Source organism: Jaculus jaculus, chromosome 4 (assembly GCF_020740685.1).
Source record: "Jaculus jaculus isolate mJacJac1 chromosome 4, mJacJac1.mat.Y.cur, whole genome shotgun sequence".
NCBI classification, from domain to species: Eukaryota; Metazoa; Chordata; class Mammalia; order Rodentia; family Dipodidae; genus Jaculus; species Jaculus jaculus.
Window position 1 is genome coordinate 80,787,027 of NC_059105.1, and position 1,123,359 is coordinate 81,910,385.

Here is a 1,123,359-nt window from a genome sequence, read left to right on the forward strand (position 1 = left end):
TAGTAGGTGCCATTTGCCAAGATGTATTTTTTTTCTACTGTTTTAGTGTTAAAAGACGAAAGTTTGTGGTATATATCCTATGCTAGTGTACCTTTGTTTCATGCAGACTAATGTATGATTTTTTTATTTTTATTTTTTATCAAAGAGAGAGAGGGAATTGGCTCACCAGGGCCTCTGGCCACTGCAGTTGAACTCCAAATACATGCATCATCTCGTGCGCATGTGCAACCTTGTGCACTTGTGTCACCTTGTGCATCTGGCTTACATGGGACCTAGAGAGTCAAACATGAGTCCTTAGGCTTCACAAGCAAGTGCCTTAACAGCTAAGCCATCTCTCAAGCTCTGTTGTTTTTTTTGTTTTTTGTGTTTTTTTTAGTTTTGAGGTACTTTCTCACTGTAACTCACGCTGACCTGGGTGGCCCTGAACTCACAACAATCCTCCTACCTCTGCCTCCTGAGTGCTTGGATTAAAGGCTTGTACCACCATGCCCAGCTAAAAGTTCTTTTTTAAAAAAAAAAATATTTATTTACTTTAAAGAGACAGATAGACAGGGTATAAGTGCTTCAGGACCCCCTGCCACTGCAAACAAACTCATGTGCCACTTCATGTATCTGGCTTTACGTGGGCACTGGGGAACTGAACCCAGGCCATCAGGCTTTGCAAGGAAGCACCTTAATTGCTGAACAATCTCTCCAGCCCTGAAAATTCTTAATTACATAATATATTCATATAGAGGAAATGTCTAATTTTAAAAGTTCTTTCTACATTGTTTGCAAGTGTTTTGTCCATCTTATTAACACGGTTAGTTATGGATCCTTTTCTTCCTGTGAAATAGCGTGGATAAACGCTAGTGACATTATGAAATACTTTTGTAAGACTAAATAGTAAACAACTGCTCTTAGTCTAGCCATGGTGGCGCACACCTGACTTACCAACACTTGAAAGGCTGGGGCCAACTTGGGACTTTTAACTGCAAAGCTGGGCGCAGTGGCCTACACATAGAATCCTAGCACTGTGGAGGCTAAGGTAGGAGTTGGTGTTTCAGTTCCACTTGGAACTATGCAGGAAAAGCTTGTCAAGAAAGAAAAGGGAAAGGAAGGCAGAATACAGAAAGGAGGGGGAGGGAGGGATGCAGGGAGGAAGGGAGGTGTTGCAGTCAGGTTCGCATTGCTGGCAGAAATCACCTGACCAAGAGCAGCTTTTGGGGAAAAAGGGTTTATTTTGGCTAACAGGCTCAAGGGGAAGCTCCATTATGGCAGGGGAAAACGATGCGTGAGCAGAGGGTGGACATCACCCCCTGGCCCACATAAGGTGGACAAGAACAACAGGAGAGTGTGGCAAACACTGGCAAGGGGACACTGACTATAATACCCATAAGTCCGCCCCCAACAATGCACTGTCTTCAGGAGGCTTTAATTTCCGATTGCCATCAGTTGGGGAACCTAGCACTCAGAACACGTAAGTTTATGGAGGACACCTGAATCAAACCACCACAGGAAGGGACAAATATGCCAAAATGGAAATTTTAGTTTAATGATCAATTTATACTTCTGCCTTAAAAATCTTACAACCCAATTCAGAAATGTAAGACAGCTGCTGGTATTAATGATGAAAACAAGACTCAATTTGATAGAACAGGCAGTAGAACTTCCAAAGTAAATTGTATGGAAAACAGGATTCATGTACTTAGAAAACAATAGATTTTTAATGATTAATAATTATTTAACATAAAGTATAAAATAATTTTAATAATTAACAATTAGAAATTTTCTCTATCCAACCATCTATTAGAAATCTGAATATTTTAGCCTTTTTTGTAAACCCTAAATGTCCATTTATTTATTTATTTATTTATTTGAGAGAGAGAGATATGCAGGTACAGAGAGACAGCGAGTGAATGGGCCTCCAACCACTGCAAACTAACTCCAGACATATGGACCACCTTGTGCATCTGGCTTTATGTAGGTACTGGGGAACTGAACCTGGGTCCTTTGGATTTGCTGGCAAGTGCCTTGACCACTAAGGCACCTCTTCAGTCCATATTTATTTTTTTGTGAGACAGAGAAAGGATGAATTTGAGTGTGCCAAGGCCTCTTGCCACTGCAAACAAACTCAAGATTCATGTACCACTTTGTGCATCTGGCTTTACATGAATATTGGGGAATTGAACCCAGACCAGTAGGCTTTGCAAGCAAATGCCTTTAACTGCTGAGCCATTTTTCCAGCCCAACATCTTCAAATTGGTATAGAAACTCCTGAAATATAAAATCTATTGTACCTTCCCTGTGTGTGTCATTTCTGTTTCAATGGCTATAGCAGGAGTGATGCCTGCCTAAGAGAAAATAGGGCACTATGTAATTATCAGGAGAAATTAAGCTATCAGGCTTCATTAGAGAAGCCACTCCTTACCTAGAGCATTTGCTCTAAAAACCAGCTACTTAGTAAAGATTGATTGGACTGCTAAGCTGTGTTAAAGCGTGTTACTTTTCAATGATTTCCAAACTTTTCCTAAACCTCCTTTGGCTTTCATAGCTAATCTACACTTCTTGCTCTTCATGGTTTTCAGTGGCTTTGAAAAGACTATCTGAAGGGGAAGAGATTACTGACACAATTACAATAGAAACAGGTTAAAACAAGATGTCAGGAACCCAAAATAAGACAGCAATCACTGAAGGTTAAAATTAGATGAGTTCCTCTCTGTCTCTTCACCTTCTTTCTAATTCTCCACGCTCTGCACTGCCCTCCCGCTCACAGGAGTCTATTGGGATATGAGAGGCCTAGGTCTTGTTGGACAAAGAATCTATATAGCAATCAGGGGAAGACCGATATTTAGGGAATATGGGAAGCCATATTTAAGGTATTATTCAAAAATCAGGTGACATGCATAGAAATTAGATCACTCATGCATTGCTGGCAGGAATATAAAATGATATCATCTCTCTGAAAAGCAGTTTGAAAGTTTCTTAAAAATAAACAATTATGAGCCAGGCGTGGTGGCACATGCCTTTAATCCCAGCACTTGGGAGGCAGAGGTAGGAGGATCGCCGTGAGTTCGAGGCCACCCTGAGACTACATAGTGAATTCCAGGTCAGCCTGGGCTAGAGTGAGACCCTACCTCAAGAAAACAAAACAAAACAAAATTAAATTATGTATGTCACTACCATATGATCAAACAGTTGTACTCCTGGAATTTATCCCAGAGAAAATGAGGTTTGAGTTTATATGAAAACCTATACCCAAAATGCTTGTAACAGTTTTATTCATAATAACCAACTAGAAACAACCTATGTCCCTCAAGAGATGATGGTCAAACAAGCTGTGATACATGCAGCACTACTCAATGCTGTGGGGCACAACTTGTATTTACCTCCAGGGAATTATGCTGAATGAATCCTAGCACTCCAGAGGCCGAAGCAGGAGGATGGCTGTGATTTTGAGGCCAGCCTGAAACAACATAATGAATACCAGTTCAGCCTGGGCTAAAGTGAGACCCTGAATTTGGCAACTCATGCCTGCAATCCTACAAGTAGGAAGACTGAGCAGGAAGGTCAAGCACACTGGGTGACATGAGCTACATAGTGAGTTCAAGACCAATCTGGGTTAAGTATTGAGATGCTGTCTGGAAAAAAAAAAAAAAAAAAAAAAAAAAAAAAAAACACTAAGAAAGAAAAAAGGAGAGAAAGGAAGGAAGGAAGGGACGGAGGGAGGCAGGGAGAGAGGGAGATAAAGTGAAAGAAAGAAAAGGCGGAAGGGAGGGAGGGGAAGAAAGAAGAGAGGGAAGAAAGGAAGGAAAGAGAGGGCGGAAGGAAGGAAAGAAAGAAGGAAGGAAGAGAAAGGGGAGGGAGAGAAGGTAAAAGGGAGGGAGGAAGGAAGGAGAGAGAAAGTGAAAGGGAGGAAGGCGAGGGAGGGAGGCCAGTTCCACAAAGGTAAAAATTATAGGATCCATGTAAATAACCTTCTTGAGATTAAAATCACGGAAACAGACTGGTGACCAGGGACTGTAAGGCAGTTCTAAAAGGGCAATAGGATCCTGGCAGGGTAGTATGACTGCCAATATTCTTATGGTAGCATACATTTATTAAGATGTTATTATTTGGCATAAGGTAAGTGAAGGGTATAGGAGATCTCTATATTATTACATACAACTGCGTATGTATTGATAATCTTAAAGACGTTTTGCATGTGTGTATGTGTGGTATGGTTGGCATGTAAATGAGGGTGCATGTGTTTGTGTGTTTGCGTGTGTGCGCATGTGAGACTTTTCTAACCCAGCTAAGCTGTGAGCCCTTCAGAATTCCTGCCTATGTCTCCCCAGTGCTGGGAGGGCCACACCACCATACTTGGCATTTACAGTAGGTTCTGGAGATACAAACTGAGATCCTTACACTTTCACAGCAGACACTTTACTGACTGAACCACCTCCCTAACTCCCAGAATAAGAAGCTTAATGTAAAAAAAAAATCACATGGCTGGGCTAGGGATATAACCAACACACCCCACAGAGAAAAATCAGAATATAAAAACTGTGAGAGTACAAGAAAGGCCACTGGGCATGGTGGTGCACACCTTTGATCCCAGCACTCGGGAGGCTGAGATAAGAGGACCACCATGAGTTTTTAGGCCAGCTTGAGACTAATCCCAGGTCAGCCTGGGCTAGAGGAAGACCCTACCTCAAAAAACAACAAAAAAAAGAGTCCAATGTATCTTCACTTAAAATGACAAATGTTATTAATCAAAAGCCAAGACTGTCTTGAAATGTTGATTATAGCATCCAAGTTCAGCATGGCACTGCACATCTGTAATCTCAGCACTTAGGGACCCTTGAACCAGAAGGATGGTCATAAATTTGACACACCAGCCTGGTCTACAAAGTAAAACTTTGTCTCAAATAAGACAAAGCAAAACATAATATTTCAGTGTCCAAAAGAAGCATAGTCTAGGGCTGGAAAGATGGCTTAGCAGTTAAGTGTTTGCCTCTGAAACCTAAGGACCCCGGTTCGAGGCTTGATTCCCCAGGACCCACATAAGCCAGATGGACAAGGCGGCACACGTGTCTGGAGTTCATTTGCAGTGGTTGGAGGCACTAGTGCACCCATTCTCTCTCTATTTGACTCTTTCTCTCTGTCTTTCCTCTCAAATAAATAAAATTAAACAAAAAAAAATGCACACAGAAGCATAGTCTAGCTGGGCATGGTGGCAGATGCCTTTAATCGCAGCACTTGGGAGACAGAGGTAGAAGGATTGCCATGAGTTCAGGGCCATCCTGAAACTACATAGTGAATTCCAGGTCAGTCTAGGCTAGAATGAGACCCTACCTCAAAAAAAGAAAAAAAAAAAAAAGCATAGTCTATAGAATAAATCATGCTGATGAGTAGATGAGTAGCTGAAAAATTGGCCATAGAGTGCTGGAGAGAGGGCAGAGCGGTTAAGGTCCTTGCCAGCAAAGCCAAGAATCCATGTTCAACTCCCCAGATCCCACACACACCAGATGTCCAAAGGCAAGACAAGTTCAAGGTCGCCCATGCCTGGTAGGCAGCACACAAGTCTGGACTTTTATTACAGTGGCTGGAGGCCCTGGAGCACCAATTCTTTCTCTCTCACTCTCACTTTTTCACATAAAAATTGGAGGGGGCCAGTCTTCTAGGCTTGCCAAAAAAAAAAAAAAAAAAAAAAAAAAAAAAAAAAAAAAAAAAAAGACCATAGAGGGCTGGAGAAATGACTTAACGGTTAAGGCGCTTGCCTGCAAAGCCAAAGGACCCAGGTTTGATTCCCCAGGATCCACATGCACAAGGTGACCCATGCATCTAAAGTTCATTTGCAGTGGCTGGAGGCCCTGGTGTACCCATTCATTCTCTCTCTCTCTCCCTCTCTCAAATAAATAAGTAAAAATAAAATATATTTTTAATTGGCCATAGAAGTCAGACATCTTTTTCCATTAGAATATGCACTCCACAAGAGTAAGGAACATGTTGCCTGACTGAATAAATACAAGTTGTGAGGGCTGGTTGTACCTCAGTTGGTAGAGTGCTCACCTAGAACTCACAAAGTCCTGTATAAAATCAGGAGTGAGAGAATTACCCCTGCAATCCCAGGGCAGGAGAATCAGGAGTTTACAGGTATATACTGAGTTCAAGACGAGCCAGCCATACACAAGCCCCTGACACTTATAACTAACTAAATAAACAGTGTGTTTCATCTCAGTTACATGCTGCTCATGAGCCATCCCAAACTCAGTGGCACCATATGATGCTGATTATTTTGTGCACAAATTTGGAGTTTGGATGGGTTCAGCAAGGTAGGACTCACTCAGGGTTTTTGGCAAAGTTGTCCCCAGAACCTGGCTGGGGTAGGGAAGGGAAGACTCACACAGCTAGGAACAGGGGAGTTAGAGATCCTGAGAACCTCTAGCTGTCACCATATGTTTTCTCCATGTGACAGTCCCCATAGTGGCAGAAAGTTCCCTGAGTGAGTTCCCAAGAACAAGATCAAGGGCTGCCTGACTTTCTAACCTAGACTCAGAAGTCACACGGCATTATTCACTGCTCCTGTTGAGAACTGTCATGATGTTATAAAAAGATCTTGGACTTTAAAAAACAGGCTGAATTCATAGCCCAGTTATCCCTTTCAAATTAGGAGCCCCTGGCAAAGTGACTTAACCTCTTCTGCATCCTGAGGTGAAATGGTTACCTTGGTAGCTAGCACCAGAATGCCTCCTTGTAAGGTAAGTGTCTTTGCTGGGCAAACATTTATTGGTGTAGGAGGTGAGACCTGAGTCCTATGTCATGAGTTGAGTGGTAAGGCATTAGAGACAACAGCCAAGCTGCTCTGCGTGTGACAAATGAGAGGAATCTACAGAGAGAGGAATCTGTGTTTTCCTCTGAGAAGAGGCTATAATAGTAAAAGATGAAGGCTATGTCTATAAAGGAACTTTCTCTCCCCCAGGAAGTCCCCTGAAGTGGTGCAGCTGAACACTTGACACATGAAAGCACCCACTAGTTAATGGCAGGTTGTTTCTGGTAACCTGTTGCTTCTGTGTTTGTGTGGGCCTATGCCTTTCTCAGTCTCTGAGATATCTTGACAACGATTTCAACGTCATTGCAATGTGATGGCATATAGTAGATAATAAATGGTGATCATTATTGACCAAAAGGTCAACCTTACATATCTTAATAAAAAATGACTAATTTTTGCTTGATATACCAGTTAGGGGGAAAAGCAGAGAAAATTCAGCTCAAATGGATTTAACCAATAACAGAGTGCTCCTAAGGTAAAGCAAGCTTAAGTATTAGGTGATCCAGGACTGGAGAGATGGCTCAGTGGTAAAAAATGTATTTACTTGCAAAGCCTGTTAGCCTGGGCTTGATTCTCCAGTACCCACCTAAAACCAGATGCATAAAGTGGCCCATGCATCTGGAGTTCAATTTTTAGGGGCAAAAGACCCTGGCATACCTTTACTCCACCCCCAGTTTCCTTGCAAATAAATAAACAAATATTTTTTTTAAAAAGGAATTAGGTGATCCAGTGATCCAGCAACATAAGAAGGTCTTTTTTTTTTTGTCTTTCAAGGTAGGGTCTCGCTCTAGCCCAACTGACCTGGAATTCACTCTGTAGTCTCAGGGTGGCCTCGAACTCTCAACAACCCTCCATCCTCGGCCTCCCTTTTCATCCTTTGCTCAATTACACACAATGTTAAGTTCATCCTGACACTGGTTCACCTGTGAATGCAATTGGCAACTGGTCAATGAGTTGTGTAAGACAACATCACATTTCTATGCCAAACTCTAAAAGTCCTGAAATTCACTTTGATTGGACTGTGACCCATGTCTACTTTTAAAACAGCAACAATGGACAGGGTGGGTCCACGGGAAAGATGGTATTTGGCTTGTCTGTCCTGGCTTATTGCTGGCATCAGTGGAGGACTTGGTTGGTTTGCCCTGGGGGATGTGGGTATACCAGGATAAGGAAAGTTCTCAAGGGACTATCTGATATGATAGTCTAACAGATTATCTACCACAATTGGAAAATGTAGGCAACAGACGGAAATTCTTCAGTCTGAATGACATATGGCAGGAGAGGCAGAAATAATCAAAGAAAGCTTTGATAATTCATTTTCTAGACCACAATTCAAAGACATAAATTGTCAAACATTGATGTGAAAGAAAGAGAAAGAAAGAGAGCAGGTTAATAGGTGGATTTAAAATTTTAAATGAGAAAGACTGCAGAGGCTTTTAGGAGCACTGCCAACCTGGGTAACAAAGTGAGTTCCAGGCCAGCTAGAACTAAGGCTAGATATTTCTAAGAGATGACATCTGGTATAGGAAACTGCATTGTTGAGAGAGCTGAGATGTCATACAGTGAGAGGCAGCTAGACCTGAGATTGATAAGGAAAGAAAGACAGGAAGCGGCCAGCGAAACAGAACTGAGGACCCACACTCCTGTCTACCACACCCGGAGTGCCTAACAGGATGCTGGGAATATCAGGGAGAAGGTATCCAAAACTGCAGTCACATCTGGAAATATTGCCAAAAGTGAAGAAAGAAAACTGTGGAATTCCCACTCTTGCTACGTCCTAATTTTTTTTGCTGGCACCTTCTATTGGCAGTACTTAGCATGGAGCCAGCCAGAAACACTGCCCCAGAAATGTCATTTGCAGGATCCTAGCTCTGGAAGTATGAGGTAGCACAGAGTAGGGTCAGTGTGGCACTAGGAGACACGTCTATTGACATATCCAATGACGGAGGAACAAGCATTTCTACACTGCTGGTGACATTAAGTCAGAACACAGCAAGAGATAAGTAACTCCAAACACATTGGATAAATCATGTTACTTCAGGGAACATCATCCTAACAAATAACCTAAAAGCCAAAAAGAAAGAATTCATACAAAAATGCTAGAAGTGGCATCATTCACAAGAATGAAACTATGAGAACAGTCCATATTCCCAACAAGCAGGAGATGATTATGCAAACCATGGCAGATAATGTAACAGAATGCTCCACAGCTTAAGAAAAACCCAAAAAACATATGTTTCAAATAAATCTAAAATGTACATATGAAATAAGGTTAAGTGAAAGAAGTTGAACTGAGAATTGTACATCTATGATACTAATTACACCTGCATAAAAATGCACCAATGCATAGGGGCAAAAATCTGGGGAGACCTGGAGTGATGTCAGGGCTTGGAATGTCACGTAAGTTAGGTTTCTTGTCTTCTGTAAGTTTACTTAAGTTCTTCATTAAAGGAGAAAAGTAAATGAGTCTTTAATTTTAGTTTTAGACACCAAGACAACTGAAAATTATGTGTTTCATATTTAAGCTACTTTAAGGGGGAAAAAAACCCAACACACACACAGTGCAACCTGATTAACCATTCCCACATAGCACTTTTTACAACTCTGGCATTAATCACTGCCATGGCTTAAAGCCAGTGTCCGATTGGTCTGGAGATTTTATTTTACAACCTGAGAACCCTGGCTGGCTCCCAGTGCCTCTGCTCTCCTGCCCCGAGCCAAGCCTTTCTTTTTGTTGCGATACTTCATGTCTTTTTACTACAGGTCCAGGAGCTGTTAAAGTCAACTAAAACAATGAATAAAGATAACATAGTGAATACAAACACCCCATGCATTGTGATGACTAATTGAATTTTCGTACATGTTTATTCATTGCTGCAACATATGCTTCTCTCCTTGAGCCTGGTGTGTTCTATCTAAAACACACCCTGCACCCAGAAGGCAGAAAGGCTGTACCTTTGACCCGCCCTTCCCCCATCCTGGTTGCTTCCCATGCCTTTGATGTGCCAAGCTTTCTGGACTCATGAACTCTGCCTCACTGGTAAGCTGGCCCAGATGCCTGCTGGAGTGTGTGGCTACAGCAGGGAAGGAGTGACAGCGTAACTGTCTGCCACAGGGGCCTGCTGGCCGACTTCCAAAGAGACCTTGGCTATGCCCTGGGCTGGCTGGCTGTCAATGGATTAGACAGTCAAGAGGACTTACAGGAGAAGCAGTCTTCGAACTTGACTGACTCTCCCTCTTTGCCTTTTGTGGTTACTGCAGAATAATCTTCCAAAGGGAGCCTATCAATTCCTGCGTCACCACATGTCACCTATATGACTGAGGTAAATTATGCAAACCCTCTGTGCCTCTGATATTCTTTTCTTAAAATGTACAAAATGGGTAGATGACACTAAACACTTCTAGTTTTGGTGCAAAAAAATCTGAGATCAGCTGGGTGTGATGGCGCACACCTTTGATACCAGCACTCAGGAGGCAGAGGTAGGAGGATCGCTGTGAGTTTGAGGCCAGCTTGAGACTACATAGTGAATTCCAGATCAGCCTGGGCTAGAGTGAGACCCCTGCCTTGAAAAAACCAACCAACCACCAAACAAACAAAACTCCAAGCTCAATGCAATTGACGTCACTGGAGGATATTGATAATTGTCTACCCAGTGAACATTTCACCCTTCCTTTTTATTAACAGAAATAGGACTTTGTGGCAGGAACGTGTCCACCTGAAAACGATACCCCCTAAGGAAGAAGAACAACAACAACAATGAAAAGCTTAGTGCCTAGCATGGTGGCTGATAATTCTGTCCTTGGGGAGGTGGAAACAGGGTATCCCTGAGGCTTCCTGGCCAGCTAGTCTTGCATACTTAGTGAGGTCCAAGTGAATGAGAAAATCTGTCTTCAAAAAAAGACTAGACAGGATTCCTGAGGAATAACCGTTGAGGTTGTCCTTTGGCTTTCACATGCATGTATACCCATGCACGTGTATGCTTACAGACTTGTGCACAAATACGCATTTAAAAAAAGGACTCCCCCTCTGGGCATCCCTGGTGTGGTGACCTTATAGGTAATGTAGAAAATGTAGGCAACAGACAGAAACAAGCAGGGAGAGGTTTGCAGAGGAGTAAACACAGAAAACAAAGGCCACAGTACAGATATTTCACTCTTTGCCCTTTCAGACTTCCATCTTTCTAGTTGTTTCTCTGAAACAGGGTCTCTCTGTCACCCAAGCTGGCTTGGCATTCTCCATCTTTCTGTCTCAACCTCTCAAGTCCTGAAATTACAGGTATGCTCCACCACACCCAGCTTCCCAGACTTGAAATAAATGAACTCTAGCTAGCTAAGCCATTGCGGCTGGCTTCTGTGACACGTGGCTGAGGGAAACCGTGATCTGAGCACAACTTTAGCAGTATCTGAGTAAAGAGTACCTTTATATTGCAGTGATGTCTTGAAAGCCATCTGTCCTTTATGTGAGCACAAGAAAGGTTCTGTTATTATTCTGCAATTTAGTTACGGTAAATATTGCCAAAAGTTACTAACCGTGGCAGGTCAACATTCTCATTATTCTGAGACATTAACTGTAAACATTCTTTGAAAAGGGATTGAACATTATCAGGGCACGGTGGCACATGATTGTAATCTCATCACTTGGGAGGTAGAGAAGAAAGATCAGAAGTTCAAAGTCAGCCTCAGCTATATGGTGAGTTCAAAGCTAGTCTGGGCTACATGAGACTGTCCCACAACCTCCCCTCTCCCCTCCAAAAAAGAAATAGAACAGGACACTATGAGGGGAAAGGAAATAGAGCATTTAAATATTTTAGCTAACATAATATTTATTCTGAAAATTAAAGTTTAAGGAAAAGCAATGTTCATTCCCAAGCGATGTTTTCTTTATTTTATTTATGAATATTAATAAGTTGGTTTCTCTAGTATTGAGGAACATTTTAATGCATTCTGACATGGGTGCTGGGGTTGGGAGAACAGAATATCATCACTTCACCCAAGTACAAAAAAAAAAAAACACTGAGAATGTTTTCCCAAGGGTTAGTGGCACCATGAGTCGCATACTTTTGTGTCCCTCTGCCACCTAAGAGGCTCTGCTTGGGGGAAGACACAGATCCTATCCCCAACACCAGAAAAGCTTTTTCTTTTTTCTTTTCTTCCTTTCTTTTCTTTCTTTCTTTTCTTTCTTTCCTTCCTTCCTTCCTTCCTTCCTTCCTTCCTTCCTTCTTTTCTTCCTTCCTTCTTTCTTTCTTTTTTCGAGGTAGGGTCTCACTCTAGCCCAGGCTGACATGGAATTCACTCTGTATTCTCAGGGTGTAGCCTCGAACTCATGGCGATCCTCCCACCTCTGCCTCCTGAGTGCTGGGATGAAAGGCGTGCACCACCACGCCCCGCTCAGAAAAGCTTTTTCTAGCTTCAGTCCAGAAATGTGACTCCACCGTCTCTGCAGATGAAGTACAGGGTCCTGCTAGCGGTCTCTGTGTGCTAGCGAAACGACGGTTCCCTCCGCTCCTGCCTTTCACCAGGGAGGTCAGCAGAAGAAAGCCGCAGGCTGGCGTAGTGATGCCGCAGGAAGAACAGAACCAAAATCTCAGAGGCTACAAATAAAGTTTGTTTCTTGTTCATTCCATCTGTGCATCACAGGGCAGCTGGGACCCATGCCACTTGGTAACTTCTGAACTCCACCTTGAACCCTGCCTGGCCCAAGGTGGTAAGGAAAACATCTCTGCCCTGGCGGCTTACATATGCGTTGTTGTGACTCTCCTGGTTAGCTCAAGCCAGTCCCCTGGCACGAGCAACCCAAAGCGGGCCATGAAGTGAAATCTTCCCATGTGGCAGGAAGGTGGCCCTGGAGAGAGCTAGTAGGTGACCCTAATGACTGTCAGGGAAATAGCATTACTGAATGCCACTGTGTGTCCTAGCACTTACACTATTCAGTTCTCCCAACAAATTCTCAGATTGTTTCACTTTGATTTTCAGGTGAGCAGGTCAAACAATCTCAAGGAAAGCCCCATCTAATCTGTAAATTTGGTTTCAGCTTTGTCAGATTCCCAAACTCCATGCTGCTTCCATTATTTCCCTGGCCTAGTATAATTTGTTTAGTTGTCCACAACCTTGGGTATAGGGTGCAGTAGGGGAATGAAGAGTGGGGGAAAGGGCTTATTAAATCAAAAATCTAGGCTTTTGGACACACTGTCCCCTGTAGCTGCTTGCTGTCAGCCATGGTCAACCCACCCTGTCCTTCAGTATTGCCATGGGTGATAAGCTCTGGGGCCGTGTCTCCTTCCAGCTGTTTGCAGACAAAGTTCCAAAGACCGCAGAAAACTTTCACGCTCTGAGCACCGAGGAGAAGGGAATCAGTTACAAGCGTTCTTAATTTCACAGAGTTCTTCCAGGATTCATGTGTCGGGGTGATGACGTCACAAGCTGTAACGGTGCTGGTGGCAATATATCAGTGGAGGAAAGTTTGAGCAGGAGAACTTCATCCGAAAGCATACAGCTCCTGGCATTATGTCCACAGCAGATTCTGGACCAAACACAAAAGGTTCCCAGTCTTTCATCCGCACTGCCAAGGCTGAGCGGTTGGGTGGCAAGCATGTGGTCTCTGGGAAGGTGAAAGACGGCACCAGCAATGTGAAAGCCATGGAGCACTTTGGTCCAGGAAAGAGAAGACGAGCAAGAAGATAACCGCTGCTGATTGCGGACAACTCTAACACACGTGACTTGTGCGCATTTTATCCAGCAGACCTTTCCTTCCGTGGCTCAGGAGGGCACCCCATCACTCCATCTGCTCTCTGTATCCTGCAGTCTTGTGCTATTGCTGCAGTTCTTTGGGTTCCATGTTTTCCTATTCCCCTCCAAGTCTAGCTGGATTTGCAGAGCTAAATTTATGATTATGAATACAAACTAAATATCAAAAAATAATAAGAAATCCAAACCAGGCGTGGTGGCACACACGTGTAATCTCAGTAGTTGGGAGGTAGAGGCAGGACTTCAAGACCAGTCTCAGCTATGTATCAAGTTCTAGATCAGCCAGGGCTACATGAGACTCAGTTTTGAAAGCAAAACAAAAAGGGAGAAAGGGCCCGGTGTTATGGAGCATGCCTTTAGTCCCAGTACTGAGGAGGCAGAGGTAGGAGAATGGCTGTGAGTTCAAGGTCATCCTGAGACTACATAGTGAATTTCAGGTCAGCCTAGGTTAGAGCAAGACCTTACCTTGAAAAACTAAAACAAATAAATAAGAAAAAGAAAGAAACAAAAAGTGGGGAAGGTTGAAAAGGAGGGAAGGAGCAAAAGAGAAAAGGAAAGAAATCCTTCTCCCCACACAACCCAAAGGGCCTCACTTTCCTTGGCCTCATTAGTACACTTGGTCAAGTGAACTAACCTGGTCAGCCATCCAAAACTGATTACAAGACGAGAAATAAAAATGACAAAATCCGGGTTGTGCACAGAGACACTAGGATGCCAAGTGGATGAGACAGACAGCACCATGAAATTGAGAGGCAGCGCCACTCTCTTTCTGCTCCTCAAAAGCCTTAAAGTGATCACTTCAGAAGTCTCCCATTACATAATCCGGGCTGCTGCCCAATTGCTCTAGAGAGCTCCCTTGGCTGTCCTGTGACTCTTACTTCTTATTCAGAAAGAGAGTCTGCAATGTTGAGCAGTTTATTAAAAGTATTATATACATGGTTTTTATTATTTCTCTCGCTATACTAATGCTAATGGAACTTACATTTTGACATGAAGTAGGCCCAGAAGCACACCAGAGGCTGATTGGGAACTACTGACCTGCTTCTACCATGGACGTAATTTTTACTGAGGAAAGGACTGATCCTTTGAGCTTTTAAAATGGGTTTTATACCCTGACTTATTTCTATTGCATAGTTAACATAGACTTTAAGTATTCAAGTAAAGTAGAAGGTATTGATATACCTAGATTTGGCCTTCTCTAAGTATATTTGAAAACAAATTAAAAACCTGAAGGATTATAATGCTGTCTTTAAAGAAAACTGTACCTAAGGATTCTCCTTTGAAGTTACATGTAGAGAAGGCATTCTACGGGCTCTCCTACAACACTGATTCCTGTACACACCAGCTTCAGGGTGTCACCAGGACTGCATATGGGTGGGTCACATTGACCCCTCTCAGCTCTGACTAAGTCTCTTTTAATAGTATTTGTGTGAGTTATAGAGTATAGATTATGAGTGGCTTGCCCTCTGATATTCAATTTTTCTTTTATAATTCCCTTATTATTATACATACATATAATCATATAGATATGATACATATACACACATATATGTATACATATATATGTATATGTATATGTATATGTATATGTATATGTATATGTATATGTATGCAGAGCATTGAACTAAGGACCTCAAACATGCTAAGCATGCACCCTACCGCTGAGCTACACCCCAAGCTTCTATAATAAATTATTCTTTAAACCCCCAAAGAGCATTTGCAATATGTTCAAGTGTTTCAGATTATATGCTTTTATGTGCCTGTAGACTTTTTAAATAAAAATCTTTGTGAAGATAAAGTATCAAAGACTCAGATAATATTCTTAAAATAATCAGTTGGGCACAGAAGTCAAAACTCAATTGTAAGAGAACTATTCTAGCATTGAGGATCAACCCCTTCTTTTAATAGCTAAAATTTAAGTCACCTGAATAAACAGAGACAAGAGAAGGAAGGGGCAATTTGAACTCCACAGCTTTCATATTTAAAAGAAGAAATCAGAGAGGTAATTCCAATTGACCCCATGTGTTTTCCTGGTTTTGCATCTCTGGGAAGGTTAAGATGACAGCCCATTCTAAACCCATGTCCATTTATATTAGCAACCTCTGCTATGGGTGATTTAAGTATATATTTGAAACATTCCAACAGAGAATCAACAACACAAAGACATCAAAGGGTCAAATAAATCCACACAAGCATGAGAATTTCAGAGCCATCTATTTGGACTTTATCTCACTCTATTTGCTCACTACAATCCAAAAGAGACTGTAAAATGGTCCATAACCTAAAAACCCCCTCTTTTCCATAGTCAGAACAGCACAGATCTGAGCTACCGTCTGGGAAAGCTACAGTGGATACTTTGTGTTAATAAAGGGTAGTAGAGGAGGAGGATATCGGGAGAATTGTTTTACTAATGCATTTAAAGTGTGTCAGATAGGTGTTAGGTTCCTGTCTGAAGCTAGATGCTAAAAGGGAAGAAGAACGGGTTGCCAGCAGCTTTTATAGGACTTGGGTGGTTAGCTTGAATGACTCTGACTAGAATGGCCCAGAGCACCCCAACTTGGTTGATGACATAATTCAAGGAGAATAACTTAACTTTTCAGACAGCTGGTCTCTGTCTACATTCCTATGACTTAACAGACTCTTTTTAATGATTTTTCCCTCCTTCTCTTATACTCCATCCTTCCCTGATGGTATCATTACATATAGAGTATTGCAGATGTTTAGTTTATGTAACAGCCAAGATTAATATTCACTTACAACAAAATCTGACCCATGGACAAAACCCATATAACAGTGCATATAATACTCAAAGAAATCTGGGGCTTTTAACTTAAGTAAGAGCTAAAGAATGTTTTTAAGTGGGGAGGAAGAAATGATGGGAATGTTTGCTACAGGATGTAGACATCAGTCCCCTGGTACCATTAGCTCAACAGGAATTAAATGTAACTATGAGCAGGGGAAGTCATTAAGCTAGTGGCATTTTTCTCGGAAGTCCTTACCATTCACCCTGGTTCGATGGAGTTGTTGAATTTGCTCAAGGAGTAAAGAGATAAAACAATTGGGAAAAACAGAAGAAATGGTATGAAAAGCAAACACTGAAGCTCTAGCAGGGATGTCCAACCTCTTGACATTGTGACACGACATTGTCATCTACAAGTGTTGGGTGACATTCCCAGCTATCCTGGGACACAAGAAGCCTGCATGGGACATGCCTGATGGGTGCAATCCAGAGGGAAGCTATGGAGCCTGTGAGAAAGAAGCACATGTTAAATCCTTCACTTCAACTGGAGTCATAGCCAGTGGCAATGCCAGCGATCAGCATACACGTTGAATTGCTGATCCTCTAAGGAAAACAAATCAGAAAGAGGTCGTTTCTCTTTGTGAACATATCTGCAGACATTTGTGCAACAGAGAGAAATGCCCTTCTGTAGTTTCCATCTCTATAAGTCAGGGATGCCTGAGCAATATTCAGCCAGAAAAAGGTAATAGTAATCAACGACTGACAATATATTGTGTTTGATATCACAAGGAGCAGATGTAGATATTTTGGGCTGTTTATATATATTGTCTCCACTACTAGAGATAGGCTTCTTTTCCCCTCCTTCCTTCTCTCTCTCTTTCCCTCCATCTGTCTTCCTCCCCCCACCCTTTTGTTGGAGTCAGTCTCACTATGCAGCCTAGGTTTGGGACAGGTCCCACCTCTGACAAAATCAGCCACCATGGTGGAGGGGGGGGTAGGTAGCAGGAGAACAAGACAAACTGTGATGAACCCATTCAGGACAATCTCCTTGCCAAAAATCTACGGGGATATCCAACATTCAGACTTCTGGCCGGCTCTTTACAGTGACTTTATTTTTTCTAAAGTTTTGCTTTGTCTTGTTTTTCGGGGTAGGGTCGTGCTGTACCCAAGCTGACCTAGAATTCACTGTGTAGTCTCAGGGTGGCCTACTGTACTCACAGTCATCCTCCTGCCTCCTGCTCAGCATGTGCCACCTCAACAGGCTAAGGTGTTTTTTTTTTTATTTGTTTATTTTTATTTATTTATTTGAGAGCAACAGACAGAGAGAGAAAGAGGTAGAGAGAGAGAGAAAGAGAAAGAATGAGCGTGCCAGGGCCTCCAGCCACTGCAAATGAACTCCAGACTCATGTGCCCCCTTGTGCACCTGGCTAACGTGGGTCCTGGGGAATCGAGCCTCGAACCAGGGTCCTTAGGTTTCACAGGCAAGCACTTAACCGCTAAGCCATCTCTCCAGCCCCAGGCTAAGGTTTTTTAATTTGTTTATTTATTTGAGAGAGGCAAGAGAAAGAGGCAGACAGAGAGAGTGAATATGGGCATGCTAGGGCTTCTTGTCACTACAAACAAACTCCAGATACATGGGCCAATTACATCTGGCTTACAGTAACGTTAGACAACGTTGGACCTTAGGAACTTTAATAAAAAAGCCTCTGGAAAGTAGATATAGGGTCCCAGAGATAGCTCAGTAATTAAAGGCCCTTTCCTGCCAAGCCTGCCAACACAGGCTCAATTCCCTAGTACCCACATAAAGCCAGATGTAAAAAGTGGCACACGTGTCTGACATTCATTTGCAGTGGCCCTAGTGCCTGGTGTAGATATAGGTATGCACACACGTGCTCTGTGTCTCTCACACACACATAAATAAATTCACATTTAAAAAAGAGGACTGGAAGGATGGAGGGATGGCTTAGCAGTTAAGGCATTTGCCTGCAAAGCCAAAGCAGGACCCACGTAACCCAGATGCACAAAGGGGCTCAAGCATCTGGAGTTTGTTTGCAGGGGCTGGAGGCCCTGGCATGCCCATTCATTCTCTCTATCTCCCTCCCTATTTCTCTGTCAAATAAATTAATTAAAATTAAAATATTAAAAAAAAAAGAGGACTGGAGAAATGGCTTAGTGGCTAAGGCATTTGTCTATGAAGCCTAAGGACCCAAGTTCAATTACCCAGATCCCACGTAACCCAATGCACAAGATGGCACATGTATCTGGAGTTCATTTTCAGTGGCTAGAGACCCTGGCATGCCCATTCTCTCTCTCTTTCTTCTCCTTCTCTCTAAAAAATAAATTAAAAAATATTTTTTAAAAATTCAGAAATATGACTGGGGAGATTTCTCAGTGGTTAAAGCCACTTGCTTTCAAAGACTGCCAGCCAGATTCAATTCCTTAACACGTATATAAAGCCATATGCAAAGTGGTACATGCATCTGTGATTTCAACAGCCTATGACAATGGGAGGTAGAGCTAGGAAAATCCAAAGCTCACAGTTGCAGCAATAACAGGCCTTGTCCCAAAGAAGAAGGCATACAGACACCCCAAGGTTGTCCTTTAACCTCCACATGCATGCTGTGACCTCAGACACACACGTGCACACACATGCATACAAAACAAATAAAAAGAAAGAAAAATGAAAATAATTACTTTTTCCATCTATTTCATCAGATTGCTACACAAAAGAAACAATATTACAAATTATAAAACATTGGACAATGTGTGCTAAACCATGATCAAAGTCCCTGGCATATGGTAGACGCTCCATCCACAGTGGCATATCAGGATGTTGTTGGGTCAGAACAAAAATGAATGATTAAGTACCTTGCTGAGAAGGAAAGCACCAAGCATCACACATTCTTAGTAAGAGGTGTTGCCAGAGTAACATCAAAGAAAGTCACTGAGTGACTCCAGGGGGCTGGAGTGTGAAATGGGAGGCGTGGCTTCAGGAGAGCTCTTCTCTGCCTGTGGACTAAAAACAAATGTCCTGGGCTGGAGAGATGGCTTAGTGGTTAAGCGCTTGCCTGTGAAGCCTAAGGACCCTGGTTCGAGGCTCAATTTCCCCAGGACCCATGTTAGCCAGATGCACAAGGGGGTGCACACATCTGGAGTTCATTTGCAGTGGCTGGAGGCCCTGGCGCGCCCATTCTCTCTCTCTCTCTCTCTCTCTCTCTCTCTCTCTGTTGCTCTCAAGTAAATAAAAATAAATAACAACGACAAAAAAACAACAAATGTCCTGTGTGTTCTTACTGATAAACTGTCTAGTATGCTCTCTTCACGTATGGAGTGTTAACTTAAGATTTGGAGGCTTGTTCTATCTTCTCCATTCTTTAGCATCAAATTGCCAGAAGAGCTTCTGAGCGTGCCTATCAGAAGAGCCAGCAAGCCTATCATATGCATGTTAAGAGGTGGGAACCTCGTGGAGGGATGGTGAGGACCTGGTCTCTTGATAGAGGTTGTCTCCTGGCTTCCTTCTCTTCAACCTGGCAAGAGGAATGAAGGTAGTCCTCTTCCGAAGTGTTGGGGAGTGTGCATCACTCCTGCTCCACTGAGTCCGGGGCCTGTGACAGGCTCTAGTATGAATCCTGCCAATGGTGGGACCAGCAGAGGTCCTGCTGATACCCTGATATTCCGTCTGGAGGAAGGCATGAGAGGGAGATGATGAACTGAGAAGGAACAGATGGTCCTCTTTTCAAAATACTCTCTAAAGCTAAAATTATTTATTTATGAGAGAGAGAGAGGGAGAGAAAGGGAGGGTGCAAGAGAATAGACATGCCAGGGTCTCCAGTGCTGCAAACGAACTCCAGATGCATGCGCCACCTTGAGTATCTGGCTTACTTGGGTCCTGGGGAATCAGACCTGGGTCCTTTGGCTTTGGAGGCAAGCACCTTAGCTGCTAAGCTGTCTCTCTAGCCCCTAAAGCTAAAAATTTTAATTCAAAAGTCTATTTGTTTCCTGTTTTAAAGCCCCTTTTATTGAGATGTGGGGGAAGAAGCTTAATGAATTATAAAGCTGATGTTGATATAGCTACCATGAAGGTTAATGAAGAAAATGTCATCTGCTCTCCAGCATCCTCTACCTGTGTCCCTTCACAGTTAAACACACCCCTTGTGGTCTAAAAGGTAACCACAGTTCAGCCTGCTAATAATTACTTCCTTGCTCCTTTAGTATTTTCCTCTAAACAAATGCCCACTAAAGTATTGTAGCATTGCTTGTGTAGGGACTGTGCAAATGAAATCACATGATACAACTATTTGTGAGTTTATCTGTTTGCACAATTGATGGACATTTGCTATGACTTCTTTAAATTAACTTTTAAATGTTTTATTTATTTGAGAGAGAGAGAGAGAGAGGAAAAGAGAAAGAATGGACACATCAGTGCCTCTAGTCAATGCAAACTAACTCCAGATACATGTGCCACCTTGTGCATCTGGCTCACGTGGGATCTGGGGGATAGAGCCTAGGTCCTTAGGCTTCACAGTCAAGCACCCCAACTGCTAAGCAATCTCTCCAGCCCTGCTATAAACATTCTTGCATATGGCTCTTGCACATGGTGTGCATATATACAATTTTAGAGTATATAAATAGTATGTTGGATGATGTGTGAAAATATGTTGGGTAATATGTGAATCCTTAAGTTGTTTACAGAGTGGTTCCCAAGTAGAGTCCATATATAAATTTCCACCACAAGTTTAGGAGCATTCTTCTTGCTTTTCATCTAAAACAAGAATTTTTGACTGGGTAGAGTAGTATGCATGTATAGTTCCAGCTACTGGGGAGGCTAAGGCAGTAGAATCTCTTGAGCCAGGAGTTTGAGGCCAGCCTGAACAACAGTATGACTCCATCTTCTGAAAAATGAAATAATGATTCTTCACTATAATGTTAACGTACTTTTGTAGGAACAAAAAACTTCAAAAGAACTGAAAAAACCTGGGTGTGGTGGTATAATTCTAGCACTTGGTAAACAGAGGTAGGATGGTGTTAAATTTGAAATTATCCTGGACTACATAGTGAGTGATCTCATCTCAAAAAAATTTAAAGGGAGAGAACATGCCTTTAATCTCGGCATTTGGAAGGCTGGGGCAGAAGGATTACAGTAGGTCTGAGGCCACTGGCCTGGACTATACAAAGATTTTCAGGTCAGTCCTGGCTAGACCTGCCTTGGAAGGAAAGGAGGGAGGGAGGGGGGGGGAGGAAGGAACCCATGACAGAATTAACCTGAAATTCTATGGGACTATAACATCTTAAATGCTGGAAACCACTGTTCCATACATGATATATTGTCCCTTCTTTTTTTTTTTTTTTCCTTTTGCATGCACTTGTGTGTGGCATCCATGCATCTGTATGCACATGTGTATGTATGTGGGAGCTTGTGTATGCACAGACTACGGTCTTCATGCACACACAGTGGACACTTTACTCTCTGATCACTCTCTCTCAACAGGGTCTGATGTAGTCCGGGTGGACCTTAAACTTGCTATACAGCCAAGGCTGGTCTTGAACTCCCATTCTCCTGTCTCTATTTCCTAAGTGCTTAGATTATAGACATGTGCCACCAGTTCCAGCTCTAAACCTCTAAGTATTCATGTGTTCATGTGAAGTTTTCACATATTGGCTCACTGCATAAATCCAAAACTAGAACTGTTGCAGGAAACCTTTTTCCCTGTGATGAAACAAACATGAATACATGACCTCTTCACCCCAGATAGGGTACAGACAACAACATCCAAATGGTAACTTATGCCAAAACCAGTTTGAGTGAACCAATGAGTTGCAGGCAAGTGTCTTAACCACTGAGCGATCTCTCCAGTCCATGGTGAACCAATGAGTTTACTGGAGTTACTTGCAGAGCAGGGTGAGGGGTTGCCTACAGATGCAACGGATGTCTCATAGGCTCATCACAGAAAAGCTCATCCTGGGTAGGTGGGGACTCACAGAAACTGTCTCCAGAGCGCCCTGTGCAACCTGTAGGAAGTTGGGATGACCTAGCGTCAGGCACACTACAACACTTGCAGGCAGCTCAATCTGGGTCTCCTCTCCAAGCAATGGTTTCCTCTTTCTATAGCCTTGGGTCAGGAGCCTTTCCCAAGCTTGTTGACTTCCCAAGTCTCCAGAACTTTCCAGGCTGCATTATTATTCCCCCCCCCCCAGGAAGGAATGTTTCCATTTCTAATTAAACCCTGGGGAGTGGATGTGTGACCTTTAAGTTTCAGGTCTCCCTGACTTGACTTCCTGAATTGGAGCCTCCTCAGGAGAGAATATTTCAGTGGGGGCAGAATCTGCTACACTATGACATAAAAAGACCCTGTTGCTTTAGCATTGGTCCTTGAGATCCGAAGCTCTGTGGGAAGTCAGCCACCATGTGGTGAGGATTCTCAAACAGCCTAATGAACAGGTCAATATGGAAGAACAGCCATCACCAGCGTGCTAGCAGAATATGGGCCATGGTGGTCATAGAACCTTTGGACTCAGTCAAATAGCCAGATGATTAGAGTCCCCCAGTCTTTTCCTGGTAAGACTCCCAGAAACCTGAGACACAAGCCCATCCATCTGTCTGTGCCCTGGCCCAGTTCCTGACTCTCAGAAACGATACTCGATAATGATAGTGTGGTCTCAAGCCACCACCAAATTTGCTGATGAGTTGTCATGCAGCAAGAGTTGTTCATTTATACAAAAGTATGACTGCCTAGAAAGTATTCTTGCCAATGATTTGAATTTTTATTTATTTATTATTAATATTTTGGTTTTTTGTGGTTTGATGTTGCTCAGCCCAGACTGACCTAGCATTCACTATGTGGTCTCAGGGTGGCCTGGAACTCACAGAGAAATCCTCCTACCTCAGTCTCCGAAATGCTGGGATTAGAGGTGCACACCACCACACCCAGCTTCAATTTGAGTTTTTTGAACAACACTGCATGGCACAACCACAACCTAGAAGTTCCACTGAGGCCCTAATTTCTGAATCTGATTAGACCCAGATTTAATTATAACCTGGAAGCAGAAGTGATAGAGGAGCATGTTAAACAAATACCATAGACCCACAAGTAGAAATATCTAGAACAGAAGACATCCTATAGCCCAAATAATTCAATTTCTTTAGTTAGTAAATCAGAAGGAAAAGAAAAGATGAGAGGAGCAACCTATAAATTAAAGAGTCCTAAGATATATGACAGGTTGTGTCATTCTTAGTATTGGTCACCTTCTCCTATGGGGCAATCATACTTTCGGTCTCGGTTGACCTGCCTTCAGGTCAGCCGAGTGATTGGCTTTGACCAAGGAATGTGAGCAGGTATGATGGGCCCTACATCTGAACAGAAGCTGTGACAGACATGGTATATTTCTACTGTTCCTCATTCCCATCTGCCAGGAAGTGGGTGCATCCCAAACAGGGACTGTTTCTTTAGCTGGTGGCCAGGAGTGAAGAGGATATGGGGTGACTCACAGTGTAAATTCACGTGAGCAGGAAGTCACCCCAGGCTGTTGTAGCACTGATTTTAGTGTTTTCTGCCACCCTAGCATAACATAATGTACCCTGAGTCATACAAGTTATGCCTCAAATTCAATACGTGAACCTTACTAAGATCCTGACTTAGGAGATAGTTGGAGAAACTGGATATTAGATGGCAATGAAGAAATTGTTATATTTTTGTTTGTTTGTTTTTGTCATAGTAGGGTCTCCCTCTAGCCCAGGCTGACCTGGATCTCACTATGTAGCCTTAGGCTGGCCTTGAACTCACAGTGATCCTCCTACCTCTGCCTCCTGAGTGCTAAAATTAAAGGCATGTGCCACCATGCCCAGCTTGTTAGATATTTTTAAGGTGTGTTATGTAAATTTACTTCACTGTTTATTTTCTCTTTTGTGGCCTCATGCAAGCTAGGCAAGCACTCTACCACTGAGCTATATCCTGAGCTTTTGAGGCAAGCTCATGGTAATGCAGCCAGGTTTAAAACACCTAAAGGAATTCATCTACTTTAAAATCTGCGGTGCAAAGAAAAAGGAGTGGGTGGGGACATAGACAAAAGAAGACTGGCCGTGAGTTGATTACTGTTGTGCTGGGCAGTATATGTGTATTTCTCATACTTGTCTACTTTTGTTGATGTTTGGAAATCTCCAGAATGAAAGGTGAAAAAAATAATCTGTGGAGTTGAATCTCAGAATTGTCCCTTGATTCCCAAAGGCATACAGAAAGTAAGGGAGCTGGGGAGATGTTGCTGACCAATTTAGTGAGTGTGAGAAAGCAAGAGGGGATCTGGTTCAAGTTTCAGGATGAAGACATGGAAACAAGATTGTCTTCAGTGAGAGAGAAAAAAAAAAGTTTCCTCAGGAGCATTAGAACGAGTCAGAGCTACATCAAGGAAAGTCACTCCAGGGGGCTGGAGTGTGAAATGGGAGGCGTGGCTTCAGGAGAGCTCTTCTCTACCTCTGGGCTAAAAACATGTCCTGTCTGTTCTTACTGATCAAGTGTGTGTAGTGTGTTCTTTTCATGTAAGGGGCAATAAATTAATATTTGGGGGCTGGTTCTATCTTCTCCGTGCCTTAGCATCAAATTGCAGTGCTTCCAGGCCTGGTGCTGTCCTCTTGCCTTGATAAAAGATTGTTTTCTGGGCTGGAGAGATGGCTTAGCGGTTAAGTGCTTGCCTGTGAAGCCTAAGGACCCTGGTTCGAGGCTCAGTTCCCCAGGACCCACGTTAGCCAGATGCAGAAGGGGGCGCATGCGTCTGGAGTTCGTTTGCAGAGGCTGGAGGCCCTGGCGAGCCCATTCTCTCTCTCTCTCTCTCCCTCTTTGTCTGTCACTCTCAAATGAATGAATAATAAACAAAAAATAAATAAATAAAAAAAAGATCGTTTTCTGTTGTTCCCCTCCTCTGCCGCAAACTGCTGGAATTCACGGCTGATGGAGCTCCTTCACATTGCAAGGCTCGAGTTTCCCATAAATGGAGTAGACAAAGTAGCTGGGCCGGTGCCATCCTGCCAGTACTATGTCCAACAGAGCGATGGACAAGAGGGCTGCTGGGGCAGGAGGTAACGTGTGCGCACGGGGAAGCTGAGCCTGAGCTGGACGCTACAGCCAGCCGGGCTCCCTGACAGGATGAGTGACACCGGAAGCCAAAGCATGAGCAGCTACGGAAAGAAGAGGAAGGTTTGCTGGAGTTACTGGGTAGTAGCGACCCAGACCGCAGCGGTCACCGTCCCCCCTGTCTAGAGAAATCAAGTGAAGAGAGCCTGCCTCGCTTTCATTCTGTCCTCCACACCTAGGGTGGTCCTCCGGGAGGAAAGCAGACGCGGACACACGAGAGCCCGCACCCTCGCCCCCAGCAGCATGATGGGATTGGGCAGAGCGCATGGACGCTTTGGACACTGATGCTTTGTCTTTGAATTTTAAACCTCACTAGAAAGATCCTGGAGTAGAGGTGCATGCCAGTACCCAGAATTAAGGAGGCAGAAGGTTCTTTCTTGATTTCTAGACCAGCCCAAGCTAGAGCAAGACTGTGTCTCCAAATTAAACAAATACATAGATAAATAAATCATAAAAACCAAGGGAATCCATAGCAAATCAGGAATTCCACGGGAAGAGGAGGGGAGAAAAAAAATTAAGCTTTATGTTTATATTTCAAATAATTGCAATTCCTTAATAATCACAAGATGTCATTTCCCTAACATTATAATAAAAAAATAAAAACAAAAGTCTTTGGCTCAGATTTTTACTGACACACTATCCATTTCAAACTAGTCAAAGGCTGTTTTTACTTCTTTCTTTCTTTTTTTAGTTTTGGCTTTTCGAGGTAGGGTCTCACTGTAGCCCAGGCTGACCTGGAATTCACTATGGAGTCTCAGGGTGGCCTGGAACTCATGGATCCTCCTACTTCTGCTTCCTGAGTGCTGGGATTAAAGGTGTGCACCACCACGCCCAGCTGTCTTTACTTCTTTACTTCTTACTCTGTCTTCCCTTTTGCCTTCTCTTCCTTTCTCCCCACCCTCCTGCAATTAACTAGAGCCAAATTCATGTACCATTAAGGACACTAAAAATAAATATCTATATTTTCTTCTAATATTTTGCCTGCTGTGACCTACTTTTAGTTCATTTTCAAAAGCAAAGAAGTGAGGTATGTCCTAAATAAACAGGCCTATAAGCTCTTTTAGTGTTGAACACACAGATGTCGTACCAAATCCAAGGATGTATTTTTTCTAACGAGCAATTAATGGATTTCTTATACCAATATATTGATATTTCATTTCTGAAATTCCATTTGTTTCATCAGCAATGAACTCCTTTGAGGACTGCTTCCTACATATAATCCTGGTATAGAAGGGCTGTGGTAATGCCTCCTCTGGTATGCCTGAATCACATGCAGAATTACTTCCAACTACCCACGCATCTGAAAACACATTTGCAATGATTATTAAATCAAGAGCTGTGAAAGTTCCTTGCAAACAGCATTTTATCAGCTGATGTTTTAATTAGTCATGTTAAATGGAGGCCTATGAATGTCTTTTAAAAGTTGGGGTCAAAACTGAGCATGGTGGCACACGCTTTTAATCCCAGCAGACGCAGGAGGTTCACCATGAGTTCGAGGCCATCCTGAGACTACATAGTGACATCCAGGTCAGCCTGAACTCTACCCTGAAAAACAAAACAAACAAACAAACAAAAAAGTTGGAGTCAATAAGTAGTCTGTCACTTAAAAATAAAGAAAATCTGAGCAGGGCATGGTGGTGCACACCTTTAATCCCAGCACTTGGGAGACAGAGATAGGAGGATCACTGTGAGTTGGAGGCCACTCCCCTGAGGCTACATAGTAAATTTCAGGTCAGCCTGGGATAGAGGGAAACCCAACTTCTAAAAAACAAACAACAAAAAAAAAAAAAAAAAGAAAAAAAAAGAAAGAAAAATTAAGTTCTGGTTTGAGTATTTCATCAGTGTTAGGTGCTTATTGTCATAATTTAATTACTCTGTATAGACAGCAAGATGTGCGTGTGTGTGTGGTTTAAAAGTTGGTTTTAGGGCTGGGGATGTAACTCAGTTGGTAGAGTGCTTGTGTAGCATGCACGATGCACTGGTGTCTAGTCTGAGTGAATATTTCATGCAAGACTCTAGTCAGAGTCACATGCTCCCAGACCTTACAAGGATGATTGACCAGACTTGTTTGTTAATTGTGTGATTGGGGGCAAGAATAACTTTCATGGAATCATGAATCATGGCCACACCCTTGGAATGGGCCCAAGGACCCAGGCTTGAACAATTTGAATTATCAGAGGTCCTGGCACTGTAAACTGTGCCTCACCAAGTTGGCTTGAGTCAATTGACACCTGGTCTACAAATAGTTGCCATGAAGCATATTTAATGAATGAATAAATAAGTTAAATAAAATAGAGAGCCAGGCGTGGTGGCACGCACCTTTAATCCCAGCACTTGGGAGGCAAAGGGAGGAGGATCACCGTGAGTTTGTAGCCACCCTGAGATTACATAGTAAATACCAAGTCAGCCTGGGCTAGAGTGAAACCCTATCTTGAACCCCCCCAAAATAATAATAATAATAATAAAATAATAAATAAATAGAAAAGGGAAAGAGAATCAAAAAAGGGTGAAGGGCTTGAGTGATGGTTTAGTGGTTATGGCACTTGATTGCAAAGCCTAAGGACCCATGTTTGACTCTCCAGACCCCAGGTAAGCCAGGTGCATAAAGGTGACGTAAGCACAAGGTTACACTTGCCCACTAGGTGGTGAAAGCATTTGGAGTTCAATTTCAGTGGCTGAGGACCTGGCATGCCAATTCTCTTTCTTGCTGAAAAACATTTTTTTAAAAAAGAAGGGGGAAACCCTACATAGCATATTGAAGATTCAAGACAAATTCTTAGAAAAAAGTAGGTTCTTATCAATATAGTAATAGTAGTCTAAAAATTATCTAGGGCTTACTGCTCAAAACCACATCCCTACATATTATCTTGATCTTATTGATGAGGAAATTGAGGCACAGATGAAGTAATTTGGGCAGCAATGACTTGAATCCAGGTGGTCTGATTCTGGGGTCCAGCCTTGCATGTGTTTTAGAACCCAAGGTTTTCTTCCTGGAAAGCGTCAGTGGAATGTGACTAAAAATCACCACTGGAGTGCACAGAGTTAAAGCAAACTGAACTTGCTGTGAAAGCCCAGGGGAAAATGAAGGAATGCTGAGGTTTTCCTTGGCTTATGAAAAGGCTCTTACCAACAAGAGATTTTTCTGTCAAGCATCATTTGGGCAGCAAGGCTTCTGTGATGAATTAAAAATAAAGACCTGTCACTCAGTTGATGATGTGTATAACAGTTTTCTTAGATGCAGCAAAGCTGCCGAGTTTCAGGAAGCTTTAAAGAGAAAGACTGGCAACTTGCCTCTTTCTTTTCCATTTTGACTTTCCCTAATTTCTCCCTAAAATGCCCTGTGCTAGAACACATAAAAACGTATGACTAAGCCAAAGCAAAAATTCACGTTTTTCTCTGTTCCTCTCAGACCCTCTGCCAGGAAATTAATTGCAGTACTGTTACTGTTAGCACAGTTCATTGTGAATTCTTCACCTGAAGTCATACATCTCTTTGTGGGTGTCCCTCTTTCTATGTCCCCTCCCCACTCCATACTAGGGATCACACCTGGGGCTGCATGCATGCTAGGCAAACCCTAAGCTATAGCCCAACCCTTTTAAATTTCTACTTTATTTTATATTTTATTGATTGATTTGCAAGGAGAGAGACAGAGAGAGAGAGAGAGAGAGAGAGAGAGAGAGAGAGAAAATGGGTGCACTAAGGCCTCTAGTCCTTGCCAACCAACTCCAGATGTACGCACTACTTTGTGATTCTGGCTTTACGTGGGTTCCAGGGAATCGAACTTGGGTCGTTAGGCATTGCAGCCAAGTGCTTTAACTGCAAAGCCATCTCTCCAGCCCTCTTCACTTTTTATTTTGAGATAAGGTCTTAGTAAGTTTCCCAGACCAGTCATGAACTTGCCTCAGCCTACCAAATAGCTGGACTCATAGACCTCTACCACCTAGGCTAGACTAGAACTCCTTATATAGCTGAGGATGACCTTGAACTTCTGATCCTCCTGTTTCTATCTCCAAAGTTCTGGAATTATAGGCCTGGGACCACCACATCCAGTTTATATGGTGCTAGGGATTCATCTCAAGGTTTTGTGCTTGCTAGGCAGGCACTCTATCTTCCAAGCTATATTCCCAGGCCCCATTGCTCTCTTTACTTTTTAAATAATTTTGTTTATTTATTTATTTGAAAGAGAAATACAGAAAGAGGAAGAGGGAGGGAGAGAGAATGTGTGCACCAGGGCCTGTAGCCACTGCCAACCAACTCTAGACACATATACCACCTTGTGCATCTAGCTTATGTGGATTCTGGAGAATCAAACCTGGGTCCTTTGGCTTTTCAGGCGAGCGCCTTAACTGCTAAACTATCTCTCCAGCCCTCTTTATTTTTTATTTTGAGATAAGGTCTTAGTAAGTTTCCCAGACCAGTCATGAGCTTACCATTGTCCTGCCTCAGCCTCCCAAGTAGCTGGACTCATAGACCTCCACCACCAGGCCTGGCTTTGGCTTTGGCATGGTTGTTAAAGGGAATACAAACCTCGGCCTCATACCCCTCATTCTGTGTGTCCTTCATCCATACACTCATTTTAATCCTGGAACAGAATCATACTCACATATAGTACAGCAAGCATTTAGAGTTGTACTTAGTCTCCTCTGATTTTCCTGTCACTCAGGTAACATGGTGTCCATCAATGACAGTTTTGTTTTTCAACCTACCTTAGTGTATATGCATCTCACATACAGTAAGAACTCTCTATGAACAGAACACTAACAAAATGGTTTTGGGGGCTGTTAGATCCCACAAATAAAGGGTCTAATATTTTAGAGGTTCTCATAACTTAGTTATTTAACAAGTTTCCAACTCCTTAAAAAAATCTCAATTTTGCACAGATGATTACTTTTCAAAAATATTTTATTTGAGAGAGAGAAAGGGGAGACAGATAGAAAGAGAGAGAGAGAATGAGTGCACTGGGACCTCTAGCCACTGCAAATGCACTTCAGATGCATGTGCCACCTTGTGCATCTAGCTTTACGTGGGTGCTGGGGAATTGAACCTGTGTCCTTAGGCTCCTCAGGCAAATACCTTAACCACAAGCCATCTCTCCAGCCCTCCTTCTATACTGAAATATAGTATATTACTCAAATTTGTTGAGTACAATCATTTAGTGCTTAATCACAGGGGCACATACTGAGAAATGTGCTGTTAGGGAGTGCTGTCATTGTGTAAACACAGAGTACTACACAAACTGACATAGCTATGATATCATCAGGCCATGCCATCTTCAGGGACCACTGCCACACAAGTGATTCATCCTTGACCAGCATATTGTTATGGAAGGTATCCCTGGAAATTCGGCAGGACTCAGACATGGACCCTGATGATTTTGTTGGGGTTGATTTGTTTGTATGTGTTAGCAACCTGACTTAAAATGGCTTTGTTGACTTGTGTAACTTAAATATTAGTGTGTAAATTACTTGAAGTTGTTAGACGGTCCTGCTTAAATCATTCTTTTTTTCTTTTGTTTTGGGTGCTGAAGATTGGAAGCAGGGCTGTGCACATACTGAACATACTAAGCTACACTCCAGCCCCTAGAGTCCCTTAGATTCATGTTTAGAGCTCAAAAGAGTATGAGAATAGAGACCATCTCTCCATTCAAGAATCCACTTACCCAAAATCAAGGAAGAAGGCCGGGGAGGAGACTCACTGGGTAATGTGCTTGCCTCACAAGCATGAGAACCTGGTTCAGATCCTCAAAAACACATGTAAAATGCCCATCATGGTGCACATGTGCAATCCCAGTACTGGGGAGGCAGGGATAGGGTCTCCCTGGGGTTCACTGGCCAGCTAGTCTAGACAAATCAGTGAATTCTAGGTTCAGCAAGAGACCCTGTCTCAAAGAATAAGGTAGAGAGCGACTGAAGAAGATCCCAACGTTGACTTTTGGCCTTATGTAAATGTACACACACATACATGTGCACCCATACACATACAAACATGCCTAAGACATGTGTACCTGTATACATACAAACATGCATATACACATACACAAAAAGTCAAGGTTGTTTTTTAGATTTTTTTTAATAATTTTTTGTTCACTTTTATTTATTTATTTGAAAGTGACAAAGAGAGAAAGAGGCAGACACAGAGAGAGCAAATGGGCACGCCAGGGCCTCCAGCCACTGTAAATGAACTCCAGACATGTGTGCCCCCTTGTGCATCTGGCTAACGTGGGTCCTGGGGAATCAAGCCTTGAACCCGGGTCCGTAGGCTTCACAGGCAAGCGCTTAACCCCTAAGCCATCTCTCCAGCCCTAGGTTTTTTTTTTTTTTCTTAGAGGTAGGATCTTACTCTAGCCCAAGCTGACCTGGAATTCAATCTGTTGTCTCAGGGTAGCCTCGAACTCACAGTGATCCTCCCGAGTGTTGGGATTAAAGGTGTGCGCCACCACCCCTTGCCCAAGGAAGATTTTCTTTTTTTTCTTTTTTTTTTTTTTGAGGTAGGGTCTCACTCTGGTCCAGGCTGACCTGGAATTCACTATGTTCATTATGTAGTTTCAGGGTGGCCTTGAACTCATGGTGATCCTCCTACCTCTGCCTCCCGAGTGCTGGGATTAAAGGCAAGCACCACCAAGCCTTGCTCAAGGAAGATTTGCAATGGTCATTTTTTTTCCATGTGTGTGTAGTATGTGTGGTGTGATGGCTGCTTGTGTGTGTATAGATGCAGGTACCCCATGAGCATGTGTGTGGAGGCCAGAAGAGAATGTCAGGTGTCCTTCATGGCCGTACTTAGCTCTTTGTGTGGGTACTGAGGATTTGAACCAAGTTCTCTCAGGCCCTCACACTTGCACAGCATGGCCTCTTACGTGCTAAGCCATCTCTCCAGCCCCCTCAAGTGGCCGTTCTTGATCACCCGTCCATTTGATTTGAACGGCTCCGTGCTAAGGGTGCATTTAGACTGGTCAGGCTGAGATTACCTGCTTCCTCATAGACAAGGAAAATTTATTTCCAGCTGTATAACATGAAGAATGTTTCCCACATAGGGAGAAGATCAAAAGGTAGACAAAAAGAACAATTTGTTGGGATGGGCTGAAGAGGTGGTTTAGTGATTAAGGCACTCACCTGCAAAGCCACTTCAATTCCCCCATACCCATGTAAGCCAGATACACAAGGTAGCACAAGCATCTGGAGCTCATTTGCGGGGGCTAGAGGCCCTGGTACACCCATTTCTCTCTCTCTCTCTCTTTCTCTTAAATAAATAAAATAACATAAAATAAAAAATTAGAGAAAATTTGTTGTGATAGCCTCCAAAATGGCACTAAATGATCCTCACCTCTAGACATTTACATCTATTTTTACAATAATTTTTATTTATTTACTTGACAAAGAATGAGGATAGGGTCTCATGTTGCTGTAAACAAACACTAGACTCATGCACTACTTTGTTCATTTGGTGCTGGGGAATTGAACCCTGGACGGCAGTGTTTGCAAGCAAGGGCCTTTAACTTCTGAGCCATCTCCCCAGCCCTGACATTTACATCCTGTGGACATTAGCTTGAGTTACACTGAATCATGGCTGCTTGACCTTATGCTTCAGGACTGGGCTGTGAACGACATTCAAGCTTTCATGATCTTCTCTCTTGTATTACTTCCCCTGGTGGAAGTCAACCACCATGTTTGAAGATGTAAAGTGTCTCTTTGAAGAGAGCCACATGAGACAGAAATGGGGCTTCTGCTAGCCGTGTATATCAACTTTCCCAGCCACTTTGAAAGTGGACTTTCTAGTCTGTCAAACCTTCAGAGGACACAGAGTTGATCTATGTTGCTTTGTATGCAAGATAGTATCCTAGGCTGGCCTCAAACGCATGATCCTCCTGCCTCTACCACCCACATTCTACATGTGGCAACATACCTGGGAATGATCGACATTTTGACTAGAACTTCATGGGAGATTTTGAACCCAAACCATTTAGCTAAGCTGTACTCCTGAACCATAGAAGCTATGGTTTAATAAATAGTTGTTATTTAAAAATAATGCATTGCTCAGTATTGTAGTCAGCTTCTCATCGCTGGGATGAAGATTTAAGCAGACACAGTTTATGGGGGGAAGGGGATTTATTTCAGGCTTGCAGAGTCCAGAGGAACACCACCAATGGTGGAAGAAGCTGGCTCCTTTTCATAAACCCAAGCAGAGAGACATCACCAACAGCTAGCACCCCAAAACTCAAACAGCCAGAGCTCAGACTACTCTGCACACATCTTCTGGCTAAATTCAGATCTGCTCCCAGACACATTTTAGGGCTGGTCTCCCTCCAGGATCTGCCCCCAGTGACACCTCCGCCAGCTGGCAGCTAAAGACCCTAGTAACAAGCTCAATTTTTTATAAAACAACTGAGTCTATGGGGCCATACATTCAAATTACCATATTCAAATTACCACACTCAGTCATATACACAACACCATACATCCAGTACAGTTGCTGTCAGGTCACCTAGACTTAGGCTAGCTCTTCTTCCAGAGTCGGGTGAGAAAACATGCAGGGTAGAAGAAAAGGCTTTCTGAAGGTAGAGGAGACCACCTTTGGGCAGCGCTCTTAGGATGAACATGAGGAGAAATGGAAATCTAAGAAAAGGAAAAGACAAAACCAAAGGTTGTGAAGCTTGAAAGGGAAAAAGTGTGTTCAGAGACATGTAGCTAGAATAGTGTGCTTCAGGTGGAAGGTCTGAAGCAGGGCTTTAAAAGTCCACTCGGGGGCTGGAGAGATGGCTTAGCGGTTAAGCGCTTGCCTGTGAAGCCTAAGGACCCCGGTTCGAGGCTCGGTTCCCCAGGTCCCACATTAGCCAGATGCACAAGGGGGCGCACGCGTCTGGAGTTCGTTTGCAGAGGCTGGAAGCCCTGGCGCGCCCATTCTCTCTCTCCCCCTCTATCTGTCTTTCTCTCTGTGTCTGTTGCTCTCAAATAAATAAATAAATAAAAATTAAAAAAAACCAAAAAGTCCACTCGGGCCCATTGCCACTGAATCTTAGGATTAGGAAACACTAGTTGGCATTTCCTAAGTTTTCTGGTGGGTTTGCTGTTGGTTAGCAGGCTGCTGTGATGTGTGTGTCTGCAGCATGCCTTTCAGTATGGTCTCTGGACCATATGCTACCAAAGGCAGGAAGTATCAGATTCTTGGGCCCAATGAAAGCCTAGTGAAGTAGGATCTTTATGAGGGATTAGTCATTTGCATTTTAACAAGTGATTTAGAGAACTTTTCTATAAATGAGTGTAGCACTCACTTTCTATAGAGCAGATTTAATCAATGAAGCGTAGGGTCCACTCTTGTGTTTTGAAGTTCGTGGGTCAAGTAAACAGGGGAAAGCTCATAGTATGAAAAAAAGGAGAGTCTCAAGATGAAGATAGTAAATGCATTCATGTCATAAAGATGTAAGAATCTACTTAACTATAAAAGCTAGCAGGAACCATACCAAAATAGCCTTGATTGTGTTATTGTGTGGCATTGTGGATGATGGTTTTTAGAATGTGTAGTGTAGGTACATTATTCTATAATTTAAAAATATAATTTTTGAGGGCTGGAGAGATGGCTTAGCACTTAAGCACTTGCCTGTGAAGCCTAAGGACCCCAGTTTGAAGTTTGATTCCCAGGATCCACGTAAGCCAGATGCACAAGGTGGCGCATGCATCTGGAGTTCATTTGCAATGGTGCACCCATTCTCTCCCCCATCTGCCTCTTCTCTCTCTGTCGCTCTCAAATAAATAAAAAATAATAATTTTTAATCTGACTGTGGTGGTGCATGCCTTTAATCTCAGCACTCTGGAGGCAGACGTAGAAAGATTGCCATGAGTTGAGGCCAGATTAGGGCTATAGAGTTCCAGGTCAGCCTGGGCTAAAGTGAAACCCCATCTTGAAAAAGAAAAACAAAGAATAATAATTTTCAAGAGTTTTTCAGTCAAGTTTGTATAAGCATTAAAAAGAGAGCTTTGACTTTGGCAGGGGAGAGGCTGGTTACAGGAAAGCTTTGGATGGAGGTGGGGGCTGGGCAGAAGCCAATTACAATGGTTTGATTCTAGTACAGGTCACTACTTCAAGGAGTTTGGCAGCATAAACAAAATTTAAAATTATTCTTGTTTATACTGATCATAAAACCATGGCCGTTTGACATACATATTGAGCATTACAATATTAATAAAAATAAAAACAAAAGTTGTGCACAATCTTACCATCTAAAGCCAAACTGTGCTGTTTGGTATATTTGTCAGATGAACATTTTCTTTTACTACAATGCTTTGGGGCGAGGTGTATAGGTCAAAGTCACCCACATTATTCGCAGGCAAGGAATCCAAGACTCAGAATGGTTAAGGGACTCTCCTGAGGACAAAAGCCAGGCCACCACACAGCCTGTGCTTTGTTTAACGTTTCCTGGTTGCTCTTCCTCACCACCTTGGCTTGGATTTTCGTTTCTCCTCCTTACAGTGCAGCTCAAACGTGGTCTTCTTCAGCATTTTCTACCGGGTGTCCTCTCACCCGATTCACTAAGTAGAACTAAAAGTGACCAGTTTAGGGCTTTCCTATGCCCCATCATGTCCTAAACAGGTTTCAGCAATGGTGTCTTTTAAATATTTTTTTTTTTGGTTCGTTATTTATTTATTTATTTATTTGAAAGTGACAGAGAGAGAGGGAGACAAAGAGACAGATAGAGAGGGAATGAGCACGCCAGGGCCTCCAGCCACTGCAAACAAACTCCAGATGCGTGCGCCCCTTGTGCATCTGGCTACCGTGGGTCCTGGGAAAACGAGCCTCGAACCGGGGTCCTTAGGCTTCACAGGCAAGCAGTTAACCGCTAAACCATCTCTCCAGCCCAGCAATGGTGTCTTTTAACGTCGTTGTACTTACAGTACTCCTTACACCTGCTGTAATACCTACATTTCATTCCTCTTGTCACTCAGCTCTCAGCACCACACTTGATATCAAATTATACTGAAGAATGTATTTGCAGGAAGATGGGTAATAGGCAATGTTTGGATATAGTCCTGATGCAGTTTCTCATCTCTATTTCCAGTTTTTCTGTAGTTATTTTTCCAGATTCTGGAAGCAGGTCGGGTGTTTTATGCCCCAACTGCTTTCTCTTAAGGATAACAGGACTACCAAAGTGAAACCTTATTTGACTTTCAAAAGCTCAGGTGAGGTTCAAACAGCAAGTTTAGAAGACAAGCTGAAAAGTTGTGGTACCCACCCACTGTTAAGAAAGGAAAGAGTGAGAGACACATGCCTGTTCCCAACAATGGAGGCTGGACCCCCACCCTGCTGAGCCATTCAGAACTTGTCTCATTGAAAAACATGGGAATTCCCCAGCCTCAGCAGTAGTAGTCAAGAAGTACTCAGAAGTAGTCAAGAAATGGCTACACAGAAAGTCCAGACCAGTACATGGCTTATTAGATATACAATTTGAACCATTCATATAATTCATATAATTCCTAGTGTTCTGGTGGACAAAGGTAAGAAGGAAGTGAAATTAATGTTCCCTTTAATTTTTAAAAATTTTTATTAATGTAAAAAGAACGAGCTCTTGTTATAGTGTTTTTCAACACATTTTGTTTTGTTTCCCATCTCCCCTTCCCCCCATTCTCCCTCCGCCTTGTGCCCTCCCCCATCATAGCCTCTTTTCTACTTTCATGCTGCTTCTTTTGCCCTCCTCCCTCAACTTTCTCTTCACCTCTTCTCCCTTGTGGTCTCCTATCTCATTCATAGTTTACCTCTACTGTCTGGTCCCTTTATTCACATAAATACAAACATTAATAGTTAGCATCTGAGGCTGGAGAGATGGCACAGTGGTTAAGGCATTTGCCTGCAACACCTAAAGACCTAAGTTCAGTTCCCCAGTACCTACATAAAGCCAGGTGCACAAAGTAGCACATGTGTCTGGGGTTTGTTTGCAGTGGCTAAAGGCCCGGGTGTGCCATTCTCTCTCTGTATCTGCCCCTTTCTCTCTCTTACATAAATAAATAAACAAATAAATATTTTTAAAGAGGATCTGCATATGAAAGAGAATATGTGATTTCTAAATTTAATTTTAATAATACATTTTACATAACCAAAATATCATTTTAACATGTAATAATCATAAAAATTACTAATGGCATACTTAGCTTTATTTTGAGATAGGGTCTTGCTATGTAACACTGGCTGGCCTCTAACTCAAGATTCTCCTGCCCCTGCCTCCCAAATGCTGGGAATCACAGGTCTGTACCTACCACCATGTTTGGCCTTTACTTTGCATTCACTTAAAATCTGGAATGTATTTCATAGCTAGGACATGTTTGTTCATTTATTTGTTTTTCCAGATGTCGTACAGTATTTTATAACAGAGAGCTGCTGACAAAACTACATGCTAGCACAGACAATATGATATACAAGAGAGAGCATGTCATCAGGGAAACAGCGCCAAGGCCACAGACTTAGACCATCAAAGCAGGTTTTAATCTGGGCTAGCCATATTTTGCCAAACATATTCAGTAGGCATTTATAGTAAGAGGCCACATTACACCATAGGTATTGACAGAATGAAAACAATATCATGGAATTTCTAAACTCACAGCTGTAAACTAGAGCCACAGTATATTTCTTATACATTCAAGGGTATTACAGACAAGGAAAGAGTGTTCATGTGCATGGGCAGAATAGGAAAAGGCATACAGATGTCTCAGTGGATACCATGGAGAGGTGGCAATATGGAAACCCATGGACTATCTCACTGCACACATTCACACTCTGTAAACCCCTGGGAATGGGGACATCATTGGGGAAAGAACTTGAAACCCCAATCCAATCATTATTAGAAGAAAAAGACTAGGAGTTCATTTTTGGAAAGGAAAAATACAGTTGCACTTATTTTGTGTGCTGATGTTTAAGCACATTGCAAACTAACGAATAGATATGGAGATAATTGTAAGTCCAGTAGCCTGGTTGGCTTTGTTGTTCTTTTTTTTTTTCCCATGACTGCCAGCATATGTGTGGCTTCTCAAAAAGTGTTGGGAGCAGGGGATGTAGCTCATTATGCCTAGTATACACAAGGACCTAGGTTCAAACTCTAGCACAAAATACAAGTAATCTTTTCCAGGTGAAAAAGGAGATGTTAAAATGGTATCCTTTTACTTAAAAGACTCAAAAGACATGCAATGTAACTAATTGCATTACATTGATTGGATCTTGATCTGAATAAGCTGTACAAGACATTTTAAAGAAAATTTCCATCTTAGTTGAGTTATAAGATGGTTATTAATTTGTATGGTATTGTGGGAAAATATCTTTTCTTCTTAAAATGAATATTAAAAAATGTTAGTACTTACTAAAGCCAGATGTACAAAATGGCACATGCATCTGGAGCTTGTTTACAGCAGATAGAGGCCCTAGAGTGCCAGTTTTCTCTCTCTCTCTTTCTGCTTGCAAACACATAAATAAAAAATATTTATTTTAAAAAATGTTAGTCCTTTGTGCTGAAGAGACCACATAATTTGGTTGTAGAACATTGAGAAATCAAGCTGGCATTGAGTTGGGAGCCTCCTACATCCGGGCTAGCTGTCACAGTGCTGGAAAATGCTGTGCAAACTGATGAAAGAGAAAAGTCAAGTCTTAACCAGAAGAGGATCCTGTGAGCTGTACAACTGACCAGCCAGGCAAGATGTGCCCACTGGTGCAACAGTGGCATGCCTATTATAGGTATAACCAACTGCTTTCTGATCAAATTTGAGGCCTGTTCCATGGGAGGAAACCATGCCTGGTACTGAAAACCTAGTAAAAGCCTATGTGGCTGGCAAAGGCCATAGTCCCTAGGGTGGAAGCTTCTACTGTTGTTTGACTACATGGATATCTTGTATTCATCAAATTACCTTCTAAATATTTATGTTTATGCCCACACGTTAGTGATGCTTTCACTTTTGTAGCTAGTGGTGACTACTGGGAAGACTCAAAAATCATCAAAGTGGCCAGGCATGGTAGTACATGCCTTCAAACTATTTCATTTAATTAATTAATTAATTTGACAGAGGAAGAGGGAGGGAGAGAGAGAGAATGGGCATGCCAGGGCCTCTAGCCACTGCAAACAAACTCCAGACGCGTGTGCCCCCTTGTGCATTTCACAGAAGGCTCACTCACAAAGCACTGTGTCCCCAGGCACTGCTGTGAGTTTTCCTGCAGGAGCTCTACAAGGTCCTCTTGGTGGGCACCAGAGAAAAATCCCTAGATGTAGATGGAAGATAGAATATCAAATGCTCATTTCAAACTACAAAAGACAGGAATTAAGTAAAAGAGTGACCAGTAGATAACAAACATGACAGATATTAACACACATGTTTCAATTCTCATCTTAAATTTAAGCCCATCATCTATATACATTAATTAAGAGATGATGAGAATAGGCTCAAAAATATAAGACTTAGCTATATGTTGTCTAAAAAAAAATCTTACTTTAAATATGCAGACACATATAGATTAAAAACAGGTGGAGAAACACATACCATAAGAAAGTGGAAACAGTTATATTAATTTCAGACAAAGCAGACTTCAGATCAAGGGAGATAATGAGGGAGACAGAGCAAGCGCATGAGGAGAAAGGGCTAGGTTCTTAGACAAATGAAACAATCTTTTTTTAAAAATTTTATTTATTTATTTATTTGAGAGCAACAGACACAGAGAGAAAGACAGATAGAGGGAGAGAGAGAATGGGCGCGCCAGGGTTTCCAGCCTCTGCAAATGAACTCCAGATGTGTGCGCCCTCTTGTGCATCTGGCTAACGTGGGACCTGGGGAACCGAGCCTCGAACCTGGGTCCTTAGGCTTCCCAGGCAAGCGCTTTACCACTAAGCCATCTCTCTAGCCCCAGATGAAACAATCTTTAATGAATGAGCTCAACAACAGGGCATCAAAGTACTCGAAAGGAACTTAGATCAAACTGCATGGATAAGTAGACAAATGCATTATTGCAGTTGAAACTTTGCAGTCTCTCTAGTCAGAACTGAACAGATCTAGCCGGCAGAAAGTCAGCACAAGCAGCGTGAGCTGAGCTCAGCAGCACCGTCAGTGAGCAGAGTATCACTGTCACCTACTGACTACCTCGTCCCCTGACAGCCGTTACACAACCTTTTCAAGGTCACCTATGGACCATTAACCACAGTAGGCCACATTCTGGGCCCCAAGACACACTTGTACAACTTTATCTTATTTGTTTACTTATTTTTGAGATAACTTCTTTCACTATAGCCCAGGCTGGCCTAGAGTTCATGGCAATTCTCCTGCCTCAGCCTGACTAGAGCTGGGATTACAGGGACGAGTCATCATACCTGGTTTGCAAGTTTAAAGGAATCTAGATCATACATGTATATTTATAGTAACTTTATCCATAACTGCCAAAACATGGAGGCAGTCATGACACCCTTTAGCCAGAGAAAGGATAAATTAACTGTGTGTTATATTCAGATAACAAGACATTATTCACTGTTAAAAAGTAGCGGGGTTGGGGGTGGGGGGAGGTAGCAGAGTATGGTGGCATGTGTCTGTAGTCTCAGATGTTCAGGAGACAGAGGATGGGTTCAGCCCAGCCTGGGCAACATAGTGAACCTGGCAATAATAATAATAATAATAATAATAATAATAATAATAATAAAACTGTCAAGTCATGAAAGGACATAGCAGAAACCTGAATGCATACTAAGTATGAAAAAGCAACGGACTATATGACACATGCTGGAAAAGTCAAGTATGGAAACGGTGAAAAGACTAATCATTGCCAAGGGTGGGGGAGAGGGAGGGATGAAGAAGTGATTGCTGTGGGAATCCTAAATTATGAGGTAGAGACTTTGGGTAACAATGATGTATTGGAGAGATTCTCTGAGTGCAGTGTAGCGCTGTGTGCAGGACGCCGTTGGTCGGGTGGTTGTGTGTATGCAGGGTGGTTGTGGGGTACTCTCCTCACTGCTTAACTTTGCTGTGAGCCAGAAGTTGCTCTCAAAAGTAAAATGTTCATTTCTTTAAGGAGGGTGGTGGTTCCAGTGTAACATCTATGACCTGAAGCATTCATGGAGAAGGCATATCTCCTTGCTATTGCTAATCACAAATTAAAATACAGAAAAAGAGGAACTTTGTTTCTTTGGGGGATTCCTGTGGTATCAGGGACTACCTGAGGTCTAGTATATAGCCCAGTTCCACTGCTTTTGATAGGCGGTCTGGGGAGCAGTCAGGTAATCCATGGAGACCTCTGGTTCATGATCAATAGAAATAATCCCTACCTCTTCCAGTCACAGGGCCCTGCAGGACAGAATAACCAAAAAGAAATTCAGAGAACAGAGGTAGGGGGAGGAAGGAGGAAGTAGTTATCCAAGTATAAGAAAACTTAACAGAAACGAAAGATCAGAAAAGAGATTACTTTATAGAAATATCTTCAAATACTCCAACTCTCAGAACCACTAAAATAAATATTCCTAATACTTCTCAAAACCATGTTTGATAGTGGGGGTGGTGGCATGCTCCTGTAACTCCTTCACTTGGGAGGTAAAAGCAAGAAGGTCAGAACCTCAAGGTCATCATCAGCTACATAGGGAGTTTGAAGCCAGCCTGGGATACATGAGATACCTGTGGGAAAAAAAATTAAGAAACCCGTTTTTTAAAATATTTTATTCATTTCTTTGCAAGCAGAGTGAGACAGAGAGGGGGACAGATGGACAAACCCAGCAAGAGAGAGAGAGAGAGAGAGAGAGAGAGAGAGAGAGAGGGAATGGGCACACAAATAAACTTCAGACACATGTACCACTTGGTGCATTTTGCTTTACGTGGGTGCTGGGTAATCGAACCCTGGTTGTTAGACTTTGCAGGCAAGTATCTTAACTGCCAAGCCATCTCTCTAGCCATGAAATTTTTAAAAATTGTTTTCAATATTAATACCATTAATTATTTCCACACTTGTAATCATGAAAGCCAATAGCTGTACAGGGCTTACTTACTATGTTCATTACTTTACTTTCCGTATAATTGCCTCATTGAATGCTCATTATAATCTCCATTTTACAGCTGAGACAATTCAAAGGCGGGGGCAGGAAGGGATCGGGACAGAGAAGGAGAGGGGAGAGAGACAGAGACACCCAGAGAGAACTGCTAAGGGGCCGAGCCAAGCCCTGCTCTTCACCTGACTGCCTCTCAGTGAAACAAAAAGGTTGTTTCCTTCCCAGAGGCGACTGACTACTGGGGATCTTTCCAGAAGATAGATAATTCAAGGCTCATTCAAGCCAAGGTTTCAATCAACAGTTGAGAGAAAGGATTCAGATTCCTTTTCCCATTCACATGGCTGGTTCTGAGTCGTAAACTGTGAAGTCCCCCAGGCGCCTGCAGAGAGGCACAGCCTGTTACATTGCCACCTGTAAGTCCGCACACTCGCAAACAAGGGGCCTCTGATTTACTAGGCTTTCCCTGCTGGTCCACAGAGCAGTTAATCTTCTGCCCTGGGGCAGAATTTGACAGCTCCCAAAGGTCCTGTGAAGTACTCTTTTCAAAGTAAAATTCTCAATCAAATAAATTTGAAACAGACTTGGTCCTAATCCAGGTACAGATTCCCTAGGCTTCCCCCAGCCCCAGGAAGCAGTTGGCTACACTTCACTTCCTGGGTTTCTTTGAGCCCTCTGGTGCAGACTTAGTTTTTCTTCAATAAAACAGTGATTTAAAACACTCACTCTTCCTGCTGTAAGCCTGTGCCAAGACATAATCATTCTGTCTTCACCAAGGAGCACACAAACTTCAACTTGGGCTGTGTACAGCCCGCAGGGTGGCTTATCAGAGTCCCTGTACTTAACCATCTGTCTGCTGTTTGTGAAGACTCCTATCGCATCCAGTTAGAACGATGTTTCATTCCTCTGTATTTCTTCACTGGAGTCTTATTACAATGTTAAGTATTCCGTTTTCCCCGACGCCTTTGTTGTTACTCCTTTGTTTAGTGGCAGGTGCTTCTCCCCTCCACCCTTGCCTCAGTGGAGTCCCGATGCTGATAGGAGCAAGAAGAGTTTCCTTTCTGTACACCTGGGTCAGTGAGCGTGGGAGGGGTGGGGGTGGCCATCCCCTCTTCCCTTGTCCATTTCCCTGCTGGGTGTGTTGATGTCAGTGCTGTTCCCTCTGCACTCCCTTGCTCCTTTCCAAGTGCCATGGTGTGATTTGCTTTGGCCAAATGGAATGTGTGGTGGTTTGATGCAGGTGTCCAGTGTAGGTGTTCTGAATACTAGGTTCCCAGCTGATGGAGATTTGGGAATTAACACCTCTAGGAGGCAGTGTATTGTTGGTAGTGGGCTTATGGGTGTTAGAGTCAGCTTCCTCTTGCTAGTGTTTGGCACACTCTCCTGTTGCTGTTGTCCGCCTTATGTTGGCCAGGGGGTGATGTCCACCCTCTGCTCATGCCTTCGTTTTCCCTGCCAGTGTGGAGCTTCCCCTTGAGGCTGCAAGCCAAACTTTTTTTTTCTCCCAAAACTGCTCTTGGTTGGGTGATTTCTGCCAGCAATGAGAACCTGACTGCGACAGAATGTAAAGCTTTACCAACCAGTACATGTTTCCTGCAGCTGTGGTAGCTGTGGAAGTAAACGTTGAACCCGCCTGGCTGGTTGAGTGACAGTGAGTTCAAGGCCAGCGTGTGCTACATAGTAAGACCCTGTCTCAAACAAACAAACCAACCAACCAACCAACCAACCAACCAACCAACCAACCAACCAACCAAGCTGGGCATGGTAGCACACACCTTTAATCTCAGCATTAAGGAGGTAGTAGTAGGAGGATTGCTGTGAGTTCAAGGCCAGCTTGAGACTACATAGTGATTCCAGGTCAGCCTGAGCTAGAGTGAGGCCCTACCTCAAAAAACAAAAAGGCTCGGTTCTCCAGGTCCCACGTTAGCCAGATGCACAAGGGGGCGCACGCGTCTGGAGTTCATTTGCAGAGGCTGGAAGCCCTGGCGCGCCCATTCTCTCTCTCCCTCTATCTGTCTTTCTCTCTATGTCCGTCGCTCTCTAATAAGTAAATAAAAAAAAAAAATAAAACACCCCACAAAAACCAAAAGCACTGCTGGTGACAAAACTGTATTTGATTATTATGACTATTTAAAAAATTATTCATTTTATTTGCAAGAAGAGAAAGAGAAAGTGCATGGGTGTGCTAGGGCCTCTACCCACTGCAAACAAACTCCAGATAAATGTACCAGTTTGTGTATTTGGCTTTATGAGTGTACTGGAAAATAGAACCCAGGTCCTGAGGCTTTGTAGGCAAGTGCCTTAATGGTGGAGCTCTCTCTCCAGCCCAGGATTAATTTTTACTAGACACTAAATTCCAGATAATTCAAAATAGCCCAAATTATTAAGTAACTAGGATTCTGAACAGATTGCTTTTATTACAATATTACATTGCCTTGGAGAACTTTCCATCTGTAAAATTGTTAAAAGATAGTGTTCCAAAAGAGGTTATATCATGACTCTCATGTGGATATAACATGAGCGCTATGTCAACGTTTTTACTTCATTCATTATTTAATGCAGAAACTAGAAATACAAGTAGTTCAAAGGAGAATCCAGATGAACCACAATTGTATTTAGAGTGAAGAGTTGCTAAAATAAATTTACAAATGAATACAAAATAGGATTTTTAAGTTGAGATAAGGAGTTGGGGAGGAGTTCAAATGAAACCATCACATCACAATTTCATCACAGAATTGATTTGCAAGATAGTAAATAATCATTTTGAAGTGCTATCAGTTATAGCAAATTCTAGATTTTTAATTTACAAAACACAGGGCTATAAAGTAGCCCAAAGTGAGTGAAAGACTAGACTGAGATAAGAACAAACGTATGTTCTAGCCAATATAGTAGCTCTTTTCCATTGTAGATATCCAGGTGGAATCTCATTTACTTATTTCCTTACACTGGGCTCACACTGTGAGCTCCCCTAAGCTCCCTGCTCCGTATGGTCTCTGTCAAAAGAACTCAGACAAGGCACACGGAACGCAGTGTAGAAGATGGGTAGTGTCTATTACAGAGTAAAGTGAAGGCCTCGCAAGGTGAGTGGGCAATGGGCAAAGAGACAGTGTGCTGGCGCAGAAGAAAAAGCTTTCTCTGAGGGGGTGTTCTCTTGTTCAGGTGATTGACAGGCCCATTTGGCTAACTCTTGTCTTTGTTACTTACCAGGAAGCCTCTGGCTAGATTGTAATCTTATAAAGTTTAGAATAATGTTTGACCTTTCAGGCAGTTCCAATTGTCTTGCCTTCATTCAGAATCAGAGACAACTTTTGACCAGTGATAAGATCTTAATATTTCAGTTTCTGAGTTTATAGCTGCTGATCACAAGGATGGAGTCCATCCCCAATATATTCAAACAGGCTTATATTTAACTTGTGGTCTAGCTAGCAGAGTGAATCTCCTGAATAAATTTGAAAAGAAAGAAAGAAAAGATGAATAATGTTGTTAGATCCGTGTTTTTTCATTACTGGGTAATGTGCTGTGAGGCCTTTGCATACATTATTAGTAGAGCAACAGTATTATTATAATTTCATGGATAAGGAAACAGAAACTAATTTATCTAATATCCCAATATTCAAGTGAAAGTCTGACTTTTAACACTTAAAAATATTTACCCACCAGATATGGTGGCACATGCCTTTAATCCCAGTACTCAGGAGGCAGAGGTAGGAGGATCGCTGTGACTTCCAGGGCAACCTGAGACTACATGGTGATTCCAGACCAGCCTGGGCTACCCTGAGACCCTACCACAAAAAACAAAACAAGACAAAAACAACAACAAAAAAACAAATAATAAAAATTTAAAAGAACAAAATTTTATAAGAAGTAACATATTGTTCCTTTGTTTTACTGAAAACATGTTAATACCATTGGGCATAACCAATTACTCTTTGATATTGTAATGTCAATTAATTGATTTTGTGCGTGCATGCGTGCGTGCGTGCGTGCATGTGTGTGTGTGTGTGTGTGTGCATGCATGCACTTGCGCACGCTACTAGAGATCAAACCCACTGCTTCATGTCTAGAAAGCATGTGCTTTACCACTGAACTGTTATCTCTAGACTTATTTTATTTTATTTTTTTTAACTGTCATGATTCTTCATAGAAAATTCAAAAGAAGCATTTTAGGGTTTTGGACCATTATTCATGTCACTGCATGATTATTACTAGAAATGATTCTGTCACATATTGAGGGATTGTTAAGAATGATCCATCGCAGGCGTTAGATGTGCTGTGTAGCTCACTGTTGGAAACCAGATGCTTAGACTTCTCCAGATACCAGGAAAGGAACAGTAGGTTTTTCTTAAAGTGACTTCAAACTCTCAGCCTCTGAGCCAAATGGCAGAAATTTAATCATAGTTGTTTTTTCTTCTTTAGTACTTTTTCCAAAAGCATATTTCTTAATAAAAGGATGACATGTTAAACCTCTAAAAAATATCATGCTGTGGTAGTAAATAGAGGAACTGTGGAAATGAGAGAGATCAAATTCAAATTAAAACAACTTTTTAGAGGAAAAGAATTTTTACAAACCTATAAAAATCTCAGTACTTCCTCTGGTCTCTTCTTTTCCCAACCAATTAGATTTATTACTTTAAGGCAAGGATTTCTATACACACCATACCTCCAATTTGTGTCTACTTGCTTATAAATTTAAATGTTTTACTGTTAAAGTAGATTACTGCTTTGCAATTAATGGAATACAGATCCGTCATATTGATTTGTAGAGGCTCTGTCTCTTTAGCAACCCCATCCATTGCTGCTTTATGCATTGTTTCTCAGAGGTCCATATTTATTATAGACACAGGGATGGGTCCCAGTCCTTGCTGGAGTTACTCCTCTGGCATTCTCTGGTCAGTTTAGCCTCTAATCATGCCAATACCCAGGTTATGCAGGAGCAGCATTCCATTCAGCTTCTGATAGCATGTCTTATTTGCAGAATCCTGCAAGAGTAAAGAAGCTAAATACTGCAGGTTTCATGGCATGTGTGTCATCTCAGCACTTGGGAGGCAGAGGCAGGAGAATTGCTGAAAGTTCAAGTCCAAGTTGGTCAACACAGCAAAGCCCAGGCCAGCCATAGCTATATAGTGAGACCTTCTTTCAAAGAATAAACACTTGCTGGGTGTGGTGGTGCACATCTTTAATCCCAGCACTTGGATGCAGAGGTAGGAGAAGTGCCATGAGTTTGAGGCCTACCTGAGACTACATAGTGAATTCCAGGTCAGCCTGGGCTAGAGTGAGACCCTACCTCAAAAAAGCCAGAAGGGCTGGAGAAATGGTTTAGCAGTTAAAGTGCTTGCCTGCAAAGCCCGAGGACCCAGGTTCAATTCCCTAGTACTCATGTAAGCCAGATGTACTAGGTAGCTTATCAGTCTAGAATTTGTTTGCAGTGACTGGAGGTCCTGGTGTGCCCATGCTCTCTCTCTCAAATAAATAACTAAAATATGTTTTAAAAAACCAGAAAAACAAAACAAAACCAGAAAAAAAAAAACAATAAGCTAATTGTTAATGAGTAGCAGCAAGGACTGTTTTTCTCTTCAATCTACCTTTGGGCTGGCTCACTTAACGTGCAACCTCTTCTTTTTAAAATTGTCTAGGTTTATTGAACAGCTGAAAAACACTGGAAACAGGGAAGATGTGCCTAGACCATGTTTCAGTTTAATTTATTTTTATTTTGTTTTATTTGAGACAGAAAGAAGGAGAAGAGAGCGAGAGAGCATGGGTACACCAGGGGCCTCTAGCCACCGCAAATAAACTCCAGACGCACGCACCACGTTGTGCAGCTATTAGGGAATTGAACCTGGGTCCTTAGGCTTCACAGGCAAGTGCCTTAACCTCTAAACCATCTCTCCAGCTCCGCACAATCTCTTCTTTATGGAATAAGAGTCATAAACCCAAGTGTGGACAATTTCTGGAGCTGACTTTACCAGTTCACTACGAGGACTGAGTAAGTGCATCATGTGTAGTTCTTGGTGACTGGCCTTTCTCTGAGGTCCACAGACATAGCTATTAATGAACACTGATGTATCTCCTTTTGTAAGAGGAATATTCTCCATTTGTTCTTCCAGGCTGACTTCAGCTTTTGCACCTGAGGTTGTCAGGCTCAGCAAATAAAAATACCAAGTAGGCATGTCTCTCCATCCCCTTCCCTGAAGGTTGGCTGTGACCCTCTACAAAAGCCTCGGCTCCCACAGGCAGCTCCTCTCAGAGCCTGTCACTCTCTGCCACTAGCGATGATCATGTCCTGGCACTCTGGGCTTGGGGCCATAATGGCGTCCCTCTGGGCAATTCTATGGTGTTTCTCCTTTCCTTTAACCCCTAAGAAAGTACTGAAAAATGGTCTCATCATTAAGTTCTCCTCAATACCCCATTTGGAAGTGCCATCTGTTTCCTGACAGGTCTTTAACGGACACATAGCAGTTCTGACTAATGATGAGTACATCGTGTTTTATAAAAATACAAATTGTACCTGAACTATAGAGTTTTCAATTTGTAGAGTTCCATGCCTGTGGGTTTGTATAACTTCAAGGAAGCTTTAGCTTAATTTATAAATTAGATGAATCCTATTATTTCTAGTTTTGGAGGCTTTAGAAATGTTTTACTCATTCACTTGTAGATATCATTCTACAATGGATTTTTTGTTATATATATATGTATATATATATATGTATATATTCCTTTTCCTTTTTTAAAAGAAATAGTCTTTCAGCCAGCATGGTGGTACACACCTTTAATCCTAGCACTCAGGAGGCGTAGGTAGGAGGATCGCCGTGAGTTTGAGGCCACCCTGAGACTAAATAACTACATAGTGGATTCCAGGTCAGCCTGGACTAGAATGAGACTCTACCTCGAAAAACCAACAATGAAAAAAAAGAAACAGAGCCTTCTTTGTTGTCCTATCTGGCTGCAATTCTGTATGTAGACCAAGCTGACCATGCAGGTTGGTAATCCCCCTGCCTTTGCCTCCTGGGTGCTGGGATTACAGTCATGTACCACCAAGCTTATTTTTTTTTTTAATAACACTGAAGATGTCTATGCATCTAACATCATCTTTATCTTCCTTATATATATATAATTGTTTGATATTCATGACATTTAAATCATTACTTTACTGACCTTTCAAAATAATATATATGTGGCACATGCCTTTAATCCCAGCACTCAGGAGGCAGAGGTAGGAGGATTGCCTTGAGTTCAAGGCCACCCTGAGACTACATAGTGAATTCCAGGTTAGCTTGGGCTAGAGCAAGACCCTACCTCAAAAAACCAAAAAATAAACATAAAAAATGGTATATATGTGTACATGATCTTGGGCATACATATATATATATGTGTGTGTGTGTGTATTTTCAAATTGTAAAAGAGAAATACAATGTTTAAATCAGTCATGACAAAATCATGTGATCACAAGTCATTAAAAAGAGTAAGATAGGTCTACATGTGCTTCTGTGAAAGTTGTTCCAAGACAATTTGTCATTTCAAAACCAAGACCAGACAGAAAAACACAGAATCAGATGCTCTGTGAAGGTGTGATAGTATTGTATCCAGGAGTGGCCTGGGAGTGCCAAGAAAAAAGAGGAAGATGACAATAGCAGGTTAACAGCAACAAATTTCTAGAAGGTTAATATGGAAACTGCATCATGAAAGTCACAAAGTGAAGAGGCAGATGCCAATAAGAGCAAACATTCACCCACATTGCAAGGGCATTCTACTTTACTTGATCTCCCAATTCCTATGTTAGTGCCATTTAGAAACACCCTTACAGACATACCTCAGAATAATGTTGAACCCAATATCTGGGTACCCCAGGGTCTAGTGAAGTTGACACATAAAATTGAACATGACACTTAGTGCTGCTCTCACTTCTGGGCAGAGAAGCTTCTTTTTGAAGATGGTGGAAACTACTGGGGAGACTCAAAACTCAACTAAATGCTCAGCCTTAAATGAGACATCCCTATCACCCCTCCAAGGAACACTGAAGAAGGAGGGTAGGAAGAATCTGAGAGCCAGAGATCAGGGAAGAGTGTTTTGGAGTGCTGTTTCCCAAGCACACAATAGCTCTTGCATTCATGACTGACAGCAGCTGTCCTGATCTGCACAAGACCTGTCCAATATGGACCCATGAGCATTTCGTCATGAATGATGGAGGAGGGCAGGAAAGCAAAACCAAAACCAAAACAAAACAAAGTAGAAGGATTAGTTGGAAAAAAGAAGGGGTTGAGTCAAAGGGGAAGAAAAGGTAATTGGAGAGGATTATGATTAAAATATATTATATACATGTGTGAAAATTATCAGTGAAAAAGTTAAAAAAAAAAACCATCATGGATAGGATATAGTAACATTTATAGGATGAAGGATGTGACTTTCTTTAAGTGAAAGACCCCATTGAGAAAAAGAAAAAAACAAAAGGAAAATGACTTCTACCAAACAACATTATTGTAAAATATCTTTCTATTAGGAACAAAACTTCAAAATTTTCCAGACTGTAGAAATGGTTTAGTGGTCAAGGCACTTGCCTGCAAAGCCCAAAGACCCAGGTTTGATTCTCCAGTACCCATGTAAAGCCAGATGCACAAGGTGGCACATGTGTCTGGAGTTCATTTGCAGTGGCTAGACACCCTGGTGTGCCCAGTCTCTTTTCCTCTATCTCTCCCCACCTCAAATAAGTAAATAAAATATTTTAAAAAATTTAAAAAAATCCAAAGTGGAAAAAATTAAGTCATCAGAAAATAGATTGGGATAGGCCACTCAATACTAGTAGTTGTGAGATAGTGGAATAATAAACTGAGCATGTATCTTAGTGGTAGAGCGTTTTCCTAGCATGTGTGAAGCTCTGGGTTGAATCCCTGTGAATCCTCAGTACTATAGAAGGTGAAGAAAATGTTAAAAATTCTGAGATAAAATCTTTCCAATATAATTATCTACCATTCAAACTGTCAGAAATAAGGATAACAAAAAGTTGCTTTCTTTTTTTTGGTTTTTCGAGGTAGGGTCTCACTCTGGTCCAGGCTGACCTGGAATTAACTCTGTCATCTCAGGGTGGCCTTGAACTCATGGCAATCCTCCTACCTCTGCCTCCCGAGTGCTGGGATTAAAGGCATTCGCCACCACGCCCGGCAAAAGTTGCTTTTAAATAAACAAAAATTTCCAAAAAAAATTTCAAAAAATACTTTCTTTGCTTTTTGTGTTTTGAGTCAAGATCTCAGTATGTTGTCCAGGCTGGTCTCAGATTCCCCCACTCAGGCAGTCCTCCTGCCTCAGCATGTGCCACTTTGTGCATCTGGCTTTGCATGGGTACTGGGGGATTGAACCAGGGTTGTCAGGCTTTGCAAGCAAGTGCCTTAACTGCTGTTCCATCTTTGTAGTCTCACTATTTAATTTTCTGTTATAAGGTTACTGTATCTAAAATCACTGTGACTTTAAGATGGTTCTTGTCATATTCATGCTGGTTCTGCTGGATGGTTATCACTAAGGTTATCATCTACGTCTTATAAAATGTGATTTAGTCATTGTAAGAAAACTCCCCATGTCCTAGGAAAACCTGCTGTTTACAAATAATGTTGTTATAGTTTGTCTAAACTTCATATACTCTAAACAGTCTTACATATTGCTTTATGTTAAGTTAAAAAAACGACTCAAGGGGCTGGAGAGATGGCTTAGCAGTTAAGCACTTGCCTGTGAAGCCTAAGGACCATGGTTTAAGGCTTGATTCTCCAGGACCCACGTTAGCCAGATGCACAAGGGGGCACACACGTCTGGAGTTCGTCTGCAGTGGCTGCAAGCCCTAGCACACCCATTCTCCCTCTCTCTCTCTCTCTGCCTCCTTTTGCCTGTCTGTCACTGTCAAATAAATAAATAAAAATAAACAAAAAAAACACAAAAATGACTCAATAGTTAAAGATACTTACAGAATTACTTTATACCTATCAAAATGTCTTTAATGTATATTAAAATCTGTCTGGTTTAGTTCAACGATGACCAGGTTTTGCTCACTTCTTATGCTGTGTGTAATAAAACAGTCTCAGTCAAGTTTTTACTTAAATAATTATTTCATTCTAGTATCTTAAGTTCATTGATACTCAAAACATGTTCAAAACATGCTCTATAATACAACTTTTTGTTCAAATGATCTTCACTAAAGAAAAACGATCTTAAACTGCTATGCTCTGCTTCCAGATTTTGGGGGGTAACTGGTACCTACATAGGTATACTAGCCAAAGATGTTTTCAAACACAGATGCCAAGATTTTATACTGTATTGTCTTTTCCTGACGTACAGTTTTTAGATCAAATCAAATGATTTAAAGTTGTTGGTAAAATATTGTTTGTACTGACAGATACTTAAAGGATAAAATGTGTCTGCTTTTTATGTTCCAGATATGGCTTACACTGTCACCTGACAACTAAACTTAAATGTTAAATGATTTTAAACTGAGTCATTTTCTAACCAGATCTTCTTTGTTAACCAGCTATGTTCCATACTGCAGCTGTTTTTTGTTTTTGTTTTTATTTTTGCTAATCAGATACGTACTACAGCCTCTCTGAGTGATTAATAACCATATGTAAAAGCCAAACCCAATTAAAAACACCAGTGTGAAAAAGGACAACCAATATTTTGATTCCTGCTCCCAAGTCAAAAAGCCACAGGAGACAATGGGACACTTCTAGCTCCTTGCCTCTGAGAAGTAACCTGTCTTCTTGACCAAGGAGGACATGGAGACCTGAAGATGGACTGAGTCAGTATATCAACCAAAATAGAGTCACAACAAGTGCTTCCAAAGGAAACCACATGGTCAGCATGGCCTTGATGTGTCCTAAAAGATGACACAACGCTGAGAGTCATAGAGCTCTTCCCAAGCCCCTAAGAGTCTCTCCTATAGAGCCATTACTGACCTCTACAATATAATACATCATTAATTTTGAGTGCATAATAGGCTTCCCTGTCTGATGCTGGCTTACAATACTAAGCTCTTACATTAACTCATGCCATCTTCTGCCTCTGCCTGGCCTTGATTGGTCAGCCACTGTTTGCCTTTAAATCAAAAATCCAGAAATTGTCCTCGCTGGTTATGTTTATCTGATGGTTATTGAATTGTATTGGTCCAATCTCTCCTTGTTATGCCTTATTACAATAAAAATGTTTACTCTGTGCCTATATGTGTTAAAAATATGTAACTTAGGTGGCGAGATTGCTTAATGGTTAAGGCAATTTCCTGCAAAGCCAAAGGACCCAGGTTCAATTCCCCAGGGCCCACATAAGCCAGATGCAGAAGGTGGTACATGTGTCTAGAGTTCATTTGCCGTGGCTGGAAGTCCTGGCACCCATTCTCTCTCTCTGCTCTTTTGTTCTTTCTCAAGTAAATAAACATTTAAAAAAAAAAGTAACTTATTTTGACTTCACAAGACTTATAGTTATCAGACGGTTCTAAATCTCAGATAAGACTTGAGATTTTAAAATAATCTTAAAGTTAATAAAGGTTGTGGGGCCCTTTGAAGTTAGATCAAATACAATTTATATTATAATATGTTCATAAGTCTATGGGGGCCAAAGACACATTGTAATGATTTAAATATGTGACCCCATAAAATCAGGCTTAAATCTTAAGTCTCCAATAGATCAAAGCTCTATCAAGAAAGAGGTATATCACTAGGGACAGATCTTAGAGTCCAACCCTAAGGTGTGTCTGGGACAAATCTGGAGTCCAGTCCTAAGATGTAAAAACAATTTAAAACTCTGGTTGTTCATGCTTGCTGATGTTGATGGTGCTGGTTATATGGTGTCTCTTTGCTTAACTTTATAAAAGTGAGCCAGATTCTTCTGCAGTTGATGGTTTCCCCTTAAAATTTGTAACACAAGGGGACCCACATACTTATAGGGAATATACATATTCATTGCACTAAAGTCAAGAGGATAGTATCCTCAGCCAATTGTGACAGCTAACTGGTCACCAGGGACCTAGAGGGTCCTCTTAAGATAGAGCTCCAGAGGACACCTGCCCCTGACAAAAAGACTATGATCCCACTCCAGTCACCCTGGAAGCTGACTAGTCTAAACATAGCAGAAGCCTGAAGACTCTACAGCCCTGGTCCAGTCACAATCCTAAAAGCTGACTGGTCCATGCATGGCAGAAGCCAAAAAAAATTGACATAGGATCCTGGGGAAAATGAACATAATGTCTGCAAGTCCTACTGGTGTTTGCTTTGTCTGGTTAAAAAACTCTATCTGTCTTTTGCCAGGCATGGTGGCACAAGCCTTTAATTCCAACACTTGGGAGGCAGAGGTAGGAGGATCACTGTGAGTTTGAAGCCAGCCTGAGACTCCATAGAGAATTCCAGGTCAGCCTGGGCTAGAGCGAGACCCTACCTCAAAAAAAAAAAAAAAAAAAAAAAAAAAAAAAAAAAGAATAGAAAAGAAAAGAAAATTATCTACTTCTTACAGCTTGTGCCCAATTAAGCTCTATAAGCCAGAGATAGTCAGACACCTGGTAAGGATGCTGGCTTCTTCCATTTGTTATCTCCCTCCTAATACTCTTCAGAATCCTTCTGTTTGACCCTTATATTCTCAATACGTTAGCCAAGTTTGTTTCCTCTAAATTAAAATCTGTAAAATTCCAAATACTCCTCCAGGGATATTAAAGGGTTAACATATATGGTGATATTAAATACATGATGTATCTTTATAATATCCATAGAAGACATCAAAAGGGGGGAATGTGGTGGAGATTTCAATTAAAATAAAGCCCCTCACCCCTTTTCTGTGCTTTTCCAAACACCTCAGGTTCTAAGCCGAAAAATAAAAATGTAAACAACCTTGTCCTACTTTTATCATAACCCAGCACAACTGGGCCACTGAGTCCCATCTGGGGTCAGTCAGATATCTTATAAGATCAAACCATGGGTAAAAGCACCCCTGAACAAACAGCTTTCTGTTCTACATTTGTACTTCCTTATCACTGGTTTATTGCTAAGGAACTTTCTGTTTCTTCCCCCGCAAAATCATGTAGTCTTAGAAACTTGTAACCCACCTATAGTGTAAAGAATTTAAGGTGAAGCCAGGTGTGGTGACACATACCTTTAATCCCAGCAGTCGGGAGGCAGAGGTAGGAGGATCACTATGAGTTCAAGGCCACCCTGAGACTACATAGTGAATTCCAGGTCAGCCTGAACTAGAGTGAGACCCTACCTTGAAAAAAAAAAAAAAAAAAGAAAAGAAAAGAAAAGAAAGGAAAATAAAATTTAAGGTGATGTTAGACTACCTGTTATATTTGTCTATAAAACCTTTGAGCTCAGTATTCAGGCTTTGGAAAGTTATTCCCCTGAGTCTATGTCGATGTGAATAAATTTTCTGATTCTCCACTCTATCTATGCTGTCATCTCTGTATGACTCAGTTTCCAGTAACAGTAAACATTCATTTATTGTAATGTCTGACAACCAGTAAATAGTGCAAACTTATTTTTGAAAAATAGTGAAGTGTATGATGGAGAATGGAATTTCAAAGGGGAAAGTGGGGGGAGGGAGGGAATTACCATAGGATTTTTTTTATAATCATGGAAAATACTAATAAAAATTTAAAAAAAAGAAAAATAGTGAAGTGTAAAGGGGAAAATAATTACTCAGATTAAAAGATTCTGTTCTCTTTGGAGAGTCTACACCCAGGCACAGGTACTGCTGCTTTTCATTTTTGTTTGTTATCATAAATTTTGCAGCATTAATTAGCTATTCAAGGGCTGGAAAGATAGCTCAGTGGTTAAAGGAGCTTGCTTGCAAAGCCTACGCTTATGAGTTCAGTTCCTCAGTACCCACATAAAGCTACATGCAGAGACTGGTGCCTGTGTCTGGAGTTCATGTGCTGTGGCAAGAGTACCTAGTGTGCTCAAACACACACACACTCTCTCTATTCCCCTCTTTAATAAATAAAAAAATTAATTAACCATTCAAAATATGTTTGACTACCCCAGATATTTTCACAACCAGAAGAAATTGTGTATAGGGAGATATAAAGCACATTCATGGCTGGGTGAGGTGGCACATGCCTTTAATCCCAGCACTTGGGATGCATAGGTAGGACAATCACTGGGAGTTTGAGTCCAGTCTGTGAGTATAGAGTGAGCTCCAGGTCAGTCTGGGCTAGAGTGAGAGCCTACCCCTAAAAAACCCAAAATAAATAAATAAAATACATTCATGATGAAGGTTTCCTTAATTTTTCTTTAATAAGATAGGGCCTAAACAAATCTTTTAATAATTACCTCCTGACTGTTAATTAATAGTTTTCCTTAATTCAAATGGCTAGTAACACTAAAGAGTATGCTCTATTGTATTATTTAGGAAGAATTTCTATGAGAACAAAATATTTTATCATAAATATAGCTTTTTGAAATACTGTCGTTAAGAAATAGTTTACAGAGATAATTTTATGCTTTTATTTTCAAAATATTATTAAGAAATACTTTACAGAATCACATAATTCTGTAACATTATTTTGTTGATTTACATGAAATATCAATCACATTCTCTTAATAACTACCCAAGGAAATAGCCCTAGATTAGTACTTTAAAAGTTAATGAGTCATTTGAACATATCCTTTAGAAGTATTTAAATATATCTTTCATATAATTTCCTCTGCCTAATCACAGTTGGTTTTAATATCCTCTCTCTCTCTTTCTCTGTTGTCTTGATTTTTTAAAAATTACCTTTCCATGAGCAATGTTCTTAAAATGAACATGTAGTTATACAGAAAATAATCAGGAGGAATACAGAACAAAAAGCTGGCAGGGGCTCTCTAGAAAATGGGATTAAAGAGCTTTTTCTCAAGAGAGAGTTTAAAATAAATATTTTTATTTATTTGCAGGCAGAGAGAGATAGAGAAGAGAGACAGAGAGAGATAACTGGGTCATTGGGCTTTGCAGGCAAGTGTCTTAATGCTGAGCCATGTCTCCAGCCCTTGTTTTGTTTTGGTTTAATTTTTTTTTAATTATTTATTTATTTATTTGAGAGCGACAGACACTGAGAGAAAGACAGATAGAGGGAGAGAGAGAGAATGGGCGCGCCAGGGCTTCCAGCCTCTGCAAACGAACTCCAGACACGTGCGCCCCCTTGTGCATCTGGCTAACGTGGGACCTGGGGAACCGAGCCTTGAACAGGGGTCCTTAGGCTTCACAGGCAAGCGCTTAACTGCTAAGCCATCTCTCCAGCCCTAGTTTTTGGTTTTTTTTGAGAAAGGGTCTCACTTTAGCTCAGTCTGACCTGGAATTCATTATGTAGTCTCAGGACGGCCTTGTACTGATGGTGCTCTTCTTACCTCTACTTCCTAAATGCTGAGATTAAAGTCATGTGTCACTATGCCCAGATTGATTTTTTTTTTTTTTTTTTGAGACAAGACCTTGCTATGTATACCGGGCTATCCCTCAAACTCATGACCCTTCCACTTTAGCCTCTGAGTGCTGGTATCCCAGGCATGGGCCGCCACACCAGGCTCACTGAAGTATTTTTATAGGGCTTGAGAGACGCCTCAGCAATTAAGGTGCTTGCCTGCAAAACTTAACAACCTGAGTTCCCCAGTGCCCACATAAAGCCAGATGCACAAAGTGATGCATGCATCTGGAGTCTGCAGCAGCTAGAGACCCTGGCATGCTCAAATTCTCCCTCCCTCCCTCCCTCCCTCCCTCCCTCCCTCCCTCCCTTCCTCTCTCTTTCTCTCTATCTCTCTGACTACAAGTAAATGAAAATATTTTACATGTTTCATAACAGCCTTTGATTATTATTATTTTTTTAATCTTTTCACAATTTTTTTTTAATAGGTGAAATAATGAGAGCTTACATTTATTTAAAAGAGATGGAAAGAGTTACAAGGTAGCCTTATCCTTGGGTCAGCTTTTTGCTAGCAGGATGAAGAGACTCTAAATGGGAGATGAGGCACAGCTGCAAATATCCTCCCATTCTGTTCATTATCCACCACCGAGACATTGGAAGACTTCTTACTACAGTTTCAAAACGAGTATTTTCGCTGGACGTGGTGGTGCACGCCTTTAATCCCAGGACATGGGATACAGAGGTAGGAGGATCACCATGAGTTCAAGGCCACCCTAGAGCTACAGTGAGACCCTGCCACCAAAAACAAAACAAAAAACCCCACAAACGAGCATTTTGCTTGATAAAAATATATACTCGTATGCTTTTCACAATTTTTATTAACATTTTCCATGATTATAAAAATTATCCCATGGTAATACCCTCCCACCCCCGCACTTTCCCCTTTGAAATTCCATTCTCCATCATGACTATTATTTTTATAATCAGAATATATGTATGACATATATGCATGTATATATGATGATGATGAAAGAAGGGTCCATATATAGAAGATTGAGCTCTATTATTACAGGGTTCCCTGAAATGTTTTCGGTGCTGGGGATTGACCATGGGTCTAAGGGCTCAGCACAGCCTCTCCTCTGCACCCCAGCTCACCCCTGTCACTGCAGTTCCTTATGGACCTCGCCTTAATCACAAAACAGGGGCACAGGCATATAACCCCTAAAGAATTTCCTATTGGATTTCACATGACATTCCAAGATTGAATTTAACCATTTTGACCAAATGATCCTGGACTGAGGTGACCAAAAGTAATTGCCCTACTCTAGACTGTTCATATCCAAGCCAGGGGAAGTGTGGTAATAGTGTGGCCAGGAATGTCTGACCTACTAGGCTAATGGACAATCACTTGTCAGTCCATGACTAGCCTAGGTAAATGTAAGACCAGCAAGCAAAACAAATAAACTATAACAGCTTATTAACTGATTAGTAGGATGTCCTTCAGCCATTTGTTCGCTCCTGTTTCTTTATCAGGCTGTTTTATGTTGGCAAAATATACACGTGACAGAGCTTCATCAGTCTGCTGTTACCCTGTGTGCCGGAAGAAGCGCTGTCATTCAGCACAGCCCTTCTCTCTTGACGTCTGGACTGGATTCATGTTTTGGTTTATAGGACAAATAACATGCTGACTTTCTACCTGATACTCTCTTTATTTGTCAATTAAAAAATTAACTATTTTATTTATTTGCAAAACAGAGAAAGAGGCATATGTAGATAGATAAATAGATGATATAGATTTAGATATATAGAGAGAACGGGCATGCCAGGGCCTCTAGCCATTGCAAACAAACTTCAGACCCATGTGCCACCTTGTGCAGCTGACTTACATGGGTACTGGGGAATTGAACCTGTGTCCTTAGACTTCACAGTCAAGCATCTTAATTGCTAAGTCCTCTCTCTAGCCCTAAATGTCTTTTTTTTTTAAATTTATTTATTTATTTATTCGAGAGCGACAGACACAGAGAGAAAGACAGAGAGAGGGAGAGAGAGAGAATGGGTGTGCCAGGGCTTCCAGCCTCTGTAAACGAACTCCAGACGCGTGCGCCCCCTTGTGCATCTGGCTAACATGGGACCTGGGGAACCGAGCCTCGAACCAGGGTCCTTAGGCTTCACAGGCAAGTGCTTAACCGCTAAGCCATCTCTCCAGCCCCCTAAATGTCTTTTTAAAAATTTATTTATAATTTATTTGCAAGCAGAGAGAGAGAGAGAGACAGAGAGAGAGAGAGAGAGAGAGAGAGAAGGGAGGGAGGGAGGGAGAGAGAGAGAGAGAATATGGGTGTTTAAGGGCCTCTTTGCCATTGCAAATGAACTCCAGGTGCATGCACCCCTTTGTGCATCTGGCTTTAGGTGGGTACTAGGATTTGAACCTGGGCTTCCAGGCTTTGCAAGTAAAGCTGAGCCATCTCTCCAGCCCCTGTTGTATTTTTGTTGTTTTGTTGTCAAAGTTGGGTCTCTGTAGTTCCACGCTGGCCTCAAACTCACAGCAATCCTCCTACCTCTGCCTTTCAAGAGCTGGGATTAAAGGTGTGTGCCACTGTGTCTGGCTTTTTTATTTTTCTTTGATTTTTATTACTATTCCAATCTGTTTCACATACTGTGAAAGTTGCTGCTAATGTGTGCATGTTAATTCTGCAGGAAATAAATGTTCTGCAAGTAATTCATAGCAGAATCAGGATAGACTATTGATCGTGACTCTTACTTGCCTCAAATGGCACAAGATTAAAAAAAAAAATTCTTGAGGTCTCCTTGGACAACTGTAGATCTATCCTGGTTTACAGCAAGCCCATTAGCAAGTCTCTTACTCACAGTTGCCTTCCATATCTATGATCCACATTTGTGGATGAAACCAACTTAAGATAAAACATTGTGTCTATATTAAACCACAGGCAGACATTTTTTTCTTATATTATTGCTGAGTAAGTACTATTTCTACAGCCTTTACATGGCGTTAGATATCATAAGTTACCTAGAGATGATTAAAGTATATGGACAGGATGAATGTAGACTATAGGCAAATAATAAGCCATTCTGTATGAGACTTGGGCATCTATGGATTTGGGAATACATGGGGGTTTCTGGAACCAATAGCCCTCAGGCATTGAGACAGATTTGTCATTTGAAAGGTCTTATCAAAGGAGCTATCTTTTCCTTCTCCCTTACCACCTTGGGCCAGCTATTTGGGGACACGGCTGGTCAGGACTACTGTAAGAGCTCCAAAACCACTGCTGCTCATGCCTCCTCCAGTCCTCTTGCCATCAAGCAACCAAAGTTACCTTCCAAACAGCTATTTATTATCACTTTTATTTTATTTTATTTATTGATTTATGAGAGAGAGACAGATAGAAAGAGAGAATGGACACACCAGGGCCTCTAGCCACTGCATATGAGCTCCAGACACATGTGCCTCCTTGTGCATCTGGCTTACATGGGCCCTGGGGAATTGAACCCCAGATCTTAGGCTTCACAGGCAAATGCCATACCCACTAAGCCATTTCCCCAGTCCCTTATTATTGCTTTTTTTGTTTATTTTTATTTATTTATTTGAGAGAGACAGACAGAGAGGGAAAGAGGTAGAGAGAGAGAGAGAGCAAGCTAATGGGTGCACCAGGGCCTCCAGCCACTGCAAATAAGCTGCAGAGGCGTGCGCCCTCTTGTGCATCTGGCTAATGTGGGTCCTGGGGAATCAAGCCTCGAATCGGGGTCCTTCGGCTTCACAGGCAAGCGCTTAACTGCTACGCCATCTCTCCAGCCCCTATTATTGATATTTTAAGAGTCAAGTGTGCCAGGCATGGTGGCGCACTCCTTTAATCCCAGCACGTGGGAGACAGAGGTAGGAGGATTTTTTTTGACAACTGTGATGACAGCTGCTACACAGACTTGGATACAGGCCTTTTTATTATTTAATTTAATTTTTAATTTATTTAAAAAAATTGTGTGGGACTGGAGAGATTTCTTAGTAGTTAAGGCACCTGCCTGTGAAGCCTAAGGACCCATGTTGGACTCTCCAGATCCCATGTAAGCCAGATGCATAAAGGTGAGGCAAATGCAAAGTTGCACATGCCCACTAGGTGGTGCAAGCATCTGGAGTTCCCATGCTGTGGCTGAGGCTCTGGGGCACTAATTCTCTCTCCTCTCTCTCTGTGTCTGTCTCTCACTGTCTTTAAAATTAAAATGAAACAAAAATTGTTTGTGGTGTTTATGTAGTGCATTCATGCTTTTGTGTGCAGATAAACGTGCTCCAAGTGCATGCATACAGAGTACATAGATTCTGGAGTCCTCCTCCATTACCTTCCTGCTTTGTTTCCATGACAGGGTGTCTGTCACTGACACTGGAACTATAGTTTCTGATCAGATTGTCTGGTGAGTGAGCCCCAGCAATTTTCCTGTCTCCGCATCCCTCAGGACTGGGCCTGTAGGGGTGTGCCTAGCTTTTTATGTGGTTGTTGGGGATCAAACTCAGGCCCTCATGGGCCTTTGTGTTCACACAGCGAGTGCTCTTACTAAGCCATCTCCCCAGCTCCAGGTTGGTTTATTTTTACCTTTATTTATCTATCTTTATTTGTGTGTGTGCAGGCATGCAGAATGTACGTGCGTTTGTGTGTGGGGGGGGTGGGGGCCAGAGGACAACTTCAGGCGTTGTTCCTTGTGCGCTGTCCGACCTTGTGTGTGGGTAGGTGTGATGGTATGCATGGGTAGTGTGTGCATGTGGTGTATACGCGTGTTTCTGCACGTGTTGCACACCATGAGCAGAGGCTAGAGTAAAACATCAGTTGTTCCTTGACATTGCTCATCTGCTGGTTTCCTCGAGACAGTCTCTTCACTGATCCTACAAGCTGATGTTCTGTGAGCCCCACTGATTGTCAGGCCCCTCTGGCCCATATTTTTGAGCCAGAAATGCTCTTACATACTGAGCCAGTATCTCTCCAGGCCAATTCACATTTCTTTTTCTTTTCTTTTTTTTCTGAGACAAGGTTTCTCACTCCCTGGAACTCACCTAATTAGATTAGATTAGACTGGCAGGCCAGTGAAACCCAGAGATCTCCCTGTCCCTTGCTCTGCAGATCTGGGATTATGGTGTATGCCACCATGCCTGACATCTTCGTGAGCATTCTAGGGATGAATTCAGGCTCTCCTGCTTCCAAGGCAAGCACTCTACCAACTGAGCTATCTCCCCAGACCCCACACCCCTTAGATTTTTTTTCAAGGTAGCATCTCACTCTAGCCCAGGCTGACCTGGAACTCTGTATTCCCAGGTTGGCCTTGAACTCATAGTAATCCTTCTACCTCTGCCTGCTGAGTAGAGTGATTAAAAGTGTGTTCCACACACCCGGGCCAACATGCTTTTCTGTGGGAGTGTTCTACAAGGCACATCTTCATTTCTCTTGGTTGAATACATAGGCATAAGACTTCTGGGTAACTGGTACAACAGACCTTACCAGAACCTGAGGCTGCTGCCCACAGTGGCTGTACTAAGTTCCTGCTGCTACCACCTCGTTTACTTTCTGCAGTGGTGGGGATTGAATCCAATCATTTTTTTTTTTTTTAACTAACAACACTATATTGAATAATTATCTTGGACAGAGAGCTTTACATCTGCGGTTACATATGTAAGATGTAGTCCAGAAGTGATTTTTCATCTCTATTCCCTAAAACAAAGCCTTCTTAACACATATATAAAATTCCTCGGCTCATTTTAACTCTGCTCAAGGGGTGTGTATAAAACCCTACTTGTGAAAAAGAAAGTTGGTGTGTGTGGAAAGGAGGGGATGAGGGTGGGTAACTTCAAATCCAGGACCCTTCATAATTCAGGCTCTACCTGCCGAGAAAGATACACAAAGGAGGCTCTCAGGAACGTCCAGGCTTTGAGAAGTTCTGTGCAGAAGGTGACATTCCTCACCCCTCTCCAGGTCTTCCTGTTTCTGTTTTCCTTCTATTTATTTTATAGTCAATGTCTTCTGTTGGGTCCGTGCCTTTTGCTTCTGATCTTTATCCAACTAAAGATTTTTCTTGTGATCTGTGTTTCAGCCTCACCAGCAATTTACGAGTTAGCTCTTCATAAGCTTTTCTTTTGATCATCGTTCACCCCCAGTTAGCTCACTCGCGTGAAGAGCAAAGTCTCAGGAGGAGATTAGCAAGAAGGATCACATGTAGCGCTATCAAATGAAGTGTTTCTGAATTTGATCATTCACTTCTCACTCAAGGGGACATGGGGGATGTAGCAGTAACCTCTTTGATATTTAACCATCTCATTATTCTCAGTTATTGATGTCATAAGGACCATACTGACTTTACTGATTGTGTTTTTAAACTCTATTCAAATGTTAAGGCAAATGAAGTGAAAGCTGAAATTAAGACTGTCTCCTGAAATGTAACCTCGTCTCATCTTTGGTTTTGATGCAGGATTTTGGTGTTCACGAAGGGCTGATGAACTCCCAACTTTTAGGCTCGTGTCTATTTTAACAAAGTATTGAGAAAACGGACTCTGAGAAGGATCAATTATAAATTATTTGTATTTATTTGGGGAAAAATTATGAACTATGAGGCTTATTTAGGGAAAATTGAAATCCATGGAGGAGGCTAGCTGACTCAGGCCAGAAGGGAATTCTCCTGGCCGGGTGGTGGAGGGAACCACACGGGAGTCAAAATGTGAGACCCCCCCAGGCTTACAGATTCGGAAGAATCACACACATAGGAAGCAGGACAAGGGAATGCAAGCTTGGTGCCCACATACATGAAAGGCAAAATATTGGATCCTGGACCGAGGACTTAGGAGGAACGTGTGGACAGGCATGTGCAAGCCAGGTGTAAGCAGTGGGGACTCAAGGAAAGATGACAGAGGGAGAAGGCACTGAGGGGGGGACATGGAAATTCACAGGCCAAGAGAATAAGTAGCCAAGAAACTCGGGGGTGTTACTGTACCCACACTGGACACCGAGTTTAGAGGAAATCACACACTATGACAAAGTGAAAAGGCATTGGGAAACAAAATAGAAAAGCACACAGGCAAGCAACAAGAGCCCGTCCCTCTCTCTAGCCAGGCTGCGAGAGGGAGAAACTTATACACTAGTATTCAAGTGAAAGAACCACAGGTCAGTCTGGGCCACCAAAATGGAAGAAAGAACATAGTTCCTCAGCCAGCCTGGGCCAGAGGGAAGAACAGGGACCAAAAGTGTGTGACAAGCCCTCTATAGTTAATTAGGATGGTTTCAGGGGGCTGACCCAGGGCTAGCCTGCCTAGGTGGTATGCTAGATTGAGGAGGCAATCGGGGCATTGTGGCTGTCGTGGGTGAGACTGGATCAGCTGTGAGTTCTAGTTCTAGTTCTGCCAAGGCAAGTTCTCTCGTTGGACCTCTGTTCCTAATGAAACTGCATATATATATATGTTCCTGTTCCTCCTTCAGTATGAGAGACGACATATTTTTGCATGCCCTTGAGTGTATATGTGTGTGTGTATAGGTAAGAGGTCAACATCAGGACTTCCCCTCAGTAACACTTCACCTTATTTTCCAAGACAGCTTTTACAGAACTCCAAGCTCATTGATTCAAATCTGTCTCCCCAGCGATAGGATTACAGGTGTACGCCGCCAGGCGTGGAAGTTTGATGTATGGGAGATTCGAACTCATGTTGAACTTGTGAGACAAGCTTTTTACTCACTAAGGCATTTGCCTAGGCCCTTAAAGATCTTTCATTTTCAACTTTGAAAATCTATGCACAGGGTTGGGGTAATAGCTCAGTGATAAAACAGTTGTTTCACATGAGTAAAGCCCTGGTTTTGATCCCAAACGCCAGCAAAAGAGCAAACGAAACAAAAAACAACCCATGCTCACGTTGGTAACTTATGAGTTAATTGCTTTTGGGAGGAAATGACTGGAAAAATGGGCCTGGAGTTCCTGGGGCAAATGCCATTGGTTCATCTCTTGCACAGGTTATATTCAGATGTGCGGCACATACAGCCCATAATATTTTTCTTTCACACTGTTTATGTAAAGAGACATGGGAACCATCATGAAGATTCATGAGCCCACGATGTAAACTCTGCGGGCCTGCTTTGTTTGACTTAATGAAGACATGATTCTGCGGACACCTCTTCCCTCAGGCCTCACCTCTGCCCTGGGAAATGGTAAACCCTGAAATTTATAGGGACTCTGACCTCCAGGGTCCGGAAGTGCACAGGACTGGAAAAGGAGGGTAGGAAGAAGGCTGGGCCCAGATGGTGTGCCTTGAGCATGACAGAAAACACAGCTGAGCTCTTCCTGAAATGAACTTAGGCATGCAGATGGATGTCTTTTCACTTACATGGCTTCCCTGTAATTTTGACTTCAAAAACAAAAACTTGACACAATCAGAAACTTCCCAGTTAAAAATCATAATACAAGCTACACATACATGGTTAAAACAAAATTATAGGGGAAAAAAGGACTCCTTTTATGTTGAAATTTTATTTAGAAAAATTTTTACTGAGAAAAATTTTAATTCAAAAGATCTTTCTTACCCCATTGCTATTGAGCAACAAGGACAAGGCTGAAAGAAGCCTTAGAGTGCATTAGAAAAGCTCTGGATTAAAAAATATTTTTTAAATAGTCTCATTGAGAAATTTTTTTCAAATGAGGGTCACCCTTGAATGATTGAATGAGTGCTATATCAAGTTATCCAGAGACAAAGAAGAGAGGCCCTTCTGCCAGAACGAATGCAGCCTGCTCTGTTCGGAGACAAACCCTTCCTGCAAGCCTGGTTGGAAATGCCACTTTCAAGTCAAAGAGAGTTGTGTTCAGATAAGAGGGGGATGCAAGACCCTATTATATCCACTAGGATGTAATGTTTTGCTACTGAATAGTTTCTACAGTGCATGAAAATTCCCATTTCGGGGGGTGGGGTGGGGAGTTCTCTTTAATGTCCAAAACTGTTTTCAGGTTTTACAAAGTGCTTCAGTTTCCACATTTAAAGGGCAGACATGACCACACTGGGACACCAGCTACAGAACTTTTAACTTTTTAGACAAGTCTTTTGAACTCTTTACATGGTGAAAACATGACTGGCAAAACAGATTCCTTGGCTCACTTGGGTACTTGTCTTCTGGAAGATATCCAGGGCTCACAGTAGCCCCACTCAGCTGTTTTCTCTGACTTTTGGTGATAACACTCGCTGGAACTCTGTTCTGAATGGTGCTGATGTGAGCAATGATGGTGTCTAGAAGAACAGGCCATTCAGAGGTGAGGTAAGGGGCTAGATGTAACTTGGCAAAGTGCTGGCCTCACATGCAGGAGGCACTGGGTTGATGCCCAGGTTGGTGGCACAAGCCTAGAATCCAGAGGCTGAGTTAGGAGGATGAGAAGTTCAAGGTAGCCAGTATACTGGGCTACATGAAATTCATTTTCAGAACTAAATGAAACCCAAAAAAGACAGAAAAGAAAAGACGAAGAACAAAAGATTAGTGATGAGATGGAGCAGAACTGATGAGGAAATTATCTGTTGCCAAGAAATGACCTGATTAGCTGGTAGCTATGGGGTTTGTGGGGCAGCTCCCCTAGGCTCATCATGGAAGATTCTACAGTTCCCCCAAAGTGTCAGTAAGTTCCTGATATCAGTTTGCATTGCTGAGACTATATAGCTGGGCATGGTGGGGCACACCTTTAATCCCAGCACTCGGTAGGAGGGTCACTGTGAGTTTGAGACCAGCCTGAGATTCATATAGTGAATTCAAGGTCAGCCTGGGCTACAGTAAGACACTACTTCAAAAACAAAAGCAAGCCAGGCATGGTGGCCCACGCCTTTAAACCCAGCCCCTGGGAGGCAAAGGTAGGAGGATCACCATGAGTTCAAGGCCACCCTGTGACTACTGAATGAATTCTAGGTCAGTCTGGGCTAGAGTGAGACCCTATCTCAAAAAACCACACACACACATACACACACACACACACACACACACACACACACACACACAAAAGTGGAGACTACATCCTGAGCAATGGCTCAACGCTATCTATTAATTTACTTGGAAGAGAAAGAGGAAAAAAAAAGAGGCAGATATATAGAGAGAGACAGAGAATGGGCACAGCAGGGCCTACAGCCACTGCAATTGAACTCTAGATGCGTGCACCATCTTGTGCATCTGGCTTATGTAGGTACTGGGGAATCAAACCTGGGCACTTAGGCTTTGTAGGCAAATGCCTTAACTACTAAACCATCTCTCCAGCCCTGGTTCAGCCCTGTTCATCTACCCTGGTAAACACAATAAAACCAACTGACTGGTGCTGTTTTTATATTAAGTAGGTGTAACGTTTTAAAGGAGCAGCTCTTGTACACACAGAGAGAGGATGGAAGCCGGTGCTGAGCCATGTTGACTCAATGGCAACAGAGATCAGCTTAGGGAAAGAGCAGGTACTTGCTTTGGAATGTGAAAGTCTACTCAGAAATAAATAATGGATGACACCTAGAACAAGCCTTTCACAAAGACCCAAAGCCTTTTAGTAATCTGCCTGGAAGAGCTACTTCCAAAAAAGGAAGCATGCTTTATTCATTTTTATTTATTTATTTGAGAGTGACAGAGAGAGAAAGAGGTAGAGAGAGAGAGAGAGAGAGAGAGAGAGAGGGAGAGAATGGGTGTGCCAGGGCTTCCAGCCACTGCAAATGAACTCCAGATGCATGTGCCCCCTTGTGCATCTGGCTAATGTGGATCCTGGGGAATGGAGCCTTGCACCGGGATCCTTAGGTTTCACAGGCAAGCATTTAACCGCTAAGCCATCTCTCCAGCCCAGGAAGCACGCTTTAAAGGAACATGAGGTGTATACATTGTCTGGTGACAAATAGAAAACTCTCCACCTAATTCTATAACTTTCCATTTTGGTAAACATGGTGGGCAGTCAGACTACCACAAAGTCAGTACTGAGAACCACCAAAAGTATTCCATGCTGTGATTTCTCAAATATGTCTTCAGGTAAACAATAGGAGCAGAAATTCTAGTTGTCCGATTTTCATTACAAATCTAATAACAATATCATCAGTGATTGTAAAATAGGGGGCTTGCCTAAATTGATCATGCTAATAAAGAGGCTGATATTTCTTCATTAGATGGTCTCAAATATGCTCAGCCTGCTGGGTGGTTGAGCTTTATACTGGTCTCTACTGCCCTCTAATGGCTAGTAGAAAATTGAGAAAATGTTTTTATGACTGCCAGAGGACTACTTTTAAACCTGAAGTATGTGACAGAATTGGTGTTCTTAGTAGCTTTTAGCTGAGAAAAATACGTGAAGACTAAAAGCTACCACAGATTTAGCAGCTATTAGATGAATATGTATTTTTACTAATCTCAATAGTATCCTTGTTTACATAGAAAACAAGTCTATGTGTGTATCTATACATACATGTTCACACACACTTATATGAGAACTCATGTAAACCAGTGTATGTGCCTATCTGCTTAGCTGTAGACAATATTTGCAGGTACATTCATGGATTTTGAAGCATCCACATTAGACTTCACTACAAGTTCCTTAGCTAGATGTTCAAAAAATATCCATGTGGAACCAATCATTGGTAAGGAAAAATTAATTAATTCAAAGTCTTCAATTACCTAGCATATCTTCCCACTTAATTCAATGGTATTCTTCCCTAATAAGTGGAAACTAGAAGAAAATTCAGAAGTCCGGCCATAGGAGTCACGGTCTTCCCCATCTCTGTTTCCCACTTGTGTCCTGGCCAGGCTTAGGATGTGGCTGCCTGGTGACAGTGGCAGTTGGTAATAGTCTCCTCATGTATGATAAGGGTTGCATTGTTGGAGAAATTTAAAGATGAGTAAAACCAGCAAAAAGGGGCCAGCTTTTTAATGTGCCTGTCAGTCAACAATTCTGAGCAGCAAAATAATAAAATCATTTTCCTGGATTAAAAAAAAAACCAAAACTGTTTTGTCAGGCTGGAGAGACTGCTTAGTGGTTAAGGCATTGCCTGTGAAGCCTAAGGACCCAAGTTTGATTCCTCAGTACCCACGTATAGCCAAATGCACAAGGTGGTGCATGTGTCTAGAGTTCATTGGCAGCGGTGGAGGCCCTCTGTCTCTCATTCTCACAAATAAGTAAATAATTAAAAAGTGTTTTGTCTAAGTTTTAGAAATAAATATGCTTTCTTTCTTGTTTTGTAATATATATGTTTTCAAATGGCATATCTGCCATGCTTCTCCTTTCATAAAGATGGTGTTCTATGTCAAAGAGGTTGTTATAAAACAGGCTCAGCAACAGGTGTTTGTTTCAGGATTAAGTTCCTCATATGCTGGAATGGTGACAGCCCCGTTTGGGCATATTTCTGCCACTGACTCCTGAGTGTCTAGTGTAGATTCAAAACAAACAAGAATACTGCAGTGATTGTAACAGCAAAAAATGCAGCTGAAGTACCTTCCATTCTGTCATTTTAGGTTGACTCTGTTTATAAATATGTTTGTGTGATCAACTAGAAATCTTGGAGACCACCATTAAATCTGTGAGAACAAAGCACAAAGAAATGGACATTTCAAAGAAATTTCTAGGAGAAGCAACAAAAGACACTGGTCTTACATTACCAGAAGAAATCAATATAACAATGTTTTAATGCCTGGATATTCATTCTAAAGAAAAAAGTCAGATAAAGACAGGACTCACTATCACTTTAACCATTTTCTTTGGTTTTTGCAAAAGAAAACTTTGGGAAGTTTTAATGAAATAACAAAGGAATCTGTGATATCTTCCTAAAGCAGATACTTGAGGGGATTTTCTTTTTGACAGCTGAGACGTTTGAAGCTCCTGCAGTTCATCTTGAAGATGACACAATGTCACAATCTCCAATTATTGTGAGATGGGATTTTTATGAATCTGCCAATCTCATCCTGATGCTTAAATTTTCCTTTACTGTTTTCATTTTTGTTAGTTTTATTTTTGGAAAACTTCATTTTAAAATTAATTAAAACATGCTGTTTAATGTAAGTAAAGAAAACTGTACTGTCTACTAATCACATAAAGGTTGATTTTTGATAATTCTTGACAAATTTGCCAATATTAAATCTTTTTAATTTTTGTAAAAATATTTTATTTTGATTTATTTATTTGAGAGAGAGATACAGAAATAAGCAGGGGAAGAGAAAGAGAGAGAGAGAGAGTGGGAGGTAGGGAGAGAATGGGTGTGCCAGGGCCTCCAGCCACTGCCAATGAATTCCAGATGCATGTGCCCCCTTGTGCATCTGGCTTACGTGGGTCCTGGGCAATTGAACCTGGATCCTTTGGCTTTGCAGGCAAGCACCCTAACTGTTAAGCCATTTCTCTAGCCCTAATTTTTAATTTTTTTAAATTCTAGGGAGAGGAAGAGAGAGAGAGAGAAAGAGAATTGGCACAGCCAGGCTTCAGCCACTACAATCAAACTCCAGACACTTGTGCCACCTAGTGGGCAAGACCATGCTGGCCTCACTCTTGTGCATCTGGCTTATGTGGGATCTGGAGAGTTGAACATGGGTCCTTAGGCATTGCAGGAAAATGCTTTAACTACTAAGCCATCTCTCCAGCTCTATCATCTTTTTCTCCTGTTATGAAAGTCTTATATAGGTAGTGCCAGGTCAAGAAAGTACGAAACCCCATAAACCCTATCATGACAGGAATGAAATTGAACATGATAGTTATAACCTTAAATACTAACAGGGTAGATCAGAAAAATAGACCCTTCTCTCTGCTGTCTTCAAGAAACCCACTCACCACTAAAGATAGACACCTCCTTGGGGCTGGAGAGATGGCTTAGTGGTTAAGCACTTGCCTGTGAAGCCTAAGGACCCTGGTTCGAGGCTCAATTCCCCAGGACCCATGTTAGCCAGATGCACAAGGGGCATACACATCTGGAGTTCGTTGGCAGTGGCTGGAAGCCCTGATGCACCCATTATGTCTCTATCTGCCTCTTTCTCTCCCTCTCTCTCTCTCTCTCTCTGTCACTCATAAATAAATAAATAAAAATGAACAAAAAAATTTAAAAAAAGATAGATACCTCCACAGGGTAAAAGGGTAAAAATTACATTCCAGGCAAATGGAAATAAGAAACAAGCATGTATTGCTATATTAATATCTGATAAAATAGACTTTAAACCAAAAGTAATCAAACAGGCCAAAGAAAGGCCATTCATATTCATCGAGGGAACAATCCAACATGAGGACATTACAATCATAAATCAACACACACCAAACACAGGTGTACCACAATTTATAAAACAAAACCTACTTGATAAGAAAACAAAAATAAACACCAATACTATTATAGCTGGGAACTTCAATACTCCATTATCATTAATAGACAGATCATCCAAACAGAAATCCTGGAAATAATAGAGCTCAACAACACCATAGATCAACTAGACCTAATGGACATCTACGGGACATTCCACCCCAATTCTACAGAATACACATTCTTCTCAGCATCCCATGGAACCTTCTCCGAAATAGATCATATATTAGGCCATATAGCATGCCTACATAAGTTCAGGCAAATTCCTGCATCATATCAGATCATAATGCATTAAAGCTAGAAATTCACAAAAGACACATCAGCAGGAATTTCAGCAGCACCTGGGGACTGAACAACACACTTTTAAACAATGAGTGGGTTGTTAAAGAAATTGTAAAATTTCTAGAATTGAATGATAATGAAAACACAACTTACCAAAACTTATAGCACACAATGAAGGCAGTGCTAAGGGGAAAATCCACTGTGCTAAATGCCTTCATAACAAAGACAGAAAGATCTCAAATTAATAACTTAACCATCCACCTAGAGACATTGGAAAGACAAGAAGAATTCAACCCTAAGAGCTCCAGATGGAAAGAAATCATCAATATCAAAGCAGAAATTAATGAATTGGAAATTAAGAAAACAATTAAGAAAATGAAATGAAGAGCTGGTTCTTTGAAAAAATAAACAAGATTGATAAACCCTTGGGCAATTTGACCAAACGAAAAAAAGAGAAGTTTCAAATTAACAAAATCAGGAATAAAAAGGGAGTGGTCACAACAGACATCAATGAAATTGGAAGAATCATCAGGATATACTTCCAAAACCTCTGCTCCACAAAATTGGATAATCTGTTGAAATGGATGAATTCCTAGCCACATACCACCTACAAAAAATTAACTTAGAGCAGATTAATCTCCTAAACAAATCTATCCCAGCCATTGAGATCTAAAAGATAACCAAAAACCTCCCTAAAAAGAAAAGTCCAGGGTGGATGGCTTCTCTGTTGACTTCTATCTAATCTTCACTAAAGAACTGAAACCAATTTTTTTCAAACTGTTTCACATAATGAGAAAACAGGGAATACTCCCCAACTCCTTTTATGAAGCCAGCACCACCCTAATACCAAAACCTGACAGAGATACAAGAAAGGAAAACTATCAAGTTATATCTCTAATATACTTAGATGCAAAAATGCTGAACAAAATACTCACTAACTGAATTCAACAACATATCAAAAGCATTATTGGCCTTAATCAAGCAGGATTCATCCCAGGGATGCAGGGATGGTTCAACATATGGAAATTGGTCAACGTAATGTATCACATAAATAAACTTAACCATAAGAACTACATGATCATCTCAATAGATGCAGAGTAGACCTTCAAAAAAAAATACAACATCACTTCATCATCAAAACACTAGAAAGAATAGGCATGGAGGGTTTTTATGTCAACACAATACAGGTTATATATAAAGCACCTAAAGGCCAAATAATTCTTAATGGGAAAAGACTCAAGGAGCTCCCACTGAGACTGGGAACAAGACAGGGTGCCCAGTGTCACTACTGATCTTCAACATAGTACTAGAAGTACTAGCCCAAGCAATGAGACAGGAGAAAGAAATAAAAGGGATACAAATCTGAAAGGATAAAATCAAATTAGTCCTGTTTGCAGATGAAAAGATCCTATTCATAAGTGACCTAAAAGACTCCACCTCAAAATTTTTAAAGGTGATTAATTCCTTCAGCAAAGTGGCAGAACTTAACCATCCACCTAAAGACATTGGAAAAACAAGAAGAATTCAACCCTAAGAGCTCCAGATGGAAATAAATCATCAATATCAAAGCAGAAATTAATGAATTGGAAATTAAGAAAACAATTAAGAAAATTAAGAAAAAGCAAAGGAAAAATATACAGAAAGAAATCTGTGAAGCTGCCCCATTTTCAATAGCCACACACACAAAATATCAAATACCTTGGAATAACATTTAACCAAGGATATGGAAGACCTATATAATGAAAACATAAAAACACTCAACAAAGAAACTGAGGAGAACATGAGAAGGAAAGACCTCCCAAGCTCCTTGATAGATAGAATTAATATTATGCAAATGGCAGTTCTACCAAAAGCAATATATAGCTTTAATGTAATACCAATAAAAATTCTGGCATCATTCTTCATAGAGATAGAAAAAGAATGATCTCAAAATTCATATGGAATGACAGCAGGCCTCAGATATCTAAACATATCCTCAGCAAAAGAAACACCTCTGGAGGTATCATCATTCCTGATCTAAAACTATACTACAAAGCCATTGTAACAAAAGCAGCATGGCATTGACATAAAAATATACACATAGACCACTGGAACAGAAGTGAAGACCTGGCTTTTGGGTCAAGTAACTTCAGCAACTAGGTCTTTAACAAAAGTGCCAATAATGTAGAATGGAGACAAAATAAGATCTTCAAGAATGGTGCTGGACAAATTGGATAATCACATTTTGAAAAATGAAACTTTACCCACTCACTCATCTCACTATACACAAAAATCAACTCCAAATGGATTAAAGGCCTCAATATAAGATTTGAAACTCTTCAACTGCTTGAAGAAAAAATAGAAGGAAATCTCCATGATATAAGAGTGGGAAAGGACTTTCTGAACAATATCCCAGTAGCTCAGGAAATGAAACAATGACTCAACCAATAGGATCTCATGAAGCTAAAAATCTTTTGCACAAACATACCATAAGCAGAGCCAATAGATTACCCACAGAATGGGAGAAATTTTTTTCCAGCTATACCACTGATAGAGGCCTAATATCTAGATCTACAAAGGACTCAAAAAGCTAAACAATAAAAACAATCAAGCAACCGACTCATAAAAATGGGATAGAGAACTGAATAGGGAGTTCTCAGGAAGAACTACAACTGGCTAATACACACTTAAGAAGAAAAATTTCAACATCCCTAACTCTCAGGAAATGTAAATTAAAACAACTATGAGATTCCACCTTATTCCAGTAAAGATGGAAATCATGAAAAAAAAAATCAAGCAACAATAAATATTGGTAAGGATGTAGGGAAAGAGGAACCCTCATTCACCGTTGGTGGGAATGCAAACTTGTACATCCACTATGAAAGTCAGTATGAAGATTTCTGGAAAAAAAATGAGTGTAGAACTACCAACAGACCCAGCTATCCCCTTACTAAGCATTTACCCGAAATGCTCCATGTTTCACTACAGGGATATTGCTCAACCATGTTTATAGCTGCTCAATTCATAATAACTAAGAACTAGAATCAACCCAGATGCCCATCATTGGACAAATGAATAATGAAGTTGTGGTACATATACACAATGGAATTCTATTCAGAAGTATGAAAAAAATGACACAGTGAAATTTGGAGGAGAATAGATGGATTTAGGACAGATCATTCTCAGCCAACTCACACAATTCCAGAAAGAGAAGTGCTGAATGTTCTCACTCATTTGTGGTTCCTAACCTGGATCAGCCTGAGTTTTGGCATACCTGATAGGCAACTTGAGGTCCAGACAATAGGGAAGGAAGGGTTTGGGGGAGACAAAAGGGAGGTTGGGGGAAAATAAACAAAACAAAACCCCAAATTAGCAGGTATCTCAGGAACCTTTCTTCTTAAAGATAGACTGAAAGATTTAACCCTCAACAGGAACATCTGAAAATAAGGGCCCTGGTGAGAGTGGGATGAAGCCTAAACCTTAAAAACTTTTGGCTATGACCTGTAACTCCCAGTGCTGGAAATTGGTGCTACTCACATTGAGCTATTGATTGGAGAGACCTACGAGCTCTCCAAGACAAGACAGGCTTCTGAGGTAAAAGGTGAGACCCTACTGCTGACACAGATCTGGAATCTAGAAGAGAGCCAGTCCCCAGACAGTTAGCCCTTCTAGTGCTGGAAAGTGCTATATGAGAGCTACTGAGGGAAAGTGGCCCACAACAGTGTGAGCAAGCAGGGGTCTAAGCTACTCAGAAGCTGCCAGCCTGACATTATTTATTTATTAAAGTGGGAGAGAGAGAGAGAGAGAGAGAGAGCACACCAGGGCATCTAGCTACTGTAAACGAACTCCAGACACATGCGCCACCTTGTGCATCTGGCTTATGTGGGGTGGGTCCTGGGGAATTGAACCTAGGTCCTTTGGCTTTACAAGCAAATGCATTAACTACCTAGCCATCTCTCCAGCCCACCAATGGCTTTCTGATTAGCTAAGAGATCTTCTCAGTGTAAAGAAACCCATAACTGGAACTGGGAACCATGTCAGAATCCTAGGAAGACAAAGATTATGCTCTCCAATGTCAAGCTTCCACTAGTCTTTGGCTAAAAGAAGGGCTACATCCTCAAGTTCTCCCTAAGTTAATAACTCTTATCCTATTTAACCTATGCTGACTTTAATCTCTGGTGGAGAATCTGTTTTTGTTTTTCAGAAGGTAGCAAGACTTGAGGAGATAAACCAGCCCTCACATTTTAGCCAAGGTTCAGATGAAACCACAGAGGAATTGGGCTGCTTCCATGGTGAGCCTGACAATCAGCAGCAGGTTCAACAAGACAGATGCTGAGGATAGTCAACACATAACAAAGCAGAAATCTAGAGGCTCCTCAGAGCTCATCATTGAAGTAGACTTAAAACATCCCCACCAAGGCTCAGGAAATTTTTCAGAAGAGGGGGCAGAAATATTGTAAGAGTCACAGGTTGGGACATCATGCCCAGAGGCATTACCCCCGCCCCCTGCCGGTTACTGACTGCTGCTCCCAGAACACATGCCCACAACCCCATGGGGAATACCAGCAACCACAGTGAGGAGGGCTCACAGTGGAATGGGGGCATGGAGGAGGGAAAAGACGATACCAACACACCATGTTTCCATACAAATTATGCTCTTAATAAGAACATAAAATTTTTAAAAAGTTCTTGCATAATATATGCATTTAGTCAGAAAACAGCAGGTATTACTCCCTAAGGCTCATGACCTCCTTGCCATAAGCTTTTTACTAGGTTTTCAGTACCAGGCATATATTCCCTCCCATGGAGTGGGCCTCCATTCCAATTAGAGAGCACTTGGTTCCCCCATAACAGACATGGCACTATTGTGCCAGTTGGTACATCTGACCTGGCTGGCGAATTTTAAAGTTTGCAATGTCCGCTGCTGTTCACCACCACTGATGACCTCTCACCCAAAGGGCTGCAGGCAGCTGGCCCACAGGGAGAATGTTTTCAACTCAGCTCCAGCTTTGTTTCTCAGTGACCTTCAGCCTAAGCATGTGTTTTCTTCAGCAATAGGGCCTTATCATCTAGTTCTGGTGGGAAAACCAAGAGCCTTGGCAACGGCCTGTAATGTTTTAGGGGCATCAGGGAACTCCCTAGGCAACAACTCACTGGAAGGTAACAAAATTGGGATTTTTAAAGTGAGTCTTTAAAAATTACACTGTTGGGCTAGGGATATAGCTCAGGGGTAGAGTGCTTGCTTAACATGAGCCAGACTCTAGTTTCCATATCCAGCACTGAAAAACAAAATAGAACTCCCAAATAAGCAGTCATCTGATAACTGCAGTTGTGTTTTTATTGCTTTAGGAAGATGCCCTTTACCCAGGATTATGGTCCGAATGTGTGTTCTCTCCAAACACGTGTGTTAAAGTTCTATTCCTCTATAAAAAGAACTCACAAAACTAAACAATAAGAATTCAAACAACCCAATCAAAAAACAAAGTATGGCCGGTCATGGTAGTGCATGTCTTTAATCCCAGCACTTGGCAGGCAGAGGTAGGAGGATCACTGTGAGTTCAAGGCCACCCTGAGAACAGAGTGAATTCCAGGTTAGCCTAGACTATAGTGAAACCCTACCTCAGAACAAACAAACAAACAAAAAATATGGAACTGATAAAAATGGCCAAGAAGTATTTTTTAAAATGTTCAGCCTCTTTAGCCATCAGGGAAATTCAAATTAAATCCATCTCCAGTCAGAACGACTATTCTTGCAGTTACTGTCTTGTTGCTGGCACAAAACACTGAACCAGAAGGAGATGACTGGAGGAAAGTGTTTATTTTGGCTTAAAGTCTGAAGAGGAAGTTTCATCGTGGAAGGGAAAGCATTGCAGAGCAGAGGCTGGGCATCACATACTGTCACATTAGCTGGGAGGTAACAGCAAGAGTGTGGTAGCTAGCTAGCACCAAGTATGGCTGCCCCCAGTGACACACCTCCTCCAGCCAGGCTCTACCTCCCATAGGTCCCATCAGCTGGGGATTGAGTGTGAGGCGTAATCACACGTACATAACTGGGAGGACTATGGTGGTTTCAATGTAAGTAAATGTTCCCTATAACCTGAGGAATTTCTGATCAAGGTAAAACTTAAGTCTTCAAAAGGTAGAGCAGGAGCAGATATTGAATCAGCCCTCCTACAGGTGTTGAGAGCTAGTTTTGAACTTTGGCTGTTTGTGCTTGCTGCTGTTGGTTTTTTTTTTCTCTCTCTCTCTCTGCTGTGGATGCTGAAATAAGCCAGCTTCTTTGGCCATGATGAAGCATCCACTGGAATCTGTAAGCCAGAAATAAACCCTTTCCTACCGTAACCTCCTTTTGGTTGAGTGTTTATCCCAGCAACAAGAAATTAACTGCAATAGAAAACTGGTACGGAGAAGTGTGGTCATTGCTGCAATGAATCTGACCATATGAGTTTTGGTCTTTTGGAGAGTTTGTGGGAGGAATATGAAGTATTTGATACCTTGGACTAGAAAAGCCTTGTAGTGCTGTAAACAGAGCTTGGTGAGAGTTTGAGAATTATATATGCAGAGAGAATTATGGACTGTGAAGGCTGGGCTTAAAAAAATTTCTAAGGGGAATGAGAGAACTTTGTTGGAACTGAGATACTGGCTGTGTACCTACCCATGCCCTGAGAATTTGATGACAATTGAGTTTAAAAATAATGGACTGGTATGCTTGGAAGAAATATAGAGCAGAAAGATATGAATGATGTATAGTTTATAATAGGAAAAATTAAAGCAAGTTTGAAGTAGAGACACAGTGACTCGTTTTAGGTCACTTAAGCTGCAATGTTAAGCATATTACCACCATCAAGAGTGGGCCAACGGCTTACATTGGGACAATGGAAAAGATGCCTGAAGGTTAAACCCACCCACTGAAGGCTCAACCTAAGAGGAATGCAAATTGGTGTGCAAAGAGGAGGCTTGAACGAAGAATTTTAAAGAAGTGTCCTGTGCTTCAAGGTTAAGAGTTATTCCCTCCCCATCACCACAAGATTTACACATTTGGCTATTGCTTCCACCTGTTACTAGTTTTGGACACATGAAAAATGCAGAGAAAGAGGGTCTTGAGGTACACACAATTCCAGTAGCTGTTGAAATATGGCAATATGAACCAAGGTTGTAATCCCTGAATGGTATCCCAGTAAGGCCATTGTATGAAGCTGAGTCAGTTCCAAGAGCCACTTAGGTGCAGTAATGTGAAGCAGATTTGAAATTTCTGTGTGGAGGCCCAGTAGGGCATTGGGTGAAGATGAACTGGTTTCTGGAGCTGCTGAAATGTAATGTGGCAATGTGAAGCAGGGTTGATATCCCTGTGTATAACCCCAGTAAGGCCATTGTTTGGAGCTATGAAGATGAATCATGTTTGCAGTGTAGATTGAAAGATATTTTGGATATACTAGGACTGTGAAATGGCTGCAATGGAGAACTTCTGGTTTGGGATGGAATAGTTCAGGCTGTGAATAGTCCAGCTAAAGGGGCAGAATTAGAAACCCAGAGACTTCTTGGCCATTGGTTATGTATGTTGAACTTGGAACTGCAGATATTTGATGTTTACCTGCTGGCTATTGACTTTGCATCGGTCCAGTCATGCTCCCCTTGTTAAGCGTTTTTGCAGTGGCAGTGTTTACTCTGCGACATCATGGGTTAGAAGTACATAACTTGTGCTTTGAGTTTACAGGGCTCACAGTTAAGAGACAGTCTTGAATCTCACATGAGACTTTGGTCTTTGGAACAATGTTAAAGTTGGTAAAGACTATGGGGACCTTTGAATTTAGACTAACTACAATTTGAATTATAAGGTCATCACGATTCTGTGAGGGCTAGGGGCAGAATGTGGTGGTTTGAAGGTAAACGTATGTCCCCCATAACCTCAAAATTAAAAAATATATTTTATTTATTTGAGAGAAATGTGGGAGAGAGAGAGAGGGAGAAAGAAGAGAGAGAATGGGCATGCCACGGCCTCTAGCCACTGCAAATGAACCCCAGGTGCATGTGCCACCTTGTGCATCTGGCTTTATGTGGGTCTTGGGGATTAAACCTGGGTCCTTCGGCTTTGCAGGCAAATGCCTTAACTGCTAAGCCATCTCTCCAGCCCAACCTCAGGGATTTTGGTCAAGGACACTTCACATTTAAACCACCATATTCTGCCCCCTACCCCTATAGACTCATAACCATCTCATCAACATATGTTTAGTCCAAATTTAAAAAAAAAAACACATAATTTTTACCAATCCCAACACTGTTCAAAAGCCCAAAGCCCAAAGTCCAAGCTGGGTTCAAGATAGTCTCTTATGGTGAGCCCTGTAAAAACAGCAGAATAAAAAAGTCCAAAAAACAAGTAAAATACTTCCAAGACATAATAGCACAGAGTAAACATTCCCACTTTCTGCCTCCACCCCCAAGGGCATGACATTAAATATTGAACCAGTGCAAAATATAAAACCAATAGGATGTGGGCTGGAGAAATGGCTTAGCATTTAAGGCACTTCCCTGCAAAGCCTAAGGACCCATGTTTGACTGTCCAGATCTGATGTAAGGCAGATGCACTAAAGGGGAGGCAAGCTGAAGGTGGCACATGCCCACTAGGTGGCACAAGCATCTGGAATTCAATTGCAGTGGCTGAGGCCCTGGTACACCAATTCGCTTTCTCTAAAAATTAAAAAAATAAAAATAGAACATATATTAAATTCTGACACTTCATGTCCAGCATCTAGGGCATATGAAAAGCTCCCCTGAGCTCCAATCTGCCCACCCAGCTGTGATGTCGGCGTACATGAAGATCTACCAAAGTCAGAGAGAACAGCTTTCTTTGGCTGCTATCCCATGGTCTGGTATGTCTAAAACCATCGTGTCTCCACTGCAACCCAAAGTTGCATGTTATCTTCACAGCTCTGTGCAGAGAAGCTGGCCCCATCTCAATGTTGGTAAACTCTTAAACAATTGCAGCTAAAGTAAATGTGGTCTCTGGGTCCTGAAAACCATTCCCAGTTTTCCTGCACCAAACTTTACATTTTTCATATCCTTCTGCTCTGTGCTTTTCCTCTACCAAACACATCAGCTCATTACCTTTAAATTCAACTTTGCCCAAGTTCTCAGCTTTTAGCTCAGTTCCCAGCAAAGTCCTCCTTCCTTTCTGAAACATAAGCCAGGGCTCCACTCTCCATAGTACTCTCTTCATTTAGATCTTTCAAACTCCACCAAAATTGTCTGTCAAGCTTTGTTTATAGCACTGCAAGTTAGTACAGTTCCAATTCCTAGTACCAAGTTATAATTCCTCCCCAAACGAGTTCCAAAAGGCTAAAAACCATACAGTCAGGTTTATCTATAGAAACAGACTCATTTCTTGATATTAATTTACTGCTGCAGTTACCTTCTTGTTGTTGGGACAAAATGCTTAACCAGAACTAGCTGAAGGCAAGATAGGATTTATTTTGGCTCAAGTCTCTAGTGGAAGTTTTATCACAGCAGGGAAAACATGGCAGAGCAGAGGACATCACATCTTGTCACATCATCTGAGAGGTAGATAACACCCAGTATTCCTAGACTCATAAATCTTAAGGTCTGCCCCCAGAGACACATCTCTGCCAGCAAAGGTCCACCTATCAAAGATTCCCATCACCCGGGGATTGAGTATGATGCTTAATCACAAACATATGAGTCTCTGGGGGATGTTTTACATTCAAATTACCACAAATATCATCTAGAAAGCAAACGACTAGTAATTGTCAATGTATGTATTGGGAAAGAAAAACTCATATTCACTGTTGGTAGAAGTGTTAATTGGTGTAGCCATTGTGGTGATCAGTGTAGGGACTTCTCAAAAAGCTAAAAGTATATCTACCATATGACCCAGCTGTACCCCTCTTGGGCATATGTTCTGAGGACTCTACAATTTCCTTTAAGTGACACTTGCTCATGCATGTTTATTTCTGCTGTATTCATAATAGCTAGGAAAATGAATCAGCCTAGGTGCCCATCAACTGAAGAAGTGATAGTGAAGATGTGGTACATATGCAAAATGGAGATTTTTTATTCAGCTGTCAATAAAAATGGCATTCCCTGGAAAATGAATGGACCTGGAGAGATGATTCTAAGTAAGGTAACCTAGACTCAGAAAGACAAATGCTACATGTTCTTTATTGTATGTTGGTCCTAGCTTGAAATTTTAGATTTGTATATAAGTTGGTATAAGAATCAGTCGCAGCTGGGCGTGGTGGTGCATGCCTTTAATCCCAGTTCTTGGGAGGCAGAGGTAGGAGTATTGCTGTGATTTTGAGGCCACCCTGAGACTACATAGTGAATTCCAGGTCAGCCTGGGCCAGAGTGAGACCCTACCTCGAAAAAAAAAAAAAAGGATCAGTAGAGATCAGGAAGTCATGTGGGGGGGATGGCATAAGGTGAGGGATAGTAGACTTGTACGTAGAGAGGCAGAAGTGGAGTGCAAAGGTTCAAGTAGGTTTGGGGAGGAAGATGGAAGAGAGGAAAAGATGAAGGGAAGGTTAACTAAATCTAAAGACAGTATAAAAAAGTGATATAGGAGCCTACTTCTGTGTTAGATAATTAAAACATATAATTTAGAGCTGAGCATGGTGGTGCATGCCTTTAATCCCAGCACTCAGGATGCTGAGGTAGGAGGATCATCATGAGTTCAAGGCCAGCCTGGGGCTACAGAATGAGTTTCAGGTCAGCCTGAGCTAGAGTGAGACCTGAAACACACACACACACACACACACACACAATGTTGTGTGTGTGTTTTAAAGAGAGAGTTTGTATAGAAGTATCCTGAGGGAATGGATAATGCTGTATCTAGAAGCCATAGGTTGCTATAGAAAAACCCATGAATAGGAAACCTCCCAGTGATTTGTTGGCTCACGTAGGCCCCTTAAATAATACAGACTACTGTCAATGCTCTTGGTTGTGAAGATGGTAGGACATCATTTGTGAAGATACTACATGCTTTTATTGAAATATCCTAAGAAATCCATCCTGAGCTGAGTTAGACGCCTCCTGTCTGCTGACTAGCTGGAAGGAGTTATGCAAGGCTGCTGGAGAAGAAGTCATCAACCATTTCCCCAGCTATGGACCCATAGCTGGGAAATGTGTACCTAGGAAAAATGTGCCTACTGGTATAATTGTGGTATTACTGTTATGGGGAGTAATCACTGCTCTCTAATTGGGTTTGAAGTGTGCTCCACAGGAGGGAATTAATGCCTGGTACTTAATACCTAGTCAAAAACCCATGTTCTGGCAATGTCATAGGCCCTAGAGGGGAGGCTTCTGCTGTTTTTTGGCTAAATGAATATACTGTACCCATCAAATTGCCATCTAACTATTTATGTTTGCACCCGTGGATTAGTGCTGCTTTCACCTTTGGTCAGAGGAGTTTGCTTTTGCAGATGATAATGACTACTGGGAAGACTCAAAAAACTTGTAAAATTGCTAAGAATAAGTGACTATTGAATGCTCAGCTTTAAATGAGACAAGTACAACACCCACTTCAAGGCTCAAGGAACAGCCAGAAAGAGGGGTCAGAAAGAGCCTAAGAGTCAGAGGATGGGGTGGTCTTTGCCACAGCTTTGTCTTCTGGACATGATGTGGTCACTGCCTTCACGATCTCACAGTGGCTGTTTTTGCCTGCACAAGACATGCACAGTTATGAGCCCCGCAGGATTCTGTCATCTATGATGGTGGAGAGCAAAAATTAAGAAAAAAAGATAAAAAGACTTCAAAATAGATGAGGGGCTGGAGAGATGGATTAACAATTAAGGCATTTGCCTGTGAAGCCTAAGGACCCAGGTTCACTTCTCCAGTACCCATGTAAGCAAGATGCACAAGGTAGTGCATGCATCTGGTGTGTGTTTGCTGTGGCTGGAGGCCCTGGCACACCCATTCTATCTCTCCTGCTCTCCTCATTTCTCTTTCTCATAAATAAATAAATAAATAAATAAATAAATAAATAAATAAATATTTTAAAAAATAGATGGACAAGTTGGAAAGGAGTTAAGTAGAAGGGGCACAGGAAAGGGTGTAGGAAACAAGGTAATTAGGGGAGATTATGATCAAAATCCATTATGAATTAAATTGTCAATAAAACAGCTTTTTTTTTTTTTTTACATTCTAAACCCCAAGGTGATGGCATTTGGAGATGGGCCTTTCAAAGACATTAGGCACAGATGAAGTAATGTGGTGGGTCCACCAGGTGAGTATCAGTGTGTCCAGATAAGACTAGACACTGGGGCCTCCTCTCCTTTCGGAAGTGCTCATCCAGGAAAGGCCATTTGAGGTGCCAGTGAGATGGACAGGAAGAAGGTCCATAGCAGGTATGGGGTCTGGCACTTGCCGGACTCTAGGATGGTGAGAGAATGAGCCTGCTGTCTAAGCCACCCAGTATTCTGCATTTCGCCATAGTGTCTCCAGGTGACTGACACCCTGTTGTTGAGGGCAACATTGAGAGCCTATTCTTTGGACAAATCTATTTTTCAAGAAATCCAACTTTATCTTCCTAATTGAGCATTTTCTAAAGAAGTAAAGTCACATTAACCTAGATGGTAAGCTCTGTGGCTATAGACAGTGTCCGATGTCAACATACCTGAAGTTCAATAAAAAATGATCCCTGAGCCCTGTTTGTTCCTTTTCAAGTCATAATTATTTTCAGGAAATAGTATTATTGTACAGATTTAGCTTGGCTACCTTTTATTATAGAAAGGACTCCTAGACGATTCATAGAAAGGAAACAAGCTATGTGAGGGGAAGCAACAGGGTCACATGGTCCTGGCCTCCACCCCACAAAGGGGAATAAGACTTAAGAAACAACCTCACTGGCATTCTGAATGACCCAAAAGGGCCTCAGATGCTGTGCAATATGCCTGTGACCCCAGTTATTTGAGAAACTGAAACTGGAGGGTCACTTGAACCCAGGAGTTCAAGGTCAGCCCAGACTACACAGTGAGACTCCCATTTCAAAAACAAAACCATATTAGCAACAATAAAACAAAAAAAAAATAAAATAAATGTTTTTGTTGTGTTTTAAATAATATTAAATATTTTAGGCTTGGTGTGGTTCCTGAGGCTGTTGCTAGGCTATGCTACATGTAACACCCTTTCTTACAAACTTTAATGTGTACACCCACATTCCTACCAGCGTTATTTTTGTTTTATTCTTATGTATTTATTTGAGAGTGACAGACAGAGAGAAAGAGGCAGATAGATAGAGAATGGGTGCACCAGGGTCTCCAGCCACTGCAAACAAACTCCAGCTGCAAGTACCACCTTGTGCTTCTAGCTTATGTGGGTCCTGGAGAATCGAGCCTCGAACTGGGGTCCTTAGGCTTCACAGGCAAGCACTTAACCGCTAAACCATCTCTCCAGCCCCCAGCACTATTTATAATAGCCCAAAGGTAGAATAATCACAGGTACTCATCGAGATGTAAATGGATAAACAAAATGTGGTATATAGATACAATGCAACATTATTTGTCTTTAGAAAGGGAAGAAATTCTGACAAATACTATGGTAGGCAGGAGCCTTCAGAATATGATGTTAAGTGCATTATGTTAGTCACAAGAAAACAAATTCTGTCAGATAGCTATAGTAGTCAAAGTCATATTAGGTTTAAAGTGGGATGGTGGCTGCCAGGAGTAGGCAGAAAGGGAGAATGAGGAGTTATTGTTAGTAGGATGGAGTTTCAGTGTTGCAAGAAGAAACATTCTGGAGATCGTTTGCAAAGCAATGGAAATGGAGTACTGAAGTGTTAAAATGATTAACACAGCAAATGTTACATTATGCGTACTTTATGAAAATCAAAATCATATTAACATGTTACATGGAAACACTGAGGATCCACCAGTGTTTGCATAACCCTATATACATAGCTTCCTTTTAAACAGCCTACAGCTAACCTCCATTGTACGTTTGTGTAATAACAATAACAAAGTGTGTTCATTTCTGCCATGTGCCAGGAAGTTATCTCAATGTGTGTTCAGGTTCACAGTGACCCTGGCTGGTGGGTGCCCCCTAGAGTTCTGTGATGCAGAATTTTTACACTGTGGGTACTAGAATCTCTAACAGGGAGCCATGCAATATGTTCTTGACTTGGCCTGTCTACCTCTGGGTGGCCTTGGAAACAGTCCAGACAGAGTGTGAGTGATGGCCAAGAAATAGGAGAAAAGCAGTTTTGATCTGGGGAGTTTGGGTTATAGAGGATGAGGCAGTTGAGTAAGATTCCTGCATCAAAGCCAATGCACCAAAACCACAGTCTCCCGAGGGACCCAGCTGGTGGCTCAGAAGGGAGTGCTGAGTCAGAAGTGGTAGGAGGAGATGTTTCAGGAAGGAGAGACATGGCCACGTTCCCAGATAAATGAGTTTATATCACACAGGCACTGGAGACCCCCCTGCTCAAAAATCATTTTCCTATTGGTTGTGAATGCCTGGATTTCTACTAACTTCTTTAATGACTTGGAGATGACTGTTACTATAGAGGGTCTGTGGAACCACTGCGTTCCACTCTCTCATTTCTCAGAGGAGATGCTACCGTCTCTAGGTAGAGAGGATTCACAAAGAATGGAAAGGCATCTAAAAGGGCAGGCAGCAGATTTCAGAGGCAGGAGGGCCCACTTTGCTGTGTATATGATTTCTTCTTTGTCACAAACCTCATATCCCAGGAAGGGCTAGTGGGAAGAAAAAGGAGGGAGGCATCAGAATACTGATAACATTGAGCAATATATTAAAGCTTAAGAAGAAACTATAACTATCATGGGTAGGTTTTTTTTTACTCATTTATTCACTACATTATTGAGTATAGACTTCTGACAGGAACTATGTACTTGAGGAACTTGTAGTCTAGAAGAGAAAGATATAGAAACAAACAGATTAAGTGAAACCTGCAATATGAGATGCTAGACTTGTGAACCTAGTGCTGAGGAGGGCCCAGCATCTTCTATGGAGGCTTTGGGGAAATCTTTCCAGAGGAAAGGATAGTAGAGCGGGTCTTGAAGGGTGAATGAGAGTTTGGCAGTTAAGAAGTTATACAAAAAGTTCTAGGAATTCTGACCGGGAGTAATCTCCTGCCCTAGGGCAGTGTCTGGAGAGAATGCTAATTTTAGGACCAACAGGAGGTGGCCCAGGCCAAGTTAAGGAGTTGACATTTCATCCTGTAATTAACCAAGTCAACCAAGCTGGGTAAGCAGCCCTGCTTGGCAAGATTCTTTGTGAAAGGGGACCATGCTTAGAGATGATTGGCACTGGTAGAGAGTGGAGGTGGGGGATCAGCGAGGTAGGGTAGGTGGCTGTTGCAATCCCCAGGCTGTGCTACATCAGTGAAGGAACTTGCCAGGACAAGCCAGGCAGGGGGTGGAGAGCACTGGGCCTCGCTCCCTTACAGCCATCTGTTCCTCTGGGCTCACAGTATACTTCCTCCTACTCAGAGCCAACAGAACTTCTGCTCTGACATTTGTGATGGTGGTGAAGGCTCAGAAAGAAACGGGGCCTGTGGAGAGTGCCCTCAACTCCAACCTGGGCTTGGGTCTGAGTCTGTGCCATGTATATGGCATCCCTGTTGAGTACACTCTAGCAGGGAAGGAGTAGACAACGAATGGCCTCAAATTCTGAGAAAAATAGCAGAAGCTGAGAATCTGGGTATGAAGCAAGGAAGAGCTCTAGTAGAAGAGAAAAGAGCTTCCATTTGGTAGCTGTTGGTGTGCCAAACACAGTGGGTTCACATTTTGGAGTGTGCAAATCCAAAACAAGCCCAGCAGTGCAGAGGTCAAGGAACAGAGAAAGGTCTTGATGGGCAGCGGGTTAGAAGAGCAAAGCATCTCCCTCCTAGATGGAAGGAACCTGGGGGACTTATATTCAACTACACATATTTACAAGGGGTGTGACCAGCCCTTAGCATGCTTAGTTTAAGGTTGTAAGTTTAACATAGCTTTTAAAAAAATTTTTATTTATGAGAGAGAGAGAGAAAGAGAGAGAGAGAGAGGGAGAGAGGGAGAGAATGGGTGTGCCAGGGTTTCTAGCCACTGCAAATGAACTCCAGACGCATGCACCACCTTGTACATCTGGCTTACGTAGGTACTGGAGAAGCAAACCTGAGGTCTTAGGTTTTGCAGGCAAATGCCTTAACTGCTAAGCCATCTCTCCAGCCCTAAGGTTATCATTTTAGAAGGAAAGATAGAAAACACCTTTTTGGATATGCTTAGTTCAAGGTCATGGAGCATATGGTTTAAAGGTTAAAATGTGGGTAGGAATGATTCTGGGTATATTCAGTTTTCATCATAAAGTTTTAGCTAAGAGAGATAACTAGGCACTTTCAGGGTGCATAAACACAAGAGTTTGCCTCTACAGATACTCACTTCACTTAGTAGTGGTTAACACTGGAAGTATGCTAAGGTAAGCTAAGGTTGACTCTTCCTGACTTCTTTAGTCACAGGCACAGAGCACGTGGCCAGAGAATCAATTCAATGCTGTAGACCAAGCTGACATGCTGTGCCCTTGGCATTTGGTCTAATGGACAGCAGCTTCAGCCAACTGAGGATGTGAGAGTTCCTTCGTTCAGTGCCCCAACTTGGCACAATGCTGAGCTCATGAAAGATTATTAAATAGAATCAAATTCAAGTGACCAACCTATTGAAATTCACATAAACTACTAAGATCCTTCACTTTCTTCTATTTTGTTGTGTGTGCCTATGTGTTTGTGTGTGTGAATGCAAATGAACACATGCTGTGGCACATGTATGGAGTTCAGAGGGGACAACTTTAGGTGACAAAGGTCTCACCTTCCACCTTGTTTGAGGCAGCCTCTCTAGTAGTTCACCATTGCATCCTCCAGGCTAGCTGGCCTGAAAGGTTCTGCATAGTTCTCAGTCTCCGCCTCTTTCTCTGTGTACGTGTTCTGGAATTACGATTGCTCACACTACATCATTGCCACATTTATGTGGGATCCAAACTCAGGTGCTCACGCTTGTGCATCAAGCACTTTATTCACTGAGTCATATTCCTAGCCCTTTTCATTTCATTTTTGTTTGTAATTTTTCATGTTCTTTTTTTTTACTTCAAAACATTCCAGGCTGACCTGGAATTTACTATGTACTCTCTGGCTGGCCTTGAACTCATGGCTATCCTCCTACTTCTGCCTCTCCTTCTGATTGGGAAGGGATATGATTTCCTGAGTTACTGGAGTCATTTTCACAAAGTCTTTACCTATGACTATATCTTAAAGTGTTTTGATTATGATTCTTTATGGTCACTTCAAAGTTTCAGGTCTTATATTGAGCTTTTCGTCCATTTCAAATTGATTTTTGTACAGGGTAAGAGATAGGGATCTAGTTTCATGCTATCTCTGGACATCTAATTTTCTTAGCACCATTTGTTGAGGAGACTGCCTTTTCTCCCAAGTGTGTTTTTGGCATCTTTATGGAAAATTAGCTGGCTGTAGCAATGTGATTGTATTTTTTGAGACTTCTATTCAGTTCATTGTCATGGGTGTTTGTTATTATGCAACTGCCCTGGTACTTTCAATACTGATTGTATAGTATAATTTTAAATTAAGTATTGTGATACTTTCAGAATTCTTCTTTTTGTTTTAGATTGCCTTGGCTACTATGTATTTTGTGTTTCCATGTGGATTTTAGAATTTTTTTTCTAGCTCTGTGAGGCATGTCTTTGGAATTTTGATTGGGATTGCATCTGTAGGTTGATTTTGGTACTATGGCCATTTTCACAATATTACTTATGCTGATACACAAACATGGGGTATCTTTCTATCTTCTAGTGCTTCCTTTTAAAACTTGTTTTTGGAAACAATGTCTCATGTAGCTCAGGCTGGCTGAAATTTGCTATGTTGCTGAGGATGACCTTGAATTTTCAATCCTATTTCCTCTGTCTCCCTGCTGCTGGGATTACAGACATGAACCACCACACCCAGTTCTATGTGGTATTGGGGACTGAATTCAGAGCCTCTTGCATCCCCACAGAGCTCTTAAAATTTTTACCAAAAATATTAGCATGGAAATCAATGTGTTACAATGTGACATCTTCATTTTTAAAAAGCAATTTATTTAAAAGAGAGACAGAGAGAGTGAGTGTGGATAGGCTAGGGCCTCCAGCCACTGCAAACGAACTCCAGACACATGTACCACTTTGTGCATCTGGCTGAACCTAGGCTGTAGTAGACAGCTTCAGGTCACTGAGACGAACTTCCAGACCAGGCACAGTTATGGAAAGAAGGGATTTATTGAAGCTTACAGATCCAGGGGAAGTTCCATAATGGCAGAAGAAGCTGGCCTGCTTTCTGAGGTCCAAGCAAAGAGAGAAAAAGCCAAAAGCCACACAACACACTTCAGGAACTCCAGGTGGAACTAAGCATTTTGCATATCTTTAGATTGGAATTTCAAACCCACCACCACACCTTAAGATCTGCTCAGTGCCACTTCTTCCAGCCAGGTGGCTGCAGATCCAAGCTACAAATTAATAAAGCACTGACTATATTGAGGGCCATCTATTCAAACTACCACACAGGCCATTAGGCTTTGCAAATAAGCACCTTTAGCAGATGAGCCATCTCCCAAGTCCCCATTTTATTTTTTGTTTTTTCTCTTTTCCTTTCTTTATTTCTTTCTTTCTTTCCTTTTCTTTTTCTTTTTCTTTTTTTTTTGAGATAGGGTCTCACTCTAGCCCAGGCTGTCCTGAAATTCACTCTGCATTCTCAGGGTGGCCTCAGACTCATAGCGATCCTCTTACCTCTGCCTCCTGAGTGCTGGGATTAAAGGCGTGCACCACCACACCTGGATTCATTTTTATACATATATGTCATTATATTTTGTTCTTATGTGCTTCCTTACTACCTTCTCCATCCTCCCTGCCCTCTTACAGGTAATTCCTCTGCAAAAATAGTCCCTCCTTGTGCTTTCATGACATGACTTGGCAATGGGAGACAGAGCCAGAAGAATCCAGAAGCTTGTGTACATACCACCACACAACACTGTATTTTTTTTTGTATGTGTGTGTGGTGTGTACACATGTGTGCAAATGCAACACCACATATGTATGTAGAGGCCACAGGAGAATGTTGGTTGTTCCCATCCATTGCTCATCCATCATTGTTTTTCCTTATGATAGAACCTCTTAGTGAGTCCAGAGCTTGCTGTCTTTTTGTGAGCCCCTGCCATTCTTTAAGTCTCTAGGTCTTGCTCTCCACAGGACTGGAGTTATAGCTGTGCTTGGCCATACCCAGCTATTATCTTGGTTCCAGCTTTCATGCTTGCACAGGAAGTGCGCTTAAGTAGTGAAGCACTGAGCAATCTCTCCAGCCCTTAGGGAATATATATATATAGTGCCAGCCACGGTATGGATTTATCAGTTTCATTTCACTTAATCTGAAGATCTTTCAGATAGAATCCTCTCAGGGCAGTGCCAGCCAGCCTTTCCCACTTTGTGTACTATTGTATGGGTAACAACATTATTGCTGATAAATACTCATTCTTGCTTGTACCCAGTGAAACATTTCTGGACTTGCATCATATTATTCTTTGCTGCATCTCAATGATTTAATACTGCCTTGATGGCAGGGACATTTGAATGTACAGAGACAACAAAGATCCTGAATTACGGAGTGATGCTCTAGTACAGGAGCTATAGAATTTGGTCATGTAAAGGGCTGGGGACATCCTGTCTGTGGGGCACAGTAGAACTCTGCATGCAGGAAAAGGGGTGGACAGACGAGCCTAAAACTATAATAATCAGAGAACTCATGAATAGATGGCTCTGCCTAGCACGAGGTCCACAGAGGAAGAAGTTGTTTAACGTATAGTTGACACGGGGCAAAGGGAGGGCTCTGGAAATGTTTATAAGAAGGCAAAAGCCAAAAGCCACACAACACACTTCAGGAACTCCAGGTGGAACTAAGCATTTTGCATATCTTTAGATTGGGAGCTCTGGGCTCCCAATGAGCCATACAGAGACCAGGTGATGTGTTTGTCTCACTTGAAATGACTCCCTGTTTATCTTGGCTTGATTGGTCCCAAAGCACTCATTTTACAAAGACGTGTGATGCCTTGTACTGCTATTTCTTCACATTCTTGTTTCCTTTCACTCCCCCTTAAAATGCCAGTACTGGGAACCATAAAAGTCTACTCTTTTTAACCATCTGGCCTCCGCTGCCATTTAAACTCAATACAACAGAAATAAAAACATCACCAGTTCTTCTTTTCTCCCCCAGCATAAGGTGAATATCACAGCATGTTGTGAGTAACTGATCAACTCTAGTTCAGGAGAGAAAGCTAAGAACATGTCTGGAAAAATAACCTGCATCTTGAAGGCATACTTACTCAGCAGTGTGACTTCCAGTAGGGTCCAGAGCCTTGCTGAGCCTTAGCTTTCTGAGATGATAACAGTACCTCCCCTAAATACTCATTTTGAACCTTAAGCGGGACAAAGCATGGCTTTGAAAAAAATCACCCTTGGCATTGAATAGAGACTCAGGAACTCGGAGTGACCTTTAGAGTGATGGAACTTTTCTCAACTCTTGGTGGGGCTGAAACTAAGGAGTGAAGCTGCCATAAGCTCACAGCCACACGAAACCTTCCATTGAGTCAGTCTCCTCAAGATTCTTGTCTTAAGAATTTCAACAAGTGGAATCTACAGACAAAGAGGGTGAAATTTAGAAAGATTTCATTATAGAGTTTGCAGAGCTTAAGAGAATAAAAGCTTCTGCCCAGGAGGGGGTTCACAGAAATGGGAAAGCCTACCTAGAGACCATGAGTGTAGTGTTTAGTGGGAATATGCTGGAAGCCTTGAGTGGGTCAGTCCAGTTCTCATACCAGGTGTTCAGGTTTTGCTAGATTTCTAGGAATGGGAATAAATGCTTTCATTCCAAGGGAAGGGATTTATCTTTCTTGGAAGGGAGTGATCTTCCCAGAAAGAAAGCAATAAAGGAAACCATATTACCCCCTTACATTTCTGGCTTCTAGTAAGGTGGAGGCTGTAAGGACTCTTTTAGGAAAAAAGAGATACAGAAAAACCAAGATTGCCACCCCTCACAGGCTTGAGAACATTTCTCTTCCTATAGGCTCAAGGACATTTCTTACCTTTAGACACTTTCAGTTTACTTTAGGAGGCTTTGTTACCCCAAACTTCCTCAACAGGGCTGCAAAGTTTGAGAATAATGAGCCTGATTTCTACCCAATGGGCTTGACTTGAGTGGCTAAGGTGCTTCCAATTCAATGGTGCTCAGGCTACTTTGAGTCCGTGGTTCTCTAGTTTGGGTGGCATACCAAAGACACATTAAATAATGAGAACAAGGAAGGAAGAGGGACAAAATTAGGTTGAAAATTTTTATTTTTCTATTTGCAAGCAGACACACAGACACACACACACACACACAGAGAGAGAGAGAGAGACTGAGCATGAGAATGAATGGGAATGCCAGGACCTTCAGCCACTGCAAACAAATTCCAGATGCATGCATCACTTTGTGTATCTGACTTTACGTGGGTACTGGAAATAGAATCCACGATGTTAGGCTTTGCAGGCAGCTCCTTAACCACTGAGCCATCTCTCCAGCCCCAAATTAGGCTTTATTAAAGGAAACATAAAGACTCCCAAAAGAAATATAAAATAGAATAAAAAAGACTCCCGATGGGGGAGGTCCTCAAAAAGAGAGGATTTTTTTTCCTAGACCAGATGCTTGAGGCTGGGAACATAAAAGTAGAAAAGCCAGTATACAAAAAAAAGAAAGAAAAAAAAGAAAGAAAGTGAAGCCGTGCCTTTTGCGTTAGAACTCAGAAAATCAGGCAGGTTCTGCTATGAGACTCTGAGCAGCCTGTCCCAAGACAGAGGTCTCTTGAGGGCTGTAGCAGACAGCTTCACATTGCTGGAAGGAATATCCAGATTAGCTACAGTTGTGGGAGGATGGGAATTAATTTAAAGCTCGCAGATCCAGGGGAAGTTCCATCATGGTGGAAGAAGCTGGCCCCTTTCACAGGTCCACGCAGAGAGAGAAAAGCAACCACTACCAATATAGGCAAGCACACCCAGGAACACAGGCAGAGCTCAAGCACTCTGCATATCTTAGGCTGGAATTCAGATCTGCCATGTTATTATTAGGGCTAGGTTTAAATCCTAGAAGAGACCCCCCTCCCAGAAGGGTCCAAAGTTGTTTGTAGAGAAACAAATCTAGGTAAGAGATAAGAAGTCAGATCCGGATTTGATCTCTAGCAAAGTGGAGACTGCAAAGATAGGCCCAAAGACATTCCTAATTTTTTACTTTCTGGGTCCTAGTCACCCTAACTGCCTAAAAGCACTACCTGACACCTGACTCCCTCTTAAAACTACCACATTCTGCCCCCTGGCTTCCAATAGATTTATAACCATCTCACATTGTATATTGTTTTCAGTCCAAGTTCAAAGTTTCCATAGTCATTACCAACTTAAAATAGTTCCAAAGTCCCAAGTCCCATCTGAGATTTAAGACTGCCTCTTACCTGTGAGTACTGTAAAATCAAAACAAGTTATGTACTTTCAGCATATAAAGGCACAGAACAAACATTTACAACTTCTAAAAGGTATAACAAGGAGAGATTGAAACAATGCAAACTCAACAAACATCAAGCAAGCATCAAATATCTATAGTTCAAGTTTGACATGATAACCAGTGACTGAAAATCTCCAGAACTCCAATTCTGCCCCTCCAGCTGGGGCTGAAGAGCCAGGGAAAACTACTGTCCCAGGCCAACAACATTCCATGGTAGCCCTTGCACAGTCCTGGTATATCCAAAACATCTCCTGGTCTTCATTCAAACCACAGTCCATCTTCCAAAGGCCTCACTGGTCTCTGAGGGTCATCATGCCCTGCATCACTTGCTGCATCTCACAGCAGTTCCTGAAACCACGTTCCCCTCATGACCCACTCCACGCATCTTTCATGCTTCTGAAACCAATACCAGGTATGCAGGGCACAGCCATATTGTTACTTTAGGGCCAAATAAAGCAGTGCCTTTGAAGAGCAAGTTCCTTTCTTACAAAAGACTTTGAATTTCTACCATTTTCTCTTTCCTGGGTGGAATCACCTCAGGCATCCTTTACATTGTTTCAGTGTAAAGTAGTTGGGCCACCTTCCTTCCAAATGCTAATATATTTGATAATAGCAGCTTCAGCAACCAATCTTGGTAGCCCTAATTTTAAATTTGCTTGAGTTTTTCCAACCCTAAATCTCTCAGTTACATATCTTTAGCCAAGCTCATCGGTCCATTACAAATATAACCTTGATCAAGCTCTCTGGGCGTCGGCAGCAGAATGCAGCTAGCCCCTATGCCAGTAGCCCAGTTCTAATGAAGTATTCTGCAGTCTTTCCTTTCCCTTAGAAAGTTCAGAAGCAAAGCCTTCAAATACAATTCTCTCTGCACTTTGCATTTCCAAACTTTCACAAGAATAGTTCATAAACCTTGGCTTACAGCTATGGAAGGCATCTTCAGTTGCAAGTACCAAGCCCATGCCCATTCCTCCAAAACAAAAGTTCCAAAAGACCAAAATCCACATAGTCAGATTCATCTCCACAATTCTACTCCATTCCTTGGTACCAGTTCTGTAGCAGACACCTTCAGGTTGCTGGGATAAATCTCCAGACCAGACATAGTTGTGCTAGGATGGGAATTTATTTGCAGCTTACAGATCCAAGGGAAGTTCCATTATGGTGGGAGAAGTTGGCCTTTCACAGGTCCATGCAAAGAGAGAAAAGCACCACCAACATAAGCAAGCATACCCAGGGACTCAGGCAGAGCTCAAGTACTCTGCATACTTTAGGCTGGAATTCAGATCTGTCTCCAGTAACAAACACCATAGGTCTGGACCCCAGGATCTGCCCATTGATACCTCTTCCATCCAGGTAGCTAGAAATCAAGAAGCTTTAATAAAACTCCTGGGCTGGATAAATTGCTTACTGGTTAAGGCACTTGTCTTTGAAGCCTAAGGATCCAGATTCAATTCTCTACTACCTATGTAGGCCAGAGGCACAAGGTGGTGTTTATGTCTGGAGTTCATTTGCAGTGGCTGGATGCTCTGGCATGTCTATTCTCTCTCTCAAATAAATAAACTCCTGAATCTACTTGGGAACATCCATTCAAACTACCACAGGAACATAGTGTATCATCTCACTAAGGCGGTAACTATTCTTCCGACCTCTTTGACGTGTGTAGGTGAGGAGCAGGCTCTTGACTGGGTGGCTGATGGCCTCCACCCAGGACTGTCCTTTGCTCAGGAGGAGGTGGCTCTTCTGTATGGAGGGGCAATTGAAATGCTTCCCTTTCTAATGTTCCCAGGGAAACAGAGGTGGGGGTCCATCCTTTAGTGACCTCTAAGCCCTCTGTTTACAACAATAGCGCCACTAAATGTTTTCTCTCTTCCTTTCATGTCTTGGCTTCACTTCACCTGAAAGGAAAGTTTGTCTCATGGCTGCCTCAGAGAGCTCAAAGGAGAAAATATAATGCAGACATTTTGTAAGCTGTGAAGTGCTATGTGTAGTAGCTATTGTGAATCAGGTTGTCATATTTTCACTGCATCTGAGTTAGTTACTCCTGTGTTCCTGACATTCCCTGAAGCCAAAACACAGCATGAGTGATGACCTGTGGGCCCCAGACCACCATTTTGTAGGGAGTGGACTAAGTATCATGATCGGACCTTAAAGATTTAGTAGCAAAGGGAAAAACAGTTTTGTTTTGTTATTTTAATTCATGTACGCGCGCGTGTGTCTGTGTGTGTGTGTGTGTGCGTGTGCATGTGTGTCTGTGTGTGTGCATATGTGTGTGTGTGTGTGTGCACGCATGCATACATGTGTGCACATGTATGCCAAGCACACATCACTTTTGCATCCAGCTATATGTGGGTGCTGGGGAATCGAACCCAGGATGACGGGCTTTGCAAGCAAGCACCTTGAACTGCTCAGCCACCTCCCTAGCCAGTTTTTATTTTTGACACAGGCTTTTGCTATGTAGTCCAAACTCGCCTTGAAGTTGTGATCCTCCTGCCTCAGCCTCCTGAGTACTGTGATGATAGGAATGCACTAACAGTATTGAAGTTGTTAGGGTCAGAGCCTGGCCTGTCACAGCTCAAGCAAGCTAAGCTTGGCCACCCATCTTCCATGGGACAATTAAACAGAAAAGTCATACTGAAAAGCAGAGAAAGCAGACCTACTCCCTGTGGAGACATTGTGAGAAGGAATATTAAAAAGGCGCTAATGTGAGGCTAAGTGTAAATAGAGGACAAGAAGTATGCACAACTGAGGTCGAGGCGGGGTCACTCCATCATGGATGGAGCACTATCTCAGCTTCAGGCTTCTTTCAAGGTGTCAGAACTGTGTGAAGTCCTTGTTGGGAGACAAGTTCCTCCTCTGGCTGGTAAACAGGCTTTAGTTTTTTCTTGTTCCCATGTTGAGATTCTTGGGGGAATTCCAGTCCCTTAGGGATCATTGTTTCAATAGTCTGAGGGCTAAAGGAAGGGGCACAGTATCTTCATTTCTACCCAGATGGTTACATTATCTTGTGTGGCTCCCCAGGGTTTTAATCAGAAGAGAACATCCTAGCCAACCTCTGTTCCAAGAGAAAAGGACATTTGAAGTACTAGGTACAACACTCAACTTGAAAAGATATTAAATCATAAAAACATAGGAAAAGTGGATGCGCTTGTCAGTGTGGAAACTCAAGAACCCAGAGGTTCTCAGCCACTGAAGAACCAGCTCCATGTTATTGGCTCTGGAACTGTTATCTTAATTCTTATCTACATGGGGCTACAGGAAGGAAGTCTCTGTTAAGTCCTGAGCTGCAACACCAGTGACATCCCAAAGTGAGGCTCTGGATCCCATGTACAGAACACAGAAGTTCTCTGATGGGTGTCCTCCTCACCGTGGAAGGGAGGGATGGCCCTCCGTGTGTGACTACACACATTTACCTGAGTGCACATGTGTGGTTACTAAAGAAGCAGGAGTGCAGAGGTGTGACTCTTATTTCCTGAAAGTTGTGCAAGAGAGTCCCATGGTAGAAGCTCTGTAAAACCTATCAAAATCTCCCACAGAAGAAAAACTCAGTTATGATCAAGTGTCTCAGTCACGTTTTGTTGCCAAAACAAAATACCAGAGACTGAGTAATGTATAAAGAAGAGAAGTGCATACAGCTCATGGCTCTGCAAGCAACCAGATCTGGCAAAGACCTGATACTGCATCAGAGCCTCAGAGCTCCCTACCCACCTCCTACTCTCCCTCTCACCACCCAGCCACAACTCAACATGGTACCTTGCCAACCTGGCTCTTTCCCTGAACATTAGCCCACACTGCTACAAGCCCTTCCCTTCCCCTGGGTGGCGTTCACTCTCTCTTGCCTTCCCTGCAGCAAGGTGTGTAATTTCTCTATACTAGACTACTTTATATCTGTCTATATATTGCCTCTCACCTGCTTTCCTTTTTACATAGGCACCTTTCTTTCTCTGTGTCTTTCCTCTCTCCCTCCACCTCCTGACCTCCCCACGCCTGTCTTTCCTTAATTCTGCTACAGGTTTTGGGAACATCTGGGTTCTCTGGCAGCAAGCCCTGCAGTGGCAGCTCACTGATGCTTCTGGCCACGTCTGAGCTGTCTCCCATGTTCCTTCCCTCCCTGGCACCAGCAATCAGGCAGTCAGTGGACTTCCTTCTCCTGCCTTTCCTGCCCCGCCCCCTCCCTCTCCTCTTAAACCACGCTGCTCTGAGCCAATAATAAACTATTCCTGGACCAGTATATTGGTCTCAGAACCTCTACTAACAACATGGCAGAATTGTGCAGGACAAGTGGAAAAGTGGAAGCTTACAGAAGAGTCAGAACACAGGAGATACATCCACTTTATAACAATATGCTCTCTCAGCAAAATGAACCCGTCCTGCCAGAGGGGCTTTAATCCTCCTCAGTATCTGTCACCGTCCAGGATCACCACAGCACAAATTTCCTACATGAGATTCACAGCAGATAAGCTCTATTCAAGATGTAGTGTTATAGGCAGCCAGACATTAGGCTAAGAGATCACTGAAGGAAGGATCCTACCTCCTGTTTCCCTGGCAACATTAAAAAGGGAAGACCCACTTCCTCCTGACCAAGGGAACAACATCTGCTGGACCTAGGAGCCTGCTGATCACTCGGCTGGTCAAGAGACCACCCCTCACCTACAGACGAGCGAGAGTTGAATACTTAATGAATACTATACCCGCAAGGAGTACCCCCACAATAACACTGCTCACAGTCCCTCCCTGCTTTCCTGAGTTCTAATTCATAAAGTGTAACTTTATTTCCCCCCTTTTTCTTCTTTAACTTTCTTATTGACAACCTCCATACATTGAGACAATGTGCTATTTTCATAATCCCCTCCCACAACCCTCACTTTTTCTCCTTCCAAATCTCCCCCTTCACCCTCCACTGAACCCCTTATTCTTTCCAACTCATCTTCCTTCTGCTTTGATGTCATCATCCTTTTCCTCCTGTTATGCAGGTCTTGTGGAGGTGGCATCAGCCACTGTGAGGCCATGGATTCCAAGGCCACTGTGTGTCCAGAAGACACTGTTGTAAAGCACTCCTTCCCTTCTTTTGGTTTTTACATTCTTTCTCTTCTATAGTGGGTCCCTGAGCCTTGGAGGATGTGATAGAGATAGTTCACTTAGTGCTGAACTTGTCACTGTCACTTCTTCTCAGCACTTTGATGAGTTTTGAGTCTCCCCAGTGGTCACCACCATCTTAAAAGAGAAGCTTCTCTAAGCGAAAGTGAGAGAAGCATTAATATATGGGCCTAAACCTAAGTGGTTAAAGGGCAGTTTTAGAGGGCATAATATATCCATGTAGCCAGACAACAGTAGTAGTTTCCTTAGAACTTAGGACCCCCCCCAGCCACAGGCTTTTGATTAGGTTTTCAGTGCCAGGCAGGAATTCCCTCCCATGGAGTGGTCCTTAAATCCAGTCAGAGAACAATTGGTTTTCCCATAACTGATATGCCACCATTGCACTACAGGGCACATCTGGCCTGGCTGGCCAGCGGTATACCCCATAGGGTCCACGGCTGATGACGAGTGTTGATTGCTTTTCTTCCCCAACCGACTGCATAGCTCTTTCCAGCATCATGCCAGCTGCTCCACAGGGAGGAGACTTCCAGCCCAGCCCTGCTTGCTTTCTCAGTGTCCTCGAGCCGGATCATGTGTCATCCTCAGCAACAGGGTCTTTCCATCTAGCTATGGTGCACAGACAGCTCTCTTTCTTTTCCTTGGATGCCAGCAGAAATCCTAAGCATGAATTCCCTCATCCTTCAGGGTTTTTTTCACAGCCCAATTGTGGGGCACAGTGGAATGGGCTGGCTGCTTTCCTAGAAGAGCCTAAGGGAAAGGAAATTAACACTTGGTGTCATTTAAACCCAGGTTGAACCTGTTGTTTTTGCTATTGCCACTGCTCTGCTGTTTCTATGGCTGTAGCTTGTGCTGACAGGACTCGGTGTTTTTATTGGGCAGTAAAAAAGTAGTAATACATGAAGAATTAGAATTACATGGGCAAAGGACAGGCAACACATGAGTGAAAGGCAAGGAACTTTTGGCTTTTAGCAATCCTTAAACATTTGTTAAAAGAAGGGATTTAGGGGTATGACCAGTTCGCATTGCTGGTAGAAATCACCCAACTAAGAGCAGCTTGTGGGAATAAAGAGGTTTATTTTGGCTTACAGGCTTGAGGGGAAGCTCCACAATGGCAGGGGAAAATGGTGGCATGAGCAGAGGATGGACATCACCCCCTGGCCAACATAAGGTGGACCATAGCAACAGGAGACTGTGCCAAACACTGGCAAGGGCAAACTGACTATAACAGCCATAAGCCTGCCCCCAACAACACACTGCCTCCAGGAGGCTTTAATTTCCAACTGCCATCAGCTGAGGAGACTAGCATTCAGAATACCTAAGTTTATGGAGGACACCTGAGTCAAACCACCACAGACCTGTTGGACTCTGCTGGTCCAAAATATACACACGTTCTGTTCAGAAATAAATTCACATTAAGACCACCTGTTATCTTCCACAGCTCTGTGGCAGTCTGTGGCCAATTTATCACTGACCTGGTTGTCGTCAATGCCATGGCCAGCACTTCTCGAACATGCACACTTATTCTGGGTCAAGAGTGCAACCAAGTCACTAAGAAATTTGGGCAAAGACCATAGCTTACAATCAGTCAGCACCTCTAATCATTCCTTGTCAATATTGGTCATCTGTGCTGTGCAGGCCGAAGGTACACCAATGCAGAGGAAGCCATGTCACATTGCTTTAAGCAGGGGATTACATGGCTATAAGATTAACTTCAGGGCAAGTTACAAATAAGGAATTTATCAAATAAAGCATCTCATAGAAAAGTTATTTGTAAGGTCTGTGAAAAATATTCCCACATTTCTTTCCCATAGTTTATTCTCATTTTTCATTTTTTTTTTTTGAGGGAGGGTCTCACTCTAGCCCAGGCTGAAATGGAAATTGCTATATAGCTTCAGGGTGGCCTCTAACTCACAGTGATCCTCCTACCTCTGCCTCCCAAGTGCTGGGATTAGAGACATGTGCCACTATACCTGGATTTCATATTTTATTCTTATAGTTCATTCCCAGCCCAAAGCCCCCGATCCTGCAACCCCTCTGTCTTTCTTATGGACAATCTTCCCACTCTTAGGCGTTTTCTTCTATCTACTTTCTAATAATAATAATAAAATCTATTTCACTCTATTAGTTCCTTGTCCACATTCCTTAATTTTTCTCTGGCATGACCAAACTCGAGAACCTTAGCCACTCAAGCCCAGCCCACCTTGGCTGAGAAAGGCCCCATCGCTCTCAGAATCTGCAACAGTGACGTGAACCACCAACAAGAAGCTTCACTTCTGCTTCTCTTGTTTGAATCAGGGTCTCAGGTAACACAGGCAGGCCTCAAGTTCACCATGTAACTGAGAATGACCTTGAGCTGATCCTCCTGCCTCCACCTCCCCAGTGTGATTATGCAAGCTGGTCATATGGAGGGAGGGGTTGCAGAGGTTGGCAATCCCTTCCTCACCACAGGTCCCTAGAGTTGTCCTATCCCTTGAGTTTGAGTTTTACAGCTGAGCAGACGTTCTTTGTGTCTGAAGGGAGTGTATGCATGTGACCAACAGAATTAAAGCAGTCACTCCCTGAGGAAGATAAGCGCGGGCCTGCTTGCTTTCTGGCCCAGCTCCCTAAGTAGGGGTCATTAGGAAATGGGTGGGAGTGTGTTTTGATTGTCACAGTGGTTTGTGGGGAGGATGCACCAGGCATTTATCGAGCAAAGGGCTGGGATGCCAAACATCCTAGCATTCCCAGCATTGTTCTGCATGAGCCCAGCACAGCCCCACCCCCCGGAGACACACTCTTGGAGGCGGGAGCAGGGTTACCGCTTCCTCCGTCAAGCTTTGAAAAGACAACGGCAAGCCAAAATGAAGGTACGTGCTGATTATGTCACTCATACCTATTTACCTCGTCCTTGACATCGGGGCTGAAATTCCTCTGCGGACGTGGTGCTCTTGTGCTGAGGATGAAGTAGATCAGTGACCAGAGCAAGTGGTACAGGCGGCTGCCGAAGCCCCGAGTTCTAACAGCCCAGGTGGGGCTTATGCTTGAGGTGATGACTGAACTCCAGAGTCGTCCCTGGCTTTGAGAACGCCTGCCTTGGTCCTGGCGTGGGAGGCTGAAACCCACCTGGGTCCTAGTCCCCAAAGCCCTGCAGCTTGCTTGCCACCTACCTCACATAACCAGAGGGACTTGCCAGTGGGATTAAGATCTTCGGATGATTATTTGATCATCTCGATTCAGTGTGTTCACAAAGGCCCTTATAAAAGAGAGTCCAGAACAGGAGATTTAATGTCAGAAAATGGAGAGACGGGTTTTAAAGATACAGGGATGCACATTGCTTCTAGAAGGTAGTCCGCTTCCAAAGCCTTTAGAAAGGAAAACAGATCTGTGAACACCTCGATTTTAGCTTGTGAGGCCCATTTGTGGACCTCTGGTCTCCAGAAGTTTAAGATAGTGGATCTCATGTGTGCGTGCACATGCACGTGCTTTTGGCTACTAAGTCTGTGGTAACTGGTTATAGTAGCAATAAGGAAGTCGGTAGACAGCATACCTGGTTTAGTGTTGGAGCCTTCCTGCTCAGCACATGCTACATGGTGTCAATGTATGCCTGCAGGACCAGGATTCGTGGCTTTCTCATGACATACCATCCCCCTCTCTGCACAGCCCATTAAGCCTGAGTCACTTACACCAACTGCTGGTTTTCTAAGGGCTTCCCCACCTTACATACTCCTGGACTTGATCTAAGGCAGCCTCCATCTTGTAGACGGCCTCATGAGCAAAGCAAAGTGAAAATTATTAAAACGAGTGACCCTCCTTCACTCTAGAGCGTTGGTAAAGTAGTAACTCTTATCACCATCTTCAATAGCACCTGAGGCATTTACCTCAACCAGTACTGCCTTTCCGCCTTTCCTCATACTCTGCATAAATATTTAGCTGTCAAGTGCAACACAGAATAAAGCCAGGCCTTTCAGTTTATTTGAAAGGAAAGCTTCGTACCAGATACTTAGATCATTAAGAAGAAAGGGCAGCCGAGTAGGCTGTAAAACTAAAGATTAACTAGGAGTCAACATGGGTGCTCTCAGAGCCTGGTTTTCCTCCCCTCACTAAAGAAAATGTTAACTCAGAAAATGTCACTCAGAATTTGATACCTTGAGCCCTGAGTCTGGCTCTCTGGAAAGGTCTGTTTTCTCTCAGGAATACTTAGTTTGGCACAGGGAAAATGAAAACAAGCTTTAAAAAATCATTCCTGGGTTCATTTTCTCAGGAGATTAAAGAGGAAAAGACATTTATGTTGAAAAAAAAAAAAAAAGCTGTCTCTGCAATCTCACTGCATGTCAGGCAAAAAACTCAATATAGGCAGCCCAGTGGCCCCTTCCTACCTCCAACTGCCCAGAAACAAAACCTCCCAAGATTGCTGACTTTCCTTGTCAGCTGAAGGACTGGGAGGGAGACATTTCATAGGTTGTGTGTTGGACAGGAAACAGAGTGGTGCAGAGGTAACACTGTACATGTGGGTTCCAGTTTTGCTGCAGTGAGACACATGGGAGGAAAATAGCTAATGTGTGTTGTTTATGCACACTTTACAGGCTCCTACTTTAAGAACCCTAAACTCATAGCTCAATGCAACCTTACCTATAGGGCTACATGGGACGACCGTCCAGCTGTGTGGTGTGTGCCCATCAGCGAATTGCGTGCATGAAGTGCCTGCCCAGTGTCTGAAGACCCTCTGGCTTCATTCAAGACTTTGGCGCCTGATTGGCCCCATCCTATGTGTGACCCACTGTATTCTTGTCCTTGGTGACTTGTGCAACAACCTTGTGCCCTTCTCCTTGTTTTGGCTTTTGTAAAATATTTCAGCTTTATTTATTTGCACACGAGTGTATGAGTGGTTTGAAAACAAATGCCAGACACAGACACATGTGACACTTTTTGCATCTGGCTTTACGTGGGTGCTGCGGAACTGAACCTGCAGGAGCTGGCTTTGCAAACATGCACCTTTAATCACTGAATCATCGCCTTAGCCTTGCTTTAAGGTTTTATAGAGGGAGAGGAAGAAGGTCTTACCTTTTAAGGGTTTGGGTATGCTTTATCTGCCAATTAAGAGGCAGAAAGTATTTTATTTATTTTAAATATTTTTATTTATTTATCTAAGGCAGAGAGAGGAAGGGAGGGAGGAGGAGAGAGAGAGGGAGAGAGAGAGAGGAAGAGGCAGATAGAGAATGGGTGTGCCAGGGCCTCAGCCAGTCACTGGAAGTGAACTCCAGATGCATGCACCACCATCTGACTTACATGGGTCCCGGGGAATGGAACCTAGGTCCTTAGGCTTCATGGGCAAGTGCCTTAACCACTAAGCATCTCTCCAGTCCCAGGAAAGGATTTTGAAAGAATAAGGTTTATTTTAGAGTAAGAGGAAAAGAAAAGGGAAAGAAAGCAAAGCAAGCTCCTCACGGGGAAGGGGGTGTTGGGGTGTGAGTTGGGGGGGCACTTCCAGAGCTGGAAAACCCGACAATTTCCATGGGAACTGAACCTTTATTGACAGGGGCAAGTCTGCCTGGCTGGAGTATGTGATTGGTCGGCTTGAGTGAAAGTGAGAGGCACTGACTGGTTTATGGTGATACAATGCTGCAAGGCTCTCAGGAAGTTTGTCAAGCTTTCACACCAAAGCTACCTGGTGGGAAAATTCCTCCAGTCCAGGGAAAAGGAGAAATCACTGCCCCCCTTCACCATCTTGTATGACCAAGGCCCCCTTCCCTGATCTGCTGTCTCTTACCATGTTTCTGAGGGAGCAGAAGAATACACCTTAATTTTGGGGTGCCCTTTATTGCACATACCCCATGTGAGTTTAGTTTGTTCTCTGAGTAGCTGAAATGCACACACACACACACACACACACACACACACACACACACACGTTTATATGTTGAGACAAGGGCTCATGTGTCTCAGGCTGATCACAAACTTGCTATGTTGCTCTCCTGTCTCTTAACTCCCAAGTACTGGGATTATTGGCGTGGGCCACCGCATCCAGTTCTTTCACACCGGTCCTCATTGACCCGGTCCTCCCCACAAGCCAGGCAAAAGCTAGCACGGGTTCAGTCGTGCTGCAATCTCAATAGGCCTCGGAATCACCTGCGGTGCCTGTTCTCACTGCTTGGCCGGTCGCCCTGGGGTCACAGTAAGGAGATTGAGGAGAAAGCTAGCTTCTTTTAGGCAGTTTCAGCTAGGGACAGGGGCCCAAAGAGACCCAGTCTTTGGCAGGAATGGCAATCAGGTCTGATATAGTTTTAGCCATAAGAGCTGCAGCGCCCCCTGCTGCCTCCACAGGGCAGCACACTACCTAGGTGGGCTGGCCTTTGGGGGTCAACCCTTTGAATCTGCAAACCAATCAGGTCTTCCCCTTACATACCAGAGCTGGACAAAAGAATACATTTTATGGGTGTAATTCTCTTGACTACCCGCTTCTCACCTGCATCGCCTGGTCTGTTTTGGAACTCTCTCCTCTTCTTTAATCATCACCGCTTGCTCTTAACTATCTTCCATGGGAGACTCAAGATGGATGCTGTGGCTTCCACACGAATGTGCGTTTCTCCTAAATCTCTCTACATAGATCCTATTATCTTCCACCTGCTTGTGGCTCTGTTCCAGCCTCTTCCTAGGCGCGCATTTCTCTTAAATGAACCTCGTGAACTATGCTGTGGCTTCCCCACCAGTGTGTTTCCTGTCTTCCATGTGCTTATGACTCTGTCCAGCCACTTCCTAGACCCCAGGTTCCCTTAAATAAATCCTACAGTTTTTCCCCAAGTTAACTCAATAATTCATAATTTATCCTTCTTGAGTTCATTTTTATCAATTCTTTTTTTAAAAAGGATAAGGACCCCAAATTGGGGTTCATAAGTCTGGGAGACCCCTCCTGAAACCCCGAATCCCGCATCAACAGGCTGCCACAGCCCACATATCCCCGCAGACTTCCCCGAGGTCTTCTGTGACATCTAGCAGCGCCAGCCACAGGGCCACTGAGGCCCTCACCATGGCGGCTTACTGGACTGTCCTTTCAGCTCACGCCCATCTTCTCTGAGACCCCTGGAATCCTCTAGACCTCTCAAGAGCCAGAGAAACCTGTGAGAGGAGAGGCTGGTCCAGGCCATCTTTCTGCTGAGACTGTCCCATTAAAGTTGGTACTTAATGCAGATGCTGGCAAGGTCATAAACGAGGCTGGCCATGAACCCCACTTCCAGCCACTCTCCTTTAGTACCCTTTCGTCTTCTCAGATTGCCCCTTCCAATCCATTGCTCAAACTCTTCTTATTTGGCAGAATATCTTTCCTTACAGGATCTGAGAGAGCTGGCTACTATTTAAGAAATTTTTAGAATTCAAACGACTCTTTATCTCTCAAGAACCTCTCTTGCTGTTGAAAGCTTGCATTTCAAAACGACTGCTTTCTGCTTTGTTCTCTTTAAAAGGCTTATTTCATGCATCACATCCAATCGATGTATATATGTATATATATATTTTTTCTTGTTCTAAACCATGTAACACCTCCCTCAAACAAGGTTCAGTGAGTTAAAAGATGGCTGGCCATAAAAATTGGAGGCATAGTGCAACATGGTGACACACACCTATAATCCAAGCACCCCGAGGTTGAGGTCACAAGTGTGAGGCCAGCCTGGGCTCATAGGGAGACCCTGTCAAAAAAGAAGTTATAAATTTCTCTTGAGTTATACAGTAGTTTTAGGAGAAAAGAATTAATATGTGTATTCCCTTCTACCTCCCTTACTTGTCACCCCAGCCGTGGTTGCCAGATTTGATATGGGCAGTGTGTGAAAGACTATGTTACTGGCTGCTAGTTATTTTACTGGGGAAATTTTATTTAAAAAGCTATTTGTGTGTCATTGAAGCTTGGTGACACTGGGATGTCGCAATGATCCACATTGGATAATCCACTCCCCAGCTTGCTGGCGCCCCCTGCTGACAATTTTATGCATTGCTGCCTTGTTCAGACCTGAGGGAACCCAGGAACACTTGACGTTCAGTTCCAAAGGCTGTCTTTTGTTTTTCCACGTACAAGCTATTCCTGACTTTGTTCCTTGAACTCTCTACCCCCTGTGACACTCATTTCCTAGATTTTCACCAGATGATAATTCTTGCCTCAATTTCAGAGGATAGGATAGGACTCCTCCTTGTGGTTAAAGCAATCACTTCAGTCACACTGTTTTAAAACTTTATTGTTTATTTATGAGAGAGACAGAGAGAAAGAGGCAGAGACCGAGGGAATGAACATGGCCATGCTAGGGCCTACTGCCTCTGCAAATAAACTCCAGACATGTGCCACCTTGTGCATCTGGTATTACATGGGTCCTGGGGACTCAAACCCAAGCCATCAGGCTTTGCAAACAAATGCTTAACTGTTGATCAATCTCTTCAGATCTTAAAAGTTTTAAAAAAATATAATTACAGAAATGATATGTTTCAAGCTATTTAACAAACTCCTCTACAAACCCAAACTGAAACCACTGCTTGAAAGCCAATACACCAGCCCCATTACATTACTGTTAAATATTTCATAGACATCTTCTTGACCTATTGTTACGCAGATACACCCCCAAACACACACACACACACACACACACACACACACACACACACACACACACACCTGTATTGTGTTTTCCTAAAACTGGGATTGCATGTTGCTATACTATTTATCATTTTCTACTGAACAGTGCTTTAAAATGCTTTTGAACATAGTGAATTCCAGGTCAGCCTGGGATGGAGCAAGACCCTACCTCAAACAACAACAACAACAACAAAAGAGCTTTTTGTGTTAATATTTATGGATCAATTCTCTTTTACTGGCTTACAAGTATTCCATGATTAAGTATTCTATTTATTAAAAATCAAAAAATTCTAATTTATTTACTGGACTGGGGAGATGATTCAGAAGTTAAAGGCACTTGCTTATAAAGCCTGTTGGCCAGAGGTCAATTCCCTAGTACCCACATCAAGTGAGACATACAGGATGGTGCATGTGTCTTAAGTTTGTTTGCAGTAGCAGGAAACCTTGGTGTACCATTATCTCTGTCTCTCTCTCAAATATATTAATAAAAATTTTAAACAATGTTTATTTATGTGTGTATATATATGTATGTAATGTATGTGTATGTATGTGTGTGTCTATATATACACATATATATATACATATATATGTATGTATGTGTGTGTGTGTATGTATATATATATATATATATATATATATATATATATATATATATATATATGTGGGGGCATTCACTATTACATGCAGGTGGAGGTCAGAAGAGCTGTTTGGGTTTCACCATCTTTGAGAGGCAGCATCTCTTGATGTTGCAAGTGAGTCTGGCCCATGAATGGCTTTACATGGTGCTGGGGAATTGAACCTGGGCCACAAGGCTTTGCAAGCAAGTGTCTTTAACTACTAAGCCATTTCTCTAGTGCCAAGTGTGCTGATTTTTTTTTTTTTTTTGCGGGGGGAGGGGTGTGGAGACAGAGTCTTGCTCTAGCCCAAACTCACTGGTAACTTACTTTGTAGACTAGGCTGGCCTTAAACTCATAGCAATCCTCCTACCTTAGCTTCCCATGTGCTAAGATTAAAGGTGTGATTCACCATGCTGGGCTTAATAAAACTTTTTAAAATTGCTGTGCTGAGTAAAAATAAGTATACAGTATGAAAAATTCTCCCTTTATAGTCCTATGCCCATCTTTGAAGGATCCATCCTTGTTTTGCTTTTGAAATGTAGTCTCACCATGTAGTCCAGGCTGGCCTGGAACTAGTGGTCCTTTGGCCGTTGCCTCCCGAGTGCTGGGATATGCAGGCAGGCACCACCACACTCAGTTTCCACTCCAGAATTTGAAATCATTTTCAAATCCATAGCTTGCTGATAAAAATAAAAAGTTATTTTAACATTTCTCTACCATAAGCAATACTGCCTTGAACACTTGTCCACATGTTTCCTTGTCTTTGAATAATCTTGTACATTTTTTCTTTCCATATGAACATTCTGTAAGGTTTTCTTTGTCTCATGGTTAACTGTCAACTTGACTGGATTCAGAATCACCATGGAAGCACATCTTTCAGCGTGTCTATGAGGGTGATTCCTCAAAAGGGTCCTGTATATCCAAGCCAGAAGGAACCTTCCAGAAGTCAAAGCTGATCAAATTCCTTCCTGCAGCCGCTTCTCAGAGGAAGCTAAGTTCCCCGGCAGGCCACGCAGGGCTGTCCCCTCCATCACCACGTCTTCCACTGTTTCCTTACTGGAACTCTCTCCCCACGGAGCGGCCTGGTGTTTCCTCGCTCCTGCTGGGGGGTGGGAGATGGCGCATCACCTTCCCTTCAGTGCTGCTCTCCTTTTCTTTTCTGCTCAGGTGGCTGCTCTGTTTGCCTTGGCTCCTTTTCTTCAATGAAGAACAGTGAGCCCCTGCCTTTGTACTCTTGTAATATTTTGCTCCTGCTTGGGTAACCATAGCAATCCACCTTGAGAGATGTATTTGTGAACACCCAGAGATTAGGACCAGTGTCCATCCATTTTTGTTTTGCTTTTCATGGTAGGGTCTCACTCTGGCCCAGGCTGACCTGGAATTCACTATGGAGTCTCAGGGTGGCCTCGAAGTCACGGCGATCCTCCTACCTCTGCCTCCCCAGTGCTGGGGTTAAAGGTGTGCGCCACCACACCTGGCCTCATTCACTTTTTAAAACTCAGCAGTTTGCACAAGGCCTAATGAATACCTATGGAATTGAGTGTGATTGCACGGCAGGCAGCAAAATATTTTGTTTTCATTTGGTTATAATGATCTCAGCATTTAGAAAGCTTTCTTTAGTAATCTAATCTCCTGTGGCAGCACTGGGCCAGAGTCATGTACAACAAAGCGCAGGGACTCACCACACGTGCTGTCTAAAGGGGCAGGAAGAACTAATGGCAATGTAAGTCCATCCAGCTTCTCAGTCTACTTTCAAGAAAAATATTTGAAGTTTTAGGTTCCCTTTATGTTAAAAATCAGTTGGAATATTTTAAAACCTTTCTAGACCTTTGGATTTGACCTTTGACAACCCTAGACGTTGACTTTTCTAGTCATGTGTGAAGTGCAGTTTATTTAATCCATTGCCAATTCTCAGGGTCACTGTCCTTTCTGTGTAAACAGAGAGGAGCAGCTAGTGTGAGCATCTCTTCCTGGGCGGTGATGGCATCCAACAGTGATGGCAGAGTGACAGGAGCCACAGAATGCAGTCCTGGGTGGCAAAGCCTCTTACGGAATGGCATGGTCAGCAGGTGCCATTGCTCTAAGAAAAGGAAGGGTGATATATTCATATGTGCACAGGTAATCCCTGGAGAGAAACATCAGCAAGGAATACATACAGTTATCTGTAGCATGTGAGGAAGTCCAGAGGGATGGGGATAAGTGACGCTTCTCACTCAGTCTCTTCCTTTTTATAGTATTTGGATTTTGAGTCATGAAAATATATTATCAGCTAAAGTGACAATGAGAAAATGAAGTTATCGGAGGTGTGTGGTAATTTGAGTGTATGTCTCCTCAAAATTCAGATTTTATTTTTTGTACTTTTTATGAGAGAGAGAGAGAGAACTGGTATGTCAGGGTCGCTAGCCATTCCACTTGAACTGCAGACACATGTGGCACTTTGTGCGCATATTCAACCTTGCACACTTGCATCACTTTGTGTGTCTGGCTTATGTGGGACCTGGAGAGTCAAACATGGGTCCTTGGGCTTCACAGGCAATGCCTTAACCCCTGAGCCATCTCTCCAGCCCTCAGGTGTTTTTTAAATATTTTATTTTACTTTTATTCATTTGACAGAGAAAGAGGGAGGGAAGGAGGGAGAAAGAGAGAGAGAATGGGTGTGCCAGGGCCTCTGGCCACTGCAAACAAACTCCAGACATGTGTGCCCCCTTGTGCATCTGGCTAACATGGGTTCTGGGGAATCAAATCTGGGTTCTTTGGCTTGGCAGGCAAGTGCCTTAACCGCTAAGCCATCCTCCAGCCAAGCCCTCTCTGCTTGGAAATATGGAAGCAGCTTCTTCCCCCATCTATGGAACTTTCCCTTGAAATAAATCTTAGGCTCCCGTAAGCTGTGTCTGGCTTGGATGTTCATCCCAGCAGTGTGAAGCTGACTACAACAAGGTGTAAGCCAGTAATACTCCTAATGTGCTGTCTACTGTTTGAGAAGTTACTGTATTCTTACTTTCTGGCCTGGAGAATCTGTATTTTAAAATATTAAGTAATTGAGAGAGTGAAAGGAAGAGACAGAGAGCACTCTAGGGCTTCCTACCACTGCAAAGAAACTCCATTCGGCTTTATGTGGGTACTGGGGAATTGTACCGAGGCTGTCGGGCTTTATAGGCAAGCACCTTTGACTGCTGAGCCATCTGTGCAGCCTGAGAAGCTGTTTTTCCACACTTGATTTTTAAATGATTTCAATTTTTTTGTTTGCGTGAATATGTATGTGTGCTCACATGTGTGTGGGTGCATGAGTGTGTGTGAAGTGCAGGTGCATGTGGAAGCCAGAGGTTAATTTCAGGTGTCTTCTTTGCCTGTTCTCCACCTTACTTATTGAGTTGAGCCCAGAGCTGTCTGAGTCAGCCAGTTTCGCTAGCCAGGTTGGCGGGAGGAGCTGCAGGCTGACATACCCACCTGTTGGGGGTTCAAACTCCCATCCTCACACTTATGTGGCAAGCATTTTATCAAATGAGCCACTTCCCTAGCCCTAAATTTCAATTATTTATAGTGCTAAACAAGGGCTGGAGAGTTAAGGCGCTTGCCTGAAAAGCCTAATGACCCGGGTTAGATTCCCTAGGACCCATGTAAAGCCAGCTGCACAAAGTAGTGCATGCACCTGGAGTTCATTTGCAGTGGCTAGAGTCCCTGACACACCCTTTCTCTCTGTCTGTCTCTCTTCTCTTTGTCTCTGCATGCAAATAAATAAATTAAAATATCTTTAAACAACTATACAAGTAAAAGTAGCACAAAGGCCCAAATGTTTTCTTTCCCTCATGAATGCACTTCTTGGTAACATTTTACCTCTTTCAAGATCACCTATCTCTCTCTCTCTTTCTTTTTATAACCAATTTCATGTCAGCGCCATCTGAGATCTTGTCATCCTAGCTCCAAAAATTTTAGTATATATTTTTTTAAAGAATAGAACCATTGTACAGCTATCAACTTCAGAATTTATAGTGATACAATGTAAATACAATATTTCCTGGACATAAGACCTTCTTAATTTGCACACTGTACAAAATGGCCATTGTACAATCTACCATCATCACTGAGGAGATCAACTAAGTGCGCTGTGTGGAGCTTATTAAACACTTTTATGTCGCCCATTAGTCAGTTTCCAGTAGATTTGTTTCTCTTTCCTGTGGCACACACTGAGCTATTCATCTCCCAAAGCCAGCAGCTCCCCGCAAGTTCTACATGAGGAAGTCAGTTGTACAGATTTCTATTATAGTTCTGCAGTGGAGTTTGGAGAAGATTCTTCAATTACACCTTGTCTAAAAGTAATTTAAAAACATAAATAGCACCTTGTTGCAATCCACTTGTTTGCTTCCATCAGCAGCTGTGCTAAATACAGTTGGGTCTGGACCAGCTGCTTGCTTTGCCTCTAGCTGAAAGAGAAAGGTAGCGCCAGTAGCCATGGCAAAGACTCTGAGCCTCACCGCTGCCTTGCCTGCTTTGAGACAGTGCTGTGCAATTCCACATCTAGTATTTATAAAAAGTATGTCAAAGCAGGCATGGTGGTGCACACCTTGAATCCCAGCACTTGCAAGGCAGAGATAGGAGGTTCACCCTGAGTTTGAGGCCAGCCTGGGACTACAGAGTGAGTTACAGGTCGGCCTGGGCTAGAGTGAGTACTTGCCTTGAAAACAAAACAAAAAAGTATTTCAGGGGGCCTGGGGAGATGGCTCAGCACTTAAAGGTACTTGCAAAGTCTGCCTGCCTGGGTTCAATTCCCCAGTCACTCACATAAAGCCAGGCAAGCATTGGATTGCAGTAACCAGAGACCCTGGCATATCCACATATTCTAGGCAAGCATTCAACCACTAAACCACACACACCTCCACAGCTCCTCCCTTTAAAATAACTTTTTTTTTTTTTTACACACTCATTCTGTAGTCTCAGGCTGGCCTCAGACTCACAGAGATGCTCCTGCCTCTGCCTCCCAAGTGCTAGGATAAAGGTGTGCACAACCATGTCTGGCTGCAATAACTTTTTTTTGTTGTTTTTTTGAGGTAGGGTCTCACTGTAGCTCAGGCTGACCTGGAATTCACTTTGTAGTCTCAGGGTGGCCTCGAACTCGTGGTGATCCTCCTACCTCTGCCTCCTGAATGCTGGGGTTCAAGACGTGCACCACCATGCCAGGCTGAAATAACTTTTGATATATCTTGCTAAATTATCTTCCAGAAAGCTCTGGTTAACAGTTGGTGAAAGAGTGGATGAATACCATACTTAGAATGTACCATACCAATCATATGAGTATTGCAATTCGTGGTAATACTGCGTGGGAGCATGGGGTCCATTGTTAAGAGTCATGTGACCTTGAGAGGAGGCTTGTTGTGAAAAGTCTTAGCTGTGCCATTTGGGTTTGCACACTGGCTCTGCCACAAATATTATTTAGTAAGATGTCATCACCATATGCATTTTCTCATTCTACCACTGGGGATGACAATTATACCCTTCTCATGACTGCCTTGGAAATGCGTGATGCTGTATGTGATGTGCTCAAGTTATTCTTGTGAAGTATGACGCCTTCTAGCTGGGGCCCAGGCCTTAGGAATACCTTTGCAGCTGCCTATTTAGCCTAAGGCTAGAGGCAGAGCCTGGCTGCAGTGCCCAGGGTATCAGCCCTGGAGATTTGCCTTCAGTTTGGGTGGTGAGGAAGCTGGGATATATAAAATCAGTGCCAAGCCTTACTATCTTCCGTGTGTATTTAGTGAACACATGACTCATGTTTCAAAAGCCATTGTCTCTGTAGCTTTGTTTTATAATGGCTTTACTGAGAAAATTGATATCTGATGTAATTTCAGCTATTTAAGAGCATGATCCAATGATTTTTAGTGTTTTCTCAGAGCTGTACAACCAGAAGTCTCATCAATTTGAGAACATGTTCGTCATCCTCAAAGATGCCCTAAACTATTTAGTTTTAAAAATGACACCATTAGCTTCTGCCATGCTCTCCAGGCGACCACCACTTCACTGACCAGCTCTGTAGATGTGCCTCTCCAGGACTTAAAAAAAATGTAGTTATTAGCAAGGAGAGAGAGAGAGAGAATAAATATGGGTGCATCAGGGTCTCCAGCCACTGCAAACAAACTCCAAATGCACGTACGATTTTGTGCATCTGGCTTTATGTGGGTACTAGGGAATTGAACTTGGGTGCCTCAACCACTGAGCCATCTCTCCAATTCTTTTATGGGACTTCTCATATGAATGCAACAATATATGGTCCTTTGTTTCTGGCTTCCTGCACTTGACAGAATGTTCTCAACACTCATCCACATTATGGTAGGTATCAGTACACTCATTTGTTTGTGTTTTTGGTGCTGGGACTCCAACCCAGGGCCATAGGCACACTAAGCACACTCTATCACTGGGCTATGCCCCAAGCACTTTCATTTGCTTTCATTGTCAAGGAATATTCTAGGCACAGACACTGTAGCTTATTTACACACTCATCACTTGCTAGGTACAGGAAAGGTTTCCAATTTGGGATGATTATGAAGAATGCTTCTATGAACTTTTGTGTAACAGTTTTTGTATGAACACAAGTTTTCACTTTCTGAGTGGAATTCTTGTTCACTTACTAGCTTTAACATATTATACATAATATTACTGTGAATATCTTGACCACAAAAGAGTAGTAGAAAGATTTCTGGTCACAAGAAAAGAATATAAATAAAAACCCAGGGCATGGGTGGTGGGTCTTAACTTCTGTGAACAAGCCTTTCATGTTTGTAAAATGGGCTGCTGGAAGAATTAGATAGATGGACAGTCTCTGGCATATAGGAAATTCTCAATAAATGATAGCTATTATTTTACACTTTCTCAACCTTGAAGTTAAACTCCTTGTAGGCCTCGCCTTATGCTCTAGCCATACCATCAATATTAGCAGATTTCCTGCTATTGGTGCCTAGTAACTTGTGTGCAGTTCTGTCAGTCCTGGAGTAAGCCTTCTAGTAACTGCCAGATGGAACCTTCCAGAGGAATCCGAACAGGGCTGCTGCCTAAAGCCGGTTATTCTCTTTCATTGTTGTAGCCTTGTTAGTTTCTTCCCTAGACCTCCTCTGCTGGAACTTAGGTTCATGTGTACAAAATGGTGGCCCGTGCGCCAAATCGAATACGTGGGCATGTAGACTTGAGTTATTTCTCTAGTGCTGGGGGAATAGTTCAGCAGCTGCAGACACTGGTTTGCAGAGCCTGCTAGCCCAGGTTTGCTTCCCCAGTGTATTCATAAAACAGGATACAAAATGGTCCATGCATCTGGAGTTTGTTTGCAGTGTCAAGATACTACGGTTGGCATACACACACATACACGCACATAAATAGATGAAAAACAAATAAGTAGAATTGCTTGGTCCACACAGTACACAGTTATAAAAAATAACAAAAGACAAAAAGTTAGAGCTGGGTAGGAGAGATTGCCTAGTGGTTAATGCACTTGCCTGTGAAGCCCAAGTACCCAGGTTCAATTCCTCAGTACCCATGTAAACCCGATGCCCAAGGTGATGCATGTATCTAGAGTTTGTTCGCAGTAGCGACAATCCCTGGCGTGCTCATTCTCTCTCTCTATCTGCCATTTCTTGCCCCCTCGCCAATAAATAAAATATTTTTTAAAGTTAGATCTGAGGCCATAACTCAGTGATACAACACTTACAATGCTTGCCTAGCATGCATGAGGTCTCATGTTCAATCATGATCACTGCAAAATGAAGCTGATGGCCAGGTGTCACATGCTTGTAATCCCAGCATTTGGGAGGCAGAGGATGGAGAACTGTGAGTTCAAGTCCAGCCTGGACTACATAGTGAGTTTCAGTTTAACTGGAGGTCTCGTTAACTTCCAGTAAGTGAGACCCTGTTTCAATATTCTTCCTACCAAAAAAATGTTGAGCCAATATATTAAAATCAGGAGGTTTCACTGAAATTCTCTATATTTCAGATTGCTTTTGCACAGACTCTGACGATGTGGCAATACTGAGCCTTCTTCATTCTGGTACAGTAAAACAGACTGATTTCTGCCATCCTCATTCTTTCTGTGATGTGTTTGTTTGGGTTATGGGCACAATGGAGCATAGCAAAGATAAATAAATAAATGTGTCTGTAAGCATATATGTATTTTTATTTTTATTATTTTTATGTTTTAAAAGTTTATTTGTTTATTTATTTATTTGAGAATGACAGACAGAGAGAGAAAGAGGCAGATAGAGAAAGAGAGAGAGAATGGGTGTGCCAGGGCCTCCAGCCATTGCAAATGAACTCCAGATACGTGCGCCCCCTTGTGCATCTGACTAACGTGGGTCCTGGGGAATTGAGCCTCGAACCGGCGTCCTTAGGCTTCACAGGCAAGCGCTCAACCGCTAAGCCATATCTCCAGCCCTTATTTTTATTTTAGAGAGAGTGAAAGAGACAAAAAGAGAGAATTGTCACGCCAGGGCTTCAGCCGCTGCTATCGAATGCCAGATGCTTGCGCCACCTAGTGGGCATATGTGACCTTGCGCTTGCCTCACCTTTGCTTCTGCCTTATGAGGCGAGTTGAACATGGGTCCTTAGGCTTCACAGGCAAGGGCCTTATCTGCTAAACCATCTCTCCAACCTTCATGTATATTTTTCAACAAATTCCTATGTGGCCACAGCACCACCCTCCTCTCCATCTCCCACTTCCATTGTCCTTTTCCTCTGCTAAACATTATATCGATCTATCTATCCATCCATCCATCCATCCATCCATCCATCCATCCATCTATCTCATTGCACATCAGCCCCAGATAACTTATTTACTTGCTTTTATCTTGTCTAGAATTCTGTTATTGTGGGAAATCTACAGACGACTCCCAGTGCATGCTTATAAAGATAGGGCTGTCTAGCACTTGATGGCTACTTTTTTGGGGAGGGAGGGAGGGAGGTATTGCAGCCAGCTTTATGTGCCACTAGACAGGACACTTCAACTTGCTCCTGATTGTCTGCTATTGGAAACAGGTATTTGCTCACACTTAAAAGCCTGGAACAACTAAACAGCCCGTCTGCCAGATCCAGGAGTGCTTTCCTGCTTCAAGGTTCAGCTCAAGAAGAGCCACTTGACCCAGGATGCCGGCTGTCTGATTGCTATTTCTTGGTCTACCCATATCCAAGATAACTGCTCAGTCTTCTTTGCACTTGACTACATGTAGCTCTCTTCACATGCCTCCTTGTTTTGCCCATTTTAATCTTCTAACAATACCCTCTCTTCCTGGACCTCAGCTGGCAGAAGGAAGCATTTTGTTCTCATGTGACCCTTTTCTGCCCTCATTCTCCCATTCTGTTTCATGTGTTCTTTGATTTCTCTCTATCTGCCCCAGGGTCTTCACCTTTGTTTTATTTGTCTGTGCATGTGTTCCCTGAAATGTTTCTGCAGCGATATCTGTTTTATTCTTGAAAGCCTCTGGCTATTTCTTTGGAAAGCTCTTCAAAGATCTTTCATTATTCTGAAATCTTTAAAGAGGAGCAGGACTTCTGTCCTCTATTTCTTTGCCTGATTTCCTATGCTTTCTGAAATTAGTTTCAGTCCTTGCTATTATATGAATAGAAATGACACAACCATTCACTTTATATTTTATGACCTCTGGCATTTTTGCTCATGATCCTCTTGATCCTGGTGTATTCAAGTGGCTATATTTATAAATGCCTAAGTAACCTTCACTCTCAAATGCTTTCCCTTTTTGTTATTTATTTATTTATTTATTGAGAAAAGTCTTGGCTATGTAGCCTAGGCTGGCCTTGCTTGCCACCCTCCTGCCTTAGCCTTCAGGATGCTGGGATTACAAGTGGGCACCACACCACACCTGAATTGTTTTGCTGGTGTTCCTTACATTGGAATAACTAATGAACCATCTGTTTTGCAGGTACATGTGTGTGTATGTTTGCATGTGTGTGGGCACGTGTGCTGGTGCACATGTACATGTATGGTCATCCTTGTTGAGCTTAGAGGTTGACATGAAGTGTCTCCCTCTATCACTTTTCACCTTATGCATTAAGACAGGGTGTCTCACTGAACCTAGAGCTCACCCCATTCAGCTACTCTAGTGAGCCAATGAACACTAGATATCCACTATCTCTGCCTCCCAGTTGGTGGAATGACAGGTGGGCTGCCATAGTCAGCATTTACATGAGTTCTCACCATCTGAACTCAGGTCCTCATATTTGCATGGCAAGTGCTTTGCCAACCAAGCCATCTTCCCAAGCCCACTGATGGATCCTCTTCAAAGAAAAATTTCTCCTGGCTCCACTATAATTGATCCAAATTATTTTGTTTATAATAAGTAGCTGTTTTAACATAGATATGATTCTGGCTGATGCAGGTTTCTTGACTTTAGAGAGCTTCTGATGATGCAGGTCTCATTTTTCTTTTCACGAAAAGACTTGTGGAATTTGTTCATGAGGAAGATCTGCATGTTAAGTCTTCTCTCTTCTTTATCCATCAGTTTTTGATCATTACAGTGGTGGCATTGTTCACCCTGGTGGGACTGAAAATATCAGTGCAAACTTGTACCTGAGGTTCCGTGGCATGCTGGATCCTAAGGTGGCATGCTTCTGTCTAGTAATTAATTTGGAAAGTCCTTGTAAAAGATATTCAGAGCTGTCATTGCACCTTCCAGTGTGATGATGAACCTTTGTGCAGAGGCCACCCATTACTGTTCATTCCTGTCCCAGTCCCTTCCTATCTCGTGCCCTTTGCTGGACACCAGGAAGGCATCCTAGGCAAAACTCCCCTTTATTTTTCATTGTCCTTTTGAGGCCCAGTGTCAGTGCATTGGATCTGTTCTTCCAACTCCCTTCACTTTCATCACATTGCAAACTCTCACATTGTGTCTTTTAAACAAAATTCTGGGGCTGGGGAGATGGATCAGAGGATAATGTGCTTGCCTCTCAAGCCCAGATATCCAAGTTTAGATCCCCAGACTCATTGGAAGAGTCAGAAGCGGTGACAGGCTTCTGTAATCCCAGTACTTGATGAGAGAAAAGAGGTGGAGAAGGGAGAATTCGCTGAAGCTTGAGGACGGGCTAGCCTACAGCGAGCAGTGAACAAAGGCAACAACGAGAACAAGAGACCCTGCTTCAAACAAGGTGGAAGGTGAGAAGTGACTCTCAAAAGCTGTCATCTGACCTCCACACACACTGTGGCACGTGTGCATCTACAGTCACGTGAACACACACACACATAAAAAAAAAAAAAACTTTTCTGAAAGTTTGGTTATTCTCAAACCAGTAGTTTCTTTCTTCCAATTCAGTCAGATTTCTTTTCTTAAAAGATATTTTATTTGGACTAGAGAGATGGCTTAGCAGTTAAGGTGCTTGCCTGCAAAGCCTAAGTACCATGTTTGATTCTCAAGATCCCACATTAGTCAGACGCACAAAGGTGAGGCAAGCACAAGGTCATACATGCCCAGTAGGTGGCATAAGTGTCTGGAGTTTGATGGCGGTGGCTGAGGCCCTGGAGTGCCAATTCTCTATCTCTCCTCTCTCTGTCTCTTTCTCTTTGCATATATGTGTGTGTGTGTGTGTGTATACACACATATACATATGTACATGTATATATGTGTGCGTATGTGCGTATGTGTATGTATGTATGTATATAGATTTTATTTACTTGAGAGAGACACAGAGGGAGACACACACACACATACACAGAGAGAGAGAGAGAAAAAGAGAGAGAATGTATGCACCAGGACCTCTTGCTACTACAAACAAACTCCAGATGTGTGCACCACTTTGAGCATTTGGCTTTACACTGGCACTGGAGAATCAAACCCAGGCTGTAAGGTTTTGCAAGCAAGCATCTTTAACCACGAAGCCATCTCCCCAGGCCCAGTTGTGTTTCTTAAGTCAGAATTACATCCAGCGCGTCTCTGCTCAGGGATTTCTAAGCCTCCTTGACCCACAAGAACAAGGAAGCAGGGGCACCCTGGGGTTCATCAGAAGACATCTGGGACATGCTCCTCCACTTAAGCTCATGGAATGAATCTCTTACCCTTGTAGGGGCTCACTTTACTGCCTGTAAACTTGGATGGTAGCTAACATTGTCCAGGATTCTTGTGAACTGTTCCTAAAATTTAATCTAGGAAGCCACACTGAAGGCCCACCCATGTTGTGTTTAGTTGAAGTGCTGCATGCTCAATTTCTAAATGTGTTTTTCTTTCAGGCCTTCAATAATTTCTATATATTTGCTTCTTTTTCCTTTAGCTTCTCATTTTTTTAAAACAGCTCAGATTGTCACTTCACTTTTTCTAATTCATCCATTTATCCTAATATCAACATCTGCACAGTGGATGTTAGACTTGTTGGGGCTGGGGAGGCCAGTTTGGGGGTAGAGTGACTCCCTGAAGATATGGTTTTCCTGGAGTACAGTCAACCAGAGAAATAGTGAAATGGCTGATTAAGCTGAAGAGAAGGGTAGGAAAAGAGCCAAGGCAAGGAAGAAGGAGGGACAGGCATTGTGGAATGAGCAGTGAATGCTCAGGAAGAAATGAATGAATTGGTTGGAAATTAGAGAAGTAAGACAATGGACCCTCTAGAAATTCCAGGCCATCTTGTGGAGGCGCTGAGCATCCACTGGGGCTGGGACCGGGATTTGGGCTGATCTTCTCTGTGCAGAAGCGGGTGGTGACTCTAATTGACACCTAGACATCGATTTCAGAGCATACCATGTGCCAAGTGCAAGCCTTGGGGTTGGATTCCTTCTGAAGAAATCTTTTCACACAGAAAGAGTCTTGCAAGTATTTATTGAATAAATAATTTTATCTGCTATTAATTCATTTATCTTTTTTGTTTGTTTGTTTTGGTTTTTCAAGTTAGGGTCTCACTCTAGCCCAGGCCAACCTGACCTGGAATTCACTATGTAGTCTCAGAGTGGCCTCAAACTCAGAGCAATCCTCCTGCCTCTCTCTGCCTCCTGAGTGCTAGGATTAAAGGTGTTTGCCACCACATCTGACTTTTTTCCAAAATATTTTATCTTTTTATTGGAGAGCGAGAAAGAGAGGGAGGGAGAGAGAGAGACAGGCAGATAGAGAGACTGGATGTGCCAGGGCCTCCAGCTACTGAAAACAAAGTCCAGACACATGTGCTAAATTGTGCATCTGGCTTACCTGAATCCTGGGGAATCAAATCTGGTTCCTTAGGTTTTGCAGGCAAGTAAGTGCCTTAACCACTAAGTCATCTCTTCAGCCCTAATCACATTTTTTGTTTTATTGACTGCACATGACCCTCAGTGATTTTTTTTTTTTTTCGAGGTAGGGCCTTACTCTGGCTCAGGCTGACCTGAAATTCAATATGTAGTCTCAGGGTGGCCTCGAACTCTCGGCTATCCTCCTACCTCTGCCTCCCGAGTGCTGGGATTAAAGGCATGTGCCACCACGCCTCAGTGATTTCTTGAGACGAATTTACAGCTCTCCCCAAAACATGTCTGTACCCTTTCTTGCTATTGATTTATTGGCATACCCTTGTCCCTTTTTTAAAGAGATCCTGGTGGCAGGGCCAGTATCTACTCATCTTTGTACCTCAGTATCTCCGTATTGAGCTGAAATGAGCTGAGGCAAGGTATCTTCCAGAGGATCCCCAGCCCATAGCAACTATTGCCCATTGTCTTGACTCTTTCAGGAATTGAGATTTGACATTAAAACCCTGAGTGCAGTAACAGCGCATCGAGGCAGCATTTTACTCCTGGGTGGGAGGAAGGCAGCTCCTTCAGGCTCTTTGCCTACACGGCTATATCACGATAGAATTCAGGCTTTCTGCATGCACGGCTCTGTCAGGACAGAATTCTCTCATGGGTCTGCTTCTTGTTTTCTGATAATTCCAATTTCCTTTCAGATCTGAAGATCACACCAGGGGACTTGCTTCCTGTGATTTGGTGATACTGACTCAGTTGTGGATCTAAGCTGGGTCTTCTCTGAGCAACCTCTTCTTCCTCACAATGCATCCATCTTTCATCTCTGGGCAGAGAGGCCGGTGCTCTTCTCACAGCCTCTGGGTGGCTGGCCCCCATCTCATTCTCTTGAAACTAGAAGAGCCTCCCTCTTCTCATTTCTCTCACCTCCCAGTGTTTCCTGCCTGCTTCCCCAGCCCTGCCCCAGTCTGTGGCATCCGACTGCACTCCCCACGCTAACCTCCGCTTCTCCCACCTCTTGCCCTCCATCTCATAGTAATCTCATTCTGGCAGCTTCTACCTTGCTCTCACCACTCAGCTTTAAATAGCTTTTCTGAATCACAGGAGTAATTGTGTTTTCTTTGTAGTGTGTAACAAGGTTTATCAGGGAAGCCATGTGTGACTGTGCCATTTGACAAGGACCAGAAGGGATGAGTGGCTTAAGTTTCAGAACTTAAGGGTAGAAGTGGAACCTTTCCTCCTAAATTGGAGGATTCTCCCCACCCCCATAATAGCTCCAGAGTTCTGGAAACTGAGCTACACCAAGGTGGGGTAGCTAGGGCTGTTTTCTGATTCATGCTGGCATTTCCTGCAAGCTTGGTATTGTCTCAAATGTTTCTTATTCCTGAGAAAAATTCAAATAATGCAGACGAGGAAATAGGTTGAATTCTTGGCACCAATGAGTCTTACCAGGTGCCTTAAGATTTCCAGAATTGGGCAGGGAAACCTCAACAAATCTTCTGCTAAAACTATCTTAGACAGAGAATATTAATTCTCTTAATTAATTAATTAATTAATTAACCTCTCATCTTTGAATCCATCAAAAGAAAGGAATGTTCACAATCCATTTAATTATTTTCATTTTGCCTTCCCAAACCTTTCAAAGCAAACTCTTTTTATGTAGGAAACTAAGAAAGACCTTTCAAGTCAAGTACAAACTTGACTATCAATGACAAATGGAGAAGTGGTCCTCCTTATGTGTGTATGGAAGTTTAGTTTCTAGAGAGGATTGTCTAACCTTTGTCTGGAGAACAGAGAATGCATGGGCTAGCAGGGGTCAGCACCTTGCTGAAGAGCAGTGACCCATGGTGGAGGGTCACCTTTAGGTGTCTGGGTTCTCACTCCACAGAATTGTATACGTAAGTGGCATTCTAATATGTACCCCACCCTAAAAAGAAAGAACAGAAAAAGGGACAAGAACATAATAGACTTACCAGTTTTGGAAGCTTTATTATCTAAAGTCAAAAGGGAGGATACAAAAGTGGTTTTCTTTACCAAGCATATGCAGAAGACCTACAGAAAGAGTTGGAGGTTTTTGTTAAGCTGTCAGAGGTTTGAGGACACTGGTCAGGTATCTGTGACTTGTCTTGGCTTAGCATTTTCGAGGTTGCTGAATAATGTAGATCCTTTTCAGAGGAGCGACCTTCTCAAGAGCTGGTGTAGGTTTTTGATGTGCCATGTGTACTGTTGCTGGGAATTTATGGTTGAGCTAAAGGTCAGAAGAGAAGAAGAAATAAAAATATTGAATCATTTTTTGGTCATGAAATATTCGAATAGTAAAAGCAATATACTTGGTCAGGGGATTTTGCCATTTTCTTTATTTCTTTGATAATACTTCTTTGTCCGAAACCATTTCTAGGGCTATAAGTGTATGTGTTCATTGGTGTTTATTTCTCTCATTAATATATTATTTATTTACTTATTTAACTTAGCCCAGGTTGACCTGGAAGTCCTCCTGTAGGCCAGGTTGGCCTTGATCTCATAACAATCCTCTTACTTCAGCTTCTTGAGTGCTAGGGTTAAAGGTATGAGCTGCCACACCTGACTGTCTTTACTTTTTAAAATTATAAAAACATACTGGGCGTGGTGGCACATGCCTTTAATCCCAGCACCTGGGAGGCAGAGGTAGGAGGATTACCATGAGTTCAAGGCCACCCTGAGAATACAGAGTGAATTCCAGGTCAGCCTGGGCTAGAGTGAGACCCTACCTCAAAAAGCCAAAAAATAAAAAATAAATAAGTAAAATAAGAAAAAAACATGTGATATGTATGATGGCATAGATATATACTACATGTGCATTTATAGGTGTGAGGTTTTCTCCTATTTATGTTTTTTAAAAAACACTTTTATTTATTTGCACATATGAGTGGGTTTTTTTTTTGTGTGTGTATGCATGTATGTATGTTTATATGTATATATGTCAGGGCCTCTTGCCACTGCAGAGAAATGCCAGATGCTTGCACTGCTGTTTGCGTCTGGGTTTACATGGGTGCTAGGGAACAGAACCCTAGGCCAGCAGGCTTTGCAAGCCAGCACCTTTAATCCCTGAGCCATCTCCCAGCCACCCCTGCAAGTTCTTACCAAATAGCCAATGCTGGCCTTGAATAACTCCTGCTCCTTCGCCTTCTGAGGGCTGGGATGACTGCACATGCCACCATACCCAGCTTCTCACTAGTTTTGAAGTAACATTGTAAGAAGTAGTGGAGTTAATTACACCTGCTACCTGCGCTCTGTAACAGAATCACTTGTTCTGGTGGTGCTGTGCACCAGGTGGGCCAGTATATTCTAGGAAGGATTCGGGGACAGTGGAAAAAGTTCTACAGAGGGCAAAACCCTTTAATTACCAAAAACTGTCCAAATTAAAGAGCCTTTGACAGAAATTAGGAAGAGTCGGGTTATTCATTAGGCCAGAGCATTTGGAATTGCAGTGCTCAGTGAAAGGTGGCATGATGCTCACCATCCCACGTGGCTCAGTCTACAGCCAGTTGCAGAGCACTGAAGAAGGACTGACCAGCGTAGGGAACTGAAGTCCTCAGTAGTCACCTGTGAGGACACAGGGTCAAGTGCATTTACAAGAACACAGACTGAGACTCTGAGAGTAAGAGGAAATTCCTGTGGGCCAAGAGATTATGCAGAATTTACATTCAAGGCAGCTTCAGATGGAGAGTGCACCAAAGCCGCCCACTGCTGTTCGCATAGTTTTCCCAAGAACAGTTTGGACTCAGGAACTTTGTCGTTTCCTTGCCCATCAATTTTGCCTAAAAGTACCTCAGAACACGTCCTTTAGCCAGCAAGGAAGTGGTGCCTCATCTCACGAGGCATTTAACTTATCACCACTGAACTTAGATGTCCTTGCTTTGACAGTGGAATTAAACAAAAGGGGACATAAACAGATACTGACTCCAAGTACCACATGGTTTAGGATTTGTTTGGGCTCCTCTCCATCAGGGAAAACACATGTGCCTTATATCTCTTCTCAAATATCCTTACCCAAGCCAACAGCACTGAGCAGACCCTTTCATGTGAAACTTGACTCTAAAAGGTCTTTCTTCTCAGTCTTAAAAATTTAAACACACTGGAGGAATATACAGTGCTGTGTTAATAATGCTTATCTCTGGGGGATAGAACCATGGACAATCCCTGACCCTGTTTTACTTAGTAGTATTTATCCATTTTTTAAATAATGATCAGTATTTATCTATCTGGCTTTGTCTTTTGCAACAAGTAAGTACAAGTTATATACTAATTAACCCCCAGGTCGGGCCAACTGATAGGCCAGCAGAGTGGAACAATATAATTTAAACATTGCTTATAATTGTTGTTTCAGAGTGTGCAGAGGAGCTGGGAACTTTTTCTGTCAGAGAATTATCATCAGTGTACATGATTGTGCATTTTCCAGGGTGCTAAGGGAGAGTATTTTGTTTTTGTTTTTCTTTTAACATTAGAAGCAAGGGAAATTTAAGGGGTCACTGACTTCAGTAGTTTGCTTCCAGACCAAGTGTTTTTAGTCTCATCTAAAACAGATGGCTTACTTCAGGTTAGCTTTAAATCACATTAAAAAAAAATTACAAGTGGGAAGAATAATCTGGCAAATTACTTAAGGTCAAATGTGAGGTAAAAGAGTGGTGAGAAAGGAAATAAACAAAGAACTCTGATATAGCAGACATCTGGGCAATTAGCCAAGATAAGAAGGGGCAGGACGAGCTGAGGTGGGAAAGCCACAGGTTGGGCGTTGTGAGTGGTTACGGGTGGAGACAGGAAGGCAAAGGGGAAAGGGGAAAAGGGAGGTACTGGAGCACACGCATTTACCCCAATACTGATGTGTTACTCGGTCATGTCTCAAAACAGTTTCACAAACTTAGGGCTCCATTTTTCCTTTTTCACTTAAATATTGTGGCAAGCTATGGCATAAAATCAACCACTTTAATCATTTGGGGGGGGTATATTATACTTCAATGACATTAAATACATTCACATTGCTGTACCACCAACCACCACTACTACCCATGTCTGTCACTGTAATGTTTTAAATTGAAACTTGGTGCCCGTAAACAAGAGCTCCCCATTTCTTCCCCTAAAAATCGTCAGCCATGGTTCTTTCTATCTTTAAGAATCTGTCTGTTCTAGATATATAACTGGAGTTCAGACAACATCTGGCTTTTGTGTGTGTCTTACTTACCTAGCATAATATGTTCAGGTTCATTTGTGTTATATTGTATGCTAGAATTTACTTTCCTTTCAAGGTGAATATTTCATTGTGTGTACATATCACATTTTGTTTACCTACTCATTCACAGACATGCTAGGGGTTGTTTCCACTTTTTGGTGGTTATAAAATGATGCTACAATGAGCATTGGTACACAAGTAATACCTCTCTCTCTCTCTCTCTCTCTCTCTCTCTCTCTATATATATATATATATATATATATATATATATATATATATATATATATATATAAAATCTATATATATATATCCCTACTTGGAATTTTATTTGTTTTTTACTATTGATTGATTTTGTGTCTGTATGAGTATGTGCATGTGCTCACACAAGTGTGCACATGCATGTGGAGACCAGAGGATAATCTCAGATGCCATTTCTCAAGGGCCACCTGCTTTTTTTTTTTTTTTTTTTTTTTTTTGTGACAGGGTCTCCCATTGGCCGGGGACTCATCAATTTGGCTGGACTAGCTGGCCCATAGCTCCAGGGATCCATCTGTCTTTGCCTTCTCAGCACTGGGATTACAAACACATGCTGCCACATTCCTATTTTTAATGTGGGCTCTGGGGATAAAATTCATGCTTACAAGGCAAGCAATTTACTGATTGAATTATCTCCCAGCTCCCCAGTTTCTTTCTTTCTTTTTTTTTTTTTTTTTTGGTGTATACCAATAAATAGAGTTGTAAAGCATATGCAATTCTTTAATTATTTGAGGAACTATTATATTGCTTTCCATGGTGGCTGTACTATTTTATATACCTACCAGAAATGCACAGGCTTAGAGATTTTATTTTAACTAAGCTTTTAAGTAGAGCTATTAAAAAATAAAACAAACTACCACTCAACTGCTTCTTAGGAGGCCAGTGCTGCAGATTAGAGTCATTGGAAGACTAAGGCATCCAGGGATCTATGACAATCTGTAAATTAGTCTGGGAAATTTGGTGGGCGGGAGTAGGGGAGAAAAATCTAAGATTGAGAAGAAAATGGAAATAAATCTGGCAAAGATTAAAAAAAAAAACTCAGAAAAAATCTGCCCATAATTGTAAAAATACGAGGGTACAGATTTGGAAGGTCAGTAGCAGAGTTTCATACTAACTCTTAAACATGTGCTGACAGGGGCTGGGGTGATGGCTCAGTGGTTAAAGGTACTTGTTTGCAGTTTGTAAGCTCCAGTTCAATTCTCCAGCCACCATGCAGAGCCACAACTGACTAAGTCACAACTAAGTAAAGTGAGAACAGAAGAGCTATTCACCTTTTCACATCTCATTCAGGTCAGTCAGGAACATTGAGGTTGTAGGTGGGGATTCTATGAAGAGTGTTCATTCTGGTCTGGCATTATCAAATACAATTTGGTTTTGTTGATGCCAGAATGAATGATACTTAAATCTCTGTATGATGACTAAATTTTATATATATATATATATATATATATATATATATATATATATATATATATATATACACACACATACATATATATATATATTTATATATTTATACACACACACACACACACACACACACACACACACACACACACACATATATATATATATATATATATATATATATATAAAATCTGAGAGAGAGTGAGTCTTCCATTCAGTGCTGGTGGCACACACCTGCAATCCCAACACTTACTAGTCTGAAGGAACAGAAGTCCAAGGCTAGTCTGGGCTCCATAAGACTAAATAAAATGGTTTGCTTTCAAGTATATTAATTCTTTGTTATAGATTTGATATTAGTGGAGATACTATGATGTTAGTTTCAGATCTGAACTGGAAATAAGTAGAAATAGCTTCTCAGACTATAGCCTACAACCGTCTGTGGGAAGGTTTATATTGATTATCAACTTGGCAGGACCTAGGATAACATGTGGGGATTATTAAAACCAGGTTAGTTTCTGGGCATGCTTGTGAGAGATTATCTTGGTTAGGCTAATTGAGGTGAGAAGATCCACCTTGACTGTGGGTAGGGCAGCATTCCCTGGGATGGGCCCTAGACCATACAGAAAGTAGAGAGCTGGCTGAGCATTCATTACTCTGCTTTCTCACTGGAGACTGAATGGGACCAGCTGCCTCAAGCCTTTCATGATGGAGTGTAACCTTAAAGAGCACATCAAAGTGAACCTTTCCTCCTCTCTTAAACTGATTTTTGTCAGGTATTTTGTACTAGCAGTGAGAGAGGTGACCATCTGTGTTTTAGTATGATGTCTTAACTTTGGGGAAGTGCTGGAATTTTCTTCATTAGTTTTTGTAGAATGATTTTTCTTGCCTGATTCATTAAGGTAAGAACATCTAAGAGCACATCCTAGGAGGAAGAATTCAAGGCTGGAAAAAAATATTTGTATGTTCTGTTTTGCTGTGGATTCATCACAAGGGTAACAAACTAAACTTAAAAAGAAGATTAAGAGAAACCCCCACATTAGATATTTATCTTCATTGTGGATCCCTGTCCACTCTGAACCTATATTTTTAGCTTTGGGGGGAAAAATAGACAGATGTCTGATAATGGTCTTTATGACCAGAGCTCTGACAGAGATTCTAGGTAGAAGAAAATCCATAGCAGGTTTTGTTTTAGAGCCTGAAGTTGGGTAGCATGAACCATGACAGCTCTTCCCTTCATCTTTCCAGGGTGTTGACTTCCAACTCCCATGTTGGCACTTAAATTTCCACACCCTGTTAAGCAAAGTGTTTAAAACAAAACATGCAGTTCACATCAGTGGAACTAAAGGACACTCCTATGGAGATATTAATTTGTAGAACAAGAGGAACCATTTTAAATTTCTAGATACCTGTGACAGTTTTCTCTTCCAGGATCCTCTTTCACAAGAGGCTCACTGACTTTGGCCAATGGTACAAGTGGCCCAAACTTTAATCACACTTTTAACATTCCACCTCCACATAATCCAACTGCATTATTAATATTTAAACTGAATCCTTTTGTGTGCTGAAAAAATCACACTTATTTCAAATTTAACTTCCATGACTATTCAAAGAATCAATATATGTAGCAATATTATTCTTTTCCACTTTTATTTAAAGTGCATGAACAGCCACAAACCATCTCAAAATATGAAATAACCTTCAAGTTGTCAGTGAAACAGTCTAAGACCAGGTCTCCCAAAGTAGTTGAGGGAGCTTTCAGGTTACACATCTTTTCTGTAGGAATATCATGCCACACGTCCATCCACTGGACAACACGAATTCTCTATTTATGGGTGGGGAGGTGGGAAGAACTGGCTGGAAAGGCAGAGAGTAAAGGAAAAGGAAAATGGGGAAGAAGAAAGACATCTACATGGAAGAAATAGTGGGAGGTGAATGTTCAGGCTGCTCTTATGTTTGTACAATCTTAACCCCATGGGGATTGTTCACAGTCTCTCAAATCTTAAACCCTATGTTGATTTTAAAGTAAGCTATCCAGAGATCAGTAGCAAACAAGAAGAAACTTCTTGCCATGACTGAAAGGTTGATGAGACCATATGGAATCTTAGACTCTTAACATTCTTAAAATCAGTTATCAGAAATATCAAAGGTTCATGGGACTAAACATAGCTGTAACTGAGAGTGAGAATAAATGCTACTGAATGAGAAACTAGAGAAAGATAGCTTTTTATAGGCAGTCAGCCAGGGACAGGCCCAAGAAGAACATGAATGTCACTTTACCTGGACGTGAACACTCCCTGGCAGCAACTTCCTGTTTCTTCCTCAGTTTAGCACATGCAGGTGAGCTTGCCTCTCCTAAGTCAGCCCTGTGAGTCTGCCACCCAATCAGGTCTCTTCTTTACACACTAAGTCTGCCGGCAAAGCTCAACCTAATTTAATATTTAACCCATATAAATGGGCCTGTCATGTGTGTGTAATTCTCTCTTGGCTCTTCATTCTCCCTACATCTAAATCTTCTGGTCCTTGTTTTGGTAAGCCCTCCCCCTTCCAAAGCAGGGGCCATGGGATTCTTTCCTGTCCAGACACTTTCTTGCCTTATTTTGGGGGGCCTTCTCACTTTGATATATATGTAGTATCTTTCTTTTTCTTTACCTTGTTATATGCCCTATGATTCCTGCTGAACACAAGTAAGTCTCTCTCCCCTTCCTGGCTTGGCTGGGAAGAGAGGGTGACAATTCCTTTTGCCTGGGTATTTTATAGTTTGCTTTCTACATGTATTTTGTTTCTGGATGGAGAAATTGGTACCAGAAGTGGGGTGAGATGAATCTCACCATGTAGATTTTCACCTTTTGGAATTTTTGTTTTGGAGTAATCACCATGAACTTGGTGCTTGCAACTGAAGATGACTTCTGGAGTGGTAAGCCAAGTATTATGGACTATTATGATGACAGCTTGAGAACGCTTACTACAAAGAGAGTTATATACTTGGCTTATGAACTTTCTAAGGGAAAGGAAAGACTGCAGAGGACTTTGTTGGAACTGGGTTACTAGCATAAGGGCTGGCTGCATTCTGCCGCCCAGGCTTAGAGAGTTTGATCAAAGTTAAATTTATAATGGACTTATGTGTTTGGCTAAAGATATTGGACTGAGAGATTTAAGATTTTAAGTCGGAAAACCTCAAACAAGTTAAAATTATAGGCACTAAGACTGATTTTAGTTTACTGAAGCTGGAAGATGTCCCAACTGCTTTACATTAAAACAATGGGGTGGATGCCTGAGGGAAGACTATGATAGAAATGCAAACTCTTGAAAAGAGTTGACTGGAAAAGGAATCTGCTTTTCAAGGTCATGATTTACTTAGTCTCTAAATTAAGAATATGGCTGTGTCCTGTATACCTGGTATTGATTTTAAAAGCATGAAACATGGGTGGAATGGTCATAAAGTACACATGGTTACAGGAGTTGCTGCTGAGATCTGAAATGAGGCAGGGAGTGATGACCCTGATAGGCTGGCAAAGCCATTGGAAGATGGCCCATGGTTTACATGGAGACCTGAAGATGGTTTGGATATACCAGGACTATGTAAGGGCTACCATGGAGGCTGTTAGCTAAGGATGGAAGTTTTCCCTGGCTACTCAGCCCAGCTGGATAGATGGAATTGAAAATCCAAAGACAGTTACTGGTCTTGATTGAATCTGAAGTACAAAAGTTTGATGTTTGCTTGATGGTGGTTGATTTTATATTGTTCTAGTCTCTCCTTACTATGCCTTATATCAGTTTAAAATGTTTAATCTGTTGTTAAAAGTATATAACTTGCTGGGTGTGGTGGCATACACCTTTAACCCCAGCACTCGAGAGGCAGAGGTAGAAGGATCATCGTGAGTTCAAGACCACCCTGAAGCTACATAGTAAATTCCAGGTCAGCCTGGGTTAGAGTAAAACCCTACCTTGAAACCCCTCACCCCACAAAAAAAAGATATAACTTGTTTGATTTTACATGACTCACAGCTAAGAGATTGGAATTTTGGGACTATCTAAAGTTGGTAGTAAAGACTGTGGGGACCTTTGAAATTGGACTAAGTACAATTTATAATGTGTAATGGTTTTGAATCTATTGTGGGCCAGGGGTAGAATGTGGTAGTTTAAATAAATGGCCCCAATATATTCAATGTTTTATTAGTTTGTAGTTTGTATCTGCAGCCACCTGACTGTGGGAAGTGTCACTAGGCTGAATCCATCCCTAAGGTGTGGTGGTGGATTTAAAACTCCAATCTAAAGATATGCAAAGTGTATCTAGCTAGAGTTCCTGAAGTGTGTTATATTATGTGGCTTTTGGCTTGTGGCTTCTCTCTTTGCTTGGACCTGTGAAAGCAGGGCCAGTGTCTTCTGCCATTATGGAACTTCCCATGGATCTGTAAGCTTCAATAACTATCCCTTCCTCCATAACTGTGCCTGGTCTGGAAGTTCATCTCAATGACCTGAAGCTGTCTGCTACAGATGCCTTCATGCTTTCTTATATACATGATCTCCCTTTAAGCTCTGAGACCTTTACTATCCTATTTCTTAGCCTTTTCTGACCACCTATGTGAAGCTGAAGGACTTGCTTTGTGTGTGTGTGTGTGTGTGTGTGTGTGTGTGTGTGTGTGTGTGGTGTGTGGTGTGTGTGTGTGTGTGTGCATGCATCTTCTCCAGAGGATTCTTCCCAGATTTCTCTGAGAAGGAGATTCCCTCCACTCCCCTCTTACTTTCCAGCTGAGCAAGGGGAGGAATTCTCTTCTGACTTGAATCATTGAGCTAACCTTCTCCTTAGATCCTAATTTTCCCAAAAATAAGCCTCATAATTCATAATTTGCTCTTCTAGGAGAGTGTTATTTTTTTTTTTCCAATTCTTTGCTAAAATGGATAAGGATCCAAAAGTTGGAATTCACAGGCCTGGGATCTCCTGCATCTTTATAGAATCCCTCCCTGGACACAAAATCCTGCATCAATAACAAGTGCAGAGGATATTGTCCTCAATTGTCTTACTGTATCTCTTTTGACCAACTGCATATTATTAGGTCTTCATGATGAATACAATATGGGTGGAGAATTGCTGTAACACAAGGGGAACTTATTTATGTCTCTAAATCTTCTGTCTTTTGCACTTTGTATAGTATTTTAAAAAATCAATTTGTAGAAAATTGAAAGCGTTTCCTTTGAAATCAGGAATGAGACAAGGGTGCCAACTCTCTCTATGCTTATTAACTATAATACCCGAAGTCTTGACCAGTGCAATAAAGCAAGAGAAAGAAATAATAGGTATACAGACAGGAAAGAGAGAAGTCAAATTATTTCTATTTGAAGATGATGTGATCCTACACTTGGTGGTGCCAAATGTGTCCACTAGACAAGTCTTAGTGGCAGGACAGACACCAAATAAGCATACACAAATCAGTAGCTTTTCTATATAACAATAATGAACTTGCATAGAAAACAAAACAGGGAGTAAATCCTATTCATCATAGCTTAAAAAATACATACAAATAAATCTATCCAAGGAGGCAAAAGATCCACATATTGAAAACACTGAGGTAAAATATGCTGAAGACACTAGATGTTGGAAAATCCTCCCATGCTCATGGATGAGCAGGAATTGATCTACAGATTTAGATCAATCCTCAACAAAATCCCAATAGTATTCATAGAACTAGGAAAAAAAATTCTAAAATTTATATGGCAATACGAAAGACCCCATATAGTCTAAGCAACCCTACAACACAAAGAACAATGTTAGAAATATTACATAGTTTTAAGTTATACTACATACAGAGCCATAGTGACAGAAATAGTATGGTGTTGGCATAAAAACAGACATGTAGATCAATGCAATAGAATAGAGGACACAGAAATAAACCCTCAGCCATCTAATTTTGACAAAGATGTTGAAAAGTACACTAGTGAAAACATATACTCTTCAACAAATGATGTAGAAAAATGAGACCTATCTCTGTATCTTTCCTGATGTAAGAACCAATTCAAAATGGACTCCAAACCTTAATATAAGACCTGAAACTTGGAAACTGGCATGGAAACACTTCAAGATATAGATTTTAGCAATAACTTTATTAAAATGTTATAATGGCTCAGAAAAAATAATTGTGATAACTGAAAAATAGGATTGAATAAGATTAAAAGGTTTCTACACAGAAATGGAATAATCATCTGAGTAATGTGACCCTAAAGAATGAGAGAAAGTCTTTGTCAATTACATATCTGACAGGGGATTAATATCCAAAATCTATAAAGAGCTAAGATCAGGGCTGGAGAAATGGCTCAGCAGTTAAGGCACTTGCCTGCCAATCCTAACAGCCTGAGTTCAATTCCTTAGTACCCATTTAAGCCAGATACACAGAATGCTTCATGCATCTGGAGTTCATTTTCAGTGGCTGGAGACCCTAGCATGCTCATACATTATCTATCTATCTATCTATCTATCTATCTATCTATCTATCTATCATCTCTCTGCTTGCAAATAAACAAGAACTAAAAACAGTAAACACTAAGAAAATCATCCAGTCAATAAGTGAGCAAATGAATTGATCAGATAGTTTCAAAAGGAGAAATATAAATGACATATATGTATAAATGAAAAAAATATTTCACATCTTTGACCAATCAGGTAAATGCAAATTAAAACCTAAATTGAGATTCTATCTCACCCCATCAGAATGACTATCACCAAGAAAGCAAATACATGCTGGCAAAGATGTGGGTGAGTTAAAAGAACCTTTATACATATGTTGGTGGAAATGTAAATAGTGTATCCATCCACTAGGGAAATCAGTATGGGAGTTCCTAAAAACACAAACAAACAAACACATGAGCCAGGCATACCACTCCTAAGTACATACCTAAAGAAATCTAAGTCAATATATTACTGAGAAACTTCCACATCTATGTTTATGCATTATTCACAGCTTAGATGTCAACCAGCAGTTTAGTGGATAGAGGAAATGTTTATGTACACAATGGAGTTGTGTTCAACCTTAAAGAAGAATAAAATTATGTCATTTGTAGAAAAATGGATGGAACTGGTCACCATGTTAAGCAAAACAAGCCAGACGGAGAAAAGACAAATATCCCAGGTTTTTCCTCTACACAGAATAAGATATCTGTATGTAGATATATGCTATGAGGTAAAATGGGGATTATGTGCAGCGGGAAGAAAGGGTCTAAAGGGAGGAGGAGGCGAATCAGATAGGATAATGGGTGGGGAGAAGTTTAAATATTTCATAGTCTCCATCATATGAAGAACCTAGATTCAAATGTTCACACAAGCAAGCATACATCCCCCCCAGCCCCCTGCACATGAAATGAAGGCAGAGGAGAATTATTTGGGGGCAGAAAGAGGACCAAAGGGAGGCCGAAGGAGAGAAGAGTGGAGGGGGGCAAATCTGAGCAAACCACCATGTATGAAATACACAATATGTATGAAAATTTCTTAATGAAATCCATTATTTTGTATGCTTACTAAAATTTTTAATTAAAAAAGGTAAAATTTATATGTAGAATAATTTACTTTGTTTAGTGTATTACACTATAGATTTTGATGAGTGAGTACAGTCTATGATCCTACCATGCAGGAATCCATTACCCCAACATGCCCGCTGTCCATGTTGGTTCCCTCCCCCGCCAGCCTCAGCACTTGATAAACCACTACTCTCAGCAGATCTACAGGCCAGTGGGTCTCAATCCCAGGCTGACCTTGACTGTGTAATGTGGCTATTGTTCAGGTTGAAATCCAAATTTGAGGAAGATTTTTCTTTCTTTTCTTAACACAGCCCCTTCCACATTTGAGACAGTCACCCATGGTAATCTGGGAGCTTGCTTCTGTTGCTAGTTTCTTGTCTTTTTCCTGAAATTCCAAAGGACGGCAGGCTGGATGTGAGTCTGGGGATAGAAGCCGGCACTTATTGAGGACTATGGAAAGAAATATTGTGCACATGCTATACAACTTTCATTCTCACGGTGTGCTCGTGTGGTGGATGCTGTGAATCAGTCACATTCCCATGTCCAGGCGAGGACACAGAAGCACAGAAAAGTGAAGAAAGCTGCCGAGAACACACTGCTCCTGGCAGGCAGCGTCCGAGCTGTGATCTATGCAGGGTCAGCTATAATCTTGCTCTAATAAGCACAGGCTGGGTGGAAGGCTTTTTTTTTTTTAATAGGTAGAGTTTCTGTAAAAATATTTATAATAGTGTACCATCTCATGAGAACACAATTTTATTATTATTACTGTTGTTACTAGCTGTAGAGAAATTATTCTTTTTAGTTTTGAAATAAAGAAGCAATGCTTTTGTGAGGGAGGGGAGAAAGTGAAATAGAGTTTCACTACATAGTCCGGGCTGGCCTTAAACTATTGACAATTCTGATGCTTCAGTCTCTAAGTGCTAGAATTATAGGCATGTGCCACAATGCTCAGCAAGAAGCAGTGCTTTTATGGAAAGAGAAAGAATACTCTATGTTATCGACGTGAGCATATATGTTTATAACAATGACATAAATATAGATATCAGAGCTGTTATTCAACATGGTCAGCCTTCATTGACAGCTACTTTTAGGCAGCTTGAGTTAACATATAATCTAGGAATGTATCTATTTTATCTGGTTGTGCTTATAATCATGAGTGCTGTGCTACCCTGAGGGCGAGGTGTCCACTGGACAGGAGCAAGGCTGGGAGATGCAGGAGTAGCAGCCTCTGTCACCCTGGCAGGTTGTGATCCATCAGCCTTGCTTCTGAATCCAGGAAGACAGTCACTGACAATCGCATCGCAAACCTGCATGAGTGGGAGACCCACACCCTCCCGTCCGACCACAGCTGTCGCTCATTGTTGTGAGCTGGCTCTGCCCAGTCTGCTCCATAGCATCATGCACTTCAGACATGTTCCTTTCACTTCCATGGACCCAGTGCTCCTAATACCCACAGCGAGCTCGGGGAGGACACTCGGTCTAGCACTGTCCTGAGAACTTGGTGTCTGTGAACTCACGCAACAACCCTGTGAGCTAGGTAGCCCTATTTTTCAAGTGAGGAAACAGAGGCACTGGGTAGGCAACTTGCCCAATGCCCTGCAATTAGAAGGTGGTGGACGGTGCCAAACGGGAACTTCAGAGGCCAGCAGCACAGTTTCTGCTCTGTCCTTTTCCTGAGACGGAGCTGACAGTTGACAAGTAGCTCAAAGCGTGGCTATGTGGGCAGTGCACTGAACGAGCCTGGGAGCTGGAGAGTGTGGAGGGGCTTCTGCTGCAGGTCCCCCAGAAGGAGCTGGAACCCCTTCCCCAGATATTTATCTCCTAGAAAACTGATGACTACAATCGACACACAGCAAAAGCTCCAGGGGACTTTGTCATGATTTTATCACCTGCTCTTTAGGCCACCCTTCTTCCCCAAAATGCTTTATTCTCCCTCAACTGCTCACCTTTTTTTACTGTTCCTTCTCTGAAGTCTTGAGTTATCAAGTACCCACTCTTCTTTCTTGTGATGCCCTGACTATGCAATTAACTTATAAGTCTTTTCTCCTGCTAATCTGTTGACCTGTTTACTTCAGATTAAGTGGTCAATTCTCAGAATTGTGGGGGAAAACTTGGAAACTCCCCTACAACAGCAAGTCCTCTTTACACAGAGACAGCCCTATACCGCTCCTTCAGTGAGTGTAGGAGTACTAGAAAGAGTGGTCCACAAGTATTCAGAATATAATGTATCTGGGCTGGCAAGATGGCTCAGTAGTTAAAGGTGCTTACTTGCAAAGCCTGATGGCCTGGGTTCAATTCCCCAGTAGCCATATAAAGCTAGACACACAAAGAAGTGTATATGTCTGGAGTTTGTTTGCAGTGGTAGGAGGTCCTGGTATGACCATACTCTCTCAAATAAATTAAAAAGAAATAGAATGTGTTTGTGTCCTACATATAGAATATGCCTTCTCACTTTGCTTACCTACAAAAGGCATTGAAACAAAAAGCCAAACTGGGTGGGAGATCAGGGAAAAGGAGGGTGGGGAGCAGAACTACACAAAGCCAAAGACAAGGCAGTCAACAGAATAGGAACCCTCCTTCTGGGAAGTAGTATATGAGATAGAACCCCCAATTAAGGGTGGTGGATAGACTAGACTGAAATGCTCAGTACAAGGTGGGGAAACCTTAATCCTTAAACCATGGGCTCTGGCTTGTGGATCTCAGGGTCAGATTTGGGTTAACCCCCATAGTGAGCAGTTGACCAGGGTGATTCACAAGATCCCCCAAAACAATGCAGGCCATTGCCAAACACTCAGTTACCTAACAGAGCTAAAAGATAATACCCTATTGCTGAATATACCCCAGGCTGCTATCTTAAAATACTGAGAGAGGGCTGGAGAGATGGCTTAGTGGTTAAGCGCTTGCCTGTGAAGCCTAAGGACCCTGGTTTGAGGCTCGATTCCCCAGAACCCACGTTAGCCAGATGCACAAGGGAGCGCACATGTCTGGAGTTCGTTTGCAGTGGCTGGAAGCCCTGGCATGCTCATTCTCTCTCTCTCTCTCTCTCTCTCTCTCTCTCTCTCTCTCTCTCTCTCCTCTTTCTCTCTCTGTTGCTCTCAAATAAATAAACCAAAAAAAAAATTAAAAAAAAAAACACTGAGAGACAACGTGGGAAATGAGAAGAAAGCCAGTTCTCACCTGGCAAACTCTGATAGCACTGCAAAGTGCTATAGGAGCTGCTGAGCGACAATGGTCACTAAGAGCATGAATAAGCAGCAGACCCTGCAAGCCACACAATGCACCAGCCAGATAAGAACTACACACATGTGCAATAGTGGCACCAACTGCCCTCCTCTGATTACACATGAGGCCCACTCAGTGGGAGAGAACTCATAACTGGTGCTGGGAACCAAGTCAGCACCCCTTGGTCAGGACAATCACATTGCCCAGAGAGAAGCCCCCACTGTTTCCTGTACAAGTCAAGTGGGTGGCCTCATCAAAATGTCTCTCAAGCTACTAGATATAACTCCTTTAATCAAAACTGCTTCAATCCTTGGTCAGAGCATCTGTTTTATTTTACAGAGGGCAGCGAATACTGTGGAGATCCAAGATCCATCCACACAAGAGAAGACAGCTGAATGCCCACCACGAGATGCGAGTTGTGCCATCTCTACCATGTCTACTGGGGTCCAGAAGAAATTGGGAAGGAAGCAGGGATGTGAATATTGCTCTCAATACTAGTCTCACATCCACATCCAGGAAAATATCATCAAGCACTATGGTAAATCTAAACATCTCATAACAGAAATACAGAGGCTACAGAGAAGTTAATGGTAACTGGTCACACCTGCTAAGGCTCAGGACCTATTGTGGAAGAGGGGGCAGGTAGATTGTAAGAGCCACAAGGTGGTAGAAACAATCTTAGGCATGGCTCCCCTCCAGAGGCAGAGGCTCTAATTACCCCACCATGAACACCAAACACCCTACTGAAGAGGGCCCAAAGGGAAATGAGGACCAGGGCAGGGGTCATATTACAACTTATGCTAAAAATTAATTAATTTATTAAATTAAACAAAACCAAACTCTTTTGGGCTGTTTGAGTTACTTAGAAGCAATTCCAGTTCTAGTAGTAAAAATAGCTATGGTCAACTATCTTTATAAACAAGCAGCGCTGGATAAGCCTAGCTGATGCCCAGTCTACCTCCAGCCCCAAACCACATAGCCCTCTGTCACCCACCATTGCTTCAGATGAAATATTTCCCATGGGAATACTGAGAGAGGGAGCAAAGTCAAAAACTGCTGAAGTCTCAAGGCACAGTCTGCCTTTTGTAAAATCATGCTAGTGTTTCTGAGAAATATTTCAAAGAACAAAGTAAAGTTTGGCAAGTTAAGCATCATGATTTCACTGTCTCTCCTGTCTTAATTTTGGGATGATTTATTTAGTGGACATGAGGAATTTAGGAGAAACAAGTCATCCCACTCTCACCATGCTATGTTTCTCTGACAGAGAACACATTTTATTTTCCACAAGGACATCACACCTGTAGGCCAGGTGAATCCCCGTGGCCATGTGCTTGTTCATGTGAGCAACTTGATCCATAGGCCACTGAGTTAGAGTATCGTGAGAGTCACCTCATGCATGGCTCACCTTGTCCAGTGTGTCGTTCAGGGCATCCAGCATCTGTATTTTGGCGACATTTGCAATTGTACTGTGAAGATGAAAAGACACTTCAAATAAGTCTCAGAAACTTTCCAACTGGAGTGGCTAAACAGAGCCTGTAGTAGGCTGTTTCCTCTTCCTCCTCCTTCTTTTCTTTTTCAAGACAAGGTCTCACTCTAGCCTAGACAGACTGAATTCACTATATAGTCTCAGGGTGGCCTCAAACTCACAGTGATCCATCTACTCTGCCTCCCTAGTGCTGTGATGAAATCAGGTTCACATTGCTGGCAGAAATCACCCAACCAAGAGCAGGGTTTATTTTGGCTTACAGACTCAAGAGGATGCTCCATGATGGAAGGGGAAAACGATGGCATGAGCAGGGGGTGGACATCACCTCTTGCCCAACATAGGTGGACAATAGCAACAGGAGAGTGTGCCAAACACTACCAAGGGGAAACTGGCTATAATACCCATAAGCCTGTCCCCAACAATACACCACTTCCAAGAGGCATTAATTCCCAAATCTCTATCAGCTGGCAACCTAGCCTTCAAACACCTAAGTTTATGGGGGACACCTGAACCAAACCACCACATGTTAGGATGAAAAGGGTGTGCCACCATGCCCGACCTCTTCTTTTTTGAGTGTGTGTGTTCCTGTGTTTGGGTGTGGGTGCATGCATGCTACAGTGCACATGTGGAGGTTGGAGGACGATGCCTGGCTGTCAACCTCATCTTTTGTTTGAGGCAACGTCTCTCATTGTTCACTACTCCTTTGGCCAGGCTGGCTGGCCTTTGTGTTTCTGGGAGATCCTCTTGTCTCTGCCTCCCTCCTCACCACAGATGTGCTGGGGTTATAGACACAGGCTACACTGTCTGGATTTACATGGGTGTTGAAGATCTACACTCAGATTCTCATGCTTGCATAGCAACCACTTTATCCACTGAGCCCTCTCTCAGGCCTCCTCCTTCCCCTGCTATTTTCTTTTCTTTTCTTTTTTCCTGCTCTTTTCTTGACATTCTGGCTTTCGCTTGCTTGAAAATACCCTAGAATATAAGGTTCTGACTCTGTGAACCTGTGTGCTACAACAAGCAATGTAGACCAGTTGTTTTTTTTTCTTTCTATAAACTATAGGTCTTCTATGATCTGAATCAGAATCAGTTCCTGACATTAGTAGAGAACTTTCTTTCTGTTTATGTTCTGTACTGGTCCAACTTTCACCTTGTAATGACTACAGTTGAGTTTTCAAAGAAAATTCTAGGTTTAGGATATAGCTTAGTGGGTAAAGTACTTGACTTGAAAGCATTAGGACTTGAGTGGGTGTGGTGGAGTCAACCAGATGTCCTTCATAAATCACATGTTTTGAATACTTGGTCCTCAGCTGGTGGCAGTTTGAGAGGTGGAGCCTTGCTGGAGGAGGTGTGTTGTCGGAGGTAGGCTTAGGGGTGTGACTGCTAGCTTCCCCTTGCTAGAATTTGTCTCACTCTCCTGCTGCTGTTTTCCACCTGCTGTGGCAGAGGTGATGTCCAGCCTCTGCTCATGCCATGCCATCCCCTGCCATCAAGAAGCTTCTTCTTGAATCTGTAAGCTAAAATAGATAGTTTCTTCCATTAGCTGTTTTTGGTCTGGTGGTTTGTCCCAGCAATGAGAAAGCAACTATACCAGTTTGTTCCCCAGAACCCATGGAACATGCTTAGCATGATGATGTATGCTTGTCATTCCAGCACTGGGGGGACAGACAGGAAGATCTTTGGGATACACTGGCCAGCTAGTCTGGTCCTTTCAGATAGGAGGTGGACAGCATTCCTGAGGATGACCTCCTATGTTGTCCTCTGGCTTCCTCATGCACATGCACACACATACACTTACACCTACACACACATGTACATACATAAAAATAATATTAAAAATAAAAGTTCTAGTCATCACTTTGTTACTCTCTCATCAATACTGCCCACATTATTCAGCTGTGGTTAGAGTTAACAGAAACTTCCCTTGTTCTGAGACTGCCTGCTAGAGTCCTTTCCAAGCTGGGATTCTCTAGTATCTGAGCTTCTGTCCCAGGCATGGTACTGGGGTCATAATAATTTTGGGCTTTAACCAGCTCATGACTAAACAAGAGTCTGATACCATTTATAGTATGTGTTCACTATCCAAAGAACTACTCTAGATGTTCAGCAAGAAGATAAATAATGTGTGGCTCTCGCTTTTGAGACCTTGTGGTTTCTCCTTCATCATGAGATTGCTATTTTCAGAGGAAGCAAGTGACTTGCTATTCATGGGGTTGGGAAATAGTTTGTCAGTATTTCATTTGTGTGTGTGTGTGTGTGTGTGTGTGTGTATAATATGTGATGGGACATCCTTTAAAAAAAAAAAAAAACCTTCCAGAGATGGGGAAGAAAACTTGAAAAGGCATTTAAAAGTAATTTTATATGAAAGAGCCAAAGGAATCAAAGTTCATTTCCCTCTACATTCATTGCCTTTGTGAGACTTGAGGAAGCACCACAAACAGTGGTTCATCAACAACCTTTGATTACTCCCATGCTTTGAGAGCCATCTTAAAATGTGTAGTCTCCGAAGCACCCTTCACCAAGCCATTCGGAGGAACCAGGCCAGTATGTTAATTTTATGTTAAAACACACTCCTGAGGTGAGGCTTGAGTGGCTGTTCTGTTTGCAGGCCTCATCACTGTTTGGTGGAGGGACTTGGACAGTGTCAAGGCCATGGTGGAAGGTGCAGGGAGAAACCAGGCTCAGTATCTGTGCCTTCCAGCAATGCCAAATGTTGTGGCCATTAGTTTCTTAAGTAATTGAGTGGTGATGTCAGAATAAAAAAGGCATTTATTTTTACTTCAGGAGATTTGCTTTAGCAGGAAGCATGATGACAGCTAAGGGATAAAGGGGTGTGTTTTAGGTTCACATGCATCTAGGATCATGTGTTCTCAGTAGGAGGCAGCGGGGTGGCTACAGAGAAGAGAAGGGTGGAGATGGGATGGTGGGGAGCAGAGAACCCTCCCTCCCTCCCTCCCGGTCATCACCCAGCTTGACACTCCCAAGCCCTCCCCACATGGCTCCTCCCTCCAAATGCATGGGGCCTTGGTCTGTCCTGAAATAGCTTCTAGAAGCAGAACCATGGACAATCCCTACCTTGTTTTCTCTAATCCTGTTTTTTTGGCATGTCTCTCCAAAATGCCCATTTCTTGCTTTTTGGAAATTCGCATTCCTCCAGCTTTTACTACAAATAAAATAGCACAAATATGTAGTTAGTCTTCTGGATGTGACTTCAGGTTTGACAAGATTTTTGAGAAATCTAAAGTTTTATCTAAGACAACACAATAAAAAGAAAAACCAAGGGAAACTTGTTTCTAGGGAAACAAGGTAGGAACCCAAGAAGGACTGAGACCAATTTGTAGAAGTAGAACCAAGACTGAAAACAAACAAACAAGGGTTACACCTTAGATTTGGGGAGCAGAATAACAACAGATTCCTTCAGGCATTTCACTGAACAACTTTTTTTTCCACCTTATTATTAAACCAATTATATTCTTCAAGATAGATACCTACAATTGCAATGTGACCTAGGTTAAACTTTTTGCATGGTTTGCATTTTTTTTTCCACCCAAAGCTTTCAAAATCCAGATTCTGAGAGATGAGCCAAAAGTCAGGGAGTGATAACAGACATTAAGTTCAACAGAAGTATTTCAAATTCCTCTGGATGGTTGCCATCCAGCCTGGACCCCAAATCTCCTTGTTGGCTGAGCTCAAAGGTTCTAATGAGTAATTAAACAGCATTAATAGTTCTGCCATTCAAGAGATCAATTAGTGTTAATTAGGCTACAGATGACCTAACAGCCATTCAAGTGTTTAACAATGTCAAATGAAATCAACTTTACAAAAGGAATAGCCCATTTCAGATTGCAAGGCAAAGCAAATAGTTTCTTCTGTTCCCAGGAAACTTGCACATCTAAATCTGACAAGCTCAAATGAGAAACAGCTAAATGGACATTGATTTGTTTGAACCTGTTAATTCTTTTTATGGAAATACTACACAGGTAATTTTCCAATAAAGTGAAAAGAAAAATAAAGAAAACCTATTAGATTTCTCTATGCCTCTGTAATGGACTACCATTGTACTTATAAATATTAATATTTAATATTTTTGATTATGTAATACATGCAGAAGGTTCACAATTCAAAAAGCATAATAAGGTTTGCCAGTTGCTTCCCACCATTCTTTCCTAGCCTCCCAGATCATCTCTCCAGATACCAGTAATGTTACAAGTTTCCTCTTGAGTCTTCAGCCACTGATAGTCTCTCTATATATAGATATATTTTAAATGATACATAAGATACATGCTGTTGTGCATTTGGCTTATTTTTTTCATTTCGCCATATATTTTGAGGAATGAATATATGTATTCTTTTATCTTAATATTTTCTTTACAATTCCATTATAGAAACATTACAGTTTATTTAATCAGTTTGCTAATGTTGGAAATCTCACATCTCTAATTCATTGCTATAACAATATTGCAATATATGACTTTTTGAGAGAGATTGTTAAATTGTGCTTAATTGGCTTTTACAGAGGTCATACTAGTTACAATCTTACCAGCTACCAGACCTCTTATATGGAAGAGTAGAGTGACAAATATAGAAGAAGGGGAAATAATTTTAGGATGGTGACACAAAAACATGATCTCAGACAGAGTTTGTAACTGAGCAAACTCACAGGAAAAACTTAACTGGAGAAGAACACAGATGAAAGGGGAGTTTGCCTTTTGTTAGGGAAAGTTTACTGTCAAGGCTATAGGTAAAAAGTTCAAGTAGTAGGTAACTAAGGAACTTAAAAGAGAGAGCACATCTGGTGATTGTCTCTACAGGATAATCATCATAGAAGTTTACACTTTGATGGAGGGTATGGATTTACCCTTTCTAAAAAGTACCAGGGAGAAATTGAAAAGAATTCTGCTTGTATTGCATGCAGAGGAGGCACAGAAAAAATATGACCAGTGCATCAGTCTTTTAAAAAACAGAACAGCACAGAAATATATGAAGATAGCATATACAAGATTAATGAGCTGAATTTACTGTTGGGGATTGGCACCATGCCAGCAAGGCAGGTGCAAAGTGGGTTAAAAATTCAACTTTGACTCCTAACACCCTTGGAACAATGAGAAATACAAAATGTTTGGTTTTATCAACCAACAGGCTATTTCTAAACAAGTTAAAAATAAAAGCATCCTAATCCATCAGGGAAATGCAAATTAAAACTACTTTGAGATTCCATCTCACCCCTATCAGAATGGATATCATCAAGAAAACAAATGACAATAAATGCTAGCAAGGATGCAGAAAAAGAGGAACCCTTCTACACTGTTGTTTATGGTATAGCCATTGTGGAAATCAGTGTGGAGGTTCCTGAGACAGTTAAAAATAGATTTACCATATGATTCGGCTATCACACTCCTAGTCATAAATCCTAAGAACTCTTTTCATTACCTTAGAGATGCTTGTCGACCATGCTTACTGCTGCTCTATTCACAATAGCTAGGAAATGGAACCAGTCTAGATGTCCCTCAACTGATGAATGGGTAATGAAGATGTTGTATCTTTATACAATGGAGTTATATTCAGGGGTAAAGAAAAATAAAAATAGGAAGTTTGCAGGGAAATAGGTGGATCTGAAAAGGATTATACTAAGTGAGGTAGCCCAGACCCAGAAAGCCAAATGCTACATGTTCTCTCTCATATGTGGATCCTAGCTACAAATGTCTAGACTTATATGTGAGTTGGAGTAATAATCAGTAGCAGAGGCCAGTAAGCTATAAAGGGGCTATAAAGGAGGGAGGAGGGGGGAAACCTTAATGAGATGGTATTGTATGTATGTAAGTAGATGAACAGATTACTGGGGTGCAATGGCCTAAGTGAAGTTAGAGGAAGAGATTGAGTAAAAGAACAGTGGAGGAGATTTAAGCAAAATTTAAGATACTATAAATAAGCCATATGGAAACTTACTTTTTTGGATAATGGTTCACCCAGTAGCCATAGACTTTTACTAGAAAAATTTCAGTGCCAGGGATGGGATACCTTCCAGTGAGTTACTGACCAGGGAGGTCCCTGATACTCCCAAAACATTACAAGCCATTGCAAAGGCTCTTGGTTTCCCACCAGACATAGATGGTAAGACCCTATTGCTGGACACTCCACATACTTTGGCTGCAGGGTCACTGAGAAATCAAGCTGGAGCTGAGCAGAAAACCTCCTCCTTGTAAACAGCTGACAGAAAGCTGGAAAAAGCTACACTGCATGCAGCTCTATGGGAAAGAGAAGTAATCAGCAGTGATAAACAACAGTGAACACTGCAAGCCTTAAGTTTGACCAGCCAGGCCAAATGAGCCAACAGGTGCAATAGTGGCATGTCTATTATGGGAGAAAACAACTGCTCACTAATTGGACTGGAGACCCACTCCATGGGAAGGAATACATGCCTCATACTAAAAACCTAGTCAAAAACTAAGCAGTCATGAACCCCAGTGAAGTAACACCTGTTCTTGTCTGGCTATATGCTTATATTATGCTTATCAAAAAGCCCTGTAAACACTTTTCTTAATGTTCATACTCATATATTAATGCTACTCTTACTTTTGGTTAGAGAAGCTTCTCTTTTCAGATGCTGATGACTTCTGGGATGACTCAAAAGGCACTATAGTGCTGAGAAGAAATGACAGAGGTGGATTCAGCATTGAAATATCTCTATCACACCCTCCAAGGCATAGGGGCCCATTGCAGAAGAGGTGGCAAAAAGAAAATAAGAGCCAAAGAAAGGGTAGGACTGCTTACAATGCAATCTTCCAGACACAATTTGGCCTGGATATCCATGACCTCCCAGTCCCTAGTACTACCTACACAAGACCTTCATAACAGGAGGAAAAGATGATTACATCAAAATAAAAGAGAGTCCAATTGAGAGTGGGAAGGGATATGATGGATAGTGGATTTGTGAAGGGGAAAGTGGGGAAGGGGAGAGAATTATCATGGTTTATTGTCTATAATTATGGAAGCTGTCAATAACATATTTTTAATTAAAAAATAAATAATAAAAGCATTCCAGCAGGCACTGAAAATTACCTGTTTTTGCTAAAAAGTACTGAGTCCTCACATGGGCCCATGGGGTCTCTAGCATGAAAATAGGATGAAACCCTGGTATCTCCACTTTCATTTTGCACATATTGCCTCTATTCTGGTCACATCCTTCCCTCTATACAGAGGCACATCAATCATTCAGGGTGTACCTATCTAAAATAAATAATACCTAACCTGTCTCTTTTGCCTTCAAAGCTGAAGGTAAAATAATATGAGTAACTGAAGTATCTTACAGTCAACCTTTTACAATGTTTATTTCAGGTCCTGAAAAGGCACCTGAAGTTCTGTAGCCATTTTCCTAAGCCTGCAGTTCTCTTGGATTCAGGAACCACAGACCTTCTACAGCATAGACCATCCTACACATGTGAAATTACCCAGGAGGGTAAGACTGCACCCTGGAGCATAAGTAATCCTCTCCTGAGAGCAAGCTTGTCCCTTTAAGCAATAAGGACTTCTCTAGACCAGTTCTGCAGAGAGCCAGAACTGAGTCAGTGATCAAGGAGACCAAATCCTGACTGGGTCTGGTCATATCTCTTGCCACCACCCCAATTCCTCCTTTTATTTAAGTCTAAAGCTCATGCTAGTACCCTGAAGATCAGCTTGAGGTCCCTGGACCCCTTTATCTGTCTTCCCAAACCTCATTGATCATATCTCACTGTCTGCTTTGTCACGATAGGTGGTCTCTATTTGGCATTGTTAGGTCAAGTGGCCAAAATTAGCCTTGTTTGGGCTGGCACCACCAGAACATTTGCCATGAAACTCTGGTTACAATATATCATTGTTTAATTTACATTCCTACTTATTGAAGGTTAAGCTTTTTCTTGAAATGTTCAAAATCTTCCCTATTGGATTATTTGGGCTTTTTTCTTCTCCTTACTGATGTTTAGGAGCTATTTGCGAGACGCATTGTAAATACAAAATATTTAAATTCTACCAGTAAATTTGTTTACATAATTCTTTTTTAAATACATATTTTATTTACTTATTTGAGAAAGAGAGAGACAGAGAAGAGACAGAGAGAGAGAGAGAGAGAGAAAGAGAGGGAATGGGCATGCATGGCCTCTAGCCATTGCAAATGAACCCTGGGTGCATGCTCCACCTTATGCATCTGACTTACCTGGGCCTGGGGAATCAAACTTGGGTCCTTAGGCTTTGTAGGAAAGCACCTTAACTACTGAATTATCTCTCCAGCCCTTTCCATAATTCTTGTACATTTAGGTTTATTCTCCAAACACTTTATCTTTGTTGGTGCTGCCATTGTAAATAGGATCTATTCTTTCATTATGACAAATTGAAATTGAACAACCTTATTTATACTTAATATTTAGTGAATATTTTTACTGCTTATTTTAGCTTTTGCAGATTCTCTTAGATTTTCAATTTAAAAATAATATACTATTCAAAGAATACTATTGTCTCCATTAAGTAGTTAGGTAGTAGTAACTGTGGACATCTTTGCTTTTCTAATTCTTAAGGAATGTTTTTTTCTTTAAACATTTTATATAGTGGCTGTATTTATCCATTTTTCTCACATTTATGAAATATACTTCCATAATTATTCTATTAGCTTAATTATGAGTAGATATTGAATTTCATCAGATGACTTTCATTACTCATGGATATGATCATATGAGTTTTATATTAGAAGATGTCTTACTATTGAGCTATTCTTGCAGTCAATTATTTAAACTAATAAAGTGTTTTGTTTGTTTGTATGGTGCTGGGGATCAAACCTAGAGCCTTGTGCATGTTAGGGTACTCTGCCACTGAGCTACATCTTCAGTCCTAATACCATGGTTTTAATAATACCACGTTTTTAAAGTCAATTATATAAGAAGCCTCTCAGTGGAATTTCAAAATGTTAGATTCATCTAGGAAAGACAATGCTATTTTCGCACGTGATCTGCTTTAAATTATATTTATGACATACAAAATGAATTAAGTGGAGTCACCTTCTGAATGGCCCAGGAAAGCAGGTGAGATTAAAGCAAGAGATAGGTTTCCCAGGAAGGAAGTTTGAGGAATATGTGCCTGTCTCTGAGTTAGGTGACTCTTCATAGCACCATTGTCTATTTTTCTAAGAAGAATCAAATAAGAGTTTGGGCTTCCATATACCTCCCAACAGTATTCTCTATTCTCCATATGACAAGTGTTTTTCAAATATGGTGTGCTATAATTATTTTCTTATTAGTATTCATTTCTTTTTCTTGATACTATTGTATCTACATATTTTCTTCTGAGATAATTATTATCACCAACTATAGAATAGATATTGTCATAGCTAAAATAAGTACTCTTTAAAAACGGGAAGCCCTTGGCAATGCTGAGTTCATTTGGAAGGAATGTGAAAGTCTCCTGAGGAGACTGGCCAGAGGGAAGGGAGCCAGGTCATGGGAGCACCTGAGTCTGGTTAGATCATTTGTGAAGACACAGTGATTGGAGGCAGCTAAGGGTACCATCTCCAGAGTTCTGATGGGCTGTGTTTCATGTGGGGGGGCAGCAGAGTCCTGGTGAGAAAGTTTAGCAGTGTAGGATAGCTTCTCCCAGGCCTTGTGAGTGCTGTGGTCTGCTCATGATCTGAGTTTGTCTTCCAAGTGTTCACACTTTGGGAAACTGGTCTTTAGTGTGGCAATACTGAAAGGTGGGACTATTCATAGGTGGGGACAAGTGAGAGAGCATTATGTCAGATGGATGTGTGCCTTTGGGAGGGCGTGTGGGATTCCCTAGTCAGTCTTCTTGTAATGTGATCTTGCCCTCTAGCACCAGCTCCTGCATTCTGACTTAAGTTCCTGACCAGGCTGGAGCTGCTGCCTGTGTCACACACCAGAATCTCTGGAACTGTGAGCTAAGTAAGCCTCTTATTTATAATGTCAGTTTGATTGAGGCATTCTGTTACACTAATGAAAACCAGACTAAATCAGTAACCACAGAGGAATTGGGAAGGCGGGCAAGAGTGCTTGCTGCTTCCATGGTGAACCTGACAATCAGCGCCAGGGTGAAGGAGACAGATGCTGAGGATACTCAACACCTACCAAAGCAGAGATCCAGAGGATCTCTTAGTAAAGAGCTCATCACTGAAGTAGACTTAAAACTCACCCACCACGGTTCAGGGAATTTGGAAGAAGAGGGGGCATAAAGATTTTTTTTTAATTTAATTTATTAGTTTTCTTTTCAGTGAATACAGGCAGTTTGGTACCATTATTTAGGCTCATCTGTGATCTACCCCCTCCCATTAGACCCTCCTTGTTAATGAAAATGGGTCATGCATTGTGGAGTTAGCCCCCAGTTATTGGTATGATAAATGTCTCTGGAAAAGGGGGCATAAAGATTTTAAGAGCTACAGGTTAAGGTGTTTGCCTGTGAAGCCAAAGGACCCAGGTTTGAATCTCCAGGACCAAAGTAAGCCAGATGCACAAGGGGCCCATGCATCTGGAGTTCATTTGCAGTGGCTAGAGGCCCTGGAATGCCCAGTCTCTCTCTGTCTGTCTCTTCTCTCTCTCTCTCTGCTTGCAAATAAATAAAATAAAATAAAATCTTACAAAAAATTGTTTAAGTTAGCATACAAAATACTAGGTTTCATCACAGCGTTTTCATACACATAGGTCATGTTACTTTGTTCTTTGCACCCCTCCCTCACTGTCTTACCCCGTCCTTCTTGTGTTTGTTTTAAATGACACTCGTCCTTGTACAGTGATGGTCACTTCTTAGCTCCGTCATTAGTTTCTTACTTAATGGAACCTCTTCCCCACAGTCTTCCTTCTTGTCTGGGGAATCCAAGGTGATCCTCCTGATAGTTCTGATTTAAAAAGTGCAGGGAATCTAGAAAACCTGAAAAGCTGAATACTAGCTTCCCTGGACCTCCTTCTAGTCACATCATTTGGTACTGTTGTTCATGTGATGGAGCTCTTATAAAAATAAGAAAGAGGTAAATTAAGAATAGCAAGAGAGTCGGGCATGGTGGTGCACTCGGGAGAAAAGGTAGGAGGATCTGTGAGTTTGAGGCCACCCTAAGGATACATAGTGAATTCCAGGTAAGCCTGAACTAATGTGAGACCTTACCTCAAAAAAAAAAAAGAATGAAGAGCAGGAAACTCAAAGCTATGCTTCTTAAGGCTGAGGGACGTTATGGTTGATATAATCTTGTTTTAGGCATAAGTGTATAACCAGAGCTAACAGAGGTGCAATCTGCTAACCGATATACATGAAAAGAAAAATGCATGGCACTACACATGGATGTGGGAGAATTGCAGCTGTCTGGCTTCTCAGTGTTTTCTTTTTAACTACAGTGGGCAGGCTCAAGCATCTTTTCCATTGTGGTTTCTTTCTGCCTCCACCATTGCGGTAGTGCCTGGTGCAGCTCTTACATGAGGAAGTCTTGGACATGGGGCAGGACTGTTCTGCCGACTGCTGTGGGTTTTGCTAGGACTGCATTTTAAAAGGCCTAAGTGTCCATGTACCTGGTACTTTACACAAATTGCCACTTCTCATCCTCACCAGAACCATATCAGATTGATGTTATTTATCATCCCCTTTCCAGAAATAAGAAAACCGAGGCTTACAGATATGGAACAGAGATGAAGTCCAAGCCCCATTCTGTCAAAATCCAAAAGCCACGGCAGACCATCCCATCATAGTACATTAGCTGCTTGATTTGAGAGATTTGTATTTTACTTCTAAATACCAGCGGAACATTTAATAGAATTTTTGGCACCTTATTAGTTTTGTTCCACAAATAAAATTTTATATCATCACAAACTGGTTCAGGTTTAAAAATACAATTAGACCCACTAGGAAGGATAAGGCCTCTTTGTTCTTTTGAGCTCGGTGGGGAGGCAAAAGTCTGCCTTCATCTCCATTCTAATTATCCAAAACCTCTTATCTACAGTGTCACAGTTCATAATAATTAATTGTCATGCCAGAGGCATTGTGACATGCTTGATGGAGTCCTGGTGTGCTATGTACACAGAGTAATTAGCAATCATTAGTGATGGGGACAGAAAGTTCCTGGTGTTTCATGCAAACCTTCATTTGGTTAAGTTTATCTCTGTGTTCTTTGCACATGAATGTATTTTAGCAAATCAACTGCTTTATGAGGGGCTGAAGTAGAGGCATCAGGATGAGAACAGTGTCTTTCTTCTTTTCTACTTGGGTAATGAGCTTCTCTTCTAATAATTTGCACATAGAACTCCTCCTGACCATTAGTTTGTATCATTACCTTTAAATATAAATAATGTTAAGTATTGCTGAATTCAGTTACAGATATATAGTGTCAGGAGCCTGAATGTCTGGAAGTAGAAACCCAGAAAGAGCAGGAAGAACTTGACTGTAGGTGTGCTGCCCTCCAGAGTGCCCTGGACCTGTCAGATTCTGACCCTTTGCAAAGGTTGTGCCTGCCATTCCCATCCCTGTCTGCAGCCGCGACAATTGAACTGACTTGCACTTTAGAGGTGACAGAGACTGACCTATGCTTAGAGATGACAAAGACTAGGTCAATAATGGAATTTTTTAAATGGAAAAAAGACAAGCACAAAGAAGCTCAACTTTTGAGATCTTTCCTCAGAAAAAGAAGAAGGCAAGCAGTTGCAAGAACATCTGACTATTTAAAATAGCCTGTTCATTTCAGCCAATCTGTAGGAGTGTATGGTTAATTTCATGAGCATTATTTTCTATGTGCCAGAGAGCTGATAGGAATCACATAGCTTTAGAAAGACAGATCCCATGGGCGTCAGTGTACCTCTAGTCCTCAGTGCTTATTAAAATGTGCATCTCAATAAGGCTAGGCGTGGTGGTGCACACCTTTACTTCCAGCACGGAGGTGGCAGAGGTGGGAGAATGGCTGTGAGTTTGAGACCAGCCAGGGACAACACAGTGAGCTCCAAGTCAGCCTAGGCTAGAATAAGACCCTACCTCAAAAACAAAACAAAACAAAAAAGTGCATCTCAGCTTATTTGAGGGGCAGGTTGATAACACGGGCCAATCCCACCCCAAAACCTGAGGAGGAGACAGTGAGTTGAGGCACTGTCTTCTGTGTGAAAGTTGGCATGAAGTCAGACAAGCCATAGGCATCTTGGGGAAACTGAGTCTGATCACTGGAATCTGGGGGGAGTCCTCATGGCAGTGAACTCCCCCTCTCCAGATATGGATATCCTAGTTAATCCACAGCCGAGAAGGGAATGGGCAATCTCTACTGTCCCTTTCCTCAGCATGCCCACACCCCACTGGATTTCCATTCCACAGGACCCTGGCCATCCCTGCATAGGGTTATGCACAAATGAAGGAGGATTAAAGACATAGGAGGGATTCGGGCATCCGGAAGTTAAAGAAATAGTGGTGGGTTGAGAGCCTCTACTCTGATGGGGTGCTCCTTGAGCACCGATGGGAGGCAGGAAGCAGCCGCAGGACAGAAGGCTTGGGGACCTACCTGCTGCAGGATGCCCCCCTTTCAGTGGGGATGGCAGGACTTGCACTTCATTGGCCATAGCTCCTGTGTGCCAGTGCTCTGCTCTGGAGTGCCAGCTGTGGCTGCCCCACCTCACTCTGGCTTTATATTGGCAGGGGTGGGGCCCCTTGAGGGCATTGCTGAGCAGCAACACAGGGCTTGTCACAACTCCCCACAAGCCTGCATCTCCTTGACAAATTTTCTCTCTAAAGAAAACTTTCTTTTTTCTTTTCTCCTTCATCTGGGAAGGCAAAGTAGATGTCTCCAGGACGGAGAAAGTTCACACTTTCTTGTCCAAGGAGAAGTGAAAGGATAATCTGGTGGATTTCTTTTTAATGTCAACTATTCTTCCTTCCAATAAATGTGTGCACAGTGAGACCACCTCTTGCTTGAAGACAACTGTGGTAATTCTAGAGAGACTATTACAAGTGGGCACTCTTGTTCCAGGTTGTGCAATTATAAGCATTTACACTAAAAAGTAATCTTATACATTGTTGCAGATAATGCAGAAAAGTAAAGGCACTTTAGAAGTTAGTTTAGTAGTTTCTAATAAAATTCAACATACACTTAATATATATAGTATGACTAATTATCTGATTGCTGGGAATTTTCCCAAGAGAAGTAAATTTGTACGCATAAAGCCTTCATGCATGATTTCCTTGTAAGGATGATGATGGTCATATATTTCTTTTGTTTTCTCCTTTCCTTTCTTCTTTCTCCTTTTCTTTCTTGTTTCCTTCTTTCTTCCTTTGCTTCTTTCTCTTTCTTTCATCTTGGTTGTTAATGGACTAAACATTAAACATTCCAAAATGCAGAGGTTTGGGCTGGAGAGATGGCTTAGTGGTTTAGGCACTTGCCTGTGAAGCCTAAGGACCCAGGTACAATTCCCCAGTACCCATGTAAAGTCACATGCACAAAGTGGCACGTGTCTCTATCTGCCACTCTCTCCCTCTCTCATAAATAAATAAATAATATATAAAAAAATCTCCCAAAGAAATCAAGACAATTTACAAGTAGGGACACAGTACAAAATACAATTCTTAGGAAGTCTAGCATGTAGAATATATAAATAGTTCTTACAACACAATTCAGAGTGCAGAGAAGCACCTCACATGATGGTCAACATCACTGGTCATCAGGAAAGTGCAAGTTAAAACTATGATGAGAGGCGAGGGAGATGGCTCAGAGGGTAAGAGTGCCTGTTGTGCAGGCATGAGGACCCGAGTCCCATTCCTGGCACACACATAGAAAGCCAGGCAGGCCATGCAGGCCTGTGCCTCCCATACTGAGGGGCAGCAGAGACAGGGGGCTCACTAGTCATCCAATCTAACTGAAAAATGGCAAGCTCCAGGTTCAATGAGAGATTCTTTCTCAGGGAAGTAAGGAGGAAGAGGGATCAAAGATAACCTGACGTTTTTGGACCTCTGCATGTGTGCAAATGGAGCGTGCATCCACAGACATGTACACATAGCACACACACGCAGAGACACAACCCGCCATAACATATTACACATAGAACACCCCCCACAAAAAAGGAAATAAACAAACAAGCAAGGACTATGGTGAAGGCTGGAGATGTAGCTCAGTCAATGAAGTACTTAGCTAGCGTGCACAAAGCCCATGCCCATCCCTGGCACCACATACAGCCAGGTGTAGTGGGCGCAGGCCTATAATCCCAATGCTCAGGCGGTGGAGGCAACAGGATCATAGTTCATCTTCAGCTACATAGTGAGTTTGAGGCCAACCTGGGATAATTGAAAACCCTGTCTCAAAAAGCTATGATAAATTATGACTACATATGTATTAGAATGCTTCAACCAAAAAAAAAAAATGAAAATACAGGGCTGGAGAGATGGCTTAGTGGTTAAGCCCTTGCCTGTGAAGCCTGAGGACCCCGGTTCGGGGCTCGATTCCCCAGGACCCATGTTAGCCAGATGCACAAGGGGGTGCATGCATCTGGAGTGCGTTTAGAGTGGCTGAAGGCCCTGGCACACCCATTCTTTCTCTTTCTCTGCCTCTTTCTCTCTCTGTCACTCTCAAATAAATAAAAATTTAAAAAATGTTAAAAAAATGAAAATACAAAATATTAGTGAACTCTCGTACATCATTGCAGAGAATGCAAGAAAGTAAAGCCACTTTAGAAGTCAGTTTCTGATAAAATTCAACATATACTTAGTATATGTAGTTTGGCTAGTAATCCAATTACTAGGAATTTTCTCAAGAGAAACATTTGGTGATAACTGCGCAGATACTCAAAACTCATTAAGGTGCTGCGAGTAAGTCACTGTTGAGTGCTCAGCACTAAGCAGCTCATCTATGTCACCCCCTTTCAATGCTCAGGGAACACTGAGGGACAGAGCAGAAAGAAGACAAGAGTCTGGGGGTGAGGAGTGCTGTGGAATGTGGTCTTCCAGACAGGGCATGGCCACTGCATTCACAACTTCTCTGCAACTATGGCTAGCTGCACAGCATTGCCATCAATCTTCTGTCGTAGAGGGTGGAGGAGGGCGTGACGTCCCCATCCTCCCTTCAGGAGTTATTGGCAGTTAATGGCTGCTGGGGTAGGGGGAGATGTTTTTCTTTAATAATGTAGCCATTGGCAATTTGCCCATGCTCCTGAAAAACAACAAAACAAACAAACAAACAAGAAAACATTCATGCTCATGCAAGCAGCCCTAAACTCAGTGGGTCAGTGGGTCTCTCTCTCTCTCTCTTTCTCTCTCTCTCTCTCTCTCACACACACACACACATACGCAGAGAGAGAGAGAGAGAAAGAAAGAAATCACAGTGGAGAATACCTTGCTGGGAGTAATCAGGGGTGCAGTGGGGAAAAAAGAGGAAAAAGAGAAAGTAATGGAATGTGATTATAATCAAAATATTAAATGTTATATACATGTATAAAATTGTCAATAAAAACCTGTGTACAAATGCTTATAATAGCTCTATAAATGTCAAAAGTCAGAAACAGGGGCTGGAGACATTGCTCAGTGGCTAAAGTGTTTGCTTGTAAAGCCTAATGACTTGAGTTCAATTCCCCAGTACCCACATAAAGACAGTGCACAGTGGCACATGCATCTGGAGTTTGTTTGCAGAGGCTGGAGGCCCTGGTGCACCTATATTCTCTATTTCTCTGTCTCTCTGCTTGCAAATAAATAAAAGTATTTATTTTTAAAAGTTTAAAGCAACTCAAAAGCCCATCAATTGTTGGATGGATGAGCAGATTGTGGTGTGCACATAGTAAAACATAACTCAGCAGTAGAAAAGAAGAAATGTGGGACTCTCAAGAGCATCACGCCAAGTGAAATACCTCAGAATATAAACAACAGAAAAAAACAAAACACAAGCTACTTGGTGTGTGATTTCATATACAGGCTGGTTATGGTGGTCCGTACCTCCCAGCATGAAGGAGGCCGAGGCAGGAGGACTGATGAAACAATTCAGTAGGACCCTATCCCAAGAGAAAAAAATAAAGAGAGCTGGGATATAGCTCAGTGGTAGAGAAATTGTACTTTTACACTGCCTAGTAGGTGGAAGGCCCTGCGTTCAATCAATAGTATGGTGGGGAAAAAAGGAGGGGAAGATGAAATTATAGGAATAAAAATCTAATCAGTGACTCCTAACAAGGGAAAAGAGAGAGAGGTTCAGCCGCAAAGGAGCAGGAAGGACTTTTGGGGATGATGAAACTGTGCTGTGTCTTGATTGTAGTGGTGATTATATGACTGACAGATCATATATGCATTATATGTGTGGATTAGATTGCTCACAAAAGTATATCTCAAACTGCTTATTAAATAAATTAATGAAAATAGTGTACTCTAAATATTGAGGACTTGTTTATAGGTAGGTATATTACCTGTTAGTTTAAAAAATCTTCTTTCAGAAATTCTGTATTAACTTTTTGGGGAGGGGTCATAGGATGTATTTATTTATTTATTTATTTATTTATTTATTTATGAGAGAGAGAGAGAGAGAAAGAGAAAGAATGGGCACCTCAGGGCTTCTAGCCACTGCAAATGAACTCTAGACGTACATGCCACCATGTGCATCTGGCTGATATGGGCTCTGGGGAGTAGAACCTAGGTCCTTAGCCTTCATAGGCAAGAGTGTTAAGTGCTAAGCCATTTCTCTAGTCCTGAGTTAACTTTTTAAAAAAACAAAACCTATTACAATGGGTTTTTAAAAACATGTTAAAATTTAAAACAGATAGGTTCATGCTATGGGAGCAAAGAGAAGAGAACATCCATTTCACCCAGCAAACAAGTAACTTAGTGAGTGACTCTTCCTGAACAGCTCAGTTTTAGGAGCCATTGTCTAGGGGTGACACAGCCCATCCTTACAGTAAGAGAATCTCATCCTCCCAAGGGGGACATAAGATAAGGTGAGGTGGCTAAGAAGATCCTGCTATGGCTGACATAGTTTACTGTGCTATTGTCCAAAGGAAGTTTCTATGTGATGGAAATAGTAGTGTCTGGTTTGACTCATAGGGCACCTTCAAGCCACATATTGACTTGAGCTTTTGAAATATGAGTGGATCAACTAACTGAAGTTTTAAAAATATTTTTATTTATTTACTTATTTGCAAGCAGAGAGAGATAGAAGAGAGACAGACAGAGAGAATGGGAATACCAGGGCCTCCAGCTGCTGCAAATGGACTCCAGATGTATGTGCTACTTTGTGCATGTGGCTTTACATGGGTCCTGGGAAATTGAGCTCAGGTTGTTAGGCTTTGCAGACAAGTGCCTTAACTGCTGAGATATCTCTTTAGCCCTGAATAACTAAATTTTTAATTTTACTTATAGTTTAAATACCCATGATCAACTTACAGTGGGGTTAAATTTTGACAAAATCATAAGTTGAAAATATCAAGTGAAAATGCATTTCTGAACACCGTAGCTTAGCTGAGCTTACCTTAAAGGTGCTCAGAATGGGGCTGGAGAGATGGCCTAACCATTAAGGCATTTGCCTGCAAAGCCAAAGGATCCCAGTTCGATTCTCCAGAACCCACATTATCCAGATGCACAGGGGATGCATGTGTCTAGAATTTATTTGCAGTGGCTGAAGCCCTGGTCCACCACCCCTCCAGCCTCTTTCTCTCAAATAAATAAATAAATAAAATATATATTTTTTAAAGTGCTCAGATATTTACATTGGGCAAAATCATTGAACACATATGATCTTCTATCATAAAATGTTGAATGTCTCATGTAATTCATTGAAAACAGAATTGAATGGGCATATGCTTATACTTTGTAAAGTTGAGAAGTTGTAAGTTGAACCATTGTAAATTGACTATTGTAGTACTGATTGAATTAAACATAATTATATATAGATATATGTAGGTTGGGGCTACGGCTTTGACTGGCATAGGCCTGGGCCTGTAGTATGAAACCTAAATGTGTGACTGGTGTTGCCCTCTCTGTCTGCAGTTTGCAGAAGATAAGGAGAAAACCCAACAGCAGCTGCCCCTTAGGAGAGTCTGTTACTAGGACAGCCAATTGATGAGGAGGAATGAGCATTTGAAACAGAACATAGCACATGTCTAAGCAAAGAAGGCTTCTTCAGAGCAGATGCTTGTAGATTTGACCATGAAACAATGTTAAACTAGCTTCCTTTTCACATTCACAAGCAGTCCTCAATACACGGATGGATGCTGTGAGCCTGCGAATCTACTAGGTGACACTTCCTGAACTTTTCTCCATCGTGGAAACCCTTGCTCCCATGGCCCTGAATTAACAACCCCTAGAATGCATGCTCTGGAAATCCCAGTTGGAAGACTTATCTGAGGTTAAGGGAGAGATGGTGTTTGGGAGACAACGGTAAAGAAAAGGAGCAAAGGCAACATGGAGGGTACAAAGAAAAGACACCCGCGGGACATCCTCCATCTTCCCCAACTCTGCCCCGAGACATTTGCCACGGCCATCGCGGACTGCAGGTGAGGCATCCCTAATCTGAAAATCTGAAACCTGAAATGCTTCAAATCTTAAATGTTTTTAAGGCTAATGTGGCCCACATGGAAAATCCCACATCCTGACTGCTGATGGTTGAGCAGATTCAGACTTTGTTTCACGTACAAAATTGTAAAATGCTGTATAAGGTGAACTTGACTATTTTTATAAGGTATATATGAAACACAAATGGGTTTCATGTTTAGACTCCGATCTCATTGCAAAGAAATCTCATTATCTATACATAAATATCCCATAATATTAAAAGTCATGAAATAAACATCTTTGGTCTGTAATAGGTAACACAACCACTTGATTTTCTCTTTCTCTCCAAATGGAAAATATCTAAAAGCTTATATCAGGACTATAAAAAGGGAGTTATAAAAGCGTGTCATAACCTACATAGAGACAAACCGCCTGTCTGACTGTAAAACCATGACAGAATGGATAAAAGCGAAAACGAGGCCGCCGAGTCTTGCTTTCTGGGTGGCCTCTTTCTCCTCTCTTCCCCGTTCTGCCACTGCCTCTTCCCCTGCGGAGGGAGGAGGACCTGCCTCCACCCTGGTTCTAATTACCTTGCGCGTGATTAGGACCAGGAGGCAGCGTCCTCACCGTGGACGGTTCTCCCTTGCGCTCCCTTTATATTCGTCATCAAAAACCAGGCCGACTTTGCAGTCTGTGAGTTAAATGGAGCCTGCATTATTTACTTTGGAGATGGACTAGAACTTCCATCAGGATGAAAGTCTGCCCGAAGAAAGGCAGCATGTTATTACCCTTTGAATGGACTTATAAACCTCCCTTTAAAAGAGGCTCTGGTCTAGTTAACTCCAGTGGGAGACTCGTCCTGTTAAGTCTGAAGAATTTGGAATTGTGCTTTGTAATGCTAAAAGCCTGGTAGTAAAGTACTTTCTCACGATCCTGAGGATGGCAGACAACTTTCTGACGTTTAAATGAGAGGATGATTAAAGATTAACGATGTGAATCATGCTTCACTTTCATCGCAGGACTTCCTTCTTTTGTGCGGGTAGTGACTTCTCCGTTCTCATGTGCTCATACGTTTGCAGTGTGCATCTCATTTTTATGGTTTGCTTTTTTATGACATTAGTTACAAATTCTGAAAGTGTGAGAAATTAGTGTCAGAAATTGCAGGCAGAAAACCACCCAAGCGGGCAGTGCCTGTCCTGTGTGTGAGTGTTGGAAGGGAAGCCCCTTGTACGTACCACCCTTGCTTCGTGAGATGCCTGGGCTTCCAGGGTCTGTCTGTTTTTATTTATTATCATTTTAAAGTATATTATTTATTGATTGATTTGCAAGGAGAGAGAGAGAAAGAGAATGAATAGGCACACCAGGGTCTCTTGATGCTATAACCGAATTCCAGGTGCATGTGTCACTCTATGCATCTTGTTTTATACGGGTATTGGGGAATGGAACCACAACCAACCCAGGCCAGAAGGCTTTGCAAGCAAATGCCTTTAACTACTGAGCCATCTCCCCAGTCCTGTTTGTTTTTAGATGCCATTTTTCTCCCCTAAACTTTGGGATTTTCCTTTCTTCCAAAGACATTTTTAATTTTCAGTATTATCTTTGTTTGCTGTTTGGATTTTGTGTTTATTTGTGAGGAAGGGTCTCGCTCTAACCAAGGCTGACCTGAAACTCACTCTGTAGGGAAGCCTGGCCTTGAATTCTTGGCATCTATCCTACCTCAGCCTCTTGCGTGCTGAAATCACAGGCTTGTGCCACTACTCCATGTTCTCAATAGTCTTAGTTCAAAAGTTTCGTTATCTTCTCTCTCTGTTTGCTGGGCCTGAGCAAAGAGTCTGTTAGTAATTTGGATGCATATGTGAGGATCTTCCCTCTCAGTTATCACATGGAAGACACCTTTGCATACTGGGGATTTCCCAGCAAGAAAACTAGTCTCAATCCTGTGTGCAGGAATGGCATATAAACATAGTTTTGAAGTTAGCCAATCTTGATAAGGTAAGCAGTCAGGAGTATATATTTTTTCTTGTCTTGGGGCCTTAAAGTTTTAGTGGTGGTGTAAAAGTCAAGATGCAAGTAATTTTAAGTAGAGGATAACAATAGTTTGCTTGTTTATAGAAATTATCTTGAGAAGATAGGTAAAAGTACAAATTTCTGCAATCCTTTACTTGTCCATCCCCTCCCTATAAAGACTTTATAGGTGGGTAAAGGCCGTAAGATGGGATGTAGAAAAACAAGTTATTGTAAAACAAAACAGGATGGCAGGGAGATGATTAGAGCTGGAATTAGTTCATCGTTGGTCCACTTTTCATTCCTGTCCAGGAGCTTGAGACATCCATCAAGCATTTGAAAAGTCATGCTAGGGATGTGCAAAACACACCATTACCAGAACCGCCAGAGAGCAGCACACTGAGTGGTGGATGACAATACTTACTTCTATGTGGACCAGAGACAGCACGCCTTTCCCATGGGTTAAAAAGGCTCAGGTACCAAAGACTGAAAGGTCCAGTGGTAGACTGACTGGGGAGAAGAGAGAGTAAGGAGACAGGGGGAGAAGAGAGAAGGGAGGGAGAGGCTGCCAGATACTGTCTTTTTGTAGGCCAGTATCTGATGCACCTTTGGCTTCCTCCTCCTACCTTCTTTCTCTGTTAAAGGGAAAAGTAGAGGGCTAGAGAAATGGCCTAGCAGTTAAGGTGCTTGCCTTCGAAGCCTAAGGATCCAGGTTTGACTCCCCAGAACTCAAGTAAGCCAGTTGTACAAGTGGCACATGCATCTGGAGTTCGTTTGCAGTGGCTGGAGGCCCTGGCGTGCCCATTCTCTTTATCTCTGTCTAATAAGTGAATAAAAATTTTTAAAAAAACTCTTAGAGCTGGAAATTGACATGAAGACATTCTTTGTGAATATTTTCACCTAATGTTTGCTGGTTTTTGTCCATATCTGTTTGCGTAACTGCTTTGATTTTAGACTTTGTTCTTTATTTTCCTTGTTGTTTTTCTATCACATGTGCTTTTGGTGGGCTATGAGGAATGGTGGTAAGATTATGGTGTAACTTCATGGAGAAAACATTCCTTAGTGCTTGGGCTTAACAGACATGTAGATTTGGGGCTGAGGAGATGGCTTAGTGGCTAAAAGTGCTCGCCACTTAAGAATGAGAGCCTGGAAAGCTCCACCTGCCCCCAATTCACATAAGAAGCTGGGCATGGCTGGGAGTGGTGGCTTACCTCTGTCTTCCCCACACTCCGGAGGCTCAGGTAAAAGATTACTGTGAATTCCATGGCAGCCTGGGCTAGAGCAAGACCCTGCCTCAACCAGACAAAAAGACAAAACAAAACCAGACAAAACAAAAGCTGGGTATGGCCTCACAGTTTGTAAACCCAATCAGCACTAGGTGACAGGGGTAGGGAGGTGGGAGAAGTGGGGTGGAAATAGATTAGAGAATCACTAGGGCTTGCTGACCATGCAATAGCAGTTCAGATCGAGGGAGAAATCCTGTCTCAAGGAAGTTTGTGGATGACAAATAGACAAAGGCACCCAAAGTTTTCTTCTGGTCTCCACATGCACATGTATGATATGTGTGTATTTGTACACACAATTGCATACACCACACATAATACACCAGAACATACATCCTACCCACACACACATGAGAGAGAGAGAGAGAGAGAGAGAGAGAGAGAGAGAGTGAGAGAGAGAGAGAGAGCCAAATGTGGAAGCTTTCTTGGTGTTTTGGGAGCCAGGTGGATTTGTGAGTCTGGGGATCCAGCTCATGAATAGGCCACTGCGGTCATGACGTGGAAAGTCCTGCTCCTCTGAAGTCCTGCTCTGCTGCTGGGGAAACCTTCCCATTCACTCACCTTTTTCAAATACCTATTGTGTATCTCTTTATTGGGAAAACCCTGTGTTAAGTCTCCCACTAATTAATCATCTAATCTAACTTCTCTGAAGATTTTTACATATTAATTTTTTAAAACATTTTTGAAATTTATTTTGATTTTAGACAGAAAGGGAGAGAGAAAAAGAGAGGGAGAGAATGGGTTTGCCAGGGCCTCTAGCCACTGAACATGGACTCCAGATGCATGTGTCACCTTGTGCATCTGGCTTATGTGGGACCTGGGGAATTGACCCTAGACCCCTAGGCTTCACAGGCAAGCACCTTAACCACTAAGTCATCTCTCCAGCCCCAATGTTAATTTGTTAACCATGGAATGCATTCATATAATTCAAAACTCAAAAAGTGAAGAAAGGGTTTAGAGTGAAAGATTATGTGCCTCTCTCTACCTCCAGATTCCCCCCTCTGAGTACAATTATTACTTTACCTAACATATTTCATACACTCAGGAGAAACTTTTACGTTTTCCTGTGGTTACAACGCATTTGGTAATTGTACATTCATTTCGAGTACCTAACTTTTGTCCACCCATAGATTATCTTGAAGATAGTTCTGACATGAGACAATGGTTTTGCTTTTAGTGTATGGAGCAGATTTTACTAGTGCCTATCTCATGAAGAATTAAGTGGGCTTTTTTTTTTTAAACCATTTTCTATTCCAAAAAAAACAAAAAATAGTTGCAGTGATTAAGTCTGTATTGTGCCCATTGCTGTGCCATGTTACCTGTAAGAAGTCCTAGAAGTAGACTGCTGGATCAAGAGGTGTGTGCCTTATGTTAACGTTGCCAAGTTGCTTTCCACAGGCCAGAAACAAATGCGTGCCTTTGCCTCTACAGCTTTGCCTATATGTCACCTTTTGCTTTCTTTCAGTTGATATGTGAACAATATGCAATAAGTTTAATGTTTTGATTTAATTTCTCACTATGAGGTTCAACATCTTTTTTTTTTTTTTGAGGCAAGCCCAAAAGACTGGCTTTTTTTTTTTTTTTATGAGAGAGAGAGAGACATAGAGAGAGAGGACTGGCCGTAATCAAACTCCAAATGTATGTGCCATTTTGTGCACATGTGCGACCTTGTGTGCTTTTGTCACCTTGTGGTCTGGGTTACGTAAGACCTAGAAAGTCAAACATGAGTCCATAGGCTTCTCAGGCAAGCAGCCTTAACCGCCCAATCATCTCTCCAGCTCACGGCTGAACATCTTTTATTTTTTAATTTTTAAAATTTTATTTATGTATTTATTTGATAGCAGCAGACAGAGAGAAAGAGGGGGAGAGAGAGACAGAGAATGGGCATGCCAGGGCTTCCAGCCACTGCAAACCAACTCCAGATGCATGCACCCCCTTGTCCATCTGGCTAACGTGGCTCCTGGGGAATCCAGCCTCAAACCTGGGTCCTTAGGCTTCACAGGCAAGCACTTAACCGCTAAGTCATCTCTCCAGCCCAAGGCTGACCATCTTTTAATGTTGAAGAGTCACTTGTATTTCTGTGTTATAAATTACTTACTCATGATCAATGTTAATTCAGCTATTGTTTTATTAATATTTTGGTCATTTCATCATCATCATCATTTAAAAGTATTTTTATGCTGGGTATGGTGGAGCATGCCTTTAATCCCAGCACTCGGGAGGCAGAGGTTGGAGGATCACCATGAATTCGAGGCCATCCTGAGACTACATAGTGAATTCCAGGTCAGCCTGAGCTAGAGTGAAACCCTACCTCAGAAAAACAAAAAAAGTACTTTCATTTCTTTAGTTGGGGTGGGGGGCAGACACAGAGCAAGAGTGAGTGCATGAGGGAGCACCAGAGCTTCCTGCCACTGCAAATGAACTCCAGACCCCTGAGTCACTGTGTATCTGGCTTTATGTGGGTACTGGGAATTGCACCAAGGCATCAGGCTTTGCAAGCAAGCATCTTTAAGCACTGAGCCATCTCTCCAGCCATGATCATCATCTTGAGGCAGAATCTCATGCAGTTCAGGCTGGCTTAAAACTTGCTATGTAGCTGAGGGTGACTTTGAACTTCTGATCCTCTTACCTCCAGCTCCCCAGTTCTGGGATCACAGGCATGTGACATGTTGCCTGGTTTATGCAGAGCTGGGGACTGAACTGAGAACTTTGTGCATGCTGGGTAAGCACTACCAACAGAGCTACATCACTAACCCTACAAACAACCATCTTAATAGTTTTATGTGTGCATCAGAAAATAGATATAAATTATTAATATACATGCCAAAAGCCTTCTCTAGAAAAGATATGGTTGTTTTAAATGTTGTTGCTCTCAGTAAAGAAAACATTTTTATTTATTTATTTATTTGACAGAGAGAGAGTGGGAGAGAGAGAGAGGGAGAATGGGCGCGTCAGGACCCACAGCCACTGCTGATGAACTCCAGACACATGCGCCCCCTTGTACATCTGGTTAACGTGGGTCTTGGGGAATTGAACTTCAGTCCTTTGGCTTTGTAGGCAAATGCCTTAAATCACTAAGCCATCCCTCCAGCCTGAAAACATGTTCATTATTGCTAATTGCAAATATGCTCAAGTGGAAAGAAACCATAACAAGTTCCTGTGTGCTCACTTCCCACCTTCAGCAACGATGAACACATCAGCATTTTATTACCTACAGCCTTCTTCTTGTGGCACTTCGAAACCCCTCACAATTTTTCTTCTACCTTTGTCGCAAAATATCTATGATATTTATATCATTTCATATTAATGTTTTCTTTTTTTTTGAGGTAGGGTCTCAATCTAGCCCAGGCTAACCTGGTTTTCACTATGGAGTCTGGGCTGGTTTTGAACTCAGTGATCCTCCTACCTCTGACTCCAGAGTTCTGGGATTAAAGATGTGTGCCACCATGTCTGGCCTTCATTTCTATTATTTTAAACTTTTTTTAAAAAAGTATTTATTTGAGAGAGAGAAAGAGAGAGAGAGAGAGAGAAAGAAAGAAAGAAAACGGGGCACCAGGGCCTCCAGCCACTGCAAACAAGCTCCAGATACCTGTGCCACCTTGTGCATCTGGTTTATGTGGGTCCTGGGGAATCGAACTGGGGTCCTTTGGCTTTGCAGGCAAACACCTTAACCACTAAGCCATCTTTCCAGCTCCATTTCTCTTATTTTAAAATATTCACTTTTATAAAAATTAGCATTCATTCTTTAATATCACCAAATATTGATGATTTAAATTTCTCTGATTATTTCTTTTTAAAATATATTTATTTATTTATTTATTTATTTTTGAGAGAGAGAGAGGAAGAGCAGTTAGAGAGAGAGAATGGGTGCACTATGGCCTCCAGCTACTGCAAATGAACTCCAAATGCATGTGCCACCTTTTGCATTTGGCTTACTTGGGTACTAGGGAATTGAACCTGGGTCCTTAGGCTTTGCAGGCAGCACCCTAACCACTAAGCTATCTTTCCAGCCCCTGATTATTTTTTATGCTTCTGATTACAGATGGTTTGTTCATACCAGAATCCAAACAAATGTTTACAATACATTTGGTTTATCAGTCCATGAATTCTTTTTGTTTGATTGATTGTTTTGGGTATTGGAGATTGAACTCAGGGCATTGGGAATGTTAGCACTCAGTCAACACCCCCAGCCTTTGTTGGGTCATCTTAAAATCTATAGGTGTCCTTTATGTGCTTTTTCTTTTTTCTTTTTTGTGATTATTCACTGAGGGCACTGTGTCTTTAATACAGTAAACTTGCCACATGTAGATCTTGATGGATTTGTTATGTTTCATGAACATGGTTTCCTGTTCCATTTCCTGCAAACTGGTGTTTAGATCTAGAGGCTGGCTCAGTTTCATGCTTGATTTATTTTCTTTGGCAAGTGTTATTGTGCACTTCCCGTTGAATCACATCAAGAGGCACATGGAGTCTGGCTATCTTTGTGGATGTTTCGATTGATCTGTCATTTGTAACTGACATTCTGGTTTTTAAAGAATCCTGTTAGATACAGAAAACTGTATTTGTCTCTATGGAAAGTGAAGTGCCAAAGGAGAAACCTACAGGTTCATTTTGGGAGGAGTGCACACACAATGTGGGGAGCAGACTTTCATATTAACACAGCAGCTAAGACCCACAGGACAAAACTATGTTCTTCTGGTCGCATTCCCTTTTGTCCCCAGTTGAGCATTTTGTAGTCAGGTGTTCTGGGAACAGATTTGCTGGCTCACTAAGACAAAATGTGCTTAGATTTCAGCCACGTTTCTTCCTTCTTTTGCTTTTCATTTGGTTTTGAATGAGATTGCTTTTCATTTTGCTTATTATGCTTCACTTTTAAAAAATGTTTCTGCCTGGGGCTGGAGATATGGTTCAGGGTAACTAAAGTCACTTGCTTGCAAAAGCTACAGCCTGGTTTTGATTCCCCAACACCCACATAAAGCCGTTCATGAAAAGTTGTGTGAGTATCTAGTGTTCATTTGAAGCAAGCAGCAAGACACACACACACACACACACACACACACATACACAAACACAGTTTTAAAAAGACACTTTTCTTCCCGCTGCCTTTCACATGTGAGTTTAGGGGACTTGGAAGGTCTCTTTATAGCAGGTCTCCATGCCTGAGGTCTTGGCTGTGTGCCTCGGAGTTCCATCAACTCTGGTTCCTCTTTTGTCTCCGCATCTGAACTTTGCTTTCCTCTTCCCTCCATCCCCTAGAGCTGGTTGAACCTAGCCTTTTGTCCTCCCTACTCTCTTTCCCCTACTCTTCCAATTCATGATGCTTTGGGGGCTGATGAACTCACAGAACTTGGGATTTGACCCAACCTGTGTGTCTTCAAGAAGCTCTTGTTTAAAAGGAATCAAGTTTCCTTGTTTTGAAAGACGAGCAGCCCAACTGGTTTCTCAATGGAAATTGCTTTCCGAAGCCAGTATATTATCTCTGATTGCTTGTAGAGACAGTTTTATGTTTAAGTAGAACAAAAATAGCTTCGTGGACTCTTGGGTAAGAGATAATTTTCTGTTTTTCAAATACAGGAGAAGTATAACTGTGGATAATTATGTTTTATAAATGGTTTTGAAAAGTCTGTCAATCTTATTAGTTATTCCTGTTTTAAAGCATGTTCTTCCACACTTTAGGTAAGATTTAAGGTACAAACTGATGAAATTAGGAAATCTTTTCCTTGCTAGCCATGGTAATTTGAGGCTAGCCTGAGACTACATAGTGAATTCCAGGTCAGCCTAGGCTAGAGTGAGACCCTACTTAAAAAAAAAAAAAAGAAGAAGAAGAAGAAGAAAGAAAAAGAAAAATACTCTTCTTGAAAGGTTTCTACTGGTGTGCTGTTCTCTCTTGGATGCTATTTTGCAGGGACACACATAGATGCTGGCTGGGGTATTTTAGCAGTGGGGAAATAAATGAAAATCTGAAGATGCAGACAGGTCTTTGAGAATCTGTGCTGCTATAGAGAATTTGTGAGAGAACATCTGCTTTCTCAAAACAATCTGTACATCAATAACACTGCTTGCAGATTTTAAAAAATGGTACACATACGCACTTGAAGTTTTTCCACATACCATCTCACTACGTAGCCTATGTAGACCTCAAACTCAAGACTCTCCTTTTTCCCGAAGGTTTGCATTACAGGTGTTCATTGTCATGCTTAAGCTTACAGTTTTATATTAATTTAGTGGAGTAGCTCATCCAAGAATCTGATTTCTGAAAGAAATGCCTTCCCAGTGTAGATAATGATAAAACAATTCTTCCTTCCCAATATGATCATGACCACAACTTATGCAGAGATTTGAGAGAATAGTTCTTTTATTCTAGTTACTTTACTTAAAGTGCTGGGTTATGTGCCACGCACGTGTGTGTGTGTGTGTGTGTGTGTGTGTGTGTGTGTGTGTGTGTCTCTATAGGTAGAAATAGGAAGCTATGGGTTGTAAAATACAGACCAATCAGAATAAGAGCTTTGACTTGTCTCTGTCTCTTCAGCCTCTTGGCAGACTTTAGCACTGGATAACTTGTAATATCAGTATTTCTATCTCGGCATACATTTCTGTCCTCTAGGGGTGGGGATTCTAAGAGTCGGATCTGCTTGTCATTACTGTGAGGTCTGGGTCAGGTGGCATGTGGTTGGTGTGAAGTACATGCATTGACAGTGCTGAGCATATCAAGATGGACAGTGGTGGGAGGCATCTCTGTCTTGACTGTATGGTACAAGGAGTGGTCCGCGGGAAGGCTGCTGCACCCCCTACTAGAATTCCACTTCAGATAGGGAGGGTCTACCCTTGCTGGTCACCGAGAAGTCTTACTGATGCTTCTGGAGTACAAAATGGCAAACAGTTGTGACCAGCAGTGGCTTGAAGGGTTCTCCTTTGCTCTCAGTATATGTTTCATGAGAAAAATGCCAAGAAAATGAATTTTTAAGCCTCTGGACTATGCAATAGGTCACACTGATGATAACAGGCAAAGATAGAAATGTCACTATTTGGATGGGAGAGAAGAAAGTAAAAAAAAAAGAGAGAGATGTAAAGAACACGTGTATAAAATGAAAATTTGATGGACTAGGTTTGGGGAGGAGAGCTAATTTCAAGAGCAAACTACACAGAGACCTGGGTCTTTTTTAAATGCCAGCATTCTATGTTTCCAAGCCAGCAGGGCATGCCTTTCCGAGGCAGCCATCTCCTTTGCTGAAGCCCACTCAATTTAAAGCAAAAATGTCAACAGGCTGTGTGTCTGGATGCCCAAGCCAGGGGATCTTCATGCTTTGTATTGGACAGTAGAAAACAGAGCCTTTCTGTCTCAAAAAAAAAAAAAAAAAAAAAAATCTTTTTGAGGAAAAAAAAAAAGCTACAGAAAGTCAACTTTTGTTGAGTTGTTGTTGTTGTTGTTGTTGTTAATTTTTTTCACATGTTCCAAATATGTTCTGGTTTTCCTCTTAGCATGCCAGATCCTGAATCCTGAATTTGGAGAGAAACAACTCCATGTTAAGCATCCTTTCTGTGGTCTTCTATCCTGTAGAGTCCGCATTTGAAAGATTTTGCCAGCCGGGCTTCAGTTGTAAGCAATTCATATTTCCACTTTTCCTAATCAGAGAGTTGGATGGGGTTGTTCTTATTGCCAATGTGTGAGATGGGCTAGGAAATTGGAATTGTGATTCAGTTTGCTGGCTGCCCCAAATCACAGTCTATTTGGGCAGTTTTGCTAAAACTGAGGTTGACTATCTTTGCTTGTGAAAGGTCACATGTTCTCTATGGAGTGACTGTTTCTTCATGGTTGGAGATGCTTGATCTGGCTCAAACAGTGTCTGATAGGAGGGAAAGTGTATCATTTCCATGAACTCTGTGTGTGTGTGTGTGCGTGTGTGTGTGTGTGGTGGGCACGTGGTATGTGGTGTGTGTACATGTGTGTGTGTGAGTGTGGGCAGGTCATAGCATGGTATAACTTCAGGTGTTGGTCCTCCCCATCCACCTTGTTTGAGGCAGGATCTCTTATTCTTGTTTACCACTATGTTCACTGAGATAGCTGTCCTGCTAACTTCTGGGTGCCCGGGGGTTACAGATGCCCATTACAGTGTTCAGCTTTTATTTGGGTATTGGAGATCCAGACCCAGGTACATATGCTTGGGTGGTAAGTTCTTTATCCACCGATGCATCTCCCCAGCCTCTCCACTAACCTTCTTAACAAACTGGAAACAGGTCTACTCTTTATAGCACCTGAGCAGCCTCGATTCAGAATGAGGTCCACCGTGGATCACCAAGGCTATGGAAGTCGCTTCTGTCTAGAGCAGTTAGGTCTGAAGGGCATCTTAATTTCCATTGACTCTAAAGGAAGGGCTGCTTGTCTGCTTTTCCTTCCATGCCTTGTCAACTGTTGTGTACTTGTTGGCTACAATGTCCTCAAGCTTTCACCCCAGCAATATAGAAACTTGTTAGTGCACATCTTTTTGTTTTCTCTTTTTTTTTTTTTAAATTTGTGTCTCCAGTTCATCTTCTTTTGATCTTTGAGAGCAGCAGATAGAAGAATCAGGCCCTCCTAGCAAGGAAATTAAAATAATCTTTCAATAGCATGCTGAAATATCTGTCCCTGATAACATCTCTTGTTAAGCAACAACAACAAAAAAAAAAAAAAAAAAAAAGGAAATTTGATCTGAATATTTCAGAGAAAAAAAGCTTTAAACTCAGCCCAGAAAGTCACACCTGTTTGATGCTTTGGTCAACATTGTGTAAAATAATGAAAGTTTGTGGAAAATAAGTTCTTATCCTATAATCTTAGTTGCATTTTTAAAAAGAAAATGATGCAAAATGTTTTTTTAAATTTCCCTGATATTAAAATGTACCTCTCAGCTTTTTTTTTTTCTGGAATTATGCCTGGACTAAAAAATGAGACAGAAGAGTTGGGTGTGTACCCAGAGGTTCAGTGCTTACCTAGCATGCATAGTTGCATGCATCTCTAGAACTGAAAAAACAAAACAAATATGACAATAAACATTTTGTGTAATGTATTTGTGTTACTTTCTTGTTGCTGTGACATAGAAAAATTCATAGATTTTGCCTTTTTGTATGATGCAATTCATAAAGAACATGAGGGTGTCCCTCTGTGGCCTGAGTCAAAAATCCTCCAACAGCCTCATGTATTCTAGTGGTTTCTGTATATAGTAAGGAAACTCTATCTACCAATATAATGACATAAGCATATACATTTATTTTTTAGTCTTATTGTTTATTTCTATAGAAGGAAAATTACCACTTTGGCTTTGGAGGCAAGGTCTCACTCTTGCCCAGCTCGGCCTTGAACTCATGATGATCCTCTTACCTCAGTTTCCTGAGTGCTGGGATTATACTGTGAGTTACCACATGTGTTGGGCACCATTTTAACATTTTTTTTTTAGTATTTATTTTTATTTATTTGAGACAGAGAGAGTGAGAATGGGCATACCAGGGCCTCTAGGCACTGCAAACAAACTCCAGATGCATCTGCCACCTTATGCATCTGGCTTACGTGGGACCTGGGGAATTGAACCTGGATCCTTAGGCTTTGCAGGCAAGCACCTTAACCACTAAGCAATCTCTCCAGCCCATTTCTAACATATTTTTAATGCAGCTGTCCTGGTCTTTCTCCATCTCTTAATGGTTCATCCCTGTTGGCTCTGATCACGGTTCCTAACCCTAATCCTTATGTTCAGATATTGCCCCTTACATTCTGTAGGCCCAAGCTCCATAGTTTTGTCTTATGCTTGGATATTGCTGATTAGCGAGGTGCCTGCTGATTGCTCTCTCTGCACCCTTAGAGCCCAGAGCCCCTGATTACCTTTGGTGTTTGGGCACCCTTCGCCTTCCTCACAGCTTTGCAGGCCTAAAGACTTGCTCTTTATTGCCTCAGCTATGAGGTTTCCATAGCCTCAAGAGTCAACGCTGGTGACCTCTGTTGAATCCTGAACTTGTGGACACAGTCATGTCTGGTAGGGCTGCCTTCTGCTGGAACCTATTGTTAGCCCTTATATTATTTTTCTGGAGCTATTGTAACAAGTGTCACAAATTGGGTGGTTTAAACCATAGAAATTTGTTGTCTCCCAATTCAAGAGGCCAGAAATCTGAAATCAGCATGTCAGTGGGGAGATACTTTCTCTGAAGACGATAGACAATAATCTGTTGCCTGCTGTCTCTGGGCTTTTGGGAGCATCACAAATTCTTGGCCATCTTCTCCTTTGGCCTCTTCAGCTCACTGTCTACTGTGTGCGTCTGGTTTTGTGTCTAAATTTCCCTTTGTTTAAGGACACAGCAACATGGATTAAGACTCATTCTAATGATCATATCTTAACCTGACCATCAGCAAGCTCCATCTCCAAATAAGGTCACATGAATAGGCACTGGGGTTAAGACTTCAACTTCTTTGGGAGAGGATACAGTCTAACCTATAATAGTTCCATTGTCTTTATATTTTCACACTCTGCTTTCAGGGAGGGATCAGAAAAGCTGACCAAGAAACTGATCTGAGGCTTAGGCTAAAGAATAAGCCTGAGCAACTGACTCGGGGCAATGGAGGCTAAAGTCTAAGTGGGACTGACAGCATGCCACAGGCCTTGAGTCACCTCCTTTTGTCAGGTTTCAGCACCTAAAAGGTGCTATGAAAAAATTTCATTCATGCATATGATGTATTTTGATAATATTCACATATTCTTATCCCACTAAACCCTTTCTTTTCTTTTCTTCTCTTTTTCTCTCTTTTTGTTTTGCAAGATAGGGTCTCCCTGTAGCCCAGGCTGATCTGGAATTCACTATGTGGTCTCAGGCTGGCCTCAAACTCACAATTATCCTCCTACCTCTGCCTCTTGAGTGATGTAAACCCTTTTTCTTACCAATTTGTCTCCTTCTCACGTTCATATCATTAAAAAAAAATATTCTATTTACTTGAGAAAGAGAAAATGATAGTGAGCAAGACAGAGAGAGAATGGACATGCCAGGGTACTAGCTATTGCAAATGAACTCCAGATGCATCTCCCACCATGTGCATCTACCTTACGTGGGTACTGGGGAATCGAGCCTGGGTCCTTAGGCTTCGCAGGCAAGCACCTTGACTGCTAAGCCATCTCTCCAGCCCCTTTCATATCTTCCCCCCTTGTGACCCACTGGCTTTAATTAGGCTTGCTTGCATGAGCATGGTGAGCACGGGCAGTGTGCTAGCGGCTACACCACTAAAGGGCATCAGTCACTCTCTTTCCCCAGCATCTTATCCTCCTTCTTCCTTTCTTTCTCTCTTCTTTGCTCTCTCTCTTTCTTTCTTTCTCATTTGCATCAAAATATCCTACAGGCCAGCTGAGGTCCTATGAGGTCAACCTCTGATTTATGCACGGATATTCAGAGATTGTTTTGTCTAATACAATCATTTTGTACTTGGATTCATGTATAAGTTACTGTTTATTTGCTTTAAGAATATGCTTAGCCTTTGTTTTAGCAGAAATAGTCCTGCTCTAATTGTTTTTGTGAACAGTCCAAAAGTTATTTTTCTGTAAAAGTTCAAGGTTCAGGAGAAATATGCATAACAGACCTACACTGCATGTTGGATGGATTAAGACTCAGATAGGTGCACCAGCTTGGCTTTCTGCCTTCCCTTTTATTCTGGTTTCACAGGTCTATCACCAGGTACAAAGGAGAAAATCTACAAGAAACAATTGTTGCTATTTTCTCCCAGCATCCAATTATGAAACCAAAATTGAAATCTGGGCTTGTTTATCATCTGCAAAATCTTAAATACAATTGCGCTAGTAGTTTGTAATTAAAACAGAAAATCCCATCCACCACAGTGAAAACTTCCTCTCCCAATGTGTGCTAGCGGAAGCATTTGAATCCCTTTCAAATCTAGTCATTGTCCGTTATGTTCGTGGGACAACAAGAGCCCAGGCTCAGCTTTCTAATTCTGGCATTTGGCAAACGCGGACAGTATCTCAGTGGTTCACTGGGGATGGCGTTGCCAGATTCAGTGAGAACAGCCTGAACAGCAACTGCCACTCTATTTAATGCTGACTTGGCTCAGTCTTCCCATGGATTTATTTGCCTGGGCGTCTTTGCCAAGCCAACAGGGTAAATCTGAATGGAAGGGGAGACCATGTTTCTCTGCCCACAACTTCTCCAGGGAGCTCAGCACTCTGAGATAATGACCTGCTGATTTAGCAAGGTCAGTGGCTAATGAGTAAAGCCAAGGTTGTGACTGTCCTGAGGACTGGACAATGTCTGTAAAAATAAAAACAATCACCAAATAAATCATGAAGAAGCCAGAGTATATCAGAGTCTCCTGTGGTGATAGCTTTCGTGGTGATGATTTTTTTTTTTTAATATGCACTACTTTTCTAAACAAAATCTGAGCATGTGTCTTCTAATATTTTTAGATTAAGCAGAAGATTTTTACATTACTTTTTTCTCCTTTATCTCTAGTGATGGTTTATAGCCTCATAGAAGAGACTTGGGCTCATTTACTTAAACATTGATAGAAATATTGGAATAGAGTGTTCCTAGATGGCTAAACCATAGACCCTGGAACTCCAGTGTGAATGGTGGATGAGGATTGAGGCAAGCCAAGTCAAAGTGGATATTTAAGCTATTAACATGGCCTTGGGAAGGGGCAGCCCAGGAGCTTCCCTTTGGAACTGACCTGGGCATTGGACAGCCCTCTCAGGGCCAGTAGAGACTAGAGCATCACCAATGCACAGTCCACAGTCAAGGACTGTTGGGGGATGGAGGGAGAGCTCAGGGACACAGCTAAGCTTCTTCCTCTGCTCAGCCCCTCCCCAGTCCTAGAAGTCGAGTCTTGGAGCGCGGCTGTCCAGATCTCCTGGGAAATTTTGGATGAACATTCCCTCATCCTTTATGTAAGTTTCCTTTTCTGTTAAAATCAGCTACAGAGGTGCATGTATCTGTAGTTTTTGCAGTGGCTATATACCCTGATGTGCCCATTCTCTCTGTCTGCCTCTCTTTCTCTCTAAAAAAATAAAATACTTATTTTAAAAAACCAGCTATAGTCTATTTATGCTATTTGGAGCTAAGTTCCTAATTAATTGGAATACTCTTGGAAGGAAGAACGAACTTAAACCCCGGGCTGTTGGAGTATATAACATATATATATTTAAGCCAGAGTCACAAGCTGGCCTTGAATTTGCTATATATCTGTAAAAGACCTTGGACTTCTGATCCTCCTGCCCTTATCTCCTGAGTGCTAGGATTGTAGCTGTGTGCCACCACACCACACATTTCACAATGCTTGGGATCAATCTCAACTTCATGTATGACAGGCAGACACTGCACACGAGCTGTATCTGTGGCCTCAGAACCCACATTCTTAAGCCCTTACAGGTACCACCTGTGGAACATCATTGTAACCATGGAGATTATTGCCCCAAATGGATACCTACTGAGAAAAATAGAAAAGACTTCTGTTTATAATTATGCCACTGTCATGGTGAAATGAAGTCTTTGTCCTGCCTTTATGCCCCATGGAGGAATTATGTCTTCTTCCTTCTGCTGCTAATGTTAAATGGGTTCTTTGGGAAATTGTGTGTATACTTGAAGGCCTAGAGCTGAGGGTCAGGCTCACTTGATCTATTTCAACTGTAAATGTTCAGTTGGCTGAATTGAAGGGTATCTATATACCTGGTAAACATTTGTTCTAGGTGTGTCTTGTTAAGGTGCCTCTGGAAAAGATGATCATTTGAGTAATCTGAGTAAAGTTTTGCCCTTTCTAAGGTAGACAACATCATCTAATTATATGGGGACCTGAATGGAACAGAGAAGTAGAGAAGGCTAAATTTTCTTTCCCTTTGTGAGCTGGTGCATGCATTTTTTTTTTCCTGCCTTAGGTCTTGGGGTTCCTAGTTCTTGGTCCTTCAAACTCTGGAGCTCACAGCACTGTGGCCCCTCCTCACACTGCCCACAGATCCTTAGGCCTTCATCCTCAGACTGAATTCCACCACCAAATTTCCTGGTTCTCCAGTTTGGGTATGGCAGTTTGAGGGACTTGCAGGGTTTTGTGATTGTGTGAGCCATTTCTCATAACATAACTATTACACATGCATACACACCATATTGGTGCTGTTACATACCATATTGGAAGGCAAAAAAGAAAGATATTAAATAAAAGAGGGATTGGGTAGTGGAAATGGGGGAGCATGAAAGGAGGTGAGGGACTTCTAAGCTCATGGTACCAGTGCCATGGTGGCTTTTCCATCATGGCATAGAGATGGTGGGGCCTGCAGTAGGCCTTGAGTCTGGTGGTCCACAAGGGGGACCTTGAGCTCAGGGGTGTTGGCCACCCTGCAGAGCCCATGCATCTCAAAGCCTGAGCCTATTTCCTGGAGTAGTTAACAGTCACATTAGTCATTGGAGGAGCTTTATTGCCTGGAATGAAGTACTCCAACAAAGAAAAGTAACCCAGTTCTGATCCCGAGATTCACCAGCCAGACTGGCCAAGGTTCAGGGAACATTGTGGAAGAGGGTATCGGGAAGACTATAAGAGCGGCAGGGGCAGGGGAGTATAGAAACTTCCTGAAACACAGCTCCCCCCCTCACAGAGATTGACAGAGGCCTTACTTACCTCACACTGAATACCAACCAATAACCCCACTGAGGAGAACCCTCAGGGACGGTGGGTCCAAGGGAGAGGGGACATAAGACTATAAACATTGTAAAATAAATGAATGAATTATAAAAAAAATAGAGAGAGAAATGAAAGAGGAGCTGGAGAAGGAATGGCAGTGAAGCATAAGAAAGCCTTTACTTGGGGGACCATTTTCCCTCACAGCACACATTTGAGAGCCCCAAACCAACAAGGACTACATGGGTCAGTGGGCATTGATTTATCTTAGCTTCACTCCTTGCCTTAATGTCTGTCCAGAAGAACTAGAAAATATGGTTCAAGTTGTGGATGAGAAATAATATTCCATCTCTGCGAAATTTAACTTCACTCTTCATCACCATTGACCCAGAAAGGGACACAAAGAAAACTACTGTGAATCATGGAAAAGACTTTTCTCCCAAACTGGTTGATTTTACTGGTACAAAAGAAGAGATTGCCCAAGTGTCCATCTATACAGCCATGGGCCTAAGGATGAAGATGAGGACACAGAATTCTCTTGCAAAAGAGGAAGGAAGGAGAACTTGTCTCCCTTAGGAGCCAGTATATAATGCAACCCAGAATGCTTCATATCTCGAGAACATCTATGCAGAAAGGATGCTACCCTTGTGTTCCCCCAAGATTTGGGACTGTGATAATTATAACCCAAAGTCTGCTGAATGAATCCAAAGGACCAGGGTAAGTGGAGCCAGCAGAGAACAGGCCTCACAGCAGGAACAGCAGGGAGAGTGTACCAGTGCATCCTTGGGGATCAGCCCTCCGAGCAGCAACACTGCCTCACCGGTGTCTTGGACCTTGCTCACACAGATTAGGACTAAATTGTACAGAAAAGAATGTAACTTCTCCTATTCCTCTTGCTGTTTTCATCTTGAGTGCTTGGTGGTTGGTGGTCATGATAGGGTCTGTGCCATTCAAGGTTATTAAATTTTGCACTTAAAGGCAAAATATAGTCTTCCTTGTAAATGAACACCACTGTTGCATTTCCATCCCAGGTAACAGATGCTCTTTGACTACTGAAGAGGATTGTTCAGGGCTAACTGTTAGATCAATTGCTGCAGAGATCTTGTATTTTTAAAAGTTAAACAGCTAGACGATTTTACAGTTATTCTATGATACACCAAGTGAAAAGAAGGGGAGATTGATCATGAGTATGGTATTTTTCTTTTCATGTCAGTAAGATTATACTGAACATAAAATACATGTGTAGTCAGTTTTGTTTAAAAAAAAAAAGTGTCCAAATGGATTAAAGACCTTAACATCAGACCGGAAACTCTGAAACTGCTAGAGGAAAAAGTAGGGGAAACCCTTCAACATATTGGTCTTGGCAAAGACTTTCTGAATACAATCCCAATTGCTCAGGCAATAAAACCGCAGATTAACCACTGGGACCTAATGAAATTACAAAGATTTTGCACCGCAAAGGATACAGTGAAAAAAGCAAAGAGGCAACCTACAGAATGGGAAAAAATCTTCGCCAGCTATATATCTGATAGAGGATTAATATCTAGGATATACAAAGAACTCAAAAAGTTAAATAATAAGGAATCAAACAAGCCAATCAAAAAATGGGCTATGGAGCTAAATAGAGAGTTCTCAAAGGAAGAAATACGAATGGCATATAAGCATCTAAAAAAATGTTCTATGTCACTAGTCATCAGGGAAATGCAGATTAAAACTACATTGAGATTCCATCTCACTCCTGTCAGATTGGCCACCATCATGAAAACAAATGATCATAAATGTTGGCAGAGATGTGGAAAAAAAGGAACCCTTCTGCACTGCTGGTGGGAATGCAATCTGGTCCAGCCATTGTGGAAAACAGTGTGGAGGTTCCTAAAGCAGCTAGAGATTGATCTACCATATGACCCAGCTATAGCACTCCTAGGCATATATCCAAAGGACTCATCTCATTTCCTTAGAAGTATGTGTTCAACCAGGTTTATTGCTGCTCAATTTATAATAGGTGGGAAATGGAACCAGCCTAGATGTCCCTCAACAGATGAGTGGATAATGAAGATGTGGCACATTTATACAATGGAGTTCTACTCAGTGGTAAAGAAAAATGAAGTTATGAAATTTGCAGAAAAATGGATGGACCTGGAAAGTATTATACTAAGTGAGGTAACCCAGGCCCAGAAAGCCAAGCGCCACATGTTCTCTCTCATATGTGGATCCTAGCTACAGATGATTGGGCTTCTGCGTGAGAATGAAAATACTTAGTAGCAGAGGCCAGTAAGTTAAAAAGGAGACATAAAGGGTAGAGAAAGGAAGGGAGGAGGATACTTAATACGTTGATATTGTACATATGTAATTACAATGAACATAATGGGGAGGTAATATGATGGAGAATGGAATTTCAAATGGGAAAGTGTGGGGGTGGGGAGGGAGGGAATTACCATGGGATATATTTTATAATCATGGAAAATGTTAATAAAAATTAAAAAATAAAAATAAAAATAAAAAAATAAATAAACCAAAAATAAAAAAAAAAAGTGTATGGAGCTGGGTGTGGTGGGGCATGCCTGTAATCGCAGCACTTGGGAGGCAGAGGTAGGATTGCTGTGAGTTCAAGGCCTGAAACTCTCACTTTCACCTAGAAAATTTTCTCTTTTCAGTTGATGCTGACCACTGGGGAGACTCAAAATTCATCCAAGTGCTGAGAATAAGTGACAATTAACGTTCAGCACAGAGTGAACATGTCTAGCACACCCTCCAAGGCTCAGGGACCATTATGGAAGAGGTGGCTGAAAGCATGTAAGGGCCAAGGGAAGGGGAAGGATGCTTTGCAATACAGTCTTCCCAGCACAAAGGACTGCGGTATTCATGACTTCACAGTGGCTGATGCTACCTCCTCAAGACCTGCATGACAGGAAGGAAACATAATGACATCAAAATAAAACTGGGACTACATGGAAAGAAAGAGGGACCCAGTGGAGGGAGGATAGGGAAGGGGGCAAGAAGGATGGTGGGAGGGGATTACGGTCATGGTATATTGTGAATGTGTATGGAGGTGGTCAATAAAAAGTTTTATACATGTGCTTAGGGCTGGAGAGATGACTTAGTGGTTAAGGCACTTGCCAGCAGAGCCAAAAGAACCAGGTTCAATTCTCCACTACCCACATAAAGCCAGATGCATATATGTATATATGCATATATATACATCTTTCTTAAATAAATAAAAAATTAATAAGATATTTTTTAAAGCATGCTTATTTCAAATCGCAGCAGGAAATCCGGAGAGATATGGAGGAAGGGAATATCAGTGAAGTAAGGAGACCATAATTCTGGGGCAAAGTTGACATGAATGAAATGAGCAGTAGTGTAGAGGAAGAAGAAAGGAGTTAGAGTTCCTCAGAGAATTCTGCCAATACTCCAGCTCCAGTACACAGTATGCCAAGCATGTCAAGGAAAGGACAGGTGTGTAGCTACCCCTGCATTTTAGCCAGGCTCTATGTGACCAAACTGCCCAAGATAATCTGTTTAAAAAGAAATTATATATTGTAGCTCAAGGTTTCTATTTCCAGGCTTTTCTTTTGATGGTGCTAGGGATTGGACCTAAGTCTTTGTGCACACTAGGCCAGTGTTCTCCCACTGAACCATACCCTGCTTCTATGTTTCGGTTTAGAGGTCACCACAGTGTGTATTTACTGTTTGTTATTTTCCAAGATAGAAGTCTATCTAACATTTCCACATCTAAAGAAGTGGATGAAAGGAAGAAGAAATGTAAAGACACTCATTTCTTAAGGAAACTCTTGGAAACTTCTCTGTAAATTGTTCTTCATCTACCCTGTGGTGGTTTGATTCAAGTGTCCCCCATAAACTTAAGTGTTCTGAATGCTAGGTTCCCAGCTGATGGAGATTTGGGAATTAATGCCTCCTGGAGGCAGTGTATTGTTGGAGGTGAGCTTATGGGTATTACAGCCAGTGTTTGGCACACTCTCCTGTGCTATTGTCCACCTTATGTTGGCCAGGGGATGATGTCTACCCTTTGCTCATGTCGACATTTTCCACTGCCATCATGGAGCTTCCCCTTGAGCCTTTAAGTCAAAATAAACCCCTTTTTCCCACAAGCTGCTCTTGTTAAGTGTTTTCTGGCAGCAATGTGAACCTGACTACAACAGTATAGTTGGTACTGAGAAGTGGTGTCATTTGCTGCTAGACACCTGACTGTGTGGCTTTGGCCTTTTGGAGCTGATTTTCAAGAGGAATGTGGAAGGCTTTGAAACCTTGGCCTAAGAAATGCCTTGCAATGCTGTAAGTACAGCTTGATGGACCATTCTGGTCAGAGTTGAAAGACCTGAATGTAATAATAATTACAGATTGTGAGGTTTGGCTTCTGAGGGTGAGAAAGAGCTTTGCCTGGACTGGGCTAGAAGCAGTTTGTGTGAGAGCTTGCTGTTATGCCTGTGTCCTGAGAAGTTGTTCAGGGTTTCTTTGCATAGAAATGGACTGGTGTGAGCAGAATGATATGGCACAGAAATGAAATATTTGGGCTGAAACTTTTGCCTGTTCAGCTGCAATTATATGATAGATTATAACCTTTGAGTTTGGGTCAGTTGACCTGTATTTGGGCAACAGGAAAAATGTACTCTCTTTTGAAGGGGCCTGAGTGCTAAAGAAGTGTCCTGGTCTTCAAAGCCTGCTTTATTCCCCTTTGGATTAACAAATTGGCATCCCACCTTGTACTATGGTATATAAGAAATGCAGGAAAGAGAAAGGGTCATTGAGTTTGCACATGGTCTTGTGTTTTAGAAATGGCCATGAACAGTGTGAAGCAGGTTTGCTGGGTGCCTGTATGGAGACCCAATGGAGTGGTGAGAATGGACCATGGGTTTCAGTGGAGACCCAGAGGAGATGCCAGGACCACAAGATGGCTGCTAAAGAAAGCTGCTGGCCCCAGATGAAGTTTTCTAGGACTGTGAGTAGCCTAGCTGGAAGGGCAGAATTGAAACTCCAGAGACTTGTTGCTTGTTAGAATTATTGGACTTGGACTTGGAAACTTTTCACTGACTAGAGTTGTTGGACTTGGAGCCACAGAGTTTGATGTTTTCCCTGTTTAAATATTGTATTGGTTGAATATTTCTTTGCAATGCCCAGTGCCATCTTTTGCAGTGTGAATGTGTATTCTGTGCCATTATGGGTTTGGGGGGGGGGGATATTTTTTTGGTATTATGGCCCAGTTAAAAGACCTTGGATTTTGAGGATGTTTGAATATCATTACTATTGATAAAGAATATGGGGACTTTTAAAGTTGGACTGAATGCATTGCTTTTACATCATGGATGGTTATCAGTTTATGGAAGCCAGGAGTGGAATGTGGTGGTTTGATTCAGCTGTCACCCATAAACTTAGGTGTTCTGAATCTAAGTTCCCAGCTGATGGAAATTTGGGAATTAACACCTCCTGGAGGCAGTGTATTGTTGGGGTGGGCTTATGGGTATTATAGCCAGTTTCCCCTTGCCAGTGTTTGGCATACTCTCCTATTGCTATTGTCCACCGTATGTTGGCCAGGGGGTGATGTCCACCCTCTGCTCATACCATTGTTTTCCCCTGCCATCATGGAGCTTCCCCTGTAGCCTGTAAGCCAAAATAAACCCTCCCTCCCTCCCCCAAGCTGCTCTTGGTCACTTGTTTTCTGGCAGCAATGCGAACTTGACTGCAACATACCCCAATGGCCAGAACTTTGTTGCATGTCTGTGTCTAGCTGCAAGGGACACTGGGAAATGTAGTCTTTATTTGCTGCTATTGTATATAAACCATGGACACTCTAGAAGGGCAAATGTCTATTGGAAGTCAAAGCACTTTCTGCCCCAATAGATGTGTGTGATTTGCCAATAGTCACATCTCAAATTAGTGCAGAGTCAGGACTAGAGAGAACTCAATTCACTTAGGTTTCCTGGTATCATTTTTATTAAAGCTCCTTTTCTTAGATGTCCATTCATTTTTCTCTGGTGTCTTACTAGCTTTTCTTAAATTTTCATTTTACTTTCAGTGTGAACCATTCTGGTGGTATATGGTGCTGCATGTGAGTCCTCTTGCCATACTTAATACCATGTAGAAGATTATTCTCAAGTCATAACAGGTGACAGAGACTTGGCTTATTCCCCTGGCACCCAAGAAAGTGCACAGAAAGGCAGGAGGTGAAAAGAATTTGTGGCAGCTCACGGAGGAATTCACATGATTACCAGGAGAAGCTGTGCTGGCAGACTGAGATGGGGCCCATGAGTAGGTAAGAGGGTGAAAGATGTGAATAGTAAAGGAAGTCTTTGTGCCTGGGAGATATCTTATGCAGCCTAGTTTCAGGAGGTGAAAAAATATTTATGAATTAGTATGTGGTTGTTGTTCACAGCTCAAGATGGGAGTTTATCATCCAAATAGAACATAATAACCACAGATTCCATTTTCCTTTCCCTGTGCACTGTTATAAACTAGTAAGTAAAACTGTGACATCAACACTTGCAGAAAAATGGCACCCTGCTTAACACTATCTTTGAAAATGGAAAAGGACTAGTTACCTAGTTTGCTTTTTCTTTTCTTTTGTTTTTTTTTTTTTTTGAGTCAGGGTCACATTATATAGTCCAGGCTGTCCTCAAACTCACTATGTAGTTCAGATTGGCTTTCAATTTATGGCAATTCTCAGGCTGGGGAGATGGCTCAGCAGCTGTTTAAGGCAAGTCTTAGCCTCCTGACTGGGGGGATTACAAATGTGTGCCATATACTCAGCTTTAAAGGAGCAATTTAAAAAGTAATGATGCTCAGCCCTTTTGTAAATCCAGGCCATCTCTTTTTGTATCAAAATGGAGGACATACATGGACTGTTGCCCTAAATGTTGGTGAGAATCATTACTGGGTATTGAGCTCATCTCTGAATGCCTTTATTCAGGAACCAGAAGTGTGGAGACACACATGTCAGTTATTAGGCACTAAGAAATCAAGCTGGTTCTGAGCTAGAAGCTTCTTCTTGCCAGCTGAGTGCTGGCAGGTGCTATCTAGACTGCTGGAGGAGAAAATGCTTCATCTTAACCAACAGTGGATGCTACAAACTATTCAGCCAGCCAGCTAGACAAATATGCCCACTGGTGCTATAGTGGCCTGACTGTCACAGGGGTAACCACTGCTCTCTAATTGGATTTGAAGCTCACTCTACAGTAGGGATTTCGTACTGGTACTGGGAACCTAGTCAAAGCTTATAGCTTAGAAGGTCATAGACTCTAGGGGAAGCTATTAGTGTTGTTTGGTAAAATGGGTATGTTGCGTCCATCAAATTTCCCCTTTAAATACTAATGTTCATGCCCATATAGTAGTGATGTTCTCACTTTTGATCAGAGAAGCTTCTTTTCACAGGTGGCAGTGATAACTAGGGAGACTCAAAACTCAACAAGAAGTGACAGTTAAACACTCGGTATTAAAAGAGACATCTCCATCACACCTACCAAGGCTCAGGGAACACTGCAGGAGAGGTGGCAGACAGAATGTAAGAGCCGGAGGATGTGGAGGAGAGCTATGGAAAGTTGTCATCCAGACACGAGGTGGACATTGCATTTATGTCCTCACAGTGGCTATGATTACCTGCACAATATTGAGCCCATAAACATATCACTGTGGGTGACGAAGGAAGGCTAACAAGAGAGATATCAAAATAATAGAGGGACTGGCTGGGGAAGGACTTTAGTAGGAGGAGTATGAGTAATAAGGGATGAGAGTGATGGGAGGGGATTATGATCAAAATACATTATGTACATATATAAAATTTGTCAGTAAAGTTATTTTAAAAGTATGGAGTCAAACCAGGTGTGGTAGAGCACACCTTAATCTCAGTACTTGGGAGGCAGAGGAAGGAGGGTTACCATGAATTCAAGGTCACCCTGAGACTGTATAGTGAATTACGGGTCAGCCTGGGCTAGAGTGAGACCCTACCTCTAAAAACAAAATAAGACAAAAAAGGTATGGAGCCAACTCTTGACTCTAGTGTGGATTTTCTCTGACTACTTCCAACCTGGTGAGGCAAGGAATCAGTCAGGGTTTAGTCAGGGAAATGGGATTACCAGGAATAATGGAGGAAAGGATTCACCTACAACTGTGAGAGAAACTGAGGGAGTAAGGGCTTGAAAGAAGGGATTCCAAGATCAGACCTACCCTTAGGGTAGGTAATTTGGAACTCACCACGAGTCTAAGAAAGGAGATCATCCTGTTGTCAGAGTAGGGCTGCGAGGGGAAGCTGACTGGATGATGCCACCTAGTGTATCAGTTGCTTCCAAAGGCCTGTGACCAAGCATCCCCTCTTGGGCTATGGGATGCTGCTGGCCAGTAGTTCAGGTGTCTAGAGAAAGCTGAACACACAGGAGAAAGTGGGAGGAGCTGGAAGCTGTCTGCCTGTTACCTCTAGAGAATAATGGCAGGTGTTTGATTCCTGCTTTTCACCTCTTGTGTAAGTCCCCCCCACCCCGCCCTTTTGGCCAACTCTATTTCAGAACCATAAGGAAAGTTCTGGCGAATGCAGTTCAAGTTAATGTAAGTTGATCCACTACGTACTCCCACAGTGAAATAGCAAAAAGGGAAAATCATAGCTTGTACATTTAATAATATTCTAATACTCATGAGTCCCCAATTTACACATTCACTAAACCAAACAAGATGGTCAGAGGGTTGACTAGTTATAAACTACTAAATGATGGTTTTTATTTTCTAGGTATGGAGAAGTTGTGAACTTTTATTCTTAAACATTCGATAAGACTAAGGGTGTAGCTCAATAAAAGAGCACTTGCCTGGCGTGCATGAAGTCTGAGTTCAATTCCCAGCACTGAAAGATAGATACATAGACAGACAGATAAACAAATCACATTTGATTTCTAGTAGCTACAGGAGGGGGCAAGTACAATGTCCAGAATTAGTCGAAGCACTGAATTCTTTCCTGGGTTCGACAAAGTAAAGAACAGAGGGCTGCTTCTTAGCATGTCAAAGCATCTGTATTAGTCAGGGTTTCTAGAGGAACAGAACTGCTAGAATGTACTATATTAAAAAGGGAATTTATTGGATTAGCTTTTGGTCTAATAGCAGTTGCAGGCCCAAGAATCAAGGAACCCGGTAGCTGCTCAGTCCACATGGCCAGATGTTTCAGCGGTCCCGATCCAGCACTGAAGGCCTGGAGGCTTCCTGGGGAGCTGCTGATCTTCAATCCACACAGGTCTTCAGTCGCGCTGATCTTCATCCCACGCTGGAATGCAGCAAGCAGCCCAAGTAGCCAAGTAGAAGGAAGGAAAGAAGGGCTCTTTTCACCCTGAGCTTCCTTACATAAAGTTCCCACCTGAGAGTGGCCTCCCGCTCGGGAGAAGGGCTTCCTCCTGCAGTTAACCCTTCCTGGAAGCAATCTCAGAGACCCACCCGAAAGGGATTTTTGTGGATTACTAAATAGATCAAGTTGACAACACCTTAACCATCACAGCATCCCACATTTCCTAAGATTACTTATCGTGGGCACAGTCTCACTAATAGCTTCACAGTTGGTGCTTATTAATGCTCATTACAGGTTATATCCCTTAGTCCATCAAGCTTTGATCTCTGCTGTTTTGGGCACATTAACAATATGGAAGACTACTGAAGGAAAGCTAGTAACAGATTTAATTTTATGTAAAATCTAATTTGGTTAGTGGATTGAATGGATTGGAAAACTGAGGTATAGCCCTGTTCTTGAGTTCAGAAGATTCTGAGGCAAGGCAGGGGGGTGGGCAGGGGAAGGTTGTGGCTGGAGAGGTGCGTCAGTGGTTAAGTACACTTCCTATGCAAGTACGACAGAGTGACAGGGCCTGGGACCTCCTAAATTCAGAGCTCTAGTACCCATGTAAACAGCTAGGTGTGGCCTTGCATGTCTGTAACCCCAATCCTATGGAAAGCTGAGACTGGAGAATCAATGGGGCTTGCAAATGGAAAGCTCTGGAATCAGTAAGGACTCTGCTGCAAGGAAGGACAGAAAGGTGAGTGATGGAGGGGACACCTGGCATTCCTTTCTGGACCCTGGGGACAAGCTCACATGGTGCCACATAGCACTATACCATACTATACACACTATACCATGCATACTATGTAAATGCAATGCAATAAAATAAAATAAAAAGACAATCTCAGGGGGTCTGCAGATCTCAAGCATGGATCTTCTTCCTTCTTCCTCTTCCTCTTTTTCTTTTTCTTTTTCTTTTTCTTCTTCTTCTTCTCCTTCTCCTCTTCCTCCTCCTCCTTTTCCTCCTCTTCCTCCTCCTCCTCCTCCTCCTCCTCTTCCTCCTCCTCCTTCTTCTTTAATAGTGTAATCCAAGTTGGCCTCAAACTCACTTGCTACGTCCATGGCGACCTCGCCTGTGTAGCAAGCAGAAATGCTTCTGCACTGGAAGAGAGCTGAAGACAGAGGGCCAGCACTCCTCGGAGGGATGCCCCCGGTGACCCCTTGGCAGTCAGTTACTGTAATGGTTCCTGCTGCCCAAGAAGTCACAAAGACCCGATTGCTGGCGCCAATGTGCTGTTTTCTGTGCTCTGTTTCTTTCCTGCTTTCTTCTAGCTGTTTGTCTAAGAACAGCTAATTCAACACTTATTAGTAATCATGCACGCAATCAGAGTACAAGAAACAATCTAAGCATTGAATGTGCCCCTCCTATGATTAGGGCAATGGAGAGAATGTATAACTCTACTAGGAATAAAAAATTAACTCTAGAACAGTTTTTAGATGGTGTAAAGTAAAAACAGCTTATGATGTTTAAGAACGATACTGAGCCTGAGAATATGAAAGTAGAAATGTTGATCGGTAGTGTTCATAAGAAACATGACAGTTCTGCAGAAAAGGAGTTACAAAACTTAGGCATTCCCACCAGGAAACTTCCTGGGGGATATGTTCAGTACTTGATCAAGGGCAGATGGTGGACTCCTAGAGCTGGAATCTACTTAGTTCCACTCCCCTATGAGGGAGGATATGATGAATTCGGTAATAGATGGGTAAATTATGAAGAAAAAAGGAGGCTATGGCATTCTCTTCCATTTATGGGAACGCTTAACAAGGAAGCGTAAGCCTTGGTGTTTATACAGTCCTTGGGGTATAAGAAATAAGTAACCTGTTATTCACCTTACACCTAGTTTCTGTTTGTATAATGTTGTGGTCAATGATACAAGACGCCCTTCTTAAAAAATGGGTACAGTTCCTGCCTGATCAACATTACATGTATGCTTACAATAGAACAATACTCAAGATTGTTTAGATTAATGATTTCTGAGATCACTTGTTGGCTTGCTAAGTTTCTCTGTTCAATCTGTATAAAATCTTCATGAAACCTTCAGTAAATTGCAGCAGCATATTCTACCTAGAGTGTGTCTGTCTGTCATTTCCTCGCCGAATCCCGAGTTCTCCCTGAGCCTTCGCCCTTGTTCTCCCTCGGTCCTGATCTCCCCGAGAGTCAGTCCGCGGCACTCACTGATCCTCTTACCTCCACTTCCCTAGTGCCCGGATTATGGTTATGTCTGAGCTGTGTTCTCAGCCCTGTGGACAGCGTTGTCCTTTCTGCAGAGTAACAGCCTCACAGGAGCATGAGGTTGAGAACTCTAAGAAGGGGATTCTTTGGTCCTGTTGTTCAGGGAATTCAGATAACTTTGGAGACTATATGGAAGACTTCCAGCCATGTCACTCAGGCTTAGACCAGGCTCAGGTTGGAAGCACCCAGAGGTAGCATCCCTTCTGTTACAGGTTTCCAGTCACTGTAATCATGGCTGGTCCCAGGTGAAACCAAGACAGAGGCTCACACCTCTGCTGCCTCTCCTGTCTTCTGTTCTCTGTTCTCTTTGGTGCTAGCTGTCCTCATAAACATTTGGTTGCCTAAGGCCAGTCAGTGTCTTAGGCCATCTGTGGCTAAGGTTTGGGCTTTAGACTTTACATTTTCTCTGCCCCATATAGATGCTCCTTTCCACTGTCGCTCTGACACATTTCTTCAGCTAATAGTACAATATTGCTAATGGGCCCCAAAATACCCAGTCAGCAAAGCCTCTTTAATGGTGGCAATTGAGTGAGTCTGGCTTCTCTGATTTCTCTGCTGATTCCCAATTGGACGTTGTGATAGGAAGATGCTTTAGGCAAGCCTCTGGCAAGTTCCACTGGCCACCTACTCCACCTACACGTAGGCTAAATCACAGATGCAAACGCCTATTTTGTTAATTATTAATGTGATTGATGGTTACCGATTGCTCAAACTCAAAGGTCATAAATGGTTTGCATCTATGGGTGCTTAATAAATACTTGTCACCTTAAATAATATTTAAATAGTCTTTGCCCAAGGATTTTAATGTGCATGTTACAGAGCCAGGTGGGCACTAGTATTCTTTTTAAATTTATTTTTTTATTTTATTAGTTTTGTATTCAGCAAATACAGGCAGTTTGGTACCATTATTAGGCTCATCTGTGACCTCCTACCCCCTCCCCATTGGCCCCTCCTTGTTGAGGTATATGGGTTGTGCATTGTGGAGTTAGCCCACAGTTATGGGTAAGATTAATGTCTCTGCATATTCTGACCCAACATGTGGCTCTGACATTCTTTCTGCCCCCTCTTCCGCAAAATTTCCCTGAGCGATGTTGGGTTGATTTTTGGTCTGCTTCAGTGATGAGGTGTTGGGGGCCTCTGAGGCTCTGTCTTTCTGATTTGGTAGGAGTTGATTTTTCTCTGTGTTGGTCTCCTAAGCTGCGGGGAGGAGGAGTAATTATGGAGGATAAGGCCAGGTGTGTGATCAGGTGGGCAAAGGGCACAGCTCCTTCACCTGGGGCTCTAAGCCAGGTCTGTCAGTGAACCCAAGTTTGTGGCAAGACTTGGACAATATGATGAGTCACTGTTAAGAGTCTATCATGGGAAAGGGTGGAGAAGGTCCCTGTGAAGACAATGTTTGACCAAAACAAACTGATGAAAGCCAGCTTAGCCAGTGCCCGGAAGGGGTTCAGAATCACTGAAGAGCACATTTTTCTGGAATGTCTCAGATGTTTTAAATTCCTTTCACAGGTCCCATCTGGGTCTCAGTGATATAAGTCTCATATCCCACCTCATGTCCTAGAAAGCATGGGAAACTCTGCAAGACTTACAGACTCAGGGCAGGTTTGCTGTTTGGCATAAGCTACTCCATATTGAATACATTGTCCTTTTCACCTGCATGAGGTTCAGGGACTAAACTGGTGCCATAGGGTCAGGCCAGGGTCCCATGTACAGTTGAAGAGTTACAACACAGAAGGACAAGGTTAGCCACACCTGATGGTCACCATGCTTGTCATGGGGCAGTTGCCCAGCTGTCCTTTGGGAGCCCAGGAGAGGTACCAGCTGTTGAGAGGAGGGCAAGGAGAGACTTGGAATGCAAAGTTATGAGTGTTGATATCATTATGAGAAAAATAGACCAACCTCAAGCAGAGAATCTAATTGAATGAGGATGAATGTGTATGGGACTTAGTGTTGCTTTTTGTGGCTGACTAATGTATTTTTTAAATTTTAATTTTAAGTATTTTTATTATTGACAACTTCCATAATTATAGACAATAAACCATAATTCCCTCCCTTTACTTTCTCCTTCACAACTCCACACTCCATCATATCCCATCCCCCTCTCAATCAGCCTTTGTTTTATTTTGATGTTAACATCTTTTCCTCCTATTATGATGGACTTATATAGGTAGGCACTGCAAGATCACAGATATCTAGGCCATTTTGTGTCTAGAGGAGCACATTTTAATGTGTCCTACCCCTCCTTTTGCTCTTGCATTCTTTCCGCCACCTCTTCAATGGACCCTAAGCCTCGGGAGGTGTGATAGAGATGTTTCAGTGCTGAGCACTCCTCTGTCACTTCTCAGCACTATGATGCCTTTCGAGTCATCCCAAGATCACCGCCATCTGAAAAGAGAAGCTCCTCTAAACAAAAGTGAGAGTTGAATTAATAAATGGTATGAACATTCTGAGAAGTGCTCACTGGGCAGTTTGGTGAGCATAATTTATTCATTTATCCAGACAGCAGCAGGCATTACACAGCTAGAGCTCATGACTTCCCCTGTCATAAGTTTTCAGTATTGGGCGTGTATCCCCTTCTGTGGAGCTGGCCTCTTTCCAATTAGAGAGCAGTTGGTTTCCCCCATAACAGTCATGCCACTATTGCACTTGTTGGCTCATTTGGCCTGGCTGGCCCAACTTAAGGCTTGCAATGTCCATTGTTGTTTACCTCCACTGATGACTTCTCTTTCTCCCATGGAGCTGCATGCAGCATAGCTTTTTCCAGCTATTCATACTGTTATATTTTAACTAACCCTCCCCCAACCCTTCCTTTACTCAGTCTCTTATGTTTTAACATTATTATGTCAAACTATAACAGAAAGCTTACCACTTTAGCCACTTTAGGTGGGGCATTAAGTACATTCACACTACTGTATAACTGTCACCAATATCTATCTTCAGATCTTTCAAATGTTCTCAGATAGAAACTGTACCCATTAAATACTCTGCCCCTCCTCCCTCTTGCCAAACCTTAGAAACCAATCCCACTTTGAACCCCATGAATCTGAGTCCTCTAGGTACCTCCAGTAAGCAGAATCATGTGGCTTTTGTCTTTTTTGATAAGATTATTTTTTTTAATATTTAATTTATTTATTTACTGGACGGATATGGGCATGCCAAGGCAAAAGAATTCCAGGTACTTGTACCACTTTGTGCATTTGGTTTTACATGGGGTACTGGGGAATTGAACCCAGGTCGTTAGGCTTTAGAGGCAAGCACCTTAACTGCTGAGCCATATCTCCAGCTTCACTTTTGTCCTTTTAAATTTTATTTATTTATTTGCAAGCAGAGATATACAGACAGAGACAGAGTATGGGCACACCAGTGCCTCTAGCCACTTCAAGCAAACGCCAGATGCCTGTATCACTGTGCATCTGGCTTCACATGGGTACTAGGGAATCAAACCTGGGTTATTAAGCTTTGCAGGCAAGCAACTTAATTGCTGAGCCATCTCTCCAGTCCCAGCTTTTATCTTTTTAGGACTTAATTATTTAACTTAGCAGAATATTTTCACATTTTATTCATTGCTATAGCAGGTATCAGAGTTTTGTTTCAAATCCAAATAATATTCCATTGAATATGCACGCCACATTTTATTCACCTACTCATTCATCAGTGCACACTTGGAATTTTAGGCTATTGTGAATAATCCTTCTATAAAATTAGTGTGCAGGACTGGAGGGATGGTTTAGAGGTTAAGATGCTTGCCTGCAAAGCCTAAGGACCAATTCCCCAGTACCCATATAAGCCAGATGCACAAGGTAGTGCATGTGTCTGGAGTTCCTTTGCAGTAGTTAGAGGCCCTGACATGCCCATTCTCTCTCTCTCTCTCTTTCTCAAATAAATAATAAAACATTTTTAAAAATTAGTGTGCAGAAACTGTTTGCACCTTACTTTGAGGTACATATCCAGAAGTGGAGCTGCTGTTTCATGTGACAATTCTAAGTCCCTCCCCGTGAATTTGCATATTTCTACCATGACTGTGCTGTTCTACATTCCATCGAGAAATGTGCAAGGAATTCAGGTTCTCCACATCTTTTTTTAAATTTTATTTTTATGAGAGAAAGAGAGAGAGAATTGTAGTTCTAGGGCCTCTAGCAACTACAATTGAACTCCAGATGCGTGTGCCACCTTGTGCACATGCATTACCTTGTACATGTGGGTTCTGGGGAGTTGAATGTGGGTCCTTAGGTTTAACAGACAAGTGCCTTAACCGCTGAGCCATCTCTCCAGCCCCGCTCCACATCTTTGATAGCAGTCCCTCTTGATGGTGCTGGCTTACCTGATAGTGATCCTACTCACAGCCATCCTCCTGCCTCAGCCTTCCATGTAGAGGGATTACAGATGTGAGTCACCATGTTCAGCTAGTGATCCCACTTTTACAGCACATGTATCTTACACAGACTTTGTAAATTTACCTTTGATTGATTTAAATTGTGGTATCTGTGGGCAGGTGGGTTGGTCTTGCTTCTAGATGCCTGGTCTCTGGTTTTAGAAACCTGTAGGACTAGGCCCCATCTCGACCAGCTCTGCTGCCTAGGGCAGGTCGGTTCTCAGAGTTACTGGCAGCTCAATGTCACAGGATGCGTAGGAGCCACGTCTTTTGTGTGGGCTTCCTACCACTGACAAGTGCATGCTCTATTCCCAGATGTTTAAAAAGCATCCCACTTGTGATATGGAGTATGTTGTTTCATACATTGACTTTTACTTCTCTTTAATTCTTCTTACATTCTTGATAAAATTCCCTAAATGTGAATAGCTCCACCTTTCCAAAGTGGTGCTCAAGCTAGTTCTTTCTGATTCTTCATGGGGTGGGTGGGCAGTGGGGGGGGGGGGTCATCTTCCATCCTTTCCTGAGGGGCCCTCAGGACTTCTGCTCCTAATGGCCTTTTCTTCAGGCTGACAGAGAAACCTTGTAATCCACTTCTCACCAGGACAAGGAAGCCAGTCAGAACATGCATCTGCCTGCCTTCGTGGAGGAACAAGCCAGCTTTACATTTAATCACCGGCCTGATTGTCAATTTCAGGCAAGCTGAGATGGACTCTGATAAACTTGGGTTAGTCTGGAAAAACAGTGTCAAATTTCCTAGGAACTTGGGATGAGTAATTTGGGTTGGGTCTTGTTTCACAGATGTCTTTGCAGCCCTTGGTTCCCATATTTACCTTGAAGTGACTCCCTTCTATATACATTCTGTGGACAAGTTCCTGCCTGACCTGGGTGGATGGAAGGGAGGCTGACAGAGAGAGACTCTGGAGCCAGAAGGCTTCCTTCTTGTTTAGCCAGTCCTTGGGAACTTGTCCTGACTTGGTAGAGAGGCACCTATTTGGAACCATGATGTTCGTGATACATTTTGGCACCCAGACCTTAAAATTCTGTTCGGTATGGGGCTGTTTTTCTATGATTGATTAACCTGTGCTTTTGGGGAGAAAAAAAAATCCCTTGAAAATTAACAAGTTTCTTGTTTAGAAAAAAGCAAAATACACAGAAAGTCAAAAGTAAAAGCTTTCCCTCCTTCACCAGCTGCCAGTGTTAGAAATGTATCCTTTCAGATATTTCCTACACACACACACACACACACGCACACAGCTACATGCATTTTTAATGGTAAAGTCCCAAATAGGTCATGTTAAGTACATACTTATGCTTTTGGCACTTATATCAAATATCTTTTCATGTTAATTCAGTGTTGTTTGTTTTTGTTCTTGAGATGAGGTCTCACTATATTGCCCTTGTTGGTGTAGTATTCACTTTGAAACCCAGGTTGCCCTTGAAGTTGTGCCACTCCTCTTGCCTCAGCCTCCCAAGGGCCAGGATTGCAGGTGTGACAAGCAAAGTCATCAGCCTTCTGATAGGTGCCCACTCAAAGTTGTCCCTCAGTGGAGTCCGAGCCCAGCTGAAACTCCAGTGGAACAGCTGCTGGGTCATGGCTCTTTGGACAGTGTTGTCGGTGCCCTCCCCGTCCTGTGGAGGCCTGCTACAGGGACTGTGGCATCTCACCAGCTGACGGGAGATGCAGGCATGGGTTTCCAGCAGGGGAAGCACAGTGTGCAGCCAGTCCAGCAAGGCCACGGAAAGCTTGGGAGGCCCCTGGCACTGTGACCGCTGTCTGGTTTGGCAGGCACCCATGGTGCTGCTCCTTGGGGAGGGTCCCACACTGCTGCCAGGCAGAATCCCCGGAGCTTATCATGCTAATGGGGTCAAATTGCTGGCGTCTTTAGCTTTAGCATCACCAGTACAGTGTAGGCATTTGGCCACCCTTATTTTGAGGTGTGGAAGGTATGAGGAAGGGAGCTTTATGCAGAGGCCAAATCATCACCGTTACCCAGCAACACAGGGGAGTGCTAGCTTCACATCTTTGCAAATGCTTGTCACCTAAAGCTTGGTGGAGGGATAGAAGCATTTTTCTACTCATTTTCTGTTGATTATTAAGAGGTACATTGGTCCTTTGTCCAAACTTACCCATCAAATACAGGAAACATATAAGGTATGGTCATTTGGACAAGTGGAAAGTCTGCTTTAATTAATTTAGCCAACTAAAAAGGGATCAACTGGGCTGGAGAGATGGCTTAGCAGTTAAGCACTTGCCTGTGAAGCGGAGGACCCCAGTTTGAGGCTCGATTCCCCAGGACCCGCATTAGCCAGAAGCACAAGGGGGCGCACCCGTCTGGAGTTCGTTTGCAGTGGCTGGAGGCCGTGGCGTGCCCATTCTCTCTCTCTCTCTCTATCTGCCTCTTTCTCTCCCCGTCTATTGCTCTCAAATAAATATAAATAAATAGATATAAATAAATAAAAATAAAAAGGGATCAACTACTGTTTTCCAGTTATTTCACTTATTACAACTTACACTGAAGCTTTTCCTATTAAACACTTTAAAAGTTTCCTTGGGCTGGAGAGATGGCTTAGCAGTTAAGGCGCTTGCCTACAAAGCCAACATACCCAGGTTCAATTCCCCAGGACCCTTGTAAACCAGTTGTACAAAGTGGTGCATGCATCTGGAGTTCATTTGCAGTGGCTAGAGGCCCTGGAGCACCTATTCTGTCTTGCTTTCGCTCTCTCTCCCCCCCCCCCAACAAATAAATATTAAACTAAAAGTTTCCTTGTATGTCTGACCACACAACCACACCTGTCCTCCCCCTGCAGAGTACTCTAATTATGACAATGTATTGAAATGCTGACTTCTCTCTCTGTTGTTAGGGATGGCCATTCCAAGCTAGCATTTCTTGTGGGCACAGATGTGCTGGTACCTGTAGAGCTAGTCTTGGACACATAGTATGTGAGCAGTTGCTATTTGTTATGGGAATGAGTAACTAGAAGGGTGCATGTGCTCCCCTTTGTGGTGAGGAGGAACAGATCCACATATGCAGTCACCTCTGGTAGTGACACCAGCAAAACCTCATAGGGATGAATCAAAGACAAATGAGACTCAGGGTGGGCAAGCATGTCGAGCTATTTGGATAAAAGAGGCTGTGTAGATCTAAGCCTGTCTTTCTTCCTCTCTTTCTTTCTTTCTTTCTTTCTTTCTTTCTTTCTTTCTTTCTTTCTTTCTTTCTTTCTTTCTTTCTTGTTTTTTGAGGTAGGTTCTCACTCTAGACCAGGCTGATCTGGAATTCACTATGTAGTTTTGGGCTGGCCTCAAACTCATGGTGATCCTCCTACCTCTGCTTCCCAAGTGCTGAGACTAAAGGTATGTACCACTATGCCTGGCTTAAGCCTTTCTTTTACTGAAACAAACAAACAACAAAAACAAGGCAAATGACTACAAATTGTTGTATTCAGTTTATCACGCTTGGAGACAAAGAAGTGTGGATAGTGGAAATGACACCTGATGTCATCTGAATGAACCAGTGTGTAACAAATGCTGGGCTTCTGGGTAAAGTGTGCCTGTGATGTAGAGATGTATGTCCTTGAATGATGTTGCCTGTTCTCCTCATTGATGCCTCTTGCTGTGAGAATGAAAGAGCATAGATTATTCTTCCTGCTGCCCACTTAAGGACCTTCACTTGTGTCCCAGTTACCAGGAGGTGCCAAGGAGGTTCAGGGTCCTAGCAAGGCAAAGATGAATGAAGCCTCACCTGGCTCTCAATATGCCCATGTGTCAGGCTATGCAGCTTCGGAAGCCTCATACCTGCTGGTTTTTAGAGAAAGAAACCTCAGTGGTAGGGAATATGAAATTTGCTCTCAGTCATGCATGAAAGATACTGGGAAGAGCTGCTGCATGCTCATTATTTGGGTTTTATTTGGTCATTTGGGTCCCATCCTCAGACAAACAACTAAGTATTTTTCAGATGTGTTGACAGCTTTAGGCTGTTATAATACTAGCTTTCCTGGCACCAGTGGGTAGGCAGTAGAGGAGGTCAGAGAGAAGCATTTGCATGTGAGCTTTTTTCAATTCCTCATACAAAAGGAGACAGCGTAGAATAGAAGAATGTGCAATTTAGCCAGGCATGGTTGTGCACGCCTTTAATCCCAGGGAGACAGAGGCAGGAGGAGCACTGTGAGCTCAAGGTCACCGTGAGACTACAGAGTGCATTTCAGGCCAGCCTGGGCTAAATTGAGACCCTACCTTGAAAAATAAAAAATTAAAAAAGAAAAAGAAAAAAAGAAAGATGTGCAATGTACAATGAAAGACTCGGGTGTGAGTCTTAGGTCTGCTACTTTTGCCCTCTACCTTTCCTCCTTACCCATGGCAAGTTTCAATAACGAGACCTAAGGAATATCCGCAGCTTGCTGTACCGTTTTAAGATCACAATGCTGTCCCTGAACCTGAACAGTCTCCATTTTGGAGTCAGTATGTTGTATTGTTAAGGTTTCTTTTGTTGTTGTTGTTTTAACCCTATCATATTGCTTTATCCCCGGGTAAGATGGCTGCATGAGAATCACACTCGTCCAGCCTAGGGAGGGATTTGAGCAAAATCACAGCAAAATACACTCTTCATCTGTCTGAAGAGTGAGGGTTGTATAGGTTTTTATCCACCACAGTGGAGAAGCAGGAGAAACTAATATCTACCAGAGAGGAGGAAATCCGCCAGAATCCCACCGAGGAGCTTGCGAACCCCAAGCTGGCTAGCACCCAGCTGCAGGGGCCGAGACCACACAAGGGGATTTTCCAACCGCACATTGTTTTATCCTTATTATCTTGTCTTAGGATCACAACTCTGTCCTTGAACCAGAATAGTCTCCATTTTGGAGTCGGTATGTTGTATTGTTAAGGTTTCTTTTTTGTTGTTGTCTTAGCCCTGTCATATTACTTTACCCTTGTTATCTTGTTTTAAGATCACAACTCTGTCCTTGAACCCTAGCAGCTTCCCTTTGGGACTTGGCTGGTTGTATTATTAAGGTTTCTTCTTGTTGTTTCATTTCTAGTATCAGCACTCATTCGAGAGTGGCTGTTTCAGTCTAGGCTTAAACATTTATTATTATTAGGGGTTTTTTGTTTGTTTGTTCATTTTTTGTTTTTTGAGGTAGGGTCTCACTCTGGTCCAGACTGACCTGGAATTCACTATGTAGTCTCAGGGTGGCCCTGAACTCATGGTGATCCACCTGCCTCTGCCTCCTGGGTGCTGGGATTAAAGGCCTGCGCCACCACTCCCATCTCCATGTATTATTTTTTTTTGAAGTGCTGGGATGGAAACCAGGGCTTTACAGTATGCATATACTATATAAGCACGCAATCTCCCCCTGAGCTGCACTGCAACCCTAAACATCATTTTCAGCCATGTTTATGGATATATAACTTTGGCAGAGATCTGATTAAATTTGGCTTGACCAAGTTAAGGTCCATGCCTTTTCATGACCTGTGAGTACCCAGGCCTGCTTCCTTGTACACCTCTAGGCCTCCCTCCTGTGTGTTCTTCAGCCTTATATCAATCCTGAAGCAGAGCTCTGCTCCTCTGTTAGGAGCTCCTGACCCCTCCACCCCCAGCAGGGCTGGTCTGTGGGGACTGAACCGAAGCCCTGGGCTGGAGGTGGGGTGGGAGAGCTCACAGATGGAGGATCGACAGCCCTCCCACATTTTCCTTTCTCACTAATTCTTTCATCCTCTTCCCTTTCTAAGGGTGTAATAAAAAAACAAATCTAGCCAGACTATTCTCTCTGCATAGGTCTTGATTTCTTGTGAAATCATTCCCCATTGGAAACAGCCTTTTCTTCCCAGGAGGGACCAAGCGAATGGATTTTCTCCAGCTCAGCACCCTTGCTTTGGGATCCCAGCCAAGGCTTAGGAGCTCCGCGCTGGGAGGCTAAGCTCAGGGCAGCTTCAATAAAACCTGCCAGGATTTGTGAGGAGCACACACGTCCATTTTTACACTCATGACCTATATCTAGTATTTTCAATAAAGTCCTAAAGCAGGTGGCTTTCCACTGTGAACGCTTATTTAAGTATTCTCAGGCATTCTGTGCTTGTCACCTATTCTTTCTGTCTTCTGTTTCTTCCCTACTGTTTTCTGGGAACATGACAATCTTGTTGGGACTTCCTACCTAGGACCACTAGAGGGCGCATGGTTTCCAGCTCACGAGGTACTTTCTATAGCAGATTTCTGGGGCTTTGCTGCACAAAAGGGTGTGTGTGTGTGTGTGTGTGTGTGTTTCCCTCCGAAGTAGGAGGAAAGCATTTAAAATTCTCTGGATGTAGCTAAGACATTTTCTACAGCATTCATCTGTGAGATGCTGGCTGCAAGCAGCAGACATTGTGGTGGGTGGAAAAAGGCCTGACTGTTCTCTGTAACCATCTCTATTTCCACCAATGGGAAGAGAAAAAGAGCTACAGAAATCTGCACTGACGGGTTCTTTCTAGGATTGCTAAAGAATATACTTGTAGGCTACATGTGTCTATTTAGGACTTCCAGTATGTATGGTAGTTAATAATACCAATGACTTTTTCCCCATGCGAGGGTTTCCTGTCAAGATGGTAAGCTGGCACACATTACTGGTGCCCTCCTCCAAGTCAACCCTGAAAACCCTAAAAGGTGAACTTGATGGGAAGGGGTGGGATAAGGAGACCAAGTGACCGGGGAGTATCCTTTGGGTAGGGTTCCTTGGAAAGCTTGATCTCCAAAGTAAGGGGGCACAGTGTGGGTGCTGTATCTTACTCAGGAAAAGACAACACTGAGAAGTTATTAAGGAGAATAAACATGAGTATGGGTCAAAAATTAGGAATGGCCAGATGTGGTGGCATAATCCTTTGATCCCAGAGGAGGATCACTGAGGAGGCAGAGGTAGGAGGATTGCTTTGAGTTTGGGGCCAGACTGGGACTACAGAGTGAATTCCAGGTCAGCCTGGGCTAGAGTGAGGCTCTATCTTGAAGGATCAAAAATAAACAAAAAAAAAAAATAGGAATGGCTAAAGTAAGGTCAAAATTAAAATGTTTGGCCTTTAAGCTAGCAAATGAACATTCAATGGGAGGACTGAGGGGTGCAGCTCAGTGACCTAGCCTTGTGTAGCATTCATAAGGCCCTAACTTCAGTCCCCATCACTGGGGGACAAAGCTCAATGTGAAGCAGAAATGAAACAGAAGAGGCCTAGAAAAAATGCCCTGTGCTATGAATGAAAAGTCTAAACCAAGACTAAAGGCATGCAGTGGTTGATTCCACGGTAATTCAATATTGCTTCACTCCAGGACGAACGAATTCCCTGGCCTTGGATGGGATACACAATCTTCTCTGAGGTTCAGTTATTTCTAACAGGTGCAGTTTCTATGGCCTTGGTGTGCTGTGAATATTTCTTAGGATGATGTACATCAGAGAGTTTTCCTGTGCCTGGCTCCTATTCGCTCTTCCTTCTTACTATGTTTAGCCTGCAGGACTTTTACCTGCTCAAAAATATTTCCCAAGTGCCTCTATTCATTACATATGTGCAGTTACAAGAGACAAAAGCCTTTATGTAAATAAATAAGGAAAATAATATTATCTCTGGAGCTAGATACTATTACTGTGAGGTGAGCACATTGTCCTGATGCAGGTAGCATCTCATCCGAGTGTAGCGGGGATGGTGCCAGGTCCTTGATGAAGTCCTAGAAAATCACAGGGACTCAGGCTCACTCCATACTTTGACTTGACCCATCTCACAAGGATGGCCTTTTTTAAAGTCTGTGTATAGTATGTGGTGTGTGTGTGCACAAATGTGTGCATGTGTGGTGTATGCACATATGTGAGCAGAAGGGCATCCCCCAGGCACACGCATATGCAGGCCAGAGACAGCCATTTGGGATCCTCCTTTATCACTCTCTCGCCTTAGTTTCTTGAGACAGAACCTGCCAATGAAGCTGAAACTTGCTTGTTCTTTGGTTTGTTGGGTTGGCCAGTGAGTCCCAGTGATGCTCTTTGTCTCCACCCTGCTTAGTGCTGGGTTTCCAGGAGTGTATGGCCTGGCCTGGATTTTTCCATGGGTGCTGGGGATGGAACTTAGATCCTTATACTTATGTAGCAAGTGCTCTTACCCACTGAGACATCTCCCCAGCCTTCAGGCTGACCTTTATCCCAGAGCCTTTCTGTGCTAAAACTCTCGACTTTTCCTGCTGCTGTTCTAGCAGACTTCCCCTCATGTGAGTCACCCACCCATCCCCACACCAGCCCTTTGGAAAGTGGATGAGTATCCATGATTGATGGTATACCCTAAGCCGTCTGTCCTTTAGTCTTCTGGAGTTACTGGTATCAGAAGAAAAATTCCCAGAGTTCACTTACATAAAGCAAAAGGAAGAAGTGGCTCTTAAACAGGCAGCCAAGAGAGTTTTCCAGGCCCTGTTAGTTGGTGTTGCAGAGAAGCACAATCACTCCTGACTGCTGATCAGGATCAGAGAAAACTAACAGGAAGAGGTACTTTCTGGATTAGACCTGAAGAATAAGCCATGTTTTCTAGGCAGTTGGGGTCAAAATAGCACAGGAGCATGAATGAAGCATGCATGTGTGTTTATGATATTCTCAGGTAACTGAAAGTTCATGGCAGGAAGTGGGCCTGGAGCAGAGATGGATGGAGATGTTAGCAGGACCAATCATGAAGGCCTTGGGAATGCTGGTGAAGTTCTGTTGTGCCTGGAATGGATAAGACATATCTAGCACAATGTACTTGTTGCATTTAGCCCCATGTAGCTAGGATGAACTTCTGAACCAGACACAGTTATGGAGGAAGGTATTTATTGAAACTTATGGATAGAGAACTTCCATAATGGTAGAAGAAGCTGGCCCCCTTTCACAGGTCCAAGCAGAAAGAGAAAAGCAGCCACTACCAGGATAAGCAAACACACCCAAGAACTCAGGCAGAGCTCAAGCACTTTGCATATCCTTAGCTAGAAATCACAGATCCACCCCCAAAACCTTAGGGCTGGACCTAGGATCCACCCACAATGACACCAAGTTACAAGCTGAAATAAAACTCATGTATCTTTTGGGAGACATCCACATTCTACCCCTGGCACACAATAGATTCATAACCATCTTAAATTGTTTATTGTGTTCACTCAAAATTCAAAGGTCCCCACAGTTTTTACCTACCTAAAATATTCTAAAGTCCCAAGTCTCATTTTAGATAGTCTCTTAGCTGTGAATCCTCTAAAAATCAAAACAAGTTATTATACTTTTAACATGTAAAGGCACAGAGTAAACATTTTCAGCTGCTATAAGACCTAGCAAGGAGAGACTAGAACAATGAAAACTCAACATCAAGCAAACATCAAACTTCTGTAGTTCAACTCTGATATCATAACCAGTGACTTACATTCTTCAGATTTTCCAATTTGCCCCTCCAGCTTGGCCGAATAGCCAGAGAAAACTTCCATCCCAAGCTAACAGCACTCCATGGTAGCCCTTGTACAGTCCTGGTATATCCAAAATATCTTCAGGTCTCCATACAAACCATGGTCCATCTTCCAATGGCTTCACCATCTTCCTCAAGGTCATCATGTCCCGCCTTATGCTGCATCTCAGCAGCAGTTCCTGGAACCATGTGCATTTCATGACCTACTCTATAGATTTCATGCTCATAGACACAACCTCTAAATAAAATTCTCTCTGCACTTAGCCTTCCAAACTTTCATCAGAATAGTCCATAAAACTTTGCTTAACACTCTGGAAGACATATTTAGTGGCAAACACCAAGTCCATGCCTGTTCCTTCAAAACAAAATTTCCAAAAGACCAAAATCCACATGGTCACATTCATTGCTCAGTCATACTCCCACTCTGTGGTGCCAATTCTGTAGTAGACAGCTTCAGGTTGTTGGGATGAACCTCCAAACTAGGCACAGTTATGGGAAGAAGGGATTTATTGAAGCTTACAGATCCAGGGGAAGTTCCATAATGGCAGAAGAAGCTGGCTCCCTTTCACAAGTCCACACAGAGAGAAAAATAAAACAACCACCACCTGCATAAGCAAGCACACTCCAGGAACTACAGACAAAGCTCCGGCACTTTCTGTATCTTTAGCTGAAAATTACCCATCCACCCCCACACCTTAGAGCTGGACCCTTGGATTCACCCATAGTGACACCTCCTCTAGCCAAGCAGCTGAAAATATAAATTACAAGATTTAATAAACTTCTCAATCTATCCGGAGACATCCATTCAAACTACCATAGTCCTTTAAGAGGAGAAGTCAATATGGTACCTCAGAACCATCATCTCAAAATACAGGAAAAATTGACAAATTCTTAAGAGACAATGACTATCTCTAAGACTCTGGTGAGCTTTATCTGTTCATCAATATACCACTCACAATCCTCAGAGGCTGGTACTATTGATACCTCTGCTTTGCAGATGAGGAAACTGAAGCACTTACCCAAGGTCTCTGTTGTAGTTTAAACTGTGTCCCTCTAAAAATGGTATCTTGCGGGATGGAGATATGGCTCAGAGGTTGCCTAAAAAGCCTAACGACCCAGGTTCAATTCCCCAGTACCCACATAAAGCCAGATGCACAAAGTTGCACATGTGTCTGGAGTTTGTTTGGTTTGCAGTGGCTGGAGGCCCTGGTGTGCCTATTCTTTCTCTCTCTCTCGCTCTCCTTGCAAATAAATAGATAAAAGTGGTATGCTGAGGTCCTCAGTCCCTCAGAATGTAGTCATACATGAGAGCGGGTCACTACAGGTGTAGTTAGAACAACTGGCATTCATACAAGAGGGCTGTGAAGACAGAATCCCTGGGAGCAGAGCATAGTAAGATAGGTGGACTCAGCTACAAGCTTAGGAGCATCATTGGTTATCTAGAATAAATATTCAATGGGGGTTTCATGAATATTTATTGGGTGAATACTACGTTCCTGCAGAGAGGAACATGAATGACTACTGACTGCAGCACCAAACCCTTCTCCACAGGTCCCTGATGACTCCTCCCGCAGAGTCCTTTCCACCTCGGCTGCCTTTCCTTTTTGTTGCAGACCAGAGGAGCAGGCAAGTAGTGTGGCCTCTGTGGAAGCACAGCCCTCTCCACCAAAGAGCTTAGCAGTGCTCACAGCTATGGGGAGGCATGTGACATTTGTGGATGTCCTGAGCTCTGTTCCACAGAAGAGATTATAGCAGTGTGCACAAAGCTCTGTCTGCTAAGACCCTGGCTCTGTCTCAAAGCAACAGACAGAAATAAACATAGTCTGGGCTAAAGGTAAATCCCTGGAGCATCCGTGGTCCAGTGAAAACACTGGAAATTCCCTTCTCATTCTGACTGTCCTTGCCTTCAGTATTAGTAAGCGGATTTAATCCTCCGTAGGCCTCTGCCTAGCCAGGCTGTGAGAATGGAAGGTTGTTACTCCCAGATGCATCAAAAATGACATAGTTGCCACTGGAATTTTGTTCTCGGGGACATGGTCACTGCATTTTGTGATGCAAGAGAAGTCTAAGTGGGGTGACCTACTGTCTCAATCTGCCCTAGAAGGCCTCAGTTTTGAAGTTCTTAGCATGGTAACTTTAGCATGCTCCCCTGCCCTCCCAGGCAATGGATTGTAAGCAAAACCCAGGCTGGCTGCATCTGAATTTTTTAAAAAATATTTTGTTTATTTGAGTGAGAGAGGCATGTGTACACACATGTGCACACATGCATGCACAGCACACACACACACACATGCACACTCCAGACACATGCACCACCTTGTACATCTGGCTTATGTGGGTACTGGAGAATTGAACCTGGGTCCTTAAGCTTCACAGGCAAGCACCTTAGCTACTAAGCAATTTCTCCAGACCTGCATTTGGATTTTTTATCTGGGCATTTACTAATGGTAACTTATTCCACCTAACCATATTTCAGTTTCCTCATCTGTAAAACAGGGGTAATAAGAGTATCACTTGGGGCGAATTTTTTCATTTGATTTTAGTTTTGACAATTTCATACATGTGTATAATATATCTTAGTCATATTCATTTCCTATTGCCCTTCCTTATCCCCCTCCCATTCCCAATAAACCCCTTCTTCCCAACTAATTCCCAGTCTACATTCATGGCCGTGTGTGTATGGGGAGGGGATTGGGGTTCTTTGCCTGAACATGGCGGAATTGTTTACTTGAGTATGGGTAGCTTCCCAGTGGCCACACCACAAAAGAACATGGCCTCCATCCTCCAGCAATCATTAGCTGCTAAAAGCTACCCTGGGAGGAGGAGGGGTCTCAAGAGCTTGGGGGGTGGGCAGTGTCTCTGGAATTGTGGACTTGAGTCAAATTGGCAAGGAGAACTCATCCCTGGGGAGTGGGTGTGGAAGGGGAAGTGGAGCTTAATGGAGGAAATGCACCATGGAAGGGAGGCAGCTAGAACTCCAATCCAGGAAGCACAACTGGGAATATGACATGGCGTTTGTTAGTATAAGCCTCATCTGCAGGGACCAGAAAACCCCAATCACAGTGGTTTACATACTGGAAAGGCTGGTTTACTTCTGGAGGGATGTAGTCCAAGGGCAGGCACACTGGTTCACAGTTGTGAAAAACTACACTTCCACCTTCCTGTGGGTATGTATGTAGAGGCCAGAGGTTGATGTCAATGTGTTTCCTCATTTGTTCCCCAGCTTACTTTTTTGAGACAGGTTCTCTGACTGAACCCAGAGCTCACCACTTTGGTTAGGCCAGAATACCTCGCCAGGCTAATCCCTGGGATCCTTGTGTCTCCGCCTCCCCTGCCCTGGGGCTTCAGGCATGTGCCACGCCACCTCTCCTGAGTTTTACCTGGGCGCTGTCTAGCACTTGACTGACTGTGCTGTCTCCGTGACACTTATAGCAGAGTTCTCTTAGCAAGCCTTCCCTGAAGCTGCATTTGCCAACTTCCACTTCACTGGATGTGCCTCGCTCAAGGACAGGCTGGGGAAAATAGACTAGGCTTGCAAGAATGGTATGGGAGGATGGTGCAACTGGAAATGTTATCCTGTGTTGAGGAAGACTTGTGATTAAGCAGAGTCCATAAAACCAGATTGTTGGGGTTGACATCAGGGGTGCACAGCCTACTTGAGACAAGCTCAGTGATAAGGTGGTGGGTCAGACGCTTCTTCCTCATCTCTAAAGCATGGAAAGTACTTGAAACTTTGTTAAGGTCTCTCAAGTGTCAAATATAGAGTGCTTGCTGTGGTGTTGAGCTCAGAGTAAACAGCTCAAAGAGGAGCTTCTGCCATGATTCTGACTTAAGGGCTTGGAAAGCAAAGTTTTGCCACATGATAGAAATTAAACTTCATTCAAATAAACATGCATTCCAACAGCATGATGGAGGGCTTTCTAAAAGTATGGTGGCAGCTGCTTGTGAGTCTCCCTGGTTGATATGATGATATGAGTCCTTTATTTCCACATGGGTGAGTGGGTTTGACTAGTTTGGAAGACCCCTGTGAACTTGGGGCTGTGCTCTTTCCCCAACCCCCTTGCTCAAGTGGATGGAAGATCCGCTGCTGTCCATTCCACTCAAACACACTGTTTGCTATGGGGAGCTTCACCCCAAATCCACTCCAGGTCACCCCTTACTCCATGTATCTCCTTTTCTGGGCTTGAGACCTTCCTACCTATCTAGCTCTTGAGCCACCTTGACCTCTTTGGAAAGCTGTTTCCTTGTTTTATTCTTTTTCTTTTTTGTGGCTCTGTACTCTCCTGGGCCCAGGGTTCCAACCCACACCACATCTACATCTTCTCTGTCTGCACTTCTCAAACTGTGTCCAAAGAAACACTAGTCTCAAACATCATTCTGTTAACAAGTATGTCTGAGAAATACGATATAGTTCTCTTTTTGGGAAGTCACAATGCAATTAGCATATCTGAGAAGTACTACAAAGGAATAAGTTCATATTAATCAGTAAGTGCTTCCCACTTATTAAGAAACCCTGGGGACTTCTGGCCAAGATGGCGACCGCCTAGCTGCACTGCAAATCCCGGGGAAAGAAAGAAAGATGCAGATCCTAAGGAGAGAGCCACCCCATCATATCTCAAAAGGGTCCCGGCTGAAACTAAGGAAAATTGGTGAAACAAGCAAGGGTGCTGTTTTCTTGGTGAACCGGATACCAGCACAAGGGGGAAGGAGACCAACACAGAGAAAAATCAACGCCTACCAAATCAGAGAGCCAGAGCCCCAGAGACCCCAAACACCTCATTACTGAAGCAGACCAAAAATGAACCCAACATGGCTCAGGGAAATTTTGTGGAAGAGGGGGTGGAAAGAATGTCAGAGCCACATGTTGGGTCATAATATGCAGAGACATTTATTGTACCAATAACTGTGGGCTAACTCCATAATGCACAACCCATTTACCTCAACAAGGAGGGGCCAATGGGGGGGGTAGGTCACGGATGAGCCTAATAATAGTACCAAACTGCCTGTATTTGCTGAATAGAAAACTAAAAAAATAAAATAAAATAAAGAAACCCTGGGCTAGGGAGATTAGCTCAGTGGATAAAGGGTTTGCCATGCAATTGTAAGTACCTGAGTTTGGGTTCCCCAAAACCCATGTAAAAGCCAGCCATTGTAACACTGGCATTGTAATTCTAACATGTTTAGGGCCCGAAGACAGGCCTAGACAGGATAATGGCCTGGAATTTCTCAAGCCAGCTATCTTGCTATAGCAGGTAGCTTCTCATTGCTGGACAAAACACCCAACAGGAAGCTGCTTATGGGAGGACAGGGTTTATTTCAGGCTTACAATCTCAAGGGAAAGTTTCATCAGAGCACACAAAAAAAGTATGACACCTGACTCACAATGTCACATTGTCCTCAGCGGAGAGAGAGAGCAGTCTGAACTGCTAGCTCTGGACACACAGTGGGCTGGACTTATAACCTCAGGTGTGCCCCCAGAAACGTATGTGCTCCCGCAAGGCTCCACCTCCCAAAGGTTCCACTAGCTGGGGCCCAAGCAGCAGGCTTAATCACAAACACCTAAGGCTATGGGGACATTTTACATTCAAACCACACCCAGTGAATGGGAGTCCTGAACAGTGAGAGACACGGCCTCAAACCAGGTGGAAAGCAAGGACCAGCACACTAGACGTTGTTGTTTGACCTCTACACACGCAGCGTGGCAAATGCACATCTGCACTCATAGACATGGGCATGCATGTGCGCACACTGCACTCATAGACATGGGCATGCATGTGCACACACTGCACTCATAGACATGGGCATGCATGTGCGCACACTGCACTCATAGACATGGGCATGCATGTGCGCACACTGCACTCATAGACATGGGCATGCATGTGCGCACACTGCACTCATAGACATGGGCATGCATGTGCGCACACTGCACTCATAGACATGGGCATGCATGTGCGCACACTGCACTCATAGACATGGGCATGCATGTGCGCACACTGCACTCATAGACATGGGCATGCATGTGCGCACACTGCACTCATAGACATGGGCATGCATGTGCGCACACTGCACTCATAGACATGGGCATGCATGTGCGCACACTGCACTCATAGACATGGGCATGCATGTGCGCACACTGCACTCATAGACATGGGCATGCATGTGCGCACACTGCACTCATAGACATGGGCATGCATGTGCGCACACTGCACTCATAGACATGGGCATGCATGTGTGCACACTGCACTCATAGACATGGGCATGCATGTGCGCACACACACCATGGAAACAAAAATGATAATGACAATGACAAAAAAAAAAATCTCATCTTGGTGTAAAGGTCAGTGTTAGCACCCTGGATGGCACACATCTCCAATTTCCTGTAAATTCTGGTCAAAATTTACTTTTCTTGATGTGAAAGACGCTTACTGAGTGCGTCTTTCTGTTAAGATATTTCAGGTTTGAATCCCACTTGCAGATCTGAGAAAACAATATGTTCTTGAAACCAGCAAATGACACATCTTTTCCTAATGCCACTTGTAAGCCCTCCCTTCCTCTGTTCTCTGGGATGAAAATCGGCAAGGCTGATGTGTATTATAGTGACTTCTTTCCCATTTCTCCTTCAGAGAAAGCCAAAAAAGAAAGTCAGGCCTATATCGCTGAAGTGATTTGGTCATAGCCAAAACTGCTTGGCTAAAGAAACCCTAAAGCAACGCAAACTGTTATTCCACTCACATGAAGTACCTAGAACGGGCAATTCACAGAGACAGCCAGTAGAACAGAGGTCGCTGGGGACTGGGGAGGAACAGGCAATGAGCATTAGTCTTTCATGGGGTAGTTATTGGTGGAATGAGAGGAAAAGTCTGGTTATGGCTGGCAGTCTTGGCCGCATAGCAGTGTGGCTGATCTAAATTTCTTTGAATTGCACATCTGAAGATGTTCAAATTGGCCAAACTATATATATATATATATATATATATATATATATATATATATATATATATATATATATATGTATATATAATTTGTGTTGTGTGTTTTCATGGCTTCGCCTCTCATTTCATTATCAGCTGGCTGGGATGACAGAAGGCCAGATGGCTTCCAGCTTTTCACGTGGGACCTGAAAATCAAACTCCAGTACTCTAGCTTGAGCACCGAATTCCTTATCCACTGAGCCATCTCCCCAGCCCAAACTTTTATATAATGTTTAATTCGCCACCAGAAAGCAGGCCAAGCAACACAAGGTGACAAGGGAGCATTCGGTGTGCATGCTGGAATAGTGCCGCTTGCTGAGGGGCAGCCCTTACTCGGTGCGGAGGTCAGGCCTGGCTGGGATCGAGGGTGGGCGGGTGTGCTCCGCTCGGTGCACTTGTTCCCCGCAGTGTGGAGTCTGCGTTTCAGGCAGCGGCCTCTAGGTGGTGCACAGACGTAATAAATAACCGAAAAGGAGCCGCTTTCATTCGCAGGAGGAGCCTCGAGGCTCGGTTCAGAAGCAGGGATTTCATAATCTGCTGCTCCCCACTCAACCATCAGCCGTGGTCCTCCAGGCTCCCCCCGCACCCACTCCCAGCCCCGCAAACCCAGGCCAGGACAGACTTCACTGTGGCCAGGACAATTCAGCAAGCCACTTTAGGTGAGAGCAAAGCAATCACGCTCCAGTTTTTCCACCGCACCGTGAAGCTGCCGGGGCTCCGCACCCCCATTCAGGAGTCTGAAAATACCACCGCTTAGTTGGTCCAGATGCCTTCGTGGACGACCCTGGAAGGCTGAGCGAGGCCTTGGCTGTGGTGCCTTCAGAAAGATAAAATCTACAGGGTTACCTCGGGCTATTAAAATTTCAATTAAAAGTGATTCAAAGCAACAATTTAACCTTTAAATTTTAGTTGCCACATTTCAAGGGCTCACTAGGCCCATGGGCCCAGTAGCTACCATATATAAGTTTCTATCCTTGAAGACTGGACAGAACCGTGGTGTGGTGAACACCTATCAAGATGGTATACAGAACTGGCAAATAGGGCTGATAGGGGTTAAGGCGCTTGCCTACAAAGCCAAAGGACTCAGGTTCGATTCCCCAGGACCCACGTTAGCCAGATGCACAAGGGGGCGCACGCATCTGGAGTTTGTTAGCAGTGGCTGGAGGCCCTGGTATGCCCATTCTCTCTCTCTCTTCCTCCCTCCATCCCTCCCTCTTTCTCTGTCAAATAAACAAATAAAAATAAAATATTTTAAAAAACAACTGGCAAATAACTAAGGAATGGAAGGACGGGAAGACTTAGATGAGCTGTGTCTTGCTTAGAAACATGACGATATGTGCACTGCTATACCCCGAGTGTTCCTAAGGGGGCGGTGTGGTGGTGTTTTGGGATAGAGTTTAAAATTTTAGGAGCACATTTCCTTAACTGTAGCCCCTAGAGGTGTGATAGCCCCGTTTCTAGATTCACTTCACATGTGGTTTTTCTCTTCCCATCCTCTCACCGTTAACGTTTCTGTTACCGAGCCTTGCTGTGTGTGTGGCCACTCACTTCTTACTGGATTCTCCCCCCTCAGCTGGGGACTTGTGGATTCTGCCTGCCCGAGCAGCAGATCTACATCACGCCCCACATATTAATCCTGCCATGACATCTTTGGGCCGATAGTAAATAAAAGGAAGTTGCTAAGGGCTTCTGCGAAAGAAGTTTGCCTTCTCTTGAATGAGTGCCTGGAAGAGATGGTCTCTCTTTGTCCCAGCCTTGTTGGGTATGGGGATAAGGCTTGGAACCCAAACAGGGCAGAGAGCCAAGACAGTCACAGAGAAAGGGAGCTGGAGGGTCCAAGGTGGGCTGCTGGGCTCAGTGACCCTGGCCAGGCAGCTTTGATCATGGGGCTCCTGTGATCTGCAGCCCAAAGAATCTCACAGGATTATCTCCTGCTGATAGTAAATCTCGATTAGGAGAACTCACCTAAGTAGCATAATGCAGAGCCAGACCATAAATATTTTGACCCTAAACACATGCTTTTTTTGGTTTGTTTGTTTCTACCATGCTGTTCTTTCCCATATAAACAGTGCCATCAGCTCAAAGGAACAGAGGGAGAGACCACAAGGCAAAACCCAAAAACTGATGCCTTTGGGCCACAAGCGCAGTATTTTGTCTTGGCTGCTACCAGAAGATGCTTCGATAGCCTGGCATTTGCAGGCATGTGCCAACTACATGCAGACTTTAAAACTTCGCAGCAGCAGCCTTCTGTGGTCCTCTTTATTTCTTGCTTTTTCTTGGGGCTCTTAGAACATGTTTCCTGGATTTGGGCCTTTTTCTTTCTTTTCCTTTCTCCTCTTTTTTAAGAATGGCTGGGAAAGTCCAGAGAGAACTGATGAAGGCCCTGCTTTTCCGCAAGTGGATTAAATTAAGTGGCGTGGTCCCAGGCAGCCGGCTCTCACCTTTGTTTACTGAGTACAGGGGGCTCTGGTGATTAGCAGGTGAAGGAATGCCTTTCAATATCAGGAAGCCGTGGACCTTACCCTAGAGAGCCTTTCAATCTTTCTGGTCTCAGTTCACACCCTTGGGGCGAGGCTGTAATCCTGTACCTTCTTCTTTCAGCTCTGTATTTTCTCTGTGCTCCCTCCCCCAACAGTCTATCTGACCTTACCAGTTAATGAAGGTCACCCTCCCGGCAAATACCACATTATACACACCAGGCACTGATCAACTGAGAGCTTTCCTAGCAGAAAGGTCACAGCTTAGAGGCGTCATCCCGTTCCATTGGCAAGCACCAGAGGAGAAGCCTAGGAAAGTGGTTAACTCCCACAAGGTAAAGCCTGTTGGTACATGTGGGATTGTGCTGCTGCTCTCCTGCTATACACTAACCAGGACCACCTACTCAGAACATCCTCAGAACTTTTATCTTGTCCTGGTGGAAGGGGGAGCTCACATCCAGAGTCAACACTTGGCAAAAAAAAAAAAAAAAAAAAAAATTGCCTTAATTATTTACTTGAGAGAGACACACACACACAGAAAGAGGTAAATAGAGAGAATGGGCACAAGAGGGCCTTTAGCCACTGCAAACAAATTCCAGACACATGTGCCACCTTGTGCATCTGGCTTACATCAAACCTGGGTCATTTCGCTCTGCAGGCAACTGTCTTAACTAGTAAGCCATCTCTCCAGCCTAAAACTTGCTTTTTTTTGTTCATAATATTCATCCATTCCACTTACTAGGCAGAGGTCAAAATTGAGTGTTTTCTTCAATTGCTCCCCACCTTCTGTTTTGAGATAAGAATTTCACTGAATCTGGAGCTCACTGAATTGCCTACAATAGCTAGCCAGCAAGGCCCCAGGAGCCTCTGCTCTCCACCTCCCCAGTGCTGAGTTTACTGCCATGCCCAGTTTTGTATGGGCACTGGAGATCTGAACTCAGGTCCTTGTGCTTGTACATGCAGCAGTTTATCAGCTGAGACATCTCTCCAATCACAAAATTGCTTTTTTTTTTTTGAATGCTTGGTTTAGTGGCCTGATTGTTAGACATGGAAACACTCACAGTACTGTTCTCTCTCCATATTTGCTGTCACGGCCACATTTGCTGATGAGTGAGACACCACATGAGTTTGAATTTTCTCCAAATACAAGGGCAAGGGTTGCTAATCCATGATCTAGTTGATTATGACTCACTGGCATCTTCTGAACAGGATCAACTGTAGTTTGAGACCTAAAGTAGGTGAGTGTCCATGTACTGGGTCCTCTCCCCCACCACAGACGGAAGGTAGGAGATGCGGTCTGCAAGCCACAGACACCTTCAGGCTTCAGTGCCTTCCTTAGACTTTTGAGTCAATACTACTGGGTTGCTTGGTGTTTCGCTGGGCTTCTGTCTCCCACTACAAAGTGACTTTGATGAATCTGAGGGAAAGAATTGGAAAGAGATTTTGAATGGAACCTAAATAACCAATCTGCAATAAAGAGAGATGCTTTAAGTACTGTTAAATAAACAAGAGTTAAACAATGAGGCTCACTTTGAGTGTGGTTCAAACTGGAGCACTGTTTTCCCACCAAGAAGACCTCACTGACCATCCTGGGACTGAGATAGTCCAGGCCTCCTTCCTAGGCATAGTTAGCAGGAGGCCACCAAGAACAGTGCGGGAGACTTGGATGGGGTCCTGCCTGGTCCCTTAGTTAGTGAATGATCATTGAAGATGCTAACTGGCTTTGCAGTTCTGTCCATCAGCAGGAGCCTCACTGATCCCAAACTCACAGGAGTAAAAAGTTCAGGACAGGGCTGGAGAGATGGCTTAGCGGTTAAGCGCTTGCCTGTGAAACCTAAGGACCCCGGTTCGAGGCTCGGTTCCCCAGGTCCCACGTTAGCCAGATGCACAAGGGGGCGCACGCGTCTGGAGTTCGTTTGCAGAGGCTGGAAGCCCTGGCACGCCCATTCTCTCTCTCTCCCCCTCTATCTGTCTTTCTCTCTGTGTCTGTCGCTCTCAAATAAATAAATAAATAAAAATTAAAAAAAAAAAAAAGTTCAGGACAAGCAGCCTCAGGGAACTTCACACAGGGAATAGAGTTTACCACTTATGAAGACCCAGGCCTGGTGATCCCAGGAACTCAGAGACTGAGGAAGGAGGATTTCAAGTTCAAGGCTACCTTGGGCAACTTAGTGAGATTTTATGTCAAAATATTTTTCAGTGGTAGAGCACTTGCCTAGCACATGACAGGTCCCAGGTTCAGTTCCTAGGACTGCAAATGAAATGAGCTCGTCACTGTGTATGCATGTGGGGAGAGGCGATGCTCAGCTGGCCACGTGCAAATAGTCAGTGTTTGTGTTGGGTTAACACCAAGGTCACCCCTCCCCAGCCTCCACCTGGCGTGGGCCTCTTACCTTTTCCAACTCAGGAGTGTTTGTGCAGCCCAGGACTGCTCTTCCTGGGAGCTGTTTACCCCAGTTCTGGATTCCTGATTCAGTCAGCCGCGTCCACCTAATTCCATCCCAGGTCCTTCACGCTCTGATTCACAGTGAACCTATTCTCCACTTGGCATCCTCTCACAGGTCAGGCTGCCCTTTACCAACTGCTCTAAGGCCACCAAAAGGAGCAGCTGCACTCCCAACTTGTCAGCCTCAGGGCAGGGTGAACCTCCCCCATCTCCACTCTCCAAAGACCCTTCCAACCCTGCCTCCATTTGTCCTCTCCTAGCTTCCTTCTGCCTTTACCCATAAGCCTCTGCTTGTCAGTTTGAACAGAATCGTTCAATGTCTCCTATTCTCTCACTTGCTAAGGCAGGAGCAGTGACTTCTAAGAATGCCTTTAACTAAATCCCCTCCCTAAGTTCTCTGCATGGGAGGACTCATGAACTGGCACACACAGGAAGGGGTGGCTTTTCTCTCACCACTAGGACAAGCTTATGATTACATATAGATATTGCCAACTATAGTCATACCAGGCAGCTCTGTTCCTCCGTAGCTCCAATGCCAGGCACAGAAAAAGGGCCCTGGAGGTTGACTGCTGCCCAAATGCCTAGACCCTTGGCAAGGGTGGGGGGCCACTAATGCCATCCCAGCAGGCCTGGACAGGAACAGGAGCTGGCTGGAGGGCATGGAGCTGTGTCCTGGCCTGTCTGGCCTGCTACTAAAACTCTCCATGGGAAGCCAAAGCTAACATCCTCCCAAACCCTTCAGGCATGTTTGGCCGAGCTGCCTTCCCTCTCTGCTTCACTAGCCACACTTGTCTAGAAATCCCAGCGGTGCTTGGAGGTCACCCAATCACATGTTTTAGTCAGTCACAAAAGCCTTGGAAGTGAGTGTCCACTTCATCCCTTCCCTAACAAACATTCCTATTAGACAGGTGGGCCCTTATAACAACTTTCCTCCAACTGTTAAGGGTCTCTGGGCACTGACCTGTCAGAAGTGCAGGCGCACTGGTGACCTGTTCTCATAGCCAAGCTATGAAGAACTTTGGAAGCAAGCCACAGCTCTCACTTCCCAGTTGTGCTCATCACCTCATCTCAGACAAGTTACTTGACCTCTCTTAGACATATGTAAGGTGGGCATTTATTTATATTTTTGAGGCAGGGTCTTACTCTGTAGGCCAGGCTTGCCTTAAACTCATGGTGATCCTTCTGCCTCAGCCTCCCAAGTGGTGGGATTCAAGGTGTGTGTGACCAGGTCTGGCTAAGTGGGCATCAGTTTATTGTCCACATGGTAAGTCTTCCTGAGGATTAAGAAATGAATATTCCACTGTGTTCTGAAAAGCATTAGCACTCGACAATTGTGGTGGTTTGAATCAGATGTTCCTCATAAACTCATGTGTTTTGACTATTTGGTCCCCAGCTGGTGGCAGTTTGGGAGGTGAAACATGGCTGGAGGTGTGTCAGTGGAGGCGAACCTCAGTATTTACTAGCCTCCCTGATTCTGATGCACTCACCTGCTTGAAGACTAGGAATCACTGGAATTTTCTGACCCTTAGCAGACTGGATGGAACCAGATGATCATTTAGTACAAGCCTAATGGGGCTGTCAGACACTGACTGGCATGTCTTTGTCCAAAGTGTTTGTGTGAGAACTGCCCAGGGAAGTCAACACCTGGATACAGATGAAAACTGTTATCTCAGCTTTCCTGGTTGAAGTCAAACTCCATGCTGGGTAGCTTCCTTAGCTCCATTCTTCAGGGCTATCTGGGGGTACTTCGCAGGCCTGGGTTGCAGAATGCAGGGCATCCTAGTGCTGGGAAGCGGATCTGGGGATCCCATGGCCTGGCAAAGAGGCACACAAGTCATTAGCCCAGACTAGAAAAGATTCCCACTTGGTTCTTTTTTAAAAAATATAATTATTTATTTGCAAGGAGAGAGAGAGAGAAGAGAGACAGGCAGAGAGAGAATGGGTGTGTTGCGGCCTCCAGCTACTGCAAACAAACTTCAGATGTTTATGCATCTTGCTTTACAAGGGTACTAGGGAATCAAACCCAAGTCATTAGGCTTTGCAGGCAAGCGTCTTAATTGCTAAGCATCTCTCCAGTCCCCACCCCCCACAGCAGGGTTTTAAACACAGCATCAAGGGCATACCGAGTCACCTTCCAGGGCTTCCACCGCGTACTAAGGTCTGGGGCTTGGCAGGGTAGTCTCGTCTCCTCTGGACACCCCCACATCCTTCAGCACGCTAGTCAGTTTGGCATCCCTGACCAGAAGTTAGAAAACATGGCTGACCCATTTCCCTGCAGTCTTATACTTGAGAACAGTCATGTGGGTAGCCATCACAGGGTCCCTAGAAAGACCATGAGCCCAAGAAGTCGACTCAGAACTCCCCTAGTGTGAGCCCAGCCCTGAGGAATAGAGCTGGTGGTTGCGGTGTGGGGAGGGAGCTTAGGCTGGAGACCAACCCAGCAAAGTTCTCCTCGGTGGACACAGATGCAGAACTTGAAGGTCAAAGCCCAGACCCTTGCTGCTCTTCACATCACCAGGTGCCCTGTTGCCACCTTGTTGCCCACGGCCAGTGGACAGCAAGGACTGAACCTCTGCAGACAAACAGCAGAGGGCTGCATTGTGAGCATCCTGGGCTCTGACAGCCGTGTCAGCTGACGAGGCTGGTTCCTGTCAGTTCCTCAGGCTGGTAAACATCTGGTGCCATTGTGTGCCATGTTTCTTCTTGACTTGCTCAGAAAAGGCTTGTAATAGTTATTTGCAAAAGCAGGTGGAGTGCTTTGAAGAAAAGCCCTGTGTAAACAGATGGGACACAAACAGCAGGTTCCTCTGCCTGTAGGCTAATCCAATTCCACCCCACCCAGGCCCAGGCATGTCAGCAAGGCTGTGACTTCGTTTAGAGAAGGGCTCTTTCAGGCAGGGGAACAGAGAATGTGAAAGCAACACGAGGGTCAGACCTGATCTAATGTGACTCTTCCTGTTCCATCACTCAACTTTTCCTCCAGCCTTATTCTGTCATCTGAGAGACCCAGGCAGGCAGAGCCGTGTTCATTATGTATCAGGATTAACTAGACACTGCTGAAGAAATGGATGGGGCTTTTGTGAGAACTAGTGGTGATGGATGCGGCTGGACACAATGTAAGAACGTTCTACTACTTCCAGAATTTGTAGTTTCCTGCAGTATTTCTCCTTGGCGCAATATGTTCAGCACCATTAGGTTTTTGTTTTTTTTTTTTCTGAGTTGGGGACTGTATCTCCAATTTATTTCCCTTCCCTCAAGGCCTAAAGTCAGTTGAAGGATTTTTTAGAAATAATATAGTCCAACTTCCTTTATATATAATAACACTGAAGTTAGACTGTTCTGGGTTTATTCAAAGTCCCCCAGCTAATGAGAGTTGGCACCAAGGTATGGTTCCCTGAGCCCTGGTGTGTTGGCTTTGGTCACAAAGGAAAGGCTGTGTCCATGCTGCCAAGAACTGACGGGCAGCAGAAGGGGCTTAGCCTCCTGGTTGCCGCCAACATCCCCCACGTGAACTGAGCGGTGGCTCCCCCGCCCGACCACATATGTACCCCTGTGTTGCTCCACGCAGAACCCTGTAGTTGTCCTGGTGTCCTACCAGCATTTGTCCACAATATGAATATGGCAAGTGTCCAGGCCATAAAAAGCAGGAAACACCAGGGGACAACTGTATTTCCATTACTCTTTAGAGACTGCATTGAAAGAATAGACTTGCTGTTCCTGAAAGAAGAGCTGCCCGTGGACGGTCACTGTAAAGCAGGCCGGACGGGGAGCCGCAGGCCTGCAGTCCGTAAAGTGAGCTGCCCAGGCTGCACGCAGGAGCAGAGCCAGTCTGCGTAGAGCAGCCGGGAAGAAGACTGCCCAGAACCCTCCTCCACTTCTCAGTGCTGACACTATGCCAGGCTCCCTGTGGCAGAGGGAGCCCAGGACCCTTGCTTCTTCACTCACGGCACAGCACGGTGCCGGATACCCAAGATGAATCAATACACCTCCCTGAAAGACAAGGCCAGAGTGGGCACATTCTGGGCAATGGCACGTGTCCCTCGGTGACCTGGGTTACCTGGGATCATGGGCAGTTCTCATCATGAACACTGTTGTTTCTCTCTCCCTCTCTGTGGTTCTAATTGTAATCTAATAAAAATAACCCAGCTTGTCTTCTTCAGTAACCGCAGTGGTCAGGTGCCATCCTCACAGAGACCAGTGGGAGTGGTTAGTGGGTTTAATCATGAAAATGGCCAGGCTGTCCTCTCCAAAGAGGGCACAAATGATGCCTGGGACAGCTTTCCTTCCTTGCCCAGACATGCATCTTCATTCTGGTGGTGAGCCAGCTGACTGTGCAGGGACACCATCTCTCAGTGTCTGTATGTTCCGGGAGACAGTGGGGGCGGGGAGACTGTGAGATTCGAAAGGTGTGCAAAGCACCAGGCACAGAAGAGCAGTGGTGAGCATGGGAGCTGGCACGTGCACGCAAACACACAGAGAGAAAGACACAGGGAGAGAAAGATTGATGGATCCCATTTCTTTTGGGCTGAATACAGAAATAGAAGTGGCTGACCAGTGCACAACACTGGTGGTGGGGGATGGGGCGCTGGGGTGGAGGCTGAGCTTTAGTTTAAGGAAAATGCTGAATGAAGATGCTGGGTCTGACTGGAAGCTTCGTTCTGACTATAAGAGAGGAACTCATATGGGGGACTTGGGACACACGAGGGACTGGGACATGGTATTACCATGGTTGTACCCAGGCTGTGAACTTGGGGATAATGCTGCCCATGGCTTTGTGGGAAAGTCCCTGTGAGTGCCCAGGAGGCTTCAGCTGATGCACCCCCCCCCCGCCCCCCAGATCCTGTGAACTAGAGAAGGTTCTAATCCTGTACTGAACTCTCCCTCTTGTCATTCCACCCCTCTAAGACAACGTGGCTCCTGAACCTCCTCCCTGCACCTCAACCCTCACCTCCAGCACGGTGCCGAGTCTTCATAGCCACTGGAGCGAACCCGAACGGCTTCCGCTGTACACTGCGCTCTCTTTGTGTCTTTAAGTCTTCCTTTCTTCTTGGCAAGGTGGAAAACACAGTCAGGTGAAGGCTGGCTTGCATTGTCTCTTGTCCCTCGTTTTCCCATCTGTCCTCCATTCCCAGTGAGCACTGTTTGAAGCAACACAACTCCTGCTCCCAAGCCCATGCATGCTGGGCGAGGCTGCCCGCCTTCTCCCTCACCCGCAGACTGTGCACACCTGCGGGAAACAGACAGAGTTTTCTGACAACGCTGCACTCAACATTTCCAGCATCCAGAAAGTGTATGTACACACGTGTGTGTGTGCTGGCCAATTTTTGCTCACTTTAAAATAAATTATGTCTGATTTTTTTTAAAAACCCAAGACCTTGTGTTTATCAAGCAAGTACTCTATCACTGAGCTAACTTCCCAATTCCTCACCCAAAATCACTTTTACGATTTCCACTTGTATCACCGTGGGACCTGCAGATGCCACGCTGAGGTCTCGCCCTAACAGGCATTCAGCCTTGATTATAGAGTATAACTGGAATGTCCAAAGGGAATGCCACACCAGCCCCAAGCGCAGAGGCATCTCTTGGGAGGAAAGCAGTTGCTGTCATTTTAGTACCACGTGTGGGACACATGTGCAACACAAAAAATGTCAATTGTCTTTCTCTGGTAACCACTCACATCAGAGGGGTCTTGTGGCCCTCCCCTCACAGCTCAGTTTAATTACAGGCACGATGCCCACTGTGGGTAGGAGCCAACTGGGAACCTTGGATTTCAGTAAAGCCCAAACTGCTTTGAAATCCAAATACAGCCAACCTTCAATTATCCACGCTGAGGAAAGGGAGCATGGATAATCCTGAACAGCAGATGATTAAAAAATCATTTCTTTTGGCTTTTGGGAGGTACCATATGCTGTTTGCAACAGAGCAGCAAAATTTCCTCTCCAGTTGTGTTTTGCTCCGATTAATACTGCAGTGAGCTTGCATTTCTCCTCACGCGCCTGCTGATGGCAGAGGGACTTGAACAGAGTGCTGTCCCGAAGCACGCTGAGGGAAAATGATGTGGTGTGGAGAAACCACAGACTTGCCTCCTCTCTCTAAACCTGAAAGGAGAGAAGGGGGAAGAGAAAGAAGGTAAACCAGCAAGTTAAACTCCAAACACAAGGCCCACGTAGCAGATATTCTGAGGCATTGCCTTGCTCTGGTCCAACTCTCCAAGTACCTCCTGTCTGATCTGTTACCCCAAGCATCATTTTGGACACCGGGACGACCATGTCTGTGGCACATGACTGTTGCTCATCTTGTCCCACCCACATCATATGCCTTGTGCAAATGTGATCCATCTTTTCAGACCTAGTACATTTCCATCCTTCTTCATAAAGCCCTCTCTTTCCTTTTTTTCTCTCTCCTGACTGTCCACAGCATTCTCTCATTTAACCTTTATGGAGTACAATCTCTTTTTGGGGACAAGGAGAAGGCACTGTATCAGACTCTGTAACACTAGACTGTTTGCTGCACATGGTACCCCATATGTGAAGACAGACCAGAAGGCTTAATCCCACAAGAAGGTGTGAACTCAGTGTTGAGTGGCCTCAGGCTATCCTGGGGGATTTGAAGAAAGTCTAGAGAAGGGCCTCCAGAGACGCTGCCTCAGAGGCTGGGCGGACACTGAAAGCTTCATCCCCTATGTTCCATTCACAGAAGGGAAGCCAAAGGCTAAAGACAGACACTGAGAAATACATTGGAGTTATTACTGGGTTTTGAATCTTCTTAAATAAATTTTAAAAAATAACCTTGTAAGAAGCAGAGGCTAACAGCATTTTGCTACGATCCTCCATCTTGTCTCGACACGAAGCTGCACGTTACTGACTTCTGAGAGTCTCTGACGTGGGTGCAGCTTGCAAGGGTGCTACAGGTGGCACCGAGGTGCAGCAGCGGTGCGAATCACTAACCTTGCCCCTGCTCTGTACTTGTTCAACATGTCAGTGAATCCTGTGCTTTATGGTACATTGAATTTCATTGCTATTTAAGTGATTTCTTAAAATTATACTCGGATTTGCCATTGAAATAAAAGCAAATTTCTTCAAATATGAACAAGCATGGAAACAGAGGAGCAGGGAAAATTTTGATATTAGTAAAACAAATATTTGTTGAAGGAATCATCACACTCATTTTTTTTCTTGCCAGGAAGCAATCTGTCACATCAATTGTGTTATAGCTTTGCCATCTAAGCTGTGGTTCTGGGACGAGCAGTGATAGCCTCATCTGGGAGTTTTTGAGGACGGTGGAATTTCAGATTCTAGCCCAGACCTATCCTAGATTAACAAGATCCCCAGGTGATTTGTATGAACATGACGTTTGAAAAGCCTAGTCTTAGAAGACTCAAGAAGGGAAGATATCCCAAATAGATAAAACTAAGTTACGTTTTATTACCAAAATAAGCACAAAACCATTGTTTGTCACACAACAGGGGAAAAGGTCATGAGTGGAAACAGCAGCATCTCAGAAGAAAATATGGGAGATAATAAGCAAGTATCCCACGAATGTACTTGAAAGCCCAGAGGGCTTTGCTGTGTGAGGAAACACTGGGAGTGATGACTAAGAAGGGATGCAGATGAGTGAGAATGTGAAAACGTTTGGAACACCTCAACAATGCATTTTAGCCATTCTCCTTCTTAAAAATACAAAAGATTGGGCTGGAGAGATGGCTTAGCGGTTAAGCGCTTGCCTGTGAAGCCTAAGGACCCCGGTTCGAGGCTCGGTTCCCCAGGTCCCACGTTAGCCAGATGAACAAGGGGGCGCACGCGTCTGGAGTTCGTTTTCAGAGGCTGGAAGCCCTGGCACGCCCATTCTCTCTCTCCCTCTATCTGTCTTTCTCTCTGTGTCTGTCGCTCTCAAATAAATAAATAAATAATTTTAAAAAAATACAAAAGATTAAAACATGGCAACAATCAATGTTTAAATAACATTGAGTTTAATAAGAAAAAAAACTATATGAGAAAGGTGTCACAGTTAATGAGAAGCATTTGTTTTCCCTAATGTTATAGAAAATAATTGTGTCTCACTAAGGCATTTTAGATTTAATGAAATATAAGTAAAAGCCCTAAATACTTGTCTACAATTGCCTTTTGCCTTAGAGCTTAAATTTCAATTAAGTGTTTACATTTTAATAATTACTAATATCAAAATATTTTATATAAAAAATAAAGTTTTGAGCTTTGACTTTGCTTTATTTTTATTTATTTGAGAGTGACAGAGAGAAAGAGGCAGAAGGAGAGAGAAAGAGAGAAAAAATAGGTGCACCAGGGCCTTCATCCACTGCAAACAAACTCCAGATGCACGTGCCTCCTTGTGAATCTGGCTTACGTGTGTCCTGGGGAATTGAGCCTCCAACCAGGGTCCTTAGGCTTCACAGGCAAGTGCTTAACCTTTAAGCCATCTCTCCAGCCCCTTGCTTTTTTTAAAAAAAAAATATTTTATTTATGTGTGTATTTATTTGAGAGAAAGGGAGGGAGAGAGAAAGCAGGAGATAATGGGCCTGCTATGGCCTCTAGCCACTACAAATGATCTAGACACACGCACCACCTTGTGTATCTAGCTTGACATGGGTACTGGGGAATCAAACCTGGATCCTTTGGCTTTGCAGGCAAGTGCCTTAACCTCTAGCCCTGATTTTGGTTTTCAAAGTCTGCCTACCCTTTTCTATCAATCTACTGAGAAGAGAACAATTTTTCTAGCTTCCTTAGAGTTGAGAAGGTTAAGAAGAGAGAAATATGAGATGAAGGATGGAAAGGGCAGGGAAACTTGGGTACAGACTTTGAGTATAGTGTTGCTTGTTTGTTTTTGCCATGTTGGCGAGCAAAGTCAAGGCCTTATTTCTGTTAGTCAGGCATTTGCCACTGAACCATACTTCCTACCCCCAGGCTGACTTTAATAGCTGCATGTTGCCTCTTCCTATTTCAAACAATGGCAAACTCAAAACAGTTCAAAACCCATAAGGGAGTGGGAAGATGGTTCAGTGGTTAAAGGCACTTGCTTAGAAAGCCTGCTGGCCAGGGTTCAACCTACAATGTGATGCAAAAAGTGCATGAGTGTCTGGCTTGTGTTTGCAGTGACAAGAGTTGCCGTCCTGGTGTTGCCTTGTGCTGACTAAGGCCCAAGGACGGGAGGACCGCTGACCTCTGCAGGCAGAGACATGCTCTTGATGGTGGAGCAGTCTTCAGGTTTCTTGCAGAGTTTTGCATTGTTTTTCTCTTAGGAGGTCAGCTTATTTCACCAGGCTGTCACTTAAGAGCATACTGTGTGACTGACCCTATGCTCAACCTTGGGGTACCATCTTGTTGGCCTCTGACCTCACATGCCTCATGGCTCACCAAGATAACCCTCTCCCTAGACTCACTCTTTTCTAAGTCAACTCAGAAAGCTAGCTTAAGAGGTTCGCCCTCTTACTTTTCATAATCACATGAAAAGTGCTTTTCTAGCTTTGCTGACACTAGAATCACCTGGAGAGTATTAAATAAGGCTCAGGCCACGCCTCCTGCCAATTGGATCATAGTCTCTGGAGTAGGCTCCAGGCCAGTATATTTTGAATGTTGCAAGTGGTTCCAATATGCATATGTGAGACCATACATCATGTTACTCACCTCCTTTGACTCCTTTCCAGGAAACTTCACTTGAAGTTAAAAGTCCTTCAATAATCTCACACCTATATAACCACTTAAAAATAAAACTTGAACCTCCCGGACTGGGTTCATTTCCCTAGCTACCCACGTGAAGGTGAATACACAACGTGGCGCAAGCGTCTGGAATTCATTTGCAGCATGTGTTCTCCCCCACCCCTGCAACGTGTGCAAATAAGTAAATTAAAGCTAAAAAGTAACTTCGGCTTTATTACAGAAACGCCAATCCTTACTGGACAATCTCCAGTCTTCTAAATACAGCCAAGCGGAGAGAAGCTACGGCCACCGGTGATGCACGGCCAGCGCTGACTACTGTACGGGTTCTTGGGGATGCCTTGAGGGCCTTGCCCGTGTCTGTATCCCGTGATGTGTGGCCTCTCTTCTCACCCGAGCAGTCTTGACTGAAGTTCTCAGCCTTTTGCTTTTTGTTCTCTGTCCTAACCTCCGAATTTTTTATAAGTTTTTCTTGGGCCTTTCAACTTGACCTTCTCTATGAATTCTGAAGCTTCCTTTCCTAGTAATGGCTCCTTCAGTGCAGAGGTACCGAGCATGCTCCTTCTGGAGTCCCAAATGGCTCTACCGTCTGGCTGTCCAACTGTTCAAGTCAGATGTACCTGAGGTCACCTTGGGTTCCTCGAGCATCTGACAACTTGTGTCTAAGCAACTATCAAAGCACGTCCATCATGTCTCACATAATGTTTGAACCCATGCCCATCTCTCCATTCTTGGTTGCAGCTCCTACCTGGTCTCTTTGCATCCACAGCATCTGGGTGACGTCATAAAGTCACTGTCATTGCATTTAAAGTAAAGTCCGCTATCCTTACCAAGGCTGGCAAAATTTGTGTGATCAGCACCTGCTTAAGCAATGCCTTCTCTACTGTCCCCCTGGCACCTCTGCCTGGTTCACCATGCTTCAGGAACCCTGCTCACCTCTTTGTTCTGCCTAAAGCATGCTCCTCAGTCCTTCTGGTGGATGTCTGATCATTGTGCACGTAGGTCTCACTTGGTTTCCTGGGAAGTCTTTCTTGACTCCCAGAACTGGATCAGGTGCTCCTTTGTGATTCCCTGAACCTCCCTACCTCAACTACAAGGCACGTTACACTGAACTGCACTGGCCATTGTGCCTGGCTGCCTTTGCTCTAAACTGGAACTCAGTGCCCAAGTCTGTTTTGTCCTCTTGGTGTTCCAGCCTAGCATCACATACTGAGAAGGTGCTGAATGAACAGAGTGGCCGAATCTTCTCAGACACACCATGGAATCGTTCCTCAAAGGTCTGCTCTGTATTGTGGTCAGTTGTTACATGGGACAGTAACAAGGGTTGTGTGCACAGGACCCAAAAGATGAAGGGATTTTTTTTTTTTAACCCTATAGGTCAGTCTCCCAGTCTTTGCCTCATAGTTTTTTTACTCTCCTCTTCTTGGCTTTGCAGCATTCAATTCAAATCAGCTAAGATGAATTTTGTATGAGCTTAGTTTTATTTTTCACAGTAGAAACTGCTTATCTCTTCATTAATAATAGACACCATTGTAACCTGAAACTCTGCAGCTTTTCAAGTAGAATCATGTTAATGAGTATCTGGTGCTATCTTGTGATTGTTACCAACATCCCTACCACGTTAATATTAGTTTAAAAAAACAGGAATTGGTAAAGAATAAAGAAATATGATAGTTTCTAGTCTCTTTTCCAAGGAATTTTGTGTCTTTCAAAATGTACATCTTTTGTGCCTTCCAACGAATCGGAGAAAATTTTCTGTACATAGATCAAGTTTTACAGCCTTTGGCATATGTAATTTTGAGGGAGCTTTAACAAAAAGTACAAAATTATAAACATACTACTTGTACAAGCAAGCCCCGCTGGATATTAACGGTTGAGAGTTCTGTTCTTTATCTCCTGTCTGAATTTTTTTTTGGCGAGGGGGTTTTGAGGTAGGGTCTCACTCTAGCCCAGGCTGACCTGGAATTCACTATGGAGTCTCAGGCTGGCCTCAAACTCATGGCGACCCTCCTACCTCTGCCTCCCGAGTGCTGGGATTAAAGGCATGCACCACCACACCTGGCTAAATTTTTTGCATTTGGAAAAAATGAAGCCCAGAGTAATGGGTCCACATTGAGTCAGATTGGGGGCTATTGGCTGACCTCTGGTTCCTCATGATGGGACCCACAGCCCATTATGGAACTGGATGAGTGAAAGAACTTGCGACATTCTCAGTTCCTAGTTTCATTCACAGAGACCAAATAAGGAAGGGACACCAGATATCTTTCTTTAAAAAAAAGGTCCATTTATTTATTCATTTTGATATTTTCATATAATTTCCACATAATGTATTTTTATCTCATTTCCCCTATTTCCCCTAATTACCCTCTCTTATCCCTTCCCATTAATATCCATCCTCCTTCCTCACTAATACCATCTTACTTTCATGCCTTTTCCCCATAAGTTAAATTAGGGTTGCTTGGGTGATCATGGGGGAGAGGTTATTTACCATGGAATGGACAATTTACCAGTGACTATCCCTCTGATGAACCTGACTTCCCTCTCCTAGCAACCATTAGATGCCATTAGCTACTCCAGGAAATGATGTATTGACAGGCTTCATCTTGTGTGGGAAACCATAGCTGCTGAAAACACATGCTTTAATATATATATATATATATATATATATATATATATATATATATATATATTTTTTTTTTTTTTTTTTTTAGGGGCTGGAGAGATGGCTTAGCAGTTAAGGTGCTTGCCTGCAAAGCCAAACGACCTCAGTTCAAATTCCCAGGATCCACCTAAACCAGATGCACAAGGTGGCACATGCATCTGGAATTTGTTTGCAGTGTCTGGAAGCCCTGGAGTGCCCATTCTCTATCACTCTGCCTTTTTTTCTCTCTCTCTCCAATAAATAAATAAAAATAAAAATGAAATATATTTTAAAAAGTATTTTTCAGTGCTGGAGAGATGGTTTAATAGTTAAAGTGCTTCCTACAAAGCCTAATGGCCTGGGTTCAATTCCCCAGTACCCACATAAAGCCAGATACACAAAGTGGTGCATGTGTCTGGAGTTCGTTTGCAGCAGCAAGAGGCCCTAGTGTGCACCCTTTCTCTCTGTCTCCCTGAAAATTCAATAAAAGCATTTATTTATTTATTTGATGTAGGGTCTCACTCTAGCCCAGCCTGACCTGGAATTCACTATGTATTCTCAGGATAGCCTTGAACGCACAGTGATCCTTCTACCTCTGCCTCCTGAGTGGTGGGATTAAAGGTGTGCGCCACCATGCCCGGCTTCTAAAAACGTATTTTTTCAAAGTATTTTTCAGATAAGTCTAACTGGGAGAAGAGCCCTTGGGGATTTGAGGGAAGAGATCTTGTTCACACTATAGAACTGCAAAAAGAATCCAGCTGATGCCGAGTTTTGAAGCTGATTAATCTTGAGCCACATAACAAGTCTCTACTTCATGTTAATAGATGCAAAATCCAGAACCAATTCAGTGGATCTGAAAATTTACATAGCTCTCTGGTTTCATATGGGGGAAGTAATATATATGCATGTATGGAAATAGCAAAATGAAACCCATTATTTTGTGTAATTTATATGCCCTAATGAAAATAAAGGAAGAAAAAATTAACCTAGGGAAACCAAATCATGGCACCACTTAGCAACGTTGATGGCTGCAGCCTTATAGGAATGTGGGGACATAGCATCTCTTTCAGAACCCCAGTGCCACCCCTGGCCTCACCTCTGCCTTCTCCCTCACCTCTTTGGAGACTCGGGTCAGTCGTTGACTCTCTGTGACTGCTGCTTTGCCTCCTGACTCTCTTCCTGGATCTCCTCTGCTCAGCCAAAGCCCTTGAGTCACTTCTGCAAAATCCATGCAAAGTGGGGCGTGTGCCTAGAGTTCATTTGCAGTAGCAAGAGGCCCTGCCGCACCGTCCCCTCCCTGCCATCTCTCTAAAATATTTTTTTTTTAAATCCACTTGTCAAGCCAGGTATGGTGGCGCACGCCTTTAATCCCAGCACTCAGGAAGCAGAAGTAGGAGGACTGCTGTGAGTTCAAAGCCACCCTGAGACTACATAGTGAATTCCAGGCCAGCCTGAGGTAGAGTGAGACCCTACCTCAAAAAAAAATTCCACTTGTCCAGGGCGGAAAAGATAGCTCAGTGGTCAAGTTGTTTGCCTGCAAAGCCTAAGGACCTGGGTTTAATTCCCTAGTATCCACATAAAGCCAGATGCATAAGGTGGTGCATGCATGTGGAGTTTGTTTGCAATGGATAGAGGCCCTGGTGTGCCCATTCTCTGTCTCTCTGTTTCTATCTCTCTCTCTCCTCTCCTTCTCTCTCTCAAAAAGTAAATAAATAAAATTTTAAAAAGCCTACTTGTCCAGGATGAAGGTGGAGATCCTTGTTGAAGGAGAATCCTTCTGATAAGACTCCAGTTTGGCACCTTGTCACGGAGCTTGTCATCCTGTGCACAGGAATGAAAGTGTGTCATGAATGCATGCATGGGATGTTGGCACCATTGAAAACTCGAGTTCTAGCTGTGTATCTTGGAAGGTGTCCTTTCTCCAATTTCCTAATTTATCAAATGCGTTGACTTCACAGGCTGACAGCCCCCTTTGCAGCTAACACTCCGCAGGTACTAAGTTTTAATGGGAATAATGGAAGGTAGCCAGGTGTGGTGGAGCCCCCCTGTGATCCCACTTTCTCAGGACTAGGATGTAGGAGGACCATGAGCCAGCCTGGGATGTAGAGCAAGACCGCTAACCTAACTTCTCAAACCTCAAATAAAAAGAACCGAACCAAAACAAAACACTCCCCTCAAAAACAAAACAAACAAATAACAAACAACCAGAACCCAAAACAACAACAAAATCAACACGGGAACTTTGCCTGCTTATCTCAAGTTTTTTTTTTCTTCTTTCTTTCTTTTTGTTATTTTGGTTCTGACACACGGGTGGCATGCCATGACCCCGGTATGAGCTCTGGGCCCATGTACACTGGCTGCTGACGCGTGGGTCAGGATTGTAGATGCAGGAAAAGTGCTTGGCATGGCATGATCTGGGAGGTGGGCACCTGGGAGCCTGGGCCCACCACAGTGCCCTCTCTGAGGGCCAGTAGAGGAGCAGCACAAGCTATGGGATTCAGGGCAGGAACAATGATACCAGGTGAGGGCAGGCAGGCTGGTCTTGATGAGGAGGATACTCACTTAGGACACAGTGAACAGGGCCTTGGGGCATACTGTAGGGCATTTCTACAGGGCACTAGAATCCCTAGTTTTTTGAGGAAGTGTGAGGCTCCCCACTCCCCCATCCACCACTGCTAGGCCTTGGGCGCCTAGGACCACAATGGTTTTTTTGTGGACACCCCGGTCTTGTGACTTCCAGAGTCAATGTTAGTCAGGCGATTGTCTGTTGGGTTTTCCAAAGCTCTTTAAACAAACTGCACGGTCTCAGGCCTGCCCAGCAACTGGCTTCACAGCTTTGAAAGGCTCTCTTGTCCGAGAAGAGCCCTCTAGAAGGCGGAGGCCATGGATGGGGTCACCCTTGCTTTATGTGGTCTGGCTGCCAGCCCCATAGTGGCAGCTGACACTAGCTGGGAGGCTGGGCATGCTGGGAGGCTGGAAGGAAGCTGAACAACAGTCTCTGATGCCCACTGAGACTCAAGTGGCAGTGGGGGGACAGATGAGGAAGCCCTGGGGCTGCCTTGGCTCTGCTTTGCTGAGAGTTAATGGCGGGTTACCTAGGGAGGGAAAGGACAAGGACTAAGAGTCCAAGTGTTTAAACTCACGAGTTCCTCTGTGTAGAAACCCCATCTAAGCAGGGCAGCGTAGTGGCCACAGACCACAGCCACGCGGAAGCTGGCACTCTCACCAACCGGGGAGGAGGAGCTGGGTGGGTCAGGCGTAGCTCGTGCATCTGGGCAGGGCTGGGAATGTCAGTGGTAGTTACCCGGGTGTTTTGATGCCAGTCATCATGCTCAACACTCAGCTTCACAGTTACCTGTGAGATGGACAGCGGGGCTGGAGAGGAGATGCGGCAAGCTGGTGTCCAAGGCCATGTGGTCGGTAAAGGCCGGGCTGTGACTATGTTTAACAGAGGTTGGCAGCGAGGCAGTCTTCTTCTACAGGCAGTTTAGGGACACAGGCCCATAGATGTGGACCTGCCATGGCGAGGCTAGAAGGAACTCCAGTCTAGGTCAGTATGGCCACCAGGAGCCGCTTCCTGGTTCTTACACCTTAATTCTTTGCAGGCTTCCCCACCCATCTGCAGGGTCCACCAACCAGCTCAGGTCCTCCATATACATTTGAACTTGACAACAATGAATCTCGTCCCAGCTGGATGCTCGATTCACATCTCCAGGATGATCAAGAAACCAAATCCAAGCTGCCATGCGGTGACTGGCTCGGGACCCCTCTCTGCTTCGCGGCTTAGGAGCCTTTCTGCTTTACTTACACAGTCTGTTAAAATTAACGTGTCATTATCTATCCTTCTTTGTGTCTACACTTGTCAGTTCTTTGCTAGTTTTAAGACAAAAACTTGAAAGCCCCTGGCTTGGGGAATTCTACTCCCATCCAGAGCCCAAATAGGGCTGGGTTGCTCTCAACACCCCTAACACCTTTACTGAAGTCTCCTCAACAGTCTTGGCTAAAAGTAGACACCCACCTTGGGTCTCTTCTGTCCCACTTCAGACTTAGGGTGCTGCCAGTGGGGCTCACATGCATACGAATGGAGACCTAGTTCCTTCCTGCTTTCCCTTCATCGTCAGAGCGCAGGGCAATGATGTGTCTGGGTTCCCCACAGGTCAGCCCTGGAAGGTCGGTGAGCCCGTGCAGTTCAGTAATTTTATAATACGTATAGTTTTTAAAAAAAATTTTATTAGCATTTTCCATGATTATAAAAAAAATCCCGTGTTAATTCCCTCCCTCCCCACCCCCACAATACGTATAGTTTTATTAAAGCGTCTAACTTGGACTGCCAGCCACCTGATTGGAAGAGGTGTCACTGGGGGGACAGATCCTGGGGTCCAGCCCAAAGGTGTGTTTGGGGGCGGATCTGAATTCCAGCCTAAGGTATGGACAGGGAGCTCTGTCTGGGTCCCTATTGTTTGGCCAGATTTTGTTCTTGCTTGTGGTACTGCTGGTGGGTTTTCTCTCTGTGTGGATCTGTGAAAGGGAGCCAGCTTCTTCCACCATTGATGGAACTTCCCTTGCATCTGTAAGCATGAAATAAATCCCATTCCTCCCATAAACTGTGTCTGTTTGGAAGTTCATTCCAACAACGTGGATCCGACTACAACAGAGACATCATCTTGGATGTATCCTGCGTAACCCTTCCCTAACAAGTGGCTGCACCTTGAACTTGATGTTCCTGTGGGTTGTTGGAGAAACCCTGATGGCAGGAAGCTGCAGAGAGAGGCCCTCACCCACTCTGGTCTGCTGTTACGTTCCTGGGCCGCCCACACATGGCCTCAGTCCCCACTCTTGATCTTCTCTAGCTCTCCTCATTCCACTCTGGCCTCAATCCCTGGGACTCCTGACAGATGGTGAGATGGGCTGCACAGTGGTCCCCCGCACATATGCACACCTTGTTCCCTGGAACCTCTACATGGCACCTTGTGTGGTGAAAAAGGGCTTTGCAGGTGTGATTAAATGAAGGATTAAGATGGGGTTCATTATCCTGGATTATCCAGTGGGCTCTATTTGCCATCCTAAGTGTCCTTTAGGAGGGAGGTAGCATACAGAAAAGAGACGAGATGTGAAGGTAGGGCAGGGAAATGAGATGACCACAAGCTAGGGATGCTGGCAGCCACCAGGGATTATGGAGGCAAGGAAGGACTCACCCCAGAGCCTCTGGGCAGGCTGTGCCTCATTGACACCCTGATTGGTGACACTATAGAACTGCGAGAGACTAATTATCAGGGGTTGGTGTAAAAACCGCATTAGTGCATAACACAAATGTATCATAGTAACCATTTTTGTAGTTATGGCTATAAATACATGGTGTCAATATCACCACCAACATCTTTAAACTTTTTCATCATCCTCAAATTCAGCCCTGTATACAATAAAGGATAATTCCTCCATCTTCTCTTCTCTACAAGTGGTAATCTGAATTTTACTTTTTATCTCATCTGGATGCTCTAGGTACCTCGTATAAGTGATCATTCATTATTTGTCATTATTTGGACTTTTACCCCCTTTGGTCCACAAGGTTCATCCATGCCATAGCATCTATTCAAAGTTCCTTCCTCCTTAAGGTTGAATAATATTTCAGTGTCTAGATCTTCCCCAGTTGTTATCCATTTGATGAACACTTGTCTTACACCATGTGGACAACGTGGATAAGGCTGCACATTTGTGGTCGCTTATTACAGTAACCATAGGATTCCAACAGAGATGGTACTCTGGCCCAAGACCTCCCTGCATTCATTGCCAGAGCTCATATAGAAAGAGAGCTTTCTCAGAGTCGGGGCAACCTGGGGGAGCACTGGAGGAGACACTTTAAAAAAACATTCCTAGATTTTACATAGGCCTTAAGAATCAGCTTGTCAGGATACACTGTATTTTTGACATATGCAGCAGATTTTCCTATAATTAAAGTTTAAGGATTAGTGAGCTGGTTGTTCTCCAAGTGAAGTGTTGGCGATGCCTCTGAGTCTGGTCCCTGCATCCACAGGGACGGCCTGACAGGTGTGCCAGGCATGAGTGGACAGGCGATAGACACATCTGCTACTTCACGGGTTCAGTGCACTGCTTTCTGTTGTGCTGGAAGGAAGAACTGTTCTTAGTTGAAGCACTGCAGTCTTGCTTGGAAAACAAAATGACAGGAGCCTCTGCTGCGGAGAGGTGAGGTCCCCAGGACAGGTAAGGACAAGAGAAGGCCAACTTGCTCTTGGAAGGAAGACGTGTTGAGGTTTCATTGGCATCCAGCAGAGGGAAGAGCTGAGTGCCAGAAGGTCAGAGCAGCAGGAGATGGCAGCCTGGCAGGGGTGTGGAGAAGACTATGAGGCTCAGCAAGGCACAGGGCAGAGCCTACGGAAGAGAGGCGGGGAGCAGACAGGCAGCACTAAGAGCCTGGCTATGTAGACCGCAAAACGTGCGACGTGCGACAATCCTGACCCTGTCTAAGCCTGTGCCTGTTAAACAAGCCCTGCTCCATGGCTGTGACTGTCCCCTTCTTCCACAAATGTTCAAGTCAACTTCTCACGTGTGGCTCACACACAGGGGACTTGCAGGAAGGTTCTGGGCTTCAGCAGGCCGTCTGAAGAAAGGGGAGTGGTGTGACTTCGAGATGGGGGCAGCAAGAAGCAAGCTGGGATGGGAAGCCCCTTGGTACGTTGAGGGTGCTGCGCCTTTGGTCAGTGCTGAGGTCATTTTGTATGAGTTGATGGTAAGTGACCTTGGAGGAAGGAGAGTCTGTGGAACAGTCTATCTAGGGAACGGCTCCATGAGGACACCTGCCTTCACACATGTGGCTTTGCCACACCTTTTTTTTGTTGTTAGTGAGTCCCACCCCCACTCATCCCTGAATTGCTTTTTCTGAGATCACAGCTGGAGAATCCTTAGTGACAGTGGCAAAAGATGTGCGTGCGTGTGTGCATGCATGAATGTGTGTGTGTAGCAGACGCTTCCTCAAATCATTGAAAGGCTAATACAATGTATTTTGGAGATGGTAATTGATAAAAAACACGACTTTTCTTTTCAATATTTTTTGTGCTTTCTCCTAAGCCAAATCCTCAAGCATGTGGAATTTAAATAATTGTTTTTAAGTCAAATCAATTTTGAAACAGAGCGAGTTAGAGGTTTATAGACTCCTCCGGTCGTCAGCGGATTGCTGATTAATGGCGCCGGAATCTGTAATTATCCTGCTGTCAGGAGGCCGTGAGTCCTCTATAAATCCAGGCTTGTCTGCCTTCCCAAGGCTTCGGAGGGGAGTGTCTCGATGTATCCCACAATTGGCACATATTCTCTTTACTGTACCTTAGAGAATGCTCAACTACTTAATGGTTTGAGAGGTCAATTTTCATATGGCTTGTATTGAGCAGCCTAGACTAGCATCCTTGCCCGTGACCATGAGGATGGACAGCAGCTTGCCTTCTTCTTGCCCTTGCTGTTCACTTCTTTCTCCCTAATTGGTTTCATTAAAACCTTGGAGTGGTAGATTGTAAAACTGGCCACAATCTCATCCTTTCTAAATCTATGCCCTTTAAAATATGTCCTCCTCTCAGGATAAGGAGTCTTTCTTCTGTTCAGTGAATCTGAGCTGGCCTTGTAACTTGCTGTAGCCAACAATGCAGGGCGAGCTACAATAAGGCACTTTCAAGACTAACCATAAGGTGCCTTTGCTCTTTCCCTCTACATAAGGACCCTGCTAGACTTGGGCTTTGGTGGTCTAGCCCGTGGCTGATCAGAGAGAGACACATAGCCTGTTCCTCATCCCTGTGTCCACCTCTGGACCTGAACCTACAAGTCCTGCAGCTGAGATCAGCACATAACAAAAGAACCACCCAGCAGAGCTTGGCTTAAACAGCTGACATGCTGAATCATACATTAAACAAATGATTGTGTTAAGTTTGGTTCACTGTGCAACCTTACTAGGACAATGAGTAAATGATACTCTGCCCACCTACTATATGCCATCGATGTTCCAGAGACAGAGGGCACAGAAAATCAGAGACAGATAAGGCATAGTTTTAGCCCTTGAGAACTTGAAGTCTCCTGAAGCACACAGCCTAATAAATGTGTAATTCCAATGGGAAATATGGAAACTTTTGACCACCGTCTATGTACCAGACATGATGTTAGACATTTTATCTACTTACCTCACTTAAACTTAGCTATATGTCTATGAGGTCAATGCTAATATTGCCCATTTATAGGTAAGGACATTGAGCCTAGTGGAAGGAAGCTGTCACTGACTCCAACCAGCCCATGGTTTCTGCCAGCCTGGTGCCCTCTGTAACATGTGCAAAGCATTAAAGAATCAGAGAAAGTGACGTGTGGCCAATTGAAGTGACTTGGAGCCACCAAATCTGTGTGGGATGAGTGAGTTACTGTAATCAGGAGCTGGAGGGTGCATTTGGGTGAGGACCTCCTGGGGAGCTTGAGAATACTACTGGCTCTTTTTTTTTTTTTTTTTAAATGAAGCTAGAGGAAAGCTGGACATAACTGGGGCAGCAGAGGTGCATGGAGGAATTTTGCTTGCTTTCTCAGACAGGAAACATTTCTCCAGCACAGAGTATTCAATGTCAACAATGTCTTGTAGGGAATCTTTGCATGCATTGGATTAAAACACCATGTTGTTATTAATAGGAAGTTCACTTTTTCCTGTTGCCTTTTTGCAATGTCCTTCTAAGATGTTTGTTTTCAGGTTGCTCAGCTTCCTTCTGAGGATCTGGCTGGCTGAAGGGAGGCACGCTGTGATGTCCGCAGACCTGAGTGACTCCTGACCCACTCTCTGCTCTAACCAATATCTCTTCTCTCTAAATGCCCACACAGAGACAGAACTAACAGCACGTGGGTCTCGGCATCTGCAGGAACTGAGTTTCATCTGTGAGCTCCTTGAAGGCAGCACTCAGGGCTGCTAGACTTACTGTTCTCTTTCTATAAGGTGAGGTCAGATGCAATCAAAACAGAGAGTGGGCAGAGCACCACGTCCAGGCACTGTGTCTCTCTGCGTTAATATAGAAGAGTGCAGACATGACCATTGTCTTAGTTTTGTGGATGAGGAACAGGCAGGAGGAGGCAGCTGCAGGCAAGGCCTCATGGGAGGAAAGGAACAGACAGTGGATTTGAACCCCTTCCTTTGGTTCAGGGGTCTGTGATCTTAAACTCTCAGTTTTGATAGCCTAAGAATGAAACAGAGACTCCTGGACCTGCTGTTTAGACACGGTGAGTGGTTTTCTGACATTCCTCCCTATTGAGTCTGCCCTCAGTCCACATCAGGTTCTTTAAGTTCACCTGTCCAATCTGTAAAAATGAACTCAAGCTCAGGAACACGCAGCGGACACCGTTTTCCCTCTTGCAGGTTACGGCCAGATTTTCAAAGCAGCCATCGTGATTTTTATGGCTGTGGCAGCAGCCAGGCCTGGAGCGTGGGGAGCATATTGACGAAGACAACGCCTCAGTGAAGGCCTCAGCAAGAAGAGTCGCCGAGGAGGAAGGAAGAACTCCTTCCCGGGCTACAGTGAATTTCAGATCAGTGATGTCAACCACAAAATTCCTCGGTGTCTCTCATCTCTTCCCTTTCTGAAGAATTGCTCGCCTGTCTGCCATTTGCAGAGAAAAGAGGGGTTGTGACACAACCATGCGGCAGTAAATAACATCTTTCAGACGTATGCTCTTTTAGGAACAAACATCTCATTTTTACCATGATTGGCCTCTTCTGTGGTGGCGACTTTGTCCTCATGCTGAACCGTCCTCAGATTAAGAGTGGTCACTTCCACCTTGGATTCCCTGAAGCGATATGAGAGACAAGTCTCTATTGTGCACTTCAGAGGGTGGGGGCATGTTGCTTTTGCCTTCCCAGTAAATCCACGTTTTGAGGTCCCAGCCACTTCCTCTCCTGACTTGCACAGTGGGCTGTGGTGGTCAAAGAGGAAGTGAGGGTCAGGGAGCAATTTTGATCCTCATCCTGTATTTAGGACTTGAGTTTCCCCTCAGCTCCCTGGAGGTCTTGTTCGGAAAACAGTGCTTGTTTTCCACAGAACAAAGGTTTCTGGAAAGCAGGAAGGCCATTTTAGCTGAGCCCTATGTAGGAAAGCCATCAGGAAACAATGATCTCAAAGCCTGTTGGGGACTTTTTTTTATTTAAATTTTTTATTTTTGGCTAGGGAGGCTCAGGAAGGATTCAGGATACAGGATCCTGGAAGATATGCCCAGAAGGTCAGGCTACACCCAGTCCTGGAGTGACAGAGGTCCAGCTTGGAATTGTGTGGACACAATCATGAAGTCCTTTGTGGTCAAAGGCTACAGTTCTTGATCTGGCTATTCTAGGAATAGTCTTCCTTTTTTCTTTTTGGACCATGTCACCTGCAAAATGAAGAAATCTTTTTGCTTGTTCCTTATAGGGTGGGCACAGATTTTCTTCCCTTCTAGGGTAGGAACAGATTCTCAGCCCTTTGGAGGGGTGGGGAGTATGGCTGCTTTATAAAGCAGATAATGATGCAGAAGTAATGGAGTTGGGAAATGCAAAGAATTCCTCTGCTACATTTGTTCCACTAAGACAGAATGTCTACCCACCCTTTTGGAATTGTAGTAAGAAGCCCGTCCTCTCCCCAGCAGAGGTTGGGCCTTGAGATCATCACTGAGTTATGTGGCTCAATATTTCCAAAGGATAACTAATGAAGATTATTATTAGTTATCCTAGAAAGTAATGTTTCCTGATGGTTTAATTTGTGAAACACTAGATTACAAAGTTGAGCATTCTCATATTGCAGATATTCTCAGAACATTTCATGTGCTGATTTACTTGAGCGTATGTTAAATGTGAGGATCAAATGCAACTTTTCTGACACATTTTTGGTCCAAGAAGAATGTTTTTCTCATGGCACAACCATGATTGTCTCATAACAAAGTAGAAAATGCTGATGTTTATTCATAGGCCTTTCACTAAACAAAGAATTTATTGTCTTTACTGATTTTCACTAAACAAAATTTTGCTATTCTTATCAAATGCATTAAAAGTATTCCTCAGCTAGAGAAGCTCAGGAAGGTATGTCTCCTCCTTTCTCCCTTTGGGAACTAATTTGCAGTTAATTTTCTTCAGTGATGGTGTGGCCACTGGTAAGTTGCCCATGCTCTGGTAATAATCTCTCACCCGTGGTCATGAAAGCAACCTAATTACACTGATTGCACCAAAACAAAAATTGAAGTAGAAAGGAACTAAAAACACCACATTCCTCAGTTAAAATCTATTCTTTCAGGCTTCAACTTCTAGCATGATGGCGTTAAGACATACTTTCCCATGGAAAACACAAACTTTGGGCTGGAGAGATTGCACAATGGTTAAGGCACTTGCCTATGAAGTCTGAGGACGCAGGTTTGATTCCCCAGTACCCACATAAGCCAGATGCACATGGTAGTACATGTGTCTGGAGTTTGTTCGTAGTGGCTGGAGGCTCTGGCATGCCCATTCTCTCTCTCTGTGATAAATACATAAAAAGTAAAAATAAGCACAAACTTTGAGGACAATGGAGTAAGACATATTTTTCTCTGCTCACCCTACAATCTAAATCCATGGACATCATGACCTGTTGTGCAGTTATTTCCTCCAAATGGAAACATTGTCTCCTATAAGGAGAAAAGAGGCTCCTAAGACTTAGGAAACTGACCAAACAGCACAATCATGAACCTTATAGCACACTCAGGATGCTCAGAAAGTTACAAGATTCATGAGGTCCCTCTCTGAGGTTAAGCAGTTAGCAAGTTGGGCAGGGAGTTCCAGAGATGTAGCCTTCTTGAGTCACTACCTATGCTGTGGTGGGATTATCAGAGATGTAGTTGCTTGTTACCCATCTTCCTGTGAGTAACCCATGCTTCTGAAGTTAACACCAGTAAACTTATTGGCTGAACTTGAATAGAATCTTTTCTTTGGTCTTGCCCTGTCTACATTGAACTGACATTTTTTTTCTACATCTGCTCAGGAAAAGTCAGGGAACAATATTTAATATAGATATGAGGAGGCTCTGAAGAGTGAAGAGAAGATAGATGGGTTAAGGACTCAATCCTGAGGTGTGGTGGATTCCCTGGGTATTGCTTGTGCTTTGCATATCCAGAGTCAATGGAAGCAACAAGAAGCACAGATGGGGAAAACAAACAAACAAACAAACGTCTACTCCCTGTGGCCAAAGGATGGGGTAAGGTCAGCTTCGCAGATGGAAACTTAGACCATAAGCAAGTGTATTCCTGACAGACAGCACAGAAAAACCTGTGGCCCTTCTACACCCTTGGTAGCAAAGGCCAACCAGGGAGCCCAGACCTCTGCTCTCACCATGCCAGGGAGCCCAGCACCTCCACCTAGTGCTGTCAGCCAGGCAGGAAGCCGAGACGTTTGCCCTTGCTGGCTGGCAGTGGTGCACCCCTTTCCCTCACAATGTCAGTGGAAACTGCACAGGAAGTTTGGACTTTGACCCATCCCAGAGTGATGACGTGCTCTATCTATCCCTAGCTGCACTAAATGGAGAGTCAGGACAGTCACCACTGATGAGGAGTAATGTGAGAAATGGAAGGGGAAATCAAGCAGCTCCTAGAGGAAGGGAAATTTAAAGAATTTATTGCATGTAGCTGTGGCTAGAGGAAGTTTTCTTCATTAAAGGGTTCTCGTTTTAGTAAAAGGAAGGAATTTTAGAAAATCCAAAAGGAAGAAAGGACATGTTGGATTAAAATATAGATAATTACAACAGGTTTTCTAAATTATGTTTGGTGGATGAAACAACCTACAACATGGTCTAATATGATTCAGAATGCTTGTGTAAAAGCAAACATGAAAGAGAAAGAGGGAGAGAGATTAACTAAAAAGGCAGATTGAGCCATGTGTGGTGGCCCACGGCTTTAATCCCAGCATTTAGGAGGTGGAGGTGGGAAGATCACTGTGAGTTCAAGTTCAGCCTAAGACAACAGAATAAATTCTAGGTCAGCCTGGACTAGAGTGACACCCTATGTAAAAAACAAACAAACAGAAACAACAACAAAAACCCATAAACTGAATGGAGAGAAACACTGAGACAAATTTTGTTTTTGAAACAACAGGTTTATTAGATATGGTTTAGCTCACCATGAAACAGCATGGCAGGGTTCTGAAGCAAGGTTTCATGTCTGAGGAAACAAACAGGGGTATCCCTTCTATGGGTTTTTAGGGGAAGGGAGAAAGTTTCACACCATGTGCTAAAAACAGCAGAGGCACTAGATGGACCCAAGATCATGAATTAGGTGGCTTTTGGTTTCCCTGGCAAGAGGGGCTGCATATTTCTTTCTCCCTGGGGAAACAAGGGACTCTTAAAGTGATTGTATTGTCCTAAAAATATGGAGAACAAATAGTTAAGGTAGGAAAAATTTAAAAATAGGAATGTAAAAAAAATGTAAAGGAGCATAAGGTTTCTAAACTTTACTCACACTGCTAAAATGATCCCAGTAGACTGTAATGTTATGAGGTGCTTTACAAAGAGAGATTTTTACTACAAAATATGTAAATATAACCCGAGGTCTATAAAATGATTGAGTAATCCAATAGGAGGTGGAAAAAAGACAAAAAATTATAAACAAAAATAAAATGAGGCTAGAGAGATGGCTTAGTGGGTGAGGCACTTGCCTGCCAAGTCAGAGGACCCAAGTTTGATTCCCTAGTATCCACATAAGCCAGATGCTCAAAGTCGTGCATGTGTCAGGAGTTTCTTTGCAGCGGCTGGAGGTTCTGGTGTACCCAATCTCTCTATCTGCCTCTTTCTCAAATTAATAAAAATAAAGAATGTAATATGATAAAATGACATTTAATCTTTACAAATGAATACTTTAGCTGTATGTGATCTAAAATACCAATTAAGAGGTAGGGATTAGCCAGGTGTGGTGATGCATACCTTTTATCCCAGCACTCAGGAGGTAGAGGTACAAGGACCACTATGAGTTTGAGGCCAGCCTGGGACTACAGAGTGAGTTCCAGGTCAGCCTGGGCTAGAGTGAGACCCTACCTCAAAACGAAACAAGACAAACTGAAACAAACACACAAAAACTCTAAAATAAAAGGCAGAGATTAGATGAGTGAATGAAAAATATGACCAACTATATTCTATGTATAAAATCTGCACTTAAAATACAGATAGAGGGCTGGTGAGATGGCTCAGCAGTTAAGGTTCTTGCCTGAGAAGCATAAGGACCCAGCTTTGATTCCCCAGTACCAACAAGGCAGCATGTGCATCTGGAGTTTGTTCACAGTAGCTAGAGACCCTGACATGCCCATTCTCTCTGTCTCTCTCTCTCAAATAAAAAAAAAAAAAAGATACAGGTAAAAATAAAGGCAGGTTAAACGTAAAAGGATAGGGGCTGGAGAGATCGCTTAGTGGTTAGGGTGCTTGCAAGTCTGACAGCCCACGATCAAGTCCCCAGTACCCGTGTGAAGCTGCACTCACACAAAGTGAGTGCATCTGGAGGTCACGCGCAGTGGCAAGAGGCTCTGGCCCGTTCTTTCTCTCTTTCTTCTTGCAAATAATAAATAAATTTATTTTAAAAAATTTTTTGTTGGGCTGGAGAGATGGCTTAGCGGTTAAGCGCTTGCCTGTGAAGCCTAAGGACCCCGGTTCGAGGCTCGGTTCCCCAGGTCCCATGTTAGCCAGATGCACAAGGGGGCGCATGTATCTGGAGTTCGTTTGCAGAGGCTGGAAGCCCTGGCGCGCCCAATTCCCTCTCTCTCCATCTGTCTTTCTCTCTGTGTCTGTCGCTCTCAAATAAATAAATTTAAAAAAAAAATTTTTTTTGTTTAGTGGGACCTTGAACAGTTATTTATAAACCCATGCCCCAGCAGCATTATTTCCAACAGAAAGAGGTAGATAGATGCAGCCCATTTCTTCATCAAGGGATGAAGGTATAAGCAAAACGCAATACAGAGCGCACATAGCACACACACACACACACACACACACACAGAGAATTCAACCTTAAAAAGGAAGAAATTCTGATCTGTACTGCATGGATAAAACTTGAGGACAGGGCTGGAGAGATGGTTCAGTGGTTAAGGCATTTGCCAGCAAAAGCCTAAGGATTGGCGTCTGATTTCCAGTACCCACATAAAGCCAGATGCACAAGGTGGCAATGTGTCTGGAGTTCCTTTGCCATGGCTAGAGGCCCTGGCATATCCATTCTCTTTCTCTTTCTCACTCTCTCTCAATAAACAAATAAATAAAATATTAAAAAAACTTGAGTACAGGAGGCTAAATCAAATATGCCAGTTACAAAAAGAAACACATTATATTATCTCACTTATATGATGTACCTACAATAGTGAAACACACATAGCGTGATAAGCAGGGCAATTTGCTAATAGAGCATGGTCATTCTCACTGTGTATGCACTACACAGAGCTGGAAAATATGTACAGCTATCACCAACAGGAGAGAAATAGGAAACCCACAAGTAGAGCTGGAGACAAGACATCCCTCTGAATAAATTTATTTAAACAACTAGACAGAAAACTAGCAAGGATATAAAAACACAGCCACCTCAATCAACAGTATCTTCTTGCATTATGGAAAACTACCCTCAACGAGAGCAGAATACCTATTGCTTTCAAATGCTCACAGATCTTACACCAAGATAGACCACATTCTGGGCTGAAAACAAACCTTAACAAATGTAAAAGAATTGAAATCACTGAGTATGACCACAGTGGAATCAAGCTAGAAATCAGTAACAGAAAGACAACAGAAAAATCTCTGAACACTTAGTAATTAAGTCACACTTTTCAAAATAACATTGGGGTCAAAGAAGGCTCAAGGGAAAGAAAAAAACAAAAATCCCAGAGTAAAAAATTGTGAAAATACCACATACCAACAGATAAAGCCTTGCTGACAAGGAAGTCTGTAACACTAATGCATACATTAGAAATGAAGAAAAGCCAAATCAATAACCTAAACTTCTGAAGAAACACAAAAACTTGTTTAAAAATGCTTATAGTCACTTGTTTGGTGATAGCTTCCAGATTGGAAACAATCCAGATGCACAGTGGGTGATGACTAAGCAATCTGAGGTATATGTATTCCATGGAAACTACTCAGCAATAAAAGGGAATAAACTACTGATATGGGAATGACTTGGATTATGTCCAGGCAATGAAGATGAATAGGAAAAAAAAAAATCTCAAAAAGTTACATATGGGCTAGCGAGATGGCTTAGTGGTTAAAGTGTTTGCCTGTGAAGCCTAAGGACCCAGGTTTGATTCCACAGAATCCATGTAAGCCAGGTGCACATGGTGCATGTGTCTGGAATTTGTTTACAGTGGCTAGAGGCCCTGGCATGCCTACTCTCTCTCTCAAATACATAAATAAATAAATAATAAATAAAGGTTATATTCTTAGGGATTCCATTTTTATGAAATGATATAACTATGGAAATAGAAAATAGACTATTTGTGTGTCTGTATTAAAAAGAGGGTGAGAGGTGCCTCCTGGTACAATAGTGGTATGACTGATTTGGGGGTAACTGATTACTTGATCTCTCATTGGCCTTCACTCCACAGGAATGTAATGCCTGGTATTGAAAACCTCGTCAAAATCCTGTGGTTGGGAAAGTCATAGTCCCTCAAGGGGAAGTTGCTACTGTTGTTTGGCTAAATAGATACCCATCAAATTTCCCTCTAAATATTTGTGCTCTGCCTATAGGTTAGGGTTTCTCTCACCTTTGGTCAGAGAAGCTTCTTTTTGCAGTTAGCAGTGACTACTGGGGAGACCCAAAACTCGTTAAAGTGCTAAAAAATAAATGACTACTGAGTGCTCAGCAGTACTTCCTCCAAAGCTCAGAGAACACTGTGGAAGGGAGCAGTGGAGAGTGGAAGAGCAGGGGATGGAGGAAAATGCTTCAGAATGCTGCCTTCTGGACATGAAGGGCTATTGCGTTCATGACTTCACAACTGCTCTCATTACCTGCCCCAAACCTGCACAATATTGGCCTGTCAACATTTTGTTATGGATGACAAAAAAAAAAAAAAAAAACATCAAAATAATAGAGGGATTAGTTGGAAGAAGAGCCATGGTGGTGCCCTGAGCCTGGGGTTTTCAATTTTCATACTTGTTCACCTCAAGCCTTCCTTAACCCATCAATCACATCTATTTATTTATTTATTTATTTATTTATTTATTTATTTATTTATTTATTTATTTATTTGAGAGCGACAGACACAGAGAGAAAGACAGATAGAGGGAGAGAGAGAGAATGGGCGCGCCAGGGCTTCCAGCCTCTGCAAACGAACTCCAGACGCGTGCTCCCCCTTGTGCATCTGGCTAACGTGGGACCTGGGGAAGCGAGCCTCGAACCGGGGTCCTTAGGCTTCACAGGCCAGCGCTTAACCACTAAGCCATCTCTCCAGCCCATTAACCCATCAATCACATCTTACTGCTTTCTACCCCATTCCTGGTTCCCTGGGAAGTTTTGGCTGGTGACTTTCTGCTGGCATAAGCTGTGAATCCCTGTCTCTGCTGCTCACCCCTCTTATATGTCTGACTTCTCACTCCAGGGCGGCCACAGAGAGTTATTTTCTCTCAGTTAAACATCAAAGTTTCTCATGTGGCAGGCAGAGAAGTCCAAAGAGTTGTTCCAGACAAAGATAAAGTTGTTTCTTCGACTTTCAGTTTTATAAGCCACAAGCTACTTTTATTTTCCTCCTGGACAAATTGCTACCAGAGGATTGGAGCAGAAAACTCCAGGAGGCACAGACCTCTTTGGAAGGACAGTTTTGTAAGGCCAGCAGCCATCATGTTTATTTTCTGCCCAGGAAACCCACAGCCTTCATGCTGCCAGCCTTCTTCCCCCAGAGGGTAGTCTTGGGAATAGGACTCTGTTGGTTGCAAACTCGTTCACTGTCAAGGAGAATATTTGCTTTGAGCTTAAAAAGAAATTAACCACCCAGAGCCAGATGAATACTGTGGCGTCTTGGGAGAAGCATGCCCAGGGATGTTTTGATATGCTTAAGCCTGCCTGAGTTGCCACATCCCTTCCAATAGTGCTTTAATTTTGTTTTCTCAAGAACATAAATTGCAGAAAATTTAATTTATATGAAGACAGTCTAGGTGGTAGCTCAGGGCAGGCTGTGCTCGGAGGCAAGACGGCGCAGAGGCTGAGAGTGAGGGCTGCCGTTCAAACCAGCCGGCTTCCAGGCCAGGGCCATTTAACTTTATGAGACAGGCTTTCCTCATCCCTAAGGGAAGAGAAAAACCGCCACTTCCCTGGGCGATCGTGAGGATAGATGGTGGTGCTGAGGACGTGGAAGGGGATGAATAAATAAAAACTGGTATGAGTTTCTTTTCGTTCTGTGGGGCTGTTTGTAAGTATGATGGTGAGGAGCACCAAGACTTGAAGATCAAGCTGGCAACAGCTCGGTTCTTTCCTGTTGTGTGACCAGCTACCCAGGCTCTCACTGTAAGCTGGCAACCATCCCACGATTGCCACGCGCCGGGAATTTAGCATGACAAGGGCAGGTTTGCCTGGTCCCTGTTCTGTGATGCTGCGGGGCCTGTGGAGGTGGCGCTACTTGCATGACTGGTACCTACACGGAAATTATTTTAATGTGAGGGGCAAGAGGATCTCTCCCACAAGTCTCTTCACCATGGTGACCTCAGGACAGTTAGACTCTGTATCCCAGGGAATGATGCAGAACACCGTTTGTAACCATTGTGAGAGCCGCTGTCATACTCGTTGGCAGGCGTGGACATTAGCTCACCCAGATACAAGGGGAGGAGACATGGGCTGCGCCTTCCAACGGGCGGCGGGCGTGCGGGATGCTTCAAAACCGCCCCCGAGGGGGATGCTACGGCTCAACCTGCCATCCCGCATGGGGAAGGCTGAGGCTAGAAGAAGGTGAGTTCAAGGCCGTGACGCAAAACAACAACATCCGAACAAACAAACACAAACCAGTGAAACAATGGCATCATCAAGAAAAACAAACAAACAAAAAAGCCATGTCACAGATCCATGGACTCCATAAGGGCCCTGGTGTTCCTCTAGGTTTCATTTTCTGTGCTATTCTGTGGAGGGAAACCTTTTTTATTTTATTATTATTTTCGAAGTAGGGTCCCGCTGTAACCTGGAATTCACTTTGGAGTCTCAGAATGGCCTGGAACTCATGGCGTCCTACCTCTGCCTCCCGTGCTGGGATTAAAGGCGAGCGCCACCACACTGATATCCAAAACCATTAGTAGAGAGATGGCAAGTGGCAGGTTCACAGTTTCCACATCTCTGCAGCTGCTCTTGGGATATTTAGGAGTTAGGAGCGGACATTAGACTTTGTATTTCAAAATGTCCACTGCCACCACTCCCAGCTGAAAAGTCATTCCTTCCTAGGGTGGGGTGGGTTGAAAATTCATCTCTACCAGAACTTCAGAATGGTTTTGTATTTGCTACAAAGTTTTTGCAGAATCAATTAGTTAAGGATCTTGACATGAAATCACTATGGATTCAAGGTTGTCCCACATCTGTTAATGGGCTCTTACAAAAACAGGTGACAGGTGAGACAGAGAGTTAGGGGTGACTCGTGGAAGAGCGCTTGCCTAGCATGTGGGAGGCACTAGACCATTTTCCCCCAACCTCCCCCCCCCACACACACTGGGGAAAGGGTAGGGGCAGATACTGATTTTAAACTCCACAAGCCAAGGAAAGCCTAGAGCTATTAGAGACTCTAAGAGGCAAGACAGGAACCTGGCCTGGACCATTGAAGGCAGCATGGACTGCTGGGACATTTGTCCTGCATTGTTAGCCTCTGGAACTCTAAGAGAGAGAGAGAGAGAGAGAGAGATTGATTGAGAGAGAGAGTGGGGAAGGGAGGGAGGGAGGGAGGGAGAGAGAGAAGAGAGATATTTCTGTCTCAAGTAAGCAAATCTTTCTCTCTCTCTCTCTCTCTCTCTCTCTTTTTTTTTTTCTCAAAGTAGGCTGACCTGGAATTCAAAGGGCGGCCTTGAACTCACAGCGATCCTCCTACCTCTGCCTCCCAAGTGCTGGGATTAAAGGTGTGCGCCACTATGCACAGCGTAAGCAAGTCTTTTGACAGCCCTGGGAGGCTGGTATACTGGGCACATGGGCCAATCTTCCTGATGCAAACTGTGGACCCCAGATACATTATAGAGTGAGGTTTGTCACTGTGGCAGGATGATTCTTTCTGTGGAAAGGGCTAGCCTGGGCATGGTGGGATGTTCAATAATATCCCCTGCTTCTTCTCTTTAGATGCCAGTAGCACCCCAGCCCAAGTTGTAATACTACAAACTTATCAAATACCCCCGGGGTGGCAGCACAGCGCCCTGGTGGAGAACCAGTGTGCGAGGCAGACCAGCGGTGACCATGGAGAAACAGTGCTCCGAAGAAGCAGATGCGGAGTAAACGCGCCTTTCTGCCTTCTGGGCCTCTCGGGAGGGGGGCAGGAGACAGGTCAAAACTGACCTAATGATGTCTGGTGGTCCCTTCTCCTGCTGACCATCTCTCTGTGTCTCTCTTTATAACTCTGTCTCTTTTTTTGTCTCTCTCCCCCCTCTCTCTGTCTCTCGCCTGCACACATTCCGTAGCTCATCTCCCAGAAGAGGACAGGTTCGTTGGAGAGAGAGAGAGTGGGCAGGAAAGAGCTAGCATGGGGTTGCCAACCTATCACAGCCCTTTACTGTGATACTATCAGGGGTTGTCCTAAGGGGACATTGGTAATTGGCCCTGGGGCTGCAAGCTCCTCTGGCTGAAGTTTCTGTGTATGGGACAGGGAGCCATACTCCCTGGGCCTAATTTGGCTCTTGGGGATGCTTGTGGCACACAGGGAGATGGGCCAGAGAAAGCTCAGTGCAGGTCTAGCCCAATTCCTTGGGTCCCAGAGTACTTGGTGTATGGGAGGAAGAGAGCTGGGTTAAAGCAGGATTACACAGCCATTGATTTCTTTTCCCCTTTAATCTTGACATCACTTAGCATTCTTTCCTAAAGAGTCAACTCATTAATCACTAGGTGCAATCGATTTTTTTTTTATTAGTAGTGACAGGAGTCAGGAGTAGCGTTTGGAAACCATAGGTACACTCCTGTCCACGGGAGTCCCTTGCTATGGCTATAACATTTCAATAGGGGCAGCCCAAACACAGACGTCAAGGAGAAAGAAGCAGACACCTGGGAGAGCCACAAAAATAACAGGATCGGAGGGAACAGAGCTATTTGTTTTGCTTTCCCCCTATGCCATGGTTATTTGGGGTGGGGAAGCTGTTCACGCACATGAATCAGCAGGGTGTGACAGCACATCCCAGCCCCACCCCGTTGCCTGGCAGAGTTCAGTGATCTCTGCCATTCCTCCAGGTTCGGCGTCCAGGCAACAGGGCAGAGCCTGGGCCAGAGACAGCTTCGGTGCAGGGAAAGGACACTAGTGAAAGCACTCAGAGAAGAGTTTGGCAAGGCCACCCACGTCCATAGCAGGAGTGCAGAAGATGGCAGCATTGGGGTAGGAGCCCCTCTGTGAGCTGGAGGCCAGCCTGGAACTGCAGAGTGAGTTCCAGGTCAGCCTGGGCTACAGTAAGACCCTGCCCCGGGGGAAAAATAAAAGCATCAGATCCAGCTATGACATGCCCCAAATTCTCCACTGCTTGATCTCTTTATGGTTTTCATTTCAGTTTCTGTTGGGCAGGTTTGTACTTTGCTCTAGAGTGATTGTGACAGTATAATGGAAGCATGATTTTTTAAAAAATTATTTACTTATTTATGTACTGGCAAGGGGGACATGCTAGAACCTCTTCCTGTTGGTAGTTGGGGAATTGAACCCAGACCAGAAGGTTTTGCACGCAAGCACCATTAACCACTGAGGTCCACAAATACGGATTTTGAAAGGTGGTAGTAAAGAGAATTCTCACAAATATGGGTTGCACACATTTAATGAGAAAAGAGATGGCCTAAAATACAGATCTATCCCATGTTTGCCTTAATTTTGGGTCACTTTCTAGTAACCCTTGCTAGTCTTACATACTTTTTTTGGGGGGGGGTCTCTGGAGGTAGGGTCTCACTCTAGCCCAGGCTGACCTGGAACTCATTATGTCTCAGGCTATCTTTGAACTCACAATGATCCTTCTCCTCCCACTGCCTCCTGTGTGCCAGGATTAAAGATGTGTGCCACTGCTCCTGGCCACATACATTCTGAAATTCTTTTGTTTCTGTAAGGACATTAAAAGCTTATTTAGAATTTTTATCTGATATTGGCATCAGATGCTTTTTTTGTTTTGTTTTTGGTTTAGGTGTAGTCATGCCTCTTAGGAATCAGAATCCTATTTTATTTTATTTTGTTTTATGAGAGAGAGAGAGAATTGGCACACTAGGGCCTCTAGCCACTGCAATAGAACTCCAGACGCATGTACTACCTTGTGCATCCGGCTTACATGGGTTCTAGGGAGTTGAACCTGGGTTCTTAGGCAAACGCCTTAACCACTAAACTGTCTCTCCAGCCCTCAGATGCTTCTTAACATCTGGTTTTCTTCACTATCTAGTGAAACAAAATTCATTCATATTTTATCTCTTTGAACTTTCTCTGGGCTGTGTCCTGGGTAATTTTGTTAGAAATACTATCCAGTTCACTAATTCTTATCTCATTTGACTGTTTTATTTTAATGGTTTTAATTTTTGCATCTAAAAATTCATTTGGGTTTTTTGTTTTTTACATTAAAAGGCTTTATTTGCAGGGGAGCAGGACTTTAATCAAACAAGCCAAATCCCATATCATCATCCAACTCCTCATTCTCTTCCTTCTTCTCGTCCTTCTTTTCCTCTGCTGCAGCAGGGCCAGAATGAGAATGGGCGTGCCAGGACTTCCAGCCACTGCAAACAAACTCCAGACACATGCGCCACCTTGTGCATCTGACTAATGTGGGTCCAGGGAAATCGAACCTGGGTCCTTTGGCTTTGCAGGCAAAGGCCTTAATGACTAAGCCATCCCTCCAGCCCAATTTGCTAGTATTTTGTTGAGGATTTTTGTACCTATGTTCATCCAAAAAAAAAAATATATATATACATATACATATACATATACATATACATATACATATACATATATATATATATATATATATATATATATATATATATATATCCTGTAGTTTCCTTTTTTTTTTGGTTTCTCGAAGTAGGGTCTCACTCCAGCCCAGGCTGACCTAGAATTCACTCTGTATTCTCAGGGTAATCTTGAACTCATGACGATCCTCCTACCTCTGCCTCCCAAGTGCTGGGATTAAAGGTGCGTGCCATCATACCTGGCTTTATTTTTTTTGTTGTTTATTTATTTATTGGTATTTCCTTAACTGATTTTGGCATCAAAGTCTGGCCTCGAAAAATGGAGGTGGAGCAATTTCTTCTTCTTTTGGAATAATTTACTGGTATTAAGTCTTTCAATTTAGCAATGAGGCCATGAGCGATGGGCTTTTTTTTTTTTTATTTTTTTTTAAATTTATTTATTTATTTATTTGAGAGTGACAGACACAGAGAGAAAGACAGAGGGAGAGAGAGAGAATGGGCGCGCCAGGGCTTCCAGCCTCTGCAAACGAACTCCAGACGCGTGCGCCCCCTTGTGCATCTGGCTAACGTGGGACCTGGGGAACCGAGCCTCGAACCGGGGTCCTTAGGCTTCACAGGCAAGCGCTTAACCGCTAAGCCATCTCTCCAGCCCCGATGGGCTTTTTTTTGATGGGAGTTTTGCTCTTTCTTTTTTGAGTGTTAATGCCTGTTCGTATATATGTGTGGTGCCCAGCTTTTATATGGTTTCATGGAATCTGAATTTAGGTCCTCATGCTTTCAGGGCAAGTACTTTACCACATGACCTATCTCCCCAACCCTGAATGGGAGGATTTTATAACTGACTCAATATTAGTATTTGCTGGTGTCTTCCTCCCTTCCTTCCCATTTATTTTGTGTGGTTTTCTTTTTGAAACAGGATCTCATCATGTAGTCCAGGATGGCCTTAGTTCACAGTCCTCTTGCCTCAGCCTCAAAAGTGCTGGGATTACAGGCCTGGAGAGCCCTCTCTGACCCAGGTTTTCTATTTCTTTGTGATACAGTTTTTGCGAAGTGTGTCTAGGAACTTATTTTCACATAGTTGTTTATAATAATCTCTAATGACCTTTGTATATTTTTTAAAAACTTTAAAAGTTTTATTTAATATATATTAAAACAGGTTATACTCTTTTATCCCCTCATCCCTGCTCCTGTTACCCTGGGGACCCTACTCACTGGGGTTAGGGTATTCACTGTGGGGTTATGAAGCCTCAGTCAGTCCCTGTGGGAAGCGGGCTGGTAGCACGCCTCAGGGAATTCCGACTTACTCTGTGGTTCTTACAGCCTTTTTGCCCCCTCTTCTATAGTGTTCCCTGAGCCATGGAAGACCTGTTGGCAGTCTGATTTAGTGTTGAGTTCTCTGAAGCCTCTGGATTTCCACTTTGAGAGGTTTTGATTGATGTCTGTCTATTCCCATCACCCTGGAGCTGGTTGTCAGGCTAGCAGTCAGAGCAGTCTTCATGTTGCCTCTTCCTCTGTAATTTCTCCTTGATTTTTTTTTTACCTCATTTTTTGAGACATGAGCTGATTTTTCCCCCTTTTGGGATAATGTCTGTCTATATATACAATAGTAGCTGTGCATGAACTTGTAATCTTGATGCCTCATTCTCCAAGTGCTGGAATTTCAGGTCTGTGCCACCATGCTTGGCATTTTGTGTTATTTTTTTTTTTTAAGTTTCCATTTGTTGTTATTTTTTTTTAACCATTTAGTACTTCATCTTTATTTACTTTTTCCTTCTACTAATTTTGGGTTTGGCTTGTTCTTATTTTTGAATTGAGTTATGGTGATAATGCTTATGTGAGCCCAATCTACTTTTTGGAAATAGGTACTGACTGCTATACATTTCCCCATAGATTGTGGCATGTTTGTCTTCAGTTTCATTTGTCTTGAGAAATTTTTAAATTTTTTCTTGATTTCATCCTTGATATGTTAGTTATTGAACAGAAAATTGTTTAATTTCCATGTGTTTGAAGTTTCCAAGTTTTTTCTGGATACCTTTCTATTTGTATTGTATTATGGACAGAAAAGATACTTGGTGTGATTTCAGTTTTTTAAAAAATACGTTGAGACTTGTTTTGAAGCCTAGCCTATTATCTGTCCTGGAGAATGTGCCATTGCTGATGAGAAAAAGCATGGTTTTGGCAGCTTTTGGATGGAATATCCTGTAGCTATGTTAGTTTGGTCCATTTTGTAAAGGGGACAATGTAACTCTGTAGTTTCTTAGTCCATCTCTGAAAGTGTGATCTCAAAGTCCAACCATTCATGTGTTGCAGTCTGTTGCTCCCTATGAGGCACATTAATATTTGCTTCATATGCTTGGGTGTCTTGATACTGGGCGAATACCTATCTAGAATCATATTGCCTCTTGCTGAATTGGCCTCTTTCTCTTTATGTCATGGCTTTCTTTGGCTCCTTTCACTGCTTTTGATATTAAGTGTGTTTTATTTGGTTAGAGTGGCCACTCCCGGTTTCTTCTGGATTCCATTTGCATGTAACGTCTCATCCCATTTCTTACTAACAGTCTATGGTGCCCTTAGAGGTGAAGTGAGTTTCTTGTACTCACTCAGCATGCAACACAAATAAGGCTGTCTTTTTAGCCTTTCAGTCACTGTCTCTTTTTTCTTTTTCTTTCTCTCTCTCTCCTTTTAAGTTATGTACTTTTATTTTATTTTACTATTTCCTGTCATTGTCTTTTTTCTTTTTATTTTTTAAAATTTTTATTAGCATTTTCCATGATTATAAAAAAATATCCCATGGTAATTCCCTCCCCCCCCCACACTTTCCCCTTTGAGATTCCATTCTCCATCATATTACCTCCTCATTAAGTTATGTACTTTTTAATGTGTGTGTGTGTGTGTATACACGTGTTTGGGTGGAAACCAAAGGACATTTTGAGTGTTGTCCCCCAGGAATGTTTTCTTTTGTTTTTGAGACAAGTCTCTCATTGGCCAAGAGCTCACTAAATGGGTGAGATTGGTCTATCAGCCTTACCTCCTCCCCAGTGCTGGGATTACAAGCGTGTGCCACTGTGCCTGGTTGGGTTCTGGAGATCAAAGTCATGTCTTCCTGCTTACAAGGCAAGCACTTTACTGACTGACCTATCTTCCCAGTATACCTCTCTCTTTCTCACTCTCTCTCTCTCTCTCTCTCTCTGTGCCCATCTTTTCTCCCTCCTCCCTCCCTCCCTCCCTCCCTCCCTCCCTCCCTCCCTCCCTCCCTCCCTCCCTCCCTTCCTTCCTTCCTTCCTTCCTTCTTTCCTTCCTTCCTTGTTTTCTCCCTTTCTTTCAGGCAGGGTCTAACTATATAGACCAGACTGACCTCAAGCTCACTCATGGTTCATATGCCATGCTTATAGTATTAGAGTATTATAATTTACCTGCACAGTTACTCAGAGTTTTACAACTTCCCATATTTTTCTTTTTACTCATTGACACCCTTTTATTTCAGTTTCAAGAACTTTATTTAGCATTTCCTGTAGAACAAGTCTGGTGGATATACATTTTTGAAAAATTTAAATCAGGGAATGTCTTCCCCTCTTTCCTTCTCTGCCCTCTCTTTTCTTCCTTCCTTCCTTCTCCTCCTTTTTATTTTTATTTTCTTTTTTGAGATAGGGTTTCATGTATCCCAAGCTGATCTCTAACTCACTATGTAGTTCAGGATCACTTTGACTTCGGATCCTCTTGCTTGTAGTTCCTAAGTGCTGAGATTATAGGTGTGTGCTACCTTGACACTTTATGTGATTCAGGAGAATGAACCCAGGGCCTCAGGCATGCAAGGCAAACACTCTTCCAACTGAGCTACATCACTAGCCTTCTATTTATGTATATTTATTTTTTATTTTTGTTTTTTTAATTTTTATTAACATTTTCCATGATTATAAAATATATCCCATGGTAATTCCCTCCCTCCCCACTCCCACACTTTCCCATTTGAAATTCCATTCTCCATCGTATTACCTCCCCATTACAATCATTGTAATTACATATATACAATATCAACCCATTAAGTACCCTCCTCCCTTTCTCTTCCCTTTATGTCTCCTTTTTAACTTACTGGCCTCTGCTACTAAGTATTTTCATTCTCACGCAGAAGCCCAGTCATCTGTAGCTAGGGTATGTTTATTTTTGAGAAAGCGCCACGTTATGTAGCTCTGGCTGGCTTCAAGCTTGTGGCACTCTTTCCACCTCAGCGTCCAAGTGCTGAGACTAGGTGTGTGCCACTATGCCTGGCACTCTTTTCCTGCATTCTAAAGGATAGCTTGCTGCACATGGGATTCTCAGTTGATAGTTTCTTCTTTACATGTGAAAGTCCCATGCCACTGTCTGTTAATTTCCGAAGCTTCTGCTGAGAGGTTCTCTGCCAGGTAAACTGGGACACCCCAGGGTGTTATTTCTTCTCTCTTGCAGCCCTGGTAACCCTCTCTTTATCTCTCATTTTTAAGAGCTTGATTATAAGATGTTTTAGGGTAGACTGATTTGACTTAAAATAAAGATGACCATTGACCTTTGTATTTGTATTTGTGTTGTTTGTGTTTGGGAAGTTTGCTGTTCTTACTTCTTTGAGTAAGTTTTTATCTGCTCTGACATTCTATAGTTCTTATTGATCCCCAATAACCCTAAATATTTCCTCTTTCAAGGCTATTTACAGTTTCCTATAAAATTTCTTCACTTTTTATTGTTTCCTTTTTTTCTCATTATTGTGCTCACCAATTTTTCTTTGATTTGATGCCTTCTATCAAATTTTAAATTCACTGAGTAGATTATGTTAGCTCAAAAATTTTTATTTTTTTCATTGTGTGCATCTATTTCTTAAAATTTTCAATTAGAGTATTGCTATGTGTTTTCTTCAAGGTTACAGAGTTACCTTGAACAGCTGCTTTAAATGTTCTGAGATTTATTCTGGTCAGTTTCTCACATGTTGTTAAGGGTTGAGGTCAAAGTTCCCTGGAAACTTTTCATGGGGTGTCATGTGAGCATCAAAATGATTAGGTATTTGCAAATGCATGCTGGATACTAGGAAAGTATGTAGGCACGGTGGCATCTGTAAGCCATGCCAGCACCCAGGAGGTTGAGGCAAGGTGATCATGAGTCTGAGGCTAGTCTAGATACATAGTGTACTTCAGAGCAGTCCGAGCTACATAATGTGGCTCTGCTCAAACCCCGCTTCCAAGGGGGAGAGGAAGAAACGGGAGAATGCCTGAGCAATGTAATTTGTTCCCACTAGCATCTTCCTGGGTTCATGATAGCTCAAGGTGCCTCATTCACAAGTACAGGTCAGACATTGCAGGATTCCGCCTAGGACTGGGTAGTTGCCATGGATGGATGAGACTGAGCGTTTGTGTCACACCTGTGTCCTGCCATGCTACTAAGCTGGGTTGTACACTAAGAAGCCATAGCCTGCCAAGACCAGCACAACACTGATGTAGCAGTCACCTTCTCGTTTCTGTGACAAAACACCTCACCCAAGGCAGCGGATGGGAGGAATGGTTTATCTCAGCTTGGGGAAGCGTTATCATGGCAGGGGAAGCATGGCAGAGCAGGTAGCCCGAGTGAGTCAAGGTCTACCCTCAGTGACACGCCTCCTCCGGCAAGACTCCGCCGGCTGGGAACTGAGCATGAGGCTTAATCATAAACACACAGGGCTGTGGGGGACCCTTGTGAGAATAGTTTGGTATGTGTCTGTGGGAGGATCTGACTCAGCTATTGTCTTGCTCTGTCAGTATTTCTTTCATGAAAACTGTCAACCTGTCTTTTAAAGTCACTGTACTATTTTCCATTTCCACCAGCAGTGGGTGAGAGCTGCCGAGGTTCCGTATCCCCAGTAGCATTCGATGCTGTCCATGGTTTGGATTTTGGCTACTCTTAATAGTCGGGTAGTCATGTCTTGTTGCTGTTTTACTTTGCAATTCCCGAAGAACATGAGGTTGGCATCTTTTCATATGCTTCTCTTTCATCTCTATTTCTTTGTTGATGAGGTGTATAGAAATTTTGCCCTAATTTTATTGCTCTTTTCTTATTGTAGAATTGGAAGGATTCTTTGGATCACAGTTTTTTGCTTCACTTCTTCTTTTTTTTTGAGGTAGGGTCTCATTCTAGCCAAGTGTGATCTGGAATTCACTCTTAGCCCACCATGAGTGGCCATGAACTCACTGTGATCTTCTTACCTCACAGTGCTGGGACTAAAGACGCACATCACTACACCAGGTGGGATAATAGTTGTTAATCACACGAGTCATTGTTAATATTTTCTTTCAATTTGTGGCTGGTCTTCTGGTTTTGTTCATATGCTCTTTTGTAGAACACAGTTAATAATTATAGGGAAATGCATAGTATGTCAGCAAATTCTCCAGTCACTCATAGTGCAGATCACGAAGCTGAGACTTGCACCAGTCATGTCCTTTGCTAGACACTGATCGACAGTCAGGTTCTATACTCTATTCACATGACTCCAGAAACCCAGCCTTCATCTGAGCCTCACAATCACAAGGTCTGGCAGTGGAATCAGGCTCCTTAGTGATTCTTTTTCTCTCATTTTGGTCAAGGGAAAAAAAGTGCCACTTGTGCCTGAGAGACCTGAAGTCTTTCCACCCATATCCTGTTCCTTCAGACCCATCTCTCAGGGGGTCTTAGGAAGCTAGCCCAAGGGAAGGTGCTCTGCATGGGGGACAGGCAGCATGTGGCCTTTACACTCAGATCTGCCTGAGCTGATATCTTCCTTTGGCTCCATTCCACTTCCCTTTTGTGTCTGGGTTTCTAACCTCCCTGGTGCAAAGATGAAAGGTTGTTTCATCTCCTCCTATGTGTGAAGAAGAACAAAAGAGAGATCTTCTTGGCTACCTCATATCACGAACCCACAGAAACCCTGCAGGAGAACAGAGCATGGATAATAGATAAAGCTTAAATCCAGTTTTTGCAGGAATTAGGTGGCTTACAAATGAAAGCAATATCTGTGTTTGGACAATGACTATCTTGGGGCCCTTACGGCTTTAATGAAATTCTATACATCAAAAATCTTTAAAATCCTCTGAGGCAAGAACACACAAGCCGACTTCTGCTTTACTGGAACTATACTGGGCAGTGTTAAGAGGGGAGAGGAAGGGGCCAGAGGCTTGATAGGCTGACCTCTAGGTAGCTCCACCCCCAAGACTCCCATGAGGTTGATCCCCTCAGGGTCTTGGGTCTATTAATTTCAGAAGTGGGAAGACACATCCTGGCTTATATACTTTTCATGTAGGAAGTAGGAAGGAAATGGGTCAGTCATCTGAAGTAATGGTACTTGAAGCGTACAAAAAAACCATTTCAGGGAGTCCACAGGCTCAAATTATTATCATTATAATGCTAACTTGTCATTTTCCCTTTTCAGTCATTGTTTCATAAGGATACAGTAGTGTGGTGTCAAGGCTACATGACATGTGACATCACAACAGGTTGAGGAAGCAGGTGAGAGAGTCCAGTTGTCTTCTGTTAAGCCAGACACAAAAGAGATTTGCCAATCTATGAAACAAAGCAAATTTTCTTACTGATATTTTGAAAATAGTTATTTTTCCATAAAATAAGTGATTTATAATGGCATATACTGGACTTAGTTTTTAAATGAATTAGTATCTTTAAAATTTTAACTTTAGTGCCTCATTTCCTTCCTCCCTCCTTAACTTCCTTCACCTCTTCCTTCTCCCTTCTTTCCCTCTTTCTTTTGAGATTAATCCCAAGGACTTGCATATGCTGGGCAACCAATCTATCATGGAGACACATACCTGTTCCCAAAGCTTTAATTTCTAGTATTATAAATATCACCAGAGGAACCCCCATACGTAAAAGTTCTCTGTGGTTCTCAGTATTACTTGGGAGTTTAAAGGAGTCCTGAGCACTACTGAAGTAACTGAGTTCACGGGGTGCCCACATCAACAGCATTGGTGCTTCTGGGCTCCATTCCATGCTACTCTTGATTTCTTAAAAACTAAATACATGGGTTCTGATTTTAGTATTTCAAATTTAAGGAGAACTTAGAATCAAATAGAAACATTTTAATTATAAGTTTAGATTTTTAAAAATTATCTTGTTCATTTTTATTTATTTATTTTTGAATGTGACAGAGAGAGAAAGAGACAGAGAGAGAGAGAGAATGGGCGCACCAGGGCTTCCAGCCACTGCTAACGAACTCCAGATGCATGCGCCCCATTGTGCATCTGGATAACTTGGGTCCTGGGGAATCCAGCCTCCAACTAGGGTCCTTAGGCTTCACAGGCAAGTGCTTAACCGCTAAGCCATCTCTCCAGCCCAGGTTTATATTTTTAAAAGCAAATATCTCTCATTTATGTAAATGTCAGGGTGGCCTGGAACTCATGGTGATCCTCCTATCTCTGCCTTCCAAGTGCTGGGCTTAAAGGCGTGCACCACCATGTCCAGCTAGAACTCTCATTCATGAGTGGGGGAAATAACATGTATTCATATTTCAAAAATACTAAATTTCTGAATCCAATCTTTATTGCAAGTGTTCTCAGAGTCTTTAATATGAACTTTAAAGGTATTGTGAATCTCTGCAAGAAATACACTATGTTGCATTTTCTGGACTTATTTGGCCATAAACTCTGTTAGGGGTAACTTCTAGAGAAAATGGACCAAGGAACACACTTTGAGAAAACACTATACTCAGCAGAAGTATGAACTGGTCTCAGAAGTTCACTTTCTTGTTCTAGCAAGGGCCTAGGGGTGACTACATGCAAGATGGTGAGCAATGAGGTAGCTAGGGTGGGGGCAGAGAGGTTATGAGGCCCTGAGAGGAGAAGCAGGAACTAAGGCTTCTAGCTCTGGCTGGAGACACAGGGTCCTGTGGATGGTGGGGCGGAGCCATATGGGGTGGCACGTGACTCGGTGAGTGCTGGGAAGCTCAATGCAGGTCTGACCCATTACAGTACAGGGGGCTGAGGTTTCAGACTCCACCTTGGTTCAGAGGATGAAGCAACCTACAGCCGCTGCATGGACCCCGTCCTCCTTCCCTGGACTCTAGCTGCTCATCAGATAGGCAACAGCCTAACACTGGGGTTAGGTCTTCAGCTCCGCTTACTGGGCTATTCTACCTCTAAATGGAGTCAAGACAGCACAACTTTTTTCTGAACCTAATCCTAAGAAAATCCATGGGTTGATTTTGCTGTGAGCTTAGAACACAAGCATGGACAACAGCTTTATCATGATTTCTTGTGGGTCACTGAGCTACAGGGTGGTCCACACTCTCAGATTTTGTTTCCATGCAGAAGTGCATGAATGGGCTGACCCTGTCTCTCCAGTGTCTCTCCCAGCCTCTGGTTGGGGGCTGTGGGCTGAGATTTGTATTGTGGATTTGGTTGTTTCAGATCCATGTAGGGATGTGGGAAATCCAACCTAGAGTTCAGGTTCACACATACTCTAAATGAGTGCTTTGAAAGCTGTGTTTCTTGGTGTCACCCAGGTTAACAAGATGGGATTTTCTCCCTCCGTATATGCTAGCCCAGAGGAACTGGAGATACCTGATATCTTCTTATCTATTCCCAAAAGGGGGACCATTTTCCTCCTTGAGATTCATTTTGTTCTCTGTGAAACAGGGTACAGGTTTGGGTGTGCTGGACTTTCTGAAGGTTCAGGCACCAACTTTTTTTCTCTAAAATGGAGGAGTATGCAGGAGTTTCATATGTACTGAAAACATGTGTCAGCTTTCTCAGTTGTAATGTGGATTGGGAATGGCACATTAAACAGGCTTCCATAGATACCAAGGTGAGCCAAACTAAGCCTGATGAGATGTCATGACAACCTGTGGATCACACTTCAAGAGGAATGTTGGAGACTCTGGCCCTTACCTGGTCTCCTGAACTCCATGAGCTTCCTTTGTCTTCCTTCCCTTATCGGATGATCCCTCCTGACATGATCTGATATGAAATGTCTCCTGCAGTCTAATGCATTGAGTGCCTGGTCCCTGGCTGGAGGGTGATGGAAACTTTGGAAGGTGTGGCGTAGTTGGAGGAAGTGGATCACTGGTTATATTGGCCCATAGTTTCACATTCTGTCTCCTGTCCACCATGAAGTGAGGAACTTCCTCTGCCACTGCCAAGTGCACAGGGTCAAGGGCCAATGGACTGAAACCTCTGAAACTGCAAGCTAAGTAAGAAATCCCCCCTCACAAGGTTGCTCTGTAAGGAATTTGTTCACAGCAACAAAAAGTCTGACTAATATATCGCCTTTGCCCTTGAAGTGCTGTGAGGAGTAATGAATCTATGAGGAGAATGAGAAAATGTTTCCATATGGATGGTCTTTCTCTAAGCAAGCTATGCAGGCTAACTAAACTCCCCCCAGTGGAGGCTGGCAGCCCCCTTTCCAGGTTGGCATGCTTGGTCTCTTGTCTGATCAACTATCCCCAGGTGAACTGCTCCTAGAAGCTGGGCTGGGTGCAGTGGGATTGGTCTAGACAGGGAACTTGGGCCTCATTTTTGGAAGTCTTTTGCTGCAAATTTATCTGGCCTCAGAGTCTACTTTGTGAACAAGTCATGATAATTTTTTCTGTTTCTGTTATGTGAAATATGGTGGCAGTGGTGACAGTGTATGTGTGTTTATGGTACAGCATCCCACATACTTGCCTGTGGCAGGGCCATTCACCTACAGTGGTCTGGAGAGGCACAGAGGGTGTCCTGCTGCTCCATTGCTCTTCCACCTGGTCTTATCTTTATTTATTTATTTATTTTTTGGGTTTTCAAGGTAGGGTTTCACTCTAGTCCAGGCTGACCTGGAATTCATTGTGTAGTCTCAGGGTGGCCTCAAACTCACAGTGATCCTCCTACCTCTGCCTCCAGAGGGCTGGATTAGAGGCATGTGCCACCACACTCGCTTCACCTGGTCTTATTTTTGAGCCATAGTTTCTACTGATTTAGGAGCTTGCAGTTCCCTGATGATTCTAGGGTCTCTGCTCCCCTGACTGGGGTCACAGGCATACATGAATCTGCCCAGATGGTTACACTGGATCTGGAAATTCATTCTGGCAGGTTTTGCCCCCTCAGGCCCTTATGCTTGTGTAGGAAGCATATTTAACCACTGAGCCATCTATTCAGTCTCATAATTTTCTTTTAAAATATATTAACTGCTGACTTCAGCAAATATGGGTGTTTTCCTAGTTATCTTTCTTAGTTATCATTTTATCTATGACAAACATCAAAACTGGCTTGCATTCTTCAAGTCTAATTAAACTGGGAGGCTAGAGGGGGATTCCTGGCTGGAGCCCGATTGCAACAAGCTTGCTTTAGCATTAACAGAGAATACATAAGAGTCAAAGGTAACTGCTATTTGGCTTTTTCAGGGAAGCGCTAGTAACTCAGAAGATCTTGGTTTCAATCTTCAATTGATGTGACCTGAGCCACTCATATCACATTTATGAGGACAATTTTCTCTTGTCCTTTGTTGGGATTTTGTGAAGATTGAATGAGATGATGTGGTTATGCAATATGGTACAGTCCTTGACACCTAATATCCTCATAAGCTCTCAGTAAGTGGATGCCATTTTATTATCATTATTACTAGAGATCTGATGCCTGGCTATTTCTGTCATCATGCAAAACCAATGGAAGGAACTCATTGTTGCTTTTTTTTTTTTTTTTTTCTCGAGGTAGGGTTTCACTCTAGCCCAGGCTGACCTGGAATTCACTATGTAGTCTCAGGGTGTCCTTCTACCTCTGCCTCCTGAGTGCTGGGATTAAAGGCATGCACCACCATGCCTGGCTCACTGTTGCTTTTCTTAATATTTTATTTTTATTTATTTATTTATCTGACAGAGAAAGAGGAAGATGGAGAGGGAGAGAGAGAGGGAGGATAAGAATGGGCGTGCCAGGGCCTCCAGCCGATGCAAATGAACTCCAGATGAGTGCGCCCCCTCGTACATCTGGCTAACATGGGACCTGGGGAATCGAACCTAGGTCCTTTGGCTTTGCAGGCAAACGCCTTAACTGCAAAGCCATCCTCCAGCCCACTTTTTTCTGCTTCTCATACTTGCTCTTCTTGTCCTCAATTATCTGGGTTCCTCCTTAGTCTGGCCCTGACATTCTCATGTATTTCCTGGTGCTTTGCTTAAAATAAACCCTAAGTTTAGGCACCCTTTGAGGGACTTTCTCTAAGGCTTTCCTTAACAGCTCAACCCAGACTGCACTGATGGTCAGGATTCATACATTCTTGGGACAAAGGTAGAACCATGAGCTCCTTGTTCTTTATGGTGTCTAGAACATGGTATGGGGATGCACCAGAGGCAAAGTTGAGTGACTGTCACCCATCTGGCTGAGGATGGTGGCTGCCTTTCCAGTCAGGAATAGCCAAAACCACAGACCTCAGGAAGCTACTCATACATAATTTCTCACTTCTTTTGTTTCCACCTATAGAACCTTTGCTAAGATAATCTCATGAGGGCACAGGATGTAGAAAGCCATGCATGGCACAGTAGATGATGAGACTAGAACTCATGACTTGGACCCTTACACTTCTGCGAATTCCCCATGGCTCTGTTCCTTGGGGAGCAGAAGCCCCCACAAAGGTGGGGTTTGTAATCACAGTGTAAGATTCCCAGAATTGTCTACCCATCTCCCCAGCCACATGCTCTAGCTGGGCCAGGGATTCTGGAACTACTTCCTGTCACGGTAACTGTTGCAGTCCGGTTCGCATTGCTGGTAGAAATCACCCAACAAGAGTAGCTTCTGGGAAAAAGAGATTTATTTTGGCATACAGGCTCGAGGGGAAGCTTCATGATGGCAGGGGAAAATAATGGCATGAGCAGAGGGTGGACATCACCCCCTGGCCAATATAAGATGGACCACAGCAACAGGAGGGTGTGCCAAACACTGGCATGGGGAAACTGGCTATAAAGCCCATAAGCCCACCCCCAACAATACACTCCCTGCAGGAGGCATTAATTCCCAAATATCCATCAGCTGGGAACCTAGCATTCAGAACACCTAAGTTTATGGGGGACACCTGAATCAAACCACCACAGTAACTGAGAGTCCACAGACAGTTGTCTCCTTATACCTCACGTACAGATTAGGTCTGAGATCTTAGGAACCCTAACTACTGCTACTATTATTTTTTTGGTTTTTCAAGGTAGGGTCTCATTCTGGTCCAGGCTGACCTGGAATTAACTCTGTAGTCTCAGGGTGGCCTTGAACTCATGGCGATCTTCCTACCTCTGCCTCCCGAGTGTTGGGATTAAAGGCGTGTGGCACCACACCTGGCTCCTAACTACTATTATTACTTCAACTCAGCTTCACACAAAGTCTTAGGGCATGGACAAAATGTAGACATCTTTACCAGAATGTATCCTGACTGACTTATAGTCCAAGTCCTGATGGAGTCCCGCTCCCATGTGAAACATCACGAGCAGGTTTTACTGTCCACATCCTTATGGCATGCTTACTGAATTTTAGGCTTTTGTCAGCTTGTTTTTCCAAATGTTTCTAAACCAGTTTGAAAGGCTTCTGAATTATATTGTCATATGTACTCACAGCAGTGACTCCCCTTCTTGTCATCAATTGTTTTATTAGTTTTATATTGCTGTAACAAATACTTGGGGTAAGTCCATACATATACAGGGAGCTTTTAGTTACTTTATCACTGTGACAAATACCCAAGAAAAACAACTTAAATGAAGGAATTATGCTGGCTCACAGTTTCAGATGTTTCAGTCTATGGCTCTGGGTTGCATTTATTCTGGACCTGTGGTGAGGCAGCACATCACGACAGAGGAAGCAGGTGGCAGTGGCTACCCACCTCATCAGGGATAGGAAGGAGGAGCGAGTTAAAGATATTTTCATTTAAGGGCATGCTTTAGGGCTGGGGGGATGGCTTAGTGGTTAAGGCATTTGCCTGCAAAGCAAAGGACACAGGTTCGATTCCCCAGGACACATGTTAGCCACATGCACAAGGGGGCATACATGTCTGGAGTTCATCTGCAGTGGCTGGAGGTCCTGGCATGCCCATTCTCTTTCTCTCCCTCTTTCTCTGTCAAAATAAATAAATAAAAAAATAAAATATTAAAAAATACTTTTAAAAGCATGCTTTATACTAGACCCCATCTCTATCTCTCAATATTGCCACTTGCTGGTGACCAAGCCTTTAGTATATATGCCTTTTGGGATCATGTTAGATCCAAACCATTATACTACCAACCAACTAAGATGTTATACAACCACTGCATTGATAAATTTCAATATCACCCCACCTTCATTTCCATTGAAATAATAGGTATCAATAAAATAATTAAAAAGAACATCTAGAGATGGGAGGAAAATGAAGAAGGAACCTCATTATTTGCAACTAAACAGAATATGTTGTTTTATCATAGTTGAGATGAAAATTGTGGTCACTGTGATCAGCCATAATTGCCAGGATTTTGGTGGACATATATGAATTTATGACATTTAGCTATAGAAAGTAGCTCTTGGCTTACATTCATAACTTTAAAAAATATTTTTTGTTTATTTTTATTTATCTATTTGAGAATGCTTGACAGAAAGAGGTAGATACAGAATGCACGCGCCAGGGGCTCTAGCCACTGCAAACGAACTCCAGATGCATGCGTGCCACCTTGTACATCTGGCTTATGAGGGTTCTGGGGAATACAGCCTTGAACCAGGATCCTTAGGCTTTTCAGGCAAGTGCTTAACTGCTAAGCTATCTCTCCAGCCCATTCATAACTATTTTTATGAAGGCTTGAAATGCATTCCTTCATGGGAAATCCACCCTACAATGACCCCATTTCCTTTTAGGATTATTGTTTCCAATAATCTGGAATGCAATGATTCCTCCTATCCTCGAATCCCCAGAAAGGTGGGCACACCTCAGAATACCCATTCTCAATTGTGGAAAGGAATGGGGGCTCCCTGGGATTGGGTTTGCAGAGCTCTTGAGGCCCAAGAAGCCTAAACAGAGACCCTAGAAGGCTTCGTCCTCCCCGAAGTCAGTTTATTAGATTAGCACTCAGTGGATGGCAGCCTATGAAGGCACTGGAAGCCAAGCACATTACATTTCATTGCCAACACATAAAGACACATTTCAGGGGTGTTGCCTTCTGGGGAGTAAATTAACAGTTCTGAGAGGCTAGTGAAGGAAGAATTGGATATTTTCCCATTGATCTCAGAATTACACCTTTGACCCAGTGTGATTCATTTTGTTTTCTGAGATAGTGCATTGGTCAGCTCTATCATTGGGACATAGAGGGCAAAATAGTCATCACATCATTAAGTCTTTATCAAAATTCCCCCAACTGTTGGATGGGAGTTTAATATTGAAAGAGCTAGTTATAGCTTATGCAAATGATTATGACAGCACAAAATGCTTTTTAGTGATTTCAACTTAGAATTAGGCAATAGCAATAGGCACAAACAGCCACTTAGGGGACATGCCAGCTGCTTCTAGAGAAGCTGCTGACATAAAAACATGGAAAGGCACTGAAACAGACACAATTCAAGTCATAATTTGCTTGCTAAAATTTCCCTTTTTGTGTCTGCAGCCATTATGCAGTGTCCTGAATCAGGGCATTTGCAAAGTCAGCAAGTCAGATTAAGCCACTTTGGGAGTGAACAGGGTGAGAAAGGCTGCAGACAAAACCAAGATCCAGAGGAGACATAATGGACAAGCTCAGTTGAGCTGTAGTCTTTGTGGCTCTGAATGCCCAGCCCAGATCTTGGCATAAGGCAGCCACGAAAGAACGGCTGAGTACTGTGGTAGAGCTGCCCCAGGAATCCTCTACCCTTTTACCTCCTGCGTTCTCATCTAATCCCTTCCCAGTTACACACTAATTAACTGTAAGACTGTTTGTTTCCTTTCCAACAAGGGTGTCATTGACCTGCAGCAAAGTTCCCCCTTGATTTCAAAGTCTAGCCTGCATCTGTAAGTTCAAAAAACCCCATCAGCTGTTCCGTCTCTTATCCCACTGACCTGTGTGTTTTCTGCCAACACCTCCTGGAACTCTGCTGAAAGGACTTGGCTCCCACATGCCTTCCCTCAGCGTGGGGGCTCTGAGGTGGATGAAGTGTTTATTTACACATCTCTTTGGATCATTCCGTAAAAGGGGTGCACACTTCTCTCTCCTGGCAATGCGTTTAAACATGAGTCTGTTTTACTTCTTAAATTACTCTGTCAAGATACACATAAATCTGTACACTGATAGCCCATCCAAAAAAGTTCCCACGTAGTACTTTACAAATAATTTCCAGAATGGTTGAAACTTACCTTGTAAAGCAGTCAACTTTTCTTTCTTTTCTTCCTCCCTCCATTCCTATTAATCTTTTTTTTTTAGGAAAGCCCAACAGACTGGCCTTTTATTATGGTGGGGGGAGGGAGAAACTTGGTGAGCCATGGCCTCCAGCCACTGCAATCGAACTCCAGATGTGTGAGCCCCCTTGTGTGCATGTGTAATATTGCATGCTTGTGTCACTGTGCATCTGACTTACGTGGGACCGGGAGAGTCTGTCATGAGTCCTTAGGCTTTGCAGGGAGTACCTTAAATGCTAAGCCATCTCTCCAGCCCAGCAGTCACATTTTCAATGGGCTTGTAGGTGTCACTACCAGGGAAATTTCTACTAAAACCTTTTATATGGGAAACTAAAGTGACTGTTTTGTTAAGGTTTGAAATAAATTGTATTTCTTTCAACTCAGAAGGGACAAATAATCATAACTTTTATGATGCTAGGTCTCAGACATCATATATTTCTTTATTGACTTTTGAAGCATGAGTCAATTTACTGGAGTCAATTTTACACACAGTGAAATGAAGATCTTAGATGTCTTATTTTGATACATGTATATACCTGCAAAATTGCTACCCCAATCAGGACGGAGAACATTCCCAGCATTCTAAATAAGTCACTAGCCAGCCTAATTTTTGTCACCCCAGGGGAGGTTTTCCTTTTTTGAAGTAGGATCTTGCTATAGCCCAGACTGACCCTGGAATTCACTCTGTAGTTTCAGGGTGGCCTCAAACTCATAGCAATCCTTCTACCTCTGCTTCCTGAGTGCTGGGATTAAAGGCGTGTGCCTCCACACCTGTTGATTTTCCTGTTCTTGAATGAAAATCACTCAATATCTGTGCTCTGCCAATTCCTCCCCTTTAGCATGTTTCAGAATCTGTCGGGCCATTGTATCATTATTACATTTTTTGGTTTTTCAAGGTAGGGTCTCAATCTAGCCCAGGCTGACCTGGAATTCATCATGTAGTCTCAGGCTGGCTGCAAACTCAAGGTGATCCTCCTACCTCTACCTCCTGAGTGCTGGGATTTAAGGTGTGCACCACCACACCCAGCTTCGGCCATTGTATTTGTGGCTATTTTTTCTTATTGAGTAATATTCCATTACATGAATGTATCATAATTTTATCCATTCTTAATCTTCTTGTTTACCCATTCTTCTGTTGGAGACTTATGCTGTTTCCAGTTTCGGGGTATTAGGACTAATGCTATTAAAAACAGTGCTATTCCAAAGCTTAATAAATGAATAATAATGGTCAAGTTTTCAGTCTGTTTTCTTGGTCAGTTTGATCACAGAAACAACAATCTTATACACTGACATGACTGTTGCTTCAAGGATGTTGGTAAGGCCTCAATATGAGAGAATCACCTGAGGCAGATTTTGTTTTAATGAACCTATAGCAAAAGACACATCTTGCAGGGGAGTTCTCAGCCTAATCAAAACTTTCATGACAGAGTGATCAGGCCTTGAGCTTCTCACAGTGAGGATTTGGTGGCACCGATGGTGACGACAAGATGAACTTCAGTGGTGGACATGCACATTTTTATTTTTAATCGCTATACATACGCTTCTGTGGTTACTTTTTATTTGTGGCTGGTGATAGTTTCCTTCGGTTTAAGACAGTAATAAAACAATGTTTAGTAGTTTGGACCATCGGGCTAATCCTGCCTTGGCTACTCACTGGCTACAAGTTATTTGCCTGCTTGCTTTGGGATCTGTTAACTGGGAAATCACACATCTGTGGTGAGAGTGAAATGACTAGATACAGAACTCTTGGCACACGAACTGTGGGTATTTCTGTGCAACCATCAGCAACCAGCCAGATGCACAAAGGCCAGAGATTAGTAGAATTATGGGCCTGTGTGATTATCATTTCTAATACTTAGGTGTCCATGGCCTTCAAAGTATGCAACCTTAAACAACTGTGCATAGGCAAAGGACAAGCTCCTGCAGATGGAAGAGCCTCATAGGGAGCACTCCAACCCCATCCCAAAGGGCTTTGACTGCAGGCCAGATGGTAATGAGCATGAGGCCCTGAGGGGTCTTTGTGTTCCCACAGGGAACTCTTTTCAGGTATTGTGGACTGGAGGTAGAACTCTGTGGAAGTTGCCCAGGTGCTTCCAAGGTCCAGTCAGGGTGAATAAGCACCAGTCTCATTCCCTGATGTAGGCCCTGGGCAGCCCTTCCCCCACGATGGGAGGACGAAGCCCTACTCTGGCTCCAGACAGCAGCCTTCTTGCTGAGGGCTGACTTCTGCGTGCTCCAGGGGGACTTCAGTGCAGTGAGTGTTAGTAACGAATGTAAAGGTAGTGCTTCCTATCTTTCTAACCAATGGCACAGGTTGTCTTTCTTTTCTCTAGTCACAAGTTAGACGCAGGGCTTTACATCTCTTGTCTGGTTCTCATCCACAGGCTTCTTTCTGGCTCCATTAGGATGAGGCCCAAGTGAGTTTTTTAAAACTCAAGTCTGGATTAGTTGAAATACTGCTAGTCACAATAGGATCACTTTTGAGAGTTACTGTCAATCAGCTTAGAAGGCTGCTCTTTGTTTTTCTGACTCCTCCAGGGAAGAGTCCTCACTTAAACCCAGACACCAGAACATTAGTTTCTGCGAACTCTGTTGCTTCAAGGATTGAATAGATATGATGATGTCCCAAGACCCTGGTGCTAGTTCCTTGGGAAAATCTAGAGGCTTCTGCCACCTACAAGGCTGTTTCCCGGATTCCGTCAGCGCATAAAGTCGCCATGGCACAGGCAGCAGGGCAGCATGACTTTGCCAGCTGCCCTTTGGAAAGCCTGTGGCTCAAATCTCACCATTTGCAGACTCAGCCGTCTTCCTGCTTATGCTTGGACCCATTTTGCTTTGAATCTTAACCTTGTTATGCTGCCCACCCCCAAAAAATCACTTTTTCCCTTTGGGCCTCTTTCTACATACTTAGAAATGTTTTAGTACATGATTTGTGATGCTTGTGGAATGCACTAAGCTCAGTGAACACCTCTGGGTTTGGCCAGCCAGATGGCTTATTTCCTAGTTTTCCAAGAAAAACCAGGCATCTAAGGCTCAAGAATGGAACATGCAAAACCTAGGAAAGCATTAGCCTTGGATCTTCATTGTCTCCACAGATGGGGACAAACTCACAAGCCATGTTGCACCGTATTGCTTTACACCACCTCTAATCTGGGAATTACCGTTTCTCAGGGGATTACTCAGCAAAATAATTTGGCTTACTGCATTGTTGCCAACCAACCAAATGGCAAACCACTGTACTTATGTAATGACTGAATTCCTAAAACTGATGCCAGACAAAGTCTTTTCCAATTCAGTTAGGGCCAGGCTGCTAGATGTAATTTCTCTCAGGTCAAAGTTAAATACATATAGAAGGCTCAAAACCAAAACAAAACATGATAAAACTGTAGAATGTATCAGAATCAAAGCAGACCCTAATAAACAAATAAATATACAAAGAGAAAAGGAACTTTACAACTTCCTTCTTCAGTGTGGTCCATTTCACAAAGCACTTGTTAAATCTGTTTGCCCATGGCACATCTAGAAAAGAAAAAGAACAGAAGACGTCTCCAAGGATGAAATCTCCACATTTATTTTCTTTCGTGTGCATAGAAAATGGCAGTGATGTGTCTTATGAAAGAGGCAGGGAATGGGCATGGCGCTGCTTAACCAAACTGGACTTTGTGCTTCCAAAGTACACTATTCATTGTGAAAACAAAGGATGTCATAATTTGAAATTTGTTTTTAACTGTTACTAGTTCCTTGGGTTTCCCGCTGTCAGTTTTTCGACTCTCTTTTCAAATGACACACTGCATTACAAATGATGGCACTTGACCAATGTGGCATTTCCATATTTACACCAACAGAAGAAATTTACAAGACATAATAGCATACAATCTTGACATTTAGTAATAGCAATAAACATGAAGGGCATCCATTTTATTTTTTTTTTTCTGTACAAACTATCAGAACATAACTTTATTCACATTAAAAAAATCATCTGTAATTTGATTTGACTTACATATACCCCACCTCATTTCACCCATTTCTCAAACCTCTCATCACATCACCCACGCCTTCACCAGACTATAGAATCTACAAGGAATTAGATCTAACACCTAAATAGAGCTTAGAAAGTCCTCTCCCAAGGGTTTCCTCACTTCCCTGAAAATTCCTCAAAAAAGAAAAAAAAAAGCTCTTCACTCATTCCTTCCATTTCACTTTCACATTTCATCATCAAATCAGCAAGACGGACTTTTCACTCAATCCAAACAAGGTTAGAAAGAAAGAGTTCCTCTGAAAGCATCTGGATGCTACACCCACGAGTCTGGGGACCCTGGGTACTGTTCTGCTCTATAAGAAGGTCGTTTAGTGGAATAAAAGTCTACATAATTTGTGGTGGATTTCAGTCCATACTGTGTCGAGTAATCAGTAGAAGTTGGAAAGTGAACTCGGTCATCAAAATAAGGATCTTCATAGCTATGAGGAGACTGCAAATACAACCTGTATGCATCAAAGTTCTTTCGGGAAGCGTCATCTTGACTATAATAAAGCTGTTGATGCTGTTGGCAAAACAAAAAGGCAAATAAATGAAAGCAAGTGTAAAAATACACACTTAAAGAACATTGATGTGGGCCAAAGGTTAGAAGTTGTCTCAGGTGCATGCCGTGTGTTCACTTGTGGGCTGGGAGGATTTAAAGTGGCGTTTTCAAGGAGGCTGGTTTAGTTTGCTCAAGTCCCGTCCCAAGGCCTCAGGAGAGCCTGGGATCTCAGCAGCAGGCAGCGCTGCAGAGGAAGTCATATTTTGTTTGGGCCAAAAGAGAGGGTGGCTTTAAGTTTTTCTTTCTCACAGGGAACTTGAGCACATCATACATTAGAGAAGCATGATGAATGAGAATCCCTAGGGATTAAAATTTGAATTTATTACTCAACTTTAAAAGACATGCAGTTTGATGAACAATACTCTCCTTTGGAAACTCTGCTGTTTGTTGTATTATTAAAGGAATGAGCATTCTCAAGCCTGGAGGATAGTAAAATTAGCAGAAATACGTGAGCAAGTAAAAGTCTAAAGGAAAAGACTTCTGCAAGCCAGGGCTAATAAATCCGTCTGCAGAAAGCAAGGCCGTGCACACATGAGCATCCCTGTGGGGTGCCCACGCCCCATGACCTTCTGTGCTGTCACAGCCATGCCCAACCATGTTGTCTTCAAATTATCCTGGTTGTTATGTCTTTCTTTCTTGTCATGACCACATCAGTAAGATGTAACCCATCTACCATATAGGCTATGAGCATCATAATCATTGTAACATTTTAGGGCTTTGAAAGTGAAAATACATCCCACAGGGTATATAAGGCATAGTTATGATCCTGAGGCTATTTTTCTGGACTAAGAAAACTTTGAGCATAAGTTCAATGTGTGGTGCCTATATTCCTGGCTACTTCGAAGGCTGAAGATGGAGGATTACTTAAGTTCCTAAATTTAGGATTAATTAGCATGGGCAACAGTGAGTCCCAAACACACAACAAAGTAAAACAAATTAAGCCAAAAAGCCAAACAACTTCAAAAGACTACAGCATAACTTATGAGTAATGTGGGAAGTTCTTTTTCTTCCATGTTTATAGAAAAAGATGATGGGCTGGGGAGGAGTTTTAGACTATCCTTATGGAAGGACAGAATACAATCTCTTCCCAATCATGAACCCTGGCTATTTTGCTGCTGGCAGCTATGAAGGGAGATCACATGGTCCTGGTGAACCATAGCCTCTGGAAGGTCAGAAACTTGATGTCAGGCTTTCCTGAATGCAGAGCCTGGGGTGCTGAGTCAGAGCACTCCTCATTTGGATGGGCTGCAGACTCAGGGTTTTTAAATCATGGAGGTTGGATAAGGAGGAAGTCATGAATACGGAGTGTACAAAAATTAAAAAAAAAAAAAAAAGAGAACAATGAGACGAGAGGGAAATGTGCTTACCAACTTTTCCTTGCCCACAGGATAGAGTTTATAGCTTAACAGAAAAAAAAAAACCAACAAAAAACCCAACAACCAACCAAAACAAACAAACAAAAAACAAAAGAAAAGGAGAGTAGAGTAGCAAAGGGAAATTGTTGGGCAAAGAACATGCACTAGAGACTTCTTGGCATTGCTGTGGGTGGCACATGTCTCAGAAGCACCAATGAGACTTCTTGGCATTGCTGTGGGTGGCACATGTCTCAGAGCACCAATAAGGACATCTGGGAATAGAAGGCTACCACAAAAGTGCTTTGTCTAAGTTCAAATCATGAGTGTGTATCTGAGGAGTGGCGACCCCCGGGGAAAGGCCCAGCTCTGGGAAGTCAACACTGTGAAACCCTTACTGTGTGACTGTTAATCAATCGGCCTTCTGTACAAATGATATTGTAAATTCACCTGTAGCCGTCTATTTTGTTCTCTTGCTGGTGAGGAATAGGAACTGATGTAAATTGGTGAAGGTTTGCTGGAGCCTGTAAGAAAATATTTTATGAAATTAAAACTAGTGTTTATTACTCTAGTCCATTCAGGCCGTGAGGGGCTAGTGCTGTCCCCAATGGGCCTGCCTTCCCCAGTGCCAGCGCAGCAGAGGGGCAGCAACCCAGGCTCCCTGGATGAGACCTACTGCTGCCCATCTCAGAGTTGGTAGGGCCCACAGCAAAAATAGGCTTTGTGCTCTTTGGCAAAAAGCACAATCATCCAGAAAGGGGGGAGAGTGTCCGTCTCAACCTTTGCTTAGACTTGGGGGCTTTTCTAGTTGGTTTTAAACAGCAGCATGGCTCTGAGCCACAGTGTGTTCAGAGAGAAGGGAAATACAGAATTAGAATGAGCCCAGGACTTTAGAACAACCATGATTCCAAATAACCACTTCTGGGAAGGACATGCATGTTCTAAGTGGGGCCACACGGAGGTACAGCCTTTTGTCTGTCATAGTTCAGTATGTTATAAATGGAAAATAACTTAGTAATAACATGATTGTCTTCAAGAGTTCATGGCAGACTCGTGATGACACTACCAGTCACCCTTCTATTATTGCTAAAGCCAGCAAAGACTTCTTAGTTTTTTAAATGAGGAACTGAAGCATACTCCAAGCAAATGAGTTTATTGAAGCAAGCAAAGGACACAGAGGGGAGCATGCTCGGGAGCGGCCTTTAAGAGACAGCAGGCTGCTGCCAGTCTGAGGCACCCTGCACTTCAGCTTGTATGCGCATTTCCTCCGCAGAGCCTGGTATTTGAAATGTAGCATCTGCAATTTTCTGAGCTATTAATTGCCATGGTAACAACAGTCGATTAGTAAATAGTCCTGTGAAGTCACGATTGCAAAGACAACAGCACAACTGAGACTTTTCCCCCAGCAGTAGTTCAGTTGCCACCAGCTTTTATTTATTTTTTAATAAATAGATACACACATTCATATTTTTTGAGAAAAGAATACTTTTTTGTGGTAGCTTACAATAACTTCTTTGAGAATGGACACAATATGCAATCTTGGGTACCCTTTAGGTAATCAACCTTGAAATATTTTTTATGTATATCTTCTGAGTAGGATATAAAAATATTAATACTAGGTAACATTATTTTTGTTATTCTTAAAAAATAATCCTTCAGGAGAATCAGATACTCTACCATTCATTCAAACTCTTCCATGAAAATGTAAATGGAATTGATTGCAGTTCTTGGTTTTGAATTTAGCAATGAGACCGTCTAGAAGACGGAGCTTAGGTTCTGGGACGTAAGGGATGTGCCCTCCAGCAGGGGAGGACTGAAGTAAAGGGACTACCGCTTGCGGCAGTCAGAAGTCATTTCTCATTGGAGCCAGCTTTCTTTTTGATTTGTGGCCATCACACAACTGTATTAGCTTGATTTACTTAAAATAAGCAGAAAAGGCAATGATCCCAGAAGCAGGATAGAAGGGATAGAAATATTGTTTGCTGCTGGGGGACCATCTCAATACAAGCACAAGCTACTTCCCAGGACACTGGCTGAGTGCCCAGAAATGCGGATTCATGAGGTACTGCTTTGCACACCCAACTGGCATCTTACCAGGGTACAGGCCTTTATGTGTGGCATCCCCTTGGCTATTGTAATACTGCATAGGTGGCTGGGTCCTATCATATTCAGAGCGAGGGTCTCTGATTCCTAACAGTGCTGGTGAGGAAGAGGTGCTGCCGACTGAAAGGAGAGGAGAAGTGAAGGGAAAGGGGAAGGAGAAAAAGAGAGAAATCAGTCTGTCAGTGAGCCTGGAAGGTCTCCCCAGAAAAACAAAGGTCAGCCATTAGAAATGCCATACAGATGATGTTACAAGTTGGCACCTGGAGGTGCTGGGGGTTGACCAGGTATATGCTGTGCAAGCTCGCCACTGTGCACTGTACGGCGGCGATATCGGGCCCACTGAAGCTGCGCGGTGAGCTGGCAGCAGACCAGCAGAAGGCATGGCATGCAGGCAGGAGGGTGGCTCAGGGACTTTCCAACTCTTGGAAATTGAGTGGAGTAACTTGACCCCCATGTGAGAGTTTAGTTGCTTACAAAAAGTTCATCTGTTATCCTTTATGTATTATTGCACAGTAGATAGGTTTTATGGCTTGTTTTGATTCCTGATTATTTTAAAAAAATATCTGCATCTCTCGTGTTTGATTAACAGTGCCCAGTCCATAAAATTCATAGTTCTCTTTATGGTGATCCATTGTCAGAAAATGAGCAAGCTCAGTATGTCTGGCTCAGCAAGAAGCTCATGGTGTGAAGATCAGAAGTCTCCTAATTCCAGCTTGGGCCAATATCTAATAATGACCTTCTACCTACCCCCAAGTCTCTTTTGCACTTTTGCCTAAAATGAAGTGAAACATATATATATTTAATTTTGCTCATTAAAAGTCTGGCTTGTGTACCCAGTGGTTTGGCATCCAGCTGAACCTTCAGAGGGTTACCCCTGGTGACAGTAGTGCCCCTCCCCTGCCCCAGTGGTTTGGTATCTAGCTGTGGTGGTTTGAGTCAGGTGTCCCCCATAAACTTAGGTGTTCTGAATGCTAGGTTCCCAGCTGGTGGATATTTGGGAACTAATGCCTCCTGGAGGGAGTGTATTGTTGGGGGTGGGCTTATGGGCTTTATAGCCAGTTTCCCCATGCCAGTGTTTGGCACACCCTCCTGTTGCTGTGGTCCGCCTTATGTTGGCCAGGGGGTGATGTCCACCCTCTGCTCATACCATCGTTTCCCCTGCCATCGTGGAGCTTCCCTTTGAGTGTGTAAGCCAAAATAAACCTCTTTTTCCCAGAAGCTGCTCTTGGTTGGGTGATTTCTACCGGCAATGAGAACCGGACTGCAACACCAGCCCTGTCTTCAGAGAATGCCCGTGGTGAAGTACTTCTGTGTACTCACTTCACTGACAGAGGGCTGCCCCTGGGGAACTGAGGTGAGCATGCATGGCTATGTCTCCATGTTACACCTCACTTTCTGGAAGGCTGCAGGATGGAACACACCAGCTTGCCCTCCACCAGCACACTGGCAAGTCAACATTACTTCATAGAGAGATCCTACACTATCCAAGTTAAGGGGTGGTCAGCCTTTAGAGTAACAGCAGAGAAGAGCAATGTACAGCTCATCTCTGAACAGAATCCAAAAGCTACCTAGGAGCTGGGATGGGGACTAGTCAATACTTCCGTGTGTTGTTTTTAGAGGAACACCAAACAAATTTACTGCTTAAAAGCTATGCGCTAATCTATCGGAAATGATTCTTGTCTTCTACTAAGCCACTTGTTTGGCAGCCACCCCCTTGGCTCTCTCAGCATCCCTATTCCTAAGTCCTTGGGGGAAGCTGAGGCTTTTCATGAATGAACATAGCCCAGGACTCAGCAAAGATGTTCAAAAACCAGGCAAAATTCCCTCCGAAGAAAACAATTCACAACTTTAAAACCAAGACAGAAATATCCACCATACACAGTAGGTATGAAGAATGTTGAGGGAAAAACCCAAAACACCTTTCAGTACAACTGGACACATCCAGTTATGTGTCAGCAGCAGTGCAGGTCACTATAACAGACAATATATATGTGTCAGGACCTGGGATTGAAAGCCAAATAAAAATAAGAAATATTTTTTCCTATTGCATTTAGTTAAAAGTTAAATTTATAGGAGTGATTTGGTTTGGTGGCAATGTTTCCTTACATATTAAAAGATTTCATCTGGATTACAAAACATTCTTTTCACTAAGTGAAACACTACAAATAGGTAGATGGGACAGTTGCCAGAAGTTCTACTTCAAGATCAAAGGGATTTTCTACAAACTACCTGCACCCTGAGGTCCCATGTGGGTACAGGGGGCCTACAAAACAGCCATGGGAGTGTGGGATGTCACTGGAAAGGAGACAGCGCTCCAGGTTGCCAGTCTAAAGATCTAACTTCAAAGATCCTGTTCCTACGAGATTTCACCAAGGCAACTAAAAAAAAATCATTTTGGAAGACAGGACAGTCCTCTGTTGGTATCAGCCAGTGTCCAAGAGTAGACACCCCTGCCTCTTACATAGGGTTACTCATCCAGCTGGCCAAATGCAGATGCCAGGACCACTTCTCAAAGCTGGTGATATAGAATCTGAGTATGGAAAGAGGCCATGGGATTCTTTCATGCATCACAGCTGATGCATACTATTATCTTTTCAAATGGAAGAAGGTGGTTTTATTGCTTGTAGCAGTGTGTAATTCCCAAAGAAGGCTTTCAAGTTGATGGGCAGTGTTGGAAGTGACAAGATTAATCAGCTCATACTCAGGCTTCTCTAGTAGCAGAACAACTGTACATACAATGCAAATACTCTCATAAAGGAGTGATGTTTGCCCACTGACCTGACTGAATGATGGGTGACATCTGTTGGTTGGTGGTGGACAAGGAAGGATGTGACTTGAATCGGTCTCGCTCTAGTGTGGACACAGGTGTAATAAAATGGTTCTGATTCCACCCATCCTGGAGAGTTAAAAGAGAAGAAACCTCTTAAAATGAATAATGACATTTCATTACAATAAGTGATTAGGAATGTGTGCTCTGAGGAATGCTAATCATGCCAGAGCTATTCTTGGTGGTTACCTTTTTGTAAATGCTCCGGAGATCCCGATATTGCCATAATGTATTCAAGACCTGGGCTGCCGCCTTCACCACTTTCAGAGAGGATCTAGGGAGAGAATAGGGGTGTTAATGAAGGAGAATGGCATGGCTTCAGGCTTCAGGCCCACTTTGAGATGTAGGCTGCAAACCAGTGTCCAAGAGGCCCTTGGGATCACCAGAACAGAGGCTGATGCTGGAAACCACCATGAGGCAATTAGGTGCAAATGGAGTCAAGCACATTCAGGACTGGCCAGAGGTGACAAGAACCAAAGCAAGGTTCTCAGGATGTTAGCTCTGTATGAGAAGCTGAGGTTGGTTGGACCTCAGCGAAGGGCTTCTTCATGAGTCAGCCCACCTTCCCTCTCTATCTCTACCCAGGGCTGCTGCCTCTCCAGTCTTCCTGGAGCTTGGCAGCAATGTGATCATAACCACACATCTGAGCTGCAATGTTCCCAAAGTAATTTGTTCTCCTTTGTTATTAGGCTGTCATTTACCTGCTTGCACTGTCTTGTCACTAAGCACTGCTGACCATGAGTCCTGGGACTTACCCTTTGAGGCGGTGCTCTACATAAATGGCTTCATGGGTAGGAACAAGGGGAGAGTGGCTTCCTGACTTCACTAAGGCCTTTGGGTCATCATGGTGAAGTATATACTTAGGGCCAGTACTTGCCCTAAGAATTACCTAGTACCTTTGGCTTTAGAATTCATTCTACCACTGGAAATTTGACTTCAATGTGCACATCAGATATAAATTCTGATGTCTTCTCCTCATCTTCCTGATTAAACTACTGAAGTGGAGGGAGAAGATACAGGTACAGATGGTATAAGCTACCTGTTTTGTACTAAATACCACAACACAGCTGCCGAAGGTCTGAGGTCTATGGTAAGGCAAAATACGAGTAAAGTGAGGAGCTTCGTGGGCTGTTCCTGCTGCTGGTGCGTGACTGCATTCACCTCCATCCTGCCACCACCTGAGACACATTCTTCTTAGTGCTTCCAACTAGTCAAGAGCAAACCTCATCAGTTTAAAGCTTTGTATTTCCAAAAGGGGCCACCAGACAAAGTCATACTTCAATACCTCAAAGAAATGAATAGATTTCATCCACCCTATTCTCAACTGGGTCTAGCTGTGGCTGCTGTTTCTCCAGGTGTCAGGCAACCAGGACAGAGTCTGAAGGGCAGAACACACCTTTGCCCATGAGAATAACAGCTGAAGCTTGCTTTAGATCATATTACACAGTGACTAGATATTTTCATGCAGATTTCTTTTCTCTCTTCTCCTGTGCAGTACAGTGTAGGTCCCTGAAAATTCCAGAGTCACAGTCCTAATTTCCCTATCTCCATCTTCTCTTAAACACACACCCTCAATGGCATATGAGCTGATGTTTGGCTGGGCCTGAATCTTGTGCTGTCTGGCTGAAGAGAGTATCTGGCTGATGCTCACCTCTCAACCCTTCCTTCACTTGGCTCCCAAGATACCACCCAAGTTCCTGGTCTTCTTTGTAATGTTCTGGCTACTCTTTCTATACTCATTTACTGGGTCTTCATTTTCTTGGCCTCTATGTATAGTAGAAAGAAAGCTACTTGACCATGGGGTGGGTGTCTGCCAGCAGGCTGCTTTGAGAAGGTATTGAGCAATGGTATTTGCCATTTCACTGATCAGATATTAAGGCCAGTTTATAGTTACAGATGCATGACGAGAACCCTCCTTTTCTGCCACTGATCCACCGCTCCCTTCCTGTGCTCCTTTATCTGTCAGTCTTATCCAGAAGCACAGGGAGATGTGTGATCAAGCCAGAGCATACCCTGGGGCCACAGGGTAGACTCAGCAGAATGGTGCTTTCCCCAATTTCTGGGCACCTAGCAGTAGAATCAATCACAGAACTGAGGCTTTAAGAGATGTTCTTGCAGAACAGGCTCCAGGCTTGGAGCAGGGCCCACAACACAGGTGAAGTGGTATCTCCAGATGTCAGTATTCTGGCATTTCTGCTTCTTCTAATAGCTGACATGAACAAATGTGGCTTCAGAAACTGCTGTGGGCTGGATGTTTCTATATTCAAGTCCTAATTCTAAGTATGGTGATGTTGGAAGGTAGAGTCTTCTGAGCATGGAAAGACATGATCTGAAGAGACTCTCTTCCCTCTGCCATGTGAGGACACAGCTAAAGGGGCCTCATCAGATACCACATCTACTGGAACCTTGATGCTGGACTTCTCAGCCTCCACATCATGAGAAATACATTTCTGTTGTTCACAAGCTCCTCAGATCATGGCAGTTTGTTCCAGCCACCTGACCATAATACAACAGGCAGAAAGCAGCAGAGGAGTAAGGGGCATTGCAATGAAGAAAAAATCAGGGGAAGAAACCTCATGACAAGCAGCACTGATGTCTCTCTCAACATTATGGGCTTTAACAGGTGGAGACTGCTTAGTTTATCAACATGTAAAAAAATGCAGTATTGAATAGATTCTCTATAATCCCACAACCCCACCCTGCAGACGATCCCAGGACCTCCAGGAGCACCCTGCTTGGCCTTGCAGGACTGCAGACTTGCCTGTCTCCTCGGCCTTTGGTTATGTTCACCAGCTTCTCTATGCCTCCTGAGTCAGCCAGGGCTTTGGCATTCTCCATATTCTTGCTGGTGACTTCATGCAGAGCACAGCAGATGGCTGCCACAGTCTCGTCAGACAATATGCTGGGGCTGTTGCCACCAGGAAGCCGGTTGACCAGGTCTCGCATGGCGTATTTACCTGCCACACACAGAAGACTAGATTCTACTTTCTGCTTTCAAAAACACAGCCTCAGTGGGTAACCAGAAGCTTTCTGATTGGCTAAGAGGTCCGCTAAGTGTAAGGGAATCCATATCTGGGAATTGGGAACCAGATCAGAATCCTATGGAGACAAGGATTATGTTTTCCAGTGTCAAGCTGTCACTAGTCTTTGGCTAAAAGAGGGGTTACATAGGTCAAATTCTCTCTAAATTAACAATGCATATTCCATTTAAACTATGTTGAATTCACTCTCCACTGGAGAATCTGTTCTTCTTTTTCAGAAGGTAGCAAGACCTGAGGAGATAAACTACCCCTCTTACTTCAGCCAAGCCACAACTGAATCACAGAGAAATTGGGGAGATGAGAAAGAGTGCTGCTTCCATGGTGAACCTGACAATCAGTGCCAGGGTACAGGAGACAGACATTGACGACACTAAACATCAACCAAAGCAGAGCTCCAGAGGCTCCTAAGAGCTCATCACTGAAGTAGACTTAAAACTCACCCACCACAGTTCAGGGAAGTTAATGGAAGAGGGCGGAAAAATTGTATGAGCCACAGTATAAGACATCATGCCCAGAGGTACTCTCCCCCTCAAATAACTGACTATTGCTCCCACAATGCATAAACCATAACCCCATGGTAATCCCACTGAGGAGCATCCCCAACAGAATGAGGGAAGGGATGAGGGAAAAAGAGGTATCAACACATGATGTATCCATATGAAACATGTTGTTAACAATAATAATAAAAACAACAACAACAATAAAAAAAAAGCATTTAAAAAAAGGAGCCTGGCTTTTGTTATAGTTGCTGAAAATGATAGTAAGCATGCTCTTAAGACATAAAAGAGATATTAACTGGAAAAACAAAATGCGAGTGAGAGAAAAACACAACCCAGAGCAACGAAGAAAAACACATGATTGTAAGGGAAAAGTTAACATTTACCACCATGCCATCTGAAGAAATGACTGGTTTATAAAACATTACTGATAGCCACTGAAAGAAATATAAATCATTGCATAAAAGTGTGTAGACTAACCCGGTCGTAGTGCAATTATTTTCAGTAACTGTGGAATGAAGGAATCAGGATATTAAATGATATGGAATTTTATTCTCGATTTAATTAGAGTGCATCAAAATACCTCAATTTCCCTTTACAGCTTTTAAAAATTCATTTTTGAATCGGGACCAAGTAAGACAGCCAAACAACACTTTTCATTAAGTCTTTCTAGGTCTAGTTTGGGTAACTCAACTGAGAATAGTTACAATTTTACAGCCAAAGGTTTACGTCAGCTAATCTGACATTTGTAGCAACGTGTTGCTGAAAAGACACTAGTAAAATCATAGATATATTCTCTCCTAGAAGCACAAGACCAAGAGAGTCTCAGCCATGGAGATGAGTCTCCACAAATCCCAAACATCTCCATTCCCTTCCAAATAGAGATTATCCCTAGCCTTTTCATTTTCAATTACCAACTGACAAACGGGGATAAATGCACTACAAACAAAAGAAATTAACTAAAGCTCCAGTAAATATTTTCTTAGGGTTTTCTACCCCCCCCCATGCTAATAACTTAGTGGATGCTAAATGAGGTTTTCACCAAAGACCTATTTATAACTGCGGTAAGCAGCAGCAGACAGGCCCAAGTGCGTGCTGCATAATTTCCTGTGTCAGAGGCAGGGCTCTGGCTCACTCGCAGCAAGCGTTGTTATGAAGAGTGGGAAAACAGCAGTGACACGGGAAGACTGGAAGATAAATGTGGTATGTGAACGTGGATGATAAGGTGGCACTGGTGATTTTAAATACTTAAAAATAACCAAAGGATACATGGCATGTAATTTGTCATTTGTCTAAGGTGTTAGTTTAAATTACAATCCCTAGGCCTGGCTCTCTTTACCTGTGACTGAGCTCAGTAGGCCCCTCAGCACCAGCAACTTTAGACACAGAGTCAGGTCCAAGTCAGTTGAGTGTGTTTGGTTTATATCAGTGTGAAATGGCCCTGACAAGAAAGTCTATCGCTAGTTCTGGGGAAGGAAATGAAGAGAGTGATTTGGGGGAGGGATAGTTCTTGGGACCAGAAGCTGGATCAAACAGCCCCAAACTCAATCCAGGAGATGCTTGGATCTTGTAAGGAAGGACTCTTTTTTCATGGATATAAGAAAAAGTGACCAGTGGAATAGTTCAAGTGCTCAAGTTGGGTCAACCAAACACACAACCTCGACTTAGCATTGGATGGTGAAATGCAAATGAAGTGTGATGGGTTATTCACGGTAAGCACAGGGATGTCCTGAGAGATGGCCAGTAGCCCTGGATTGCTTTTTCCTCAGAGGTAGAAACTTCCAGCACTCAGTGACACTGGCTCATTGCCTCTCGTGTGCTTGGTCTTTTTACATGTGTGGAAGATAACAGGTTCAAAGGTGTACGCCACCACACCTGGCTTCATTACCCTTGTCTTGGAGTGGCCTTGGAGTGGGCAATGGTTCTGCTCTGGGGTGAGTATTTGCACAGATTTGGGAAGGAAAAGCTATATAACATTCATCAGTTATTTTATTTAGAAGGTGCTAATGCTAGCAGATTATCAGCACAAATACTGGGAAAAGAGAATGAAAATGTTTTTGCTCTTGCTGAGGATGTAGACTTCTGGGAAGTAGAGATACCACACCTATCAAACGCTGGTATAATGTACAACAGAAATTGCTTGCTTTTCTGGAAGTTTACCTTCTCAGATCAATGTTTAATTAACAAACCTGCCTCTGGCCATAAAGGAATGGCCACAAAGTAGGGGATCCAAATATGCCAAGAAGCCTGTGACTACAGTTTAGGGCTCAGTTGAAAGTAATTTTAAATGCGATGCATATATAAATCAAGACTTTCAAGAGTACTGGAGCTGCTCTACTCTGTAGCTTAACTTTGTCACTACAACATACCTATGAGTTCCTTGTTGCGAACATCTAGTGCCATGTTCCTCAAGGCAGTGGCCACAGAAGAGACGACTCTGTCGTTGTCCATCCTTAGAAGCTCGACAAGGATGGGGAGCCCTTTTTCCTTTCGGACAGCTGCCCGGATGTATGCGGCAAACTAGTGAGCAAAATAAGGTATCAACAATATTAACACAGGGTTCTTCTCTCATATGTTACTGCCATCTAAAAATGCTATTTCCAGGACAAGAGCTAATGAATTAAATGTTTTCTTTCCAATTGAGATGAAATCAGTAGTGTTATGGTCTGGGAGACATATAGGCTGGAATGACTGATTTAAAAAGAAATCCCAAAGCCTGAAGATCTCAAATCACCATCTGTCAGATATTTTTTGTATAGAACAGAGAAGGAAGTGATTACTTTCTATCTCAGATACAGGAACATGATTAAAGGAGGGCAGTCTGTTTTCCTCACAGTTGGCCCCACGCCAGGTCCAGAGGCTATAAATAGGATAACAGCCATAGTAACCCTTCAGTACACAGTAAAGAGGAGTCTGCCTCCTTGAGTTATTTATTTACTTTTCTGTATTCCCTGCAACAAATATTTAGAGTTCAGTAACCTGTCAAATAAATTGCTTGGAAAAATCCCTCGTCACAGAAGAAAGGGAATTCTCCAGAAACATAAAGCATCATAATTCATACATACCAGCAACAAGTATATAGTCACTTCTTGTGCATCATATGGACTGGACATGGATGCTCAGTTATCAGTGAAGCAACCACCACCACATCAAAAGTAACATTAGAAAACTGGATCTTTAATTGTGTTTTGAGCTTTAGCTGACATTTTTACCAATGCAAATCACCCCTTAAAATCAAGACCATTAAAGCCGGGTGTGGTGGCACACGCCTTTAATCCCAGCACTCGGGAGGCAGAGGTAGGAGGATTACAGTGAGTTCAAGGCCACTCTGAGACTACAGAGTTAATTCCAGGTCAGCCTGGACCAGAGTGAGGCCCTACCTCGAAAAACAAAACAAAACAAAACAAAAAAAAAAAATCAAGACCATTAAAAGACATTGCTTATGGGACATCTAAAATTTTCTGCAGTGCCCAGGACATGAGTACAAAGATCTACCAGCCCTTTGAACTGCTGTGAACATTGTGATCATGCGATTGACTACTTTGGCTCTTAAATTCTAACAGAATAGATCACTTTAATAATATATGTAAGAGGAAAGGATGCCTTTCAAAGATCTGATTAACATTTTTTATAAGAAACAATACTCTTATTTTCCAAATCAAATGAAATCCACAGAGGGGAAATCGAGTGCATGGTTTGCTACTAGAGAAACCACTCAGGGAGTCTGACGACTTTCTGAACCTGCAGGACTAATTCCTTCCTTGCGGTCCTTCCAGCTCAGCTTCTCCGCCAACAGTCCCCACTATAGCCTTGATCATCTTGCTTTCTTAATGAGGGTCTAATATTTGACTCGCGCCTTTCAATACTTTGAAATCTCTTAAATATAATATTTATATTTTCTTTTATCTTTGTATTTTTTTGGTGTGTATAGGAAAATTGTGAATTATTGGTCCTCACTTTGCACCTGTTTGAGGCAGGTCTCTTGTTCACTGCTGTGTTTGTCAGGCTTGCTGGCCCAGTCCTAGGGTGTTTTCCTGCTTTGGCTTCCCATATTGCCTCAGGCCATTACAGAGTAATTCAGGTACTTATGCTTGTACCATCCCACTGTTTACATGTTAAACAAGCTTGTCAGGTGACTCTCAGTCACTGAATGATCCCAGAAATGAAATTCTCAAAAACCCAAATTACACCAATTTTAAGTTAGTGCCATTTTAATCATCTAATATCCCTAGTCCTCCCAACCACCTTAATATTAACTGCACAGCAACAGATGAAAACTGAAGACAAGGTTCCTAGAGCTCAGCTTACAAGTGGAGGGCAAGGATTGAGACCCAGCACTTAGCACTCAGTTACTTTTCTTTGGAACAACAAAATACCAGAGTCAATATGGCTGTCACCTATAGGAAACAACCACACCCAGGCCTGTTGGCAGTGTCCACAGTCACAGATACTAGTGTCCAAAAGATCCTCATTTTGGTGGTGGTGGTAGGGCAAATAGCCATGAACAAGCACCACAACAACTCTTCTAAAATAACTTTATAAGAAAGTTTCTTGTGACGTTTCAGACAGGACTGCCTTTGAAGCTACAAGATGACACTTAAAATTCGAGAACAGGTAAAAAAGAAACCTTGGTAACAACAGGAAACTACTTTTAATCAAGTTCTCACATGGATAAAGAGGACACATGTCCTGTGTTCTCTAAGGGTCTGAGAGGAGCAGAGAGCTGTCATCTCCTTTCCCCACAAACTGAGCCACATCTACTCAAACCACGATCCCATCATCCCTGGCTTCCACACGGAGCCCCAGGCTTTACTTTTCCTTGATTCCTCTTTCGGTATGGCCCCAGAGTATCCACACCCGCTTGTCTCTGTCAATCATGTGCTGAAACCTTTTGGTTCTACCTTGTCCATGGATGTCTAAGCTTGAATATGATGGCCAGCTCCAGCCCAGCCACTTCTTTGGTCTTCTGCCTTGGTGTCCAGCCTGCAGATTGGACCCTCATATCAGACCTGTCTCCTGCTGGCCCTTTTATCTGCATCGTCTGCTCTCTACCTCCACCCTCTGACCTTGCTGGCATAGCTTGGTTCTTTCTTACACAAACTGTCCATCACTGCTCCATTCCACTTCCCTCCCCACTCTCTCCTTGCCAGGCTGTTGTCGACATCCTCTCATAGCACATATCCTGTGGACATGGTCCTGTACTCCAGGGTCTGTTTGCTCACTCCCCTTCAGATTCTCATGGGAAGGCCTGAGTGTGTGTCAGACATGGCAAGAATGCAGGTACACATGTGCCATGGCATAAGCATGGAGGTCAGAAGGCAACCTTGAGTGTTATTTGTCATCTTTCACTTCATTTTTCTTAAGGCAAGGTCTCTCGTTTTGCAACTGTGTTCACCAGGCTAGCTGCTGCCTCAGCTTGTAGGGATTCTCCTGTCTCCATCTCTCATCTCACTGCAGGCGCTCTGGGATTACAGACACTTAATGCTACAATGTCCGACTTTATGTGGCTGGGTGCTGGGGATCTGATCTCGGGTGCTCACACTTTCGAGATAAGCATTTATTCACTAAGCCATCTTCCAGAGTTGATCCCCTGTGTGACACCATGTTTCCTTTCTCTTCATTGCCTCCCATGTACAAACACTGCAAACTAGTGTATCTCCTTTTCACCCACCATGGCTCATTTGGCCCAAATGGTAGAAGTGTCAACAAAAGGAAGACAACCCACCTTCCAGTTACCAGCGGAGAGGTTCTGAAGAGATCCGGCAGAGCCTTCCAATGTGGCTGGGTTGGAACTTTCTGCTAGAAGAGTCAGATATGGTTTTACCACTGATGGGTGCCACAGCATCTCAACCCCTTTGGGGGACTTTGACAGTCCTGGAATAGGTCCAACTCCATCCCACTGAAAGACAAACAGAGCAAACTCAGTGAAAACAAAATGAGCAAGATCTCCCGCCCTAGGACCATTTATCTCTGCTGGATGCTGGATGCTATGTAGAATGTTTACTTGCCAAATACGTTATTTCTTACTCCCAGAGAAATAAAACTATACAGAGTTTCATTTGAAATAAAATGCTAACTTGATCCTCTTGTGGAGTCCTCTTTTTCTTTTTCTTCTTCTTCCCCCAGCAGCTTGGTTCAGAGTCTTTGCTGGGAGACTCTTTTCCCAGCAAGTCATCTAGCTCATTCAGTCCCAGCAGCCGGGCCTGAGGGACTTCCAGCTCCAGCCGATACGACAGGTTCCTCAGGGTGCAAACACAATTCTCCACTGTCTGAAACGCAGCATAGCATATGATTAAAATCAGCATGCAAAATGCTTCTGCACCACATGCACCAGCAGGAAGTAAACGAAGAACATGAAGGTATTGCTTATTTATTTATGGAATCTGGAATAATCCACAGAAAGAACTGTGGTTCTGGAATTTTTGTGGGATACTCAAACGACAGGGCGCAGAGCTGTCCTCAGTACAACCAAGATTCTGGGTTTGTGAGTAAGATGTGGGAGGCTCTGGCCCAAAGTCTGCATCAGGCCTGCTGTAGAGACTACACTGAACACAGAATGGCCGGGTCTCACCCTACCCACTACCACAGATCCTCAGAAGGACAAGAGGACCATTGTCTGGGACCAGCCCTGCCTGTAATTCCCTCCTCAATTTCCCATCCCCCCTTCCCTCAGGAATACACTGACTTTTTTTTTCTGTTGACACTTTTCCTGTCTACATTACACGCTCTTTTGCCCCCACCCCCACCAGGTAGGGTCTCATTCTAGCCCAGGTTGACTTGGAACTCACTATGCAGTCTCAGGCTGTCCTCAAACTTACAGCACTCCTCCTACCTCTGCCTTCCAAGTACTGGGATTAAAAGTGTGGGCCACTATGTTCAGGACAAAGGGAGGGAGGGAGGGAGAGAGAGAATGGGTGTACCAGGGCTGCTAGCTGCTGCAAACGCACTCTAGACACATGCGCCATGTTATGCATCTGGCATTATATGGGTACTGAACTTGGGTTATTAGACCTTATAGGCAAGTGCTTTTGCCTTAACCGCTGAGCAATGTCTCCAGCCCCTACTGTGTTCTTTAAAGTCTGTTATCTATCACACAGTTAACTTAGAAGAGGGCATCATCCAACTGTTACTTCAATTTGGAGTGTCAAAAACCAAGTTTAACTTTTGCTTACCTAGCAAATACCCCCTTCCCAACTTGTTTCCTTTGCTCAGTTTCAGTTACAGGCAGGTCTTTTGGTTCAATGGGGCTTAAATAAAATTTTAGCTCTCACCTGGACCCCCTTTCACACTTTCTTCCCAACCCAGCTACTCATCATCCTTTTCTCTATGAGACTCTTCTTTGTGATCCAACATCTACCAATGGCTTCTTCTTGTCTAGCCCTTCCTGGCATCATGGACTAGGCCCACCTTTGAGCTCTATCTTCCTACCTTCCTTAGTCCCTGAGGCAGACTGTGTTTGGTTGTCACAGTGGGTGAAGAATGGAAGATGCCCTAAGCTCAGAAGGGATGAAGGAGGCAGGAGGGCTTGTTTTGGTTAAGGGGTTCATGCTGGAAGGAAGACATGGAGAAGTTGTATTAAAAGTGGAAGGGCTGAGGCCAGGGGTTACAGTGCCTTGAGTGGAATGGCCACATGTAGGATGATCTGGGTCTAGAAGTAATGGAAGCAGCAATGAAAAAACCGTGTAGAGGATATCACCTGGAAAAAGAGCCTCTAGGAACCACAGAGAAAGCCTGGCCTGGGCTAGGTCCTCATCACATGGAGACTCTGTTTTCACAGGTTTGGAGCTATTTTTTTTTTCTTTAAAGTTGCTGTGTCCCTATCAACCTATAATTATTTAGACTGACTCATCCATTGATTCTGAGGGTAGCCTCAGGATTTCAGTGTGTGTACAGCATGCACTAGGCACCTGCTATCACCTGCTACTGTGTCCTCATGTGGCTAAGAAGGCACTGACCTTGCTGTCGTACTCAGATGTGTTCACGCATGTGTGGATCACATACAACAGTGAGTCAACCAGTCCCTCACAGGATCGCATCTGCTTCCGTGCTTCCTCTCCTGCAGAACTCAGGTTCCTGAATGACCAGAGACACATGAGAGCTGATGAAATCAACCACTTACTCATTAGCCCCGAAGCTTGACATCGATGATCCTGAAGAATGGTGGCTGAGAGCAGCCACTTCAAATGGCTTGTGAGGCTCTGGAGCCAAGCTCTCAACTGTGGCCAGCTCTCCATTATCCACACAAGCAGAAGAGAACTGAACTGAACTGTGTTCTTCTCATGACAAGCCATGGTTAGTCCTCTACAGTCATGATTTAGCAGCTAACTACCTTAGGGCTTTGATGAGGAAAAAATGAGTTGTAAATTAAGGCAAACAAACAAGTGTCTGTCACATAGAAGGCACAATGCATGTCACCCATGGTGGTTCAGTGTGTGTTCCATGTGAGGCCACCAGATCCCTGCAGCCCTGGACCTGTTCTACCTACCACAATGTTTTGCATGCAGCAGCTGAACAGAGGAAACTTTTCACTTCCTGCACAAAAAATGTCAAGTTAAATACAGATGCTGATGTTAAAACTTTTTCATAAGTCAGCATGGTTGCAAACACCAGTAAACTCAGCACTTGGAAGACAGAGGCAAGGAGGATAAGGAGTTCAAGCTGGCCTTAGCTACATAGTGAGTTTAAGGCCAGCCTGGGCAATATGAGACTTTGCCTCAAAATATTTACCAACCAACAAATCTCCTCCCCCTACAACTTTTTTTTTTCTTTTTTTTTTTTTTCCTGAGGCAGGATCTCACTCTAGTCCAGGCTGACCTGGAATTCACTTTGTAGTCTCAAGGTGAACTTGAACTCATGGCAATCCACCTACTTCTGCCTCCCGAGTGCTGGAATTAAAGACGTAAGCTACCACGCCCAGCTCCCCTACAAGTTTTAAGTATTAGAAAAAACCGAGAAATAATTTCGGGTATCATTCATACCTAATTTTTGATATCAATTTGCCCTCCAAAATTGTTGTCAAATTATAAGGGTCCACTTTATGTTCCATTAACAAGGATTTTAGGATAACACTAAAATTATACAAATTGAGAATTTATAAACTTGGACTAACGCAGAATATTTGTTCATGATTCATTTTACTTTCTTTTTCTGTAACCAAACAGACAATGCATCCTGTGGTCCTTCCTGTGTTTCTATCTTGCTTCCTCTTGGTAGCTCTCTCATGTAATAGCGGACCTTTTCCTTTTCACTGTGCGCTATGGCTCTCCATCTTAACCTCTTGACAGTATGTGTCCCTGGCTTCAACTTTCATCCCTTCTTCCATCTTTGCATGGTGGTTTTGCTATATCCTATGGCCTGGACTACTAGGCATCTCTTTGGCCCTGACCTGCTTTAACTCCAGGCACATGTACCTAACTGCTTTAGCCAATATGGTTTCTCACAAAGAACATGGTAAAAAAAAAACCTCTTAGCTGCTCAGGGCCCACCTTTGTTCTCCCCTCTTCTGGTAGCACCTCCACTCAGCAGATCGGACAAAGACTCTGATGTTCCCTTTGTTTCCATCTTCTCCCCATTCTTTATATTCAACCCATCAGCAAGTCCTATTAGGCCTTCCTCAACAAGACAACACAAATCTGCCTATTTCTCTGCAGCTCCTGAACCAGGCACTTGTGTCATTTGTCTGGATCATTTAACAGTCTTACTTGCCCATACTCCATCTTCCACATAGTAGGAACACTTGTTCCTGTGAATTCTTGCTTAAAATTGTGTCATGGCTTCTCATGGCACTCAGAATAAAGTGAAAAGTTCCAATCAACAAAATCTGGTGTGATATGTAGCCACTGTGCCCTTGACTAACTTAAGTTACACTACAAGCTCATTCTTACCATGGGGCCCTTACATTAATCACTTGCTTGGCTTGGGACACTTGTGTCCCTAACCCCCAGCCCTCAGAAGAGTGGCAGCTTTTGTGGTATTTCAGATATAGGTTTAAATTTCACATTGGTAACCACCATAGTAGCCATCAATAACCCTTACATCATCCTTTTAGGTTTTTATGGCTCCTCCTGTCATTTTCTTGTTCCCTATTTGTGTCATCCTCGCTAGACAGTGGCTCCCTCACAGCTGGTGTCCAATCTGCCTTGTTGCTCCCTGGTATCATCCAGGTGACATTCAACAAGAGTTACATGGAGCCATGTGGGGGCCAAGGTCATGCCCTGGCAGGTTGGCCGAGGAGGGGTGGCACCTCTCTGGATCCAGGGTGGAAGAGGATGAGCTGTTGTTGCCTTCTGATGGACAGGCGACAGGGCCCATCTTGGTGCGGACATGTGAGTCAGGAGGAGCTAGATTCTTCATGTCGGTTTTCTGGGCTCTTCACCTTGACATGTTCTGTGACATGAATGGGCTGGGGCCCCAGTAGCCCTCTGTTACAGTGTGGGGACACTTGGGATCAGCAGCACTGGCTCTCTCCCTCATGAAGCTCTCTGCTGAGATGTTTCAATATCATTTTTTTTTCAGGGCTGGGGACTAAACCCAGGACCCTGTGCACAGGGTACTGGCCACCTGTATTCTATAGATGAGGAATTGAAGGCTCACAGTAGGGCTGGAAGCTGAGAGTTCCAGGTCACCCTGTCACTTTACACCTCAGGACTTCTGCATCAAGTGCCTGGAGCCATATGACACTGAGAAATAAGGTCACATGTGAGTGGATAAGCATTATTAGCAAATGGTGAGCTACATCACACACATGTGGAAGAGAACTACAGATTTTAAATGCTAAAGGAAACCACCAAAATAGCAGCATCTGAGTTTTTTGTTTATAAAACTCAAAACCAATGGCTGTTTACATTAATTATATAGCTCTTACATACCTTTAAAAGCAATCAGAACAATCTTTTCTAAAAACCCACAAATATACATTTAATAATCACATTTTGAGTTTAAACAAAAATAAGGTCATATATCAGCAATAAGAATGAGATAATCAGAAAATAGTGGAAAGCACTGGAATTTTGGTACTGAATTTAGACTGCAAGACCTTCCTGCTAACTCACAGTAGCATCATGAGATGGCCTCTGTGTGACCCCATGCCTATGCACACAAGGCTTTTCTCACAAAGTGAGGAAGTCCAGTGGTTCATGGTAAATGGTGAGCTGTATCACATATATGCAAAAGAGAATTATAGGTTTTAAATGCCACAGGGAACAACTACAAAATGATACTACAACCTCAGGAAGATGCTAATCAAAGGAAGTCTTATTATACAGCCACCTAACCTATGCCACACATTCTTTAATTACATAATTAACTGGAAAGAAACAACTTACCTCAGGCAACCTGTTGTATTCCGCAGAACTAGTGAAGTCTGAAATTTAATTTTATGATCATCATCAAAAGAAGAATTATTCCACCCAGAGTGGGGGACGATCACAGTGTTTGTGAGGGTGGAGAGGGCATCTCGGATGATTGTCATCTTTACTGCATCGCAGGAGGATAAATTCCAAAGAACTCCTGAAACAATGAGATGTCAAATATCACACCATTAGAGAGTCCACACAGCTTTAGAAAGAGATAAACTTATAGCCCATACTGAGATGAGGTCACCCTGTTTCGAATCCAATCTGACTTATATTTGCAGTAGTCTGGAGTGGGCCTGCTGGCAGTGCTGAATGTGTGTATGGATAGGAAGTACACTGTGGCTTCTGTGGGACTCTGTCCATCAGGAGAGGTAACTGTGAGTTCTGCAAAGCGAATTAAAAGTCAGGACTGGGATGGGGGTGGGGGATGTGAACAGACCAAGTAAGAGTCATGAATACACACATTTGCCATTCTTGTAAACTTGATTCCACTGCACTGTCTCTTCTCAATGGCTGTGATAAACATCTAGAGTGCAAGACTTGGAAAAACAGCTTTTTCTCAAAAGACTGGCATAGTTCTCTTTAGCAACCTTATTATTTTCTATTTTTATTTATTTACCTCTGTGGTTGCCAGGAAGCTCATGGTCTTTCAGTAACTTCACTATCATGGAGGTCGTTAAATTTGCTTTACTTCTTCTCATCAGATAAAGTGTAACTACTATTATCTTCCCTTTAAGACTTTTATTTCCATGTGCTTTAAGACTCTACATTGTCATTCCTTTTTAGATACAGGTAAAACTAGTAATAAATTAGAAATCATCCAGATTGTATTTCATGTTAGGACATCTAGGACAATGAAGCCTCTAGTATAATTTACCTCTAGAATAATTTACCTCACTAACCCTACTTAATTTCTGGGTAATTATGACTTACTCTTACAGCACATGCTTTTGAGTATTAGGAAACATCTGAGGTGGCATTTTCCTGAGTAAAGAGGAAAAGAGGTAGGGAGATGGTACAACTGTTTTTCAGGGTTCTACGCTCCTACTGTATGCTGGGCAAGCAGCTCGAGTCTTCACAGAGCTATCAGCACGTGGGCCCTGTGGACAGGGAGGAGCTGGAAAAATCTGCCCATGTCCATGAGCATGGTGTGCCTGTGAACATTGACTGATCAAGAGTCGGGCCAGAAACAACACTGAAAACTGCTGCTCTGGCGTGTCATGACCCAATGAGTTAGCCCAGAACCTGCCAGCTCATCTCGATTTGAGTGAGTAGTAGAGGAAGGAGAAGGGAGCACCTTTTCTCTTTAAGGGGGAAGGAAAGATTAATACAAAGGGCCAGAACTGAAGAACACAAAACATCAGCTTTCCCTGGTGCCTCATGCTGAGGAGGCAATACAATCCGTAATGGCTGATGCTGTGCTCCATCCCAGCCCTGTGTTCTGCTTTGCACCTGTGCCCACTCCTCTCTGATTTCTGAATCGCATCAGTTTGGTATCCCTACCTTCATTCTCTAAGGACTTTTGCCCTTTCTCTTCCCACCCCACCATAATCATAGCCGCTCAATGCCTTAGCTTCTGTGGTGGCGCATCTAGTTGGGCCCAGGGTATGTCATCCCCAGAGGGAGGGAATGGGATGGAAGAGGGACTTAGATAGGTCACAGTTAGGAAAAGTAAAGGCCTTTCTTTGTTTCCAAAGGCTTGTTCTGCTCACCATGATAGACCCTGGCTTATGTAAGTGTTTCATGACTCATACGCAGGGTCCCACTAAGAAGGTTGCATGTATACTCATGTGAGCTTAAGAGAACTTAATTTCTATCTCTGTGGAGGCTTAAAATTCATAATATTGTGATAGAAAGTGTTTGGGTACAATGACTGTGTTCTGGTGGTTTGACAGGATTTTCATAGGGGCATCTGAAACAGAACTGATAGCAGGGGTCTAGACTCTACCCAAGTGGCTCCAACATCATCCTTTTTATCTGTGCTCCACACTGGTCCTCACTATCTGTTCCTGTTTCAAGAACAGGTTTCCCATGTAGAAAACACTTGCTAAGTATCGTCTTAGGGAGAAGCACTGGAAAGCCCTGACCACAGACAGAACTGAAGAGCTCAGAAACAAGAAACAACTCTTTGCTGGTCTGTCCTGACAAGGTAACAGGAGAAGGGAGGGGAGGCAGAGACTGGGTCAAGGAGTAGCGGGGTGATATAACAGATGCTGCCACACGCATGGCTTTTATGTTTCCTGCTAACAAAGCAAGCCAGCCATACTCAACCCAGGGTGCCAGGAGGACTCCCTGGGTGCCTGAGCCAGCTATAGTGGCAGTGTGCAGGCCACAAGCCACTGATGGGTAATATGTTATTTCCTTACCTCCCTGCTGATACTTTTGTGACATGTGGTTTCTAATACTACTGGTATAATTCTCTTTCTGTCAAAGCCTTTCACGTTTCTCTCTTCAGAAAATTCAACTCTTGGAGGAGAGCTTCCTATTCTGGGAAGCCCCTTTCTTCTTCAGAATAAACGCATTACAGTCAAGTTAATGGTAAGGCATGGCTTCGGCGAAGCCCAGCCCTTTAGAGGCTATGGTACGTATCCAGTCATAGCCGCCCCTTAGTATCTGTGGTAGTTAGAATGGATGCCCCCCAACAGATTCTTATTTCCAGCCTTCTGGCTGGAGGAGGTATTACTGCGGGTGGATCTGTTCCCAGCTTAAGATATGCTGGGTGCTTGAGCTCTGCTTGACGTTCCTGGGGCGTGCCTGCTTCTGGTGCTGGTGGTGGTATTTTTCTCCCTGTGGTCCTATGAGAGGGGGCCAGCTTCTTCCGCCATGATGGAACTTCCCCTGGATCTGTAAGCTTTAATAAATCCCATTTTTCCCACAGCGGTATCATGTTTGGAAGTTCATCCAAGCAATGGATCCATGGATTGACTGGTTTAAGGTCCTCCACCACCCCAAGTTCCTGAAAGGTGCAGATGCTTATGTCCCTTTCAAAAATGGCAAGTACAGTGCTTGCTTCAGCAGCACATATACTAAAATTGGAATGATACAGAGAAGATTAGCATGGCCCCTGCGCAAGGATGACATGCAAATTCGTGAAGCGTTCCATATTTTTTTTTTAAAATGGCAAGTACAATACTTGTATATCTAGATTACATAATAACTGATACACTATAAATTTTGTATAAATAGTTACAGTGCATTTTTCATTTGCATTTTTACTGTTGTAGCCTGTTTGCTTTCTTGAATACCTTTGGTCCACTAATGGTTGATTTGTATATGTAGAATCTGCAGATATGGATGGCCATGTGTTCATCTGTACAAAAAATCATCGACTGGACTGGAGGGATGATGTGGTGGTTATGGCACTTTCTTGCAAGCCTCACGGCCCAGATTCAAATCCTCAGCACCCACATAAAGCCAGGTGCACAAAGTGGCGAATGCATCTGGTGTTTGTTTCCAGGGGCTGGAGGCCCCGGTGTGACCATTCTCTCTCCCTGCCTGCTTGCAAAAAATAAAAAAAAAAAAATTTAAAAGCTTAAAAGAATCAGAAACTGAGCTGAGGAGATGGTTTAGCAGATAAAGTGCTTTGGTACATAAGCATGTATACCTGAGTTTGGAGCTCCAGAACTCACATGAGAAAGCTGGATGCTATAGTGGGCATTTGCAATCCCAGCACACCTATGGTGAATGGGAGTTGGAGATATGAGAATCTCCTGAAAGCTTGTGGGGCCAGCTTTCCTGGAAAATACAGCTATGGTCAGAGATCCTGCCTCACACCAGGTGGAAAGTGAGGACAGACATCAAGGCTGTCCTTTTACATCCACAACATGTGCCATGGCATGTGTGTGCATATACAGACATAGCTCAAAAACATTAAAAACTAAAACGTTTTATTTTAACTTTAAAAAGTTTAAAAGCCCTTTACCTCTTAAACAATTAAGCAACAAGTATCATAAATTTTTGATGAAATCACAACTAAGAAGAGAGGTGGTTTTTCTGGATGAAAAATTCTTGAATGCCCCTGGAAAGCATGGTCTTGCAGTTTTTGCCTTCATTCCTGGCTACTTCTGAGTCCTACCTCTGGCAAGAGGATATTTTGCAAATTTGAGGATTCCCTTGGTTTGCTGAGCTACTACTAGAATTTTATCCCATTTTTTTTTTCCTTATTCTTCCCAGGCATTCAGAATGGCCAGGAGAGTCGTATGTCATTCTATAGTTTACTGTTAGCTAATTTGGGACTGAACATAGTATCAGTGGCCACAAATTATGAACAAAAGCAATGTCACCATTTGTGGTGGCTTTATTCTGGGTTGTGCCTTGTGTACTCAAGAGGCAAGAAGTCCCAAGTGAATTATCTTTCCCACCTGATCACTTCCCCTTGTGTTGCTTCTTGAAATAGTTTTCAAAAGCATCTTTAAGGTCTGTAACTGCAGATAGAAGGCCAGAACAATGTTCTAGATCTTTAGCAGAATCTGACAGTATATATTTGCTTTCCTTTCACACTGACATTATCATCTTAGCATGGGAATGGTAGGATCTTGTTGCTGCTCCAGCTCCCGGAATCAGAAGAGTTATACCAACACACCAGAAATCTCACCCCTCAGACTGTGAGGCAAAGGAGCAGTGATGCCGAAATATAAAATGGACAATTGTTTAAAAAACATGTTCTCTTCAGTAGACAAGCTGACTATGGTATTCTGAAATGATTTATTGATTATAAAACAAATCTACATTTGAAATTCAGGCTTTCATTTCTGCAATTAGGAAATAGGATTCTATTTTTGCTATGTATGTGGAGTTTGAGGGACCGAAACACAGGCACTTTTATGATCCCAGTGAAGGCTCTACATATTAGCCCCCTCACTCTGCACTTGACATGTCACACAGAATGACATTTACTGGGATTGAACTAGCTATTTCTCAACACTGAAGTAAATCTTAGGACACTAGTTTTTCTTTCCTACTTCATAATTCCCAAAGTACAGTCATGAAAAGTCAAAATAGCCAGTTCTGATCAACAAATACTGGATGAAAAATTAAATTTAAAAGCATTAGATATGGGATGATTAATTAGGCTTTTCTACTCAAAGCAAAAAGCATAATACTTTAGGCTGGCTAATAATATCTGTGCATGTTTCACCTTGCTGAGGTAGTAATACAACTATGCTCTCTCCACAGTCTGTCTAGGGCTTCCTTTAACAGGTCAGAAAGAATCTTGCAAGGGCCATAAGTAATGAACAGAAAATACACTGCCTCCCAGATAGATATAGCAAGAGTGATGAGAAAATGAAGAACTGTAAGACGGACATTCTTCACCAGCATGGTAATCCTCTAGCTCTGATACTTGAATGCAGAAAGTGACCCATACTTACATAGTGGCATATTCTATTATGTCCTTGTTCCCAAAGAAAAGTAAAAACTAGGATATTATTTGTTTTAGGAAGCTGGAGGGCTTATTTATCTTACTTTTTATTTTTAGAGAGAGCAAGACAGAGTGAGCAAGAGCATGCGCATGTGAAAGAGAGAATTGACATGCCAGGGCCTTAGCCACTGCAAGCAAAGTCAGACGCTGGTGCCACCTTGTGGGTATGTGCAACCTTGTGCTTTCCTCACCTTTGTGTGTCTGGCGAATGTGGGATTTGGAGAGTGGAACATGGGTCCTTAGGCTTTGCAGGCAAGCACTTTAACTGCTGAGCCATCTCTCCAGCCCTGGAGGCTTTATTTACTTTAAAGCAATTAGCTATTTATTGTGAGGACTAAGAATATACATATAAAAACTAATTTAGAAAATATTAGGAATCTTCATGCATATTACATAGAAAATGCTACTTATTCTCTACCACATAAAAAAGAGCACATAATTATGAGTAACCAGTAAGCAAAATGAAATACTGTCACGAGAGATGAAAGTTCATTTTCCCCACAGGGAATGAATAAAGTAATTAAAATACAATTCCACATAAATCCTATGCTGTAGAATTTTGAAAGCACTCATTTAAACTAGCTGTATAGCTATTCTAATAGCCAACTGATAATTTTATAGTCACATTAGAAACTGATTTTACTGATTAATTAAAATAATAGCAACTATTTGAAAAGTGTATTTTTTTTTTTTTTAAAGAACATTAAAAACCAACCAAATTACATTTGGAGCGTTTTTACTAGTAGCATAAATACACAACAGCCTACATACTTGTTTTTCTTTGATATAAAAGATAATATTAAACCATTAATTTCTGTATAGCATTCATGTTATGCCCTGCATCTTAATTAACAAAATTTAATTGTTTGTAGATATCATGCAAAGAAAAACTAATAGCCTAGAAAGCACCATGGCTCTTTAAACATCACTAGTTGCACCTTGGCATGTTGTCTTATGCGTCCCCTCACTCAGGGTCTGCTCTTGCTGTCCTTGCTTTAGTCATGTTCTTTCTCAGGAAGTGACAAAGTACAGAAAACTACTCCTGGCTTGGTGGTAGTTCAAGAATGTTAGAGGAGGCAAGAAAAGATGAGGAAGTGTCCTCTGTGTCCGGGGTCAGAGCCAGTGTCACGACACATAAGCTTTCTGAGGTCATGAACACTACCCAGTAGTGGCAGTCCACCAGTCCTGAGAATTCTGCACCCATGGGCTTGTTGGAATACGCTGGCGGCAATGTTGTAGTACAAATTCAATAGCCTGAGGGCTGCGTGTAAGGGTAAGGATAGGTGAGGGTTACATTTTGTTGATAACTAGGTAGGAAGGTAGGCCTCTAATCCAAGGGACTGGCCTGCTCCTAGCATGTCTCCATTGTTATTTCACAGCCAGCCTATAGCTGCAGTACTCAATACCTAGTGAAAACACACCTCTACACCTTTTCTGCAGTGGCTCCTCAAGTTCTCCCTTTATCTTCAGTGGGATTTCCATAAACTCCTATGGCTTTTGTTGGGTAACAGGTAATATCAATATGCCACTGTAACTACATCTTGCCACAATATGGCCACTCACTATCACCTGTTCATCTTAAATCTACGTATCTCATCTCTTGAAAATCTGCATTATTCCTGCCCAACCATACACAGTAACTGCAATGTGAAAATCCAAAATCTGACTGCTTCAAAACTTTGATTTCAGATGTTTTTGTTTGGGGATGCTTAATCAGTAAATTCCACGTAAATGGTCCAAAAATCTGAAAAGTCCTGAAATCACTTCTGATGTCAAGCATGTCAGGTAAAGGGATATTGGACTTGTATATAGAGCTGTGCTGTTTGTATGGCTATTAAGCAGTTGAAATGTGGTTAATCCAAATTGAGTTGTATAAAATATACATGATACTATGAATACTTGTAAAAAATCAATGTTATATATCTCATAATAAATTTTCCTATTGATTAAAAGCTGCCATATTCTCTAAATATTAGTTCAAATAAAATACATTATTAAGTTTCATTGCTGTTGGCCTTTTAAAAAATTATTTTTATTTTTTATCAGAGAAAGGGGGAGAGAGAGAATGAGCACGCCACAACCTCTAGCCACTGTAAACCAATTCCAGATGTGTGCACCCCCTTATGCATCTGGCTAATGTGAATCTTGGGGAATTGAACCTACGTCCTTTGGCTTTGCAGGCAAATACATTAACCACTAAACCATCCCTCCAGCTCGCTTTTGGCTTTTCTTTTTTTAAATTTATTTTTATTTTGATTTTTATTAGCATTTTCCATGATTATAAAAAAATATCCCATGGTAATTCCCTCCCCCACCCACACTTTCCCCTTTGAAATTCCATTCTCCATCATATTACCTCCCCATCTCAATCACTGTACTTACATATATACAATATCAACCTATTAAGTACCCTCCTCCCTAGCTTTTGGCCTTTCTTAATATGACTACTAGGCAACTCTGAATTCTACGTAGAGCTCAGATTATACTTCTGTTTTGTGGTGCTAGCAGAGATGTTCAATTGACATCAACCTCCTAGAAAGTTGCACAGGTGGCTGCTTGCTCTCACAAGGTCTTATGAAAAGGTTACAACACAGTTATGAAGGTAGTTTTGACATAGACAGGAAGGACAACGAGACTACTTGCATGCCTCATGTGCCAGGTTCTCCTCACCCCCTCGCAAGACCACAAAGCACGAGCACCCCATAGAGATCATTTGCTTGGGGTTGTGAAGCTGGATGGAAAACGACTGTGTACTCACCCAATACAGTGCCCCCTGTCTGGACAGTTTTGAAAATATTGCAGCTTCTGTTTAGTAGGACCGGAGACTACCACACTGGGCTATAGTGTGAAGGGCAAAGGCCAGTGAGAAGGTGCTGGGGGTGGTGGTCTCTGCTCATAGACTAGCTCTGAGGGAGGAGTCAGAGTGAGGAGGCTTGAGGCTGGGCTGGCTGGGAAGTTGGGCAGAGACCGCAGACCACTAGGTAGGGAGGTTTGAGATGTCAGCACAGCTGTTTATCACAGTGACGATGGTGAGGTAGATGAGCCAGGCACCATAGAGCTGATGTCCTGGGACAGTTGGTTTGGAGTAAGGAGTTGATGGGAAGGGCCTAAGTGGGGAGGGGAGACTGTTTATGATGATAATCTAGGGCTGGTACAAGCTGGAGGTTGATTACATGTAAAAACAGGGTGCTGTTAACAGAAATGACAACATTAAAGGGACAGTACGAGACAGCACTGTTGTCAAAAACACCTGCATTAGTGACTTCAGGCAAATCATCCAAGCTCTTTACCAGGACTGTGGTACCATAAGCAAATCATAAAACTAAAATTCCAATGGGGAAGCAAGTATTGAGTGTGACAAAAATACGGGCTTCTATTATAGAAAAATGTCTTCCTGTGGATAAATTCTGAGGAAGATCATGGGGCTGTATAATCATTCTTGGGGTTCTTTAGGAGCCACACCTACAGGCCAGTGGCCCCCAGAGCAGCAGAATAGCACTGTTCCTGGCCTAAAGTCACAGGGCATGGCTATCTTCCTCCTGGCTAGATTGGCCTTCTGGGAGAGGGCCTTTCTCGAGACTCAGCCAGCAGGGTTGGTCTCTCTGCCTGAGTCCTATCAGTACCCTCTGGGATTTCTTTTTTTTTTTTTTTTAATATTTTTTTGTTCATTTTTTATTTATTTATTTGAGAGTGACAGACACAGGGAGAAAGACAGATAGAGGGAGAGAGAGAGGATGGGCGCGCCAGGGCTTCCAGCCACTGCAAACGAACTCCAGATGTGTGCGCCCCCTTGTGCATCTGGCTAACGTGGGACCTGGGGAACCGAGCCTCGAACCGGGGTCTTTAGGCTTCATAGGCAAGCGCTTAACCGCCAAGCCATCTCTCCAGCCCCCCTCTGGGATTTCTTGCACAAAGCACATGCCTAATCCTGCTCAGGCATGGGAGAGCTCCCTCTGGTTGGCTGTGCTGGAACGGGTGGGGGGGGGGAGGGAGAGGGGCTCTTAGCAAAGGAAGCTTCATAGAAGGGAGATGTGTGGAACTGAACATGGGTCTAATGGCAGTAGTTGTCCCTGGTGAGGGCCCCACCTATACATTCAATATGAAAGAGAGGGCTCCTGTTACTGAAATTTCTTCACACATGGAGGACCTGAGGGCTTGGCCTACAGTGCCTTTCAAAAACCCAAGTACTGGACTGGTTTTCTGATTCTGTAGGTTCTAAGGTAGACCACAGCACCTTCGAAAAGATCTAGCAACTTCTAGAGATACACTTATAAAATCACATTTGCATCACAACATGTTCTCTATTCTAGGAAATTTTAACTCTTCACGGGTATTTTGATGAATGGCACAAAACAGTTATATAGCACAATGTTTCCTGGCAAGGCATCTCTATAGGAAATATAAGCTTACAATTCTGGATTGCTGACTAAGAATTGCCCATGAGGGACATAAAGTACAGTTTCTTCTGTTAGAGGAGTTGGCATAAAGGAACAGGTTACATAAAAAGTGTGGCAGTTTGAATAGATGATCCCCAAAACATTTAACATTTTATTAGTCTGTAGTTTGGATCTGCAGCCACCTAGCTAGGTGTCACTGAGCAGATTTTAAGGTGTGGTGGTGGCTTTGAAATTCCAATCTAAAGATAAGCAAAGTGCCTAGGTCCACCTGGAGTTCCTGAACTTTGCTGTGTGGTGTGGTTTTTGGCTTGTGGCTTCTCTCTCTGTGCTTGGACCTGTGAAAACAGGCCAGCTTCTGCCATTATGGAACTTCCCCTGGATCTGTACGCTTTAATAAACATCCCTTCCTCCATAACTGTGCCTGGTCTAAAAGTTCATCTCAGCAAACCTAAAGCTGTCTGCTGCTACAAAAAGGAATCAGAGAATGGTTCTGAGGCAGGAACAACAGTGAGGGCAGTGGCTCCTAACCTGCCACCCTTGTTCTACCAGTAAAGCTTCAGAACCTGACAAAGAATTAGGTAATTTACACAACCAAGGGGATTTACCCCAAAGGTCACAAAGGTATACATTCCAGAGTTGACTTGTGTGGGAACACGTTTACTTAACTGCACTCTATCTTCAACTTGTCTGGTGCCAGCAGTTTATAGAGATGAAAGTGGTTCAAGCCCTGAGATCAGGAGTGGCACAGACAAGCACACAGGAATCTGGTATGGTCTCTCCTGTACACCTCTGCTTTAGATTTTCTCCATGTGCCCCCTCCTTCCTCACATTTATAGGCTATTTATATTACTGGGTACACCATCACAGGCTTCTCTTTGGCTGGGACATTCCACTCTGGCTGATATTGGCCAAGTTCTCCATGTGACTTCAGCCTCTCTTCCTGAATGCCTTGTTTTACACAGCACTCAGAGGTCTACACTCAATATAAAATAACTAGAGTTCACTTACTTACAGGGTGTGTATCAGACTTTGACTGTAACTTTGAAAGATGCACTTCAGTGAACCAAATCAGTACCTTTTACCTGGTCACTACTCTGATGTAGCTGTACTAGTGGTAAGGTTCAAGGACAGATCACCACAATGCTCGACAAGTCAGTTAAGGCTATTGCAATTCCCCCCCACCCCCTTTTTTGTGTGCTACCCAAAGGAACGAGGGAAATGACATTTGATGTCCAGATTTGCTTTTGTTCAGCATCTCTTAGTGGCCTGGTAGTGGGGAGGGGGCAGAATTTCTGCCTGCTGGTCAGGAACTCAACCTGGAGACTCGTCTGACTTAACCTCTCTGGATGCGAGTTTCCCATGTCTAACTGGGTAGGGTGGAGGGTGTGCTTGTGTGGAACAGATACTTTTTCTTTTTCTTTCTTTTTTGCTCTAACCCAGGCTGACCTGGAATTCAATACATACTCTTAGACTGGCACCAAATGAACACTTATTCTCCTATCTCAGCCTCCCAAGTGCTGAGATTAAAGGTGTAAGCCACCATGCCTGGCTGAAGAGGAGGCTTCTTGAGGGTCCTTTTCCAGTTCTAAGTTCTCTTTGGATTAAGCATTGGAACATGTATAATAAACTAGGGATTATTATCAATTAAACTTTAAAATTTCTTATCATTTTGCCTGGAAAGTGGGAGGGCTATTATTAGATTTTGAAAAGGAACCCACAAAACTCCCAACAGCTCATATGGTTCATGAAATCAGTCAGAAAGTAGTGGACCCCTCTTGTCTAGACCAGGTAACAAATAGCTATTTTGAGGGCACACAAATTAGGTCAAGGGGACATGTATAATACACTGTTTCATCCTGCACTATGTCCACCTTGCCAGGACCTACTATTTGCTAAACTGCTGTCTACCTCATCTACTTTTGCTTATTGAATGAAAATCATTTTCATATTAATTTATCATTTAATTAGAAACAGAGAGCCAATGATGAGAGAGAGAATATGCCTGGTTTCATTTCTGAATGGTGTCAGGAAAGCATTGCTAGCATCTAAAACTTATAAAATTGACAGTGTAGACATACTTTATTTAGCCATATGGGTGGATAATCACTTGCTAACTTGGAAGGAGAGAATATAGAAGCTATACAAGTGAAGTCTATTATTACTGAGAAACAAAAGCTACTTTTTGGTATTTAACATTAACAGAAAAAAGAAAAACAGTAGTGTGGCAGTTTTGGGACATCAGGGGAATTAAAAGGCAGGCCTCCAGATTCTTGCAGTATCTTCAATTTCTACAGTTTAAAGGATGTGTTTTCTGAATGTCCAGTAACTTGAAACTCATATTTCCTAGCTTAGAAACATTATGTAATAATCTTGCACAAATGAGTCAAATATCTTTTTTAGTGACAAGATATTTCTACTTTGAATCCATACTTTGAGGCCCAGAAGATATTAGTTTTATGACCTAGCTTTCAAGTTTGAGCACAATAATGGTAAAAAGTCCCTTTGCAGGGGAGGATCACTGAATGCAACCACACATATCAGCAATTACTAGAGGAGATGCCCATTAGGTTTTACCCTGGACTATGTTCAACACAATGAAGCAAACACAGGAATCATGTTACATGTTAGAGGACCATTTTAATTAGCAACGACAGCCATATTGTCCTGGGAAAATAAACTTGGCAAAAAGTATTGCTTTTCTCCTTGAAAATGAAGATGTAGCCAAAAACATGGGCCCTGGGCAGTTATTACATTTCCAGCCAAGACAAGATGTCTTTTTTAAGAAGAATAGCTAAAATTTCTTCACTAAGTATAGTAAAAATTGCCAAACTGAAACCAAGAGGACAAAGAAAAAGATTAGATTTAATACCTGGGTTGAATTACTTTATAAATAATATTATGAACTTTCAAGGGAACAGTAGTTTCTTTGAATTATTTAACATTTTAAAAATATTTTATTTATTTGAGAGAATGACAGAGAGAAGGTGGGGGGATTGGTGTACCAGGGCCACTAGTCACTGCAAAAAACCCCCTGCAGATGCATGCACCACCTTGTGCATCTGGCTTTATATGGGTATTGGGGAAATCAAACTCTGTTCCTTAGGCTTTACAGGCAAGCACCTTAACTGCTGACCCATCTCTCTAGCCCCTTATTTGACATTTTGAATGTAACAGTTGATTGCCCTTAAATATGCCCTTATTAAAAAAAAAACTTATGATTCTAAGTTGACTACGTTTTCACAGAATTTTTAGGCCATACCTGCAAAGAACAAATGCTATGGCAGGGTGGCCAGGGCCACTGTACTTGTGCATGTCATTGGCCACAACACTGAAATTTGGACAGATACTATGCAGGTTTTAGGGAGGCTTTTACAGGATGTGGGCAGCTGATACGGACTGTTGGGTGCCACAGTCACCTAGCACAGGGCTACCTTGAGTGAGTATGGCTTAGCTTGGAGCATTATCCTGGTTACGGGGTGGGCATGTGGCTGGTCTAGGGCTGAACTGGTCTTCTCATAGGGTTGCTCTTAGACAATAGGAACTCCCGTAGGCTTGTGTGGTTGCCTTTTCAAATCACAGCAAATGTTGGTGTTTGGACAAACCTGATGGTCAGGCATGTCAAGTGCAACAATGGGTGCGCATGGAAGGGATACAGGGACCTGTGTATTGGATGGCTAATGGGACAAAATGAATTTTAAGATCCCTTATGACTCCTATGTCTGTAAATCTACAATTTAAAGAGCTTATTTTTTATATATGTGTAGGGGTATGTGGACATGTTGGTGCACTTTTGTGCAATTGGAGGTGAGTGACTAACCTCTGGTGTTGTTCCTTAGGAATACTGTCTACCTTTTTATTATTTGTTTATTTATTTATTTATTTATTTATTTATTTTTTGTATTTTGAGACAGTGTCTCTCATTGGAGCTTACCAATTATGCTGGCTAGTCAGTAAGGCTCAACTATCCATCTGTCTCCACCTCCCCTACGAAATACTGGGATAACAAAGACATACTACTAAACCCAGCATATTTGCATGGGTTCTGGGGACTGAACTCACATGCTTTTGCTTGCAAGGCAAGCACTTTTGTAATTGAGCTATCTCCCAAGCCAAGCTAGTGAATATTGATTTCGGTGTTAATGAAAGAAGGCCTTCAAGGTCTGGAGAGATAGCTTAGTGGTTAAGATATTTGGCTGCAAAGCCTAGGAATGCATGTTTGAATCTCCAGGTCCCATGTAGCCAGATGTAGTGATGCAAGTGCGCAATGTCACAAATGCCCACAAGGCGGTGCACATATCTGGAGTGCCTTCAGAGGCTGAAAGGCCATGATGTGCCCATTCTTCCTCTCTCTCTCTCTCTTTCTCTCTAATAAAAGTAAAAAAGGGGGGGCTTCAAAACTTCTTTGTAATCTGAGAGAGAGAGAGAGAGGGCACGAGAGTGCAAGTGAGCGCAGAACAGAGAATGTGAGAATGAATTAAAGGGGGCACCAGGGCCTCCAGCCACTTTAAACTCCAGATGCAGGTTCCACTTTGTGCATCTGGCTTTTATTGAGGAATTGAACACAGGCCATCAGACTTTGCAAATAAGCACCTTTAACCACTGAGCCATCTCTATAGCCCAATGTTTTAAGACATATCAGGAATTGCTTATTCTTAAGATATTATAGAACATCAGTTAAGAATAGCACTGGGGCTGAAAATATGGCTCCACTACTAAGGGTGCTTGTTTGCAAGGCCTAATGGTCTGAATTTGATCCCCCAGTCCTTATGTAAAGCCAGATGCACAGAATGGCACATGCATGAGTCTAGAGTTTGTTTGCAGTGGCAGGAGGCCCTGACATATCCATATTCACTTTCTATCTCTCTCTTTCAAAGAAGAAAATAAAAAAATATTTTAAAAATTAGCACTACCAAATTTTAGGATTGGGAAGTATGAACAATGTTTACAAGTTCAAAAATCTTGAATTGTAAGTGAAAATACACATATACTATGCATGCAGAACAGAAGCAATCTAGATTATATTGTGAATGTGACTTGGTTGTTGCACATTTGTTAAACACCGTTTACACAGAAATGAAGCTGAGAGTAGAAGTGTTCAGGAACTGGAAATGTGCTCTGAAGTCCTCTGGTCTAACTCCTTTACATATGGTACCTGAGTGAACCACTTGCATACTGACCACTCCCATGTCAATGTCATTTTAAAAGACCACCTCATAAATAGTCTACTTACCAAAATAAATTCTTAGCAGTAATAGTATAGTGTTACAGAGCAATTCTTAATTTCCTTTACTGTTTAAGCTTGGCCAAAAAATCCTTCTTAAAGTCTAAAAACTCCTGGCAGATGGTTCCACAAGAGAAATATCAGAGGTTGTTTCATATTGGAAGTGATCCCATCCATTGAGGAAATAGCTGATTTTAATTAAAAGCACTCATGTCCCTCTCTTCAAGACCAGTGCTCGTATCTTAAAATACCACGTGCTCTTCATAAGTAGTAGTGTGCACTCACATAAGTGACAACATAAGGAGCACCTAATGAGAACTCCTGCCAGAGGGTGGCCCAGGTGAGTGAGGACACAAGCCTTTCCAAGCGCAGACTTGTTCAACTTTAAACAAATGTGACTTACTGTTAGAGGGGGTAAAAAGAAAATTACCACGTTTTCAATACACCTTTCTCCCTGTTTATCACTAAATCTTACAAATTTGTTGAGGTGAGCTCAGGAAAGATGGTTTAACAGTTTCTCAAAAGAAAAATCTCAGAAACAAAAATGAAGAAAGGTTGTATTTCTTCTGTGAGAAGAGCAGGATGAAAGCAGCACGAGAGGGGTGTAGGATCCTGCCACGAATCATCTGGCTGGGTAACCAGGAGAAGAAAGTAACTGCCTGTGTACTCCCAAAGCCAGGCTGGCGCTGGTGCAATGCCGGGGTCTGCAATAACATCATACTGCAGCTTTGCTGGGGGAAGGAACCTGACATTACACATTGTTATGGTTGATCTTGAGTACCAACTTTATGGGATTTAGAATCACAATGGAAACACACTCTGGATGAATACATGAGGATGTTCCCCTACCAGAAAATTTAAGTGAGGACGGAAGACCCATCTTGAATGTGGGAGGCAGCATCTCAGGGGTTGGGGTTATGGACTGAGTAAGAAAAAGCAAGCAGGCTGAGCACCAACATTCACATCTCTGCTTCCTGACTGTGGATGTGACTAGTCAGCTTATGCTGTCTACTGCTGCCATACTTTCTCCACTATGATGGAATGTACCCTCAGAATGTGAATAAAAAGAAACTCCTTAAGCTTCTTTTGTCAGGCATGTTGTCTCAATAAGAAGAAAAGTAACTTAGCCACATACAAAGTTCAAATGGTGGGAAGGTAAACATCAAATAAGGAGGGTACTTAGATACTGAATGGAAGCCTGTCTCCTTTGCTCATTACAAATATAAAGCTTGTGGTTAATATTTGGGCATAAACACAATGGTGGTGTCGATGCTTATAATGAACAAAATTGTGTTATTTTTTCTGAATTCAGTATTACCTACTTTAATTTTCTTTTAACAATATTTTATTTATCTGAGACAGAGACACACAGAGAGGGAGAGAGAGGGAGGGAGAGAAAGAATGAGAATGAATGAATATGGGTGTGCCAGGACCTTCTGCCACTGCTAATGAACTCCAGATACATGTGTCTTGTACATTTGGCTTTATTTGGGTACTGGGAAATTGAGCTTAGGTCCTTTGGCATTGCAGGCAAGTGTCTTACTGGTTAAGCCATCTTACCAGCCCTCCTACTTTAATTTTCATTGTATATACACACAAATGTATTATTTATGCTGTGTAAATACATCAAAATCTTTTACAATGTGGGAATATATACTAATAAAAACATTTGTAATATAGAAGTGTCCAGCATTAATCCTCACAATACATAAAGAAATGTATTTAACTTTTAATATGTAAATATCATACCTTATTTGGAGTGCAAGAGATTATTAATATTCTTTTTTTGAAGATTTATAGCAGTGATTCACATTAGATACTAAATGTATGACAGCCTGCTACATTCTCAAGTGTCACTGAATTATTTCTGACAAAAATTACTCTGATTTCATAGTGGAAGCCAGTGGGGAATGGGTTTAATTTGAAGAAATATTGTTAAAAACGTGAAAAGGCTGCACTGTATGCAGCCTTATGGGAGACAGAAGTCATCAGCAGTGAAAACAGTGGACACTGGAAGTCTCAAGTTTGGCCAGACAGTTCAAATGTTTGAACGAGTGCAATAGTGGAATGTCTGCTCTGGGGGAAACTAACTGCTCTCTAATTGGACTGAAGGCCCACTCTATGGGAAGGAATACATGCCTGGTACTGAAAAACCTAATCAAAAGCCTATGGCAGGGGAGGTCATGAGCCTTGGGGGTATAAAGCCTGCTCTTATCTGGATAAATGCATACATTATTCTCACCAAATTGTCCTGAAAGCACTACACTTAATTTCATACTCATATATTAATGTGAATCTCACTTCTGGTTAGAGAAGCTTCTCTTTTCAAATGGTGATGACCATTGGGATGACCCAAAAGGCACCATAGTGCTGAAAAGAAGGGACGGAGTAGTGTCCAACACTGAAATATCTCACACCCTCTAAAGCTCAGGGTCCAATGCGGAAGAGATGGCAGAAAGAATGTACGAGCCAAAGGAAGGGTATCACTCCTTATATACAACTGTCTGGACAGAAACTAGCCTCCATATCCAAGACCTCGCAGTGCCTAGCAATTCCAACATAAGACCCTCATAATAGGAGAAAAAGATGATGAGATCAAATTAAAAGAGAGACTAACTGAGAGAAGGAGGGGATATGACAGACAGTGGAGTTATGAAGGGGAAAGCTGGGGAAGGGAGGGAAATATGGTTTGTTGTCTGTAAGTACAGAAGTTGTCAATAAAAAATACATATATATAAAACAAAACAAAACAAAAAAATGTGAAATACCTCAAGCATGAAAACCAGTAATAGTAAATATGAAACAAACACTCAGGTATCCATCCTGTAGCTTTGCTGAACATTTTACCTTATAAATTTCTGCAACAAGCAGAGCTGGAATACATTACCCCATCCCATTTTTTCATCCCTCCCTTACAGAGGTAAATACTTTCCTGAATCTAATTTTATCATTCCAATTAAGATTTTAACTTTGTCACATATGCCTGGATCCAAAAATAACTTACAGTCTCAATCTACATATTGAAAAACCTTACACAAACAGTATCATGCAGCAGCTACCCTTCTGCAAAGGTTTCTCAAACCATGTTGCTATACACAGTTTTACTGCACGCATTTTACTCCTGATGTGGTGTCACTGTGTGAAGGCACTGGCTCTGAGCTAACCATATTCTTGCCAACGAATACCTGTCTATTATAAGTACAATGTTCACCTGTAGATTCACTTCTTCATTTCCACCTCAAGTCTTCTGGAACACAGCTACTGGCCTTGGATGGGCCAGTCTTCCCGGACAAAGCATCATCCATGTCTTCACGTTTCTTCCTCTCCATATCTGACTATCACACTTGGACAATCAAATATCTTCTGACTATTCCCTCTTCACCCCACCTTTCCCCCTTACTTGTGCTACTTCAAATAAACTACCACCAGACTAATGACTGACTCATAGTCCTCGCAGAGGCCAGGCTTGTCTCCTGACAGACCAATGTCCTTGCATGTGTAACACAATTAAGTACCTTGAGAGGATTTTCTAAACATTGTCTACATCTCTCTCTAGCCTTGTTTTCCTCCATTAAGTTTTTGGACACAGCAGCCTCCTCCTGCTGAAGTAGAAAAAGCCAGACCTGTGCTGGTTCTGAGCCTCTACTGTAAAAGAAATTATCTATCATCAAACTTCCAATGTGGTCCCTGTACTGAGTCTGGGCACTTGCTACACTCCTCTGACATTCACACAGAGAGCCCTGTGATACTCTCTAGGCAGAGTGTACTAGTGCACAGACCTGGACCTTCTTCACCTTTCTAGTTCTGGGGCCTAGTAAAGTGCATGGGAAACCAACAGGTACCCAGACTGGCTGGACTGAGGAGGGAGGTGAGGAGGGTGGCCAATTCATTAAATATATTTTATTTTTAGAACAAAGGAGAGCTAGTATATTTAGAGCAAGTTGACTGTGAACTACATAATAAAATTTATGCTGGTATTTATGCATAAAAACATTAACTGATACCAACAGCTCTTCAGATAATTTCTGAATTATTACATTAAATATGTATGCTGTTCTTCACAGTTGTGAGCTACAGCTAATCTTATCTAACAATCTAATCCCAATTTAATCCTAATCTAATCTATTATAGCTGTCAATGCCTTCACATCAATATGTACGGGGCATAGTCTAGAATGCTTTCAGTATTTATTCTAGGACAAGATCATAATCTCGCCTCACCTGTAACAAGCTCCCTTACTTCTGCATCAATAGATTTTCTCAACAGTCGTAACAAGGCAGGTATCCCACCAACATTCTTCATTGCTATTTTATTTTCATCTGTAGACTTGCCAAAAACAAGGTTTCGGAGGGCACCACAAGCATTCTTCTGAACTTCCAACACTCTGTGGTCCAAAAGGTCAACCAGATGCTTGATTCCCCCTAGCCTATATACCTGGAATGAAAAAGTATTAGGTACCAGGTCTTAGTGATAACCGATTAATCAATGACCAAGCAGAAGTCTGTTAAGGAGAGATAATGTGATGTGGCTAATTCCAGATACTTTCTGAAGGTTACTTGTTATTCCAAATAACACATGTGCTGTAAATTCTACACATATTCTCTATGATAGTGCTATTTTCCCATGTACATGGCCTAGTAAGAGATGAGAGACTTGGGGGGGGGGATCAGCATTCATGTGGCTGCACGGTTGGTCCCCAAGCTTTCTGCTCACATGTTGGGACTGATACCTTCATTCTAGTGTCAGCACAGAGACTGCAGGGGAGGAGGGAGGCATGACTAAAGTCATTTCCTTTCTAGAACTGGTTCTCTAGGCTCCTGCCTTATACTCTCTTTCATTTGCTAATTCATTAGTTCATTGCACACTTCTTCACTGCGTCTATCTTTAGGTTTTGGTTACTTGCTTTGCATATTGTAATGATTTACAAAAACACTACTTCTACGTGTCATTGCAGGGGGAAAGCTTGAAATATTAAAGGAATATGTATGCTATAAAACTCTTTAAAAACCAGTAACTTGGGATTTTCAGCTCTGGAATTCCTTCCTCATGTGAGGAATCAATCTGTTTCTTTCCATCTCTCTTATTTTCTCTTTAAATAAATTTTGCTCTGCTTTACCTTACAAGAACAAACAGTTACTCACCAAGTTTCTACAAATACCAAAAAACATTTGTCTTGACTAGATCTCATGAAATACATTGGCCCACTACTTTACTGAATCTGATAGTTTTTATCTAGTAGTCTTCAAACATATTTCTAAAGCTCAAGTTACACCGATTCTTGCTTCATGTTTTATAAATAAGCTAGTGAAGTGGACATATGATTTGATAAAGCTGAAAGCACTTAAGGAAATATACTGCACCTAGTTTTCCCCGACAGGGATGGGAATGCATAGTTAAGAAGTAAACAAGTATTTGGAATCAAAACATCTTGGCAAAAAGAAACCTGGTAATCTCTTTCCCTCCCTTTCTTTTTGGTAGTGCTGGTCCTTGAAAGCACACACCACTGTGTGACCTCCTCAGACCGTAGTCATTTCTAAGCAAGGCACAGGTGGTACCTCCATCTTCACTTTGTTGTCCCCGAAGCACAGGTGCTGCAGGTAGGCCGCTGCGTTCGCCTGCACAGACGGGAATTGGTGCTGCAGCATGTGGATAACTTCTGGCAATTCAGGATCACGCCAGGCAAACTCCCTGAATGACAGAGATATGGCTTCAGCGAGGAAGGCTGGGGCCCAGGCCCACCCAGGCCCAGGCAGCAATGATACTTTGAGCAACACATTCGCTTTAAGAAAATGAATTTGTTTAGGAAAAAAAAAAAAAAAACTCAGCTGAGACAGAAATTGGAGGGGACAGAATCCCTAGAATACATATGTAAATAGCTTTTCCCCCTGAAGAACATAAGCACAGACCCAAAAGCTTATGATCTTAAAGAAATCATGACACAAGATGCAGAGGAAAAGATTTAGGAGAAACAAAGAAATTTCATAATATGGGTAGCTTTCCATTCTAATGTTCTTCCTTCTGATTCTAATATTATGTCTTTCTACCCATGTCAGAATTCCGCAGGTATGAGGCACAGGTAAACAAGTGCACTATGGCTAAGTAAGATGTCACACTGTAGGAGAGGAATGCCTGATGGGAAAGGACAGAGCTGGAACCAGCCTACTAATCTCAGATAAGGGTCTCACTCTGGCTAAGGCTGACCTGGAATTCACTATGTAGTCTCAGGGTGGCCTTGAAGACTCGGTGATCCTCCTACCTCTGCCTCCCCAGTGGTGGGATTAAAGGCGTGCACCACCACGCCCGGCTACTTTTCCTTCTTTTACCAGGAACTCTACAGGCACAGAAAACCATTGCTGACATTCCTTGGTATATATGGGTATGTAGTATTTTTTTCTAAAGCTGGATTATCATTATGTAGCACTAAATATATCAAAAACACATATTATGTGTGAAGTACTTTTCTAGGTGCTTGGTCTGTCTCCTCTCCTCACTACATATATGAATATGTATATTTTTATTTGTTCATATAGAAACCTCCTAGATTTGGAAGTAAGGCAGAGAGGCCAGGGGGTTGGCCACACAGCTAGTGAATAGCACAGCAACACTGGCTGTTAGTCTGCACTTTCCACTCAGCATTGCCATTTTTTTTTGGGGGGGGAATAATGATTATATACTCATACTATGTATAGACTCTTTAAAATATACTTAAAAATTTAATTGTAATTATTTATTTGAGAGAGGAATATATATATGTATGTAGAGATAGATACATACATATATGTATATATGCATATACATATGTACATATATGTGTAAATATATATATGGAGGGGGGGGAGGGAGGGAGGGGGGAGGGAGGGAGGGAGAGAGAGAGAGGGAATATGAATGGATTGCCAGAGGCAGAGAAAGAGAGAGAGAGAATGGGCACACCAGGGCCTCTAGCCACTGCTAATGAACTCCAGATGCATAGACACATGTGCCACCTCCTTGTGCACCTGGCTACATGGGTAACGAGGAACTGAACCTGAGTCCTTTGGCTTTGCAGGCAATCACTTTAATCTCTAAGCCATCTCTCCAGCCCTATGTATGGATTCTTTAAAATTACTTTTAAAATTAATAAATAATTGAGACTTCAATTGGCTAGTTTTTTTTTCTTACATGCAAGTTCATAAAAACTGTATTCATATTAGTCTGTTTGGAAATGTCACAAATGTCCATCAAAGGTTAATAAATAAACTGATGTAGTTTCACAATGGAATAGTATACACTTTTTTTTTTTTTTTTTTTAAGAAAAAGAAGCCAAATAAGTACTACAGCACATATGTGGTAAGGTTCCATTTAAATCATGTTCAGGAGCAAGCAAAGTTAATCTGTAGCAAGAGGAATCTGAGAGTAACTGCCTCTAGCATAAGGAATGGGGTGGGGTGACTGGGAATAGTCAGGAGGAAATCATTTGATCAAATATTTGTGAGTCCTTACTTTGTGTAAGACACCAACATGAATGCTGAAGGTATAAATTCTGAGTAAGACATGGCCTTATAAACAGAGCCTCATAAGCCAAGTAACAAGGTTGCCTTTCATAGCAACCATGGGAGTTACCACTCCTTGATTTTACTTGTATTAAGTATAGTGTCAAGAACTTTATATTTATTATCTCACTTACTTTTGCTGTTGCCCACTGACGTAAGGACTATGAAATATTGTCAGGTAAGATAAGGAACTTGGAATTAGTGTTTAGTTATGTTTTTTTATTTATTTTAGGCAAGGTATCACTCTAGTCCCACCTGGCCTGGAACTCACCCTATAGCTCAGCCTGACACTAAACTCACAGAAATCTTCCTATCTCAGCCTCCCAAGTGCCAGAGTTTCAGATTTGAGAAACCACACCAGGGCCCCTAATGGAGGTTTTGAAGCAGGAGAATGTGACAAGGCCACATTTATATAAAAGATCACACTCTGGTAGTAAAAAATAGAATGTGCCAGAAATTAGAAAGACTGGTAGCAAGGCTAACCACTATCTATACAGTTGCTAAAAACAGAGAGAGAGATATCCTTAAGTTCTCTCTTTCCCTTCCATCTTCAACCAGTTCAGTAGTGGCTCAGCTCTCCTTTCTTTCCATCTTTCCTAAGCTGTTCAAGTCTCCTGTACGTTCTCTGGGCTTCAAATCTCACCCCTTCCCCATTCATTATTTCTCCCACAGCCAGATGATCTAAAAATTGAAGACAAAGGAAAGCTAGAGATTTCTGGCCTGAGGGACAGGCTGGACTACCATCAACATTATGAATACAGAAAGTGTTAAGAGGTAGGGTAACAGCAGAGAAGACATAGAATTTGGAGTTAGATTTCTTGGCTCAAGTTTTGGGTTCTTCATTAACTTTGTTCTTTAGAAAAGCAGTTATTTAGAATGGCACTTCTATCATCTGTAAAATAGGAACAATAAAACCGCTACCTCTGCCTTCTTTATATGTTGGTAATGATGATTAAATGTCACAATGTATATTAAGTTATTTTATTCTTTTTAAAAAAATTTTATTTATTTATTCGAGAGTGACAGACAGACAGAAAGAGGCAGAGAGAGAGAGAGAGAGAGAGAGAGAGAGAGAGAGAGAGAGTGTGTGGGAGTGAGAGAATGGCACACCAGGGCCTCCAGCTACTGCAAATGAACTCTAGACACATGCACCCCCTTCTGCATCTGGCTAATGTGGGTCCTAGGGAATCAAGCCTTGAACCGGGGTCCTTAGGCTTCACAGGCAAGTGCTTAACTGCTAAGCCATCTCTCCAGCCCAAGTTATTTTATTCTTAGGATTATGGAACAGATTTTTTTTTTTAAAAAAGTATTCACCACTGAAAAATGAGCTTTTCTACTTAGGGATATTCCCTATAATTGCTCCATTTTTATACACTAAGCTACATTAACCATTTCTTATGAAAATCTGTCTATGTCTATTATAGAAATCTATGTTGGAATTCAGAGTGCCAGGCATGTAATTTAATCTTTCCCTGAGGATGTATAGTCGTTACAAACACAAATAGTTGTCCTATTTAAATGGCTCAGTGATAGTTAAGATTCCCTGACATCTACACGTGCTGGGGACCAGATAACAGAATGGAAGCCTCCTTCTGGAGCTGGGCCACAGGTGGTATCAACATTGACCTTGACTTCAGCTCAGCACAAGTTTACCTTGGATGTCATCAATGCCTGCTGGATCTGCTTCATTCAAACTTTGGCCATGACAGAGTAACTGGTACTGCCATAAACTATAAGCCCAAGGTAACTTTTCATAAGGCCCAGATAATTGTAAACAGAGGAATGAAATCCTCAAGAAGAAGGGAACACTGAAGGGTCCCTGTATCCATGGGCTTTCTGCTGAGGGGCACTTTCTGGATCATGATGCAAGAGGCCTAAGTAGTACATGAAGGATGGGTGAGCCAGGCTATGGGGAGTGGAATTTGGTGGGGCCAAGGTAGTTAGAAGGGGCAGGGCAGGGATCTGTAGGAAAGAGCTAGTGAAAGTGAGTCCACATGTCTGTGTGGAGATTACCCACAAGTCCTTAATTAAGCAGGGCCTATGCAGGAGCAGAGACCATACACAGGACTGGGGTAAGTCTGACACCCAGACAAATAGTAGGCAATGTGCCCCCAGATTTGTTAAGACTGCAGACCATGTGGGTGCCTCAGAAATTAAGTCATAACTCCACAAAGGCCATGTCTGAGTATCAAGGACCATGCCATAGAATAAGGGTTATATTTTAGGGTTAAAATGAATCTGAAATAGACTTTACAGAGAACAAAACCAATGCAGAATCAAAAGATCTCTCAGCAATCTCCTTATCTGCCACAAGCAAATTCAGCACTCTAGCAGGAGATAATATAATCTAGCTTTTCAACAGTGTCTCACCCATAGCCGTCTGCAGATAACCAGAATCTCAGCGATGACATGAATGAGTGAAGCACTAGAAACAGACCCAGAGGCAATCATGATATCACTCTTTAAAGAAAGAATTTAACATGCTATTACAGATGTGCTTAAAGAATGGAAAAGAAAAAAAAAAAAAAAAGACTGGGCATGGTAGCATGTACTTATAATCCTAGCACTCAGGTGGCTGATATAGGAAGATTGAGGGTTTAAGGCTAGTTTGGGCTATACAGAGATTTTCAAGACAACTGGACTATAGAATGAGAGGCCCTGTCACAAAATCCAACCAACCAGCCAATAAAAAGAAAAGTGCAATGAATGAATAACTAAATGGGGAATCACATCAGAGAAACAGAAACTACAGAAAAATAACAAAGGCATAAAGAAACCAAAATCAAGTATTTGAAATTAAAAAAAAATCATTAGGCTAAATAGACTTCAGGCTATAGAAGAAAGCATAATAAATTTGAAGATAAATCAATAAAAGATATTCAGTAAGAAGAAAATAGAGAAAAATACAGCACAGAAGAGGTTTTTTTTTTAACCTTGTGACATAATAATGTGGTTGCATATATATACCTGGAGGGAGAGAGTTTGAGGCAGAAAAGAATTTAAAGAAACAAAGACTGAAAATTATCTCATTTTGATAAAATCATCATTCTAAGAATCTCAGTGAGCCTCAAGCAGGTCAAACACAAAGAAAACTGTATTTAAGCTCATTCCAGTAAAACTGCTAAAAGCTAGATAGAAAAATCTTAAAGGAAGCTAGAAAGAAAGCACATTATACAATGAGACACAAATAATATCCAATTTCTCACCAAAGAACAACAGAGGTCTGAAGATAATGAATAACACCGTTTAAAGTACTGAAAGAAAAAAAAAATCCACACTTGTAAATGCTGAATTTTATAGCTAGTGAAATACCCTTAAAAGTGAGACAACCATATTCAGAAAGACTGAAGTTTAGATTTCTTTTTGTACATAAATCTGCAACACAAGGAATACTAAACAAAATTCTTTTTAATTTTTAAACAAAATTCTTAAGGCTGAAGGGATGAGATAAGATGGAAACCTGAATTGACAGGAAGAAGAGAACTTAAAATGGGAAGCTGATCAGTGAATATTTAAAAATCCTGATGGTTAGTTCTCTTCATTTCTTTAAAAGTGACTAATTTTAGACAAAAGAGAATTATCTATTAAGGGTTATAAAATGCATATGGAAATAAACAATCTGATGTTAGCATTAAAGTCAGAAGATGGTAAGTGGAACTATTCTGCTGAACATCATAGACTGGGCCTGCATCAAAAGGACTGCCTTTAGATTCTTAACTTTAAGTCTCATTCTTTAAGTCACTGCACTTTCTACATGCAATACTCCTATGCAGTTCTTTCCTTTTTTTTTTTTTTTAAAAATATTTGTACAACTAATAAATCTGGCTTCCAAGTTGAGGGTAAGAAAGAAATCTTACAGCCAGGGTTGGTGGTATGTACACCTGTAATCCCAGCATCAGGAAGGAATCAGAGGCTTGGGAATCACTGGTTCTAGGTCCTGTGTCAAAAGACTGAAAACTAGCCAAACACAATCACAAAAAGTAAACAAACCACAACCCTTGGCTTCGCTTTATATAGTGAATAGCAATAGCATTCAGTCTCATAGATATTTTTAGGCTAATTGTGTAGCAAGAATTGGAAAGAAAAGTTAGATATGAATAGAAATATTAAAATTGCTGTTTTCACAATGGAAGAGTAACAGTTGTCATGAAATTATGACTTTGCTTTAATATTCAGACTTCAAATTCACCTGGATTGCAGTGTCATCTGGAGTGAGTGTACCTATTATAGGAAGCTAATCTTCTCATCTTATGAAATGCATTATCAGTACCGTTTCACATAATCAAAGCTAGCCCTAACAGTTTTATGCATTAGACTATGAAATTATCATAGCATGAATAGCTAAAGCATTATTACCATATATGAAATTCTTGTTTATAGTGCACAATTCATATTAGAGGTCAAAACTGAAGACTTCAGGGCATATATTAAAGTCACAACTCTAATCATGCTTCATTGCTTTAAACGGCAGCTAATAATTTCTCTGCAAGTCTAGCTTAGGAATGATCTAATTCAGGTAGAATTCAAAATACTACAATTTGTCACCTTTGAAGTCTTAAAAGAATGAAATAATGTAACGATATTTTTGACAATTATATAGAAGGTGCTGTTAGTCAAATTCTTTTAAAAAATTCTTAAGATAACAAAATGTGGCAAATGTCTACATAAACCTTGAATTTTAGGTATAAAGTAAAAGTAGAAGAAGGGGCTTTGATAATGTAGTCAACTTCCCATTCAGGCCCAAAGTACCTTTACTTACTTTTTGAAGTAGGGTCTCACTCTAGCCCAGGCTGACCTGCAATTCACTATGTAGTGTCAGGGTGGCCATGAACTCACAGTGATCCTCCTACCTCTGCCTCCCGAGTACTAGGATTAAAGGCGTGCGCCACCACAACCAGCTGTACTTACTGTGTGTGTTTTTTTTTCCGAGGTATGGTCTCACTCTAGCCCAGGCTGACCTGGAATTTACTATGAAGTCTCAGGGTGGCCTCGAACTCATGGTGATCCTCCTACCTCTGCCTCCTGAGTGCTGGGATTAAAGGCATGTGCCACCACGCCCGGCTCACTTACTGTGTTTTAATGACCAGAAACTCACTGATTTTAATTTATAGTCATTAGAAGAGCTTGCTAAAAATGAACTGATATTAACAATTTTCCAGTGAAACAAGTATTTATGGGAGAAGGAATGAAATATTGCTAATAATCCTTTTTTAAATAACACCAATATTGCTTAAAACTTTGCAACAATTTCACTTTTTCAGAAATGAAAATTCTTTTAGTTTTGAAACACATTTTGTCCCCTGAATATTTTTTTTGTTTTATATTTATTTTATTTTATTTTTTTATCTCTTCACAATTTTTAGTAACATTTTCCATGATTATAAAAAATATCCTATGGTAACACCCCGCCCCACTTTCCCCTTTGAAATTCCAATCTCCATCATATTACCTCCCCATCTCAATCATTCTACTTACATGCATACAATACCAACCTATTAAGTACCCTCCTCCCTTCCTTTCTGTTCCCTTTATATCTCCTTTTTAACTTACTGGTCTCTGCTACTAAGTATTTTCCTTCTCATGCAGAAGCCCAATCATCTGTAGCTAGGATCCACATATGAGGGAGAACATGTAGTGCTTGGCTTTCTGGGCCTGGGTTACCCCTGAATGTTTTTAAGTGATTTTCATTACAAATTAGGCCAGTTTTTAAAGATCAATCAAGCATTAAATAAATGACTCATGGTTACTTAAGAAAGTGTTGTCTATGTGGCCAAACGAAATAAAAAAGAGGAAACATCTTTTCTTTGCCAATCATGTTTTGCTTATGAGACATGAATTACTTATAAGCTATATTTTAAATGCCACAAAGTCTTCAAAGGGCCTAGTTAATAAAAAGCTTTACCTCTCAATGACCAATAGGATTTCAAATGTACATACACTCACTTTTCCTAATTTAGAATTAATATATGAATTTTCTCAGTCAGGCAGGCAAAGTGGGGAAATGAGCCTTCAAAGTCTTTTTAATTCTGACTACAAGACTCTCTAAGGTAGTTGCCTGAGTAAAATACCTAAATGATGAATACCCCAGGTGTCCCCACAGACCTGTGCATTCTTCAAATTGTAATTAAAGCATGGAAGAAGAATCTATCTTTTAAATAAACAAAATTAGCTTCAATGACCTGAACAGCTGGGATACAACTGGACAAATAATAGGAAAGGAATTACTGGTATTACAAAAGTGAGAATAGCAGAAGTGGCAAGTTAATACCGAAGCATCTTGGAGACTCCCTCTTGGTACTGACCTGGGGTCCTTCTGAATGCTGTCTATTGATGGGGATCTTGTGGTGCCATCGTCAGTTGGCCCTGCATGCTGAATCCTGTTGTAATTGCACTCTTGTACTCGGTATGGTATTGGCCTATAGGGCTCGGCATAGGTAGCTGTTGTGTTGAGAGCATAATTATTTCTTTGGTATGTGAGAGTACTTCGTTGGCTGGATGTCCTTTGTAGATTTCCAACACCTACCATGAAGTGAACATTTTGAGAAAGATTAGTGTGTTCTCCAAAGTCACTTTTAAAAGGTACATTTTTTTTAATTTTAAGAAAGATTATAATCTTTGACAATTATATAAACTGTTTCCTTATAGAGTTCATAAACCTAATCTAGTTCACAAGTGCTAAAAAAGGTACTTAGGTTTTTAGTGTAAACATAATATATCAGTTTCATTAGCAGGAAAGAGCAAAAATGAAACTATAAATCTGCTTATATGATAGGTCATAATATATTTATTAAGATTCAGAGCTTAAAACTCCAAGAAAAATATAAGATATTAATCTTATAAATAAGCAATGGCATAGTTTCATAATTTTATGCTAGTGATAAAAACATCTTTATTCAGACTAAGTAATTATAGCCATCAAATTTTTAAACATTTAATGTGTAGAACTTACTTCCTTTGACATATACTTTGTTTCTATACCCATGGATCTTGGTAACACTGGAAAATTTACTTCAAAAGAAAGACCAATTTTGTTCTATGGCTTCTTCTGGAAATTATCTACTGTCAACTGTATTTAACACTTCTATCCTAATTATCACTGCAGTTATCTTTCCAGTGGTTGTATTCACAGTCTTTCTGCAACTAAAAAGATTATACATTACCTTTTCTTACAGAAATTCCTACTATAGGATATTAGAACAAGTGAGCATATCTTCACTAACATCTATTAAAAATTGGTGCATTCCTTTCTCTCTTTTTATCTTTCTGTCTCTGCCTCTTTCTCTCTCAAATAAATAAAAAAACCATTGGTATATTCTATTAAAAGGGAAATTCTTCAGTGGACCAAACTGTAAATTTCCCATAAATAACCAATTAAAAACTCTTTGGTGATGCACTGGGAGACATACCTCCTTGAGGTATGTGTTTGAGGGGTTAGCATGGAATAGTAATAAATCTAGGATTTTATTCCTTTGAGAATAAAAGGTGCCTCTTGAGACTGAGAGCAGCCCTATAACGCCACCTCATAGTGCATAACATCAATCGGCTACAGCTTCCTGTGTTGTTAAAACATATGAGGGTTGGAGTGCAAAGCTGTGATGGCCCAGCCCCTTGTTTTGATACAACTACTGCATTCAGTCCTGGTTTGATGCTACAGGGATATCTCTGGCACAATCTGCACAGAAGTAGCCAGAGGAAGCCTCAATCCCTAAAAAAAGAGTACTGCCAAAAACACTTGGGCTCCATATGTGCTAAATCAAAGACAAGTCAGTCAATCATATGGACTCTCTTAATACTTGGTTCAGGCAACAAAAATTAGAAAGAAATGCTTCAGCCAATGTTTTCTTTTTGCTATCTGCTATACCCCTAGCCTAAGGAGACCCAGATTTACAGTTCCACAAACTTGTTCCTAAATCAACAGCAGTCACTACTTTCATTGATTAGATCACACTAAGGTAAAAATGTATTACCCATAAATATGTGCTAAATGAACTTCTTTTTTATTGTTTATTGATTAGCTGTCAGAGCTGCTTATATGACAAGTAAATGGGAAACATGATTTCCTTCTAATGGGGAGCCCAATATCAATAAAATCCTTCTGCTGCTGGGCCAGGGAAATCAAGAAAGCAGCAAACAGAGCCTACCTGAGCCTGTGCGATACAGTGCTGTCTGCGACCCCTGGAGCTCCACGGTTCCGTGGTTTGGGCTGCGGTACACGGGACTGTAATAGGTCCTCCCTTCGTATATAGGAGTGATGTGCAAGTCAGGAGACACAGTTGAACGAAGGTCTTGCCCAAGCTGACTGTGCTGACTGGCGTAGGAACTCCGTAAGCCTAAAGGCAGGAACATGGCATCAGTAAGAACTGAGAGTCATGATGAAGCTAAAAGTTAAAGCCCCAACCAAGAGGGTTAAGTGTTGAGCCTACACACCCAGACTAATTATGTTTTATAAGTAGGTGTGTTAGGTAGGAAAAGGCCTCCATATACTGCACATTTTAAAAATAAAATTTTCTTGGCAGCAAAAGAAAAACAAATTTTTAAATGGTTTGATTTGCTGAAATTCATTCCTCAAATGTAGGCTACTTTATTGTGGCAACCAAATAGAGGATGCTCCCCTTCTATTATATGATTAGCATTAAAAAGATGACACAAGCTGGGTGTGGTGGACCATGCCTTTAATCCCAGGGCTTGGGAGGCAGAGGTAGGAGGCTCCCTGTGAGTTTGAGGCCACCCTAAGACTATGTAGTGAATTCCAGATCAGTCTGAGCTAGAATAAGACCCTAACCTGAAAAACCAAGGGGAAAAAAACACGACACACACTTGGGTGTTGCATAATGACATGGTAATCAAGGATGGACCACATATACCACAATGCTCCCATGATAGTGACATCTTATTGTCTGTAAAAATACTCTATGATGTCTGCACAAAAACAAAATACATTGATGATCTCTCAAGAGCATATGCTGGTGTCAAGTGAGCCATGGCTGCACCAACAGCGGTTCTGGCCCCTCTTCTGTTGCCCTGCAGACTGCCCCATCTCACTTGTAAGTAAGGCTCACCAAGTCTTGCACCTCCAAATTCCAATGCTTGAGACTTTGCTTATTCAGTATGCTTATCAGCAAAGGTTGATGATGAAGAACTGTTTGAAATATTTCTATTAATTTACATTTGTTTTATAGAAAAATACCAGGAACAATGTTATAAATCTTAAATATTATCAGAAAAATTAACTAATAATAGTTATTATTTTACTATAGTGTTACTAGATTTTTACTTCCATTAAAAAAAAAACAACAAAGAAACAATGCCCAAACTGTTGTTTATACATAAATCCACATACCAGATTCTTGTTTACCTTTTTTCTAAAGTAAAAATACAAAGTTAGTAGTTCATTAACATTACGTAATTTAAAATATTGATTCAAACTGATGAATAAAATTTACACATGGGATTCATGATAAAAGGGAGATGTGAAATAAGACATTTTATTTTCAAAAAAGACAATGAGTATATCTTATATAATGATGCTCAGAAGTTTGTGATTTGACACTATTATTAACTGGAACAGAGTATCAACAAGCATGGGAAGGTGCAAACATCTGAAGTTAGTCAGCAGATATTTGCTTTTAAGAAGAGTGAAAACAACAACATAACTAATTATAAAAAGGTAAGATTGTCCCCATCCTTTTAGTTCAGTTAATCAAATCACAACCAAAAACAAATGGGCCTGAATATAAGTGACAATTATATAGTGTTTAGTGAGGAGTGGCAAGACAATTAAGTATTTCAAGCTTCTAAAGTGAATGATTATTGCCTACTCTAGAAGCTACCAGAAATGGGAAGAAACAAAATGAATCAATGTGGGCCTCAGTACTGTTTCTCACTTGCTAAAATGAAAAGCACAGGTTCATACAATCTTTCAACTGGGCTATAAGTTAGTCAAGCCTGCTCATTTCAAAACTGAGAGTCCAAAGGGAAATGTGATTTGCTCCCATTAGAGAGCTATTTCCTGGAAGGGCTGGAGGAAACCACAGGTCAGAGTTCTGTCATTATATGTATAACAATGGATATAGCCAGGCCTTAAGGACTAAAACCATGAACTCCACAGTGCCTTCCACAAATATCAGGATAAAGAGTGAGGCTAGTCTTCCATGGAAGGGCCCAGGGAATCTCTAATTCTTAAGCTCTGAAGATGACATTATGATTGTCACTGTAAACTCTCTCTGGGGGGTGCAAGTTTTCATTTACTGATCTGTAATGATCTGGTGGGATTCTCCATTAGAATCCATGTAAGGTGAAAACTGTTGCAAACATTCCATGGGAGGGGGAGCAAATTGAGCTCTTTACCACTTAAAAATGTAAGACACAGTCTGCAGATATTCTTGCATTAGTATATTGAAATTATAATGTGACAGGATGTTATGAGAAATAAAAGGCTAGAACTGTAGAAACATACAGCACTTTCTCTTTTAAATTTTTTATTTGTGAGAGAGAGAGAAAGGGGGGGGGCACTCTAGGGTCTCCAGCCACTGCAAACGAACTCCAGATGCATGTGCTCCCTTGTGCATCTGGCTAACGTGGGTCCTGGGGAATTGAGCCTCCAACCGGGGTCCTTAGACTTCACAGGTAAGCGCTTGATAGTAAAATCATTCTGAGTAAATTGACTACTATTTTCGTTTCAGGTTCCTGGCTTTACACACCCTCAGTTCTTCACATAAGCATTTACAAAGTTACATACCAACTCTGGATTGAACAAAGTAAGTATGTACAGTTAACCCTTATGATGTAGCATTACTGAAATTGGGACATAAATAATTATATTCTACAATTTGCTTTAGAAATAATTTTCCAGAAGCATTTTCACAGATTAACTTTTAATAACACTATTTCTCTCTCTAAATAAATGAAAGCACAGATATTCCACAATATCATTCAATCAATCAAAAATACCTCTTTGCATTCCCACAAATACATCCTAGTTTACCTATTATGGTGATGTATTCTATGTAATTCAAAACTTTTATTTTAGAACATTAAACAAATATATCTTCTGAACATCAATTATTTCTTCAAAAATTTTCCAGACATGATAAAATTATACTGAAATGAGCCAAATTTAAGGCCATATATATTTTTCTATGGCAGGAAGCAAGGCTATACATATACTGTATCATCACATAAATTACAATGAACAAATATTAAAGTTTTTGAGTTTATTAAAAAATACTGCTCTAGGTATATCAATATCAAGTTATTAATTTCTTTGAAATCAATAAACGGCTATAAATAACCCAGGCGTGGTGGCGCATACATTTAATTCCAGCACTCAGGAGGCAGAGGTAGGAGGATCACTATGAGTTTAAGGCCATCCTGAGACAAGATAGTGACTTCTAGCTCAGCCTAAGCTACAGTGAGACCCTAGCTTGAAATACACACACACACACACACACACACACACACGAATATATGATTTTTTCCCTTTGTTTGAAAGATAAAATTTGATCACTACCTGTCGTAAGAAATGGCATTTTTAGATATGAGTCCCCTTAGTGTTAAGAATGGAGTCCTGGCTTCTTTTCTTGGGTCTCTATATCCTATCCTAGAATCTGGGATTTCTGCATAGTTGTTCTGTATAAGCTCAGTGGGACAAGAGAAACTTTCAGAACTATTTATTTTTCAAGCTTCCCACAGCAGGGAGCATTTCATAAATGATTTCTACATGGCTTTGTTGCTCACATTAAGAAAATATCTAAGCCAACTACATTCTCTGAGAGCAGACTTGTTTGAAAAGAGGCAATTTTACAACTAGGAATTTTTTGAGCTCAAATTCAGGTTCAATATAAATTGTTCATGAGAAATTACACATCAATGGGTAAGAGAAAGCCTGCCTCAAACAAGGTGGAAAATGAGACCCAATACTTGGGGGTGTCCTCTAACCTCCATGTGCAAGTCATGGCACATGTGTTTCTGCACTCACAAACACGAGACACATATATGAACACAATAAAAAACATTCATTTTATCATACAAAATAATTAGAATATTTAATAAACCTAAAAGAGTATCTGAGAAGTGGATTATAAGGACTTAATTTATTTCCAGTATAAAAATACCTTCATGCATTAAAAAAGATGAGACCTGAACCAGTGGTCTAAAGATAAAATTGCTGACAAACAAGTGGATTCTTCAGTCTCAGTCATTACCTAATAAAGGCTTTTTTTTTTTTTTTTTTGAGAGAGAGAGAGAGAGAGAGAGAGAGAGACAGACATGGAGAGAGAGAGAATTGGTGTGCCAGGGCCTCAGCCACTGCAATAGAATGCCAGAGCTTGCACTACCTAGTGGGCAAGTGTGACCTTGCGCTTGCCTCACCTTTGTGCGTCTGGCTTACTTGGGATCTGTAGAGTAGAACATGGGTCCTTAGGCTTCACAGGCAAGTGCCTTAACTACTATGCCATCTCTCCAGCCCAAAACTGTTTTAAATAATGAAGTCCAGGTGCTTACTAAGCAGACTGGCAAAGATGAGAAACCTGGACCATATGCAATACCAGTGAAAGTGAAGGTAGCTAGGTACACACAAATTACAGATGAACATACAAGTGCATACAACCATTTTGGAGGGCAAGGTGAAAATAAGTGCATATTTTAATGTACAAATTCTACTTTAAGAAATTCATACCACAGCCAATACAATGCTTATAGAAGAATGTGTATTTCATTGCCTCTAGCAGCCAAAAATTACAAAGGACCTAAGTGCCTATTAGTGGCAGAAATGAGAGAAACAAATCATGAATTTAACACATGAATAAAAAAGAGTTCTATGTATCTTTGAAGAAAGAGTGTAAGCTGTCAGACACAGGAGTTAAAAAGAACAAGGCATTGAAGATATACAGAACAGAATCTCATCAGGGTAGAAAACCCACCCACAATGTATGCATATACTCCTGTATGTCAGCATCCGATGAGACACATAACTGGTTCAAGTGATTGAAGGCAGGACAAGGGGAGCTAGGGATTCACGCTCCTCATCTCAGAGCTTACTGTATAGTTGTCATTTTCACCATCCTGTGCACACATCTTCTTTTTCAATAATGCTTAGGCCTTGCACATGGCTACCACCACGCTATATTACATCTTCAGCCCTGTATACATTCCTTTAAAGACAAATTTCCTTTTTACTAAAAAGAATACAGACTTAGCCAGGTGTGGTGGTCGATTCCTTTAATCCCAGAATTGGGAGGCAAAGGTAAGAAGATCGCTGTGAGTTCAAGCCCAGCCTGAGAGTACACAGTGAGTTCCAGGTCAGCTTGGGCTACAGTGAGACCTTAATTTAATCTAAATGGCATTTAAAGGGAATTCCTAAGAACTCAATGTGTTTGCCATTGGGATGCCAAAATCAAGTAAAACAGCAAGGAGTGAGATTCATATTTTAGTCCTTACTACTAAAGCATTCTAAAAAATATTTAAATAGGTAATCTGGTACCATTTTAGTAACTTGAAGACAAGACGGGTTACCTAAAATCTTTTATTAGAACAAACTATCAAAAATGGCACAGAATTCTAAACAATTATTCTAAAATGCCACATAAGTACACACACATATGTACACTATTTTGAAAGAAAAAAATCTATTTATAAGAGTTCCGCAGAGGTCAATGTATATAATTATAACACACATGAAAGGATTAGAGCCTGAAATTGACCTGAAGTTTATAGTGTCAATTTTCAGAGGAAACCACGAGCCCTCTCCCAATTCTTAACATTTCAGTTACAGACTGGCCCCCTGACTTTCCATAGCACTCTCAGCTCTACTCACCCGTCAGGCTGTCTGGCCGAGGTGGAACCATCCTCTCATAAATGTCATACTGCTGCTGTCCAAATTGCTCCATGTCATGAACAGTCCTTTGCAGTGAAGGTCCCAGATGCTGTGGTACAGCAGTCATCCCTGAGCGTTTAGGGGATGACGACCCCACCTGGCCTTGTGATGGGGAAGCTACTTGAGTCTGGGCATCTGTCAGGGTCAGTGGAGACCCCACCCTGGTGGTGGTTTGGTACTGAGGGGCTGGTCCGTTGGGATTGCAGGTCTGTCGGGAGTGCACTGACCCAATCCGCCGCACAGCTGTGGGGGAGGCGGGTCTCTGTGAGTATGGAGAGGCTGCCCGCTGAGCAGGTAACGTGGTGGACGAATATGCACTGGGGTTCAGAGGTAGGGAGTCGGTCACTGATGGAGAGCCAAATCCACTACCCAGAGAAGTTCTCAGTGACCCCCTTGAAGGAGACACGCCTGTGCTGACAACATAAGAAGGAGACTGTGCTCTAGATGGAACTGAACTAACTCTTCTCATGGCCCGATTGGCTACTGATGGCTGATGAGAGGGGGAGAAAAAGAGAATGGTTTATCCAGGGTTTTATATTCATTGTCATTTCAAAAAAAAAGAACATAGTCCACACAAGATTATGAATTCCCTACTTCAGGCATCCGAGCTTCACTTCTGTATGCTTTAGAACTAAATCTTAATTTTTCTACATTGTGCTTTTCCTCTACCTTTTTTTTTGATTATTTAATCTAAATATTAAAATCAGCCAATAAAGGAAATTTGAAGACATTTACTATTCTTTTTTGGTCTTTACAATTTTATCCCTTTGCTTATCTATTTTTCTCAACACATAAAATATTCCAAGTAATATTACAAAGAACTCACCACGTAAAGCACCACTGGAGTGGTGCAGTTATATTATTCCCTACAAGCCAAACCTTGACCAAGGTAATGCATTCTTGAAGCATGTGAAAGTTTTTTAATCTCTTTGTTTAAATGTAACTAGGACTACTGATAAATGATCAGTCTGTGTGGGTTGGCTCCATTAAGGAGAGGTAAGTATTTTGTTAGTGCGGAGCACATGAGTGTCTCAATAGAGCCTGGATCCAGATCTCTAAGTTCAGTTCAAGGAACAGGGGGGCCACACAGGTACCATAGTCAAATTTGTTTATTCTTTAGCTCGACTTTCTTATGAGCTCCTCTGATGAATGAGTTCTTAACTTCAGCGGGAGGGGTTAGAGATAGATGTAAGAGAGGTACCCTGAAGTCTGTTGAGAAGAAGGACTGTTTCAGTCTGTTGGATTTTTGACCTTAGCTAGCCAGAAAAGACCAGAATGGAAAATAAACACTTCTACCTGGAATATTCTATGAATCTGCAGCCTTCTACAAACACAAGTATCAGATACCTTTCTTGATGGTGTGCAACAATGAAGAAGATGGGCTGGAGAAGTGGCTGAGGGGAGCAGGCATGGGAAAACACAAGGCCGAGAAATGCAAACAGACCTTAGGGCTCCAAATGACAGGCCCTGCTCAGATATCTCCTGTGTAGTTGTTAAGAGTCCAGTTAGTATCCATCTGCACCCACTCTTAGTTATGGTGATAAGGTAGGGAAGAGGTGTGGACTTTGTGCAGCCTTGCATGTCATAAGAGGTCTACTTTGACGGCAGGTGTCACAAGCAACCTGGCTGGCAGAAACAGCTGCATTGAGATCTCAAGTGTGCTTAAATTCAGTAATTTTGGGATGGTGATGGTGGATATGAAGAGATGTGGGGAGGGAAGAGAATGATAAACAATAAGGCACTAAGACATGCTTTAAAAATTAGTGCATGTGGCCTAGATGGCTAGAAACCATGATGTTAAGACTACAAGAAAATTAAGTCATAGAGAGACACACTTTGTTTCAGCTTTTGGAACAAAATCAAATTAATGTAAGATTAAAATTTTTTTGTTTATTATTTTTATTTATTTATTTGAGAGTGACAGACTGAGAGAGAAAGAGGCAGATAGAGAGAGAATGGGCACTCCAGGGCCTCTTCACTGCAGATAAACTCCAGGTGCGTGTGCCCCCTTGTGCATCTGGCTAACGTGGGTCCTGGGGAATTGAGTCTTGAACCAGGGTCCTTAGGCTTCACAGGCAAGTGCTTAACTGCTAAGCCATCTCTCCAGCCCAAGACTTTCTTTTTAAGAGCAATGATTTGCTACTAAGGGAAAAGTATTTCTATAGTTAAGGCAATGACTGTAGAAAAGTGAGACTTCAGACCTGCTGGTACAGAAATACAGAAATGCTGTGGCATTCAGACTCCACATCCGTGATCTTTTCTAAAAGAGCACACAACAATTTCAGGGACTGAGAGCGCAGCTGAAGGTAGTTGGCTACAAGAAGATTTTGATTCCCCCTTTGTGCTTAAAAGTTATGAGTTTAATATTTTTCCAAAATCAGTAAGTAAAAGTGCCAATGTTGTATTATTGCTTCTTCTTGGCACTGGGAGCCCTGGCCCTCTGCTGTAGGTACTTCTTGGGCTGTATTATGATGAAGATAGTATATGCCTAATTTTTCTGATCATTGTACTATTTTTTAGCAATGGAAGGATCTCTGGGGTACTGGGACAGACAGCTAGCCTCACTGGCTACTGTTACACTGGACTGCTCTTTTTTTAGGGTATTTTGAAATACCCTAGTGGGATGATGTGACACAAGCAGCAATGAGGAAGGAAAGAGTTTTTATTACCACACATGTAACATTCTAATTCTGCCCATCAAGAGAGGCCTAATGTAACAGAATGGGAATGCTTCTGTACAATTACTCTCTACAAGGTTATCAATACTCTAGTAAAAGAAAAGGTTTTCAGTGACCAATTTTTGTGATGAAGGTAAAATCTTTTGGCTAGAATGGACTAAATCCTATACTCTGATAGTGTGGGAATGGTACTGTGTTCTCCAAAACTTTGACTCCTTGGTTTTAGGAACTCATCATCCCTCAGGAATTACAACAATCTATGCATTCTCATGCCTAACTTGTTTCCTAAACAATTATTCTATTGTGTCTAGGATTTGATCAAGATTCATTAATAGGAGTGAATTAATGGAAGCAAACATATTTTTAATCTTTAGTCCTAAAATCTCTTCACAATTGTACCTCATCTAATATGATTTTTTGCTATGTTATTTCACATATTCAAAATTGTACATATTGGCTTTAGTTTTAATGAGGAATACCTATAACAGTTATTCAACTAAGAGGATATTCTTTATAATGATCGTAATGTGCCTGGCTTACCTGAACCAGTGTTTGACCTTCAGCTCTTGAATTCCTCACCAAATGGTTAGTTGTTGATCCTATGAATGAATGCTGTTGTCTATTATCTGCCTTTGTCACGTTCTGATTGTTGTGGAAACTACTTGCTTCCTGGTATCCACTGTCAGAATAAGAATTCATTTGCGTTGAACTTCTGGAGTTACCCAATGATCCTGCAAGAAGGAAACCAACAGGGAATAGACCTTTATTACATACTTCTGATGTTCACTTTCAAATTGAAAATATTGAAAGAAATTCTAATATTTAAAATCTAATACAACAGACCCTCACTTTCATGGAGAGATGTCTGTTCTGGTGAATACAGAGTCCCTTGTTCTGGCTCTGTCCTGATGAGATAGTTGTTGGGATGGACAGTGTCAGAAACTCTAGGTTTGCTTACACCAGTATTTGGCACATCTGTAAGAAGATAAATTGAGAGTTAAATCTAATGACAACATTACACAATACTTTCTTAAATAAGGTTCAGATATCTGTCAGCATCTTTAAGCAAATATTTTATTTATTTATTTATGTCCTAGTGCTAACTTACTCTCCGTTGGAGAATCTGCTTCTCTGTTTCAGATAGATGCAGATCCTAAGGAGAGAGTCACCTATCATACCTCAAAAGGGCCCCGGCTGAAACTAAGGAAAATTGGTGAAGCAAGCAAGGGTGCTGTTTTCCTGATGAACTGGATACCAGCACAAGGGGGAAGGAAACCAACACAGAGAAAAAGCAACTCCTACCAAATCAGAGAGCCAGAGCCTCAGAGTCCCCCCAACACCTCAGCACTGAAGCAGACCAAAAATGAACCCAACATGGCTCAGGGAAATTTTGCGGAAGAGGGGGCTGAAAGAATGTCAGAGCCACATGTTGGGTCATGATATTCAGAGACATTTATCGTACCAATAACTGTGGGCTAACTCCACAATGCACGACCCATATACCTCAACAAGGAGGGGCCAATGGGGAGGGTGTAGGCCACAGATGAGCCTAATAATGGTTCCAAACTGCCTGTATTTGCTGAATACAAAACTAATAAAAAATATTTTATTTATTTATTTATTTATTTATTAGAGAGAGAGAGAGAGAAAGGAAGTAAGTAAGCATGCCAGGGCCTCTAGCTACTGCACACAAGCTAACAAGGTCCTGATGCATGTGCCACCTTGTGCATTTGGTTTGTGGGTACTGGGGAATCAAACTTGGGTCCTTAGGCTTCACAGCAAGTGCCTTAACCACTCAGCCATCTCTTCATGGCTGCATTTTTACCTTAAATCACACAGCTATTTTAATTTTTACCCATGTGAGTATGTTTCCTTTATCTATTTTATTATTGTATTTGCTCAATTTCATAAGTGGTATTTGTTCTGATCATAAGCCCCAAATTAACTTAATCATTATATTAAGTCAAAATCTGAAAACTTCTTGGAAAACTTCTTAGCAACATTAGCAGACAAAATAAATATTAAGATAAGAAGGTCCTCCAAATTCCAAATGGCTAAAATGAAGACATATAGTATTGATGATGCTGAACTTGGTGATGAAATCTCTGGGGATAAAATAGGCACCCACAATCAAAGGAACTCTACAAAGTTTCAGAGATGTAAATAATGCAAACTTAAGCTTTCTGCCCATCTGCTTATTTATCCCTTTGTCTTTTCCAGATGAACACAGCAAGTCTAACCTGATCATCTTTCCCTGAGCCAAACCTGTCCCTCCCATTATTTTGTTTTATTTTCAATTATACCATTTGCCATCTTGAACTTGAAAAGCAACAACAGCCAAACCCAATTTATCTGCTTTTCCATTCCAACATCTGTTTTGCAGCTCTAAAGTTAGGTGGCATTGTTCATGCTGTCTTTTCCTGGCTACATCCGAATATCCATGTCCAAAGCCTACATTTCATCATGTTTTGAATATTTTAACTATAGCTCTGCCTTCATTCAGACTTAACCTCCCTAAGGCTGATTTTCGCAGGAACGCTGTGTCAATCTTACATCTAAAATTTAGCTAATTTGCCATCAAATTCAAAATACAACTGTAAAGATTTCAATGTCATTAGGCTTTCTTTCCTATGGATCTATAAAATGCCAGTCTAGGAATACAGCCATGAGAGAAGGTATTTTTTTTCTTTTTTGGGGAGGGAGGGAGTCTGGGGAAAAGGGATGTTGAAAAAATTTCCTAGCAGCAGTAACTTCTAAGCAGTATCCACTTGTCAGAAGGAGCCAACTATTCCCTTTGGTAAACACATATCATTATCCCTGACTATTAGACTATAAACTCAAGGAAGGCAGACTTTTGTCTAGGACAGTGCACTAAACTCAGCAGGTACTCAGGCAATATTTGGTGAGCACACATATACCCACTACCAGTAGCAGCTGTCCACTGTCCTTTATTGGTTACTTATTAATATACAGCACTTTATTATTTATATATGTATTTGAGAGGAAGAGAAAGGGCATATCAGGGCCTATAGCCACTACAAATGACCTCTAGATGCATGTGCCACCTTGTACACCTGGCTTACGTGGGTACTGGGGAATCGAACCTGGATTATTAGGCTTTGCAGGCAAGTGCCTTAGCTGTTAAGCTCTCTCTCCAGTTCAGTTCTATTTGTATTGTATGAAATAAAACTTGGCTATATAAGCAAAGTAAAAATTTTAGGCCCTGCTGGTCAGGCTGGATGTGGTTAAAAGAGAACTGGGAGATCCACTGCATTCTAAACCTTTAACTTGATGTAAAATTCAAACTACAGTTTTGTTTCCTAGCCTGTGGGAAGAGATACTGACATTCTTCATGTGGGTTTCCATCAACCTGTGTCCCTGTATCATTTCACTACAGTTCTGTGACGGTTCTGAATTCTCAATGGAGATTTCAGTTTGTGTGCAGTTTCTCTGGTATAGGCTGAAACATGACCTGAAGCACCCCTAGCTGCTAATACTAGAAAGTGACCTATTTCATCTGTAAATTTATCGTGACTTTCCAGATATACACATGTTCTTTTACAGCAATGCTTGAAGGAGTTTACTAAGGATCAGGTAAAATACACAGCACATGCTAGGCTACAAGGGCTCTGGGCACTGGGATGGCTAGAGTAGCTGTAGAGAAGCTACTGCTCCCAGGAAATAACAATGGAAAGCAAAGGGAAGCAGCAATAAGTCAGTTATGGAGCTGGTGAGTCTAGGACTTCATAAACATGGAAACAGGCCCCATCTTTAAAAGAAAATGACTCTCAAATACTGTTTAGTTTTAGCGTAGTAGGGAATGACCTCAGGACTCCTGCACATGTAGGCTAAGGACTCTATCATTGGGCTACATCATCCCTAGCACTAGTCTTAATTTTAATACAAAGAAAATCTGGAAAACCAATGTATCAAGAGGTTAGGGTTAGAGCTACCAGGTAACAAGCAGTGTCACCAAGAGAAAAACTATGACCAGTGAAAGCCCCAAAACACTGGAAGTGTGTACGTGCTTTCCTTAGAAAACAATCTCCCAGCTATTCAGTTATTGGACAGAAAAGAACCTGAAAAGCCTGTTCTGAACAACTGTATTTTCAACCAATGGGATATTTTCTCAAAACCATGTAACAAGCAATTATACTCACTTAACTCCTGTTTAAAAGGAATTATGTAAAAGTAAGGAGTGAGTCTTTTTTTAAATTAATTAATTTCTGAGAGCAAGTGAGCGAAAGAGAGAGAGAATGAGAATGGGCCTACCGGGGCCTTCACCCACTGTAAGCAAACTCCAGACACATGCACCACCTTGTGTATCTGGCTTACGTGGGTCCTGTGGAATCAAACCTGGGTCCTTTGGCTTTGTAGGCAGGCGCCTTAACCACTAAGCCATCTCTACAGCCTGAGTCTTTTTTTGTTAAACACTGATCACAGTAATTAAATACAACTGGGATCATAAAAAGAATATCACCCTAAAATCAATATAGCTGTGTATCCTTTAAGTGCTATAACCTGACTTTGTTTCATATATTTCTAAATGCAATACCACAGGAACCAAAATAAAGAAGAGGACCCTGCCAAGGTGACTAGTTCACTAAAAGACCATATCCCATAGTTGAAATTTGATTTGAAGATTTAAGTAACTGGGTTTAGAGAAGAAGGTTTTGTATCCTATCTTTAAGAAAACAGACAAGATAGACTTGTACCAAGGTAGTAAGATGTATTTAATATGAACATATGAAAATCAACCAGCTTTTGTAGTACGTATGAGGACTTCAGTCATTTTGCTATTTGGATTTGCTGTGTGCATAGCATGCACGTGTGTGTGCGTGTGTATCTGTGTAGATGCTTGCACCCCAGAGGCCAGAGAACACTGACTGGGTGATCTCTTTTGCTCACATGTATTTCCTTGAGGGGGACCCTCTCCCTCAACCTGGAGCTGCCGTTTTCCACTAACAAGCAATTCTCTGGTCTCCCCCACACCAGCAGGACTGGGGTTACAGACCTGTGTGGCCACACCAGAATTTTCGGTGGGTGCTGGGAAAGTCAAGCTCGAGCAGTGTCGGACTTTCATGCTCGAGCAGCAAGCGCTCTAACTCTGTGCCGTCTGCCCAGCCTCATCTTTCCATTTCTGTGAAGTCCAACAATAAAATGTCTGTTAATACAATAAGGCCTGAAAACTTCTGCATCATTCAAAGAAATGTGGTTTTCAATAAGTTTCAGTATTTACTTACTTTGCTCCTTTGAACACCTATTAATTGATGTATATAAATGTGTGTGCACACAGCCTCCATCTCAAACAGCACCCCACTTCCTAATTACTTGGCAAAATATATGTGATTATAGAATTGGTAAGGGTTGTATTTTCAGTTACATATTACTTATAAAATCTTACTTCAAGCTGGGCGTGGTGGCGCACGCCTTTAATCCCAGCACTAAGGAGGCAGAGGTAGGAGGATCACTGTGAGTTTGAGGCCTCCCTGAGACTCCATAGTAAATTCCAGGTCAGCCTGGGCTACAGTGAAACCCTACCTTGAAAAACAAAACAAAACAAATCTTACTTCAAGATGTACTTTAAAGTACCTGCTTTATGGAATGGAAATTCATCTGAGAAAGCAGACATATGAGGTGTAAGATTAACCATTTCATGATTGATGCTATAATCTGTAATTAAGTAGTTGGCATACTGTACTTTTGTTTTGTCAAAACAAGAAATTAAAAGATATTTAATATGTAAAAAGTAAAATATAGCACGTGAATGCTACTTCTTTAATTTGCATACCAAAGAACATGGTACTTTAAGAAGAAAAAAAAAATCACAAAGGTGTTTTCTCAAACACCAAAAATGTACTATGGGCTATTCTCAAACATCAATTCGCATCTTTCATGAAAATGTATATCTAAAAATACAGTGCTTAAAGAACACTCCCCAAGGTACAATGAAACCTCCATCTGTGTGGAACATTGGAAGATTATTTCGAGCATGGCCCTTGCCTTTGTATTCCATCTGAATGTTCTAATGCTTTTTCAAGATGATTAATTAGAAAGAGTAAGTTTCATCTGTGAAAAATAATAGTGGGTAAAGGGCAATATTGCTGTAGGGCTATGAAAATCTGTAAGTAGTAAAGGATGAAATACAAGGATTATCTTTTTTGGTGATGTACATTTCCAAACATACAACTGTGCATAAATACAGACTTAGAGAAAAGTCTTCACTGAAGAATTTGAAATTATTAAGATGGCTGTGCTTTGTTAAGCTACGTGTCATGCTGTTATCTTGTAGGAAACAAGGGAGGTCTGTACTGTGTAAATCACCATGGAAACAGGGACCTGGAGATCAGTAAAGCGATTTTTAGAATGTACAACTCTGTAACTAGTCTTTCACAGTCCAGTATGATATAACCACATGCTGGGTTCTCCCTGTTTGTACCTATTCTGAGTTGCTATGGTGTTTAGGAGTGGCCCTTATGGAAAGACAGTGAGGTGGGGGTCTTGGCTGAGCTCTTGTACCAGCACATAATGTAAAGTCAGAGTTACAGACTCTTTGACAGTTCCTTAAAACTCTTTGGCCTGTGTATTAAGGTTGGGTTGCCATACCCAGGAAGCAACATTTCAAGAAAATGTCTTGCTTGACCATAAGACTCTCAGGTCCTAGAGTGAGAGCTTACCTCAGCTTCAAAAGGAATTCTTTGCACAGGCCTCTTAAGGCTCAGAAATAAAACTCTGGGGTAAACTCTGAGAGGGGGCCTGGGCCTGGTATCAAAATGGTTTCTTTTCTTCAGTACTTTGTGATACATGAGATGTGTGTCAGTAATGTAGTACAGAGGGACTGAGGGCATCTGGAAACATTGCTTTAGAGTGAAAGTCCAACTAAGAGATGGAAACATGAAACAAAGAAATGCTCTTTGAGAATAGGAGAGAAGGGTGTTGACCATCTACAAATTATTCAACATCAAGTACAAGAGCTAGGTGTTCCTAAATAGACATAAGGTTCTTTCGTATAAGGAAGGTAAGAAAGAAAGTTAAGGAGCTAGGAAAAGATAAAGCATACCTATAATCCTAGCATTTTAATTTTTTTTATTTTTCTTTATTTATTTGAGAAGAGAGTCAGAATGAGCAAGAGAGAGGCAGACATCCCCTAACCCCCTCCCCCCACAGTGAATGGGAGCATCAGGGCCTCCAGCCATCGCAAACAAACTCCACATGCATGTGCCACCTTGTGCATCTAGCTTACGAGAGTACTAGGGAATTGAACCAGGATTCTTAAGCTTCTCAGGCAGGTACCTTAACCAGTAAGCCATCTCTCCAGCCCAATCCTAGCATTTTTGAAACTGAGGTAGGATGATCACTATTTTGAGGCTAGGCTGGGGTACACCCCCCACCCAAATCACTCAAAAAAGGGAAGAGGGCCGGGTGTGGTGGTGCACAACTTTAATACCATCACTCAGGAGGCAGAGGTAGGAGAATCATTGTGAGTTTGAGGCCACCCTGAGACTACATAGTGAATTCCAGGTCTGCCTGGGCCAGAGTGAAAACCTACCTTGAAAAAAAAAAAAAGGTAAGGGATTCATCATTACATAAAATGTCACTTATCCATGGGGAAACAGGCACTGTTAGTGGTCAAAAGTTACCAGGAAATACAGACAGCTTTTTATTTCTTTTGGAGAATAAAAAAGTCACCAAGTATAGAAATGGGAATGTTGATGATACAAGATATAAGACTGCATATTTCTTTTGTTTAAAAGCAAAATCAGGCAGGCTTGGTGGTACATCTTAATACCAGCACTTGGGAGGTAAAGCTAGGAATTAAGAAATTCAAGGTCATCCTCAGCTACAGAGAGTTCAAGACCAGCCTGGGGTATATGAGACTCTACCATAAAACAACCAACCAACAGGCTGTCTTAAACTACTCTACATGAACCTATAAAGGGTGATATTCCCTATCAAAAATAAATAAATAAATAAATATATGGTTCTTTTGGAATAAAGAAGCATTTTACACTTGTCTCCTGATTCTCCAGCCTATGGATAAGCTTTATCAACATAAAATAAGGTGTGGACTAACTGAGGCAAAAGAACAAAATGTGGAATTATAGATGGAAGTCTTTCTAGTATCTGAAAGAGACAGTATAAATTGAGGAAATCTGAGGAAATAAGACCCTATACTGAGGGAGTGGTACAGGAAAAAGGAATTTTCAGACCTGTCAATTTCTTCTGAGGTTTAGTTAATAGAACATTTCACATATCATCAAAAATATGAGGAAATTTAAATATTTATTTGACAAGACTGTATCAAACATAAAATGTGGAAATATATTAGATATTTAATTTTCTTTTTATGCCTTTGGGGGGTGTACACTTATCATACATAAGTGGCTTAGGAACAGTCAGATGCATGTTTACTGAAGCAAAATTCTAGTATTTCTATGTACTATTGCCACAAGCACATACACAGTGACAAGTTCACTGGACTAAAGTAGACAGGCTGACCCCCACTGCTATCTAGTTCTCTTGGTATATAGGATCCAAGGGGAAATTACCCCATGGTGTGGCCCAAGGTAAAAATCTATGGATGCTTCAGTCCATTATATAAATAGTACAGCATCTGCATCTCTATACATCTACTCATACTCTGCTTTTTTAGATAACTTATATTACCTAATACCATGTAAATTATATGTTAATCTTTACTCATTTAAAGAACAGTGATAAGAAAACCAGTCTACAAATGCTCAGTACAGACACAACCATTACTGGCCTAAAAATACACATTCCTAACAGAACTTTTTATTAAAGAATATTTTCTACCTGGAGTTAGTTAATTCTGTGAATACAAGGGTATACAGTACAAGTTGTTTTGCCTAATAAAAATTTATTTCAAAATAACAAATATATGAAAAGGACAAATTAAATAATATCTACTTGTTAGAAACACCATGTCACCCATTTCAGAGGAACTTACTTTGTACTACTTATGTCTGGAGTAACCTTTCAGGATACGGCCAGCCCTCTGGTAGGCCATTTTAACTGCAATATTTACAATTCAAATGGTTTTCACACTTTAGAAGTGGAAGTCTTAGCTATTCTTTAGACTTAGCGGTTAGCAACATTATGCCATACAATTTACATTCCACTTAACCCCTTTCTCTTTCTTTGTTACAGAATGGTAGTGCTTCTCATAGCAGAACAATTCAACTTCAACTATGTCCATATGCAACTCCATAAAATAAGGATAGCATAAAACCAAAGTCACTTCATAATGCCATGAGTTCATATTCAAATTTTCCTGATATTTCAGAAATATTTGTTCAGATGTCATATACTAGGCCAGGATGAAATGAGGTTCTTGGACTGTGTTTGAGCATAACTATCACTAAGGCCCTTAATCAAGACAGGGCTCTCATTCCTTCCCTTTCATGTCCTGTCTTTCTGAGGGAATCCTAACAATAAGTTTGTAGGCTGCTTTATATTCTGAATTTTTCTGCTGTTTTTGTTTTTCCTAGTGCCTTTTATATATTCATCTAACTTAATACTATAAGCAGAAGTCTTAAGTCAGAAGCCTTAGGGATGATGCTTTGTGCTTCATATCAAAACTGCCAGGCTTGGTAAGACCAGTCAGCCCAATGCCTCCGCTGTCAAGTTCATCTTCAGCCTTCCTCTTGACATAGGTTCTCTACTTTGGTTGTCCTTGACAATCACATGGATTGAAAGGTGGGTGTAATATAAAAACAACTGTTGCTCAAGTTCCCACCCAGACATTTCAGTTCAGTAGGGCTAAAATGTAGCCTGAAAAATGGGATAAAAACAAAAACAAGGGGCTGGAGAGATAGCCCCTGCCTGCGAAGCCTACAAACCCAGGTTTGTTTCTCTAGTACCCACATAAGCCAGATGCAAGAGGTGGTACATGTGTCTGGAGTTCATCTGCAGTGGCTAGAGGCCCTGATGTGCCCATTCTCTTTTTGTCAACCTCTTATTCTTTCTTAAATAAATAAATGGAAATTAAAAACAAAAACCCTCTTGAAGTGATTGAAATGCATAGCTACAATTGAGAACCTGCAGATTTAAGCATACATTGACAATTTCTGGTTGAATGAATTACTTCATTATGAACTGAAAATTTGTGATTTTTCTAATTTAATACTCTTCCAACACTTATCAATAGCAGTTTTTGTGGATATTTTAAATAACAGTAACTATGGTTATTTGGTTAACTAGAAATATATTTGATTACCTAGTCATTGCAGGACAGGCATTTCAATTCATTTTCTTATTGATTAGCTTTTAGAATAAAACTGTTCTCAAAATTTCTGCACTCAAACACCTGGGGACAAAACAGTACAGATACATGGTTCCTACCTGAAGCTTCTGAATTTACTTGTGCGGTGAAGCCTGAGCATCCAGAGTGAAACAGAAAAGCTCTACAGGTGATTTTCATGTGCAGAAAAGACTAAGACTCTCTGGACTGAGGTGTGGAACCCTAATTACCTCCATTGGTGGTAGATAAAGTTTGTCTTCTGCTTTTTTTTGGAGGTAGGGTCTTCTAGAAAAGGCTGAACTGGAATTCACGATGTAGTCTCAGGCTGGCCTCTAACTCACGGTGATCCTCCTACTCCTACTATTGCCTCCTGAGTGCTTGCTCAAACAAAGCGAGTGAGAGTGTACATGCCAGGTTCCCCTGCCACTGCATGTGAACTCCAGATGCATGTGCCACTTAGTGTATAAGGCTTTATGTGGGTACTGGGGAATCAAACCCATGCCATCAGGCTTTGCAAACAAGCACCATTAACAGATGAGCAATTTTTCCATCCCCTTCTTCTTGTTTTGTTGTTCTTTTTTTGTTTGTTTTTGAGGCAGGGTCTCACTCTAGCCTAGGCTGACGTCTATTACCTTTTTAACAGAAAAATATGTGGGATATTTTGACCCAGATATGATGATAGAAGCAAACTGGCAAGAAAATAATAATAATTTTATTAAATTCTAAGAACAGGGTAATTTCTGGTCTGTCTCTATAAGAACTAATCAAATAATTATGTTATGTTGAGTTATTATGTAATGAATATTTAATAAATTCATGAAATGATTTTACTGTTTCATGTGTCCACAATCCTAATGAAATGAGCAAATTTGAAACAAATGATTTCTAAAAAGCTTAACAATTTATTAAATATTTATTCATCTTGATTTCCATTCCGCTACTCTGGTCAAATTGTAAGTACAGCTGGGAATACCAGTTGGTATCTGCAGCACTACAGAGCGTAAGTATTTTTTTGTGGACAATATGAAATGTTTACTATTTTAAAAAGTAGAGGCCATGCCTGTCCAGATATTTCCACTTCTGGGAATCTATTTGACAGAGATATTCAGATAGACAGAAGAAAAAAAATCTTCACCACTGTTTGTTCACGTGTATACTCCTAAAGGATTGGGTGTATATAAAATGTTCAAACAACATATACTATTCAGCCATTAAAAATAAGAAAGCATGGGCTGGAGAAATGGCTTAGTGGTTAAGGCATTGCAGTGGCTAGAGGCCCTGGTGGACCAATTCTCTTTCTCTCTCTCTCTCTCTCACACACACACCCCTGCCCCTCTCTCAAATAAATAAATAAACAAAAAATAAAAATTGAAACAAAGGAAGCATAACTATATCGAGACATGGACACGTGAGTTTATTGTGTTTAAAAAGAAGAAAAAAGAAGGGCTGGTGAGATGGTTCATCAGTTAAAGGTGCTTGCTTGCAAAGCCTGCCTGCCCTGGTTCGATTTCCCAGTACCCATATAGTCAGATGCACAAAATTGCACAGGTGTCTGGAGTTTGTTTAGGAGGTCAGGAGGTCATGGGGTGCCCATAGCCAAAACAGGGCTATTATTAAAAAAACAAAAAACAAGGGCTGGAGAGATGGCATAGTGGTCAATGCACTTGCCTGTGAAGTCCAAGGACTCAGGTTCCATCTGTCCCCAGTTCCCATGTAAGCCAGACACACCGTCACACATGCCCACTAGGTGGCGGAAACATCTGGCGTTCAATTGCAATGGCTGAGGCTCTGGCACACCAATTCTTTCTCTAAAAAATAAGGAAGTGTGGGACATAGGCAGGGCCCTGGCTTAAAGCAAACCGAAGCTGCCTGGCATGAAGGCCCTGGGCTATGGAAAGGTCACAGCAGCCTGAACCGCTGGTCATATCTCTGTGACTAGACCACCAGGGGAGCTCCTCCCTGCATTGTCAGGGGCTGCAGTGAGCCAGGATCCTCCCCGCCAATTATTGGGGGTCGCAGTGAACCTGAACCTCTGGACAAAATCTCTGACCTAGACTGGCAGGAAGTAAGGCCATACCCTCTCAAATAATGGGATACCTGGACATTCAGACAAGACTCAGCCTTGGCCCATAACCCTGTGACCTTTGGCCAAATGCCTAGGAAACTCCTTATATGGTATCGGCCAGCAACCTTTGCATAGCCCATTCCCCTGTACCCTTTACCTTCCCTTGGCCATTACTTACTTGCTGGAATGTACGTCCCCATGTGCTAATTAGGCATCAGCAAGGAACCTTGTAAATCCAATCCCCTTAGGACCCTCTTCCCAACCAGACAATAAACAGAGCTGTTCACAGAGACTGTCTCCCAAGAGTGATTCTTTCCTGCGCTCACCATGGTTGCCTGGGCACCTTCGGGGGAACCATGGCCTGCCTGAGGAACCCAGACTCCACATGGAAGGGCTGCAGAGATGGCTCAGTGGTTAAAAGAGCTTGATTGTAAAGCCTGACAACAGGGTTCCATTTTCCCAGTACCCATAAAACCAGATGCACAAAGTGGTGCAGGCATCTGGGGTTCATTTGCAGTGGTTAGAGGCCCTGTTGCACCCCTTCTCCCTCTCTCTTCCCTGCTTGAAAATAAAAATAAATACTTTTTTTAAAGAGAGTTTAAAAAACGTGGACCCTTGGGTTGGAGAGATGGCTTAGTGGTTAAGGCATTTGCCTGCAAAGCCAAAGGACCTCAGGACCCACATAATCCAGATGCAAAAAGTGGCATATGCATCTGGAGTTTGTTTGCAGTGGCTGGAGGTCCTGGTATTCCCATTCTCCATCCCCCTCCCTGTTTCTTTCTCGCTCTCTCAAATAAATAAAAAGAAAATTGACCAAAAAAAAAAAAAAAGAAAAAAGAAAAAAAAAAACACTTGGACCCCAAGTTTATTTTGTTTTAAGTTCTTATCTCCTTGGTATTTAGAAGAGAAATAGGTGAGAATACATGTCATATTTTAAAATTTGCTTATAGACATAATAAATCACACCATTCAAGATCTTAAAAACAGAGTATTCCTTTATACATGACTGCAGGTCTAATACTTTGTTTATGAATACATATGATACAATGTCACTATCTACTGAATCATTTTTGTAAGTTCAGTACATGGCTACTGAGAAAGAACATCCTCCTATTTAAGTTCATGTCTTATCTCATGATAAGTTGATGATTTTTGTCATGAAAATTACTTGCTCCAGATGGAGAAAGAAAGATAAATTGACTTAAGGCTAGTCTCTCATTTATCTTTTTTCAGTATGTGTGTATGTAGTCAAGCTCATCTTGGTAGAAATTTAAATCCACACATTGTAGAAATTAAATTTACACATATAAACAAAATACAAAATTTACCCAATAGCCTTAAATTTAGCAGAACAACTGCTAATGTCACCCAGCAATGATTTAAATAGACATGTCAATGCACAACATTCTAAAAATTTGATACACAGAGCACAGAATATAGTATTGTGAAGGTAAGTGATTTAATTGGTTCAAAGTTTCATAAAGTTACTAACATTCTCTCCCTCCCATATTTACTGTCAAATCCCAACAGTTCATACTGCATAGAACTGTTAATGTTTTCTCCCCTGCTCATCTAAATCAATTATGCACCAGACATCTCCCCATTTTCATTATTCTGTGTCTCTTGCTAACTTATAGCTCTGTGGAGGGTTCTAATCATTTCTGATCTCTTGAACTTTTTTCCTGAGTGCCAATGCCCCATCATTTACTTAATGTTCATTAATTTCTTGAACACTTTCTCCTAGGAACCATGTCAGTGTTAGAACGGGCCTGGCAGTGCAGGCCTGTAAACCCAGCTACTTGGAAGGGTGAGGTAGGAGGATCCCAAAGTTCAGTCCTGCCTATGCTAGAGAGTGAACTTTAGGCCAGTTTGATTAATTCTATGGGACCCTGTCGTGAAAAGGAAAAAGAGGTTAGGATTATAACTTAGTGATAAGAGTTTCTGTCTAGCATGAACAAGGCTTTAGGGTCAATCTCCAGTACCACAAAATAAAGAAATATGTCCCCTCCTGGGCATGACTACTGGGCATGTGGCAAGGTAGGATGTTCCTGTCATCATAGGAAGTGGGCCAGTTGTTTGAGACTATTCTCCTTTCCCTGAGTTTACAAAGAAAACACTCAAATGGGCAACCAACCTCCTAGAAAAACTGAAATTGTGATGTGTAGTTACTTGCATTTCACAAGACGTGGCTGGAGGAATTAAGAAAAAAACCAGTGACCACTGACAAAAAACCTCATCTTTGGCTGCAGTGGATACAACAGAAACCCAAGGGAGCCGAGGAGGACATTCTCTCTGCACTTGTGTTACAGCAGGATATACAGGGTTACTAGAAATGGGAGGCCAAGGAAGACAAAGCTGAGATACAAAACAATACACCTTCTTCTTCATAACTTACAAAAAAATATGTGGACTTATGTTATAGAAAACTAATATGCGACACCAGTAAGCTAGAAAATGTAGAGCAATGGAGAGAGAGGTTGCACAAGGCAAGGTAACAAGCCCAATGAACTTCGAAACAACTTCATTACTTGTAGGCTAGCAGTACAGACCTGGGAGGATGCAAATGTTTTGTAGTCTGCCCAACCCCACTTACCCCTTTTGGAAGTGTCTCAGTCCTAGGACAGGTTAACCATCAACCATCCAACCCACCCAAACTAAGCAAGTTACAGTCTCCTGAGCTGCACCATATAGAAATGGAAATTTGTTGGCCTAGGGCATCCTGAGTTCCTCCCTAAATAATGATATAGTACTTGAGCTATTTAAAAACAAACTTAATAGGTTGGTATTGTATAAATGTAAGTAGAAGAATAGATTAACGGGGGTGAAAAGGTCCAAAGTGAGGTCAGGGGAAGAGATTGAGTAAAGGAAAGGTGGAGGGAGGGCTAATCAAAATCTAAGAGGATGCAAATAAATCATATGGAATCCTCTGGTTTCAGACAATGGAACACTCAGGAGCCATATATTGTTGGTAGAAAATTTTCAGTGCCAGGGATGGGATACCTCCAGTGAGTTGTTGGCCAGGGAGGTCCCTGATGCTCCCAAAACACTATAGGCCATTGCCGAGGCCCTTAGTTTCCCACCAGGAATAGATGCTAAGACCCTATTGCTGAAGACTCCACATACTTGGGCAGCAAGGCCACTGAGAAATCCTGCTGGAACTGAGATGATAACCTCCCCATGTAGACCAGTTGACAGAGAGCTGGAAGAAGCCATTCTAATGTAGTTCAATGGGAGAAAGAGATATCACCAGTGAAGATACTCAACAGTGGACTCTGCAAGCCTTATAATTGGCCAGCCAGGCCAAATGAACCAATGGGTGCAATAGTGGCATGTCTGTCATGGTGGAAACCAACTGCCTTTCAACTGGACTGGAGGCCTGCTCCATGGGGGGGAAACACATCCCTGATACTGAAAACTTAAAACAGGGGTAGTCATGAGCCCTAGGGGTGTAACATCTGCTGATGTCTGGAAAAATGTATATACTATGCTTATCAAATTGAGCAGTAAGCACTTCTCTTAATATTTATACCCTTATGTTAACACTACTCTCACTTTGGGTAGAGAATCGTCTCTTTTCACATGGCAGTGACTTTGAGATGACTCAGAAGGTATCATAGTGCTAGAAAGAAGTGACTAGAGTACTGAGTAACATCTCGATCACACCTTCCAAGGCTCAGGGTCTAATGCAGAAGAGGTGGGGGAAGAATATAAGAGCCAGAGGAAAGGTTGGACTCCGTACAATGTGCTCCCTCCAGACATAAAATGGCCTTGATATCTATGACCTCATAGTGCCTGACACTACCTACACAAGACCATCATAAGAGGAGGAAAAGACCATGACATCAAAATAAAAGAGAGAATGATTGAGATGGGAAGGGGATATGATGGAGAATGGAATTTCAAAGGGGAAAGTGGGGGGGGGGGAGGGAGGGTATTACCATGGGATACTTTTTATAATCATGGAAATGTTAATAAAAATTGAGAAAAAAATTCAGCAGCTGAGCTCAGTTTTGGCATTTTAACAGAAAGTATCCTGAGACACCTCAGTAGGCAGGGAACATTTCTCCCAGGCATCAAAGCTGTGTCTAGCTAACCATCCACCTTCTTACTGAAAGACTTTTAAAGGACTGAGCTTTTCAAATCAAATATGTAAAACTTTCAAAAAGGAGGGAAAAAAAAGCAGAAAAACTGTTAGCAAATAAATATTCAAAATATAAACAAAAATAAGAGTAAAAGACCTTCAATCCCAATTCCTTTCCTGTAGTCCTTTCTTAGAAAAAAATACAGCCTTTCTTTTAAGACCAAGGCAGAGACAGAGCAGACTGAAGACCTTTTAATTATTTTTCACATTTTAATGCCACCCCTGGCTTAGTCTGGGTAGAATTACTTTCAAACTAAGGTAATTTTCATACTACAGTCTAGATTTCTGCATGTGCAAAGAAGCACAATCAACTTCACTCGAAGAAGTAACAGGAAAGCATTCATTTTTAAAAAATTTTTAATTTATTTATTTGAGAGCGACAGACACAGAGAGAAAGACAGATAGAGGGAGAGAGAGAGAATGGGTGCACCAGAGCTTCCAGCCTCTGCAAACGAACTCCAGACGCGTGCGCCCCCTTGTGCATCTGGCTAACGTGGGACCTGGGGAACTGAGCCTTGAATCGGGCTCCTTAGGCTTCACAGGCAAGCGCTTAACCGCTAAGCCATCTCTCCAGCCCAGGAAAGCATTCATTTTATCCCAACTATTCACTTATACTTAAGCTTGGAAGAGGCATCAATATTGACTAGAAAAAAATATGCAAGAAATAAAATCAGTTTTTGATTTTCTTTCTCTACTGTAGCTTATTGTCATGGTTACAATTTAGAGGCCTAAACGTTGCTGAAAGGCAGACAATCCTGGCAAGGGTTCTGTTTTCCCAACCAAACCCTGACTGAGAGACATAGCTAATATTGTTGGACTACAAAGAACTGACTCATCAAACACTAAGCCTCTAACAGGAAAGAAAAGGGCCTTTTATAGTTTCTAGATAATTAGAAATACAAATAACATTAGGGAGGACTAAGAAAGAATCAATTTCATATATTTGGAAAGAGGCAAATTCAATATAAAATTTTAGGGAAACAACCTGTTGACATATAGCAAAAGCCTTAACAGTATTCACATACCTTATATACTATTCTTTCTGAAAAGTCTAGCAGATAGAATTTTATATACAGGGATATTGTGATAGTTAATCTTGACTGTCAACTTGACAGGATTCAGAATCACCATGGAAACAAATTTCTGGGCATGTCTGTGAGGGATTTTCTAGATTAGGTTAACTGAGGTGGGAAGAACCTTCACTGTGTGCAGCATCATTTCACTGGTGGCTGGAGTCCTGGACTGAAAATGAAGGAGACAGCTCCCTGAGCACAAGCATTCCTCTCTTCCTCTCTCTTCCCCTCTCTCTCTCTCCCTCCCTCTCTCTCCTTCCTGCTTTCCCCATCAATATGGACTGTATTCTCTTGAACTTTAAGCCCAAATAATCCCTTCCTTCTTCAAGTACCTATATTAATTACCTGTTTTTGTAAGGTATTTGTTATAGCAATGAGAAAATTCACTAATACACATGTTACTATAGTTATTTACACTAGTAAAGAATTGGAAACCATTTTAATATCCAACAACACATACATATATAAATATGGTACATATCTGATCCCAGCATTTGGGAAGTAGAGACAAGAGGATCAGAAGTTCAAGGCCAGGCTCAATAAGTCTGAGGCCAACCTGACATAAATTAAGTAAGTAAGACTGTCTATAAACAAAAAACTAAAAAAAACAATATAGCTAACTAACTTCTAGAACCAGAACTATTTTCCATTCATGAGTAGATACTTATTATATATGAAAAAGCAACAAAAATAGCTATATACAATTTTGTGCAAAGGGGAAAGTATGTATAACATACATTCATATACACACTAAATGATGAGATTGATTAAAGGTAATTATTTTTATATCTTCTGATGATATACACATCAATTATTTAGAATTAGGAAACTTAAAATCACCATCCACTTTTAGTTATATACTTAAGGGATGTGAAGACAGTCATCTAGAATTTATTCCTGGTTGTTCATAGTAAGTTTATTTGTAATACCAAAAGGAGAAGCAACTTAAATGCCTACCATCTCATAAATGGGTAAGAAAAGGTGTTTTACTAACCCAGTGGAATATTATTTATCCAAAGAAAGGAATGGGATACTGATATGTGCTACAACAGAAGTAAACTTTGCTACTAAGGAAAGAAGCCAGTCAGGAAGAGCCACAGGTTATATTATTCCATTAACTGAATGATCTAGGATAGGCGAAGTCACAAGAGAGAATTGTGGGTGCCCAAAGATTGGTACTTTGCTAACTGGTATGTAGTTCCTTTTAAGAGGAATGAAAATCCTCTGAAATTGACTATGGTGATAGATGCACAACTCTGTGAATATGTTAAAAATACTGAAGTGTGTGCTTTAAATGGTATATTGAATGGTAAGTGAATTATATTTCAATGAAGTGGTTACACTGCATGGGAGAAAAGCTTTAAGGGAAACAGAATTAGTTTCATTTGACATGTATTCAATTTATAATAAAGTAAGTCCTGCAAAAGCTAGGGAATACATGCCTGTATTCCCAGTGCTGGGGAGGCTTTAGCAGGAGGGTTATAAACTCCAGGACACCCTGGGATATACAGTGAATTTCAGGACAGTGTGGGAAAGGGGAGGGAGGAAGGAGGAAGAAGAGGAGGAGGAGAAAGAAAAAGGGGAGTAAGAGGGGGAGGAATAAGAAGAAAAGAGGGGGAAAGGGAGGAAGAAGAGGAGGAGGAAGAAAAGAAAATGTCCTGTTAGGTTAAACATATTTACCCCACTTCCACACAGATGTAATTTTACTATTTGCTAAGTACTGTGCATTTTCTAGGCACTGAGGCAGAGAGTAAGAAGAACATTTTCACAGCTGAGATTTAGCTCTGAAGCTAAGGTACATGCACTCAGATAGTCCCCTGACAGGGTCAAGCAGCATTTATTATTGGTTCATGTATATGCATGGATTCATCCATCAGGTGAAGCACCTAGGGCCCACCATCCACAGGGTTCTCAGAATACACTGGGAAGCACAGCAGACATGGTTCCTGCCGTTTGTAATGACCTTACATACTGTGACAAAGTGGGGAAGTAACACTGTCTCAGCTGACTCCCTTCCTGCCAGGCTCTGTCAGTTTTCATATCATTCTCTCATTACCACCCAAGAACACTGAGTAGCCGGCACCCTTCTCTACACTTAGACCACTCCCTGGAGTTTTATCCTGGCTCTCTCACTCAGCTGGCTCTGGCCACAGCATGCTGGTCCACGTCTGCACCCCTTAATAAAGTATGATTTTGCATGGTCCTATTAGTTGCATAAAAATGTTTGCCTTCACAGTTTATTAGCACTTTCTTTTATGTTATTTATACAGATACTGAATGTCTTCATTTGCTTTCCTTTCACTATCTTTTTAGAAAAATATTTTAAATATTTTTTAAAATTATTTTTATTTATTTGAGAGCAATAGAGAGAAAGAGGGAGACACAGAGAGAGAATGGGCGCACCAGGGCCTCCAGCCACTGCAAACAAAATCCAGACACGTGCATCCCTTTGTGCATCTGGCTAACATGGGTCCTGGGGAGTTGAGCCTCAAACCGGGGTCCTCAGGCTCCACAGGCAAGTGCTTAACTGCTAAGCCATCTCTTCAGCCCCACTCCTTCTTTCTTGAATACAGCTTCTCCAACACTCTGTCAGAGCACCCCTCAGAATCTTTCATTCTAACCTTCCCAATTTTCAATGGACTCCCCCTTCCTCCCACACTCAGGACTTAGGTTTTCATTGTTTCCCATGCACACAGGAAACCAGCCTCTAAATTGTAGGAATCAACTTGTCCAGATGTTCTCACAGACACAGTTCTGTAATAAGCGTCCAACTCATCTTTCTGGGCCCCTCTTTTATCATCCCTCTGTAATTTCTCCCAAGGATGCAGAAATTAGTGACTTTTCTTACGGATTTTCAGTGCCTTCTGAGAGAGTCAAAGTCTTTTGTACTTACAAAACTTCTGTTTGACCCAATTCAGCCCTCTCCCCTCTGCACATCATCCTCCATCCCAAATGTTTCAAGTAGTCCCACAAGATACCACCTTTCCTCTCTTCTAATGTCTAATGATAGTGCCTTGTGCACACCAAAGCCACTTGAAAGCCAGGTGGGTTCCTGACCCATCTTCTTTGCAGAAGTGTCTCAGAAGTGGCCTGGAATGATGTCCCCCACATAATACTGATTTGGTAGTTGGTCACTTATTTCATGGCATCTTTTTCCTTGCACTAAGCTGCCAGGTGTTTTCTCATGTCTTTGTTGAATCAACAGTTTGAATAAATACTACATTTAAAAGGAATTGCTTCCTTGTAAAACAGTAGAATGCCTTGTACTATACATACTATGAACACTACCTTCCTGTGACCAAAATAGAGATAAACTTAAGATGTGGGCATTAGATGGTCTAAATGTCCTTCAGTTGAAAATTTCTTTGAAAAAATGCCTGAGTATTTAGCTATGAGGGCCTACCAGAGCACTTAGAACACTGTTGGTGCTGTTTACATTACAGGCCACATACGTGCTTGGCAGGGGGAGGGAAGATGCATGCCCAGCTGTCACTGTCTGCTAATGCTAAGTAGGGGGCACAGCACTCAGCGGGGGACCTGGGTGCTCAATAATTATTTAGTACATGAGTACTGAATATGACGACTGCAAATATTTGTGACAGCAGTAGGTGCTTTCCTTAATTCATCCTTCATGTGGGGCTTTTAGGGTCTTTTTACAGACGAGTACTGGGCTGTATTAGACACGGTTTTGAGTACCAGATATTCTACAGGTGGGTATTCAAAGAAAACGAGCATTTCCAGCAATCCTTCTGAGCATGAGAGATGTTGAAAGAGTAGACTTATATAAATGAGTGGACAGTTTAAAATAACCTCTCCTGAGGTAATCCCTCTAGTTTCTTATCATGAAAAAGCCCAATACTGATACTGCCAAAGGGTTTGCTTATCTTCACTAAGAGATAGTAAAATAGAAAGTTAAAGGGTTAGGGATTTGGCTCAGTGGTGGAGTGCTTGCCTTGGGTGTACCAACAAGGCCCTGGGCTCATTCCGAGCACCAGAAAATGAGGAATAAGTAAGCTAACAAGCTGCTTTTTCTGTGTGTATGTAAAATAGGAACATGTCCTATATGAATAAAAAAAAAAAATCATACCTGTTGATCGCCAAGGAAATGACTTCTCAGTTGAGCTAGGAAAAAGGAGGGAAAAATTATTTGTTTTGTCATAAGATTTAATTGTGGACTTGTTTTACATATAACCATTTTAATTTTCACATTCAATTATAAAAAGTATAAAACATTCAAATCAAATTTAAAATTATCCTTCTAAGTAAGTTTATTTTTTAATACTTTGAAAAATATTTAATCAATCTATTTGAGAGAAAGAGGCACAGAGAGAGCCAGAGAGAGAACAGGCACAACAGGGCCTCTAGCCACATAAACTCCAGACACATGTGCCGCTTTATGTGAGTACTGGGAAATGGAACCTGGGTCCTTTGTTTTTGTAGGCAAGCGCCTTAACCATTAAGCCATCTCTCCAACCTGTAAGTTAATTTTTAAACAGGGCTAAATGTTCCACAATAGTTTGCAATAAAAACTTAGTTTCCACCTGGAAATTAAGAAAATAGTAAGGTGAACATAAAGTAGACCTTGAATAGGAAAAGTGGCACCACTAAGTATGACACTCATGGTACTTATAAGGTCTCTGTGACAGTATGACAACTACATATGCAACAAACACATTTAAGAAGACCCAAAGTTCATGGAAGTTCATTTTTTTGAACACAGCCTCTCGAGGATTGATTAAACGTGTGTACTACCACATCTGGTCGCATTTATTTTATTTTCAAATAAATAGACATGAAAGTTAATGAGGTCACTGTTAAGTTGAATACTGAATACTGCCTTATAGACATAAACATTTCAATCACATTTATAGACTACATAGAATTATTATATCTTATAAGCTGGAATAGCACTTTATCTTGGTTTCTAATAGTGTATATATTACACACAACTGTGCATGAAAACACAGCTGTGTGCCTCTCTGCCCCAGTTCATGTGGGATAGCATGGCATTAGGGGGATGGTATGCTACAATATACACTGGATGACTAAGCATATGTTAAAAGCTGGACTGACACACTTCAACTGTGTGTGCCCATCTCATGCATGTTATCTTCATATATTTTTCATATGAATTTCAGATAAAACACACATTGGCAACTAGAAATGCTGGGATCAAACCCAGAATAGGATGGTCTATTCCAAAGTGAGTCAGTGCTCCTGAACAATGGCCTTATTGACAGCACAGTTGTAATTCTACCCATGTAACTAACACACACACACACATGGCCTAGACAGAAGTCATCTAGAAAATTAAAAAGCAAAGTTACTTTTATTTCATGCATATGAACATGATTGTTTTTTCTTTTTTGACATTTGTACCTATCTTCTAAAAAAAAAAACTTGCTTTTTGGGAGTAATTAGTAAATTTATGAAAAAGACACATAATCAGGCTTTGAGAAATACTGTAAGATAAAGGATTTGGAGAAAGTGAAAAGTGTGAGAGCTCTAAGGTTTGAAGTTCTTGTTAACCCTTCGATGTCTTCTGCAAGTCACTAAAGTGTTAGTGAACTCTTGCTCTGTGACCACAGATTCCATTACAAAGTCTGTTTTGGGTGGGAGAGATGGCTTAGTGGTCAAAGGTGTTTGCCTGTGAAACCAAAGAACCCAGGTTTGATTCCCCAGGACCCATGTAAGTCAGATACACAAGGGGTACATGCGTCTGGAGTTTCTTTGCAGTGGCTACAGGCCCTGGCATGCCCATTCTTTGTCTCTCTTTTTTTTTTTTTAATTTTGGTTATTTTTATTTTTATTTATTTGAAAGTGACTGACAGAGAAAGAGGGGGGGAGGGAGAGAGAGAGAGAGTGAGGGAGGGAGAGAGAGAGAGAGAATGGGCGTGTCAGGGCTTCCAGCCACTGCAAATGAACTCTAGACACGTACGCCACCTTGTACATCTAGCTAATGTGGGTCCTGGGGCAACGAGCCTCGAACTGGGCTCCTTAGGCTTCACAGGCAAGCGCTTAACCGCTAAGCCATCTCTCCAGCCCTGTCTCTCTTCTATCTCTCTTTCTGCTTGTGAAAAAAAAAAGTCAGTTTTGTGTGCAATTTGACATTTTTCAACATAGGCCCAGTAGTTCCTGGAACCTTGAACTAGCTGTAGGCATGGAACATGGTCGTATTGAATGGAGCAAACTGGCTAATGCTAATCTTGCCTAGAGTTCTGCTGGTCTTCTTTATATCTAATACTCTTTTTCTAAAAAAAAAATTATTTATTTATTTATTTATTTATTTGAGAGTGACAGACACAGAGAGAAAGACAGATAGGGAGAGAGAGAGAATGGGCACGCCAGGGCTACCAGCCTCTGCAAACGAACTCCAGATGCGTGCGCCCCCTTGTGCATCTGACTAACGTGGGACCTGGGGAGCCGAGCCTCGAACCGGGGTCCTTAGCTTCACAGGCAAGCGCTGAACTGCTAAGCCATCTCTCCAGTCCTAATATACTCTTAACTGATTTCAAAAGGGACTGATGGAAGGTAGGTGAAAATTTGGTCAAATTCAGTAATGTTATATTTATCTTGCTCCTGAGGGCAGGACACCATTGCTTTGGGGCTTCAAAATGGTTTCCTATACTAAATGTCATTGTCTATGAATTTTTTTTTTTTGTTTTGAGGTAGGGTTGACTCTAGCTCAGGCAGAGCTGGAATTCACTATATAGTCTCAGGGTGGCCTTGAAATCATGCAATCCTCCTACCTCTGCCTCCCAAATGCTGGGATTAAAGGCGTGCATCACCATGCCTAGCTCTGTCCTTGAATTTTTGTAAGCAATTCTATCATCTAAATTAGTTTTCCAACACTAGGGCTGATAATACCTCACTGTGTAACTGTCAAAACAATAACATTTTATGTCATTATTAAAATATATGGTAAACCAAACTTCCATTCAGAAATATTTAATACATCTTGACTTTCCTGGGACTATCATGAAAGTTTATTAACTTTTGAGTATGAAGCTTACATGGCTAATGAAATACTTTATAAGATTTCTTAGCTTTGAAACTATAAAACATAGATGGCAACTCTAGGTAACCGTTCAGCACAGGTAGGAGCTGTGACTATTGGCTCCTCTGAGTCAGAGGTCTTGCATACTGCCTGGTATACAGGATTCACGTCACATATACTGTTACAATGCAAATCAAGTTCTTCACCATTCTGGATAATCATCATCAGTTATATATCATCAGTACATCATCAGTTATATCTTTGTTCAAGAAGGTCAAGTAATTTCTCCCACTATGCTTAGGAGGCTCTTTTTTTTTGTGAACCATCAGGCAAATAGCACTTTTGCAGCTAAAAAGGCCTCAGGAGGTCACCAAAATACCACTGGGCCATCCCACATGAAACCAATAGGAAGCTTCCATTAAAAATCAATGTTGCTAGGTGGGGTGACTCATGTCTTTAGTCCTAGCACTTGGGAGATAGAGCTTGGAGGATCTCCATAAGTTCAAGGCCAGCCTGAGAGACTACATAGCGAATTTCAGGTCATCCTGGGGTACAGCAAGACCCTACTTCGAAAAACCAATAATAATGAAAATAAAAATAAAATAGTTAATGTCTTTCTCCACTTAAGGCAAGATATAATTCACTAGGAAAATAAGAGAATAACCAGGATTAAAATAAGCCAACTTTCCATGGCATATTTAGAAGACCATATATTCTGCCCAATTGGCTTCAAAAGAAATCCTACAATGCTGATTATACATTCTTCAGAACTTGAAATGATTCACAAATTAAACACTGTTCCATGACTCAGGAGTTGGAGAACAAGAACATGAAATTCTGAAATGCTGCTTGAGTCCCTGAAGGCAACTGTTTCAGAGCACAGTCAAGAGGCAGATACTAGAGGCAGCCTCAAGCTAGGAGAGGCTTCTTTCCTGCTTTGTTCTCCTTTCTTCTCTCTCCACCATCTATTCCTAGAAACACTTCCCAACTCTCCTGGATGCCACCCATGTGTCTGCAGGCAACATGCCCGTGAGACTCTACCCTGGCTCCCTTTCACTTCTGTTCTGAAGATGCCAAGCAGCTTGTGTTCCAGGAGCTTCCATTGGAATGTGAAACACTGAAAATACATGAACGGAATTATCCACGACAGCTCTGTTTCAACATGAAGATATTCACAATTCAAATAAGTTGATCAACAACCTTCAGAATAAAGCCTAGGCATGTTTGGGACTGTCTCATCAAAGAACAAATGCAAGCAAGTTCAATGGCAAATGAATAAATCAAAGCATTTCATTTTAATGTACACTACTAGTCTTGTTTAAAGGCAGACACTATGGATTTTCAGAGTACATAAAAATATGTAGGAAATCACTGTAAAATTCTATAAACTTGAGAAATTCTTTTCTCACTCACATATATAAATTGATGGTTACTCTGTCAACCTGACAGAATCACCATGGAGACAAACCTCTGGGCAGAATTAAGACAGACTTATGGGCATGCTCATGAGACTCTCCAGGCTGGGTTGAGGAAAGAGACCACCCTAAATACATCCAGCCCCAGGCCTAGGGCAAAGGTGCCAGAATAAATGAAAAGGAGAGAGCAAGCTGAGCACTGGCATTCACTGTTCTCTGCTTCCTGACTGCAAACAATGTGTGACCAGCTGTTTCTGCTGCCGTGCCTTCCCTGACGTGGCTGACTGCACCCTCAGCCCAGGAGTCAAAATAAACCCTTCCTCCCTCCCTTCAGTTGCTTTTGTCATAGCAATGGGAAAAGTAACTAATACACAAATTGTCTCTTAGAGCTATTCAACATGTTTGAAAGCCCTGGTTATTTTGGTATTTCATCATATTGACAAAGACTCAGGAGTAGCTGCTTTCAGTTAGGGACAGGAACACAAGGAGGAAACCAGAAGATGGCCCCCTACCTGGACAGGACTGGAGCTTGTGTCTGGTCCAGTTTCTTCCACAATGACTACAGGACCACCTGCCTCCATAATCTAGCACACTACCTAGGTGGGCTGGCCCACCTTGTATCTGCGAACCAGTCAGGTCTTTCCCTTATGTACCAGAATCTGACAAAATACCGTTTCAGTTGACTATAAAGGCTTACCCGTGCTGATGTCTGCCCTGTGATCTCTGTGTGGACACATGTAAGCCTGGATCTTCCCTAGCCAGTCTGGGAAAGGGAGAGAGTTGTTTCTTATCCTGGATAGTTTTCTGCTTTCCTTCTTCTATGTGTCTTATGTTTTGAGATAACTTCTCACTTTAGTAACATGTATGATTTTTCTCTAATCTTTGAGCCTACCACGTATGTATTTCCTTTACACTCTAGATCTACCATGTGTAATTTCTCCAAACTCAGAGTAACCATGGGTGTAACACTCTCACTACCCTTTTCTCATCAGAATTTCCTGGACTATGCTTTGGTACTTTCTCCTATTCTTAAGCCATCACCATTTACTCTTAAGTTTCTTCCAAGGGAGGCTCAAGGTGGATATTCCACACGAGTGAGTTTTTCTTCTAAATCTCTCTACATAAGTTCTGAGATCTTATCTTCCATGTGCTTGTGGCTCTGCTCCAGCCTCTTCCTAGACTTCTATTTCTCGTAAGTGGACCTCATGAACTATGCTGCACCTTCCACACGAGTATGTTTCTTCTAAATCCCTCTATATATGCTCCTAGTCCTATTTTCCACATGCCTGTGATTCTGCTCAAGTCTATTCCTAGACCCCAATTTCCCTTAAATAAACCCCATAATTTATGAGTTCTCACTAAAACTCAATAATTCACAATTTCTCCTTTTTGAGCCTTTAAAAAAAAATTTGGTCACTTCCTTGGTAAAAATAGAATAAGGGCCCAAAATTGGGGTTTATAAGGTTGGGAGATCCCTCCTGAACCCCAAAATCCTGCTCCTGAAGCCCAAGGACAGGCCAGTGAGCAAGGGTTTACAGGAAGCCATGTGAGAGAAGGTTTGTTTTGCGCTCTTGTGTGCAAAGTGGTGGCAGTAGGCACTGTTCCTAACATCAAGATTGGGTCTGGCTCATGGGCCTTCCGTTAGATTCAGTAAAATGACACTCATAGTTTTAATTATCCCCCTTTCTGCCATCCAGAGAGGAAACTGTTGCTGGTAACTAAACTAAGATCAGGTCTTGTGAAATAAACCCAGTATTTCCATACGAGCTACATAACACACTTTATACCCAACATGTTATAATCCTTTTCCTGAAACTGTCTCTGTTCTAGTTGGCACCATTGGGCCGCTCAACCTGAAGAAGTGGAGTGATTTTAGTGCTTGCTCCCTCACGAGGACACCCCAGTCTTCTTTGCTCACACATGTGCTGCAGAAGCAAGGGCAAGCAGTATCGGACTCATGGCTACCACTACCACAGAAATGGATAGGGCCTCCACCCTCTCATCCCAGAGCATTCTTTCAGTCTTTTCCCTCACTAGTCATGCTGGCTTTGAGTTCTCAACTTTTCAGTCTCTCTTCCCTGCTGCCCAGTGACTTTTCAAATATACACTGGATATCTTCTACTGCTAATGCACAACAGATCTGCAGAAAACAAAATACAAACATGTCAGGGTGGCAGAGATTCAAATATCTGATGACAGCACAGAAGGGCCTTGCCACCTGGCTCCTCTGACTTTGCCCTTTCCCACACAAACCTACATTTGAGGCACTTGTAAGTACTTGCAGCTGCCTCACACACCAAGCTGTTCACACTTTCAAGGCTATTTTGGGAGAAGAATGTGCAGGAACATAGTTTGGAAGTTCTTCTATAATTGTTCAAAGTCCAGAATAGCTCATTCAGGTACTATATAACTATATGGTATATATGCATATATCTGTTTATATTTAGTATATAGATGAAATTGGACACTAATGAAGCTTAATTTTACTTGCAATAAAAAAACAAGAATATTCTCAGAAAATGTTCGACTTAATTAAGGTGCTCCTGATTTTTCTGCTTGATGGGAGCCACTCTGCTTGGCTATCACTTGGAAACATTAGGGGAGGAGGCAGTGGAGGAATGGGCAGAACCACACAGAAGCTCCTTTGCTCATTCTTGTCAAGCATATATAGAACTGTTCTATCACAGGGACACACAGGTCACTGATGCTAGTCTCCCGCAAGACACAATAAATTGATACAGAATACAAAATTAATTTTTTAGATTAGAATATGGTCAGCCTACTGTTGTGAATTTTAAACACACTATTTATGTAAAGAACTTGCAGTAGCCAAAACCAATAACTAATTAAACTTCGCTTAGCATTACTGGGGGAGGGGTGGGGGAGCACTCAACTGAATCATTCCAAAAAAACTGTTTTAATTGCAAATAGAGCCTAGGTAGGTCCCACTGTGTAGATAAGTGCCCATGACCGCTATCACGCTCTAAGAATTAATTGGATGAGAGTTGACTCATGCCTCTCTGTCAAGAACATATCCAATCACTCATGACAACTACAGTATTTGTTACTTATCTGTTTTCATTATCATACTGTCTTTTCTAGGGTCAAAAAGTGTACCTTAATTCTACCTGCATCTAACTGGAGTTGGCATTGAACAGGATGATGGAATGCTTGCTGACCCTAACTGTTTAGGATTTTTGTTTTAAAAATATATCCTAAGTAATTTTAGAAATGATCAATCTTCCCAGAAAGGAGGAAAGCCTCCTTTCAATGTCTGTTGTTGGCTTTCTTGAATGATCTTGACTTCCTGCTAAGGATAGTACCTTTTGATCACAAGGCTTGGAGAAACCCTAGGCTTCAATGCATCTACCCCATGGCTGGTGAAATTTCTTCTTACCCCTGACTCTTAGTAAGAATGCTATAGGCTCATTTTATACTAATATTTGGCATGGTGTGGAGTAGGTTCTCTCTAATGCTATAAACCTCCACTGATGTTCCAAGAACTCATTACCACTTGCCAACAGTTAACTGTCAGGTTCTACTAATTTTGTTTTTCCTGTGCTTGGGAGACAAGAGCCTCAACTGTTGCTTTTGGTTAGATAAGGATTGACTCAGAAATAAAGCCTTTATATTAAGGGCTTAGTGTCAGAACACCTAGAAGAGTTAGATAAAACTAAACAATAAATCATAATTATTCTTCCCAAGACAAGCATGGGTAGCTCTTCATTCATCCAGTAGGGTATTTAAGTCAAAAACAGGAAAGCCAATACATAAAACAGATAATGAACGAGAGTTGCTTTGCCTGGTTGAGAAAAAGGGGAGCAGGAAGGGAAACAGCTACCAGCCCCTAAAGGGCTCAGAGGACCTTAACAATTCCTTAGCCTAGACAGAAGGATTTCTTGGAAACAATACTCTGAAAGCCATCTCTCTCGGGTCTTTAACTCCATTTTGGGGAACTTCTTCCAAAGTTACTTAGTGCCCATCCATAATCTCAAAGCAAAAAAAGAACTCTCTTCATCTAAATTAATGGTTTCTCACTTGCTGAGGCATCTACTTTCAAACCATGTTCCTTGTAACTGGGCAAATACCTAAAGGTCTTTCATAGTGAGAAAGGACCACATATACATTCTTCCTAGCTTTTCATATGGGTTGCCATTAGTAATCTCTTCCAAAGGTCACTCCAAGGTTTTAGCAAGGAGGAAGAGAAAGTGACAACAAAGCAGACCCTAGGTTTTTGATCTTTTAGTGACAACACAGGTTAGTTATTTCTGTATACCTTATGATTTTGTCCCAGTGAACAATACATGTCTGTCTATAGCTTACAAGGTATAACCATGAGGCAGGGCTATTCATAATTATTTATATATCAAAGTGATGTGGAGGTTACAGGGAAGAGAGAACAATGGTCTTCACAGAGGACACAGCAGCTCCACTTCAGACCTATCAGCCAAAGACAGAACAGGAGCCCTGAGCTGCCTGCCACTCAGATATGGATTTCCGTTGGTCCATCTCTGCTCTGAATCCAACCATTAGTGAGAACAACAGAGTAGCTAGAAGGTGGCCAAGGAAACAGACTTGATACCTCATGGACTGTACAAAGCCCAAAAGTCTAGAGTTTACTCGTGTAATTCCTTTCTAATGGCACTTTACTTGTTAAACTTGGCCATGCTTTCAGAATGTTCTTTAGCCGTTCTATTCTCAGAGCTGGGGAGATTGCTCAGTGGGCAAAGTGCCTGCTCTGCAAACGTGATGATTCAAGTTCCGATTCCCAGACGTGCAGTCTATAGTCTGTAATCCCAAAGCTCACTAGCCAGCTAGCTTGGCAAATGTGTGCTACACAGAGACCCCATTTCAAAAACAGGGTAGAGGGTGAGGACTAATACTAGAGAAGCAGTCCTTTGACCTTCACATGTGCATTGTGGCACACAGACTCCCCCCACCCACCACACACCATACACACACAATAAAAAAAAAATCACAGCAACAAGGATTGCAAAGTGAGGTACAAAAGTATAGACATAGTTTTTGTTGGCTGAGTCAACTGCATGACCATCTACTGTGATGAACACTTTTGTCTCATCCCATACCTGTTTTTTTTTAAATTATTTATTTATTTATGTGAGAGACAGGATGGGTGAGGGAGAATGGATGTGCCAGAGCCTTAAGCCACTGCAAACCAACCCCAGCCCAGATGCATGTGCTGCCTTGTACAACTGGCTTGTGTGGGTACTGGGGAATTGAACCTAGGTCCTTTGGCCTTGCAGGCAAGTGTCAGTGTCATAGCTGCTAAGCTATCTCTCCAACCCTTTTCTCAGTTTTTAATTATATCTGTTCTTCTTGCTTCTTACTCTTGCATATTTTTGGATTTTCCTATAATAGCTCTCTAACATGCACTCTAATAAAAGGTAAGATATAAATAAATAATCTTATGACAAGTCTCCCAAAGAGAAAATTATTTTTTGATGCACAGAGAAAACATTTAGAGAACAGGAAATACACTGAATCACCTTCATGGAGACTAGAGGTGAGCATATTTTAAAAGATGTTTAATATTCTTTGATAAAAGTATTTTGTGTTAGTGCTTTGGATCTATGAATAAAAGATTCAGAAGGCCATATGGGAAGTGAAGATCAAAGAGGATGTAGAACTAGACAAAAATGAAACAAACAGTCGCCCCTGGCATCCCTGTAAATTACACAGGAAGCATGATTTTTGCTGAGGCCTACCTCACAACAGGTGTCCTGACTCATCAATGCAGAAATCAGAATAGAAGGGTGTCTAACGTTTCAGATGGCATTTGAAAGAGTGAAAGCAACTGAAAAGAGCAAAATGGATAACACTGTACCAGACTCTCTTCCTATGCATTCTGTCATAGCTTAGGCTTTTATTCAGACAAAGAGGCAGCCAGGGAATCAAGGCTAGGTGGGAATTATCTGTGTCTACAGAATACTGTTGTTCCTCAATTCTTTTCTTCCCCAAACTCTCCAATGGCAAAATAACAAAAAGATAAAATGTTATCATGTGTTTAGTATGATGTCCTATGTGCTCACCTGCGGCAGGGGCACTTGAATAAGTGGCCAGGGAAGAGCATCGGGTGTCCTGTTCCATTGCCCTTCTGCCTGATTTTGTTTGTATTTAGTTATTTGCAAGCAGAGAGAGAGTGCATGTAAGTGCAAGAAGACAGATAGAGAGAAGGGGTGCACGAAGGCCTCCAGCTCATTTCTACTCCATCCCCATATTCATACCCCACCTTGTTGCTTTCTCTATTTACTCCCTTACTTCCAAACTTGTTGGATTTCTAAACTATTACTAAAGGGAATAAAACAGAAAAAGGCCAAGATAGAATGAGAAGGAATAGTAATCATGATCAAAGAAAAACCTGATAAAGTCTGTCTCTCAGACAGAATGTTTGATACCTAAGAGGGTAACACTGTCCAGTGGCACACAGGTCCCCTCAATAGCACACAGGCATTTTTCATGTCAATGATCAGTGTTCCTTTGAAAAATGAGTCCAGGAAGGGACAAGAGTTAACAACATGACAGAGAAGGTAGCTGACAAGTTTAATCTTTCCCTCCCAACATTATTGATGGGAAGGGCAATATGAAGAATGTAACACATTGTGTGAATTACAGCCTATAAAATGTAAAATTTAGGGGTAATAAGTAGGCATTACACAAACATTTTGAAAAGAATACTCACCAAATTTAAGATACCTTAAGACTTTTCAGAAATCCCATTTGATTTAATAAATATATTTTTATAAAAATGCAATAAATTGTAGAGAATTTTAAAAACACAATAAATACAATAAGAAGTTACTATGATGAAGTACTTATATAATTTTTACCCAGCTTCGACCAACTGTAAGTGATGAAACTTACTATATATGAATATCCATGATTTCTCCTACATTACTGGATTGTTTTGAAGCAAACTCAGTCACATCAGTAATAAATATTTTAGGTGGCTCTCTAAATACAGATACTTTAGAAAGAGCAAAACAACAATAATATCACACCAAAAATCTAACCATAAAATTCTCATCACTAACAAATACCTACTCAGCACTCCAATTCCATTTCAATTTTAAAAATGGTTTCTTTGAATTAGCAACAAAACTAAGGCCCACCTACCAATATATCTCTAAGAAATCTCTTGGTTTTATCCTCTTCCTTTCATTCACTCTGTATAACTCCTCACAACCTGAATCTAAGCCATAAGCACAGTGGCATCTATGTCTCTGCCTACTGTATTTCCCATAAAAAGGCACTGACATCTAGATGCTTGTGCCACTGATGGCAAGAATACGCCATAGGTGATCCTTACATACTTCCCACTGTTTCACATTAGGAAGCCATCAATTTTAGAGTTTTGGTATCTTCCTGTGGATGCCAACCTAACCTAGAAAATTGGGTCCAGGTGCCATCATCCTAATACTTTTGTCACCCTTTCAGCTGACAGCTTTGGCAGCCATTGATGACTTATTACTCTGCTAGTCACTGAAAAGAATCCCCAAAGATCTTAACATGTAGACGGTTCCAAATGTATCTCTTCTCAACAATATAATCTCTAACTTTATGTTTACATTCACAATGTGCAGTGTAGTACTGTTTCACTTACTATATAAAATAAGTCTTTCCTTAGAAGAATTATTTGTCAGCGCTCCTTGGAAAACAAATGCATGCTTGCTTGTTTCTGCTAACTACCAGGGCTTGTGACCAGTTCCAAGTTGATTCTAAGCACGATGCACCAAGCCATGTGAAGTGTATTTCAGAAATTCTGGAATGCAACCCTGGAAAGTATCACCACAAATGTACTTTCTGCTGTTCACTACGTTAGGGAGAAAAGTTAAACATTCCTTTTCATGGTAATTTTACTTGAATTTTCTCTATGGCTCACCATATCATGACAGACAGCAGAACTAAAGTTGGGAGCAGATCAGCCAATCACTGATGTGGACTGAAGCAAAGATCTTGAGACCCTAAAGTAACTGGACAGCATTCATTCTCTAATATGCCCTAAGGGTATTTTTTGTTGGATTTTAAGCAGTTCATTAATGAAAACCAAATGCTGTACCAAAATTATTTGGTAGAAGTTAAAATGCGTAATTTGTTAATACAATAATTTTTTTAGCTGTGAAAAATCTATAGCCTAAGGGCTTTTCTCTTCTTCTGTTTTAGAGCTTTTTTCCTCCTCATTTAATTGTAGAGTAACACAATGGCAAAAGAAAAAAAATCCATGCAAAAACAGATTAGATTGATTTGTTATTAAACAGATTGCGAAGCCTTCGGGAGGAGAGCTGTAATAGCAATTCAGACACTACAAAGCCTGACAAACTCTTCCTTTTGCCCAAGGCAGGCACGCCGTGGTTGTGTTAAGTAAGCTGACTGACTGCTGAAAATGCCCTCTCTTTGGGGCCGATAATCACATCTCCAGTTTTTTTTCCCATGAACCGCTAAGTAGTTCTTCAAAGGGTTAAGGAAACGTCACAGCATACACCCTCTGCTCTGAATCTGCCAGTCTTCTGAAGATGAAAGTGATTAAATGAAGAAAAGAATCTTTTCTCCCTAAAATAATGAACAGCAGAAAGTAGATTTACAGTGATGCCTTGCAAGGTGGCTTTTCAGAATTTCTGAATTAATTTTTACATGGCTTCTTCCATCATGTTTGGGATTAACCTGGAATAGACACCCTAGCCTCTGTAGTTTCCATCCAGGTGGGAGGGCAAGCAGTGGCATGGTGTGGGGCTGGAGGCAGGTTTTAGGCTTTCTTCATAGAGCCAGCACTTCTTCAGCTGGCAGGAGGCACAGGAAGCTTGGTAACTCACCTGAAAAGGCTATGGAAAAATACTATTGTTTAGGGGGAAATGGCATCCTAATGTCAGTCAGGTTTCTAATGGTAATTAGAACTATATCAAGCCAAGGGCTGGGGAGATGGCTTGGTGGGTAAGGGTGCTTACTATGCAAGTAGGAGAACCTGAGTTTGATCCTTAGTAAACATGTAAAAGGTGGGTGTGGCCAGGTATGACTGCAAACCCAGTTCTTGGGGGGCTGGACAGAGATAGACTAGCTCACTCCAGTTTAAGTGAAAATAGCAGCTCCAGGTTCAGTGAGAGACTATGGCTCAAGGAAAAAAAGCAGAGGGGTGACAGAGGAGCACATTAGACATTTTACTCTCTGCCCTTTACCTGTGTACACCTGGGGAGCGCACATCTCCACACACACATACCACACCACACCACACTACACCACCACATCACATACAAACACATTCCCCCCACAAATAAAAAATATTCAATTAAACTAGAACCATTGTTTTTATAAAAGGGGCTCCATGGCTATTCTTTCCCATCACAAAACAAACATTTTAACCAAGGGTATGACAAGAAAAGATAATACCAGGGCAACCTGGTCACCACAATGCAGACACATAGTTTACACAACTATGAAGGAACTACTTCATCTGCTTAGTGTTCATTGGTGATTCCTCTTGCTCAAATGGAAATTTCTAGAAGATGATAAAAAATACAAGTAATACAAAATGACAGCCATTAAAAAAATACACAATTTAAGAGCAGCGTTATGGTTTTGCTATGATAAAAGTAATAATTCCTACATAGCAGTAAAGGTAAATTTCTTTCAAGGAGTACCTTGAAATATCATACAGACCACTTAAGTATTTGACATACTTTAACAATCCATACATTTGATTTTACAGGACACTAATAATTAAAAGTGAAGGCTAGGAGGCTAGAGAGTTGGCTTGGTAGGTAAAGTGGTTGCCACTCAAGTATGAGGGCCTGAGTTTGGATCCCCAGCATCTGTGTAAAAGTTGTTATCCTAGTGTTAGTGAACCAGAGACAGGAAGAGGCTAGCTAGTATAACCTAATCAGTGAGGGATATGATCTGTGCAAGACACCTGACATGGGCCTCAGGCCTCCACATGCATGCGTCCATACCCACAAGAGCACTCATACATATCCACTTGCATTTTTTTAAAGATGAAGAGTGATTGCTAGTACTATAATTCTTATTTCAACTCAATAATGAATGTCAAGTATTTTAGAAATAGTAATTATAAAATATAAACTATAGAAAATTAAAATTTTTTTTTTTTTTTGGTTTTTTGAGGTAGGGTCTCACTCTAGCCCAGGCTGACCTGGAATTCACTATGGAGTCTCAGGGTGGCCTCGAACTCATGGCAATCCTCCTACCTCTGCCTCCCGAGTACTGGGATTAAAGGCGTGCACCACCATGCCCGGCTAAAAAAGTTATTTTTTAAAAAAATTTTTATTTATTTATTTATTTGAGAGTGACAGACACAGAGAGAAAGACAGAGAGAGGGAGAGAGAGAATGGGCGCGCCAGGGCCTCCAGCCACTGCAAACGAACTCCAGACGCATGCGCCCCCTTGTGCATCTGGCTAACGTGGGACCTGGGGAACTGAGCCTCGAACCGGGGTCCTTAGGCTTCACAGGCAAGCACTTAACCGCTAAGCCATCTCTCCAGCCCCTAAAAAAGTTATTTTAATTAAAGTGGTTTTTAAAAAGATATATAAATAATGGCATGGCACATAAGTTTTTGAGGCATGGGGTTCTTAAATTTTATCAGGTATTTTCTTCTTCATTAATTAGAAAAACTAATACAGCTGGGATGCTTCCATATTTCATCAAATTCATTACAATAGTCTTATAATACACTGAAACGTTGGTGCTAACTATAAACTTGATCTTTTTGATTCCTCCCAGGCACATCACCAACTTAACATTTTAAAATCCTGAACGGGAGGCACAGCAAATTCATTTTGGAGTATATTCACTATGAATAAATAGCTTTGTTATTCAATACTCTTGGATCATAAAAGATTCTGTTTTCATGAAAATCATTTAGTTTAAAATATTACATGACCATATTCCTAGTGTAAAATAAGTTAGTCTACAGGAATATCACTGAGTTACCTTGAGTTTGCATGTCCTATAGAAGTCTCAACTATACAAGTCAAATCAAATATGTGGAAACAGTTGTCACTTGGTATGTGTGTCCCAGATAAAACTGGCCTGTGAGTTGAATGACAATGAGAAGTAGCAATTAAAAGAGCCTTCTGGAAAAGCTGTGTGGTGAAAACTGCTCCAGATAACTAAGTGCTATAGTGCTAAGGTCAGTCGGATGGTCCTTCAGATGTGAGCTCTTCCTTTTAGTACCAGGAGTTGTATTATAAAAATTCAGTGTTACTAAATTCACTCCTAAAGAGCATCTATGGAAACATTTGCTGTGGAGATCCCAAAGAGTGCTTCTGATGATCACGTTCAAATGTTAGAGTTTAATTCTTTGTGTAGTCTGGATTAGAAATAAAGTCAGGGATCTCCATGCTTGAGCAGTAAGTCACCAGTACCTAACTAAGCATACTGCTATACAAGATGTATTGTGGTGAATATCATGGTACTCTGAAGTGGCTTTGTGTACTACTTTAGTACTCTTAAAGGTAAACCTGCACAGATGACTAGCTTAGGTATCAACAAAGATTTGCTAGCAATGAAAGGAGAGGGGAAGAAAGCAAGTCCTTGTGAGGCAACATGAATGGGCAGGCCACAGGAATCTCCCTTCACTCTCCATTCTCCCAAGCTAAGAATGGCTGGGGCAATATCCTTGTGCTCTTCCTCTCTTAAAATTCAAACACAATAGCACTTCACAATGGTCACTGATAAGTAACATGGCAAATGTGGTATAGACACATAATAGAATATTATTTGGAAAAAACCAGGCATGCTACAAAGTGGGATAAACTTAAGTATATGAAGTACAAGGTACTAAAGACCATAAACTGTGAAATACCATACATAAGAAAATGTCTGGAATAGAAAAACATAGCAACAGAAAGAAATTAAACAGTTCCCAGCATTTGTGAGGAAGAAAGGAAAGGGGTAAGAACGATAATGAGTAAAAGGTTTCTTTCTAGATGATGGAAATGGTATAAAACTCAACAGAAATAACCAGAGAACCATTTTATACAGTATATATTAAAAAACACTGAACTCTATGCAAAAGTAGGAGTTTTATATGAAGTATCTCATTAAAACTATCATCTAACAGGAAAAGAACTCACAGGTTTTAGCTGGTGAGAGCAGTGAAGGTCAAAGGGACAGAACTATATCAAGCATCTGCCAGAAGTAGTAAATGAAGTACGTTAATACACTGTCAAGAGAGAGACAGTATACTCAGACTTTATTTTTTTTAAATGTATTACTTGAGGCACTTTATTTCACAATAACTTCAAAATATTCATCAAAGAAAAGATCTCAACCATGAAACAGCCTATTCTGCTATCAGTCCTAAAACGCTTCTAGAATTTTTGGTGGTACCAATGGAAGCTGGATGGGCACCCGTAGATGACCCTATAAAGTGTAAAACAAAATAAAACACCTGTATGGCCATGGTGATTCAAATCATTTCATTGAAAACTAAGTTTTTTTTTTTAAGTGGTAGCATGAAGATTATTTGTCAAGATTATAATACCTTTTTAGAAACTATAAGGAATTCTAATTTAGCAAAGTTTTAAAAATAACTCAGAAAGGCGAGCAAATCTCAGGGAGAATGTGTCCACATTGGTATTCCACTTTCTCTGTCATACAGTTGATACAGACAAGGTCTTTCTCTGTGCCTATAGTAGCTTCAAGATAGCAGCAGCAGCAGCAGCAGATAGTAAGAGACAATGTGCTTCAACAGGTTATGACATCTGAAAATTAAAACACTAATATATTCTACAACTATTAAAAGTCCAGTTTTATTTATCTTTTTGACTTCAATATAAATGCAGATTTAGTGTTTCATCATAATAAGTTAAAATGCTGTGATTGGCAAGATAGATAAAATGTAAGGAACAAATTTATGCCTGCAAAGAAACTTTCACCATTCGAAACTTATCTAGACATAACTCAGAAACAGGGAGTGAAAACTAAGATGAGTTTCTGGGCAGTGGTTAAGCTTGCAAGTCTCTTAGCAAGAACATTTTTCAAATTCTGTCCAAACATTTTGAGAGCCTTAGCAATTCTATGCTGATCATATTGTTTTTACTTACTGAATCTTCCATGCCAACCACATTCTCCCACTCTTCTCTAGTTTTGTCACTCAGCAGGTTAAACCACTAGTGTAATTTCTTCACTTGAATGAGATGTGAACACAGGCTGTATGTTGTACATCAGAAGACTGATTTACCTCACAATATTTTTCCTGGCTATGTCCTCACCCACTGTGCACTTGCCATGGGAAAGGGGCAAGAATCTCTAGCTGCTGACAAATTAGCATCCCTACCTTCCAAACTATTTCTGCTCTGGGAATCTGTCAGGCAAATAAGAACCATTAAAAGTTAACTTATGCACTGGAAAGATGCCTCAGCAGTTACAGCGCTTGCCTGCACAGCCTGATGGCCTCAGTGCCCACATAAAGCCAGATGCATGAAGTGGAGCATGCATACGAGGTTCATCTGCAGGGGCTCGAAGCCCCGGTGCGCTCATTCTCTGTGCCTGTTGCTCTTCTTGCAAATAAAAATGATTACACTTTTTTTTAAAAGGTAACTTTAAAAGAGATAGCCCAGTGGATAAGAGCCCATGCTGGAACAAGCATAAGGACCCAAGAGGCCCTAATTTGTCGAGAATTGGATTCCCCAGCACCCACATAAAAAGCTGGGGTGAGCTATATATACCCTTTGATCTCCAGCCCTATGAAGAGCTGCTGGGGCTTGATGGTCAGTAAGTGCAATTGAAACAAGGGCCGTTCCCATGATCAGTGAGAGACGGCATCTTAAAAAAATGTGCAGACAGCATCTTAAAAAAAATGTGCAGATAAGTGAAAAGAGGAAGGACTCCCAGAGATCTCTGTCTGGGGCAGGCAATCTGCATGTATATGTGTACTCACCACATTGCACATGCTACACACATGCAAGTATTTTAACCCATTGGCTTAGCATATCAGACTGGAGCTTGAAAATTTAGTAATAGAGAGCTATTCTTAGTAAAGAATAATTGAAGAGAAAGAAACATAGTAAAGTTTTAAAAGAGGTAGTCTCATTTTGGAGGATCATGAAAATGTTCTGTTGACTGTGGCAGCCATGTAAGTGAATGCCACCTGTGCTAGTCAAAAGTTGTACAACAGGCCAGGCGTGGTGGCGCACGCCTTTAATCCCAGCACTCAGGAGGCAGAGGTAGGAGGATCGTGGTGAGTTCAAGGCCACCCTGAGACTACAAAGTGAATTCCAGGTCAGCCTGAGCTAGACTGAGACCCTACCTCGAAAAACTAAAAAAAAAAAAAAAATGTTGTTCAGCTATGCTACAAAGTGGATTTTATTGTAACTTATATTTCAATAAGTCTGGCTTTAAAACATAGTGTTATCTCTGAGTAGCAAAATCATGGACTTTTCCCTTTATATTTTCCTGAACTTTACAAATTCTCTAAGCCGATCATTATTTATTTAACTCCACAGTCAATACAATACAGACCAAAGGTATGATCTTAGCAACTCACTTCCTCTTTCCATATCCCTGGGAACATGGGAGGGCAGAAGTGAGCAGATGGACATGAGTCTAGGTTGTTTTCTTGTCATGGGCACTGCATCCCTCACTGTCAGCTCATCTGGTGAAATCTAAACTCAACTAATACTGGATCAATACCCCACTGGTGGACACAGCAGGAAGGAAAACATGAAGTTTGTATTTATCAAAATCTGGAATGACCCCTGTGCTCTGAGATCTTCCTGAAGTGTGTTGCAAATCCTATGGTGGCCCTGGGAATTATTTTTGATGAAAAACTGCTCTTACCACACACCTGCACAGTGAACTGCAACACAGAACACCCCACATCTTGACACCTGCTGCCATCTAAGACTCCCAAAAGTTCTGAAGAAAGAAATCATGGCTGGATGCCTGCATAGAGAATCCAAAACTGATCCATCTATCTACATATGCTAAGCATCACCCTAAGCCATGCCAGCTGTCAGAACTGTCCCCCTGAGGAGTTACTTTTAGCAAAAGTTCTATTCCATTTATATTCCACTTAGCAATGAGAAGCATCCCTGTGAGTCTGTTTTGTAATTAATTGTTAAGTGACTGGTAAAGGCATTTCTTGCTTCAAAGAGTGCTTTCTTCATTGGAGACACCCAAAAGAAACCACAGCAGTCTTAGCTCCAGGAAGTGGGGATCCTCCTGAAAAACCTGATCAGGTATTCATGTCTGTCTTTAGCATGACTGCAAGGACACTTGAAGCAGAAGTAGCTCTTTTCCTTAGCAGAGGCACACATGTTACAAAAAATATTTTTTTAAAAACACACCTTAAATCTTATTTTTTATGTGAGTGTGTGTATATCTGCATGTGTGTGTGTGTGTGTGTGTGTGTCACAGTGTGTATATGGAAGTGAGAGGATTGTCTGTATTCTAACTCTTTAAGGCAGTGTCTCTTGCGGCTTCACCTTTATACAGGTGCTGGGGAATTGAACCTGGACTGGTTGGCTTTGCAGGCAAGCACCTTTCACAATTGAACCATCTCCCCAGCCTCACCATTTTATTTTGTTTAATCTCCCTTTTCTCCTAATTCCTTTATCCTAATCACTGTTAGACGAGGAGGAACATAAACACAGACACCTGCAGTGTGTCCAGAACAAACGTCAACGCACAACAAATATCTACCCACTTTCAGGCTCATGCATCATCTTTGCATATAGTCACCACCAACCAACTCCAGGCTAAGGGTCACTATAATGATACTGACAGTCCCCCACCCCCACCCCAAGTAAGGTCTTGCTCTAGTCCAGGCTAAGGTGGAATTCACCATGTAATCTCAGGTTGGCCTCAAAGTCACAGTGGTCCTCCTATCTCTGCCTCCCAAGTGCTGGGATTCAAGGCATGTACCACCATGTCCAGCTTGATATTGGTTGTTTTTAAATGTTTCTTTTTGCAGAAATAAAAAAAAAATGTAAAATCAACTAAGAAATTAGCTTTCCACTACTTTGTTTAGAATGCTACTACTCCAAAAGAGTTAAAAAAAAAAAAAAAAGGTAAGCAATTTCAGTTTAACCATATTTGACGTTCTCAGCAGAGCATACTACAGGTCCCCTGCAGATGACAGGGAGCCAACCTGCCTACATTTAGAACCACAAACACATCATTTGGCACAACATGAATTGGGTCCCGTATCTGACCTCACTCTACCACCTTGTTCCTATTTAGCATGAAGCCAATGATGGCAAAAACTTCAAACAACAGAAAAGTGAATGAAAATGCACCTTTTGTTTTCCTGTGAATCACTGTCACCTTTGCAGCAGGAAAAGTAGACCATCTTAGAGATCATTTTACTACTGAAGACACAAAAATCATAACCAAGTGATATAAAATATAATGTAGTTATAAAATCCTTCATTTTCTGACTAAACTCACTTTACATAAGAGTGAACAAATACCAATAAGAAATAGCTTGCTTCGTGGTCATAAGCACCTAGTGTACTTAAAAGTTGCTAGGAAAGGGCATCTGCCTCTCTGAAAATCTGTTTACATCCTTATATTTGGTTGGTAAGATGGGCAGTCAGAGGAGCTGAAAGACAAATGGGGGATGGGTATCTCTCAAGTGACATTAACAAAGCACTTTTGTGCTGTTTACTCATCTACTGTTTCTAATGCTTCCTTGCCAGTGTGTAGATCTATTGGTCAAATAGCAGCACAAATGTACCCACTGTCTTCTTAGGTCCTCTGGAAAGCACCCTGAAGGCATGAGAATCCAGTGCAATGTGACAGTAAGGCCTATCAATTACCATTCCAACTAGAGTTAAGTAAATAAAGAAATCAACATGCCCTGCTCATAACTCTGAAGACAACATAATTTATCCTTGTTTGGCTGCCTGGCTTCTCTCCATTCTGTTTTACACAACAACATCGCCATCACCAGACACAATCCTTTACAGATCAATTTAAGTTCTCCATAACCAAATACCAGCTTTACCTTTTATATCATTAAACCTCAGCAGCACACTAGTTATGACACTATGCACCAGGCATGAAGCATACACAAGACCATGGACTATGATTTTTCTATTGTAGGTAACTACTGCCCACAATATATATTATATAGACTTTTAACAAATCAATGGACTTAGATAAAGCACTATATAGCTTTAAATTTATTTAAAATTTTCAAAGTATAGAAAATAACTTACTAGTCATGAAATGTCAACTACCATCAGCATTTTGTAATGTTTGCTCCAGATGACTCTCTTAAAGAAAAATTTATACATTCAGCCAAATCTTCCTCTGCAGAGGTATTGCTATCTTAAACTGATTATCCCAAAATAGTGTTTTTACATCAGATGCATTCACTGATAAATAATAACTTCACATTAACTATTATATAGTATTAATACATACATTTAAAAATGTTTATAGATAAAATCTTCCTCTATCTCTTCCTAAAGAAGAGATACAGTTTTGAAAACACACCCATGTTGATATATGTATATACTTCATTTAACTATTATACAGCTTACCTACCTACAGCATATATACTATTTCCATACAGATGGATAATTAATTAGTACCAGTATTACTATATAGAGCTTTCAGAATTTTATCATTGGTATCTATTTCTTCCATGAAATTATACTCTTTCTTCCAATCTAATGATTTTTATTCATTTTCAAGGTTTTTGAAGATAAATATTTTAATGCCATTCCTTATCAAATCATAACAAATACAATACATAATGTAAACCTATCCTTTTTGTGCTCTTTAGTGCATCTCTTATTTTGTGCTACACTCAGGTGCAGGCACTTCTCATTTGGGTTTCCAAGGTCTTGTGAAGGTAATTCCACATGTGGATAGCTGTTTAAAGAGATGTTCGTGTGAATGGACATACGCTGGGAAGAATCGTTCTGTCATCTTATTTATATCACTCTTGGGGCCTTTTGATTTGTACTTTAAAATATCTGATTGGGCTTCAAACCCACACACAACATGAACTTGGGTTTTGCCAAGTGTTCAGCCCTTTAAAAGACATAGCTTAATGTAGCGATCAACACATTCAAATGTCTAAACTTGTATATATCCCAAACCTCATTCCTTGGTCTCTGCATTGGCATTACACCTAACTCTAGTATTCATCTCAAGGTTTGACAAGAGCCTTAGGCTTCCTGCAAAGACAGCTCAAAAACTCAGTAGCTAGGGATTTCCTCTCTTGCCATTTCTCCTAGGTACTGGCTATAATTGTTGATCTAGCAAGTACTTCTTTATTACCAAGATAATAATATCTTCCTTGTGCTAGTAATATTGCCAGAATGATGAATTAATTTTCCTATTAATATAAATTCTATTTTTCCATACCAGTTTGTCTATACTTTTTTTAAATTTATAGCATCATATTACTGACTTTGTATACCTTTCAAAAAATAATTCCTTGGTAAATTATTTCATTGGTACCAAAAGGTATAATTAGAAATTCATCATTGTATATCCTGCTTATAATTTTTCTTACTAAAAAAGACTATTTGGATAATTAAACAATGATTACTTATTTTTGTAATTTTAAAAAAAGTTTTATTGACTACCTTTATATGCTTTACTGTCTTAATACACATACCAGTATACACACCTGTCAACGGCCAGGGATGAGAGTTCATTTGAATTTAAGTGACTAATAGTTTGAAAAACATATCAAAAATCAGCTAGAAGAGAAAATCCAGATAGCATTCTATTCAGCAAAGAGTAGTTTTTCTCCTATGAGCTAGAAAGATGCTGAGGAGAACAATTATGTGGCCTGAAATAACTGACACAACTCTTCGTAAGTTTACCACCTGTGATAAACAAACCAAACTTAAGAATGCAAGCAATGCAAGTATTCATAGTACGCTGTTAGAATATGAAGTTACTAGGAAATAAATCCATAGATAAGCAGTGATTTAGCATTTGGAGTATATGGTAGTAATTTACACAATAATGATATTTTAAACAGTAAAAGAGGCCATTTAAATAAAAAATAACAATTGTGATTTTTCAATTACATGCTCATTTTGTAATTACTACACTTGAATACATTAAGCTCATTTTGTATTTACCATATTCAAATACTTTAGATTTCAGAGCAATTAGTTTGTGTAACAGCTTCATAAATTTAAATAAAAACAAAATAAACTGAAGGTACTACTAAAAGTCAACTAAACTTTACCATTTACCATATTTTCCTAGTTTAAAAAAATCCATACCATGTTTTCAGAGAGCCAGCCAAAAAGCTACCCAAATAAACTAGCTTTACCAAATAGTTAACAACTAACTGTGACATTTCCATCACCTGTATCTACATACAACAGCTCAAGCTGCTGAAGGCAGCAGAGTTTCTTCTGCTACAGAAACTTACCAACATACTAATACACGCAACGCGAGGGTGCATAAAGATAGAGCCATGGCCCTGTACCTGGTGCTGGCGATGCTTGGCGATTCTGCTCCAAGCCTACATCTTTCTAGCTGACTGGCAACAATCTGCCTTTCCACTTCCAGTTCTCGGGTGAGTCGTTGAAACTGAAGCTCCTGTGATTCAAGGAAATAAAGGCAGATAAGGCGACTACGTTTGCTGCTAGGGCAGGTATTATGAATGAATGTATGCCACAGGAAACACAGGGACAGATCCATAACATGAAGTTACAGTGGGGCATGGGAGTCAGGTTCTGGTGATAGAAACAATTACCTGCTTGTTTCTGACTGTTTGAAGCTTCAGCACACTAACATACCAGCTTGTTTGGAATTAGAAACACATAGATGTTTATGCCGTTTTTGTTTTTTTAAAATGCTAATTAGGTTTTTGAACTATATTTTAGCACAGTGCCACATTCAACTTAAAATGTACACAGACCTTACTTGTGTTTACATGTAAGTATATGAACCACAGTAAGCTCTTCATTCTCAATGGGTAATTTTTATATTCCTCCTCCTGTACTGTATATCTAGACAGCAATAAAGTCAGTCAGTTTCCATGATGAAAATCACTATACCATGTTTGCTATACAGCCATTTCACTATATAAATTGCCATTCCCAACCCAAAGAAAAAGTGTGGCTAGATCTACCTACAATATAATTGACAAAAAATGTGCTAGCAAGTGCATTCATGTTGTCACTATGTGAAAGGAGTGAAAAAATGAAAAAGAATGAAGCTGAAAAGATGTCTAAAGAAGTTATGTTCTTCAATCTTTGCTGTATCATGAAGGCAAACAAGTTCTTTTCTAACAGAACCAGTGAACTTTATTATTACTTCTTTTATACTTAGTCTGATAGGAATTTAATAAATAAAAAGCATGTTGTGCTATGAAACATCTCAAATCCATTTAAATGTATAACTTTTGATTTTATTTTCAAGTCACAAATAACATCACCAAGAATATCTCAAGATCCTTTGTGCCATTATTTACTTACAAATCTATTCAAAGCAAATGCCAAATAGTAAGTAGTTTAATTTGAGAATGATTGGAGGTTTGATGGTAGGATGTGAACACTACAACTCCAGTAACTATACATTAATATTTATCATAAAAGTTTAATTGAGATTAACTCCCTGTGCAATTAGGCACATGCACAATTACTGATAGAATTAGCTTTGTAAATGCCACAGCTTTTCTTAGAATATTTGTTTAGAAACTATCCCTGAACTCTCTCACTTTCTGACACTGAATCTTTACCCAATGAACCGAGTTGGTGTGTGCACACTGGGCCCTAGCTCAACAGCACTTTACAATATGGCGATGATAAGGAAGTGGGATGATGCCTGTTTCTGCCTGACAATTCCCACATTATTATTATTAGTACCAGGGACAGATCATCTTAGGAAACAGAATTTTGCAGCCTTATACCATTTCTTTGCTCTTAAACCAAATCATATTTTTTTGTGTGTGAAAACTGTCCATGCTTTCATTTATTTTACTTATTAGATTTCTCCTTCCACAGCACTTGACTATCTGTATCAAGCTGGGCCCAGGATGGACCCTAACAAACCCTCCTCCCCCCGCCCCTGGACCATCCTCTTACTTTTAGTGGCAAGTAGGGGTTAAGGGCTGGCTAAATTTTCCTTTTCAGATAGCCAAAAAATTACCTTACCAGGGCAGGATTAAGGTATATTTCAAATAAGAACACAGAAAGAAATATACTCATAGAAAAAAAATTCCATTTGTGACTGCCCATACGACCTTTGAAGCAACCTTGTGAGGGAATGGTTGGTTGGTTGAGGAAATTCCTGGTTGAGGACATAGTTTCCAATAATTCTTTTCTTCAGAGCCAGAAACAAGTGACTTTGCCCGGCCTAGACTGTGACTCAAGATGCCAACACTGACTCCAGAAAACAGGAAGTTCTTTGTCTCCCTTGTAGCCTTCTTATGGCATTACATGAACCAGGTTTCCAGGTCAAGCTCCTCACACACAAACTCCCTCCGTGCTAGCTGTAAACAGCATACTGCATAATCTTTTGCACACTGCTTTAGTGTAAGATTCTGGGTTATCAATACCAGTACATGTAGATATAGCTTATTTACTCACACTGCTTTGTGGCAATATCATTAGTTTCTGGACCTGACCAAGTATGTGACACAATGTTGCAAACTGTTCTGAGAAGCTTAGTCCTAAGCCTTGTTATCAGTTCTTGCAATGAGTGTGAAAATAAAAATTCATTAATCACTACTGGGTGTCTTTCCTGCTTAATCAATCATGCTGGCCTCTGTTTCTTGACACCAGGTACCTGATTGAAGAACCCAGAGAAATCTAAGAAAGTCTGTGCCCATGGTGGAGCTATGGTTCCTATTTACAAATTCAAGATTCACTTCAGGATTCTTATAAGTGGAGTAGAGTCCGTATTATACTCCTATTGGTCAAAGCCCATAGAAACTGAACACTGACTACCTTTATCAAAACCAACTGGCTTAATGTATGCCCACGCTTCTGACCAGTGCCAGAGGGAGGGTATCATCAGGAAGCTAGAAAGCAGGGGACTTAGAAGTAAAATATATGTATGCTTTGTTGCAAAATAATAACTATTACCTCTACAGAACATGAGTTGAACACTGTATGTGATGGTTCCAAGATGTGATGAGGAGGATGTAACCACTGTTCCTACTGTCTCCTTCAACTAACTGATGAGGAAGGCAAGATCATACCATACAGTCATATAGTAACACACTTAAAAATCCCCCCAAAACACTCATTAAGATGATTATGCAGAGATACGCTCTACAAATTTAACATTTTATGTTATTTTCTCCAAACATAAGGCTATGAAGACTGGTCTTTAAATCAGTATCTATAACTGGGCATCTAAATTGCAAGGGGATATACTTCTTTTGAGAAAAGCAAATAAATTAACATTAAGACAGCTTGCCAATTATTTACCATGTGACAATTTCCTCATAGTCTGGCCGAAAAACAAAACAAAATAACCACCCCCCAAAAACAAAACACCAAAAAACCCCAAAAAACAAAAAAACCCAAAATGAACACCCTCACAAACAATTTTTAAAGAAACTGAAGGCTACCAGTATGTTCTAAAATGTAATCTGGTAATTTGTATGATAAAGCTCTGTGCGTTGACCTCATGTCACTCAGGCAAATATGAACGTTCTCTGAGAATGTGCTGAGGAAACAGAGGAAAGCTCCACTTTGACAATGGTTGGTAGAGGACAGAGTTGCAAGGCCCAAGGATGCCCAAGGAAGCACTTTGCTCCAGCTGTCGGTTGAACCTCCCCTTGCTCATGGACGGGCCTCATACAGTGGCTGTTTAAGGTGGCAACAGAAAGACCAGGCCCAAGGCCCCAATTTGCGCAGGGTTCCTTTTGGTCTTGGCTAACGAGGCTTTGCCAGTCTCCTGGCATTTGACATTCTTGCTCTCCAGTCTTGGTCTTCCACCTTCTCCTCCACAGTATAGCTCCATGAAAAATACACTGTATACAAAATTCTACAGTCTTGGGGTAGCTTCTTTTTCCACAGCCATAGAATTTGCTCTCCCTTGTAGCTTTTACATATTGTGAGATAATTTGCAAACACATAAAAGGTATGGACAATCAAACAATGAACCCCTGTGAAACTGAGCAACAAGCCAACTATCACAGGTCTTATGGTTGTGCTACATTTGCTTCAGGTTTATTGAGAACTAAAATGTCACAATTTTATTCACAAACACAATAAAATCCCTCTGGTTTCTTTCTCTCAGCTCCTACTCTCTTCTTTCCTCAGCCAAAGAAATCATTACCCTGCTTTTGGTATACATCTTCTCATGAATATTTTATGTTACTGATTCTGCATATTTATAGTTCCATAAATGATATGTGCTACTTGTTATATCTGCACAATTTATGTAAATAGCATACTGTATAGTTTTTTTGCAGTCTGCTTTTACTGAAATAAGATTTTTGAATTATCAGTACCAGTGCAGGTAGATCTAGCTCATTTACTTTCATTGCTTAATAGTAAAGGACAGTAACACAGGTATTTTATGTTCTCATCATGAGGTACCCTTGAATTGTTTCTTTGCTTATGCAGTTATAAGCTTTCTATATAACATTCATTTTTATTAGTTTTTAAAAATATTTTTTATTTCTTTGCAAGCAGAAAGATAGAAGAGAGGAAGAATAGGCATGCCAGAGCCTTTAGTTACTGCAAATAAAATCCAGATGCATGCACCACTTTGTGCATCTAGCTTTATATGGGTACTGAGGATCGAACTGGGGTAGTTAGGCTTTGCAGGTAAACACCTTAACTGCTGAGCCATCTCTCCAGCCCCATAACAAATATTTTGTATAAACCCTCTTGTGCACATGAGCGTGACTTCTCCAAAGTAGAGGTGAGAGGGTAAATTTCTGGGCTCAAAGATATTCACATCATCAGTTTTGCTTGATAATACTATGGGGATACTTGTCAAAGTAGTTGAACCAACTAACGTTTCAGTTAGAAGTACAGGGGAGTTCTAATTTCTCCGCATTCTCATTTTCCTTAATATCAGTTTGCATTTGATGATTAACCCTATTTTTTGTCCTTTATTGTACTTATGCTTTATTTTGCATTTACTTGATTACCAACCTCTTGTCTTAGGTTTCCTGACTATTTTAGGTTTTTGAATTTCATGACTATCAGAATCTCGGGGAGAAATTTCTTCTTACTGCTACCACTCAGGCCTGTCCTCTTCAATAAGACAGGTTTCTTATTATCCTATATGAATAGCAGAGTTCTCCAACGTCCTAGCCCTGGACCATACTTTCCATTCTGGGCAGCCCCTATCTGTCAGCATATATCTGTGACCAAAAATGTAAAAGGAGAGAATATTTATTTGGCTCATAGTTTCAGGTGGGAGTTCATCATGGCAATGAGAGCATGGAAGAACAGAGCATGCCCTATCAGGGCAGGAAGGGGACCTGGAAGAGTGCCACCAAGGACTCTAGTGATCTACTTATTCCAGTTAGGTCCCAGTTGCTCACGTTTCCAGATTCTCCCTGCTAGGAGCCAAGCCCTCAGCATATGGACATGTGTGTATGGGGTGGGTGTTCATCCTCAAAGCACAGCAATCACCTAGCTCTGACAGTCACTTCACGGGCAGATGTGCTTTACTGCTTACTTAGTTGAAGTCTCTTTGATTTTAGTGAATTCCTTCCTTTCTTTCCAATTTAAGTCTGCTTTCAAACACAGAAAGTAAAAATGCTTCTCAGGTGAAGAACAGCTTAGGATACTGGCTCTAAAGTATAGCATTTTCTCTCTCGATTTTTTTCTGAGACAAATCTTGGGTAATTCTTTTGTATTCCTATTAGAAGTGTTCTGTTTAGGTTTTATTTCATATAGTAAGTTTTCCCCAAAGAAAAAGTTTTCCATTTCTGAGATCTATGGTTGGGTCTTTTGTTATCCACCTGTACCTGCATGTACATGTAGAGCGAAATATCTTTTCTCTCCTTGTTTCCCCTTCTTACATGGGTTTACCTTTTCTGAAAATCTCAGGTTCCTCAATCTTAAATGAGTGACTCCAGTGCTTCCTTGAAACAGAAATACTAAGGTCTGCAAATCTATGTACAAGGCTACGGTGCCCTTCCTCTCTCTGGCTTCAAGAAGCCTTCAGTATTAGGCACTTCACTCCCATTTCCTCTGATAGCAGGAGCAACCCCACTCCAGTTTTTGACCTCAAAGACCCTGAGGCTGGTATTAAAACTAGGGCCCACTTTACCCTCTTGTGGTTGAATTGCCTCTGTCACCCTCATGACATCCTCACTGATGGCAATACTGCCACATCTCCTGAGGATTTCTAACTATACCCTATGGAAGTTTCATTCTAGTTTACAAATGCTTCTTTTACCCAGAATATTCTCCAGCTCTGAGTTGCTAACAATTCTCTCCAGCCTTTAACTGCAATGTAGTTTTTTTTAAAGATATTTATTTTTCAGACAACTGTTTTAGGAGTGAACTACATTGCTTATAGAAGGGAGTTGGAGTTCTGCTGGCTGCACACTGGCTCAACTTATGAGCATGAAGTGTGTATAATATTCCTCACTGTCGGTATGTTATGCAGTTGTCCTCACTTCAGCAAAACTGGTAATTACATACCTTCTTACGTTCCCGGCATTAGTCATGTTCTTTTTTATCTTCCTACTGGTAAAGACCATTGTTTCCCCAAATACGTGCAAAGATTCACTAAGCTTTGAGGTAAAAACCCTACAGCTACACATTTGCATCTCTGCCATATGTGTACTTCATGTTGTCTGACTCATTACTGTAGGAGAAACTATAATGGTTACTACAACTACGATGCTGACACTTAAAATAGATCAGAAGGCACTCCTAACTACTAGGCCATTCTCATGGCTTTTTGTCCCCACAGCCACAAGTTCTCTTCCAAGTTTAGTGGAAGGAATACTCTCTTTTCCTTTATTTTTTATTTTTTACTTACTTATTAGAGGGGGGGAGGAGAGGGGGAGAGAATGGGCATGCTTGCCTGCAATGCCTAACAACCTGAGTTTGATTCCTTAGTAACCACATAATGCCAGATTCACAAAGCGGTGTGTGCTAGAGGCCCTGGTAAACTCATATTCAACCCCCCACCCACAAATAAATAATAATAATAATTGAAATACATTCCCATGCCAATAATCCCAGCAGGAAAATACTAAGTATGTTTCATACCAAAAGAAGAAAACTAACATGGCCATTACATGATATAACCAGCAATTCAAAAACACTGTTACTGGAACCATTGCTGATTTTATTTTTTAAATTTTTTTTGTTTATTTTATTTATTTGAGAGTGACAGAGAGACAGTGAGAGAGAAAGAGGCAGATAGATAGAGAGAGAATGGGCATGCCAGGGCCTCCAGCCGCTGAAAACAAACTCCAGACATGTGCGCACCCTTGTGCATCTGGCTAATGTGGGTCCTGGGGAATCAAGCCTCGAACCAGGGTCCTTAGGCTTCAGAGGCAAGCGCTTAACCGCTAAGCCATTTCTCCAGCCCCCATTGCTGATTTTAAAAAAATGATATACTTTTCTTTCTTGGTAAATTAGGAGTTTTACATATGTGTTATTTTTAAGGTAAAGAACACTGGTCAGGATATGCCCCATTCCAGTGGCATGTTATGGCATTTGACCTTCTTTCTCATATTACAAAAAATGAATAAATGATTATCATGATCATATCTTTGAGGGTCTTGAACCAGACAATTATTTTAATTAATTAATTAATTTGAGAACGACAGACACAGAAAGACAGATAGAGGGAGAGAGAGAGAGAATGGGCGCGCCAGGGCTTCCAGCCTCTGCAAACGAACTCCAGACGCGTGCGCCCCCTTGTGCATCTGGCTAACGTGGGACCTGGGGAACCGAGCCTCGAACCGGGGTCCTTAGGCTTCACAGGCAAGCGCTTAACCACTAAGCCATCTCTCCAGCCCAAGACAATTATTTTAAAAATGAGCTGATACTAAAGCCCACTGGCATGCAGGATGTCCGAAGCTTAATGCTAAGCACCACTCCCTGTACTCTCCCCCAAAATCTAAATCTAAATTTTGGCTTCTTTCTTTAATCTATGTTGGTATTAAAACCAAAGCATCCATATTTACAAGGGTCCTTCACTTACTCTGCTTTAAGATGTCAGTTAGTAGCAAAGAGGTGACTTACTGTTTTCACCATCTTTCACAATTTAATAACATCTATGATACATAATTACAGAAATAAGTAGGAACATAAGGTCTGTCTTCTGTACTAATGAGTTGCTTTTGTCAAAAGGAAATAAACATCAAAGAGACTTGAAAAACTGATGTTGCCTTTCTCAAATCAAGAACATCCCTGTGTCTGAATATACTAAAAGGAGATATTCCTCTGGGAGTGAAGGTTAGACTTGGGAAATGCTGCCTACAGGATTCTTTATATTGGTAATTCAGTGATCCTGGCATATTATAAGTTTGATTAGTCTACCAGTAGGAATCTAGTTTGTTTCTGTTCCACACAGCACTTCTTTGATTCACTGAAATTAGTTATACTTTCTCCATGGTCACAGGAAAACTTAGGTCCCTTTTGTTAACTATCTCTGTTTCACTACTCAGACGTGATATGTATTGATACCCTTCTTTGTGGTTGGTGTAACTTTTTTTGAGAAGTATATGTAGAAGTCAAAGCCAACTGGAATCACTGGAGCTAAAAAGGAGAACCATTATTTTGGCTCCTGCTCCCAGACCACAGGAGAGATAGATGACAGGCAGGATTTCTAGCATGTTTTATAGTGACCCTCTGGTAAGCCACCTATCTTCTTGATCAGGAAGGACATGAGACTGGACGAAAACTGGTGTACAAATTACAAGAGGAGAGTCAAAACAGAGAAAAATGGTCTTCCAGGCTTCCCAGAAAGCCACTTGGTCAGGCCAGCCCTGATTCATCCTAACAGACAGCACCAATACAGAGTACCATAGAGCTCCTCTCAGTTCCTTAGAGTCTCTTGGAGAGCCACTATTGACCTTTAAAAATACATATTTGCTTATCTTACTCCTGTCAGAATGGCTATTATTAAGAAAACAAATGACAACAAATGCTAGCGAGGATGCAAAAAAAGGGTAACCGTTCTACACTCTTGGTGGGAATGTAGTTTGGTACAGCCATTGTGAAAAGCAGTGTGGAGGCTACTGAGATAGCTACAAGTAGATTTACCATATGACCCAGCTATAACACTCCTAGGCATATATCCTAAGGACTCTTCCCACTACCTTAGAGATACTTGCACAACCATGTTCACTGTAGCTAGGAAATGGAGCCAGCACAGATGTGCCTCCTCAGGTGAATGGATAATAAAGATGTGGTACATTTACACAATGGAGTTCTATTCAGGGTAAAGAAAAATGAAATTATGAAATTTGTAGGAAAATGGACAGACCTGGAAAGGGTTATATTTAGTGAGGTAACCCAGGTCCAGAAAGCCAAACATCACACATTCTCTCTGATGCGTGGATCCTAGCTACAAATGTTTAGACTTGTGTGTGAGTTGGAACCAAAAATCGGTAGCAGAGGCTAGAAAGCTAGAAAAAGGCTGTAAGGGAGTGAGCAGGAGGAAGGACTTAAGGGGATGGTATTGTATACATGTAAGTAAAAGAACAGATTACAGGGAGTGGAATGGCCTAAGTGAAGGCCAGGGGAAGAGACCGAGTAAAAGAAGGGGCACTGTGCTATTATCTCTCCTTCTCCCAGTGCATTTACCTGCCTCCAATTGTCTAATTTCCAGATCTCCTCAGCATGGTACCTGTCAAAAATTAGGAGTTTCCCAGACTTGGAAAGCTAGTTTTGAGAAGCTATTTAACAGTCTAATAATATTTTCAAGTGTTAAGCTAGCAATGTCTTCTCGCTTTCATTTAGCTTTCTTCCTAAAAAGTCAAATGTATATAAGTGCTACATAAAAAAATGGGATTACAGGTATCTCAGAAGGATAACTCTTCTGCTAGTTGAGATTTGCAGAACATATTACATACAATGCTTTATACTGAGGAGTCCTACTAGTCAAGTGCTGAGGAAAAGGGATGCAATGATGCAAGTTAAGTACTTGGAGCCAGTGTCAGTTGTCAGTGGTAACTGTTGCTATTAATTACCAACAAGGAAGTCATTTGGTAGAAATCATGTCAAAATTGTTATTCTTTTTATTAAAATGCAATGCTTTGGACATTTGGTTAGTTATTACTCTAAATTTCACAAAGAAATTAAGAGTAATAGAAATTACAACAATAACATTTCAACTGATTTCCTAGTATATGTGTATTTTAAAGCTACTAAGACCAATGCATGTTGCCTAATGTTGGCTGATTATTTGAGGGTTAATTGACTACATAGCATGTGATAATAATGTGCATCAATCATCATTTGCTGAAATGGAAAATTAAGAAGAACAAATGGCTCGCTTCTCATTTTCTCTATGTAGACTCTTATGGCACACCCAATAAAAATATAAAACAGTAAGTGAAACTAGTCTAATTCTAACCTTTCTTCAGTACACCTAGCAAATAGTACCAGGGGATGGGAGGCCAGTATTAAAAATGATTAATTTAACATTTGGTTTGTAACTTAATGAAATATATCGGGGAAGGAAACAAACACCATCAATCTCAGGTGGATGCTTTTTTATGTCTATGCTTGGTTTACTTTTAAAATTGTTCCTTCAGCTCTGCAGGTAGTTTAGAACTAAAGTATGTAAGGGGAGGGAGGGAAGATAAGAATTGGAATGTGAATTTCTTTTGTTTTCTTTTTTTTAAATTAATTATTTATTTATTTGAGAGCGACAGACACAGGGAGAAAGACAGATAGAGGGAGAGAGAGAATGGGCGCGCCAGGGCTTCCAGCCTCTGCAAACGAACTCCAGACGCGTGCGCCCCCTTGTGCATCTGGCTAATGTGGGACCTGGGGAACTGAGCCTTGAACTAGGGTCCTTAGGCTTCACAGGCAAGCGCTTAACCGCTAAGCCATCTCTCCAGCCCAGAATGTGAATTTCTTACCTGTGAACTAACCAATTAAAATGTCCCTTGAAAAGGCTGGTTACCTGGCTAAAGCAATTACAGAAATGATTTGTTGTTTTTTTAATCATTGTAGTTTTTCTTTTTATACATAAATGTGTAATATTCATACATGTATATGCTTATATGCATATGCACGTGGAGGCCACAATTATACATTGGGTGTTTTCCTTAGTAAAGGCCTACCTTATCCATTGAGACAGAGTGTTTCACTGAACTGGGAGCTCACTGATTTGACTAGTTCGCTGGCTAGTAAGCCCTGGGACCCTTCTGGATCTGGGTTCCCAGCAGTGGGATTACAGGCACATGCCACATACCTCAGCACTTTACTTGACTGATCTATCTCCCCAGCCCACACATATCAGTCTTGAATTGAGCAACTGTTGGGTGCAAGAGGCCAAATAACTGACTTGCTCAAAGTCACATAATGAGGAAGAAAATACTGGATCAGGATTCTAAATTCTTGCTCTACTATAGGAAGCTGAAACATTATAAAGTTTCATTTTCTGGTCCTGGAGGTTATATTTAGGACTAAAATTGACTTTACTATTTCAAAGCCCTTTTCCAGTGAAATAAAGCCCTAGAATATAAAAAGAAGTAAATAGTCAGGTACAAATACACAGGGTAACTTGCTGATGACCAAAGGGGGAATGGAATTTATGGGAAAAGAACTGCTGGGTTAACTGGTGAAGATCGAGCTAGTTCATTGCCTTTAAACACACACACACACACACACACACTCTCTCTCTCTCTCTCTCTCTCTCTCTCTCTCTCTCTCTCTCTCTCTCAAAACCATGAAAGAATCCAAGCCAAACCCTGCATGAAGGAGATCACATAAAGAAAGTTAAACAATGTGAGGGCCTGGCAGGTATGAATGAGGTTCATGAATGAGGTTCTAGGTTCCATGTCCACACTGCAGAAAAAAGTCCAATGACATAATAAAGAAAGGAGGAAGAGTTACATGGTTCAAATCAGAAAAAAGTGTCAGCAAGCAGACCACCAAAGTGTAAATGCTAATTAATGTTGGGAAAAGCTACTCATTAGTAAAGAAAAATAAAATAACAATCTGGTATTTTACATGATATTGGTAAACACTAAAAAATATGGTGCCATCCAGGGCAGTAGAGGTGCCAGGGATCTGGGCACCTGCACAACCTGGTAATGAGAATGTGATTTGCTCTAAAGCTTTGGGAAATCAATCTCATAATAGCTATTAAAAGAAAATGCACATATTCCCTATGATACTGTCATTTTAGTTTGGGTTCCTAGTCTAGAGAGATTATTAAATTGTGTCACTGTAATAATTTGAATATACATCTACAGGGTGGCATCCTAACAAACTGGATCTCCACACTAGAGTATAGTATGTAATAATTAAACATAATGGGTTTAATTGCTGTATTTTGCTTCAGAAGGACCATTATACTTGATTAAGTGAAAAAGCCAATGAAGCCCAACATATATTTCTCTTAAAGCTGGGCATGGTGGCATATACCTTTAATCCCAGCACTCCAGAGGCAGAGGTCGGTGGATCACTGTGAGTTCGAGGAGGCCACCCTGATACTTCATTATGTATTATTCTAGCTCAGCCTGGGCTAGAGTGAAACCATACCTCAAAAAACTAAGCAAACAAACAAACAAACAAAAAAAAACCCCAAAACCCTGTATGGATTTGTTTGAGTGTGGAGGTAACTGTGAGAAGAGACACTGTGGGTCAGCAAGCCTGGTAAGCTTGAAGGTGGGATTGAGAAAGAGTGTTAGAGATTATTTTAATGTTTTTTAAAAAAAACTTTTTGTTCTTTTTTATTAATTTATTTGAGTGTGACAGATAGAAAGAGAAAGAAAAAGATAGAGAAAGAGAGAGAGAGAGAAAATGGGCACACCAGAGCCTCCAGCCACTGCGAATGAACTCTGGACACATATGCCCCTTTGTGCATCGGGCTAACGTGGATCCTGGGGAATTGAGCCTCGAACCAGGGTCCTTAGACTTCACAGACAAGTGCTTAACCGCTAAGCCATCTCTCCAGCCCTATTTTTATGTCTATACTATCATGCTGGTATTTGGCTTCTTTCATTAAATCTTATTTAGGAGCTGGAGAGAGATGGCTTAGCAATGGAGGCACTTGCCTGTGAAGCTGAAGGACCCATATTCAACTCTCCAGGTTCCATGTAAGCCAGACGCATGAGAAGCTGCACCTGGAGTTCGGTTACAGTGGCTGGTGGCCCTGGTATGCCAGTTCTCACACTCTCACATTAAAAAGAAAAAGCCAGGCATGATGGTGCATGCCTTTAATCCCAGCACTCAGGAGGCAGAAGTAGGAGGATCACCGTGAGTTGGAGGCCACCCTGAGACTACATAGAGAATTCCAGTTCAGCCTGAGCTAAAGTGAGACTCTACCTAAAAAAAAAAAAAAAAAAAAAAAAAAAAGACAATCTGTTAGGCTTAACTCAAAAGGAAAAAGCTTATTTAGAAAATTAAGAACAACAAAGAATGAAAGAGCTAAAGAAATAAGAAGTATTATTTGCATCTAGCATCTACCAGAACAGATTCTATCAGGAGCCAGGTGCTAGTTCCAGAAAAACAGTATTCTGATTGACAGTACCAGTGATATTTTTGTTTTGCTTTGCTTTTTTCTAAAACCCTTAGAGTATACTCATTGAATTTTCATAATATTCTAATAACAAGTAACCATACTGGTAAGATATAACAATGTATTACATTGGTTAGGAGTATGGAGAAATGTTGCTGTGGTGATGTAAGTTGGTGAAGCTTTGGAAGGCAATTGAATCAATCCCCAAATACACATACAACCCCATCAGTTTCAATGCTGAAGCTGTTATATGTATTTGAAAGTGTACACAAACCTAGTCATATAAAGCTGAAAATAACCATGAAGCCATCAATTAGGGACTGATTACACACTGCACAAATATATGACAGTACTATATGCAATTGTTAGAAATGTGTTGATTGGAAAGGACTTCCAAAATTACTACAGAAAATGCAACCAGTAAACTTATTAATATTTTTAAAGAAATTTTATCTATGGTTGAATATGCAGAAAACTTTTTTTTTTTCTTTTGGTTTTTCAAGGTATGGTCTCACTCTAGCTCAGGCTGACCTGAAATTAACTCTATATTCTCACCGTGGCCTCAAACTCATGGCAATCCTCCTACTGCTTCCCGAGTGCTGGGATTAAAGGTGTGCGCCACCACACCCAGCTGCAGAAAACATTTTTGATGTATTTGCAAGAAACTTAATTTTAAAGATGGTTTTAAATTTGGGGACAAAGGACTGGATGTTTCTAGGGTTATTTATTTTTACTCTACAGTTTGCTGTGAATATTTTATTCTTCTTGCCTTAGATATTTATTTGTTATTAATTTTCATAAGAAAAAGCAATGACAAGATCAGCTAGACAAACTTGTGTGACTGCCAAAAATTTTTATACAAATAGCAAAGTAGGACCTTAGATAGTCAAATAGGAAAAATAAAGTCTTTCCTGGAAGGACTGGTGAGTCTGGGGATCTTCTCTTCCCAGAAAGTGACCAGAGCCATGCTTAAAGACAGAGAACCTCTGAAAATTGGCACTGCACTCTCAGGACTGGACATTATAAAGAGGAAAAGAAAAGAACAAAGGATGACAAAAGTTGTGGGTGGTAACCACAAAGGGAAGAGACACTGGGACAAAGTCTTCTCTACAGTGGAGACCACTATCTTCAAAACTGGAGCACAGCTAAAAAGGCACATTTTTAAAAGACCTGGTATGGTGGTTTGATTCAGGTGTCCTCCATAAACTTAGGTGTATTCCCAGCTGATGGAGATTTGGGAATTAACACCTCCAGGAAGCAGTGTATTGTTGGGGTGGGCTTATGGGTATTATAGCCAGTTTCCCCATACCAGTGTTTGCCACACTCTCCTGTTGCTATGGTCCACCTTATGTTGGCCAGGGGGTGATGTCCACCCCTCTGTTCATGCCATCATTCTCCCCTGCCATCGTGGAGCTTCCTCTCGAGCCAGTAAGCCAAAATAAAAAAATAAACCTCTTTTTCCTACAAGGTGCTCTTGGTTGGGTGATTGCTACCAGCAATGCTACCCTGACTGCAATACCTGGGTTGATTCAGCAGGTTGGTGACTCCAAACCCTCTGTGAGCCACACTCTTGGGTAACTCAGAGCAAGTGCCACTGGACTATAGCTGAAACCAGGGCAGCAGAAGAAACTTTGAATGAGAACTGGGTAGTATTCAGTGAGGTGGGGCCTGTTGGAGATAAAGTCTGCTGGGGAAGTTATCCATAGTTTCTAAGTAGTATACCCAGAATCTGGATGGGAAGCCCAGATGTGGGAGCAGCATTCCCAAGTGGACACCTAAAGGTCTGCCCATATGTCTGAGAAGCATCTGACATCCAATCCATAAAGGACCACTGAGGGGAGGGACACCAAGGCATAACCAATGACGCAAGGTTGCATTCAGACTCAGCTTTGTGTTGCTTTGTTCTCTTCCTCTCCCTTCCCTGCTCAATCTCTTATAACCACAGGCACATAAGAAGAATTTGATGCTGAAGGCATTCTCCCAAATCTAGGGAAAGACATGCCCATTCAAGTACAGGAGGCATCTAGAACACCAAACAAAGTCAGATGAACGTTCTCATGTCAGTCAGCACACTAAACATAGAGAACAAGAAAATACATTGCAAGAAACAAACACTAAGAAACACATGAAGGCAGGCCCATCAGAATAACCACAACATCTCAACAAAAAATTTTAAAAGCCAAAGGACTGGGAATGATATGTTTAAGCTCTGAAAGATAACAATTGCAATCTCAGACTACTATACCCAGCAAATCCATCCATTAAAACAACTGGAAACTCAGACTGCTATACTCAGCAAATCCACCCATTAACACTGAGAGACAGAAAAAAAACAAACAAACAAACAAACAAAATGGCCCATGATAAAACAAAAACAAAAAACAGGCTAATGAATTCAGGACCGTTCAAACAACACTATAGAAGGTACATGAAGAAATCCACTGTATGGAAGGGAAAGATACACACATCCATGAAGCCACAGGAAAGATTAAAGCAAACTAGGACCTGAGTTAGGTAGATGAGTAAGAGGAAACCACCAAACAAAATGAACAAACTGACAGGAGTTAACTAACATGTACCTTTCAATAACAACTCTGAATTTCAATGATTCCACAACTAAAGGACATAGACTAACAGCCTGGGGGAAAAAAAAAAGCAGGAGCCATATATTTGTTGCCCCCCCCCCCGAAATGTATGTAGCCATCAATGACAGATGTAACCTAAGGTATTCTAAGCAAATGGAGTCAACAAGCAATCAGGCAGCACTATTTTCACATTTGTCAAAATAGACTCCAAACCAAAATTAGAAGACATAAAGGAGGTCATTTCATACTAAGGGAGGAAGAGGGAGTAGAGACCGAGGGGCACTGGGTATCTGAGCTCCATCATCCAAAAGAATGTAATTGTGTAACCTGGGATGTCTACTTGGGACTTCCAGGGGCAAAGTGGCCCACAACTGATAGCGAAACAAACTGAGGAAATCTCTCAAAATGCAGAGAACTAAATAAAAATAGCAAACCAGAAAGGTCAAAACATAGCTCCATTTTAAGATGCTGAGTAAAACTAGCTCCCTAGAAAGCCAGTGAGCACGAAAATCTGCAGGTGCTGATGAGACTACAGAGCTTGTCACCTACTTCCTGGTTGGTATAAGACAAATGACAAATGCCTCACTGGCTTGAAACCTTCTAAGACCTAATTAATTGCATGAAAGCTGTACTGGAATTGCACAAAAGCTATATTGGACTTTTAAGTCTCATTCAAAGCTTCTAATCATAGATTCTAGTTCTAATATCCTTGAGTAGGAGTTGGCATTTTTTTTTTTTCTATAAAAAGCAGATAAACAGTAAATACTTTAGGCCTTGTGGACCACAGACAGGTCTCTGTCACAGCTAGTTACCTTTATTCTGGGAGTAGGAAAGTAGAAAGAGTCACATAAGTGAATGGCCATGGGTGGGCTACAGTAAGACTTAATTTATTGATGCTGAAATTAGACTCTCATTAATGCCTCTAGTGTTGCCAAAAATTATTTATCTTTTAATTATTTTCAGCCATTAAACAAATCTACAAAATATTTTTCTCCTGCAGCCTGAAAACAGCAGGTGGAAAGTCAGATATGGCCTGTGGACCATGGTTTTCCAGTTCTTGTTCTAGGAATAAATGCATATAAGCCTAATTCACACTTGGCAAGCATATAATTTCGAGACTAGAACAAAAATTGATGGATGATAAGATCTGGGGACCAAACTGCATCAGAATCTAAGTGGTGCCACCTACTAGTTGTACAATTATTGACAAGTCAATTCAACCTGTCAACCTGAGCTGAGTTTTCTGTAAAATCGGGACAGCACCCACATTCCTAAGTTGGTCTGATAAAGTGCAAAGTTCTATAAAGTAAAAAAAAAAAAAAAGTGCTAGGAAGATGATGCTCACTGTTCAGGATTGAGTATTCAAGTTTGGTTTTCCCCAAAGTAAAAACCATACATTTTATGATGTAGTGCTGGAGATAGAACCTAGGTCCTTGCACATGTTAGGGCAAGCACCTTCACTGAGTTAAATCCTCAGCTCATCAATTAGTTTTTCAGGCTTCTCCCCTAAGAGGATCATTGCCCAAAAATTTGAGGAGAGATGTTAATTCTAAGGAAAAAAATAAATAAATAAAGTAACTTGTACCATGAAAGGATGCCTTGTGCTCTATTTTTACTAAGCTCAGCACTGTACAATGTAATTACACCACTACTCAATAATTTGCCTGTTTTATCTTCTGATTATATTGTTTTCAATGACCCTACTTTGTCATGCTTTGGTCTCTCCTCTTAACCCCCCTGTAAAGACGGTTCTACTGTATCATGAAATCACAAGGACAGATGACTAAGATAGGGGTGGTGCTCCCTTCCATGATGCTCCACTTCCTCCACAGCTACAGAAATTAGGGGCTCTCACGACCCTCACAAAACTAAAACTAAAGATTTCTTGATAGAGTTAGCCTGAAGATATCCAAGTGTTAATGCCAAAGAGCAGGAAAGGGATGCTAGGTAAAGGTGAAAGTTCATTTATTACTCAGGCAACCCAAAGACATTGCTATTTCACATTATACTATTCTATTAAGAAATTCCTTATGTCTGCTTACAAAAATATTAAACAAAACTTCTGTATTTGCTTTGTGAAATTACTCTAGCCAATATTTTCATGCTGATAATTCCAATCTGAAGCTAACAGACAGGAGAAAAGCATGCTGACTTCCTTCACTGTCCTCTCTCCTGGAAGCAGAAGGTCACTAGACAAGAGAATGCTACCTTTGAATGGAATGCTTGCTATATAGGATCATAGAGTATTAGGTATAGCAAGACACCAGGATGATGTAAACAAAGGGCAACATAGCAGCTGAAACTGTCCTCAGAGGTAGCATCAGCCTCAGTACCTGGGAACAGGTCTACCTTCATGTATTAACATGGATAAGAACTGAATGCCTTTTCAAAGAAAGGACAACACAATTTACAATGGACACACTTAACCTTTTGCAAAGTGAAGAAAAGGGCATAGAGGGCTAGAGAGATGGCTCAGTAGTTAAAAGCACTTATTAAGCCTGATGGCTTGGGTTCAATTCCCTAGTACCTATGTAGAGCCAAATGCAGCAGAGGTCCTGGTATGCCCACATTCTTTTCTCACTCTCTTTCAAATAACTAAATAAAAATATTTTCTTTAAAAAGGTGGCTTAAAAAATAAAATTAAGGGCTGGAGAATAGCTTAGTGGCTAAGGTGCTTGCCTGTGAAGCCTAAGGACCCTAGTTTGATTCCCCAGAACCCATGTAAGCCAGATGTACAAGGTAGTGCATCCAACTGGAGTTTGCAGTGACTGGAGGCCCTGGTGCACACATTCTATCTGCCTCTCTCTCAAATAAATAAATATTTTAAAAAATTAAAAAGGGGACATAGAAAGGATTACCACAGAGAGGGATATGAGGTAACCCTAATTCTCTTGGGCCTTGAGGGCATACATAAATTGACTAAAGAACTGTAAATGGGTTAGACCCTTACCAGGCAGTGCTTACTCTTCCTAAGAAATATCTCAGGAATCCTGCAATTCACACTGGAGCCCGAAATCTACAACTAAGACAAGACATTCCATTCATGGGATCTGTATCATTTTGTATCAGGTCATCAGCATACCAAGAGAAAATGTGCCCAGAAGTTCCACCAATGTAGTTATGCTGACCTCCTTCCAAAGTCTTCCCATTTACTGAGGAGCAGCTGCATTTTCCAGAGATAGAATTCCTTCTATTGAAGCTCTGACCCTCTCTTGCTGGGGACCTTCTGAACTGCTTGTAACTCCCTCATCCTTCCCTGGCATCTACCTCCCTATACCCCTGACCTTCTAAACTACGTATGCCTCCCCCAGCCTGCACTGGCGCCCACCTCCCTGTACCCCTGACCTTCTAAACTGCTCATGACTCCCTCAGCATGCACTGGCATCTACCTCCCTGTACCCCTGACCTTCTAAACTGCTCATACCTCCCTCTGCATGCACTAGTGTCCACCTCCCTGTACCCCTGACCTAAACTGCTCATGATGCCCTCAGCTTGCAGTGGCATCCACCTCCCTGTACTCCTGATACTTTCTTTTGCATTTGTCCACATTCAGCTCACTCATCACCTCACTCTTGACAGAGGCCCAATTTCTCAGCCTTTTTACTTCAAGTAGAATTGTCTTGCTTCTCTTCCCAGACATACTTCTTGAAATGGCTCTCAACTTAATTAGGTCTCACTTCCTATTCAACTCTTTGCCATATGTTTGTTGCTATAACCTCCCCACAAACTGTTCTGCCCACCATTGTCAATGTTCTTTTCTTAGCGCCTAAATCAAATGGGCACTATTTGGTTCTCCATCTTACTTGACCTTGCATCCTTCAGTATCACTCTTTCGTTCTTGACATTCTCTCACCTCCTGTGGGCTCACAGATACATCTAGATCCCCCTATTGTTCTGTGGTTATACTTTGTTTTCTTCATAGTATGGTTTCTTCCCAACTTCTTGCAAACAGCAGCTTCTAGTATTCTTTCACATTAGAAACTTTCCATTGGTAATTTCATCAATAGTAACACTACCAGCTGGCATTTATTAAGCAAATATGTGTCTATACCTTTACATCTCACCTATAAGGAAAGCAGTAGCCTCTCAGTGACTATACCTCTAAGGTAGAGAGTGTTACATTCATCATTCAAGACATAGGCTTTAGGGTTAGGTAATTTGTCCCTGGTCACAGGGCGCACAGGGAAAGACTGGGGCTGAATTTTCTAGGGTTCATCTAAATGACTATGCCCTTCATGCCTCTTGCTGTGTGGCTTCATGTGTAACTACAAGGCTGTAAAGTCCACATAGAAAATGGTCAGCCTTGACCAAGTCCAAGTATCCTGCTACCTAAAGAACTTTTCATAGGGGCATGGCCCAAACCATCTCAGTTAAACACCTCCAGAATATAAATTATGAATTTATTCTTACAAACTCTAACAACCAGCAGTTATTTCCTTCACACCTAAGTGCCATTTTAGATAATTCCACATCTTATTATCATTCCCCCCAGATCAAGGTAAATGAGTCCTATTCTAGTTCTTATTGTCCTTGAATATAAGCCTAAATCCTTACTTTACATAGACATCTGTGACATTTGTCTTTTAAAATAAACAAATGTGTTATGAGTAAAGCAAATTAATTTAATAATGTTGTTATGAATGTTACAAATATCAGATGGCCTTTTTTCAACAGCACAAAGCTATTCTGAATATTAGACTTGTCATGTACTTGGGCTGGACTTAAGAATGGCACCATTTTCAGTGCAGTGGTTGGTTACTTGATTGACAACTCTAGTGTAGAAACCTTGCAGGTACATGCTTACAGGCAGTATATGAAATGACTTGAATGCTTTCTGACTTATTATCCCATCTCATTCATATGACTAATTCTTTTGTTTGTTTGTTTGTTTGTTTGTTCGAGGCAGAGTCTCACTCTAGCCCAGGCTGAACTAGGACTCATTCTGTAGTCCCAGGCTGGACTCAAATTCATGACGATCTTCCTACCTCTGTGTCCTGAGTGCACTAAAAGGTGTGCACTACCATATTTGGCTAACTAATGTATTTTATTATAAAATAAGCCAAAATTCAAATATTCTCTATGTGTCTTCTTATACTTTCAATGCATCTGTATCTCACATTAATTTCATTTAAAGATCATGGTTAGCTACTGGGTGTTATTATTCCTGTCTTTTCCACAGTATCCTGTTAGATAAACAGCACCTTATAAGAGATCCAGCTTACTTAAAGGCATGACAGTGATATCCGCAGGAAATCTTTAGACTCTTGGGATCACAAATAAGAATTCATAAGATCAAGTGAAAAAGAAGAGCCACATGGCTTCATTTATCTATCTGGATTTCTCCATTCTGAGTTTTCTAAGTTCTGTTTTGAAGTTCATTATTGTCAATATATCTGATTGAGAAAGAAGCTAAGCAGGTCCCAGGTGAGACTGCTCCCTAGCAACAAGCTTGCCATGAATTCTTTGGAGAACAAGATTTCACAGAATCATTTGATTGCCTATTCACACACTTGATTACAACACACCAAGCTGTTAAACTAAATTGTAAGTCATTAGTGTATTGCAGGAACTTAAAAAACAAAGTACCTGTGTGAAGATATTTTCATACATACAGTCATATGGAGATGTGTTTAATTGTTTGTACACCTATTTCTCTTTTATCTAGAAAACAAGGGGAAATCTCTAAACTATTTCAGAACTTGCTAATGTCTTAGTGTCATAATGTGATAAATACAATACTATTTTTCATCACTGGTAAATATTAAATCTTTGCTTCAGCTTATAACTATCTTGTTAACCTCCCACTTTGACATACACAAATGTAACTCTTCTTAGAATTTGATCAGGATTTAATAGCATTTTGAGTTAGATCAACAGTGCTGAATAAGATGTCAAAAAACCCCAACCTTAGTCTCATTATACTGAGACCTTGTCCATTGGTTCAATTGGGATAGTATGTTGAGAACAAATAAACAGAGAATAAGTAGACTACAAGAAAGAATACTTTCTGTCTATTGAGTAACAAAGCACTGTCATCTGTCCCAGAAATTCTATCACAACCAAGAGTGAGGTCATTGAAGAATACAGATGGCATGCACACTGTAATGGTATGATGGTTAATACTGATTGCCCATTTGACAGGATTTACGATCACCTAGGAGACAAGCTACTGGCTTTGTGTGAGGAAGTTTCTACACTGGGTTAACTGAATGGGAAGAACAGTTCTAACTTTGTGGGCAGTGCTGGTCCATGGGCTGAGATCCTTGGCTGATTAAAAAGGAGAGAGCAAGCTGACCAAAAGCATTCAACTTTTACTGCTTTTGACTTCAATGCAGTATAAGTAGCTGCCTCAAGCTTCTGCTGCCATGCCCTCCCTACCTGTCATGCTGGACTGTGAGCTAAAATAAACCCTTTCTTCCTAATTTGTGTTTTGGTATTTGATCATAGCAACGAGATCAGTAGCTCAAAAAAGTCGGTCATGGCTGGGTGTGGTGGTGCATGCCTTTAATGCCAGCATTCAGGAGGCAGAGGCAGAGGTAGGAGGATCACTGAGAGTTTGAGGCCACCCTGAGAATACAGAGTAAATTCCAGGTCAGCCTGGGCTAGAGTGATACCCTACCTCAAAAAACAAACAGACAAAAGGATTATACTAAGTGAGGTAACCCAGGCCCAGAAAGCCAAGCGCCACATGTTCTCTCTCATATGTGCAGCCTAGCTACAGATGATTGGGCTTCTGCGTGAGAAGGAAAATACTTGGTAGCAGAGGCCAGTAAGTTAAAAAGGAGACATAAAGGGAAGAGAAAGGAAGGGAGGAGGATACTTAACAGGTTGATATTGTATATATGTAAGTACAATGATTGTAATGGGGAGGTAATATGATGGAGAATAGAATTTCAAAGGGGAAAGTGTGGGGGTGGGGAGGGAGGGAATTACCATGGGATTTTTTTTTACAATCATAGAAAATGTTAATAAAAAATAAAAAATTTAAAAAAAAGGAAAAAGAAAAAAGAAAAAAAGTACTGAACAACAACAACAACAAAACCAGACAAATAAACAACAACAAAAAGCTGGGCATGACGATACATGTCTTTTTTGTTGTTGTTTGTTTGTTTCTCAAGGTAGGATTTCATGCTAGCCCAGGCTGTCCTGGAATTCACTACGGAGTCTCAGGGTGGCCTCAAACTCACAGTGATCCTCCTACCTCTGCCTCCCGATTGTTGGATTAAAGGCATGCACCACCATACCTGGCATGCCTTTAATACCAGAACTCGGGAGGCAGAGGTAAGAGAATCACTATGACTCTGAGGCCAATCTGAGACTACATAGTGAATTTCAGGTCAATCCGGGCTACAATAAGACCCTACCTGGTGGCAGAAAGAATGTAAGACCCAAAGGAAGGGTAAGACTCCTTATAATGTACTCTTCCAGACACAAAATGGCCTGGATATCCATGACCTCAGTGCCTGACACTAAATACAAAAGACCCTCATAATAGGAGGAAAAGATGATGACATCAAAATAAAAGAGACTGATTGAGAGGGGGTAGGGATATGAAGAACAGTTGAATTGTGAAGGGGAAAGTGAGAGGGGAGGGAATTATCATGGTTTATTGTCTATAATTATGGATGTTGTCAATAAAAATATATAAAAATAAAAAATGAAGTAGGGCTAGATAGATGGCTTGGTGGTTAAGGTGCTTGCCTGCAAAGCCAAAGGATATTGGTTTGATTCCCCAGGACCCATGTAAGCCAGATGTACAAGGTGGCACGTACATGTGGAGTTCATTTGTGATGGCTAGAAGCCCTGACACACCCAGTCTCAGTCTCTCTCTCTCTCAAATAAAAATATTAAAAAATAAGAAATTCATACAGATAAGTTTACATCAAAATTGGCAGAATGTTAACTCAAGGCAGATAGAGATGAGTGTGAATTATTGTTACTACCCTTTTTCATTTAACCAAAATTTCTGACATTTGTCTACAAATACTGTTGGAGATAAGAGTGAACAATTTGCAAACATTTAAATCAAAGAACAACAAATAAATTATTTGGTTTTTATGCAACCAATTTTCAGTCATTTATGCTAATAAAGATACCCAGTGGTGCAAATCTAATCCAAATTATTTACATTTGGATTTGTAATGCCTGGTATAGCATTTCTGTGGCAGATTTCCCCTCCTAATTATATTCCGCTTTGTTATTAAAGTCAGTTTACATTTCCTTAATGTACACATGCTATACGAAAACCTGCTGGGCAAGATGGCAGCTGATTCACAACTTAAAACCCACCAAAGACTTTCTCCAGAGAAGAAAAAAAAATACACTAAGAAATCTCAACTTTTACTTGCTTTGTAAACATGTCAAATTTACATATGATTGGTATGGGTCAGTCACTTGGTGTAAGCATAGGCAATTCTTACTGACACTGACTTGGCCTTAACAGCACAGGAATCTTTAAAACTTATTTATGACTCAGTAAGTTTTATTTCACTAAATAAAATATTAAAAAAATATGTTTTATACAAGAAAATAGCCAGTTACCATAATTCAATAAAAAAGTGAAATGTTTCTAGTATTGTGACACACAGGTGTTACATTTGCCACGTAGCATCATGTTACAGTTCTCTTATATCATGCGGTCTGATTTTTCTCTGGGAAAACCTACTCTTCCTATTCTGAGTAGGCAACTTAGTATTGAGAATATAATTGACCAAGTTATACACAATGGCAAGACCAATAGATAGGAATCCTTGATTAAGGTGAAAAACTACTTGTGGGCAGGTAGTACCAAGAAGTTCAATGTAATATCAGGAGCTTATTACCTAAGAATATGTTTAAATTGTGCACTAACATTTCCAGAAAGAAGCTGTACCTGTACTAAGAATTCAAGACTAATTAAAATTTCAGTGATTATGGGAAGATGGACAGCTGCAGGTCTCGAGCCAAGTTATCTTGGTCTACTGCAGTCCTGTATGTGGCCATTTATCGCATGCCTCTGTGCTTCACTGTTTGTCCTCACATCTCAAGACCATTAAGTAAAAACTTTGGAATATAGTTTCTACCAACTCAAAAGCAAAAATTGTCATCATATAACATCTGAAGTGTACAGCAAATATTTCCCTGCATTTTTGAAACCCACCTATCAGATGGTTCCACTAATGTATTTGAAAAGTGCTTTGATTTATGACTTTTTCATTCTGTTACTATAAAAATTCATGAACTTGTTAACTTATTAGAACACAGTAAGTTTGTGTTTCTGGGCTATGGTCACTCAGATTTGTCTCTAGAATAATCTATTTTTTATCCCCTTTGAGGTAAGATCTGGTTTTTTAATTTTTTTCTTTGTTTCTTGTGTGTGAGAATGTTGAGCTGGGATGTAGCTCAGTGGCAAAAGACTTCACTACAGTGCATGATGTTTGGGTTCAATCCTCAGTACCACATTCCACATGAAACTAGACCCGAGGACTGGGGACATGTCTCACTGATCAAGAATGGTTGTGGGTTAGGCATGGAGGCCTCTTACACCAGAGACCATCAAGTTCAATTCCCCAGGATTTAGGTAAAAAGCTGAGCATGGCCACATGTCTGTACTCTAGTCTTGGCATGGGGGTGAGAGAAAGAAACGGGACAGGAGAATCACTGGGGCTTGCTGATGTAAAGTAGCTCTAGACTGACAAAGAGACATGGTCTCAAAGACCGAAATACTGACTGTGATCCTTCTACCTCTACTTCCTGAGTGCTGGGATTATAGGTGTGTGCCATCATGCTTGGCTAGCTTTTTGCTTTTTATGTGAGGTCTGAGGACTGAACTATGGCTTGAGTGGCTAGTGCTTTCTCCACTGAGCCACTGCCCCAGCCCATTTATAAACGTTTTGAGACTCCTAAAAATAACACAGGATTCCTGGAAATCAAATGAAATAGAAAATACAACAAACATTTACTAAGGTTAAATGTAAATATCACTTTATTGTAACATAAAAGGTCACTCTAATTATGACCACTGGAAATACTGCCATAGAATGGCTCAAAAAAAAAAAAAAACAAACCTTTATTAAGTCACAGTTCTAAGAATCAAAAATCCAAAATCAATTTCACTGGGCAAAAATCCAGATGGTGGAAGGGCCACCTTGTCTCTGTCAGCTGTTGGTGGCTAAAGCATTGCTCAGTGGCCTCCCCACACATCTTTGTCTGCATCCTCACATTGCCTTTTCTGTATGTGTTGGATCTCTGCTTCTCTCCTATAATGAACAGTTCTCACAGCATTTATAACTCATCTTAATAATTCAGGTTAATTTCCCAGTATCAAGATTGCTTTTTAAAATAATGTGCAAATGCCTCATGGGATAGGAATCTAGTATCTTTGGTGGTGGGGAGGAGGAACTGGAGTCTACTCTGCCTACCACTGTCCATTTGTTGTGCTCCAAGGATTCAATTCTATTCCATGTGCAAAATATTGCAACCAACCGCCCCCTCCCCCAAATCTCCACATACTACAGCATCAGCTAGGAGTGCTAAAGATCATCAGCTCAAACTCCCAAGTATAATCACTTCAACATCTGAGTCCCAGCTGGGGGATGACTTTATGATGGAGACTTAGGCAAATACTTTCCATCAACTGATCTATGAAACTGAAAGGTAAAATTTTTGTTCCAAAATACAATGTTGGGATGGGTATGGAGAGACGTTATGATGGCATCCTTTTAGCAGAAAGATAATAGGAGGAAGAAAGGTGCCGCTCATCCCAAGGAATTTTAAAATCCAACAGGGAAAGGTTTGAAGCCTGGGATATTCTGAGCCTGGGAGTCTTTGTTGTTGTTGTTGTTCTTTTTCATGTTTGTGTCCAACTATTTTTTAATAAGCCTGTAGGATTGTGGAAGTCCAGTAGGCTTTCACTATCTCTGTATCCCTGTCAGTGCAAAGTAGTAGTGTTTCTGATATGATACAATACTCAACAACCTTGTAGGTCTCCTGTGAATGTATGCTATTAAATGAGATGGTCCTCCACAGATGTTTCCTGGATAATTACAGCTCTGGCATCAATCTTCTACTCAATGTCTGGCTTGGGGCATAGCTATGCAGCATGCTCTCCCCGCAGGATGCTTGCCTCACAGCAAGTCTCCTAGTATTAGTGTCTTTGGCAAATGGACAGATTGAGATTTTTCCAAATTAAGTGGTGGGGCATTTTTGCTTTAACTTTCCTCTCAATAAATGTGTACCTTTTATATTTTATTGTAGGTATCATGAAGAAACCAGGCAACACTTTCAGTGCTTTGCCTGGAACCCTCTTCAGCTAAGTATCGATGTGGACCTCATACATGCTTACTTACGACTGTAGAAGATGCTTCAGCTAAGTGTGACACCATCACATGAAAAGATGATCTTTCCTCCAGTTTCCAGTTACATACTATTATGTTTGTGTCCTAACCAGACTCATCTTTAATATCTACATTTCAGTCAATCTTTTATTTAAAAGCAAATTAGGCTTTCTTATGTAGGTGAAAAGTCTTTGTGCCTTTCATCAAGTGCAAAGCCAATCTCACATTTTTAGGTATTTGTAATAGTAGCATATGACTTCCTGGTTCTAGAGACTAGAAATTTGAAATCATTTCCATTGGGTTCAAACCAAAGTTTAAGTTGGGCTACATTCATTTCAGAGGCTGTAGTTAAAAAATATTTTCTTTACACCTTGACAAGTTCTAGTGACTCTGTTATCTTGTGGCTCCTGACCTCATCACTCCAATTTGTGTCTCCCCCTTCATAGCGCCTTCTCCTATGTGCATGACAAATCCCCCTTGACCTCTCTCATTTTATACATGCTTGTGGCAGCATTTACTACACACTTGGGTAATCCAGGATAATTTCTACATCTTAAAAGTACTTAACTTTAATTACATCCATAAAGATGCCTCTGAGAATATTTATAAGCCCTGGATTGCCACCCACAAGAGCATTATTCTCTCTACTAGCAGAGGCACAGCATATTCATTACTATAAGCCTAGCACAACTGTAAACAGATGCTGATAGTGATATCTCAGAGTGACCATTTGGTACTTAAAACTGCAATGAAACACTGAAAAATTACTTTCATGTTAATATGAAATGTTGTTCTTGATTTCTCTAGCTACAAATAAGTATAATTAACTGTAAACACAATTTTGAAATGAGGGTGACAGTACACTAACTTCAGTAAGATCTAGTAAATTAGCAAAACAGATGTAGCTTCAAAGATTTAAAGCAGTCTGTAAATAGTAAAGAGATTTTAGGGTATACCTTTGTACAATAAGACTTCTTTGGGGTAAGGGAAATCAAATTCCAAAGGGTGGAGAATACTGGCTGAGATTGTTTTGGTAGAATGACTGGCAAATAAGTCCCAGAAAATATGATCAACTGCCCTGGAAATGGATGCACAGCCCCTCTCCAAAAATCCCCCCCCCCCCCGCTGCCCTCATTTTCATTGTTTACTACCAGAAAGAAAGGCAGATTCAGAGAGACACTGTTAATGCTGAACAAAGCAATGTGTTTTTTCTAACAACCCTGAAGAAAGCAAGTTGGGATTCTCTGTTGACAGCCAAATGAAACTGTGCCATTGTTACTTGCTTTAATTGACTTTCCAAAGCTGACCCAGAGACTACAGCTCTACTGAGAATCTTACTGCTAGGATAGGCAATTGTTTTCCCCATTTAATTCTAGAAAGCAAGCCAGCATAACCTTACAGAATGTGCCATATGACATCAATACTGAGTACTGGAAATGAAAAACTAACTGTAAAATCTTATTCTACACACAGGTGACATATACCTATTATTTTGATCATACAGTCACACTTTTACATGTAAAGTTGTCAGTGAGCAACAAGATGACACAATCTGTTTTCTGTTATGTAGATTTTCAGAAGTCTAAGCTCAGCCTATTTGAATTTCCTGAAAGTACTCCATTTGTTCCCTATAAGTATCTGTTTTATTCTCTCAAAAGTATGTATTTTGCAAATCTGAACTATCAAAGGGACAACAAATGAGAAGTATCTAAAAATGTCCAACTTGCATAAACTGAACGGCAGGGAGAGAACTTTAGTGGCAATATCAATCAAGTTTGAACAGTCTCTTACTGGAAGAGACTGAGTTACAGGAGTTTTTCAGCTTGGCCTGTGAAGTAAAGTGACTTCTTGAGTGCACAAGATTGGGAAGAGATCCCAAACTGCCACCCTTGCCAACTGCAGCCCAGTTCAGGATCAGAGCTCACCCCAGCTGTCAACCTTGACAGCACAAGTTTGTCTAGGGCTCCACAACCAATTTTTGAAAAATTATATACAGAACATTTTCTGGAGTGATGGGGATGTTGTGTATCTTTATTTTAAACCTATCTCCATTATTTATATATTTTTTTACTTTTTATCCTCCAGTTACTGTTTATATATTCTTAACCAGACTACCATAGATTTATTCACCAAACCACTGTTGCACATATTACAAAATGAGCATGTTTGAAGCAACATTTTTCCACATTAAGAGACTAGTTTACCAGCTGGGTGTGGTGGTGCACGCTTTTAATCCCAGCACTTGGGAGGCAGAGGGAGGGGATCACTGTGAGATCAAAGCCACCCTGAGACTACATAGTGAATTCCAGGTCAGCCTGGACTAGAGTGAAACCCTACCTCAAAAAACGAGAGAGGGGGGGGAGGGGTGGTGGGAGGGGAAGAGACACAAATTTACATTGTCCTTGGCAGAATAAACCTTTATTTCCTTGAGCAATCTCTTATTTGTGCTGTTCCTTATTTAGTGCAGAGCACATAAGAAGGTTTGGGCTGGTATACATGATGCTAAACAGAACCATTCCATCAGCGATGGTACTTTGAAGTAAAACTCAACCTCATCTAAATGAAGTTGAATATTCTTAATGATTTTAAATTCACATTTATGGATTTATCTATTTGTACATGTTTGTATATGTATGGGCATACCAGGTCTCTTTCCTATGCAAGTGAACAGTAGACACATGTACCATTTTTCCTCCAACTCCACATAACCCATGATTTTTTTTTTTACTTTGTAATTTTATATTTTTTTTTGTTCATTTTTTATTTATTTATTTGAGAGCGACAGACACAGGGAGAAAGACAGATAGAGGGAGAGAGATAGGATGGGCGCGCCAGGGCTTCCAGCCACTGCAAACGAACTCCAGACGCGTGCGCCCCCTTGTGCATCTGGCTAACGTGGGACCTGGGGAACCGAGCCTCGAACCGGGGTCCTTAGGCTTCACAGGCAAGCGCTTAACCGCTAAGCCATCTCTCCAGCCCATAACCCATGATTTTTATATTATGTCTAATCTTCAATACTTTTTGCAGCTTAGTTGTTCTCATTCTCTTAGTCCAGACTGTTAGCAACAATGGAAAGAAAATGTATTTTTATCACAGTAGGCTTCTATGACTTCAATAAACTTAAGGAAAATTAAAATCAAAGAAAACTTTAAAATGCAAAATGAGTGCTGGAATATGAGTGACCTTTTACAAATTGGCCAACATGAACATTAAAATACAGGCTTGTGCAGTTAAATCAAATTCTGCCTCCTCTCTGTTGATTGATATATTACAAATGAAGGGCAAGAGTTGCCTGTTCATGATTGCAAATTTTCCTCCTTCATATAAATTCAAATGAAAATGAAACATCTAAAGCGGAATGGTTTCTGAGGTCTCTGACTGTTCTACGAACACAGTACATATGCAAGACCAGCCATGAAGTGCACAAGGACACTAACAAAGTAAATGGCTTTGAAATTGCAACTGACCACTGGATCACAGAAAGCACTAATGTCAGCAAAGCAAACACAGTGAGTCAATGGCTTAGGTGTTGGTGATGACCACTATGCTCTGAGAGACAAAGATCTTATGGAAACACAAGGCAGTTAGTTGCAAGAGACACTGTGTGGGCCTGTGTGTGTACTTTTGGAGTGATTGTGTTTAAGAGTACCATCTGCAAACAAAAAAGTTACACTAGTCAAAACACTAACAGTTCTTATTTACACAGAGACAAACACCTAGGCAAATTGCCTACTTCAATGAGATCAAAGGTGTCTGGTATAAGGAAGGTGTAAAAATATCGTAGTAAGAAAGGGGTGAAATATGTCCGCATACGGAACAGGCTGAAAGCAACTAAAGTGTTTCCTCATATGGGAAATTAGGGTCCAGAAATCCTGAGTAGGGCATGCATAAGCAGAAAAAGGCCAGAGGAAATGAATTCATACCTAAATTTCATATTCCAATTTGTTTCTTAAGCTGATGAGGAAAGGAGAAGGTACATGATGCTGACATGTCTTTTTGCTATTCATTTAACTTTTATAACTTGGTTTAGCAACTGTAAAGCCAGCAGTTCTTCCCTTTTGGGCTGAAAATACCTGTTGGGAAGAACTCACACTATTCAAGCAGATAAGTATCCAGCTTCTCATCATACTCATTATTTGTAGCATCCACTCACTGTGATTCTGCCTAAAAGAACTGCCATTGCAGTGACTCTCAATGGCTCCCCCTCACTGCCCAATTCCATTATTTTAGATTGTTTACAATTGGCAAGCTGGATGATACTGAGGGAGTCAACCTAACAGCTATACTACATGCCATCATTTGCTTGTTACCTAAGCATAAGAATCTAGAGAAAGATTAGACTAACTTTATTGAGATCCTCTACCAGGTGGAAACAGTATGCCAAGCACCATGTTTAGTAAGCCCACAGTCATCCACTGACAAAATAGGGAAACAGGAGGTAAATGAGTGGGTAGGAGTGGGCTCCTCTTGTCTTCCAAGATATGCCAACATTATGTGATGAGGCTATTATTAGAAAGAATAACAATGCACACCATAGCTTAATCGTGTCTGTCAATGCCCCTTAGACTATCTCAAAAATCTCATTTTTTACATAAAGTGCTCCACAGTTAGTTGTCTGAAGCCTTACCTGCCATGCAAGTCACAGTGAATTACATTACCTACATTCCTCTCAAAAAAAAAATAAATAAAATAAATAAATAAATAAATAAATAAATAAATAAATAAATAAATAAATGGTAGGTCTGAAGAGATGGTTTATGGGTAAAGGGCTTGCTATTAGTTCATAGTCCCATTACCAATGTAAAACTTGGGCACTGTGCTATGTCTCTGCAATCACAGTGTTGGGGAGGCAGACACTGGAGGATTCCTAAGAATTGCTGGCTAGTTAGTCTAGCTAGAACCACTGAGTTTCAGATTCAGTTCAAGACCTGTCTCAAAAAATAAGATAGGAAGTGACTAAGGAAGGGAGCTGAGGCTGATGTCCGGCTTTTGCATACACACCTGTGCATATACAAATATGACTACACATGCATATATGAACAAAAAGAAAATACATGCTAAATGGAGCAAATATACTACAAACATTTCATATTCAGCAATTTCATCTTACTGACTGAACCTACTGGAGTATTGTTCCTGTGTCCCCTGCTGACTATGCTGTTTTTGTTTGTTTTCTTTTGAAAGCATATTGCTCAGTGGGATTGACCTCTTCCTATTGGGTTCAAGTACTAGTTCTGCCTCAGCCTCCTGAGTAGTGGGCCAACAGTGCTGGTTGGCAGGGTAATCTATGTTTAACTTAACATGAAATTACTGAACTCTTCCAACATGACTACACACGTTTATACTCTAACTAAAGGAAAAGAGAGGAAAATCACCCAAATACATGTGGCAGAGGATTTGAGGGGTGGGGTGGAGGGCAGTGTGCTGCCTCTGCTTTGTTCTCTACATAAGGAAGGTTTCATTTTCCTTTAAAATCAGTGTGTTTTACCCCTCTTTCTCTGTCTTACTGCACTGGCTGAAGTCTTAAAGGGAAAGTAGATAGTCTTCAACTCCAGTATCTGCTGCAGAATTTTCATAGTTAATTTTTGTCCTAACTTCCTATGAAATTTCAGTATGAATGGGTATTGAATTTTATTAAACACAAACTTTTTTTTTATTCTACTGAGACAATTTTTAAAATGGTAAGCTAAACTTACATTTTTGGACTATAAAAATTGTTCATTTTACATATTTTCATAAAAGTTTTTTGTGCTTATAGGTACAAATGGTATTGATTTTGATTTTTCCCCTTGCAATATCTGATTTTTAAAAGTAATTTACATTTACTTAGTATATTAAGATATAGTTCAGTGTTATATTTTCCTCTATACTGATTTTCTATAACAAAATATTCAAAAGAAAATAAATTTCTATTTTGCAGGTAATTCTCTTGGGAATGTTACTGCACAGGTGCTGTATGGTGCTACTCAAATTTACTATTGCTTACCATTTAAGCATGAGTTCAAAGTTCAACCCAGACAAGTCAAGACTTGAAAAGCCATTCTTAAACAGCCTGGCTGTGAGGGCCAGTGTTTGCTAGGGAGTCTAAACTCAGCATTCAGCAAGACAATGAACACTTAAAGAAAAGAGCCATTTGACTTACCTCTGCACCCTGATGTATGGCACTTCAGCCACCTTTGCAAAGCCCTTGTCTGTTGTGTGTGTGTGTGTTTCACAGCTCTTATCCACACCTGAACCTTGGGTGCTGTCCAAGCTGCTTTCCTATGCTTGTCTTCTAGACAGAGCTGCACAGTCTCAGAGGAAATTTTAATCTCAAATGTGAAATTTGCTTGAATCTGACACCTCACTTGAGCTGTCTACTGCTACATTTCTTGGCTCATGCTCTGTACTGCTACTTTTCCAAGCCAAAATTTCAGTTTTCTTTCTTGTACATTGAGAAGGACAGCCAAATCTAATATCCTGTGGCAACTTTCAAAAGGAAGAGCACAAAAGCCTTGGTTTTCGGGATCTATCATATTTGCTACCTAAGCCTCTTTACCTGAGCAATTCCTGTTCATTGGCTTCCCCAAGTGCAGTTACATAAAACAAGGTTCATGTCTTTCCAAAAAGAATGATGCAAAAATCTGGCAAAAAATGATGCTTGACCTAAAGAAAACTGTATGACAAACTGAACTGAAAAAATAAACTCATTGAGCCAAGGTATCAGAAAATATTATGTGATACTTTTCTTACTCCTTTTATTTAAGAGCACTCAAAATATACTATAAACCATGCATGGAAACTCATGCCTAAAGACCTTAGTAATCAGAAGGCTGAGGCAGAGCGATTACTTGAGCCTGGCAGGAATAGACCAATCCCCAATGAGCAACATGGAGATACCTTGTCTCAAAACTACAAATACAAACAAAATATATTATATGGAATTCTCTACTTAAAATTAAATTTGAATAAAATGGAATAGTGAAATAGGTCATTTCAAGCATTTAAAGATAATCTGACAGTCTAATGTATATCTAATGTTTAATGGTTAGTATCACAAATGTCAATGCATATTTTAGGTATAATTTGCTAAAGAGATATCAAATTAATTTAAATTTAACTTCATATTTTCTCAAGATTCAAATCACTAAGAGTGGCAGTAATCTACCTCAACCAAAAATATGACTCAGACTTTGCAGTACTGTCAAAGGTACCACAAATAAACTTTCTTTGGCTAATTATGAGAAATGAAATGAAGCATGTGCAGTAGAAACCCACGTCCTGGGAATTAGATGAGAAAGCAATCATAGTTCTTGGCATTTATGTGGGGATTCTGCCTTCAAAGAATTTCCATAACCATTAAACTAATTAAATTATGCAATGCACTTGTGGCATCTCATCATAAGTTTACAATTAGGAAAATGTATGGTATCAGGCCTGAGCTGAAGCATGACCCTGGAGGATAAATATGCACATATAAATGTATGTATATATGAATGACTATAATTATTCATGGAAATGATTAAAATTATGGGAAATCCTAACTTCTACAACAACTTAGATCTAATGATTATTATATACAAAGCATTCAGCTCATGAGATTTTCTTAATCTCTAAACTACTTAACAACTACTTAATGAAACTACTTAATTGCCCTCCAGCAGTTAATAATGTTAAAGAACATACTTATCCATATCTTACATTTTAAAACTCTTCTCCACCTCCCTTTCTCTGACAAAACAATACAAGATAATGCTGTTGGTGGGGATGGTTACAAGCAGAGCAAAGGGGACAGTTGAAAGATCAGAAAAAGGAACAGCATCGGGCTTCAAAGGGAAAGAGGAGGTCTAGCCTCTACAGGAAGAAGCAATGAAAGTTTCCCTCTTTTTTTCTTTAGGTAAAATATTTTATTTATTCATTTGTAAGCAGACAGGTACAGACAGACAGACAGACATACACATGGAGAGAGGGGGGAGGGAATAAATAGGCATTCCAGGGACTCTAGCTACTGCAAATGAATTACTGATGCACGCTCCATTTCATGCATCTGGTTTTTGTGGGTACTGGGGAGTCAAACCTGGGTCATTAGACTTTGCAGGCAAGTACCTTAACTGCTGAGCTACCTCTTTAGCCCCAAAACTTTCCCTCTTTATCTAACTAAAGCTGATCAGAAGTAATGTCCAACTGGCTTGGGTTCATTGGCTTCAAAATAAATGTGGAAGACAGGCTAAGTGGACTCAGGACTGCCAGTGATGAACCTCTAGGTGCACAATGGTACAGTGCATCATGAGTGAAGGACAGATCAGATCCTGGACCTGTGAATAAAAGGCCAGAGAGGAAAGGCTCTGATTCGAACAGCAGAGTTTGTTTATTCAGGTCCAGCTTCCCCCCGAAGGCACTGCACTTCTATTGGTCATCATTTTCACCCACAAGTCAGGAGGGCTATCTAGACATGGCCTCTTTAATTTCCCAAAGTCTCAACAGGCTATGAACATCCAACCCCAGTTCTGTATAGGTAACAGCTGAGTTAGAGTAGTGGCAGATAAACTTTCTGCATATACATATTTGAATGAAGGACTGAGAATTCAGGATCTTCTGGCTTCTAGTGACATGTTCAATTTATAGTACTCAGTAAGCACATTCATTATCTTCCAAGTCTTCTTCATGTAGCCTACAGCTAAGGAGAATGAAACAAATATCATATTATTGCTGAAGGTAGGTGGCAAGAGAGATAATCTTTATGTTGGAGAGAACCAAATTGACCTATCTAATTCAAAAATATTTGAGGCCTAAATTATTGTAATCCTTTTTTCTTAGTGTAGAATGCTGTAAAGCCCCCAAAATGGAAATAGTTTCTTTTTTTTTTATTTTGCTTATAGGAGCATAACAATGCCTCATGTAAAAATCATTTTTATTGGGCTGCAGAGATGGCTTAGTGGCTAAGGCGCTTGCCTGTGAAGCCTAAGGACCCATGTTTGATTCTCCAGGTCCCATGTAAGCCAAATGCGTGTGTCTGGAGTTTGACTGCAGTGGCTGGAGGCCTTGGCATACCAATTGTCCACCCCCCTCATAAAAAAAAAAAAACTACAAAAATTTCATGAGATATTTCTGGATATCTAAGTACTTTAATTCCTATGAGTCTTACAATGACCCTCTGTAATCAATAGTTGATTACTCTTTTCCTTCTTGTCCAACACAGACAGGCTTGGAAATGCTACATGGCTGGCCTTGAATCACACAGCCAATAAGGACTTTTATTCCAATTCAGCATGGTCCTAGTGAGCAGTGTTTCTCCAACTGGTGGTGGGAACAGAACTAGACCCTAGTTGTTTAATTCTGTGACAGCTACTTAATCCACTTATATCCCAGTTCTCTAATTTAAAAATGAGATAGTACTCATAACCCTGAAATTGCAGGGTGTTGGCGAACCAGGATACACAAGCCATCCCAGCGCAGCTGCTCTACATGGGGACTAAGCAACTGATCCTGGGTCTTCAGTCTTTACAGGGAAGCACTTTGACTGTTGAACCATTTCCCCAGCCCATGGCTGAAAATTTTAAATGCCAAACGTTTATCCTTCAAATGTCAATTTGTTTTGTAATTTGAAATAACACTGAAGGGTTATACTTTTTTTGACCAATTAAACAGACTACATGGAGCATATGGGCTTTTCAAGATGACAAAGTACCACTATGAACATGCATACTCATGTGGCGGAACCACTGGTCCCTGGGTCTGATTTCACAGGTTCTGTCGTGGTTCCAGACACAAAACCTCTTCTAAGCTGCTCACCTCCTTGCCCTCTCTCTCCTGCCTTTGCTGCTGCTTTTCCTCACTGCTCTCTCTCTCTCTCTCTCTCTCTCTCTCTCTCTCTCTCTCTCTCACACACACACACACACACACACACACACACACACACACACAAGTCTAGCACATCTCACAAAACACAGACAAAATCAGGTATTTTAAGCTACGGTAAATATAACTTAGTAACAGCCTAAATGGAAAAATACTGGATCTTTGTACTTATTCGGAGACATTTCCAGTGTAACTTTACTTTGCTTCAAAAAGCTGAAATTTCCAATAGCATGATAGCTACATGGATCCATTCCTTTGTGAATACAAACACACAAATAGTATGTTTCAACACATGTATGAATGCTGCATGTGAATGTGTGGACGATTTGGGAACAGTTACTATAGTCAAGATAATTAAAGTATTTGACTATTTTGAACATAAGGAGTAAACCTGGACAATTTTTAAATTTAAAAATTTAAGTATAATTTAGTCAACAAATATTTGAGTAATGTACTTCTCCCATACGAGGTATACCGAAAACAAAAAGCCGAAGAACATAATTTTCCTACTCTTATAGATCAAAATGTTTGTGGTTCAAAAGCTGTCTCACAGGGGAAAAGATGCAATGATTTAATTGAGATTATACTTTAAAAAATTTCACATTTCTGCAAATAAATAAATACATTTGCTCATTTCTGCAACACAAAGAATTTTCAAGCAATGAGGGAAAATGTGTTTACAAATGAGACCTGAATTTCTGGTCACTTGGGAGAGAAACCTGATGTCCTTATAAAAATAAATTCAAGAGGTGAAGAGAAGGCTTAGCCCTTAAGGCACTTGTCTGCAAATCCTAAGAACACCTGTTCGAATCTCCAGGTCCCATGTAAGCTAGGCGCAGAGACACAGCACACAATGTCACACATGAGAACAAGGGGGCTCATGCATCTGGAGTTTGTTCATAGCAGTTGATGTCCCTAGCATGCCCATTTTCTTCTCTGTCTGTGGCTCTTTCTCTCTCCCTCTCTCACAAAATTAAATTAATTTTTAATTAGAAAAAAATTAAACTGAAAGCCATAAAGTAGCACAAGAATTCTTCTAAATCCAAAAATTGAGAAGTAAAAAATAGAAAGAAAACATTTAGAATAACAGAGCAACATTGCTCATACTAGACATATTTAATAATTTCCATTATTTTACAAGATGGCAAGAGCATAAAAAGTTCAATATGAAGATTGTGAAATTTAATAAATATTTATAGGATTCTAAAAATTGTTTTATCTTTTTTCTCTGTATTGACCATTTTCATACATGCACATAATGTCATAATCATAACCTACCTCTCTCTTCTCTCTCCCTATCACTGAACCTCCCCTTCTTTCCAACTAGTCCTTCTTGTACTTTGATGCCTTTTTTTTGGGGGGGGGTGGTCCTCCTCCATCATCCATGACAGCACGTTGTTGGGCCTAACAGTATTTTAAGCCTATAAGGAAAAGAGAACTTAAAAAAGTGATTTAAGATGAGTTTATTGGGAAAACACATACACACACACACACACACAAACAGATTTTGTTCTATTCTCTCTAGTATGTCTTTATTATAAATGTGACATAAAGAAGGAAAACCACATCCCAAGGTAAAATAAGGATCCATGTCACAATTCTGGTTTGGGTCTTTATGGACCACCAACATAACCTTGAGACCAGCCCAGACCAAACCAAAAGTATGGCACAGTAAAGCAGGAATGAATGAGAGCAGAGAAACAAGGCTCAGGTGCCAGGGCATCATCTTCTAGAACAGACGGTGGCTGGATTGCTGGCTGTCTCTGGTTTGTTCATCAGGGCCATGCTAGAAGCCCGTTCTCTTCCTAAGGAATGTGTGTGCTGTGCCATAGGTCTAATCCCTACCTGCTGGATAAGCCCAGTGAATACTGGGAGCTGCTTTAGCCCTGAGGATGGCAAAGACATAAGCAACGCTACACAGGGGCTTATTGGGACCACTGCTCTATGGTATATATTTCTATATTGCTTAAACCATAGTGTTTGGATGTCTCACTGCTAACAGATGTGCAACCTGACAGGTTTACAGCAGAGCTGACTGTTTTAGTGCCTGGAGGCCTCAATTCATATCTCAACTCAGAACAACCTGCTAAGAGACACTCAAAGCATATTTGGGCACCTTCACTAGAGGGCCTCCGCACTATTTTCTTCTTGGAACCTGTCTACCAGAGGACTGCCTGCCAGAGGGGATTAGCAGGCAATGGAAGTTTATAAACTGTGGGCTATCGGGTCACATAGCCTCCTGTTATAGTCAATTCCATGTTGCTGGGATAAACATCAAACCAGACACAGTTTATTGGAGGAAAGGGGTTTACTTCAGGCTTATAGAGTCCAGAGAAACACCATCAAAGGCAAAAGAAGCTGGGTCCCTTTCATAGATCCAAGCAGAGAGAAACAACCACAGCAATCGAATACCAACACCAGCAAGCACCAACTGCCAGGAATCAAACTGCTCTCTCCATGTCTTTGGGCAGGTCTCAGATCTGCTCCCAAACAAACATTAGGAGTGGACTCCAAGATTCGACCCCCTGCCCCATACAGATCTGTCCACTAGGAGCTCAGGTTGCAAGCTCAATTTCAAGGAAACACCTGAGTCTATGGGGCCATACTTTTAAACTATCACATTCAAACTACTATACCACCCTACCCCAACTGAAGTCCTTGGCAATGCCTGGATTTTAATCAGATATAAAAGACTAATGATTTAACAAATACTAAGTGTATGTTATGAAGTATGGGCTGTGTATGTGATTTAAATTCTGGTAGACTTAAGTTTCACTAGTCTCTAAGGTTTGGCTTCCTCATCCACAAAATGGGTAGAATAACAGCAACAAGATTGTAAAATGAGGGTGAGGTTAAAGTGAGGCAATGCATACAAAGGGATCAGAGCCACACAGACCAGCTTTCAATGGATATAAAGGTAAGTAAGAACTGGCAATTAATCTGCGCTTTGTGCAGACATTTTAAAACCCAAGCACAGGGCTAGGGAGATGGCTCAACTGCTAAGGATGCTTGGTTGGTTACCCAGTACTCATATAAAGCTAGATGCAAAAAACCAAAAAGGTACAAGCATCTGCATTCTTTATTTTATTAACTTGGTGGGAGGGAGGGGCAGAGAGAGAGGGAATGGGCGTGTCAGGGCTTTCAGGGCCTTCATTTACTTCAGTAAATGAACTCTAGACATGTATGGCCCCTTGGGCACATGTGTGACAGACACTGCATACTTGCATCACTATGAGTATGGCTGATGTGGGACTTGGAGATCTGAGTATGAGTTCTTAGACTTCGCAGGCAAACGCTTTCACCGCTAAGCCCTCCCTCCAGCTCTGCATTCTTTTGTAGCAGCAAGAGACTCTGGTGTTCTCTCTCTCTCTCTCTCTCTCTAAATAAATAAATAAATAAATAAATGAAAAAAGTTAGAGCCAGAGCAGGGTGTGGTGGTGCATGCCTCTAATTCCAACTACTTGATAAAGTAAGCCAGGAGGATTAAGAATACAGTGCAAGCTGGGTGGTGGCGCACGCCTTTAATCCCAGCACTCGGGAGGCAGAAGTAAGAGGATCGCCGAGAGTTCGAGGTCACCCTGAGATTACATAGTGAATTACAGGTCAGCCTGAGCCAGAGTGAGACCCTAGCTCGAAAAACCAAAAAAAAAAAAAAAAAAAAAAAAAAAGAATACAGTGCAAACTATTCTCTCTTATATGTGGATCTTACCTACAAATGTATAGACTAGTATATGAACTGGAATGAAAAATCAGTAGCAGAGGCCCATAAGCTAGAAAAAGGCTATCAAGGAAGGAAGAGAGGGAAGGTCTTAAAAGAGGTTGGTATTGTGTATATGTAAGTAGAGGAACAGATTACAGGGAGGGGAAAGGCCTAAACTAGGTCAGGGGAAGAGATTGTATAAAAGAAGGGTGGGGGGGGGGGTCAATCAAAAAAAATTGAAGATATTCTGAATAAGACACATGAAAATCTGCTTTCTTACATAACGGCACATCCAGAAACCATAGATTGTTACTAGAAAATTTTCAATGCCAGGGATGGGATACCTTCAAGTGAGTCATTGGCCAGGGAGGTCCCAGTTGCCTCCAAAACATTACAGGCTATTGCCTGTAGTCCAGTCAACTGAAAGCTGGAAAACGTTGCACTGTATGCAGTCTTATGGGAGACAGACATCATCAGCGGTGAACACAGTGGACACTGGAAGCCTCAAGTTTGGCCAGACAGGTCAAATGACTGAATAAGTACACTTGTGGCATGTCTGCGCTGGGGGAAACCAAGTGCTCTCTAATTGGACTGAAGGCCCACTCTGTGGGAGGGAATATGTACCTAATCAAAAGCCTATGGTGGGGGAGGTCATGAGCCTTGGGGGTAGAAAGACTGCTCTTGTCTGGATAAATGCATATATTACTCTCACCAAATTGCCCTGAAAGCACTACACTCAATGTTCATACCCATATATTAATGCTACTCTCACTTCTGGTTAGAGAAGCTGCTCTTTTCAGATGGTGATGACCATTGGGATGACCCAAAAGGCAACACAGTGATGAGAAGAAGGAATGGAAGAGTGTCCAGCACTGAAACGCCTCACACCCACCAAGGCTCACAGTCCATTGTGTAAGAGGTGGCGTAAAGAATGTAAGAGCCAAAGGAAGGGTGCCACTCCTTACATACAACTGTCGGGACAGAATTTGGCCTCAATATCCAAGACCTCACAGTGCCTAGCAATACCCACACAAGATGCTCATAATAGGAGAAAAAGATGATGACATCAAGTTAAAAGAGAGATTAATGGAGAGAGGGAGGGGACATGACAGAGAGCAGAGTTCTGAAGGAGAAAGTGGGGGAGGGGAAGGGAAGGGAGGGAAATACCATGGTTTGTTGTCTGTAAGTACAGAAGTTGTCAATAAAAAATATATATATTAAAAAATACAGTGCAGTCTAAGCACTTTAAGGAGACTCCCTTCTAAAGAGAATTCAAACAAAAATTAAAGCAATAAATAAATGGAAAGTTGCAATGCCCATACTAAATAAAAATAAGTCAGAAATTGCCATGTCCAATCAGTTTGGTATTCATTTGTAATGCCTTTCTATGAAACTCAGGCTAATTAAGCCTCATGATCCTCCTGCCTCAGCTTTTTCAGTCCCAGTGTTACAGGCCTGTGTCACTATAGCTAGGCTACATTCTTTTCTTGCCACTACAGTTTATATACAGGAATTCTAAACATATCTTCCAGGAAATGAGGAATTCTTGAATATAACATGTTACAGAGCATTTTGGGGTTAATATTACGACTGAAAATATTAAAACTCCTCAAGAAATAATTCCCAGTGAATGACATTTTCTGCAGTGGTGTAGTCACTGGTAAACTGCACATGATCTGATAAAAAAGTCTTCCACCCCTGCATACCCAGGCAACCCTAATTAAAATCAGTGGGCCACGCAAACACACAAGGGAAAAATAGTAGAAGAGGGACTAGTTGGAAAGAGGGGGCTTGGTGAAAAAGGGATGAGGAGGAAGCCTAGAGAAGGTAATGGGAGGAGATTATGTATAAGATTGTTGACAAAAGCAAAAATTTAAAAAGGAAATGATTCCTTTCTGTAAACTCAAGTTAGGGAAGAAATTCTTTTCAGTAGAACTGGTTGGGAATGTTTACAGAGTTCAAAGTATATATCCCCTACTTCTGTGTGAGGCTTTCAGTACATGCAGCATAATGACTGCTTAAGCACATCACCCCAAACTGACCAAAATGACCCCTACACTTGACTATAGCTCACACTGGCAAAAACAATTAATGGCTTCTTAGGTACCAACATTAGGTGGTTTTATATTGCAAATTATTTGCACACAGTTCTGGTGAGAAAGTGTCCTGGGACAGATTCTGAGAGTTTATAAAAAAAAAAGCATGAGGGTTGTTTTAACTCACAAAACTAACTTGGAAGACTGGAAATGGAATATCTCTGGTAGATGAAGATGGAAATAAAACTTAGTGTTCAACATGAAATAAAGAAAAACAGAGTAAACAGTATTCCACACAGAGTGGGTGGCTTCATTCTGCTATAGTAAGTTTAAGGATAATTAGATTTCAGTGTCAGCTTTATCAATAAAGCCCCCAAAGACAGACAAAACTTTGATAATCATGAAACACCAAATAATGTGATAGCTCTGCTCCTGAATATGGACTTGACCACTTATTAAATACCAAGCACTTTATTAGCATTTTAAGTAGAGGATCTGATTGAACTGGGCATTACTATAGTTAGTTTTATAGAATTGGAGTCAGGCTCTGAGAGATTAAGGGGCTTAGCCAGTATCACAAAGTTATTTGCAGGGAGTCTGCATTTTATTCCAGGTCTTTCTGACACCAATGCCTGCATTTTCCCCCACTATACCAAAATTTGTTAAATATTTTATTAAGTTCTTTAGGAAAGGACAGTGAAACACTGCAAGAGTTTAATGATAGGTCAGGGCTATCAGATTATCACTGCAAATAATAAGGAATGTAGAGAGTCACTACGGTGCAATGACGCACAAGGATATACTAAAGCTCCCAGGGATCTTTGAAGGTTGTGGGTTGATCAGCTACTCATAAGCACCCAAGTATCCAGCTAGCAGGCCCTGGAAGGGGGCTTCTGCCTTGCTGGTAGTCTCTTTTGCTTCACTGCCAAGCAGCAATCTGACATGGAGCTGAGTTATGGTGGTTGTTGTTTATCCTTCCAACTTGCCTTTTTTTTCCTCTCTCTGGTCCAGGCTGACGTAAACTTCACTATGTAGTCTCAGGGTGGCCTCAAACTCATGGTGATCCTCCTACCTCTGCCTCCCAAGTGCTGGGATTAAAGGAGTGCGCCACCACGCCCGGCCCAACTTGTCATTTTTAATCCACTACTGAAATCAAAACCATGTGACTTCTCAAGGTATTTAAGAGCTTTATTTAGGGATATTTGGTGGCACTAAAGCTATGAGCTAAAACAACTGAACAGCAAAGAAGATCTTGTATTATGCACTGTCTTGTGTCCTATCTGCTTTACTCCTTTGTGTACTTCTAGTCTTCTGGTCAAAACAAACCACTGAGAAGACTTTTCCTAAAATAGAAGAGCGGTATTAGAAGTAGCTCCATATTTTTTACATAGTACTAGTCATAAAATAAGGCAGTCCTAATTACTACATTTCTCTTCTTCTGTGTAGGAATATATCACAAGGGAACATTTAGAGTTTACCAGTGTGAGCTCTGCCAGGTCTGATAAATCAGTCCGAGTGATTACACTTGGTGTTGGATTACATCCAGGTTACAGAAGGCAAGAACAGATTAGGGGTACGTGCCATCACAGCAGTGATAAACTCTCGCCTTCTTTGTAAAAGCACCAGTATTTCTTCAGGCTTAGGCTTGACTCAGTAAGGCTATATTTTCAATGAAATATTACTAGAAGCATTTAAAAGATAGAAAATATAATCCTGTCAGTACACATGCCTTCTCCCCAGGAAAAAGTGACATCATTTCAACATCTATCAGTGTATGTCCAGCCTGTTGAGTTGAATGGGCCAATCAATGTCTGAACAAGGAAAAAGAAGCCTTTAGCATGGCCCATACTAAAGGAAAAGGACCACGACTTCACTTAAGATATTTAAAAAAGAGCTAGTGAACTGGAGAGATGGCTTAGCTGTTAAAGTGTTTCCCTGCAAAGCTAAAGGGCTCAGGTTCAATTCCCCAAGACCCCAGCCAGATGCACAATGCGGCTCATGTATCTGGAGTTCATTTGCAGCAGCTGGAGGCCCTGGTATACACAATCATTCTCTCTCTCTCTAATACATAAATAAAAATATTTTTAAAGGATCTAGGTTTTTCATTGCATTTATTTATTTTTGGTGTTATTTTTTTGAGACCAAACATGCATTCTGTAGTCCAGAATGGCCTTAAACTTGTAATCCTCCCAACTCAGCCTCCCAAATCCCCTGATTAAGATGCATGAACCATCAAACCCAGAAAAAGATGTGTTTGAACAAAAGTCTTCTGATGTTAATTTTGTGGAAAATGACTTTTTTAGCAGCAAGGGAAAAAGGAAGCATCAAGTGTAAGCTACCAAACAGTATGTCTTAAGGTAACTTTTTTTTTTTTTTTTTTTGGTGTTTTCAAGGTAGGGTCTCACTCTGGCTCAGGCTGACCTGGAATTCACTATGTAGTCTCAGGGTGGCCTCGAACTCTCGGCGACCCTCCTACCTCTGCCTCCCGAGTGCTGGGATTAAAGGCGTGCACCACCACGCCCGGCTTTTAAGGTAACTTTTAAAAGTGAATATTTTTGCAAACTAGCACCATATAACAACCCAACCTCGGGAATATGGTAGATGGTCTCTTTGGAGTTGACAGCTGGGCTGCAAACTTTTCTGTATCTTCCTCTCTTAATGATACTTTGTATAATTTCTTCTAATGCCACTGGTAGATATATCTGAGGAAGCTCTTAATGAGATTTCTGAATATGTCAATGTTTGGAAAGAGCTGATTTGTAGAGTCAGTTTATAATTCTTATATAACCCTTACCTCTCAGGTCCCAGCAGGCACTCATACTTCCCATCAATCTGTGAGCTACCTTGATGACATAAACCCTACTTGGCATGAGTCCAAGCCTCTTCATCATGCTGTCAAAACTCCTTACAGATCCAACCCAGCTAGGCCCCTGCCTCGGAGTGTCCTTCTTCATTGCATAAAACTGCTGTATCAGACAGCTTCTCATTGCTGAAGCAAAATATGCGAGCAGAAACAGCTTAGGTAAAGAAAGAATTTATTTTGGCTTACAGTTTCGAGGGATGTCTATCACAGTGGGGGAAGCATGGCAGAAACAGGCAGGTGGCATCACATCAGCAGGGATGAAGTGGATGTTTAGCTAGCTTTCTCCTTTCTATAAGGTCTAGGAAATCAGACCACGAGATGGTGGGTCTTCCCACTAAATCCAGAAAATTACTCACTGACTTGACCAATGATTTGTTTCCGGGGCTATTCTAAATCCTGTTAGCTTGGCAATCAGTGCTTTAACCATCACAAGTCATCACAACTACAACATGCTATTTTCACTGCTTCTCTACATCTCACTGTTATTCACTGTCATATATGGCTTAGGCTGACCTTAAATTCCCTATGGAAGAGGATGACTTTCAACTTCATACCCTCTTGCCTCCAGTTCCCAGGTGCTAAGATTACAGGCTGTCACCACTCATTTTAATTACATGTCATCATAAGACTAACCAGCAGAGAATGTATATTGAATGCTTACTGATTTTAGGATGGGAACTCTATGGACTGAGTAACTTGCTCAAGGTCATATAGCTTAGCAGGCTAGAGGCAGAAACTCTGGCTTTTAACCACTGTGTCAGAACTCCCTTCCACAATCTAAGGTCTACTGTCAGTCAAACACAAGAAAGCTTCTCAACCACAATTCATCTAACAAATTCTCCCACCTGATTACCTACATAAATTTATCTTATCTGCCACTCTTAGCCTAATTATTACTATTAATCACGATTCTTTTCTTTCTTTTTTGTTTGAAGCAGCGTTCATCCCTAGCCTAAGTTGACCTGGAACTCATTCTGTAACCAAAGTTGGCCTCAAAATCACAATGATCCTCCTACCTCTGCCTCCTGAGTGCTGCATTAAAGGTATGCACCACCAGGCCCAGGTTTATTACTCTAATTTTTAAATTTTTATTTTATTAATTGGAAGAGAGAGAGGAAGAGTGAGATAGAAACAATGGGCATACCAGAGCCTCCAGATACTGCAAGTGCACTCTCGAAACATGTGCCACCTTGTGCATCTGGCTAACATGGGTACTGGGGAAAAAAACCTTGGTCCTGAGGCTTCACAGGCAAGAGCCTTAACAGCTAAGCCATCTCCCCATCCCCTATTATTCTAATTTTAGTGAAGGCTTTTCCCACTACTAGACATTTTATTTTGTAGCTTTAGATTTTATTTAAAACATTTTGTAAGAAACCTGGAAAATACTGGGGGTAGTAAGCTTGTGAAGATATCTACTTACCATTTAAGAAGTCTTCTTGTGTTTTGTTCATGAATGCTTGTGGAAGCTATATTTATGAATACATATTTCTGTAGGAAAAGTGCTCATTTCATACTCAGATTTCTTTTTATTTGCATTTATCTGTCCCATGGCATTAAAAATCCTTACAAAGGTGCAGCCAGTCACCTTTACCCATTTCTGTACTCAGCTCAAATTTGCTTAATGAAAGCATTCTGTTCAGTATTTAAAGCTAGACAAATACCTAGGTTCACACTATTACCTACAGACCTTCAAATCAACAGTTTAGAATGAAGCCAACAGCAGCAATAAGATATTTTTTCACATAATAAGAATTAATTTTTTCATTATTTTTGCTAACTGAAATTAAAGAAGAATCAAGATCCTGCTGTTAAGAGTGTGTGTTAAGAGTACGTGTGTATAAAACACATATTTAGTTTTAAAAATGGTGCAATGAGAAAACTCAAGCTCTATCTCCAAATAGTTTAAAAGCAAGAGATACATGAGGCACTTGTGATCTGGTATGTGACAATAAGGAATATGCTAATTTAATCCACACTTGAATAAAAAGGCTTATAATTTTTTTTAAAGAGGCAATCTATGGCAAATGTTTTGAAAATATGTCAACTCTGTGAGGAAAAGGCATTTATAAAGGAAGGGAATGAAAAAAGCATTGAACTAGACCTGTCAAGAGTAGACAATGCCAATGAGCATCACTAGCTCACTCTATAGGAAGTTTTATATGGAAAACTACAAGTGAAAGTACTAGTTTAATAGTCTGAACATTGAAATAATGTCAACTATAATATTAGTGGAAAATTGGACTTTCAAGAGCCAAAGAGTTTATTAGTAAGAATACTCATTTCTTATGATATTTATTTTCATATACAAGATAATTATATCATGTGTATTTGCTTTTGCTTCAACAAAGTTTTTTTTCCCTCAGTTTGTTATATCTGGTTCCTGCTACCCATCAACTTTTAAGGTTTAAGTGTATTAAACTACTTCAGATTTTATAAAGACTACATTTTATTTATTTATTTATTTTGTTTTTTTGATGTATAGTCTCAGGGTGGCCTTGAACTCTCAGCGATCCTCCTACCTCTGCCTCCTGAGTGCTGGGATTAAAGATGTGCGCCACCATGCCCGGCAAGGCTGCATTTTAAATGATTTTTCTTAGGAAAGCTTGAGACAATATAATCAAACCCTAAATTGCTTTGCTGAGACAGAAGCAGCTCTGATCAGTTTGAAAAACAATATATTTAGGAAACATAAACAAATGAACTATATGGATCTATTTCTGGCAACTAACAAAAATTGCCATTTGGAAACTGAGAACACTGAAGCATGAAGAGAGACACCATGAAATCCATGCTCTGTGACAGCAAGGGAGTAGTGTCAGGGTTTCAGCTTAAGGAAAAGAAACACTTCTGAAATATTTCACTCCAGAAGTGATTCTAAAAACAAAAATGATCATGCAGAATACAGTTTAATGCTGAATGAACTTGTCATCCATTTGCTCTCACTGACTCAGCAGTCATGTCCAATTTAACAGCATGAAGTTTTCATGCACAGGGGAAAAAATATTCCAGATATTAGTAAGAACTCTGAACAGAAATTGTGAATTGGGTTATTCAACTGAAAAGGAAATTATAATTTTAAACATGAAATGTCAGGGTTGGCTTTAAATTTTAACAAATGAAAAAATATTATATTACTTTTAAATGTTAATGAAATGTAATTCAATGATAAAAATTAAAGTTAAGAATATCTAAGTTTTAGTAAATTTGCATACAACTGACATAGCATGTATGTGGTAGCCTGCTTAAATATAAAGAGGGCAAAAACAAACAGGCTCATGGATCTTGTGGCTCCATTAATGTATATTCATAATATGTCAATCATTCCACATTGAAATATACACTATTGCTTATGCCCATGTATTCTGAGTATAGAACTATATAAAGCACATTATTTTCATAATCCCTTTCCCAGATTCTGCCTTTCCTTGACAAAGTGCTTTACTCAAAGTAGGCCTACAGTACATATTTAATAACTATGAGCAAGATAAAGCTAGTATAGAGGATAGTATATATGCTTACATTTTTGATTCATGTACCAGTAAGTATTTTCAGACACCTACCAGGTAGCATGTATGATGAAACTACGTGTGGGGAGCCAGATGAAGTCTGTTCAAATTGCTAAAGTTAGTGCCCCCACCCCGCCGAAAAACCCTACAATGTCAACATATCTAAAAAGATGTTTCCTAATCATATAGAACAAATATTCAGTTAAATGTAACTCTGGTCAGGTTAAGACTGGCAGACTGCATTAGAGGGTCTAGCTGATTGCTCCCCAGATAATGAGTAAAATGTACTTGCTGGGGACTAACAGCAGTGCATGTTTGATCACTGCCTCACCAGCATACACAATGTGAAATTTTACACATTTACATATAACCTAGGAGGACAAGGAACATTTGAATATAAGCCAAATAACATCACAGAAGACCCACTATTTGCTCTCTTTTTAAGTCTGTTTCTACAATACTAAGGAAACAACATTCATCCCAAAGCTCACTAAGAAGAGAAGATCCATCCTTACCTCATAGTTCATGATGCAGATCACACAACTGCCAGGAAAATTTAGTTACCAGTAGAAAACAACTAAGCCACTAATAGGAAAGATAAAAAATTCAGATATTGTACTTACAGTATAGTGCTTTTAGCTTTATCATAAACTATGCTTGTTTACAGCTGAAATCAAACGTTTGCCTTCTGCATAAGGCCGAATTGTGTCAGAGAGGACTACTTCAATATAAACAAACCCAGGGGCCTGAAGAAAAGGAAGTTGCAAAGGCAGGTGCGTAATAGTTGAGTTGTTTCAGTTTCAGAGGAATAAAGTAAATAATTATACTGGAATTTGTTCAGATCTGGGCATTCTGCCATACAGGAAGGGTGGATAATTACCAAAGATATCCATGTAAAAATGAAGTAATATCAATAGGCCACAGTTGATCTCCAAATTTCCTTGTTTTATCTTCAAAAGTTAAGGATTCCAAGCTTTCATTTCACTCTTTGAAATTTAACTATCATTTAAATTTATGTAGGTATGAAGACCATACAATTGAAATTTCCACAAGTTAGAAAATATCTTTAAAGGCAGTATTTTCTTTGAGAATGTCCTTATAGTATGAACACTGTAATTTTCACTCATATTAGAAAACAGAAGAAGTATCCACAGTATCTGATTCTGGACCTTACCAGAAGAAAAATACCAAAATATATCTACCCTTTGCCTTCCATTTCATATAATCTGAACTGGCCTCAACCTTAAGGCTGGATTCCAAGTTTCTTAAATCATCAACAAACAATAAAAGAATGCGGTTTATGGGAAGACAATACAATCAAAGTTAAGAATACCACAGAAGGTTGGCCAAGTTCAAGCAAGTATCTCATTTATTTAAGAAATATTACAATTAGATGAGAGTCTAATCATTATTACATGAATCATTCTACAAAAGTCATCTTGTACCCTATACAAAACTTTGAAATATACTTGTTAATCCTACCCATGTTCCGCCATATGGTTCTATTTTGAAAAACACATCTAAAGCCAAGCAATCATAACCTATCTAATGCAAAAGTGCAATGTATACTCTGCAGCTGATAGATAATGCCATGCACACAACCTTGGCTCATTGCTTCTCTGTGCCTGTGAAGTGCACACTGGAACACATCAAATTTGCAGAGGGCAAGAGTAAGGCTTTGAGCATCCAAATTCAATTCCTATGCAGCCAAAGTAGTGCTGTGCATTTCAGGGATACATCAATCATTCCAGTCTATGGTTTTCACAGAAGACCAAGCCCTTTAGAGGTACTGCGTTCTGCCACATTTCTTCATATGACTATCACATATAAGACATTAATCTAGTTATTCAGCATTAATAAATTTTTCAGAGATCTGAAAACGGTCAGGATCTAAAATACCTTTCCTGACCCATCTCTGAGTTCATCCTGGACTTCCAGGTTCTTATTAGGAGTTGAGTTAAACAACAGAATCTGCCAAGTGATGGTCCTGTTTACAGGCAACTGATGGCTGTAACCCAACTGACACTTCCTGCAATTTCAGGTTCAAGTCCTAGGATCCCATTACCATTATATGATCATATAGGTTACTTTTGTGTTCTTCATAAAGCACAATCAAAATAACTTTGTCAGCCACCCATATCATCCATGATGGTAGATGTCATCAAGATAAACTTCATCCTTTATTCACTACACTTAACTGTCCTCTAATATGGACAGATGGGAGATGAAAGTTATATTTATTATATTTAATTAGCAGTATACAACAAGCTGTTACTCAGTTACTTTTGGAGAGTGAATTTAATTCTCAGGTCAGTCTGGATAAAGGGTAATTTAAACTGTATACTGGAGTAACAAGCTGTCTAGGTGCTGAAAGATTTTCTTTTCCTCAAAGCAGCAAGGTAGGTGCAAAGACAGTCAAATAGTATTATCAATCAACTTAAACCATCATTTACTAATAGGATGAAGGTGCTGGGGAGGAGAAACCATAGCACATGTATAAAACAAGGCTTTGGTGCTGGAGATGGCTTAGCAGTTAAGGCGCTTCCCTAAAAAGCCAAAGGACCTAGGTTTGATTCCTCAGGACCCATGTAAGCCAGACACACAAGATGGTGCATGCATCTGGAGTTCATCTGCAGTGGCTGGAGGACTTGACCTACCCATTCATTGCCTCTTTCTCTCTCTCTCGAATAAATAATAAAATATTTTTAAAGTGAATGTTGAACATTAAAAAAAAAAAAGATTTGCCAATTATGCAGGTCCTTGGAACACAGGATGAAGAGCCACTAAGGACTGTGATGTGCTAGACGAAAGGCTATGATATGCTAGACGGAGGTCTGTAACATGTTAGGTCTAGGGCTGTAACATGCTAGACAGGGCTGTGAAGTGTTAGACCTACAGCTGTGACATGCTAGACTGATGGCTGTGACGTGCTAGATCAAGGGCTCTGAAGTGCTAGAGACAGAGAACTATGATGTGCTAGACCTACAGCTGTGACATGCTAAGCCAAGGGCTGTGAAGTGCTAGGCAGAGGCCTGTGACATGCGAGACCGAGGACTGTGACGTGCTAGCAACCAAATGAGACTCAAGCCAGGGTGGGTATGGCCTCATGAAAAAACTAGCCTAGAAAAGAACAGAACAGAAGAGAATGGTCTTTCTTATGTGCCAGAGTGAGGGCTCCTTCTATACCTGTGTCTGATATCACTGTAAAAAGTTCTCACTTCCTAAAAGGAGATGTGAATTCCAACATTAAGGGAAGGAGCAGGAACATCATCTATCACTGGAGGGCCCTAGGGAAAGCATAGTCACTGGAGGATATGTCTTTTTTTTTATGACACCTGAAAGCTAATTCCAGATAGTTAATAGAGTGGTGGTTTATTAAGAAAACTGCTACTGGTTGCTTGCCATTTCCCTCCTTCCCACTGCCTATGAATTTTCCAGAGGGATGATATGTGAGGTATTTTAGTAGCTTTGAATTTACTCAATGAAGAATCCACACTTTTCTTCTTACAATGTACATAAGTATTAAAAAGATCTTTAAAAAAATTTTTTTTGTGGTTTATTTATTTGAGAGTGACAGAGAGAAAGAGTGAGTGAGAGGTGAGAAAGAGAGAGAGAGAGAGAGGGAGGGAGAGAATGGGCACGGCAGGACCTCCAGCCACTGCAAACGAACTCAAGATGTGTGTGCCCCCTTGTGCATCTGGCTGACATGAGTCCTGGGGAACTGAGCCTTGAACCGGGGTCCTTAGGCTTCACAGGCAAGTACTTAGCCGCTAAGCCATCTCTCCAGCCCTATTAAAAAGATCTTATTTTGCAATCCTTTAATCTATGACTTGACAGTATGTTTAAGGTTGCAATATATCAGCATGTTAATAAAATTTACTTTCACCTGCTCTATTTCACATAATATATACACATAAAACTGTTCCAGTGCAGGAGATAAACATGGTAATGCTCAGAAAAGCCTTTTGTCTTCTGATATCAATGTCCAGAAGAAAGCTCACTAAAGCCCTAAATGGCTCCTCCTAAGAACCTTTTCCTATGTGGAGATGGTGGTGACATGGTTAACATCAGCCTTATAGGGTGCCAAATACTGTTGTAAAACATTTACATGTGTTACTATTTTCTGTTACTGTTACTATCCCTATTTTACAAAAGGCAACTGAGGCACAAAGAGGATTAAAAAAAATACTCAATGACTCACTGTAAGCAAAGAAGTTAGGATGGAAACCCACTGTTAAGATCAGCCATATGGAAGGGTCCCTTCCTCCTATGTACCAGTGTAACACCTTTCTTGAGATGCTGCTGCTGCTGCTGCTACCCAATGCTTTAAGATCAGGAGAGCTGATACTATGGTCCATGGCTAGGCAGTGAGGCAGTAAGACTTATTTAAAAAAAAATAATTATGCAACCAATCTAAGAATATTACTTTTTTATACATGATATTACGAACCTTAATCATTCCATTAGAGTTGAACATATAGATTAAGAATGATACTGTAGCTAGTATTTTAACATAAACATAAAAGGTAAAAAGTAATTAGCTATTAACTCATAGCTAGCTTGCCTCCCCATTGGGTAGATGCTATATTTTAGGAGAGTCTCAGGAAGTTTTCAGTCCAACTGAAGACTATCTGGTGCTACAAAACCTCTGGTGGAAATTATAGTTAGCAATTTTTTTGTATTCATTTATTTATTAGAGATAGAAAAAGGGAGGAGAGAGAGAGATTGAGAGACAGAGAGATAAATAATGGGTGCACCAGGGACTCTAGCCACTGCAAATGAACTCCAGACGCACTTGTCACCTTGTGCATCTGAGTTACGTGGGACCTGGAGAATAGAACCTGGGTCCTTAGGCTGGGCAGGCAAGTGCCCTAACTGCTAATCTATCTCTCCAGCCCCTATAGTTAGCCATTTTAAACCATGCACGTATATGAGTACAAGAGACAGTCATGGTGTTCTGAGTTGACTGATGGAAGACCTAAGTGCTATTCCTCAACCATTTTTTAAAGCAATTAAGTATAGAAACTGTAAATGCATATTAATGAACTTAAATTCCTCAAAGAAGAGAAAAAGAAGCAAACAAAATTATGACAAGTAGGATATATGATAATTCTTTTAATAAATAATCTGTACTGCTTTGCTTCCTTGAGAAAATGGAATCTTTTTGCTTTCTCAACTATTCATTCAGACATAATTTATTGCCAAATGATAAAATTGTAAGGACCTCAGAGGTGACCAAGGAATTTTCTAGTGCCAAAATATCATGATGGGTCTTTGTATTTGATTCAACAGGTGGGATATCTGATCTCAAAGTACAAATGTAGTCTATACTACTATGTTTACTGTACATAGGTTGCAAATTTTAAATCAGTTTTGGAAATTTTGATCAATTTATCATTATACCTCATTAGAACCTGGTGATACTAAAAGCCCTAAGGAAATCAGAGCTCTCTCATCTCACAGCTTGAATGTGATAGGAGTATTATTTTTCTCTCCCTTGATGGTCACAGAAGTTTTGATATTGTGGAGTGTGATGAAAAATGAAAAAGAATCACTGACTATAATTTTATTGTGTGTTAAATACCTATTTTGTAGAATGGTTAAACTTCAAGTTTTAGGAGGAAGTGGAAAATGTTTTGGCATCTTTTTACTAGAGTAATTTGTAAAATTGTTTTCTTAAAGGCTCTGCTAGTATCAGATACCCATCACGCAAAGAGGACTCTTTCATCTTTAAGCTATGGCATATAGTAAAGCAATTCTTTATTGTCATTAGTCATATGAGCTACTGATACTGAGTTTTTTAAGAATACCCTAGAAAAATGTCTAATGTTTAGTTTATTACTTACTCTTTAGAAACACATCCAGTTGTTGAGTCATCAGACTTTTTAAAAGAATTAATATTATATTGTCTGAGCAGATTAACTTTCATGGAGGGCATGCAAATTCTTTTGGAGGGTGGGGGCAGAAAACTATACCTAGACATTTAGATTTATATTTACCATATTATTAAGTTTTTAAACCTTAAGAATTAAAATCCAGATTCTGAAATATTTCTCCAAGCACTATAGACAAGACCTAAATTAGCAGACTACTTGGGTAAATGGACAAAGTATTAGTGCCTTAAAAAATAAACATGAACATGACACTGAAGCAAACTGGCACAGTGTGACAGGTTTTAGAACATTAGCTCACAAAATGAATTACTTGGATTCAGACAGACATACAAATGTAGCTTTTATTTAAAGACCACAGAGACAGCCCTCTACTATGTTTAAATGCTCGTACAGGCCTCAGTTGCCAGACTCCTGAGGGGAGAGACGGCCCAGTGAAACACGCTGTACACAGCTCTGCGCGCATGCACACACTCGGCACTGTGAAAGACAGACACCGGTCACCATCAAGATTGTCCTTACTTGCAGACGCACAAGTATCCTGCATGTTCCGATTCTGACCGGCACCTGGAGCGGCTCTACCTGCCAGTCATCCCAATGTACTCAGGGATGTAAACACCTTATAATTAGAAAACGCGAAGGCATCAAGGACGTTAGACAAATTGAAAACACATCCAAAGATTAATTTTTAAAGGCATTGAAGAAACAAGTAATTGCAAATTTCAATAGAAGGCTGTACCTGCTCCTTCACGGAAGCTAGAATAGTAGTGGCTGTGGTCTCGGGTTCCATGCCTGGGCCAGTGGAGACAGCTTCCTGGTGTGTCTGTGGCTGGCCTTCCTCCACCAATGAGGCCTGCTCAGGAGCGGGCATTCCTCCTGCAATCAAGCAGGCAAAGGTTAACACCTTCTCCTGGTGCCTCAGGCACTGTGGATTTGCTGATGCTGAGGGTTCCTAAGAATTACAGTGGTCTATAGCACTGAACTGAAAAGAAAGAAATTAATAATATGTAGATAATATTTAAACATCATAGTAAGAAGTGACATGAAAAGGGTTGGGAGGCACATACGTCATTAAAAAATATACTAGCCAGAGCTGAGTGTGGTGGTGCACACCTTTAATCTCATCACTTTGGAGTCAGAGGTAGGAGAATCACTGTGTGTAAAATGTTACCTTGAGACTACATAGTGAATTCCAGGTCAGACTGAGCTAGAATGAAACTCTACCTTGAAAAATCTGTATCTATCTATCTATCATCCACCCACATACACACACATACATACACACACACTAGCCAGGCATGGTGGCTCAAGCCTTTAATCTCAACACTTGGAAGGTTGGGGTAGGAGGATCACCATGAGTTCAAGGCCAGTCTGGGTTACAGAGTCAATTCCTGGTCAGCCTGGGAGACAGAACTGCCTCCAAAGACAAAAGAGCAAACCAAAGAAAATAATGGAAAAGAAGTAAATTTTCAGAATATGTTTAAATGACTGAGTTTTCAGGACAGAGAACTCATAAGTAGATATGATTGACTTATCAGGAAACTAAGCAACCAACACTCCAGGAGGTCACTATAAGAGTCAATTTTCTAAAACTGTCAAACATCACAATTGACTAAAGTCCCGTACAAATATGCATTGACAGAAGAAAATTTATCATTTAGGGTAAAGGCTCATGCAATAGGGAATAGAGGGTGTAAAATGTTCGGGTAAGATGCTATGAACTTTTATGAACCTGTTTGCATGTTGACCTCTATGACTGTTTCCTTGAGAGCACATTCTCTGTACATAAGACAATACTAATGATTAGTGCTCAGTTAGTCTCTGCTGAATAAATGAACATAGGAATGAGAGATGATATCTTTTCACTATCTCATTCCAGCCATTAGACAAATCCCACCAAATCCTAGATTGTCCAGAAGACCATAACTATTTAAACATATTATTCCATATACTGTAACAGTATTGAACATCATAAATATTTTCAATATTCTTCAAAGTTTTTCCTAAATATTACTCTGCAGTTTTATTTTAATTTCTAAGCAGTTAACTTCCATGGAATTCATTTTGGGAACTTAGTCTCCACAACCTTTACTTTCAGTATCAGCTTTTCCAACCCATATTCCATAAGTCAAGGATGCAATACCTAAGCACCCATCTTATCCAGGTCTGCTGTGGATGCTTTATTCATGCCATATTCATAGGCACACATGGACAATAGGTCTTATAAGTATGTACATTTTAGCAAGATGGTCCACCCTCATGAAGCCTTCTCATATCTGCTCTGGCAGGTGAGTTTTTGGAAGGCTTCAGGGCTGGTAAGTAGCAGGTGGGTCTTAATCTGCCAGGTGAATTTTCTCAATAGCACTGGTAAAAGGAGCTTGATTCCTAGATTCTCAGGAACAATATCAGGTATCCTGGGCCAATAGTCACTCACTTACTTCACTGATTAAAAAAAAAAAAAAAGGACTTGCTAAATTTTACATAACACAACTTGATGATTTTATACTAATCTTTCTTTCTTTCTTTTTTTTTTTTTTTTTTTTTTTTACTTTTTAAATCATTTTATTTTTAAGAGAAGGCGGAGAGAGAGGGAATGAGCACACCAGGGTCTTTCTGCTGCTCTGAACAAACTCCAGATGTGTGTGCCCCCTTGTGCGCATGTGCGACATTGCAATGTTTGCATCACTTTGTGTGCAGTTATGTGGGACCTGGAGATTACAACATGCATTCTTAGTCCTTACAGGCAAGCACCTTAACCACGAAGCCATCTCTCCAGCCCCCAATCTTTATTTTTTTTAGTATACCATGTATGTTTGTTAAGATGTAAAGCATATTTAAAATTTCTATTGGACAAAATTCTATGTTTATCAAATGCTCACTAAAAATAACATATTCAGCCAGTGTGGTGATGCACACCTTATAATCCCAGCACTTGGGAGGCAGAGGTAGAAGGATCACAATGAGTTCAAGGCCACCTTGAGACTACATAGTGAACTCTAGGTCTGCCTGGACTACAGCAAGACCCTACCTCAAAAAACCACACCAATAACAACATATAGGTACTATGAAGATAATAATGGTCATATAGACATTCTAGACTAGCAGCCAAAGCAAATAAAGATATGGAAATAATCTATGACATTGAAAAAATTACACACCTTGAAATTAGCAGATGGTTGTAAAGAACAAAAATGTTACTATGCAACAGTGAAACAAATAATGCCAAAAACCAAAAAAATTAAATGTCAACAGTATAATACAAAAAAGCAATGTGTCAGAAGGAAAAGACAAGAAAAAAGTCAGTGAACAAACAGAATTTATAAAAGGAGAAACAGAATCATCTTTGAAAAATTATTTATTTTTATTATAAATAGAAGATGTTCACTGCCTACCAGGGAGATGGCTCAACAGTTAAATGCACTTGTTTGCAAAGCCTTATGGCCTGGGTTCAATTCCCCAGTACCCATGTAAAGCAAAGTGGTGCATGTGTCTGCAGTTTGTCTGCAGTGTCAAGAGGCCTGGTGCATTGACACTTTCTCTCAAATAAATAAATAATTTTTTTCAACAAAACAGTTATAGAACCATGATATTGTATTACACTTAATTTTTTAAATATATTTTATTTGCAAGCAGAGAGATACAGACAGAGACAAAGAGAGAATGGGTGTGCCACGGTCTCTAGCTGCTGCAAATGGACTTGCCATACATGTGTCACTTTATGCATATGGCTTATGTGGATACTGGGAATTGAACTTAGTTCCTTAAGTTTTGTAGGCAAGTGCCTTAACTGCTAAGCCATCTCCCCAGCCTTCATATGTAATTTTAAAAGGTTAATTTGGAGACTCCGACTGCACAGTCTCAATGAAAGGACATGAGCATTTTGAGCACTATGGAGGGTAGCAGGGGAGCAAGAGGGAGGCTGTCGTGGTCGTCATCTCACTGATACAGCAGAGCATGAATCAGATCAAGGCAAAGTACAGCAGCGGCGTGTGAGGGTACAGCACCTAAGTCAACAGGAAAGCTCTCAAAGAGCACATTTGTGGAGGAAACTCCTCGAATGCTAAATTTGGCAAGAAGAAATTGGCATAGGCCAGACTGCTGAGTCCTCAGTAACTGGGGATGTACTGCAAGTCAATCACAGGAGGAAGATGAAGGCACCAGTAATCATGTGATACTGGGGTAAGACCCTCAATCTCATCTCTAGAATGGGCTCCCAGTACTATAACCAAATGAAACAGTTATAAAGGTAGTAAGGTATTCTGTCCATTTTCTTGTAGTCCTTACAACCAGAACTTAATCAATCAGTTGGAAATCAAGCTGTGTAAATCAAAAGACAGAGGTTGCATCTTCTTTTTGCCAAGCCCAGAGGTGAATAATATTCAGAATGACTAGAGTCACAGAATGATGTTACTCTTCCCACTGGCAAGGGAAAAGACAATGAATACTCATACATCTAAGAGATGGTGAGAAACCAAGATGTTTTACCTCAGCCATTGCTACTTGCCTGATTTGAGTGATTATCGCATTTTGAAGACCTGAGAAAACTGAACTATTTTGGAAGGGCTTTCCAAAGAATCAAAAAGCATGAAACATGTGCCATAAAAAAAATGGAGGGAGGAAATGCCATGACTGTATTTAGAAAAAGAGAAGGTAGATTCCTCACATTACAAATTTACAGAGCTAGACAAGATCTTGGGTGACATTCTTAAAAGGATGTTATCCAAAAGTGACTGTGAGAACTAAAAAGAGGCACACCAGAGGAAAGTCATGTTAAACTGGTCTAATTTCCATCTTTGGCAATGTAACCATGGAAATGCAGTGTCTAAATTCTAGTGAGGCATGTACGATATTAGTAGTCCCCCATGATACTATAATTAACATGGAAATGGAGCTGAAATAGGGCAAGTGCTGACTTGAATAATCTATAAATATCTAAATGAAATATATCAACCAATAATGCCAGAGTTCTACTCTTGACCCAATCCTAACCAAAATTTTAGCCCTGATATAAATAATGACACAAAACAGTTTCAAAGTTCTCAATAGCTAAGAATATTCCATTTACCAAATGATAAAATTAAAATACCAAAAATATTGCTATACTGGAGTAATGAGCTGCTAATATAATAAATGAAGGTTAGTTCAGTAGCAATATTGGGCAAAAAGTGTGGGTACTGTAAGTTCAAGTGATAAGAATGAACCACTGCCCAAAAGCTAAGGGGACCTTATGCTATGTTGATCAAGTTTTTAAGACGATTGGAGGGGAGCAAAGGATGGCATGATAATCTTTCAGACTCCTTGAGACACATCTCCTTCCAGCTATAGGCAGCACATTCACTCAAGGATGAATGAGGTATTGAAGGGATTCAGTCATCACTTCCAGGCAAAAGAACAGCCGTGTGATGGATGACACAGCTTTTGTTCTTTATGAGCTCACAGACTGACAGGAGACACAGGATGGATGCTTGGTAGAAGAAGTAGTCTGACCTGAAGAAGACTAAGTCTGGGTGGACAAGCAGATTTGATTAGCTTCTGAAGGACTGACATGAGCAAGCAAGGTTAAAATCTCTGGTTACAATCTCTAGAGGCAAACTAAAAATAAATAGCTTTGTAACAAAAGTATATTATCTTACACTATCTTTATACTTTGTATCAAATTTGGCAACTGCTATGTTACCATGAGTTAAATGTTGAAGCCTCAAGGGAACTCAGGAGATCTTTGCTTTTGAAACTAAAACTCAAATGTGCAAAATTTCAAGAAGAAATTGCCCCTGGAGGTAACTAGCACTTGCCTATCATGCGAGGTCTGAATTTAAATGTGGATGACTGTGTTTCAGAGGTGTACAAGGGGTGCTTCACTGTGGCAGAAGCAGGAACCTTTAAAATTTCTTCATCTAAAAATGACACTAAAATCATTTCTATGTTCTGAATTGCTATAAACATCCCTTGGTAGTCTTCAGGATGCTGTCTACTACATTACAAAAATCTTTCAACACCAGGGAACGAGGAAGCTAGGTTTTCACTGAGGAAATAAACTATAGCACTGGTTTTGTTTCCTTCTGGTGCACAAACCTTAGAAATGAATTTGAGCTTAACTCTTACATATGAATATCCATATCTATATCTTCATTTTACTTTTGCACTTCTTCTTTGCTCAGCAATCAATCTGCTGTTGTTGTTTCATATGGTCTTGCTATGTTGCCAAGGTTGCTGTAGATCTCTGGAGCTCCAGTGGTCCCTCTGCCTCCTAAGTGCTGAGATTAAGGAGCATGTGCCACCACACAGCCTGCAGTTTCTATATTTATTATATTGTTGAAATGGATTCTTTTGATCTTCCTAAAACACTTTTTGAGGGTGGCTGCCTAAGAATAGTGTATGTTTTATTGATAAGTGTTCCTTTTATTATCTTTTAAAATTAATATGTGTGTGTGTATCTGTATGTATGGTGGGGAAGTATATACCATGGTGAACATGTAGAGGTCTGAGGACAACCTTAGGGTATTGGTTCCCTCCCTCCACCCTGCTTGAGGCAGGCTCTCACTTATTATCTTGTTTCTGCTGCTTCATTATTTGTATACCAGTCTAGCTGGCCTGTGAGCTTCCAGGTTCTCCTGGCTCTACTTACCATGGCCATAGGTGCCTTACGGTCATGGAAGCATGCAACACTTGCCTCTGACTTTATGTGGGTTCTGGGACTTCAAACTTGGGCTGGCAGCCTTGCAAGCAGGCACCTTGAACTACCGAGCCATCTTCCCACCACCCAGGGCTCTTACTGACCACAAAGAAGCACTCAAGCCAGGCATGTTTGCTCACACTTATAATCTCAGCACTTAAGAGGCTGAGGTACAAGGATCACCATAAGTTTGACACCAGCCTGAGCTACAAAGTGAGCTCCAGGTCAGTCTGGGCTTGAGTGAGACCCTTTCTTAAAAGGGGGGGGGGGGCTGGGCTTTAATGTCAAACTATTGGCATAATGTGTTTGTGTGCATGTGCTCATGCATGTTTGTGCTCATATGTGGTACACAGCAGTGAAATATCTGACTGCTTTTAAAACATTCAGGTAAATATTGTGTTGACCCAAATCACAATTTGAAAATCTGTAAGATAAAATTATGATGTTTTAAGAACAAATTGAGCAAAAATAAAGGAAAAAATGTGAACATTTAAATATAAAGATATTAGTAACATACAGTAATAAATTTGAGCATTAGGATGAAGAAATATTTTATAGTACAAGCGGGACAAATTACTAAAAGTATCAATATGTAATTTTAAAAAAAAGTTTCTCTTTGCTGTACTTATGATGGAGCTTGAATAGATATTCCAGAAGAGAAAAATGAAATACCAGGAAACTAGGAATGCACCTAAACACACATCTTCAGGGCCATATGGAATCTGCTTTAGAGTCTAAAAGGAGCACTATGTAAACTGTTCAGTTATATTTTAAATAAATTCTGGAAATAGAAATAGAAGTAAAACCTCCCAAGATGGATTAAAATTACCCAAATACTAACCTAATCATGCAGTTCATCCAAAAATATGTATTTATTGCCAAGAATCTGTATAGAACAGAGATAAATGCCAAGTAGTATCATGATACTTGAGAATAATCTATATGCATGAAGTGTTTTGGTTTATAGATTTAATTTTATAATCAAAAGATCACTGCAATGTAATTTGGTATTTAAAAAAGCAAAAGTTTTGAATAAGGCCTTTAAAAATATAATAGTCAAATGATGAGATGCTTCCATTAGTAAGTAGAACAAAATACCCATTAATATTGCATTATATCAATGCACAACTACCAGAGCAGCAAAATATTTAGCTTCAAGTGTTGGCAAGGAAGCAGAGAAGGTTGCTATCAGAGGCTGTTGATGAGTATGTCAATGGGACCACCACTTTGAGATACTTGGACATTAGCAGGAGAACTGTCTATTCACCCATACCACACTCTGATTATACCGTTCCGAATTAGATGCAGATGCTCTTGACTATGAGAACCTGCATGATGAGACTAGCATGTTCATAGTAGTACACTTTATAAAATTAATAAATTACAAACAACTAGGTGAGCATATGCACAGGTAGCAAGAAAACAGCCTCCAGCAATGTCACAGTGGGGTCTCTTTCTGTGGGGATGGGGAACTGGTGATTTCCGGGGCATGTGGGGAGCTTCTGTTCTGCTAGCCTGGCATGGGTGTACCTACTTTTTAAATAGCTTTTTAATTGCAATTAGAGTCTACACACTTCTACAGCTTCTTACCAAAAATGGTAAAGATTAAGAGTAGGGGGCTGGAGGGGTGGCTTAGCAGTTAAGAGCTTTGCTGTGAAGCCTAAGGATTCCAGTTTGAGGCTCGATTCCCCAGGACCCACGTTAGCCAGTTGCACAAGGGGGCGCACGTGTTTGGAGTATGTTTGCAGTGGCTGGAGGTCCTGGTGCACCCATTCTCTCTCTCTCTGCCTCCTTCTGTCTGTTGCTCTCAAATAAATAAATAAAAATAAACAAAAATATGCATAAGATTAAGAGCAGGTTTTATGTTATGAATTGTGGCTCAAATAGAATGAAAGAATATTCATGAATTTATATACAATGCAATGATATTTCATAGTTTACATGTAGCCATTATAAGAAAAATTAACTATTTCTATGTTTGAAAGTAAATATCATCTTATGTCTCATAAATGCCTATAAAGAATACACTTCAGCTGGGCGTGGTGGCTCATATGTTTAATCCCAGCACTTGGGAGACAGAGGTAGGAGGATTACTGTGAGTTCGAGGTCACCCTGAATCAGCCCAGGTTACAGTGAGACCCTACCTTGACCCCCCCCAAAAAAAAAAACACTTCAATAAAAATATATCTGTCACAAATATCATGCAGTCAATCCTCTATATCATTTAAAAATAATTTCTGAAAATAAAAAGTTGCTCTCTAATATTGGAATCAGACTGCTCATACTCTTAAGAGCCATTCATGTTGTGCCCAATGTGAATGGTGTTTCCTGGGGTTAATTGGAGTTGACAAAGACCTATACTCATAGGGCAACACTACTACTGTTAGCAAAGTAGAAACTCTATTTTGATAGACATGGATTGCACTTAGGTATCTTTAACTTTTCTTCAAAACACTATTGCAAAGTACTACACAGGGCTTTTGCTTTTTGCTTTAAAGGACATGGATCTTTCATAGCAAACAGGTGCTCCGATGATGAAACAGGAACCAAAACCAAGCCAGAACTAACTGTGCCTGGAAACAGGGAACCAACAGATGGGTTAGTCTTTAACTACCACTATGGCGGGAATGGCCATACAAAGGCAAGAGGAGCACAGAGCACAACCTTCCCTACTTACAACTCAATGAAATAACAATGGGCATTTGTTTTCCTCCCTTTTAAGATAAGACACCTAGTCTGTTTAGAAATGTTAACAATGCCATCAGTGCCAAAATGACAGAAAGGTAAATGGCTGCAGGCCTGTGGCAGAATCACCAGACCAGCCCTAACAGAACACAGGCAGGGGCTCTGCAGGCTGGTGGCCCACCACCGGGCAGGCACCAGACCCCGGAGGCCAGAACCAGATGTGCAGGAAAGGTGCAGAGAGTTGGCCAGCCCCTGCTCAGGAAGTGCCCAAGCACTCTTCACAGACAAAAGGAACAAATCAAATACAACAGGCCTCTTCCAGTTACTGAGGCACAGAGGGACCACATTCCCTAGGTAAAACAGGACAGGATGGCCTAATATCCTCAATGTTCAGATTTTTTAGAAAGTATGCAGAAAAGAGGAGCGACCAAAGATGTTGAAGGAGAACAAAACAATACAGATTATAAAATAATCTCAATTGATGGGATGAATAGCAAAATAAAGTCCTGAGTATTTCATTAGTCACTGAAATTCCCAGATGCCAAGGATAAAGAAAGGTTGTAAATGTTATTTCAGAGGTTAAAAAAAAGAGCATCAGCAACAGATTTATTTATAATTGTAGCAAATGTAGTAAAAACTTATAAATACTGATCAAATATCTAAAGGTTTACAAAGGCTCTTTTCTTTTTTTAAACCACTGAGCCATCTCTCCAGCCCTAAGGCTTTTTTATTTTTAGGTTGGCTTCAACCTTGACTTGTGATGCTATCTCGATATTACAGATGTGCACCATTATACCTTGCTAAAATGAGGGCAATTTTAGGAATATCAGAACTTAAAATTTGTTTGAATAATCTTTAAACAAAGTTCTGGCCATCAAATCACAAACATAACAGAGGATGATTTAGGACAAATGAAATACTAAGCTAAATGAAGTACTAAGCTAATTCATTCAGGAAAACTGACAATGGCATACATCTCTGTAGGGCCCACTTTTGTGATAGTGGGATCAACATAAGAGGAACAAGACGACAAAGGTAAATTTGTGCCACTGTCCTTACTTATCTTGGGTAAGAGTCACTGGGTTACGGTGACTTTGATGATCCTCTGAGAAGAGGCAGTCCTCACTCAATGCTCTTTGCAATGGGGGCTAATCATCATGCTTTGGCAGATAGGATCTTGTGAATCTAAGAGGTCGGGCAGTTGCTTCTTTTTGATTTTTTTATACTTTTTATTGATAACTTCCACAAATATGAGGAGGACGAGTGCTCATTTACTTATTATGACAGTCTAAAGTAGGTATTATTTAAAGTATAGAGATGGGGAAAGAAAGAAGTAGCTAAGATTTAACAGTGAGTGAGGGCAGAAGGTGGCTTCGATCCCTGTGGATGTGTTTGCTTTCATGAGCACGGGATGAACTACCTGTTGCACGGACACAGAATGTCTTTGCGAATCACCAGGACCCTCTGGTGCTGATGGCATCAGTCTCACTATAATCCTGATGGCTGGGTGGTTACTGAAATGATTGTGCTCTTGCTGAGACCGCCTAAACCAACAGGATCCACTCTAACCTGGAAACCCATCATTCCTCATAATGGACAGGCTCTGCCCATTCCTCCTGTAGACTGATACGGAAAGCAAAGAGAGCTAACACCTGACAGACCAACATCTCAAGATGACAGTGCTTTTAATTCTGCTAGAACTATTTTTCCTTTTGCATGTGCAATATGGGATGGTATTGTTTTGGAGCTCCTAAAAACATCAATGCAAAGTTACTTTTTTCAGAAAACATTTATATTTATTTGTGAGAGGGAGGGGAGGAGGGGAGAGATGAGACAGAGAGAAAGAGAGAGAGCACGTGTGAGCATGAGCATGGGCATGCCAGGGTCTCCCGCCACTGCAAGCAAACTCTAGACACATGTACCACTTTGTGCATCTGGCTTTACATGGATACTGGGGAATGGAACTAGGACCATCAGGCTTTACAAGCAAATGTCTTTACCCACTGAGCCATTTCTCCAGCCCCAAACTTACTTTTATTTCTTGTGTTGCCACTAGTATTATCTACAGTATATTCAAGTAAACAATTAAATTAAAAAGTTTCATGGGGGGGGGGTGCTGGAGAGATGGCTTAGCCATTAAGCACTTGCCTGTTAAGCCTAAGGAGCCTGATTCAAGGCTCAATTCCCTAGAACCCATGTTAGCCAGATGCACAGGGGGTACACACGTCTGGAGTTCCTTTGCAGTGGCTGGAGGCCCTGGCGTGCCCATTCTTTCTCCCTTTCTCTCTCTCTCTCTCTCTCTCTCTCTCTCTCTCGTGTGTGTGTGTGTGTGTGTGTGTGTGTGTCTTTCTCTCTGTGTGTCTGTCGCTATCAAATAAATAAACAACAAAAAAAAATAAATTCAAGGCATGCACTTGTTTAAAAAAAAAGTTTCATGGGGGCTGGAGAGAGATAGGTTAGTGGTTAAAGTACTTGCCTGTGAGGCTGAAGGACCCAGGTTTAATTCCCTAGTGCCCACGTAAGCAAGATGCGTAAGGTGGCACATGTATCTGGAGTTTGTTTGCAGTGGCTGGAGGCCCTGTCACACTCATTCATATTCATTGTCTCTCTCTCTCTCTCAAGTAAATAATAAAGTTAAAAAAATTATAAAACATTACATGGGGGTTGACCTAGATATTTCACTTATTCTGTAAGTATGATCATAATTTTTGCAGTGGTTTCTGGCATAATTGATGGAAATTTGAGATTTCTGCCTTTAAATATTTTAAATAGTTTTGATGGGGTTTAAGTTTTTTCACAGGGTATTTCTAAAACTATTTAGGGTTATCTGAGCTTGTTGAGAGACAGAACTACACTGTACTTCCATTATCTTAACAGCTTTATTTGTGGAGTGAGTTTTCTCTAGTTTTTGGGACTATGGCAGCATTTAGAATATTTTATAAGTCATATCTGAAATTTGTGTCACTAATTACAACTAACATATCTAGAATAGAAAAGATGAAATGGTTATTTGCTAGTTTTATTGGTCCTATTAAAAATAAGACTCAGGGAATTTTGTGTTAGAGGGGCAGAAAGAATGTAAGAGCCACAGGCTGGGAAGGAATATCCTGAAACATAAACCTCCCACAATGACAGACTGCTGCTCTCTCAACTCATAACCTACAGTTACATGTTGAATACCAACAATTCCACTAAGGACAGCCCTCAGTAGAGTGGGGGCAAGGAGGAGGGAAATGATGATACCAACACATGATGTGCCCATACAAAGTTTCTCCTTAATAAAATAATAATAATAAGCCAGGCGTGGTGGCACATGCCTTTAATCCCAGTACTGGGGGGGGGGGGGAAGGAGGGGGATCATTATGAGTTCAAGGCCACCTGGAGACTACATAGTGAATTCCAGGTCAGTTTGAGCTAGACTGATACCCTATCTCAAAAAACAAAAATAATAATAGTAAAGCTAATGAAAGTGAAAAATCAATATATTGTTGGAGTTTTAGTATTATTTTGTTGAATATAAATAGTGTTTTCAATAAAAATCTAAACCATTCATGGAAAAACACATACATAATTTGTTAATGTAAAAGTAAAGTAAATAAATAAAAAAATAAATAAGACCCTAACTACCAGTCCAATTCCCAGACTAAAAGGCAAGATAGGACAAATGCACACACTATACTAGAATGCAGCTTGCACACATAGTGGGACTAAAAGCCTGCTGCACAGAGAGCTGGTGCTCCAAGAAGCACTCCACAGGCGTGTACTAAAAAGCAACTCCAGAGCCGGGCGTGGTGGTGCACGCCTTTAATCCCAGCACTCGGGAGGCAGAGGTAGGAGGATCACCGTGAGTTCGAGGCCACCCTGAGAATACATAGAGAATTCCAGGTCAGCCTGAGCTAACGTGAGACCCTACTTTGAAAAACAAAAACAAAAAAAAAAAAAAAAAAAAAGGAACTCCACTCCCAGGGCCACCATAGCATCCAAATGGGGAAAACCCACCTATAATGTTCTAATTTTATTAAACTTTTTGACTTAAAAATTTGTTTTAGGCCAGCTGTGGCCTTTAATCCCAGCACTTGGGAGGCAAGGGTAGAAAGATCGCTGTGAGTTGAGGCCACATTGAGACTACACAGTGATTTGCAGATCAGCATGAGTTAGAATGGGCAGAGGAAGGAGGATTGTTGTGAGTTTGAGGCCACACTGAGACTACACAGTGAATTGCAGGTCAGCCTGGGCTAGAGACACTACCTCGAAAAACCAAAAAAAAAAAAAAAATTGTTTTAGGTTTAATAAATTTCTTTAAAAGAAAAAACAACTCTCTGGACTGCTAGGTTATATGACTTGCAATTAAGGGTATGATAAGCCATATCAAAACCTAATCTGTTCAAACAAAGATTGTTTTCATCGTCAGTTTCTCCTATCATGCTAGTGTGAATAAGGATTACAGTCTAATGAAGTCACTGGTACAAGCATGTATGAGGTCACAGAAATAGGGAAACTGACAGGTGAACTGCTAAAGGCAATAAAAAAGGAAATTTGTTTTGTTTGGGACTTGAGCATTTAATGTTATTTATAAAGCCTACTAAATGTAAGAAAAGTATATAATCTACCAACACCTTAATCTCTTATGTCTTCTTAGCATGTGACACTGGCTCTTCTTCCTTGATGGTCTAGCTGAATGATTTTTCAGTGTCCTAAAATTGCTGTATGGCCAATCATAGCTAATAACTTCTACAGTGAATTTCTATTTAAGTTATAAATCAGTTCTTATATGCTTTAAGGATTCAATTTAGATTTCCTCGAGTCAAGGTAAATATGAGTTTGGGTTTTTTACAAGCAAAAACTCTGATTTTGTATAATAACTGCTATCAAGTTTCCATTACTTTTCTCTTGGGAGAACAGAGATCCTATAAAAAAAAAAAAGTCAGCCCCTTGTGAAAGAAAGTAGAGAATCTTTACAGGGTTGGGCTGGTCTGGCAATAGATGAGAATGAGGGGAAGAAAAATTTCTAAGTGTGATGAGTGGATCATTTCTTGCACTGCAGAAAGAAGTTTCTATGTATAGTAAGTCCGGGAAGCACTGTGGAAGATTTCTAAACATCCTGTTATTCAAGGTGTGATCTGAATACCACTCCTTGGAATGTAAAAAGTGTTAAATTTCAGACCTGTCCCACAGTCATGCACATTTCATGCATGTTCATGTGGAATTAAAGGAGGTGAACAATATGCATCAGTATTAGCTTGGGCAGGTCAACTCCCCATCTGGAGTACGTAACAATCTGCCTTAAGCATGTCGAATGCAGAACAGAGATTAAGGCGCTTTATTAAATGTATAGGCAAAACAAAACATTATTTGTATGCATGTTTAATGTCTCTTTTAACAATAATGTTTTAAGTAATGACTCATTTAATGATTTTCAACTTTTAAAGTAGTCCTTTGGAGTAACAGAAAACTCTAGAAGCAAAAGGCACTGAAAGTTAATAATTGTAATAATGTCCCTCCTTTCTGTCTTCAGCAAATTAAATTTAGAGGAAGTATAGTTATATTTCAGTATATTTATTCAGTTTTCTCTTCTTTTTTTTGCGGGGTTGTTGAGGAAGGGTCTCTCTAGCCCAGGCTGACCTAGAATTCACTCTGTATTCTCAGAGTGGCCTTGAACTCAGTGATCCTCCTACCTCTGCCTCCCGCATGCTAGGATTAAAGGTGTGCACCACCATGACCGGCTCAAAGAGCACCAGAGAAAACATCCACCATTTTGATGGAGCTTGGGCCCTTCTGATGCTCACAAGCACAGCAAGCAACGGACATAGCCGTAACTTCCTATATACTTTTGGCATTCCCTCACTGTGCACCGCAGGTCAGCGAGGGTAAGAAGTGTGATCTGCAAGCATCACTGCGTTCTTATCACCTGGGTGAGAGCCTGAAACATAGCAGGTGTTCACTAGGTACCTGTCCAACTAGAACATAATTAATGGAGGGAAGAATGACAACATATCCATTTTTGCATTAAAAAGTGTTAAGATTTCATGACCATGAGATGCTGAAGAGCCTGTTGTCTAGCAGGAAGCAGAAAAATAATAATGATGTAAGAAATGCAATGGCAAAAATGCATAAACACACAATAGAAGTGAGATGAGAACAGGGTCACATAGGGAAGGAAGACCATCAGAAAATAAGAGACCATAAAAGCACAGAGGCATAAAACCTTCTATTGTGCTGTATTCAGAGACTGCCAAGTCTAAAACTGGGGTTGAGGAGAGTTAAAAAAAAATAGGAAGACACCTCTGGAGAGGAGATGATGAAGACAGCATAGAGATGAACTAGCTATACAGCCTTCAAAGACAATGGTAAATGCTGAAGCAAAGAGTTAAATGAAACAATGCCACAACCTGTGGGCATGTGATAATGCAACCTGGAATTAGGTAACATCGATAAAGAGGAGTCAGAAGAGAAAGCTAGATAATATCATCTCAGGAGAGTACTTGAGAAATGCCTGGACAGCAGCTGTGGGTGAAATAAGATGGAAAGAGAACGGGAAGGGAAGCCCGGAATCTATGCCAGAAAACTTGTTACAACCATACCACCCTAAACACACCCAGTCTCATCCATGACAGCACACACTCATTCTGGTGCCCACCTGTGTCAAGTCCTTGGGTGCACTGGAGGACTATAATCCTAGGAAACCTCATCTTCTATTGTACGAGACCATTTCATCATGTACTCAGGTTTCCCTACCCTGTTGTTCCAATGTCCTCTTAAATAGCATCCTGGCAGGAGAAGGCTGCCAGAGGAAAATCAGAAAAGCAATAAAACAAGGGTAAACTTGGATGTGGGTGGAAACAAACTGGGAATTAGTAAATATATCACCCACCAGAGCCCATAAAAGCATAATAAAGGAATTATATCATCAAACCAGAATCAGAATTTAACTTGTCCATCATGCCTGATTGTCATCAGAATTTGATAAGGGGGTGGCACAGCGGATGTGGGCCACTCTAAACCTCAAGAAAGAAATCCTGGATTTCCATCCTGTTTTTTTTTTAAAAAAGAGGGGGGTGACAAGAAAGCTCTTCATGCTTAGATGTACAGGTGGTGCTCAGCTTTCTCTTAGAACTCTCTCTTCCTCTTTGGTAAGATTCCAGGTTCATCAAAAACCCTGGCTCCCAAGAAGCCAGTTTAGCAACAGTAGTGTGGTGACTGAGTTAAGAAATTAGACTGTAGTTTATATATTACTCCTGTTTCTTAAAATTGTAAAGCAAAGAACAGCATTTGGACAAGGGCCTGGAAAGCTTTGTGACATGATCTCAGGGAGGCCTTACTGCTACCACTAGTTGTGCTCAAGGCATCAGTAAAGAAATTCCTTATCCCAATTCAGAAATTTACAGAAGAGTTAACAGGAAACCTTTGCATATGAAAAGGTTGGCCATGAGCAACACATGAGCAACCATGAGCAGCACATCTATTAGCCACTCTAGAGCATGCTGAAACCAGATGCATACATATTCAAACACACATAAGCTACATCTGATAGAGTAAGTGCTCTGTGCACAGGGACACAACAAAGCTTGTCTGTCAGTCAGAATCTGCTCCACAGAATAGAGTTGCCCAGGAATAATCAATCTACAGGCCACCTTTTCCATGAGCCCTGACCTCTGCCCTATAAAGGCTGTGCTACTGCACACTTCTGGCACCACAAGCACATTAATTAAATTCTACTCTTCTAAATTCACCTTTTAGTTTAAATCATCTTTTCTGTGGAATGATGTCGTAGGACATCACTATATCTAGCAATGTGTAACCTCTGTCCTCATAAAACAGTTTATTTAATTTTCATGAAAGTGCAAACAATTTTAAAACCAAGGTCCAAAATAATGCACTTCAGTATTTCACACAGAGCATCCAGAGACTGTCTACTGTGTATAGTATCTCTCTTTTGTACATTTTAAAGTAATGATTATCTTCATTAAAACAGTCTTTTGTGTATGCTGAGTCTTGTGACTTTCAAAAGTATACATGCATGAAAATGTACATATAATAAGTGTAGAATTGGGCTGGAGACATGGCTTAGCGGTTAAGCGCTTGCCTGTGAAGCCTAAGGACCCCGGTTCGAGGCTCGGTTCCCCAGGTCCCATGTTAGCCAGATGCACAAGGGGGCGCACGCGTCTGGAGTTCATTTTCAGAGGCTGGAAGCCCTGGCGTGCCCATTCTCTCTCTCCCCCTCTATCTGTCTTTCTCTCTGTGTCTGTCGCTCTCAAATAAATAAATAAATGAAAATTAAAAAAAAATAATAAGTGTAGAATTGTCTCCAGATCTGCACTTAGTAACCAGATAACCTTTTCTCTAGACAAAGTGTATCATAATAGTCTTTAAAATTCAGTTATAAAAAATAGCCGGGCGTGGTGGCGCATGCCTTTAATCCCAGCACTCCGTAGGTAGAGGTAGGAGGATTGCTGTGAGTTCATGGCCACCTGGAGACTCCATAGTGTATTCCAGGTCAGGTTGCACTAAAGTGAGACCGTACCTCGAAAAACCAAAAATAAATAAAATTGAAAAAAATAAAAAAAATTAAGAATACACTTTGTCTAGAGAAAAGGTTGAGTTTAGCAGGGCGTGGTAGCACACGCCTTTAATCCACGCACTAGGAGGCAAAGATAGGACGATCGTTTTGTTTGAGACCAGCCTGAGACACCATAGTGAATTCCAGGTTAGCATGGGCAGCAGCAAAACTCTAACTCAAAAAACCAAAATAAATAAATCAAGAGTCATAATTTATGTCATACCATTTTACTGGCTTTATAATGCTACCTAATTTTTATGACAACACATGCTTGACTGAGGATTTACCTTTCTTAAACAGCCAAAGTAACTGATTCTGAACAAGATGGATATGTTTCATGTACTTAATGCCTAAATATGTCATAGCCAGAAAAAAGGTAAATGTTTTCTGTACAAAATCTTGTATGAAGCTAAAACTACAAAACAAAATATCTCCCTTTAGAACTATCTTCATAACTTGGTTGGTTCATCCTAGTGTCTTTCTGTCTGTCTCTGACAAATGCATGTGTGTCAGGTGGCACAGTTAACTGAGCAAATGTAATTCATCCATTAAATAATACATTAGACTTCTTGAAGTTCTAGTGACTTATAGAATTCATATAAAATTGTGAGTCTTGGGCTGGAGAGATAGATGGCTTAGAGATTAAGGCATTTGCCTGCAAAGGCAATGGATCCTGGTTTGATTCTCAAAGACCCATGTAAGCCAGATGCACAAGGGGGCACATGCACCTGCAGTTGATTTACAGTGGCTAGATGTGTGTGTATTGTGTGCCTATTCTCTCTCAAATAAATAAAATATATGTACTTTTTAAATTGTGAATTTGAAATTAACCTAAAAGAACCCTTAACACTTTGTGCTCTTTTGGAACACAGTTATTCAGTTGAACTTTGACGAGTGAGGAATGGTTGAGTGAGGGCTGAAGTGTACCTCAGAAGAGTGCATGTTTAAATCATTGAAAGGCCTTGGGTTTGATCCCTCATACCATAGACAGGAAAGGACATAGACAGGACTGGAGGAAGGAGAATGGCAAGAGTAATGGAGTATGGATGGCAGTAGAGAGATAACTAAAGAAATCAGAGGCAAAACATAGGTGGCAGTTTAGAAAGTGTCCCTCTGTAATATGATGGAGAATGGAATTTCAAAGGAGAAAGTGTGTGGGGGGGGGGAGGGAATTAACATGGGATTTTTTTATATAATCATGGAAAATGCTAATAAAAATTAAAAAAAAAAAAAGAAAGTGTCCCTGTGATCCACTTATCTCCAAGTGAAGGTGTTTTTTCCAGCGCCACTTGCCTCTCAACATGGCTACTTAACACAGAACTCTTCTCATAGTCTGGAGACAGCTGCTTAAGGCTGGGGTACATATGACCCTTTTACCCCATATGACCCTGTGAATCAGAGCTATACTTGTAGCTACAATCTCATGCTCACAGGAGTTAATCCAAATTGATCATCACCCATATCACCAAGCCTGGTTTTCCTTCCACAGGTACATTTGTAAGTCCCTCACGCTTATGGAGGAGTTCCTCTGGGCACTGGGAAGCGCCTTTATGCCTCACCTCTAACCCAGTCAATGTTACCACTGCTCTAACATATAGTGCTCATTTTGACCAACTTGTATTTACTCTTTACAATAGTCCCCCATCTACTCAACTTCAACTTCAACTTACTGAGACCAGGATCCCTGTCTCCTAGATCTGTGCCTAACACATGCACAATATTTAATAAAATTCCTGCTGACAGAACTGGTTTTACCACTGGAGATTTTGAAAATAGAAACTGGCACTATATTGTCACACTTACGGGAAAATGTTTAATATATTAGATTGCTCACATTCAGATGCACAGAGCAACTAAACAACCCGCTTCCTTCAAGAAGTCCTTTGTTCATTAGTTGGCGCTAAAAATGCCAAAAAAGAGTCAGATTTCATCTTAATCTTTCTAGTTGGGTGACTTGTTTCTTTTAGGTGAAGGTTTTGAGTTTCTTAAAGGAAGACTTTAGTAAAATAACCACAAGTCAAGGAAGCAACATTCCATTACTATGAGATAATGCAATGCACAGAAAACAAAGAGCACCACACTAGTACTGCTCAACTTTCACCTGAACACTTCAGTGAGACCCTAAGAATCAGAGCTAAAATGCTAGGAATAATCTGGAAAGCTGTAATCGAAGTCTTGAAACTACCTGACCAGAGCAAATGAGTAGGAAAACAAAATGAATGAATTCTTCATACTTTAAAGATATTTTAATTGCTGCTAATAAAAATACAGGTATCTGACAAGACTTAATAGACACACATAAAGCAGCATTTGATTAGTCTATGTATATAGTAGAATATTTCAAAGACGTAATCATGTTTAGATCTCTTATAATTTAAAAGAATTTTTAAATTTACATGTAAAGTTTTACTTAATATCTTCATGTACTGCATACAGAGAAAACATCAATCTCTCAAACTTGAACTTATTACAAATGAATGATTAGAATCAAAATTAATGTGACATAATTAAATCTCAAAAACTGGTATTTTGAGTTTAACATTGTGAAGTTCCCTAACATATTTTTGTGCCATTTTAATTTTTGGAGAGGAGGTGCTTATTAATCTGAAAATCATGAACTACAATTTGAAGTTCACTGATAGGTATTTTTCCTAAATATTGAAGAAAACATATTAATGCCCTCTGGAAGGTGGGACATACACCAATAAAGCATGGCATTACAGTATATGAATAAATAATGGTTGATAAATATTTAGAACTCTGGCAGTGGAAAGAAAGAGAACACATATTTGATGACTTTCCAAGCCACCTCAGAATCTCTCTCTACAGTTAAGGTAATGGTACAAATATAAAATTTTGATGCCCAATCAGCCTCCTAGTATTATAGAGACTGTGTCAAAAGTACCATCTGTCCACATGGAAATATGTATGCTCACAACTCATAAGAATTATAGCAACATATAGAACATCAGAGGTACCATGATAAATAAGGCATTTAATTTACATTTGGTGAAAATGGAGCAAGCTGGCACTTACATGGGGCAGGAAAAAAAAACTGAAAGGCAATCTGTTCACTTTAGAGCCCAACAACTTTCTCTTCTGAGTCACTACTACTACTGAGAGCAGCTGGATTTTCTACCTACACATCAATTATAAGCTCTTACAAACTCCATGCAAGAATTTTCCACAGGGATTTGTAATTGCCTAGAACATGTAGCAGTTTTCACTCTGACTCACTGGCATCTTCATCTCTATTTTAACATCTTAAACACCTTACATACTGTGATGGTCAACACTGAATGTTAACTTGACAGGATCTACAATAAACTAGAGGGGTTTTTCTAGACTAGGTTAACTGAGACGAGAAGACCTATCCTAGCTATCACCAATACCAGTCCATGAGCTGGCGTCTTGGACTAAATAAAAAAGACAGCAAGGTGAGCCCCAGCATTCATCTGTTTCTTGACTACAGACTAAATATGACCTTCATGCTACTTCATGTTCTTGCTGCCATCTCTTGCCGTGCTGATACACTATATACCCTTGAGCTGTAAGCCAAAATAAACCCTTCTTGCCTTATGTTGCTTCTTGTTAGGTATTTGACCAGAGCAACAAAGAATATAACCAATACACATATAAGATACTCTTTGGGTCGGGAAAATTGAAGATACCTATTAAGGGAAAAAAGCCACAGCTGGCTTGTGGCAGAGTGTTTGATGCTGGCCAGGGAAATTATTCTCACCTGATTTGTTATATAATGGCATAGTGCTCTGCAAAAGTGATGATAGATGTATTCTTAAAGGAGTACAGCCATGAAGAGTAACCATATAAGTGATATAATAAGTATAGGTGAAGCAAGTCTACTACAGGGAATAGATCTAAAAATATTTCCAATATGCATAGATGTGTCTCAGAGAGCTCATACAACTTTGCATGAAAGTAGTAACAAAGGTTTAGAGAGCTTTTCGTACATAGCCTCCTACATTCAAGAAAGGTCTATGGATTCCAAAGACTGCTTAAAACAATGCACTTCCCTTGCTCCTATGCTATCTGGGACAGAAACAAAATAAATTTGAGCAAGACATCAATGTTAACATTATGTGATTTAATAACCACAATAAAACTGAAAACCCCTAAACTAAGATACCAAATCCTATGCCACAGTCAAGACCTACAATTCATTTCCCAGGAAGTGGGGTTCTTCAAAGTGAGGAATGTTCAGCAAAGGAGGGAGCTAGGAGAGTGTCAACTGACACCCATCAGAGAGGGAGCTGGGATAGCTTCATGTGGCCATGGCTGAGTACCAGTTTTCTGGTATTTGATTGACCTTCACCACTGTGATATCTAAACCATCTGGTTTTACCTTCGACTAACAGCTGCCATAAGCAGCTACTGAAATTACATCTTAACAGAGCCACCTCATTTCCAGAATAAAGCCATCTTCAAACCTTCAGAGTGGTCAGGCTTGAAGACAAAAACATCGAGAATAGTCCGGTCTCTGCACAGTCTTTTATTTTATTTAACATTTTTTGTTTTATTTTTACGTATTTATTTGAGAGAGAAAGAGGCAGAAAGAGAGAGAGAGGGAGGGGGGGGGGGGAATGGGCACACCAGGACCTCTAACCACTGCAAACAAACTACAGATGCATGTGCCACCTTGTGCAACTGGATTACAGGGGTAACTGGGGAATTGAGTCTTAAACTGGGGTCCTTAGGCTTCACAGGCAAGCACTTAACCATTAAGCTATCTCTCCAGCCCTCTGCAAGTCTTAAATTTATGTTTCTTGATTTGTGTGTAATACCAATCATCTATGGATCAATATACTGCACCACTGAGATAAAGGGAGCAAGACCAATGAACAGATGGCAAAAAATGCAAAAGTGATAAACATGTGACTTTGGCTTTCAAAACAAAAGAAAGAACAGTAAGTAACTAGACAGAACAAATTTGATGTTGGCCAGGGAAATTCTCACCTTCTTTGTTATATAAGGTCATAGCACTCCACAGAAGTGGTGGTAGATGTATTCTTAAAGGAGTACAACCATGAACAGTGACCATAAAATAAATGATTCTTTTTAGAAAACACTTTGTTCTGTTTGTATCCACTTGTGATGAGCCAAATTCCCAAATGTGAATATTTGAAAATACTCAAATATTTTAACCAGTAGTTGGCTAGCTCATTTACTCTAAAAGTATGCAAGGTAAGATTACATCTATGCAAACTTCTTGGCAAAATTCATGGAAACACTTTAGATAGAGGGAATGAAGAAAAGTTGCACTCTACCCATCAACATTTTGACATGGATGATGGAAGAGGGCAAAACAATACATCAGAAAGGAGAGAGACCAGTGGGAAAGAAGATGGGACTCAGTGGACTAGAATTGGGGACAAAAGAAGGCAATGGGGGAGGATTATGATCAACTACAGCATGTTCATGTAAGAAAATTTTCAAAAACGTTCCATTGTAAATTTTCTTGAATATAGAATGTTAGACTATTCTGATTTATAAAACATTACTGTAAGTCTAAAATTAAATAGACATAAACACAAAATTTGAAAAATTGTGTTCCTTCTTGATTAGATCTCAAAACCAGCCCAGAAAATAGTATTTACATATAGTAGAAACTGTATTAGCAAAGAAACCCTGGTAGCAAATACAAATGTGGTCAGGGAGAGAACTACGGAGATGGCTCAGTGGGTAAAGTGTCTGCTGCAAAAGCATGAGGACCTGAGTTCAGATCCCTAGCACCAATGTAAAATGCTGGACATTGTAGCACATGCCTGTAATACCAGTACCAGGGAAACAGAGACCAAGATCTCCAGGGTTTGTTGTTAGCTAGACCATGCACACTTGCACATGCACATTTCCATACACATATGAACATGAGTACACCAATGCACAAAACACCACACATGCACATATACAAAACAAAAACAAGAGTATCCAAGAAGTTCTGAGGTCACAGGTATATTTCTAAACATTTTTGATGTTAAATTATAGGTACCAACATATACTTAGAAACCAGCAAATACAGTCACTTCAAAAATAACTAGAAAAAACCCCTAGAAATGGAAAATACTTTGAAGAATATCTAACTGAATGATTTTCTACACTCCTTATTCTCATAACACCTTTTAAAAGGAACACTGAGAAGAATATATACACAAATCCTCCAGGGCCATCTTCTGCCTGCTTAGCCACACCAGCATTGTAGCGGTTTGATTCAGTGTCCCCCATCAACTAGTGTGTGCTGAATGCTTAGGTCCCTAGCTGGTGACAATTTGGGAAATGGAGCCTCCTGGAGGCAGGGTATTTTGGGGGGTGGACTCACAGGTGTTATAGCCAGCTTCACCTTGTCAATGTTTGGTACACTCTCCAGCTGCTATTGTTGTCTACTTGATGTTGGCCAGGAGGTGATATCCACCCTCTGCTCACCCCTGCCATCATGGAGCTTTCACTCGGGTCCGTAGGCCAAAATAAACCCTTTCCTCCCACAAGCTGTTCCTGGTCAGGTGTTTTCTGTTAGCAACATGACGCAGACTACAACAAACTCAGAGTACCCCAAGGCTTAGCTAGGGCAGCATGGAGGAAGGCTACTCAAGGTCATTCTAGCACAAGGTGATGAGGCTCAGAGCATGAACATGGCCTATATAGAGGATTCCCTGTGGTCTGCCGGCTCATAAGGCAGGGCTTCTCTCTATTACAGTGGGTAACAAAGGTAAGACTATACTGAAATAGTACTAAGAAAAAAAATTTTTAAAAGATCAGTCTGTTCCCACCTAATTCAAAAGTATCACACAACCAACTTCAAAAGGCAAATTTTATAGCATAGCTTAGAGGAAAAAGCTCAAGCTTTATTATTTTCTAAGTGTTTTACTTAATGCTTGGAAATGAGAGCTGCCAGAGCTCTCACAGTTGAAGCATGTGCCACTGAAATATTTGTTAGGTCTTTCTGGTGGAAAAGCTGAGTGGTAGATGCTCAGGCCCAGTCTCTTCCATACCTATACTTCCACGAAGAGCAGTGTTCTGCCCCTCTCCTGAATGCATTTGCTCTGGGTGTTCAAAGCCCTGGCACATCCGTCCCCAGCTCTTTGTCCTTTCCCCCATTCTGCTTAGCCATCTCACCTGAGACCTTCCTAAGGCCTCACTCCTTTTCCTCTCATCTTGCTTTTCTTCACCCTAACACACTTATCACCTTGTAATATGATATGACTGTGTGTAGTAGACAGTTCACATTGCTGGGATGAACATCCAAACCAGCGTTATGGAAGAAAGGAATTTATTTCAAGTTCACATATCCAGAGGAAATTCCATTTTGGTGGAAGAAGATGGCTCCTATTCATAAATCCAAGGAGAGACAGGGAGAGAGAAACTACCAGCAGCAGCAAATGCCAAAAAGTAGCAAGTAGCCAGGACCTTGCCAGAGCACAAACCTTTTTGCATACCTTTGGGGTGAACCCCAGGATCCTCCCCCAGTGACATCCTCTACTAGGCAGCTGGAGATCCAAGTCACAAGCTTAATAAAACACCTGAGTCTATGGGGGACATGTAAACTGCCACACTGTGCTACCCCTTCAGCTAGAACATAAGCTACCTGAATAAACAGAAGAGTTTGTTCACTGGTTTTCCAGATGCACCAGCTGCTGCAGGAAGCATGGTAGAGAAGAACAACTTGTCCAGATGACTGGAGTTCAGTGTTTTGATTCCTACTGCCCCAAAGTTCCAGGAGTTCCTAAGGGTTGTTTGGGGGATGGGGTGGAATTGTAAGGCTGTGATGATACTTCTGGTTACTCTAAAGATCTAACTCTGGAGCTCTGAGGTTGGTTTTCATTTTCATGTCTCCTATACATCAACAGTGTGTCCTCCCAAATACTCAAACTCAGCTTTATGGTCCTTTTAAACCTATCTGTATCTTTCTTATAGGGGTCTTAAGTCATCTAGCTCACTTTTCACAATATCCTTATGAAGAAAGCAGAGCAGTCTAGATCTATTTTATAAACTAGAGTCCATGGCATAATGCTGGTCACAACAGGACAGGATTAGAGCTTTCTCTTAATTTCCACCTAAAAACACTTGTAAGTTCTGTTCGCTCTTGTAGAAGCAGCAACTTTATGAATCCCACAGAAACAGGTAATTTGAGAATCTATAGGAACTCTTGTCTATTGTAATCAATACACCAGCCACCAAAAGTAATGCTAAGAGAACACTGAATTTGTGTGGGGGTGAGGGATGGAGTATTCAATTCAAGAACTTTCACAGTATGAAGTGAAATAGCTGGATAAACTAACAGTACAAAGCTATTCATTTATTTTGGAACTCTCACAATAGACTGTTAGAAGAAGAAATAATTGGAAATTCTTGATAATTTGTAAGAAGGATGTCAAAGTGATAGCTACATTGCTACCACCTATATTCCATACAAGGGGGTAAAGCTTTATCTTTGCATGCATGACGTTTGTGTGAAGTGTGTGTGCTGTGATATACAAACGTGTACATGTACAGATGCATGCACTCTCTGTGCGAGGCGGCCAGAGGAGAACTTCAGGAACCTTTCTATTGTTCAACTGCATACTTCCTTGAGAGGGGAACCTCTTCCTCAACTGAAAGTTGCCTATCTTTGTTTTTGGTCAGCAAGGTCCAGAAATTCTCCAACAACATTACCCCTCACCCAGGACTGGGGTTATGGACATGCATGCCATGGCCAGATTTTTCATGGTGTTGCTCCTTGTCTTCTACCATGTTTGAAATGGGGTCTCTCTTGTTTGCCACTTGGGAATGTCACACTAGCTGCCCTGAGAGCTTTGGGATTCTTCTGGCTCTGCCTGCCATTGCCATAGGTATGCTGGGATTACAGTGTGCACTATGTGTGATGGCTTTATATGAGTTCTGAGCATTGTTTTAACTTCTATTCTCGGGCCCACTGTTGGCTTGCACAACAAACTCTTATCCACCAAACTACCTCCTCAGCCCACCAGGCCATGTACTTTATAGGAAGCTGGTTATATCAACTTCCTTTTTCTTTTGAGACAAGCCCAACAAACTGGCTTTTATTATTATTATTATTATTATTATTATTATTATTATTATTATTATTTTATGCAAGGAAGGGAGGGGAGGAGGGAGAGAGAGAGAGAATACTGACACACCAGGGCCTCCAGCCATTGCAACTGAACTCCAGATGTCTGTGCCCCTTGTGCGACCTTACATGCTTGCATCACTGTAAGTCTGGCTTATGTGGGACCTGGAGAGTTGAACGAGTCCTTACATTTCATAGGCAAGTGCTTTAACCACTAAGCCATTTTCTAGCCCTTGTTTGTTGTGAGGCAGGATCTTACTCTAACCCAGACTGACATGGAATTCACTCTGTAGCCCCAGGCTGGCCATGAACTCACAGCAATCCACATATCTCAGCTATACTAGTGCTGGGACTAAAAGTTTATTTTTGCCACCACATCCAGCTAACTCCCTAATTTTAATGCCACATTCATAGTATAAGCCATTGGTGATGTCCTACCTCTCAAATTAAAGAAGTAGCAAATATGTATGAGGTAAAATGCTTTATTCTGAGAACAGCAAGAAAGGTAATATATATATATATTTTTAAAAAGCAACTGATGGGCTAGTGAGATGGCTTAGTGGTTAAGGCATTTGCCTGTGAAGCCTAAGGACCCAGGTTTGATTCCTCAGTACCCACGTAAGCCAGATGTACAAAATGGTGCATGCACCTGGAGTAATGGCTAGAGACCCTGGTGTACCCATTCTCTTTCTCTCATCTGCCTTTCTACCCCCCCACTCTGAAATAAATAAATGAAATATTTTTTAAAAAAGCACCTGATATATGGAAAACCTTTCCTTTATTTGCTTATGTCTCAAACTTGTAATATTTGAAAAATACAATAAATCATTATTTACCTGAAAATTCTAAGTCAGTGATTCTCAAAATGCAATCCTGCAGAAAGGACAGCCCAGATCTACTGCATCAGAAACTCTAAGTGCATAGCCCAGCAATCTCTAACTATGATATACACTAAACTAAGAACCATTGTCCTAAAATAAAAATCATGAGGAAATATGATAAAGTGCTTTAAGAACTGTATATATAAAAAATAATGTACAATGTAGGCTTATGTTTATAAAAGCTTCTATAATAAAAATATTATGGGTAATATCTTTCTCTTTTTGAGGCCAAGCTGTCTTGAATTCACTATGTAGACCAGGTTATCCTTGAACTCATGGTGATCCAATCCATCTGCCTCAGCCTACCAAGAGATGGCATTATAGGAGTAAGCTACCATATCTACTTTGATAATTTCTTAACTGCAGAAATAATGCTGTACTTCTACACCCATAATTTAAAAGTATTTGCCGGGTGTGGTGGTGCATGCCTTTAATCCCAGCACTCGGGAGGCAGAGGTGGGAGGATTGTGAGTTCGAGGCCACCCTGAGACTCCATAGTGAATTCCAGGTCAGCCTGGGCTACAGTGAGACCCTACCTCAAAAAACCAAAAAAAAAAAAAAAAAAAAAGTATTTAATTTACTGACCTTGGGATTAAAAACAGTTCTAAGAAAATGAGTAAGATAACCTTTTCCCAGCTGCAAAATTTTTCAATTAAAAATAAAAGATGTGAAACACTCGGAAGTCCAAAATTTTAATGTAAAATTTCAATGGGAGACCTTACCTGTTTAAGTCCAACTTAGAAATTACAAGCAGTAATGCTGTATTTAGAAAATATTAATTTATCTAAATTAGAATTTCATTTAAACAAAAATATACTTTGCCTATACAATAATGTATGGGATTCACCTCTCATACTAAGTTCCATTGATCAGGTAGTATTTAAATGTTCTGAAAACATTTCAAATCCTCAGAGGAGGAGGAAATTAGAGGCAAAGACAAGGGAATCTACACAGCTGACGTATTGGTCAACCACCAATTAAATATTAAACAAAGAGAAAGCATTCTGAAATCTTGATACACAGCTTCTACACGAGTTGACATGCATTTGTGAAATAGAATAGCATAGCAAGTACAGTGACCAACTTGAATGCTATTTCCATCATCTGACACATGTCACTTCCAGGAGCTGTTCCAATTCCTTCACATGTGTTATGGCTCAAACTTTTAATTACGCTGAAGAATTCCTACAAGGGGAGGTTCTAACTAGATTTATGCAAAGCAGATGTGGACAGCCAAGCTAAGCAAGTCAGAATATAGGTTTAAAGACTTTAGCACTCCTTACTAAGAATTCCCATAGCATTCTAAGACATAAATAGAAGACCACAGAGCTGAGAGTCTTGAGGAGTTGTGCCAAAGGTTTAATTTATTTTGAAATAAAGGGAGCTTACTAGTCTATACTTTCATGAATGTCTACTTTTAATCATATAAAACCATCACTAGCATACTGTAGAGGCTGTATGAAATGTAAGCAAGCATTCTACATCACCACCAGCTCCCGTCAGCATGGAGTTGGCAGAACCCTGTGATACGTTGGATGTCCATCTGTATCAAGTGAACCTGATGTTTCCCTGAAGCATGAGATTATGTGTTTTATAGAAGGCTAATTGGGCTACAGGACTGGAACAATGCTAGGCACTGGAAGAAATCAATACAAATAAATGCAGTGACCCACATGGAATGGGACCTGGAGAAGGAGAGGGGTGAGCTAAAGACTCTTCACTTAGACAGGGAGGTGTCAGAAAAGGCATAGAGACATTCTGTTATTGAATTTGAAAACTCAAAGGACTTAAGAGACATTCTAATTAAGCTTTCCAATCAGGGCAACAGTATGGGAATGGGAACTCTGGATTTTGAGGCAACTTTCTCCTTTGAAGAAAAGGAAGGTAGTCTGTGAAGAACCAGGGATCTTACAGAATTTAAGCTATGCAACAGAAATTCAGGAGATAATGAAGTGTCTGGTACCTAGTTTCCAGGGACCATCATCAATGTCTCAGTTAAGCTTATATTATCAACCATGCTGGGTTATACCAGTGCCTAAAATACAACTACTCATTTACATTCAGTAAGAGTTTAAAGTGTCATGATCATGGTCTTTTTAGTCCAAGTGCATGTTCTATTCTTCACCACAAATCCAGCAAAGTGAAATAAATGGCTTTTATTTTACTTTATTGTTTGAGTTAAGTGCTTCCAACTCTCAGAATCCTCCAATAAGAATGTAAGCAGCACTGAACATGCTTCATAAATCTCATGAAACCACTACCCAGCAAACAGAGTCTGGAGGTACATACTGGGTGAAACCCCTGAGGGATCACAAGTGATCCTGCATCCCTAATCCTTGATGATACTAAGTACTGCAAAGTGGGTAGGAAAACCAAGGTAACAAGTTGTCTTACACAAGAAAGTCTTACCTAGGTGAACATATACATGATGACACTGCATTTGCTAAGAAAAACAGTATATAAACAAATCAAAACAGGCACGTTAGACTGAAATAACATAATCATGTACCCTTCACAAAGCCATAAAAGTTAGTTCTGCCTTCACATAAGTGTTTAAATCTCCCTCAACAAAACACTCACCATCAGATGGCAAGATAGAAGTGACAGAATCCTAGAGCACAGCCCTGCAGCCACACTGCTTGGGGCTCAGGGTGCAGGGCGCAGGGTTGGGCATGTGCACGAATGCCTGTCAGCAGGGAAGCAAGCAGCTGCTACATGAGATGCTCGAGCAGGGGGCTGTGTAGGACAGGAAGGAGAAATCTGTGAAGATGAACTATAGCCCAGCATTGAGCAATGTGGCATCTGTGGAATGCTGAGAAACAGAAGCACATAAAGCAACTTGGCATGTAGCTATTAGTGACGTCAGTGGATACCCAGAGAGGCGACAAAGGCAGAGCTGGAAGGCAGCAAGAAATGTTGGAGTTGTTATTTTGTTTTTATTAAGTGGAGGGTTTTTATTGGTAATGTTAGTCTTTTGGTAATACATCTCAGAAGTCAAGTAGCCCACTGGAGCCACAGCTCAGGGACTAATAAGACCTGGTGCAGCAAATAGTGTAGGCTGCCCAAGGGAGTGCAGTGTGCGCAGAGCACTGCTGAGCTGGACCCTTCCTTAGGGAGTTTCCAGGATGCTTTGCTGTCCTTGCCAAGTGCAGTCTAAAAATCCATCTGTGCCCAGGGCTGGCAGCCACAAGAAACTTCCCCAGGTTCCTGAGGTCTCAGCTAAAGCAACTGTTGTGCTAAGGGCTCCCAGGATTAAGCAACAGAGCTGAACAATGAAACCCTTACCATCAGCTGGCAAGGTAGGAGTGATCAAGCCCTAGGGCGCAGCAGCTCACTGGCCCTGTAGCCACACTCTGCTCAGGGCTCACGACTTGGAACTAGATGGCCCAACTGTCACAGGAGCTCCTTCCCATGGGTCTACATGCTCTCCTAGGCACTGCTTCTCTCTGAATTTTTTCCTATGATCAAGGCCAGACATGGGCCTCTACAGAAGTAGCTCTACAACTCTGGGTGAACTATGTGGGAAAGAAGTCACTGGTCCATTGTGACCAAGTCATGGGCTCTGGTTTGGAATGGAGGCCATTACCATTTGCAGGTTACAATTTCTATGGGTATTGCTTTAAGTTAAACAAACACTGTATTTTTGGTTGCTCAGGGAAACAAAATATCTATAAACACCAAAAGCTTGTGTGCTTCTTCTTTATAGAACTTGAGGTTTTTAAAAATACTTTATTTATCTGAGAAAAAGAGAAAGAGAGAATGGGCACGCCAGGGCCTCCAGCCACTGCAAATGAACTCCAGACACGTGAGCCCCTTGTGCATCTGACTTACATGGGTTCTTGGGAAAACTGAACCTGACTCATTTGGTTTTGCAGGCAAGTGCCTTAACTGCTAAGCCATCTCTCCAGCCCCAGAACCTGTGTTTTAAGGAGGATGCATTACCTTAGTTTTTGCTATTGTGCATGTTTAGCAAAGAACAAAAACAGATTTGTATGGCGAAGTTGAAACTTTCTGCATGCTTAATAATGGGCCTTGGCAGGTATCATCAAAGGGGCTGTTGTCACTGGCATGACTGGTGACTCTCTCTGCAGAATCAATGAACTGACTGGGGCCTTCACATTTGCTACTGTTGTGTAAGTGTGCGTGCTGCACTGTGGTTAGGATGCTCTAGCTCCTCACAGTAGGAAGAGAAATGATGGCAGTGCTAAAAATATAGCAATTAGGAAACAAACACACAAGATTAGCCTGCCCTGATTATTCATGGCTGTAAAATACACTAAATTACCTTATACAATGTCCATAAAAGTGCCAACAGCTTACCATTGATGATGACATTCATGACGACTTTCTCAAGTGTTAGTACACTAATTAGAACTTCCTAACATCTCTGGGAAATTACCATCTCACCTTCTGATACACTGCTGTGCAAGAAAACACAGGTTGCAAATTCAAGTCTAGAGAATGAGACTATGCTTAATTCAGGTCTTTCTCTCTCTCTCAACTCCATACAGCTCCCACACCTTCTTTACTCAGCAAGTCCAAGACTAATCTAAACAGGGACACTTCTTGCTTGATCCAAATATTACCATTTTTTTCCCTTTCCAGAAATAAGTGACCTCATTTTTAACTGAATGGATAAAGAAAACTGCTACTATGTAGAACACATTGTCAAAAGCCAAACCACCATGCTTCCAAACTATAGGAAGGTCAGATCATCTCTGGCCACCCACACAGACATGGGGGCTCACCAGGCAGTGCATCAGGGTCCTGTATCTTTTAAGACCATCAGAACACTGATCTTGGTTGTTCTGGTTCAAGTGCTGTATATGTATTAGATATTATCTGGTCAAAACTCAGCAGTATTACGATTTCTCTGTCGATGGAAATAGAACCAGAGTGACAAGCTACCTTCTGTGAACGAGCAGGAAAAGTGGGCAGGCAGAGCCACTGCCAGCTCTGCACTGACAGAAAGGGCCAGGCAGCAGGCTTGCACCTTGAGTAGGGGACACCACTGTGACTACCTGGGTTGTCTGATATGCATACACCTCAGAGTGCTCATACCCACTGTGGTGTAAAATGAGTCAGCTTTTTCTACCTAAAATAGATGCCAGGGCTGGACAGATGGCTCAGTGGTTAAAGTCGCTTGCTTATAAGGCCTAGTGGCCTGGATCTAAGTATTCCCCAGTACCCAAGGAAATACAGATACATAAAGTGGCACATGTGTAGGGAGTTCATTTGCAATGGCAGAAAGCCCTGATGCAACTGTGCTTATCATGGGTCCCTAGGTCCCTAGAAGAAACATCCTGATCAACATGAGCATAGTCAACTACCTTCCTCCTAAACGAACACCAAAAAGAAGAAATGATACCAGATACACATGACACACAATAGCACCCTTTCAGATAATTACATAAACTAATTATTCATATTTATTTAAAAAGGTATAAAAACCCACACAACTTAGAGTCCTTCCTCATCATTACCTCATAACCATCAGCTGCTCATCATTTATATTTTTTGCTTCATAAAGAGCAAGGAAGGGCCTCCTTAATACCTCTCTTTCACTCTACCACATTCCAAATCTTCTGAGTTCCACCCTACCCTTCAGTTTTATTAACTTTGTGTATTGTGTATGGTGTATTTGTGTGGGGGGGGGGGAAGAGAGAGATTTTGAGTGTACATTTGAATAGGCGAAGTTCACTATGTTGCCACAGCATTCAAAAGTGGGATGCCTGGCCCTACCTTCATCTCCGGAAGTTAAGGATGTAACAGCAACATGAGCAGCTCTCTACTGAATGCTTCACATGAGTCAGGCCAGTGCTGAGCCCTTCACCACTTTTATTGCTTAATCTTCAAGGCAAAATTCAGTTCACATGATCTTTGTTTCACAGTTGAGAAAACTGAACCAGGAAAGTTAAATAACTTGCCTAAGGTTATATAGCTAGTAAGTGACAGTCGGGAGCCAGGCACATGTCCTCTTGGCTACTGAACTCTTCACCCCATCCTGGTAGTCTCTAGGAGACTAACAGGCAATTTTTTAAAAGCCCCCCCACCACATACAAAAACTGAAAAAAAAAATAGAAAAAATTTTAAGGGAATCTAACTCCTGAGTCATTATTTATTTTCTGTATGTGATTTATGATTTGTATCTAGTACTGGACAAGAAGAAATAAAAGAACTAAAAAATGAATATGGAAAGAAGAAAAGAGGAAAGGGAACTTGGAGATGCAAGCCAGGCAAAGACCAGGGTCAAAGGAAGGCCACTCACAATGTCTTAATGCAAACACGGAATGCAGTGCAATTAGAACATCACTGTAGCCATCTAAAAAGTTAGTGGGGTCCTGGGGTCAGGGTTTGTGCTGATAAACTCAGTTCTCACAATACTTAGACAGGAGGACTGCCAGAAGATTGAGGTCAGCCCTGAGCTACACAGCGAGTACCAGGCTAACCAAGGTATATAGCAAGGTTGTTTAGGCCAAGGGCTGGGGAGACAGGTTCAGCCATTTATGGTACTTATCAGCAAAGCCTACTGGCCCAAATTCAATTCCTCAGTACCCACATAAAGCAAGATGCAAAAAGTAGTGCATGTATCTGAAGTTTGTTTGCAGTGGCAAGAGGCCCTGGTGTGTCCAATCTCTCTCTTCCCCCCTCTCTCATATCCCCCCTTTCTCAACCTCTCTGCTTTCTGCTTGCAAATAAATAAAAAATATTTTTAAATGACCAAAAAAAAAAGAGAATGAAAATGGCTTAGTGGTACAGCACATGTTTAGCATACACAATAACCTGGATTTGATTCCTGGGACCCACCTCCCCCAAAATATTAAGTGTGTTTAGACTAACACCAATTTACTACAATGAAACATTATAAATAACTGCATATGTACATTCCCTTGGTGGTTTGAAAGTAATGCCCCCAACAGGCTCATGCATTGTTAACACTTAATCCCCAGCAAAATAGCACAATTTGTGAAGGTTGTAGAACATTTAGGAGGTAAAGCCTTGCTAAACAAAGTGTGTCACTGGGGGCAGTGCTTGAGGTGTTATAGCCCAGCCCAGTTTGCTGTTGGTTAACTCTCTGTCTCTCCCCTCCAATGTGAAGATGTGACTCTGGCTTCTAGCTCAGGCCTGCCATGCCTTCCTCACCATGACAGACACTGAAACTATGAAATATAAGATGCTTCTGGTCAGGCATTTGTTCACAGCAATAAGAAGGTAACTGATAGACCTCTCCACTTTTTAAAACACAGGACTATGATTAATAGCTACACTGAAGTCCACTGGAGTTGTAGTTTGGAACACTATAAACAATGCAGCAGAAAACAATCTTTGTCTGCTTGAGTGAACATGGCCTTGCAGGACATTGGGAGTCATGAGCCAAATGATTACACTGGCTTCCTTAAGGCTACTGATACATAGTGTTAACCTCCTGCAAGAGCTATAGCAACATGAGTCCAACTCACCTGCATGAACTCTTTCCAGGCTTGTCAGTCTCATCTGTGAAACCCAGCATCATTGTTCAGTTTTCTTTGACTACTATTAAGGCAAAACTTTAAAATTGCCCCCCCCCTTTTTTTTTTCTATTTCACTGAATATTTGGAAAAATCCTGCATAGGTAGAAATTATCCTTATTTTATTGATTAAAAAAATAAAGGGCTAGAAAGATGGCTTACCAGTTAAGGCATTTGCCTTGGGAGCCTAAGGACCCAGGATCAATTTTCCAGTACCCACATAAGCCAGATGCACAAGGTAGCATATGTGCCTGGAGTTTATTTTCAGTGGTTGGAGGCTCTGGAGCACCTATTCCCTCTATCTGCTTCTCTTTTTCTCTCAAATAAATAAATGAAATGAAAAATAAAAATAAAGTAAGAAGATGGGATGGAGAAAAGGCTATGAAGTTAAGGCACTTCCATATGTAGTCTAATGATCCAAGGTTCAACTCTCTAGAACCCACGTAAGCCAGATGCACATGGTGGCACATGCATCTGGAATTCATCTTCAGTGGTTGGAGGCCCTGAGGTATCCGTATCTTCCCTCTCTCCCAATAAGTAGGAAAAAAATTTAAAAATTAAAACCATAAAAACAAATGAAGAAAGAAGAGAGAGGAAAGAAACGGTTCAAAGCATTTTTAAATACCTGTCTGAAGTTACTTATCAAATAGCAAAACAAATACCTTTGTTTTTTAACTATTTACAAAAAGATTTTGAATGCATTTTATTTATAATGAGAATGTTTAGCACTTTGAAATGGTTTTGCAGTTGGCTTAGAAAATTTCCTATTAAAAAATCTAAATAAAAAGAAACTGGAAGCCCTGGCGTGCCCATTCTCTCTCTCTCCCTCTACCTGTCTTTCTCTCTGTGTCTGTCGCTCTCAAATAAATAAATAAAAAATTTAAAAAAAAAAGAAAGAAACTGAATAATAAACAGGATCTATTACCATATTTAAAGTGTTTTCACTACCTGTGATTGCCTAGTTCATATATTTTACTGCAAAACAAATCATCCTTAATGCTATTAATCACCACTTCAGATATATTGGGTGCATAATCTGCTCATTTACCTTCAAATAATTAAGATATATTTTAAATTACTTATTCATGATTATGACAAATAAATTTCTAATTTATATTGCCTTTTGGTACAGTTGATATTTCAACTAGACTTTAGGTAAGACTTATAAAGGTCCCATTTTATAGTAGAAATAAATCTTTCTGGTTTTATTCAGAACATGGTCCTTCCTCTATGACTTAAAAAAAAAGTAACACTGAGGAGGAATGATTTTTGAATACACATAATGAAAATGTATGCTCTGTCATCTTCAGGGGTTGGAAACAGCAAAATGCCTAAAGTAATGTAAAGGATGGGCATCTCCATTGAAGTATAATGAAAAATATTCTAAGTGCAAACAGTTTTCCCTCTTCATTGGGGAATCATGTAAAACACCTAAGATTTTAAAAAGAAAGTGACCCAGTTTTAAAAACAAGTTAACAGCCTGCCTACTTTCTGATAAGTTTGAATATGTCACCTTCCTTTTAAAATGCATTTTTGTGCCCTTCAATTCTATTGCTTTCTCGCCCTAAAGACAAAGAAATATTGGCAGTTATCAATAATCTCACTAGGGAATCCAAGAAGAAGGAGTCTACCTGGGGTGGGACACAGTAAAGCAAGAGAAGAAGAAAACAACAGCCAGATCTTGGCTAGCAGAAAGTGCTCAGCACTCCTGAAACATCAGAGAAACTGGTTTGCCAACTAGCACTCAGAAGGCCCAACCTAATCACTGCCACCATGCAGTAAGTGCTAAATATCTGTGGGAACTAGAAGCCATCCTGAGACCTTCTTGAATCCCAAATCTGTTAACATCACTGAATGCCTGGCTTTTCCTAACATGTAGAAAGGCGCCAGAAACCTTCAGTGTTGGTGAGGGTTACCTACGTACCATAACACTGTGCAGCAGGCCTGGAGAGCCACTGGTACAGGCTGAAGCAGGAAAGCAGAGGGCTGGCTCCAAGGTATGAGTCAAAAGGAAAATATGAACCTCTCTGAATATTGGCTATGCTGACCACATGGAAACTGGTTCTGAAGGACGAAGAAAGATAGAGGAAGACTTGGTCATGGAACAAAACAAAATGAAGGACATATGAAATTGAGACAAGCATTTCTATTGATCTTGAACTTTAACAAAAAGACAAGATTATGTGGCTTATTAAAGAATTAGACATCAATAGTCAAAACAATATGGACACTGGGTGTTGTGGCACATACCTTTAATTCCAGCACTTGGGATGCAGAGGTAGGAGGATCACTGTGAGTTTGAGGCTAGCCTGAAACTGCACAGTGAATTCCAGGTTAGCCTGGGCTAGAGTGAAAGAGTGAAATTCTACCTCAAAAAACAAAACTAAAATAATAATATATTAGTATTAGGAAACTGAGAAGAAGGGAATAGCTGCAAAGCTGAAATTCTTGTCTGTGTAATAAAAAGAAAATACTCAATATTGAGCTCGGTGTGGTGGCACTTGCCTTTAAACCCAGCTCCCAGGAGGCAAAGGTGGGAGGACAGCCATGAGTTCAATGCCACCCTGAGACTACATACTGAAATCCAAGTCAGCCTGAGCTAGAGTGAGACCTTACCTCAAAAAAAAAAAATAAAATAAAATAAAAAATAAATAAATAAATAAAACCACAGTATCTAAAACTAGAAATTCAATAAATGGTATAACTATATGATTGGGAAATAAGGAAATGATTATGAGAAGACATAAAATAATTCAAAATGTGTACCATTTGCACAGACAGAGTGAATGAGAGAGAGAGAGAAGAGGTTCAAATGATGTTCACTAATAATCTTTTGGTATTAATTATACTTATTAAAAACAAAACTAAAAACTGAAACAGTAGCCAGTATTAAACATGAGAATTTAGAAAAAATATAAGCTATGTTAAAATACTGTCTATGCAGCTAATTTCATTTTCATAAACAAACAAAATGAAAATGCTATTTTTAAGTAGTAAGGAAGTCTATCTTTTTCTCTTTCCTACTGTAAGCAAATATGACATTATATAAGCAAAATGTAAAGTAAGAAAGCAAGCAGAAGAAAAGGGGTACACTAGAACCATAACGTAAGAATCAGAAAAATAACAGGAGACAGAAAATCACAGTGCCCTGACAGACAAGCAAGGCACAGAAAGCAATTTCCCTAGGAGGTGAGCAGCTGAGGGTGTGTGGCTGAGTTAGGGAAAGAAGGGAAGTGAGCAAAGCAGAGCTAAGGTTCAATCAGGAGCTGAGAAAGAGGAGCCCGAAGGACACTTAACAGAGAAGGGACGGGGCCAGGACACTTCCCTAGAGGTGAAAGGAGGTTGTGAAAGCTGGTTGCTGGCTGTTGCTAAAATCTGAAGAGACAGAAGATATTTAGGGAGAAAACAATGAAGAAGCAACTGAGGGCAAGAGAAAAGATGTCTGTCCAGTTTAAAATATATATATTAACTTTAAATAAATTATACTTTTGGCTTCCAATTATTATGATCCCCGGTTCCTGTGAAGTTCTTGAGAAGAGACCATTTGCTGTGATGGAAGCACAGTACTTAGAAGGACTCTGGCAGTTCATTATGAATTCTGGCAAACTATGAGTTCTAGACTTTATAAAAAGGCAAAGATTTTATGACTATGTAAACTAGATGTTACTTAAATTATTGTTACTTAAATGAATTTTTTTTTCTTACAGGTAAATTTTACCAAAGGTATAATTGTCTTTTGTTGCGGGGGGGGGGGGGTGTGATTGAGGAGGGTTTCACTCTGGCCCAGGCTGACCTGGACTAAACTATCTAGCCTCAGGGTGGTCTTGAACTCATGGCAATCCTCCTATCTCTGCCTCCTGAGTGCTGAGATTAAAGGTGTGCACCACCTTGCCCAGCAAATTGCTATTTTTTTTTGGGGGGGGGGAAGCAAGATTGCTGACTAATATGCTTTGTATTATCTATTTGTGCTTTTTATGTTTGTTTTTATTTATTTGAGAGCGACAGGCAGAGAGAGAAAAAGGCAGAGAGTTAGAGAGAGAATGGGCGCGCAAGGGCCTCCAGCCACTGCAAATGAACTCCAGATGCATGCGCCCCCTTGTGCATCTGGCTAATGTGGGTGCTGGGGAATAGAGCCTCGAACCAGGATCCTTAGGCTTTACAGGTAAGCGCTTAACCTCTAAGCCATTTCTCCAGCCCTATTTGTGCTTTTTAAAGCACTATAATAACCAATTATTCCTAACCTTGGCTGCATATTAGGATAACCCATGGAGCTGTTAAAATTAGCAATGTCTAGGTACTTCCCCAGCAATGCTGGGTAATTTATTTGGTTCATGGCCCTAGCATAGGGATTTTAAAAAATATTTTATTTTTATTTATTTGAGAGATAAAGGGGGGGGAGAGATAGAGAGAGAATGAATGGGTATGGTAGGGCCTCCAACTGGTGCAAATGAAGTGCAGACATATCAATCCTGGTTCCTGCGGCTTTGCAGGGAAATGCCTTAACCACTAAGCATTCTCTCCAGCCCACATTGTTTTTTCTTTTCTTTTCTTTTCCTTTTCCTTTTCCTATTTTTTTTTTTTTTTTTTTTTGAGGTAGGGTCTCACTCAAGCTCAGGCTGACCTGGGATTCACTATGTAGTCTCAGGATGGCCTTAAACCTTCAGAGATCTTCCTACCTCTGCCTCCTGAGTGCTGGAATTAAAGGCATGTGCCACCACACCCAGCTCCCACATTGGGATTTTTTAAAAAATATTTTTTTCAGCATTTTATTTTTATTTATTTATTTAGCTGACAGAGAAAGATGGAAAGACAGACAGAATGGGCACACCAGGGTCTCCAGCCAGTACAAACAAACGCCAGATGCATGAGCCACGTTGTGCATCTGGCTAACATGGGTCCTAGGGAATTGAACCTGGGTCCTTTGGCTTTGCAGCCATCCCTCCAGCCCCCACATTGGGATTTAAAAAAGTTATTTATTTATTTATTTGACAGAGAATGAGGGGGAGAGAGAATGGGCATGCCAGGGCTTCCAGACACTGTAAATGAAATCCAGACGCATGTGCCCCCTTGTGCATCTGGCTAACATAGGTCCTGGGGAATAGAATGGGTCCTTCTACTTTGCAGGCAAACACCTTAACCGCTAAGCCATCCCTCCAGCCCACACACTGGAATTTTTGACATCTCCCCCACTCCTTGCCCCACCTGAATAAGTCTATGAAAAGAGAATATAGAAGTATGAAAGGTTTAGAATGCAGAATTTTTCATTCCCACTTCATACATTTCTATATTAGTAACTTTTGAAACAATGGAGATGTACTGCCTTTATAAGTCAAATAGAAGCACTTCTATCAACTCTTAACAAAACAAGTATCTCCTTATAGGCTTTAAAATGATTCCAGGAGGAAAAATACTTTTTGAATTATATTTCAATGCTCACTTTTCTTTTAGACAGCGTGCTCAGAAAATAACAAAGTCAGTGTACTAGAAGCGCACACGTGACCAATGGGCAGAAGAGGCACATATGAGTGGTGTGAGGACAGACACACTGATGGGCTCGCTGGGTCCTGAGCATGCTGGCTTCCTCTGTAATCAAGGATCAGTTTTCCAAACAGATGAAGGAGTGAAAGAGTCTTTCAATTTCCTAAATCAGGAAAATATCTAGAATATACAGACATCCTTCAAAACAAGATAATGCCTATGGGAATCCCAACAGAAAGGTGTGCAAAAGTTATGAACAAGAAATGTACAACAAGCAAGAGATCATCAGCAGCTATGGAAAAACAGACAGAAAATGAGATTACCTGGCACACTGCCATAGACATGCCGACTGTGGGAAGGGGATGGGAATGTGGAAAACATCATCACTAGAGCACAGGACACACGCTTTCAAATGAAGAGGATGCAACATCAGTGTATTTTCCAAGAACACTGTCACACAGGTGCCAAGCAGTCTCAACAGCCACCATAGAGGAGAGATAAAAACTGAATAGATGGGCTGGAGAGATGGTTTAGTGGTTAAGCGCTTGCCTGTGAAGCCTAAGGACCCCGGTTCGAGGCTCGGTTCCCCAGGTCCCACATTAGCCAGATGCACAAGGGGGCGCACGCGTCTGGAGTTCATTTCCAGAGGCTGGAAGCCCTGGCGCGCCCATTCTCTCTCTCTCCCCCTATCTGTCTTTCTCTCTGTGTCTGTTGCTCTCAAATAAATAAATAAAAATAAAATAAAAAAAAAGATGCAGGCATATGCCTTATCTTTAAAAACTGAATAGATGGACATCAGGACTACTAAACTATGGCCAGAATCAACAAGCCTATAGTGATACAGTACCAGGGATGGACTTTTAAAATAAACTCCTGAGTAAAAACATTTACTAAACAAGAATAACAGTTCTGTAATAATTATCTAATAACATATAATTACATCTCATGCAAGAGTACACAAAACATTGGGAAAATGAACAGAATATACATGGCTGAGCATGTTATTTTATAAAAGAGCACACAGTGCACATACTCCAAAGAAAACCAGTGAGTACATGACAGCAACAGCCTATGAGGCTGGAGGCAGATGCAAGGGGCTGAGATAAAAGGAAGCACGGAAACACTGGCTTGGCACTGACAAAGTGCCACCAATGAAGCTGTAAGGATAATTGAACACTTCCTGACATACAAAATGAAGACACAGTGCAAACAAAGTAGGAGAATCCAGACAAGAAGCTCAGGTTTTGGTGATCAGAGACTTGTGCTTCCCCTTAGCGAGATTACACAGATGCTTATAACCACTCCCCACTCAGGAGCCCAACTTACACTGCTTCAGAAAATGTCTGCTTACTCCAGCTTGCCATTTCCCACTTTTAAACTTCGGCTATGACAAATTAGCTATTCTCACCACTTAAAGTCCAGGAGCATTTAAAAAAAATAGCTTTAGGAGTAGAGATCTGTTATAGGCTTTATAAAAATCTAAGAAAAATACATGTACTTTATGCATGGATCTAACTCTTTAAAAAAAAATCTAGTAAGTATTTTGGGGACTTTTCTTTTTTAAACATCACATTTGCTTTTCCTTGTAGGAAAGAAAACTGGACACCAAAAATCCCTATGTATCAATATGCTCACATTTGCACTCCACAATCTGCTGGAACAGTCACTATTTGTAAGCTAAATTTACACATTTTGGCTACAAGCATCCTAAGTGTACTCTTCAAAAAGTCCTAGGTGGATGCCATCTGGTATAAAAGACTGGCACACCTTCTAACTGAAAGAAAATCTTAAGTGAATCTCACTGTTTAATCTAGTATTTCTAATGATTTCTAAAAGAAAATCTGAGAAAAACACTTTTGCTAATCATTTCTTTAATGATGACCAAGTGCTCAAGAAGAATTATTCATATAATATTAGCTGCAGTCTCACAGACAGCATCTGCTGAGCGGCAAGGGGTGGCAAATGAGCAGGACTGCTGTGCCGGGCACATCACAAACTCCCCTCACACTAGTAGAGGTGTCCAGTCCACAGTCCAGGATAGCTAGGAGTGGGGCCCAACACAAAATCAAAACCATAGCCTTCCTAAAACATTCTTTTAATAATTTCTTTTGTAACTCAAATCTTCAACATGAAGTTGTTAGATGGCAATGTTGTATTGACATTATGTTGTGAGGTCATGATGAATGAATTTATGTATGGTCCTGCAACCTGTAGGCCACAGGTTGGACACAGTGCATGTATTTAAGATGTAGCCCGAGACAATTCTTCATCCAATGTGGCCCCAAAAAGGCAAGTTTCAACACGCTGCCTATGGTCTTTTTACTACAGCTTGTAAATTTTCAACATATAGTCCTTTGCTTTAATAATTTAAAAAAAATGAGGGCTAGGGGAAAGACTTCGGTGATTAAAGGTGACTGCTTGCTTGCTTGCTATTGGTTTGGGTACCATTCCCCAGTACCCACATAAAGCAAGGCCACACAAAGTGGGACAAGCATCTGGAGTTCACAAGCAGTAGCAAGAGGCCCTAATACATGCCCATACTCATTCTCTTTCTCTCCCTCTATCGCAGTCGGGTTTACATTGCTGGCAGAAAACACCTAACTAAGAGCAGAAGGGTTTAATTCCCAAATTGTTAACAGTTGGGGACATGGCATTCACCTAAGTTTATGGGGAACACCTGAATCAAAGCACTACATTATGCCCTGGCCCCCATAAACGGATAATCATACATGATGTAAAATGCAATGCATTCAGTCAAATTTTAAAAGTCCCCATAATTTCCTGTAGCCCACGATTGGTGGTTACTAGATAGTGGAGAGCAGGCTTATATTTGGATATGGTTCTGACTTGTTTCCCAGCTCCACCTATAGGTCCCATACCACTGAGGGGATCAATTAGCCAAATCAAGAGCAGCTGGTTTCCCACCATGGCTGTGTGCCACTACTGCACTTGTGTGAGCATCACGACAGGTTATTTGCTGCTAAGTAGGTGAGACCATGAGGTGCTTGGATAGGTATTGGTCATTTTCCCCCAGGTGCCCATGTAGCACCTTCTGGCACTAGATGCACTGACTGTCTGGGGCCTGACTCTCTTCCAGCTTCCAGCCATGCCACTCCATTTTATGTGCCAACCGCATAAGGTGTCTTCAGCAGTAGGGTCTTACTACTAACCTTTGGTGGGTCATCAAGTACTCTGACTAATCTGTCTTTCTTTTAGGAAACCTTGTAGGTCTCTCTGATGAAAAGCTCATTGTGGAGATAGCCACATGCTTAATACCAAAAGAACAGAACAAAACAAAACATAATGGCACAGAATAAACACTCACACTACAAAAGATGGCATTGGGCATATCAAAGAAACATTCATCCAAAACAACCCGGTCAAACAGCAAGCTCTGTAGCTTCAAGTCCAACAATTCTAATCAGTGACAAATCACCAAGTCTGATAATTCTGACCAGCAACAAATCTATGGAGTTCCAATTCCACCCCTCCAGCTAGGCTACTCAAAGTCCTGGAAAACTTCATCTGGCGCAGGCAGCTTTCTTTAGCAGCCATCTTGTGGTCCTGGCATCTCCACTGGGTCTCTGCTGTAAACCATGGTCCATCCTCACCACTCCATTGGGTCACCATGCAGGCATGCAGTAAACCTGCGTCACACTGCCCATAGCCATTTCCAAAACACAAGACTGCATTGCAAATTCAATGACCTTCTCTCTTTCCTGCATTTCTTATATGCCATAATACCAGGTAGGGTACCAATTTGTTAATCCAGGGAGGAATAAAGCAGACTTTGAAGCACAGGACACCCCTTTAGTATTCAGTCCCCTTCAAAAGAGACTACATTCTTCCTGTTGCCTCAATGCTGGTCAGCTGACCCAATCTCAAAGGTTGTAATCTCTCATATAATTGCAGCTGAATGGCAAAAGTTTCAGCCCAAAGATTTCATTTCTGTGCCATATATTTCTGCTCACACCAGTCTATTTCTATGCAAATCAACCCTGCACAAGTTCTCATGACACAGGCATAACAGCAAGCTTCTCACACAAACTGCTTCTAGCCCAGTCCAATTAAAGGTCTTTTTCACCCTTACAAGCCAAACCTCACAGTCCATAGTTCTTAGTACATTCAGGTCTTTCAACTCTGACAAGAATCATCAAGCTGTGCTTACAGCACTGCAAGGCATCTCTTAGGCCAAGGTTTCAAATTCTTCTGCATTCCCCTTGGAAAGCAGTTCCAAAAGGCCAAAAGCCAAACAGGTTTCTAACAGCAATGACACCACTTCTTGGTACCAACTTCATTGTTGCAGTCAGGTTTGCATTGCTGGCAGAAAACACTCAACCAAGAGCAGCTTGTTAGGGGGATGGGGGAGGAAGGTTTGTTTTGGCTTACCGACTCGAGGGGAAGCTCCATGATGGCAGGGGCAAACAATGGCATAAGCAAAGTGGTGGACATTACCTTCTTGCCAACATCAGGTAGACAACAGCAACAAGATTGTGTACCAAACACTGGCAAGAGGAAGCTGGCTATAATACCCATAGGTCTGCAACCAACAACATACTACCTCCAGGAGGGTTTAATTCCCAAATTACCAACAGCTGCCAACATGGCATTCAGAACACCTAAGTTTATGGGGGTCACCTGAATCAAACTACCACATTCTCTCTCTCAAATAAAAATAAAAAATGTTATTTCCATGGATCAAAAATTGTATGAAAAAAATTAAACCACATAAATCATATCTTAAAGTCAGCAAATGAGGAAAATTTAGTTTCTAATACCTTGGTAATGAAAAGGTTAAGAAATCATTGGACCAGCAAAACCCTGCCAGCTTAGTAAGCCACAGGGGGCTGAAGAGCCCCAGCAATGCCTTGCTTTACTGTTCTTTGTGCCCTATTAGATACCAGGAGCATATGAGAATACAACAGTTACAGGTACGTCATAATCGATCCCACAAGAGACATAAAATACATACAACACAGTCATTTCCCACTAACAACTTTGTAAAGAGCTACTGATAGGTTTGTTTCAGAAATCACAAGTTTGTCAGGGACACAAATTCAAAAACATAAAGATGTTATGGGTGTATCAAAAATGTCTTCATGGACTAGATAGATGGCTTAGTGGTTAAGGTGCTTGCCTGCAAAGCCAAAGGACCCAGATTTGATTCTCCAAGACCCACATAAGCCAGATGCACAAGATGGTGTATGCATTTGGAGTTTGTATGCAGCAGTTGAAGGACCTGGTACACCAATTCTCTTGCTATCTACTTCTTTCTCTCTTTCTCTCAAATAAGTAAAATAAATAAAAAATTTAAATGTCTTCATAAATATAAGAAGCAAACCTTTAGAAGTTTTTTTTTTTTTTCAAAATGCCAGATATACTAATACCCAGAGAAATAACATCAGAATATTTTAAATGTTACATAAATCTGGTATCTATGGCATACTGTTTCTGAGAATAAAGGAATTTCCCAGTAGCTAGATGCTTTTGTTTCAAAAGAACCTTTTACAAAAAATGCAAAATACTATATTTCAACATGAAGAGAATATGAATTGAAGAGTTTTATCAAAATCAAGCTCAACTCCATTTATTATAGAGATGAGAAAATAATGACTAAGAAAGATTACTTCCAAGAGGCCAGAAAGGAAGACAAGCTTCCTTCAAAAGCCCACTGCCTTGCTAATCTGTTACTACTTGTTTCCACAGTCTTGGGAGAGTTCCTTTCAAATCTGAATGGGCTTCATCCTTCCTCTGCACAGGAAGGGATTCCTGAGCTAAGATCTTTCACCAAAAAACAATCAAGAATCACTAATTACATGGATTAATACTGATATACTCTAACTGATAACACTTACTTGGAAGTGATATATTCCCCCTGCACCCATGCATATTCTAGCCACTAGAATGTGGCAGGGGATAGAGCTTGGTGACTGAGTACTTGTTTGGCCTGCCAGAGGCCCAGGTTCTGATTCCTAGCACTGGGCATCTCCATCTAAACCAAAGTGAACAATAAATTCAAGCAATGCTCCAGGGGCTGGAGTTACAAAGACATGAACTCCAAGAGGCAAAAACACTAGGAGCCATCTCAGAGGCTGCCCACAATATACTAGTAAAAGGACACTTGAGTGCAACAGAGACAATAAGTGACAAAACAGTGACAAGGTACTGGTGATCTCATCTTTGTGAATACATCAGTATGATTCAGAAGTGACAGGACATTTGTGGTATAATAAATGGAAAGGGCGCATGCGTGTGTGTGTGTCTTCAGCCAAGCACAGAATGAAAGAGCACAGAAGAACAAGTAAGAGTTGTCTCTGAGACAATAAGCAAAATGTTGAGATGCTAAGAAAATTCTAGCAGACATAAACTGTGCCTGGCAACACTAAAAGTAGAGGAAACTCTGAGCACAAAATAGGCTTAACAAATCTTTGTTGTTAAGCTATCACAGCACACCTTCCCACCAGGATTTTTGATATTTTGGTTCCATGAAAATGTGAAACTTGAGCTGGAGAGATGGCATACTGGTTAGGGCACTTGCTTATAAAGCCTAAGGAATGGAGTTCAACTCCCCACTAAAGATAGATGCACAAGGTGGTACTTGTGTCTTAGAGTTCATTTGCAGTAGCTAGAGGCCCTGGTGCACCCATTCTCTCTCTCTTTCAAATAAATAAATAAAATATATTTAAAAAGCAAATGTGAAATTTAATTGTAGTACATGTGGTATTGAATTTAGATCAAAGAGTGGCTATAAATAATGTGGCAGGTAATAGTGACAAACTTCTAAATCAACAAACAGCCAGGCATGGTGGCACATGCCTTTAATCCTAGCACTCTGAAGGCAGAGGTAGAAGAATTGCTGTGACTTCAAGGCTACCCACAGACTATATAGTGAATTCCGGGTCAACCTGGGTTACAGCAAGACCCTACCTCAAAAGAACAACAACAACAAAAAAGTTTTGAGCCTATGGAGTGATTTCAAAAATGAGTAATGCAACAGCTGAAGAAACAAATTCATAATCACTTATGATTTAGTCACATTTCAAGAATTTTCTACTAAGCTGATGTGACATGTGGTAATTTTATCAGCATATCTACTCCACAAAGAGCTTCTCTTACAAGACATTAGCATTAGCTAAGTCTTCATTTTTCTTTCATTAATTCATTAAGTGGCGCATGTCTACTATCCAGGACTGAGCTGTGCAGTGGTAGAGCATAACAACATTACTCAGAATCCATAATGGTATTAAGAAACAGCATGGAACAGTATTTATTAAAACCATTTTAACATTCACATTTTTCACTATAAGTCTACCTAAACTCAACTTGAATAATTATGTAAGCATTATGTCTGAACAAACCTGAACTTTCAACTTATGGGTAGTCTGAACGTATGACTTCTCTCTAGCCTAAACAAATTTCTTTTCATAGCAGAAAACTAAGGTTTGGATTCTGATTCACTCACTAATTTCCCAAGTCATAGTAGTTTCATATATAAAACACATAATGTTCATAATATCAGCTACTTCCAAAGATTATGATGAAGACAGTTGGCAGATGAAAAAATATTAGAACCACTGTACAATTTATACAACTGTGCTTTAAAAAAAATAAATTAAAACATCCTATCCAGAGCCTTAAGGAAATACTACATCACTTTAAGTATGTCTAAGAGACACACAAAGCTAACATGCTAGCATGAAAATCAGTACTACAAGCTGAAATGTAATGTGACAAACAACATTTTAATTATTTAATTCTCTGCCTTCTCTGTCTAACACCTGTGTTTAGTTAGTTATATCTTATGTAATAAGCATGTGGATATAATATATTTCATAAAGAATATATCATAAGGGTAAGAACAGGTCCAAGATTTTGAAAATATGAGTATTTTCTTTTGCTTAAAATGCTTGCTCAATCTTTAAAGGCTGTCAGTGGCCTTACATGTTTGATTATCTACAACCCAGCCTAGCTGGACCTCCCACTGAAGAGGAACTAACCCAACACAATAAAATAAACCTCATTGATATTACATCGTTCATGACAATGGCCTGCTGCTAGTGATGTAGATTAGCCTCTTTCAAGTATCTTTCTAGACTGTTTCCCAAATTCAGTTGTCATGTGGACTGCACAAATTTATTATGCTGTATTTAGTTCATTCTCTGCCTTACAGTTTCATTAAGAAAAGCTGGATTTCAAATATGGGTCACTCTGTTCTGAGTACCACTCTCAGCCCTATATATTACTTGACCTTCCAACACTTTATAAACTGAAAACTCTGTTCAGAAAGCTGGATTATATCTACAATTCTTAAGGGTCTCATAGTCCTTCAAAGCTTTGTTCTTTCAATCTTTAGTTTCATCTCAAACCCAAGAATCATGCTGTCAAACAATTAGTTTTCCAAATAGACTGGATATAGTGGAAAATGTGTAGTCATAGTCTATTAAAATTTCAGTGCCTCAGTATGATTTATTACTGTAATAATAACTTCAAAGGAAAAAATTCTTTGTGTAACATTATTAATATTGTCTCCAACTTTATATATTTTAATATAGTGAAATTTTTTATATCTACATGTATTGAAATAGGAAAAATAGTTTTAATTATAACCTATCAAAAAGTAAGTGAGGGACCGGGGAAACTGCTCAATGGTTAGGTGCTTGCTTACACAGCCTGCCTGTGTGGGTTCAACTGCGCAATACTAACGTAAATCCACATGCACAAAGTGGTGCATGTGTGTGGAATTTATTTGTAGTAGCAAGAGGAAGCCTTAGCAAGCCCATTCTCTTTCATTCATGTATGTGTATGTATATATATATTTTTTTTCTTTTTTTTAAGTTGGAAATTGGGATGGAGCAGTGAAGGTGCTTGCCTACAAAGCCCAACAATACAGGTTTGATTCCCTAGAAACCACGTAAGACAGATGCACAAGGTAGCACATGCATCTGGAGTTCGTTTGCAGTGGCTGGAGGCCCTGGTACACCTATTCTCTCCCTCCCCACTTGCCTCTTTCTCTGTCAAATAAATAAATAAATACAAACATTTAAAAAAATTCAATGTGATCAATACTCAAGATGTGCCTATTCTTTTTTTATTTTATTTTGTTCATTTTTATTTATTTGACAGTGACAGACAGAGAGAGGAAGAGGCAGATAGACAGAGAGAGAATGGGCGTGCCAGGGCCTCTAGCCATTGCAAAGAAACTCTAGACATGTGTGCCCCCTTGTTAGCATCTGGCTAACGTGGGTCCTGGTGAATTAGCCTCAAACCTGGGTCCTTAGGCTTCACAGGCAAGCGCTTAACTACTAAGCCATCTCTCTAGCCCAAGATGTGCCTATTCTTTATTGTAACAAGTAGGTCTGCTTTAAATAGGTTAAAATAACAATTTACTGTAATATGGCCTTAATTAGATTGCATATGTCAAGGTATTCTAAATTACTGATATTAAGTTATTACTAAACATAAGTAAATACCTACTTAAATACATACTTGTGATGAGAATAAAGTTACAAAACAAGTCTTTGTCCACAATAAAGGTTTTCCAATTCTGTACTAAATCCAACATGCATATAAAAACTTTAGTATTATTTCCTCTTTAAGATAAGTGTAGGGAGCCAATGCAAACGGCATTATAAGATGGCGCTGGCTTCCTGCCAGTCTTGAGGTAAACATTTCCTTATTTAGGCAACGCCTTGGCGCCAACCTCGCTTGAGGTTGCGCATGCGCTTGACGTACCTTCTCCCGAGCCTATCCCGTGGCTCCTGTGGGTGGGTGAGCCTATGGCAGCCAATCAGCAGGCGCCCCGTAGTATTCTGCCCTATAAAAGCAGCTGTAATCCTACCCTCCTCGCCCCTCGCCATCAGCTTTCCTGTTAACCAAGAGGCTCTCCAATAAAGTGTGATCAAGAAGGATCTTCGTTTGCTGGTCGTGCTTTTCCTGCTGGTCAGGGGTTCGCCGCAAAGTGGTGCCGAAACCCGGGAACGCCGGGTGTTTTGTGGTCACCGGGCGAGGGGCCAAAGAGGATCCAGAACTTGACACACAGAGAGGAAGATGTCGGAGAGGAAGACGTCGGTAAGTCATCCCCAGTCATAATGTTTTTTCACTTAGATCCCTACCTGATCCTTGTTATATTCATTCCTGTGTGGTTCATTGTCCTTGTCGTTTGCTGTGAGCGCAACATGGGCAACTCAGAGGACAGAATTGGTAAGGGTACACTGCCATTTTGGCGGCTGATTCACTCTTGCTTAAGTAAAGAAAACCACATGGAACTTATTAGAAGGGGACGGGAAGTTCTCGCAAGGCATCAGGATAGCCTTTCTGAGTCAGATTCAAATGGGGAGTCAAAAACTAGGCCTAGAAAAAGAAAAAAAATAAAAAAGAAGGGATTAAACAAAGATAAAAGTTTAAAAGATGAGCTCAGAGAAACAGGTGAAATCTATAATTGCCCCCCCCCAGGGGGAAAAAGGAGCCTTTGACAGGCTCTACCCTCCCATTGAGGAGCTTACACATTTAAATGTACTTGACACAGATGAGGAGGAAGAAGAAGAATTATTTAAAGGGGAAGAGGAAAGACTAAAGGAGGCCACCGCCTGTTATAGAAAAGAGGGATATAGGTCCCCGCCTAGACGCCCTTTACTGACAAAGGGGCCTCAAGGCCAAGGGTGTGGTCCTTTACAGTCGATAGAGCCTTCCGCACCCCCACCCTATAACTCCCCTGGGGACACATGCCACTTCATTAAAACAAAAACCTGGTCACGGCTGGCCTCCACTTTTCCCGTTTGTGAGGATCCAGTAACTCAACAAAGGAGACATGAACCAGTTCCCTATAAACAACTAAAGGATTTGGTTCAGGCTGTCAAGGATTTTGGACCAGGTGCAGATTATTCCGTTGCGTTGTTGCACAGGATTATTACAGCAGGGCTCGGAGCCTATAATAAGAATGTTTAGACCCGATTCCCCTCAAATTGTTGAATGCCTAATTGTTTTGGAGGCCTTTCAGACATTCTCTATTTCTTTTAACTTGTTCACGGATTCCTTATATGTGGCTAATGCGGTTGCTGGCCTAGAGACTGCTGCTTCTGTTCGCTCTGCTAGTCTGGTGTCTAATATTCTTTTACAACTTCAGTCTTTAATTTTGCAGCGAACTTGCCCTTTCTATATCTTAGATAATAAATAAAAAGGACCGGATCTTGTTAATAAGATCCAGGGGAGCTGTTTGTGTTTTTCCACAGGAACAGGATTCTCCTCATTGGGTTCCAGCCTGGCTGGTGAGGACAGTCAAGTGATCTCCAGAGGAGGGTCCAGAAGACAGTAAGGTCCATCAGGGCGGAGATGATAAAGGTCTTGTGGATAATCTTCCTCCTGTGCCTGGAATCCATTAAAGGAGAGCCACGTTGGGGTATTCTGTCAACCTTTCCCAAACCTATGCTGGTGCTCCATTCTACCACGGTCTTCCCTCGCTTCTTTACAACTCCATTTTCAAAGTGGATTTTATGTGGAACAAATGGCAGCTGCACGGACTTTACACCCTTTGTACTGTTACAAGGAGGACTTATAGCTTGCAATAATGTGCCCGGGACCCTCCATACGGAGAATCAAGTGGAAGAGGAAGAGACACAAGATGAAGGGATGTTTTGGAAGCGCCTCAGTACATCTGGGGGTGTTAATGACATTGGACATGGCTGTGGGAGGAATACTTCCTTTGCCCCTGCGCCGGCCTGTGTTCATCCACCGTTTCTGTTCGTTCTTAGTAACTTCTCTTTCAGTAATTGTACCAATGCTTCCTGTTACGTGTCTCAATGCTGGAATGCCAAGGTATTCAAGAATGCTATGGTCCTTAGGGTGCCCCGGTGGGTCCCCGTGCCTGTAGAGGCCCCCAGCACGCTATCGCTATTCAGACAAAAAAGAGATTTTGGTATTACGGCAGCGGTGATAGCGGCTGTGGCCGCAATAGCAGCTGCTGCCACAGCAGCCAGTGTGGCCATGGCCACTTCGGTACAGACTGCTGAAACTTTGAATAGTTTGGCCTCCTCCACTACCATGGCCCTGGAGGCTCAGACAGCCCTAAATTCCCATCTAAAGAGTGTTCTCTTATTTTAAGGAATGAGTAGGAGTGGGAATGTTCCTGGTGTGCTGCTTGGGAGGATGCGTACTTTGCCTCTGGTTGATTTGCTGCCTGCGAACCCAAACCAAGTGGGACAAGGTGGTCATTTCTCAAGCGCTTGCTGCCTTGGAAAGTGGTTCCTCCCCCCAAATTTGGCTGTCAGCTTTAAAAGGCAAATAGCTCCCCTGGCCCTTGCACCCTCAGGGTCTCAGAGTACCCATTGCACGAGGATGGGCAGGGATCTGGTAGCTTTCATTTGACTGCCGCCTTTGCACTCTCAGGGGATCTGTCCCATTGCACTGAGGAAGGGGAGGCTGAACTTCTTCCCTTGATCGGTCAACACATCATGAGGTGCGGACTTGATCGGGAAGGTGGCTATTTTTCCTGAGCTATGCCATAAGTTAATAAAAAAGGGGGAACTGTAGGGAGCCAATGCAAACGCCATTACAAGATGGCGCTGGCTTCCTGTCAGTCTTGAGGTAAACATTTCCTTATTTAGGCAACGCCTTGGCGCCAACCTCGCTTGAGGTTGCGCATGCGCTTGACGTACCTTCTCCCGAGCCTATCCCGTGGCTCCTGTGGGTGGGTGAGCCTATGGCAACCAATCAGCAGGCGCCCCGTAATATTCTGCCCTATAAAAGCAGCTGTAATCCTACCCTCCTCGCCCCTCGCCATCAGCTTTCCTGTTAACCAAGAGGCTCTCCAATAAAGTGTGATCAAGAAGGATCTTCGTTTGCTGGTCGTGCTTTTCCTGCTGGTCAGGGGGTTCGCCGCAGATAAGGAACTAAATAGTTAAAATTTTTGCCTACAAAATGGGTCAAGGCAAGGATGGTGCCATGGGTTTGCAGGAGAATTGCAGCCTAGTCTAAATGGTGAGTTACATGCCAGCCAGGGTTACATACTAAGAATGTGTCTCCAAAGACCAAACAAACAGCTCAAGCCTCATGGGCAAGCTTAGTGATGGACTGTAGACATTTACATTCATTGATTCAACAAATATACATTACTTGCAATGACACAGTTCTCCATGTAGCTCTTATGACGGACTTCATGTAACTATCAACAAATGTGACATTATGAACAGTAGTGGTACTGGCTACACGGGAGCCAATGTCAGGTAGCTAGAGGATGGTGAAGAGCACAGACTATAGGACTAAGCAGAGAGCAGTGAAATTCCAAGGCTGCCACTTCCTAGCTATGTATGCTTGGATGACTGACTGATCTGTGTCCTCATCTGTAAATCATGATTAATATCATCTGGTTCATCATAGGATGGCTGTAATTGAATTAACTAATCCACATAAAATGTGTGATAGTGCCTGCTACATAGTATTCACTAAGTAGTGGTTATTATAGTAAGAGAAAATGAAACCTCTACGTACAGAGGAAGATGAGTTGTAGCTGGTAAGGCCATGGTCAGGCATTCAGTCTCTACCAATGAGCAACAGTTAAGTCACTTAAGAAAGGAAGTGGTCTAATCACATACCCCATTTGTTTTCTTTTTTTGAAGGCCTGGCACTTGGAGATAAGTAGGTGAGGTATACTGAGGGGAGATACAAGTATGCTAGACTGCTATCTTGCTATATATAATCTTTCTCTGATTGCCACCAGTAGAACTTTCCATTATGTAAGCACTCCCTTTGACAAATATGACGGGGTCAGCTGGCACCTTGCTTATGAACAGGTTTCAGTGCTTATTATAGAGGCAGTCTTCTATTCACCACACAAACCTGAGGCCACATCTCTAAAGAACAGATACATGACTACCTAGAGCCAGGTGTGGTAGCACACACCTTTAATCCCAGTACTTGTGAGGCAGACGTAGGAAAATCACTCTGAATTCGAGGCCACATAGTGAATTCCAGGTCAGCCTCAGCTGGAGTGAGACTCTACCTTGAAAAACCAATAAAATAAAATAAAATAAAATAAAATAAAATAAAATGCCATTTGGTACAAAGGTCACAGGAAATATACCAGAGGCCTCATTATTTAAGGCTCACCTTGAGAAAGGTGAATGAGCATATTCAATATGGACGTGGCATTTTAGTCAGTAAAGGTTTGGATTTGGGGCTGAGGAGATGGGATTTAAAGGCACTTGTGTTCCAGCCTGATAGTATAAGTTTGATTCCTCAGCACGCACATAAAGCCAGATGCAAAGTAACATACATGTCTATGGTTCCAACATATGTATGAACACTTGCAGGCCACCAGATTGGCAAAAGCTGCAAAAATGAGAGGCAGCACGAGAGGAGCTAGGAGCAGGGTCACGACGCATGCCATAAAAGCAGTGAGAACTGAGGACAACCATAATCTACCAGCAAGACAAGAAGAGATAGCTGACTCCCTGGCAGGAGATGAACCACCCTTCACACAGCAGTCAGGGCCCAGGTAAATCCACAGAGGAACTAGTGGGATGAGCAAGAGTGCTACTTCCATGGTGAGCCTGATAACCCAGGCCAGAGTGGTGCAGACGGGCACTGAGGACACTCAAAATGCACCAAAGCAGAAATCCAGAAGCTGCTCAGAGTTCAACACTAAAGTAGAATTAAAGCAACCCACCAAGGCTCAGGGAATTTTGTAGAGGATGGGATGGAAGAATATAAGAGCCACAGTGCGGGAAGGAATATCCAGAGACATAGTCCTCCCCACAATGACAGACTGCTGCTCTCACAACTGATGACCTAAAACCACACGGTGAGTACCAGCAATCCCATTAAGGAGGGCACTCAGTGGAGTGGGGTGAGGGAGGAGGGTAATTATGATACCAACATATTATGTGTCTATACAAAGTTTCTACTTAGTTAAAAAATAAAATAAAATAAAATAAAATAAAATAAAATAAAATAGGGATGGAGAAATGGCTTAGTGGTTAAGGCACATGCCTACAAAGCCAAAGGACCCAAGTTTGATTCCCCAGGACTCACACAAGCCAGATGCAAAAGGTGGCCCATGCATCTGGAGTTTGTTTGCAGTGGCTAGAGGCCCTGGTGTGACCATTCTCTCCCTCTCCCCTTCTCTCAAATAAACAAATAAAAATAAAATAAAATAAAGAGAAATCCTATCTTGAAAAGAAGGCAGAGCAGAAGACAAACACCTTCAAGTTGTCCAATGACCTCCACATGTGTACTGTGACATGTGTCCATACACACACACACACACACACACACACACAGAGAGAGAGAGAGAGGGGGGGGGTTATGAAAGCAAAGGAGAGTCTCCCTAAGAACAGATATATACATAGTGATAAAAAAAATTTTGACCTGGAACCATAAACATTTTTAAGAATAGATAATTAACAGAGGACAAACCCTCCACTGTGGAAGTTGTACACTCCCTCCAAAAAAAAGGAAAGAAAGAGCCAATCATAAGTCCTTGACACTTATTGTTACTTTCCAAAAGACAACACCTTTCCTGACACAGACTCTTCTAAGGGTACATTAATGAACAGACAGCTGTTGGTATTTATAAATAGGTCAAATCACTACTTTTGTATCGAAATTTCAGGACCTGCCTATGAACATCAGATAGTCTCACAGTGGATAGTGAAAAGCTACTGGAAAACTAACCAGTTGGCCTGTGAGCAGGATAAGCACCACTATCCCACAAACTCCCAGAGTTCAATTTTCTCTGTGACCTGAAGGTAAACTTTTAAGGCATTTCTTTAGGGTTATAGAAACTTAGAGAGAAGTCACCTTCACTTTTCTAAGGAAAACAAACAGCAATAGCAATAAAAACTTGACACTGTAAACATCAGATTTAAGAACTGCTACTGAGCTGGGGACATAGTAGAATGTTTGTCTAATATGCTAAAGGCCTGGGTTCAATCCTCAGTACAGAAGAAATAAGAAATAAGATGCAGAAGACAATGACAAGGACAGAGAGTGCTGCAATATTAAAGACACACAAAATTGGGCTGGAGAGATGGCTTAGCAGTTAAGGTGCTTGCCTGTGAACCTAAGGACCCAGTTTGAGGCTTGATTCTCCAGGACCTACGTTAGCCAGATGCACAAGGGGGCGCATGCATCTGGAGTTCATTTCAGTGGCTGAAGGCCCTGGCACACCCATTCTCTCTCTCTCTCTCCCCTCTCTCTCTCTGTGCCTCTTTCTCTCTGTTGCTCTCAAATAAATAAATAAAAATGAACAAAAGAAAATTTTGAAAAAAGACACACAAAATCCTTCGGAGATGGATAGTAAGAGGAGAGACATGGACAGGTGTACTGCTATCCCAAAGTGGGATTTGTACGTTAAAGCTTCTATTTCCAGTTGGATGGCTCTACCTTGGGTAAAAACATCAAGTCACCTTGCCCCTTTTAGAGCATGACACTTCAGAATAAAATGAATATTGACTATGTGCTCTAACTTCTAGAGCTGACCAACATGCACATTTATCTGTTCTTTGCAGTATGAATCACCATGTGTGCCACTGAGCATGTACAATGTGATTCCAGTACCCGAAACAAACCTTCTATTTTAATAAACTTAAGTTTAAATAGTTGCCTGTCATTGCTGGATATCCTAGAAAGTATAGATAGTTCAGCCATAGTAGACCACAGTTAACAACTCTATAAACTTTACTGACATTACATTAAGTAGAACACAGTGGACTACCACTATCATTAACAATACGGTTTGAAAACCTGACACGAAAGCTGTAAGCTAATTTGGCACTGTTTTAATAATACATATGAGTGGATAATAAATACTTATGTAACTAGTTTGCTGGCTTAATGTATTATGTGGCAGTAAATGTTCTTTATATATTTTACTTACATTACCATTCAGTCCTACAAATTTCTCTCTATCTCTCCAACACTAATCATGGTACTTGTAACAGCACTCGAAATAAACCAATTAAAAATGAGCAAGAAATCTGAATAGATATTTCTGTAAAGAAGACAGAAATTTCCAATAAGCACATAAAAAGATGTTCTTGTCTCTACTCATTAGGGTAATGTGAGTGAAAACTACAATAAGCTGTCATTTAACACTCATTGGGAAAGCCATAATTAAAGACAGATAATAAGTGTTGATGAGAATGTAGCAGAATTTTCTTACTTTACTGGTGTAAAAGACAAATTGTACATCTGCTTCTGAAACAGTTGTAGAATTGCTCTAACAGTTCAATCTAAGATTATCAAAAAAAGACCCAGCAACTCCTCTAGTATACATGCAGAACTGGACACATTCATTCACACAGAAACATGCAATTTTCAAAGAATTATTACTTATGATAGCCAAAAACCGCTCCCAGCTAACGAGCAAGGGTGTGCAGAAATGGTATGGCTACGCAACAGGAATTAAAGAAAATGAAATATATATTTGTACTGCAACATGGATGAGTCTTGAAAACACTCTGCTAAAAGCCAGACCCAAAAGGCTATATATTCTGTGATTCTGTTCATGTGAACTATCTATAAGCAAATCGACATAGACAGTGGCTGCCAAAGGCCAGGGAGAGGAGAATGTTAAATGATGACTTAGTGGGGACAGGGTTTATTCTGGGGATGATGACAGACTCTAGAATTAGGTAAGGGACAATGGCTGTAGAACTTTGTGAACACACTAACATCCACTGAATTGTATACCTTAAAAGGGTGGATTTAGTACACAAATATACATCAGTTATAAACAGTACTTTTAATTAATTGTTCTGAAAATATTGCAATATCCTATTTATATAATTTTTTTGTTAAATGGAAGGGTCCTTAAGAAATACTTGCCCTTTTTTTAAAAATGTTTTATATAAGCAGAAATAACTACAAACAAAAGTTCTACACAGAAGGCAAATATTAAGAGTTGATTATTATTACTTAAAGAGAAGAGCCACTTGGTAGAATACATTTAAACTTCTGAACTGGTCTAGCATCTGAGATGGCAAAGACAGACAAATACTGACCTAGAGAAGGAATAGGCCTAGAATTTGCCTGTTTGGGGTACAGTGACAGTTTAGAGCCAAGGCTTATTATGAGGGCTGAGTGACCCCTCTCTCTCAGATCTTCCTTTATTGACAAGGGGTACGAGAAAAGGCTACACGGGTAACCCTGGTTGATGGTAGGAAGAAGCTAAACTGGGGACCAAGTTATGGAGAAGCTCTGAGTTTCAACAATGAGATGGGGACTCAAGTTTAAATGTCTCTTATAAAATAAATAAAAATAAAAAATAGGGCCTGGAGAGATGGTTTAGAAGTTAAGGCACTTGTCTGCAAAGCCTAAGGACACAGATTTGGTTCCCCAGAATCCACACAAACCAAATGCATGGGGGGAGGGGGAGTGGCATGCATCTGAAGTTTGCAGTGGCTAGAGGCCCTGGCATGCCCATTCTCCTTCCCACTCACTGTGTTTCAAAAATAAATAAATGAAATGAAAAAAAAAAAATTGGGCTCTAGAGATGGTTTAGCAGTTAAGGAGTTTACCTGCGAAGCCTAAGTTCCCAGGTTTGAATCCCCAGTACCCAAGTAAGCTAGATGCACAAGGTGGCACATGCATCTGGAATTCGTTTGTAGCGGCTGAAGACCTTGGAATGCCCATTCTCTCTCTATCTGCCCACTCTTCTTAATAAATAAGATAAAATAAATTTAAATGTCTCTCAAAGAAGTCATAAATAGAAACAGCGGTAAATCATACTCCTGTCAGGTGGTTTTCTTCCTCTATTTGATGTACTTAGTGGAGGGCAGATCAGAAATTTAACATAAGAATAGTGAACTGGGGCTGGAGAGATGGCTTAGCGGTTAAGCCCTTGCCTGTGAAGCCTAAGGACCGGTTTCAAGGCTCGTTACCCCAGGACCCATGTTAGCCAGATGCACAAGGGAGGGCATGTGTCTGGAGGTCGTCTGCAGTGGCTGGAGGCCCTGGCGCATCCATTCTCTCGCTCTATCTGCCTCTTTCTCTCTCTGTCTGTCGCTCTCAAATAAATAAATCAAAAGTAGCAAAAAAATTAAGAAAAAAAATAGTGAACTGTAAAATTTTTAATACATCTTAAAGAAGAATCATAAATGCTTTAGGAAGATATTTCCATTTCATGATTAGAAAATGATTCCTTATCTGAGTCTTAGAAGTCCAGACTGTTAATCACCTCCCTCAAAGACACAGAACAGAGCTGTGACGTTATTAGTAGTGAGGCTTTTTCCCTTTAACACAACTATTGACAGTTGTACTCTTTTCTGAAATAATAAAGACATGATTCTCATTTGAGGTATGGAAATATCAATCTCTCTATAGAACATTAACACGAATATATCAAAGACAAGTAAGATTTAAAAAATATGCTGAACATAAAGTTAGTTAATATTTAATACTGGAATTGCTAGACAGCTGAAGAGACTAGGAAAATGATGTTGCTTAAGTAACCTAGTCCTATTAATAGAAAAAAAAAAAAAACCCTAACAGAAACCTCCTGCTGGCTTGCAAGCCCAGCCCAGGAAAGGAATGGGAACTAGATGGGTGGAACTTGCTGACTCTAATTGAAGTGGGGGGAACTCATAACAACAAAGGTTTTTAGCATCTAAAAGTCTGTTTCTGTAAACATATACATATGCAAAAAATATACAAATACAATAAATATAGAACACTATAAAAAAACAAATAGGACAAAATGAAATTCTTAAAATTTGACAGTTATCTCTGCATTTTTCCATATCAGAAATACTCTCTCTTCTTCCCTAAAGGAGTCTCTCTTCCCTAAAACTCTAACAGGAAGAAGTGACTAAGATAGCACCTGAATAGCTGACATGGAAACTGGGCTGACTAGCTCTGCCCTGTCCAGTAAGTTCCCATACAAGATGCCAACTAAAGTTGCCAGACAAGCTTTCCTATTTCCAGGAAATCCACTCATGCTTTACAGCAGGAGTTCTGCCGCCTTTCCTAAAATAATATAGTAAAATCTTTCTAAAGTTTACCTTCTATTGTCTGTGGATTTCATTCACTGAATTCATAAGAGAAAGAATCTGGAGGCTACTGACTCAGTGAAAGTTTTGTGTGACTATGACCATCTGGCACCCAAACTCCTGAGTCACCACACAAAAACTGAGAAAGGCTCCATCGTTTTCAAAGACACCCCAAATTCCTGTATCATTAAAAAATATTTTTCCTCAATAATCTCTGTCTTTAAAAGATAATCTAAACAATAATGTGATTATGGTTTGGGATAAAGCTGAAATTTCAATAACCTCACACACATTTGCAGCTAACATGAAGTTAATACTAAGCTTCAAACCACACCCTTTTAAAAACAAAACTGCACATTTAAGCTCTTTAACCTTTGCCAGAGTCTATTTTAAGATGGTGGAAATGTTTTCAGCCTGAACTGCAAATTTCTTTTTAGAACACAAAAGCTGAGTGAATAAATACATCATGGTTTATCATATAGCCATATATTAAATACAACTTGCTTGTATGTCTCAGAAGTTAGTCCATACAATTTAGCGGACATGACTTTTTAAATCAGAAAATTGTCCCTGGGAAATGAAACCTGTCTTGTCCTGGTTAATCAGAATGATAGCAGAATTTCAAGGAACTCTGTCTATATTGTTACTTCACTCTTCACAGCTTTATCCTCTGCGGTGTGACGTTCTGATGATCAGGGCGTAACTCATTCTTCACTGGTGAGGGAGCTGGTATTTCTGCTACCATGAAGTAGTTTATTCCCTTAGACATGGCTTCCTTCTGTTCCGTATTTGTAAAAAGTACACTTCTAGGTGGGTTGGCCTAGATAATTCTCTGGGGCTTGGGGAGGGTCAAAGTACACATTCTCATCTAGTTCAGCTAAAGGGAATATACTTTGCCTGAGAAGCACTGCTTCATTCACACTGGACCTGAAACTTCAAGGCAGTTTCCAGTGGCCTTGATACAACTAGGTCCACCATCTTACTCCTGTTAGCTGGTTTTCTTCATCTACTTGGTGCACTTAGTGGAGGGCAGATCAGAAACTGAATGTGTATAGAACCTATTCAGCTCTCATGCATGTCTTACTCGTCAGGTACAGGACTATGTGTGTAGACTACAATGATTTATATTGATTGCCAAGGTGACAGGATCTAGAATCACTTTGCCAATGAGCTTGTGTGGGATTATCTTTATTAGGTTGATTGAGATTATAAATAAGATCCTCCAAACTGTGGGTAGCACATTCCATGGGTCATGGACTACATGAAAAGGACAGAGCTAGTTGAGCACCATCATTAATTATTCTCCACTTCTTCACTGTGGACTGAATGTGACTAGATGCCTTAAGCCTTCTCTGCCATGACAGACTGTAAACCTGAACTCTAATATAAGCCAAATAAAACTTTCCTTCCTTAAGTTGCTTCTTGTCAGATAAATGGTCATAGCAACAAAAATAACTAATTAACAGACATCTAAGAGTATGGGGGCAAGATTCACCCTGCCAAGCTAAGGGCATTGTGGCCATTGTCAGGAAATCTTAATTCAGAAATACCTAACCAAAAGCACTGAAGATTTTTGTCAATGTAGTTACTGAACATAATTTTGCTGCTTTGTTATATAATGACTAATAGACAGCACGATTTCACTTCTACTATGAATTTGTTTTAGGTGTTAACAAATTCAGGAGAGGTATTCAGGAAGGGAACACCACATAATGAATAAATTCTAGCAAACCTTTGGAATACAGTACTCTGCAACAACACAAATTTAGATGATGTAAATTCATATATAAAATGTATATAAACCAAATATAAGCAAGCTGACGCCTAGACTCCTGGCAGTCAATGGCTTGGTTAGCTTGGCTTTGGTGATTTCATTAAACTTACAATGTATGCAGCTCCACCTTTCACAGGACTATTCTGTAACCTACTACCATTGTTGGAGCAGGACTAGACTGCATTTTAAAAATTAACTAGGTAAAGTAACATGGATAGGCCTTTTTCCTCCTTCAAGTTTAAGTCTTAAGTTAAAGATGATACTTAAAGCAACAAACTGCTTGAATCACATCAATAGGAGACAAATTCTGGGCAGGCATTGTGGTGCATGACTTTAATCCCAGCACTCAGGAGGCCAGAGGTAGGAGGATCACTGAGTTCCAGACAACTCTGAAACTACATAGTGAATTCCAGATCAGCCTGGGCTAGAATGAAACCCTGCCTCAAAAAGGGCAAATTCTGACACAAACTTCCTTAGTCATTTCTCATTGGTCTCTCACCAGTTTTTTCTGAGCAACTTCTAGAGTCTAATGTTTTTCCCATGAGCACCCTTACTTTGGCTTCTTGTACTTCTTGCTGACATAACAAGGCATCCCCAGACCAACACTTCAATACTAAGGCTAATTATATTACATGAATCAAAAAGATTTTCCTAGAGGAAATTTCCTCAAGATATTAATCCCATATAATTGCAGTATTGCGGAGGCTGAGTCAGGTGAGTTTAAGGCCTTAGCAAGACCCTGTCTCAAAAATTTTAAAAAAAATAGCAACAACAAAGACATTACATCCAAAAACAATTGTTTGAACACTCTGATGATGCAGGGAGATTTAAGGATAAATTGCTTGAGTCATATTTTATTCAACTTTTAAGTCACTGAGGAAAACTATGTCTTGTGTCATTATTTATTTTTTTTAAATTTTCTTATTCATTTACTTATTTGAGAGTAACAAACAGAAAAAGAGGCAGAGAGAGAGAGAGAGAGAATGGGCACGCCATGGCCTCCAGCCGCTGCAAACGAACTCCAGACGCGTGCACCCCCTTGTGCATCTGACAAATGTGGGTTCTGGGGAATCAAGCCTTGAACCAGGGTCCTTAGGCTTCACAGGCAAGCGCTTAACAACTAAGCCATCTCTCCAGCCCATGTCTTGTGTCATTATTTCTTACCACCCAATCAAGTCATGTCTCTCATGTAATTCCTCCATAGTAACTAAGACAGCAAAAAGATAAGCTCAAGAAAAGAAGGAGAAATGTCATCTGCAGAAAGCAACCTAGCAATCAAGGAGAGGACTTGAGAAGCCTTCTAGACTCCACCTACAAAAACAACAAAAAAATAGACCTATAAACCTGAGTGATCATCTGTCCAGATCTCCTATATTTAGCTTTTCCTTAATGAGGCCATAAACTATAAAAGGAATGCCATTATTTATAAATGAAATCATAAATACAGATTGTCCAATTATACGGGATGGATTAATCATAGAATACCTGAATTTAAAAATTATATGGTTACTTCTGGATGCAGGTAATCAATAAGCAGGCTTTCCTTTCTTTTGTGTTTCTCTGTATTGAAAGGTCTTTCTGCAGGTGAAGAAATAACATTTACAATCAGAAAAATTAACTGTTTTAAAAGTGAGATTTCCTAAAACAGCAATTTTTTTTTACTGTATCTCAGTAAAACCTTCAGGATGAGTACCCAATTCAAAGATGCAGGGAAAAAGTTATGTGATTCTACAGCACATTTCTTTACTGTGCATGTAGATGATGCCCAGTAACATAAATGTCCTAAAATCTAATCTTTAAACTCCAACTGCTGAATGGCAGAGGTATGGTGCCATGGTCCAGTGCTTGATACCATCCCACCACCTTCAGTTCAGCCCCAGCACTGACACAAACAGCACAACCAGATCAATGACACAGGATCCCCAATTTACCTACCATGCCCCAGTGATTTCCTGTCTGCATGAAAAAAGACCCAGTATACCAGTCCTCTGAAAGGAAAATCACTGCTTTAACAACATCTTAGGGGGAAAAATGTTTCTTTTCCTTTATTACAATAGCTCCTAAGTCTATGTGGAAAATGGATCATCAAAGAACAATTTGAAAATCTGATGAAAACTGTAACTACTTCTCCCCTACCAAAAAAAAAAAAAAAAAAAAAAAAAAATCACAGATAATTGTTTCCTTGGTTTTGTGGATAGTTCCTACCACACAGCAGCATTTCAATTCTCAGTATCTGTGTGAATTAGAACTGCGCAGCCTGGGTTGGGATTTTGACAGAATCAGAGTCCCAGCCAAGGACTGAGTGGAAATCACCATTTGGGAAGTAGATCACTGAGGTGTGCCCTAGCTGTTGTCACCACAGGGTCTTAGTAAGTTGCCATTTTAGGCAAATGGGACTTAATCTTGTTGGAGCTTTTGGAAGCCTGCAGGCATATCCCCAAATGAAGAAGTGAAGAAGGTACTCTGGTTGATAGTTGTTCCTGAAGGGATAGCCCTGGGCATTTCTGACTGCCCCAACACGTGGCAATGAAGCTTGCAGAAAGGGCCTGTAGGGGGGCTGTTGGCTCATTTTAAGTGTCATGGAACATGGGCAGGATGCAGATATTTTACCGGGCTATAATATGTATAATTACTTACTTTACAGTGAGTTTGTGCCAGGTACTGGTTGAGTATGGAAGCATAAAGTCAGTTGTGTGACTTTTCAAGTAAGAAGTAATGAGACAGAACATACAGAACATAAGAATAAATAAAGGAACCTTAACAGAAGTGTTTTAAAAAAACATTTTTCATTTATTTATTTGTAAGCAGAGAAAGAGGAGAGAGAATAGGCGTGCTAGGGCATCCAGCCTCTGCAAATGGGCTCCAAATGCATGCACCACTTTGTGCATGTGGCTTTTATGTGGGTACTGGGGAATCAAACACAGGTCATCAGGTTTTGTAGGCAAGCACCTTAACTGCTGAGCCATCTCTCCAGCCCTAAAAGGATTTTTTTTTTAAATGGAGTCAGGGGTTCTTCATATTTCAATCAGAAAGATGGGCTTCAAAGTAGCTATATAAAGTCAAGTTTGGGAGGAGGGAGGTAGGGAGAGAGAGGGGGAAAGAGGAAGGGACACTAAAGCAGGATTTCAAGTTTGAAGCTACCTTGGGCAACACAGTGAAATTAGACCCTGTCTCCAAAAAGCTGGAGGAGTAGGAAGAGGGGGAGAAGGAAGAAGAGGTGGAGGAGAAATCCCACCCTGATGAGAACAAAAAGTACTGCACATCAGGACAATTCCAGCCTATCAGATAGCTAACATCTGGACTATAAGGAAAAGAAGACCCTCCAGGGATGACCTGTCTACCCAGGACAAATGACACAGAGGTAAATCCACAGCCACCTGAAGGCTCCTCTACAAAGACCTCCCAAGATGCTAATAAAAAAGTGGCCAAGGGCTGGAAGGATGGCTTAGCAACTAAGGTGTTTGCCTGCAAAGCCAAAGGACCCGGGTTCGATTCCCCAGGATCCACGTTAGCCAGCTGCACAAGGGGGCGCATGAGTATGGAGTTCACCTGCAGTGGCAGGAGGGCCTGGTGCACACATTCTCTCTCTCTCTTTCTCCTTCCCTCCCTCCCTCCCTCCCTCTTTCTCTGTCAAACAAATAAAAATAAAATGAACAAATGGGGGGAAAAAAAGTGGCCCAAAACCAAACCAAAAAAATAAATAATGTGACCAGAGCTTCCCTCTGCACTCAGAGTAGAAAAGGTGGGAAATCCTATTTCTGTTATGGAACAAAACCTTTAAGGGTGGGGGTAAAAAACAAAAGTCAAACAAAATCTTGTCTTCCACAGGGAACTGGTGAAAACCTAAGGCCTATGTGAACTTCTATTGGTGCTTCAAAGCTACCCCATGTCAAGAACTATGTAATTAAAATATCATGCTGGTTACAAATGCAAGCCATCAGCAGGGTCACTAAGCACAGTTACTCTTCAGTAATCTCTCAGGCATTGGAGGTTAAGGCCAAGAGAAATTCAGCCCAGCATAAGGCTTGGTGGACAGAAACATTTCTAACAGGTAAATCCTGATCTTGTTTGTGTAATGGAGTAAGGAAAGCCAAACAAAACTGACAGGGACAAGAGTAAGACAGTGTGCTATAAACCTGTGTGAATTTGTTTCTGAATGTTATGTCTGGATGCTTAGACATGCAAGTTTAATTTCTGTTTAAAATCAGGGAAAAATCCTACATGAATAGATCCCTGGATTAAATTTAGTATCAGATTTATTTTTTCACAGTCAAGAACAATTAAATTGTCTGATCTTATTTTCTGGATCACGAGAGCTATTCACATAGAAATGTCTAACATTTTGCTCATTGTCAAAAAAAAGCCTTCAAGTGCTGACATGAAGGATTGTGCTTCATTTCAAACTGTGCACACCAGTGCAGTTACAGAGGCTCATCACATATGAGAGAAGACACGCTAGATGTAAGACTCTTCTGGTTGATTTGACATGAGCAGAAGCAGCCAACTTAAATATCAATGAATGCCTGTTTTAGTATTTCTCCATTCTTACAGTTATAGAATCAGGATAATTTCTTTCTTCTATTAACTGTCATTTATTGAACTACGCATTATTTCAAAGAAAAGAAGAACTAGTCATTGAAAAGCAATTCCTTTTTTAAGATACTCTATTAAATTTAACAAAGGCATTAAATACTTCTGATCATTGAACAATTAAACACACCTAAATTATTCGATCACATTCTACATGTAGCAAAAATTTAAAAACACCTTATCAAAAGCATCCTAAAAGCTAGACTAAATATGCATTCTTCCTCAGCTCTTTTTCTGGTCAGAAAGCTCTCAGAAGCTCAATACAAAACTGGGAGTTAAAAATCAATCAAAAAAGGTAGAATAAGAAATTATCTGCAGACTGATCCTATCAGTTCTAATCTCTTTTCCACCAAATTGAGTCAGACAAAGGAAGAGAGGGTCCTGCACACTCACTACAACCTAACATTACCTATGGCCAATCATCATGTTGTTTTATAGCAGTAAAAAAATAAGACCACAGACTATAGCATAGACTTCTATTATATTTAAATATTAGACAATTGCACATTAAAATAAAACTACCTAAGGCAACTCGTATTGTAACTTTGCTAGCTCTGCTATGGAGCTACTTCATGGGAATTTTTAAATAGTTATGTGCTTATAGGGTCATCATTAAAAGAAAAAGTAGGAGAAGGAGGAGGCCTGTGCTCAGATTCCCTGTGAAACTGGGTGGTACTCTGTATACTTAATGAACTATACTGCTTATGTGGGTTACCATTCTCTATATACCAAAATTTCTGTGTGATTATCAGGTCATTTTCATCTTAGTTTCCAAAGCAAAGCTACAAACTAGAGAGGATCAGAACTACTCTTCCTCCCTCATGCCTAGAATCATGGTCAATTTTGAGGGCCTTTCATACCTTGGCTGCCCCTAAACTCTACATGTTTCAGCAAGTGGGGTGGACAGAAGAAAGAAACTAGAAAAATCGAAGCGGCTACACAGATGAGGGCAAACAAGACTTCAGTAATGAGTAATGACTGCCCTGGAAGCTCTGGGGCTCACTTGCTAGTATGTCATTTCTATGTTATTAAAACAGCAATGACATTGAAAACAGGGACTAGGCCATGTTTTAGTTTTGCATTCTTTCTCATACCTAGGACTGGGCCTCAAAAACCAATGGTCATTGACTAGAATTCACTGAATTCATTGACATGCCAAAAGCCCAGCTCTAAAACAATACAAATAAAAAGCTTGAGATTTTCTGTAGCTACTTGTGTTTCAGTGAGATACACATGCATTAGTTTTCTCTCCCCCAGTTCCTAGCAAAAGAACTTCTAGAAGCCAGATAACTTCCTGTGTGATAGCAACATGCTGGGCTATAATATATGGTCTTGGTACCTGGTTTAACATAGAGTTTCTACAACCCCTGGGAACTCCAGAATGAATGTTACTACTCTTAATGTCAGGGTTCTAGTCAGGTTCTAGAATGTTGGTGTCAATAAAGATCAAAAGATTTTTTTTTCCTCTTTTGCTAGTATTTTGTCTCATTAAGCAGTACTAAAGTACAAAGTTGTAATATAGTTTAATAACTTTTAAGTGTTACCAACTTTTAATTCCTTACTGTAACTTTTAATTTGAATTTCCTTGGTTGTGAAATAAAGGTACAAGCTACCATCCCACTTTGCAGTTATTGAAATGATTACACGCATATTAATATAAATCCACCAGAATTGTAGAGCTCTGCTATTTTGCTTAGCTACTCTAAAAGCATCTACAGATTTTAGTATTTTACCTGTAAATGACCTCAGTTATTCTCTGTACCATTTCCATTAGAACTTTCTGAAATATGTAGCTATGTACCACTTACAATCTGGCTTGTCTGCAGAAAGAACTGCATTTTTAATTCAAATAGCACACAAGGCCAGTGGCACCATATGGAACAACCCAAGTCATAGCTTCAAAACACACATCTTCTGGCTGGAGAGATGGCGTAGCGGTTAAGGCACTTGCCTGCAAAGCCAAAGGACCTCGGTTCGATTCCCCAGGACCCACGTAAGCCAGATGCACAAGGTGGCTCATGCATCTGGAGTTTGTTTGCAGTGGCTGGGAGCCCTGGCGTGCCCATTCTCTCTCCCTCTCTCAAAATAAATAAAAATGAAATATTTTTAAAAAACACATCTTCCCTTTGTCAAAATTTAAATTTAAGAAATAAAATTACATTTGTTTCCTCAGCCAAAGTTGCCATTCTTCAATAATGGGACAGTACAGTATTAAAATGGAAGGCATGCCAGGTGTGGTGGTACATACCTTTAATCCCAGCAATTACTTGAGAGGCAGAGATAGGAGGATCACTGAGAGTTTGAGGCAAGCCTGGGGCTACAGAGTGAGTTTTAGGTTATCCTAAGCTAGAGTAAGACAATGTGGAGAAGCAAAATCCTGTTAATGTTCTAACTGTTTGGTATGAACTCTCCAAAATTTTTCAACAACATATATCAAAGACTGACACACAATAACAGGTGTTCATCAAACACCAGCAGACAAGAGAAAGCCCACCTTTTTACTGTACATCTAAATTAGGTGTTGCCCTTGCACACCAACATCTCTAACAGACACAGCTCTATTCCTCCAGGAACTTCAACATGAGATGTGCTATAGACAGAAAATGTTCAAGATAAGAACAACTGTTCCTCAAAATAATAATCTATTTGAAGGAAACAGATGAGAGAGAAGTATAAAAAACGAAAGCCTACATGGAAAGTTATAATTAAAAGAAAGGAAATAAGAAAAGACCTTGAGAAAATGAAAGAGCACTGTTGGCCAAAGTAGTCTGCAGAGGCCACACAGAAGAGGAGGGACTAGAACTAGGTCTGGGAGGATGGGGGAAGGGACTCTGCTCACAATAAGAGGCAGCAAAAAGAGACTAGAGACAAATTTTGCTGAAGAGAACTGTTCAGGATGATTAGTAAAGTTTCACTAGTAGGCTATACATACTAGGCAAGGAGTGTGAACGTGATCCTGATGAGCAGTATAGTCACTAAAGGAACATTCGGTGCTCACTTTCTGTCAAGAATACTGCTAGCACTACAGTTATGGCTGTGACACAGTCCTAACCTGAGGAGGCTCACACCATAGCCAGGGAAGAGAGAAAGGTTAATACTGTGACAAGTGCTCAAGGCAGAATTATATGCAGAGTCCACATGTACAGGAGAAAGGCTTACATCCAGCCAGGTGAAGGTTTCAATATGGAGGCATCACTGAGGAGAAAAAAAGTTATATCATGCAAATATAGAAAAAGGGTCAAATTCTTAAAAAGTACAGCATTAAAGAAAAGCGTAGGCCTGGAGAGATGGCTCCTGTTAGCCTAGTGCATGGTGAGTTAACTAACTAGCTAACTCACTCGGCAAGAATATTATCGATGATAACATAAAATTATGAAAGAACAAAAATTAAATTACATTTTAAAATTTAGTATTGTTGCAGGAAATTAAATATATCTGCAATCTAAAACAAAACAAAATAGTGCTGGGGAGGTAGCTCAGCAGTTAAAGGCGTTTGCTTGCAAAACCTACAAGCCTCGGTTAACTTCCCCAGTACCCACGTAAAGCCAGATGCACAAAGTGGCACATATGCCTAGAATTAGTTTGTATCCTTTCTTTCTGTCTGCTTGTAAATAAATAAACCTATTTTAAAAAAGTTTAAAACAAAGCAAAATAAAAGAAACCAATCACTCATATGTCAAGCTACAAAGTGATTTCATGAATTCCATTTAAAATCAGGGATGGTCACTTGATAAAACAAGGCCAACCCATAGGAATGAGTGCTTTAAAAATATTCCGTAATCAAAGATAAAAATTAGACAGGCATTTCTAAGTTTTTAAAGCTATAAACTTAACCTTTATAAACTTTTAACTCAGCAACACATCACTGTTAATGGCTGTCTTTTGTGGCCTCTTGTAACTCAGTGTATAATTTTGAGAAAAAAAAATCTTTAAAAATTATAATTTAGGCCTGGCGTGGTGGTGCACACCTTAATCCCAGCACTTAGGAGGCAGAAGTAGGAGGATTGCTGTGATTTGAGGGCACCCTGAGACAACATAGTGAATTCCAGGTCAGCCTGGAAAATCCTACCTTGAAAAACCTATATATACATATACACATACACATACATACACACACACACACACACACACACACAATTTAATGAGAAAATTGCATTCATGAGCATTTTATCCATATATATATATATATATATATATATATATGTATATAACCATTTTATCCATATATATATATATATATATAATATATATATATTGCTAGCACAAAATCTACATAAATATTGGCTTGTAATGCCCATACATGAGCACCAACAAGTGAATAGGTTAACAAACTGTGTATCTACATCATAAAATACTCAAACAGAATGGACTATTCTTGTAGATAGCCCCCTGGATGAATCTCTAAAGAATTATGATTAATAGACTGGAAAGACTGCTTAGTGGTAAGATGCTTGCCTGCAAAGCCAAAGGACACAGATTTGATTCCCCAAGACCCAAGTATACTAGATGCACAAGGTAGTAGAGTTCGTTTGCAGTGGCCAAAAGCCCTGGTTTACCAATTCTCTCTCTCTCAAATAAATTAATATGACAAGTAGGATATCCACACTTTAATATCACATGATGTTATGTAAAATTCTGAATATCACAAAACTACAGAAATAGGAAACAAAATATCTGACATTATCAGTTTCAAGGGGGAAGGGTTTATTTCAGCTGAGAGTTCCAGGTTACAGTTCATCATGGCAGAGAAGGCATGGCAGCAGAAATTTGAAGCAGCTGGTCACATATGTCCTCAACATAGTGAGGAAGCAGAAAGTGATGAATGCTCTTCAATCATCTCTTTTTAATATGGTCCAGGACCCCAGCCCATAGGTATGGCAGTGTACCAGCTTAAGGTGGGCTTTAATAGAATCAAGATAATCCTTGACAGACCCACACAGAGGTTAGTCTAATCTACATAATCCCTCACAAGTGATTCTAGGTCCTGTCAAGTTAACAACATAAACCATCGCATGGCATATAACATAAAAAGCTAACAAAGTTAGTTTTATGGTGATAAGAATGCTTGCTATCCTGACTTGATGGATGATAATGTACTGGTAGTAGTATTGGACTACAGTTTATCAAGATGGAGGAAACTGGACTATGTACACATAGTATCCCTGTTTGTTATTTTTCACAACTGTATGCAAACTCATAACCATCTCACAGTGAAGATTTCAACAAAAGATAAACTTTTGCTGCATTCAGGGATGTGTTCCTAGAATATCAACACTCAAAAGGGTGACGCAGGAGAACCAAAAGTTCAATGCTAGTCTGGACTACATAAGTGAGACTTTGTTTCAAGTAACAGTATTAGCAGGTTTAGTGATTTTTCAAACTGCATTATCAAACTGGGTGAAAGATCATGAAAATGCAAGAATGTTGCATTAGTGTGTATAGTATGTATGCAGGTGCCCATTAAAACATGGTGTGCAAATGTGTACAGGTGCATACTCAGATGCCTTCCTCTATCACTCCTCCATGTTATTTTTCTGACACGATCCCTCACTGAACCTGGAGCTCCCTGGCTCTTCTGTTCGACTGGCTGGCCAGTGAGTCCCAAAAATCCTGCCTCTGCCTCTCAGTACTGGGGTAGGCTCAAGCACGGCCCATTCTTTTTCTTGTTTTTTAGAATTGACAGTGGAAAGGTGAATGTGTGCCACAGCACAAGAAGTCAGATGACAACTTTGGGGTTCATCATTGCCTCTCACCTTTTTTCAAGGCAGTGTGTCTGCTGTTTACTGATCCTTTTGTGAACTTCAGGTACTTTATATCTGCATTTGTCTTTAACCTTTCAGCTGACAAGTTATGAAAGGTTGAACATGCCTAATCTGAAAATCTGAAACCCCAAATCCTTTTTGGAACTGTTTGATTTTGCCTTTTCAGATTAGGGATGTTCAGCTGGTGGTGTCTGTCTAAGTATTGCAAAAAAAATTTTTTTTAAGCTCTCTGAGCCGGGCGTAGTGGCACATGTCCTTAATTCCAGCATTTTGCAGAGAGTTCAAGGCCACCCTGAGACTACACAGTGAGTTATAGGTCAGCCTGAGCTAGAGTAAGACTCTGCCTTAAATAATAATAATAAATAAATAAAGTTCTCTGAAATCTAAACCTGTCTAGTTCCAAGCATTTTAGATAAGTCACTCAACCCATACTAGCCCACAAAAGGTGAGGATATGAAGTTAGCTCAGTTTCACATGCCTGGTCACCCTAGTCCTAATATTTGATATCTAATAGTTTCAGAAAGAGCATTATGTAAATTCACTTCACTGTGGTTATAATCCAGACAATTAATGTTAAAATGAACATGAAATCAATTTGTTTAGATTTATCTAATGAATCTTGTTGCTAAGGAATTTGATAAACACTGCTAGAAAGTAAATTTTTCAAAAAGGATAACTAAGGTTTTTTAACTGAAAACTGCTTGATAAATGACCTTCAAGGGTCTCAAGCCAGTTTATAAAGGCAACTTAAAGAGGATGAGTATTACACAGAGGGAAGATTCTTTTTAAAAAGAAAAACATTTCATTTACTTATGAGAGAGAGGGGGGGAGGAGGGAGGGGGAGAGGGAGGGAGAGATAGGTAGGTGGGGGAGGGAGGGAGAGAGAGGGAAAAAATATGAGTGTATTGGGGCCTCTAGCCACTGCAAATAAACTCTAGACATATCCAACACCTTAACCATCTGGCTTATATGGTTACTGGGGAATTGAACCTGGGTCCTTAGGTTTCACAGGCAAGTGCATTAACTGCTAAGCCATCTCTCTAGCCCAACAGAAGATTCTTAAAGGATGGTGGGTAAATGGTGCTCCAAAACCAGAATTCAAAACTCACCATTCATTCTTCACCTAGTCAGATTCAGGGGGTTAAGTCATATAGGAAGGCCTATCCTTTCTGTTGACTTGCTCACAGCAGAGAAGAGCCATTTTGTTATGAAATGATATACTGTCATTATATAGTAGGATAGTACATTTATAGGTTTAATTGCATCTATGAAAATTTATATTCAAAATTCTGAACATGATTTTGGAAAATTGACCCTCGCCAGCATACGATACAATTCCAGACTGATACTTATTTTTTATCTGCCACCAGCTGAATTGGACATTTAATAGCTGAGTGGTTTCTCATAAGTCTCAAATTAACAGCAGTCCTTGTGCAAGTGAAGTTGGGTTTTCTGATTCCTTATTTGGTGTTTTCTTAAAATGGGCTTTTGCTGCTGCTTCAGTTATTGACAAATCAGCAAGGAGGAAAAATTCCTATTATCAGTGCATGACTCAGAAGTTCAAGGTAAGATTCAATGAGACTATTCTAGCAGATGTCACAAGAGATTTTCAAATTCTTTTTTTTATTCATTATAATAAATGGAGATATTCTTAACACTTAGTGTATACTTATAAAGGCATATACACTGTACACAGGATAAAAGCACAAAACACAACAAATTGACATAAAAATGATAATAAGAACTTACTAAAATGGCAAATCGAGTTATAGTTTATTACAAATAATGTATTTTCATTATGGGTAATAATTTTCTATAGGCTATCTGGTAAACTGTTTCAAGAGGTACAACTAAAGTAATCAAATGCATGGCTAAAGCCATATCACACTGGTCACGAGTATCTTTCAGATGCAGGCTTTTACAAAGAAGGCCAATGATGTGGCTCACACATCTGTCTCTAGATTTGGGTAATTTCTTAAAAAAACAAACTTTCAAGTAGAAGAAAAATCTAAATTCTTGTTACTTGTCAGTTCATCTTTATCACTATGAAACAATTTTACATGTCTATACACCAAGATTTCTACAATAATCTTCAGATGTGTCTTGTCTTTCCCAGGTACACTACAACATTTGTTACAGATTCCTTAAAGACAGAGATTCCATGAAGTAGCATGGCCTGTGGCACTGCCTCATGTTGCTGCCCATAAGGCCCAGTAGAGACACCGAGCAGGTGACTAGAGAATGTTGACTGAAATGAACTCAACTGAACCACTTTCTACATAAGCAATCTTTCTAAATAAGACATGTTCAAATTGGAGTATCAATATCTCACACACTGTAATATGCACTCACTGTCAATAATCCATTCATGTGGTACCCAGGAGTGTGACATTACTTCTAATTCATTCACTCTGGTTTCCACTAATTCCATGGGTACAGGTGTGAGCAAACATGATTATCTTCACTGCATCCATTTTACATGAGTGTCTGTTTCCTGTAAAGTTATGAGCACAGAAGAGTCTGTTCAAGTGTCCTCCCTTGTTCATGACATTGGAAATTCACTTACTAGTGCATATATTACTAGTCTAAGTTATTTTTCCCTTTGAAAGTTGCATTAACAAAGGGTAATAGCCAACCTCAATACTTTTAAGCTACAATTTTATAGATGCATGTCACAGTTCTATAGCCTCCCTTGTGAAGCAGAGGATTGAAGACAAGGTCCTTTAACTAAATTTATAATGTATTTATTTTTCTTCTCATGGAAGAATACCAATTCAAGTAAAGTCCATCCTGTTGAAACCATCCCAATTTATCAATACTTGTAGACTATTTATATGTAAAGATTATGAATTGAGTTAAAAAACTGTATTATATAATGATATGCAATAGTGAATTCCTATGAAGTATTAATATAAAGTGCACTTTCAAAAGAACAACCCTCTCTTGTGGCTATTTTATTTCCTTGAGAACTAATCAAATCATTTGAGCAAATATTAAGTGGAGATTTCTCACTTATCAATAGGTCAGTCCAGCCACTACCCTAAGTTCCCCTCAGTTCCTATCCTACATTTAGAAAACTCAATATTGATCATAACTGAAGTTCCAATGTGCACAGGGAATAGTGGCTAGCAAATAAGTCCCTCAGAGCAGGGCTGTGACAATCTGTGAGATATTGTTGAGCCCCCAGAATCCCTTCTCCTTATATTTCATCACCACCCAAAACTGATGGAGCCATGAGTCAGCTAGGGTATATATATGTGTGACTTGAACATGTGCATCTTCAGAGCTGAAAATTTCAGGATACATCTTCAATTTTCTGTTCATATCCCTGAGTGTAAATTGTAATAATTCTTAAGACAGCACATTCTTGCAGAGGAATATATGTAACAGAAAGGAAATGTGTGATGTTCTAAGCAGTGGAAAATAAATTCTGCAGGGACTCCATAGATCACCTAGTCCAACTCCTTCCTTTTGTAAATAAGAAAACTAATAACCAGGGGACATAAGTGACTCACTCATTGAGGGACACACACTAGCCTTGTGGTAGAGCCAGGTCTAGAAGTAATCTCTTAATAACTTTGAAAAGCACTGTCTATTGGTTAACATGAAGTATCTGCCAAACCTTCCTCTTTTCTAGTTTTTTTGCTTTGACAATCTGGAGCCAGTTACAAATGTACTTTTGTCTGTTCATGTGCTTTGATTTTGTTGTTGTTGTTGTTGTTTATCTGTTTGAGACAAAACCTCACTCTGATGCCCAGGATGGCCTAGAACTCACTATGTAGACCCAAGGCTGGCCTCAAACTCCAAGAAAATCTCCTGATCCAGTCTCCTGAGTGCTGTGATTATTAGCATGAGTCACCAGGTTCAGCTTGTTTATGTTTTTAAATATGATTAATTTCATAAAAAAAAGGCAGCTTGAAGAGTCAATTTTCACATTGCATTTGAATAAATGGTAAATGATTAGCACTTGATGTCACTTTCTTCGTGTAAAAAATAGCCCAGATCTTGTAAAAATGAACACTGAGCACTACAAGTTGTGCAAGTGAGGGCACCATACGCAGTCAGTCTTCAGAAATGCACTGAGTCCTCTGGGAAATGCTGGGACTCCAAATTCAATACATGTATTCATATTTAAAAGGTATATGTTTGGTGTGGTGGGTTGAAGTGGGGGAGTGGAGGGGAGCCAGCATATGTGTATGTATGTATGTATGTATGTATGCATGCATGCACGCGTGTGTGCGCGTGCAGATGAGCTAGTAGCACACAGAGGCCAAGGAACATGGGTGGTCCTTCCTCTCTCCCCCATCCAAGTGTTTCCTTGAGGTGCAATCTGCAGTTCTTATAAGCCCCAGCAATTCTCAGGTCTCTGCGCCTCACAGGATGGATTACAAATATTCATGGTCATGCTATGCCCAGCAGTACTGGGGAATTGAATTCAGGCAGTCTCAGGCCCTCAATACCTATTATGGCAAGTACTCTTACCTGCTGAACCATCTCCCCAGAAAGCAGTTATTTTTTCAATAGTTTATTTTTTCCTGAAATACTCTGTTTATATCTGTAATCATTTTGATGAAACCCACAGAAGGCATGTCGGAAATTCTCCTGACATATAGTAGATGATGCAGAAGACCTTGCAAAGCACCATGAGGAAGGATTAAAAAGACCTAAATGTATTAAGTGCTGGCCTTGAGCCAGGCTCTATCTACTATTAGGCACATTTACATCTATGGATGAATCACTCCATTTTATGGATGAGCACAAGACCCACAGAGACTAACAGTAGTGCCAGGCCTGAATCCCCTCGGCTGTTAACCATGACTGCCTTCACAGTACTCTCAGGAATTTCATTCACTGCCAAGGTGACATTTCACGGACTCTCCCTGGCCTAAACTACTGTACTTCATCTTGAACTGAGATGTGGGAGAAGAGTGAGATCTGGGATACATTACAATGAATGAAAATATGAAGATACAATTTTTTTTCTATGATACTACTAAAACATCAAGACTGAACTATTTACTACAAATACAGAGGAGGTTCAAAAGTGTCAAAATAGAGCTGAAGAGATGGCTTAGTGGTTCAGGTGCTTAGGACCCAGGTTCGATTCCCCACTACCTATGTAAGCCAGATGAACAGGGTGGCACATGCATCTGGAGTTCATTTGCAGTGGCTAGAGGAGCTGGTATGCCCATTCTTTCTCTGTCTGCCCCCTCTCTCAAATCAATAAATAAAATATATATTTTAAATATTTTTTATTTATTTGACAGAGAAAGAGGGGAAGAAGGGGGGGCAGAGAGAGCATGGGCATGCCAGGGCCTCCAGCCACTGCAAACGAATTCCAGATGTGTGCACCCCCTTGTGTATCTAATGTGGGTCCTATGGAATCAAACCTGGGTCCTTTGGCTTTGCAGGCAAACACCTTAACCACTAAGCAATTCCCCCAGCCCTAAAATACATTTTCTAAGTTTCAAAATAGCCAATCAGGGTGGCTGAGCCTATAATCCCAGCACTTGGGAGACTGACACTGAAGGACTGTAGAGTTTGAGGTGGGCCTAGACCACAAAGTGAGTTTCAAGCCTGCCCGGTGTAAGAACTTATCTCAAAGGCCAACCACAACTTCCCTGTTGCTATGATTTGGGGTATGGAGAGGAACAAGATTATCTATATATGCATACTTAGAAAACTTCAAAAGTGGTACAATTCAAATCCTGCAGTTTTAAAAGTGGATGCTACTTCCCAAATGTTAAAGGACTTATGAAGGTGACAGGGCTTGATACCAGATCTCCCAAGTTCTGGCTTTTAATTTTTATTTATTTATTTGAAAGTGACAGACAGAAAGGAAAGAGGCTGATAGAGAGAGAGAGATAGAGAATGGGAGAGCCAGAGCCTCCAGCCACTGCAAACGAACTCCAGAAGCATGCACCCCCTTGTGCACCTGGTTATCGTGGGTCCTGGGGAATCGAGGTCCTTAGGCTTCACAGGCAAGTGCTTAATCACTAAGCCATTTCTCCAGCCCATGGGGCTCTTAATTTTTACCTCTCTCATGTTTGGAATGGAAAGAAGAGCATATAGCTAGCCAAAATTCCAGAGACCACTCATCATGGGTCTCAAAACAGCTTTTAAGTGGATGGTTTCTATGGAAAAAATGCATTTCAAGTTCCAACCCAAAAGCCTGAACAGTATGAAGAGTTCAACTATACATCTAACATTCATACAGTATTATCTTTATGAAAAACCCATACCACCTCAAAATTCTATGTGGAACAGTAGGCATAAGTATCTATACTTTATGTAAGTAGCCCTAAGTCCCTAGATAATAGGTTTTTTGCCCCTCCAATCAGACAGATATGTTTGTGGTATTGGCGGATTCAGATTATTGAAGAACAGGATGGAACCAGGCATGGTGGCACACACCTTTAATCCTCGAACTCAGGAGGCAGAGGTAGAGAACTGCTGTGAGTTCGAGGCCACCCTAAGATTACATAGTGAATTCCAAGTCAACGTGAGCTACAGTGAAGCCCTACCCTGAAAAAAAAAGGGGGGGTGGCTGGAGAGATGACTGACAGCAGTTAAGGCAACTCCCTGCGAAGCCTAAGGACCCAGGTCCAACTCCCCGGAACCCACATAAGTCAGATGCACATGCATCTGGAGTTTATTCGCAGTGGCATACCCATTCTCTCTTTTTCTCTTTCTCCCTTACTCTGCCTCTCTCTCAAATAAAGAAATAAAAATTCTTTTTTAAAAAAAATAGGATTGACCTTAACATCACACCTGAAACTCTGAAACTGCTAGAGGAAAAAGTAGGGGAGACCCTTCAACATATTGGTCTTGGCAAAGACTTTCTGAATACAACCCCAATTGCTCAAGCAATAAAACCAGATTAATCACTGGGACCTCATGAAATTACAAAGATTTTGCACTGCAAAGGACACAGTGAAAAAAGCAAAGAGGCAACCTACAGAATGGGAAAAAATCTGCACCAGCTATATATCTGATAGAGGATTAATATATAGGATATACAAAGAACTCAAAAAGTTAAATAATAAGGAATCAAACAAGCCAATCAAAAAATGGGCTATGGAGCTAAATAGAGCATTCTCAAAGGAAGAAATACGAATGGCATATAAGCATCTAAAAAAATGTTCTACGTCACTAGTCATCCGGGAAATGCAAATTAAAACTACATTGAGATTCCATCTCACTCCTGTCAGATTTGCCACCATCATGAAAACAAATGATCATAAATGTTGGCAGGGATGTGGAAAAAGAGGAACCCTTCTACACTGCTGGTGGGAATGTAATCTGGTCCAGCCAATGTGGAAAACAGTGTGGAGGTTCCTAAAACAGCTAAAGATTGATCTACCATATGACCCAGCTATAGCACTCCTAGGCATATATCCAAAGGACTCATCTCATTTCCTTAGAAGTACGTGCTCAACCATGTTTATTGCTGCTCAATTTATAATAGCTGGGAAATGGAACCAGCCTAGATGTCCCTCAACTGATGAGTGGATAATGAAGATGTGGCACATTTATACAATAGAGTTCTACTCAGCGGTAAAGAAAAATGAAGTTATGAAATTTGCAGAAAAATGGATGGACCTGGAAAGGATTATACTAAGTGAGGCAACCCAGGCCCAGAAAGCCAAGTGCCACATGCTCTCTCTCATATGTGGATCCTAGCTACAGATGATTGGGCTTCTGTGTGAGAAGGAAAATACTTAGTAGCAGAGGCCAGTAAGGTAAAAAGGAGACATAAAGGGAAAAGAAAGGAAGGGAGGAGGATACTTAATAGGTTGATATTGTATATATGTAATTACAATGATTGTAATGGGGAGGTAATATGATGGAGAATGGCATTTCAAATGGGAAAGTGTGGGGGTGGGGAGGGAGGGAATTACCATGGGATATATTTTATAATCTTGGAAAATGTTCATAAAAATTAAAAAAAATAGGATTAACATCTTAGGATATTATCACTACATTCCTGTTCAACAGAGGCTAACGTAGAAATCAAATACAGTGGTTGTCACAGAAAGAGTGTTACTGGTTCCCCTGCCCCTCTCTTTGCATACATCATTGTGAGTGGACTCCATGAGGGTTGTATGTACAACATCTGGCACCTACCCAATCACAGGTGCTTCACATGGCAAAGCTGAAAGTTCAGACATTTCCATGTCTTACTGCATTAAAAATTTATAATCCAATCTCTAATAACAGTTTATCACCAGTTATGAATCATTATATGAGTCATAATAAACTATAATGTTATCAAGACTATGAACAATAAAATTATCAGCAATGTGGCCACCATGTATTAGTATATCAAATAAAAAAGAAATGTAAAGGACTAGAGGGATGGCTTAGCAGTTAAGGCACTTGCCTGCAAAGCCAAAGGACACAGGTTCAACTCCCCAGGACCCAAGTCAGCCAGATGCACAAGGGAGTACATGCATCTGGAGTTCGTTTGCAGTGGTTGGAGGCCCTGGTGTGCCCATTCTCTCTCTCTCTTCCCCCTTTCTCTGTCAAATAAATAAATAAATAAAAATAAAAATATTAAAAATTATAAAAAGAAATGTAAGGTATGGAATGAAAGACACTCATACAATCACAATCTAGCCAATGAATGTCTAAAGGAGTCCTAAGTTTAAAGGAAGAGTACTATCACGTAACACTCCCAATTTAGTAATGGAAACATAGCCCCAAAAGATGAAGATAATTCCACTAGATTATTAAGGTGGCAATGTGAGAGCCACCTCAATGCTGCGAGACAGTCAAGCACAGAAGTTGCACTTGGCAGCTTCAGGCCTGATCCTTTCTCTGAAAGAACCTGTTGCATCTTCCTCCTGGCCATGAAGATGACCTGCTGCTGACTAGCACATCATTGCCAGGCACTACATGAAGCTGAGATCCATTTGTTTTACAGTTTTACCTCCTTTCTCTTTTTTTGCAGCTATCTACAGTTAAGTCTGGCCATGAAATGGTTACTTTTACAAACACACCTGCTGTTCTTGTGCTTTAGTCCCCTTCCCCTAGAGGACTGGAAGGGCACTGCAGTACCATGTCTCATTCCCAAGGAAGAATTAGCCTGGGAAGCTGAAAGGTGTGAAGGCAGCTTTCCTACACAAAACACAATTCCATGGGCATCTATGTGATAAGAACCACAAAAATAATCTTTACTGTATCTTTTAATTAAAAAATGAAGGCTTGTTTTCTAACATATTTAAGCAAGGTAAAGAGTTACCAATAAAAGTATATTTAAAAAAATCAGAATTAAAGACCATTCTCAAAATATCTTTATATTTCCAAGGGATCAGTAAAGGGACTCATTTGCCCGATAGCTGACATCATGCAGGGCATGTTAATCTAAATCGATGTTTGTTAACAGCATGAAAAATATTCCACTTAAAAGTTGGCCAACTAGATTTTTAAAAACTTAATGTAAGTGATTTAATAATTTTAATTTTCCTTAACAATTTGTATAGATAAGAAATAAAATCGCAATTATTAATTCAGACAATCTAAATACTCAAAGTCCTACAACTACTAATTTCAGTTTTTATTAAACTGAAATTGGTAGTAGTTACTTTAAAGATATATTATGCTAGGTCTATTCACAGAATTAGCTTGGCTTATTCAGCTTTTGAGTGCAACAATAATGTATATGACTTTCTTTCTGGTTACCAGCTGCCTCTATGTTCTTCCTTCCTTCTGTTTGCCATCACTTCCCTGATCATTTAGCCCCCTCCAAAATCAGTATAGGTAAGACTAGCACACTGGATTCCTCCCAATTCAGTCTTCAGTATGAAACTAAATGCAACACTGTTTCCCTTATGTAACAGTAGAGGATAAACAAAGGAATATACTTTGGTCACAACAGTTTGTGTTATTTTCAATTGTGAAAGATTATAGGCTACTTCTTTTTAAACATCACCAACAAATAAAAAGGTATTTCTAACTGAAAGCCTGCTTTCACTAAAGCAGGTGAAACTATTTGCACAACCAATCATGCTCATATACACTCTCTGTATATAAACAAGCTTTTCCATTCCTAATACATCAGATAAACTGAATTCCCTTTTCACATTTTTGGGGGTGGAGTCACTAGGGATGGACTTGGGGCCTCACATATGCTAGACAAGTGTTCTACCAGCGATATGCAGACACCTCCCTTCTGCTTTTTTCTTTCTAATTTTGACATCAGACCAAATAAGCAAGAGTTAAACTCAGCTGTAATATATTGTTACATAATAAAAGTTTCTTGTTGGCATTTACAAACATCTCCCAATTTCCTCCAGTGTTACTGGTCACAAATGAAACCTCTAAATTAGAAGGTTCACTGATTACAGACACACTTGCAAAACAATAAAGTAACCAAAATACACGAAGACACGACCTTTCATTTCATTTCCCTTGGGGCCTTAACTAAAAGGCTCTCAGACTTTTCAATGCCCTTGGTGCACACAAAGCAGGTTGGAAGACAGGTGATTGGTTGGATGACTGACATTTTACTGAATACGATACAAATAACAGGTGCAGAGAGGTTTTATAGTGCACTGCCACTTCCAGAGCAAACTGTGAAAATAAAGTACACACAGCATGCTTTGCAACATCCAGAAGCACTTACTCCAGACATGTTACTTTCATGTTGCATTTCCCATACTTCCACATTAGAATACTCCATTCAAAAAGGAAGCTTTCTACTTTCTCTTACAAAAAAAAAAGACTGTAAGCCCAGTTCTAGAGAAACATTTTCTGTCAAAATTGTTTTTCTGTATTAAGAAAAATCAAGAATGCATACTATCATTGATTTTACAGATAATTATCAATATTTAAAAGTTGTAGGATTGTGTGGGTTTATTTTAGTTATAAACTCAAGGAGTAAGAGAAAGAATGGCGATCTCTTTTAATGATTGCATCTTGAAATATACATGATGATGTGGTACTTCCAGTGGTAACTGACACGCCCCAAATTTAACTGTACCAGACAGTTCTATCTGTCCCATCGCTGACCAAACACTGCTTCTCTGTTTCTATTCATTATGTATTTATTACAGGAGGCCTAAACACAGGCTAGGGTGACGAGAGAAAAAGAAATTCAAGTCTTATGACAGCAGAGTGATGCATTCAAGATCTCTCTAGCAGTACGGCGAGGTCTATGAGCACTAGTAGGCATTTTCCGACAGAGGTAAAATATTTTGTCTGCAAGCTCATTACTCTCAAAAACATTCAGCCGCTCCTATTTCTGCAGGTTTTCAGAAAAACCCTAGTAAAAACCAATAGCTATCCAAACCTTGCAAACCAAACTTGCCAAGAGCCTTGTGCAATGATCGATAACCTTGGCTACCCTGCCACCCACATTCACGATCCTGGAACCAATGCAGCAAAAAAAAAAAAAAAAAAAAAAAAAGAACTGACCCAGGGTAGGCTGGAGCCCAAAGAAACTACCGCGCTTCCCTGCGCCGCGCCGCCCTCTGTCGCAAGGAGGGAAGCGAAGGCAGGCGGAGAGGACTGAAGCCGGCTCACCAGCTCCGAGGATGCTCGGGTGACCTCTGGCTGGCTGCGCCGCCAGAGCTGGGCCAAAAGCGCTACAGCAGCCACGGCGGGCCGAACGGACTCTGCCCCTGGTGCATTCCTAACATTCCTGCACAATCTGTCGCCAGCCTAGGAGCTGGCAGCCAGCGTCCTCCGTAGGACACACACACGCACACACCTGACTACCGCTGCGCCCCGAGTGGCCACGGCCACCGCGGAGCCTCCGCTGTCCGCGCACTCGCGGTTTGTCGCACTCAAGTCAGCACGCAGCCAAACCCCGGCCCGGGGTGGAGGGTTCGCGGCGGACAGGGACACACGATCCACCAACCCGAGCAGCTTTCCGCTTCAACTCCGGGCAGGGCGAGGGGGAAGCGGCGGCGGCGGCCCCGGAGGGCAGCGGGGAGGCTCGGGCTGGGGTAGCGACCACGAGGGGTGGAGCAGGAGGGTTACGAGGCCGCGTGAGGGGCGCGCGGGACCCGCCGGGTGGACAGGACGCGCGGGAGTAATGGCTTCGTGGGGGGATCGCGGGCGTGGGAGGACCGGGATGTCGGCCGTGGGGCCAGAGCTGCGGAGACATGGCCCGGGAGAAATGAGGCAGCCGGGCGCCCCGGGGCGCGGGGCGGCGTGCCAGGAAGACCGGAGTGAGCGAGGAGGAGGAGGCATCGGCGGGCTTGGAGACGCGCGCGCGGTTCAAGTTCGGGGCTGGAGGAGCCGCGGGCAGGGGTCGTGCGCGGCGCCCCAGGGAGACAAGTCTCGGGGAGAAGCCCATGGAGGGGGGAAAGTTGTGCGCCCGCCGGGGGGAGGGGCGCGGAGGGCCGGCGGGCGAGTGCGGGCAGGAGCACGAGGCGCGGCGGGGCGGGGACGCCGCGCCGCGGGGCCGGGGCTCGGGGCTCGGGGAGGCGCCCGTCGGGCCCTCCGCAAGCAGGTCCGGACTCGGCGGCGGCCGAGGGCTCGCGCCCCGGACCCTCCCGTCAACCCGCACACTTACTTTCCAGCTCAGGCAGCGGCCGCGATCGCTCCAGGGACCGAGGACATCCGTGCCGAGGAGGGGTTCTTGCCTCTGCGGCACCCGGAAAAAAATTGCAAAAGTGCGGCGTCCGAGCCGCTGCCCGCCCCTCCCTCCCCCACCCGCCCCCTCCCCCGGAGAGGCTCTCCCACCACCCCCGGTGGCGGCGGCGGCCGGCTCGCCCTCTACCCCGTGCCCATGGTGCCGCCTTCACGGCCGGCGTCGACGCGGACTCAGCCCCGGAGCCCCCTCTACTGCCCAGAGGCCGCCGCCGCCGCCCGCCCAGCCGCCAGCCCGCCTGCCCAGCCAGCCCCAGGCTCCCGGGAACGTCAGCACGCCGCCGTCTCCGGACAAGCTCCCCGCCAACCCCATTGGTCGGCAGCAGAAGGCTGGCCCTCCCCATTGGCCCGGCCCTCATATTGAACGGACCAATGGGAACGGCGGTCTGAGGTCGCCATGGAGACCGATGCTGTGGAGAGCGAGAGGGCCTTGAGAAGGTAGGGAGTGAAGATGAAGGTGTCTCTGGCCACGGGCGCGGGAGGCAGTGGGGAAAAGAAGTACTAGTGGGTTTTCCCCCCACCCGGCTCCCTGGCTCTGATATTTGGGTCTCGCTTATCGTCGACCCGACTGTGGCCCTCGGGTTGGCTTGTCCCTGGCGTCCAAGGCATCAACAGCTAGCTGAGCCCCTAGACTTAGCAGGTCTGTGAGAGCCCGGGAGTGGGCGGTTCACTGCTTCTGCTTCTGGGGAGCAGGCTGTGTGCACTTTGACCTTTGACTGTGCAAGCTTCTGCTTATCCAGGTAAGTTTCCACCCCGTTCCTTAAGTCCCCGCTTCTTCTCGACGTCACGGAGCCACTTCTACTTAGATTTGTTCACTTCCCTAAGGAAGATTTTTACCTCAGAGGATTTGAGGGCCATTAAACCTGTAATCCTTCTCAAAGGAGACTCAGTCAAGACTTCCTATGCACGGTATTTTGGTAAGGAAGCAAACTGGGATGGTGGGACAGATGCCATAGGATGACCCCTGAACTCTGCTGCCCGCCTCCCAATTCTCCCATTGACAGGGATCTGTGAAACCCCCGCTGCAGGCTTTCTGCGCTGGGCTTGGCAGGTGCTTGCTGTTTCTCTCACTAGCTGGAGAAGGCTGCAAGTGAGACAGTCCTTCATGCCTACTGATGATTTCACAACAGAGAAAAATGATTTTGTTTTCTGACTACTTTTCAGGTTATCTTTAAAACTAATAAACCAAGGCGTGAAATCACTACTCTCAAAATTCCTTGACCTTTTGTAATGAGTGCTCTAATTTTATTTAAAGTTGTTTGTGTGCTAGTTTAGTAATGCTAATTATTTTTGACTGATGATTTTCATCTTTAGAGAGCACCTAGTAAAGTGAGGTTTGGTAGACATGATATTACTTCCACATTCTAGTAAAGTGAGGTATGGTAGATATTACTTCCACATTCAAGTTTTTATTTTATTTTTGTTTTTATTTGTGGGTGGGGGTGGGGAGTAGGGTGTCACTCTAGACCAGGCTGACCTGGAACTCTGTAGTCCCAGGCTTGCCTCAAATTCAAAGCAATCCTCCTACCTCTACCTTCTAAGTGCTGGGATTAAAGGTGAGAGCCATCATGCCTTGCCACAAGACTTTAAAAAAATTATTTATTTTTTAGAGGGGGGGGAGAATAGGCACACCAGGGCCTCGAGCCATGGCAAACGAACTCCAGACATATGCACCACCATGTGTAACTGGTTTATGTGGGACCTGGAGAATTGAATCTGGGTCCTTAGGCTTCACAGGCAAGTGCTTTAACCACTAAGCCATCTCTCCACATGACATTTTAAAAATAATAGCACTCTGCCACATAGCAATGGATATTCTCATGTTCCTTCTTGAAGTGATTTTGCTACTTTTGTACCAACCTCTTTAGTTTAAAAGAAAAGGAAATCATGCTACTGATTTCTGAATTGATGTTACTACCCCTCAAACTAGAGGGACCATATGATTTTTTCTTTTTAAAAATATTTTATTTTTATTTATTTATGAGTGTGGGGGGGGAGAGAAGGACAGAGAATGGGTGCACCAGGCCCTCTAGCCACTGCAAACAAGATCCAGATTCATGAGCCCCCTTGTGCATCTGGCTTTCTTGGGTTCTGGGGAATCAAATCTGGGTTCTTAGGCTTCCCAGGCAAATGCCTTAACCGGTAAGCCATCTTTCCAGCCCAATATTTTTTTCTTGTTATACTGTGTGAAAACCCTGATATAATTTTTTAATTACAAATATTTTGATTTTGTTGGGAGAAACATTAATGTGTATACAATATTCAGTGTGTATAATCTATATATACATTTTCTGTTCTTTCAAATCAGATCATGCATGCTTTTGGCTTTTATCTTGCTGCAGCTGAGAATTACAAAAGTATAACCCCAGAAACATTTATATGGTACCTTGCTTAGAAAGATATTTCTGTACAACTAGGAATAAAAGCTGTGGAGTTAGCACAGTTGACAAAGTTGCAAAAATCAGGAAACAAGACTTGAGCTCAATCCCTACTACCCAAGTAAAGCCAAGCATGGTAGCTCACACCCATAATACCAGCCTGGGGAGGCTGAAACAGGAGGGGCCTTGGAGCTCACTGGCCAAACAGCTTAGCCTATCTGGGCCAAAGACAGATCTTGTCTCAAAAAAAAATGAGGTGAACAGTATACCTGAGGATGACATCCAAATTTGTCCTCTCGCCTCCACATGCACATACCTGCATATGTGTGTGTGTGTGTGTGTGTGTGTGTGTGTGTGTGTGTGCGCACATTGAATTTGGTTGAAAGTTCTGTGCAGGGTTAAAAATGGTGGAGTGAAGCAGGTGAACATATTACTGTATCCCCTAAATGTTTTCAGAGTTAGGAAGAACCAAGCAAGAGCACAAAAGTGGTATCTCATGCCTTGCCATTAGGGAAATTAGCTGTTTTGAGGTTTATTTGTTGTTTTGCTGAATGTGTGTTTGTTTGTAGAGCAGAAAAAAAGTAAAATGGAAATTTTCTTTAAAAAGACATTTTAAATGAACAGTCTAGATACCAATTGTGGTGGTTTGATTCAGGTGTCCCCCATAAACTTCAGTGTTCTGAATGCTAGGTTCCCAGCTGATGGCAACTGGAAACTGAAGCCTCCTGAAGGCAGTGGTTGGGGGCGGGCTTATGGGTGTTATAGGCATTTTCCCCTTGCCAGTGTTTGGCACACTCTCCTGTTGTTGTTGTCCATCTGATGTTGGTGAGGAGGTGATGTCCACTCTCTGCTCATGCTATCATTTTCCCTGCCATTGTGGAGCTTCCTCTCCAGCCTGTAAGCCAATATAAATATCTTTTTCCCACAAGCTGCTCTTAGTTGGATGATTTTTACCAGCAATGTGAACCTGGCTACAACACCAATAATCTTGCTTTGAAAAATTTCAACAAAATTGTATGGAAAATTTGTCTAATCAAAGGGAAAAATTCTGGGCATTCATTTTTTTTTTCCTGGCCTAGTATTTCATAGTATTTACTGTAATAATGATTTATTTTTGTATATTTCTCAAAACATATGTTTGGCATGTATTTTGTTATTGTGTCTTCTCATGTTTGTTTTCTTATTTGTAATTTTCATTGCCAGCATTTAAAATATTAAATAATCCAACATAAATAATGAATGTCCTCTAAAATCAGTCTTCTCTCACTAAATTTTCAACATTAATGTTGTATTTAATGGAAAGATTTCTTTTGAACTTGCTTATGCACTGCTGAGCATCACTGGTAAAGACTAAAACATCAGCTTATTCCACTAAAACTTCCTGTTATCCAGGACCTACTAATATAGGGTTTGTGGGGAGTCCAGGAAAGTCCTTGAACCCCAATCCCTTAGTCTTCTTTTAACCAAACAATTGGATAAGATAAGATTAAGAAAGATAATTATTAAATTATTATATTTATTTAGAGAAATACAGAATGAAGAGAAAGAAAATAGATAAACCCGCATGGTCTGAGAGCTTACATGGTGGGCCTGGAGGAAATATAAAAAGAGTTAGAGGGGATAGAAAAGAAAGTACAAAGAGCTCCTGTCATGTGGAGGGCAGGAGGGGTAAAGAGCCCATGCGGGAGTAAAGGGGGCCTCTCCCCTAGTCTCCTCAAGGGAAGCTTACCAGAACCATGATGTTCAGGAGCAGTGGAGAGAGCTTGCCCTCCCTTGGTGAGCATAGTTATAACCTTATGGTGGAGGGTCCTACCTTCCAGCTCTGATGAGCCAGAGAGACAAGTGATTGGTCTGGGCTAAAGGCTGGCTCAGGAAGAGGCTAGCCATAATGTTGAGTTCTGGGACATGAACTTGACCAACCACACATTAGGATTAGATGTAAATTCTAGGAAAGGGGACCTCACCAGGACAGACTCAGGTTGTTTGTGGAAAAACAGATCTAAGGAAGAGGTAAGAAGTCAGATCATACTTTGATCTCTAGCAAAGTAGAGACTGTAAGAATAAGCCCAAAGATATTCCTGCTTTTTATGTTCAGGGCCCCAGTCATCCTAAACTGCCTAACAAAGCTACCTCGTTCCCTCTCACTGACTGAGTCCTAAATTCCTTTCATCATCTGGAGAGTGATAATCTAGAATACTTGTCTTCCAGATCTGTTCCATCTCTACTCTCTAGGTACTGCACTGTACAAGGGCTTCCTCTAATTCTCCACTGTGGAGATCCAGTATGAAGTCTGAATTTCCATGCCTCTTCACCTCCATCAGCTCCTATTAAGGAGTGTCTAGACTTCTCTTCTAAGCTTGTATTCCAGTTCTGCTACTAAACATGGCCACAATTTCCTCTGCTAGGATGTTTCCCTATGGATTATAATTTCACAGACTACCTGTTACATCTTCTCCCAGACTCCAAATATCTGGCCTTTTATAAAACCCTATTCTGGGCTAGAAAAGTGATTTAGTGGTTAAGGTGCCTGCTGGAAAAGCCTAAGAACCAGGGTTTAACTCCCCAGTTCTCATGTAAAGCCAGATGCAAAAAGTGGCTCATGTATCTGGATTTCTTTTGCAGTGGCTAGAGGCCCTGGTATGCCCATTTTCTCTATCAAATAAATAAGTAAATTAATTAAAAATAAACATATTCCATCAACTCCATCTATTGGCCTTTTCTTTCTCCAAGAAGCAGAATGAATTTGAGGCATCTGCTTTGTTTCCCCAGACATTTTGGCCTTTGGATGCAACTGAAATAACTTAGAAGATTGTGCTCTTTCTCCTCAAAATACTGGTTTACTTTGACAATTTAGTTCTGTCAAACAGGGCTGGGGATATGGCCTAATATGCACAAAACCCTCAATTCCAGTCACAGCACCACATAAACTAAGCATAGTCACACATATCTATATTCCCAGCACTCAAGAAATGGAAGCAGGAAAATCCAAAGTTCAAAGTCATTCACAAATACATAGTGAGTTTGGGGTCAGTCTGGATTACATGAGATCCTGTTGAAAAAAAAAGGTTCTGTCATATATTTTAAAAAATGGCCATGCCCCAAATATACATGTTCAGTGAAGGTTAGAAACCTTTGTCACCCAGCCTAAGGGTCCATAGAAATGCAAATGACCTTCCACAGTGGGAGCTGTAAACTTCCCAGTCTACTTTGGATTCTAAGTGCTAGATGTGGTCAGTCTGAGAGCTTGGGTGATTCCATCTCTGGATCACCAAAAAATCCAGGGAACTTTCTAATGGGGTAAGAAAGAAGGTGTCCTGAACCTTTCCAAGATTAAAAAAAAAAAAAAATGTACTTTTCCAGTGTTTTTTATATTAGCTCAATTGATTAGTGGTAAAATGCCATTAAAAATACCACTGAAGGGGCTGGAGAGATGGCTTAGCTGTTAAGCGCTTGCCTGTGAAGCTTAAGGACCCCGGTTCGAGGCTCGGTTCCCCAGGTCCCACGTTAGCCAGATGCACAAGGGGGCGCACGCATCTGGAGTTCGTTTGCAGAGGCTGGAAGCCCTGGCGCGCCCATTCTCTCTCTCTCCCTCTCTCTGTCTTTCTGTCTGTGTCTGTCGCTCTCAAATAAATAAATAAAATAAAATAAAATAAAGCAGCTTCTAGCTGGTTTAAAAAAAAATACCACTGAAAGCAAAGACTAGGGGGAGGAAGAAAATTCTCTCTTATACTTGGCTATCTATGCAGTAGATAGTGGTATAGGAATTGAGGTTCCCAATGGCTCAGTATGATAAGGATGCATTGGGATTCCTTGAGAGCAATGGAATCTCCTTCAGCCCTCAGTTGGGCTTTTAACCCAGGAGTTAGCATGCCAGACTGTCACAGTCACAAAACTTCCACTGAGTCACTGCCTCTGTGCCCTTGTTTTGCTGAATTCAAATTGAAATCAACAGACCAGAAAGTAAGTTTAGATAGATTTTTATTAGATCATAGCTAGAATTTAAGATAAGGAAGGAGGGCTGAGCTCTTGCCCAAAGATGAAAGGGGGGGGGGGTTCATTTCTGGAAATGGAAAAGCCCACCTAGAGACCCAGACTGGCATGTTTTCTAGATTAGGAATTGGAAGCTGAGCTAACCAGCCAGTCTACCTAGGAGATGAGGTTTAATCCTTCCAGGAATTTTAATCCTCCAGCAATAGGGAACTCCTTTCTAAGGAGTAGTTGAGCTCAAGGAAAAACAGATCTTGGGAACTTCATTAGTGACTGCAAGGACAGACTCAAAGACATTCCTCACTTTTACTTTCAGGGTCTGTCACCCCTAAACTGCCTCAATGGTGAAGACAAAACCCAAAAAGTCCCCAATCTATACCAGTGCTGATAAGTTTTATTATTAAAGAGGAATATTAAAGCAGGCAAAGGGTGAGTGAGGGGGATAGCAGTGGTGCAAGCTGGGCTCGCCTGGGGAGGGTGCTTGGGCTCTCTAATAATTTAAATACCCCCCCCCCCATGGCTTCAGGATGGACTGTGTCCTGCCTTCAACTATATGATTTGAATATGAAGATCCCCCTCCTCCTTGAGCCAGCCTAGTTCCCTGGCCCTGACCCCCCTTGGGAGACTGACCTCTTCCTACATGTATTATTGTGGTACTTGACACTTTCTACCCTGGCGTAACTATTTTTGTGTGAATTTTCTCCTCAAGGGGACAGGCTCTTTGGCATGTCCCTGACTGTCCCTCACAATAGTTTAGATCACTGAAATAAAGCCAGTGTTGGCAGAGACATTGTCTCTCTCCCTATAACTGACTACTGCCCCTACAATACATGACCCAGGATCCCCATGGGGTTGACCTGCATCTCCAGCAAGGAGGGCCTCTTTGGAAAAGGGACAGGGATGAAGGAAACAATGGTACCAACATGTGTTGTTTACATACTAAGTATATATAATAACAAAAAAAGAAAGGAAAGAAGGAAGGAAAAGAAAAGCCAGTGTTGGGCTGGAGAGATGGCTTAGTGGTTTAGGTGCTTGCCTGCGAAGCCGAAGGACCCAGGTTCAATTCCCCAGGACCCACGTAAACCAGATGCCAAGGTGGCACATGCATGAGGAGTTGTTGCAGCTCTCTCCCTCTCTCTCTATTTGCCTCTTCCTCTCTCTCTCTCTTTCTCTCAATTTTGTTTTTAAAAGAAAAGCCAGTGTTCGTCGACCCTTATTTTAGTGTTTGTAAGAATTGGACTTCCAAAATTGTTTCAGTAATATTGGGAAGTAATTAGAAAAAGATGAGATTAATCATCCAGTGTAGAGAAATGAAAGCTATGGCAGAACAGAGCGCCTTTGCCTCATAGCCTGGGAAGAGAGAAAGGCCTCAGATCTTATCCCTGGTGGTTATGAATAAATGGGGGAGGACCTGTGTGAAAACTACCGGCTTCCCATGTTGGGCTTGGCAGGTTTACTTACAACTGAGGCTATAACAATGTGTATTAAGGAGCCCAGGTTTAGTGGCACATGCCTTTAATCCCAGCACTCGGGAGGGAGGCAGAGGTAGGAGGATTGCCATGAGTTCAAGGCCACCTTGAGACTACATAGTAAATTCTAGGTCAGCCTGTGCCAGAATGAGACCCTACATCCCCCCCCCCCCCAAAGAAAAAAGTATATTAAGGAAAGGAATTCAAACTCAGCTTTGTCAAGCCGTTTAAATAAGCCCCACTTAGTTGCTCCTTCAGGTTGCTGTCCTTGTACAAGTAGTGAAAGAGGACAGGAGAGAGCTGGCTTTTTTAGGCAGCTTCATTTAGTAGGGATGAGGCTCAAAGAGAACCATGAGATGTCACAACCACAAGCCGCCACTCATGCCAGATGGAGAACTATCTACCGCGCCCCCTGCTGCCCAATCTAGCTCGCTACCTAGACAGGTGGCCTGGAAGGGCTGGTCCAGGGATCCACTCTTAATCTACCAATCTTCCCCTTGCTGGTACTGAGCCCAGCTCAGCTCTGTTTCTCTGCTACCTCCCTCTGCCAGGGCCACAAGGATACAAGTGAGTCTGGCTTCCTCCTTACCCATCCTGGCTGGGTTGGGAGGCAGGGAGAACATAAAACTGTTTCTCAGTTTGGGTGGCTTTTCTGCTTGTCTCTGTTTCAATAGTTTGGGGTAACTTCTCCCTTTGATTACATGCATGACTTTCCCCTGGTTTCTGAATACCATATACAGGTTCTTCCCAAGTTTCCCTACACATGCTCCTAGATTTTACTTTCCATGTGTCAGCAGCTTTAATCTGTCTTTAAAAGCCTCAATTTCTCTTAAGTCCACATGCTTGCAGCTGTACTCCAGTTCCCCCATAAACCTCAAATTTTATTAAACAAACCTTATAAATTACACAGTGTTTCCACATGAAAGTGTGTTTCCTATACCCACAATTTGTGATTTGTCCCTTAAATAAGCCCTACAATTTGTGATTTTTCTGCTCAATAAACTTAATAATTCATAATTTATCCTCCTTGAATCCGTCTTTATCAATTCATTGTTATAGGTAGGACAGAACCCAAAACTTGGGGTTCATGCATTAGGGGACCCCCCTCCTGAACCCCAAAATCCTGCATCAGTAGGATCACTAAAATTTAGTAGTTTCATAAGATCAGCACCTGGGAGGTTGAGGTAGCAGGATAGCTGTCTGGGCTACAAAGTGAGTACCAATTCAGCCTGGGCTAGAGTGACACCTTGCCTGAAAAACAAACAGAAAAATCATAACAGCTTTATAAATGGATCTATATTGGGACTGTGCTAATTTCTGACAAAACGCACACGGCTAGCCAGCTTTGAGTGAAGTCCAGCCCAGAGCAACAAGGCAAAGGAGAAGAGGGGCCAGCTATCAGGCAGATACAGGGATCCACACCAGTTATACTTCTCATTTAGAAAGCAGCATGTTATAGTTTGGATCTGGAATATTCCACAAAAGCCATAGTGTTAGAGACTCGGTCCCCCAGAGTGGCATTGGTGGGAGGTGGTACAAACATTAAGGAATGGTGCCTGGTTTGAGCCTCTGAGGGGAACTGTGGAATTGTTCTTCCTGGGCTCTTCTTCTTCTTTTTTTGTTTGGTTTGGTTTTTCAAGGTAGGGTCTCCCTCTGGCCCAAGCTGACCTGGATTCACTATGTAGTCTCAGGGTGGCCTTGAACTCACAGTGATCCTCCTACTGCTGCCTCTCGAGTGCTGGGATTAAAGGCCTGCGCCACCACACTTGGCTAGCTCTGCTCACTTATGTCAGACTGGGAGAATGAGAGAACAGTGCTTGCTAGTACATTGTACTGCCATGAACCAGGAGTCAAGAACTGCTCTGCTTTCTGTAATTTTATAAATTTTGAGACAATAGGAAAAATGAGTGTTTCAATAGATACAGAAAGAGCTATTGATAAAAACCAATATCCACTCATGATGAAAATACAATAGAAGGAAACTTCCTCAATATGATAAAGTACATATATGAAAAGCCCACAGCTAACAACACATTTATGTTGAAAGACTTAATGTTCCTCCCCAAAGTTGATGATAATGTCTGAAGCCATAGGACCCTGTGTGTGCCTGATCTTGGCAGCTAAGCAAAGGCAGGCTTGATTAGTAAGTGAGTAGGAGAATCAAATAAGGATGTCCACTCTCACCTTTTATTCAATATTGCACTGGAAGTTCTAGCCAGTGTAATAAGGAAATCACAAAATTAATGGAATATAAATACCAAAGGAAAAATTAAAGCTACCATTATTCACAGATGATATAATTCTATACATAGAATATCCTAAAGAATACACACATGTACACACACATGAACAAATATATGAATCCAGTAAGGCCACAATATTGATGATCATCATACATAATTCAATTGTATTTCATGTGCTAGAAACTAGGAATCTGACAATTAACTTGAGAAAATACTAACAATAACTAAAACGTGATATTTAGGAATAAATTTTTAAATAAAGCATCTTTGATCTATAGAGTCAATCTGATCCTTTCAAACTAATCTTAAAAAGGAAAGAGCAAGAATACCAACAGCAATTTTTTTTTTTTTTTTTTTTTGGTTTTTTGAGGTAGGGTTTCACTCTAGCCAAGGCTGACCTGGAATTCACTATGGAGTCTCAGGGTGGCCTCGAACTCATGGCAATCCTCCTACCTCTGCCTCCCGAGTGCTGGGATTAAAGGCGCGCGCCACCACGCCCGGCTTCCAACAGCAATTTTGATGACAGAACAAAGAGTAATTACAATATCTAGTTTTAAAACTTTTTGTAAAGCTACAATAATAGTTGTAACATTGACCTGACATCCTTTGAGATCAATGAGAAAGAAGCTCCACAAATTAGCCTTTATGTATGTGGTCAATTCTTGTTTAATGGAGTTGCCAAGACAGATCAATGGGGAAAGAAATGTTGCTGGGGTAGTCATACTGGAACCTACATGCAGCATAATCAACTTAAACTCTTGGGCTGGGGAGATGGCTCAGTGATTAAGACTGCCATGAGAAGGGCTAGAAGACAAAAGATGAAAATGTCAAGTGATGAAAGAAAAATAAAACTAAAAGATTTGGGAAGATGGCTCAGCAGGCAAGAGTTCTTGCCTCAAGCATAAGGATCTGAGACCTCCAGCACATAAAAAGCTGGGCATGGCCACGCATGCTTGTAACCCCAGTCCTGTGGAAAATGGAGACCAGAGCAGAAACTAGTTCCATTCAGAAAGAAATTCACTCTCAAAGAAATGTGCAGATGAATGATTAAGCAGTATACCCATTGTTTTCCTGTGGTCTCCATGCATACACAAGCACATCTGCATGCACACATACACATACCAGAAACACTCACCCCATATGCAACACATGCAAAGAAAACAAAGAAATAACTATTTTTGAAAAACATTTTGTGAATTCTTAAATATATAAATGAAGCTCGGTGTGGTAGCACACACCTTTAATCTCAGAACTCAAGAGGCGGAGGTGGGAGGAGTTTGACGCCACCCTGAGACTACATAGTGAATTCCAGGTCAGCCTGGGCTGGAGTTAGACCCTAGCTTGAAAAAAAAATTCTATATATGCAGTCTTACCATATGACCTTTCAATTCCACTTCAGAAAATATATGTCTATACAAAGCTTCTTCACTTAAAATTGCCATATTAGTTCTAACAGCAAACACCTGGAAATAGTTCAAATATCTATCAACTAATCACTTGCACAGTGAAATATTATTCAACTACAAATATTATGAGCTAGAGGTACATGCTGCAACATAAAGGCAAACACAAAAGGCCACATGTGGTATGGTATCATTTATAGAACGCTCTCAGAAAGAATTAGTGATCACCTTTGGCTGGGATCAGACTGAAAGCAGGGGTTATGATGGAATGTGTTCTAATAAGAGAAATGGCCTCAAACTCCATGCTGCTGAGGTTTGCACAGTAATATATACTTGTCATAGCCACACAGTTATAATGGATATATTTTATTGATTATAAATTAGACCTCAATAAGCTATATAAATAAAAATTTTTTTAGAAAATGACAAAAGCCTCTTTAAAACTCTTGTATATGAAAATTTAGTAAATCTGGAAACAATTTTCTGTCATGATTGAAAAACCTCCAGATGAGGTTTCACTGGAATTAGACCTCATTTACTAAACATTAAAAAAGTGCAAGAAACTAATTCATATCAGGGAAGTCAGTAGTTGAACTTTCCTTTACATAACTGGTGAATAGAATTGAAATTTAAGTATCTTGATAGGGTTTATAAAGCCAGTGTTGTCACATTTCTCATATCTGTTTATGTTGTAGCTGTTATGTCCATTAAAGCAAGTAGTTGGACAAATTACCTTACACTTATACTTAGAATCCTTCTATTGCATGATATCCTACCAAGATTTATAAGATAATGAAACATTTTGTATCACCTCATTCTCCCTAAGATTTGTAGAAATTATCAACATATTTTAATACTGTTTATTTTTTTCTTTTTAAAAAATATTTTGTTTTTATTTATTTATTCGAGAGAGAGAAAAAATAGGTAGAGCAAGAGTGAGAATGGGCAATTCAGGGCCTCCAGCTGCTGCAAAAGAACTCCAGATCTGTGTGCCCCCTTGTGCATCTGGCTTATGTGGGTCCTGGGAAACAGAACATGGTCTGTTGGATTTACAGGCAAGCATCTTAACTGCTAAGCAATCTCTCCAGCCCTACCTTTTTTTCTTATATATATGGTTTTTACTATATTTGCCTTTTGTAATTTATAGATAACTATACTTAAATAATTTTAAATAAGTAATTTTGGAAATGTACTCATATTTAGCTATAAGTTTGTGTTATTTCTAGAGACCTCAGTTTCAATGGAATATCTATAGATAAAAATGTTTATTGGTTATTATTTGTAATATTTATTTTATGTATTTATTTTTTGGTCTTTCAGGGTAGGGTCTTGCTCTAGTCCAGGCTGATCTGGAATTCACTATGTAGTCTCAGGGTGGCCTCCAACTCACGCCTCCCTAGTGCTAGGATTAGTAAAGGTGTGTGCCACCACACCCAGCTTCTAGTTGTCTTTTTAAAGATTTTATTTATTTTAGAGAGGAAGAGAGTGCATCAGGATCTATTGTTGCTACAAACTCCAGATACATGTGCCATGTTGTGCATCTGGCTTTGTGTGGGTACTGGGGAATTGAACCTAGACCTGTAGGCTTTGAAAGTGAGTGCCTTTAACCATTGAACCATCTCTCCAGCTCTTTAGTTATTTTGTTTAGTGCTTTTCTCTTTTGCTAATCCAAAGCACTTGAAATAAGTCATTGGAAATCTGTCTTTTTCTTTTTCTTTTTTGAGATAGGGTCTCATTCTAGCCCAGGCTGACCTGGAATTAACTGTACAGTCTCAGGCTGGCCTCAGACTCACAGCCATCCTCCTACATCTGCCTCCTGACTGAGTGCTGGAATTAGTGTATGTCACCAAACCTGGCTATCTTATTCTTTTTTATTGACAGTTTTCACACATAGACATGATTTTTTTTGTTTTGTTTTGTTTTGTTTTTTTCAAGGTAGGGTCTGACTCTAACTCAAGCTGACCTGGAATTCATTATGTAGTCTCAGGGTAGCCTGGAACTCATTATGATCCTCCTACCTCTGCCTCCTGAGTACTGGGATTAAAGGTGTGCACCACCATGCCCAGCTCAACATGATGGTTTTAAAATTTTTTAAATTATTTTTATTTATTTATTTGAGAGTGACAGAGAGAGAGAGAGAGAGAGAGAGAGAGAGAGAGAGAGAGGCAGATAGAAAGAGAGAGAGAATGGGTGCGCCAGAGCCTCCAGCAACTGCAGACGAATTCCAGATGCGTGCACCCCCTTTTTAAAAAAATTTTTTTCTTTATTATTTTTATTTATTTGAGAGTCACAGAGAGAGAAAGAGGCAGATAGAGAGAGAGAGAGAAGACATGATGGCTTTTAATCATAATTCTCTCCACTGTCTTCACTTCCTGCCCCCTTCCACTGAACCCCTTCTTCTTTGTAACTAGTTTAGCCTCTTCTGTGTTCCTTCTCCTTCTTCTTCTCTTCCTCCTTCTTCTCCTCCTCATCTTCTTCCCCTTTCCCCTCCCTGTTCTTCTTCTTTTCCATCTCCTTCTATGGCCCTCCTCCATTACCCATGATGTAATGTTGATGGGCCCGATATTGTGCAGATACTAAACAAGTAATGACAACAGCTGAGAGGTCATGAATGCAACAGCCACTTCATGGCCTAAAGACTTCATTTCAAAGCACTCCTCCCCTCTGGCACTTACATTCTTTCTGCTCAGTCTTATGCAATATTTTCTGAGCCGTGGAAAGGGTGTTGTACATCTCTTGTTTAGCACTGAGCATTCATTGCACAGTCACATGTTCTCAGCACTTAGACAAATACTGAGTTACTGTCAATTGCAAAGAGATGCTTCTCTGGCCAAAAGTAAGAGCAGCACTTCCTTTGGACATACATATAAATATTCAGAGGGCAAGTTGATGGGGACATCATATCCATTCAGCCAAGTAATAGTAGTAGCTTCCCTCATAGGGTTATGTCTTCTCCAGACTGGCCATAGGCTTTTAACTAGGTTTTCATACATGGTTCTTCCCATGGAGTAGGCCTTAAATACAATTAAAGAGCATTTGGTTATACCATAGCAGTCATGTCATTCAGTCTGAATCTTTTGTTCTTCTCTTTTTCTTGGAAAACAGATCATTTGCCTCCAGTAAATCCAGATTAAGTCTCTAATGTCACCAGCCTCATTGGTCATTACTGCTTGTAATCCCATCCGAGAACAGTGAATGGAGTCTGGAGTGTTGCTGGGACAGTCACTCTCTTTGCACACATGTGCATGTTGTAAAAGTGAGTGGACCACAAAAGTACAAGAGAAAGAAAGCAAGCCAGAAAATTACTAAAAAGAACAGAAACTGACAAATGGGAAAATCCCCATCTATAAAATTAATGCATTCTACAGTCAAAAAGAAATCCTGATTTTAAACCAGGTATGGGGATTTATGTCTTTAACTCAGTACTCAGGAGGCAGAGGTAGGAAGATAACTGTAAGTTTGTGGTCAGCCTGGGCTATTACAAGACCCTACCTCAAAAACCAAACCAAACAAACAAAAATACTAGATACAAACAAAAAAGAAATCCTGCTTTTAAAATTCTAGGTTTCTAATTATAATATATGGCTGGGGAAAAGTCATTTTTCCACTGTGTCTGTTCCATAGACATATAAAAAAAGTTTTATGTACTTTTGTACTTCTTATAGACATTAATTATTAATTTGAAAAATGTAAACAATGTGAACTTCTGAACTTTCAATATATATATCCTACTGTACTTCTGAGTTTGTCTTTAAGAAGCCCCACAGATGAGGTCACTCAGTGGAATGGGGGCAGGGGAGAAGACTCATAAGCGGATAATCCAAGGGGAATATGACCCATATGCAATTTGTAATTTAAAGTTCATAATTATTAAAGCAAAAACTATCAAAAATAAATAAATAAAAACCCTCCTTGTATCTACTTTATGTGAACTTTTTCTTTCTTCTATTTGTATTATATAAGCTTATAAAAATAATAATTAGAAATATACTATATTATACAATTGCCAGGATTTTATCAACTTCTTATAAATCTCCTGTGAATTAAGCAGAATAATTTTTTCATGTTTATTTTAGGAATTCATCCAACTTTATTTAGTTATTAATTTCTAAAATTATAAAACTTCAGGATTAGAAAGAAATTTAGAGATTATAAATTTGTATTAAAGCTGGTCAGGTAACTTCCTACCTAAAACTTTCCATTGAATGTTTTTATGTCCCTAAAGGTATATGTATATGTACATGTGACTTAAGTTCTTTTTTAGACTGAAATAATGTGAATGTTGAAAATCTTACAATAATTAAATAGCAGAGGTTGCTTATGCCTGTAGTCCCAACATTCTAGAAGTTTCTGCAAGTTTGAGGATATTCTGGTTACATAGAGACATTATCTCTAAAAAAATCCACCCCACAAAAAAGAAAATAAATATTGGAGAGATTCCATCATACAATCATCCCAAGAATTCTCCTCCTTGCATATATAATGACTACTTTATCCATAACTTTTTGTAATAGTATATGGTTATTGAGAAGATGATAGATTGAGGCATTTTGTAATTACTCTTCAATATGAATACACTAATTATTTTTATGTCCTTGAAACTGAGTTGTTAACTACTGAATACTTCTGTGTTTAGAGTTGCTAAGCTATATTTCATGTAGCTGGTATAAGACATTCTGGCTGGGTTCTATCCCGGTGGTTTTACTCACTTTATGGGACCTTAGGCAAAGCATTTAATCTCTCTGAACCTGTATTTACTGATCTTTAAATGGACCAGCCAGACTAAAATAATTTCTGGGCCTATGTTAATTAGCATATGAAATGAAATACTGCATGATCTCACTCTAAATTTGGGGTTTTGTTTCACCAAGTATGTTTATCACTGTGCTATAGTCCTAAGGTCTATTACACCAGCTCTGTGCTTTTTGTTTTATTCTCCTAAGCTATTTTTGTATAATTCCTTCCTTCATCCTTTCCCTTTGTTCAAAACATGCCTTTCTACTTTATGCCTATTTATATCTTGCCATCATTGCCCTACCTTTAGCACCTTATCCTTACTTTATTTATTTATTTTAAATTTTTATTTATTTATTTGAGAGAGAAGAGAGAGAGAGAGAGAGAGAGAGAGAGAAAGAAAGAGAAAATATGGGTACACCAGGGCCTCTATCTATTGCAATGAATTCCAGACACATGCATAACCCTGTGCATCTGGTTTACATGGGTCCGGGAGAATCAAACCTGGGTTCTTTGGCTTTATAGTCAATTGCCTTAACTGCTAAGCCATCTCTTCAGCCCTTATCCTTACTTTAATAAAGAAGTGACTGTATATTTAAATTGTTTACTTAAAATGATATTAAAATAAATAAATAAAACTATAAGTAAAGCCAAGCATGTGGTAACAAGACTGTAATATAAACACTCCAGAGGTTGAGGCAGGAGGATCTTAAGCTTGAAGTCAACCTGTACTCTTTCAGGGCAACCTAGGCTATACAACAGATCATGTCTCAGAAAAAGAAATAATTGAAACAAGGAAAGCTAGTGGTGAGCTGAGGAATAGTGCTCCATCACGTCCTGTTGTGCCATGTCCTATGAGTTTTCTCTCCTCTGGAAGCGGGCAGAATGGAGAGGCTAGACATACTGGCTCCTGAACCAGATCACCTGGGTTTGCATCTGGTCTCAGCCACTGCATGAACTTGGATCTCAGGTTCCTCACCTGCAAACTGGAAACAAAAATGCCATGCAACCATGATTGTAAGGATTAAGTAAGTCAAAATGGTAAAGTTCATGGGATTGTGCCTGGCACATAGCACATCCCACATAAAACAGGGCCTGCTTCAGTGCAGGCTGGGAAAGCAGATAGACAGGGAACAAGAATAATAGCACTGGGTGGGTGGAATGTAGTTCCTGGCCTTTTGAGACACCCCCCTGTGCTGTACCTCCTGGTACTTCCTGGCTCTCATCCTGGGGTTTACATTTTGGGCAAAACTATGAAGAAGAAAGCTAGCATGCTTGTGAATGATATTCCTGCCTTTTAATATGAAGTTACCTACAGGGCATTTTTTCCTCCAAGTAAATTTTCTGTTTGAAACTTAAGATTTTGTTTTCTACCATATTACTGAGGTAGCATGCCATAATTATTATACTCCAGCAAGTCATTATAGAAAAAGGCCCAGGATTGGACAGCCTGTTAAATGTATTATTCCATTTGAAAGCAGCATTGGAAAAAAGTTGTTCTTAGAATATGTTAATTGATGAAAGCATTTATTTTCTAACAATTTGAGGAAAGCAATATGTTCCTAGCTCTTTTAAACCACAAAATAGGTTTAGCCACTCATAAACAAAAGTCAGTTCTTTATTTTCTATACTACCATTAACATGACTTTGCTTTTGACACCAGGGCTCTATCAATGCAACTTTTTAAGATGTGGCAGTCCTTTTTTTTTCTTTAAATAAGGGAAATACAATAAAATTGAAGAGGAAGTTTCTAAATTTCCTCTTCAGTATTTAACTATTTATATATTTCCTAAATGGGTAGAAGTTACCCACTTTAATTAAAAAGTATCATTGTACCTAATGTTCACAACAAATAAGTCACATGGAAAGATTTTCACTGGTATTCCAAAGTTCTTACTATTTACAATTATAATATTGTACAAATATGATACACACAGATAATATTAAATCTGGATAAATCAATGAGAATTTTACTCTCCCACACACTCTTCTGGATAGAGAACAATGAAAAAATAAAGTTGAAAGAGGTCAATTTGTATATCTTCTTTTTCAGACTTTTTAAAATTTGTTTTTGAGGTAGGGTCTCACTCTGGTCCAGGCTGACCTAGAATTAACTATGTAGTCTCAGGTGGCCTCGAATTCACAGTGATCCTCTTACCTCTGCCTCATGAGTGCTGGGATTAAGGTGTGTGCCACCATGCACAGCCTTTTTCAGATTTCAAATATGTTTGAAGCTCAAAAAATAGAACACTTATTATCAAATGTAGAAATTAAAGTTCTTGGGTTAGCGATATTGCTCAGTAGTTAAAAGGTGCTTTCTTGCAAAGCCTGATAGCCTGGGTTCAATTTCCCCAAGACCCACTTAAAACCAGATGCATAAAATGGCACATGCATCTGGAATATATTTGTAGTGGCAAGAAGCATTACTGTGCGTTTTTTTTTTCTCTCTCTCTCTGTTTGCAAATAATAAAATATAAAATATTTCTGAGCTGTAAGATGACATATAGCAAATAATGTTATCTTTTAAGAAAACATCATTGGGCTAAGAAGATAGTCAGTGCATAAAACCATTTGCTGTGCAAGCATGAGTTCCTGAGATTGCCAGAGTAGATTACATACCTGTAACCCAAGTCCCATGGGGAACAGAGCTAGAGAATCACCCAAGACAGCTGTGGGTTAAATGAGAGACTCACTCCCAGGTAAATACAGTGGAAGAGTGATAGGGGAGGATACCCAATGTTCTCCACACACATGCATAGTCTATACATACCACACACAACCATACAGACACACACACAGTGCCACACATGCAAAAAATCAACTTGCTTTTATATAAATATCACCATAAGAACAAAACTATCACATATTATATAAGGTAACCATATTCTACACTTATTTTGTGATATCTATGATTTATATTAACATTTTTGGGGTGATACGTTAAGAAATGTTATCAATACAACCAGTCCTGAGGTTCTCTTAGTTTCGCTGCTTGTGGTTTGTTTGGATTGTCACACTTCACTCAGGTGAATTGGCAGCTCTAGAAATGAAAACTCAATTTTCCATGGACCCAGGAAGACATGTTGAAAATCTCCCTTGGGCTGGAGAGATGGCGTAGCAGTTAAGCACTTGCCTGTGAAGCCTAAGGACCCCGGTTCGAGGCTCGATTCCCCAGGACCCACGTTAGCCAGATGCACAAGGGGGCGCACGCGTCTGGAGTTCGTTTGCAGTGGCTGGAAGCCCTGGTGCACCCATTCTCTCTCTCACTCTCTATCTGCCTCTTTCTCTCTCTGTCACTTTCAAATAAATCAATAAAAATCTTAAAAAAAAAAAAAGAAAATCTCCTTAGTTGGTTCAAACAAAGGACTCTATCACTTGAATAACTTTCTTTAACAAATCTTTTAGTACAAATCTTTATATAACACTTTATTTATTTATTTATTTATTTATTTATTTATTTATTTATTTATTTATTTTTTTGAGATAGGGTCTCGCTCTAGCCCAGGCTGACCTAGAATTCACTATGTAGTCTCAGGGTGGCCTTGAACTCACAGCGATCCTCCTTCCTCTGCCTCCCGAGTGCTGTGATTAAAGGCATGTGCCACCACAGCCAGCTATATAACACTTCTTAAGATGTGCATTAATTACTTTTTTCTTGCTGGGACAAAATGCCCAATAAGAAGCAGCTTAAGGAAGGAAATTGTTTCATCTTACAGTTCTAGAAGGTAGATTCTGTAATGTCAGGAAAAGCATGGCAACTCAGGATAGTAATAGTACTTCAAGACGTTGTTCTAAAGGAGAAAGGTGTGGGAGACGATCACTGGAGTCATGTAAGTATAATCAGGATACGTTATACACATGTATGACAATGTCACAATGAAACTGATTTTATACAACTAATATATACAAATTTAAAGTTGGTCTGTCTTCCCATGGAATCATTGATCCACCTGTTCACACAGCATAGATGGGCAGTTCTCATAAATTATACTACACTTCTTTGTAAAATTTCTTATTCCTGAAAAGATTGATGGAGTTTAACAGTGGAATTATCTGAGCCCAAAGTATTCTCTTTGAGGTTTTATTTATTTCCCCCTTGGTGGTTTTAAATACTTAATTGAACAGATATAAAGCTACTCCAATTTTTTCTTCTGGAATCATTGTTTGGTAATTTGCCATCTGGGAACATACATGGAATATATGTTCTTTAGTTCCTGACCCAAGTTGTATATAATATATATAGTATGTGTTATATTTATTATATTTTCAGTTGGTATGTTTTTGACAGTTTTTACCTTTTGCTTATAGTGTTTATATCATTTATCTTTAATATACTTATCAGTATGATTAGATTTGAGCCCATTTTTATTCTTATCACATATTGTTTGTCTATTGACTTTGCCTTTTGCTGCTCCTTTGGAATAGTTACTTTTATTCTATTTTGGCCTATGAGATTATTATTTACAGTCTTAATGGTTCTGCAATTTATAGTGTAACTCATCTATCATTAATGACATTTTATATCATTTTCCCTACATACAATGTATTATCAATATCTTTGTTTCACTTGAATAACTTTCTTTAACAATTCTTTTGGTACAAATCTTTCTATAACAATTCTTAAGATATGCATTAATTACTTTCTTGTTTCTGGGACAAAATGCCCAACAAGAAGCAGCTTAAGGAAGAAATTTGTTTGTTTCATCTTATAGTTCTGTTTGTCTATTGACTTTGCCTTTTGCTGCTCCTTTGGAATAGTTACTTTTATTCTATTTTGGCCTATGAGATTATTATTTACAGTCTTAATGGTTCTGCAATTTATAGTGTAACTCATCTATCATTAATGACATTTTATATCATTTTCCCTACATACAATGTATTATCAATATCTTTGTTTCACTTGAATAACTTTCTTTAACAATTCTTTTGGTACAAATCTTTCTATAACAATTCTTAAGATATGCATTAATTACTTTCTTGTTTCTGGGACAAAATGCCCAACAAGAAGCAGCTTAAGGAAGAAATTTGTTTGTTTCATCTTATAGTTCTGGAAGGTAGAGTATTGTAATGGCAGGGAAAGAATGGCTGGAACAGGAGGCTGACCTCACATTTTCACAACCACAAGGTAGAAGTAGAGAGAACTGGAAGCCCACCTCAAGGCCCACCTCCAGTGACACATTTCTTCCAGCAAGGTGTCATCTCTTAAAGGTTTCAGAAGCTTCCCAAATATTGCCACTTTGTGGTTCACATGTGGAAACACATGAGTTAGTTGGGTGAAGGGAGGGGTATTACAATTCAAACCAGCATATGGTGCAGTTAAATTCCTTTGCCTCTTGTTTGAAATTGTCTTTGTTTCGCCTATGTTCCTGGAAGAAATTTTCACTGTTAGTATGGAATTACAGGTTCACACATTTGTTTATTTTTTATTCATTTTGCAGACGTGTTATTTTTCTCCCAACTTACAGTTTCTGATTTGAGTATGAAATGTCTCCTCAAAAAGTTTATGTATTGAAAGGTTGGTCTCCAGCCCTTGATACTATTTTGTGAAGTTCTGGGAACTTTAGGAGGTAGAGCCTAGCTGGAGAAAGTAGGTCACTGGTGGTGCCGTGGCCCTGGCCTCTTCCTTTTTGCTTCTTGTCTATCATGAGGTGAGCAGCTCTCCTCTGCACATGCTCCTGTCCCATGATGTTCAGCCTAAGGGTATAGAGTCCAGTAACCCTGGACTGAATGCTCTGAAGCTATGAGTCAAAACAAATCTTCCTGTAAGATATGTTGTCACAGAGACAAGAAAAGCAAGTAATATGGTTTCTGGAAAGAAGTCTGTGACCATTCTTATCTGTGTTCCTATGATTTGGGTATTGTCCTCTTTCCAACAGCTACTTTTAACACGTGTGTGTGCGTGTGTGTTGTGTCTGATTTTCAGTAACTTGTTCTTTTTTTATGCCGTTGGGTGGTTTTATTAAAGCTTATAATAACTCCAGTACTCAGGAAGTTGAGCTAGAAAGATAACTGTGAGTTTGAGGCCAGCCTAGGGCTACAGAGTGAGTTGCAGGGTAGCCTGAAATAGAGTGAAATCCTCTCCACACCCCCAAAGCTTATAGTGCTTGACTTCTGCTATATTGGAGGTTTTATTTTTTTCTTCAAAAGTAGAAAATTTTCTCTTAAAAAAATCCTTTTTCTGCATTCCCTTCTTCATTGCCTCACTGATGCATATATTAAGTCATCTTGGTATTATCCTGTAAATCATTGAGGCTTTCCTAATATTTTTGGTCTTTTTTTTTTTTTTGGTCTGTTTAATTTTGTGTAATTTCTTTTGTCTTCAACCCAATGCTGGTTTTGTTTTTTTTTTTTCTTCTTCTGGAATATCTAATCTACTGTTAGTTCTGTCCTATCCAGTGAAGTTTTCATTTCAATAACTATAGTTTTTCATTTCTAAAAATTCCATTTGACTCTGTATGTCTTTCTTTATCATTGTATTTATTTATTTGTTTATTATTTATTTATTTTTCATTTTTGTAGGTAGGGTTCCACTCTACCCCAGGCTGACCTAGAATTCACTATGTAGTCTCAGGGTGGCCTTGAACTCACAGTGATCCTCCTACCTCTGCCTCCCGAGTGTTGGGATTAAAGGCATGCACCACCATATCCGGCTTGTATCTATTTTTCTAAAATGATAGAACAGGGGTTGGAGAGATGGCTCAGCAATTAACATTACTTGATTGTAAAGCCTTATGGCCTGGGTTCAGTTCCCCAGTAGCCATGTAAAGCCAGATGCACAAAGTGGTGTATGTGTCTGGAGTTTGTTTGCAGTAGCACTAGGCCTTGAGATGCCCATTTTTCTAGAACATATTATAGCACTTATTAGACCTGTTATCAAGTTAATTTTCCAGTATCTACTACCCTTGTCTGTGCTCCCTTATGAGACTGGGGTACAGAAGTGTGTGGCCACATCCAGTTTATGTGGGTCCTGGACTTAAACCTCAGCAGACTCTCAGACCTTTTCAGGCCCCCATGCATGCACAGGAAGTACTCTTAACTGCTGAGCCATCTCACTTGCCCACATTTATTGATTTTTAAATACAGTATATTGGTCAACATTTTACCAATTTGTGTTTCCAGTGTTTTTTGAGTGGATAAAGGATGTTATGAATGTTATATTGTTAAAGGATTAAATTTTGCTCTATGCTTTCTCAAACTAACAACGTCTGGGCAGACAGTACAGAAAACTAAGCAACTGAGCCATGGGCCAATTGCACTATGCTTTCTTATTAGTGTTGAGCCATATCTTTTTTTTGGGGGGGGGTTGTTTTTTTCAAGGTAGGGCCTCGTTCTAGGTCAGACTAACCTGGAATTCACTCTGTAGTCTCAGGATGGCCTTGAACTCATGATGATCTTCTTACCTTGGCCTTCCAAGTGCTAGGATTAAAAGCGTATACCACCACACCTGGCAGAACCATATCTTAATAAGCAGTTAAATTTGGATATATTTGAAGGTTGCTTTTAAGATTTGGTGAGATGGGTGCGGAGTAGCTTTTACTTCAGCATACTTTAGCTTTTCTCATAAGGCATAAGCTTCTGGGGTCTCTACTGATTGAGTACAGTGAATAAAGTCTTCCTACCCTTAGCTATCTCCTATTTTTTTAAATTTTTTTTGTTTATTTTTATTTATTTGTTTATTTGTTTATTTGAGAGTGACAGAGAGGAGGAGGAGAGAGAGAGTGACAGAGAGAGACAGAGGGAGACAGACAGGGAGAGAGAGAGAGATGTGGGGGAGGGAGAGGGAGAGAATGGGCATGCCAGGGCTTCCAGCCACTGCAAATGAACTCTACATGGGTGCGCCCCCTTGTGCATCTGGCTAACATGGGTCCTGCAGAATCGAGCTTCAGACCAGGGTCCTTAGGCTTCACAGGCAAGTGCTTAACCACTAAGCCATCTCTCCAGCCCGCTGTCTCCTATTTTAAAAAATATTTTATTTACTTATTTATTTATTTGAGAGCGAGAGGAAGAGACACAGAGACAGAGAGAATGTGTGAACCAGGGCCTCTAGCCACTGCATATGAACTCCAGACACATATACCCCCTTGTGCATCTGGCTTACATGGGTCCCAGGGAATCGAACCAGAGTCCTTAGGCTTCACAGGCAAATGCCTTAAATTCTAAGCCATTTCCCCAGCCCTGTCTCCTAGTTTTTGTTCTATGATTACTACTCTCAGTATTGAGCAGACTCAAAAAGAACTGTGTGCAGGTGGTGAATATGATCAAAGCATATTATATACATGTATAGAAGTGTTATGGGAAGGAAGAAGGAGAAAGAGGTTAAAAAAATAGCACATGCAGATTTGTGGAGCTGATTTTCTGCATAGCTTCCTCCTATTTCGAATCTGGCTTCAGGCTTCTGGATACCTTAACTTTATGATTACACATCTGTGGCTCCTCAAATCTACTAGTGCTTGAGAACTGTTGACTACTTGCATTGTCTAGAACACATTTCCAAGCAGAAATCCATTGCAGGCATCAGTCTCATCCAGCTTGTTCCTTTTACTTCAGTGATCACAGACATGTCCTTTCAGTTCCCCAGTGTGTGGAACATGGGTTTCATAGGCATATTTTTCATTTTCCTACATGTTTACAGTGGAACAGTAAGTCTGGTCTTTGCTATTCCATCATGCCTAGAATCAGAAATCTGATTTATAGTCTTTTTCTTTTTTTTTTTTTTGGTAGGGTTTCACTCTAGTCCAGGCTGACATGGAATTTATTATGTACTCTGAGGGGGCCTCAAACTCATGGCAATCATCCTACCTCTACTTCCCAATCTACTTCCCGAGTGCTGGGATTAAAGGCATGCACCACCATGACCAGCCTGATTTATATTCTTTTTTTTTTATTTAAATGTTTTTTAATATTTACTTATTTGTCAGAGAAAGAAGGAAAGAAAGAGAATGGGCACACCAGGGCTTCCAGCCACTGTAAACGAACTCCAGACGCTTGCGCCCCTTGTGCATCTGGCTAACGTGTGTCCTGGGGAATTGAACCTGGGTCCTTTGGATTGCAGGCAAATACCTTAACTGCTAAGCCATCCCTTCAGCCCTGATTTATATTCTTAAAAACTTTTTTTACTATCTTAACCCATCAGAAAATCATTTCAACAGATTACATTTTGTTGTGAGTATACATGCATGTACTTCAATAGTCTTGGTTTCTTCTTTTTTCTTGGTATGTGTATGTCGTGGTTGTAGTGTATGTATGTATGTGTAACAGATGTGTGTACCCAGCAATGTTCCTGTCTCTGCCCCCTCAGCACTAGGGATATGGCTTTTTATATGGATGTTTTGTACTGTTATTACAGAGCCATCTCCCAGTTCTTTTTTTTTTTTTTTTGGAGGCAGGGTCTCGGTGGCCTGAAACTCACTCTGTAGTTCAGCCTTGCCTCGAACTCACAACAATCCTCTTCTTCAGCCTCCCAAGCACTGAGATTATAGGCATGAGTCTCTTAAGTGACCTCTGTATATCCCCTCTAATAGCACCCAAATCTGTTCTCAATAACCCAGGCTAAAGTAGCCTTCTAAAGTGAAGATCTAAATATGCCACTCTCTCCCTTCAATCTCCTCAATGGAGTCTCATTCATTTTAGGGTAAAGACTCTAATCCTAGATGCGACCTAGAAGACTAAACGTTTTGGCCCTTGCCTACCTTTCCTGCTGCTTTTCTTACCGCAATGCCCCTGACTCTTCGTCCGGCCGTATTGATGTAAGTTCAGGTCCTAGAGGATGCCTTCTTTTTCTTAGCACATGCAATTCTATTTGTTGGGGGCATCTTTATTTCTCCTCAGAGAACAAGCATACACTGATACAATAAATCTATAATTAGCTTTGAAAACTATACAAATAAATGGAATGTAAACAGTGTACTTCTGAGTAAACAATGGAACAATGAAGAAATTATAAAGATTTTTTTTTTTTAGAGAGAGTGAGACACAGAGAGAGAGAGAGAGAGAAAGAGAGAGAGAGAATGGGTACACCAGAGCCTCAGCTATTGCAATCAAACTCCAGATGCTTGTGATATCTAGTGGACATGTGCTTGCCTCACTGTTGTGTGTTTGGCCAGTGTCACTGATGAATATAGATGCAAAAATATGAGCAAACTGAACCCAGTAGTACATTAGAAAGATCATTCACAATATTCAAGTAGAAGTCAATGTAGGGATGCAAGGATGGTTTACCATATGGAAATCAATAAATGATGTACTGAATCATCAGAATGAAGAATTAACACTATATGACTATATGATTTCAATAGGTACAGAAAAGCATTTCATAAAATTAAGCACCAATTCATGAGGAGAACTGAATAAATTAAATATAGAAAAGATAAAATTCAGCATAATAACTACTATATATAATAAGCCCACAGCTTATGACATATTGAAAGATAAAATGTTCTCTAGGGCTGTAATAAAAATAGATGCCCACTTTTACCCATCACATTGAACAAAGGCTTGGAGGCCAGAGTCATAGCAATGAGGCAACAAAAGGAAACCAAGTGTGTCCAAATTGGAAAGAAGGCAGATATTACTATTTGCAAATAGCATGACTGAATGTAAACAAAACTCAAAAGATTTCACCAAAATAACCAAAATGAATGAGTAAAACAAGTGGCTAGGTACAAAATCATAGAAAAATCAGTAGCACTTCTATGTGCCAATAGGAAATTCCCTGAAAAAAATTAATATCATTTATAACAACTACAGAAAATATTACCCAGGAATAAATTCAACTGAAAAGATGAAAGGTCTCAGTATAGAAAGTATAAAACACTTTATTTATATTATATTAGAAAAAAATCCTAAAAATAAAGTAATATCCTGTATTCATGGGAGAGAAGAATAGTGTTAAAATGCCCAAATTATCCAAGTGATCTGCAGATTCAAAGCAAGCCCCACCAAAATACTGAAGAAATTCTGAGTATAAACAGAACAAGTCCTAAAATTCAGATATAATCACAAAACATAAATTGCTAGAGCAATCCTGAGAAAAGAAACCAAGAGGGATCATCTCTTACTATATGTGGTGGATTAGGCCAAAACTACTGCCCATTCAGGTGCAGTTGTTTAAGAATTGCAACTATTGAAATTGGGCCAGGTGAGCTGCATTGGGGCAGCAATAAGAATTTGGACTCTTTTGAAAGTAAGGGGGCTGCATATTAAGGGAACTTCCTTCTCTTCAAAGTTGGTGTTATTTCCACCCTGGATTAACAAATTGGTGGCCCAACTGGTAATATGGAGTATAACAAATGCAGGAAAGAGAAGGTCATTGGATTTCCGGTATGGTTTTGTGTTGGGCACTGCCAGGCATAGGCTGGAGCCTTCAGGAGAGGGGCCTGAGCTTCTAGGCATGGTTAAGGACCCCCAGACTACAGGAGGCCACCCCCTCTCAAAGCCCAGCACACCTGAACTTAGGCTCTGACCACAGCCCTGTCACCTTTGGCCAGTTACCTAGGAAACTCCTTATCAGTCTTCACACAGCCAATCCCCCTGAGACCCTAGATCACCTGATCCCCCTCCGCCCTCCATTGCCTAGGTGGAAGAATGAATGTTCCCGTAGGGATCTTGTAAGTCCACTCGCCTTAGGACCCTTCTGCCACCCTCAGATGCTTTTAAGCCCATTTCACTTACAATAAAATAAGAAAGCTGTTCACCAAAACTCCTCCCAAAAGTCTTTTACTTTTGCACGCTCACCCACTCCTGTTGCCTGGGCACCTTTCCGGGGACCAAAGCCGGGACCCAGAAGCCCACGGTTTTGTTTTTTGGAACTGGCCATAAGCAATGTGAAGCACATTTGTTGTATCACCTGCCTGAAGGCCTGATGACACCATGAGAATGAACAGTGGGTTGCAGTGGAGACCCTAGAATATTTTTTAAAAAAATATTTTGTGGATTTTGACTTATTTATTTGAGAGTGACAGAGAGAGAAAGAGGCAGTTAGAGATTGAGAGAGAGAGCGAGAGAAAGAGAGAGAGAATGGGCGCACCAGGCTCTCCAGCCACTGCAAACGAATTCCAGACGCGTGCGCCCTCTTGTGCATCTGGCTAACGTGGGTCCTGGGGAACTGAGCCTCGAACTGGGGTCCTTAGGCTTCACAGGCAAATGCTTAATTGATAAGCCATCTCTCCAGCCCCCTAGAATGTTTTGAAGTGCCAGGACTGTGAGATGGCCCCCAAGGAGAGCTGATGGCTTGGGTATCATTGTTCCCACACTGTAAGGAGCCTCGATGGAGGATTAGAATTGGTACTTCAGAGATTTGTCCGTGGTTAGAATTATCAGACTTGGAGATTTGTCACTGATCAGAGATGATGGCCTTGGAACTATGAAACTTGAACTTTTCTCTGTTTGTTTTAAAGCATATTGGTTTAACCTTTGTTTGCTATGCTTAATGACATCTTTAGCAGTGTAGATGTTTATTATGTGACACTAATGACACTAAGTTTTCTTTCTTTCTTCTCTCTCTCTTTTTTTTTTTTTTTTTTGGTTTTATGACTCAATTATGAGGCCTTGGACTATGGGGATGTTTGAACAGCCATGGGATTGATAAAAACAATGGAGACTTTAAAGTTGGACTGAATGTATCGCATTTTACATCGTGTGTGGTTAACTGCTTATGGGGGCTAGGGGTGGAATGCGATGGTTTGATTCATGGGTCCCCCATAAACATATGTGTTCTGAATGCTTGATTCCAAGCTGATGGTAGTTTGAGAATTGAAACTTTGTTGGAGGTGTGTTGTTGGGGACAGGATTATGGATATTATAGCCAGCTTCCCCTTGCCAGTGTTTGGCACATTCTCCTGCTACTGTTGTCCATTTGATGTTGGTCAGGAGGTGATTCCAGCCTCTCTGCTCATGCTACAGGTTCCCCTGCCATCATGGAGCTTCCATTCCAGTCTGAAAGCCAAAACAAAATAATTTTTAAAAAGCCCAAAAACTATCATTTGTTGCTTTGGGTCAGGTGTTTTCTGCCAGCAATGTGAAACTAACTATAACACCATATAAAAAAGTCAACTCAATTGATTAAGGTCTTAAATATAAAACTTGAAATTAACCAGGTTTGGAGGAACATGCCTTTAATCCCAGCACTTGGGAGGCAGAGCTAGGAGGATTGCCATGAGTTTGAGGCCACCCCGAGTCTACATAGTGAATTCCAGGTCAGCCTGCGCTAGAGTGAGACCCTACATCAAAAAAATAAAAATAAAAACCCTAGAAATAATTTTGGAAATGATTCAAGGCAGTGGAATGGAGAAGATTTTTAAAATGCCTTTTAATTTTTTTTTTTTTTTTTAGTTGAGAGAGGGAAAAATAGATAGGTAAAGATAGTTTATCTATCTATTTATCTATCTGTCTGTCTATCGAGAGAGAGATAATAGGCATGCCAGTGCCTTCAGCTACTGCAAATGAACTCCAGATGCATGAGCTATCTTGTTCATCTGGTTTACATGGGTTCTGGGGAATTGAACCTGGGTCCTTTGTCATTGCAGGCAAGCCTTAACCACTAAGCCATATCTCCAGCACTAAACTTTTTTAGATAAGACTATAAACACACAGAATACTAAAGCAAAGTAGACAAATGAGATTACCTCACTCCAGACAGTCTGCACCTCATAGGAAGTAATTACCACATGAACAGACAACCTACTGGAGAAAGTATTTGCAAATTGCACTGACTACAACTGATCAACAGATTTAATCTGATCGACAGATTAAAATGTTTTATATATACACTGCAGAATACTATCTACAATAGCTAGTGTGGTGTCCTCCAAAATGTCATGTATATTTGGCCCCAGCTGGTAGTAGTTTTGAGGTAGAGCCTTGCTGAAGGAGGTCTGTTTCAGCCTTGCAGAAGGGGGTAGATTTAGGGGTGTTATAGACAGCTTGCCAGAACACTGCTTACTCTCTTTTTTTTGTTGTTTTTTAATTGATTTATTTTTTTTTTATTGACAACTTCCATGATTGTAAACAATATCCCATTGTAATTTCCTCCCTCCCCCCACTTTCCCCTTTGAAACTCTATTCTCCATCATATCCCTTCCCCCTCTCAATCACTCTCTCTTGTATTTTGATGTCATCATCTTTTCCTCCTATTATAATGGTCTTGTGTAGGTAGTGTCAGGCACTGTGAGGTCATGGATATCCAGGCCATTTTGTGACTGGAGGAGCATGTTGAAAGGAGTCCTTCCTTTGGCTCTTACATTCTTTTCACCACCTCTTTGGCAATGGACCCTGAGCCTTGAAGGTGTGATATAAATATTTCAGGGCTGAGTACTATTATGTCACTTTGTCTCAGCACTATGGTACCTTCTGAGTCATTTCAAGGTCACTGCCATCTGAAAAGAGAAGGTTCTCTAACAAAAAGCGAGAGTAGCATTAATATATGGTTATGGACATTAACAGAAGTACCTACTGGGCAGTTTGGTGAGCATAGCATATACATTTAGCCAGACAGCAGCAGACATTACACCCCTAGGGCTTATGACTACTCCTGTTGTAGGTTTTCAGTATCAGGGATATATTCCCTTCCATGGAGCAGGCCTCCAGTTAAGTTAAGGAGCAGTTGGTTTCTCCCATAACAGACATGCACTATTGCACCCATTGGCTCATTTGGCCTAGCTGACCAAATACAAGTCTTGCAGTGTCCACTGTTAAGTATCTTCACTGGTGATTTCTCTCTCTCTCTCATTGAACTGCATGCAGCATGGCTTTTCCCAGCTTTCTGTCAGCTGGTCTACATGGAGGAGGTTTTCAGTTCAGCTCTAGCAAGATTTCTCAATAACCTTGCAGCCCAAGTATATGGCATCTTCAACAATAGGGTCTTAACAGCTGTTCCTGGTGGGAAACCAAGGGCCTTGACAATAGCCTGTAATGATTTGGGGTCTCTGGGAACTCCCTGGCCAACAACTCACTGGAAGGTATCCCATCCCTGGCACTGAAAATTTTCTAGTAACAATCTATGGCTCCTGAGCGTTCCATTGTCCAAAAAAATAGGTTTCCACATAATTTATTTATATCATCTTGGATTTTGATTAGCCTTCCCTCCACCTTTCCTTTACTCAATCTCTTCCTTTCACCTCTCTTGCTGCTGTTTCCACCGGTTGTGGCAGAGATGATGTCCAGCCTCTGCTCATGCTATACTGTGGGAAGCTCAGCCAGAGAGGTAGAATTGGAACCTCAAAGACACTGGTTACAAATGTTCAAATTGGACCTGCATGATTTGACATTTGTCCTGTTTGTTTTAGATCTTCATTGTTTCAGTCTTTCCTTGGAATACCATCTTTTGCAGTGTGAATGTTTACTCTGTAACATTATGTAGTTTTGATTTTACAGGCTCACATTTAGGAGACGTTTTGGACTATGGGGATATTTGAATAGTGTTGGGATTGATAATACACTTTGGGGACTTTTAAAATTACACTGAATGTGTTACATTTTACATCATGGATCACTGTGAGTTTATGGGGGCCAGGCACAGAATGTGTTGGTTTCAATCAGGTGTTCCCCATAAACTCATGTGTTCTGAATGCTTGGTCCCCAGCTGGTAACAGTTTTGTAGGTGGAGCCTTTCTGGAGGAGGTGTGTTTTGGGGGGTGGGCTTAGGGGTGTTATTGCCAGCTTCCCCTTGCAGAGCTCAGCTCATTCTCTTGTTGGTATTTTCCACCTGCTGAAGTAGAAGTACTATCCAGCCTTGCTCATGCCATGCTTTCCCGTGCCATTGTGGAGTTTTCCCCTTAGAGTAAACCAAAATAAGAATCTCCCTCCCATCAGCTGCTTGTGGTTGGGTCCTTTATCCCTACGATGAGAAAGAAGGCAGCTACAATAGTTGCAATAATTCCATAGCAAAGCAATAACAAAACTCAACTAAGGGACTGGAGAGATTGCTCAACAGTTAAAGGTGCTTGCTTGCAAAGTCTGCCAGCCCAGGTTTGATTCCCCGGTACCCACATAAAGCCACATTCCCAAAGTGGCACATGCATTGGGAGTTTGTTTGCAGTGGCTGTAGAACCTGACATGCCCATCCATATTCATTCTCTCTCTCTCCTTACAAATAAATATTTTATTTTTTAAAATCCCAACCAAATAATCTCATTAAAAAGTAAGCAAAGAGAGAGATGGGTTTAGCAGTAAGGCACCTGCCGATGAAGCCTAAGGACATATGTTCATTTCCCCAGTACCCAAGTAAGCCAGATATCCAAGGTGGCGCATGCATCTGGAGTTCATTTGCAGTGGTTAGGGGCACTGATGTGTCTATTCTCTCTCTCCTTTCTTCTCTCTGTCTCTCAAACAAACAAATAAAAAAGTAATAATTCTCCATAAATATGTACAATGTTCCTGCATAAATGGAAAAAGAAAAAGACTAGAAAATGTGGTATATACATACAATGGAGCCATAGAGAAAAACAAAATCATGACATTTGCAGGAAAATGACTACAACTATAAAACATTATGTTAAGTTTAAAAAAGGCAGGGCCTAAATTTAAAATTATATTTATGTATGTCTGGAGAGATGGATCAGCAGTTCATGTTAGTACTTGTTTGCAATGTCTGATGGCCCAGGGTTCAATCTGCAGTACCCATTTAAAGCCAGATGTACAAGGTGGCACATGCATCTGGAGTTTGTTTGCAGGAGCAAGAGGCCCTGGTATACCCATTTTTTTCTCTCTCTCTCTTTCTCTCTCTCTCTCTGTATGTGTGTGTTTGCAAATAAATTAATTAAAATTTATATTCATGTTTACATGTGTGTTTACAGGCCAATAAACTAGAAATAGGATCATGAAATAAGAGGCAGAGATTTTTTGTTTGTTTGTTTGTTTTTTGAGGTAGGGTCTCACTCTAGCCCAGGCTGACGTAGAATTCACTATGTATTCTCAGACTAACCTCAAACTCACTGCAATCCTCCTTCTTGAGTGCTGAGATTAAAGGCATGTGCCACCATTCATGGCTAACAGAAAGAGGTTTTAAGGGAGCTGAGAAACATGGTAATGAAATACTATAATAGAGAATAAGATAGACATGTAATGGGGAAGAAAGTGAACCCTCTGGAGAGGGAAAGGGGTACAGGGAAGGGCAGTGGGAAGAGTAACAAATGAGCACAAAGTATAAGATACATGTATGAAAATGGCATGATCAACCCCATTACCTTTATAATTGCCTTAAGGATTAATATATGAAAAAGTGAAAATACTGAAAGCTAAGTAATTGAGTAAACTGTTCCAAATTGCAGTCAATAGCAGAGCTGGGATCTAGGAAACCTCAAAGTGTCTACTCTTTCTGCTGTCCCTTCAGGAGAAAAATCCTTATTTTATCAGTAAGAAATGATTGTTAACTGTGTTTGTGTTTCCCTTGGACTGTCTAACTTCAAATTTAATTTTAGTGCTGAAGCAAGCAAGTATCATTAAATTCAATTATAGGATAATCTTGTTAAAAAAACTAGTTTCTTTAAATATCTATGACTCATTCTTAAGATAATCTTTATATAGTAATTAAATTTTCATAGAGCTATTTGATGACTTCCTTGTTAGGCATTTAGATTTTCAGTTCTTTTGGAAATCGATAGAATTGTTTTGATACTTGCTTGCTTCTAGATATTAAAAGCTAAGTAATTTAAGCCTGTTAGCTCAATTAGAACATGGTCCTAGTATTGATCACCATGAAATTCTATTAACCTCACATAAAAACCTAGCAGAAAGCCATACACAAGGTTTTTCCTGACTACCTTTGGGCTATCTCCTCTAACTGTGAAAAGTAACAAAACCATAGGTTTATCTTCTGCTTCTAATAACCCCAAAATAATGAAATAGGTGAATTTTATAATGACTTTCACTTTTCTATGAGTTAAATTTTTTTTCTTAACATTACAAGCATGTATCACTCACTCAGTTGTTTATTAGCAAATATTTATTGAATGCTTCCTACATACCAGTCACTATTCTGGAAGATATAATGAATAAACTGGGATGGAATTGTTGTCTATATATTTGGTGTTATAGTGAAGAAAGATAGACCACAAACCCATACAATATGGATACCTGCTGGGAAAATACAAGAGGGTATTCAAGTGAAGCAGTTTGGGGACTGATGGTGTTACTTTGGACAGCATTGTCACAGAAAGTCTTTTGGTAGAAGGGATATTTGGACCTAGAGCATGAGAGCCACCAACTACTTAAAAGATTTCTGACATTTACAACACATCTAGAAGCAGACATGAGTTTGTGTGTGTTTGGGCGGGGGGGGGGGGGGGAAGGGATTGTAGAAGAAAGTTTCTAAGACTGGAAAAAAGAGACAAAAGCCAGATATTGAAGATGTCAGATAAATTTAATGTTACCATCAGTTTCTTATGAAATGACATTATTGATACTACAGCTACCGTGAAGTTAATTGTAGCTCACTGACACCATTATGCCACAAGAAACCATGTATTATCATTAAACTGTAGAACTGAAAGATTGCTAGGAAATGACTGAAGCCCATCCTTTCATTTTAGAGATGAAATGAGAGTTTGAGGCTAAAATGGTTAGGTGGCTAGATGGAGACTACCCTACAGGCCAAGCAGCCAGGATCTGAACTTAGGCTTTAACATAGGGTTTAGTGTTCCTCCTACAAAACCCATTTTTCAGAAATCATTCCAAAATCTATTTAAATTTAGGTAATTTGTATGGCTCTCTGGTTCTGTATTTTAAATATATTGTATTTATTTATCTATTTATTTATTTATTTGAGAGAGAGAAAGAGAGGGGGAGAGAGAGAGAGAATGGGTGCATCAAGGCCCCCAGCCATTGCAAATGAACTCCAGATGCATTGTGCATCTTGCTTATGTGCATCCTGGAGAGTTGAACCGGAACTCTTTGGCTTTGCAGGCAAACACCTTAACCACGAAGCCGTCTCTCCAGCCCCTGTATTTGATTTAAAAGAAAAACAGCTGGGTGTGGTGGCACAGGCTTTTAATTCCAGCACTTGGGAGGAAGAGGTAGGGAGATTGCCGTGAGTTTGGGGCTACCCTGAGACTACATAGTGAATTCCAGGTCAGTCTGGGCTAGAGTGAGACCCTACCTCGAAACAACAACAACAAAAATCTTTACAAGTTCCTCGCAGTTACTATGCCACATAAACAGAATCAAACAGATCTATCTGTTATTGCTGGGCGTGTTGGCGCACGCCTTTAATTCCAGCACTTGGAAGGCAGGGTAGGAGGATTGCTGTGAGTTCAGGGCCACCCTGAGTCTGCATATTGAACTGTAGATCAGCCTGGGCTAGAGTGAGACCCTACCTTGGAAAACTGAAAAAATAAAATCAAATCAAATATTTATAAGTTAACCAATATTTAAGTAGAATTATTTGTTTCATATTTGTTTGATTTTGAAGCATGGTCTCATTCTCCCCCAGGTTGGCTTTGAACTCATAGCAATCTACTTCAGATTCGTGGGTGCTAGGATTGAAGTTGTGAGCTACCACGCCTGGATTTAGACTTGGATTATTCATGACCTTTTATTTTTACTTACTTTTAAAAAATATTTATTTATTTATTTATTTGAGTGCAACAGACAGAGAGAAAAAGAGGCAGATAGAGAGAGAGAGAATGGGCGTGCCAGGGCCTCCAGCCACTGCAAATGAACTCTAGATGTGTGTGCCCCCTTGTGCATCTGGCTAACGTGGGTCCTGGGGAATTGAGTCTCGACTCAGGGTCTTTAGGTTTCACAGGCAAGTGCTTAACTGCTAAGCCATCTCTCCAGCCCTTTGCTTCCTTTTTAATTTTTGCTAGTGCTGGGAATCAAACCCAAGGCCTTGCCCATTCGTGAATATGAGCAAGTTAATCACTCTATAGTGTGTAATTTGGGGTGAGTGAATGGCTGAAGCTTTCATCTCAAGTTGTGGGAGCATCATTTGAGAAATGGACTCTTTTAATAAGTTTGAAAAAGTAATGTTTCTGTTTCTGCATAGTTAGGATTGTAGGAGTTATTAACTGTATTTTTGTTTGTTTATTTGCATTTTTAATTTTGAAAAATAGTGATACCTTATTTGTTTAACTAAACATTTGAGATATTATTCCTAATTCATTAACACATCTGTTTTTGCAAGAAAGCTAGAACTTTTAAAGTGATTTTACAAAGAACAGATTATTTTAGAGCCTATTTCCATCCTTATCATACCAATGTTCTAAAAACTTTTGAGCTTCTACAGAACTTGACCTGACCAATCACTTTCTGTGGAGGTAACACTGCCTGTGCTCCTTGAGCAACTGTGATTTTCTTATTTTTGTTTTTGTTTTTTTTCTCCCCCTCAGCTTGTTCCCCTCCCCCACCCCATATCTCTTTGGAGTACTTGCTTTTCCCTGTTTCTGTTTTGAACATTATCAGTAAAATAGATTTGACACAAATTAGAAAGCTCAAAGCACTTAAGAACTACTGAGTTCAGCAGTAGCAAATCACAGCCCATAGTCCAGACCTGGTCAGCATTCTGTTCAAGTAAATGAAGTGTTATTGCGACTGTGCTCATTCATTGCCTGCAATCTGTGCCTACTTTCTTGCTACACCACTGAGTTGAGTAGCTACAGAAGAGACTCTATGACTAACAAAGAATAGAATATTTGCTATCTAGCACTTTATAGGAAATGTTGGTGCTGATCCTCCCCCCCACCCCGTGCACATGCACACACACACACAAATTATCTAGAGCAGGATAGCTCCTGGAAGCTAGGAACTGCCTCACTTTCTACTTTATGCTTACTTGCTAACTTAGCATCAAGCTTATAGTAGATACTAAACACATTTTTGTAGAATTGAGTTGATTATGGTTTTACCTTACATTAATTTAAAAAAATGAAATACTTAAAAAGAAATTTCTTCCCAGTATGTTTCCACTCAAGAGACAGCATAGAGTAAACTATTTGGGCTGGCTCATTAAAGTGACCATTACAAACAGTCTCCCTGGGACAATTTGTAACACATTAGAAAAGCATTCTATTTATGCAAAAACTATTAGCTTAATTGGATAATATGTCTGAGAAAGACTACTTGACCCCCTACTGCTTCTTTTAATATTTTACTTTTTTTGGCTAAGATTCCTTTGACAATTTCATAATACTTTAGGCATGGTAACTCATGAAATTTCTAGACTCAAATTTATTTTTTTCACAAATATTTTCAGTAAACATATTTTATACCAGATTTGGAGAGAACTGTTTGAGTAGTAAAAGCTTTGTATATGATATCTGACATACAAAGCTCCCTTTGGTATTTGTTGTATTGCTAGAAAAGTAAAAATGTTTTAAGTATAATTTATTAATCATTTGTATTGCAATTTCACAAAGAAAGAAATTCAGCTTTAGGAGAATAATAACTTTATTAACATTAGGACAGGTTTTTTTTTTTTTTCATTTCTTTCCCTCTTTTAATTTTATTTTTAAAGATATGGTCTTTCTAAGCAGCATAGGCTAACCTTAGACTTACTATGTAGCCAAATCTGGCCTTGAACTTATAGCCTTCCTATGTGAGCTTCTCATGTACTGGAATCACAGGCGATTACAACATGCCAACCCCCTTTCCTTTTAAACGTCCATTTACAAAGGACATCAATGATTAACAACTTTGGAAATGTAACATGAAATGCTTTCTATCAATACGAATACTCCAAAACACTTGTTTAAAAATCCTTGGGGTACTAGAGATATTGTTTAGGGGTTAAGGTGCTTGTTTGCAAAGCCAAAGGACCCAGGTTCGATTTGCCAGTACCCGTGGAAAGCCAGATGCACGAAGTGGTACATGTGTCTGGAGTTTGTTTGCAGTGGCTAAAGGCCCTGGTGTGCCCATTTTCTCTTTCTCTCTCAAATAAATAAAATATTTAAAAAATATATAAAAATCCTTTGGCTTTTCATTTCATAATTCTGATTAAGCATTTCTGGGGTAGGGTCTAGAGATTTTTCTTTTAAAAAACATCATCATCCCTCAATGCTAACTATTCTCATTTGATTATCACATAGTTCATGCTTATATCACATTTTAGTACATATCTCCTAAATACGTACTTATAATAGTGATAAAAAGAATAAAATGAAATGCATTGATCTCAAGTAATTTACATCACTATAACAATGTAGAAAATGATGTTTTTGGTTCATATGCATGTGGATACATGTGTGTATGGGTAGGTGAGTACCTCTGTTTATGTGCATGTGGAGGCCAGAGGTCAATATCGGGTATCTTACTCAAGTGATGTCCACCTTACTTTTTGAAACAGGGTGTCTCACTTGAACCCAGAGTTCACTAAGTAGGCCAACTGACTAGGAGGCCAGCAAGCCTCAGGGATCCTTCTGTTTCTACCATCCCAGTGCTTGAATTATAGGCATAATCTACTAGGCACAGAATTTTATGTGGGGATAGGGGATCCCAAATCAGGTCCTTATGCTAGCATGACAAGTACTTTATCCACTGAGCCATATCTCTATCCCAGGAAATAATGCTTTTAAGCATATCTGTATGGGTCTGGAGATATTGCTCAGCAGGTAAGAGTGCTTGCTGCATAAGCATGAGGACCTAAATTCAACCCCCAGCACCCACATAAAAAGCCAGACATGACCACACATATCTGTAACCCCATTGCTGAGGGTTGTGGAGACAGGGAGATCACAGGGGCTTCCAGGTCATCCAATCTGACTCAAAAGTAAGAAAACTCCATGTTCAGAGACCCTGTCTCAAAGAAATGAGGTAGAAAAGTGATAGAGTAGACCACCCATCATCCTCCCCTGGCCTGCACATGCTTATAATGGAAAATGCACATCTGCATACACGTATGCATACTGCACACATTCAAGCCACACATATGCACAGAAGCATGTATAAACACACAGACACACTCACACACAGACACACCATACATATATATACATGTATATATATATATTTTCTAACAGACTTCAAGTGATGCCAGCCCGATGCTGGGCTAGGAAGTCCGAGGCATTGTCCTCACAAAAGTAGTGATTTACTATGCACAGATGGAAAGAGCTCTAGGATGATATTAGAATACACTTCAAGGCTGTAGAAATACAGAGTGCATACAAGTTGAATATGGGTAGATAGAAAAATGTTGGAAGCATTTTACCTGCATTATCTTAGCCTCTGGTCTACCACAGCTCAGTGTCAAAGAGAAGCTTTGGGTGTACCATCCTTGCTGCAGGAGAAAACAGAGCCTGCAGACCCCAGCAGTTATTATGGACTCAGAAAGAGTTTCAGCCAAGGATCCCTGCAGTGTCTGTCAATGAGACTCCAGTTGAAAGAACAGTGCAAAGCCAATACCCTATATCCTCTGGAGTCAGTCTCTGTGCTCCTCAGGGATGGAATCAGTGTACTCTCCCAGTCTTGGCACTATGGCATACTTATACATTAGATCTGGTGTCCCTGTTTCCCCACATTACCAATAATTGCTCTAGCCCTTCCTAGCCTGCACCCTGGTAGCCACTTGCAGTTGAAGCTTTCTCTCTCTGAAGTCCAATTAAAGAATGAAAAAGATAAATTTTCCAATATGCAGACCCCAATACAAGACTGAACCAAACGCCAGTGAGCTATGACTTCATCAAAGGAAGATAGCTTCCATTGTCACCTCCACAGAATCAACTCCCATAACTTCCGTTGTCACCTTCACAGAAACAGAGGCTGAGTTGCCCAACAAAGAATCCAAAATAATTGTTGTAAAGAATCTCATGTAGGTATAAAGAACACAAACAATGAAATCAGGAAAACAATATATGAACAGAGATAGCATGAATTAGCCAAAAAAAAGAGAAATCATAGAGAATCGAATTCTACAGAGATCTACAACAAGACATACTTAAAATTTAAAGACAGGGGCAAGAGAGATGGTTTACCTGTTAAAGGAACTTGCTTGCAAAGCCTGATAACCCAGGTTTGATTCCCATGTACCCATGTAAAGCCAGAAGACAAAGTGGTCCATGCATCTGGAGTTTGTGTGCCCATGCTTGCTGGCTCTCATTTTCTTATTCTCCATCTCTCTTAAATAAGTAAACATTTTAAAAAGTAAAGATAGCTTTTGAAAACAATGGGAAAAAAACACATTCAAAGGAAATTCACAAGACTACCAATATATGTCTCCATAGAACCTTGTAATACAAATCCATGAAATATATGTAGAAAATCCTAGAGTCTCAAGAACAACCACCAACTGTTAGAGCTGATAAGTAAATTCACCAAAGTTACAGAAAACTAAATAAAGATTGGTGATGTTTCTAGAGACCAGCAATGAACTAATGAAAAAAGGAATGTATGAAAACAATGTTATGCTTAGGAATAAACTTTGAAGAAAGGAAAAATTGTATGTTGAAAACTATAAACCATTCAGGGGGAAAAAAAAAGGAAGTAACAGGTAAGTGGAGAGATCCTCTTTGTAGACAGAAAGAGTTGATATCATTTAATGTCCATACTACAAAACATGGTCTATATATCTAATCTCTATCAGGCTTTTTAAGTAAGAGAAGTAGAAGCATTCTAATTTGTGTGAATATTATAAACTCTCCAAAATTATCCAAGCACTCAACCCAGCACTCCATACCATAGTTCCTAACTTCAACATAAATCACCAAACGACAGTAATCAAACCAATGCAGTACCAGAATAAAAAGAGATATAGACTGATAGAACAGAACAGAAAGCTCAGATATAAATTCACACACGTAGCCTTGGCAAATTGACTACAAGGGTGACCAAAACATGCTCAACAAAGAGATGATAATCTTTTTAGTAAACTATGGTATAAAAACTGGATATTCTCATATGGAACAGTAAATTTGGATCTATCTCTAACACTACATAGAAACTCAACCAGAAATGGATTTGAGACTTGAATGTAAGATCTGAAACTGTAAAACTACTGGAAGAAGCAGGAAAAAGAGCTTCTCAACATTGGTCTGTGAAATATTTTTGGATATGAAGTCAAAGTAGCAGAGGAAACCATTAACAAGATGAAAGGAAAAGATACTTGCATGCTCTATGTCTAATAAGCATTAATATCCAAAATATATAAGGGATGATATATAATGGCCAACTCAATAGCAAAGAAAGGAAGAATTAATGAAAGAAAGAAAGAAAGAAAGAAAGAAAGAAAGAAAGAAAGAAAGAAAGAAAGAAGAAAGAAAGAAACTTAATTTAGAAATGAACAAAGGGCCTGACAGAATTTTCTTAAAATAAGAAATGCCAATTGGTGCCAGGTATTTTGGAAAGGTGCTCACTATCACTTATCAGAGAAATGTGAACCAAAATCACCAGGGCATTCCTGTTAGAATGGCTGCTATCGAAAGTCAAAAGAGGCCTGGGAAATATCTTACGGGGCTAAATGTTTGTTATGCCAGCATGAATTCAGATCCCCATTACCCAAGTAAAGTGCAGGCTGTGGAGGTATGTGCCTATAACCCCAGCACTGGGGAGGTGAAGACAGGGACTCACCTTGTTTTACTTGCTAGCTGGTTAGCTGATTTGGTTCACTGAGAGGCTTTGTCTTGAAGAATAAGGTTAAGTGCTATTGAAGATGTTTGATGTTGACAAAGATAAGCACCTGTACACATATGTATCCACACACATACAAACATGCAACACACATGCACACACCTCACACATACACATGCCATAAAAATATAGAAGTGCTGACCATGATATGGAGGAAAGGGAACCATTGTACATTGCTGAATTGAATGCAATTTGTTATAACCATTTTGGGCAATTAAAAATCAAACTACCTTCTGATCCAACAATCCCACTTCTGGTTATATATCCAAAGGAAATGAATTTAGTTCACTATAATATTGTTCATAAAAGCGAACACGTAAACTTGAAAATGTCTATCAGTGGATAAAGCATAAAGAAAATATGATATCTTTCTATAATGGAATATTTTTCATCCTTCAAAAATAAAATATCCCATTATTTGTCACTACACAGGTTATATTAATTGGTGTAAGTCAAACCCAGGAAGATAAGGAAGATAAATATTATAAAGTACATGTGGAATCCAAAATAGTCAGACTCATGAAAGTAGAGAATAGAGTGGTGTGTGCCAGGGGACAGAAGACAAAGAAAGGAAATGTTGGTAAAAGAGTACAAAGCCTCCATTCTGCATAATGGATAATTGTGGAGGTATAATGTGCTGCAATGTGACTTAAGTTAACAGTACTGTATTGTCTGAAGGTTTCTAAAGATATATCTTAAGAATTGTCACCATAAAAAAGGAAAAAGTGGTTATATGAGATATGGATATTTTACTTTGATTATGTGATCACTTCACATTTTATGCATCTTTCAAAACATTCCTTTGTATACCTTTTTTTCATGTGTATATGTATGTATGTGTATATTCATGTGCGGGTGGATGGGTGCATGTGGAAGTGTGTGTGTGTGTGTGTGTGTGTGTGTGTGTGTGTGTGTGTGTAAGCCAGAGGACCACCTTGAATGTCATCTTCAGGAACACAGTCCACCTCCTTTGAGACAATATCTCATTGTGCTGAATCTCACCTAATTTGTTATTAGGCTAGAATAGCTATCTTGCAAGCCCCAGGGTCCTCCTGTCTCTGCCTTTCCAGTGCTGAAATTATATAGATCCTGGGGGTCAGGCTTAGGCCCTCATGCTTGCAAGGCAAAATACTTTACCAACTGAACTGTCTCCCCACTATCCACCTTAACTATTCCTGTATTTGTCAGCTACACTCTATCCAATCAAACTTAAATTTTTTTTTATATTTTATGACTCATATATGACCTATTTGCATAGGGCATGAATACTTGAGCCCATAATGTACTCCTGCCAATAAGTGAACCCTGTTAATACTTGAACATAGACTTAGTACTTATGCTTAAAATAGACTGACTATTAGATGATCATATCAATTACTTTGAGTGAGGTCTTTGGATATTTTAGTCACTCTTTTTCAGTACCTTAGTCTTATTTGGGTCACAGATTCCCTCTGAGAAGTTGATGAAATCTATGTAATCTCTCCCCAGGAAAATTAACTTATAAAAATTTAGCATATAATTACAAGGTTTCTATAAACCTTGACATATGACAATGGACTCCAGCCATGGACCAGTTTAAGAACCATTCTTCAACTATGGCCTATTTTATTTTTAATTTTTATCTATATGTAGATAACAAACTTTTTTTATATTAGATGCTGCTGCCAAAAATTTAATAACTTGTTCAGTGTCCTCACTCTATGTCCCTGTGTTTTCACTAAACTAGGACTAGTATGTATGCTTTTACATAATATATTCATTTTTAAAGAAATTTCTCTTGTATTTTGATACAACTGTAGCTTTGAAGGATATTTCTAAACAGAGCAAAAAGTTGACAGTTTGTTGATGGAATATGAGAGGGTCAGAGATAGCCCAAGACAAGGTGTCTCTGGATAGACATGTAGTCTAAGAAAGGTGACTGAGGGAAGGAGGTAAAGTGACTAGAAGCCAGCAGTGAAAGCCCTAGGACAGACTGGAGTCAAGTGGGTAAACTTGGAGGAAGCTGGCAACATTACCTGTGATGCTTCCTCATTTCAATAATGAGAATTCAGGGAGGGATGGGAACAGCTTGCATGGCAGATGGTGGCAGAAAGAGCTATTCCAACCCAAATTTTAGGATTGTATCAAAATCTTAGACAGAAAGAATCTTATTTTCTTCAAGGTGTCAGGGGTATGTTAAGAGGAGAAGAAAGAGAAAGAAATATTGAGTGACGTGGAAAACAAAGGAAAAGAGAGAGGCAGAGAGGGTAGGGGAGAGAGAGGGAGGGGAATGCAAAGAGGTTGAGGAGATGTCACTCATTAATTTGGAAAAAACTGGAATCATTGGTTAGTCTGTGGAAGTGTAACTACCTCATGGTGTACCTTATCATGACTTTTTTTTCACTCTACTTTAAACTAGCCTAGAATTTATTAATGAAGGCCTGCTAAGCCTTAATATTGTGGCAGTCCCCTTACCTCTGCCCTCTGAGTGCTGGGGTTACCAGGCATGCACCACCACAGCTGGCTATGGTGGCTTTTTGAATGTATATACTGTCACATATTTTTCATATTTATTTATTTATTTGAGAGATGAAGAGATAAAGAGAATGAGAAAGAGTGAGAAAATGGGTATGTCAGTGCCTCCTAGTACTTCAAACAAGCTGCAGAAACATGTGTCACTTTGTGCATGTGGCTTTATGTATGTATGGGGGACTTGACCCTGGATTATCAGGTTTTACATGCAAGCACCTTTAACTCTGAGCCATCTCTTAGGTGCTATTGTTATATTTTATGCCTTGCTGTGGCAGTGAGGGGAGATCACTAGAGAAAAAAAAAAAGGACAAGTCTTTTACCTATATACCACACTCTTCCTCAGTTCTTACACTCCTCCTTTGCATTATTTTTTAAGAATTTGAAACAGGGCTGGAGAGATGGCTTGGTGGTTAAGCACATGCCTGTGAAGCCTAAGGACCCCAGCTGGAGGCTCGATTCCCCAGGACCCACGTTAGCCAGATGCACAAGGGGGCACACACATCTGGAGTTCGTTTGCAGTGGCTAGAGGCCCTGATACACCCATTCTCTCTCTCTCTATCTCTCTGCCTCTTGCTCTCTGTTTGTCTCAAATAAATAAATAAATAAAATAAACCAAAAAAAAAAACCAACCAAATTTCAAAAAAAAAAAAAAAAGAATTTGAAACAGATAGTAGCCTACATGAGGCCATGTGACTTGGTAAGCATAGCACAGAGGATAATTTGTCACCTATTTCTGTCACCATCCATATGTTAGGCCTTGCTATGACTGGGACTTTGAGTTTCCCTCAAAGACAGTGTGTTAAAAATTTAGTGTCCAGGAGGTTGGTTTTAAGAGATGAGCTTATGCGAGGTCCTTGGGTTCTCCCTGTGGCAGGATTGTAGGAACTAGTCTCCCTCTCTCTCTCTCTCTCTCTCTCTCTCTCTCTCTCTCTGCTTGCAGGCTCAGGATGGGAGTGGTTTGCTCTACCATGTACACCTCTGACAAGTCAGAGCTCCCAAGGCCTTGTCATTTGTGTCCAGGATGAAATGAGCTAAGAAAACATGAGTGTGAATAGAAAGATCCCAGGGCCAGTGTGTGTGGAAGAGGCATGTGGAGAGCTCAAGGAGATGCTGGTCCAAGCAGCCACATCTCAGAGAATCTCCCTTCCATTAATAAGGGATAGATACTGCAGCTACACTTTGTTCATATCCAGACACAAGTGGATGTTTTCACATAGCTACATACATTCACATATACATACACAAGTACAACAGGATAAGAAATAAGTTCTAGAAATCAGCACATTCATAACACATTATTATGTTATTATTATATTATTATACATACACAATTTATATTCCTATTTTCATATATTCATGAATACTAGCTATTCCATATGGCTGACTTTAAATATTGGAATATACAAATAAGGTACTACCCATTAACTGCAATTAATGTAAATTTCTATTGTGTCTATCTACTATAACAAAATATCAAATATGTAAATAATGTTAAGTCAATAACTTGTTTGAGGGAATTGTAAAATCATTAAATCAGTTTTATTAAATTGCTTTAACATGTGTGTGCATGTGGTAAGTGGTGTGTATGTGTTGTGTGGTATATGTGAACATGCATGTGGAACCCAGTGGACAACCTCCCTAGGTGCATTCCTCAGGAATGCCACCAAGCTTTTTTTGTGACAGTCTGGCATTGATCTGGAGCTCAACAAGTAGGACAGACGGCTGCCCAGTGGGCAGGGAGCCTCAGGGATCCACGTGTTTCCATCTCCCCAGTACTGAGATCATAAGTATGTACCACCACACCTGACATTTTTTTGTGGGTTGTGGCCAAGGTAGTTACTTTACCAACTAAAATAGCTCCTCAGTCCTAAAATATTTTTTTAAAATATTTAATACTAATTAGACACAGATATAATGCATTTTTAATCCATGTAAATGATTATGTTGAAAATATTTTACACATCTTTTCTATATTTCTTCAGCTCTTGCTCTGTTTCCTTTTAGAAGTTCATTGAAAATTTAGGCAAAAATGTATTGCTGATCAAATGCTTTTTGTGTTCATGTCTTGTCTGTATTTGTATTGATTTTTATTTCTGTAATAAGTGTGGCCCATTTCTTCACTTAACCACACTGAATGTTCTTGTTATCATTAATCAGATATGTACTGTAGCAAGTATAGAGCACTTTCTTTCCCCCATGTTTAAATTTTGTTTAATTGCTTGCAGGCTCAAGGCAGTATTAAGTCGTTCTAGTTTCTAAAACTAGGCAATTTTAAATTCTCTTAATTTTTAAAATGTGTAATACAATAGGGTTTAAAATTCAGATGATATGCATAAGACATCTTGTGATCATACAATCCTTGTTTCTTCTAGACCCAAGTATAATTATTTTCAGTAATATCTTGTTAATCTTTCCAGTCTCTTTAATATTATGTGTGTGTGTGTGTATCACAGTTTATTTATTTGCATACAGAAAGAGAGAAAGAGAGAGAATGGGCATGCAAGGTCCTCTAGCCACTGCAAATGAACTCCAGGTACATGCATCACTTTGTGCATCTGGCTTTATATGGGTACTAGGGAATCAAACCTCAGTAATTAGGCTTTGCAGGCAAGCACCTTAACTGCTAAGCCATCTCTCCAGCCCCACTTCCAGTATTTTTTTGAAAAAAATTGGGAGAAGGTCTCATGTAGTCCAGGCTGGCCTTAAACTTCTTATATAGCTGAGGATGATCTTTAATTTCTGGTCCTCCATCCTCCACTTAACAAATACTGGAGATAAAGGCATGTGCACTCCTCCTGGGTTACATGAAGCTAAAGTTCTAACCCGGGGCCTTGTGCATGCTAGGCAAGCTACATCTCAAGTCCATGTTTTTCTTTTTGTTTGTTTGCTTCCTTTATGATGATGTGTGTATGTATGTGTGTGGTGTGATATGTGGGCAGGTGTGTGTGAATGCATGTGTATATGCATGTGGAGGACAGAGGATGATGTCAGGTATCTTTCTCTGTCACTCTCCACCTTATTGTGACAAGGCTTCTCACTGAATTTAGCTAGTTTAGCTTGCTTACCATGGGATTACAGATGCATACTTCCACATCTGGCAGTTCTGGGGATCTAAATTCAAGTCCTCACACTTGTATATCAACCACCTTACTGACTGAGCAGTCTTCCTAGCACCACTTCTTCTTCTCTTCCTCCTCATTATTTATTCATTCATTCAGTTTTTAGATGGTCTCTCAGAATCTCCAGGCTGGTCTCCAACTTGCTATGTAGTTGAGGATGGCCCTGAACTTCTGGCTTTCCTGCCTCCGCTTCTCTACAGGCTGGAATTACAACTATGTGCCACTATACTATACCTATTTTTAACAAGTGCTGGGGATTGAACCTGGGACCTTGTAAATGCTAGACCAACACTACCAACTGAGGTATAACACCAGCCCTTTTCAGTATAGCTTTTGATGTAAATAAAACACAAATATTTACTCTTATCTTCTTTAAAAAGCAGGCAAAACATTTCTTTTAAATCCCCACAGTACTCTTTTAATCTTGCTTATTGACTTGTTTTTCAGCTGGTAATTATATGCAGAATTTACTAAATTATCTACATATGTACTCACAAGATTTTCTTAAAAGTTGGTAAAGTTAACATGATGGGTTTATTAACTTGAACATAAATTTATGTCTTAACTGATACACAAAATCCAAATTTTACATATTCATGAGGTAGAAGATGATGCTTCTGTGTATATACATAGTATGAAAAATGTTTTTTGAGGCAGTGTCTTACTGTAGCCCAGGATGACCTGGAACTCACTCTGTAGTCCTAGGAGTTCCAGGCTGGCCTCACACTCACCTACTTCTGCCTCCCAAGTGCAGGGTTTAAAAGCATGCACCACCATACCCAGCACAATTTTTTTTTCCCCAAGGTAGGGTCTTGCTCTAGCCCAGACTAACCTGGAATTCACTATGCATCCTCAGGGTAGCCTCAAACTCATGGCAATCCTCCTGCCTCTGCCTCTCTAGTGCTGGGATTAAAGGCGTGCATCACCATGCCCAGCTCCAGCAAAATTCTTAAATAAGATAAACATATCTCCAAAAACATTTATTCATGATGAAATCTTCAAAATTCTTTCTTTAGCTTTTTAAAATACAGACTGTGTTGTGATTATTTATATTCACCTTACTGAGCAACAACACACCAGAACTCTTTTTTAAAAAATATTTTTATGTATTTATTTGACAGAAAAAGAGGGAGAGAGAGAGGGAGAGAGCGAATGGGTGTGCCAGGGTCTCCAGATTGGAGATGAACTCCAGACATGTGTGGTCCCTTGTGCATCTGGTTAATGTGGGTCCTGGGGAATCCAACCTGGGCCCTTTGGCTTTGCAGGCAAGTACCTTACTCACTAAGCCATCCTTCCAGCCCTCTTTTTTTTTTTTTTTTTCCCCCTGGAAACAGAGTCTCACCGTGCAGCCCAGGATGGTCTAGAACTCATGGTGCTGCTGCCTTATGTTGCCCAGTGCCAGAAATTACAGGCATGTGCCATCAAGGCTACCCCCTCAGAACACTGTACTCCTTTCCAACTATATATTGGTACAGATTACTCAACTTTGCATCCTTCCCCATCCCTCTCTATTCTCCCCAGATGCTTGCAGTGACATTCTACTCTCAGCTTTTATAAATCAGGGGTTTTGTATTCTACAGGTGAATAAAACCATGGGGTACTTACTTACCTTCCTGTGCCTGGCTTATTTCACTTGATGTGATGATCTCCAGTACTATGATGTTGCAAATGGCAGGATTTCATTACTTTTTATGGCTGAATAGTATTTTAACCACAACAATTTTTTTGTTGTTTTTTTGAGGTAGGGTTTCACTCTAGTTCAGGCTGACCTGGAGTTTAGTACGTAGTCTCAGGGTGGCCTCGAACTCACAGCGATCCTCCTACCTCTGCCTACACAGTGCTGTGATTAAAGGTATGCACCACCACACCCAGCCGGTAACAACTTTTTTTTTGTTTGTTTGTTTTTTGAGTAAGGTTTCACTCTAGCTCAGGCTGTCCTGGAATTAACTCTGTAGTCTCAGGGTGGTCTTGAACTCACCATGATTCTCCTCCCTCTGCCTCCCGAGTGCTAGGATTAAAGACATGTGCCACCATGCCTGGCTAACAAATTGTTTTTATGTAAATGATAGATTACACCCTTATAAGACTGCAGAACAAGTTGACTTGTTTACTCAGTGCTGAAGTTCAGGACATCCAGGAGAGAGTCTGATTCTTCCTGGTGACTGGAATGTTCTGGTGTATACAGGCCACTGCATCTTCCTGGTTTGATGATGTAGGTAACTACTGTGCTATGATTCTTCCTAATTTTTGAATAGTTTTCATTTCTAGCATAAAATTACATTCAAGGCACCACATAGAAAACTGAACTAGCCGAAGAAATAGTTAGGGGTGGTTTATGATAAATGCAGATTTAAAAATGTTTTTAAAATTTTTAAAAAGTGCTTGATCTGTTTGAAGTTACAATGCTAAATTAAGTTTGATAGAAATGACTGTCTGGTTTGATCATATGATCAAGTGACTATAAAATTGTACTTTTTTAGTCTTTCAAGCCCTTCCTATTCCTCATTTCTCATATTTCCCTCCAACAATTAGTGATCTCTCTTTGCCACTAATTACTAAGTGAGCAACCTCAAAAGTGCCCAAGATTGCATGATAAATTCAGTGGTTACTCTTTTTTTCTCAGTCGTTACTCTTGATGATGAAATGTCTCAGTGATGGTAAGGGTGAGCCTACAGTAGGCACCATGCTAAGCTCTTTGAACTACACTTTCACTACTCCCTATAGCTTAACTTCTAGCAGGCAGTGAGTGCTGTAAGGGTGCATCACAGAGACAATGCAAGCTTAGAGAGTTGTTTACCCAAGGTCATGCAGTAGAAATGGGAACTAGTACTTGCTGTGTCAGGGGGATCAAGCTGTGACCATTGGTACCCAAGTCAGGCTAGCAACAGCTTGGAACAATTGGACCCACTGAGTTCCTTTTGATGTCCTAAGTTTATTCAGGCTATTCAGTTGTTAAATAAATTAGTTATTTTTAGTATTAAAAAATACTAAGACAGAACAATGTTGTCTGTGTGTATGTTTTGATACAGAAGCAATAATCTTGATAGTGTTATGTTACAGTGGCTTTTAAAATATATGAAATACCATTTTTTTTTCTTGTGTAGTTTGATGGGTACACTGGGGACAGTGGTTCACTGTTCTATCCTAGAGAAGCTGCTCTCTGTCAGTTTGTGAACAGCTTCCTTGTTCAGTTCACACAGAGTTCAGCAGCTCTAAAAATACACACTCTTAGTGGGTGACGTAATACATATTGTATATGTGTCATAAGTACTTGCTCTCAGTGGTAGGGTTGAGCACCACTGTGACTTCTTAAGTTGTCTGCATTTGGGCATACCTTGTGTGAAAGCCCCAGGCTTGCCATCATGCAAAACTAGACTCACATTTCCCCTGAGAATCTATGATGTCATTGACTTTGATAGATATTTTGACTGCATAACTTCAAAACAGAGGCTTTCAGTCTAAAATAGAGAAAAAGAAAGGTTTGTGGTCATTTTGTTTAATTAAAAACTATTGAAGCAATTGATTCACTTTAGCTTGGCAGCCTTTTCAGATGACTTCAGGTTCTGCATTTTCAAACATTTCCCAGTTTTTCCTCTGGCTTAAGAAGCTGCCTGTTTGCTTTTGTTTCTTTTCTTAGCTTGATGAAGTGTTAAGATTTGTTCATTTCAAAACAGACCATTTAAAAATGAAGAAACTACATTGTTCAGTTCACTGGACTGGGAGCCTTAGAGACATGTTCTATTCTCAGCTGTGGAAAATTTCTTAAAGCAAAATCACATGACCCACAAAAAAAAGATAATACTCTAGTTTGAGATAGTACATTTTGCTTTTTAATCGATGTTGAAAGAACAGCTTTAGCTGAAAAGGCCTTGGCAAATTTATGTTAGCTAAACAGGCAAGTTCCAAATCCTGGCAGATAACGTTGCTTGAGTTACATTTTCCTGTAACTTCTTAAAGTAAGTCTGCTCTTGACTGTAACCTTTCATTTCCATCAGAAGTATCAAGATTAATATATCCATGGAGAGAAAGAAGAGATTTTTGGATGAAATTATAATAATATGGCAATGTTACCACATTAGAATCCTCAATTGCATGGGTCTGGGGTTTGGGATAGTGGTAGTGGAATTGAGGTTAGGTTGAAGTGTTGTCAGGACTGTTGGTGACCTGATGCTTGCTGCCTAAGAAAAGTGACTTCTTTAGCTCTCCTGGCACAGGTTCCAACATATTTTTTGTATGACTTTTTTCCCTCTGTGTATATAACCAAGGCAGGTCTGCATTAAAAGCAAAAAACAAGCAAAGTTCTTTATGGATATAAGGAAAACTAAAGAAATTAACAAAGAGCTACATGCTGAATAAGATTTCTGGGTGTGGGGCAGTGAACAACTCAAAATATTTGATTTCAGACGAATTAAGTGCTAGCAAAATTTACCATTTAATTAGTGTTGCACCTTTAAGTAACTGATGTAATCTACTCATTCTTTATCTTTTAGGAGAATAGCATTTCACCCAGCTAGTTTGGGATCCCCTGAGAACTGTGGCAGTACTTGGTAAAAGTTAGTGTGCTGGTGAATACTACCACTGTAGGGCTCTTGGGTGCCTTAAGTACAGCCCTTTAGATCTTCTGTTTGTCAAGCACTAAGGAGAAGTCATTTTAGCCCATGTAGTATTCTCACTGGCTGTGTGCTTGTCCCTCTCTGATAGCTAACACAATTTTATTTATTTATTTTCAAGGGGTGGTGGGAGACAAGCAAAGAGAGAGAGAGAGGAAGGCAGAGAGAAAGAGAGGTATACCAGGGCCTCTGACAACTGAAAAGAACTTCAGATGCCCGTGCCACTTTGTGCACCTGGCTTTTTACATGGGTACTGGGGGAATCAAACCCAGGTCATTAGGCTTTGCAGGCAAGTGCCTTAACCACTGAGCCATCCCTGGCACCTATAGCATTTTTTTTTGCGTGTGTGTGTGTGTGAATTTTAAGGCAGATCCTTGCCTTTTTCACCTGGGTTTGAGCAAGGGTCTGGTTTGCTTGTCACTTTGCTGTCACTGAGAGTGGGAACCTTCTTTCTTCATTCTATAGCCTTCCTTGCCCTATGCCCATGGTCAGTGCTGGATGGGAACTGTGCACTTTTGAAAGCTCCATGCTCCAAGTGAACTTCAGTTTCCAGTCTGAAAAAGAAGAAACTAAACTGAAGACAGTCTTGGTTTTGCTCTCTCAACTGCTATTATTATTACTACTGCTGCTAATAGATTGGTAGCTCTAGTGTTAGTAACTGACAGTAGTAGTATTCTTCATTGTCATGATACAAATCAACATTGATTGCTACTTTTTTACAACCATGTGTGAGGAAATATACAATGCATTATGTAACTCTCACAACAATTCTATGACTCTATAGCTATTTCTTTTTAAATGTATTTTATTTGTTTGAGAGAGGGAAAGGGAGGCAGAGGCAGATAGTAAGAGAGAATGGGCATGCTAGGGCCTCCAGGCAATGCAAATGAATTCCAGATGCACGTGCCATCTTGTGCATCTGGCTTTATGTGGGTTCTGGGTAATGGAACTTTGGTCATTTGGCTTTGCTGGAAGCACCTTAACTGCTAATCTATTTCTTCAGCCCCTATATTGATATTTCTTTTGTTAAGTTTTTAAAACTGAGGCTGTAGTAGGGAAGAAACTTGCTTGAAGACACAAACCTAGTTATCTGGAGAATCAGTATTTGAATCAAAAAGTGTCTGATTTCAGAATCTGAAATCACTGCTGCGTGCTCTGGAATCCATCAATTTATAGCTCTGTGGGCTGAGGCCACTGACTTAAATGCCTACAGGAGCCAGGGAAGAAATGGTTGGATATTGGAGAGGCCTAGTTGTCAAGGCAGCAGAGTAATCTAAGTGAGAAATGACCACTCCTCACTGTTGGGGTGACATGGAGGATGGTGGAAACTCTGGATTGTTGCAGAACACTTGTCCTCGCTAGAGAGGACCACTGTCACTTCACCATCTGTTTTCAAAAAGGAACATTTAAAATATTTTTTGTGTATGTATATATGTGTGGTGTGATGTGTGTGTACCTACATGCACATAGGTGGAGGCCAGAGTACAATGTCAGCTGTCCTCCTCTATCACTCTTAATTAACCTTGAGCTGTCAGTTTTGGTAACACTGGCTGACCTGCCAGCCCCAGCTATTCTCCTGCCTCTGCTCCCCACAGGACTAGTGTTACAGTAGGCATATGTGACTACATCCAGCTTTTTATACAGGTGCCAGAGATTGAACTCAGGTTATATCAGACATTTATGCTTGTTCAGCAACTGCTCTTACTTGCTGAGGAATCCTTAGACCCAGAACAAGTTTTTCTTTTCTTTTTTTTTTTGATTTACTTTTTTTTTTTTTTTGAGGTAGAATCTTGCTTTAGCCCAGGCTGACCTGGAATTCACTATGGACTTAGGCTAACTTGGAACTCACAGCAATCCTCCTCCCTTGGCCTCCCAGGTACTGGGATAAAAGGTGTGTGCCACCATGCCCAGCTCCAGAGCAAGCTCCTTAAAAGAAGAGTTTATGAGATATTGCCTAGTTATCAAATATTGCCACTTAATTAAAGCCAAACTTTTAGAAACGTAAATAAAGCACTGTGAAACTCATAGTAATTGTGTCTATATTTAGCCTGGTTGCTACCTCTGTCATGGGAAGGTTTTTGCAAGGTTTTCACTAGTTCATTGAGTGATTAAAGCATAATAAAAGCTACATTGTTCACCATTGGTCACTAGTTGAAGCGTGATTAGCCACTCCATGAATTATATCTACACAGAAGTCTTTGGACAAACTGCAGGTTATTCAATGTTGCATACAAGCTGAAAGAAATGGCCACAATACTAATGACCCAGTTTCTAAGTCCCTACTATGTGCCAAAGCACTTCATATGTGCTATTTTTATTTTAATCCCCACAGCATTCCTGCTTAATATGCAAGAAAAAGATATCTGAGAGGTTAAACAATGGTGGCAACCACTTGCTAATGAGGTTTCTCCAGTCTGTAGTAAGGTGGGGCTAAATCCAGAGGTACACATTCAGAAGCCCTTGATCCACCTGCCTGGTATACAGTGTAGTATAACATTTGTATTATGCTCGAAGTCAGTTGGGCATAGGGGTAGGCTTCCCATGTGGTTCAGTGCGGTTTGGTTTTTCAGTTTCAATGGGGATGTTTTCTCTAATCAAAATGATCTCTATACAGTATGAGAAATGCTTCCCTTTTACTCTAGCACCCTGCTTGAAATTCTACCCATGAGTGAGTCCTTTGTGTTAGTAATAATACTCCTGGGTCAGTCCCTGCCACAAATGTTGCTACATTTACACATGAACATGAAGTTAGATTTCCTTCCTCAAAAATACAGCTGAGATCATGGGAATTTTCCTCAGCAGGGGGAAGGGCAGGGGCCATTCTGAAGTAGATGAATTATGGCTTAGACAGTGACTAGAGTGGGGAATGTGAGATAGGCTCTTTGTTCCATGAGCAGATTACTATCTGTTGCTGGGCAGAAGAGTGGGCATGTAGCTTCTTAACTACTTTGCCTTTTACCTAGAACTTTTCCCTTATGTAGGCAAAGTCATATTATTGCAAAGGATCTTGGTTGCCTACCAGAACTAGATGATAAGACCCTGATGCAGTCAGGTTTACATTTCTGGCAGAAATCGCCTGACAAAAAGCAGCTTTTGGGAAAAAAGGGGTTTATTTTGGCTTATAGGCTTGAGAGGAAGCTCCATGATGGCAGGGAAAAATGATGACTTGAGTAGAGAGTGGACATCACCTCCTGGCCAACATAAGGTAGACGATAGCAACAAGAGAGTGTGCCAGACACTGGCATAGGTAAACTGGCTATAATACTCATAAGCCTGCCCCCCAACAATACACTGCCTCCAGGAGGCTTTCATTTCCAATTGCCATCAGCTGGGAACCAAACATTCAGAACATCTAAGTGTATGGGGGACACCTGAATCAAACCACCACAGACCCTATGCTTGGGCTACAGGGCACTGAGAAATCAAGCTGGATCTGAGATGGAAGCCTCCTTCCTGTTGTTTAGCTATCACGATGCTGGAAAGAACTATGCCATATTCTGTAATGTTTTAGGGCCCTCTGACCAACGGCTTGCTGGAAGATATCCCACCCTTGACACTAAATTTTTTTCTGATTTTTGGTTACAGTCTATGACTTTTGGGCATAGCATTACCCACCCCACAGGTACTTTTGCTTAAACTCTTTTTAACATATATAATATTTAGGTAGCAAAAAATAAATTTCCATCTGACTTATTCATAACATCTTTAATTTTGATTACCACTCCTCCTACCCTCTCTTCCACCCCCTTTCCTGTCATTTGAATTTTTGGTGATAGCCATTCTTACTGGAGTGAGATGGAATGTCAAAGTTGTTTTAATTTAAATTTCCCTGATGGCGGAAGATGTTGAACATTTTTTAGATATTTATGACTATTTTTATTTCTTCCTTTGAAAGCTCTTTGTTCAATACCACCCTTTTTTTTTACTGGGTTGCTTGATTTTGTTGTTGTTGTTGAAGAAGGAACCCATTCTAGTCCAGGCTGACTTGGAACGTACTTTGTAGTCCCAGGCTGGTTTCGAATTCATAGGGATCTTCTTACCTCAGCCTCCCAAGTACATCACCACACCTGGCTTGATTTTTTTTTTTTTTTGCTTACTTTTTTGAGTTCTTTGTGTGCTATAGATCATAAACCTCTGTTTGATGTACAGCTGGTGAAGATTTTCTGCCATTCTGGAGATTTTATTGACCCTGTTGATGGTTTGCTTAGCTATGTAACACCTTTTTAGTTTTATGAGATTCCATTGGTTGAGTCTTATCTTATTCCCCATGCTATTGGAACCTTATTAAGAAAGTCTTTCCTATGCCTGCAACTTGGAGTGTTTTCCCTACTTTTTACTCCAGTAGTTTTATAGTTTTGGGCCTTTTATTTTGGTATTTGATTCATTTGGAGTTGATTTTTGTGCAGGTTGAGAAAAGAGTGTCTAGATTCATTCTTCTACATGTAGCCATCCAGTTTTTCCAGTACCATTTGTTGAAAGTGCTGCCTTTTCACTAGTGTGGTTTTTTGGCCTTTTTTTTTGTCAATCATTAGGTAGCTGTAGTTACTTAAACTTTTGCTTAGATATTCTATTCTATTCTATTCTATTCTATTCTATTCTATTCTATTCTATTCTATTCTATTCTATTCTATTCTATTCTATTCTATTGTTCTGCACATCTTTTTTTTAAATGCAAATACCATGGTTACTATGGCTTTGTAGTATAACTTGAAATCCTATATACTGAAACCACCAGCAGCATTCTTTTTGCTAAGGACATATTAGGCTACCAGAGGCCTATCATGCTTTCATATGAATTTTAAGATGAATTTTTTCCCATTTCTGTGAACAGCTGCTGGCATTTTGATTGAAATTGCATTAAATCTGTATATTTCTTCCATCCTTAGTATTTCTAGTGTTTTAATAATGAAGGGATGTTGTATTGTTGAAGGCCTTTTTCCTCTATGGTTTCAACTGGAGCCCTGGTATACTGTTTTGGATTGTTTCCTTAGGCCCTGCTTCTGTCTGTAAAAGAGAACTAGATTGTCCATCAGAGAGTGAAGTCATCACAGGTTAAATGGAATAACAATTACTAGTTTAGAGAGAATTTGATGGATATAGACCTTCTTATAGCCCAAGATTAGTGGAAGCTTGATATTGGAAAGCAAAATCATTATCTAGATATGATTCTGGCTTGTTTCTAAGTTCCAGATATGGGTTCCTTTACACTGAATGGATCTGTTAGCCAATGCAAGAGCACTTGGTTTCCCACCATGGCTGTGTGCCATTATTGTACTTGTGTGAGCATCATGTCAGGTTGTTTGCTTTTACGTAGTTTAGACCTTGAGTTGCTTGGACAGCTGTTGGCCACTTTCCCCCAGAAGCTCATGTAATACCTTCTAGCACTAGATAGGCTGTCTGGGGACTGGCTCTATTCTAGATTCGAGCCAGGTCTCTCCATGTTCTTTACCAACATCATATGGTGTCTTTAGAAGTAGGGTCTTACCATTAACCTCTGGTGAGTAATCAAGTGCTTTGACAGAAGTCTGTCTTGTTTTGTGAAACCTTGTAGGTCTCTCTGATCAACAGCTCATTGTGTGTGTTAACTGCATCCTGGTACTGGGAGTTACAGACCAACGCCAAAAGAAAAGAAAGAATAAAAAGAAAGAAAATATAAAAAAGAAAAAAAAAAAGAAGCAGAAGAAACTCAAGGTAAGGCTTTATCTCACTCTCTCCAGGGCCCTTTGATTCACGTGCTCCCCTATGGTCCTGTTGAGGGTTCAACCATATAGTCTATCTTCCAGGTGAAGGACCCAAAAACTAGACTGATGCCATGACAGGCTTCAATAGGGTGCTGCCCTGGCTAGGCCTGAGTTTTAAGTCATCCCCTAGACATGCTGGAGACTTGCCCAGGACTTTCTTTTCTGCCTTTCTGCCCCAGCCAATCAGAAGCACACATATGTTACTATTCCCTGCTTAGCCAATCATAATGAAGATTACCTAACCTGCCTGGAATTCCTGTAGCCCCTGCCTGCCAACTTTGCCTGCCAATATCCTAATCCAATCAGAAGAATACAAGTACAGTTACTATTTAAATCAACCAATCATGTACCCATCTCCTTCTTCTATGTTCAAATCCCTATAAAAACCCTACCTTTCCACTACTCAGGGCTCTTGTAGGGATCCACTGCATTGGTGAAGTCAAGAGACCAAGCTTAAGCCCAAAATAAAGCTCCTTGCCCTTGCATATGTGTTTGATTCTCCTTGGTGGTCACTGGGGGTGCCGAGAACTGGGCATAACACATAGGATTTTATGGTACCAATTCCATTTGGGTTCACTTTTGTGTCCCCCCCACCCGCCCACCACTCTATCCTCTCCCCATGCCCTACCCTCCCTGTTGTCCAGGCCTGTTAGTTAGGTCAGCATCTCAGGTTGATTCAGTTTAGGAGCTGCAAATGAGTGAGACCATGTAACGATTGTTTTTCTATGATTGTGATTTCAGAGTATGGTTTGTTCCAAGTTTGATCATTTTTCTACAAATTTCATTGTGTCATTTTTTTTCTTAACTGCTGAGTAGAATTTCATCATGTTGATATACCAATATACCACATCTTGGTTATCTATTCATCCAATGATGGGCACCTGGGTTGATTCTAGTTCTTAGCTATTATGAATTGAGCAGCTGTAAACATGGTGGGGCAAATATCTCTGAATTTTTAGATTGCCTTCTTGATTTCTTCAATGACCCCTTCATTGTTCATTTGTGGTGGTGTTCAGTTTCCAGGAGTTTGTATATTTTCTGTTGTTTCTCTTATTGTTGATTTCTAGGGCAGATAAAATATAAGGAGTTATTTCTGTTTTCCTTAATTGTGGAGACTTAATTCGTGTCCTAATATGAGCTTTATTTTAGAGAAGTTTTCATGAATTTTTGAGAAGTAGTATAATGTGGCCTTATCTCCTTTGAATACTTTTAGTTTAAAGTTTGTCACATATTGGTATTAGTATAGATAGAACTGCTGGTTTCTTATGTTGATTTGCTTAGAATATCTTTTTCCATCCTTTGACCCTAAGATGGTATCCTTCTTTGATAGTAAGGTGGGTTTCTTACTTTGTTTTCTTTGTTTAGTGTCTTAACTATAATGTGACATTAGAAATTTCTGGTCATTTTGAATCCTCTTATACATGGATGAACCTCTCATAAAGTTTTGAACTTTTTCTTCTGTAGTTTTCTTTTTTTTAATTTAATTTATTAGTTTTTCTTTTCAGCAAATACAGGCAGTTTGGTACCATTGTTTAGGCTCATCCATGATCTACCCCCTCCCATTGGACCCTCCTTGTTGATGTAAATGGGTCGTGCATTGTGGAGTTAGCCCACAGTTATTGGTACAATAAATGTCTCTGCAAATCATGACCCAACATGTGACTCTGACATTCTTTCTGCCCCCTCTTCCACAAAATTTCCCTGAGCCATGTTGGGTTCATTTTTGGTCTGCTTCAGTGCTGAGGTGTTGGGGGCCTCTGAGGCTCTGGCTCTCTGATTTGGTAGGAGTTTATTTTTCTCTGTGTTGGTCTCCTTCCCCTTTGTGCTGGTATCCGGTTCATCAGGAAAACATCACCCTTGCTTGTTTCACCAGTTGTCCTTAGTTTCCGTCGGGCCCCTTTTGAGGTATGTTGGGGAAGCTCTCTCCTTAGGATCTGCACCTATCTGAAAAAGAGAAGCAGATTCTCCAATGGAGAGTAAGTTAGCACCCGGAAAATTGAGATAACACTTACTTTTTTGATAGAGAGTTTGATAGGTGTAGGCCCTCTTGTACCCCATGATTGATGGTAGCTTGATATTGGAGAGTGGGCTTATGTTTGGGTATGGTTCTGACTTGTTTCCCAGCTCCAGCTATGGGTCTCGTACCACTGAAGGGATTAGTTTGCCAAATCAAGAGCAGTTGGTTCCCCACCATGCTGTGTGCCACTATTGCACTTGTGTGGGCATCACATCAGGTTATTTGTTGCTAATTAGGTTAGACAATGAGTTGCTTAGACAGATATTGGTCATTTCCCCCAGTCACCCATGTAGCACCTTCTGGCACTAGACACGCTGTCTGGGGACTGACTCTCTCCTGGCTTCCAGCCATGCCATTCCATTTTACGTGTCAGCTGCGTATGGAGTCTTCAGCAATAGGGTCTTACCACTGGCCTTTGGTGGGTCATCAAGTACTCTGACAGAAGTCTGTCATTGTTTTGGGAAACCTGTAGGTTTCTGTGATCAAAAACTCATTGTGGATGGTAGCCCCAAGCTGGAAGTGGGGGTTACAGGTCAGTGCCCACTAAGAAATTGAGGAAAAACATAACTAATATACAAGAGTTAGAGAGGAGAGAGAGAGAGGGGAGAGGGGGAGAGGGAGAGAGGGAAGATGTTCTTCTGTAGTTTTCTTGAAGATATATTCTGTGTCTTTGACCTATAGTTCTTCCTCTTCTTGTGTAGACATGATTTAAACATTTGGTATTTGTAAGGTTGCTCACATTTCTTTTATGTTCTATTCATTTATATTTTTTTACTTGTCATTAATTTTGACCTCTTGATATATTTCTTCTGTCTTGTCCTTAAGTCCTGATATTCTGTTTTGCACATGATCTCTTCTGTTGGTATGTCTTTCCTAGGAGATTTTTTTTTTTTTTTCCAGGTAGGGTTACACTCTAGCTCAGGCTGACCTAGAATTCACTATGTAGTTTCAGAGTGGCCTTGAACTCATAGCAATCCTCCTACTTCTGCCTCCTGAGTGCTGGTATTAAAGCCATGCCTGGCTCCTACAAACTTTTCAATTGAGTTATTTCTTTTTCTTTTCTTTGTTTGGTGTTTTTTTTTTTTTTTTCTTTTTTGAGGTAGGGTCTTGCTCTTGCCCAAGCTGACCTGGAATTAATCTCAGGCTTGCCTCAAACTCACAGTGATCCTTCTACCTCATTCTCCCAAGTGCTGAGATTAAAGGCATGCAACCACTACACCCAGCCCTTAATTCATTATTTATTTCCATTATGTTTTCTTTAGCATCTCTTTCTCTTTATTGTGTTCCATCTTCCTTTTTTCTTTTTTCTTTTTAATTTTTATTTTTTTGGTTTTTCAAGGTAGGGTCTCACTCTGGCCCAGGCTGACCTGGAATTAACTCTGTAGTATTAGGGTGGCCTCGAACTCACGGCGATCTTCCTACCTCTGCCTCCCAAGTGCTGGGATTAAAGGCATGTGCCACCACGCCCAGCTCCATTTTCTTTTCTTGGTTTGACTTGTTTTTTGTAATTAGTTGGTTGTCTATGCTCACTTAGAATTCAGTTAGGTGTTTTTTTCATGTCCTCTTTATGTTTGTTGCATATGTTTATTGTAATTGTGTTTTGGAATTCTTCGAAGTTTTCTTTAAGTATCTCCACTGGTGGCCCCACATTGGGCTGGTCCCAGATTACTCTAGTAACAGATATGCATCTTGAATGCAAAACTCATTATGCTATAGCATAGACTACTCCAGGTAGTCTAGGGCATGATCCTCCTGGCTCTGGATGTCTAGCCTATACATGTCTGGATTGGGTGCAGGTGAGGAGCCTATCCTGTACTCACCCTGGATTGTGCCTAGTGGGCTGGTCCTCCCAGCTCTAGGGAGGTGGCCTACATATATCTGGGGTTAGGTGTAGCGGGGAGTCTATTGCCCTCTCAGCAGGGAGTAAAGGGCTTTTTATGTATTATTTGCATTTTTATATTTTAAGATAACTAAATTTCAGAGCAGCAAAGAACAGAGTTTTACTGAATGAAAGAATTCTTAGTTTTCAGATGTAGATGTAGTAAGAATGAGTCAGGCATGAGTTTACAAAGTAAAAAATGTTCAAGAAAAAGGCTGTTCTTCAGGGCACAAGACACATTCATGGAGCAGAAAAGGGGCTGACTCTCTAAGACCCCTCTTTGGGGACCTTTCCTTTGTCTTTCCTTTCCACTTTCTCTAGTGTGTGGTTTTTTTCACTGCTTTTATTTGCTTCACGGGAGAGTGAGATATTGGAAGAATTCAGGGTGGACTAGTGCTAAGAATTTCTTGACATCTGTTGAGCCTTAGTACTGCCTGGTATTTATTACACAGCTTTGCCCCAGACCATCCCTGAATGTTTCCTGTGCCAAGCCTGATAGAATTTTCTCATGCCTCATGCAACATGAATCCTGTCTCCCAACATTTACCATCCCCAAAGAGTTTATTTTTTCTTCTCCTTTCCCTTCATTTTGGAAACCAGATATGAACAATTTCATTGTTTTGTTGTAGTCCAGGTGCAACTTGGGATCTTTAACTCAATTTCCTAATCACTTGTCAATGGAAATTATTCATTTGCCCTAAGTGAAACATATTATATTTCTGCAGTTTTCCAGGAATGGAAAGGTAGTGTTGAAACATGCATGTATTAGCATATATTAGACAGGATTTACCCTCAAGAGATAAACTTAAAACTAGTGAATATTACAAGTGGAATGAGGTTCAGTGATACAGATTTTATACATTTGTTCCTTACATACCACATCTCTCTCAGGTCAGTCCAGAGAATATCTTGTATGTGGTAGGGTAAGTGGTCTACAAAGATGAATGCTAGAGTTTAGCAATTCAAAAAGTTCTCTGATCATTGAGGTCAAATGGCAATCAAACTCATTATGAACTGTGGTTGGAATATATATTCTAAAAGTTAGTGAATTGAAAACTTGGTCCTCAATACAACTGTGTCAAGAGATAGGTCCTTTGGGAAGTAATTTATGGCACAGCTCTCATGAATGGATCAATCCACACATAGACTAATGGGTTGGGGTTTTATATAAAATCAAGCTCCCTCTGTCTCACAATATGGTAACCTCCACTTCACAATCCAGCCAGAGGATGCTCACTAGGTGCTGAGCAGATGCTAGAGACATGCTTCTCGACTTCTCTACCTCCAGAACCCTGAGTTAAATAAATTTCCCTTATTTCTAAAGTATGTAGTCTACGGTGTTCAGTAACAGCAAGAGAAAATGGACTATGACATTGTGTAATTATTCCATTTGCCTAATCCACAGTTACTATAAGGAAAAGCTTTTGTGGGTGAACTGCTTCATTCTCTGGGTAATACTTGGAGATATAAACCATTATTTAGTCCCCATGAAATCTGGTAAAGAGTAACGTCTTCTTAATATGACATATTCCACAGTGACTTTCCTTTAAAAATCTGTCCACCTCTGTAATCTGCTCTCTTGTCCGCTCATTTATTTAGTTTTGGCTGCCCTTTTCTGAATTGAAGTCATCAGTGTTCTTGGCACAAGCACATTTTGGTTAATTCTCCTCTTATTCATTTTCTTCTCTGTTTTTATATGTCACTGCTCACTTGGCCCCCTAACTTGAAGTCACACAGAATTGCTTACTGTCTTACTCTAAACACATCATGGTGTTGTGTTCCCCAGACTTGAATATCTGTTTTTTACGGGTTTCCCTCTACAGTACTGTAGTATTCAAAACTCACCTTATCTATTACCTGCTCCATCCTTTTCCAGATTGGCCTTTTATCCTAGGCAGAGTTAGGCTGTCAGTGCTGTGTGTTTTAAAGGGCACATTGTGTCTTGAATGCTGTGACCTCTGGCTTACTTTGCAGACCAATGCTCTTCAGAAATGAACAATCTGGTTAAGCGCTTGCCTGTGAAGCCTGAGGACCCCGGTTCGAGGCTCAGTTCCCCAGGTCCCACGTTAGCCAGATGCACAAGGGGGCACATGCGTCTGGAGTTCTTTTGCAGTGGCTGGAAGCCCTGGCACGCCCATTCTCTCTCTCTCCCTCTATCTGTCTTTCTCTCTGTGTCTGTCACTCTCAAATAAATAAAAAATGAACAAAAAATATTTTTTAAAAAAAGGAACAATCCATGCATTGTTAGATTTTATATTTATATTTATCTCAAACCCATGACAATACAGCAAACCTTTCTAATCTAATTTATATTTTTATTTGGGGAGAGAGGGAGGGAGAGAGAGAGAATGGGTGCATCAGGGTGTATCTGGCTTTACATGGGTACTGAGGAATCAAATCCAGGCCATCAGGTCTTGTAAACGAGCACCTTTAACCACTGGGACAATCTCTCCAGCCCTTTCTAATCTTTAACACATGAATTCATCTTGACACTTTTATTTATCTAATCCATTATTTCAGATTTTTCTCTTATACATTTACCAAGATTCATATTTTATGAAATGTTGGAGTTACCTTTCTAGTTTTCTTAAAAAAATATTTTTATTATTTGAGAGAGAGAGAAAGAGAGAGAGAGAGAGGGAGGGAGGGAGGGAGGGAGGGAGGGAGGGAGGGAGGGAGGGAGGGAGGAAATTAATGGGTATACCAGGGCCTCAAACCACTGTAGATTCCAGATGCATTTGTCACCTTGTACATATGGCTTATGTGGGTACTAGGAAATTGAACCTGGATCCTTTGGCTTTCCAGGCAAGCGTCTTAACTGCTAAGCCATCTTTCCAGCCCACTTATCTAGTTTTAAGAGTGTTTATAGATTATGCTAATTTTTAAATATTTTATTTGTTTGCAAGTTTAGAGAGACAGACACAGAGAGAGATATGAAGAAAGAGAGAGAGACCACAGGCACAGAGAGAGAGAGAGAGAGAGAGAGAGAGACAGAGAGAGAGACAGAGAGAATAGGCATGCCAGGACCTCCAGCCACTGCATACAAACTCTAGATACATATGTCACTTTGTGCATCTGGCTTTATGTGGGTCCTGGGGAATCTAACCCAGGTCATTAGGCTTTGCAGGCAAGCACAGTAACCACTGAGCAATCTCCCCAGCCCTATGTTAATTTTTTAAATGAACTACCTTCACTAGATGGCCAAATACCTTAAATGCATTTCTTTTTCTTTTGTTTTTGTTTTTTTTTAAATTTTTTATTTATTTATTTGAGAGCGACAGACACAGAGAGAAAGACAGATAGAGGGAGAGAGAGAGAATGGGCGCGCCAGGGCTTCCAGCCTCTGCAAACGATCTCCAGACGCGTGCGCCCCCTTGTGCATCTGGCTAACGTGGGACCTGGGGAACCGAGCCTCGAACCGGGGTCCTTAGGCTTCACAGGCAAGCGCTTAACCACTAAGCCATCTCTCCAGCCCTTGTTTTTGTTTTTTAAGATAGGGTCTTACCCTAGCCCAGGCTAACATGGAATTCACACTATTGTCCCAAGCTGGTCTCAAACTCATGGCAGTCCTCCTACCTCTGTCTCCCAAGTTCTGGGATTAAAGGTATGTGCCACCACTCCCAGCATTCTTAAATGCATTTCTGCAAGGATTCTGCAAAGACAAAACATGCTAAAAATATATTATCAAGACTGTGTAATTACAGTGTTCACTGACCACTGCCATGAACTTAGAGACCCTATTTCTAGAGCTGTTGGAAGATGGGGGGTGGGGCTTCCATTGTGTCTGGTGTTCCAGCCCTAGCACAATGACTGGGACATAGCATATTCTCAGTACGTATCAATCGAGGGAAGAAATCGATGGGGGAACCACTATAAGAAGGTGAATGCCCTTCAGAAAACCCTAGCAGGAGTAGTCTCAAACTATAGGTGAAGATCCAGTTCCAAAGCCTCTGATAACTCCTAAGCAGGAAGTGGATTTGGGTCTGAGTAGGTGAAATGATGACTTCCAGTATCACTGTGTCTGGTGAGGTCATCACTTCTGGTCTCATAGTGAAAGAATGCCAGTTAAAGGGAAGAGTCTGAAACCATCTTCCTTTTTGTTTTACTCTAGAATGGCAACCCATTCCTCAAATCCTCATCCAGGTCTTATCCTCTCCCATCTCCATTTTTCATTCTGTTACTATGGAAGCTTTGTTGTGTGTAAGGCGAATCAGAGTTACTGAATGATTTTACTTATCTCTCTGTGGTCACTGGCCTGTAGGCATTTTCTGATAAATGATCACAACTTTATTTCTGTACATCTCTATACAAGCCCAGGCTTATTCTTCAATGTAGTCAACAAAGAATCGTTCATGTTCATGTCATGATATAGAACCAAAAAATTTCACGTTAGGACTTAATTATGCTCCCTAAAGATTAGTTATCCTTGAAAGTTCTGGGTTCCTAATATAAAGATCATTTAATTATTTTGTTCTTAACAGTAATATTAAGTGCTAAAAAAAAAAGCAATGTGGCCTACAATAAACATTTGTTTCAGAAGTAAAGAAATATCTCATTTTCTCAATTTTTTTAGGTAACTAGTAGTATAAAATAAAACCTCATTACCTTGGAAAAATGATTGAATATTCTCAAAGATTTTTGATACTTATAAGCTGATCTATTGTGTTTTAAGACTACCAATGAGATTGGAGGGATGGTTTAGCAGTTAAGGTGCTTGCCTTTAAAGCCTAAGGACCCAGGTTTGATTCCCCAGTACCCACATAAAGCCAGATGCACAAAGTGGCACATACTTCTGGAGTTTGTTTGCAGTGGCTGGAAGCCCTGTCACTTTCATCTCTCTCTCTCTCTCTACTTCTACCTGCATCTTTCTCTTTCTCCAATAAATGAATAAATAAATTATAATTTAAAAAGAATAGCAATGTCAGCACTTTACAAACAGTGGAAGTTTCATTTGAATCATGATAAAATAATTACAAATAAAGCCAGAGGCCAGGATCAATTATAGTCAAAGAACACATTTATGGAAATAAACAGGTAAGCCTGTGGTCTTCATGTAGGCTTCGTGTAGAGCAGTCTTCATGTAGCTGTAGGGTGAAATTATTTTAAAATGAAGAAAAGTTAAGTTTAACTTTAGAATGTGAAAACATAATAAGTACTTTTGAAGTGGTAATAATTTGGCCTTTTATTGGTATGTATGATGCATGTGTGCATATGTGTGTGAGGGCAGATGTGTGTATGCCACAGCACGTATGTGTGTGTGTGTGTGTGTGTGTGTGTGTGTGTGTGTGTGTGTGTGCAAGATAGAGGACACCTTGGCAGTGTTGGTCCTTGCTTTCCAGCTTTGTTGTGGTAGCCTCTCATTGTTTACCTCTCCATTAGCCAGGCTAGCTGGCCTGTGAGCCCCTGGCTGAGGCTCCTATCTCTTCTTTACTGTAGGCTACTGGGATTACAGTAGCTGCTGCAAAACTGTCAGCCTTTATGTGGGGTTTGGGGATCCAAAATCAGGTCCTCAAACTTGAGTGGCAAGCTCATTATCCACTGAGCCATTTCCCTAGCACTACCTCCCATTTTATTAAAGAGAATGTAGGTTGTGGATTAAAGTTGATTTGGGTCAACTAAATTAATGCTGTCTTCTCATGTTCTATACTAGGATAAAAGGAAATCTATCATACATATCTATTTTTAATTCTAGCATCTTCTTAATTCAAGTAATTGAGAAACATTCTGGCTGAAATAAAATTCATCAAAGGACTATTTTTTGTATTTCCACAAATTGTAAAGAGAATAAAAACTATAAAAAATTGTTTCACACTAGAGACCACCACCATATGCTAGATTTATAGGCATTCTGTGAGAATTTTGATATTTTTTGCACTTATTTTGAACATAATCTTTAAGGCAGAGTATAAATATTTGCTGAAAATCCACACATGGAATTTTCATGCCAATCTTTTAAAAATTTTTTTTGTTTATTTTTATTTATTTATTTGAGAGCAACAGACAGAGAGAGGAATTGGCAGAGAGAGAGAATGGGTACGCCAGGGCCTCCAGCCATTGCAAATGAACTCCAGATGTGTACATCCACTTGTGCATCTGGCTAACGTGGGTCCTAGAGAATCAAGCCTCGAACTGGGGTCCTTAGGCTTCACAGGGAAGTGCTTAACCACTAAGCCATCTCTCCAGCCGTTTCATGCCAATCTTTGCACTCATTGGTTATAATGACATAGAGCCACATGGTCACGTAAGTGGCAGTATCTACATTTTACTACAGTGTTTCCAAACCAGAGTATAATAATTCATCTCTGAACCTGTATTCAAGCATCAGTGGCCTTGTGAGGACATTAACAGTTAATCGTTCTGGTGATATCTTTGTGTGTTGCTTGTAGTACTCTTCACAGTAACTCTAGGAAGGGCCATTATTTTCTTCATTTTAAAGATAGAAAGAAGATGGCCTCAAAATGGAGTTTGAACCCAGCATTGTAGCACTAGAGCTCCTGTGTTTGAATTCTGTGCAGTTCTCTCCCTTTGTCATTGATTGTCTATGCTTACAATCACTTGAAAGGTAATTGCTTTTGTACTGAGGACATAGCTCATTGGGTAAAGTGATTGTAGCATAAGCATGAGGACTTGAATTTGTATTCCTACACTCTTTATATAAAATGGCATTCAGTGGTGGTGTATGCCTGAAATCTCAGTACGTGAAAGACAATGACAAGGCATCCCTGGGGCTCTATGCCTGGTTAATCTAGCCAAACCAGTGAGCTCCAGGTTGAGTGAGAGATCCTGTTTCAATAAAGTGTAGTGTAATTGAGGATGACACCTGACACTGACTTCTAGCTTTGGCAAACACATGTGCACACATGAACATGCATGCGTACCAGCACATGAATGTGTGCCCATACAAATACAAGCATGCATACATACACTCATACCACACATACACAGACACACACTTACCAAAAGTAATTGATTATTAATTTATGAATATATCTCAATTTCTTTTTTAATTTTTTTATTATTGACAACTTCCATAATTATACACAACAAACCATAGTAATTCCCTCCCCTCGCACTTTCCCCTTCTCAACTCTTACTCTCCATCATGTCCCCTCCCCATCTCAATCAGTCTCTTTTATTTTGATGTAATCATATTTTCCTGTTATTATGATGGTCTTGTGTAGGTAGTGTCAGGCACTGTGAGGTCTTTTATATCCAGGCCATTTTGTGTCTGGAGGAGCACATTGTAAGGAGTCCTACCCTTCCTTTGGCCCTTACATTCTTTCCACCACCTCTTCCACAATGGACCCTGAGACTTGGAAAGTGTGATAGAGATTTTGTAGTGCTGAGCACTCCTGTCACTTTTTCTCAGCACCACGATGCCTTCTAAGTCATCCCAAGGTCACTGCCATCTTAAAAGAGAAGGTTCTCTAACCAAAAGTGAGAGTAGCATTAATATATGCGTATGAACATTAACAGAAATGTTTACTGGGCAGTTTGGTGAGCATAATATATGCATTTACCTAGACACCAGTAGATGCTATACCCCTAGGGTTCATGACTTTCCCCTCTCGTGTTTTTCAGTACCAGGCATGTGTTCCCTCCAGTGGAGTAGAGGGAATAAGAGGGAGGTTGTTTACCCCATAACAGACATGGCACTATTGCCTCCATTGTCTCATTTGGCCTAGCTGGCCAAACTGTTGTTTATCTTCACTGATGACCTCTCTCTCCCATGGATCTGCATGCAGCATAGCTTTTTACAGCTTTTTGTCAGCTGGTCTACAGGGAGAAGATTTTCAGCCTAGCTCCAGCAAGATTTCTCAGTGACCTTGCAGCCCAAGCATGCTGAGTCTTCAGTAATAGGGTCTTAGCATCTATTACTGGTGGGAAACCAAGAGCCTTGACAATGGCCCATAATGGTTTAGGGGCATCAGGGACTTCTCTGGCCAACAGCTCACTGGAAGGTATCCCATCCCTGGCACTGAAAATTTTCTAGTAACAGTCTATGGCTTCTGGATATGCCATTGTCTATATTTCAATTTCTTAGAATACAAAGATTTTAGAAAATGTTAACTAGCTCTTATATTAGGGCTATGACTACTTTATTGAAGTGAGTAAATATCTAGCATTTTTGGAGTTTTCTTTCTTTTTGTTTGTTTGTTTGCTGGCTTTTTGTTTTTTTTTAAGGTTCAGTCTTGCTCTAGCCCAGGCTGACCTGGAATTCATTATATAGTCTCAGGGTGGCCTTTTTCTCATGGCGATCATCTTACCTCTCTGCCTTTCAAGTGCTGGGAGTAAAGGTGTGTGCCGCTGTTGCAGTCAGATTCACATTGCTGGTAGAAATCACCCAACTAAGAACAGCTTATGGGGGGAAAAGTTTATTTTGGCTTACAGACTCAAGGGTAAGCTCCATCAGGGCAAGGGAAAATGATGCCATTAGCAGAGGGTAGACATCACCCCCCTGGCCAACATCAGGTGGGCAACAGGAACAGAAGAGTCTGCCAAACACTGGCAAGAGGACACTGGTGGACCCATAAGCCCACCCCCAACAATACACTGCCTCCAGGAGGCATTAATTTCCAATTGCCATCAGCTGGGGAGACTAGCATTCAGAACACCAAATTTTGGGGGCACACCTGAATCACACAACCACATTCCACCCCTGACCCCCATAAACTGATAACATACATGATATAAAATGTAATACATGCATCCAACTTTAAAAGTTCCCATAATTTTTATCAATCCTAATGATGTTCAAACATCCCCATAATCCAAGGTCTTTTTTTTTTTTTAAACTGCTTCCCAGTTTCTTCATTTATTTATTTTTAATTAATTTATTTATTTGAGAGCAATAGATAGAGAGAGAAAGAGGCAGATAGAGAGAGAGAGGGAGAATGGGCGTGCCAGGGCCTCCAGCCACTGCAAACGAACTCCAGACACATGCGCCCCTTGTGCATCTGGCTAACGTGGGTCCTAGGGAATCGAGCCTCGAACCAGGGTCCTCAGGCTTCACAGGCAAGCGCTTAACCGCTAAGCCATCTCTCCAGCCCAATCCAAGGTTTTTTAACTGAGCCATAATACAAAAAAAAAAAAAATTTCCCCAAACCCCAAATGGCACAGAATAAACACCCACACTGCAAAAGATGGCATTGTGCATAGCAAAGAAATATTCAACCAATACAAGATTTAAATAGAGCAAACATCAAACCCTGTAGCTCCAAGTCCAACAGCTCTATTCAATTATAAATCTCTGAGCCTGATAATTCTAACCAGCAACAAGTCTCTGGAGTTCCAATTTGCCCCTCTTGCTAGACTACTCACAGTCCTGGAAAACTTTATCCGGTGCTGGAAGCTTTCTTTAGCAGCCATCTCGTGGTCTCAGCATCTCTACTGGGTCTCCACTGCAATCCATAGTTCATCCTCATGGATCCGTGGGGTCTCCATGCAGGCATCCAGCAAACCTGCTTCAAACTGCCCATGGCCATTTCCAAAGCACAAAACTGCATTAGAACTTAATGATCCTCTGTTTCCTGCATTTCTTATACTCCATAATACCAAGTAGGGTGCCAGTTTGTTAATTCATGGGGGAATAAAGCAGACTTTGAAGAACAGGACACTCCTTGAACAATCGGGCCCTTTCAAGAGAGTCTACATTCTTCTTGTTGCCCCAATTCAGGCCAGCTGGTCCAATCTCAAAGGTTGTAATCTCTCAATTATAGCTGAACAAGCAGTGGTTTCAACCTAAAGTTTTCTTTCTGTGCCATATCCCTCTACTCATACCAGTTCATTTCTATGCAAAGCAACCCTACACAACTTCTTAGGACATGGGTATAAAAGCATGTTTCTCACACAAACTGTTAGTCTAGTCCAAGCAAAGCTCTTTCTCACCCTCATAAGCTAAACCTTACAACCCATAGTTCTTACTACATTCAGGTCTTTTAACTCTGCCCAGAATAGTCCATCAAGCTGTACTTACAGTACTGTAAGTCATCTCCTAGGCCGAAGTTTCAAATCCTTCCACATTCCTCTTGAAAATCAGCCCCAGAAGGTCAAAGCCACATAGTCAGGTGTCTAGCAGCAGTCCCACTCCTTGGTACCAACATTACTGTTGCAGTAAGGTTTGCATTGCTTGTAGAAATTGCCCAACTAAGAACAGCTTGTGTGTGTGTGTGGTGGTGGTGGGGGGCTTATTTTGGTTTACAGGCTCAAAAGGAAGCTCCATCATGGCAAGGGAAAATGATGGCATGAGCAGAGGGTGGGCATCACCCCCTGGCCAACATCAGGTGGAAAATGGCAACAGGAGAGTGTGCCAAACACTGGAAAAATGGGGAAACTGTCTATAACATCCATAAGCCCGCCCCCAACAATACACTGTCTCCTGGAGGTGTTTATTTCCAATTGCCATCAGCTAGGGAGACTAGCATTCAGAACACTTAAGTTTATAAGGGACACCTGAATCAAACCACCACAGCCACAATGCCTAGCTTGAAGTTTTCAATAGAATACTTAAACCATAATAGGAACAAAATACAGAATTTCTGTTGAGGTACATTATTTAGGAAGAACAAATTGTTCTAAGACTCTCTCAACTCTTTACCCTTTCTCAATAAGTCCTAGCCCTATTATGGAAGAATAAAGTTAGTCTTTGCATGAGAAGATGGAAAACTTTAGTGGCTCAGGTATGGAGCTTCCACATGGGCATATAATTGAGAAGGCTGATGTGCATGGAGCCAGACAGCAGCGGGCCTGTGTTGAGACAGCTTTGTGTGACTGTTGGAACTCACGTAAGCTAGATGACACACCATAAATACAATGACCCAATACAGGGCATCAGTGCCCAGATAGAGCAAAAAAGCATTGTTGTGAAGGAATAGCCTGATATGGGGCTTTGAAACTCAAATTGAGAGAATACTATGTTCACACAGCAGGGCAGAAGGCAGTGTAAAGATTTGGTGTGAGGAAAAAGCATTTTTGAAAGGGTATAGTCTGTCATGGAATATTGTAGCTTTCTATGTGTTATTGTTGGATCCAAAGTGGGCTGAGAAATGCCACTGTATAGAAGAGTTATTAGGGATGAAATGTTGGTTATATATAGTCTAACAAATAAAGGATATAAAGATAGATTCAGGTTTGTCATGGTTGCAGAGAGGGCATGCATACATAGAAAGAAAAAAGCTACAAATGACCCTCCACTGTTATGCTGCAGTGGGCACATTCAATGCACATCCTCGTATATTTATGTCAGGGTGTGTGTATATGTCACTATATGTGTGTTTTCCTAGTTTTGTCCACTGTATAGGCCAAGGAGCAATAGCATACAAGTATAACTATGAGCATGTGTACTGCCTTGATCTTGAGTCTTCTAAATACCTTCTGTAAGGAAACCAAATGCCTTGGAAAAACAGCTGAAGCAAGGCCATTACCAGCAAAGTATAAGTTGAACCTGGAAAGTCGTGCTATGCCAGAAATCAAGCAAATATTCAAAAAAGATATCAAGAGAACATGACTTTCCACAGCCATAGATGTATTTTCATATTCCTTTTTTCCTTTGCAAGAACATATGTTATATTATTGTGACTTCATTTGATCAAAGGCTGATTGGAAAAAGCTAGGACAAGAATGGGAAAGATTGTTAGATAGGTTTGAGCAAAAATTAAAGCATTTAAAGGTTTGTGTTGACAGAATAGTTATGTGAATATGGGATAAGGTAGAACATGAGAAGTGTCATGGAAGGAGTGGACATGTATGGGGACATCTCAGAGAAAAAAAGTGGGTAATTTGATGACTTTAGATGCCTGAGCATTTATTTTTATAAAGGACTGTGCTAGAAATAGGAGATAGGAGAATCTAACCTGGGCCGTGGGATCTCTTTGTGAGTTGAGAAACTGATGGGAAAAACTGTTCTCCTTAAATTTGTATTTTAACATTTAGTTATATCTCTCAATTAAACAAGCAAGTGCTAATTGAAATTTAAAGTCTGCTATACTTGTGCCAAAAAGGCATAGGGGAAAAATAATCTCCATGTAACCACTTTGCATATGATTAATTTGCCTTCATGTAAAACCATGATAGATAACAGTAGGTCCAAAGTAGGCTAATCATTAATACTTCTTGGAGTTTTTTCAAAGAAATATTATGGTTAGAAATCACTAATAGAGATAAAGATGAAGCTAGGAACTTCAAAATCTAGTTTTACTGTTTCCTTTATGTGAATTCTTTATTTTTATAAAGAATTTATTTTTCTCTCCAGTAAGATGGGTTTATTACTGCTGCTGTTAATATCAGAATGCACACTCTTGGTGCTCCTTTGGTAATTAACTTCTGCTTTTTGCCTCTCCACTCCCATATCCACCTGCTCCACTGCTAATAATGTATTTTATAGCAGGTGGAAACCTTGCATTGTAGCTAATGTGAAACAAAAGTTATAATCTGAAATCTAGGCCAATTGTAATTTAAGTAATTTGGTGTAAAGGGTACAACAGATGAAAATAAAGAGCCCAACCACAGTGTGTGACCTTCAGGGCCTTTGAAGGAAGAGACAATACAGGAAACTAATGAGACACATGAAGCTTACTTGTCATGATGCCTTGGCAGATGGGCAGCATTGGACAGATGGTGACAGGTTATGTTATCTTCCTTTCCAAGTGACCCCATCTTGCCAAAAGGCCACTGTGCTCCAAGAAGAATGCTGGAGCTCCCTGAAACATTATCAGGAGTCTTGTTGAACCTATGGCAATGTGAGGAGGGGAGGAATTCTCTTGATATGCCATAGAAGCTTAACTAAAATGTTGCTCAAGAGAGAGAAAGGAAATATGTTACCCATGTAGGTTTTATATAAAAATTAATTAAGATTGGTCAAAAAGTTTTATTACTGCTTTACTTCATTTGTTAATGTTTTTTAAACCATGTATTTTATTTTTAAGGATTTGTAATATTCTGTTGAATAAGTAAACCATATTATTTAATCAATCTCTGAAAAGCAACTCTTAGTGGCTTTTTTTCAAAGTATTTGTTAGTTAAGTATGTGGCTCATGCCTGGAATTCTGGCACTTTGGAGGCAAGGGCAGGAGAGTCACCTACATAGTGAGTTCTAGGCTAGTCTAAGGTAAGTGTGAGACTGTGTCTCCAAAAAGTATTAACTGGGGATAGAGAGATGGTTAAGTGGTTAAGGCATTTGCCTTCAAAGCTTAACAACCTGGGTTCAATTTTCCAGTACCCACATAAAGGCAGATGTACAAAAATGACACATGCATCTAGAGTTCATTTGCAGTGGCTAGATGCCCTGTTATGTCCATTTGTCTGTCTCTGCTTGCAAATAAATAAATAATTATATGGTTATCTATTTGTTTAAAAAGTATTTACTATAAATTAAACTCTAATATTTTATCATATATGTATTTGTTTGCCTCTGATTATGTCATTGTGATAAATTCATAGAAATGGAAGCACCAAACTTTCAATATGCAGTATCAAACTGACTGGCTGAAGTCACAATGTGTTATTTCTTTACTCATACCAACTAAGTATTACTTCACATATCTTGGGCACACCAGAACCTTTGACACTGTAGATGAACTCCAGATGCATGTGCCACTTCATGCACTTGGTTTTATTGGGTGTGGTTGTTTCATTCAGGTGTCCCCCATAAACTTAGTTGTTCTGAATGCTAGGTTCCCAGCTGATAGAGATTTTGGAATTAACACCTCATGGAGGCAGTGTATTACTGGAGGGCGGGCTAATGGGTATTATAGCCAGTTTCCCCTTGCCAGTGTTTGGCACACCTTATGTTGGCCAGGGGGTGATACCCATTTTCTGCTTATGCCATCTTTTCCCCTGCCATGATGGAGCTTCCCCTTTGAGCCTGTAAGCCAAAATAAACCTCTTTTCCCAGAATCTCCTCTTGGTTGGGTGATTTCTATCAGCAATGTAAACCTCACTGCAACAGGGGGTATTGGCAATCAAACCCGGGCCTGGCTTTGCAGCAAGTGAATTAACTGCTGAGCCATCTCTCCAGCCCAGTATTGCTACTTTTAAGGGTGTTCTTATGCTTTTTTTTTTTTTTTTAGTTTCTCAGATAATCAATGGCAATATTAGTTATTACACATATAGTGCTTACTATTTGATGGCCACTTTTCTGTCACTCTACATGTATGTGCACATGCCCTGTGTAACTCCTAGGAGTGTGATAATGTCACTTTATGTTACAGAAGGGAAGTAGAAGTGTAATTAAGGTTGCTGATCATTGACATTAAGGTAAGAGAGATGAAGGTAACAGAGATATCAAAAGAACTATTTAAATTTGAGTCTAAGGACCAGAAAGAAAATCACGAGATTTTAAACAGGACAAGGAGTTGCCAGGAATAAGGGTAGTTATCATGGCTGGCTTTGAAGATGAAAAGAGCCACCATGCAATGAACACCAGCAGTCTCTCACAGTGGTCCCTGGTAGTAAGCAAGTAAATGGGGTCCTCAGTTCAACAAGAAGAATGTTCTCGTGAATGGGTTTCTCCTTAAGAACTCAGTCTGGCTGGGGCTTTGATTTCAGCCCTTGTCAGGATCTGAGCAAAGCAGCTAGACACACCATCCCAGAATTCTGACCTACCAAGTTGTAAGCTAATAAATGGCTATTGATTTTATAAAATTTGGGATATGGCTGGCCTTTTCACACAACAGTAGTTGTCTGACTCCAAAATATAGGACACAGAAGCCATCTTGAAGAGGTTCCTACTGGTCAAATTTAGAGTAATTAGGGCATCAAATTAAATATGTAGGATACAGTGAGTCTGGATAGGTATAAACAAATACATAAATTATATATCTAGTAATTAAAACTCACTAATTTCAAAGTACTTCTCCACAAAATACTTAGTAATTGTAAGTAGAAAAACAGGAACTTTTTAGTGACAACCTTCCAGACAACTATTTTAATTAAACACTCAAGCAAATGCCTTTAGCTGCTGAGACATCTCTCCAGCCCTTAATTAAGCATTCAAAATGAACACCAGGAATGCACCAGTGGAAATCAAGGCTGTGCAATGAAAAGAGAAGAGCATACTATTTATTTTTTTTAAAAAGTAAATTCATTGGCTGAGTGTGGTGGTGCACATCTTTAATCCCAGCATTTTGGGAGACCAAGGTAGGAGGATTGCCATGAGTCTGAGGTCACCCTCAGACAACAGAGTCAGCTTCCAGGTCAGCCTGGGCTAGAGTGAGACCCTACCATAAAAGAAAATGATAATAAATAAGTCTACTGAAAACATCCACACATATACATAATATACTCTCTCCTTTGTTCCTCCTACCCTAATCTTCTCCACTGAAACCCCTTCTTTCCAGTTAGTACCTTTTCTATCTTGAATTATCACTTTTTATTGACCTCTCCCATTATCCATAACAACACCTTGATGGGCCCTATATTACTCTAGTAACGATAGCTTCTGTTAGGTCATGAATGTGCTGGACCTTTTATATCTGTAAGACAGTATTCCAAGGATTCCTCCCTATCCTTTGGTTCTTACCTGCTTTCTGCCATGTCTTCTGCAATGGTTCTTGGGCCTTGCAGGGTGTGATAGAGATATCTCATTTAGTGCCAACACTCCACTGTCACTTCTCAGCATTTAAATGAATCTTGAGCCTCCCCAGTGGTCACTACTGTCTGAAAAGTGAAAATTCTCAATCAAAAATGAGGACAGAACTAACATATGGACATAAAACATGTTTAAAGGATTATTTTGGTGGGTATAATATATCCAAACCACAGTAGTAACCTCCCCCCTAGGGCTTGTGACCCTCCCATCCATAGGTTTTTGACTAGAATTTTAGTATCAGGCATGAATTTTACCCTACAGAGTGAACCTCAATTTAATTGCAGAACAGTTACTGTCACCACTGCCCCCCCAATGATAGACAAGCAGCTGTTGCACTAGTAGCACATTGTGACTAGCTGGCCAGTTGTGAAAGTTGCAGGGTCCACTGCTGGTTAAGACTATTGGTGACTTTTCTCCCAAGCAGGTTACATAGCATTTTCCTGCACAAAGATAGCTAGACAGCAAGGAGGATGCTTCCAGCTCAGCTCTAGCTTGACTTCTTAGTGACCTGGAACCAAAGCAGTAGGGTCTGTCCATCTAGTCCTGGGGGCAAACAAGAGCCTTGGCAATAGCCTGTACTGTTTTGGGGGCCTCCGTAACCAACAACTCACTGGGAAATATTGCATGTCTGGCACTGGTATTTTTTTTTTTATAACAACTCATGGCTTCTGGGCACAGTAGTATCCACCCTGACAGGGTACATCTGCCCAAACTGTCTTGTTTAAAATACATACAGGGCTGGAGAGATGGCTTAGTGGTTAAGCGCTTGCCTGTGAAGCCTAAGGACCCTGGTCCAAGGCTCGGTTCCCCAGGTCCCACGTTAGCCAGATGCACAAGGGGTCGCACGCATCTGGAGTTCCTTTGCAGAGGCTGGAAGCCCTGGCGCGCCCATTCTCTCTCTCTCCCTCTATCTGTCTTTCTCTCTGTCTGTCACTCTCAAATAAAAAAGAAAAATAAAAAAAATTTAAAAAAATTAAAGAAAATACATACAAACATACATATTTGCACACACATAAACAACACATATATTAGCTAACAAAGAAGTAGGTTTCCATATGGCTTATTCATAACATCTCTAGTTTTTTTTTTAGATATACATTTATTTATTTGAGACAGAGAAGGAGAGGGAGAGAGAGAGGGAGAGAGAGAGAGAAAGAGAGAGAGAGAGAGAGAGAGAGAGAGAGAGAGAGAGAGAGAGAGAGAGAGAGAACACACCCAGTCCTTCTACCCCTGCAATGTTCAGGCACATGTACCACTTTGTGCAACTGGCTGTACATGGATACTGGAGAATTGAACCTAAGCAGTCAAGGCTTTGCAGGCAACCACCTTCAGCATCTGAGTTATCTCTCCAGCTCCTTCAGTTGTGAATAATTCCTCCCATCATCTCCTCTTCTCTCTTCCATTTCTTTTCCCTGATCCCACTTAGTCCTTTCCACCCCCAGTATTCTTCCCTTCTACTTCCATGACTCTCCTCCCCTCCCCCTAAGCTGCCGCCTTACTCCTCCCTCATGGCCTCTCTCTAGCTTCTTGGCCTCTACTGCTGACTCTTACTTCAATTTACAGACAAGTTCAAAACTTCAAAGCAAGGATTCACATATGAGACAGAACATGTGGCTGTTGACATTCTGACGTTCCTGCCAGATGCATAATCTGGGCTAATCACAAAGAAATACCAGACAGACAAAGGCTGAAGGACAATCTACAGAGGAAACTGACATGTAATCTTCAGAGTGTCAAGATCATGACAGTCAAAGACAGACTGAACAGCAATTTCTGACTGAAGGGGACTAAATAGATTTGACAAGTAAAAGCAGTGCTTGATTCTGAATTGGAGCTTTTTGGTATAAGGGACATTTCCTGGAATACTTGGAAAAATTTGAATGACATTGAGAATAGGTTGTTAGCAATGTCATCAGTGTTGAATGTCTTGTTGATGGTTGTCTAGTAGCTATATGGAAAAATGATCTTGCTTGTAGAAGCTTTATTGAGATGGGAAATTTCGGGCATCAACTTCCTCTGAAATGATATCTTCCTTCAGAAAATAAATTTCTTTGTGCTGTATTTGCAGCTTTTCCATGAGCCCATGATTGATTCAAACTTTTTAAGAAGTTATTTAAAAAACTTTAAAAGGAAATCTTTTTCTATTAACGATTTGTAAGAGGCTGGTTATGGTGGCACACACCTGTAATCCCCAGCACTCAAGAGGCTGAGGTTGGAGGAGCTCTGTGAGTTAGAGGCCAGTTTGAGATTATATAGGGAATTCCAGGTCATCCTGGGCTACAGTGATGGTTACCTCAGGCAACCAAAAATAAACAATAAAAAAAAGTTTGTAACAAACACAAAGCAAAAAATAAAAATTGCATTCTCATAGGTTAATTTTGTGACTTTTTTCACCTTTGAAATATATATATGAATGTATGTATATATAATTATTTTTTACATAGGTAATAGTCTTGTATGCCCTCAACCCTGATATGCATTTCCCTGAGAACTTTTCTCAGTAGTGTCTTTGGTGTTCACTGTAGGATAATTAGGGTCTCTATTATTTTTTTGTGGGGGGGGGGCGGCTGTACCTCAGGATATTTCTACCTGCCCTTTGGCTTTTTTCTGCAAACATCCCTAAGCCTTGAGTGTGTCAGCAGTTTGATTTTAGTGTTGAGTGCCCTATAGACTCTATATTCTGTTATGATGTGTTTCAGATCACCTCCGTGTTTGTTGCTATTTCCCTTGAGGTGGTTGTTAGCTAGCTGTGGTGGTTTGATTCAGGTGTCCCCCATAAACTTAATTGTTCTGAATGCTAGGTTCTCAGCTGATGGAGATTTGGGAATTAACACCTCCAGGAGGCAGTGTATTGTTGGGGGTGGGCTTATGGGCGTTACAGCCAGTTTCTCCTTGCCAGTGTTTGACACACTCTTCTGTTGCTATTGTCCACCTTATGTTGGCCAGGGGGTGATGTCCACCCTCTGCTTATGCCATCATTTTCCCCTGCCATCGTGGAGCTTCTTCTCAAGCCTGTAAACCAAAATAAGCCTCTTTTTCCCAAAAGCTGCTCTTGGATGGGTGATTTCTACCAGCAGTGAGAACCTGACAGCAACAATAAAGTGGTACTAAGGAGTGGAATTGCTCTAGACACCTGACTGTGAGGCTTTGGCCTTTTGGAGCTGATTTTCAAGAGGAATGTGGAAGGATTTGAAACCCTGGCCTAAGGGATACCTTGCAGTGTTGTAAGTACAGCTAGATGGACTATGCTGGTCAGAGTTGAAAGACCTGAATGCAGTAAGAACTATGGAGTGTGAGGTTTGGCTTAAGAGGGTGGGGGTTGTGAGTTTCCTGCTTGTGGGTTGCCGACTTGGTTCCCAGCACCAGTTTTGAGCTCTGTCCCACTGTGTAGGCCTCATATTCAATCTGAAGGCAGGTAGTTATCCACAAGGGCTGTGTGCCACTATTGCACAGGTGTGTGTTTCTTGTCCATCTAATGGGTCGTGTAGTTTGCAGAGTCTCCTGCTAATTAGTGCTGTTTATGACCATTGTCACTTAGTAGCTCTCATATCACTTTCCTGTACCACAAGGGTTTGTCAGGAGAGGACTGGATTTCCTCTTGGTTCCCACATCGTCTCTTGGTGTCCTAGAATGGCATCTGTGGTATCTTCAGCAATAGGGTCTTATCTTTTAGCTCTTTTGGGTAACCAAGTGCTTGGCAATAGCCTACATTGTTTTGGGGACCTCACAGATCTTCCTTAACAACTGGTCAGTGTGGGGGGTAACACAGTTCTGGCCCTGGGAGTCACAATCTAGAACCTATGGTTTTAGTTAAGCTTTCTCTACTTTCTACTGGGCATATTGGTCTGGTCCATCCATCTCCCTTGATTGGGGGGTTGTATCTTGTATACTGGTATCCTGGAGGACAGTTCCTAATGAACTAACTACTTTAGTCTTTAGTTTTGTGTAGTCTTCTCCCCACCAGACCCCTTCACCTTTCCACCCCAGTATTCATTCCCTCTATTAGTCTATCTTGTATCTTCTCTCCTACCTCCCTGTTTTTACTTTTTCCTGTACTCATTCTAGATATACACCCATGGTCCTAATGCTTACTGCTTTTTGCCTTCCTTTCCAGCATGTCCATTTTAGAAGTTCTGTGGCATTTTATGTGTAGTTTTTCAGTCATTTTATTAAATATACATGCATCACTTTGCATATATATACATGCATTTTTATTAACTGAAAGGATTCCTATTTTGTACCTTGCATTAGAGTTTTTATATTTATATATGACCTGTATGTCAGTAAATAGCCTTCTATGATATTTGTTTTATTGTAATTTTTCACTTTTTATTTTATTTATTTTATGTATTATAATAGGTTATACTCTTTTATTCCCTTACCCTGTTCCCATTACCCTGGGGACCCTCCTCAGTGGGGTTATGGTATTCACTGTAGGATCATGGAGCCCTCAGTTCTTGTAAGGTGTGGGGGCCTGTGCCTCAGGATATTTCTACCCACTATGTGGCTGTTATAATCTTTCTGCCCCCTTTTCCACAATGTTCCCTGAGCCATGGCAGGTCGGTTAGCAGTCTGATTTAGTGTTGAGTTTTCTGTAGCCTGTGTATTTCTGCATTGATAGGTTTTGATTGACCACTGTCTGTCACTATCACCCTGGAACTGTTTGTTAGACTAGCAGTAACAGCTGTATTTATGGCACTACTTGCTCTGCAATTGCTCCTGGGTCCTGGGAGATGTGGTACATCTCATGGTGGGTAATTGTCTATCTTGTCTTATTGATGGATCTTAGTTCTCCTCCATTTTGTTTGCCATCTGTAATATAAAGCAGATTCTCCAACCAAGAGTGAGAGCACCTTGGTGCAACTTTTTAAAGTATATAATGTATTATTGAAGTACTCCCATTTGATTTTAAAGATAGCTGAGCACCTCTTATCAAATATGTCCATTTGTTCACACTGCCATGTCAAATCTCAAATCGCAGTTTTAAAGAACATCGTGACACAACTAAGTTAATAGTATACTTCAAAGAACAATGGTGCCTGTTGGTCACACACCTGGTTTCTTGTATGCACTAATCTTTGGACAGGAAATATCATTTTCTAGATCCAAGTAGACACTGATGTTGCGGAAGATTATCCTACCTCATCTCCTTCCCAGCCCCATCCTCAACCACAAAAAATGTGAATCTGTGAAAATACCTCAACTTATCCCACCATTGGTAGCTAGATTTGTGATATTAGTCCATTACTATAGATCATATAATTAACAAACAATAAAAAGTTATTTATTACTCACAGTCTGGAGACTGAGTAGTCCAAGATCAGGATATTAGCAAATTTCATGTCCAGGGAGTGCTTCTTTGCTTCAAAGTGGGTTGTTGTGTTCTCACAGGGTAGGAAAGGCAGATACTATCCCTTCAGCCTCTTTTCTAAGAATTATAATATCATTCAATGGCAGAGTCCTTACCAGTTGATAATTTTCCATAAAGTCCCTTCAATCAACATGATAATTTAAAGGATTATTTTGACATTGGATGTTTGGACTATCTTAACCTTCAGACTATGCATCTAGGCCATCTCTAGTTTGCGTCTACTCTGAGTAGCACTGCTGTGCAAATACTTCTACTTGTCTTCTGTTGACCATGGTGGGTACATGTAGAAGTGAATGGCCAGGTCACAGTAGCAGAACTATTGGTGACTTTTCTATATTCACATCCCTACTAACAGTGTATAAGTTTCCTGGTTGCTTCACTTTCTTTCTGACATTAGGAATTTTCTTTCTAGTTTAGATACTATAGAGTATTGATAGAGATATTAACTATAGCTTTAAATAGGGTTTTCTTAATGAGTGTGTGGTTGAGCACCACTTAATATGCATTACCTACTTTTATTGTAGAATACTGGTTCATCTGCTTTTTTCTTCATTAATTTATATGATCATATATATATATATATATATATATATATGATCAATTTTTTTTTTTTACTAAGTGCTTATATGGCAAATATATTTCCCTAGTGGTAGGTTACCTTTCACTCCCTTAATGGTGCCTTTGATAAATAGAAATTCTTACTTTTAATGTTTTCCAGCTTATTATATTTCCAATTTTTTGTTTTTCTTTTATTTTTAATTTTTTGACAACTTTCATAAGTATAGACAGTAACCCATGGTAGTTCCCCCCTCCCACTTTGCCCTTTGAAAATCTCTCCATCATATTCCTTCCCCCACTCAATCACTCTTTCTTTTATTTTGATGTAATCTTTACCTCCTGTTATGATGGTCTTGTTTAGGTAGTGTCAGGCACTGTGAGGTCGTGGATATCCAGGCCATTTTGTGACTGGAGGAACATATAAGAAGTTCTACCCTTCCTTTGGCTCTTATATTCTTTCTGCCACCTCTTCCTCAATAGACCCTGAGCCTTAGAAGGTGTGGTAGAGATATTGCAGTACTGAACACTCCTCTGTCACTTCTCAGCATTATGATGCCTTTTGAGTCATCCCAAGATTACAGTCATCTGAAAAGAAAAGGTTCTCTAGTTAAAGGTGAGAGTAGCATTAATATATGGGTATGAACATTAAGAGAAGTGCTTACTGAGCAGTTTGGTGAACATAGTATATACATTTAGCCACACGACAAGCAGACATTACACACGTAGGGCTCATGACTACCCCTGTTTTAAGTTTTCAGTATCATGGATGTATTCCCTCCCATGAAGGGGGCCTCCTGGCCAATTAGAGAGTAGTTGGTTCCCTCCGCCCCATAACAGATGTGCCACTATTGCACCCATTGACTTATTTGGCCTGGCTGACCAAATATAAGGCTTGCAATGTGCACTGCTGGGTGTCTTCACTGGTGATTTCTCTCTCTCCCATTGAACTGCATGCAGCATGGGTTTTTTCCAGCTTGTCTTCATGGAGGAGGTTTTCAGCTCAGCTCCAGCAGGAATTTTCAGTGACCTTGCAACCTAAGTATATAGTCTTCAGCAATAGGGTCTGACCATCTATTCCTGCTGGGAAACCAAGACCCTTGGCTATGACCTGTAATATTGTGGGGCTATCAGTGACCTCCTTGGCCAACAACTCTCTGGAGGGTATCCTACCCCTGGCACTCAAAATTTTCTAGTAACACTCTATGGGTATGCCACTATTCAAAAAAGTAGGTTTCAATATGACTTACTTATATTCTTTTAGATTTTTTTTTTTTGATTTTCCAGGATATACTTTTTTTTTAAATTAGTTTTGTATTCAGCAAATACAGACAGTTTGGTGCCATTATTAGGCTCATCCATGGCCTACCCCCTCCCCATTGGCCCCTCCTTGTTGAGGTATATGGGTCGTGCATTGTGGGGTTAGCCCACAGTTATTGGTACAATAAATGTCTCTGCATATCATGACCCAACATGTGGCTCTGACATTCTTTCTGCCCCCTCTTCCACAAAATTTCCCTGAGCCATGTTGGGTTCATTTTTGGTCTGCTTCAGTGATGAGGTCTTGGGGGCCTCTGAGGCTCTGGCTGTATGATTTGGTAGGAGTTGATTTTTCTCTGTGATTAGCTCTCTGTCCACCTTTTCTTTACTCAGTCTCTTCCCCTGACCTCACTTATACCTTTTCACCCCCATTAATGTGTTCTTCTACTTACAAATATACAATACCATCCTATTAAGTCCCCCTCCCTTTCTATTCCCTTTATATCCCCTTTCTAGCTTATTGGCCTCTGCTACTGAGTTTTATTCCTATGTATATAGAAGTCTAATCATTTGTAGCTAGGATCCACATATGAAAGAGAACATGTGATATTTGGCTTTCTGGGCCTAGGTTACCTCACAAAGTATAATCCTTTCCAGATTCATCCATTTTCTTGCAAATTTCATAATTTTATTTCTTTACCTCTCCATTGTATAAATGTTCCATATCTTCATTACCCACTCACCAATTAAGGGACATCTAGGCTGGTTTCCTTTTCTAGCTATTATGAATAAAGCAACAATAAGCATGGTTGAGCAAGTATCTCTAAGGTAGTGAGATGAATCCTTAGGATATATGCCTAGGAGTGGTATAATTGAGTCATATGGTAAATCTATTTTTAGCTGTTTCAGGGATCTCTACACTGATTTCCATAATGGCTGGACCAGATTGTATTCCCACCAACAGGTAGAAGCATTCCTGTTTTCTTTCCATATCCTCACCAGCATTTATGGTCATTTGTTGTCATGATGGTAGCCATTCTGACAGGAGTGAGATGGAATCTCAACATAGTTTTAATCTGTATTTACCTGATGGCTAGGATGTAGAACATTTTTTAGATGTTTATATGTCATCCGTATTTCTTCTTTTGAGAACTCTATTTAATTCCATAGTCTACTTTTTAACTGGGTTGTTTGATTTCTTATTTAGTTTTTTGTGTTCTTTGCAAATTTTAGATTTTAATTCTCTGTCAGATGTATAGTTGGCAGAGATTTTCTCCCATTTTGTATGTTGTCTTTTTGCTGTATTCACAGTGTCCTTTGCTGTACAAAAGCTTTGTAATTTCATGAGGTCTCAGCAGATGATCCGTGGTTTTATTTCCTGAGCAATTGGGGTTATATTTAGAAAGTCTTTGCCAAGATCAATATGTTAAAGGGTTTCCCCTACTTTTTTCTTTAGTAGTTTCAGACTTTCAGGTATGATATGAAGGTCTTTGATTCACTTGAACTTAATTCTCATGCATGGAGAGAGATAAGGGTCTATTTTCATCCTTCTGTAGATACATATCCAGTTTTTACAGCACCATTTGCTGAAGAGTCTATCATTTCTCGAATGAGTATATTTGGAATTTTTATTGAAGATCAGGTGACTGTAGCTACCTGGACTTATATTGGGGTCCTCTATTTTGTTCCATTAGTCTACCTGTCTGTCTTTGTGCCAGTACCATGCTATTTTTGTTACTATGGTTTTGTAATATAGGTTAAAATTAGGTATGGTGATACTATCAGCCTTATTTTTTTTCTCAAAATTGTTTTAGATATTCGAGGCTTTTTGTGCTTCCAAATGAATTTTTGAAATTTTATTTCCATGAAGAATGCCATTGATATTTTGATGGGGATTGCATTAAATGTGTAGATTGCTTTTGGTAAGACTGACATTTTCACAATATTGATTTTTCCAATGTAAGAAAAAGGGATGTCTTTTCATTTTCTAGTGTCTTCTGAAATTTCTCACTTGAGTATTTCAAAGTTTTCATTGTAGAGAACCTTCATTTCCTTGGTTAGGTTGATTCCAGGTACTTTATTTATTTATTTATTTATTTATTTATTTTTGATGCAATTATGAATGGGAGTGTTTCTCTAATTTCATCCTCTGTGTGTTTATTGTTAGCATATAGGAAGGCTACTGATTTTTCTCTGTTTATTTTGTATCCTGCTACATGGCTATAAGTGTTTATCAGCTCTAACAGTTTGCTGGTAGAGTCTTTAGGGTCCTTTATGTATAGAATCATATCATATCTGCAAATAATGATATCATGATTTTTTTCCTTTTCAACTTGTATCCCTTTCTTGTATGTCTCTTGCCTTATTGCTATGGCTAAGATTTCTTTCTTTTTTTTTTTTAATTTTTTTGAGGTAGGGTCTCACTCTAGCCGAGGCTGACCTGGAACTCACTGTGTAGTCTCAGGGTGGCCTCGAACTCACGGCGATCCTCCTACCTCTGCCTCCCAAGGGCTGGGATTAAAGGCGTGCACCACCACACCCAGCTTTATGGCTAAGATTTCTAATACTGTATTAAATAACAGTGGGGACAGTGGATATCCTTGTCTTTTCCTGATTTTAGTGGAAAAGCTTCAAGTTTTTCTCCATTTAGTATTATGTTGGCTGTAAGATTGTCATAAATAGTCCTTATTATATTGAGATATGTTCTTTTCCTAGTTTCTATAGGACTTTTATTGTGAGGGGATATTGGATTTTGTTGAATGCGTTTTCTGCATCTAATGAGATAATCATGTAATTTTTGTCCTTTGGTCCTTTTATATAATGTATTACATTTATCAATTTGCATATGTTGAACCATTCATGGTTCTCTGGGATAAAGCCTACTTGATCAGTGTTAAGGATTTTTCTGATATATTCTTGTAATGTGTTTGCTAATATTTTGTTCAGAATTTTTTCATCTATGTTTGTGAAGGAAATTGGTTTGTAATTTTGTGTTTTTGTTCTTTCTTTTTCTGGTTTTGGTATCAGTGTGATGCTGGCATTGAAGGAGTGTGGTAAGATTCCTTCCTCTTTTATTTTATGGAAAAATTTGGGAAGCATTGGTATTAGTTCTTCCATGATGGTCTGGTAAAATTTACCAGTGAATCCATCTGGGCCTGGACATTTTTTACTTGGGAAATGTTTTATAACTGCTTGGATCTCTACACTTGTTATAGGTCTATTTAAGTGGTTAATCTTGTCTTGGTTTAATTTAGGTAGGTCATATAAATCATGGAAATCATCTATTTCTTTCAGATTTTCAAACTTAGTGGAGTATATGTTCTTATCCCTATGATTTTTTAATTCCCCTGGTATCTGTTATGATGGTGCCTTTTTCATCTCTAATTTTATTAATTTGTGTCTCTCCTGTCTTTGTTTTGCCCAAATTTGTTAAGGGTTTAACAATTTTGAAAGATGTGTATTTATTTTTGCCATTTTTCTTGTTTTGTACTACTTCTGGTTTTACCTTTGCTCTCTTGAGTTAACTAGTATTTGAGTATTGTTTGTTTTTTCCCAGGTTCCTTATATGTGTGCTTTTCTTTCTCTTCTGCTTGGAAGATCCTTTCAGGTATTTTCTGTAGAGCTGGTTTTGTTTTTAAATGTTCCTTTAGCCTACTTTTGTTATGGAATGTCCTTATTTATCTCTATATTTGAATGGATAGATTTGCACAATAAAGTAACCTTGGTTGACAGTCATATTTCAGAACTTGAAATACATCATTTGAACCCTTCTGGCTTTTAAATTTGTGTTGAGTAATCTGCTGTTATCCTGATGGACTTGCCTTTGTTTGTGACTTGATTTTTCTCTCTAACTGCTTTCAATATATTTTCTTTTTTCTTTTTTTGGTTTTTCGAGGTAGGGTTTCACTCTAGCCCAGGCTGACCTGGAATTCACTATGGAGTCTTAGGGTGGCCTTGAACTCATGGCAATCCTCCTACCTCTGCCTCCCGAGTGCTGGGATTAAAGGCGTGCACCACCACGCCCGGCTTTCAATATATTTTCTTTGGTTTGTATGTATGGTAATTCAATTATAATATAGTGAAGAGAGTTTCTTTCCAGGTTTTGTCTAATTGGTGCTCTAAAGGCTTCCAATATATGCACTGGCATTTCTTTCCCAGTTTGGGGGAATTTTTCTTCTATGATTTTGTTTAAAAGGCCTACTATGACTTTGGAGTGAAATTCTTCTCCTTCTACTATACCATGAATTTCTTTGTTGGACTGTATTACATCTGCCACCTGGTCTCCTAGTTTAGATATTCTGTTTTCTCCTTCATCCATTCTACTGGTGAGATCTTCTACAGAGGTTTTTGTTGTGGTTTTTGTTTAGTTTTACTTACTGTGTTTTTCATTGCTAGTATTTCTGACTGATTTTTCTTTATTATATCTACTCCATTATTAATGTCTTGTATTGACCTCCTTATTTCATTAAATTGGTTTCCTATGTCATCTTTAATTCCTTTGAGCATATTTATAATCATTTTTAAAATCTTTTTATTGACAGCTTCCATAACTATAAATAATACCCCATGGTAATTCCCTCCCTCACCCCACTTTTCCCTTTGAAACTCCACTCTCTATCATATCCCCTCCCCTCTCAATCAGTCTCTCTTTTATTTTGATGTCATGACCTTTTCTTCCTATTATGATGGTCTTTTATAGGTAGTGTCAGGCACTATAAGGTTATGGATATTCAGGCCATTTTGTGTCTAGAGGAGCACATTGTAAGGAGTCCTACCCTTCCTTTGGCTCTTACATTCTTTCCACCACCTCTCATTCTTTTGAAATCTTGGGCATTTCCTATAAATTAATGTCACTCAAGGTTATTTCTCATGTATTTATAATTTTTGGTAGATTTATATTTTCTTGTGTTTCTTATATTAAAATAGAGATTTTTGCATCTTGGATTAACTTAATACTTGGGTTTTCTAATTATCTGCAGTATTATTACATGTATCAATCAATCTCATGTTATATATCATCAGGGTAAGAGCTTAAGGTGCTAGGTGTGGCTCTTAAGACTCTCAGAGTAACCACAAAAGTGACCCAAAGTCTTGGGTTTGTCTGCTATGAGAGTATTCTAGTAGGCTGGATGGAAACAAATGCAGGCAAATTTGCCGGGTGTGGTGGCACACACCTTTAATCCCAGCACTTGGGAGGCAGGTATAGGTGGATTACATGAGTTTGAGGCAACCCTAGGAATATATAGTGAATTCTAGGTCAGCCTGGGCTAGAGTGAGACCCTACCTCAAGGAAAAAAAAAAGAAAAAAAGCAAATTCTAAAATGTAACTGAACTATATATGCATTCAATGAAAACCATCACTGAGTATTTATGCAAGAGTAGGTATTATGACAAACAGATCCTCTAACAAAGGCAAAGTCCCTAATGATGTGTGTTGCCCCACATCCTTAATCCTATCAACCCGAAGGCTGAGATTTCTGGTCTGTAGAGGGTTCCAAGGTCAGCTTGTGACCAAGTAAGATCCTTCACTAATGAATGACAGAAGAGGAGACAAAGGCACTATATATCAGGAAGTAACAAATGACAGGCTCAGAATATAGCTTATTTAAGAATGGCAAATCCAACCATCCTTCAGATTTAACACATAATTTACCCTGAAATGGAAGGTATAATTAGTACTTCCAATGCAAGCCTATATACCAGGCTTTTTTGGCAGGTCTGTCTTGGTATAATTCCAGTTACCTTTTGGGATGGCTTTCATCTCAGTTATGTTGTATGCCCACTTGGGACCCTCTTTCCTGTGCTGTGAGCTCAGATAGGCTGGCTGAGACAGTGGATCACTGCTCTGATAACCTTGCCAGGTACTGTGTAGGTGAATTCTCTTCCCCAGGTTTCTGGTGCTTGGTGTGCTTGTGCTCTTGGTGGGCGGAGGGCAGGCTGTGAGTGGTGGCTGCAGCTTTGCCGCTGATCCCTGTGATCCTCTTCCTCATGAGCCACTTTGCTGGTCCCTGCCATTCTCCCCTTCATGTAAGCTGCTTTCATGTAGTTCCTATGCTGCCATCTTAGCCAGAAGTCTATATCTCCCATTCTTTTTTTTTTTTTTTTTTTTTGGTTTTTCGAGGTAGGGTATCACTCTGGTCCAGGCTGACCTGGAATTAACTCTGTAGTCTCAGGGTGGCCTTGAACTCATGGCGATTCTCCTACCTCTGCCTCCCGAATGCTGGGATTAAAGGCGTGTGCCACCATGCCTGGCATATATCTCCTATTCTTAATTAGCATTTAAAAAATAAATCTTTGCCAACCCCAAGTCATGAAGATGTTCTCTTGTTTTCCCTTTAAAGCGCGCACGCGTGCTCTCTCTCTCTCTCTCTCTCCCTCTCCCTCTCCCTCTCCCTCTCCCTCTCTCTCTCTCTCTCTCTCTATATATATATATATATACATATATATACATATATATACATATATATATGAATTCAAACTATCAAATCCTCAAAACACATGGATTTCTATGCTTTAGAGTAGTGTTGGGCTTTGAAGTCAGGCAAGACAGGACCAAATTCCAGCTCTACTTCTTATGCACTGTGGGACCCACAGCAACTCATTTAACTTATGGAAAGGCTCAATATTGCAAAAAGGTCAACTCCTCCAAATTAATGTATATAATCTTAGCTGAAATCCTAGAAGGATTTTATATGAGTATTGGCAAGTGTGTATTTCAAAATGTGTGTAGAAATGCAAAAGACAAAGAAGATTCAAGAGAATATGGATAAAGAGGGCAACACAGGAGGATGTAATCATTTATGGCCATACCACCCTGAATGTGCCTGATCATATGTGAAGTGCCATATATCAAGATATGATGCAGTAATAATCAAAAGTATGTGTTGTTAGAGCTAGGATGAGTTCATAGGCTCATGAAAAGAATAAAGAGATGGGAAACAGATGCACACATACATAGTCACCTGATTTATGATATAGGCAGGCCACACTGGCTCCACAATGTGGAAAAAGTTGTCTTTAATATTTATTGACTAGGCCAGCCAGATAGCCATATGGAAAAAATGACTATCTCCTACCTTCAAACTGTCAAAAAATCAATTCCAGATGTATTAGAGGTCTAAATTTGAAAAAAAAATTGTTGACAGGATGAGTCTTGTGCAGATAACCATAGTTTCTGAGAATTCATGAGTGCATTGAACCGAAGTATTTTGATGATGCTTTTAAATCCAAGTAAAAAAAAAATTCTATGCATCCAAAACCTCACTGGTTGTCCTTGGGTTACATGATAATTTGTCCTACTGTCTGGGCAAAAAGGAAGATACCCTCTCTTCTTCCCTCTTTCTCTAAGGAAGAGAAGCTTATTTTTCCTATATCTTCCCTGACTTTTACAAGACTTACTCAGATTTTTTATAGAAGAATTATAATTATTGCTTAGATGATGCAACATATCTTCTTTTGTAAAGAAAGAATGAAATAAAAGATTGTAAAATAAAAGGCCACCTCCATTAGGACAAGGTAGAAACTACAATGGAGAAAAGTCAGCTGGCTCCCTTGACCACAAACTCACCTGTCAGCATCTTTTCTTATCTTGGTCCTTCACTTGTTCCAGACAGAACTATTTATATCAAGTTAGTCACCTCCTCTGGCTGAAACCCACCCAGCTCACCTTTGAAACAGAATATATTTTTATTTTTAACCAGAATAATAATTATGCATATTTAAGTGGTACAGTGACATTTTCATACATGTATATACCATGTAATGATCAGGTTGGGGTGAATGGCACACCTCTTATGGGAGATCACCTTTGATGTTTCAAATTACCCACTCTATTTCCTCTGCCCTAGACTAACTGCTTCATTCCAGCTAATCTGAGTTATAAGTTTGCCTTTGTAGAAAGAAGACACTTTATTTTTTGACCCAGATTTAAGGGACATGGAAAGAAGAGAATAGAAAGTGATTTTTTTTTCTTCTTTTATTCCTTCTGCTTTGCTTTTCCCCTACTTTCCGCCTACCTCCAAACATTATCTTAAACTCCTTTAAACTTCATTTTTCACTTCCTAGCATAGAGTTCTTTTCAAACTCAACTGCTAATAATGCAAAATGAATTAATATTTTTACCTATTACAACGATTTTATTCATTCAAGATACATTAGTGTTGACCATGCTCTAGGCACTGTCACTGGACAGTAGCATACTCTTATTTTTTTAGTAAAGTTTAGTGAATTCCTATTTTTATTAAAGTTGAAAAAGCTTTTATGTCACATTTACAAGAAAATTACTTCCTGTATAATTGATCCATTATGGAAAGCTACTCATTCTGTGATATTGTAAATGCATAGATGTATTCTTTTGCATTACTTCATGTGTGTGTGTGTGTGTGTATGTGCATGTATGTTCGTTAATAGTTTAATTATGTTTTTGAGTTTTTTCTTTCCTAGTTTAGAACCACCTATACATCTTTTTATCTACTCTTTTCCATCTATGTTGAAACTGAAAATTCAACTGTATTGAGGGTTTTTAAATGGGTAATTTTGTTAAATGTAATTCTCTTTTGCTATTACTGAAGAGCAATGGCAGTTATGTTTTCTAGTGTTTTGTGTTATACTTATATTGATGGATATTTTTCAAGAATATTTTTAAACTGCTTTGTATGGAGAGACATGAGTTCATGTATATTAACCCTGTGATAGAACAGCTGAGAATTTTCTTTGGCTGAAAATTAGAGAGACACATGGGGATTTATTTCTCTCATCATTATAAGTCCCAAAGGGAAGCACAGGTATATCAGGATCTTGATGTCAGTGTTCCAGACCCTTCTGGGCTTTCTTCTCTTCAATGGTTGCCATATATCTTTCATATAAATTGTGCCTCTGTAGCCATAGACATCCTTCTATATGCCTTTTCACATCTGCATTCTGGGCAAGAAGAAAGGCTGATCAAGGGCGAAGGGATAATGCAAATAAGAGAAAGCAACATGTCACCCTTAAATTCCTAGTAGAGCTCTGCTTATATCTCACTGGCTGGAACTCTGTTGCGTGGTCACATACAACCTCAAGGGTATCAAAGAGATCTGTTAGGAAGGAAGAAAATGGATAGATACCACCCCCTTGCTATATCTGCCACCATTTCAAACTTCAGATGACACAATTTCTCAGCAATAATAGTGGAAAACATCAAAATTCCATTTAATTGTTAAACTTTATAACCTTGTTTGTGCCCTTGGCTCTGACAGTTTCTTTCAATGAACAAGCTTGTAATCAAGAGAAAGAGCAATTGTGACAACTAATCACAAGAAAAAAAAAAATACAGGGTTTTAAATCATTTTGTTAAAGGTGTCAGAAAAAATTAGCAAGTTACAGCAAATCTGTATAAAATTATGTAACCATATTCAGCATTAAAAGTAAGTTATCTAGGGGCTGGAGAGATGGCTTTGTAGTAGTGCTTGGCAGCAAATACAAAGGACCCAGATTTGATTCCCTGGTACGCACATAAAGCCAAATGCACAAGGTGGCACACATGTCTGGAGTTTGTTTGCATTGGCTGAAGGTCCTTGTGCATGCATTCTGTCTCTCTCTCTCTCTCTTTCTACTTGTTTTCCCCCCACCCCTCTCTCTCTCTCTCTCACACACACACACACACAAATAAAATAGTAAGTTAGCTGGATGGGCTGAAGAGATTGCTCAGTGGTTAAGACACTTGCCTGCAAAGCCTAACAACACGAATTCATTTCTCAGTACCGACATAAAGCCAGATGCACAAAGTAGTGCATGCATTTGGAGTTTGTTTGCGGTGGCTAGAGGCCCTGTTGTGCCCATTTTTATTCATCCATTCTCTCTCCAGCCTTATAAAGACCCTTGTGATCATTACTTTTAGCACCCAATCCATGGTATTCTCTTTATATAAAATCAGATGATAGTTGGAGAGATGGCTTAGTGGTTACTGTGCTGCCTGCAAAACCTAAGGACCCAGGTTTGATTCCCCAGGACCAACATGACCCACAAGGTCATGCAACTGGAGTTTATTTGCAGGGACTGTAGGCCCTGGTGTGCTCATTCTTTCTATGTATCTACACACATCTGCCCCCCCCCCAACAAGTAAATAAAGTTAAATTAAAATGAAGTCAGGTTACTAGCAGGCTAAATTACCTTTGCTATGTACCCTAATAGGTCATAGATTCCAAGAGCTAGGAGCTATATAAACATCTTGGGAGACACCATTGTTCTGTATTTGACAGCATTGTATATTTGGGGATCTGTAAATAGTCTAGGTATGCTCAAATGGACATGCACATTAGGTAATTGCTGACCAGGGGACTAGGTCATTGTCACCCATACTGAATTTGCATGCTGTTTGGAAACACAATAAGAAATCACTCAGTAGATGATGGATTTCTGTTATATTTTGTTTTTTGAAATATCACTCACTCAAGCAGTTGTGTGATGGTGCTAAGAGAACAGATGAGAGGATATCACAGAAATTGATTCCTACTGGGGCTGGGGAGATTCGGTGCTTGCTTGCAAAGCCTGCTGACTCATGTTTCCCCCTATCCACATAAAGCCAGATGTGCTATGTAGTACATTAATTTGGAGTTTGTTTGCAGTGGCAAGAGGTCCTGGCAAGCCCATTCTCCCCTCCCCCCCCCTCTTTTCTTGCCTGTCTCTCTTTCTTTCAAATAAATGAAAATATTAAAACAAGAAATGATTTAGATGATTCAGAACAGTAAAACATCGAGTACCTTCTAGTGCAAGAGAGAGTTAGAGTAAAAGGCATGAAGAGGAAGCAGGTGGAGCTTTTCCTCAACTATATGTACCCGGGGATGTTCATTTCCAAGCTACATCACACTATTAGCAAAATGTCAAACTGAGCAAAATATTAAGTAAAAAGGAGAAATAATGAATCTTTCTAAACCACAAGACAATTTTCATTACTCCCTTTTTTGTGTGAGTCCCACGTTTGGGGGCAGAATTAGGAACAAATTGTGTTTTTGTTTTGTTTTAAGGTAGTCTTGTGTTAGAGAGATGTCTCAGTGGTTAAAAGCACTTGCTTGCAAAGTCTGTTGTTCTGGATTTCATTCAATCCAATGCTTTTTTTTAATCCCCCTTTTGGAGGCTGGGTCTCATGTATCCCGGGCTGGCCATGAATTTACTGTCTAACTGGAATGACCTTGCACTTTCAATTCTCCTGCCTACAGCTCCTGAGTGCTAGTTTGCAGGGATGCTGGGATTACAGACATGCACTACTACACCCAGGTTATGAGGTGCTGGGGATTGAACCCAGGGTGCTGCATGTGCCAAGCAAGTACTCTTATCAACGGAGTTAAATCCCCAGCCCAAGTGCTATATAATTTGATAAGTATAGTTTAATATGTCCTATCTTTTAGTAGAAAAGGACTAGTGAGAAATAACTCAGTTTCTGTGTGAAGAATTATGCTCATATATGTTTACAAGTTCATACCTTTAAAAAACTATTGTTGTCATGAAATTTGGTTTATTTTATAGCTGCTAAAATATGGAAACCACAAATGATCAATTTTTTCAATGTATTATAAAATAACCATAGTCCCACCTTAGTTCTTTTTTGTTGTTGTTGTTTTTGATTTTGATTTTTCAAGGTGGGGTCTCACTCCATCCCAGGCTGACCTAGAATTCACTATGAAGTCTCAGGATGTCCTTGGACTCACAGCAATCCTCCTACCTCTGCGTCCCAAGTGATGGGATTAGAGGTGTGCACCACCATGCCTAGCTCCACCTTAGTTCTTTTAAAGATGCATTCTTTCTATTAAAAAAGAACTATTTAGAAACTATGCTCAAGCAAATGAAGCTAGAGTGAACTATAATCTCACTCTCTAAAAATTGTCACTTTTAGATATAAGGCATGCTGTATTCTTTTTAAATTTTTTTAAGTTTCATGTACAGTGTGTAGACACTCGTGTTGGTACCATCATTAGCCTCCTCCCTGTCATCTTCCCTCTGCAGGAACCCTCTTTGTTGGGGAATATGGGTCATGCATTGTGGGTTTAGCCATCAGTTACAGGTAAGAGGCAATGTCTCTGTGCATAAAGACCCAACTTGTTGCTTTAACAATCTTTCTTCTCCCTCTTCTGCAAATTTCCATGAGCCATGTTGGATTTGTTTTAGGTCAACTTCAGTGATAAGGTCTTGGAAGCCTCTGTGTCTCCAGATATCTTGTTTGGTAGGAGTTGAGTGTTCTCTGTGTCATTCTCCTTCACCCTTGTGACGGTACCAGTTTCACCAAGAAAGCAGCACCCCAATTACTCTTGGCTTCAGCTGGGGCCCTGGTAAGGTGTGATGGGATGATTCTCTCCTCAGGATCTGTGTCCATCCGAAAAAGAGAAGCAAATTCCCCAACAGAGAGTGAAGTCAGCACCAGATAAATGGGATAACTATTAATATTTTAGAGAGAATTTAATAGGTGTAGATGCTTCTGTTTAAGATAGTGGCATAGGAACCATGCCAAAGCAGCCTAGGGGAGAAAAAGCCAAAGAAAACCAAGCAAAATACACACTTTTACAAAAAAGTGAGGTGTATAAGAAATTAAAATGGCAGCAGAGAAGTAGGAGAAGCCCACACAAGCAGGCCGAAGCAGCTCTGGCAACGGCAGCACAGCAGCAGCTGCGGCGGATCCAGCAGTGGCGGTGCCAGTCTGCAGGGCCACAGTTACCAGGCTCAGTTTGCCCTGCAGGAAAAGCCAGTGCCCAGCTCCAGAAAACAGAACAGCAGTCCAGCAACCCAGCCAGCCTACTTGACTGAGACCAAAATTATCCAAAAAGGTAACTGGGATTGCACCAGGGAAGGGTCTCACTTGGTCACAAGCTGACTTGGAACCCACACCAGATCAGAAATCTTAACCTCTTTGTTGATAGAGGCTTTGGATGTTATAATACGTACTCTTACATAAATACTCAGTGCAGTTTTTCATTGAATGTGTCCAGTGTTTAGTTAAATTTTAGAATCTACCTGTATTTTGTTTCACTTGGCCTACTTGAATACTCCCATAGCAGGCAAACTCAACCCCTTAGGAACACTTTTGTACATACTCTGAGAGTGTTAAGAGCCACACCTAACATCTTAATCTCCTACCCTGAAGATATATAACATCAGATCAATTGATACATCTAAGAATACCCAGCTAACTAGAAAATCCAATCATTAACTTAATCCAAGATGCAAAAATATATACTTTATAACACATGAAACACTAAAAAGCAAGACGATATAAATCCACCTAAAAGTATTAATTTATTAGAAATGACCTCCAGTGAGAACAACTTAGAGGATATGCCTGAGAAAGATTTCAAAAGAATGATTGTAAATATGTTCAAAGAAGTCAAAGAAGAAATCAAAGGATTGAAAGAGGAAATCAAAGGAATGAAAGAGGAAATCAAAGGAATGAGAGAGGAAATCAAAGGAATCAAAGAAGACACAGGACACCAATTTCATGAAATAAAGAAGGCAATACAAGACATAAATAAGGAAATAGAAATAATAAAGAAAAACCAGTCAAAATTACTATCAATGAAGAACACAGTTAATGAAATAAAAAACTTTGTAGAAAATCTCACCAGTAGAATGGACGAAGGAGAAGACAGAATATCTAAGCTAAAAGATGAGGTGGCAGATCTAATACAGTCCAACAAAGAGAAAGACAAACTAATAGAAAAGTATGAATAGGAATTTCAAGATATTCGGGACACTATGAAAAGATCAAGCATAAGAATTTAGGGTATGATAGAAGAATTTCACTCCAAAGGCATAGTAGGCATCCTCAACAAAATCATAGAAGAAAACTTCCCCCACATTGGGAAAGAGGTGCCAATGCAGATACAGGAAGCCTTTAGAACACCAGCCAGACAAAACCTGGGAAGAACCTCTCCTCACCATATTACAATCAAACTACCAAACACACAAACCAAAGAAAAAATAGTGAAAGCAGTTAGAGAGAAAAATCAAGCTACCTACAAAGGCAGGCCAATCAGGATTACAGCAGATTACTCAACACTAACTTTAAAAGCCAGAAGGGCTTGGAGTGATGTATTTCAATTTCTGAAAGATAACAACTGTCAACCAAGGTTACTTTATCCTGCAAAGCTATCCATTCAAATAGACAGAGAAATAAGGACATTCCGTGACAAAAGCAGGCTAAAGGAGTATTTGAAGACAAAACCAGTTCTACAAAAAATACTTGAAAGAATCCTCCATGCCAAAGAGAAGGAAAAGAACACATATAAGGAACCTGGAAAAAACAAACAATACTCAAATACTAGTTAACACAAGAGAGCAAAGGTAGAACCAGAACCACAAAAAAAAAAAAAAGCAAACATAAATACACACCATTCACTCTTAATATCAACAGCCTCAATGCCCCAACCAAAAGACATAGGTTTGCATATTGGGTTAAAAAGCAGGATCCTACAATTTGTTGTCTCCAAGAAACTCACCTTTCTACAAAGGATAGATATTATCTTAAGGTGAAAGGTTGGAAAACGGTGTTTCAAGCAAATGGACCTACAAAACAAGCAGGGGTTGCTATCCTAATATCTGACAAGGTAGACTTCAGTCCAACATTAGTCAAGAAAGATAAGGAAGGTCACTTTATATTGATTATGGGCACACTCCAGCAGGAGGACATTACAATCCTAAACATATGTGCACGTAACATGAGGGCTCCCAAATTCATCAAACAAACACTATTGAACTAAGGTCACCAATAACACCAAACATAGTGGTAGTGGGTGACTTCAACCCCACTCTCATCAATTGACAGGTCATCCCAGGAAAAACTAAACAGAGAGGCATCTGGACTAAATGAGGTCATAGAAGGAATGTATATAACAGATATCTACAGGATATTTCATCCAAATGCTGCAGAATATACATTCTTTTCAGCAGCACATGGAACATTCTCTAAAACAGACCATATATTAGGACACAAAGCAAATCTTAACAAATTCAGGAAAATTGAAATAATTCCTTGCATTCTATCTGACCACAGTGGAATCAAACTACATATCAATAGAAAGAAAGACTATAGAGCATACACAAAATCATGGAAATTAAAGAGCACACTACTAAATGATGAATGGATCAATGAAGAAATCAAGAAAGAAATAAAAAAATTTATATAGAATCAAACGATGAGAATCCAACATACCAAAATCTCTGGGACACAATGAAGGCAGTTCTAAGAGGTAAATTTATAGCTTTAAGTGCCTATATTAAGAAATTAGAAAGTTTGCAAGTAAACAACCTAAAGCTTCACCTTAAAGCCTTAGAAAAAGAAGAACAAGGCAAACCAAAAATCAGTAGACAGGAAGAAATAATAAAGATTAGGGCAAAAATTAATGAAATAGAAACAAACAAACAAACAAAAAAAACAATCCAAAGAATTAATGAAACAAAGAGTTAGTTCTTTGAAAGGATAAACAAGATTGATAAACCCTTAGCAAATCTGACCAAAAGAAAGAGAGGAGACACAACTTAATAAAATTAGAGATGAAAAAGGTAACATCACAACAGATTCCAGAGATATTCAAAAAATCATAGGGACATACTATAAAAGCATATACTCCAGAGTATGAAAATCTGAAAGAAATGGATGAGTTCCTTGATTTATGTGGCCTACCTAAATTAAATCAAAATGAGATTAATCACTTAAATAGACCTATAACAAGCATGGAGATCCAAGCTGTTATCAATAATCTCCCAACTAAAAAAAGCCCAGGCCCAGATGGATTCACTGCTGAATTTTACCAGACCTTCAAGGAAGAGCTAACACCATTGCTTCTTAAGCTTTTCCAGGAATTAGAAAAAGAAGGAATTCTACCAAACTCCTTCTATGAAGCCAGCATCACCCTGATATCAAAACCAGGCAAAGATAGAACAAAAAAAGAAAATTACAGACCAATCTCCCTCATGAACATAGATGCAAAAATTCTCAACAAAATATTGGCAAACAGAATACAAGAATATATCAGAAAGATCATTCACCCTGACCAAGTAGGCTTTATACCAGACATGCAGGGATGGTTCAATATATGCAAATCTATAAATGTAATACATTATATAAATGGATTGTAGGACAAAAATCATATGATCATCTCATTAGATGCAGAGAAAGCATTTGACAAAATCCAACATCCTTCATGATAAATGTCCTACAGAGACTGGGAATAGAAGTAACATCTCAATATAATAAAGGCAATTTATGACAAGCCTCCAGCCAACATATTACTTAATGGGGAAAAACTGAAAGCTTTTCCACTAACATCAGGAACAAGACAAGGGTGTCCACTGTCTCTGCTATTATTTAATATAGTACTGGAAATCTTAGCCATTGCAATAAGGCAAGAGACACATATAAAAGGGATACCAATTGGAAAGGAAGAGATCAAGTTATCATTATTTGCAGATGACATGATTCTATATATAAAGGACCTGAAAGACTCTACCAGCAAATTGTTAGAGCTGATATAAACCTACAGCCATGTATCTGTATACAAAATAAATACACAGAAATCAGTAGCCTTCATATATGCTAACAACAAGCACACAGAGGATGATTGAGGGGTTTAACTTTGTGATCCACCCTGTTAGCTTATGTCTCATGATAGGTGAATTAAGGCCATTAATCTTTAGGGTGACAACTGTGAGATTTGATTTAATCTCTGCCATATTGTGGTGGTTTATGTGGTTTGGTGTTTTTCTTTTGGATTTTTTAGTTTTTTGTGCTTTCTCTGAGTTTGGTTATTGTGATCTGCCTCTTGAAGGCACTTGAGGTTGATTATTTTATTCTTCTGTATGGAGAATTCTCTGAAGTACTCCCTACAGGTTTAGCTTTTTGTTCATATCATTGTAAAGTGGAGTTTTGCCATGGAAAAAATTTGTCTTTAACCATCTATTATGAGGGATACTTTTGCTGGATAGAGTACTTTGGATTGGAAGCCATAGGTTCTTAGAGTTTGCAGTTTTCCATTCTAGGCCCTTTTGGCTTTCAGGGTTTCCATTGAGAAGTCAAGTAATTCTCATGGGGTTACCTTTATATGTAATGTGTTGCTTCTACTTAGCTGCTTTTAGGACTTTCTCTGGTATTGATGTTTAGAGTCTTAATGATAATATGTCTTGGAGAATTTATCTTTTGGTCAAGTCTGTTTGGAGTTCTGTTTGCTTTTTGTATCTTTTTTTTTTTTTTTTTTTCAAGGTAAGGTCTCAATCTATCTCAGGCTGACCTGGAATTCACTATGTATTCTCAGGCTGACCTCGAACTCACAGTGATCCTCATTCCTCTGCCTCCCAAGTGCTGGGACTAAAGGCATGCAGCACCATGCCTGGCTAGCTTCTTGTATCTTTTGAGAGAGTGGGAAAGTTTTCTTCGATAATTTTGTTGAATAATTTCTCCATGCCTTTGGTCTGAATTTCTTACCCTTTTGGTATTCTCATGATCTGAATGTTGGGACATCCTAGGGTGTCCCACAGTTCCCTCATGTTCTGTTCACACACACAAAATTGAACTTATTGAAACTTTTGGACTCATAAATTCTTTCTTCTGTTTTGTCTTCCAGTTATGAGTCTCTATCCTGCACATGACTGACTCTATTTTTGAGAGCTTCTATAGAGTTTTTGGCTTGTTCAATTTGGTTTGTATTTTCTACTACTTTTTAATATATAGTTTACATCCCTATGTTGAGTGCCCTTTTCACATCATTTTCTGATTTTCTTCATGTTTCTTGGAATTTGTACTTACGTTTCTTTATGTCTTTATTGAGCTTAGCCAGCTGGTTATTGAGGCCCTCTTGTTTTTGTTTACTCTCCTTCAGATTATTTAACTGTCTTTTGATCTTAACTATTAGGTCTAATCTAGTGAGAACAGCATTCATACAATTATCTGCCCTTTGTTCCTTTTCTGCAAGTTCTGCTATTTGCTTGGTGTAGGGTTGCATAGCTTATATCTTTATTTTGGGGTTCTAATCCTATTGTCTCTTCTTTGTTATGATTAGGGACATCCATGTGGGATCAGGTGATCTTATTGGATTTACTTGTATTTGACTTTTTATGTTATTACTTTTGTTGTGTTGTCTGCCTATCACAGTGTAGGTGTTGTATTTAATTTAGGAGGAAGCTGTACTGTACCCTTGAAGTGTCTTCAGTGCTTATTCACTTTTATGTTTGCTCACACTAGGCTTCTGATGGCAATTAGGCCTGCCTGCTCAGAGGGCAGGAGCCCATGAAGCTCTGGTGGGGGCCTGGGGACCTGATGTAGGGGCTTATTGTTACATGATTTGGGGTATGGTACTGCATGGTCAGGTGGCCTGAAAGGACAGGGGTTTGGGGGCATGGGACAAAGCAGACTGGTGTTGTTGCTGGGCTGTAGGGGTGGGGAGTGAGAATCCATGGTGGTTCTGTGATGAAGGGTGAAGGGATGGGATAGTGGGTCCCTTGAGACCCTTTAGCAGGGACTGGATATGACTGCCAGGTCCTTTGACAGGAGGGCAGGACAGGATACGGGACTGCTTTGGGTTATGTAACACCTCGGGGGCCATGGAAGTCCTCTGTGGTGGGAGAGCCTATGAAGGGGGAAACCCTAGCCTGCTGGCCTGGGTCTACGCATGTACGGATGGGCAGTGGCTATGGAGGGCCTGTGGTGGTGGGGGGAGTGCTAGCCTGATGACCTGGGTCTGCATAGGGAAGTAGGGGTTGGCATCAAATAGGACTGTGTTTGCATGTGGAGGTCCCCTGGGCAAATGCTACTGGCCTGAGTCAGCACACTAGGATGGGGGCAGCAGCAAGTGGGATGGTGTTCCTGTGTGGAGGGCCCCCTGGGGAACACTAGCCTGCTGGCCTGGGTCTATACAGGTGGTGGAGGGGCGGCAGTGAGTGGGATGGTGTTTGCACAGATAGAGGTCCCCTGGGGAATGCTGGCCTGGGTCCTCTCATGGCGGTGGGGGCAGTGGGATGGTGTTTGCAAGTGTGGAGAATCCCCCGGGAACACTAGCCTGCTGGCCTGGGTCTGTGGGTTGGGGGTGGTGGCAAGTGGGACTGTGTTCGCAAGTTTAGATGTGCGTGGCCTGGGTCCTTTTGCCTGCAGTTAGAGCAGGAGGAACCTGCAGCTGGGACTATGGCTAGGACAGCTGCTTGAGGGGGTTGGGGGACCAGTGGGCTACCTGAGAGTGTGGGAATCAGTGGATTCCCTTTTTGTTCCTCCATGCCCTCCCAGTGGATGTGTATTAGAGTCTACTCACCCCTAGAGGACCCAATGTACACTCAGCATCTTGACTTTCCTCCCCCAGGAGGTGCAGCACAGTCAAGCAGATGCCATCTTGACCGGAAGTCTCCCCTGCAGGAGCATTCTTCCTGTTCCAGTCTTCTGTTATTTCTTGTAATTCACTTTGTCAATGTTTTAAGAGAATAAATTCTGCAATATTTTTGAAGAATTTATTACTAGATCTCATAATGTTTTGATTTTTCTTTTGAGATCTTTTCTACTGTGTGTGAATTGATCATGAGATATTTCTCATGTAGCTGAGCAATTTCATTGTTTGAGTAAGGCAAAAGATATTTCTTGAGAAAAAGGTGAAAAAGACCCAAAGTGTCAGGGCAAACATGCTTAGGATTTCATCCATCAGGCAAAGAGAAAGAAAGTTAAAAAGAAAAAGTTACACCTTTGAGTTGGAACTCAGAAAAGTGGACAGTCTCCTCAGTAAGGTCCATCAGCAACTACCAGTTTCACTGGTTTTATTATTTCTAATCTTTCATCTTTGGTTCCATTGGTTTTTTTCCAGGACAATAATTTTATCTTATACAAACTACAATGTATCATGTTTCCTGATGCCATGTGCCATTCTATTTAGATTCTATTAAATTCTATTTAGAATTTAAAAGAGGCCTGGAGAGATGGCTTAGCAGTTAAGGCATTTGCCTATAAAGCCAAAGGATCCCAGTTCGATTCACCAGGTCCCATGTAAGTGAGATGCACAAGGAGGTGCATGCATCTGGTGTTCATTAGCAGTGGCTGGAGGCCCTGTCATTACCATTCTCCCTATTCTCTCTCTCTCCCTCTTTTCCTCTCAAATAAATGAATAATATATATTAGAATTTAAAAAAGAATTTTGCATGCTTTTAAGCTAGACCTTGACCATAATATTTGAATCAGCATCTAAAATGTTATGATAGCTTTCACGTGAAACACATTATCATTTGGTATCATGTCAAAGATATTTCATGTTATTATCATATACTATTTAGCCGGGTAGGACATCATGTTAGGAAACATCCTCACATATATTTGACCAATCTATTTATGTCTAAAATTAATATCGACTATAGTAATAACAAGCTATCTATAGTTTATTTTTTAGTTTTAAATCTAATATACCCTTTTCTTCCTATGTAGATTAGGAGTTTTTTTTTTTTTTTTTTTTTTTTAGAAAAAGACAAATGTAAAATACAACACTGTGGGAATACTGCTTAATTATAAAAGTAACAGCAGAGATTGTCTGCAGAATACATTCCCACAGCAGCAAGTTCTTTTCAAGGATGGGTTGGAAACCTGGCTGGTGTCTTTTGCTGTCCCCCACAAGTGTTATGTCATTTGTAATAGTTCTCCAAGTTACATGTTTCTTTCCTCTCAAGAATTCAAACAACAAATGCTTGGTTTTTAATCACCAATCTATAGAGAAGCAATAAGGAAGAAATGAGAAGTAATAACCAAGAATTAAAATGGTACATTAAAAATTCACTAAAATACAGATTTATGTATCCACTCCTGAAATATTCCTTAAGTGATACTTCTTAACATAGCACATCTTTAAACATCTTTAAAAGTGATATTATCTCTTGTTCCCTTGACAGATATGGAAAAATGAATAAGAGAGATTGGCCCTTCTTGACAGTTCAAAGAAATGCTAACACAGGTATTTTTTTCACTTCCAACTATTTTTTTAATTCATAAGAGATTATGCATTTTTGAAATGATAAAACATTGTAATGTTGATTTCTAAAGTTTTAATCCTCATTAAAATTTTTGGATTACATTGAATTACTGACCAGTCCTCTTGCAATGGGTCTGTCTTATCACAAGCAGTAGGCTTTCTTTGGTTCAAACCAAAACTTCTGGATAGTTTTGCAGTCATATGATCCATGACTTCAAATTACTTCATATAGTGTAGATTAATCATCTATATTTAGGTTAAGATGCACTTTTTTGTTTTAGTTTCTCTGATTATTTCATGTGTTATGCTGTTTGGTCCTTGGTTTATCCTCTATTATGATTTATCTTACTTATCCAAAAAGTTAATATTGTACTAAACTAGGATATTGTGTACATTTGAGTGGAGAGTACCCATCTATTTTATATAATTATAATCTTATTTGATATATTAAATCATTTTATATTTTGTTTTTCAAAATTAATTTAAATTATTTTAATTTTTCCAAATTAAAATATATATCTATGACTTCAAAATCTTAGTAATTTGATTAATAAAGATATGATGTTCTAATATTTAATGGAAACAACATATTTCAAACAAAACTTAAAAGCAATTCAGTGATATCATAATTTTATAATATAAATAATATACTTGCTTACAGGAATTTTTTTCATCTATTTCCTTTTACAAGTAATGTTATGCAAGGAAGGTAACTATCATATTCTGAGAGCTTCTGAATGTAGAGCTTAAATTTTGTATGTTGTATACTATTTTAGATTTGCTTTTAAAATTTTAAAAACAAAATTTGAAGCAAATATCTTTCTCTTTATTTTGATTTGAATAACATATTGTTTGTTACTTTTCTTTTTCTATTAAAAATAGACAGTCTGGTATTCCACATGAAAAATGGGATGAGACTCTCCAAGTATAAGCCAGCAGACTATCAACAATTGCGTGCCTTAACTGAAGCCAAGAAAGTAGCTTCTGCTTCTGCAGAACTGAAGGTTAGAAGTTGTACATGAATTGTTTGTTGTTTGTTCTGTTGTTTCTGTGTTTTGGAAAACTGGATTGCTAGGACGTAAAATAGCATGTGTTGCAAATGGAAAATATGTGACTATCTAAATAGTATTTAGAATTTCCCAAATATTAGTGATTGTGAAGAGTATTTAATGTTCGTTCTCTCTCTCTCTCTCTCTCTCTCTCTCTCTCTCTCTCTCTCCCCCCCCCACCCCTCTCTTTTAAGGTAGCATCTTATAGCCCAGTCAGACCTGTAATTCATTATGTAGTCTCAGGGTAGCCTCAAACTCGCAGTGATCCTCCTACCTCTACCTCCCAAGTACTGAGATTAAAGGGGCCTGGCTCATTTAATTTTCTTAAAAACTATATGTGGTCTAAATTCAACTTTAATTTTGGACAGTGTTGTGGCTTGAATTTGAAATGTTTGCTCTAGGCTCATGTATTTGAACACTTGTTCTCTAGCAAAGTGTACTACTTGGAACCTTTAGGAGGTGGGATCTTGCTGAAGTGAGTCATTCTAGGTGGGCCTTTTGATTTTATAGCCCTGTTTGCTGTCTGCTTCCTGACTGTGGATAAAATATGACCAGCCAGCCTCCCACTCCTGCTACTATGCCTACCCCACCCTGATGAAATGTATCTCTGTAAACTGTAAGCCACAGAAAAGCCTTTTCTTCATTAAGCTGCTTCTTGTCAGTATATGGTCACAGAGATGAGTAAAATAACTAATGCAGATAGTGATTTCATTAGCTTTCTAAAATTTCCAACTTAATCTGAAAAACCAAAGGTTTCTAATAGATGCCAGTCATAGCCTATGACCTGATTTAATGCTTCTTATCCACCATCATATTAATCTGCCCTCAGGTTTTGTTTGTATTTTTTTCTTTTCAATGTAGGGTCTTACCATAGCCCAAGCTGACCTGGAATTCACTATGTATTCTTAGGGTGGCCTTGAACTCATGGCATGTGCCCCCATGCCTGGCAGGTTTTCTCTACTTTTGCGTTCCCTTATTTGCTCAAATATATGTTCCATTTCAGGAAAAGGTCAAACTATACTAGCTTTGAAAGGGGCTATGTACAAATGATTGGGTCCAGCATTTTAGAAGTTATCTATAGCTTAGGGAATGCTCATATAGTATATTTCTCTCATTCAACTAATAGAATTCATTAAAAATGGCATTTTTATTGCTTGGTTGCATTCAAAAATTGATTCACAAATTTTCATTTATACTTAAAGTTTTCATGTTTGGATAGCTTCATAAGGCTTTTTATTATTAATATCATTTAAAAAGGCAATTATTGTGACTATGAAACACACATGCCACCTTAGTTTAAAGAAATTACCATATATTTATCAGCTATAGCACAGAAAACTCAGGCAAATGATTAACAAACTAAGGCATTAATTGGCTTAGATATAGTTGTAAAGTAAATATATGTTCTGAGGACATTTAACATCACTTTAAGTTTTGGGCTGGAAAGATGGCTTAGCAATTAAGGAGCCTGCTTATGAAGCCTAAGATCTTATGTTTAGATATTTATGTCCCATGTAAGCCAGATGCACATTGATGCAATTGTGCAGTGTTGCACATGCACACATACATTAAATACATGTATGTTTAATGCAAAATTTATTATCTTCCATGATAAGGAGAAATATCTAATTCTATATATGTTTCCTCATAATATTTTATATTTGTATTATTTACTCCAGGCAACAAAATTTATTCTGTGTCTATTTGCTTTGAAGATACAACAGTAAGTAAAATAAGACATTCCCTTACTTTTGTGGAAGGCCATTTGTTGGGACAAGGAAGGGCACCAAATAAGCTAGGAAATAACACTGTGTTAAATATAAACTGCAGTAAAGCATGCTCTGTGGTGTATAGCAACAGAACTTGATCCCATCTGAGTAGCTAAAGGCCTTTTTGAAGTAGCATCATTGGGATGGAGATCTCAAGGTCAATAAACAATTAGCTAAGTTTTAAAAAGCCAGTTGTGGTGGTGCATGCTTTTAATCCCAACACTTGAGAGGCAGAAATAGGAGGATCACCATGAGTTTGAGACCACCTTGAGACTACAGTGAATTCCAGGACAGCCTGGACTAGGGTGAGACCCTACCTCAAAAAAAAAAAAAAAAATTAGCTAAGTCTTCTTAGCACTCTGGAGCAGAAGGCAGGAAGATAATGAGTTTGAGGCCAGCCTGAGGTTACATAGAAAGACTATGTCTCAATGGGCTAGAGAGGTGGCTTAGCCGTTAAGATGCTTGCTAGCAAAGCCAAAGGACCTCAGTTCAATTCCCCAGGATACACATAAGCCAGATACACAAGATGGCACATGCATCTGGAGTTTGTTTCCAGTGGTTAGAGGACCTGGCATTCCCATTCTCTCTCTCTTTCAAATAAAAGATAAATAAAAACTATAAGAAAAGAAAGACTGTTTCAAGAGTGAAAAGTACTATATTGCAAATGAAAAAGGATGTATGAATTGGGTTGCCTTTAATTCTATGATGTTGGGAATACTGCTACCATAACATCTTCATGATAGAGACTGTTTTATGTTTTCCATGTAGGAAAAAATTCCTATGATTGAGCCAAAATTAATGAATATTTTCAGCATTTGAGACCTACTGCCACATTTGTTTCCCAAAGTATTATTTTAATAAAGATATCCTTAAAATATCATCTACATCCTTGTCAATATTGGAATATGTACACCCACCCAACCATCTGAGATGCACCCCAAAAGACATTTTGCTACATATAGAATAGTTGAGTATTAAAATTAAGGCTAATTTCTCTTTTATGGTAGATTTACTACCAAAGAATACATATATTTGAGATTTTATGGTTTTGAAGTTCTGATATTGAGTATATGAACACTAATTTCTCAGCACTGTCAGCTGCTACATTGTATCTTTAGCCACCAGGTTTTACATTTGTGAGGTGAAACAGCTACTCCTTTTAATTGGTATATTAAAAAAATGTGTTGACCATTATCATACATGAACATAATGCAATTGATCATGAACCCCTCCCAGTATGTTTCTTTGTGTTCCCCCCACACACCCTAGTCATTTCCCTTCACTGAATTCCTACTTTCCAAATAGACCCTCTTCAATATTGATGATTTTTTTTTTGAGGTAGGGTCTCACTCTGATGTAGGCTGATCTGGAATTAACTATGTAGTCTCAGGGTGGCCTTGAACTCATGGCGATCCTCCTGCCTCTGGCTCCCAAGTGCTGGGATTAAAGGCATGTGCCACCACACCTGGTTTATTTTGATGAATTTTTCCCACCCTCATACATCAACCATGTCAAAATGTATATGAGATTAATTTTGTTTAAGTCTAGTGGAGGTAGCAGTAGTTTCTATGTGATTATATTGTAAAATTCACTTTGTGTCTAGAAGATAGTGTCTTCTCCCTGGCTCTTTCATTCTTTCTTTCCGTACTTCTCCAATGTTCCCTGAGCCTTGGAGACTATGGTTAAGTTGTCTCATTTAGCACTGAGCACTTAATATTCACTTATTCTCAGCACTTCCACAAGTTTTGCATCTCTCTAGTAGTTACCACCATCTGCAAAAAGAAGCTTCTTGATCAAAGGTATGATTAACACTAATCTATGGGCATTGATATAATATAACAAGTGATTTTATGTTTATTTACTTGAGAGAGGGAGAAAGAAAAAAGGAAGGAAGAAGAAAGAAAGGAAGGAAGGAAAAAGAGGAAAAGGAAAAGGAAAGAAAGATGGGCTTCTCAGAGTCTGTGGCCACTGCAAATGAATTCCAGATGCATAAATTGCCTGGCTTTACATGGGTCCTGGGAAATTGAGCCCAGGTCAGCAGACTTCGCAAGCAAAGCATTTTTAACTATGTAGCTATCTTCCCAGTCCCTAATGTAAATATTTAGAAGGCAAGTTGATGGGCACAGCGTATCCATTTTGGCAAAAACAGTAGTGGCTCCCCCCACCCTAGGACTTGTGACCTTCCCAGCCATAGACTTTTGATGAGGTTTTCAGTACTAAACTTATATTTACTCCCATGAAGCAGGTCTCAGATGTACTCAGAGTAGTTAGTTATTCCCACACCAGTCATACCACTATTTCACCAGTAGGCACCTGCTGGCTGACCAGTCAATTGTGTAGCACACAGAGTGGTTCAGCATCAAATGACATTTTAACTAGCATCACTAACCTTTTTATTTATAGTGGAATATAATTCAAGAAGAAGCTTTGTAGTTACATATTTTCTAGAAATAACTTTGCATCTTGGATTTATGACTTGGCAGATTTCTTTAATTACTGAAAATGGTTTACAGTCTATATTAATCATTTTAATTCATTTATACTTCCACTTTTAAAATTCATAGACTCATAATGATAAGTAGTTGTCTTTTTAAAGAATTTTGGGTTTTCTGTTGTTTTTCATTTTGGTTGGTGAGAACAAAATGTGACTTTGGATCTACATTTTTTTTATTTTTTTCCTCATATATTTTTCATTTTTAATTATATCTGGTTTAAGAAAGATATGTTGGGAATGTTTGTATACATGATTTTTGGAGTTTTATCATTTAATTTAGAGGCAGCATGCTGACATTTTGCTTTTAATTTATAAAATGTGAATAATTTCTAAGTAGGATATTTTCTTAAAAGACTCAGATTAAATGGAATTAAATAACTAGAAATGAAACTCTAAAAGTTTACTTTTAATGTAGTGGATGTTAGTATATCAAACAGTTTATACCAACTGGAGTTATCTCTGTTATTTTTCACATATTATCATTTAAGTTTTTATAAAACAAGTGCTAGCTTAAATATGTAATTCCTTCTAATGTTACAAAGCTAACACATTCTGTCTGAACATTTATATTGTTTTATTTATTTTCCTGTTTAGTTTACTTCTTGAATGTGCTCATTTTACATATAAAATTAACAGGTATAACCATTTTTAATTATTATAGCACTTTACTCTAGTAGTATTAAATATATTTAGCCAGAATGATAGGATGTTAACAGCTGAAGCACATAAGGAGAGTGAGCGTTGCTTTAACTTTTGTCTAGATAGATTAGTTAGCTGCTTGCCAGATTTATAATTATTGATAGAGATATATTAAGATATATGTGATGGTCATCTATGTAATTACTGTGTTATTGACCATAATCAGTTTCTGGATATCATATGAGACTCTGAAGAGAGCATTGGGTCTTTCAAAGTCTGAGATTTGCCATGAAGCTGTATAGTAGACCTGGGCTGAAAACTGATACCAAGTTTGGGTTCACTGTGTGTTTATTCCAATTTTATTAAGTATAAAAGGATTCCTGTTTTGAAAATGTTTATTTGTGTGTACGGGCATGTGTATAGAGGTCAGAGGGCAACTTCAAGGTGTCTGTTCTTCCCCTTCTTTGAGTCAGGTCTCTTACCACTGCCAACAAATGGCGCCAGACTGCAAATGAATGTCACCTGGCTCATTAACGTCAGATACTTCTGGCTCAGCCTCTCATGTTGTAGGCATATTGAGTTCACTCTGTATCTGGCTTTAAGTATGTGCTGGGTGATTGAAGTCAAGCTGGCAGGTTTTGTAAAGAAGCACATTTAACTGCTGATCCATCACTCAGCTCCCATAAAATGAATCTTTATAACTTTTATTTAAATATTTGTGTGTGTTAATGGTGTGATGTACATATATATATATATATATATATACACACACACACACACACACACACACACCTCATAAATATGTGTATGTGTGTGTGCATATGGAGGCCAGAGGTTAATATCAGATGTCTTCCTCAATTGCTGTACACCTTATCATTTGAGACAGGAACCTGTATCTCACTTATTTGGCTAACCTTGTCCCACATCATCCTGTCTCCCCCTGCCTAGCCCTGGAATTACAAGCATATGCTGCGATTCTTGGCTTTTATATGAGTGCTGGGATCTGAACTTGGCTTCTTATGCTTATGGTACAAGCAATTTAATGACTGTGTTCCCATCCCCTTTATTTAAATTTATTTGTTTAGCAAGAATGATTATTTCCATGCTCAATTCAAGTCTCTATTTATTAAATCTCTTTAAACCTTGTTTTATGGAAAATCACCAACATGTGCAGTTAGTTTGCATGATATAATGAATCTCTTTGTGACATCATCCAGCCTTAACATGGATCAACTTTTGGTCATTGTTTCATCTAGAGATGAAAGTTTCCTACCCATAAATGTCTCCCATGCTAGGCTAGATTGTGCTCAAGCAAATACTTGATATCATATTTCACTTGTAAACATTTTAATATGTTCCTCTAAAATATAATATTAAAAGCCCTATAATGCTACCACCATGTCTGGAAAAATGTTAATTTCTCAATAATTTAAATATCTAGCTTAGCATTGAATTTTCCTAATTACTTTATATATTTTTCTTAAAGTTTATTCAGATAAGCACTTAAAATAGATCCATATGTGGGCTGCAGAGATTGCTCAGCAGTTAAAGATGCTTGCTTACAAAGTCTTCCAGTCCAGGTTCAATTCCACAGCAACCTTTGTACAGGCAGATGGGTATTCATTCATATCAGCAAGACAACAGTGTGTGTGCGTGTGTGTGTGTGTATGTGTGAGAGAGAGAGAGATGCATGTATGTACACACATACACTCATACACTCACTATCAAATAAATAAAACATCATAAAAGATCCAGATATTTCAATTTATTTTTAAGATCAGCTTACTTTATTTTTATACTTTATTTCTTGAAGAAATCATGCTATTTGTCTTCATAGTTCCTTACAGTCTGGATTATGGCTGACTGTATCCTGGTGGTGTCTTTCAGCATGTTTTTCTCTCTTGTATTTCTTGTAAATCTTTAGTTATATCTAGAGAATTGATCAGATTCAGGTTCAGTTTACTTTAGCAAGAACACTTACTGATGGAATTATGTTCTCCAGTGTTTTTCTACTATAAATGATGCTGCCATAAATTATTTTGCACAAATAGCTTTTAACATTTCTGCTAATATACTTTTTAGATATACTTCTCTAAATGAGATTGCTAAGTCAAAGGTACTCTATGTAAAATCTTATTGTACATATCCAAATTCCCTTCTGGGAGTTTTGTATTGTCTTATATTCACATTATAAATGTACAACAGAAGTATATCTCACCATATATCATACCCTCATGGCATGTTTTGTTAATAATACTTGCTTATTTAAATTAAATACTGATAGATGAGAAATAATATCTCTTCAAACTTTTTCCTTTGTTTTTGTGCTGACAGCTTAAAAAAAAATCTCTCTGTGTCTCTTTCTTTTCACATGTGTGTGTCGGGGGCAGTTGCTAGGGTATGTTGCTGCTGCAAACAAATCCCTGTCTGGCTTTATGTGGCTGAGGAATTGAACCCCAGACTGACAGGCTTTACAAGCAAGCACCTTTAGCTGCTAAGCTATCTCCTCAGACCCCTGATAGCTCTTTATTGAAGTATAACTCATAGTACAGCTCAGTGAATTTTGACAAATGCATAAACACATATAATTAATAGTTCACTTATACATTGGTTATTGATGCTTATTTCTATATAAATATGGATCCTTTAACCCCAAAGGAATTTTGTTACATTGTAAGATGTTTAGTTAATGTTTTATTATATTAGACAGTCATAATAAAACACAGACAGGAGACCTCTGTTTTTGACTCTTTTATTAAATCATTATTTTTGGTATTTTTCCAAAAGATTTTAAAATCATTAGTACTCCACATAAGTTATCATTCACCTTAAATATTGATTGCATATGGCTTATTGGCCAGTGTAATGAACCAGAATTATCAGAAATCTCCATTGATAAAGATACAACTATAAACATTTTTGTTCTCTTTATATTTTTCCATTTTTTTGCCTTAGGATACAGGTAGAATCAATGACTGAATTTACCAAAAAACATTAAGATGTACAAAATATTGAAAGTGTCTTGTGAAAAATGATCACTTATTGTCTACTTAATTGGCCTTTTTCTGAGCCCAAAGGCAACAACATTGATTTTTTTTCTTAAGCTTTAAAAATGTGTCCACATCTTCTACCAATGTGTTTTTAATTTTTTGTGTAACATGGACCACATATGTCAAAGCAATCTAATTTTAAAGTTGTATTTGTTACAACAAACTTTAGAGACCATAGATGGTAAAGAGCTGGAAATGGTCCTAGAATTCTAAAACAAGTGCTAGTGCCATAGTTACCTTTGCATTACAGGGACAAAGCAGCCACCTGAAAGCAGCTTATGGGGGAAAGCGTTTGTTTTGGCTTACAGACTCAAGGGGAACTTCCATGATGGCAGAGAAAAATGTGGCATGAGCAGAGAATGGACATCACCTCCTAGCCTACATCAGGTGGACAACAGCAGCAGGAGAGGGAGCTGAACACTAGCAAGAGGAAGCTTACTTTAACACCAATAGGTCTGACCCCAATGACATGCCTTCCCTAGTAAGACTCCTGCTCCCAAGTTGTCATCAGCTAGAGACATAGCATTCAGAACACATAGGTTTATGGAGGACACCTAGTTCAAACCACCACATTCTATCCCTAGTGCCCATAAACTTATAATCATACATGAAGTAAAGTACAATTCATTTAGTCCAACTTTAAAAATCGCCATAGTTTTTATCAATGCCAATAGTGTTCAAACATCTCCACAGCCCAATGTCTCTTAATTATTAGTTGTAAAACCAAATAATAATTAATAATAATAATGATAATGATAGAGCAGGGTAAACATTCACACTGTAAAACATGGGTTTTGGCATATCAAGAAAAGATTAGACCAATACAAGACTTAAAACAGATAGGATAAACCTCAAATCCTATAGCTCTAAGTTCAATATCTCTAACCAGTGGTAAATTCTTTAGAATTCCAATTTCACCCCTCTAGCCAGGCTGCTCACAGCCCAGGAAAAACTTCATCCCAAGCCAGCAAGCGCTCTTTGGCAGACATCCCATAATCCTGTGTTTGGTGTCTGCTGCTACCACAGTTAATCCTCATGGTTCCATTGGGTCTCCATGAAGAGACTTTCAACAACCCTGTCTCACATTATTCTTGGCCATTTTCAGACAAAACTGTGTTGCAAATCCAATGACCCATTCTTTCCTGCAGTTATACTCCATAATACTAGGGGACTATGAAATTGTTAATCTATGGGGGAATAAAGTCAACTTTGAAGAGTAGAATACCCCTTCAGCATTCAGGTCCTCTATTTTCAAGAGTCTACATTCTTTCTGCTGACCAGTGCACATTCAACTGCCCCAATCTCAACTGTAACTTCTCAAACAATTACAGCTGAATGGGTGCTGTCTTTAGCCTGAAACTTTCATTTCTTTGTGTCATGTCCATATACTCATACCAGTCTATTTCTACGAAATAAAACCTTCCACATGTTCTCAGGACATAGGCAAAATAGCAAGCCTTTCACAAAAACTGCATTTAGCCAAGTCCCAACAAAGTTCTTTCTTCCCTTTATAAGCCAACCATCACTGCCCACAGTTCTTATTGCATTTAGGTCTTTCAACTCTGACCAAAATCCATCAAGCTGTACTTATAGCACTGTAAGGTGTCTCTTAAGTCAAGGTTTCAAATCTTTCCACATTCCTCCCTCAAATAAGTTCCAAAAGGCAAAAGGCAACAGTTAGAAGCCCACTTCTTGGAACTAATTTTACTATTGCAGTTACCCTTTTGTTGCTGGGACAAAGCACTTGAGCATAAGCAGCTTTTGGAAGGAAAGGATTCATTTTGGCTTATGGACTTGAGGGTATACTCCATGATGGCAGGGGAAAATGTGGCATGAGTAGAGGCTGAACATCAACTTGGGGCCAATATCAGGTGGACAATAGCAGCAGGAGAGTATGTTGAACTTTGACAAGGAAAAGCTGGCTAAGATACCCATAAACCTGCCCCAACTACATACCTCCTTTGGAGATTCCAATTCGTAATAGCATTCGGAACACAGAAGTTATGGAGGACATCTAATTCAAATCACCATAGCTAGTGTCAGACTTTAGAAATATTGTACATTTGATTTTTCCAAGTAGGTAATAGAGACTATGGGACAGCTTTCAGTAGGGTCCTCTACTAATTTTTCCTAAATTTCTTAGCTATCACATTCTTAAGAACTCTTGTGGAGGGCTGGAGAGATGGCTTAGCGGTTAAGCGCTTGCCTGTGAAGCCTAAGGACCCTATTTCAAGGCTCCATTCTCCAGGACCCATATTAACCAGATGCACAAGAGGGCACATGCGTCTGGAGTTCATTTGCAGTGGCTAGAAGCCCTGGCATACCCACTCTCTCCCTCTATCTCTCTCTCTCTCTCTCTCTATCTGCCTCTTTCTCTCTCTGTTACTCTCAAATAAATAAATAAAATTGAACAAAAAAATAAATAAAAGAACTCTTGTGGAAACAATTTACTTTTGAATTTTTAAATATATTTATTGACATTTTAAATATTTATGTATTTATGTGGGTATATGGGTGTGCCAGGGCATCTTACCAGACAGATGTGCCTTTTTTTCTCAATTTTTATTAACATTTTCCATGACCATTTTTTTTGTATCTGCCTTTTTGTGAGGTATTGAGAAATCAACAAGCAATTTATCTCTAACTGCTGAGCAATCTCCTCACCCTGACTTTTTATCTATATATTTTTTAATTTTTTTTTTCAGGTAGGGTTTCACTCTAGCCCAGGCTGATCTGGAATTCACTATGTAGTCTCAGGGTGGCCTCAAACTCACAGTGATCCTACTACCTCTGCCTCCTGATTCTGGGATTAAAGGCATGTATCACCATGCCCAGCTATGTTTTTTTAAAGTAGCTTGTTTGTGTTAATTTGCTTTCTTATATCCTTAATTTTCAATCAGAAACTAGATTACTAGAGAGATAACCTCAAGGTTGAAGTAATCAGTGGATGACAGCTGGAAATAGAATGCATTATGAGGACTCCCTTTTGGAACTTGTCTTCTGAAATTTTTATGTTTTCATCATTGACCTTTTGATACTATCAGAGCACTAAAGTTGTCTAATAGCAGAGAAATAGTGAAACATGAATATTTAATAAAGCTCCTGACTTACACTTTCCTACATGTTTAGAGTTGTTAACATGAAATGATCAAGTTCAAGATACACATGGGTATAAGTCAGAGTGGAATTAGGAATCAGACACTTGGTTGAGGACTTGAATTTGAGGGGTCATTACTATTGGAAAATGGTATCAAGGTGATAGAGCTAAGAAGCAGAAAACTGAGATAACAAAGATATTAACTGTCACTGGAAATCACTGCTATCCATCTGTAGTCAGACGGATGCAAGGAAGGAGCCAGGTAGTGTCATTCCCCATGTGATGAGGTTGTCAGATTTATTTGGAACCATTTTGGAACTCTCCAGAGAAAGTGGGAGAAATGGAGAAGGCATTCTTAAGAATACCTCTGGGAGGAAGGGAAGGTCCATGTTTTGTTTTCTCTTCTCCTTCCAATCTCTCATAGCCAGCCCCTTTCTTTGCGCCTGGGAAAAGATCAGGAAGATTTCCACTGACCTATGGCTGACACACACTGGCAGCAGAATCCCAAAAGCACTTGTTACATGTTGTTGCAGTCCAGTTCGCATTGCTGGTAGAAATCACCCAACCAAGAGCAGCTTCTGGGAAAAAGAGATTTATTTTGGCTTACAGGCTCAAGGGGAAGCTCCATGATGGCAGGGGAAAATGATGGCATGAGCAGAGGGTGGACATCACCCCCTGGCCAACATAAGGTGGACCACAGCAACAGGAGGGTGTGCCAAACACTGGCATGGGGAAACTGGCTATAAAGCCTATAAGCCCACCCCCAACAATACACTCCCTCCAGGAGGCATTAATTCCCAAATATCCATCAGCTGGGGAGCTAGCATTCACAACACCTAAGTTTATGGGGAACACCTGAATCAAACCACCACACATGTTATGTTTATAAAGCCATAGGACTTGAGGAACATCAAATTTAGTTTTCCATGCTACATGATTTTTCAGGGTTTTTTTTTTTTTGTTAAGTACCTTTAAATATTTATCTAAATTTAAAAGTTTTTAAAGCCATGTAATTTAAAGGCTTAAGTTACATGTTCCAGGTCCCCAACAATGAATCCTTCCAATCTTAAGCTGAGGGATCAGATAAAAAAAAAAAAATACAAACACCAAGTACTTATGTGTCTGTTTTACAAGCTTTATGATCATAGCCAAGTCTATACTTCTCTTACCTTGACTTTTCTCATCTATAAAATAGCAATAATAATGCACATAACACCTGGCATGAAAGGTACATCCCAAATAGGGACAAATGCTTGGAAAAGTCCTGAAAATTACCCTTGAACTGTGTGAATTAGGATAATATTTATAGTATATATAGAAAATAGAATGACTTTACCTTTCTTTTAATACCTTAAAAATAGTTCCTAGCTGGGCATGATGGTGCGTGTCTTTAATCCCAGCACTTGGGAGGTAGAGGTAGGAGAATTGCCATGAGTTTGAGGCCACCCTGAGACTACATAGAGCATTCCAGGTCAGCCTGGACTAGAGCAAGACCCTACCTTGAAAACAAACAAGCAAGAAAAAAAAAAAAAAAACCCGGTTCTTAAGTTGACCAGTACTCCCAACCATTTTCTCTTCTGTTTGACTTCTTTTACATATTTTTTGTTTTTAATGTTTTTGAGACAAGGTCTCATATAGCCAAGTCTGATCTCATACTCACTATTTATCTAAGGATGATTTTGATTTCTTAATTCTCCTGACTAAACTTCCTGAGTGCTGGGATGGCCTCAAATTCACTATATGGCTAAGGATGACTTTGAGCTCCTAATTCTCTTGCCTCCACTTCTCAAGGGACCACACCCAGATTTCTTTTCCCTGATTTTTTTTAACCCTGCACTTCAGTGGATTGGTTAGAAGAGGTAACAAGAAGGACTGACAAACAGCCTGGGGCTAGAGGGGTGACTAAGCAGCTAATCACGCTACTTGCAAAGCCTATTTGTCAGGAGTCTCTAATTCCTCAGCACCAATATAAAGCTGGATACATGTGCTAGCATTCATTTGTAGTAGCAAGACATCTCAACATGTATGTGTACATGTGCACACAAGTATACACACCCATGAATAAATAATTTTTTTAAAAAGGATTGAAAAACAGATAAGTATTTAACTTAGAACACACACACACAATATTTCTGCTGTGGAAATGTATTTAAAAAACTTTAAGGTTGATACTCTTTTCTTCCTCTAAATGTAGATCAGAAAAGCAGTGGAAACGTCAAAGACATCTAAAGCACAAATGTTACTCAAACAACACAAGCAGGTGTGGTGGCAGGAATACCAGCGGCTGAAGGAAAGCAGGTGAGAACATGGATCTCAGTAGGCTCACATAGAAATCCCTGCATGTGGCCGTGATGTTCTATGATCTCCAATGTTGCTTAAAACGTGCAGACAAATTTAAAGTTACTTAGTCAAAATAAAAGCATTTGCTTTTCTCACCTTAATCTGGAATCAAGGGGATTTATTAATATGGTGCTGTAGGGAAAAGAAATAAATGTCTTATCTGCCATTCACTTCCTCTTTTGCAAGCCCCCATCTTTTGTTTGCATTTGTCTGTACTGCATGTGTAACTTTGCACTATAAAGTTTGTTTACATCTTGTGCTCCCTATGAAGCAGTAGCTCCTTGAGGGCAGGCATCACATAAATTCAGCTTTACACTGTGGGGACACAGAAGGAGCTGTATAAGGCACTCAAGTTGTCCTGTGTTTTCTTGATGTAGCATCATGGTGTGGAGAACTTTGATTTATGACATTGTTACTAACTCTAGCAGTCACCTAAAGATAAATTAAACAAAATAATAATTTCATATTTGATCTCAGTTATAAACTTTGGAAAATAAATTTCAAAAGTCATGGCAAACAGAAGGCAGGTGTGTTTTTCCTCCTTTTAAAGCTTGCATAGATGTTCTAGCAATGGTGGTATTTATAAAGCATGCTTCTAAAATGCCAATATGCATTTATTTTTTATCAAATGAGCATTTCTATCATCTTATTCTAAGCCAAATTTCCTGCAGAAATGGCTGAGCAGGTAAGTGCTTTTATTGCACAAGCATCAGGATCTGAAGGGGCCATGAAACTACCCAAGTTCGAATCCCCAGAGGCCACATAAACAACTGAATATGGCCACCTGTGCTTGTAACTACAATCCTGCAAAGGGGAACATAGACCAGGGAATTGCTGTGCTCAGAAAACAAAAAACAAAACAAATCAAAAAACCCCAGCAAGCTCCAGAACCTACAATATAAAAAAACAAAACAAAACAAAACAAACAAACAACAACAACAAAAAAAAAACACTGGCTCAAAATAAGAATAGGTAGAAGAGTGATGGAGCAAGACACCCAGTGTTGCCCCAGCCACCACAGGTGTGTACTCTCCACAATGGGGCCAGTGCATGGGACCCTGAAATGGCACATACACTTGCATACAACGAGCGTGCACATGTACAGACACACACACACATATGCAAAGAAACCTAAAAGTATTTTTCAAATTCCATCAACTTTACTATGGACTCAGGTACTTTTCATGTTAGTGTGAGTTTGTTTGTTATTCTGGTGATTCCTATATGTGAGGTAATATTTGACAAGGAGCTTATATTATAAACAGAGAAACAAAATTATATAGACTGTTCTCATACCTCTCCTATATAAACAATTAAGTCAGATTACATGTTATCCTTCAAAAAGCCCCACATTATGGAAGGAAATTATTCAAGGCCATTGGAAACGTGTTTTGAAGATTTGCATAACTTAAAGTATGATAAAAAGGAAAGCCACTAAGAAGTTTTAATTATGGTGTTCACTGATGCAAGTATGAATGTCAAAAAAGGCACCAGGAAAACTTTTTTATTTTAATTTCTTATTTATGATGTCCCACATCCTTCTTAATATGTGCATTAAGTTGTTCTTAAGCTATATAAATGAATCATATGCATATCATTATGGAAAATAATTCTTTTGGCAGAGTTGGAAAGATATAGATGATGGAAGTGTGTAACATTTTAACATTCATGACCTTGTTGTATTGACACCATAAGGGCTGAAAATTGGACAAAAAGAAGAATTTCATGATAATTTTCTATGTTATTCTAAAATATAATCTAATTTCAGCATGTGTTCAGTGAAATTAAAACTAGGAGCAATAGGAGATAAGTTGGAGAAATGGCAAGATTTGTGGAGAATTTAGGGACCATGACCAAATCAGTAGTTTAAACCCTACATATTTAGTATATGCCAGCCATTAAAAATCTGTTATGCATGATGGCTCTCATCTATAACCCCAGCACTTGGAAGCTGATACAGGAGATTACCACAAGTTCAAGGGTGTCTTGGGCTAAAGAGTGAGATACTGTCTCATGAAGTTAAAATGAAAACAGAAGAAAAAGAGAAAAGGCATATATATTCCCTTTAATAAGAAAAAGACTCATTTTAACACACACACACACACACACACACACACACACACACACACACACACATATATGGTTTTTTTTTTATTGACAACTTCTATACTTATAGACAACAAGCCATGGTATTTCCCTTCCCTCTCCTTCATAACTCTGTTCTCTGTCATATCCCCACCCCTCTCCATTAGTCTTTCTTTTAATTTGATGTCATCGTCTTTTGTTCTATTATGAGGGTCTTGTGTAGGTATTGCTAGGAACTGTGAGGTCTTGGATATCAAGGCTAAAATTTGTCCAGACAGTTGTATGTAAGGAGTGGCACCCTTCCTTTGGCTCTTACATTCTTCCCACCACATCTTCCACAGTGGACTGTGAGCTTGGAGGATGTGAGATGTTTCAGTGCTGGACACTCCTCTGTCCCTTCTTCTCAGTATTTGTTGTCTTTTGGGTCATCCCAGTGGTCATCGCCATCTGAAAAAAGAAGCTTCACTAACCAGAAGTGAGAGTAACATTAATATGTGAGTATGAACATTAAGAGTAATGCTTTCAGGGCAATTTGGTGAAAGTAATATATGTATTTATCCAGGCAAGAGCAGATTTTATACCCCTAAGGCTCATAAGCTCCCCTGCCATAGGCTTTTGATTAGGTTTTCAGTATCAGGCACATATTCCCTCCCAAAGAGTGGGCCTTCAGTCCAATTAGAGAGCAGTTGGTTTCCTCCAGAGCAGGCATGCCACTGTTGCACTTATTCAGTCATTTGGCCTGTCTGGCCAAACTTGAGGTATCCATTGTCCACTGTTGTCACTGCTGATGACTTCTGTCTCCCATAAGACTGCATACAGTGTAGCTTTTTCCAGCTTTCAGTTGGCTGGTCTATAGGGAGAAGGTTTTCTGCTCAGCACTAGCTTGATTTCTCAGTGACTTTGCTGCTCAGCCATGTGAAGTCTTCAGCAATTGTGTCTTAGCATCTCTTTCTCACAGGAAAGCAAGGGCCTTGGCAATAGCCTATAATGTTTTGGAGGCAACAGGGACCTTCCTGGCCAACAACTCACTGGAAGGTATCCCATCCCTGGCACTGAAAATTTTCTAGTGACAATCTATGGCTTCTGGATGTGCCATTATTTAAGAAAGTAGATTTTCATATGTCTTATTCAGAATATCTTGAATTTTGATTGACCCCGCCCCCCCACACCTTCCTTTTATAAAATCTCTTCACCTGACCTTGCTTAGGCCTTTTCCCTCCCTGTAATCTGTTCTTCTACTTACATATATACAATACCATCCCCTTAAGACCTTCCCTCTCCTCCCTCCCTTGTAGCCTTTTTCTAGCTTATGGGCCTCTGCTACCGAGTTTTGGTTCCAGATCACACACAAGTTTATACATTTGTAGCTAGGATCCACATATAAGGGAAAACATGTGATGTTTGGCTTTCTGGGCCTGGGTTACCTCACTTAGTATAATCCTTTCCAGATCCATCCATTTCCCTGCAAATTTTATAATTTCATTTTTTCTTTACCTCTAAATAGAACTCCATTGTGTAAATGTACCACATCTTTATTAACCATTTATCTGTGGATGGGCATCTAGGCTGGTTCCATTTCCTAGCTACTGTGAATACAGCAGCAATAAACATGGTTGTGCAAAAATCTCTAAGGTAGTGAGAAGAGACATTAGGATCCATAGCCTATTTGATTGGGCTGTTTGATTTCTTATTCTGTTTTTTGAGTTTTTTGTATATTCTGGATATTAATCCTCTGTCAGATGAGTAGCTGGCAAAGATTTTCTCCCATTCTGTAGGTTGTCTCTTTGCTCTATTTACAGTGTTCTTTGCTGTACAAAACCTTTTCAATTTCATGAGATACTAGTAGTTAGTTAGTGGTTTTATTTTCTGAGAATTGGAGTTATATTTAGAAAGTCATTACCTATACCAATATGTTGAAGGGTTTCCCCTACCTTTAACTCTAGCAATTTCAGAGTTTCAGGTTTGATATTAAGGTCTCTGATACACTTGGATTTGATTCTTGTACATGGAGAAAGACAAGGATCTATTTTTTATCTTTCTGCATATAGATATCAAGTTTTCCCAGCACCACTTGTTGAAGAGGCTGTCTTTTCTCCAATGAATATTTTTGGCATTTTTGTCAAAACTCAGATGGCTGTAGCTGCCTGGATTAACATCTGGGTCCTCTATTATGTTCCATTGATTTACATGTCTGTCTTTGTGCCAATACCATGCTGTTTTTGTTATGATGGCTTTGTAATATAGCTTAAAATCAGGTATGGTGATACCACCAGCCTTATTTTTGTTGATCAAAGTCATTTTGGCTATTCGAGTTTTTTTGGTGTGTGTGTGTGCTTACAAATGAATTTTAAGATTTTTTTTTCTGTTCTTGTGAAGAATGCCATTGGAATTTTAATGGGGATTGCATTAAATGTGTAGATTGCTTTTGGTGAGATTGGCATTTTCACAATATTGATTCTTCCAATCCAAGAACATGAGATGTCTTTCCGTTTCCTAGTGTTTTCTGCAATTTCTTGCTTAAGTATTTTAAAGTTCTCATTGTAGAGCTCCTTCACTTCCTTAGTTAAGTTTATTCCAAGCTACTTCATTTTGGGGGGTAATTGTGAATGGGAGAGATTCCCTGATTTCATCCTCCACATGTTTTTTGTTAGTATATAGGAAAGCTACTGATTTATGTGTATTTATTTTGTATCCTGCTATGTTGCTAAAAGTGTTTATCAGGTCTAACAGATTGCTGGTAGAGTTTTTAGGGTCTTTTATATATAGAATTATATCATCTGCAAATAGTGAAAATTTATCTCATCCTTTCCAATTTGTATCCCTTCTATGAGTGTCTCTTGCCTTATTGCTATAGCTAAGTTTCAGTACTACATTAAATAAAGAGTGGGGACAGTAGACACATTGTTTTGTTCCTGAATTTAGTGGAAAAGCTTCAAGTTTTTCACATTTAGTATTATGTTGGCTATAGGTTTGTCATAAATAGCTTTTCTTATGTTGAGATATGTCCCTTCTATTCCAAGTTTCTGTAATACTTTTACCATGAAAGAATGTTGGATTTTGTCAAATGCCTTTTCTGCATCTATTGAGATGATCATGTGATTTTTGTCCTTCAGACCATTTATATGATGTATTACATTTATTGATTTGCATAAGTTGAACCATCCCTGCATCTCTGGGATAAAACCAACTTGGTCAGGGTGAATAATCTTTTTGATACATTCTTATATTCTGTTTGCCAATATTTTGTTGAGAATTTTTGCATATATGTTCATGGGGGAGATTGGTCTGTAATTTTTTTTTTATTCATTTTTTGCCTGGTTTTGGTATGAGGTTGATGCTGGCTTCATAGAAGGAATTTGGTAGAATTCTTTCCTTTTCTACTTTATGGAAAAGTTTGAGAAACATTGGTGTTAGTTCTTCCATGAAGGTGTGGTATAATTCACCAGTGAATCCTTCTGGGCCTGGGCTTTTTTTAGTTGGGAGACTTTTTATAACTGCTTGGATCTCTGTACTTGTTATTGGTCTATTTAAGTGGTTTATCTCATCTTGATTTAATTTTGGTAGGTCATATGAATCAAGGAAATCATCCATTTCTTTCATATTTTCAAACTTAGAGGCACATATATTCTTAAAGTATGTTCTTATAATTGTCTGAATTTCTTTGGTATCTGTTGTAATGGTACCTTTTTCACCTCTAATTTTATTAGTTTTTGTCTCTTCTCTCTTTCTTCTGCTCAAATTTGCTTTGTGTCCTAATATATGGTCTCTTTTAGAGAATGTTCCATGTGCTGCTGAGAAAAATGTATATTCTGCAGCATTTGCATGGAATGTTCTGTAGACATCTGTTAGGTCCATTTGTTGCATGACACCATTTAATTCAGATGTCTCTCTGTTTATTTGTTGCCGGGATGACCTGTCAATTGATGAGAATGGAATATTGAAGTCTCCTACTACAATGGTGTTTGATGTTATTTGTGACCTTAAGTCTAATAGTGTTTGTTTCATGAAACAGGGAGCCCCCATGTTAGGTGCATATATGTTTAGGATTGTAATGTCCTCCTACTTGAGTGTTCCTTTAATCAGTATTAAATGACCTTCTTTATCTTTCCTCACTAATGTTGGTTTGACATTTATCCTGTCAGATATTAGGATAGCAACCCCTGCTTGTTTCCTAGGCCTATTTGCTTGAAATACCATTTTCCATCCTTTCACCCTAAGGTGTTGTCTATCTTTTACTGAGAGATGAGCTTCCTGGAGGCAACAAATGGCAGGATCCTGCCTTTTAATCCAGTCTGCAAGCCTGTGTCTTTTGGATGGTACATTGAGGCCATTGATATTAAGAGTTATTATTGAAGGATATTTATTTATTCTTACATTCTTCTTATTTTGTAGTGTTTCCTGTTTTTCCTTTACTCGATTGTTTTAACTGTTATTTGAGTGTGATTTATATTTTCCTATTTTTCTTCTGTGTGTTTTGCTTTCTCTTTGGCATTAATAATTCCTTCAAGTATTTTCTGTAGAGCTGGTTTAGTTGTCATAAATTCCTTTAGCCTGTTTTTTGTTGTGAAATGTCCTTATTTCTCCATGAATTTGGATAGATAGCTTTGCAGGATAAAGTAATCTTGGTTGACAGTTGTTATCTTTCAGAACATGGACTACATCATTCCAAGCCCTTCTGGCTTTTAAAGTTTGTGTTGAGTAGTCTGCAGTTATTCTAATTGGCTTGTCTTTGTAGGTGACTTGCTTTTTCTCTCTAACTGCTTTCGATATATTTTCTTTGGTTTGTGTGTTTAGTAGTTTAATTAAATGTGGCAAGGAGAGGTTCTTTCCAGGTTTTGCCTAGTGTTCTAAAAGCTTCTTGTATCTGCGTTGGCATGTCTTTCCCAATTTAGGGAAAATTTTCTTCCATAATTTTGTTGAAAACACCTACTAAGCCTCTGGATTGAAAATATTCTCCTTCTCCTGTACCCTGAATTCTTGTTTGGTCTTTTCATAGTGTCCTGGGTATCTTGAAATTACCATTCATACCTTGCTATTAGCTTGTCTTTCTCTTTGTTGGACTGTTCTAGATCTGTTACCTGGTCTTCTAGTTTAGATATTTTGTTCTCTCCTTCATCCATTCCACTGGTGAGACTTCCCACAGAGGTTTTTATTTCACTGACTGTATTATTCAGAGCCAGGATTTCAGCCTGGTTTTTCTTCAGTATTTCTATTTCCTTACTTATGTCTTGTAATGACTCTTTATTTCATTAAGCTGGTTTTCTGTGTTCTCTTTTAGAAGTTTGTTTTCTTCTTTAATTCCTTTGTTTTCTCCTTTGATTCCCTTCACTTCTTCTCTTATTTCTTTGGGAATAGATATCATCGTTTTCTTGAAATCTTTGTGAGGCATTTCATCAAAAGTAGTCTCATTGGTGATCATTTTTGATGGATTTATAGTTTTTGTTGGGACTGTATTGTCTTGATTATTTGAGTTTCTTGTATTATATTGTAGTGACATTTGCATCCTGAATTGATTTGATGCTTGGGTTTTCTACTTATCTGCAGTGTTTCCAGATGTGGCAGTCCACCTCTATATACCCTCAGGATATGAGTTCAAGGTGCCAGGTGTAGCTCTTGTACCCCAATCCAGCCACAGAAGTAATCCTAGGTGTTGAATTTGATTGTTAAGCAAGTATTCTAGTGGACTGGGTGGAATAATTCATTGGCAGATTCTAAACTTCAACCGAGTAACATACACGATCTATAAAATCTAGCACAAAGTATACAATTGTGGGGATTAAAACAGATAGTCATATAAAGTCAAAAATCCCTCAGGGTGTGTGTTGTTCTACACCCTTAATCTTGTGGGCTAGGAGGTAGAGATTTCTGTTCTGAATTGGGTTTCAAGTCATCCTGGATCTGGATCAGACCTTGCTCCCAGTAATGAGAGAAGCAAGAAACAAAGGCTCTCTCTATATGAAAGCGTCAAAAGCAACAGGTTATTTGAAAATGGTAAATCCAACCAAGAATACATACCCCATAACCTGCCCTGACAAGGAAAGAGAGATTAGCTTTTGCAGTACAGGCCTGTGTACCTGTTTTTGTTTTTGTTTTTTATTTTGTCAGCCTCCTTATCTTTTGGGGTAGCTTCCAATTTCACCAATTCTGAGTGCCCACCTTGATTCCTCTGTGTTGTGCTATGCAGCTGTACCTCTGACCAGCTTTGCTGTCTGTGCTGCCACTGAGGGCTGAATGCTAGAGGTTTGCAGTTCTGATGGTGGGGTATGGGAGAGTTCAGACTTCTGGAGTTGCTCACACTTTCAGTAGCTCTTTAGTTGATCTCAGTTGTCTTTCCTTTAGGTTTCTTAACTTTGCAAGAAGGCTGATGAAGTTGAAAAATCTGTTGCTTGGTCTCTGCTGCCTCCTGGCCCACCTGGCAGGACTGCGCCAGGCAAGCGCATGTGTGTGGATTTGGGACTGCGAGTGCCTCAGTGGGACTCTGGTCATTTTCCTCCTTTCTGCTGAGTCTTGGTCTCTCCGACTTCTCTGCTGTGTCTACGAATAACCTGTACTTCTTCACTTATCAGAAGAAGAGTGTATTTTGCTGGACTTTTGCTTAAATCCCTCCCTAGGTTGGTTTGGTGTGGCTCCTATGCCACCATCTTACCAGAAGTTCAAGACTCTTATGTTTTACTTGAAGCCTTATTTCAGGATCACAGACCTGAAAAAGATAAGGGCCTACCATAATGTTTAACTTCTGTTGAGGAATTCAGTGTGTGCCAACAAACAAAGCAAATACTTTCTGTGCTTGTCCTCATGGAATCTTCACAGTAATCCTTCCAGTGTCACAGATGAGACTTGTGTATTTTAGAGTTCAAGCTGCTTACTGAAAGTAAATAAGATGGTTTGTACAGAGCTAGGATTGCAACTTTTGCACCTACTTCCTGTATTCAATAATTTGGACCTGAACAGCTGTCTTTTCCCCTAATTGATCCAGACTTGCTAGTCAAGAAAAAAAAAAAAAGGTGAATGCTAACTTTAATTCCTTGCAATCTATACTTGGAAAACTAAAGCTTCCAATTACAAAATTATATGTAATAATAATGGGAGTAATTGAAAAAACCTAATAGTAGAATAACTTAAATTCCTTATGGATTTGGACACATTTTCTCAGGGGCATTTACTCCTTTGTTTCATTCTGCTGCCACAAAGGATGCAGAACACTTTTGTAACCATTTTTTAAATTATGTGTTAATCTACACAGTCTACCACATGCAGATAGGCCAGCCTAGTGAAGTCAGTTGTAATGAGTCTACTGAGTGTCAGAACCTCCAGTCACCTAGGAAGTGAGCCTGTAGGCATGCCTGTGAGGGATTGTCTTCATTAAGCTAACCAAGTAGCACCATTCCAAAGGCTTGGGTTCTAGACCATAAAAGGGAGAAAGAAAGTTAGGTGAGCAACCATATTCATTGTTGTTTCCTAACTGTTGATGCAATATGAACAGTTGGCTTCCCACTCTTGTTGCCATGCATTACCCTAGTATGGAATATATACTCCAAAAGTGTAAGCTGAAACAAACCCCTCCTTCCTTAAGATATTTCTTGTTAGATATTTGGTCACAGAAATAAGCAAAGTAACTACCACAGGTGTGTCAGAGTTCTCAGGAGTCTACTTTGAGTACAGACCTTATCCTTCCATAATCGTGTCAGTGTTCTGGGTGAATAATATGTCCTCTCACAACCCTGTGGCCTCCTGCTTCTGGCTTGTTGTATGCTCTCCTGGGGTCTCCTGGGTCCTTAAAATATGAGCAAGCTAAGCTGCTTAAGCAACGTTTCTGAAATAAATTTTGATTTGATTTCATGGTAATGTACCTATTCTCTCTGTAACACCTATAAGTGCTATCTTAAAAATAAATCTGGCAAATTCTACCTTCTGGGAAAATAATGAAGTATAATTCACAATAGTACCCCATCTTTATACATATGCATAGAAAGTGAACTGGCCTATGAAGATACCTATGTGCATGTATATAGGAATCCTGAAGATGATACTATGAAAGCTATTTAAAAATATTTACAAAACTTAGCCAAGTGTGGTGGTACATGCCTTTAATCCCAGCACTTGGGAGGCAGAGGTAGGAGGATCACCATGAGTTTGAGGCCACCCTGAGGCTAATTCCACATCAGCCTGAGCTAGAGTGAAACCCTACCTCAAATAACAAAAGAAGACTAAATTTACAAAACGTAATACTACTCAACCCCTCTCCACAAGGTACAGTGTAAAGTGTTAAATCTTCCATTACTACAACCATACAAACTACATATAGCCAAAGGAAAGAACCTGTTTGCAAAAGTATGAAGATGACTGTTGTACCACAGTATTGTATTTATTGCTACTTTTTATCTTATTCCATTTAAATATTATATTTCAATTATTCTACATCAAAAGCCTGAGATTTCATAGACTGCCCTAGGCCCTGGGAGCACTTGGAGGAGTGTGTCTGGAGCCCAGGACGGGCCTCTGCTCAGGCCATTACTCCTGCCCATACGAAGAACTTAGAATATGGTTTGAATAAACAAAGAGATAAAATCATATTAGACTGCACACTTCTACTCCGTTTGGTTTTAAAACCTGTGTTGTGTGTGTATGAATGTAAAAAATTGATTGAGATCATGTCTGTTTCAGATGTAAATTGGAATCTGAAATAAAATCTTTTCTCACTGAAGAGAACATTGGAAATGAATGCCTTTGTGACTTTATGACTTTTGGTGAGCTTTTTTTTTGGATCCTATATTTTTAAAGGGGTTGGAATTAATAACATTTCATGCTCTTTGTTTTGTTTTGTTTTGTTTTGTTTTGTTTTTTTCATGCTAGGGTCTCATTCTAGGTCGGGCTGATCTGGAATTCACTATGAGTCTCAGGGTGGCTTTGAACTCATGGAGATCCTCCTACCTCTGCCTCCTGAGTGCTGGGATTAAAGGTGTGCACCACCACACCCAGCTCTCATGCTCTTTTAACATTAACAAATATTTGTTTTTTTCCCCCCTAAGGGAATTTACAGATCTGTTATTTACTTAAACTTAAAACAATAATGTTTTTCCTTCATTCATTTTTCTTCACTGTAGAGCAAGAACTAAGTGAACAGTGGTGCATGTATCTTAAAAATGTGATCAATCCTATGAACCAGCTGCGAATGGACCTCAAGTACAGACAGCACTGCTCTCTACAGCCGTTGTACCCTCATGCACAGATTAGCCCAGCCAACGTCCTGGAAGAGGTCAGTAAGTTTTCCTTTTTTCTTCTTTTTCTGGAATAATATCGTACTTCATTTTTGTTCCTGCCCCCAGTACAGGAAGATCAATCTTCCAGAGGCTCCTGTTGCCCTTAGCTCCTCCTACCCATCCAACCCCCTTCCTGCCTCTTCAGTTACATGTCCTGTGTGACACTGTCCCTTTTCCCAAGAGCTTGGTCCCACAGAGGCTGGCCTCCTTTCTGTGCCACCCACTTGCCCAGTTTATTACTGTCTCATGGTCTTTATGTCAGCCTTCTCCCCTTTCTGCCATTGTAGGCCTGATAAACCATAGGCATCTCTATCCCACTACTCAGGCTTTTTCCTGATACCTTCTTGTGTATTTAATTGTTGCTAGTTTGATCACAGTCTCTCCTCCACAGAGTGCAAGCCTCATCAGTATTGAGCTAGGTGAAGGGTTTGAACTTTACTTGCTCTACATCTCAGCTCTTCTATACTGCTATATTTTTTCATACATGATAAGAAAAGTTTTAAATCTATTCTAGCAGGGGACTGGAGGCAAAGCTGCCAAGTGAGAGGGTGACTGAAGTCTTACCATAACCAATTTCAAATGCAGGTTCAGGGTGGCTTTGGACACACAGTGAGCCCCCATGTTAGGTTATGTGTCTGGATGCCTCATGGAGGCTGGTTTGTCTGAGTACTGCCTGGCTGGTGTCTCTTTCACAAATGTTCAAAGGAATTTTCCATCTTCTGTTTTTAGGGTTTTTTTTTTAACCTGTTAGTAGCTTCTGAGACTAATTCTTATGTCTTTAAAAAGAAGTAATATTGGGTGAGTTGCAGTCATATATACCTTACCTATTCTACAAATCACTTCCAGTAGGTTGGCTTTGTGAAGAAACAATCAAATGCTGTCTTTGAAAAACTGAAGCTGGAACAACAGAAAATAGAAAATGATCTTGTGTGCTGGACTAGGAAGGTACATGTTATGTGGCTAGTCATTTATTCATTTGCAATTTTTTCATTCTTCTTAAGTAAGTTAATCATATTTTTTCAGATATTTGATTATTCTTCAGATGAAAATGCTAACCTGCTCAGTGAACTGCCCACAGAATTAGAAGCTTTGGAATGTCCATACCCTGATCTGAAATCTTCCATCTTTAATGAGTTCTATAATTTTATGGAAAAATATCAAAAGAAACTTCAAGATTTTGATCTGCAGTTAGAAGTCATACACAGGTGATAAGATATAAATTCTTGAGTCCTGTAGATATTTTATGCCAAATTTTAATCTGTTCAGTGTTACTGTACAGCTTTTTTAGTAATATAACCATAACATAACAATAACATAACAACATGAAATTTATAACCCATATTCAGATTCCCTCATTTATGCCCCGTAGTATTTTTTCACATTTTTTTCAATCCAATATTAATTCATACATGCATTTGATTATATCTGTTTCTTTTATTCTGGAAAAGAGGGTCACTATACTTCTGATTTAATGTGTCATAGTTATCATATGATTATAATATATCCAATAATGTTTTGATTGGCTTTGTTGTATGAAAAGGGTGTTTTGTTTGGTTTCATTTTGTGCTGTTAGGGATCTAATCCAGGCCCTGTACATGCAAAGTGCTCTCACACTGAACCATACCCTTAACCATTTTTCTTTTTTTTTTTACTTCCTATTAGCGTCTCACTCTAGCCCAGGCTGACCTGGAACTCAAGGCTGTCCTCCAGCCTCCACCTCCCAAGTGCTGAAATTAAAGGCTTATGCCACGATGCCTGGCTGCTATTGGTTTGTGAGACAGAGTCTCCTCATTTTGTAACCCAGAAGGGACTAGAACTTGATCTGTAGTATAAGATGGCCTCAAACTTTTGATTCTCCTGCTTTAGCCTCCCAAGTGCTAGAATTGCACACATGTACCACCATACCCAACTAAAGATTTTTGATTGTTTTGCTATTAAATTTTTTTGACATGAAGAATTATAAAATTTTTATAAAAATTTTAAGGCTTATAAGGCTCAAATATAATGAAAACCCCCTTCTTATTTTTGCTTCTGTATGGCACAGGATGTAACACTAGGTTTCAAATATGAAATTTTAGTAAGTACAATTTCTTATTTCAACATATACAACCCTTCTATAGTGAAAATTTACAAATCAACACTAATAGTCAACTCTAATGAATAGCATATCTATCAAGTTATGTTACTTACAATCATTTGTGATTTTGTGCTATGGTGAATAAAGTACGTTTTCTAAATTAAAAAAAAATTCTTATACATGTTAAATTTCCTTTTAGAGAGCAGAGTTTTGATTATATCTTGAGAATTATATTTGTCTTTTGAGAGACAAATAAAATATTCAGAAATTTAAAATCCAATCTTGGCTGTGGTCCTCTTCTTTGGTGTCCTCTGGGGTATAATTCACATAATAGACAAAAGATATTATGCCACCTTGGCCTACCTTATATGGACTGTCTCTACATGAAATTTTTATGGGACATTTTATAGGAAAACTATGTCTGGTTCTATAATATTGGCCTCAAAATTTCCCCAAAGAGCTTATATCTTAAAAGAAAGGAAAATTACAGAAGAGAACAATTTATAACAAACTAAAACCAACAGTATGTAATTCTGAAATCTTAACTCTTCAGACACAGCTGACATAGTCAATCCTGGATGAAGACAGGGCTTTCTGACCTTGGCTCCTCTAACACTTCTGTGGAATATTCTCCTGAGAGTCCCTCTTTCCCTCCTTCTTTCCTTCACTTTCTTCCTTCCCACCTTGCAATGATGCTCAGAAATGAATGGCCATTCTGTCATGTAAACATTTGATTGATTAATAATTACCCTTGAATTGTAGCCCACTCACAGGGAAGCTTTAGCTCACCATACTTCATTTGCTTTTCTAATTGTAAAGTGAATACCTCTCCCCCAACCCATCCCAACCTTGGCATAGACTTGTCAGAGCTCATCAGGTAAGAGGAAGATGGTTTTATTTGGGAGGAAGAAACACTGTAATCAGGTTGATTAGCCCTAGCTACTAAGGAAGCAAATCTGATTTTGTCCTTTTAAATCAATCTGGACTCTGACCTTCCCTCCTAGACAACACTTTGTCCTGCTGAGAAAGCTGGTTTCAAATAGGGAAAGGCCTGCTTTAGCAGTCTACAGTAGCATCTGTCCAGTAAGACCATCTATCCCAGCCTACTTACCTACCTTGTCAAAAATCTGAACCCAGTTTTGTTCTTCTTTCCTTTAAATTGTGCCACTTAGAAAAGTAGATTCTCACAACTCCACTGAAATGACTGAAGATTAAGTAGAGAATCTGCATATGTGGGTTTCTGCAGGGGAGGGGGGGCGGGTTGAAATAAAGTAGGCAGGCTTGTGGGAGAAAGGAAAGTTCACTGTGGGGTTTGGAGAAATGGTAAGGTTCAATATTCTAAGAAAGGAGGCTGAGTGATTAGATCAGAAACCTCTTCTGGGCAAAGTAATTTATTAGCTACATTTGTATCACTGGCACCTAGCACATTCTGTACAGAGCATCTTCTAAGCAGTTGAGTTGAATTGCTGGTGAAAACAATGAAGGAAAGTGGCAAGCCGTTATGGGGGCAGTTGAAATCCACTTTGGAGAAACATAAGGCTCATAAATTCTAGTTTAATAGTCTGCATATAATTACCCAGAATGCATTATATGTAATTGATGATGTGTTTTACTTGATGAATATTTATCGAATAATCCTTAATATGCAGAAGTCTCTGTTAAACTCCTTGGAAGGAGTTTTAACAGATAGATTAGTCTAGAATATGGTCATGCCTCTGAGAAGACATGTGTTATGTGGTAAGAAACACATAATTATGTACCCTGACCAAATGGAACTTAGAGGCAAACATTAATTGAAGAAAATGGGAATATGCTAGGAGTGGATAATGAAACATCTGATAAAGAGAGTGAGTTTTCAGGACTTGTTTCTTTGAGGAAAAAAAGTTTGAATAAGTTCAGAGATGGTTCACAGCAGTGTTCTGTGACTGGTGTGTAGCAGAGCATATAAGTATACTGTTCTAATTAGTACAGTGAATTACACATTCAATTATACTACTAATTGACCTTCTAATTTGCCAGGATCTGCTTAACTTTAATATGACTATTTCCTCTTTTGGTTCTAGTTATCAAGTCTCATAAGGATTATCATGTACTATGCATGCATGTGTACATCTGTGGGAATGAGTGTGTACATACCTAACAAGGCTATTAGTCCGCATTGTCATCTTAAATCAGTGTGACTTGAAATTTAATTGTTTGCAACTAACAACCGCCCTAATTTAACACAATTACTGCCCAAGTTCCATAGTTTATGTTAGAGTCATAATCCTCCCAATCCCAGTTATTCTGCACTTTCTAACTTTATTTGTTATTAAACAATTTGTTTCTATAGAGCAGCTTGGTAGACTATTCACTCCCAAAGTGTATAATCTTCATTCCAATAGTGTGCATATCTCAAGAATATGTCATCCAAAGGTAGTTGATTGTGTATACACTGATTTGTTTTTATAGTGGTTCATTACAGCAGTGAAAGGCTGAACAAAAACCTTTATAGGACTTTTATTATGTTATGTCCATATAATGTATGCTACCAATAAAAACCAGTGTGAAAACTTACATTTGCTAACCTAGGACAATAGCCAAGAGTTAGAGTGAAGGAAAAATTTGAGCAAGCAAAGTAATGTGTGATGCATGTTGTGTAAAACAGAGAGCAGTAAACATGAGCATGCTAACACATACATTTTTGTGTGTCTAAAACAACACACATAAAACATTGAAAAACATTCTTTTCCTCTGGGGAGGAAGGCAAGATGCCTGAAAGATGAAGTATGAGGCAGAATTTTCATTGATTCCCTTCTGTGATTTTGATTTTTAACTATTTTAGTAAATTTTCTATTATAAAGCAAGTGTTTCAATCAACTATTAACTGTATATGAATTCTTAGGGAAGGTTGATGCCCCAAGGGCCCCTCCATTGACAGACCCAATCTTGACCAGATACAGCTGTTGTGAGTTCAAGAGTACAATAGCCATGACATAGTCAGAAGTTAGTTAAGACAAATACATCTTTTAAACTTTTTATTGATAACTTCCATAAATATAGACAATATACCATGATCATAATCCCTTCCTATCACTCCTGTTTTTCCCCTCCCAAGCCCCTCCACTGAATCCCTTCTTCTTTTCGACTAGTCTCTCTTCTATTTTGATGCCATCAATTTTTCCTCTTGTTATGCATGTCTTTTGTAGGTCTTGTGCCAAGTCACTATAAGGCTATGAGTATCAAGGCTACTTTGTGTTTGAATGATAGCATTGTAGGCAATCCTCCCCTACTTTTGGCTCTGACCTTCTTTCTGCCACTTCTCCTGCAATGATCCCGAACTGGGAGAATGTGATAGGTCTTGAGGAATTGAACCCAGGCTCTCAGGCTTTTAACAGATGAACCATCTGCCTCCAGCCCCTGAATCCCTTCTTCCAAAGGAATTTTTCATGATAGCTAACATAATTATATTCTTATTTTTACAAGTATTACATCCACATCCTACAATCAAAGAAGTCTAGATTCTTAACCACTCAAATAAGCAATCACGGCATATGATTTTACCCAGGAGATGAGATTATAAATATTTTTGACGTTGGAGAGATCATTGATATTTAACAAATACCTACTACATTCATGATAAATGCACATTATTTCAACCCTCAATCTATCCTTTTCTAAAAGCTATATATTTCCAGGTGCAACACACACCTGTAGTCTTGGCACTTGGGAGGTTGAATCAGGATGACTGAATTTGAGACTAACCTGGACTACATAGTCAGACCCTGTCACAGACAGGCACACAGACAGATAGACAAAGAAGCTCTATTTCACACATGAGGAAACTGCAGCTCAATGGAAGGAGTACAGTTTCCCTCATTTCTGAGCAAGTAGTGATTCCATGGACTAGTTGAACACTTTCCCTTCCTTCTTCTGCACAGCTTTAAGCATTTATACATTGCCAGGAAGCTGGTAAGCCAGGCTGAGTTTTAGATCAGTGATTTAATGGAAATATGTGAACCACACATTAATATTAAACTTTTAATTAGTTGTATTAAAAATTAAAGCAAAAATGGTGAAATTCATTTTCAAATATAATTTAACTTAATATTACCAAAATACTATAATTACCATATATAACCATATATAACTAATATTTAAAATTCTTAGTTGAGATAGTGAAATCCTCTTTTTTTCACACACAGTTTTGAAGTCTTTACTTGTAGAAGAGCATCTTGATTGGTCACATGTGGCCAGTATGTTAGAGAGCCCAGTTTAAAGGAAGGTCTGATTTACTAAGACACATTTTAAAAACAATTTAGTAAATGAACCTCATCCTTTATTTATCATGTTGGCAAAGCTATTTAGATTCTATTTGGGCTGTATTTCATTACTAACATGAAGGCAAGTTTAATTGCTTGTTTTAGACTCAGATGAGATTGTGGCTTTAATTTCCTAACATTTGGATGAATTAATCATATAGATGAGACATAACTGTGTGATGCTCCATGTAGCTATGTCAGATCTGAAGTCACTATGTAAAAAACTATAGAGCAATAACAAGTCATTTCTCCTTTATTGTTGGTAGGCATACTAAATTTTAAAATGTAGGCTCATAATTAATATTCTAAGATCTGAAACTGAATGCTATTTAAAGTCCACAGTAACTTTAATCATTTTGCTGCCCCACATACACAGTCATTTCAATTTATTCCATTGACAATATTCAACAGACATTTAGCACATTATAAGCATTTAATTTTCTTGTTTTTTGTTTTGTATTTTTAAAATTTGTTGTTTATTGTTATTTATTTCTTTGAAATTGACAAAGAGAGAAAGAATGGACACGCCAGGGCCTCCAGCCACTGCAAACAAACTCCAGATGCATGTGCCCCTTGTGCATCTGGCTAATGTGGGTCCTGGGGAATTGAGCCTTGAACCAGGGTCCTTAGGCTTCACAGGCAAGCGTTTAACTGCTAAGCCATCTCTCCAGGCCTGTTTTGTATTTTTTTAAGATAGGGTCTCACTCTAGCTCAGTCTGACCTGGAATTCACTATGGAGTTTCAGGGTGGCCTTGAACTCATGGCGATCCTCCTGCCTCTGCCTCCCAGAGTGCTGGGATTAAAGGTGAGCACCACTATGCCTGCCCAAGCATTTAATTTTTGTTAAGTATAGTTTATTTATTTATTTGAGAGAGAGAAACAGAATGGGCATACCAGGGCCTCTAACCACTGCAAACAAACTCTAGATGCATGCTTCCCCTTGTGCATCTGGCTTAATGGGCCCTGGAGAATAGAACCAGGACCCTTTAGCTTTGCAGGCAAATGCCTTAACCACTAAGCCATCTCTCCAGCCCAAAATTTGATTTTTTTATATTATTATTTTACTATAGAAATAATTACATTTAGTACAGAAGAATTTGAAAGTAGGGCTGGAAAGATGGCTTAGCAGTTAAGGAGCTTGCCTGCAAAACTTAAGGACTCATAAGCCGGGCATGGTGGCGCACGCCTTTAATCCCAGCATTTGGGAGGCAGGGGTGGGAGGATTGCCATGAGTTCAAGGCGACCCTGAGACTCCATAGTGAATTCCAGGTCAGCCTGGGCTAGAGTGAGACCCTACCTCGAAAAAACAAAAAAAAAAAAACCAAAACTTAAGGACTCATGGTCAACTCTTCAGATCCCACAGAAGCCAGACACAGAGTGACGCAAGCACACAAGGTCACACTGGCACACAAGGGGCCACACACATCTGGAGTTCGATTGTAGTGACTGGAAGCCCTGGAACACCAATTGTCACCCTCTTTCTGTCTTTCACTCTTGCATTAAAAAGGGCAATCTATTTGGCTTACCTCAAAAGAAAAAAAAGAATTTAAAAGTAGAGATAAGAAAAGATAAAAACTGTAAGCTAATCTGAGTTTCTAGTGCCAGTGATACAGAAAAAGTTTTCTAAATTTCAGATATATATTATTTAATGTATGTGCCACACACATATATGTATGTATGTATACATAAACATATATAACACATGTCAAAGTAAACTATTATCTATTGCTCATAAACATGAATTGGAATAAAACCCAGCATTAGAAGACAACACTCAAGAAAAGGTATGGCCTCATAAATACATTAAAGAATGTTTAAAAAATACAGATGCTAATTCCTTTGTCTGTTGCTAATAGATACATGAGAGAAGAGAGAGGAGGGGAAGAAGGTAACAGAGACAGAGACAGAAAGAAAACAAGATTGAGAGCTGACCTATCCTTTGTTGATGAGGGTGTAAGTTGGCATTTGAACCTCTATTACCAGCTGTCATTCTGTCCTATAAATGTTATCTTAGAGCCATTGGCAAGGTTAAGTTTCAGGGCATGCCCAGTCTCTAATTTTACATTTGCATTTGGATTGGTTGTATGTCAAAAGAGGTTAATAAAGGGGGAAGTTTTCAGAAAGAACATCGTAATTCTTAGTCTTCCTTTGGTTAGATGACCCAGTTATCCCATATCCAGGATACTTCATGTCCCACTTCCAGGCTAGAATTTATCTGTGTCTGTGGTGGTGGGAGGGCAATAGTAATAGAAAATTACCTATTTTATCATGTATCTTTTTAAAAAAATAAACTCACCAAATTACTAGCATTTGGTTTTACAATCTTTCATGTCAGAAACCACATTTGGTGGTTATTTGACCTATTTTGGGTTTGTTGTGAGAATAAAATAGGTATTTAATTCCTCTTGCATGTGGTGGAATGCATTTAACCAAAAGCAAACAGGTGTGTGCTTTATAGGACATCCCACAAAGTATCTCAGAATTTGTTTTTTTTTTTTTGTCTTTTTTTTTTTTTTAATTTTTATTAACATTTTCCATGATTATAAAATATATCCCATGGTAATTCCCTCCCTCCCACCCCCACACTTTCCCCTTTGAAATTCCATTCTCAATCATATTACCTCCCCATCTCAATCATTGTAATTACATATTTACAATATCAACCTATTAAGTATCCTCCTCCCTTCCTTTCTCCACCCTTTATGTCTCCTTTTCAACTTACTGGCCTCTGCTACTAAGTATTTTCATTCTCACACAGAAGCCCAGTCATCTGTAGCTAGGATCCCCATATGAGGGAGAACATGTGGCGCTTGGCTTTCTGGGCCTGGGTTACCTGACTTAGTATAATCCTTTCCAGGTCCATCCATTTTTCTGCAAATTTCATAACTTCATTTTTCTTTACCGCTGAGTAGAACTCCATTGTATAAATGTACCACATCTTCATTATGCACTCATCTGTTGAGGGGCATCTAGGCTGGTTCCATTTCCCAGCTATTATAAATTGAGCAGCAATAAACATGGTTGAGCATGTACTTCTAAGGAAATGAGATGAGTCCTTTGGATATATGCCTAGGAGTGCTATAGCTGGGTCATATGGTAGATCAATCTCTAGCTGCTTTAGGAACCTCCACACTGTTTTCCACAATGGCTGGACCAGATTGCATTCCCACCAGCAGTGCAGAAGGGTTCCTTTTTTTCCACATCCCCGCCAACATTTATGATCATTTGTTTTCATGATGGTGGCCAATCTGACAGGAGTGAGATGGAATCTCAATGTAGTTTTAATCTGCATTTCCCTGATGACTAGTGACGTAGAACATTTTTTTAGGTGCTTATATGCCATTCGTATTTCTTCCTTTGAGAACTCTCTATTTAGCTCCTTAGCCCATTTTTTGATTGGCTTGTTTGATTCCTTATTAGTTAACTTTTTGAGTTCTTTGTATATCCTAGATATTAATCCTCTATCAGATATATAGCTGGCGAAGATTTTTTCCCATTCTGTAGGTTGCCTCTTTGCTTTTTTCACTGTGTCCTTTGCGGTGCAAAATCTTTGTAATTTCATTAGGTCCCAGTGGTTAATCTGTGGTTTTATTGCCTGAGCAATTGGGGTTGTATTCAGAAAGTCTTTGCCAAGACCAATATGTTGAAGGGTTTCCCCTACTTTTTCCTCTAGCAGTTTCAAAGTTTCTTGTCTGATGTTAAGGTCTTTAATCCATTTGGACTTAATTCTTGTGCATGGCGAGAGAGAAGAATCTATTTTCATCCTTCTGCAGATATTTATCCAGTTTTCAAAACACCATTTGCTGAAGAGGCTGGCTCTTCTCCAATGAGTATTTTTGGCATTTTTATCGAATATCAGGTGGCTATAGCTACTTGGGCTTACATCTGGGTCCTCTATTCTGTTCCACTGATCTACATGTCTGTTTTTGTGCCAGTACCATGCTGTTTTTGTTACTATGGCTCTGTAGTATAGGTTAAAATCAGGTATGGTGATACCACCAGCCTCTTTTTTGTTGCTCAGTATTATTTTAGATATTCGAGGTTTTTTATGATTCCAAATGAATTTTTGGATTGTTTTTTCTATTTCCATGAAGAAAGCCTTTGGAATTTTGATAGGGATTGCATTAAATGTGTAGATTGCTTTAGGTAAGATTGCCATTTTCACAATATTGATTCTTCCAATCCAGGAACAGGGGATGTTTCTCCACTTTCTAGTGTCTTCTGCAATTTCTCGCTTGAGTGTTTTAAAGTTCTCATTGTATAGATTCTTTACTTCCTTAGTTAGGTTTATTCCAAGGTATTTTATTTTTTTTGATGCAATTGTGAATGGGAGTGATTCTCTGATTTCATCCTCTGTGTGTTTGTTGTTAGCATATACGAAGGCTACTGATTTCTGTGTATTTATTTTGTATCCTGCTACATTGCTGTAGGTTTTGATCAGCTCTAACAGTTTGCTAGTAGAGTCTTTAGGGTCCTTTATGTATAGAATCATGTCATCTGCAAATAATGATAACTTGATTTCTTCCTTTCCAATTTGTATCCCTTTTATGTGTGTCTCTTGCCTTATTGCTATGGCTAAGACTTCCAAAACTATATTAATTAAAAGTGGGGACAGTGGACACCCTTGTCTTGTTCCTGATTTTAGTGGAAAAGCTTCCAGTTTTTCCCCATTTAGTAATATGTTGGCTGTAGGCTTGTCATAAATAGCCTTTATTATATTGAGATATGTTCCTTCTATTCCCAGTCTCTGTAGGACTTTTATCATGAAGGGATGTTGGATTTTGTCAAATGCTTTCTCTGCATCTAATGAGATGATCATGTGATTTTTGTCCTTCAACCCATTTATGTAATGTATTACATTTATAGATTTGCGTATGTTGAACCATCCCTGCATCTCTGGGATAAAGCCTACTTGGTCAGGGTGAATGATCTTTTTGATATACTCTTGTATTCTGTTTGCCAATATTTTGTTGAGAATTTTTGCATCTATGTTCATGAGGGAGATTGGTCTGTAATTTTCTTTTTTTGTTCTATCTTTGCCTGGTTTTGGTATCAGGGTGATGCTGGCCTCATAGAAGGAGTTTGGTAGGATTCCTTCTTTTTCTATTTCCTGGAAAAGCTTAAGAAGCAATGGTGTTAGCTCTTCCTTAAAAGTCTGGTAAAATTCAGCAGTGAATCCATCCGGGCCTGGGCTTTTTTTAGTTGGGAGATTATTGATAACTGCTCGGATCTCCATGTTTGTTATAGGTCTATTTAAGTGATTAATCTCATTTTGATTTAATTTAGGTAGGTCATATAGATCAAGGAAATCGTCCATTTCTTTCAGATTTTCATACTTTGTGGAGTATATGCTTTTATAGTATGTCCCTATAATTTTTTGAATTTCTCTGGAATCTGTTGTGATGTTACCTTGTTCATCTCTGATTTTATTAATTTGTGTCTCTTCTCTCTTTCTTTTGGTCAGATTTGCTAAGGGTTTATCAATCTTGTTTATCCTTTCAAAGAACCAACTCTTTGTTTCATTAATTCTTTGGATTGTTCTTTTTGTTTCTATTTCATTAATTTCTGCCCTAATCTTTATTATTTCTTCCCGTCTACTACTTTTTGGTTTGCCTTGTTCTTCTTTTTCCAAGGCTTTAAGGCGAAGCATTAGGTCGTTTACTTGCGACCTTTCTAATTTCTTAATATAGGCACTTAAGGCTATAAATTTACCTCTTAGAACTGCCTTCATTGTGTCCCAGAGATTTTGGTATGTTGTGTTCTCATTATCATTTGACTCTATAAATTTTTTGATTTCCTTTTTGATTTCTTCATTGACCCACTCATCATTTAGTAGTGTATTGTTTAGTTTCCATGATTTTGTGTATGCTCTATAGCCTTTCTTGCTACTGATTTGTAGTTTAATTCCATTGTGGTCAGATAGAATGCAAGGAATTATTTCAATTTTCCTGAATTTGTTAAGATTTGCTTTGTGTCCTAATATATGGTCTATTTTAGAGAATGTTCCATGTGCTGCTGAAAAGAATGTATATTCTGCAGCCTTTGGATGAAATGTCCTGTATATATCTGTTAGGTCCATTCCTTCTATGACCTCATTTAGTCCAGATGCCTCTCTGTTTATTCTTTCCCTGGATGACCTGTCAATTGATGAGAGTGGGGTGTTAAAGTCACCCACCACCACTGTGTTTGGTGTTATCTGTGACCTTAGTTCTAATAGTGTTTGTTTGACGAATTTGGGAGCCCCCATGTTAGGTGCATATATGTTTAGGATTGTAATGTCCTCCTGTTGGAGTGTGCCCTTAATCAATATAAAGTGACCTTCCTTATCTTTTTTGACTAACTTCGGACTAAAGTCCACCCTGTCTGATATTAGGATAGCCACCCCTGCTTGTTTTCTAGGCCCATTTGCTTGAAACACCGTCTTCCAACCTTTCACCCTAAGATAATGTCTATCCTTTGTAGAAAGGTGAGTTTCTTGGAGACAACAAATTGTAGGATCCTGCTTTTTAACCCAGTCTCCAAATCTATGTCTTTTCGTTGGGGCATTGAGACCGTTGATATTAAGAGATATTATTGAAAGGTGTGTATTTATGTTTGCCATTTGTGTGTGTGTGTGTGTGTTACTTGTTCTACCTGTGCTCTCTTCTGTTAACTGGTATTTGAGTATAGCTGGTTTTTTCTAGGTTCCTTATATGTGTGCTTTTCCTTTTGTTCAGCATGGAGGATTCTATCAAGTATTTTCTGTAGAGCTGGTTTTGTCTTCAGATACTCCTTTAACCTGCTTTTGTCATGGAATGTCTTTATTTCTCCATCTATTTGGATGGATAGCTTTGCAGGATAAAGTAACCTTGGTTGACAGTTGTTATCTTTCAGAACTTGGAATATATCACTCCAAGCCCTTCTGGCTTTAAAAGTTTGTGTTGAATAATCTGCTGTAATCCTGATGGGCTTGCTTTTGTAGGTAACTTGATTTTTCTCTCTAACTGCTTTCAATATTTTTTCTTTGGTTTGTGTGTTTGGAAGTTTGAGTATAATGTGGCGAGGAGAGTTTCTTTCTGGGTTTTGTCTGGCTGGGGTTCTAAAGGCTTCCTGTATCTGTATTGGCACCTCTTTCCCAATTTGGGGGAAATTTTCCTCTATGATTTTGTTGAAGATGCCTACTATGCCTCTGGAGTGGAGTTCTTCTCCTTCTACTATGCCCTGAATTCTTATATTGGATCTTTTCATAGTGTCCCGATTATCTTGAAATTCCCACTCATACTTTTCTATAAGTTTGTCTTTCTCTTTGTTGGACTGCATTAGGTCTGCCACCTGATCTTCTAGCTTAGATATTCTGTCCTCTCCCTCATCCATCCTACTGGTGAGATTTTCTACAGAGTTTTTTATTTCATTAACTGTGTTCTTCATTGCTAGTAATTCTGACTGGTTTTTCTTTATTATTTCTATTTCTCTATTTATGTCTTGTATTGCCTTCTTTATTTCATTAAATTGGTGTCCTGCCTCTTCTTTGATTCCTTTGATTTCCTCTTTGATTTCTTCTTTGATTGTTTTCATGTGTTCTTTGACCTCTTTGAACATATTTATAATTATTCTTTTGAACTCTTTCTCAGGCATTTCTTCTAACTCTTTCTCACTGGAGGACATTTCTGATGCATTAATACTTTTAGGTGGATTTATATCGTCTTGCTTTTTAGTGTTTCTTGTGTTATAATGTATATATTTTTGCATCTTGGATTAAGTTAATGCTTGGATTTTCTAGCTAGCTGTGTATTCTTAGCTGTATCAATTGATTTGATGTAATATATTTTCAGGGTAGGACCTTAAGGTATTAGGTGTGGCTCTTAAGACTCTCAGAGTATCTACAAAGATGTTCTTAGGGGTTGAGTTTCCCTGCTATAGGAGTATTCAAGCAGGCTGAGTGGAATAAAATACTGGTAGATTCTAAAATTTAACTAAACACTGTACACATTCAATCAAAAACAGCCCCGAGTATGTATGCAAGAGTAGTTATTATAATGACCAGATCCTCTATCAACAAAGAGGTTTAGATTTCTGGTCTGTTGAGGTATCCAAGTCAGCTTGTGACCAAGTGAGAACTTTCCCTGGTGCAATCCCAGTTACCTTGGGTGATTGTGGTCTCAGTCAAGTTGCTGCCTGGGTCGTCGGGCTGCTGTTCTGATTTCTGGAGCTGGGCACTTGCTTTTCCTACGGGGCAAACTGAGCCGCTGCTGCCGCCTCTGCTGCTGTTGTAGCTGCCACCCCCGGAGCCACCACCGCTGCTGAAGCTGCCGTTGCCGTGTCCACCGCCGCTGCTCACCCCGAAGCCGCTGCTGCGGGATCTGCCGCCGCTGCCGCTCCTGGGTCCGCTGCTGCTGGGGCCACTGGTACCGGTGCTGGAGCCGCTGAAGTTGCTGCCGAATTCTGCTCCTGCTTGGGTCCCACCGTCAGCCCAAGTTGGCGTGGCCAGTCCCGGGCCGCTGCTGTGTTCGCTGGAGCTGGGTTCAGGTGGTGGGGGAGGGGAGGGAGCTGCGGCTGCTCTGGTTGTATCGCTTCTCCACGTGTGCTTTTACCTCGCGGTCTGCTCCTCCCTCCGTTGCTTGCTGCCGTTCTCCCCTCACGTTTCCCGAGTTGCGGAGAGCGCGGTGTGAGGGGAAAATCCCGCACCTGGCTTGTCCTGCGGCTCGAGCCGAGAGTCCGGCGGCTTTCTGCCGCTCCGCGGCTGCGGCGGGTGGCCGAGCCATCCCAGAGCCGCTGTTCCCGCCTGTGCAGGCTCTGGATGCTCTGGAACTCTTCCACTTCTCCGCTGCCGCCTCAATTTCCTATACACCTCACTTTTTAGTAAAAGTGTGTATGTTGCTGAGTTTTTTTTGGTCTTTTTCCCCCCTAGGCTGCTTTGGCGTGGTACCTACGCCGCCATCTTAACCGGAAGTCTTAGAATTTGTTTTTGTTTAATTTTATTAACTTGCAGGTCATGTGTCTGTGTAGATAAAGTTTGTAACAATGGTTATAGATATTTATTTCAACAGCCTTTATTGTTACTATCACTGCAATCCATACAAGCTTTCCTTTAAAAACATAAGCTCATTTTAACTGGCACATAGAAATTATACATATTTATGGGGAGCAGTATGAAATAATGTATATATACAATGTGTAATGACCCAGTCAGTCCAATTAGCATTTTAATCAATCCAGACATTTATTATTTGTTTGTATCGAATCTTCTCTACTAACTCTTTTGACATATTCAATGAATTATTGTCAACCATTGCTATCTCACAGTCTTATAGCAAATTAGACTGACTGCACAACTATAACTGCTAACCATCCTCTTTCCTTATTTCTTTCCCTTCCCAGGTTCTAGTAGCCACTGTTCCATTATGTGCTTCTTTGAGAGAAGCTTTTTAGCTTCCACATGTGAGAGCATGCAGTGTTTATCTTCCTGTGCTTTACTTATGTTGCTTAATGTCCTCCAGTTTCACATGTTACAAATGACAGAATTTCATTTTTTTGGTTGGCTAATGTTGCACTGTATACATATTTCAAATGTTCCTTATCCATTCATTTGTTGATAAGGCATGTTGGTTGATTCCCTATCTTGGATAATTAGTGTTTCGATAAACAGGGGATTGCAGATGCCTCTGATATGCCACGTTCAACTCCTTTGGATATATTCTCTATGGTGTATAGTTACCAGTATGGTATAGAGTTGCCAGTTCATATGGTAACTCTATATCTGATATTTCTAGGAACTATCATACTATTTTCTATAGAGGCTGTATAATTGGCACTCCTCTCATCAGTGAGAGTTCTCTTTTCTCCATATTATCAACAGCATTTGTTATTTTTTTGACTTTTTGATGATAACCATTCTAACTGGAGTTAGGTGATATCTCATGGTGGTTTAATTTACATTTCCTGATGAATAGTTGTGTTGAGTATTTATTTATTTAGTTTTGCATTCTAACAGTTTTCCTGTGTAGTCATTAAGTTTTTCACTATGTAAAACCAATGCCCTCTGCAAATACTGATAATTTGACATCTTATTGTTCCATGTGGATGTCCTTTCCCTTTTCCCCCTTCTTTTACTTTATTTATCTGACTAAGGCATTCAATACTAATGAATAAGATACTGAAGTAGACATCTTGTTTTTAATTTTAGGGGAAGTGATTTCAGCTTTCTCTTGTTATGTATGACAAAGGCAGTGTCATAGAACCTTAGGCTGATGATTTATATTGATTGGCAACTTGAAGGGAGTTAGAATCACATAGGAAATGAGTTTCTGAGCATGCCTGTGATGGATTATCTTGATTAGGTTAATTAAGGAGGGAAGACCTGCCCTAAGTATGGCAGCACCATTCCATGAGTTGTATAAAAAGGAGAAAGCTAAGCTTCATCACTGTGCCTCCTCACTGTGAACTAAGTGTGTCCAGCTGCCTCAAGCTTCTGCCACCATGATAGCCTGCGACCCTGAACTGTAAAACAAACAAAAAATAGGTTGAAAAGAACTGACATTAGTTTTCTTAAATTTTGATAAAATTCAGCAGTGAAGGAAGCAATCAGATACTAGGCTTCTCTTAGTTGCAATGTTTTTTAATTTAGTCTTATTACTTGTTATTGGTCTGTTCACTTTTCTTATGTCCTCAGGGTTCAAATTTGGTAGATTATATATGTTCATACATTCATTTATTTTGTAATTTCTAGTTCTTTGACTTGGGTCATTAAGTTCTTTGCTAGAAGTCTTTTAAATTTTAAATCGAATTGTGTTTGTTTCATATAATTAATGCATCCAATGCCTATATAGTTTCAATAGTCATTTTCTGTTGTTGAATTGATTCCTTTATCATATATTGACTTTTTTTGCCTGTTTTCACAGTATTTAACTTAACATCATTTTACTTAATATAAGTATAGGTACTTCTCACTTTTGGCTTCCATTTTGTAATATATCTTTGTTAAAAACATTTCTTTCACTTTTAGTCTCTTTCCTTACTGGCAAAGTGAATTTCTTGTATGTAGTGTATGGTTGGGTCATATTTATTTTTCTCATGCGGCCAATTCCTTTTAATTGAAGAATTTAATTGATTTACATTCGAGATCCTATTTGATAATCAAAAACATTCTTCAATAATTTTGGTGATTTTAAAAAGTATTTAAATTTGGGCTGGAGAGATGGCTTAGCAGTTAAGCGCTTGGCTGTGAAGCATAAGGACCCCTGTTCGAGGCTCGGTTCCCCAGGTCCCACGTTAGCCAGATGCACAAGGGGGCTCACGCGTCTGGAGTTCGTTTGCAGAGGCTGGAAGCCCTGGTGCGCCCATTCTCTCTCCCTGCCTCTATCTGTCTTTCTCTCTGTGTCTGTCGCTCTCAAATAAATAAATAAATAATTTTTAAAAAAGTATTTAAATTTATTTATTTATTTATTTATTTATTTATTTATTTATTTATTTATAAGAAGCGGGATAATATAGGTACACCAGGTTTTCTTGCCACTGCAAACAAATTCAAGACACATGTGCTACATTGTGTATTTGGCTTTAGATGGGTACTAAGGAAGTAAAACTTAGCCTGAAAACTTTGCAAAGAAGTGCTTTTAACCCCTAAGCCATATTCCCAGCCCCCCTTTTTTTGCTAAATTTTTCCTCTAGTTGTTTTACATAGTTTTTCATTCCTTTCTTGTTCATCTTTGTAGTCTGTTTTCTATATTTGATAGGGCTTAATTATCTTTCTCGTTTGCATACCTGCTCTATTATTGACTTTTTCTATTTTTGTATTTTTTTTTTAAATTTGCATTTGTTTTTGATATTTTTATTTATTTATTTATTTGAGAGCGACAGACACAGAGAGAAAGACAGGTAGAGGGAGAGAGAGAGAATGGGCGCGCCAGGGCTTCCAGCCTCTGCAAACGAACTCCAGACGCGTGTGCCCCCTTGTGCATCTGGCTAACGTGGGACCTGGGGAACTGAGCCTCGAACCGGGGTCCTTAGGCTTCACAGGCAAGCGCTTAACCGCTACACCATCTCTCCAGCCCTGTATTTTTTTTTTTAATGGCAATAGTAATCCTTGTATCTTGAGTATTTCTTGCAAGGCTGGTGTGATAGTGATGAACTTCCTCTGTGTTTGATTGTTTGGGTAAGACTTTATATTACTTCTTTATTTCTGAAATAAGCTTTCCAGTGTATAGTAGTTTAGGTTAGAAACATATATTTTTTAAATCAAGACTATGAATATATCATCCCATTCTTTTATGGCTTGTAAAATTTTGATGGAGTAGTCTTGCTACTAGTTTAATGAAAATTCCCGTACATGTATATGAGTTTTCATTCTTCTTGCTGCTTTTAAAATTCTCTTTGTCTTGTACTTTTGAAGATTGTGTGGAATATCACAGACAGAATACTTTGCAGTCAAATCTTCCAGGGGCCTTTTGTGCTTCCTGGACATGGGTGTCTATATCTTTTGTAAGTTTTAAAGATTTTCAGGAATTATTTTCCTGAATAGGTAAATAATATTATATTTTCCTTTCTATTTTTCTGGAATTCTCAGAACACAGAGGTTTGCTCATTCTGCAGAGTCCTGTAACTCTCAAAGGCTCCTTTCATTCTTTGTATTTTTTTTCTTTTTAAAAATTGTGACAATTATTTCAAAAGACCTGTCTTCAAACTCAAATATTTTCTTCTGTTTAGTCAATTCTGCTACCAAGGATCTCACCTATATTTTTATTTATTGCATCTTTAGCTCATAGATTTCTTGATTGATTTTTTATGTATTGATTTATTAAATTAACAATGACAAGTACTGAAATTTTAAATTGTATACAGCATTATGTATGGAAGTATATGTACATTAAGGAATATGTAAATGTAGCTAATTAACTTACCTCATGCAGTTATCTTTCTTCAATTTGTTTTTAATTAGCATACAAACTAATAGGATTCGTCATGGCATTTTCATACCTGATTGATTCTTTTTTAAGGTCTCTAACTTTGCTGAATCTCACATTCATAAATCATTATTTGCTGTTCTAATTTTGTTGTACAGTCTATACTCTCATATCTCATTAAATTTTCTAAAATAACTTTGAATTCTTTTTTCAGGCAATTCTTTTGTTTCATTTCCTCTGAGGCCTGTTGCTAGAGAGTTGTGTTCCTTTGAAGGTACCATACACATTACCTTGTTTCATACTTTCTGTATCCCTCTATTGATATACATGCATCTGGCAGGTCAGTGGCCTGTACCAGTTGTATAGCGTGGCTTTTGAACCTTAGACCATAAGAATGGTGGTATATATCACCAACTGGGTTATACCTTTTTTAGGTGGGGTGGTTTTTCAGGCTGCAGTGTATGTCAGAAATGCATTTGAGATGCCTATAAGTTTTTGCAGGTCTTATAGGGGCGTGAGCCCAGATGTGGTGCCAAATTCCTGAACCAAGTCAGGGTGTTGTCAGACTTTTAGGGCCTCACAAAGGCCAGGTGGCAGCAGGGCCACACATGGGACACCTTTCAGCATCTGATGATTGTAAGGGTTGTTTTAAGTATTTTGGGGTTCCAAGGTGTTCAGATTTGCCTTTACGTCAGATTTACTGTGACTAGGGGCCTTAAATGCTGATAATGGCATTGACTATCTTTAGAGGTCCTAATTGCTATTTTGCCTGGAAAGGTTCTTCATCAGAAGAAATTATAAAACAGCTTTCTGCCAGTCTGTCAACACAAGGCAGAGGTTCACACGCTTGTCTCAGTTGTTAAAGTGCCTATCCCTTTGCCCCTAAATATGTTTTAATGTCATAGGAGCTGGTATCAGAATGAAGTGACTTAAACATGACTGATGAAAACCAATGGCTAAGTTAACTGTGTGTCAATGGAGAATTTTTGGAAAGACCCAAACACCTAGAATTTGGTAGAATCCAGCCAGGGTTCAGGTGAATTTTCATAGCTCAGTTTTCCTTGTTTGATGAACTTGTTCTCTCTTGCTTCCTGGAAACTCATAATGTAATCGTATATGTAATACTTTAGTATTTGGAGGGGGAGGTTGGATGGGGGCTGAATGACAAACCTCTTGCCCCCTGCACCTACCCACACAGAGCCTTGGGGAGTGAAAATCCCAGCAGCTTTTTCCTAGGAATATGGCTTTTTAGCTTCTAAATACAATCATATTAAATCTATTTTCATTTCTAAATTTAAATCTAGACATTTATCTTTTGTAATCAAGCATTCATTTCCAATCTTCCTCCCTACTGGCTAGTTGTCACAGTGCTGGAAGGTGCTGTGAAGTCTGCTAGGGAAGAAAAGTCATCAACAATCCTACTCAGCAGTGGCCCCTGCAAGTTACACAACTGACCAGTCAGGCAAGATATGACCCACTTGTGTAAAAGTAGTGTCTGTTATGGAAATATGCAGTTGCTATCCTGTTGGATTTGAGGCATGCTTCATAGGAGGTAATTCATGCCTGGCACTGAAAAAACCTAGTCAAAAGCTTGTGGCTAGAGAGATAATAAGTCCTAGGAGAGAAGGTACTACTGTTGTTTGACTTAGTGAATATGTTGTGCCCATTCTATTGCCCTCTAAATATTTATATTTATGTGTATACCCTTAGATTAATGTTGCTCTCAGATTTTTTAGTGAGGAAGCTACTCTAACACTCCTGGGGTTTTCACTGCCCAGGGCTCTGTGCGGATGGGTCTCTGTGCATAGTGCATACCCCACCCCTTGTCTCATGCTGCATTCAAAGGGATGTGGATGATTTTGCCATTATCCTTGACTCTGTAAACATTTGCCTCAAGATTTAAGCCTGCTTCTCTGGAAACTGCTATAAATATTCTAAAATGGTAGTATTTGGAGTATTTAGCATTTTTTATTTTTATTCTATATGCACTAGAAAATGATTTACAATTTGGGTAATTGTGGTAAATAGAGAAAAGCTATGGGATATGAAGCTTCTCAAATCAACAAGAAGGTAAAAATGGATGCAATACATGGCTTACTAAGTTTGAAATAATCTGGTTTTAATGTCATCTCATATGTTCAAGTGGCATTTAATGTTGTCACTAAAGTGGCAACTAATTAATATGTTCACACAATGTATAAAGACAAACCAAGTACTGAAAATTCTCCTGCTACTATTTATTTGTAGTAATGCACACTGTGTAGTGTGTGCTTTTATTTGAAAAGCATCTTTGTAAATGTTGCTGTTTTCACTTTTGAGAATAGCTACAATCTTGCACCACCATTCATAAGGAGAGATCATCAAAGTAATTAGTTTAAAAGTACATCTTCATTTATCAAACCATTGATTCTATTTTTGAAAATTATAGGTAAGATTGTTGGAGATTATCTTGGGCTGGACTCTATAGAAACCAAAATGAGATGGGAGTTTCTAGAACAACTGATTTGTTGAGGGATGCTCTTAGAAGACTTATGAAGGAGGCAGCAATAGAGGAGGGATTGGTAGAGACTGGCTCCACTGTCCCCTAGAGAAACTTTGAATGGAGACTCGTGTCACAGAGTTGGCCCTATCATGGGATGGCCTCCTGTACCCTTGTCTGTTGTGTACTAGAAAGAAGGTGGGAGGATAGCCTCATAGTGAAGTAGTTCCTGGTGGCTCAGGGCAGTTTTCTAGAGAAGTGAGGGGTGTGTAGGAGTCCTAGGCCAAGGCTGTCAGCATCTTGGTGATGGGAGTTGTGGTGGTTTGATTCAGGTGTCCCCCATAAACTTAGGTGTTCTGAATGCTAGCTCCCCAGCTGATGGAGACTTGGGAATTAATGCCTCCTGGAGGGAGTGTATTGTTGGGGGCGGGCTTATGGGCTTTATAGCCAGTTTCCCCATGCCAGTGTTTGGCACACCCTCCTGTTGCTGTGTTCCACCTTATGTTGGCCAGGGGGTGATGTCCACCCTCTGCTCATGCCATCGTTTTCCCCTGCCATCGTGAAGCTTCCCCTCGAGCCTGTAAGCCAAATAAACCTCTTTTTCCCAGAAGCTGCTCTTGGTTGGGTGATTTCTACCAGCAATGCGAACCGGACTGCAACAGTAAAGTGGTACCAGAAGTGGGGTTGCTGCTAGACACCTGACTATGTGGCTTCAGCCTTTTGTAGCTGATTTTCAAGAGGAAGTGGAAGGAGTTGAAACCTTGGCCTAAGAGATGTCTTGCAGTGCTGTAAGTACAGCTTAATGGACTATTCTGGTCTGAGCTCTAAGACCTGAATGCAGTAAGAACTATGGACTGTGAGGTTTGGCTTATGAGGGTGAGAAAGAGCTGTGCCTGGACTGGGCTAGCAGTTTGTGTGAGAAGCTTGCTCTTATGCCCATGTCCTGAGAAGTTGTGCAGGGTTGCTTTGCGTAGAAATGAACTGGTGTGTGCAGAGGGATATGGCACAGAAAGAAAAATCTTTGGGTGAACTATTGCCTGTTCAGCTGCAACTGAGAGATTACAACCTTTGAGACTGGGCTAGCTGACCTGCGCTGGGGCAACAAGAAGAATGTAGGCTCTTTTGAAGGGGCCTGAGTGCTCAAGGAGTCCTGTTCTTCAAAGTCTGCTTAATTCCCCCCTGGATTAACAAATTGGCACCCTACCTGGTATCGTGGAGTATAAGAAATGCTGGAAAGAGGGTCATTGAGTTTGCAACACGGTCTTGTGTTTTGGAAATGGCCATGGGCAGTGTGAAGCGGGTTTGCTGGTTGCCTGCATAGAGACCCCATGGGGCCATGAGGATGAACCGTGGCTTGCAGTGGAGACCCAGTGGAGATGCCGGGACCATGAGATGGCTGCCGAGGAGCTGCCGGCCCCGATGAAGTTTCCCAGGACTGAGAGTAGCCTAGCTGGAGGGGCGGAATTGGAATGCCAGAGACTTGTTGCTGGTTAGAATTATCAGACTTGAAGATTTGTCACTGGTTTGAGTTGCTGGACTTGAAGCTACAGAGTTTGATGTTTGCCCTGGTTGTTTTAAATCTTGTATTGGTTGAATGTTTCTTTGCTATGCCCAATGCCATCTTTTGCAGTGTGAATATTTATTCTGTGCCATTATGGGTTTTTTGAGGTTATATTTTGGTATTATGGCTCAGTTAAAAGATCTTGAACTAGGGGATATATGAACATCATTGAGATTGATAAAAACTATGGGGACTTTTAAAGTCAAACTGAAAGCATTGTATTTTACATCATGTATGGATATCAGTTTATGGGGGCCAGGGGCAGAATGTGGTGGTTTGATTCAGGTGTCCCCCATAAACTTAGGTGTTCTGGATGCTAGCTCCCCAGCTGATGGAGATTTGGGAATTAATGCCTCCTGGAGGGAGTGTATTGTTGGGGGCGGGCTTATGGGCTTTATAGCCAGTTTCCCCATGCCAGTGTTTGGCACACCCTCCTGTTGCTGTGTTCCACCTTATGTTGGCCAGGGGGTGATGTCCACCCTCTGCTCATGCCATCGTTTTCCCCTGCCATCGTGAAGCTTCCCCTCGAGCCTGTAAGCCAAATAAACCTCTTTTTCCCAGAAGCTGCTCTTGGTTGGGTGATTTCTACCAGCAATGCGAACCGGACTGCAACAGGAGTCCCACATAAGAAAGGTGACTGGGCATGGCACAAATAGCCTGCATTACGTAGATGGATGATAGATTTTTAAAGGACAGGAAATTGTTGGACCTATGTTCTGTAATTCCCTTCTCTGGAGCATGCCATCCCCCCATACATATTATCAATTATGTCAAACTATGCTCAAGACCTTTAAGTATAGAAATAGTTTAAAAACATTAGGGAGACTTGGACTTTAGTTCTGTTATTTTATTGTTGCCTGTGGGTAGTAGTAAGGAATTTATCTGGCTAACTCTGTTGTAAAAAAAAAAAAAAATGCATTCACATTACCATGAATGAAAAGGGATTCCTTGAGAGAGAACCTGAGATATTGTCCTTGACAACTAGAGGGTTATAATACCAAGTGTACTTAGGCAAGCCTTTCTTCTGGGTTAATTTTCCTACTTGAAATGCTTTATTTACAGAAGCCTTTGGCTGCCTATACATGCAGAACTGATTCTGACAGAAGTAAAATGCTTGGTGTGTTTATGAATGAATTATACTTTTCTCCTGCACTAGATTATTATGTCATAGTGAAAACTGTAGAGTATTCTTCCTGATAGACCTCCTTCCCAACCTTTTCCTTTCCATTAAGAAGCCAATGGAGAGGTTGTTTTTGTTTTCTTTCTTTTTGCTCTGAGAAGGATGTTTTCTTTCTTGCTACTTATCAGTATAATGCAGTACTTTGCAGAAACTGAGTAACCTTGTATGAGGATAGTGATATTCCCACTAGTACCACTGGCTTGAATGATATTTTATTCTATTTAAAATCATCAAATATGTTTCATGGCACAAAGGCATAAGAACAGGTTTTTTTGAATTGCACAATTAACTTTAAAATTCAAGATCATTGATGTAGTAGAAATAAACAGTGGCAAGTCTTCATCTTGAATCAAAGAAATATTTGTTGCTAATAATACTCACTCTGATTGCATCTGTATTTGATTATTCTAATTTCCTTAACAGGAATAATAATATGCAAATAAACTCAGAATATAAAAAGACATTAATTCAGTTTAGAGTTCAAAATGATAACAGAACTTTTTCACTTTGCATAGGACATTGCTAATGCTTCATGTAGAACATGGACCATATCAACGCCTGGGAGTGTTGGGAAAGGGGCCAGACATGTTGGAGCAGAACCAGGCATGGAATCTGTGGGCAACTTGCACAGATGTTGTACAAATGATTCATTCAATCATCTGAAGCATAGCAGTATTGTTTACCTTTTGCTACCAATATGTAATATTATCCCACTGTAGTGATTTGAATGTAAAATGCCTCTATAGACTCACATGCTTGTGGTTCCCAGATGGGGAGTCCTTTGAAAGGTGGGTACTTGGAGGATGTGTGCCATTGAGGGTGGGCCTAGAGGTTTATTAATCCATCCCCACTGAGTGTTTGTAGCAATCTTACTCTTGTTGCTTCCTCCCAGCTGATACTCAGCTGTCTGCTTTGCCATGCTTTCTCTGCCATGATGAAACTTCTCAAAACTATAAGCCAAAATAAACACTATCCTTCCATAAACTGCTTCTGGTCAGGAGTTTTTTTCCCAGCAATTAGAAGGTAACTGCTATACCCAAAAGGTAAAAAGAAGATAAAGAGCTGGGCATGGTGATACATGCCTTTAATTCCAGCACTCAGGAGGCAGAGGTAGGAGGATCACTGTAAGTTTGATGCCACTGTGAGATTGCATAGTGAATTCCAGGTCAGCCCGAGCTAGAGTGAGACCCTACCTTCTAAAAGCAAAAAAATTAAAATTAAAAAAGAAGATAAATTAAAATTACCTTTGAATTCAAATTTCAAATAAGTGTCTCATTCTATCTTTATTTTCCTTAATATAAATATTCATCTAAATTTCTATATTTTTATCTCTCTCCAGTGTAGAAATAGAAATTTTGTTAAATAAGAAAAAGTTCTTTCTAATCTGTGTCCATATCTTACTTTCCAATATTTGCCTATTTCACTCATCAGTGATCATTCTACAAATATTGCTCTAGGCAAGACAATACATATTTTATTGTTTGGCATTTTAAAAAAGTTTTTATTTCTTTATTTGAGAGAGAGAGAAAGAAAGAAGCAAAGTGAGAGAATGGGCACACCAGGTCCTCTAGCCACTGCAAATGAATTGCAGATGCATGTACCACCTTGTGCATCTGGCTTATATGAGTACTGGGGAATTGAAACTGGGTCCTTAAGCTTTGCAGGCAAGCTCCTTAACTGCTAATCCAGATCTTCAGCTCCAGAATAAATATTTTAAAAAGTAGTTTCTAGCTGAGAATGATAGCACATGCCTTTAATCCCAGAATTTAGGAAGCAGAGGTAGGAGAAATGCTGTGAATTCAAGGCCAGCCTGAGACTGCAAAGTGAATTCCAGGTCAGTCTGGGCTAGAGTGAGACCCTACCTCGAAAACAAAAATTAAAAATAAGTAAATAAATAAATAAATAATATCTTACTATCTTCTTCAAAGTATGCCTGCAAGTTACAACAAGGCCAAATATAAGATTGAAAGACTTCATTGTATTTGGATTTAGAAACTTCTCTAGAATAGCTATCAAAATTGCTAACATTTAAAAACAATGCCTCAGCTGAGTGTGTTGGTATATGCATTTCTATATTCCTGGTTTCTCAAGAGGCTCAAACCAGAGGACCCCTTGAGACCAGCTTGGGCAACACAGTATGACCCTATCTCAAAAAAAAAAAAAAAAAAAAAAAAAAAGAGAAACTGGAGAAGATTGCAATCAATAAGTTATATACATATATGAAAATTTTCAAAAGAGTTTTAAAATGTCTTGCATGTGAATTATTATCACCTGATAATAGTGTGAAGAGTTTGAGGTTCCTTAAACTCCATGACTGTTCACTTATATAGTGTGTCATTTTTCTTGCTTCCAGAAACTTCCAACTGAGTGAAGAAGACCACTGGATTTATCAGGCTGTGTTAAATCAGTATCCTGGACATCTCTCTGGCAGAAGGAGTTTGTATCTGGATATGTTACAAAGATATTTTCCTTACAAATCTAGGCATGATTTGGTGAGTACATCCATACCTTCTTCCTATACACTGGAGAACTTTGTCATTTAGTGACAATGGCTCTTAAGTCAAATATTTTAAATACTTTAAAAATATTTTATTTATTTATTTATTTGACAAGGAGAAAGAAGGAGATAGAGGTGGAGAGAGGGAGAGAGAATGGGTGCACCAGGGCCTCTAGCCACTGCAAACAAACTCCAGACACATGTGCCACCTTGTGCATCTGGCTAACGTGGGTCCTGGGGAGTCAAACCTGAGTTGTTTAGCTTTGCAGGAAATGCCTTAACCACTAAGCCATCACTCCAGCCCTAAAATGCCTTCTAAATGGGTTTCTAAAGTGATCTTTTTTTTTTTTTTTTTTTTGGTTTTTTGAGGTAGGTCTCACTCTGGCTTAGGCTGACCTGGAATTCACTATGTAGTCTCAGGGTGGCCTCGAACTCACGGTGATCCTCCTACCTCTGCCTCCCGAGTGCTGGGATTAAAGGCGTGCGCCACCATGCCCAACTAAAGTGATTGTTTTTCTCCACTATAGAAATAATGTTACATGTAAAAAGCTTTTACAGGGCATTTATAAAGTCCATAAGAATGTGGGGGCATCTAGGCAACACTTATTCCTTATATGCCCACTTGCCAGATTCTGTTACCAGAGTTCCTCAGCTGTTCTGTTTGTGTTTGAACATCAAGTGTCTGTCTCTGTGGTAACCTGCCTGGCTGCGGAGGTTCTGTCATATCTGCATCCTGTCTCAATGGAGAATGCATGGCTTCCACCCACACAGCCTATGGCTCCTTTGTCCTCCTATGCCTAGGGAAGCCAGTGCTTTCCCTGGGGAATGGCATTTACCACTAGTCTCCCCATGACAGTAGCTCTGTCTAATTCCCCACATGGGCCTAAAACACAAACACCTTAAGATCAGAGGCCAAGATCATGATTGGAATTTCCCTGAGAAGAAACTGTAAATTGTTTTTTCATTTTATTGTGGGAAATACTACAAAGGCTTCAAGAACATAGGAGTTACTACATCACCAATTAATTTAGCGGTAACTAACCTTGCAAAATGACTAAGTTTATATAGATTTAATTATTTTTTATTTATTTATCAGAAAGAAAGACAGAGGCAGGGAGGTAGACAGAGAGAATTGGCATGTCAGGGCCTCCAGAACTCCAGAAGCATGTGCCACCTTGTGCTTCTGGCTTACATGGGAACTTACGTCATCAGACCTCACAGGCAAGCATCTTAACTGCTAGGCCATCTCTCCAGCCTCATTTAAGAATTAGGCTGTAGGTCTCTCTCCTCTCCAGTGTCTTGTGGTTCAGGTGTTCCCTGTAATGGCCTGGTGAAGGTTCAGCCATTTGGTCTGCCTTTTACGAAGTAGAATTTTATGGTACCATTGCCGTTTGGGTCCAGATTAGTGTTTCCCACCCCTTCGAAGCCCTCCCCTCCCTCCCCATCCATCCTAGTGTCTAGTCCACGAGATGCTTGCTGGGTATGTAAGGTATCTTGGGTAGATTCAGGTTAGGAGCTGTAGATGAGTGAGACTATGTGGCAATTTTTTTTTCCATGCTATGAAATAGTATGTACTCTGCACTTTTGTAATTGTTTTAGATTAAGGAGTGAATTATATCCACTTATGTATAGAAAGTGCTCTCCATTCTGTGGAAACTCTCTTAGCACACCTAATAATGGATCAGATATATACTGCTGTGATCTTTAATTTCTGGTGAAGAAACTGAGGTAAAGGCCATAGAGCTGGTATGATCATTCTCTCCCATGCTTCCTGCAGTGTTCCATTCTACCATCACCGCTAATAACTTTGTTTTAATTTTGGTCTTTAACAGGTACCTGTGATGTAATAAATAGTTCAAGGATTTAACTTAATTGATTAAATCAGAGTTTTCCTTTTATTCCCTGTCAGTTTTATTTGCTTCTGTAGCTAGCTCCCATCATTAATCTTATAGATTTTTATATTTTATTACTATTGATGTGGTAGCAATTTTTACATTTACTTTATACTTTGGAATGAACTCATTTATTTCTGCATAGTGCACACTTCCTTTCTTGATGTTTGGCAAATGTTAGATATATTTTTGGCTTTATTAGAACAAAGTGAACAAGTTTACAGAATAGATGTTAGTATCTGGTTTAAATAAGACTAGTTTAACGTTTGATTGTCAACCTTTCTACATAGAGACAATATGCCATGCTCATAATTTCCTCCTACCACCTTCCCTTTTCTCTCACCCATATTCTCCCTCCACTTAATCCCTTCTTTTAAAAATTTTAAACATTTTAATTTATTTATCTGAGAGAGAGTGAGTATGGGTATATCAGAGCATCCTGCCACTACAGACTCCATACATATGTGCCATTTTTTTGAGTGTGTGCATCTGGTGTTAGTGGGTACTGGGGAATTGAATCAGGGCCATCAGGCTTTATAAGGAAGTGCCTTTAACCAATGAGCAATCTCCCCATCCCTGAATCCTTTCTTTAACTAGTCTCTCTTCTATTTTGATGTCTCCATTTTTCCCTCCTGTATTGCAGGTCTTGTGTAAGTGCATCAGCCATTATGAGGCTCAACAACTTTTTATGCAGGATATACCTTATCCTGCTTGTTAGTTTCTTTTATGATCCTTAACCACTTAGGGATTAAATAGTATGCCAGATTCAGAGATGTGACATGTATTGAAAAAATTAAGATTTGTAGCAATGACTCAATTTTAAAAGATATAGCTTTGTGTGAGGAGCTTTTCAGAATCACCTGAAGACAATGTTCAAACTCCTCAGGCTCCTTCCATAACTGTTCTCCACCCAACACCCACCTCAGGACTCTGTTCTTCCCAAGGCTGACATTCCCTGCTGGAATAAGTTCCTGCTGCTACTGTGAGAATATCATGTCCCTCAAGACGGTAGGAGGGAAGGGCACAATGGTCATAATTATTTTCAGGCATCCTAATGTCTAAGAGTTTTAGTAATTAAGGGCAAAACTGTGAGTTTATAAGATTCCTATAGCAATTTTTTGTTTATTAGCAAAGTGTTTTGTCTAACTGAAGCACGATATAATTGTTAAAACTACTGAAATATTTAAATATAATATATTGAAAAGTTCCACCTAGGGAGAACTACTACCGTCTGTTCTGTCAGTTAGAGGTAAGAGCCAGTTTTGAGATTACCTGATCTGCCTCTACCCTCAAATAGGAAACTAAGGACTTGTACAGTTAAGTGGCTTGTCTTTGCCCATTAGGCCCAGACTCTGAAAAGTGGAGTGACTTCCTAGTTATTGTGAAGATGTTTGTTCCCAGTTGTTCATAATCGTTGGTTATAATTAATGTTATAACAATGACATAAGATTAAGCCCATATTCATAATGATATGTACCCACCATCTTCCATCTTTTAAGGTGGAACACGAGAAGTATTTTGACCACTATCGTTTTGTGAGGGAGCAGAGAAGAATCCTGATAGAAAACTGGAATAGGAATCGGAAAGTCTTTATACAGAAGGCAATGCTGACCCTCCTCGAGGCTTGTGCAGCCCATGAAATGGAGAATACTTTGGCTCAAGATAGGAAAAAGCAACAGGAATTATGTGCCAACTTGAAAGCTAAGGTAAAATGATCCACAGAGGATGTTTGGGTACTTGCCTTGGTATTATTTGAGAGTCTTCTTTTCCTTTTGTTCACATCCAGGAAAAAGTTCTATTTCTCTGAAGACCTTATCTAGATTAAATCTGTTAGTTTTAAGCATAAGAAATTACAATACTTTTAGGTCAAAATAGCTATCAGCAATTTCATAAAGTTCACCCTCAGGTTCCTACAATAGAACATTAATATTGAAATTCTGATGGTGATATCTAACACCATCCACAGGCGCTGCACACTAGAATGAGAATGGAAATACAGAGGACAATTGTAAAGGAACATTTTATGCCTACTCAGACTTGCAGCCTGCTCATTCACATGGAAGACAGAAAAATCAATTTACGAGGAAGAGGAAAGACTATAAGGAGATACTCTGGGGCAAACTAGATGGTCCTCAACAAAATATGGAGGTGTAGGTGGGCTTTCCTCCCAGCAACAGGGCCTTTAGGATGCTGGGAGAGCTTATGGTTAGAAGAATTGGGTGCTGGCTTTGTTGATCACAGACCAATACAGGGAGTTACCTTAGTAGTATGAGCAGCTGCTATAATGGGAGTGATCACATGTTCCTTGGCAGCACAGGTGTGTGGGTCCTAGGCTTCTCATGTGATGTGGCCCCTGGAAGTGTTGGTGGAGGCCTTTAGAACAAATGGTGTTCAGGTACATCAAAATGCAGCAAAATGTCAAAATCTTGATTTATTGATAAACAATATAGTAGGAGTATGATAGCATACCAAAAATGTTATTCTCTTAATAGAACACACCTGTCAGATATTATACTATGAAAATTATTAGTATTATGAAAACTAGTGTTTTTGTTTTAAAACAGATGAAAAAAATGTTTGCTCGGTATTTTTTGAAAACAAAAGGCATTTCTTTTCATATGCATAAGTTTAGGACCTAAGAATATTAGAAGTTGCATCTAGACTGATCTTGCACAGGCTGATGGGAAATATACAGGGTCAGGAACCATGACAATTCTTTGTACTCCTAGTCTGTATATATTCTTTTTGCATATACTATCATTAGCTCTTGAACTGTGCTATAAGTGATAGTTTCTTATATTGCATTGCACTGAGGTAACCATGTTACCTCACATACCTAACTGTGTTATAGAATGAAGTTGACACATGTAGACACTACTGAGCATAAAATACAGAAGACCTCCTCATGGTTCTATAGCTCAGAAGGCTTCTTCATGGTTCTCTTCAGTAAATGCTTCTCCACTTCATCCCATAGATGAGTTTTGTTTATTGGAGAACTTCATGTGAGTCAAATCACACAGGAAATACTTCTTTATACTTCCTGAACTAATCTGTTTCATGTTGAAGTCATTTGTTACATTTAGTATTGTGTAGTATTTTATTGAATACATATACCACCATATATTTTTCTGGCTTCCTGTTTGTGTAAGTTACTTTCTCAGTACTGTGACCAAATACCTGACCAGAAGCACCTTAAGGAAGAAAATGGTTTATTCTGGCTGACAGTTTTTTTTTCTTTTCACAATTTTTATTAACATTTTCCATGATTATAAAAAATATCCCATGGTAATACACTACCTCCCCCCACATACTTTCCCCTTTGAAATTCCATTCTTCATCATATTACCTCCCCATCTCAAGCATTGTACTTACATATATACAATACCAACCTATTAAGTACCCTCCTACTTTCCTTTCTCTTCCCTTTATATCTCCTTTTAAACTTACTGGCCTCTGCTACTAAGTATTTTCCTTCTCACGCAGAAGCCCATTCATCTGTATCTAGGATCCACATATGAGGGAGAACATGGGGCGCTTGGCTTTCTGGGCCTGGGTTACCTCACTTAGTATAATCCTTTCCAGATCCATCCATTTTTCTGCAAATTTCATAACTTCATTTTTCTTAAAACTGCTGAGTAGAACTCCATTGTATAAATGTGCCACATCTTCATTATCCACTCATTAGTTGAGGGACATCTAGGCTGGTTCCATTTCCCAGCTATTATAAATTGAGCACCAATAAACATGGTTGAGCATGTACTTGTAAGGAAATGAGATGAGTCCTTCAGATATATGCCTAGGAGTCCTATAGCTGGGTCATATGGTAGATCAATCTTTAGCTGTTTTAGGAACTTCCACACTGATTTCCATAATGTCTGGACCAGATTGCATTCCCACCAACAGTGTACAAGGGTACCTCTTTTTCTACATCCCTGCCAACATTTATGATTATTTGTTTTCATGATGGTCTGGCTGAAAGTTTTTTAAAAATATTTTATGTATTTATTTGAGAGAGAGAGAGAGGAAGAAGCAGATAGAGAATGGGTGCATAAAGGCCTCCACCCACTGAAAATGAACCCCAGTCATATGTGCCACCTTATGCATCTGGCATAAATGGGTCCTGGGAACTCAAAGTTGGGTCTTTAGGCTTCTCAGGCAAGTACCGTAACTACTAAGCCATCTCTCCAGCTCTAGATGACAGTTTTGAATGGATACATTCCTCCATGGTGGGAAGGCATGGCAGCAAGAAGAGGAGGCAGCTCGCCACAGTGAAAATCAGGAAATAGAGAGGGCAAACAGGAAGTCAAGCAGAGTTATAAAACCTTAAATCCCATCCCCAGAGGCCCACTTCTTCTAGCAAGGCTCAGCCTCCTAAAGATTCCACAACCTTTTCAAACAGTATAACTAGCTGTTCAAACACATGAGCCTATTGGGGGATAATTTACATTCAAACCATACCAATGTTTTTTAAAAACAATTTTGTTATGATGACCATATTTGATTATGTCTTTCTGAACATATGTGCTAGTTCATACTGTGTACTTATAGCTGCAGAATTGCTGGATCATAAGGTTCAGGTATAAATCCTTTTCCAAAGTAGTTATGTAAGTCTGCAACCAGTTTTGTTTGTTTTACATCTTTGCCAGCATTGCTGTTGCCAAACTCTAATTTCAGCAGATCTAGTAGCTGAGTAGTGGTGCTTCATTATGCTTTTATCTGCATTTAGAGTAAAGATATAGAACATCTTTCAAATGCTTATTGTCTAGTTGGTGAAGTGTATACTTAGTTTTCTTGCCCATTTTTCTCTTGAGTTGTCTGCATTTTGTTATTGTTCAATGGTATGTTTTTTACATATTCTGTATACAAAGTCTATTTCAACCCCCCCCCCAACATTACTGGTTTGTTTCTTCACTTTCCTAGAGTATTGTCATTGGAAAGCAAAACTTTTGAATTTTATTTGAAGTAATTGTTTTTATTTGGGGGGTAGGGCATTGGGGTAGGGTCTCTCTCTTGCTCTGGCTTCCCTGGAACTGACTCTAGTCCCAGGCCAGCCTCAAACTCACAGTTATCCTCCTACCTCTGCCTCTCCAGGGCTGGGATTAAAGGTGTGTGCCACCACATCCAGCTTTATTTGTATTTTTAAATGTCTTTGAGATTTAAGTGATATACAGCACAGAGTCTTGTTTTAGAGATAGTCCTATGAGTTTTGACAAGTGAATGGTATGTGATTACTACCACTGTCACAATACCAAACAGTTCTTCATCATCCTTCAAAGATGCTTCATACCCCTGTAGAGTCAATTTTTCACCTACCTTTGGCAACTACTGATCTGCTCTCTTGCCTTGCTGATCTAAGATGTCACATAAATGTAACCATACGGTAGATAGCCTTTTGAGTGCAGCTTTCTTCACTTCGTGTAGATCATACTATGTTGTTTTTCTATCAGTAGTTCCTTTCTCCTGCAGAGTAGTGGCTCATGGTATGGGTGTATCACAGTTTGGCTATATTCAGCATTTTGTTTGCAACTAGTGTTATTTGGCTTTCCCATGGCCCTTTGTCTCTGAGAAGATCCTTTATCCCACTTCTGTTCCTTGCTGTAGACTGTTACTAGCTACTGGTATTGTGCTGTTCTCATGCAGTTGTGGTCTCAGTTATGCCTGTATCCCTGGACCCTGGGCCTCATTTCTTCTAAACAGGTGAGGTACCTCATGTGTTGGGGTTCTTGTGAGCAATGCATTTGTCTGCCACTCCCCACTCCCCAGGAGAGGAGGCTCTTCCCCTCCTATCTGCAGTAGGTCTGAACTTGTATCTTGTGAATCTGCTTTCCTTCCCTCTTTGTCCGCAGCCTCCCAGCCTTTCACCATGCAGGTCTTGTCCTTTTCTCTTACACCGCTGCACTACCATCAGAGGCTTCCTCTACTGTGTAGCCCTGACCCACTCTGTCCCGTGAGCATTCTGGGAGATCTGTGCCGCAAAGCCCAGGAGTGGGCGTGGATTCCCCTGTGCCTGTAGCTTCCATAGCTCCTGCACTTTCATGCTCTTCTAAATCATTGAAGTGTACAAAACATTACAATGTCTCAATTCATTACAGAGGTCTAGCTGCAGTCTTCTTGCTCATGTCCACAACAAGCTTATCTTTCCCCCTCCCCCAGCCCCATGCTCTGCTGTGGCTGAGCACTTCTCACATTGCATCAGCCTTTGGAAACATCCGTCTGTCTTTCCGTACATTTGGGGATAGTTTATCACCTTGTGATCTGATCTCTACTGATAGGTTGAAGAAAGCCTTGATGTAGGTGATTCAAGCTTTTTTTTTTTTTCCTGTAAAAATAGGATTGACGTATTTTCCAACTTTCTATACCTAAATGGAAGCTGGAAGAGCTTCATAAAATACTACTCATTCATTTTTTATATGCCCTATTTAAGATAATGTTTGTTGGTGGCAAGAGGTCATTGTCAAGGATACCATGCTTAGGATTTTTCTGCTGAACAGGGCTTTTTCCAGGGGTAAAGAGACCCTGAACAGTGAAGTGCAGTGACAATGAATGGCAATCTGACAGGTGACAAAGAAGTGGCTAGTCTAAGTAAAATGTGTGTGACTCACACAGGGGCATTTTTCTAGCCATCAAGGCAACAGAATTGCTGGGACAGCAGGAGTCAGAATTAGCCGCCTGCCAGGTTTAGTTATCACTGTGCCAGTGACTGTTGAGTGGGAACTGTGTTACTCTCTCCTTCCTCTCTCTTCTTTTTCTTTCTCCACCCATGGATTCTTATAGTAGACGAGTCTAGGGAGTGAAATGACAAATTATCTTATGAATATAGAAGAAGCAATTGTTTGATTTACTGGGAGTGAGCACTCATTTTGGATGAAGAGTGGGCTTTATGACTTATAGTTACCTGTCTGCTGAATTTTGATCTGAAGTCAAGAGAAACACCTGCAGGGAGGATGCAAAATATTGCCATGTCTTGATGATATCCACACATCATGCTGTACAGTGTGTCAGCAGTCTACTGACTGTTCCTGTGTGACAGACATTCCGAAGGAAGCTTTCTGAGCACTTTGTGATAGTAGTCTTGATCATAAACTCAAGTCATTTGCAAATGTGGCTGCAGAGCATTTGCCTACTGGGACCAGAGGCATGACTCCAAGAGGTAAGAGAACCTCCTTAAAGAAGTGTGGTCACAAGAAAGTTGCTGTGATGTGGACTTGGTCTGAGTGTATTCCTCAAAGGTTTGTCAGCTAGAAGCCTTCTCTCCAGAGTGACAACATTGAGAACTGAAAAACTGTTTTAGAGACGGGGTGTGATAGAAGGTCATTGGGACACTACCTAGGAAGAAATGAATGCTACTCCCACAGAGTAAATTTGCTTGTGTGAGAATGTACTCTTGCCATGCAAGGCCATCCCTACATATTCATATTTTCCTGTATGTGGTCAGTTCTCTTTCTGTTTCCCCACCATGAGGTGAGGCAGCCAGGAGACAACCCTCACCAGGATACCAGAATGATGCTGTTTGGACCCTGTAGCCATTAGAATTGTTAACTAATTAAAATTACTTACAAGTTATCCAGAAAAAAGAGATGAGGGTGAATGAATATCTAAACCTCCGGAAGGCATCCTCTGACAGGCATGTCTTCCCTATAGCCCTGTGGCCCAGTGAGCTATGAATGTGGCCCAACAAAAAAACTATAATTTATTTAAAGCCATACAAGGCTCCTGGTTTTTTTTTTTTTTTTTTTGGTAAGTCAATTGCACTGTTGAGTGTGAACTTTATAGATTTGCATTGCATTGTCAACAGGCTGGATGCCCAAGGGTAAAGAATTGTGAGTGGATACATGTGAACAGAAACCAAATTGTGATCAAGAAGATTCTGTGTCCTGTTGAGATCATGTTATCATCACAATTTGTTCCTAATGAGGGACTGAGATGCAATAAATTATAGCTGGGATAAAAGTATATTGTAAAAGAGATTACATAAATCTAAACATTGTATAATAATTTGAAATGTTAAATTATGCTTACAATTTTTAATATGGAAGAAAACGTGGAGATTTATCCCTAGCCATCATTTTACATGTCTGAAAGCTGAGTCCTGAAAGATAAAGTGACTGCCGAAGGTTCACACTATCTCATTCAACCTGAAACTCAATTCTTTCTCAGCCCCATACAGGTTTGCATATGAGAATATTACAAAATAATAGAAGATATTTATTATACCTTAGGCCCCAGTGTGTTATATATTAGACCCACAGAATGTGGAAATATATTACTTTGTTGCATCATAAATCTGATCTTTCAAAAACTAATATGCTAGCTATACTGAACATTAATTAAACATTTAACCATAATTTTATTCTTAACCTTATAATTTAAAAGGCCTTTTGGGGGGGTGGTTTAGATGATTTGTGTCTTTTAAGGAAAGCATTAAAGGAATTTTGAAATAACAAATGCTCACTCTGGGTTTTATTTTGGTTTTCTGTCATTAATGGCTGCTGTAGCAAGCAGAGGCAGCTAGGCCTCCTAGCAGAAGGATGAGAGGTGAAGGGAGAAGAAACACATACGTTAATGCTGCTTCCATAAAGCCTGCTTGTTGACTCACTCTTTTCTCAATCAACTGCCCCAGCCTATGTCCATCCCAGTCCTCTGTTGTAGCCTTTCAGACATGGCTGGGGAAGCTCCCTAGAGCTGTCTCCTAAATGACCTCATCTGCCCCTATTCAGGGTGGCCACATGCTACTGGAGTCTTGTGTCACCTGGATTGTGACCTTTTAAGTGGTCTTTACTCCCTCGTCTACTGCCATGTAGTCAACATCCAGATTCAGAGGCAAATACATCCTAGTTATCAGAAAAATTCAGCCATGATGTAGTACAATAACCCCTCATTCCTTCCTTCTGCTGGCACATCATTCTTTCGCCAGTGCCCAGCCTTCCTAGGGACATAGTATGAGATGCCTCCATATCCTGTTCTTCTCCCTAATTTGTGCCTCTCTTACCAACCTAATACCTTCCAGATTTTACTCCCTTGTGTATTTTAGTGTTTCTCTCAGCATACAGATCATTTTGTGTCCAAAGAAACCTTTTTTTTTTCTTTTTTAGTTTTTCCATGGTAGGGTCTGGTTTGACTCTAGCCCAGGCTGATCTGGATCTCATTCTGTAGTTCCAGGCTGGCCTCAAACTCACAGCAATCTTCTGCCTCCCTAGAAATGGGTTTAAAGGCATGCACCACCACGCCTTGGCAAGAAACCTTCTTTTGATTGTAAGTCATCTTTTGCTCCTAGAACATCCTTGTATCTGCCTTTTCATTTGATTGAAATCAGCCTTATGAAAAAGAGTTCTCAGTTGTTCTGAGCTCTCAGGCTTCTGAATGTTCTTCACTTCCCAAGATCACAGGTGATCTTCATAGTACTTAATCCACCTCAGCTCTTTCTCCTGGTCTCCTGGGACCTCTCCACCTGGCTTCTCTTGTGACTGCTGAGATCTCACATTCTTTACTTCCCTGAGATCTAGTAGAGGCCACACTGCCATGTCTTATTTCTCAGTGTCTGTACACTTCTAAAATGCTGGTGTCCTCCAGGTTTCTAGTACTAGACCTTTATTCTTGTTTCCCTACCTCCTTAGTCCCCTAATGCCCTCATGATTCTACTTACCTTTATCTGCAAGTTCTCTCAAATATTTCCCGCAACTCATGCACAGCTATCTCTTTCTTAAAAAAGGTTTTTTTTTTTTGGGGGGGGGATTTCAAAGTAGGGTTTCACTCTAGCTCAGGCTGACCTGGAATTCACTATATAGTTTCAGGGTGGCCTTGAACTCACAGCGATCCTCCTACCTCTGCTTCCTAAGTGCTGGGATTAAAGGAGTGTGCAACCCTGCCTGGCTCTTTCTAAAATTTTTATTGGAAATGTTTTAATATGTTAACATATTGTAATTTGGTCATGTTCCTGCCACATTATTCTCCTTGTTCCCTCTCTCATGCCTCAATCCCATTGAGAACCTGATTCTTTTAAGGTTCTCCTTTCTGTGTTTTTTTTTTCCTCTTCTTTTTCTTTGTCATCTTCCTTTTGTCTTCTATGTCAGAATGTTTATGAGCTCAGAACAGTGCAGATTTTGTGGAGGAATTAGTAATCACTGTGGGGTCAGGAATGCACCAGTCAGTTCACATCAAGAGGACAATGCCCCACAGTATCCCCCCCCCCCCCAACTCTTACATTCTTTCTTCCACAGTTTTCTTTGGGCCATGCAGATCATGTTAGAAATCTCCTTTAGTGTAGAGCTCTCTACAACTCCCATTTTCTGCTTTGATGAATGTTGAGTCTCTTCAGTGTTCATGACCATCTTCATGGAGAAAGTTCTCTGGCTAGCAGTGAGAACAGAACTCATATCCTATCTACCACTTCATCTGCAATTTGAGTAGTTCTCTCAAAACTCATTTTAGCGACATGTGGATTATACTAACTTTAGTGTCTCCAGATGCCTTAAACTCAACATGAAAAATGGAAATTCCTGTTTTCCCGAAGTAACTTTGTACTTTTTTCTTGAAACTTAGCCTCCTATTCTCCCTCTCCCTAATATCCATTGGCTAACTAAAACATGTCCTCTCTTAACCCTTTCTTATGTATGTGCCCTGGCCTACATTCCTAAACTATTGTGCCAGCCTTATATAGCTTTGCCTCACCTTCTGCCTTTTGAAATCTTTCTTCTAAGCTGCAGACAGAATACTCCATCTAAAGCAGTACAGAGTTTAGGGAACCAGTGCAGGCCTGTACTCCCAGCATGTGAAAGGAGGAGGCAGGGGTGTGAATTCCAGACCACCTGGGGCTAGTGGGGCCGCATAACAAAACTGTGTCTCAAGAAAAAAACAAAAACGAAAAAGAAAAAAATTAATTCAAGATTCAAGTTAGTCTTGATAACACCAGATTAGTTTACAGTAATGGCCAAACATTGGTTGGGCTTCCAGGTCCTTAGTAACTTGGACACTGACTCCCTTTCTTGAAATATTGACATACTCCACTGATACTTTATCATCTCAAAATTCAACTCCCTGTACTACTTCTTTTCTTGTGTCACTACATTGTCCTCTGTTCTATTTCCCTGTCCTTTGCTCCTACTGCTGTTGGCTTTGCTGGAGTGCTTCTCACTTCCTTTGTCTGACTCCATCTTACTCATCTTCAAGGTTCAGCTCAAATGTCTGCTGCAAGAAAGCTTCCTTGAGTCCTTGATTGAATACAAGACAAGTTTTGTTCCCCCTATCTCCTTGTATGTAACTCTGGCTTGCCAGCGGTTATAACATCCTGAAAAATCTATGTCATCAACATAGATGCAAGCAGGAGCCCCATTTTATTCATGTTGTTATAAACATTTCTCCTCCTCAATAAAGTTTTCAGTGTTTGGATTATAATAGGGCTCAGTAAATTCTGTTGAAATGAAGTGTATGTCACAGGCTTTCCTACCCTCCTTCTTCTCAATACCTCCCGATAGAGTACTGTTCTCACTGCTTTCTTTCTACTTTATTTTTTAAAAAGCTTGGTGTAGAAACAAGTATATCATGTGCTAAGGCATTAGGATGCAAAGTAGAAGACCTAATTATCAACACTGAATATGCTAAGATGTCAGTTACAGCTTCAAAAATAAATCCTGGCTACCTAGTTATTTATTTTGTGTATTTTTCAGGAATACATATATTCTGGAAAAATACGTATTTCAAGTGTGACCAAAATCAGAAGCTCTTGGTTTTCTTCTTCACTTCATCTTGTTTCTGTGTTCCTTATTGCCATCTCTAGCTAATTGACCTGGCCAAGAAACCTGACTAGTCATGAGTATTAGATGTTGAATGAAAAGATGCTTTTTTTGAATAAACATCACTTGAGCTTCCTTTCTACATTTGGTAGCCCCTCACAAGAATCAGACTCTACCACCACCACTTTCTCCCATGGATTTTAGTCTCTTTTTTGCTATTAGAGAATAACCTTGGACTTGGGTTTCACCAATCAGATATGAGGCACTCAAATACACACGGATAACTTTATATATATATATATAGTTTTTTAAATTATTTATTTATTGAGAGCAACAGACACAGAGAAAAAGACAGATAGAGGGAGAGAGAGAGAATGGGTGCACCGGGGCTTCCAGCCTCTGCCAACGAACTCCAGATGCGTGCACCCCCTTGTGCATCTGGCTAACGTGGGACCTGGGGAACCAAGCCTTGAACCAGGGTCCTTAGGCTTCACAGGCAAGAGCTTAAATGCTAAGCCATCTCTCTAGCCCAAGGATAACTTTTTAATGCAATTGTAGGAATGGCAATATCTTACATCAGACTGTCTCCCAAACAGTAATAAATGTAAAAAGCTAAATTAACCCAGGGCTGGAAAGGTCATGGACCCTACAAAGGAAGCCTCTACTGTTGGTTGAATAAAAGAATATGCTACGCTTTATATTATATTATGTTAATGTCCATAGACTAGTGCTACTCTCGCCTGTGTTCAGAGAAGTTTCTTTTTATAGAAGACAGTAATTTCTGGAGATAATGAAATCTCATCAAAACGTTGAGAATAGGAATGAGTGCCCATTGCTAAATGAGAAATCTTGTTTTTAAAGTTCTATTTCTATTTGTATTTTTTTGAAACAGAGAGAGGGTGGAAGAGAAAAAGATACAGAGAGAGAGGGGGGGGGGGGAGAGAGAGAGAGAGAGAGAATGGGTATGCCAGGGCCTCTAACCACTGCAAACAAACTCCAGACACATTCACTACCTTGTACATTTGGCTTATATGGGTCCTGGAGAATTGAACCTGGGTTCTTGGGCTTAGTAGGCCAGTTCCTTAACTGATAAGCCATCTCTGCAGCCCCCTAAATGAGACATCTTTATCATGCCCTCCAAGGCTCAGGGAACACTGTGGAAGAGGACAGGGAAGAATACTTTGAGACAGTGTGTTATGGCTTTGTGTCTGTTATTTTATGACCTCATAGTGTGTATTATTACCTCAACAATGCTGAACTCATCAACATTTTGACATATATGATGGTGATGTGGGGGGAGAGTCATCAAAATCAAAGAGGTACTAGTGGAAAAGAAGCTCAGTGGAAAGGAAGAGGGGGAAGGGGACAAAAGAAAGTGATTATGATTAAATTACATTGCATTAAAGTATGTCAATCAGAAATAAAATAAGTTTTAAAAACAGAACGAAAATGTTAAAAATGTCAAAAGACCAATAGAAAAAATTTGTTAGCTGGCTGAGAACCAAATAAGAATTCCAGAAATCATGGAATACTGTTCTAGGCAGATACAGATAATAGATATCTAGATGAGCCCAGAAAACTGTCAGAACCAAGGCAAGGCTATAATTCCCAAAGCCCCCCTACTCCTGTGATTGATTTCCTTCAGTTAGAACCTACTTTCTAATAGTTTCACAGCCTTCTATAACAGTGTCACCAACTGGGGAACAAGTATTCAAGAACATAAGCCTGTGGAGGATATTTTACATTAAATCATAGCACAGTTAAAGCAGAAATTGATCCACTAGGCACATAAGACCCTACATCAGGTGACCTTTGAGATACAGACCTTCATAAAAGCTTATTTGTCAGTCATATGCCAGAGTGAGCATGTGCAGAAGAAAGTAGGCTTTCACTGCATAATAACTACCAATGCCCATAGTTTTATTTATATTTCTCAGGGAATGAGAAATTGCTTCTTAGATGTTAGTTATCCCCACAAGCTATTCCTTAATAAGAGAGAGAGAGAAAAGAAGAAGAGGAGGAGGAAGAGGAAGAGGAGGAGGAGGAGAAGGAAGAAGAAGAGAAGAGGAGGAGAAGGAAGAGGAGGAGGAGAAGGAAGAGGAGGAGGAGGAAGAGGAGGAGGAAGAAGAGGAGGAGGAAGAACAGAGGAGAGAGAAAGAATCCATAATTGGAGAACTTGGATGTCCAGTATACCACATGAATTAGAAAGGATTCAGTGGTTTTTCCCACCTTAAGACATTTGTTCATGACTGCCTTGGTGTGGCCAACTGTGCCATGAACTATCAGCACAATTAGTGTCAGCAGTGAATCCCCTAAATCAATAGCTTCTCTAAAGTCTCTGTAGCCAATACCATTTACTGAGAAGCTCCCTATGGGTAACCATGTATATGTAACATCAACAGAAGCAAGAGAACTCTGAAGAACCTTGCGCATCAGTGCCAGTCAGAGTGCTCTTGGTCACAGCAGCAGAGAGCATTTCCAGTATACAGCAATATTGTCCTGTCTACAACTCCTGACAGGTAGCTAATTAAAATTCCACAGGGTTTAGGGACTTGATGAATCTACATATTAGTTCCCAATAAAATATTACAAGTAGCCCAACTCTTAAAATGCCTTAGTTTTTAAAGTATATTTGTTGGTATTGGGCTCTATTTTATAAAGTTTAAAAGAAGCTGTACATGTTAATGTTCTTTGTAATGAGAGCCTTATATTTTAGTGGCAAGTCATAACAATATCTCATAAGATGTTTTGCAAATGAAGGTACTTGGTATGGAATATAGATGTTTGTATTTTACAGCAACCTCATGCAATAAAAAAATAAGTCAACAATAATGTCAAGTACTAGGTAATTTAAGAGGGAAAGTCACAACTTGAAGTTGGAAAGCCAGTATTTTAGAAATACCCATTAAAAATAAATACAGGGCTATTTAAAATATTCTAAGCATTTCTGGTGGAACAGAATAGGGAATAAGAAAATAGATTCACATACACATCTTGGCTCAATTGATCTTCCTCAGAGGTATGAAGATAATTAAGTAGAGGGGAATATGATGGAAAAAAATGATGTGAACCATCGCCTATCCATCAAGTGTAAACAAACCTTAATATATACCTCGTGGCATTTACAAGAAATGATTCAAAATGGATCAAAGACCCTCATGTAAAACTGAAAACTGCAATATAGAGGGAGAAACAACATGGGAGAAAATCTTTATTATATCTTAGGCTGGATAAAGATTGTCTAAATAAGACACCAAATATACTGTTTCTAAAAGAAAAAAATGATAAATTATGCATTGCCAACACAATGAATGTGATAAGCAAGACAATAAAAATACCAGCTACCCATTAGAAGAAATAATTGTGGTTTTCATGAATTTATAAAGAATTCTCAAAAACTAATGAAAAAATTATTTGAAAGAAAATATTTAGCCACTTCACCAAAGTAGCAATATGGCAAATAAGGCATATATGGCAAATGAGAAGGTTCATAATGTCATTGTGGTTAGAGAAACACAAATTAAAACTACAAGCAGATATAAGTAGATACACACCATAAAATCTAAAATTTTAAAGATCTGAACATGCCAAATATTGACAAAGATACAAAACAACTGGAATTCTCATATATTGCTGGTGGGAAACACTTTGTGCAACATTTTGACAGTTTTTTTTTACAATACTCAACATGTATTTGCCATATGACTGAGAAATCCTATTCATAAGTGTTTATTCATTTTAAGTGAAAACTTATGGTAGACACAAAAACTTCTAACTAACATTTATAGTAGCTTTATTTGTAGTAAGTAAAACTGGAAGCAAATCAAGTGCCTCCATTTGGGGAAGAACAAAATTCTGATACTTAAATATGACAGGATATTACTCAATATTAAAAGCATTACATTCACTGGGTGAGGTGTTTCCAGCTTATGATCTCAACATTCTAGAGGCTGAAGCAGGATGATCACCAGTTTCAGGCCATCATGTGCTACTTAAAAGATCTTGTCAAAAAGAAAGAGAAAGAAAAAAAGAACAGAGAAAAATAAAAAGTACAAAAGAACATAGATGCAAAAATTCTCAACAAAATACTTGGAAACAGAATACAGAAATACATCAAAAGATCATTCAAGTAGGGATTGTTCCAGAGATGCAGGGATGGTTTGACAAATGCAATATGCATTTGGATGAATTTGAGGACGAAAAATCACCTGACCACATCAATAGATGTAGAAAAATGCATTCTACAGAATGGGAAGAAAATCTTTACTAACTATCTATATGACAGAGGATTAATTTGTAGAATAGTCGAATAGCTCAAAAAACTAAGTAAGTCAAACATTCATTGCACTAAAAAATGTTCTTAAAAGAGTTTGAGATTCTGTCTCACTTGGATCAGAATGGCTACCATCAATAAATCAAATGACAATAAATAGTTGCATTGTTGGTGGCAATGTAAACTGGTATAGCTATTATAGAAATTAGTGTGGAGGTTTCTGACACAGTTAAAAATACAATTATCGTATGACCCAGTTATACCACTCCTTGGTATGTACCCTACGGACTCTATATTTTACTATATAGATAAGTTGCTCATTCATATTTATTGCTGCTGTATTCACAATAGCTAAGAAATGTAATCAGTCTAGATGCCCATCAACTGATGAATGCGAAATGAAGCTGTGGTACATACATACAATGAAGTTTTATTCATCTGTAAAGAAAAATAAAATTATGCAAAAATTCAAGAAGATGGATGGAACTGAAAAAGATTATACTAAGTGAAATAACCTGGGCTCAGAAAGTTAAATGTTAAATTTTCCCTCCCATATGCATAGTCTAGCTTCAGTTTTTTTTAGATTTGTGTGAGTTGGAGTAAAACAATAGTAGAGGCCAAGAAGCTGGAAAGGGGCCATGCAGGAAGTAGGAGATAGGAGGGTTTAAGGGATGGGGTCAGTAGATAAGTAAGTAGAGGGGAGGCATGCAGGGGGTGGAATGATCTAAATCGGGTCAGAAGGGAATGGAAGAGAGGAGGGAGTGGGAAGAGGCTTAATCAAAACTAAAGTGGTTTTAAATAAGCCATATGGAACCTACTTCTTTGACAACTAATTAAAAATATATTTTTTTTTCTTTTTAAAGAGAGTTTGGACAGAAGCACACTGCAAGGATATTAATGCTATACACAGAAGCCATAGGTTGTCACAGAACAATTTCAATGTCAGGATTGGAATATCTTCTAGTGAGGTATTAGGGTCCCCAAAACAATGCAGGCTATTATCAAGGCTCTTTCTTGCTCACCAGAACCAGATGGTAAGACCATATTGCTGAGGTTGCTATATGCTTGGGTTGCAGGACACTGAGAAATCAAGCTAAAACTAAGCTGACTAGTGGTCATAGTATTAGAAAGTGGTTTTGAACCTGTTTAGAAGAAAAGCCATCAATGGTCTTAACCAGCAGTGGATCCTGCAAGCTTCACTACTGGCCAGCTAGGTAAGATGTGTCTACTAGTGCAATAGTGATATGTCTTTTATAGGATAACCAACTGCTCTGTAACTTGAGGCCTGTTCTATGGGAGGGAACTCATGCCTGATACTAAAACCCTAGTCAAAACTTATGACTGAGAGAATCATAAACCCTAGGGAGGAAGCTACTACTGTTGTTTATCTACATGGATATATATATATATATATATATATATATATATATATATATATGTATATATATATATATATATAACCACCAAATTGCCCTCTAAATATTTATGTTTATGCTCACATATTAATGCTGCTCTCACTTGTGGTTAGGAAAGCTTCTCTTTTGAAAGTACTAAGAAGAGGTGCCAGTGGAGTGTTTAGCACTTAACAAGACATTCCTAGCATACCCTTCAATAGCAGAAGAGGTGGCAGAAAGAATATAAGAGCCGATGGATGGCAAGGAGTGCTTTAGACTAGTCTCCCATAGATAGAGTAGCCATTGTATTTAGGACCTCACAGTGGCCATCATTACCTGCCCAAGACCTGCATAATAATATTGGGCCCACCAACAGGTTGCCATGGAAAAGCAAACAAACACATCAATATAGTAAAGGGAATAGTGGGGAAAAAATGGAGGTTCATTGGAAGGGTTGAGAGAGAAGGGAAAAGGAGGGTGGTGGGAAGGGATTATATAAATGTTTAATAAATATTTTTTCTATTTTATCCTACTGATTCATCCTATCACATACCAAATGTGTTACTCTAAATGAAGAAAGTCAGACACTAAGAGCTACTACATAATTTCATGTATGCCTTTTTTGGAAAGACCAAACTATGCAGAAAATAGTTCAGTGATTGCCAGGAGATCAGAGTGGGAAGAAGCAGGAAGAAAGACAGGAAGAGACCACACCCAATGCCCTTCAAGTTTCTTTTCCAGACCTTGCATGCTAGCCTTACTATCTCACATAAACCAGAATTTATATACCTGCTTTCAAGCTGAGCAGTGTAGTCCATTTTATATGTTGATGCCTAACCCAACCTCAGAGGTTATTGCTACATATTAAGGGGAAAACAAATGATGTGAGCAGCTAGCAGACCCGTGGTCTGTGTTACTGGCATAGGTTTGCAGTGTCTACATCTTTGATTCCCCATCTTTGCTTAGGTACCTTCCTAAATCTCTGAAGTCTGTTAGTTAGAAGGGCTAGTGCATGGTTCTTTTAGCTGCACAGTTCTGAGAAGGCAGAATTTTTTTTTTCAGGAAAAATAGATTTGAGTAGGTGGTAACTACACTTAATTAACCTCTTTTAGTCCCCATCTTGTTGTCTTATCCACTTTCTTTGCCTGCGCTTGCTATGTGATTGCCAAATACTCATGAAATAAATGAGTGATAGTCTTCTTTGGAAATGAATAGGTCAAAAATGTCAGATTATTTTCTTAATAATGATCAAATACACATGTTATGTAGACAAGCTTAAGGTGTGGGGGCTCCTCCAACATGGTATAGATAGAATAATATATTAAGAGCATGGCTGTCTCTGCAGATCTGCATTTCTGTGTAGTGTAGTAGGTAATTACATTTCATCATATCACTCTCCATGTGTGAATGTCACATCACATTTGTTATATCTGGGCTGTCTGTCTATTGCTGGTCTTTCTATAAACATATAAAGGAAAGAGTCCATTTTTAATGCATCTTTGAAGCACTAATGACTAATACCAACCCAAATCCACAATGAGTACTCAGTAAACACCAGAAGTAATTTGTGCTATAGGACTAACCTTGTATACCCATGTACACTTTCTGATAATTTGTGTTTCAAATTACTGAAATCTGGCATAGATGTTCTTCATGGTTTAAAAAAATGCATTGTAAAATATGTAGGTGGAAATCTGGTTCAGCAGTTAAGAGCACTTCCTGTATAAGCATGAGGACCTGAGGAAGCCTAACAAACCATTCATTTTGATCCCCAGGACACACATTAATAACTGGGCATGGCCACACATGCCTGTAACTCCAGTTTTGTAGGGAAAAGAAACCTGAGAATCTCTAGGGCTCATGACAAAAAGAAAAAGAAAAAGCAAGCTCCAGGACTAACAAGAGACTCCAGCTCAAGTAAGAATGCGTGTTAGAATGATGGAGAAGGGCAGCCCATGTTGCCCTCCAGTGCTGCAGGCATGCACCCAGCCTTAAGAGAACACTGGAAGCACAGCATAGTCTCATACACGTGCATCTACCACACACACACATCACTCTACACTACACCACACGTGTGTGCAACACACGCACACACAATTAGACACACATGTCTAAAGTTCTAGGATATTAAAAAATCTGCTGTGACATTTACACAAAACAGTCCTGATAGTTTTCATAATACCAGATCTTACTGTGTTTCCTACGTCTGTTTGTGGTGGGGGGTGGGGGGGTGGATGGATGGATGGATGGATGGATTTCTCCTACTCGATCTCCAAGGCAAATCTGTTTTTGTAGTTTGGCTCTATATCATGACACTGTTAGGTTGGATGATTATTAGGCACTGAATGAGGAGATAATTGGATAGAAAAAATTGAAGTCCTGGTTCCTTGCTCTTGGTCTAGAGGACACAGGAATCTCATCAAAAGCATTTCAATTTCAGTATTGACAGTTTGCAGACAAGAATTTCTTTCTTTCTTTTTTTTTTTTTTTTTTTTGGTTTTTCGAGGTAGGGTCTCACTCTGGTCCAGGCTGACCTGGAATTAACTTTGTCATCTCAGGGTGGCCTTGAACTCATGGCAATCCTCCTACCTCTGCCTCCTGAGTGCTGGGATTAAAGGCGTGCACCACCATGCCCAACAAGAATTTCTTTTTAATGTATCATTTATTTTCATAGGACTCTGTGAGCAATAAAAGAAATTAAATATACCATTTATTAAAGGAAATGTATTTTGACATCAATGATATTCAAGTACTGTCTACTTAGTGGAGCATTCAGTACTTGGAACAATGTTCCTTTGGCATTTGCCATCAGGCTGGTTAAAGCCACAATAAATTCCCATTAGAGTATTTTCACTGGTGACTACTTGAAAGAGTCCCCATTTTGAAAACATCTAAAGCAATGTCTATTGAGTTTTTCCTAAATTATCTCATTGTAACAAATGCTTCATTTGGTTATAGTGACTTGCTGGAAGTTCTTTTTTATGTAACTGAGAAAGGCAGAATAGTGAAGGAATAAAGTTGAACAGAAAATGAGAATGATCTGTCAGTGCCCAAGGCATTTGTAATAAAGAGAAGCAAGGTGGTGGGCATGAAGGAGCCACAAGAGACACTTGAAAGTGATTTGTCTGGGCTCTGTGCCTGTGTCTTACTTTGGGAAGAATGGAATTTGTGGGGCTGGAGAGATGGCTCAGCACTTAAGATTCTTGCCTGTAAAACCTAGCAACTGAGTTCAATTCCCCAGTACCTATGTAGAACCATATGTACAAAGTAGCACATACATCAGGAGTTTGTTTGTAGTAGCTAGAGGTCCTGGCATGCCCATTCTTTCTCTTTTTACAAATAAGTTTTTTAAGGAATGGAATTTGTAAAAGGATTATACTGAATGTTTGTGTATTTGAAAGTGACATAAGTTGCTTATTACTACTTTCTTGCTATTGAAAATCATTTTTCTTTGTAAATAATGAAACTTATTTATTCATTCAGCAACTGGTTTTTGTGCCAGTTTATACCTTCACCACCCATGCATAAACATTCCTACTATAGCCTGACTTATGTTTGTATTCTTAATCTTTATTTTATATTATTTAGAGGGGGGGGGGTATTTTGGTTTTTATTGAGGTAGGGTCTCACTTTAGCCCAGGTTGACCTGGCACTCACTCTGCAATCCCAGGCTGGTCTTGACAGGGATCCTTCTGTCTATGCCTCCCAAGTGCTAGGATTAAAGGTTTGTTTCACCACACCCAGCTTAAACATTATTTAAACTCATCTTTTGGATATGTTGTAATTTACTATAATTTTAATTAATTTGCAGTTCTGTGATCTAATTGAGAACATTTTAGCTTTTTAATAACAGTATAGATTTTATTTTTTTGTGAAATTGTTAGTTCAAGTGTATTACAATTTTTTTTTCCTGTTGGATTGTCTGTCTTTTAACTATCAATTTGTACTTCCTCATTAGATACTTTGTAAAATAACTGTGTGGGTTATATGTATTTCAGATATATTCATAGCTGTTGTTTTCTTTCTTCTAGTGGGATCTTTCCACTAAGAAAAATTTAATACTTTTAAAAATTAATTCACAATTAATTTAATTGCATAGGGAGGGGATTCAGGGCCTCTTGAAGCTACAAATGAACACCAGATGTTTGCATCACTTTTTTTAAAAAAAAAATTATTTATTTATTTATTTGAGAGCAACAGACACAGAGAGAAAGACAGAGGGAGAGAGAGAGAATGGGCGCTCCAGGGCTTCCAGCCTCTGCAAACAAACTCCAGACACGTGCGCCCCCTTGTGTGTCTGGCTAACATGGGACCTGGGGAACCAAGCCTCGAACCGGGGTCCTTAGGCTTCACAGGCAAGCGCTGAACCGCTAAGCCATCTCTCCAGCCCTGTTTGCATCACTTTTATCATCCAAATTATGTGGGTGGATTTGGTACTGAATCCAGAAAGGCAGACTGCAAGTAAGTGCCTTTAACCCCTGAGCAATTTTCCCCATTCTCTTTCAAAATAATCATTTTTTGAGGCATGGTCTTGCCTGTGCTTACCTCAAGTCCTAATACTCCCGCCTTTACTTCTGTTGGGATGGCTCACATGCATCACCAAACCCAGAAAATATTTTAGGTTTTTTTTTCTTTTACTTTTTCTCTTTCTTTTTCTTTTTCTTTTCTTGAGGTAGAGTCTCACTGTAGCCTAGGCTGAACTGGAACTTACTCTGTGGCCCAGGCTGGCCTTGAACTCATAGTGATTCTTCTGCCCCTGCCTCCCCAGTGCTGAGATTAAAGGCATGTGTCATCACATCTGGCTTAGTCTTTAATTTTTACATTATAAATTGCTAAATCTTTTTCTTTTGTGAGTAATGCTTTTACATTTTATGTAAGAAGTATTTTTTTTTATCCTCAAAGCTGTGAATATGTTCTTTCCAATCTTCTAAAAACTTTAGTATTTTGCTTTTGTTACACAGATCTATGATCTACTTGGAATTGTTTCTTAGTGGCGTGACAAATTCTTTTTTCCATTATAAGGATACCCAGTTGTCCCAATATCTTATTCTGTCCTTCCCTACTGTCCTGCAGGTCCATCTGTGCCATAAGTGAAGTATCTATAAGTGTGTGGATCTATGTGCAGACCCTTCATTCTGTTTCATCTGTCTAAATGTAATCATGGGAAAGTTCTATCTGGCCTTAGTTACAATAGTTTTATAGAGTGTTGATTTGTCATGGAGTAAGCCTTCCTGCCTCTGCTTCTTTATAAGTGTCTTACTAATTTTTAAGCTTTGGCCTTACAAGCTATCAAGTGTGTGTTTGTGTGTGTCTGTGCACTCATGTTTCCTATAATTTCTCAAGTATGCCATCCAGCTTTCTTTGAGACGGAGTCTCTCATTGACTTGAAACTCACCAATTAAGGTAAACCAGCTGGCCATCCAGGCCCAGTGATCCTCCTGTCTCTGCCTCTGCTGAGATTATAGGTGTGTGCAACTATACCCTTAGTTTTTATGTGGATTTAGGGATCAAACTCGGGTCCTCAATGCTAGAAAAGCTGGGAAAAAAATGAGAGGGAAGACTCATCTCAACAGCACAGACAAGCTTTATTTGGGAACACCTGAGAGGGGCCCTGACCAGGCATGGTCAGAAGCCACTTCCCTTATAGACTATGGGATACTTATAAGGTGGTGGTTATCTTTGGTTGCAGGGCAGTCCACCTTGACTCAGGAATTGGACCACTTCAGAGAAGTGATAATCTGGACAGGTAGTCTGGACCAGTCCAGGGATGTGACTAAAGTTTATCTAGTACAGATGTAGTAATGCATAGGCCAGACATGCCAGATTGATGTGCCTCAAAACACTCATGTTTGTTAACATTGAACAGGTCGCTCAACTCCTTAAAGCCTCTGTTACTTCCTGTATAAAATAGAGAATGTAAAAATCCCACATCATGGTGATGATGTGAGTATTAAAAGATGTCACATGTGTAAATTACATGGTGTTGTCCATGAAATTTAGAAATCACATTGTAGCACTTAGTCATAATTTTCTCCATTTGAACATCAGCAAAGAAAATGGCAATGGTATATATAGCTCAATTGTTACTATTTTTGATGACAAAACATCAGCCCAATGTGGCACAATCTTGGTAGGTGTGCACTGTAAGTATCAGGAGTGGTCAACACTGCCTCAAAGAAATATGAAGTGATCTAGTAATGCCCCAAATCCTCAAAGTAAACATGAACTAATGAAGCCTGCTATGAGTAGTGGTTGAGACTATGTTCTGCCCACTTAACATGCAGATAGTGTCATCCCTTGAGTTGAGTTATATACTCATGCACTTGAAAAAGTACACACACTAACTCTGGGAATAGTCTTTCATAATGCTACATTTTAACATGATACATTTCAATATTAAATTGCAAATCATAATTGGTTGGAATTAGTTCATATATATTGTTTTTTAAAGGTAGGGTCTAGCTCTAGTCCAGGCTGACCTAGAATTTATATGTAGTCTCATGGTGGCCTCAAACTCACAGCAATCCTCCTACCTCTGCCTCCCAAATGTAGGAATTAAAGGCATGTGTCACCATACCCTGCTCAGTCCTAGTAGTTTGCTTTTTACGAGGATGTCCTGAATTCTAGTTTATATCCTAAAATTACTTTTCTGTGCTGGCATGAACAGATCATCTAACATCCCAAGGCCTCAATTTCTGTATTTGTCAAAGAATAAAGTTGGACTAAATTATCTCTAGTTCTAAAATTATATGATTTGCATGTGAAATGCAATTTTAGTGCCGTGTCTGAAGTTTCAGCTCATCCAGTGTCAACACTGCATGCCCAGTTGTAAAGCAGGCCTAACAGTGCAGTGAAGCAGTTTTGAATGCAAACCAATAAACTTCTACTGTTTCATGCTCATCAGATATTTTAAAAAATATTTTTATTTTTATTTATTTATTTGAGAGAGGGAAAGAGGAGGAGGAGGAAGAGAGAGCGAATAAGAGAGATTGAGAATGGTCACACCAGGGCTTCCAGCCACTGCAAATAAAGTCCAGATGCATGCGCCACCTTTGTGGATCTGGCTTACATGAGTACTGGGGATTGAACCGAAGTTCTTTGGCTTTGCAGTTTGCCTTAACTTCTAAGCCATCACTCCAGCCCCCACCTTTTTTTTTTTAAATTTGTGTGTGTGTGTGTGTGTGTGTGTGTGTGTGTGTGTGTGTGTGTGTGTGTGTGTGTGTGAGAGAGAGAGAGAGAGAGAGAGAGAGAGGGAGAGAAAGAGGTGCTTTTGTGTGTATGACCACACACATGTCACAACATTTGTATGTCTGAAGACAACTTCAGGCTCTTTTTCTTTCCACTTTCTGTGAGATAGGATTTCTCATTGTTTTGCCACTTCATGCACTAGTCTATTTGGCCAACAAGTGTCCATATTCCCTTAGCTCTCCCACCCATTGTCATAGACCCTTTGGAGTCACAGACACCAGTATCACCTGTGTCTGGTTTTCTGTGAGTGCTGGAGGAGTTGAACTCAGCTGGAAGGCTAGCAAGCAAGCACCAAGCCATCTTTCTAGTCTCCTTGATAAGATTCTTTAAAAGTTTCAAGTCAAATAATTACTTTGTAAATAAATATCACCACTTGAAGACTTTTATTTAAGTCTTACTTTATGGAAGGAGAGATTAGGTATTCTAAAAAAGAAAGAAAAATGGAAGGAGGAAGGGAGAGAAAGGAAAAGAAAAGAAAGAGAAAGTGGGAGAAAGAGAAAGAAAGCCTGTCGGCAATCTATATGAATAATGGTAACTCTTTGATTGTAAGGTGCATAGATTCTCAGACCATAAACTCCCTTAGTACTGACAAGCACTGTTAATGATGTACACAGGAGATCCTGTCTAGAACTTCCACTCTGTAAGAAGCACTTATCACAGTTTAGATTTTTTTGAAGTCATCATGAGAACTTATACTTTTGTAAAGTAATAATAGTTTCTTTAGTGATTTTTATTAATTTAATTTTTTCCCTATCAAGATTTTTTTACAACATATATTAAATAAATATCACCAACTACAGCTCTGACTTCCAGCTATTATCAAAGATCTCTAAAGAATACACTTTGATTATAAAATAAGATTGACAGGGATTTGAGAATAGACAATTCCAAGAAGCCATGGAACTATTAGGTCCCTTTGTTCACACAAATTCCCTGCGATAAAGCCAGGGAGAAATTTGAGTATCACAAAGTTCTTTCTTCTTCTTCTTCTTTTTTTTTTTTTTTTTTTGAGAAAGGACAAACCTAATCTCTAGCTAGAAGCAAATGGCATAGCTCCCACTTGTGCTCACAGATGCTTAGGGTGGAAAGCTTTTCTATCATCTAAATATAAAAACATATCAATCAGAACTTAGTTATCTTCTTTAACTTTAAAAAATACATCAGCATGTATTTTTCTGTCATTAGAGGTATTTATGAGAGAGGACAAATTATTATTTTGTAAGCTACAGATAAGGTCATAGAGTGACAGCAAATTGACCTGTCAGAAATGCTATAGCTCATAGGCAATTTATATAGGACTGGAATTCATTCTCAGATTTTTGGCAGTGACATTTCCCATGGTCTATAGGATCGCTTGCAGGGAAGCAAAAATGAAAGAGAAAATGTTGCCCAGAGAAAAGTGAACAAATGTGGCTTCCTCCTCCCCGTCTTTCTCCATGTTTGTTCCCTCCAATATTCCTGAAAGTTAAAATTCATTGGCTTTATCTATTTCAGCTACACATACATTTGTGGCTAATCTATCTGCTAATAGATGTATTTTACAGAAATCTATTTGAGTCATTTCATTTTTAAAAATATCTTTATTTATTTGCTAGCAGAGAGATACAGAGAGAAGAGAGTGAGCAAGCATGGAGAATGGGTATGCCAGGTCCTCTAGCTTCTGCAAGTTAACACCAGATGTTTGTGCCACTTTGTGCATCTGGCTTTATATGGGTACTGGAGAATTAAACCCCAGTCATTAGATTTTTCAGGCAAGAGCCTTAACTGCTGAGCCATCTCTCCAGCCCCTGAGTAATTTTTTTTCAAGGTAGGGTCTCAGATTGACCAGGAATTTGCTGTGTACTCTCAGGCTAGCCTTGAATTCACTGTGGTCCTCCTACCTCTGCCTTCTGAGTGCTGTGATTAAAGGTGTGTGCCACCACACCCAGCTTCCTGAATAATTTTTTAAAATATCTTGTCCTTGCTTCTTAGGATCCTCTTGAAAATAAAGTCAAGATAGTGTGAAAGAGAAAAGAAAACCTAAAACGCCCAAATATAAAATGTATATTTGAATGTGTAAATGATTTGGCTATGGCACCACCAGAAGACAGTAGTCAGATGCTTGCACATATGTGTGAAATAAGTGACCGTAACAACCATAGTATAGATGGACCTAGGAGTTTATATTCACCATTAAAAACCATGAGCAGTATTGCTTTAGTGACATCATTTTGTAAAATGGAAACTGTCAAGGTCATGGTCTATAACAATCTTTCCAAACTTTAGTGTAAATAGAAATCATCTCCAAGTGTCCTTACACTGAAGGTTCTGAGTAGAGCCCAAGATTATAAAATTCTAACAAGATCTCAGGGAAAGCATAGGCTAGCCTACCCCCCACATCAGAGCCTAAACTAGAGGGACATTATTATATGCCAAGACCAACAACAGCTAGTGAAATTCTAGTCAACTTTTTAAGTCCATGCCAAACTTGATGAATCCTAGTTTCTAAGCCTGTTGTTATCTGCATGTTGGAGTCATTGTCCTAGAGAATAGCTATGCAGGCAGTAGTCAGGCTGGGAGCCCTGAGGAAGAGACAGGAAGCTGAGATAAAATCCAACCCCTTCTCTGAGGAGACAGTGGCTGAGGTTGGAATCTTCTTCAAAGGTAATGGTGTTTAGAGAGAACAATAGATTTCCAAGTATGCTGTACAGCAAGATAGATCTGCCAAACTTAAACTAAGCCTGCAATTCATGCTATGTTATCTCTGGAGGCACTCAGATGCCCCAAGCAAATGGAGAGTTGGTAAGGGAAGAAGGGTGCCATGTCTCAGTTCTCCAATCAAGAAATCAAGAAGTGTGGAGCATGACTCACTTTTGTAAGGCACCCAGAATCCCTGTGGCACAGAAAGCCTGGAGGGAGTGCAGGGCTAGCTAGCACCTCTACATGTGATGGCTTTATGAGCATTCAAAGATGGCATTCAGAGAGCTCTAGTGACAGTCATTGCATACTCAGCTAATGCAAAGTAGAGATGACAGTGCCTCCCCTCAGTTACTGAGAAAGAGGGAAGTGCCTCTTAGACACATGCTTGTTCCTACATCATCTATGAAGCCACAGAAATATATGGGGGACACTTGAAAGTGGTTTCATTACATTGGCACTGTTATGCCCAGTTCTTGGCACCCCCAGTGACCACCAAGGAGAACCAAACACGTATGCAAGAACAAGGAGCTTTAATTCAGGCTTAAGCTCGGTCTCTTGACTTCACCAACTCAGTGGATCCATATAAGAGCCCCAAGTAGTGGGAGGGTAGGGTTTTTATAGGGATTTGAACATAGAAGAAGGGGATGGGTACATGGATTTGAACATACAAGAAGGGGATGGGTACATGATTGGTTAATTTAAACAGTATACTCTTCTGGTTGGCTTAGGATTTTGGCAGGCAGAGTTGGCGGGCTGGAGCTAGAAGAATTGCGCTGGTCTATGACTACAGGAATGTCTGATGACTTCAGGATTCTATGGCATAACCGGTTTAACTGTTAAGCCTACCCTTATGGCAAGGTCAGCAGGCTGGAGCTAGGGGAATTGAACTTTATGACTTCAGGAATGTATGGCATGATCAGTTTTCAGTAACTGTTAGCCTATCCTTACCAGATGATTAAAAACTTAGATCTTGCTGGGAAACAGAAACTTAGACCTACTGAGGACTCTGAAGCCTGTCATGGCGTCCATGTGGTTTCTGAGTCCTTTAGGCACATAAATGCAAATGTAATCTTGTGTAGTTATAGGTTGAAGAGGTCCAGGGCAGTCGGGAATGCATTGATATTCACTTCTAATCATCATAGACCCTCTCCTTCACTGCTGCTCCTTAGCTATGATGCCAGCCCTCGTCACAGTGGACACTTTTAACTCATTTTCTTTAGTTTGACAGCTTCTATAGGACTCTAATGAAGAATTCTGCCTGATTGTTGCCAGATGTTCACCTAGAGTCATAATTTATGATACTGGAAGCAAATCTTTTCCTGACCTTTTTTTTTTTTTTAAAGCCAGCTTTTGGCTTCTCACATTTTCCAGCCTCTTTTAAAGTCATTTCACATCAGAAGAAAGAAAATGAACTGATTATTTCATGTTTCTAAGGCTTCAATTTTTAAAATTTAATTGACAAATAGTTGTATATACTGATGAGGTTCAGGATGCACTGACATATGCCTACATTATGGAGTGATTAAATTAAGCTAATGAACATGCCTGTTACCTCATCTACGTAACACAAAACTTTTAGTTTCTGAAAAGAGCTTTCCAGCCAAGGGATCCATATTGGTTTCATTTATACATGTCTTCTCAGTGAGGGAGAAATATGTGTTAGCACACCTGATTCTAGGCCAGGTCCCCTTAAAGCTTGCCTGGTGCCTCTAGGAAGATATATTCCTATGGCAGGCTTGCACTCTGCTGTTTGGCCTCAGCACTCAGGCACTGTATATCCAGTCCGCACAGCATGATGAGTCTTGCTATCTGGGTAAAGGGTTCTTCAGCTTTGTTAGAGGTCTGAATATACTCTACCTAGAGTTTTACATCTGATACCGAGTTAAGGCATTAAAGAGCTCCCTTTTTTTTTTTCCTTAGCTATGTCAAAGATAAGAATTACCAAAGTATTAGCAGTAGCTGGTAGTTGTATACTTTTTCTTATTGGCTTTCTTTCAGTGGTACTTTATTCTGTTTATCCAAGATCTATATATACTTCACCTTCCATGCACCAGTGCTACAGAGGAACTGCTGAAGCCTGTTCCTCAGTCAAGGGGACCAACATGAGTGTAGGACCCAGATATTGGTCTCTGTCTCTACTTGTTCCTGAGATCATTCTACAATTATTCTTTGTAAAATATTTATTTTCAAGGAGAGAGAGGGAGAGAAAAAAAAAAGGGCAATCCAGGGCCTTCTGCCACTGTAAAACAACTCCATCCTCTAGCCCCTGACATTATTCTTATGTCTGAAATTGATCTACAGTTCTTTGATCCTTTGATCCCAGAAATTCTTACTCCAAAGCATATGAAAACTCCTTTGACAGCTGGAGAGATGGCTTAGCAGTTAAGGCACTTGCCTGAAAAGCCTAAGGACCAAGGTTCAATTCCCCAAAACCCATATAAGGCAGATGCACATGGTAGCACATGAGTCTGAAATTCATTTGCAGTTGCTAGAAGCCATGGAGTGCCCATTCTCTCTCTTTCCCTTCACCACTTTCTCATACACACACACACACACACACACACACATATATATATATATATATATGTAATCTTATTTGAATATTGTTTTTAAATTTGTCCAGGGCTGGAGAGATGGCTCAGCAGTTAAATGTGCTTGCTTACAAAGCCTGATAGCACAGGTTCAATTCCTCAGTACCCATGTAAAGCCAGATGCACGAAGTGGTTATATGTATCTGGAGTTTGTTTTCAATTGGCCAAATGCCCCAGAAATAAATAAATATATTTTGAAAAATGCTTGCTGAAATTTGCCCAACAATTTTCATTTCTTGTTCATGCTAACTTATAATGGGTACAGATATTAGCCAGCTCTACCTTTTGGACTTACACTGGAGTATAAACTATGGAAAGACGGAGCTGTTAAGAGTTTGACTTACTGTAGGGAGGAAACAGGTGCAAGATGGCTGAGATTCCCAAGCTGAGTGGCTAGGGAAAAAGAGAAATAAGAAGTGTGCTTTTGTCAGGATGGGGGTAGGGTGCATGCCTTTAATCTGAGCACTCTGAAGGCAGAGGTAGAAGGATCACTGTGAGCTCAAGCCAGCCTGGGACTGCGTAGTAAATTCCAGGTCAGCTTGGGCTACAGTGAGATCTTTCCTCAGAAACAAAATAAAAAAATAAGAGTACTTTTGCTTTTAAGAGCTATTGCTTAAATGATGACTATACTTGTAAATAAGAATATAAAAGTCACATTTCCTTTGATTTCAGTATAATAGAATAGATATACTATGAGCTACAGAGATAGTGGGGAATTATTATCAGAGAGCTTTAGAAGGTACCAATTAAACTGTCAAAGTATCTGAGCATATGCTCTACTAATCCCAGTAGGTAGTGAAGAGGAAGGTGATAGGGATTAGGTTGAAAAAATGAATGGGTAAATTTCATGGCGGTAACAATGCTTGATTATTATAAATATTAAGTAACTATTTTCAAATTTTTCTTATGTATTTTTCTGAAATCATATCTTACATAGATTGCTCATTTTTCTCAAGGGATTTCCCCAGAATTTATGTACAAGCCTATCAGTGGTCCTGATGGGAGCTATATATGCGCCTTCTGCTTATCTATACAAGGTTCACTTTTCTGAAAACACCAAGAATGCATTTTATAATGGAAAAGTAGTACCTTTAGCTCCACCTCAAGATGCCTATACATATAGTCAATATATATGTAATATGGATGTGCAAGAAATCTATGTGAGTTGAGTTATAAAGGATCATGAAAATTGTATCACATTGAATAAACTTTCTTAAAAAATTTTTTTTCTTTACTTTTATTTTTATCTATCTGAGAACAACAGACAGAGAAAGAGGGAGGGAGGGAGAGAGAGAGAGAGAGAGAGAAAGAGAGGGGGGGGGGAAAGAATGGGCACGCCAGGGCCTCCAGCCACTGCATACAAACTCTAGGTGCATGTGCTCCCTTGTGCGTCTGACTAACATGGGTCCTGGGGAATCAAACCTCGAACTGGGGTCCTTAGGCTTCACAGGCAAGTGCTTAACCACTAAACCATCTCTCCAGCCCTGAATAGACTTTCTTATGGTTACTGACACAAGGCTACATTTTTGTGGAAAACCAGAAATGGAATCTGTTGTAAAAGTGATAATCCATACTTTTTTTCTCATGTGTGTGTGTGTGTGTGTGTGTGTATGTGTGTGTGGTGTATGGCACCTGAATGTATACTGTATGGACATGTGTGTGCAGTTGTGCATACCCTGTGCACATGTATGTAGAAGTCAGAGGAGAATGTTAGGTTCCCTCTTCTACATTGTTTGTTTTTTTCAATATTTCATTTTTATTTACTTATTAGAGAGCGAGAATGGGCACATTAGCGCTTCTAGCCACTGCAAACAAACTTTAGATGCATACCCATGTGCATCTGGCTTACATGGGTACTGGGGAATCAAACCTGGGTCCTTAACTGTTAAGCTATCGCTCTAGCCCTGCATTGTTTCTTTGAAAATGAGTCTCACTGAGTCAGGAACTGCTACTTTTCAGTCACATTTGCTGAGCAGCAAAGCCCCCAGCAATTCTATCTCTGCTCCCCATTGGGACTGGGGCTTCAGGAGTGTGTGGCCATGACTGGCTCTTTACATGTGTGTTAGTAGTCAAATTCAGATCCTCGGCTTGTGCAGCTAAAGCTTTTACCTGCTGCTAAGCCATCTCCTCAACCCCCAAACCCCACTTTTACAAGATCTCAGCTTTACCCATGGGTTGTTCTCTATCCAGTCATTTTCTGAGGGGTAGGCTTCAGCTGAGCCACCTGACCTGAGCCACCTGACTGTAACTTTAGTGTCTCAAGTGATCAGTGTTAATTGTGATGCAAAGCAGACATGCTGTTTGCTTCTGTCCTAAGTGGCAAGGATCAATGTCAATCATGTTCTTTCCCCAGCCCTGGTATGGACTCTTGGGTAGAGCAACAATCCCTTCCACTGGACTCCATACCTACACAAGCCACTTCAGTTTTATAAAAGTCCCATGAGGCTCTGCCACAAAATGTATAAGAAAAATAAAATGATGTAGATACATAGGTTTAGTGAAAAATAAAAGTTAAATGCTAGTATGAAACAAGTTGATATTAATAACTTCTTGTTCTTCAGTAAATAAAAATATTATAATCACATATCTTCTTATGATTCTAATTGAAGTAACAGACTGTAGTATTAAAAGTCCAACAGTTTAACAATCTTATCTCTCATATCTAAAAGTAATACTCACTGGAGGGAGGAAGTATGTACTTGTGTCCTTTATAGAATGCAATTTCTACTTCCTCCTTCTACTAAAGTACTTTCAGGTGACTTATCCTGGGTATCTTCTAGAACACAATCAAGACAAGGGCATGCATGCAGGTGATTTGTTTTGTAAAGTGATCTTAAGGAAGAGAAGCATGGGCTTTGAAAGAGTCAAACAAAGAAGAGAAAGCCATTATTATCAGGATGTATTATTTTGCTGATCACTCCTGTGAGCAGCACTGTGTGGTGTTCATTCCCATTACCTATGATGTGAGGAGCTGCAGAGAATGTGTTTTAAAACTATTCTTCCAGAGGATGGAAGCGAAGAGGAGGTATTCACCAGCTCCCATCCAACGCTGGTCAAGTTATCCAACTTCCTTGATTTTCTGAATTTATACATGCATCAGAATTAACAGATTTTCACAAGTATTTCACTTGGAGATAAGGGGAAGGGAAACCCCTGGGGCAGAAAGTGAGACAAACAAGATATAAGTTAACTGAAGTTGAGTTGCTGCCAGGTCTTGCCAGAGGGCAATGGGTTGTCCTAACAACAGTTGCAGTCAGAAGACTGGCCAAGAGCTAAAAGGTGTATGAAAAAGTCCTCAGTCTTCAGGGAAATGCAAGTCACAATCAGCATAAGACACCACCTACACCACACCGAGAGGATGGCTCTTGTCAGTGACGTGAGACAAATGCTGATGGAGTACAGCATGAAGGGAACACTATATGTGGCTGGTGGGAAGGTTGATTGGTGTAGCCATTAATGAAAATGGCATGGTGGTTCCTTAATTTAAAAAAATAAAAATAAAAATAAAAATAAACCTCTAAGACATGATCCAGCAATATCTATAGTACATATGCATCCAAAAGAAATGAAATCAGCACTACATAGAGATATCTGCACTCCCGCATTCACAGTAACATCACTCATAGTAATGTTACCATTTGTGATGATGTGAACTTTGTGGGCATTGTGCTCAGTACCATAAGTCAGACAGAGAATGACAAACACCACGCTGACCTGATATATTGAATGGTAAGATGACTATTAGGTGGGAGAGTGGTAAGTGGTTTTTTTCTTTTCTTTATTTGTTTTTGAGGTAGGGTCTCACTTTAGCCCAGGCTGATCTGGAATTCACTATGTAATCCTCACGGTGGCCTCAAACTCATCCATCTACTTCTGTTTCACAAGTGCTGGGATTAAAGGCGTGTGCCACCTCACCTGGCTGAGACTGGTAAGTTTTAAAGGTACAGTCTTTCAGCCATGGAATAAGAAAATGTGTGGAAGTTTTAACATACAGCATAGTGATTATAGAGAATAAAACTTGTTGTGTAGTGACATTGACTTATTCTCACTACAGAATCGAACTGAACCAGGTATGTGGGTGTTAACTAACTTGATGGAGATAATCATCTTACATAATATATTGGAATCAAGTCACAATGTTTACATTAAGTTAATACAGTTTTAATATTTATACTTTAATAAAGCTAGAAAAAGAAAATAATGAACTACATGTAAGGAGGAACACAGAAATGTCTTATGCATCACGTACTTAACAGTAGTGAAGAAAACCTAATTGAAAAGCGGCCAAGCAAATTCAAACCACAGTAAGAAGCTGGGTGTGGTGGCACACACCTTTAATCATGGCATTTGGGGGGCAGAAATAGGATTGCCATGAGTTCAAGGCCACCCTGAAACTACATTGTGAATTGGAGGTCAGCCTGGGCTAGATTGAGAGCCTACCCGGAAAACAAACAAACAAAAAAGCTGCATTCCAACCCTCCTCCCAAAACAAACAAAAACACAGTAAGAGACCACTGTACTCTCTAATAATGACTTGTAGCACCCATTTCCCTCAAAATGAACCCTCCCAAGTGTGACAAGCTCAAGTGCAGGTGACTGCAGAGCAATGGGAGCTCTTGTTCTTCGATGGAGGAAAGCAGCATGGTGCAGCCACACACTTCCGGCATGGTCACCAGTCTCATGAGGACTGATCCAACAGAAATGAGAGCATGCTGACACAAAATCCTGCATGCAGATGTTTAGAACAGATGGTTTGGAATCACCGATAACTGGAAGCAACTGATGATCAACTCTGCTATGCATTGGTATAGGGAGATGCTTCCCCAAGTCTTCAAGGGAAGCACCACTACTGATGCATGCAGTAACTCAATGGATCTCAAATGCACTACTACGGTGGTTTGATTCAGGTGTCTCCCATAAGTTTTGGTGTTCTGAATGCTAGGTTCCCCAGCTGACAGCAATTGGAAACCAAAGCCTCCTGAAGGCGGTGTATTGTTGGGGGTGGGCTTATGGGCATTATAGCCAGTTTCCCCTTGCAAGTGTTTGGCACACGGTCCTGTTGCTATTGTCCACCTTATATTGGCCAGGGGTGATGTCCACTGTCTGCTCATGCCATCGTTTTCCCTGCCATCATGGAGCTTCCCCTCAAGCCTATAAACCAAAATAAACCACTTTTCCCACAAGCTGCTTTTGGTTGGATGATTTGTACCAGCAATGCAAACCTGACTGTAACAACTACCCTATGTGAATAGCCAAACCCATAAGACTGCATGCTTGATAATTTCTTTTATATAACACTTTGGAAAAAGTGCAACAATAGGTATAAGAACCAAGGCTGAAGCCACCATATTGTGAGGGAAGGACCAATCAGTATGGGATAAAAGGCAGATTGCATGCTCTCTTTTTAATGAAAGCTTTAATTCATATGAAACCAAAGGTAAATTCTGATGACGAGGTCTTTATTCCATCTGCTCTACTAGTGTCTATACATTTTATAAGATGAAAGGCATAGTCACTTAGCTCTTAATTCTAATGCTATTGTTGGTTGAATGTCTCTTCTCAAAAATGCTTTAAGGGCTGGAGAGATGGCTTAGCAGTTAAGCGCTTGCCTGTGAAGCCTAAGGACCCCGGTTCTAGGCTCGGTTCCCCAGGTCCCACGTTAGCCGGATGCACAAGGGGGCACACGCATCTGGAGTTCGTTTGCAGAGGCTGGAAGCCCTGGTGCGCCCATTCTCTCTCTCTCTCTATCTGTCTTTCTCTCTGTGTCTGTTGCTCTCAAATAAATAAATAAATAAATAAATAAAATTTTAAAAAATGCTTTAAGATCAGATTGGTTTTCATTCTGAATATTTTGTGCATATGAAATGAGATGTTATGGAAATGGAACCCAAGCCCAAACATGAAATTCACCTGTATTTCATAGACACTTAGTATACAACATCTGAAGGTAATATTACACATTTTAAACACACTTTAACTGTACTCAGTCATACAAGGTTGTATACAATTTTACTCTTTCGGTAACATGTCCATGCTCAAAAACTGTCAGATTTTGGTGCACTTCAAATTTTTAGACTAACGATACTCAACCTGTATCTGTCCATTGCAAATCTACAGGCTGAGATGCTGTTCTTGCCCTAAAAAAAGTTCTATTGTCTGATAGAAGAGGCAATTTTAAATAATTTTGATTCAATGTGATTAATTATATGTGTTTTAGATGTGGCAGAGACATCAAAGAAAGAATGATTGTCCATAGACAATCATTTGTTTACAATATGATTTTCTCTGAGAAAGACCTCTGAGTTGACTCTGGAGGGTCAATATCAACTGATAACTAAAGCCAGAGGTGGGTAGGTGCAGTGGGGCACTATAGAATTAAGAAAGCCTGTTCAGACAGAACATGGGGACTCACAACATCTTGGCTATGTGAACTGCATGTCATTTGTCATGGACGAACATGGCTGCATGCAGTGGAAAGCAAGGATTATTCCTGGACAGAGAATGAAGGATCTGTTGGTACATCATGGAGCATTTGGGTTCTAGTTTATAAAGGAGATGCTAAAAATTGATGACCTGAACAGTAGATTATGATTTTTATATGCTTGTTTTTGAGAATGTGGGCACATTTTTAACATTAACATTTGCAAGTTAAGTATACAAATTCAACTTCTGCTGAAAAAGTAGGAGAGGGTGAATGGAGGATATAGGTGTAGTTTCCCAGTGTGGTTGGTCAGTTGGTAACAATTCTGTTATTTTACTATTTAAAACATGCTTTTATTAAAAATACTTTATTTATTTATTTGCAAGAAGCAAGGTATAGAGAGGAGAGAGGGCTTATTGCATCTGCAATGACCTCCAGATATATGAACTACTTTGTGCATCGGGCTTTACTTGAGTACTAAGGACTTTAAAAAAGGTTTTAAAAGCATGTGTCATTAACCACTGAGCAACCCTCCCAGCCCAACATGCTTCTATTTTAAAGAGATATTTTCTTATTAATTTTAGAGTCTTGATTCAGTTTATAAACTAATGGTAATTTTATTCAGGGATTTGAGCCCCTGTCTATGTGGCATAGAAGGATCACACATGTGAGAAAGCTAAGATATCACAACCCATCTGACTCCTGAAAGGACAGAGTTACTTTCAATGTTAAAGAAAACAAGACATTTGTACATTGTGACGTATAGAATTACTGGTCAGTTGTGCCAGCTGTTATGACAGATAGAATCTTTTTCTAGCTGGGAGTAATGGCAGGTAAGCAGGAACACATGCAATAAAACATAGACTTGAAAGACAAAATTCAAATTTCTAAATCTTTCAGCATGAGTGCAATTAGATTCACCCCACCATGCTTTATATGTTCTATTTAATACAATTGTATGGATTTAGGACAGAATTGTCTCTGCTGAGTAGTATGGAATGTCATAGGAAGGATTGTAGCTGTTCTATGAGAAACATAGTCAGAGTGAGTTCTGGGGAAGTTGGAGGAATATGTAAATGATCCTCAGTGGAGCTGTCATTTAGAGGAAAAAAAAAACTGGCTAAATCTCGAACAAAAAAACCATTGAACTCAACACTGTTTAGCATTTATCTACTCAGAACATCATTTTAGGTATTTACTAAGCTATTAGAAAAGAATAAGCGTCCCCATTTCTATGAGCACATTGTAATACCAGGATAGCATCCTGTCTCGTTCTAAGTGTCTATTTAGAAACAGTTCAAAATGATGAAACTTGCCATCTTGTGACTGCTCAGGGAACTGATGTGTGTATAACTTCCATTAGCGTTTTGGGGATAATCTGAGACAAGCCCCTATGCACAGATATAATTGCCTCTTAATTTGCAAATTTTTCACTTTACTCTTCATATTTCCTTCTTCCCTACTTTTTTTCTATTTTGAAGTAATTGCTTATTTTGTCCCAGTGTATTCCAACTGTGCTTTCTAGAAAAAAAAAGCATTTAGGCAGTGCACATATATCTCGCTTGAAATGTTTATTGCTAAATAACACAAGTGAAGGGGGCTGTGCCGGCGATAATGGAAGTCACTTTCTTTTATGATTTTTCTGAGTTAATCTTCTCATGATCTCTGTTTGACTTCCCCTTTTGGCCTCCTGTAAAGGTGAGATGAGATGAAATGAGTTTCTTATGTAAAGAGATAAAAGTCCTGCTAAGTTCCTTAAATTATCTGTTGTTGATTCCGTGCTCTATCTAGGAACAACTGAGCTGAAAGGAAAAAAAATATTCTCACTAAAGCCTTCCTGTTTGGGTCCTAATAAGTTAGGAAATCCATAAACTGTAATCACTTTTATCATACTCTGCAATCACTTTCTTTAATTTTCATTCTCAGCAGTGTTCTCTATTTCATAGCTCCAAAATGGTCTTATTCTCATTAAAAAAGTGTTCCAGTAGTTACTGATCTATGCGCACCTCTCTCTTGAGGTTCTGCTCATTAAAATAATAACTCTAATGGAAATGCCACTGCATTGAGGTGTTTGGTTGTTAGCATAGACCTGTGAATTTAAAACTACTTTACTAGTGGTTATTTACGTGATATGCCACATATCTGTCACCCTCTCCTCCATCATAAACATAATCCCTTGATTATAGGAAAGCAGTTTAGATAACTTACTCTCAGTAATCTACTTCTCTTGCATTAATTAGACAAATGCCTTGTTAGGTAAATACACTAGCTATTTTATTTGTACTTTTATTTTTATTTTATTTCTCTATTTTTTTTTTCTTTTTTGAGATAGGGTCTCACTATAGCCCAGGATGACCTGGAATTCATTATGTAGTCTCCGGTGGCCTTGAATTCACAAGGGTCCTCCTACGTCTGCCTCCCTAGTGCTGGGATTAAAGATGTATGACACCATACCTGGTTATTGGACTTATTTTTAAATAAAAGAGACAGGATTACTTTTCATTTAAAAAATTATTTGTGTGTTTGTGTGTGTGCATGCACACACCAGAGTCTGTCACTATAACAAATGGAACACCAGCCACTGTACTACTTTTTTTGGATCAGGCTTTATGTGAGTGGCTCGAGAATTGAACCCAGGCTAGAAAGCTTTACAAGCAAACGGCTTTAACTGTGGAACCATTTTCCCACCCCTTTACTTTTATTTTTAATACCCCAAAATATGGAAGCTCAGTGTCAAAAGAATCCAAGGAGGAATCGTTTCTGGGAATGTGCTACTTTATCAGATAACCTTGATATTAAAATGAAATTTAGAGCTAAGCAGAAAGTTGTCACACCTTTCTTAAGAAATGTTAAGATATGTTTAAGAAAGTGTTTCATTGGGTTACTTTTTTGAATTTAGCCTGGTGATAGCAACTGTACATTGAAATAAAATGAAATAAATATTGACCTTAGAATACAGGGATTATGTTGGAAAGTAAAGAATACATGAGAAGTCTTTAATGAATAGTTCTCATGGCAAGTGGAAAGGAGAATAAATCAGTCTCCTCTGCCCACTAGGGAGATGGCTGTACACATATAACTTTTCTTAGAACCTGCATGTGGTAGACAGCCTCAGGTTGTTGGGATGAACCTCCAAACCAGGCATAGTTATGAAGGAAGGTATATTTATTGAATCTTACAGATACAGAGGAAATACCATAATGGCAAAAGAAACTAGGCCACTTTCACAGGCTCGAGCAGAGAGAGAGAGAAAAGAGCCACAAGCCAAAAACCCAAAAGCCATACCACACAGCACTTAGGGATTCCAGGCAAAGCTCAGGCACTTTGCATATCTTTAGACTGGAATTCCAAATCTACCTTCACATTTTAGGGCTAGAACCTAGGACCAACCCAGTGATACCTACTTCAGCCAGGTGGCTGCAGATTTAAATTACAAACTTTAATAAAATCCTGACTATATTGGGAGCCATCCATTCAAACTACCACAGAACCTTTGTCATAGTGTGGATCAGGAATGGCTTCCACATGGCTTTCTGTTAAAGGGTTGGTTCTTGGCTTAGCCCAAGTGGAAGATAGTAGAAATCATCAGGAGGTTGCATCTAGTTGGAACTGTTAGGTCTTTCAGCGTGCACCCTTAAGTGGGACATGAACTCCTGTCATTTGCTCTCTTTTCTTGCCTCTTTTGCTTCCTAGCATCTATGCGCTAAGAAGCTTGCGCCACTGTGCATTGTCCTTTCTGATGCAGTGTTTGCAAAAAAAGTAAAAGGGTCAAATGTCCATAGACTGAAACCTCTAAACCTTTCTTCCTTTTTTTTTTTCTTTTTTGGTTTTTTGAGGTAGGGTCTCACTCTACTCCAGGCTGACCTGGAATTCACTATATAGTCTCAGGGTGGCCTCGAACTCACAGTGATCCTTCTACCTCTGCCCCCCTAGTACTGGGATTAAATGCATGTACCACCATGCCTAGCTCCTTTCTTCCTTGTAAGCTGATTATTTCAGATATTTTGATTACTTGTGGAAAGCTCATGCATATAACCTCCCTTCATAGAGAGTGTACCTTAGAGTCTTAATGTATTCTCAATTTTTCTGTCACTCACCATGACTGGCACATGTAGCCCAGGCTGGCCTTAAATTCTTCATCTTCCCTTTCCATCCTCTTCAGTATTTGCCTATTGGTGTATACCACCAAAAGCAGCCTCTTAGGCTCTTGCAGTAGAGATCCTTCTTTCTTATGAATTTTCCAGAGCTGAATTCAAATGCCACTAGCTTTGTGAACCTTGAGATTTTGGCCTAACTTGTTAATAGAAGTATAGAGAGGTGGTGGAGTGAGGAGGTAGGTAAGTGGGAGAAAGTATGGTTTCCTGAGGAATTTATCCGCCCAGTGTATCCCTTTGAAACAGTGGGATTTTAGCAGTGACATCCTATGTGGTGCTTATCTTACCCTGAGGCTTATAGCCTAGATAAGTATGGAATTGCTGACATAAGTCTTAGATATTTATTTATCTGCCCCACAAAGCCACTGAGCACATGCTTTGTTGTTAACACTGTTGCGGGAGAAAGGTTACTGCAAGGAATAAGGGAAGTCCTTCCTAACATGGAGCCTATAGTCTAGTGAGAGACACAGATGAGAAAACCAGTCAGTCAGTCAGTCAATTAGTAATATAAAGTACATTGTAGCAAGTGGAATAAAGTTAAAACAAGGTAGAATTAAAGATGATCAGGAAGCATCTCATTTAAATACTTTTAGAACAAAAGTCAGAGACAGGCTTGATAAATGCTAGTTGAAGTCATTAGGAAGAATCCTGAATGACCTTGAAGGGTAATTATCAGGAGTGAAAGCTTTGCAGGTAAAGGCTGGGAACAGAGTTAAGCATGGGTGTATAGGACTGAAAGAAGAAATGAAGATGAACAGAAAGAGGAGGAGCTGATCTGTTTGCTCTGAGAGTGATAGAAAATAAACTTCTGTGTTTGAAGTCAAGTCCAAATATTCCTTGAGATCAAGTCTTCCTATTGAATAAAGTGATGTTTGCATAAACAAGTAGCTGCAAAGCCACTTGGAAGGGATAAGGGAGTTCAGCTGTCACCTCAAGAGCAGTAGAAACCACTGGACAATGCCAGGAGACAGGGGCTGAGCAGAGCATAAAATGCAATTAAATATATACTTTGAAAATAATCACTCTGTCCTCAGTAAGTGGTGGAAAGGCAAGGAATACAGGGATGCTTTTGTAGGATTAGGCTGGTGACTATGGAGATGAAAAGAAATGAATGAGTCCAGGAGATTTTCAGAAGGTAGCATCAGGACTTGTTTGTATAGACTATTATGGACTCATGATGTTGAAGTGATTCTTGAGTTTATGGTTTGTGAAAATGGATGGAATTTGCATCATAACCCTGCAAAACATGTGCCATTATTATTTTATTTTACATTATCCTTTAAACGAATGTGAGGTTTACAATGGTTAAACAACTTGCCGTAGGAAACACCATGAATTAGTGACAAGGCATGCCTGTGGAGATGGCTCAGTCAGCAAAGTGTCTACTGTGTATGTGTGAGGACCAGAATTTTCCAGGAGCAAGCTGGCTAGCTAGACATGCTGAAGTAGTGAGCTCTGGGCTCCAGTGAGAGACTCTGACTCAGTAAAAATAGAGGATAACAAATGCAGAGAACATTTGACATTGATCTCTAGCCTCCACAGGCATGCACACATGCCTACGCACATGTATGCATACTGTGCAAACATGCACGAAATGTCATAAAGATTGAACTTAAATGCTACTTATGATTTCGAAACTTATTTTCTCCAATCTGTCCTGTATTTTGAGTTTATTGTGGAAGCAAGGACTGCACTTAAGATGGTGGTATGGTAGCTTTTATCGTGAGCTCATGGAGCCGTGGAGTCCTTGCATTGGCAACAGTTCCAGAGCACCTAGGATTTTAGCTTTTAAATTGTGACTTATAGTGAAAATATTTGTCTATATCACAAATAACAAACATAATGGAAACACAATTTTCTTGAAACTGCACTAATACATTCACATCCAGTGTACTTTTTTCTATTCCCACTTACATAAAAAATGCTAGCTGCTATTCACAAAATTGATTTTATGGTGAGTTGCTTAAAAAATATTGGCCTTGCTTCTGCGTGAGAATGAAAATACTTAGTAGCAGAGGCCAGTAAGTTAAAAAGGAGACATAAAAGGAAGAGAAAGGAAGGGAGGAGGGTACTTAATAGGTTGATATTGTATACATGTAAGTACAATGATTGTGATGGGGAGGTAATATGATGGAGAATGGAATTTCAAAGGGGAAAGTGTGGGGGTGGGGAGGGAGGGAATTACCATGGGATTTTTTTTACAATCATGGAAAATGCTAATAAAAATTTTAAAAATTAAACAAAAAATATTGGCCTTGTTTTCTAACATTTTAGAAAATAAGTTGAGGCCCAGAAATGGCATAGATGAGTGTGTTTCTGACCTCAGTCCTGATTTCTGACTTCATTTTTTATTTTATTTATTTATTTGACAGTGAGGGAGGGAAAGGGGGAGGAAAGGAAGAACAGAGAAAGAAAGAGATTGAGATTGGGCACACCAGGGCCTCTTGCTGCTACAAATGAACTCCAGATTAAATGCACTATTTTATGTGTCTGGCTTTACATGGGTTTACTTGAGGGTCAAACACAGACTGTCAGGCTTTGCAAGCAAATACCTTTAACTACTGAGCCATCTTTCTAGCCTATACATCTATTAGATAATTTGATTTTGCCAGCTCCATATATAAAATTGGCTAATGGGATTATAAATTTTGACCCTTAAGGAAAAAATATTTTGTGCATATTAGCACTTAGTTTGTCTCTTTCTCTTGAAGTCTTATTTTACACTAAGGTTGTACCCTCCAGGAAGCAGTTAAGCCAACATTGCAACATTTTTCAAGCAAGCACCTTAACCATTGAGCCATCTCTCTATCCCCTAGCATTACAACATTTTGTTTGAAACAAAAGAATATAGAACACTCAAGATGATAATAGTACATAATATTTGAGATTCTGGAAAAGACATAAAAAGCCAAGCAAAATGGAAGGTAGTTATCAAAGAGGTGATAAAAGTGCACTTATGAAGTTACCCAAGAAACCAATGGGCTATTATGAAGCGACCAGGAAAAGTCAAATCTTTCTGCTTTGCAAAATTACCAAGTGGAGAATAGAAGGCTTTAATAATGTATGCAAAAATCACAGGGACTCTATTTCATGAGCAAAGTTTAAACATAAATGGAACACATAAGATAAAAAGTTTAGGTAGGTAATACTGAGAAATGGAGGAACATTTGGAAAAAAATGTAATGAAACTATCAAACTGTTAAAGATTTAATAAAAGGAAAATGTCTAAGTTTACTCAGCTGAACTGAATTTAGAAGCTTATAGTAACATTGAGGGAAAAAATAGAGAAAGGATTTGCTTGCTACTTTTTATACATGTCCCTTAACCTTGAAAGAAATATAGGATGACAGGTACAAATTCTGACAAGGTTTCTGGATATATTACTCACCAGGTGATATTTAAGAAGCTCTGGCAGCAAGACTTGGAAAAGCAAGGATTCCTCCACAATAGAGGAATCAGAAAATGGTAGCATGTGTGGTGGGAAATTTTCTCTTTCAGGTTAGAGAAATGGCTTAGCAGTTAAGGTACTTGCCTGTAAAACCTAAGGACCCAAGTGTGATTCCTCAGTACCCACAAAAGCCAGATGCACAAGATGGCGCATATGCAGTGGCTAGAGGATCTGGTGTGCCCATTTTCTTTTCCTACCTGCTTCTTTCATTCCTCTCTCTTTCATTCTCATATTCACACTCTCTCTTTCTCTATCTATCTATCTATCTATCTATCTATCTATCTATCTATCTATCTATCCATCCACACACATACACATATGTATACACACATACATATACATACACATATATATCAAAAAACATAAAATATTCAACATTATTTTTCTCTTTTTATAGCCAACCCAGGTAACAGAAGGGAACATATGATTATCTCACTGCTAAGCATGTTCCAAGAGTGTTAGAAGTTTTCACTGAGTCCTTGCTAAGTTCCCCAAGAAATGCCTGGTTCTGGATAGACAGCTCATGAACAAGATGAATTTGGTTCATGCCTTTGAAAAGCTAATATCTTATTGGAAGAGGTATAGGCCTTTCCAAATGGCATGATGTTTGTTGTAATAGAAGAGAGTTGAGATGCCAAGGAAGTAGAGAAGAGGCACTTAGGCTGGATATTATAAGTTAGAGGCTTCCTGCAGTGACTGTATTTAAGTTTAGACTTGAGTAGTATAAGCAGTACTCAGGCCAGTACAGTGGGGAGATAGGTTTGTTTGTTTCAAGGATTTCATTACACTGAGTATATAACACCTTCAGCCTATGCCTGGCATACAATACATTCTCACACACAATAGTTCTTATTTATTTATGTATTTATGTATTTATTTATTTATTTATTTATTTATTTAAGAGCGACAGACACAGAGAGAAGGACAGATAGAGGGAGAGAGAGAGAATGGGTGCGCCAGGGCTTCCAGCCTCTGCAAACGAACTCCAGACGCGTGCGCCCCCTTGTGCATCTGGCTAACGTGGGACCTGGGGAACCGAGCCTAGAACCGGGGTCCTTAGGCTTCACAGGAAAGCGCTTAACTGCTAAGCCATCTCTCCAGCCCACACACAATAGTTTTTAATGTTTTGTTATTATTGGTACTAGTCAGATAGTACCTATTAAAAAAAATTTCTCCTAGAAAGTACCTATATCCCACCACATTTGCATATGTATGGCTGATAGAATATAACATTAGTGTTTGTTTATTTATAATGGTTTAAAAGTCTTGCAAAATACTGATGTTTCTCATTACATTTTATTTTGCTTGCAGAAGAAAATTGTAGAGCATGTCACATATTGTGTTTTCTTTACATAGGGAAAATAAAATAGAATCACAATCATAGGAATTAAAGTCCCACACTTAGTCTTTCCCATTAATATGTGTGGAAGTGAGGTAAACCATTGGTCCTAACAATAATATGGTCAGTTAGTTGCAGAGAAGTGACTAAAATACTGACAAAACATTTTTTCAATGCTCTCAACTTTGAAGTAAAATTGTGTCAATATTTTACCTTGATGTTAATTCCAATTATTACCTTTGAAGTTTTTACAAGCTTCATTTAAAAAAAATTCAGTACTTTTTCCTCCTTTGAGAAAGTATGGGCTTATTGATGTCACTTGAGCCGTTTCACTCTGCAGTATGAACAAAGAGTACATATAATGCTACTAACCATTTCATTTTAAATCCTTAAGTCATTATTTGTAGATGCACACATTTGCAATGCCTAAGATCTCATTCAGAGATGGTACACTTGGCAGGCATATTAAAGTATTAAGTAAAGACCTGGAAAATGTTCCGTAGTTAATAATCTAAATAATTCTTTCCTTACAATGTACACCTGGCCACCACTGAGACAATATTCCTCAGACGTTATTATTATCACACAGCTATTTTCACACGCTCTGTTTAGGGTGATATAATTAGCAAAGCCTTTAAAATAAAATTGTGGAAATGTTCTTCTGAGCTGTTTTTCCTTTCACTCACTGCTCCCTCAGAAGCCTTCTGGGCCTTTTCAGCCTATTGTGTGCTATTGAACTCTGCCTACCTGCAGCCCCACTTATCATTAGAAAATCTACTCATGGATCATCTTTCTCTCCACATGGAGCCAGTCATAGTGCTCTCTCCCCACCCCCTACTGGATAAGATTCCCCCCATACACTCATGGCATCACTTCCCACCAGATTCTTCGCCTAGCATTCTGCATTCTTAAAATCTCAGTTTTCCTATCCTACTTAGATATTTACTGCTCCTGAACCTGATTTTCATGGTCAAGATTTTATAACTCTGGCATCTACACTGATTTTGGTGGTACAATTATAATTGCCCCCAGCAATTTCTTTCTTTCTTTCTTTTCTTTTTTTTTGCTTGTTCCTATATTATCTGACACCTGCAACTCATTTGCTTGTGATTATTTAACTTACCAATGATTTTACAAATCTGTGGTGCATTCAGTTGCATCACACACACACACACACACACACACACACACACACACACACACACAGAGAGAGAGAGAGAGAGAGAGGGGGGGGGGAGGCAGGTTTCTGGAGAACACAGGAAGTAATCTTTAAACATGCAAATGACAGGAGAAGATAACTTAGGTAAATTATTAGGTAAACTATTCATCCCAGTTTGAGTGATATGGTTATTTATGTATTTTTTATTTTTACTTTTTCTTGTTGTTTTTTTTTTTAATAATTGAAAGGTCTAATATAGGGACATACTACAATTACATCCTGTTCCTGTTGAGTTACCATCTTTTGTCCTCTATCCCCTGTCCATATCTCCTTATAACTCTGCTTCTTCAAGGAAGTACTTCCTCTGTTTTGAAGTCTCCTTCCTTTTATCCTCCTTCATCCTCCATTTAGAATGTTAATAGGCTCAGAACAGTGCAGGTCTTGTGGGAGTATCTGTGACCATTGTTGGGTCAGGAATGTACCAGTCAGTTCATTATAGGAGGAGAGTGCCCCAAAGTATACATTCATACCCTGTGGCTCTTATAGTTTTTCCACACCTTCTTCACAATAGTTTCAGAGTTTTGGAGGGCATGATAGAAATCTTGTTTAGTGTTGAGCTCTTGACAGCCTCTTATTTTCTGCTTTCATGAGTTTTGGCTGTCCTTGGTATCTACCACCATCTAAATGCCTATGCCCTCAACTATTGTCTCTTGTCTTGTCTCTATGTTCATTATTTTTTCATGAAATATTTTTTATTGATAGTTTCCATATTAACAGACAGTAAACCAAGACAGTTCCCTCACCTCCACCACTTTCCCCTCCAAAAATCCACACTCATATCCACTCCCTGTCTTCATTAGTTTCTCTTTTATTTTGATGTCATCATCTTTTCTTTTTATTATGAGGGTCTTGTGAAGGTAGTACTAGGCACTGCAAAGTCATGGATATCAAGGCCAATTTCTGTCTGCATAATTGCATTGTAAACAGTGCTACCCATCCTTTGGCTCTTACATTCTTTCTGCCTCCTCTTCCACAAGGTATCCTGAGCCTTGGAAGGTGTAATAGAGATGTCTGAGTGCTGAACACACTTCTGTCACATCTTCTCCACACTGTTGCCTTTTGGGTTATCCCAGTGGTCACCACCATCTGAAAAGAGAAGTTTTTCTAACCAAAAGTGAGATTAGCATTAATATCTGGGTATGAATTTATCCAGACAACAGTAGTCTTTTTACCTCTAAGGCTCATGACTTCCCCCACCATAGGCTTTTGATTAGGTTTTCAGTACCAGGCATGTATTCTCTCCCATAGAATGGGCCTTCAGTCCAATTAGAGAAAAGTTGGTTTCCCCACAAACAGACATGCCACTATTGCACCTGTTGGCTCATCTGACCTGGGTGGCCAAACTTGAGGCTTGCTATGTCCACTGTTTTTACCGCTGATGGATTCTGTCTCCCATAGGGCTGCATGCAGTGCAGCTTTTTCCAGCTTTCTGTAAGCTGGTAAACAGGGAGGAGGTTTTCAGTTCAGCACCAGCTTGATTCCTTAGTGACCTTACAGCCAAGCCATGTAGAGTCATCAGCAATAATGTTGTATCATCTAATCCTGATGGGAAACCAAGAGCCTTGGCAATAGCCTATAATGTTTTGGGGGGAATTAGGGACTTCCCTGGCCAATGACTCACAGGAAGGTATCCTATCCCTGGCACTGAAGAAGAAATGGCCAGCAGTTTGTAAAAGAGAACAAAAATCTGTCTTTTGCATATTCAGGAAGAGGTGAAGGAGAGAACAGAGAACTTTCCTATGACTGCTGGGGAGAGAGGTAAAGGGGAGAAGAGAGCTGCACTGTGCTTTGGGTGCTCAGAAGGAAACTGTTGTCAGCACTTGTCATGACCCTTGATTTTAACTGAAGTAAGTTGCAGATAGATGAAAGGAAAGATTTGGTAGTAGTTTATCAGGACAGAGGCACAAATGATTATTCTGACCTGCTATTCCAGAGAAATCAGGAAGATGGTCACAGAAAGGAATAGCTAGAGAAACAAAACTGCTTGAAAACCAGAAGGGGAGTTTCCTTGCTTATATTCATAGACATGGAAATTATTTTTGGAAGGCAGAAAATTTGAATATAGCTAATACAAAAAAGAACTCAACCATTTAGAGTCACTTTAATCATATTTGTAGGATGATATATTTTTTAATTTTTTGATTTTATATATTACCATTAATGAATATTGTAACATATATTTACAAAAGTATGTATTTTATTAGGAAGGCTAGTGTTTTCCTTTTGTAAAAAGAATTTTGGCCGGGCGTGGTGGTGCACATCTTTAATCCCAGCACTCGGGAGGCAGAGGTAGGAGGATCACCGTGAGTTCGAGGCCACCCTGAGACTACATAGTTAATTCCAGGTCAGCCTGGACCAGGGTGAGACCCTACCTCGAAAAAGCAAAAAAAAAAAAAAAAAAAAAAAAAAAAGAATTTTGCATATATCTGTCATTTCTTTACTGCTTCCTTAGTGTGTACATAGGTCAGATAATTGCTTTTGTTTTGTTAGTATTGGTAGTTTTCTGCTTACAAAGGGAATATGTGTTTATTATAAAAATGTCATCCGCAAGGTTTAAAAACCAAGTTTTGTAAATCATGTGAAATGATATTATTCAGAGATACTATTATCACTTCAGTAAACTTCTTTCCCAATGTCTTCATATGTATAGATAAACAGTATTAATTAGTTAATGAGATAAACTAATTATAGTTTTATATCTGCTTTTTTGCATTTACAATGTTATATTAAAGAATGAAGAGGTGGTTAGCAGTGAAAGGCACTGGTTTGAAAGCCTGGCAGTTTGAGTTCAGTTCTCTAGTAGCCATGTAAAGCAAATGCAAAAAGTGGTATATGTGTCTGGTGTTCATTTACAATGGCAAGAAGTCCTGGTGTTGGCATACATGTGTATACACACTCCTCTTAAAATATGTCATAGATGCTTTGTATACCAATGAATATAGAAATTGAGCATCCTCTTTAGTGGTGGTTATTATCCTCAGGCTCCATACATGATTTAAGTATTTTCTGTTTGCAGACATTGACACTTGTCCTATGCTTTAAGCTTTAAACAATATTGCAGGTAGTATTTCTGTGAATACATTAAAAAAAATCTGGTGGATCACTCACTATAAGTACCTATGTTTTAATAGGCAGAGAGAGAGAGAGGGAGAAAATGGATGTGCCAGGGCCTCCAGCCACTGCAAATGAACTCCATATGTGTGCGCCCCTTTGTGCATCTGGCTAACGTGGGTCCTAGGGAATCAAGCGTTAAACCTGGGTCCTTAGTCTTCACAGGCAAATGCTTAACTACTAAGCCATCTCCCAAGCCCCTGTGGGTACAGTTTTGTGCATGTGTCTAGTTGATTGGTTTTGGATAATTTTCTGAAAGCAAGGATATGAATCAAAGGCTATGCATAGTTTATATATAATGTGGTACATATTTACAGATTGTCAAAAACCCACAGAAGAGCTATGATAAGTATATGCCTGCCAGTTGCACATATGAGCACTTAGGAAGTTCCTTTCAATGTCTTCCTTTTGTAAAATCATAATTTAGGCTTGTTTTCCATATTTTTAAGATAAGGATGCTGAAACTTCTTAGCACTTCTTAAATCTTTATAGTCTTAGGATAGTTTCAGAATTTTTGATAGTCATTTAATCCACTTTCAAGAAAAAAGTTAATTAGCAAAAATGGCTTTAATTTTTTTAATGCCTTGCATATGCTAGACAAGCACTCTACCTTCTAGCCACATCCCTAGCCCAGAATTTTTATATGTTACTGTAGGAAGTCACACATACTTTCAAGACAATTATAGACTCAATAGGACTTCACTCCATGAGATCAAGTAAAGAGTATTTGAATGACATGTTTGAAAAAAAAATTTATTGAGGCAAGCCCAACAGACTGGCCATGTTTTCTTATATGAGAGAGTGAGAGTGAGCAAAACAATATAGAGAGAAAATTGGCACACCAGGCCCTCCAGCCACTACAATCAAGCTCCAGACATATGTAAACCGTTTTGCACATGTGCAACTTTGTGCACTTGTGTCATTTTGTACATCTGGCTTATGTTGGACCTGGAGAGTTGAACATGAGTCCTTAGGCTTTTCAGGCAAGTGCCTTAACCACTAAGCAATCTCTCCAGCCCTTAAAAATGTTTTTATTTATTTATTTATTTATGAGAGAAAGACCAAATGAGCGTATAGGAGTATCGGGGCTTCCTCCTACTGCAAAAGAACTTCAGACATGTGCCACTTTATGCTTCTGGCTTTATGTCGGTACTGGGGACTTGAACCTGGGCCATCAGGTTTGGAAGCAAGTGCCTTTAATCACTGAGCCATGAATGAGATGATTTTAAAGTTACTTGTTTTACACTAACATGTACATATTTGCACACACATATCATACACACTCATATGCAAATAGAATTTAAATATGTATTTGGATAAAATTTGAGTCCTACTTGTACAAAACTTAGTTCCATAAAAAGAATCATTTGAGTGTGCAAGCTCATTGAAATTAAGTGTTTCTGTATATTTCAGGTTTCTCAGTGGCGAGCCCACCAGGAAGAGGTAGCAAGACTAGAAATGGAAATTTATACCAGAAGAAGAGCAAAGGAAGAGGAAAACTGGAAACTTTGGAAAGAGAAGGAATTGCTACAAAGAGAAGAGAAGAAGGACAAGGTATAAAACCTGCTGTCAGTGTGAGTGTGTGAATGAGTGTTTAACTGTCTGACTGAGCTTTGGTTCATCTTGGATCCCAACATAGAGGTTTCAGAGGCAGTGCTGAGAACATTTGTGAGAGTGTAAAGGAGTCTTGCTTGAGCTTCATGGATTTGTAGAAAAACACTGACTTTGTTGGCCTGCATAGGTATTTATGATTTAAAGAAATGCTTCATGGGAATAAAGGTAAAATTATTGACTATTTTAAGTCTTCTACTAAGAAAAGACATGATAAAAGTTTGCAGAGTATTGAGAGATCATTTTGCATTATGATAATGTGATAAATAATTGTAGGAAATGTACTTGTTGCCAAAATATATTATACCAGGAATGCCAAAAAGCCCTCTAATGGAGTTTACTTTTTAGTTTATTACTTAAGTGTTTTTTTTTATTTATACAAATTCCTGTCTTTGTGTGTGTGTGTGTGTGTGTGTGTAGTATATGTATTGTAGTGTGTGATGTGTGATTTGCTATGTGCATGGTGCTGGGGTGTGTGATATGTTGTGTACATGGTACATGCATGTATGTGTACAGATACGCATGCCCTGCATGCAGGCCAGAGGAGAACTTGGGTGCCCCCCCATTTTTCTCATCTTCCTGTTTCTTTGAGATAGAGTCTCTCCCTAAACCAGGAGCTTTCATTTTTTAGTCAGAGAGTCCCAATGCTTCTCCTGTCTTTACTTTTTTTAGGACTTGGGTTGCAGGTGTATCAAACTCAGTAGTCTTGGACCTTCATGCTCATTGCAAACTCTCTTACCACAGAAAGCCATCCCCAAACTCTATTCCTCTTTGGAGCAAACATTTGTTTCACAATCTTAAAATATTTGCCAAAATCCTATTAACAACTGTGAAATTATTACTGATAATCTATAGAAGATAGAATATTCTTAAGGGTTATTTATGTTGCATATATATATATACATATATATAAAGTATATATATATATATGTTATATATATATGCACACACACAATTTGTTACAAATTATAAATAGTTTATTATAATTTATTAGACTTTTTTGGTCTACTTCCACAATGAAAAGTAAAGATATTTTCATTAGAAACTTTATCAGAATTATCAACCAAATTTTTAAAGGAGTAGCTGACTGAGGAAATCATTTACAAGACAGGGCAATTAATTTGTGATCAACACAATGAGAGGAAATCAATATACCTGAATATTTCCTCCAGTAACACATATCAGGACCCAGAAAATTCACCCATATTGATTTTCTCTGCATGTTGTAAAAAATGCCTTTTTGTAAAAGAAAAAATATGCTGCTTATAGTGCTAAGAATGAGTGATTAACTCATAACTATTAATGGGCAAACTTCTGCTTGTATGCACCTGGTTCACATTTTGAGCTGTGTGACCAAGAAAGTCTATGAAGCTATTGTCTAGTTTTTCCTTCTAAGTCAAATACATGGGTTATAAAAGAGCTATGGATTTTAAGTTACAAGCCAGTTTTGTACATTTTTAATACTTCATTTGTCATTGTCATTTGTCTTAATATGTGTCTAAGTTTGAGGAGAGGCAGCATGTGTGGTAATCAACACACATAGAAATTCTGAGATGGAGCTGGGGGATGTTTCAGTGGTTAAAGCCACTTGCAAGCCTGCTGGGCCAGAGCTCAACTCCCCAACACTCATGTAAAGCCAGACCCAAAGTGGCACATACATCTAATGTTTATTTGAGCAGCAGGAGACCCTGGAAACCACACACACACACACACACACACACACACACACACACACTGCAAATAAATATTTTTTTTTTAAAAAAAGTTTTTATGGACTGGAGAGATAGTTTAATGGTTAAAGCACTTTCCAGTGAAGTCTAAAGACCCAGGTTTTATTCCCCAGTACCTACAGAAGCCAGATGCACAAGGTGGCGCATATGTCTGAAGTTCATTTGCAGTGGCTAGAGGCCTTGGCATGCCCATTTTCTCTCTCTCCACCTGCCGCCTCCTCTTTCTCTCTCTCTGTCTCATGAATAATAAATACACTATTTTTTTAAGTTTTAAAAAAGAAATTATATAACCATGTGAAAAGAATCAGCTGGTAACAAGCTGTTTCTCAGAGTTATGACAGTTTTAAACAGTGAATTCAGTTTTCTCCTCCTAAAAAATTAATCTGGAGTTGGTTTCATCTGGGCCCTACCAAGAAAGGTGATGGCTAAGGAATAAACTTTATGTACCACAGAAATTCATAAATATTAAACATGTTTCAAGTAATGTAAATGAGCTTTATATCTTGGTGGGACAATCTACCTATTATTTACTACCATGAAGGTATTGCATTTGTAAAGTAGATCCCTATTCTCTCATAATATTTCCTCTCTGAGTAAGTGTGACCGCAGAACACATTGTGTAGTTTACATATCATACCGTCTTAAATGCCACATTAAAAGATTTAGGTACAGTCCCATTCTCTGAGGGTTGCAGATACCAAGATGATCCACAAATCAAGTATTAAGGATGGGAGTAGGTGTTTAATTGTGTAAATTACATTTGAGTTGGGTGGTTGGCATGGATACCCATGAGAGGATAACAGGACATTGCTAGCTGTCTTCTTTGCAGTCTGTAAATTAGATTTCTGGAAGTGAAATAAAGGAATTTTGAAAGATGGACTAGAAAGTGTTCCTGAGTTTACAGCTGGAAATGACATTTGGCTTCAGAAACATCAAAGCAAGCAAGGAAACAAACACCAAAGAGAATAACAGGAGGGTCAGCTAGGCACTTGCAATGGCCAAGGCGATGACAGGCCTACCTCGAGTGTAGCCTTAATACAAGAAGGCAAAGGTCTGGAGGAATGAAGGCCAAGGGGAATTTCAGTATCATTAGTTGTGCATAAATTACACATATGGGCTGGAGAAATGGCCCAGTGGGTAACAGGCACTTGCTTGCAAAGACTGAAGCCCAGTTCCCACATAAAGCCAGATAAACAAAGTGACACTTATGTCTAGATTTTATAGTGGCAAGATGCCCTGGAGCACTCATCCATTCTCTCTCTAATAAATAAATATTTTAAAAAATAAATTTTACTTAAATATCCTCCCCACATTTTAGAAAACAAGTTGAACATATGCCTGTGAGCAATAAGGAAGTAGATGTTAAAAGATAACAAACTTTTCATATGTCTAATGAAGCTTTTGGCCCTGGTTGCATTTTACTAAGCTGCCTACAGGATCTTACTTCACTGTCTTGCATGTGATAAAGAAAATGCACCATCAAGTGTCTTTTTATACAGAGTACAGGGGACATTACAGTGTTTTGGGAAGTTCTAAGATTTCAACCTTCAGCCTGTGTAGGACCAAGGTATTTGGTTTATTTTACATCTTTTATTTTTATAATACTTTTTATATTTACAAAATATTTTTATATAGAGAGATTAATATAACATACATATCAATGTCATGTAGCAGTGAAAATTTTTAGTATGCTTCATGTTGTTTTAGATTTCTCTCTCTCTTTCTTTTTTTTTTTTTTTTTTTTTGGTTTTTCAAGGTAGGGTCTCACTCTAGCTCAGGTCTGACCTGGATTTCAGTGTGTAGTTTCAGGGTGGCCTCAAACTCACAGTGATCCTCCTACCTCTGCCTCCCAAGTGCTGGGATTAAAGGCCTGTGCCAACATGCCTGGCTCTTGTTTAGATTTTCAAAAAATTAAGTAAGTTTTCTATTACAGATAAACTTGAAGCTTTCCCCCTTTTTTATGGTTTTTCAAGATAGGATCTTACTCTAGCCCAAGTTGACCTGGAGTTCACTATGTAGTCTCAGACTGGTGATCTTCCTACCTGTGCCTCCCAAGTACTGGGATTAAAGGCATGCACCACCACACCTAGATTTTTTGAGGCTTTACTCAGTACCATCATGATGCTTTCTAGCCTCCCTAGAGAAAAACCATGATCACCAGTTTTATTTCTATCTTCCCAGGTCATGTATGTATCTGTGTGTGTATATATGTGTATGTGTGTAATTTTAAACATTTTAATATACCTTATGATTTAAAACTTCTCATGCACACTCATACTGAATTATTTCCCAACATACACTTTTTCATTCAATGTTGTGTTATTCCTGTGTTAACATAACACATATAGATCTGGTTCACACATTGTAATTGCTATTTAATACTCCATAGCAGACAAAGGCTACTGTTTATTTCCTTTGTGGCAATACATCGGTTTGCAGCTTTGCTTCGCCTGGTGTGCTGCCACCACCACCATACATACATTCTTAGTTACCTGTGTCCAGAACTTTCTCTAGCTACTCCTAGGAAGGGAATGGCTATGTTGTCAGATTGGTATATTTTCAGTTTTGTAAGTTTTAAAAAATATATTTTATGTATTTGAGAGAGAGAGAGAGAGAGCGAGACAGATAGAATGGGCACACCAGGGCCTCTAGCCACTGCAAACAAACTGCAGACGCATGTACCATCATGTACATTTGGCTTACATGGGACCTGGAAAATGAAACCTGGGTCCTGAGGCTTCGCAGGCATGTGCCTTAACCACTAAGCAATCTCTCCAGCCCTCTGGATATCATTTTTATCAGCTCTATGAGTTTTAGAGTTTTAGATACTTTGTCCCACTGGTCATTTACCTTTTTTTTTTAAATTTTTTAATTTATTTATTTGAGAGCAACAGACACAGAGAGAAAGACAGATAGAGGGAGAGAGAGGGAATGGGCGCACCAGGGCTTCCAGCCTCTGCAAACGAACTCCAGACGCGTGCGCCCCCATGTGCATCTGGCTAACGTGGGACCTGGGGAACCGAGCCTCGAACTGGAGTCCTTAGGCTTCACAGGCAAGCGCTTAACCGCTAAGCCATCTCTCCAGCCCTCATTTACCTTTCAATATCACTTGTAGTGTCTATAATTTCACAGAAATTTTAAAATGATGAAGTAATAAAAAATTATAAACATTTTCTTTATGAACTGTGCTCTTTTCTGAACTGTGACCTAGTAGTGAGACATCTCTGAAGACAGCCCTTTTGTTTGCCTCAGCTAAGGGCACACATAGTTTTCTGGCTCTAGACTAGTTTCTGTGTTCATTTTCTGGACTTGGGACATTGCCATGAGTTGACTGAGAAACCGACAGCTCTCATGCACAGCCCTAGCCTGGAGTTCTGCAGTAGACCCCTTTGATCCTCTGGTCCCAGCATAAAGTAAGCTTCCTGTCATTTCCTAGGAGTGAGTAGGATGTGTCTAATCCCTGTCTTATGTCTGGACACATCCTATGCTACTTCCTGTTCTTTGTGATTAGCTTGGTTCCAGCTCTATATGCACAGCTTCCAGGAAAGCGAATGGCCTACTCACAAGGCATGCAGACCTTTGTTACATTCCACTTCTCCTCTGGCCTCTGCTCCTTCTCCTTTCTCGGACTTTGGGTTGCATCTTTTTTTTCTTTTTCTTTTATTGTTTTTATTTTTTAAATTTTTATTAACATTTTCCATGATTATAAAAAATAATCCCATGGTAATTCCCTCCCTCCCCCCTGACACTTTCCCCTTTGAAATTCCATTCTCTATCATATTACCTCCCCATCTCAATCATTGTACTTGCGTATATACAATATCAACCTATTAAGTACCCTCCTCCCTTCCTTTCTCTTCCCTTTATGTCTCCTTTTTAACTTACTGGCCTCTGCTACTAAGTATTTTCCTTCTCATGCAGAAGCCCAATCATCTGTAGCTAGGATCCACATATGAGAGAGAACATGTGGCGCTTGGCTTTCTGGGCCTGGGTTAGCTCACTTAGTATAATCCTTTCCAGGTCCATCCATTTTTCTGCAAATTTCATAATTTCATTTTTCTTTACCGCTGAGTAGAACTCCATTGTATAAAAGTGCCACATCTTCATTATCCACTCATCAGTTGAGGGACATCTAGGCTGGTTCCATTTCCCAGCTATTATAAATTGAGCAGCAATAAACATGGGTGAGAATGTACTTCTAAGGAAGTTAGATGAGTCCTTTGGATATATGCCTAGGAGTGCTATAGCTGGGTCATATGGTAGATCAATCTTTAGCTGTCCTAAACATATATGCACCTAACATGGGAGCTCCCAAATTTGTCAAACAAACACTATTAGAACTAAGGTCATCGATAACACCAAACACAGTGGTGGTGGGTGACTTTAGCACCCCACTCTCATCAATTGACAGGTCATCCCGGGAAAAAATAAACAGAGAGGCATCTGGACTAAATGAGGTCATGGAAGGAATGGACCTAACAGATATATACAGGACATTTCATCCAAAGGCTGAAGAATACACATTCTTTTCAACAGCACATGGAACATTCTCTAAAATAGACCATATATTAGGACATAAAGCAAATCTTAACAAATTCAGGAAAATTGAAATAATTCCTTGCATTCTATCTGACCACAGTGGAATTAAACTACAAATCAATAGCAAGAAAGGCTATAGAGCATACACAAAGTCATGGAAACTAAACAATACACTACTAAATGGGTTGCATCTTTATTTTGAACCCTGGAGTTGTGTGTGTGTGTGTCTGGTATTTTGTCTAGCATTTCTATATGTTTGAAGTTGGAGATTTCCATGTCAATTAAGACATACCAAAATTTCTTCCTACTTTTGTTAAACACAAATCTATATTTTCTTTGTTTAAAAACAATTTTATATGTTCAGAGCCAACTTTGGTTCTCTGGAGTTTTAACAGCCATGTGGCAGATCATCCCTAAGACAGCCCCTGCTCACTGAGACCTGCTGTTTGCAGCAGCAGCAGCAGTTCCCTCCATCCTCCCACATAAGGTTTTTGTTACGCATAGTTGATTCTTAGGGAAGCAGCAGATGAGAGAAAAACCACACCATGTATAAAACCTCACCATGAATTTCTGAATAAGATACCATCTTCCAGGACTGGAGTAATGGCTTAGCCATTAAGGCACTTGCTTGTGAAGCTTAAGGACCCAGGTTTGGTTCCCCAGTACCCATGTAAGCCAGATGCATGGGGAGACACAATGTGCCTGAAGTTTGTTTGCAGAGGCTGGTGGCCCAGATACACCCATTCTCTCTCTATCTCTGCCTTGTCCTCTGTTTCTCCTAAAAAATAAAAAATAAAAAATCTCCTTCCTTATACTTTTTCTTCCCAGCAATTTGTCTTTCAGGACTGATTTGCTAGAATAATATTTTTATTTGTATAATATTTGTATAATAATATGGGTTTTGCTCCTATGATTAGCTTAGACTAGTGGCACAAATGACCTTAAGGCAGACAGTATCTGAATGTTGCTAACCCAAACACATAAGCCCTTTAAAGCAGAGAGATTTCTTTGGCTGGCTGCAAAGGGTGGACAGAAATATGAAGCACAAGAAAGGCATGATCTCCTATTGATAGCCAATAGATTGAGGGTGTCACAGGGCAAAACACCTAGGCATCCTTGCAGAGCTGACAATGACTCTGACTCAACCAGGAAAGCAATACAAAGCTATAATGTGCATACAGTCCTGAGGCTGCAAGGAACTTAATTCTGGCAGATTTTTCTACAATAAAAATTTAATTTTGGGCTGGAGAGATGGCTGAGTGGTTAAGGCACTTGCATGAGAAGCTTAAGGACCTAGGTTTGGTTACCTGGTACCCATATAAGCCATATGCACAAGATAACGCATGCATCTGGAGTTTGTTTGCAATGGCTAAAGGCCCTGGTGTGCCTGTTCTCTCTCACTCTATCTGCCACTTTCTCTCTCTGTCTCTCAAATAAGTAAAATATTTTAGGGTGGCTTAATTGTTAAAGCATTTGACTGTGTTGCCTATGGACCCAGGTTCAATTCCCCGGTAAGCCAGATACACAAGGTGGCACATGCATCTGGAGTTCATTTGCAGTGGCTGAAGTTCCTGGTGTGCCCATTTTCTCTTTCTGTCTCTCTCTGCCTCTTTCTATCTCTCTCTCTCAAATAAATAAAATAAATCTTAAATATTTTTTAAATGTGAAATAAGTGCTCACTTCAGCAGCATATATACTAAAATTGGGACAATAGGGAGAAGATTAGCATGGGTCCTGTGCAAGGATGACATGCAAATTCATGAAGCATTCCTTTTTTTGCACAAAACTGATCAATTTTGAGAGATCATTAATGCCCTTGAAGTGGGTTTTGTGGGGGTGAAACACATGGTGAGAATTTGAATTGGTCTCTCTTACGATAGTATTGAAATTAAGTCTACTTAATTTGTCAAGTCATGCTCATGCCCTGATTGTGTATACTTGTATGTATCAATAAACATTGTGATACTTGAAAAAAATGTGAAATATAATAAACTTATGCTTCTTGCTTTAAAAAAGTTTTAGGCTTGCCTAAACCTTTAGTTTTAGTCTTGTTATATCCTGCACAGAGAGGCCAATTACATGGTACTAGACTTCTGAAGTAAATGAGTATTGTTTCTGATAGCTAAATCTGTGATAACTTTTATGTAACTTTAAAAAAAAATTATTAGTTTTCTTTTCAGCAAATACAGGCAGTTTGGTACCATTGTTTAGACTCATCCATGACCTACCCCCTCCCAATGGCCCCTCTTTGTTGATGTAAATGGGTCGTGCATTGTGGAGTTAGCCCACAGTTATTGGTATGATAAATGACTCTGACATTCTTTCCGCCCCCTCTTCCGCAAAATTTCCCTGAGCCATGTTGGGTTCATTTTTGGTCTACTTCAGTGCTGAGGTGTTGGGGGCCTCTGAGGCTCTGGCTCTCTGATTTGGTAGGAGTTTATTTTTCTCTGTGTTGGTCTCCTTCCCCTTTGTGCTGGTATCCGGTTCATCAGGAAAATAGCATCCTTGCTTGTTTCACCAATTTTCCTTAGTTTCATTCGGGCCCCTTTTGAGGTATGATGGGGCAGCTCTCTCCTTAGGATTTGTATCTATCTGAAAAGAGAAGCAGATTCTCCAATGGAGAGTAAGTTAGGACCCGGAAAATTGAGATAACAATTACTTTTTTGATAGAGAGTTTGTAGGTGTAGGCCCTCTTGTACCCCATGATTGATGGTAGCTCAATATTGGAGAGTGGGCTTATGTTTGGATATGGTTCTGACTTGTTTCCCAGCTCCAGCTATGGGTCCCGTACCACTGAGGGGATCAGTTAGCCAAATCAAGAGCAGTTGGTTCCCCACCATGGCTGTGTGCCACTATTGCACTTGTGTGGGCATCACACCAGGTTATTTATATGCAACAACATTTTTTAAATGCTAATTTAGACATCAGAATCTGGAATACCAAACAAACAGAAGTAGATTTAGAATTTTGAGGATATCATTTTGAAGTCGATGAATAAAAATATACTAGATTTCCTTGAATAGGTGACTAGTAGAAATATAGTTGTTACAGAGATGACTGGTAAGGACTTCAGGAAAAGTGTTGAACATGGTACTGGAGATAGGAGAAAGATTCGCTTTGATGTGAGGACAGCAAACCTGGGGACATTGGGTTCTGAAGTTGGGTGGAAAAGGAAGTCATAAGTAATCAACTTTGTAAGTGATAAGTTGTTTCCAAGGTATGAAGGTACCACTTGGCTTCCTTTGGTATTTATAGTTACAATAGAGGGATAGAGTTATAAGAGCTATTGAACAGAAAGGATGCAGACATGATGTTTAAGGAAACTCTCAGCCAGTTAAGAGCTTCTGTGTGCTGGAGAGCATAGATAACAAACAGGGTAAGTATATGGACACATAATCCTGTGCCATAGCCTTGAAAAGATCAAAGCTTGTTCAGTCATAGAAAAGACCCTCCCAGAGTTCAAATGTGCTCTTCATGGATCTTTTCAAACTAAAGGGACCTCGGGAAGTTTAAGGGTAAGGTCCTTTAGCTACAGGAATGTGAGAGAATGATCTACAAAGATTGTGGACATAGCTTTTGAATGCAGTGAATTCCCTTAAATTATACATAAGCTTATTGGGACTTGAGAAAGTGGCAGAATGAAAGCTCCATGAAAAGGGGCTAGTGGACCTCCAGAATTCTACCGGCAGTATAAAAAAATAAAAAGCTTCTCAGCTGTGAGCCTGTATTGCTATTCATGAAAGGAGTTACTATTACTATTCATGACTTGGAGCTTGGAATCCAGACCCTAGAGGGAAGAACTTAATAGCTCTCAGGTGATAAACAATGGCTGGCACCTACAGCCACCTGTTATTCTGGATACTTCCATCCCTGAGTTAGACTCCTATCCAGGCTCAGGGAGAGCTGATTTTACCCAAATCTCTCAGTATGGGACAAGCTGCCTACTGCAGACACCGAAGGGGAAAGTGCTTCCTGAAGACAGATGGTCTTTAAGAAATACTAAGCTGAACTGAACATTACTTCTCCCAAGTTTGCCACAGTGATGGCATTGACCTTGAGCCCTACTGGGAAGAGGAATTTCCAGTTATGTAGAGAGTAGAAAATGAGCATTCCCCCTAACAAGACTATAGGGTATTTTTGATAGCTCATGGCATGCTCATGGCCCTGAAATTTTATTTAATTTAAAAAGGAGAGCAGAACAGAGGTTTTTATCATTACAACTAAGTGATACATTGACAGTCTCATTGAGAAAGAGCCGCACAACATACAAATATGAAGATATTGAAGCTGATCTAAGGAGTCTGGTTACCAGGATGAGGATAAAGAAGACCACCGCAAACTGGGTGGCAAATGTGGAGGAACAAGAACCCAAAAGAGCCACTGTGAACAGGGGAGGCTCAGAGTGTTATAGCCATCACCTTCTTGTTGCTGGGCAAACTCCTGACCACATGCACCTTATGGAAGTTTAGTTTATTTCTGGCTTACATTTTCAAGCCAAGGTTTGATCATGGTAAGGATTGAATGGCATGAGCAGACAGCCAGGCGCTACATTTTGTGGCTTCAGCAAGAGTGAACTTATGAGCACTCAGCGGGGCTGGACTACTAAACCTCAACAGTCCACCCCCAGTGACACACCTCCACCAGCATGGTTTCACCTCCTAAAAGCTCTACCCGCTGGGGACTAAGAATGAGGCTCAGGCACAAACACACTAGGCTATGGGGGACATGTTCCCCTCAAACTGTCACAGAATGTTGGGCACATGGTCTGTTTTCATTTGCTCAGAAGTGAGCTGGGGTCTGGTATTGCCACTTACTAATTGTGTGGCCATGGGAATATTGCTTTATATTTCTGAATTTCCATGGTTTTTTTTTTTAACTTTTTTGTTCATTTTTATTTATTTATTTGAGAGTGACAGACAGAGAGAGGAACAGGCAGGTAGAGAGAGAAAGAGAGAGAGAGAATGGGCACACCAGGGCCTCCAGCCACTGCAAATGAACTCCAGATGCGTGTGCACCCTTGTGCATCTGGCTAACGTGGGTCCTGGGGAATCGAGCTTCGAACTGGGGTTCTTAGGCTTCATATGCAAGTGCTTAACTGCTAAGCCATCTCTCCAGCCCTGAATTTCCATGTTTTTACCCATGTTTTGTATAGTATTAAAAAATTGAAACAAGGCAGAAGAAGCAGTTAGCATATGCCTAGTGCCTAGAAAGAAGTCTATAAATAATAAAGTATCTATTGATATTGTTGTTGCCCTAGTGGAATAAAGTATCTATTGATATTGTTGTTGCCCTAGTGGAATAGTAGAGCAGAATGCAGTTAGAAACATCATGGAAATCAAACAGGAAAGGCAGAAATGAGATAAAGCTAATCATAACTTGAGGCAACAATATAGGGCTGGTTCAGAAACCAGTGTCATAATCACATTTTTTTAAAATGTTTGTCTAGTTACTTTTGCCCAGCCAGAGTACTTCTTAAAGTGACCTAGCTCGATCGACACTAGTGACCATGTAATTTTTATAAGTTCTAGTAAGGTGAAAATTTCTAACCACAGCATGCAGGAATTTGTAGTTGTTCACCATAAATCAAAGGAGCTTGAGTCATTAGTATATCACATGGGTCTAGGTGGTGCTAAGCAGCAAAATATAGACTCATGAGCACCTAAGTAGCTGGAAAAGATAAAACATACATTTCTGATAGGCATTATGACTTGCTGACTTTAAACTAGCTGCACAGGTGTTCTATGTGTCCCGTTTTAAAATCTCAAAGTCTCCCTGTGGTTCAGCGTGGCATTTGCTTTTTCATTAAGCACTTGCCTACTTTACCCAAAGATGTGCAGTTCTGGCTATGTTAGTAGAAGCTCTTTGGCCTTTCTGTACTAATAGTATAGAATGATTCTTTGAGCTTAAAACTTTATAATAACAACAGAAGGGTGAGTAGAGAACAACTAAAAGTACAAAATAGAAAGGACGATATCACATTTGACATTAACTTGAATATGACTACAGAAAGCAAATTGAATATATTGGCGTGACTTTAAGATTAACTTCCTGCCCCCTTAAGGGATGTTGATGGAGCCCTTAGCTGAGGGCAGTGATAAGGTGCCTTTATTCTCCTCAATGTCAGCACCTCCTCCAGTCTTATTCCCTGGTCCTGCGCCATGCAAGCTATATCTTGTGCATCTAGCCTCATGCTGGCCTACACAGGTCTGATTGCTTCTAGTGCAAATGTCCTTATGTTAACAGAAGTTATTAGTTTTTTCCATAGTTAATCAAAGTTCAGGCCTTGGAGTATAGACATTTTGCTCTGACTGACTCCAGTAGGGCTCATCAACTCTCTTTCTATTAATTTTCCTCTTTCCGTTTTGGACCTTAATTGCTATTGCATGCATTTGTGCACTGCAGGAGCTACAGGATATAGAACTGTCCTCTGCCATTTCCTTCAGATGCCTGTGACTGATTGCCTTTCATCTCCACCGAGTGCCTGCTGTTGAGGAGGAAGGGTAATATAGATTGCAAGGCTTTAGGTAGTATGAAAAAGAATCTTCTGAAATCACAGTGCTGCCTGGAAAACAGCCCTTCAGAGATGATACCTCTCAGTCCTGGCCTGGATCCTCTGTTTTCTCCATATCCTTTCCTTCATGATACTCTTTCCCAACCTGTGTAACACAGAGACCAGACCAAAGGTCCTTTTTTTTTTTAAAATTAATTAATTAATTTATTTATTTGAGAGCGACAGACACAGAGAGAAAGACAGATAGAGGGAGAGAGAGAGAATGGGCGCGCCAGGGCTTCCAGCCTCTGCAAACGAACTCCAGACGCGTGCGCCCCCTTATGCATCTGGCTAACATGGGACCTGGGGAACCGAGCCTCGAACCGGGGTCCTTAGGCGTCACAGGCAAGCGCTTAACTGCTAAGCCATCTCTCCAGCCCACCAAAGGTCCTTTTGATGATGGAGCAATTGAGCTAATTAAATCCCAGTTAGACTAAAATGACATAAAATGTAAATATTGTCTGTTCATGCAGTATGTTACCAGAACCAGCTGAAACGGACACAAACAAAAGCAATATAGTGTCATACAGATGGCTCAACATTGGTTTATAACTCTGTTATATTTTTAGAAATCTGAGAATACAGATTATAAAGATGCCCATAGACTTTGGGGGCCTTGGAAACATGTCTTTGATTTCCTCTGAACACATGCTTGACCTTTCCTCTAACATCTACCCACTGGACTCTCACTGCCTGCATCCTCTTTGCAAATGAACCACATGTCACTACAGCCTGTCTTCCCAGTGTACTTAGGACCAATCTCTCCAATTATTTTCCACCTTCTGCTTTGTGGTCCTCTTGAGTACCAATTCCTAGACATGTGATCTGGCAGAGTTTGAGGAGGTACTTTCTTTTATTAGTCTTTTTATTTGGGAATCGTTTCCCAACAATGGGAGCTAAAAAAAAAAAAAAAACACAATGGATATATTATTATGATATTTCAATGGTAAAAAGAAGAAAGTATTTTATGTAGCTAGAACTCAAAAATAAACTGGAGATTCAGAATTTATTTTTTGAAGATTTAATGTCAGTCCTCTAAATAATATTTTAGGAGGTAAGAAGTTAATGTAGAATGGGAGGTTTAATTAACCAAAAGAAATAAATCAGAATCATATAATTTAAAAATGTTCACAATGTCCCTTAGTATGTTATTAAAATTTGGAAATGAACATTGAAATAAACTTATTAAATGAGCCTACTTTACCCTGTTAATGTGAGACTAAATACAGAGTCAGTCCTCAGTGTGGGTCAAGTGTCAGGAAACCATCCATAATCCAAAGCTGGTTGTATGTTCATCTGATATCAGTGTCTTTACATTTTATTTTAGCTTTTATTTGTATTATTTGTGTCTGGGCATTCATGCATGTGTATGTATGTGTGCATGCTTGTACATATGCTGTGGTGCTCATGTGGAGGTCAGAGGACAACCTCAGGTGTTAGTCCTCTCTCTCCACCTTGTTTAAGACAGAGCCTCTCTTATTTGCTGCTGAGAAGGACAGACTAAGGTGGCCTGTAAGCTTTAGGACTCTTCTGACACTGCCTTACTGGTACAGGTGTGTCGATATTAAATATATGTTCAGCTTTACATGGAATCTGGTGACCCAAGTTCTAGTCAGCAGGCTTGAGGAGCAAGCGTCTTTTAACTGTTGAACCATCTCCCCAGTTCCCTTAACTGTCTTTAAATTTTCAAAGAAAACACACAGGATTTCATTCTCCTTTGGCCTAGAACTAACTATGCAACCTGAGGATGACCTTGAGCTTCTGATCTTTTTGCTGCTTCTGCCTTCACTTCCTTAGCGCTGAATAACAGATGAGTCCCACTACACCTGGTTTATCAAGTGCTGGGGATTGAATCCAGGGCTTCATGCATTGCTAGACAAGCACTCTAGCAATTAAGGTATATTCTCTATAATAAAACATGATTGAATCTTCCTGCATTTTTACTTGGCTATAATTTTAATAGAAAGTCAAATGAAGGAGAAAATATATCAGGATATTTAAGAGCCAGTTTCAGTTGTGTTTGTTTTTCTGTAAAATAGTTCCCATTAGGCAGTTTTAGAGGAAGAAACTTAATTTTTAGCTCCAGGCATCATTTTTGGGGCTTTATTTTCTGGTTAGGTCTTGATTATCCGTAGTGATCTCATATTAACAAATACCTCAACAGCATTTACTGTTTTCAAGGAATTCCTCTACATTCATTTATTCTTCCTAACAACCCCAAGGGATAGATAATAATATGATCCTCATTTTATACATGAAACACACATAGAGAAGTTAGATAATTTCCCCAGTGTCATATAGTTATTAAGTGGTATGGTAAGGATTTGAACCCAGGTGAGTGGATTCAATATTCTAGACATTGTTCTGTGCTGTCTCTGATTCTCACTGTGATTGCTGTTTGCCATTAATTCTGTGTTGAGTCTTTTTCAAAAACCCTCCATTTAAACCTGTTTGCCTTAGGGTCATTTCCATATTGTTATTCCTATCCTTGTTCACTCAGAACTGTCCAGTGGACAGGTAATTAAGAATTGTTGGCTGCTTGCAAGTGGAATTACTTTTATGTTCTAAAAGTGCAGAGTGTACTGTCTCTTTCCTTAGTCTTCTCCCAAGATTTCTTTGACTTCATGAACAACTATAACCGAACACCATAAAACCAAGATCATCATAATAAGATTATATTACACACAGATTTAAAAATCACCTTCTTGGGCTGTAGAAATGGCTCAGTGAACAAATCAGTACTTCAGTTCAAATTCCCAGACCCCCGTATAAAAAAGCCAGGAGCTGTGGCAGGCCTCTGTAATCCTAGTACTCCTACTGTGAGAAGTAGAGACAGGAGAATTTCCTGCAAGCATGTGTACCAGCTAGCCTGGCCAAGGGTATAGTGAACAATGACAGCCCCTACATCAAAACAGGATGGAAGGGGTAGATGGACCTGAAGGGGTTCTCTGACACCCACAAGGCACATGCACATACATAACACACACACACACACCTCCCAAATAAATTTTAAAAGTTAAAAAAAATCATCTTCTTGGGCTAAGGAGATGGTTTAGTAGTTAACTGTACTTGTTTGTAAAGCCTGCTAACTGGGGTTTGATTCTTCAGGACCCACATAAAGACAGATTCACAAAGTAGCACGTGTCTGAAATCCACTTGCAGTATACAGAGGCCCTGGTGAGCTCATTCTCTGTCATGAATAAAAATAAAATATATATTTTTTAAAAAATCACCTTCTTTCTTACCTTCTTGAAGTCATCTTTGTTGGTGGTGGTGGTAAGAAGGATGAAGAAAATATTCATTATTTTGATGCATTTGTAGCTATTGACATCATTTTCATGGGAATTTCCAAAGCTTCTAATATCAGCCCAGAGTCTCACCCATCAGAATCTAAACCTATGACCTTGCCTTCCCACTTTTAAAAATGTTGAGTGTCTATGGCCAGCCCCACTCTTTGTAAACTGAATCCTATCCCTACTCCCATTCAAAATTTTCTCAATCTCATACTTTCAATCTTCTAGGTCTGTACTATAAAGAAGTCATTATGCCTTCTGTCTAAAACTACTCTTCCTCAATCCCACAGCCTATGAAGATGATGCTGTTATTGTACCCTGAATTCAGTACCTCCAACTTCTCTCTTCCTATTCTTCTCTTTTTAAAATTTATATTATGTTTGACACTTAAAAGCTGAACATATATAGAAGCAGTCTCATTGTATTTTGGTACATGTGTACATTGTATAATGTTCAAATCAGGGTAAACAATTCTATGTTCTCAAACATCCATCATTTATTTGTGGTAAAAACATTTAAACTTCTTTCTTCAAGCCTTTAAAAATATGTTATATGCCAGCATTATCTATACTTACCCCTACCATGCAATAACATACTGGAACATCTTGCTCCTATCTAAGTATAACTCAACCTTTCCCTATCCAACAATCTCGAGAAACCACTGTTTTATTCTCAACTTTTATCAACTTTTTCTGATTCCACATGGTGAAATCACAAGCTTTGCATTTGTCTGTACCTGGCTTATTTCCCTACTAGCATTCACGTTGTCACAGATAATGATATTTCATCACTTCTTATCAGTTTAGCCTTAAAAAGTTATTTTCTGGGTATGTGTATGCAATTATGTGTGTGAGTTATAGATGTGTATGCCATAGTATATGTGTGGAGGTCAAGGGACAGTCTGTAGAGGTCAGAGACTTGCCAAGGTCACCCTTAACCTCTGTGTTCCACTCATTCCAGTGATCAACTCTTTGTTCTTATCTTCCTTGAGATACCTCAGTGGTATGTCTTTAGTAAACTTGGGCAGACCTTCCTCATCATTCTACCACCTAAAGTTTGGAGTATGTTGTTGTCTTAGTCCTTTGAGAATGCATACCCTGTATGTAATTTCAACTAAAACAATGTAATGTTTTTATTTTTTAGCTGGTATTCAGAGATTTAAGTGTCATTGATTCTGGCATCTTCAAAACAATTTGTTTTAGTTGATTTTCTTCCTTCCTCCTTTCCCTCAATCCCCATTGCCCCCATCCAGTATCCTCTCATGTCACATGTGTCCTTTTGCCCTTCCCTGACCTCTACAAACCAATATAACTTTATATCATCTCTATGTGCTGGTCAGTACCAATTAGTATTGCTGCTAAACTCCACACTCAAATATCCAACTGTCTCAAATATAATAAGCCTAAGCCACAGACCTGATTTTCCTTCCAGACCCACTCCTCTTCCTTCCTTTTGTCAACAAACAGAAGTCTATTTTCCCAATGATGAGGCAAAAAGCCTTTATGCCATCTTTGATTTTTATTCCCCACCCCCATGCCTTTACCTGGTAGGATGGATAGAGACTTTTTCTCTAAAATACCATTAAAACTGTTATAATAAGGTCTTAATCTCATAATTCATTTTTTGTACCTCCTACCTTTCCATTCTGACTTTCCTCCTCCAGTTTCTTGTACATAACAGCCACACAGATTTTCTAAAACTCATTTCAGATCATGCCACTTCTGTGCTAAAAACACACCAATGACTTTCCATCCCACTGGATTTTATTTAATTCATACTCCCAGGGCCTCAAAAACCCTGTGTGGCCTCTCTGTCCTGTGCCAGTACCTCTTGGGTCCTATATCCTACTACTTCCTACCCTGCTTCTGCTCCAGCTGCAATAGCCTACTTCCTCCCCCAGTATCTGCCACCTGGCCCATAGCCTTTGCAGTGGACATTCCCTCTTTTTGGAACCCTCCTCTCCCAGATGCCCAAGTAGCTCACTCCTGTTCTTCATTCAGGGTCCCATGCAAATATCCTAGTGAGAAAATCCTTGATGGTTCAACGTGAAGTGGCATATACTTTTCCTGTCATTATCTTTTATTCCTCATTGCTTTTCCATCAGTATTTTCTACTCCTGGCATGTATGTATGTATGTATAATGTATAGGCTTCATTCTTTTCTTCTAGAATGTAAGTTCAAAATAAAAGACAGCTGGAAAGATAGCTTAACAGTTAGGGCACTTGCTGGCAAAGCCAAAGGACCCAGGTTTGATTTTCCTGGACTTACATAAGCCAGATGCATGAAATGGCACATGCATCTGGTGTTTGTTTGCAGCAGCTGAAGGCCCCGCCATGCCCATTCTCGCTATATATCTGCCCCTTTCTCTCTCTCAAATAAATAAATAATATAAAAATATTTAAAAATAATTTGTATGTATTTTTTTCATTTACGTATTCCCAGGCACTTGTGTAAGACACTAAAAAAAAATATTGGTTGAATAAGTGAGTTTATGAACATACTGTACTCAACTACAACTGCCAAGCTGGAAACAAAACACAATGTGATGTTGAGATGTAGAGGAAGACATTTCCAATTGGAGGCCATGATGAGATGCATGACCTTGGGCAAGTTATGCAGGCTCTGTGGGACTTTGCCTCCTCAGTTGTAAAATGAGGTGTTGCGATTAAATGTTCACAAAAATCACCACAGCTTTAAGAAGTCATGATTGAATGACTCTGAGGTTTGATTACTTTTCACTGTTTACTGTCCTTGACACTTCAGGTTTTGAAATACAACATCCTCAATGTCCATACTCCCTTCTTAATGAATAGTGAAAAGAGAGAATTAAACAAGATTATAGACAAATTTATTTCAGCAACATCAACATAGGATATGATCATTATGCAATATTTCAGTGCCCATACTGAAAATAGACATTCCTTCTAAAGAATACTTGACATTTATTTTTAAACCCACCTGGCATTTCAATTAAGAGGGAGATAACTAATGTGTTTACCCCAGAATACTTTCTTGGCTCATCCTATTATATGGACATAGGACACATCACAGCAGAAAATATCTTGTTGCCAATTTGAGGAGTCAGCTCTGCTGTGAAGAAATGCTCACATAAGTAACCAAAGTAAGCACTGCCTAAAAGGAATCATGTGCTGTTTATATATAATATAAATACCACCTAGTTCTATACAGCTTATAGATTAAAGGAATTAATAATATTGCGCTCAACCTTTTTTGTTAGAGTTGTACCCACCCTTTTTTTTCTGTGTCCCATGAGGTTTTCGTGTGCATCTTCCTTGGATTTTGTCTTCTGGTTGGGTTTAGCTGAATGGAACACGGGAGGTAAGGTTGAAGAAGGAAAGTGAGGTAGGGAGTTGTTTCCCACACTTGTTAGAGTGTAAAACTCCCCCCATAGCCTTATGTGTTTTGAATACTTGGTCCCCAGCTAGTGACAGTTTGGGAGAGTTATGAAGCCTTTGGTAGGTGGATCCTTGCTGGATGAGGTGTGTCACTGGTGGGGCAGGCCTTGCGATTTTTCAGTCCAGCCCACTGAGTATTCAAACTGAGCTTTCTTGCTTCTGCCTCCTAACTGATAGGACAAGATATGACACCCTGCTGTCTGCTGAAGCTTCCTCTCAAAACTGTAAGCCAAAATAGACCCTCTCCTTCTATCAGCTGCTACCAATCAGGTGTTTTCTCCCAGAAACAAGAAGGTAACTGCTACATTTCTCGAGCTCCTTATCCTGTAAGACTGTACTGACTACTTCTTCCACTAAGCATCTCAGCTCTGGTCTTGTGGCTTCTCCCAGTCTAGTGTCTCTGTCTCTGGGCTGCATGACTCCTTGTGCTTATCCTTGGGTCCTAATCCTCCTTTTGCAGCTATCCTTTTATCACACATTTTCAATTTATCCTAATTTTGATTTGTGCTCCTTATTATTAGGAATAGTTGAACAGGAAATCAGTAAGAGAATAGAGACAAAAATTTAAGCGGATGAGAATATAGTTATGTCAGCAAACCAACAGTAAAAAATAGTTTTGTAATTGGACTTGGTTAAGGTTAAAAAAACACATTTAGCTCACACTTGCTAATGATAGACAACACAGCAGCATAGCAGGAGCTGCAGTGTGTATTGAAGGGAAGAATATAACCTACCCTATAGATAGCATGTTGGTAGAAGTTTTATAAGAGACTACTTCTATATTCACATGATATTATATTTGCCAGCATAAAGCCTGAGACACAAACTTAAATCATGGTTCTACAGAAAGTTTAAGAGATAATGCTGTAGTTATCAACATTAAATACTATATCCAATATCCTTGTCATTTGACTTGATTTAGGAAGAGTTTTAAAACTTTAATAATGAGTAATAGCCATGCCCCCTAGATATATCTTGTAAGTATTTACTGTCTTTGCCAAAATTTACAAAGCAAACTTTTATAATTAAAAGAGTATTTTAAATCTATTGTAGATAATTTGAAAAAATACAAACAAGCTTACAAAATGCAATAAAAATCACTCAAAATTTTGAACTACTACCACGGAAGTTATTAACTATGGAAACTATAGTCTGTACCCAGACTAAGTATATTATTTTTAATTTTATTATCCCATTTGTCAGTGTATCTTGTCTATTTCCCCTCTGCTTTCCAATACTTAATTTTCATTGTTGTGTAATATTTCATCAGAATAGCACATTTTCCAATCTCATATTTTGTGATATTTCTATTATCTCCAATTTTTTGCACTCTTTTAAGGTTGTGATGAGCATACCTGCATGAAGATATTTCTATATTCTCATTGTTAACCTTACAAACTTATTAGTTTTTAAGACCTTTGAAATTTGCTTTCTTAATCCTTAGTTTATTCTTCAGGAGTACTGACTAGCCATGAATCTATCATCATGGAGATCCGTGTCTGAAATATTTAAGAAGAAAGAAGTGTGCATATTCTGAATTCTGGGCTGAAACAAATCATTAATTTCAAGTAACTAGGATTTCTATTTGGAAACTAAAGATATGGCTTTGGTTTCTTGCCATTTAGAGAGTTTTCTCATCTTTGTATAATGAATGATCCACAAAGTAAATCTATTAAGACTAAATCTTTATTGAGAAATTTAAATCACCTAAACATTGTGCTATACCACAAAGTTCAGAAGCTATAACATTGAAAGGTTTGAGAGTAGGAGTGACTAAGTAGTTATTTCTAGCACAAAATTGCTTGATTTTGGCTCTCACAAACAATTTAACTCTGGGAAGTACCAGGTATGCATACTCTCTTGGGATTAAATGTCCCTTCCAACCAAATAAATTGGTTTACTGACTGAAAAATTGCATCATTTTTGTCTATTCAGATGCATTGGGATTTATATGAGCAGACATAAAAGAAGTATTTTGCTCAATAATAACTTTCTATATTCTTATTCATTGGGTCAGTTTAGCAAAGTAGTGTCCTGTACCACTCTTCTACATGATATGAAACTAGACACAAATAAACACTATAGAATAAGGAATGTTTCTTACCTTTCAAAAGTTCACACAAATGTGTCAAAACATAAATGAGTATAGCTAGCATTGTGGTATACTCCTGTAATCCCAGTGTTTGAGATACTGGGGCAGGATAATAATGTATTGGAGGTCAGCCTGGATTCATTCTCTCTCTTCTCCCTCTCTTTCCATATATATATTGTGGTAGCTTGAATGTATAACCCCACAGACTCCGGGGTTTTTGATTAAGAATTAAATTTTCTGTGCTGGAGAATTGGATTTAATGGTTAAGGTGCTTGCCTGCAAAGCCTAAACACCCACGTTTGACTCCTCAGATCCCAGCATAAGCCAGATGCACAAGGTGACACACACATAAGGTCACACATTCACACAAGGTGGTGCACATGTCTGGAGTTCAATTACAGTGACTGGAAACCCTGGCATGCTAATTCTCTCTTTCTTTCTCTCTATCACACACACACATTAGAAAGAAAAGAAAGAAAGAAAGAAAGAAAGAAAGAAAGAAAGAAAGAAGGAAGGAAGGAAGGAAGGAAGGAAGGAAGGAAGGAAGGAAGGAAGGAGGGAAGGAAGGAGGGAAGGAAGGGAAGAAAGAAAGAAAGAAAGGAAAGAAAAAAAGAAAGGAAGGGAGGAAGGAGCTTGCACTTGAGTCTCCTGTAGGCAGAGCCCTACTGGCAAAGAGGCGTATGACTGGGGCTAGATCTTACGTCCAGCCCTACAGTATGTGGAGACATGGAGAGAAATTTTGAGCTCTGGTGGTTGTGTGGTGATGGCTCTTTGGTGATGTCTCTTTACTTGGATCTATGGAAGTGAGCCAGCTTCTTCTGCCATTGATGGTGTGTGTGTCCTCTATATATACACATACACATCTAGTTTCTTTCTATGTATTATTATTAATATATATTCTGTAGAAAAAGGAATCATTCTTCAATTGGTGGTGATTTTATATGATACAGATATTACTATAGTTAGAACAGAAACAATTTAAGGTAAAAGTGGGTATTTTTATTAAGATATTCTATTATGTTTTTATATATAAACATGATACATTTTTATGTGAGGTTGGATATTGCAGGTCAAGAGTTCCTTGCATAAATTGCAAGGAACTATCTAAATAAATTAGAATCTAGGAAATAAAATAACTATTTGCTTATCTTAATGCTTTATGGGGAATGAAACTTAATATTTCACCCTTGACATATCTTTTGTATGTATGGTTAAGTGTTATGGCCTCCTGCTGAAAGAGTTATTAAAGTTCTTGAGATAATGACTTGGGAACAATGTGCAGAAGTCTGTTTGTTCAAAGATTCAGTATCACACAGATAGCTTGAAATCAGAGGCCAACTCTTTTCCTATTATAATGCTTTAATTCCAAATTTCCACTTTCTCTGTGTAAGTAAGACAGTCTTATTTCATGCTGAATTTGATGGCTATATAATATCAGTCCAAGTTTTTCAGTTATACTTTCATATACTCTTATAGCATAAACATCATGCATTTTAGGATAGAGTTTTAAGTAAAAAAATTGTTTTAAAAATTATAAAAGTAAGGTAGTATACAAAAATTATTTTTTTAAAGATTTTTATTTATTTATTTGAGAGTGACAGAGAGAGAAAGAGGCAGATAGAGAGGGAAAAAAAAAAAGGCACAACAGGGCCTCCAGCCACTGCAAACAAACTCCAGATGCATGCGCCCCCTTGTGCATCTGGCTAACGTGGGTCCTGGGGAATAGGGTCTCGAACCAGGGTCCTTAGGCTTCACAGGCAAGTGCTTAACTGCTAAGCTACTTCTCCAGCCCAACCATGTCAGTATTTCTTGATCCACACTCCTGTATCTATTAATTGTTGAAAAGTGAATGGAATTGTCCTTGGTTTAGACTTTACCATCCTGCAAATAAAGCTACTGGTCTGGCTTCTCTCCACAACTTTGTTGTTTTGGGGCTGCAACTAGAAGCTTCCACTCACTTCACAGTGATCCATTAAACCCTAGCATGTGTCAGTCATGATATAAGGTGCTAGGAATACAGTGGCAAATAGTGCAGATCAACTGGGAAGTACTATGCTAAGGAGACATAAATAGAGCCACAGACGTTATACCTAGTTATATCTGCAAGAGAGGGAGAGGGAAAAAGGCTGAGAAGGCAGTACTAAAAGTAAGTCTAAAGGATAGTTGGAGAGGGTTACCAGATTAAAAGTAGGGTGGAGAAATTCCAGGCATGTAGTGCATCTCTTAATATGTCACTAACAGTCCAGGGTAGAGTGTTGTGAAAAAACATCAGGGTAAGGAGAATAATAAATCATAAGCAAAGCACTATTGCCGGGCCACAGATAGAGCTAAATGCATTTGTTCTGGTTTGTAAGAAAGAGGAAGACTGACAGTAGAGGACAGAAGATAAGCCATTGTAGGGAAAGCTATGGAAGACAAAACAAATGTGAATGCATTTGGCTACCTACTTTTCATATTCTCATCCTAGAGACTGTATCTAGGCCTGGGGCATCAAATACCATTTTAATACATAGATGGTTAAGTTTAGCCTCTGGTACTGGATTCTCCCCGGAGTTACTTGTACCTCCAAACATTTGTCTAACATCTTACATAGAGGGATTCTAAGCATGTGGAGCTCATGATTGTCCTCCTTTTTCTAACGTGTTATTCTCCCATTCTTTGACCTTACTTCTTGGTGCCTCAGGCCAACACTTGCTCAAGGAGAACCCTAGGATTTTTTTCCAGTCTCTGTAAGATAGGCAGACCCTCAGTGAATTCCACTCTCAAGCACATCACAAACCTTCACATTTCACTGCATGTCTTAGTCCAAGTGACCATTTTGCCAGATGTTTCTATCTGGTACCTATGGTTCTCCTTTGGTCCTCTGCGATCTATTTTCCATTTAAGAGCCAGAGATGTTCTTTTGGTCATACTTTCACTCCTTGCATTTCACTCCAAGACATTTAGTGGCTCCCTTGTTTCTAAATCCTGACCTAATTATGTAGTCTCACCTCTTGTCTTAAGTTATCCACCTGCTCCTTGTGGGTGGTACCTGTCTCCTATCAGTTCTCAGCACCTGTGAGGTCTCTCCCACCAAATACTGTTTCATACACAGCTTCTTCTGTACTCCTCCCTGCTGTCTTTATCCTATGGCCATCTCACTCTTACCTTGCAAGTTTTCATCCACATGTCCTATTGAAGTCATTGGAAACATGCTTACTGATAAAGCTACCAAATTATTCTAATGCATTGCTCTATTTATTGCAAGTTAACAGAATATGTATTGTCCTATTTAGTCATTTACTTTCTCTCACTTCTCCTAAGTTCTAATTTCATGAGTCATAGTCTTTAATTTTCTCTATGTACCATATCTCAAGTACATAGTGCAGTATCTGGCTCCAAACATGGGCTCAATAAATATTTGTTGAACAAATGAATCCCAAAGCCAATAGTGTTTTACAACTGTAGATACGGGTTAATAGAATCAAACACACAGGGACACCAACTAAAATAGGAATCAAAATGATTGTTTGATTTGCTCATTGGTAAGTCGCTGGTGAGGGAAATGAATTTGCTATGGATTGTTACCACTCCTAGAATTGCACTGCCTGGAAAATCTCTCCTATTCATAAGGGAGAGGTAGCAATGCCATGAGTGCAGAAAAAATAGGAAGTATGAAAGGAGATGCTTCAGTGAAAAGGCAACGATGGGTAGTTGTGATAGTCATGAAGATCTAGAGAATGTCTTCCTTAAGGTTTTTTAATTAAATTGAAGATTTTGTTTTTTATTATAATTGTAATGAGGAGAAGGAAGCAATGTAGACAAAAAGGATACACATAGTGGGAAGAGATGGAGTATGGAAAAGAGGGATTTGTAAATTGGGACAATGACTCAGGTGAGGGCACTTCTGAGAGTCTAGAGCATAGTAGGTACTTAGCAACCGTCTTCTGGAAGGAAGGCACATATTACTCTGCTGGGCAGGGCATCAAGGAAGCTTTTGTGTTCTGTGACAACAGTGAGGAAGGAGAAGCAGGTACAGAACAGAACATGGGGGGACATGCTCTGTAATATTGCTGAGGAATTGGGAAACATTCATTAAAAGAATGTTGATTGTCTTTGAAGCCATAAATTTGGTACCAGTTTGTACATTTGTGTCATCAATCAAATGGATATTAAGCATATGCTGTGTTATAGAGCTTAAATGTGCCAAGATCACAATTTCTGTAATCCAGTGAAAAAAAAAGAAAGTACACTAATTAGCAAAACATTGTGTTGAGAGCCAAATTTAGAGAATTGGCATTACTGAGCCAGAGCTCAGAAGATGATGTAGAGGCATGGTCAATTTTGCCCAGAGTCTTTTGCAACAATTCAAGATTTCAGGAGTGGATGCCAATGATCAGAATCTTGGAGAAGGAGGAGGTTCCTTAGAATGGGAGACTCTTGGAACTATGAGAATGGGTTGAAGGGGCAATTAGGCAGGTGCTGATGTTGCCTGGGGAGCAGAAGGAGCTGTGGTTTTAAAAAAATGCAAAAAAAAAAAATGTGACTCAGGTATGTGAATTCTTAACAAGTATTTGGAAGTGACCTGAAAATCAACACACACCAATGTTAAGGACAGGTTAAGGGTGATATATCTAGTTAATCTAAATATGAATGGTAGAAGACATTATAGATAAGAAGGATATCATAGTGATCTTAATATAGCAGTTTAATAATAGGAAAATTCTCACACTTTACCCCAGGATGGTGCATCTGAATGTGAACATCCTTCTTTCCAAAGAATTTCAGTCAAAATAAGAGGCAGTGTTCTGAAATATGAAGCTTGAGGGATTTTATGATGATGACACTAAACTTTCCCAGGGTCAGCCCAGTATTAAGCATAAATTGAGAGACAGAGAGAGGAAGGAAGGGAGTCAGGGAAGAAGAGATAGATTGAGATCACATTCTAACAATGGCTTAGGATGCCAGAGTCAAGGATGGAAATATTTGGTCTTGCGATTTGAAAAAGCTGTGGGTATAATGTCCTTCTTGGAGCTTCACAGGACAGTGTACCAAATGATATAAGAGATGCAAGGATGCCGGCAACTTGGTGCTGGTCTCCTTGTAGTCTGGACCTGTCAACAGAAAGACCACTGCCTTTCCTACGTGGCCAGTAGTGGCAGTAAGCAAATATTAATGGTCTGTTGCAACCCAGGAGAAATTCTCTTTCATGTAGTATGTGTGCTTTTTAAAATTTAGTTTTGAAGTATATTTTTCCTTGATAATGAAAGGCATGGTTATGGAAAAAGCAAGTAATGCAGAAAAGAATAAAGATAACTTATATCTCCAGATGGGCAATGTGTAAGTTTGAATCAGATGTCCTCCATAAAGTCATGTACTTTGCATCCTTGATCCACAGCTGATGGCAAATTGGGAGATGGGGCCTTGCTAGAGTAGGTGTGTTACTGGGGATGGGTGAGGGGAAGGATAGCCAGCTTCCTCATGCTAGACTTTGACTCACTCTTTTGCTGCTGTTTCCTACCTGCTGTGGCAGAGATGCTGTCCAGCCTCTGTGCAAGCCATGCCATCCCCTGCTATCATGAAGCTTCCCCTCCAGACTGTAAGTCAAAATAACAAAAACATTATTTCCAGCATCTGCTTTTTGTCAGGTGCTTTGTCCCAGCAATGAGAAGGTAACCACAACAGATACAATATAATTATCACCCTATCTGGCATGTATAGAATTCTTGGCATTTATTAGTGAGGACTCTGACATTCACCTTGTCAGTCAGTATTTCTTCTTCTCTCACCCTTGTGCATCCTACCTCCCTCCCCCCTCTGTTATTGTTGACACCTTTATAGTTTCTTCTCCATTCTTCCTAAACTCAGACTTCAGCCGTCTCGATACTATCACTTTATATCAAATCATTAAGCATAGAGCCAATGTCACTGCTGTGGCTACAGAGTTGCTGTGGCTTTGGCCAGGCTCTTGGGACCTTGTTGCTAGGACAACTCAAGAAACCACTTAGCTTTGTATGCTCCCTTCTCAGAAGAGGAAATGGCACATTGGGGGTGATGCCTCTGCCACAGACGCTAGCAAGCCTCTCCCAGAGATGCTCTGCTGCCTGTCACTCACCAGTGTTTACCGGTAGGGTACCATTCTGTCTTTCACTAGCAAGTGCTAGTGGTTGCATAGCAGCTCAGAGTGGTGGAAGGAGCTTTTGTCAGATAAACCTTAACTTGAGTTGTCTAATCAGAATGGGGGAGTCCTTAAATGGTGTTAGCCCCCAGAAAAGAGCACTTATATGCCTTTTGCATTTTCACTCTGCTTTCATTTCCAGTGAAGAAAAGCAACACAAGCCCAGGAAGAACAGTGCTTCACCTTGGTGAACTTGATAAGCTTGACCTTTATGTTACCACTGAAATCAGGACTACTGTTTACCACAACCACACTCATTTCTTCTTTCCCTCCTTCCTCCCACCCATCTCCTGCCACTTCCCCAGAAGCATAAAGCTTTCAACATCCTGCTGTCCATTAGCATAAATAAACTCATGCTTTTAAAGCAAAAATAGTCACAGTGCTATATTTGTTAAAGATTGCATTACCATAAGAGGATAAAAATATGCTTGAGTAACAGGTAGAGCACATACTTTCAAGATGAGTATGTGCTTTCATTATGGTTCCCTGAAAGTCGATTATTGTAGTCATAGATTAAAACCTGGGTCTCAATACAAGCTACATTTCCACTTCAGAAACTGTTCAGTTATGAGGTTGCCAAGGGCACACACCTTCGTGCTTTCATTTGTTTTTCTATTGCCACTACAGTCTAGGTCATTTTAAATAACAAAAAAAACCCAGCCATTTTAACTCAGTCTTTGCTGTATGAACCAATAGATAATGTTATAGCCTCTCTCTTTGTTTTTTTTTAACTATTGCTAATTTAAATTTGATGTAACATTTATACAATAGATAAGAAAATACTGGGCTAAGAAAGAACAGAAGTGTCAAGAAATGGAAATGAGAGACCTTCAACGTCTAGAAGAACTGAAGAAATTAATGGCTGAACAGTCAGTAAAAGACAGAGAAAGGTAAAAGAGAGATTTGGAATTGTGTGAGCGGGGAGATGAGAAGCCTTCTGTAATATGTTAGGATAAACAAGATCAGAGGGCATCTTTTACACCTAATGTAGCCATTCAATATTTATAGACACAAATGGATAAAATGATTTCTATAATGTATTTTAAAGTCCCATTTCATGCATAAACCTCAAGCTTTTCATTTTGTTCCTCAGATAGCTTTCTAGTTTAGAACTCTTACAGAGGTTTGCATGGCTCTTGATTGCCCACTGTGTGCATGAAATGATGTTGGCATCTGCTGTGCCTTAATATTGTGACCCAGGAGGAGGACAGCATTATTTTAATAAGAATGGAGCCCATTTACTGTGACTGAGGCTAGGGACCACAATACACAATTATACAGAGCAATGCGATATTCATAGCATACTCACTTCTTACATGGAAAATGCCCTAAAATGTTCAAGAATCATGCCATTTTCTAGCTGGAAAGGACTTTGGAGATCACTCACTCAGTCTTCTTGTTTCATTTACTATTACACTGAGAAATTAAAGCTATTTTTTAAGATTACTATTTCAATCTGAGTCAATAAAAACCAGTATAGTAATTTGAACAGGAAAATATGAATACAAAGAATTATAAACTAACAGGAATTCCCTGTCAAATGAAGTGAAAAATAGAACAGAAAATTTTTCCTAGGGTTGAAGGAGAGTTCTACAGAAGAAACAAGCTTGAAATTGGGAACCCCCCCCCTTCCCCGCATCTTGAAGTGCATACCTCACTATTGAAGATCTAGTTATGGCCCAATGCACAGTGGGGAGTTCTTGTGTGGGCTAAACCAGAACTTCATAGGCACTGGTCAAGACTCCAACATGGATGCAGGCAGGCTAACTCTAGAGTACCAGGAGGCTTGAAAAGCTCTGGATAATCTAATCCTGGCAGTACCACAAAAGTTAGCAGAAAACTGACCATAGAGGTACCACTGGGACTCCAAGGGTGAGGGCAGCATTGGAAGTCCTTTATAGGTACTGTGTGTTAGGAATAGCTGAAGTTAGGAACAGAAACTGTTTCCTTCTTCAGTGTCCTTCTGCTATATTTTCCTAACATGGCCTTATACTTCCAGCTGCAAGGGAGAAATAGGGGATTCAATCCCACTTTCATACAATAAGCAAGGAAGGGTGACGGTGAGCTGAGAGACAATATGGACTGGCAGTTATCTATAGTATCTAGCCTTTCAGTCATCTTTTCAGAAACAATAAGTAGAAGATTGGGTTTTCACCCTGAAACATAAACCACAGTTAAGTGGTTTAAGTTGGTCTAGGGTGATGGTTCAGTAGTTAAAGGTGCTTTCTTGCAAGTCTTCTGGGCCAGGCTCGATTCCCCAGTATCCACATAAAGCCAGATGCAGAATGTGATGTATGTGTTTGGAGTTTGTTTTAGTGCCAGAGCCCCTGGTATGTGTATTCTCTCTTGTGCTTTTTCCTTCTCTTTCTCCCTCTTATCTCTCATAAATAAAAATACTTTTTAAAACAGTGAATGTCTTTAATACATGTACCCAAGCTAGCAACTTGTAGCAGCAATAGCTCTGTGCCCAGAATTCTAAGGACTTCCCATATCACTTTGGCTTGAGCCTAAAAGTGCTATTAGCACTGGAGAAATGGCTTAGTAGTTAAGGTGTTTGTCTGCAAAGCCAAAGAGCCCAGGTTCAATTCCCCAGGACCAACATAAGCCATATGCCAGATGCACAAGGTGGTACATGCACCTGGAGTTTGTTTATAGCAGCTGAAGGCCCTGGTATGCCAATTCTCTCTCTCTCAAATAAATGAATAAAAATAATTGAAAAGTTTATTAAAAATTTACCTCTCAAAAAAAAAAAAAAAAAAAAATTACCTCTCATATTGGCTATAGCCATAAAGACATAGTCACTTTATTTAAAGGGTTTACCTTATATCTAGGGAGTTTCCTTTGTGACCATTGTTGCAGTTGTCTCTTAAAACTCTAGTTACCCAGGGTTGTAGAGCAGATGTGCAGTTACAGACAGCTGCAGGTTATCCCTAAGGATTTTCTGGGTGAAAGTCACAATATTTTCTAAGCAGCTCAATACTCAGAGTTTATTATAATCTTGTACTGAGAGAACCAAGTGTAGTGCAAAGACAGAGCTCAAGGTCAGGAGTTCAAACAACCAATGAAAAGCCAGATAAACAAGTGTAAGGCAAGATATATATGGTTACCAGAAGATGAGCCACTTTATGGCTCAGACATAAGGAAGTAGAAGAGAGGTCCTAACTAGCTGGATACTGGAAGGCAAAGCAAAGGCAGTGGTCTGAATGTGGGCTGGACAGTCTAAAACCATCCCAGGGAAAGAAAGAACCACAAGAGCTGGGTGTGGTGGTGCACATCTTTAATCCCAGCACTCGGGAGGCAGAGGTAGGAGGATCACTGTGAGTTTGAGACCACCCTGAGACTACATAGTGAATTCCAGATCAGCCTGAGCTAAAGTGAGATCCTACCTCAAAATAAAATAAATAAATAAAAAAGAAGAAGAAAGGAGAGCCATGGGAATCAAAAGGGGTGGGATGAAGGGGTGGGGTAGCAGAACAGATGTGGAGTCCCATCTTTAGGGACATGTTTCTAATAGAATCATCCCTCATAGCAGGAGCTTCTCTGATTACAGAGTCATTTCAGTCTTTTGCTTCCTGTCCCAGCAATTACCAAGATTAGCTGATTCAGAATTTCAGTTGAAGAGAAGAAAAAAAAAATCAGATTAATCTGTATTACATAACAGGAAAAAATAGCAATATTACAACAGAGAAAAATGTCCTAAAGACTAGGAGCCATAGCCTAGGGATTTTTAAACTTTTTTTTTTTTTTACAATTTTCATATATGTACATAATGTGTTTTACTGATAATCCTCCCCCATGATTCTCATTTGGCCCAACCCCTTTCCACTGGACCCCTCTTGTTTCCAACTAGTCCTTCTGTTTTGATGAGGTTTTTTTCTTTCTTGCCTCTTCCACCACCCATGATGGAATGTTGAGGAGTCCAATGTTCTGCAGGTCTTGTACATTTAATGACACACTGTGAGGTCATGAAGATAGTGACCCCTTCATATCTAGAAACAGCCCGGGGTTTTAGTCTTAACTCTTTTGGAATAGTGTGTGACCTCTACAGCCCTTTGTCCTCTACAAAACAGAGCTAGAAAAGGTCTCAAGTCTAAGCTTTAATAGTCTGTGATCTGGATCTCTAATTCTGATGGACTACTGCAGATTTAGATGTAGAGAATGTTAAGGCCAATGTTTTCATATTGATGTGAAATCAGTGAGGAATGTCTTTAAAATGCCATGTTATATTCAAGCAATTATCCCTCAACAAAGTTGTGATGTTGTAGATAGAAACATGGGCCTAATTCCACCATGTAATCACTACTAAGAGCTTTTGATCTGCCAGTAACTAGAGGTTGTGTTCCTTATGGCATTCATCAATTTGGTTGCTGGATATCCAGGCCATTTAGTGTCTAGAGGAGCATGTTGTAAGGAGTCCTACCCTTCCTTTGGCTCTTAAATTCTTTCTGCCAGCTCATCTGCAATGGACCCTGAGCCATGGAAGGTGTGATTGAGATATTTCAGTGTTGAGCACTCCTCTGTCACTTCTTTTCAGCACTTTGGAAAAAATAAAAAATAAAACAAAACTGAGCTGTGTAGGCTAGAGCAGGCTGCCCCTGATGATTATGCCTGTGTGGTCTCTTTGGATGTCATTGCTGTTGTCAGGTATGTAGCACACACATGTTGCTATCTTTATGTGAACACATAGAAGACTGGCTTAAGCATAACAGACCTTCAATATACATGAAAATATAGTACCATTATGTTAGTCAGCTCAGACTGCCAAGACAAAGTATATTGACTGGGATATTTAACAATCTGAGATTTATTTTCTCAGTTCTGGAGGCTAGAAATCCAAAATAATCACAGGGTTCTGATGAGGGCTATCTCCTGGTATGGGGAGGTCAGTGTCATATAACAGGGGGAGAGAGGGCCTGTAGAGAGCAGCTTCACATAGCAGAGACACGTGCTCTGATTCTTATAAGGGTACTTAATGAAGGAGCCCACCATTTCTCACAGACTTCACCACCATAAACCATAATCACCTTGGGAATGAATGTGATCACATGTAAATTTGGGAGTGGGGAACACATTCAGTGTAACCATCTGTGTGGAAAAGAGTAACTGAGTACAACTTGTCTTTAATTGTCATTTTGTGATTATATATTGGCTGCTTCTAATAAATAATATTATTGAGTCAATTAGAAAAATGTGCACTAGTCTGGCAGCAAAGTTCATGTAGCTCCTACTGTAGGAGGGAAAATTAGGAAAAGGAAATAGTTTCCATTCTAACCATGACACACAGCTTGGCAAACAGAGGCAAAACGGGATGTCATACTCCATTTAGAACTGGGTAAGGAATTATTTTTATAAAACACAAGCTTCAAAATGATGCATGATAATCCCTAAAATAGATATATATACCATTTAAAAGAAAATATATTACTCATACCTGTTCTAAAAATTAGCTCCCTACTCATCTGTCCTTTGTTTTTTTATTTTTTATGCTTTTTGGTTTTTCCAGGTAGGGTCTCACTCTAGCTCAGGCTGACCTAGAATTCACTATGTAGTCTCAGGGTGGCCTTGAACTCAAGGTGATCCTCCTACCTCTGCCTCCCAAGTGCTGGGATTAAAGGCGTGTACCAACACACCCAGCTGTCCTTTATTTTTATAAATGATATGAGATAAGTGTCCTATTTCCACTTTTTTTCCTAAATGGATGGCTGTTTCACAATCAAGTACTTAGTGAGTCACCCTTACTCTTTGATTTGAAATGCTACATTTATTATATATTCCATTTCTAATTATACTTTTATATCCACATGGATTCTTAATTAGATCAAATCAAAGTTGAACTGTATTTATATTTCTATATGAGTACCATGCTGTTTTAATCATCCTCTTTTGCTATCTAGTAAGAACAATGTTACTCATTGTTCTTTTTAAAAATAGCTACTCTTAAGTCAACTTAAATTTACAAGTCTTGTTGACTTTTTGCATTAAAACAATTGTAAGGGGAATTGACATGTGTGACAAATTTAATCTCCAAGCAAGAAATGTATTTCCAAAAGAGGTTTCTAGACCTAGTCTTCTCTCAGATTCTCAAGAAAATTTCATAGATTTTTTTTTTCTGTGACAAATTGGAAATTATGTTGAAATATGTAGAAATTGATAACCCATAAACCAATTATTTATTTCCTTGATTTAAAAAAAATTACTTACTTATTTGTCAGAAGAAAGAGAAAATCAGAGAAGAGAGAGGCATTAGGCACACAAGGGCATCTTGCCACTGTAAATAAACTCCAGAGCAAGCACCACTTGGTGTATCTGGCTTTACATGGGTACTGGGTAGTCAAGCTTTGCAAGCAAGTATCTTTAACCACTGAGCAATCTCTGCAGCCCTATATGTTTCATTTAGTGAGAAAAAATGTCTGCCTTAGAGTAGCAGCAGTAAGGATGCAGACATAAAAAGCTGAGTTGTTCATGAAGTACTTAGGTTAACATTGGTGACTTGTATCTTTGGAGGTAGAGTCTGAGGGGAGACAAAAAAAAAAAGGACATATGACCTTGAATATGATTGAAGGTTTTCTTTTTTCGAGGTAGGGTTTCACTGTAGCCCAGGCTGACCTGGAATTCACTCTGTGGCCTTGAACTCACAGTGATCCTCCTACCTCTGCCTCCTGAGTGCTGGGATTAAAGGCATGCACCACCATTTCTAGCTGATTGAAGATTTTTATGGTTATATGTATGTGATCTGCATGCATGTGTGTATACATGCTTGTATGTGTGTGTTCACAACATGTATGCCAACGTGTATGGAGGCCTGAAATTGATGTCACCTTGTCAATCCGAGTAGTCTTACTAGTCACCTTGCCCTGGGTAGCATTTTTCTTCCCCTCCAAAGTGCTGGGATTATAGGAGGACCATCACACCTGTGCAGTGTTTAGGCGGATGCTCAGGATCTGAAGTCTGCTCTTTGTGCTTCTCTTGCAAGTGCTCTAGCCATTGAGCCATCCCTCAGCTCCTGTTTTGTTTGTTTCACTTTATACTTGGGTTGAAAGCTCTTAAGTTATTTGATTTAAAAAAATTATTTGGCTCTATTTTTGGTATATCTTTGGGTATAGTCTATACAATTTAACATGATCTTTTCATTATCTAGTTCTTAAGTAATTTTCATTTCATTTTGGCTGTCTTAACAATAAATTGCTATCTATTCAGGTGCTTACCAAAGATAAGGTTGCAATTTTCAATTTCTTCTACTTTTATTCTTTCCATGTATTGGCATTAAAAGGTACAAAAATTTGGTATGCTTTATTAGAAGCTACTAAGCCCAGTCATTTTATTTAATTGATAAACTGTCACAAAACACCGGGCTTAAATATATAGTTCAATGTTCCTCAGAGCATCTATAGAGCTGTGCAGTCGTTGTGACAGTCAGGCCTTCACTAATTTCCATCACCCCATGAAGATCTCTCCTGACATTTGCAATGGTCTTCCAGCTGCAAATAACCACTGATGTATTTTTCTACAACAGATTTACATCTTTTGAACATTTTAAATAAATGGAATACATATTATCCTAACATTTTTAAGGTTCATTTATGAGTTGTTCATTTCTTCTTTTTTATCATTAAAGATTATTTTACTTCAATGTAACCATTTAATTGTTTTTCTAAAGTAATATATTTTCTCTATTGGTAAAATATTAATATGCACATAAGCATAATGGTTTAAAAGAGAAGGATTCAGAGACTTCCGGTTAAGATGGTGGCATAGGTACCATGCCAAAGCAGCCTGGGGGAAAAAAGACCAAAAAAACCCAGCAAAATACACACTTTTACTAAAAAGTGAGGTGTATAGGAAATTGAAACAGCAGCAGAGAAGCAGAAGAGATCCAGAGCATGCAGAGCCCACACAAGCCGGCAAAAGCCGCCCGGCAGCTCCGACAGCCGCAGCGGTGGCGGCGGCGCACCAGAAAGCCACCAGACTCAGCTCCAGCCACAGGAAAAGCTCACACCGGTGCTCTCCGCAACTCAGGACATCTGAAGGGAGAGCGGCAGTGAGCAGCGGAGGAGCAGACCGCGAGGTAGAGGAACACGTGGAGCAGCAAGAGAACCAGAGCAGCTGCGACTCCCTCCCCTCCCCCACCGCCTGAGCCCAGATCCAGCAAACAGAGCAGCGGTCCTGGGACCGGCCACGCCAACTTGGGGTGACAGCGGGACCCAGCAGCTCCGGCACCGGTAACAGAGGACCCAACAGCAGCAGACCCAGGAGCGGCAGCAGCGGCAGACCCGGCAGCAGCAGCTTCAGCAGCAGCAGTGGCTCCAGAAGTGGCAGCTACAGCAGCAGCAGCAACAGAGGCAGCAGCAGCAGTGGGCCCAGCAGCAGCAGCTTCAGCAGCTGACAGACCCATCAGAGGCAGCTTTAGCAGCAGCAGTTCCAGCAGCAGGAGTGCTGATCTGCAGGGCCACAGTTGCCAGGCTCGGTTTGCCCCACAGGAAAAGCCAGTGCCCAGCTCCAGAAATCAGAACAGCAGCCCGATGACCAGGCAGCAACTTGACTGAGACCAAAATCATCCAAGGTAACTGGCATTGCACCAGGGAAGGGTCTCACTTGGTCATAAGCTGACTTGGATCCCTCAACAGACCAGAAATCTTAGCCTCTATGTTGATAGAGGATCTGGTTGTAATAATAACTAATCTGGCATATATAATTGGGGCTGTTATTGATTGAATGGGTACAGTGTTTAGTTAACTTTTAGAATCTACCTGTATTTTATTCCACTCAGCCTACATGAATACTACCATAGCAAGGAAACTCAACCTCTAGGAGCACCTTTGTAGATACTCTGAGAGTCTTAAGAGCACACCTAACACCTTAAGCTTCTACCCTGAAAATATATAACATCAAATCAACTGATACAGCTAAGAATACCCAGCTAGCTAGAAAGTCCAAGCATTAACTTAATCCAAGATGCAAAAATATATACATTATAACACAGGGAACACTAAAAGGCAAGACGATATAAATACACCTAAAAGTATTAATGCATCAGAAATGACCTCCAGTGAGAATGAGTGAGAGGAAATGCCTGAGAATGATTTCCAAAGAATGATTGTAAATATGTTCAAAGAAGTCAGAGAACAAATCAAAGGAGTCAAAGACGAACTTAAAGAAGAAATCAAAGGAATCAAAGAAGATGCAGGGCACCAATTTCGCGAAATAAAGAAGGCAATACAAGACATACATAAGGAAATAGAAATACTAAAGAAAAGCCAGTCAGAATTACTAGCAATGAAGAACACAGTTAATAAATTTTAAAACTCTGTAGAAAACCTTACCAGTAGAATGGATGAAGGAGAGGACAGAATATCTAAGCTAGAGGACCAGGTGGCAGATCTAATACAGTCCAACAAAGAGAAAGACAAATTTATAGAAAAGTATGAGTGGGAATTTCAAGATATTCGGAACACTATGAAAAGATCCAATATAAGAATTCAGGGCATGGGCTGGAGAGATGGCTTAGCGGTTAAGCGCTTGCCTGTGAAGCCTAAGGACCCCGGTTCGAGGCTCGGTTCCCCAGGTCCCACGTTAGCCAGATGCACAAGGGGGCGCACGCGTCTGGAGTTCGTTTTCAGAGGCTGGAGGCCCTGGCGTGCCCATTCCCTCTCTCTCCCTCTATCTGTCTTTCTCTCTGTGTCTGTCGCTCTCAAATAAATAAATTAAAAAAAAAAAAAAAGAATTCAGGGCATAGTAGAAGGAGAAGAATTCCACTCCAAAGGGATAGTAGGTGTCTTCAACAAAATCATAGAAGAAAATTTCCCCCAAATTGGGAAAGAAGTGCCAATGCAGATACAGGAAGCCTTTAGAACTCCAGCCAGACAAAACCTGGAAAGAACCTCTCCTCGTCATATTATAACCAAACTACCAAACACACAAACCAAGGAAAAAATAGTGAAAGCAGTTAGAGAGAAAAATCAAGTTACCTACAAAAGCAAGCCCATCAGGATTACAGCAGATTATTCAAAACAAACTTTTAAAGCCAGAAGGGCTTGGAGTGATATATTCCAAGTTCTGAAAGATAACAACTGTCAACCAAGGTTACTTTATCCTGCAAAGTTATCCATTCAAATAGACGGAGAAATAAGGACATTCCATGACAAAAGCAGGTTAAAGGAGTACTTGAAGACAAAACCAGCTCTACAGAAAATACTTGATAGAATCCTCCATGCTGAAGAAAAGGAAAAGCACACATATAAGGAACGGAGCAAAAACAAGCAATACTCAAATACTAGTTAACACAAGAGAGCACAGGTATAACTGGAACCACACACACACACACAAAAAAAAGGCAAACATAAATACACACCTTTCAATAATATCTCTTAATATCAATGGCCTCAATACCCCAACGAAAAGACATAGGTTTGAAGACTGGGTTAAAAAGCAGGACCCTACAATTTGTTGTTTCCAAGAAACACACCTTTCTACAAAGGATAGACATTATCTTAGGGTGAAAGGTTGGAAGATGGTGTTTCAAGCAACTGGGCCTAGAAAACAAGCAGGGGTTGCTATCCTAATATCTGACAAGGTAGACTTTAGTCCAACGTTAGTCAAGAAAGATAAAGAAGGTCACTTTATACTGATTAAGGGCACACTCCAACAGGAGGACATTACAATCCTAAACATATATGCACCTAACATGGGAGCTCCCAAATTCATCAAACAAACACTATTAGAACTAAGGTCACAGATAACACCAAACGCAGTGGTGGTGGGTGACTTTAACACCCCACTCTCATCAATTGACAGGTCATCCCAGGAAAAACTAAACAGAGAGGCATCTGGACTAAATGAGGTCATAGAAGGAATGGACCTAACAGATATATACAGGACATTTCATCCAAAGGCTGCAGAATATACATTCTTTTCAGCAGCACATGGATCATTCTCTAAAATAGACCATATATTAGGACACAAAGCAAATCTTAACAAATTCAGGAAAATTGAAATAATTCCTTGCATTCTATCTGACCACAGTGGAATTAAACTACAAATCAATAGCAAGAAAGGCTATAGAGCATACACAAAATCATGGAAACTAAACAATACACTACTAAATGATGAATGGGTCAATGAAGAAATCAAGAAAGAAATCAAAAAATTTATAGAGTCAAACGATAATGAGAACACAACATATCAAAATCTCTGGGACACATTGAAGGCAGTTCTAAGAGGCAAATTTATAGCCTTAAGTGCCTATATTAAGAAATTAGAAAGGTCACAAGTAAACGACCTAATGCTTCACCTTGAAGCCTTGGAAAAAGAAGAACAAGGCAAACCAAACACCAGTAGGCAGGAAGAAATAAAGATTAGGGCAGAAATTAATGAAATAGAAACAAAAAAAAAAAAATCCAAAGAATTAATGAAACCAAGACTTGGTTCTTTTGAAGGATAAACAAGATTGATAAACCCTTAGCAAATCTGACCAAAAGAAAGAGAGAAGAGACACAAATTAATAAAATCAGAGATGAAAAAGGTAACATCACAACAGATTCCAGAGAAATTCAAAAAATCATAGGGACATACTATAAAAGCATATACTCCACAGAGTATAAAAATCTGAAAGAAATGGATGATTTCCTTGATTTATATGACCTACCTAAATTAAATCAAAATGAGATTAATCACTTAAATAGACCTATAACAAACATGGAGATCTGAACAGTTATCAATAATCTCCCAACTAAAAAAAGCCCAGGCCCAGATGGATTCACTGCTGAATTTTACCAGACCTTTAAGGAAGAGCTAACACCATTGCTTCTTAAGCTTTTCCAGGAAATAGAAAAAGAAGGAATTCTACCAAACTCCTTCTATGAGGCTAGCATCACCCTGATACCAAAACCAGGCAAAGATAGAACAAAAAAAGAAAATTACAGACCAATCTCCCTCATGAACATAGATGCAAAAATTCTCAACAAAATATTGGCAAACAGAATACAAGAGTATATCAAAAAGATCATTCACCTTGACGAAGCAGGCTTTATCCCACAGATGCAGGGATGGTTCAACATGCAAATCTATAAATGTAATACATTATATAAATGGGTTGAAGGACAAAAATCACATGATCATCTCATTGGACGCAGAGAAAGCATATGACAAAATCCAACATCCCTCATGATAAAAGTCCTACAGAGACTGGGAATAGAAGGAACATATCTCAATATAATAAAAGCTATTTATGACAAGCCTACAGCCAACATATTAATAAATGGGGAAAAACTGGAAGCTTTTCCACTAAAATCAGGAACAAGACAAGGGTGTCCACTGTCCCCACTTTTATTTAATATAGTTTTGGAAGTCTTAGCCATAGCAATAAGGCAAGAGACACACATAAAAGGGATACAAATTGGAAAGGAAGAAATCAAGGTATCATTATTTGCAGATGACATGATTCTATACATAAAGGACCCTAAAAACTCTATTAGCAAACTGTTAGAGCTGATCAAAACCTACAGCCATGTAGCAGGATATAAAATAAATACACAGAAAACAGTAACCTTCATATATGCTAACAACAAACACACAGAGGATGAAATCAGAGAATCACTCCCATTCACAATTGCATCAAAAAATAAATAAATAAATAAAGTACCTTGGAATAAACCTAACCAAGGTCTACAATGAGAACTTTAAAACACTCAAGTGAGAAATTGCAGAAGACACTAGAAAGTAGAGAAACATCCCCTGTTCCTGGATTGGAAGAATCAATATTGTTAAAATGGCAATCTTACCAAAAGCAATCTACACATTTAATGCAATCCCTATCAAAATTCCAAAAGCATTCTTCATGGAAATAGAAAAAACAATCCAAAAATTCATTTGGAACCACAAAAAACCTCGACTATCGAAAATAATACTGAGCAACAAAAATAAGGCTGGTGGTATCACCATACCTGATTTTAACCTATACTACAGAGCCATAGTAACAAAAACAGCATGGTACTGGCACAAAAACAGACATGTAGATCAGTGGAACAGAATAGAGGACCCAGATGTAAGCCCAAGTAGCTATAGCCACCTGATATTCGATAAAAATGCCCAAAGTACTCATTGGAGAAGAGACAGCCTCTTCAGCAAATGGTGTTTTGAAAACTGGATAAATATCTGCAGAAGGATGAAAATAGATTCTTCTCTCTCGCCATGCACAAGAATTAAGTCCAAATGGATTAAAGACCTTAACATCAGACCAGAAACTTTGAAACTGCTAGAGGAAAAAGTAGGGGAAACCCTCCAACATATTGGTCTTGGCAAAGACTTTCTGAATACAACCCCAATTGCTCAGGCAATAAAAACACAGATTAATCACTGGGACCTCATGAATTTACAAAGATTTTGCACTGCAAAGGACGCAGTGAAAAAAGCAAAGAGGCAACCTACAGAATGGGAAAAAATCTTTGCCAGCTATATATCTGATAGAGGATTAATATCTAGGATATATAAAGAACTCAAAAAGTTAAATAATAAGGAATCAAACAAGCCAGTCAAAAAATGGGCTATGGAGCTAAATAGAGCATTCTCAGAGGAAGAAATACGAATGGCATATAAGCATCTAAAAAAATGTTCTATGTCACTAGTCATCAGGGAAATGCAGATTAAAACTACATTGAGATTCCACCTCACTCCTGTCAGATTGGCCACCATCATGAAAACAAATGGTCATAAATGTTGGCGGGGATGTGGAAAAAGAAGAACCCTTCTACACTGCTGGTAGGAATGCTATCTGGTCCAGCCATTGTGGAAATCAGTGTGGAGGTTCCTAAAACAGCTAAAGATTGATCTACCATACAACCCAGCTATAGCACTCCTAGGCATATATCCTAAGGACTCATCTCATTTCCTTAGAAGTATGTGCTCAACCATGTTTATTGCTGCTCAATTTATAATAGCTGGGATGGAACCAGCCTAGATGTCCCTCAACTGATGAGTGGATAATGAAGATGTGGCACATTTATACAATGGAGTTCTACTCAGCGGTAAAGAAAAATGAAGTTATGAAATTTGCAGAAAAATGGATGGACCTGGAATGGATTATACTAAGTGAGGTAACCCAGGCCCAGAAAGCCAAACGCCACATGTTCTCTCTCATATGTGGATCCTAGCTACAGATGACTGGGCTTCTGCGTGAGAATGAAAATACTTAGTAGCAGAGGCCAGTAAGTTAAAAAGGAGACATAAAGGGAAGGGAAAGGAAGGGAGGAGGGTACTTAATAGGTTGATATTATATATATGTAAGTACAATGATTGTTATGTGGAGGTAATATGATGGAGAATGGAATTTCAAAGGAGAAAGTGGGGGGGGAGGGAATTAACACGGGATTTTTTTATAATCATGGAAAATGCTAATAAGAATTAAAAAATAAAAAAAATAAAAAAGGATTCAGATTTTATGTATTATGTTATCAATTTCTAAGAGATATTAATTTCTGTTGATAACAAATGCTCACAGGCACACACCTGTCCTCAGCACATATACTATTCCAAAAGAGTTAAGACTATAACCCTGGGCTGCTTCTGAACATGAAGTGGTCACTATCTTCATGACCTCACAGTGTCTTTCATTAACTGTACAAGACCTGCATAACATTGGGTTCCTCCACATTCCATCATGGGTGGTGGAAATGTTACTATAAAGTCTGTTCTTACAGGGTAAATCTCAAGCTCTTTGCATTTCAGATCACCATTGTTTCAGATCATGTTTTTGGGGAAAGCACCAAACCCAGTCTCTATGAGACGACAGCAGCCTCCTCTGAATTCAGGCAGATGGCTAGAGTGTTTATGTGCACTGCTGCTCCTGGTGGCCTCAGTACCCACTCACCTCCCCAGGGTAAGAGCACTGATGCCCATTAAAAGATCTTGTAAGCCACATGAAATTAGAACTTTCTGGTAGCCACATTAAAAATATAAAAAGCTGAATGTTGTGTTGCATGCCGTTAGTGCCAGCATTGTAGTGGCAGAGGTAGGAGGATTGCTATGAGTTTGAGGCCAGCCTGGAACTATAGAGTGAGTTCCAGGTCAGCCTGGGCTATTCCAAAAAACAAAAATATAAAAAGAAGTAGGTGGAATTAACTCTAATAATATACTTAATTTAGTTCAGTAACTATCCAGATATATTATCATTTCAATATGGCATCAATATAAATATTACTGAGATATTTTACAGTCTTTTCTGCATAATAAATATTTGAAATGGTGGTATATATTTTCTACCTTCAACATATTTAAATGTGGACCAGTCATTTCAGCTGCAGAATAACCTGGTGTGGTCTCCATTAAACTGGAGAGTAGAGAGTGCAGTCAAGTTTGACATCCTCTTGGAAGAAGAGGGTTAAGTGTCTGGCTGCCTGTCTGTGGGCTCTGATTGCAATACAGTTGATGCTAGATATCAAACATAGTTTGAACCCTGACTTTGTCTTTCAGCTGCATTCTACAGGACTTTCCTGGAGGTACTTTATGCCAGGGAAGTAGGGAAGGAGCCCCTTGTTGTTGGGATCTCCCAATTTTGTCTCCACATTTCTACTTGGCTCCCCTCCATTCCAGTTGGTTCCACTAAAAGGTAAAAAGTGATGGAACTGGCAGGAAGACATTTCATCTGCTCTCCTTTCTATAGCCATGAAATGACTAAAGGGAGACATCATTCCCAGGGTAAATACATATATGAAACCAAAAATGTAATATCTATTTAAACAGAAAATCTAGAAAAAAAAATGTAACTAACATAATTCCTGGGCTGGAGTGATGGCTTAGTGGTTAAGGAGCTTGCCTGAGAAACCTAAGGACTCAGGTTCTATTCCCCAGTAACCACATAAGGCAGATGCACAAGGTGGCACATGTGTCTGGAGTTCATTTGCAGTGACTAGAGGAACTGATGTGCCCACACTCTGTGTGCCTGTCTCTCTCTCTGTGTCTTTATCTCTGTGCTTGCAAATAAATAAAAATTTAAATAAAATAAAATTTAATATATATTTAAACAGAAAATCTAGAAAGAAATAACTCCCATTACTAAAATTTCCATAGTGTGCAAATATTTCTAATATTAAGAAAAAGTAAGTTTTAAGAAAATAATAAAAACAGTCCTCCCATTTTCATTGGCTTTCTGGTTATGCATTTCACATTGGTGGGAAAACTTGTAAATAATGGAAAATGTCAGTGTAATATACTAGCTCAAACTTAAGTATTAATAGAAAATACTTTCTGTTTCTCAGGTAACAGAAATAGAAATCTTTATAATATACATAAACTATGTATTCATTTTATTTTTTAACATAGCATTCATTCCTTTCTTTAATTCTGCTCTCTAGACCCTGTATCTAATTTTTTCAGTCCTTGCCATTTCTAATAACTTCCCTTATAGCTTTCTCAGCATTCTCTTTGCTACTATTGCAAGCTAAGCTCTATTCTTCTCATATAGTGGCTCTCTCCCTCTCATTTATTCATTCGTTCATTCATTCTTTCTTTCCATGTATGTCTCTAAATGCCCTTGTCCCCCAAAACTCTCCTAAGAACTCTTATTAGGCCAATGCCATACCACCACAGTGTACACTCAGTAAGGGTGCAGTGGTTCTCTGGTGTTTACATTTTTCATAATTTTTGGTGATCTTCTGTTGATTCTGTCTTGTGCTCTGTACCTTGAATACTGAAAAACCCATATGGAAACCTATTACTTGGTAAGATAACTTACAAAATTAAAATATGAAAACAGTATTCTAACCATCAGAGAAAGGAAGGGAGGGAGGGAAAAAGAAAGGAAGGGAAGGAAGGAAGGAAAGAGATGGAGGGAGGGAGGGAGAGAAGAAAGGGAGGAAGGAAGAAAAAAGGAAGGTATTGGAGGCAAGAAGGAAGAAAGGACAAAAAAAGGGAAGGTAGGTAAGAAGGAAGGAAGGAAGGAAGGGAGGGAGGAAGAGAGGGAGGGATGGAAGGAGGGAAGGGGGGAGGAAAGTAGAGTATAAGGAAATAAGGGAAGAAGGAAGGACAAAAGGAAGGGAGAAAAAAGAATATATCCAGAGAGAGGAATAGAGAGCAAGGATACATAATGGTATTTCCCATGTTGCTTTCTCTTAAAAGCATTACTTCTCCTTATTTTTGAAAACTGCAGTCATAAATTAGAGTATTACTCCATATACTCTCTCTTTTCATCCTAACATTTCAGTGATGGTTGATAAAATGCTCAATTTCTAACATTTCTAAGGTTACACCCTCTTGTAGTTATCATATACTTTGCTTCCTCAATATCTGCTAATTAGTTTTTACAAAGATAAATGTAACTGTAATCTTTTGTTTATTTATTTTCATTGCTATTTCTTGTGAGTTAATAAATAATCTAACTTTCTCTTCTTACCTCCTTAGTAGTAATTTTAGCATATTTTTAAAACTCTATGCTTTATAAGGTAATTTTAAACTGTTTTTTAAATTTTAATCCTTTTGTTTTGTTTTGTTATGTTTTGTTATGTTTTCCAAGGTAGAGTCTTGCTGTAGCTCAGGCTGACCTGAAATTTACTATGCAGTCTCAGGGTGGCCTCAAACTCATGTGATCCTACTACCTTTGCTTCCCAAGTGCTGGGATTAAAGGCGTGCACCACCACACCCAGCTTCAAATTTTAAAGATTTTTAAAAGCTGGTGTTCATAGCTAAAAAGTTACTCAGGATATCATTTCATAACAAGAAAACTGAAGCTGGGTAAGACTAACAAATGGATGGTTTGGTTCTAAGAATCTTCTCAGTCGACACTACTGCAGCTCTTCCATTCTCTCTTATATCTGAATCATCTGGGGAGTTGTTAAAAGTTCAGATCCCAGGCTCTGAGAGTAGGATTTGACACCAATGCTAAAAAAAAATAATAATAATAATAATAATTATTATTATTATTATTATTATTCAGGGTTCCAAAGCATCACTGTATTTGAGAACCTTTACAATAGAATCCCATCCACACTTTCTTAGGTACAAGCCCCAAATAACCACTTTCTGAAGAGTTTCCAGTTCTTTGTAGTGAGGCCAGCTACTTTTCTTTTCCCAATCTTTTCTACCACTAAGAGCTCAGCAAAGTTGTTTTTTTTTTTTTTTTTTTTGGTAGGATTTCACTATAGCTCAGGCTGACCTTGAACTCACTGTGTAGTCTTTGGGTGGCCTCAAACACACAGTGATCCTCCTATCTCTGCCTCTTGAGTGCTGGTATTAAAGGCATGCACCTTTACATAAAACTTTATCAGTTCTAGAAATTCTCTTCAAGCCAATGTTTTGCATGCATTTCTCTAGGTACCCAATGTATGTGTGTGTTTAATGATGAAGATATTGCTTTCTATAGTAAAAATCATTAGTACTCTGTCATTTCTTTCCAGAATAATAGCATTTCCCTAGTTGTAAAACAGAAAATATTTGAGGTCCGAGATGTTGATGACCACTTGGGAAGAAAAAGGCTAGTACCAGCTGCCTTCTGAGAACTAAATTGGCTTTGCTAATCCAGTATGTGTTTTGGGGTCCTTGCCAACATCAGGGAATTGACAGTTATTGCATTTTCTAAGTAGGAAAACCAGATGTTTCTCTCTATTTTTCATGTCTTTGCTTTACAATGTGCAAATTTCAGCATGTTGTATGGAAAGGCATTAAGTGCACTGGAAAGAGTATAATGTCTTAGATTCTTAAAGAATATGTTGAGTAAAATGACTTAATCAGGAACATTGCAAACATTTGTTATGGTTTTGCTTCTCAGCATGAGATTTCTCTAAATCAGTAGAAATGTTCTTGTCCATTAAATCTCCGTCAACCAAATCCCCATTCTAAGTGGATATGCCAGACAATAGAAACCAGGCATCACTGGGAGGCACTCAACAGAGTTCTTACTAAAGTGATCTGTTTTGTTTTTAAACATCCATTAGAAAGTCTTTGCAAATTAGCATTAATTTAGAAAAATGATAACATTTCTCAGCCTTGGCTAAGATCAAATGTATATAGCTGAAAAGGTCCTCATCAGCATACCTCCCAACAGGGTTTCTATTCATTGAGACAGTTTTGTCTAAATAATAACAGTGATATTAATTATAGTGGCAAGTCCTGTGTAAACTGTTCATGAGGGTAACATAACTCATTATGAGGTGTTTGTGTGTGTTCATATGCTAGGGCAAGGATACATAGATTAGTTAGTTTGAATGTGGTATAGCTGAGCAAGCATGGTTGATAAGAAGGCTAAGAAATCTAGGGACAAAGGAAAGTACAGCCAGTTACATGTGAAAACCAAGACAGCTAGGACCAGTGTGCAGATGGAGCACCAGCTGGTTAGAGATGGCACAGCTGAGGGTCATTCTACAGGTCTGGGACTGGGATTTATGTCTGTCCTAATATCTGCAAGTCAGGCTACATAGCTACAGTCCCTTTAAAATCCTGAGCAATTGAGGAGTGTCTTGTTAGCCATTTGGGCTGTTCTTATTTTATTGTTTACAACTTTGAAATCATACATCAATAAAAAGACTACTGGGTTTCTGCTATGTGACCAACTGTTTTGTTGTATGGTGACCTGTTCAGGTCATAATGAAATGCCACTAGGCATGTATGTGGTAGAAGGCAGGAAATATTCAGAAACGTTTTATAATGCATTTTCTATAGAGTGGACATTTCCTTACAGCCTCTATTTTTATTTCACATTTGTCAATGAAGTGACCAATATTGTCATTCCAAGTGGACCACGTAGGTGTTGTGGTCTTTTTGAGAGCCATTCATCTTAAAATTCTCTTCTCCAGTAAGAAATTGTTTTCAAGATAGTGTTTCTTTGTAGCCTATGCTGGCCTTGAACTTGCAGTCCTCTTGCCCTGACTTCCAGCATGCTGGAAGGACAGATATGTCCCACCATGCCCAGCATAAACATTTTATCTTGGTCTATAGTTATACCAATAATTAAAGTTTCTCTTTTCACATTTGGTTGTTTTGGAAGTGCACTTAATTTCTCCAATTTAGTTTTTACACCAATAAGTACTTTGCTTATCAGACCCTGCAGCCAAGGGATGCTGTGCCCTCCATTGCCTCACACAGTACTAAAAGTGAATGCAGTAGAGGTGACAATTAATACGTTATTGATGTCTTTATCACTAGTCCCTTAGCTTGGATTTTTCAATAAGCACATTAAGTAATGAAATCTGACCTTGTAGGTAAAGTCTTTTAGGTAGCTCTTACAAAACTGCAAGTCTAGGTACACAGAAACATAGTGGGTGTGCTTAAATAAAGTAAATGTAAAGCCATGAATTGAGAAAAAAGTAATGACAACTTTCATAAAATGATACCTCTGAATCCATTATCCAAAACAAATCTCTACTCTAAAAGGTCCCTCTGTGGAGCTTGGCTTCTGACAAGCATGGGGAATGGAGCAGGGAGGAGGCTGTACTTTTCTCATGATGCCTCTGGGTTCTGGGAACTCATATACCATCAGAAAAGGCACACTCTCATGTTTTTTATGTCATAGCTTTAGAAATCTCATAGTATGGTTTCTGTTTTATCTAAGGGTCAACGTATTTATAAAGCCTGTCCAGATTCAAATGAAGCGGATTTATGCTCAAACTATCAGTATGTAGAGAAGTAAAGAATTTGTGATCATCTTTAAAAAATCATCACAGTGTCTTTGGCCTGTGCAATTTTAGCACATTCTTTTAAAGTTATTAATTACTTACTAGTTCCACTGAATTCTGTGAAAGTGGTATGTATGTCTGTTTCTGCCACCACACATAATACCTGATACCTTGTAGGTAACTCAGTCTCAAAGCAACAGTCAGTAAGAGGAAAAAAGGACATAGCTAGGCTAAGCCACTGCTGCACCTTGATTTGTTGTGGTTGAATGAAGCACAGCCATTTTAGTTCTGTCTGGACCAAAGGGATAAAGAAGTGCTTCACTCCTTTAGTTATGAATGTTTTGCTCGTTCTTCTTAACACAGGAAATAATGGCATCTTGATAATTATCAGGCCTAAGCATAAAGGCCATAGTTCTTAAAACTCACCTAGTTCAATGGTCTCAGTGTCTAAATCTCCTCTATGTCCCTCAGTGCTCATCCGTCTTCTCGTTGGCATGTGTGCATCCCTGACTTGCTATCTTGGCAGTGGCAGGGGGCGGGGGTGGGCATATTTCATCTTCAGACAGCTATAGACTTTTCTTGTCCTTTTATTTCTTTCTTTGCATTTTGGTACCAAGCCCAGATCTGTCTTCAGTAGCCTAATATATATTAATCCTTCTTTTGTTTGATACCACAGAGAGCTAATGTGAACCTTCTTTCCTTTGGACAGCCATTTAAATATTGTGGGTTATTATATACCCCCCTCCCCATGTCCATCTCCATCCCTATAAAGCTCTTCTTGGAGGGGTATGTTGGCAACTCACTTGCCGTCTATCGTGAAGAAGGGTTCAAAGTTGCCCACTGTGATGTACACATACCTCATGGCTCAGGATCATTGTGGAAATTGTATTAAAGGATATGAATTCTTGCAAATAAAATTTATTACTTTGGAAAATAATTTTATCAGTATATATTATACTTTTATCTAAGTAAGTTTATATCTAACAGCAAATCAATTTTCTTATACAAAAGTATTGATGTGAGAATGATCTGTCAAAGCAGCAGTACCAATGTGCAGATTGTGGGAGCAGTGGCTGCACTTGTAGAAGGAATAATCCAGACCACTCATTGCAGCTCTGAGCAGGGCTCATAGATTATCACTCCTTCCAGCAACACTGATGGTGGACTTGGGACAGGCCTGCTTTCATGAGTGTCCCTGAGGTTAGAGCTCTGGGATGCAATTCCCACTGACTGCTAGCTGGCTTCAGAGCAGAGCTGCTCAGAGCTGTCACACCATACAAGTTAGCCTCTTCCCTTCACTCCAGGCAAGCAAGATGGCTAATGACAGCCAATACAAATGTCCAATTGTGTTTCCCTTTTGCTCTTGGGCCTGTGCCCTGTCTGGCCTTCTATCTGGTGATTTTTATTGCCACAAGCTAAGCATGTTAGGTTTTTCTTTGTTTTTACATATTTAAATGGTTGAAGAATTTGTATTGTGTAAAAATGATATGAAATTATGATTGCTGTATCCATGAGTAAAATTTTATTGGATCAGATCCAAACTTGTTTGGCTTTAGCTACATTCATATACTATCATTATTGATTTTAATAAATGTCCTAGAGACCATGTTGTACACAAGTCTGAAGTACTTATTATTTGGCAATTTATAAGAAACGTTTACTGGCCCCATGTCTAGTAGAATGCAAGAAAAAAGAGAGGGGCATTGATACTGCTACTTAGAAGTAAAATATTCTCTTTTCTGTTGTTATATTCTGGATTTTATTTTGTGTTGTTGTTTCCTTGGTATATGCCATTATTCATGTTAGTAGATGCATAAGCACATGTTCATACCAGTATAAAATGTACTTTGAGCATGTCCTCTGCCATACCTACCTACCTTCCCTTTCAGACCCTACCTTTCCTGTCTGTCCACTTTGATCGCCTAGACAATTTCACTTCTACTTTCATGTCTCATGTGCATACATGACTTTATCAAATTCATGGTGGTGGTTCCCACCTTTAAACTCAGTGCTTCAGGAGGCAGAGATAGGAGGATTGCTATGAGTTCAAAGCCTGCCACTACATAGTGAATTTCAGGTCAGCTTGAACTATAGCAAGACCCTCAAAAAAAGAGGGAACCACAAATAAGAGAGAACTAGATATTCGTCTTGCTGAGACTCACTTAATTTACTTAAAATGATTATTTCAAGTTACATCTATTTTCCTGCAAATGACATAGCTTCATTCATCTTCATGGCTGAAAAAAAAATCCTTCACTGTATATAAATAACAAATTTCCTTTATCTATTGCTCAGTTGATGGACACCTCAATTGGTCCCATAACTTGGTAAGTTAGTAAGGCACAATCTTCTTATATACTAGCTACTAGCTAAACTGAACTGGAAGGCAGGCCAGGAAACTTGACATTCCATTAAACCCAAATGCACTATTGTCATCTGACTGCACCCTGGGTGTTTCCTCTGGAGCAAAGCAAGCAGAGGCCTAGATATGATCTGACCCTTCTGCCAAGGCAGAACAAAACTGGGAGCTTTTACCCCAAGATACACACATGAATGAATAGTAGCAGGCATTTGTGTATGGGGTAAATTTAACAGTGAATAAATGGACATATTTTTATTTTCCCTTTCACTTTTTTTGCATTTTACTTGATAAAATTTCATAAGTAAATATAATAATATAAATTTAATTTGCTTGATAAAATTTCAAGCTTACAGAAGAGTCATAATGAACACAATAATTTCTACTGACATTGACTAATTATTAATATTTTACCTGATACCAAATCTTTAACATAAATTAGCTAAGAATAAGGATAATCATCTACCTACCCATCATACCACTTATGATGCCTAAGGAAGTGAGCAACAATTCCAAAACATCACATGGCATTTCATAATAGAATTTTGATAATTGTCACATAAATGTTTTAATAATTCTTCTCAACTAAGATAACCATGGGGAAAATTTTTTATTTCAATAAACTTTAAAAACAATACTCATTTGGATATAATCTAAAGGAACAAAAATACTGGAAAGAAAACCTATAAACTTCATTTACTAGGTTTGTTAGTGGTAACACTAGCATTAAAACTTTGAAATATACTTGCAATAAGATCAAACATGTGGGCTGGAGAGATGGCTTAGCGGTTAAGTGCTTGCCTGTGAAGCCTAAGGACCCCGGTTCGAGGCTCGGTTCCCCAGGTCCCACGTTAGCCAGATGCACAAGGGGGTGCACGCATCTGGAGTTCGTTTGCAGAGGCTGGAAGCCCTGGTGCGCCCATTCCCTCTCTCTCCCTCTATCTGTCTTTCTCTCTGTGTCTGTCGCTCTCAAATAAAAAAAAAAAAAAGATAAAACATGTGGGGGCTGGAGAAATGGCTTAGCAGTGAAAGTGCTTACCTGCGAAGCCTAAGGACCTAAGTTCGACTCCCCAGGGCCCACATAAGCCAGATGCACTAGGAAGCACATGAGTCTGGAGTTTGTTTGCAGTGGCAAGAGGCCCTGGCATACCCATATTCATTCATTTTCTCTCTGTGTCTGTATTTCTCTCTCTCAAATAAAGAAAAATAAAAAATAAAAATAAATAAATTTTAAAAAGCTAAAACATGTACATAGATTTAGTAAGAAGATTACTGCTAGTACTAATTTGAAAGTCTTGCAGTCTTAAGTAAAATTTCAAACTACTATAACATAAAAATATTAACAAAGTCTAATGACTTTTCCTTTTTGAATTTGTTTCTCTTTATAATGTAGGAAGCTTGAAATAGTTGTGTCCCAGTATCACTGATCGTATTTAGTATCTAGATTCTGATTCCTTTTTCTTTAAAATATTTTTAAAAGCTATTTATTTTGCAAGGGGAGAGAGACAGAAAAAAAATATTGATATAGTGCTAGGGCTTTTTGCCACTATCAACAAATTCCAGATGCATGTGCCACTTTATGCTAGGTGCTGATTTCTAATTATCATCTAACAAGTAGATTTAGAAACTGACAATTTTTTTTTAAATTAATATTTATTTATTTGCAAGCATAGAGAGAAGAGAAACAGATAGAATGTGCATGCTAGGGCCTCCAACCACCATAAACAACTCCAGATGCATGCGTCACCATGTGCATCTGGCTTTATTTGGACACTGGGTAATATAACTCAGGTCATTGGGTTTTACAGGCAAAGCCTTTTATGTTAAGCCATATCTCCAGCCAGAAACTGATCATTTTTAATTCTTAATGTAGTACTTATTCACAGAAATAGCAGTGGATGGTAAAAAATTTATATGAGGAATTTTGAATGAAAGTGATGAGATGGTTTTGCAGGGCCAAGAATGACTATGCATTGCTAAATGAAAATGAAAATAATGGACCTTACAGTGAAAATGTATACCCATCACAGTTTTGACCACTGAACTAGCAACATAAGTACTGTGGGGAACTCTGACCCTGGGCCACCTGAGGTAGTATGATTCAAAGCACATCACCTTTGTGCTAAAACATTTTACCTGAATTAGCAAATTTTCTAGTCTATAAATTAGCAGTGCTCTTGCTTAGCATACCAGACAAACTTTATCACCATTTAGCTGTTCTGGGGCAAAAGCAGACAAGATAAGATGCAAACAAATGGGTGTGGCTATTTTCCAATAAAACTTTATTAACAAAGGTAATCATTGGACTGGGTTTGGCCCCAGGGATATAGTTCATCAATCCTGATTTAAGGTTCAACTTCCTGTGTTTAAGAAATTCAAGAATGAGGGCCCAAAGTAAGCAACTGAATATTAAGGAAACACACAGGCAAATCTAAAACACAACACAATTTCACATGCTTAAAAAAAAGGTGGGGGGCTGGAGAGATTTCTTAGTGGTTAAGGCATTTGCCTGCAAAGACAAAGGATCCTGGTTCGATTCTCCAGGACCCACATAAGCCAGATGCACAAGGGGGCACATGCATCTGGAGTTCATTTGTAGTGGCTAAAGGTCCTGGAATGCCCATTCTCTCTTTCTCTCTCTCAAATAAATAAATGAATAAAATATATTTAAAAGAAAAACTCAGTTTCTCAGCTAGGGCCCAGATGAAACTACTGAAGAACTGGCAAGATGAGCAACAGTGCTGCTTCCACGGTGAGCCTGACAACCTGCTCCAGGGTGATGGTGACAGACACTGAGGATACCCAGAACATACCAAGCAGAAATCCAGAAGCTGCTGAGCTGAGAGCTCAACATTAAGGTAGACTTAAAACACACCCACCAAGACCCGGGGAATTTTGCGGAAGAGAGGGCAGAAAGATTATAAGAGCCACAGGATGGAAGTGAATATCCAGAGGCATTGCCCCACCCCCCAATGATTGCTACTCTCATAACTCATATCCCACAAGTCTGAGGTAACTATCAACAATCACACTGAGGTGGGTCCCTGGTGGAATGAGCATAGGGAGGAGGGAAATGATGGTACCAACATATAATGTGTTCATACAAAGCTTCTACTTAGTAATAAAACAAACAACCAAAAAGGCTCATTGTCAAGGGGGAGAATAGAGAATGTACAGACACAAACCAGGTGAGCCATAGCAGTTACCTTCAGCATGTGAGCCTGGAGAGTGATCATCTTTCTTCAATCATTTGCAAGAAGAGAAACAGAAAGGATGGGCACACCAGTACCTCTTTGTGCATCTGGCTTTACATGGGTACTGGGGAATCAAACCCAGGCCATCAGGCTTTGCAGGCAAATGTCTTAACCACTGAGTGGTCATCTTCCTATGAATCTACAAAGTGATCATTTTTCTTAAATGGAGACCATTAAATGGCATCCCCAGCCAAGCCCTTGTGCAACTGGGTTTTCTGGACCAAGGTAAAGAATCCTCCAATTATTCCCTCCCTTCATCACAGTGATCATGATCACTATCAGAATAACAAACTTGTAAGTGTCCCAACCCTTTTGATCTGTGTTTCAAGGCCTCCTGACATAAAATCAATTCAGTTCTGCTGGACTTTTGATGAAGGCCATTCAGAAAACAGCTCCATAAAGAGTGAGAGTCAGAGGAGCTGCTACCTTGCTTAGTGAGTCTTTTGTTTTTTGTTTTCTGTTTTTTTTTTTTTTTTTTTTTTTTTTGAGATAGGGTTTTGCTGTAGCCCAGCCTCATCTGGAATTCACTATGTAGTCTCAGGGTGCTCTGGAACACATGGCAGTCCTCCTCCCTCTATCTCCTGAGTACTGGGATTAAAGGTGTGCACCACCATGCCCAGCTTAATGAGTCTTTTTAAAATATATATATTTTATTCATTTATTTATTTGAGAGAGAGAAAGGGGCAGAGAGAGAGAAAGAGAATGGGCATAAGAGGGCCTCCAGTCACTGCAAACAAACTCCAGACACATGCACACATTGTACATCTGGCTTACATGGGAAATTGAACCTGGGTCCTTAGGCTTTGCAGACAAGTGACTTAACTGCTAAGCCATCTCTCCAGCTTGCTTAATGAGTCTTTTTTTTTTGGTTTTTCGAGGTAGGGTCTCACTCTAGTTCAGGCTGACCTGGAATTCGCTATGGAGTCTCAGAGTGGCCTTGAACTCACTGCGATCCTCTTACCTCTGCCTCCCGGGTGCTGGGATTAATGAGTCTTTTAATTGAAGGAGGAAGTGTGTGTCAACTGACTCATTTCCTCCCAAAGAAAAAGAAATATCTCCTTATTCCTAATAACAATCTATGTGGTAACTGTATTTCTACTAATAATTGTCATAAAGCAGGATAACTTATCTACCTATAATTTTCTTATGAGACAAGACTTAAGAGTTAAAAATCTCAGTTTAGTTCAGAAAAATGTTATCTATAAGCACCTAAGGTCTGTTACAGAAACAATTTTTTAAGGGCTGTGGCACAGCCATTGCCTACAAAAATAATTTAAAATATCTTATAAGCTGAAAGTCAATTTTAAATTAATAACCAACATATGTCTTTATTAAAACTACTTTGAAGACAGTTACTTTCCAAGCTTAAGTATCATATATTTTAGAGCAAACTAATAAAAATCAAGTAAGGTCTCTTATGGCTCAAGACATTTATCAGAATTCATACCTTCCTGTGGCATTCCTCTTCTGTTCTCGGAAAGCTTATGTACAAGTTTAGAGCAGATCTCTTTAGCTCCACTAATTGTTACTGATCTCAAGGTTCCTGCTTCTGGGTTTCTTCTTGTTTTGGTATCTTACCTTAAGAAGTCCTCTTTGGGAAGACAAAGCTGTTTCAATATCAAGGTTTGTTGATTTATTTTTGTCCTCACAGTGAAAGTTTTCTCCTGCTCTTGTTCCTTGGGAGAATGTAGTCTTGAACTTTACAGTAGTTTTCTAATTTTCTTTGACAAAGGCATCAAGTTTGTGCTGATATATGTGGTAATATACAAATGAAACCCAAGAGAGATTTAAGCTCAGTTCACTATTTCTTCTGTTTCTATCCTAAATATTAGGTGTATAGAATGATTAGGCATTCAAAATGATCAATTCTAGGAAGGGAAAAAAAGGACTTGAAATCCTAACATGTGTCATCTGAAGGTATCAACCAAAAAGCCCAATGCATTCCAGGTGCTGCTAGGAAAGAAAGCAAAGGCATGAGTTAACACCTATCTACAATCATCATTAATTTGCATTTAAGAGACTTTATGGTTCCTGGTATGATCTAGACATTGATGAATACAATGGCTGCAAAGGCGAGCCATTCTTTGTGGAGGGGCAGAGTTGACAGACTGATCTCTAATATGGGAGCACAGTGGCGGTATTATCTTACCCATCAACCTGTTTGACTTATAAATTTGATAAATAATATTGAGTCTCTTCTGTCTTGGGATACAGTAATGAACAAAAGGATACTCTACCCCTGTTTTCAAGGACACAAAGCTTTAATGGGAGGCAGATATATTTTTTTAATTATTTATTTATTTGAGAGCAACAGACACAGAGAGAAAGACAGATAGAGGGGGAGAGAGAGAATGGGTGCGCCAGAGCTTCCAGCCTCTGAAAACGAACTCCAGACGCGTGCGCCCCCTTGTGCATCTGGCTAACATGGGACCTGGGGAACCGAGCCTTGAACCGAGGTCCTTGGGCTTCACAGGCAAGCACTTAACCGCTAAGCCATCTCTCCAGCCCAGGAGGCAGATATTTTTGGTGAGGGAAGCACCAAGTCTTATGGGGATGGCAGAGGGGTGGCAGGATGAGTCAGAAATATTCATGATGGAAGAAAAAGGAGTGTCTTCCAGGAATGAAAAAAGACCTCCTTACCAAAAACCCATGGCATGTTAGCAGCTGAGAGTACTTTAGTAAGGTTGAAACACAAAATTTCCAGTGACATAGGGAAAGCATGTAGTAAGAAAAGACTGGTAACAAAGGTATAATTATGAGTTATTTGGAAGTCTTAAATCGTGCAGGTTCAAATAGCCTGAATACTAAACAATGAATTATAATTAATTTTATTTAATACGAAATGCACTTACTGTTTATATCCTTATATTCCAAAAGGGTGCAATAATTTATTTATAATATACACATAGAAACTGAACCAATTCCAGAATATTAGAAGAACCTTGTATGGAAACTCTACCATTAGGGGATCTAGTACAGTGATAGAGCACTTGCCTAACATGCATGGGCCCTATGTTAAATCCATAGCATGAGGCAGGGGGCGGGGAAAGGAGGGAGATAGCATTAAAGTGGGAGTAAAAATAGGCATGTAATTGCAGTAGAAAGTTTCACATGTTAATATAAAAATGGATTTGAAATGGGATTAGACACACAAATGGACAGATGATGAGTTAATCACAGGAATGTGTTTATGTCAGGTCTTTACATGCTCCCCAGTAAAGGACAAATGACCTGAAGCATAGTACCAGACACAGAATCCTAGATGTTTACCTGGTCTGATCAGTATTGTGCATATTCACGTGCTGTTTGGGTTAGCCTCCATAACAATGATGTTCAATTGATCTTTGCACTTGGGAGAATATTTAGAAAGTTTGAGTCCATATGAATCCATTTCTATTTGTGGAGAAAATTCAGCTATCCTGTCTTCCACTGACTATATTTTTGGGTGAGTTTTTAGAAATAAGACTCTGCATTTAAATTAAGCTTCTAAGGACCATTAATTAAAATGTCTGATTAAAAACAACTTAAGGGGAAAAAAATCTTAAGACAATTTTCTCTCACTGAATTCTTCTAAAGTTCTTTTGATGAAAGACTGTAAGTTGAATCCCTCTTGACTTATCCTGAGTGGAAATAGAGAACAATGATTCCTCTGTAAAAAGTTCCTTGGCATTCTCCAAGATCACTTGCAGTGCATTAGTCTTATCATTGCAATGTCAAGTCGTCTTACTTTCTTTAAATTTTCTGAGTCAGTTTTATAAGCCTTTCATGATGTTTACTGACCTCCTGTGGAATTTACTGTTAAGAATTTAATAACTCTAAGACATGTAATGATCTTCCTTTCTAGTGTTTTCATAGATATTGCACTGGGCTTATAGTTATTTCAAGTTGAAGTTTGCCAATCAGAAGTAACTTTGTAGTTACTATATAAAACACAGATAATCACAGAACCACAAACATGTACATGCAGAGCAGGGTCTAAGAGACACTATAAGTAAATGAGCAGAGGAAGCTAAATTTAAAGACTGTTTGGCTTCTTCTTAGAAAGGAGGGCCAATAATTAGGTCAGTGTAAACTTTATTAAGGCCATGTTTCCACAGGCCTCAGTTTAAGACATGCCAGGCTACATTGAAAGGGAAGTAGCTTGTGAGAAAAAAGAAATGTGAACATTTGAAGTAAATATGGGACATTTCACCCCTGTAGTGGACTTTTGTGGTTTTCTGTCTTAATGTTGGGTAGGTTCACAGGCAATAATAGACTGGTAAATATTTAATGATTGGCTTGGGGCAGGAGGAGTGAGTAAATTAAGTCCTGATCAGTAGCATGTACCAGTTTCCATGGTGTAAATACTTTTTACATAGCCTATTTCAAATTACTGACTAGACAAAGCTGGGAGGAGATGTGTAATTATACACCATCATGTTTTATTTTTACCATTCTGCTATAATAGATATAATCATCTTCAAATGCATAGATAATGGAAAACAGTAGAGTGATTAGGAAGTGATGAGTTTGAGTCTTTATTACTTTTGATTTTAATATAATCTCTTTCGTATAAGTTTATACAATTTAATGTGCAATAATGACTATGTTTAAGGACTGGGTTATATTTGTCCTGAAATTTGACAGTTGGCCTTCTCCAGCTGATAGGTGGTGGCTCTGGTACACGACTGAATGACACAGGTAAGTCCCATAAGAAGACCCTGTGATTCCCTGGGCATTGCCATGGAACAGACTCTGTGCCATCATCAGATGGGCTAGCTCCTTAGTGAACTTTTCCAGAACTTGAAAGTGAAGCTGCAGCATCCAGCTAATACTTTGCACTTGTACTCGTTTGAGTGATCAATTTGAAGAAAACTGAAAGGCATATTGAGAACTTTGAAGTCTTCAGAAGTAGACTGAAAAGTTTGAGTGCAGAGGTGGTATTTCTACCATTTCTTCTTCTGTTTTTATTAAGTAGAAACTTTGTGTGAATGCATCATATGCTGGTAGCATCCATTAACCTCCTCCCTACCCCTACTACACTGAGGATCTTCCTTAGTGGGATTGCTGGTTTGGGATTATGAGTTGTGACAGCAGCAGTCAGTCATTATGGAGTGGTGGGGCAATGCCTCTGCTATTCCCTCCAATCCTGTGGGTCTTACATTCTTTCCACCCCCTCTTCCACAAAATTCCATGAGCCATGCTGGGTATGCTTTAAGTCTACTTTAGTGTTGCGCTCTTACCAGCTTCTGGATCTCTGCTTTGGTACATTTTGAATATCCTCAGCATCTACCTCCATCACCCTGGTGCAGGATGTCAGGCTTACCATGGAAGCAACACTCTTGCTTATCTCATCAGTTCCTCGGTGGTTCCACCTGGGCCCTCCCTGCTATGACAAGGGTGATTAATCTCCTGCCAGGAAATCAGCTGTGTATCCTTGTCTGGTTGGTAGGCTTTGGTTGTTCTCAGTTCTCCCTTCTTTCTGCAAAAGAAAAACAGATTCTCCAATGGAGACCGAGATCAGGATTGGTTAAAGGGGATAAACATTGTTAATTTAGTGAGATTTTGATGGGTGTAGCCTCGCTTTTGAGCAAAGCCCATAACCTTTGTGTCCATATGGTTCTGACTTGTTCTAGTTATGGGTTCCCTTCTACTGAGTGATTCTCATAACCAATCAAAGGCCATGTGCCACTATTGCACAGGTGTTTATATTTTGTTAGGATGGTTGCTTTTATATAGCAGTGTCCCATTCTTGCTCACAACATTGTTGGCCATTTTTTCTCAGTAGCCCATGTGGCACTTTTCAGTGCTACATGGACTAACAATTTGGGAACTGGCATCCTTTCAGATTCAGCCTGATCTCTTGATGTTCTATGTTAGCAGGAGGTGCTGTTTTCAGCAATAGGATTTTACCTTTTACCTCAGGTGGGTAATCAAGTGCTTTGACAGATGTTGTCTTGTTTGGGGGACCTCTTAGGTCTCTTTGATCAACAGCTCAATGTGGATTATAACCAATCTCTGGCACTGGGAATCACAAGTCAAAGCCAAATGTTTTAGGATTAGGCTTCATCACACCCTTTTTAGGGCCCTTCTTTCCAGATGATCCCTCCATGGTTCTATTGAAGGTTATATCTTTTAGCCTGCTATCCAGGAGGAAGGGTTTCATGGTACTAACTCATTTTGGATTTGGTTTTGTATCTGTAACCCTGTCCCTCCCATTCTCTCCAGCCCCCACCCTTCCATCCCTCTTACCTATCTCTCAAGTTACTTGTCAAGTATGCCTACAACTCAAGCTGTTCTAGTTTAAGAATCACATAGATGATGGAGAACATGTGGCATTTGTCTTTCTGTGCTCATGAGTTCACTTAGTATGACCTGTTCCAAATCTGTCCATTCTCCTACAAATTTCATTATATAATTTTCCCTTATTGCTGCATAGGATTCCATAGTGTATATGTACCACATCTTCATTATCCAGTCATCAAACAATGGGCATCTAGGTTAATTCCAATTCTTAGCTATTGTAAATTGAACAGCTATAAACATGGTTGAGCAAATATCTCTGCAGTGAAGAGTGGAGCTTTTAGGGTAGATGCCCAGTAGAGGAATGACTGGGTTAGAGGGTAACTCTGTTTTCTTTTTTAGGTGTCTCCATATTGATTTACATAGTGGTTGTAAAATTTGCCTTCCCACTAACATTGAATGAGGATTCCTCCTTCCCTGCATCCTTGCCAACATTTCTTGTTTTATTTTACATGATTTCCATCCTTCTGGAGTAAGGTGGAATCTCATAATTGTTTTCGTTTGCATTTCCCTGATGAGAAATACAAATATAATGAGTCCAGGTCCTGCTGGCTAGAGGGTATGGAAACATCATGTTGGATAAGTGCAGAGTTTTGGCAGTCCTACCTGGGGAGTGCATGCTGACTCCTCGCAGTGAGAAGCAAAGTCACAGCCCAGCTGTGATAGTTCATTTGTGGCAGTTGCTTGGAAACACCTCCTCTTTTTACTTGGTCTTTAAATCTTTCAATTTCAATGTTGCTATTTTACCTTGTGTTTAATACTGCATATCATTTCAAATCCTGCTTGAAAGTAATTATAAAATAACTGACTCCCTTTCTCATCTAGTCAAAGAAGGAGAACGCAAATGTCACAGTTTAAATAGTAGTTGGGCAATAAATTATTTTTATGGCAAATCTGCCATGATAATGCTTATGAGACTATATTTAAAACTGAATACTGTGCACTGGAGAGATGGCCTAGTGGTTAAAGCATTTGCCTGAAAAGCCCAAGGACCCAGGTTTGATTCTTCAGTATGCACGTAAACCAGATGCACAAGGTAGTGTGTGCATCTGGAGTTCGTTTATAGTGGCCATAGGCCCTAGAATGCCTATTTTCTATCTGGCTCTTTCTCCCCACTCTCCTAAATAAATAAGTAAATAAATGAAATATTCTACAACTGAAGCTTTTAAGGTGAATAGATGACCTTTAAATATTTAAGGTTCTTCATAGAAACTTAGAAAGTATGCACATTTGTCCACAGTATTCCTGAAAACTCTTTATATGCTCAACTATGTTTGCATTTGTAATGTTTTATTAATTGAAGAGGAAAAGTCCACAAGTTCCCATCAAACACAACTAAAGAATACATTGCTTTGCCAAATGATTGCCAGTCTTTAGTCTGCATAGCTTTTCCACACCCCACAAACAAAAGGATTATTGTTATTCATTGAGTTGGGGGAGGGACTTGAAAACTTTCTAAAAGAGCCAGGTGTTTATAAGGTTTTTTTTTTTTTTTTAATTTCACACTGAAGAGTTTTGTGTATAAGTTAATCAGAGCATCACTTTAAAAACCCTACTTTCCTATGACATCCATAAGTGGTTTTATGTGGGTTGAAGCTCAGAGAAGGATTTTTTTTTCCACTCATGGTAGCAATTAGCCTATTTGCAGGAGGACTGCTTCTGTCTACTCCTAAGCCAGCTTTGCATATGAGCATTCTAAAGCTAAGAACTGGTGAAGTGCAAGCAAAATATTTCTGTTTAAAGAACACATAAAAGAAATGAGTATTGTCTGTGCCTGGCTAAAGTCATAAAATAAATTCCAAAGCTAAGGATCCAGGCAGAAAATAGTTACAATCTTAGGGAAACTGGAGACATGATATCAGGAAGATATATATTCAAAAGAGGCCTCAGGGTCTGCAGCCACACCACCCTAACTATGCCTGATATCCTCTGATCTCAGAAGCTAAGCAGGGTTGGATATGGTGAATACTTGAATGGTCCAAGAAAGGCCTTAGGGAATAGACTTTTCTTGAAATAATAGGGTGGATTAGTTGCCTTTTCCATTTCTCTGACCAAATAACTGACAAGAAGCAGCTTAAGGAAAGGACATTTTCCTTTAACTTATGGTTTACAAGGAGATATAGTCCATCACGGTGGGTAATGCATGGTGATAGGAGCCTGGTGCACTGTGTTAGTGTTCAGGAAGCAGAGAGCAGAAAGGAAGCGGGGTCTGACAATAAATCCCTCAAGTCCTACCCTCGGAGACTTAAACTTGCTTCTTCTAGCAAGGTTCTACCTCCTAAAAGTTCCACAGCCTCTGAAAACAGTGCCAGTAGCTGGGGACACATAAGCCTATGGGGGGACATTTCACATTCAAGCCACGATGCAGATATTTAGAGATTCATTTCTGCTTCTGCCTAAATGATGATAATGCAAGGATATCTGTATATTTCCTTAAAGAGCTGAGAGCCAGTGAGCAAGGTATTATTTATAAATCACCTGGGTCACTGTCCAGTAAAGTAACTTTCCTGTCCACTTAACAACAAACACTGTTTTCATCTTTACCTGCCTGAGCTCAGAAGAAAGCCTAGTGCCTGTCTCTTAGCTTTTCCAGGACTTCATTGCCAGCATATCACGTGGAACACCGAGGGGTTGGGCATCGGGTCTCCTGCAGCAGGCTCCCCAGAGGAGCCTCTTGCTTCAGGCAGCAAGCCAGGTGTTAGACTGCTTTGTGGATGTGCCTATTGCAAAAGAAAACATGGCTCAACTGGAAGGCCAGATCCCCAAGCAGAAAGGAGACTGCTAAGGGAGGCATGCTGGGGCAGTCACTGAGGAGGCTGACTGCAACAAGAGTGGTGAGTCATCCCTTGAGGGAGACAAGGGGGAAAGGCACTAGAAAAGTCACAACCAGTACATGAGTACACACCATCATTTGTCTTTTAAGGCCTATTTTAAATACCTAACATAAAAGTTTTGTTTTACAGTGTTCTTACATGAGGAAATGAGAAGTTACACTGAAAAGGAAAGAAGGAAGGGAAGAAGGGAGGGAGGTAAGGAAGAAAGGAGAAGGCAAAGCCTTCCAAAGGTGTTTATGAAAGCAGCTGCTGTGCTACAAGGAGTTTTTGACCTCCGACGTCACAGAAGCTGTCGTGAAGTCGCACTGCTGATTATTTCCTAGACTGAAAGAAAATCAAGCTTGATTTCACAGCTGAGGGCAACTGAGTCACTACAAAAACCTTTGGTCCTTTTGATGCTTGCTGTTGCAGAAGCTCTGCCATACCTGAGAAGGAAGAAAGAGAATGCAAAGAGGATCTTGAGGCCAAATTCTATTGCTCTTATTTTCTTAAGTCATTTGCTGGAGGATGAGGACTGCTGTCTTTGTTCTCAGAACCTCGCCTGTGTAGCTGTGAGAAGCCCAGAAAAATGGGGCCCAGTCACTTCAGTCCTCATAAGAAGTAGAAGTTAAAATAGATAAAGCCAGACTGATGATTAGGATTTGCTAGCTTGGCAGTGTCATTTACTAGCATGGTTTGTATAAGTTCCATCTTCAGATACTTCAGTATTTGTGATTCTGAAATGACTGGTTTTGAATCATTGGGCATCAGAAATTACATGTATCTTATGAGGATTCTTCCAATACATCCAATAAAACTAACAACCCATGGTTATCATTTTCTTGTCTCTAAAATCTGGTTTGTTTTTTTTTTTTTTTCTCTTTATAAGCCAAAGTAGGATAAGAATTGAATGAAAGCTTTTAATGAGGATAAACCTTCAACATGAATTCCTTTCTTACACAACCATTAAAATACTCATTTAGCATCTTAAGGACTTTTAAAAATCAATACATATTCATTGTGCAGTCAAACTATATGTACCATCAGTCATTTGGGAGTTCAAGAGTCATTATCCAAATCACCCATTTGGTGTCATGATAGATGTCTTTTCATGTGGCAAGTGGCTGTGCCTGTGCGTGCTATGTGCAGATGTCTATTTCTCAGGTGTCTCTAGCTCTGCTTATATTAGTTACTTTTCTCATGGCTGTGAACAATATCTAACAAAAAGAAACTTAAAGGAGGAGGGATTTGTTTTGACTTACACAGTGCACTGTCCATCATGGCAAGGCAGGCATAGCAGCACCCATGGCTCTTAGCTCTGGCAGCGAGAGAGTGAGGTTCTTGCTCATATCTGAGGGCACCAGAAAGCAGAGGGGGAATGCCAGTACTCAGCTCACTTTTCCCCTTTCCCCTTTCTCCCTCTCCCGCCCCCATCATTCAGGGAGGGGTCTGATCCTCTGAGTTAATCTTCTCTTGAAACTCATACTCAAAGGTATACAGCACTAATGCCCTAGGCATTTCTTAATCCAATCAAGTAGGCAATCAAGAATTAACCACCACATCTGGGTTTCTGTTTTACTGTGCAGAAATTTAAATGTTACATTTGTATGTATCATGCTTTCATATGCAAGTATTGAATAAATGAATGTATGTTGGCAATGAGGCAAAAAAAAGATAATCTGTCTAGGTGGCCTTTTCACTTTCAGTTGATAATAGGAATTCCTAAAAGTCATTACATCATTCTTGCCTGTGCTACCCCTTGAAATCACAACTCTAGTAAGTTTGTGTCACATCTGAGTTTGGCTGTTAGCATTACTGATTACCCAAATAAACTAGATATAAAGTTTGTTCTCCAGTAATTCAATTTGTATTTCAACTCCTCAAAAGATTAAATAATTTACAAAATAATGCTCACCAGCTAATTTTACAGGCTTAATGATAGATTTTATATTTAGTTTCTTATTTAACTTCTATATTGTAAAATAAATGTCTTATTATTTACCTGTAGCTTGGGGAACTTGATGTAATGCTTTCCCTTGATGTTTAATTTCACTCAACATTCATTCTGTCTTGAATTTATTGTTACTTACCCTCTATGTTTTGGGCATGTTGTTAGTAGTTGGGAACAGTCACTATTATCAGTAAATACAATCTGGCAGAGCAGCTAGGTAAGCATATATGCTTATGCCCATTTTGCTTACAAAGTCTTGCTTGTGGGGCTAGGCATGGTGGTGTATGACTCTAATCCCAGCAATTAGGAGGCAGAGGTAGGAGATCACTATGTGTTCAATGCCAGTCTGACTACATAGTGTAGCCTGAGCTACAGGAGTCCCTACCTCAACAAAACAAACACACAAAAAATATTCTTGCTTGCTCGTGGAAGGGAAAGTAGTATTTCCCAAACTGTATTCTATTGAAACAAGTTTCTGTTATCAGATAAATTTGGGCAAGGAGCACATGAAATCTTCTTTTGGAGATTCCATATGCACACGGCCAAGTAACTATAAATAATATAAGAGCTCCTACTCAAAAATACCTGCTTCAACTTGGCTTAGTTTTCCCATCAGTTATGTGGAGACATAGTTCATGGCAATGTTAAGAGCCTGTAGAATGTTAGTATTCCTTGGGCCATAAATTTGAGAAATGAACCAACTATTATCTAGGTACTATCCTTCTGTATAGACAATAAAAAGATACATTCTCTTTATTCATAGAAGCGATGTTTATTCATAAGGATTACTCAGAAACAATTGACAAAACCTAACACAAACTAGCTCAGGCAGAAAAGAATGAGAGGCAGGATTGAGTCTTGGCTCAGGGACTCAAAAGATATCTTCAAATCTCTCAGTACCTGATATGGATTTTCCCTATGTGTGTGGACTGGGAGGCAGAGAGAAGAGGAGGCCTGGCTACTTCTCACTAGTCACCTCACAGAGAAAAACTTTCTCTATCAGTATCCATGTATAAATTCCAGGGAAAGACTCTAATTGGTTCACTGAATCCACGTGCTTGCTCAAAGCCAGTTGCTGTGGTCATCTCTGTAATGTATTATTATTAACCATATCTACTAACAGGGAAGGTGAAGGAAGTCTCTGAATTAATTTCCCAACAGGCCTATGTAGACTAAGGAGAAGCAGCTCTTCAGATAAAGTTCTCAACTGATGCTAGAGAGATGGAAAACAACAGATGTCTCCTACAGTGTGACTTAATTTGTAACATCTAGATTTGGCCATATTAGGCAGCTGGCTCCAGTATTCAGTTTCTACTAGAAAGAAGAGACTTTCAAAAATCAACTATTTTAATATTAAAGACATTACTTTTAAAAGACAGTCTCAACTTACAAGGTAGTTTCTAGCTAATAAATTCCAAAGGGAAGTTACTTCAGTCATTTGCTTAAGCTTATAAAATACTTTCTTGGCCTCAGGATGGTATATTGCTTTTAAAAAAAAAAAAAAGGAAGAAAGAAAGGAAAGAAAAAGAAAGAAGGACTTTTAGCAGGAGTTATCCTTGAGGTTTTAAATAGCTAAAATGACTTGTTATAAATATTCCAGGACAAAACTTTTCTGCATTTATATTATAAGGTATTAGTATTAGAAAAGCAATTGTCTACCTTTAGGTTAAGGACCTCACAATATTGACTACCTTGGCTGTATCCATTGTACTAAGGTGGTTCACCTCTAAGAGCATATAAAGCAACCTTTTGACCTTCCATTTTGACTTGTCACTGGATTTTCTTGAGTTTTTACAAGATAAGTTAATTAGTTATGCCCAACTCAGCTGCCTGAAGCTCTTCATTTATCCAGCAATACATCATAGTAAAGGAGATTTGTATGATAGTAACCCTGAACTTTCAAAAAACCCTAAAAGGTAAAAGATCTTTTGCAGGGAGAGAGGAGCAATCATGGATATGGGCACACTGACTGTAGTTGAAGTCAAATTTCCCAGAGGTTTTTAAACTAGTAAATAAGAAGGTTCTTGTTGGAGCTTTGGATGGACAGATGAGGAGTAACCAGAAAAGAGTTGCAGTGGAAGTAAGCAGGGAGGAGGCACATGGAGAGAAAGAGAGAGAGAGGTGGCCCTCAGTGCAGACAATGCCAACAGGTCAAATGTGAAAAGCTCTAGAAGAAAACTCTGAATGTGTTCACTAGAGACAGTGATGACACTGGGGAGAGTGGTTTCCATAGAATTAAGGAGTAGGCACCAGACTGCAGGGGACATGGACTATGTAGGGAGTCAATGAAAGGATTAAAGAAAGATGACAGCATCTGAAAAAGGGATCAGAGTTTAGTGATACATTTCTCATTCCCTTTGAAGAACTTTGTATATAAAGGAAAAGAAGCCAAGAAGCAATGGTTAGAGACTAAGGCTGAAAAAAGGGGAGGAAGAGATTCATTTCTAGAGCAAGATCTTGTCAATAATTAAGTTCATACAAATAAGAGCCCAGGTTCACAGAGAGGAGGATGAATGAAGATGAATCTTGGCCAGACTGGATGAGAAATGAGGGCCTACTATACTTTTCAGTGAGGCAGGAGGTGAGGTTTTCCATGCAGGAGAGGAACTAAGTGAAATAAAGCCTCGGGAAGAACACCAATCAGCTAGGGTAATAAGATGATACTGGAGCATATTGATAACCTGATCAGTGTATAACACATTCAGCAAGGAAGTAGAATTGGGAGATGGCAGGCTATATGTTCAAAGAAAAGAAAGCAAGGTATTTAACAGATCCTGGTGATAGTGAATCTGAACAGATAGACCTAAGGTTCCAAAGCCAGGGAAAGGATGAAGTAAAGGGTCTCCTCACCTGGGAGAAAATGCAAAAGTAGAATTAAAGACCAGAAACATTAGGAGAGAAGGATTAGTTCAATTCTTGATGCACAGTACATAATAAACACATTAAGGAAAACTGCAAAGCTTGTTGAGCCTAAGCTGCAGATGAGTAAGATGAGCAAGTGGGAACAAATAGGATGGGGTGGCAGCACCCCAAGTGAAGGAGACTTCTTGGAGTTGTGCAGTCTGCAGTCCTTCCAAGCAGATGCCATGAGCAGAGAGGTGGGAGTCATAGAATGGGATCCCCCAGCTTGACATTTTGGCATGGGAACAGTCCTAGCTGATGCCATCTCCATGTTCAGTCTAAGGAGTAGGTTGGGGAAGCTTCAGCAAGGTGAATACCGCTGGGGAACAAAGGGGTGTATGATTCCAGTTTCAAATAACTCCCATTCAGTGTTGGACACTGACCTGGGTGGCTAGTAGGTGATTTCACAACCTATAGCAGAAAGAGAATGGCACATCCTGAAGTTCGTGAAGGCAGTGGGCAAACTTCTTCTCCACAGGCACCCTCTATTCCAGGGTACCAAAGAAGTGTTATTCGAAAGCACTGATTTTCAATTCAGGAAAACTGTTGGAAGGAGCAACTGAAGGGGAGATCACAGGGTGTGTGCTCCAGTAGAGGGTTGTTGTATCACTAATTTTGTTTAGGGTTCCTGGCACATGATAACTAAAAAAAAAAAAAAAAAGGAGCTTTTCATCAATTTTATTATTGTTTTTAAATCTTTACAGATCGTATACTTCCTACTGCCTGCACTTACTCAAAATATTATTGGCAAGGAGTAGTCTAGGAAAAAAATTGAGGATATATAAGGATATAAGATAGATTACAGAAAGTCAGGGAGGCAGGGTTAGAAATGGTTCTAAAAGGGAACGATATATGCATAGTGGCAGGAATGGATTTTTGGGTTACTGGAGAAAGGCCAATGTGCTTTTGCAACATTGTTCTGGTGCCTGTCTCTTCACAGCTTGTCCTGCTCTCAACCCTGGACTCCCAGGTTCTAGGCAGCATTTCATAGCTCTGCTCTGTTACACCTCTGTACTTCCAACTCAGGTGAATCTGGCAGCTGGCAATCAGCAGAAAAAGGTACTTCACTTTCTTGTATGAGGTTTTGTTTCTTGTGTCATACAATATCTACCACCTGGTAGTTGCAAGAAACTATTCCAAAGAATGTGTCTTAGGCCTCTTTTTAAGATAGAGATGCCCTAGAGTTACTTATTCCTCCTTTGAATTTACTGAATGGACTGTTTAAATATGAGTCAGTACCCTTGTCCAGTCACTAAGATACATGAGGGTTTTGTCCATCTGAGGAAGAGAAAAAGGTTCAGTAACAGCCCTTGTTGGAAGAGCTCATCATAGACACTGGACCAAGCCCAAGATGGACATGGTCACTCTGGCAGCCTGTCATTCATCTGTTTAGAATGGACACGTACTTACATGAAGACAGTGTTGAAAGTCAATAGCTCTATCAAAAATTCATTGTGTGGATCACACTTGAGCCACATAGCTGATGTTTCACACATGAGCCAGAATAAGCCCTACCTAGGTAGTAATTTGTACCTGGTTTTGTCCTATAACAATAGTCAGGAAAAGTCCCTTTAATATATATATTTATCTATGCAGTTGTTCTCCCCAGGCCAACAGCCTCTGTATCATCTAGAAATGTACTAGAAATGGCTTTTAGGCTCCACTTGCTTCTGTGGAATCAGAGACACTGAAGGTAGAAGTGGCCAAGCTGCCCACCCTCCAGGTGATTCCCACAAGGTTCAAGTTTAAGGACCACTGAGCCAAGTAACATCATTATTCTCAGTGTAGGCTGCCTGATCATTAGCATTTTCTGGGGAACTTTTCACCACATTCCAGTATGGGGGCCCTACCCCCAGGTTTGGGTGGAACTAGAAGGGGATAGGGCCTTGGTATCAGAAGATGTAAGTTCCAGTGATTCTTGTGACAGTCACAGTTGAGAACCATCATGGATAGCAATCTAAGAAGCAGATCCCTGATTTAAGACTTCATGGTAAAGCCAGCCAGTAGATTGTGTAGAACAACCTGCATCTTGCCAAAATGCTGCCTTGGGCACACTGCTTTCTATGCAGCAAGCACAGGCTGCACAAAACTTAACAGGGTGGAAAGTTGTATTCTGAGTTTCTGTTCAATACCCAGAAGGTGTTGAAATAACTGTATTAAGGAACAGAATTAATAGTCAGTGAAAGAACAGGAGGCACTCAGAGCTGGAAGAGAATGGCCTCTGTTTGGGGCTGGCCTGGACTCATCTGTTCCCTGCTTGCTATGTAGTATCCTCTGAGTCTTCTTTGTTTTAACCCACATCCCTCTGTACCAGGATGTCACTGATGGTATCAGGGTTCACATCAGTGTTTGGAGAACTTGGTCTCTGCGCATGCCCTCCTCAGAGTCTCCATGGAGCAGATTCACCCTGCCTATGCTGAGAGAGGAGCTATATGCCCTTCAGTGTGACCCTGGCCTTAGGCAGTTCCCACATCCTCTCTGAGCAGCTTTCTCCTCTTCACTTGAAGGGTGCTGGCCCATGCCTCACCTTGGTTTGGAGCTATGCTTTGTTTCAGGTCTTGGGTACCCTGTGGATAATGGAGGGTTTCCCCAACACTTGGTGGGAATAATGACCTATTCAGTGGGGTTTGGGCCAAAATGGATGCCCTGATTGAAATCTACCGTCCATGGTGCTGCTACTAAAACTCCCCTGGGACATGTGCCTTGTGCTTTACCACTTTCATGTTCAAGGTTGGAGTCTGTGGCTTCAGCACTGTGTCTCAGAGTGTTTACAAACAGCCCTTAACTGGGTGGGGAAAAACCACTTCCCTGAAAGATTTGGTGTGGGAGTAGAAATCAATACTGGCTCTCATATTCATCTTTCTGCTCTGTTTTACTTATTACATTGTCCTTTGATATTTCTTTTTGTTTGTTTTTTGCTTTTTCAAAGTAGGTTCTCAATCTAGCCCAGGCATCCTGGAATTCACTCTATAGTCTCAGGCTGGCCTTGAACTCATGGCAGTCCTCCTACCTCTGCTTCCCTGGTGCTGAGATTAAAGGTGTGCACCCCCACACTTGACTTGGTTGTTTCTTAATTGCAGTTCTTGCCATTGTGTGATATGCTTGGGAAGCCTTTCCCCTTTGTTTGCTGTTGAGACTGACATTACCCGTGACTGCAGCTAAGAGGAAGGCCGAGATTTTGAGTGCAATAGTTTGCCAAGTTTGTACTGAAGTTTCACGGAAGCCAAGAGAAGCTGTTGCTGCAGTTTGAAGGGTGCTCACTTCTTAGAGTACAGTACACACATGAAAGTCTCCTAAATAACACATAAATTCTCCAATTGTACATGAAAGCTTACTGTCCCTCCAGCTACACTTAGGCCCGGAGGCTTAAGTAAAACCCAGATTATTGTTAATGTGGGATCTGATTCCACAGCAGCTGTTGCTTTTAAACAATATGATGCTTCTCCTCCCCCAAGAGAAGTTGAAAACACTTCTTCTGCAGCATTTTCAACCTTCATAGGCTCAGGGAGCATAAAATAGACTGAGAAATGAATGCAAGGTTCTTATTTGGGAATTCAGTGCACAACTTAAAAACTATTGAGTTTAGCCATTTCCTGACATTGACTTTCATAGCAACAGTTCAATTTGGAGAAAGTCTGCTACCTCAAATGGCTAAAAGTATTTATGCGGAAAATTTTCCAAATGATTGACTTTACTATGTTGCTATTTTCTTTCCCCATGAATATGTGAGTATTTGGCTTTCTCCCAAGAGTTTTTCTGCATCACTTCTCTTTAGGCAAAGTAATTTTTCTATCCAGAGTGGGAGAAAGAAGCACCAGGAATTTCGTTCTTTTCAGTAAGGTATTGTTTGAGTTTAAACCATAGCATCTATAAAAAAAGAAAAATCAGAGTGTGCCCTGTGTCTTATTGTTTTCCATGCAAATCTTTAAGATGGTCTGAGTAACTCTGATGATCACTGGGGAGCAGTGCCTCTAGCCAGCCTTGTGCTTGCTGTAGCCTTGTGTCTCCTCGACCTACCTGCATCAGTCTTACTAAATGGTTCCTTTCTACAACCTCTCTCTCTTCCCTGCCCCTCCAGTTTATCTCATACCTGACTGTGTTAGCTAGCATCAGCAATGACTTTCCATTACTTACAATAATTACTTTGTATCCAATCTTGCTGTACCATTTGATATTTTAGATCACATTTCCCTTTCTTTCTTCAGGCCATTTTGTCATATTTCCTTGAATGATCTCTTCCTCTGACTCTTCAAGAGTTGCTTCCTTGAAATCAGTTCTGCCTGTTTTCTGACCTTGCTCTCATCCTGGAGGGCAGCATGTGCCCCTGTGCCTCCAATTCTATTCTGCTGATGGAGAGTTCCCATCTGTTGCTTCAGCCCAGCTCCAAGAAACAGTTCTTTGCCCAACTGAAGTGAGTTTCCTTCTCCAACCTTGGGGGTGGAGGGAAAACACCGTTATTCACTGAACAATGCAACCTTAATCTCTTCCTCTCCCTATCATTTTTCTTCCCCCATAACATAAGCTTGCTTTTCTATTTATTTTGCTTCTTCCATATTTTTTAAATTCATGTCTTCAAACTTCTCCCACTATCCCCCACTCTGCCATAGCTGGAGAAATGACTAGCTTCGATCTAGATTTCTCTGTCTTGTCTCCTTAGCATGTGTATGCAAATTTCAGGAAAGAGTTGTTTTCAGCAGCTGTCTCAATCCTTGGACACAAAGCCTTCCTCGTGCTTGCAGAGCCACAACCTGCTCTGTCCTACCTCTTGAGCTGAGTTCTTGGTGCTACTGATCTTGTGATGTTCATATCTGGTCTCTCTGGAACTTTTCAAGCATATCTTTCTCTCTCATCTCTGGATTTCATGTACTACTTTTTTTCTGACAAGTACCTTTTCTTATTTTATTCCTGTAAAGTAAATTACTGCTCTTTCAAGTCTTAGACTCCTAGCACTTCTCAGACAATTTCAGAGGCTCCCAAATGTAAGGAGCCTTTCCTGATGGACTGTGCCCCACTGTCCTGTCAGAGCACAGCCCCTGTATTACAGTTGTCTGTTTATCCACACAGAGCATCTGCTTTCTGAAGACAGGAGCATATGCCTTCTGTTGACTTGCACTTACAAGTGTCTGGTGCAGCATTTGATTTGTGGCTAATGTTAAGTTCAATAAATATCTGTTAACTGACCAAATGATTCACACAGTAAACTGAAATCCAGCCTTCTCCATGGCACAGGTATAAATGAATGCCTCAATCTCATTTGTGGTTTCTTTCACTAGCCAAGATCTCCTGGCAGGACCAACTATCACTTTTCTACAAAGCAGGTGAAAACTTTGTTGCAGACAAAGCAACCTATGTATCCCACAGGACAAGAAACTTTCCTAAGGTTCTGATAATTAGCATATGGTAATTGGCAAGTCCCAGGGTATCTTTTAATTGAACCTTCACAGACGTTCACTTAGCTTGTGCACAGTGCTTAAATTGAGTAGAACCTCATTAGGGAGTTTGTGTCATTTGTTAGTGGAAATGGAGAGAATGAGAAATACAGCTTTCCATATCATGGGCAAGGGAGAAAGGGGGCCTGCTGATCTGTGCGTCCTTTAATTCATGGGTCAGGACTGTATTGACTACTAATATTGAAAAGCATGGCAGGCAGGTGATGGGGGGAAGTGCAGGCCATGACCTTCAATGGCGGTAAGGGTTGTTCTTCTTCATTCAATTCTAGGTTTTGGATTTCACAAGGACATACCACATACTTTCCTCTTGCTCTCTCCCTGTGCTGCTTCTTTATTACCAGCCTTGGGAGCATTCACATTACACAGAGCATCCCTGCCCACAAGCTCATCTTCTCAAGGAGCACTCATGACTGCCAGGCTTAGCCCTGCATGCATCTTGCACACAAGCTGTTCTTGCCAGTCTTCACCCTTCTCTTCCTGTGGTCTCTGGGATGAGAGTGGGACAAACAAGTGTCCATTCTCTGATGTCGCCTCTAGTGCTATTTCTGCCTGGAAAGTGCCCTCCCCTCTGCCCTTCTCACCGTTTGCCTCTCTCAATCCTAATCCTATAGATCCAGTTAAGATGTTCCTCCTCAATGAAGCTGTGGCCATGACCTGTCAGCCCCACCATAACTCTACACGTGGCTATCTCACCTCTCTCCATTTTCATGGGGAACCTTACTTGTACCTGCTTTTAGGCTCTGAATGCCTTATTTAGGTCTTAAACAACTTCTAAAGGAAGAATCTTCTTTTTCTCATCATGGCAATACTATCTAGCACATAATTTGACAAATGGTAGGTATCTGGGGGTCAGTGAGGTGGGAGGAGAGATCTGGGAAAGAAGGAAGGAGGGAGGGCACAGGCATTAATTATGAGGGGTGGGGTAGGAGAGTGAACACTAAGCATGAGTAATGAGACCCATTATTCTGAGTTTGATTTCTGGCTATGCCACTTACTGGACATGAGACTTTGGACGCATTATATAGTTTGTCTATATCTTTATGGGATATAGAATTACATGAAGAATTATATCCCAGAATATGATTATTGTGAAGCCTAGATGAGGTAAATATGAATTAAAGCACTTAGTCTAAAGCCTGTTGCATAATGAGCACTTGGAAATTAGGAGACTGAGATACAAAGGATCTAGTGAAGACACCTCCATGGAAAATGCTGGTATATACACCAAGGGCAAAAGACATTTGTGGCTGTCACAAAGGAAGTTATATATTTTTTAAAAAATTGTGTGTGTGTGTAGTGTATGAGGCCAGAGGGACAACTTGAGGCATTGATCCTCACCTTCCACCTTGTTTGAAGCAGGGTCATTTTTGTTGTTCAATGCTACCTTCTCTTGGATAGCTGTTCCACAACCTTCCATTTCACCCGTCTGCTCTCCTGCCCCCATCTCACCATAAGCGTGCTGGTATTACAGTGACAGGCTGTTGCATCTGGCTTGTATGTGGAGGCTGAGGATCTGAACCCTGGCACTCACACTTGCATGGAAAGTGATTTATCCACTGAGCCCTCACCTTAGTTCCAAAGGAAGTAAAATCTAAACTGTCATTGGTAGAAGGCCAGCAGTGTCCTAGTACTCCTGAGGACTTTGAAAAGGTTAACGCCATCTCTATAATTCAGCAGAATAGTTTGGCAAGAAGATGGCAAAGGGGACTGCTCAGAAGCTTGCAGCAGAGCATGGTCTAGTGAGCTTTAGTGCTAACTAAACTGATGTTGAGATGTGCCTTGTTTTAATATCTGATGGCTATGAAAGAAATGGAATTTAATGCTAAGGAAAAGTCATGTTTCTGCTGCCATCTACAGATGTCAAAGTGCATTTTTTAAGGTTTCTAAACATGTCCATATGCCCACTCAGAAGACCGTTTATGACTAAATCAGTTACATTATATATAAAGCTTAGTTGAAGTTCTAGTAAGTTAAATAATTTAGGCATATTGTTATGGGAACATGTTTTATCTTGCTTTCTAAAAATTAGCATATTTAATCCAGGATACAATCTTTATAATGCCTCAAATTGTGTTCAGGTGTGTCATCACACAGTTCCAGGCTGCTCACTGCTCAGGGAGTGCTCACTGCTCAGGATAGTGCTCACTGCTCAGGGGAGTGCTCACCACTCAGGACAGGGCTCACTGCTCAGGGGAGTGCTCACTGCTCAGGGGAGTGCTCACCACTCAGGACAGGGCTCACTGCTCAGGGGAGTGCTCACTGCTCAGGATAGTGCTCACTGCTCAGGGGAGTGCTCACCACTCAGGACAGGGCTCACTGCTCAGGATAGGGCTCACTGCTGAGGGGAGTGCTCACTGCTCAGAACAGCACTGCAGCATGGATGAAATTTGAAAACCGCTCAGTGAAGAAGGAAGTATTCTACCCCAAGATTTCCTTGTGCATCTCCCTGGTTCTTAATAGAATTATTATAGATTACACACATTTGTCTGTTATCATCCAGATGTGAGAAATCAAGGCAAGTAAAACCAAAGAAGAATGATGACATCCCTGAAATTCCTCCTGCACTTGCATGCTTATCCACTCTGCTCAGTCTCTGCAACACTTTCTGACTTTCCTGTGTCACTTTTCCAGGGTTAAATATAGACAAGAGCTACTGGAGAAGCGTGTGATGGAGAAAAAGGAAGCCTCCCTTCAGGAAGCACGTGAAGAAGCAGAAAGAACAAGGCGGCTGGAGGCCCTTCGGAAACAGGTGTTTTAATTTGGAAGCTTGGAATTTTTTTAAAAAAATGTTTCTAAATGTTCTTTATGATTACAGGAGTGTAGTTCATAATAACTACTATGCACAATGTCCCTTGTTCATGTGGGGACAAAGATCTTCAATTGTGAGAACCTTTAGATTTATGTTGAACCAGGTCCAATTTCTTAATACATTAAAAGAGCTCTATCAGTGTCATTTGAAAAGCCATCCCAAGACATGTCCATGGCACCTCTAGTGTGTTATTTAAATGATATTTGTTGATAACAGTGAATCTCTCCTTGTATTCAATTTCCCTGTGCTTAAAAATGTGGAACAAGATAATCCTCTGGGGTGTGGGAACTTGCAGAAAATCCAAATCACTAACATTTTTTAAAATATATCCTTATTTGTAGAGGAACAAAAGCCTCCTATTACCTTGCCAAATGAAATTGGGCAAAAATCAATGAAAGTAGATAGTACATGGCAAAAGCAGGAATTTACGAAGTACGTAAATGTGGTAAAACAGTTTTATTGGTAATTTCTCAGGCCTTTGAACCCACAGTAATTGGTTGAACTCATAAAATCTAAAATCCCAGGTAGTAGAAAACTACTGTCTAGTTTCCTTTCTGTGAAAGGAGGCCATGCAGAGTCATGGGACAACCCAGCAAAGGACGGTTTGATCATTGACTTAACCTCCCTCAGATCCATTTTCTCATCTGAAAAATGGGAACAATAATAATAATACCTGCTTTATAGGTTTGTAGTAATGCGAGTTCAAACTTGGGAGTATTTACTAAGTATATAGTCCTCTTCCAAAGTCTCTTCAGTGTTGCTTGGTTTAATCTCTTCAATACCCTAGGAAGCCACTGCTAATAATGCCCCATTTTATGAAAGGGAAAGCAGAGGAGTTGCAGAGGTTAGGTGCTTTCCCCAAAGCTACATAGCCAGCAAGTGTCAGGTGGGATCCCACCCATGGAGGCCTATTCAAGTGAGAGTTTGGTTGTGTTTACAAGAAGATAGCTCTTATACCATTTCCTTCTTTGATGTCACAGGCTATAGAGAGAAATTCAGAGCATAGTCTTGATCATCCTAGATCTGAAAAATAAATCAAATTTTTCAGTCATTAACAAATAATTATGTACTGCATCTTTCTGGAGACAAGATATAATGTCACTATTAGATTACACATTCTTACTGCAAATACCCAGCTTTGATAACTATAGAGGGCACATGATGAGAATTCTTTCCAGCTACTCATCCTTTGAAAGAAAAACTATCTGTGCCCTTTGTCTGCAATCATTATTGAGAATCGCAATATGAAATGTTTTAGCTAGGAAGCCTATAATAATTAAAGAATGTTTAACTTCCAGTTATTTCAGTACAGTTTCTAAATGGCATTAAGAATACCATTTACTGCATGCTAATTCTTAGCTTGCAGAATTAACACACAGGTGTTACTAATGGTGCATATAATTTACAAAATTAGTAGCTTCTTTTCATTAAGATTCAGGTTTGAACTATTGTTATTATACAGAACAAGGGCATTCATGTTAAAATGCCTGTGCAGTTTTGCATCAGGAAGGGAAATAGTTGTTGACAACAGTCCCTAGAAATTTCAGTGCCTGCTAGAGTGGAAATGCATCCATCTTATCCAGGAATCACAACACATTCTACTTGACCATGATTGAAGCTCTAGCTTTAGCTTAATCAGACTGAACCTTCTAGAAAGCATCATATAGCTGTTACCATAGCCATAGATTGCTAACTGCTAAAATATGAATTCTTTGTTGACTTTTGTCATTTTTCAAAGTGATTGAATATGCAAATTTCTACCTAAGATTTCTTATGACTTTTAGCAGACAGATAAATTTTTGTGTGAAATTAATCATAATTGTGACTATGATTATGGCCTTTTAGTATTTTGTTTGACATTTGCTTTTAAATCCTTTGTAAGTCTCTAGGACTGGCCTGTTTTAAATATTCCTTCAGGTTTGATCTTTGATAAAGTGGTCATTAAGCATTCATAATGTTACCCAAACTGTTTTGCATCTACCTGTTTCTGCGTGTCCATAAGACCTCTGTTTCCAGGTGGCTGTTGTTGCTCAATTTGATCCTGTTCGAATGATGTCAGACACAGTGGCGTGGAAAGCTAGGACAGGGACTGCAGTGGAAGAAGAGTTTGTTCTCCAAAAGCCACTCTTCATGTTGAACACATACAATCAGCAGCAGGTAACTATGGGAGCCAGCACAATGGATGCAGGATCCATGTTGAAGATGGAAGAATGATAGTACATTTTTAGTGTTTACATTTAAATACCTATGTACTACAAGCTAGCCTGACTTTTACTTTAATATTTGATTTATTTATGTAAGAGAGAGAAAGAGGCAGAAAGAGAAGGGAGGGAGAGAAGGAAAGGGTGCAACAGGGCTTCTAGCCACTGCAAATGAACTCCAGACACATGCATTACTTTGTGCATCTGGCTTTACATGGGTACTGGGGGATCAAACCTGGGTCCTTAGCCTTTGCAGGCAAGTACTTTAACTGCTGAATCATCTCTCCAGCCAGGATTTTTTGTTTGTTTGTTTGTTTTGTTTTTGTTTTTCGAGGTAGTGCCTCACTCTAGCTCAAGCTGACCTGGCATTCACTATGTAGTCTCAGGTTGGACTTGAACTCATGGTGATCCTCCTACCTCTGCCTCCCAAGTGCTAAGATTAAAGACATGTACCACCACACCCAGACCTGATTTTTACTTTAAGTGGTGGCCCATGATTACTACAAATCTAAATATTGAAAAATGGGGACTACAGGAAAAGTCATTTACCTGAAAATTTTATGAATCTATCATTGAAGATAATTTTTTTCAAGTAAAAGATAATTTTATAAAGTTTTATTTACAAGTTACTGTTTTATAATTTAAATATAAACTATATTGGTTGCATGAAGAGTTTATATTTAAGTTAATAACATAAGCCCCATTTAAAAAAAACTGATGGGGTAACACAGAAGAAAATGTCAATAGTTATATCACCAGAACTAATGATAAAATATTTTCTATAGAAAAACTAGTAATAAACCATTTTGTAGGAACTTAGATTTCATGGTTAGTCTGTGCTTCAAACTGAGATGGGACATTTAAAGGATCTTTTAAGTTCTGGAGAGAATGCTCAGTGGTTAAAGTGCTTGTTTGCAAAGCCTGCTATCCCTGATTTAATTCCCCAGTACCTACATAAAGCCAGATGAACAAAGTGGCTCATGCATCTGGAGTTCATTTGCAGTGGCAAGAGGTCCTGATGTGCCCATTCTCTCTCTTCCTCCACCACATGCAAATAAATAAAAATGTAAAAATAGTAAAGACCTTTTATATGATTGTAATGAATACACAGAGGATGAGAGGGAGGGCATATGAATGAATTTTAAAGAAAAAGGAAAATACCGCTGCCAAATGAATCTACAGTGCCTTTGCTATGTGTGTCTGCTATGATAGAGAATAATAAGATGAATTCCTTCATTAGTTGAGCAAATTGTTTTGAAATATATACTCCATTCTGACTCTATGTGAGATGTAGCAATAGGCTACATCCTGAATGAGATAGATTGATCCTGTCTGTTGGAAGTAAACTGAGGACCCAGGTTAAGAGGGAAAGTAGCATGTACGGAAATAGTAGACAAGGGCTAGATCAGTTCCATGATGGAGAAGAGGATGGGGAGAATGCTTAACCCTGACTGGGAGGTTAGAGGAGGTATGATAGAGGAAGAGTCTGAGCACTAGCTTAGTCAAGGATTTAGGGCAGTGGTAACAAAATTCATTCAAGGTTTCCATAAAAAACAAAAATTAGATGGGGGTGTATATGCGGAGGGATTAGTTCTAAAAATGTGTGGGCATCTCCTGATACCAGCTGCCAAAGTAGAGAGGGCAGCTGGAGTCTGAAAAACTGGACTCAGAGGTAAAATAGTATCAAGAAGAATCAAGCAACTCAGGGTTTTACCATGCAGAAGGGTGAGGCCCTTTCTTGGATGTGCTCAGTATAAAGTAGGTGACAAGAGTGAACCAACAAGGGCTGAGATGTGAGACTGGAAGCATGGACTCAAGACCAATTGTGAAATGTAGGCTTACCACACAGACACTGCCCTTTAGCCAAGCAGATAAGTTATGTAATCCCATTCATGTTTTAGCTGTGGGTCCTGATGAGTGTGGAGATGGGGTAGGGTAAGGTTCTTTTAAGATGGTAGAATCCTCTAAGAAGTGGTGGTGAAGGGGTCATGAAGGCTGTAGCTGGGAGAGGAAGAGGATAAAGAAAATGAGGAGGAGTCCAAGCTATGCAGCAAGGAGCCTGCATTATGGATCCAAATCCACATCCTCCATTTATTGGCTGGAGTCACTTATATAAACTTTTAACCCCTTTGTTTTCTTCATCTTGTAAATAATTATTTACAAGGTCCTTGTAAGTATTAGAAAAAAATAAATATCACCTATATCAAATACTGATTGGTGCACAGGAGTCATTCAATGAATGATAGCTGTTTTGTGGTACTGTCATATAAGAAAGAAAAACAAGCTTAAGCAGGAGAATTAGTTCCTTTCATGTTTAGGCTAAAGATATCTCCTGCACATTTACAAGACTGATCATCTGTCTCTGGGGAGGGGAACTGGAGAGCAGTAGTCTGTGGAGGAGGGAGTTCTGCTCTTGCTACTTAATCAAAAATATCATATTGAACAAAATTTAACCTTTATAACCCTGGAGCTGAAGAGAGGTGAATCCTGAACATATCTGGGAGTTAGTAGCACAGAGATCACAGATGGATCATGAATCCTGGGAACAGATGAGAATGAACAGGGAGAATACACGGGGTGCAGGAGAGGAGAAGCCAGGGTCCTACGCTCAATGCGCTGATCCTCAGACATAAATCCATGATTATTCCTGACCTCTCACTGACCATTGCCCGAGCATTGTGTCTGATCAGTATCCAAGCTGCAACTGATTCTCCCTTTAGAGTGTTTCTGATGTTAGCTCCTCCCTGCTATCAGCTAAGTTTAGGCATGTATATTACTTCATGTCTAGACAAACACAGTAGACTCCTGACCCTCCATCTCTTCTTTCCCTACAGCCTTAGTTTATTCTGAATTTATGACCAGATCCATCTTCCCATGCAACTATAGTGATGACATTTTAAAGGTAGATTGCTTTAGAATGTAATAATTTCAAATGTGTCTGTGCTAAAAGGAGAAATAAACACCACCTCACTGGTCTAGCCTCCATACTTTTCAACTCCAATCCCAATGTGGAGGTGTCCTTTCTTTCCAGTATTCCTCAGTGGTACCCAGTATTCTGTCCAAGTTCCTCTGATCCCTAAATCAACCTACTTCACGTTGCTGTTTGTGTGGCCTTCCTTTCTAGCTGCATCTCTCTTCCTCCCCACCAGCTTATGAAGATTAAATTGGAGTTCAAAGTTAGCTCATTTGTCTCTCCTTACTGGGAAGACCCTTAAGGCCCTAGCACTAGACATGTTTTACTACTCATACAGCAGTGATCACATGCTGCCACTGTACCTGTAAACTTCCTTATTACTCCATTCAGGTAAGGTGCTCTTGAGGGAAAGACTGTTTCAACAGCTTTTATGACCTCGTCATCTTGGGAGACTTCAAATCCAGATAAAATACCTCATTAGGTGAAATCCATATATGGCCACCTTCTTATCATGACCAGCAGTGTGTGACATTTAATTTTCATAGGAAGGGAAGAGGAATAAGGTCCAGTCTACTATAAATGAGAACAGAAATTAAGCAACTTGTATGTCTTCTCCCAATTAACATTAGAATGATGGAGGGATTTTCTAGTTCTGTTTGAAATAGAAATCTTGTCTTGGAAGGTGGTTCTATTCATTTTATTTTTAAAGTAGTCACCATGGTTTAAACTTAATTTGCTTATTGTTAACTGGTGGAGAGGTTAAAATGCTTGTTAAAAGATGTTTAGAAGGCAAAAAAAACATGTTTAGAAGGTTAATTTATTTATTAAAGTACATTTATTTAACAATGATTTAGCAATAAGTCAGTAATAGTACTGAGTCTTTGGGCTTTTTGTTTTGTTTTTATCTTTAATTATTTTGTTTATTTTTATTTATTTATTTAAGAGCAAAAGAGAGAGAAAGAGGCAAAGAGAGAGAGAGAGAATGGGCATGCCAGGACCTCCAGCCACTGCAAACCAACTCCAGACACGTGCGCCCCCTTGTGCATCTGGGTAATGTGGGTCCTGGGGAATCGATCCTTGAACCAGGGTCCTCAGGCTTCACAGACAAGTGCTTAACTGCTAAGCCATCTCTCTAGCCCAAGTACTGAGTCATTTGTATCACATCTTTCAATAATTTTAATGTATTAGAATTTAATTTAATCTAATATGTGATATTCTGTTAACCTATATTAAATAAGTAACATACTGAAAAATGATAATGTCCAAAAAGATCTAGATATTTTTATTTTAAAAGTACAGTTTATTAATAGAATTTATTGTCATCTAGCCAACAAAAGCAAATTATGCAACTTGGAAAAATATGAAACTAAATGATAAAATTTACTTAAGTTCAATGAGTTTTTATTTATGTAAATTGTATTTTATGTCTTCAGATAATCTCCGACCCTAGACTTCGCTTCGAGTTAGCACTTCGAGAAGCTGGACTTCATAAAACATCATATGCCAAAGAGATGCTACCAAAAATTAACCCTCAAAAACCTCCAAGAAAGGATATGGAGTCTACTGTATTTAAAATCTAGAGCACAGATGTAAACTTAGGTTTTACTTTGAAAACATTTATATGAATGACAATAATTACCACATCCTAATTTTTGAAAATAATCATAGCATTTATTAAACAACTTTGTAATTTTTATGATTCTCAGTTTTACATACTGTTTAATAAACGTTTTAAGTTATATTTAATATTACCAAATTCACCAAGATATTGGAACTTAAATATGGGCATTTGTAATATACACTAGCATTTAGTAAATTGTATTTTGAAGCCTGTTATACCATGAAAAGAGCTCAGAGTAACCATTTGTAAGAATTATGTTACCTGGCTTTTACCTGCTGACATTCACTTCCACTTTTATTTCAAAACTTGGATTTTGAATTATGGAAGCATCATTATCATTAATACTTGTATTATCTCTTGACTATTGTAAGAGGAGAGTCAGCCTTTCTCCAAATTTAGAAACCAATTTGATACATCATGTTTACTGCAAACCAGTCATCCAATTTCACTTTGCAAATTTTTCTTTAAGAATAAATTAAAACTAGCATTTCAAGCATGGGAATACCTATTTTAGGTAGAAAAGATGTCTCTGTGGTTGTTTAGAAGGAATACTTAAAATTCTATGATACTTGAAATGTTATTGACAGTTCCACATTATCTAAAAACTACTCAGATGATTTTATAGAAAAGGAGTATTTCAAACATAATACAAGCAAAATTCTTGACCATTTCTAAAAAGCAGTTGTTACAGCATGGAAATACATGTTGTTAAAACTTGCCATTGTCACTAGGTGTGGTAGCTCATGCCTTTAATTTAATCCCAACACTTGGGAGACTTAAGTAGGAGAATCTCCGTAAATGCTAGGCCAGCCTGGACTACAGAGTAAGTTCTAGGTCAGCCTGAGCTAGAGTGAGACTCCATCTCAAGAAAACAGAAAGAACAACAAAAAACTTGAGGTTGTTACTAACAGTAGCAGGAAGCCGCCCACCTTTTCCTCTCTGCTCTGTTCCTGTACCTCCCTGTATTTCCAAGCCGCCTGTCCAAAGGCTTCTGTCTCCAGATAGTTACTGAAATAATGTGAAAAGCAGAAAAACTAGGCTGAACAGTATTGTTCAGCTGATAGAGTACTTGTCTAGCATACGCAAAGCCCTAGGCATCCCAGGTGTGGTGCCATATGCTTGTAATTTTAGCACTCAGGGTGGAGGTGGGGGAGGTGGAACCAGGAGGGTCCTCAGCTACATAGCAAGTTTGAGGCCAGCCTGGGCTACATGAGAAACTGTCTCAAAAAAAATAATCAGTTCACAGTATCATGAGAGTAAATAAAATAACTCCTGCCTCTTGGAGCAAGCCTTCACAAGACTCTGTAGGAAAAATAAATAAACACAACAACCATCCACATTCTATAATTCATTCTAATCCTATTCTAATTCAGATTTTTACATCATCATAGCTCCTCTTACAGAGCAAGGAGTCCTTAACAAGAGGCAAGAGTAGTGGGTATTGGTGTTTGTCTTGGGGTGTCTCTTCGGGCCATGTTGTTCTTTGATGGACCTCTGACCATAACCCCTCAAATCCCTACTATGTTGGAGCTCATTCTGTCCAAATGACAAGACATGGATACTGTTGAGTCTGTGTGTCCTAACCAACATGGATATCCATACTGAGGTCCAGGAGATTACATTCAAATTAAGTATCAATGCTTTTACTTTTTCTTAATACCCTAAGAGCTGGTAATGGCATTCAGAAAGAAATCAAGACTTCATGTTGTGGTTTTGTTGAAAACATGGTTTGAGATTTGGACAAAAGTCTAGTTATTGGCTATGCTCAGACCCAGATCCTGATAATTTTCTTTATTTTTAAAAATAGTGTTAATAATCATTATCATCCATTGAGTACAAACTGAATGCTCAGTACCAATATGTGCTTTCCATGTTTTATTTGATCATTAGATTGACCTTATGGTTTCTGCCATTTTAAAGATAAAGAAAGAGGTTCAGAAAAGTAAAATACTATTTATCACTTACTTTCAATCTGAGACATTAAATTAGCAAGAGCTGACCATATTTTAAATGAACTAAAATAAAACAATCTGAAATCCACATGGTTACTAAACATAAAAGATGGAAATACTCTAAGTCCCCCAATGAAATACAAGTACACATCCCCTAAACTGGAATAATAAGATATCTCACTGTGAAAAAGTCACAGAGGGGCTGGAGAGATGGTTTAGTGGTTAACACACTTTCCTGGAAGCATAAGGACCCAGGTTCCAATCCTCGGTACCCATGTAAGCCAGATGCACAAGGCAGCACTTGCAGTGACTAGAGGCCCTGGCGTGCTCATTCTCATTCTCTGTCTCTGTCTCTCTCTCTCTCTCCCCCTCTCCCTTCCTCCCTCCCTCCCTGTCTCCCACCCTCCCTTCCTCCTTTCTCTCTCAAAAATAAATAAGATATATGAAAAAAAGAAAAAGTGACAGAAAAACAGGGAGTCCTGGATGTGGTGGCTCATTCCTATAATCCTACCACTTGGAAAGTAGAGGCAGGAGAATCAGGAGTTCAAGATCATCAGATATATAGCCAGTCCTTGGTCAGTCTGGGCTATATGAAATCATGTCTCAAATAAGCCAAATGTGGTAGCACATGCCTATAATCCCTGTACTTGGGAAATGGGGGTAGGAAGATGAGTTCACTACATGAGTTGCAGACCAACTGGGATAAATGAGACATTGTCTCAGAAAAGAAAATAATACAACTGGATGAGCATTTGTCTGCAGTGTCAAGAGACCCTGTTGTACTCATACACACACACACACACACACACACACACACACACACACACACATAAATAAATTAAAATTTTAAACTTGTTTTTAAAGGTTCGGACTTGTCTACTAAGTTTGGAAATATTTATACCCTTTAATTTTTCAACTTTATTCTTTTTTTTCTTGCTGTCTGCATTGAAGTATTATTTTCTTTTATTTATTTATTTTTTTAAATTTTTTATTAATTAGTCTTGTATTCAGCAAATACAGTCAGTTTGGTACCATTATTAAGCTCATCCGTGACCTACCCCCTCCCCTTGACCCCTTCTTGTTGAGGTATATGGGTCATGCATTGTGGAGTTAGCCCACAGTTATGGGTAGGATAAATGTCTCTGCATATCATGACCCAACATGTGGCTCTGACATTCTTTCTGCCCCCTCTTGGGCAAAAATTCCCGGAGCCATGCAACTTTATTCTTAATGTGCTCTTGAGAATCTTCTCTATACATGTTTACAAGCTGGGATTCTCAAATTAAAACAGCCAAATATTCATGGATAGTAAAATGTATTTAAAAACTGATATAGTCATCCATAGACTTACATATCAGAAAGAAAATGAAGATTTATCAACATGGACAGAATATTTAGTGACAGAAGCCAGGTGCAGAAATCTTAAGCTGTGTTATATTTCATTTATGTAAAGTGCAAAACCTATCAAAGTAACCTATGTTGCTTATGGATACATCGGTGGCAAAATAATAAAAAGAAAACAAGTAAAAATAAAGTCAAGGTGATTGCCTCTAGTGGATAAGGAGGAAGACGGCAGTGAAGACTTGCAAGTTTGAGAAAATGTCTTCTCCTCCCCTCAGGAAACATGTTAGAAGAGTTGCTATAGACTCCTGATGTGGACACTCTTCTAATCATCTAGCTACTGTCCCTCACTCCAATACAGCTTTCTCCTAACAAACTCAATTTTGGCAAGACTGATGGCTTTTTAACTAGTTAACTATTTTATTGACTTTGTGGCAATTTTTGACTGATGTGATATCAGCCCATTTGGGCTTCTCTGCCTGGGCCTTGTTCTTCTTTGCTGAATCTCTGACACATCATTTCTAGATGTGGGAGTACTCCAGGAATACCATCTTTAGGTTTAATCTCTATTTTTATATATTTTTAATATGTCTTCATTGTTGACACTCAAGAGGACATCCTAAAACACTGTAGGTCTACTATTTGATTATTTGGAGGGGAGGTGTCCTTTAATGAATAAGCTCCCGACCTTTCTTTATCACCCTTGCAACTTATTAAAGAAATCAGAAAATTTACACAGATAATTTCCTGGTTCCAACTTCACACTTCATCCCTGTGGTATCATTACTTATTTATTTATTTATTTGAGAGCGACAGACACAGAGAGAAAGACAGATAGAGGGAGAGAGAGAGAATGGGCGCGCCAGGGCTTCCAGCCTCTGCAAACGAACTCCAGACGCGTGCACCCCCTTGTGCATCTGGCTAACGTGTGACCTGGGGAACCGAGCCTCGAACCGGGGTCCTTAGGCTTCACAGGCAAGCGCTTAACCGCTAAGCCATCTCTCCAGCCCCCTGTGGTATCATTTAATGCATTTCTTGGTTCTCTGTCGCTTGTGTTTGCTAGTGACTGTATGGGATCAAAGACTCAGTTTCTTCCCCTAGATCACTTCAGTGGTGGTAGATTCCCCCACATACATTGCCAGGCTAGGCCTTTGCAAATGTATAGGTTACTTTCTTGTTGGTAGGACAAAAAAACCCAATCAGGAGCAGTTTGTGGAAGGAAAGGATTTATTTCATCTTAGGATTCCAGAAAGTAGAGTCATTCGTTTGGCAAGGGGATGGAGGGGGAGAGGGCTGGAACATGACAGGGGCAGAAAGCCACTGTCACATATTCACCTCAGTGGGGTAGAAGTCAATAGAGCCATGAATGCCATTGCTCAGCTAGCCTTCTCCCGTATATTTAGTCCATGATCCCAGCCACAGAACAACACTGCCCACAGTTAAGGTGGGCACTAATCTAGAAAATCACACCACGAGATTGGTTTCCATGATGATTCTAAATCCTTTTAGGTTGACAACCAGAGATTAACTATCACAGGGTACTTTTGGCAATTTTTGCCCCAACAATTATCAGTACTTAAAGCCATTAATTATGGACCCTATAATAATCTCTTCATGGAAAATGTTAATAAAAAATAAATAAAATAAAAATAGATTAAAAAAAATAAATATTCTCTAATATAATCAATGCTTTCTTTTTTTAAAAAAAGTTATTTATTTATTTATTTATTTGACAGAGAGAGAGAGAGAGAGAATGGGCATGCCAGGGCTTCCAGCCACTGCAGACGAATTCCAGATGCGTGCACCCCCTTGTGCATCTGGCTAACGTGGGTCCTGGGGAACCGAGCCTCGAACTGGGGTCCTTAGGCTTCACAGGCAAGCACTTAACTGCTAAGCCATCTCTCCAGCCCCCAGTGCTTTCTTTATTAGCTAAGAAACTAGCATAAACAAAACATTTTCCTTATCTGTTATTTGGTGGTATAAAAGATGTAGTTAAAATATTTCTTTGTTAAGATTTCAAAATAGTAAGGTTGGTTTGCTGACATTCTTCAAAGATGATCAATTTTGTTGTATATTTATTTAATCTTACAGTCTATTAGAGGGTAATTTTTCTTTTTTAAAAAATATTTTGTTTATTTATTTGACTGAGAAAGGAGAGAGAGAATGGGTGTGCCAGGACCTCTAGCTACTGCAAACGAACTCCAGATGCCTGCGCCCCCTTGTGTATCTGGCTAATGTGGGTCCTGGGGAATTGAGCCTGGGTCCTTTGGCTTTGCAGACAAATGCCTCAACCACTAAGCCATCCTTCCAACCCAAGGGTATTTATTTTTGATGCTCACATTATTTCCTTCTTGTCCAATGGTCATAACTCCTATTTAGACAACCTGATAGACTTGAAAACCCCCTTGCTATTCCAGTTATCTATTACTATATAAGAAAAATTTTCCCTCATATCCTATGGGTTGAATCTCTATTAATTCCTTATCATTACTATAGCAAATTACCACAAAGTTAGAGGCTTAAACAAGATGTCATTGTCTTCTACTTAGGGAGGTCATAAATTAGAATCGTTGTCGGCATCAGCAGGCGTGTATGACGTTCTGTAGGTTCTGGAGCAGGATCTGTGTAATTTGAGCTTCTGGAATCTGCATGCGATCATTGGCTCAAGACTAGCTATGCCGGGTCTCATCATTTTCACATTCCATTCCTCCATGCTTCTCTTCTGCCTCCCTTTTCTGCTGGTGAGAAGTCTTGAGAGTATGTGGAACTCACACTATTGAGGGGTACGCTACCTATTTTAAGATCAGGTTATTGGTAACCTTGATTTGCTATATAACATAACATAGTCATATTCTAGGGACTGGGAGACTGACTCTCTGGTGGCATTTTCGGTCCAATCCAATACTCTGCAACATTTGCTAGTTGAGGCTGTTGTCACCACAAGGTTCAGCCTGGCTGGATGGCCAAGGGGACTAATCAACACAGCTGGCTGCAGTTGCTGGCTGTTGGCTAAGAGCTCAACTGTTTGTCACTGGCCCAGCTACATGTGACTCTCCATAGGACTGGGGCTTGTCATAGGGTGGTAGCTGGGTTCCAAGATGAAATGTTCCGAAAGCAAGCATACAGAAAGCAAGCTTCCAGGCCTGTGAAGATCTGAAAGTGACCCAGTTCTCTTCCTCTATGCTTCTCGAGGTAGTCATGAACTCTCCCAGATATGAGAGGTTTGAGAAATGAGCCTCACTTTATGGATGATGGGTGACCAGGGCTGGCCCCACTGCAGGAGAATTATGTGAAACAGGAGAAGTTTCTGTAGCCATCTTTTAAAATCTGTCACATTTGTTATGTGGCATGACAACTTGTTTCATGCCCATAGAAAGCATTTACTGCCCTGACCTAGATCCATCTTTTCTCTAACAAGCTCAGGATACTGTTGGGAAATGGTATTTCAAGACCAAAATTGGGATGGTAAAGATCCACAGTGCTACTGGATTGGTTTTCTGTGCTAGACCTTTTCTGTGAGCATTGCTTAGAGTACACACATATATACAAACAACACCCCCACACACACATAAAGATGTAGTATTATGTTAGTCTATTCTGCTACTTCTCATACAAGTTCCATGGGGCTTTTACTTGAAAATTTCAACTTTATATTTATGCCGGGCTCTGCTGGCAGGGGCAGGTAGTGCTGAGGGAAGGACCAGGCCCGCTGGTTCCTCTCAAGGTGTTGAGGAGGAGATGAGCATCAGATGACTCAGACCTCTCCTAGCCACCGGAGAAAAACCACACTGGGTCGGCGGTCTTGTGAAAGCAGGAACTCACAGGAACTCGCTTTAGTGTTACAAGCAGTTGCCTATAAGATGTTGGGGACGAAGGCGGGGATTTTAGGATGGGGGAAAATTAAGGGCCAATAGTAACCTGTGACTATTGAAATGATAATTCCAACTCCTGCGTGGAAGTAGCAGGCCAGAAGCCATTAGGCGTCTTGCTGAGTCTGAGGCAGATCACCAAACTTTAGCTAGGCTCAGGAAGTTCCACTAGGCCTCACGCCTGGGCCTTTCAAGGCCCAACACATTTATATTTTCTCTTTTCCTCACAGAATATTCTGATGCTTAATGGCAAGGATATGAAAATATGACACAGTTACTCATTCCATTATCTTAACTTTTTACACACTATAGTCTTAAGATAAAATACCAATATGACAAAAACAATAACAATTTTGGCTACATATGACATCTTTTGTTATAATTGTGTTGTGTCTACTGTCAGGGGTTACAAAAATATTATGCATTCTCCCTTAGGCACTAATTTCATCTTTTTTATGTCAATATATTTTTGCTCATATCACAATATATTTTTTCTTTTCTTATTTTATTTTTAGAGCGAGCAAGAGACAGAGAGAGATTTGGTGCACCAGGGCCTCAGTCACTGCAATTGAACTCCAGGCGCTTGCACCACATAGTGGGCATGTGCAACCTTGTATTTGCCTTGCCTTTGTGTCTCTGGCTTACATGAGATCTGGAGAGTTAAACATAGGGTCCTTAGGCTTCACAGGCAAGCACCTTAACTGCTAACCCATCTCTTCAGCCCTGATACCAGTATGATTTGATTGTCTGAATCCTGTTTTCTAGAACACTGTTTCTGAATTACTTGTGGGAACAATCTTGTCAGATTTCTTAAGTGTTACTAACAGTTGGAGTTCCATACAGTTGCAAATCAGCTTCTCCTGCGAATTAAATACTATATTTACCTTCTCTTTCCTTTAACATGAAATGCCAGGAGGCCTACTGTAATATGGTTCCATTTCTCTGACAATCACTTGATCTTTTTGCCTGACTACACCAGATATTTTCTTGCTACCTTCTTTGTAACACAACAGTTACTAGAATTCTGTTAATTTGGTCATTCTGGGTCAGTGTAGTCAGCAAAAAGAATTTCCTTTTCTAACATGAACGTAATCTTATTCCAAGAATCATTTATAAGTGATAGCTTTTAGGATTTGTGATGCTTCCTTCTTCTCTGCCTCCAGCAGAACTTTTATTATGCTCTCTTGCTACTTAACATCTTGCGTGTCATCTCGAATTGTTGTCGCATCTGGAATTCTCTGTCTTTTTTTCTTGATTTTGGCTAGGTTTTGAAAACCTTTTACTTGGAAATAATTTCAACGTTATGGAAAAAGTTGAAACTGACCCTACTTCCTTTCACTCAGAATCAATGCATATTCAGTTCCGTTTATTATTTTTATCTTCTGCCAACACACAGGCTTTTTTTTTTCCTTGAGCCATTTGAGGGCAAGGTGTCTATGATGGGACAATTTTTAAACACTTAATGAAGCATGGAAGAATGTAAGAGCCAAAGGAAGGGCAGGACTCCTTACATTGCACTCTTTCAGATACAAAATGTCCTGGATATCCATGACCTTACAGTTCCTGACACTACTAACGCAAGGTCAGTATAATGGGAGGAAAAGATGATGACAACAAAATAAGAGAGACAGATAGAGAGGAGGAAGGGGCATGATGGAGAATGGAGTTGGGAAGGGAGAAAAAGGGGATGGAGGGAATTATTATGGTTTATCATTTATAGAAGTTGTCAATACTAAAAAATTAAAATTAAAAAAATAAAATAAAAATGGACTAAAGGAGAAAAAAAATTATCTGGGCTGGAGAAATGGCTTAGTGGTTAAATGCTTGCCTGTGAAGCCTAAGGACCTTGTTTCAAGGCTTAATTCCCCAGGACCCACGTAAGCCAGATGCACAAGGGGGCGCACACATCTGGTGTTCGTTTACAGTGGCTGGAGGCCCTGGCTCACCCATTCTCTCTCTCTCTGTCTCTCTCTTTCTCTCTCTCTCTCTCTCTCTCTCTCTCTCTCTCTCTCTGCCTGTCTCTGTGGGTCACTCTCAAATAAATAAATAAAGATAAACAAAAAAATTTTTAAAAAAGATCTTTGGGACACCATGAAAAGATGTCACACATAAGGGACACACAAAAAAAGGAGGAGAAGCATACTTACTAAGGGTGAGAATGCCAGCTTACACAAGCACAGAATAGCTAAATAGAGAAGTGCCTTCTAACCTAGACTCCATGATTCAACTTTATTCACTGACCCCTTACTAGCCTTTGTAGCATTTTTCTGTGTATTAGGAGCCAGTGTAAAATTGGGCAGTGATTTTAGTCATTGTGTCTCTTTAAACTCTTTTAATCTGGTTCATTTCTATAGCTTTTTGTTTTTTATGACATGGATTTTTTTACTTTTAGTAAGTATATATAACATGAAAGCTACCATCCAAACCAGTTTTAAATGTGCAATTAAGAACACTAAGTATATGCACATAATTATGCATGCATTACCACTCCTTCCAGAACTTTTTCATCATTTCAAAATGAGTTTCTCTACCCATTGAACAAAAACTATCCACCTCTCTTCCTTCAATCCCTGGTAGCCATTATTCTAGTTCTAGCTTTGTGAATTTACATATGGTAAGTACATCATATAAGTATTTGTGTAAAGAGGGTGTATGGCTGGTTTATTTCACATATTGTTTTCATGATTTATACATATGTATGCACAAGTCCAAATTTTACTCCTTTTCAAGGTTAAATGATACTCCACTGCATATGTATATATTTTGTTGTTGTTGTTATTTATTTGTTGATGGACAGTATGTTGTTTCTACTTTTTGGCTATTATGAATAATGCTATTATAAACATTGATGTGTATTGCTGCAGTCAGGTTTGCATTGCTGGTAGAAATCACCCATCCAAGAGCAGCTTCTGGGAAAAAGAGGTTTATTTTGGCTTACAGGCTTGAGGGGAAGCTCCACAATGGCAGGGGAAAATGATGGCATGAGCAAAGGTTGGATATCACTCCCTGGCCACCATAAGGTAGACAATAGCAACAGGAGAGTGTGCTAAACACTGGCAAGGGGAAAGTGGCTATAATACCCATAAGCCCACCCCCAACAATACACTGCCTCCTGGGGGTGTTAATTCCCAAACCTTCATCAGCTGGAAACCTAGCATTCAGAATGCCTAAGTTTATGGGGGATACCTGAATCAAACCACCACATGTAGTTATCTGTTTGATTTCAGTTTCTTTTAGTTCTTTTGAGTGCATACCCATAAGTGCCATCAATAAATGATATATGTTTAATTTTTTGAGGAAATTACAATGATTTTCCAAAGCACTCTCACCATGTTATATTCCCAATAGTGCAAAATATTCCAATTTCTCCATAGTCTTCATAGCACTTATTCTGTTTTCTGTTTCTTTTTTTTTTTCCTTTGCAGTAGTCATCATAGTGGATGTGCTTTGTATCTTAGTATGATTTTGATTTGTATTTATCTAATGATTAATCATACTGGAATCATTTTACTTCTTGGTCATTTGTAAATATTATTTTTAACTGGGTTGTTTACTTTGCCATTGTTGCCCTTATGTTGTAGGATATGTTAACATATCCTGGATATGAATTCTTTTTTTAACTTTACAAAGAAATATTTTATTATTTGTGAGAGAAGTTAGAAGAGAGAGAATGGGCACACCAGGTTCTCTAGCCACTACAAACAAATTCCAGATGAATGTGCCACCATGTGCACATGGCTTACATGGGTTCTGTAGAATTGAACCTGGGTCATTAGGCTTCACAGGCAAGCATCTTAACCATTAAGCCATCTCACCAGCCCTGAATTCTTTATCAGATGTATAATCAGCAAATATTTCATCCAACTTCTTGGGTTCACTTTTTACCCTAGTGAAAGTAATAGCCTGGTGATGTGCAGGACATTTTACTTTTGATGAAGTCCAAGGTTCTTTCATTTATGTATGTATTTAATTGTTTCTTCTCTCTCATTCCCTCCCTTCCCTCTTTGTTACGTTATTTTCTTTCTGTGCCATATACAAGAAGCAATTACCAAATTCAATGTCCTAAAGCTTTCCTTTTCAACCTTAATAGGCTAGCTCCACTTAAACATTGTGAACACCTCCACTTAAGGAAAAAAGGTTATTGAAATAAAATTTTAAAAACTCTACCAATGACCTAACTCCATATGCATAAGTCCCAAAATACAAGTAACATGAAAAATCAAAACAGGGCTGGAGAGATGGCTTAGCAGTTAAGGTGCTTGCTTGTGAAGCCTAAGGACCCATGCTCAACTCTCCAGGTCCCACTTAAATCAGATGCACAAAGTGATCCAAGCACGCAAAGTCACATATGCACACATACATCTGGAGCTTGATTGCAGTGGCTGGAGGTCCTGGCATGCCAATTCATTCTCTTTTTTTTTCTCTCTCTCTCTCCCTCTCTCTCTCTCTCTCTCTCTCTCTCTCTCTCTCTTTGTAATCCTTGCTGTCACTCTTGCTCTCTTGCATAAAAAAGTCCAGTCTGTTGGGTTTGCCTCAAAACAAAAAATCAAAACAATATGTCTCTTCCAAAAAGTACCAATACCATAATAATTGTCCTCAATAAGAGTAACAGCTAAAATTCCAAAGAATTCAAAATAATAACTATAAATATATCCAAAAAACTGAGAGAGGACATCAATAAACTGTGTGAATTCTAAGAGAACAAAGCTCAATGAAATAAGGAGTTCTACTTAGAATATGAAAATAGAATTCAATAAAGAAAGAAAAATCTTGCAGAAACCCCAAACTGAAATGAAGCTGAAAAATAGAAATTCAATACATCATCAAATAAAGGCTAAGTGGAAAGTCTCACCAATAGAAAGGATTGTGTGGAGAACAGGATATTAGAGCTTGAAGTCAACTTAGGGAAATTGAATCATTCAGACAAAGACAATGACAATTTTTTAAAAAACTTAGTGGAACATGGAAGATATTTGGGACACTGTAAAAAGATGGAATCTGTGAATTATGGGCATAGAAAAGGGAAAAGAAATTCATGCCAAAGGCATAGAAAATGTTTTCTATAAAACGTAGAAGAAACTTTCCTAAATTTTGGGACAGAGGTGCAATGTAGGTACAAGAAACATACAGAACACCAAACAGACAGGAACAGAAAAAAAAATCCCCAAGCAATATTATAGTCAAAACACTAAATTTTGGGGGGGGAAAAAAGAAAGTGTTTTGAAAGCTACAAGAGAAAATAACCAAGTCACATGTAAAACAGGCCCATCAGAGTTACAGATAATTTTTCAATGGAAACATTAAAAGTGAGAAGTGTTTGAAATGAAGTATTTCAAGTTCTGAAAGATCACACATGCCAATACAGACTGCTATTTCTAACAAAACCATCTTCATAATAGGAGAAAGAAAAACTTTTCATGATAAAAGAAGGCTAAAGAACTGTATGACTGGCTCTAAAGACAGGATTAGAAGGAATACTTTGGACTGAAGAGAAGAATAAACACTTCTAAGAGACTACAGAGGAAAAATATGAATCATGCTAGAATAGTTAAGTAAATAATTAAAACAATAAACAACAAAATCAACATGAAAGGAATTAATGCATGATATCTCTTAATATCAATGGCCTCAGTTCTCCAGTCAAAAGACACAAACTAGAAGTCTGGATTACAAAATGGGATCAATTGTTTTGATATCTCCAAGAAATACATCTCACAATGAGAGAGAGATACTATCTTAGAGCAAAATGATAGGAAAAGGTATTTCAAACCAATGGAACCAGGAAACAAGATGTTGGTATTCTAATATCTGACAAAATAGACTTCAAACAAAGGCTAGTCAGAAGAAAATATTTAAAAGTCACTTCATAGTGATCAAGGGGACGTGAAAAAGACAATACATTTGTAAACATATGTGTACCAAATGCAGGTAACAACCAATTTCATAAAACAAGTCACAGATTAACTCCAACAGTAATAACAGAATGGATGACTTCAGTACCTCACACTCAGTAACAGTCAACAGACAAAAATAAATGAGAAATTTTGGAGTTCAAGGGCATAAAAAAATCAAATGGACCTAACATTTACAAAACATTCTGCCCAAACAGTACAGAATATACTTCCTTCTGAGCAATCCATGGAGCTTTCTCTAAAACAGATCATAGGATAAAAAGCAAGTCCCAATAAATATAGGAAAATGGAAATTACTCCTTTAATGTATTTAACCACAATGTAATAAAGCTAGAAAATACCAGCAAGAAAAATGACAGAACATATGCAACTCATGGTGACTAAAAACCACATCACTGAATAATGAATGGGTCATTGAAGAAATCATGACAGAAAAAATGTTCCTAGGACTTAATAATTTATGAAAAAACAACATGCCAAAACCTGAGGAACACAATGAAGGCAGTCATAAAAGGGAAATGTATAGTTCTCAGTGCCTACATTACAAAATCATAGAAATCTCAAATAACTTTCAAAAATATATTTATTTGGGGCTGGAGAAATTGCTTAGCAGTTAAGATACTTTCCTGCAAAGCCTAAGGATCCAGCTTCAATTCCCCAGTACCGAAAGAAAACTTTCCCACTCTCTCAAAAGAAAGGCCCATCAAGATACAAGAAGCTAACAGAGCTCCAAACAGATTGGACAAAAGGAGAAACTCTCCAAGACATATTGTCATTGAGACTCTGAACATTGACATCAAAGACAAAATCCTAACAGCAGCTAGGGTAAAACAGCACATCACTTTTAAAGGTAACCCCATCAGAATTACTTCAGACTTCTCAATGGAAACACTGAAAGCGAGAAGGGCCTTGAATAAAACACTGTAAAGTCTAAGAACCTATGGCTTCCAACCCAAACTACTCTACCCAGCAAAAGTATACCTCATAATAGATGGTGCAAGAAATATGGATACAAAACCAAACCTATAGAAAGTATTTCAGGATATTCTCCACATAGAAGAATCAAATAATTAAACTCAAATGCCTACAAGAAGCAGATCACAATAACCAAACTGAGAGTAGGCACAAAAAACTTCAAAGACCATGAAAACACCAAACCACATATAACAACACAATATGGCAGGGATCAAATCAAACCTCACAGTCATTACCCTAAATATTAATGGCCTTAATTCACCCATCAAGAGACACAAGCTAACAGGGTGGATCAGAAAATTAGATCCCTCAATGCGTTGTTTCCAAGAAACCCATCTCACCACTGGAGACAGACACCTCCTCAGTGTGAAAGGGTGGAAAACAAAATTCCAAGCAAATGGGAATAATAAACAAGCAGGCATAGCTATATTAATAATATATGGATAAAATATACTTCAAACCAAAAAAGACAAAGAAGGCCGCTTCCTACTTATCAAGGGAACAATCCATTAAGAGGATATTACAATCATAAATCTGTATACACCAAACACAGGGGCACCACAGTTCATAAAGCAAAACCTACTTGCCAATAAAACAGAAATAACCACCAACACCATCACAGTTAGGGACCTCAATACACCATTTTCAGTACTACACAGATCATCCAAACAGAAATTCAACAGGGAACTAAGAGACATCTACAGAACATTGCATCCCAAATCCACAGACTACACATTCTTCTCAGCAGCCCGTGGAACATTCTCTAAAATAGATCATATACTGGGTCACAAAGCCTGCCTCCATGTATTTAGGAAGTTTGACATAATTCCCTGCATGATATCAGAACACAATGCTATATTGCTAGAAATTAACAACAAAAGACCCACCAAGAATCCCATCAGCACGTGGAAACTGAACAGCACACTTTTAAACAATGAACGGATAGTGGATGAAATAAAAATGAAATTGCAAAATTTCTAGAAATGAATGACGATGAGAACATATCGTACCAAAACTTATGGGACGCAATGAAGGCGGTCCTCAAGGGAAAATTCATAGCACTAAATGCCTTCATAACAAAGACAGATACCAAATCAATAACCTAACCACCCACCTAAAGGCACTGGAAAAGCAAGAAAAATCCAACCCAAAAAGCTCCAGAAGGAAAGAAGTAATTAAGATCAGAGTAGAAGTTAATGAAATGGAAACTAAGAAAACAATTAAGAAAATTAACAAAACAAAGAGCTGGTTCTTTGAAAAAAATAAAGAAGATTGACAAACCCCTGGCCAATTTGATAAAGCAAAAAAGAGACACATCAAATTAACAAAATTCAAAATGAAAAAGGAGAGATCACAACAGACATAAGTGAAATTGGGAGAATCATCAGGACTTATTTCAAAAACCTCTACTCCACAAAACTGGATAATGTGGAGGAGATGGATAAATTCCTGGACACATACCATCTATCAAAGCTAAACTTAAAGCATATTAATCTGCTAAACAAACCTATCACACTCATTGAGATTGAAAAAGTAATAAAAAACCTCCCCCAAAAGAAGAGTCCAGATGGCTTTTCAGCTGAATTCTATCAAACCTTCATGGAAGAACTCAAACCAATCTTCCTCAAACTGTGCCACACAATTAGAGAACAGGGAAAGCTACCCAACTCCTTCTATGAAGCTAGTATCACCCTAATTCCAAAACCAGACAGAGATGCCCCAAGAAAAGAAAACTATAGGCCTATTTCCCTGATGAACTTAGATGCAAAGATCCTGAACAAAATCCTTGCAAACTGAATCAAACAACACATCACAAGCATTATCCACCTTGATCAAGTGGGATTCATCCCAGGAACACAGGGGTGGCACCCCTGGGCATACATCCAGAATAGTCTATATCCTACTAAAGAATTACTTGCCCATCTATTTGCATTGCTGTTCTGTTCACAATAGCAAATGAAAAAAGAAGGGGTGGGGGATGGATCAACTGATGACTGGATAATAAAAATGTGACACATATATACACAATGGAACTTTATTCAGCTATAAAGAAAAGTGAAACTGTGAAAATTTCAGGCAGATGGATGTAACTGGAAAATATCATACTGAATGAGACAGCCTAGACCCAGAAAGACAAATAGTACATGTTGCCTCACATGCAGAACTCTGAATTTGTAGATTATGTGTTTATATAGAACTAAATGTCTATAAAAAACAGGAAGCTAGAAAGAGGTGAAGGGATGAAGAGATCTTGGTGCATGGGTGGATAGTAAACACAAGTGATATGAAAATAGGGGTGAGAATAGTGGAGAGTAAAGTTTATAGCAAGGAGGAGCCAGGTGGATGAAGGAAGAGGCTGGAGTGTGTGTGGGAGGCATAACCAAAATTGAAGATGTATGAAAAAGCCATTTGGAAGCCTACTACTTGTAAGCTACTTAAAAATATAGTTAAAAAAACCAAAGTTTGAACAGTGGTAACCTACATGGGTTGATAATGTTGCATCCAGAAATCATAGGTTATTAAATGAAAATCCCAATGCCAGGTGCTGGATACCTCTCTATGATTTATTGGTTAGAGAGGCTCCAGAGGTCCCATAACAATGCAGGCTATTGCCATTGCTCTTGGTTGCCTACAAAGACTAGATGGTAAGACCTTATTGCTGAAGATAGCATACATTTCAGTTGCAGGATATAAGGAAATCAAGCTGCAACCTAGCTGGAAGATTCCTCCCTGTTGGCTAGCTGTCACAGTGCCAAAGGTGCTATGCAGGCTGCCAAAGGAAGAAAAGTCATTAATATCAATCCCACCTGTGGACCCTACATGCTGCCAGACAATCAAGATGTGCCTATGGGTGCAGTAGTGGCATGCCCGTTATGAGGGTAATCAACTGCTTTCTGCTTAGATTTGAGGCTCACTCCGCAGGTGAAAACCTATGCAGCAAACTTTAAAGCTGGTGATAAAGTCATAGACTGTAATGGGAAATCTATTACTGTTGTTTTGTCCAATGGACATGCTGTCAAATTGCTTTCTAAACATTTATGTTTATAGCTATAGATTAGTACTCCTCTAAGCCTTGGTCAGACTCTTTTTGCAGTGGGAAGTGCTTAATACAGACTCATAACTGGTCAAAGCGTTGAGAATAAGTGACTCTTGAGTACTCAGCACTAAATAGGACATCTATATCATCGCTCTAATGTTTAGGGACCATCACAGAAGAGGAGGCAGAAAAAATGAAGAGCTACATTGTGGGGAGGAGTGCAGTACAGTGGAGCACTGGCTGTGATATGACCATTACACTCATGAACTTCATCAAGGATGGGGAAGGGGCGCACAAGACCCCATCCCTCTCCCAAAAGCTATTGGCTGTTAATGGCTGGTAGTGCCATGGGAATCACTGTTTAAATTACATATCTACTGCTAAATTCACACTATCTAGAAAATAACACCTGACTCATGCTCAAGCAAGCAACCCTAAATTAAGTAAACTAAATGGACTAAAAAAAAAAAAAAAGAACATGAAAGTAGGAAAAGAGGTTTAGCAGGGGAATGAGAAGACATCATGAAGGGTGAATATGATCAAAATACACTATACACATGTATGTAATTGTCAATAATAAATAAATAAAATATTTATTTGAGACAGAGAAGGAGTGGGTGGGTGGGAATATGGGCATGCCAGGGCCTCCAGCCACTACAAATAAAGTCCAGACACATGTGCTACTTTGTGCATCTGTGCAGGCAAGTACCTTAACTGCTGAGCCATCTCTTCACCCCCAATAATAAATAAATGCCAGACTATGATTTCCTGTTTAGTTTGTGGACATCTACTTGCCTAAGCACAATTGATTAGGAAGAATGTCCTTATCCCATTGAATGGTTTTAGCTCCTTCATGAAAAGTCATTTGACCATTTAGGACTTCCAAGTAAGATGGCTGCCTAGAAGTCACACCGGGCCAGCCTAGGGAGGGATTTGAGCCAAAACACAGCAAAATACATTCTTTGTCTGAAAAGTGGAGGTGTATACACTTTTATCAGCAATAGCAGACAAGTAGGAGAAACTAAGATCTATCAGAAAGGAGGAAATCAGCTAGAATCCCACCAAGGAACTTGCAGACCAGACCAGATCTGTGTGGACCCACATTGACCTGCACACCCACCTAGTGCCCAGTTGCCAAAGCAGAGACCAAACAAGGGGATTTTTCAACCTCATTAATCTCTTTGCAAAGCCAAGAAACTTGAAGGGGAGACAGCAGAGGAGCTGCTGAAGGGGACACAGGCAGGACCACCTAAGCAATTCCAGTACAACTCCAGGCTTCCTGTACTCTCCCATCCCCCAATAGACAGCACACAACTTTCCAGAGAATACATTCAGCTCATGGCAGGCAGCAGGGCATCCAGCACAGCTGATCAGAACATCAAATTCACAGCACAACACGGAGATATCAAGGTGGATACTCAACATTGGTGAGATTTGAAGCCACCCCAAAACGTAACAAGGCTGACTGACCAAAAAGCAACTACACAAGCTTGCATTGGAAGTGATAATCTCGCTTCCATGTCAGGACAGGTTTTGGGTTACATATTCTTGGTTGGCTTTACCATTCTCAATTAAGTTGTATTTGGGGGTTGACAATTGTTGCCTTTGATGCTTTCAGAGTCATAAGGCCTTTGACTTTGTCTTTGTCTTCTGTCATTATTGGGGGAAGGGTCTGATTCAGACCAATGCTTACCTAGAACCCATTTCAGAACAGAAATAGCAACTGCCCAGCTGACAGGATTAAGGTGTAGAGCAATACACACTCTTAAGGATTTTGACTTTATAAGGTTATCTGTTTGGTTCAATCCCCACGCTTGCATACTCTGTGCTGGTTTTTGTTGAATGTGTACATTGCTCAGTTGTACTTTAGAATTTGCCAGTAAATTGCTCCACCCAGCCCACTAGAATACTTGAGTAGCAGGCAAACTCAACACCTAGGATAACTTCTGTGGTTGCATTGGAGTACAAGAGCTACACTTGGCTCCTTAAACTCCTACTCTGAAGGTACATAAGTTGGATTTCCAAATCAAAAAGTGCTGCAGATAATTAGAAAACCCAAGCATCAAATCAACTCAGGATGAAAAAAATTACAACATAATAATATAAGAAACACAAACAATCAAGACATAAATTATAAATTAAAAAATTATAAATCCATCAGAAATGGCCCCCAATAAGACTGTTTTAAATGAAAGCCCTGACAAAGATATTTAAATAAAATGATTTTATCTATACTCAAAGAAATCAAAGAAAAAAACAAACTCATGAAGGAATTCTAAGTGAACACAGGAAACCAGCTTAATGAAATGAGGTCATTATAAGATATGAGTAAGGAAATAGAAATACTGAAGAAAAACCAGGCAGAAATTCCAGAATTGAAAAACACAGTTAGTCAAATAAAAAACTCTGTGGAAAGTCTAACCAGTAGAATGGATGAAAGAGAGTACAGAATATCTAAACTAGAAGATGAGGTGGCAGATCTAATACAGTCCAATAAAAAGAAAGGCAAGCTAATAGGAAAGTATGAATGGAAATTTCAAGATATCTGGGATAGTATGAAAAGATCAAACATAAGATTTCAGGGTATAGTAAAAGGAGAAGAATTTCAATCCAAAGGCTTAGTAGGCATTTTCAACAAAATCTTTGAAGAAAAATTTCCCCAAATTGGGAAAGAAATACCAATGAAGATACAAGAAGCTTTTAGAACAGAAAACAGACAAAACCTAGAACGAACCTCTCTTAACCATGTTATAATTAAACTACTAAACACACAAACCAAAGAAAATATATTGAAAGCAGTTAGAGAGAAAAAGCAAGTCACCTACAAAGGCAAGCCCCATCAGGATCACAGCAGATTACTCGACACAAAAAGCCAGAAGGGGGCTGGAGAGATGGCTTAGAGGTTAAGCACTTGCCTGTGAAGCCTAAGGACCCTGGTTTGAGGCTCGGTTCCCCAGGTCCCACGTTAGCCAGATGCACAAGGGGGCGCATGCGTCTGAAATTCGTTTGCAGAGGCTGGAAGCCCTGGCGCGCCCATTCTCTCTCTCTCCCACTACCTGTCTTTCTCTCTGTGTCTGTCGCTCTCAAATAAATAAATAATTAATTTTTTAAAAAAAAAGCCAGAAGGGCTTGGAATGATGTATCCCATGTGCTGATAGATAACAACTGTCAACCAAGAATGCTTTATCCTGAAAAACTATCCAAATTGATGGAGAAATAAGCACATTTTACAACAAAAATAGGCTAAAGGAATTCATGATAACTAAGCCAGCTCTACAGAAAATACTTGAAGGAATCCTTCATGATGAAAAGAAGGCAAAGAACACACGAGAGAAAACTGGAAAAAGTAAACCACAGCCAAGAGTTAAAACAAAAGAGTAAAGGGAAACAGGAAGCACTACAAAACAAGATGAATGACAAGAATAAATACACACCTTTCAATAACAATTCTTAATATCAATGGCCTCAATGCCCCAACTAAAAGACACAGGCTTGCAGACTGGATCAAAAGGCAGGATCCTGCTATTTGTTGCCTCCAGGAAACTCATCTCGCAATAAAAATAGATACCATCTTAGGGTGAAAGGATGGAAAATGGCATTTCAAGCAAATGGGCCCAGGAAACAAGCAGGGATTTCTATCTTAATATCTGACAGGATAGACTTCAAACCAGCATTATTGGGGAAAGATAAAGAAAGACACTTTATACTAATGAAAGGAACACTCCAACAAGAGGACATTGCAATGCTAAATGTATATGTACCAAACACGGGGCTCCAAATTTCATCAAGTAAACACTATTAGACTTAAGGTGACAGATAACACCAAACACAATTGTAGTGGTTGACTTCAATACCCCCCTCTCATCAATTGACATGTCATCCCAGAAGAAAATAAACAGACATCTGGATTAAATGATGTCATGGAACAAATGGCCCTAACAGATATCTACAGAACATTTCATCTAAATGCTTCAGAATATACATTTTTCCTACAGCACATGGAACATTCTCCAAAATAGACCATATATTAGGATACAAAGAAAATCTTAACAAATACAGGAAAATTGAAATAATCCCTTTTATTCTATCTGACCACAATGGGAGTAAACAACAAATCAGCAACAAGAAAAACTATGGAGCATACAGAAATTCATGGAGACTGAATAGTACACTATTGAGTGATGAATGGGTCATTGAAGAAATAAAAAAGGAAAGCAACAAATTCATAGAATCAAATGATGATGAGAATATAACATATCTAAACCTTTGGGACACAATGAAGGCAGTTCTAAGGGGAAATTTATAGCTCTAAGTGCCTTTATAAAGAAACTAGAGAGTTCACAAGTAAACAATTTACTGCTTCACCTTAGGGCATTGGAAAAATAAGAAAAAGGCAATCCAAAAATCATGGTATTGTATATATGTAAGGAGAAGAACAGATTAATTGGGGTGAAAAGTTCTAAGTGAGGTCAGGGGAAGAGATTGAGTAAGGAAAGGTGGAAGCATGGCTAATCAAAATCTAAGAGGATATAAATAAGTCATATGGAATCCTACTTTTTTTGGACAATGGAACACACAGGAGCCATAGATTGTTACTTGAAAATTTTCAGTGCCAGGAATGGGGTACCTTCCACTGAGTTGTTGGCCCATACATTACAGGCTATTGCCTAGGCCCTTGGTTTCCTACCAGGAATAGATGGTAAGACCCTATTACTGAAGACTGAACATACTTGGGCTGCAAGGCCACTGAGAAATCCTGCTGGAGCTGAGTTGAAAACCTCCATTTAGACCAGCTGACAGAAAGCTGGAAAAACTCATTCTACAGGCCATTCAATGGGAGAGAGAGAAATCACCAGTGAAGATACCAAACAGTGGACAATGCCAGCCTTTTATTTGGCCAGCCAGGCCAAATGAGCCAACAGGTGCAATAGTGGCATGTCTGTTATGGGAGAAACCAACCACCTCTAATTTGACTGGAGAACTGCTTCATGGGAGGAAATATATCCTAATACTGAAAACCTACAATAGCAGTAATCATGAGCCCTAGGAGTGTGATATCTGCTGTTGTCTGGCTAAAAGTATATACTATGCTCACCAAACTGCCCAGTAAGCACTTCTCTTAACCTTCATAACCAAGCATTAATGCCACTCTCAGTTTTGGCAAGAGAACCTTCTCTTTTCAGATGGCAGTGACCTTGGGATGACTCAGGAGGCACCATGGTGCTGAGAAGAAGTGATAGAGGAGTGCTCAGCACTGAAATATCTCAATCACACCTTCAAGGCTCAGGTTCCATTGTGGAAGAGGTGGCAGATAGAATGTAAGAGCCAAAGGAAAGGTAGGACTCCTTACAACGTGATCCTCCAGAAACAAAATGGCCTGGATATCCATGACCTCACAGTGCCTGACACTACCTACACAAGACCATCATAATAGGAAGAAAAGATCATGACATCAAAATAAAAGAGACTGATTGAGAGGGGGAGGGGATATGGTGGAGAGTGGAGTTTTAAAGGGAAAAGTGAGGGGAGGGAGGGAATTACCATGCAATATTGTTTATTATTGTAAAAGTCGTCAATAAAACAATATTTTAAAAAAGCAAAAATCAGTAGACAGGAAGAAATAATAAAGATTAGGGCAGAAACTAATGAGATAGAAATGAAAAAACAATACAAATAACCAGTGAAACAAAGAGTTGGTTCTTTGAAAGAATAAACAAGATTGATAAACCCTTATCAAATCTGACCGACCAGAAGAGAGAAGAGGCAAAAATTAATAAAATTTGAGATGAAAAGTCACCATTACAACAGATACCACAGAAGTTCAGAAAATCCTAAGGACATACTTTAAGAACATATTACATTGCACTGTTTGAAAATCTGGCAGAAATGGATGATTTCCTTGATTCATATGGCCTACCAAAGTTAAATTAAGATGAGGTAAATAATTTAAATAGACCTATTACAACTATGGAAATCCAAGAATTTATATTAAAAAAAAAGTCTCCCAACTAAAAAAAGTCCATGCTCAGATAGATTCACTGGTGATTTTTACCAGACCTTTATGGAGGAACACCAGTGCTTTTCAAACTTTTCCATAAAATAGAAAAGGAAGGAATTCTACTGAACTCCTTCTATGAAGCCAGCATCACCCTGATACCAAAACCAGACAAAGACAGAACAAAAATAAGAAAATTACAAATCAATCTCCCTCATAAACATAGATGCAAAAATTCTGAACAGGCCGGGTGTGGTGGCACACACCTTTAATCCTAGCACTCAGGAGGCAGAGGTAGGAGGATTGCTGTGAATTTGAGGGCACCCTGAGACTCCACAGTGAATTTCAGGGTAGCCTGGCCTAGAGAAAAACCCTACCTTGAAAAACAAACAAAACAAAACAAAACAAAATATCTGAACAAAATATTGGCAAAAGAATATAAGAATATATCAGAAAGATTATTCATCCTGACCAAGTAGGCTTTATCCCAGAGATGCAGGGATGGTTCAAACATACACAAATCAATAAATGTAATTATGGTGGTTTGGTTCAGATGTCTTAGGTATTTTGAATTCTAGGTTCCCAAGCAGAGATTTGGGAATTAATGCCTCCTGGAGGCAGTGTATTGTTGGGGGTGGGCTTATGGGTAATATATCCAGCTTTCCTTTTCCAGTGTTTAACATACTGTACTGTTGCTATTGTCCACCTTATGTTGGCCAGGGGTTGATGTCCACCCACTGCTCATGCCATTGTTTTCCCCTGCCATTGTGGAGCTTCCCCTTGAGCCTGTAAGACAAAATGATCCTATTTTTCCCACAAGCTGCTCTTGGTTGGGTGATTTTTATCAGCACTGAGAACCTGACTGCAACAGTAAAGTGGTACCAGAAGTGGGGTTGCTGCAAGACACCTGACTGTATGGCTTTGACTTTTTGGAACTGATTTTCTAGAGGAATGTGGGAGGATTTGAAACTTTGGCCTAAGAGATGCCTTGCAGTACCCTTAAGTACAGCTTGATGGACTATTCTGGCCAGAGTTGAAAGACCTGAATGCAGTAAGAACTGTGGACTGTGAAGGATGGCTTATGAGGGTGAGAAAGAGCTTTACTTGGACTGGGATAGCAGTATGTGTGAGAAGTTTGCTGTTATGTCTGTGTTTGTGCAGGGTTGCTTTGCACAGAAATGATTTGGTATCAGCAGAGGGATATGGCACAGAAAAAATGAAGTATTTGGGCCTAAACTGATGCCTGTTCAACAGCAAATGGTTTGAGAGCTAACAACTAGTTATATTGGGCCAGCTGACCTTCACTGGGGCAAGAGGAAGAATGTAGACTCTTGAAGGGGCCTGAGTGCTCAAGGAGTATCCTGTTCATTAAAGTCTGCTTTATTCCCAACTTGATTAAAAAATTGGCATTCTGGCCACCATCATGAAAACAAATGATCATAAATGTTGGTAGGGATGTGGAAAAAAAGGAACCCTCTACACTGCTGGTGGGAATGCAATCTGGTCCAGCCATTGTGGAAAACAGTGTGGAGGTTCCTAAAACAGCTAGAGATTGATCTACCATATGACCCAGCTATAGCACTCCTAGGCATATATCCAAAGGACTCATCTCATTTCCTTAGAAGTACATGCTCAACCATGTTTATTGCTGCTCAATTTATAATAGCTGGGAAATGGAACCAGCCTAGATGTCCCTCAACAGATGAGTGGATAATGAAGATGTGGCACATTTATACAATGGAGTTCTACTCAGCGGTAAAGAAAAATGAAGTTATGAAATTTGCAGAAAAATGGATGGACCTGGAAAGTATTATACTAAGTCAGGTAACCCAGGCCCAGAAAGCCAAGCGCCACATGTTCTCTCTCATATGTGGATCCTAGCTACAGATGACTGGGCTTCTGCGTGAGAATGAAAATACTTAGTAGCAGAGGCCAGTAAGTTGAAAAGGAGACATAAAGGGTGGAGAAAGGAAGGGAGGAAGATACTTAATAGGTTGATATTGTATATATGTAATTACAATGATTGTAATGGGGAGGTAATATGATGGAGAATGGAATTTCAAATGGGAAAGTGTGGGGGTGGGGAGGGAGGGAATTACCATGGGATATATTTTATAATCATGGAAAATCTTAATAAAAATTAAAAAAAAATTGGCATTCTACCTGGTATTATAGAGTATAAGAAATGAAGGACAGAGAGGGCCATTGAGTATACAACACAGTCTTGTGTTTTGGAAATGGCCATGGGCAGTGTAAAGCAGGTTTGCAGAATGCCTTTGTGGAAACCCCGTGGGGCCATGAGGACCCAGTGAAAATGCTGGGACCATGAGATGGCTGCCAAGGAGAGCTGCACATGCCAGGTGAAGTTTTCTAGGACTGTGTGTAGCCTAGCTAGAGGGGTGGAATTGTAGCTCCACAGACTTGTTGCTGGTTAGAATGATCAGACTTGGAGATTTGTCACTGACTAGAGTTGTTGGACTTGAAGCTACAGAGTTTGATATTTGCCCTCAGTATTTTAAATCTTTTTTTTTTTTAAATTTTCATTTATTTATTTGAGAGTGACAGACACAGAGAGAAAGACAGATAGAGGGAGAGAGAAAGAATGGGTGTGCCAGGGCTTCCAGCCTCTGCAAACGAACTCCAGACACGTGCACCCCCTTGTGCATCTGGCTAACGTGGGACCTGGGGAACCGAGCCTCGAACCGGGGTCCTTAGGCTTCACAGGCAAGCGCTTAACCGCTAAGCCATCTCTCCAGCCCAGTATTTTAAATCTTTTATTGGCTGAATATTTCTTTGCTATGCCCAATGCCATCTTTTGCAGTGTGAATCTTTATTCTGTGCCATTATGGGTGGGGTTTGTTTGATGTTATAGCTCAGTTAAAAAATCTTGGACTATGAGAATATTATGAGCATCATTGGAATTTATAAAAACTATGGGGGCTTTTAAAGATGGACTGAATGTATTGCATTTTATATCATGTATTGTTATCAGTTTATGGGGGCGAGGGGCAGAATGTGGTGGTTTGACTCAAGTATCCCCCATCAACTTGTGTGTTCTGAATGCCAGGTTCCAAGCTGATGGAGATTTGGGAATTAACACCTCCAGGAAGCAATATATTATTGGGGGCTGGCTTATGGGTATTATAGCCAGCTTCCCCTTGCCAGTGTTTGGCACAATCTCCTGTTGTTATTGTCTACCTTATGTTGGCCAGGGAGTAATGTCCACCTTCTGCTCATGCCATCGTCTTCCCCTGCCATTGTGGAGCTTCCCCTCAAGCCTGTAAGTCAAAATAAGCCTCTTTTTCCCACAAGCTGCTGTTAGTTGGGTGATATCTACCAGCAATGTGAACCTAACTGCAATAGTAATACATTATATACATGGACTGAAGGACAAAAATCACATGATCATCTCAATAGATGCAGAAAAAGTATTTGACAAAATCCAACATCACTTCATGGTAAAAGTCCTACAGAAACTTGAAATAGAAGCAACATATATCAACATAATAAAAAGTATTTATGACAACTTGCAGCCAACATAATACTAAATGGGGGGAATATGAAGCTTTTCCACTAAATTCAGGAGTAAGACGTGGGTGTCTACTGTCTCCACTTTTATTTAATATAGTACTGGAAGTTCTAGCTGTAGCAATAAGGCAAGATACACTCAAAAAAGGTATACAAATTGGAAAGGAAGAGATTAATTTATCATTATTTGCAAATGATATGATTCTATACATAAGGGACCCTAAAGACTCTACCATCAAATTGTTAGAGCTGATAAACACTTACAGCCATATATCAGGATGCGAAATAAACACACAGAAATCAGTAGCTTTCCTATATTCTAACAACAAACATGCAGAGGATGAAATCAGGGAATCTCTCCCATTCACAATTGCCCCCAAAATAAATAAATAAATAAATAAAGTACCTTGGAATAAACCTAACCAAGGAAGTAAAGGATAGCTACAATGACAATTTCAAACACTCAAGCGAGAAATGGCAGAAGACACTAGGAAATGTAAACACATCCCATGTTCTTGGATTGGAAGAATCTATATTGTGAAAATGTCAGTTTTGCCAAAAGCAATCTACACAAATAATGCAATCCCCATTAAATTTCCAATGGCATTCTTCAAATAGAAAAAAAAAAAATCCTAAAATTCATTTGGAAGCACAACAAACCTCAAATACCCAAAATGATTCTGAGCAACAAAAATAAGCTGGTGGTATCACCCTACCCAATTTTAATCTATATTACAAAGCCATAGTAACAAAACCAGCATGGAGTTGGCACAAAGACAGACATGTATGTAGATCAATGGAACAGAATACAGGACCCAGATGTTAATACACATAGCTACAGCCATCTGACTTTTGACAAAAATGCCAAAAATATTCAATGGATAAAAGATAGCCTCTTCAATGAGTGGTGCTTGGAAAATTGGATATATATATGTAGGAGGATGAAACTAAATCCTTACCTTTCTCCATGAACAAGAATAAAGTCCACATGGATCAGAGATCTTAATATTAGACCTGAAACTCTGAAACTGCTAAAGGAAAAGGTATGGGAAACCCTTCAACATACTGACATAGACAATGACTTCTGAATATAACCCAGTTTCTCAGAAAATAAAACCACTAATCAACCACTGGGATGTCTTGTAATTACAAAGCTTTTGTACTGCAAAGGACGCTGTGAGTAGAGCAAAGAGACAACCTACATGGGAGAAAATCTTTGCCAGCTGTACATCTGACAGAGGATTAATATCCAGAATATACAAAGAACTCAAAAAACAAAACAATAAGAAATCAAACAACCCAATTAAAAAATGGGCTATGAAACTAAATAGTTCTCAAAGGAAGAAATACAGATGGCATATAAACATCTAAAAAAGTGTTATAGGGGACTGGAGAGATGGCTAAGCAGTTAAGGCACTTGCCTGCAAAGCCAAAGGCCCTCGGTTCAATTCCCCAGGACCTACATAAGCCAGATGTATAAGGTGGAGCATGCATTTGGAGTTCGTTTGCAGTGCCTGGAAGGCTTGGTGCACCCATTTTCTCTCTCTCTCCCTCTCTCTTTCTGCCTCTTTCCCTCTCTCTCAAATAAATAAAAATAAAATATTTTTAAAAACATGTTCTATATCCTTAGCTATCAGGAAAATGCAAATTAAAACTACTTTGAGATTCCATCTCACTCCTGTCAGAATGGCTATCATCATGAAGACAAATGACAATAAATATTGGCAAGGATGAGGAAATGGGGGAATCCTTCTACACTGTTGGTGGGAATGTAATCTGGTACAGCCATTGTATAAATCAGTGTGGAGGTTCTTGGGCTAGCTAAAAATTGATTTACCACATGATCCAGCTATAGCACTCCTAGGTATATATCCTAATGACTGTTCTCACTGCCTTAAAGACACTTGCACAACCATGTTTATTGCTGCTCTATTCACAATATCTAGGAAATGGAACCAGCCGAGATGTCCCTCAACAGGTGAATGGATAATAAAGATGTGGTACATTTATACAATGTAGTTCTAGTCATCAGTAAAGAAAAATGAAATTATAAAATTTGCAGGGATGGAAAATGTTAATAAAAATTTGAGGAAAAAAAATTGCAGGGAAATAGATGGATCTGAAAAGGATTATACTAAGTGATGTAATCTAGGCCTGGGAGGCCAAAAACTGCATGTTCTCTCTAGCTACAGATATTTAGACTTTGTGTGTGAACTGGAACCAAAAATCGGTAACAGAGGCCAGTAAGCTAGAAAAAGGCTGTAAGAGAGGGAGGAGAGGGAAGGACTTAGGGGGAAGATATTGTATATATGTAAGAAGAAGAGCAGATTACAGGGAGTGGAATGGCCTAAGTGAGGACAGGAGAAGAGACTGAGTAAGAGAAGAGTGTGGGAAGGGGTCAATCAAAATTCAAGATATTCTGAATAAATCATATGAAAGCCTACTTTTTTTTTGGATAATGGCACATCCAGAAGCTGTAGATTGCTACTAGAAAATTTTCAGTGTCAGGGATGAGAGTTGTTGTGATTTGTTGGCCAGGGAGGTCCCTGCTCCCTCCAAAATCATTACAGACCATTGCCAAAGCCATAACAGAGTAACAGATGGTAAGACCCTATTGCTGAAGACTTCACATGCCTGGGTGGCAAGATCACTGAGAAATCAAGCTGGTGCTGAGCTGAAAAGCTGCACTGCATGCAGCCCTATGGGAGACAGAAGTCATCAGCAGTGAAAACAGTGGACACTGGAAACCTCAAGTTTAGCCAGAGAGGCCAAATGACTGAACAGGTACAATAGTGGCATGTCTGCTCTAGGGAAAAACAACTGTTCTCTAATTGGACTGGAGGTCTGTTCTATGGGAGGGAATGCAGGCCTAGTACTGAAAACCTAATCAAAAGCCTATGGCAGGGCTGGAGAGATGGCTTAGCGGTTAAGCGCTTGCCTGTGAAGCCTAAGGACCCCAGTTTGAGGCTCGGTTCCCCAGGTCCCACGTTAGCCAGATGCACAAGGGGGCGCATGCGTCTGGAGTTCATTTGCAGAGGCTGGAAGCCCTGGCGCGCCCATTCTCTCTCTCTCCCTCTATCTGTCTTTCTCTCTGTGTCTGTCGCTCTCAAATAAATAAATAAAAAATTAAAAAAAAAAAAAAAAGCCTATGGCAGGAGAGGTCATGAGCCTTAGGGTATAAAGCCTGCTCTTGTCTGGCTAAATGCATTTATTATTTTCACCAAACTGCCCTGAAAGCACTACACTTAATGTTCATATTCATATATTAACACTACTCTCATTTTTGGTTAGAGAAGCTTCTCTTTGCAGATGGTGGTGACCACTGGAATCACCCAAAAGGCACCATAGTGCAGAGAAGAAGTGACAGAGGAGTGTTCAATGTTGTGGAAACATTGTCAGACACTCTCTAAGGTCAAGGGTCCATTGAGGAAGAGGTGGGAGAAGGAATGTAAGAGCTAAAGGAAGAATACCACTCCTTACATACAACTGTCCAGACAGAAATTAGCTTTAATATCCATGACCTCACAGTGCCTAGCAATACCTACACAAGACCCTCATAATAGGAGAAAAAGATGATGACATCAAAATAAAAGAGAGATAAATAGAGAGAGGGAAGGTATATGATGGAGAGTGGAGCTGTGAAGGGGAAAGTGGGGGAGGGGAGGGAGTTATCATGCTTTATTTCTGTAAGTATAGAAGTGGTCAATAAAACAATTCGGAAAAACATCATTTGACCACATATTTGAGCATTTATTTCCAGGTTAGCTATTAGAATACATTGGTCTTGTGTGTATACATGTATGCCAGTACATTGGTTCCTATAACTGTGCTGTGCTTTTAAATGTGAGTCTTCTGACTTTGGTCTCTTTCAAGTTTTGTTGTTGCTTATTTGTTTGTTTGGTTTTGGTTCCTTTTTCTGTTTTTTTTTTTTAATTTTATATTCATGGTCCCTTGGAATTCTATATGAATTTTAGTAGTTACTTGTTTGTATTGCTGCTGCAAAATGCCATTACACTTTTTATAGGGATTGCATGAAATCCATAGATTGTTTTGAATAATATGGACATATTAATATCATGTTTTTTTTATTTTTTTAATTTTTTTTTGTTCATTATTTATTTATTTATTTGAGAGTGACAGACATAGAGAGAAAGACAGATAGAGGGAGAGAGAGAATGGGCGCGCCAGGGCTTCCAGCCTCTGCAAACGAACTCCAGACACGTGCGCCCCCTTGTGCATCTGGCTAACGTGGGACCTGGGGAACCGAGCCTCGAACCGGGGTTCGTAGGCTTCACAGGCAAGCGCTTAACCGCTAAGCCATCTCTCCAGCCCTAATATCATGTTTTTGGAGAGGGATTGAGGTAGGGTTTCACTCTAGACAGGCTGACCTGGAACTCACTATGTAACCCCAGGCTGGCCTTGAGCTCACGATGATCCTCTTACCTCTGCCTCCTGAGTGCTGGGATCAAACGTGTTTGCTACCATGCACAGCTCTAATCTATGAACATGAGATATCTATCCATTTATCTGTGCTTTCTTTATTTCTCTCAAGAACATTTTTTAATGGTGTTTCATTTTACTCTTCTGGTTTGTTTTGTTTTTGTTTTGAAATAGTTCTCACCAGTATCCCAGACTGGCCTAGAAATAGCCATATAGCCCAGGCTGGCCAGGAACTCTTTGTACCTCTACCTCAGCCTCCCAGGTGCTAGGATTATAGGCATGTGCCACCATATTTAACCTCATTTTATAGTGACTTTTAAACTTTTTTTTTTTTTAACAAAAGTCTTCTACTTCCATGGTTAAGATAATGTGTTGGAATAGTTTCTTTCTGAGTCTTCCAAAATTGGAGACTTCCAGTTCTATGCATGGTTAGAGAAATGTCTACTGAAACTGTGGACTCTTGTCTTTCCTATGGTTTATGCTATGGCCTGTAGTGGACAAGTGTCCGCTGTCCACCAGAGTTGTCTTCACTTCAGTAGAGCTCCCTTCCTCTGATTTCCATGGTCCTCTGTTTGGCAGTCTGTGTGCTGGACACCTTCTTTCTCCCTCCCAAGCTCCCTAGATTGTACTGTGTGGTGACCACTGTTCTAGTTGGGCTATGTCCCAAAGCAACCAGAGCACTGAGGCCAGTGCAGACCAAGGACCATTCTTTGTGTTTTCAGGACCTCCTAAGCATTAATCAGTCTGCTGGAGGCATGCGGTTGAGGGTGTCAAGAACTTCCCTTCTCAGGCTGTACAACAGTGAACAGCATAGGTGGCTCCAGAAGGTGGTCCACCCACTGACCTTTGGCTCAAAGTTACCAGACTTCAGGGTTACTTTCAGTTATTGATATCTGCTCCTGGCCAGCGAGAGTGAGATTGTTTACCCATATACATTTCACTAGCTAAGCTGAACCGCCTGCTGCCTGTCCTTCTTGGCTTGTCCGTGACACCTGGCTCTCCTCCTCTCCACATCTGCCTCCAGGGCTGTCTTTCTTGGGCTGGGCTGGGCCTGAGGAAGAATTCAGTCTACTTGTCTTCTGATTATTTCTATTCTCCTTGGGTCCCCAACCTAAATTTCAGATAATGGGTTGTCTTTGAAGATGGTGCCTGGCCTCTGCCCTCCCAGGCATACAGACTCACAGAATGGGATTCCTGTCTACTCCTGACCCATCCACTGAGAACCACTGTCTCACTACAGCCCAATGCTTACCTTGATGTTTGTAAGGCCATGGGCTTGTCCTGATGGTAGGGTTGCCAGTCGTGTTTTACAGAAGCCCAGCTTACCTTTTGGGAGTATCTTCTGTTCCCCACTCCCACAGGGTGTCTCAGGAAACTGTGTTCAACTTGGTTTCTTTTCTGGTCATTCCTGTCATCTTACCCACACTTTTAACATACGTTCTCACTACTTTTATGGAAGTCTGAAGCTCTTGCTCTCTTTTTCATTTTGTAGTAGTCTATTTCTTTCTTACTCTCATTTTTCTCCTTCTCCAGGCCATACAAATAAAACTTCTTAGTCTACTATCTTACCAGGAAATCCGTCAAATACAATTTTCTCAATTAGATTTGGTTGTGTGCAAGATTTGATTCCTTAGGCAATTTTCATTATTAACTACTTTTTCCTATATGTAATGGGGTTTTTATTGTTAATTTTGTTACTAAAAGTTATACATATTTATGGGGTACCATATGTTGTCTGAATGCATGTGTATATAATAAAATGTTCAAATTGGGGTGAAGATATCTATATCATCAAATATTTATCATTTCTTTGTCATGAAAACATTTAAAGTCTTTTCTCCTAGCTTATTTAAAATATAAAATACATTTTTATTATACTTATAGTATAATTACTTATAGTCATTCCACTATACTGTGTGCATTTCTAATAATACTACTACAACCTTACTAATTACATCAAATATCTTATTTTCTTCAGAGAATTTATTATTTTATATGTAAAATAAGTCTGGAGAAAGTTTAGTTGCCTTGTTTTCTTTCTATTTTGCACATTTCCCCAGATATGTCAATATTACTTAACACCACATATGCTGAAAATTCTTAATATTTATAAATAAATTCAAAAACAATTTGCACTCATTTCTTTGATATTTTATAAATATTGTGTTAATCTTGAATGCTTACCTTCACAGTATATTTAAAACAAAACACTGCTAAAATGGCTTATTAATGAAATATTATAAACGATTTTAGTTTTGGAAGATTATTTTTAAATCTCCTTTTGAGAGTTATTAAAATGAAATCAAGTTACTTAGAAGTAAAAATAAATGGCTTGCTAAAGGAAATGCAGCACAGCATAGTACATGAATGTATATAGATCAGGACCCTGCTATCTATAAAAAAGAAAGAAAGAAAGAAAGAAAGAAAGAAAGAAAGAAAGAAAGAAAGAAAGAAGAAAGAAAGAAAGAAAAACCAACAACAAAAAAACTCAGATGAGGGCTGGAGAGAATGCATAGCGATTAAGGCACTTCCCTGAAAAGCCTAGTGACCTGGTTTCAATTCCCCAGTACCTATGCAAAGCCAGATGCACAAAGTAGCACATGGATCTAGAGCTCATTTGCAGCAGCTAGAAAAAAGCCCTGATACACCCATTCTTTCTCCCTCCCTCTCTCTTTCTATCCTTTCAAATAAATAAATACTAAACAAACAAACAAACAACAAAAAAAACCTCAAATGACCTGACAAGAGTATTTTCTCATTTTGTTGTTATACTCATTTAACAAGTTGCTTCAAACTGGTTTAAGAGAGCAATTGTGGTAGTTTAAATGTAAAATAAGGCTCATGTGTTTGAATATTTGGTGCCCATCTGGTGAGCTCTCCAAGAAGGTTGTGGAACCACCTTTAGGAGGTCAAACCTTGCTAGAGGAAATATGTCACTGGGAATGGGCCTTTGGGCTTTATAACCTGGAATGCATGTCCTTTTCCTTGCCTCTTCTTCCAAAGATGCGATGTGATGGGTTCCCTGTTCTGGCCTACCATGCTTTCCCTGCTATGGTAAAACCTTCCCTTGAAATTATAAGCCAGAGTATACCATTTCCATCCTTAAATTTCTTCTGGTTAAGGATTTTGTACCAGCAATGAGAAAGTAACTGATATACCAGCAAAAATCTGAGTGTCTTTATTTTTATGTTTCTAGACAATTTGATTTTTCTACTCTCAAGAGTCCAAACCTATGTTTTAACTCAATTCTGCTTACCATCTTGTGAAGAATGGGATATATCCTCATCCTCTGCACAGGTGGAGATCAGTGAAAGAGGTGTGGACACAGAGAGCAACTTGTGGGATCATAGGCATTGAGAATGCTGGGTCCTAAAACCTAGACACTGGGTATGCATGACTGCAAAACACAGGGTCTTGATAGATGGCTTCACACAGTGGTGACAATGCTTTCTGGGAGTCTCACATCTGCCTCTTCCAGCCTGATCCCATTCCTTTCAGACCCAGGCCTGTGGACTCTTGAATGGTTAGATAGCTCCAGGTGTCTGGACTTGTCATGTGGACAGAACAAAATGTTAGTATACAAATGTCTGGTGGCCTAGAAGCAGACCATGAACACCTTTGGAAAGCCACACCAAGAGCTCAGAAGGTTGAACTGTGGGGGAGAGGAATCATGTCAGCACTGAGGAACCAGACAAAGGAGCGATGTCATCTGGCACATTCCAGTACTGTTAGGACTCCAAATGACTCCAGCCACAGCTGCTTGATGGCCGGGGTCTCAGCCTCAGGAGAGATCAGAAGAAAAGCCAACTCAGGCACTTAGGGGAAATAGCACTGTGTGTGGTAAAGTGGTTTGCTAGGCTGATGTGGACTTCTGAATGAAAACTTGAAAACTGTGTCCTTGGCTCCAAACTGCCCTTTGTCAGAACTGCTAAGAGCAACCTTTGTGGAGCTCTAGCCCCAATGTTTCCATGTAGCATCTATCCTTAGTTACATTATGTTTATATTATATGGATATCTCTTGTTGATTCTGGAATTTTTAAATTATATTTTGAATATTGCTTCTATTATTGTCTCAAATATTTCCTTCCGGAAGTTTGTTGAGAACTACATTGGATCTTTTCATTTTATTCTGTTCAGTATTTGCTTTTATGGTCATCATGAAGTCTTTCTGTGCTGCATTCTCGGGTTTTTTAAAGCCCTACTATGTAATTTACTAATTCTTGTTTTGGTGGCACCTCATCTATTTGACTCACTTGCCAAGTAATCTTTAAAATGACAAGTATTTTCATTTTTTTGTAATTTTCAAAATTTAAAATTTCACATAGAAATAAATTTTTTTAAAAAATTTATTTATTTATTTATTTATTTATTTTGAGAGCAACAGGCACAGAGAGAAAGACAGATAGAGGGAGAGAGAGAGAATGGGCGCGCCAGGGCTTCCAGCCTCTGCAAACGAACTCCAGACACGTGCGCCCCCTGTGCATCTGGCTAACGTGGGACCTGGGGAACCAAGCCTTGAACCGGGGTCCTTAGGCTTCACAGGCAAGTGCTTAACTGCTAAGCCACCTCTCCAGCCCTAGAAATAAAATTTTAACCTGATTTTAGTATAGTGGTTAAGACCCAATACAATGGGTAAATAATAGACTTGTGCAATATTAACTGATCTGCCATGGATTAGATCATCTGGTTGTGGTAAGATACTGAAACTGTCTGGCCCCACCTCTGCATCTATAAAATGGGAAAATAATACTACTGCCTAAACACTAAGAATCATGGTGTTGTGAGGATGAAATGCATTAGTGCAATGTGGGGGCTGTAAAGTCAGTAAAGTGCTGGCATTATAAGCACAAGGACTCCAGTTCAATCCCCAGGGCATAGGTAAACAAGCCAAGCATGGTGCTATGTGCTTGTAATCTCAGTGGTGGAGACAGATGGATCCCTGAGGCTTAATGGCCAGTCAGTCTAGCCTAAGTAGTAAGTTCCAGGCTGGTAAGTGACCTTGTCTTATAAAAAGGTAATCAGCCCCTGAAGAACACCACCCAAGGCTGCCCTGTGGCCTCCACATGCAGGTGCACACCCATGACCCTGCATATGCATGTGACCATACACACGGATACGCATCCAGCATGTACAGTCTATTTAGAAGGGTCCTCAGCATGTACGCACTCAAGACTGTGCTGTTATTACCAGCAGCAGTATCATTTGTAGCAGTCCTGTGTGTTTTTCTGATTCTGATTCTGTGTTTCAGTTGTTTCTGAATCATATTTAATCACTTTAAAGCCTTTCTCTGGCAGTCACTCTCCAAGTCCTATTCCAGTGATTCATGCTTTTCAGTTTAATCCTCTATATCTTGTGTCCACTCTCTGTGCCTCACACAGAAATTGTTCCTTGCTTATTCCATGACTGTCTATCGTGAACAAATCTCCAATGAAGCTGTTGGTTTTTGTGAGGCTCCCCAACACTTTGGTGTGTTTGTTCCTCATGTGGTTTTATGTTTATTAAGCCAGGAATACCAGGGTCATCTCTGCCTTAGAATCAAATTTCCTCTGTGTATTTTAAAATGGAAGTTCCTGAAATGCAAATTCTAACTCTAGGCCTATCTCCAAGCAATGACTTGGGATTTACTAGGAAATTCCATTTCCCCCACTGATTGTCACACAGACAAACGACATACATTGGTTTCCCACACAGGTTGTAGGTGCTTTCTGTGGGGTCCTCGTGCCTACACACCACCTCACCCAACACGAGGCCTCATGTCTACATGACAGTCACATGCTCAGGCCTCAGCTCTCTCTTTTTCCTCTGGCTTCCATTCACTTCAGTGATATTTCTTGGGCTTTGGGAGGTGTTTGTTATGCTGTGGGTTATGCTAGCACCCCATCTTGAAGAAACCCCCTAGACTTCGTCCTTCTCATAGTACTCCTTCACAGCCATCTTCCTTTCCTGTGACTCTCCTTTCCTCTCAGTCTTTCATTATCTTTTCTTCCTTCCTCCTCTTCACACCTGTTTATTTCATCCTCTACGGATGTGTTTTGGCCCCACAGAGTCCCATGTGAAGTAACAGCCAGAAACTTTAAATGGGACCATTAGTTGGCATCCTAGTGTCATTGGAACATTCAAACCAAGGACGATGCATATTGGTTTGGTTCAGAAAAACTTCATTTTAAGCCCACAGACTTTGATCCAGTAGAGATATTCCCTGGCATCTTTTTTCTTCTGTTCCCTCCTGTGAGTGTTTTAGATTTAATCATTCCTTCTGCTGGCTGTTGATGTGTTAGTCATATCTTCTCACCACATTCCTGACTCTGATGAATTGTGCTTTGAAAAATTACTTTGGTTGGCTACATTATCTAGAGCAAGATTGTCGGGACTGGTTAATGCAAAGACTCAGGTCTCCTTGCAGATGCATTCTAATATCAGAGACAAAGGCATCAGCATAAAAGGTCTTCTTGCTGGTGCCCAACCCACCTCCTGCCCCAAGCAACCCTCTTAAAGTCATTTTCTCTCCATGCAGAAATGTCACCCTACAGGCATGAAAAGCTACATGGTATGAACTTGATCCCAAGAAGATTGGTTGGTTAGTGTTTTGGATTAAAAAAACCACCACTCAGATTACATTGAGCCTTTGCCTTTTTATTGCAGTAAATACATGTGTAATATGTATGATTTTAACCCTTTTTGGATATACAATTCAATGACATCAAGTACATTCACATTTGTGTCCAAGCATCACTATGATCTCTAGAAGTCTTGCGTTACGTTAAAGTGAACGTCTGTATTCATTCCATAAGTATCCTCCCTTCCTCTTACCCTCAGCTCTTGACACCACCCTTCTACCTGTTTTTTTTTCTCTGAATTCAATTACTCTAAGAAACTCATATTGATGAAATGACAAAATATTTGTCTTGTTGCTACAGGCTTGCTTCACAGGTCCTCAAGGTACATGCAAGTTGCAGGCATGTATCTAAAATTTTAGCCTGATGACTTTATAATGAACTGCAGTTTATACATATATTCTTTTTGTAAATTGAACTTCCTATCAGCCAAAAGGCTACGGGGCTTTTCATCTGCAACAATGTTGAGGTTGTCGCTGGCATCTCGCACTCATCAGCCCTGTAGATGCCATCACCTCCCACAGCTACCGTCCTAGTCCTCTCACAGCTGAACTCACGTTAGACTTTCAGCGAAAGAAGACTTTGGAAACACATCATCTTATCATGAAAAGGAAATTTTATTATGAAATCATAAGCTGCTTGACTTATTAAGTGAAATTTTAAAGCTACTGATCTTGTCACATTGGGGACCTGACTAATGTTACAAAACATAATAAATTTGACAGCCTCGTCCTATCTTTAATCCATTTCTACCCTTGGGCATTGTGGAGTATAGTTAATCTGGGCTTGGCTTCCATACCTGGAAAGTTTCCTTATGCACAGCCGTATCTCACTCAACCTCATTGTTCTCTCACTCACCCACAATACATGTCTGATGGCTCCTGCCCTGTCACCTTTCAGAGACCTCCTACTGTGATACAGTAAGTCTACATTCAAAACCTGACTTACAGAGCACAGGTGCACTTACATTTACCCAACCACATCCAACAGCCAATTTTTGGTTATTGTAGTCAAAGGCTCCGTGTTTTCCTCCCTTCTTTGTTTCATGCTTGGCCTTTGGTGGAGCACATCTTGAACAGTTTCTATCACAAGTATGCCTTTAAAGCTCATTCCAAATATTCACCTTGTCCAAGGACATCTTCTCACTGCATATGGCCACTCTGTTGCCATTTCAAAACATGTTTGTTTCTCCCTTTCCTTCAGAGTCTATGAGATTATCCCAAGTTTCTTATTGCATCACATGAATAAAGCTGTAAATTACTTGCAGGAAGTAACTAGGTCATACTTACCTAGTCTTGTGACTCAGAGAAGGTGTCTGCCATTTGTTTATTTACCTGGAGCGGGTCCATGCCACTGTAACCTTAGACCAATCATGGAACCATCTGTATTTGACATGTGCCTTCTGGGGTCCAAGCAGAAGGAAGCAGGTAGCATTGACAATGAAAACCATTAGATGCAGGGGAGGGGTCTGAGATGATTGCTCACTGCTGAGCATTTATACACAATGGGACCTACGTGACATTTTGTTTTGCCTCATCATTGTTTTTTTTTTTGTTGGCTGTAATATTTTTAGGGAGAATTGTACCTTTAAAGTTAATGAGAAATGAAACAATTTGGAAATAAAAAGTGTAACCTCTATTTCTAAAGACCTTTCTGGTCTAACAGGGAATAGGCCAAAATCTAAATCATTTTCGTATCTCTCAACCATCCATAGTGCTTCAAAGAATTAGCAAAATAATAAGCTCCTTTTGAAGACAACAGTTTTTCCAAGAAATTTTAGAAATAGCTAAAAATAAGACAAAATTCTAAACTACTACCTTTTGGCAAGGTAATTCTAGCCCAATATATAATATTGCAAAAATGTAATACTAGTTTTGAGATTGTTTGCTTAATGAATTTTTAAACTACTTTAAACATAAAAATGATATTTAAATCATACTTAAAGCTGAGGGGGGAGTCATTTAATGTTAGGCTTTTGTTCTGCAGTGAAAGTTGCCAAGCTCAGTAAATGTTAAATTGATTCTAGACTGAATGACACCTATTAGGGAGAACAGAAAAACATATCAGAGATGGGAAAATCACTGAGAAATGATTAATGAAGCAGATTGTAAATTACAAGTTTTTCAGCTTATTCATTTTAGGAGACTTTGTACTGCAGAGTCACTGTTACTATATTAGGGTTCTTAAAAGATGTCCTAAAGGGACAAGGAAGTGTGTGTGTGTGTGTGTGTGTGTGTGTGTGTGTATGTATGTAGTTCGTTCACGTTTTTTTTTACTCAAGGTAGGGTTTTACTCTCGCTCAGGCTGACCTGGAATTCACTCTGTATTCTCAGGGTGACCTCAAACTCACAGTGATCCTCCTACCTCTACCTGCTGAGTGCTGGGATTAAAGGTGTGCGCCACCACACCTGGATTAGTTCATTTCATTCACTTTTAACATGAATATAAGGAGACTTTAACAGTTAATAATCAGTTTGCTTAGCTCTAGTTCTGAGATAAAGATTGTAGACCAGATCTTTAAAATTTCTACGTATGGTATACCTGGAGGCATACTGGATCCCGGGGAAGAACAGCATGGTTTTATGAACCTCAATATGTGTCAGCAGTTTTAATTTCCTTTCATGACAGAATGACAGGGCTTATAGCTTGGAGGCAAGCAATAGGATCCATTTGTCTTTTATTCAAGTTTCCAGTTCTATCCCACATATGATACCCAGCAGCCAGATAGCCAAATAGGTTGAGCACCATGTTTCTAAAGCCTCAGTCCTTGGAGAGCTTAAGAGAAGTATTAAATACAAGAATATATTCTTATGGAGAATATCTTCCTAAGGTTTTCTAGTGATTTAAAAAAGAACACATAGTAATATATGCTAATTATGCTATTAACATATTATATATAATTACATACACATATCAATCACATACACACATATATATAATGTGTATGTGTGTACATGTGCATGTATATGGCCAGTCTTACTATACAATGGCCTATGGATGAAGATATAAAATGTAAGACACATGACACATGACCCCATGGTGAACAGGGGTAATCCCACTGAAGAGGGCCCTCAGGAGAGTGAAGATGGGGGGCGCGAGACATAAGCATGTAACCAATGGGAATATGAACAACATGCAATATGTTTGTATAGTAAAGTTCACACTTAAAAAATATTAGGGCTACAGAGATGGCTTATGGTTAAGGTACTTGCCTATGAACCCTAAGGACCCAGGTTCAATTCCCTACTACCCAAGTAAGCCAGATGCACTAGGTGGCACATGCATCTGGAATTCATCTGTAGTGGCTAGAGGTCCTGGCCTGCCCATTCTCTCTATCTACTTCTCCCCCTCTCTCCCTCTCTCCTTCTTTCCCTCTCCCTCTCTCTCTCTCTCTCAAATAAGTAAATAAAATATTTTTAAAATGAAAGACTGTTCTTGGCATCCAGGAGTAAGAGTGAGTGAGCTTTCCAGAACTTGTCCATCTGAAGTTGTTTTGCAGTTAGGCTAGAAGGTTGCTTACAAGATGCAGTCTTCTAAATCAATGGCTGTCAAACCAGGCTGCTCTTCAGCATAGGATATATTAAAACTGAGCTTCCTAAACCTACTCCTAAGGATTCTTATTAAGCTGGTCTGAAGTGAGTGCTGCAATAGTGTTTCTGAAAAGACTCCCTTGTAGATCCTCATGTGCCCTGGTATTGGGAGCCACAAGAGAGTTCCAGGAGCAATGTCATGGACACCCCAGCAGCTCATTACAGTGAGCTTGCAAGGGAAGAGCTCAGCTGAGAATTCTCTACTTTACCATCAGTCACCAAGGGCTTAGCACTGCTCTAAGTGCTTTGGGTTCAGCTTCAAATGAAGCAAACACAGTCTTTGCCCCCAAGAACCTTATAGTCCATTGTTTCCTTGATGAGAGCAATGGTAACTGGGAATCTCAAAGTAGGTTTTTGGTCAAGGGCATAATAGTAGCTGCACTCCCCTTCTAGAACCTCTAAACAAGCTCCCAAAGTAGTTTAAGAACATTTCCCGATGGCTAAGGTTGTTGAACACTTATAAGTATTTCTAAGCTTTAGGCATTAAGGAAATTAGGACGTATAGCCTATGAGAAAGAGTACTTAGAAAAAGCAGTAGAGGGCCCTGTGAAAGCCGGAAACGGCGGTGGACTTTGGCATTGAGTGCCATGTGGCACTGCTGTGTAAAAACCAGGCAAAGGCCCATTGATGGATGCAACCCCGACACACACGCACACAGATAGAGAAACAATGTAGACCTCCCTCCCCCTTGTTTCCTGTGGGGAGCACACAGCAGATGGGGCTGTGGGCAAATCTTGGCAAAGGATTGTATCTTTGTAAACTGTGCCTTCACTACAACTAATAGGAGACAGAAGTTGGCCAGGCAGCTTAGGGGTGACAGACCCCCAAGGTGAATAGCTTCCTCTTGACTAAGTGTAGGAATTGTCCTTGGGACTATAAGAGAAAATCCAGGCCATTACACTTTATTAAAAGTCAGAAACATCAGAAGAATCTAGCCTTTCCTTATCTCTGATCCTTAGGGAGTCCTTCCACTCCCTTCCAAGAAAATTAACACTGTGAAGCTTATACCTTTCCAAAATTACTCAACCCAGACTGTTGGCATCAGAAGCAAACTGGCCAAACAAGGCATTCATGCGTGGGGCTCATAAAAACTTACAAACCTGGTCTTCCTCATTTAGCCACTCACCACTAAAAAACAAAAGAAAAAACAGATCTCCAGATCTTCTCAAAGCCCCTCTTACCTCCCTAGGCCAGAGCTCCGCTTTGCTTCCTTCTTTAATGTTCTGAGTTTAAATCCCCCTTCTCTCCTCTTCTCCCTCCTAGAAGTTTTAAGCTTTAATAAAGTCTCTCTGAACCTTATTATTTGGTCTGGATTTCATTCTTTATATTCATAAGGCAAGGCTAAGGGAAAATCCCAATAATGAGTTCATTGGCATACAAGGAACCCTGAAATTCCCATATCACAACCAGAAATCAAACGTGATGTCCTTGAGGCCCATGTGAGAAGAAAAGAAGTCATCTACGTGCACGCTGTCACCATGCGCTGTGCTGCTCTGAGGGTCTTGCTCTTCATTCTAAGGCTCCTGTGAGTGCAGAGTCCCCAAGAACACCCCACAGAGCTTCCATAGAGGAGGTGTGGCTGTCAGGGGTGAGACCCCCCCATAGAGGTCCGCAGAAGAGAAAGTGGTGAACAGAGTAGGACTATAAAGGGGGGAAAGAGTAGGGAATGATGCAAGAGAATCAATTTAGGGGGCTTGGTAACTGGTTGGGTGTGGGGATGAGGGAAAAAAAGAAGCATCTATTTTCCCCAGGTGTCTGGCTTGGTGTTATTTACTGACAGGAAATACTGGTGAGGAAAACACATACACACTGAATGGGGAGATGAAAGGGGGATTAAGTGTAACCATTTCATCCTCCTCTTTCTCATAAGCCCAGGACAGAAGAAAGTAAAGTAGATTTCTTCTGAGTGCAGACCGATGAAAGTTCAAACCAAAGGCTTATGAAACCACTTTGAAGTGGTTTTCACTTAGCCCAAAGAAAAATGAAGTAAAAATCCACTAGCTCCGTATTTTAGTGTTTTTTATTTGATGGCCAATTCTTGGGAGACCTGGGAAGTTGCGCTCCAAGCATCTGTACTGCCAAAAGAAGTTCACAAACCAAAGCACCTTTTAGGGGATTGTTGGCTGCAGTTGCTTACAAGAGAAAAGTATCCGTGTCACGGGAGCTAATTCAGACTCAGCCAGCCTGGAACCTGCTACCTTCCACAGGGAATCCTGCCTCGAGTCTCCATCCAGTGGCATGCAATGAACAAGAATGCCACGAGCCAATCTGCAGCATGGTTGCAACTACGTTTTATTTTTGCTACAGTCTTATAAATATATGTACACAACTTTACATACTATACAAGTCTGCAAGACGTCCTCCACCCTTCTCCCATCCATTCTTTCCGGTACGGAAGGACCCTCGGGATGGGATCAGTTCATAGCGAGCATGCAGCAGTCTCTACTGCTGGGGTCTTCTGGGTCAAACAGGGAGGCATATATGCAAGGCTTCAACAAGGCCCATCTCAAAGTCACACAAAAGGATTAGCTCAGCGTCTGGATTTCAAGTGTAAATTCAGCTGTTACTAGTTCCTGAGCTTGTTTATATTAAAGTGAAAAAAAAAAGACAATCTTTTTAAGACACATTTCCTTAAAAGAAAAAGATTACTAGAAGGTACTTACATTTTCTGAAGAAAAATGTCTTTACATTACAAAGGATTTTCATTTGAAAAAAGAAAAAGACAAATGAAAATGAAAATGAAAACCAAGTGTGTAACCGGGAGCTGTGACATTCTGTGACAATCACAAATGTAGACATACATAACACTCGATTTCCATTCTGCTCAGGGATCAAAAGAAAGTATGGTCATATTTTCCTACAGATAACGCAGTCATATAGACCTATCACACTGACACATTTTTGTAAATATTTTGAATGTGCATGATTAATTTCTGACATTTGTCCAACACCTAGAAGTGCCTGACAGCAACCTAACATAAATTTCTGGGTTGGTTTCAGAAAGAGAGCAAGTGGTAACCATCTACAAATGGCTGATCTATTTTGGTGTAAGCTTAATTAATGCTGCATATGAAACTCCAAATGTCAAAAATCCATGAGTTGAAAATTTTAATTATTAAAATGATTTCATTAACTAATTCTAAAATGGAATTTGAATTTAATTTCATATGGGTATGAAATTCTCTTACAAAATTCAGTTTTAAGAGAGAATTTAATGAACTTTTATGTTTTTAGCCTGTGGATGAAAACTGTAAGAAAATGTTACAAATGACACATGGTCTCCACATTACAGCCAGCGACTCTCAGGGGAGGGTTGGACTGGTGCGTTATGACATCTGGTCACGAAGACCAAGCTGCTTTCTGATGAACTTTGCAATCAGGAGCTGGGGTCGCTGCTGGTACTCCACCAGAACGTCGTGGGACAAGTTGATCTGGTCAGAGTCAAGTCTGTCAAGAAGTGTCACACAAACCACAGCAGCTGGTGGAGCAAGCAACAGGATTAGTGGAGTGAGTGGGTTTTATCTTTCATAAAGATGTATCCATTTTAGATCAGCATATGAAGAACTAGGCATCTTCATGGCATTTTCAAACACAATTTTTATTCTTTGAGTCTCCTCCCTCTTCATCTGCCCTATCTTCTTGTGCCCCTTGTACCTCCCTTCTCCCCTCCCATATCCTTCCTGCTTTCTATTGCAATAGATTTTTCTTTTCAGTGGGAATATTAGTCAAGAGCACTGACATTCATGGCATGTCTGCTTATGCTGTTTTCCCTGTAACACAGACACAATCTGTTGCATCCTCTAGCTTTCAATATATTTTATTTTTATATAGAATCCCACCAAAGATATTCCTCAAATTACTGAATTGAAAATATTACAAACACTCATCTTCCCCTGTCCTTCTGTATTGTGTTAGATTAAAGCACAGGAAAGCATTGTGTCACAGTGAGAACAAGGAAGGTTCTTTGCCATCCAAATAATTCCTAGAGAAGACTCTTCCTACTTGAGAATATTCCTGGAGAGCTGGCTTACTCCCAAGGTGGCATTTATATCCTGGTGCAGTGTTTAATTTGCTTGTGGCAGCCCACACAAGAGTAAAAGCACAGAGGTGACCTATGAAACACTGGTCATGGAAGTGCCAACAAAGGTGAACACTGATCCTCAGGAAATGAGAAACAAGGCCCAAATCAGATGCTTTAACACAAGAACCAGCTCTATCACAGAGCAAACATATTAGCACTTGAATTCTAAAGAATAAGAAAATATTCTTCAAGGACTGGAGAGATGGCTTAGCGGTTAAGCGCTTGCCTGTGAAGCCTGTGGACCCCGGTTCAAGGCTCAATTCCCCAGGACCCACGTTAGCCAGATGCACAAGGGGGCGCACGTATCTGGAGTTCGTTTGCAGTGGCTGGAAGCCCTGGCGTGCCCATTCTCTCTCTCTCTCTCTGCCTGCCTGACTTTCTCTCTCTCTCTCTCAAATAAATAAATAAATAAATAAAATTAAAAAAAAGAAAATATTCTTTGATAGATGAGAAACAATAGAGATAAAAACTAAAGTTGGCCTGAGTCAGTACTACAGAAACATACTTCATTGTTAGCTAATTAAAAGATATAACTCTGGGGGCTGGAGAGATGGCTTAGCAGTTAGGGCGTCTGTCTGTGAGGCTGAAGGACCTAGGTTCAATGCCCTAGAACTCACATAAGCCAGATGCACATGGTGGCACGTGTGTCTGGAGCTCAGTTGTGGGGACTGGAGGCCCTGGTGCACCCATTCTCTCTCTCTCTTTCTCTTATAAAAATAAATAATAAAATATTTTTTAAAAAAATATATAACTCTGGGCTGGGTATGGTGACACACATCATTAATTACATCTCACATACTTTTTCTTGAGGATGACAATTAAAATCTATTCTTTTAGAGATTTATAAATGAACATTGTTATCAACTATAGTCACAATGTTGTGCACTAGACACCTAACATTAATTCCTCCATTTATCTAAAGTGCTGTGCCCATTGAATAACTTGTAAACATTTTCTAGTCCCACCCACTAGCCACTTCCAAGCTTCTTATAACCACCATTCAAATCTCTAGTTCTCCCACTATGAGCTTTTTAGATTCAACATATGCATGAGATTGTGGATTGTTTTCTTTCTATACCTTGCTTATTTTACTTAGTATAATGTCTTCAAGGTTCAACTGTGTATTCACTAATTAACAAAATTTCCTTATTTAAAAGGTTGAACAGTATTCCAGTTTATACACATGTCATATTTTATTCATCCAGCCACCCGCTGATGGACATTCTGGCTGATGCCATGTTGTGGCAGTTATAACTAATGCTACCGTGAGTACTTGTGGAGATATTTCTTCAACATATTGATTTCATTTCTTTCACTTATCCATTCAGATATAAGATTGCTAGAGTGCACAGTAGCTCTATTTTGAGTGTTATGAGAAACCTTTATACAGTTTTCTAAAATGGCTGTGTCACGTTACATTTCCACCAACAGTATACAAGGGTTCCCATTTCTCTTCTTCCTCATCAGCACTTGTGACTGTTGGCCTTCTGATCATAGCCACTTTAACAGATGAGCAGTGACATCTCATTTTAACTTGGGTGTTCCTGTCAACTGATGATGTTGACATGTTTCTCATCTATTGGCCACTTGGGTGTTCCGTTTTAAGAAATGTCTACTCAGGTCCTTTGCCCATTTTAGAAATCAGGCTATTCATCTAGTGCTATTACATTGTATGAACTCCTTATATGCTTTGGGTCTCGATCCTTTATTAAATTCATGACTTGCAAATACTTTTCATAATTCATGTGTCTTTTTTCTTGGAGAGTTCTTGGTAGGTAGGCATTTACAATCTCATAATTCCTTAGGTGTGCCATGAGCTAGGTAATATTTTTGTTCTCTTTGACAGACAATGAAATGAAGGATTAGAAAGGTCAAAGAAATGGCCCACTAAGGTTCAACTGGTAAGTAAGTAGCCAATGAGCTCCCAGCTTTCTAAATTGCTATCTTATCTTTCTTCCATCCACTCCTCTCCTTGCTCATGCATGGTGAGCCCTCAGGCTCTTCCCTGACCTGTCCATCAAGCTGACCTCATAATCAAATGAGAATATTCAACTGAAGTCAAATCAAATATGTCATCACCTAGAACCCTATTTATTGAAAACTCGCTCAGTCGTAAAGCAGCTTGGCTGAACAGGTAAACAAGAAAATGGGAGTGCTAGCAACTTCCCTAGGTTTTCAAGCTAATGATTAGCAAGTCTGTGAGGCTGACTTGGGCTGGCAGTATCAGGGAAAGTTGAAAGTCCTAATCCTTCACTTGGCTGAAGGATAAAAGGAAAGTGTACTCTGTACCCTTCACAGAGCAGGAGCCAACCTGACTAAATATCTTCTCTGTGTTTCAAGGGTAGCAGAACAGAGCAGGCAACAGCATTCCCACTAATAAACAATATCTAACTTGCCACCTAACAGGTTCTATTTCCATGAGAAATTAAAAGGGAGTAATTGCCCAAAACACTTTCTCAGAATTAACCCTGCAGTTTTCCTACCACAATCCTCAGATTTGGCATGGAGGGAGGGGTGGCTACTGGGGCCTGAGGAACATTTAGTGGCCTAGCTGTCACTGTGGAGGTCGTCGGTTACATGACCGGGGCTGAACTGTAGTAACAGCCCACAGGTCTTAACACAGAGTTTGAGCCACACCAGGAATGCCCAGAAGTTCTCAAAGTTTTGGCATCTTTTATGGCCTCTTAAGAAATAAGTGAGGAAAGTTGTCATTAGAATATCTTCTCTCACATGAAAAAGTATACCTGTGCCTATGCACACAAACTATCCCACATTGAATCCTTAGGAACCCATGCAGTCTGCTGGTCTGCTGTATTGGCCAAATGTCTGCTTCAGATGAAACTTTCAGCAAGGTTTCCCACAAATGGTGAGCAAAGATAGCACGGCTGAGGCTGAGTGCCAGCGACCATGCACACAGCAGAAGCCAAGCGAGCTACCCGCCCCCCACCCCCCGCGGAGGTGAGAGAACAACAAATTTGGTATTCCAGCTCCAGGCCTGGCTTTTGTATCTGCTCCTCTTCTACCTCTCCCTGGCCCTTTTTGCACACATGTACACACACACACACACACACACACACACACACACACACACACACCTCTATTGCTCCTCAAGCACTCTTTACTCCTCCTATGTCTGCTATAGTCATCAAGCCAGAGACTGCACTGCCATGTGTCCCTTGGGCTACTGGCTGCTAATCTTAAGACAGGTGGCGAACACTTGAGAGGAACTGGGCAAGGTTAAGGACGTGCAAGCAATGTGACCTTGTTTTTCCAAGCACGGCCCACTAGCAGAGACAGTAGAGGTTCAGACTTTCAGGCTGCATCCAGACACACAGCATCGGAGTGAAAGTGGGAACGGAAGAGGACAGTAAGCTGCAGGGAAAACACATCTTCCCAGTTCAACTCTGTGCACATGACTATCTGAAAATTACTGCGCTTAGGAAAGTGTTAGATTTGGGCTTGAGAGGTGGCTTAGTGGTTAAAAGTGCCTGCCTGTAAAGTCTAAGGACCCAGGCTCAATTTCCCAGTATCCATGCAAACCAGATGCACAAGATGATGCATGCATCTGGAGTTCATTTTCAATGACTAGAGTCCCTGGTATACCATTCTCTCTCTCTCTTTCTCTCTCAAATAAATAAATAAAATATTTTAAAAGTGTTATTAAAGATGCTGCTTGCAATCATACAGCTAGCATTTCATTTGTTTACTTTTTGGATAATGTTTTGTGAAAAAAAAGCAAATATTTTCTTTCATTACGTAATGAGGGCAGCATAGCACAGTATTTTCATGTTCACCTTGACCTCGAGGAACTCAAGACAAAATTAGTGTTTACATTTGCATTGCATTCCTGGGTAGCCTCTTAAACAGTATTGCTTCTTTAGCTACTGCCTCATACTCTTTTTCCCTTGGTTTTGTTGATATTGTATAAAATCTTCTTGAATTAAAAGTGATTCTTGTGTTTTGCCAGGTGGGTGCATGTGATCTTTCAATAAACATCTTGTGCAGTAATGAGGGGAGCAGTGGCCAGGAGACAGAGGACATTTTTCGTCCTTTCCTGTGTCCGAGCTGTGTTTCTATGAGTAACTCAATGTGCTCTCTACACCTGGCTCCATCCTCTCAGGAAAGGACAGATCAGGCCTCAGAGGACCTCTGAGTTCACTTCTTCTGTGGTCTTATCTTGGAGGGGACGATGGTGCCCTCCCTGTGAGGTCCTGCAACACCAGGGCCTTGAACTTCTGCTGAATGCTGGGAAGTCAACCAGATATGGCTTGGGAAACCCAGACCAAGTAGCCTGATATCCTCGACCCTGGTCATAACCCTGGCAGGGGAACCCAGGAAGCCTTACTGGGGATGTAGCAGTTAAGCTGGTCACAGGCAATTCCAGCCATGAATAGCATTGAGTCCTTGGCCCCAAAGTGTTAGTGTGTTGGTAGTGGTGAGCAAAGGTTATGATTAGAATTATAGTCCATCAATCGAAACCATAACTAAATGTCATCTAAAATCTTACAAAACAAGCAAAAGCAAATTTAATATTTAAGCTCTTATCTTTGTAAAAATAGCATGTGAAAACTAGTCAAAAGAGAGGTTTTTAAAATGTTTCACCACAGAAGAAAAGGTTAAAGGTTTGAGGTGATAGCTACAGTGATTATTCTGATTTGATCATTATATAAGACATGTACCAATATGTACGGAAACTTGTATAATTACTATGTTCCAATGAAAAAAAATACTGTAGGGCAGGATGTAGTGATGCACATCTTGTAATCACAGTGCTCAGGATGCTGAGGGAAGAGGAGCTCAAGTTTAAGATCAGCCTGGTCTGCATGGCCTCACCCCATCTCAAAAGAAAACTAATGTAATAAATGAATTACTTATTATTTCTACCTCAATAATTAACAAATTATTTATTATTGACACCTTCAGATTCTGGTACTGATATTCATGGGAAAATAGTGGCCATGTATATTACTAGTATCTGCTTTACTTTTTGTTTGATACCAACACTAACTTTTGGGATCTTTTCTGTCTTTGTTGAAGTGGAACAATTACCCATTCACAAAACTTATAGATGAAATTATTCCCTGAATGGTAACGGGCCACATTTTGGTTCTTCTGTCTAGAGCACTTGAGCTTTCATGGACAGCTACCTGGCTGGCCTCAAAATAATACAGCATGGCACAAAGAGGTCTGCATCAGGACTGGAGAGATGGCTTAGTGGTTAAGGCACTTGCCAGCAAAGCCTAAGGATCCAGGTTCAAGTACCTAGTACCCACATAAAGTCAGATGCACAAGATGGTGCATGCCTCTAGAGTTTGTTTATAGTGGCTGGAAGCCCTGGTATGCGGATTCTCTCTATATATCTATCTGTCTCTACACCCCCCCCCCCCGTCACACAAATAAATAAATAAATAAAAGAGGTCTGAGCAAAACAGAACTGAGCTCAAATTCTAGCCCAGTAACATCTCAGCCATGAGAAGGCAAGGAAGGTTATTTAACCTCTCTGAGGCACCATTCTTTTTCTCTTGTGAGGTTGTAGGAAGTTGCAATTGGTTGCTCCACACTCTTGTGCATAATTTTCAACTTCCTGATTCATCTTTCTTTTAGAGTTAAGAAATTTTCTAGTGACAAACTACAGATAATCATTACGTTTTAGTGTGATGCCTCTTAGCCTTCATTAGTGGTCACATGCAGGTCCCAGACACTAGCATTCACTGCTGGGAATAGCAGAAGAATGTGAAAATAGAATTAATGTCGAACTTTTGCTCCCCATTTTTGAACAATTATACAGAAAAAGATGACTGAGTTTTTCCCAAGTTACAAGGGATTGTCAAAATAAATAACAGGAATTCTTCCTTTACTCTAAAGGAAAGCCACTATGAGTTACAAACAAGTAAAGCCATTGGAGAGGACTCAAATGGAACCTAATCTTAGACAAATACTAGGTTTCATATATTGCCATGCAAGCTTGTGTCAAAAGCCAGCACTGTCTTTTAAAACTGCGTGCAAACTGAATGCATTCATCACAAGTTCACAGTGCAAAATGATTATTATCTTTAGAATGCTAGGGACATAATTCAAATCAATTTTGCTTCAAGAGAGGGTCAGATCAATGTATGCTAGACAATGACAGGCAAGTGCATGGATTCAGCATTATGTAGTGTTGTGTGGTTTCTGCTGTGCAGTTCTGCGTTATTCTGAAATCCAGCCATGATGCAGAATCATTTCGTGAATTCCACTATTATCACCGCTTACTCCAATCTGCCATGGTGGCGTTGGATTGATAACGCTCTCATTCAGGACAGTGAGCTCACATGAGCATCAGAGATGTGTGGGTGTTGGTGGCTCAATTCCAGGCAAATTGTCCACCTATTTAAACATAAATAGACCTAGAAAGATGAATCAGGGTATAGCAACTTTTTTTTTTTTGTTCGCCCAGATATAATAGCAAAAGGAAATCTTGACTCCTGATTTTTCAGACAATTCTAAATCAATAATGTGTCTAGTGAATGGAGAAACTAATTTTCGATAGCTATTTTTCCAGGTCAAGAAGATTCTAGAACTCTTTTCATTCATTCAGCAAATATTTATTGAATGTCCATATGGCAGACATTATTTTAGAACAATGGCAAAGTCCCTGTTCTTATGGTGCTATATTGTAATGGAGAGAGCTAATAAATGAACACCTTTATGCACTAATACACACAAAATAACATATAAGTTAATATGTACCATAGTAGAAATATGGCCACTAGTGGTAAATTTTAGGGGGAGTTGTTTGCTTGTTTGTTCTTTTTTCTGAGATAGGGTCTCACTCTAGTGCAGGCTGACCTGGAATTCACTATGTAGTCTCAGGGTGGCCTTGAACTCACAGTGAACCTCCTACCTCTGCCTCCCCAGTGCTGGGATTAAAGGTGTGTGCCACAATGCCAGGCTAATAGTGGTCAATGTGACACAGAGAAATGAAGTAAGTGACATAAGTGTGAGTGAAGTTTGGGTGGTTGCACAAGAGTGAGATCTGATATCAACTGTAAAAAGTAAGAAGAGGGCTGGGTGTGCTCGTGAGGGGCAAATGGTTGAGAGCCCTGAGAACAAGGACACATCAATACATCAAGAAGAGAGAGCTGACTGCCTCTCATGAGTTGCGTCACCTCCACCTCATCTTCCCAGGCCCAGAAGTCATTACAGAGGAAGCAGCATCACAAATACTGCTCTCACAGCTGGCCTGAGGACCAGTTCCAGGGAGATGGTGAAGGACACTGTGGTCACTCAAACCTCATCCAGAGATTCAGAAGCTACAGAGAAAGCAACAGTAAATCAGATCTCTATCTTGACTGCCAAGTCTCAGGGAACATCACGGAAGAGGAAGGCAAAGATTGTTAAGAGTCTCAGGGTGGGTGGTTGTAGCCTGAGACACCAGGTCCCTGGCCTCTCCCCCAACCCACAGAAACTTACTGAGGCTTCTTGGCCCCATAATGATACCAATAGCCCTACTGAAGAAGACCTTCAGCAAAACTGGGGAGGGATGAGGGGTCTAAGCATACATCCTTTTAAAAAAATTAAAAGAAAACACTAAATAATGGTAATAAAAAGAAGTGACAAGCCCCACAAACCCAAGCCCTCCCAGAGCCGGGTAGAGGCAGAAAGCTCTCTTTCTACCTGGCTCAAAATTCTCAGTGAGTCTTCTGAATTACAGCTATGGCTCCTAGAAGACCCTTGTCCATGGAAAATGTGAATTTATAAGCAGAAATGATCAGCTATCAACTTGGCATGAATTCATTACCCTGCCATCTAGTAGTATTAAAGAGACAGGAAAGGCCCCAGGACAAGGCAGCCTGGAGGGCAGGCTGGGGAAGCTGCTGCTAACAGTGGCCGGGAGTTGAGCTTAGGTGGGAATAGGCTCAGGGAGCCACAGGCTGCTGGGCCAGGTAACACCTCTTTTCCACGCCGGTTACCACTGGTGTGTCCTTTCTGACTGCCTGTTTGAGCAGCTGTGTGTGACTATACCTGCAGCCCTTCCCCGAAGCAAGCTTTCCTGGCTGCCGCAGAGTGGGTTTTGTAAATAGGCTGAAATCAAAAGGGGCCAGGGGCCAGCGTCCAAGCTTCACCGCTAGGGTGGGGTGGCAAATGAAAGATGGGGACCATAGCAACTTGTGCGTGGGGTTTTGTCTGTGCGCATGATGAGAGGCTACAGCATACCAGAATCTACCTCTGAAAACGGTGATGTTTGGGGGACATAAAGAGCGCCAGACACCGTTACCGTGAAGAGATTTGGGCAGTATTGCTCCCCCAAACTACGGGTCTACAGAGCTGCAGCAGCGCGTCGCGTCAGTGGTGGGAGCGTGTGTTTGGCAGCCTCCCCGAGAGCATGGCCGAGAAGAGAGGGCTGCAGCGGGCTGGGAAGAGGCCGTCCTGCAGGCTGAGACCAGCTTCAGCAGCCGCCAGAAAGGGTGAGGACAGGGCATGATGCTGCCGGTGGCAGGAAGAGCAAGGTCACAGGTTCTCTAGCAAGGACAGAAAAGCTCTCAAGACAACGACTTCCCTCATGTTGCTGCCACATCCTTCAGACAAAAAGACTGGTACTCAGGGCTCACAAACCTGGAACTCTCTCTGGCAACCCAAGGGTAGCTTCTGTGAAAGAACCAATGGCCATCACCGCACTTCCTCCTGGGCAGCAGGCGGTGCTGTAACTTAGCGTGTTACCATATCAAGGGGAGGCAAAAGTCAAGGGATCTCCTGTTTCCATGATAAAGAATTTCCCAGAGGCCTTTCCTGGAACAGAAATCTCTGGGCCCCAGTATCCCTCCACCCCTCCCCACAGCCCCCCAGACTGATTGGACCGCTGCTCAGGCAAGGTGAAGCTGCCCCCACTCTCACTGGCTAGAACAGGGAAACAGCTATTGTTTCTTTAAAAGTGGTTGTTAATGGTGACTTCTAAACAGCATGAGGACAAACGTGTGGCTCTTGGCCCATGTGCAATAGGAGCTGGCATGTACATGTGTTCTGAGAGAAGAGTGCATAAGGAAACAGTCTGCATAATTAATCTCTTCTGATGAACTATAACTTTTCTAAAGAGCATTCCTAGAAATGTTACCACATGTAATGTATGTATGAAAATGATTGGCTGTAAGGGCAAATATTCAAATTCCAAATCTGCTTGTGATGAAATACAAAAGTACTGTGCTGCAATTCTTTTAATTCTGTAAAGTCTTTATCCTCTGGGCAGCAGGACACTACCGTCTCCTGACTGGCTTTTTCTAACATCACTGGCCGCTCCTCCTTGGTTTCCTGCACCTTCCTTAGATTTTATCATTAGCCCAAGGATCTCTTTTCATCTATGTCTCCACTCGTTCTCTTCCTTCCCTACATGACAACTTCCTTGTGCTGTCCACTTGGTCTCTTACTGCTTCAGTCCTCAGCCCTCACTAAACACCCACACTCCGGATGCGGAAGTCCACTGGCTTCCTTGTGCTCTACTTCATGTCACTAACCTTACAACCTCACCTAAGAACCTTCTCTTACAATTATGATAACCTTATTTTTTTTAGATGTTCAGGCCATAAACCGGGACCCATTATTAACTTCTGCCTTTCTCCTAAAATTCACATCATATTGTCAACAAGTCTTGTTGGATTTGTCTTCATAGTGTTTCTGGAACTTGACTGCATCTTAGTACCCCTCTGGCCCTGGCATCATCCTGGCCCTTCACATCTTGCCAGACTGCTGTCCTTGTCATTCCTCTCTCTGTTTTGCCCTGGGCGTTATTAGTTTCTTCCCAACTCAGTAGCCAGAGCAAGTATGTGAAACACAGATCTGGTCACACCTCCATTTAGAACCCTCTAGTAACTTCTAGTTTTGCCCACAGTTCTCCCAGTGACCCACAAAATATGCACCCATCCCCATTCTTCCCATCTCTCATCATCACATCTCCATGTATTTTGGTCTTCACCTGTTCCTCTAGTGTACCTGCATGTTCCTAATATATATATACTGCCTTTCATATAAATGTTCCAGAATGTGCTTCCCCAGGGATTCATATGGCCTTTCCTACCTCCTACCCTTTTCTGGCCATGCAAATTGGAATTATGACTGATAGACTGTTTTTGAAATATCTCATTTGCCTCCTGTTTCAGTAGATTCCATTGTAATAGAAAATAGCAGTCAAGGATGAAGAAAACTGAATTTGATGCTGAGTCCTAGCTACATCACCAGCCAGCTGGTGTACCTGGGCAACTTGTTTTTGATCCCTGAGCCTTGTTTCTTCATATGCATGATGAGAGCAATGCCCTGTCCACTCACAAGACATTATGGCCTAATGTATATTATGAACATTATAAAGCATGCATTTCAACCCAAAGTAAAACTTACTTGCGCTCCTTCATGACAGAGGAGAAGGGACTCTGTGTGTCCACAAATGCTTACCTTTGAGACCACAGAGTCCACACATGGCTGCAAACACTGTAGATTCCATCTCAATATTCCTGACCCCAGCTTTATAAGCTCTCTTCAAGTAATCTAGTTTTTTTTCTCTAGAAAATGTACACAATGCTCCATCTAGTCGGCCTTGGCCTGAAAGAGGGTGGAGAGCATTTAGTGGCTGATGTCCCACTGCAGTGGCCACAGTGTCACACCAGCTGGCTAGTGATGACAGCATTCTGTAGTTGTCCCTAACTCTTGAGTCTGCTCCCCAGAGGGAGTGAATCTGGCTGCCATGGGAAGCCACAGAAGACCATGGAGCATGACTACCCAGGTCTCATACATAGGGTGACCACCAAACTGAACCAGGGTCAGTAATCCCTGAGAGGCAGCCAGCACTGTGCCCAGGGACATCAGGAGTGGGAGGAAGGACCTTGGAGGAAACTGTCCTTTGAGGAAATTCCCTGACTACCTCAGTGACTGGGGATGACCCAGGTGGAGCTGCTGTGGGAAAGGAGGCTTCCCACCTCAGCAATATTCCCAAGGTCGGTGAGGATCAGATGGAGTTTGAGCATGGCAGCTTTACAGATGGGCATCGAGATGGTGGCAGCCACAACTCACGTGCCTTTCTTGCCTTCCATGCCTCTCAGGCTGCATGGCACCCCTTCATGCTCATGCTTTCCTATTCAGATTGCTCCCAGGGCTCCTGTATCACTTCAGTTCACCCGGGTCCGTGAGTGAGGACAGAGGAGGTAGAGAAGATCCAACACTACCCCTCTGCTCTCCATGAGCCACCACCTCCTCTCTGTCCTCTCTCCCCAGCAGGCCCCAGTGCGAGCAGGTGGGCTAATAACACCCTATCATCACCCATTATTTTCACAGTCCTCTCTGGCCCCTTTCCTTTCTTTCTCTTTATATCCCCTATCTCTTTCATGTTGTTTGAACTGGCAGTCATCTTCCCCCTGTTACCTGCCAACACCTCTAATGGTGTTATTTAAGCTGATTCTAACTCAGACTGCCAGAAGCCAAGCAGGTCATGTCAACAAGAGGGTCTGTCAGGGCTGAGGGCGGCAACCTCACTTCACTGCCAGTATAGGCAGCCCCTGATGTGGGGCCCAAGGCTTGCCAGGACTGCCACATGTATTATTTTGTATTTTATGTTATCTTAAACATTTCTCCCCATTTTCTAAACACATTCTTGCCTGGGGTCCAGGTGAATGACAGAGACACAGAACCAGCATATTTCCTCTCTGTGGAGTCACCAATTTAGGTTCAGGTCATGAACAAAGTTAAGATGTGGTCACATCATTAATTGCATGTTAGTATTCAATTCTTTCTTAGAGGATTAAACCCATTCTCAATATAAACCTATTCTACACATTTCTCTGCTGTTTATTAACCCTGTATGTTGCTATGCTTTAGTAAGTTAAAGGGCTATTTCCTTTCCTTTTTTCATCTTTTAATTTTCTAAAGTGTGGCTTTTAATACAAATTATAGGTTTGAATAACAAGGGGTTTCAAGCATTTTTCTGTTGCCTTCATGGAGTATAAGTTCTTCTCACCTTCATAAAAATCATAGGTGCACATTGTGTGACCAATGAGGGTAGGGAAGTTGGGAATTTCTTTGCTGCAGGTGAATAGTTCTTCAGTCAGTTCTTTGTCAAGTTCAGTGTTTCGGGTGACGACATTGTCCAAGATGACCTGCTCAAACTGGGGCTTGAAGAAGGAGTCTACTGCTGTGTCTGTTATTACAACTGACCCGGGGGCAATCCCTACAATATGGAATAAATAAGAAATCATGGAAGAAAAATCACTTAGCCATCGCTTTTGTGACACAGAGCATGTAGCCTACCCTCCCCACATTAATTAACACTGTTTGCTAATGATTCTGTTTTTGTATTTAAAATTATTTTCTTTTCCACATGCAATCAAAAACACATTCAGAACAGGCATTTCCAGTGGCTATCTTTCCAGATTCACATTCACAATGTGACAGGGTTTGGATTTCAAGACAAACAGGACTCTTGGACATGCAAATTAGCACCAGCCTTCAGGCTCAAAATTGAATAAATTAGGTCAGGGATAAACTAAATGAGCCTGCCAGCAAGTAGCTTTCATAAAGTGATGTGACTACTTGATATTTAATCTCTCCTGCAAGCCCTCGATTACTATAATTTCTTGGCAGCTCTTTCCGCTCTGCTTTCTGATTCTCGTCAGATTCGCTCCCTCTCCTCTGTGACTCCATGTAAATTAGGCCTCTTGGCTGACCTTCCATTGCTTCAAAGTCTGGCTTGCTCTAGGGACCCGGACTCACTGAGAAGCCATCCTCACCCAGCTATTTTTCTCCCTGCCTGGAATGAGTTCTTGTCCTGCCAGCACACTAACACCAGCGTTCCTCGGGGGCCAGCTTAAGTCACTCCCTTCCATGCATCTGCTCCCGCGAGGGAAAGCCAAGAAAGAAGCATAAATAAACAGAACAACACCGGCTGATCCTAGTCAACTTCCGTAGGCCCAGCAGAGACCCACCATCTGAACCACTCTGGTTTCTACTGAGAGATTCATCTTAGTAGTGCCCTAGACGCTTCCTGCTAGTTCCCAGCACACTTTTTGTAGTCACTTGTTTATGAACTTCTCTGACGGAACATGAGTGTAGTCAAATGAGGAAAAGTGTGTGTATACTGCTCTCTTGCCAGGTCTGACACTGCACCCATTCCATTATGCATCCACACTAGAAATTTGCTCAGTGAGTAAACGCTTCTGTAAAGATGCTCCAGGTCACAGGTCTGCAAGCCCTAGTCCACAGGCCGCATCCTTCTGGTGCTGTGATGTGTTATCACAACACGATCACACATGCTCATTGACACACTCTTCTTGTTGGTTCTGAGCTGTGGCATGACATTGAGAAGTTGTAACAGAAACCACATGGACTGCAAAACTTAAAAATTTCCCACCTGCCACTTTATAGGAAAAGTAGAGTGGAGACTTATCCAGGGTCGTAGTGTAAATTCCAATATTGGTCAAAGTAGAGTTAATTACAGAATTCTCTGTAGAGTCAGCTAGAGACCTAAGGTGGGCTCAGAAGATGCATCTATGATGTGTCAGATACTTTTTAAGTTAGCCAAACAAGTGGTTCCTTGAGTTGGCCACAGTGTCCTAAGAACAGCAACAGAATAGAGGAAAAGAGTTGGAAATGTGTGTATCCAAAAATGATATTATTCTCACATCATGTTTTTTTTTTTTTTTTTTTATCAAGGTAGGGCCTCAGTTCAGCCCAGGCTAGTCTGGAATTCACAATGTATTCTCAGGGTAGCCTTGAACTCATGGTGATCCTCCTACCTCTGCCTCCCGAGTGCTGGTATTAAAGGCAATGTGCCACCACACCCAGCTCACATCATCTTCATATGCAGATGCATTAAAGCATTTATATCATAAAGTCCTTCATAAGCAAAAATACCTACTTAGCCAAGTACTTTTTACTCATGAAAGTATGTTTGCTCATTGGAGGAGCAATCATGTCAGCAGAGGGAGGAGTGACAGCACTTCCATCTGTAAATGCAACCCTGCTTCAAACAAACAACTCATCTTAGCTATAGGCCAAGCATTCTTAACATCACTTCAGAATGAAGCGGGGCACACCAGCACGATGGGCTCGTTTGCCTCCATTCACAGGTCTTCGTGATTTAATCTCGTCTGCTTGTAGATCGTACTGCGTTACCATGAAAGAAGACACGAGCTTGATTGGATGGTGACCAGAGTGAGTAGCTGGACACTCTCATGAGTACCAATGGCCTCCATGGTGGTCACGTAAGGACACATGCACAGGTGTGAGCTAAGGAAACAGATGACTCCTTCCTGCAGCCTTAACGATATGCTCCATGTCAACTGCAGTTGCATTGAACCACCTCACACACACTGATTATTTGGGTTACTGTTGGATAAACTACCACATACAGGCTATCTGGTCTGACATTACTCACATTCTTTTTCCCATTAGAGGGACATCCACAAGTGTCCTGTCTCCCACGTGTGAGAGGCATTAGTGGGACTTTATTCCTGGATCACAGCTGTGGAAAGGCCATGGTCTTTTCTAACTCGACTTTAATCACAACCATCTGTCACTGTGACACAAGTGGCCACACTTGTCTAGCTTCTTGATTGAGGATTTTTGAGGTCTTGTCTTGCTCCAAAGTTGCTGTTTGTATAGTTCTAAGCCTTTTCTCTTCTAAAATCTCAGCCCATTTTTATAGTGTCCATGCAGCCTTATCACTATGCCAACCAAACCTTTCCACCTATAATGGCATGTCCTTGTTTGCATGTAGTGACACCCTGACAAGAGCGGCTTCTGAACAAAAGGGCATGAAAGGAAGAAGTTTCCCCACAACTTCACCTCAATACAGTCTGACAGCACAAACAAGCTGCCTTTACAGCTGACTGACATCCGGGAAAGAAAGGAGGAGGACAGGATCTTGGGGAACATCCTGGGTCTTCACTAAAAGCTAACATGGCCTCTTTCTGCTATGCTAATGAGTAGATGACATAGCCAAGAAGAGTGGTAATCTCTGAGCTGAGTCAAAAGTAATGCTTTGTTGAGGGCTATGCGGTCTACTTATTTAGCAGATAAAACAAGCGAATTATTATAATTATTTTTAACGTGAACATACTTATTTCTGTCACAAAACTTTTCAACCTCAAAATTCACTCTTATCACTAAAACTTCCTTTCTAATAATTCTAATCTTCTCCCTATGAATATCTAAGACCAGTTGGGCAACAGACATCAGAGGCTTTCCCTCCAAATTTCCTTGGAGTAGGAGACAAAGAAAGAGGAGAGAAGGAAGGAAGGAAAAAAAGAAAGAAAGAATGGAAGAGACAATGTGTAGAGGTTTCTTCAAATTTCCATCTTCTGACACTTTATAATTTAGCGGGGTTTATGTTGGGCTCTGAGTATGTTGGTGTGTGTGTGTTTAAACTTTTTTATTGACAACTTACATAATTAGAGAGATAAACTATGATAACTACCTCCTCTCCCACACTTTCCCCTTCATAGAGCCACTCTGTCATATCCTCTACCCCTCTCAATGAGTCTCTTGGTGTGTAGTTTTTAATGAACATAAGGATATATGAAGAATCATTCAGTGTTAATGGCAGACATCATTCCACCTCACCGATTCCCCCTGATGTGCCAATTCTGATGATAGTGACGTCACAGCAGCGTGCGTGGTGCAGTAACTTGATGAGTTCATGCAGCATTATAGAAATGGAGGGGATGCCCATGCCGTGCTGTGAAAAGAATTGCATATCTCATGGATGGATACAGAAACAGGACATATTTTTATTCATTGCAAGTTAACAGCCCTCAAGTAAATTTATATAATCATTAAGGCTGTGCCAATGCCAAAGAAAGCATAAGTCATCTCGAACCAGTGCCTACATGACATACTGACAGATGTGTTAAAAACAGGGCACTCTGGAGGCAGAGGTAGGAGGATCACTGTGAGCTCGAGGCCACCCTGAGACTGCATAGTGAATTCCAGGTCAACCTGGGCCAGAGCGAGACCCTACCTTTTAAAAAGAAAGAAAAGGTAGAATGGTATGATGTGGTGTACAGGGGTGTCACTATTTGTCATCTCCCCAGAGCTTTCATAGGCTTTTCAATAAGGCTATGAAAATAGCTTTTTGCGTGATTGACCTGAAACCAAGGAAACACACTTTGGCTGCCATGTTACCAGTCCTACTTCACCCTCATATGTGAAATAGAAAATCAATTTCATTGTTCAACTGGGGCCTTATTTGTTATTAACTCTGTGGAAGTTCTAAAGTGTTCTGGGGAAGAAACACAGTTTCAATTCTGAACATATGAGCAAGTTTAAATGATTCTGTGTACTCCTGGTAGACCTGTTTCTTGTTTTTCTTCTTTAGCACTTAGATCAGTACAACCAATGTCACCAAAACAGAGGTCAAAACAGGCTGGGCTGGAGAGATGACTTAGCGGTTATACACTTGTCTGTGCAGCCTAAGGACCCTGGTTCAAGGCTTGATTCCCCAGGACCCACGTTAGCCAGATGCACAAGGGGGTGCACGTGTCTGGAGTTAGTTTGCAGTGGCTGGAAGCCCTGGCGCGCCCATTCTCTCTCTTGCTCTCTGCCTGCCTGCCTGCCTCTCTCTCTCTCTCAAATAAATAGATAAAAAATAAACAAAACAAATTAAAAAAAAAAAAAGCTAGATGATTTGGTGATGCCTGGTAGTTATGTTATACTAACTCTCCAGAAAGCCCTTCCATGCTGCAATTTGTAGAAACTGGGATGGAGTTTTACACTGGTACCTATTTCTTCCTAACAAAGCAACAGGGAGTCAAGTGTATTTCTGTATGTTTTCTATTCATGGCCAAGGAGACTATGGAAAACTGCCAGAGCAGTGACTGCATGATCTCACATGAACCCCCTCACCATCATCAAGAATATTAAACTATGGGGCTGAAGAGATGGCTCAGCAGTTAAAGGTAAAAGCCTGCTGGCCCAGGCTCAGTTCCCCAGTACCCACATAAAGCCAGATGCACAAAGTGGTGCATGTGTCTGGAGTTTGTTTTTAGTAGCAGAAAGCTCTGGTATATCCATACTCTGTCTGTCTGTCTGTCTCTCTCTCTCTCTTTCTATCTCCTCTTCAAATTAAATAAACAAATAAATATTTAAAAAATAATGTTAACTATAGAAGCTTCAAACCTCTGGGTTCACCATTTCTCAGTTCCCATCTAATATGTCCTGACTTTTGAATACATTGTATGCCTCCTGGAGCCCAGAATCAAATCTATATTGATTTGTGTGCTAAAGATTAACGAGTCTGGAGCTTTGGCCCAGGCTCTGCAACTAATGAAAACCTACTATCATTTTCTCAACTGTAAATTAAGAGGATGCATTATTATTTTATCTACTAGAGTCCTTCTAAATCAGACACTTGGTAAGTTTATGATCATCACTATTTTGCAGTGTTGTGATAAAATTACAGATGGACTTAAGTGTTTCTGTTAAATTATTATATACACACATGCACACGCACATACACACACGCACACACCAGCAGCCACTGAGAAGGAGGAATCGTCAACAGGACCTCCACTTGAGAACCCTGGCCTGCTCAGTAAAGACTATTTCTAATCTACTAACTTTGACAGTTTAGGTAACCCAGGATATCAGGATTAGTCTACTGCTGGTCTTATACCTTATGTCAAAGCTTTTCTGCTCCTTTTGGTAGTTTTACATTTTTGTAAACCTTAGTTTTTGTTCTTTTCCACTTAATGTGCTAGATAGAACAATGGTTATAGTTTTTAAAATTTTAATCTTGAAAGTTATCATGAGGACTGGAGAGATGGCTTACTGGTTAAGGCACTTGCCTGCAAAGCCAAAGAACCCAGGTTGGATTTCCCAGGACCCACGTAAGCCAAAAGTACAAGGGGGCGCACGAGTCTGGAGTTTGTTTGCAGTAGCTGAAGGCCCTGGCATGCCCATTCTCTCTCTCTCTCTCTCTCTCTCTCTGCTTCTTTTTCTCTCTCTTTCCTTCAAATAAATAAATAAATATAAAATATTTTAATAATAGAAAAGTCAACATGGCAAGATTGGAAGATATTCAACTTTTCTTTTTTGTTTTTTTTGAGGTAGGGTTTCACTCTAGCTCAGACTGACCTGGAATTCACTATGTAGTCTTAGGATGGCCTCAAACTAATGGTAATCCATCTACTTCTGCCTTTAAAGTGCTGGAATTGGGTTGGAGAGATGGCTTAGCGGTTAAGTGCTTGCCTGTGAAGCCTAAGGACCCCGGTTCGAGGCTCGGTTCCCCAGGTCCCACGTTAGCCAGATGCACAAGGGGGCGCACGCGTCTGGAGTTCGTTTGCAGAGGCTGGAAGGCCTGGCGCGCCCATTCCCTCTCTCTCCCTCTACCTGTCTTTCTCTCTGTGTCTGTCGCTCTCAAATAAAAAAAAAAAAAAATTTAAAGTGCTGGAATTAAAGGTGTGTGCCACCCAGCTGATATTCAACCTTTAAATGTAGAGATTCTCAGTTATTTAATAAATGAATGCATTCTGCTATTTGAGCCCCAAACAAATTTCAACTTCACTGCCCACTGACAGTGGGTGCTTTTTCCTTTGTTACTTCAGGCTTCTAGCCATGGCCACACTCCACCACTGACAATGGGTTGTGTCTGTCCTCTAGTATAAGGGACACTTTAGAATTGCTGCACCTGTGTAGGCCTCGTCTTGTCCCCTCCTTATGCTGCTTATGACCAACTTGGGCCTTTGCTTCAGACTGTAGCCCTGTGCAGAGAGATAAGCTAAGAAAGGCAGATTGGGTGCCTGTGTATGACACAGTCCTAAGTATATGCCACATAGGGGAGATGCTGTATGTCCCTAAAACTATAAATCCCTCTGCTTTTTTTTTTTTTTTTTTTTTTTCAGGTAGGGTCTTGCTCTAGTACAGGCTGGCCTGGAATTTGCTATGTAGTCTCAGGGTGGCCTTGAACTCATGGCGATCCTCCTACCTCTGCCTCCTAAGTGCTAGGATTAAAGGCATGCACCATCACACCCGGCTTCCCTCTGCTTTTATTTGGTCTTTGGACATGTGTGTGCATCCAGAACTGCTGACATATTCTAAATGAAGAGTGGACAGTTCACAAGATCTCTGAAAAAACACTTGCAGCTTTCAGCAAGCTTACTACAGTGTTAAACAGTCATTTCAGCAAACCTGAAAATTCACCCTGTGTACTAAAAGCTCAACATTCCCAAAGATGGATAAGGGACAGAGGAGACACAGTGGCTGGAAAGGGGAATGTGTTAATCAGTTATAGAGAAAGGGTGTGCCTTAAAGAATTTTTTCCCTTGATTTGAATCATTCCATAGTAAGGGTAAACAAAGGTGACCCTGCAGGCAGTGCTCTGCCCTCAAGCATTTTCCAGGCATGCCAGACCTGTGCACTTGCATTGTTTAAGAATGCTAAGCAGAGAAGCCAGAGAACTGTAATCAAAAGCTCCCTTTGGCTTCCGGCCTATGAAGCCTAGCTGGTCTGTACTTACACTGATAGACAGCACAGGCCCCGTTTTGAACATGCAGTATCTGTCTGTGCCTGCACAGATGTCTTCAATGTCTTCTCCACCTCCCTCCAAACCGAGCTCCTTGTGCATAAACAGAGCAAATGCTTTCATTCTTTTGGCGCTCCCACCGACACAGACAAACTGTCAATAAAAACAAACAGGGCCCTGCCTTAGTAACTGGGATAAGAGCAGGGGCCAGCTTTCAACCCAAATGTCTTTATTTTATTGTACAGTTGTTTCTTTCAGAGTATGTGTGGCTGTCACGGGCTATGTATGTGAACGAGCTAATTTGCATCATTAGCCTGTAAAGAAGGTAACCAGGTGCACAGATTTATGTACTAAATTAGCAAGGAAAATCATAGTCAATGTTGATGTTATTTGAGGAGGTATTTCCTGGTGGTTTTGTTTGTGGTGACATTAGCCAGCATCTTAATTGATATAATCAGCCTAGTGTTGGGCTTTACACAATATAAGCTTGCCACGTAAGTCTAAGGATGAGGAATATAAGAGCTGGTGGGGGGGGACTCCCCGTTTTCTATGTGCTTTCTGACTGCACATGCTCAACCTTAACATTTTATTACAAAAAGCACTATGATAACTTAAAGCTTTAAAGGAATTATGTCAAGACTTTGCCCTTTCTCTTGCAGCAAGGTTTATTATTTTCAGTTCAGAATCTTCAGGCAATATTTCATCCATTCATAGATCTCTGGTGCCAGTCCATGTAAGTTACAACTCTTCAGATTGACCATAAAACTGAAACAGATGTTAGAAGAGCTTGCAATTTGAGGTCTACTTTGAATTGTAGATATTGCTGCAATCAACACAATCTGGTTTTGTTTTTAACTTGCTCATATTTAAACATCTCTGGAACTATGATGGGTGTTGTATTCAAAGGTGTCACATCCAAGAAAATATGGTAATAAAATTGGCAGTTGTTTGGTTGGGTACTGAGGCACATATTTGTAATCAGTATTCTGAAGATGGAGAGATTGAGGCCAGCCTGAGCCAGCCTTGTCTCAAAAGACAAAAGACCTTGTCTCAAAATAAAGTTGTAATTGGGGGCTGGAGAGATGGCTTAAGGTGGCACATGCATCTGGAGTTCATTTGTATTGGCTTGAGGCCCTGGTGCACTGAATCTCTCTCTTTGCTTTTATCTTTCTTTCTGCCTCTTTCTTTCTCTCTTTCTCCCTTTCTCTCAAATACATAATAAATAAAATGAAAACCTGTAATTGCTTTTACAAGAGCAGGTTAGGAATACATCAGTCCCAAGGCTGGAACAGGGAGATGTCAGAGGGAGGCCGCGAGTGGCCTGTTGGTGGTATGGACGAGCAGCCTGTGAGGTAAGCACCAGACAGGGCTCAGCAGAGGGTGAGCAGCAGCAGCAGAGGGTCTGAGAGCTGGGAGGAAGCAGAATGTGTGGTAGGTTGCCAGGGAAAGTGCCACCCAGGAAGGCACATGGTACAATGTTACACACAGAAGAAGGTCACAGAAGGGCTAAGTACTTGCTGGTTGAATTTAGGCAATCAAGGTTTTGAGGTCCAGCCCCATCTCTGATTGAGTAACTATCTCAGTATTGTGTATGTAACCTCTGTGGGCCTCAGACCACAATGTTTTGAAGGTCAGGGTGAAATGGGGTAGGAAAGGAAGACCCAAGCCCCTTCTCAGTGTCCATGAGTGGAGAGTGTTAGTCTCACATGAAGCAACCATTTCCTGGCCCTCCTTTAGAGTTAATTTACCATCTCTTTACTGCAGACCCACTACAAATCAAGCTAACTGGAGTCCTCTAGGAAGAAAAGGCAGTTGGAGCTACATGGCAGCTGTGGGCAGCATTGGGCAGAGAATCAGAGGAAGGCTGGTGAGGTCCTGGATGAGGACAGAGATCTGTCTAAGGAAATTCCTATCTGAGATTGCAGAGTGGGTAGCCCCACTTGCAAAGACCGACTGTAAATATAGGGTGGTCTGATTACAAGATGTGTTCTGTTTCCATTTAGCTATAATTCTTGGGTAGCATGCACTCATTCTCCATTATAGGATGTAATTATCCTTTTATCCAGGTCCTCTGCTTCTCATCTACCCTTGTTACTGTCTTTTCTGTGGGTTCTTAGGAGTTTCTCTGTTGAGACCTTAAGCTAGTAATAACTGTAATGGAGTCAGCCACAAAGGCTGGTAACAAAGAGAATAAGGTTAGTTCAAGGTGTTCAAGGTGAGTGTTATTATAATGGCTTATCCATGGACTCTTCTCCTTTGCTGCTATGAGTAGTTAGATATGAGTCAAGATCTAAGAACAGTAAGGCCTTTTTATATCTGTATATACAAAATACAGTAGTTTGCAAATCACTTCATTGTGTGGTGCCAGTTCATGTAAGTTACAACTATTTAGATTGACCATAAAACTGAAACAGATGTTGGGAGAGCTTGTGGTCTGAGCTCTGCTTTGAACAGTAGATATTGGTGCAATCAACATGATCTCTGTACATTCCTGGAGACAGACTGAAGCATCTTAGCTCTTGAAGCTTATTCCTAAGTCAGACTTACTAAATGTCACCCCAAGACACGATTTTTAATCTGTCTGCTTTAATGAGAAGGAACATATAGCTGAAGACCGCCAACCAACATGGGCCTTCAGTGACACTCACCGTGACTTCTGACCCAAACAAAGTGATCTTTGTCCTGGTTTTATCAAGGATGGAAATGCATTGTGAGGGAGTAAGGAGCATGACCAAAATATGTTAAGGACTTTGCCTAATGACTTCCAGAACAAACACACTTGCCATACTGTATTAGTTTAGGATACAAGTGCAGTTTATGTATGTAGCATGTTAGTTAGGGACATAAACATTTTAAAGTATATAATATACAATCTTGTAGAGCAATATTTGAAATTGGTTGGCTCAATTAGAGGGTACCAGCTAGTGACTTTATAAAAGACATTTCTGAAGACATGATAAAAGATCTACTTGGATGTCAAGTTTGAAATATAACTTTCTAGGATCCTCCACCATGTTTTTAAGTGTTTGATTTTTTTTCCAGTAAGTATGACAGGGACTAATGAGCTACTTGCCAAAACTATTTCCCCTTCTTTCTGGGCTCACAGTTAATGTTATCTTCCCAGGCTCCTTTCCAGTTAAGCAAGGCCATATGCCCAAGTCAGAGCCACTAGAATCTGAGCAGAAGTAGAATGTGCCACTTCCAGCCCAACCCATAGACACCCTTTCCCGCAGGGAGGCTTTATTGGTGATTCCGCACATCAGTCCCTTCCATCTGGGTTGACACCAGGGAAATTTCAGCCACCCCTTGAAAGTGCCAGAGCAGCAAATTGCAAGAGGCCTGGATCTCAGCTCTCCACTTGGAGGCTGGCCATCAGCTAGGAGCACCTGCTTCCTATTGGTGAGAATTGAGCTAGTTCTTGGGAAGCCACTGAGCTGCTGCAGCAGAGAACCCCCCCGCCCTTACAATATAGCAGAGATATGAAGGGATAGGAGTGATTGCCAGTCTTTCAGGATCATTTATTTGTTTGAGACAGGGTCTCATGAAGACCCAGCTGGCCTCAGTATATAGCTGAAGCCAGTCATGAATTCTTGCCCCTCATGCCTCCATTTCTGAAGTGCTAGGATTATAGGCATGCACTGTCATGCCTGCTGTTTTAAAGGGCATACCCTAGTGTGTTCTCTTGCTTAGGGTAGTGCTGTCGATGATAGTCACCATCTCTCTGAGGTTTCAGGTATCAGTGGATTATGTGCTCACTTCTTAGCAAAATTGCTGTCCTGGGATTGAAGGAAGTTGAGAGACTGAACCCAGCGTTCTTACTCTAAATAAGAAAGTAACTGAAAGATGATAAGCTTCTGCAGAAAGCCATTGTGAAAATAGTTTTTCCTCTTAGCCATTGAAATTACCCAATCCCTGAAGTATGTCTCAGAGGGACAAAACATATTCTACATGGATCATGTCTGCTATTCAAAACACTCTGTTGAAGTTTCTGCAGTCAGGTGGGTTTAAGATTCACTAGTGGTTCTGACAGAGGAGTGTGAGAAAACCACTCATGCAAATCTTGCAGATAGGTGCGAGGTGAAGTGCAGGTAGATGGGGGAGGTGAGGTGCAGAGAGATATGTGGGAGGTGAAGCAGGTAGACAAGGGAGAGGTGAAGCAGGTAGACGGGAGGGAGGTGAAATACAGGTAGACAATGGAGGAGGTGAAGTGCAGGTAGATGGGGGAGGTGAATTGCAGGTAGACAGGTAGGAGATGAAGTGCAGATAGATAGGTGGAGGTGAAATGCTGCTCCCTGAGATAAAGCCAAAGATTGGACCACATATGCACGAGTGCATATGTGCATGTAATGTGTGTGGTTTTGTCTCTAAAACAAGGCCGTTCACCCTAGTGATTTCTCAGCAACTAGTGGAGCACCAAAAGATACTTTAAACAATAAAGGAAGAACCCTTCATTATTTCATCTGAAAAACCTGAGGCTTAATCTCAGCTCTTTCCCTTACCAGCTGTGTTGTGCCGATCACAGACAGACAAAGAGGCATTAGGTATAACACCATGTATAAGTGGGAGTTTCCTCTTCTGCAAAGGAGATCATACCTACGTTAGTTGCTGTGGGAATCATGTGAATCAACATCCCATATGTCATAAGTTCAGGCACAAAGAAGGTACTTCATTAGTGGTAGAAGGAAGACAGACATCTGGACAAATAGATTACAGACCACTCTGTGTTAAAGTAGAAGAAAGACAGACATCAAGACAATAGACCACACTGTTTTGAAAACATCTCCTGTCTTCTTAGCTTATTAATAGTTGTGCATCATGATTTTTTGGCATGTCTGTGTGCTATTATTCATATATGTAAGTGTGTTTATGTGTGTGTTGGTACATGTGTATATGGGTGCACAAGCATGTTTGTGCATGTAGAAGCCCAATAGATTGACATCAGGTGCCTTACTTAGTAGCTCCCCACCTTATTTTCTGAGACTCAGTCTCTCACTGAACCCTAGACCTCACCGATGTGGCTGGACTAGGTACTCAACGAATGCTAAGACTCTTTCTTTCTCTGCCTCCCCAGCACTTTGATTAAAGACATGCTCCACCATGCCTGACATTTTACATGGTTTCTGGAGGTCTGGCACTTTGATTAAAGACATGCTCCACCATGCCTGACATTTTACATCGTTGCTGGAGGTCTGGGGTCAGGTCCTCACAATTTTACTACAAGTACTTTATCCACTGTGCCATCCCCAGCCCCACCTTCAGGTCATTCCTAGATAGGGGTCCTCGGAAAATCACTGTGAGGCATGAACCCCATGCATAACATTTGAATTCAGGTGCAATGCAATTAATAAGTATCAAAGGCCACCTTGATTAAAAAAAAAAAGCCCTTCAAGTCTAAGTATCAAAACAGCAGAAGAGAGAAAAGTTATATTAAAATGATGAAGCAGAAAATGGATGGAGGCCACACAAAGGCAAGGAGTCATGGTCTAGAGAGGAATGCTGTTGTGGTACTGCCAGAAAATCCACCCACATCATCTGTTCCCTTACACAGATGGAGAATGGAGGCAGATTGACACCTACTGATAAGGGGCATCACAAATCTCTTTCTTTCTTTCCTCTTTCCTTCTTTCCCTTTCTCCTTCTCCTTCCTTTCTTCTCCTATCTAACCTTCTCCTCTTTTTCTTCCCCCTTTTCTAATCTTCCATCACATTCCCATTACTGGAGTATTCTGACTTCCTGTCACTCAGAATTTACATTGGTGCAATGAGCAAGAATTCTGGAAACTGGACTTAGAAGAACTTGATCCAAGTCCCAGCTCTGCCACTCCGGTGTAACTTTAACTTCCTTTGACCTTTCTAAGTTTATTTCCTGGGCTGGAGGGATGGCTTAGGGGTTAAGGTGCTTGCCTACAAGGCCTGCAGACTTAGATTCAATTCTCCAGAATCCACATAAGCCAGATGTGCATGGTGGTACATGCATCTGGAGCTCATTTGCAGTAGCTAGAGGCCCTGATGTGCCCATTCTCTCTTTCTAGTGAATAAGTAAATAAAATTAATAAATTTATTTCACTGGACTGAAGCATCGTAAATAAATATATCTATATGTGAAAAATCTTTAGAAACAGAAATATCCCTTTGTGTCCTATTTATAATTGAAAATAGTTTAATGTGAAAGCTGAAAGTGTGTTATATAATTATGTCATCCCCACTTGACTTCAATGAACAATGTGTTTCCCATATTACCAATAGAATTTGGGAAAATCTCAAGAACATAAAGCTAAATGAAAATATACAGAATATAAAGTAACATCATTATAACTCTTTTGTTTGTGTATGTGGTATATGTGCATATATGGTTCCATGTGTATGTGTACACACATGTGTGGGTACATATGTGTATATTTGTGCTTGGTGGCAAGAGGTGAACATAGCGCTTTCTTCAGTTGTTGTCCACTGTGTTTTTAAATTTTTTTGTTTATTTTTATTTATTTGAGAGACACAGATAGTCAGAGAAAGAAAGAGGCAGCTACAGAGAGAATGGGTATGCTAGGGCCTCCAGCGACTGCAAACGAACTACAGATGCATGTGCTACCTTGTGCATCTGGCTTACATGGGTCCTGGGGAACTGAGCCTTGAACTGGGGTTCTTAGACTTCACAGGCAGGCACTTAACTGCTAAGTCATCTCTCTAGCCCTATGCACTGAATTTTTGAGACAGGGTTTCTCACTGAACATCAAGCTTACTGATTCAGCTAGACTAGCTGGCCAGCATGCCCTAGGGAAGGAATCCTTATATCTCTGCCTCCCCAGAGATGGGATTACAGGCACACACTTGGCTTTGTATGGGGATACAGGGATTTGAATTTAAGTCCTCATGCATGCACTGAAAACCCTTCACCAACTATACATCTCCCTAGTCCCTACAACTACTTTTTCTTTCTTTTCTCTTCTGCCCTTTTGTTTTCTTCCTCCTCCTCTTCCTCTTCTTCTTCCTCCCTCGTCATCCTCCTATTTTTTTTCCTTTTAGACAGGGATCCATGTATCCCAGGCTGACCTTGAACTCATTATCTAGCAGACAATAATCTTGAATTTGTGATTTCCCTGCCTCAACCTTCCAAGTTCTGGGTTACAAGTGTATGCCACAATACTCAGTTTATGATGAGCTGCATCCCCAGTTCCATTACAACTATTTTAATGTCTATTTCTTAAAAAGAAATGGAAGAGGGGATATGTGGGAAAATGTGCTCAAAATATATATTCATATAAAATATCTTTATGTACCCCAGTAAAATAACTATTTGCCAGTGGCAAAAATAATCAGTAAGTAAGTAGTAAATAAATACATAAATAAATGGAATGGAAGAAAAGAAAATGGATTTATGGTGTCTAGGTTTAGATGATAGGGTCTGTAAGATATGCTTCAAAAACTCATACATTTTTCACATATTCCTAGCTTTAAGTAATGAACAAGAATTGCTTTTATAATTTATATATAAGGTAAAATAAGTGATACAGAAATGCAATTTTCTCAGAAGTGTTCCATAAACAAATTTCTCATGAGATATTTCTTATAAAATAACAAAAATCTTAATAATATGAAGTATTGAATAGTGGTTATTTTCAAAAATAGAACAACAGAGGGTTGTTAGTCTTGTTGAATGCTTTCATGATTTAATAAAATGAGAATTAGTGAGGTTCCACAATAAACATGGATGTTAAGTTGTGACCTCAATCTGTTTAGACATAATGAATTCTGAATACCCAGCAGTATTGTCAATAAAATTGTATTTATCTCCACAGAACAGAGCATCCAAGTAATCGTGTTTGCATTGGGCTTAGTTTGGGAACCTCGATGTCTTGGGGGTGGAAATGATTGGTCGTAATGCTCCCATTCTCAGTTGTCTCCAACAATTAGTGTGGCTTCAAGACCTCTTGGGACCTCTGACAGTTCCCTAACCAAAAGTGTCAAGCTTATTTGGGAAAGTCATAAAAAAATAGAAGAAATTCAATCATTATTCCTGAAGTTAGAAATACTTTTACCTTTACGTCCCCAAACATAGCTGGTAGGTTGTGTGTTTTTGTTCCTAAATCCAAGTGGTAGAGAATGTCTTCCTCCATAGCATCCAGGTAAGGATTCTTCACATGCACAAACCTTTTGCTGGGTACAAAGCACACAGTCACAAACACAATGATGATATAAATGTATCTGGAGTTGGGCTAGGGAGATGGCTAAGTGGTTAAGGAACTTGCATTCAAAGCCTAACTACCCAGGTTTGATGCCCCAGTACCCATGTAAAGCACGAAGTGTCACATGCATCTAGAGCCCATTTACAGTGACTAGAGGCCCTGGAGGGCCCATACTCACATACTCTCTCTCTCTCTCCTTGCAAATAAATAAATAAATAAATAATAGTTTTAAAAATATCTGCAGTAAAAGCATACAAAAGAGAAAGGTTAGGATTATCAGTAACATAGCTACTGGATACAAACCTTTTATGATTAAATGTCTTATACAAACAGCTAATATTGCTATACACCTAGCATGTGCTGAGCACAAAACAAAGTGTGAGAATTGTAGTGTGGCATGAAAGCTGCATAAAATCAGTACATTAACTCCCTTAATCCCATAATTGCTTCATTATATAAGTAACATTAATACTCCACATTACAAACAGAGAAGCTGAGGCTTATGGGAGTTGAGAAAGTTTTGTAACATGATGTAATCAGTAAACCTACAGTCATTGCCATTTGGCTAATTCTGGTCCTCTTTCTCTCAGTTGGGGGGCTGTGCATGAGAGTTACAAGACTCTGGAGTCAAATTGCCTGGATTATAGCTCTAGCTCAGCCAGATGTGTACCTCCTGAGCAGCCATGAGTAAGTTATCTTCATCCTTCCTCTTCCTTATTGATGAAATGGAAATGGTGAAAGCTGATGCTTTGCACGTTTGTCAGCCATGGATTAGATAATATGGGTAAGGCTCTGGGATATAGCTCATTGGTAGAGCATATACTTTCATGTATGAGGTTCTAGGTTCAACCCCCAGAACCACAAAACAAGGTAAGGCTGTAACACATTGCATGTGCAGTCAACAAGACAACGAGCTATCACTGTCATAGTTCCTAGCATTGTGTAGCTTCATTAACATCAGCAAGAAGGGGTTGTGTTTCAATGGTAGAACACTTGTCTAGCTTGTGCAAGGCCCTGGGTCCAAAAAAGTAGACTGTCAAAGAGTGCTGTGTGTTCATGAAAACTAAATCATTTTCCTCTTGGGCCCACTGATTGGCAAACCTCCCAGTAAAATGAGGTCATGTGGCTGAGTTCTGCCCAAGGGAAAAGTGACGTGCCTACTTGTACTGCCTGGCTGTGAGATAAGCTCTGTGGCCATGTGAAGCCAATGCTTCTCTTTACCCTATCAGCGCAGTTTGGACTGAGCAATGAGGCATGGGGCTCTTAAATAATCTTAGCCTGCTTGACCTCTAGGAAAGAGATTGCTAGTTTTGACTGGTATACTTGGAAATTATCCATGTCCTGTGAGAAGGATTAGGTGAGAAAGAATGCCACAGGATGATGTAATGAATGCAGAAAGATGAACAGGCTCCTGCCTGTTCATGTCCTCTCCTCTTTGGGGGTGTCACCCAGCCAGTGCCTCACCACAGTACTCATTCATCCTAGCCATGTGTGGCCACTAGTCCCCTGCCCCTCCCCCTATTGCATCTGGCACAGGTCAGCAACTGTGTGTTCCCCAAACAGTCTTCTATGCTCGCCGTGGAGACCATAGCTCTACCTCTTTGTGCTCATCTTGGTCTGGTTCTCAATTGCCCTGGGGAGTATGTCTGTGTTTGAGTATGTTATGAGTCCTGCGTTCTCCTTCCGCTTTTCTCAGGACTCAGTACACAGTACTTCTCAAAGCTAAACATATTTGGCCAAGTTCTGTTTAAGGAAATTCAGATTCAGTAGGGTGTGTGTGTGTGTGTGTGTGTGTGTGTGTGTGTGTGTGTGTGTGTATGCTTTAGCAAGCTCCTCACTGGTACTTATGTTGGTGGTCTGTGGGACATACTTAAGTAGCACTACACTGAGGACCCCGCCATATGCGAGTGCATCACCTTTCCACTTAAGGACACAGCCCCAGCCTCAGTCCCTATCAGAGCACTTCCAGGTGGCCCACCAGTTCTTCTGGTCTTATCTGGTAAAAATTATGGCATGCAAGACAGAAGCTAATGCTATATGTGGGACCTAATTTTTATTTACAAAATATATTCTTCATAGCCTTTGGCTATTCTGGTTACAATAATATACCACTTTAATTACTAGGGATAACAACTTATCTATCCCATACCACAGTGAGTTAAGACATCTTTGCCAAAAACCATCTGGACATTCTTTGCTCTTTTCTCTGATTCCCTCTTAATACTTTAAACTATCATTTAAAAAGGTCTTAGATGAGCTGGAGAAACGACTTAGGAGTTAAGCGCTTGCCTATGAAGCCTAAGAACCCCAGTTCGAGGCTCGATTCCCCAGGACCCATGTTAGCCAGATGCACAAGGGGGCACATGCATCTGGAGTTTGTTTGCAGTGGCTGGAGGCCCTGGAGCGCCCATTCTCTCTCTCTCTCTCTCTCTCTCTCTCTCTCTCTCTCTCTCTCTCCCTCCCTCTTTCTCTCTCTGTCTGTTGCTGTCAAATAAATAAATAAATAAAAATGAAAAAAAGGTCATAGATATATTTATTTATTTGCAAGCAGAGAGGGAGATTGAAGAGAGAGAGAGAGAATGGGCATGAAGGGCCTCCAACCACCGCAAACGAAAGCCAGATGCATGTGCCACCTTGTGCATCTGCTTCCACATGGGTACTAGAGAATCAAACCTGGGTCATTAGGCTTTGCAGATGAATGCTTAACTGCTGAGCCATCTCTCCAGCTCACTTTAAGCCATCTTAACAAACCTCATGACCTCATAAACCTCCTATAATTCTCATCTTGGCAGTACCTTAAAATCACCAAGAAGATTGTTTTTAAAACACTGACAGCCAGGTCAAAATTAATTCAGAGTCTCTGCAAGTACTTTTAAATCTTACCATTTGATGTGAAGCCAAGGAGAGCTGCTGCTGTAAGCCTTTGTTCATGAAGGATCCTTCAAGTTTTTTTACTTATCAAAATCCTAGTCATTAAGCCCAACTCAAATATTGCATCTTCCATGAAAGGCTTTCTAAGCAGTTTCCATCCCTAATCAATATCTTTCCCTCACTGTGCTCCTAAAGCTGTTTCATACTAATGCTGTTGCAATGGAGTTAATTTTCTGTCTCCCCAGGAAGATTATAAATTCCTTGATTGGAGCTGTCTCATACATCTTCCTCTAATCTCTAAGTCCTAACAAATCCTATTTGTTAACCTAAATTTAACTGTTCAGGAAGTGGAACAAAATACTATTAGTTTTCTCCTCAAAAGCATTAGAAGTAACGGGATCTTAATTAGTTTGTGGGTCATACCTTGTTTGAAAATAAAGTACTCCATGATATTGTAACAAGCCTCTAAATCCCAAAGCAGAGGAGATCTCCTCTCATCCTTGGGAAGAACAAGAGGACGTTGACCCACAGTCCCTGTGCAAAGTATGGTCAATGAAGTAGCAGGGGCAGCATAGCCTGGCCCAGGGCACTGGTTAGAAGGCAAAACCATAGAACCTAGACTCTGAATCAAAGCTAGTATTTTCATAAGCTTTAATAATTCAGATACACATTAAAGTTTGAGAAAGACTACCATCCTCTTCCTCCTTCAAATTCAATTTTACTCTTTGTATCATTCTTCCAAAGCTGTTTTCATGATATAGAGATTTTCCTTTGAATTTCCAACTGAATCTACAAACCATTCTCTGTAAGACACTCATTCATCTATTCTACTGATTCTAACTCTACCTTAACTCTACTATCAGAATCACTAGGGAAACTTTAAAGAGTACTGATAGCTGAGCCGGTTCTCTAAGACTTCTGGTTCAGATAGTCAAATAGACATGGGCCTTGATAGTTTAAAAATAATGGATATTGTGGCTGAAGAGATGACTTAGAGGTTAAGGCACTTGGTTGCAAAGCCAAAGGACCCAGATTTGATTCCCCAAGACTCAGGTAAGCCAGATGCACACAGTAGTGCATGTGTCTGGAATTTGTTTGCAATGGCTGGAGGCCCTGGCATGCCCATTCTCTCTCTCTCTGTCTCTGTCTCTTTCTGTCTCTCAAATAAATAAATAAAAATGATGGATATATTCCATCTTTCCTACCTTCAAGAAGAAATTTTCACTAGGCATAGTGGTGCAGGAAGGCAGGAGGATCTCAAGTTGAAGGCCAGCATGGGTTACCCAAAGAGACAATGTCTTAAAACATCAAGGGCCAGTGGTGTGTCTACATCCTCCAGTTATTTCTAAAGATAGTTAGGGTTCAGAATCACTTGATCCCTAGTACCCTTCATTCCTAAAAGAAAAGATATCCTCAAGCCAGCATCCTTTTGTATTCATTACAATACTTCTCCTGATTTGTCTGAAGAACTCTTCCATTTTCTTGATGGTTTTACCACTGTTTAATGATTCCTCCATCTGAAGGATGTTTATAGAATATTTTTGTCCCATTGGCTCAAGCAAAGCACATGAAAGATCACATTATCAGGCTCCCTGGTTATTTAGGATCTTTTTTGGTTTGGTATGAATTTTAGGATTATTCTCTTTCTAGGAAAAAGTCATTGAAACTGTGCTAGGAATTAAACTGACTCTGTAGACCACTTTGAACAGATAGTATGTTCATTTCTGCAATTTCAGTTCTTTCTCTCAAAAAATGTGTGGAGACATGCTGGAGAAATTGTCCAGTGGTTATGGTGCTTGCCTGCCAAGCCTGGTAGGCTGGGTTCAACTCCCCAGTACCCATGTAAAGCCAGATGCACAAAGTGGTGTCTGCAGTTGGAATTCATCTGCAGTGTTTAGAGGCTCTGGTATGCTAGTTCTCTCTCTCTCTCTCTCTCTCTCTCTCTCTCTCTCTCTCTCTCTCTCTCTCTCTCCCTCTCCAACCCCCACCTGCCTCTCTTCTCTCTTTGCTTGCAAATAAATATATAAAAATTTTATAAAATGTGTGGTATCTTTCATGTTATCTGTGCCTTCAAAAACAGTTCTTGGTTAAGTTTATTCCTTAGTGTCTTATTCTTTTAAATGTGGTTGTAATAAGATTGTTTTAGCTTTTTTCAGGTAATTTTTTGTTAGTATATAGGAATACTACTGAAATACTACTGACCTTTGTACATTAATTTTACAACCTAAAACTAATGAATTTGTTTATCAGTTCTATCAGAGTTTACTTATTTATTTTTGGTGGCACTTTTAAAAGAACAAAGTCAGGGGTGTCATAATCCTTGATAAAAAACATAAAGCTATCATGGGGATGGTTATGGTGGTATGTGCCCATAATAAGTATTTAAACTACTCCACCAAGCAGCATCCAGACCAGCTGATCCAAACTTCAGGCTGACCTAGCCAGTTGAGGCAATCCAAAAACCAGCTTCACAAATAAATATAGATGCCATAGAAACTCACCTGAAAAGCCTTGCTTGTTTAACCTACCAGCAATTATTAGAGTCAAAAGAACCATTGCTGTCAATTTTCTACTAGGATATTCCCATAGCAGGCATATCCACCAGCTAGGGTCACTGTGGGTATTAGTAGTCTACTTTAGGAATAATATGAAGGCAATATCTGAAACTTTAAGTTCCTATCCTGAAGATTAACTTCAGACTTAAATACCTAAGAACACAGATGATAAAACAAACATAAAATCCAAGTATTAAATTAACGAGAGATGTAAAAATTCCAACACAGTCATATAAGAAGCACAAATATGAAGGTAACATAACTTTTCCAAAAGCTATAAATCAAGAGTAATGATCTTCAGTGAGACTGAGTTAGATGAAATGCCAGGCAAAGGATCAAAAGAATGATTATAACTATGTTTAAAGAAATTAAAGGAGAAAACAAACTCCTGAAGAAATCCTAAGAGAATATAGTAAATCAACTTAACAAAATAAGGAGGGTAACACAAAACATAAGTAACAAAATAGAAACACTGAATGAAAGCCAGTCTGAAATACTGGAAATTAAAAACTAAGTCAATTAAAAACTGTAGAAAGTCTCACCAACAGGATGGGTCAAACAGAAGATTGAATATCAGAACTTGAAGAAAAAGTAGAATATGTGAATCATTCCAACAAGGAGAAAGACAAATTAATAAGAAGGGATAAGTGGGATTTACAAGACCTTTCAGATACTATAAAGGAAATCAAGCCTAGGACTTCTGGGTATAGAAGAATAATTTCCATCTAAAGGCATAACAAATATTTTCAACAAAATCATAGGAGAAAAATTGCCCAACATTAGGGAAAGAGATGCCAATATAGATTCATATTTAGAATACCAAACAGTCAAGATCAGAAATAATTATACTACTAAATACACAGATCAAAGAAAATATAGTAACTGCAGTAACAGAGAAGCACTTAGTCACCTATAAAGACCAACTCATCAGAACAATGACAGATTTCCCAAGAGAGGCTTTAAAAGCCAAAAGAGCTTGGAATGATGTACCCCAAGTTCTGAAAGACAACTGTCAACCCAGACTGTTATATCCAACAAAGCTATCTGTCATGACTGAAGGAGAAAGATGAACTTTACATAATGAAGACAGGCTAATTCATAATACATTACCACTAAGACTTCTACAGAAAATATTTGAAAGAATACTTTGGACTGAAGATAAGGAAGAGAATATATATGAGGCCACAGGAAGGAATAAACCATGCTTGAACAATATGGAATGCAAGAGAAGAATAAAAAAACAAGCGCTACAAAATCAACAAGAATGGCAGGATGTAAAACACACCTCTCAGTGATAACTGTGAATATCAAGGGTCTCCATTTCTCAATCAAAAGACACAGACTAGCAGAATGGATTGAAAGATGAGATCCTTTTTTTGTTGCCTCCAAGAAATTTACCTCTTCATAAAAGACAGACATTACCTTAGGGTGAAAGGATAGAAAATGGTACTTCAAGCAAACAGGCCTTGGAAATTAAGGAAGACACCAGAAGATGGAAAGATCTCCCATTATCATGAACTGTAATAATGAATATTGGAAAAATGTTCATCCTTCCAAAGCAATTTACAGATTAAATGCAAGTCTAATTAAAATTCCAGCTATGTTCTTCACAGAAATAGAAAAAAAATGAAATTCAAAAGGCCTCTTATAGCCAAATATGTCCTCAGCATCACTACACCTATTTTTGAGTTATACTCCAGAGCCATAGTGATAAAAAAAAAGCACTGTACTGGCACCCCCAAAAAAGACATATAAATCAAGGAAATAGAATGGAAAATCCAGGTGTAAATTCATGTAACTACAAACACCTGATTTTTTTTTTTTATGAGCTAAAAATACACTGGAAAAGGAGCATTTTCAACAAATGGTGCTGTCAGAAGATGGGTATCTAATGTAGAATGAATTGAGACACTTATCTCTCACCATGCCCCACAGTGGATTGTAAATCCTGAATGAAAGCCAGTGTCTTATTTTATATGTAATATAAAACCTGAAATCCTGAAATGACTAAAAGAAAACAGAGAGAGATAGATTCAGGGAAGCACTTTCTGAACAGACTCCAGTAGCTCAGAAACTAAGATAACCAACAAACGGTTGTCTCAACTAACTAAAATCTTCTGTACAGCTAAGGAAACTAACAACCAAGCAACAATGGACAATCTACCGAAAGGCAGAAAAATTTCACCAGCTACATATCTGACAGAGGATTGATATCTAGAATATACAAAGAACTCAAAAAAGCAAACATAAAAAAAATGGGTCATGGAACTGAACAGAGTTCTCAAAAAAAGAAATACACAGCACCCCCACCCCAAAGAAAAATCTTTAGCCATTAGGAAAATGCAAATTAAAACATTTTGAGATTCCATCTTACCTCAGTCAGAATGCATATGCATATCATCAAAAATTCAAGACCACAAACATTGGAGAGGATGTAGAGAAAGATGAACTCTTATTCACTGTGGTTATGCTACAAACTGCTATAACCACTATGGAAATCAGTGTTTCTCAAAAACCTAAAACCAGCACTGCCATATGACCCAACTATACCACTTCTGGGCATGCACCCTAAAGACTCTACACGTTACTATATAAATATATGTATAGCCATGTGTATAGATGCTCTATTCACAATAGCTAAGAAATGGAATCAAACTAAATGCCCAACTGATGACTGGATAATGAAGTTTAGCACACACACACAAACACACACACACATATATATTCACACACATACATACAATGAAGTTTCATTCAGCCGTAAAGCTGAAATTTATAGGAAATGGGTGAATCTGGAAAAAATTACTGTAACTGTGGCTCAGGTTCAGAAAGATAAGCATATCATGTTCTCTCATATGCAAAAATGAGCTCTGAATATTTAGACTTACTGCAAGTTGGAGTAAGAAACAGCAAGAGAGGCCAGAAAGAAAGAATAACACTTGAAGGGAGGAAAAAAAGGAAGGAATTAGGTAAGGGAATAGTAAGTAGGCTAAAAGTGAGACAGAGTACAGAGGGTGGAAAGTCTAAGTGGGAGCAGGGAAAGGGCAGGTGTGAACTAAAGTTCTCAGAAAACACTGTATCTGCTGCACCTACTTCCAGCAAGGCTGAATGGACTGGTAAAGCTCCTGTAATCACAGATAGATGGAACTTTGCAAGTGAGAGCCAAATCATCTTGACCTGCCTTTAGCACCTTAATAGCCATTTATTGCCCACCTCTGTGTGAACTAACATCCTGGTGACTATCAGTTGATCAGGTGGAATCCTTTTTAAAATGCAAGAACAAACTCCAACTTCCACCAACCCAAGGGCTAAGAATATCATCAGACAGCATGGGAGGCCTATAATGGAGATTTCCCTGCTTTGCTGTAACCTGCCTATCTGATGGTCAGCCAATGTATTTGAAAGGTGCCTTGATTATGACTTTCTTTTGTTCTATAACTATAAAACTTTCATGAAATTGTTAACATGTTGGAACGTGGAACTTGAGGTAACCTAAATCTGTGTTCTCAGGCCATCGTCATTCATACTTGGCTCTAGAATAAACTATCTCTTATCCCCTTTGAGGTGAGAGCTGTGTCTTTTGTGTTGACAGGGGTAAGAGGGACCGATATTCAAAACTAAAGATATTATGAATAATTCATTTAGAAACACACTTCTTTGTTACTTAGTTAATATTTAAATATAATTTAAATAAAAAGAGAAAGTGTTGTGGGTGTGTTGGTGTAGTACACTGCTAAGGCAAAGAAAGCCTTACCCTGAAGCCTTAGATTGTTGTAGGAAAACCCTAGGACAGGGATGGGTCCCACTCCCTAGTGAATTATTGGTCAGGGAGGCCCATGAGACACCCAAAACAATAAAGGTTATTGCCTAATGCCCCTGGTTACCCACCTTAAATAAATGGTAAGGACACATTGCTGAAGACACCATATACTATGGTCACAGGACACTGAGAAATCAAGCTGTAACTGAGCTGGAACCTGCTTACTAGAAAGCTTCCACAGTGCTGGAAGGCATTGTGCTGGGGAGGTGAGAGGGGAAAGTCATCAGAAATCATAACAAGCAGTGGATCCTGCAAGCTACATAATCAACTAGCCAAGCAACACGTGCTAATCTGTACAATGGTGCCACATAAGTACAGTAGTAACCAATTGCTCTCTGCTTGGATTTAAGGCATGCTCACTGAGAATTTATGCCTAGCAGTGAAACTAAGTCAAAAGCCTAAATTGCTAGGCATGGAGGCACATGCCTTTAATCCTAGCACTTGGCAGGCAGAAGTAGGAGGATCACTGTGAGTTTGAGGCCAGCCTGAGACTACATAGTGAATCCCAGGACAGTCTGGGCTAGAGTGAAACCCTACCTCAAAACACAAAAAACAAACAAACAAACAAAAACAACAACAATAAAAAACCCAAACAAAACAGAAAAACAAAAATACTATAGCTTGCTGAGTGTAGGCCCCAGAGAGACCTACCACCATTTTTGGGCTACTTCTTTATATCAAGCTCAACAATTGCCTTTTAAATATATATGTTTTTGTCCATTGATTAATTCTGTTCTCACTTGTAGTTAGAGAAGTTTCTCTTTAAGATGTCAGTGAATACTGGGGAGATGAGACTCAAAACCTACTAAGGTGACAAGAAAAGTGAGTGCAGTGCTTGACACAGGATGAGTTAACTTTATTATACCTACTAGGACTCAGAGAACGTTGCAGAGGAAAGAATATGAATGCTGCTCTCACTGCCAGCCAGAGAACTTTCAATATGGAGGGGGCAGCAGATACTGAGGAGACTCAAAACTCAACAAAGCTGAAAATAAGAGGCTATTGATAGCTCAACACTAAAGGAGATATTTCTCCCACACCCTACAGGCTTGGGGAACAATTCAGAAGAGAAAGCAGAAAGAATGTTAGAGCCACCAAGTGAAAAGAAGTACTTGAGGGCACTGTCATGTGGACAAGAACAGACTACTGCATCCGTAACTTCAAAGTGTGTTTTAGATTGTTCCACAATGCTGGGATGAACAACCAAACCAGATACAATTTATGGGAGGAACAGGATTTATTTCAGGCTTGTAGATCCAGGGAAAAGTTCCATCAATGGCAAAAGAAGCTAACACCTGTTCATAAATCCAAGCAGAGAGAAAAAAGGCAAATAGCCAGCAAACACAAAAAACAAACAGGCAAACCCCAGAATACAAACAGCTCTCATACCTTTGGGCTGTAATCCAGATCCGCCCCCAGTGATGCACCCCTTCCAGCAGGCTGCTAGAAAACTAAGCTGGCAGTTTAACCTTACAACAAAATATACCTGAGGGTATTTGGGGTATTATGGGGGACATGCATTCACATTCCACCCCTGGCACCCATAGGCTCATAACCACCTCACACAGCAAATTGAACTCAGTGCAACCTCAAAGGTCCCATAACTTTTACCACCTTAAAGCCTTTTAAAATCCAAAGTCTCGGGCTGGAGAGATGATTAAGTGGTTAAGGCACTTACCTGCAAATCCAAAGGACCCAGGTTCAATTCCCAGGACCCATGTAAGCCAGATTCACAAGGTGGTGTATGTGTCTGGAGTTCATTCACAGTGGCTGGAGGCCCTAGCATCTCATTCTCTCACTCTCTCTCTTTCTCTGCCTCTCTCTCAAATAAATAAATAAAAATAAAAATATTTTTAAAATAATCCAAAGTCTCATCTGAAATACAAGACTGTCTCTTAACTGTGAGTACTGTAAAATCAAAACAAGTTACATAGTTCCAACACATAATGGCACAGAGTCAACATTTCCATTGCAAGAGGGCATAATAAGGAGAGACTGAACCAGTATGAAATCAATAACCTGTAGGCAAACATTAAACATCTGTAGCTCAAGTCCAACATAACCAATGACAAGATTCTGGATTTTTTCTGGCTGAGTAGCCAGAAAAAAAAAAAAAAGTCCAGCCCAAGCCAACAGCACTCCATGGAAGCCTTTGCACAGTCCTGGTATAACCAAAGCATGTTCTGGTCTCCACTGCTAACCACAGTTCATCTTAAAATAACCACACTGGTCACTACACAGGACATTGCCCTGCTTCACATGCCATATCTCAGCAACCTACTTCCATGCATTTGGTATGCTTTCATACCAATACCAGGTATGCAGCAATACACAATTTTGCTAGCCCAGGGGAAAAAAATGCATCTTGACCTTGAGCCTTCAGAATTCTTTCTTCCAGTCATCTCCTTTCAAAAGTTTGTATTCCTGTGCTGGAGAGATGGCTTAGCAGTCAAGGCGCATGCCTGCAAAGCCTAAGGACCCAGATTCAATTCTCCAGGTCTCATTTAAGCCAAATGCACATGGTGGCACATGCTTCTGGAGTTTGTTTGCAGTGGCTAGAGGGCCTGGTGCATCCATTCTCTCTCTCTCTCTTTCTAATAAATAAATAAATAAAAATAGATCTTAAAGAAAAGTTTGCATTCCTATTCATTCAACCTTTCCTGGGTGGAATTCTCTCACAGGTATTTTTTTTAATATACATATATTTTTCTAAATATTTATTTATTTGAGAGAAAGATACAGCGAAAGAAAAAGAGATAGGTAGATAGAGAGAATGGGTGCGCCAGGGCCTTCAGCCACTGAAAATGAACTCCAGCTGCATGTGCCACCTTGTGCATCTGGCTTATGTGGGTCCTGGGGAATCCAACAGAAGTCCTTTGGCTTTGCAGGCAAATGTCTTAACCACTAAGGCATCTCTCCAGCCCCACAGTTATCTTTTCTGTGTAGAGTACTTATCCAACCCTTAATAGTGGTAATCTCTTTAACAATAGCAGCTTTTAGCAACCTAAAATAAGACTCTGTACGAGTAAGTTGAAACTTGACTTTTTTCCAACTTTAAATTATATATTCACCAAGAATTCCAGTCCATTACTTTAAATTCAACCTTGATCAAACTCTTAGGGCTTGGCAGAAGAACACAGCCAGCCCTTATGCCAGTAGCCCAGTCTAACAAAGTCCTCTGTTGTCCTTCCTCCCCTTTGAAAGTTCATTAACCAAGGCAATTCTCTCTACATTTAGCATTTTCAAAATCTTACCAGAATAGCCCATAAAATCTGGCTTACTGCTCTGTATAGCTTCTCCAGACCCAAATACCAAGTCTATCAACATTTCTCCAGCACATGAGACCCCAAAGACCAAAATCCACATGGTCAGATTCATCCATATCACATACCAACTCTCTGGAACTGAATTCTGTTGTAATCAGCTCAAGTGCTGGAACGAACTTCCAACGAGACATGGTTTATGGGAAGAAGGCATTCATTTCAGCTTACAAATCCAGGGGAGAGTTCCATCAATGATGGAAGCTGGCTGTCTTTCATAAATCCAAGCAAGGAGGAAAAAACCAACATCCAGCAAACACTGAAAACAAGCAGGTAAGCATGAACCCCAGAACTCAAACTGTTCTCATATCTTTGGGCTCAGAGAGTCAAATTTCACAGTTTCTCTTTCATATGCAGATCCTAATTTCACATTCTAGTTTTGCATTTGAGTTGGAGTACAAGTCAGTAGTAGAGGCCAGGAAGCTAAAAACAAGCCATGAAAAAGGGAGGAAGGGGAGGGCTTAGGGGAAAGGTTGCTAAATAGGTAAGTAGAGGTTTGGAATACTGAGGGTGGAATGGTCTAAGTGGGGTCAGGGGAGAGGGATGGAGGAGAGGGTGGGTGGGAGGAGGGTTAATTTTAAAGATGTTATGAATAAGACATATGGAAACCTACATCTTTGTTAGCCAATATATATATATATATATATATTTTTTTTTTTTTTCAAAATGGTTTTGAGTTTTGGCAGAAGTATCCTGTGGGGGTGGATAACACTTGCCTCATAAGCCATAGATGGTTGCATAATGATTCCAGTGTCAAGAGTGGGATACCACCTAGTGAGTTGTTGGTCAGTGAGGTTACTGAGTCCCTCAAAATAATAAAGTCTGTTGCTAAGGCTCTTGGTTGCCTACCAGAAGTAGATGGTAAGACCCTATTGCTAAAGACACCACATGCTCCAGTTGAAGGACCCTAAGAAATCATGCTCCCAGGTCAGCCTGGACTATAATGAGATTACCTCCAAAAATAAATAAATTATAAATAAATAAAATCAAGCTAGAATCCCAGCATTTGAGAGGTAGAGGTAGGATGATTGGCATGAGTCCGAGGGCAGCCTTGGACTATAGAATGAGTTCTCATCACCTGGATAAAAGTAAGACTCTACCTGGATAAAATACAAAGAGTCAAAAAAAAAATTAATCCTCACATTGCCTACAAATTTAGCTTGGACATAGAGTGCTTGTTTTACCTGTGTGAGGCCCTTGATTCAAGCCTCAATACTGCAAATGAATAGAAAAGAAAAGAAAAGCAACAATCATAAAAATTTTACATTGTGTCCCATAGGTATATATAAATGTTTATTTGTTTTTAATATTAAAGAAAAACTTGCTTGAGTCTTCATGACAAATTTAACCTGGTATGAGTCTGGCTATTGCAACACCTGTCCTTTCTCAAACATCTGCTGGTACCAAGCAGACTTGAATATACTGTTTCTGCCTCAAAACTTTTTTCCCCATTTTTTTCTCACACACAACACTAGGTCTTCTAGCAAACCATGGCAACTTATTCATCATGGTCAGCATTAAATATTGGACCCCAGAGTAAAATTCTAGAGGGAATAGGTTCCCATTTTCCCTTACCATCATCTGTGGAACTTTATCTTTGCTTTTTCCTATCTTCTTGAAGGAATGAAGATGGCAGAGGAATGTGTTCAGGTTGGGTAAGTGAAGCATTTTCTGAAGCTGACATGATAGCAAGAAATTTTATACAACTCTTAGAAATTCAGAAGGAATTTGTAAAAGTTCCTTGAGCCTCATGAAGATTAATGCTCTATTATGTTCTGTTAACCTGGGGCAGAAATTGGAGTTAAATTTGCAGGGAGACTTGGGCAGATTTATGGCTACCTTTTAGATGAATAACATCCATGGTATTTCAGAAGTGCAGTCTGTATAGAGGCCCATCACAATGCACATGAACTCACTGTAAAATGCGCTGCAACACAGTCTAACTCACCTTGGGCACAGGGAGATCCCTTCAATTATTTCTAAAGCAGCTCATGGACCTGGAGCTAAAGGCTGCACTTCACAGTGGAGTCCATTCTGAACTTTGAATATGTTCCCTGATGCAGGTTGCCTAGACCTTTGCATGGTTTTTGTAAGTTCTTTGGCTCCACTTTCCTAAATGAACTGATTCACCAACTCCAAACCAAGAACCAAAGAATGAAAATTTCCATTGCTTATATTTGGATTTGCATTATGAACTACATCCCAAAGATATTATTCCCAATCCACAGGGGCACATCTTCTGAATATCTAATACAAAATCCAAGGAACATCCATCTGATCAAACATATTTAAGAAATCAAAATTACTTACCCATTATATGCATTCTTGTCACGTCTCATGGATCTACTAGAAGCAGGTAAAATTGAAGCCATGCTTCCTAGTATGTAGATCTCAGGAAAGAGAAATGTTGTGATTTGCCGTTAAATTAGAGAGATAATCATATGGTGTAACTCCAAAGTGGAATGACACCTTTCCTGAAAATTTATATTTCCTTCTGAAACTATTGATGGATGTCTTCCCCCAGCAGTAGTTCAGCAGAAATTTAAATTCTCCTATCAACATAAAAACACCATCACTGGCATCGCCTTTTATATCACAGCACAGCTCTCAGAGCATCATTCTCCAGGAAGACTGGCTCCCTTTGAAGGTGTGGCATGCTTTTCTTTGACCAGGTTGGTTAGCTTATTAACTGTTGACTTCAACACATCCCTGACATCTGACCTTAGTCCCCACATGGGTTTTGTGTGACAGACTTACTTGCATTGAGAAAACTGTATATGAATACAAGTCCTCTTTGAAAACTCTCTCCACCATCCCCAGATTATCTCAAAAAAATGTGTCCAGTACACGTGAGAACTTTCAGTTCTCAAACATTTTATCTTCCCATCCCACCCCACCCCTTGCCAACTTGTTTTTGCTCTTTGAATCGCAAGCAAGGAAAATGTCCAAAGTCAGGCCTGCAGATTGCCCCTTCTTCTGACCTTTGTCCCTCTGAGTTCACGCAATTTTGATAATTAAATGAAGCTTGTTTCCCAGAGCCTCTTCAGGTAGTTAAATTCTGGGTTGCTCTAAAATCCACTATGCCATGTTCCTGGTTGTCAATCCAGAGTAATTAATTATAACAGTATTTTCAGAAAAGAAAATATGTGTTATGAAATTCATGCATTTATAATCATTGGTGCAGGTCAGTAATCCCAGCACTAAGGAGTCTGAAGCAGGAGGATTGTAAATTTGAGGTCAGCCTGGGCAGAATAACAGGACTTTGTCTAAGGGAGGGAAGGATAGAAAGAGAGAGAGAGAAAGAGGAAGAAGAGGAGAGAGGAGAGAGAACAAAGAACTCACTACATTTGCTGATTCTTTTTATTTCCAGGTAGGGAAATATAGAAGATTCTAGAAGAATTGCATCATGATCCTCTTTTTTATATGAGCTCCCTTGGCAATCAGCTGACATTCTGTGCTGGGTAAGACTTTGGGAGCATTGGTGTCATAGATTGCAAGCAAATTAAAACCTTAAAATGTTCATAAGTGCTAACTGGAAGTGGGTACAAGTCATTTCACAAAATGCATGGATTTCTCTTTAATGTGCACAACAGTTTGGGTGCAAATGTCTGTGTCTTAAGTTATAAGTTGTTCTACTTCCTGCTGATAATCACTTTTGGAAAACTTAAATCCATTCTGGCCTCTTCAGGTCCATGGTAACCAGCCACCAAAATTTTCAGAATGGGAAAGAAGTAGGAAATTCCATGTCAAGGTATAATCAAGGTGGCTTCAATCCTGTAACTACTCAACATATCAAAAGATCCTATCAAACTTAACTTGAAAGGCTAGCAACACGTATGAAGCAAAATAAGCCTGACCATGGGTGTTTCCTAGGAACTTGGGGCTGTAATCCCTGGCTGTCATTTACATTTATACATGTGTCTCTTTCCTAATGACACTTTAAGCTGGGCTACCTGCTGCTTTTTCCCAGAAGTCACTGGTGACTCTGAGATTCAAATACCCACTGTCTGCCACTGGGCCCTCCACACTTTCAGCTGGAATTCCATGCCATTCCCTATTTATCTTTCGAGTATAATGAGGAAGACTACCAGTTTCCATCTGGCATGTACTACTGCCTCTGACAGGTGAAAGTGTTAGCAGATTTGATAAACATTATTAATTAGTTAAGTGAATTAATTAGGCTAATTAGCATGTCTGTTTCCAGATTCTGTTAGCCAATGACCTTGGTCACTAATAGTGTCAGGTAAAGCCTGCTAAGATGCATGGACTCTGTATAACAACCCTTTGATGATTAGTCATGGTCATCAATTCTGGTTAAGTTCAGAGTCGTATTAGAGCCTATGGTTAGTGTCTTCTGAGAAGTCTCAATTTTTTTTCTCTGTCTTCTGAACACATGTTCCTGCTTTAATTGCATGTTGTTTCATGACAGTTTCTTTTTTAGTTGACCATATCATCAAAGGTCAGTCACCTTTAAAGGAATGGGGGAAGGGTTTGTTTTTAAAAAGCATGCATGAATCAGGGAGTGCACCAAGCCAACTCAGGTCCAGCCAGCTCCTGGTGTTTTGCAAACACAGGCTGTGCTCCAGCAGAGCCCCGTGACTCTTCGGATCAGGGCCTGATGGTCAGGAGAGCACCTCAGCTGCACCAAAGCCACGTTCCATGTCTGCCTGGCCTTGGGGCACTTCATTTCCACAGTCTTCCACCACAGTGCCAGTGTCTTCATCGTCCTGCTACCGTGATGGCTCTGCCTTGGATGTGAAAGACCTGGTATGCAGCTGGGTAGCTGTAGATGTCTCCCCACTTCTGGATTTATGCCTAGTCCATAAGACTATACATATGGACTTAGAACTCTCCCTGCCTCCTTAAGCAGTGCTCTGCCATTCTGCAGAGGAGCATAGCTAGAAGTCTGGAGCTCTCAGAACCTTCCTACAAGGGCATGGAGACCTACCATGAGACAGACATGTGCTGAATCCTGAGACCATCTTGGAGAGTGTGAGGCATGAGGAGATATTTGTATGCTAGTGGGAAAAAGAGCTGAATGGGGAAGACTATGACTGGCACTATGAATGCGCAGGGGAGCGGCTACAAGGCCAGTCTGGCAAGGGAGTCAGGATTTTTCGTAGTGACTATGATGCCTGGATTGCATCTTGCAGAAAGATGTAACCTTGAGAACTACTGCTGAGCACGAGGATGGGATGAATGTTGGAGTCCTGTTCCTAGTCCAGGAAACTAGGTGTAAAATGCAGAGGTGACAGAAGATGCATCACATCACACTTAGGGAATGGTTGAAACTGACTCCTAGAAACTGCTTTTCCTAAAAAGCAGTGACTCCTCCCTGGGCCCACAGTATAACTAAGGCTGAATGCCTGGCGTCTGTGCCTTCACTTTGTGTCTGGACCTTGGCTGAAGGTGCCAAGGTAAGTTATTGTCTTTAACTTTAACCTTTCCTCTTGAGCCACCATGAGTTCCAGGAAGAGCAAAACCTTGTAGAAGAAACTGCACCCCTCCCCTCCACACATACCAGATAAGATTGTTTAACCATGCACCCTAAGTGATGAACAAATTAACAACTTCTCAATCCCCTTGTAAGACTGGAGCTGAGATAATGATGGGCTAATAATGGGCAGATGGGGACTTCTTAGTTGTTCAAGGCCTCTTGCCCTCTATTAAACCCAAACCTCTTGTCAGTACTCTGAAAACAGACTTGGGGTCACCAGATCCCTTTAGTTTTCTTCTTCTAGATGTGGCCACATTGAATAAATATCTTCTCTCTCTCTCTTCTTTTCTCTCTATTATCTTTTCACCATTACTTGTCCCTTTAATAGGCATACTGGAGACAGGTGGCCCAGTATAGCTTGTGAGAGCTGGTGGAGTGCCCTCCCCTGCTTTTGCCTTAAAAAACATCAATAAACCACTTGTGTGGTCACACCTATAATCCAGAACACAGGAGGCAGAAGTAAGAGGATCTCCACAAATCTGAGTTCAGCCTGGTCTATACAGAGTCCCAGGCCAACCAGACCTTCACTGTGAGTCCATATCTCAAAAATAAAATAAAAAAACGACATGATAACAACATAATGTAACACTATAACATAGCATAACGTAACATAAATCCCCCTCTGGTGAAATCTTGATGGGCAGTGCCAGAAGAGAAGAGAAGATGCCTTTGGGCATCTGCCACTTGAAGCAAGCCAACCCTGGGTAGAGAGGAAAGACTGGGTATCCCTAATGAAGCTGCTGGAACCACTTTGACTCCAGGGATTTCTGTTCATTGTAGCTGTCCTCAGCTGCTTTCTAGCAGGATTTGCAGAAGCAGAGAAACAAGAGTCTGAACTCTGCAGGACGTGAAGTCTGACACTTGGGAAACCCTCCCCAAACAGTGCATCTCCCTTTCCCTCCTTTTTCCTTGTCAGTCTGGAGGGTCATTTGAGTTGTTTTCATTCTTTTTGAACTAATTTGAGTTTCAGCAATTTATCTGACAGGAAATCTGAACTCTTTGTCTTTCAAGGCTTTTCTGAGTAATTAAAATTTTGTTGAAACATTTATGTGGCTGCTGTTTGATGGGACTTGCTTAGTGGAGCTTTTTCAAGCAAATTTGGAGTCCTACTGAACTATTTAGGTGTTTGCTGGTATGAAAAGAAAGCTTTATTTCTGTAATGCTGTATTGGTAACTATCAGGGAAAGGATATAAGGTACATAGAGAAATAAGGTTATTGAGGACATATCTATTGTCATTTGTATAGCCATGGAAAATATGAAGTCTGCACTATCTTGGTACACCCTGGGGTGACTACTAGCTAACTAGTCTTTAGCAAACTTGAGATTTGTCTAGGAGTATACTCTAAATTCATGGAAGTGTTTTATGCATCATTTGTCTCTATTAGTCTATGTTTGGGATTGATTTCATGGAGGCTAAAAAATTCCAATGGCTGTAGTGACAGTCCACTTAGAGATGTATCTGGATGAAGGTCCCTTGGACAAATGCTCCTTCCATCCTATGCTGGGTAATATGAGGTGACTAGTGCCTTAATGGACAGGTAGCACTCCCATAAGAACATACCTGTTCCCTGGCTGAATGAAACTCTTACAGTTACTCTGGGAGGTGCACATAAGGGTTGGCCACACATTGAGTACCCCACACTCTTTCATGTTGGGATTTCCTGAGACATATGAAACAGGACTCTGTAAAGGAATTCCCATTAAGCAGCACATATACCAACACAAAATGCGCTCCTAGCGATAGGCCTTGCTACAGCCATCAGGGTGAGGAGTAATACTAAAACTCAGTCTGAACCTAGAATCTCTCAAAAGAACTGAGTAGAAAACTTGTGACCACTTCATTTTGCATTTCTGGAATTATCGCACATTAAAATTATTATTCTTTTTTAATTTTTAAATTTTATTTATTTAGTTGACAGAGCAAGGGGAAGAGAAAGAGAATGAGAGCACCAGGGCCTCCAACCACTGCAGACGAACTCTGGACATGTACACCCTCTTGTACATCTGGCTCACGTGGATCATGGGGAATTGAACCTGAGTTGGTTTTTCAGGCAAACACCTTAACCACTAAGCCATACCTTCAGCCCTAAAATTATTATTCTTGATATGCCTAATTTAAAACATGCAATTTTTAGGCTTACAGAGGTTGTTGCCAATCTCCCTGTTTGTTTGTGTTTTCCTTTTTGCTGTACCTTGAAACATCACTTATGCAAGGAGTTTATCTCAGTCAGGTCTAAGTAAAATACACACACACACACACACACACACACACACACATATACACATGATATTAATTTAATTATTAATTTTAAGCTTCCTGGTAGAATGGCTAGGATCCAGCACTTTCAAGTGCTAATTCTGAATATTGAAGCCTATAAAAAAAAAAAATTAAGTGGTAACTAGGTTGACCATAATCCAAATGTTGTTTATAAGGTTTTTTAATGCTTTATATTCAAAGCAATTAGACTGATGTATGTTTAGCAAAGTTTACAAAAAAGCTAAACTTAAAAGACAAGAATGTAATGTTTTATGTTTCCTGTTAATTTTATGAGGTTTTTAACAGAATTGGGCTCATTTAAATTTTTGTTTAGTTTCAAATCTTTAAGTGACCACTTTATAGCTCTTGTTACATAGGGCAGCCATATGTGAAATACACCTATGCACAAGGTTTATAGTCATTCATATTTTCCAAAAATATCATAAAAATGTTTCAAAGTGTAAATATGTATGAGGGTGTTTCTTGATTTAGTGTCTGGACTAAAGCTAGAGCCTGCTAAGAAGGTTCTTTCTATCCCCTTAATGAGATAATGTACTTAACCCTCCAGAAGACCCTGCTTTGATGCAGGCACTTGCCCATCTTCACTGGGACACCTGCTCACCTTTGTGAGTTCTAACTTAAAAAGCAAAACTTTCTCTTTTCTCTCTTTTTATGTCTTCTTTGGATCTTGGCCAAAATCCTGACACTCTGAATTTTCTCACTGTTTGTCCAAGGGAAACCTCTGCCTTATCTCATATAGCTACTTGCTGACTTTTGCTGAACCTGGCAGCTTTCTGGATCCTAACTCAGTATGATTTTTTTTCTCTTCCTCTTACCCACCTTTCAGTAGCTGCTGAAGTGCACAGTGTGGTGGTGTGACTATGAATGAATGTCACTGTGGTGTTTTCATTCAGGTATCCCCTATAAGCTTAGGTATTCTGACTGCTAGGTTTCCAACTGATGGCAATTTGGGAATTAACACTTCCTGATGTTATAGCCAGCTATCTTCCCCTTGCTAGTGTTTGGAACACTCTACTGCTATCTACCTTCTGCTCATGCCATCATTTTCCCCTGCTTCCCCTCAACTCTAAGCTGAAATAAACATTTTTTTTCCAACAAGCTGCTCTTGGTCAGGTGATTTCTGCCAGCAATGTGAACCTGACTGCAACAGTAAAATTAATACCAAGAGTGGGGTCATTGCTTCTAGAAACCTGACTGCCTGGCTTTTGGCTTTTTAGAGCTGATTTTCAAGAGGAATGTAGAAGGATTTGAAATATTGGCCTAAGAGGCACTTTGCAGTGCTGTTACAGCTTGATGGACCATTCTGGTCAGAGTGGAAAGACTTGAATGAAGTAAGAACTATAGACTTTAAGGTTTGGCTTATGAGGGAAGAAAGAACTTTGCCTGGACTGGGTTAGAAGCAGTTTGTGTGAGAGATTTGCTGTTATGCCTGTGTCCTGAGAACTTGTACAAGGTTTCATTGCATAGAAATGGACTGATGTGAGCATAGGGGTATGGCACAGAAAAAATGAAATCTTTGGGTCCAAACTGCTGCCCGTTCAGCTGCAATTGTATGAGGGATTCCAACCATTGAGATTGGGCCAGCTGAGCTGCACTGGGACAACAGAAAGAATGCGGTCTTTTGAAGGGAACTGAATGCTGGAGGAGTGTCCTTTTCTTCAAGGTCTGTTTTATTCCCCCCTGGATTAACAAATTGGCACCCTATGTGGTATTATGAAGTATAATAAATGCAAGAAAGAGAGGGTCATTGAATTTGCAACATGGTTTTGTATTTTTGGCAATGGAAATGGGAAGTATGGAGCAGGTTTGTTGGATTACCTGTGTGTAGGCCCAGTGGAGCCATGAGGATGAACTATGGGTTGCAGCAGAAACCCATTGGAGACACCAAGACTATGGGATAGATTCCAAGAATAGCTGCCAGCACTGGATGAAGTTTTCTGGGAATGTGAACAGCTTAGCTGGAGGAGCAGAATTGGAACTCCAGAGGCTTGTCAGAGGTTAGAATTATCTGAATTGGATACTTGACACTGGTCAGTTATTGGACTTGGAGCTACAGAGTTTGATGTTTGCCCTGATGTTGATGTTTTAAACCTTGTATTGGTTGAATATTTCTTTGCTATGCCCTGTACAATCTTTTGAGGTATGAATGTTTATTCTGTGACATTATGTTTTTTTGGGGGGGAGGGGGGTTGTATTGTGGCTCATTTAAAAGGTCTTAGACTACCAGAATGTTTGAATATCATTGGGATTGTTTAAAAACTATTGGGACTTCTAAAACTGGATGAATGCATTGTATTTCACATCATGTATTGTGATCAGTGTATGGGGGCCAATGTTGACAGAATTGGTACTTGGAACTGAAGATGTCTCCCAGAGTTGTAAACCAAATTTTATGGCCTATTCTGGTGAGATTTTTAAAGTGCTAAGTGCAGAGAGAATTGTGTTGGCTTATGAATGTTCAAAGGGGAAGAAAAGACAACAAAGAACTTTGTTGGAATTGGTATGCTGGCGTAAAGGGTGGCTGCATTTTACTGCCCATATTCAGAGAGTTTGAACAAGGTTGAATTTGAAAGAAATGAACTAATGTGCTTGACAGAAGGTATAAAACCAAAAGATATAAGATTTACAGTTGGAAAAATTCAAACACATTTAAAGTTACTGGCACAGAGACAGGTTTTAGGTTACTGACGATGCTATTGTCAGATTAACTGCTTTATATTGAAACAATGAAAAGGATGCATAAGGTGAGGTCCAGCCAGGAAAGACTGAATGGTAGAAATGCAAACTCTTTTTAAAGATGACTAGAAGGAAGTATTTTGAAGGTCGAAGGTCAAAATTTATTTGCTACTGTGATTAACAGATGTCTGTGTCACTGCACATGTGGTAAACATTTTGGATGCATGAAAAATACTTGGAAGTGGGTCATGAAGTGTACACAGTTCCAAAGCCACTGCTGAGATGCATGTGAAACTAGGAAATGTTCTTGTGTGGCTAGTGAAGCCATTGTCTGAGTTAAATAGAAGCTTCTGCTGAGATGAGGCATGGGGAAACAGGATATCCCTGTTTTAAAGGCTCTAAAGGCCAATGTATGGAGTTAAAGATGGAATGTGGTTTGGAATGGAGATCAAAGGTGCACTGGACATACCAGGACTCTGCTAACACTACCATGAAACACTACTGGCTCAAGATGGACATTTTCCCTGGCTACTCAGGGCAGGTGGAGGGATGGAAATTGGATATCCAGAGACTGCTCTCACTGGTTATAGATAATGGACTTGAACTGAAGATGTTTGATATTTACATAATGGTTATTGATTTTGTATTGACCAGTTTCTCATTGTTATACCTTAGCTCAATGGAAATGTTCATTCTGTGCCATTATATGTTGGAAGTATGTGACTTGTTTTGATTTTACAGAACTCACAGTTAGGAGACTGCCTTGAATCTCAGGTAAGACTTGGGACTTTGGAACAGTCTCAAAGTTGTAAAGCTTATGGAGACACTGAAACTGAACTAAATACAATTTATTTTGTGGTATGGTGAGCATGTCTTTAATGGTCTTTTCCTCATGTCCAATAGTAAAGCTTTTTCAGTCTTTTGATCATTCTCTAAGAATTCATTTTCCAGTATATTGCAGATACCACAAGTACTTTATGAGAGAAGAATGCTATATAAAGTGTACAATTATTTCCTTTACAGTGCAGATGGACTATAGGTTAATGTTATTATATACCTATGCAAAGAAGAGATAGCTTTTCTTCTATTGTCCATTTAATCTTCTTCACTATTCCCATCCTTCCGGAGTTGGGACAGACACTAGTGACAGTACACTTGCCATTCATTTTCTTTGAGATAAATGTATAAATAAGTACATCTTATTTTATCCTGCCCACTGCTCCTATGTGAGGTGACAGTAACTGTATTAGGTATATAGAGTGGGGCTTACTTGATTCCTTAGTAATTAAGAGAAAGAGTGTTTTTACTGTCATTTGACTCTATAAAGAAGTTACCCATCAGACATTGTCTACTACTTTTTGTAAGAAATATAGAGATACTTGGACACAGTCCATGAGTTCTGAGATGCAGGTAGGCTATCTAGCCTTGGTGGAGTATGGCGCTCATCCTCTGTCCATGTTGAATGTGGCCTGACTTAGGTGTGGAACTTCTCCTTAAGACTTAAGAGTTTCAGCCTCTCTAGGCTATATGGCTGGAAAAAGACTATGAAAAGTGATATTGTTACCACTTGAATCTGAAATGTCATCAATAGGTTCAAGTTTGGATGATTGATCCCTAGCTGGTGGCACAATTATGGGAGGTTCTATAAATTTGGAAAGAGGGGGCCTAACCGGCAGAAGTAAGTCACTAAGGGAGGGCCTTTGTAGGTTGCTTGGCTTCAGATTCCTCACTTGATATGTACGTGTGTATGTGTGTGTGTGTGTGTGTGCGTGTGTGTGTGTGTGTGTGTGTGTGTATGTGTGTGTGTGTAATTTCTTGAGGTAGGGTCTTACTTTATACCAGGCTGACCTGGAACTCATTATGTAGTGATTATTATATCCATTATAAATTTTATAAGACAGAGAATTGTATCCCTAGTAAGAACACCACACAGTACAATGTTGGGAATGCTATGCAGCCCAAGCTGCCCCTGGTTATCCTTCCTCAGCCTCCGACATGATAGGATTACATATGTGCACCACCGCTAGTGGCTGCACTTGTCTTCTTTGAGGTGTTTTCCCTCTTAGTTCTATTAAAATGCAGTGCTGTCTGCAGTAGATTCTCAAGCAGGATCATGCAAAGGAATAGTAGGTGAAGGCTGTACCATGAACAAGTTACTCTGGCATGGTCTAGTGGAAGCTGACTTGTATTGAAGCCACAGGGATGATTCCATATGTATCCCAAAGCTTTGCACCAGACTGCAGCCTCCTGTTTTCAGTCCAAGGGTGCTAAAGTACCATGGCCATGTTATAAAAATGTTTATGATTATGTATGAGATGAAGAAATAAAAACCAAGGCCAGATTTCCCAAGCCTCACAGAACACTGACATCTGGAATCTTTATAACATACAAATTTCCTTTAGGAAAATAACTCTTCTTGATTTATAAACTTTTGATTTTTTTTCCCCCAGAAATATTCTCCATAATATTTAAAACATGTATAGTTAAGGATTTCTATTTGGAAAATAATACATTTAAATAATAAATGAAAGCACAATTTCAAATTGTGTGATCATTTGTTTATAAGAAAGAATGATTTTATTATTGTCAACCATTCTACAGAAGTTGTTTCTAGTTAGGAGATTCCACATGGAAGGTGTTATATATATCATCTGGGTCTTGATTATAAAGCAACTACTCTGTGGTAAGTGAATGTTGTGTTTTGAACTAAAATGTCTTACATTGGCTCATGTGTTAGAAAACAATTGGTCTCCAGCTGGTGCCACTCTTTTGGGAGGCTATTGAACCTTTAAGAGGAGGGGCCTAGCTGGTTTAAGTAGGTCACTAGAAAGGAGCCTTTCAAGGTGATGGCCTGTGGTGGTTTGAATTAAGTGTCCCCCATAAACTCATGTGTTCTGATTGCTTGGTGACCAGCTGATTGCAATTTGAGAATTAGAACCTCCTGGATGAGGTAAGTTGTTGGGGGCAGGCTTATAGGTGTTATAGTAAGCTTCCCCTTGCCAGTGTTTGGCTCACTGTCCTGCTGCTATTGCCCACCTGATATTTGCTTGGAAGTGATGTCCATTTTCTTCTCATGCCATAAGTTTTCCTGCCATCATGGAGCTTCATCTTGAGTTTATAAGCCAAAATAAATCCTTTGCTCCCATCAGCTGCTTTTGGTCAGATGATTTTTTCCAGCAACTAAAAACTAACTTCAACAGTAAATTGGTACAAAAAGTGGGGTAATAGCTGTTAGAAATCTGATGGTGTGGCTTTTGGCCTTTTGAAACTGATTTGTGGGAGGAATGTGGAAGGATTTGAAACCTTGATCTAAGAAACAACTTATACTACTGTAAGTACAGCTTGATAGAGTGTTCTGGTCAAATTTAAAAATATGAATGCAATAAGAACTATGGACTATGAGGTTTGGCTTATTATGGTGCAGTAGTTTGAATGTACGTCTCCCAATAATCTCAGGTGTTTTATTAAAACTTAGATTTCCAGCACCTTGTCTGGTAAAGTCACTAGGTGCTGATCCTGAGGTCCAGCCCCAAGGTGTGTTTGGGGTTGGATCTGATTCCAGCCTAAAGCTGTAAGAGGCAATCTGAGCTCAGCCAAGGTTTCACTTGCTGCCTGCCAGTTTTCTGGTGTTTTGCTGTTGTTTTTGTGCTTGCTTATGGGGCTGGCTATTTGGTGGTATCTCTGCTTGGAGAGGACCAGCTTCTTCTGTCATTGATGAAACTTTCCTCTGATTTGTAAACTGAAATAAAATCCTTTCCTCCCATAAGCTGTGTCTGTTTGGAAGTTCATCCCAGCAACATGGAGCTGACTACAATAAAAAGGAGAAAGAACTTTGTTAGGTCTGGGCTAGAAGTAGTTTGTGTGAGAGGCTAGCTCTATTCTTCCTATCTCCTGAGAACTTATACAGGGTTGCACTGCATAAAAATGTACTGGTATGAGCAGATGGATATGGCACAGAAAGAAATGAAATCTTTGGGTTGAAATTGTCACCTATTCAGCTACAATTGTTTCAGAGATTACAAATATTGTGATTGGGCCAGCTGATCTGCACTGGGATAGCAGGAAGAGCACTCTTTGAGGGACCTGAATGCTGAAGGTGTGTCTTCCTCTTCAAAGTTGATTTTACTTCTACCCTGTATTAACAAGTTGGCAGCCCCCTGGTACTATGGAGTATAACAAATTCAGGAATGAGAGGGTTATTGAATTTGCAATGCAGTTTTGATTTTTGGAAATTGCCATGGGTAATGAGAGGTAGGGTTGTGGTAAGTCCTTTCATGAAGACTGATGGAGCCATGAGAATGAATCACAGGTTGCAGTGAAGACCCAAGGGAGATGCCAGGACTATGGGAGAGCTGCCAAGGAGAACTGCCAGTATGGGATACATTGTTCCTCAGGCTGTTAGCAGCATGGTTGGAAGGGTAGAATTTGAACTCCAGAGACTCATCACTGATTAGAATTATTGATCTTAGTGACTTGTCACTGGTTAGAATTGTTGAACTTGGAATTAAAGAATTTGCTGTTTTCCATCTATATCTTAAATCTTGAATTACTTCAATCTTTCTTTGTCCAATGCCATCTTCTGCAGTGTATTTATTTTGTGCCATTATGGTTTTCTTTTTCTGGTATTATGGCCTTTGGGGATGTTTGAACACCACTGATGCTGTAAAAACTATATGTACTTTAAAGAAATATTTATTTATTTATTTGAGGGAGAGAGAGGGAGAGAGATACTGGCCATGCCAGGGTCTCTAGTCACTGAAAACGAACTCCATATATATGTACCCCCTTTTGCATCTGGCTTATGTGGATCCTGGGGAATCAAACCAGGGTCCTTAGGCTTTACAGGCAAACACCTTAACTACTAAGCCATCTCTCCAGCCCTATAGGTACTTTTAAAGTTGAACTGAATGTATTACATTTTACATAGTAGATGGTCATCAGTTTATGGAGGCCAGGGGCAGAATGTGGTGGTTTGAATTAGGTGTCCCCCATAAACTCATGCATTCTGAATGCTTGATCACCAGCTGATTACAATTTGGGAATTAAATCCTCCTGCAGGAGTTATACTGTTGTGGACAGGCTTACAGGTATTATAGCTAGCTTCCCCTTGACAGGGTTTGGCACACTCTCCTGCTGCTACTGTCCATATGATATTTGCTGGGCGGTGATGTCCAGCTTTTGTTCATGTAATGTTTTCCCCTGCCATTATGGAGTTTCACCTCAAGTCTATAATCCAAAATAAATAACTTTCTTCCCATCAGATTGGTTAGGTGTTTATTGCTAGCAACACAAAGCTAACTACAATGTAGCCTAACCTCTGGTTGCTGCATCACTCTATTTCCTGGTCTATAATGGCATGAACAGCTTCCACCCCTCTTTCCCACCACTAAGAACCAAGCTGCTCCACCATTCCTACCCTGATATAACAAACTGAAACCAGGAGACAACTCTTTCTTCTCTTAAGTTGCTTGTGTCAGTTGTTAAGGTCATAGTTTTTCAAAAGAAACTAATAGAGAACAATTGGCGGCAAAGAAATGGGGTTGTTATTGCTATCAAACTTGATCATGTGATTATTAGACCTTTGAAACAGAGAATAATTTGGAAAAGTCTAGAAATGCAGAGGGGAAAATCCCTAGAATATCTTAAGCAGATATTAATGGACAATTTCTGGTGTTGAGAAAAACAGGATTTTGATAAATATAAGGACAGTGAAATCCAGGCTCAAGAAGTTTGGATATTGTTGCAGTCCGGTTCGCATTGCTGGTAGAAATCACCCAACCAAGAGCAGCTTCTGGGAAAAAGAGGTTTATTTGGCTTACAGGCTCAAGGGGAAGCTCCACGATGGCAGGGGAAAACGATGGTATGAGCAGAGGGTGGACATCACCCCCTGGCCAACAGAAGATGGACCACAGCAACAGGAGGGTGTGCCAAACACTGGGATGGGGAAACTGGCTATAAAGCCCATAAGCCCACCCCCAACAATACACTCCCTCCAGGAGGCATTAATTCCCAAATATCCATCAGCTGGGAACTTAGCATTCAGAACACCTAAGTTTATGGGGGACACCTGAATCAAACCACCACAGATATGAATAACGATTCTATTGGTTATTGGACTAGTGGACATTTGTATTACATTCTGGCAAGGAGTATGTCCTGAAAACTTGAGTGAGGCTGAATTTAAAAGTAATAAACTAATTAAGTTAGAGGAAATTTTAAGTGTACATAACTTTCAAGAAGTGGCATAGTTATTTATGAATGCTTTGTCCAGGTTTGTAGTGAAAACTGGAAGCAAAAAATAGAACAGAAAAAAAAAAATTAAGTGAAGCTGGGTCAGAAAAAGCATACCAACACATTTAAATCAGAACGAAGAGGCCATAGTTGTTAAAGAGATTATTAGCATTAATAATGAAAAACCAATAATTTTCACTAGAACAATAGGAAACATAATCTAAGCACATTTTAGGAAGTAGGAAGACATCAGTCATCACAGGTTCCAACTAATTTGACAAATTTTCATTTAAAAAGTGAGCTCCATTGGGGCACCTTGTTGGTAAAGGGATTCCTGGATCAGGCTTTTCCCAAGTTCAGACACTCAGGTACTGAGGGGTCAGGGGTGCAACTACTGGTCCAGCTGTTAGAAGCACTTGGTACTGTCTGGAGCGGGGCAGCTGGTTTTGCCAATATGCAAGATGCAAGTTACTGGGGTCATGGAGGCTTGCACCAAAATTTTTATGAAAAACTAATGAGGCTAGGCAGTGTGTAGCAGACTGAGAGACTCTTGAGAGGCTGTTGGATGAAGCTGTGAGGCCTAAATTCTGGTGGAGATTCCAGAATGTTAGCAGTGCCAGGAATGTGGAACATCTACTGAGGACAGCTCCAGGGACTAAGTGGAGTCGTTCCAAAAGCGAGGCCATGTGAACTACAAACATCAAGGCCATAAAGGCCTAATGGAATTCACATCATACCACCACATCCCTGGAATGACAGACATGGAGCTACAGGATTTAATGTTTACCCTGATGGGTTCCTTGTTGCTATCCTCCCAGTCCTCCCAGAAGAGAGTTTGAATTTTGACTTTTAAACAGTGTTAGTAAGACTGGGGACTCTTGAAGCTGGGTTGAATGCATTTTTATATTATAGAATGGCCATGAGCCTTTGAGAACCAAAGAAGTAATGTTATTATTGGAACCTAAAGTATACTCCACAGGCTCACTAGAAACAAACAAACAAACAAAAATGATGTTTTACATCAATACCAAAAAAGAATAAAGTTTTAAAGTTTTCTTCTGCGTTCAAAATAACCACCTTTGTGGATGGCAATCTGAAGGAGAAGGAAGACTTACTGAAACAAAGATGATTTTGATAACACCAATGTTAATTCAGATTAATCTGGGCTGGACTTGAGTAGGCAGTTTCTGTGCTGCATATCATTTAATCCTCACAACAACCACCATGAGATGAGCATTTTTAAAACAATTTTTAAAATTTATTTATTTTAGAAAAAAAGGCAGGTAGAGAGTGAGAGAGAACAGGCACACCAGGGCCTCTAGCCAATGCAAATGAACTCCAGATGCATGTGCCACCTTGTGCATCTGGCTGGTGTGGGCAGTGGAAAATCGAAACTGAGTCCTTAGGCTTTTCCCACAAGGGCCTTAACTGCTAAGCCATCTCTCCAGCCCAAGATGAGCATTTTTATTTCCTTGATTTTCAGATAAGGTAATGGGAGTTGAGAGAGGCTAAATGAGCCAGGATCCTACAAGAAGCCTGAGATTGGAATTCCTACAGAACCATAAATTTGGGGAAGAAGCTCTTTTCATCTAGACAATACAGGCAAATGTTGGAGTCTATCAGAAGACAAGTGTCCAAGGAGACTGGCATTCACAAGAGAAGGGATTTGAGGGCTGGAGGGATGGCTTAATAGTTAAGGCGTTTGCCTGCAAAGCCAAAGGACCCAGGATCAATTCCCCAAGACCCACGTTAGCCAGACGCACAAGGGAGCACAGACATCTAGAGTTCATTTGCAGTGGCTGGAGGTCCTGACATGTTCATTCTCTCTCTCTCTCTCTCTCTCCCTGCTCTTTCTCTGTCAAACAACTAAAAAAATTTTTTTTTAAAGAAAGGATTTAATCTGCATCTTCAAGAGAAGTAGGATGCCAGTTTAGTGAGTATTTCTGCAAAATTTGACCCTGAGGGTTGTTTTACTTCTAGGAAATACCTCCATCCTACAGCTGACTTCAAAATCATCTTGTTGCCAAATATTAACCTGACCTTGAAAAGTTGCCCCCAGTACTTTGTTTACCTCTCCTCTGGCTCACCATTTCCCTATAGTTTTACATCAAAAGCTGAGCCCAGTTCAACACACAGTCAGCAGCAAGGTCCATACTTCTAGCATGGTCCCTGAAAGTGAGACAAAGACACACAGCCAAAGGCTGCTACTGTGCCTACCTCGTGGGCTTACTGGCTGCCCGTCCCTCACCCTGCCAGTGACCTGGGCCTTGGAGGAAAGCCTGTGTTTGTTTTTGAACACTGGGTACAGGAACATGCCGTGCACTGGGAAAGCAGCCCCCCTGGGGGAAGCAGTTCTGTAAATCTGCACAACCCACTCCTTGAGTAGAGTGGGCAAAGTTTCTTAGAACTCAACAAAAGTTCTGTCCTAACTGGCTCACAAATGAGTCACGTTACTGAGGTCGCTATCCAGGAGGGCACAGGCGGGACAACGCAGCCAACATCTTCTGAAGGGAGAATCCTAGGCCCTACAAGTCATGCCATCGTAGAGCTGATTGATTTCAACTTGGGTTTAGCTGAGTGGAAGAGAACAGTGTGTTTTATGGCACTCCCAACACTACAGTGAAATACATTGGCTAAACAATAACTCTTTGCTAAAGAGTTAGAAACCCTGGGTTATGCAATGATGGTTCCATCCGCTTTTCTGTTAATGCTTCACCTTAGTTATGTCATGACTTTTCAAAAGTGTCATTCTTCTAAACGCTTCACCTTGGCTTTGCTGTTTATTTTCTGTTCTTTCAGTGATTGATTGCTGATGGCCATGCCTCTGTGCTACTTATCATATTAAAATTTCTTTTGTAAAGGAGATGAAACATGAATAGTAAACATGAGCATATAATAGTGTCTGTAGTTGTCACACAAATGTCAAACATTGTTAACATGATGCCATTGATTTTTTAAAAAAGAAAGATTTCATTAAAGTCCTACCTCCTTCCTTACCATAGATTATCTTTGCTTGCTCCTCAAAAGAAATATGTGAAAGAATTTTCACTGTTCTGAAAGTAGGACATTGATAAATTTCTTTTGAGGGGCAGATTTTAAATGTTTACTTTTAAGTAGGTATGTATAATTTCACAAGCAGAATTAAGCTATTTACATATGAGCATATATACACTAAATACAACATTCAATTATATACATAGTACTATATAATACACATTAGGTAAATATAAATGATAGTGCAGGCTGAGTACCTTATCCATTATGCTGATGAACAGAATTTTTCAGTTTTTTCACAGTTTTGAATATTTACATGTAAATAGTGAGATTTCTTGGGTGTGATGCCTAAGTCAAAACACAAAATTTAATTATGTTTTATATACATGTAGCCTAAAAGTTCTTTTATATAATTTTTCAGATAATTTTGTACAGGAGGGGCTGGAGAGATGGATCAGCAGTTAAAGGCACTTGTTTGCAAAGACTATCAGCCTGGGTTTGATTCACCAGTACCCATGTAAAATAAAACCAGATGCACAAAGTGGCACACTCATCTAGTTGTTGTTTGCAGTGTCAAGAGGCCCTGGTGCACCCATACTCACTCTGTCTGCCTCTCTCTCTTTCTCTTTCTCTCTCTCTCTCTCTCTTTCTCTGTTCAGAAGTAAATACAAATTAAAGAAAAAGCTGTATATGAAACAAAATATGCATACATTGAACCATCATGAGTCAGATATGCAATTTATCATTTGTAGACTGTTAGGTCAATGCCCCAAAATTTTAAATTTTGGAGCATTTCAGACTTTGTTTACTTTTTTGTTTGTTTATTGTTTCTTGAGGTAGGGTCTTGCTCTAACCAAGGCTGACCTGGAATTCACTATGTGGTCACAGACTGACCTCAAACTCACAGTGATCCTCCTACCGTGGCCTCACAAGTGCTGAAATTAAAGGCATGTAGTACCACACCCAGCTCAGACTTCATATTCTTTTTTATAACTATTTTTATTGAACACTTCCATAATTACAGACAATAAAAATTCCTTCCTCATACACTCATTCCCCTTCACAAATCCACTTTTCATCATATCCCCCTCCCTCTCTCCTTTAATCTCTCTTTTATTGTGTCATCATCTTTTCCTCCTCTTATGAGGGTCTTGTGAAGGTAGTACATGGCACTGTGACGTCACGCGTATTAAGGCAAATTTCTGTCTGAACAATTGCATTGTAAGAAGTTCTACCCTTCCTTTGGTTTTTACATTCTTTCCACCACCTCTTCTGCAATGGGTCCTGAGCATTGGAAAGAGTGATAGAGATATTTCAGGGCTGAACACTCCTGATTTCTGTGTATTTATTTTGTATCCTGCTATGTTGCTAGAAGTGTTTATCAGTCTTTAGGGTCCCTTATATATAGAATCATATCATCTGAAAATAATGATAATTTGATCTCTTTCCAATTTGTATCCATTTTATGAGTGTCTACAGCCAAGACTTCTAGTACTTTATTAAATAAAAGTGGAGACAGTGGACAGCCTTGCCTTGTTCCTGAATTTAGTGGAAAAGCTTTAAGATTTTCCCCATTTAGTATTATGTTGGCTGTAGGTTTGTCATAAATATTAATATTCTTATATTCTATTTGCCAATATTTTGTTAAGAATTTTTGCATCTATGTTCATGAGGGAGATTGGTCTGTAATTTTCTTTTTTTGTTCTGTCTTTGTCTGGTTTTGTTATCAGGGTGATGCTGGTTTCATAGAAAGAGTTCAGTAGTATTCCTCCTTTCTCTATTTTATGGAAAAGTTTGAGAAGCATTTGTGTTAGTTCTTCAATGAAGGTCTGATAAAATGCACCAGGGAATCCATCTGGGCCTGGACTATTTTTAGTTGGGAGAATTTTTTCTATAACTGCTTAGGCCTCTGTACTTGTTATAGGTCTATTTAAATGGTTAATCTCATCTTAATTTAATTTTGTTACGTCACATAAATCTAGGAAATCATCAATTTCTTCCGGGTTTTCAAACTTAGTGGACTATAATATGTTTTGAAATTATGTCCTTATAATGTTCTGAAATTCTTTGGTATATCTGTTGTAATGGTACCTTTTTCATCTCTAATTTTATTAATTTTGCTTCTGTCTTTCTTTTGGTGAGATTTGCTAAGGATTTATCAATCTTGTTTATTCTTTCAAGAAACCAACTCTTATCCAGGCATGGTGGCACACGCTTTTAATCTCAGCACTCGGGAGGCAGAGGTAGGAGGATTGCTGTGAGTTCAAGGCTACCCTGAGACTTCATAGTGAATTCCAGGTCAGCCTGGGCTAGAGTGAGACCCTACCTCAAAAAAAAAAAAAGAAAAAAAATGTAAAAAAAGAAACCAACTCTTTGTTTCATTGATTATTTGTATTGCTTTTTTGGTTTCTGTTTCATTAATTTCTGCCCTAATCTTCATTATTTCCTCCCATCTACTGATTTTTGGTTTGTCTTGTTCTTTTTCCAAGGCTTTAGGGTGAAATATTGAGTTTTTTTTTTTTACTTGAGACCTTTCTAATTTATTAATATAGGCTCTTAAAATTATAAATTTCCCACTTAGGACTGCCTTCATTATGTCCTAAAAGTTTTTTGTATGTTGTGTTATCATTATCATTTGATTCTATGAATTTTTTATTTCCTTTTTTGATTTCTTCAATGGCCCACTCATCATTCAGTAGTGTAATGTTTAGTATCCATGATTTTGTGTATGTTTTTCTTGTAAGTGATTTGTAGTTTAATCCCATAGAATATAAAGAATTATTTCAATTTTTCCCTGTTTGTTAAGATTTGCTTTGTGTACTAACATATGGTCTATTTTAGAAAATGTTCCATGTGCTCCTGAGAAGAATGTGTATTCTGCAGCATTTGGATGGAATGTTCTGTAGATATCTATTAGTTCCATTTGTTCTATGACATCATTTAATCCAGATGTCTCTCTCTTTATTTTTTACTGGGATGACCTGTCAATTGATGAGAGTGGGGTATTGAAGTCACCCACAACAACTGTGCATTGTGTTATCTGTGACCTTAAGTCTAGCAGTGTTTGTTTGATGAAATTGGGAACAACCATGTTTGGTACATGTATGTTTAAAATTGTAATGTCTTCCTGTTGAATTGTTCCTTTATCAATATAAAGTGACCTTCTTTATCTTTCTTCACTAATGTTGGCTTTAAGTCTATCCTATCAGATATTAGGATAGCAACACCTGCTAGTTTCCAAGGTCCATTTGCTTGAAATACCATATTCCAAACTTTCACCTTAAGATAATGTCCATCTTTTATGAAGAGGTGAGTTTCTTGGAGGTAACAAGCAGACAGATCTGATCTGCAAACCTATGTCTTTGATCTGCAGTATTCATAGATATGTATATCAGATGTGCCAGGTGTGGCTCTTAAAGGACTCTCAGAGTAACAGCAGGAGTGACCTTAGGTATTGGGTTTGCCTGCTATGCAAGTATTCTAGTAGGCTAAGTGGAACAAAATACAGAAAAATTCTAAAATTCAACTGAACAATATGCATGTTCAATCATACCAAGTACAGGCTGAGGCCCTGGCACACCAATTCTTTCTCCCTGTCTCCCTCTCTCTGTGTCTCTAAAAATTATTTTAAAGAAAAAAGTATACCTGTTCTTTTTATGTTGTATCCTATTTATTCTACATATTTCTACTGCGTTGTTTAATCGTTTTAAATATGGTTATTTTATATCATTTTCAGGTTGTTTAATTATCTCAAGATCTTGGCTATGTTAATCTTCCTGCTTGTTATTTTACCCATTAGAGAATGCTTTCTCATTTTATCTGTAATTTTTGTATTTGAGCCCATATCTGTTTTGTCTATGTGAATCCAGTACACATTGGCTTGTAAAAGTGTCCTTAGACAATAGTTTTATATTTGTTTCTGCCAAAGACTTCATGTACATCTCCAGTCTAGGACCATTTTTGAACAAATGTCTTATTCTGAGGATTTTGGCACAATGCAGGAAACCTAAATTATAATTATACAACCAGACATGAAACTTTTATTCTAGTCTTTTACTAGAGACTGTTTCTCTACCCACAGTTATGGACAAATTTTCTTTGTGTTTCAAGACTGGCTATTGGGATTTTTAATCCTCTCCTTGAGAGGTATAGAATTTCCAAGAGTTGGTTTAATGTGGAGTTTTGGGACCCATCACACCACTTGCAGGGAAGAACCACACACATGTTCTGCAAAACCATATCACCCTGCACCTGCAATAGCATCCGATCATAAGCTCATAGTCTTGGATATAAAATCTTGAGTTATACATTTCAGTCCTTAAAACTCATCCCCACATATTCTTCCTTTTTTTGTTGGGGCACTTGTCCATGTGGCTTGTATGCCCTGTTTGCTGCCCATGGTTTCTTCAATGAACAAAAGTAATATGCAGGGGCTTGAGAGATTGCTCAGTGGTTAAAGATGCTTGCTTACAAAGCCTGATGGCCCAGGTTCAATTCCTCAGGACCTACATAAAGCCAGATGCACAAAGTGACACATACATCTGGAATTTGTTTACAGTGTCAGGGGCCCTGGTATGTATGTGTGCATATATATATATTTGTATATATGTGACATATTTAATGACCTGATCCTCAGGAAAATAAAATCATTAAACATAAAGAGTGTGGGGCTGGTGAGATGGCTTAGTAGTTAAGGCACTTGCCTGTGAAGCCTAAGAACTCAGGTTCGATTCCCTAGTACCCATGTAAGCCAGATGCACAAGGTGGCACATGCATCTGGAGTTCATTTGCAATGCTGGAGGCCCTGGCATGCCTATTCTCTCTCTCTCTCTCTCTCTCTAGTAAATAAATAAATGTGTTTTTTTTTTTGTGTGTGTGTGTGTGTTTTTAGAGAATGTGGTCCTGGGCACACAAGATAGTCTTTAAAGTAACCTTGACTTTGGTTAAGCAATAAGAGCAGACACCATCTTTGCTAGGCACTAGAGAATGGACATACGCAGCGTTTTGAATTTATGATCATGTTTTTCCAAAATCAACACTTCACACGTTTCTTCTGCATTCTGATTTAATGTATAAGAATGAATCTATTCCTGTGTTTTCCTGGAAGCTCTTAAATCTCATGTTTGTAACTCATGTGAGGAGGACAACACTGCAAATCAACCTCTAGAACAGGACGTAGGCACGGCACATTATCTTTTTGGACACATTTTATTTGAAGCTACTTTAAAACAAATGTCTTTAAATAAATTGTCTTGAAATGCTACAAGATGAATTGTTTTTCTAATGATTTAAGTTTGTAAACCACTTTCCTCCCCTCTCCTCAGAGCCCGTTAGGGTGAACAAAAGGCCAGGGGCACAAAGATGCGCCGTGCCAATTCTAATCCTCTACAACTTTGCCCTAATCCCATCTTCAGCCCCACAGTAAAAAGGATGCAGTCTGCTGAACATGATGTGGAGGCTGGAATTTTTGGCAAATTTGTAATTCTGTTCCAAGGAAGAAAAAGAAAAAAAAAGCATTTCCACAGTTTAGCCAGTTCTGATTTAAGCTGGCCAGGAAAGAAAAGTATGGCTTTAATAAACTCCAAGACACAAAAATAGGCTGACAATATAGCCAATAATGCATTGTTCTTGGGATCAATCAGTGTGTGAATAAATGGAAGTAACTGTCAGAAAGAGACCATCTTCTGCTCTGGAGGCACTGGCAAACAGCATGGACAGTTGTATCAGGGAACAGGACTGCTGTTTGGTTTCATAATGATGGACTAACAAATCACACCTGAAGAGGCAGAGTGGGGAGCTGAAATAATTCATTTTAAGCCAACTACCAACTATCATTATGCAAGTTTATCATCTTTCCATGCTTTCTTTTTTTTTTTTTTTTTGGCTCTTTTTTTGGTTTGTTTGCTTTTTTACTTGTAAAGAGAAAATAATAGTAATTGTCATGCAGGATGGTTGGGAAACTACAAATGAGAAAATTTAAATACCTGATTTATAAGAGCAAAATAAAGGATGGCAAATATTACCTTGCAAATAAAGAAATGCGAAACGCTGTAAAGTTTATTGAATCCAAATATCTTAGTCAAACAAAAAGACTTCCCTGGAGAGGGGATTCTGATTAAAATGCATTATATACATAAATAAAATTGTCAAAAAATATGAAGAAAGAAAGGATACACAAAGGAGGTTCCAGGATTTTCAAGGGACTAAGGCCAGGGATGTTTGCAAGGTTGTGTGGATCTCAGATGTCAATCACAGGAGGCCATCACATAGGAGAGCCTGTATGTCTGTGAGAATGGGGTTGGCAGATGGGGAGGAGCTCTGGTGATGTGATGTGCACTTATGAACACAGCCAGCTTCCTGCTTATTTGCATGACCGAGAAAGAACGATGGTTGCAGTAGTATGATGCTCCGCCCTTCAGATGACTGTTTCATTCAAACACATTCCACAAACTGGAAGCAGAAATAACGGCAGATCAGGAAAAATCCATTGGAAAAGGCTTTTGAAACTTAAAAAAAATTATATGACAGAAATGTGTAAGAAAAATAATTAAGTGAAATAAATGGGTTTGTCATGATTTTTTTCCTTTTGGGACAGGGACTTGCTCTGAGTCCCATGCTGGTCTGATACTCACTATGTAACTAAGACTGACCTCAAATTCAGGATCTTCCTGCCTCCATCCCCCAACTTCTGGGGTACAGATGTTCACCACCAAGCTCTGTTGCTTTGTTATGATTTTATCTGCTTTTACTTATCTTGTTTTCCCTACATCTGTCTAGTGAGAACAGAGGCTTCCTTTATGTGGCCCTGTTTCATCATGCCAGCCATATAATGTAGATACTTTCACTTTATAACGTCAATTCACTTACACTCAGTCCCCTGAGTGGTCAATAGTTCCTTGTCTCTCTGATGTCAAATTCCCATCTTGCGCCAACATCTGTCCTACCTGCAAGGCTTTCTTAGACCAATCGTTATAAGTTGAGTATCTTATGAGATCATATAGAAATAGTTATTTAACACTTTTTTTCTAAATAGTGTCAGTGTAGCAAGGGAGGAAAGAATGTTGGCTTGGAGTTAGTATACTAGGGATCTGGTACCAGCTCCATATTTAACTGAGGAAACCATATGCCTTTGCATGTCCTTAGGAGGTATATCCCCCATCAAATACAGGTGGTTTATGATGGACTGACTCTAGCTGAGAGACTTGAACACATATTACAGGCCTGTCTGATTTCCTGGTGGAGACATGGAGGGATGGTTCTCTGGCTGGACAGGGTCGTTCTGTCTACATGATGTCAACATAAATGAGAGGGCTACTGAAAGCTCATGATGTTTATTTGAGTACATCTTGGGACACTCATTTGAACAAAGAACTTTCATGTCAAGAGCTGTAAGAAGAGATTAGAGTAATTGGGAATTGGCTAGTAAGAAGAGAAAACCAAGTACAGAAATACTAGACTTATAACCACTAAGATGGTACATCTGAGAAGGAGCTCCTTCCACCCCAAGCCTGAGATCCAGACTTGTTTGTTTGTTTGTTTTTCTAGGTAGGGTCTCAATCTAGCCCAGGCTGACCTGGAATTCACTATGTAGTCTCAGCATAGCCTTGCACTCATGAGGATCCTCCTACCTCCCAAGTGCTGGGATTAAAGGTGTGTGCACCATGCCTGGCTAAGATTCAGGCTTGATAGGGCCTTTGAGAGGGGGCTAGGTCCCGAAGTGCAGATTAATGCTCTTGTTAAGGAAGTCAGCAGGGTGCACCCTGGAAGTATGAGGGCTCACTGGAACCCAATTACTCTGGCAAACTGATCTCAGACTTTCTGACATCAGGACTGAGAAATCAATTCTTGTTGAGTATAAGCGACCCAGTGTATGGTGCTTTGTGATAGAAGCCTGGCCCAACTGAGACATTGTTGCAGGGTATAGCTATGGCTTTCAAAGTGAAAATGGAGTCACCAATGCCACGCCATTGGGGTTTGTTGAACGTTCTCCATCTAACTTGTCTGGGAAAGCTGTTCAAAGAGAGACGTCTCAATAGACAGATTATGCTGTAAATGTTTCCAAAGCTTCTTGAGACCAGGTGTACTGTAGAAGCCAGCACCAGCCACTGGAGAAGCCTTCTACACTGTGGGAACTGCATGCTTAGGAAGTCACCTATGCTACAGGAGTGGAGTGTGGGAGAAGTGATGCATCTCCAATAGCTGAATGGTGCAGAACTTGCTCATGATGCGGAATCAGAAAGAAACTGGGCGGAGGACACAGCTCAGTGGAAGAGCACTTATTCAATATGTGTGAGGCCCTGGTGTAATGCACAGCATATAAAGAAAAAGAAGAGGAGAGGTAAGAAGGGAAAGACTCTTCTGTAATGTCTCTCCAGCGCCCTCTTCTGACATAGCTACAGAATGGGAAGATTCAAACTGCTAAAGGGCCCAGCTTCATTTTCACAGAGAACATTAAAAAAAAAGGGGGCAAAATTGGAGTTAAGGGGCAATGAATAAGTTGTGTGGAAGGATCTCAAAAGCAATTTCCCAAAGGAAAGAACTGATTTATAGATCGTCTTAGCAATCACCTGTGCCAGAGGCAGCCATTTGTGTACGAATGGCTTAGGGGGTGTCATGCATGCCTAGTTTCCCACAGTCCTGAGTAACTCCTTATCCAGCCCCAGCTGATAGGCTTTTCTCACAAATAGATGCCAGGCCTCTGTAAGCACCTGCGTTGGTGATCTGAAATGTCTTATAAATGATGAGAAGACAGCACAGAGAATTACACGTGATTACACAGCCACTTCTGCCTCTGCACCCATCTCTATCCAAGTTAAACAAAATGTTGGAGGTTCTAGTATCATCTTCAGTGTTGAGTCTCTCAGAATTGGCTTTGCATTTGGGCTATCTGTATGGCAGAGGCTGTGCATAGAAATCAGGAGAATATTGGAAGAAATGTGCCCAGGTAATTCTCCATGGCAAGAAAGTAACTGGGAGCTTATCAAGACGTGCTTGTCCTTAGGTTCACTACCCTGATATTAAGTGGACCCTAAGGTAAAATCCCATTCACAATCTCTTAAACACAACCATAACCTTGCAATCTGTAATTACTGCTGCAAAAACAATTTAATTGATTCTTCTTTTCTACCAATGCCTGCATTTTCAAAGCCATTACTTTCCATCTGATGAGGTTGTAGAGATTTCTATCACTTCCCCAGAATAGGAAATCTATGCTATTTTCATTAAGTAACTAAATGTTATCCCATTTCTAATTCTTAAATAATTTCACATTCTTGGCAAGATGAGAAAGAAAACTTTATTTCAGTGTTTTCCAGGACTGCTGATGGTGGTGAGAGTGACAATCTTTTGTGAGGTATATGATATGTGTGCGTGCGTGCATGTGTGTGTGTGTGCATGTGTGTAATTTGATTTCAAACAAATCAACATTTGATTTGGTAGCCCTTTTATTTTCTAAAAAAAAAGCCTAATTTAAGACATAATGCCAAAGATACTAATGTGGAAAAGAATCTGAAATCATCCCAAGTAATTTCAAATATCATTTAATAATTTTAAGCCTAATAATTTAAAAAAACAAAAGATCCAAAAGTAAAAATTACAAAATAAAAGATACCCCCCAAATTTGTAACTACTGAAAATTTAAACATTCGTTTCATTAATTAATCTGGGCCACAGAATTTGTAATAAAGTTTTCTTTTAAAACAAAAAGAAGTATGAAAAGTCAGTCACAGGACTGGAGAGATGGCTTAACAGATAAGGCATTTGCCTGCAAAGCTAAAGAATCCAGGTTTGATGCTCCAGGACCCATGTAAGCCAGGCACACAAGGTGACACATACATCTGGAGTTCATTTGCAGTGACTGGAGGCCCTAACATGCCCTTTCTTTCTTTCTCTCTCTTTTTCTCTAAGCCTCTTTCTCTCTCTCTCCCAAATAAATGAATAAATAAAAATATTTTTTTTAAAGTCAGCTACAGTGTCATTGGTCTGTAGTCCCAATTGCTTGAGAAGCTGAAGGAGGAGGATAAGAAGAAGGATAAGCAGGAGTTCAAGGGCAGTGTGGGCAAAGAAGGAGATTGCTTCTTACAAACAATCATCTTGAGCTTAAGGATCTCTCCTCTCCTTTCTCTTTTCTTTCTCTTCTCTCTCTTGTCTCATCTCCTCCCCTCCTCTTCTCTTCCCCCCTTCTCTCCCTCTCAATCTCACTAGGTAGCTCTGGCTGGCCTTGAACTCTTAATTGTCCTGCCTCAGCTTCCTGAAAGCTGACATTACAGGCCTACTATACCTGCTACTGAAGGAGATTTGTTTTCTTTTTATTAACTTTTTATTGACAACCAGCGAGAAATCTCTATCACACTCTCCAAGGCTCAGGGGCCATCTGTGAAGAGTTTTTAAACATTAAAGTTAAGCCAGGTGTGGTGGCACACGTCTTTAATCCCAGCACTGGGAGGCAGAGGTAGGAGGATTGCTTTGAATTCGAGGCCACCCTGAGACTACATAGTGAATTCCAGGTCAGCCTGGGCTAGAGTGAGACCCTACCTTGAAAAAAGAAATTAAAGTTATGCTACAAGGTATATCCCTGATTTTCACATTCATTCAAAAAAAAAGTAGCTTGAGTGCCTATGTTCAGTTTGGTGTACTAGTAACAGGGCAGTGAATGGAGTGGGGTAGTGGGTGGAGTAGGGGCCCCTGCACTTTAAGGATGGAGGGGGACAGCACATTAGTTGGTGATGTCATTACAGCACGTTTCTTGTGGGAGAAAAAGCAGAGGCAATGATGAGGTGTGGCTGTAGCAGAGCAAATGATTCATGTAAGGTGACCAGGATAACTATTCCAGACATACAGAGAAGATGGAAAGTCACCAAGAAAGGGTATACTACAAACATTCACTCTTTGACTGCTAAAAGCAGACTCAAAGGCTTGATTGTGAAAAAGCATTCTCCAGCTTGGGTGAGGTTGGGGGAGAAAAACAGAAAATGGGGAGGAGTAGATTGGTTACTTTCTAGCAATAAATTGAATACTTGAAATATGTCTGGAACTCAACAAATGTGTGTTGAATCTGAGTATAGTCAGGCTTTTAACCAAACATAAATCGAGTTAATGTAACAGTTCTATCAAGAACAGTATTTTGGAATGCCAGTTTGATGGACCTCCCTTATACTTAAGCTGGTTTCTATCTCTGCAACTCATCCATCTGATAGTCCTCAGAAGGAAAAAGAATCAATGGTATCCAGGGAGGAGCAAGATAAAGCATTAGGGAAGTCTCAGCTATATGAGAAAGGAGGGGATGCCTGCTCACCCATACCTAAGGGATCATGGAGAAAGAAGTAGGCTAGCATTTGCTCTCCATAGTCTATCCCTAAGTCACACCTTGGGTCTGTAAATCTCTGATAGATATAAAACAGTCTGGATCACCAGGGACCATTATGTGTTTCTCTGATCTGCCGAAGAAAAGCTGCATACCCCTGCTTTACCGCCTTGCATGTGGACACACGTTCCAGAAGTAATAATGGAGAAGCCAAGGGAAGTAGTGAGAAATCCAGAGGTTGAACTCCTGGTTTCCCAAAGCTTGTTCCAAGCATATAGGACTGTACTGTAGCCACTAAACATATAGAGCTACTTAATGTAACCCAAATTAAATGAGCTTATATTTTGCTTCCTGAGTTGTACTAGCCAGTTTTCAAGTGCTCAATAAGCACGTGTCTGTGGCTTACTGTATCACACAGTACAGACAGCAAGCATCTCCATGACAGAAAGTTCCTCTGGACAGCACTGGTATAGAGCAGCAGTTGGCAAGTCTTTTCCTATAAAGAGTGTAATAGTAAACATTTTGGCTTTGTAGCACAATAAGTCTGTGTAGAATGGCTTAATCTTAATCTGGGGAACTGGCCTAGTGGGTAAAGGACTTGCTGTGCAAGTATATGGGCCTGAGATTGGATCCCCAAGACCCACACAGATGCTGGGTGGACGTGGTGGTGATCTAAGTGTATGGGATACAGATAGGGGAGATTCCTGGATGAGCTGGCTAGCTACACTAGTCAAATCTGTGAGCTCTAGGTTAAAATGAGAGACTGTTTCAGTAAATAAGGTAGAGAGTGATCAAAGAAGATGCCTAACGACAACCTCTGGCCTTCACACACACAAGCACACCCATGTGCATATGTTCCCATACACATGCATCCCAACACACACACCATATGCACACGCCCAAAGGGAAAAAAAGAACACTCATGTCTGTTGTTGCAGCTGAAATCAGCAATGATACATTCGTGAGTTGACAGGCATAGCCATGTTCTAATGGAACTTCTTTTCCAACTCAGGCTTTGGGCCCAGAGCTCACTGTAGCACCCATCACAAAAGTGACAGGAGCCACTGATAGAATCAGGGAGCCAGGGGAGGTCCGGGTTAAGGACAGGCTACTTGATCTCTGCACCCAAAGGGAGGGTAACTCAGCACAGGCAGTCAGGCCAGACTGGGAGCCTTGGGAGATGTCATGCTGACTCAAAGCCACTTTGAAGATGAGCCAGGAGAGAGCAGAGACCCCAGCACTGAATGTAATCACTCGTGCCTATAATCCCAGGACTTGGGAAGCTAAGGCAAGTAGATTGCCATGAATTCCTGGCCAGCCTGTGCTACAGTGTAAGATCCTGTCTCAAGCAAACAAACATACAATAAAAATAACCCCAGATAAGCCAATTGTAAAAGACTATTTAAATCGAAGAGGTGATGATGTCTATTGGCAAATATAGATGACCTCAACCCAAGCACTCCCTGCACTCTGCTGGGAGGCTGAAGGTCAGAAGGAAGTTTATAAAGAAACAAGTCACAATTTCTCTGTTCTTCTAGGTAAGATGTAAAAAAGGTAGTTGGAAAAGGGAACTTTGGCACTCTTTCTGGGAGCTCTGGTTCGGGCTAATTCATCTCTACTGCCCCAGCCCCCCTGAGACTGATGCTGTGCACTGAGGCATGGCAGAGGAGAACACGATCCCGGGAAACCTCTGCTCCAGCCACGTGGCTTCTGCTAAACCTCTGAAGCACTCCAGGACTCAGGACTTCATCTGCAACACCAGAAGATGAATCAAATGACCCGAAGTTCCTCTCCAGCTCAGAGATCATAACTTCATAATTCATCTAAAAGAGAACTGGGTGGAACATAGCCTACAACTATAATTAATATAGTGAACCCAGTCACGTGTCAGCAAATAAAGTATCGGCCTGATCAGAAGGTTTCCACGAGTTCACTAAAAAATCCTGACATTTTATATTGGATACTTATAAGATTACCCTGTTAATCAAAATATATTAGTCAGCCAGGCTACCTTAACAAAACACCTTTAGACTGGTTGACTTTTATGTTTTATATATGGAACGTTTCACGAGTTTGTGTGTCATCTTTTTAAAAAAATTTTTTTTCATTTATTTTTATTTACTTATTTGAGAGCAACAGAGAGAGAAAGAGGGAGAGAGAGAGAGAGAGAGAGAGAGAGAGAGAGAGAGAGAGAGAGAATGGGCGCACCAGGGCCTCCAGCCACTGCAAAAGAACTCCAGATGCGTGCGTCCCCTTGTTCATTTGGCTAATGTGGGTCCTGGGGAATCCAGCCTCAAACCAGGGTCCTTAGGCTTCACAGGCAAGTGCTTAACCACTAAGCCATCTCTCCAGCCCCTTGTGTCATCTTTGTACAGCGGTCATGCTAATGTTGTCCATATTGTTCCAAGTTTAGTATATGTGTTGCCAAAGCGAGCACAGACTGGGTGACTTTCAAAACAGACGTTTTGTTTTCTGACAGCACTGGAGGCTGAGAGTCCGAGATCTCAGCGTCAGAGTAGTTGGTGGGGTTTGGAGGGGGCAAGTCCTCTGCAAACTCATGTATTTGGATGCCTGATCCTCAGTTAGTGCCACTGTTTGGGAAGTTTGAGGAGCAGATGACTCAGTGTTTAAGACACTTGCCTGCAAAGCTTAAGGACTGAGGTTTGATTCCCCCAGTGCCCATGCAAGCCACATGCACAAGGTAGCGCATTCATCTGGAGTTTGTTTGCAGTGGCCAGAGACCCTGTGTGCCTTTCTCTCTCTCGAATAAACAAATAATTTTTTTTAATTTACTTATCAGCATACAAAAAATTCCTGACTTTTAAAAAAAATGTGTGCATGTGTGTTTATGGGGGAATGCATGTACATGTGTGTGAACGTATGGGAAGACAGAAGACGACTCAAGGTGTCATTCTCAGGAACTTTTGCACGTTTCCACAGTTGTTGATCGAGTCTCCCACCTCCCCCAAGCTTTAACTTCATTCCATCTGCATTCATATGGTTTCTACCAAGCGCATCCTAATGTTAAGAAATCTGGAATCTGTCCTTAGCTGTTCTCAAAGCATCATGTCTCCCAATTCAGTCTCACTTCCATCTTCTCTTCTCTCCACTCTACTCACAGATACATATCAGATCTAGTCATGCATGCACTCATTTGGTCCGTAATAGGAATGTGTCAGGTGCGAAGGGGGAATGTGACCTTGACAGCCGCAGAAGGAGGTAGATGTTAGAAACATCATCGCACAAATAAACATTAAATCTCCCTGTAAGCTTTTAAGCCAGAATTGCTGGCTATGAGGACAATGGAATCTTTGCCATTTGTGGAGAGCTTAGCTAAAAAGGCCAACCTGAGGGGCAGTGTAGAGGGATCCTGGGATGCTATTGGAGCCACTGGAGTGCCTGTTACCTAAACTCACTGCCTTCCTTTGACACAATACTTAATACCCATTAATAACAGCAGATACCCATTTTAACTTAAAATCACAATATCACAACTTTCAGAAGTTCTCCAAAAGGGCAATTCCTAGTGCCAGGGATATCTGTTATTATGAACTTCAAGGAAAACAGCTCTGAGGGCCTACAACCTAAGGTGAGCTGTGAAGAAGGTATGTTACGTGGGTAATAAATGAAGATGAGCTGGACAGAGGGAAGGGTCTGCCCCGAGTCCAAGCGCTGGGTTGGGCATGCACATAGTACCAAGTGCTTACTGGGATGAGCAGAATGAGGGAGCCTGAATGTTCACACAAGATGCTAGAGATGCAGGGGCCAGGCCTTATAGAGCCTCGAAATCAAGCCAACAAGGGTTTGGTTTCTCATTACAGCAATGGGAAAGTTTTTTCTTCTTTAATTAAGAGATTGAGGTTAGAAAGGAGCAACAGCATCATCAGATGTTTATTTTTAAAATACTTCTGTGGCTACCATGTGGCACAGGAGGCGGCACGCTGGCAGAAAGCTACTGGAGCGGTCCTGGCAAGAGTGGTGGCTGTAGGACAGTGTGATGATGCTGGAGAAAATGGGAGGAGTGCACAGACCTGAGAGACATAGGAGACAAAATGACTGGGCTTTGGGGCTGGAGAGATGGCTTAGCGGTTAAGCGCTTGCCTGTGAAGCCTAAGGACCCCGGTTCGAGGCCCGGTTCCCCAGGTCCCACGTTAGCCAGATGCACAAGGGGGTGCACGCGTCTGGAGTTCGTTTGCAGTGGCTGGAAGCCCTGGCGCGCCCATTCTCTCTTTCTCCCTCTGTCTTTCTCTCTGTGTCCGTCGCTTTCAAAATAAATTAATTAATTAAAAATTTTAAAAAAAATGACTGGGCTTTGATAATGAGTAAGTCATGGGTTTAAGGAAAAACATATCAGGGACAAGTTGTAGATGAGCAGAGATGTTAGTCATTGGGAGTCCTGGATAAAGGGCATCCAGCAGGACTCCTTGTCCTTTCTTTTGGTTTTGTGTTTGAGATATGATCTCACTACACAGACCAGTCTGGCTTCAAACATGCAGTAATCTTCCTGCCTCTGTCTCCCGGTTTCCCAAAAGTTTATCACAAATACACTTCTACCTGGTTTACCCACATATTGGTGTCTCCACTATCACACTTTCTACTACTGACAATAAGAGTAAGTGAGGTAGACCTATTTTCCCCTTAGGAAGGGTCCTTATTCTTTGTTGGAGACTAGACTCAACATTGCATTACAATTTCTTACTGGCTTTTTCTCTAGGGGCCTCCCTTTTAGCAATTGTCCATCATCCCTCACCAGGAGCGGCTAAATAAAACAGAGCCTGCTAATTCAATCTGAATTTCAGACAAGCGATGACTAGTTTTAGCATAAGCATGTGTCATACAATATTTGGGATGTATATAGGTTGCCCTGTATTTTCACTCGCTAATTCTGAGTACCTTGCCTCCTGTCTGCATTCGTGTGGCTTGATGGATTCTCTACTTTGCAGTTATAGGGCATTTACTTGGAAGGCCTCATGCATTAAACAGGGGGACACTAGATCTCTCATCTGCAGCGACGTGTGCTAGGTCAGCCATGCAATCTGCTACGTTTTAGAATCTGCCCTTTACCTCCAGGAGCTAGAAGTGGTAGCCCCCTCCCTGGCAGAGGTGAGTGCTCAGTCTGTGAAGGGTATCAGAGTAGTCTTGGGTTTGTTGAAGTGTGCTGGGTTGTTGGTATTTCTCCAAGTGAAATATGTTTATTCATTTTCCATATTCTTTCCAATAGCTCAGTTTCAAAACAAAAATATATTCCTCAATGCCTTCAGCACAGTGCTGTCAGATTTTGTCTGCCTCTAACCACTTCTTTTCTCACAGTTTGACTGAGTAATGTAAATGATCACTAAGGTAAATTTAATCATAAAGTTCACAAAATCCTCTCTTGATGCTTTAATTCCATAAGCAAAAATGAAAAACATTTTATACATATGTCACTAGAGTGCTCCTCAATGAAATTTGAAACGTTTATTTATTTGTGCATGTGTGCTTATGTGCAGGCGGTGAGCACAGTGTGCCTCTTGCTCTGCAAACAAATGCCAAAGGCTTGAGCCGCTTTTTTCATTTAGCTTTATGAGGGTGGCCTAAGAATTTAACCTGGGCCCAACAGTCTTTGTAAACAAGCACCGTCAACTGTTTTGCCATCTTTCCAGGCCCTCCTCAATAAATTTAAGAATTAATTAATATAATACATTATCTGCTTACAAGTTCCATCCTGTTTCATAGTCAATAGTACCATATGATAGCAAATAAAGGCTTGTTTGGGGGCTGGAGAGATGCCTTAGTGGTTAAGGTGCTTTTCTGCAGAGCCAAAGGACCAAGGTTCAATTCCTCAGGACCTACGTAAGCCAGCTGCACAAGGGGGCATGTGCATCTGGAGTTCATTTGCAGTGGCTAGAGGCCCTGGCATGCCCATTCGCTCTCTCTCTCTCTCTCTCTACCTGCCTATTTCTGTATCTCTCTCTTTCTTTCTTTCCCTGCCTACTTCTATGTATCTCTCTCAAATAAATAAATACATACATATTTTAAGAGCTTGTTTGTAAGAATTCTTTCAATAATAGATTTTTTGTTTTGTTTGTTCAGTCAGTAAATGCCTTTTCTAAGGTCTTTTTTAGAGACAGGAATTTCATGGTTGGAGTTAGTATGGGTTTTCACCTCTTTCTTACTTTATTACAAAACAAGAACAGAACATGAACTCAGAGGCAAACTGTTCACTGCTCTGACTTCCCTTAGATTCTGTTTCTGGACTTTTAGCAAATGGTTGCTAAAGCGTCTCACAGTGTCTTAGTAGAAAGGAGGGTTTGGGTTGGAGAGATAGCTTGGCCACTAAATGTACTTGCTTGCCTAACGACCCAGGCCCAATTCCCCAGTACCCACATAAAGCCGGATGCACAAAGTGGCTCATGTATCTGGAGTTTGTTTACAGTGGCAAGAGGCCCTGGTGTGCCCATTATCCTTGTCTGTGTCCTTTCTCTCACTCTCAAATAAATCAATCAATATTTTTAAAAAGTAGGAGTTGGCAAAATGGCTCAGCAGTTAAAAACACTTGTCTGCAAAGCCTTCCAGCCCCAGTTCATTACCCAGCCAGACCCCAAAAGTGAAGCATGTGTCTGCAAAAAGTAACAAGAGACCACACACACATACGTGAGCACACACACACACACACACACACACACACACACACAAATAAGTAAATTTGTTAATGCATAAAGGAGGATGTCTCCTGTGTCCAGAATATGGTCTTGGTCAGAACATGTGCTTATGACATGTGTCTTAACCCATAAAGTTTTTTTTTTTCTATGAATCCCCTTAATCAAACATTGTGCTAAATTTCTGTATCAGGAGCTAAGCATAAAGTCCTTCCCACTTTACTCTTGCCTATTGTTTTTAGTATTTCAGGGAAAAGAAAAAAAGGATAATAAAACTGAAGAAATCAAAGAGATTGACTATTAGAAATTTAAAAAAAATGAATCACCAGTGAAGGAAAAAAGCCTAGAGTCAAGGGAATTTTTATTTGGAATTGCAATAAGTCCTGTTGCTTCAAATAAATAAAATTACATACAAATCATTTTGTTTAGGTCTTGTCCAAGTGAAAATCGTCAGCAGAATTTAAGCCTTTAAACAAGTATTGAATTTGAATTCTAATGTGTAAGAAACTAATGTAAAACATTTGCAAAATTCTTCTTCCCAGGTAACAGGCCTTGTGCATTTCAGAATCGCAAATGAAAGCTGACTGACTTTTCTACTGTAAAGTAAGGTCTTTATAATGGTCTTCCATCACAAATGCATGAGTCAATTAAACTACCTGGCACCCCTAGTGCCACAGAGAATATTAGCCTGATTGCCACAGGCTGTTCTCCTAGAATATAATTTCTATGTGCCTGTTGTTCACAATAGACAAGAAGACTAACGTATTACTCCTTAAAAGGAAAAGAGCCTGAAAATTCATTCTCTTCTGCTAATAAATGCTAGGCCACAAATAGATGAAGAGGTATGTGAAGGTAAATGAGGATAGAACACATTAAAAAAAACAAATACGCGCGCACACACACACACACACACACACACAAAGTTTTTTGTGGCTTGCAACATACCTGAAAACATCTTGGAACTTAATCAATGGGATTAAAGAAAGAAAAGAGACCATGGCAATAGTGGGACAGTTTTTACTCCTTAAGTGCCATGGCTTTAAAAATGTCATGGGAAAATGTACAAACCCCCAAGTCTCTTTCCATCTGTCCCAGAGCATACCATCAGAGAGGAATGACTTTGAAAGAAACTATCCATCTCCCATGCTGTGCTCTCACACTCCATGTCTGTCTGTAGAGCAATCAGATATGGATCTATAGTCTACAATTATTTTCCAGTGAAGTTCCTTAATAAAATGATCTGGTAAGACCCAAAGGAGATAAAAAATGTAACAAATTGTTATGGGAAGTTGGCAAGATCAATGTCAGGGGCCATAGTAGAGATACCTGAGTTTTCAGGGCCTGTGACAATAGCTTGGTAATTGCTGAGAAGGAAATGGTGCTATGGATAAAGACAAGATGACCAAGGACACCCTTATCCTCTCCTTGCTCAGTTGGGGTAGTGGCAGATGCAGTGTTATAGTCAGTGCCTCGTTGCTGTGACCAACATCCAACCATACACAGTTTATGGGAGAAAGGTATTTATTTCAAGCTTATAGATCCAGGGCAGGTTGCATCAATAGCAGAAGAAGCTGGCTCCCTTTCACAGTTCCAAGCAGAGAGAAACCACCAACAGCCAGAGCTCAAACTACTCTCCATACTCCTTGGGTCTGACATCAGATCTGCCCTCAAACACACCTAAGAGCTGGACCCCAGTGATGCCTCCTCTAACCAGACACGGTAGAGACTTAAGCAGGAAGATTAACCTTAATCAAAATTAACTGAGGTAGGGCTGGAGGGATGGCTTAGTGGTTAAGGTGTTTGTCTACAAAGTCAAAGGACCCAGGTTCAATTGCCCAGGCCCACGTTAGCCAGATGCACAAGGGGGCACATGCATCTGGAGTTTGTTTGCAGTGGCTGGAGGCCCTGGTATGACCATTCTCTCTCTCTCCTTTCTCTGTCAAATAAATAAATAAAATATTTTAAAAAATAACAGAGGATGTGAGAGACATACATTCAAACCACTACAGGCAATGTCTTCTTAACTTCTCCAGGGGAGAAATTAACAAATGTCTACTCACCACAGATAGGGAAACCACAACAAAACAAGTAATGATTTAACCCAAATCTAGTTTGGTGAACCAGTGAGTGTAATTGGAGTCACTTACAGGATCATGGGTAAAGCAGTAATTACCTATAGGATCATGGGTAATGTACATTTGCTACACCACCAAAGAAAATGTTTCCCTTACTACCAGCAACCATCAGCCACTCGTATATGTTCAGAGAGAGGCAAGGCCCCATGCATCTGTTGAGCTGCCTCCTGAGCCCCTCTCTCGCCTCCATGACAGAGCATTAACAGGCTCAATCTTGTGCCATCATACCTGCTGAGAGCTCAAGAGGGCCAGGGCCATGTCATGCCTGGAGGGCAGTGTTCCACAGTGAATGGAAACTAGATTGAGTGTTCACCTATCTCCAAACACCCTACTGTGTGGCTTCTGACTTCCTTTTTTTCCAAGCCACATAAACGGTAGTTCTCAAAGAATAAAGAACATGGTTAAACACGGAAGGAAGCACCTTAAAAAGCAGGTGGTTTGCAAACCATGAAGCCAATATTCTTTAAACACTGCATTCAGTGAAGAGCCTATGCTGTAGGGAAGGCGGCGGCTGGGGGGGGGTTAGGGGGTGTTGAGAGGTGGGAGTTCTCAGTTTCTTTTCTTTTCATCAAAAATTCAGTTCTTGCCACAACCATGTGGACCCCACTCAGCAAATGGAAACTACCCTTTAACATTCATTGTTCCCAAAGCCTACCCAGTTGGCAGCCTTCCTTTGGCCTAGGCGTCACCTCCAGCCACAAAGTGCTGTTCGTGGGAAGAATTCCTGCAAACCTTGGCCCTACCTTTGCCATGGCCAGTACTGCTCTGTGTCCTGTAGGGATTAGAGCTGGGGGTGGTGCCCACAGCCACCCTTTTCATCCCCCTGTAACTGGCCATCTGGCTATGGGTCTCAATGGCTCCAGCCCTTCATCTGACCCAACTCAATTCCCTATTCTGTTTCTCTTATGTGCCTTCTCTCCCCTTAAGTTGTTCTGGGAGGAAAAGTTCTAGAAATAAGCAACATGCCATCAGGGCAGAGGTAGGAAGCACCTGCTAGAATTCAGAACAGCTGCTCAAGAAGACGTGGGCCTGAGAAGAGCCCGCCGGGACTACCTGGGCTACTCTGTGTTGTATGGACGGCAGCTTGCAGCTGTGCCTCAGCCTCAGTTTACTCCATTTTACAAAGCAACAGTGGGAGCGGTTGCCCTTCCATCCCGCCACATTAATTCCTTTCCACCTTCACACCAAATTAACCCTCTTTTGTGTGAATGAATGTGTGTGTGTCATGTATATGTATGTATAGACACACACACTTTATTTTCCACATGAAAGAAAACACACAAGATTTTGTCTTCTTACTCTATTATTTTCTCCTTGTCTCCCTCCCTGCCTTTAGACCTCCTCCTTCCTTCTCACAGGCCCCTTTCTATTTTCATATTATATATAAATATAGTTATGCATATGTCCATTTAAGCCTACATTCTGCATGTGAAAGAAACGTGATATTTTTTTGATGCTGGCTCATTTCACTTAACATGATGATCTTCAGTTCTATTCATTTTCTTACAAAAGATGTTTCACTTAGTGCTGAACACATCACTGTTATCTGGCTCTCTCCTGTGGCCACTGCTATCTGAAAAGAGAAGCTACTGCAACCAAAAGTGAGAGTAGAATTAATATATGGTCATATGTCAGGCTGTCTGGCTTGTTGGTTCCCAAGGATTCTCCTGTCTCAGCCTCCCATCTCACCGTAAGTGTGCTAGAGTTACCGATGCCCATGACCACATCTCCAGCTTTGCATTGATGAAGGAGATCAAAAACAAGAACTCACACTTGAGTGTCAAGACCATTACCCATTGAGTCATCCCCCACCCCATTATTTTATTTTAATTGTTTAGCCTATATGTTGGCATGCATGCATATGTGCATGTCAATGTGGGAGTGAGGGACAAACATACATGTGTGCATGTGCATGTGCATGTGGAGACCAGAGGTTGATATCAAGTGTCTTCTACAGTTGCTCTCCACTTTATTTTTTGAGATACTATACCTAGAGCTCACAAATTTGGGTAGACTAGCAAGAGCCCAGGGAATCCTCCTATTTCTGCCTCCCCAGTGCTGCAATTACAGGCATATGCCATCATCCCTGGCTTTAAAAAATATATATTATTTATTTATTTATGTACTTACTTATTTAGTTTCAAGGAGAGAGAGGGGGAATGGGAGAGGAAGAAAGAGAAAATGGGTGCAACAGGGTCTCCAGCCCCTGCAAATGAATTCCAGACACATGTGTCACTTTGTGCATCTGGCTTGTGTGGGTCCTGGGGAATGGAACCTGAGTCCTTTAGTTTTTCAGGCAAGTAACTTAAATGCTAAGCCATCTCCCCAGGCCTCTAGTTTTATTTTCAAGCTATAGTCAATGGTATTTTTCCCCTAATTTCTTTCTCAGCAGTTTCATAATTGGTATTTAAGAAGGTATTTATTGATTTTTGTGAATTGATTTTTTATACTACTACCTTTGTTGGAAGTGTTTATCAGATTTAAGAAATTTCTGGTGGTCTTTGGTGTCTTTCAGGTATAGAATCATGTCATTTATAAGTAGGGATAATTAGGTATGCAATCATGTCATCTACAAGTAGGGATGATTGTATTTCTTTGTTTTCTGTGGATTCATTTATTTCTTGCTTTACCTAAGACTGAAAGATCTATATTGAACAAGACTGAGAATATCAGCACCCCTGACCTGTACCTTATTTTAGAGGAAATGCTTTCATCTTTTCTCTATTTAGTACAATGTTGGCTATAGGTTTTATGTTGAGGTATATTCCTTCTATTTTTAGATTTTTTTTCAGAAGTTTTATCATGAAAGGATTCTAAATTTGTCAGAGTCCTTTTCTGCATGCATAGAGATGACCTTATTATCTCTGTCCTTAACTCTATTTATGCAAGCAACAGTTTTGACCTGGCTTACTCCATTCTGAGTGCCAAGGCAGAGTGACTCTACATCTTGTTGATACAAGTAAACAACCACCATCTGCCAGCTATGCCATGAGGTACAAAGTGATTATTTTTGCCAATAAATAATTAGTTCTGTAAAATTATCAAATCCTATTAGACACATCAGATAGAACCCACTCATATGGGACTGTATGACAGGAAACATCCCAAGACCAAGATGTGGCAGGCATGCTGACCCATCACTCATGGGCCTGTTCTGATGGTTTGTGTTGATTGTCAACTTAAAGAGACCTAGAGTTGCCTCTCTGCCCATGCCTATTGGGAACTATCTTGATTAGGGTAACTGAGTTGGAAAGACCCACTTTAACTGTGGGCAGTGCCATTTGTGGTAGTTTGAATGTATGGCCCCATAGACTCAGGCTTGGATTTTGAGTCTCCAGTGGTCATGGCCCTGCTGGGAAAGGGGTGCCAATGGTCTTGGAGTCCCACCCTAAGGTACGTTTGAGTGAATATGAATTCCAGGCCAAAGGTGTGGAGAGAGCGGCTTGAGCCCTGGTGGTTCATGCTGGTGTTAGTATTCATGTGCTGCAGCTGCTCCTCTTGGCTTGCAGTTAGGGAAGGAAGTGGCTTCCTCCACCACTGATGGTGTTCCACTGGATTTTTAAACCCTGGAATAAACCCCCTCCTCCCAAAAGCTGTCTCTGATTGGACGTTTGTCCCAATAATGAGGAGCTGACTGCAACACCAGGGGTCTGGACTGAAAAGAGAGAGACAGAGAGAGCTGGCTGAGCTCCAGAGCTCCAGTGTTCATTGCTCTCTGCTTCCTCAGTGTGGGTCGAAATGTGACCAGCTCTGCATCAAGTCTTGCTATCAAACTGATTGCCAGGTACTGTATCCCAGAAATGAGAAAGTAATAAATACACTTGTTGTGAGCTTCATACAAGAAAACTGTCTCAACCAAGGACCTCTATCTCTGCTCCTGGACTCCATCTCAAGACCGGTTTCTCCTGCTTCAAACTGCCGCTAGACATGCATTTGACCACCTGATTCTTGAGCATCTCTGTGTCTGTGGCTTGTAAAAGGTCTCCCCTCCACAGGCTATTCCTGGCACCCGTGTCAGCAATCTGACTCCCTCCATCTTCATTCAGTCCAGCCAACTGAAACCTGGAGCCTCTTCAACCTTTTCTTAGCCATTTGCAAAACACACACACACACACACACACACACACACACACACACACACACAAAGAGAGAGAGAGAACATATATTACTGTGTGAAACATAAAGTATGATCTGTAAGTTAATGTTGGAATGGAAGGATCTGTGATTATTGATGGCCACAAGGATTAAGTGAAGTCAGAAGTACTTAGTGAATTCAGGACAATGAATTTGGCATAGCTTGTGAATTTATTATTCAATAAATTGTGACACAGTGGAAATAAACAGATATGCCTATGTTTCTGAAATAGTTCACTCATGACAGCATATGGGATCTTATGAGGTAGAATAAAAGATGATGGGGTATTTCCTCCCCACAGATGTAATTCAAACTATATTCAGTTACAATCTGGCTCTACCCTGATCTATTTTTCTAATATTACAGCTAGTACTGAGGTTTGCTTTTTACACTGACACTAAGGTATAGCACTGAATTAAGGGGGAAAAGAGAGGAGTACCTTCTGACAGACCCTAAAGAGCCCTGGGCTGCCCTGGGCCACAGCATTAGGGAGGAGCTGCAGTAGTTGCTGACTGCTGGTCACCATCAAAACTGAGCAGCAAGGCCAAGATGCAGCAGCTATTCTCAGCACTGTGGACACAGAGCTGGGGCCATGCTGGGGACAATGGTGCAGGGATGGGCTGCTCCTCCCCACTCCAAGACATCCTGTTTGCTGGTCACAGCCTCTACCTGGACAGCAGGCCCACCTCAGCAAAGGCTTGGCAGACACTAATGTAAGTGGACCTAAGACACCAGTATGGTCTCAATAGGAATGACACCAAGGAGATAATCTGCATGCTAAACTGCCAAGCAGCAGACTGCCCCTGGGAAGTATCCTGGAGGACCAGGAGCTGGAGCAGTCTACTGTTGAGGAGAAAGCAGATGACAGCAGATGTTACTGGCCCTGGAGGAATGCCAGCTCAAGATAGTAAACACATTCTCTAGCAGAATGACCAAAGTGACCATTAGAAGAACAGAAGGAAGGATTAGAGAGCCCTCCATAGGCTCAGCCCTGCAACACCAGCTCTGCTGTAGGCAGAGGATTTCATTTTACCACAGAGATCTGTGGGTCTCAACCACTGTGCCAACCCTTCTACAGGTACAGGTAGAGGGGAGGGATGATGCTGGCATCTAAGGTGTTGGAAAACAAGGTACACCAATTGGACAGTGAATGGACCACTGTTCCACAGGGGCCCACACTAGCAAAGAACTTAAGAGAGATTGTAATAAAAAAAAAAAAAAAGATGAGGGCTGGCAAGATTGCTGAATGGTTAAGGTACTTACCTGCAAAGCCAAAGGGCTTTCCCAGTATCCACATAAAGCCAGATGTGCAAGGTGGAGCACATGTCTGGAGTTCATTTGCAGTGGCTAGGGGCCCTGGCATGCCCACATTCATTTCTCTCTCTCTCTCTCTCTCTCTCTCTCTCTCATAAATTAGTAAATAAAATATTTTTAGAAATAAATCAATGTAAACTCAAAGTCAGCGGCACTTCCATGTTAGTTGTCTTTACCGATGCCAATACTCTGAAAACTTAAACTGCCACTTGGCAAAGAGTCAAAAGCAGCAACTCCACCAGCTGAGAATTCCCCCGCTCCAGGGACTGAGAAGGGGGCATGGCGGTAAGTGTCGGCTTACATCTTCTATGATTGCCTGTTTCCTCAGCCAACAAGAAGAAATTAACTTGAAATTCCAGTCATAGCAAATGAACAGATCTGCCCTGAGTGTGTACAGTGCTCACTTTTTACCCTACTGAGTAAACAACTAAAACTATATGCATTAACTAAGCAATATGAATTTTTAAATTGGTTTCACATAAAAAAACACCTATGGTTGGTAAATGCATAACTTTTTTAGAAAAAAAAGGTGGTTGTACTCAATATATACTTAAGGATCTTAAATTATTCCTATCTGGTCACAATGAGATTTTAGAAATCTTAGAGAACTTCATTTTTAAATATCTAATTTAAAAAGTCTACTACTTGGGGTTTTTTTTCCAAAAAAAATAAAAATAAAAAAGTCAACACACTGCAAGCAACTGTTGAGAGAAAGAGAGAAATAATGAGATTTCTGTGCCTTCCTACTTCCGTTGGTCTCTTGGGCTTTGAGTTTCCACACATAACCTTTGAGTAGAGAGCAGTGCTGAAGTTTAAAATCAGTGTCAGCAACAAAATCATCCTGCAACACACTCCTCTTGCCGCTGACATACAAAGTTGGAAAAGGCTGGGTTAGACTCATGCTCTAGTAGACCAGAGAATGACGCAGCAGCCATTTCTGTCCTACACCCTGCAGGCCACTGTGTGGCTTTCCAGTTGGCTCATAGGAAAATATAGATCATCTGGAAGGGGCTTTGCTGTTGGCTCTTCTTGAGTGAACTTGACACACTTGTTCTGTGGCCAGGTGGAGCATGTTTATGAGGTAGGGAATATGAAGCAGTTGCCTTTGGATGGAATCAAACTTGGATTTGCTTCCATGAGCTAGACAGCAACATGGACTATTAACCAAATCTCTCCAGGATTCATGTAAAGACCAATAATTAATGTTTATAATTATTACCCACACACATCACAAAATGCTGAACTGAATCTTCAAATAAGAACAGAGGCGCTGGGTGAGGGGAGACATCAAAGTAGAAGGGGGGGCTAGTTGGGAAGATAAAAGCTCTCTGCAGGAGTGGGAAAGGAAAAGAGGCAAAACAGTATGATCAAAATAACATTATATTTATGTATAAAATTGCCAAAATAAATAAATTTAATAAAAATAAGGACAAAAAAGCTGTTTTAGTTGCTGTGTTTTAACATATTTTAGTTCCTTGAAAAATCATAATCTACTTAAATAATAGCAACTTTATGTTAACTTTAGTATCTGAGTAGTTATATAAATAAAAGGACAATCTATAATATGCAGTGACAACATTTTTATCTTTAAATTTATTTTAAAAAAATTTAAACTTTTATTGACAACTTCCATAATTATAGACAATAAGCCATAATTCCCTCCCCTCCACCACTTTCCCCTTCACATATCCACTCTCCATCATATCCTCTCCCTCTCTCAATTAGTCTCACTTTTATTTTGATGTCGTCATCTTTTCCTCCTGTTATGAGGGTCTTGTGAAGGTGGTGCTAGGAACTGTGAGATCATGGATATTGAGGCCAATTTCTGTCTGAACAGCTGCATTGTAAGGAGTCCTACCCTTCCTTTGGCTCTTACATTCTTTCCACCACCTCTTCTGCAATGGACTCTGAGCTGTGGAAGGTGTGATAGAGATTTTCCACTGCTGGGCACTCCGGTCACACCTCATCCTCTCAGCACAATGGTGCCTTTTGGGTCATCCTAGTGGTCACCACCATCTGAAGAGAAGCATTTCTAATGAAAAGTGAGAGTAGCATTAATATATGGATATGCACATTGAGAAAAGTGCTTACAGGGCAGTTTGGCCAGACAAGAGCAGGCATTACACTCCTAGGGCTTTTGACTAGGTTTTCAGTACCAGGCATGTATTCCTTCCAATGGAATGGGTCTCCAGTCCCATTAGAGAGCAGTTGTTTTCCCCCATAACAGACAGGCCACTATTGCACCCATTTGGTCATTTGGCCTAGCTGGCAAAACTTAAGGTTTGCAGTGTCCACTGTTTTCACTGCTGATGATACTTCTGTCTCCCATAGGGCTGCAGGCAACACAGCTTTTTGCAGCTTTCTATCAGCTGGTCTACACAGAGGAGGTTTTCAACTCAGCTCCAGCTTGATTTCTCAGTGACCTTGCTGCCCAATCATGTGGAGTCTTCAGCAATAGGGTCTTACCATCTATTTCTGATGGGAAACCAAAACCCTTGGTAATGTTCCAGGAGCATCAGGGACCTCCCTGGCCAACAACTCACTGGAACTTATCTCACACATGGAACTGAAATTTTTCTAGTAACAGTCTATGGCCTCCTGGTGTGCCCTGTGATGGCAACATTTTATTAACTGCAATATCTCATAGTTATAGAAATAAAATTATGATTAAAAAAAACTTGACTCAGAGCTGGAGAGATGGCTTGGTGGTTAAATAGTTTGCCTGCAAAGACAAAGGATCCTGGTTTGACTCTCTAGGACCCATGTAAGCCAGATGCACAAGGGGGCACATGCATCTGGAGTTCATTTGCAGAGACTGGAGGCCCTGGCATGCCCATTCTCTCCCCCAACCTCAAATAAAGAAATAAAAAATATTAAAAAAAAACAAAAAAGAAAAGAAAAACTTTGGGCTGGAGGGATGGCTTAGCGGTTAAGGCATTTTCCTGCAAAGCCAAAGGACCAAGGTTAGATTCCCCAGGACGCACATTAGCCAGAAACACAAGGGGCACACTAGAGTTTGTTTGTAGTGGCTGGAGGCCCTGGTATGCCCATTCTATTTTTTTCTCTCTTTATCCCTCTTTCTCTGTCAAATAAATAAATAAATAAAATATTTTTTAAAAAGAAAAAAATAGGGCTGGAGAGATTGCCTAGTGGTTAAGCGCTTGCCTGTGAAGCCTAAGGACCCTGGTTTGAAGCTCGATTCCCCAGGACCCACGTTAGCCAGATGCACAAGGGGGCACACACGTCTGGAGTTCATTTGCAGTGGCTGGGGGCCCTGGGACACCCATTCTCTCTCTCTCTCTTTCTGCCTCTTTCTCTCTCTGTCACTCTCAAATAAATAAATAAAAATTAAAAAAATTAAAAAAGAAAAAATAAGCTCAGTTTAAAAAAAGAAAAACTTGATTCACCTCTAAGTGTCCATAAGGGAAGAGCAGATAACACTCAGAAGTCCCAAGGTTATCTCTGGTAGACAGAAATCAGAATTTGTGAGTCTGCTGTAGTGGTTCATAGGGAAAGACCATGTCAAAATGGAACATTTTTATATCTTTACAAGGCACTTCCCAGTTTTCTCCTGGTCATGATTTCAAATGTATTCTAGTAAAGAATTGACCATTTACCCACTTCAGGCTGTTATCTAAAAATGTTGTCTTCTTATTCCTTCATCCAAAAGTCAGCTCTCAACCTACACAACCCAGAGAAAACAAGTCAAAAAAAAAAAAAAAAACTGAGGCAAACAGTTTCTCGGACTTCTCTGACTAGGAAGTAGAAAGACACACATCAGTGTGAAGTGTTGGTAAAGTTTCGGAGAACAATTGGAAACTTGGCTGGGAAGTCATGCTTGCATCACATTCCACTGAGGTTACTGGAGAGTGGAAACTGAGAAAGTACTCATGCTCAGTGAGGTGATGAAACTAAACTTCCATTGTACTGTGTGGAGAAAAGGGAGACTCTTCGTTTGACTTAGGGTTACGTATATCGTCATGATCCCCATCCACTACATAGCAAAACAAACAACAGAAAACACTTCAGTCCTGCTCTTAGTTTGCAGCAAAAAGTTGACATCCTTTAGGCATAATTACTTTATTTTTTAAAGTACTTTTCCCCTTCTGTATTTCAACATGGTATGTGGAATTGCAAAGTATATGTAAAGTATGTGACTGTGGTTTTGAGGGGGAAAGGTCTAAACATGAAGCAACGTCATTTGTTTCTTTTGGACTCCACAGCCATGTCGTTGAGACCATGGTTGCAGCTGGCCCTGCTGACACAGCTGCAATTGGCAGCTGGTGTCACTTGGTCAGGCCTCTTGGAGCTTGGGCAGTGGCCGGAAGCTCCCCTTGGCTCTTGCAGCCTTGCACCATTTGATTGTAAAGATCTCTCCGGGGGTGTGTGGCGTTCATTTGCCTCAGCAACAAAACCCTGATGCTGCCTCAACTTTAGGTTTCCTCTTGAATCCGCGTCTGTGAGGAACTGAAAGGCAGCCAGAAAACCTGCAGCTTCAGGACATCTGTTTCTTCTACACAAGCACTAGCAGGCTTACTTTGATTAAGTTGTCCCAGAAGCCGCATGAGACAAGGTGGGAGGTGACTGACTTCTAGAATCTTGGCTATGAAGTACAAAAAACCAATCATCATTCTTCTTAAGGATCCCTAATTACCTGGATCTTTCAAAAGCTTCCCCCTGCCCTTGAAGTTTAACCTTAGGTGACAGGCGAAATAAGAGATAGTGTTTCCTTATATCGTTGCCTATCTCCACAGTCCTGGCTAACAGGGGTGGGTTTTCTCTTGCCACCTGCAACATGTCATCTTCCCACCATCACGAGCTGCACCTCAGGTGGAAATCTAACACATCCAAGTCAATTCCACAAATTTAAAATGATTTTTTAAAATCCTCTCCCTCTCTCAAGCCTGCTTTATTCAAGTCCGTTATTTTCTCACGGAACACAGGATTTCAGGACTTAACCTCAGAGATGAAAGCTGCAAAGACTAGAATTTGAGAGGGAAAAGCAGACAAGTGTAATATATGAAAACTATCCTCCTGCTACCATAGGGAATCGAAAGGGGCAGCGCTGGCTGGCACAGCCCAGCAGGGCGCACCCGTGCTGCAGAGTGGACTCTGTGATTGGTGGGGCATCCCGTGAAACACACAGCCCAGGGGCACAGGACAGTGTGCAGTCACTGTCTCTCCAGCACCTCCATTTGGTAGTTTGTTTGGCTTTTCCTAAGTTCCCAGGCTTGTGTAACAATCTTTAATTACTTGATTTAACCTCAGTGTGATCCTGCTCCTTAAAGCCAAAATTCCCTAATGAACATAAGCATTAAGACTCCTGTTCCATGGTATGCACATTGTGCACATGTGGGCAACTAAACCCTATCTCCTGTTTCCTGCAAACATATTTCTAACCCTGCCTAGCCCTGCGCCAGTACCCCATGCCTTTGGTCTTCCTGAAGCCCTGTCCTCAGTGCACCCTCCCCTGCTGAGAGACGCACGCTCCACTTCCTCCAGTTCTTGAGCTCATCAGGCGGGAGGTGCACTGTCCCAGCTTTTCTAGCCAGATCTCTACTCCAGGCGGGGGCATCCAAAATGGCCTGCCAAGCGTGACTTCTGTCTGCACCCATCTCGTCTTCTGCCTTTCCTGAGATGAGGTTTTTTTTTTTTTTTTTTTTTTTTTTTTTTTTTTTGCCATCTACTGCTAAGCTAAATCCACCCATTTTTCCAACTTCTTGAGTTCCACTTATTTTCTTCAGGATTGAGGAGTATTCCAGCTTTGAATAACAGACAGTTTCAGAAGCTGGTATTTATTGAGAACTTCTCAGTAGTCAAGTGCTTTCCTGGGACACCCCATTTGCTCTTCACTCCATCCCTGGGAGGTGGCCTTTGTGAAGTACACACTGGACATGAGCAACCTGAGCTTCAGGTCACTAGGGAACTCTCCCAGCCTCACAGCTGGTAAGTACACAGAGCCAGCAGTCATGCCAAGAAGCAAACCTTGCAGTAAGTATGATAATAGTGCAACCCAGAACTGCTCCTTCTAGAGCCAAGGGTCTCCATCTTATCTCCCTACTTAGTAAGTTCCAACACTACAGGAGCAAGATTACCATCTCTGTGCTCTGTGTGAGCTCTGAGCTAAGCAAGCAACCTCAGAAAGGCCATTTGTATGTTATAGCTATATAGTGACATCGACCTTACATTCAAGTTCACTCAGATGCTGCATAAGTGGTGTCTATATATCTCCCCTTTTTCTCCCAGGATTGCTCTATAGCCCCTTGAATGGCTAAGGAGTTGCCAGGCTAAGGCAGGAGACATCTGGATGCCCTTGGAGAGATTGGCCTTCTCTCTTATCCTGACCATCTGCTCTGTTTGACTTCTGATGTCCCAGGACTCTGCCACTTCCCAATGTCCTTTGGCAACACCAGGATTGCACAATATTCCTAATCCACATTGCAGGCACTGCAGTCCCAAAGGATTCATAACAAGACTGTAGCCTGCCGTTCTCTAGAAGCTGGGCCTTTTGGCAATGTTGATAAGGAAAACCCTAAAACCTCTCACTGAATAGTCCTTATCCCTGTGAATCATTTAGAGAGAAACCAGCTGTCCTAGAGAGAGCAGAGAAATGTGTAGTTTGGAAATACATGTTAAACATTAGAGCTTATGCCTTCAAAGAGGATTTCCCCAGGGGCGGGGATCTCTCTGCCCATGCCTAAATGAGAAGCTACAAGCATTTAGCACTGCCTTAAGATGTGGTGAAATGAAGCTTTGAGACTGTCAACATTTGGCTTTTCTTTCTGTGGAGGATGTGTGGAAGCTTCACAGTCGTGAGCCTGGTAGGAAAAGGTTCCTCAGGCTGCTTTGTGGTGAGAGGACTTAGGTGGAAATCACTCATTTCCTTCAAAGGCCTCCTCCCTACAAACAGTAAGGCACCTCCCTTCTTTCTTCCCAGCACAGCTGACACTCCAGTGATGCTGCCTCCTCTCTCACTCTCTCTCTTTCCCCTCCCACTCACTTTGAAAGGCCCAAGTCTGTCTTAATGGTCTCCTGCCTCTCGTTTTTCTTCCAATTCAAGCTTCCTGCCATTCCCAGGTCTAGCTGCAGAACCTGGGAGCAACTTGGTTTCTGTTGACATGACACAAGTCATTTAAGGATGTCTAGAAAACCCTGCTATTTGTCTGCACTTCTGCCCACAGCTGCTGGCTCAGAAAATCTCACAAAACACCATGAAATCCTGTTTGATCTCAGCCCTTATTCATTGCTAATCCCACAGGATGGGAATGTGGAATTGTTTCAAAATGGAGAAAAGGTGGTGCTTGTGATTCTTGACACTCCCCATTCCAGACATGTCAGGGCATGTTGTGGGTTATGGGAAGTGTTCGGTAAAGAAAGGTTGTTCTTTCTTACTATGCTGATGTCTTTAATCTAATCATCAGCACGTCCTGCCTATCAGGGTTGAAAGAACTGCTCAGGTCTGTATCAGTCAGCACTGCAGGGCAGGGAAAGGGCTCTCCACATATAACAGTTGATTCTGCCTGGAATATGGGAGTCTATTGCCATGTGTGGCCCATCTGAGCCCACTTAGAAACAGAGCTGGACTTGACCTGTTGTCTCCTGGGAGAGATGAGAGGCAACCTCACCCTCCTCTAAGAAAACGTGACTCCTGGAAATTCAGATTAAACGAGGCATTGGGTAGGTTTCTCATCTTACTTGAGAAAAAGCAAAAGACGCCTTAAAATAGCGTCTTCCATCCAAAGGCATTTGAAATATGATCTATGCATTAAGAATTTGGCTCCAAACCAATTTCTAGAGGATCATATCATGCCTACCCTTAGTGGAAGGAGGGGGAGGGGACTCATTATCTACACCTATACAGTTCAGAGACAATTCCATGGGGAAGCAATGATTCTCAGGAAAGAGAAAGATCCACTAATTAACTGACCACTTACATAATTAGATCCCATTCAATCATAACTTCTCATATATCGGCTTCAAGCTTTTTGCCAAATACCCCCATGAGGCCACTAATAAAATGTAAATGAAATGCAACAAAGCAAAACTGCATACCCTGCAACAGATGCAGACTTTCTTCTGAATAGAAAGACATAATTTGATCTTCAACATCAGTGATTTAAATATCAGAGAACTAAAAGAGGCCCATGGGAAAATGAGTAATAATATTTTTGCCAAAAGTTACTCTGAATGTCTGTAACAAAGGTCAAATGTGATGGGGTTTTTAAAATTCCTCTGTGAGGTTGAGCTAAAAAGAAAACCTTTTTTGATTCATTTGATTCTGATTCTAAACATTAAAAAATAGTTGTAAGATTCTAATAAATATCAGGTAAATACCAACTTGTTTTTATATTTCTCATTCTTCCGGTACACGTGTGCTTGTTCGTGTGTATGCTGGTAGGTGTGTGTATATGTGTGTGCACCTGCCTTGTGGAGGCCAGAGGACAATACAGGTGTCATCTGAGGATGCTGTCCACCTCCTTTGAGACAGGATCGCTCATTGACCTGAAGATTGACAATTAGGCTAGACTGCCTGGCCAGTGAATCCCAGAGGTCTTCCTATATTTGACCTCCAGCTCTGGGGTTACAAGTGAATGCCACTACCCTTTTTACTTGGATACCGGGCATCAAACTCAGATACGCATACTTGTAAAGTAAGCACTTTACCAACTGAGCTATCTCCCTAGACCTATACGTACCATTTTTAATAATAAAGTTCTATCAATATATTTAAAAATACCATTTATTGTCAAGTATTTGCTGCTGGTTCTCTTTTTGTTCTGTTTATCTTGAAGATGGGGTTTTGCTATGTAAGCCCAAGTTCGCCTCAAACTCATTACATAGCCTGGGCTGACCTCAGGGGAACAATCCTGCTACCTCAGCCTCCCAAAGGCTGTGATTACAGGCACACACCACAACAGTTGCTTTAAAGTTTTGCTTCTTGTTTTCCATGATTTCTCTTTTAACATTTTGCTGGCAATTATCCTTCAATAGTGAGAATTATTTATGCTTCTTTCTCATGTCATCTGTATCATATCATTTAATACAGCCACCCTGTAAGGTTGAGCAGTGGTGAGTAGCAACAGCTAACAGATAAGAAAACGGAGACCCTGGGAGGTGATTCAAACCACACTGTCAAGTTACTGGGCAGTAGCTTCAATAGCACAGGCAATAAAGCAATTCTTATTTTATGTGAAATTACGTCCCTAGGAAACGTAGTAACTAATCCTTGGCCCTATATCTAATTATATTAACTTTAGTTCAATCTAGACTTTGTGACCCATGCACCATGGTTTTTTCCTTCCTTATGGACCAGAATTCTTTACAGATAAAAATAAAAGCATGGGCTGGAGGGATGGCTTAGAGGTTAAGGTGTTCTCCTGCAAAGCCAAATGACCCAGGTTCGATTCCCCAGGATCCACGTTAGCCAGATGCACAAGGGGGCACACATGTTTGGAGTTTGTTTGCAGTGGTTGGAAGACCTGGTGCTCCCATTCATTCTCTCTCCCCCTACCTTTCTCTGCCAAATAAAATATGTTTAAAAATAACAAAGCATGATGTAACCCATAATATGAGAACTACAAATGTCTAAGGTAGTTTCTAGCATCTGCAAGAAGCAGGGCTCTCCTGCAACCCTCTCAGGAGGAAGGAGGGGGTCACTGTTAATGAGGGTGTGCGTTTAACTCCTTCTAGATGGGGAAATTGACACTTGACCATCATATATAGCAGGCTCCACGTGCTCTTCTTCGTCGGTGACCCACTTGCCAAAAGTTCCTCGGTGATTAAACTCTAGAATACAAACTTAGGTAGGATAAAAAATAACACTCAGATATAGGAAACTTAAACTTATCCAGCACATTGAACCCAGGGCACCAAGGCATATGTGGTATCTATTTTTATAAGTGGATTTCTATATCTGGCTTCTTTTTTACTCCCACCTGTCTTTGTAATGCTAGAAGTATGTTCAAAAAACTTTAGATATTTATCCATAAATTTGTATTTTACTACTGATAAGTTGATACAAACAATGTAACTAAGGCCATTATAATGTTAAGTGAGTTTTGAACAAATAGAGTTAGAAATCCAATTATCTTTCTGTTGAAAGCTTTCATGTTGAGCCATTGTTAAATAAAGACAGTAAGCCAGTGGGAGAGTGAGAACAGTTATTTCTCCTGCCTGTAAAAAGACATTAGAAAATTGCACCCTGCACATACATTAATCCGCTCATGATGGCCTCCCCACTGTAGTCAGCCCTCAAAGACCGTTTTTAACTCCTGCCATGCTTTGGCTACCAGAGGCTTCTTTTTTGGAAGAGGAGCCAAAAGCTAAGAATATATGATTTGGACAAAAAAAAAAAAAAGATGAAGCACAGAGCCTTATATATAAAACTGACTTCCAGAAGCACTTCTTTCTTGGGATCTGCCTGGGTCCCAAGAATCCTCAGAGTTTACCAGAAATGAGAGAAAATAGAAATTGCCGGTGGTGGTTGTAATTCCACCAGCCTTTGATTGGCATCAAACCAATAGGTGCATGGACCACATGGAGAACTGGATAACAAGCCATATTCTAATCTATACACTGGGGAACTGGGATTCTGTATTTCCTAAAGCACAGCAGGCAATGCCCATGCTGTCGATGCCTGAACTTTGAGCAGCAAGCCTCAATTAACATAAGCCTTAGCTGGTACACCAAGTTCTTCTGCTTGATTTTCAACCACAGCCATTAAAATTCCAGTCAGGAAGGAGTTTAGACATTACCTCTGTTCGTTGTCTAGTACTAGCTGTGTAACTGTGGGAAAGTTCTTTTCTGGACCTTGCTTTTCATAAAAGGCTGGGTATGAAGAGTAAATGAAATAATGCTTACTACAGTGCCAAGGATTCAGTGTTTACTTCATAAATCCTAAAACCATCTGGCTTCTCCACTTTTCATTTATAGATAAAAAGTCGCTGTGAGGCAAAGACTTCTCCTCAATGTGACACAGGTTTGTGTCAGGCGGAGCTTGAGAGGAACATGACCTTCTGATGCCTAGTGGAGAGCCCCTGTGGACCATTTGCTTATTAGTGCCCATTGCTAATTGGGAAAGCTGACCCCAGAATTCACCCAGCCCCCTTCCCCACCCTGACCTCAGAAACCCACACAGCACCAGTGGCTTAAACTACACACTCAAATATTTTTGTTACAGCCAGTCCTGACAGCTCAACGCTCCTCCTGTTAATTATGAAGATTACCCAGTTAATTGATTTAATTGGGAACAGAGACTATCTGAGTGCAACCAGCCAAAATGGATTAGATCTCCTAAGGGCAGCGAGAGAGCCGACTGCTCTCAAGAGGAAAATAATGGCTGCCCTGATGGAACCTCAGGTATGGCCTTAGTATGGCACCAATCTTGTAACCTAGTCCCCAAGGATAAAAGTGAATCTTGTCCACATGTTGGAGAGACGCTGTTCTTTTCTTCTTGCCATCTTTTACAGAAACCCTCAATAGAGATTTTTTTGTAAGGCCCGCACTTGACAGTGATGCCTCCTGGGAGGTCAGAAAACAGAGAACATAAAAACTTCTCTCCCGATGTGCTTTGCAAATAGCATTAGCCACAGGCTGTTCCAGCTCAAGGGTGAACAGTGGTGCACACTCCTTCCTTTCTCTGCAGTAAAAAAAAAATGAAACGACTTCTTTCTATAGCAGTGCTCAGAGATGAATAACTGAACTGGAAAAAAAAATATTAGCTGTCTACTGTTGCTGCACAACACAAAATTTATATCATCCCAGCATCTGCCCAGGGAATGCTTACAAAAACAGTAGCAACTGCAGGCTAAGTATGCCTATATCCTCATTGTTGGTGCAATTAAAATGGGGCTATCATGCTAGCTCATTAAAATTGCCTAGGTTATAGCCAGTCGAGTGCTGAGAGTAAGTTACTGATAAGTGGTCAGCCCTAAATGAGACATAAACATCCCCTCCAGGGCCCAGGGAGCATCATGGGATTTGGGACAAGAACAACGTAAGTGGGAGGATGGGAGGAGCGCATGGCACTCCAGCATCGGGGCATGATAAGGCCACTGCATTCTTGAATGCTCACAAGGTGTGGCCACCTGCAGGGGACCAGTACATGATGGAGCCAGTCATCAGTCTGTTATAGTGAGGGGAAGGGCTTGGGAGGTCACGTCACTCCCTACCGAGATAATGACAGTTTGAGGTTGTCAGAGACATTACCTTCCAAGGCTTTGTAAGAGACAAGAAGAAAATGGAATTTAGGAGACCCAGGGAGACACAGGAAGGTAGTGCGGGGGGGGGGGGGGTGTCTATATGATCAAAATGTAATACAGAAGTATGGAACTGTCAAAAAGTAGATTTAGAAATCATATGTGAAGTTAGCTATGTTAGCATCTACTTATGTTAAAGGCACAATACTTCTTAGCAAGATAGTCTCATATCTTTTAAACACAGGTGGACTAATGCTTCTGTTGCTGCATGTATTAGAACCATTTTGACAATGTGATAGGTAGAAACACCAGGAAAGAGAAGCTGCCTGAGCAAAATGCAGAAAACTGCTTTCATTGATACATTTATGAAATCGCATGACCTGAACATCTCCAAATTTGGGAACTTGAAACTAGATGGGCTTGGAGATGGGTGATGGGCAACAAAGCTTCTTCTGTCTAGTGGTTGTTGGCATTCTAATCCAAGTGGGAATGGAAAAGTAACAAAGCAAGAACATGTCTATCCACTGGGGATGCACTCCTGGATGCTTTCATGTCTTTCAAAGGCTCTGTAAGCTTGTCACCATAAATCAGAAACATCTTAGATCTTTAACATACTTTTTTAGCATTCTTTATGGGAAGAGTTCAGATATCTTCTCATCCCCTGCTATAGATTCAACTGTACTCTCCATGATCTTACAAAATTTAAAGTGTCAAAGTCTTAAACCTAGCACCTCAGAATGCGATCTTATTCTGAGATAGGGCTTGTTGCATGGGTAATTAGTAGCTAATAAGAGGTCATACTAAAAGAGGGTGTGCTATTAGTCCAATAAGACTGCTATTTTATAGAAAAAAAATAAAAAAGTGGCTATGTGAACACACACACATGCACACACACTGCCATATAAAAATGGAGACAGAGACTGAAACGATGAAGCTTTGAGTCAAGGAGTCACAGATCCTGAACGTCACAGATGTTGAAGTGTAGGTACAAAATAAACTCTCATCAAGAAGGTGTGTACCCTGCTTGCATCAAGTTTTGGACTTCTGGCCCTCAGAATGGCAAGATGCTACTCTCTGTGGCACTATCCAGTTCAGGGTACTTTAGTACAGTACCCCTGCGAGGCCAGTATTATCTCCTAGTAGTCCTTTATGTCAGGTCAGAGCCTGGTTAGCCCTCTGATACGAGAATAAATATGAGAAACAAATGAGCTGGGGAATTGGAAGTTTTCCCAGCTCCATGCAGACTTCAGACAGTCAATGTTTTGTTGCAGAACATACAGGAGACCTTGGAGTCTCCTTGACTATCTACTGGTACCTGTCAGTGTAAAGCAAAATGCATTTGGAAACATGAAATTTTGACTGTAACCCCTTCAACTGTTGTTCACCATTCTTTGATTCATTCAATGAATATTTATTTTCTGCTCAGAGACAGGAAAATGTTGAGAACCTAAAAATAACTGCTCTTAAATTTCTTTGCTTTCCATGAACATTTATATTCACAACGTCAGGGTCACAATCTATAGTTGATTGATTTTGAACTTGTGTGTTTCTCTGAGCCTTACTTACACCTGCTTATAAATGTATAAAAACAGACCAATTTTTGCTCATTGTCTTTAAGTAAAATCATACCTTGGCAATACTTTTGGCAAAGCTTTTATACTGCACAGCACCCAGTAGGCCAACACTAATGACTGATAATGAGTGCTGCTGCTAAGAATTATGTACTGAGGTCAACTACACGTTGCACTTGGACTCAGCAAGACTGTGTGTTGGGATTCATTAATGATATCTCTGTTGTGCACATGGGGTACAGCAGTGGTAAGTGCATTGAGTATTTGCCAACTCTGTTCTTCAGGCTCAAATAGAAAGACTCTACACTAACACCTAGAAAACTGCAAAACCTAAACTGTAACTTGGGCAACAAGATCTGTGGCTTTGTGAGTCTCAAGGATGGCTTCTAAAACTCAGCAACCATGTTTCAGTCTTCTTATGATAATGCCTCTAAATTTATAAAGTAATGAAGAAAGGCTGAGATTTGGGGTTTTTTTTTTCAACAATTCCTTCTACTTTCCATGCTTGTGAGTCTGGTTTCTGTAGGATCTAAGTCCAAGTTAATCACATGTCAGAGCAGCAACAGCATCTCCAAGCATTTGGTAATGTTTGACCAACTGTGTAACACAATCCTCATTCCTTGGAACTCATTAGTGTAGGCCTGAGGCAATGTCAACTCTCTAGACAACCCCTATCCCACAGTTAATACTGATAATAGTTTTATCATAGGAACATTAGTTTCAACACCTGTAAATTTGAACAACTTCTTTCAATATAAAATAACATCTCTGGACCAGCCAATCTCTGTCCTGTAAAATTACACATTAGTTTTTATATAGTGTTAAAAGGGTTGGCAGATTGGGTAATGTCCATCAATGGATCAATTACACTCATTTGACTATAAGACACCCATAGTACCCACACAGTATTGTCCAGCTAGTCTATGATTGGCTAGCATGTGGAGGCAGGGGGTTGTGCCTGAAGAATAACTCACCACCAACCTTTGGAATGGATGAGGAGAACCAGCAGAATAGGGAAGACTGGCCAGTTGTGGCAGCACACACCTTTAATTCCAGCACTTTGGAGGTAGAGGTAGGGGGATTGCCATGAATTCAAGGCCAGCCTGGAGCTACAGAGTGAGTTCCATGTCAGTTTGGGCTAGAGTGAGACCCTACTTAAAAAAAAAAAAAAAAGGAAACACAACAAAAGAATAGGGAAGACTTAGGGTGCTGATCAACAACTGAAGAACTGAATAGAGCCCATGTCAGATCCTGGCCCCCTAAATTCAGAGGGCCTATTATTTTATTGGATACCTGTGTATCTTCTAGCACTGCCTCTGAAAACAGCAGTATTTTAATAAATTCTGATCAAAGAAGTGTCACAAGGTGAAGAGTCCTTCCACATGCCTCTGCTTCCAGATTCCCATCTGAGATCAGGCCAGAAGAGAGGCCTTGATGTGAGCTGGGACTTCCATATGAACAATGTTATTTGGGGGAGGACCTTAGGCTGGACCGACAGTGAGTGTGGAGCTTACCACAGTGACCTCTGTCAGGCCTTCTTCAAGTTGAAGGAGAATTCTAAGGCTGCCTTAAACAAGCCATTCCTCAGGGAAGGAAGGATGGTGCCTGGTGGCAGAGAGAGAGACATAATGAACTGCTGCCTGGTATCTTCTAGGCTCATCAACAGCCAAGCATTTTTCAGGCTGAGTTTGTAAGACAGGATTTGTTCAAATGACACATCTGTTCTTTTGCAGGGAGGAAGTGGACTTCTATTATCTCCTTAGGTACTCACCACTCATGAGTCTGTCAGTTCAGGCTCCTGTGAGGTTGCTCAGTGTTCACCTGCTCTGGGAAAGGGTGCTCAGGATCATCCACCCAGGCTCCCTCGAGCCTTGGATCATGCTGACCCCTGCTGGACAGGGTCCTTCTCTCCTGAAATCATCTGGGCTGCAGTCTAGCCTCTTCATGTAAGATGTATGAAACTGGAATACTGGTGTCTGTGCTGGGACAGGAATAGAGCCCCGTGCCTGCCAGACAGGCCTCGTCCACACAGAGAGCAGACTTGCATCCACTCGCCAAGTTCCAAGCAAATGCTCCGAGACAAATACAGGTAGAGCATCCAGCAAAGCAGCTGGGCTAGAAGACTGGAACTGGTGATCATGGTCAAACTCCAACACTGCTATGTTGCTGATGTTGCCTCTGCTGATTTTCCTCCAGGAGATACTGAATAGATGCCTGGCCTTGAAAAGCATCTACTTCAAAGCCTGAAGTCTTGTCCTGGGCTCTGGGTCCCCACAGCCCATAGATGCTACATGACATGGTTTGTGTTGGCCCAGGGCATCTCATGAAGGGAGGAACAGTGGCCCTGATCACTCTCTACTTTCTCATTTAAAACACCGGCTGCCTTTGGCTGTTTTGGCAACTGCTCATGCTTTTAGGGCAGTACACTGCTGTTAGCAGATAGGTATGAGCCAATAGGTTAATGGACTGCATCATGGTGAAATTGCATTTTTAAAGAGAACCTCAGGGTAAGGTTTATGCTAAAGCCCAGTCAATTCATCCTAATGGTAGTGTTTTAATCCTGAAAATAGGCTCATGGGGAAGCCACTTCGGAAAGAGGTTTCTAGGGCCTCTTAAATTATGAAATACAGGGCAGCTGTCTGCAGACAGATTTTGTGTGAAGCAAGTTGGTTATGGCTGCCATCTTAACCAAGAAATGGCCCTGCTGCACAGCTCTCTTCCAGCTTCCTCAGAAGGTGTTCCTCAGCTTGCCCTGTGTGAACCACTCACCCACCTGGAGTCACACAGCAGCCCTGCCTCTCATCCCAACATCCCTCTCTCCCAAGGATCCAGGCTAACTCACAGGAGGAAGAAGAAGAGAGCGTGTGAGCTTCTTTAAGTGCATTCAGACCGGAGCAGGCCTGCCACCATTGTGGCATGGTGCTGAGGGAAGACAGTCTGGGTAGATGGAGCTGCACCCCTCGCCACAGGACACAGCTTGCCCAGGCCAACCTCAGAAGCCAACCGCCTTCATTTCAGGTAAGAAATACCAACCTCAAAACCTCTACCACCAGCTCTGGGCCCCCTTCCCATCTCTAAAGTGCTTCAGGCCAGAATTTAAGGAAAGCTCTGAAATTTGGGTTCTAATCACCGGGTGTTGCCTGCACTTGCCTGCTCTAAATGACCTCTGGCCTCCTGGGTGTAATTACATATGGGCTTTGAGGACTGAAAGACGGGTGGGCTGATACTGGCAAAGACCAAAAAGAATGTACTATTTCCCTTAAAAACCTGTTAGGGCTGGAGCCTGCAGTGATGAAAGAGGTCAGGAAAATGCTCTGATCTTGCTGCTCCCCACCTAACGTGTGGTCTCTCAAAGGCCCAGTACAAAGAACCCTGTGCTTCCAATCAAATATAAAGGGAATGTTATTTAATGACTCAAGAACTAGAGAGACTTTACTCCAATAACCTAGAATTCAAGAATTTCCAGAATCTCATCCTTTTTATGGTGTCATCTCTGCTCTCTATGAGCAGACAGCCTCTCCTTACATGCCCTCCAGCCCTTCCTAGGATTGCCAGTTGTTCTAGCAAAATCTTTGTTCATGGTGGGCCCATAGTCCCAGCTGCTCAAGAATAACTGCTAAATCTATATCAACTTTCTTTGACTCCTTTCAAAACCCCTGTTCTGGGCTAGAGAGATGGCTTAGCAGTTAAGGCACTTGCTTGCAAAGCCAAAGGACCCAGGTTCAATTCCCCACGACCCACATAAGCAGGCAGTACAAGGGGGCACATGTGTCTGGAGTTTGTATGCAGAGGCTAGAGGCCATAATGTGCCTATTCTCTCCCCTCCCCCACCACCCTGCTGATTTCTCTCTCTTTCTTTCTCTCTCAAATAAATAAATAAAAATAAAAAATATTTTTAAAATCTAATTCTATGAATTACTTCCTATAAAAATGTAAAATTAGCAGTGACTAAAAGTTTTCAGAGCTGGGTGTGGTGGCACACACCTTTAATCCCAGCACTCAGGAGGCAGCGGTAGGGGGATCGCCATGAGTTTGAGGCCACCCTGAGACTCCATAGTGAATTCCAGGTCAGCCTGGGCTAGAGTGAGACCCTTCCTCGAAAAACCAAAACAATGTTTTTTTCAGAGTACTTGTCTAGTGCAAGAAGGTGTTACATGAGCTACTGGGGGAAAATGACCAACATCTGTCTAAGCAACTCGAGGTCTAAGCTACTCAACTGCAATCAACCTGACGTGAGCTCACACAAGTGCAATAGTGGCACACAGCCATGGGGGGTAACCAACTGCTCTTGATTTGGCTAATGGATCCTCTCAGTGGAAGAGAACCCATACCTGGAATGGAGAAACAAGTCAGAACCATATTCAAAAAGGAGCCTGCTCTCCAATATCAAGCTCCCACCAATAATGGGCTACAAGAAGGCCTATACCTATTAAATTCTCTCTAAAACAATAATGGGTATCCGTGTATCCTGCATTGTTCACCTAACTCTCCATCGGAGAATTTGCTTCTCTTTTTCAGATGGACACAGAACCTGAGGAGACAATCAGCCCATTGCACCCCATCAGGGCACCAGCTGAAGTCATAGAGTTAGTGGGGTAATGAGCAAGAGATGCTTTCTTGGTGAAGCTGGTACCAGCACAAGGGTGAAGGAGCCAGACACAGAGAACACTCAACTCCTACCAAACCAGATATCCAGAGACACAGAGACTCCCAAGACCTCTCATCACTGAAATAGACAAAATGAACCCAACATGGCTCTGGGAAATTCACTGAAGAAGGGGTAGAAAGATTATTAGAGCCATGAATTGGGTCATTATGCACAGAGACATTGCCTCTCCCCCATAACTGAAGACCATACCCACAATGCAACACCCACAATCCGCAGGATGAGGCGACGGCAGGGAGAAGGCTAACGATGGTACCATAATGGCTGAATACACACTTTATACAAAACTAATAAAAAATAAAAATGAAAAAAAAATTTTAAGTCCAAAAAAACTTTCCGAGTACTAAACCTTCCCCAAACAATATTTTGTAGGGGTGCTATTGCTTCTTTTGTGTTTGTTTGTTGTTGTTTTGAGTCAGGATCTCATGAAACCCAGGCTGACCTTCAACTTGTTATGTGGCCATGGATGATCTTGAACTCCTAATCCTCCTGCCTCCCCTTGTAAGGGCTAGATTACAAGTGTGTACCACCACCACCACCCAAGATTTTATGTTTTTGTGGGTTTTTTTTTCCAAGAAATTTGGAATGACCCAAAATTTGATGAAATTCATGAGAACTTAAATAATGTGTATTTTTACCAATACCTCTTTTTATATCTCTGCCTCTTTCCTTCCTGAGAAACAAATTTGAATAAAAAGGCTTGGCCTATATATAAGGATGCTCTGATTGATACCTATGTTCTGAAGGAAGTGCCATCTGAAAGCAATTCCTTTTCTTCTTAAGGGTATCACAGTTTGGACAGTAAATTATCTGGTCCCTAATTTATAACTTTAATTCTGTGACGTTCTCAAAGACATTCATGTTTGCAATTCCACAAGTTTCCATTAAGACGAGTATCTGTGGCAGCCAGAGGGAACTGGAAGGCCCCGGAGCTGGAGATCAAAGAGCACAGCTCATCATGTAACATGATATTAACTGTCTTAGACTCTGGAAATTAGACAAGTCAACACAGCATCTGTTTCAAAGGAAACATGACATTTTACGAAATCATTATGAGTTTTTAATAAAATCTAAATATGAGAAACTTGATTAGTTGAGTTTTATCTGAGAGCAGTGTTTTTAGTTTCATTACTCATTTAAATTAAGTATGTGATTTAACATCACTAAATATTTGGAGGAAAATTGTTATTACATAGCTTATGGTTGAACTATTTAGACCACCATGGTGTCTCATTTAAGGCAGAATGCATTTCTGATAATTGAATATAAGGTTTCTTTTTTATTTTTAATTTTTTAATTTATTTGGAAGAGAAAGAAAGGCGGCGGGGGGGGAGGACAGAGAGAGAGAATGCATGCACCAGGGCCTCCAGCCACTGCAAACAAACTCCAGATGCATGCATCCCCTCATGGGACCCCTCGTGGGTCCTGAGGAATCGAACTGGGGTCCTTTAGCTTTGCAGGCAAATGCCTTAACTGCTAAGCCATCTCTCCAGCCCTGAATATAAGATTTCTGACCCACAAGGAAAGTTTTGTTCTGAAGAGTGGGGTGTGGGGAGAAAGTGGATATATGGTGCAAGCTCACACTTTACCAGGCAAGGTAAAGCAAATAAAATCAGAACTTTCTTCCTTCTCCTCTTCTTCCCCTTCTTTTTCTTATTTTACTTGTTGTGTGTATAAGTGAAAAAGACTCATGCAATCCAGGCTGGCTATGAACTCATGATATAGCCAAGACCAGTTTGAACACCTGATCTCCTGCCTTCATTTCCCCAGGGCTGGTATCACAGGAGTTCATCGCAAGGCCCAGCTCAGAAGGGTGCTTCTTAAGCCCTGGTCTTTCTCCATTTCTCTTTTCCTAGCACTGAAAGTTGACCTTATGAGTGTAAGCCAGTTGGCCTAGGTCAGTGAGACCCATGCCCCCAAAATAAGGCATTTATCACACCCAGTGTGAAATACAATTGTAATTTAGAGGGTCATTAAACAAAACTGCCTGCCTTCGTGTGACCTGCTGCACTTTCTACGGAAGACGGTCCAGCATCTGCACGGCCATTGGCACAGTCTGAGCAGTCCCTGTGTCTAGCTGCGCAGCCCCCGTCCCTGGAGCTGTGAATGATGCAATAGTAAACGGCCTTTCCCAGGGGCCTACCTCACCAAGTACGCGTGTCTCCAAGCACCTAGCAGCACAGAGAAGGTTCTCATGGGTTATGGTCCTAGAAATGCTCCTGCTTTTGGGGAGCCCCAGCCCGGCTCTCGGCCTGCACTGTCATCTGGCTTTCCCCAGTCAGCTAGACGGATCAGAGACGTGCAGAGGAAGGCTGTCTTTCCAGGACCCGACGTGCTGCCTAGCTGCCTGCTGTCCTCCTCCTCTTGCTGTTCTACTTTCAGAGCTGAAGGAAGGCATCTTGCAGAAAGATGGCAGCCTGCATGCCAAGGATGGTGGCCCAGAGCATCCAAGCCCCGAATGCCACTCGGTGACAGTGACAATGAGGGAAGAGGGGCACACCAGGAAGCCCTCCACATTGTCCACATTTCTGAGACACCAGGTACCCTCAGTTCTCAGCCATGCTTCCTGCCAGGGGGCCTTGCCACAACCCCAGACATTTCCTGGCAACCAGCATTATGGGAAAAACAAGAAGACAAGAGAGCTTCTGCTTCCTGCCCACCCTCCCCACCTTTGCTGTCTCCGTGATGCTTTTGTCTCTTCAGATGGTGCCCTCTTGTCTGCCAGTTTTCCTTACAGAAAAAGCTGAGATGGGAGGCAAGTGTGTGAAGCCCACTTTCCCACGTGCCCTAGGAAAATGAGGAAGGCGAGGGCTTTCTCTCTCCAGCTCCCCCCCCCCCCACACACACACTAACTTTCCTAGACACACTGTCTCTGCACTGCAGTGAGCCGGGCACCTCCTCAGCGCGGCTCGGGCGGGCTCCTCTGCACTGCACGGCGCGCCCAGCTGAAGACCGCCTGGCGCACAGCCCACAGAGCAGCGGGCATTCTCCGGGGCCTGAAATCACCGCTACCTTGCACAGTGCCCCTGTGGAACAGAGCTCTTGGCTTCACCACACGTCTCAACTGTGTTAGTCAGACTTTTTACACGGACAAATTCCTGACAGGAGCCGTTTAAAGAAGGATTTGTTTTATCTCACTGTTTGAAAGACGGGGAGGACATGGTGGAGCAAAGCAGCTCACCTAGTGGCAGCCAGGAAGCAAAGAGAGAATGCGTGCTTTGATGGACTCTCTCCTGCTTCCCTTTCCTTCCATCCGAGTCCTCAGCCTAGGGTCTGGAGCCACTCACATTCACCATGAGTACACCCCCTCACTTAATCCCCTCTGCAAATATCCTCACTGACACAGCCAGCGGTGTGCTTTACTGATCTCATAAATATTTCCCATCCAATCAAACTATGACCTGGTCAACTTCCCGGCCTCCCAGAGGTGTGAGGCTGACATGTGTGGACGTCCTGTGGTGTCCCTCACCCTGCTTGAAGCCCAGTGCCCTTACCTGTTGCTGCCACTCCCCACCAGGACAATGTCTACAAGGCACATGGATCTGGGGGACCAAAAGCTTGTTCTGCACCAGCCAAGTGACAGCAGAGCTGTCCTTTCTGGTCCACAGCTGCCCTGCTGCTGTTTGTCTACAGCTCTTGTTCGTCAGCGCCCCCTCCTTAATTTTCTAGTCCTTACTACTGACCTAATAAAAAAAAAAATAAAAAGAAATCTTACCAGATGTTGCTGCTGTATTTTTTAACTTCCAAATTGCACCTGCTGGTTCCCCAAAAGTCAAGTTTTTGGAATGCTTTTAAGATACTTTCTTTGAGTGACATTTTTCATTTTGCTCTGACTATAAACTTTTCTCAGATGTTTATCTTTTTTCCGCCCCCCCCCATCTAATGTGGAAATCTCACGAAATTCATCTGTAATGTCAGCATTTGATGGATGTGTAAGTTTGAAGTCTCTCCTGTTAAATCATTTCTTCTTGAATCCTTTTTAAATTGATACACAGTTTAAAAACTAAAGACATTTACATTCAAAAGCTAAATTGATGTTAAGCAACAGAGCTCTTCAATTGATGCACAAGGTTGCCACCTCGTGGTCACTAAGGAAACTGACACTCTGGCCTTCCACGCCCTCCCCTCCAACTCCCTGCCCAATCCCACGGGATTTGGGGACTCTTTTTTTTTTCTCTCATTAAATTAAATGAATTCCAGATTCCAGTGTTATCTTTTCTTTTCCCGTGTAGTTAACATTCCCCATAGGTCAAGTTTGGTAGCGTTTCTGGCAGTTGAAATGAAAGAGCCCTCTTCCGAGTGCCTTCAGTGGCAACCCCTCAATAGCACAGGTATTTGTTTTACGCAAACCCTACATGCCGTTACTCCCATATATATTTTTTAAAATGTATCAAAGGAATGTCTATATCTTTATTCCTACGGAAGATATTAAAATTACTTCTAAGACCTGAGAACTGGAAAGCATGAGAGGGGCCCTGGGGTATGCATGGTTAACAAGTTTTTCAGGTAACCTATTTAGCTCATTAGAGTTCTCACAATGCTGCATTTTCTTCTCCAAGGTTTAGAGTCCTAACACATTAAGTAGGGGCACCATGCGCAGTCTCCCCTGGACCTGCAGGAGAAGGGGAACAGAGCTGAAGAAGCCATTCTCAAAGATCACTACCAACCCAAATATTTGCTGTTTTAACAAAAGGCAAGCATAAGGACCACAGTAAACTGCTGCCTTTGGCCAAGCCCTCTAAATAATAAATTGTCATCTTTTACTAAAAGAGTGACAAGTGTGGGGGCCACCTTTTATCCTACACAGAAAAAAGCAAAAGGCAATCTGAACTAGAATAGCGGGCTTTCTCAAGGCTACTGCCACCCCACCCATGATCTTTCCACCCAAACCCAGAAGCTCCCATCCTGCAGTCCTGGGCTGAAAAAATGTCTTCTTTCTTTGAGTATGTAGTCCTAGGAATTTTAGGGCATGTTAGATTTGTGTAAGCACTTTCAAGATTGGGAACCATCACTGCTTAATGCTAGTTCTCGGATAAAATTATACTGGTGTATACATACATTGAAATCCATGGGAATATGTACAAAAGGAATGATGCATTTCATTCCTATGATATTAAGCCAGAAGGTCTGTGTTAGAGAATGGTGTTTGCTTCCCCTTTGGAGGATACAATTTGTTGAGAAATCACATCCAACTTAGGCTCCATATCTTGTGTTAAGATGAAGGTTAATCTGTGTGTCACGTACAGAAATAAATCTATTTTATATGTGTATAGTCAACTATTTTCACAGTATTGAGCTTTAAAAAAAAAAGGAAATAGTGGGCTAGAGAGATGGCTTAGGGGTTACCGCATTTGCCTGCAAAGCCAAAAAACCTTGGTTCAATTCTCCAGTATCCATGCACAAGGTGGCACATGAGTCTGTAGTTTGTTTGCAGTGGTTGGAGGCCCTGGCATGTCCATTCTCTCTTTCTCTCTCTCTTAAATAAACAAATAAGTAATGTTTTGAAAAAGGAAATAGTGCTGGGTGTGGTGGTACATGCCTTTAATCCCAGCACTGGGGTGGCAGAGGTAGGAGGATCGCCATGAGTTTAAGGCCACCCTGAGACTACATAGTGAATCCAGGTCAGCCTGAACAAAAAGAGACCCTACCTGGAAAAAAAAAAAAAGGAAATAGTGACTGTGGTAGTTTGAATAGGTGGCTCCCAATATATTCAGTGTTTTATTACTTGGTAGTTTGCATCTGCAGCCACCTGGCTGGAGGAGGTGTCACTGGGCAGATCTTTCAGTGTGGTGGTAGGTTTCAGATTTCAATCTAAAGATATGCAAAGTGTGCCACCTAAGTAGAGTTCCTTAAGTGTGCTGTGCTGTGTGGCTTTTAGCTTTTAGGCTTGTGCTTCTCTCTCTGTGTTTGGTCCTGTGGAAGCAGGCCAGCTTCTTCTGCCATTATGGATCTTCCCCAGGATCTGTAAGCTTCAATAAATGCCTTCCTCCATAACTGTGCCAGGTCTGGAAGCTCATCTCAGTGAACCTGAGGCTGTCTGCTACAGTGACTTTTGTGCTTCACTGAGAAATGCCCACAAATTGAAAGTACTTCTAGGGCTAGGAAGATGGCTCAGTGGCTAAAGGCACTTGATTGCAAGCCTGCCTGCCTTGGTTCAACTTTCCCAACCATCCATAAAAAGCCAGAAGATCCTGAAGCTTGTGGTTCAGATAGTCTGAAGTTCTCTTAGACTGGCAGATAATTTGCAGGGGCAAAAAAATCCTGTTTCAAAAGCAAAGGCTGAGCATAGGCATCTTGAAATTTTTCTCTGATCTTCACTCACATGCCATGTACACACACACACACACACACACACACACACACCACAAATAAAAATAAATTTTACAAAGCAATTGCATATCTTAAATTGGATTTTAGTCTTGAATTGAGTTCCCCATCTAGGGAAATGGCCTTATGCCATAAGTCCAGGTCAACTTGCAGACCTGTATGTACTGAAATAGCTAGGTACTGTATGTACTCATCGTTGCTTCATCATACCTGTACACATGCGTTTACATTTCTCCATCTAATCATTGACACTCATTTTGGAATCCTGTTTCAACATGGTGGCAGAAAAAGTGCCCATTTTGGATAAAACTCAGTTTAGAGTCAAAATATCAATGAGTTTGAGGAAAGGCCAATCACTATTCCTCTCTGTCCCCACCTCCATGCAGGAAAGACAGATGTAACAGGAAGTCTTATGTAATGTCCAGAGAGGCAAACTCAATAGCGTGAATATGTTGTTCTACTATTCACAAGGTAGTCGGGGGTCACCTTTGCCATGAAAATGGAGAATAGGTTTGAAATAAAGTTAGGGAGCACTCTATAAAAGTTTTACAACTCACTTAACATCATAGCAGTGTCATATATCTCAAGGTAAAGATTTCAGCTGTGGTTATTTAGCAGCATTTTAGAAGGAAGAAATGCTGTCTCAACTAATGCCAGGCTGTATATTTCATGACTGTCTTTGTGGCTTTATAAATACCTCAAGAATCAAGTTTATTTAAAATATCACAGTTTGCAACCAGCACATTATCATACAAAACACACCAGGAGTATGGCCATTACTCTTGTTAGTTGTGATACAATTATGAACCCTTTGCCACAAGGTCTTGCCCTGTTAACATATTGAAGAGCAAAGTAGATGGCCCTGTACTGAACAGTTACAAAGTCTGTTCTCTCATTCTCTGTTCAGAAAAAAACACTGCAGGGGATTAGACTGTGTCTGAACCACCACCCATCTGACCCAGCATACGGGAGGAGGGGAGCAGGACTGTCTCAGATGTTTGCTTATTGAGAAATCCTCCACTAGCTAAAGGATTCCCAAGTTTACACTCCATTAGGAGAGGGGATGGACAAGGCTAATCAAGACCTGGAACCACAGCATTCATTTTCTGAACTCAGTCTTTGAAAATAAAATGGCAGGACTGGAGGCTTACTGGTTAAGGTACTTTCTTGCACAGCCAAAGGACCCAGGTTCAATTCCCCAGGACCCACATTAGTCAGATGCACAAGAAGACACATGCATCTGGAGTTTGTTTGCAGTGGTTGGAGGCCCTGGTACACCTATTCTCTCTCTCTCTCTCTCTCTCTCTCTCTCTCTCTCTCTGTCAAATAAATAAATAAAAAGAAAATAAAATGGCAGAAACACACGAGTGACATAGACCTACATAGGCTTGTCTCATTCACAAGAATGGTTTTGCTAAGATAAATTACCTGTAAAGACCTGCACAAGATGAAGTACTGATTCCTGCAAAAACACAATCAGAACTCTAAAAGGAGAGGTTGACTCAAAAGTCTTTTTCTCAATTGAGATCAAGAAAACAGCTATTTTTTAACCTTTTTTTTAAGAAAAAAAACAAAAAAGACAAGGTGTTGGTGAAGATGAAAACAACTAGAACTCCTGTGCGCTGCTAGTGAGTTTGTCAAATGGTAAGAACTACTGTGGGAAGAGGTACAGTGATTCCCCAAGCAAATCAGAAATAGATTGATTATATAATCCAGTAAACCTAATCCTGGGTTTACATTGAAAAATGCTGAAAGCAGAGTCTCAAAGAGATTGGCACCATCATATTCCTAGAGCATTGTTCACAATAGCCAAGAGAGGGAAGAAATCCGAGTACTTGCAGATGAAAGGATAAACAGAATGTGGTAAGTATAAAAATGGAGGGGTTGGAGAATGGCTCAGCAGCTAAGGCACTTGCCTGAACTAAAGCATAATGCCCTGGGTTCAAGTCCTCACTACCTACATGAAGCCAGATGCAGAAGGTGATGCATACATCTGGAGTTCATTTGCAGTGTCAGGAGGCTCTGGTGCACCCATTCTCTCTATCTGCCTTTCTCTTATAAATAAAAATAAAAAATAGAATACTATTCAGCTTTTGAACAGAAGGAAGTCATGTCATACACTGCAATAGAGACAAACATGACAGTGCTAGGTTAAGTGATATAAACCAGGCATAAAAAGACAAATATTGTGTGGTCCCACTCACAGGAGTTCTCTTAAGTAGTTAAATTCAGAGAAACAGATTGTAGAATGGTGGCTGGCAAGGGCTGGAGGAGCACACAATGGAGAACCATCCGATGGGTGGAGAGCTTTATTTTTACAAAACAAAAACATATGGAGATCTGTTTCACAACAACATGAATATACTCAACACTGCAAAACTCTGCACAAAAACATGGTTAAGATGGTACATTTTATGTTGTGTTTTACTTTAATCAAATCTCTTAAAAATCTGTTAGATTTTAATGACTCTTGTGAAAAGGAATCGAATCATGCTCAGAAGATTCCTAAAGGACATGAATGCAAATCCAATATCTATTCTCTTCCCAGGCTGTTTTCTATCCCCTCCAAATCAACATACAAGGTATCAACACAGAATCTAAGAATTCTTTTGGAGCCAAATGTGGTGGCACATGTCTTTTATCCCAGCATTTAGGAAGCTGAAGTAGGAGGATTGCCATGAGTTCAAAGCCAGCCTAGGCTACACAGTAAGTTACAGGTGAGCCTGGGCTAGAGCAAAACTCTGCTTTAAAAGGAAAGAAAAACTTTTTTTTTTTTTTTTTTTTTGGAGTGAAAGAATCATTGATAAAAAGATTTTGTGGTTTAAGGCTCACACAAAGCCAAATCTTCCTAGAAGCTTCCTGATTTGGGAACTGGCAGGGAGGCAAATATGGAAAAGGTTTGGGGAGCTGTTCTGTTTTCTTGATGGGGGATTAATACTGGTACTAATCTGTAACACATTGAGGGTGCACGTCCTCCATTTCATTGCCTAGTTTTATGCTGGGCAGCGGTAATTTGCTAACCACAGTCTCGATGAAATGTAGCTGTGCAGGAACCAGATCATTATCAAAAACACATGTCTCATCTGACACTATGGGGTGTAAGGTCCAGATTAACTGTGCATATCCGCATCATATACCAGTATGCCAATATGGTTCATATTTAAAACAGAATGTACTCTGAAGTTCCTACAAGGACAAAAACTTACTTCCTTCTCAATAGAATAAAGTATCTCCCCAAGATGGTTATACCACAACACAAAAAGTCAACAAAAATAAGAAAATGAAGAGATCTCCACCAAGGTTTCCTAGTCCCAGAATGGAAGACCCCAATTAAATCAGATAGAAACCCAAAGAAACTTAATCCCAAAATGAAAACACAGCAACCAATGACACCCTGACCAAAAGAATTGCTGAACTGGATACAAACCATCAAAGAACCAACAATCATATCAATGAAATTGAACAGAATCATCTCTTAGAGCATTTAGCTTCTGACAGTAGGCTTAACTTGATTGAAGAAAACATTAGAGCCCCCAAAAGAGATATAAATGAATTGAAGGTGAGTCAAGAAATAGAAGATCTCAATAACTGAATAAGCTTAATGAAGACTTCATCAAATGTAATAATGAATTCCAGAAGCATCAAGAAAATCAGAACATTAACTAAAATCATACCTCAAAAAAGGGATGCAAATAAGACAACAGAAAACAAAAATCAAATAGAGCTTATAAAAACTCCTCTAGGGTGGGAGAGATGGCTTAGCAGTTAAGCATTGGCCTGTGAAGCCTAAGGACCCTGGTTCAAGTCTCGATTCCCCAGGACCCACGTTAGCAAGATGCACAAAGGGGCACATGTGTCTGGAGTTCGCTTGCAGTGGTTGGAGGCCCTGGCATGCCCATTCTCTTTCTCTGTCTCTCTGTCTCTCTCTCTCTCTGTCTCTCTGTCTTTCTCTCTCTCTCTCCCTCTTTCTCTCTCTGTCTGTTGCACTCAAATAAAGAAAAAGTAACAAAAAAATTTAAAAAACTCCTCTAGAACCCCTCACTAACAGAGTTATTCATATGGAAGACAGAAACTCTGACCTGGAAGACAAGACAGAAGAAAATGATTGAGAGTCCAAAAACTTGGCTAAGTTCAAAATATCAACTAAACAGAATGTGAGGGAACAGTGGGATACCCTAAAATGACCAAACATCTGGATCATGGTTATATCAAAGGAGAAGAAATCCAAGCCAGAGTCATAGAGAATATATTCAACAAAATTACTAAGAAAAATTCCCAATCTCACAAAAGAGAGGTCCATCCCAATACAAGAAGCCCACAGAATATAAGACAGGACCTAAGAAGAAACTCTCCAAGGCACATCATAGTTAAAATCTTAACAATGAAAACAAAGAATGCTAAAAGCAGCAAGAGAGAAACAACTCACTACATACAAAGGCAATTCCATCAGAATTACCTCAGATTTCTCAATGGAAACCCTGAAAGCCAGAAGGGCCTTGTTGCAGTCAGGTTCACATTATTGGTAGAAATCACCCAAACAAGGGCACCTTGTGGTTAAAAAAAAAAAAAAAAAAAAAGGTTAAAAAGGTTTATTTTGGCTTACAGGCTCAAGAGGAAGCTCCACATTGCAGGGGAAAATGATTGCATGAGCAGAGAGTGGAAATAACCCCCTGACCAACATCAGGGAGACAATAAGAACAGGAGAGTGTGCCAAACTGTGGCAAAGGAAAACTGGCCAAAATTCACATAAGCCCACCCGCAACAATACACTGCCTCTAAGAGGCATTAATTCCCAAATCTCCACCAGCTAGGAAACTAGCATTCAGAACATCTAAGTTTGTGGGGGACACCTGAATCAAACCACCACAGGCCTGGAATGGAACACTTCAAAGTCTAAAAAACTATGGCTTCCAAACTAAGATACTCTACCCAGCAAAAGTATCCCTCATAATAGATTGGGAAAGGAAATTTTTCCATGGAAAAATGTTAACTCTATTATTAGAACACAAAGCCAAACCTAAAGAGAATACTTCAGGGAATACTCCACACAGAAGAGACAGATGACCAATCTCAAAAGCCAAAAAGAAGATCACAATTACCAAAACCAGACCAGGCTCAAACAAATACAAAACACAATGAAGCACCAAACTCCATAAAGCACCTCATCATGGAAGGTATTTATTCAAACCTCACTGTAATAACCTTAAATATTAATGGTCTTAATTAACCCATCAAAAGCCAAAAGTTATCAGGGTATATAAAAAAATGGACCTTTTTATCTGCTGTCTTCAAGAAACCCACCTCACCACTAAAGATAGATACTTCCTCAGGGTCAAAGGACTGAAAAATGATACTCCAAGCAAATGGAAATAAAAAACAAGCATTGTTGCTATATAATACCTAATAAAATAGACTTCGAACCAAAAGTAATCAAAAACAACAAAGAAGCCTACTTCTTACTTATATGATCCAATATGAAAACATCACAATCATAAATCTATATGTACCAAACACAGGTACACCACAGTTTATAAAACAAAACCTACTTGACAACAAAACAGAAATACACACCAACACCATCATAGTCAAAGACATCAATACTCCACTATCATCAATAGACAAATCATCCAAGCAGAAATTCAACAGGGAAATAATAGAGAGCTCAACACCACCATATATCATCTAGACCTAACAGACATCTACAGAATTTTCCACCCCAGCTCTACAGAATATACATTCTTCTCAGCAGCCCATGGAACTTTCTCCAAAAGAGACTATATATTAGGCCATAAAACATGCTTCCATAAATTCAGGAAAATTGAAGTAACTCCCTGCATCATATGATATCACATGCTTTAAAGCTAGAAATCAACAAGAGACACATCAAGAACTCCACCAGCTATTGGATGCTAAACAACACACTTTTAAACAATGAATGTGTTGTGGAAGAAATCAAAAATGAAATTGCAAAATTCCTAGAACTGAATGATAATTAAAACACAATCTACCAAAACTTATGGCACACATGAAGGCAGCCCTAAGGGGAAACTTCATAGTGCTAAATGCTTGCATAACAAAGAGAGCTCTCAAATTAATACCTGACTATCCAACTAAAGGCACTAGCAAAACAAGAAAATCCAACCCTAAGAGCTCCAGATGGAAAGAAATAATCAAGGTCAGAGCAGAAATTAATGAACTGGAAGCTAAGAAAATGATTTAAAACATCCATGAAATGAAGAGTTGGTTCTTTGAAAAAATAAGATTGATAAACCCCTGGCCAATTTGATCAAGCAAAAAAAAGAAGTCTCAAATTAACAAAATCATAAATGAAAAAGGAACAGTTACCATAGATATCAATGAAATTGGAAGAATTATCAGAGCATATTTCCAAAACCTCTACTCCACAAAATTGGATAATCTGGAAGTGGATGAATTGCTAGACACATGAAGTAGGGTTCAGTCCAGGGATGCAGGAATGGTTCAACATATAAAAACTGGTCAATGTAATACATCACATAAATTGACAAAATACAATACCACTTTATAATCAAAATACTGGAAAGAATAGGCATGGAGGGTTTATATCTCAACACAAAAAAAGACTATACATAAAGCACCTAAAGCCCAAATAATACTTAATGGGGAAAGACTCTAGGAGGTCCCATTGAGACTGGATTCAAGACACTCTCACCATTGCTCTTCAACACCGTACTAGAAGTACGAGCCCAAGCAATAAGACAGCAGAAAGAAATAAAAGGGATTCAAATTGGAAAGGAAGAAGTCAAGTTATCCCTATTTGCAGATGACATGATCCTGGACATAACTGACCCAAAAGTCTCCAGCCCAAAACTTATAAAGGAGATTAATTCCTTCAGTAAAGTGGCAGGATACAAAAGCAATGCACAAAATTTGGTAGAATCTTTATATGCAAAGGACAAAAATACAGAGAAATAAATCAGTGAGCCTGTCCCATTTTCAATAGCAACAAAAAATTAAATACCTTTGAATAACACTAACCAAGGATGTGAAAGACCTATATAATGAAAACATTTTTTAAAATTCAATAAAGAAACCAAGGAGGACTTGAGAGGATGGAAAAACCTCCCATGCTCCTGGATAGGTAGAATTAATATTGTGAGAATGGCAATTCTACAAAAAACAATATACAGATTTAATGTAACACCAATAAAAATACCAGCATCATCCCAGCATGGTGGCACATGCCTTTAATCCCAGCACTCAGGAGGCAGAGGTAGGAGGATCACCATGAGTTCGATGCCACCCTGAGACTACATACTTAATTCCAGGTCAGCTTGGACCAGAGTGAGACCCTACCTTGAAAAACCAAAAAAAAAAAAAAACAGAATTCACAGAGATATAAAAAAATCATCTCAAAATTCATATAGAATGGCAGCAGGCCTCAAATATCCTCAAAACAAAACGCCTCTGGGGTGTACTTGATCTAAAGCTATATTACAAAGCTACAGTGAACAAAAATAGCATGTTACTGGCATAAGAACAGAAACACAGACCAATGGAACAAAATTGAAGGCTCAGACCTTAAGTAACTACAGCTACTTGGTCTTTGACAAAGGTACCAATAATGTAAACTCAACACATGACAGCATCTTCAACAAATGGTGCTGGACAAATTGCATGACCATATCGAAAAATCAAGTCAAAATGGATTAAAGACCTCAATATAAGACCTGAAACACTTCTCCTACTGGAAGAAAAATTGGGAGGCACTCTCCACAATACAGGAGGGGGAAAATGCCTTCCTGAACAAAACCCCAGCAGCCCAGGAAATTAAACAATCACTCAACCAATGGGATTTCATGAGGCTAAAAAGCTTTTGCACAGACAAAAACACCATAAGCAGAGCCAGTAGATTACTCACTGAAGGGGAGAAGATCTTCACCAGCTATGCCACTTACCTAATATCTAGAATATGCCTAATATCTAGAATCTACAAAGAGGAAAGAATGTAAGAGCCAAAGGAAGGATACTACTCCTTACAATGCAACTGTCCAGACAGAAATTGGCCTTGATATCCATGACCTCACATTACGTGTCAATACCTATACAAGACCTTCATAATAGCAGATAAAGATGATGATATCAAATTAAAAGAGATACAAATGGAGAGAGCAAAGGGATATTATGGAGAGCATAGTTGTGAAGGAGAAAGTGGCGGAGGGGAGGGAAATATCATGGTTTATTGTCTGTAAGATAGAATTTATTAATAAAAAATAAAAATTTAAAAGAATCAAACAACCCACTCCAAAAGTGGGGCAGAGAACTGAATAGGGAGTTCTCAGAGGATGAATTACAAGTGGCTAACATACACTTAAGAAAATGTTCAAAATTCCTAACCATTAGGGAAATGTAAATTAAAACAACCATGAGATTCCATCTTACTCCAGTAAGGATGGCAATTATTAAAAAATCTAACAACAACAAATGTTGGCAAGGATGTGCAGAAAGAGGAACCCTCATCCACCATCGGTGGGAATGTAAACTTGTACAACCACTGTGGAAATCAATTTGGAGATTCCTGAAAAGGATGAATGTAGAGCTACCAACAGACTCAGTTATTCCTTTACTGGTCTTTTATCCTAAATGCTCCATGTACCAATACAGAGACATTTGCTCAACCATGTTTAGAGCTGTTCAATTCATTATAGCTAAGAACTGGAATCAACCCAGATGCCCATCATTGGATAAATGGATAACAAAATTGTGGTACATTTACACAATGGAATTCTACTCAGCAGTAAGAAAAAAATATATATAGTGAAATCTGTAGAAAACTGGACAGACTTGGAACAAATCACACTCAGCTAACTCACACAGTCACAGAAAGATGAATGCTACATGGTGTCATTTATCTGCAGTTCCTAACCTGGACCTGTTCGAGTTTCTGTCATACCTGATAGGCAACAGGAGGCCCAGACAATAGGGATAGAAGGGTTTAGGGTGAGGGGAAGAGAAGGGGGAAGGAAAACCAACACAAAATTAAACTCAAAATGAGCAGATACCATAGAAACCTTTATCCTTGAAGATAACCTAAAAGATATAACCCTCAAAAGGAATAAGAGGGAAGCACATGAAAAGTAGGGCTCTGATGAGAGTGAGAAGAAGCCTAAGCTTAAAAGAACTTGTTTTTTTGTCTCTGACCTGTAACTCCCAGTATCAGAGATTGATCGCTACCCATATTGAGCTGTTGACCGGAGAGACCTACAAGGTCCCCAAATCAAGACAGCTTTCTGTCAAAGCACTAGATTACCTGCCTGAGGCAAAAGCTAAGGCCCTATTGCTGAAGACACCATATGCTGCTGACACAGAGTAAGAGAGACCTGGCTGGAATTTATAAGAAAGCCAGTCCCTAGACAGCCTGTCTAGTGCTGGGAAACTGCTACATGAGCTATTGGGGGGAAATGGCCAACTACAGTCTGAGAAACCAGAAGTCTAAGCTACTCAGAAGCAAACACCCTGACAGGATGTACACACCACTACAATAGTGGCACACAGCCTCAGTGGGTAACCAATAACTTTCTGATTGGCTAAGAGATCTTCTCAGTATAAGGAACCCATATCTGGAATTGGGAATCAGATCAGAATCCTATGGAGACAAGGATTATGTTTTCCAGTGTCAAGCTATCATTAGTCTTTGGCTAAAAGAGGGCTTACATACATCAAATACTCCCTAAATTAATAATGTTTATCCCATTTCAACTATGCTGACTTTACTCTCCATTAGAAAATCACACGTCAGCCAAGCCACAGCTGAAGCTATGGAAGAACTGGGGAACAAGAGTGCTCCTTCGGGGTTATTCCTGATAATCAGCTCCAGTGTGTAGGAGGCAGACCCTGAGAATACTCAACACCTCCCAAAGCCGAGATACCGAGGCTCATAAATGTTCATCACTGAAGTAGAATTAAAACTCACCTACCATAGCTCAGGGACTTTGGCAAAAGAGGGAGCAGAAAGATCGTAAGAGCCGCAGGTTGAGACAGCATGCCCAGAGGCATTCCCTCTCCCTCTCCTCCAAAGAATAACTGATTACTCCTCCCACAACACAAAAACTACAACCCCATGGGGAATACTTGCAACCTGAGGAGCATCCCCCAGTGGAATGGGGGCAGGAACAAGGGAAACAAGGGTACCAACACATGATGTATCCATATGAAGCATCATGTGCATAATAATAATAAACATTTAAAAATAATGAATAAAAAACCCTAAATAAATTCACCATCATCATAAAGAAAAAAGTGGAAGTGACTGGAGCTCATCATGTTAAACAGAATAAACCAGGCTCAGATAGACAAAATGCTGCATGTTCTCTCTCTCATCTACAGACTCTTGATTTAGATTTAAATATGTATGTGCATGTGTGTGCATGTGGGTGGGCAGGTATCATGAAAGTAGAAAAGGGACCATGGCGGTTAGGAAGAGATCTTAAGGTAGAGGGAGGGAAATAAAAATAATAATGGTGTTGATATGATACAAAAAAGGGGACTTATGTTGAGAAAGGAAGGGGATCATCAACAGAGAGCAAGGGAAGATGAATGAGGGCAGTGAGGAAGTGGAGATGCATGAGATCAAAATATGTATGTATGAAAATGACACAATAAAGCCCATTACTTTGTGTGCTAACTTAAAAATAAATTTTAAATGCCTTAGTTGATTGTAAAATTTATATGCATTCAGTTATTTGATAATTTTCAGTGACAAAGTATAACTGGAAGAGAAAGAACAAAACCTAAAGATTGGTATTTTAGCACACTCAGAATTCCTCCCAGTGCTGTTATTTTAGCCTAGATAACTGATTCCTTTAGCGACTACGCTAGGCGTCACAGCACGTTGGAAGTGTGGATGAAGCAGGTCCGTGTTCCCTTTAATTCCAGGTCAGTGTATGAAACTGAACTGGAAAATTCCCTGAGGTACGTCATTGGTCAAATGCTAAGGCAGCACCAGAGAACAGTAATTCTGTGTTTGATATTTAGACTGGAGTTCTGCAATTAAAAATTATAATAGCCCGCCTTGATGGCGTATGCGCCTTTAATTCCAGCACTTGGGAGGCAGAGGTAGGAGGCTTGCCGAGAGTTCGAGGCCACCCTGAGATTACATAGTTAATTCCAGGTCAGTCAGGATCACAGTGAGACCCTACCTCGAAAAACAAACAAACAAACAAAAAAATTATAATAGCCAAGCATGGCGGTGCACGCCTTTAATCCCATCACTTTGGGAAGCAGAGGTAGGAGGATTGCTGCGAGTTCAAGGCCATCTTGAGACTACATGGTGAATTCCAGATCAGCCTAAGCTAGAGTAAGGCCCTACTTCGAAAAACAAATAAAACAAAACAAAATACGTTATCAGTTTTTTAAAATTTGAAACAAAAGCTTCTTGAGTTTTGAGTGTCATAAAAAACTGATATAATCTCACTGTAAAATTAATTAAAATGATGATTCCTGATTTTTTTTTTTTAAAAAGAGTAGTTTTGCAGAAAATAACCAATACACTCCATCACTACCGCTATCGTTCCCACCTACTGTGGAATGCTTGTTCATTTATGGAAGAAAAAGAGAACTACTTTTATTTACCAACAACAACAAAAATCCATTGGGAGTGGGTACCGGACACCAGAGCAGAAAGGAAGTTGGTGTCTGGTCAGTTTGTCAGACTATTCATTCATTCCTTCATTAAAGACATTTCTTCCCCTCCTGAAGGATGGGTGTTCTGTGCGGACCTTGCATCCACGCCCACCGCGATTAGGTCTGGAAGCAGAAAAGCTCAGCCAATCAATTTAGCTCACCTCTTTGGTCCTTGCAATTGGTCAATGTGTGATCATGTGGGCTGAAGCAAACCAATCAGTATTCTTCCCTGGCTTTTTGCAAAACCCTGCAGAGTTAATCATAGAAGCTGCAAAGCGCTGATGAGAAACAGGGAGAAAGGGAGAGGAAAAAAAAAAGAGCAGAAAGCGAGCAGGAGCGCTAAGAGACAGGATGGTCAGCACACGCGCAAACCTCGTTTCCAGGTCCTCAAACCACCACTGCTTCAGTCCTCGCCTGCCCTCCTGAAGCCAGTGCCCATTGTGCGGCTGCCCTGTGCAGACAGAGCTACCTGGGCAGCTGGGCACTGCCCCCGCCTGTGCTTCGGGGCCAGAGAGAACGCAGCAGGGGCGCTTCACCGGGACGCCGAGGACGTGGTGCCGTCCTCCTCCACCTCGGCCCGGTCCTGAGCTTCTCAACTCCAGCGCGCCCGGGATTTCAGTCATGCGTTCTTCTCACCAGCCTGTGGTCTTTCACGGTAAATTGAGGCATGCCTGTCCTTTGTCCCGGCTTCATTTCGTTCAGCCTACAGGAACATCGAAGGGAAAGAGAGTTGCATTTGAGCCCATGACTGTGAAAATGCCAGGGATCCCTCCCGGAAAACTGACAACCACAAGATGGGGCTGTTATGCAAGGAAAGCCGGTGAACATCAGATGCAGCGGCCAAACAGCCAGGGCGGAAAATCAACGTCATTTCTCCCTGGCGCGGGGGTGGGGGGGATAAAAAGGAAAGGGAAAGGGAATATTTTAAGAACATGTATGTTTCAAACTTTTCATAAAATCAAAGCACTGTTTATAGCAGATTCAGAAACTACTCTAAAAATTCAGCAATTCAGTGATCCAGTCGACCTTGGTGGCGCATGCCTTTAATCCCAGCCCTCTGGAGGCAGAGTTAAGAAGATCATTGTGAGTTCTGTGAGTTCGAGACCAGCCTGAGAATATATAGTGGATTCCAGGTCAGCCTGGGCTCGAATGAGACCCTACCTCAGAAAAAAAAAAGTTAAGCCATTCGTCATACATAACTGACATGAGATATTTTCCCCTCAGAGACTCCATTCACATAAAATTTGCTAGCTTGTCTTCTCCCTGATTTTTTTTTTTTTTTTTTGCATCCTTTCAGGGCAATGCCATGATATTAAACCGAAGTGCATTTATTTATGTATTTACTTACAAACCTCTATGTTCTCTATTCCAGTTCAAAAACAAATGGATAGCATTCAGTATTTTCTATCAGTGTGGTCTTATATTCTGGCCTCTTCTCACTCAATCTAAATTCAGTTAATTTTTTAAATGTGGGTACAGGATATTAAACTCAGGTCTTCGAGCTTGCAAAGCAAGCACTTTACCCACTGAAATATCTTTCCAGCCCCTAAATCAAGTCACTTTGACCTCACTATATTTTTCTTCATGTGTATTGTTAAAAGATTTTGGCCACACATGATTGATAGATTAACATGAGAGAGACCACTAGGAGAATGAACCCAGAATATGACTTTGCCTTCATAGTGTTGGGGCCAGGTGGCCATCAGTCACCCAGTGAGGTGATGAACCTTCTGAGAAGTTCACAGAACGGGGAGTCTGTGCACGTGAAGCAAAGGAACAGCAGCCACAGAGCGGGCATCCCTGCTCCACCCAGCCGCCCTACCCTGCCATCTGCATTCACTAACTCAAATCCCTGAGTGTCCTACTGAGAAATGGAAGACCTAAACACAGAGCTGCAGAAAGTACTCTCATATTTCATCTGCATGCACACTCCCAGGAAAACCACATGCAGAAAAGATGCACCGTGGATCTTGACTACCCCTCAACTGTGAAGTCACTGTGCTTGACTTGGTTGTTCTGGACATTAGATACCTGTGTAAGGATTTTTTTCATAAATTCCTTGTACAAAATATAAAAAGTTTAAAACTGGATTAATGACAACATTTAGGCAAATTTGCTATTATTGTTTGTGGTGGCTTGATTCAGGTGTCCCCCATAAACTTAGTTGTTCTGAATGCTAGGTTCCCAGCTGATGGAGATTTGGGAATTAATGCCTTCTGGAGGCAGTATATTATGGGGTGGGCTTACTGGTATTATAGCCAGTTTCCCCATCCCAGTGTTTGGCACACTCTGCTGCTGTTATTGCCCACATGATGTTGGCCAGGAGGTAATGTCCACTATCTGGTCATGCCATAGTTCTCCATGTCACCATGGAGTTTCCCCTCGACTCTGTAAGCCAAAATAAACAACAAGCTGCTCTTGGTTGGGTGATTTCTGCCAGCAATGCAAACCTAACTGCAACATTGTGTGTACCTGGTACTTTATGATAGTTAGAAAGAATCCAAGGATGAGGAGTAAAATCATGTGTTCAAGTAATATCAAATGTACATGCTTTAGAAGTTATGACAATGGACCAAAAATATTTCTGAGAAAATTACCCAGAGGGGCAAGTGAATGTATCTTTCAAAGTTGTAGTAATTATACCCAAAATTGAAGGATATTGTCCTATAATTTCTTACATGTTAGAGTATTTAATGTTTTCAGTATCAAAGAATTTCAGAGGAACTTCTTATTTTATATGTATTTTAAGGATCACTCTTAAACTATGATTAAAAAGCTATTTTAAAGAAAAAAGACATACTTAGGTAACTTTCTAAGGAACAGCTGCCTCCAATTAAACAAGTACTTTCTAAAGGACTCTTGGGAGTTCAATGTTCCTTCAGTGGACTGCAAAATCTGGCTTGGGGGTGGGGGGATGGACTTCATTAGCGATACAGAATTGTTGAAAGGATAGTTGAAATGGCATTTAATACCTGCAAAGATAGAAACAACTGGTAGTTTAAAGTTTCACCATAAAGACTGGTAAATAACACTGATTACAGGTCTTATTCTAACAGAAAATAATGAACATGTAATGAAAGGAGAAGAATGACCCAAATTGCTCTTAATCTCAGAGCTGTGCCTATTGATGGGCCTGGAAGTAACAGTGCTAATAGCATAGAGGGAAAGCCAGAAGCTTTAGAAAGTTAATAGCCTCAAGGGAGCAGGATACCCATTTCATTGCAAGAATACAATATTTTATTGAGTAAAGCCTTCAACTACTGTGTATTTAAGAAAAATGCTAGGGTTAGCCCAAGTCAAATAAGACTCCCTCTCCACTTTTTTTTTTTGATAACTTGTAAAAGCCATTGATATACTCTATCAGACCTATTGTGAACGCTTGCAGTCAGCCTGGTACACAGAGAAACAAGCAGAATTCAGCTTTCTGAAATATAATTACTGCCCTCACACTGGCTCCCTTCTAATAAGCTCAAGAAGTAATGGCTTTCTCAAAATGGTGAATTTACACTTTAGGCATTCCCAAGACACTGACAAAGTTTTATGAACAGACTTGTAAGGAAGAATTACCTAAAAGAGAAGTCATCGGAAGTATCATAATTTTTCATGGAAATGTCCCAGCTGACCCTGAATTTGAAATATCTTTACTTCTCATTAACTTCTGTTGAGGACCAAATATCCAATCACAAGTTAAATTTACACAGCTTTTAATTAATTAATTTTTGAAGGCTTGAGGGTATGCTGAGATTCTGAGCCTGAAACTTGATAACTCCCATTTTAATTTAAACAGTAATGCAGAGCATCTTTCTAATGAAAACAGGGGCACGTGGTCTTGAGATGCGTGTACACACCAATAAACGAACCAGCGCAAAAATGCGCCAGGCGGGGCCAGCGGAGAGCGCTCTCCATGGCCGCCGAGGACCTCGAACCCACGAGGTTGCCAGCGAACTCGGGGCACCTGAGAACCGAGCAAGTTCCGCCTGTCATAGGGAAGTCAGCTGAATGGAGAGGTGACAACCGAAGCACAGTCCAGAAGAAACAAGGAAAGGAGACGAGAAAAATGAATGCGGTGGTAAAAGAAGTCACAAAAGCCTGGCTTGTGACACCACCAAGCAGTCACCTCGAGCAGAGGGCTTGGCTGCTCACAAGGGCCAGAGGAGCACCCGGAGATCAGCACCACCCACTTATCACCAGGCTGTGAGACGCTGCACGGAAAGCGCTGCGCACATCGCTTCCCTGGCCACGGTCACATGAAGGCCTGAGCAAACAATGAGCTGCTGTCCGTACTTCCTGCGGCCAGCCTCCCTCCCCGAGGAGGGCAGACGGACATAGGCGGATGAAGGAAGCGGGACCGAGGGAACCGCGAGGTGAGCAGTCTCCTCGCTGCACTGGAGATGACGTTCGTCCTCTCTCTCGGTCTCCCGGGAACGCCCCTCTCCCTGTCTGAATGATGCCCTGTCGCGTTTCCAGCCTTCGGTAGAAAGAGGGCTGGAAAGCAACCTTCGTGTCGCAAGCGTAGTGTGGGGTGGGGTGGGGGGCAATGGCTAAGCATCCTCGGGTGCGCAGAGTAGGGCGCCCCCTGGAGGCTGCGAGCTTGTTTAGCAGTACCACTGATTGTTTTTAATTTTGTACCTTTTGTTTGTAAAAAAAGGTGAAGTGTCTCTCTCTTACTCTTTAAGAAGATGATGACGTTGCCGTATGCATGAGCACAGGGGCTGCATCCTGAGAGGGGCAAGTGTTCTACTTCATATGGGAATTACAAACTTTTGATTCTGTTATGCGCTTGTAAATTCAAGGGGGGGAATGGGGGCCACAAACTTGTGAACTGAAATAACCCGCCTACATACACACAGTTACTATGCATCGAAAAACTCAGACTTCCTCATAGAGAAACCTAGCAACCTGCAGATCCGTCTTAAACTATAAACAAAGCCTGCTCGGCGTGGTGGTGCATGCACTTGGGAGTCACAGGTAGGAGGATCATAGTGAGTTCTAGGTCAGCCTGGGCTAGAGCAAGAGACTGCCTTGAAAAACAAACAAAAATCAATAGACACACACTGCCAAGTGATTCTCCTATGTAAGACCTTTTCTCAAGGTCCCAGTATTGTCAGAATAACGACTGAAATAGAAGTACTAGCCAGGTGTGGTGCCTTGTAGTGGCAATCCCAGAATTATGGGAGTTTGAGAGAAGATTGCCAGCCTGGGCTATGTAGTGAAATACTGTGTCAATTCTCTACCCCTGCCCTAAAAAAAAAAAAAAAAAGATTACACAGCCTAAAGGCCAAGTCTGGACTGTGGCAAGCTGGGTGAAGCTCATGTGGTCCCCGCCCCCCCAAGAGCTGTCTGGAAAATCCCATTGTAGGACAGCACAGAGATACCAGTCAAGAAGTGAACTGCAAGAGTAGGTGACAAGATAAATAAGCCAGGCTAGCATACATTGGAGAAAGAGAAAGAATGACAAGAATTCACTCTGAGAAAACCCAATAGGAGAATGGTTTTCCTATACTGCCAGGAGGAACAAAAAGTAAGGCCAAAAATAAGACACGTATCACCTTGATAAGGTGTCAGGATGCACCAAAGGCACCACCGACCTAGGGAAGGAAACAGCTCACTGTAAATTAAAGGAACCCCATTTATCTTACACTTAAACATAAGCACTGAAAATTGTACAACTTACAAAGGACAGTGGCTTCTCTTGTGTGTGTGTGTGTGGGGGGGTGTATGGTGCATTCCTGCACGTGTGTGGAAGCACTACCCCATGCACACACGGCAGCAGCCAGAGGAGGACATCAGGTGTCTCTCCTCTGCTCTCTTCTGCTTTATTTCCTTGAAATGCAGCCTCTTACTAAACCTGGGAGCTGACCAGCAATCTCCAGTCATCCTCTTATCTCTCAGGTTCTTATGCTTCTGTGGGAAGGATTCCTAACCACCGAGCCATCTCTCCAGCCCCTATTCTATCTCTGCACCCCCTCTACAGCATTCAGGATACAGGCATGTGTGACCATCCCCGGCTTTTTATGTGGATGCTGGGAATTGAATTCAGGCTAACATGCTTGCATCGCAAGCACACTTATTCCTTCGACCATCTCTCAGCCCCATAGTGGCTTCCTTTTATCAAGTACCTGTTAACGGGTTATAGTTTTGTGACAATCATCTCAAATTTTTACTACAATAACCTTATAAAATAATTATTCTATTCTCTATTTCTGATATATGGAAAACAAGACTCAAGGATTACTAAGAGTCAAATGACTAATAATATATAAACTTTTAATACCACATCACCTTTCTTTGCAGAAAAAAGGATAGATAACATGTAGTTTGTCATTAAGTCATGCAGCATATAAAATAGCGTGTTTGTTTATTATTTGTCCAGCCACCACGAAGATGAGAGGGTTTTTCATGTGTGGGGCGGGGGGGGGGGGCTTTTGTTCATGACTGCCTCCATGGCATATCATGTAGTCTCTGTGACAGCAGAGATTGGTTTTTCATGAATAGAAAAAATAGAGGCTTACACTTTCATTACTCAGTATTTTGATTGGTGTGGATACATATCTTCAAGTCCAAAGATTTGGTACTGGATATATTTTCTATTCTAGCTTCCAAAGTGCTGCTATTAAAATATAACTATGCCTTATTCAACCAGAGGTTTCCATTAGCAACAGGAATTAATTAAATTATGAGTCATCAGCACATGACATACTAATGCAGATTATCTCCCTATGATCATTTTTTCTTGTTACAAAAGTAATATAGTAAAAGACACATGCCGGACTTATTTAATTTTAAAAAGCAAAGTATGTACTGTTACAAAAAGAATCCTGAGATATATTTATGGTAAAAACAAGATGCAGAGCAAAGCTCATGTGCTTCTCCCCTCCGCAGGGGATAATAACAACCATTCCATGGAGCTTATTATGTGCACAAACTATACTATACCTGTCACATGCATTATCTTACTTAATTCTTTTAAAAATACCATGTTGTTAATACTGTACCCTCATTTAAATAATTCTTTTACCCTCTTACATTTCTTCAAAACAATCTGGAACTTAGAGAAACATTACAGTATGAAAATGTAGACTTATGCACACATGTGTGAATAAGACCATACTTATGCAACCATATTTATATCTCTATCTGAATGTTGAAAGCCATGAAGCGGCATCAATATCTACAGTATCATGACTATGCCACTGAGTTTGTTGTCATTTTCATGTCTATTTTCCTCATCAATAATGACACTGAACTCAAATTCCCAGAAAGCAACCATACCTAGATCAAACATTAAAACTTCAGTGGTTGTGGAGAATGGGAATGTGATAGGTTCAAAGCCAAAACTACCTTGAGCTATCTTAACACCTTTCATAGCCATCTATTTCCTTTCTCCAGTGTGTGACCTAATATCCTGTGATATATATGAACAGACTCCTACCTTCCACCACCCCAAGTTCAGAAGGTCATTCCATGACATCTGAGGCCTGTGGTGGAGATTTTCCTGCTTTGCTGTAACCTGCATATAGTGTTTCTACCAACGTATTTGGAAACTGTTTTGATTTATGAGCTTCTCAATACTTACTGTGAAATCTCCATGCATTATTAACATGGCAAAATGTGGTATTTGAGGCAACCTGAATCTGTATTCCTGGGCCATGCTCACTCATATTTGAGAATAAACTATTCCCTTTATGGTCTTCAGGGACGGTCTTAAGAAAGTTGTTCCTGGCTGGGCCTGGGGACACAGGCTTTTATTCCCAGTAACTCTGGAGGCTGAGACAGGAGCATCATGAGTTCAAGGCATGACTGGGTTTCCGAATGAGTCCGTGACCAGCCTGAACCACTAAGTGAGACCCCATCTCAAAATACAAAGTAAAGCTCAGTAATGGAGTGCTTGCCTAGCATGCTGAAGACCCTAGGATCAATTCCTCGTACCATGAATGAAAGAGAAAGGAAGGGAAGTGAAGGGAAGAGAAGGAAAGAAGGAAGGAAAGAAGGAAGGAAAGAAAGAATGAAAAAGGAAAGAGAAGAGAAGAGAAGGAACGGAAAAGGGAAGGAGGGAAGGGAAGGGAAAGAAAGGAGGAAGGAGGGAAGGAGGGAAGGAAGTAACAAGTTCCCACAGCTTCAGAATTTTAATCTGCATCCAGCTCCGTGGCCTGGCATTTTGGTTGCTCTTTCGTAAAAGGACCAGCCCTTATCAAAAGTGTTGATGGCCATGCAGTCTGTCATTTTCCTGAGATTGAAAGATAAGAAAAAACAAGCTGACTCCCAAGCAACAGAGTCACTCCTGATGTCACAGCAGTGCTGCCAGCTAATAAGCGGCTGCTCCCTAACTGTGGGGAAATGCAAACAGCTCAACATTAAAATGCTTCTATTTTTTTCCCATCCTCACAATAACAACCCAGAGTGCTCATCTCCAAAAGACAAAAGAGGGGAAGATGAGCAAACATTCTGGAAAGCCAGGCTCTTGCGCTGTTGCTTCCCTGTTGCAATCATGGATAAGAGATGCAAAGTACTCACACCTCCACCTCCCAACCTTGAGGTGCCTGCAATGAGTTTCAGAGTGAGTTCCAGGGCACACTCTGCAGCTCAGGAAACCTTGTGCTTTCTCTCTACCTCACCTGTCTGGGCTAAGTGGCTTCCACAGTGTTTCAGAAAGCAAAATGTAGGATTCACGAGTAAGAGCGCACCTGTGATAGGCCCACCTTGTCCTTTTAAGGCGCCAGTCACCTGCTGCTGGACCTGTAGCTCATCTGCCTCAGCCATGCTAGTCCGACGCCTGCTCTTTCTCTCCTCTGGCAAGATTGCCTGGATTCCCAAACTGAAAGTCTTTCTCTCACATTCCTCATTTTCTATTTTCTAAAGATCTTGCTCCTTTCCTGGTCTTTGGTTTGATCTGTTTATTTTCCCAGAAACCACTTCTTATTTCATCATCTCCCTCTTTTATTATTATTCATTTTCACCATCATTCACCCTACCCTTAGCTTTTTTCCTAAACAGTTTTAAATGTGAGGTAAATTTTGTCTACAGAACATGCTGAAAGGAAAATCCTCATGGGCAGCCCATGCTTCCTCCTCTTTTCTTTTTTCTTTCTATATGAGGTAACAACAACTCTCCTTTCTTAGTGTAATTTTCTCCACTTAACCAGAAGTAAAGCTGTCTCCTTCAAAAACTGGCCATATTATTGGGAACTGGAGAGATGACTCAGTGGTTAAAAGCACTTGCTTGCAAAGCTTGAAGGCCTAGGTTTGATTACCCGCTATCCACCTAAAGCCAGATGCACAAAGTGGCACACACAGCTGGAGTTTGTTTGCAATAGCAGGAGGCCCTGGCATGCCCATTCTCTCTTCCCTTCCCTCTCTCAAATAAACAAATATTTTTTAAAAACCCTGGCCAAACAATCATTAAAAAAAAAACACAAACAACAACAAATGTTGGTGAGGATGTGGGGAAACAGGAACCCTCATCCACTGCTGGTGGGAGTGCAACCTTGTACAATCACTAGAGAAATCAATATGGAGACTCCTGAGAAAGATGAAAATTGAGCTATCAAATGACCTAGTCATTTCTCTACTGGGCATCTACCCTAAAGGCTCCACTCTTCACTGCAGAGATATTTGCTCAACCATTTTTATATCTGCTTACTTTACAATAGCTAAAACCTGGAATCAGCCCAGATGTCCATTATTTGATGAATGGATAATGGAGATGTACATACACACAATGGAATTCTACTCAGGAGTTAGGAAAAATGACATAATGAAATTTGTAGTGAAGTGGATGGACTTGGAACAGAACTCACACAAGCACAGAAAGACAAACACCACATGTACTCCTTCATCTGCAGTTCCTAAACTGGAACAGCTTGAGTTGCCGACAACTCGAGGGACAGACAAGAGGGATGGAAGGGTTTGGGGTGGGGGATGGGAGGGAGCAGGTAGATATAAACAAAACCAAACCAAAATGAACTGGTATCATAGAAACCTTCCTCTTGGATAGTGGACTAAAAGATGTAACCCTCAGTAGAAGTATGGAGGGATTGTTTGGTAAGAAGGTCCCTGGAGAGGGTGGATGAAGCCTAAATTATTTCACTCTGGCTTGAAACTCCTAGTACAACTCCTAGTACTGAAAATTGGTTACAATCCACATTAAGCTATTGATCAGAAAGACCTATGAGGTCCCCAAAACAAGACAGGCTTCTGTCAGAGCACTTGATTACCCACCTGAGGTAAAAGGTAAGACCCTATTGCTGAAGGAACTGCATGTTACTGACACAGAACCTCAAGAGATCCAGCTGAATCAGACAGGAAGCCAGTTACCAAATGGTTAGATATATAGTGCTACAAAGCATTATATGAGCTGCTGGAGAAAAATAGCCAACAATGTTGTGAGCAAGCGGGGGACACTGATATATGAAAGCAACCTACCTGACAAGATGAGCACACCTGTGCAACAGTGGTACACAGCCTACGTGGGCAACCAGTGGCTCTTTGATTGACTATTATATCTGCTCAATGGAAAGGAACCCATAACTTGAACTAGGAACCAAGTCAGAACCCTATGGAGACCAAGATAATGGGCTCCAATGAGAAGCTCTCACTAGCCTCCACCTAACAGTAAGGCTACACCCATCAAAATCTCTCTAAATTAATAATGCTTATCCCCTTTAATCTAGGCTGGTCTCCCTCTCCATTGGAGAATCTGGCTTTTTGTTTGTTTGTTTGTTTGTTTGTTTGTTTGTTTGTTATTCAGAACACAGTAAGAACTGTGGACAACCATATGTGTACCAACAATACAAGACTAGATACCTTACTCCATGACAGAAGAGGAATCACCCCTCACACAGCAGCCAGGGCCCAGGTGAAACTATAGAAGACTGGTGAGATAAGCAAGGGAGCTGCTTCCATAGCAAGCCTCATAACATGGGCCAGGGTGGTGCAGACAGACATTGAGGACACTCAAAATGCACCAAAGCAGAAATCCTGAAGCTGCTGAGAGTTCTACACTAAAGTAGAATTAAAGCACTTCTGCCAAGGCTCAGGGAAGTTTGTGGAAGATGGGACAGAAGAACATAAGAACTACAGGGTAGGAATATACGGACATAGCCCTCTCCACAATGACAGACTGCTGCTGTCATAACTCATAACTTACAACTACATGGTGAATTCCAGCAATTCCACTAAGGAAAGCCCTCAGTGGAGTGGGACAGAGAGGAGGGAAATGATGGTACTGACATATGATGTGTCCATACAAAGTTTTTACTTAATAAAAAAAAAAAAATAAAACTAAGCAGGGCATGGTGGCACATACCTTTAATTCCAGCACTCGGGAGGCAGAGGTAGGAGGATTGCTGTGAGCTCAAGGCCACCCTGAGACGACATAATGAATTTTAGGTCAACCTGGACTAGAGTGGGACCCTACCTCAAAAAAAAAAAAAAAAAAAAAAAAAGAAAAGAAAGAAGAAACAAAACAAAACTGGCCTTTTAGAACCCATATTTAGAACCCATGCAAGGAATATGATTAAGAACACACCCTCTTGTGATAAGGTTGCAAATTTCAGGCATTCACAACCAGTATTTTTGTGTCTTAAATCCAAGACTGGGGCAACAATCTTTGTCCTCATTCCAGGTTAGAAAGTTCAGAGTCCCTCCTTCAAAAGCAGGGAAATCCTGAACAGATCCAGGTGTGTGAGTCACAGTGGGGACCACTTGTTTCTCTCTGGGACAAGCATCTAAACAAAGTCCAGGACCTGGGACATGCTGTTTTCCATCTGTTCTTCTTATCCATTCCAGGCTTTCTCTCACTCAGTAACCTAGTGCAGTGCAGTGCAGTGCAGCTGGCTCCTGTGCTTTGCTGGCCTCCCCTTGGCCTCTCCCAGGGAAATACTGGCCATCAGGAAGAACACAGGGCAGTGAGGCCAGGCATTCACTCACTGATCCCTCTCTCTGCAATCCCCACAGGTGACTAAATATCCTAGCTACTGCCATGTAGGTGGCTCTCTCTTTCCAGCTCTAGTTACCATTCTCTACTTTGCCCCATCAAACTATAACAGCTCCCTTCTATCAGCTCAGGGTACTGCACTGGCCTTATGATTCCCCTATAACCTGCCAACACCTTTATAAATAATCCTTCTGTTAAATTTTCCTCAAATTACCCAGTTCAAGCATCATTTTCCTGCTACTAATCAGATGCTTATGTAAGATTTCTGCTTAAGCAAGAATAGAAATTCTTATTTTTTTGTTTTTTGGTTGTTTTTTTTTTGTTTGTTTGTTTTTGTTGTTGTTGTTGTTGTTTTTGAGGTAGGGTCTCACTCTGGTCCAAGCTGACCTGGAATTAACTCTGTCATCTCAGGGTGGCCTTGAACTCACGGCTATCCTCCTACCTCTGCCTCCCGAGTGCTGGGATAAAAAGGCATGCACCACCACGCCCGGCTTAAGAATAGAAATTCTTAAGGGATATTTGAGAAATATCAATGGGAAATTGTCAGGAAACTAGTTAACATCAGACTGAGCCCCACAGGTTGGAATGGTAGCAACTCTTGGCACAGACAGACAAAGGAGAAACTTCCTTGTTGAGGACTAGGCATGTAGAAGAGTAAGCCAGCTAACAGCGAGAGACACTAGACTAAGATGACTGATGATATCAGGACATTCATTATGCTTTTCACATGGTCAAGGCACCTAATGAAAACATTATCATGTTTAGGTTACTTCGTCTACTTTATAGATGAAGAAGCTGAGTGAATTACCATTGCTATTTTCTCTGCCCAGCCTTCTTCCAACATCTTCCAGTAATAAAACTGTTCTCTCCTGAAATTCATTTGACATGTTTAAGGAAAGCTGACCTTGACCTTGCCTGTCAGAACTCTTCTCCCATCCATGATGTTTGGTCCAGTGTTGGGTATATCACTCAAACAGGCAATAAGTTCTTTTTGAGTTCTTTTAAAAATTATTTTTACTTACTTGCAAAGAAGCAGAGAGAGGGAATGGGCACACCACGGCTGCCTGCCACTGCAAATGAACTCCAAATGTATGTGCCATTTTGTTTATCTGGCTTTAGGTGGGTTCTGGGGCATAAAACCTGGGCTGGCAGGCTCTGCACAATCAAGCGCCTTTTACTACTGAGCCATCTCACTAGTCCTTGAGTTTTGATATATGGATCTAGGGAAACATTTAGAAGGATGATGACCTAAGTCCTGAAATCTCCTTTCCCTATGCTTGGAGGAAGCCATCTGCAGTAAGAAATCATATTGCATCAAAAAGAGAACCAGAGGAACCAGGAAGATGTTCAATTCCCCAGAACTCATATAAATCCAGATACAAAGGGTACATGCAGCTGGAGTATGTCTGCAGTGACAAGAGACCCTAGTGCATACACACATACACACACACACACACACATGCGTGTGCATGCGCACACATTTTTTTAAAAAAAGTTCTAAAATTTATAAAATGGTAACCAACAACAAGAGATAGGTAGGAAACAAGGGAGAATATAAGATATGGCTTCACTTCTTCCAGCATCTATCATCTCTCAAATCAGTTCTATACCAAGGTTAGCCAATAAATACTCTTTTAAAAACTTACTATGAGTTAAGTTGTGTTTCTGTCCATTGTAATTTTAAATATCCTAGAAACAGATTGAGGCTTGCTGACAGAGATTCTTTAGCTTAGCATTAATCTGCATATACATGTGAGAAAGCTACCCAAAATTTTGGGAAAGAATCATATTAATTCAGTCTTCAGCTCTATCTCCTGACATTGCACACTCCTAAAATCTCTGGGCTCTTCAAGGCAATAAGCAGTGCAGTCTAGTGGCTGGCAGCCCTCAGCAGCTTCAAAATAGGGGCTGGCCACAGGAAAGACCACAGCAGGATTAGGACGTTGGGACTTTTAGCTATCCCCACCCCCAACCTCTGCAGAGAGGAGGAGAGCTGAAGTTTAAGTAGATTGTCAATGTCAATGATTTAATCAACATGTCCATGAAATGAAATATCCATAAGTATCCCCAAAGACAGGGTTTGGGTAAGCAAGACCATAGAGATTTCTGGAAGGTAGCCCACCCAGAGGTGCCATGCTCCTCCTGTATACTTCAGCTTCTGCATTTCTTCACATGCATGCTGTGTAATATCATCTGTTATAAACTGGTAAGTGTGTGCCCCTGGGTTTTAGGAGCTGCTCTAGAAAATTAATTGCCTCCCAGGAAAGGTCTGGGAATCCTGAGCTAGAGCTGTTCAGACGAACGAGTGAAACAAGCTGTGGGAGCTGACACTATTTTCAGGAGGATCTTGTCAGAACTGGATTGACTTGGAGTGTATCCAGCTAATGCCCACCGCAGAACTGCTTCCGTGCATATGTGGGAGAGAGAAACCCTGCTTTGGGTGCTGTCAGTGATATGTACTATGAGACTATTGGAGAAAATAAGCTTATTGTGGGAGAGAAAACCCCGCATCTGATGTTGTAAGTGATAGGTATTATAAGGATAGAGGAGAAAATAAGGTTATGTTTTTCACTCAAATACTCAAAAGCAGTCTGTGGGACATCTTCAGAGTTCACAGAGATCCATAAGCCATTGGGAATCCCACAAACCAAAATGGGGTAATCTCATAATTCATGGAGTACCAGGAGTAATTCTCAGAAATTTATTATGTTATTATATTATAAAAATATTACAGGAAAAAATAACATTCATTCTAGACTTTGCTGCTGGGCTACAAAGTAATACTTGAAGCAAGCTTTCAAATAATCTAAATGTTTCCAAGGAAATCAACTATGCCCTAGAACAAAGCATATATATCTGTATATGTATATACATATGTATATAAATAATATACAGCATCGAAAACTACCATTCACAATTGTTGACAATGAAAAATCATTAGGCATGCAAAGAAGTAGGAAGACATGGCCTATAACAATTTAGAATAATCAACTAAAACTGACCTAGAATGATACAGATAAGAGAACTGGTAGGATGGTCATTAATACATGCATTCAGGAAAGTATAAGGAGCTATCAGAACATTAGGCACTGACACATAATGATATAAAAATATGCCAGTCAAACTTATGAAGTTGAAAAAATCTAGTATTATGTGTGAGATATATATATATATATATATATATATATATATATATATATATATATGGACTGGAGAGATGGCTTAGCAGTCGAGGCACTTGCCTGCAAAGCCTAAGGACCCAGATTCAATTCCCCAGCACCCACGTAATCCAGATGCACAAAGTGGTGCATGCTTCTGGAGTTCATTTGAAGGAGCTGGAGGCCCTGGTGTGCCCATTCTCTCTGTCTGTCTCTCTTCTCTGTATCTCTCTCTCTTATCTCTCTCCTTACAAAAAATAAATATAAAAAAATTAAGATTAAGAGTAGATTAGATACTGCAGAAGAAAGCATTAGTGAATTATTTGAGGCAGGCAAACATAGTAATAGTTTAGGAACCTGGGACCCCTTTTGGCTTGAACTAAACACATATCCCTTTCCTAACAAAGTCATTAGCAATCCAAGACTCCCACCTATATTGAGCTAAACACACACCCCTCTCCACGTAAAGCAAGTAGTCACTCTACCCTAACAGCCAGGAATGATTTCTTAGCAACTCGCCACCCTGCTTTGTGATTACTGTGTCTTCACAGCCTATACCTGTGTGTGATTGAGTGCATACATCACTAAAATCAGATGCATTGTAGGAGAGGCATGTGTTGTGGGCAAAGGTTTACATAACCAAAACCTGTCAATTAAAACAGAAATCCACCCATATCCCACCCCTAGAAAACAACTCCTTCTCTTCCTGAACCCTCAAAAGGAAGCCTGAGCAATAACCTAGGGCTCTCCGGCATTCTTGTTCCAGCAGCCTCATGCTCCCTGGCTGAGTACCTTGTGTCACTGCCTGAAGTAAAGCATGCTGCTGCTTGCGGATCTGTGAGCGCTTGTTCACGTCTTTGAATAGGAAGCCAAGATTCTGGAAACACCTGGTCCAGACATGACCACTGATAATATGGTCAATAGAAGCTATTCAGAATGAAACATGAGAAGAGTATGACTGGTGGGGGGGGGAGTCAACAGTGAATTAGGGTGTCACAGGCAGGTAGGGAATGGGTCTAAGAGACAACACAGGAGAACAGGAATACAGACCTTCGAGAATGCTAATAGTCTATTTATACTTGACTGCAGGGCAGAAAACCATAAAAGCAGAAGCTAGGAGAGAACGATTCAAAGAAAAAAAAGTTAAAAGGCCAGCAGTATCAAATGTCTTAGGGTGGGAGCTAGTGAGGCTAGCTGAGCCTCATCCCTCATTATCATATCATGGCAAGATACAGAGGAGGGAGGGTTAAACCCCACAAAAGCCTTCCTGGAACCACTCAGAGACACTCCCAGCTCTGGGGCCCTTCCTTCCCTTCCCTCCCCTTCCTCCCTTTCCCTTCCCTTCCCTTCCCTCCCCTCCCCTCCCCTCCCCTGGGAGCTTTTGGCTTGCAATAAACCTAAAGTTTGCTACTTCTACTTTCACTATACTTCTGAGTCTGTCTTCATTTTTTTGGAACTTCCTAATATTTGCTAATTTCAAGAAAGGACCTCTAGACCCCAAGACCATGGAGGCAAGTCAACCTTCCAGGTAACATTAGCAAGAGCTCACATATGACCTCCAGAATCTCTAGTGAGCACTTCCTTAAGGATGGACTCAAGTAAATCTAGCAATGTTATGTCCTCTTTGGACAAAGATCCTTACAATGCACAAACCCACACAGTTTCTCCAGGTTTCTTTTGCTATATAGTATTAGAAAGATGCTGGAATTCTTCTGAGATTTGTTATTTTCTACCAGGGCATAGTTTGTGCTTAGCCATCAAGAGCACGTGATGATTTAACCCTATCCAAGGGTGTTGCAGTCAGGTTTGCATTGCTGGCAGAAATCACCCGACCAAGAGCAGCTTTTGGGTTTTTTTCTTCTTTTTTCCTTTTTTTTGCTTACAGACTTGAGGGGAAGCTCCATAATGGCAGAGGGAAATGATGGCATGAGCAGAGGATGGATATCACCCCCTGGCCAACAGAGGTTAGATCATGGCAGCAACAGGAGTGTGTGCCCACCATGGGCAAGGGGAAACTGACTATAATACCCATAAGCCTGCCCCCAAAACAATAAACTGACTCCAGGAGGTATTCCCAAATCTCTATCAGCTGGGAACCTAGCATTAAGAACAACTAAGTTTATGGGGGACACCTGAATCAAATCTGCCCCCTGGCCTCTATAAACTGATAACCATACATGACATAAAATACAATGCATTCATCCAACTTTATAAAGTCCCCATAATTTTGATCAATCCTAATGATAGTCAAACATTCCCATAATACACGACCTTCTAACTGATTCATAATACCAAAATTTCAAGAAAATCCCAAAATGGCACAGAATAAACACACTAAAAAAGATGGCACTGAGCATAGCAAAGGAATATTCAACCAAATCAAGATTTAAACAGAACAGAGAATACATCAAACTCTATAGTCTTAAGTCCAACAACTCTAGTCATTGACAAGTCTCCAAGTCCAATAACTCTAACCACTGACAAGTCTCTGGAGTTCCAATTCTACCCCTCTAGCTAGGCTACTGACAGTCCTGGAAAACTTCATCTGTGGCAGGCAACTTTCCTGTTCAGCCATCTCATAGTTCTGGCATCTCCACTGGGTCTCCACTGCAATCCAAAGTCCAACCACACAGCTCCATCGGGTCTCTATGCAGGGATCCAGCAAACCTGCTTCACACTGCCCATGGCAGTTTCCAAAATACAAAGCCATGTTGCAACTTCAATGACTCTCTTTCTTGTATTTCTTATACTCCACAAAGTCAAGTAGGGTGCCTATTTGTTAATCCAAGGGGGAGTAAAGCAGACTTAGAAGAACAGGACACTCTTGATCAATCAAACCCCTTCAGAAGAATCTACATTCTTCCTGTTGCCCCAGCACAGGTCAACTGGCCCAATCTCAAAGGTTGTAGTCTCATGTAATTGCAGCTGAATAGGCAGAAGTTTCAATCCAAAGATTGCATTTCTGTGCCATATCCCTCTGTGCATACCAGTCCAATTCTACACAATACAACCCTGCACAAATTCTCAGGACACAGGCATTACAGCAAGCCTCTCACACAAACTGCTTCTAGCCCAGTCCAGACAGAGCTCTTTCTCACCCTCATAAGCCAAACCTCACAGTCCTTAGTTCTTACTGCATTTAGGTCTTTCATCTCTGACCAGAATAGTCCATCAAGCTGTACTTGCAGTGCTGCAAGTCACATATTAAGCTAAGGTTTCAAATCCTTCCATGTTCCTCTTGAAAATCAGCTCCAAATGGCCAAAGCCATGTAGTTAGGTGTCTAGCAGCAATCCCACTCCTCTGGTACCAACTTTACTGTTGTAGTCAGGTCACACTGCTGGCAGGAATCACCCAACCAAGAGCAGCTTTTGGGAAATAAGGGTTTATTTTGGCTTGCAGACTCAAGGGGAAGCTCCATGATAGCAAGGGAAAACAATAGCATTAGTAAAAGGTGGACTTTACCCCCTGGCCAACATAAGGTGAACAACAGCAACAGGAGAGTGTGCGCAACACTGGCAAGGGGACACTGGCTAAAATACTCATAAGCCTGCCCCCAATAATACACTGCCTCCAAGAAGTGTTAATTCTCAAATCTCCATGAACTGGGAACCTAGCATTCAGAACACCTAAGTTTATGAAGAACACTTGAATCAAAACTCCACAAGCGGTCAAGGGGTAAAAGGGACTGGACTGATTATAGTGAGTCTTAAAGATAACAGATACCTACTTTGAAGGTATTTTCCTTAAATGAGAACAGGAATGAATGCAATATATATAAATTACACATCACGTCACATAATCCCATTGTTCAGAAATGGTTGTGCTTTTTCAAAGCCCACATGACTTACCTAAGACTCAGACATATGTCAATGGGGAAACAACAGACTGCAAGGTTAGAATTCTGTCTTGCTATATATACTCCGGATTAGAGACCATAATATAGTGGCAACTACTCCATACCTAAAACATATGGATTAGGGAGTAATGGAGGGGAGATAAAGAGATTCTCACTTTAAAAGTAAATTCAGGGCTGGAGAGATGGCTCAGCCATTACATAGGTTACAAAAGCTTCCTGAATAAGCAAGAGGGCCTGAACAGGCCTAAGACACAGAATTCAAATATCCAGAACCCGCATAAGTAGCTGGGTATGGTCATGTGCACCTACAACTCCAGTTGTACAGGGGAGTAAAGACTCAAGAACACAAGCTCTGGAATCATTTTTTTAAAAAGTGACTATAGGACTGGAGAAATGGCTTAGTGGTTAAGGCATTTGCCTGCAAAGCCAAACAACCTCAGTTCAATCCCCAGGACCCATGTAATCCAAATGTACAAGGTGGTGCATGCATCTGGAGTTCGTTTGCAGTGGCTGGAGGCCCTTGCTCACTCATTCTCTTCCTCTCTTTCTCTGCTTCTTTCTCTCTCACTTTCTCAAATAAATAAAACAAAATTTAAACAAAAAGAGAGACTATGGCTCCAAACAAGACTAGGTGGAAAAGTGATAGCCATTGTTACACTATTGCCACCCCACCACAGGCAAGTGTGTGGTGTGCCACACCATACATATAACACCTCTCTCTCTCACACACACACACAGACACACACACACCACCACAGACAAGTGTATGGTGTGTCTCACAATACATATAACACCTCTCTCTCTCACACACACACACACACAGACACACACACAAATAAAAAAGTAAATTAAAATTTTTACCTCTAGAAAAAAATGAGAATTTTCTAACAATTTAAAAATAGCTATTTTCAGTCCGTGGTCCCATTTTTTCACCACTTCTACTAGGCAAAGAGGCTCTAAAGACTATTGAAATCCAATTTTAGCTACCTAAAAATCTAGGACCATTTATACATGTTCTGTGGTATGTTATAAAATGATAATCATAAAATAAAAGAAATAAGCAAAGATTACCCAAATAAGCAGCAGAATAAACAGTACAGACGAACAGTTTTACACACACACACACAACACATACCATTTGGCCCAAATATGTTTTCTAATATGTTGTGGAGTTCATCCTCTGATTTGAACTAATAACTAGGAAAGTAAGAAAAAAAGGACACATGGAAATTTGTAGAAAAATGGTTGAACATGGAACAGATCATTTTAAGTGAACTCACACAATCACAGAAACACAATTGTCACATGATCTCACTCATGTGCAGTTCCTAACCTGGATCAGCCCAAGTTCCTGACATAACTGAATTACATCTTGAGGCTTGGACAACAGGGAAGTCAGGGCTTGGGGGAAGGGAAAGGGGGTGACACAAAATCTGAACCCAAATTGAACTGGTACCATAGAATCCTATACCCTCGAAATTAGAATAAAAGGTGGAACCTTCAAGCAAACCTTAGAGGGAGCACCTGAATCGAAAGGACCTGGAGAGTATGAGATGAAACCTAACCTCAAATTTCTCCTGTTTCTCTTTCTTCTCTGGATTTTGCTTGTTTCTTTTCCATTGGTGCTGACCTGTAATTACCTGTACCAGGATGTGGCATACATCCACAATGAGCTGTTGATCAGAGAGACGTACTAGACCTCCCAAAACTAACAAGACAGACTTCTTCTGCCAGAGCACTTGATTACCCACCAGAGGTTAATGGTAAGACTCCACTGCTGAAGACACCAATCTCTGTCAGTACAGACCATGGAGAGACCTGATTAGAATCCAGAAGAGATCCAGTCCTTAGACAATTAGCCCATCTAGTGCTGGATGGCACTACAAAATCTACTAGGGGAATGTGGCCACTATCTGTCCAAGCAACTCAAACTCTAAGCAACTCAGAAGCAAACAACCTGACGTGATGCTCACACAAGTGAAGTAGTGGCACACAGCCAAAGTGGGTGACCAACTGCTCTTGGATTGGCTAACAGATCTGCTCAGTGGAAAGGAAACCAAATCTGGAACTGGGAAACAAGTCAGAATCATATCCAGATAATGATTCTGCTTTCTGTTATCAAGCTTCCACTAACCTTATATGACAAAATTGTCTAAACTCTTATAATCCTCTCTAAATGAATAATGGCTATCCCACTTAACTGGCGCTGACTTGACTCTCCATTGGATAATCTGCTTCTCTTTTTCAGATGGGAACTGGACTTGAGGAGATAAATGACCCAACACACTCCACCCCAGCCCCAGCTGACACCTCAGAGCATCTGGGGAAATGAGCACGAATGCGGTGCTCTCAGTTAAGCTGGTATCAGCACAAGGGTGATGGAGAAAGATACTGAGGACACTCAACACCTACCAAACCAGACATCTAGATGCTCCTTAGTGCCCATCACTGAAGTAGACTTAAAATGTTCCCAGCATAGCTCAGGGAATCTTGCAGAAGAGGGGCCGGAAAGATTGTTAGAGCCACAAGTTGGGACATTTTGCACAGCCATTACCTCTCCCCCATAACTGACTGCTGCCCCATAATACATGACCCCCAATACCCATGGGGCTGACCTGCATCCCCAGTGAGAAAGGCCTCCTCACAAAAGGGGCAGGGAGGAAGGAAAGGATGGTACTAACATGTGATGCTTACATACAAAATATGTCCACATCTAATAATAAAAATATAAAAAATAGATTTTAAAAATGTCCCAAAAGGGCTGGAGAGATGGCTTAGCGGTTAAGCGCTTGCCTGTGAAGCCTAAGGACCCCGGTTCAAGGCTCGGTTCCCCAGGTCCCATGTTAGCCAGATGCACAAGGGGGCGCACGCGTCTGGAGTTCGTTTGCAGAGGCTGGAAGCCCTGGCGCGCCCATTCTCTCTCTCTCCCTCTATCTGTCTTTCTCTCTCTGTCTGTCACTCTCAAATAAAAAAAATTTTAAAAAATTAAAAAAAAATGTCCCAAAAAACTACTGAATTTTTTAAAAAGTATTATTGCCCAGAATTTTAAAAACAGGGAAAACATCAGAATAGAAAAGGACATGTTCATCATCCCACTCTCTTCTATTTTGTAACTATTATTTATTTATTGATTGATTTTTTTTGGAGGCACTGGGGCAATGGTACAGTCAGTACCTTCTGTGAAAGCTTGAGGACCTGAGTTTGGGTCTCCAGGAAAATCCACACATGGAGCCATGAGCCTGTAATCTCAGCCCTGGGGAGGCAGAGACAGGAGGCTTGCTTGCTTGCTAGGACTTGCTTGCTATCTAATCTAGCCAAAGTGGTGAGCTCTAGGTTTAGCAAGGGACCCTGTTTTAAAAAATAAGATGTGCCCATTCTCTCTCTCCCCCCTTTCCCTCTCTCAAATAAATAAATAAATAAAAATAAAGTATTTTTATTTTTAAAAAGGGGGAGGCTGGAGAGATTGTTTAGTGGTTAACACTCTTGCCTGCAAAGCCAAAGGACCTTAGTTTGATATATATATATATATATATATATATATATATATATATATACATTTTTTTTTTTTTTTATTTTCCAGGAAGGATCTCACTCTAGCCCAGGCTGACCTGGAGTTCACTACGTAGTCTCAGGATGGCCTCGAACTCATGGCGATCCTCCTACCTCTGCCTTCTGAGTGCTAGGATTAAAGGCGTGCACCACCACACCCTGATCATTTCAGTGTTTTTAAACAGTTTCTTAAAGACACATTCATAGTGTTAAACTGCCTCAAAAACTGTAATGAATTTGTGGTTAAGTAAGGTGACTAACAATCGGGTCCATGTGCAGAGCTGCTCACACAGCATGTTGTAAATTGCCCTTTTCCATTGTCTATAGCAGCTGCTTGCCTTTCAGTGGACTTGTAGCTGCAAAATGTTGGAAAACGGCACCAATATATGTTCCATTATTTCATACATACTTGTGCCAATTGGTGGATATTGAAATATGGAAGATGTCAACTAGATAATCCTAAATTCGTCAGTGCATGGTCTTGGAATATGACCAGACACATGTGCTTAGATGTGAATGTATTCACACTCCCCACCCCCATTAGCCCTCAGGCCCCATCCTCACCAGTTCTCAGCTGGGATTCAATTTGCAGCCTGAGGCCAACATGGCAGCTCTGGAGAAATGCCTGGCAACCAGAGAAACACTGAGAAAAGATTGTCTGATGACAGAGGTTTGGCTCCAAAGTATGGAGATTTATATGCATGAATACAGAGACACATACATCATCGGCCACTGATTAGTGTTCTACCTAGAGAACACAACTTTCCACAGCTTTCTGACTAAAAGACAGTGTTTACTTGTGTAGAACCCTTCATATTTGGTGAAAATGGTGACTGGAATAATGGAAAGAAAATATGTCTTGGGTGACCTGGCTACATAATTTAAGGGACATGGTGCAAGATGGTACTGTGTTCTCTCAGTTTAAAATTATTGAAAAGTTCAAAGCTAGGGTGGTAGCATATGCAATTCTAGCACTTGGGAGGTCAAAACACGGTCAGGAGTTCAAGGTCTTTCTCAGCTACTTAGCAATTCAGTACCAGCCTAGGGTATGTGAGACTGCTGTCTCAAAAATGCCAGGCATGGTGGCACATGCCTTAAATTCCAGCACTTGGAAAGCAGAGGTAGAAGAATCACTGTGAGTCAAGGCCACCCTGAGACTAGAATAGTGAATTCCAGGTCAACCTGGGCAAGAGAGAGACCCTATCTCAAAAGACCAAAAAAAAAAAAAAAAAAAAAAAATCAGATAAAAACTTTAAGATAGTGACAACAGAACATTAAGCCAAGTCAAGATCACATCTAAGCTCAAGGATCTGTGTCAATGCACATGTCACCTGCACATGAGGCTAGTTCTGGGTCTTGGGATCAGGTACAAATGGCCTTAAGTTCTGTTTTTAATGATCAAGCTACAACTTGGGTAAGTTACTTAAAGTTTGAAAGCATCATTTCTGTTGTATATGAATAGGGAGCAGTAAGATATGGTGGTGTACACCTGTAATCCAAGCTGAGGCAGGACGATTGCTCAGAGTTCAAAGTCAGTCTGGGTTACAAAGTGAGGTCAAGAGAAGTCAGTGATTGTTTCAGTTATCTTCTATTGCTGGCAGAAAGTACACAACCAAAATCCTTTTATGGGAAGTTTAGCATACAGACTCGGGGGGGGGGGGGAGTTCCATGATGGCAGAAGAAAATGTGGCATGAACAAAGGCTGGACATCACCTCTCTAGCCAGCCTCAGGTGGATAATAGCTGCGGAAGAATATACCAAACAATGGCAAGAGGAATCTGGCTACCACACCCATAAGCCCACCCCCAACAATACACTGCCTCCAGGAGGCTCCAATTCCCAAACTACCACCATCTGGGGATCTAGCATTCTGAACACATAAGTTTGCGGGGGACACCTAATCAAATGATGATACATAGTAAAACACTGTCTCAGAATGAACAAACAGTAATGTGGGAATGATATGAATACAGCATCTTCAAAGCATTGTGCAGGTTAATGAGAGAGAGTGAGATGGTTAATGTTGATTGTCAACTTGGCTGCATCTAGAATCACCTAGGAGACAATTTTCTAAGCATGTCTCTGAAGGAGTTTCTAGACTGGGTTAACTGAGGTGGTTCCATTCAATAGGCTGAGGACCCCAGTGGAATAAAAAGGAGAAAGTTGGGCTAGAGTCCTAGTGTAGTGATTAAGGCACTTGCTTGAGAAGCCTAAGGACCCAGGTTCAAATCCCCAGTACCCACATAAGCCAGACACACAAGGTGGCACATGTATCTGGAGTTCATTTGCAGTGGCTGGAGGTTCTGGTGTACTCATTCTCTCTCTCCCTTCCTTCCTCCCTCCCTCTGCCTCTCTCTTTTTTTTTCAAATAAATAAATAATTTTCTTTAAAGGAGAAAGCTGACCAAGCCCAGCACTCATCTCTCTGTGCTTCCTAATGCCATCACTTGCCTCAAGCCCCTGCTGTCATGCCTTCCATAGCCTGATGGGCTGTACCTTCAAACTGTGAGCCAACATAAACCCTTCCTTCCTTCCTTGAATTGCTCTTGTCAGCTATTTTGTCACAGCACCCAGAAAGGAAACTAGTACAGTATTGTACTAGATGCCTATCCCAGTGCCTGGCTCCTGTATCTTGTATACTTGTATACTGCAGATACAGTTCACATCCTACTCAGCCTTGAAGGTCTCTCACTTAGCTGTTTTTCTGGTTAACCTTTCTCTACAAAACAAAATTAGTGCACATTATAACATATGAGGACCTTCAACATGCACATATTATCTGCTTCTCTAGACTTGCCACCACCCTCTCTCCCATCAAGGTCCAAAGCATGATTTTCCTTAAGGACCAGTGCTTATAATAGGCACAAATGATGTGTAATAAGTGCTTCTTTGAGCAAGGCACCACGCTAAATAGTCTGTCAGAACGAATACTCATTCTCCACTTCTGATGTTTGGGCCCATGACAGGAGGGAGCCGCATAACTGTGGCCCTATCGGATACCATCATCTCCTCACTTCACCTCCTTGGGGAGGAGCAATTTGTCTCCTTGTTGCAGGCTACTTTTGTGACAAGTCTCCTCACAGGAAGATCAGAAAGTTTCTGCTCACCACTTATCTTAGGTCTGCTGTATGCCTGCCTTATGGGAATATCTAGTATTCAGGACTACCTGTTATTGGGTAGTAAGCCCACATTTCTGGTAATCAACTTCGAAGGCCAAAGTTCTCCAATGTCCACTTCATTAATGATAATAGCTTTCTCTCCGTCTTACCCTTGTCTTTCTTTCTTTCTTTCTTCCTCCCTCCCTCCCTTCCTTCCTTTCTTTTGAGAGAGAGAGAAAGAAAATTGGTGCCCCAGGGCCTTAGCCACTGCAATTGAACTCCAGACACTTTTGCCACCTAGTGGTCATGTGCAACCTTGCACTTGCCTCACCTTTGTGCATCTGGTTTATGTGGGATCTGGAGAGTCAAACCTGGGTCCTTAGACTTTTCAGAGAAGCACCTTAACCGCTAAGCCATCTCTCCAGCCCTTATTTCTTAATTAGTTCAAAACTTGATGGAGCCAGGCACAGTAGCACATGCCTTTAGTCCCAGTATTTGGGAAGGCAAAGATAGGAGGATTGACTTGAGTTCAAGGCCACCCTGAGACTACACAATGAATTCTAAGTTGGCCCGGGCTAGAGCAAGACCCTTCCTTAAAAAACAAAGCAATAACGACAAAAATACTTGGATGGGAAGAATGAGTGTTATTAACTGAGGGCACCCAAATATCCACACACAGTCAGTACTCATTAATTCCTTTAAACTTCACAAGCACCATGGGAGAAGCATTCCTATCATCAAGTAACTACAGTAAGGAAAGTGAGGATTTGCAGTCAAGAAAGTAGCACAGTCAAAATCCAAACAGGTTTCTGTGATGCCAAGATTATGCCCTTCATGTTTCCCATTTTGTTTTTGCATAGAAGTTTAATAATAAATGGATAAGAACATTCAGAATTTGGGTTGATGTTGAAAAGAAAGTTAACACAGTATTATATCCAGTAGATTCTATTTGGCAGAAAAGTAAGCCAGGCTAAACTTAAATTCAACACATGCTGAATTTTATTTTAAGGATAACAAGCTGCAACCACAATAAAAAACTGTATGACAGCTAACCCTGGGAGCCACGTGACTCCACAGATCTCACGCTACACTGTGCAAAGTGCATTTCATTATCTACAAGGCCTGAAACACACAGGGAGAGGTATGTTGCTAAAGACTTCTCACAGCCACAAATGTAGCAAGGTGTTTGGTTCCGTTTGGGTTTGTTTTTTATTTTTCTTGAGATGGTATGTTCTTCTACAGCCCCAGCTGGCCTGGAGCTCACTGTGTAGCCCAGGCTGACCTCAAACTTGAATCAATCCTGCCTCAGTCTCCCTAGTCTTAGGGTTACAAACATCAGCCACCATGCCCAGTTAAAACTTTACATTTGTAAGATTTTTTAAAAATCTTTCAGAGCATGTGCCAGACATCTCTTTAACAGTGAATCCATTCTGGTCTGAACATCTGAATATTTTCAGTGTTCTATGATCTCTTCTAAACTCCATCTGTAGGCCAGTTTGAACTCTATACCCATTTGATGAGAATTTTGACATTTGTGGTAGAAAGCTGCTTACTACTGGCCACCTGAAGACTGAGTTCTACCTCTGCCTGTTACTTAACAAAGGTACGTGAATGACTCATCAGAAAGTCACTAATAGTGGCCAGATGTATAGTATCCCAGTACTTGGGAGGCCAAGGCAAGAGGATCATAAGTTTAAGGGCATCCCTATTTACATATTGTTTCCTCAGAAAAAAATGCAAATTTTTATAGCCATACTTACATAGTTCTCTATATTATCCTCAGTGTAATCAGTATTGCCTTTCATAAAAATGCCTACTAAAACTTGGTTCCAGTGCCCCCCATTTTCTGGTTACCAGAATGACAGTATGATAGAAGTTCCTCTTTTTTATTTTATGAGTTTTTAAAAATTATATTTATTTGCCGGGCATGGTGGTGCACGTCTTTAATCCCAGCACTCAGGAGGCAGAGGTAGGAGGATCACTGTGAATTTGAGGCCACCCTGAGAATACAGAGTGTGGTCAGCCTAGACTAGAGTGAAACCCTACCTCAAAAAAACCAAATATATATGTTTATTTTCAAGGATAGAGAGAATGGGAGCACCAGGGCCTCTAGCCACTGCAAATGAACTCCAAATGCATGTGCCACTTAGTGCATCTGGTTTACGTGGGCACTGGGGAATCAAACTTGGGTCCTTCGGCTTTGTAGGCAAGCACTTTAACTACTAGGCCATCTCTCCAGCTCCAGAAGTTCCTCTTCTTTTTAAATTTTTAATTAAAAAATTATTTTGAGAGAGTGAGAGAGAGAAATAAGCAGGTAGAGAGCAAGAGAGAGGGGGAAACAGAACGGGCACACCAGGGCCTTTGGCTGCTGCAAATGACTCCAGACGCTTGTGGCCCCTTGTGCATCTGGCTTATGTGGGTCCTGAGGAATCGAACCTGGTCCTTTGGCTTTGCAAGCAAGCACTTAACTGCTAAGCCATCCTCCCAGTCCCAGAAGTTCCTCTTTATCATGTCCAGATCCCGTCATACTTTGTTCAAGACCCATCTGTCGCACAGTCTAAATTTGACTCAGTGTACTATGCTTCCACCAAGAAAACAATATGCAAGAACACGCCCCAGCACATAACGACTGCTTGTGGTGTAGATTTGTCTATAGTCTCATCTACATTGCCTGACTTGTTTCACTGCTGGATAGGCACTCTAACCAGCTAAGAGCCCAATTGTTTTAGTGCAGTGCCCGGTGCTTCTGTTTTCCTTGAACATTCTAGCCCAAATTCCTATCAGAACCCCCCAAACTGAAGATGAATAAATATAACATGTATTTCTTATCATAGAAAAAAACTTTTCTTTCTTAAATATTTGTAAAAATTTTTATTTATTTTCAAGCAGAGACAGAGAGAGAATGTGCATGCCAGGGCCCCTATCTGCTACAAACAAACTCCAAATGCATGCGCCACTTTGTGCATCTGGCTTTACGTGGGCACTGGGGAATAGAACCCAGGTCATTAGGCTTTGCAGGCAAAGGCCTTAACCACTGGACTTCTCGCCAGCCCCACATGACCTTTCCTAACAATCACCTGTGAAGCACACATCAAGCAATGCCTCTCCACAACTGCTGGCTCCCTTACAGAAGCACTGAATGAAGAAGGAAAGCATGTGCATACTAGCAGGGAAAAGGCAGTTGATGAGGTAATGGTGACATCACTGTTTATTGGAGGAATTGTTTTTTCTCTAAGATGATAAACTGGTGGCACCCCAAAAGAAGGTCTAGGAAACAGCTGTAAATTCTAAACATGTGGTTTAGTCCACAATGGGGAATACTATCTAGTGCAATAAAAGGTTTCACATAATCTGGTGACATCCCAGATCGATTCTCCAGGACCCACATAAGCCAGATGCACAAGAGGATGCATGCATCTGGAGTTCGTTTACAGCAAATAGATGTTCTGGTGTGCCCATCCCCCTCCTCTCTCTGTCCCTCAAATAAATATATAAATCAAATATATTTTTTAAAAATACAAAGAACTTGAAACTCAAAGAGATAAAATGACTTCTTCAAAATCATGTCAAGCATAATGGAATCAGTTTTGAAACATAATTTTGAACCCAAATTCCTCTTGGTAAGCTGATGGTCAAAAAGATTTCAGTTTCCAAATTTTTCAGAACACGTGATCTAGAGACTCCAAAAGCGTGGTACCATCTAGCTCAAGGTTGAGAATTCCGTGCTGGGCGTGGTGGCGCACGCCTTTAACCCCAGCACTCGGGAGGCAGAGGTAGGAGGATCACCATGAGTTCGAGGCCACCCTGTAGCCTGGACTAGAGTGAGACCCTACCTCAAAAAAAAAAAAAAAAAAAAGAGAATTCCACAGCAAATTCTCCAGGCATGTTATCCTGTCCAGTGACCTTCACTCACCATCCCCTGCCCTCTGCTTAAGCAGGCAGTTCTAAATAGTTGGTGGTGGTTACTGTGGCAATAGACACTTGAGTTTCAGCTTCAAATGCCCCTTTAAATAAGGTACTTTCAAAAATACTTGTGATAAATTACCCAACCACAGATATAACTAGGGTGCTTTGTTTTGGAAAATCTAGTTTAAGAAAAATGCTGAGCTGAAGATATAGCTTAGCAGTTAAGGCACTTGACTACAAAGCCTAAGAACCCAGGTTTGACTGTCCAGAACTGACGTAAACCAGATACACAAGGCGGTGCAGGCACACAAGGCCACACATGTGCACAGGGTGGCGCACACATCTGGAGTTCAATTGCAATAGCTGGAGGTCCTGGCATGCCAGTTCTCTCTCTCTCTCTCTCTCTCTCTCATTAAAAAAAAAAATACTGAGCTTGGCATGGTGGCACACACCTTTAATCCCAGCACTTGGGAGGCAGAGGTAGGAGGATCACTGTGAGTTCGAGGCCACACTGAGACTACACAGTGAATTCCAGGTCAGCTTGGGCTAGAGTGAAACCTTTCCTCGAAACCCCCCCCCCAAAAAAAAAAAAAATCCTCGAGGAATGCGAGCAAAGCAGGGCCAGATGTGAAGGGACAAAGAAAAGGGAAGCTGACTACCAAAAGCCAAACCAGATCAATCCAAACCCCAGCTTAAGTTAGCCAAGAGTCCTGGAGAGGAGGGACAGTCATGGAAGGAGATTACAGCGGGAACTGAGTGTATCCTGAGAAGGCGCAGTATTTAAAGAGCTTCTGTTTTTCATTTTGTCACTGACTGTAGCGGCTAGTTGCCAGGAATAGTCTGTCTTGCTTCTTCATTTCTTTATTTCTGAAATCAACAAACACTGCTACCTGGAGAGGACATAATGAGCTAAAATGAGGAAATTGGCACAAGTGAATTTCATGCAAACCTAGGCTGTCCACATATGACAAGGACATAGCTGTCCCAGTAAGGTTACAGGATTCTGTTAATAATCTTTCAGTTGTGTTATGTATTGAATTTTGTTCAATGAAGGATAAATTAAGTTAAATAAGTGGCTACACTATTGCATGGAAAAAAAAATACTTCATGATTATCCAAAGGAAGAGCTGTCAGTCATTCTTATGTCTTAATATAACAGCATGCCTCCTCTACAGGATAGCTGGAGTTTATATCTAGCTGAAGGTCAGGGCGTATCAGCAAAGATACCCTACAAGTGTCTTGCCAGACTCCTTGGGGCCCTATAGGAATGTCTTCATCTTGCTGCTCACGGAAAGCACCAGGGGAACAGATGCGATCCAGTTTGCGGCAGGAGAGCAGCCTGTGGATTCCGCCTACTCCCTCCAGTCCATCTGGGAGGTGGGTGAGGCCGGGAGCCCACAGAGAGGGGGGATCTCCTGGGAATCCCTCAGGGTACCATGGTTATTGGTGCTCTATTTTCAGTAGATGGCACTGTGGAGATAAGGAAAGGGGAGCCTCCAAGGGAAATCTAATTGTTTCGAGAGAAAGCACACTCCATGTGAGAATGCATGGTAGGGTTTTTTCTTTTACTTAGTAACATGATAACACAAATTCTATTCAGTATTCAAGTTAGCACTCCCCTTAGAGCTCAAGGAACTTTATGATTTATTATGCTGGCTCCGAGTCAAGGCTGTGGTAGAGCCGAGGGCCATCCTATGAGGGATAGAGTCAGGATAAGAATAAATTACCCCGAATGTTCACCTACATTTCACTAGCGCGCGTGCGCGCGCGCACACACACACACACACACACACACACACACACACACACACACACCAGCATCTGGGCTCCATCTGTGCCCTGGGTCCCCACCTGAAGCAAGGGAGCTCTGTCCCTGTCCCAGAAACAGGAATCCCTGGTACCCAAAAGTCCTCAGATTCCAGAGGCAAGGTCACCAGAACAGTTTCCCGTATAGTGGCGGGCCTGTGTAGTAGATACTGCCAGCGCCCCATTGTCCTTTTACCTTCTAAATGACACCCTGTTATTTCTTCCCTTTTCTGAGTATTTCCAGAAAAAATAAATGGCAGCTCCAGAAGACAAACCAATTTTATTTTAGACCAATTGTAATCTTGTAAGCATATTGAGAAAGTTCAACTGTGCTTCTCCGAAAATGATGTGTAAGCAGAGAATGGAGAAGAAAGTAAATGTAAACAAAGCACTGTGCTTTGCACATCATAAAATACTCTTTTCTGTAATCTTGAAAATACATAAACTATATATCTTCATTTTATAGGTCAGAGAAATTAAAGCACAGAAAGCTTAAGTAACCTACCTGAAACTACCCATTGTCTAGGCATGTAACAATAGTCTAACCATTTGAGAAGTCTGCTCCAGGCTTCTGGGAAAAGGACATGAATCCATTTCTGTCACATGACATGCCTCCTGAAACTGCAGCAGTCATCTTGAGACAATTGTGGGAATGAGCCTAAGAGAACAAGAGAAAGGTCTGAGGAAGGCAGTACAAAGACAGAAAGGATGTAGGACCTGAGTGATGCTGTTGAACTGGGGAGTTAATCAACCCTTGAACTTCAGTACTGGTTTTAGCCACTTTGAAATAAGTCTTCTGTTATTTGTGTCCAAACATTGCCTAACTAGCCACAGGTGAGTAGAAAAGTGATTGGTGCCTTGGCCAGAAAGCAGCCATCCATAGGGTGACTGCCCAGAAGCCCCAACTGTCATGACACCGATATTGGGTCATGTCTAATGAAACCAAGCAGTTTCTTCCCAGGGGTGTGAGAATAAGATAACTTTTTCTCCCATCTTCTCAGGAACCTCACTGTATCAATTAACCCATCTCCTGTTTCTTTGACATTTTCGGCTTGTGCTAGCATTAGCTTAAATACTAAAGGTTTTCATATTAGAAACTAATTAAGCATCCTTTATTAAAAACAAATTACTAGGATTTGGATGTGGTTTCCTTGTTTATGTGTGCGGGTTGGTACTGTTGGGAGATGGTGGAAACTTTGGGTCTGGTGGGAAATCCTTAGGTCAACTGCAAGGTGGGAGGGGTCCTTGAGGTTGAACTTAGAGGAACTGGAGGAGACTTGACAGGAGCAGGAGGAGCTAGAGGCCATGGTTGACCCAACAAGGTTTGCCAGCTGCTGAATAATGATGTGTCCAAGATGTTACTATATCTCACAACCTTCCACTGACCTTCAGAGCAGATAATATAAATATGCATACATACTTATATACATCCATCCACAAATATATCCATATATACATGCCCCCTCTGTTTACTACCTTGCAAACACCACACAAAATATCCCTTATGGCCAACACTAACTCCAAGCCATACAAAAAAGATAATGATAAGAAATAGAATTCTAAACTGGGCGTGGTGGCGCACGCCTTTAATCCCAGCCCTCCGGAGGCAGAGGTAGGAGGATTGCCGAGAGTTCGAGGCCACCCTGAGAATACATAGTGAATTCTAGGTCAGCCTGAGTTAGATGAGACCCTACCTTAGAAAAAAAAAAAGAAAGAAAGAAAGAAAAGAAACAGAATTCTAGGGCTGAGAGATGGCTTATCAGTTCAGGTGTTTGCCTACAAAGCCAAAGGACCCAGATTTGATTCCCTAGGACCTGCGTAAGCCAGATGCACAAGGTGGTGTATGCATATGGAGTTTGTTTGCAGTAGCCAGATGCCCTGGTATACCCATTCTCTCTCTCTCTCTCTCCCTCCCTCCCCCATCCTCTCTCTCACATACACATACATAAATAAATAAAAAATCAAAGAAAGAAATAGAATTCCAGCACAGCTAACCTGAATCTGTACAAAACTATCACAGTATTTCAGATTTGATTCAAGAACAAAAACAGAAAGGTATAGCAGTGAGTTTCTGGGACACATTGAAGTGGGAAATTAATAGACATGAAAGAGGCTGGGCATGGTGGCACATGTCTTTAATCCCAGCACTTGGGAGGCAGAGGTAGGAGAAGTGCCGTGAGTTTCAGGCTAGCCTGAGACTACATAGAGAATTCCAGGTCAGCCTGGGCTAGAGTGAGACCCTACCTCAAACAAACAAACAAATAAACAAAAAGACATAAATGAGAAGTTAATTATATGTAAAAAAAAATACCACTAGATTTTACATAACTTATAACACCAGGTAGATTCAAGAATAAACATGAGCCTGGGATGATGGCTCAGTGGCTAACAACACTAGATGACAAAAACTTATGGCCTGGGTTCAATCCCCCAGTACCCACATAACATTAGGCAAATTGGTGCATGTGTCTGGAGTTCGTTTGCAGAGGCAAGAGCCCTGGTGCATCTATGCTCTCTTCTCTCTCTTTCTTCCCTTCTTTCTCTTCCCCATCTCTCTTTCTTACCCATCATCCTCTCTCCCTCTTTCTCAAATACATAATTTTTTTTAAAAAAGAATAAACAGGCTGGATAGTTGGCTTAGTGGTTAAGGTGTTTGCCTGCAAAGCCAAAGGACCAGGTTCAATTTCCCAAGACCCACATAAGCCAGATGCACAAGGTGGTGCCTGCATCTGAAGTTCATTTGCAGTGGCTGGAGGCCTTGGTGCACCCAGTTTTACCATCTCTCTCCCTCTCTGCCTCTTTCTGTCTCTCTCAAATAGATAAAAATAAAATAAATTTTAAGAAAATTTAAAAATAAAAAAGAATAAACATAAAAGTTACAACCTTGAACCAACAGATTAAAAACAGAGAACATTTCTGTGATTGAAGAAGGATTATTTATATAAATCTTCAGAAAGCACAAACTATGGCCAAAGGGGAAAAGAGGCAGATTAATTCGTTATGTCTAAATTGAGCTTTCTATTGAACAAAGGATACTTTGGAAAATTGAGTACATACATGACCAAAGATTATGACCTAGCACTGAGAAAGAACAACTGTGAATTAAAATGGAATCATAGCAAGCTAAGTGGAAACATGGGCAGTGGGTGTCACCACAGCATGTCTACTGTGGCCAGGCTGTAAGTGCTACTATGGAAGAAGGGAACCCGAAAGAGGAGGGACAAGAGAGGAATGGGGTGGAAGGAGGGGAGTAGAAGCAAATGATGTAACTCATTATTTTGTATGCTAACTAAAATTTTGTTTTGTTTTGTATTCAAGGTAGGATCTCATTCTAGCCCAGTCTGACCTGCAATTCACTCTGTAGTCTCAGGGTGGTCTTGAACTCGACTCACCGTGATCCTTCTAACTCAGTCTCCCTAGTGCTGGGATTAATGGCATGCTCCACTAAGTCCAGCTTAAAAAAAAAAATTCAAAAATTAAACATTAATCCTTAAAACTTAATGTGGTAAAACTATAAACTTATCACAAAACAATTAAATCCACAGGCAGGAATGAGAGGAGCAACAGGAGAAAAGAGCAAGAAAGAGGAATAATTTGTTTATTCATGCAGAGACTCAGAGCCTTCTGCATTGTCCGGCAGGTTACTACTGGCCTTCCCATTATTGCTGTCATGCTTAAACTGCCCCCTGATTTGACCAGTGAGCACTCCATAAGCTGCCTTCTGTTTCCTTTTGGCAGATCTTCAACATTCTTTGAGCATAATGACCAGATACTCTTACATGGGTCTCTCATGTTGCTGCCCATCTTGCAAGCAGAAACACTAACCACTGTATGGTTTTGGGTTATTTTTTCCGGAACCTTTCCACACAAAGAGCTTTGGGAGGTCAAGATAGTAACTCCATCCAGGGCAGAGGGCAGACACGTTGCTCATTGCCCACTATAAAAGCTGAGCTTCTCTAAGCTCAAGGTTTGCCACACTTGTCACCTTTACATTTTGATTTGTAATTGCTCTTTATTCATACCAAAAGTATCTGTGATACCAACTCTCTTTGTGTGCAACCTCCACCTCTGACAGGGGGTTGGGCAGCAGGGAGCTGACACACACAGGAAGGCGCCGCAGCTTGCTGTGCATGACTAACAAGCTTCAGATGTGTCCCAGGAGCTCGTGCCTGCCAGGACCATACAGAAAACCGGAACAGGCCAACTCTGTTAGTCTGCCAACACAGTAGATGCTCTGCCTCTTCACAAGTCTTAACACACACTTGATTTCTACAGCACAATGTATTGTGATGATCTTGTACTTTTATTGCATCAGCCCTAGAACCCACCATTTCTTCAATGAGCCTTTGGTCCTTTGAATAGAAAATGAGATTGAAAAGCCATTTATGATGGGCAAGGTGGCTCATGCCTGTCAGTCCAGCACTTGGGAAGCTAAGGCAGGAGAACTGCCATGAATTTAGGGCCAGCTTTGGCCACAGAGGACGACCTTATCTCAAGGAGCAGGGAGCAGGAAGAAGAGGTCATTTGAAAGCCTAATATGAGTATTAGACATGAACCTTTCTACTAAAATATCACTATTTTCAGTCTCTCTCAGTAGTGTAGCTGGAGAGATAGAGATAGAGATAGAGAGAGAGAGAGAGAGAGAGAGAGAGAGAGAGGAATACAGAGAGGGAACATGCAGAGTTTTGTCTATTTTTTTATTTCTATGTATTAAGAACCAAAACTTTATACCAAGAGGCTCCTGAGAGGTGTGAAGTGAGATGCTGGTGGATTCAGTCACCACAGGCCCACTCCTGCAGTTCTACTGCAATAAAGTGGGCTTCCTGCTGTGACACAGAGCTATTTAAAATGTTTCCCAAAGATGAAACAAGCCATAAGTCCTTGGGTAGTAATAGTAGGTAAGGCCTCGCAAATCCACTCCAGAATGTGTTCATTCTTACTGGAATAAGCAATATAGGACTCAATGTCCTTAACTTACCACTAAATTATTTCCTTGAGGATAGTACAATAACAAGTATTCAACATTGAGCCTGATGCTGGCAAGCTGGATATTCAATCACAGCAATAACTAATTCAGCCCTGCTAGGCGGGAAGCCATATTACTGGACCCATACACTGCACCCATCTCTCCTACCATGGCCATCCATTCATCTATCCAGAGCTGTGTTAGCTGATGGCTGATGCTGGAGTAGGCTTCTTGCTCCACAATTTAAGGTCCTCACTACTATTCACACACTGTGTCTTGCCACAAGGTCTATTACCACATCTTATATTTTCCTGCCATTGATATATCTAACTCCAAGGGACTTCAGGGTCATATGGTCTAGGCTGTGAGCTGCTTGCCCTGTAACTTGCATGAAAATATATCTGCATGGTTGGGGTTCTGGGCTGGATGCAAAGATTTTGCTTATTTCATCCCATTCTTGTATCTTCAGCCAACTTCTCACTTTACTTTTTGGGTCTTGTTCTCCCTTGGGCCTTTGCCCATGACAGTGGATTTATTCTAATACCAAACCACTTAAGCTTTTATACAACGTGGATATCACAAAGTGCCTTTTAGGAGGATTACCACCCCCTACTTTCAGAGTAGGCTTTCAAAGCCACCTTTAGTAGAGCGGCTTCTACTTTGAAATACCCTCACACTAAGTTGTTTTCTGAACCAAGCTTGGAGTTTTTGCTCTTCTACCAGCCAGTTACAAGAGAGTCCCACGGCGATCATAGTGACATAAAAGAGGTGCTGGTTCATGGTGGTATAAGTCATGGGGCTCACAGCTACATGTTTATCATGCCTGTAGGTTTTTATTTCTCTAGTACTTTTCATGCTTCGAGTACATGCTTTTCTTTTGTGGTAATAAACTGCTACAGGCCTCAAACAACTGTGACTTCGGGGCTCTGTGTGAACCTAGCTCATAACAGCAGCTCTGAAAGCATAGTCGCTTGGTGTCTTGTGGTCAGGCATCTGATTCCTACCACTGCCCAACAGTATGCTGACTTTGGTTTTCGTGAGACCCTTAGGGGCTCACGCTGTTATTTGCTCATGGCGTCTTGCCATGCGTTCTACTCACATCACACGTCTTCCTGCCATGGATGCCTGGCAGCGCAAGACTGCAGGGTTCTATGGCCCCAGCAGTAGGGTGGCTCCCACTGTAGTAGAGCCCACTGGCTGCAGAACTCTCCCGGACTGGGGCCTTGCCAATCAACCCCAGCAACCTTCCTTACCACCTGGTGTGTGGGCTAGGGAAACACTCCCTCTTATAACCAGAATTTATGGCAGCTTATCAGGCATGGGGCTTCCTTGGTGTAGGAGATACTGGTCATAATGGTTGGTGTTTTACATTACATGCCCACATTGATACAGGATCCATAAAATAGCAATGGTTTTTAGACTGACTGTTTCATCTGCTATGGCACATGGGTGTCTTAGTAACTTATCTAGCGAACTAGACACTGCTTATTCCTTAACCCTAATTAACAGAATATGGTGGTGTGATTGATCATTGGGAAGTTTGGTGGCATATCTAAGTGGTCTAGAACTCTTTGGATTAGGGCATTACAGGGAGTGGGAGAATTAACACAGCTTTAGGAAAAAAAAACTAAGTGTATATTGTAACTTATCCCAAGTAAATGCAAACTCTCCCTGACCTTATATTCTGGTCAGAATGTGCATGCTTTTGCTAAATCAGTGTCCATGTACCATGTATTTGAAACCATATTAAATTGCTCTAGTAAAGGTATTAATCATTTCTAGCACCATGGCTACAGGTCAGGCTCGGACTATCTCTATTTCTCTGCCTTGTGTTAAGATAATTATGTTTTTATGTGCACATGACTGCTGGAAGTTCCATGGCGTTACTCACCTGCTACTGATTTAGAGTCCTAACACCCTGATTGCCCTCACTGAGACTAATTCTCGAATGGCCTGTCCTCCTTGACCTAAAGGAGAACTACCTCTAAACCTTTCAGTGCACCTCCAATCAGTGCATTGATTATGACCTTATTAATGAGGCATCCAATCTTCTCGTGGTTCCCATGGGACATCATCATAAGGGGAGTCTCCCACCATTCCATGGAGACCCACTTTAGTAAACCTACTTTTCAGGGACTTTAAATGCTTTTTTCTACTCTCTTTTATAGAAATGCTGGTACATCCACTTCATTTAGTATAGGATACCACTTTTGCTATACCTCCAGGATCCATGCTAGTTGTACATCAATAACATCCTTTTGGGTGCCGGAGAGGGTAGTTAATCTTATACCTTGGGAGAGAGTCCTAATTCAATAACTCTGTTTACTCTTTTTCTAGCCTGCTCACTGGGGCTCCCACAGAACACGGCCCGTCACTGTCCCTCACTCCCATAGGACATCTAAGTTAGTCTTGAATTCCTCTGGGCAGAGCTTCTTTTCTTCCTTGTCACAGGTCCACATGACCCCAGCTGTGTTGTGTTAGAGCTCAGCTTTCATTGCAGCTCTAGAGACTATGGCCCAGGTAGACCTGGAACTCACTCTGTAGTCCTAGGCTGGCCTTGAACTCAGTGACCCTCCTACCTCTGCCTCTTGAGTGCTTGGATTAAAGGCATGTACCACCACACATGGCATCTCTCTCTTTCTCTCTCTCTCTCTCTCTCTCTTATTTTCTCTCTCTTTCTTCCTTCCTTTCTTTCCTTCTTTCTTTCTGTCTCATTATATAGTCCAGGCTGGCCTCAATATTCCAAATGTACCTTGCCTATCTTCTATATTGACATTTTTCAGCTGGACATGGTATTATACACATATAATCCCAACAGTAAAAAGACTAAGGATTGAAAGTTCCAGGATAGTGTGGGAGATAGTCATGTGTGTATGTGTGTGTGTATTCATTATCTAATTCTTACCTTCACTAAAGAGAGGTGTAAGCAATGGGCAACTCCAGGTAGCTAACTTTTCAGTAATAAACAGGAATGTATTTTCAATGTCAAATTGTAGTGTAATGATTCTAGGCAACACACAGTAAGCATTTATTAAATTCCCAAGAATGTGCTAATTGTCTTACATGGATTGTCATATTTAATTCTCAATGCAAGCTTTTGAGGCAGGTTCACTCATCAGAACTCCTGGGTTGTATCCTACATGAACAAACAAAGGATTTATCGGAAGGACTCTGTGCTGGCTGACAAACCAGAAGAGTGATGCAAGCACGACTGGGAAGGACAGAGACAAGGATAGAGCTCTGAGGAGCACAACCACAGCTCTGGGTGCTTTCTTAATCCATAGCGCTGTCTTTGGCCAGCTCTGTCTAAACAGGCTGCAACCTCTCTGGGGTTTCCCTCGTGATGTTGATTCCAAGGAACAGTCACTATCACTGATTTTATCTGACAGATGCCTACCCTAGTCAGAGGAGCAGGTTCAGTTACTTCGAGAGAGAGAGAGGAAAGAGACAGAGAAAGAGAGAAAAGGGCTGGAGAGATAGCTTAGTGGTTCAGATGCTTGTCTGCAAAGCCAAAGGACCCAGGTTCAATTCCCCAGGCCCTACATAAGCCAGATACACAAGGTGGTGTATCTGGAGTTTGTTTGCAGAGGCTGGAGGCCCTGGTGTGCCCATTCTCTCTCTCTCCTTCTCTCTGAAATAAATTTTTTTTAAAAAGAGAAGACAAATGGAGCAGAAAAAGATAAAAATTCCTTCATAAATTATGTTACCCTCATTTACAGATGAAAGAATTAGACTTTAAAGCATTTACCACCTAGCAAGTTGTGAAAACTCAATTTAAATGCTTCTGTCCATCCCAGAGCTTTTATTCTTAACCACTGTTCTCAGCCTATTGTTTGCTTCAACCACAGAAGAGAGTAAGAAACAGTTTTAACATAAGTTATGAGGAAGAACTGAGGAGTTTTAAAGAATTGTGAGGCCCAAAACTTTATTTGTATAGTGAGTGCTCTCGCCCTCTCTCTCTCTCTCCCTCTCTCTCTCTCTCTCTCACACACACACACACACACACATTCTTTCTCTCATTTGTTCTGATCAGAACTGGGTGCTAAGCAGAGGGCAGTGTTGGACAAGACAGACATGTTAAGCATGTTTGAGTAGGAACTCAAGTAACTTAAACCAGTCTTCAACTGACTCAAGAGAATGGGCAAATTAAGGAGGTGGGCTTCCACAAAACCAGAGGCAACAGTCTCAGAACTTCTCTTGGTTTTCATCTTCAGGTTCTGTCCTCTGTGTTAGCTTCCTTCTCAAGGAGGCTCCCTTTCTGTGGGACAAGACTGGCCACCAGCAGAAACAGGCACACACCGTATTAACCCAGCAACTACAAAGAAAGCTCTTTCCTCCATCACTTTTGATAGTTCTTTAAAAGGATTCTGACTGGCTCTTTGTGGGTCACACTCCAAATCACAAACTAAACAAATCACTGTTTCTAGGGACAGAGTTTATATATTCTGCTTATATCCCCTGGTTCCTGTGTCCAGTGGGGCTATGTGATTGACAGACATACCAAGATCACACAGAATGTGCTTAAAAACTGTTCCCGAAAAAGAGGAAGAGGATGACAGGCAGGAAGAAATTCAAACTGCATACACATCACAGGTTTCTGCTTCCGTGATTCAGTACATTAGCCTCTGGAAGAATTTCCTTTCTCTGTCATCATCATCAGTCCAAGGAGTGCAAGTTGATCATCCCTGTAGACAGAAAGTAAAAAGGCATACAGAAAAAAAAAACAAACAAACTTTCTACAAACAAGCCTAGAAGAAACTCTGAGGTGCTCATCTGTCAGGGTTTCAAAGAGTCATCTCCTATCAGCCTGCAACACCAGCACCTCAGAGCCTGGTAGATAAGGCAAACTTTTGGCCCTAGAGAATCAGAATCTTGCTACATGGTCTATACAAGAGTCCATAACATCAGAGCAATCTCAGGAAGAACGGTGGTGCAAACTAAGATTATGACGTGGCAGAACTAAGTCTTCAGGTATACAAATTGGAATAATGCCGTTGTTCTCACTGCATTCTTCTGAGGCCTGAAAAACATCCCAGATGCAAAATATCTGGCAAAGAATTGTTAGCTAGGTTTGCTGCCCCACTTTTCTCTCAGCCTGTTCTGCAGAATTAGATGGAGAAGTAGAATTTTGGCAGAGACAGATTTGGGCTTCATGTGAATGAGATCCTCTACAATATTAATCCCTCAGCATTCCAGTGAGCTATGAATTCCCTACTGCTGGGTGAATGTTGGTGTTCACCCAGAACTCATATATGAAGGCTCCAACCCCCAGTGTGACAGTTTGTAGAGAGAGGAACTTTACTGAGGTCATTAAGGTGATGTGAGGACACACAGGTGTGGCTCTGAGGGTTAGTGTCCTTAAAGGATAAGGCACCAGAGTGCTTGAGTGCTGTGTGAAGACATAGGAGAAAATCAACGATCTACATGGCCAGAGAACCCTCACCAGGAACTGACCCACAGAAACTTTGATCTTAGACCTCTCCTTCTCCAGAACTGTAACAAAACACACAGCAGCAGACTAGGCCACTGAAACCAAAGCTGACAGCCACCTCTCATTCACACAAATGGACATTCTGCAGAAGGAGAAAGAAAACTCTACTAAACCAGGGTATCCCAAACTTAGAATCAGCTGATGACATGTGTAAAACTCCTGATGACCAAGCTCTCCTTCTTGACCAATAAAATCAGGGTGTCTGGATGTGTGCTTTAAGATGTATACCAGGTGATTTTAGTGTGTAGCCAAGGCAAGGTTAAGAATCACTCTCTTGGGCTGGAGAGATGGCTTAGCGGTTAAGTGCTTGCCTGTGAAGCCTAAGGACCCCAGTTCGAGGCTCAATTCCCCAGGACCCATGTTAGCCAGATGCACAAGGGGGCGCATGCATCTGGAGTTTGTTTGCAGTGGCTTGAAGCCCTGGTGCGCCCATTCTCTCTCTCTCTCTACCTCCTTCTCTCAATAAAAATAAACAAACAAAAATTAAAAAAAAAAGAATCACTCTCTTAAAAGATCTAAGACCCTTTTCTGACTCCATTATTAATAATTGATTGAGCCTGGAATCTGGTGACATAAGAAGGAAGTGTGCTGGTTAATCTTGGTTGCCAACTTGACTAGACTGAGAGACACATAGCAAGCAATGAGGTGAAGCAGACCTCTGGGTGGTATGTCCATGAGAGATGATTGGCATATGAGTCTGAAAACTTGAGTGGGGAAGATCTGCCCTGTGTGGGGAGGGAAGCTCACCATTCAATAACCTGGCAGCCTGAATGAAACAAAAAGTGGGAACAAGGGCCAGTTCAAACATGACAGACACACCCACACCCACAAGTGTGCACACGGGCATGTGTACAAGCTGAACTCTTCCTCAGCAGCTGTGTGTTTTGCTGTCATTGTCTCCTAGGTGCACAAACATCTAAATTGTTCAGCCTTTAAACATGGACTCAAGGCAGTGGCTCTCTAGGGATTCCAGGCCTTCAGCTTTATATCAGTCCTCCTGGTTCTGAGGCTTCCAGCTTCATGGACTGAGCAGCTACTGGCTTTCCTAATTCTGCTACCTACTGATGGCCACTGTGATACTACTCAGCCATAGGGGGTGAAAGACAGCTAATGAAGCATCTCTTATAATTATGTATGTTTTATTGTTTCTGCTCTGACTAATATGGAAAGTGTGTGTCATGAATCAAGCTCCTCTTGCAGCTATGAAAGAAGGAAGTTATAGAAATATGGAGTTAAGTCACTAAGCAAGTTCATTGTGTAGCCATAGTACACATTTTGAAGTGTGACCTTTGAAATCCTAGAATAACCTGAGAACTATGTTTACTTGTATTGCAGACACCTGTTGTTTTGGCTAGGCTAGTGCTATGGATTGAATTTTATCTCCTCAAAATTCACATCTGAAAACCTAACCTTTAAACAGATGGTACTTAGAGAGGAGGCTTTTGAGAGATAATTAGGTTTAGAGGGGGTTATCGGTGTAGGGGACCTCTTGATGGGATTAATGTCTTTCTAACAATAAGGAGAGTCCAGAGCTCAGCCTTGACACAGCAGAATGATAGCTGTCTGCAAGCCAGAAGAGAGCTCCAAATCTGTAAGAATAACTCCTTTGTTTAAGGCCTGCAGACTGTGGTTTGTGGTGGCAGCATAAGCCAACCAAACCAGCCAGCAACCTTTCCTCTTGCTTTAGAAGCAGCTCTTCTTCTTGGAGTCCACCTGTTGTAGTCAGGTTCACAATGCTGGTAGAAATCACCTGACCAAGAGAAGCTTGTGGGAAAAAGGGTTTATTTTGGCTTACAGACTCCAGTGGAAGCTCCATGATGGCAGAGAAAATGATGGTGATGATGGTGGACATCACCCCCTGCCAACATAAGGTGAACCATAGCAACAGAAAAGTGTGCCAAACTCTGGCAAGGGGAAAGTGACTATAACACCCATAAGCCTGCCCCAACAATATACTGCCTCCAGGATGTGTTACTTCCAAAATCTCCATCAGCTGGGAACCTAGCAGTCAGAACACCTATGTTTATGGGAGACACTTTAATCAAACCATCACTTTCCACCCCTGCCTCCCATAAACTGATCATCGTCTATGCTGTAAAATGCAATTCATTCAGTCCAACTTTAAAAGTCCCTATAGTTTTTATCAGTCCTAATGATGTTCAAATATTCCATAATCTAAGGTCTTTTAACTGAGCCATAATACCAAAAAAAAAAAAAAAAAAACCCATAATGGAATAGAATAAACATTCACACTGCAAAAGATGGCACTGGGTATAGCAAAGAAATATTCAACCAATACAGGATTTAAAACAACCAGGGCAAACATCAAACTCTGCAGCTCAAAGTCCAAACAATTCTAGCCAGTGATAAGTCTCCAAATCTGGTAATTCTAACCAGCAACATGCCTCTAGAGTTCCAATTCTGCCCCTCCAGCTAGACTACTTACAGTCCTGGAAAACTTCATCTACAACTGGCAACTGTCCTTAGGAGCCATCTTGTGGTCCTGGCACCTCCACTGGGTCTCCACTGTAACCCACAGTCCATCATCACAGCCCCACTTGGCCTCCATGCAGGCAATTCAGCAAACGTGCTCCACATTGCCCATGGCCATTTGCAAAACACAAGACCATGTTGCAAATTCAATGATCCTCTTTCCTGCATTTCTTATACTCCACAATACCAGGTAGGGTGCCAATTTGTTAATCCAGGGAGGAATAAAGCAGACTTTGAAGAATAGGACACTATTTGATCATTCAGGTTCCTTCAAAAGTCTACATTCTTGTTGTTGCCCCTGTGCAGGTCAGTTGGCAAATCACAAAGTTTGTAATCTCATATAACTGCAGTTTAACAGGCAGAAGTTTCAGCCCAAAGACTTCATTTCTGTGCCATATCCCTCTGTTCACACCAACCCATTCCTACACAATGCAACCCTGCACAAATACTCAGGACACAGGTGTTACAGCAAGCCTCTCACATAAACTGCTTCTAGCCCAGTCCAGGAAAATCTCTTTCTCACCCTCATAAGTCAAACCTCACAGTCCTTAGTTCTTAGTACATTCAGGTCTTTCAGCTCTGACCAAAATAGTCCATCAAGCTGTACTTACAGCACTTCAAGGTGTCTCTTAGGCCAAGATTTCAAATCCTTCCACATTCTTCTTGAAAATCAACTCCAAAAAGCCAAAGCCACACAGTTAGGAATCTATCAGCAAATGATACCACTCCTTGGTACCAACTTTACTGTGGCAGTCAGGTTCACATTGCTGGTAGAAATCACCTAACCAAGAGCAACTTTTTGGAGAAAAGGATTTATTTTGGCTTATAGACTCGAGGGGAAGCTCCATGATGGCAAGGTAAAATGCTGGAATGAGCAGAGGGTAAACATTACCCCCTGGCCAACAGAAGGTGGGCAATAGCAACAGGAGAGTGTGCCAAACACTAGCATGGGGAAACTAGCCATAACACCCATAAGTCTGCCCCCAACAATATACCACCTCCAGGAGGCATTAATTCCCAAATCTCCATCTGCTGGGAACCTAGCATTCAGAACACCTAAGCCTGTGTGTGCGTGTGGGGGGCACCTGAATCAAACCACCACACTACCCCTTCCCAATTATAGGTAGTCTTAATAGCACTGCCAATCATGTCCCCCTACATCACCTGAATGGAGACAAGTAGACTCTAGAGAGGACTTCAGGAGGATTATTTCCATGCCTGACCAAACAGAAGGTATAACAATTTTGACTAAGATCCTTCAGCTTCCTGTTTCTTCCCAAGACCCAGCTTTAGCATTTCCTTTAATTCTGTGAGTTTGATCATATCCTTCCAATAAATTCCTTTCCCACCCAGATAAATCAGAGCTTCTTTTAGCTGCTTGCTGAGCTGATTCAGAAATTGGTACGTGGAAGTGGGCACTATAAGCAATAAGCCTCTGCTGGGGAAAGAGCAGAATAATGTAAGTGCAAGGTCGCAACAATCTGGTTGAGAAGGCTGAAGCCAATTATTCTTGAATCATTCCTCTTTTTACAGTGAATTTTCCTTTTTGCTTAACCTAGTTCTGGTTAACGTAAGCTACCTGTGCAAATACAAGACCGTACAGTGGTAAGGTGTGCTTTTCCTGTGGTTATGATTACTGGTTGGATGATGGGCTAGATCGACTCTTATTGGGTCTGTGCCTGGAGCCTGGGAGTACTGCTTTAACCCACTAGTGTAGCCTTAGTGGACAACGATATCTGGCTCCAAGCTAATCCTTTTTTTTTTTTTTTTTTTAACAGCCTGCAAGCCAACAAAATAAAAATTGGAAGTTAAAGTGCAGAGAAAAGCGTCCAATCAAATCCATTCTCTTTCTAAGACTCTTGTACTAGAAACAGTCTTTGCAAAGCCAAAGAGAGTACAGAAGGCGAACACAATGATAATGATGATTATCATTTATTAAGCCTTTGCTATATTCTAGACATTGGGCTATTGTGTCATGTAATCCTAGAAAAACAATAGTATTGTGTGTGATTTTTTTTCCCCCCTAAGGTTGAGCTGGAGAGGCCTAGAACTGAAGTGATTCAATCAGTTATTCTTTTCAGTTATTGGCATGATATAATCATTTGTCTAGACATGACCCCTATTTTTTCTAATCTTCTTTATCCCTTATACCTATTGTGTCTACTGTGTCCTTCCAATCTATTTTCTTAAGCTTACAGACATGTTATATGATATCTGCTTTTTAACAAAATCCATTTTATTTATTTATTTGAGAGAGATATCAAGAGAGAGACAGAGAAAGTATGGGCATGCCAGGGCCTCCTGCCACTGCAAATGAACTCTAGACACATGTGACACTTTCTATATATGGTTTTACATGAGTACTTGGGAATCAATTTGGGACAGTCAGGCTTTTCAATCAAGCCTTTTAAACACTGAGTCATCTCTCCAACCCCTCATGTCTGCTTTTAAGACATATGTAAACAGATTATACTTCAGGTCTCAGTATGCAAGTTACTTAAAAAAGAATATGAAACAGAAAGAAGAGAAACACACACAGAGAAAGAGAGAGAATGGGCACGCCAGGGCCCCTAGTTACTGAAAACAAACTCCAGATGCATGTGCCACTTTGTTCCTCTGGCTTTCCATGGGTACTGGAAAATCAAACCCAGTTTGTTAGGCTTTGCAGGCAAGTACTTTAACTGATACACCATCTCTCCAGCCCAATTTGCTTTTTTTAAAAAATTCAGACAGATCTTCTGAGATCCATCTACATCTGTTTAAACTGCTCCTGTCCATGCTATCATATAAATTATTATACTTTACTTGTTTTCTTCTGATAGATACCCATACTGTTTATAAGTTTTCCTATTACAAAAGTGTTTCAGTGAATGATCATGTACAGTCTTTCACAACATTGTGCAAGAGTCTCTCTAAGATTTATCTAGAGTTGTTGAGTCTTGAGCAGCATGTATTTTGAGTTTGACTAAATTCTGGCAAACTACTTTTCAAAGTAGCTTTACTAATTTATACTTTTACTGAAAGTATATGAGTTCTTAAAATAGATACTTCATCTACATTCTACAAATGAGTAAACTAAGGAAATATATAAATGTCCAAAGTTAAATACCAAATCTATCTTCTTGAACCATGAGTATTTGACTTCAGAGCCATAATATACAATGTCACTCTATACAATGTCACTGTACAGTAAAAATAATTAACAACTGGAAATAGATATGTCAGCTACAAGTGAGCTATCTACCAGTAACAGTACAGGCATTCACCATCTCACTGAACATCAAAGAGCAGGATGAGAGACCAAAGCTGGAAGCTCAACTGTGTCATCTGCAACAAGTTGAACACCTCTGCTTTCCACCCGTTGTCCAAGTCAAAGACCTACAAAGTATATAGATATTTCCACCCTCTTCCCATATAATAGTTTTCAAATATATCTACCTTTCTTGGCTTCCATTGAACCGACCTAGAACTCTGTCATGACGTGTTTGTGTTTGCACTACCAGTGGGAAGGTGTGGCAATGCAGAACCTCAGACCCTCCCCGAGACCCACCCAGATCAGAATCTTAGCAGAATCCCCAGTCAATTCATTGAAATTGGAGGACTTTTCATCTTAACTTGGCAAAGCTTATTTATTAACTGATCTTCCTATATCCTTCTGATGCAGGTGTTTGGGGTTCAGGAGGGGGTCTCCAAAAATTTACAAACCCCACATTTTGGATTCTGTCCTACCTTTAACAAATAATTGACAAAGATGGACTCAAGAAGGTTAATTATGAATTATTATTATTATTATTATTATTATATATTATATAATTATAATTATTTAGGATGAAATTACAAATTGTGGGGCTTAGGAAACACACTCTTATGTGAAAACCCTGTATAACTCATATGGTTCATTTAAGAGAAATTGAGGTTATTTGGGAAAAAGCTGGAGTAGAGTCACAAGCATGTGGACTTAAGAGAAACTGAGGTTTTTAAGGAGAGATTAGCAAAAAGCTGCTGGCATGTGGAAAATAAAATCTAGGAGCTTGTGTAGGGAAATGGGAGAAACCACATGGCATCTGCTATTGTATTTAGAGAAGTTAAGAGGGCAAATGGTGAGTCTCAAGGAAAAAATTATGAGAGGGCAGATATCAAAGCAGAGACCAAGAGGTTCAGAAGAAATGAGTGCTAAAGAAAGTTACACTCATGGTTACCCCGAGTTTAGAAAAATTATACAGGTAGCAAGACTAGAATTGGTAAGAGCACCCATGTGGTAGATGTGGAGAGTAAGAAAAATACACACTTGGCGGATTCAGAAACCAGAGAAAAATCATGCAAGTAATCAAAGAGAGAAGTTACCCCAAACTATGAAGAAAGATAAACAGAAAAGCCATCGGTGGTGGTTTGATTCAGGTGTCCCCCATAAACTTAGGTGTTCTGAATGCTAGGTTCCCACCAGATGGAGATTTGGGAATTAATACCTCCTGGAGGGAGTGTATTGTTGGGGGCAGGCTTATGGGTGTTATAGCCAATTTCCCCCATGCCAGTGTTTGGCATACTCTCCCGTTGCTATTGCCCACCTTCTGTTGGCCAGGGAGTGATGTCCACCCTCTGCTCATGCCATTGTTTTCCCCTGCCATTGTGGAGCTTCCCCTAAAGCCTGTAAGCCAAAATAAATCTTTTTCCCAGAAGCTGCTCTTGGTTGGGTGATTTCTACCAGCAATGTAAACTGGACTGCAACACCATCCAAACCAAGAAACAGTTTTACACTCTTTTCTCCCACCCAGACATGTAGAGTGAGGGGAAAGCCAGACTCATGTGTATGACCACAAGGAACAGAATTTAGGCAGGCAGAGTAGAGAAACAAACAAACAAAAAAAAACAGTTGAGAGATGGCTTAGCAGTTAAGGCATTTGCTTGCAAAATCAAAGGACCCAGGTTCAATTCCCCAGTACCCTCATAAACCAGATGCACAGGGTGGTACATCTGTCTGGAGTTCGTTTGCAGTGGCTAGAGGCCCTGGCATGCTTATTCTCTCTCTTTGCCACCCCCCCCACTTGCAAATAAATTAAATTAAATTAAATTAAATTAAATTAAATTAAATTAAATTAAATTAAATTAAAAAACAGCTGAGCTAAGCTGAGTTGAAATGAGCAGGGCAAAGCCCCAAACAGGAAGAACACAGCAGCCTTTATAGGCAAGAAGAAGACACTATAGGTTGGTAGATTGAGGGTGGATTCCTGGGCTAGCCCATCAGGCCATCTATCTAGGTTGCTGCCGGACTGGGCAGAAGGGGGGGGGGGGGAGGAGGGGAGCGCTGTAGATATGTCTCCATCAGACCAGTTCATTTTGTGGTGGCTTGTGGGGTGGCATCTCATGGTTCTTCTTGAGCCTCAATCCCTAACTGAAACTGCCTTACAAAGCTAGCTTTCTCCTATCATCCTTCAATTCCTTGCTCTCTAAGACTCTTCACTGCAAATCTCTAAAGTCATTTTGAGCACGTAAGTTCCCCATTGCTTTGGAGATGAAAGGAAAAGTGTACAGAATGCCAAAACCCACATGAGCTCCTCTCCTAATTTTTAGCTCGATTCTGTCCCACCCCGGTAACTCCAGACACAGTAGGTTCCTTCTACTCCTGGACCAAGTCTGATTTTCCCATCTCAGGGCATTTTGGCTTGCTTCTTCCTTCCCCACCCATCCTCAGCATGGTCTCAACAATAGATAACACCAAAAGAACAAAAAGCTTGCCCTCTTCACAACCAGTCTCCTGGGAAGCCTTCTTATGCACCATGTTTCTTTAAGCATCTGTCACAACTGCATTTAAATACTGGTGTGCATGGTTTTTGTTCAACACCATTCTCCCCCATTGAATTGACCCTGGGCTCTAGCTGTTACCTCCTCCTGCACCCTAGCACAGTGCTGGATACAACATGGTCCCTCAATTATTATTTGTTGACTTTTGTGATGATAAAAACATGGACCCAGGGAGTTGTCCTCACTCAGGGTGGCCCTGCTTTCCAAGTTCAAATGGAATCTGAAAGTCACTGTAGATCTCCAAGGAAGTATAATTTGACCACCAGCAAGCTATTCTGGGGATAAAAATGTTCAATGCTGACAGCTGTAAGGCCGCACATGCTGCTAGAAGAACAGAGGCAGACCGCCCTAGGGTGATGGTAAACATTTCATTCAGGGGCCAATACCCTCCTCCTCAATACACAACCAAGCTGACCTTTAGAAGGACTTTTATATAGTGGGAGGTCTCTTTTAACCTCCACTGAATAAGACTATGAAGTGCTGTTTGCTTTTTGGCCTTTGTTCTCTGGGCTAGAAAAGTCTGGAGGCAGTGGAGTGAGGCTTGGTAATACAATTGCCTTCCCTTTCAAATGCTAAAGAGGGTTTTGCTCCTGGTTTAGAATAATCAGAGAGTTGTGGAAGTCTGGAAGTGATCCATTCCCTTTCTTTTTGGCATTTCATTTCCTACAGGCCAAGAGTAACTTTACAAGAAAAATCAGAGCCCAGAAAACCTCATCAACATTGCCCTCCAAGCATCTTGATGAGGTGAGCAATGTAGCTAAATTTAGGGGGACCTCCAGGTGAAATGCTGGATTTATGAAGTCCCACAGTCTTGAAGCTTGCCAGAAGCCCAGGAGTTCTTGGAATTCACTACACCAGAGGCAGAGCTGAAGCCTAGATTGAGTTGCTCAGGATGGCATGTAATCAAAGTACAACTCCTATATAGCCATAGAGTTGGGTTTGGGTCAGTGGAAGGTGATGTTTATATAATTTGGAGGGCTACCTAATATAAGAAAAAAATATGAATAAAGTGAGGGACTAGGCTTTGCAAAGACTGAGAGCACAAATTGATGCAGGACTTTGGTGTTCAGGATACCCCAGAATTTATGAACCCCAAGTTTTGGGTCCTGTTCTACTGTTAAGAAAGAATTGATAAAAATTGTAAGGTTTAGAAGTGACCAAGCCCACAGAGACCACTCTGAAGCAAAGATGGAAGCTTTTATTCAGGAAAAACACGAATTGCCAGGACTGACTCTCATGAGCAGAGTAGAACCAACTTGAAATTCCGGATAGTGGGCTATGTAGCAGTCTTCAGTTGGGGGAAGGTGAGGAAGGGAAAGGTTTAATAAAAAGGTTTCTTTACAGGAGATCTAAGATAGCCAGGGTGTGACACCAGAATAGTGACCACAAGATAAGGGGGGCAGGAAACCTAGATCTGAGGTATTGTTAGGCAAGGAGGGGATAATGGCTGGGTGGTTTCTTGAGGAACGTAGATGACCCACTTCCTTGTGACTGTCACCATCCTGCTGTCTTTGGTGACTCCATTTTGTCCTGATCTAACATTCCAGTCTTTTGTTAATAAGAGACAAAGCTTAATTTTTTTAAGCTAATAATAAGGGCAATGAGTTCTTATGGGAGAGGCTGGATAATGCAATTGATGGGTCTCCCTTCAGGGCAGGTGATGAAGAGGCAGTTTCACGGTGGCTAGATGTGGCAGAGTTGTGAGATAGACAGTACTAGTGTAGAATGTTGTTACCACTTGGTCCTGAATGAAACAGATTTCTCTCATACCATCCCTGTATTGAGCTGGCTTTGGGGGCAGTTGCTGGCAGACAGCTGTTATAGACAAGGTAAGGAAGATGGGCTCTGTGCACCCCATGGGAAGACAAAAGGAAGAATAAAGGCTCTTATTACTCTAGTCAACAGTTATGACATCAAAACACCAGGCATAAAGGAAGGATGAGCATTCAGAGGTGAGGGATAGAGGGCTTGGTACAAGAGAGAGGAGGCAAAGGGGCATTTTGGGATCAGGGGAAGAGTAGGAATACAAGAGAGTTTAAGTTTGAGACTGTCCATTGGGGTGGCAGTGTGCTTACCCTGGATGAAATAGGGTAAGGGCTAAAGAGGAGGGGTGCAAGAAATAGCTGTGATTCTGGCTAAGGTAAGTGGGAGGAGCTGGGGTCAGGGTAGGTGAAGTTAATCAGGGACAGACAGAGGCAGAGGCATGAATTAATGTTAGAGTCTACTATTGTAGGTCAGCATCAGACAGGGAACCTATTAGTCTGAATCATTGTTTATATTGTAGTTATATTTTTCTTACTGGGTGATTAAGACCATGTGGGCTGCCAGAATTAACTGCATATTTTGGAGGTCTTTAATGGTGCTGTATGAGAGACTGTTAGGGACCTGCAAGGAGTTCTATGACTCTCAGCATTGTCATCTGCTAGGATAAATCAAGGATGTGCTGACCAAATGGCTCTCCCTCTTTTGGGAAGCCTGCAGGACTGATTTTCCTCCCATGTGACTCTCCTGTTGCAGATACACATCTCTGGGTCTCCATATTCTCTCTGATCAAAAAGACAGGTAACTTAGCAGAAGCTAGAAGTTCAAGTGTCCAATCATCTCCTGTGGCATTTGACCCAGGAGAAACCCTGCTGAAGCTGAGCTGAAAACCTTCTCCATGTACACCAGCTGACAGAAAGCTAGAAAAAGCCATGCTTCATGCAGTTCAATGGGAGAGAGAAATCACCAGTGAAGATACCCAACATCAGTCACTGCAAGCCTTATATTTGGCCAGCCAGGCCAAATGAACCAACAGGTACAACAGTGGCACATCTGTCATGGGAGAAACCAACAGCCCTCTAATTTGACTGGAGGCCCACTCCATGGGTGGGAATACACCCCTGATACTGAAAACCTACAACAGGGGTAGTCATGAGCCCTAGGAATGTAACATCTGCTGCTGTCTGGCTAAAAGTGTATGCTCACCAAACTGCCCAGTAAGCACTTCTCTTAATGTTCTTATCCATATATTAATGCTACTCTCACTTTTGGCTAGAGAATCATCTTTTCAGATAGCAGTGACCTTGGGATGACTCAGGAGGCACCATAGGACTGAGAAGAAGCAACAGTGCTCAGCACTGCAATATCTCTATCACACCTTCCAAGGCTCAGGGTCCAATGCAGAAAAGATGGTAGAAAGAATATAAGAGTGACTCCTTACTATGTGCTCCTCCAGACACAAAATGCCCTGGATATCCATGACCTCACAGCGCCTGACACTACCTAGACAAGACCATCATAATAGGAATAAAAGATCATGACATCAAAATAAAAGAGAGACTGATTGAGTGGGGAGGGGAGGCAATATGATGGAAAGTGGAGTTTCAAAGGGGGAAGTGAGGGGAGGGAGGGAATTACCATGGTATATTGTTTATAATTATGGAAGTTGTCAATAAAAATTATCTTAGAAATGAAAATAAAAATAAATAAATAAATAGGAACGACACAATAGTTTAAAATCATTCTGATTAATATTTAAGTTTAGTTGTCAGGTGACAATGTAAGCTATATCTGGGACACAGAAAGCATACACATTCTATCTTTTAAGCATCCATCAGGTATAAGTATAGGCAGAACATTTTAATAGCCCTGAAAATAATATTTTATCAATTATTATATCAATAACTTTAAGGCAATTGATTTAATCTAGAAATTGTATGCCAGGAAAAAGACAAGACAGTATAAAACTTAGCATCTGTGTTTGTAAACAACTTTGGCTAGTCTGTATATCAAGGCAAGTACCAATTACCCCATAAACTAGAAGTAGAACAGCAATTTAAGATTATTTTTAGGGCAGGAAACCTGTTTAAAGTATTAATATCTCTATAAGCAATGAATTTAAGATACCAGAAATGAGACAATTAATTAAGTGAAAACTTGACTGAGACTGATTATACATAGCTCAAGAATAAAATAAAACTTGGTCATTGTTGTGTTAAACAAGCCCGATCTTAACATACATGAGAGACAATATGACAGACACAGTAATTTAAATAAGTATCTTTTACCACTGAACAATTTTAAGGTTTAATTAAAGAAATATTTATGACTATTACATGAAGCTTAGACAAACTATATTAACATTGTTTTTGTACAGTGGATTTTTCTAAGACATGGGGAGCTTTTTCAGTTTTTCTAAGAACAAAATCACAATGTCATTTTTTATAAGACTCAGATTATAGCCTTAGTGATAATCACCTAGCAAAACCAGCATGAACAAGACAAGAACCATCTTAAAGTTACAGAGTTTTAGCCAGGCATGATGGCGCATGCTTCTTGACAGCCAAACATCATGGACTTTGTATAAACCAAGTAACAATATTCTGATATCTAGAAAAGTCTGATATTAACAAAAAGTAGAGTTTATATATTTACACACATGAGGTTACAGAAAGTAAACTATGAGCAAATGATCTGCTGACAGAATTTAAAACAAAGAAGAAATCTATATTATATAGCAACATTTTTGGCTTAAATATGAAGCCATGAAAAGTTTTATAATTTTTAAAGTTTATCAGAAGTGGGATACCTTTATATAATATACACACACATATATTTTTAATGAGGAGATTTAGCACTTTTCAAGCTAAATAAGATATTCATCCAATCTATAAGTCAGTTTCTGAAATTACTTTAGCTATAGTTAACATACCCAAAGAATAGAGGAACTGGATTGAATTGCCATGATCTAATGAAAAAAGAAGGCAAGTCTCATGGAACAGAGAGGAAATGGCATGCCAGGGCCACTTGCCACTGCAAACAATTTCCAAATGTGTGCTCCACTATGTGCATCCTGCTTTGTAAATAAGCTGAGCCAAAAGGAAATATTTTTAATCTCTTAACATACACAAAATTTTATGGTACAATCTTTAGCTAGTAAAACCTTAACCAACTCTATAATTCTGTCTGTGGTACTTTGGTAAACTTGTTCAGTAATGATGTAAGTTAAAACTGAAGTATTAAGACTGGTTGTTGGAGGAATTGAGGAATTACATCTTAAATCACAACATAACTGCTTAGAATTTCCTTTTACTGTTCACCATGAAGTAAATAATTTTCAAATGAGTAACAGATAAATACTGTTTAATGTTTCAAATGTGGTCTATTTACCTTATAAAACAGGGGGAAAGAGTAAATAATTCCTCTGTGAGATTTTTTTTGAGACAGGGTTTTAGATATAATAACCTTAGGAGAGAATTAAATATTAAGTCAATTTTAACCTTAAGATATAGGTAAATGACAAATACAGGAACCTAGTTAATTTGGCTGGGAATTCTAAATTCAGTCTTTCATGACCATTATTATGACCAGATTAACATCAATGAATTAAAGTTAAGTTTACAACCTGAATACCATAGCAGCCTGCTACCACGCAGGACCATACTTTCTTTGTTAGTATGATGTAAGCCCCAGGCTAATAATCATTTTATATCTCAAGAAGTCTGGAATTTGATGTTAAGTACTTTGTCTTTAACCTTCTGTTTAAGCTTACCCATATCTTCATCTACATACTTTACTCATACCTTCATCTACATACTTTTACTATACAATCCCAGTAACCACTCTGTATCAATCTTGTTCATCAAAAATTTAACATCCAACATATGAAGTTTTCTCTCCAGTTTATCTTCTTTAGTAAGTTCATCTCATAACCACCAACAAAACCTTTTATTGTCCTTACCGTGATACTTTTAATATGACCATTTATTTTTCCTCAAAAGGCCTTTATTTATTTATTTATTTGAGAGCGACAGACACAGAGAGAAAGACAGATAGAGGGAGAGAGAGAGAATGGGCGCGCCAGGGCCTCCAGCCACTGCAAACGAACTCCAGACGCGTGCGCCCCCTTGTGCATCTGGCTAACGTGGGACCTGGGGAACCGAGCCTCGAACCAGGGTCCTTAGGCTTCACAGGCAAGCGCTTAACCGCTAAACCATCTCTCCAGCCCTCAAAAGGCCTTTTGAAATAACTTTTTAAAGAAAGAGTAAATCAAATTTGACTTATGCTAGTTACCCAGAATAAACATATAGATTTTGGAACTTTGTTTCTTACAATTTTCCTGAAACACATTTTTAAAAAATATGAAAGCATATTTGAACATTATTAAAACTTTTAGAATTCTTTTTACAAACTCAGTATAGGGTACTTCAAAATTTAAGCATAAATTTTGAGGCTATTGTTTGTTAGTAGTTCATAGAAGCATAAAACGATAAAGTAAATGTAAAAACTGTTACAAATTTCTTATAAGAAGTCCTCATCTGTTCACAGCAATTCATTCATCATCATGCTGGGGCCAGGATCCTGAGATTCCCTGTTCTTGCAACCCCCTGGCGCTGCAAGGCAGGGAAGCTAAGAAAGAGGCTATTTTTTTTTTTTTTTTCCTTTTTCTTTCTAAATTCCAGGGAGAGTTTTTGACTTCCCGCAGGGCTACAAGGCAGCTTTCTGATCCTGCCATTTTACAACTCTTTATGAGTAAGAGAATCTTGCTCTTTTTTTTATTGGACTATGATATTAATTACTTTTAGTGTTCCTTCTGCGGGACACTCAACAGTAAAAATGGGCTATCCCATCTAGTATGGTGGGCTTGGTGGAGAACATCCCTCACAATGAAACTACACTGCTCAGAACAGAAATCATTCTGCAGCCTTAGGGTGTGCGCCCAATATGTACTCACACACATTCATTTCAAGTGCACTTTTCATATGGACTCTAGACAACCATTTCCCCTTCACATATTAATTATTCATTAATTTATTCAGCAGTTATACATTCCCATTTTAAATTTCTATTCTATTTACAATTCCAGAGACTAAAATCAAAGCTTGTTACCAGGCAGGGGGTCAGGAGAGGCTGAGGGAGCTGGAGGAGCTGGAGGAGCTGTTGGGGAGAGATGGCTAGAAGACCTGGTGAGAAAAGCAGGTACAGCAGAGAGGAGGCCATGCCGGGCATGCAGAGTGAAAAATAGGGTATTTCAGACCATTTGCCTACACATTGTCAGAAGTTTTTTAAATCAGTGAGAGTTTGGAAATCAAAGGTACCATTCTCAGGCCATTTGGACCCATTGTCCAGCTTATGGTGAGATACCAAGGAGAAATAACGTGCTGCATTGGGCTTCTGTGACCTCACTTAGTGGCTGGACAGTGGTGCTGCCATTTAAAATCAGATAGTCGTTTTGACTCAGAAGAGGAACTAGCTGACAAATGTGCTATTTTTACTTCTGTATCCATGCTTGCTTAGCTAGACTACCCTCCCCTCCCCGATTCCTGGGAAGCCTCCACTTCAAGGACATTCCAGAGATACCTAGCCATGGAGGTTCTGGCCTCTTGCAAAAGATAAGTTCTGCAAACAGCTCTTGCAATAGGTTCTGCAAAGGTAAGTAGGCTGGAGTTCCAATGCGCACCCTCTCTGAAATTCCCACGCACACCCTCTTAGAGCCAATCATTTTAAAAGTTGCAATATGATGTAACCTGTCCTTTATAAACCCCTTTCCTCTGAGGGTCTGGACTCTCTCCCCTACTGCTGCTGTGCCGGACTGTGCGGACAGAGCCCAAGCCTAGGCTTGCAATAAAGAAACCTGCTGCTTTTACATTCGAGTGTCTCGGCTTCTGTGGCAGTTCTCTGGGTGACTCCTGGGTTACCAGAGGACTTGGCTCCTGGTCAGGGGTCTTGGCACAACATCTTGGAGGCTCTCCCGGGATCCCCAGAGACCCCAATAAACCCGAGACCCCGAAGGTTTCTTCTCTGACTGGTCAAGTTTTCCACTTGAGCGCTCTCTTTTTCCTTTCACTGTGTAGGCTAGCTGCATCTGCTTTCTGATCAGGTCATATGTCCTGGTGGGTGCGCCATAAGGACAGACCTGGAGGAGGCAGGAGACTTCCTGCCCCTCATCTGAGTGGGGGCTTTGTCTCTGAGGACAGAGCAAACCTGCTAATCTAAGTGGGGGCTCTGTCTCAAAGGACAGAGTAAACCTGCTGGGGAGATCTGCTCCCATCCCTACTGTGTTTGGCATTATTGAGCCATCCCCTAAGGGCTCAGACTCTTCTGGCCACCATGGATCTGTATCTGACTCTGTAGCATGCACATCTGTTTTTTGGGTCCTGTGTGTCTGTGTAATATTTGTGTGTCTTGTCATTGCCCTAATCCTATGGTCGTTCCTCCCTTGACTCAATAACATGGGACAGATTTCTTCCTCCCCTTTAGGACTCTGCCTCACACACTGGAAGGACATTAAAGCAGTTGCCCATAACAACAGGGTAAACATTAAAAAAGACGGATTACATTTTGTTCCTCTGAGTGGCCTACCTTCAATGTAGGATGGCCACCAGAGGGGACCTTTCACCTAAATACTATACTTGAGGTCGAAAAAATTGTTTTTCACCCTAGGAGTGGACACCTGATCAAATCACTTATATTGTCACCTGGAGGAACCTGATAGAAGAGCCTCTCCCCTGGGTGAAGTCTTCTCCCTTCCTCACCCCTTCCTTTACAGGTGCTGGTAGTTACACCCAAAAGAGGCACCAAACCCACTGCTGAAGCCTCAGCCCCAATTCTTGAGGGGGGCACTGAAGAAGCAGACATCTAACCCCCCTGCCACGCTCCTCTGCCTCCTCCCCAACTTTCGGCCAAAGCACAGGCCCCTGCTGCTCCTCCTCCCAACACAGAGGGTCCAGCACAGGCCACACGGAGCTGGAGGGCAGCCACCCCAGAAATCCTGGGTGTCTCCATGGCTCTGCCACTCTGTCCAGCCAGACCCATTGATGTGGATGGAAACCAGGCCTTCCACTATTGGCCTTTTGCCACTAGTGACCTGAACAATTGATGTTCTCAGACTGCTCCCTTCTCTGAGAACCCTAGGGGATTAGTTAATCTGTTAGAAACTGCTTTTTACCCACCAGTCCACATGGGACGACTGTCAGCAGCTCCTACAGGTCCTATTCACCACCGAGGGGCAGAACAGAATCATCAAAAATGCCCACAAACTTGTCCCAGGGCCATTGGGAGACCCCACCCCAGACCAAGCTATTATTGACAACTACCCACCCCACTTGGGATTACAACATGGCACAAGGTAAGGAGAAACTCCTAGTCTATCACCAGACTCTATTGGCGGGTCTCAGAACAGCAGCCAGAAAGCCTGCTAATATGTCTAAGGTATATGACATCAGACAGGGACCTGATGCTTACCTAGAGAGACTTCAGGAAGCCTTTCGTAGATACACTCCCTATGATCCTGACTCAGGAGAGGCATCCACTGCTGTCATATTTGCCTTTATCAATCAGGCTGCTCCTGACATTAGAAAGAAATTACAGTCACTAGAAAGACTAGGGGAAAAGAACATTAGAGAACTAGTTGCAGTGGCAGAAAAGGTTTTTGATAGGAGAGAAAGTTCCAAAGAAAAAGAAATAAAATGGAAAAAAAAAAAAAAAAGACAGGAAGAAAGGTTAACTAAGATTTTAGAGTTACAACAGACGAAGCACCATAAAGAACTTAGGGAAATCCTGATGGCCATGGGAAATCCTACCACCAAAGAAACCACCGATCAAAAGAAAAACAATAATGGTGCAAGACCTAAAGTAGGAAAGAATCTATGTGCTTCTCGTAAGGAAGAAGGACGTTGGGTCAGGGATTGCCCCAAGAAAAAACAGCAGGCAAACATCCTGGTGTCTACACAGGAAGATAGTGACTGAGAGAGATGGGGCCCAGCCCCCCTCCCTGAGCCCAGGGTAATCAATCCTTGAAGTGGAGGGAAAAAAGATAACCTTTATGGTAGATACTGGGGCTGAGAAGTCTGTATTATTACAAGCAGAAGGACCATGACTAAGAAAACCACATGGGTCCAAGGGACCACAGGTACAAAACCCTATCAATGGACAACTCAAGGACTGTTAATTTAGGCACCAACCAAGTAACCCACTCCTTCTTAGTCATACTGGAGTGCCCATACCCACTATTGGGATATGATGTATTGTCCAAAATGAAAGCCCAAATTTCATTCTCAGAACAGGGAGCAAAAGTCTCAACAATGAGAGACACTCCAATACAAGTCCTTATGACCACTAACCTGACAGAAAAATATAGACTTTTCCAAAAGTACACTAAAGGCCCAGAATCTTTGGCCCCTTCCTGGCTGACTGACTACCCACAGGCTTGGGCAGAGACTGGCAGAATGGGATGGGCATGACATAGGCCCCCCCATAGTGATAGAACTAAAACCTGGAAGCATGCCAGTCAGGGTCCACCAGTACCCCATGCCATTAAAGGCCAAACAAGGCATTACTCCCCACATCAGGAGGCTTCTTCAATCAGGGGTATTGAGGCCAGTTCAGTTAGCTTGGAATACCCCCATCCTACCAGTAAAATGCCCAATTCAAATGACTATCACCCGGTACAGGACTTAAGAGAAGTTAATAAAAGAGTAATGGATATCCACTCTACAGTGCCTAACCCCTATACTCTATTGGGGAACCTAACACCTGAAGTAACTTGGTATACAGTCTTGGACTTAAAAGATGCCTTCTTTAGCCTACCCTTGGCCCCACAGAGTCAATCATATTTTGCCTTTGAATAGCATGACCCAGACATTGGAATCAATGGTCAACTCACTTGGACTCAATTGCCCCAGGGATTCAAAAATTCCCCTACTATCTGTGATGAGGCCTTACATGAAAATCTATCAGACTTCCAGGTATGTAACCCAGGACTGACCCTATTATAATATGTAGATGACCTTTTAATAGGAGCTACTGACAAAGAGACTTGCCTGGTGGGGACCAGAGACCTCTTGTGGACTCTGGGTGAACTGGGATACCGTGCATCTGCCAAAAAGGCTAAGGTCTGCGACAGCAGGTGACCTACCTGGGGTATATTCTCCGAGATGGCCAACACTGGCTAACAGATACATGAAAAGAAACTGTCCTCTGGATCCCAACACCGACCTCAGCCAGGCAGGTCAGAGAATTTCTTGGTACAGTGGGCTTCTGCCATCTGTGAATCCCTGGATTCATGGAACTGGCAAAACCTCTATATGAAGCCACCAAGGAAAACCAAACTTTCCAGTGGACGGATCATCACCAACAAGCCTTTAAATACCTAAAAGGTATGCCTTTTAGAAGCTCCTGCTTTAAGACTCCCTGACGTGACTAAGCCATTTCTGCTCTTTGTAAATGAACATAACGGGATAGCAAAGGGAGTCCTCACCCAAAGCTTAGGACCCTGGCGGCGTCCTGTCGCCTACCTATCAAAGAAATTGGACACTGTGGCAACAGGTTGGCCCCCATGCTTAAGAATTATAGCCCCTTTACTCAAGGACGCAGAAAAGCTAACCTTGGGACAAAACTTAACAGTTGCAGCCCCCCACGCCATCAAAGGGGTACTGAAACAACCACCTGACCGTTGGCTCAGCAATGCTCACATGGTCCACTATCAGACCCTGCTTTTGAATCCAGCCAGAATAACTTTCCAGACTCTCACAGCTCTGAACCCTGCCACCTTGTTGCCTGACCCAGACCTGGAGACTCCTCTCCATGACTGCGTGGAGATACTGGCACACATACATAATGTGAAGCCAGATCTCAAAGACACCCCCCTAAAGGATGCTGAGGTGACCTGGTTCAGGGACTGCAACAGTTTTATCAAGGATAGCATGGCTAAGGTTAGAGAAGGTCTAGAAAAATGCCGATGGGAACAACAGGCCCAAGAAAGGTGGTTTGAGTCATGGTACAATAGCTCCCCCTGGTTTACTACCCTAATACAAACCCTCCTAGGGCCTCTGCTCATTCTGCTACTGCTGCTTACCTTTGGCCCTTGCATTCTCAATAGACTAGTACAATTCATAAAACAAAGACTGGGCACCATTCAATTAATGGTCCAAAGAAATTGCTTCTATCAACCCTTGGCCACTAACATCGAAACAGAAATATTCGAACTCCCAAATAGGGATCCTACATAGGTCCCCAGAGTACCTAGAGAGGGGGAAATGAGAGACCAAGGAGAAGTAACGTGCTGCATCTGGCTTCTGGGACCTCACTTAGTGGCTGGACAGTGGTGCTACCATTTTAAATCAGACAGCCATTTTGACTCAGATGAGGAACTAGCTGACTAATGTGCTATTTTTGCTTCTGTATCCATGCTTGCTTAGCTAGACCATCCCCTCCCAATTCCTGGGAAGCCTCCACTTGAAAGACATTCCAGAGATACCTAGCCATGGAGGTTCTGGCCTCTTGCAAAAGATAAGTTCTGCAAACAGCTCTTGTAATAGGTTCTGCAAACAAGTTATTACCTAAGATAAGCAGGCTGGAGTTCCCACACGTGTCCTCTCTGAAATTCCCGCGCATGCCCTCTTAGAACCAATCATTTTAAAATTCACAATATGATGTAACCTTTCCTTTATAAACTCCTTTCCTCTGAGGGTCGGGGCTCTCTCCCAGGCACTGCCACTGTGCCGGACTGTGCGGACAGAGCCCAGGCCTAGGCTTGCAATAAAGAAACCTGCTGCTTTTACATTCGAGTGTCTCAGCTTCTATGGCGGTTTTCTGGGTGACTCCTGGGTGACTGGGGATCTTGGCTCCTGGTCACGGGTCTTGGCACAACAATGGATGTGGCCAAGCAGAGTTGCAGAGAAAGAGAAGATGCTGAAGCTTTACATTCTCAAGGAGACAGGGAAAGAGCAAAACAAGGCTGAGAGAAAAATAAACCAGGGCTTAAGCTGAGTTTACACAGAATACCAATATGACCCCCTGGCCTGATAGGATGAATGGGGCATGTACCTCCCATGTGGGAAGAGGCCATACATACAACTATTGGCTTTTTAGCCTGTTAGTGGGCAAAGAGGGCAACTGGGCTCCTGATGGCAAACGTGGCTGGCAGTGGAAGATGAGAGCTCAGAAGGAAGAGTGAGAGGAGGGAGGAAAAGGGAGAATCCGGAGATGGTAACCAAACCAAAAGGTGCCCCTTAGGGTATGGTAGACCGGAGAGTGAGAGACCCAAGGTGTCAAGAGTGCATTGAGACCTGGGGCTGGGGCCCAAAAGCGGCCCAGGAGTGTAGCCTGGTGTGCGGGCACAGCTTCTGTGAGGAGGGATGAAACCGAAGAGCAAGCCAACCCAAGAGGGACACTTACTGAGAAGATAAAGAAGGGAAAAAGAGTGAGGCTGAATTGGTGTGGTGGATGTGAAAAGCTGGTACCAGGCAGAGATGGGCCAATGCCTTCAGAGGGTCAAATGACAGCTTGGTGGTCTGGCCAGGAGAAAGGAGTTCTGGCCACCCAAGAGGGCAACCACAAGCCTTCCTATCTAAGTCATGAGCACCAGATGCAAGGTTCAGGAGTAACCAAGACCACAGAGACCACTCTGAGGCAAAGATGTAAGCTTTTATTTGGGAAAACATGAGCTACTAGAACTGACTCTCAAGAGCGGAGCACAGCCGACTTGAAATTATAGATAGTGTGCAACATAGAGTTCTTCTGGTGGGGGAAGGTGAGGAAGGGAAAAGTTTTCTTTTTTTAAAAAAAAAGGTTTATTTAGGGGAGATCTGAGATAGCCAGGGTGTAACACCAGAACAGCAACCACAGATAGGCAGGAAACCTAAACCTGGGGCATTGTTAGGTAAGGAGGGGGAAATGGCTGGGTAGTTTCTTGAGGAATGTGGATGACTCCTTGTGTCTGTCACCATTCTGCTGTCCTTGGTGACTCCATTTTGTCCTGATCTAACAAAAATAAACTCGAGACAGATAAATCATGAATTATTATCTAGTGAGAAATAACAATTTGTAGTGTTTATGTAAGGGAAATTGGAATCTAGGAAGAAGGCTGGAGCAGAGTCCCAGGCATGTGAGAAGCAGGAAACATGCACTCATGTAGAAAACACAGCATAGTCTGTGAGATCCATTTAAGATAAACTGAGGTTTTTAGGGAATAAACACATGGAAGAGAGAATTTAGGAGCTTGTGTAAGATTTGGCAGGAATACCCATAGCATCCACCCTGAGTTTCCCCACGGAATAAAGTTAAAAGGGCAAATGGTCATGACTTAAGGAAGAATAGCAGAGAGAAGATATTCAGATGAGAAATGGGTAGTGGCAGGCATCATGTTGCACACTTTTAATCCCAGCACAAGGGAGGCAGAAGTGGGAGGATCGCGATGAGTTCAAGGCCACCTTGAGACTACATAGTGAATTCCAGGTCAGCCTGAGCTAGAGTGAGTCCCTACCTTGGAAAAACCAAAAAAAAAAAAAAAAAAAAAAAGAAAAGAAAAGAAAAGAAAAAAAGCAATGACTAGTAAACAGTGTAATCCCCATGGTTACCCCAGAGTTTAGAGTATTTACACAGGTAGAGTTAGGGAAAGCACCTACATGGTAGATCGAGTATAAGGAAAATATGCAGAGACCAGAGGAAAATCATACATGTCATCAAAGTGGGAAAGTATTCCAAGCTCTAAAACAGAGGCCAGCAAAAAAAAAAATTAGATTAAGAAATAATGATATGCTTTCCCACCCTCACACAGCCAGTAGAGACCAGACTCACGTGTGTCAGAGCAGAGATGAGAGGAATCCAGAGACACACACATGAGGGTTGTGCCAAAAGAGAGAGAGAGAGGACCAGGAAGGCCTTTATAGCATCAGATTCATGGAAGCAAGGCGAAGACCTGATTGGTGTATAGATTTGGAGGGCAGACACCAGAGCCAGCCCACCTGGGCTGTTATGTTTAGATAGTGGGCTAGCCTGTGAGCAGCAGGGGGCGCTGTGGATTAGTTTCAATCAGACACAAGTTCTAATCCTACCAAGAATTCCATTTTTGTGCCAGGGCAAGGTGGCATGTGGGGTGGCATCTCCTGGTTCTCTGTGGACCTCAATTTCTAACTGAAACTGCCTTAATAAAAAGCTAACTTTCTCTTTCCTTCTTCTACATTGTATGATAGTCCACAGGCTCCTAGCCAAGGGAACTGGAAAATCAGTGTACTAGTGACTTACTCTCTATAGACTAAATTGTGCAATCAGCAAAATGTGACCCTGATTCCACCTCCATGGAGACAGTATAAAGTCAAATGCTTGAGGCAATGGTGGAGGCAGAAGTAATGGGTAGGAAGAGGCCACAGCAATAATGTGAAGATCTCTCCTTGGAGTTTCCAACTCTACTTGGGTTAACTTTCTTTTTTTTTTTTTTTAATTATTTATTTATTTATTTGAGAGCGACAGACACAGAGAGAAAGACAGATAGAGGGAGAGAGAGAATGGGCGTGCCAGGGCTTCCAGCCTCTGCAAACGAACTCCAGACGCGTGCGCCCCCTTGTGCATCTGGCTAACGTGGGACCTGGGGAACCGAGCCTCGAACCGGGGTCCTTAGGCTTCACAGGCAAGCGCTTAACCGCTAAGCCATCTCTCCAGCCCTGGTTAACTTTCATTTAGCAGCTCCATTGGATATTTTGAACTTGTTGCATCAGAATGCTTGTTATTACTGTAAACTTATAAAGCACAGTACCACTTCATCTGGAGGCTGAAGCAGGAGGATCAATTAGACCCATGAGTTCAAGGTCAGCCTGAGCAATATTAAAAATCTATCAGGAGCCAGGCGTGGTGGTACACACCTTTAATCCCAGCACTTGGGAGGCAGAGGTATGAGGATCTCTGTGAGTTGAGGCCACCCTGGGGCTACATAGTGAATTCCAGATCAGCCAGGACCAGAGTGAAACCCTACCTCAAAAACCTAAAAAGAAAAAAGAAAAAAAAAAAAAACCTGTCAGGAAAAGAGAGTGGGAGGAAAGAAGGAAGGAAGGAAGAAACAAGTTAGCTCTTTATGTGGCAGCTCAAGTTAACATTTTAAGACGAGCCTCTTTAGTAAATTTAAATTGTACTTCTTTGTTTTATTCATTTGGTTTTGTATTTTTCCAGACAAGATTCCCAAAAGCCTGTATATGTTCTATAGAACATGCCACCTTTCAACTTGGATTAGATACAATCAATTAAATTCTACTGGGCAATTGCCTAGTGTCTAGAGTTAGTTTCTGGTGCCTAGAGTCAGTACAAAATTGCTTTTGATTCTCCCTGTTTGATTTGTTTAATTTGATTTGATGTTTACTTTTCTGCCACTGCAAAAGGCAATGCAAAGATGAGTTTGGTATGCACTCGTACGTGCGTGCCTGTGTGTGTGTGTGTGTGTGTGTGTGTGTGTGTGTGTGTGTACAGACTAAGGATCATACTATTTACTAAGACTAATGTTTACCCTCAATTACTAGCTTCGCATTTATAATCCTGAAAGCATCGGAACTTACAATAAATCAAAATCAGCTGGTAAACTCGAGAGAGGTAAGAAAGAAGAGAACGACAATGTAGCAAGCAGCACAACCTCCCTGGACTTCATTGGGCAACCTCTGACTTTCAGAATGCTGAGATCAACTCTCAGCCTGCTACTTATCAATTTTTAACCTGTAGCTGTCTTCATTTGAACTTTCTATATCTCCACTTTGCTCATCTATAAAGCCAGGATGTTTATAGGGCTCTTCTGAGTTTCACTGTCAGCATTAAATAAGAAACACCTCTCTCAGAGCTGAGAACAGTCTGTGGGGATCATAAAAGTCTTCTCCCTGCACAGGAGCAGGTCACGATGAGGAGCTGAGCCCCTTCTGCATAGTGCAGTGAGCTTCCAGCACGTCTCTGCAGGCTCATGGGGCTTTAAATGACCTGACCACGATGGCGAAGCAGGTCGGGCAGGAGTCTACTTTCACTGAGTCTCCACTTATTGTTTCTGAACAAGCCAAAGACCCAAGGATTTGTAAGAATAAATGTCTATTTCTAGGTAATAGAATGTGAGGGAAAGTATATGTGTCACAAGCTAAATGTAATCGTACTCTCTCCAACATGATCTAACTTACATATCACCCCCAAATTTCTCTTCATTAGTATGTTGTCCCATAGTGCATGCACCCATGCCAGTATATTTATTTACTTATTTATTTATTTATTGTGATGGACGCTAAGCCCAAGATAACTACAAGGTAAGTCCCCTATCATTGAGGTACATTCCCCACCCCACTAGCATTACTTTCTGTGAGTTGAATTATATAATGACATGAGTGGGAAGTTGTCACTGCAGATTCCATTATTATCACTTCAAGATGTGCTCCAGATATTCGACAGGTGAATTTGGGAAGGTTGCCCTGTTCCAAGATAAAGAAAACCATGAGGCAGTTGCATGGAGATATTAATCGCATCTAATCCAAGTTAACACCATGCAGGGGCTGTGGCCTGCTTTGGAACTGTCCCTGAAATACAGTGAAAGCAGGGCAAGAAATTAAGTGCATGATTGGGTACGGAGGAGTTCAGTTCTGGTTTCACCTTCGACACACACAGCCATGAGACTCAGACAAGTGATAAAGGTAATGCCAATGTGCTTATTCTGAGCATGGCTGTGAGAAACCAGCATGGAATCCAGCACCTGCATTGGATTATGTGTGGATGTGCTGTACAGTGCAACCTTTACTAATGCCACTGATAATTAATTGCCATAGCTTGCTATTTTCAGGGAATGTAGGAAATAGAGTACTCTAAAATGGGCAAGTCACTTATACAAAAAAAATATATATATATATACATACCTGATTGTATATGTATTCTAAAAAGACTGACTACACCTTATTCTTTGAGATAGGGTCTTTCTGAGCTGGAAAGATGGCTCCATGGTTGAGATGCTTGCCTGAGACAGGGTCTTTCGCTGAACACAGAACTCACTGATTCTGTTAGACTAGGTGACCAGTGAGCCTCTCGAGTGCTGGGATTACAGGCACACACCACCATGCCTGGCATTTCCCAAGGATTCTGGGGATCCAAACTGAGATCCTTACATAGGTACTGGAGTTCAAAATCAGATCCTGATGCCTGTGCAGCAAGTGCATTTCCCACTGAGCCTTCTTCCTAGCCCCCAGGAGTGGAGCTTTCACATTTATTTCCACATTTGTGAGTTGTTTTTCATTATTTTTATAAATATTTATATTTTAAATAATATTGTATTTGAGGTAAGTCCAACCGACTGGCCTTTTCTACTTAATGCAAGAGAGAGAGAGAGAGAGAGAGAGAGAGAGAGAGAGAGAGAGAGAGAATTGGCACATCAGGGCCTCTGGCCACTGTAATCAAACTCCAGATGTGTGTGCCAGCTTGTGTGCATAAGCAATCTTGTGCACTTGCATCACCTTTTGCATCTGAGTTACGTGGGCCCTGGAGAGTCGAACATGGGTCCTTAGACTTCTCAAGCAAGCAGCTTAACCACTAAGCCATCTCTTCAACCCTATTTTAAATAATCTTATTTCAATAAATTCTTGTCAAAAGAACAAAGAATCAAAAGTTGTAGCTTTTCAACACGTCCTATTTTAGCCCTAGAGCCCAGCCCTACTAGGTGGTCTTCACATATGTAACACCAGTCCCCGTAGACCCACTTCTGGCAAAATTCTATGGTCTGAGCCAGGCATGGTAGCACACACCTGTAATCCCAGCACTCAGGGAGCTAAAGGAGGATTACTGTAAATTCAAGGCTGGCCTGGGCTTAATGTGAGACCCTGTCTCAGGAATAAAAACAAGGGGCCAGCAGATGGTTCAGCGAGTAAAGTCACTTGCAGCACAGGCATGAGGATCTGATTTTGGACTCCAGAACCCACGTAAAAAGCCAGGTGAGACTGTGTATGCCTGTAACCCGGTGCTATGATGGGCATACTGAAGGGTCACTGGAGCTTGCTAGTCAGCCAGTATGATTATAAAACCAGTCCCAGGTCCAGTGAGAGACCTTGTCTTTAGGAAATAGGGGGAAAAAAGTAATGAAAGAGGGCACCTGGTGTTCTCCTCTGGCCTCCATACATGTGTGCATGGGACACGTGCATCTGCACACATGTGCAAACATCACACGTACTACACATACATCAAAAGCCAAACAAACACAAAACAAAACAATCCTCTGGCCTGAGCTCAAAACATAGCTCAATGGTAGAGTACTTGCTTAGCATATATGAAACACTAACAAAACAATTCTCTGCTGGGGGCACACACCTTTAATCCCAGCAGTCAGGAGGCAGAGACAGGAGTATCACAGCGAGTTCAAAGCCAGCCTGAGACTACATAGTGAGTTCTACATCAGCCTGGGCTAGATCAAAACCCTACCTTAAAAAAACAACATGAAAGTCCTTGGGTCTGAGTTCAAGGTGTAGCTCAAAGTGGTAGAGCGCATGTTTACCAAATGTGAAACCCTAACTTCAATTCTCAACACCGTACTTTTTCTAACTTTTTTACTTTAATTTTTTTTTTTTTTTAATTTTATGAACTAGCCAGGCATGGGGACACTTGTTCTCAAGATGCTGAAGTAGGAGTTCAAAGCAGGCCTGAACTACAAAGTGAGATACTACCTCAAAATTTTTTTCTATGAATTTTTTATGGTTTTATATTGCTTTTTTCTTATAAAACTTTAGATACCCTCATATAAGAATGAATACCCATGTTAATGGGAAAACAACTAATTTCACGCCACTAAATATCAAGACTTGTCAACAAAAGGGACTTAATTTGAAGAGTCAACAGGTTTCTTAGGTCAAAATTGTTAACAGCAGGGAATGGTGGTGCATGCCTTTAATCCCAACACTAGAGAGGCAGAGGTAGAAGGATCACCATGCATTCGAGGCCACCCTAAGAGTACATAGTGAATTCCAGGTCAGCCTGGGCTAGAGTAAGACTCTACCTTGAAACCTCCTCCCAAAAAGTGTTAACATCTCAGGGCTAGGAAGATGACTTACTGATAAAAGGTGAATGCTCCCAAAGTCTGCTGGCCTGGGTTCAATTCCCAATTCAAAAACAAGTTACCATTAGGAAAAAAAAAATTAATGTCATTTTTACCTGGGTGTTTAGTATTTTCCAATTTTTTTTTTTTTTTTTTTGCTGTGAGATTTCTCCTTTCAGCCCTGACATTGGTAACACAGTGCCACTCCACCCTCAGACCCAATTTCTCTACTTTTCTCTACTGGGCTTTTCCTTCGGGCTCTTTGTTCCTCTACTCCTCACAACCTGGAATTCACTATGGAGTCTCAGGGTGGCCTCGAACTCATGGCAATCCTCCTACTTCTGCCTCTCGAGTGCTGGGATTAAAGGCGTGCACCACCATGCCCAACTTTTACATATATATATATATATATATATATATATGTATATATATATATATATATATATATATACACATATATTGATCAACTTGGTTTATTAAGAACAGTTTCAGATTCACAGAAAGGCTGTAAAGATAGCTCAGAGGTCTTATGCTCCTCTCAGCCAGTTTCTCCTATTATTAGAAGTTTGCATGGATATGCTAAGTTTGTTATAATTATTGAACCAACACATTAACTAAAGGTCACACTTGTTTACAGGGCCCTTGTCTTTACCGACCTGCTGTTTCTATCCAGGACCATACATTACATTTGGTCATATCTGTGCCTTCTTGCAATGATGACAGTTCCTCAAGTTCTTCCTAGTGTTAGGTCATCTCCACAAAGACTTTGCAGAATGGCCCTCAGTTGGGGTTTATTTGCTGTCTCTGTAATTATTGGACTGGAGCTATGAGGAGAAGCCCATAGTAAATAAAAATGCTGTTTTTATCACACTGCAACATGGGCACTTGCTACTAACATGATGGACTAATCATGCTGATGTTGACCTTGGTCATCTGGCTGAGTAATTAATATCTGTTGGGTTTCTTCCACTGTAACTTAAAAAAAAAATGTTATTGGGAATTTTAATGTATGAACATACTGTAATTGTGTTGTGTTCCAATCATGTTATTTTCTTTTGTCCCCCCTCACCTGCTCCCATTCCACTGAGGACCCTCCTCTTTCAAGGTAACTCATCCTCAGTTTTGTTGTATGCTTCCTTTTGTACTTTTCTGTCTCCTGTATTTTAGGTCAGAAATGTTTATTAGCTCAGAACAGTGCAGGTCTTCAGTGAGTATTGGTAATCACTGTGGGGTCATGAAGGCACCAGTCAGTTCATGTTAGAAGGACAGCATCTGTAAATCTTTTCAGTGAGCAACTGCCTCGGTTTTGATCACTGCTAATATCTCAACTACAGAGCCAAATTAATCTTGTTTTGTTCTATTTATTTATTTTTAGAGAAAGTGAGAGAGAAAGAGAGAGAATTGGTGTGCCAGGGCCCCAGCCACTGCAGTCGAACTCCAGATGCTTGTGTCACCTAGTGAGCGTGTGTGACCTTGCACTTGCATCACCTTTGTGCGTCTGGCTTACATAGGATCTGGAGAGTCCAACATGGGTTCTTGGGCTTTGCATGCAAGCGCCTTAACCAAAAGCCATCTCTCTAGCCATTGTTCTGTTTTTGAAAACCATAATCCTTCCTAGCCAGTCAAGGCCAGGTGTAGTGGTTTATATGTGTAGCCCCATAGACTCAGGCTTGAATCTTGAGTCTCCAGTGGGCAGAGTCCCACTGAGGAAGAGATATGGCTCTGGGGGCAGGTCTTGGAGTCCATCCCTACAATGTGTAGAGAGCATCTGGTGTTCTGACTGTGTATGGTACTGATTTTTGTTGATGTATTTCTCCTTGGATGCATGGAAATGAGCCAGCTTCTTCCACCATTGATTGTGTTCCCCTGGATTTTGTAATCCTGGAATAAATCCCTTTCTTCCTATCAGCTGCTTTTGGTCAGGTGTTTGTCTAGCAGCTACAGAGAAGCATGTCATTGTGTTGAAATTTTTCCCTTCTTAGTACCCCACAGGCATGTGCTTAGTTTTTGCATCCTCTCCTTCTTGCCCAGTCTGCTTCTCCCACTGGCTCAGACTCTTGCTTTTCACAAGAGAAATGCAAGGGAAAGAGAGACAAACAAGCAGTCAAGAGACAGGCAAGCATGATGGTGCACACCTTTAATCCCAGCACTCAAGAGGCAGAGGTAGGGGGAACACTGTGAGTTCAAGGCCACTCTGAGACTACAGAGTGAATTCCAAGTCAGCTTGGGCTAGACTAAGTCAAGAGTCACTCAAAGAGGAACTAGCATATGAGTTACCTGGCACTTAAAATATGTTCTCTGGGGCTGGAGAGATGGCTTAGTGGTTAAGCGCTTGCCTGTGAAGCCTAAGGACCCCGGTTCGAGGCTCGGTTCCCCAGGTCCCACGTTAGCCAGATGCACAAGGGGGCGCATGCGTCTGGAGTTTATTTGCAGAGGCTGGAAGCCCTGGCGCGCCCATTCTCTCTCTCTCCCTCCATCTGTCTTTCTCTCTGTGTCTGTCACTCTCAAATAAAAATAAATAAAAATTAAAAAAAAATATGTTCTCTGGAGTGGGAAAGATTCTCTCATATTGTGGAACAAAACCCAAGATGCAGGTGTGCCTGACATGGTGAAAGAAAGGCCAAGGGCTGGTGGGCCTTGATGTTGGGTGTGTGAGGAAATTCTCTGGGACTGGGAGAGGGCTCTGTGGACAAGGTGTTTGCCAGACAAGTATGAGAACTTGAATTTGGATACCCAGCCACTCCCCCCAACGTTCTCTACCCCCACTCACCCCTGTACAAACATGCTGGAAGCTGTGGCTGGTTTAGGTAATCCCAGAAAACATGTGGTAAAATGGGTGGTACAGACCAGAGATTTCCCAGAAGCTCACAGACCAGCCACTCTGGCAAATTGAGCAGTGAACTTCTATCTGCATGCTGTGGCATGCGTGCCCACACTCATACAGACACAGAAAAAATAATTTAAAAAAAAAGAAAGAAGTTCTCAGTGGCTAGGTTGCAAAGGTTTGTTCATCCCGGGATGATTTTCACTTCTGTTCTCTAAGCAGAGGAAGACAGAGCTAAGGCAGAAGACAATCCGTCACATGATGGACTGAGAGGACAAATCTAGGAATTATGCATTGTAACAAGAGGAGTGTCCTGCTTAGAATGCATGATGTTGGTGACTAGTCTATGGGAGGGGAAGCAATTGGAGCACAAAGATACTGAATTTTGGTGGCCTGTGGGTTGGGTAGTAAGATAAACCATGAGAAGTGAAATCTGTCTGTCTCTGATTGACAGCAGAGTTGGATCTGAGGCATGCAGCAGGTTGTGTCAGTGGGATATACAGGTGGAGAGGTCCGAAACACACTATTACCTCTGTGAGGAGGCTCACCTGTCAACTCTATTCCTAGCTCCCTGTGGGATTTGTTGTTTCTACTTATTAAGCAATTGAGCATCACAAAGACAGCCTGCTTGTCATAGTTCCTTCACCATATTCTACCTTCACCTTGGCGTATCCCACGTTGGAGAATGATATTTTTGTTGTTTTTGAGGTAGGGTCTCACTCTACCCCAGGCTGAACTGGAACTTTCTCTGTACTCCCAGGCTGGCCTCAAGCTCACAGCAATCCTCCTCTCTGCCTCCTGAGTGCTGGGATTAAAGGCATGCACCATAACACAGGCTTAGCTAATAATATTTTTATTTCCCTTGTCTGGGATCTGTGAACTGTTTTCAACTGCTCTCCCCCCACCCACTTTTATTTGTTTTTTCAAGATAGGGTCTCACTCTGTAGCTCAGGCTAACCTGGAATTTACTATGTTGTCTCAGAGTGACCTTGAATTCATGGCAATCCTCCTTCCTCTGCCTCCCAAGTGCTGGGATTAAAGGTGTGTACCACCACACAGGCTTCCTTCCCCTCTTTTGGTAATCCTTTCCATTCAAGTATCAAATGTTGTTGATGTTTTCTTTATAGCCTAACTTCTGCCTCTTCTGCTACTGCCTCATTCTGGCCTATATCATTGGCCTTCTCCTTGCTGAGACAAAATTCCCAACCAGAAACAGCTCAGGGAAGGAAAGGGCTTATTTCAGCTTACAGTTTCCAGGGCAAGTCTCATCATGGCAGGCCTGAGCAGGAAGCCAGGGCCACATCCCCACATCAGTGGGAAAGAATTTCTCTGAGTGAGCTAGTTCTTACCCAGTAGAGTTGGACTAATAAAGCTCAAGTCCAGCCACAATGGCACACCTTTTCCAGCAGGCTCCACCTCCCAAAGGCTCCACAACTTTCCCAAATTGTCACCAGATGAGGACCAAATATTCAAAACCCATGAGCCTATAAAGGACATTTCATAAAAACTACCATAGACCTCCTCCCTCAGCTAATCCTTTCTGAAAACACCCTCACAGGTCCACCAAAGAGACATGTCACTTATTTGATTCCTAAGCTGACCACATTGACAATAGAACTTAAACTTCATATGGCCCTTATGTTCTCTTTTTAAACTTTTTTTAGTTGGCAATGTTCATACATGTACATCATGTATTTTAATCATAACCCACCTTCCTTTGTTCCTCTTCCATCATCTACATGCCGCTGAATCCCTTCTTTCCATCTGGTCCCTTCTCTATTTTGATGTCCTTCTTTTTTCCTGTTGTCTTCCATCATCTATGATGATATGTTGATGAGACCAATATTATGTAGATCGTTTCAGGTAATGACCACCCCTGTGAGGTCATAAACTCAAGAGCCACTTCATGTCAGGAGGACAACATTCTAAAACACTCCTCTCCATTCTTGACTTACAATCTTTCCAACTCCTCTTCTGTAAGGTTCCCTGAGTCTTGGAGGGCATGACAGAAATATTTCATTTAGTACAAAACACTGACCATTTGCTTCTTCCTGCCATTTTGAAAAGCTCTGAGTCCCACCTCACCCCCTATCAGTAGTTACCACTAGTTGCAAAAAGAAGCTTCTCTGACCAAAGGTGAGAGTCAAATAATCTATGGGCACACATATTTAGAGGATAATTTTATGGATACAACATATCCATTTAGGCAAGCAATAGTCATGGCTCCCCACAGTCCCCAGGGCCTATGACCTGCCCTCATCAATTTTTGATTAGGCTTTCAATTCCAGGCATGAATTCCGTACTGAGCAAAGGGCCTTAAGTCCAATCAGCGAGCAGTCGGTTATAACCATAACAGTCATGCCACTATTGCACCAGTGAATCCATCTTGTGTTGTCTTCAGCAACAAGGTCTTACCATCTAGCTCTGGTGCTCTTTGCGATATTTACATGTCAGTATTAACCATCCCCCAGAACATATTTCTGTACTCTTCCTCTGTAGCAGACAGCTTCAGGTTCACTGAGATGAACTTCCAGACCAGCCATAGTTGTGGAGGAAGGGATTTATTGAAGCTTACATATCTAGGGGAAGTTCCATAATGGCAGAAAAAGCTGGCCTATTTTCACAGGACCAAATACACAGAGAGAAGCACAAGCCTAAAAGCCAAAAGCCACACAGCACAGGACACTTCAGGAACTCCAGCTAAGTACACTTTGCATATCTTTAGATTGAAATCTCAAACCCACCACCACTTTAAGATCTACCCAGTGATACCCCTAGTTGGCTGGCTGCAAATGCAAACTACAAACTAATAAAACAGTGAATATATTGGAGGCCATCTATTCAAACTACCACATCCCCTGGCAGACCATTCTGTCTACCCTAGTAAAGGTTCCCTTCTCCAAACCCTAAACTGATCTTTTGTTCAGTCTTACTAACTCTCATTGACTTGCTGTCATCAATTTTCTCATCAACAAGAGAGAGTTTAAGTTCCTTCCTATTGACCAGACTGATCTACTTAGCAGCTTGGGTGCTGATTCTTCTCTCTGCACCTTCATCCAATGTTTGAAATCTTATCACAGTCTATGAAAGGAGAAAGATAATTTTATAGAAATACTTTGAAATATGAAGAGGTGTGTGAAGTCCTGACCCAGTCCAATATGGGACATCACTGATCACACCTAACCTAGTGGACTCCACTCACAGGCTGAAAATCCCAAGATAGAAGCAAAAGAAAGAAAAAGAGAAAGAAAGAGATAAAAGTGAGGTTCATAGGAGTTAGTTATAAATAGCCCAAACTGACTGCATTCAGTCCTACTTTAAATAATTACTTTTATAAACTAATAAGGGACCATCTAGCCTCAAGGGCAGAAACCACTGCCCTTGTTGTCCTCATGCACCCAGCACAGAGGTTAGCACATAAATGGTGCTCAGTAAATGGTTCTTGAATAGATTATTGGCAATGGATTCTTTTTCTGCCTTCTTTTTTTCTTCTCTTTTTAGATTTATTTTTATTTATTTGAGAGAGAGAGACAGAAATAGGCAGGTAGAGAGAGAAAATGGGCATCCCAGGGCTTCCAGACACTGCAAACCAACTCCAGATGCACGTGCACCCCTTGTGCATCTGGCTTATGTAGATCCTGGGGAGTTGAACCTGGGTCCTTTGGCTTTACAGGCAAGTACCTTAAATGCTATGCCATCTCTCCAGCCCTTTCTTCTTCTTTTAAACAAGATCTCACACTGTGACCTGGGCTATTTGAGAGTTCCCTCTATTACTATTAGGCATCTAAGGCTGGCCTCACATTCTGGCAATCTCCCTGCCTCAGCCTGTCAAATATTAGGATTGTAAGTAGGATTGTAAGTGGTTTGGGCATAAAATGTCCACTATAGTCTAAATACTAAACAATGCTCCAACTGATGGTGCTGTTTAGGAAGGTTGTGAACCTTTAGAAAGTGGAACCTTGCTAGAGGAAGTGTGCCACCAGAGGGCAGGCCCTGTGGTGCTACAGCCCAGCCCCATGGCTCTCCCTCCCTTTCCACCCTGCTGATGTGACAATGTGAAACCAGCTGACTGCTCCTGGCATGCTCATCTACCCCTACCCCGCACTATAATGAAACTTCCCTACCAATCTGTAAGCTGAAAATAAACCCTTTCTTCCTTAAACTGCTTCTGGTTTGGTATTTTGTCCCAGTGAGGAGAAAATAGCTAATACAGGGTGTGAGTCACCACACCCAGCTTCCTCTCTTTCTTAAATTGAGGAATATCTTTCTCTTCCCCCACCTATCACTTTATTCTTTTCCTCCTCAAAGACTTTTGCTTTCTGTGTGTCTTTCCCAAGATGTCCATAATAATATTCAAGAAGGGAGTGTTGCTCAGAAGCAGAGAATTTGACTGCAGAATAATATTGAAGGAAACACACACACACATAAAGGGCTTTAAAACTCCCACAGTGTGTAATGGGAACATTGATTCACTCCAACATATCCTATTTGTCAGTACATTTCCAAAATCTTACTTGACTTTTTGTCTCCTTTCCAGCTATGAGCTCCCTGGCAGCACTCACTGGCGGTCACTGACCTGGCTACGGCTGTGAGATTACACATTTGCCCTCACGAGCAGCCATTACTCTGTGCTAGTTGCTAATGAAGTTCATTCTTTCTGCCTCCACCTCTTCTCCATCTTGCCAGACCATTTGGAATTCTAATCCTGTCCTGGATGCTCGCCTTCCGAGCTGACGATGGGTGTCATCTGCTAACAGCATGCTATCATCTGTCAGCTCTAGGAGCTTATTTTCTGTTCTATCCATGTAAAAAAAAAATCATTGATGAAATATTAAAGAATCCACCCTAGAATGGAGTCTCACAGGACAGTTTCTAATATCCCTGGGGTTGAAATAAGTGTCATTAGTACAGAATTTATAAAACTACCCACCACAGAGCCACTTCTCTCCAGTGTGTTGATGGAACACAGTGTAGGGGATATAATCAGCAGTCATTCTGGGGCCAAATGGCAATAGAAAAGTTTAGAGACAAAATCAATGTTCTGACTGCCCAGTTTTTCTGCTGGGCACTTTACATATGTTACTATAACAGACCCCTTCTACAACTCTATAAGGTAGGATGGAACTGAACAGTTAGATATGGGTCCTGAGGTTTGACCATCTGATGTGGGCCTTTTAAGCCATCATTTTCTTCTCCCCCCCCCCCCCACTGAGGAAGGGTCTCATTCTAGTCCAGGCTGACCTGGAATCCATTATGTAGTCTCAGGCAATCCTCCCTTCTCTGCCTGCCAAGTGCTGGGATCAAAGGCATGTGCCACCACACCCAGATAAGCCAGCACTTTCTAACCCTATGAACTTGTTGAGATACTGAACATTTCTGTCTTAGCATTATAACAGAATTCCCTTCGGAGGGGTGTTTTCATGTTCCACTGAATGTCAAGCACTCACATGGTGGCTGGCACACAATGACACTACACCAGGCCTATTATTGTTAGTTTATGTCAAAGCTGAGGACATTAAGACTAGTATGTCATAACACCAAAACCTCAGACCCAGTGATGTCTTTACTTTATTGTGCAGTCTTTGTGTGTGTGTGTGTGTTTGTGTGTGTGTGTGTGTGTGTGTGTGTGTGTGAGAGAGAGAGAGAGAGAGAGAGAGGTCCTAGGGATTAAACCAAGGCTTCAAACCCATTAATCATGTGTTCTATCCCTCAGCTGCATAACCTGCACCTATTGCACAGGCTTTTACATTTATAATCCACATGTGTCCAAATAATTTCAGATGAAAATGACACTACACATCAGAAATACATGAGATTGCATGTAAATCTCATCATTTAAGCCAGTATGACTTTGTTGGGAGGTATTTATATTTTTCAAGAGAAAACCATTAACCTGAGTTTAAAATAAAATCATAGACTCTCAGGTCCCAAAATCCCTCAGGGATCATCTAGTTAAAACTACTGAATAATGAAGAGCTCTTTTAGATGTTTCTTTTTAAATAAACTTCATTTTTACTAATTAAGTGCTAAATGCTTGAAGTAGAAAACATAGAAAACCCCATGATGTGCAGAGGAGTCAAATTCTCCACATCTGAAGCATTAGTGTTAATAACTATGTTTTAGTATATGTGTCATCTTAGCATTTATTATCTTTCCATGGAAACCTTTTTCTATCCATGCTATTTCAGTAGCCTGCTTTTCCATGGATTGACAGTAGGTCATCAGCATTTCCCTTGTGCCATTGTTGCATCGATTTTTAATAGCTGTAAACCTTGTCAGAAAAAGGGAAAGCACCATAACTAACGAATCCCCTCCTATTGGACATTTAGGTTGATCCTATCTTTTCCACTATTATAAATAAAACTGTCATGAAAAGCTTGTATTATGCAGTTGCATAATTCTCTCATTATGCACAAACCCTTCTCATCCCTAACAGATGGCCGGCCAGCCTCTGTTTGATCACTTCCAGTAACAGGGAGCTCACTTCTTTGCCAGGCATCTCATTCCATTTATGGACAACTCTAATTGTTCGAAAGTTCTTTATTTTTAACCAAAATCTGTTCCTCTTAACTTACACTCATTGATTCTAGTTTTGTGATCTGGAATTACCCAAAGTAATCTTTCCTTTTTGCACTTGGCAGCCCATCAAATACTTGAAGAAGACCATAATGATACTCCCTAAATACTCTCTTCCTGGAGATAAATACCCATGCTTATGAGTCTTAAGATTTAAATTTTTTTAAAAGGATGAGGAATTGGTAATGGTGGGGGGTTCCTTGGGCAAGATGTATATTTTATCACGGATTATATTTCTCTTTTTACTTTGGCCTCCTGGAAGCTCAGTGCCTAACATGTTGTCCCATTAATAGAATAACAGAGCTTTATCAACTCTTATGTATGGGCACCACCTTTTTCTCTAGATCTAATCATTCTATTTTGTCTAATTTGTCCTGGTTATAAGTTTTCTTTGAAAAAAAAATTGGGGGAGGTGTTTCAAGGTAGGGTCTCGCTCTATCCCAGGCTGACCTGGAATTCACTGTGTAGCCTCAGGATGACCTCCAACTTACAGTAATACTCCTACCTACCTCAGCATCCGGAGTGCTGGGATAAAAGATGTGTACCGTCCAGGTTCTTTTTAAAAATTTACCTCTAGAATTATCCCTCTTAGAAGTTTTCACAAGTGACCTATAGGATAATATAGTATATTCAAATCAACTAATGTTGTCTATTTCCTTTAGCCACACTACAAAATCTTTTGACACATTTGGCTCCCAAAGCTATCAGAGCCATATTAGCTTGCATTCCCTGACCCTGTTCTTTGATGGAGAAGCTAAATGAAATGGGAGCGTAGAAAACTTCCTAGCTGGGTGGCAGCAGGCGGAAGCAAGAGAATGTCTAACCGCTCCATAGCAAAACCTTGTGTCCAAAGCAGAACAGACCTCATTTTTGTTCTCTAGAATAAGGAACGGTTTCCTTCAAAGCTTCAGCATCTCCCCTTCTGCTGCCCTTGAGCGCACACACCTCCAGGAGCAGCGACAGTAGAGGGTGGGAGACGGGTCATCCCCACCCCTATGGCGCGGTGACCAGCAGAGGAGAGACTCGAACCCGGGCCCGGAGCGAGCACCGAGCCCTGAGCAACGCGCAGATCCGGTATCTGCAGAGCCCGGCGCGGCCGCGGGGCGCCTCCTCCCCGCCGCCGAGGCGGAGCTGGAGCAGGTGCAGGAGAGGAAGCCAGGCGGCGGGCCAGCCTCAGGTGGCGAGGTCACCGAGCACCCCCCGTCCACCGCGGCGGGCCCTGGCGTGCCCTGCCCTCAGCCACAGGTGGGAGCCCCGGGCCGCCTGCACCTGAGCCCCGCCGGCCGAGCCGGCTCTTGGCAGGCAGGCCCCGGCCGCCGCGCTCGCAGCGCTGAGGCCGCCTTATGCATAGCTGCGCGCGGCGGAGCCACCCCCGCCGGGAAGGGCGAGCGCAGGCCCGGCGGCCACGAGCGCCGCAAAGAGGTCGGCGGAGGGGCTCGCGAGCTCGCAGAGACCAAGCCCTTTCCTCGGCTCATCTCTGCCTCAGGGGCCTGGAGAGGCTGGGGAGCCGCTCTTGCTGTCTCCAGAGCCGGCGGGCGGTGGGCACGTCTTCAGGTGACAGCAGTAGCAAGCGCCCGAGGTGGACATTTCCGTGTAAGTCGTGCATACAGGTCAGGAAGAAAGGCCTCCTTTGGCTTGGGAATGCAGGGTGGGTGTGATGCTGGCTCTTCCTGGAGCCCCAGGAAGCGGTCAGAGAGGACAGAAGGTCTCCAAGTACACCTTTTTCCAGAACAAGTCTCAGTTCAAACAATTTCTTTCCTTTATTATTATTATTATTTAGTTAGAGAGACAGAGAGAAAGCAGCAGACAGAAAAAGAAAGAATGGCGACTTCCGGCCAAGATGGCGGACCGCCTAACTGCGCTGCAAATTCGGGGAAAGAAAGTTGCAGATCCTAAGGAGAGAGCCACCCATCATACCTCAGAAGGGCCCCGGCTTGAAACTAAGGAAAATTGGCAAAACAAGCAAGGATGCTGTCTTCCTAATGAACCGGATACCAACACAAGGGGGAAGGAGACCAATACAGAGAAAAATCAACTCCTACCAAATCAGAGAGCCAGAGCCTCAGAGGCCCCCAACACCTCAGTACTGAAATAGACCAAAAATGCACCCAACATGGCTCAGGGAAATTTTGCAAAGAGGGGGGTGGAAAGAATGTCAGAGCCACATGTTGGGAAGATATGCAGAGACATTTATAGTACCAATAACTGTGGCCTAACTCCACAATGTATAACCAATATACTTCAACAAGGAGGGGCCAATGGAGAGGGGGTAGGCCACGGATGAGCCTAATAATGGTACCAAACTGACTATATTTGCTGAATAGAAAACTAATTTTAAAAAATGCAAAAATAAATAAATAAATAAATAAAAAGAAAAGAAAAGAAAAAGAAAGAATGGGCATGCCAGGGCCTCTAGACACTGCAAACGAACTTCAGACACTTGTGCCCCTTTGTGCATCTGGATTAGGCGGGAACTGAGAAATCAAACCTGGATCCTTAGGCTTTGCAGGCAAGTGCCTTAACCACTAAGCCATCTCTTCAGATACTCCCACCCTTTTTTGGAGGTAGGGTTTCACTCTAGCTCAGGCTATCCTGGAGTTCACTGTGTAGTCTCAGGGGAGCCTTCCATTCAAGGGCTTGAACTCACAATGATCCTCCTACCTCCCAAGTGCTGGGATTAAAGGCGTCTGTCACCACGTCGGGCTGTAGAACTTACTTTTTTATTTTTTAACATCAAATGAACTGTATCATAGTCCCACAGAGCTAGGGAAGAATTAAATCTCAATTTATTATTAGGGTGCCCTCCTCTTCCTCTTCCTCCTAACATCTGGGAGGTTCATATGTGTGGGAGAAAGTAAAGCAAGATGTCTGAATTAGGGCAAATTAAAGCTAATTCTCCACAAAAGCAAATATGTCCAACTGCAAATCACATTGTCTCAAGATAGGAAATGTACTCTTCCTCACAGTACAGTTTGGAGCGTCTGGCCACAAGACAATCTCAGCAGTTCCCCCTGCAGACCCAGGGCCTTTTCAGCATGGGGTTCTGCCTCATCTGGAACTTGGGATCCTTTGCTTGCCACCCTGGGACTGAAAAGGAGTTGCAAGTGAACATAGATCCTGTGGACCTCGGGTGATTTGAATGTGTTTTGAATTCTTGGTCCCCAGCTGGTGGGGAAGGTTGTGCAACCTTTGGGAGGTGGAGCCTTGCTAGAAAAGATATGTCTGGCCTGGTGACCTTGAGGTTTATTAGGCCAGCCCACTGGGTGTTCAATTTGGTTTCAGACTACTTCCTTCCTGCTGGTAAGATAAGATGTGACACCCAGCCTGCCTGCCCTGCTAGGCTTTCCTTGCCATGACAAAACTCCCCCTTAGTACATAAGCCAAAATAAATCCTTGCCTCTCATAAGGTGCTTCTGGTCAGGTGTTTGTCAGCCTCGACCTCTTGAATGGTCAGGCCTCCTAGGGGTCCGCATGGATTCATCCAGACTGAATCAGGCTCAGCCATTTCCATGTACATTCAAGGGGCTGAGAGAAGAGTAGAATTTAACTACCCTAGGAGAGAGAAATAGCTAGTATAAAATGTAGCAGTTTGCCAAAAGTGCCTACCTTTAAGCCACATTTTCTTCTATTATTCTCTGTTGGCAGTATACAGTCAGCAGAAGCCTGGAGTCACAGAGCCTGAAAACCAGGCCCTCTGCTGTCTTGCTCCTTCTTCTGGAGAAAGGCATTGTGGGTCATCAAACCTTAGCCCTTCTCTTTCTGGAAAAATCTCTCCCTTGCTGGAGCCATTTTATCTCTTCTTCTTGGACACACACACACACACACACACACACACACAAACAAAAAAAAAAAAAAAGAAAAACAGTGCTAGCTGGGCGTGGTGGCGCAGGCCTTTAATCCAGCACCCTGTAGCCAGAGGTAGGAAGATTGCTGGCCATCCTGAGAATACAGAGTTAATTCCAGGCCAGCCAGGGCTACAGTGAGAGCCTACCTTGAAAACAACAACGAAAATCAGTGCTAACAAGCTCACCTGCACCTCAACCCAGTGATCTCACAGTGCTTCACCTCCAGCCAGGCAATGGGCTAGGCATTTAGAAGCATACAATAAAAACATAAAAGAATAAAAATGTTAACACCAAAAGAAGCATGGACTTTTGTAGCATGGTTTAATAATTACAAAAGTCCATGAGACCTCTAGCAATCATGAGACATTTGACTCAAGATTGCCCTCCATAAATTATCAAATTTAACAATAACATGGGCTAGAGAGTTGGTTTAGCAGTTAAGGTGCTTGTCTGCAAAACCTAAGAACCCAGGTTCAATTCCCCAGGACCCATGCAAGCCAGATACACAAGGTGGCACATGCTTCTGGAGTTCATTGGCAGTGGTGGGAGGAGGCTCTGGCATGCCCATTCTCATTCTCTCTACCTCTGTCTCAAATAAATTTTTAAAAACTTAAAAAATAAAATAAAAAGAGCATAATAGCCATCAGACATGGTGGCACATCTTTAATCCCAGCACTCAGGAGGCTGAGGTAGGCGGATTGCTGTAGTTTCAAGGCAGCCTGAGACTACATAGTGAAGTCCAGGTCAGCCTGGGCTACAGCAAGATCCTACCTCGAAAACCTAAAATAATAATAATAATAACAATTTCTTCATATTATGATGAATTTATTCAAATAGGTCATACTTTTGAGCTGAAACAGTCAAGCTCATTTCCTTCCCTCTTTTCCTTGGACTATTAAATTGGCATATGAAGGGAATATCATAGACCTGCTTCATCTGGAACATATTGAAGGTCTCAATAATAACATGTTTTGATGGAGTTGAAGCTGTGGAACAATCAAACTTGAGTGTTGATTAAGATGGTGCTCTGGGAACTGTCAATTACTGGCAAATTGCTCTTCACTGTCTAAGTTCTGATATAATGGATAAATAAACACAGGTGTCAGCCGGATAGAGAAACACCCACCTCTGTGTTTGGTAAAACCGGTGGGAGACTTTGGCTTGTAATGTGCCCACCACCCAGCCCAAAATATTTGCTAATATTCTAAAATGCCCTGGTTAGGTTCTGTCTCTGATCATAGACACGGTAGGACCACATCACCCTGTGCCTCCACTTCAGAGGTAGCTCCATGCTGCGTAGAGGAGAATGCCTGGGTCTCTAACAAAGGTACTTTCAGAGAAAAATACAGGGAGGGTTTGTTCAGGAATTTTCAGATTCTTTACCAAAATTTACCACAAACACTGTTGATGGATGGAGTGTAGTAAAAGTGGCAGAGGTAGGAGGATCACCATGAGTTCGAGGTCACCTTGAGACTCCATAGTGAATTCCAGGTCAGCCTGGGTTAGAGGGAGACCCTACCTCAAAAAAAAAAAAGTGGCTGAAGGTATAAGTCTGATGTTTTTGGAAGGGCAAAAGTTATTTTGTGTTCAAGTTTGAAGTGCACAGAGGTGAATACAATAAACACTTCCACCATGTAAGGAAGTAGCCCAGAGTCCTCTCTTCTTGCTGACCTAATATTTTGCCTTTTGATACGTCCATAGGAAGATGCTGAAGGATTATATATTTCTTTTGAAGTTGATACCAAAGTAAGAAAAGTGACAAAGCGAATGATAGCACTAAAACTTAAAATTACTTCAACTGACCTGTGTTTGGTGGTGAACAGCGGCAACTCCAGCACTGCAGAGGAGAGGTCAGGGGCATCAGGAGTTCCAGAGGTCATCCTCTACTACGCAGTGAGCTTGACACCAGCCTGGGCTATCCGAGAACCTGTCTTAACAAAATAAAGCAAGAGCTGGAGAGATGGCTTAGCAGTTAAGGCACTTGCCTGCAAAGGCAAAGGACCCAGGTTCAATTCCCCAGGACCCATGTAAGCCACATGCACAAGGTGACATATGGATCTGGATTTTGTTTGCAAAGGCTGGAAGCCTTGACATGCCCATTCTCTCTCTCATTAACAAATAAGTAAATAAAAGTTAAATAAATAGGGCTTAAAGATTGTTAGAGCCATAAGTTGGGACATTATGCACAGAGACATTGCCTTTTCCCCATAACTGACTGCTGCCCCCACAATGCATGACCCACAATCCCCAATGAAGAAGGAATGTTCAGAAAAGTGGCAGGGATGAGGGAAAGGATGGTACCAACATGTGTTGTTTACATACTAAGTATGTCCATATCTAATTTTAAAAATTAAACAAATAAATGAATAAAAATGGGCTAGAGAGATGGCTCAGCAGTTAAGGAGCTTGTCTGCAAAGCCCAAGGACCCAGGTTCATTTCCCAAGTACCCATGTAAGCCAGATGCACAAGGTGGCACATGTGTCTGGAGTTTGTTTGCAAAGGCTAGAGGCCCTGGCATGCCCATTATTTGTCCCTATCTGTCTGTCTGTCTATCTATCTATCTATCTATCTATCTATCTATCTATCTGTCATTTATCTATCTCTTTCTCACTCTCAGATAAATAAATTAGTTAAATATTTAAAAATTTAAAATAAAATAAAAACAACAGTCAGATATGGTAGCTCCCCTTTATAATTCCAGCTTTCAGGAGGCTGGAGGCTGCAGCAAGCAGATGGCCATAAGTTCTAGGCCAGCCTAGTCTACACAGTGAGTTCAGGACATCCTGGACTACATAGTGAGATGGTGGTCTCAAAAAATTTAAAACAACTTTTTTTAATACACAGGAGGCATGGTGGCACACACCTTTAAGACCAGCACTCAGGAGACTGAGGTGGGAGAATCACTCTGAGTTGAGGCCAATCTGGGCTATAGAGTACATTCCAGGTCAGTCTGGGCTAGAGTGAGATCTGCTTTGAAAAACATATTAACAAGGCTGGGCTAATCCCAGCACTCTCAGAGGCAGAGGCAGGAGAATCACTGTGAGTTCAAGGCAAGCCTGAGACAGCATAATGTACCTACTAGTGCAATAGTGGCATGACTGGAATTGGGGTAACCAACTGTTCTTTTGATTGGATCTCAGGCTCATTCTGTGGGTAGGAACCCATGCTTAGTACTGAAAACCTAGTCAAAAATCTATGACTGAGAAGGTCATGCACCCTAGGTGGGGATGAAGCTACTACTATTATTTCACTAAACGGATATAATATTCTCATCAAATTGCTCCCTAAAATTTATACTATGTTTATGGCCATAGATTAGTGCTGCTTTCACCATTGGCCAGAGAAGTTTCATTTTGCAAAAGGTAGTGCATACTGAAGAGACTAGTTGAAGGACTGAGAATAAGTGATGGAGTGCTCAGCACTACATGAGACAACTCTGCCATGCCCTCCAAGGCTCAGGGAATGTTGTGCAAGAGGGGGAGGGTGCAAAGAACATAAAAGGCAGAAGGTGAGAAGGTGTACCTTGGGACACTACCCTCCAGACATGAAGTAACTATCATATTCATGACCTCATGTCAGCTGCTGTTACCTCCACAAGACCTGTAAAATAACCATCAGCATGACCTAATGGATGAGAAAGGGGGAGACTTCAAAATAGAAGAGGGACTGTTTGAAAAGGAGTTCAGTGGAATTGGGTGGGGGAGAGGGGCAAAAAAAGCTACTGAAAGGGGGTTATGATTACATTACAGTGAAAATTCTCAATTCAAAGGAAAAACTAGAAACCAAAAAGTTGCTTAACATAACTTCAACTAAAGGCAACTATAGACTGGAATTTCCTACATACAAGTGAACTTCAGTAAATATCACCACCATTTAGTCTAAAAAATTACAAAGAGAAGCACCATTTATCACACAACTGCTCAGATACAAGGCAGGGCAAAAACAGCCTTGGGGTCAATGCAGGGCACTGATTGACAGAATGCTAAATTTGACACCCAGTCACTTGCAAGGGGATTGGTGTTAGCCTAACTGGCTTGAGCTGAGGATCCAGTTCGTTTCCTGAGACATTTGGAGATCTTCTGCGCATAACATGGGATTCTGTTTGAAGGGAAGAAAGCAGTGGGGATGGAGGGTAAGTAGGCAACTCCAGGAGAAGGAAGGCCCTCTTGAGTGAGGGTGTGAGGGAAGAGATGCTGAACAGCCTTCCTTCTAGTGTTGTCAGTGGGGGTTGCTTCCTTTACACAGCAGTGGCTAGAATCCACGCACTAGAAGTTTGCACAGTGGTGTAGACCTAGTTGTCTTGCTTCTCCACAAGTGACTGCATGACATATATTCTATCAGGTAGATGACAATAAGAAGGCTCATTGTGATAAAGCCAAATTCTCTTCTTCAGTCTCCATTTACTAGAAATAAATCTGATCTTTGAATCTCCCCCTGCTGGATTCCTGTGTGTATTTCTTACTAATTCACAACCCACGAAGAACAAGGTTATCACTCCAAAAATCCTCCATAAGTGTACCCTTGAAAGCAAAGCAGAATCTGGAGAATTTTGAGAACTCTTAGAAAAAATACAGAATTTAATATTGACACATTGGGCTGTCATCAGATATCTAGATATATCAGATATTCAGGAAGTTTGGAAGCATGCAGTTCATAGGCATAGATGCAGGTAAGGCTGCTGCACGAGTCATGACATCCCTGTCCTTGGAAATATTCATAAGCAGACTGGAAGACTGTCTCTCAAGTATGCTTTAAAATGGAATTCTGGCTGAACATGGTGGCTTAGATCTGTAGTCTCAGCTTCTGGTGAGGCTAATGCAATAGGATTACCTAAGCCTAGAAGTTTGAGTCTAGCCTGAACATAGTGGGATCCCATCTCAAGAACAACAAGGGGGCTGGAGAGACTGCTTAGCAGTTAAGGCACTTGCCTAAGGACCCAGGTTTGATTCTCCAGTACCCATGTAAGCCAGATGCACAAGGTGGCACATGCATCTGGAGTTCATTTGCAGTGGCTGGGGGCCTTGGTGCACCTATTTTATCTCTTTCTGTCTCTCTCCTTCTTTTGCTGTCTCTCAACCAAATAAATAAAATACTAGAAAAGAAAAAAAACAATAATAATGCAGCTATTTTGATAGCTTATTTGAGAAACAAAACAGTTATTTACAACTTTTACATTTCCATAAGTCTGCTTTTAAGTCGTGTGTGTGTGTGTGTGTGTGTGTGTGTGTGTGTGTGAACATGCCAGCACCTGGAAGGGTGAGGCAGGAGGATCATGAGTTCAGGCTAGCTTGGACTGCAAAGACTGTCAAAAAGAATAGTAATAATACCCACCATCATCACCAACAAAACCTCATGGCTGTTTAGATAGTTGTGCTATATGTATATTTGTTTTTGTGTTACTAAAGATTGAACCTCATGCATGCTGGCAAAGGCTCTGCCACTGAGCTATACTTCTAGCCTTCTTTTTACTTATTTACCTATTTATTTCTTTATTTATTTAAGAGAGAGGCAAAGAGAAAGAGGCAGACAAAAGAGACTGAGAGGTATACCAGAGCTTCTTGTCACTGCAAGCAAACTCCAGATGCATGCACCATATTGTGCTTCTGGATTTTTTGTGTGTGTGTACTGGGGAATTGAACCCCAGGCTGTCAACTTTTGGAAGCAAATGCCTTTAATCACTGAGCCATCTCTCGTGCCTTTTTTTTTTTTTTTTTTTAACTGTTTGAAACAGTCTCACTAAATTGCCCAGATTGGCCTAGAACTCACATGGTAGCCCAATCAGGCCTTGAATTTGTGATCCTCCTGTCTCATCCTCCAAGTAGCTAGGATTATAGGCCTACATCACTCAACCTGGCTTGCATAGACAGTTGTACTATAGTTTTCAAAGTGTGGTCTCTGGAGCAGCATTAGTACCAGCTGGGAGCTTGTTATTTATGCAGATAATCAAGTCCTACACTAGCCCTCCTGTGATGGGTTTCAGTTCTAACTTCCTAAAAGATGAGTCAAAGCTCTAATCCCTAGTACCTTCAAGGTAACCTTATTTGGAAGTGTTTGAAAATGGTGTTCTTATAGATATAGTGAAGCTAAGGTAAGAAGTAGGGTAGAGTAGATTGAAGCCTTGCTCCAAAAATGACTGGTGGAAGAACCAACAAGAGACACAAGGGGAGAACTGAATATTTTATTTACTTAAGATAGTGAGAAAGAGGCAGATAGAGAAAATGGGCTTCCAGCCATTGCAAACGAACTCCAGACACATGCACCACGTGGTGCATCTGGCTTACATGGGTCTTGGGGAGTTGAACCTGGGTCCTGAGGCTTTTCTGGCAAGTGCCTTAACCACTAAGCCATCTCTCCAGGCCAAGAATCATTTATTTCTATTCAGACCAATGAACCTCACAGTGATATGCACACCCATGAGCTGGCAATAGTCATCTCATAATAATGAAAATGCTCTGCTGTGGTTTGAACATAAAATGTCCCTTACAGGCCCATGTGTTTGAACACTTGGTCCTCAGCTTGATGGTGTTGTTTGGGAGGTTTGGCTCCTTTAAGAGGTGGAGCCTTGGTGGAGGAAGTAGTAGGTCACTGGGACCAGGCCTTGAGATTTCACAGCCCAGACTCACTTCCTGTTTGTCCTCTGCGTCCTGACTGTGTATGGACTATGAACAGCTGGCCTTCCACACCTTCTGCCATGCTTTTCCTGACATGATGTATGTCCTGGAAAAGTAAGCTGAAATGAAACCTTTCCTCCCTTAAGTTGCTTCTAGTCAGCTTATTTCTTCACAGCAACAAAAAAAGAGTCTGGTCAAGAGAGATGGCACACGCCTTAACCCCAGCACTCAGGAGGCAGAAGCAGGAGGATCACTGTGAGTTTGAGGCTAGCCTGGAATACAGAGTGAGCTCCAGTTAAGACTGGGCTAGAGTGAGACTCCACCTCAAAAGAAAAAGAAGGGGAAGGAGGAGGAGGAAGAAGGAGGAAGAGGGAGGAAGAGGAAGAAGAGGGAGAGGAAGAGGATAAGAAGAAAGTAAAGAAAGAAACCAACTTACGTGCTCTGTATCTATACCACCTAGTTAAAAAGTCATTGACTACAAGTAGCTATTGACATTTGAAATGTGGCTTGTGTGACTGATAAATGATTTTTTAAAGTTATTTAATTTGAATTAATTTAAAAATAATAAATAGCTACATGTACAGAGCAGCTCATCATTTCTCTGGTTCTAGTTTTAAATGTGGTGCTTTATAAAGCTTGCAGGGCTTTCAACTTTGGCTTATTTGAGTATTTTATAATCTCAAAGTCAAGCCTGGTGGCATACCCTGTCCAAGACTGTGCGTGCTTGATAGGACATTAGGAACTTCTGGAGATCATAAAATAAATAGATTATAGGATCATTGCCCTTAAGGAACTTCCTGTTTATTAACCAGCTTTCTTTGTGTTTCTTCCAGTTTCTGCCAAGCCTGAAAGTGTTAGTTCAATGTTAAAGGGGGAGAAATTAAGCAATAATTAGGAGAGATGATGCTTGGCAGGGGCTTTTTTATCTCAAGGCTACCAGATTTTGTTCATGAAATTTGAGAACATGAGTGATTTGCATATGTTGCATAAATTTGCATCTTGTATTCAAGAGACCTGACTCCAAGTCTATGAAGTACAATTTAATTAATTAGTGGAACCTACTATAGTTGCATTCAGAGCAGAATTCAGGGCTTCACACACATGAAATAGCTAGCTATTGACCACAGTTCAGGAGACTCCAGACCAGGACACACATACACACACATGCACACACGGAGCTGAAGGTCACAGCTGAAGGGGAAGGACATGTACCAGGAGCTTGATTATCATCCGACTCCTGTCTTCTATGCATCTCCAGCCTTTATGCATTGAATGTATTTTCCACAAAGCATGTAATTGCACTTTTCTGCTTTTTGCTAGTATGTGTTTCCTGGTCCCTCACCACACCCCACTTCTTGCCTTGTTTTCTGCACAACAGAAATCTGCATGGGTGTTATCAGATAGTTTGAAAGAGGAAAGATGAGTAAAGGAGAGGCTGGATAAAGAAGAGAAAGATCTCCCTCCATTCATCCCTCCCCTACTAAGCACCTACTTAAAGTCTATGCTATGTTCTTTGCAGGGCCCTGGGGATAGACACAACATTAAATAACACATGCCCTTGACTGGAAGGAGCTCAGTGTTATAGCAGAGGAACCAAGCATGCTGGGTATGAAGGGAAATGATCATGTCTGAGGAAACCTATGGAGTGAGGAGGGGGTCTCATAAGAAGCAGCATAAAGAAGGGGAGGACTATAGAAGGGGTGGTGTGTGCCAAGAAGAGAACAGCATGTGCAGAAAGAATGTGGTGTGGCCGATGTGAAGGGGAGGTGGGAGAGCAGGCAGAAAGAAGCACAAAATGCAGGCCAGTGGATAGGTGCTGTAGTGACTTGCCTGAAGAGAAGTCCTGAGAACAAACACAGTATTTTAGACTATTGTATCAGTTGTGGTGGTACATTGAATGGATGGCCCCTGCAATAGACTCAGGAGATTTTTGTTTGTTTGTTTATTTATTTGAGAGCAACAGACAGAGAGAGAAAGAGGCAGATAGATAGAGAATGGGTGCACCAGGGCCTCCAGCCACTGCAAACGAACTTCAGATGCATGTGCCCCTTTGTGCATCTGGCTTATATGGGTCCTGGGGAATTGAACCTTGAACCGTGGTCCTTAAGCCTCAAAGGGAAATGCTTAACTGCTAAGCCATGTCTCCAGCCCTAGACTCAGGAGTTTTATTCACGCTTGTAACTTGGTGTCACTGTGGGCAGATCCCCCCTATGATGTGTTTGGGTGTGGATCTAGAATGCCAGCCTAAGGTATGCAGAGTGCTTGAGCTCTACCTGGGGTTTCTGGAACATGTTTGCATGTGGTATTTCTCTCTGCTTGGACCTGTGAAAGGGGGTCAGCTTCTTCTGCCATTATGGAGCTTCCTCTGGATATGTAAGCTTCGATAAATCCTTTTCCTCCTGTGCCTAATTTGGAAGTACATCCCAGCAATACGAAGCTGACCATGACAGTTGTCTTTCTTGTTGTTGAGACAGAATAACTGAAGAAAAGCAACTAAAGGAGGTGGGGAGTTTGGGCTTCCACTTTGAGGGGGGCCAGTCCATCATGACAGCAGGATCTGGTCACATCCAGTCCACACTTACAAAGCAAATAGAGATGAATACTCGGCTTGTGCTGTCCTGTTTATTCAACCAGGGACCCAGCCCATGAACTCATGCTACCCACAGTTAGGATAGTTCTTCACACTTCAACTAACCTACTCTAGAAAATCTGTCACAGATATGCCCAGAGATTTGTTTCCATGGTGATTCTAAATCATGCCAATTTGACAAAAAGAGATTAACCATCACTACCACCTTGCCTAGGAATGAAAACATGGCAGAAACCCCAGTATAAGGACAGATGATCTTTCTTTCTTTTTAAATATTGTTTATTTATTTATTTATGAGAGAAAGAATGGGCACAGCAGGCCTCCAGCAACTGCAAACAAACTCCATGGGAATGTGCCACCTTGTGCATATGGCTTATGTGGGTACTGGGGAACCAAACCTAGGTCTTTAGGCTTTGCAGGCAAGTGCCTTAACCACTAAGCCATGTCTCCAACCCAGACAGATAATCTTCCTGCCAGGAACAAAACCATCACCTCACAGCTTCTCCTGACCCATGTCAGCCATGGCTCTACCCCTGGCATTTCTTTCTCCTGTCCCTCCCTGTGAAAACATAGGCTTTCTTCTGACCCAAGTTGATTAGACACCTGTACTACATATGCTATTTTCTGCCAGTAACCAAAAGTAATGCCTACCTGCATGGCAGTCCAGACAGCTGAGATGAGGTTAATTGCCCAGAAGGTTCCCTACCAATGCTCTTTGCTCTCCCGGTGCTGGTATTTATTCTGACTTTGGGAACCCTCAAAAGCAAATGGGGTATCTGCATGCATCCCTAGGAATGCTGTAAATTCAACTGGAAATCCCAGTGGCCAAATCTGGAATCAGGAATCCACCCTCTTTACTGCAAAACTGTGAGACACACAAGGATGGAGAGCCCCTCTAGCCACACTGTTTTACCTGAGTAACTCTGTAGTGTATGGGAGAATTGGCTTCCATGTTGCACTGATTTATTGAATGCTACTAAAATGTACCAAGTATACAATAATTAATACTCAGTACTCAATAATTAATACTCCCCCATTTAAGAAATGAAGCATTTCAAGCTGGGTTTGCTGTATCCCTTTGCTTTGGAGGCTGAATAAGGATTGGGAGTTCAAGTTCAGCCTCCGTTACGTGGCAAGACCCTGCCTCTGTTGTTACTGGGCCATCATCATTTTGTGAAATCTGCACATGTGTGAAAGCATGCACCAGGCCTCTGTGGCTGCTTTTTCTGCAACTAGCTTGCTCGGATGGCTTGGGAATTGAATCTAGGCCAAGAAGGTTCACAAGCGAGCACCTTTAATTGCTGAACATCTTCCAAGTACTGGGAGAGCAGGCACATGCCACCATGTCCAGCAAGATTCTGCCTTAACCAAACATAAAAAGAAAGGGGAAAGAAGCAGAGAGGAAGAGAAGGAGGGAGACAGAGAAGAAGAAGAAACAAAGTATTTCAAATTCATTTAAAGCTGTTATGTTTCCCTTCCTAGTCATATATTTCTTCCCTTCTCTTCCCTCAAGAGGTGATAAGTGTCTAGAGTGTGGGGTTTCTCACATCAAAAACTTGGCTTTAAGGCTGGAGAGATGGCTTGGCAGTTAAGGCACTTGCCTGCAAAGCCAAAGGGCTCAGGTTCAATTCCCTAGGACCTATGTAAACCAGATGTACAAGGTGGCATATGCATCTGGAGTTCCTTTGCAGTACTAGAAGCCCTGGTGAGCCCATTCTCCCTCCCTCCCTCTCTCTCTATTTGCTTCTTTCTCTCTCTAATAAACCAAATAAATAAAAACAACTATGCTTTGTCTATGTACTGCAATATATTATATTGTCCTAAGTATTTTCATTAAAATGTCCCCCAGTGATGTGCTGTAAACAGTTAACAACTAATTTTTCAAATTTTAAAGCATCTGCTGGTTTCTGTGGTACAAATAATCCTTCCTCAGCCACTGTCCAGCTCCCACAGAAGTCAGTGACCACAACTTGGGAAGAGATGAACCTACAGATGCGCACCAGCTTGAGCAGCACACGGATTTGTTGTGCTCTATGCACTCCATTCATTTCTTTCTTCCTTCCCTTCCCTTCTCTCTTTCTTTCTTTCTTTCTTACTTTCTTTCTTTCTTTCTTTCCTTCTTTCTCTCTTTTCTTTCTTTCTTTTTTTGGCCAGTATGATTATCTCTGAGATTTACTCATTGTTGAGACATACATTTCTGTTGTTTTTTTTTTTTTCACTTCCATGGCTACATAGGACTGACTGGATGAATGTACTAACATTTATTTTTCCTCATCCTTTTAATTGATATTTAGATACTCCCATTTTTTCTAATTTTAAAAATAATGTATAATTGGACATGGTGGTGCATACCTTTAATCCCAGCCTTTGGGAGGATCACCGTGAGTTCGAGGCCATCAGCCTAAGCTAGAGTGAAATCCTACCTCTAAAAACCAAATAATAATAATAATTAGAAAAATACTAATGAAGGTGCTGGGACGATAGCAGTTAAAGATCTTTGCTTGCAAAGTCTGCAAGCCTGGGTTCAATTCCAAAGCCAACCAGATAAGCCAGACAAAAAATACCAGCCAACCTGTAGTATTCATTGCAGTGATAAGATGCCCTGGCACATCCATACCCACCCCCCTATGCCTACCCCCATGCGTGAAAATAAATAAATATTAAAATAATAATAAGGGCTGGAGATATGACTTAGTGGTTAAAGCACTTGCCTGCAAAACCAAAGGACCCATGTTCAATTTCCCAGGACCCACATAAGCCATTTACACAAGTGGTGTATGTGTCTGGTGTTCACTTGTAGTGGCTGGAAGCCCTGGCACACCCATTCTCTTTCTCCCTCTCTCTCTTTCCCCCTCTCAAATAAATAAACAACAATAAAAAAATATTTTAAGATAACAATAATGGTAAAAATGTGAGCTGGGGTTGTACTCAGTTGGGAGTGTTTGCTTAGCATGCACAAAGCCCTGAGTTTGATTGCCAGCACACACAAAAAATGAACCCAAGCTGGAGAAATGGCTTAGCATTTAAGCGCTTGCCTGTGAAGCCTAAGGACCCCTGTTTGAGGCTCCATTCCCCAGGAGCCACGTTAGCCAGATGCACAAGGGGGCACATGCATCTGGAGTTTATTTGCAGTGGCTGGAGGCCCTGGTGCGCCCATTCTCTCTCTCTCTTTCTCTCTCTGTCTGTCACTCTCAAATAAATAAATAGAATAAATAAAAAAAATTTAAAAAACTCCAAGCATGATAGTGTATGAGTACAATCCCAGAACTTGGGAAGTAAGGGCAGAAAGATAAGAAGTACAAGACTGGGCTGGACAAGAGACTTAGCCACTAAAGGCACTTGCCTGTGAAGCACAAGGACCCAGGTTTGGTTTCTCAGTATCTGTGTAAGCCATATGAACAAGGTGATACATGCATCTGGAGCTCGTTTGCAGTGACTAGAGGCCCTGGTGTACCCATTCTCCTTTTTCTCCTTCCCTCTGTCTGTCTTCCTCTCTCTCCAATAAATAAATAATTTTTTTTTTCAAAAATAACTTCAAGGTCATCCTCAGCTACTTTTTGAGTTTATGGCAAACCTGGGCTACATAAAACCCTATCTCAAAAAAACAGCAATCATTTAATAAAAATGTTTTCATTGCCAGGTGTGGTGGCACACATCTTTAATCCCAGTATTCAGGAGGCAGAGGTAGGAGGATTGCCACCCTGAGAATACAGAGTGAGTTCCAGGTCAGCCTGAGCTGGTGAGACCCTACCTCAAAATAACAAACAAAACAAAACAAACAAACAAGTATATTTGCAAGTGGAGAGAGAGACAGAGATGAGAGAGAGACAGAGGTGAGAAAGATAGAGACAGAGATGAGAGAGACAGATGAGAAAGAGAGAGAGAGAGACAGAGATGAGAGAGAGATGCAGAGAATGGACCTTCCAGACCCTCCTTCCACTGCAAATGAACTCCAAATGCATCTGGCTTTATGTGGGTTGCTGGGGACTCAAACCAGGGTTGTTAGATTTTCAGTCAAGTACCTTAACTGCTGAGCCATCTCCCCAGACTAGCATTTTTTAATGTATTTCATAGTGCATACATTCAAAAGACTTTCCAAAATTAAAGTGGAACTGCTGGATCCTGGATCTTCATGTTTCAACAGGATGACATCCTGTGGTTTTCTTGAAGGTAGTTGTAATGTTCTGCATGCTCATCACTTGCATGTGAGTCTCTCCATTACCATCACTTCTCCTACTCCCCGTATTGACAGATAAGATGACTAAGTTGTGTCCTCCTCAAATCCATGAGCTAAGCCTCAACAGCCAATGTGATTGTATCTGGAGGTAATAAATGAGGTCACAAGGTAAAGCTTAATGTAATAGAATCAATGTTCTAAGAAGAGAAGAGACCCTAGTATGCTTCCTTAATATTTATGAAGGAGAGGTCACATGAGGACACACTGAGAAGGCCACATCTAACATGATGGGCACCCTCACTAGAAACTGAATTTTCTAGCATGCTGCCTCCAGAACTGTAACAAAATAGATACCCCCTTTTTAAGTTAGCTATTCTATGGGCATGTGTTATGATGGCTCCAACAGACTAATACAACAAGCATTACAGTGTTGCCATTAAATATGGCTTTTCTTTATTTTATTTTTAGAAACGTCATTTCCTTCTAATCAAGCCTCAGCTCCTACCTACATTGAAGAAACACCCACACTGTTCTCTCCTTTAACAATCCACTGACTTAACTTTTCCCACTTGACTCCTGTCTTAGTTGCTAATTTTCTCAGCTTCCTCAAACTCTGGACCATCATCAAAGGAGCTCCACATGTTCAGAAAGCTCTTGTCTTCTTCCCTGGGAGTATCAGAATCCTGCTCATTTGAAAAAATATGTAACTCAAATCCCATTTTCTAAGACTTCGGATTCCCAGTTCAGATCTTTAGTAGGCACAAAAGGGAAATTTCATTTCAGAAGTAAAAGAAGAGCTTGCCTTGGGATTCCTGTGATCCAAACAGTGCTTTCAGCATGCCCATCTCCTGTGAAGGTTGCATCAACTGGAATGGACTTCCTTGCTCTTCTACAGACATTCTTCCCCTAACTCGAAGGGATGGCTACAGAGCCACAGACAACTCCATTCTGAGAACATCCATTCATTTACATACTCCACAAGAGAGAGCCTCTCTCTAGTGCTCCACATTTACAGGAATCCAATGAAGAACTTTCAATGAATTGATTTGGACCAGCACCCTTCCCTTGTTCAATCATACTAACTGGAGGAATGGGATAGTATAACAGGCAAACTCAAAGTACTTTGGATTAGCAACCCCCATCCCAACACCACACAACACTGAAGACTAAGTCCCTTTGCTGTGATCTGAAGGTTTGAGTCTCCCTACCACTCCTAATCTGAAGCCTTATCCCAATGTGATGGTGTCAAGACACGGGAACTTTGGGAGATGACTAAATCCCTAAGGCTTTGTGCTCAAAAATGAGATTAGCATTTAGCATTCTTACAAAAGGAGGTGGTAGCTCATTTGCCCCCTCAACCATGTGAAGATCCAACTAGACCATACCATGTATGAAGCAGACAGAAAGCTCTGACCAGACATCAGATCTGATGATATGTTGAACTTGGACCTGCTAATCCCTCATGCTGGAAGATTTATCTATCTGTAGTTTACAAATTATGCAGTCTAAGGGATGTTGCTAAGGCAGCCCAAACAAACTAAGATGCCCCCAAAGAAGGGTACAAATCGACACAGACATAGACATAGAATCACATGCATTATGAACACAGATATACTCCTTGTTTCTGGCTTTCACAGTGACTTCACCTCAGAACAACTTCCATGTCTATCTAGAACATCTCTCATTTTGTTTACAAGGATCATGCATTCAGTGCTATTTTTCTTAATGTTAGGGATTCTGTCTCCATTGACCATGTATCTATCATTGTCCTTATTGGAGAACTGAGCATATATTGGGAATCTAATAATGGCTTACTGAGTTTCAGGACTTGTAGTCTGCGATCTGTAATTGAAGCCAATCTTTTAAAACCATTTTCTATTGATTTGACTGTAACTTTAACTCAGATTACAATTTTGAAAACATGATGAGATTCTAGAGATAATAACAGTTCACTATGTTCATAGTACTTTGCAATTTAGAAAATGCTTTCACATTTTATGATTTTCAGAAGTGGATTGAAGGCAAGTATTGTCCCCATTGTATAGATAAGGAAATAAAGACTCAGTGTGCTTCACGGTCTTAGCCAAAATAGGTTGGCTGGAAAGTGGCACAAATTAGCTCCAGCCTTTAGGGCTTTGGGAGCAACTTCTATTCTGGGTCTAGAGAGGAGCCTAGCTCAAAGGGACATGTGGTGAGGAGCCTTTCTAGAAACAGAACTCAGAGGAGCTGCCCCCAGGAAGCTCTGATACCTCTCTACCATGGGGGAGTTCTATGAATGGATTGGCCTATGGAATCTCTACCTACATGTGGGCTCTCCTTGTGTGGGGCATGTATTTGAAGCCCGGAACGAATGCATCTTTGTGGCCCTGAATGTTACTAAGGAGAGATTCAGCCCACATTTAAATGCCAGATGACAGAAGCAAGTGGCCAAGCAGTGCGGGCATTTTTGCCAAGTTGGAATGGGAGCGAGTGTAACTAAGCCAAGGGGACTAGAGGTGGCAAACAACTCGTGTCTGGTTGGAATCAAGCACTGTGTTGGTGATAACACTTCCAGAACAAGCAAGGGTGACCGGAAGCCCTGTTCCAAGGAGCCCTGTAAAGGAATGAGCTGCACACGCTCCTGCTATTCTGCAGGGATTTACCGACAGGGCCTTTCTTTCCTTCAACCCGCACACACTGTAAGATGACAGTGTCATCTCCAGGCCTCCTCTGCCTGCTGTGAGCCTAGCAGAAGCCTGTAGAGGCAGAACTTCATGGCCCAGACGTCTTGTTTCTGTTGCATTTGCCAGAGCTTTGCTCTAGAGGAGGTTTGCATTGTGTTATAATCACATGGTTTGCAAAATGATAGTTAAGAGACTGTTAGCATTTCCACCCCAAACCTCATATTTTCAGCTGCTCACAGTGACTCAAATATAAGAATTCTCTTTAGGCTGAAATTTGGCACACAGGGTCTCAGGCCCAGCTGGGGAGCAATTTCAACCTTTTTTTGGGGACCGGATTTCAATAACATCCATTTGGCTGTTTTTTGAATAACAGCAGAAGTACAACAGAAGAGAAGTTAGCGTTTTTATAGCAAAACGTTGTTATTATGTGCCTGCAGAGTTGGTATGGGGTGGAAGGGGACCCACCCTATCAACTCCCAATCAACCTTATCAGGTGATTGGCCTTTGCATGGACTAAGTATGTTTACAATTTTCTTCAATATACATTAAAAAAAAAAACCCAATCTCCAGTTTGTTGTTCACAACAGAGGAGAGATTTTTGTTTAATAACATATTGTGTTTTTGAAAAGCAAAGTTGACTCAGGAACAATGACACATAGCAGTGGATATTGAATGTCTACTACACCCACTCCTCACTGCAACTGGGACAGTGGCAAATTGTAGGATGCAACTGAGTTCCTAAATGTAATGGGAAAAAATAGCAAGGGAGTAGGGAGACAGGAAGAGAGGGAGGGAGGGTGGGCATATCCACTGCTGCAAAAATGAGGAACTGTTCTGATGACTGGAGATTAGGGAGCCGATATCTGGTCCTTTCTTCTAAAAGGAGAAAGATGTCAGAATTCAGTTCCTTTTCTCCACCTCCCTACTCACTAACTATGAATCAAGGACAAGTGATGGATTCAAAACTGGAAAAATGATGTTTAATCTTATTCCTAAGTAAAATATTTCAAGAGTGAAAACAGAGTAGAGAGGCTCTGTGTAGCAATGTATACCCGTAATCCCAGCACTCAGAAGGCTGTGGAAGGAAGATCACAAGGGCTGGGGATATGGCTCAGTAATTAAAGGAGCTTGCTTGCAAAGCTTGCTTGCCTGGGTTCAGTTCCCAAGTGCCCATGTAACTCCAGATACACAGAGTGGTGCATGAGAGACAAAAAGCCCTAGCAGATCCATATTCTCTCTCTCTTCCTCAAATAAATAAATAAAACTATTGTTTAAATGTCAAAACAACAACAACAAAAGACATGGAGATAATAAAACACTCATGTATTCACCACTCATAACATGAAGCAAAACTTTACAAATACCATTAAAGTCCTCTTTATGTATTTATTAGCTTTCTTCATAATTTGTCTCTTCATGTGAAGATTTATTATTGTTCTCTTTATATAGGATGTTGTGTTTCCAATTTGTATTTCATGGAAGTAATTACCTAGGATTTTTTTCTCTTTTTCCTACATTATTAAAGTTTATCAGAATTATGTTTCATTTTACACCTTTTCTTTCCAGAAGTTCCTAGGTTCCATCACTGAACAGTAATCCCCATGCCAAGGCTGGAAACTTGAGATTCAAGAGCACATTTCCTGCCTGAACTCAGATGAAGACAATTGTCCACAACCTCTGCCAAAGTGATGACATTCTAGTATGCCTTACAAACTGTCTGGCTATTGCACTATAGAAGTTGATACCAAGAGTATCTATTGTCTAGCCTTCATTCGATGTGCTTTCATCCACACCAAATGGCCTCTCTGGCTATTGCTGAGGAGGCCATCAGCCCACCCTTTCTATATGCATCAGTCCCCTTTGCAAATCAAATACATGATTTATAGTCACATTCATTTTGTGTGAGCTACCTCCCATCTGTCCTGGTTTCCTTCCTGTGACCTTGGGGAGAGCTTCCAACTAGACTATACACGATGTGGTGTGGTGGTTTGAATGTAAATGTCTCCATAGCTTCATGTGTTTATGCTGAAGCCTATACATTATTGCCAGCTAATGGAGCCTTTGGGAGGCAGAGCTCTGCCTGCTAGAGGAGGTATGCCACTGGGGATGGGCCTTGGGTTTTCATAGTCCAGACCCACTTGTCAGTGCTAGCTTGCTTACTTTCTCTGCTTCCTCCCTGCTGATATGGGAAGATGTGATGTCTGGTTATCTGCTCCTGCTAAGCTTTTCCCACCAGCCATGATGAAACTTCCCCCTCAAATCTGTAACTTTGAAATATAAATCTTTCTTCCCAAAGCTGATTCTGGTCTAGTGTTTCGTCCTAGCAAAGAGAAGGTAAGTGCTATAGGTGGTTTTTACCATCTCCATCAGTCCTAAGATTTGGAGCTATGCCTGATCTGAGAAGTCTCAGGACAATTGTTTTGTAGTTCTTTGTCTAAAAGCCATCCTCACCTCCCCCTGACTTAAGAGTCCCTGAATTTTTTCAGGCTCATGTGCTTTAGCAAGTCCAGACCTCTCTCCAAGAGCCAGGAGTACTTCTAGGTTCAGAACCTGGGTGTAGTGGCTCATATGTGTAATCATAAACACTCAGGAAGCTGAAACAGGAGGATTGTTGTGAGTTCTAGGCCTACCTGGGCTACATAGTGAGTCTGAATTTAAGATTTCTTTATTTAAGCCAGGTATAGTGGCACATACCCAATAATCCCAACAATTAGGGAGGCAGAAGCAGGAGGATCAGAAGTTCAAGGTCATCCTCAGCTACATAGTGAATTTGAGTCCTGATTTCATAAGACCTGTCTCAAAAAAAAAAAAAAAATCCTTTAGTTAGTACTTGTGTGGCCTAGGCAAATGCATGATGTCAAGAGAGATAGGTAGCTAACATTCTGGCATTGGCAGAGTTCAGAAGCAATATATATATATCAAAACATTTAGGTTCTTTTTGTTTGGTTTTATCTTAGAAGCAGGGTCTCCTATACCCCAGGCTAACTTGGAACTCACTCTGTAGCCCATGATGGCTTCAAATTCACAGTGATTCTCCTACTCCAATCTCCTGACTTCTGGGCTTATAGTCGTGTGCCACCATGCCCAGCTAAGGACCTTTTAATGTTGTCAAGTCACTGAATTAACCGCCACAGAATATGAGCACCCTTGAGGCAGGAGTTACTGTCTTCAGCATTCTCTCAAACATCTCCAGCCTCTAGCACATGGAACATGGTGAGTGCTATCTACACTGGTTGGGTTAAGCTGACCTGAATCTTGGGCTCACCAAATTGTAGGGAGTACTTTCGTTATATGAGAAAATAAATATCCTCTTACAGCCAAAAGCAACTTGGAAGGCAAATACTGTTTGTCGAGACAGTACATGCTTTTCTTGAACCATTTCTTGCACCAAAACAAGTAGGGTTGTGGTAGGAATTAACATAGTGTGTCCCTGTGGTTACAGTTAATTCCTTTGGAGGTGGGTCCTTGACGTAAACCAAGCCAAACTCAGTTCTTTCTCGGGAATTTGGAATTGGGTTTAAGGTTAGAGCTCAGTCTTGCTGCTGTTTGAAAGGAAGAAAACGTGAACTGGTGGCTTGTTGGCAGTCACACTGGGTGCCCTTACAAGTGGTGCCCACAACAGGTTAGTGAGTCAGACAAAAGACAGCGCTGGTAGGATTTTCAGTGTGTGAGAACCTCCTGCATTCCAGTTCTTGGGGACTGGGAACCATGAAGTTTCTGATAACAAAGTCTCCCTTCTCCTTACACTGTTTTGTGTTGGGCTCCTGATAATTGCAGAGGAAAGGTCCTAAGAGGCTTTCAATTTGTTTGTTTTGATTATAGCTATGTATTCTAGGCAAGCTGCACCTTACCTACCATAACAATTATATGTGTCCATAGAAAGTAAGCACTTTAAATACAGCAAACACAGTGAGGGAGGGATCGATATAACCTATAAAACACAACCGTGTAAGTACTAGACACTTACAAGAGGAGTGGATTGCATGCGGCTGGTTCTCTCGGATCTACCTGCAAGCCATTACCAACAACAGTTTCAACCCAGTTCTCTTCCAGCTATTCATTACATAGTCCTTTCTTCCCAATCAGCTTCAAATGACTTCACAGTTTTGCTTTTGTTTTGCTTTCAGGCTTCAGTGTACAGTTCTATGAACTAGCTGTCTCTGTCAACCTGAAACTGTGGCTGGGTTCCAGGTATGTAATTATTTTAGTAAGACACAAGCACTGCCTGGGTTAAGGCCTTTCCTGTTGGTCATTTGTTCAGCTGCCTGCACATCTGGAGGTCCTGGGCCACCTTCCGTGATGGTCTTCTTTGCATTGCATGTTCTAAAGGCCTGGTGACTGCATCTGCTTGAATTTTGTCTGCAAGGCTCTGAACATAGAGCAGTGTGTCCTTGGAACACAGAAAACATGGCTGTCAGCAAATTGGACTCCCAGAGAATCCTGATGAATGGTGATGTTGGGAGAGGTCTGCACAGGGAAAAGGGACTGGCTCCATATCTACCTGCTAGCAAACATGCTTACGTTAAGTGTTCCCACACTGAACTGCCTTACAATGCTTTCAGCAGACACCTGCTCCGAGGGGAAATTTCTTTTAAGTACTCATTACTTAGCTGAGTTAGATGTGTACAGTAGGTTTTGTGTTGTTATTTGATGATTGTTCATCATGCACTGGCACTCTAGCATGCAGTCTTTGTTCTCTCTTTGTGTCTACCTCAACATGCACTTGAGGCTGGTCTCTACTTGGCCAACATCTTCAAGGTTACAAAGGTTACTTCTTGCCTCTGCTGTGTGGGAGCCTTAGAGTGAGTCACCGGGTGAATAATGCCTCTGTAATACTACCAGATTGTGTTTGTCCCCACTTCAAAGCTCTTCACTTGACAGAATAGTATTTCTTCATCCCGCCCACCCAAACAGCAGTCTGGATGGCTGAGAAGCAGCAGTTGCCAGAAAAACACCATTCTTTCCATAGGGCGTGCTGGGCCTCCCCCATACCCACCCACCTACAAATGCTAGCAAGACCTTGGGGACAGCTATAAGGATGAATGCTAGAGAACACAGTTTGCACTGAACCGACTGGTGTATTCATAACTGTGGTGGTTAATCAATGACCATGGTGGTTACCAATACACTGACAACACTCGTTCTGAGCCCATCAACATTTTGACATGGAGGACAAAGGGACAAGACAACAGGACAGAGGAAGGACTGCATTGAAAGAGGAGGGTCCTCAGGTGAGGGGGTTGGGGATAAGGAGACAATAAAGGACAAGGGGATGGGAACATGATCAAATTACTGTATACTCGTATATTAAAGTTCTCAATAAAAAAAGAGAGAGAACACAGTTGGTCATTTTCTTCACCCTTTCTTCTTTCCTTCTTCCTTTCAACCCTCTTTTCTCCTCCTCTCCTCTCTTCTTCTCTCTTTTCCTCTTTTTGTATTACCTAGGATTATAATTACTCCTTTGCTGATCAGTCTTTACTTACTCCTTGTCCCTTAGCCTTTCATTTTATTTTGTTTCCACTCACAAGAGTTGACCATTTTTGAGTTTGCTGAGAGAGGGAAGAGAAGAGAGAAGGAAAGAGAGAGTGAAAGAGAATTTAGACACAAGATTTTTTTTCTCATTTCTACCGTATCCTCATGGGTCCTCTCCTGAGGACTTTGTATTTAAACTCACATGACCTTGGTATATCTGGAGGCCATGATGGAAGGGAAAATAGAAGAACTCTCATTATTAAGCACTCAACCACAGGGCTAGATGCTTTATACACATATTTGAACTACACACAACTTAAGTAAGCTTCATGCACTTGCTTTGGAAACAAAGTTTTGTTATAGGACTGAAACTTGGCATGTAAGCCAGGCTGGCCTCAAGCCAATGATTTTCCTGCCTCAGTCTCCCCAGTGCTAAGATTACAGATGTGTGCCACCAGGGCAGGTAGACTCCATATCTTTTACACATGAGGAAATTAAACCTGAAAGATTGTAAACAACTTACCCAAATGATGGCAAAAATGAAGAAAATAACCATATATGGTGCCAAGGTCATGCTTTTAGTTGGTAATGGTAGGCTACTCGAGTGAAAGTACTGGTATTAACCAGTTTACATTATTCAGTTTTATCATGCTGTGCTTTTCTTGAGGCCAATTTACAAAATAAATTGAAAGAGTATACTTTTCTCTGTTCATTCCTGTGTCACATTAGCTGGAAGCACTGTCTGGTTGTTGCCAAAAGTGTTTACAATTATCTTTCTACATCAAGAACATCCCATCTTAGCAGGTCTGCCAGTCCTCACTCATGCCCTACATGTGCTAATCAAGTGTCCTCCAGGTCTAAAGTGAGGAGGTAATTTACTACCGAAGCCCACTTTGAGGAAGAAAGGAATGCTAATACCATGCGTCCATACCGGGATGCATGGCCACCTGCTTAGGACAAACTCCAAGGAAAACCCCTCAGGACATGGAGACTGAACAGTCCAGTCTTATCTAAATGCTGAAGAACTGAGGAGGTGGGGAAGAGAAGTTTCATCTACTGCGCTTCAACCTGCCTGCGTCTCACAAGAATTGCTGCATTGGGGACCTGGCTTTGACTTGGGAAAGAAGGAAATAATAGGAAATCAGTCCCCAGCCTCAAGTGCTTTTCCTTAAGAAATTGACACTTGGGGCTAGGGAGATGGCTCAGCTGTTAAAGGCACTTGCATTCAAAGCCTGCTGGCCTAGGTTCAATTCCCCAGACACCCACATAAAGCCAGATAGACATTTGATTGCAGTATCAAGACATCCTGGCATGTGCATGTGCACACATACACACACACACACACACACACACACACACGCACGCACGCACAAAGAGAGCTGGGCATGGTGGTGCATGCCTTTAATCCAGCATTTCGGAGGCAGAGGTAGGAAGATCACTGTGAATTTGAGGCCACCCTAAGACCACATAGTGAATTTCAGGTCAGCCTGGGCTAGAGTAAGACCCTAACCCCCACAAAAAACAAACCAAACAAACAAAAAATTCAAGCGAGGAGTGGTGGTGCACATGTTTAATCCCAGCACACAGAAGGCAGAGGTGGGAGGATCACTCTGAGTTCAAGGTTACCCTGAGACTACATAAATGAATTCCGGGTAAGCATAAGCTAGGCTAGAGTGAGACCCTACCTCAAAAAAAAAAAAAAAAATCAAAAAAGAAAGTGGTACTTGCACTTCAGTGTGCTTAAAAATAACCCATCAGGCTGGGTGTTGGGATGCACGCCTAAAATCACAGCACTTCTGAAACTGAGGCAGGAGGAACACAAGTTTGAAGCTAGCATGGGCCACATAGCTAACCTTTGACCACTCTACCCCCACCCAACACACACACATTAAAAATAAAAAAGAGAGAAAGAGAGAAATGAATGAGTAACTAATCATCTTATTTTAACTGTGGGTCCCGTGGAAGTTTGAATGTGAAGTTCAACCCATAGTCTCACGTGTTTTAAATGCTGGGTCCCAATTTGGAGCCTTGCTGGTGGAGGTTTGTCACCAGGGGAAGCCCTTGAAGTTTACTAGTCCAGCCTTACTGGATGTTCATAGCTCAGCTTGCTCTCCCTCTCCTGTCTCCATGTGGATATGTGACCATGTGAGCCAGTTTCCTGCTCATACTGTGTTTTCCCAGCCATAATGAAGCTTGCCCTTGATGGTAAGCTGAATAAACTCTTTCCTTCCACCAGCTGCTTGTAGTCAGATGTTTTGTCCCAGCAACAAGAATGCAACTACAATAGGTCCCAACCCTCTACTTAGACATGCTGAAAATATACTATGAGGCAGGCCAGAGAAACTATTTTAACCTGCCTTTTCATCTATTCACCATAAATGACAGATGGTTGAGCACCTGATTTAAAGACCAAACAATGTATGCATGTACTGTGATATAACATAGTTCCCTATAAGTATGAATGTAAATATTTTGACTTATCTGTTAAAATTAAATTAACTAGGGGCTGGCCAGATGGATCAGCCATTTTAAGGCGCTTGTCTTTAATGCCTAGCAACTGTGGGTTCAATTCCCCAGTACTCATATAAAGCCAGATGCACAAGGTGGCGCATGCATCTGGAGTTCATTTGCAGCCACTGGAGGCCCTGGCGCCTCCCAGTCTGTCTGTCTCTCTATCTCTGAGCTTGCAGGTAAATAAAATAAAGTAAAGTATTTTTAAAATTAATTAAAACATACAAAATGCACAAAAGGTTTGTATGTAGGTGAACTGATGAACTCTCAAAGAAAGACTGGCGCAAAGTCTCTGCATACTCATTGCCATGACAAGTTCAATTTCAGAGGAGTTCCTGCAGGAGTCAATTGCACAACTGCTTACAACATTATGATTTCTTCACAGAAGCCATCTGCATGTCCTGAATCACTATTTGAATCAAATAATCTAAACATATCCTTTTTTTTTTTTTTTTTTTTTTTTGCAGAGTTAAGTCAGAGCCAAAGCCTCACACAAGTAAGCTATATCCCCAACCCCTTGACCAATGTTAACCTTACAATTACTTTTAGCTAAATCCTCAGGGAATCTTACCCACATGTATACATTATATGTATATGCACATTTGTTTATACATGGCTAAGACTATATGTATTCTTAGAGTCTTATTGAATTAAGAGAACATTTTTGTCGCTCGTGGTGGCACAAATCTTTAGTCCCAGCACTCGGGAGGCAGAGGTAGGAGGATCTCCGTGAGTTCCAGGCCACCCTGAGAGTAGTGAATTCCAGGTCAGCCTGGGCTAAAGTGAGACGCTACTTTGGAAAAAGAAATCTATGCTTTCTGAGAATCACAGTAATAACAGTTCCCCTATGTTGAGCGATACACTGATGTCAGTCATGCACATAGAGCACCTCAAACACCCAAGCCCTGTAAGGTTATCATGTGACCTCTGCGTTATCCATGATGGAGCCAGGCTCAGAGAGGCTGGGGGACACGCCTGAAGCCTCACAGCCAGTGATGGGCAGAGCAGCAGCGTGAAAGCAGGTCAGCTGCCCCACTCTGGCTGGGAATATTTAAGCGCACTGTGAATACTGAGAAATACTGGGGGGAGGGAGGGCACATCCTGCACGTGAGCCAGTGACCTTCCCAGGGTAACAATTCCTCGACAGAGAGAAGACCTGAAGGGTGGCTCTGAGGCGTGCTGAGGCATCTCTTTGATCTAGGAAGGCTGGATGGAGCCAATTACCCGTTCGTGGTTGGGTTAGTTCGGGGTGTAGCTCCGGGGTTTCCAGGCTAGCTTTTGGGTTCGGATCTCTTTTGTTGGCTCCGCGGCCCGCTCCTTTATTCAGATCTGAAGGCAGCACAAGCGCAGCGAATGTTCGCTAATTGCGCTCCTTCCCCGCAGCACAGTACGCCTGCTCCTCCCGGCTCTGCGCTGCTTCCATACGCAGCTCGGGTGGGGAAGGGCTGGTGGCAGCTGCAAGTTGGTGTGTGACACATTGAGTAGTCATATTTCTCTTCTCTGTGGCCCTCCAAAGCCCTTTCCAACATAACTTTTCCCCATCTGTTCTCGTTTGCACTGCATAATAGGGGACAGGTTTTGGAACTTAGGATTCAAAAAAAAAAAATTTTTTTTTAAGAGAAAATAAAAAATGAGATGGAATTTGAGTAGAAAGAAACTCACTGACTTCCCACCCCCTTCCTCAATTGCTGGGATCATTACCAGAGTATTAAATCGATCAAATTTTTAGTCTAGTTGATTTGCTTTAGCTGGGAAATGTAAGTGTATTTTAAACCCCCTTTAAAGTGTCTGCATAGCAGTAAGACAAGTACACTCGAGTCAGTATAGCTTTGGCCTCATCCAGAACCTAACTTCCTTTCCCCACGATTGTTCTGAGTCTCTAATAAGTTATAGTGATGATCACGTGCCACAGGATCCTCTCCATAATACGGATGTGATGTTTAGAATATTTAGAAACACCATCTTCAAAAGTACCATAACCCCACTCTGTGTATGCACCAAGTGATTGTGACAAGGATACAAACATCTTCACATTTCCACCATAATAAATTTCATCTAATATACATGAGGGAAAGAAAAACTGCCAATAGCACAGTATACTCCCAGTGCCACAGATATTTTTTGCTTAGGATGAAGCTACAGTAGGCATTTAGCTTAAAAAGTGAACACATTTAAGGAAGAATATTCAGTAAATAATAAACATGAATATGGCAAAACAAAAAAAAAGTACAAGGAAGTCTGCTTAGAAAGCAATTAGATTAGATGAGCTGGGGATGCATCTCAAATGGTAGAATGCTTTCCTTACATGCAGGAAGCCCTGGGTTCTATTCACAACACCACAGAAAACTGGGTGTGGCGACACACACACACACACACACACACACACACACACACCTGTGACCCGTAATCCCAGCACTTGGGAGGCCAGTGGATCAGGAGTTCAAGGTTATCCTCGGCTACTTGGTAAATTATGAGATGAGTCTGGGCTGCATGAAATCCTGCTCCACATCCACAAAGACACAATTAGAGCCAAGTGTTGTTTTTTTTTCTTCCTTACATCTTTAGGAAACCTTTATTGTATCCACCTTAAACTCAGAGTAAGATTCATCACAGTCCTTAGGTCATGGCCTATCATCACCATTGACCATCTGATGAAACTCTGTGGGTTTCCATGGAAAAATGTATATTCCTATATTCATACAAATGTCTATAGAATTTCCATGTCCCCAGGATCATTTAGTATTAATCTACAGACCGCTGAAAGATCAGAGAACTTGTGTTCAAGGTCGTGTCCTCTTGTGCTCTGCTTTCTTGGGTTCACAGATCAGCAATTGAGCCCTTCAGCCACATTTTCTACATTTCTACAAGAAACATCTTCCCCCACTGCAGACTCAGAGAAAAAGCACCCAGCTTGCTGACTGTGAAGGTGTAGACAGTACTGACAAAATTCATTCCCCAAAGAAATATTGCAAAAAAAATTTGTAGTCCGAGACCTATTGCTGGGCTTGCCCAGCTCAACTCTTCATCCCTGTGATCTGTGCCTCCCCACTCCAATAGTGTTGTACCTGTGGACAATACCACTGGTCATAAGCCTGCTGTTGATTGGTTGAACAATGACCCTTGCCCCACACAGAGCCCTGGCATCCCTCTGTTTCGTACATCAGAGCTTCCTGGTGAAATGCATGGTGTGAGACTGAAGAGTGGGTTCTAGCTTGTTAAGTCTGTGACGCGCTCAGTGAACACAGGGACTAAAAGTGCCTATGATGATACTGATTCCCTCAGCAAAGTCTTTGGAGCTGGATAGGGCTTTTGTAATCTCTCTTATATCTCCCTGTCATATTTACTCTCAAATTTTTTCCTCCATATCCCACAATTCATGAGAGAAAGCCGGTAATAATCAGAAGGATGGTGGATTTTTTTTTTTTTTTTTTTTTTTTTTACCTTTGGTCACTCAGAATACTTAATAAATTAATCATTTGTTGTTGTTGTTGACTCTCAGAACATGGTCTCATGTAGCCAAAGCTGGCCTTAAACTCAATGTGTAGCCAAGGGTAACCTTGAACTACTAATCTTTCTGTCTCTACCTCCCAAGTTTGAAATTGTAGGCCAGCCCCCCAGGCCAGAAGAGTAATGACAAACAAGTGGTATTTACTGAAGACATTGCAGCATGGTGCCAGCCCTCAGATGCATGCCCGCATCTTATATTCTCACGCCCTTCGCAAGGCACGTAGTCATATTTACTCTACTGTCCAGGTGAGTAAACGCTACAGTCACAACGTTCCAACACAAGTATGTAATCCCAAGGCTATCTCACTCCAGGTCTAGCCAGATTGTATTTCTCTTATAAATATTTGGTTTATTTTACTTAATTTGTGGTTTGTTTTTATTTTGGGACAGGCCTCAAACCTGTTATCCTCCTGCCTCAGCTTCCCAAATTCTGGGATTACAGAAATGGGCCACCTAGCCTAGTATATTTTAATTTATTTTGATTTTTATTTATTTCAGAGAGAGAGAGACAGAGAGAGAAAGAGAGAATGGGTATGCCAGGATCTCCAGCCATTGCAACCAAATTCTAGAAGCATGCACCACCTTGTACATCTGGCTTATGTGGGTCCTGGGGAATCGAACCTGAGTCCTTAAGTTTTGCAGTTAAGTGCCCTCATCACTAAACCATCTCTCCAGCCCTATTTTAGTTTGAATAACTAATTTATCACAGTCTTCAGCTCTATTTAAAACATTAGAGCATGTTTCCTATCCTTCTCGCTGTTCCCATGCTTCCACCCCATTTTGGGATTTATTTTTTGTCCAGTTATTTCAGCCATTATAGATGTATGTGCTTCATTTTATTTATGTATGTATTTTTATATTTATTTATTTTAATATTTTATTTTTTATTTATCTGAGAGACAGAGGCAGCAAGAGGGAGAGGAAGAGAGAGAATGGGCATGCCAGGGCATCCAGACACTGGAGACAAACTCCAGACACATGTGCCACCTTGTGCATCTGGCTTATGTGGGTCCTGGGAAATCGAACCTGTGTCCTTTGGTTTTGCAGGCAACCAACTTAAACACTAAGCCATGTCTCCAGCCCTGTTTTTATATTTTAGTAAAATGGTTACATAGAATTTTCTTGTCTGATCTTCCTTGAATATTGCTGGAATGTGCTACTTGAGTAGCTGGTAAAAAGTGACCACAAACATTGTGAACAAGCAGGTGATCCTGCTACATGAAATCAACCTGCTGGACAAGATGTCCCCACCTGTGCAATAGTGGCACCCAGTCTAGGTAGGTAACCAGTGGTTCTGATTGGCTAAGGGAATTGCTCAATGGGAAAGAACTCATAGAAAGTACTGGGAACCAAGTCAAAATCCAATGGGGACAAGGGTCATGGGTTCTAGTGAGAAGCTCTCACTAGTCTTTGGCCAAAAGAGAGGCTACACCCATCAAAATCTCTCTTAATAACCTATGTTGATCTCATCTCCACTGGAGAATCTGTTTTCCTTTTACAGAAGGCGGTCAAGACCAGGGACAACCCAAATCTATCAACATGACAAGAAAAAGCAGCTGAGCCACCACTTGCACGTCAGCCAGGTCCAGGTGAAACCACACAAGAATCAGTGAGTTAAACATGAGTGCTGCTCTCCAGGCAAGCCTGGCACCCTGCACCAGGATGGTGGCAATAGACATTGAGGATACTCAAGACATATCAAATCAGAAATTCTGAAGTTGCTAGAGCTTAACACTAAAGTAGACTTAGAACACACCCACCAAGGCTCAAGGAACATTGAAGAAGAGGGGTAGAAAGATTCTAAGAGCCATAGGATGGGCAGGAGTTTCCAGAGGTACTGCCCCCCCTGTCCCCCCATACTCACACAATGACTGACTGCTGCTCTCACAATTCATAACCCATAACCCCATGGTAAATACCAGTAACCCCACTGAGGAGTGTCCTCAATGGGATGGGGGCAGGGAGGAGGGAAATGGTACCACACATGATTTGTCCATACAAAGTTTCTATTTAATTTTTTTGAAGAATTTTCTTGCCTGAGCAGAGTTTTTTTTTTTTTTGGTTTTATACTTACCAATATATTGAGGAGCTCATTAAGAAATTCCTATTACTGTTTTCAAATGCTTCATTGTGTTCCATTGGAAGGCTGAATTATAATTTACTGATCTGTCACATTGCCAGACATCTATCTATCTATCTATCTATCTATCTATCTATCTATCTATCTATCTATCTATCTATATATGTATATATAGTGCTGTAACAAAAACCTTGTACAGATATCATTTTACAATTAAGTGGGAATATGGGTAGTAAATATCCATAGAATGGAAATGAAAGGTTAAAGTGTACCTATGTTTATACTTTTGCAAGAAAACGTACTAAGTTCCATATTGACCATAATGTATGAGTATTTTACTCCCACATTTAAAACCTTTACCTTCTTGAGATGGGGAGATGGTTTAGTGGTTAAGGCCCTTGTCTGCAAAGCCAAAGAACCTAGGTTCAATTCCCCAGGACCTATGTAAGCCTGATGCACAAGGTGGCACATGTATCTGGAGTTTGTTTGCTAGAGGCCCTGATGTGCCCATTCTCTCTCTCTCTCAAATAAATAAAAATAAATAAATATTTTTTCAAAAAAGATTTATTTCTCAAAAATGTCTCAAAATGCTTTATTGAAAAGAAACACAGGACTGGAGAAATGGCTTAGCAGTTAAGGCACTTACCTATAAAACCAAAGGACCAGGTTCAATTCCTCAGGACCCACATAAGCCAGATGCCCAAGGTGGTGCTATGTTTGGAGTTCATTTGCAACAGCTGAAGGCCCTGGCACACCCATTATTTTTCCTCTCTCTCTCTTTCTCAAATAAATAAAGTAAAATATTATTTTAAAGAAAAAGAAAAAAAAACCAGAGGCTAGAGAGATTGCTCAGGCTTGGAAAGCCTAATGGCCCAGGTTCGATTCCCCAGGACCCACAGATGCAGAAAATGTCACATGTGTATGGAGTTTGTTTGCAATGGCAGGAGGCCCGGGTGTGCCCATTATCTCTTTCTCCAATAAATAAATAAATAAATAGAAATACTTAAAAAAAAAAAAAGACAGAAACGCAGTGGCTGTGGATGTGGCTCACAGATGGAGCATGCCCAAGGCCCTGGGTTTCATCCCAAACATCACGCACACCACACACACACACACACACACACACACACACACAGAGAGAGAGAGAGAGAGAGAGAGAGAGAGAGAGGGAGAAAGAGAGAGAGAGGAAGAAAGAGAGGGAGGAAGGGAGGGAGGAAAGGAGGGAGAGAGAGAGAGAGAAAGAGAGAGAGAGAGAGAGAGAGAGAGAGAGAGAGAGAGAGTGAGTTTCGGTTCTTTTTATCCCTGCCCATAGGCATATGTATAGATCTTTTTTGCTCTTCCTGTTGTGTCTTTTCCCCTACTTTGCTTAGAGCTCCCCCTACCTTTCAAAGGAAGCTGGGACTAAACCCATTTAAGGGCTTGGAGGCCTCAGAACAAGTCAGTCCTGCTTGATGCTCAACCAGCAGGTGATTGCTCTCCAAGACTTTGTATGGCTTTCTAATAACATCTTCCTTCTCCATTCCAGCAGCCCACTGTCAGACATCTCCACTAAAGTTTCCTGCCTCTGTCCTCTTACAAGTTCCCACCAATTACACTTTACCCTCTCCCTCCATACTCCACATTCTTTGGGAAGCTAATGACTGTGGAAATCTACAACAGCCCTTCCTCTGGAAGTCTCTTGGAATAACAGAAAGAAGCATTCATAAGCATTGCAGGTTTATCAAAGCCCCCCTTAAAACACAATAAACTGCATAAAAAATGAAGATACTTTTGTATGGATACTATCCGTCATAAACTATCTCTCAAGAAGGATGGGAATCATACATCACCTTCCTGCTACAAATTCACGTACTCTCTCTTCTTCTCAGTCATTTGTGATGACAATTATTTTGCCATGAAGTGCCTTCAGCAGTTTCCTCTGTGTAGGAATAAAGCTTTGTCTTCCCAGGAACTTAAGATCAGTTCAGAAACTTTCCAATGTGGTTTTAAAGGCTTCTGTGAGTCAACTGTTAGTGAATCACACAAAAGGGGCCTTTATTAATAAGCAGATTCTGTTCATTGCGGAAAAATGAAAGCCTCAGAATAATTCGCCAAATGTTTAAAGAGAAAACAGAAAACAATGTGGTAAACACATCGGGGCTTGATGAGCTGTCGAGGTAATTGGTTGTTTCTGCGCACCTGGATCCAAAGACAATATTTAATGTGTAATCTGTTTCATTTGCTTGGGGAAGTAAGTGTAACTCTACCCTCTAGATCACATCTGCATTAAAATGAGGGAGGCAGAGGCTCATTTCAGTGAGGGGAAATTTATGCACATGAGTTGTCTTTTACATGGAGACAGCAATTATACCCCTAGAAATGCAGTCTGTGGGAGAAAATGACATATTCAAGGCTGAGGAACAAAAGCCTAATGCTAAGGGGACATTAACAAGGTTGGGAACCCCCTCCTAACAATTAACATGATCGTTTACAAAATCTGCTAGCTATAAAATTATTTTTAACACATGTTTTCCAAAACAATGTGTTTTTTCCTTTCTTTCTAAAAAAAATCATTAGCAACCATACAGAAGCCATTAACTACTTCACAATAACAAATATTTTTAAATCTCTTCAGGCATATCTGATAATTGAGATAAAAACTAAGATGTGGCAGGTGACCCTTGTTTAACAGCTTTATGAGAGTGACGGGGAAGTGTGTCTAAGAATTAATTATTCACATTCAGGTCAAAAAGTTGTATTTGAAAACGCCAGTGGTTAGATTTGCAGGGAAAGAAGGGAGGGAAGGAAGTGGACGTAGGAAGGAATGAAGAAAGAGAAGAAGGAAAGGAAAGGAAAGGAAAGGAAAGGAAAGGAAAGGAAAGGAAAGGAAAGGAAAGGAAAGGAAAGGAAAGGAAAGGAAAGGAAAAGAAACTAGATCATAAGCAACTATTATGTAGAATTTTTTTTTTTTTTCAAGGTAGGGTCTCACTCTAGCCCAGTCTGACTGGAATTCACTGTGGAGTCTCAGGCTGGCCTCGAACTCACAGCAATCCTCCTACCTCTGCCTCCCCGAGTGCTGGAATTAAAGGTGTGTGCCACCATGCCCAGCAGAACTTTTTGTTTTAAAGGACTTGTTGGTTGACTTTAGTCAAATGAAAAGGGTCTTGTCCGAAGCCTTTGATCTAATGGTAAAGAACATGGTGTTCTACAGCCTCACAGGTATCCTGGCCCTCCATCTTCCTGAGCTCAAGGGCAGGCCTTGCCTCACATGCTTTCAGGTGCTGGGTTTTTTGTTTGTTTGTTTGTTTTTGTCTTTGTTTTTTCAAGGTAGGGTCTCGCTCTAGCCTAGGCTGATCTAGAATTCACTATGGAGTCTCAGGGTGGCCGTGAACTCATGGCGATCCTCCTACCTCTGCCTCCCAAGTGCTGGGATTAAAGGCATGGGCCACCACTGCCCGGGCAGGTGTTGGTTTTTATCACCAACAGAATATGCCCTGCTTGACTGTGATAGGACACAGTGAGTGGGGAAAACCTATCAGTTCCTTTTGAAGTTTTCAATTTTGTAGTGCTTGAAGTTTGTAGTGTGCACACACTAGTGTACGTGCATGTATGTGTGTGCATGATTTTTGTTTGCTTGGTTACTTTGCTTCAAATTTTGAGTGCAAGCACTGGTACTTTTATGCCTCTGTTATGAAGATTATTTATTTTGGTTTTGAGAAAGCTTGGGTTTTTCAATTAATTTTGGCATATCTTTAGAAAGTCCCCGAGGCAGAAGTAGGAGGATTGCTGTGAGTTTGAGGCCTGTCTGGGACTACAGAGTTCCATGTCAGCTTGGGCTAGAGTGAGACCCTACTTTGACTGCCCCCCCAACACACACACGCAAGAAAGTCATACAGAGTTAAGTTAATGGGCCAGGCATCAAAAAAAAAGAAAGCTGGAGGATGTAGCTCAGTGGTAGATCACTTGCCCAGCATGCGAGAAGCCTTGGGTTAGGAATGTAATAGTCCTAGGTTCTATGCCCAGCATCCTTTGGAAAGAAGAAGATGAAAAAGAGAGAAAAAAAAGGCAGAAAGAGATTGGGAGAATTTAAGAAGTCAAAAATTCTAAACCCTAACCAATTGCTAAGAAGTACTAGAAATTATAAATATAAATGAACATAGAAGAAGAATTTAAAATGCTTTTAGTTGGGCATTGTGCATATCTATGATACGATTACTTGGGAGGCTAAGGCAGGAGGATCTTGAGTTAAAGGCCAGCCTGTACAAAACAGTAAGATCTTGTCTCAAAAGATTAAATAAATAAATAAATAAAATAAAAGCAAGTATATAATTTTTTCTGAACCACCAGAACTCTAACATGTGTAAGATGGTGGTAATGCCAGATTAGAGTCCTGGGAGTGATTAGATCTCCATAGAGATGCAGTGGCCCCCAAGACCTTCTTCAGGGCTTTGTCTAGGTTATCAAAGAACTGAAAACATACATACAGAGGAGGTTAACTTATGAATTATGAGATTTATTTTAGGGAACTAAGAGGGAAAGGAAGGCAAAAACCAAAAGAAGTTCTCCCCCTTGCAGGGGAAGAAGCCTCCAGCAAAGGGCTTCACACACACATGGAAAGCAAAGCAGGAAAGTACCCTAAGTGAAGCAGGATGTGCTAGGCAAAAACAATTCTCTGGGCAGGAGAGATGGCTTAACAATTAAGTTGCTTGCCTGCAAAGTCTAAGGAGCCAGGTTTGATTTCCTAATGCTCACACAAGCCAGACACACAAGGTGGCGCATGCGTCTGGTATTAGTTTGCAGTGGCTAGAGGCCCTGGTGTGCTCATTCTCTCCCTCTGCCTCTTCCTGCCTCTGTCTCTCTTAAATAAATAAATAAATATTTGAAATTTTTATTTTTACTCATTTATTTATTTGAGAGAGACAGAGGCAATTAGAGATAGAGGGAATGGGTGCAGCCTCTAGCCATTGCAAATAAACTCCAGACATGTGCACCACCTTGTGCATCTTGCTTACATGGGTCCTGGGGACTTGAGACTGGGTCCTTTGGCTTTGTAGGCAAGTGCCTTAACTGCTAAGCCGTCTCTCCAGCCTACAAATGATGGAATTCTCCACCTTCTCAGCCTGGCAAGAAAGGGGGAGGGGAGACCAAGAAGATCATCTTAACATAGGGAGAGAGAGAGCTAAAAGGGAGTGGAGGGTCATAGGAGATAAGAATATATGAATGGGCCAAGAGGCTTATACAATTGTTTCAGGCCCATTTCTATGTAGTAAACATCCAATAAGAATATGCCAAATCATCAGACTCTGGTATGTAAAGGAGGACCTTATTGATTAATGAGGTCAAAAGCTGATTCAGGTAGGGACAACCCACAGGTGTTAAGTCCAGGGAAAGTTGAGAAGAGGCACTGCCTCTGAGGAGTTGTTGCTAACAGACATCTTGGGTGACACACAGGTTCTATTCTTGGCAGAGAAGGAAAGGTGGCAACCATGCTTTTGTAGGACAGTCCCTAGCTAACTACTTGTCAGAAAATGGCATCTGTGGAAGTGGGAAGCTGAGATTGGAAAATCTGAGGTCTGTTCTATATGAACTGTCTCTTATAGTAGAATCCACAAAGCTCTTTAAACCTTTTTTTAAACCAGTTAAAATATTGAATAATGACTAAGTCTATCCATAAGTAATAAAAATATTTTTTTAAATACTGAATAATGGTTTCACGTTAAGCCAATGACCCTGTCACCATCATTAATAGTAACAAAACTGGGCAAGAAAAGAGGAAGTATAATGGAGGGCTAAGGGTCCAGGAAAGTCCTCGAACCCCAAACCCTAGGTTTGTTTTTAATTTTAATCAGAGAATTGAATAAAAAAAGAAGACTGAGAAGAATAATTATTAAATTATTACATTTTTGAGGTAAGTATAGCGCCAAGAAAAGGCACCCACATGGCTAGAGATCCCACATGGCAGGTGAACCAGAGGGACAGCTGATTGGTCAGGGCCAGGGTCTGTCTCAGGAAGAGGTTATCCCTGACACCAAGTTCCAGGGGCTGAATTTGATCAACCACAATTTTTAAATCCTATGAAAGACCACCCTCCCAGAAGGGGTTCAGTTTGGTTGTGGAAAAAAACAGGTCTAGGGAACTAGGCAGGAAGTAAGAAATTAGATCGTTTTTTTAATTTCTAGCAAGTGCAAACTTTCCTGCCCTTTTTTTCAGGGATCCAGTCATCCTAACTGCAACCCCCTCTTAGAAGGACTAAATGATCTCAGCATCGAAAATGTGGAAGGGCACCAACCAGCCAAAGGTAAAGAGTGGCAATTGTCTGGATCTAAATTTATAAAACACCTTTCTGACAGAGTTTGAAATGAGGATTCAGTGACACTAAGGAATAATTTATTTTGTTAGGTGTGATAATGGCATTATGGTTGTGTAAGAAAACATATGTTTTAGAGATGCTTACTGAAAAATGTACTGATGCGATGAATGATGGCTGAACTTTCTACCAAAGTACTTAGAAAACAAAACAAAGCCCAAAAAGAAGCTGCAAGAGTTCCTGAGTGGTCTCCACCACTCACCCTTGTCTCCCTCCAGCCATGTTCAGCCTAAGTCTGAGAGGAGCGCATGCCAACTTCCCCCAAATTCCACTTTGTTTTTTTTTTTTAATTTTTTTTGTTTATTTTATTTATTTATTTGAGAGCAACAGACACAGAGAGAGAAAGGCAGAGAGAGAGAGAGAGAGAGAGAATGGGCGCACTAGGGCTTCCAGACATTGCAAACGAACTCCAGACGCATGCGCCCCCTTGTGCATCTGGCTAACGTGGGTCCTGGAGAATCGAGCCTCGAACTGGGGTCCTTAGGCTTCACAGGCAAGCGCTTAACCACTAAGTCATCTCTCCAGCCCCCAAATTCCACCTTCTATCCAGTGTTGTCACACCCCCCCACACACACACACCTCTGTCTTTGTCTCTTGCTTTTGTTTTGGATGCCACCATTTCTCCTGCCATTAAAAGTCTTGGGTCCAAGAAACAGTTTGTCTCTAGTCCCACTAACTCAAACCCTGACGCTGACATAAATGGTGTCCTGACTCAGACAGAGGAACTACCAGGACTAGTACTAGCTGGCTTGTTGGGCTCCCTCCACCTTGCCATGGCTTCTCCTAGTGCCACTCTGGCCAGCAAGCTAATCAGATCTCCAGGAGCCTGCCTTCTTTGCAAACACTCAGCCCTCAGCCTTAAGCCAGGTGATACATACCCACATTGGACAGAGGTTCAGGACCTCATCTGCTCTAAAACCAGTTTTTAACATGCTTGGTCTTTGCTCAGATTTTTTTTTTTTTTTTTTTTTAATGAGAGATAATGAGAGCAACAGAGTGAAAGAGAGAATTGCTGTGCCAGGGCCTCCAACCACTATAATTGAACTCTCGATGCGTGCACCACCTTGTGCCCACGTGCAACCTTGCACACTTGTGTCATCTTGTGCACCTGGCTTTCGTGGGATCTGGAGAGTCCAACATGGGTCCTTAGGATTTGCAAGCAAGCGCCTTAACCACTAAGCCAACTCTCCAGCCCTCAGCTTCTTTGTGTGTGTAAATTACATGCATAGAGATCTACAGGGTTAGCCGGGTGAGGGTGCATTTATTATTTTTTCCCCATCTGAGAGATTATTTAGAGCCTACCTCTCTACCTGGCATCTTGCCCTCCCAGTACTAACAGCTCCAGACTTAGGTCCCACAGTGAGTCATTCCTCAAAATCTTGATTTTCTTTAGCACATAAGCTCACAGAGTACAATGGCAAATGGTAGTATCTGTCTTTCTGGTTGCTGGTCTCACTTGGGAATCCTTCTGAGGTGGGATTTTCCTTGAGTTTTTAAGACCCACAGAGAATGCTGACTGCAAACGCAGGAGGAGGGCAAGTTATGCAAATTTTATTTTAGCAAAGAGAGTAGAGTGAAAGCTCCCCACTTGGGAGGGCAGCAGCCACTAATTCACCAGGTGAATCTGAGGCGGGTAGACATTCCCTGGGCCATGCTAGCCTTGTGATACATTTCCATAGGCAAGGTTGCTGCTCAGTCTTCTCAGAGACAAGGGGAAATTGGACCACTTTTAAATTTCATGCTTTTTGGCCCCACCCCACCTCTTTGGGTCCCCTGCCCACTCCCTGGGAACTTTCTTGCCAGACATACTGCCCTTGCTTCACACTCTCCACCACCATTATTCATTTAAAATGTCATCCCACGGTTCAAAACCAACTAAAAGTTATCCCATCTCCCCTTCTCCCTTTAATCCAATTGTGTTCTTTGAGTCTTTGTTACATAATTTATGTCATTTTTTTTCTCATCTAGCCAGATGTTGTCTCATCTTTATGTTAATCATTTGTCTTTATGTATCTTTATGTCCAAAAACTACAACTACTTCATGCTGACTATAACCGTTAGCAGATGTTTCAAGGGTAAGCAAAAATGCCAAACTTTAATCCTACCTTTCAAATTGGCGTAAATTCAATTAATAAAAATATCAGCTTCAAAAGACCAAAAGCCATGTGGTTAAGTTGTTAGCCACAACAACCCCACTTCTCTGATACTAACTTTCTGTTGCTGAGAGGAAAAGGTTCACGTCAGCTAACAGTCCTGAGGGATAGCTTAATGATGGCAGCAAAAATGGTAAAGTCAAAGGTGGACATCACAATCTTGCCACAGCAGATGGAAAATAGCAGCAAGAATTTTGACAATGTGCTGAAGACCAAGCAGTCAGAACCCCTGATGGGGGACATATGATTCAAACCACCTCAGTTAACTTCTTAAATTATTTCAAGTTTAAATAATTTTGAATTGTCCAAGATATTTCAAGTGCTCGCATTTTTTGTTGTTGTTGTTGTTTTGTTTGTTTGTTTTTTCCAGGTAGGGTCTCATTGTAGCTCAGGCTGACCAGAAATTCATGATGCAGTTTCAAGGTGTTCTTGAACTCACAATGATTCTCCGACCTCTGCCTCCCAAGTGCTGGGACTAAAGGCGTGCACTACCACGCCCAGCTCACTTGACATATTCTTGAAGGGTAAAAGTGAAGCCACATGTGGTGGCACACTCTTTTACTCTCAGCACTTGGGAGGCAAGTTTGAGGCCACCCTGAGACTACATCGTGGATTCCAGGTCAGCCTGGGCTCAAGCAAGACACTACCTCAGAAAAACCAAAAACCCAAATGCCAAAAAAAAAACAACAAAAAAAATGAGGCTAATATTAATTTGTCAATAAAAATAATATTAATTTCTTTTTTAAAATTATTTATTTATTTATTTATTTGAGAGCAACAGACACAGAGAGAAAAACAGATAGAGGGAGAGAGAGAATGGGCACGCCAGGGCTTCCAGCCTCTGCAAACGAACTCCAGACGCGTGCGCCCCCTTGTGCATCTGGCTAACGTGGGACCTGGGGAACCGAGCCTCGAACCGGGGTCCTTAGGCTTCACAGGCAAGCGCTTAACAGCTAAGCCCTCTCTCCAGCCCAATATTAATATTAATATTAATTTCTTATACTTCTTACCTTACCTCAGCCAAGTCTTCTATTAAAAAAAAAAAAAAATCAAGGGCTGAAGAAATGGCCTAGCAGGTAAGGCACATGCTTATGAAGCCTAAGGACCTAGGCTGGACTCCCTAGGGCTCATGTAAGCCAGGTGTACAAAGTGATGATGCATACAAGGTCATGCATGTGCACAAGGTGGCACATGCATCTAGAGTTTGATTACAGTGGCTAGAGGTCCCGCTGTGCCATTTTTTCTCTCTTTTGCTTGCTCTCTCTCATAAGAAAAAATAAAAAAACTCAATTAACTTTTCTTATCCAAATAAGAATGCTTGCTTCCCTTACATCTACAGATAATATTCCTTATTTCCTCACCTATCACCTATGCTATTTACTATTCTCAGCCCGAGATTTAATGCTTCTATTATATGTCACATGTAAATGTCATGTCAGGCACAGAAAAAGAATATATGTATAAGACTTAGATCGTAATGGCTGTTAATTACCTCTTTCTTCTGAGGAACTGCCTTCCTGCCTATTTAGTTCCACTTATAACAGACCCAAGGAATAAGCTTCCTAGAAACATGGGACATTGACAATATTTGCCAAATGCACAAAATGTGATGTGTGGCCAAAAGGGAGCCAAAAGTTAAGGGTCACAGAAGAAGCCACACTTGTATTATGAGAATTTCAATAACTAATCCCAGTAATGGTGGACAATTAAATGTTACAGATCCAGAGCCAAAATTGTCTTGTGCTTTCTTAGTCTTAAAAAAAAGCCAACCAGGGCTGGAGAAATGGCTCAGGGTTAAGGTGCTTGCCTGCAAAGCCTAATGACCTGAGTTCAATTCCCCAGTATCCACATAAACCCAGATGCACTAAGTGGTGCATGCATTTGAAATTCATTTGTAGTGGCTAGAGGCCCTAGCACACCACTCAGGAGGCTGAGATAGGAGGATCGCTATGAGTTCAAGGCCAGCCTGATACTACATAGTGAATTTCAGGTCAGCCTAGGCTAGAGTGAGACCCTACCTCAAAAAAAGTGTGGGGGGGGAGCCAGGGATAGTGGCACATGCCTTTGAGCCCCCACACTTGGGAAGCAGAGGTAAGAGGATCATCATGAGTTCAAGGTCATCCTGAGACTGAATTCCAGTTGAACCTGGGCTAGAGTGAGATCCTACCTTGAAAAGCCAATATATATATGGCTGGAGAGATGGCTTATCAGTTAAGGCACTTGCTTGTGAAGCCTAAGGATTCATGTTCAACTCTGTGGATCCCACATAAGCCAGACACACAAGGTGACACAAACGCAAGGTCACACATGTTCATGAGGCGGAGCATGCATCTCCAGTTCGATTGCAGTGGCTAGAGGTCCTGGTGAGCCAATTCTCTCTCTCTTCCCCTCCCCTCTCTTTCTCATTAAAAAATGTTTTAAGGGCTGGAGAGATGGCTTAGCGGTTAAGTGCTTGCCTGTGAAGCCTAAGGACCCCGGTTTGAGGCTCGGTTCCCCAGGTCCCACGTTAGCCAGATGCACAAGGGGGCGCACGCGTCTGGAGTTCGTTTGCAGTGGCTGGAGGCCCTGGCACGCCCATTCTCTCTCTCTCCCTCTATCTGTCTTTCTCTCTGTGTCTGTCGCTCTCAAATAAATAAATACATAAATAAAATTTGAAAAAAAATTTAAAAAAATGTTTTAAAGATAGCCAACTGATTATCTTTCCCCCTATATATGACTTTATACCTCTGTGACTAGTGCTGAGCCACCCCTTATTCTAGGTTATGGTTATTCTCAACATATTCTTTTATTTATTTACTTATTTATTTATTTTTTGGTGTTTTCAAAGCAGCATCTTACTCTAGCCCAGGCTGACATGGAAGTCACTCTGTAGTCTGGGCTGGTCTTGAATTCATAGCAATCCTCCCACCTCAGCCTCCCAACATACTCTGTTGACTGATGCGTGAGACTCTGCTTATTTTCTTTGAGATAAAAGTCATTCTTTTGTATGCCAGGGCTCACATTTATTGAGCCATTGCTATTTTCCAACATCATGAGAATGAATACTTCTAGAACAATGCAAGTTTGTCTTTAACTCACTTAACTTACACAGTTCATTTCAGCAGGTCCAATTCCAAATGACCCTGGGTTCAATTTCCCACTATCCATGTAAAGCCAGATGCACAAAATGATACCTGAGTCTGGAGTTTGTTTGCAGTGACTAGAGACTCTGGCACACCCATTCTTTATCTGTCTGGCTCTTTCTCTCTCTCTCTCTGTTTGCAAATAAAATAAATAATAATTTTTTAATTACCTCTTTGTGGTGGCTTGAATCAGATGTCCCCCATAAACTCATGTGCTTTGAATGTTTGGCCCTCAGCTCATGGCATTTTGGGAGATGAACCCATGCTGGAGGAGGTGTCTTGCTGATGGCAGGTTTAAGGGTGTCATAGCCAGCTCTTCTCTGCCAGAGCTGGGCTCACTCTCTTACTATTCTCTGCTAGCTTCTGTAGCAAGCAGTGATGTCCAGCCACTGCTATACCATTCTTGTTTTGCCATCATGAAGCGTCCCTCCAGACTACAAGCCAAAATGAATCCTGTCCTTCAAACAACAACTTTTGGCCAGGTGTTTTGTCCCAACAATGTGAAGCTAACTACTGACATACATATAATAACATCCTCTTAAGTGTCTCCTCTCCTCCCTCCTTTTCTATTCTCTTTATATTCCCTTTCTAGCTTACTGACCTCTGCTATTGGGTTTTATTCCAACTCACATAGAAGTCCAGTCATTTGTAGCTAGGATCCACATATGAGAGAGAACATGCAACGTTTGACTTTCTGGGCCTAGGTTACCTCAGTAAGTATAGTCCTTTAAAGATCCATCCATTTTCTTACAAATTTCATAACTTCATTTTTCTTTACTGCTGAGTAGAACTCCATTGTATAAATGTACCACATCTTCATTATCCACTCATCAGCTGATGGACATCTAGGCTAGTTCCATTTCCTAGTTATTGTGAATAGAGTGGCAATAAACATGGTTGAGCAAATATCTCTAAGCGAGTGAGATGAGTCCTTAGGAGATATGCCTAGAAGTAGTATAGCTGGGTCATATGGCAAATTTATTTAGCTGTTTCAGGAACATCCACACTCATTTCCATAATAGCTATACCAGATTACATTCCTACCAACAGTGTAGAAGGGTTCATCTTTTTCCACATCCTCTCCAGCATTTATTGTTATTTGTTTTCATGATGGTAGCCATTCTGACAGGAGTGAGATGGAATCTCAAAGTAGTTTTAATTTGCATTTCCCGGATGGCTAAGGATGCAGAACATTTTTTTAGATGTTAATAGGCCACCTGTATTTTTTTTTTTTTTGAGAACTCTCTATTTAGTTCCATAGCCCATTTTTAATTGGCTTGTTTGATTTCTTATTATTTAGCTTTGTGAGTTCTTTATATATCCTGGATATTAATCCTCTGTCAGATGTAGAGCTGGCAAAGATTTTCTCCCATTCTGTAGGTTCTCTTTGCTATGTTCACAGTGTCCTTTGCTATACAAAAGCTGTTTAATTTCATGAGGTCCTAGTGGTTGATCAGTGGTTTAATGTCCAGAGCAACTCAGATAATATTCAGAAAGTCTTTACCAATATGTTTAAGGGTTTCCCCAGTTTTTCCTCTAGCAATTTCAGTTTCAGGTCTGATATTAAGGTTGTTGATCCATTTGGACTTAATTATGTTTTAAAAATATTTTATTTATTTATTTGAGGGAGAAAAAGGAAGGAAGAGAGAGAAAGGGAGAATGGGCACGCCAGGGCTTCCAGCCACTGCAAACAAACTCCATATGCTTGCGCCCCTTTGTGCATCTGGCTAACGTGGGTCCTGGGGAATCAAACCTGGGTCATTTGGTTTTGCAGGCAAGTGCCTTAGCTGCTAAGCCATCCCCCCAGCACATGGACTTAATTCTTGTGCATGGAGGGGGATAAGGATCTATTTTCATCCTTCTACTGATACATATCCAGTTTTCCTAGCACCATTTGTTGAAGAGGCTGTCTTTTCTCCAGTGAATATTTTTGGCATTTTTGTCAAAGAGCAGGTGGCTGTAGCTAGCTGGATTTACACCTGGGTCATCTATTCTGTTCCATTTATCTATGTGTCTATTTTTGTGCCAGTACTGTGCTATTTTGTTATTATAGCTCTGTAATATAGGTTAAAATCAGGTATGATGATACCACCAGCCTTATTTTTGTTGCTCAAAATTGTTCTAGATATTTGAGGGGTTTTGTGCCTCTAAATAAATTTTAGGATTTTTTTTCAGTTTCTGTGAAAAATGCCATTGGAATTTTGATAGGGATTGCATTAAATGTGTAGATTGCTTTTGGTAAAATTGCTATTTTCACAATATTGATTCTTCCAATCCAAGAACATGGGATGTCTTTCCATTTCCTAGTGTCTTCTGCAATTTCTTGACTGAGTGTTTTAAAGTTCTCATTGTAGAGATCTTTCACTTCCATGGCTAGGTTATCCCAAGGTGCTTTATTTTTATTGATGCAATTGTGAATGGGAGTGATTCTCTGATTTCATCCTCAGTGTGTTTGTTGGTAGTATATAGGAAGGCTACTGATTTGTGTGTGTTTATTTTGTATCCTGTTACATTGCTATAAGTGTTTATTAGCTCTAACAGTTTGCTGGTAGAGTCTTTAGGGTCCTTTAGGAATAGAATCATATCATATGCAAATAATGATAATTTGAACTCTCCCTTTCCAATTTGTATCCCTGTTATGTCTCTTGACTTAGGGCTATGGTGAACACTTCCCGTACTATATTAAATAAAAGTGGGGACAGTAGACACCCTTGTCTTGTTCCTGATTTAGTGGAAAAGCTTCAAGTTTTTCTCCATTTAGTATTATGTTGGTTTAAGTTAGTCATAAATAGCCTTCATTATGTTGAGATATGTTCCTTCTATTCCCAGTTTCTGTAGGACTTTTATCATGAAGGGATGTTGGATTGAGAAGGTAACTATAACACCTTTGTTAAATTTTCAATAACCATTTGTATTCCTTCTTTAAAAAAATACATTATTTTACATTGATATTGTATATATGTAAGTACAATGATTGACATGGGGAGGTAATATGATGGATAATGGAATTTCAAAGGGGAAAGGGGGGGGAGGGAGGGAATTACCATGGGATATTTTTTTATAATCATGGAAAATGTTAATAAAAATTAAAAAAAATTAAAAATAAAAAAATACATTATTTATTTATTTGTGTGTGAGATAGAAAGGGAGCGAGAGCAAGCATGGGCACACAAGAGTCTTTAGCCACTGCAAGCAAACTCCAGATGTGCATCTGTCTTCACATAGGTACTGGGGAAGAGAACCCAGGCTGCCAAGCTTTGCAAGCAAGTGCCTTTAGCCACTGAGCCATCTGTCCAGTCTGCCATTTTAATTCTTGTATCCATAGGCCCTTCTCTGTCTCATAATGTTATTCATCCAGCCCCTGTACACCCACCACCCCACCATGCCATATGAACTTCTTCATCTTCTTAATGCAGAAGTATAGACATTGGCCTCTGACTCAGATACTCTGAGATGGGAAGGCCTCCTAACCCCACCATGCCCCAGTAGCACAAAGCAGAAATATCATCGTGTTGCCCCATGATTCCATGAGGCTTCATGAGCTCTGTTTTGTTTCTGACATATATATGTATATATGTATGTATGTATGTATGTATGTATGTGTATGTGTGTGTATGTATGTATGTATTATGTATATGTATGTGTGTGTATGTATGTATATGTGTATATATATATATGTATGTATGTATATATGTGTGTGTATATATATATATATACATATATATATATATATAGTGAGACAGGGTCTCACTCTATAGCCCACGCTGTCCAGAAACCACTATGTAGGTCAGGTTAGCCTTGAACTCATGGCAATCTGCCTTCCTTGTCTTCCCTAATGCTAGGATTATAGCTGTGAGCTACCACATCTGATTTCTTTCTTAATGTAAACAGAACAGTTATAAATGGAAGAGTTCTAGAGAGCTGTCTCTTCCCCTTCTCCTTCTCCTCTTCCTCCCACCAGACATGCTTAATAAGGTCTGGGATTTTGGAATTACCTACTGTTGCAGTAATTGAGTACTTAGACTGAGCAGAGGGAATTCCACCCTTTCCCAGCCCCCATCTCAGTCCTAACACACAAGGCCCTTTCCTCAGTATGATTGGTTTTCCTCTTCCTCTCTCCATAACTTTTAAGACCCACTCTTCTTACTCACTGTTCTGGAATATCTCTCCCCCACCCCATTTTCTCCTGGCATTAAATAAAAGCCTTGGACCCCCCCCCCCAAATCAATTTGTCACCAGTCTCCTCTATGTTGAACTCTGAATCTGACAGGAGTATGGAAGAGTTTGGCCAGACTTTGATCATTGCTCAATGTGTGATGGATATTTATTTTTGCTGCAAGGAGAATGAGACATAGCTCCACACTGTTACCCTCAGCAGCTTGAGAAGTAACCTTAAGACTTTTTTGGCCCGCAACTCAAGCAAAGCCAGAATTCACAGACTTGACTTGACATTTTTAGAAAGACCCAGTATGAACTTGGAGATTTTATTAGCGATATTAAAGACAGTCAAATGGAGGAATAAAAGGACAACCAAGAGCTTGGGTATGGGCTTCTGTAAGAGAGAGTCACAGAAAGTTAGATATACCCAAGTTTGGTTATGGGTGTCTCAAGAAAAAGTAGCAGTTCAACATCTTAGTGAAGCAGGATTTTGGGTCCAGGAAAGGAGTAAATTCCCTAAAGATGCAGGAGATCCCAGGCCTTACATGTTGGGTTCTTATCCACATTAACAAATAATTGAAAAAGCAGACTCCAAAATGGGTAAATTATGACGTTTATTTTGGGGGAAAGTAGGATAAAGGAAGACTAGCTGAGAAAGACTCAAACCAGAAGGGAATTCTCACCATTGCCTGGCTGGAAAGAGAGAGAAGAGAATCTCCTTCACAGAAAAAATGTTCTGGGGAAAAGCCTCCAGAGAGGCACAGACACACATGAAAAACAAGACATGAGAGCCCAAGCCGAAAGATCCCCTTCACCTGCACACTCACATAGCGGTCAGAAAGAGCTAAGGGATAGGAGAGAAAAGCGCTCAGAGCTTACAGAGAGATCACACATGTAGTGACACAGGACAACATCCAGAAGCAAAGTGCATGTAGGAAGCAAGCAGGAAAATACCCAGGCAACAGCTTGGCTGGGAACGAGGAAAGACAGCCTTACACCCTTGTGTTTAGATGGAACCATGGGATGTAGGAGGCCAAGGTGAAGACGAGAGCGATTACACAACTGGCTAGATTCCTTCATAAGGGTCAAATACCTAATTAGAATGAGCCTCATCATCCGACTCAGGTGCACAAAACAGAGAGACCCACCCGATTGGTTGGCAGACTTAAGAGGCGAAGGAAGAAGCCAGAAGTGCTATTGCTGAGGAACTAGCTGAAGCCGTCTTGGATGAGATTGGATCAGACACAGATTCTAGTCCTGCCAGGGCAGGCAAGGTGGTATGTCCATGTTCTCCTTGGGCCTTTGTCTCCAGCTAACTGCCTATAGCAAGTTATTTTTCTCCTGTTCCTCCTTCATTAACATAAACCATGTATATCTCTCTATTTTTTTCTTCTGCTGACATAGTGTCTCTCTCTACCCCAAGCTGGCCTAGAACTGACTTGGACTTACTGTGATCCTCCTACAGCTAACTCTCAAGTGCTACAATTAAAGGCATGCGTCACCTCATCCACATCCAGCCCATGCATGCCATTTTGCTAGCTTTAAGTTACATCTCAAAATGCTTAGGGATTTTCCTTCTCAGGAGCCTCCCAGCTGGCAAGCCTTTCTGCTTTATTTCTACTCTCTCTCATTGTTTGTTTGAATCAATGTCCCCATAAACTCATGTGTTCTGAATGCTTGGTCCCCAACTAGTAGCAGTTTGGGAAGTGAAAGCTTGCTGGAGATGTGTTGTTGGAGGTAGACTTAGAAGTGGCATAGCCAGCTCCTCCTTGCCAGAGTTTGGCTCATTCGCCCGCAGCTGTTTTCCACCTGTAGTGGCCGAGGTGATGTCCAGCCTCTGCTCATGCCATGCTTTCCCCTGCCATCTTGAAGTTTCGCCACAACACTGTACGCCAAAAATAAAAACTTTCCTCTCATCAGATGCTTTTGGTCAGGTGCTTTGTCCTAGCAATGAGAAAGTAAGTACAATACTCACTTGTATTTTCTCTTAACATAAGTCTGCTGGATATTGTGGTGCATGCCTTTAACCCCAGCACTCTGGAGGCAGAGGTAGGAGGATCTTTGTGATCTTCAGGCCAGCCTGAGCTGCATAGTGAATCCACATCAGCCTGAGCTAGAGAGCAATCCTACCTTGAAAAACCAAATATAAATAAGTAAATAGGGCTGGAGAGATGGCTTAGCAGTCAAGGCACTTGTCTGCAAAGCTTAAGGACCCAGGTTCGATTCCCCAAAACCCACATAAGCCACATGCACATTGTGGGGCATGTGTCTGGAGTTTGCAGTGCCTGGAGGTCCTGGAATGCCCATTTTCTCTCTTTCTCTCTAACAAATAAATAAATGGAGAAACAAATTTAAAAAGTCTTTCATAACCTTAAAAAAACACATTGTTCAAAAACTATTTTTCCTGTTTTTTTTTTTCCTTTTTGATAAGTGATTTTATCTTTTTGATAAGTGAGGGTGGCTCTGGAGATACTTTAGTTGGAATTATAATCTGAACAGGTAAAATTGGGATCCACTGGTATTACACAAGGGTTTCAGAACAAGTCCTTTTATTATAAAAGTTTTTTTGGTGAGATTACTAGAAAATTGTAGGGTTATTGTTGGAAAGGGAGAAAGGCCTTAAGCAGATTTCACTTGCTCTAGAATTATTGTTTCACCAGCAGCTAGAGATTTGAACCAGATTCCTGGTTGAGGGGCCCCTTTCCCTTCTCACTGCCTCATAATTTCCCATCTTTCTATGTTGTTTTGTTTTTTGTTATACTATTGTTTCTCTTTTTGTCTACATTTGGAATGCTTTATTAAACAGAACCCCAACTATTACCGGTTTCTTAAGACAAAGAAAGTAAAAAGGTAGAGGCTATATTGAATTAGTACTAAGTTTTCTGTTATTTTATTCTAAATACCTAATAATGATGACTGTTAAAGCAATTTTTGTTTTATTTCAAAAAAGTAATATTAAGGTTATTCTGACTCTTTGTGGAAAGACATCCTCTTCTTCCTCCTTAAAATGGCTTTTGAGAAGAATCACTATAACTTAGGTTGGCCTAAAACCAGTTATGACCTTGAAGTCCTCATACTCCTTCCTCTACCTCCAAGTGCTGGGATCCAAGGTATGCACCACTACACTTGGCTCTGTGGGAAAACTTTTGGTGAAACCTTTTTACCAAATCTAATCATAAACTTTTCTCAGAAGTGGGGTCATGGTCTCCAATGGAAAACTCATCTCACTTTGTGAGAAGGCATGCATGGCAGTCTCTGTACTGTTAGCTCCACTAAGAAATTGCCTTTCTTCTTTCCCTTTTCTCTGCACAGGACTAATTGCTGTCACCACTTTCCTTTGCTTTATAGTGTTTCTGTTCCACTCCTAGGCGAATGTCCATTCCCAGAGGGATTTAGGGCCTTCCATATTTCGCATCTTGCCATGGGCTTCTTCAATGCAACCAGTCTCATCTTTAACTGTTAAAGAGTGGGGCATTCATTTTCTTCTTCCCGCCTCAGCTCTCTGTGTTACAAACTGGAGGATCTGGCAACTTCCGTACTCTGCTAGTGCACTAGGGGGAACGCAGTCATTGGCAAGCTGCAGCTGTTCATTGGTTTAAAAACTTCCTGCTGTCGGGGAGAGCTGGGAAATGAAAGTAGTTCCGGGCCATGTTCTGGAGCTCTGTGGCTCAGGATGGATGTCGCCTTGTATAGGGGTGGCTGGATTTGGTTGGACACTGCTTATCTAGCCACTGAGGAAAATCAAAGCTTATTTAGTGCAATTTTTATATTATTGGTAACACACAGTATATATCTTAGGAACTTTGTAAACTGCCTTCTCCCTAATTCCTAGCAATAAATAGTACCATTAAAAAGTCCTCCAAGGAATGGAATTTCAAATGGGAAAGTGTGGGGGTGGGGAGGGAGGGAATTACCATGGGATATATTTTATAATCATGGAAAATGTTAATAAAAATTAAAAAAAAAAAAAAGGAAAAAAAAAAAAGTCCTCCAAGGAAGGCTGGAGAGATGGCTTAGCAGTTAAGGTGTATGCCTGTGAAGCCTAAAGACTCAGGTTCGATTCCCTGGTACCCATGTAAGCCAGATACATAAGGTGGTGTATATGTCTGGAGTTCATTTGCAGTGGCGAGAGGATGTAGTGTACCCATTCTCATCCCTCCTTCCCTCCTTCTCTCTCTCTCTCTCTCCTTCTCTCTGTCTCTAATAAATACATACATACATACATACATACATACATACATACATACATACATACATAAATAAATAGATAAAAATCTAAAAAAAAAAAAAGCCCTCCAAGGAAAGGTGACCACTTCTCTGTAAGGATATACAAAATAGTAAGGGCAAATTCAAAAGTTGCTTAGAATTAGATTAGAATTTCTACTCGGTTTTTACTTAGAAGTAAGGAAAACAAATAATACCCTTAGCAACAAAAATAAGCTGGACATGATAGTGCACACCTTTAGTCCCAGTACTTGTGACACTAAGGTAGGAGAATTATGAGTTGAAGGTCAGCCTGGGACCACATAGTGGTGAATTCCAGGTCTGCCTGGGCTAGAAAAAGATCATAGCACAAAAATAAAATAAAATAAAATAAAATAAAATAAAATAAAATAAAATAAAATAAAATAAAATAAAATAAAATAAAATAAAATAAAATAAAATGGGCTAAAGAGTTGGCTTAGTGGCTAAGGTACTTGCCTGCAAAGCCTAAGGACTCAGGTTTGATTCCCCAGTACCCACATAAGCCAGATGCACAAGGTGCTGCCTGTGTCTGGAGTTTGTTTGCAATGGCTATAGGCCCTGGTGTGTCTGTTTTATCTCTTCCTCCTTCTCTCTCTCCCTTCCTCTCTCAAATAAATAAATATTAAAAAACAATTAAAAACAATACCAATATTCCAATAGGACAGTAAACAAAAGGCATGAATTGAAGGCAAGTTGGAAAGAAATAAAACACCTTTATGAGCAAGATCCAATATCATTAATTATCAAATAAATTCAAACTAAAACACTGGGGTAGTGGGTTTCAGGCTTCAAGCTTGATAGCTGAGTGTTTTACCACTGTGCTATACACCCAGTTCAGAACAGGCAACTTAAAATTTCCAATTTGGCAGCACTGGAGAGATGGTTCAGCAGTTAAGGCACCTGCTGACAAAGCCTAATGACCCGGTTTCAATTCCCCAGTACCCCAGTAAAGCCAGATGCACAAAGTGGTGCATACATCTGGGCATGATGCTGCATGCCTTTCATCCCAGTGCTCAGGAGGTAAAGGTAGGAGGATCACTGTGAGTTCAAGGCCACCCTGAGACTACATAGTGAATTCCAGGTCAGCCTGAACTAAAGTGAGTCCCTGCCTTAAAAAACCAAAACAAACAGTAACAACAAAACAAAGTGGCTCATGCATCTGGAGTTCTTTTGCAGAAGCTAGAGGTCCTGAGTTACCCATTCTCACTCTCTCCCTGCTTGCAAATAAATAAATAAAAGTATTAAAAAATATTTTAAAATTCCAGTTGGCAAGGATGATAGAAAGTGTACTGCAAAGATAATTAAGTGTGGTAAAAGCTGTGTGTGGTAGCCCAGGCTTGTAATCCTAGCACTTGGGAGGCAGAGGTCTGGTCTACAGAGTGAGTTTTAAGCCAGGGCTTAAGTCAGCAATTAAAAAGATAATCTCAATTCCTTCTCTCAGGAAGCTGTCCTAAAGGAATAATGAGATGTGATCAAAAGTTATGGTTTAGCTGTGCCTGGTGGTGCATACATTTAATTCCAGCATTTAGGAGGCAGAGGTAGGAGGATTGCCAAGAATTTGAGGCCACTCTGAGATTACAGAGTGAATTCCAAATCAGCCTGGGCTAGAGCAAGACTCTACCTTAAAAATAAAAATTTTAAAAAGTTGTGGTTTATCCATAGATCTTAGGCCCACTCTCAGAATACCTGCTGACCTAGGTAATGCTCCTCACACAACTGAGAAGGGTCAAAGAAACTATGGGCCTTTGTGTTGTTGTTGTTTTGTGTTTTGGGTGGCCTCAAACTCATGCAGTCCTCCTACCTCTGCCTCCCGCGTGCTGGGATTAAAGGTGTATGCCACCATGCCAGGCTTACTATGGAAATTTTAAGAAATGCAAAGCAAGGGGTCGGAAAGATGATGGTTAGGGGCACTTGTTTGCAAAGCCTGATGGCCCAGGTACAATTCCATGTAAAGCCAGATACACAAAGTGGCACACGCATCTGAAGATTGTTTGCAGTGACAGCAGGCCCTGATGTGCCATACTCATTCTCTTTCTTTCTGCCTCTTTCTCTCTCTCTCTCTGCCTCAAATCAATCAGTATATAACTAAATAATAAAAAGAAATACAAAGCAAGAGTAAAAACTATAAATATGATGATTGCCAATGAGCACAAGGTTTCTTTTGTGATAATTTTTGTTTGTTTGTTTTTTCAAGGTAGGGTCTCACTGTAGCCCAGGCTGACCTGTAATTTGCTATGTCATCTCAGGATAGCCTCAAACTCATGGCAATCTACCTACCTCTGCCTCTCGATGCTGGGATTAAGGCATGTGCCACCATGCTTGGCTTGATTTTTTTTAAAAAATTGATTTGCAGGTATTGTTGCATAATTCTGTAAGACCCTATTGCTGAAGACTCCATACGCAGCTGACGCGTAAAATGGAATGATGTGGCTGGAACCCAGGAGAGAGTCAGTCCCCAGACAGTCAGCGTGTCTAGTGCCAGAACGTGCTACATGGTTGACTGTGGAAAATGACCAATATCTGTCCAACCAACTCATGGTCTAACCTACTTAGCAACAAATAACCTGGTGTGATGCCCACACAAGTGCAATAGTGGCACACAGCCATGGTGGGGAACCAACTGCTCTTGATTTGGCTAACTGATCCACTCAGTGGTACTAGACCCATAGCTGGAGCTGGGAAACAAGTCAGAACCATACCCAAACACAAGCCCACTCTACAATATCAAGCTACCATCAATCACGGGGTATAAGAGGGCCTACACCTATCAAACTGTCTATCAAAAAAGTAAGTGTTATCTCAATTTTCCGGGTGCTAACTTACTCTCCATTGGGGAATCTGCTTCTCTTTTCCAGATAGATGCAGATCCTAAGAAGAGAGCTGCCCCAACATACCTCAAAAGGGGCCCAACTGAAACTAAGGACAACTGGCGAAATAAACAAGGGTGATGTTTTCCTGTGAACCGGATACCAGCACAAAGGGGAAGGAGATCAACGCAGAGAAAAATCAACTCCTACCAAATCAGAGAGCCAGAGCCTCAGAGGCCCCCAACACCTCAGCACTGAAGCAGACCAAAAATGAACCCAACATGGCTCAGGGAAATTTTGCGGAAGAGGGGGCGGAAAGAATGTCAGAGTCACATTGTTGGGTGATGATTTGCAGAGACATTTATCATACCAATAACTGTGGGCTAACTCCACAATGCACGACCCATTTTCATTAACAAGGAGGGTCTAATGGGAGGGGGTAGATCACAGATGAGCCTAAATAATGGTACCAAACTGCCTGTATTTACTGAAAAGAAAACTAATAAATTAAATTAAAAAAAAACTTTAAACTATATGATGAATTGCATGTTATGTAAATTATAGCTCAAATATTGCTATTAAAATATAAGGCCTGGAGTATATGCTGCTCAGGTGTAAAGTACACACGCAAATTCAATCCCTAGTGCACACACACACACATACCATATACACGTATAAAAACTATGTGCATTGACATAATCTGAAAATTGTTACTGTCACCATCTTAGCGCATAGTTTTCTAAATTCAGTTTTTGTATAGCATTCATGCTTGTTTAAAAAATAAAAATTGGGTCACAGCATGCATACCACTTAAAATGCATGTTTAATTACAACATGTATAATTTCATAATCAAAAGTAAAATTGGACTGAAGGGTGGCTAGGGGAACCAAGTTCTAGTTCCTGCCTCGCCTGAAATAGCTGTGAGACCTTGAAACATTGCACGCATTTCAGGCACTAACTTTCAAGTGTAAAAGGCAGGGCTGAGGACTAAAATCTGCCCTCGTTTTCCAGTCTAGAGTTCTATGTCTCCTACTGGGGCAACACAGTAAAAATAATCTTGGGTGTAACTTTTTTTGTTTGTTTGTTTTGTTTTTGTTTTTTGAGGTAGGGTCTCACTCTAGCCCAGGCTGACCTAGAATTTACTATGTAATCTCAGGGTGGCCTCAAACTCATGGCGATCCACTTACCTCTACCTCCCAAGTGCTGGGATTAAAGGCGTGCACCACCACACCTAGCTGGGTGTAACTTTTTAAAAATTTTATTTATTTGTTTATTTGCAAAAGAGAGAGACAGAGAGAAAAGAGACAGAGAAAATAGGTACATCAGGGCCTCCAACTGCTGCAAATGAACTCCAGATGCATGCACCTCTTTGTGCATCTGGCTTTACATGGGTACTGGGAGATCAGTCCCATGTCATCAGGCTTTGCAGGCAAGCGCCTTAACCACAGAGCCATTTCTGCAGCCTGGGTGTAACATTTTTTTTGTTGTAGTAGCAAAGACTGTCAATAGGGGGACTGATGATCTTCAAGACACATGATATTGATTGAAAACAAACAAAGAAAGTTTCTGAAAGGATATATGGAAATTGGCAATAAGACGGAAGCAGATATTTGGAAAACTACTGGAGCTTACTTTTCACTAAACAATTGATCCTTTTGTTTGATTGTTTGTTTTTTGAGGTAGGGTCTCACTCTAGCCCAGGATGACCTGGAATTCATTATGTAGTCTCAGGCTGCCCTGGAACTCACTGATCCTCCTACCTCTGCCTCCCCAGTGCTGAGATTAAAGGCGTGTGCCACTACGCTCAGATATCCTTTTAAATACATACATACTTAGGTATATACATACATATATACATACATCAATGGAAGCAAATGGTTTAATTTGGCTTACAGTTTTGAGGTGAAGTTTCATCATAGCGAGGAAAGCATGGCAGAACAGACACCCAGGTCACTTCACTCCTCAGCAGCAGGGAGGAAGGGGTCTGAGTGAGGTAGCTCTGAATGCCCAATGGGCTGGAATAACAGACCTCAAGGTCTGCCTCTGGTAACACATCTCTTCTAGCAAGGCCACCTTTCAAAGGTTTCACAACTATACCAAACTGCCACCAGCATGGGACCAAGTATTCAAAACATATGTCGCTATGAGGGACATTTCCCATTCAGATCATAACAACAATTTTCTCTTTTTTATGTTTTCTCAGGTTTTTCCTTTGTCTTTGCTTGAATATCAAAACTCATTTATTGTTATTTTCTTCTTTTCTAATACACATATTTAAGAAATCAAATCCCCTTTATAGACTACCTATACTTTCTATGACATTTAACAGATTATGTTTACATATTTTCTATCATTTATGTGTTCATTTATTTTGGTGTTAGGGGTTGAACACAGGGCTTTGACATGCTGGTTATGTACCCTATAAAAGCAGTACACATGCAGCCCCTTGTATCATCCTTTTGGCTAACAAATATCAGGAAAAGTCTCTTGGTAACAAAGCAATGTGGATGGATTGGGTGTAGTGATCAACTGCCTAGTAAATCATGTTCCTCACTTCCTTTCTTTAACCCTCTTGATCACTTCCCTTCTCATGACTGGTGAACCTCACATTATTTGACCAGGGTGCCTCAGTTCTCCTTTTATAACCTTTTCCACACACCTTCATTCCATTCAGGTCAAACAGGCTTTCTGTGTGTCCTAGACATTGTAAGCTCTTCATCCCCATAAAGGTCAAATACAACTTCAGCAATATCAGATAATTAGCATCATAGAAATTCTAACTAAGGTCTGGATTTCAGACCTGACAGAGCTCCAAGATGCAGCCCAGCCCCGGCTTTATTCCACAGAAGAAAGTAGGCTCTGACATCTGATGTTATTTGTGCAAGGTCACATGGCTAATTCTCCACTACATGTAATTAACCTTAGCAGTTGCTCTCTGGAGTTTCATTCAAAAAAAGTAGGTTAATAAAAAGGAAGCTTTAGCATTTTAGATACTGGTAGAATTGGGGCCACATCAGGACTTTGAAAATTAATTTGAGTTCTTATCTATGGCAATGTCTTCACATTACCAATGCTCGGAGGGACCAATCAGGTAAAGGAATATTTCCTAAAAATGAAAAGCTACTGTGCTACAGGGCTCTACCACAGTGAAATCTGAAATGCATTTGTTGAGGAAAAAATTGATTTGATCTACCTAAAGGCATTCACATGTGGGACTAGCTTTTGAAATCCATATCTAGACAATGTGGCTAAATTAACATTAGTTAAGTAACTTAGAACTGCAAAGAACTTCAGAATCAAGACCTCAAAAAGGCCTGAGGGTTTCTAGCCCTCAAAGCTACCAGGAAATGGGTTAGGAAGGGCCTGAAATCCAGGCAAGGAATGCAGATCAAGGCTCTGAGTCCTTTGGGAAATTTCCTTTTGGAAAAAAAAAAAGGACCACAAAAATGCCAAATTTGAATTCCATTCTCAACACCGCACCTCCCACTTCACAAATACAAATCCATATGCATTCCTCACCAGCTAGATTTTGTTCCATGGCTGTCAGATCCTTCGAAAATATGTGCATTTCTATTTTTATAATGTTTATTCTTTCTGCTTATAAAAGTAATTTTATAGAATGGCTGGAACACAGGGATGTATAAACATAGGGAGTGCACTTATGATATGTGTGGAAGGCTGTCTCTCTAGTGTGCAAATTGCTTGTTGATAGAAAAATCTGTTTTTATAAGGGGTGAAAACTTCAAAAGGGATCTCATTCTGGAGCTCACGTTATCCTGGAACTCACTGTGTATCCAGACTGGCCTCAAACTTTTGGTAGTCCTCCTGTCTCAGCTTCTTGAGTGCTGAGATTACAGGTGTGTGTGAACCACAGCTGTTATTATTTAAAGGAAACACAACACGAAAGTCATCTGTAATTCATGATAAGCACTGAACTTCCTGTGAGATTTTCTTCTAACTTGTTTTTCCCTTTGGGTCTGTGTGAGGGTAAGGACGTAGAGTTGCAGTGTCATCGTGGGGCTGTATTTTCCGAACATACACTTTACTGTTGGCATGTCCAAGGTTAGAGGATGATGGTACCTTTTACAAAGATCTCCTTGTCATTGATGTTTTACTTAGCAAAAATACCTGAAATGTTTTAAACTTATTCATTTATTTGTAAGCAGAGAGAGAGACAGATAAAGGAAAAGAAAAGAAGGGGAGAGGAGAGAAGAGAAGGAATAATAGAGTGACCATGCCAGGGCTTCTAGCTGCAGCAAACTCCAGATACATGTGCCACCTTGTGCATTTGGCTTTATGTGGGTTCTAGGGAATTAAACTTGGGTCATTAGGCTTTGCAGGCAAGTTCCTTAACTGCTGAGTCATCTCCCAGACCCAATATGTGATAGTTGATCACACAGTCCATCATCCCATGAGGCTTCCCTTGTACCTTCCAAGCCAGCACTCCGGGGCTGCTTCCTGTTATGGTGATTGAGCATACCTCTGGGATAAGAGGGGAGAAGGTCACCTCCTTCCTCTCCACACCTCTGCACATCACCAAGGCTCCCCCCAATAACACCTTCTCCCTGGCCCCCATTCCCTCTCTTTCAGCTTTACTGCTCCACTGTACAGGTGTATGCAACTTCCCCGTGTCTCCTCTCTTTCTATCCCTTCTTTCTCTCTGGTGCACACACCCCTTTTATCTTCCTCTCTTTCTCTATTCCCTCTCTCCCTGGCCCCTTCTCCATTTCCTACATTACAATAAAGTCTTGGATCCCAGAAACTATTCATCTTAGTCCTCCATTGTGAACCTCAAACTTAACAGGTTGAAAGTATGAAAGGGTGCAAATATTTTTAAGACATTTGATCCAGATCACCTCATTATCTTCCAGACATTGGTTTCCAGTTTACGTTCTTCACAGCAGTTGTATCCTTTAAGTCCCTAACAGAAATATGCTCAATTATTGATAGTGTCAAATAAGTGCATGAAATATTTTATCTCAGTTTTATTTACTTTTTCCTCAGTCTTTAGAAGGTAAACATTTCTTGATTTTTTTGTGGTTGTTGTTCTTTTTGAGGTAGGGTCTTGCTGTAGCCCAGGCTGACCTGGAATTCACTATGTAGTCTCAGGTTGGCCTCAAATTCATATCGATCCTTTTGCCTCTGCCTTCCGAGTGCTGGGATTAAAGGTGTGCGCCACTACGCCTGGCTCGAGGGTAAACATTTCTAATTCTCATATATAATTTCAATTTGCCAAAAAGTTTGACTTTTAGTGAGAAGGTCCTCCTGGTTGATTTTAAGAGTTTCTTCTATACTAAAGATTTTAACTCTGAATATATATTGTAAATGTTTTCATTCTCTCTGTTCCCATTATTTTATTGTTCCCTGAAAATTTCTGGAAAATTTGTATAGTCAAATCAATTGTTTAGGAAGCCTTTTCCCCATCTAAAATATGTATTTATCTACACTTTCTTTCAATTAATTTATGATGAAGAAATTAACTCTTAGCTAAGTGGTGTATACCTATTGTCCCAGTGACTAGGAAAGAGGTTGAGATGGTGAGTCTCTTGCATTCAGGTCTAGACCAGTGAGGACAAAAACAGAGCAAGACACCATCTCAAAAAAAAAAAAAAAAAAAGAAAGAAAGAAAGAAAAAAGAAAAAGCCAGGCGTGGTGGCGTACATCTTTGATCCCAGCATTTGGGAGGCAGAGGTGGGAGGATCGCTGAGTGTTCGAGGCCACCCTGAGACTACATAGTTAATTCCAGGACAGCCTGAGCTAGAGTGAGACCCTACCTTGAAAAACAAAACAAAACAAAAACAAAAAAACTATTCCCTTTGGAAATATTTTCAGGAATGGTGTGAGAAAGGCACTAAGTTTTCCCAAAGTTCTTCAGCATGGCTTAATGAATAATCTTTTCCTGCATGATTTTGCAAGACTTCTTTTTATCACATAGTTGGCCCGAAGTTGCACACTGGTCTGCATGTAACCTCTTGTGCCAGGAGCAACTGGATCAGCTTCCCATTTTATTGGTGGGCAGGTGGAAGACTTCTTGTGTGGCACCCAGAGGTACCTGAATATGGTGGATGGCCAATAAACTCTTGTTGAGATGCACAGTTAACAAAGTCATTGATATACCTGGAAAGTTTAACTCCAAAATAACGTCTCTTTTGACTATTTTCACTCTTCATTTACCTTGAGGGGAAAAAAAGGTACCAAATCTGATATGATTTTGTTTTCTTGAGGCAAGGTCTCACTATAGCCCAGGCTAACCCAGAACTCACTCTGTAGCTCAGGCTGGCCTAGAGCTCATGACAATCCTACCTTAGCTTCCCCACTTCTGGGATCATAGGCTTGAGACAAAATGGCTCCTGACATGAGTTTTAAAGACTTTTTGTTATCTTTTATAAAATATATTTTTTATATATTTGAAAGCAGAGAAATGAGAGAGAATGAGAGAAAGAGAGAGAAGCTTATGTGGGTACTGGGGAACTGAACTCAGGTCATTAGGCTTTGGCAAGCAAGGCCCTAACCTCTGACCTATCTCTCCAGCACCCCCTTTTTTCAGATTAAAAAAAAAATATTTTAGAGAGGGAGAGAGAGAGGAAAAGAGAATGAGTGTGACAGGGTCTCTAGTCATTGCGAACAGGGACACATGCCCCACCCTGTACATCTGGCTTTACCTGGGTTCTGGGGAATCAAACTTAGTTCCTTTGACATTGCAGGAAAGTGGCTTAAGTGTTGAGCCACCTCTCCAGTCCTGGCATGATTTTCTCTAAACCAGCACTTTCTCTTTTGGGGCACATGTAGAGATCAGAGAACAAAGCTGAGGTGTCCGTGTTCCACCTTCTTTTGAGATAGGGTCCCTTGTGGATGCAACAAGCTGTCGGACTGCCAGACTGCAAATGTCAGACTATCTGGCTTGTGAGCATCCAGACTGTCCTGGCTCTCACTCCCATCCTTGTAGGTGCGATGAGATCATAGATCCATGTACCACTTTGCATCCAGCTTTCCGTGGGTGTTGGGGAATTGGACCCCTGCTGGCAGGTTTTGCAAGCAAGCACCTTTAACCACTGAGTCACATCCCCAGCCCTCCAACATGATTTTTGGTGATCTTTTTAGCTTCTGATCTTCTCTTCCACCTCCTACTATTTTGATCTAGCCATATTCATCTTCAGAACAGAATATTGATTTTCATAGTTTTTGGATCAGGACTAAATTTAAGGTCTTTTAATTCATCATTCTCCAAAAATAGTTATGCATCTAGGTCAGTTTTTTTTTTTCTCACATTTAAGTATGGCATATACACCTTTAAAAGGAAAAAATGCCTATGGATCTACTTTTATTAAAATATCATTGAAAGCTGGGCACCGTGGCTCACACCTTTAATCTCAGTTCTTGAGAGGCTGAAGGGGGAGGATGGCTGCTCCGGCATACGGGGCCATGCTGGGGATCAAACTCAGACCCCCAGGCTTGTGCAGCAAGTGCTCTCATTTGCCGAGCATGGATGTAGTCCCTCATATGACATTCTTTTAAAAACAATGGAATTTCAGCAAGAGCACAAATCATGGATTCTGAAAACTCGGGAGATGCATATCCTCATTCTAGCATAAAACAACAGAATCTGGAAACCCATTTTACCCTAAATCACACGGAACTTTCAAATTGTACCTTTTTTTCCAGGCTGTGTGAATGCCTGCCCAGCCTTTAATGTCCAATTTAACCATGAACATTTATCTAAATATAATCTGCAGATGCTTGTGACCATTGCACATCTATGAAACCCTAACTAAGCATGAACAAAATAAAACTAATGCTTCAAGTAACCATATTGATGAGACAAATGATACTGTTTTTCTGAACAACAAAAAATGTCTGCTTACATTGCACCCATAGTACCACTGCCGACTAGGAAGAGGTTGTTTTTCTCTTCTTTCTCCTCCTTCTATTCTTTTTTTTTTAAATTTTTTTGCCTAGAAGTGTTCTATATATCTCTACTGAGTGAACAGACTATCAGTGTGTTTGTTCATTGATCCAACTATTCACCTTTATATTTTTTAAAAGTACCTTTGGATTTTCAACTACTGTCTCTCATGCATTCCACCAATATTCATGGGAAGAACTTGTTTCTGAAAGTTCGAAGTACAGTTTGGCTTGGAAGGTCTTAAGAAAACATGTGCCCCTTTATCCCATTATAAAATGAAAACGTGGGCTGGAGAGATGGCTCAGTGGTTAAGGCACTTGCTACCAAAGCCTAACAATCCAGGTTCAGTTCCCCAGTACCTGTGTAAAGCGAGATGCACAAAGTAGCATATACATCTGGAGTTTGTTTGCATCGACAGGAGGCCCTGGCATGCCTATGCATTCATTCACTCATATTCT

At 40.8% G+C, this 1,123,359-nt stretch overlaps 4 protein-coding genes, 1 long non-coding RNA gene, 3 other non-coding genes and 1 pseudogene across 19 annotated transcripts; 5 read left to right on the top strand and 4 right to left on the bottom strand.

Moving 5' to 3' along the window:
- Positions 1 to 102,613: 102,613 nt before the first annotated feature.
- Positions 102,614 to 160,721, top strand: LOC123460160. 2 transcript variants are annotated; one of them, XR_006636822.1, is made up of 3 exons: positions 102,614 to 102,763; positions 140,009 to 140,207; positions 160,095 to 160,721. It is a non-coding gene; the product is annotated as an uncharacterized LOC123460160 (long non-coding RNA). The 2 variants fall into 2 exon arrangements; XR_006636823.1 differs by lacking the exons at positions 102,614 to 102,763; positions 140,009 to 140,207 and adding exons at positions 147,852 to 147,912; positions 148,491 to 148,611.
- On the bottom strand, positions 124,254 to 154,736 carry Dapl1 (death associated protein like 1). The gene is made up of 4 exons (XM_004651710.2): positions 154,651 to 154,736; positions 144,231 to 144,318; positions 141,075 to 141,135; positions 124,254 to 124,540 (listed from the first exon to the last, which is right to left on the bottom strand). Exons 1-4 carry the CDS (start codon positions 154,706 to 154,708, stop codon positions 124,424 to 124,426), a joined length of 324 nt encoding a protein of 107 aa, XP_004651767.1. The 5' UTR covers positions 154,709 to 154,736; the 3' UTR covers positions 124,254 to 124,423.
- Positions 160,722 to 176,652: 15,931 nt separating the features above from the next.
- On the top strand, positions 176,653 to 179,095 carry LOC101613402 (annotated as a pseudogene).
- A 91,864-nt stretch (positions 179,096 to 270,959) lies between these two features.
- On the bottom strand, positions 270,960 to 518,182 carry Pkp4 (plakophilin 4). Of its 9 annotated transcripts, XM_045147112.1 has the most exons (23): positions 433,308 to 433,444; positions 433,091 to 433,187; positions 377,676 to 377,788; positions 353,912 to 353,946; positions 337,296 to 337,421; positions 333,125 to 333,256; positions 332,822 to 333,012; positions 329,544 to 330,093; positions 323,872 to 324,060; positions 322,033 to 322,249; positions 313,757 to 313,889; positions 312,422 to 312,635; positions 293,135 to 293,318; positions 289,766 to 289,883; positions 287,888 to 288,079; positions 287,536 to 287,709; positions 284,180 to 284,330; positions 281,034 to 281,229; positions 278,462 to 278,546; positions 278,224 to 278,341; positions 275,437 to 275,565; positions 273,793 to 273,866; positions 270,960 to 271,951 (listed from the first exon to the last, which is right to left on the bottom strand). In XM_045147112.1, the coding sequence occupies exons 7-23, from the start codon at positions 332,978 to 332,980 to the stop codon at positions 271,703 to 271,705; spliced, it is 3,132 nt and encodes a 1,043-aa protein (XP_045003047.1). In that variant the 5' UTR covers positions 332,981 to 333,012; positions 333,125 to 333,256; positions 337,296 to 337,421; positions 353,912 to 353,946; positions 377,676 to 377,788; positions 433,091 to 433,187; positions 433,308 to 433,444; the 3' UTR covers positions 270,960 to 271,702. The 9 variants fall into 9 exon arrangements, with proteins under 9 accessions (XP_045003047.1, XP_004651920.2, XP_045003044.1 ...); XM_004651863.3 differs by lacking the exons at positions 337,296 to 337,421; positions 433,091 to 433,187 and adding an exon at positions 518,061 to 518,182; XM_045147109.1 differs by lacking the exons at positions 337,296 to 337,421; positions 433,091 to 433,187 and adding an exon at positions 469,876 to 469,997 and having other exon boundaries at positions 333,131 to 333,256.
- Positions 296,167 to 296,273, top strand: LOC123460350. The gene has a single exon (XR_006636915.1). It is a non-coding gene; the product is annotated as a U6 spliceosomal RNA (small nuclear RNA).
- A 384-nt stretch (positions 518,183 to 518,566) lies between the features above and the next one.
- Ccdc148 (coiled-coil domain containing 148) lies at positions 518,567 to 812,360 on the top strand. Of its 3 annotated transcripts, XM_004651862.2 has the most exons (15): positions 518,567 to 518,877; positions 623,417 to 623,478; positions 624,379 to 624,500; positions 637,789 to 637,892; positions 648,684 to 648,766; positions 649,124 to 649,275; positions 650,129 to 650,224; positions 650,303 to 650,484; positions 676,109 to 676,247; positions 679,644 to 679,850; positions 729,164 to 729,304; positions 757,910 to 758,028; positions 805,374 to 805,491; positions 807,568 to 807,708; positions 812,100 to 812,360. In XM_004651862.2, exons 2-15 carry the CDS (start codon positions 623,427 to 623,429, stop codon positions 812,244 to 812,246), a joined length of 1,803 nt encoding a protein of 600 aa, XP_004651919.2. In that variant the 5' UTR covers positions 518,567 to 518,877; positions 623,417 to 623,426; the 3' UTR covers positions 812,247 to 812,360. The 3 variants fall into 3 exon arrangements, with proteins under 3 accessions (XP_004651919.2, XP_045003811.1, XP_045003813.1); XM_045147876.1 differs by lacking the exon at positions 679,644 to 679,850; XM_045147878.1 differs by lacking the exons at positions 518,567 to 518,877; positions 623,417 to 623,478; positions 624,379 to 624,500; positions 648,684 to 648,766 and having other exon boundaries at positions 637,784 to 637,892.
- Positions 737,303 to 737,409, top strand: LOC123460429. Its single transcript, XR_006636993.1, has one exon. It is a non-coding gene; the product is annotated as a U6 spliceosomal RNA (small nuclear RNA).
- A 44,506-nt stretch (positions 812,361 to 856,866) lies between the features above and the next one.
- On the bottom strand, positions 856,867 to 900,215 carry Upp2 (uridine phosphorylase 2). Its single transcript, XM_004651861.3, has 7 exons — positions 900,154 to 900,215; positions 885,131 to 885,248; positions 877,090 to 877,248; positions 873,198 to 873,312; positions 869,596 to 869,805; positions 868,041 to 868,187; positions 856,867 to 857,018 (listed from the first exon to the last, which is right to left on the bottom strand). The coding sequence occupies exons 1-7, from the start codon at positions 900,213 to 900,215 to the stop codon at positions 856,867 to 856,869; spliced, it is 963 nt and encodes a 320-aa protein (XP_004651918.3).
- Positions 900,216 to 931,152: 30,937 nt separating this feature from the next.
- Positions 931,153 to 931,260, bottom strand: LOC123460481. Its single transcript, XR_006637034.1, has one exon. It is a non-coding gene; the product is annotated as a U6 spliceosomal RNA (small nuclear RNA).
- Between the last annotated feature and the right edge of the window lie 192,099 nt (positions 931,261 to 1,123,359).

Coding starts and splice junctions, on each gene's coding strand:
- Pkp4 (XM_004651863.3), bottom strand. CDS start 433,439: ATGCCCGCTCCTGAGCAGGCCTCATTGGTGGAGGAAGGCCAGCCACAG. Junction 322,250..323,871: donor ACTGTATCGCACAGGCTCAG/GTAGGCTCTGTT, acceptor ACTTCATGGTAG/GTGTTGGAAATCTACAAAGG. Junction 278,342..278,461: donor TCCGGAGCATTTACAAAAAG/GTAACCACCAAG, acceptor TTAACTCTCCAG/GATGGGTGGAATCAGAACCA.
- Upp2 (XM_004651861.3), bottom strand. CDS start 900,215: ATGGCTTCAATTTTACCTGCTTCTAGTAGATCCATGAGACGTGACAAG. Junction 868,188..869,595: donor CACCTATGATTTTTATGAAG/GTGAGAAGAACT, acceptor ACCCTCTTTCAG/GCCAAGGCCGACTAGATGGA. Junction 857,019..868,040: donor TGGACTCTGTGGTCTCAAAG/GTAAGCATTTGT, acceptor TTGCTCCACCAG/CTGCTGTGGTTTGTGTGACA.
- Ccdc148 (XM_004651862.2), top strand. CDS start 623,427: ATGAATAAGAGAGATTGGCCCTTCTTGACAGTTCAAAGAAATGCTAAC. Junction 623,479..624,378: donor TCAAAGAAATGCTAACACAG/GTATTTTTTTCA, acceptor TATTAAAAATAG/ACAGTCTGGTATTCCACATG. Junction 650,225..650,302: donor TTGTGTGCTGGACTAGGAAG/GTACATGTTATG, acceptor ATATTTTTTCAG/ATATTTGATTATTCTTCAGA.
- Dapl1 (XM_004651710.2), bottom strand. CDS start 154,708: ATGGCCAATGAAGTGCAAGTCCTGCCATCCCCACTGAAAGGGGGGCAT. Junction 144,319..154,650: donor AGGGGGGCATCCTGCAGCAG/GTAGGTCCCCAA, acceptor TTTTATTTGTAG/TAAAAGCTGGAGGAATGCGA. Junction 141,136..144,230: donor ACAGGATTAGAGAAAACAAG/GTAGGGATTGTC, acceptor TCATCTTCACAG/TACAATTGCAAATGTCGCCA.